The sequence below is a fragment of the Chiloscyllium punctatum genome, chromosome 38 (genome assembly GCF_047496795.1).
Source record: "Chiloscyllium punctatum isolate Juve2018m chromosome 38, sChiPun1.3, whole genome shotgun sequence".
NCBI lineage: Eukaryota > Metazoa > Chordata > Chondrichthyes > Orectolobiformes > Hemiscylliidae > Chiloscyllium > Chiloscyllium punctatum.
This window is the reverse complement of record NC_092776.1, coordinates 2192903-3165669: the sequence shown is the minus strand read 5'-3', so window position 1 is coordinate 3165669 and position 972767 is coordinate 2192903. Positions and strand designations below refer to the sequence as shown.

At 43.0% G+C, this 972767-nt stretch overlaps 6 protein-coding genes and 1 pseudogene across 14 annotated transcripts in view; 4 read left to right on the top strand and 3 right to left on the bottom strand.

The window, feature by feature from the left end:
* xpnpep1 (X-prolyl aminopeptidase (aminopeptidase P) 1, soluble) overlaps positions 1–3276 on the bottom strand; it is a 102354-nt gene extending 99078 nt beyond the window's left edge. For 2 of the 3 annotated variants that reach the window (XM_072557059.1, XM_072557060.1), the window contains exon 1: positions 3198–3276. The gene's annotated coding sequence lies outside the window, so the exon portion shown is untranslated. The remainder of the gene's footprint in view (positions 1–3197) is intronic. The other variant, XM_072557061.1, reaches the window with a different exon arrangement.
* A 25627-nt stretch (positions 3277–28903) lies between these two features.
* Positions 28904–291005, bottom strand: cusr (Copper-only SOD repeat protein). Of its 2 annotated transcripts, XM_072557050.1 has the most exons (11): positions 290880–291005; positions 221921–222027; positions 170283–172353; positions 152620–152719; positions 80119–80202; positions 78803–78904; positions 67380–67521; positions 59896–60019; positions 51914–52038; positions 38454–38537; positions 28904–32645 (listed from the first exon to the last, which is right to left on the bottom strand). In XM_072557050.1, exons 2-11 carry the CDS (start codon positions 221958–221960, stop codon positions 32542–32544), a joined length of 2976 nt encoding a protein of 991 aa, XP_072413151.1. In that variant the 5' UTR covers positions 221961–222027; positions 290880–291005; the 3' UTR covers positions 28904–32541. The 2 variants fall into 2 exon arrangements, with proteins under 2 accessions (XP_072413151.1, XP_072413153.1); XM_072557052.1 differs by lacking the exons at positions 221921–222027; positions 290880–291005 and adding an exon at positions 172524–173139.
* On the top strand, positions 277748–278235 carry LOC140463294 (small ribosomal subunit protein eS19 pseudogene; annotated as a pseudogene).
* Positions 290088–567049, top strand: add3a (adducin 3 (gamma) a). 4 transcript variants are annotated; one of them, XM_072557054.1, is made up of 16 exons: positions 290088–290508; positions 360185–360213; positions 444504–444708; positions 485249–485387; positions 485483–485634; positions 504037–504117; positions 516096–516245; positions 516366–516509; positions 518027–518125; positions 521999–522172; positions 531104–531361; positions 552357–552476; positions 553355–553444; positions 554655–554778; positions 556706–556789; positions 564219–567049. In XM_072557054.1, the coding sequence occupies exons 3-16, from the start codon at positions 444514–444516 to the stop codon at positions 564488–564490; spliced, it is 2082 nt and encodes a 693-aa protein (XP_072413155.1). In that variant the 5' UTR covers positions 290088–290508; positions 360185–360213; positions 444504–444513; the 3' UTR covers positions 564491–567049. The 4 variants fall into 4 exon arrangements, with proteins under 4 accessions (XP_072413155.1, XP_072413154.1, XP_072413157.1 ...); XM_072557053.1 differs by lacking the exon at positions 290088–290508 and adding an exon at positions 291052–291206; XM_072557056.1 differs by lacking the exons at positions 290088–290508; positions 556706–556789 and adding an exon at positions 291052–291206.
* A 37914-nt stretch (positions 567050–604963) lies between these two features.
* On the top strand, positions 604964–691240 carry mxi1 (max interactor 1, dimerization protein). 2 transcript variants are annotated; one of them, XM_072557057.1, is made up of 6 exons: positions 604964–605170; positions 614449–614539; positions 625580–625609; positions 682223–682337; positions 682730–682901; positions 684551–691240. In XM_072557057.1, the coding sequence occupies exons 1-6, from the start codon at positions 605038–605040 to the stop codon at positions 684712–684714; spliced, it is 705 nt and encodes a 234-aa protein (XP_072413158.1). In that variant the 5' UTR covers positions 604964–605037; the 3' UTR covers positions 684715–691240. The 2 variants fall into 2 exon arrangements, with proteins under 2 accessions (XP_072413158.1, XP_072413159.1); XM_072557058.1 differs by lacking the exon at positions 604964–605170 and adding an exon at positions 613909–614177.
* A 2584-nt stretch (positions 691241–693824) lies between these two features.
* smndc1 (survival motor neuron domain containing 1) lies at positions 693825–729683 on the bottom strand. Of its 2 annotated transcripts, XM_072557049.1 has the most exons (7): positions 729576–729683; positions 727720–727839; positions 711821–711963; positions 708425–708586; positions 708032–708185; positions 697645–697716; positions 693825–694260 (listed from the first exon to the last, which is right to left on the bottom strand). In XM_072557049.1, the coding sequence occupies exons 2-6, from the start codon at positions 727837–727839 to the stop codon at positions 697690–697692; spliced, it is 606 nt and encodes a 201-aa protein (XP_072413150.1). In that variant the 5' UTR covers positions 729576–729683; the 3' UTR covers positions 693825–694260; positions 697645–697689. The 2 variants fall into 2 exon arrangements, with proteins under 2 accessions (XP_072413150.1, XP_072413149.1); XM_072557048.1 differs by lacking the exon at positions 697645–697716.
* A 190872-nt stretch (positions 729684–920555) lies between these two features.
* Positions 920556–933606, top strand: dusp5 (dual specificity phosphatase 5). The gene is made up of 4 exons (XM_072557047.1): positions 920556–921154; positions 924802–924959; positions 929072–929291; positions 931190–933606. Exons 1-4 carry the CDS (start codon positions 920797–920799, stop codon positions 931582–931584), a joined length of 1131 nt encoding a protein of 376 aa, XP_072413148.1. The 5' UTR covers positions 920556–920796; the 3' UTR covers positions 931585–933606.
* Positions 933607–972767: the final 39161 nt, after the last annotated feature.

Below are 972767 nucleotides of genomic sequence, written 5' to 3'. Positions count from 1 at the left end.
GGGGGGAGAATGAGGGGGTGGGGAGGGGGGGGAGAATGAGGAGGGGGGGGAGAATGAGGGGGTGGGGAGGGGGGGGAGAATGAGGGGGGGGAGAATGAGGGGGGGAGAATGAGGGGGGAGATGAGAATGAGGGGGGGATGAGAATGAGGGGGGGGGAGAATGAGGGGGAGAATGAGGGGGGGGAGAATGAGGGGGGGGGAGAATGAGGGGGGGGGAGAATGAGGGGGGGGGAGAATGAGGGGGGGGAGAATGAGGGGGGGGGGAGAATGAGGGGGGGGAAGAGGGGGGGGGGGAGAATGAGGGGGGGGGAGAATGTGGGGGGGAGAATGGGGGGGAGATGAGGGGGAGAATGAGGGGGGAGAATGAGGGGGGGAGAATGAGGGGGGGGGAGAATGAGGGGGGGAGGGGGGGAGAATGAGGGGGGGAGAATGGGGGGGGAGATGGGGGGGAGAATGAGGGGGGGGAGAATGAGGGGGGGAGAATGAGGGGGGGGGAGAATGGGGGGGGGAGAATGGGGGGGGGAGAATGAGGGGGGAGAATGGGGGGGGAGAATGAGGGGGGGAGAATGAGGGGGGGGGAGAATGGGGGGGGGGAGAATGGGGGGGGGGAGAATGAGGGGGGGGAGAATGGGGGGGGGGAGAATGGGGGGGGAGAAGAATGGGGGGGAGAATGGGGGGGAGAATGGGGGGGGAGAATGAGGGGGGGGAGAATGGGGGGGGGAGAATGGGGGGGGGAGAATGGGGGGGAGAATGGGGGGGGAGAATGGGGGGGGGAGAATGGGGGGGGGGAGAATGGGGGGGGGAGAATGGGGGGGGGAGAATGGGGGGGGAGAATGGGGGGGGGGAGAATGGGGGGGGAGAATGGGGGGGGGAGAATGGGGGGGGAGAATGGGGGGAGAATGGGGGGGGGAGAATGGGGGGGGAGAATGGGGGGGGGGAGAATGGGGGGGGGAGAATGGGGGGGGAGAATGGGGGGAGAATGGGGGGGAGAATGGGGGGGGGGAGAATGGGGGGGAGAATGGGGGGGAGAATGGGGGGGGAGAATGGGGGGGGGGAGAGAATGGGGGGGAGAATGGGGGGGAGAATGGGGGGGGAGAATGGGGGGGGAGAATGGGGGGGGGAGAATGGGGGGGGAGAATGGGGGGGGGAGAATGGGGGGGGAGAATGGGGGGGAGAATGGGGGGGGAGAATGGGGGGGAGAATGGGGGGGAGAATGGGGGGGAGAATGGGGGGGGGAGAGAATGGGGGGGGGAGAATGGGGGGAGAATGGGGGGAGAATGGGGGGGAGAATGGGGGGGGAGAATGGGGGGGGGAGAATGGGGGGGAGAATGGGGGGGAGAATGGGGGGAGGGGGGAGAATGAGGGGAGTGGGCGGGAGAATGAGGGGGAGGGGGGGAGAATGAGGGGGGGATGGGGGGGGAGAATGAGGGGGTTGGGGGGGAGAATGGGGGAGGGGAATGAGGGGTGGGAGGGGGGAGAATGAGGGGGGGATGAGGGAGGGGGGAGAATGAGGGGGAGATGAGGGGGGAGGGATGGGGGGAGAATGAGGGGTGGGGAGGGGGGGACAATGAGGGGGTGGGGAGGGGGAAGAGGGGGGGGAGGGGGGACAATGAGGGGGTGGGGAGGGGGGACAATGAGGGGGTGGGGGAGGGGGACAATGAGGGGGTGGGGAGGGGGGACAATGAGGGGCTGGGGAGGGGACAATGAGGGGCTGGGAGGGGAATGAGGGTGGGGAGATGAGGGGGAGGGGGGAGAATGAGGGGGGGAGAATGAGGGGGAGAATGAGGGGAGAATGGAGGGGGAGAATGGGGAGAGGTGAGAATGATGGGGTGGGGAGGGGGGAGAATGAGGGGGTGGGGAGGGGGAGAATGAGGGGGTGGGGAGGGGGGAGAATGAGGGGGTGGGGAGGGGGGAGAATGAGGGGGTGGGGAGGGGGGACAATAATGAGGGGGTGGGGAGGGGGGACAATGAGGGGGTGGGGAGGGGGGACAATGAGGGGGTGGGGAGAATGAGGGGGTGGGGAGAATGAGGGGGGTGGGGAGAATGAGGGGATGGAGAATGAGGGGGGGGAATGGGGAGGGGGAGAATGGGGAGAGGGGAGAATGAGGGGGTGGGGAGGGGGAAGAATGAGGGGGTGGGGAGGGGGAAGAATGAGGGGGGGAGAATGAGGGGGGGGAGAATGAGGGGGGGAGAATGAGGGGGAGAATGGGGAGGGGGAGAATGGGGAGAGGTGAGAATGATGGGGTGGGGAGGGGGGAGAATGAGGGGGTGGGGAGGGGGAGAATGAGGGGGTGGGGAGGGGGGGAGAATGAGGGGGTGGGGAGGGGGGAGAATGAGGGGGTGGGGAGGGGGGAGAATGAGGGGGTGGGGAGGGGGGAGAATGAGGGGGTGGGGAGGGGGGACAATGAGGGGGTGGGGAGAATGAGGGGGTGGGGAGAATGAGGGGGTGGGGAGAATGAGGGGATGGAGAATGAGGGGGGGAATGGGGAGGGCGGGAATGGGGAGGGGGGAATGGGGAGGGGGGAGAATGGGAGAGGGAAGAATGAGGGGGTGGGGAGGGGGAAGAATGAGGGGGTGGGGAGGGGGAAGAATGAGGGGGTGGGGAGGGGGAAGAATGAGGGGGTGGGGAGGGGGTGGGGAGGGGGGAGAATGAGGGGGTGGGGAGGGGGGGAGAATGAGGGGGTGGGGAGGGGGGGAGAATGAGGGGGTGGGGAGGGGGGGAGAATGAGGGGGTGGGAGGGGGGGAGAATGAGGGGGTGGGGAGGGGGGGAGAATGAGGGGGTGGGGAGGGGGGGAGAATGAGGGGGTGGGGAGGGGGGGGAGAATGAGGGGGTGGGGAGGGGGGGAGAATGAGGGGGTGGGGAGGGGGGGGAGAATGAGGGGGTGGGGAGGGGGGTGGAGAATGAGGGGTGGAGGGGGAGGGAGGGGGAGATGAGGGAGGGAGGGGGGAGAATGAGGGGGTGGGGAGGGGGGGGAGAATGAGGGGGTGGGGAGGGGGGGAGAATGAGGGGGTGGGATGGGGGGAGAATGAGGGGGGGGGATGAGGGGGTGGGGAGGGGGGAGATGAGGGGGTGGGGATGGGGGAGGGAATGAGGGGGGAGGGAATGAGGGGGTGGGGGGGGGAGGAATGAGGGGTGGGGGGGGGGGGGTATGTCCGTGCGCCCCCCCCCCCGACCCTGAGCCGACGGCTGAACTCACCTGTAACCCCTGACCCCTTCTCCGACGCTGATTCACCGCCTGGGCGCCGCCATGTTGTGATGACGTCACTGGGCACACTGCGCACGCGCCTGTCATGGGAGCCGCGCATGCGTGTTACCTGGTGCCGGTGACTGGTCTGCGCATGCGTCATTCAGAAAGCGGGGAAACCATAAAGAACAAAAAGTCTTTAATTTTAAAAAATCTAAAAGATGAAAATAAACAGTAGCTCAACATGATTCTGGATTAGTGGAGCTGGAAGAGCACAGCAGTTCAGGCAGCATCCAAGAAGGCCCTCTGATACTGCCTGAACTGTGGTGGTCTTCCAGCTCCACTCTCATCAGAGAAACTCTAAACAAAGTTCAAAATCACAGCTGAAGATGGTCACATGGCACCTGGTTATAGTCCAACTGGTTTATTTTAAAATCACAAACTTTCAGAACACTGCTCCTTCATCATTTCACCCAAAAAAGGGACTTCAAGCTGAAAGCTGGTGATTTTAATTAAACCTGTTGCACTAGAACCTGGTCTTATGTGATTTCTAACTTTGTTCACCCCAGTCCAACACCTCCAAGTCAGGTTTATTGATTTGATTTATTGTTGTCCCATGTTCCGCGATACAGTGAAAAGTGTTGTTTTATTGTAAATGGGCAGATTGTATCATACAGAGTACATCAGGGCAGCAGAAAGGAGTACAGAATATAGTGTTACAGCCACAGGGAAGGCACAGACAGGGAGAGAGAGATCAACATTAACATTTGAGTTTAGAGAGTGGTGCCAACATTTCAATTCCCCCTCCCACTCTGCCGAGGACATGGAGGTCCTGGGTCTCCTCCACCGCTGCTCCCTCACCACCCAACGCCTGGAGGAAGAACGCTTCATCTTCCGCCTCAGAACACTTCAACCCCAGGGCATCAATGTGGACTTCACCAGTTTCCTCATTTCCCCTCCCCCCACCTTACCCCAGTTCCAACCTTCCAGATCAGCACCGCCCTCATGACCTGCCCCACATGTCAATCTCCCTTCCCACCTATCTCTGACCTATGTGGAAAATATGTTTTGAAAAATGTAAGTATTGGTTCGGCAGAAACCACAATCAACAGTCATACGGTTCAGTGTGGACTACCAGGGAGGAGAAGTCACTTTAGCAGAAACCATAATGCAGAAGTCGTGCACGCTAACAATAGACCACAGAGTGATGTGGTAAAACGGTCAAGCTAACACTTGGAATTGGTTACAAACAAGGAATTGGATAAGCCAAATAAGGCAAGAAACAAACAAGAGTAAGGGGCGACAGGCTTAGAGTAGTGGGAGAAGTAAACAGAGGAGGAGTGAAGTGAGTGGCTTGTGATAGGTATGACGCTTTATATGCTAAGCCAATAAGGTAAAAGAGGAGTACCAAGACACTCAGCTGAACTGCATAACTTGCGATGTAACCTTTTGATCGGTGTGCCTACTTGTCAGACACCCATACTTATAAAAATGCTTCAATAAATACCTGCTTCAGAATTTGACTCAGACTGAAATTATTGAAGAGTGAGTGGCATTTCTCACACCTATCACCTCCATCCCCACCCCCATTCACCCATTGTACTCTTTGCTACCTTCTCCCCAGCACCACCCCCACCACCCCTACCCTCCAACCCCCCACCCCTTTCCCCTATTTATCTCTCCACTCTGGAGCCTTCCTGACTCTATTCCTGATTAAGGGCTTTTGCCCGAAACGTCGATTTTCCTGCTCCTCGAATGCTGCCTGACCTGCTGTGCTTTTCCAGCACCACTCTGATCTAATCATTGGTTTCCAGTATCTGCAGTCCTCACTTTTGCCTAGTTGATTTTAACCTTACTGCGAATCCTCTTGCAGGGATGCCTCCCTTGAAGAAGTTCTCCTCCTCTCTCCACAAGAATCTCAGTGAGTCTCTCTCTCACTGCAATCCCCAGGTCATCTCCTCTGCCCTGAAGCTCTTCAACCATGTCCTGAAACAGACTCGCTACCACAGCCACATTTGCTTCCTCAGTGCCTGACTCCGTAACCAACTGATCCCACATGGACTCCGGACTACGATAAACCCATTAACATTTGAGATCTGCTCAGAAGTCTGAGAACAGTGGGGAAGAAGCTGTTCCTGAAACTGTTCAGATGCGTTTTCAAACTTGCACATCTTCTGTCTGGCAGGAGCGTGTGGAAGCGAATATAACCATGGTGGGATGGGCGTTGATGATGTTGGTTGTTTTCCCGAGCCAGTGGGAAGTATAGGTTAGATTAGATTCCATACAATTTGGAAACAGGCCCTTCGGCCCAACAAGTCCACACCGACCTTCCACAGAGTAACCCACCCAGGCCCATTCCCCTCCCTATATTTACCCCTGACTAATGTACCAAACACGACGGACAATCCAGCATGACCAATCCATCTAACCTACACATCATTGGATTTTGGGAGTAAAACCCACGCTGATATGGGGAGAATGTGCAAATTTCACACAGATAGCCGCCAGAGGCAGGAATCAAACCTGGGTCCCTGGTGCTGTGAGGCAGAAGTGCTAACCACTGAGCCACCATGTTACTGGAATCAGTGGATGGAAGGCTATTTTGTGTGATGGAGTGGGCTGTGTTCATGACTCTGTACTTTTTTGTAGTCTTGGGAAGAGCAGTTTCCATACCACACTGTGATGCATTCCAATGGGATGTTTTCTATGGTGTATCTATAAATATTGGTAAGTCATTGAATCAACTACACAGAAGTGAGTACTGCAGATGCTGGAGATTAGAGTCAAGATTGGAGTGGTGCTAGAAAAGCATATCAGGTCAGGCAGCATCCGAGGAGCAGGAAATCCTGATGAAGGGCTTTTGCCCAAAACGTCGATTTTCTTGCTCCTCGGATGCTGCCTGACCTGCTGTGCTTTTCCAGCACCACTCTGATCTGAAGTCATTGAACCAGTCTGTTTCTCATCTGTCTATTATTCTACCTGTGTACTTTGTATCACTGTCTGTTCTCTCTTGTGTGGCAACTCTATTGAAACGTATAAGGCCTGAGGGGACTTGACTGGGTGGATGTGGAAAGGTTGATTCCTCTTGTTGGAAAATCTAGAACTAAGAGTCACTTCTTGAACATAACAGTTGACGGACTGAAACTGACAATGAAGAGAATTTGTTTTTCTCATGGTCTTTGGGACTTTAAAAGACAAAGCTTTTTTTAGGCACATGTAGATAGATTCTTCATAAGCAAAGCGAGTGAAAGGTTAATCAGGAACAGGAAGAAATTTAGTGTAATCAGAAAAAAAAATCATGATTCTTGAACATGTCCCCTCTGGATCTGGGATTTAGATTAGATTCCCTACAGTGTGGAATCAGGCCCTTTGGCCCAACAAGTCCACACCACCCCTCCGAAGAGTAACCCACCCAGACCCATTTCCCTCTATCTAATGCATCTAGCATTATGGGCAATTTAGCATGGCCAATTCACCTGACCTCTGCGCCTTTCGACTGTGGGAGGAAACTGGAGCACCTGGAGAGCACACGGGGAGAATGTGCAAACTCCACACAGACAGTTGCCCAAGGCTGGAATTGAACCTGGGACCCTGGTGCTGTCAGGCAGCAGTGCTGACAACTGAGCCACCGTGCCACCCTAATTGTTGCTACTTTTCAGCTTGTTACAGATGATGCCTTCAATTTTATTTTCCTTCAGTATCCTCGCTGTGGAGAGCAGGAGATGAGCAATACCATCTGCAGTGACTGACTTGAACTGAATTGTCAACTGTATCCGGGTCATTAGGTGATCTCATATTCCTCTAGAAGGCTTTGCTCTCTGTCTCTAGGCAAGGGATATTGCTGCTTCATACCCATGAATGACAACAGAGCAAGTAGCTTTCTGAATGGTATGTTCAAAGTGCTGATATAATTCAAAACACAGGTAGACTATGGACTGATACAGTCACAAGGGTACCATCCAAACTCTCACGGTATTTTGGCAAATCTACTTTTTGGAAGTTCCATTACATCCTCCTTGCACAGTTAACGACAGGACGGCAAAGGACAGTGTGAGTAAACAGTGGCCTGTGTTGACTTGACCTTGCAGACTCCCTTTTGGGAATAAGGAGGTGAGCTACTTTCCAGTTTTCTTAGCCTTTGACCTGCTCATGTAGCCACTATGTTTATATCGCAAGTCCAGTTGAATTGCTTATCAAGAGCAGCCCCCAGGATGTTGATAGTGTGGGATTTAGTGATGGTAACACTACTGAATGTCATAAAGAGTGTGATTCTCTCTCACTGGTGACGGTCAAAACCTGACCTTGTGAGATGTGAAGCCTGAAGCTTGTCCAGCAAACGATGAGCCTTGAGACAAGTTTTTATCTATATTTGGAGGTCAGGAAAAGTCCCCACTGGATTCAACAAAAATAACTTGTGCACAAGGAACAGTGAGAATAGGATTCTTGCCGTCTCCCCTCAGCTTCCCTTTCCCTGGTAACGAAGCTCAGAGACTCAGCTCTCTCCATCTCTGAATGGCTCCGGATGTAGGTGCAGAATTGAAACTTTTCAAGACAGACACTAATAGATTTTTAACAGTTAAAAATATCAGAGGATGTGAAATTGAGGCAGGGGATTGACTTTCAGGTGCTAATGATATAGCACAGGTTTGAAAAGCTGAATGGCCGACCTAACAAATGTCAGTGGAGATCCTGACTTCATGAAAGGATTGAATCTCCCCCTGGCCCGACCAGGTGAGCTCATGTTGTCCCATAACCTCTAAAGGCAAAGTCTGACCTTTCAGTGACTTGTTGTTTTGTGTCTGGTGCCAGTTTTTCAACTCCACAATTTTCCATTTCAAAAATAATCTGCCTCTGAATTCAGTTAATTTGTAAACAATTTGAATTGTGTCCACCTGAATGTCCTGCCTTTCGCCACAAGGGGGCAGGTTTGTTTTGCAATCAATCCACTTCAGATCCTAATTTTCTTGGGTTGGAAAAGAATTGAAACTTTCCAGTGATTTAGTAGTCCATAAAACATAGGAGCAGAAATTAGGCCATTCAGCCCATCGAGTCTACTCTGCCATTCACTCATGGCTGATAAGTTTCTCATCCCCATTCTCCTGCTTTCTCCGTGACCCTTGACGATCAAGAATCTATCTATCTATGCCTTAAATATACTCAGTGACCTGGCCTCTACAGCCTTCTGTCTGAAGTTTCTCCTTATTTCCATCATGATTACCATACCACTCATTGCTAAATTTACACATTTGTAAATTCTCTTTCAGAATGAAGAAACTAGCAATGAGGTTGCAAAGTCAAACATGATTGGTGAGCATCTTTGGCAAGTTTACGGATTACAAATCCCTGCACTATAACTAGTTATTGTATATTATTAGTGACCACTGTAACATTGCAGGTTAAAGCTTCAAATTTCAGAATAGATCTCAAAGAATCTCTTACCATTGGCTACTGACATTGTGATAATATCTTGGCATCAGAAATGGATGCGCAGTACCTGTCATTCACTGAACAAACAGTCTGAAGTCAGTGCTGTAAAAAAAAAACAAAATTAAAGAAAGTGGAGCTGAACTCAATAACACAAATGGATAGAGAAACCTCCTGGTTTTCACCACAATATTCAACTCATTCCTGTCACCTTTACCCTCTGCAATTTTACCTCCAATAATCCTATCAGGATTTACATTCTGAACAAAACACCTTCTGATGTTGCGTCTAAATTTGCAACATAAAGAACAAAGACCAAGGAAAATCTACAGTGCAGGAACAGGCCCTTCGGCCCTCCAAGCCTGAACCGATCCAAATCCACTGTTTAAACCTGTCGCCCAATCCCTAAGCATCTGTATCCCTCTGCTCCCCACCTCCTCATGCATCTGTCCAGACGCACCTTAAATGAATCTACCGTGCCTGCCTCTACCACCTCTGCTGGCAACGCCTTCCAGGCACCCACCACCCTCTGTGTAAACTACTTGATGTGTGTATCCCCCTTAAACTTTCCACCTCTCACCCTGAACGAATGACCTCTCGTTATTGAATCCCGCACCCTGGGAAAAAGCTTATCTCTATCCACCCTGACTATACCCTTCATGATTTTGTAAACCTCAATCAGGTCCCCCCCTCAATCTCCTTTCTCCAAAGGAAAATGATCCTAACCTACTCAACCTCTCTTCATAGCTAGCACCTTCCATACCAGGCAACATCCTCATAAACCTTCTCTGCACCCTCTCCAAAACGTCCACATCCTTTTGGTAACATGGCAACCAGAACTTTACACAGTATTCTAAATGTGGCCGAACCAAAATCTTGTACAATTTTAACATGACCTGCCAGCTCTTATACTCAATACCCTGTCCAATGAAGGCAAGCATTCCATATACCTTCTTGACTACTCTATCCACCTGTGCAGCAACCTTCAGGGTACAATGGACCTGAACTCTCAGATCTCTCTGCCCATCAACTTTTCCCAAGGCTCTTCCATTTACAATATAATTCACCTCAGAATTAGACTTCCCAAAATGCATTGCCTCATATTTGTCTGGATTGAACTCCATCTGCCACTTCTTTGCCCAACTCTCCAGTCTATCTATATCCTCCTGTATTCTCTGACAGTCCCTTATGCTTTCTGCTACTCCACCAATCTTTGTGTCATCTGCAAACTTGCTGATCATACCAACAGTGCCCTCTTACAGATCATTTATTTGTATTACAAACAACAGTGGCCCCAACACTGACCCCTGTGGAACACCACTGGTCACCTTTCTCCATTTCGAGAAACTCCCTTCAACTACTACTGTCTGTCTCCTGTTGCTCAACCAGTTCTTTATCCACCGAGCTAGAACACCCTGCACACCATGTGACTTCACTTTCTGTATTAGCCTACAATGGGGAACTTTATCAAATGCCTTACTAAAGTCCATGTATATGACATTAACAGCCCTTCTTTCATCTATCAACTTGGTCACTTCCTCAAAGAACTCTATTAAGTTGGTAAAGCACAATCTCCCCCACACAAAACCATGTTGCCTATCACTGATAAGCCCATTCTTTTCTAAATATAAATAGATTATATCCCTCAGTACCTTCTCCAGTAACTTTCCCACCACCAACGTCAGGCTCACTGGTCTGTAGTCACCCAGAATATCCCTACTACCCTTCTTGTACAGGGGAGAAAGTGAGGACTGCAGATGCTGGAGATCAGAGCTGAAAATGTGTTGCTGGAAAAGCACAGCAGGTCAGGCAGCATCCAAGGAACAGGAGAATCGACGTTTTGGGCATAAGTTCCTGAAGAAGGGCTTATGCCGAAACGTTGATTCTCCTGTTCCTTGGATGCTGCCTGACCTACTGCGCTTTTCCAGCAACACATTTTCAGCTTCTTGTACAGGGGGACAACATGAGCAACCCTCCAGTACTCTGCCACCTCACCTGTATTTAAGGATGCTACGGGGAGATCTGTCAGGCCCCCAGCTATTTCCCCTCTCACCTCCCTTAGCAACCTGGGATAGATCCTATCCGGTCCTGGGGATTTGTCCACCTTAATAACCTTTAGCCCACCCAACACGTCCTCCCTCCTTATGTCAACATGATCCAGAGTAAACAAACTTCTATCTCTAAATCTTAACATTCATCATGTTCCTCTCCTCAGTGAACACTGATGCAAAGTAATCATTCAGAATCTCACCCATTCTCTCAAGCTCGACACATAACCTTCCTTCCTTATCCTTTGGTGGACCAGCCCTTCCTCCAGTTACCCTCTTGCCTCTTATATATGAATAAAAGGTCTTGAGATTCTCCTTAATTCTGCTCGCTAAAGTTATTTTTAGCCCACTTGATTCCTCATTTAAGATTGGTCCTACTCTTCCGATGTTCCTCCAGGGCCCGTTCTGTCCTTAGCTGCCTGGACAGTTTGTATGTTTCTCCTTTCCTCTTGGCTAGTCGTATGATTTCTCCTGTCATCCACGGTTCATGAATCATGCCTTTCCTATCCTTTGCCTTCAACAGGACATGCCTATCCTGCACTATCTTTAACCTATCTTTGAAAGCCTCCCACGTATCAAATGTGGACTTCCTTTCAAATAGCTGCTCCCAATCCACATTTCCGAGCTCCTCCCTAATTTTGATATAATTGGCCTTGGCCCAGTCTAGTACTCTTCCCTTAGGACCACTCTCTTCTTTATCTACGAGTATTCTAAACCTTACAGAATTGTGGTCACTGTTCCCAAAGAAATCCCCCACTGCAACTTCTACCACCTGTCCTGACTCGTTCCCCAGTACCAGATCCAATATAGCACCTTCCCTCGTCAGACTATTGACATACTGCTCTAGAAAACTCTCCTGGACGCTTCTTACAAATTCTGCCCCATCCAGACCTCTGACGCTAAATGTATCCCAGTCAATGTTGGGAAAATTAAAATCTCTCATCACCACCACGCTAGTACCTCTACATCTTTCCAGGATCTGTTTACATATTTGTTCTTCTACCTCACGCTCACTGTTGGGAGATCTGTAATATAGCCCCACCAATGTAACTGCACCTTTCTTATTTCTCAGCTCCACCCATAATGCCTCACTGTTCAAGCCCTCCATAGTGTCCTCCTTTAGCACAGCCGTGATATCATCCCTGACCAGCAATGCAACTCCTCCCCCCCTTTTCCTTCCCTCTCTGTCCTGTCTGAAGCGTCAATATCCTGGAACATTTAGTTGCCAATCATGCTCTTTCTTCAACCAACTCAAACCAACATACCCACAATTTGCACTCACACACTACCTCGTTCTAGTGCTGAGGATTTCATCTTTTTCTTATTCATTCACAGGATGTGGGTGTTGTTGGTGAGGCTAGCATTTATTACCTAACCCCCTAAATGTCATGAGTCTGGAGTCATATGTAGGCCAGACCAGTTAAGGATGGCAGTTTCCTTCCCATATAAGATTAATGAACCAGATGGGTGTTTACACATTGCTCATATCAATGCCATTGGGCTAGCTTCTTATTCCAGACTTTTACTGAATTCAAATTTCATCATCTGCTGTGGTGGGATTTGAACCCAGGTCCCCGGATCATTCCCTGGCTGTCTAGATGAATAGACTAGCAATAATACCATGAGGCCATTGCTTCTCCTGAAATGTTTCTATTTGGAATATGCACATATTTATAAATCAGGCATATTTGGGCAGCATGGTGACTTAGTGGTTAGCACTGCTACTTCACAGCGCCAGGGACCTGGGTTCAATTCCAGCCTCGGGTGACTGTTTGTGTGGAGTTTGCACATTTAGATTAGACTAGATTCCCTACAGTGTGGAAACAGGCCCTTTGGTCCAATCTGTCCACACCGACCCTCCGAAGAGTAACCCACCTAGACCCATTTCCCTCTGACTAATGCACCTAACACTACAGGCAATTCACCTGAACCCGCACATCTTTGGACTGTGGGGGGAAACCAGAGCACCCAGAGGAAACCCACACAGACACGGGGAGAATGTGCAAACTCCACACAGAGAGTCACACAAGGCTGGAATCGAACCTGCGACCCTGGTGCTGTGAGGCAGTAGTGCTAACCACTGAGCCATCGTGCCACCCTCCCCGTGTCTGCATGAGTTTCCTCCCACAATCCAAAGATGTGCAGGTTAGGTGAATTGACCCAAGTTAAATTGCCCATAGTGTTAAGTGTATGAGTAGAGGAATGGGTCTGGGTGGGTTACTCCTTTGAGGGTCAGTGTGGAATGATTGGGCTGAAGGGCCTGTTTCCACACTGTAGGGAATCTAATCTAATCTAATCTAATCATATTCAGTCTGGCTAAACTCCTTCCCATCCATCACAAGGCCCCCCCAGTTAATCCCACTTCCCATCACTTGCATTCTCTTCCCTGTCCAATTCCCTGCCCAGAGTTATTTTTGAATCTATTTCAGTCCAACCCTTTGGGCTGTGCAGTTCAACTCAGCATCTCACTTAGTTTGCCCCCTTTTGGGTCACCTCTGGATCTCCTGCTGATTAAATCTTAAACCTGTTGTTGCGGGTTACCATTTTTCCTGCCACTGTTTTGTACTCTATCAGGGTCAAAGAGCTCAATTTTCTCTGTAACTCAGTCATTTGATACTCGTGATTGGAGTTGTGATGTATCATCTTGATAAGCACAAACATCACAAAAGAAAAATAATGAGAAAAGACGATATCATTGTTGAAGGTGCAGTGTGACAGCTGCCATGGCAACCAATAATCGTACAGACCCTCTCAGAAGCAGCACTGAAGATCTGGCATGCATGCATAATAAATGATGTGGAATTTTAATGAAGACACTCTCTCCCAAAATGTAGAGAAATTGTTTCTCCTGGCCAGAACAGAATAAGAGATGTCCCTAACTGCCGTTATGGAGGGGATGGTGTAATTCCTTCCTGTGCGGCAGCAGAGGGGAAATGTGTTAGCAGACACAAAAGAAGGTTGAAAACCACAAACATGAATCAATAAAGTCCGAACCATAATTACTTTACCAGAAATGTGGCATTCCTGAGTGGGAATTCAATTTTAATATCCATCACTAAGTTATCCATCACTAAATATTTCAACTTTTCCTAAATTACCTGGAGTTACAAATGCTAAGGAAACATTCCATTCAACCCTACTCCAAATGGTCTTTAATATTATTTTGATAAATAACTGATTTGAAACATCATTCAAGGTTACAATTATGTTTATCCTTCACCATTATTCTTTGAGTTAAGCTGTTGTAAGGAATGGCACAGTGAAGAAGGAGGCTGTTCAGCCTATCCTAGCTATTTGATAGCCCTATCTAAACTGCCTCACTGTTTGCCCATAGCTCTGGTCACCTTTATATCTTTATTAAATTCTTTTTTGTTTAATTCATTCACATGATGTGGACCTTTAGGCCAGCCTTGCCCCAAACAGATTTTTTAAAAAATTGAATTCAAATTTCACTATCTGCCACAGAAGATTTCAAAGCTACACTGCCAGGACATTAACCTGAGATTCAGGATTACTAACCCAGTGGTATTAACACCAAGGCCTACCACCACTAGTGAAGATTGAAATTTGTTACTATCCCCCTCCTTTTTCACTAGATTTAGTGTTGCCTACAAACTTTGAAAGGACACTCTGTTTCAAGCAATTGCAGAGCAAGCTTAACCCAAATTCCCACTGCAATTGGAATGGTCATTTGCTATAGTGACATTGATTAGAATGACTTTATTTTATATAAAAGCTAAAATAATATTGAAGATTATTCAATTTCAACTGTTTTAAAAGAAAACTAATGGTCTCTTAAACTATTGACTTCAGCCATCTCCTGCAGCCACTTCAGCACCTCTGCCTTTACAACCTCTCTTCAAAAAAACCCGAGACAAAATAACATTTCTAAAGTGAAAGCATTGTCACAACAACAATGTTTTCTGCGGTCACAATGTTTGACCTGAGCCAAGTACAGAATGGAAAAATTGCACAACATAAACTGACATTACTGGAGAAACTCAGCAGGCCTGGCAGCATTTGTGCAGGGAAAGCAGCGTTAACATTTTGAGTCTAGTGACCCTTATTCAGAACTCTGGAGAAGAGTCACTGGGGCTGAAAGGTTAACTCTGCTTTTATTTAACTCTGCCAGGAATGACGTTCGTAGTCATATGAGATAAAACTTTTTGTATCAGTTATTCCATGTGTAATGTATAATTCATACTAGCCATAATTTAACTGTTAATTCTTGTGTGGGTTCTGATCTGTCTCAAAGCAAATGTCACAAAATGTGAAACCTTATAGATCATTTCTGCCTTTGGAAGGCGTTATTCGGTAAATTTTATTGCTCTTCATGGAGATTGTAACCTACTCTTCATTTGTATATCTTTTCACTCAGACTGGTGTCCTCATATTGCCCCAATCTGTTCTCCTCCCACAAACAAGAATAGAATGATCAAACAGTTTCTCCAGGGGACAGTGTCCTTTTAAGTAAATGCATTGCTTGTACTGTTCAAGAATGCCAGGAACATTATTGTGGGTAGGGATTTATCACATGACATTGCGAAGCTAACACATAAAAGATAAACAAACCAAGAAATGCAGCAACATGTAAGGTCCTTGTTTTCAGGAACAGGAATATTGAAAATTTGTGAGGTTCCCCTCTGAACCTGTTACTTTCATATCGCACGTCAAAACATTTGAATAATGAGCAAGAGGCAAATGTTTATGGAATTGCATTTGTTAGTCTGATCACTGGTGGGATTATGATCTGGAAGTGCTGGTGTTGGACAAGGTCAGAAGTCACATGATACAGGTTTATTTGAAATCACAGGTTTTCAGAGCGCTGCTCCCTCATCAAATGAAATGAAGAGAAGCACACAAGCACAGAATTTATAGGCCGAGGGGTCAAGGGCAGAGAGACCAAGAGATCATACAAATGGTGTGCAGCTGAATAACAAGTGAAGGGATGACCGAGAATCCTCTCAAAGATAAAAAAATTTAATTCTCCTTCCCCACTCGCCTTCCCTGATACAGCCAAAATCAGCATCTTCAAAGGAACAGACTCAATATTTCTCAAGATATCCTTTGTAGATGTTATGGCAGCAGCTCCATACAGAGTTAGATTAGAGTTACAGTGTCATGTATGACATCTACGGACGTTCTCACATTCTGAATTCTTTTCCAGTGTCAGCAACAGGGTCGGTGAGTCAAAAACTAGAGGACACAGGTTTACGATGAGAAAGTCATAGAGATGTACAGCCCAGAAACAGACCCTTCGGTTCAATCTAGTCCCACCTGCCAGCACCTGGCCCATATCCCTCCAAACCCTTCCTATTCATATACCCATCCAAATGCCTTTTAAATGCTGTAATTGTACCAGCCTCCACCACATCCTCTGGCAGCTCTTTCCATACACGTACTACCCTCTGGGTGAAAACATTGCCCCTTAGGTCTCCTTTATATCTTTCCCTCCTCACCCTAAACCTATGCCCTCTAGTTCTGGACTCCCCCACCCCCTGGGAAAAGACTTGGTCTATTTATCCCATCCATGTCCCTCATGATGTTGTAAACCTCTATAAGGTCACCCCTCAGCCTCCGACGCTCCAGGGAAAACAGCTCCAGCCTGTTCAGCCTCTCCCTATAGCTCAAATCCTCCAACCCTGACAACATCCTTGTAAATCTTTTCTGAACCCTTTCAAGTTTCACAACATCTTTCCGATAGGAAGGAGACCAGAATTGCACGGAATATTCCAACAGTGGCCTCACCAATGTCCTGTACAGCCGCAACATGACCTCCCAACTCATGTACCAACAAATCCTAGGAATTTATCCACCTTTATGCATTTCAAGACATCTATTTGTTGAGAACTTTGGGTTTGTACCCTATGGAGTTTCGAAGGATGGGGGGTGGAGGGGAAACCTGACTAAAACATACAGAATACTGAGAGGCCTGTACAGAGCATGTGGAGAAGATGATTCTATTCGTGGTAGAGACTTGAATCCAGGGGCACAACTTCAGACTAAAGGGATGACCCTTTTGGATTGAGGTGAGGAGGAAGTTCTTCAGCCACAGTGTGGTTAATCTGTGGAACCCATCACTGCAAAATTCACCAAAGCTCCTCAGACAGCAGCTTCCAATCCATAAACACCTCCATCTAGAAGGACAAGGGCACCAGATACTTGTTAACACCACCATTTGCAAGTCCGTTCCATGTTACTCACTGTCCTGATTTGGAAATCTGTCACTGTTCCTTCATTGTTGCTGGGTCAAAATTCAGGAATTTTTCCTCCTGTGGTGGGGGGGCGGGGGGGGGGGGGGTGGGGGAGCAGGAGGATGAGGAGCAGGCGGAGGAGGAGGAGGAGGAGGGGGAGAAAGGGGGAGGAGGAGGAGCGGGGAGGAGGAGGAGGAGAGGGAGGGGGTGGGGGGAGGAGGAGGAGGAGAGGGAGGGGGTGGGGGTAGGAGGAGGAGGAGGAGAAGGAGAAGGAGGTGGGGGAGGTGGAGGAGGGAGGAGGAGGAGAGGGAGGGGGTGGGGAGGAGGAGGAGGAGCAGAAGGAGAAGGAGGTGGGGGAGGTGGAGGAGGGGGAGGGGAGGAGGAGGAGAAGGAGAGGTTTGAGGAGGAGGGGGAGGAGGGGGAGGAGGAGGATGGGGAGCAGGAGGGGAGGGGAGGAGGAGGATGAGGACAAGGTGGAGGAGGAGAGGGAGGAGGCAGATCGGAGGGTGAGGGGGAGGGGGAGGGTGGGGGGAGGGGGAGGGGATGAGTAGGAGGAGGAGAAGGAGGAGGGGAGGTGGAGGGGGAGAAGGATGGGGAGTCAGAGGGGGAGGGTAAGGGGAAGAGGAGGAGGAGCAGGAGGAGAGGGAGGGGAGGGGAGGAGGAGGGAATCAGGGAGAAGGGGAGGGGGAAGAGGGGAGGGGGAGGAGAGGGAGAGGGTGGAGGGGGAGGGGGAGGAGGGGAGGAGGAGGATGGGGAGTAGGAGGGGGAGGAGGAGGATGAGGACGAGGCGGAGGAGGAGGAGGGGGAGGAGGAGGAGGAGGACGAGGCGGAGGAGGAGGAGGGTGAGGAGGAGGGGGAGTGGGGGGGGGAATGTAGTCATTTAAGATGGCAGTGCACCACCATCTTCTCATGGACAACAAATGCTGGCCATCCAGCTATGTCCAAGCCCCACAAATAATAAAATAAAATGCTGTGGAGGTCAAGTCATTGAATGTATCTAAGATAGATATATTCTTGATTGGTAAAGGAATTGGGGGATATGGGGATAAAGCAGGAAAATGGGGTTCAATGATCAAATGTAAAAACAGACTCGATGGACCAATTGGCCTAATTCTGCTTCTTTATCTTATGGTCTCAAAAATAATTCTGAAAATGTACGCAGTTTCCACAAGAACCTATCGATCTCATGTACTCACGGGGCACTCCACCCCCCTCTTCCACAAAATCCCACAGAATACAGTCACAGTAACAGGGTCTGTATTCACTCGTTTTAAATTTGAAAAGAATCACAAGAAGTTAGAGATTTGCAACAATAGAAACACAGCTTGTAATTACATAGTCTCTCGGAGCATGGGACAAATAAGTTTTACTAATCCATAAATAGAAATAAATGCCAACCCAGATAAAGAGAAATGGATGGACCAAAAACCCGGAATGATTGATGTGGAGAAAAGGCATTTTTTTGGGACTATCTTTGCTCTTATGGTGTAAATTAGCAAGGCTCAAAATCATGACATAATTAAAATCGAAATATAGATATCAACCTCAAATTAAAGAATATGCAACACCGGAAAGGAGCTGATTGTAGAGAAGGAAACAATCCTTTCATCATGAATTTTAGTTGCCTGATTTATCAAGTATTTTTTCTGACTTTAAATTGGAAGAAAATTTCATCAGCTACTCAACCTTTATTTTGCTGGAAAAGTATTGATGAGACAGTATTAAAACTGTGACAAAGGACTGTGAAGTAAGTGTGTTTAATATTTTAATCTGCAAAATACACCAAAATCACAGGAAAAAGAAACAGCACAATGAGGGACATCAACACAGGAAACCCTGAATACATGAAAAAATCAATCAAATCAAGATAAATCATACTGTAATATTTCTATCCTTGGCTGGATAAGGAGGTCTGGAGACATATGAGGTCAATCTCTGTACATCAACAATTGAGGGAAGGTGTTAGAGGGATAGGTTGTGCTCAACTGTGTCAAATGTTACAGAATGGTCAAGGAATACAGAAGAACTAGTGCACTATGGTCAATTCACAGGGAATGTCATGTTACTGTGAACAAGGCAGTTTCAATGCTGTACCAAGGAGAGAATCTGACCAGTGAAATACAAACAGGAAACTCCAAGAAATATGGGCATAGGGACTGCAGATGAACATATATTAATATGGAGTTTTTTGGGAGATGACAGTAATGTGAATTTTGAAAGACTAAGGGCCAGTACCTGAACTAACATTGTAAGCAGCTCTCCTGAAATAAAGCATGTTGGGTGAGCAGCAATTTGTTGAAAACAAGCATTTTTAAAAATGAGTCCCTGAAAAAAGCTGGCCTTTCCAAGTGATCGCTTGGCTATGAAGGAAAGAAAGAAGGTTGAATTGAAAGGCTCCTGACTTTTCTCTGGTAAAATATTTTCCAACATGTAAATAAAATGTTTATTCACACCCATCTCATCATTCAAGATCTCAATGAAAAGTTGGTGAGCTATAACATATGCCCATCCTGTAAAACCACTGCAGACAAAGTGAGGTGATACTTTCTTTACACTTAGTACACAATTCAACATACCTGCACTTTCCTCTGCAATACTGCTGTAAGGTAGAGGAGCAGCTTCAGCCCCAGATTCTGACACCTCCAATGACTTTTCTTCATTCTGCAATTTGGAGTTTTCTGAGAGGGGAAAGACTTTAGAGGGGCAACGTTTTCACACAGAGGGTGGTGCATGTATGGAATGGGATGCCAGAGGTTTTGGAGGAGGCTGGTATAATTACAACATTTTAAAGGCATCTGGATGGGCACACGAACAGGAAGGATTTAGAAAGATATAGGCCAAATGCTGGCAAATGGGACTAGATCAGTTAAAGATATCTGGTTGGTATGGAGGAGTTGGGCCAAAGGGTCTGCTTCTATGGTGAACAAATCTATGTGTCTATAACAGAAATATAATGTAGATGTTTGTCAGTTCAAGTTATATCAGTAAGGGACTGTATTGTGCAAAGAAATGAATATTTCTCCTCTGTAAAGATTCATCCTAAACTCTTGACGTTGAAGGGCATACAGTCTTTTTAAGGAGTGTTCAGCAAACATTTCCAATTTTCTCATAAACCTTCATGTACTGAAGCAATAAACACAGAAATATGCTGCTGTGTTGCCAAAACCCTTATTGTCCGCCCTGAACATGGTGTTAATGCAACAAAATATATATATATATATATATATATATATACACAGCTGCTCTGACTCATGTTTCTTCTGTTTAAAATCGTTTTAATGGCAGCTTAAATATTTTTTAAAATAAAGAGAACTGAATGGGTGCCCTCGTGATCAAACTGTTGTGGCCTAGATCTACTACTAAATCAAACTCCTTCTCTAGTATTTGCACTTTAACAACATAGACAATTCCAAACAGAATTCTTTTAAATTAACTTCTCCCATTCTCAAATTAAGGTTTTTTTGGATTTTCTGATTTCTCTCTGACATGCCAGCAAAGGATTAAATGAAGTACAAAGATTGAAAGGTTGGTGCTTCACACATGGAGTTGTATCTGTGTCTTTATGAATACAATACCCATTCCAGGAATTTGTTATTGTATCCCATTAAGACAGATTCTGATTCCAATGCCGAATCCAGTTTTAATCAAGTCTACACTTCTATGTCAATTTATATAGATTGGATTTAAAGCAAAATGTACAAAACCTAATGGAAAAAGGCTAACAGGCAAATGACTTCAATAAAAGGATAAAAATTTGCTTTCCAAATTAATTACCTTGGTTCAAAAATAATTTACATTTTCAGATATTTGAACTCCTGGATTGTGGCACTCAAAAACGAAGATGTTGGCTAATTCCAATACAACACCAAACATGACTTAGAGCTGAAAATGTGATGCTGGAAAAGCGCAGCAGGTCAGGCAGCATCCAAGGAGCAGGAGAATCGACGTTTCGGGCATGAGCCCTTCTTCAGGAACATGACTTAGAGCCAGGCAGAGCCCATTAGTCTTCTCAAAGAAAGTTGGTTGTTTTACTCATAAAGCTGTGACAATGCAAAAGGAAACAATATAAGAATTCACACTTTAGTTTGAATGGTAACTAACAGTGCGTCTGTGTCTCTTATTTGTGCATGAGGATGACATTTTGAGAAGATAAAGCAACTGTCTGATTATATTTATGAAATATTAATGAAAATGAGGGAGCAGAGCAGATATGGTACACAATAAATCCAAATTACACAATTTTCCAACAGAAGTTTATGGTTTGAAAGCAATTGATTCCTCATTGTATTTACATTGTTGATGAATAAGCAGCAAATTAATTCATTGGGAAAAGCTGAGGATGAACTTCCCAATGGCACCTAACTAGTTTTAGTATAATTTGGTATAATTACTATGCCACACAAGACAGATTGCAAGGATTCCTTTAGCTCACTGAGAGTTGGACCTTATACTTGCTTACAATGCCCTCTGTTACTGAGGTGAAATAAGTCAGATGATCCTTCCAATCTGCCTGGAAAATGGATGTCAAGTGAGAGTAGAATCAAAATTGGTTGTGAGGTTATCCATAATCAAGAGTCTGTCAGAGATCAATGTCAAATCTCATGTGTGAAGTATGGTTACTTTACAATATATCATCGAGATCTGTTCATAGCTTTCAAACAAGCATAGAACCGCAGAAAATAGGAGCAAGCCACTCAGTCCTTCCAGCCTGCTCTGCCATTCAAAAAGGATCATTCAACTCAGTGCTCTGATCCTGTTGGGTCTCCTTTACTCTTTACTTTAGCCCTAAGCACTACATCTAACTCCTTGAAAACCATTCAATGTTTTGCTCTCAACTGCTTCCTGTGGCAGAGAATTCCACAGGCTCCCCACTCTCTGGATGAAGGAAGGTCATCTCAGTTCTAAATGCCATACTCTTAGACTGTGACCCTGATGCTGGACTTCCCAGTCATCAGGAACATCCTTCCTGCATTTAGCCAGCTTAATTTGTAGGGAAAGAGGTGGTGACATCTTGCAAAATGTCCAGATTACAGAGGAGGAAGTGCTGGATGTCTTGAAACGATTAAAGTTGGATAGATCCCAAGGGCGTCATCAGGTGTACCCTAGAACTCTGTGGGAAGCTAGAGAAGTGATTGCTGGGCCTCTTGCTGAGGTATTTGTATCATCGATAGTCACAGGTGAGGTGCTGGAAGACTGGAGGTTTGCAAATGTGGTGCCACTGTTTAAGAAGGGCGGTAAGGACAAGCCAGAGAACTATAGACCGATGAGCCTGACCTCGGTGGTGGTCAAGTTGTTGGAGGGAATCCTGAGGGACAGGATGTACATGTATTTGGAAAGGCAAGGACTGATTCGGGATAGTCAACATGGCTTTGTGCGTGGGAAATCATGTCTCACAAACTTGATTGAGTTTTTTGAAAAAGTAACAAAGAGGATTGATGAGGGCAGAGTGGTAGATGTGATCTATATGGACTTCAGTAAGGCATTCGACAAGGCTCCCCATGGGAGACTGATTAGCAAGGTTAGATCTCATGGAATACAGGGAGAACTAGTCATTTAGATACATAACTGGCTCAAAGGTAGAAGACAGAGGGTGGTGGTGGAGGGTTGCTTTTCAGACTGGAGGCCTGTGACCAGTGGAGTGCCACAAGGATTGGTGCTGGGCCCTCTACTTTTTGTCATTTATATAAATGATTTGGATGCGAGCATAGGAGGTACATATAGTAAGTTTGCAGCTGACACCAAAATTGGAGTTGTAGTGGACAGCGAAGAAGGTTACCTCAGATTACAACAGGATCTTGATCAGATGGGCCAATGGGCTGAGAAGTGGCAGATGGAGTTTAATTCAGATAAATGCGAGATGCTGCATTTTGGGAAAGCAAATTTTAGCAGGACTTATACACTTAATGTTAAGGTCCTAGGGCAAAAGGGTAACTAGGGAGAGAATGGGGCCCCTCAAAGATCAGCAAGGGGGCCTTTGTGTGGAGCCGCAGAGAAGGACGAGATACTAAATGAATATTTTGCATCACTGTTTACTGTGGAAAATGACATGGAATATATAAAATGTAGGGAAATAGCTGGTGACATCTTTAAAAATGTCCGTATTACAGAGGAGGAAGTGCTGGATGTTTTGAAATGCAGAAAAGTGGATAAATCCCCAGGACCTGATCAGGTGTACCCTCGAACTCTGTGGGAAGCTAGAGAAGTGATTGCTGGCCTCTTGCTGAGATATTTGAATCATCGATAGTCACAGGTGAGGTGCCAGAGGACTACACGTTGGCTAACGTTGTGCCACTGTTTAAGAAAGGTGGTAAGGACAAGCTAGGGACTTATAGACCAGTGAACCAGATGTTGTGGTGGGCAAGTTGTTGGAGGGAATCCTGAGGGACAGGATGTACATGTATTTGGAAAGGCAAGGACTGCTTAGGAATAGTCAACATGGCTTTGTGCGTGCGAAATCATGTCTCACAAACTTGATTGAGTTTTTGAAGAAGTAACAAAGAGGATTGATGAGGGCAGAGCAGTAGACATGATGCATATGGACTTTAGTAAGGTGTTCGACAAGGTTCCCAATGGGAGACTGGTTAGCAAGGTTGGATCTCACGAAATACAGGGAGAACTCGCCATTTGGATACAGAACTGGCTCAAAGGTAGAAGACAGAGGGTGGTGGTGGAAGTAAATTTTTCTGACTGGAGGCCTGTGACCAGTGGAGTGCCACAAGGGTCGGTGCTGGGTCCTCTACTTTTCATCATTTATATAAATGATTTGGATGTGAGCGTAAGGGATAGAGTTAGTAAATTTGTGGATAACACCAAAATTGGAGGTGTAATGGAGAGCGAAGGTTACCTCGGATTACAACGGGATTTAGATCAGATGGGCCAATGGGCTAAGGAGTGGCAGATGGAGTTTAATTCAGATAAATGTGAGGTGCTGCATTTTGGGAAAGCAAATCTTAGCAGGACCATAAATCATAGGATAAATAGACAAGGCAAAAGTGAGGACTGCAGATGCTCCTGGTGCAGCCTCCTCTACATTGAGGAGACTGGACGCCTTCTTGCAGAGCGTTTTAGGGAACATCTCCGGGACACCCACTTAATGGTAAGGTCCTGGGGAGTGTTGTTGAACAAAGAGACCTTGGAGTGCAGGTTCATAGCTCCTTGAAAGTGGAGTCACAGGTAGATAGGATAGTGAAGAAGGTGTTTGGTATGCTTTCCTTTATTGGTCAGAGTATTGAGTACAGGAGTTGGGAGGTCATGTTGCGGCTGGACAGGACATTGGTTAGGCCACTGTTGGAATATTGCGTGCAATTCTGGTCTCCTTCCTATCGGAAAGATGTTGTGAAACTTGAAAGAGTTCAGAAAAGATTTACAATGATGTTGAAAGGGTTGGAGGATTTGAGCTATAGGGAGAAGTTGAATAGGTTGGGGCTATTTACTCTGGAGTGTTGGAGGCTGAGGGGTGATCTTATCGAGGTTTATAAAATCATAAGGGATATGGATAGGATAAATAGACAAGGCAAAAGTGAGGACTGCAGATGCTCCCGGTGCAGCCTCCTCTACATTGAACAGACTGGACGCCTTCTTGCAGAGCGTTTTAGGGAACATCTCCGGGACACCCACACCAATCAACCCCAATGTCCTGTGGCCCAACATTTCAACTCCCCCTCCCACTCTGCCGAGGACATGCTGCTATTCCTTCACCACCTGACGCCTGGAGGAAGAACGCCTCATCTTCCGCCTCGGAACACTTCAACCCCATGGCACCAATGTGGATCTCACCAGTTTCCTCATTTCCCCTTCCCCCACCTTAGCCCAGTTCCAACCTTCCAGCTCAGCACCACCCTCATGACCTGTCCTACTGGCCAATCTCCCTTCCCAGCTATCCACTCCAGCCTCCCCTCTGACTTATCACCTCCATCCCCACCCCTATTCACCCATTGTACTCCTTGCTCCTTCTCCCCAGCAACCCTCACCCCCTTCCCCCCACCCCACACACTTATCTCTCCACCCTGGAGGCTCCCTGCCTCTATTCCTGATGAGGACTTTTGCCTGAAACATCGATTTTTCTGTTCCTCGGAAGCTGCCTGACCTGCTGTGCTTTTCCAGCACCATTCTAATCTAAATAGACAAGGTCTTTTCCCTGGGGTGGGGGAACCCAGAACTAGAGGGCATAGGTTTAGGGTGAGAGGGAAAATATATAAAAGAGACCTAAAGGGCAAAGTTTTCACACAGAGGGTGGTGCGTTTTTAGAATGGGTTGCCAGGGGAAGTGATGGAGGCTGGTACAATTACAACATTTAAAAGGCATCTGGATGGGTATATGAATAGGAAGGGTTTGGAGGGATATGGGCCAGGTGCTGGCAGGTGGGACTAGATTGAGTTGGGGTATCTGGTTGGCATGGATGTGTGAGACAAAGGGTCTGTTTCTGTGCTGCATATCTCCATAACTGTATGATTCTATGTTTAGAAGATGTCAGTGCGAATGGAGCTGGAGAGATGGGATATTGGACCGATATTATAATTGATGGATTGTAACAAGTGGTCATAGAGTTAGAGAGTCATAGAGATGTACAGCACGGAAACTGACCTTTGGTCCAACTCGTCCATGCAGACCAGATATCCTAACCTAATCTTGTCCCATTTGCCAGCGCTTGGCCCATATCCCTTCCTATTCATACACCCATCCAGATTATAAATCTCGTAACTGCACCCAACTTGACCACTTTCTCTGGCATTTCTCATTCCATACACATGCCAACTTTTACATGAAAAAGCTGCCCTTTAAGTTTATTTTAAACCTTTCTCCTATCACCCTAAATGTACGCCCTCTTGTTCTGGACTCCCCTACCGTGGGAAAAGACCTTGTCTATTTATCCTATCCGTGCTCCTCATGATATTATAAACCTCTATAAGGTCACCCCTTGGCCTCCAGTGCTCCAGGGAAAACAGCTACAAACTATTCAACCTCTCCCTACGGATCAAACCTTCTAACCCTGGCAAGATTTACAGGAATGTTGCCAGGTTTGGAGGATTTGAGCTATACGAAAAGGTTGAATAGGCTGGGACTGTTTTCCCAGGAGAGGAAAGAAATAGGATAAATAGACAAAGTCTTTTCCCTGGGGTGGGGGAGTCCAGAACTAGACGGCATAGGTTTAGGGTGGGAGGGGAAAGATATAAAATTGACCTAAGGGGCAATTTTTTCACGCAGAGGGTGGTGCATGTATGGAATGAGCTGCCAGAGGAAGTGGTGGAGGCTGGTACAATTCCAGCATTTAAAATCCTTCTGGATGGGTGTATGAATAGGAACGGCTGAGAGGGATATGGGCCAAGTGCTGGCAAATGGGATGAGATTAGGTTAGGATATCTGGTTGGCATGGATAAGTTGGACCGAAGGGTCTGTTTCCATGCTGTACACCTCTATGATTCTATGACATCTCCACTCAACCTTCCTTCAATCACCTTAAAGTTATGCCCCATCATGATAGCCGTTTCCGACCTGGGAAACAGTCTCTGACGATCCACTCTTTCTGTGTCTCTCATCATCTTGTACATCTCTATCATGTTATTTCTCATCCTTCTTCACTCCAATGAGAAAAGCCCTAGCTCACTCAACCTTACTTCAAGGCATGCCTTCCAGTCTAGGCAGCATCCTGGTAAATCTCCTCTGCACCCTCTTTAAAGTTTCCACATCCTTCCTATAATGAGGTGACCAGACTGAACACAATATTCCAAGTGTGGTCTAACCAGGGCTCTATAGAGCTGCAGCATAACCTCGTGGCTCTTAAATTCAATCTCCCTGCTAATGAAAGCCAACACACTATACGCCTTCTTAACAACCCTATCAACTTGGGTGGTAACTTTGAGGGATCTCTATGTTCATCCACATTGCCAAGAATCCTGCCTTTACCTCTGTATTCTATATTCAAATTCAACCTTTCAAAATGAATCACTTCACACTTTTCCAGGTTAAACTCCATCTGTCACTTATCAGCCCAGTTCTGCATTCTGTCAATGTCCCATTGCAACCTACAACAGTTCTCCACATTATCCACCAACCTTCATGTCATTGGCAAACTTACTAACCTACCCTTGCACTTCCTCATCCAAGTCATTTGTAAAAATCACAAAGAGCAGAGATCCCAGAACCAATCCCTATGGAACACGATGAGTCACCAAGCTCCAGGCTGGATACTTTCCATCTACTACCACCTTCTATCTTCTATCTTCTATGGGCCAGCCAATTCTGTATTCAGACAGGCAGATTTTCCTGTATGCCATGCTTTTTTACTTTCTGAATGAGCCTACCATGGAGAACCTTATCAAACATCTTGCTAAAATCCATATACATCGACTGCTCTACCTTCATCAGTGTTTTGTTACATCTTCAAAGAATTCAGTAAGCTGACCCTCACAAAGCCATGCTGACTATCTCTAAGCAAGCTATGGTTTTCCAAGAAATCATAAATTCTGTCTCTCAAAATCCTCTCCAAAAATTTGCCCACAATATCAACAATCAACATGTCCTAAACAAGCGCAGAAGATAATCAAAAAGGTTAATGAAATATTGGTGCTTATATCTAACAGACTGGAAGAAGAAGTCATTTCAGCTGTCAACAATCCTGGTTAGACAATTGTTAAAAAGCAAGTAGAGATCAGTCATTATCAAACTCAGTTTCAACTTTGAACAATAGATCAAGCATTAAATGCCAGTCAGAAACTTCTTTCTATGTGTAAAAATAATTCCATTTCACTCCTGTTAGTTCTGGCTCTAATTGTTACAGCAGGCCACTTCTAGTCCAACTGATTCCCTTTCTATCAATCTGAACCATTCTTCTAAGAACTTGAAAGATTCAATAAAATCATCTTTTACTCTTTCAAATCCATCATACTGCAATTCTAGGTTGTGTAATTGATCCATACCTCTAAGCATTTGTGTCAATGTTGATCTCTAAAAGTACATTTTTAAACACAAAGGAAGTCAATTTTCACATGAAAAGTATTTCAAGGGAGTGAAATCCACCCTCTCCTAACATCTCATTGTGGAATTGCCAGATCAGACCATGTTCCTGTCAACCTTGCCCCTAAAAGTAGCACTGAAGGAGCTGGGACATGTACAGATTTGAGGAGCTGAACAGCCATCTTCAGTGGAGAGTGGGCTTACACCAGAGCAAGGTTAACTTATATTTATACAGCACGGAGTCAGACCCTTCAGTCCATCCAATCCATGTCAAATATAATCCCAAACTAAACTAGTCCCACTTACCTATTTCTGGCCCATATCCCTCCAAACCTTTCCTTTTCATGTATCCATCCAAATGTCTTTGTAATTGTACCCACATCCAGCACTTCCTCAGGAAGCTCATTCCACATGGGAGTCACCCTCTAAGTTTTTTTAAAACTCTCTCTCCTCTCACCTTAAAAATGTGCCCCATCATCTTGAAATTCCCATCTTAGGGAAAAGACAACTGCCATCAACTCAACCTATACCCCTTATTATTTTATAAACTTCTAGCAGGTCACCTTGACCTCCTGTGCTCCAGTGAAAAAGGTCTCAGCCCATCCAGCCTTTCTTTATAACTCAAACGTCCCATACCTGGCAACATCCTGATAAATCTCTTCTGCATTATATGACTGAAAATTACAAAGATTTTTAACATTTTTGGCTGAAAGTCAATTTATACACCAGATGGACCATTACTCGAATATGTGGTCATTTAGTTCTTGAAGTGCACATTTCATTCTATTAAACAGAGGCTGCACTCTTTCCAAGGTGGGGTGCCCAGACTGCTCCAGGTGTGGTGGGCAAAAGCAAGTACTGAGCAGTTATTATCTCATTGAATGAATCGACTCAAGAAACAAAAAGAGTGCATTTGAGATAGATAGGTTCTTGAGTATCATGAGTTATGGGGAGAAATTGGGAGAATGGGCACAAGAAACTTGTCAACAATGATCGACTGGCAGAGCAGACTCTATGGGCTGAATGGCCTAATTTCTGCTCCTATGTCTTAGAGTCTTTCCCAACTTCTTAAATATGCAAGATGAAAATTAAACTCATATTTGTTCAATACTGGATTTTATTTCTGTTTTCCAATTTCACCACACATTGTACATGTTTAACAAATTCCCAAATGGTTTGTGTCTTGTGACATCTGAAATAATGCAATCTAAAGGTAATTACAATGCAGATTATTTCCCACTGCTTTTCTGGAAAGTCACTTACAAATAGAATTTAACCAATTAAAACTGGCTAATTTAATTTCCTTAAAAAGTACAATTTTCTAATGTACATAAAAAATCAATAACTACATTAAATCTGTTAACCTAAGTGATTAACTTTGAACAATCGCATCAATTTTCAAATGTAATTTTATGTTTATGCAAGGAATATAATTAAAAGCAAAACATTCAGACAAACAACCACTAAAATCTACAATGAGCTCAAAAGTACTTTGGTAAATATATGCAGAGATCTGTCGGAATAACTTGTCTTTATCACGGGTTATTGAAATAATGTTATATTTGTGATTATTCCAAGATTGCTTTATTTCTCATGAGATACCTTGGGGATTTTTAAAAATTAATTTCATCATATACGTGGTATAAGCAAGTTAGAGACAAGCAAATATGATGTGCTGTATCTAAACTATAGTGCTCAAGAACTCAAAATAGTTTATATAACGGTGAATCATTATTGGCAATATAAAATACATTCATGGGCAAGATTCTCTGGCATAACATTTCCCAGTAATCAAGTAAAATAGTTAGTAAATAAAATTGAAGTATGTCAATTGTTAAAGACAGAGAGATTAAAAAGTTTAAGAATTAGGACAGTCAACGTGAAAGAACATTGACATGCATATTAGCGGAATAACTAAAGATGGGATAGGGATAAAGTGATCATTTTGCGTTTGAAAATAGTTTGCTCCACATTTCACAAAACTAGGTGAAAACAGAATGCATAAATAACCAAAGAGAATATGGACAAAGCACTGAGAAATATTCACTGGGGCCAAAAATAGAACTGTCCCAGAATATTGCAAAGACACAAGGAAAGAGCTAGTAGAGGCACTAATCTTAAATTTCAAAATATCTTTGGAAACCTTGATAGTTCAAAGGATTAGAGTAATGCACATACTGCATACCTGCTCAAGAAAGGATAAAATGAAAAAGGTCAGAAAACTAGAAGCCAGGATCTTATCTCAGTGCAGACTACCAGAATTTATATCACAAGTAGAAATGTGTAAAACCTTTGCTGGGAGTATGATCTAATCATGTAAATCTTTCAATTGGCTGCAGAGGTGAGAACAGTGATGGACAGACTGGTAATCCCCCACTACCTGACAGCTTGCCAGTGTGCCAGCACAATCCCATCTTAGGGCCATTTTGGAGTCAGCTGCTTTGGGGGAATGCCACCCACCTGCCAATAGTCAGCTTGCAGCTGCCCTACTAAGGCATACCCCTGCTAATGAACAGAGGCAGCAATGGACCCAGCAGCTGATCATTAGAGTTAAGCTCCCTCACCTCTATAATAACCACTGGAACACAGCTGTGACGGAAGGCCAATTCATGGAAGGATTTCTTCAAAGGGTGCCTCTATCCTGAGGTATCTTCTCACTCACCAATCTACATCGGCAAGGCTTGCTTCTGATGGAGGGGGAGTTGACCTTTTACTGTTGGAGGGTCTTCTCAAACCCTACCAGCCTCAGAAGGTGCTCTTCACTCTGTACTGGACAGTACTGCTAGAGGTAGTCAGGCCTGCTGAACTATTATTATTATTGTCTGGTGCTTCATTCTGATGTGATTGAAACCCACAACAAAAACTTGGCCCATTGTATTTGATTAATTTAATTTGGATGAGGAAATCATGCAATGTATACATAAAGAGAATGCAGTGGAAGTAGTTGATAAGGATTATCAGAAGGTATTTAATAAGGTTTCACTATAGATGGGTTAAGATGATTAGGATGCATGATTTGTTTAAGGGCAATATTGGTAAATGAAGATATTTTCTGGTTGTTATCCATTAATTGATCTTCAGTCTCTTGCTTTCAACTTTTAGTGACTTAGACATATGTAGTGAAAAAGGATTGATATGTGTTGATGTTAACAACTTCGTGGTCTTGGCACTGAAGAACAGGACACTCGGTTGTTTGGAGACAGATGTAGTTCACTGCTGAGAAATGTCAATGGTACGTTCAATGGTGTGGGGATGTGGAGAACAATTAACATACATATATGTTAACTAACAAAATCTCAATACAATGAAAGAATAGGAAGAATCTAGTCAAAAAATATTTCAGAATAAAGATAAAGCAAAATAGACAGAGAGGGGCAGCTTTTCGGTTGTAAATGTGGAGGCACTGTACACACAAAATAGAACGTTTTTCTGAGTGACGCATTCGTATGTCACAGATGAAATTTCTGTGTGTCTCTAAACAACCTATTAAAGGAGAAAGTGCAATATATCTACAATAGGAAATGAATCTTATGAAGAAAGGCTGAAGAATTTGGCAATGTTGTTTCGCTGAAAAGAAGATTACACACAATCTCTTGGAGATTTTCAAGATTCTGAAAGATTTTGAAAGAATAAACAGCAAAAATATTGTGGATTCAGTTACAAGAGAATATGGGTCCAGAATCATCACTGAAAGAATGAAGGGAAACAGTGGAGCAAAATAACTTCTTGAACTTCAAAGAATAGGAGAAATAAGTCAAAATGAAGATTATAAAAGAAAGAAAAGGGTAGCAAAATAGAGTAGGTGGATCCAACTTAAGAGCTAGTACCAGCAAGGGAATAAGTTGGATGCTGTAATTTCCAGGATTCAATGGTAAACTTAGTCAAGTTTCTTTGCAGTTGGTTGTTTATATCTACATGACAACAGTGACTACACTTCAAAAAGACTTCCTTGGCTGTAAAGCACTTTTTGAAATCCTGAGGTTATGAAAGGCACTCGATGAAGATCCAAATGAAAGTTTTTCGTCAGCATTCACACAGATACACTACAGAATAAAGTCTACATTGAAAATACTAAATTGAAGTCAATGTTACAGTACAAATATTAAAAAAAGCACACCACAGTGGGATTTCAAGTCAACAATATAATCTTAATGTGAAGGTACATTTCTGCTTTTTAATCATTTGCTACACTATATGAGTCAAATCACACATACACTTTTTATCAATTGTTAGTGGCTCATCTTGAATCTTCATTGTGTTGAATCGGTGCCATTTTTACTTCCAGGGTTTTAAAACTAAAAATCTGTTCTGTATAATATTTACCAAAAACATATTTCTCTGAGTTCATTATTTTATGATGCCTTAGACCTCTGATGCCATCAAATTACAATGTTTGAATATTAGCATCAAATTGCTCACTGTGTTGTTATTATGTCTCTTTGTCAACTGTTTTGACAAAGGTACTAACTTGCTTCTTTAAAATAGTAGGGAAATGAATTTGAAGAACTTTAAATATTCATCCACTAAATATTTGAAGATCTGAATTTCAAGGCATAACTCATTGATTCATAAGAAAATAAAGTGCAAGTCTAAGAATGAACCATTTGGTGCAATCTAAGAAAATCAACAGCAATTAAACCCTGGGTTTGTTTAAATGTAATGCATTGTGTGATTTGTTTTTGTTTTGAAACCAGCATTTTGGACCATATGGAGGTGCTGATGTCATTTGCAATGCAACTATTCAAACACAGTGTAGAGGACTAGTTGCATTGTCAGAGCCACTATCCAGAAAATACATTGCTCGATGTACGGGCGAAGGCCTGCAGCCATCCCACTAGGATCTGTTAAAAATCACAAACAGGTTACAGTTGTTCCTTCCTTTCATTAATAATTATGTTCATTAAAAAATGAAATTGCTTCATGTAAGTTGTTTGTTGTATAATGGCAGCTAGAAGGTTTTGCCAGTTAAGACATTTTACACAATGTAATACTGTGTAGTCCTCTGTTCATAACAGTATGGGAGCAAATCTTCAGCCTTTCTAAAATGTTTGGTAATTTAAGAATCTTCAAGTTCTCCTTTTAAAACACAATATTGCTTTACTTTACAAACATTTTAGAAAGGCTGAAGATTTGCTCTCATACTGTTATGAACAGAGGACTACACAGAGTCACAAGGCTGTTAATATGAGGGTAGTGCCTTGCTCGCTGAACTTCCTGAGCTCAAAGTGTAGATGGACCTGGACTTCTTCAGTTGTTCCTTGTCACAGCAGAGTTTAGACTAAGAAGTTACCATGGAGGAAAACTCCGGCTGAAAACCAGCTTCTCAATACCCTTCAAGAAAATAACTCACTAACTTTCCACTGATCCTTGTCTCTTGGCCATGTTTAAATTTCAGTTTTTGACGTACAATATGTTGATCAATACTCCAACAGAGCTGATCAAATGACAAAACAATGTGACATTTTTATTAACCTTATGTATAACCTTACGAGAATGACACCAGTTGTAGAAACAGCTCCTTTTTTCAACACGGTACACTCTGGGTCAGAATCATGTCAGCCCAGATAGCTTGAATTATACGTTGAATTTGCTTTTACACTCTTAAAATAATTCTGTCTAACTCCAACCTGAGAAATACTATTCCTCCAGTAATAAGCCATGATACATCTGAGCAACGGGGTGGCAATTACTGCTCAGTTCCAAGCAGTAAGCTATTTCTCTTCGAGAACTGCATCGAGATTGCTGGAAAACTTAGTCAAACGTAGCAGCGGGAATAGGACATTCAGTAATTGGGCCATTCAACAAGGTTGTGAATAATCCCCTCACTCAACACAGTTCTCCTTCTCTCCCACACCCCCAGACACCTTTAGCCTCTAAAATATCATTCATAAACATATTCAGTGACTTCACCTCCACAGTTTCTGTGGTAGCATGTTCCACAGATTCAGCACCCTCTGAGTGAAGATATTTTTGATTGATTGGATTTATTGTTGGCACATGTACTGAAATACAGGCAGACTGCACAATACAAAATGCATCAGGGTGCCAGAATAGAGTGCAGAACATAGGGTTACAGCCACAGAGAAGGTGCAAAGAGAGAGAGAGATCAGAATTAACATTTGAGAGATCCATCTGATAACAGCAGGTAGGAAGCTGTTCTTGAATGAGCATTCAAACACTTCTATCTTCTACCTGATGGAAGAGGGTGGAATAGAGTATAACCAGGATGGGAGGGGGTTTGATGATAGAAGATAGAACTTAGAACAATACAGCGCAGAACAGGCCCTTTGGCCCTTGATGTTGCGCTGACCTGTGAACTATTCTCAGCTTGTCCCCCTACACTATCCCAAAATCATCCATGTGCTTATCCAAGGATTGTTTAAATCGCCCTAATGTGGCTGAGTTGACTACACTGGCAGTTGGGGCATTCCACACCCTTACCACTCTCTGAGTAAAGAACCTGCCTCTGACATCTGTCTTAAATCTATCACCCCTCAATTTGTAGTTATGCCCCCCTTGTACCAGCTGACATCATCATCCTAGGAAAATGACTTTCACTGTCTACCCCATCTAATCCTCTGATCATCTTGTATGTCTCTATCAAATCCCCTCTTAGCCTTCTTCTTTCCAATGAGAACAGACCCAAAGTCTCTCAGTCTTTCCTCATAAGACCTTCCCTCTAGACCAGGCAACATCCTGGTAAATCTTCTCTGCACCTTTTCCAATGCTTCCACATCCTTCCCAAAATATGACAACCAGAACTGTACACAAATTCCAAATGTGGCTTCACTAGCGGTTTGTATAGTTGCAGCATAATATTGCGGTTCCAAACTCAATCCCTCTACCAATGAAACCTAACACACTGTATGCCTTCTTAACAGCACTATCCACCTGGGTGGCAACTTTCAGGGATCTATGTACATTGACTCCAAGATCCCTCTGCACATCCACACTACCAAGAATCTTTCCATTTACCCAGTACTCTGCCTTCTTGTTATTCTTCCCAAAGTGCACCACCTCATATTTAGCTGCATTGAACTCCATTTGCAACCTCTCAGCCCAATTCTGTAATTTATCAAGGTCTCCCTGCAACCTGTAACATTCTTCCAAACTGTCCACTACTCCACCGACTTTCGTGTCATCTGCAAATTTACTAATCTATCCACCTATGCCTGCGACTAAGTCATTTATAAAAATGTCAAACAGCAGTGGTCCCAAAACAGATTCTTGTGGCACACCACTAGTAACCGGACTCCAGGCTGAATATTTTCCATCAACCACCACTCGCTGCCTTCTTTCAGAAAGCCAGTTTCTAATCCAAACTGCTAAATCACTCTCAAATCCATGCCTCTGCATTTTCTCCAACAGCCTACCATGTGGAACCTTATCAAAGGCTTTACTGAAGTCCATGTACATCACATCAACTGCCCTATCCTCATCTACATGCTTGGTCACCTTCTCAAAAAACTCAATGAGGTTTGTGAGACATGACCTGCCCTTGACGAAACCATGTTGACTATCTGAAATCAAATTGTTGCTTGCTATCTTGCTATCTTATAATCCTTTCCAAAACCTTTCCTACAACAGAAGTAAGGCTCACTGGTCTATAATTACCTGGGTCATCTCTACTGCCCTTCTTGAACAAGGGCACAACATTTGCAATCCTTCAGTCCTCTGGTACTAAACCTGTAGATAATGATGACTCAAATATCAAAGCCAAAAGCTCTGCTATCTCCTCCCTAGCTTCCCAGAGAATCCTCAGATAAAATCCCATCCGACCCAGGGACTTGTCTACTTTCACTCCTTTTGGAATTGATAACACCTGTTCGTAACGAACCTTGATTCTTTCTAGTCTAATATCTCATACCTCACTCTTCTCCTCTACAATATTCTCCTTTTTCTGAGTGAAAACCGATGAGAAATATTCGTTTATCACTTTCCGATCTCCACAGGATCCACACTCAACTTTCCACTTCTGTTTTTGACTGACTCTATTTCTACCCTAATCATCCTTTTATTCCTCACATACCTATAGAAAGGTTTGGGGTTCTCCTTTATTCTATTTGCTAAAGACTGCTCGTGTCCTCTCTTTGCTCTTTTTAACTCTCTCTTTAAATCCTTCCTAGCTGATCTGTAACTCTCCATTGCCTCATCTGTACCATCTTGCCCCATCAACACATAAGTCTCCTTCTTCTTCTTAACAAGAGATACAATTTCTGTTGTAAACCACGGTTCCCTTACCTTATCACTTCCTCCCTGCCTGACAGGGACATACCTATACGCAATATCTGTTCCTTAAACCAGCTCCACATTTCCATTGACTGCATCCCCCACATTTTGCTAACCCATCCTATGCATCTTAATTCTTGCCTAATCATATTATAATTTCCCTTGCCCCATCGATAACTCTGTGGCATGTACCTGTCCCTTTCCATGGCTAAACTAAATGTAACTGAATTATGGTCACTCTCTACAAAGTGCTCACCTCCAACTAAATCAAGCACCTGGCCTGGTTCATTACCAAGCACCAGATCCAGTGTGGCCTCCCCTCTTGTCGGCCCTTCGACATACTGTGTCAGGAAACCGTCCTGTACACATTGGACAAAAATTGACCCATCCGACGTACTAGAGTTACAGCATTTCCAGTTAATGTTGGGGAAGTTAAAGACCCCATAATGCTGGTTGATTTCCAGAGGCAGCAGAAAGTATAGGTGGAGTCAGTGGATGGAAGGCTGGTTTGTGTGATGAACTGGGTTGTGTGCACAACTCTCTGTAGTTTCTTGCAGTCTTAGGAAGAGCAGTTTCCATACCACGCTGTGGTGTACCCAAATAGGATGCTCTGTATGGTGCATCTATAAATATTGGTAAGCATTGTTACGGGCATGCCGAACTTCCTTAATCTCCAGTGGAGATAGAGACATTGTTGTGCTTTCTTGACCTTCATGTCAACATGGGTTTCCCAGGAACTTGACACTCATGACCATCTCCCCCTCAGCCTCATTGATACAGACAGGGGTGTGCCCTCCACTCTGCTTCCTGAAGTCAATGACCAGCTCCTTCATTTTGCTGACATTGATGGAGAGTTTGTTGTCTTTATGCTATGCCGCTAAACACTCAATCTCTTTCCTGTATTTCGTCTTGTCATTGTTTGAGATCCAGCCTACAACAATGATGTCATTAGCCAACTTGTAAACGGAGTTAGGGCAGAATTTGTCCAGATGGTGATGAGTGTGTAGTAGAGGGCTGAGTACACAGCGTGCGGGGCACCAATGTTGTGGATTACTGTGGAAGCACTATTGTCACCTACTCTTTGTGAATGCAGTCTGAGAATCATTAAGTCAAGGATCCAGTTACAGAGGGGGAGCTCCTAATTCTCATCTCAGCCTGAAATGGCTTACTGCATATCCTAAGCAATTAGGGATGGTCAATAAATGTTTGTCTAGCCAATAACATCCATATCCCATAAACAACTTTTTTTTAAAAATGGCAATGTACTTACCCAATGCCCCACTAGGTCATGCAGAATTGTTTCCCATTGTAGATTAAATCATACTGTGCCCATGGCACAATGCAGTGGAATGAAAGTTATATTTTTGCTTTGGGTGGCCTAATGACAACGAAAGCTTGACTGAATATTGGCTGACATGAGAGAGAACGGAATTGGTACAGCAGAGCTGAATCAAGTATATAGTTGTATATTGTGAGGGTTAATAGCATTCGAATGGAGACATGATTCATTTATCATCAGGTATCCAAGAAAGCACAAATAGCTTTGGACCAGATTGTGTGTCAGGAATGGGTTTAGGAATTGCAAAACTCTCTTTTCTTGGCAACTTTAGATTGTTAGGGATGTACTTTTTAATATCCATTTTAAAGGACTCCCAATGTGATTACATGGTTTCCAAAGATCATTCATAGTGGAGAATTAGTGATTGCAATAGGGTATAAATAGGGACATAAAACAGCTGAGTGAGGGTTACAGAGAGTTGGGTGAACACAGCCAGGTCCATCAGGCAGCCAGCCTTCCATCCATTGACGCCATCTATATTTCCCGCTGCCTTGGGAAAGCAGCCAACATCATTAGAGATGCTCCCACCCCATTTATAAAAATCTTCCAGCCTCTTCCATCAGGCAGAAGGTTATAAAAGCTTAAACAAAGGTACCAACAGATTCAAGAACAGCCTCTTCCCTACTGTTATCAGACTGCTGAATGGACCTCTCAAATTTTACATTTAAATGCTGATCTTGCTCTTTGTGTACCTTCTCTACAGCCATAACATTGTAGTCCTCGGTCTGTTCTATTACCCTAATGCACTTTGTATGGTATGATCTGCCTGTACTGCACACAAAAGAAAGCTTTTCACTGTACCCAGGTACACATGATAATAATGAACCAAATCAAAAAAAAGGCATGACTGGAGGTATGAAGCAGCTAGGGACAAAAGAGGGATGGGAAATGGAGGTGTGGGAGCAGTGATGGTGAGGGAGCATAAGAGCTATACTGAAAAGCTCACATCTCCAGGAGATGAATGTACGCAAATAGACAAAACATTTCCAAAGTTGAGAATGGGCACACTTTGCATTTCAGGTTCAACATGAAAATCCAGCTCTATAAAGTTTCATTACTTACACAGGTGACACTAACATACCTGTTGCACATTTTGCAGAGGCCTTGAATTTACCCAGTTTCTCTTCCTTATCTAATTCATCCAATTTTTTCTGATCAACATGGCCTGAGAAAAGAAATAAACACGATATTTTTGAATATCTAATTGGGGAAGACTGATCATAAACACGATCAATCCTTAACCGAGTGCCATCATTTTCACAATTGAAACAAAGTTGTACATTCATAAGCAACATCAAAGACCCACATAATCTTGTACAGAACTAATGCAATGCTGCAAATATGAAAGTGGCTTCTTTTTTTCCCTGATGAGACATTTAAAAAAAAGACCTCCCATCCGGAAGTTAAAAAAAACAATGGCACTATTCAATGTGGGGAGTGTGTGTCTTTGAGATTTGGCCAAAGTATATCCCTCAGTAAATGTCATATAAACACATTATCTCAACATTTCCTACATAGCTGTTGTTGGAATCTGGCTACGTGATCGCCACTTTACAACAGTGGCTACATTTTTAGATTAGATTCCTACAGTATGTAAACAGGCCCTTCAGCCCAACAAGTCCACACCGGCCCTCCAAAGAGTAACCCACCCTATATTTACCCCTGACAAATGCACCTAACACTATGGGCAATTTAGCATGCCCAATTCACCTGACCTGCACATCTTTGGACTGTGGGAGGAAACCAGAGCACCCGGAGGAAACCCGCACAGACACAGGGAGAATGTGCAAACTTCACACAGACCGTATCCTGAGGCTGGAATCGAACCTGGGACCTTGGTGCTGTGAGGTAGCAGTGCTAACCACTGAGCCACTGTGCCATCCCAAACACGTTCCATTGTCAATGAAGTATTTTGGAAAGGTCTAACACCTTGAAAGATAGTGTATAAATCCAACTTTTAGATGTCAATATTGAGATAATACATGATGGTATTCACCTGCACTTAAATGAGTAATGACATTTATTTTGATACTCTGTTGTTTAATCAGATATTAACAGGTTATGGGTACAGCAAATAACATGATAGGATGCAGTTTAGGTTGAGTGACCCTTCCTCAGAATTTCTCTTTTTGTATCAATTAGTTATTTTTTTGAATATGTTCAGGTTCTTTCTCCATTGAAAAACCAACATAATGTGTTACACAATGTTGGTGTTTGTGAGGGGTAACTTCCCTTTGCTCAGAGCCCTTAGCTGATGAATTAATCTATTAAAAACACTCCTATGTTACAATGCAGCACATAAAGGCGACATTTGAAAGTGTCAAAACATTTGAGAATTCCCTGCTGTTCAGCAGGTTTCCATTTTATTCACAACCTTCACACCCCATACCACTGGGCTAAATGACATGCAGAAGGAAACCCATGTTTTGGCCTCATGTAAACTGAGGAATCTGACCTCAATGCTTTTGCATAGAAGGCATTTTCAACTTGCAAAAGGCCAGTGGAAGTTGGCACAGGTCTGGAATTTCCCAGGAAAATCACATATCCTCCAAAGAAAATGTCATCACCTGTGTACCAAAATGCACCTGCACATTCAGCCAAACATTTGACCTGTGTGAAAATATAATCCCAGTTACACAGCACAGCAGATTTACAGGTCAGTACTGTGCTGTTTAACTATGCAATGATGAAATAGTGACTTGACCAGTGTCCAATGTTATAAAAGTTACGCTTAGATGTGTGAAAAATGGTTTCACAAGAACAAACATTAAAATGTTTCTTTAAGATGCAAACAGGGAGTGATTTGAAAGTATTTCTGTGTCTGTAGCTGCTGTCTTGACCTGCTCTAGATATTGTGTCCAGTTCTGGTCACTCTGCTATAGGAAGGATATTAGTAAATTGAAGAGGATTCAAATAAGATTTATCAGGATGTTGTCAGGACTAAAGGGTTTGAGTTAGAAGGAAGAGGTTGAATAGGCTGGGACTTTTTTCCATTTGAGTGTTGGAGGCTGAAGGGTGACCTTATAGAGGTTTATAAAATCATGAGGAACATAGATAAGGTGAATAGCCAAGGTCTTTTCCTGAAGATGGGGGAGTTTAAAACCAGAGGCCATAGGTTTAAGGTGAGAGGAAAAAGATTTAAAAGGGACCTGAGGGGCAACTTTTTCACACAGTGGGTGGTTCAAATGTGGAATAAACTGCCAGAGGAAGTGGTAGATGCAGATACAGTTACAACATTTAAAAGACATTTGGATATATATATGAAATGGAAAGGTTTGGAGGGATATGGGCCTAACACAGCAAATGGGACTGTTTTAGTTTGGGAAACCTGGTTGGCATGAATGAATTAGACCAAAGGGTCAATCTCCATACTGTATGACTCTATGACTCTCTAACTGACAAGAGGATGTAAGTCTCCACTTTGTCATTTGGGGATAATATGGCAGTGCAGTTGGCTTCAGACCCCACCACATTTTAAGACCAGTGAAGTTGAAAATTATTCTCAATGGCCCATAGATAATAATATAGAACATAATCATAATGGAAGAGCAAGTATCTCAAGTTGGAGTCAGATCCTTTGGGAATGGTTTTGATTCCTAACCATTTAATATCTCCACAGTCATGTAACTGCCTTAGAATTTCTGGGAGCTGAACTTCTGCAATTTTCACCTGAACAATTGACAACGAGAAACAAAAATAGAAATTCCAGGAAAAGCTCAGTGGGTCAGGCAGCATCTGTGAAGGGAATTCAGAGTCAATGTTTTGAGTTCACTGACCCTTCCTCAAAACTGATGATAGCTAGGAAAATATCAGTTGACGAAGAGCCCAGCCTAAAGCCAGTGGGGATTTTTTGGAGTTCTGAACGTGACTCATCTTGGACTTGAAGCACTATCTCTGTTTCTCTCCCCACAGATGTTGCTAGACCCGCTGAGTTTCTCCAGCACTTTTTTTAACGTAGCCAATTCTAATATGTTGCTGCTGTTAAAATAGCCCAGTCCTAAAGTTTGAAGCAGTGTGTGTCTTACATTGTAGTTTACCTGGCAAATACTGGTTGGCAGTGAAAGACCCTTCTCTCATGAATTAAATACAGATTTTATTTTGGTTTATAAAAGCTTCACAAATGACCATTTGTTAGCTTTCACTGTTTCAGTTTTCTCTTTCTGCCTGCTGGATCTTTCAGTAGGTACAGAAGTATAGCAACACACCATTCAGACACAAGTCATATTCATTGCTGATGTACTGATGTTTACGAAGAGGATTAAGAGATTTCTTCCGAAAATTATTTTCCTCATTAGCAATATAATATATACAGCAGGGAGATTTCTTCTGATAAGTATTTTGGAAAATTACAAAAGCATTCTAAAATAAAATAGCTATGATCCCAATGGAGACAGTATTTAGAAGTCATTGTGCCCTGTTTACAACATTGCTGACTGATAGTGACCTGGAGAAATTTTCCCTCACAATTGCTCCTGCTACATTTATCTCAAAGTTCAGTTAATATATTTGCAGTAGACAGTTAAACAAAAAAGTGTGTTTTGTATGTTGTTACTTCCTGTTCAGATGTTCCTTCCCTCTCCCTTTCTTCCCATCAGTTTCATTCCAGACTTGGTGAAGAGTGCCCCCGAATCAATCACTCCTGAGTACTTTGTAGAGCTGTGTGTTAGCATGGCTTGTGCCTAGAAGAGCTGTGCATCCTTCCTCCCAAAAGGTCGGACTAAGATTACTAACTCACCAAGAAAGAAAACATCCTACCTTCTGTGTTCTGAGCTAACTCACCAGTGTCCTTTTCCATCAGTCAGCTCGTTGGTCAATCAGTCTACATTTATAAGTGTGGATTCAAAAACAACACAATGTATCATCAACCACTCATCACACAGACAATTATTTGAAGTCTGAAGATGGAAACATAGGATAAAAGGAGCAGGAGTAGGCAGTTTGGCCCTTCAAGCCTGTTCCACCATTCAATATGATCAAGGCAATTTAGGTGTGCCAATATATCATATCAGTTGTATGACACTATGATCTTTTGCTATAAATTCTGTGTCTTATGATCCTGTCCCACTAGCTACCTGATGAAGGAGCGGCGCTCTGAAAGCTAGTGCTTCCAAATAAACCTGTTGGACTATAACCTGGTGTTGTGTGATTTTGAACTGAATATATAGAAATATTTTATCAGAAAATGGCTTCCATTCTTTGCAGGGAAGAGGTGAGATATCGTCTAATAACAGATTCAAGACCAGACAAGCCTGTAGCATTACAAGAGATACATAACATAATGGCATGTGATATTCTGAACATAAGGTCCTTGCCTTCAAATCATACTCTGTGTTGTGGAGACAGTACAGTCCATTATATGTGTCATGTACAGTTATATCAGTAGGTATAGAAGTCAGACTGTGTGTGTAAATCTGTGAGATTGTAGCTTATTAACACTGTGTGTAAGTAAGTTCAGATATCTGATTCTCTGTGGTTTTTGTCCTGCAGACTAGTATATAGTAAGCCACAAATAGCAACAATTATGCTGTCTCTTTCATTCACCGAGGCACCTTAGAAAGCATCTTGCACATCCATGACCATTACCATTTAAAAAGGATAAGGGGAGCAAATACAAGGGAATACCATTATTTGCAAGATCCCCCTGAAGTCCCTCACCATCCTGACTTGGAAACAAACCATCATTCCTTCAGTGTCACTAGGTCAAAATTCTGGAATTCCCTCCCTCACGATATTGTGGGTCAGCGTAAACCAACGTTTCAAGAAAGCAGCTCGCTGCCACATTCTCTTTGGTATCTAGGGATGGCCGTTAAGTGCTGGACCAGCAAGTGAGACGCACATCCCATGAATGAATTTTTTAAAAATTGTATTGAAGGTCTTGAAATTGTAATGCAAATATTAACATCTAAATGTTCTGTACCTGTGGGCCATTACTTCAAGAGATGTGAAGCTAGTTAATATAAATAGGTAATGCCTCTTTAAAAGTAGCTGATAAAGGAATTATAAACTACCAAAGAAGTCAAGGGTTACAAGTTTGGAAAGTAAAAAGATCAAAATTAGTCAAATTGCTTCCTGGAATATTAAATGGTCCAATGGGACTGAGTATCCTTTCAATTATCCAAGATTTCCATGGTGTAAACTCATTCTTCATCCTTTCAATTAGCCTAGATTTCTGTGTTGTAAACTCACTCTTCTGGTTAGTCCCAAGTAAGCAACAAGAGCTTATTTAATCCTACAGCTAAATCAGAAACCATAATAAAATGGAGTCAGTTGTTGACATAAAAAAGGATACAGACTGTTCAATTGCAATTTTAGAACAGATAGGAAGAAAAACTGTTCAATGCTGGTGTCTAATGCAAACATAAATTTGCCATTTCAACAGATTAACAATATTTCTCATGCTGTGTGTTGACTAAGTAAGAGCTGAATTTCATCAAACTCAAAAAGATTCATGGCGAGATCTGTTGGGACTGATACAATGCTTAGTTACTCACTCCTCATGAATTAGGATGCCTTAAAGTTTGGGGTTAATTTTCTGTTCCTTAGATTATACCACCATATACCACCCAGTCTTTAGAGTACTCTCCCAGAGGGTTGCATCCAGGGTTTGAAACTTGTGATTTTTGGCTAAGTGTCAATTCTGTCAAGATTCATGAAGGGTTTCTCCTTATGTGCCTAGCAGGTTTTCTCAAACTCACCTCATTACCTGCACAGCGCCCCTCATGCCCAATGTTAGCATGATCATACCAGTCATCACATTTACAAGTATATGCTACATTTAGGACATCCCAGAATAGACTGGCAGCCCTGGCACCCCTAACACCTTTAAAAAGTGGATGTACACTTGGACAAATACTATCAGTTCAGAGCTCCCCTGCTCAGTTTGTGACATTCACCCTGAATGTGAAAGTTTAGATATTGCTGGTCCTTTTGAAGGATAACACCACAAGATTCTGGTGGACAGGGTGATGCAGAGGAGGGACATCCTCCTCCATCAGGACCAGCAAAGCGGGACACACCATCAGACTCTGCCAGCCTGCCTCCCAGTTTGCCACCTGGGTCAATACAGTCTCAGCTATCTTGAGGAATGGTCAGCAATGAAGAAAGAAGGGCCACCACAGGGTAAGTGCCACCATCTTCTCACCGATATCTCCCACTCAATCGCACTCTGCTACTGTAGCCACCTCCCACCAAGACTCATGCTCAAGAGTCTGAGGCAGGGATGCGCTTTGAAATGCCATTCACATCAGTGGAGCCAGCACGGGTGGGAGTGCTGCATGCAGGCTACTCACACCTATATCTTCTACCAGCAAAACAATGACAAATCATAAAAGTCCAGATGGTCGTACCTCTCCATTAATAGTGTTGGCCTGTATGAAATGCAGGTCTCCCACTTGTTCCTTCAGCAATTGGCTCCCAGGTTGTTCCCAACCTGAAGACTTTCTCTTTTAGACCACTCACTTCCTTCAGTCCACAGGTAACACTATGGGAATTCTCCCAAGCTCCAACCATGCTCGTCTTTTCATAAGACATGTGGAACAATGATCGTTTCAGTTGCTATTTATTTCTTTTCTGCTTTGAGAGCACAGCTTGGAGGGGAACTTGCAGGTCCTTTGAGATGGGAGTGGTTGTAGGTTTGGAAGGTATGATCTAAGGAGCCTTGGTGAATTTCTGCAGGGCATCGTTTTGATAGTACACACTGCTGCTACTGAGCGTTGATGGTTCCTGCTGAATGGATGGCCTTCAAATCTCCACTTTATTTGTTTTCCCTCAATTCCGCTAATCATTTCACAGCTGTTCTACTGACTGAATTTTCCACATTAGAACTTCTCTAATACCTTTCTTTTGGCTCATTTATTAGTGAAGACTGCCCTTGACCAAGACCATTGATTTTCCTGTGCCTCTGCTCTGATCCCTTCACTGTTTTCTCTTAAATGTGTCAAAATGTAGCAGTTTGGATCAGTAATTGGCTTGCTGAAAGAATACAGAGGGTGGTGGTTGATGGGAAATGTTCATCCTGGAGTCCAGTTACTAGTGGTGTACTGCAAGGTCGGTGTTGGGTCTACTGCTGTTCGTCATTTTTATAAATGACCTGGACGAGGGCGTAGAAGGGTGGGTTAGTAAATTTGCAGACGACACTAAGGTCGGTGGAGTTGTGGATAGTGACGAAGGATGTTGTAGGTTACAGAGAAACATAGATAAGCTGCAGAGCTGGGCTGAGAGGTGGCAAATGGAGTTTAATGCGGACAAGTGTGAGGTGATTCACTTTGGTCGCAGTAACCGGAATGCAAAGTACTGGGCTAATGGTAAGATTCTTGGGAGTGTAGATGAGCAGAAAGATCTCGGTGTCCATGTACACAGATCCTTGAAAGTTGCCACCCAGGTTGACAGGGTTATTAAGAAGGCATACAGTGTTTTAGCTTTTATTAATAGAAGGATCGAATTCTGGAACCATGAGGTTATGCTACAGCTGTACAAAACTCTGGTGCGGCCGCACATGGAGTATTCTGTACAGTTCTGGGTCACCACATTATAAGAAGGATGTGGAAGCTTTGGAAAGGATGCAGAGGAGATTTACTAGGATGTTGCCTGGTATGGAGGGAATATCTTAGGAGGAAAGGCTGAGGGACTTGAGGCTGTTTTTGTTGGAGAGAAGAAGGTTGAGAGGCGACTTAATAGAGACATACAAGATAATCAGAGGGTTCGATAGGGTGGACAGGGAGAGCCTTTTTCCTCAGATGGTGACGGTGAGCACGAGGGGGCATAGCTTTAAATTGAGGGGTGATAGATATAGGACAGATGTCAGAGGTAGTTTCTTTACTCCGTAGTAAGGGTATGGAATGCTTTGCCTGCAACGGTAATAGATTCGCCAACTTTAAGTACATTTAAGTCGTCACTGGACAAACATATGGACGTACATGGAATAGTATTGGGTAGATGGACTTCAAATTGGTACGACTTGTCGGCGCAACATCGAGGGACGAAGGGCCTGTACTGCGATGTAATGTTCTATGTTCTATAAATCCCACCAGTCCACATCAGCCGTAATTTAAAACTCTATACCATGAGCTGGGGAGGATGTCATGGCCAGCCAGAAGCTCCAGCTCATGTCCTACTCGATGACTTAATGTGCTCATAACAGGGGCAAAAAGGTTGATTAAATGTAAAATCTTACCAAAGCATGCCAAGGCAGGTAGTAAGACCAGGCAAGAATGCTGGTCAAAATCAACGAGGTAAAAACAATAACTGCAGATGCTGGAAACCAAATTTTGGATTAGTGGTGCTGGAAGAGCACAACAGTTCAGGCAGCATCCAACGAGCAGCGAAATCGACGTTTCGGGCAAAAGCCCTTTAGCCCGAAACGTCAATTTCGCTGCTTGTTGGATGCTGCCTGAACTGCTGTGCTCTTCCAGCACCACTAATCCAGAAGAATGCTGGTCAGTCATGTGAGCAAATGAAAGCTGGTATATCTCCCAAAACTATCCTGGCTTCCAGACAACAACACTCATGTCTAAGTGCATGTTACCACATCAATTTAGCTGGAGAAAGTGAGGACTGCAGATGCTGGAGATCAGAGCTGAAAATGTGTTGCTGGAAAAGCGCAGCAGGTCAGGCAGCATCCAAGGAACAGGAGAATCGACGTTTCGGGCATCAGCCCTTCATAAGGAATGAGGAAAGTGTGTCCAGCAGGTTAAGGTAAAAGGTAGGGAGGAGGGACTTGGGGGAGGGGCGTTGGAAATGCGATAGGTGGAAGGAGGTTAAGGTGAGGGTGATAGGCCAGAGTGGGGGGCGCGGAGAGGTCAGGAAGAAGGTTGCAGGTTAGGAAGGCGGTGCTGAGTTCGAGGGATTTGACTGAGACAAAATCCTTCACCTTGACCTCCCTCCACCTATCGCAATCCCAACACCCCTCCCCCAAGTCCCTCCTCCCTACCTTTTACCTTAACCTGCTGGGCACACTTCCCTCATTCCTTATGAAGGGCTGATGCCCCAAACATCAATTCTCCTGTTCCTTGGATGCTGCCTGACCTGCTGCGCTTTTCCAGCAACACATTTTCAACATCAATTTAGACTGCCTCAATGAACTGTAACACACCACTACATAATCCCTCACCAAACACAACCCAGCATTCCTTTTTCGTGACATCATCCCTGACCAGCAGTTGCATTGCTGGTCAGGGATGATATCACGGTTGTGCTAAAGGAGCACACTATGGAGGGCTTGAGCAGTGAGGCATTATGGGTGGAGCTGAGAAATAAGAAAGGTGCAGTTATATTGTTGGGACTGTATTACAGGTCTCCCAATAATGAGCGTGAGGTAGAAGAACAAATACATAAACAAATTATGGAAAGATGTAGAGGCAACAGGGTGGTGGTGATGGGGAGATTTTAATTTTCCCAGCATTGACTGGGATTCACTTAGTGTCAGAAGTCTGGATGGGACAGAATTTGTAAGAAGCATCCAGGAAAGTTTTCTAGAGCAGTATGTCAAGAATCCAATGAGGGAAGGGGCCATATTGGATCTGGTGCTGGGGAATGAGCCAAGCCAAGCCAGGCGGTAGAAGTTGCGGTGGGGGATTTCTTTGGGAACAATGACCACAATTCTGTAAGTTTTAGAATATTCGTAGACAAAGATGAGAGTGGTCCTAAGGGAAGAGTACTAAACTGGGCCAAGGAGAATTATATCAAAATTAGACAGGAGCTCAGAAATGTAGATTGGACACAGCTATTTGAAGGCAAGTCCACATTTGATATGTAGGAGGCTTTCAAAGATAGGTTAAAGATAGTGCAGGATAGGCATGTCCTGTTGAAGGCAAAGGATAGGAAAGGCAAGATTCTTGAACCATGGATGACAGGAGAAATCGTACGACTAGCCAAGAGGAAAGGCGAAACATACAAACGGTCCAGGCAGCTAAGGACAGAACGGGCCCTGGAGGAACATTGGAAGAGTAGGACCAGTCTTAAACGAGGAATCAAGCGGGCTAAAAGGAGTCATGAAATGGCTTTAGTGAGCAGAATTAAGGAGAATACCAAAGCCTTTCATTCTTATACAAGAAGCAATCGGGTAACTAGAGAACGGGTTGGTCCACTAAAGGATAAGGAAGAAAGGTTGTGTTGAACCTGAGAGAATGGGTGAGATTCTGCATAATTACTTTGCATCAGTGTTCACTGAGGAGAGGGACATGATGAATGTTGAGATTTAGAGAGAGAAGTTTGATAACTCTGGATCATGTTGACAAAAGTAGGGAAGATGTTGGGTAAGCTAGAAGTTATGAAGGTGGACAAATCCCCAGGACCAGATGAGATCTATCCCAGGTTGCTGGGAGAGGCAGGAGAGGAAACAGCTGGGGCCCTGATGTAGCATTGTAGCATCCTTAAATACAGGTGAGGCGCCGGAAGACTGGAGGGTTGCTCATGTTGTCCCCTGTACACAAAGGGTAGTGGGGATCTTGCGGGTAACTACAGACCAGTGAGGCTGATGTCAGTGGTGGAAACATTGCTGGAGAAGGTACTGAGGGATAAAATCTATTTATATTTAGAAAAGAATGGGCTTATCAGTGATAGGCAACATGATTTTGTGTGGCCAAGATCGTGCCTTACCAACTTAATAGAGTTCTTTGAGGAAGTGACCAAGTTGATAGATGAAGGAACAACTGTTGATGTCATATACAACCCAGCATGCATCCTTCCATTATTACACAAAGATTGGTGGCGTAGCAGAAAGCATAAGGGACTGTCAAAGAATACAGGAGGATATAGGTAGACTGGAGAGTTGGGCGGAGAAGTGGCAGATGGCTTTCAATCTCGACAAATGTGAGGTGATGCATTTTGGGAAGTCTAATCGAGAGTGAATTATACAGTAAACGGAAGAGCCTTGGGAAAATTTGATGAGCAGAGAGATCTGGGAGTTCAGATCCATTGTACCCTGAAGGTTGCTGCACGGGTGGATAGAGTGGTTAATAAGGCATATGGTATGCTTGCCTTCATCGGATGTGGTATTGAATATAACAGCTTTCCCAAGGCTCTTCCGTTTACTGTATAATTTGCTCTGGTATTAGACTTCCCAAAATGCATCACCTCACATTTGCCTGGATTGAAATCTATCTGCCACTTCTCCGCCTAACTCTCCAGTCTATCTGTATTCCCTTGTATTCTTTGACAGTCCCCTATGCTTTCTGCTACTCCACCAATCTTTGTGTAATAATGGAAGGATGCATGCTGGGTTGGGGGCCTGTGACTAGTGGAGTTGATGCTGGGCCCATTAATTTTTTTATCTATATCAATGATTTTGATGAGAATGTACAAGTCATTTAAGTTTGCTGATGACACTAAAATCGGTGGTATCATGGACAGTGAGGAAGGTTATCAGAAATTGCAGCAGGACCTTGATCAGCTGGGGAAGTGGGCCAAGAAATGACAAATAGAGTTTAATATAGATAAGTGTGAGGTCTTGCATTTTGGAAAGTTAAATCAAGGTAGGAATGTCAAGGTGAATGGTAGGGCCTTAAGGAGTGTAGTGGAACAGAGGGATCTTGACATTCAGGATCATGGTTCTCTGAAAGTGGAGTCACAGGTCGATAGGACAATGAAGAAGGCTTTTGGTACACTGGCCTTCATCAGTCAGGGCATTGAGTATAGAAGCTGGCAAGTTATGTTGCAGTTATACAGGACATTAGTGAGGCTACACTTGGAGTGTTGTGTTCAGTTTTGGTCACCTTGCTATAGGAAGGATGTATTAAACTGGATAGAGTGCAGAAGAAATGTATAAGGATGTTGCCAGGACTCAAGGGTCTGAGTGATAGGGAGAGGTTGGACAAACCAGGACTTTTTTCTTTAAAATGTAGGAGACTGAGGGGGGACCTTAGAGAGCAGTTTAAGATCATGAGAGCCATCGATAGCGTGAATGCACTCAGTCTTTTTCGCAGAGTTGGGAATTGAGGACTAGAGGGCATCGGTTTAAGATTAGAGGGGAAGAATAAAAGGGAACCTGAGGCACAACTGTTTTACACAGAGGGTGGGACGCATATGGAATGGCTGCCAGCGGAAGTGAGTGAGGTAGGTAATTAACAACATTTCAAAGGCATTTGGACAAATACATGGATTGGAAAGGATTTGAAGGATATGGACTAAATGCAGGGAAATGGGATTAGTGTTGATGGACATTTTGGTCGGCGTGGACCAATTTGGGCCAAAGGGTCCTACATGCTGTAGGACACTACAACTCTATAACGTCTAGTCAGTCTTGAGTAAGTGAAGGAGCTGCAACATTGCTCTCTCACTTCTTCCCATAAAACAAACAATTCTTCCATCTGAGACAGCAATTTACAAGTATTTCCTCCAGTTATTGTTCAAAGCACAGACTGCTCTATATGAGAAATACAGATTCACAGACCACTCTGTCAAACACATCCATTCAGTTTACAATTGTGACCCTGAGCTATTTATGGCAACGTTGTAACTAAATTGAGGCTTATCATGCGGTCCATGATTTTTGAAACCCAATCAATTCGGTCTATAATTAATCTCAAACTCTGCACGTTGCTCATTTAATTAATTGCTGTTCATCATCAATGTGCCATTTAGAATCATTGGAGCTCTTCAAGGCTCTTCAGGGAGGGCTTTGGCAAATTTAAAAGAAGCAGCTGAACATGTAGAAGCTCCCAATCAGGTTGGCCCGATGCAGGTGCAAATCGGTTCTGTGGAGTTGGTTAATACTTCAGTGTGGTTGGTGCTGTTTGATATTTTTCTTCTTATATGGTTAACCACCATGGATTTGTTTTGAGTGAGTGTCATATAAAAATGTTGTTTGTAGGTTTGCACTGTTTTTGATACACTGCCTCACAAATATCAGCTTCATGATCGGTGGTGCATAAAAAGAGTGGGACTCACTTTAATTTTCTGCACAATGACTGTCTTCCCTTTTGACATTACACCCAACTTCCCTTTACAAATTGAAATATAAAATGGGCAGGTTATACAATAGGGAGTGAAATTCCCCACTGCATAGATGACCCAGCATTCAGCACTTACAGAAAATGTGGGCTGCTTCTCACATGCACCTCCTTCATAATACTGAAAATGTACTAAAAATAACTTTTTCTTATTCTCCCACAGGACATGGATATTGCTGGCTGGGTCAGCATTTATTGTTTGTCCCTAGTTGACCTAGAAGGTGGTGCTGAGCTTGTGCTTAATACTTATGAGGAATGATACTGGTGATTTAGAGTTTCAGCAAAGATTCCTGTAACAAAGGTCTTCCCTTCCCATTGGATCCAATCATTTAAATGGTTATTTTCTGCATTTGATATTATGTAAAATCCTTTTAGTTTATAGGCTGAATAATAATAATTAATAATAAGGTGGTCCCTAGCATTTAGCAAAACATTCAAAAGAACGAGGGAAATAAGTAAATTCAGACACTAAACCGAAGTTGACAGAACAGTGAACAGAAGTAAAAAGCAGGAAATTCATTGTGACACTGCTGGAATATTTTCTTTTCTAGCAGGAATCTCACAATTGTTCAATCAAACCTGCTTGAACACTTACCTGCCATGTAGAAGGTGATATTCTGGCATTCCTTTACAGTGGCTGCAGATGGGCCCCCTGGTAATATGTTCACTCTCCAGACAGAAATCTCAAGAGCATCAGCAACAGTCCTGCGGAATTCATATCTAGAAAGAGCAACCCATTTGAATTTCAGTGTGATAATGTAACAAATTTAATTACCAAACTACCAGGAGCTTTGGCTCAGTGCTTAGTACTGCTGTCCCACAAAGCCAGCGACCTGGGTTCGATTCCAGCCTCGGATGACTGTCTGTGTGGAGTTTGGACATTGTGTCTGTGTGGATTTCCTCCCACAGTCCAAAGATGTGCAGGATGGGTGGATTGGCTATGGAAAATTGCCCTGTAATGTTCAGGGATCTGTAAGTTAGGTACATTAACCATGGGAAATGCAGGGATATGGTAGGGGGATGCTCTTTGGAGGGTTGGTATGGACTTGTTGGGCTTAAGGCCTGTTTCCATACTATGGGAATTCCATGATTTAAATTATGAATTCACAGCAACTTAGGACTAAACTAACATTTCTGGAATCTTTCACATAACAGCATTATATGGGAAAGAGGGATTCCAATAAAAAAAATTGACTGGATCTAAATTCATATGCAAGCTTTTTTTATTTCAACTAAAAAAGCAAAAAAAACTCCAAAATGATAAGATAAATATTAATAGCTTGTCTCCATGGGTCCCAAAAACAAATTTAAAATAATTATAGATAGAACCAATAAGTAAGTTCAAAAATATTTTCTCCAGAGAAATAGAATGTAAAAACATTCCGTGTAAAGTATTGTACAGCAAAAGATAACTATGTTTAAACACAGAGACCAAGTTCACACTTTTATGTGAGAGTTTTATTTGTTAGCCACACTCCCTAAAACTGACCCCACTGACTACTAAACTGATTCTAACAAGGTCAGCTAGCTGGACATCGGAGAGTTTGAGTTCCCCTTTTCAGGCTGTTAATCTGGTCCAATTAGATCCAATCAGCTCACCCATACTGACACTCTATCTGAGGCAGTACTGTAGTCAAGGACTGTTCATGTGGAAACAAAGTGTGAGTTGGTGATGGGAATATAAGCCTCTTTCATATTATTTCAATTACTAGCTTCTCATATTTATAGAACCAATTAATTATCCATCACCCATTCCCCAATTCCATTAGGTCTCAGGCATTCCTTAAGACTATATTCGATGATAATAGACTTGTTGAAAATGGAGCATTAAAGTTTTAAAGAGTGAGCAGAAGAATTTTCTTAAGCTTTTAATTTACACAACTTCGACATTCACCGAAGATATCCTCACCTGTGCAAATTAGCTGGAGGTCAACCTTTTTTTAAAATTGTATACTTTGTATGCAGTTCACAAAACAGTCAAAATCCATACCAAAATCCCCAAAACCAGGTGTATTAAAGTCTTTCCTGAAAATAGTGCACCTCTTTCTGGTAAAGGGTAGATTATGGTTTGGAGAGTTAAAACAGCCTTGAGATCCTTTTCCTGTCTTCTCTTATAGCAATGGTAGATGTATGATCACTTGTATAGATGATCATGCACGTTAACAGGGTGAAAGATGTTAGCATTAAAAAATTCCTTCCCTTTCAGATTGAGTAAGGTTCCAAGCCATAGTTTTGAAACAAAGAAGAGGCATTCTCAACACTGTTCTAGCTTATATTTATTCCTCAGCCTATAACACAAAAAGAAAGGTTATCTGGGCATTATAGGTTGTTTGTGACAGCTTTCTGTGTACAAATCAGATGCCACATTTCAGACATAATATTAGTGTGCATTTCAAAAGTATCTTAAAAATACTAAAGATTGCAATCAATAGAATTTCCAGCATTCAGGATCTCCAAATAAATATACATTTACAATATGAAATAAACTGATTAGCATCAGTTACAAAGGAAATCACTAACTGGTAAAAAAAATTGCTATTATTTTCATCAAATCCTGAAACTTCTCTTAATTTCCTGATCGACCTCTTATCTTCTGCAATCTATATTCCAACTCAGCCAACATTACGTTGCTGTGTCCAATCTCTCTCTTTACCGAACTACTTTGACTCCAGGCCAAAACAGCATCCATTTCAGGCTGAATGCTGACTGCAAAGCACCCTGGGATGTTTTTCCTTATTCAATAAAAATTGGTGTTCACACAACTTGTGAAACTATTCAATATCCCAAACCAGATGATGTTAAACACATTTAATATGCTAATAAGCATTCATAAAAATTGAACAGCAATGAACAAAATCAGTGGTGTAAAGATCTCCATTGCAACAAAAACCATCTGCTTTAATACTGGCCTTACCACTTACTGACATTATGTTAAACCTGTTGCAGGAACCAAGTCAAACTGGCAGTTGATTGAAGTGGTGTGCCACTACAAGTACCTTTTTTTAACCCTTTTTTATTTTTACTGTTACTTTTGTTAAGAAACAATTCAGGAATAGAAAGTGGGGAAAGTACTATGTGGTATATTCTCACCATACAGAAAGCAGAAGTACCACTAAAAAAAACATAACTTTTAATTAAGGAACTAAAGCATTATAAGAACTGTTCATTATATTTGTACTGCCATTTTCATACATGCTGAAGATTTTTAGGGTGGCAGAGAGATTTAGAGCACTGATCTTTTTGGAGACTTGCATATATAACCTTATCTTTCTTGATATCCATCTCTCCCTATGTCGCTTTTCCCTTTCTATGATCAGAAATAATGAAAGAAGGAAGCTTGACTCCAGTTAACTGGCAATTGTCCATGGGAAAAATGACAAAATTCATTTTCCATTATGGGTGATGCACTAGATTGGAGTTACTTAGGAGTAATAATAATGATGATAAGCCTGTATCTCAGATTGTTATTGGATTATGAAAGTGTCAAATGACCACTATTTTGATCCACACAGTTCAGATAAATAGGTTAATGAAATATTAACTTTGTTTTTCTCTCCACAGTAACTGTCTCGTCTGCTGAATATTTACATCCTTTTCAGTTTTTCCTACAAAGTATCACAGTATCATCTGCTTGCTACAACAAAATCTACTAAGTCACATTGCAGGCTGCCCTTTGGTCCAGCAAACGCTCCAAGACTGGTTTGAAGCAACAGCAAGGTTCAATGCAGAACTAGAGCGTAGTCAGTGTCAGAAAAGAACAGGGAAAGCTGTGGACATGTAGCTCCAGAATAGAATGGAAGGCACACCAGGACATGTAGCTCCAGAATAGAATGGAAGGCACACCAGGACATGTAGCTCCAGAATAGAATGGAAGGCACACCAGGACATGTAGCTCCAGAATAGAATGGAAGGCACACCAGGACATGTAGCTCCAGAATAGAATGGAAGGCACACCAGGACATGTAGCTCCAGAATAGAATGGAAGGCACACCAGGACATGTAAATTGAGACATTTTGTCATTGGTGATTTATTTGCCTTCCATTTTCAAAATATTCCTTTTCTAAACTAGGGTTTATGTGCAAGAACCCATAAGTACATTTTTCAGTTACAATTTTAAACAGATGTGAGAATTCTTTGTGATGTAGTTCATTTGTGACATTAGAAGAGCTAAGAAAACACAAAAGCATTGAAAATATAAAGGGGCAAGATAAACTGAGCAAACTTAGAAAAGCTTGGTCCTAATGTATTTTATCAATTCATGTTACTGGTTCCCTGATTTTTAACAAAGGCACTATGACCTATATTTAAAAAGCATTCAACAAATGGAATAATGCAAGGGGAACAGCAAACAACAACTGTAATTTGTATGTTTCAAAGGGAGATAGGACAATCCAGGAATTTCAGTTAACTTAATGAGCAACTTTTTAAGAAGGCAGCTCAACACCACCGTCTCAAGGCCATATACTCTGGGGGATTTCAAGGTCCACCACCAAGAGTGGCTCAGTAGCAGCATTACTGATGGAACTGGTTGGGTCGTAAAGAACATCGCTAATAGACCAGATCTGCAGCAGGTGGTGAGGGAACCAACAAGAGGGAAAAAACATACCTGACCTCTCATCACCACAGATGTATCTTCCATGACAGTATGAGTAAGCATGATCACTGCATTAAAAACAACAAATGCGAAACTTGAGTGTAGAATGATCAGGGAGAAAGGATGTTGATGGTCCCAACAAGAATTTTGATCGTCTCTTTCACTGTCAACATCTTCATTGCTTTCACATTCCGATTACTTAATCTGAACTATCAACATCCTTACTACCCCACCATTCGACATTCCACCACCTTGCCCTCCCACCCCCCAACTATAGCATAAGTGTTGCTCCCTCCACACTTCACATCAGTTCTGAAGAAGAGACAGCTCGACTCGAAATGTTAGCTTGCTCTCTCTGCATGGATGCTGCCTGACCTATTGTTATTTTCAGTACAGATTCCAGCATCTGCAGTAATTTTCCCTGGCATTGTACCAAAGACCACCTTCATATTGAGAATAAGCTCCATTGTGTTGTGCGGCACTATCTTTGGGCGAAATGGGATAGACTTCCAACAAATCTAGCAACTCAACACTGGGTATCCATGAGGGGCTATGGGCCATCAAAAGCAGCAGAACTGTACTCCAGCACAATCTGTAACCTATGGCCTGGTATATTCCACACTCACCTCCTAACATGAGGCCAGGGACCAACTCTGGTTCAATGCAGAGCGCAGAAGAGCATACCAGGAGCAGTACCTAAAACTGAGGTGCGAGTTGTAAGACAGGACTACTTGTTTTCATTTTGGCATACTGAACTCAAAACATTATCTCCATTTCTCTCTCTGTCTGTCACCAGACCTGCTGAGTTTTCCCAGCACTTTGTTATTCTCAGCACAGCTACAACACTAGCATCTATTCGATAATGTGGAAAATTGTTCAGGCATATCCTGTACACAAAAAGTAGGACAATCCAACCTGACCAATTACCGTCCCATCAGCCTACCCTCGATCATCAGTAATGCGATGGAATGTGTCATCAATCGTACTATTAAGCAGCACTCGTTCAGCAATAACCTTCTCTGTGATGCCTAATTTGTGTTCTGCCAGGGCCACTCAGCTCCTGACTTCATTACAGCCTTGGCTCAAACATGGACAAAAGAGTTGAATTCTGGTTCAATACCAAACTACCTTTGGGGTGGCTCAGTGGTTAGCACTGCTACCTCATAGCACCAGGGTCCCAGGTTTGATTCCAACCTCGGGTGACTGTCTGTGTGGAGTTTGCACATTCTCCCTGTGTCTGCGTGGGTTTCCTCCGGGTGCTCCGGTTTCCTCCCACAGTCCGAAGATGTGCAGGTCAGGTGAATTGGCCGTGATAAATTGCCATAGTGGTAGGTGCCTTAGTCAGAGGGAAATGGGTCTGGGTGGGTTACTCTTCGGAGGGTCAGTGTGGACTGGTTGGGCCGAAAGGCCTGTTTCCACACTGTAGGGAATCTAATCTGTAAAGGGAATCTAATCACCTCCTCAGGTCCTAAAACAGTCCATAACCAAAAGTAGCAAGACCTGTGTGATATCAAGGTTGGGTCTGACAGCTGGACAGTAACATTCATGCCACACAAGTGCCAGGCAATTATCATTTCTGTCAAGCTGGAATCTGACCATCACCCTATAACGTTCAACGGCATTAACATCACTGAATGAATCGCCCACTATCACATCCTCGGAGTTACCACTGACTGGAAACTGAACTAGATTCACCACAAGAGTAGATCAAAGGTTAGGAATCCTAGTAACAGCAAATAACTCACCTCCTGCTTCCCCAAAACCTGTCCACCAAGGTACAAGTCAGGAGTGTGATTGAATATTCTCCAATGGCCTGGATGGGTGCAGCTTCAACTATATTCAAGAAGCTTGACACCATCCAGGACAAAACAGCCCGCTTGATTAGCACCACATCTGCTACCACCAGCGCTCAGTAGCAGTGGGGTGTATTATCTAAAAGATGGACTGCAGAAGTTCACCAAGGCTCCTTGGCCAGTACTTTTCAAACGCACGACCATATCCAGCTAGAAGGCCAAGGTCAGCAGATACATGGAAACACAACCGCCTGCAAGTTCCCTTCCAAACCACTCATTCTGACTGGGAAATATATTGCCATTCCTTCAGTGTCACTGAGTCAAAATCCTGGGACTCCCTTTCTAACAGTACTGTGAGTGTACTTACCTCAACTGGACTGAAGCAGTTCAAGAAGGCAGCTTACCAGAACCTTCTTCATTAATTAGGGATGGATAATAAATGCTGACCAGTTAGTGAAGCCCTCATCCCTGAATGAACTACCTTGAAGCAGTCTCAACTACTTCTTGTGGTCATGATTCGGAGGATCCAATGTTGGACTGGGTGTACAAAGTTAAAAATCACACAGTATATACTCCACTACCACCTGATGAAGGAGCAGCACTCCAAAAGCTAGTGCTTCTAAATAAACCTGTAGGACTATAACCTGGTGTTGGGTGATTTTTAACTTCTTGTACTGGGCATTCTAAATTCCTTCCACTCTCTGGAAATCTAAATCTAAAAATCTAGGAATGGAAATTACAATAAAGCATAGGTTTTAGAAAAGATCATGGTCAGCCAGTAACAAAGCAGTGAATAACGTAATGAGATTGGTGTAACACATTTGGATTTCCAACAGGCTTTTTTTCCCATTCACTAATAGGATGTGGGGGTTGCTGGGCCAGCAATTCTTGCCCATCCCCAGTTGCCCGTGTGAAGGTACTGTGGAGCTCCTTTCTTGAACCGCTGCAGTTCATGCCCTGTGGGTAGACTCACAATGCTCTTAAGGAGAAAATTCCAGGACTTTGGCCACTGACACTGAAGGGAACAGCAGTATATTTCCAAGTCAAGATGGTGAGTGGCTTGGAGGGGGGGGTTTGCAGGGGGTGGTGTTGCCATGTATCTGTTGCCCTTGTCCTTCTCAATGGAATTAGTTGTGGGTTTGATCGATAGTACACTTATGCCTCAGATGAGAACATATTGTATTGCAAAACAAGTACCAGAAGAGAGTGTAGGAATTAAAGATAGATACTTATGAAAGAAAGGAACTGGTATTCCACCAGGATTGGTGCTCAACTACTGTTATTTCAAAATCATTTGGACTCAGGAATACAAAGCATTATCTCAAAATTTGTGGACAAACTAAATTAAGAGAGAAGGACTGTAACAAAGTACAGGAAGATATTAATAAACTAATAAAATGAGTATGCTGTTGGAAAATTTACTTTAGTAAAAAGGTATGTGAGAGACCGTACATTTTGGTAGGAAGATTAAGAAATAAGTATCTATAAAAGATTGAGGACCGCAGGTGCTTGAGGATATTTAGAGGCAAATCATTAGAAGTAGTGTCGCAGGTTAAGTAAGCCAAAATCAAAAGGCAAACAGAATATTGGGGAAGTTATGCTGAATTTGTGAGGAACCTTGCTTACATGGAGTACCATGGAGTACCACAAACAGTTCTGGTCTCCATATTGTAAAAAGGTCATGGTGACACTTAAGTAGGTGCAAAAGCTATTCATGAGAATGATATTATAGAAGTGAGAGGTTAGAGTGCTTAGGAAAGAGTGAATAAGCTGTGCGTTATGATGTGACCTGACAGAGACCTTCAAGATTAACAAAGGGTTTGATAAGTAGACATTGACAAGATGTCTCCATTAGTGGGGACAGAAAGAGAGCAATAAACCATAAATATAGGTCAGTGACCAATACATTCAACAAGAAATTCATAAGAAACTTTTGTTATCCGAAGAATGGAATCAAGTAGTTGAGGTTGCTTCAAGACCGGCACCTAAGGCGAAGTTAAATGAACAAATGGGGCAAAAATTAATAGAAACTGATGTCAATGGGGTTAAATGAAGAAGTTGAGAGCAGCTTGAGTGGAAGCTGAACAACTGAACCAAATGGTACATTTCTATGCTGTTAATGCTATTTTATATTATATATACCCAGGTACCCACTTAGTCTAACCTTTTGATTTTAGACCAATGCTTACCTGTTGAATGGGTCCACTTTTGGAAAAACAAGTGATTTTGTTGGAGAATCAGCCACAATGTCAGTGCAATCCATTAAAGTTTTATTTGGCCCTTCACTGTGAATCACCACTGATCTGCCCACAACTAGAAATGAAGAAACCAGTTATAACATATTCTCAAAAGCAAGACAGTGGAGATGCTGATAATCTGAAATTTAAAAAAAACAGAACATGCTGCAAGAGCTCAGCAGGTCAGTTAGTTATTTGGGGAAAGAGAAACAGAACTAAGCTCTCAGGTCAAAGACTTTTCTCCCTCCACAGATACTGTCTGATCTGTTGTGTATTTGCAGTGTTTTCTGTTTTATTTAACATTTTCATTCTGATTCAATGTTCATTTCTATATTTTTCTCCTTTCATTCAAACAGGTAATTAATTTTAGTAGGAAGGTAAGCATCATTTGGAAGCAACGTTGGTTCAGCAAGTAAAGGTTTTGAACTTTTGCCTTTAATGTCAGTGTTCCATTCAATGGCAGATAGCTCCATGAGAAGGAAAAAGAGTTTGTAAAAAGGTACTAGTTGGTACTTTTCAGAAATGTTTTAGCTGATTTAGGAATTTTCACATGCAGCTTAAGCCTTCACTGGTAATGTACGAATGTTGGGCGAAAGTGGGTATTGCAGATGCTGGATATTATTCCTGATGAAGGGCTTTTGCCCGAAACATCAATTTTCCTGCTCCTCAGATGCTGCCTGACCTTCTGTGCTTTTCCAGCACCACTCTAATCTTGACTCATGTAGTCATGTCGATCTGATCATTTTTATCATCAAATTCACTACTATTAAAGGGACACTTGCTTTATCAGATATAATCAGAAGTCACATGACACCAGGTTATAGTCCTCGAGGAGAAAGTGAGGAAAACACTTTCCTCATTCTGAAGAAGGGCTCATGCCCGAAACATCGATTTTCCTGCTCCTTGGATGCTGCCTGACCTGCTGCACTTTTCCAGCAACATATTTTCAGACCAGGTTATAGTCCAACAGGTTTATTTGAAAACACAATCCTTCACCTCTCCTGACGAAGGAGCAGCACTTTGAAAGTTTTTTATTTGAAATAAACCTGTTGGACTATAACCTGATGTCATGTGACATCTGATTATGTCTGATAAGGCAAGTGTCCCTATAATAGTAGTGAATTTGATGATAAAAATGATGGATTGTAACCTGATATCATGTGATTTCTGATTTTGTCCGCCCCAGTCCAACACCAGCATCTTCACGTCAGATTTATCAGCCATTGCTTAGGTTAAAGAGCAGGAAGGTTATGTTGGAAACAAAAACAAAAATTGCAGAAAAAACTCAGCAGATCTGGCATCATTTGTGAAGAGAGAAGCAGAGTTCTTGTTTTGGATCCAGTGACCTTTCTGCAGAAGCGCAGCAGGTCAGGCAGCACCCAAGGAGCAGGAGAATCGACGTTCTGGGCATGAGCCCTTCCTCAGGAACCTTCCTAAAGAAGGGCTCATGCCCGAAACGTCGATTCTCCTGCTCCTTGGATGCTGCCTGACCTGCTGTGCTTTTCCAGCAACACATTTTCAGCTCTGATCTCCAGCATCTGCAGTCCTCACTTTTCACCCTTCTGCAGAACCCTCCTTCAGGGTTTTGTTTTGGTCAGAGGTGATGTCGGAGCTGTACAGAACTTTGCTTAGGCCACAGCTGGTGAATGTGCGTCAATCTGGTGTCCACTCTATAGGAAGGATATGATTGCACTGAAGGGGGTGCAGAGGAGATTCACCGGGATGCTGCCAGGGATAGAGCAGTTTAGCAATGAAGAGAACATGGGTAGGTGCTGGCTGAGAGGGGGTCTGATGGAAGGATATAAGGTTATGAGGGACAAGGACAGGCAGCTGTTCCCCTTAGTCGAAGTGTCATTAACAAGGAGGTTTCAAGGGGATTTGAGGAAACATTTTTTCACCCAGAGGGTGGTGAGGATCTGGAATACACAGTTTGAGAGGGTAGTTGAGGCAGGAAAAATCACAACCTTTAAAAAGGACTTGGATGAGCACTTGAAATGTAATAATATATGGGCCAAGTAAAGGCAGATGTACATGCAGCGGTGGCTGTTATAGTTATACAGTTATAAAGGACATAAAGGTGAAGACAGGATTAGAGCAGGGAATATGATTTGGAAAATTCTACAGCTGCAGTTTTACCAGCGCAACAAAGTTCATTTAAGTGATTGGATAAAAGTATCTTTTAAGACACTGCCACCTAGACCGTCATGATCAAACTAAGGAGATATGGTGTGTGCCATTTTAGTAACAAACATCACCTGGGAACTTTGATGGATTGGAGCTTCAGTGGCAAGCAACTCAAAGAATTCATCAAATACAGAAGACAAGTTGTGAAGAACTTTGGAACTGCATATGGTGCCATTAATGTGCTCTGAGTCATGTGGAAATCTGAATGGGAAATAACCTTAATGTATAGCTATATAAAATTAAACAATCTCCTGTAGAGACCCAGAAACACAAAACAAAAGAATTTCTGGATAACCTTAACAGAAGGATTCCATGCATAATTTTTTTTACATTAGCTCTGTAACAAATAAAAAAAATCAACAAATTAAATATATATTGACAGACAATTGGTGTTTTAATAGAATTTCAAACTCTTTATATACAGGAATTATTTGTTTAAAAACGTATAAAATGCATGTGGATTTAACACAAAATAAAGACCAGTGGATTTAACATCAATAATGTACAGTTGATTCAACAACAATAATTGAACATAGAACATAGAACAATACAGCACAGAACAGGCCCTTCGGCCCACGATGTTGTGCCGAACTTCTATCCTATCCATGTACCTATCCAAATGCCGCTTAAAGGTCGCCAATGAATCTGACTCTACCACTCCCTCGGGCAGCGCATTCCATGCCCCCACCACTCTCTGGGTAAAGAACCCACCCCTGACATCTCCCCTATACCTTCCACCCTTCACCTTAAATTTATGTCCCCTTGTAACACTCTGTTGTACCCGGGGAAAAAGTTTCTGACTGTCTACTCTATCTATTCCGCTGATCATCTTATAAACCTCTATCAAGTCACCCCTCATCCTTCGCCGTTCCAACGAGAAAAGGCCGAGAACTCTCAACCTATCCTCGTACGACCTACTCTCCATTCCAGGCAACATCCTGGTAAATCTTCTCTGCACCCTCTCCAAAGCTTCCACATCTTTCCTAAAGTGAGGCGACCAGAACTGCACACAGTACTCCAAATGTGGCCTAACCAAAGTCCTGTACAGCTGCAACATCACCTCACGACTCTTGAATTCAATCCCTCTGCTAATGAACGATAATACTCCATAGGCCTTCTTACAAACTCTATCCACCTGAGTGGCAACCTTCAAAGATCTATGTACATAGACCCCAAGATCCCTCTGTTCCTCCACCTGACCAAGAACCCTACCATTAACCCTGTATTCCGCATTCTTAATTGTTCTTCCAAAATGGACAACCTCACACTTGGCAGGGTTGAACTCCATCTGCCACTCCTCAGCCCAGCTCTGCATCCTATCTAAGTCCCTCTGCAGCCGACAACAGCCCTCCTCACTGTCCACAACTCCACCTATCTTTGTATCATCTGCAAATTTACTGACCCACCCTTCGACTCCCTCCTCTAAGTCATTAATAAAAATTACAAACAGCAGAGGACCCAGAACTGATCCCTGCGGAACTCCACTTGTAACTGGACTCCATGCTGAATATTTACCATAGGCCAGTGAATTGGCCAGTGAATTTAACTTCAATAACAGGCCAGTGGATTTAACATCAATGGTAGGCCTTTGTTTTTAACAACAATTATAAGCCAGTAGATTCAACATCAATTATAGTCGAGAGTGTGGTGCTGGAAAAGCATAGCAGGTCAGGCTGCATCCAAGGAGCAGGAGAGTTGACATTTCCGGCAAAAGCCCTTCATCAGGAATGAGGCCCTATTCCTGATGAAGGGCCTATGCCTGAAACGTTGACTCTCCTGTTCCTCAGATGCTGCCGGATCTGCTGTGCTTTTCCAGAACCACACTCTCGACTCTGATCTCCAGCATTTGCAGTCCTCACCTTTTCCTCAACATGAGTTATAAACCAATGAATTTATCATCAGTAACAGACCAGTGGATTTAACATTAACTATAGGTCAGTGAATTGAATATAAATAAAAGGCCAATGGATTTATGTTTAGTTCTGTTAAAAGACTTTTAGAAACATTAATCTGGGAGAAAATTGCCCCTTAAACAAGCGTAGATTAAAATAGGAGAGTCAGCATGACTTTGTTAAGGGAAATTAGGTCTGAGTAAGTTCTTGATGACAAAACTAAGGTGGTACACATGAGCACTGTGGTTGATGTTGTGTAAGTAAACTTGCAAATGGTGAAAGTTAGTCATATGAGTCTTGTGAGCAAAAAAGTGAAGTCATGAGCAAAGGCAGTACGAATGCCAGACTGGCTGAAGTATAGGAGATGGAGAATTGAGGAGAATTGGCCTGGAGGGCGCAGGGGTGCTTACTAATGTGTCTACTGCTTTTATTTATCTATGTTATTGATTTGGGTTTGGGGGAACACATCATGAGTTTAAAAATTGCAGATAATTCAAAACTTTCAAGTGTATTAAACATAGTGAAATATAGTGACAGACTCCAAAAGGGCTAAACACATGCCCGATGGAATTTAAAGCAGGCCTAGTGAAACAATGCTCTTTGGTAGGAGGGATCAGGAAAAAGAAGAGAGGCTGAGTAGCACCATTTAAGAACAGAAAACCCTGATGGGTGTTTATGCACAAAACTGCCATGTTACAATTATGTAAAAAAGCTGGTATGACAGGTTAGCAAAGCAGTTGTTTGATTCATATTCATGGAATGAGGTGGCACTGGCTAGGCAGCCTCTATTACCCAGAGGGCGACCACATTGATGTGGGTCTAGAGTCACATGTAGCTGAAAATGTGTTGCGTGAAAAGCGCAGCAGGTCAGGCAGCATCCAAGGAGCAGGAGAATCGACGTTTTGGGCATGGGCCCTTCTTCAGGAATGAGGAAAGTGTGCCCAGCAGGCTAAGATAAAAGGTAGGGAGGAGGGACTTGGGGGAGGGGCATTGGAAATGCGATAGGTGGAAGGAGGTTAAGGTGAGGGTGATAGGCCGGAGTGGGGGTGGGGGCAGAGAGGTCAGGAAGAAGATTGCAGGTTAGGAAGGTGGTGCTGAGTTTGTGAGTTGGGACTGAGACAAGGTGGGGGGAGGGGAAATGAGGAAACTGGAGAAATCTGAGTTCATCCCTTGTGGTTGGAGGGTTCCTAGACGGAAGATGAGGCGCTCTTCCTCCAGTTGTCGTGTTGCTATGGTCTGGCAATGGAGGAGTCCAAGGACCTGCATATCCTTGATGGAGTGGGAGGGGGAGTTGAAGTGTTGAGCAACGGGGTGGTTGGGTTGGTTGGTCCGGGTGTCCCAGAGGTGTTCTCTGAAACGTTCCGCAAGTAGGCGGCCTGTCTCCCCAATATAGAGGAGGCCACATTGGGTGCAGCGGATGCAGTAAATGATGTGTGTGGAGGTGCAGGTGAATTTGTGGTGGATATGGAAGGATCCCCTGGGGCCTTGGAGGGAAGTAAAGGGGGAGGTGTGGGCGCAAGTTTTGCATTTTTTGCGGTTGCAGGGGAAGGTGCCAGGAGTGGAGGTTGGGTTGGTGGGGGTGTGGACCTGACAAGGGAGTCACGGGGGGAGTGGTCTTTTCGGAATGCTGATAGGGGAGGGGAGGGAAATATATCCCTGGTCGTGGGGTCTGTTTGGAGGTGGCGGAAATGATGTCGGATGATACGATGCATATGGAGGTTGGTGGGATGGTAGGTGAGGACCAGTAGGGTTCTGTCCTGGTGGCGATTGGAGGGGCGGGGCTCAAGGGCAGAGGAGCGGGAAGTGGAGGAGATGCGGTGGAGAGTATCGTCGATCACGTCTGGGGGGAAATTGCGGTCTCAGGTTTGGGTTTTTGCTACTTGGCAATGGTCCTATATTCCCAACAGTTTTGAAGAATGCAGGGTGGCACTAAATTCTTAGAGAATCACAGGGCAGTAAATAGACAGGATTTATCCCTGAGCTGCTGACATTAGAAACAAGAGACATAATTCCAGGCAAGCTATTTAAAACTGAGTTGAGGTGGAATATACTCATTTTTTTCGAATTCTCACCCTAAGAAAGCTGCTCCCATCTGTATGACTTATTGTTCGACCAGGTTCTCAAATTGCTCAATGCACCTCGTTCAGTCATCAAGTACTCAGCGTTCCCGTCAAATATACAGTTATTCTGTCTCACTGTCATTTGCCTGTCAAAGTGGCCAGCCTCACATCCACTTCTTGTTGTTTCCATACACCTGCAACTACTCAGCTGTGGTAGGAAAATCGCCCCGATGCCAGCACTGATATTGTCCAGGATCCCTGCGAGAGTGCTCTCAGCAGCACTGATATTGTCCAGGATCCCTGCGAGAGTGCTCTCAGCAGCACTGATATTGTCCAGGATCCCTGCGAGAGTGCTCTCAGCAGCACTGATATTGTCCAGGATCCCTGCGAGAGTGCTCTCAGCAGCACTGATATTGTCCAGGATCCCTGCGAGAGTGCTCTCAGCAGCACTGATATTGTCCAGGATCCCTGCGAGAGTGCTCTCAGCAGCACTGATATTGTCCAGGATCCCTGCGAGAGTGCTCTCAGCAGCACTGATATTGTCCAGGATCCCTGCGAGAGTGCTCTCAGCAGCACTGATATTGTCCAGGATCCCTGCGAGAGTGCTCTCAGCATCACTGATATTGTCCAGGATCCCTGCGAGAGTGCTCTCAGCAGCACTGATATTGTCCAGGATCCCTGCGAGAGTGCTCTCAGCAGCACTGATATTGTCCAGGATCCCTGCGAGAGTGCTCTCAGCAGCACTGATATTGTCCAGGATCCCTGCGAGAGTGCTCTCAGCAGCACTGATATTGTCCAGGATCCCTGCGAGAGTGCTCTCAGCAGCACTGATATTGTCCAGGATCCCTGCGAGAGTGCTCTCAGCAGCACTGATATTGTCCAGGATCCCTGCGAGAGTGCTCTCAGCAGCACTGATATTGTCCAGGATCCCTGCGAGAGTGCTCTCAGCAGCACTGATATTGTCCAGGATCCCTGCGAGAGTGCTCTCAGCAGCACTGATATTGTCCAGGATCCCTGTGAGAGTGCTCTCAGCAGCACGGGACCTCGTGGATTATGCTGGAAGCTGCTGGCAGTATAACACTCAGAAGCTGTTTCAGACTTTCATCGCACTATGGACTTGAAGTTCAACCTCTCTATTCTCCACACCATCAACAAGAAGTACTTACATACCAGTTACATCATATAATGCATGTTTTCATATTGCACATGGAAACTATTTATGACAAAATGACAAGTAACAAATCTCTGAATGCACACACTAATAGATTTTATACACACCTGCATTTTGGCATAAACCTACCAGCAAAATCTCCGTAAAGTGGCAAATATACATCATTCTTCAAATGTCTCTTTCCAAGATCAAGGAGGCCTTGTTTCGATTCTAAGTCTCCCACTTCACAGTGCAAAGGATAGGCTGAAGAACAACTTGATTTGTAGCCAGCCTGCAAAGAAGTGAAAAAAAAACAATCCCAGACCATTTAATGTCCAAACACATTGTCCATTGTTTACTCATTACTTCATGTTACTAAATATGAATTTGGAAACAGAATTATCATCTCCTGAACTCGCAGAGATATCTTACCAATTTATAATTCACCATCTAAGACCACAGTGGATCTAGAAGTTCAGATGCAGCCATGTGGCTAGACAGTGAGACATGGAGTTTGGGCCTCCAAGATGTACAGAGCGGGTCACAAAGCATTAATCAAGGAAAAGGAGCAACCAGCTCCAAAAGGATGTTGTGAGGGAAACTGGAGATTTTGGAGGTGATAGTGAGGCATATTCTTTTGAAAGGTACATGAAAAATTTACTTTATTATTTGTAACTTATAGACAGTTCCTTTAAGAGCTGTCTGTTAAGCCTCCGACAGTTTTATTGAGAATTCAGGGGAAATGATAATTGTGTTAACGGCTTCCTCTTCCCACAAACAGCCATTTACACATCTTTGTATATGAAAGGGATGAAACGCTTGTTATAAGGTTGGACATATCATACCAATTTTGGCTTTGATGTTAGTGTCTTTCCAGCCAGTGTTAAGCATGTGCTCCCTGCTCACCATGTTGAAAGCACAGGGGGCCAATCAGTGTCTGGGAAATGATGACTGCCTGACCTAATGAGTGGCCAATCACATTAGTGAGATAGATGGCTGGTGAAAACAGTTAAGCTAGTTAGCCAGCTATCTCAATTAATAACACAGAGCTATCAGCATGTTTATTCTTGTAAGCTTCTTCAAATTTACCCCTGGAATGATCAGCATATGAATTTAGGAAGATTGGAGTTAGGAGTAGCAGTCAGTCAATAGACAATAGACAATAGACAATAGGTGCAGCAGTAGGCCATTCTGCCCTTCAAGCCTGCACCACCATTCAATATGATCATGGCTGATCATCCTTAATCAGTATCCTGTTCCTGCCTTATCTCCATAACCCTTGATTCCACTATCCTTGAAAGCTCTATCCAACACTTTCTTAAATGAATCCAGAGACTGAGCCTCCACTGCCCTCTGGGGCAGAGCATTCCACACAGCCACCACTCTCTGGGTGAAGAAGTTTCTCCTCATCTCTGTCCTAAATGGTCTACCCCATTAAGCTGTGTCCTCTGGTTCGGCACTCACCCATCAGCAGAAACATGTTTCCTGCCTCCAGAGTGTCCAATCCTTTAATAATCTTATATGTCTCAATCAGATCCCTTCTCAGTCTTCTAAACTCAAGGGTATACAAGCCAATCGCTCCAGTCTTTCAGTGTAAGGTAGTCCCGCCATTCCAGGAATTGACCTTGTGAATCTACGCTGCACTCCCTCAATAGCCAGAATGTCTTTCCTCAAATTTGGAGACCAGAACTGCACACAGTACTCCAGGTGTGGTCTCACCAGGGCCCTGTACAGCTGCAGAAGAACCTCTTTGCTTCTATACTCAATCCCTCTTGTTATGAAGGCCAGCATGCTATTAGCCTTCTTCACTACCTGCTGTACCTGCATGCTTACCTTCATTGACTGGTGGACAAGAACACCCAGATCTCTTTGCACTGCCCCTTTACCTAAATTGATTCCAATAATCTGCCTTCCTGTTCTTGCCACCAAAGTGGATAACCAAACAGTTATCCACATTAAACTGCATCTGCCATGCATCTGATCACTCACCTAACCTGTCCAGGTCACCCTGCAATCTCCTAACATCCTCCTCACATTTCACCCTGCCACCAGCTTTGTATCATCAGCAAATTTGCTAATGTTTTTACTAATACCATCTTCTATATCATTAACATATATTGTAAAAAGCTGTGGTCCCAGCACTGATCCCTGTGGTACCCCACTGGTCACTGCCTGCCATTCCGAAATGGAGCAGTTTATCATTACTCTTTGTTTCCTATCAGCCAACCAACTTTCAATCCAAGTTCGTCACTGGCCCCTCAAGCCTTCTCCACTGTTCAATGTAATCATGGCTGCTCTAGTTGTAAATATGTTTCTAAAACGCTTGGAACTAATAAACAGTGGCAAATATTTGTGTAAAACCCTGTAATTTGTGTTGTATAGAATTCATATATAGGCAACAAACCTTGCTACCTGGGGAACTCCAAACTGTCTTGGATAAGACAGGTGGCCTGCAAGAGTTAACACTGAAGCTTTTGTATAACCCCATTCACTGAAATATATATCATGTCTCTGGGAGGAGCCTGTTAGTTCTGGTTGTCTCTTGTAGCTATTCCAGTCAGTTGGTCTTACCTCTACTGTTAAAAACCATGCAACTTCAATTAGCCTGATATATCTCAAGAGTTATCAATGTCCCTTAGCAAGTGTAATACAGTTAACTAGTCTTAAGCCCACGTAACCTGTTAATTTAATATTATGTAATTAGCTACTTGTTAATCAAGTAATTCCACTTCTATCAAACACTTATTAGTAGGAAATCCTTCATCTGAGTAGGTTCTGTACACTAGTCCAATTAAAAGCAAAATACTGCAATGCTGGAAATCTGAAATAAAAAGAGAAATTGCTGGAGAAGTTCAGCAAGTCTAGCAGCATGTGTGGGGAGAGAAACAGAGTGAGTGTTTCAGACAAGTATCAAATTCGGAAGAACGGTCAGTAGATTTGAAATGTTAATTCTTGTGTTTCTCTCTCCTCACTTGCTACTAAACCATCCGAGTTTCTCCAGCAATATCTGTAGACTAGTATAAAATGGATTGCTGACAATATACCTACCCAAAGTACAGCCTAACAAAACCAAGTTCCAGCTAAGGACATCTCGTAGGACACTGCTGTCAAAACTCAGGAAGCCTGACTGGAAAAGGCATTGACAGTTGTGATTGACAACTCCAGTTCCCTCTCCAAAGACACTGGGCTTAAACATAACCGCAGAAGACGGCCAGGCAGTCAGCAGAGATGACTCCCTCCATGGTCACTGCCTGGAGCTGTTTGTAGCAAGGCCCAGAGGCAGACCCACAAGGAGGTCCTCCAATATGCCCACATATCTCTACACCAGGATATGGGGCTGAAGTGCAACCAAAAGCATAGTGCAAGATTTTTAAACTAACTAAAAACAGAGTAATTGGCTACATCCAATATAAACATGGTCCACAGACTCCACTGTGCTGCAAAAATAAACAGTTGAGCTGAGAGGCTGTGAATCACCAAATTCTGTGGTTACATAGGATTACTGCATGCAACACCCTTCAATACAGGTTTAGATTTAGATTACTTACAGTGTGGAACCAGGCCCTTTGGCCCAACAAGTCCACACTGACCCTCCAAAGAGCAACCCACCCAGACCCATTCCTCTACATTTACCCCTTCACCTAACACTATGGGCAATTTAGCATGGCCAATTCACCTAACCTCCACATTTTTGGACTGTGGGAGGAAACTGGACCTCCCAGAGAAAACCCACACAGACACGGGGAGAATGTGCAAACTCCACACAGACAGTTGCCTGAGGCAGGAATTGAACCCAGGTCTCTGGCGCTGTGAGACAGCAGTGCTAACCACTGTGTCACCGTGCCACCCTTTTTTTCTTTATATTGATACCTCCTTCCAATCCCTTTCTAAGCCTTAGATTTAAGCTTTAAATCCCCAACGGAAAATGGGAGAACTCATACAGAGAGAGCCATCTACTGGGCCTGCTTTATTTCATCCATTTTCTAATAAACCTGCTCAGGATTGTTATTATTCAGCTACAGAGCAGGTGGGACTTGAATCCAGGCCTCCAAGGGACACCACCACTGTGCCAGAAAAGGACTCAGTGATAGTTCCAGCTGGACAGGCCATTGCCTGTTGCAAAGGGAACTCAGAGTCAATGAGCCCTGCAGGAAGACTAATGAGTAATTCCCCACGGCCCCTGGAGGGGTTATCACAAGTGCCAACTCCAGATAAATGATGTGACATTGCCATAAAGAGAACATTATAAGGAACATTATTTTGTTTTCCAATATCCTATAATAATGCACAAATAAAAGTTTCTTATTGTTGGCACTGATGTTGAGGAACTTGGAAAAGTTTGACTCTTTAACACCCATGACGCATGCTGTGCAGACGTCACTCAGTAATTTACTTTGTCACAAATTGCTACCACTGACATTTTTAAAATCTAATAATATTTAAATGCAGGCACTGATTACCTTGAATAACTTCCCATGGTTTCCTGTCGCACAACTTTTCCAAAAACACCAGTACAAAACAGGAAGTCATATTCTCAGTTCAACATGTTTTGTTTCAAAACTTTGCCAAAACCATTTCTCAGACATGAGAGTTATGTGTTTCTTTGTGTAAATTACTGTTTTAGCTGATCATTTGTTGACAGTAGAAAGTAAAGAATTATTCCTGTGCAGTGTCAAGGGCCTGATGCATTGCAGATGGAATCCAAAGATCATTTCATAGACTCTAAACTATAAAATACATTGTCTACAAAAACAAAAACATCTGATCCCAGTTCATGAACTGCACAAATATTTAGGGTGGAAATCTGCATTAAATCTCAAATTCACTGAATATCACAAACCGAATTGTAATCTTTTATTGTATATTCACATATTGGGTGTGGGCACTGCTGCCTGGGCCTTGGAGCAGGTGGTGGGGGTGAACTGCAGTTTGGAGGTAGACCCACAAAACTGGGCTGTGGGCTGAGGATTGGCTTGGAGAGGAACTTGCAGCTGGTAGTCTTCCTTTGAGTTGCTCTCACCAGCTTTTTAAACACATGAAGTCTGTCTCATAGACCAACTGCATGTTTTGGGAATCGAAGCCCTTCCCACTGGTGAATTTCACTAGCTGTTCATTCAGTGCCTTGGTGGCAGAGTGGGTGTGATCAATGATTTCTCAAATCGGTGGAAATTTAACAAGTGAGATGATTTCCAGTGCTCTCTGTTGCTGCTGTCATCCTGTTTCAAACTGCACAAACTTCACAACTTTCACACATAAGGTATCTCCGAAGTGGAATGATATAGTGTCACTCACAAAGTGTCTACATGCTGTTTTGTGGAAGGGGTCAGAGGCCAAGATATTTTAAGGCCATAGTGACTTGAACAGCTACAGGTAGGGCAGTACCACATGATCCAAGAACTTCCTCATCCAAGGACTAGTTTCTTTTCCCATCTGTCTAGATAGGCACAATGACCTGAGATATCAAATCTTAAACATGTCTGCAGTGCTTCTTCTTCATCAGCAAACTCAATACTGAAAGTATAGCCTTCATTATGATCTTGCCATTGGATCTCTCCACTGGATCTCCTCAGGGCCATGGCTGTGGTAACCAGTCCAGAGGATCTTCATGCTCATCACTACTTGTCACCACCTCGGAGTACCTTCATCCCCTTGTCATTGCCTAGTTTCTGATCAGCTGCATGATTGTTGAACTTGCCATTGGAGACCCGACAATCCCTGGAGCATCATGAACCCCTCAACTGAAAGCATATGTACATGTGCTATTTGCTTTGCCAATTCAACTTATCCAATATCAGTGGATGAATGCCCCTCTCAGCCATGCACCCCCTTCCAGAACCCTTATAGCTGACAGCACATTGTCCTGATAGCTCCTTCCCATCTAGATTCTTTAACATGTATCTCTCCATAAAATGTTTCAGACTGGTTCCCTGATGAGCTGCTAATAAGTTTGTTAACATTTTAATTGGTCATCTGAATCAGTTGGGCTTCTGGAATCTTCATTCTCCAAACCGGAATAAAATTACTGGTAATCAGAACAGCAACAGCAAACTGATTGGGAGCACTGAAAATGACTGCTCCCTGGCTCCATTCTCCACTTCCCTGTCCTTCCACCCTTCAGGCAAACAATTCAGCCTTCAGAGTTAACAAATAGATAAAGATCAGTATTGAATAAATTCTCAACTTTAAAAACAGAAATGTCTAGATGTGTCAGTAAATCTAGTGAGGCCATTCAGGAACTCAAATTGACCAAACAATCTCTTTAACACCAATGTTGAATCAGCACTTATGTTCAAAGCTAAAACATAGAGCGAAACAAAAACCATGACAAACAAATGCAGACATTGGGCAATAAATGCCAACAAACAACCCTGGGCACTTGCTGACCAGAGACCATCAAAAATGGGAAGCTATGAGAACGAGAGAGTATTACAAAGCAGACAGAGAAAGTGGAATTTCATTGGCCATACCTTTAGGAAACTTGTACAGGTCGTTCCACTATAATGTAGGTTTCATTAACATGAATTCGCTATAACATGATTGACAAACTGGGGACACTGTTTCAAAAGCCCGAAGTTTTAAAGTATGTATTAGCTATAACAAGATTCTGGCCCCATTAGTTTAAATGGTACTGCTATTACACGATTTTCTTATAACATGGGATTTCAGGAGTACAGAACTACGGCACTATGGCAGAACTGACTGTATCACTGAAATAGTCTTTGAAAGAGCATCCTTACTGAAAAAGAAACCAAAAATGATTGCTATTGAACTGCAAATATGAAAGTAAAAAGTACAGACAACACATGGCATCAGTGGGAATAGTACCTAAAGTTCAAGGGCAAAATCAAGGTTGAACAAGTTCTCTCTGAGGAGCAGCTTTTCTAATTGATAATTTATAAACAGATTCAGCAGTTAGGGAAGTTCAAACTTGAACATCCTAATCCTAGTCAAAAAAGCATTAGTTCAAAATCGTGTTATTCATAATTGATTACTGATGCTATCTACCCAAGGTTATTGAGAGAGGCAATAGAGGAGATTGCAGAGGCATTGACCAAAATCTTTGTACCCTTGTTAGCCACTGGAGAGGTCCCAGAGGACCGGCAAGCAGCTGTTCAAGGAGGGAAATAGGGATAATCCAGTAACTATAGACCAGTGAGTCTCACACTGGTGGTTAGGAAGCTCTTGGAAAGAATTCTTAAGCAGATGATTTTTATGTATTTTAAAAACATGGCCTATTTAGGGACAATCAGCATGACATTGTGAGGGCAGATCATGTCTCACTAACTTTACGGAATGTTCTAAGGGGGTAATGAAGGTGATTGATGGGGGTAGAGTAGTGGATTTTAGTAAGGCTTTCGATAAGGTCCCTCATGGTCGCCTCACCCGGAAGATTAAGATGCATGGGATCCATGGTGACTTGGCTGTGTGGATACGGAATTGGCTTCCCCATAGAAGGCAAAGAGTGGTGGTGGGTGTTTTTCAAGCTGGAGGTCTGTGATTAGTGATGTTCCACAGGAATTCATACCAGGACCTCTGCTGTTTGTATATATAAACATATATATAAAACTTGGATGAAAATGTAGATGGGTGGGTTCATAAGTTAGCAGACGATACAAAGGTCAGTGGAGTTGTAGATGGTGTAGAAGATTATCAAAGCTTACAGTGGAATATAGATGAGTTACAGATATAGGTGGAGAACTGGCAGATGGAGTTTAATCTGGGTAAACATGAAATGCTGCACTTTGGGAGATCAGATATTGAGGAAAAGTATACGGTTAATAGCAGGACCCTGAACAGCATTGATGTACAGAGGGATCTTGGGGTTCAAGCCCATAGGCCTCTGAAAGAGTCCACACAAGTAGATAGGTGGTAAAGAAGGCTTATGACATGCTTGCCTTTATTGCTCAGGGAACTGAGTACACGAAGCAGGATGTTGCAGCTTTATAAGATTATCGATCATAAAATCTCTACAGTGTGAAAACAGGTCCTTCAGCCCAATAAGTCCATACTCAGCCTCTGAAGAGTAACCCAACTAAACCCTTTCCCCAACATTTACCCCTTACTAATGTGCCTAACCTACACATCCCTGAACACTATAGGCAATTTAGCTTGGCCAAAACACCTGCACATCTTTGGATTGTGGGAGGAAACCAGAGCACCTGGAGGAAGCCCACGCAGACACAGGGAGGATGTGCAAACTCCACACAGTCGCCCGAAACTAGAATCGAACTCCCAGGTTCCTGACACTGTGAGAACCACTGAGCCCTGAGACTTTGGTTCGGCCACAGTTAGAGTTTTGTGTTCATATTCTGGTCACCACATTACAGGAAGAATGTGGAGGCTTTGGAGAGAGCGTATAACTGATTTATGAGGATAGTGCCTGGATTACAGAGTATAAGCTATAAGGAGAGGCTAGAAAAAAACTCGGGTTGTTTTCTCTGGAGCAGCAGAGACTGAGAGGAGACTCAGTCTACAATATTATGATTGGGGTGAAGGTCAGAGTTGAAATGTCTAGTACCAGCGAGGGGGTATGCATTTAAGGTGGTGGGGGGGGGAGTTTCAAAGGAGCAGTGAGGGGCAGGTTTTTTACCCTGAGAATGATAGGAGTGTGGAATATGCTGCTGGGGGTGGTAGTGGAGGCAGATACAATCGGGGCATTTTAGGGGCTTTTAGATAAGTACATGAATATGCAAGGAATGGAGGGATGTGGACCAAGGGCAGGCAGAAGGGATTAGTTTCATTTGACATCATGTTCAGCACAACATTGTGGGCTGAAGGGCCAGTTCCTGTGCTGTACTGTTCTACATTCAATGTTCTAACTGTGAAATTCTACGAACCCTCGGCAAGGCATCTGATGAAGGGACATACTGGCTGTGGGGGGAACTGAGAATAATCTTTCTAATCCCATTTTGAATAATTTTTACAAGTGACTAATCATTGAATGATGAAAGGTCACAGTCCCAAACCATACATAGACTTGATTAACTTGGTCTGGTTTTATTGTTGGACTACTTTTATATGGAGAGACCTAATTTAAGAGGCAGCTATCACAGCCTGCCATTCCATGTTTTCCAGAGCTCTATTAAATTGATATCAATAGATTGAGGGGATTATTTTACTTTCTGTGATAAGTGCAATACATCTTGCAAAATTTTTATCATAAACTAATATAAATTAACTTAAATAATTAACTTTCCACAAAAAGCAAAGTACTGGTACTTATTCTGAAACAAAGAACTGTGGATGCTGTAAATTTGAAGCAAACACAGGTGGGGAGGCCTTTAAAAGTGAGATAGCTCGTGTTCAAGGTCTATATATTCCTATGAGGGTGAAAGGCAAGGTTGGCAGGAATAGGGAATTCTGGATGACAAGAGATCTTGATTGCTTTGACCAGAAAAAATGAAAGAGGCATGGTTCAGATACTGGCAGCTAGGATCAAGGGAATTCCTGAAGGTATGCAGGGAATACAGGAGTTTACGGATGAAAAACACCAGGAAGGTGAAAAAGGGGGCAGAAGATAGCCTTGGGTAAGAAGATTAAGTTGAATCCAAAGAGGTACTTTTAGTATATTAAAGGAAAAAGAATAGCTCGATAGAGAATATGTCCTCTCAAGGACTAAAGTGGACATGTATGTGTAGAACCGTAGGAGATGGGCGAGGTTCTCAATGAATATTTCTCCTCTATGTTTACCATGGAGAAAGACATGAAGACTTGGGAACATGGGTAAGTTAGTGGTGACATCTTGGGGACAGTCCATATCACAGCAGAAGAGGTGTTGGATGTATTAGAATGTATGAAGGTGGATAAATCTCCTGGTCCTGACCAGATATATCTAAGAACACTGCAAGAGGCTAGAGAAGAAATTGCGGAGGCCCTGGCTGATATTTTTGCATCACCGTTAGCCATGGGTGAAGTCTCGGAAGACTGGAAAGTAGTGAATGTTGTGCTCATATTCAAGAAGGGCTGCAAAGAAAAGCCTGGGATCTATAGCCCAGTAAGCTTAACATCTGTGGTGAGTAAGTGGCTTGAGAAGATTCTGAGGGGTAAGATTTACATGCATTTGGAAAGACAGGGTTTGATTAGAAGGAGTCAGCATGGCTTTGTGAGTAAGAGATCATGGTTCACAAATTTGTTACAGTACTTTGATGAAATGACCAAGAACGTTGACAAGGGGATGGCGGTAGATGTTGTCTATATGGATTTCAATAAGCCACATGGTAGGCTGCTCTGGAAGATTAGATCGCATGGAATCCAGGGGGGAATCTGGAAAATTGGATACAAAAGTGACTTGATAGTAGGGAGCAGAGTGTAACAGTGGAAGAACACTTGTTGTACTGGAGGCCTGTGACTAGTGGAGTCCCTTGGATCTGTGCTGCCCATTTCTGTTTGTTATCTATATCAATGATTTGGATGAAAATGGACAAGGCATGATTAGTAAATTTGCTGATTACACTAAAATAGGCGGTATCATGGACAGTGAGGAAGGTTATCAGAAATTGCAGCAGGACTTTGATCAGCTGGGGAAGTGGGCCGAGAAATGGCAAATGGAATTTAACATAGATAAGTGTGAGGTCTTGCATTTTGGAAAGTCAAATCAAGGTAGAAATTTCATGGTGAATGGTAGGGCCTTAAGGAGTGTAGTGGAACAGAGGGATCTTGGAATTCAGGTTCACAGTCCTCTGAAAGTGGAGTCACAGGTAGACTGGGCAGTGAAGAAGGCTTTTGGCACACTGGCCTCCATCAGTCAGGGCATCAAGTATAGAAGCTGGGAAGCTATGTTTCAGTTGTACAGGACGTTGGTGAGGCCACACTTGGAATATTGTGTTCAGTTTTGGACACCTTGCTACAGGAAGGATGTTATAAAACTGGAAAGAATGCGGAAGAAATTTACAAGGATGTTGCCAGGAATCAATGGTCTGAGTTACAGAGAGAGGTTGGACAAGCTAGGATCTTTTGCTTTACAGCGTAGGAGAATGAGGGGGGGTGATCTTACAGAGGTGTATAAGATCATGAGACGCATGGATAGGGTGAATATTCTCAGTCTTTTTCCCAGGGTTGGGGAATCGAGGACTACAAGCCATCAGTTTAAGGTTCAAGAGTAAAAGGCAACCTGAGGGGCAACTGTTTTACACAGAGGGTGGTACACATATAGTATGAGTTGTCAGTGGAAGTGGTTGAGGCCGGTACAGTAACAACATTTACAAGTCATTTGGATAAATACATGGAAAGGAAAGGTTTAGAAGGATATAGGCCAAGTGCAGGGAAATGGGGCTCGTGTGGATGGAGAGTTTGGTCAGCATGGACCAATTTGGACCAAAGGACCTAATTCCATACTGTAGGACTTTATGACTCTATGAAATACAGAAATTGCTGAGAAACTGAGCAGATCTTGAAGCATCTGTGGAGAGAGAACCAGAGTTAATATTTTGAGTCCTGTAACCCTTCTTCAGAACACAATGTATTAATTCTGATTCAGAATTTTGTATTCTGGATACAAAAAGTAAAACATCAATCCTGAAAACCATTCTGGTATTCATTGGTATTCAGTAGTATTAAACCAAGACATCACTTACCTGAGTATCTATATTGTAAGGATTATAATGTCCCCCAACACCAGTGCAGTTCTCCTTGTACTGTCGAGGATTAGTATGAACGTGCCACATTAGATTTTTGTTCTGTGGAGCAAACAACTCTTTGTTATAAAATAAAAACTAAAAGAATTGCAGATGTGCAAATCAGAAACAAAAACAGAATTTGCTGGAAAAGCTCTGTGAAGAGCTTTTCTGTGAAGAGAATTCAGAGCTAACGTTTCAGGTCCTGTGACCCATTCTTGTTTGTCTCTATGACACCACTACAAATTGTAATTTGTTGGAAGTGAAAGCTTTTGTACGTCTGAAACATTGTCAGAATCTTTAGTGAGTACAGTAGTATAGCAGTTGTGTTACTGGATGAGCAATCGGAAGTCTGGGCAAATAATCCAACATGGTCATATTTCAATGCACAATGGCCATTTGTTACTTTCCATTCAGTTTTGAAATCTGGAAATTCGGAACCTTTACTCAGAGAAATGGCCATGAGGCTTCAGGGTTGATGGAAAGCAAACATGTGAGTGACATTACTCTAGTTCCATGTTAGCGAGTTTAACTAATTAACAAGCCTCACAAACCATCAAAAAGAATACCTCGTTACATTTCAAGATGTCAGCTTAGCACCATCTTCCCAAAATAATTGGGAATGCCACCATTGTCAGTACAAGTTATATGCCAAGAATGAATGACAAAAAGTTTTTCTTTGCATTTTTAGAAGGCAACAATGTGCGGACCAAAATAGTGGGAGAGTAGGGTACTGCATGGTTGTGGTTAGGTTCTGGTATGGCATGAACGTAGCTTTTGTCCACGACCCTGAATAATTGAAATAGAGCCCATCATGCAGAGAAGATTCCCAGGACTTGCAAGAAATTTGAAATGAATGGCCATTTTATTTTTCATTTCAGATTGTCAAGCATTCTTAGAATTTCTCCCAGGGAAGTTAGTGAAGAAGAGTAAATGCAAGAAGGAGTACAAGGGAAGTTTAATATAAATTTGCGATAGAATGTACCATCCAATTTAATGTACAGAAAAATTAGCAAGATTCATTTGGGCTTCAGGCTTTAGATTTTAAGATGAAAATACTTGAACATCATTTAACAACATACAATGTGTGAAATGTAAGGAGACATGATGTGGTATGCTGTGTTTATAACATTCATTTCTATTATTAAGAATCTGTTAACCCATGAACCCATTATTGATTTCAGCAAAAGTTAACTGTTACAGTTATCCTGAAATTAATTCCAAGTTTATTTTGGATCAAGATGAAAAGCGATACATGGAATAATGTTGGCACTTACACCATGTGTGTTAGCCTCGGCTGGCTCAAGGTCAATTTCCATAGTTGTGTCACTTGAACTCCCATCTGCAAAGACCTGTTGTGACTGGAAACAAAAAGAAAGCATGTCAAATATCAACAATTCTCACAGGAAGCAGATAATTTCCACTTCTGTATTTCATGTATTTCCTCTTTAATCTTTCATATCCTCAAAGGGGAAGGAAGGGAAGAGTAAAAGATTCTTCAGTGGAAAGAATATTAACATATTGTTATCTGACTTCACTAAATTTCAATAATCTGCATGTCCCATCTTCCTTTTTCTCTTTGTAGCACCTTTTCTGCCAAAGGCAACAACAGCAAAGCTACCCAATATTTTTGATGAATGTTACTAACACAAGTATCATTGGTTTACTGGATGTAAGTTTGCTCGCCGAGCTGGAAAGTTTGTTTTCAGATGTTTTGTAACCATATTAGGTAACATCATTGAGAGCCTCTAGATGAAGCACTGGTGGCATGGCCCACTTTCTATTTATGTGTTTAGGTTTCCTTGGGTTGATGGTGTCATTTCCTGTATGGTAATGAAACAGGAATGACATCACCAACCTACATCCAGAACCTCAACCTGAGCTACAAATCTTCTCAAAAATCAATGGTTTACCACAGAGTGACCAGGATCAGTAATCACTACCTTTAAAAGGCAGAATTCTCCTTCAACTCATTAGCATCAAGATTATATCAATATGCATCCCCATTATCATACATTCTGATTTCTCTATCCTGTACACTTTCCACTCACAATTATAAGTAGCAGCTTCTCATTCAAAGATTTATACGTTTGAAGAGCTCAGTGGATCACTAGAACACTTTTAAAACTTATGATACCAACCTGCTATGAAACTTAACACAACGGCATACAAAGTTGGCCCCTCACCTCAGCTCTGTCTTTGACCAAGATCTCAGCAGATCTTTCACTGCAGCTAAGACCTTCCGCAATCCTCTTATCAGTCAGTTCCCTTGGCATCCAAAACAGCTAGTGACCTCTAATTTGAATATACTCAACTGAGTACCCAGAATTCTTCAGGTTAGAACAATTTCCTTTTGGTGAAGGAAAGGGTTCACACCAATTCACTTTCAAGCATTCAAATTATATCAAATTACATCAAATACCAATGGCCAGATTAAGAAGCTATATACACTCCAAAATCACTGTGCAATACTATATGAAAAGTATAGTAAACTATCCATAGTTTCTTGACTCTGGATTGTATTTTTTTTCCACTAATACCCTGTAGATGAATTCAATAGACTCTTGTTTGTCTTGCCTTCGATCTTAAATCTTTTACATTCAAGTCTTATATCTATGATACCACATCCTTGACCTCTCAACTATTCAAAGAGTCTTCCTCTGCCATATGCTTTTTCATATTTTGTGCAATTTTAAATACTTTTATCATCTGCATTATTTCAATAAAAGTCCAGGTTTGCAAGTTCTTCTTCATATTTGTATTTCTTCATAATACACAAGACAAAAACAAGCCATGTTTCAATCCAGGAAAGGGGAAAGGAATGGAAAAACACTTGTATGATCATATGCTAAAGTTCTTATCATACTGCACTTAATTGTCTCCTGTTTGTGTTCTATGATGAGACTATATGTTGAATATTGTAATCTAACAGATTTCCTGTTTATGTTACTGGCATCCAAGCTACCTTGCTAACATGATACTAAACTCAAGGATAACTTTGATAGCTAAACACTAAGCCATAAAGATTTTCCTCTCATCTAAAGTCACTCAACTCTGAAAGGTTTATGTCCCCAATTCTAATGCCATCTTATTCCACATCTGACAATCCCTGGTTTAGTTGTTGATAAGTTTGGAAGGATTTCTGTATGGTACGCACAGCAGTCCCTGTATTATTTTATCGTCTAAACTTCAATCAACCTAATCTCAGTTCCTTGCTGTATTTGTTTCAGTAATTATTTTGAATGTGTTGGACACAACAGTTGCTTGGCAGCTTTTACCCTATACCATTGTTATGAAGTCAAAAGCATGTATGATGATTTTAACATAGAAAGTGTTTTCTGAATTTTGAAGTAAACTTAAAGTGCAGGCTCAGCTGTCCGATTGGAAAGCCTGGAGATGAACTGTTCCAAAACAGATACATGTCACAAATGGCTATTAAACGGATACCTAAGTTTTAGGTCTGTTTAGACTACAATTTGAATTTAACTAATCAGGTTAAATTCTGCACAGGATATTCAAACCCAATCGAGTTTGCATTTATTGTTCTGACATCTGGAAACCAATCAAATTATACTAATTTAATCTGTCACGGGGAGGGGATTATAAAACATACTGGCATTTTGAAAATTGGTCAGAGAGTAACTGCCATCAATCAGCCGAGCAGCTGCTGGAGAACAGGAGAGCTAACTGCCCATCTAACATCTTGCTCTCAAAGAAATTAGAAAACACTCTCTATCAAAGGTACCTTTTCATGTAAAACATACTCGCAGTAAAAAACAAAGACAACCCAAGGAGACCAGCAGCCAGAAGATAGAAGACAGTGGAGAAGATAAAGACTGCATGGTCTTGAGATTAAGTTAATGTAATGCATAATATATGTGTTATTGGAACAGCACATTTTTCAGCATATTTTTTATAGAGTTGGGATCAGATAGTAAATAGTTAAGAAAAGGGGAGCTTGGCTTTGTGAATAGTTATTGTTTAGTGTTCACTATTAGAGTTAAGAAAATAAATTGTTATTTTTCTTTAAATAGTGGAATTTAGGAGTTCTGTCACTTATATTTGAACAAATTGCGAGGTGAGGCATGTTTGGTTTAATTAACAAAGGGGTTCAACCTCCGCATCGTAACAGTTCCATGAGGTAGAAATAGGTTGCGAATGTGACCATAATTGCTTGCTTCTCATATGCATGCATAAGCATAATAATGGCAGCAGTGAAAATAATATTAGCAAATTGACTTTTGCCTACTAATCCGGCAAAGAATATTGAGGTAGAAATTTTATTGTGTTATGGACCATGCCAGACCCCCTCAAACATTTCATGCAAGTAGCCCAGGCCTTAACTTTTCTAGTTGTTTTAAGCAGGTGTTAGCTAGATATTTCAGGAGTGATACAGCTGGCCCGAACACCTAAATTTAAACAAAATTTATTTGCAAGATTACCAAATGAAACACAAAAGAGAACAGAATACAGAAGAACTTAATCTATCTAAAAATCCAAAAATTATCCCAACTTAATGATGCTATTCCAAATAATTGCATCAATCCCCATAAACAGCTTCTGGCAAAGAAAAGTATAATCAAACACAGGGTCTTACAGAAGAGATGTCAGAGAGAGGGAGGATCAGCATGGATCTACCTCTTTCTCACAGTTTCACCACTGACTGACTGCTTTCAGTGAACAGCCAGATTGTTAAAAAAGCAAACCAAACCAAACCAAACCAAACTAGAGGAAAGCTGAGCTTGGAGAATTGGCCACTTCCTTTTAATTGTACAAGTGTTATTTTTTAAAACTTGAAAGCATTCTCAAGTAGATAAATCCATATTTTTTGGAATCGCTGCTTTTACGATCTCTCTGAAAAAAAGCCAAGGACAGCATGACCTTGTTAAAGGAGCAGCATCATCACTTAGGTCGTGAAGCAGACATCAGGTGCAATGTCAATGGTAGCAGAAGAAGTTTAGTGTGGAACAGAGATCCATAATGTTTTCAGCCAAGCTCAGCAAATCCTGCCATAGAGAAAAAACAGGTAGTTCATAAGACCTTGGCAATTATTCACCGAGCCACAGCTAAGAACCACTTTTTTTTATTTCAGGCTAGATGTGAATGGAGACCCTGACACTACCTCACTGAAATAGAGATTGACATTTGTTGGCATGAATCTGATCCACACCAAACCATTTAATCAAACCAGTCTCCACTTCTTCTAGCAGTCTCCTATAACTAGTGGACAGTTTGGAAGGGCATCTGGGACTGTTCTCAGGCTACCTAGACTTGGTTCAGGTGCCCTTCTTAACTATGAGGGCACCAAAGCGTCAACGGGAAAAAATTCCGGGATGTGATTGTTGCTGGCCAACCAGCATCGAAGTCAAAGGATATGTGAAAATCTTGCCTTGGCTCTTTGGTCTAACTAGTCTGCAACAGCATGAGTTTCTGACCAGAATGGATGGTTATCAATATTGCTTTGCTGATTTTGGGGCATGATGTGTGTGTGTGTGTTGTGGTGAGGTGGTCTTGTAGCACAGTGGGTAGTCAAATTCAAATCCCACTCCAGGACTTAGTAGTCAAGTAATATCGATGTATATCAATTTGTAAATTCTTCCAACACAGCCCAATGGCAGGCAGTAAATAGAATATACAACAATACAGCACAGAACAGGCCCTTCAGCCCATGATGTTGTGCTGAACATTTGTCCTAGCTTAAGCACCTATCCATGTACCTATCCAATTGCCGCTTAAAGGTCACCAATGATTCTGACTCTGCCACTCCCACTGATCCCTGCGGAACTCCACTTGTAACTGGGCTCCACGCTGAATATTTACCATCTACCACCACTCTGACTTTGACCGGTTAGCCAGTTCTCTATCCAACTGGCCAAATTTCCCACTATCCCATGCCTCCTGACTTTCCGCATAAGCCTACTATGGGGAACCTTATCAAATGCCTTACTAAAATCCATGTACACTACATCCACTGCTCTACTCTCATCCACATGCTTGGTCACCTCCTCAAAGAATTCAATAAGACTTGTAAGGCAAGACTTACCCCTCACAAATCCGTGCTGGCTGTCCCTAATCAAGCAGTGTCTTTCCAGATACTCATAAATCCTATACCTCAGTACCCTTTCCATTACTTTGCCTACCACCGAAGTAAGGCTAACTGGCCTGTAATTCCCGGGATTATCCCTATTCCCTTTTTTGAACAGGGGCACAACATTCGCCACTCTCCAGTCCCCTGGCACCACCCCCATTGACAGTGAAGACGAAAAGATCATTGCCAACGGTTCTGCAATTTCCTCTCTAGCTTCCCACATAATCCTAGGATATATCCCGTCAGGCCCGGGGGACTTGTCTATCCTCAAGTTTTTCAAAATGCCCAACACATCTTCCTTCGTAACAAGTATCCCCTCTAGCTTACCAGTCCGTTTCATACTCTCCTCTTTAACAATACGGTCCCTCTCATTTGTAAATACTGAAGAAAAGTACTCATTCAAGACCTCTCCTATCTCTTCCGACTCAATACACAGTCTCCCACTGCTGTCCTTGATCGGACCTACCCTCGTTCTCGTCATTCTCACGTTTCTCACATACGCATAAAAGGCCTTGGGGTTATCCTTGATCCTACCCGCCAAAAATCTTTCATGCCCTCTCTTACTTCTCCTAATCCCTTTCTTCAGCTCCCTCCTGGCTATCCTGTATCCCTCCAACGCTCTGTCTGAACCTTGTTTCCTCAACCTTATGTAAGCCTCCTTCTTCCTCCTTACAAGACATTCAACCTCCCTCGTCAACCAAAGTTCCCACACACGACCATCTCTTTCCTGCCTGACAGGTACATACATATCAAGGACACGTCGTATCTGTTCCGTGAAAAAGTTCCACATTTCAATGACATCCTTCCCTGACAGCCTATGCTCCCAATTTATGCTCCTCAGATTCTGTCTTGCAGCATCGTGTTTACCCTTCCCCCAAATGTAAAACCTGCCCTGTTGCACGCACCTATCTCTCTCCATAACCAAGGTGAAAGTCACAGAATTGTGGTCACCATCACCAAAATGCTAACCTTCGAACAAGCCCATCACTTGTCCTGGTTCGTTACCAAGTACCAAATCCAATATGGCCTCCCCTCTGGTCGGACAATCTACATACTGAGTTAGAAAAGTTTCCTGGACACACTGCACAAACACCACCCCGTCCAATCTACTTGATCTAAAGAGCTTGCAATCAATATTTGGGAAGTTGAAATCACCCATGTCTACTATCCTGTGGCTTCTGTACCTTTCCAAAATCTCTTTCCCAATCTGTTTCTCCACATCTCTGCTGCTATTGGGGGGCCTATAGTAAACATCCAACAAGGTGACTGCTCCTTTCCTATTTCTGACTTCAGCCCATACTACCTCCAAAGGCAGATCGCCCTCGAACTGCCTTTCTGCAGCCGTTATACCATTTCTAATTAGCAATGCCACCCTCCCTCCTTTTTTAACACCCCCTCCCAATCTTACTGAAACATCTGTAACCAGGATCCTCCAACAACCATTCCTGACCCTCTTCTATCTAAAAGCAGTTGGTTTCCTGGTCAGCCATGTAATGGATGGAAATTGAAGCCTCAACCATCACTATTCAGGGCTCCAGATTACTACCTGCAAGTACAAGTGTACGATAATGCAGCAACTCAGTCTGCTTGAAGGGACCAGTTAGCTAGGAGAAAGTGAGGACTGCAGGTGCTGGAGATCAGAGTTGAGAGTGTGCAGCTGGAAAAGCAGCATCCGAGGAGGCAGGAGAATTGACAGTTTGAGCATAAGCCCTTCATCAGGAATAAGGCTTGTGGGCCAGAAAGCTGGGAGGGAAGTGGGAGGGGCTTGGGGTTGGGAGGAATGTAGCTGAGACCAGTTAGCTATATGGTTTGTTGTGGATCAGATTGGATCAACAATACTGGGTTAGATCCCTATTGAAACCAGGATGAATTTGGTACCCATCCCCGATAACATGGAGGTCCTAGTGTCTGGGTCAGACTTTCTAGAGAAGAACTTGAGCAGTACTGAAGTCTGATCATCAATAATCACATTGTTATTGACATCATCCCCAGCATTGGGGAAATAGTGATGTGGAGGTCAAAATGGCAGGCAGAGGTTCCAACAGAGCAACTTGATGTTTGAATTTCTGTGCTGTATATTGTTTTAAAAGTAAAGATATAAGTCTTTCCTTCAGATTCAGTGACACCCAAAGAAAATCCAGTTGAATTTCTTGAATCATAAAAAAAGAGTCAGAAGACTAGATTTTGTCAAAAAGGTGACGTGAAAACCTAAGTAAGAAATGTCCAGACAATCGATTTTTCCGATTCATTGACAGACATAGCCTTGTGAATATGCTGCTAACAAGACTGCCATCCTATCCAAAGTGGCCACTCATCCCCAATAGTTGCTGGCCCAATTGGAGGGCTGACTACTCATGGGCCTCAGCAGCACCCTCAGGAATACTGGCAACTGCTGAGGAAGAAAGGAGCATTGCTGCCTACAGAAGGCAGGCCAGAAGTAATTAAAGAAACAACAAAATTACTGCTAATTGAGGGACAATCTCTCCAAGGAAAGCATAGGAGGCACCAAGGCCATCTTTCAGGCCTGTAACTCCATCTTATTAAAGTTCCAAATTCCCACAAACCCCCGAGTGCTGTTGAGATTCATCTGCATTTAGCTGGCAACTTCCCCATTAGGCAAAGGATCAATCTGCTGCCAGTATGGTCACATTGCCCTGAATTTACATTTTCAAATTGGCTTCATTTCTCTCATGGCAGGAAGCTGGTCATGCTCTGACACCCACCATCGCTAAATTTCCTAACAGCAGGACATGGCTGGGGAGCCAATATGCCATGGCATGCCATTTTTCCAGCCTGGTTCCCACCTTGTGTGAATCGATAAAGTTCTGCCCATGGGTGTGATAGCTGAAGAGATAGTGGAGGCTTTAGTAGTGATCTTTCAGGAATGACTTGAGTCAGGGAGGGTCCCAGAGGACTGAAAAATCGCAATATAACTCCCCCGTTTTAGAAGGGAGTAAGGAAAAAGATAGAAAATTATAGGGTAATTAACCTGACCTCAGTAGTTGATAAGGTTTGGAATCCATTGTGAAGGATGAGATTTCTGAATACTGGAAATGTGGTGTAAAATAAGGCAAAGTCAGCATGGATTCATCAAGGGTAGGTCACGCCTGACAAATCTGTTAGAATTCTTTGAGGAGGTAACAAGCAGGTTAAACAATTGAGAACCAGAGGATGTTATCTGCCTGAACTTCCAGAAGGCTGTACAGGAGGCTACTGAGTAAAATAAGGGCCCATGGTGTTAGAGGCAAGTGCTAACATGGATAGAAGATTGGCTGAGGCAGAGAGTGGAATAAAAGGGTCCTTCTCAGGATGGAAGCTGATGACATGTGGTGTTCTACAAGGGTCAGTGTTGGGACCACAACTTTTCGCTTTATACATTAATGATCTGGATGAAGGAACTGAGGACATTCTGGCTAAGTTTGCAGATGATACAAAGATAGATGGAGGGGCAGGTCATATTGAGAAGGCCTAGAGGCTGCAGAAAGACTTGCACAGGTTAGAAGAGTGGGCAAAGAAATGGCAGATGAAATACCATGTGGGAAAGTGTGAGGTCATGTACTTTGATTGGAAAAATAGAGGCATGGACTATTTTCTAAATGGGGAGAAAATTCATAACTCTGAATGGCAAAGGGACTTGGGAGTCCTAGCCCAGGTTTCTCCAAAGGTAAACTTGCAGGTTGAGTCGGTAGTTAAGCAGGCTAATGCAATGTTGTCATTTATCTCGAGAGGACTGGAATATAAAAGCTGGGATGTACTTCTAAGGCTTTATAAAACTCTGGTCAGACCACATTTGGAACATGGTCAGTAGAAAGTGAGGACTGCAGATGCTGGAGATCAGAGTGGAAAAGTGAGCAATTTTGGGCCCCATTCCTCAGGAAGGAAGTATTGCCTCTGGAACGGGTCCAGAGGATGTTCATGAGAATGATCCCAGGAGTGAAAGGATTAACGTATGAGGAACATTTGAGGACTCTGGGACTATACTTGATGGAGTTTAGAAGGATGATAGGGGGATCTGATTGAAACTTACAAAATACTTAACAGCCTGGACAGAGTGGCAATTGGGCGACATTTCCATTGGCAGGATAGACAAGGACCCAAGGGTTAGAGTTACAAGAAGGCCCTTTAGAGTAGAGATAACAAGAAACTTCTTTAGCCAGAGAGTGATGTATCTGTGGAATTCATTGCCACAGAAGTCTGTGGAGGCCAGATCATTAAGTATATTTAAAACAGATAAGTTTTTGATTGCCAAGGGAACCAAAGGTTATAGGGGAAAAGTGGGAAAATGGAATTGATTTAATGGTGGAGCAGACTGGGTGGGCCAAATGGCCTATGTCTTATGGTCTTATTCACTATGGAGAAATGGTGATGGTGGTGGTGGTGGTGGGATCCCCAGTTGGCTGAATTTCTTCTGTAGTTTGTGTTAAATTTGCAAATCTCTGAAGGACACAACAGATTGCTACGGTTGACTTTAAGATTCCAGACGCAGAAAGACATGTCCAGAGATTTTATATTAATTGTTCATTTTCTAGTTCTCTACGTTTGAGAAGGAAAGTCTATTTTCATTAGAACATGTCTTCCAGAAAACCTGGCAGCAACCATTAGAAAACAGTGTCAAAGAAATTCCTTCCATTTCCCTCAAAAATAGACTGAAACATAATACAGAATTTAGTAATTGTTTTGAAGCAAAGGTAAGAGGATATGACATCGCTGAAAGAAAACTAAGTGTATCATACCTAGTCCAACATATTTAGGTGTTAGTAGGTGAATCTAAAATGGCTCTTCAATTTGGACATGGGTGTTCAAAGTTGCAGGCAATATCATTTCCTCTTTGCTGGCTATTATATTTTGTTTTGGTTAAATATACTGAACTTTAAGTAAGTGACATTTTCTCTTTTTTCTCCTGCATTATTAACCACTTCAACATAGGAGGGTTGAAGTATGAGCTGTTGGAACTTCTCGGGATATGAGGAACTAGTTAGGCTTTATATTTGAACAAATGTTCCCCTTTGTTCTCTGGGTGAATGGGATTGGTCACCTATGAAGAATCCCAGTTGATTGTTACTCTCCTTACTTCAGTGAGATGTCTGTGCAGTAAAGATGAAAAGTTATTCTGTTGAGTTTAAAATTGGGCCTGCTGTTCTGCTTCCTAATAGCCCCCATCCTTGGGTTTCCCTCTTGGCAGCCAGCCAGTCCATCCAACTGACTGCCAGCTGAGAAACAGAAGGTGAAAATGTTAATGAGATTTTAAAAAATTGGCAGAGTCATTTATTTCACTGGCTGTCTGTGTTTTAGACATACTCCGATATTCACCTGTTACCACAGAGATAAACGCCTAAACACATAACGAAGCCATCAATGAGACCATCTATTTCTGAAACAAACAGAAATTGCTGAAGAAACTCAGAAGGTCTGGCAGCATCCATGATAAGAAAGCAAAGTTAACGTTTGAGTCTGGTGTCTCTTCATCAGAACACCTATTCCTGTCTTGTAATATCACAGAACTCCTCAGTTAAACTGCTGCTAAAACTCTCATCCACACCTTTAACACTTAACTTGACTATTAGTAACTGAGAAGCATAAGAGCAGGAGCGACCAATTAGCTCTTCAAGCTTGGTCCACCAGTCGATAGAATCAGGACTGATCCTGACTCTCAATTACATATTCCCACTTTCTTGCCATACCCTTTGATGCCTTTATTATCTAGACATTTATTCATCTCTTTCTTGAACATATTCAGTTACATGTTTTCCACAGCCTTCTGAGGTTGAGAATTCCACCGGTTCACCTCCCTCTGAGTGAAGTTTTTCTCATCTCAGTTTTAAATGGTGTATCCCATATCCCAAGACTGTGTCCCTGGTTCCAGACTCCAACTATGGAAAACTTCCATCCTCCAACTAGTCTGTCCAGCCCTGGCAAAACTTTATACGTTTCAATTAGATCCCTGCTGATACTACAAAACTCTAGTGAATATAGGCCCAGTTAAACCAATTTTTCCTCATAAGACTGTCCAGACATGATTGGTATCAGCCTAGTGAATGTCCGTTACATTCTCTCTATGACAAGTATATCCTTTCAAAGGAGGGAGACCAAAACTGCATGCATTACCTTATGTATAGTCTAAGACATCCCTACTTCTGAACTCAAATCCTCTTGTCATAAACGTCAACATATGATTTGCCTTCCAAACTGCTTGCTCTAGGGGAGGTGATGGTCTAGTGATATCATCGCTGGACTGTTGATCTAGGGACCAAAATAATGTTCTGGGGATTCGGGTTCAAAACCTGCCATAGCAAGTGGTGGAAATTGAATTCAATAAAAACTGGAACTAAGCTTAATGGTGATAATGAAGTTATTGTTGATTGTCAGAAAAAACCTTCTCGTTCATTAATGTCCTTGAGGGAAGGAAACTGCCACCCTTACCTGGTCTGATGCCTCTGGGCATTTAGGTTGGATAATAAATGCTAACCCTAAATCCAGCAATTGCCGTCTTGAATAAAGAAAAAAAGCCTGGGCTGGCCTACCATTCTTCACGAATGAGTTCATCCAAAATACTGCAACTTATAAATGGATAAGCACCGAGCCCTACTCACCCATTACCATTCTTCTCCACAAATATTGGCTCTTGCGTAAACAATACTGCAATCTTAATATTCTCATTCTGATTTTCAAAGCCCACCATAACCTCACCCCTCTCTACCTCATTAGCTTTCACCTATGATCTTCAAAGATATTTGTGATTCTCCATTTCTGATCTCTTAAACTTTAAAATATTTTTCACTCCACTATTAGAAGCAAATACCTTATGCTACCTAAACTCTGGAACTTCCTTCTGAAAGCCCTCACTTCTCACCCAAGCTTGCCTCCTTTCAGATCTCTGCAAGCCCACATCTTTGATCAAGCTTTTGGACAGCTGCCTTAATATCTCCTCTTACATCTTGATGTGAAAAACTGTTTGATGATGGTCCTGCAAAGCATATTACAATATATGTTAAAGGCATTATAAAATGTTAAGGAAGACAGTGCCATCGTGATTATGTCAACAAATTAATAACCTATTTGCCCCCAGTAATGCTCTAGACTCATGGGTTCAAATTCTACCTTGGCAGCTGGGAGAATTTAAGTTCAGTTCATGAATGAATCTGAAATTGAAAGCCAATGTCAGTAATGGTGACACGAGGCTATCGCTAACTGTCAAAATAAAGACATCTGGTAATATTGTTTAGGGAAGGAAAACTACTGTCCTTACCCAGTCTGACCAAGATGTGACTTCTGTTTCATAGAAATGCAGTTAACCTGGAACTGTCCTCTAAAACAGCTTGGCAAGCCATTCAGTTCAAGGGCAATTAGGAATAGGCAAATAATACTACCTTGACAGCAAAATTCACATGCCATGAAAGAATTTCTGAAAAGCAATTTTTTTCCATTGTAAATAATAAGGACTTGTGAATTTTTCTTGTTTAATAGTAATGTTAAAGACATTTATAGGTACAGGTAAAGTATTCAATATTAAGAACTAATTCTATAATCGCAAGAATAACAAATGCTCATGTTACATAAACTATTGTTATTCAAGGGATGAGAGAGGCCTGACACATAGCGTTACACTTGGACAGTCTCTGTGCCTGACATTTCACATGGTAAAGGGTACTAGATTTGAACTAGTGAGACATGACTTATGCCTGCCAATGCTCTATAGTGTCCAAATCACCTGAAGAAAACTGGAAAACTGTGCTCAAGGCACTTGACAATTCAATCACAACTTTAAAGAAGTTAAATATGACTATAGGTTGTAACAGCGTGGAAGAGTGTGGAAATGTGGATTTAAGGTCAAAGATTAGCCAAGGTCACACAAAGGTGATGGAACAGGTTCAAAGGGCTGCATGACCTACTCCTAATTTCAATTCTTTTAAATACTTCTCAACAACTCATGGATGATTCTGTCCCGTTTCACAAATACATTCCATTACTAGATCTGGAAAATGCACCTCAAAAACGCAATGGCTATTGCAGAAAACAAGTCAAAACAAAATCTACATGAGAGCAATCTCAAAGAAATTCAACAAAGAAAGAAGTTGTTTGGTCTGCATAAAAAGAGGCTTCAAAAACTTGTGGTGCAGAACTACCGGTATCACTTGACAAGCTATTCCAGTAAAGTGACAAATCTGGCATTTGGCCAACAAAGTGGAAAATATCCCAGGTGTATCCTGCCCACAAAAAAGCAGAACAAATCCAATCCGGCCTATGACCAGCCCAATTGCTTTCAATCATCAGCAAAAGGGTTATCGGTAGTGCTATCCAGCAGTACAGAACTCATTAATAACCTACTCACTGATAATTTGGTTTCTTGCACAATATCACAGCTCTAAACCGCATTCATCCAAACATGGACAAAACTGCTAAATTACAAATGGGAGGTGAGAATAATTGACCTGGATGAAGGCCAATGATCTCAGTTTCAGGAAATCCTGTAGATTTTCCTGTTCTATTGACCCAACCATCTTCAGTTGTTTCCTCAATGTTCTTCCTCCATCATGAAGTCAGATATGGGAATGGTCACTGATAATCGCAGTGTTCAGTTCCACTTGCAACTCCTCAGATAATGGCAAGAAACATTCACATCACAAGCAACAGGCAATTACCATTCCTAACAACAGTCTCTAAACAGGTTCCTTGTGAAACTGAATTGGGACAGCATGGTGGTTCAGTGGTTAACACTGCTACCGCACACCACCAGGGACCTGGGTTCAATACCTGCCTTGGGAGACTGTGTGTGGAGTTTGCACATTCTCCCCATGTCTGTGTAGGTTTCCTCTGGGTGCTCTGGTTTCCTCCCACAATCTAAAAGATGGCAGGTTAGGTGAATTTGCCGTGCTAAATTGCCACATAGTGTTCAGGGATGTGTAGGCTAGGTGCATTAGTAAGGGGTAAATATAGGGTAGGGGAATGGGTCTGGATAGGTGACTCTTCAGAGGGTCAGTGTGGACGTGTTGGGCCAAAGGACCTGCTTCCACACTGTAGGAATTCCATGATTCTATTCCATGAATAGTATTCATTGAAACCTATAGGATTCTAAGAGGCTTGACAGGGTAAATTCCAAAGGATGTTTACCTCATGGAGAGTTCAGAACCAGACAGCATAGTCTCAGAATAAAGGGGCATCAATTAAGACTGAGATGAAGAGGAATGTCTTCTCTCAGAGAGTCTTTGGAACTCCTGGCCACAGAAAGCTGGCGGGGGGCAGGGCAGAGTCCGAAAGAACAATAGAGTCCTTGCATATATTTAAGGCTGAGATAGATTCTTGATCAGTTCTGAGGAAGGGACCCGAAATGTTAACTCTGATTTCTCTCCACAAATGTTGACAGATGTGCTGAGCTTTTCCAGCAATTTCTGTTTTTATTTGTAACCAGGACAGCTTGTATTGACTGCTACCCTACTAACCAAATTAAATTTTCACCTTCTTCGCCACCAGTCTAGACCATGAGGCACTGTTTACCAGTTACATACTGCACTGCAATAACTCACCAGGCTTCCTTTGATTGTGTCTTCCAAGTCCACAAATTGTACCACTAAGAAGGATAATGACAGCAGATGTATGGAAACCTCATCAAGTCACACACTATCCTGAGCTCAAAATATAACACCATTTTCTCATCGTCAATTGCCTCGATCCTGTTACTTTATTTTGAAATGCATTTTCTGCATGTGCTATCCTAAAATGCAATGTGAAATGTACTTTTCTGAATGTGCGTGTTACCATTTTGAACCTACAATGTTTGCCCCTTAAAGGGGATCACAACAAATTAAGTTTTAGATCTCTTCAACTTTTCCCTCACGTGCTAAAGATCTAATTTAACCACAGAATTGTCCAAGATGTTCAATCATTGAGGAATTTATGTCTTGCACGTATGAAACTATTTCCACAACTCAGGAGTGACTGATCTTTAATGGCATCAATGCAGCAGCTGATTCAGCAAACACAGTTAAACTGTCAAATAAAATTACAATAGAAACTCTGCCTTGCTGGTAGATTTTTCAAATGTGATAAACAAATTATTTCTTTGAGAGTTTCCAAAGTGCAATTTCATATTTTCAGTAAATCTTGAACAAAACCAAGTCCTTTTTGTAAAACAAATGAATAATTGTAAAAATGCAGTGTCGCAACTTCCTCATTGTTGTTAATTGTGCTAAGAAATCAGAGTTTCTTTCTCAGAATCTGCTGTTAAAGATTACAGCACAGTAGCAACAAATTTGAACTGGTTGCCTCAGTTGGATCACTTACTTTCACAACATTGCAGAAAATGAAATAGCAGTTCTAAATCATTAAGATCTTTGTGACTCCAGCCTGCTTGCCTAGTCTGCACTCAGTGGGGCTCTTGAAGGATACCCATCAGCCTCAAGTCTTGGATGTATCAGCCATTTCTGCAACAGCAGGTCTCTGCAGTGCAACAGGATCAGGACCAGGCTCAAGGAATGACTGACCTCTTATTTGTTTGGGAGCAGGTGGAGAAAAATTCTGTTGTTTACATAGCCCTGAGAAAAACTCAGAATTATCACTAGATATCAGGAAAAACCAAGGGATTTGAGCCCCAGCACTTTTAGAACACGTAGCTATTTAGATGCATGCACATTCCTATAATTATAATCTATGTTACCAAAGATTATAATTATAAGGTATACACACACAAATATCCAACCACACCTTTTGCTTTTGTAACTCCTCCTGACATAACATTAATAGACTTACTAAGAATCATAAAGTGGTATTAAACCAAACTCAATATATATTTAGAACACTTGGTATTAAGAAAATGCATTCACAAAAGACATTGTAAAAAGTAATGTTGTCAGGATCAGTATAATACAAATTACTCAACATTGTTAAGTAATGGAAAACTATTCACTTTGCATGTGTTAATTGAATTGAATTTATTGTCACGTGCACCGAGGCACAGTGAAAAGCTTTGTCTTGCCAGCAATACAGGCAGATCACAGAGTTAAGTAGCATAGATAAATAAATAATAGGTAAACAGTGATAAAAACAAAAACACAGGTATAGGCGAATGTTAAGAGTTTGTGAGTCCATTCAATATTCTAACAACAGTAGGATAGAAACTGTTTTGAAACCGGCTGGTGCGTGTGTTCAGGCTACTGTACCTTCTCCCTGATGGTAGAATTTGTAGAAAAACATTGCCAGGGTGGGATGGATCTTTGAGAATGCTGGTGGCCTTTCCTTGACAGCGGACCTGGTAGATGGATTCTATAGATGGGAGGTTGGCCTTTGTGATTGTCCGGGCCGAGTTCATCACTCTCTGTAACCGTCTCCGATCTTGAATGGTACAGTTGCCATTGCAGGTAGTGATACACCCAGACAGAATGCTCTCGATGGCGTACCTATGAAAATTGGCAAGGGTAATCACCACCAAGCCAAATTTCCTCAGCTGCCTGAGGAAGAAGAGATGCTGTTGGGCTTTTGTAGCCACTGCGTCCACATGAAGAGTCCAAGAAAGCTTGTTGTTGATGACCACTCCCAGGAGCTTGACAACTCTCCACTCGTTCCACCTCTGTGCTGTTAATGTGTAGGGGGGCATGAGTAACCTCCCTCCGAACGTCAATAATGAGTTCATTGGTTTTGCTGGCATTGAGAGCTAGGTTGTTCTCACTGCACCATTTTTCCAGGTCTTCCGCCTCCCGTCTGTTTCATCACCATCTGAGATTGGACCGACTATGGTGGTGTCATCAGTGAACTTGTAAATGGCATTAGCCTGGTATTTGGTGACGCAGTCATGGGTATACAGTGAGTACAGTAGGGGCCTGAGTACGCACCTCTGGGGGGAATCCAGTGTTGAGTGTTAGTGAGAATGAAATATTGTCCCCAGTCTTCACTGTTTGTGGCCTGTGGGTCAGGAAACTGAGGATTCAGTTGCAGAGAGTGGGCCTTAGTCTGAGATCACTAAGTTTAGTAATCAGTCTCGAGGGAATAACAGTGTTGAAGGCTGAACTGTAGTCAATGAGTAGGATTCTTACATAGTTGTTTTTGGTGTCAAGATGTTCTCAGGAGGAGTGAAGGTCAAGTGATATGGCATCTGACATGGATCTGTTGGTCCGATAGGCAAATTGGAGTGGGTCAAGAGTAGTGGGGAGGCTGGAGTCATTGAGACATGCTGCATGAGCCTTCTTATGCACAGGGATGATGTTGGCTGTCTTGAAACTGGCAGGGACAGGGGCCTGCTGCAGGGAGAGGTTGATGATGTCCGAGAAGACCTCTGCCAGTTGATCTGTGCCTGCTGAGTGCACAGCCTGGTACTCCAGCTAGTCCCATCGCTTTCCTTGGATTCAAACGAAGGAAAACTGATCTGGCCTCTGATGCAGTGACTGTTGGGATAGGTTCGTCAGGACTTGTCGGAATAGGTGTTACCTCTCCGCCGAAACTCTGCTCAAAGTGAGCATAGAACGCGATGAGACAGTCTGGGAGGGATATGTCATCGTCTCTTTTTAGAACCTGTGATGTCATTCAGTCCTTGCCACAGTCACCATGTCTGTCTGGGTGTCTAGTTTGGATCGGTATCGGTCCTTGGCTGTCTTATAGCTCTGTGAAGGCCATACTTAGATTCGTTATATTTGAGTGGGTCTCCTGATTTGAAGGCCCCATGCCTGTTAACTATGGCAATGTACATTGCTTTGTTAGTATTTTGAAGTGGATCCAATAAATACACAGGAAAGTGTAATGGTGCGTTGAGTTTAGGGAGTTAGTGTTATGGAGAGCAAGCTTCTTCCTTTGAGAGATACCTTGGGTTACCTTCCCTTTTGGTGAGCAAACACAATGAAATTCTGATGAATCAATACCAATACCTGAGAAATGTCAGAGAACTCTAATAAAAAAAAACACAGTGAGGGTCAACACCAGAACTAAGTGTATTCACCTGCCTTGGCAGGAAGATCAGTGCATTCTATATGGACACCTGGATCATTGGCCTTCTGAAGTTTGAAACGCATTTGGGTGTGAATGATGGCCACTGAATTCCTAGAGATTCAGGACATTATTTCTGTAGATTTATTGGGGACCTACTCTCAAACTCAGATCCAGAAACCAGGAGAAGCAACAAGAAGGGAATTTGTGCAGGATGTCCTGCTCCATTTTCTTTTATATGACTATATATTCATAATGATAAATTAAAATCAGATACCAGGATATGACAAGTTTAAAAAAAGTCTTCTGGGAAAATTATAGTAAGAAATGATAGACAAAACCTGTCAGCAATTTGTCATAGTTGAGTCTTGGAAAATTAGAATGAATCAGTATTATTCAGAAAAGGGATTTATTTATTGTTCCTCAGAATTCCCTTGAAGGCAATGGAAATCTTGACCTGAATTGAATCTCCTGCAAATCTATTTGTTCAAGCAGATTGTCTCCTGGTGAAGCAAGCAAAACAATTGCCACCAGGGCAAGAATAATGAGCCAGATTTTCTGAGGCATGGAAATTTCCTATGCCTTGCCATTCTGCTTGCATTATTTATATCGTCAAAGAGCTCCACATTTCTGAAGGGAGATTCTGGTCAGAGCTCCCCTCAGAAACACAGAGCTGCCCTTCATTCTGACAGCTCTCTCATCACGCAGAAGGCAAAGGCAAATCATCAACCCACTGACATAGCCATCAGGGTTCTGAAATTTAAATGTTCAAAATCACAGTCACTTTTGGGACAGCAGTTCTCAAAGTAAGTGTGACGTTAGTGTGCTAAAAAGATAAACTGGCAGGTTGGTAGGGTACCAAGTAGGTGGTGTTCCAAGTGAATCAAGGGTTAAGTCTGGGGGGAGGGGGAGCATAGATTGACAAGAGGGTGTGGTACCAGGTGTAAGAGGATGTAAAGATGGCCAAGTACATGATGGAGTATTTAAGATACGTCAGAGGTAATGGGAGATAACAAGTTGAGTATGGGTTTGGAGAATGGGGAGAGGTCCAGTTGCAAATGGTTGGGGAGGGGTCTTATCAGATCCCAGGAAAGGGGGAGGATGGTCAGGTTCAGAGACAAGAGTTGGGGTGGGGGAGGCTATTGTGGTATGCCAACAAGGCAAGGAGACAGGTGGATCTGAAGTGAAGGAAGAGGTGGTCAGCTCCTGAATAAGTGGGGGGAGGATGGGGGTCATATCCAGAGCAGGAGAAGGGACAGTTTTTGGAGATACAGCTTCGGTCCTGGACTGGACAAAATGGGGAAGATTCAGGTCCAATGTAACTGAAGACTTTCAGAGAGTTTCAGGTGTCGGGGAAATTTTAACTTTTGGCGCAATTCCTCTGGTGTTTGCTATGATGGCGATTCTGCAGGGTCCCCATAAGCAACTCTCATGATACAATTATTGAGCCATCAGAAAATCTAGGCCAATATTTCCTGGAAGCCATGAATAGCAACAATGTTTGCAAAATAACAAAATAGGTTAACTCATTGTCTTTGGACCCTGCTGCAAATACTATCCCCTAGCTCCTAACTTCAACTCCCTGGCAGTATCTTATCTGACCTGGAGATGAGCTTCCAAACACATGTCTACCCCATCATTGAGATGACTGAATTCTATCACATTTCTCAACTTGCCCTACCTCCAGACATCTGCTGCTAAAATCCTCACCTTTGTTGCCTCAAGACAAACTTTTTCTGAACATTTTTTTAACTTGCTCCATGTCCTGTTCATCCATCATCGCTGTTTATTTACTAACATTGACTCCTAGAATTCTGATCCCTTTTTCAAACTTCTCCATGGTCTCAGCCCGCACTATCTCTGAAATCTTTTCCAGCCCTCCAACATTCCAAGTAACCGGCACTTTGGGCGAGGCAATGACCTAGTGGCATTATCACTAGACTATTAGTCCACAAACTCAGGTAATGTTCTAGGGACTGAGATTTAAATCCCACTACGGCAGATGGTAGAATTTCAATTCAATAAAGAATTTGGAATTACGAACCTAATGATGACCATGGTGGCAAGAACAGGAAGGCAGATTACTACCTAAATGGAATCAATTTAGGTAAAGGGGCAGTACAAAGAGATCTGAGTGTTCTTGTACACCAGTCAATGAAGGTAAGCATGCAGGTACAGCAGGTAGTGAAGAAGGCTAATAGCATGCTGGCCTTCATAACAAGAGGGATTGAGTATAGAAGCAAAGAGGTTCTTCTGCAGCTGTACAGGGCCCTGGTGAGACCACACCTGGAGTATTGTGTGCAGTTCTGGTCTCCAAATTTGAGGAAAGACATTCTGGCCATTGAGGGAGTGCAGCGTAGATTCACAAGGTCAATTCCTGGAATGCAGGACTACCTTACGCTGAAAGACTGGAGCGACTGGGCTTGAGTTTAGAAGATTGAGAGGGGATCTGATTGAAACATATAAAATAATTAAAGGATTGGACACTCTGGAGGCAGGAAACGTGTTTCCGCTGATGGGTGAGTGCCGAACCAGAGGACACAGCTTAAAAATACGGAGTAGACCATTTAGGACAGAGATGAGGAGAAACTTCTTCACCCGGAGAGTGGTGGCTGTGTGGAATGCTCTGCCCCAGAGGGCAGTAGAGGCCCAGTATCTGGATTCATTTAAAAAAGAGTTGGATAGAGATTTCAAGAATAGTGGAATCAAGGGTTATGGAGATAAGGCAGGAACAGGATAATTATTAAGGATGATCAGCCATGATCATATCGAATGGTAGTGCAGGCTCGAAGGGCAGAATGGCCTACTCCTGTACCTATTGTCGAAAAAAAAGAAACCAATGCCAATTGTCGGGGAAAACCCATCTGGCTCACTCATGTCCTTTTAGAAAGGAAATCTGTCATCCTTGCCTGGTCAGGCTAACATGTTTCTTCAGACCCTCAGCAATATACTTGATTTTTAACTGCACTCTGGGCAACTAGTAGTGGGCAATAAATGCTGGCCTAGCCAAAATGCCCACATCCCATGAGTGAGTAAAAAAAAATCCAGTTCTAGGTTCTGAAGCATCCAAATGCTAATTGCTCATCATTGGGGGCTGTGCCTTCAGCTGCCTCGTTCCCAAACTCTAAAACATCTTCCCTAAAGTTTTCTATCTCTCTAGTAGTGTTGCACATTTAAGACACTCGCTTTAAACTAACCTATTGATCATCTGAACTGATATTGCCTGAGGTGGCTCAATGTCAAATGTTGCTTTAAGACAGTCCTCTGAGCACCTTATCATACCATTCTACATCAAAGATGCCACAAATACAAATCTCTGCTGCTGTTAAATTGTACAGATAATAAGCTCTCACTACAAAATTTTCCACCATTGGAATATGACATCATCAGATGTAGTTACAAGATCGTGGTTAGTTTTAACAATACCTAAAAACTTTCCATTCTTGTGGAAAAAAGATTATGCCAGATTTATTCTCAGTGGAATACACAGCAGTAGCTGGAGCAAGAAATTATTGGAGAAATCCATATATTTGACAGGAAATATTTGACAGCTGTCAGAAAGGAAGAAAGAAATGGATTTGTGCCAATGTCATTCACATGATTTTCAGAAATGTCCAAAAAGTTTCACATATTACATGTGACAATTACCACTATCATTTGATTAAAGACAAAATTAAGACTTCAGAGAAGTATTGTACAGCTGATAAGACTGCGGTATCTTGAAGATCACAGAAAGAAAGACATTTTGTCAAAGCTTTGTGTCATGTCGTCATCAGGACAATTTGCAAGAGTTGCCAAAATGAAGAGAAAACAAAATAGAACATTACAGCGCAGTATAGGCCCTTCAACACTCGATGTTGTGTCGACCTGTGAAACCAATCTGAAGCATTTCTATCCTATACTATTCCATTGTCATCCATACGTTTATCCAATGCCCATTTAAGGGCCCTTAAAGTTGGCGAGTTTATTACTGTTGCAGGCAGTGCATTCCACATCCCTACTACTCTGAGTAAAGAACCTACTTCTGACATCTTTCCAATATCTATCACCCCTCAATTTAAAGCTATGCCCCCTTTGTGCTAGCCATCACCATCCAAGGAAAAAGGCTGTCACTGTCCACCCTGTCTAACCCTCTGATTATCTTATATGTCTCAATTAAGTCACCTCTTCACTCTAACGAAAACAGCCTCCAGTCCCTCAGCCTTTCCTCATGAGACCTTCCTTCCATACCAGACAACATCCTAGTAAATCTCCTCTGAACCCTTTCCAAAGCTTCCACATCCTTCTTATAATGCAGTGACCAGAACTGTACGCAATACTCCAAGTGTGGCTGTGCCGGAGTTTTGTACATGACCTCCTGGTTCCAAAACTCAATCCCTCTACCAATAAAAGCTAATACACTGTATGCCTTCTTAACAACCCTATCAACCTGGGTGGCAACTTTCAGGGATCTATGTACATGGACACTGAGATCTCTCTGCTTATCTACACTGCCAAGAATCTTACCATTAGCCCAGTACCGAGAAGCCTCGATAATCCGAATATCAATTATCTGAATTTCGCATTATCCGGAGAAGATCTCAAGGTCCCTTAAAAACTTTACATCAAAGAGGTAAGTGTATTCGATTTACCTACACTGAAGAACATCTGAAAACGCCTCAGCAACTCAACTGATGTAAGGGTCAGTTACACAGCTCTTTGCAAAAGTAAGTACATTATTCCCATCACTTTACCAGGCCGTTCATAAAAAGAAATGGCTAAGAAAGTAAACACATGAGCAAGGTGGTGCTTCTGTCTTCCTACCGCGACACTGAGTTCCCGGAAACGGACAAATACTCTTGTGATCGTAGAAGCTGTTTGGGAGCTTGCTTAATGCTGGGATTTCATGATGGTTTGGGTTTAGTCCTTCTCAGTTTAACCTGCAACTTGCAAATTGCGCATGTGTTTTTAAAGTATCAGACTCATCAAAGTGATAGATTTAAACAAACTCTACGGTAGAGCACAGTATTAAATCAGTATGGCTTCCCTTGTTTAAAGTCAAATCGATTATCCGACGATTATCCAAACAAAATACTGCCTGTCCATCTCGTTTGGATAATTGAGGCTCCTCTGTACTCTTTATTCCTGTTGTTTTTTTCCAAAGTGAATCTCCTCACAATTTTCCACGTTAAACTCCATTTGTCACCTGCCCAGCTCTACAGCTTATCTATGTCCCTCTGTAACCTGCAACATCCTTCAGCGCTAACCACAACTCCACCGACCTTAGTGTCATCCATAAATTTACGAATCCATTCTTCTGCACCCTCATCCATGTCATTTATAAAAATTGCAAATAGCAGTGGATCCAAAACAGATCCTTGCGGGACACCACTAGTAACTGATCTCCTGAATAAACTTTTCCCATTAACCACCACCCTCTGTCTTCTTTCAGATAACCAATTTCTGATCCAAACTGCTAAATCACCCTCAATTCCATGCCTCTGTATTTTGTGCAATAACCTACCGTGGGGAACCTTATCAAACGCCTCACTGAAATCCATATACACCACATTAACCGCTTTACCCTCATCCACCTGTTTGGTCATCATCTCAAAGAACTCAATAAGGTTTGTAAGGCATGACCTACCCATCACAAAACAGTGTTGATTATCCCTAATCAACTTATTCCTTTCTAGATGTTATAAATCCTATCTCTTCTAACCCTTTCCAACACTTTTACCCAAAACGGAAGTAATTACCAGGGTTGTCTGTACTCCCCTTCTTGAATAAGGGACAACATTTGCTATCCTCCGATTTCTGGCACTATTCCTGTAGATAATGACAACATAAAGAGCAAAGCCAAAGGCTCTGCAATTTCCTCCCTGGCTTCCCAGAGAATCCTAGGATAAATCCCATCCAGCCCAGGGGATTTATCTATTTTCACATTTTCCAGAATTGCTGACACCTCCTCCTTGTGAACCTCAATCCAGTCTAGTCTAGTTGCCTGAATCTCCGTATTTTCCTCAACAACAATTGTCTCTTTCCAGTCTGAATACTGATGAAAAATATTCATTTAGCGCTTTGCCTACCTCCTTGGACTCCACGCACAATTTCCCACTGTTATCCTTGATTGCCCCCAATCTTTCTCTAGTTATTCTTTTATAACTGATATACTGATTGAAAGCTTTAGGTATTCCTTTATCCTATCCGCCAATACTTCTCATGCCCCCTCCTGGTTCTTCTTAGCTCTCGAGGTCCTTTCTGGCTAACTTGTAACTCTCAAACGCCCGAACTGAGCCTTCATGTCTCATCCTAACAGAAGGCTCCTTCATCTCGACGAGAGATTCAACTTCCTTAGTAAACCACGGCTCCCGCGCTCGACCACTTCCTCCCTGCCTGACAGGTACGTACTTATCAAGGACACACAGTGGCTGTTCGTCGAATAAGCTACACAATTCAATTGTGCCCATTCCCTGCACTTTCCAATGTATACTATATAGAGACATAGAGCCATACTGCACAGGAACCGACCCTTCAGTCCAACTTGTGCATGCCAACCAGATATCGCAATTGAATCCAGTCCCATTTGCCAGCATTTGGCCAATATCTCTCTAAATCCTTACTATTCATGTACCTATCCAGATGCCTTTTAAATGTTCTAATTGTACCAGCCTCCACCATTTCTTCTGGCAGCTCATTCCATAAAAGCCCTTGTCTATTCACCCTATCCATGCCCCTCATGATTTTATAAACCTCTATAAGGTCACCCTTCAGCCTCCAATGCTCCAGGGGTAAAAAAACATCCCAGACTATTCAGCCTCTCCCCTTAACTCAAACTCTCCACTCCCAACATCCTCGTAAAGATTTTCTGCAGCCTCTGAAGTTTAACAATATCGTTCCTACGGCAGGGAGACCAGAATTGTACAGAGTATTCTAGTAGTGGCCTCACCAATGTCCTGTACAGAAACAACATGACAGCCCAACTACTATACTCAATATTCTGACCAATGAAGTCAAGCATGACACATGCCTTCTTCACCACTGTGTCTACCTGGGACTCCACTTCCAAGGAACTATGCGCCTGCATCCCTAGGTCTCTGTTCTGCAACACTCCCCAGGACCCTGTCATTAAGTGTATATGTCCTGTCCTAGTTTGCCTTACCAAAATGCAACATGTCACATTTATCTAAATTAAGCTCCAGTTGCCATTCCTCAGCCCATTGGCCCATCTGATCAAGGACCCATTGTACTCAGAGATAATCTTCTTCACTGTCCACTACATTAACTATTTTGGAGTCATCTGCAAACTTACGAATAATGCCTCTATATTCACATGCAAATAGTTGATATAAATTACAAAAAACTGTGGACGCAGCGCCAATCCTTGCGGCACACCACTGGTCTCCAGTCCAAAAACTAACCCTCTACCAGTACTCTCTATCTCCAACCTTGAAGTAAATTTTGTGTCCTCTATGATAGGAGAGTGCTGAAATTTTGTCACTAAATTTTGATTAGTAGAACTGCTGGAGAATATATCAGTTAGATGAAAACAGACAGTAAACTGCCCAAGATTAGTTTAAATTTTAAAACCAGGAAAGTTGGCTCTGATCAGTCAAGACATTGCCCTGAGAAATAAATCAGAGAATGATTGCTACATATTTTGTTAAGGTGAAAGCAGCACAGTGCACGTACATGTTCTCCATATCTCAAAACATTAGGGCCCCGTATATAAATATATGTAGTATGCCTGACTCCAAATTGACCAACATTTGCAAAATAATTCTATCTGATGTTGGACACTGAGTTTTAAGTTTTTCAAGTTCCTGCTGTTTCGGTATAACTGATATTTGCTCATTGCAAACTGCCAAAAGGATCAGCTGCTTGAAACATTGCCCAGTTTGAGATATTTCAAACAGCATATCCCTTCAAATGTTGGCAACAAGCAAAGTAATGACTATACCCACCAGCCCACACTTGCAAAGCTCACAACAGTGTCGAACATTAAATATATTCCATGATTGGATAATATTGGCTAAATAATTCTTATTGAGTGATGCAGGAGTCATGTTCCCAATGTGGTGTGCTTGTGCATACGAAGCATCATATAATACCATGGACCCTGCTCGTTACAGACAGAAAAGAAAATATGTACAGACACCATCCAAAACACAAACAAAAGACCTGCAGATGCTGGAAATAAGAAACAAAAACAGAATATACTGGGAAAACTCAGCAATACACAGGTAGGAGGCTGGAAGAACACAGCAAGCCAGATGGCATCAGGAGGTGAAGTTGACGCTTTGGGTATAATCCTTGTTCAGGATTTCAGGAGTGGGTGTGGGGAGAACTGAAGATAAAGGAGGTAGCGGGAGCAGGGTGGTGAAGTGGGGATAGGTGAAGAGGGTACAAGCTGGTTGCTCAGTGGGAGGAATGAATCCAGTTCGTGGCAGGGAATGATGGAAGTGAGGGGGAGGGGGTAGGAAAGAAGTCGGGGGATGGGAATGGAGGCTTTTTTGAAATTGGAGAACTCAATGTTGAGTCCTCCAGGCTGTAGGCTGCCCAGATGGAAGACGAGGTATTGTTCCTCCAATTTGCACTGTGGTTCGTTGTGGCAATGGAGGAGGCCAAGGATGGTCATGTCAGAAAGAGGATGGGAAGGGGAATTAAAATGGGCAGCGACTGGGAGGTCCATTCGGCCCCTGCGGGCCCGGTTGAAATGCTCGGCGAACCGTTCCCTCAATTTACATTTGGTTTCCCCGATGCAGAGAAGATCACATCGGGCACAGCTGATGCAGTAAATTAGTTGGGAAGAGAGGCAGGTGAACCTCTGGCACACCTGGAAGGGCTGTTTGGGGCCCGAATGGAGGTGAAGGGAGTGATATTCCAGCAGGTTTTGCATCTTTTCCAGTTGCAGGGGAAGGTACGTGGGAGTTCAGGGGTGGGGCGGGGGGGGGGGGGGGGGGGGGGGGGGGGAGGTTGGGGGGGGGAGGAGTTCAGTGGGGAAGAGTGGCACAAAACAAGGACTATCGAACATAGAACAATACAGCGCAGTACAGATCCTTTGGCCCTCGATGTTGCGCCGATCCAAGCCCACCTAACCTACACTAGCCCACTATCCTCCATATGCCTATCCAATGCCCATAAAGAGGGAGAGTCCACCACTGCTACTGGCAGGGCATTCCATGAATTCATGACTCGCTGAGTAAAGAATCTACCCCTAACATCTGTCCTATACCTACCACCCCTTAATTTAAAGCTATGCCCCCTCGTAATAGCTGACTCCATACGTGGAAAAAGGTTCTCATGGTCAACCCTATCTAAACCCCTAATCATCTTGTACACCTCTATCAAGTCACCCTTAAACCTCCTTTTCTCCAATGAAAACAGCCCCAAGTGCCTCAGCCTTTCCTCCTACGATCTTCCTACCATACCAGGCAACATCCTGGTAAACCTCCTCTGTACCCGTTCCAGTGTCTCCTTCCTACAGTATGGCGACCAAAACTGCACACAATACTCCAGATGTGGCCGCACCAGAGTCTTATACAACTGCAACAGGACCTCAGGACTCCGGAACTCAATTCCTCTACCAATAAAAGCCAGTACGCCATATGCCTTCTTCACCGCACTATTTACCTGGGTGGCAACTTTCAAAGATCTGTGTACATGGACACCAAGATCCCTCTGCTCATCCACACTACCAAGTATCCGACCATTAGCCCAGTACCCCTGGCTCACCGGCCTATAATTACTAGGGTTATCCCTACTCCTCTTCTTGAACAAGGGGACCACATTCGCTATCCTCCAGTCTTCTGGCACTATTCCTGTAGACAACGAGGACATAAAAATCAAGGTCAATGGCTCTGCAATCTCCTCCCTTGCTTCCCAGAGAATCCTGGGATAAATGCCATCAGGCCCAGGGGACCTATCTTTTTGTTACTCTTACCAAAGTGAATCACCTCACACTTAGCTACATTGAACTCCATTTGCCACCTTTCTGCCCAGCTCTGCAGCTTATCTATATCCCGCTGTAACCTGACACATCCTTCCTCACTGTCAACAATTCCACCGACTTTCGTATCATCCGCAAACTTGCTCACCCAACCTTCTAGCCCCTCCTCCAGGTCATTTATAAAGTTGACAAACAGCAATGGTCCCAAAACAGATCCTTGTGGAACACCGCTAGTAACTGCACTCCAAGATGAACCTTTAACATCAACTACTACCCTCTGTCTTCTTCCAGCCAGCCAATTCCTAATCCAAACCTCCAACTCACCCTCAATGACATACCTCCATATTTTTTTGCAGTAGCCTACCATGGGGAACCTTATCAAATGTCTTACTAAAATCCATATACACCACATCTACCGCTTTACCCTCGTCCACCTCCTTCGTCACCTTCTCGAAGAATTCAATAAGGTTTGTGAGGCACGACTTGCCCTTCACAAAACCATGCTGACTATCCTTGATCACATTATTCCTATCCAGATGTTCATAAGTCCTATCCCTTACAATTCTCTCTCAGACTTTGCCCACAACAGAAGTGAGACTCACTGGCCTATAATTACTAGGGCTGTCCCTACTCCTCTTCTTGAACAAGGTGACCACATTCGCTATCCTCCAGTCTTCTGGCACTATTCCTGTAGACAACGAGGACATAAAAATCAAGGCCAATGGTTCTGCAATCTCCTCCCTTGCTTCCCAGAGAATCCTGGGATAAATGCCATCAGGCCCAGGGGACTTATCACCTTTTCCAGAATTTCCAATACCTCGTCCTTACATACCTCAAAGCCGTCCATTCTAATTAATTGTGACTCAGTATTCACATTGGCAACAATGTCCTGTTCCTGAATGAATACTGACGAAAAGTATTCATTCAGTATCTCCCCAATCTCTTCAGCCTCCACACACAACTTCCCACTACTTATCCTTGACTGGACCTATTCCTACCCTAGTCATTATTTTATTCCTGACATACCTATAGAAAGCCTTAGGGTTTTCCCTAAAACTACCAACTAAGGACTTTTCATGTCCTCTCCTTGCTGCTCTTAGCTCTCTCTTCAAATTCTTCCTGGCTACCTTATAACTCTGAATCACCCCAATTGAACCTTCACGCCTCATCTTTACATAGGCCGCCCTCTTCCCTTTAACAAGGGATTCCAATTCCTTATTAAACCACGGCTCCCTCACACGACCCTTTCCTCCCTGCCTGACAGGTACATACTTATCAAGGACACTCGATAGTTGCTCCTTGAACAATCTCCACATATCAATTGCGCCCTTGCCTTGGAATCTACTTTTCCAAGCCACGCATCCTAAGTCATGCCTCACCACATCATAATTTCCCTGCCCCCAGCTATAACTCTTGCCCTGCAATGCACACTTATCCCTCTCCATCACTAGAGTAAAAGTCACCGAATTGTGGTCACTGTCCCCAAAGTGCTCACCTCCCTCTAATTCTAACACCTGGCCTGGTTCGTTACCCAGAACCAAATCCAGTATGGCCTCACCTCTTGTTGGCCTGTCTACCTATTGTGTCATGAAACCCTCCTGCATACATTGGACAAACACCGACCCATCTAACAAACCCGAGCTATAGCTTTCCCAATCAATATCAGGAAAGTTAAATCACCCTATTACTTTCACTCTTCTCCTGAATCATCCTCGCAATCCTTTCTTCTACGCTTCTAGGACTATTAGGAGGCCTGTAAAAAACTTCTAACAGGGTGACTTCACCTTTCCTATTCCTAACCTCAGCCCAAACTACCTCAGATGGCGAGACTGAATGAGTGATAAAAAAAAATTTCAGATAATTTAAGTAGCGCTCTACCAAGCTGTACTTTATTTATCTTAAAGATTTATCTTTAAAGATATTAGATTTATCTTAAAGATATTAGAAGCCATGCCTGTTGCCATTTACCTTACAGATCATTCATAGATTTTTACAGTAGAGAAAAGGCCTTTCAGCCCATTGATTCTACACCAACCTAGCTACCACTAAAAGTGTGCTAATCCTAATTTCCTGTACTTGCCCCATATCTGTGAATGTTACATTTGAAGTATTCATCCAAACATTTTTTTTTCGGGGTTGTAAGATTTCTGGCCCCCACTCCCTTCCAGGCAGTGTGTTCCACATTCCCACCACCCACTAAGTGAAAAAATGTTTTTTTCCAGAATCCCCTCCAAATATGCTGCCCCTTAACCTAAAACTATGCTCTCTCATAGTTGACCCCTCACCAAATATACACCGATGTTGACTTGAACAACTACAAAGGTTTCTTGAGAGAACACCTATTTAATTTCTTTTGGAGCTTAAAAACCTAATATCCAAAAAGCCTGAAATTTCACAGAATACAGCACCATCCTTTCTATTTTGTGTGATCATTTTAAGCAGTTCAGTCAGAGAAAACAGAGGCCAGCAAATCATGCACCTTCTCATCCCACTGTCCTCCTCTGCAGCAAATACAGCAGAGACTCTTTTCAGAATGCAGCTCCTGACATTCACAGATCAGCAATAATCCAAGTCATCGTCTTACAAAATGGAAGCCTATCAATGTCACTACCTGATAAATTTGTGGGCGGCACGGTGGCACAGTGGTTAGCACTGCTGCCTCACAGCGCCAGAGACCCGGGTTCAATTCCCGCCTCAGGCGACTGACTGTGTGGAGTTTGCACGTTCTCCCCGTGTCTGCGTGGGTTTCCTCCGGGTGCTCCGGTTTCCTCCCACAGTCCAAAGATGTGCAGGTCAGGTGAATTGGCCATGCTAAATTGCCTGTAGTGTTAAGTAAGGGGTAGATATAGATGTAGGGGTAGGGGTAGGGGTAGGGGTATGGGTGGGTTACGCTTCGGCGGGGCGGTGTGGACTTGTTGGGCCGAAGGGCCTGTTTCCACACTGTAAGTAATCTAATCTAATCTAATCTAAATTTCTCAACACTTTCCGGTGTAAGTACTTACATATTTAGTCAAGAAAACCATTTTTTCTACAACTGAAGCAAGAAAATAAAAACTGAGAAATTACTGTGAGCAATATCATTGTCTTGATACTTAATTTATTTCTGCTAAACTGCCCTATTTATAAGTTTAACAGAAACATTAATCTAATTCTGACGTCATTGATACTTGAACTACATTTGCAGAAAGAAATATAGCCAAGCATATTGTGTGTTCATGCATCAAAACAGACTATCTGGTCAGCAACACATCCTGTTTGTGGAGTCTTGTGGAAAAATTGGTTTTCTACACGATAGCACTGACTACATTTTAAATGTACTCCTTTGGTTGTAAAATGTTCTTGGATGTGCTAAGACAGTGAAAGACACTGGGTGAGGTCTAATGATCATGGCAGTGGCCCTGTGCACCAGCCCTAACATTAGCATTTCCAAGAGCCCAGTCTGGCTTTAGTCCTAAAAAAGTCGCACATTGGCTGCTGCTGGAATTCCCGGTTCCACCAAAAGGAGGGGTTGATGTGTTTGAGCTGCCAGCCAGAGGTCAGAGGTACTCCCATACCAGCAATACCACTCAGAGCAAATGCAACTGTGAGTGCTCAGCAACAGTCATCTTCAATTCTTCCCACCCCAGACTTATTTTCTGCAGAGGGGGAGATCGATCAAGCCAGTGCAGGGGAGAGCAAGAGAGCACAAAGGAGATGGAGAGAGCAAGCCCAGCAAGGGAGAAGAGCAAGCCAGCATGGGGAGAGACCGAGCCAGCACAGGGGGAGCGCGGGCCACCACAGGGGGGACAATGAGAGAGTGGGGGATAGTGAGAGTGAGCCCAGTGTAGAGTAAAGCAGAGAGAAGTGAGCCAGAGTGGGGGCAGCAAGAGAGCTTGCCCAATGGGAGAGATTGAGCCCAGCTTGAAAAAGAGTGAGGCCAGCACAAGAAGATCAAGCTCAGTAGGGCAGCTATAGAGGTTCCCAGTATCGGCAGTGACAGTAAGCAACCAGAGGTCTTCTGGCAACTGTGGCAGCATCAAGTGCCGGGAGATCGAGGCCAGTACAGAGGTATTTGAACCCATGTGGGGAGTGCAAGCCCAGCATGGCTGAGGCAATTAAGAAGGACTGCAATGTTGAATTTTTAAGTTTGTTTCTTTATTTTTCTACTTGGTACCTAAGGTATTAGACAGATTTAGATAGAGGATCTGGATGGTGCAGGCTTGGAGGGCCGAAGCACCTGTTCCTGTGCTGTAATTTTCTTTGTTCTATATTGTACCTAGGTACCTTTATACCAAGGATGGCACTGTGACATCATACAGTTTTCACTTCTGTACCTGAGGCCACATGACAATAAAATCCAATTCTATTTTTGCAGAATCAACAAAGCAGCAGAACTCCAGGTTGCAACTTCCTGTGCCATTACAGACCCTGACCACTTATTAAGAACTACATAACTACGTCTTCATTTTTAAAGAACGTACACAGTGATTTGTTGGCTTCTATCATTACATAAAACAGATGCAAATAAAATAGATAGTTTTGAAAAAAGGAGCAAAATTAAAGGTTACTTTACTAGGAAGGCTATATCATTGGTAAGTTACTTGGTCTCATTTAAAATGAACTGCATTGAATCAGTTTTATTGTCACATGTAACATTAACTTTGTAAATGGGGGAATATGTATTCCCTAGTGATTGTCATGTTTAAAATTCAGAAACACCTAAGACAACTTTAATGGGTAGATACTAAGTTGGTTACATTACCATTCTCTGCCTTAGGACAAGAGGGAACTTAATTATGAAAAGAAAACAATGAACAGGTGTAAGGTGATGCATTTTAAGCAATGTTTCCTTACTGATAATCTCAACGATGCAATTGTGTTTTATTACAGTGCAACATGAGAAAAGCGAGGCTGATCCAAAGGCTATTAACCTGCAATGAGGTAAAATGATATGTCTTTGAGTACAGTTTAGATTCTATGCTTGCTATATTAAATGAGATCTTTTCATTCGATTTGTAAGCATGTGAAATTTATTATTAAAGAAAGCATTCCATGTGATTTACTCAGAGCACATCACAAAGCCGGACTTGAATGCAAATAAGCTAATAATTGGAAAGTGGCCTCCAGCGCAGAAGAGCTTTTATTTTTCAAGATCATTTTATCAATGACTTCCTCAAGAAAAAAGTCCCTCGCAAACACAAATGATTCCTCTTGAAAAGTGCCTCAGCTTGTAAAAAACAGCAAATGAGGACAAGTGCAAGGCATTAATCCATTTTATCATCACTACATTTTAATACTGTACACAACTCAGTGCTCCAGTGATATCAGATTGTTGCCTTTCCAGCAGGTCCTTTGTGTTCAGAGCAGGGAGATGTTTGGAGGTCAGGGGGGGTTGAGTTGTAGGGTTGGACATGTTGGTGGTGAAAAGGGGAGGCACTGCTCGATCCACCTTGTAACTTACATATCCAGATCTGATCTGATCATTTCAATTGTTTCCCACTTTTCACCATTGGGTGTGCCTTTCACTGTCTTGGGTGCAGCAATATCCCTTGTTTCTCCAATGTCTTGTCTATGCTACGTGTTATTGTCTGATGCAAAGATCATGTCAGTCATTTATCATTCTTGTTTTACCTGTCCTTATGTCACAGGACAGTAACAATTACATTCTATCGGTGTATGGTTGTTTGTGATCTTCTTCAATTTTTGATTTGATTTATTACTGCCACACGTACCGAGAAAAGTATTATTCCGTGTACTTTCCAGGCAAATTATGCCTTCCATTGGTACATTATGGGTCCCTCTCTTTCAGATTCATCTAATGTCAGGTTTGATCTTTAAGTTCTTTGTTCTAGAGAGGCATTTGAGAGGCACTGAAATCAGTAAAAATCAAAAACAGTCAGTTAATTGCTCATCGGCTTTCACTGGTATGACCTCAGAGCCCCAAGACCTGACACTTGGCTGGATTTTAGATGTCAGGTCCCAATAACCACAAACTGACAATTAAAGTCTCTGATCTTTTATCATTTCTTTTACGACACTTTCCTCTGACATCCCCTCCACAATTAACATAATATTAACATTTCAAAACAAAAACATACATGAAATATGTGAAAATTGGCAAGGGAGTTGATATGGAAACACTATGACGCAAAAATTAAACCATGTTTCTTTTCTGATCTTTCTGTTCCCTTAGCAACTGTTTAATTACACAACGCCTTAAAGCAGATTACGAGTTCATTCTGAAGTCGACCAGCTTAACAAAAAGAAAATTGCAGCTTTTGAGCAGCTAGGTAATACATGATTAAATGCACAATCAAATTAGCAGAATTGTTTGAAACATTCATGACTAAGGTTGGAGTATGACCTGCACTTTTTCCCATAGCTAATCTAGAGGTTGAAGTCAGAATGGCTCCTTACCAAGCATGACTGACAGGATTTCCATCAAAAACAGGCCAATTTATTTTAAAGACCCCCCACTTCTGCAGAAAGAGAAATAAAAACAGAAACGAAGAAACAAAATGCAATATAAAGCATAAATCTTGACAAGTGAGAGCAATTACAAAGTCTGGCAAAATAAACAATGAGAATTACAAAAGTCAAAATGTTATGAAAGTTTTGAGCGTTATAAGAAAAGGCTTTTACAATTATTTTAAAGGAGATTCAATATGGGCCATTTGAAAATTTCTAACGGTAATTTTGTCCTTGAAAGTACAGTAGGGAAATGGCAGCTGTGGTGAATATAGAAAGCTCAACTATACAAAATGCGTTGGAAACTTGAACTTACTTCAAGAAATTGCAATTAGCTCTAGATCAATTATTAATCTGAAATGTATAAATTTTTGTGAACTAAAAGTATCAAGGGATATGGGAAAAAGTAGGATATATCAAGTTGAGTAACAGGCTCAAAAGGACTGAATGGCCTCCTCCTGTTCCTATATTGCAGAAATGCAGCATACAGAACTTCAGTCAACTAGAAGATCTTTGTCATATTCTCCCAGTAGTGTTGGAGCTGTTTGGTAATCTAATAAGCATACAGTACATTGTGAATACTGAGGTCAAAATCACTGCAGAGAAATGGTGCATTCTGGTGAGCAGTTAAATCAATTATAGTATTAAATGTATTAAATAGCACAGAAAAATAACTTTGTCACCAGTGATCAATGTGACCTACTTGATTAGTTCACAAACCTTACCATCTGCAAAAACTGGTTCTGAAAATAAGATCATGTTACCTGCAGCATGGAAACACAGCAAATAAAGTTTACGGTAAATTAACTAATAAGATATTACCAACACAATATTAAGCTTCAGACAACTCGAACAAGTCATTCACTTGAGTTTTAGTCCCATCGTTTATGATGCTGTCTACAGGTTTTGATTTTATAATGTCTTGTAACTCCCTCCAGCATAACTGGCGTTATACACGTTAGTTTGTATACGGCTTAGTGTCACGTCTATGAGCTTACATAAATTTGATGAGTGGGAGTGGATAGCTGATAGATAGATGTGGACGTACATCAGCCTGTTCAGGATATGGATACCCTTGTCCAACTTATTAAGATACATTATTACACACTATTGAATCTGGGCCTTTTGGCCCAGAGGCAGAGTCATTTCAACTGTGCCAAAGATCCCTCTGTTCAGAATGAACAAACTTCTTTTATCTTATTCTGGCATTAGTGCTCAAGTCTGGTAATTGTATAACTTTAGTCAATTATTCAACCAACTCTGCTCAAAATGTACATTAAATCAAAACAGATAATTTTTTATCATATCTGACTGTTCATACTAAATGTTTGCACCATCTCTTGCTCATATTGACCCTTATCTGGATACAGTACAGCTACAAGTTGATTTTTAAATTTTAATCATTTTCAAATTTCTCAATGGCTTTAACACTCCCCACCAGCCAAGCCTTTGAACCATCCAAGATCTTTATGCTCCTTCACTTTGGGCTAGTGAAGCATCCATGACTGTAATTCAGGCAGCACCAGAAACCATGCCAAGAGCTTTCACTCTGGAATTCAGTTCCTAAACCTCTCCAACTCTTAGTTTTAGACAATGCTTAAAACGTAGACTCAGACTAATATTTAGTTCACCTGACATCTCCTTTATGTTGCTTGATATTAAATATAATAAATATTCAGGCACTTCACTAGAGCATTATCAAACAAGATTGGACACCAAGCCAAGTTGGGAGACATTGTGGATCATCCAGTCCAGAGGTATAATGAACACATTAGAATGGGGCAGCAAAGTTTAAAGTAAGCACGAAACAGAGGGTCCACGAAAGCACTGGAGTAGTCAAAATGTGTCTTCACCTGACTAAACAGACAGATTTTAAATATGTATATCTTTCAACACACTAGGTCGGATGCCCAATAAGATCTAGACAGCAGAATTTGCGTTTGTTTTTCAGTTCTACAGATTAAGCCATTCTATAAATGAGTGGTCTTCACAATGAAGTATGCAGAAGTGAGAGTTTTAAATTGTGCGAAACATACATTTCACAAATTCACGTCTCCTGAGTTCAGACCATGAGAAAAATGGGTAAGTGCATAGGTAGATGGCATGGAGGGTATTTCGAGCCAGAAGGACTGATGTGATTGGCAGGATTATGAAGTTGGCATGAGCAGGATGGGGCACATGGGGGATTGATGTTAAACAGCAATGAGGAATGAGCAAAGAGGGCTTAAGTGCTTCTGGAACAACTGGAATGAAGTCCCAGAAAACTGAGACAGACCTTGTTACCAGGCCACTTCAGCACTTACAGCCCCCTGGGGTGGCCTATGCTCTGCTTCTGGGGTCCATGAGTGAACCCAATCCCTCATATCCTTCCCACAGAATGACAATCATACAATTAGGGGAGGACTTTATTGAGATGGGTCTAGAAAACCAAGAAATATCCCCAATTCAAGTTACATAGAAATCCACATAGAATAGAATCCCTACAGTATGGAAACAGGCCATTTGGCCCAACAAGTCCACACCGACCCGTCAAAGAGTTACCCACCCAGACCCATTCCCTTACCCTGCATTTACCCCTGACTAATGCATCTAACCTACATATCCCTGAACACCATGGCCAATTCACCTAATCAGCACAGCTTTGGATTGTGAGAGGAAATCTGAGCACCCACACAGACACAGGGAGAATGTGCGAACTCCACATAGGCAGGCGTCCGAGGCTGGAATTGAACCTGGATCCCTGGCACTGAGGCAGCACTGAGCTTCCGTGCCACCCAGCATTACCCACCTCAGAAGCCAAAATCCAACCCACAATGCAGATGGCATTGCAGTAAAGAGGTGGGTGACAATTAGGGATTGTCATTGACAGCAAAGCCCTTCTCAAGTTAAATACTTGCTACCATAGTTTGTAGAAGGCTGAGCTGACACAGTGAGCTGGTGAACATCAACTTTGGTCTTTTGAAATTAGTGACTGCTGAGGTATAAGACATGCTCAGCATATTCCCAAGTCTCTCTTTCAACACTGATGAGAGCAGGGATGCTTGGGTGGCCAGGAATAGTGGTGTCACCATAGATAGTCCATTAAATTGTAGCTACCAACATGAATAATCATTTTGGAGAAATGGGATGCACTGCAGACAAAATCTTAGCTATTTGTAACTTATTTTGCAAAAGAATGATTTGTTGGCTTTTGGAAAAATGCCAAGAATTTGATCCATTTATTAAAAATGCTACAATTGACTTCCAGCATCTATGGTAAAATCACATTCCTTTGACGTGCTCACACACATTCATTCATTGCTTTACTGATACCTTACAGTTCTGAAGCTGGGCAGGAAATAACTCGAGCTGAGATCAGCCAACCACAGTGATATTCAGTGGTAACGCCCTCAATACGGAGTGAAGAATTATGTAATTCAAAATGCAAGTACATGTACGCAAGCTACACTTTCACTCCAGTGTAGCACAAAGGGAATGATCTCCTGCTGGCTTTCTGATGAATTCTTACCAGCACCCTCCACCTCTCTTACAGTCACATTGCTTTGGATTGCCACATGAACCTTAGCATGAAAATGAGCAGCATCATTGAAATGAATAACGGACTGGCAATTTGCCAGGTAAAAACAAGGACTGCAGAAACCAGAGTCTAGATTAGAGTGGTGCTGGAAAAACACAGCAGTTCAGGCAGCATTGGAGGAGCAGGAAAATCAACGTTTCGAGCAAAAGCCCTTCATCAGGAATAGAGGCAGGGTGCCTGAAGAGTAGGGGTGGGGGGGGGGGGGGGGGGAGAAAGTAGCATAGAGTACAATAGGTCATGGTTGAAGAGCTTCAGGACAGAGGAGATGACCTGGGGGTTTCAGTGAGAGAGACACCCACTGAGATTCTTGTAAAGAGAGAAGGAATTTGCCAGTGCTATTGCTGCTCAATCACAGCAGTTTGACGTGAGTCAGAGTGTTAGGGGTTCAAATCCCACTCCTGAAAGTACAGCACATAAAAGTGCTCGGCTGTCACACGGCTACACTAAAGCTGATGTACCCACAATAACACCAGTGAGGTCAATAATCAGATAATCCATCTTTAGGGATGCTGTTGAGGGATGATAGATGGCTGAGCCTTGCCCTTCATCAAAATAGATAGGGCCCCAGTTTGGTGTCTCATCTGAAAGTCAGGATCTCAGATGATGTAGTACTCGTCAGTACCAGTGCTCAAGTGTCTGGACTGAATACACAGCTTTCTAATTCAGAGACCAAACTTTCGAACATCCCCAACAAATTTCCACCGCTCTAAATAGGAGAATAAAACCAGCTTCTTCACTCTCTTCACCTAACTAAATTCCATTGTTCCCAGTATTATTTTGTCAAAGCTCTTCTGAACTCACCCAAAGTACTTTGCTTTTTTTTCCCCCAAAGTGTGCTGCTCGAATTGAATGCAATGCTCCTCCTGTATTTTATCTGGTTTTTCATAAGGATTTTACTTAATGGGCTGAGTCCTACCTTCTTGGATAAGAGCATGCTGTATTGAGTTTTTTGGAGGGTTTTCTGTAAGGCCTAACAAGATTTCTCATTCCACTTGACTAAACTCCCCTCATTAATGATATATTCTGGCCCTATGACATCTCTCAGATCTGACTCGACTCATCTTACCGTGTACCATTCCTGGAACAGCTCGGCACTCAGTGGATATCAGACAGAAGACCTGCAGCCCTGATGCCTGTTCCACATTTATAAAGTAGCTGTGTACCTGGAAAAGTACCAGCATTCTGAAGCTGCCTTGCTCAGTGATGGGCATGAAAATATGATGATGTCAAAGGGGAAGATGGTGCTGTGATTTGCGGACAGGCGCCAGAAGGTTCTGTTTGATGAGGTGGTGCAAAGGAGGGATGTCCTTTTTTCAGAGAACCAGCAACAAATATTGCATCATCAGCCCCTGGTTGTCTGGTCCACGTCACCAGTTGGATCAATGTTATCTCATGGTGCAGAGGACTGGCCGGCAATGCCATAATATGGTCAATGACCTCCCTCTCCCCCACCAGGATGTGGGCCACACTCCTCTCTCTTCCACCTCACACTCATTCTATCTTTGCTACTGCACCCATCTCCCACCAAGGCTCAAGCTCTGCTACTCTCACGGTTACCTGCTCCACTACTATCCAACCTCACCTCTCTTCCCCCAACTCTAACCTTGGCCTCTGTGCTACCTATTGAATCCCTCGCAATCTTCCACACCTTTCTCCAACCTGCACCAGCATGAACAACTGTATCCCCCACTGTCACCACACTCTATCCCTCCCTTTCTCTCCTTCCAGGAGAAGACAGTCCACACATAGGGCAGGAAGGACCCAGGTGGCTGGAGGAAGAACCACCATCAGATTCCTGGCTTTAGCAGGAAGAGGCCATGGCTACACTTATGGAAATGCCGGGATATCCATGTCTCACTGCCCAAGTCAGTACCATTCATCATTCCACTGCATCTCTCTCTGAGTCCTGCTGTCTCACCACCTCAAATCCCTGACCTTGAGGCCTTCTCTCTTTTATCTGCCAGCTGCCAGTGGGATGCCTGCCATCTCCATGGTGAAACTCCCACCCCAGGGGTCACTTCCTCCACCTGTGAGGAACACTGAGGAAACATCAACAAGGCTGCCTCCTGTACCCCCCAACAGCGCAGATATCACACCCCGATGCAAATGTTAGGCTTCAGAAGTGTGGGGGAACCATAATCTGATGAGCACCTCACTACAGCAGCTCCACAACTGGCTGAGGGAGAAATGGCCCAGGCTGCTGACACTCAGAGGACTGCCAGAGACCAAGGAGCTGCTCAGCCCCAGGCAGGAGGGACTTTGTCTACATATGAAGGGAAGAACGGGAATGACAGACAGGTATGTGGGACACAATGGTCCTCATTACCCAGAAACTACAGCAGTGCAGTGAATCCTGTCACCATCTGCCTGTCTCCATGGATAGGTTGGCACTGCCATGGACAGCCAGGCCCTGCATCCTCAGGGACTGCTGGAGAGGGACACACACCTGTACTCCATCACCCCTGTCACTGGGCCACAGGGCCGATGGTATGGCCGGAGAGGAATGGATAACTTGGTGGGTACTCCAAGTGCCCCAACCTCTTGATGCCTCTTCCACATGAGGAAATCAACTTGAGAAGGAACCACACAGAGGCACCTTAAAGCCTAAGCTCAAAGTCTCCTATCAGGACACTCCAAGGTGGTTTATCTGCCTCTTACCTGGCACAGTTGAGACCACTCAGACATAAATACCCACAGAATCACCCGACCAATCCATTGCTAAGTAGGCTCCCTCCATATCGGCTGCAGGACCATCACTACACTGAGACACAGTGGGAGCGAGAGAAATAGGAAAACCTAGTCAGGGCATTTTGGTGTCATGAATGACATTGCATTGCAGATGAAGTACCTTGTTTGAATACGCTGCATTATTTTTGTATTCCCACTGTTTGCATCTGTGTGTAGCCCTGGATAAAACTGTGCCTACTATCATGTCCACACTGGATGTACCATGGATCAATCGTGATGGTGAAAGCCTGTTGCAGCAGGTGGAAGCAAGATCAACAAAGCTTACTTTGGGCTATGGACTCTGAGAACATCACTACCCCTGATCAAAAGCCTTCCCATCATGTCCCAGCTCTGTGTCCAAAATAGTTGGTATGAATGAAGTGGTGATATCTGAGGTATGGGGGTGTACAGAGGAAAAAGAGCCATACATGAAGATCCCCAGGAATTCTGGTCTGTGTCCTGTACTGTGCACGTGTGTGCTCAATGTTGTTGAAGGGCCTCACACTGAAGGTGTCCTGCAGTCCCCTCCCTCAAGTTGAGACACTTATGCTCTCTACTTCAGGTGTGGTCACAGCCAACCTGAGATAGACATGTTTCTAATCAGTAAGGGATTTGAGGGTTTTGGGGAAAAGTCAAGAAAGTGGAGTTGAGGATGATCAGATCAGCCACAATCTCATTGAATGGTGAAGCAGACTCACTGAGCTGAATGGGCCAACTTCCATTCCTGTGTGTTAGGGTAGGCTTTTCTTCCCTGTTGTGCATTTTTGATTTTCACCAAGGTGGAAGATAACTGTGAGTGCTCTTTGGCTGGTGGGTTCTCGGAGTCAGTGAGACCCCCAACATCCAGATTTCCTTCTCAGTGAACCCCACAGGTTTCACACCTCCCCAGATCCACGCTCAGTCTGTTTACATCAGCCTGCATCTGCCCACCTTTCCCATCAATCAGCAAGAGAATTCTCAATCAGTTGAACTTGTTCAGCATGTTCGGTCAGAAAGGAAGCTGGGTGTGAATGAGGTAAGTTGTAATGTTAAACAAGCTTCAATTTCCCTTCATTGGTAACTTGCCACAATCTAGTAGGAAGCATACCTTGGCTGTTTGGCAAATGAATCAAAGATGAAGTGCATTGCTCCTGGAGAGAGGCCTTACATGAATCTGCCATAAATCTCACTGCCTACAACACTCAAATCCTTATTATATTCTGTACCATGATTCTAATAAACAAACCAAGTATCCAATCTATTACGTACATTTTCATATGTGTCTGACTTACCAGGATTTTTGTACAGGCACATAGAGTAGGCGGTTCAGCCGTCAAGCTTGCTTTATCATTCAATGTGATCATTGCTGATCATCAACTCAATCCCCTGTTCCTGCTTTCTCTCCATACTTTGATCCTTTCAGCCCCAAGAACGATGTTTCCCTCCTTTTTTAAAAACCACTCCATGTTTTGGCCTCAACCTCTTTCTGTAGCAGAGAACTCCTCAGGCTCTCCATTTTCTGGATGAAGAAATTTCTCCTCATCTCAGTCTTAAATGGTCTATCCGCTATCCTAAGGTTGTAATTCCTGCTTCTGGACTCCCTGTAAATTACATTTACCCCATCTAGTCTTGTTAAAATTTCACAGATTTTTAAGACTCCCCCAACTCATCCTTTTAGTGACTACAATCTTAACTGATTCACTCTGTCATCAAACATCAGTCCTGCCATCCCAGGAAATTGTCTAGTAAAACTTTGTTACATTCCCTGCATAGCCAGAACGTCCTTCCTCAGAAAAGGAGCCCACAATTTGCACACAATATTCCAGGTGTGGTCACACTAAAGCTCTGTACAATGGCAGCAAGACATCCTGTACTCAAATCCTCTTGTTATGAAGACTAATATTCCATTTGTCTTCTTTAGCACCTCTGCATCTGCATGCCTGACTTTCAGCAACAGGTGCACAAAGACACTCAAGGTTTTGTTACACCTGTCTCTTTTTTAATCTATTGCCTTTCAGGTGATAATCTGTCTTCCTGTTTTAACAACAAAAATGGGTAACCTCACATTTGTCCAAACTGTACTTCATCTGCACGCATTTGCCCACTCACTCAACTTGTGAAATCACAATGAAGGACCTCTGCATTCTCCTTTCAGCTTATCCTCCCACCCACCTTTGTGTCATCTACAAACTTGGAGATATTGTATGTGGTTCCCTCAGCTAAATCGTTAATATATATTGTGAACAGCTGGTGTCAAAATACTGCTCCATGTGGGACCCTTTTAACCACTGGCTGGCACTGAGATTATGACCTGTTTATTCCTACTTTTTGTTTCCTGTCAGCCAGTTTTCCAGCCATATCAGCACAGACCCAAACCCCTGCACTGTAATCTTATGTAGGACCATATCAAAACCCTTCTGACAGTCCATGTGAACCACATCCTCTAGCTCCCCTCAGCAACTCGTAGAGTCAGAGAGCTGTACAACACAGAAACAGACCCCTCGGTCCAACTTGTCCATGCCAACCAGAAAGGCTAAATTAATCTAGTCCCATTTGCCAGCATTTGGCTCATTTCCCTCTAAACCTATTCATATACCCACCCAGATGTCTTTTAAATGTTGTAATTGTACAAGCCTCCTCCATTTCCTCTGGCAGCTCATTCCATACACACATCTCACTTTCGTGAAAAAGGCATTCCCCCTCTATGTCCCCTAATTTGGGACTCCTGCACTCTGGGGAAAAGACGTTGACTATTCACTCTATCCATGCCCCTCATGATTTTATAAACATTTATAAGGTCACCCCTCAGTCTCTGATGCTCCAGGGAAAACAGTCCCAGCATATCCAGCCTTAGCTCAAATCCTCCAACCCTGGCAACCATGATTTGGAGATGCTGGTGTTGGACTGGGGTGTACAAAGTTAAAAATCACACAACACCAGGACAACTCCATACAACTCTGTTAGACGCAGCAAGACGTGTCAGAGTGTAGACATGGATACCACCATTATGCGTGGGGACACCTCCCACTATGTATGTGGCAGGTACTCATGTGACTCAGCCAACGGTGTCTATCTTATACACTGCAGGCAAGGATGCCCTGAGGCATGGTACATTGGGGAAACCGAGCAGAGGCTATGGCAACGGATGAATGGGTACCACACAACAATCAATAGACAGGAGTGTTCCCTCCCAGTTAGAGAACACTTCAGCAGTCCGGGACATTCGACCTCCAACTTTCAGGTGACCATCCTCCAAGGTGGACTTCGGGACAGGCAGCAGCGAAATCTGGCCAAGCAGAGGCTGATAGCTAAGTTCGGTACCCATAGGGAGGGCCTCAACCAGGACCTTGGGTTCTTGTCTCACTAAAGGTGACCCCTTTGCACTATACACACAAAGACACTCACACACATACACACAGGCACTCGTAGACACACACACACACACCCCTATATACACACACACACACTTCCACAGACTCCTACAGACACACACACATTCACACGTGCACCCTTTCACAGACTTTAAACTGCCTTACACTCACACACACAAATACATTCTCTCTCACAGACACTTGCAACTCCAACCCCCCTCCCCCCCACACACACACATATGCACACATAAAAATGGGGTGAATTTGTACTTGCAAAGTTACATTGTACTTTGCTCAAAAACTACATGAATCCATGTAAGATTCTGTTAATTCATTTTTTAGATTAGAATCAGTCTAAACATTATGGCACAGACAGCAGCACACAGAGGTGCTAATACCCAATACATTATCTGGGATGACACCAATTGTTAGAGTTCACTTGAGAATGTAACTTTTTTTTAAAAGTTTAGCGATATACATATGCAAAAAATGAAACTAACATGGTCATTCTAACAGATGAGACACTTAACAATCAAGATATTTTTCAATGTATAATGTCAGTTCCATCACACTGTAAATTTTTTGCTATAAATTCTGTGTCTTACAATTGTGTCCTCCATGGCCACCTGATGAAGGAGCGGCGCTCTGAAAGCTAGTGCTTCCAATTAAACCTGCTGGACTATAACCTGGTGTTGTGTGATTTTTAACTTTGTAAACCCTGGCAACATCCACATAAATCTTTTCTGAACCCTGTCAAGTTTCACAACATCTTTCCTCCAGAATTGCACACAGCATTCCAACAGTGGCCTAGCCAATGTCCTTACAGTCTCCACGTGAACTCTCAACTCATATACTCAATGCACTGACTAATAAAGGCAAGAATACCAAACGCCTTCTTCACTATCATGCTTTCCTGTGACTCCACTTTCAAGGAGCTATGAACCTGCACTCTTTGTTCTCTTTGTTCAGCAACACTCTCCAGTACCTTAGAATTAAGGGCATAGTCATAGAACATCTATAGAAGTTCTGCCCTGATTTGCCTTTCCAAAATGCAGCACCTCACATTTATCTAAATTAAACTCCATCTGCTGCTCCTCAGCCCATCAGATCAAAGTCACATTGTACTTTGAGGTACTTGTTACATTCTCGATAAATTCTAGTCAATTTGTCAAACATGATTTCCCTTTCATAAATTCAAGCTGACTCTGTCCAATCCTGTCAGTTTTCCCAATTGCTCTGCTGTTAAATGTCTTAATGGACCAAAGGATTCTCCTCATTACTGATGCTGGTCTACACCTCCTTGTTCCCTCTCTTACCTCCGTTTCTCAACATTACCTTTGTGAAGAAAGAGATGATAATATGTCAGTCAGACAATGGAACAAACTGCCAAAAAAAATGTAACCACAGCCCCATTACTCAAAATTTTCAAAATACAGTTTTAGATTATCTCAACTGAAAAGTTTTGTTTTAAAATCAGGCCCACTGTCTCAGCTGCTCATGCCTGGTTCGCTGAGCTAACCAGCGCTCCTCAAACATTCCAGAAGATCCCCCCCGGCGTCTGGAACTGCTTGTACGCCATTAGCCATGAGGCTGGTGCAGCTGCCACCCCCATGCTGATTGACGATATCACTTCTGCCCCCATCATGGCCACTCCCACAACCACTTCCGCCCCTCACAATTCCTCATGCATCACACGAGACATCACTTCCGCCACTCACATCTTCGCTGATGTGACACACTCAGTGACTTCCGCCACCCTTACTGCCGTGTCTGCCACCACTTCCGCCCCCACCAGTGCCACTCACCTGCATTCTGCTGACACGCCCCCCACATATGGTTTGGGCGGCACGGTGGCACAGTGGTTGGGCGGCACGGTGGCACAGTGGTTGGGCGGCACAGTGGTTTGGGCGGCACGGTGGCACAGTGGTTAGCACTGCTGCCTCACAGCGCCAGAGACCCGGGTTCAATTCCCGCCTCAGGCGACTGACTGTGTGGAGTTTGCACATTCTCCCCGTGTCTGCGTGGGTTTCCTCTGGGTGCTCCGGTTTCCTCCCACAGTCCAAAGATGTGCAGGTCAGGTGAATTGGCCACGCTAAATTGCCCGTAGTGTTAGGTAAGGGGTAGATGTAGGGGTATGGGTGGGTTGCGCTTCGGCGGGGCGGTGTGGACTTGTTGGGCCGAAGGGCCTGTTTCCACACTGTAAGTAATCTAATCTAATCTAATCTAATATCCCACCGTCACCAATCCGGCCCCCAAAACCCTGAGGGGAACACCACCCCTGCTCATGACTCCACCCCCATTCCCCCCACCATCACACCCACTCCAGTTACAGGCTCCGCCCCCACTCCCAGCTCCACACCCACACCAGATCCCAGCTCCCAGCCCTGCCGAGTTTTCACCATCCCCTCACTGAGGACGAACAATCAGTCTTCAGCAAAGGACTCACCATCATCACCCTCTGTCCACGCATCAATGAATTTAATACATGCCGTGATGTCGAACACTTCTTCCGCCACCTCCGCCTCCGAGCTTACTCCCGCCCACCTTCCAAGGACCCCTTTGCCCATCTCCAACACACTGCATCCACCTGGACACCCCGCGCTGGTCTATTACCTGTCCTTGACCTCTTCATTTCCAACTGCCGCTGGGACATTAACCGCCTCAATCTGTCTCGCCCCCTCCCTGACTCCAACCTCTCACCCTTACAACGCGCAGCACTCCAATCCCTCTGCTCCAATCCCAACCTCACCATCAAGCCAGAAGATAAAGGGGGCGCAGTGGTAGTCTGGCGCACTGACCTCTACACCGCTGAAGAAAAAACGCCAACTCGAGGAGACCTCTTCTTACCGCCCCCTTGACCATGACCCCACCCCCCATCACCAAACCATCATCTCCCAGACCATACACAACCTCATCACCTCAGGAGATCTCCCACCCACAGCTTCCAACCGCATAGTCTGGGAACCCCGCACTGCCCGGTTCTACCTCCTTCCCAAGATCCACAAGCCTGACCACCCTGGCCGACCCATTGTCTCAGCATGCTCCTGCCCCACTGAACTCATCTCTACCTACCTCGACACTGTCCTATCCCCCCTAGTCCAGGAACTCCCCACATACGTTCAAGACACCACCCACGCCCTCCATCTCCTCCAAGACTTCCGTTTCCCTGGCCCCCAACACCTCATCTTCACCATGGATATCTAATCCCTCTACACCTCCATCTGCCATGACCAAGGCCTCCAAGCACTCCATTTTTTCCTCTCCCGACGACCCCAACAGTACCCTTCCAACGACACTCTCATTCATTTGGCCGAACTGGTCCTTACTCTTAACAATTTCTCCTTCGAATCCTCCCATTTCCTCCAGACCAAAGGGGTAGCCATGGGCACATGTATGGGCCCCAGCTATGCCTGTCTCTTTGTTGGCTACATAGAACAGTTGATCTTCCGTAATTACACCGGCACCACTCCCCACCTCTTCTTCCGCTACACTGATGACTGCATTGGCGCCACCTCGTGCTCCCGTGAGGAGGTTGAGCAATTCATCAACTTCACCAACACATTCCACCCTGACCTTAAATTTACTTGGACCATCTTTGACACCTCCCTCCCCTTCCTGGACCTCTCCATCTCCATTAATGACGACCAACTTGACACTGACATTTTTTACAAACCCACTGACTCCCACAGCTGCCTGGATTACACCTCTTCCCACCCTACCTCTTGCAAAAATGCCATCCCGTATTCCCAATTCCTCCGCCTCCGCTGTATCTGCTCCCAGGAGGACCAGTTCCACCACAGAACACACCAGATGGCCTCCTTCTTTAGAGACCGCAATTTCCCTTCCCACGTGGTTAAAGATCCCCTCCAACGCATCTCGTCCACATCCCGCACCTCCGTCCTCAGACCCCAACCCTCCAACCGTAACAAGGACAGAATGCCCCTGGTACTCACCTTCCACCCTACCAACCTTCGCATAAACCAAATCAGCCACTGACATTTCCACCACCTCCAAAAAGACCCCACCACCAGGGATATATTTCCCTCCACACCCCTTTCCGCCTTCTGCAAAGACCGTTCCCTCCATGACTACCTGGTCAGGTCCATGCCCCCCTACAACCCACCTTCCTATCCTGGCACCTTCCCCTGCCACCGCAGGAACTGCAAAACCTGTGCCCACACCTCCTCCCTCACCTCTATCCAAGGCCCTAAAGGAGCCTTCCACATCCATCAAAGTTTTACCTGCATATCCACTAATATCATTTATTGTATCCGTTGCTCCCGATGCAGTCTCCTCTACATTGGGGAGACTGGGCGCCTCCTAGCAGAGTGCTTTAGGGAACATCTCCGGGACACCCGCACCAATCAATCATACCGCCCCGTGGCCCAACATTTCAACCCCCCCTCCCACTCTGCCGAGGACATGGAGGTCCTGGGCCTCCTTCACTGCTGCTCCCTCACCACCAGACACAAGGAGGAAGTACGCCTCATCTTTAGAACATAGAACATAGAACATTATAGCACAGAACAGGCCCTTCGGCCCACAATGTTGTGCCGAACATTTGTCCTAGCTTAAGCACCTATCCATGTACCTATCCAATTGCCGCTTAAAGGTCACCAATGATTCTGACTCTGCCACTCCCACAGGCAGCACATTCCATGCCCCCACCACTCTCTGGGTAAAGAACCCACCCCTGACATCCCCCCTATACCTTCCACCCTTCACCTTAAATTTATGTCCCCTTGTAACACTCTGTTGTACCCGGGGAAAAAGTTTCTGACTGTCTACTCTATCTATTCCCCTAATCATCTTCTAAACCTCTATCAAGTCACCCCTCATCCTTCGCTGTTCCAATGAGAAAAGGCCTAGCACTCTCAACCTATCCTCATATGACCTATTCTCCATTCCAGGCAACATCCTGGTAAATCTGCTCTGCACCCTCTCCAAAGCTTCCACATCTTTCCTAAAGTGAGGCGACCAGAATTGCACACAGTACTCCAAATGTGGCCTAACCAAGGTACTGTATAGCTGCAACATCACCTCACGACTCTTGAATTCAATCCCTCTGCTAATGAACGATAATACACCATAGGCCTTCTTACAAGCTCTATCCACCTGAGTGGCAACTTTCAAAGATCTATGAACATAGACCCCAACATCCCTCTGCTCCTCCACCTTACTAAGAAGACCTTTCACCTCGGAACACTTCAACCCCAGGGCATCAATGTGGACTTCAACAGTTTCCTCATTTCCCCTTCCCCCACCTCACCTTAGTTCCAAACTTCCAGCTCAGTAACTGTCCCCATGACTTGTCCTACCTGGCTATCTTCTTTTCCACCTATCCACCCCACCCTCCTCTCGATCTATCACCTTCATCCCCTCCCCCACTCACCTATTGTACTCTATGATAATTTCTCCCACCCCCACCCTCCTCTAGCTTATCTCTCCATGCTTCAGGTTCTCTGCCTTAATTCCTGATGAAGGGCTTTTGCCTAAAACCTCGATTTTACTGCTCCTCGGATGCTGCCTGAACTGCTGTGCTCTTCCAGCACCATTAATCCAGAATCTGGTTTCCAGCATCTGCAGTCATTGTTTTTACCCAGAATCAATGCAGAATTCAGATATTGGTCTGCAATGCCAGCACAAATATAGCAGAGATTGAAGCTCTGTTCTTAGATCATCTTTAAAAACTGTTCCATATAGATTATAATCACCTCTACTGATTCCCCCTGTCAAACTAAGTCATGAAATGCTTCATTGGACAGAGTATTGAGTACAGGAGTTGGGAAGTCATGTTGTGGTTGTACAGGACATTAGTTAGTCCACTTTTGGAATATTGTGTGCAATTGTGTTCTCTCTCCTGTCAGAGTGATGTTGTGAAACTTGAACTGATTCAGAAAAGATTTACAAGGATGGTGGCAGGGTTGGAGGATTTTAGCTGCAGGGAGAGGCTGAATAGGCTGGGGGAGGAGCAGGGGGGAAACGGTTTTCCTTGGAGCATCGGAGGCTGAGGGGTGACCTTATCGAGGTTTATAAAATCATGAGAGGTATGGTTTGGGTTAACAGATAAGGTCTTTTCCCTGGGGTGGGGAGTCCAAAACTAGAGGGCATAGGTTTAGGGTGAGAGGGGAAGGATATAAAAAGGACCTGAGAGACAACTTTTTTCACACAGGTCTGTGCATGGAATGAGCTGCTAGAAGAAGTAGTGGAGACTGGTACAATTACAGCATTTAAAAGGCATCTGGATGGATATATGAACAGGAAGGGTTTAGAGGGATATGGGCCAAGTGCTGGCAAATAGGATTACATTAGGTTAGATATTGGTCGGTATAGACGGGTTGGACCGAAGGGTGTGTTTCTGTGCTGTACATCTCTATGACTCTATGACTGTAAATACTTGCCTCTAGAATGAGAAACAGCTTATGATTACCGCTCTGTTTTCTATCTTTTAACCAATCATAGAATCCTTACAGTGTGGAAGGAGACCATTCATCCCATTGAGTCCACACCGACCCTTCAAAGAGCATCAGACCCAGCCCCACTATCCCTGTAACCCTCCATTTCTCATGGCTAGTCCTAGGATTTTAATTTTGCTAACAAATTAACTAAATGAACCTTTTTCTTCTAATCATAATTTGTCATTTGATCATTATTGTATTCTCAAGATAATGAGTGTACTTTTAACCTTGCTATCATTAATATTGCCCTGGCAACTGTGTCTTTTTCTTTGGTTAGCTGTAATCCATGTGCTTTGAATTTATTAGGTACATATGGCAAAGACAGGGTTAGAATCAGCTTGCTGATGGTCATGGGCTGCTGTGCATCACAAAACAGAAAAAAGCTGAACAGATTTAATAATGAGCACTGCAAGACTCCAAATCATTAAAGACTAAGCTATCCTCAATGTGGAATAGATTAGATGCCAGATTTTTGTGACAATCTAGACGTAACTCCTACAATGTAAAACTGACAAAAAAGCAGATCTTTCCATTTATTGCTTGTCTTCGCCATGAATGCCAATTTAAATCAGGAAGGTTTAAGATATGGCACATAAGAAATAGATCTAACGTTAATTTAAGACACAGAGCTGAGTCAACCAATACAAGCAGCTATTTAAACTGCTGGCCAGATAACTCTGAGGATTTAGAGAATTATTTGATGTGTATTTGATCTTGTTCATGCAATCCCATGGGTGAAATCTGCATCTCTCTGGCACCCCCAGGATTCTTGGAACTCTATTCCATTGGGGATGCTGGTACAACAAGGGTCAGGCATTAGAATGGAGATTCCATCCCAAATCATGGAAAAAGGATAATTTCTAATATTCTGAATAAGTCACAGATGCTTGGAAGAGCACAACAGCATTGCCTGCCTCAGTCTATCATGATCTGTCCTACAAATGCAGTGCAGCTCCTCTGCTTAAAAGACATTCCAAAGCCTGCCAAAGAAAATGACATTTAAAGGAAGCAAATTAATCATTTCCAATTGAAAAGAGAATAATTTGATTGTAAAACAAATGGCTATATGACCAAATTTGATAGTTTTTTTTCCATCTTCAGCTCCCTGCTTTCTGCCATAGTTGTTTGTGCTTGAATCAAAACATATTGGGTTGAGATTTGAGGAGAACTTGAGGGAATGCCACACTGTCAGACCTACCATCTCCCAATCTGCCCTCTCGAGGGACGTAAAAGATAACATGCCCCTTTTTCAAAGAGCAACAGATTTCTGCTTGGAGTCCGTGGGCAATCGGCTTTTATAACTTGCCCAATTACATAAAGGTAAAGACGGATTTAATTGAAAGTTTCAAGATATTAATGGGGAGGATAAGCTATTTCCACTGATCGTGGAGTCTAAGACTCAAAAACTTGAATATAAGTCTAAGCCAGACCTTTCAGAATTGTAATGAGGAGACACTTCTACATGCCATGAGTGGTAAAAGTTTAGAATGTGCTTCTGCAAATTGAAACTGCTAAATCAGAGATCGAGAAGGTTTTGATAACCAAAATTCAGGGATACAGGACAAAGGCAAGTAAATGAATTTAGATTACAGGTTACAGATCAGTCAATCTCTTCATCAGGAAAAGCCTATGCTCAAACCATCAACTCTCCTGCTCCTTGGAAACTGCCTGACCGGCTGTGCCTTTCCAGCACCACATTTGTTTGAGTCCGATCCCTAGCATCTGCAGTCCTCACTTTCTACCACTGTAGCACAGATTTAGTTAAACACCAGTAAGTCAATACATCACTGGCTATGAGGCAAGCAATAAATTTATAGAGGAGTAGGCATCAGCAAATTAATAATTAACAGTGTTGATTACAGCAATAAATTAAGAAAGAATGGATTAGGATTAGTAGCAATTCGAGAAATTAGTAGTGAAGCAGGCAAGAATGAATTAATAAGTTTAGATGAGTAACCACAAAATTCAAAAACGTGTACAGAAACATAAGAAATTAATGAAACAGTGAGTACATCAATAAATTAATATGTAGGGAAACTGGGCAATTAATAGATTGAGAGAACCAAACAATGCATTAAAAATTAATAGAACAAGTGCATCAGCAACTTAAAAATTCAGTAGGTTCCAGTAAATCAATTAATTCATAGTGAGTACAAACTTAAAATCAACAGATTGATAAAGTCAAAAACAGCCATAAAACATCACACTAAATTAGTTAACATTTGTGTAACACAACCAGTGTCAGGCAATGTGCATCTCAAACTAGAAAGGATACAATCACAGTCCCATGATATTTAATGTCATCACCGAATCCCTCACTCTCCTAAGGGACATCATTGACTGGAAGATTAACTGGACCAGCCATACAAGTACTGTGCTAACAGGAGCAGTGCAAAGGAGAGGAATTCCGAGAAAGACTCACCTCTTGTCTCCTCACTGCCTGTCCACCACCTCGAAAGCACAACTCAAGTGTGTGAAGGAATGCAGTCTCAATTTTCCTGGATAAGTACAACTCCAACAACACTCAAGAATCTTGACATTGTCACAGTTAAAACAGCCCATTTAGCTGTACTCTATTAACCACCTTCAACATTCACTCCCTTTTCCATTGACACTCTATAGCACTTCTGTTACTCAAAGCTCTTTAGACAGCATCTTCCAAACTTGCAACCTTAGCTACCTCGAAGAACAAGGGCAGCAGAAGCATGGAAACTCCACCACCTGCAATTTCCCCTCTAAGCCACTCAATATCCTGACTTGGAAATATATTACCATTTTTCATTGTTGCTAGGTTAAAGCCTGAAATTCGCACCATACCTGCACTCTGGGAATTGGTTTAGCTCAGTTGGCTGGATTGTTGGTTTGCACAGCGGTGTGATGCCAACAGCATAGGTTCAATTCCCAACACCAGTCTGAGGTTGCCATGACTCTCCTTCTCAACCTCTTCCCTCACCTGAGGTCTGGTGGCCCTCAGGTTAAATCATCACCAGTGGCTTCTCTCACTCTCATGAGAGAGCAGCCCCTATGGTCTGGTAAGACTATGGTGACACAACAACAACAGCAGCACTCTGGGTATGTTTGCAACCCATGGATTGCAGTAGTTCAAGAAGGCAGCTAAATAACACCCTGGCTGGGACAATTAGGGATGGGCAGTTAATCCTGGCCCACATTCCATGAGCGAACAAGACAAAAAACATTTGCTGTAGTTAAAAGTTATCAGTTGAAAAGTACACAGTCTACAGCTTTCAGAAGTTCAGTAAATACTTAAATTGAGGTTATTAACTATGCCAATAGCAATAAGCTCTTGTCCCCCAGGAGCCACTCTGTTTTCGTGTGATACAGTGACTGTCACAAAATGAAGGCAACAGGACAACTCTAGGATGCTAGCCATCTACACATCTCATTTAAAGACCATGGTCACACACATGGAATGGAATCCCATTTATTTCCTGTGCCAGGCATCAGTGACATACAGTGTTGGCAAAACTCTGTAGCACCTTCTAAGGGGTGCCACATTTACTCCGGATAAAGAGAATGGCACTGTAGTCAGCACTGCCTGCCTGGTGAGACTGAGTGACAGGCAAACTGAAAGATATTATAAAGTTCTCTAGTTTCAGCCTGGAAGAAGCCAGATGCATTAAATGCTACTGGCACAGTCACCTTCACAAGCACTGGCACTACAGCCCACCTCATGCTCAGAGGTTTTGTTGAGGCCTCAGAAGGTGGCTCCCTCTTCAAGGTCATCCTGCTCAAAGTGAGCTCTATTCATTCTCCAAACCACGCTGCTTCCAATAGTCTAGTCACCCAGGTCTGAGATTGCTTGGTGCAGAAGATTTTAAATCAGCAAAAACTGGTCAGAACCAGTCAAACCACTTCCACAATTCTGCAACTTGAAACAACAAAAGAATGCACTGAATATTTGTAGAATTATAGCAGCAGCCACAAGAAATCAACCACAAACTAATCTTCAAGCAATTGGTAATCCTTCCAAGTAATAGTGGTTGAGAGGCAGAAGTGGGAGCAGTAAGTGGAAGGAGCCACTGCCACTACAATGTTTGACTGTTCCAGAGTAAGACAATATTAACTCAAATTCCGAACTCCACAGTAACACAGTTAGCATCAAGTTGGCATTGCACGCTGATTTACAACTTGATCTCCCTGTTTTGTGCACTTAAAGGGCATTCACAGCTAATGTTCTCACCATTAGTGTCCAAGAGAACATACAGGGCATAAAGATCTGAAAGGGTTAATACTGAGGGATGCATGCAGCATCGCTCAATATGATGATTTCAGAAGGACTCGAGCAGGGGAGAAATTTAGACCTTGGAGGAAAATCTACATTGTCACTAAGAATTTGAGGGAAGCTTCAATAGCCATCATATTAATGTAACTTATACTTAGTTGCTATGATGCAACAACTGTATCTTGTCCAAGACAAGGCCCTCTTCTTGTTAGATCACCAAGGGATTTTCCACTTTTACATGAGACCAACAATGCCCTATAGATCTCCACCTTAAAGAAGCAAATCTACCAGATGGACCTTACACCAAAACAAGCTGTGAATAGAATTCACTTACAACAAAGATTTCCCTGACATTTCAACCAAGACCTTGAATAAAGCAGACACTTGGAGATACAAAACATAGTTTGAATGATACATGGCATATTTGGAAAAATTTTTAAAAAGTGAGGGCATACACATACCATATGACGGCCAACACTGAAGTTTGGTCACATATTATAAATTCCACAATGAAAATTTAGATTTTTTTTTACAAATGAAACTAGGAAAATTATGTTCCTGGAAGGAAAAACATAATGACAAAATATTTAAAGTTAAGACACTGTTCATTACAAAATTAGATAGAAATCCTAATGACCCATGATTTTGTTTTTTATTTCTGTACTAACTCAATGATTTAACACTTCAGCCTCACAGTTTTTAATGATCTTGCGTCAAGCAATTGCCCTCCTCACTGATACAAATGAAGGAGACTTAAATATGAATCAAAATTTCAGTGCTTCTCTCTGAATCAAATATCTTCCCTGGCATTCAGATATGTGCTGACTCATTATTGGACTCCAGTTCCACTCCCCAACAAAAATATACTGTCTCTCTAGGTCCCAAGAATTGGAAAGCTATGCACTCTTTTGTTGAGGAGTTCAGCACCATCCTGAAAAATGACTATAATTAGCCTGTCAAAATATTAACAGAATAATGAAAAATAAATGTAAGCACCATCTTTTTCATTCAGGATTAAAGCTCTCAAGTTTTACTAGCATTGTGGCTAAAATTACCTCTTCAATGGCACTTAAAATCATATTTGTCAAAATACTGCAATAAGGCACCATTAGTGAGAGAGAAGGTAGAACTGATCCCCTTTTCTAATGGCAGGTTCCCACGGGAATGAAAATATTATTTTACCTGGAGCTTTCTATCTAATTTTATCCAAATTCTTTTTGGCAAGGATTCATGTCCTGACTATGTACTGAAGCACAGGAAGAATTAGAATTTAAATAGTCAACCACCTTTTCAAGTCAAGCTAGTTACCACTAAATCATTAATACTTAATTCAACCTAATCTTCTCTCACACTTCTACCAATCTTTGTAATGTATTGCTCTAAAGGCACTGAGTCCATTAATTAATTATTGTAATTTTAGAATGACGACTTTATGGCATCAGGAAAGTATGACATTTGCACATGACCAGTCATATCATTTTTTTATTTTCAATGTATTCATTCTGTCTCCTGTACAATTTTAAAACGATAACTCTCTCAGTCAGGAATCGAGTCATAGAGATGTACAGCACGGAAATGGACCATTCATCCAACCCGTCCATCCCGAACAGACATCCTAACCCAATCTAGTCTCATTGCCAGCACTTGGCTCATATCCCTCCAAACCCTTACTATCCATATACCCATCCAGATGCCTTTTATATGCTGCAATTGTACAAGCCACCACCACATTCTCTGGCAGCTCATTCCACACACATACCACCATCTGCGTGAAATAGTTGCAGTTAGATTCCTTTTATATCTCTCCACTCTCACCCTAAACCTATGCTCTCTAGTTCTGGAGCCCCTCACCCCAGGGAAAAGATTTTGTCTATTTACCCTATCCATGCCCCTCATGATTTTATAAACCTCTATAAGGTCACCCCTCAGCCTCCAACACTCCAGGGAAAACCACTCCGATCTGTTCAACCTATCCCTATATCTCAAATCCTCCAACCCCTGGCAACATCATTTTCTGAACCCTTTCAAGTTTCACAATATCCTTCAGATAGGAAGGAGACCAAAACTGCACATGATATTCCAAAAGTGGCCGAGCCAATGTCCTGTCCAGCCGCAACATGACCTCCCAACTCCTGTACTTAATACTCTGATCAATAAAGGAAAGAATACCAAATGCCATCCTCACCATCCTATCTACCTGAGACTCCACTTTCAAGGAACTATGAAGCTGCACTCCAAGGTCTCTTTGTTCAAGGTCCTCACTCCCTAGGTCCTTACCATTAAGTGTATAAGTCCTGCTAAGATTTGCTTTCCCAAAATGCAGCACCTCACATTTATCTGAATTAAACTCCATCTGCCACTCCTCAGCCCATTGGCCCATCTGGTCCAGATCCTGTTGTAATCTGAGGTAACCCTCTTTGCTGTCCACGACACCTCCACTTTTGGTGTCATCTGCAAACTTACTAATTATACCTACTATATTCACATCCAAATCATTTATGTGAATGACAAAAAGCAAAGGACCCAGCACCGATCCTTGTGGCACACTACTTGTCACAGACCTCCAGTGTGAAAAACAACCCTCCGCCACCACCCTCAATCTTCTACCTTTGAGCCAGTTCTGTATCCAAATGGCTAGTTCTCCCTGTATTCCATGAGATCTAACCTTGCGAACGAGTCCCCCATGAGGAACCTTGTCGAACGCCTTACTGAAGTCCATATAGATCACTTCCACTACTCTGCCCTCATCAATCCTCTTTGTAACTCCTTCAAAAAATGCGATCAAGTTTGTGAGACATGATCTCCCCTGCAAAATGTCTTGCTGACTATCCCTAATCAATCCTTGCCTTTCTAAATACATGTAAATCCTGTCCCTCAGGATTCCCTCCAATAACTTGCCCACCACCGATGTCAGGCTCAGCGGCCTATAGTTCCTTGGCTTTCCCTTACCACCTTTCTTAAAACAGTGGCACCACGTTAGCCAACCTCCAGTCTTCCGGCACCGCCCCTGTTTGTATCGATGATCCAAATATCTCAGCAAGGGGCCCAGTAATCACTTCTCTAGCTTCCCACAGCGTTCTAGATCACCCGATCCAGACACCTGATCAGCCTCTGAGGATTTATCCACTTTTAGGTGTTTCGAGACATCCAGCACTTCCTCCTCTGAAATATGGCCTTTTTTAACATGTCACCATCTACTTCCCCACATTCTATATCCTTCACCACAGTAAACACTGATGCAAAATACTTGTTTAGTATCTCCCCCATCACCTGTGGTTCCTCATAGGCTGCCTTGCTGATCTTTGAGGGGCCCTATTCTCTCCTTAGTTACCTTTTTGTGCTTAATGTATTTGTAAAAACCCTTTGGATTCTCCTTAATCTTATGTGCCAAAGCTATCTCAAGTCCCTTTTTGGCTCTCCTGATTTCCCTCTTAATTATACTCCGACTGCCTTTATACTCTTAAGAGTTCTCTCGATCTCTCCTGTCTACACCTGACATATGCTTCTTTCTCTTTCTTAACCAAAACCTCAATTTCTCTTGTCAACCAGCATTTCCTACACTTACCAGCCTCGCCTTTCACCCTAACAGGAATATACTGTCTCTGGACTCTTGTTATCTCATTGTTGAAGGCTTTCCATTTCCTAGCTGTCCCTTTTCCTACAAACATCTGCCCCCAGTCAACTTTTGAAATTCTTGTCTCATACAGTCAAAATTGGCCTTTCTCTAATTTAGAACTTCAACTTTTAGATCTGGTCTATCCTTTTCCATCATTATTTTAAAACTAATAGAATTATGGTCGCTGGCCTCAAAGTGCTCCCCCACTGACATCTCAGTCACCTGCTCTGCCTTATTTCCCCAGAGTAGGTCAAGTCTTGCATCTTTTCTGGTAGGTACATCCACATACTGAATCAGAAGATTTTCTTGTACACACAAATTCCTCTCCATCTAACTCCTTAACACTATGGCAGTCCCAGTCCATGTCAATTTGTGATAAATCTCTGAATCTTCTTTGAAATAACTCACCTTTAAATCCAATCAGCAAGGGAGTATTTTGTAGCTGATTCCAGCATCAACAAGCACAGTCCAAATTAAATGCACTGAATATGCATGTTAGTTTCTGTCCACACCATCTGAATTTCATTGTTTTCTTCCATAGATTTGATTTTTGGTCATTTCAAGGGGACATAACATTGATGCTGAAAATCTGGCTCCTGCCAATATAATGCTGCTGGTATAAACTTTACTGTGCTCTTATTTCAGGGGATTGGTAGGGGGCTAGCTTTCTACTTCACAAAATACAGTCACCCACATCAAAAAGATTTGGTCAAAACAAGGGAATCACAAGATGGGAATTTTCGCGACTCAGAGCTGGTAGAAAAGCAACAGATGTTACCTCCAGTGAAAACAAATTTACCAATCATAAGAAGAGTACAACCATACATCAAGGAGGAGCCAAGTCTGAGTCAAGATTTGTTTCTTTACCTGATTTCCATGACTTCCTTACAAAGAAAGGAGTAGGCCAGATTACAGGATCTTTTCAAGATGATATTTATGAGCAGACAGATGAAGAGCAGCTACATGCCACTTAGCCTCTCAAGCCTGCTCCACCATTCATTAAAATCATGAATGATCTGATTACTCCACTCTCCCACCTGCTGCAATAACTTTTCATAGAAACATAGAACATAGAAAAATACAGCGCAGTACAGGCCCTTCGGCCCTCGATGTTGCGCCGACCGAAGCCTACCTAACCTACACTAGCCCAATAACCTCCATATGCTTATCCAATGCCCGCTTGAATGACCATAAAGAGGGAGAGTCCACCACTGCTACTGGCAGGGCATTCCATGAACTCACAACCCACTGAGTAAAGAATCTACCCCTAACATCTGTCCTATACCAACCTCCCCTTAATTTAAAGCTGTGCCCCCTAGTAACAGCTGACTCCATACGCGGAAAAAGGTTCTCACTGTCAACCCTATCTAAACCTCTAATCATCTTGTACACCTCTATCAAATCGCCCCTAAACCTTCTTTTCTCCAATGAGAACAGCCCCAAGTGCCTCAGCCTCTCCTCATATGATCTTCCTACCATGCCAGGCAACATCCTGGTAAACCTCCTCTGCACCCGTTCCAGTGCCTCCACATCCTTCCTATAGTATGGCGACCAAAACTGTACACAATACTCCAGATGTGGCCGCACCAGAGTCTTATACAACTGCAACATGACCTCAGGACTCTGGAACTCAATTCCTCTACCAATAAAGCCCAGTACACCATATGCCTTCTTCACAGCACTATTTACCTGGGTGGCAACTTTCAGAGATCTATGTACATGGACACCAAGATCCCTCAGCTCATCCACACTACCAAGTAGCCTACCATTAGCCCAGTAATCCATCTTCTTGTTACTCCTACCAAAATGAATGACTTCACACTTAGCTACATTGAACTCCATTTGCCACCTTTCTGCCCAGCTCTGCAACTTATCTATATCCCGCTGAAACCTGCCACATCCTTCTTCGCTGTCCACCACTCCCCCGACTTTCGTATCATCCGCAAACTTGCTCACCCAGCCTTCAAGCCCCCACTCCAGGTTATTTATAAAAATGACAAACAGCAATGGTCCCAAAACAGATCCTTGCGGAACACCGCTAGTAACTGCACTCCAAGATGAACCTTTACCATCAACTACTACCCTCTGTCTCCTTCCAGCCAGCAAATTCCTAATCCAAACCTCTAATGCACCCTCAATGCCATACCTCCGTAATTTTTGCAGTAGCCTGCCATGGGGTACCTTATCGAATGCCTTGCTAAAATCCATATACACCACATCTACCGCTTTACCCTCGTCCAATTCCTTGGTCACCTTCTCAAAGAACTCAATAAGGTTTGTGAGGCAGACCTGCTCTTCACAAAACCATGCTGAGAATCCTTGATCACATTATTCCTATCCAGATGTTCATAAGTCCTATCCCTTACAATTCTCTCTAAGACTTTGCCCACAACAGAAGTGAGACTCACTGGCCTATAATTACTAGGGCTGTCCCTACTCCCCTTCTTGAACAAGGGGACCACATTCGCTGTCCTCCAGTCCTTTGGCACTATTCCTGTAGACAACGACGACATAAAAATCAAGGCCAATGGCTCCGCTATCTCCTCCCTAGCTTCCCAGAGGATCATAGGATAAATGCCGTCAGGCCCAGGGGACTTATCTATTTTCACCCTTTCTAGTATTCCCCGGACCTCTTCCTTACGTACCTCAAAGCCATCCATTCTAATCACTTGTGACTCAATACTCACATCAGCAACAATGTCCTGTTCCTGAGTGAATACTGACGAAAAGTATTGATTTAGTGTCTCTCCAATCTCCTCTGCCTCCAAGCACAACTTCCCACTACTATCCTTGACTGGACCGATACCTACCCTAGTCATCCTTTTATTCCTGACATACTTATAGAAAGCCTTTGGGTTTTCCCTAATCCGACCAACCAAGGACTTTTCATGTCCCCTTCTCGCTGCTCTTAGCTCTCTCTTCAGATCCTTCCTGGCTACCTTATAACTCTCAATCGCCCCAACTGAACCTTCACGCCTCATCTTTACATAGGCCGCCCTCTTCCCTTTTATAAGGGATTCCAATTCCTTATTAAACCACGGCTCCCTCACAAGAGGGAGCCCTTCTCCGCCCTTCCCTTCTGAGCAACGGGGACAGGCTCTGTGCCAGAGGCCTGAACCTCATTGCTTACCCCTGGTAATTCGTCCCCCCCATCCATCAAGAATCCATCTGCCTCTGGCCTTTAACATATTCAAAAACTCTGTTTGCAAAAGAGTTTCAAAGACTCATTACCCTCTGAGAAAAAAAATTATCCTTCTCTCAATCTTAAATGGCTTTTTGTAGTACAAGGTGTCTCTGTTTAAACACTTTCTCTCTACATCTAAACCAGCCAGCCAAGACTCCTCTAGATCAAACATACTTCAATCAAACAGCCTCTTACTATGCGAAATTCCAGCAACCTAGCCTGTCCAACTCTTGGTCAGAAGGTAATCATGCAATCCAGCTATTAGTCTAGTAAACCTATTCTAATCTGCTTCCACTACATTCACAGCCTTCCTTAAATAGGCTGACCATTACTGTGCACATGTTTTTGCCAGATTGTCTCACCAATGTCCTATACAATTAAAGCTCCATACTTTTTCTGTTAAACTCCCCCCCACAATATGATAACATTTGATTAGCCTCCTATTTAGTTGCTGTATCTACATATTAAACTTGTGCAATTCATGCAGAAGGACACCCAGAACTTTCTGTATCTCAGTACCCTGTAATCTCTCACCATTTAAGTAACAGGATTCTTTGTATTCCTCCTGCCAAAATAGTTTCACATTTTCCCATACTATACTCCATTTAGCAGATCTTGGCCCACTCACTTAAGCTATCTATCGCCCTTTATGTCCTCTTCACAACTCACTTTCCTAGCTATCTTTATGTCATCAACAAATGTAGCAACCATTCTTACTGTCCCTTCATCCATGTTATTTTCTAAACTGAAAAATGCTGAGGCTCCAGCACTGGTCCTTGTGGCACACATCTCATTACATCTTGCAAACCAGAATTTGGCTTATTTATGCCTATCCCATCTTTAATCATATTAGCCCCTTCACCACGATATTTATTTTCCGCAATAACTCTTGATATGAGACCTTCCCAAATATCCTCTGGTGAGACAGGTGCAGAGCTCTGAGATGCAGAGAGATCGAGGTGTCCTGATGCATGAATTGCAGATTAGTATGCAGGTACAGCACATAATAGTTATAGTTTATTGTGAGGGGAACTGAATCTAAGAGTACAGAGGTTATGGTTCAGTTACACAGGGCTTTGGTGAGACTGTATCTGGGGTGCTTTGTGCAGTACTGTTCACTTACAGAAGAATGTATGTGTTGAAAGAAGTTTAGAGAAGGTTAGCTAAACTAATACAGTTCCTGGGATGAGTGGATTGCCTTACGTGAAAAGACTAGACAGGCCCGGCCTGTATCCTCAAGTTCAGAATAGTCAGTGGTGACTTAACTGAAATATACAAAGATCATGAATGGCCTTGACTAGGTGGATATGGAAAAGCTGTTTCCTCTTGTGGGAGAATCTAGAACTAGGGAGTCATCATTTAAAAATAAGGGGTTGCCTATTTAATACAGAGAGGAGAAAACAGTCTGTGTTGAGAGTCTTCAGAATTCTGTACCTCAAAAGGAATGGATGCAGAATCCTCAAGTGTTTTGAAGGGAGAGGGAGATAGATTCTTCATTATCAAGGGTACGGAAGATTACTTAGTGATATGTAGGAACATAGAGTAGCGGTTGAAATCAGATCAGCCATGATCTTACTGAAACACAAAATGCTCAAAGACCTGAGTCGCCTATTCTTATCACTTGCTCAAATGTAAATCAACTGTATATCCAGTATTCTTCTTTATCCACTACACATGCTACTTTAAAGACCTCCAACAGATTGGTTAAACAAGGTATCCGTTTCACAAAACCATGCCGATTCTGCCTGCTTACCTTGAACTTATGAGTGCTCTACTGTAATACCTTTAATAATAGCTTCTGACATATCATGGGAAAGATCATGGTAAGCTAACTGGTCTTTAGTTTCTTGCTTTCAGTCTCCTTCCCTTTTTTGATGAAAGGAAGTATATTCACTGCTTTCTAGTTTAATGGAACTTTCCCCAATTCTAAGAAATTCAGAACATATCAATTACCTCATTTATTACCACTTTTAAGGCCCTTGGGATGATTTCCATCAGGACTCAGGTATTTATCAGTCAATAGCTCCAAACATTTGCTCAGTACCACTTCCCTAAAAAAGAGTAATTTTCTTGAATCCTTCTATCTCAGCCTGAATACCTAATGACCTAGCCTCAGCAGCTTTTGAGAGTAAATAAACAATCCACAGATTCACTACACTCCAAGGAGAAGAAATTCTTCTTCATTTTTGTCTAAACTGAGCAGCCCTATCTGAGAATCTTTCCCCTGGTCCTAGACCCTTAACAAGGGGAAAACAAACTAAGTGAACCTTCTGTGAACTGCCTCCAATGTCACTATATTTTTCCTTAGTCAAGGACCCAAACCTGTTCACAGTATTCTAGCTGAGGTGAAACTCAAACCTTGTATATACTTAGCAAGACTACCTTACTTTTATACTCTATTCCTTTTGAAATAAACACTGACAGTCCATTTGCCCACCCTTTCACCTTCTTGATTTTTGTGATGCATGCACAATCTAATAGGCTTATTATGCAAAAGAAATGAAGATAATATAAACCAAACTATTTACTAAATAATAAAATTTGAAAAATTTCAAAACACAGTAAGGTCAGTGTGTAAATGAGGGAACCCCCTCAGAAATTCAGTTCCCAAATGAGGGAATTTTTAGTCAAGAAAAAACATTAGTATGATGGTAGTTTCATTCATTACATTTCAGACCAATAGTTGATTCGTATAAGAAATGCAAGTAAAACCCTATGTTGTACTTTGAGAGGGAGAAAGTAAAATGTGTTTGTACTATTGTGTCAGGCATTGGTCAGACCCTAGCGAGAAAACGAGAATCTCTGGCTGTCTACATATCAAAACAGCAGAATGCACAACTTAGGAGCAAGCCATTCGGCTCCTCGAGCCTGTTCCACCATTCAATAAGATAAAGCCTGATTTGGTTACTCCACATTCTCACTCATTCCCGCTAACTTTTCATCCCCTTGCTTATCCAGAATCTACCACAGTCTTAAAAATATTCAAAGAGTGTTTCCTTTGCCTTTCTCTGAGAAAAACCTCCTCATCTGTCTTAATTGTGGAATCCCTTATTTTTAAAGGGTGACCGCTATAGTTCTGATGTTCTCATGAGAAGACATCTTTTTCATGTCCACCCTAGCAAGACCAATCAGGATCTTATTCTGAGAAGTTAGAATTGTTTCTGAAAGAGCAACCAGGTCTGCAACTAAAATGATTAAACTTCTAAACGCTGTGGAAACTGAAGTTGGCTTTCCTTAAAATAGAGACATATCTTAAAATATCAAGACTTTCAGAAATTCAACACAGTCTTGTTTTATATCAAAAGGCAATCATTTGAAATGAGGAAAGGAAAACAGGGGCCAGGAAGAAGACGTATCTGTGATGAGACAAAAGGGCCAGATCTTCAACTTTCTACTAATACAGAAAACCGAAATTGCCAATGAGAGCTGAAGTAAGAATGAAAAGGTTTGATTGATGAGATGCTGATCCACAAAAGCAGTTTCATGCCTGGACAACAAGTGAATAATATAACTAAGGAAATGAGACATATGGAGTTTTAGGAGTTGAGTCAAAAAAACAATTCCTTTCCTAAAAAACTTGACATATTGAGTAATTATCATCATGATTCATAAGAAGGTAGGAAATGTACCGTCTTGGACAATGATGTCAACATTTCATTTGGGTTTTCTTTTTCAAAAAAGGAACAAGTTTTAAGGAACTCCATCATTGCTATCCAGTCTATAATTACTCAAATCTAATTGACAAACAGTTCTCTGAATCAGTCCTGTGGTAGATTTGCAAATCTTTTATGGCAATGTGGTTGCAAAATCAAGTCAAGATGAAACTCAGAGGAACTCAATATCTGGTATGTGGGGAAATGAACCTGGAGTGCCTCACATTGAAACATAGAAAATAGGTGCAGGAGTAGACCTTCAAGCTTTCACTCTCATTCAATATGTGCACGGCTGATCATGCAATCTCTGTATGCCTTTCCCACCCTCTCACCTTGATCTCTTAAGCCACAAGGACCATGTCTGGTTCCATTTTGAATCTATCGAATGAACTGGCCCCAACAGCTTCCTTGGGAGAGAATTCCACAGGTTCACAGTTCTCCGAGTGAAGAAATTCTTCCCCATCCCAGTCCTGAATGGCTTACCCAATTCTTAGACTGTGATCCCCTTGATATGGACTTTCCCAACATTAGGAACATTCTTCCCACATCTAGCCTGTCCAGCCCCATCAGGATTTTATATGTTTCGATGAGATCCAGTTTTTCCTCATATGTCAGTCCTACCATCCTAGGAATCAGTCTGGTGAACCTTCACTGGACTCCCTCAGTAGCAAGTATGCCCTTCCTCAGATTAGGAGACCAAAACTGTATACAATACTCAAGGTATGGCCTCACCAAAGCCCTGTATGACTGTAGCAAGATATCCTTACTCCAATACTAAAATCCTCATCCTATAAAGACCAGCATTCCATTAGCTTTCTTCACTGCCTGCTGCAGCTACATGCCAACCTTCAGCGGCTATTCCACCATGACATCCAGGTCTCATCTTTTCCTAAATTGCCACCATTCAGATAATAATCTGCCTTTCTGTTTTTGTGACCACATTTATCTGCATTATATTACATTTGCCAAGTATTTGCCCATGCAGCCAGCCTATCCAGTCACCCTGCAGCCTCTTAGCATCTTCCTCACAGCACACATGGGCACCCAAGCTTAGTGTCACTTGCAAATTTGGAGATGTGGCATTCAATACTTCTGTCCAAATTGTTAATGTATATTGTGAACAACTGGGGCCCCAGCATTGAACCCTGTGGTACCTCACAAATCACTGCCTGCTGCTCTGAAAAGGACCCCTTTATTCGAACTCTCTGCTTCCTGTTTGCCAACCAGTTCTCTATCCATGTCAATACATTCTCTCCAATAACATGAGCTTTAATTTTCCTTAGTAATCTCTTGTGTGAGACCTTATCAAAAGCCTTTTGAAGGTCCAGATACACAACATCTACTGTTCACCATTGTCTATTCTACTGGTTGCATCATCAAAATATTCCAGAAGATTTGTCGAGCATGTTTTCCCTTTAGTGAATCCATGCTGACAATGACCAATTCTGTCATCGCTTTCCAAATGCTCATTTATTACATCCTTAATGATTGACTCCAGCATTTTCCCCACCACTGATGTCAGACTAACCAGACTATAATTCCCCATTTCCTCTCTCCTTCCTTTTTTAAAGAGTAGGGTTACATTAGCTGCCGTCGAGAGTATGGTGCTGGAAAAGCACTACAGGCTAGGAAGCATCCAAGGAGCAGGAGAATTTCAGGCATAAGCCCTTCATCAGGAAATTGTACAATTGCCAAAAGAGTAAAATGGGGAAAGTGGCTCAACCATGGTCAACAAGGGAAATCTAGGATAGTGTAAGGTCAGAGATGAGGTGTAGAAATTGCCCAGAAAAAGCAGCAAACCCGAGGAATGGGAGAAATTTAAAATTCAGCAGAGGAGGACGTAGGGTTTAATTTGGAAAGGGAAAGTAGAATATTAAAAGTAAGCTTGCAGAAAACAAAAAAACTGAATGCAAAAGCTTCTACAGAAATTTACTGATGAAGAGCTTATGCCCAAAGCCTTGATTCTCCTGCTCCTCAGACGCTGCCTGGCCTGCTGTGCTTTTCCAGCACCGCACTCTTGACTCTGATCTTCAGCATCTGCAATCCTCACTTTCTCCTTACATTAGTTACTCTCCAGTCCATTGGATCTCTTCCAGGCTCTACAGAATGTTAGAAAATGATCACCAATGCATGTGCTATTTCCAAGGCCACTTTCTTAAGTACTCTGGGATGCAGTGCATCAGGTCTTGGGAACTTATCGGGTTTTAATCCCATCAATTTCCCCAATACCATTTCCTGACTAATAAGGATTTCCTCCATGCTTGACCTTCTGTCCCTTGGCATTTCCTGAAGATTATTTGAATCCTCCTTAGTGAAGACAGATCCAAAGTATTTGTTTAACTGGTTCTGCCATCTTTGTTGTTCATTATGAATTCACCTGATTCCAACTGCAAGGGAGCTGCATTTGTCTTCACCAGTCTTTTCCTCTTCACATTTCGAAAGAAGTCTTTGCAGTCAGTTTTTTTTTGTTTTCTGCAAGCTTACTTTCATATTCTACTTTCTCTTTCCAAATTAAATCTTTTGTCCCCTTTTGCTGAATTTTAAATTTCTCCCAGTCCTCGGGTTTGCTGTTTTTTTCTGGGCAATTTCTATGCCTCCTCTCTGACTTTACACTATCCCAGATTTCCTTTGTGGACCATGGTTGAGCCACCTTCCCCATTTTATTCTTGTGGCAATTGAACAATTGTTGAAGTTCATCTATGTGTTCTTTAAATGTCTGCCATTGCCGATCCACTGTCAACCCCTTCAGTATCCTTGGCCAGTTTATCCTTATACCAATGCCAATGCATGCCTCATACCATCAAAGTTAGCTTTCCTCAAGTTCAGGACCCTAGTTTCAGATTTAATTGTTTCACTCTACATCTTAATGAATAATTCAACCATATTATGGTCTCTCCTCCCCAAAGGATCTTGCACCACCATGTTGCTAATTAATCTTCTCTTGTTACACAATATCCAGTCTAGGATGGCTTCCTTTCTAGTTGGTTCCTCAACATATTGGTCACAGAAACCATCCCTCTTTCATTCCAGAAATCCTCCTCCATCACATTGGATTAACCACACTGGTAGCAATCAACATGTAGATTGAAGTTAGCCATAATAATTGCTGTATCCTCACTGCATGCATTTCTAATTTCCTGTTTGACACAGTCCCCAACGACACAAGTACTATTTGGTGGTCTGTACACAATTCTTACTAATGTCTTTTTCCCTTTGGTGTTCTGCAACTCCACCTATACAAATCCTATATCATCCAGGCTAATGTCCTTCCTTACTACACAGTGTTAACCTCCTCCTTAACCAGCAATACTACCCCACCTCCCTTTCCTTTCTGTCTGTCTTTCTTGAAAATTGAATAACCTGGACACTGAGTACCCGTCCTTGGTCACCCTGGAGTCAGGTCTCTGTGATCCCAATTACGTCATATCCATTAATAGCTGTCTGTGCAGTTAATTCATCCACCTTATTACAAATGCTCCTTGCATTAAAGCACAGAGCTTCAGGCTCATTTTTAAAATATATTTATTGCCCTTTTAGAATCATGGTGTAATGTGGCTCTTTTTGATTTTTGTCTGTGGTTTCTCTGCCTTCCACTTTTCCACTTTCTGTCCCCACTTTTCTCTGAATTCCTGCATTGGTTCCCATCCCCCTGCCATATTAGTTTAAACCCTCACCAACAGCACTAGCAGACACTCGCTCCAGGACATTGGTTCCAGTCCAGCCAAATCGCAAACCGTCTAGTTTGTGCTCCCCCCCCACCCCCCGAAACCAGTTCCAATGTCTCAGGAATTCGAATCCCTCCCTCTTGCACCATCCCTCAAGCCATGTATTTATCTTAGCTATCCTGATAGATGTTACTTTGTGTACAAAGCATGGTGTAATAATCATTGTAGCCAATGTGTAAATTTTTTGTAAAAATTATATTCATTAAATGGAACTAAAACTGGCGTTCCAGAAGGCAAAATGATGCCTATAAAAGCCATCACAAAATGACATCCAAGGCTATACTTGTAAAGTGAGGTGAAATTACAGAGATTTGTGAACACAGCCCAGTCCATCACACAAACTTTCCTTCCATTGACTCCATCTACACATCCCACTTTCTCAGGAAAGCAGCCAACATAATCAAAGACCCCTCCCACCCCGGTTATACCCTCTTCCAATGGACAGGTGATACAAAGGTTTGAAAACACGTACCAACAGATTTAAGAACTTCTTCCCCATTATTATCAGACTTACGAATGGAACTCTCATGAATTATAGTTGGTCTTTCTCTACACTCTGTAGCTGTAACACTATATTCTGCATTCTGTTCTATTACTCTGATATACTTTTGCAAGGTATGATTTGTCTGCTTAGCACACAATACAGTACTTTTCACTATATCTCAGTACATGTGAATAAATCAAATCAAATATACAGACTCTCTCTCTTACTTCAAATACTTATTGTCTTTGTCCACTATCTAGTTAGTTAAGGTTATAGTGCTGAATTTGGCCAACAGTAGAGGATCAATTGCCATACAAGTTGAGGTAGTTCTAGAGGCATGCTTCCTCATCTTATCACATTATGGTAACATGGCAGAAACCATGCTTACAACCTTAGTTGACTGCAGCAAAGGGCTAAAGCAGAGAAACATTGTGTACCAGTTATTCAGTGTAGTTAATAAACTAACCAGATGTCTTGTACACTTCTTGTGAGAAGACATAGAAGCAGAAACAAATCAAATCAGCCCATGAATCTGCTCTGTCATTCAATGAGATCATGCTGATTGAAGTATCCTCGACTCCACTTTCCCACATTTTCCAGATAACCTGTGATTCCCTTACTAATTAAAAATGTGTCTGCCTCAGCCTGAATACCTAATGACCTAGCTTCAGAGCTTTCTAGAGTAAATAAACAATCCACAGATTCACTACACTCCAAGGAGAAGAAATTCTTCATTTTTGTCTAAACTGAGTAGTCCTTTCTGAGAATCTTTCCCCTGGTCCTAGACCCTTAACAAGGGGAAAACAAACTAAGTAAACCTTCTATGAACTGCCTCCAATGTCACTATATTTTTCTTTAGATAAGGGCCCAAACCTATTCACAATATTCTGAGTGAGGTGAAACTCAAATCTTGTATAGATTTAGCAATGACGTGGAGGGGCCAGTGTTGGGCTGGGGTGGACAAAGTTCAAAATCACACAACAACAAGTTATAGTCCAACAGGTTTATTTGGAAACACTAGCTTTTAGAGAACTGCTCCTTCATCTAGCTAACTGACAAAGGAGCAATGCTCCGAAAGCTTGTACTTGCAGATAAACCTGTTGGACTATAACCTGGTGTTGTGATTTTTACTTAGATTTAGCAGGACTACCTTATTTTTATATTCTGCACATCCACTAATATCATTTATTGTATCCGTTGCTCCCGATGTGGTCTCCTCTACATTGGGGAGACTGGGCGCCTCCTAGCAGAGCGCTTTAGGGAACATCTCCGGGACACCCGCACCAATCAACCAAACCGCCCCGTGGCCCAACATTTCAACTCCCCCTCCCACTCTGCCGAGGACATGGAGGTCCTGGGCCTCCTTCACCGCCGCTCCCTCACCACCAGACGCCTGGAGGAAGAACGCCTCATCTTCCGCCTCGGAACACTTCAACCCCAGGGCATCAATGTGGACTTCAACAGTTTCCTCATTTCCCCTTCCCCCACCTCACCCTAGTTCTAAACTTCCAGCTCAGTTACTGTCTCCTTGACTTGTCCTACCTGCCTATCTCCTTTTCCACCTATCCACTCCACCCTCTCCTCCTTGACCTATCACCTTCATCCCCTCCCCCACTCACCCATTGTACTCTATGTTACTTTCTCCCCACCCCCACCCTCCTCTAACTTATCTCTCCACGCTTTAGGCTCACTGTCTTTATTCCTGATGAGGGGCTTTTGCCCGAAACATCGATTTCGAAGCTACTTGGATGCTGCCTGAACTGCTGTGCTCTTCCAGCACCACTAATCCAGAATCTGGTTTCCAGCATCTGCAGTCATTGTTTTTACCTTATTTTTATACTCCATTCCTTTTGAAATAAATATTAACAATCTAGAAGATGTCTGGAACAATTAAAGAAGTCAGGAAGTAGTGGTGAACTTATATAAAAGCCTTATTAGTTTGTGCTTTTGGCACATTATGGCTTTGAGTCGCACATAAGACTTGGCCTTCTGTTTCTGCTGGTGTAAGTTATACCAGCGGCATTTCTGACATTAATGATAGGTTTTCTGTGACAGTCACTCATTATTCTGTAAATCTCAGAAATACTTTACTTCTTAATGGCACAGCTTCTGCACGCAATTAGCTCCCATTATTTTTAGAAGCAATCCAAAAAAAATTCCAGTCCTGAAATCTATTTTTCAGAGAAATTAGCTGTCTGGTAATGTTTCCAGCAGATCCAGTCAGTTATTCATTCAAGTGGGCGTCCATTCAACATGAAAGTGAAAAGAAATTGTTTTAAAACAGAAGTGGAGGACACTGTCCTAACTGTTAAGGGAGTCAAAGTTTATCAAGATTACGGCAGAATGTGGAATTGGACACAATCAGCTCTGCCCTGATCTCTTTATTTAAATTCATTCATGGGATGTGGGTGTTGCTGGCTGTGCCAGCATTTATTACTCATCCATTATTGCCCTGGAGATGATCATGCTGAGCTGCCTTCTTGATTGCTGCAGTGCTTGGGTTGTAGAAACATCCAACGTGTTGTTCAGAAGAACTGTCATGATAATCAACCAGCAACTGTGAAGGAATGACAATATGCTTCCAAATCATATTGGTGTGTGGATGGAGGGGGAGTTTCAGTGATGGCCATCCCATACATTTGGTGCCCTTGACCTTATAACGGGTAGAGGTCTCAGATTTGGAAAGTGCCATGGGTGAAGTCTTGGGGAGTGCAGTGCATCTTGTAAATGGTACTCACTGCAGCCACTGTGTGTTGTTGGTGAAAGAAGTGAATGTGGAAAATTGTGCATGAAAAAAAAACTCAAGGGGCTAAGTGGCCTTCACCTGCTCCAAATTCCTAATGTTGTGTCATCAACATCAAATCATTTCAGTACAATACCTTCGGGAAGAAACAGCATTCAGATAAATAAACAACATTACAACAATGTTATAATGCTTTATCATTGTTTTTGATTTGATATTCTAACATTATTGTACGTTTATGAAATCGCTTCATCTAAAGCATTCCCAAATGGGGAGAATACAGTGCATCTCAGCCTATTGTCTAAATTCTAACACTATACCAAGGAAATACGAAACACATTCCCAAAGCAAAACAGATTTTTAAACCCTTTGTCTTCCACCAGTACTATAGCCAATCACAAATGTAAAATTATATTAACTCAGAATGAACAATGACATTTTTGGCCATGCTTTTGAAAGGGAATTTTGGATTGACAGGCATGTTTTTCACAGGAACCACTTGATATACATTATTGTACAAATCACAATGATGTAAATTACCACAGTGCACTTGAATTAATTCCACACATTGCTGCAGCAAAACAGGGAACCATCTTATCTTTATTTGTGAGGGAAAAAAATGTAGTTGATAAATAAAATACTGCCTTACCAGAATAATTGTACCTGAGACCATACCATTAAAGACAGCTCTGGCTCGAATAAATTCGCCATCTGTAGCCTTCGCCATAAGCAGATTTGCACATTGTAAACTTTCTCCCCAAGAATCAGCATTATCATGGCATACAAAATAAAAATAAATAAAATTAGAAACATTTCAAAATTAATAGAACAGTTTAACTTTAATAATTTCTCAGTTATGGATTTTAAAAAAGCATACTGACTCTGAACGCGAATAATGAGCTTCTAAGCATTTCATGCTTGACAAGGTTGCAGCTATAGAATTCGACACAGTTTGACTCACTATAGTGTTCAATACTTTCCCCAGGCAAATAATTTTTCATTTATTTTGCAGAAAAATGAAATCAACATAGAGCCTATGAATTCAATTATGAAATGGTTGCAACAAGAATGCAATTTTAAGATGTGTTTTTATTATTCAAATTAACGCAAAATAGAAATCATTTTGTAGGAACTGTAAAACTGGAGTGCAAAATCAACTTGCAAAGGCCCAAAAGCTGGATTTGATTCCCTCGACTGAAGATTAATATCAATTACATCTACTGGGCTGTACTCAGCTCATAAACATCACATAAAGGTGGGGGATTTACACACTTAGAGCAGAACATTTACAAAGCACAAAAATGTCAGAAGTGGCCACACCTCTCAGAAAAGTGTTTGGTTCAACGACATCTTAAGAACACCAATACAAGTCTATCAATGACAAGCATCAAGAACTTTCAGAATACTTGATACCTATGAAAACTCTTTTCTAATCCTGCACTCCACTTTTCTCCTTAAATCAAGAGAAGTACATGATAATAGATCAGGAAAATTAGAAGTCGGTAGGGATACGTTTTTGACAGACCACTGGACTGCATCTAACAAGAGTGCTTTAGTCCACATTCCCCAGGCTGGACAAATTGGAAGCAGGAAGGGGGTAAACTCACCTGTCTCACAGGAATTCATTGAATTGATGTAGAATTTTTCAACACTCAACCGCAGAGGCTGGCAATTTAAGGTACCAGCAGCAGCACCAGGAACTGTGATCCCTGTCAGTATGAGGTGTGCGTGATGCTGGATCTGGAATAGTGGAAGAGTCTGGGTGCCTACTGGGGCCAAGGTGACAGGCCCAGCAAGGGGAAAAGGAAGGAGAAGGTGAAGAGGGTGTGGGTCTGTAGTGGAACAGCTAGCAGGGGAGGTGAATGTGGGAGCAATGGGTCAGGCGTTTCAGATAAAGAGGATCTCTAACTGTGTGACCATCTCATGCAGAGAAAGCTGCCAGGCTTGATTCTTGGCTGCAAATTTACCCAACACCAGTTAAATCCAAGTAGGGGCTGAATTAAGCCCTGACATTGGCTGACAGGTAGATGGAATATGAAATGCTGTACATCTCTATGATGTTAAATCTCTCCCTGTTACAAAACTGCGTGGGAATAGGAGCAGGCAGTGGCATGGTGCCCACTAGATTTAATGTATCGTCTTACCTTCAAACCCACTGAGTCAGGTATATTAAATCCAGCTCATGGTAGGAAAAGAATTGCATTTTTATAACTATGTAGTCACCTAATGCTAGATGTTACAACAGATGAATCCAAATGCAAGAGGTTGTTTATATCCGGATTGTGTTGAAGGAAGAAACGAGAGCCTCTTTTCTTGGAAGAGATTAATTCATAGGTGTATACGAAGCTACATAAGCCCTCACACAATCTGATATATTAACACTGTTCATCATTCGCTAAGTAGGATGGTCCACTGGGGAAATTGTAGGTCACTGGCCCTGGGTTCTATGGGTCCTTGTGTAACTGATGAGCCCGATGCCAGAGCCCCACCTCCAACCACACACTGGGAAGGTGTTTCTGGGACGTGGAAGTGATCCTTGGCCTTAAGATCACCAGCATTCCTTTCTCCTGTTCCTTTTCTGTAATTCCTCATGCCAACAGGTCTTCTTAAAGAATTGTGTTGCTTTGTACAGGAGTTTCACCAGCCATTTCTTCTGAATGAGGGTTTTCCACGCATTGACATATATGTTGTATTTCTTGAGGAAAGTCTTCAGGGAGTTCTTGAAACAATTCCTTTGACCTTCTCTTGTCCGAATGCTTTCCTTGAGCTGGGTGAAGATTTGCTTTGGCAGAACATGCCTGACCAGTGGAGTCGGCTTCAGATGATCATGGCCTCGATGCTGGCTCTATTAGCTGCTTCAAGGACATCTGTCCTCCCAGCTAATGGGGAGAATCCATCTCAAATAGCAGTGATGGTATTTCAAGGATGTTGACTTGATGTCTGTATGTAACCCAAGTTTTGGAGCCAGACAGAGGAGGGGGAAGAGTGCCTGCCTTATACACAGGCTCTTGGTAAAGCACAGATGTCACGGTCAAAGACTTTCATTCTTCGGTGACTGAAGGCAGCACTCACAGATCAAATGTGATGTTGAATCTTCCCATTGACATCAGCTTTAGCTGAGGGGTAGCTTCCTAGGTAAGGGAAATATTCCACATTTGGGAGGATTTATCCATTAATGGGGGAATGGGCCGGAATCTGACCTGGGACAGGTTGGTAAATGATCGAGTCTTCTTGACATTGAGACTGAATTCATTGGTTTGCTTCCACAAAAGCATTCTGTGATGCTTGAAGATTTCTTCCAAGAAAGCAGAGGTGATACTGTCACCCACATACACACAGTCTATTCTGATAATAACACAGTAGTTCCATTCCTGTGTGATCCTGCGTTATAAGAAAATTGCATAATAGTAGCAGCATTTAAACCAATGGGACCAGAATCACGTTATAGACAATACAGGTAAGGAAAGTTTGCATTCTACAAATAATGACCTAAATTCTTCAATCACATAGAGGTTGAATAGGCTAGGGATGTTTTTCCCTGGAGTATCGGAGGCTGAGAGATGACCTTATAGAGGTTTATAAAATCATGAGGGGTATGGATAGGCTAAATAGACAAAGTTTTTTTTCCCTGTGGTGGGGGAGTCTAGAACTAGAGGGTATAGGTTTAGGGTGAAAGGGGAAAGATATAAAAGAGACCTAAGGGGCAAACTTTTCACGCAGAGGGTGGTACGAGTATGGAATGAGTTGCCAGAGGAAGTGATGGAGGCTGGTACAATTGCAACATTTTAAAGAAATCTGGATGGGTATATGAATAGGAAGGTTTTGGAGGAATATGGGCCGGGTGCTGTCAGGTGGGACTAGATTGGGTTGGGATATCTGGTTGGTATGGACGGGTTGGACTGATGGGTCTGTTTCCGTGCTGTACACCTCTATGACTCTATGACTCTAAATGCACGTTGTAACAGAACCTGACTGTACTGACGTTCCACCAGCAAGGTCAGTGTTGTTTTCATCTTGGATTCCAACCAGTGAAGGTTGAAAAGTTATGTCCATCCTGTCCACGCCACTCGGAAGCTTGTGTTTGACAACAAGAAGAATGGTGGTGATGAAGATGGAGAAAGCGGGTGGGAGGGGAGGCGGCCTGATGACACATCCTGCTTGACCCCTGTCTTAACTTCAAAAGGATTCTGTCATATTACCATCGGTGAGGATTATAACCAACAGCTTGGAGTGGAGGAGAGTCAGCCTTTGACTGGGTTTTCCACAGCACTTCCTGATTGACTGAGTCCAAAGCCATAAGACCATAAGACCATAAGACATAGGAGTGGAAGTAAGGCCATTCAGCCCATTGAGTCCACTCCGCAATTCAATCATGGCTGATGGGCATTTCAACTCCACTTACCCGCATTCTCCCTGTAGCCCTTAATTCCTCGAGACAACAAGAATCTATCAATCTCTGCCTTAAAGACATTTAGCGTCCCGGCCTGCACTGCACTCTACGGCAATGAATTCCACAGGCCCACCACTCTCTGGCTGAAGAAATGTCTCCGCATTTCTGTTCTGAATTTACCCCCTCTAATTCTAATCATCTAACGGAAACAATTTCCTAGCGTCCACCCTTTCCAAGCCATGTATTATCTTGTACGTCTCTATTAAGTCTCCCCTTAATCTTCTAAACTCCAATGAATACAATCCCAGGATCCTCAGCCGTTCCTCATATGTTAGACCAACCATTCCAGGGATCATCTGTGTGAATCTCCGCTGGACACGTTCCACTGCTAGTATGTCCTTCCTGAGGTGTGGGGACCAAAACTGGACACAGTACTCCAAATGGGGCCTAACCAGAGCTGTATAAAGTCTCAGTAGCACAACGGTGCTTTTATATTCCAACCCTCTTGAGATAAGTGACAACATTGCATTCGCTTTCTTAATCACAGACTCAATCTGCATGTTTACCTTTAGAGAATCCTCGACTAACACTCCCAGATCCCTTTGTACTTTGGCTTTACAAATTTTCTCACCGTTTAGAAAGTAGTCTATGCTTTTATTCTTTTTGCCAAAGTGCAAGACCTCGCATTTGGTCACGTTGAATTCCATCAGCCATTTCTTGGACCACTCTCCCAAACTGTCTAGATCCTTCTGTAGCCTCCCCACTTCCTCAGTACTACCTGCCTGTCCACCTAACTTCGTATCATCTGCAAACTTCACTAGAATGTCCCCAGTCCCTTCATCCAGATCATTAATATATAATGCGAAAAGCTGTGGCCCCAACACTGAACCCTGCGGGACACTGCTCGTCACCAGCTGCCATTCCGAAAAAGAATCTTTTATCCCAACTCTCTGCCTTCTGTCAGACAGCCAATCCTCAATCCATACCACTAGCTCACCTCGAACACCATGGGCCCTCACCTTGCTCAGCAGCCTCCCGTGTGGCTCCTTATCAAAGGCCTTTTGGAAGTCTAGGTAGACCACATCCACTGGGTTTCCCTGGTCTAACCTACTTGTCACCTCTTCAAAGAATTCCAACAGGTTTGTCAGGCATGACCTCCCCTTACTAAATCCATGTTGACTAGTTCTAATCAGACTCTGCTCTTCTAAGAATTTAGAAACCTCATCCTTAATGATGGATTCTAGAATTTTACCAACAACCCAGGATAGGCTAATTGGCCTATAATTTTCCATCTTTTGTCTTGATCCTTTCTTGAACAAGGGGGTTACAATAGCGATCTTCCAATTATCCGGGACTTTCCCTGACTCCAGTGACTCTTGAAGGGTCTCAACCAATGCCTCCGCTATTTCCTCAGCCACCTCTCTCAGAACTCTAGGATGTAGCCCATCGGGGCCAGGAGATTTATCAACTTTCAGACTTTTTAGCTTTTCTAGCACTATTTCTTTTGTAATGGCAACCATACTCAACTCAGTCCCCTGACTCCCTTTAATTGTTGGGATACTACTCATGTCTTCCACTGTGAAAACTGACACAAAGTACTTGTTAAGTTTTACTGCTATTTCCTTATCTCCCATCACTAGGCTTCCAGCATCAGTTTGAAGTGGCTCAATGTCTACTTTTGCCTGTCGTTTGTTTCTTATGTATTGAAAGAAACTTTTACTATCATTTCTAATATTACTGGCTAGCCTACCTTCATATTTGATCCCCTCCTTTCTTATTACTCTCTTTGTTATCCTCTGTTTTTGTAGCCTTCCCAATCTTCTGATTTCCCACTGCTCTTGGCCACTTTATAAGATCTCTCTTTTTCTTTAATACATTTCCTGACTTCCTTTGTCAGCCATGGCTATCTAATCCCTCCCTGGATAATCTTTCTTTTCTTGGGATGAACCTCTGTACAGTGTCCTTAATTATACCCACAAACTCCTGCCATTTTTGCTCTACTGTCTTCCCCGCTAGCCTCTGCTTCCAGTCTATTTTTGTCAGTTCCTCTCTCATGCCCTCATAATTACCTTTATTTAACTGTAACACCATTACATCTGATTTTGCCTTCTCTCTTTCAAACTCCAGACTGAACTCTACCATATTATGATCGCTGCTTCCTAAGGGTTCCCTTACTTTAAGATCTTTTATAAAGTCTGGTTCATTGCAAAGCACTAGGTCCAGAATAGCCTGCTCCCTTGTGGGCTCCATGACAAGCTGTTCCAAAAAGCCATCCTGTAAGCATTCCATGAATTCCCTTTATTTGGATCCACTGGCAACATTATTTACCCAGTCCACCTGCATATTGAAGTCTCCCATGATCACTGTGACCTTGCCTTTCTGACATGCCTTCTCTATTTCCTGGTACATGTTGTGCCCCTGGTCCTGACCACTGTTAGGAGGTCTGTACATAACTCCCACTTTGGTTTTTTTGCCTTTGTGGTTCCTCAATTCCACCCACACAGACTCCACATCATCTGACGCTATGTCATTCAGTGTCATAGATTTAATTTTGTTCTTAACTAACAAGGCAACCCCACCCCCTCTGCTGACCTCCCTGTATTTTCGATAAGTTGAAAATCCTTGGAGGTTTAACTGCCAGTCCTGACCCCCCTGTAACCAAGTCTCTGTGATGCCTACCACATCATAATCATTCACTATGATCTATGCCTTTAATTCATCTGCTTTGTTACGAATGCTACGAGCGTTCAGGTAAAGTGCCTGAATGCTAACTTTCTTATCATTAGAGATCTTGGAAGTCATAAAATGTCCTAAGTTATCCTTCCTTTTTTCTGCATTCCCAGTCTGCCTCAATTTTAAATCCGCCTGGACACATGCTATCCTGCTGCTTATCTTTCCACTTAACTCCATACTCCCTGTTGCTTTCACTTTCCCTTCCCCCCAACTCAGAAGTTTAAAGTCCTACTGACCACCCTATTTATCTTCTTCGCTAGAACATTGGTACCTGATTGGTTCAGGTGGAGACCGTCCCAACGGTACAGATCCCCCCTGTTCCAAATCTGATGCCAATGCCCCATGAAGTGGAATCCCTCTTTCCCACACCAATCCCTTAGCCACGTGTTTACTTGCCTAATTTTCTTGTCCCTATGCCAATTGGCACGTGGCTCGGGCAGTAATCCGGAGATTATGACCCTTGAGGACCTGTGCTTCAATTTCCTGCCAATGCTTCGTAATCCCCAAACAGGTCCTCCACCCTAGCTTTGCCTATGTTGTTAGTACCAATGTGGACCACAACAACTGGATCCTCCCCCTCCCACTCCAATATTATTTCAAGCCGATCGGAGGTGTCCCGCACCCTGGCACCGGGCAGACAACACACCATGCGAGACTCCCGATCCAGCTTGCAAAGGATACTATCTGTCCCCCTCATTATAGAATCCCCTATAACCACTACTTGTCTATTAACTCCCCCCTCTTGAATGGCCTTCTGCACCATGGTGCCTTGGTCAGTTGGCTCATCCTGTCCAGAGCCCTTTTCCTCATCTGAACAGGGAGCAAGAATCTCGTACCTGTTGGTCAAGGTCAAGGGTTGAGGCTCCTCCACTCCTGAACTCAGGTTCCCCCTACCTGCCTCACTTACAGTCACACTCTGATGTCCCTGGTCACTAGCTGAATGTGAATTACTTAATCTCCCAGGTGTGACTGCCTCCTGAAACAAAGCGTCCAGGTAACTCTCCCCCTCCCGGATGTGCCGCAGTGTTTGAAGCTCAGATTCCAGATCATGAGCTTCGGTCAGATCGACAAAGGCCATGTACTGTGGTTGAGTGTTGCCCCTGGCATTTCTCAAGGTGTTGCTGAGCAGTGAAAATCCTGTCTACAATTCTATGGCTTGGTCAAAAGCCACTTTGGCTTTCAAGAAGGATTTTCTATGTGAGAGAAGGTGCCTAGTGAGGATTTTGGTCATGAGCTTCGCAGTGATGTGGAGTACCTCAGTAGTTCCCACAGTCCACTTGGTGTCCTTCCTTGAAGATAATGGCGATGGTAGAATCCCAGAGATCAGTAGGGATTTCTTCTTTGCCCCAGACTTTCAGCAACAGTTGATGGAAGTGATGGGTAAGCTCTACCATAGTGTGGCACAGTGGCTCATTAGTTAGCACTGCTACCTCAGTGTCAGGAACTCTGATTCGATACCATCCTCAGGTGACTGACTGTGTGGAGTTTGCACGTTCTCCCAGTGCCTGCGTGGGTCTCTATCAGCTGCTCCAGTTTCCTTTCACAGTCCAAAAATGTGCAAGTTATGTAAACAGGCCATGCTAAACTACCCACAGCGTTCAGGGATGTGTGGGTTTGGTGCATTAGCCACAGGAAAATGCAGGGCTATAGCAATAGGGTATGGGTCAGGCTGGTATCCTTTTTGAAGGTTCGGTGTAGACTTGCTGGGCAGAATGCCTTGATTCCATGCTGTAGGGATTCTGTGATATGGTACTCCTGCAGCTTTTCCATTCCGTGTGTGTCTAATGGAGGCTTCAATTTCTGCCACACAAGGTGTGTGTCAAGATCATCTTTGATGAGGTGTTGGGGAATTTCCTAACACAAATCTTCAACGACTGAAGAATTCCTAAACCACAATACAAAGTGATCTTTCCATTGAAGGCTGATGTTTTCTCTGACTTTCTGAAGGGTTCTATCCTTATTCCACATTGGTTTGAGGGCATGGGTGTTGTGTCCCTATATTACTGAAAAAATTCCGGGTGCAGCTCATTTTCTCAGTCTTCCATTGGTTCTCGACTTCCCTCGTTCTTCCCTGGAACTCTGATTGAGGAGTTCTCCTGTTTGCCTCACTGGTGAGGTTGTGTTGCCATGCATGAAGAACTTTCCTCTTCTTGTCGAGAGTTTAGATGATGTGGTTGTTCTCATTGAAACAGGTTTGGTCTTTCCTGGTCTTTTCCCAATGGTTTCTTCATACCATGAAATGAAGGCTGCTTTCACCTCTTTCCAGATTTTCTCCACTTCATTAAAATGCACACTTTGGAGATTTAGGTGAAGACATTGTTCGAAGTTCCTAAGTCTGCATGGCTGTTCAAGCTGCTTAATGTGAAGCTTTATCCTGAACTGCTTCTTCATCTTCAGCTACTTCTGTTGGCATTTGATGGACATAGAAAAGCAAATAAGCCCATGATCTGTCCTACAGTCATCTGCACTGGTCATGAGGTAATAAGGACTTTGGGGATGAGGACATCCTTTTGTGCTTGGGATCAAACAATGAAGTAGTCAATCACATGCTCCAGTGCTCTGTGCGCAGATCACTCCAAGAAGTCTTGAACTTGTATTTTTGGTGGAACAGCATGTTGGTGATGACCAACTGGTGTTCTGCACATTTGGTGAGCTAGTGAGCTGCAATTCCTGACTCAGACTTTTCCATTCCAGAGTTGGCTGTCCTTTTCAATCCTGGCCTTGAAATCTCCAGGAGGAAAGTTTTCTGTTGGGGAGTATGCTCTCCAGGGTTGGAGCATCGGCACTCATAACTGCTCCCTGCTGCTGTAGAAGGAGAGTCGTGAGGCGGTTGTTGATGCTAAGAGAGGTCTAAGATCCAGTTAGTGAGTTTGTGTTTGATAGCGAATCCAATTCCACGTGTCCTAGGTCAATTCCCAGGGATTCCTCTGAGGAACAAGGCATAATACCACCTTCTTTCCTCAGCTAGCCTTTGCCTGCTCTGCCTGTCTCCTGTATCTTTAGAGATAACGTTGGTTTTGGATGGAACTGCAAAACTCAAGATCTAATCACTATGATTTAAATTGCCTTATTTGATAGGTCCCCAGTAACCGTCAGGTAATATGACAAAACGTAACTATAGCAGTTAGTTTTTTAAAAAACATAGCCAGCAAACAGTCCTCATTAAGAATGATTGAAGATTTAATTCTGAAGATTTCTGGGAATGTAAGATGTTGAAGTCTGCTGATTTAATCTCTAATATCAGAGCTACAGTCGTCCTCACAAAATTGATTCACATTTATCATAAAGGCAAATCAAATGGATAGAAACAGCAAGGTGGAATAGTCCAAGAAAAATGATAAAAACTGTGTCACAGCGTGTGTTGCTGGTATCAATAGTCACTTTTGGTTTTTGCTATTTACTAAACGTGCAAAATAATTAGTGGCAATTTCAAAAAGGGGAACATTTACATTTGAACCAAAGCAATACAACTGCCTTAGCACCACGATAGCATTATTTTGAAATTGTTAAAATGTATTCACTGTCTAACAGATGGAATTACACAAATCTCCAACAGATGTTGCTGCTAGTTGCTCAAGACCCAAGAAGTACTGGCAAAAACTGTTGGAAGAGACAGAACACACACAGACACTGGCAGACACACACACACACAATATAGCAGCCCTCAGAACTTATGCCCAGTGTAAATGTCACGAATAAAGGCGGCATTAGTTTCTATATCAAACTGTTAGTGGAATAATTTTCTGTTTCTCCCAACTGGAACATTTGTATAATATAATTTTTAAAAGTGTAATTGTGGTTTAGGCCATAGATTATTTCAACATTCCTAATCACATAAACTATAGAGTGCAAGTGAAAAGGAATGTATAATAAACGCTAGCTTTACCAGTGATCCTCAATCCAGGAATGAATAGCAAACAGTCTAGAAACCAAATTTTGAGTCAGTTAGTGTTGTGTCTTTCCTCAACATGATTGGTTTATTTCGGGAACAGAAAGGACACCACTGCAATCCTGTAAAGTTGTGCGTTGTTATAATGTTCGCATAGTAATTGCACTAATGAATTTCGCTGACACTATTACTGCAATTGTATTGAGCTGATAACAAATAATTAAAACAAGGGAAGACAGGAACATCTGAAGCTAGATGGGAAGGTTAACATTAATAGAATGTTAATGGCATCAAACTATTATTTTGTCTTGAAAGCAGGAGAGACGGTGAAGTGAATGATGCAATTTCTGGAATAGACATCGGTAATGGTTACAAAACAAGTGATTTCATAAGATGTTGTGGAGTAGCCCTTTGAGAGGCACCTGATCAAATATTTTTCAAAACAATGTATTAATCGTGTCTACTGGGCTGCTGTCAGCCATCAATCTTGCAAGCCTTTTGGTATGTAGTGTGATGCTACACTGAATTTGGGCTCATGCATCGATTAGTCAAGGGGAAGGAAAAGTCGAGAAATGTCTTCAGGCTTATAAATCAAAGTAGCACCACTAACAATCCATCAGTGCTAAATACTGGTATATATGGTCACCATGGATATACCAAGCTATGGCTTAGTTACACTTGGGAAGGAATAACTTGTTTATAGCCATGTGCGTGAGTTTTCTGTTAGATTTTTGAAGTTCTTCCAGTGTGTTCTAACTTAACACACACTATGCCAGTTATACTCAGTGGTGTGCAGCTCCTGGGCAAAGTTGCACCAAGGCCCTAATGCTCCAACGCAGCAGCGAGTTCATCCAGAAATTCATTCAAAAATCTGAAACCCCCAATACTATTTAAAACTGCAACTGAATGATACTTCAGCAGATTATAAAAATAAAGAGACCATTGGAGAAAGGACATAAATTGTCACAGGCAGATGTTTCTAGAGAATTGTAGGACCAAGAGGAGCACACATGCTGTCTCTGATAATCGACTGAACTCTTTCCAGCTACAACTAGGCTTTCCTCCTACCTTCCGGAACAGAAAATTGCAACTTCTGATTCAGTCCGAGCAGAGTAACTGGACGTCTCGCGCGTGCAGACTGAGCTACTTAACAGTGGTTGTCTATTGGTACCTGTTCATCTGTTTTAGTTTATTCTGGCTAGCACAGGAAATTTGCTTGAATTGAGACCATCAGTATTGAATCTTATTTCCCCTCCTTATCAAGTGTAAAGAGGTAAGTAGACATCTGTGACAGGGCAAATAAAGATTAAATTACATTGCTATGAACTCACAAGTATGAAAATGAGAGGGTTTACAAAAGAATTCTGTATGCAATACGACCAGGGAGCTAATACTACCATGAGCTTTGTGGCAGGTGGCCAAGAAAAAAAAACCTTAATTGGGTAAGGCTTAATATTAACACCCTTGGTGCTGCAGCTGCTAAATCTCTTGCCTGGGAGCCTCTTGTCAAAGAATTTTTAACGAGGTTGCCTCAGGTTTTTCCTGCACCCAATAATCCTTAAAAGTTTTCCTTTCCAGCTGTTAGGTGTGTCACAATATAGTGCTGTTTCCTATTGTCATCCATTGATTAGAATTTATTTTATCACAATTGTCTTCATATACTGCGTCTAGTCTACGATTAGAGTGCAGTTCTGGTGTAGACATAAATTGATTTTAGAATCCCAAAATAAGGCAGTCTTCCCATTGGAGTTATTTTGTCTTGGAGTACAACAAGAGAATTCATTCACTGTGGCTGAAGATTCCAGCACCCAAAACGAAACTGTGGAGAGGCATTGGGAATGACAAATGAGCAAAAATGGGAAAATATAAAACAGTGATACTCTGCATTTCAACTGTTTAATGAGGTATGATTATCCTTCTTCTGGTGAAAGAAGTATAGCTGAGCACTGAGAGCAGACATGTGAGTAGAGAACCCAGAGGCAGAAGCATCATCAAGTTTTTAGCAAGGCAAAAAATAAAAAGATGGAGCAAGACTTCACTGCAAATAGAAGGAGAAAAATAAAACGTTCATGTGAAATTCACTTTATTAATTCCCTCAATGATAATGTTATAATTCAGGTGTTCCCCCAGCATTTAAACTTGCGTTCATAGCAAAAATAATAAGCTTCCTCATGCAAACCAGGTTTTCTCTGAATCAAAACATGCAATTGAAATAACATTGTCACGAGACTAACAACAGCCCCTTATTTATGCCACACAGCCATTTTGCGCGTTAATAAATTCAACTATTCTGAATATAATGGTCTAGTTTTTCCAGAAGTGGTAATTTCACATGGATTTTCACTCCGAGCATTTTTCACAAAAGAAGGAAGCTCAGGTGCTGCAACCATGTTCACTGGGAGTTAGTCTGCAGTGCCACAGTGAGCTGGATTTTAAAGTCCCTTTTTTAAAGTTCACTACGAAGAAAACAATTCCACGTTAAACCCGTCATTTCAAAACAGTTCAAATACATGCCAAGTTTAATCAACATGTCTTATAGTTTATCCTCATTTTAGTACAAGTTGAGTTGCCGAAAGGTACTCATTTCACAGTTGGCATGTGGGAGTCAATTTGTGATAATGTTTATACAACAGGTATCCAAGAGCACATCTGATCTGGTTGCATCCAAGTCCATGATTAGTGCATGTCAGGTGTACAAAGAAACAAAGCCAGTGAACAAAATCGCCATCGTCTTTATTACGTGCATGCAGAATGCACAGAACCAGTGCTACCATTTTGACACTATGCAGAAATCCATCAATACTCCTTAGACAGCACCCTCCAAACCCACAATCTCTACCATTGAGAATGACAAGGGCAGCTGATGCATGAGAACACTACAGCCGCAAGCTTCTCATCATCCTGACTTGGAAATAGATTCCCATTCCTTCAGTGTCTCTGGGTCAAAATCCCGGAATTCCCTCATTAACAGCAGCACCAAACAGACTGCAGTGGTTCAAGAAAGCAGCTCACCACCACCTTCTCGAAAGCAATTAGGGATTGACAATGAATGTTGGCCCAGTAAATGAAGCCCAAGAGCTCTGAATGAATAATTTTTAAATTTACATGACAGCAATGCTATTGAAAGAAGTGAGATGTTGAGATTTGCTTTTGTGTGAAGTGGTCATTGTCACATTTGTTGTCCCAAATGTTACTTGTCACTTATCAACCCAAGCTTGGATAATATCTAGGTGTTGCTGCCTACAAGCACTTCAACTAGCAGAGAGCAACATTCCCATTCACATTCTCCTGCATCCTCCTCCCCACTGCAAAGCAGCCCCCACCCACTGTGTGGGCTCTTTTATTCCAAATTCATTCAAATGCTGTTTTGATGTGAAGGGCGGTGATGCTCACCTTCCCTATGGATTTCAGCTCCTATTGCCCATGTTTACACCAATGCTGTAATTAAGTCAAGAGCTGAGTGGTCCTGGGAGAACCCAATTGGGCATTACTGAGCAATCTAGGTTCCCAAAAAGCTTCACTTCTAAATTTGAATAATATTTTAAAAACTGAAAGAACTGTGGATGCCGTAAATCAGAAACAAAAACAGAAGTTGCTGGAAAAGCTTAGCAGGTCTGGCAGCATCTGTGCAGAGAAATCAAAGTTAACACTTTGGGTCTGGTGACCCTTCCCCAGAACTGATGCTAGCTGGGGAAACGCCAGTTTATATGCAGAAGATAGAGTGGAGTGAAGGGGTAAGGAGTAAACAATAGGTATGGATAGAACGCAAAGAGAGAGAAGAACAGTTGGATAGACAAAGGAGTTGATAACAATCTGACTGGGAGGATGAATAGCTGTTAATGGAGACTGTTGGTGGCTAACAATAGGTGCATAATGACATGCTACATGATAACAAGGCCTGGTAGGGGGCGAGGACATAGGGGAATTTAGATCCTGTTCCCTGTAAAGACTCCATTCCATTCTCCTAGTTCCTCCATCTCATATGTTTCGATGAAGCCAACTTTGACAAAGGGAGCCTCCGAAATTTCCACCTTCTTCCACAACTGACTATTCCCAGCACTATTGTCCACAGGGGCCTCAACCGGGTTTGACTCATCTCCTGCACTTCCGCCCTCACTTCCTCCCACCTTCACTTGCGGAATAGCGATAGAGTTCCTCTTGCCCTTACCTACCATCCCAGAAGCATCCACATCCATAGGCTCAGCAGCAACTTTCACCACCTCCAGTGAGATGCCACCATCAGACACATATTCCTCTCACATCCCTTGTCTGACTTCCACAGGGACTGGTCCCTCCAGGACACCCTGGTGTGCTCTTCCTTCACTCCAAACACCACTCCTCTCCACAGCCCCATGGCACCTTCCCCCGCAACTGCCCAAGAGCACTTGCCCATTTACCTCCTCCCTCCAAAGGGCCTAAACACACCTTCCAGGTGAAGTAGCACTTTACCTGCAGTTCCTACAGTCCTGATCAGGACATTCCTGAAGAAGAGCTTATGCTCGAAACATCAATTTTCCTGCTCCTCGAATGCTGCCTGACCTGCTGTGCTTTTCCAGTGTCACACTTTTGACTCTTCCCACAATCTAGTTGACTGCACTCACTGCTCCCAATGTGGTTAGGGAAATGAAGCATTGATTGTGTGATCACTTCACAGAATACCTACATTCTGCCAGCAAAAAGAACGACCCTGAGCTTCCAGTTGCCTGTCACTTTAACACCCCACCTTGTTCTCAGGCCATCAGTCTCAGGCTTGCTGCAGTGATCCAACAAAGTTCAGCGCAAGCTGGAACAACAGCATCTCATTTTCCCCTTGGGGATGCTGCAGGCCTATGGACTCAAAATGGAGTTCAATAATTTTAGGGCCTGAACTCCCCAATGTCCTAGCCCCCTACCACACACATCAGGCCTTATCATCACATAGTGTGTAATGGCAGACAATATCTATTGTTAGCCACTAACAGTTTCCATTAACAACTATTCACCCTCCCAGCCAGATCATTATTGGCTCCTTTGTCTATCCAACTGTTCTTCTCTCTCTTTGGGCTCTCTCCCTACCTTTTACTCCTTACCCCTCCCACCACCCTATCAACATTTTCCTAGCTGCTATCAGTTCCGAGGAAGAGTCACCGGACCCAAAATGTTAGCTTTGATTTCTCTTCACAGAGGCTGCCACACCTGCTGAGCTTTATCAGGAGCTTCACTTTTCGATATTATTTTGTCTCTTTATATAAAATCATGTCTTCTTGAGACATGAGACAATAAATACAATGCCTGAAACAGCATTATTAAAAATGTTATTTATAGCAACTGATTTACCTGTATTGAAGAAAATCTTTCTAAATAATTTATTACCAGCTGTCCTGGAACTGCAGTATCGTATGGATTTCCGAGCTTAAATAATAGTCTCTATTTTCCAGAAAACGGAAACATGATCATCTAACCTCAACCAACAAATGCCTTTGTATTTTATAGTGTCAGAATTTAATCAGGATCCCAGGTAGTAACCTCAAAACAAATGTTTCCAACAACCTTTACACTGAAGGAATGGCTAGCATTTTACCCATAGCATATCTTAAATACTAGGTGAAAAGCATTGTGTTGTACAATACATTCACACACTGCTGCGCAAGATCTTGACTGTCTGCCAGTTCCCTGACTTTCTCAATCTGCTTTAGTTTCTGTCTGCTTTCACATCTCTGCCCATTGAGAAAGTTAGTAGCTGGTAACACAATTAGCAAATACTTTAAAAGAGTTACAAAGTACAGACCACACTAACCCATTGATGGCAATTGGTTAGTGTAGGAATCTTCACCTGACAGTCAGTACTTACATTGTTATTAGTGGGTACATTTACAACCTACAATGGGAGTAGCCTTGAAAACTGTAATTTCAGAATCCATTTAGGTGAACCCAGCCTTAAAATTGGTGCAAATTACCTCATGACAACTTTCCCTCCTCACTCAAATCATCAAAACAGTTTCGTATTGAAGGTGGAATACAGGAAGTGCAACTACAACATAGATTATTTAATACATTAAACACAGTAAATGCTCCAAGACACTTCATAGATTCAAAACAAATACCAAGTAGAAATATTTCCAATGTGGTTACAGTATATAATCCATCAGGAGATTTTTTTCAAATTCATTTACAAAATGTAGGCATTGCTGGTGAGACCAGTAGTTATTGCCCAGAGGGCTATTGAAAGTCAAACACATCACTGTGGGTCTAGAGTCACATACAGGCCAGACCAGGCAAGATGTTTCCTTTTCTAAAGGACATCCATGAACTAGATGGATTTTTCCAACAATACACAACTGCTTCACAATCATTAACTGCAGATTTTTATTGGATTTCACCATGGTGGGATTTGAACACTGGTTCCTCGAACATTACCTGGCTCTCTGGGTTAATAGTCTAGCAATAATACCTCGAGGTCATCACCTCCCCATGCACAGGGATTCACATTTTAAAGGGATTGCTGCATGTGCACAGACATTTTGTCCTTTGAAGGATAAATTCTGGACTCCTTACATGGCTTTAGTAGTGGGACAAGAATAAGGGGAGGAAACGTAAGTCATACTTGATAAGACAGCACAGGAGAAATTGAACGCTTTTCAAACATATTAAAATGAAAAGCTAGGAGTTTAGCATTCTAAAACATAAACCAATCTTGCTGAAGGATTTGCGAATAAATCCGCTTCAAATTCTGGAATGCTAAACTCGTACTTTTTCATCTAACTTCTCAACTTTGAAATATATTCAGATCAAGAACATCCTGAATGATCTCTGAAATCTAAGAACTGCATACGTTAGGTTGATTATAGATTGAGATAAATGCTCGGCACAACATTGTGGGCCAAAGGGCCTGTACTGTGCTGTACTGTTCTATGTTCTAAATACAGTGTGGCAGTTTGGTTGAGCCATAAGTTCCAAAATAAGCTGGGAAAACAATCAACTTTAGCTTCCTTTCCTCATCTCTGCCTAGTCATCTTGGATGGAAAGTATGCACATGGATTCTGGGTAAAAATCGGGAGTGGGTTATGACACTCCCATTGTTCAGGAGGTTGCTGTCACTCCCTGTCTATACTTGCACATAAAAACCAGCAAGTAATGGATAACTCCCTGCCAATGGAACTGCTCTCACGCGTCACCTTTCTGAAGAGAGAAGTAGATTTGAAGAAAAGGGAAAGAGTACTTTTGCAAACCTCAAGACAAAACACGTGTGAAGGGCTTTGAGAAGATAGATACCATTCAAGCAGCCTCCGGCAACAGGAATTAGCATGTTTGTAAAACTTACCGTGATCCATTTGTACGGTAAATAACCAGTGAACGTCTAATGATGCTGTGAGGCCCAAACAATGGCATGTTCCCGTCCATGTACTTTTGAGTTGTTTGGTTCCATCTATCCAGTGTTCCAAATTTCCCACTGAGATCACCAACTGCATACTGGTCAACTGTACCATTGGATGGCTCAGGAGATAAAGACTCATTTACATGGAACGGGTTGTAACGACCTCCAACACTAGAGTCAGAACAAATATCGGTGCTAGACAAACCAGCTCTGATGGGAAGAGTATGGATGCTGTAAGGTCCTGCCTCAGGATTCAGATCAGTTAAAGTCACCTGCACCTTTGTATGGTCTAAATCTGAAATTTGTTTAAATGTCACATTTACATTTATTTCATCAACACCCCTCCATGAATCAATCTCTACTGAAATGGGGCGAAGAAAGGTTATATTAGCACAAGCTAAGAAAGAGGTTGCGGAATTTGCTTCATAAAGGACCACCGATCGAGGAACAATGGAAAGTTGCCCAGAAAGTGCTGATGTGGAGTCAGTAAAGAAGTGCTTGCTGGAAACTGCACTGTTGTCGCTGGTCAGCTCAAGTGCTCCATGTTTCTTGGCATAGTCTCCAGCTTCACATCTGAAAGGACTGTCTGGGCCGCACTCTGTGTCATACTGACTACCAGTATCCACTCCGAAAGGGTTAAAAATTTCCTTGGTACTTAAGCAAATATTTGAATCAGAATCCAATTCAGAGCTAATGGGATATTTGTGAACGTGCCAAAGGTGACCAGTGGTTGCTGGAGTGGATGAGTTGGTATAGGAAAGGTCCATAAAAATAGACAAGTCCGAATAGGGGTTGCTTTTCAGCTGTTGAAAAATGATTCTGCCTGACACTGGGCTTGTAAATAAGGCTACTGCTGTTGTGACTTCACTGAGGTACTCAATTGTAGCGCACAGCCATCGCGATGAATTGGGGTGGTGGATAACAACAGAACGTCCAACAATGCTATTTCGCCCAAACAGTGGTAGATTCCAGTCCTTAAAGGTGCTTTCAAATGTGTTCAGGTTAGTTAAGAAGCCATGCCTTTTACTCAAATCCCCTACTTCATATTGATCATGAGTTTCATTTGCATTTTGGGGATAGAGTGGCCCAGAAGGAACCTTCCCAAATGGATTCCAGTGCCCTCCTAGATTATCATTCGCACAAAGCTCATCTCCAGGAATACGGCGTGGGGGCACTGGGAAACGGTGAACATGGTAGGGGCCAGCCAGTTGGCGCAGGTTCCTCAGAGATACAGTGTAGCTGGTGGCATCAAATGGGGAAACTTGATGAAACTTGAAAGTTCCTTTGACACCTTTCATATCTATGGAAGCACAGACTTCCTTTGCTCTTAGCTCCTGAACTTCAGTGCAAAACCATTCAGTGCCGTTATGCATATACAGAAAGAGGCTGGGGGTCCTGTCTGGTAAAATGACACCATCACTGCGACTTTTTACAGGGGATAAAGGGGTGCCCACTTTAAATGTGCCGAGCAATGTGCCAGTCTCTGGAGCCAGGGAGCAGTTCTCTGCCCCTGCTTGCAGGTAGAGGGTCACATTCAGCACTCCTTTGCTGCTCTCTGCAATAGCCATCAGATCGGTGAGGATTCTCCATGTGTTCTCACCAGCATTCTGGCGGATGTAGACCTGACCGGCGACCGACGAGAAGAACTTCCCTTGCCAGGTCGAGGTGCTGCCAACTTTCCTCACAGTGGCACACGCTTTCGAAGCATTGGCACAGCCCTGGATGGTGACGGAGAGATCGGACAGGTCCGATGTGATCTGGAAGAGGCTGGCCTCCATCACGGTGCTGTTTGTAGTGTTCGCCATGAAGCTGTACACTTTCTCGCCGATGTTTGACTCGTTACAGGGGTCCCTGGAATTCCCGTACATGACCGGGAACTCGTGCAGGGAGATGGAAAACTGTTCGCAATCGGCCTCCAAATCGATCTGGATATTTCGGGAGGAGGTGTTGAACTGCAGTGTGCCCTGGATCCCTGCCATGTTTACATCAGCTCGGTACAACTCGGCAGACACTGACCCTTTAATAAAAAATGAAACCTCATTACATCCCATCCCTCCGCTGTACATCAAGAGGTCTCTTAACAAAATATACTTTTAAATGTTAAGTCTTAGAGAACTACTCGGAGACACTGCAGCATTCGACTCACAAGTATTAAAGTGTGAAAAGTTCATGACAGTCTAAACTTACCGAACAGTGCAGCGAGCAGCAAGCTCCACTTCATGTTGCTGCCCTGGGGAACTGGAGCCGGTAACTAGAGAATGGGAGCAACTCAGTGTCTGGCTCACTGCTGACAGCAGCTTGACTTATAACTCAGCTCACTGGAATTTCTGCCTGGCAATTGGGTAGCTCAGATATTGTTCAGCCCACTTTCCATGGCTCGGGCTGTCTGAATGTGCTTTCTAAAGGCGGGAGCTTCCTAAGTTTTATCAGAGAGTTGTGTTTCATTTATTTTAGTTATACATAATTTTATAGTCTATTAAATGTTTTTCAATTGAAAAATAGATGTCTGCACAAAAAGTAGCGACTTCAATCCTGTCAAGGCGTGATTCCGATCTTCCGGTTCTGTCTTCGATTCCCAACAGTAATTGCGACAGGGATTAAGTCACAGAAGGCTCCAAACTTTGGGCAAAGGGCTGCCTTACTGATGGAATTGGCTTGCGTGCTGCATGAATCACAGAACCAGACAGAAAGGAAACAAGGAAGGCAGATGTGCCTCCCCGTCGTCCGTTCCAAGGTTAAATCGGGTGGATCAGAGCCCTTGCTGCTGCCTCTCTCTCTGTCTCCCTGCCTACCCCGCACTGAGCCGGAGCTGAGCGCACCTATTGCGGCTCGACCTCTCTGTTTAAAGGCAGTCTATCGTCTTAAAGGGAAGTTGCACCCAGTTGCAGGAAGCTACAATTGCTGTGATATAAGGGAAATTGAATACCAGGAGAAAGTGAGGACTGCAGATGCTGGAGAGTCAGAATCGGAAAGTGTGGTGCTGGAAAAGCACAGCAGCTCATGCAGCATCCGAGCAGCAGCAGAGTCGGCGCTTCAGGCAAACGCTGTTCATCAGGAATGACAGCAACTCCTCGGATGCTGCCTGACCTGCTGTGGTTTTCCAGCACCACACTTTTCGAACTTGAATACCAGGGCAGACAGAACACACCAGAGTCACACCGGGAGGCTTGATGCCGGAAAGAAATGTCATGGGCCCATGGGGAGGGGAGTGGAATATCCTAAGAGTGGATTAGGAATGAGGTAGTGAATGACCTCAGTTCCCAGCATCTGCAGCCAAGGACCGAGTCTTGCAAAGCCAAAAATAATGCGCGGAGAAATCAGCTTCTCTACAGTTCTTGTATCCAGCTCAACGGAGGTGAATTTTGCTTTCTACATTTCAACAGAATGAAATGCTGTTACAAAAGCATCAGCCTTGCCTCAATGATAGCTTTCTCACCCCTGCAACAGAGGTCATCAGGGAGGCAGTGGTGTCATGGTAAAGCTACAAGACAAAAAACAACTTGATTACACAGTCAAAAATGATTCCAGACTCACAGCAATGTTGTTGATTTTTAACTGCCTTCTGAAAAAGCCTAGCTAGCCACTCCAGTTGTATCAAAACTGCTACAAAGTCTAAACAAAAGAGTACAACTGGACAGACCATCCAGCATCAACCTAGGTACTGGAAACAACACCAGCTAACCATAGCCCTGTCAACCCTGCAAAGTCCTCCTTACCAATATCTGGGAGCTTTTGCCAAAATTTGGAGAACTGTCTCACAGACTAGGCAAGCAACAACCAGCATTGCCAAACTCACAGAATCTTATCTGACAGATGATGTCCCAGACATCACCATATCAGGGTAGGTTCTGTCCCATGACCAGTACAGGCCCACCAGAGGCGATGACTCTGTAGTATACACAATCAGAAAGGAAGTGCCTTTGGAGTTCTTCATTTTGATTCCGATCGCAACAAAGTCTCATGGAATCAGATCAAACATGAGCAAGGAAATCGCCTGCTAATTACAATCTAACACCTCCCATCAACTGATGAGCCCTCCACGTTGAAACAATTGGAGGATGCATTGAGGGTGGGAAAGAGCACAAAATGGTCTTTGGTTGGTGTCCTCAATGCCCATCATCAAGAATGATTTAGCACCACAATTACTTACCAAGTTGATGAAATCCTAAAGAACATGGCTGCTGGACTGAGTTATTGAAAGTTGGTGAGGTACCTGAAAACACCAAAAATCTACTTGGTGTCATCATCATCAACCTACCTGTCACAGATGCTTCTATCAATGAAAGTATCTGTTGGAGTGACCACTGTTCTCAGATGTTTCATCACCACGCTAGATGACCTCATCAGTGAGCCTCTGGTGAAGTGTTGGTGTTCTGTCCCATTTGCTATTTATCTGTCTTAATTTGTTGTGGTGCATGATATCATTTCCAGTTCTGTTTCTGAGAGGTTGGAAAATGGAGTCCAGATCTGTATGTTTGTTAATTGAGTTCTGGTTTAAATGCCAGGCCTCTAGGAATTCCCGTACGTGTCTTTGTTCAGCCTGTCCAAGGATGGATACATTGTCCCAATCAAACTGATGTCCCTCTCCATCTGTGTATACAGATACCAGTGATAGTTGGTCATGTCTTTTGGTGGCTAGCTTCCTGCTGGTTTGACTAATGTAATGTATGTCACAGTCCCTGCAGGGTATTCTGTATATTACGTTCATTGTGCTGGCTGTGGGTATGGGATCCTTTAACTTCATCTATAGTTGTTTTAGTGTGGTGGTAAGTTTGTGGGCTATCATGATGCCTAAGGGCTCAAGTAGTCTGACGGTCATCTCTGAAATGTTTTTGATGTAGGGTAGGATGACTAGAGTCTCCAGGCATGTTGTGTCTTCTTGTTTTGGTCTATTGTGGAGGAACCGGTGGACTGTGCTTATCAGGTAACCCTTGTTCCTGAATATGTTGTAGGGGGTTCCTCCTCAGCTTCTTGCAGCTCCTAGTGCTGCAGGAATTCCTTAACATCATCAAAATGCCAAGATAGAGGACAACGACGTCATGGTCTCTTTTGACATGATGGCCCTGTTCACATCAATAAACATCATCCTAGCCAAAGAAACACTGGCCTCACTGCAAGACAAACAGGGATACAAACACCTGACAGTGCCAACTCCATCAGCAAGGACAACATCCTCAAACTACTGGATCTGTGCATCATAAGCCACTTTACATTCAAACGACAAGATATACAGACAAATCAATGGGATGCCTCTGGGATCACCAATATCAGGACTTACAGCAGAAGCAGTTATACAGAAGTTAGAATAAACATCCTTCCCGTGATCCAGCCTAAGCTTTGGGTCCACTATGTGGATGAGACTTCTATCATCACAGAGTGTGACAAACTAGAAGAAACCCATGAACACATAAACAACATTCTCACTGGTATAAAATTCACCAAAGAGGAAGAGAACAATAACTGACTCCCCTTCTTGGATGTCAATGTAGAACGAAAAGTCAATGGAGAGCTGCAGACCAGCATCTACAGGAAAGCCACACACATTGACCAGATACTCAGCTACATAAGCAACCATCCCAACTCCTACAAATGGAGCTGCATCAGAACATTATTTAAATGAGCTGCACCCAGGAACTATGAGAAGCTGAGGAGAAGCACCTATACAAAGCATTTAGGAGCAACGGTTACCCAATAAGTGCAATATGCCAATTCCTGCACAATGGACCAAAACATGAAGACGCAATACACCTGGAGATTCTTGTCACCCTACCATATAGAACAAAGAACAAAGAAAATTTACAGCCCAGGAACAGGCCCTTTGGCCCTCCAAGCCTGAGCCGATCCAAATGTACTGTCTAAATCTGTCAGTCAATTCCTAAGCATCTGTATACCTCTGCTCCCCACCTACTCATGCAACTGTGCAGACGCATCTTAATCTACTGTACCTGTCTCTACCACCCCTGCTGGCAACGCAATCCAGTCGCCCGCCACCCTCTGTATGAAGTACTTAAACTTTCCACCTCTCACCTTGAAAACGTGACCTCTTGTGATGGAATCCTTCACCCTGGGAAAAAGCTTGTCTCTATCCACCCTGTCTATACCCTTCATGATTTTGTAAACCTCAATCAGGTCCCCCCTCATTCTCCTTTTTTTCTAGTGAAAATAAACCTAACCTACTCAACCTCCCTTCATAGCTAGCACCTTCCATACCAGGCAACATCCTCGTAAACCTTCTCTGCACCCTCTCCAAAGCATCCACATTCTTTTGGTAATGTGGCGACCAGAACTTTACACAGTATTCCAAATGCGGCCGAACCAACATCCCGTACAATTTTAACATGACCAGCCAGCCCTTATACTCAATACCCCATCCAATGAAGGCAAGCATACTATATGCCTTCTTGACCACTCTATCCACCTGTGCAGCAACCTTCAGGGTACAATGGGCATGCACTCCCAGATCTCTGTGCCCATCAACTTTTCCCAAGGCTCTTTCGTTCATTGTATAATTCGCTCTAGAATTAGACTTGCCTAAATGCATCACCTCATATTTGTCTGGACTGAAATCTATCTGCCACTTCTCCGCCCAACTCTCCAGTCTATCTATATACTCCTGTATTCTTTCACAGTCCCTTATGCTTTCTGCTACTCCACCAATCTTTGTGTCATCTGCAAACTTGCTGATCATACCAACAGTGCCCTCTTCCAGATCATTTATGTATATCACAAACAACAGTGGCCCCAACACTGACCCCTGTGGACCACCACTGGTCACCTTTCTCCATTTCGAATGACTCCCTTCAACTACTACTCTCTGTCTCCTGTTGCTCAACCAGTTCTTTATCCACCTAGCTAGAACACCCTGCACACCATGTGACTTCACTTTCTCCATTAGTCTACAATGGGGAACCTTATCAAACGCCTTACTAAAGTCCATGTATATGACATCAACAGCTGTTCCTTCATCTATCAACTTGGTCACTTCCTCGAAGAGCTCTATTAAATTGGTAAGGCGCGATCTCCCCCGCACAAAACCAGGTTGCCTATCACTGATAAGCCCATTCTTTTCTGAATATAAATAGATTTTATCCTTCAGTACCCTCTCCAGCAACTTCCCCACCACCGACATCAGGCTCACTGGTCTGTAGTTACCGGGAAATTCCCACTACCCTTCTTGTACAGGGGGACAACATGAGCAACCGTCCAGTCCTCTGGCACCTCACCTGTATTTAAGGATGCCACAAAGATATCTGTCAGGGCCCCAGATATTTCCTTTCCCGCCTTCTCAGTAACCTGAAATAGATCCCAATCGGTCCTGGGATTTGTCCACCTTAATAACCTCTAGCCTACCCAACACATCTTCCCTACTTATGTCAATGTGATCCAGACTAATCAAACTTCTATCTCTAATCTCAACATTCATCATGTTCCTCTCCTCAGTGAACACTGATGCAAAGTAATCATTCAGAATCTCACCCATTCTGTCAGGTTCCACACATAGCCTTCCTTCCTTATCCTTTAGTGGACCAATCCTTTCTCTAGTTACCCACTTGCTTCTTATATAAGAATAAAATGCTTTGGGATTCTCCTTAATTCTGCTTGCTAAAGCTATTTCATGACCCCTTTTAGCCCGCTTGATTCCCCGTTTAAAACTTGTCCAACTCTCCCGATATTCCTCCAGGGCCCGTTCTGTGCTTAACTGCCTGGACCTTATGTACCTTTCTCATTTCCTCTTGGCTAGTCGTATGATTTCTCCTGTCATCCACGGTTCATGAATCATACCTTTCCTATCCTTTGTTTTCAACAGGACATGCCTATCCTGCACTATCTTTAACCTATCTTTGAAAGCCTCCCACATATCAAATGTGGACCTCCCTTCAAATAGCTGCTCCCAATCCACATTTCCGAGCTCCTCCCTAATTTTGATATAATTGGCCTTGGCCCAGTCTAGTACTCTTCCCTTAGGACCACTCTCTTCTTTATCTACGAGTATTCTAAACCTTACAGAATTGTGGTCACTGTTCCCAAAGAAATCCCCCACCGCAACTTCTACCACCTGTCCTGACTCGTTCCCCAGTACCAAGTCCAATATAGCACCTTCCCTCGTCAGACTATTGACATCCTGCTCTAGAAAACTCTCCTGGACGCTTCTTACAAATTCTACCCTATCCAGACCTCTGACGCTAAGTGTATCCCAGTCAATGTTGGATAAATTAAAATCTCCCATCACCACCATCCTGTTGCCTCTACATCTTTCCAGGATCTGTTTACCTATTTGTTCTTCTACCTCACGCTCACTGTTGGGAGGCCTGTAATACAGCCCCAACAATGTGACTGCACCCTTCTTATTTCTCAGCTCCACCCATAATGCCTCATTACCCAAGACTTCCATAGTGTCCTCCTTTAGCACAGCCGTGATATCAGCCCTGACCAGCAATGCAACTCCACCCCCCTCTTTTACTTCCCTCCCTGTCCTGTCTGAAGCGACTATATCCTGGAACATTTAGTTGCCAATCATCATGCCCTTCCTTTAACCAAGTTTCTGTGATTGCAATAATGTCATACTCCCAGGCACCAATCCAAGCCCTCAGTTCATCTGCCTTACCCATTATACTCCTTGCATTAAAGTAGATGCATTTCAGGCCACGAGTTCTTTTGCGCTCACGTGCTCTCTGCCTACTCTTCTCTTTATTAATGCTATCTTCATGATTCTTCCAGTCTCCTACTTGTTTTCTGTTCTGGTTCCCAGTCCTCTGCCACATTGGTTTAAAACCTCCCCAACAGCGGTAGCAAAAACTCCCCCAAGGACATTGGTTCCGGTCTGGTTCAGATGTAGACTGCCCATTTTGTAATAGTCCCACCTTCCCCAGAACCGGTCCCAATGTCCAACAAATCTGAACTCCTCCCTCCTTTACCATCTCTCAAGCCACGTGTTCATCCTGCCTATTTTTTCATTTCTACGCTGGCTAGCATGTGGCACTGATAGTAATCCCGAGATCACTACCTTTGAGGTCCTCCCTTTTAACTTCTCTCCTAGCTCCCTGAATTCTTCTTTCGGGACCTCATCTCATTTTCTTCTTATATCGTTGGTGCCTATATGCACCAAGACAACTGGCTATTCACCCAGGTGATCCCTCTCCCCCAACAGTATCCAAAACGGTATAGCTGTTTTGGAGGGAGATGACCACAGGGGACACCTGCACTGCCTTCTTACTCTTTATCTGCCGTTTGGTCACCCATTCACTGTCTCCCTCAGCAATTATAACCTGGGGTGTGACCAGTTCACTAAACGTGCTATCCATGACCTCCTCAGCATCGCGGATGCTCCACAGTGAGTCCATCCACAGCTCCAGAACCGTCATGTGGTCAAACAAGAGCTGCAGCTGGACATACTTCTTGCAAGTGTAAGAGTCAGGAGTGTCAGACACGTTCCTAAGCTCCCACATCAAGCAAGAGGCACACGCCATGGGTCTGAGGTCCCCAGCCATTGTAAGCTTAGCTTTATATGGACTAACCAAAATCAAACAATGCACTTAAATATATGAAAAAGGACGATAAGAAAGAAATAAAAACTTTACCTTACCGAGTTTTTTCTTCTGATTGGGATTGGCGGGGGGGGGGGGGGGGGGGGAGGTGCGGGAGGGAGATACTACACATGTAGCATCTTGGTTCTGGATTAGTGGTGCTGGAAGAGCAAGCAGTTCAGGCAGTATCCGAGGAGGATTTTGCCTGTACTGCTGTGCTCTTCCAGCACCACTAATCCAGAATCTGGTTTCCAGCATCTGCAATCATTGTTTTTACCGTGTAGTATCTTAGGTTTAGCCACTGCCCAAATATAAATTAAACCCTTACCTTCCCGGCAGCCCTCGCTTCACCTCACCTTCTCTCCTCACTGCTCTGTCAAAGATATTTCAGAGATGACCACCAGGCTACTCTGGCCCCTAGGCATCATGGTAGCACACAAACCTACCACCACACTGAAACAGCTCCTGATGAATTTAAAGGACCCATACCAACAACCAGTAGAATGAGCATCATATACAAAATATCCTGCAAGGACTGCGACAAACACTACATCAGGAAGGAAATTAGCCACCAGGATACATGACCCACTATCACTGGTATCCTTACACACAGACAAAGGACGACACCACTTCCACTGGGACAACACATCCATCCTAGGACAGGCTAAACAGAGACATGCACAGGAGTTCCGAGAGGGTTGGCGTTCAAATAGAACTCCATTAACAAACATATAAATCTGGACCCCATTTACCAACCTCTCAGAAACAAAACTGGAAGTGATATCATCTATCACAAACAAACTGAGACAGATAAATAGTAAGTAGGACAGAACTGGAAGCTTCACTGGAAGCTCACTGATGATGTTACCTAGCATGGTGATGAAACGTCTGAGAACAAGCCCATTAGCTCAGTGAGTAAACTGACAACACAATGTGTAGACCCATAGGGAAGTGAGGGCCTAGTGGTATTATCATTGGACTGTTAATCCAGAGAGACAAATAATGTTCTGGGGACCCGGGTTTGAATCCCACCATCGCAGACAATGGAATTTGAATTAAATTTAATAAAAGTGTAATTAAAAATCTCATGATGGCCATAAACCGATTGTCGGGAAACCCCATCTGGTCCAGTAATGCTCTTTAGTGAAGGAAACTTCTGCCCTTACCTGGTTGGGCCTTCATGTGACTCCACACTCATAGCAATGTAGTTGACCTTTCAGTGCCTTCTGGGCAGTTAGGGTTGAGCAATGAATGCTGAATGAGCCAGTGATGCCTTCATCCCATAAATGAATAAAAACTCAGGCCCCAATAGGTCCCCCCCCACTCTACCATTACCATCAAGCATCTGATGATGCACTTGACTCCACCTTTATCACCTGATTGATGGCAGCCCCTCTTGACGTGACTGAGGATTGGTGCACTCAGACTTTGAAACATTGCCACTTGGTTGAGGCGTATGCAGTGTATTTGTGATGTGAGCTGCTAGCACATGTTGAAGATATGACATTGATGTTGCATGCTGCCATACAGTAACATGTCCACCCCCTTGATTGGTTACTGCTTGCAAACATGACATTGTTATGGGGGACTTTAATTTCCCTAATATTGACTGGGAATACTATAGTGCAAGTAGTTTAGATGGGTCAGTTTTTGTTCAATGTGTGCAGGAGGGTTTTCTGACACAGGATGTAGACAGGCCAACAAGGGGTGATGCTATATTGGATTTGGTACCAGGGAATGAACCCAGCCAGATTTGGAGGTAGGTGAGCATTTTGGCGATAGTGACCATAATTCGGTTATGTTTACAATAGCAATGAGCAGGGATAGGTATATACCACAGGGAAAGAGGTATAACTAGGGGAAAGGCAATTATGATGCAATTAGGCAAGATTTAGGATGCATAGGATGGGGAAGGAAACTGCAGGGGATGGACACACTTAAAATGTGGAACTTATTCAAGGAACAGCTAGTGCGGGTCCTTGATAAATATGTACCTATCAGGCAGGGAGATAGTTGTTGAGAGAGGGAGCCGTGGTTTACTAAAGTTGAAGCTCTTGTCAAAAGGAAGAAGAAAGCTTATGTGAGAATGAGGTGTGAAGGGGGCTGGAGAGTTATAAGTTACCCACAAAAGATCTAAAAAGAGGGCGAAGAAGAGCCAGGAGGGGACATGAGAAGTTATTGGCCAATAGGATCAAGGAAAACCCTGAGGTCTTCTATTGGTACATGAGGAATAAATGAATGACTAGAGTAAGATTAGGGCCAATCAAAGATAGTACTGGAACGTATCGTGTGGAATCTGAGGACATAGGAGAAGCGTTTAATGAATAAATTTTGTCAGTTCTCACATTGGAAAAGGGCAATGTTAGTGAGAATATGGAGATACAGGCCACAAGATTAGATGAGATTGAGGTTGACAAGGAGGAAGCTTTAGCAATTTTGGAAGATCTGAAAATAGACGAGACCCCTGGGCTGGAGGGGATTTATCCTTGAATTCTCTGGGAAGTCAAGGAGGAGATTGGCAGAGCCTTTGGCTTCGACCTTCATGTTGTAATTGTTGATGGAAGTAGTGCCAGAAGACTGGAGGATAGCAAATGTTGTTCCCTTGTTTAACAAGTGGAGTCGGGACAACCCTGGCAATTATAGACCAATGAGCCTTACTCCAGTTGTGGGTAAGGTGTTGCAAAAGGTTATAAGAGATAGAATTTATAATTATCTAGAGAGGAATAAGTTGATTAGGGATAGTCAACAGAGTTTTGTGAAGGATGGATCATGCCTAACTAACATTCTAGAGTTCTTCGAGAAAGTGACCAAACCGGTGGATGAGGGTAAAGTGGTTGATGTGGTGTATATGGACTTCACTAAAGTGTTTGATAAGGTTCCATACGGTAGGCTATTGCACAAATACAGAGTTTTGGGATTGAAGGTGATTTAGCGAATCTCCTTCAATTGATTTAGCGAATTGGATCAGAAATTGGCGAGCTGAAAGAAGACAGAGAGTGGTGGTTGATGGGAAATGTTCATCCTGAAGCTCAGTTACCAGTTGTGTGCTGTAAGGATCTGTTTTCGGGCCACTGCTGTTTGTCATTTTTATAAATGATCTGGATGTGGGTGTCGAAGGATGGGTTAGTAAATTGCAGATGACACTAATGTAGACAGAGTTGTGGATAGTGCCAAAGGATGTTGTGGGTTACAGAGGGGCATAGATAAGAGGCAAATGGAGTTTAATGCGGAAAAGTCTGAGGTAGTTCACTTCAGAAGAAATAACAGGAATGCAGAGTATTGGGCTAAAGATAAAATTCTTGGCAGTGGAGATGAACAGAGAGATCTCGGTGTTCTGGTGCATAAATCCCTAGAAGTTGCCATCCAGATTGATCGGGTTGTTAAGAAGGCATATGGTGTGTTGGCATTTATTGGTAGGGGGATTGAGTTTCAGAGCCACGAGGTAATTCTTCAGCTGTACAAGACACTGGTAAGGCTGCACCTGGAGTATTGCGTACAGTTCTGGTCATCACATTACAGGAAGGATGTGGAAGCTTTGGAAAGGGTTCAGAGATTTACTAGGATGTTGCCTGGTATGGAGGAAAGGTCTTACAAGGAAAGGCTGAGTGAACTGAGGCTGTTTTTGTTAGAGAGAAGAGGTGACTTAATTGAGACATATAAGATAATCAGAGGGTTAGATAGGGTGATCAGGGAGAACCTTTTTCCAAGGATGGTGATGGCTAGCACAAAGGGATCTAGCTATAAATTGAGGGGTGATAGATTTAGGACAGATATTAAGGGTAGTTCACTCAGAGAGTTGGACGTACATATGGATAATAATGGAATGGTGTAGGTTAGATGGGCATCAGATTATTTTCACAGGTCTGCGCAACATCAAGTGCCGAAAGGCCTTCTATGTTCTATGACAAACTGCCTAGTTTTGTGTTTGTACTAAACAGCAAGGTAAGACAGAAGTCCAGTGAGTCATTACGTTTTGAGTGAGATGGTGAGAAAGGCAGAGATGCTGTGAATATCCAAGTAGGCACAAAATGAATGGGCACTAAGAGAACAGGCTAAGATTCCTGAGATGTACCCCATTCTAATCCATGAAATTGTTCCTGTTGCTGAGTTCAAGCAGTTTGGAAGCAGGAGTACGATGTTAGTATGCTCCAGAATACAATATTAAGGGGAGGACTGTATTCTAAGTGTGCCGTGATGATATGGTGAGGCTGGTGCATGTCCAATGTCAATCTCCATGGATGTGGGTTGCAGGTGGTTGCTGCCAGTGAAGCAGTTCCCTAAGATTTCAGGGATTACTGTCCAATATAAAGGAACAGAGGCGCAAATGGCAGGTCGGAGTGGGGGGTACCTGCTTTGACTTTCATGTCGGGAATTGTTGCTGCTTTGTTTCTCTCCATAGCACAGAGGATAGCAAACAGCATATAAATGAGGCAAGAAGCAGAGAAAGAATCTGAATGATAATAATCTCTGAGAACTATTTGAACAAGATGCACAACCACATTGGCAGAGGGTAAAAAGGCATGGAGAGATGAATATGAAGTTGGAAGACTGGTGTGGAGAAGTGAGTTCAGCTTCATGGGGCACTGGCACCAATTCTGGGGTCAAATGGGAGCTGTCCTGATGGGATCATTCATGCTTGAACCATATTCACACTGTTCTGATGAACTGCATAACGAGGGAAGTAGAGTGAGTTTTACACTAAACAATGGGATATAGTAATTAAATTGGGGAAGTAGTGATGAATCAAAGAGTGGGAAAAAGGCAACAGAGGAAGAGATTAATGTGGGAAATGATAAGCAGACACGGACAGGAAGGGACAGAGAATACAGATTTAAGAGCATATCAGCAGATTAGACAAAAGGTTGCAACAATCATAAAAGGACAAACTTAAGGCACTGTATTTGAATACATGTAACAAACAAAACACAACAGATAAACTATAGTACAAATTAAGAGAAATAAATACAATTTATTGGCCATAACTGAGGTGTGGGTTCAGAATGACCATGATTGGAACCTATATATCATAGAATCCCTATAGTGTGGAAATGTCCCCTTCGGCCCAACAAGTCCACACTAACTCTCTGAAGAGTATCCCATCCAGACCCATTCTCCTAATCTATTATTGTACATTTCCCCTGACTAATTCATCTAAACTACACATTGCTGAACACTATGGGCAATTTAGTTTGGCCAGTTCACCTAACCTGCACATCTTTGGACTGTGGGAGGAAACTGCAGCATCTGAAGGAACCCTGCGCAAACATGAGGAGAAAGTGCAAACTCCACACAGACAGTCATTCAAAGCTGGAATCAAACCTGAGACCCTGACGCTGTGGCAGCAGTGCTAACCACTGAGCCACCATTGTAGGGTTTGTGACACTCAGGAAGGACTCGACCCTAGGGAAGGGTGGAGGAGTGGTACAGTGAATTAAAGATGATGTTAGCACAATAGAGACGATTGACCTAAATTCAGGAAACCAGAATATGGGAGCAGTCTGGGTAGTAATGAGGAATGATGGGGGATTCAAGATGGTGGCGATCCAGTAGGTCCAAGTTTGCCAACTACCCCCTCACCACAGCAATAGATGCATCCATGGCTGCCCCGGGGGACTCACCTGCAGAGGCGAGCCTGATCTCGGAGTTTATCAAGCTCCGAGAGAAGATTGATGCTTCAATGGAAGAAACCCGGTCCGGATGGGAGTTAATCTACGTCATGCTGCAGAAGCATGACCGAGAGATCAAGAAACTTGGCAGCGCGTTGGAAGGGCAGAGCAATGAGTCGAAGCCTCCAAGACCGCTGCTGAATCCTCTGTGGGTCAGATCCGGGCTCTGGAACGCTGAGTCTGGACCTTGGAAGGACAGATTGGCTACCTCGAAAATTGAGGTCGTCGGAAGAATATTCGGTTGCTGGGCCTTCCCGAACAGGTGGAGGAAGGCCAGCTTGTGGATTTTTTGGAGCAAAGGTTCCCACAACTGCTGAAGCTGGAGTCAGGACTGGGCCATGTGCGGGTTGAGTGGGCCCACCGGGTTGTTGTTCACAGGCCCAGGTCGGACCAGAGCTCCCGCCCAGTCCTAGTGCAATTCCACCACTACCGGGAAAGACAAATATTGCAGGAGGCCTTCAGAGCTTTGGGGAGGATCCCTAAGCCATGGTATATAAGGGATCCAAAATAATGCTGTTCCAGGACTTCTCTCCAGTTGTAGTACATAAGAGGAAGGCATTTGATGAGGTAAAGAAGCATTTGAAGGATTTAAATGTTCAGTACTCCTTCAGATACCCAGCAACGCTTCGCCTCAGTCATGGAGGGTCTGTATATAACTTCGGTTCACCGGAAAAAGCAAAAGAATTTTTGGATGCTCTTAAATAGACTGAAGGACTTGAATTATATGAATAATTATTTTTCTTCTTTACCCCTCTGTTTTGTCTCCTCATTCCCCCTTTTTTCTTCTTATCTATTCCTGGGGGGGGGGGGGGGGGGGGGCTTGTCTTTTAATTTTTATTTATAATTTACTTGGCTTATCTGGTTGCTGGGGGGTGTTTTTGAATTTTTTTCAAATTTTCCTTGAATATTTTCTGGGACTGTAATTTTGTATATATGTTTTCACGATGCTGCTTTGTTACGAACGCCTAGGGTAATAATATGGAGGGGGTGGGCTGGATGCCCACTTTTAATTTCCTTGTTATAAGACATTGGTATTTGTTCATTTTATTTTGCGATGTCTGGGGCAAGGGCATAGCTCCAGCTGGAAGGAGTTATGACAGGCTTACTGGCTTGTAGGAGTGCCCCCTGTGTACAAGGGGGAAAGTCCCCTCTTAGCTATGTTTTATGTTATTATTTTTTGGGAGTAACTTTTACTAGTTTTGTAAAGGTTGTTTTTTAAACTTACGTGAATTGTTTTCAGTTTTTACTCAATGTCTGTTGTGTGGGGTTCTTCCTCCGGGGGACCTCGGACTTTCTTGAGCAATCATGGCTAGTCATTTGTTTAAATGGTGCACCTGGAATGTTAAAGGGAGCCACTTGCCAATAAAAAGGAAAAAGATATTATTAAGTCTTAAAAAAGAGAGGGTTGATGTAGCTATTTTACAGGAGACACACCTAACTGATAAGGAGCACTTGAAGATACAGCAGGGAGGATTGGACAGGTGTTCTTTTCATCCTTCAACTTGAAAAGTAGGGGAGTGGCCATTCTTGTTCGGAAAAATCTTCCATTCCAAATGTTAGGCCAGATAAAAGATGAGTCTGGACAGTTTATAATACTTAAAGCTCGAATATACAGAGAAGAGTACGGGATTGTGAATGTATACTGCCCCCAGTACATGCTTTTAAATTCGTAACAGATACATTCTCCAGGCTGATGGCTCTTGGGGTATGTCACATTATTATAGGGGGAGAGTTTAATTGTATTATTGATCCCAAGGTGGATAGGATACCTAGGAGCTCTGCAGGCATATCTCTGCGATCTAGGCAGCTGATTGATTTGAATAGGGAGCTGGGACTGGTAGATGTGTGGAGGTGTCTTCACCCTGAGGGTAGAGATTTTACTTTTTACTCTAACCTATATAAGTGCCATACCAAAATCGATATGTTTTTTGTCCCCTCGACCTTTCTGAATTCAATACTCTTCTGTAAAATAGGGAATATAGCTATTTCTGATCATGCAGCTGTCTATATGGAGGTTAAGACTAGTGGGGGTGATAAGATAGAGCCCTGACACTGGCATATGGACCCTTTCCTACTGAAGGATAGTAAGTTCATAGAATACTTTTAGATTAGATTAGATTAGATTAGATTACTTACAGTGTGGAAACAGGCCCTTCGGCCCAACAAGTCCACACCGCCCCGCCGAAGCGTAACCCACCCATACCCCTGCATCTACCCCTTACCTAACACTACGGGCAATTTAGCATGGCCAATTCACCTGACCTACACATCTTTGGAGTGTGGGAGGAAACCGGAGCATCCGGAGGAAACCCACGCAGACACGGGGAGAACGTGCAAACTCCACACAGTCAGTCGCCTGAGGCGGGAATTGAACCCGGGTCTCTGGCGCTGTGAGGCAGCAGTTCTTGCAGGAGTTTAAAGATTTCTGGGACATTAATATAGGTATGGCCAGCAACCCATCGGTGATGTGGGAGACTGCTAAGGCATCTGCGCCCAGGCTAATTATCTCACATTCTGCGACCCGGAAAAGACAAAAAGGGAGAACAATAGTGTCTGCTTGAGGCTCGCCTGAAGGCAGCTGAGTCAGTGTATGCTGATAGGCCGTCCATAATTAAATTACAGCTGATTACAGCCCTCAGGAATGCCACTCTTACTCAAACAGCAAAGAGGGAGATACTATTTGTAAAGCAGAGATTATTTGAGTACGGCAATAAGCCAGGCAGGTATCTAGCATACCTTGTCAGAAAGAAGAAAGCTCCCCAATCCATTACATCTATTAGAGATAGTGCTGGTATTTTGACTCGTGATCCTAAGAAGATCAACTCAGCTTTAGAAACATTTATTTTGAGTTGTACCAGTCGGAGGGCTGCGCAGATAGAGCGAGGAGGATGGAGTCCTTTTTTAAGAATCTGGATCTTTCAGGCATAACCTTGGAGGAGTTGTCTTCTTTGAATGCCCCCCTGACAACTCACGAGGTGCAGGAGGCGGTGAGGCAACTCCAGAGTGGTGAAGCACCTGGGCCAGATGGATTTCAGGCTGAGTTTTACAAAGAGTTTAGAGACGAGTTGGCCAGATCACTTATAGACATGTACAACGACTCATTTAGTCAGGGCGGTCTCCCACCCTCCTGAGAGAAGCAAATATCTCTCTCATCCTCAAGAAAGGGAAAGCCCCAGACAATTGTATCTCATACAGGCCAATATCCTTATTCAATGTGGATTCTCTCCAAAGTGCCGGCAATTAGGCTGGAGAAGGCTTTGCCATTTATTATAAAAGAGGATCACACAGGGTTTGTTAAAGGTCGCAGATCTACTAATAATATCAGAAGAGTGTTAAATATGGTACAAGTCTGCCAGCAAAACGCAATACCAGGATTAGTTGTCTCCCTGGATGCAGAGAAAGCATTCGATCGGGTAGAATGGCCATACCTTTTTTATACTATGGAGCAGTTTGGTATTGGAGAGGTTTTTACTAAATGGGTCACAGTTTTTTTTAGATAAGATTCCGTACAGTGTGGAAACAGGCCCTGAGGCCCAACCAGTCCACACCGACCCTCCGAAGAGTAACCCACCCAGACCCATATCCCTCTGACTAATGCACCTAACACTATGGGCAATTTAGCATGGCCAATTCACCTGACCTGCACATCTTTGGACTGTGGGAGGAAACCGGAGCATCTGGAGGAAACTCACGTAGACATGGGGAGAATGTGCAAACTCCACACAGACAGTCGCCCTAGGCAGGAATCGAACCTGGGACCCTGGTGCTGTGAGGCAGCAGTGCTAACCACTGATCCACCATGCCACCCCTAAAGTTTTATATAATGACCCTAAAGCAGCAGTGATTACTAATGGCATAAGTTGGATAGTTTTAGTGTCAGCAGAGGTTGCAGTCAAGGATGCCCTCTTTCACCACTACTATTTACACCAGTGATCGGACCGCTGGCGGAAGCTATCCGAACTGACCCCAGTATAAACGGCCTGGGAGGAAGGATCAGGCAAGCATAAAATTACCCTTTATGCAGATGATGTTCTTCTCTTCTTAAATGATCCATTGACTATCTGTGCCCTGCTTAATTCAAGTGGTTAATTTATTTGGAGTGTTTTCAGGATACAAAATTAATTTCACGAAATCAGAGGCCATGCTGGTAGGGGGTCTTAGCAGCATATCCAACTTCGCGGATGGATCTCACTTCCCCTTTTGGTGGTCACTGGGAGGTTTTCTTTATTTAGGGATTTTTATTACCCTGGAATTTGGTCAACTATATAAAGCTAATTACATTCATTTATTAGAGAAAATAAGGCAGGACCTCCAGTTATCCTGGTTAGGAAGAATAGCTTTGGCTAAGATGAATATCCTCCCACATTTATTATACTCCATGAGAATGCTCTCCCTGATGTTGCCAAGACAAGCGCTGCGTAAGTTTTATGGCTGGCTTGGTTCCTTTGTTTGGAATCATAGACGGCCCCTTATCAAATTAGATAAATTACAGCTCCCACAAGTAAGGGGAGGTCTGGATTTTCCGACTTTAGGAAGTACCAACTGAGCTCTCTGTTATCATATGTGACTGACTGTGTCTCTTGTGATTCACAATCAGTTTGGCTGGATATTGAGGCTTCCCAATCAAAATGCCCCATCATCAATCTATTGTTTATGGATAAGATGAGAACTATCACAGTTCATTGTAAAAGCCCGATTGTCCTGAATACAATCAAAGCTTGGAAGATGATACGACAGGGTGAGGGTAATTTACAAAAAAACTTTCCCCTATACTTCTAAAGTGGGAATGCTGGGATTTCAGCCAGGGCTGATTGATGCTGGATTTAAAATTTGGGAGTCCAGAGGAATCTCCTGTTTGGGAGATTTATTTAATGGGGAGGTCATGATGTCCTTTGACCAGTTACGTCAGAAGTTTGGGTTGCCAAGCAAGGATCTCTTTCGATGTTTTCAATTACGAGATTTCGTACAAAAGACCATATGATGACCAATCCTTACAAATCGGATTTAGAAAGGAGAATGCTTCGGCTGATGGGCCCACCCTCGGTCAATACTCTCGATCACCCGCGAGGTAAAATGTTTCGAAGGACATGGAATGGCTATATAAAACCTGGACTCAAGAATTAGGGATGGAAATCCCCTTAGAAATGTGGGAGGACATCTGGGAAAATGCCAGGAAGATCTCTATCTGTAATAGGATTCAAGCTATTCAATTGAAGATATAGTACCAGAGAAACTTGCAAGGTTTAAGGCAGGAGAATTTCCAATGTGTCCTAAATGTAAAATAGAAGTTGATACTCAGTCACTGTTTGTGGACATGTCATATGATTCGTAGATACTGGGACAGTGTAGCAAATGCTTTGGCAAAGATATTGGAAATGGAGATTGGGTTAGACCCGGTGTCTCTCCTTTTGAGCTCTTCCAACCTTCCCTCTCTAGATAGATATGGGAAGAAATTATTTTCTATCCTCGCCTTTTGTGCAAGGAAAAACATACTAGCATGCTGGGTATCTGAAAGTTCTGGATTTTTGAACTGGCATAGAATTGCTATGGAATACATCCCTCTAGACTTCCTTGCCAACATGGTGCACCAAAAAACGGAATTGTTTTATAGAACGTGGCAGCCCTTCTGAACTATATCGATGCAGCTGCATCGGCCTTTGTTTAGCCATGAGGATTATGTCTATCGGTTTGGGGGCCCCTGGAGGGAAGAATCCCATATAAATACCAGTTTTGTTATGACTTGACATAATTTTACTTTGAATGCTTATTTATTTATTTACTTTTTCTCCTTTTTTTGTTGTTAGTTATTTACTATAATGTAGTTTTTCTTTTTTTTCTGCTAATATATAGAGTTTCTCTTTTTATATCTTATTTTGTGGTTTGATAGTCTGTAGAGTAGATTAGTAGTTAGTTTTTTATATACCGATATTGCTACTATACTGTAAAGAGATTACACTATTTTGTATTAGTTTTGTAATTTTGTAAAAAACCTAAAAACTATTTTTTCTATAAAAATATTTATTTAAAAAATGAGGAATGATAAAGGCAAGAAAATATTGACTTGCCAACAGTAACCACATAGCAGGACAGGGTATCAAGGAATAACTACTGAGAGCTTTTCAGAAGGATACATGGAGGATTTTAACCTCCATAAATACTGACAATATTAGAAGGAAAAAAGTATTCGAGATGAGGATTTCATTTAACTTTGGGATAATTTCTTAGACTAGAATATTATGGTGAAAGTGAGGACTGCAGATGCTGGAGATCAGAGTCAAGATCAGAGTGGTGCTGGAAAAGCACAGCAGGTCAGGCAGCATCCGAGGAGCAGGAAAATTAACATTTTGGGCAGGAACCCTTCATCAGGATTCCTGATGAAGGGGTCTTGCCCGAAACGTCAATTTTCCTGCTCCTCAGATGCTGCCTGATCTGCTGTGGTTTTCCAGCACCACTCTAATCTTGACTCTAGAATATTATGGCACCAACCAAAGGGCAGGCTACACTTGTCCTGGTTTTGGCCAACAAGACAGGATTAATTACTGGTTTCATTGTAAAAGTACCCCTGTATATCAGCGACCATAGTATTAATGAATTTCATATACAATCTAAGGGAGAGAAGTGTGGGTCCAAGCCTACTAACAAGGGTAACTATGAGGGTAGACCTAGCAAAATGACCTGGTAATTTGGGTTAAGGGAAAGGTCAATACAGATACAGTGGTAAACATTCAAGGAGACATTCCAGAAGGCAGAGAATAGATACATTCCAATAAATAAGCAAAATTCGAAGGATGGACCCATGGCTAACTAAAAAAGTTAAAGTTAGTATCAAAGTTAAAAAAAAAGATGTATAATTGTGCAAAGATAGGTAGCAGGTCAGGAGGATGGACAGAATATTAAAAACAGCAAAGAATTACATAAAGATTAATAAGAGGCGACAAATTAGAGTACAAAAGAAAGTTAGCCGAAAAGTATTCTTGAGATATGCCTTTAAGACAGATTTGTTCTGCCCTGTTTCTCTTGAAGAGGGCTGTTGAAACCTGGTATCATCTCCATGGAAATAGACTAAATAGCTTTCGGGTTTTTAAAAAAATTAAACAAAAGGAGCATGAGTGGGTGGAGTCAGGCAAACAGAGAGCCAGGATTTTAGTTTTTTTTTCAGTTGCTGAAGTTGGGATTTGGAGTTGAAGCTGCTTGATACAGATCTCTTCCTGTTGCAGCAAAAAGCTTGAATTCTCTCCCTGCTGCTAGATTCATGTTTGCATTTTTTTCATTCTCTTGGACTTGAGTGAGAAGACAGGACATGACACCGAAGTTGTTTTGTTAAGTTGTCTCGCTAACTTGATTGATTTTTTGAAGAGATGACAAAGAAGGTTGATGAAGGCAGAGCGATAGGCATTGTCTATAAGGATATCAGCAAAGCATTCGACAAGGTTCCGCACAGTAGACTTGTTAGTAAGATTAGATCATATGGGATCCAGGGGAGCAAGCCAATTAGATACATAATTGTTTTAAAGGTAGCTGACAATGGCAGAGAGTTGCTTTTTGGACTGGAGGTCTGTGAACAGTGGTGTGCCACAAGGATTGGTGCTGGGTCCACTGTTTTTTGCCATTTATATAAATGATTTGGATGTGAATTAAGGAAGCATGGTTAGTACATTTGCAGATGGTGGAGTAGACAGTGAAGAGGATTATCTCAAAGTACAATGTGACCTTGATCAGATAGGTCAATGGGTCAAGGAGTGGCGGATGGAGTTTAACTTATATAATATAAGGTGTTGCATTTTAGTAAAGCAAACCAGGCAAGACTTATACAGTTAATGGTAAGGTTCTAAGAGATCAAACAGGCAAAGGGTCTTGAAAGTGGAGAGGCACGTAGACAGGGTAATGAAGAAGTCTTTTGGTAGGGTTGCCTTCACTGCTCAGAACATTGAATACAGGAGTTGGGACATCGTGTTGCTGCTGTACAGGATGTTGGTGAGGCCACTTTTAGAATACTGAGTAAAATCCTGGTCACCCTTCTATCGAAAGGATGTTGTTAAACTTGAGTGGGTGCAGAAACTATTTGCAAGGATGTTGCCACAGTTGGAGGGTCTGAGTTATAGAGAGAGGCCAAATAGGCTGAGATTGTTTTTTCTGGAGGTTTTCTCTCGGAGCTGAGGGGTGACCTTATAGAAATTTGTAAATTCATAAGGAGCCTGGATAACTTTAATAGCCAAAGTATTTTTCCTCAGATAGGGGAGTCCAAAACTAGGAGGCATAGATTTAAGTTGAGAGGGCAAAGATTTAAAAAACACCTGAGGTTAAATTTATCACATGGAGGGTGGTGCATGTGTGGAACAGACTGCCAGAGGAAGTGGTGGAGGTGGGTACAATTACAAGATTTAAAAGGTATCTGGATAGGTATATAAATAGGAAGGTCTGAGAGGGATATGGGCCAAAGGCTGGCAAATGGGACTAGGTCAGATTAGTTGTATGGTTGGCACTAGCGAGTTGGACCAGAAGGTCTGTTTCCATGCTGAATGACTCTCTGACTCTAAATTGCCATGCTAAGGGTGTATTTAAGGGATATTGCTAAATTGGAACAGTTGATGAGCAGTATATTATATATATCAATGTAAATATTTCAACAGAGTTAAAGTTATGCCAACTCCACTTTATTGTTTGTATTTTAAATGTGGTGTAAGAATAAAGTAGGTGGATCTACTACAAACAGGATGGTTTACATTTGAACCAAGGGGGTCCCAATATCCTGGGGGGGGGGGGGGGGGGGGGGGGCGGTATTTGCTAATGAACTTTGGGAGTGTTTAAACTAATTCAGCAGGAGGATAGGGACCTAAATTATAGTTCCTGTGTCCAGGAGTTTGAGAGCAGTGAAGTCAGAAATATAGTTTCAAGGTCACAAGAGTTCACCAGCAGGCAGGAAAATGGTTTGCAGTGTGTCTACTTCAACGCCAAGAGCATATGAAATAAGGTGTATGAACTTGCACCACGTGTTGGTACCTAGGACTTCGATGTTGTGGCCATTTTGGACATATGGCAGGGACAGGAATGGTAGTTGCAAGTTCTGGAATTTAGGTGTTTTAGGAAGTGCAGAGAAGATGGCAAAAGAAGGGGAGGTGTGGCATTGCTAGTCAAGGACAGTATAATGGTGGCAGAAAGGACATTCATGGACTCATCTACTGAGGTAGTATGGACTGAGGATGGATACAGGAAAGGAAAGGTGACCCTTATTAGGAGGGTCACTATCGCCAAAATGACCCTTATTTTCTATCGCCCTCTGAATACTTCCATAGTAGAGGAAAGGATCACAAAGATAATTCTGGATAGAAGCGAAAGTAACAGGGTAGTTGTTATGGATAACATTAACATTCCAAATATTGACTGGAAATACAATAATTTGAGTACTTTAGATAGGTCGGTTTTTGTCCAATGTATGCGGGAGGGTTTCCTGGCACAGTATGTAGACAAGCCAACAAGGGATAAAGCCACATTGGATTTGGTACTGGGTAATGAACCCGGCCAGGTATTAGATTTGGAGGTAGGTGAGCACTTTGGCGATTGTGACCACAATTTGGTTATGTTTTCTTTTGCGATGGAAAGGAATAGGTATATGCTGCAAGGTAAGAGTTATTGCAGGGCAAAGGCAATTATGATGCAATTAAGAATGCAAAGGATGGGAAGGAAACTGCAGGGGATGGGGCACAATTGAAATCTGGAGCTTATTCAAGAAACAGCTACTGCCTGGCCTGGATTAGTATGTAGCTGATAGGCAGGGAGGAAGTGGTCGAGCATGGGAGCCATGGTTTACTAAAGATGTTGAATCTCTTGTCAAGAGGAAGAAGGCTTGTGTTAGGATGAGATGTGATGGCTCAGTTAGGGTGCTTGAGAGTTACAAGTTAGCCAGGAAAGAACTAAAGAGAGAGCTAAGAAGACCCAGGAGAGGATATGACAAGTCGTTGGCAGGTAGGATCAAGGCAAACCCTAAAGCTTTCTATAGGTCTATCAGGAATAAAAGAATGACGAGAGAAAGGTTAGGGCCAATCAAGGATAATAATGGGAAATTGTGCATGGAGTTAGAGGAGATGGGGAGGCACTAAATGAATATTTTTCGTTAGTATTCACACTGGAAAAAGACAATGTTGTCAAGAATACTGAGATATAGGCAATGAGACTAAACACAGTTTTGTGAAGGATAGGTTATGCCTCACAAAGCTTATTGAGTTTTCTGAGAAGGTGACCAAACAGGTGGATGAGGGTAAAGCAGTTAATGTGTTGTATATGGATTTCAGTAAGACGTTTGATAAGGTTCCCCATGGTAGGCTATTGCACAAAATACAAAGGCGTGGGATTGAGGGTGATTTAACAGTTTGGATCAGAAATTGGCTAGCTGAAAGAAGACAGAGGGTGGTGGTTGATGGGAAATGTTCATCCTGGAGTTCAGTTACTAGTGGGGTATTGCAAGGATCTGTTTTGGGGCCGCTGTTGTTTATCATTTTTATGAATGACCTGGATGAGGGCGTAGAAAGATGGGTTAGTAAATTTGCAGATGACACTAAGGGTGGTGGAATTGTGGCCAGTGCTGAAGGATGTTGCAGGTTACAGAGGGACATAGATATGCTGCAGGGCAAGGCTGAGAGATGGCAAATGGAGTTCAATGAGGAAAAGTGTAAGATGATTCACTTTGGAAGGAGCAACTGGAATAAAGAGTACTGTGCTAAAGGTAAGTCTCATGGTAGTGTAGATGAATAGAGAGATTTCATTGTCTATATACATCGATCCCTGAAAGTTGATACTCAGGTTGATAGGGTTGTTAAGAAGGCATACGGTGTGTTAGCTTTTATTGGTAGAGGGATTGAGTTTCGGAGCCACAAGGACATGCTGCAGCTGTACAATACTCTGGTGTGGCCGCACTTGAAGTATTGCATAGAGTTCTGGTTACCACATTATAGGAAGGATTGAAAGCTTAGGCAAGGATACAGAGGAGATTTACCAGGATGTTGCCTGGTATGGAGGGAATGTCTTATGAGGAAAGGCTGAGGAACTTGAGGCTGTTTTCATTAGAGAGAAGGTTGAGAGGTGACTTAACTGAGGCATATGGGATAATCAGAGGGTTAGATAGGTTGGACAGTGAGAGCCTTTTATCCTTGGATGGCTAGCACAAGGGAATGTAGCTTTAAATTGTGGGGTGATAGATATAGGACAGATGTCAGAGATAGTTTCTTTACTCAGAGTGTAGTTGGGGCGTGGAATGCACTGCCTGCAACGGTAGTAGAGTCGCCAACTTTATGGGCATTTAAATGGTCATTGGATGGACATATGGATGAAAATGGAATAGTGTATGTTGGACGGGCTTCAGATTGGTTTCACAGGTCGATGCAACATCGAGGCCAAAGAGCCTGTACTACACTGTACTGTTCTATGTTGTATGTTCAAAATTGGGTTTTTAAAAAACTCTAGTAGTGCATGAATCAAATGACATTTGGAACACAGCGCCTTACAATAAGATAAAGGTTAGGGTTCAGGCTGTTGCTTTGATATATTTTTGAGAGGGTTTGATCTGGTCCAAAATAAATTAGGGCTCGTCGGGATCAAAATATACAATTCCTTGTTGTGTTTACGATTATTGGATTCAAAGAATGGTGAGTGTTGCTGTTCTCTTTTCAGGCGTTGCATTCAGTTGCTTTAAATCAGGTGTGCCTTTTGTAATAATGTTGTCTCGCTGGCTAAGAGTTTACTCCATGCAGAAGATGTCACTTGGGGTGAGAAAATGAGTAAGGCAAAGCTTTCAGAATTGGCAGACCAGCTGAATGTAGGGTTGCCTTTGCTCATGAGGAGAGGACAGATAATTGCAGCAATAGCTCATCACTTACAATTGCCAGAAATTGAATCATTAGAAATGGCTAAAATTCAATTTCAAATGAAGCAGCTTGAATTAGAGGCAAAAGAAAAAGGAAAAAAAAAGCCCTGGCAGAACAAAAAGAAACAGAAAGAGAAGCAAAAGCAAAAGAGAGGGAGATTCCACCCTCAGGCAACTCTCTGTGAGGAGTTTGCACATTCTCCCTGTTTCTATGTGGGTTTCCTCCAGGTGCTCTGGTTTCCTCCCACAATCCAAAGATGTGCAAGTTGGGTGCATTGGTCATGCTAAATTACCCTATAGTGTCTGGTGATGTGTAGGTTAGGTGCGTTAGCCATGGAAAGTGCAAGGTTATGGAGATGGGTCGAGATGGGATCCTCTTCAGAGGCTCAATGTTAGACCGAGCGGCCTGTTTCCACAGTGTCGTGACTCTATTCTATAATTGCAGCAGAACAAAGAGCAAGAAAATTAAAACAGCTTGAATATGAAAATGAAATGAAACTGTTTGAGTTAAAATTAAAAGCAGAAGAAAGGGAAAAAGAGAGCATTTTTGAACTTTAGAAGGTGGAACTGAAAAGTGAAAGTCAACTTAAACTGGTCGAGGTAAAAGGCAGGATTAATGATGAGGACAAATCCAATCATAGAATCCCTACAGTGTGGAAACAGGCCCATTGGCCCAACAAGTCCACACCAGCCCTCCAAAGAGCATCCCACCCAGAACCATTCCCCATTACGCTACATTTATCCCTGACAAATGCATCTAACCTACACAGCCCTGAACACTCTGGGCAATTTAGCATGGTCAATTCATCTAATCTGCATATCTTTGGATTGTGGGAGGAAACCAGAGCACCCCATTCAGACACAGGGCAAATGTACAAACTCCACAAAGACACCCGAGGCTGGAATTGAACCCAGGTCCTTGGCGCTGTGAGGCAGCAGTGCTCATCACTGAGCCAATGTGCCACCCATAGCCAAAAGCCTGGTGGGGTTCTGTTTGAATATGTCCAAATGTTATCAAGGTTCGATGAGAAGGATACAAGAAGCATTTTTCATTTAATTTGAGAAAGTGGCTAAACAACTGAAATGGCCATTGGTCATTTGGATCCTATTGGTTCAAGCAAAGTTGGTAGGTTTTTGTGTCACAATCAGAGGAGGTATCTGGGCAGTATGATGAGATGAAAAATGCCTATGTTAAGTGCATATGAACTGGTGCCAGAAGCCTACAGACAACGCTTTAGGGAACCTGGTTAACATTCATAGAGTTTGAAAGGATCAAACAAAATAACTTTGACGCTCTTAGAAAGACTGTTATTTTGAAGGAGTTCAAAAATTCACTTCCTGAAGTAATAAGAACTCTTGTGGAAGAGCAGTGAGTTAAGGATGCAAGATTAGCAACTGAAATAGCAAATGATTATGAGTTAGTTCATAAATCAAAGTTTGGAATCCAACATTACTTTAAGGCTGTGAGGGATAGAAATTGTGGAAAAGAGAAATCCTTGGGTTGTGTGAAGGTGATCTTATTGAAGATAGCAGGGATAGGTTTCCATAGGTTAGAAAGGGAACCCATGAGGCGGAAGGAGAAGTAAAAAAGCTCAGATTATTTCACTGTAATAAAGTAGGCCACATGAAAAGAAAGCACTGGGGAACGGATATGGGGAAACATGATAAGCCAGCGGATTTTGTAAAAGTGGTAAAGGAAGGCACAGTGGAAGCTAAAAAGCTGCAAAAAACGTACAGCCTGTTCAGGATTTGGGTGAGATGAAAGTGTCAGATCTCTTTCAAGAATTTACTTGTGTGTGTACTAGGACTAGGGGAAAAAAATAAGATTTTAAGAGATATGGGAGAAAGTCACTATTTGACGCTGAGAAATGAGGAGATATGTAATCCAGAAGGAGTATTGCCAGAAAAGGTGGCAATATGTGGAATTCATGCTGAGAAGAGTAGTGTTCCATTATAAAAGATGAGGCTGGAGAGTTTGGTGAAATGTGGCGAAGTGATGGTTGGAGTAATAGAACACAGTTTATAATCAGTAATGCTATAACTGGGTCACAGGTGGGAGTGATGCCCACCAAAGTTGAAAAACCAGCTGGAAAATCAGACAACTGAGGTGTTACAGGAAGTATATCCTGGGACTTTTCTTGACCATGTGGTATGAGCTGAAACAGGAGAAAAAAAAATTAAAGAGTAAAGATAGGGAAGTTGAAGTTCAATTATCAGAACTATGTTTGATCAAATGGTTCAGAGAAAACAAGAGCAAGTGGAGGACAAAGTGGATATTTTTAGTTCAGAGAAGTGAGCTGAATTCTAACAGAAAAATTAGTAAATAAAGCATTTGTATCAAAAAGCATACACTGAAGAAAAATCTGGGTGTAACCCAGAATGTTACGCAGATGAAAAATGGTCAGAAATTAATCAAGCTGTAATACCAGTAGGTTACAGAAAGGAGATGTTTGGAGTATTACAAGTTCTCAGTAGGAGGTCATTTGGGAATAAGGACAACTGAAGCCAAAATACAAAAAAACATTTTTATTGGCGTGAGCTGCATAAAGTTATGGTTGAATTTTGCTGGACGTGTCACATGTGTCAGGTAATTGTAAAACCTCAGGTGATGATAAAACCAGCAACCTTAATACCTATTCCACCATTTGAAGAACCTTTTACAAGAGTCTTATTTGATTGCATAGGACCCCCACCAGAAACAAAAAGCAGGAATCGGTATTAGTTGACCGTAATGTTTACAAGATTTCCAGATACTCAGACTTGCAGACATTTCGCAGTATCACAGCGAAAAGGATTGTGGAAGAGTTACTAAAATTATTTTTTTTACGAGATTCAGACTACCCACAGAAATACAATCGGATCAAGCATCAAATTTTACATCTAAGTAATTCAAGGAAGTTACAGTTAGCTTAGGAATAAAATAATTCAAAGCTCAGACTACCCACAGAAATACAATTGGATCAAGCATCAAATTTTACATCTAAGTAATTCAAGGAAGTTACAGTTAGCTTAGGAATAAAATAATTCAAAGCCGCTGCATACCATCCAGAATTGTGGAAGCATTAGAATAGTGGCATCAAACTTTAAAGACCTTGTTGAGGGTGTATAGTCAAGACTATCCAGAGGATTGGGATAAAGGAATTCTATTTGTACTGTTTGCAACTGGGAATGTACCTAATGAATCAAGTAAATTCAGTCCATTGGAATTAAAAATTAATTGAGGAGAATTTGCTGAGTCAGATTTCACAGTTGAATGACTATATATTTGGACTATGTGTCAAATATTATAGCAAGATTAAATAGAGTGGGTGAATTGGTTAGACAGCGTTTAAAAATAGCATAGCATGAGATGAAACAGGAAGCAGATAAGAGATCAAAGATTCATAATTATTCTAGTGCAGATAAGCTGTTGGCGGTAGGTGAACCTTTAAAGGAGAGTGGGTTTATCAAATTGAAAGGAAATTGAGTGAAGTGAGAAGAATTATTTGATATGAGTGCCAGATAGGAAGAAGTCTCACAGAGTGTTACATGTGAATACGTTCAAACAGAATCTTGAGAGGGAAGAAGAATGTGTTACTGGTTACAACACCGAGGGAAGAACAAAATCCAGATTATTCAGATTATTCTGTATTTGAAATTCTGCAAAATAAATTGGATAATGAAGAAGTTCTCAAAAATTGTTATAAATTACTTTCTACCTGGATGAAATATAAGCAAATGTTCATCAAGTTGCATTACCGGTGGGTTACAGAAATGAGGTGTTGATGTTACCAGTAGGACGTCATTTGTGAGTAAGGACAACTGAAGCCAAAATACAAAAACATTTTTATGGGTCCAGTCTACAAAAATATGTGATTGAATTTTGCTCGCCATGTCACATGTGTGAGTAAATTGTAAAACCTCATGTTATGATAAAACCAACACCCTTACTACCCATTACAGCATTTGAGGAATGTTTTGCAAGAGTCTTAATTGATCGTAAATTGAAAAATGAGAATCGGTATTTGTTGACCATAATGGATGTTTCTACTAGATTTCCAGAGACCATTCCCTCATTGGTCACCATTGGGCCACTTATGAGCTAATACTTCCCCCCCCCCCCCCCCCCACGCTGCACAGACAAGCATTACACATCAACACCAAATCTCGTTTGGGATCATAGTGTGCCAACACCTCAGAGGATGATGATTGCCTCTTCACATCCCTGAAATCTATGGCTTGGCTATGTGAGTGAAGAAGGGCTCATGCCCGAAACGTCGATTCTCCTGCTCCTTGGATGCTGCCTGACCTGCTGCACTTTTCCAGCAACACATTTTCAGCTCTGATCTCCAGAGCTCTGATCTCCAGCATCTGCAGTCCTCACTTTCTCCTATGCGAATGTATACTTGCAGGTTGAGTCAGTAGTTAGGAAGGCAAATGCATTGATGGCACTTATTTTGAAAGGAGTTGAATTTAAAAGCAGGGATGTAATTCTGAGGCTCTATAAGGCTCTGGTCAGACCTTATTTGGAGTGTTGGGTGCAGTTTTGACCCCCATATCTCAGGAAGGATGCATTGGCCCTGGAGCATGTTTAGAGAAGGTTCACGAGAATGGTCCCAGGAATGAAAAGCTTAACATCTGAGGAACGTTTGAGGACTCTGGGATTTTACACGATGGAGTTTAGAAGGATGAGGGGGAATCTAATTGAAACATACAGAATACTGAATGGCCTAGACAGAGGAAGTTGTTTCTATTGGTAGGAGAGACTAGGACCCGAGGGCACAGCCTTAGAGTAAAGAGAAGACTTTTTAGAATGGAGATAAGGAGAGACTTCTTCAGCCAGACAGTGGTGAATCTATGGAATTTATTGCCACAGAAGGCTGTGGAATGAAGGTCATTGCGTATATTTAAGACTCAGATAGATGCGTTCTTGAATATCAAGGGGATCAAGGGTTATGGGGAGAAAGTGGGAGAATGGTGTTGAAAAACGTATCAGCCATGATTGAATGGTGGAGCAGACTCGATGGGTTGAATGGCCTAATTTCTGCTTCTATGTCTTATGGCCTTATGGACCATTTCCAAAGCTGACCTCCTTTTAAGAGTTGATGCAAAGCTGTCAGGATGGAGGCCAGGTTATTTATGATGCTTCTGTAATAATTCACCAGCCCAAGCAAAGATGTGGGAGCCAAGGTACCTTTTATCACCCTCACTTTATCTTCCAACTGGTGTAACCCAGTTTCTGTAGCCCAAGTAGGTCACTCAGGATGCTTGGAACACACATTTTTCCCTTCTAAGCCATATGCCCGCCTGTGAGGAATTTGTAAGAACTATGTTCAAGTTCTCTAAGTACTTCTTATTGGTCTTCTCTGTTATCATCTAGATAAATCACAACCTTGGGTAGAGCTTGTGAAATGTTCTCTAATGTCTGCTGAAAAATTGCACAGGCTGACAATACCCCAAATGGCAATCTCATATATTGGTACAAACCCCTGTGGATATTCATTGTAGCACACTTCTGAGAATCTTCACCTAACAACAATTACAAGTACACAGGGCTCATACCCAGCTTGTGAATGACAGCCCCCCTCCCCCACCCCGCGCAGCTTTGTTTATAAATCCTCCATGCGAGGGATTGGATATTTATCCAGCTGTGAAAAGCAGTTTACCATTTAAAATCCCCACAAAGGCAAACCAATCCATCAGGTTTCACAATCAGTACAACTGGTGCTGCCCATTTCGCAACTGGACTGGTTTGATGATTCCTTCGCTTTCAGGCCTTCTGATATCGGCCTTTATTTTTACGCATAAGGCAAATGGGAGAGTGGTGGAATTGCTTCCTGGGTGAATGGGCAAGGTGACCTTGGGCTCCTTTGATAGTCTCTAGCCCTTGCAGAAAATAAATTCTGGATATTTAATTAGAACTTAACTTAGCCAGCCATTTTCTAATAAAAAAAAGACCAGAACCAAAATTGTCTCCTTAATCGGTAAAGGCACCCTGGAATAGGGTCTCAGTCTGGCCAAGGCCTTGTGCAAGGGTTGGAGTCCAGAGCAAATTTTGTTAACTTATGTTCCGTCTGCAAAAAAGACCCTAAATTTGCAGTTGTCTGCCATCCAACACACCATCTTGTTCCCCAGCCAACACCTCTATCCCTGGGTGGTTGCATTGCTCCTGTAAAGCTCAGCACAAGCTGGCAGACAGCACCTCATTTACAGCTTGGGAACTCTCCAGCCTCTGGACTGAATATTGATTTCAACAACTTTAGGGCTTCAGCTTCTCCCATGTTCCTAACCCAACCCTGACATACCAGGCCTTGTTAGCTCATGGCTGCTTTTACAGACAATCCATTGATTGCTTTTACATACAACTCATTGATTGCCTTTAACAGTCCGTATTAACTGCTACTCATTTTCCTACTCTGCTCGAAATCCACTCCTTTGTCTTCCCAATTGTTCTTCTCTCTCTTTGGGCTCTATCTCCAGTTAGTGTTTACTCCTTACTCCCCTCCCCCAGCCTATCTTCTGCATTAAAAACCAACATTTTCCTAGCAACCATCAGTTCTGAGGAAGGATTAAAAGGACCAAAACGTTAACTCTGATTTCTCTCCACAGATGCTGCCAGACCTGCTGAACTTTTCCAGCAGTTTCTGTTTTTTTCTTTCTGATTTCCAGTATCATAGTTTCTTTGGTTTTTATTGAGACAGTTGATTCATTGACTTGAATTTTCCAAAACCTATTACAGTCATAGCAGAGTGGAAAATAATTAGTGCAACAAATCTCTGTCACCTGTTGGCTAGCCCATTTTTAATCATGTTAGCCCCTATACCACAAGTTTTTATTTTCTGCAACAAATTTTGATGTGGCAACTTACCAAATGTCTCTGGTGACAGCTTGCAGAACTCTGACATACAAAGAGATCTGGATGCCCTAGTGATTGAATCACCGAAGGTTAGTATGTAAGTAAAGCAAGTAACCAGAAAAGTTAACAAAATGTTTTGGCTCATTGCAAGGGAAACTGAATGCAAGAGTGGGAAGGTTACACTTCAGATATGCAGGGCATTGGTGAGACTGTTTCTGGAACACGGTGTACGGTAGAACATAAAACATAGAACAGTACAGCACAGGAACGGGCCCTCCGGCCCACAATGTTTATGCCAAACATGACGCCAAATTAAACTAACCCTTCTGCCTGCCCTTGGTCCATATCCATCCCTTCCTTGCATATTCATGTGCATATCTAAAAGTCTCTTAAATGCCCCTATCGTATCTGCCTCCACCACCACCAATGGCAGCGCATTCCACACTCTTCTCCCTCTCTCGATAAAAGTCCTCCCCCTCACATCTCCTTTGAACTTCCCCCTCTCACCTTAAATGTATGCCCATAGTTTCAGACATTTTAACTCCGGGAAAAAAATTCTGATTTTCATCCTAATCTATACATCTCATAATATTATAGACTTCAGTCAAGTGTCCCCTCAGCCTCTGCCAATCCAGAGAAAACAACCTGAGTTTTTCTAGCTTCTCCTTATAACATATACCTTCTAATCCAAATGCAGGGAAATTCATGGTTACTTGGCCGCTTGGATTAAGAATTGGTAAACCTCTTCTGCACCCTCTCCAAAGTCTCCACATCCTTCCAGAATTGACGACCAGAATTGAATGCCTTCTCCTAAGTGTGGCCTAACCAAAGTCTTATAATGCTGCAACATGACATTGTGACTCTTGTACTCAATTCCCTGACCAATAAAGGCAAGCATGCCATAAGCTTTCTTTACCTACCTATCTACTTGCTTGACCACTTTCAGGGAGACCCCAAGAACCCCAAGACTTGAAACCCAAGATCCCTCTGTTCATCAATGCTGTTCAGGGTCCTGCCATTAACTGCATACTTTTCTTTAACTTTGATCTCCCAAATTGCTGTGGAATCCTCAGTTGAGGAAGAAGATGGACATTTTGAAGGCCCCCTTGTAGAAACTGGCATTATCAGAACAAACACAATTGAGTTGGAGAAACTGTGAGAATGGAATAGAATCTTTACAGGAAGGAGGATGTGAGGATGTATAGTCAAAGTAATTGTAGTAGACAGTGGGTATGTAGTAGATAATGGTGGCCAGTCTGTCCCCTGAAATGGAAACATAGATGTTAAAGAAGGGAAGAGAAGAAGTCAGAGATGGACCAAGTGAAGGTGAAACCAGGGTGGAAATTGAAAGCAAAATTGATAAAATTTTCGAATTCCAGATGAGAGGGAAGCAGCATCAACATATAAACTGAGAAAGAGTTGTGGGTGTAGGCAAGAGTAGGACTGCAATAAGGAATGTTCGATGTAGCTGATAAACAAATAGGCATAACTGGGGCCCGGGAGGGTACCTATGCCCACCCTTTGACCTCAAGAATGTGAGAGGAGTTAAAGGAGGAGTTGGCAAAGCGGAGGAGGTGGGTGGGGGAAGATGGAGATGGTTCCAACATTTTTTCCATCAAGATGCAGAAAGCCCTGAGACTTCCCTGGAGATGGGTGAGAAGCTAAATGAATATTTCATGTCAGTATTTACTGTGAAGGTGACGTGGAATCTAGGGAACTTGTGGAAATAAATAGTAATGTATTGAAAAGAGTTCACATTATAGAAGAGGAATTGCTGGAGGTCTTAAAATGCATAAAGGTAGATAAATCCCCAAGACCTGATTAAAACTTTGTAGGAAGCTAGGGATAAGATGGCTGGGTCCTTTGCTGAGATATTTAATAGCCATCATCAGGAGCCATGGGTGAGTTGCCAGAAGACTGGAGGTTGGATGATGTGGTGTTATTATTTAAGAAAAGCTGTAAGGGAGAGTCAGGGTATTATAGACTGGTGAGCCTTACATCAGTGGTGCGGAAGTTGTTGGAAAGCATGCTAAGGGATTTACATTCATTGGAAAGGCAAGGACTGATTAGGGATAGACAACATAGCTTTGTGTAGGGGAAATCGTGTCTCTCTAACTTGATTGAATTTTTTGAAAAAGTGAAGAAGATTGATGAAGACATTGTCTATATGGGCTTCAGCAAAATGTTCAACAAGGTTCTGCATAATAGATTGGTTAGTAAGGTTAGATCACATGAGACCAAAATTGGATACAAAATTGGTTTGAAGGCAGGAGACAGAGTGTGGTGGTAGAGGGTTGCTTTTCTGACTGGAGGCCTGGACCAGCAGTGTACCACAAGGATCAGTGCTGGGTCCACTGCTTATTGTCATTCATGTGAATGATTTTCAATGTGACCATAGGAAGCATAGTTAGTAAGTTTGTAGATGACACCAAAATAGGTGGTGCAATGAACAACAAAGAAGATTATCTCAGAGTGCAATGGGAGCTATATTTGATGGACCAATGGGCCAAGGAGTGGCAGATGGAGTTTAATTTAGATAAATGTGAGGTGTTGCATCTTGGTAAGGCAAACCAGGGCAAGATTTATACAGTTAATGGCAGAGTCTGGGGAGTGTCGCTGAACAAAGGGACTTAGGGGCAAAGGTGGATAGTTCCTTGAAAGTGGAGTCACAGGCAGATAGAGTGGTGAAGAAGGCGTTTGGCATGCCTGACTTCATATAGGAGTATAGGAGTTGGAATATCATGTTGTGGCTGTACAGGACATTGGTATGGTTACTTTTAGAATACAGCATACAATTCTGGTCACTCATCTGTAAGAAAGATGTTGTTAAACTTGAGAGGGTGCTGAAAATATTTACAATGATGTTGCCAGGACTGGAGAATTTGAGTTATCAGGAGAGACTGAATAGGCTAGGACTATTTTCCCCGGAGCGTCGGAGGCTGAGGGGTGACCTTATAGAGGTTTATAAAATCATGAGAGCATGGATAAGCTAAATAGCCAAAGTCTTTTTCATAGAGTTGGGGAGTCCACAACTAGAGGGCATAGGTTTCAGGCGAGGGGGGAAAGATTTAAAAAGGCCCTGAGGGGTGACATCTTGCACGCAGATGGTGGTCCAAATCTGAAATGAGCTGCTGGAGGAAGTGGTGGAGGCTGGTACAATTACAATTAAAAGGCATCTGGGTGGATAAATGAATATGAAGGGTTTAGTGGATATGGGCCAAATACTGGTAAATAGGACTAGATCAGATTGGGATGTCTGGTTGACACAAATGAATTGGACCAAAGGGTCTGTTTCCGTGTTCTATCACTCTTTCACTGGAAATTCTGAAACTGACGTAAGCATCAGAAGAATCGCAGATTAAAGTACGAGGGGACTGGGCAGCACAGCATTGCTACCTCACAATGCCAGGGACCCAGGTTCAATTCCAGTCTCGGGCAGCTGTCTGGGTGGAGTTTGCACATTCTCACCGTGTCTGCATGGGTTTCCTCTGGATACTCCTGTTTCTTCCCACAATCCAAAGATGTGCAGGTTAGGTGAATTGGCTAGGCTAAATTACCCATGGCGTTCAGGGATGTGTGGGTTAGGTGCATTAGTCAGGGGAAGTGTAGAGTAATAGGGGAGGGGAATGGGTTTGGCTGGTTACTTTTCAGGGGGTCACTGTGGACTTGTTAGGCTAAATAGCTGTGTCCACACTGAAGGGCTCCTATGATCCTATAGATAAGGAGGAAAATATTAAGTCAAGGCAAGAAAAGATATGTTCTGTGGGGCAGGATCAATTGGTCTGCCCAGGCCGTTCTGTTCATAAATTTTAGGAAGGAGGTAGAAGTAGATTTTGCAGGGTTGGGGACTATGAGTTTGAAGGCAGTGGAGGAGGAGATCACCAGATGAAATGACATTAGTGATAGTTGTGGACGCAATAGCCTGACCATGGTCTGGGAAGAGATAAGAAGAGATATATGAGAGCTGGCTCCCAACCTCCACAATATAGGGAACAGTCTGCCAGACAACCACAGCATTACCTTTATCAACAGGCTTGATAAGAAAGTCAGGGTTGGATCTGAGAGTCAGTTCAGAAGGAGATAGGTTTGAATGGGTAAGAGAGGTGTGCAGAGAAATTAAGGCAACCAATATCACATTGACTGACTGTTCTCGATGAACAGCAGGTAAAAGGTCAGAGGGAGAGGTCCAAGTGGAGGAAGAGTGTTGGAGATGGGTGAAGGTGTCTGTGGGATGGGGACAGGACTCTTGTCCAAAGAAATGGGCACAAAGGTGAAGGTGATAGAAGAAGAGTTCAACGTCAAGTCGTGCCTGAATTTCATTAAGGTGGGGGTGCAGAGAGATAAATCTAAGATCTTTGCTGAGTAAAGAATGTTCAGCATCAGAGAGCGGAAAGTCAGAAGGAACTGTAAGTATACAACAGGAGTTGGGTTAGGAGAGGTGATGAAGTCGGAGGGAATGGGAGTGGAGGAAGGTTCCAGAGGGCTGTGGGTACCTCTAAGTTGTTGCATTTTGTCTTTCTTAATTCGTGAATACAAAAGAAAAAAGCATCTTTATCAAACATCAAATGAGCCAGAGGATAGAGTGAAAATGGGGAGTGATGTAGCTCTGAGCCAGCATAAGGCAGTGCTCGTGGAAACAGTGATCAAGAGTGAGCTTATGAAACTCTCCAAAATTGAAATGGAGCTAGCATGTTGCTAGTATGAGTCTTTGAAATTCTCTACTGTGTTGCAAAAAATGACCCATACTACTTTGTTTGTATTCCAAAAATAGAATACTTTAGTAATTTGTCACAAAGCTAAAATTCTAGACTCACTGCTATTGTAAATACAAATACAGTTTTATTGAAAATTATCTTCTGTGGAAGGAACTGATATGGATACCATATTTCTGCTAAACTAAGTTTGAAAATGAATGATAAAAATGTATTTATATAATTGCAATTGTTTCTGCATCACATGTGAAAGGGATGGAATTCAAGCTAACTCTCAAATGTAAATTGTTAGTACTATATTAATCGCATTAAAACATCCTCCCATTTACAATTAACCAAATTAAAACAGCATTGATTTAAAAAGATACTTGTTTCACCAGTCAACATAGGCTGCTAAGTGCAGATCGTATCTCCTAAATGAACAGCATTTGCATGAATGCCAGAAATAAACCCAGTTCTAATAAGAGATCTGATATTTATCTCTGTTTTCTCTCTCAACAAAAATCATTTCGATCAATCAGGTAGCTCTTTCAGTCTTTTGATAAGTAGAAATTGTGAAGAAAAATGCATAGAGTGACATCTGCTGGCAAACTCATGTATAATCAATTGAAAGTCCAAAGCATGAAAAGTACCTGTTCTCCAATTATAAGCTTAGATTCTGAATATTAGCTTTGAAATTATGGGTTGCCAATATAGTCCAGCCTGACTTTGTCTGTGCTCAATGTATGCTGGAGACAGAAAAATTGTTTTAATCATCTATTCAGACATGTTATATCACACATCTGAAGCAGCAGGGACTTGAATCCAGACTTTCTAACCTAGAGGTAAAGACACGAACCACTGTGCCACAAGATTTCCTTCATAAATATTGTTTAATCAACTTGTTCAGTCATCTGCGGACATGAACCCAGGCCTTCTGGAGAAGATGCAGGGACATGGTTGTAAGTTTTTTCAACAGAGACACACTCAGGAATTCCTGCAGGCCTGGTATTCTAACCAGAACTCCATCAATAACCACATCGAATTGGACCCCCTCTATCATCCTCTGAGAAAAAGAACTGGAAATGATATCGTCCACCATAAGAAACCAAGACCCATAAATAGAAAGCGGGACAGAACACCAGCGCTTCACTGGAGGCTCACTGATGATGTTACCTAGCATGGTGACAAAACGACTGCAAACAAACCTTCCATCTCTGCGAACAAACTTACAACCAGAACCTCAATCTGAGCTACAATTCTACTCAAAATCACAACATGCAGGGACACCATCTCTTTGGGTAGGCCCAGTGGATACTGGCACAGAAAGCAATGTTCAGTGATGATGCTGTTTTTTTTCAATCTGGTGACAATTCCAGATATTTTTGAATCACCCTGTTCAGGGTTGTAATAACATACCTCTGGAGTAAGTGAGACTTGGACCCAGTTCTCCAGGCCCTGAGATATGGACACTACCATTGTCAGAACCCTTTGTTTGGAGACAATGACCAAAGTGATCAACTCGCTCAACTTTCCATGCCTGATGCAGCAAAAATCTAGATTATACTAGTACTCTTTCTTTTTCTGTGCAGTACCAAGCCTCCCTTTATATTTTACCCAGTTAAAAAATTGACCGCTTTTATAATGGATTGCATTTCATCACCAATGTAACATAATGCTTTTGAGAATGCTAATCGTGTGCATCAAGTGTCAGAATGGCTCAATGAGCTACTCAATTTACTCTCTGAATCAGAAGATTATGGGCTCAAGTGACAGTCCAAGACTTGTGCACTTAATCTAAACAGAAACATAATTGTTGTGCTGAGTGTGCTGCATTATCAGTGGTGCCATCCTTCAGATAACATGTTAACCTGATCCATCTGTGACCCCCAGGGTTCTGATTACAATTAAAAGATCCCATGGCAAAATTTGAAGCAAAGCAGAGATATCTAGTATACCAACCTTCCGATGTCAACCAATAGCACCTAAATATAAATTGAGATTTAGATTATTTGAGTATTGCAAAATGTGGAACATTTTTGTATGTTTCTTGATGGATTTTAGAATAGTTATGATATCTGTGAATGCACTACATAAATGCAAACTGTTTGATAAAGTGTATGATTTATTTCATATTTAGAAACAGTTTTTACTGAAACTGCTAAAGAAGTAATTAAGTAGAATTTAGGTTTTGACCAAAAACATTTAGTCAAAACCCAAAACTACATCAATATTTCTAACTTGCCTGCAGCACAATTCTTTTTTTTAAGCCTAGCTCACTTTTCGGAGTTTGGGCCAAGAAATTCTCTCAACTGCAAATATTAGCTCCAAAAAGTTGAAAAAAAAACCAACATCCTGTTCATGTAGCTGAAGTCATGGATTGAGTAAATAAATGATTGTGTCCTTAGAGAGATGACTCATCCACTGCAAACTGTAGTTTCATTCTATAACTTTTGCATTAGATAAACTGCCTTTATTCTACCCTTCTGTTCTTAGAATAGGTTTGCATCCAACAGTACCATATATACCACAGACAGATCATTCCACATCCACATTCTTGCTGCAATTAGAAAAATTTCAGAGAAACATAAAAGAAAGATTTGCATTTTTGTAGCCTTTCTCATGACCACTGATTGCCTCAAAGTACTTTACAGCCAATGAACTATATTTTTTAATTGTAATCACTCTTTTAATATAGAAAACACAGTAACCAAAAATTGCCCAATAAAGGTGGCATATTGGCTCAGTAGTTTGCACAGCTGCCTCACAGTGTCAGGGACCTGGGTTCAATTCCAGCCTTGGGCAACTGTCTGTGTAGAGTTATGTATGTTGTCCTCTGTGTGGATTTCTGCCAGGTGCTCTGGTTTTCTCCCATAGTTCAAAGATATGCAGAGTGAGGTAGTTTGGCTATGCTAAATTGTCCAGTGTCCAGGAATGTGTGGGCTGGCTGTGGTAAACGCAGGGTTTGAAGGACAGGATGGGATAGTCGGTGTGAATGCAATAGGCCTGAATGGCCTCTTTCTGCACTGCAGGGAATCTATGATTTCTATGAAACTCTAACAAACAGAGATGTGATAATGCCCAGATAGTTTTGTGATCTTGACTGATGGACGAGTATTGACCAGGAGATCAGGACTAGCTCCCTTGCTCTTCTTCGTAAAGTGCCTTGATTAACATATTAATCAGACATTACCTTCGGACATCACAAATCCATGCTGACTGTCCTTGACTAATTTGTGCCTTTTTAGATTACACAATTTGTATTATTTCTCAGAATTTTCTCCAATAATTTGACCACAACTGAAGTTAGATTGATTTATCTGTAACTGCTTGGTCTATCACTTCATCCCTTTTTAAACACGACATATCATTAGTAATATTCCAGTCTTATCCAATTCGAACTAGTGAAGGTTTGAAAATGATGCTCAAACCCTCCATTATTTCTGCCATTGCTTCACTTAGCAGTTTGGGATAAAATTCTTCTTGGCTTTGGTAACATATTCACTTTCAAAGATGCTACTCCCTTAATATTGCCTCTCATGGCTATGTTACTCATCTCCAATATTGCACATTCAGACTGCTGAACTACAACATCTGAAATGTCGCACACTTTTGAGAAGGTAAACACAAAATATGCAATAAGAACTATACCCACTTCATCTGCCTCAACTCAGCACTTATCTTTTTGGTTCCCAATAGGCCTTATTGTTTCCTTAGCATCCTTTTGTTTGCAACATGCTAGCATGCATCTGTATCACTTTGCCTCCACATGTTTGTTGCAATCGCATCAGATACTGATAAATTCTTTTTAAAAAAATAAATTTCCCAGTGAGAACAAATTAAACACTGATCAAAATTATATTACAGGCAACTAATACACTAAAATAAAGAAAAGATACTTTCACTAATTAACTCAGCTGAGATTCTTCCACTAACTCTTTTTGCTGTAGATTTCATATCTCGCTCCACAAGAGTGTGGGCCACTCTTCCACCTCACACTCATTCTATCTTTGCTACTGCACCCATCTCCCACCAAGGCTCAAGCTCTGCTACTCTCACGGTTACCTGCTCCACTATTATCCAACCTCACCTCTCTTCCCCCCTGTGTGCCTCTGTGCTACCTATTGAATCCCTCGCAATCTTCCACACCTTTCTCCAACCTGCACCAGCATGAACAACTGTATCCCCCACTGTCACCACACTCTATCCCTCCCTTTCTCTCCTTCCAGGAGAAGACAGTCCACACATAGGGCAGGAAGGACCCAGGTGGCTGGAGGAAGAACCACCATCAGACTCCTGGCTTTAGCAGGAAGAGGCAATGGCTACACTTATGGAGATGCCGGGACATCCATGCCTCACTGTCCAAGTCAGTACCATTCATCATTCCACTGCATCTCTCCCTGAGTCCTGCTGTCACACCACTTCGAATCCCTGGCCTTGAAACCTTCTCTCTCTTTTATCTGCCAGCTGCCAGTGGGATGCCTGCCATCTCCATGGTGAAACTCCCACCCCAGGGGTCACTTCCTCCACCTGTGAGGATGAGGATTGGGAACACTGAGGAAACATCAACAAGGCTGCCTCCTGTACCCCCCAACTGCCCAGATACCATAACCCAGTGCAAATGTTAGGTTTCAGAAGTGTGGGGGTACCACAATCTGATGAGCACCTCACTACAGCAGCTCCACAACTGGCTGAGGGAGAAATGGCCCAGGCTGCTGACACTCAGAGGACTGCCAGAGACCAGGGAGCTGCTCAGCCCCAGGTAGGAGAGGACCCTGTAGTGGCAGGGATTTTGTCTACATATGAAGGGAAGAACGGGAATGACAGACAGATATGTAGGACACAATGGTCCTCATTACCCAGAAACTACAGCAGTGCAGTGAATCCTGTCACCATCTGCCTGTCTCCATGGACAGGTTGGCACTGCCATGGACAGCCAGGCCCCTGTACAGACATTGGTTAGACCATTGTTGGAATATTGCATGCAATTCTGGTCTCCTACCTATCAGAAGGATGTTGCGAAACTTGAAAGGGTTCAGAAAAGATTTACAAGGATGTTGCCAGGGTTGGAGGAATTGCGTTGTAAGGGCAGCCTGAATAGGTTGGGGCTGTTTTTCCTGGAGCATCGGAGGCTGAGGGGTGACCTTATAGAAGTTTGTAAAATCATGAGGGGCATGGATAGGATAAATAGACAAGGTATTTTCACTGGGGTGGGAGAGTCCGGAACTAGAGGGCATAGGTTTAGGATGAGAGGGGAAGATATGAAAGGGACCTAAGCAGCAACTTATTCACACAGAGCGTGGTGCTTGGATGGAACGAGTTGCCAGAGGAAGTGGTGGAGGCTGGTGCAATTGCGCTATTTAAAAGGCATCTGGATGAGTATATGAATAGGAAGGTTTAGAGGGATATGGGCCGGGTGCTGGCAAATGGGACTAGGTTAGGTTGGGATATCTGGTCAGCATGGACAAGTTGGACCGAAGGGTCTGTTTCCGTGCTGTACATCTCTATGACTCTATGACTGCTGGAGAGGGGCACACACCTGTACTCCATCACCCCTGTCACTAGGCCACAGGACCAAAGGCATGGCAACAGAGAATTAGAGACGTGGTACAATCCCCAGGTGCCTCTTCCTCATGAGGACAAAGGGCATTGTCAGGAGGCACTCAGCCAGAAGACAAACCACATGCAGGCCCGTAGAAATCCCCTCTCAAGCCACTCTAGAAGTGGCCAGAACTGTCCGGTAGAGTCTGCCTGTCCACCTCTGATCTTTGGAAGTTGAAGCCGAACAGAGCCCACTGGCAAGAAGCCTTCAGCATGCCTAGGTAGGACTGTTCCTGTACAGTGTTTGGGTCAATGCGTGATGTTGTTACCCTTTAAAGGGCCTCATATCAGTAGATCCTGCAGCCTCTCCCTCACCAGCTGTCTCCCACTTGAAGCCACAATGCTCTTGAATATAGATAGAACCCTTTTTGCATAATCCCTTCCCATCCATGCTTAACTATATGTAATCAGTTCCGCGATAACATAATAGTTCCATTTTCATGCAATCCCATGTTATAAGAAAATCATGTAATAGCATTTAAACTAATGGGGCTGAATTTGTATTGTAACCAATACCCACTTTAAAACTCCACACTTTAGAAACAGAGTCCCCAGTCCGTCAATTGTGTTACAGCAAATTTGTGTTAATGACCTGTTCCCCCTTACAAATACTGTTGTCCTCTTCACAACTGCCATTGCAGTTGCCCCAGTCTGCAGACCCCAATTCTAAAGAAAAGGTTTCCAAATATTCTTCCTGTGCAAGTGGCCCATCTTGTCCACCACCAACACACACCCACCCACCCCAAATGAGAAGTGCCCACACACCTGTCTAATGCTAGTACATCTCTCTGACCATGTCAGTCCCCCAGACACTCCCTTTGGTGCTATAAGACTGACCATATCCCACTCCTTGGATTGCAGAGACATGGAGCCACTGAGATCACACCATCTAGACACCTCATCAAATCTCCTGGACTGGTTTTGGGGGTTTGACCGACTGTGCTGTTACCCCCCACTGGCAGAATTTTCCATGGGCTTCAGTGAAGACTCCTCCCCTGAGTCTTTGGAACATGGCTGCATTCTTGCTTCACATTCAATATGTTTTGGAATATGGTGCAAGTGTAAGATTGATGTTGCACACTGCCATACAGCAGAATATCTGCCTTCTAAACTGAGGACTGCTGAGCAGCAGATTCCAGCCATAAGTGCTCTACTCCTGTTGGCCTCCTGGGGTAAACCCTCCAGTGCCTTATCCAAGGCCTTAAGACCCCTCTCTTGCTTGCTGCTCTAACTGGGGCCTTTTAACTTCCTTTGAATTTCTGTAGAGACAGTCAGCAGCATCGTCCATTTAATGAGTGCAGCTTCCCCTTCAGATATGCAGGCAAGCTGGACACACGTATTAGCCGTGCTACTGAGCCACTGTTAAGTTTTCAGCCAGTCAGCAGCATGCACCATGCTCAGCTGAATGCATATTCATTGAAATAAGGCTGTACAAAATTCCTCAAAAACACCCAGCGAGGTCACACCTCCTCTTCCAAAAAGGGGGAAAAATTAATTTTTCTTTGTTGATGTTTTCAGAATTTGGACAGCATTGAATTTTTACTCAACACATTTTTCACCAACAGGCTTGCCCTCAGTACACATGATTCAAAACTACCCAAGTACCTTGTTATAAGCATACTATTCCATGAGAAAACACTCATTTCTGTATTTTCTTTTACCTGATATATTGATTTGAAAACCTCCATATCGAGTTCTTGAATACGTTATAAATTTTCAAACAGAAATAGCAAAGAGTCTTGTATATAGTAACATCAGATATTGGCCCAGATCTTCCTGTCTCTGGTTAGGCAGAGACCAGACATACCTTGAATGACTTCCAGGATCTCTTGGAAGTCAGAAAGCACTGACAACATGGTAGCTGCCCAGGAAGTTTAAACTTTCTTTAGGCAATTACCCAGTATCAGGAACCTTCAGAAAAAAGTGCCCAGCTCTGAGGTAGAGTCAGAGACATTGGAGGGTTCTGACTTACTGACCATAGTGGTTCGCCAGAAAAAGTTAGAGGCATTAAAACCCACTTTTACTCCTGGCTAAATATAAAACTGACCCTCCTGACTCTACTATATCCCTCCATCATTCGCACAGGCCCCACAATCATTCATTCTGTCCCATCAAGGACTGCAATCTATCTTCAATTAAATGGCTGTTCTATTCTTCCTGCTAAAGTAGATATGGTTGCAGTTACCCATCTGCCAGATTTTTGCTCACTTGCTTAATCAGTCCATATTTTTATGCTGACCTTTTAATCTTCTCAATAGCATACTTTTCAAACTATCTTGCTGTCATCAACAAATTTAGCAACTTATTTTCAATACCCTTATCCAAATCTCTCAAGGCAAATGACATAATGCAAGCCAGGGAAATGTTTTTTAATGTGCAACCAGTGACATTTGCCCTTGGTAAAAAAACAGCACTGCGATACTTTAAGAAAACACGCAAAGCTGATATTACTAACAAGAAGCCTTGCCTTGACCAACTTTTGACGCCACATCATGTGGAACTTTGCCATTTCCCACAGTGTCTTCTGTCTATCTATTATTTGGAGAGTTTCCTGTTTATGTGGATTCAGGAGGTTTCTATAGTGATGTTCCTTCCTTCATTACAATTCTCTGTCAGTGTCTATGCATTGTTATTTTCCTATCGAGAGAAAATCTTGAATATCCTGGGAATTTGCTTTTGTTCCATATGAGTGCAGAATTAGACATGAACAAGCATTGTCCCTTAAAATGGCCTAGTTTGGAGACTAAAAGAAGCTTTGTGGCTAATGGTTGAGAGTTCAGGTGCTTCTTTGCTTGGCATAAGTAAATGTTCCTGACACCCAGATGTACAAATAGTAATGAGGTCAGTGGAACTTCTCGCAGTGCTTGTGTTTAATCTTTGCATTTGCCCTTTCATTTCAGAGGGCAGTTCGGAGTCAATTCCACTGCTGTGAGTCTAGAGTAAAAACTTCAAATTTGATTTGGCAAAATAATTTTAATATGCATTTTGAACATGTAAATAGATTTGCATATCAAACACATATTTAAAGAAAACTCACAGTACACTTGTATTCATATTGAATGGCTTGGAATACTTGATTCAAGTTCAGATAGAACTTAACCATAAAACTGAGCCACTATGGGGTGGCATGGTGGCTCAGGGGTTAGCACTGCTGTCTCACAGTACCAAGGTCCCAGGTTTGATTCCAGCCTTGGGTCACTGTCTGTGTGGAGTTTGCACATTCTCCCTGTGTCAGCTTGGGTTTCCTCCGGATGCTCTGGTTTCCTCCCACAGTCCAAAAGATGTGCAGGTTAGGTGAATTGGCCATACTAAATTGCCCACAGTGTTAGGTGCATTAGCCAGAGGGAAATTGGTCTTGGGTGAGTTACTCTTCGGAGGGTTGGTGGGGCCAAATGGCCTGTTTCCACAATGTAGGGAATCTAATCTCATCTCAAACACATCATCTTTTCACTTACAGACAGCCAAACCCCAACCAGCTTCTGCACAGGGGAGACATGCAAGTCAGGCCTGTGTGGGATAGGGACAGGGGAGCTGATCATTGACAGGATGACATTGAGCTGCTTTATATTGGTGAGGCCCAGAAGGGCAAAAACTGTTTTCCACTTGACCTGAGCAGAAATATTGGCTGCCCTAAATTGACGGTTTGCATGAAAGTTGACTCAGGCAGACTTTGGGCACCAAAGGAGTTTCCAAGATGCCCATCCATTTTTCCTCTGCTGATCATTCATTTTTCAGGCAAGAAATGGGGAAGACAGAGTTAAAAAAAACTCTGCAAATTCTGAAGTATCTAAGACAATTTGTTTGTTCAGAACGCCTATTAAACTTTCCTGTTTGTTTTTGAAACGGTCAATGACTCCCAGCATCTGTGTAAATGTTTCCTCCTTTGGCACACATTGTAGCAAGATTAAGGATATATGCTGAAATAACTCCACAGAGGCCAGTATCCCATCACCCTTTATTTACACGTGAAGCGTCCTTGACACTGATCCTGTTCCCTCACAGTCAGCTCTCAGAGTGAACAGGATGTCTGGCATTCCTGTTCTTATCTGTCAGCCATGGCTCCTCGATTGGACCAATCAGGGAGTTCATATTCTATGAGGTCCACCTGGCTGACCTCATTACAATCACTACATATGCTTCCTCTTTTCAGCCCATTAAAATTATTTTGCAAGCACAATCTTGTTGGCTTTGCTAACTGCCACTGCTTATCTACTAGATGTTTTCTTGTGCTTCTCTTTCACTAAAATCTATAGCATTCCTTGTCATTTAATGTCTCAGGGTCAGAATGTAAGTTGCTACTCTGTTATAACCTGTTAACCTAATATTAATCCAGAATCTAGGTTTCTATACGTAATGAAAATTTGTAACGTCTGCGTTTAATCAAAGCTGTACTAAATATCTCTTGGGTTCAATACCATGATACCTACGCCCAGTTTGTTTTCTTACAGGGGATAATATAAACATTACTCCATCAGATTTTTAAAAGCCCTATTAACTTCTGATCAGGCTGATTAAAAATGTCTTGTAGGCTCTTGTGATGCAGCGAAAGTGTCGGTACCTGTGAGCCAGGAGAAACACCCCCCTCCCCCCATTGATATGTAACATTAAGTTATTTCGGAAAATATCTAACTATTAATGCTTGACATTCACTTATAGGAGAACACAAACTCACATCAGTCTCTGCTCAAGCATTATTCCATAGCCCTGTTAATTTGTTGAATGTTTCTTGCTTCGATGAATATTCTCTGCTCATTACAAATTCACATACTTTTCCCACTGCTACTGCTAGGTGAGCTCAGCTGATTTTATAAAATTAGAATAGCAACTGCTGTATAAAATACCGCATTTTAAAATCTACTTACTAGCAGAGATTCATCGGGATTGAGTAAGGAATGCTAAGAATCACACTCATACTCAGATTGATCCATAACTAACTGTTCATTAGCTTGTACTAATTTCAGTTCATATATTGGAATCAACAAAATGCATTCCAATGTCAATGTTAGATCATTAACCTGTGGTCTCATTGAAGTTAGTATAGCTGGCAGTTTTGTATTTATTACTGAGTTCATAGCAGGGTCCCAAATTTTCTTATGCTTCCTGAAGTTGGGTGGATTTCACATTAGTAATTACAGTATTTGGGGGCAGTAAAATTATAGACTGGTGTATTTGCCTGCCAGTTAAGAACGTCAATGCAACAAAAGTAATTAGAGTGAGTAAGCAGTAATTAAGCTAAAAATTGAAGTAAATTGGAAGGAACCATATTGATCTGCGATTAGCATAACAAATTCCAGCATAATAGGAAGCAGCATTTTGCTCAGGTTGAGATTTTATTGAAATCTTTTCAAGTTCTGTAAGGACCATGCTTTATTTCACTTCAGCCTTGTATGCAGCAGGAATTGATAAAATATACTCATAAAAATTAGTACAGAAAAGACTTGAAGCACTGTTTAGCAAACCCCTATGAGATATGCGACTCTAACTAAGGAGTTTCAAAGGTTGACAGAATTAGCACTCTTGCCTAAAGGATGTTACAAATTTCAGAGGGAGTGAAAATACAATGGTCAAATTTTCCTACATTTCCATTCCCCCTTAAAATGCTAGTAGCCAGTGTTGTGAAGTTGGGTAGTGTAATTACAGATTGGGAGACAGGAAGTTAGAATTTGGTGTGTGTAAAATTGTAAAATGGGGTAAGCTTTGCATGGTCCCTTTAAAACATGGGCTTTTTTCTGCGCTTAAAGTTAAAATGGACATCTCTGGGCAGCTTGAACATTTGCCAGTACACAGAGAGCCCGAACTGAAACACTTGTATCAAAAGGCCGGACAGTTAGTAGGCCAAACAGTAGTTTTTACCAGGACAACGGGTTTTTTGATTTAGCCAATCAATTTTAACCAGGCACTTAGATACCAAAAACCTATTAAATTTAAATCTGATGGTTTTGACAAGACAGGACCAACCCTATTGTAAGAAATGTTGATATGTCATCACGGGTATTAAAGAAGGGGGCAGTTGGACAAAGACCCCAGAGCTAACTGCCATCTGCCAGAGCTAACAGCCCTCAGCTCCCTTTCTCTCTCTCCCTCTCCTGAGAGAGAGAAAAAAAATTGGCTGTCAAAGTCATCTATGCATTAGAGAAAGCATCATCTAAATAATAACAACACCAATGACAGAAAAAGGCATTCCTGACAGAAGAATCAACGGAGGATGCACAGAACATAACAGCAAACACAACTTACAAGAGATTAAATTCTATTTTTTAACATGGGTGAGATTTGTGGTTATTGAAACAGCATACTGTTAGAATATTGTTTTATTCTGGAATAGTTAGTAGTTAGAAGGGATTTATTTGGTTTGTTAATAGCTTAGTTAATTTGTTCACTGTTAGAGTTGGATAAATAAAGTATTACTTGTTGATTTTAAAGTCAGGGTTTATTTTATTTAACTGCTAGAAGTTGCTGAAAAACAGTTCACATCACTTTTCACACCCTTTTTAAAGATTATAGAGTGAGGTGCTCCTCTGAGTGTTTCACTTTTAGTTTTCAGAGTGGGGTCAACCTTCATTTTAAAACAAATTGGGGGTTGCATCTGGGATTTGGATGTATCGGGTCCAGGGTTTGGACAGATTTAAACAGATTTAGAGTATGAAAGGTCCCAGCAGATTTAAACACACCTGGGGACTACTGTCCTAGATCTTTAAATAAAGAAGTGAAAAGTGGAAAATCTGTTTAATTTTGGTTGCTTGTTGTTGGTTAAATCAAAAGTGGGAACTGGTTCCTAACATTGCTAAAGAAGGGTTAACCTCTGCTTTAGAACACCAATCAGAAGAAGGGTCAGCAGGCTGCTTTGGTTGTTCTACGGGCAAATGAACTGTGAATGGTCTTATGCTGAGCCAAAGAGACCAAGAAAATTATTTGTTTCCACTTGTTTCTCCATTTCATTTCAAAGACATGCAATTATGTTAATGCACAGTCCTGCAAATGCCAGTTCCCTCATGTGGATGGCTATTCCTCATCTCAGCATCCCTCTGTGAATGAAAGCAGGCTATTTTCCCATGGAAATAATCAAAATCAAACCCAATGCTTTTCTTATCAGATATTCACGCACTTGAAATTTCACTGATCACTCGTTACTGTTCATGACTACAATTATCTTCCCCTCAGAACCCTGTTGCTGACCCCACAAACTTCAAGGGAGGCGATGGCCTAGTAGTATTATTGCTTAATTATTAATCCAAGATAATGTTTTGGGGACCTGGGTTCATATCCCACCATGGCAAATTGTAGAATTTGGATTGGGTTCAAAATCTGTAATTAAGAATCCAATGATGACCATATAACTAGTGTCAATTATCAGAAAAAAAACATCTGGTTCACTCATGTCCTTCAGGGAAGGAAATCTGCTATCCTTACCTTGTCTGACCTTCATGTAACTGCAGATCCACAGAAACATGGTTGACTTTTAACTGCCCTCAGGGCAATTAGCAATAAATGCTGGCTGAGTCAGTGATGCCCACATCCTGTGAATGAAAAAGAATACATATTTATCAAGGAAATATTCAGGGGAGCTCCTGGAAATCATAGATTTATATATGCTGCAATTATATGTGGATGGGTATTGGACAATATGGAATGGACTTGTTCTGGTGGCCCTGTGGTCAAATAATAATCACTACATCCACTCATATGTAAATAAAGGAGACTAAGACAAAATCATGCTACGGATAACTGCCCTCAATGCAGGGATAAGGGAGATTATCAACATTTTAAACCTTCATCTGTAAAGTTTGGAAAAACTGAAGCCATTGCCTTTAGTCTCAGATGTTCTGGACTCCAAAATGGCGGCGTCAGTGAGGTGTGCCCAGTGGCGAATGATGGTACTGGAGTGTAACAACTTTGATATAGGTGAGTCTGGTGCAGAAAGGCGAAAGTCTTGAGGCGCATCGGCAGTGATGAAGCAGCAGTTGCTGTGGTAACAGTATTGAATTGGTGAAGTATGGCAACGTGAGGTGAAACTCAGATTGGATTGACACAAAATGTACTCTTTCAACCCAGTACAATAAAAGGAACAGCAATTCAGAAAGAGAATGATGGACAGCAATATAAAATATTGATATAATAAAACAACGGTTTCCAAAACACAATAGTGGAGAATATGTATTCAACAGTTAATTTTTTGAATAATATTTAGCATGACTAAAGTTCTTAAGGCATAAGAAATGGAACAGGAGTAGGCCATTCAGTCACAGCATTATAGAGTCATCCAGGATGGAAACAGACCATTTGGTCCAACCAGTCCATGCCAACCATAATCTCAAACTAAACTAGTCCCACGTGTCTGTGCTTGGCCCAAAAACTCCAGACTTGTTTTTATTCATGTTCTTATCTAAATGTCTTTTAAGTGTAATAATGCATACACCATTTCCTCAATTTCACACTATGGCAATTTCCACACCTCATTTCACACATGAATTACCTTCTGTGTAAAAAAAATGCCTCTCGTGTCTTTTTAAAATATTTCTCCTCTCAACTGAAAAACAGGCCCTTTAGTCTTGAAATCCCCCACCCTAGGGAAAAGACACCTGCCATTCACCCAACCTACACCCCTCATTATTTTATAAACCTCTATAAAGTCACCTCTCAACTTCCTACATTCCAGTGAAAAAGTCCCAGCCTACTCAGCCTCTCCTTATAACTCAAACCCTCCATTCCCAGCAACATCCTAGTAAATACCTTCTGCACCCTCTCCAGCTTCGCATTATCCTTCCTAAAACAGGGCAACAGAACTAAACACTGTATTCAGGAAGAGGCCTCGCCAACGTCCTGTGCAACCTCAACATAATGTTACAACTCCTACATTCAAAGGTCTGAGCAATGATGGCAAGCATGCTAAATGCCTTCTTAACCAACTGATCTATACGTGTTGGAAACTGCAAAGAATTATATACCTGAACCCTTAAGTCTCTCTGTTTTACAATACTGCCCATGTCCCTTCCACCTGCTCTGACATTCAACAGGATCATTGCTGATTGGACATTCCTCACATCCACTTACCTGTGTTTTCCTTCGTAACCTTCGATGCCCTGAGTGATCAAGAATCTATCTATCCCAGCCTAAGTATACATAAGGCCACTGCCCTCACAGCTCTCTGTGGCAAGCAGTTTCAAAGATTCTTAATCCTCTAAGAGAAGAACTACCCCTTCATCTCAGTCATGAATTGACACCCCTCTATTCTGACGTTTGTGACGTGACATTATTAATGGCCGTTTAGATTCTTTCATACCCAACATTTGATTATTCTTCTGGAAACCTCAAGTCTGTAGCTCGTCTTCTTATTAGAAGTAGCTCTTCTATTTCTAATCATATTCAGTGTTAAGTGTCTATTTGAAACAGCCAGTCCTGCAATTTATGCCTTTACTTCAGCGGGCAGGCCTTTATTGACCATTTGTCACGAGGCAGCAGATTATCAAGCAGTTGCTTTTAACTTCTTAATAAGAATTTCTCCTTGTCCCTTTCATCTCGGGAAATAATTTACTCCAGAAAGAGTTATTGCTGATTCTTTCAATACATGAAGTTATTAAAGTTCTGAAGTGTATAAGGTCACAGCCACTACTCTTTGTTCATTATTTTTAATATTTTGAACAAACACGAGTAATTAGCCACTTTCCATCATATCAGTTTGTATCCAAGCTAAGTTGCTATACCATGCAGTTTAAAAATGGACCATTTCATTATGTGATACAGATATGTGTAATTCAATAATCAAAGATTGAGTTGCAGATTAATGATCAGTAAATATATCACAAACCAAAAGTAGAATAATAAACATGCACAAAACATGTCCTATGAAGAAAGTTTAAGGACCTCAGACATTTCTCATTGGAGCAAAGAAGGGTGCAAGGCGACTTGATAGAGGTGTACAAGATGTTGAGAGGAATAGATAGAGTGAATAGTCAGAGACTTTTTCCCAGGGCAGAAATGGCTATCATGAAGGGGCATAATGTTTACGTGATTGGAGGAAGGTTTAGGGGAGATGTCAGAGGTAGGTTCTTTACACAGAGACTGGTGGGTGTGTGGAATGCACTGCCAGTGATGGTAGTAAGAGTCAGATACATTAATGGCATGTAAATGACTCTTGATTAGGCACATGAATGATAGTAAAATGAAGGGTATAGGTTAGTTTGATCTTAGAGTAGGATAAAAGGTCAGCACACATCAAGGGCTGAAGGGCCTGTACTGTACTGTACTATTCTATGTTCTAATACAAAAATAGAATAATGAACATGCATTATGATCCACCCATTGTAACTTTAGATTATCGTATTTTAACAGGGCTAATTCCCTTTTCAACTCTTGCATTTGTCGCTGACATCAACAGTGAAACATGGTAATGGAAACAAGACTGACCCAAGTATACAAAATAATTATAACAACAAGATTTAGAATAATATGAAACCACGCGGCAGTGTCCATATTATTTCCCCAATTCCAGACATCATTCTATCAGGACTGTCCCTTAACATTTCTAATAACAGTCTTGATTCTTTGTCAATTCTGCTGAAACATAACATGCAACCTGTGTGCCTTTCTCAAAATCACTTTTATTTCTTCCAAATGCTCCCTTTGCAGAACATCTAACATCTAAAAGCTGTTTATACTGTACAAAATTACATTTATCTGATGCTGAGAAGTTAATTGATTTAATCACTTACAGCACTGATATTGAGGCCATTAAGTATAGAAATACCTGCACACTAAATGCCTGAAGCATCTCTTATCGAACTTCTGTGCTTCCTGTTTATCCCCTTAATTGTGGAACTTTCTGAATTGAACAATATTTTGATTGATTCCTTATAAATGCTAGGAAAATGGCTTTGGACACCATGGTGGTAAATGAATACCTGAGAGATTCCGAATAACCAGTGTCAATTCATGAAAGTGCAGTCACAGATAGACAAGATAGTGAAGAAGGCTTTTGGCACACTGGCCTTCATCAGTCAGAGCATTGGGGATAGAAGTTGGGATGGGGTGGCTCAGTGGTTAGCACTGTTGCCCCACAGCACTAGAGACCTGGGTTCAATTCCAGCCTTGGGTAACTGTCTGAGTGGAGTTTGTACATTCTCCCTGTGTCTGTGTGGGTTTCTTCCCATAGTCCAAAGATGTGCAGGTTACGTGATTTGGTCATGCTAAATTGCCCACAGTGTTCAGCGAAATGTAGAAATGGGTCTTGGTGAGATACTCTCAGGAGGGTAGGTGTGGACTTGCTGGGCCAAAGGGCCAGTTTCCACACTGTAGGGATTCTATGATATACAGGAAATTATGTTGCAGTTGTACGGACATTGGTGAGGCTGCATGTGGAGTATTGTGTTCAGTTTTGGTCACCTTGTTCTTGGAAGGATGCTAATAAAATGGAAAGAGTGCAGAAGAAATTTACAAGGATGTTGTTAGGACTCAATGGTCTGAACTATAAGGAGAGATTGGACAATCTAGGACTTTTTTCTTTCGAGTGTAGGAGACTCGGGAGGATCCCTGGATCCCTGTTATTGACTGCATTCTTCATTCCAATAATCAGCTTCATTGTTTATCAAAAGCCCAAAACAAAGATCATGGTAGATTCTGCACTTATTTACAGTTTTCCAGTTTACACAGATACTTCATCAGATTTTTGTTGTTCTAAAATTTGTACTCATCAGGATTGTTGTCCACAAAATATTTTATACAGAAACTTTAACCAATTTATGACTTCAAAAACATATTTACCCAGATGTTCATACTTTGTAAAATGAAAATCTGTGGGTCAAACATAGTTTTATTCCTCTTTATTTTCTCTGTCTAGGGATCATCAAGAGGAGATGGGAATCAATTGGGGTTGGGGTCTGGCTTTTGCTAAATTCCTGTTCTAGTCTCTCTAAGTCTAAGGCATATCAGAAGAGCACATCACACACTCATCTGACACTCCAGGAGAGATTGGTCTTAGCCCTTCTTGTGACCGGCTTTAAAGTTTATCTACACCCTTAACTAATCTCACTTCAAATTCTGTCATTTGTTTGTCTCACTTTTCAAAATACCTGGTTTCACAGAAACATAGAATTGTATTGTAGAATCCCTACAGTGTGGAAACTGGCCATTTGGCCCAAGTCCCGACCGACCCTCCAAAGAGAATCACACCCAGACCCATTCCACTATCCTATTATTCTAGATTTACCCCTGGTTAATGCACCTAACCTACACATCCCTGAATACTGTGGGCAATTCAGCAAGGCCAATTCACCTAACCTGCACATCTTTAGACTGTGGGAGGAAACTGGAGCACCCAGAGGAAACCCACGCAGACACAGGGAGAATGTGCAAGCTCCACACAGATAGTTGCCTGAGGCTGGAATCAAACCCTGGTTTATGGCCCAATTTAAGACCATAAGACTTAAGTAAGGCCATTTGGCCACTCTGTCATGGCTGATGAGCATTTCAACTCCACTTACCTGCACTCTACCCATAGCCCTTAATTCCATGCGAGATCAAGAATTTATCAATCTTTGCCTTGAAGACATTTGATGTCCTGGCCTCCACTGCGCTCTGTGGCAATGAATTCCACAGGCCCACCACTCTCTGAAGAAATGTCTCCTCATTTCCATTCGAAATTGACCCCCTCTAATTCTAAGGTGGTGCCCACGGGTCCTAGTCTCCCCACCTAACAGAAATGACTTCCCAGCATCCACCCTTTCTAAGCCATGCATTATCTTGTAAGTTTCTATTAGATCCCCCCTCAACCTTCTAAATTCTAATGAATACAATCCCAGGATCCTCAGCCGTTCATTGTATGTTAGGCCTACTATTCCAAGGATCATCCGTGTGAATTTCCGCTCAATGTGCTCCAGTGAAAGTATGTCCTTCCTGAGGTGTGGGATCCAGTATGATAAATAGGGCCTAACTAGAGCTTTAAAAGGTCTCAGAAGCACATCGCTGTTTTTATATTCCAACCCTCTTGAGATACATGACAACATTGCATTCACTTTCTTAATCATGGACTCAACTTGCAAGTTAACCTTTAGAGAATCGTGGTCTGGCATTCCCAGATTTCTTTTTACTTTGGCTTTAAGAATTTTCTCACCATTTAGAGAAATGGTCCATGCCTGTATTCTTTTATCCAAAGTGCAAGATCTCGCATTTGCTCACATTGAATTTCATCAGCCATTTCCTGGACCACTCTCCTAAACTGTCTACATCTTTCTGCAGCCTCCCCACCTCCTCAGTACTACCTGCCTGTCCACCTAACGTTGTATCATCAGCAAACTTTGCCAGAATGCCCCTGTCCTTTCATCCAGATCATTAATAAACAAACTGAACAGCTGCAGCTCCAACACCGAACCTTGCAGGACACCACTTGTCACTGGGTTGATTGCCTGCATTCTCATTTATGGTGTTGGATTTTCATTAATTCTTTATCTTTGATTTTGGCTTGTACCAGGCCAGTATAGGTAATACAGGGAACATTTATCAGAGTATGGCAGAGGGATGTAGGTTCGGGATTACAATCGCATTTCCTGCCCTGACGTGAATAGCATATGACTTCATCCTCAACCAATCCCCAACTGGAATCACGTCTTCCATCCCTAACTTTTGTCCAGGTTCAAAAATATAGTGAAACACTTTCTGCCGGAAATCTGTGACTTCAAGGTATTCGTTTCTTGATGGCAATTAGAATGATCAGCATTTTACACTTGTTTTTCAAGCTGTGCTTGGTGCAGTGCACAAAGTGCTGCCTGGAGAACTTTACATTTACTTTCCAGTTCCTGACTCCTGAACCTGCCTCTGTTCCTTCTTGATATTTCTGTTCACTGTCTCAAATTGACTTTGATCATTTGCAAGGTGAATAACTTCTCCTGAATTGCAATGTCGAGAGATTTAACCACTAATTTTGTGTTTACCAAATGGAAAACTGCCTTTTCCTGACTGACAACCTCCTGGGTATCAACTTTCTGTTTTTAGCTCTACATTTCCTGCCTTCATCTCATTTATCTCAGCATTTCTTTGCTTCTTTGCAAACTTCATATACAATGATTCTACAAAAAGACAACAAATTCCCATCAGCCCGCTCCTCTTTGGGTGCATGCTTTCCTCACTGACTCTCACAAATGTTCTGGCTGCTGGGACATCATAAGCTTCCCAATACTCTGTCCACTTCAGCAGTTTCTTATTCAAATATTTCTTAGCCAAGCTCTCCTGTTCAGATTAATTGGCTGCTATGGTTTCAAAGCTAAGTTCCAATGCAAAGTTCAGTAATACAAAAATTTTAATGTTCTGATTAAATCTGAAAATTATTTTGTATGCTTTTCTTTATTGGTCAGAGCATTGAGTACAGGAGTTGGGAGGTCATGTTGCGGCTGTACAGGACATTGGTAAGGTCACTTTTGGAATATTGCGTGCAATTCTGGTATCCTTCCTATCAGAAAGATATTATGAAACTTGAAAGCATTCAGAAAATATCTACAAGGATGCTGCCAGGGTTGGAGGATTTGAGCTACAGGGAGAGGTTGAATAGGATATGACTGTTTTCCGTGGAGCATTGAAGACTGAGGGGCACCTTATTAGAGGTTTATAAAAATCATATGGGAAATGGATAGGATAAATAGTCAAAATCTTTTCCCTGGGGTGGAGGAGTCCAGAACCAGAGTTCGTAGGATTAGGTTGGGAGGGGAAAGATATAAAAGAGACCTAAGGGGCAACTTTTTAACACAGAGAGTGGTGCGAGTATGAAATGAACTGCCAGAGGAAGTGGTGGAGGCTGGGACAATTGCAACAATTAAAAGGCATCTGGATGGTTATATGAATAGGAAGGGTTTGGAGGGATATGGGCCAAGTGCTGGCAAGTGGGACTAGATTAGGTGGGGATATCTGATCAACATGGACGAGTTGGATCAAAGGGTCTGTTTCTGTGCTGTTCATCTCAATGACTCTATATTCATCCAACCACTTGAATCCTGGTCATCACATGGGGGAGCTGTCCTCTTAAGTTGGGTTCAGTCATAATTTTTGAGAATACATGACTGTAGATTTGACTCAGAGTAATTTAAAGTTACTTCTCAATGCCAATTGTTGTGGATAAAATTTTACAAGTTATCTTTAATTCAGCTAATTATTAAGAAATCTCATAGTCAATCAAGTATTGAAACAATATTTTAAACTTGATTGCATGTAGCAATCAAAATAAGACCCCTCAAGTGAGCAAATTCAGCATCACAACTCAACTTGGCTATCACCCAATCAATGTTAGAACTTAGCTACAATTCCAACCAACAGTGTCTGTCTCTGGATGTCCAGAGTTGATACTTGTGCCATACTGTTCTTCAAAGTTCTGCTACTGAAATATTCTGGTGTTGGATTCTTATATAATTTTCTCTCTTTCAAGTTTGTGGTGTGATATTATTGATAATCTTTTATTGATATTGATAATCATCCCAAACATTGATTATTCTTATGGAGACCTCAAGTGTGCAGTGTGCCTTCTTATCACTGATTCCTTGTCACATTCGGTGCTATCTGTCTGTTTGAAACAGCCTTTACCCCTTTACTTCAGGACATTCCTTCAGCAGACAAGTTTTTGTTGACCACTTGTCATGATGCAGCAGATTATCAAGCAGTGTTAGCTCCTCTTTGCCAGGAAACAGCTTGTTTATGTTGTTTCAACTCCTTCTTCCCAGGGATGGTTAATTAGCATGTTGCTTTTAATTCCTTTTAAAGAGTTTCTCCTCGTGCCTTTCATCTAGGAAAACAATTATTCCAGAAAGAGTTACTGCTGATTCTTTCAATCCATGAAATTATTAAAGTTCTGAAGTTTACATTGGATTCCAATTATCTCAGCTATAAGACATCAGTGTAGGAGTTCTAAGTATCTTAGCTCTCCTACCCCTCCCCCCAATTTTGGTGCTCAACTTCCAGCCAAGATAAGAACATGACACTGTAAGAAACAGGAACAGGAAAATACTGTTTGTCCCCTCGAGCATGCTTCACCATTCAATAGCAGCATGGCTGATCTGACTACATTCCTCACTTCCACTTTCCTGCACTTACTCCATAACCCTTAATTCCCTGACTGATCCGGAGTCTACCTATCTTGGTTTTAAATATATATTTGGACTCTGGCCCCACAATTCTCTGTAGTAAGGAGTTCCAAAGACTCACAACGCTGTGAAAGAAGAGATTCCTACTTATTTCATTATTAAATTACCATTCCTTTATTCTGAGACGATGGCCTCTGGTCCTGGACTCTCCCATGAGAGGAAACATCCGCTCAGCATTTACTCTGTCAAGCTTCTTAAGGATTCTATATGTTTCCATGAGATCATCCCTCATTCTTAGTCTTTGCTCATAAGATGTCTCTATACCAGGGATCATCCTCGTAAATGTTCTCTGAACTGCCACCAATTAAATTATATCTTTATTTAAATAAGGGTACAAAAATGTTCCTCTATACCAGGGATCATCCTCGTAAATGTTCTCTGAACTGCCACCAATTAAATTATATCTTTATTTAAATAAGGGTACAAAAATGTTCACAGTACTCAAGATGAGTAATCACCAGCATCTTCCACAGTTGCAGTAAGACTTCTGTACTATCATACTCCGATCCTTTGAAATAAAGGGCCATCATTCCATTGAGTCACAGAGTCATAGAGATGAACAGTAAGGAAACAGACCCTTTGGTCCAACCCGCCCATGCCGACCAGATATCCCAACCCAATCTCGTCCCATCTGCCAGCATTTGGCCCATATCCCTCCAAACCCTTCCTAATCATATACCCATTCAGATGTCTTTTAAATGTTACAATTGTACCAGCCTCCACCACTTCCTCTGGCAGCTCATTCCATACACATACCACCCTCTGTGTGAAAAAGTTGCCCCTTAGGTCTCTTTTATATCTTTCCCCTCTCACCCTAAACCTATGCCCTCTAGTTCTGGATACCCCCACCCCAGGGAAAAGACTTTGCCTTCCTGATTAGCTGTTGTAGCCATATGCTAGCTTCCTGTGTTACATACACATGTACCGCTAAATTCCTCTGTGTTGCAGCTTTCTGTAGTTTCTCTTCATTTAAATAATATTCTGTTCTTTTGATCTCCTTTCCAAAAATTAACAACTTCACATTTTCCCATATTATACTCTATTTGCAAACTTTTTGATTACTTAATCAGCCTATGAATACCTCTCTGGAAACTGTTGCAAACCTCTCAAAACCTGCCTTTCTATCTACTTTATTGTTGTTTGCAAATTTAGCTACAATACGTTCACTTTCTTCCTCCAACTCATTAATATATATTGTAAACAGTTATGGTGACAGCAATTATCTGGGGTAGCATAACCCCACTGCTATCAATTTGCCAACCTGAAAAAGAACCATTTATCACCAGTTGCTGTTTCCTGCCCATGAGCCAACTCGTGTCCATGTCAATATATTACCTTCGTACTGTGGGCTCTTATTCTTAGGTATGCTGTTGGGTGTGCTGTCCCTTTAAGATAACTGGCCAGGTAACTTGAGTGGGCAGAGCTTGGGGTTCAGGCAGAACCAGCTGTGGAGGTGTGAGCATCATCAATAAAGTGTTGCTGTTCAGATTTACCATTTGTTTACCTGGGAATTAATTCCTGGTTCCAGTGGAATCACCAACATAACAGCTGGCAATGAAGATAGGATCCAGCTCACAAACTGTGTTCAAATTCTTACCATCCAGAGGAGACGTGTCTTGAACTTCAGAAACAGCACAGGATTCAAAAGCTAATGCCAAGGGAAGTAGTTGTGAGGGGACCCGAACCACAATCAATGGCAGTAAAGAAGATACTTACTGGGGAGCGGGTCAAAATCAGCTGTCGAAGGGGGACAGCCAATGGTTGAAGAAGAGAGTTCACATCAGGTGCAACTGAAGTCATCATGGAGTGCAGTCACCAGAGAACTCATGCTGTGGGAGATGCCAGAGAGAATTGGTATGCTTTCTGTGTAAAGAATCTACCTCTGATATCTCCCCTAAACCTACCTCCAATCATCTAAACATTATGCCCCCTTGTGATAGCCATTTCTGCCCTGGGAAAAAGTCTCTAATTATTCACTCTATCTATTCCTCTCACCATCTTGTACACCTCTATCAAATCGCCATACACCCTCCTTTGTTCCAATGAGAAAAGCTTGAGGTGCTCAAACTTCCTTCATAAGACATGTCTTGTGCATGTTTATTATTCTACTTTTGGTTTGTGGTTTATTTACTGATCATTAATCTGCAACTCAATCTTTGATTATTGAATGACACATATCTGTACCACATAATGAAATGGTCCATTTTTAAATTGTGCATGGTGCAGCAACTTAGCTTGGATATAAACCAATATGGTGGAAAGTGGCTAATTACTAGTGTTTGTTCAAAATATTAAAAATAATAAACAAAGACAGTGTTATTTTCTGGGTCTGTAGATTGAAAGAAGCAAAGATGGCTTTTATTAGAGTGATATGCTCTTCTTGTTGGATGTGGGAGTTTAGGGAGAGTTTGCGCGTTACTGAGGATTATATCTGCACTAAATGCCATTGGTTGCCAATTCTATCAGAACGAATGCCTCTAACTGTCTCTCCAACCGATCCAATGAGGAATTTACAAGAGCAAGGGGATGTGATGGATGGCAGTTATAGGAAGGGAGAAAAGTCGCGGATATAGTCACATAGATGGGTTCACTCCAGGAAAAGTAAGAGAGATAGGCAGGTAGTGCAGGAGGCTTCTGTGGCTATCCCCATTTCAAACAAGTATGCTGTTTTGGAAAATGTAGGGGGTGCTGGGTTCTCAGGGGAACATAGCACAAACAGCCAAGATTCTGGTATTGAGACAGGCTCTAATGCAATGAGGGGTACATCGGATTCCAAGAGATCGATTGTGTTAGGAGACTCTCTAGTCCAAGGTACAGACAGACATTTCTGCGGCCAGCAGCAAAAAATCAGAATGGTGTGTTGCTTCCCTGGTGTCAGAATCAAGGGTGTCTCAGAGAGGGTGCAGAATGTTGTCATAGGGGAGAGGAGCCAGCAGGGAGTCATTGTAAACATTGGAATCAACGATATGTAGGAAGAGAAAAGGTTAAGATTCTGAAGGGAGATTACAGAGAGTTAGGCAGGAATTTAAAAAGGAGGTCCTCGAGAGTAGTAATATCTGGATTACTCCCTGTGCTAAGAACTAGTGAGGGCAGAAATAAGAGGATATAGCAGATGAATGCATGGCTGAGGAGCTGGTATATGGGAGAAGGATTCTTGGATCATTGATCAATGATTTTTGGATCATTGGAATCTCTATTGGGGTAGAAGTGAGCTGTACAAGAAGGATGGATTTGCACCTAAATTGGAAGGGGACGAATATACTGGCAGGGAGATTTGCTAGAGCTGCTCAGGAGGATTTAAATTAGTAAGGTGTGGGGTGGTGGGACCCAGGGAGATAGTGAGGAAAGAGATCAATAGGAGACTGGTACAGTTGAGAACAGAAATGAGTCAGTCAGGGCAGGCAGGGACAAAGCAGAGAACAAGGTAGAACTGATAAATTAAACTGCATTTACTTCAATGTAAGGGGCATTATTCCAATGGAGGGAAGGCAAATGAACTCAGGGCATGGTTAGGAACATGGGACTGGGATATCATAGCAATTACTGAAACATGGCTCAGGGATGGGCAGGACTGGCAGCTTAATGTTCCAGGATACAAATGCTACAGGAAGGACAGAAAGGGAGGCAAGAGAGGAGGGGGCATGGCATTTTTAATAAGGGATAACTGAGGGAGGATATTCCTGAGAATACATCCAGGGAAGTTAGTTGCGTGGAACTGAGAAATAAGAAAGGGATGATCTCCTTACTGGGATTGTATTATAGACCCCCTAATAGTCAGAGGGAAATTGAGAAACAAATTTATAAGGAGATCTCTGCTATCTGTAAGAATGATAGGGGATTTTAACTTTCCAAACATAGACTGTGACTGCCATAGTGTTAAGGGTTTAGGTGGAGAGGAATTTGTTAAGCGTGTAGAAGAAAATTTTCTGATTCAGTATGTGGATGAACCTACTAGGGAAGGTGCAAAACCTGACCTACTCTTGGGAAATAAGGCAGGGCAGGTGACTGAGGTGTCAGTGGGGGAGCACTTTGGGGCCAGCGACCATAATTCTATTCATTTTAAAATAGTGATGGAAAAGGATAGACCAGATCTAAAAGTTAAAGTTCTGAATTGGAGGAAGGCTAATTTTCACGGTATTAAGCAAGAACTTTCAAAAGCTGATTGAGGCAGATATTCGCAGGAAATGGGACAGCTGGAAAATGGGAAGCCTTCAGAAATGAGATATTGAGAGTCCAGAGACATATATTCCTGTTAGGGTGAAAGGAAAGGCTGGTAGGTATAGGGAATGCTAGATGACCACAGAAATTGAGGGTTTGGTTAAGAAAAAGGAAGCATATGCCAGGTATAGACAGGATAGATCGAGTGAATCCCTAGAAGAGTACAAAGGCAGTGGGAAATCAGGAGGGCAAAAAGGGGACATGAGATAGCTTTGGCAAATAGAGTTAGTGAGAATCTAAAAGGTTTTTACAAATACATTAAGGACAAAAGGGTAACTAGGGAGAGAATAGGGCCCCTCAAAGATCAGCAAGGGGGCCTTTGTGTGGAGCCTTAGGAGATGGGGGAGATGCTAAACACGTATTTTGCATCAGTGTTTACTGTGGAAAAGGACAAGGAAGGTATAGAATGTAGGAAAATAGATAGAGATCTTGAAAAGTGCCCAAATTACAGAGGAGGAAGTGCTGAACGTCTGGAAATGCTGAAAAGTGGATAAATCCCCAGGATCTGATCAGGTGTACCCTAGAACTCTGTGGGAGCTAGGGAAGTGATTGCTGGGACTCTTGCTGAGATATTTCGATAGTCACAGGTGAGGTGTTGGAAGATTGGAGCTTTGTAAACATGGTGCCATTGTTGAAGAAAGATGGTAAGGACAAGCCAGGGAACTATAGACCAGTGAGCCTGACGTTGTTGGTGAGCAAGTTTTTGGAGGAAATCCTGAGGGACAGGATGTACATGTATTTGGAAAGGCAAGGACTGATTCGGGATAGTCAACGTGGCTTTGTGCGTGGGAAATCATGTCTCACAAACTTGATTGACGTTTTTGAAGAAGTAAGAAAGAGGATTGATGAGGGCTGAGCAGTAGACGTGATCTATATGGACTTCAGTAAGGGGTTCGACAAGGTTCCCCATGGAAGACTGGTTAGCAAGGTTAGATCTCATGGAATACAGGGAGAATTAACCATTTGGACACAGAACTGGCTCAAAGGTAGAAGACAGAGGGTGGTGGAGGAGGGTTGCTTTTCAGACTGGAGGCCTGTGACCAGTGGAGTGCCACAAGGATCGGTGCTGGGTCCACTACTTTTCATCATTTATATAAATGATTTGGATGTGAGCAAAGGAGGTATAGTTAACAAATTTGCAGATGACACCAAAACTGGAGGTATCGTGGACAGCGAAGAAGGTTACCTCAGATTACAACAGGATCTGGACCAGATGGGCCAATGGGCTGAGAGGAGGCAGATGGAGTTTAATTTAGATAAATGCAAGGTGCTGCATTTTGAGAAAGCAAATCTTAGCAGGACTAATAAACCTAAGGTCTGTGGGAGTGTTGCTGAATAAAGAGACCTCGGAGTGCAGGTTCATAGGTCCTTGAAAGTAGAGTTGCAGAGAGATAGGATAGTGAAGAATGCGTTTGGTATGCTTTCCTTTATTGGTCAGAGTATTGAGTTGGGAGGTCATGTTGCAGCTGTACAGGACATTGGTAAGGCCACTGTTGAAATACTGCGTGCGATTCTAGTGTCCTATCTATTGGAAAGATGTTGTGAAACCTGGAAGGGCTCATAAAAGATTTATAAGTATGTTTTCATGGTTGGAGGATTTGAACTGTAGAGAGAGGTTGACTAAGCTAACGCTGTTTTCACTGGAGCGTCGGAGGCTGAGGGGTGACCTTATAGAGGGGCATAGATAGGATAAATAGGCAAAGTCTTTTCCCTGGGGTGTGGGAGACCAGAACTAGAGGGCATAGGTTTAGGGTGAGAGGGGAAAGATATAAAAAAGACCTAAGGGGCAACATTTTCACGCAGAGGGTGGTAGGTGTATGGAATGAGCCATCAGAGGAAGTGGAGGAGGCTAGTACAATTCCAACATTTAAAAGACATCTGGATGGGTATACGATTAGGAAGGGTTTGGAGGGATATGGGCCGGGTGCTGGCAGGTGGGACTAGATTGGGTTGGGATATCTGGTCGGCATGGACAAGCTGGACTGAAGTGTCTGTTTCCTTGCTCTACCTCTATGATTCTATAAGGGATGCCACTGAATGACTACGTGGAAGCACAGTTAAGGGACCAGTTTGCAGAATTGCCACTTCATTTGATAAAAGGCATTATTCAGATGCTCCTGGTTACAAACGTTAAGGTTCAACTGGGTGTTAGTTATTAAGCTGGCAGACTCAAACATGAGTTTGTAAGAGATCTTGGACAAGTACAAAGATATCCCTGATGTACTTCTATCAGGTATGATTTGGCCGTATCGCATGCAAAACAATACTTTTCACTGTATAATGATAAATCAAATCAAATGTCTTCAAAGGAACCCTGGGAGAAATTAAAGTAACCAAAACTAAATTATAACTGAAGCAAGAAATGCATCCTGTAAGTCTGAAGTTGAATTCATTACCATACACCATCCAGCCTTAAGTGAAGGTGGAACTGGAACAGCTAGTGAATCTGGGAGTGTTGGAACCAGTAACCACAAGTGAATGGGCCACTCCCATCATTCCAGTCTTAAAACCACTTGGCGCAATGAGGATTTGTGGGGACTTTAAGTGGTAACCTGAGTGCAGATCAATGCCCCTATCCACCTATTCAGCAAACTGGTCGAGGGAAAGAAATTTTTTAAAATGGATCTGTTACAGGCCTACCTACAGATGGATTCCAAGCCGCTGCTGATGATAGTGATGTTTCTGTACAAGGGACATCCATTTGGCGTCATGTTAGTGTTGGCTCCATTCCAGGTGGCTATGTATCAAATATTAAATGGGTTGTCAGAAGTCTGGTGTTATCTGGGTGATATTTTGATTACTGGATCCTCTGAAGCGAAGCATTTGAAAAATTTAGAAGGAATTCTAAAAAGGTTGCAAGAGCATAGTCTACAAATAAAAAGAGAGAAATGCAAGTTTTTAAAAGACTCCATAAAATACTTTGGCCAGGTAATTGATGGTGAGGGACTATACAAGGCACCCAAGAAGACGAAGGCTATCATGAAGGCTTTTGACAGGGAATGTGTCTCAAATGAGATTGTTGTTGGTTCTTGTAAATTACAGTGGCAAGGTCATGTCTGACCTGGTAACCATGCTAAAATATCTGTATCAGTTCCTGGGAAAAGGGCAGCCATGGAAATGGTGGCTTACCAGGAGGTGAAGCAAGCCTTAAATAGGTCTGAGGTGTTGATGCATTTCAACCTGAAGTTACCAGTTAACATGTGACGTCTCATCTTATGGGATTGGTGTTGTACAGTTGAACATCTTACCAAGTGGAGAGGAAAGGCCCATCAGGTTCACATCGAGGTCACTAATGAATATGGAGGAGAATTATGTTCAAGTTGAAGAAGAAGGAATGAGCATTGTGTTCAGCATTATGATGCTCTCTCATTTCCTTCATGGCAGGCACTTTATGCTACTGACCAACCACAGACCTCTAACCACCCACTTTTTGCCCATATTTGGGATACCATCAATGGCAGCAGCATAACTGCATGGACGAGCACTAGCTTGGTCAGCCCACTCATCTGAAATCAAATATTGAAAGGCAGAGAAGCATGGCAATGCAGATGCCCTGTCAAGGCTGGCATCACCAGGGAATAAAGACATTCCCAACTGTAACCTGAAAATAATGCACTTTTCCTTGGATGGTAAGATGCCAGTGGCAGCACATTTGTGCAGAACACTACTCGAAATGACTTGACTGAACCAAGTGATGGACCTACACCTGAGAGGGAGGACCAATCTTGGAAACTGTCCAGAATTATACCCTTACTGTCCAGGAGGTTGTCTGTATTACATGCGTATGTGTTGTGTGGAATGAAAGTTGTTATTAATCTCCTGTTAAGAAGAAAGGTGCTGGAACAAGTGCTCAAAGGGCAACCCAGCATGCTGCAAATGAAGGAGATAGCCAGGAGCTACTTTTGGTGGCTGAATGTTGAGGAGAAAACAAGATCATGTGAATCATGCACTTTAGAAAGAAAGATGCTGCCATTATCGTCCCTTCACTCATGAGAATGTCCTCAATCATTGTGGCAGCAGATTCATCTTCATTCCACCAGACCAGTAGAGAGATTGATGCTACTGGTGGTCGAGCATGCCCACTCCAAATGGTCCAAGGTGGTGGTTGTGAAGTTGCTATCAGCAGAAGCTAAGGAAGACCAACTGTATGAAATATTTGCCAGTTTTGGGAATCTCAAACAAATTGTGAATGACAATGCTCCACAGTTGGTGGTGCAAGAATTTGAGTCGTACCTGGAAAATCACCCAGTCTGACATGTGAAATCAGCTCCACCTCACCCTGCAACAAACAGCCAGGCAGAGAGATTTGTACAAGCCTTGAAGCAGGCCTTAAAAGCTTCACTAGGAGAAGAGTTGCTGGATAGTGAATCAACAAGATCCTCAGCATGTTTAGGAACAAGCCAGCAATGATCAGCATCCTTAATGTTCACACGCCAGCTGAGAACCATTTTGACTTACTGCAGCCAGAAGAGACCAGAGACGTGGGAGAGTGAAATCAAAAAGGACAGATGGCAGGACAGGAACCTCAAGGTCGAGGTACTTCAAAAAGGAGAGACCATGTTGGCCTGGAACTATACGGCTGGGGAAAAATAGATCCTAGTCGTGGTGATGGCTCACACAGAACCATTGTCATATACAGTACAGACGAGGGATGAACTAGTCTGCAGGAAATGCATGGACCAGCTGGTCACAGCACTTCACCAACGGTGGGGTGAATCCCTCAGAATACCGAGCCAATGCAATTAGAAGCAGGAGTGTGAACTGAGCCATGTAAGGATTGGTCATACGCAGGGAGAGGACAACAGCAGCATCCAAAAGAGGCACATACAGGTAATTATCCTGTAATGCAGTAATTGCATTCCAATGTAACTTCGTTTAAGGGCTATGGGAAAAGTGAGGTTAAGGGCAGACCAGCAAAAAATGTCATTCACAATCGCTCAAAAATCACTCAAATATCTAACACAAAGTACAGCACAGCCTGAATGAAGATTTAAATCATATTTATCAACAAAACAAAAGCATATTTAACACAGTACATTTAAAAAATATTGTTAGTGTAGGGACAGATGGTCATCATGGTACATAAGGTAGACTGCCTTATTCCTGTTAAGTGAGCTATATCACACATTATCGCCTTACGCTCAAAACATTTTATAATATCTATGATTTGGAAGTGCTGGTGTTGGACTGGGGTATACAAAGTTAAAAATCACACAACATCAGATTATAGTCCAACACATTTATTTGGAAACACTAGCTTTCGGACCACTGTTCCTTCATCAGGTGGTTGTGGAATATAAGATTGTAAGACACAGAATTTCTAGCAACTGAAATTATATATTGAAGAAGTCCTGAATTGTTTGTTAAGTCTCTCATCTTTTAGAATGACCATGTTGGTTTCAGTTCTTTCATATGTAACTCCCAGAACTTCTTTAAAGCTACATTCTCAAGTGAACTTTAACAATAGGTGCCATGTCGGCCCAGATAATGCATTGAGAGTGTGAGGTGCCCTGTGTGAGGTTGTCTGTGCCCCAATGTTCAGACTGATTCTAATCTAAAAAAGGGATTTACAGACTCTTACATGGATTCATGCAGTTTTTGAGCAAAATAAAATGTAATTCTACAAACACAAATTCATCCCACAAAGTTATATGTGGGTGTGTGTGTAGGAGGGGTATGAGTTTCTATGAGAGTGCGTGTATGTGCGTGAATGTGATTGTAAAGTCTGTGAGAGAGTGTGTGTGCGTGTGTGTGTGTGTGTGAATGTGTGTTGTGCAGTGGGGTCACCTGTAGTGTGACATGAACCCAAGGGCCCCCACCATGTACATGGCAGATATTCATGTTACTCGGCCAATGTTGTCTATCTCATACGCTGCAGGCAAGGATGCCCCGAGGGATGGTACATTGGTGACACCGAACAGATACTATGGCAGAGGATGAACGGACACCGCACAACAATTAACAGACAGGAGTGCTCCCTCCCAGTCAGAGAACACTTCAGCAGTCCAGAACATTCAATCTCTGACCTTCAGATGACCATCCTCCAAGGTGAACTTCAGGACAGGGTACAACGCAAAATGGCCGAGCAGAGACTGATAGCCAAGTTTGGTACTCATGGGGATGGTCTCAACCGGGACCTTGGGTTCATGTCACACTACAGGTGACTCCACTGCATGACACACACACACACGCAGACAGACACAAACACACTCCTACACACACACACGCACACTCCTACGGACCCATACATTCATGCAGACCCTCTCTCATTTGCTCACACATACATTCCCACACTCACACCCACACATGCACCCTTTCACAGACTTATACCTCTTCACACTCACACACACGCACTTACACATATTCTCCCTCTCTCACAGACAGTCACACCCCCCTGCACACACACACACACACACACACACACACACAAGTTTGTGGGGTGAATTTGTACTTGTAGAATTACATTTTATTTTGCTCAAAAACTGCATGAATCCATGTAAGATTCTGTAAATATCTTTTTTAGATTAGAATCAGTCTGAACATTGGGGCACAGACAGTCTCACACAGGGCACGGTGTGGCACAGTGGTTAGCACTGCTGCCTCACAGCGCCAGAGACCTGGGTTCAATTCCCGACTCAGGTGACTCTCTGTGTGGAGTTTGCACATTCTCCCCGTGTCTGTGTGGGTTTCCTCCGGGTGCTCCGGTTTCCTCCCACAGTCCAAAGATGTGCAGGTCAGGTGAATTGGCCATGCTAAATTGCCCATAGTATTAGGTAAAAGGGTAAATGTAGGGGAATGGGTGGGTTGCGCTTCGGTGGGTCAGTATGGACTTGTTGAGCCGAAGGGCCTGTTTCCACACTGTAAGTAATCTAAACCTAAATAAGTGGCACCTCACACCTTCAGTGTATTGTCTGGGTTGACATGGCACCTATTGTTGAAGTTCACTTGAGAATGTAACTTTAAAAAAGTTCTGGGAGTTACATATGAAAGAACTAAAACCAGCATGTTCATTCTAAAATGACAGACTTAAACAATCCAGGTCTTTTTCAATATATAATTTCAGTTACATCACACTGTAAACTTTTGCTATAAAGTTTGTGTCTGACGATCTTAAACTCTACAATCACCTGAGGAAGGAGCAGTGCTTCGAAAACTAGTGCTTCCAAATAAACGTGTTGGACTATAATCTGGTGTTGTGTGATTTTTAACTTTATAATATCTAGTTTCTTTTCTAGTTACAGCCGTTCTTTTGCGTTCACCACCTGCAATTTTATCACTAGGACGCTTGTTGCTAACATTCTTGTCACTATGCCTATTCATTTTTTCAAAAAAAGGGATAATCAAGGAGTAGTGTACCTTTCACAGGAAACTGTTCAATGTATCTCTGTACAGTACCTCTCACAGAAAGCTGCTCTGTTGACAGGTGACACTGGCACATGTGCAGAATGGCACCAAGACCAGTGTGAACACCGGCGCATGCGCAGAACGAAGCACACAAAATGATCACTGCTGAAATTGTACTATTGCAAACAGAGATAAGTGCTCTCGAAACTCACGTTTCTAATTCCTCAGCAATATTGTAAGCAAATCATGCTGCCGGCATGCACATTATCCGAGAACTATCTGTATAACAACAAGAGCTTCCTAAGCCTGGGAGACTTACACTAGAAAAGACTCCTGAGATAAGAAGTCAGTCATATAGGAATTGTCATCCCCTGAGAGACTGATTATGTTGCTGTAGCCTCTGGAGAGATGTTTTACATAAGAGGGGAGTAGTCGTTCTTCCATGTTTACCATCCTTTTGTAGATATTCTTAACTATGTATATATGTTGGCTACAATGCCTGTATAATCTTGATATGGAGATGCCGGTGTTGGACTGGGGTGTACAAAGTTAAAAATCACACAACACCAGGTTATAGTCCAACAGGTTTAATTGGAAGCACACTAGCTTTCGAAGCGACGCTCCTTCATCAGGTGATAGTGGAGGGCTCGATCGTAACACAATTTATAGCAAAAATTTGCAGTGTGATGTAACTGAAATTATACATTGAAAAATTGATTGTCTGTTAAGCCTTTCATCTGTTAGAATACAGTGATAGTTTCACTTCTTTCATGTGTAAATCACAATTTTTTTTTAAAAGTTGCATTCTCGGGTTAGCTGTTAACAATGGTGATAGCTACACAATATGTTGAAGGTGTTAGCCCCCTGTGTTCTCTGTCTATGACCTGATGTTTAGATTGATTCTAATGTAAAAAGTGAGATAAGAGTTTTACATAAATTCATGCAGTTTTTGAGCTCAGAGTTCTACATGAATGTATGCAGTTTTTGAGCAAAGTGCAATGTAACTCTGCAAGTACAAATTCACCCCACAAAATATGTGTGCATCTGGGTCTTTGTCTGTGTGTGTCTGTCTGTCTGGGGTGGGGGTTGTGAGTGTGAGAAAGTGTGTGTGTGTGTGTGTGTAGTGAGTGCAGAGTGTCTTAAGTCTGTGAGGGGATGCATGTGTGAGTGTGGGAGTGTGTGTGTCTATAAGGGTATGTGTGGGTGCCTGTGTGCGCATCTGTGTGTACCTGTGTCCATGTGTATGTGAGAGTGTGTGTGTGTAGTGCAATGGTGATCACCTGTAATGTGACATGAACCCAAAGTCCCGGTTGAGGCCCTCCCTATGGGTACCAAACTTAGCTATCAGCCTCTGCTCAGCCACTTTCCTCTGCTGCCTGTCCGAAGTCCACCTTGGAGGATGGTCACCCGAAGGTCCAAAGCTGAATGTCCTGGACCACTGAAATGTTTCCCAACTGGGAAGGAACCCTCCTGTCTGTTGATTGTTGTGCAGTGCCCATTCATCCGTTGCCGTAGCCTTTGCTCGGTTTCCCCAATGTACCATGCCTCTGGGAAAGAAAGAAGTGAAACTATCACTGTATTCTAACAGATGAAAGGCTTAACAGACAATCAATTTTTCAATGTATAATTTCAGTTACATCACACTGCAAATTTTTGCTATAAATTCTGTGTTACGATCATGCCCTCCACTATCACCTGATGAAGGAGCATCGCTCCGAAAGCTAGTGTGCTTCCAATTAAACCTGTTAGACTATAACCGGGTGTTGTGTGATTTTTAACTTTGTATAATCTTGATAATTGTTGCATATATATTTATAGGAGTCTCTAAAATACAGGGAGAGGGTTGTTATGTATGTAGTCGGGGGTGCTATCTCTTGAAGAGAGTGGTCTGGTGACCTGGGGGCAGAACTTGGGACCAGTGTAGCACCTGGTATGGAGGTATGGGTATTGTCAATAAAGTGTTCCTATTCTGATTTATCATTTATCTACTTGGTATATAATTCATGGCTCCAAAGGAAGCACCAACTTAACACTTACGATTTAATCTTTTGTGAGGTACCTTGTCAAACGACTTCTGAAGTTCCAACATAACAAGGCACGGTGGCACAGTGGTTAGCACTGCTGAATCACAGCACCAGGGTCCCAGGTTCAATTCTAGCCTCGGGTGACTATCTGTGTGGAGCTTGCATATTCCCCTCGTGTCTGCGTGGGTTCCTCCCACAATCCAAAGGTCAGGTGAATTGGCCATGTTAAATTGCCCTTAATGTTAGGTGCATTAGTCAGAGGGAAATGGGTCTGGATAGGTTACTCTTCGGAGGGTTGGTGTGGACTGATTGGGCTGAAGGGCCTGTTTCCACACTGGAGGAAATGTAATCTAACAACTACTGGTGGCCTTCGATCCACTCTGGTTGAGACTTCCTCAAGAAACTCTAATAAATTGTCAGGTACAATTTTCCTTTCATGAAGTTGTGATTAGATTATGATTTTCCAAATATTTCGCTAATACTTCTTTAATTATTGAATATTCACTGATGATTCCACACTGTTGAATTCCATTTGCAATTCTTCAGATAATTAAACAGTCTGTGCTCACATGTGTTAAATCTGAGCAATATTTAGAAATGGTCTGATAAGTGGCAAGCAACATGTATCCCACAAAAGGGTCAAGCAATGGCCATCTCCAGCAAAAGAAAGTCTAACCATTTCCCCTTGATATAACCTTTCTCTCAAACCAGTCCTACATTTGACCAGGTGTGGCACCAAGGAGCACTGGAAAAAATGGAATCAATGGGTATCAGGGCCAAACTCTCCATTGGTTGGAATTATACCTGGCACAAAGGAGGATGGTTGTGGTTGTTGGAGGGCAGTTATCTCAGCTCCAAGACATCTCTGCAGGAGCTCCTCAGGGCAGTGTCCTAGGCTCAACAATCTTCAGCTGCTTCATCAATGACCTTCCCTCCATCATAAGGTCAGAATTGGCAATGTTTGCCAATAATTGCACAATATTCAACACCATTTGCGACTCCTCACATACTGAAGCAGTCTATGTTCAAATGCAACAAGATCTGGACAATATCCATAAACACAATTTACACTTCTCATTGCCGCAGAAAGGCCGCCAACATCATCAAAGACCCCTTCCACCCTGGTAATGCCCTCTTCCAACCTCTTCTGTCAGGCAGAAGATGTAGAAGCTTTTACACATGCACCAATAGGTTCAAGAACAGTTTCTTTCCTGCTTTTATTAAACTGCTGAATGGACCTCTCTAACTTCACATAATGTTGAACTTGCTAATGTTGATCTTGCTTTTTGTACATCCTGTGTAGCAATAACCTTGTGTGCCTCACCCTAAGTACCCTATGATCTCTATGTCCTTGTTGGCTATGACCTGTCTGTACTGCTTGCAAAACAAAGTTTTTCACTGTACTTATGTACATGTGCATACAATAAATCAAATCAAATCCAGACTTTGGCTGACAAGTGGCAAGTAACATTTGCAGCACACAATTGCTAGGCTATGACAATTTAAGCCCTGCCCCTTGACATTTAACCGTGTTACCATCACTGAATCCTCAATTATTAACATCCTGAGGATTACCATTGATCAGAAACTTAACTGGACTCACCACGTAAACACATGGCGACAAGAGCTGGTCAGAGGCTAATAATAATATGGCGAGTAGCTCACTTCCCAACTCCCAAAGTCTGTGCATCATCTACAAGGCACAAGTCATGAGGGTGATGGAATGCTCCCCTCTTGCCTGGATGGATGTTATTCCAACAATGCTCAAGAAACTTGACACCGTCCAGGACATAGCAGCCTGCTTGATTGGCACATCTCCAAACATCCCCAAATGTGGGTGGCACGGTGGCACAGTGGTTAGCACTGCTGCCTCACAGCGCCAGAGACAGGGGTTCAATTCCCGCCTCAGGCGACTGACTGTGTGGAGTTTGCACATTCTCCCCGTGTCTGCATGGGTTTCCTCCGGGTGCTTCGGTTTCTTCCCACAGTCCAAAGATGTGCAGGTCAGGTGAATTGGCCATGCTAAATTGCCTGTAGTGTTAGGTAAGGGGTAGATGTAGGGGTATGGGTGGGTTGCGCTTCAGCGGGGCGGTGTGGACTTGTTGAGCCGAAGGGCCTGTTTCCACACTGTAAGTAATCTCATCTAATCTAATCTATCGCCTCCCTCCTCCTCCACCGATGCTCAGTAGAAGCAGTGTGTACTTTCTACGAGGTGAACTGCAGAAATTCACCAAAGATCCTCAGATAGCACCTTCCAAACAAACAACCACTTCCATCTAGAAGGACCAGCAGGAGGCTATTGTATGCATTGGAATTAATGGCAGAGGAAAGAAAAAGGATGACATTCTGAATAGAGAATATAGGAAGTTAGGCAGGAATTTAAAAAGATCCTTGAGGGTAGTAATATTTGGATTACTCCCAGTGCTACAAGCTAGTGAGAGTAGGAACAGGAAGAGAGAGCAGATGCATCTGTAGCTGATTAGCTGGTGCATAAGAAGGACGGATTGCACCTGAATTGGAAGGGGACTAATATACTGGCAAGGAAATTTGCGATAGCTGCTTAGGAGGATTTGAACTAATAAGGGGGTGGTGTTAGTTGGGGGGGGCGGGGTGTGGGGTGGAGGATTCCTCCAGGGAAATAGTGAAGAAAAAAAATCAACCTGAGACTGGTACAGCTGGGAAAAGAAGCCATTCAAGCAGTCAGTGCAGACAGGAACAAAGGTAAATTAAACTGCATTTATTTCAATACAAGAGGCCTAAGAGGAAAGGCAGATGAACTCAGGGTATGGTTAGGAACAGGGGACTGAGATATCATAGCATTTATTAGAGATGTGGCTCAGAGATGGACAGGACTGGCAGCTTAATGTTCTGGGATACAAATGCTATAGGAAGGATAGAATGGGAGGGGGGGGGGCAAGACAGGAGGGGGAGTAGCGTTTTTGATAAGGGATAACATTACAGCTGCACTAAAGGACGATATTCCCAGAAATACATCCAGGGAGGTTATTTGGGTGAAACTGAGAAATAAGAAAGGGATAATTACCTTATTTGGATTGTACTATAGACGCCCTAATAGTCAACAGGAAATTGAGAAACAAATTTGTAAGGAGATCTTGTACAGGTTTGTAAAAATAATAGGGTGGTAATAGTGGGGGATTTTAACTTTCCAAACATAGACAGGGACTGCCATAGTGTTAAGGGTTTAGATGGAGAGGAATTTGTTAAGTGTGCATGAGAAAATTTTCTGATTCAGTACATAAAGGTAACCTAATAGAGGTGCAAAACTTGACCTTCTCTTGGGAAATAAGGCAGGCCAAGTGATTGAGGTGTCAGTGGGGGAGCAGTTTGAGGCCAGCGACCATAATTCTATTAGTTTTAAAACAGTAATGGAAAAGGAGAGACAGGATCTAAAAGTTAAAGTTCTAAAATGGAGGAAGGCCAATTTTGATGGGTGTGGATGTTCGCGGGTAAAGAGACAACTGGAAAATGGAAAGCCTTCAAAAATGAGATATCGAGAGTCCAGAGACAGTATGTTCCTGTCAGGGTGAAAGGAAAGGCTGATAGGTGTAGCGACTACTGGATGACCAGAGAAATTGAGGTTTTGGTCAAGAAAATGAAAGAAGCATATGTCAGGTATAGATAGCAGAGATTGAGTGAATCCTTAGAAGAGTATAAAGGCAGTTGGAATATACTTAAGAGGGAAATCAGGAGGGCAAAAAGGGGACATGAGTTAACTTTGACAAATAGAGTTAAGGAGATTCCAAAGGGATTTTAGACATACATAAAGGACAAAAGAGTAACTAGGGAGAGAATAGGGCCCCTCAAAGTAACCTATGTGTGGAACCGCAGGTGATGGGGGACATAATAAACAAGTATTTTGCATCAGTGTTTACTGTGGAGGAGGTCATGGAAGATACAAAATGTGGGGAAATAGATGGTGACATCTTGAAAAAATGTCCATATTACAAAGGAGAAAGTGCAGGATGTTTTAAAACACATAAAGGTAGATAAATTCCCAGGACTTGATCAGGTATACCCTAGAATTCTGTGCTAAACTTGGGAAGTGATTGATTGCTGGCCCCCTTGCTGAAATATTTGTATCATCAATAGTCAGAGATGAGGTGCCGAAAGACTGAAGTTTGATGAATGTGTTGCCATTATTTAAGAAAGGTGGTAAGGAAAAGCCAGGGAGCTATAGACAAGTGAGTCTGCCACTGGTGGTGGGCAACTTGTTGGAGGGAATCCTGAGGGACAGGATTTACATATATTTGGAAAGACAAGGATTGATTAGGGATAGTCAACATGGCTTTGTGCGTGGGAAATCATGTCTCACAAACTTTTGATTAAGTTTTTTGAAGAAGTAACAAAGAGTTGATGAGGGCAGAGTGGTAGATATGATCTATATGGACTTCAGTAAAGCATTCGACAAGGTTCCCCATGGGAGACTGATTAACAAGGTTAGATCTCACAGAATACAGGGAGAACTAGCCATTTGGATACAGAACTCTAAGTACAAAGGTAGAAGACAGAGGGTGGAGGTGGAGGGTTGTTTTTAAGACTGGAGGCCTGTGACCAGTAGGGTGCCACAAGGATCGGTGCTGGGTCCTCTATTTTTTGTCATTTACATAAATGATTTGGATGTGAGCATAAGAGGTACAATTAGTAAGTTTGCAGATGACACCAAAATTGGAGGTGTAGTGCACAGGGAAGAGGGTTACCTCAGATTACAACAGGATCTGGACCAGATGGGCCAATGGGCAGAGAACTGGCAGATGGAGTTTAATTCAGATAAATGTGAGGTGCTGCATTTTGGGAAAGCAAATCTTAGCAGGACTTATACACTTAATGTTAAGGTCCTAGGGAATGTTGCTGAACAAAGAGACCTTGGAATGCAGGTTCATAGCTCCTTGAAAGTGGAGTCACAGGTAAATAGGATAGTGAAGAAGGCGTTTGGTATGCTTTCCTTTATTGGTCAGAGTATTGAGTACAGGAGTTGGGAGGTCATGTTGCGGCTGTACAGGACATCGGTTAGGCCATTGTTGAAATATTGCGTGCAATTCTGGTCTCCTTCCTATCGGAAAGATGTTGTGAAACTTGAAAGGGTTCAGAAAAGATTTACAAGGATGTTGCCAGGGTTGGAGGATTTGAGCTATAGGGAGAGGCTGAACAGGCTGGGGCTGTTTTCCCTGGAGCATCGGAGGCTGAGGGGTGACCTTATAGAGGTTTACAAAATTATGAGGGGCATGGATAGGGTAAATAGGCAATTTTTTTCCCTGGGATTGGGGAGGAGGGTGAGAAGGTAAAGATATAAAAGAGACCTAAGGGGCAATGTTTTCACACAGAGGGTGGTACGTGTATGTCCACGTGCCTGTACGTGGACAGGCAGGTAGTACTGAGGAAGTGGGGAGGCTACAGAAGGATCTAGACAGGTTGGGAGAGTGGTCCAGGAAATGGCTGATGGAATTTAACGTGAGCAAGTGCGAGGTCTTGCACTTTGGCAAAAAGAATAAAAGCATGGACTACTTTCTAAATGGTGAGAAACTTAATAAAGCCAAAGCACAAAGGGATCTGGGAGTGCTAGTCGAGGATTCTCTAAAGGTAAACATGCAGGTTGAGTCTGTGATTAAGAAAGCGAATGCAATGTTGTCTCTTATCTCAAGAGGGTTGGAATATAAAAGCAGAGATGTACTACTAAGACTTTATAAAGCTCTGGTTAGGCCCCATTTGGAGTACTGTGTCCAGTTTTGGTCCCCACACCTCAGGAAGGACATACTGGCACTGGAACGTGTCCAGCGGAGATTCACACGGATGATCCCTGGAATGACAGGTCTAATATATGAGGAACGGCTGAGGATACTGGGATTGTATTCGTTGGAGTTTAGAAGATTAAGGGGAGATCTAATAGAGACGTACAAAATAATACATGGCTTTGAAAAGGTGGATGCTAGAAAATTGTTTCTGTTAGGCGAGGAGACTAGGACCCGTGGACACAGCCTTAGAATTAGAGGGGGTCATTTCAGAACGGAAATGCGGAGACATTTCTTCAGCCAGAGAGTGGTGGGCCTGTGGAATTCATTGCCACGGAGTGCAGTGGAAGCCGGGACGCTAAATGTCTTCAAGGCCGAGATTGATAGGTTCTTGTTGTCTAGAGGAATTAAGGGCTACGGGGAGAGTGCTGGCAAGTGGAGCTGAAATGCGCATCAGCCATGATTGAATGGCGGAGTGGACTCGATGGGCCGAATGGCCTTACTTCCACTCCTATGTCTTATGGTCTTATGGAATGAGCTGCCAGAGGAAGTGGTGGAGGCTGGTACAATTGCAACATTTAAGAGGCATTGGGATGGGTATATGAATAGGAAGGGTTTGGAGGGATATGGGCGGGGTGCTGGCAGGTGGGACTAGATTGGGTTGGGATATCTGGTCGGCATGGACGGGTTGGACCGACGGGCCTGTTTCCATGCTGTACATCTCTATGACTCTAAGTAACAAAGAGGATTGATGAGGGCAGGATGGTGTATGTGATCTATATGGACTTCAGGAAGGCGTTTGATGAAGTTCCTCATGGTAAACTGGTTAGCAAGTTTTGATCAATGAAATACAGGAAGAACTAACCACTTGGATACAGAACTGACTTGAATACAGAAGACAGAGGGTGATAGTAGAGGGTTGCTTTTCAGACAAGAGGCCTGTGACCAGTGGTGTGCCACAAGGATTCATGCTAGGTTCACTGCTTTTCGCCAATGATTTGGGTGTGAACATAGGTCGTATAATTAGTAAGTTTGCAGATGACCCCAAAACTGGAGGTGTAGTGGACAGCGAAGAAGGTTAACTCAGAGTACAACAGGATCTTGATCAGATGGGCCAATAGGCCAAGGAGTAGCAGATGGAGCTTAATTTAGATAAATATGATTTGCTGCATTTTGGAAAGGCAAATCAGGATAGGACTTATACATTTAATGATAGGATCCTGTTTCTGAACAAAGAGACCTTGGAGTGCAGATTCATAGTGCCTTGAAAGTGGAGTCACGGGTAGATAGGATAGTGAAGAAGGAATTTAGTATGCTTTCCTTTATTGGGCAGTATAGGAGTTGAGAGGTCATGTTGAGGCTGTACCGGTCATTTGTCAGGCCACTTTTGGAATATTGTGTGCAATTCTGGTGTCCTTATCGGAAGGATGTTGTGAAACTTGAAAGGGTTCAGCAAAGATTCACAATGATATTGCCAGGGTTTAGAGGGTTTGAGCTATAGGGAGAGGCGGAATAGGCTGAGGCTACTTTCCATAGAGCATTGGAAGCTGAGGGGTGACCTTATAGAGATTTATAAAATCATAAAAGGAATAGATACAATGAGTAGCCAAGGTATTCTCATTGCAAAGAGGGGATTTGATAGAGACATACAAGATTACCAGAGGATTAGATAGGGTAGACAGTGAAAGTCTTTTTCTGAGGATGATGTATGAGGGGGCATAAATACAAATTGAGTGGTGATAGATTTAAGACAAATGTCAGAGGCAGGTTCTTTACTTAGAGAGTGGTAAGGGTGTGGAATGCCCTACCTGCCAATGTAATTAACTCAGCCACATTAGGGAGATTTAAACAATCCTCGGATGAGCACATGGATGATGATGGGATAGTGTAGGGGGAGCAGGCTGAGAATAGTTCACGGGTCGGCGTAACATCAAGGGCCAAAGGGCCTGTTCTGTGCTGTATTGCCCTATGTTCTATTTTCCCTGGGTTGGGGGAGTCCAAATCTAGAGAGTATAGGTTTAAGGTGAGATGGGAAAGATTTAAAAAGGACTTTTTCATACAGAGGATGGTGTGTGTTTGGAACAAGCTGTCAGAGGAAGTGGTGGAGGCTGGTATAGTTCTAACATTTAAAAGAATGGTATATGAATAGGAAAAATTTACAGGGATATGGTCCAATTGCTGGCAAATGTGATTAGATTTATTTGGGATATCTGGTCGCAATGGACCTTTGGTCCATAATGATATTTCACAGTGCAATTTGTCTGAAATAACTAAATCGGTACAAAAGATCAAGGGATTTCAAGCACAAATTATTTTATATGCAAATTGAACGTCTGCAATCTTAGTACTTCTTCCTTTGACTTTGCACCAAATAACACTTTGTCATTTAACCTCTCCTGCCTTCTACCCAATCACAGATTACCCATTCTTTTTCCTTTTACCCACCTCACCTTTTTCAGTGTTCATTAATTAAATCACATTACAGTGGAATTTACCTCCATGAAGAAATCTGTCCCTCCCCATCGATCACTATTGAAAATTTCCATCAACAGTGCCCTTTTGTGTAACTTTAAGGAATTTCTTAAAAATTTTTTTTTAGTTTTAAGGGCACTAATAGACAAATTTTAAAAGCTTTTAGATAAAATGACTTTAATGGTTTAAGTTGTACTGTAATCAGTTTCTTTATTCAGTTATTGAGAATCATGTTGCTCACAGCTGGTGACGAGATTAGATACACCAATTAAAAATACTTCCATTCTTATGAACCCGTGAACAAACCAGAATCAACCAATCATATTTACTGAACGACCTCCACTTTTTTTATTGACTCCATTGATGTGAGCATTGTTCGGTAGCCAGCATTCATTGCCCAACACAAGTTGCCTTTCTGTCCAAATGCTTTATTTGGGATATCTGGTCCATGCCGACCAGATGGCAAATGGGACAACATTAGTTTGGGATATCGAGTCGGCATGGATGAGTTGGACCGAAGTGTCTGTTTTCCTCCCACACATCTCTATGACTATTCGAGCTTTCCCACCCCATCTACATAAAAGCCAGATACAGTTTAATAGTCTCCTACCCTCAAATAGAAACAGAACATGCTGTAAATATCTACCAGATCTGGCAACATCTGTAGAGAGAGAAATCAAGTTGATGTTTTTAGGTGTGTGTCCTTTCACCAGGACTGGAAAATGAACCCTATATGCAGTGATTTTGTTTCCATTTTAATTTGTTACTTTTGGTGGTAGTAATGGTGGCGTGTTCCGGGGAGGTGCTCATTTATCTTATTTCCTTTACAATGCTTCCAGTCAACAGCTACTCAGGAATCTGCCATTTGTACCACCATTCCATCCAATTTTTTTGGTTGTTTACTAATTTCATTATCTTTCCCTTCGGCTTTGCAACATGAAATCCTTTAGTTTATTTCTCCTGCCTTCCACCCCATCACAGATTATCCCTTCTTTTTTTAATCACCTCACCTCATTTACTCCTTACTCTTGAGTAATAAGGGGATCAAAGGTTACAGAAAGAAGGCAGAAAAGTTAGATTGAGAAATATAGCAGACATGATCAAATGGTGCAGCATACTCAATGAGCCAAATGGTCTACTTCTGCTCCAAAATCTTATGGTCTATTTCCTTGTTACAGCATCCTAATATTTTAGCCCAGCATGACACCCCACCAATGCAAGAACAATTTTAGAACTGGGTAGGTTGCTATAAATGATGTTGTCAGAACAGATTAGCTGGATACATTATAATTAAGATATACCCAATATTGTTGCTGACAATGGAGACCTAAAAGACAGCAAGGATGGAAAGTAATACTTAACCAAACTTCACATATTGAATTGCTAATGCGATGATATGTGCCTTTAAGAGGGATTTGTTCTATTCTGTTTTTCTTGAAGAGCCCGATGCCAAGGTGTGTGCTCCATAGAAAGAAGACGAAATAGCTTTGGCTTTTTTAAAATTTGCCATGAGAAGCATGAAAGGGTAGATTCAGGTTCACACAGACCCAGGGTTTTTAGTTTTGCTTTCAGTTGTTGAAGTTGGGGTTTTTGGAGTTGAAGCTGCTTGATACAGGTCTCCGCTACTGCAAAAAACTGCTAGATTAATTCTGTCAATGTTCCTTTCTCCTGGACTCCGAAGGAGATAACAAGTATGAGAAACTTGTTTTGCTGAATGTGTCTTTGCCAAGGGGGTGTTATGGGATGTTGCTATTTTGGAACAGTTGATGAATTGTAGTTATTATAGACAATACACAATAGACAATAGAGTCATAGAGATGTACAGCATGGAAACAGACCCTTCGGTCCAACCTGTCCACGTCGACCAGATATCCTAACCCAATCTAGTCCCACCCGACAGCACCCGGCCCATGTCCCTCCAAACCCTTCCTAACCCTAACCCTACCCATCCAAATGTCTCTTAAATGTTGCAATTGTACCAGCTTCCACCACTTCCACTGGCAGCTCATTCCATACATGTGTGAAATAATTGCCCCTTAGGACTCTTTTATATCTTTCCCCTCTCACCCTAAACCTATGCCGTCTAGTTCTGTACTCCCCAATCCCAGGGAAAAGACTTTGTCTATTTATCCTATCCATGCCCCTCATAATTTTGTAAACCTCTATAAGGTCACCCCTCAGCCTCCGACGCTCCAGGGAAATCAGCCCCAGCCTGTTCAGCCTCTCCCTGTAGCTCAGATCCTAAAACCCTGGCAACATTGTTGTAAATCTTTTCTGAACCCTTTCAAGTTTCACAACATCTTTCCGATAGGAAGGAGACCAGAACTGCACGCAATATTCCAATAGTGGCCTAACCAATGTCCTGTACAGCCGCAACATGACCTCCCAATTCCTGTACTCAGTACTCTGACCAATAAAGGAAAGCATACCAAACATCTTCTTCACTATCCTATCAACCTGCGACTCCACTTTCAAGGATCAATGAACCTGCACTCCAAGGTCTCTTTGTTCAGCAACACTCCCTAGGACCTTACCATTAAGTGTATAAGTCCTCCTAAGACTTGCTTTCCCAAAATGCAGCACCTCACATTTATCTGAATTAAACTCCATCTGCCAGTTCTCAGCCCATTGGCCCATCTGGTCCAATTCCTGTTGTAATCGGAGGTAACCCTCTTCGCTGTCCACTACACCTCCAATTTTGGTGTAATCTGCAAACTTACTAACTATACCTCTTATGCTCGCATCCAAATCATTTATGTAAATGACAAAAAGTCGAGGACCCAGCACTGATCCTTGTGGCACTCCACTGGTCACAGGCCTCCAGTCTGAAAAACAACCCTCCACCACCACCCTCTGTCTTCTACCTTTGAGCCAGTTCTGTATCCAAATGGCTAGTTCTCCTTTTATTCCATGAGATCTAACCTTGTTAATCAGTCTCCCATGGAGAACTTCATTGAACGCCTTACTGAAGTCCATATAGATCACATCTACTGTTCTGCCCTCATTAATCTTCTTTGTTACTTCTTCAAAAAACTTAATCAAAAGTTTGTGAGACATGATTTCCCACGCACAAAGCCACGTTGACCATCCTTAATCAGTCCTTGCCTTTCCAAATGCATGTACATCCTGTCCCTCAGGATTCCCTTCAACAACTTGCCCACCACTGAGGTCAGGCTCATCGGTCTATAGTTCCCTGGCTTGTCTTTGCTGCCCTTCTTAAACAGTGGCACCACGTTTGCCAACCTCCAGTCTTCCGGCACCTCACCTGTGACTATTGATGATACAAATACCTCAGCAAGAGGCCCAGCAATCACTTCTCTAGCTTCCCACAGAGTTCTTGGGTACACCTGATCAGGTCCTGGGGATTTATCTACCTTTAACCGTTTCAAGACATCTAGCAATTCCTCCTCTGTAATCTGGACATTTTGCAATATGTCACCATCTATTTCCCTACGGTCTATACCTTCCAGGTGCAGGAGTAGGCCATTCGGCCCTTCAAGCCAGCACCACCATTCATTATAATCATGGTTGATCATCCACAATCAACATCCTGTTCCTGCCTTATCCCCATAACCCTTGATTCCACTACCTTTAAGAGCTCTATCCATCTCTTTCCTGAAGCCTCCATAGCCTTCTGGAGCAGAGCATTCCATTTATCCACCACTCTCTGGGTGATGAAGTTTCTCTTCAACTCTGTTCTAAATGGCCTACCCCTTATTTTTAAGCTGTGTCTACTGGTTCTGGACTCACCCATAAGCAGAAACATGCTTCCTGCCTCCAGAGTGTCCAATCCTCAATCAAATCCCCTCTCATCCTTCTAAACTCAAGTGTATACAAGCCCAGTCGCTCCAATCTTTCAACATATGATAGTCCCGCTATTCCGAGAATTGACCTCGTGAACCTACACTGCACTCCCTCAATAGCCAGAATGTCCTTCCTCAAATTTGGAGAGCAAAACTGCACACAATACTCCAGGTGCGGTCTCACTAGGGCCCTGTACAGCTGCAGAAGGACCTCTTTGCTGCTATACTCAATTCCGCTTGTTATGAAGGCCAGCATGCCATTAGCTATCTTCACTACCTGCTGTACCTGCATGCTTACTTTCATTGACTGACATACAAGAACACCTAGATCTCGTTGTACTTCCCAGTTACCTAACTTGACTCAATTTAGATAGTAATCTGTCTTCCTGTTCTTACCACCAAAGTAGATAGCCACACACTTATCCACATTAAACTGCATCTACAATGCATCCGTCCACTCACCTAGCCTGTCCAAGTCACCCTGTATTCTCATCACTTCCTCCTCTCATTTCACCCTGCCACCTAGCTTTGTGTCATCAGCAAATTTGCTAATATTACTTTTAATACCGTCATCGATTTCATTAATGTATATTGTAAATAGCTGCGGTCCCAGCACCAAACCTTGTGGTACCCCACTGGTCACCGTCTGCCATTCAGAAAGGGATCTGTTTATCACTACTGTTTGCTTCCTGTCAGTCAGCCAATTTTCAATCCAAGTCAGTATTTTGCCCCCAATACTATGTGCCCTAATTTTGCTCACTAACCTCCTATGTGGGACTTCATCAAAGCTTTCTGAAAGTCCAGGTACACTACATTCACTGGCTCTCCCTTGTCCATCTTCATAGTTACATCCTCAAAAAATTCCAGAAGATTAGTCAAGCATGATTTCCCCTTCGTAAATCCATGCTGACTCTGACCTATCCTGTTGCTGCTATCCAAATGAGTCGTAATTTCATCTTTTATAATTGATTCCAGTATCTTTCCCACCACTGATATCAGGCTAACCGGTCTATAATTCCCTGTTTTCTCTCTCCCTTCCAACAGCATTAGCCACCCTCCAATTCATAGGAACTGATCCTGAATTTATAGAACATTGGAAAATGATTACCAATGCGTTCACGATTTCTACAGCCACCTCCTTAAGTACCCTGGGATGCAGACCGTCAGGTATCGGAGACTTATCAGCCTTCAGACCTAACAGTCTATCCAACACCATTTCCTGCCTAATATAAATTCCCTTCAGTTCATCCATTACCCTCGGTCCTTCAGCTACTATTACATCTGGGAGATTGCTTGTGTCTTTATTATTTTGTTAAGTATTTCAAAACAGTTAAAGTTGTGCCTTTTTTTTGTTTGTGTTTTAACTGTGGTGTAAGAATAAAGTATATTTTGCTTAAAGATTGGTATTGTGACCAATCAAATCACATCTGGAATACAGCACCTTACACTCACCTTTAAACAAGATAAAAGTTTGCATCTATTTTGATATATTTTGAGGAATTTTGGTATGGTCCATAATAAATTGGGAGATCTTGTCATGATTAAATCTCTAAATCCAGGTTGATCTTAGAATTACTGGACACAAAGACACCGAGTGATGACTATTTGTGTTCTCTTTTCAGGTGTTGCATTCTATTGGTTTACAAAGGGAGTGCCTTGTGTAATAATGGCTCTTTCAGTGGCTAATAATTTCCTGAGTGTGGAAGAATTAACTTGGCATTGTTTGTGGAAAGTGAAGAAGGCAGAGCTTGTGGAGTTGGTTGGCTGAAGTTGGGGTTGCCTTTGTCTGTGAGGAAAGTGGAAGTCATTGTAGCATAGCTCAGCATGTACAATTTCCAGAAATGCATCTGGAATCATTGGGAATGGCTAAAATTAAATTGTAAATAAAGCAGCTGGAATTAGAGGCAAAAGCAAAAGTGAAAGAGATGATTGTAGTACAAACAGAAAAAGCATTAAAACAGCTTGAACATGAAAAGGAAATGAAATAGTTTGAGTTACGATTGAAAGCAGAAGAAAAAGAAAAAGGAAATGAAAAAATATTCATAGCAGAGAAAAGGGAGAAAGTGAGAAGTTGAAACTGAAACATAAAAGTTGATTTAATAAAGGAGATAGAGGTAAAAGATGGGATTAATGACAAGGACGGTGATAGAGAGCAAACCTATTGTCAGCAAAGCCTGGTGGGGATCTCTTTAAATATATCCAAGCATTATCAAGGTTCAAAAGAAGGACATGAAGTCTTTTTCATTTCATCTGATCCAATTAAATTGGTAGGCATAGCCTGTGAAATTTTTGCATCATTATCAGAGGAGGTCTGTGGCGAATATGATGAGCTGGGAGTTGGGATGTCATGTTGGACTGTGCAAGACATTGGTTAGGCCACTTTTGGAATATTGCATGCAAATCTGGTCTCCGGATGTTATGAAACTTGAAAAAGTTCAGAAAAGATTTACAGGGATGTTGCCAGGATTGGAGGATTTGAGCTATAGGGCGAGGTTGAATAGGCTAGGGCTGTTTTCCCTGGAGTGTCGGAGGCTGAGGGGGTGACCTTAGGTTTATAAAACTATGACGGGCATGGATAGGATAAATAGACAAAGTCTCTTCCCTGGGGTGGGGGTGTCCAAAACTAGAGGGCATAGGTTTAGGGTGAGAGGGGAAAGATATAAAAGAGACCTCAGGGGCAACCTTTTCACGCAGAAGTGGTACGTGTATGGAATGCCAGAGGAAGTGGTGGAGGCTAGTACGATTGCAACATTTAAAAAGCATCTGGATGGGTATATGAATAGGAAGGGTTTAGAGGGATATGTGTCAGGTGCTGGCAGGTAGGACTAGATTGGGTTGAGATATCTTGACGGCATGGATGAGTTGGACCAAAGGGTCTGTTTCTGTGCTGTACATCTCTATGACTCTTTCACGATATGAGATTAAAAAAAAAGCCATAAGTGCATATTAACGAGTGCCAGAAATCTACAGACAACATTTCATGAATCTAAAGAGGGAGCCTGGTCAAATGTACATAGTGTTTGAAAGGGTCAAAAAAAGCTTTGAGAGGTGGTTAAAGGTATTGAAAATAGATCAAACATAATACACACTGCAGCACAGACGAACTTCGGAAAACAGAGCAGTACCACCTGTACAACGTATTCAAGAAGAATGGATACTCAAGACATACAGTCCGCAGATTCCTCAAGAACAAACCACAACAAGCAGACCAAACACAGCCAGAAACCCTAACCACCTTACCATACATCAAAGAAGTTTCAGAAATGACAGCCAGACTACTAAGATCCCTCGGATTCCTAGTAGCACACAAACCCACCAACACTCTCAAACAAAAACTAACAAACTTAAAAGACCCAGCACAACCCATGGACAAAACCAACGTCGTCTACAAAATTCCATGCAAGGACTGCCACAAACACTACATAGGACAAACAGGAAGAAAGTTAGCCAACAGGATACACGAACACCAGCTCGCCACAAAAAGACATGACCCTCTCTCCCTCGTAGCCCTACACACGGATGAAAAAAAAATCATTTCGACTAGGACAACACATCTATCCTGGGACAGGCTAAGCAAAGACATGCCAGAGAATTCCTCGAGGCCTGGCACTCCAACCACAACGCCATAAACAAACACATAGATCTAGATACCATCTATCAACCCCTCAGAAAACGAACAGGAAATGACATCACCACAAACCCCAGGAACCTCAACCAGGACAAACATATAAATAGAAAGCAGGAGACAACAGCTTCGCTTCACTTGGAGGTCGCCACTGATGGTGTTACCTAGCCAAGGAATGAAATGTCTGGATATCAAACCTACAGCTCAGCGAGCAAACCTACACCCCATAATACACTCTTAGAGAGACTGTAATTTTGGAGGCGTTCAAAAATTCACTTCCTGAAGGAGTCAGAACTCATGTGGAGGAGCAAAGACTTAAAACTGTAAGATTAGCAACGCAAGTGTGAGGTGATTATTATAAGTTGGTTCATAAATCAAAGTTTGACTTCTGACATCAATTTCAATCTGTGAGGGATAGAAATTAGGGAAAAGAGAAATCCTTGGGAGTTAAGGGAAAAAATATCTTATTGAAGATAGCAGAGATGGTTTAGCATAGGGTAAAAAGGAAACCCATGATGTAGAAAGAGAAGTAAAAAAAAGCTGGTGTTTTGACTGTAGTAAATTAGACCACATGAAGTCATAATGCTGGTGGTCTTAAGAAAGCACTGGGAAGACAGATATGGGGAAACAGGATAAGCCAATGGGTTTTGTAAAAGTGGTAAAGGAAGGCACTGTGGAAGCTAAAACTCTGCAAAAGAACGTACAGCCTGTTCAGGAGTTGGTTGAGATGCAAGATCTCTTTCAAGAATTTACTTGTATGGGTATGGTTTACTCATGTGTACTTGGAGGACTAGGGGAAAAAAAAATTAAGATTTTTAAGAGATATGGGAGAAAGTCCTATTTGACGCTGAGAAATGAGGAGATATGTAATTCAGAAGGAGTATTGCCAGAAAAGGTGGCAATATGTGGAATTCATGCTGAGAAGAGTAGTGTTCCATTATAAAAGATGAGGCTGGAGAGTTTGGTGAAAAGTGATGAAGTGATGGTAGAAGTAATAGAGAAATTCTCTGTTCTGGAAATACAGTTTATAATCAGTAATTCTATAATTGGGTCACGGGTGGGAGTGATGCCCACTGTGGTTGAAAAACCAGTGGAAAATCGAAACAACTGAGGTGTTACAGCAAGTATATCCTGGGGATTTTCTTGACAGTGTGGTAACAAGGTCACAAAGCTATGGGCTGAAGCAGGAGAAAAATAATTAAAGAGTAAAGATAGGGAAGTTGAAGTTCAATTATCAGAAATGGTTGAGAGAAAAACAAACAAGAAGTAAGTAGAGGACAAAGTGGATCTTTTTAGTTCAGAGAAATTAACTGAATTACAATGAAAAGATGAAAAAAAAAATTATCACAAAAGAAGAATCTGAGTATATCCCAGAATGCTACTGTCTTAAAAATGAAGTCTTGATGCAGAAAAGGGGACCATCACAATGTATTCAGGCAGATGAAAACTGAGCAGAAGTTCATCAAGCTGCATTACCAATAGATTATAGAAAGGAGGTGTTGTGGGTAGCACATGACTTAACAATAGGTGGTCACTTGGAAGTAAGGAAAACTCAAGCCAAAATATAAAAACATTTTTATGGGCCTGGACAGCATACAGATATTGTTGAATTTTGCCGGATACGTCACACATGTCAGGTAATAGGAAAACATCAGGCAGTGATTAAAAAAAAAGCATCCCTATTACCCATTCCAACGTTTGAGGAACTTTTTACAAGAGCCTTAACTGATTTCATAGGACACCTATGTAAAACAAAAAGTGGAAACTAGTATTTGTTGACCATAATGTGTCTATGAGATTTCCAGAGGCAATTCTATTATGCATTATCATGGCTAAAAGGATTCTAGAAGAGTTACTCAAATGTTTTCTTAGAAACAGACTACTCACAGAGAGACAATCAGATCAAGGATCAAATCTTACATCAAAGTTATTCAAGGAAGTTACAGATAGCTTAGGAATAAAATAATTCAAATCCACTGCGTACCATCAAGAATTGCAGGAAACATTAGAACGGTGGCATCAAACTTTAAAGACCTTGTTGAAAGCTTATAGTCAAGACTATCCAGAGGATTGGGATAAAAGAATTCTATTGGTACTTTTTGCAATTGGGGATGCACCTAATGAATCAACTAAATTCAGTCCATTGGAATTAGGTTTTGGGCATGAGGTGAGAGGATTACTTAAATGAATTATGGAGAAGTTAGTGAGTCAGACTGCAGAGACCACATATTTAAACCATGTGACACATTTTAGGGAGAGATTAAGTAGAGTAAGTGAGTGAGTTGGTTAGACAGAACTTAAAAGTAACACAGCATATAATGAAACAGGAAGTTGACAAGCAATAAAATTCTTAAATTTGCGATTGGAGATCAAGTGTTTGTATTAATACAGTGGTAGGCAAACCTTTAAAGACAAGGTTTAGTAGACCATATCAAATTGAAAGGAAATTGAGTGAGGTGAATTATATGATAAGAATGCCAGATAGGAAGAAGTTTCACAGTATGCCATATGAATGTGCTCAAACAGGATTTTGAGAGGGAAGGAAAGGAAAATATGTTACTAGTTAAAACATAGAGAGAAGAACAAAATCCAGATGATTCTGAATTTGACATTCCTCAAATTAAATTGGACAATGAGGAAGTTCTCAAAATCCAGGGTAAATTACTGAGTTACCTTCCAGAGGAAAATCAAAATTACATACAAGAGTTATTACAATCAAATAGAGGTTTGCACTTATTACGCATGACATAGACATAGGAAATGCAGTTCTCATTAAACAATAATTGTATAGGTTTAATCCTCTAAAACTGGCACATGTTCTGAAAGATTGAAAGCATTCTTGGAGACAACATAATCGAAGTGAGTTGCAGTGAATGGAGTTCACTCAGAGTAATGGTGGCAAAACCAGATGGTACCTAAAGATTGTGTGGACTATTGCAAAATCAAAGCAGTTATGAAATTCGATTTGTATCCTATTGCACATTTACAAGAATTATTGAGAAGGTGGGACAAGCAACTTATATTTCTAGGTTGGACTCACTCAGAGGATACTGACAGGTATTTTTTATCTGAAAGCGTGAAGGAAACTTTGGCTTTCATGACATCGAATGGACTTTACCACTTTAAAGTCATGCTATTAGATATGAAGAATGTGCTAGCCACATTTCAAAGAATAGCCAATAAGGTGATTTTGGGATAATCCAATTGTGTGGTGTATCTAGATGATCTGGTGATATTTAGTTACATTTGGAAGGACATTAGAGCACAGAGCAGGATTATTCAATTGCCTTCAGGAGGCTCATTGATAAACCTGGAAAAGAGTGAATTCACAAAAGTCTAAGTCACGTTCCTAGGCCACATCACTACATGTGGACACAAAGCCCCATGGGATATGAAAACAAAGGATATTGGAGAGTGCCCTCTTTTTTATTCATTCACAGGATGAGGGTGTCACTGGCTAGGCTAGCCAGCATTTATTGCCAATCTCTAATTACTCAGAGGGCAGTTAAGAATCAAACACAGTGCTGTGGGTCTGGAGTCACATATAGGCCAGACCAGGTAAGGCTGGCAGTTTCCGTTTCTGAAGGACATTAGTAAACCCAGATATGTTTTTCTGACAATCGACAAAGGATTCATGGTCACTTTTAAACCCTTAATTCCGGATCTTTTTTAATTGAATTCAAATTCTATCTGCTATTGCAGGATTCAAACCAGGTCCCCAGGACAAAATCTGGGTATCTGGATTAACAATCTAGCAATAGTACCACGAGCCCATCACAATAGACAATAGACAATAGGTGCAGGAGTAGGCCATTCTGCCCTTCGTGCCTGCACTACCATTCAATATGATCATGGCTGATCATCTTTAATCAGTATCCTGTTCCTGGTAAAAACAATGACTGCAGATGCTGGAAACCAGATTCTGGATTAGTGGTGCTGGAAGAGCACAGCAGTTCAGGCAGCATCCAAGGAGCAGCGAAATCAACGTTTCGGGCAAAAGCCCTTCATCAGGAATAAAGGCAGAGAGCCTGAAGCGTGGAGAGATAAGCTAGAGGAGGGTGGGGGTGGGGAGAAAGTAGCATAAAGTACAATAGGTGAGTGGGGAAGGGGATGAAGGTGATAGGTCAGGGAGGAGAGGGTGGAGTGGATAAGTGGAAAAGGAGATCAGCAGGTAGGAAAAGTCCGGACAAGTCATGGGGACAGTGCTGAGCTGGAAGTTTGGAATTAGGGTGAGGTGGGGGAAAGGGGAAATGAGGAAACTGCTGAAGTCCACATTGATGCCCTGGGGTTGAAATGTTCTGAGGCGGAAGATGAGGCGTTCTTCCTCTAGGTGTCTGGTGGTGAGGGAGTGGCGGTGAAGGAGGCCCAAGACCTCCATGTCCTCGGCAGAGTGGGAGGGGGAGTTGAAATGTTGGGCCATGGGGTGGTGTGGTTGATTGGTGCGGGTGTCCCGGAGATGTTCCCTAACCGCGCTCTGCTAGGAGGCGCCCAATCTTCACAATGAAGAGGAGACTGCATTGGGAACAACGTATACAATAAGTGATATTCGTGGATGTGCAGGTAAAACTTTGATGGATGTGGAAGGCTCCTTTAGGGCCTTCTTCCATCGCCTCCGCATCCGAGGTTACTTTCACAATCAGGACTCCCGCCCACCTTCCGGGGACCGCTTCGCCCACCTCCAACACACTGCATCCACCTGGACACACTGCGCTGGCCTATTAATGCTCTCAACCTCTTCATTTCCAACTGCCGCCAGGACATTAACCGCCTCAACCTGTCTACATTCCTCCCCCACTCCAACCTCTCACCCTCACAACGCGCAGCCCTCCAATCCCTCTGCTCCAATCCCAACCTCACCATCAAGCCAGCGGATAAAGGGGGCGGTGGTAGTCTGGCGCACTGACCTTTACACCGCTGAAACCAAACGCCAACTCGAGGACACCTCTTCCTACTGCCCCCTCGACCATGACCCCACCTCCCCATCACCAAACCATCATCTCCCAGACCATACAGAACCACATCACCTCAGGAGATCTCCCACCCACAGCTTCCAACCTCATAGTCCGGGAACCCCGCACTGCCTGGTTCTACCTCCTTCCCAAGATCCACAAGCGTGACCACCCTGGACGACCCATTATCTCAGCATGCTCCTGCCCCACTGAACTCATCTCTACCTACCTCGACACTGTCCTATCCCCCCTAGTCCAGGAACTCCCCACATATGTTCGAGACACCACCCACGCCCTCCATCTCCTCCAAGACTTCCGTTTCCCCGGCCCCCCAACGCCTCATCTTCACCATGGATATCCAATCCCTCTACACCTCCATCCGCCATGACCAGGTCCTCCAAGCTCTCCATTTTTTTCCTCTCCAGATGTCCCCAATAGTACCCTTCCACCGACACACTCATTCATTTGGCTGAACTGGTCCTCACCCTTAACAATTTCTCCTTCGAATCCTCCCACTTCCTCCAGACCAAAGGAGTAACCATGGGCACACGTATAGGCCCCAGCTATGCCTGTCTCTTTGTTGGCTACATAGAACAATTGATCTTCCGTAATTATACCGGCACCACTCCCCACCTCTTCCTCCGCTATATTGATGACTGCATTGGCGCCACCTTGTGCTCCCGCGAGGAGGTTGAGCAATTCATCAACATCACCAACACATTCCACCCTGACCTTAAATTTACCTGGACCATCTCTGACACCTCCCTCCCCTTCCTGGACCTCTCCAACTCCATTAATGACGACTGACTTGACACTGACATTTTTTACAAACCCACCGACTCCCACAGCTACCTGGATTACACCTCTTCCCACCTTACCTCTTGCAAAATGACATCCCATATTCCCAATTCCTCTGCCTCCGCCGTATCTGCTCCCAGGAGGACACGTTCCACCACAGAACATACTAGATGGCCTCCTTCTTTAGAGACCGCAATTTCCCTTCCCACGTGGTTAAAGACGCCCTCCAACGCATTTCGTCCATATCCCGCACCTCCGCCCTCAGACCCCACCTCTCCAACAGTAACAAGGACAGAACGCCCCTGGTGCTCACCTTACACCCTACCAACCTTCGCATAAACCAAATCATCCACCAACATTTCCGCCACCTCCAAAAAGACCCCACCACCAGGGATATATTTCCATCCCCACCCCTTTCCGCCTTCCGCAAAGACTGTTCCCTCCGTGACTACCTGGTCAGGTCCACTTCCCCCTACAACCCACCCTCACATCCTAGCACCTTCCCCTGCCACTGCAGGAACTGTAAAACCAGCGCCCACACCTCCTTCCTCACCTCTATCCAAGGCCCTAAAGGAGCCTTCCACATCCATCAAAGTTTAACCTGCACATCCACTAATATCATTTATTGTATCCGTTGCTCCGATGCGGTCTCCTCTACATTGGGGAGACTGGGCACCTCCTAGCAGAGCATTTTAGGGAACATTTCCAGGACACCTGCACCAATCAACCACATCGCCCTGTGGCCCAACATTTCAACTCCCCCTCCCACTCTGCTGAGGACATGGAGGTCCTAAGCCTCCTTCACCGCTGCTCCCTCACCACCAGACGCCTAGAGGAAGAACGCCTCATCTTCTGCCTTGGAACACTTCAACCCCAGGGCATCAATGTGGACTTCAACAGTTTCCTCATTTCCCCTTTCCCTACCTCATCCTAGTTCCAAACTTCCAGCTCAGCACTGTCCCCATGACTTTTCGGGACTTGTCCTACCTGCCTATCTCCTTTTCCACCTATCCACTCCACCCTCTCCTCCCTGACCTATCACCTTTATCCCCTTCCCCACTCACCTATTGTATTCTTTGCTACTTTCTCTCCATCCCCACCCTCCTCGAGCTTATCTCTCCACGCTTCAGGCTCTCTACCTTTATTCCTGATGAAGGGCTCTTGCCCGAAACGTTGATTTTGCTGCTCCTTGGATGCTGCCTGAACTGCTGTGCCCTTCCAGCACCACTAATCCAGAATCCAGTATCCTGTTCCTGCCTAATCTCCATAACCCTTGATTCCACTATCCTTGATAGCTCTATCCAACACTTTCTTAAATGAATCCAGAGACTGGGCCTCCACTGCTCTCTGGGGCAGAGCATTCCACACAGCTACCACTCTCTGGATGAAGAAGTTTCTCCTCATCTCTGTCCTAAATGGTCTACCCCATATTTTTAAACTGTGTCCTCTGGTTCGGCACTCACCCATCAGGCGAAACATGTTTCCTGCCTCCAGAGTATCCAATCCTTTAATAAACATCACCTTCCCCCATACCATTGACGAAGATGGAAGTACTACGGTTCCTGGGACTGAGTGGTTTTATCGAAAAAGTATATCAGAATTTGGCAGTTTTAGTGCACCACAGATTGACCTGCTAAAAAAGTAGAGAAAGCTCCAGTGGAAGAAAGTGGGCCAGAAGGCATTTGACAGCCTGAAAGCTGTGTTGACCACCGGTTCCGGTGTTAGCAACACCTAATTACGCAAAGCCGTTCAAGGTTGCTACCAATGTAAGTGATGTGGCTGTCGGAGCTGTACTTTTATAAAAAGGTGATGAAAGGATAGAAAGACCTATTGCATATTAAATATACATCAAAAGAAAGAAAAAGGCCACAAGTTTGGTGGAGTTGTTGCAACATTTATATTGCCAGTAATGTACCTGATCATAACCCTTTACAATTTTGGAAAAATGTAAAGATGAAAAATATCAGACAGTTTAGATGGAGTTTATTGTTCCAGCCATTCAATTTGAAGGTTGTATATGTGCATTGCCACAACTTTAACAGAGGAAGATGGAGCTTAACAGTGGCGAAAGAAAGGAATTGAGATGGACTATAATATTGAATGGTTGCATGCTCAGGTTGAGTGGAATATTTATATATATATTTGATAAAATGTGGAGTATTAACGATGTGAAACACACAGGTTTTGAAATTGAAGCTATCATCGGATACTGATTTTTTTTAATGGAGGGAGGTGTGATGATAAGAGCCTTTAAGAGTTACTTGTTTTGTCTTGTTTTTCTTGAGAAGGGGCAGTGGCAAACTGGAGCCAAATTGTTTCTCCATGGAAAGAAGAGTAAATACCAGAAGAAGTATGAGTGAGAGAGGCTCACACAAACACAGGATTTTTAGTTTTGCTTTCAATTGTTGGAGTTGGAGTTTTTGGAGTTGAAGCTGCTTGCTACAGCTCTCTGCTACTGCAAAAAGCTTGAGTTCTCTCTCAGCTGCTAGATTCATTCTGTCAGTGTTCCTTTCTCCTGAACTGGAGGAGATAACAAGTCAGAGAAGTCTATTTTGTTGAGTTTGCCTTTGCCAAGGGTGTGTTAATGGGATGTTGCTGTAATGGAACAATTTCATAGAATCTCTACAGTGTGGAAAGGTCCACATTGATCTTCCAAAGAGCATCCCATCCCCCTGCCCTATCCCTGCATTACCATGGCTAATGCACCTAATCTACTGAGTCATTAAATAATATTTTATTTTGTTAAATATTTCAATAGAGTTAAAGTTATGTCAATTTGTTTTCTTTGTATTTTAACTGTGGTGTAAAAATAAAGTGCATTTTGCTTAAACCCTAGTCATGTAACCAATCAAATCACATCTGGAACACAATACCTTACACTTAGCTTTAAATAAAAGATAGCCTACACCCTATCTCCTTGATATAGTTTGAAGGGAATTGGTTTGGTCCAATACAACAATCAAGAATTAACTTTCTTTTTCGTTTGATTTGATTTGATTTATTGCCACATGTAACTAAGTACAGTAAAAAGCTTTGCTTACGAGCAATACAAGCAGATCGTAGTAGGCAAGGACATACAGATCATAGGGTGACAAAAAAACTTGGACAGTGTAAGACATACAGGTTACACTGCACATGGCGCACATACCAGGCAAGAAGTAGACTTAAAAGAACATTATTAGTGATTTTTACAGAGTTAGAATTTAAATTTAAAAGTGCAGAACAGTTATCAGAAACTTTAGAACTAGATCTGCTGTAGGGAGCTCACAAGGAATTGATGCCATTTTGAATCTTGTCCCATTAAAATCAAAACAGGCTGGTGAATATTCTAAAAGAGAATTAACTGATTGAAAAAATCTTTAAGATATCATTAGGTTTTAAGAAATTCCATGTATCCTGAAGTTGCCATGTGGGTGAACATCAAAAAGCAATTGGAAGAAAACTCACTGAAGGGATGTTTGGTCAACAAATCTTTATTGTTTGACATTTCAGACCACAATTTGTACAAAGAGGAAACAACCTAATGAAAGGTTTGTTTTGGTACAATTCAAACAGATCATAGTGGCTAAGTATATCTCTGAGAATAAAGCAGAGACCGTGTTACTGCATATATTATACAGATCGCAAGAACAGGGAATTTAAAGTCGGAAGGGAAAGGGTTTCTGGACAAACAAATCCCATTGATGCGACCTCACTGTTGGTAGAGACCACAGACTATTTAAAGGGATTTAAAGGGAGTCTTTGAGGGCTCTGTTCCGTCAGGACTGTTATGACCCAAGTGAGAGATGATTTGCAGTTGTGTACCTAGTCTGTGGTCACCGCATTAAGGGAATTTGGATAGATGCAAGTGAATGCAATGAAAGTTTGAAACAATTGGATGGGAAGTGAGAATCCCCACATAATTGAGGCTGAGTTTGAAAGACTGAAATTGCAAGCACGCCTGATTTGGGTAGGAAGTAATGCAAGTTCTCTGAGTGATCTGAGATATTTTTATTGCACGTTTTGATTGAAATTTACCTTGTTTGAAAAATCTTTCACCGTTAATTCATACTTGAGATTTGTTGAATTTATTTGGTTTGTTACAATAAATGATTTAAAATTATTTTAATTTTTTCCATTGATAATATTGTCTATTGGTTTTCTTTCTATTGGCTTCATGGGATTCTTTCCTTTAGAAGCTGTCAGTCTCTTACTACAACAGGGATTGTAACACAGTATGTACAATGTAATGATATAATTCATACCCTTTCCATCTGTTTCAGGCAGCTGGTGACTCAGCATGTTGGTGTTCCAACATGCTATGCAACAAAGCAGTAGAACATGATGTTTGAACTTGCATTTGCCCACACACTGAGTTTATGATTTCTGCCTAAGCATCTGTGGAGGAAGTATTGTATTTAAGTTGGAAATTACAACAGGAATGGTAAAGCAGTCATATCCCATATTGACCTGGATTTTAGCCAGGAGTCAATTTCTCTGAATGGAATGATTCTTGTGGCTGCTAATGTCAGATCAGGAAACACAGGAGAACAGGTTTCCTGAACGTGCTTCAGGATTTAATTGCAGGGCTCCTTTCATCCTCTTCTTACCAGACAGCCTGATTGACAGAAGGCAAATGTGTGTCACATGGTTGTTGTACAACAGCAGATAGGTGTACTAAAAGACTGAAAGAGATTGACAGAGGAGTTCGGATAATGGTGTACGGCAGGTTTCTGATGCTGGTTGAGGCTATTCTGATTACAAAGGTGAAGCTTTTAATGTGGTCATATGTGGGTAGTGGATGTGTTTCAATGATGTTTGGGGGAAGCAAACAAATGCTACAGAATATGATTTACTGGGTAATTGTTTGACCTGGAGAAATTACTCCTGTCCCTCCTGGGCATAAAGCGATTTAGCTAATTAATTTGAAATTTCTCACCGTTTAACTGTTAAGTTTCCCAATATTTAGTAACAATGGCCATTTGTGGATGGTTAAAAATATATTGAGTACTAAACTAAAGGCAAACAGTGCTATAATAATATCTAAATGTTTGATGAGTTCCCACAAGTGCTTGTACCTTGTCCAGTCTGTTCAAACCAAATGTAGGCAAGTTCAAAGCTGGATTGGTTCTTATTCCAGATTTTCTTTGCAATTTTTATCAACACTCCTCTTTTTGGGAACAACAATACAAACATCATTAATGCTATCATGGCTGTAATAATTGTAGGTAGGATGCAGTTTGTGCTCTGTTTCCTAGTATTAGCTGAATTCTCAGAGACAATGAAAAACAGAGACACTGCACTTATTTCTTGCACAGTTGCCAAAATACTGTCAATACTGTTGCCAGGTTAAATGAAACGGGGCCAGCTCTGAAGTTTTGAAAAAAATGCCTGAATGATGAAGGATGCTTTCATCGTGGTGAAATGTGTATATCACTTACTTAGACATGTGTATACAAGCCCTATGTATTTTAAAAACTTATTCTTTGATTTTAGATAGCATCTCTTACAGGGTAAATCTTAATACCTGAGAAAAATGCAGATGCAAGACAATAATAGCACAAATAACAAATAGTGTGACTGAAAGGAGAAAATTTGTGGATCATAAAAGTGAAGAGAGAAGTAGCAAGACAGAAGGTTCGAGAGAAAGTGTCCAAGAATACTGAAAATCGTGCAGCAAAAGTAAAGGAAAGAACATGTACACGAGACATGTACAGCATTTCAGATAGATTAAGGTTGAAAGACTAAAGGAAGGCAACCAAGTGCTGAATCTTAAAGTCATTTCTGGCAAGTTTCATTGAAGATTTCCCTCTGTGAATCTTGGTGAGTTTTCTGATGCAACCATTGTCAAACTTGGAAGATTAACCACGGGGTCCCAGCTCATCCTATGTTTCTTCTTACCATTTGTGTAAGTACTTGCCACTGCTGGATTCTCCTGGGAGTCATGGTGGACATTCGTTAGCTCAGTTGGCCGGATGGCTGGTTTGTGTTTCAAAATCACACACCAACTGTGTGAGTACATTACTATGAAATTGCCCTCACAATTTCTCCCCTATTCTGAGGCATGATGACCCTCTTGTTAAGCCACCACCAGTCTTCCTTCCCTTTCTATGGTCTGTTAAGACTATGGTGACTTTATCTCTCGCTGGGAGACTCAGGTTCAGTCTCTTACTCTTAGTGAATCTGAAGGATACGCATTCCTTTCTTGATAATTTCCCCGTTAACCTCACGGACTTTGAACTTACCCCATTCTTTCCAACCTGTTTAAGACCACAAGACATAGGAGTGGAAGTAAGGCCATTCGGCCCATCGAGTCCACTCTGCCATTCAATCATGGCTGATGGGCATTTCATCTCCACCTACCCACATTCTCCCCGTTGCCCTTAATTCCTTGTGACATCAAGAATTTATCAATCTCTGCCTTGAAGACATTTAGCGTCCCAGCCTCCACTGCACTCTGCGGCAATGAATTCCACAGGCCCACCACTCTCTGGCTGGAGAAATGTCTCCACATTTCTGTTCTGAATTTACCCCCTCTAATTCTAAGGCAGTGTCCACGGGTCCTAGTCTCCTTGCCTAACGGAAACAATTTCCTAGTGTCCACCATCTCCAAGCCATGTATTATCTTGTAAGTTTCTATTAGATCTCCCCTTAATCTTCTAAACTCCAATGAATACAATCCCAGGATCCTCAGCCGTTCCTCATATGTTAGACCTACCATTCCAGGGATCATCCGTGTGAATCTCTGCTGGACACACTCCAGTGCCAGTATGTCCTTCCTGAGGTGTGGGGACCAAAACTGGACACAGTACTCCAAATGGGGCCTAACCAGAGCTGTATAAAGTCTCAGTAGCACAACGGTGCTTTTATATTCCAACCCTCTTGAGATAAATGACAACATTGCATTTGCTTTCTTAATCACAGACTCAACCTGCATGTTTACCTTTAGAGAATCCTCAACTAGCACTCCCAGATCCCTTTGTACTTTGGCTTTACGAATTTTCTCACCGTTTAGAAAGTAGTCCATGCTTGTATTCTTTTTTCCAAAGTGCAAGACCTCACATTTGCTCACATTGAATTCCATCACCCATTTCCTGGACCACTCTTCCAAACTGTCTAGATCCTTCTGTAGCCTCCCCACTTCCTCAGTACTACCTGCCTGTCCACCTAACGTTGTATCATTGGCAAACTTTGCTGGAATGCCCCCAGTCCCTTTGTCCAGATCATTAATATATAATGTGAACAGCCCCAACACTGAACCCTGCAGGACACCGCTTGACACCGGCTGCCATTCTGAAAAAGAACCTTTTATCCCAACTCTCTGCCTTCTGTCAGACAGCCAATCCTCAATCCATACCACTAGTTCACCTCGCACACCATGGGACCTCACCTTGCTCAGCAGCCTCCCGTGTGGCACCTTATCAAAGGCCTTTTGGAAGTCTAGGTAGACCACATCCACTGGGTTTCCCTGGTCTAACCTACTTGTCACCTCTTCAAAGAATTCCAACAGGTTTGTCAGGCACGACCTCGCCTTACTAAATCTATGTAGACTTGTTCTAATCCGACCCTGCTCTTCCAAGAATTTAGAAACCTCATCCTTAATGATGGATTCTAGAATTTTACCAACAACCGAGGTTAGGCTAATTGGCCTATAATTTTCCATCTTTTGTCTTGATCCGGGACTTTCCCTGACTCCAGTGACTTTTGAAAGATCTCGACCAACACCTCCGCTATTTCCTCAGCCACCTCTCTCAGAACTCTAGGATGTAGCCCATCGGGGCCAGGAGATTTATCAACTTTAAGACCTTTTAGCTTTTCTAGCACTTTCTCTTTTGTAATGGCAACCATACTCAACTCAGCCCCCTGACTCCCTTTAATTGTTGGGATATTACTCATGTCTTCCACTGTGAAGACTGATGCAAAGTACTTATGAAGTTCTCCTGCTATTTCCTTATCTCCCATCACTAGGCTTCCAGCATCAGTTTGAAGTGGCCCAATGTCTACTTTTGCCTGTTGTTTGTTTCTTATGTATTGAAAGATACTTTTACTATCATTTCTAATATTACTGGCTAGCCTATCTTCATATTTGATCCTCTCCTTCCTTATTTCTCTCTTTGTTTTTGTAGCCTTCCCAATCTTCTGATTTCCCACTGCTCTTGGCCACTTTATAGGATCTCTCTTTTTCTTTGATAGATTTCCTGATTTCCTTTGTCAGCCATGGCTGTCTAATCCCTCCTGGATAATCTTTCTTTTCTTGGGATGAACCTCTGTACAGTGTCCTCAATTATACCCACAAACTCCTGCCATTTTTGCTCTATTGTCTTCCCCGCTAGGCTCTGCTTCAAGTCTATTTTCGTCAGTTCCTCTCTCATGACCTCATATTACCTTTATTTAACTGTAACACCATTACATCCAATTTTGCCTTCTCTCTTTCAGACTGAACTCTACCATATTATGATCGCTGCTTCCTAAGTGTTCTCTTACTTTAAGATTTTTTATAAAGTCTGGTTCGTTACATAGCACTAGGCCCAGAATAGCCTGCTCCCTTGTGGGCTCCATAACAAGCTGTTCCAAAAAGCCATCCTGTAAGCATTCCATGAATTCCCTTTCTTTGAATCCACTGGCAACATTATACACCCAGTCCACCTGCAGATTGAAGTCTCCCATGATCACCGTGACCTTGCCTTTCTGACATGCCTTTTCGATTTCCTGGTACATGTTGCGCCCCTGGTCCTGTCCACTGTCTGTACATAACTCCCACTATGGTTTTTTTGCCTTTGTGGTTCCTCAATTCCACCCACACAGACTCCACATCATCTGACGCTATGTCATTCAGTGCCATAGATTTAATTTTGTTCTTAACTAACAAGGCAATCCCACCCCCTCTGCTCTCCTCCCTGTCTTTTTGATAAGGTGAAAACCCTTGGATGTTTAACTCCCAGTCGTGACCCCCCTGTAACCAAGTCTCTGTGATGCCTACCACATCATAATCATTCACGATGATCTGTGCTATTAATTCATCTGCTTTGTTACGAATGCTACGAGCATTCAGGTAAAGTGCCTTAATGCAAACTTTCTTATCATTAGAGGTATTGGAAGTCAAAAGATGTCCTAAGTTATCCTTCCTTTTTGCTGCATTCCCAGTCTGTCTCAAGTTTAAATCCGCCTGCACATATGCTATCCTGCAGCTTATCTTTCCACTTAACTCCATACTCCCTGTCGCTTTCACTTTCCCTTCCCCCCAACTCAGAAGTTTAAAGTCCTACTGACCACCTTATTTATCCTCTTTGCGAGAACATTGGTACCTGATCAGTTCAGGTGGAGACTGTCCCAATGGTACAGATCCCCCTGGTTCCAAAACTGATGCCAATGCCCCATGAAGTGGAATCCCTCTTTCCCACACCAATCCCTTAGCCATGTGTTTACTTCCCTAATTTTCTTATCCCTATGCCAAATGGCACGTGGCTCGGGCAGTAATCCTGAGATTATGACCCTTGAGGACCTGTACTTCAATTTCCTTCCTAGTGCTCGATAATCCCCAAACAGGTCCTCCACCCTAGCTTTGCCTATGTTGTTAGTCCTGACGTGGACCACAACAACTGGATCCTCCTCCTCCCGCTCCAATATCCTTTCAAGCCGGTCAGAGATGTCCCGCACCCTGGCACCGGGCAGGCAACACACCATGCGAGACTCCCGACTTAAAACTTCGCCCAGTTTACCTCCACAGTTCCAAGCCTATTGTGAAAATATGCTAGATACAGTCGGGTAATGTCTCCTCCCACAATGCTAGGGCATTGCAGAATCTTGATGATACCACCCCACCCATCACCCCCTGACTCGTTAACATGTTCACACCTCCTGACCATTTTCAAACAGGCAGGAAAATGTAGTTAAGGACTCTCTACAAGTAAGTGTTTTTATTTTATTCTATCCACAAGTGGAATTTTCAAGCTGACATGTGGGCCATTTATTGAAGCCAAATCATGATGGAGTTTGTCTCCAAGCAGCAGACCAGGAAAAGGGGAGAGGTAACATTGGAAACTCACTTATCTATCCCACCTCACCTACCCACCAAGTCCGAGTCATAGCCATGGGTGACAGCTGTAACTGTTGGTTGTCCAGTGGAAGTCTTGATTCATCTTGAAGCTTCCTTTCTGTCTCTTACCCATATTAGCAGCTCCCACATCTGATGGCAGGGAAGCTAATTTTTCAATGTGGAAGGGCATCCCATTGACCATGCAGTCCAACTGTCATCCTTAATTGATCAGGGTTCTGAGGTGGCCACTTAATTGGCCACCTTCTAAAGAATTTCCCTCTGGGTCCTAGAGCTAGCCTGTATTGAGTCTTGTCTTGCATTTCCTCCCTATAGCAGTGTCAGGATCCACAAATTAAAATTCAGCCCGGATTTAGGAATATGGGAGCAAATGGAGATTCGAGGCAGAAGTGATACATAAAATGGCTGTCATTTTCTTAGTAAGTTGGCTGATGCACATTATCATCTCACTGCTCCCTCCTAGAAAGTACTGCTGCAAGACATTCTCTATGCTGGCAAATGTTAAGAAAGTGCAGAAGGGTCCATGTTCCTGGTTTTTGTCTACATTAGTTATGGTTGCTTCCCAGGATTTCCAAATTTAAATAGGTGTGGTGCATTGATCAACTCACTTATTTGCAAAACTCATTACACAGAACAAAAGGACTTATTTAGAAATGTATATAAAAGGGCAGGTGTCAACAACAGAACTTTACAAATGGAGAAACTTACCAACATAGAAAATACAGTCTCTTGTGCCTTTATCAATATGATCAACAAAAGTGCAGTTAAATTTAGGACAGGAAGGAATTAAAACAGGGCATCTAACAAAAATAGCTGATATCATTTATTGTCATTCAGTTAAGTTTGAAAGTGAATTGTAAGGAACTGCCTCTCAAATCCTTAAGGAGAATTGTACTGAAGTGTACTAAACTGTCTGAAGAGGGTGCTCAAGTCACATTGTAAATTAATTTCTGAATTTGCCAACCTGTTATGACAAAATAATCCTATATTTATGTGGTGCCTTCAACTTAGCAAAGAAAAACATCTTAAGGTACTTTAATTTTTGTATCATTGAGAAAAAAATTGATCCCAAACCGCACAAGTACAAACCTGGACAGATGATACAAAAACTTAGTTTTAAGGATTGTCTTAAAAGAAAAGGGAGAGGTAGAGGTAAAGAGAGGCAACTCCAGAGCTTAGGGGTTTGGTACATGAAGACCAATGGTGGAGTGAATAAAATTGGGGATAATCAGGAGGTCAGGATATGAGGAATACCGGTATCTTGGAGGTTGTAGGACAACAGAGATTAAAGAGACAAAGAGGAGCAAAGCAGTGGAAGATTTTGAGGACAAGGATATACATTTTAGAGTAAAGGCAATGCTTAACTTGGCACCACTGCAGGTCTGCAAACACAGTGTTATCGATTGCACAGCACTTGATTTCATGTAAAACCACATGCCACGGTTTTTCATGACATCAACTTTACCAAGGTAGAACATGGGAGGGCAGCCAGGAATTTGTTGGAATAGTCAGGTGTAAAGATAACAGAACATGGAACAGGGTTTCAGCAACAGATGAACTGAGCAAACTGAACACAGTCAAATAATGCCCTGGAGTTGAAAATAAGCATTATGTAAACATCGGGTCATTAAAACATCTCAGGGTCAAATATGATATGAATTATCTGATTCAATCTTAATTGGAGACAGAAATGCAATTGGTGACTCGTGCATGGCTTGTGAGTTTGGAACAGAAAGCAATTATTTATACTTTCCCCTTCTTAACAGAAATAAAGTGACCCATGGAATGATGAAGATATTGGACTAAAAGTTACACTTTTTTGACGCTAGGTTTGAGTTGCATTGTTGAGGTTCTGGAGGGATTCCTGCCACAAAGCCTAGCACATTTTCTCACCAAACTTGTTGCATAACGACCTGTCCAACACCTATGGCATCCCTCATGTCTGATTCCAGCCTCATCTTACTCCGTGTTGTCCCATGAATAACTTGTGAGTCAGCAGATGTCCTGGAAATCACCAGCATCCACATCATATTTAAAAGCTTGTTGTGTAATTGGACAAGAACTGTGTCTTTGCCTTTACACCTTAGATCTCAACAGTATGGTAGCACGATGCTTGATGTCACAGTGAAGGGTGTGCGTCAGCAGGGATTGTCAAAACTGATATTTTTCTCAAGAAATCTGACAACTTAAAAGTACCCAACTGGGTTGACACTGTGAAAGCTGAGCAAACACAAAGAACTAGATCTATGTGATGAGAACTGCTACTACAACCAGACTACCTCCATGGTGCGTAATTCAGGGGGCGGTGTTAGAGTTGGTATCATGACCAAGATTTATGGTGGCTGCCAGCGCAACAGTTTGAAGCCCAGTCACTTCAGCCATGGTTCCAAATCTGTGGTTAGGAAGGTATGCAAGCTCTTGAAGGCCTAAAGATGCTTGAGAAGGATCCCAATTGTCACCGCAGACTGACCTCACAAGGACAGAGTGATCTGCAGCATCTAGTTGGCCAGGTTGCAGCAGCAAACAAGAAGCATTAAATGTGCATGCCATATTTTGGAGAATGATTACAGTCATCAGTTCTAAAAAGGAACATTGTCCAGAACACCCCTACTTGGCTCCTGACATTTGCCCTGATCAGGGCAGATAGGGGGACATTGATGCCCTGCTGTGCGGGGATACTACACAGGCTTCCTCATTCTCCAGGACTAGCTACAACACCAGACCATGCCAAACTGGTCCATGATTACCACCCAGTTAAAGCAGTCACAACTCTCTGGAGGAATACAGAGCGTTGTAGGAAGAAACAATGATCTCCACTCCACAGCATAAGCACTACCATCGCCTCTCTGTTTGCTCATGCTCACTCTACCTTTGCTACTGAACCTACCTCCCACCATGGCTTATGTCGTACTGTTCTCACTGCTGCCTGCAACATTTTCCTTCGCTTGCACTCATCAAACCCAACACTGATCTGCGTGTCCTCTACCCCACCTACTCACTTTGGACATATTTGCACCTGCACCAAAAGTAACTGCACCAGCTGTGCCACCCATTTTCAGCTCCCTTAATACCTGTTTCTCTCTCATTCCAGGAGAAACCCCAGAGAAGCAGGGAGAGTCAAGTTAGGTGGTGGGCTGCTTGCCATTCAGCTCTAACCTCTTATGATTCTGACCAGGCCAAGTAGCTAACTGTTTCCAAGTCCCGAGATTGATAATGGATTCTGCCCTTGACTTATTCTGCCTGGTCCCCAATCAAAGGATACACCCCTTGATTTAATTGAAGCATGTTGACAACTATGTTGAACTTCCTGCTTTTGCGTCTGCACCAAACAGCAAATACAGAAGAACTGGAGCCATGTCTGTCTGGTGAGGGAGTAAAGCCCACAAAGGCATGGCAATGTCAGGTAGGGATGTTGTGAGCATTTGGGTTAACTCAGAGTGAGTGTGTGCTAAGACAGCATGCAAACAAGCCAGAGATGCAGCGTGGTTCACTCCATGAGTTAGGCCCATTTCCTTGCTGCTATATTACAACCACCGTTGCCATTGCAGATCAAGGAGCAGCTTTGAAATGCAAAAGCATCTTATAAGTGCATTAGAAATGCACCATGAGGGATCTTAGAGGCTGGCACATATCAGATGCCAATGACCATGGACCTATGGTGTGTGTCACCACTGCCAGTGTACCCTGAGATGTTGATGCCTGGTGTCCAACATGGAGATCGATCAGAGCAAGCAGCAAGCTGAATTTGCCAGGTACCTGTTCAGGTTTCCATTCATGTTTCTTGATGTCGAGCTTGTTTGGTGAGTTGAGAAAGATAGAAGGCTGAATATTAATGAGGCGAGTAGTAGTCTAATATGGGAGTCAGGAAACGATGTTATATCAACTATGCAAATGCTTTTTAAGGAAGGATGCAATCAAAAATTATAACAATTGAAGTACTAAACTTTCCAAAATTGTATTCAGAGTATAAAAGGAAAAAGAAATAAAAACAGAAATTACTGGAAAACTCAGCAGGTCTGGCAGAATCTGTGAAAAGAAAGCAGAGTTAACGTTTCAGTGACCTTCCTTCTGTATTTCTTTCATTAAAGGTAAAATACTTCTACAGTGCTTTTAATAATCTCAGGACATCTTCGAGCACTTCACAACCAATTAAGGATTTCCGGTGTGTAGTTACTGTTGTAATGATGGACATTTTAATGTTGAGTATTACAATAATGTGATGATTCACCTATAATTTGTGTTTATCGCCTTAGGTATTCTTATGATACATCATTTTAACAACTTCCCATTGTGGCAATTGTCCACAACCACAGAAGAAATGCACAACAAGGCTTCTAAAAGAACAAGCCATGGTGAACAAACTTGGTTGAATTTTTCTTCAGGGAGTCATGAGGATAGTAGATGAGGGAATTCTGGCACTCTCAGAATGGATCTAGCAATGAAGATGTCATAGGTAATAGATTAAATCACTTTGGTGGCTTGCTACTAATATTGTTTCAAACAATCAGTCCTAAGCCCACTACTCTTATTTTTAGTTTTTATTAATGGTTTGGACAACAGCACTGGACGTATGGCAAGTTTACAATTGATACCAAACATTGTGCAAGGGTTCAATGTTGGAGGAGTTGTCATGAGTTAACTGGGAAGAGTTTACCAATAATTGTGCCCCACTGTTCCCCAAGCCTCTATAAAAATGTGTGAATGTATAACATTCAAATAAGACTACCAAAATTATCAATTTGTTCAACTGCTGATCCAGGCAAAATCAGTAACAGAAAATTACCCTAACATAGTTAGCTTTAAAAAGAGTAGAGATGAGAAAGGATTTCTAATCCACCACTATGCAATTTAAACTATACCTCTTAAAACTCTCAAATATACAAACATCCATATACACAGATATACTATGGTTGGAAAAATAACATAGAAAGAACAAGCAAAATTCTGAAAATCCAAAGTCCAGATCACAGGTGCAAAGTTATTTTCTCACTGCTCTTTTGGTTTTAAAAATGATGACACACTTCTGTGTTGTATGTTGGGTGACAGTTATTCTTCAATTTGATGGTTGATCAAGTAGACCCTGGCCTTATTTGTTTCAGAATTCTTCCTTTTAAGTGTTTCTAAAAGAAAGTCTGTCATTCTCACCTATGGAGAGAAAGAAAAGGGGAGCAGTCGATGCTTTCTATTTGCAGGCTCCGGATACAACATAGAACAGAGTAACATTACAGTGTAATACAGGCCCTTCAGCACTCGATGTTGCGCCAACCCGTGGAACAAAACTGAAGCCCATCTAACCTACACTATTCCATTCTTGCCCATATGCCGATCCAATGACAACTTAAATGCCCTTAAAGTTGGCAAGACTACTACTGTTGCAGGCAGTGCAGTCCACACCCCTACTACTCTCTGAGTAAAGAAACAACTTCTGATATCTGTTCTGTATCTATCACCCCTCAATTTAAAGCTACATCCCCTCGTGCTAGCCATCACCATCCAAGGAAAACGGCTCTCACTGTCCAACCTATCTAACCCTCAGATTATCTCACATCTCAATTCGGTCACCTCTCAACCTTTTTCTCTCTAATGAAAACAGCCTCAATTCCTCAGCCTTTCCTTATAAGACCATCCCTCCATACCAGGCAACATCCTAGTAAATCTCCTCTGAACTCTTTCCAAAGCTCCTTCCTATAATGCAGTGACCAGAACTGTACGTAATACTCAAAATGTGGCCGCACCAGAGTTTTGTACAGCTGCAGCATGATCTCATGGTTCTGAAACTCAATCCTTCTACCATCAAAAGCTAACACACCATATGCCTTCTTAACAACTCTACCAACCTGGGTCGAGAGTGTGGTGCTGGAAATGCACAGCAGGTCAGGCAGCATCTGAGGAGCAGGAGAATCGACGTTTGGGGCAGAAGCTCTTCATTAGGATGAAGGGCTTATGCCCAAAACGTTGATTCTCCTGCTCCTCAGATGCTGCCTGACCTGCTGTGCTTTTCCAACACCACAGTCTCAACTCTGATCTCCAGCATTTGCAGTCCTCACTTTTCTTTACCAACCTGGGTGTCAACTTTCAAGGATCTATGTACCTGGACACCAAGATCTTTCTGCTCATCTACACTACCAAGAATCTTACCATTAGCCCAGTAGTCTGCATTCCTGTTACTCCTTCCAAAGTGAATCATATCACACTTTTCTGCATTGAACTCCATTTGCCACCTCTCAGCCCAGCTCTGCAGTTTATCTATGTCTCTCTATAACCAACAACTATCCACAACTCTCCTGCCTTGGTACCATCCTCAAATTTACTAACCCATCCTTCTATGCCCTCATTCAGGTCAGTTATAAAAATGACAAACAACAATGGGCCCAAAGCAGATCCTTGCGGTACCCCACTAGTAACTGAACTCCAGGATGAGTATTTCCCATCAACCACCACCCTTTGTCTTCTTTCAGCTAGCCAATTTCTGATCCAAACTACTAAATCATCCTCAATCCCATGCCTCCATATTTTGGGCAATAGCCTACTGCAGGGAACTTTATCAAATGCCTTACTGAAATCCATATACACCACATCAATGGCTTTACCCTCATCCACCTGTTTGGTCACCTTCTCAAAGAACTCAATAAGGTTTGTGAGACACGATCCACCCTTCACAAAACCGTGTTGACTATCCCTATCCAGCTTATTCCTCTCTCGATGATTATAAATTATATTTCTTATAACCCTTTTGAACACTTTACCCACAACCAAAGTAAGGCACACAGGTTTATAGTTTCCAGGGTTCTCTCTACTCCCCTCCTTGACAAGGGAATAACATTTGCTATCCTCCAGTCTTCTGGCACTATTCCTGTAGACAATGACGACATAAAGAGCAAAGCCAAAGACTCTGCAATCTCCTCCCTGGCTCCCCAGAGAATCCTAGGATAAATCTCATCCAGCCCAGTGTACCTATCTATTTTTACACTTTCCAGAATTGGTAACACTTCCTCCTTATGCACCTCAATCCCATCTAGTCTAGTAGCTTACATCTCGGTATTTTCCTCGAGCACAGTGTCTTTTTCTAGTGTGAACACCGACGAAAAACATTCATTTAGCACTTCCCCTATCTCCTCCGACTCCATGCACAACTTCCCACTACTTTACTTGATTGTCCCTAATCTTTCTCCAGTAATTCTTTTATTCCATATATACCTATAGAAAGCCTTAGGGTTTTCCTTGATCCTTTCCGCCAATGACTTCACAAGTCCCCTCCTGGCTCTTCTTAGGTCTCTCTTTAGATCTTTCCTGGCTAACTTCTAACTCTCAAGTGGCCTAACTGAGCTATCAATTCTCATCCTAACATAAGCCTTCTTCTTCCTCTTGACAAGATATTCACCTTCCTTAGTAAACCATGGCTCCCACGCTCGACAACTTGTTCCCTGCCTTACCGGTACATACTTATCAAGGACCCACAGTATAGCTGGTCCTTGAATAAGTTCCACATTCCAATTGTGCCCATCCCCTGCAGTTTCCTTCTCCATCCTATGCATCATAAATCTTGCCTAATCGCATTGTAATTGCCCTTCCCCCAGCTATAACTCTTGCCTTGCAGTATATACCTATCCCTTTCCATCACTAAAGTAAACATAACTGAATTGTGGTCACTATCACCAAAGTGCTCACCTACCTCCAAATCTCACACCTGGCTGGGTTCATTACCCAGTAGTAAATCTAATGTAGCCTTGTTCCTTGTTGGCCTGTCTACATTCTGTGTCAGGAAACCATCCTGCACACAATGGACAAAACTGATCTATCTAAAGTACTTGAACCATAGTATTCCCAGTCAATATTTAGAAAGTTAAACTTCCCTATAAGAACTACCCTGTCACTCTCGCTCCTATCAAGGATCATCTTTGCTATCCTCTGCATCTCTGGAACAATTTGGAGGCTGACAGAAAACTCCCAACAGGGTAACCTCTCCTTTCCGGTTTCTAATCTCAGCCCATAACACTTCAGTAGACGAGTTCCCAAACATCTTTTCTGCAACTGTAATACTGTTCTTGACAAACAGTGCTACATCACTCCCTCTTTTACCATTTTCTCTGTTCTCTGGCAGGCAGTGCAGCTCAACCAATCAACAGCCTGTTGTCCTCAACTCAAAAGGCTGTCAGTCTCAAACCCTCCCTCTTACTGCTTCAAAAATCATTATATGCAAAGCTCAATAATATGCAGCACTTGATTTTCAAGTTGAAAGATTCATCTGTTTTTTCCAGTTAGAGCAAACCAACTTCCATTACAGTTTATAGTTGCAAAAAAGTAGTTCTGAGAGTGTTGTTGAATCCAAAATGATCAAGGAGTGTGTGGGAAGTCAACTTTATATTAGCAAATAGCAGTTAAGTTAGACAAATGTAATATTGTATATATGTTAGTTTAGTCAATTCAATGTACAAATTATTTGAATGGGGTCAGAAGAAAAAATAGTCTTTATGTTATGGCAGATAGTTAACTGAAGGCGCAATATCATACTGAGAAACCGTATTTGAAGTTAACACGGTACGGCCTTATATTAACCTTATTCAATACAAATTTGATATGGCATAGATCACTGGTTAGACCACATCTAGAGTAGCTAGGTCAAGTATAGGTAGATATCGAAGTCTTACAAAACATTAGAATCAGACGTAGATTTTATGGTCATATGTACTCAAGTACAGGGATGCAGGAATACAGTGAAAATTGTACAATGTCACCATTCCCAGTGCCATCTTTGGCGTAAAAGTACCTAGGTACAATATTGAAAATAAGGATATATAGTTAAAAGTTCTACATTAAAGTTCCTCTTATATAAAGCAGAAAAATAAAAAAAAGTTAAAAGTTCATTATTGCAGGCCTTCTTAAGTGCCTTAGTCATGCTGGGCTTGCTTTCCGGGAATTCTTTGGGAACAGTGACCACAATTCTGTAAGGTTTAAAATACTCGTAGATAAAGATGAGAGTGGTCCTAAGGGAAGAGTACTAGACTGGGCCAAGGCCAATTATATCAAAATTAGGGAGGAGCTCGGAAATGTGGATTGGACACAGCTATTTGAAGGGAAGTCCACATTTGATACGTGGGAGGCTTTCAAAGATAGGTTAAAGATAGTGCAGGATAGGCATGTCCTGTTGAAGGCAAAGGATAGGAAAGGCAAGATTCGTGAACCATGGATGACAGGAGAAATTGTACAACTAGCCAAGAGGAAAAGGGAAATGTGCATAAGGTCTAGGCAGCTAAGAACAGAATGAGCCCTGCAGGAATATCGAAAGAGTAGGACAAGTCTTAAACGAGGAATCAAGCGGGCTAAAAGGGGTCATGAAATAGCTTTAGCGAGCAGAATTAAGGAGAATCCCAAAGCATTTTATTCTTATATAAGAAGCAATCGGGTAACTAGAGAAAGGATTGGTCCACTAAAGGATAATGAAGGAAGGCTATGTGTGGAACCTGACAGAATGGGTGAGATTCTGAATGATTACTTTGCATCAGTGTTCACTGAGGAGAGGAACATGATGAATGTTGAGATTAGAGATAGAAGTTTGATTCATCTAGATAACATTGACATAAGTAGGGAAGATCTGTTGGGTAGGTTAGAGGTTAATAAGGTGGACAAATCCCCAGGACCGGGTGAGATCTATCCCAGGTTGCTGAGGGAAGTGAGAGAGGAAATAGCTGGGGCCATGACAGATATCTTTGTGGCATCCTTAAATACAGATGAGGTGCTAGGGGACTGGAAGGTTGCTCATGTTGTTCCCCTCTACAAGAAGGGTAGTAGGGATATTCCGGGTAACTACAGACCAGAGAACCTGACATCAGTGGTGGGAAAGTTGCTGAAGAAGGTACTGAGGGATAGGATCTATTTATATTTAGAAAAGAATGGGCTTATCAGTGATAGGCAACATGGTTTTGTGTGGGGGAGATTGTGCCTTACCAACTTAATAGAGTTCTTTGAGAAAGTGACCAACTTGATGGATGAAGGAAGGGCTATTGATGTCATATACATGGACTTTAGTAAAGCATTTGATAAGGTTCCCCATGGTAGAATAATGGAGAAAGTGAAGTCACATGGTGTGCAGGGTGTTCTAGCTACGTGGATAAAGAATTGGTTGAGCAACAGGAGACAGAGAGTAGGAGTTGAAGGGAGTTTCTCGAAATGGAGAAAGGTGACCAGTGGTGTTCCACAGAGGTCAGTGTTGGGGCCACTGTTGTTTGTAATATACATAAATGATCTGGAAGAGGGCACTGTTGGTATGATCAGCAAGTTTGCAGATGACACAAAGATTGGTGAAGTAGCAGAAAGCATAAGGGATTATCAAAGAATACAGGAGGATATAGATAGACTGGAGAGTTGGGCGGAAACGTGGCAGATGGATTGCAATCCAGACAAATGTGAGGTGATGCATTTAGGCAAGACTAATTCTAGAGTGAATTATACAATGAATAGAAGAGGCTTGGGAAAAATTGATGAGCAGAGAGATCTGGGAGTGCAGCATGAATAGGGCTGTAAAGATCTAGGGAGAAACATCATTATTATAACAAAGATATCCAGCAAACCCTGCAGGTCTTCTGAATTTGGGAGAGGTAATCAGATCATTAGAATTCTGGTGTCCTCATGTAGGAAATATGTTGTGAAATTTGAAAAAGTTCAGAAAAGATTTATAAAGATGTTGAAAGTGTTGGAGGGTTTCAGCTATAGGGAGAGTCTGAACAGGCTGAGGCTGTTTTCCCTGGAGAGTCAAAGGATGAGGGGTGACCTTACAAAAATTCACAAATCACAAGGGGCAAAGGACTAGCCACACTACCATACATCAAGAGCATTTCCAAACTGACAGCCAGACTACTGCGACCACTAGGACTCATAACAGCACAGAAACCAACAGCCACTCTCAGACAACAACTCACCAGAACGTAGGACCCAATACCCAGCATGAGCAAAACCAATGTAGTGTACAAAATCCCATGCAATGACTGCACAAAACACTACATAGGACAAACAGGAAGACAGCTAACGATCCGCATCCATGAACACCAACTAGCCATGAAACAACACGACCAGCTATCCTTAGTAGCCACACACGCAGATGACAAGCAACATAAATTTGACTGGGACAACACTACTATTATAGGACAAGCCAAACAGAGAACAGCCAGGGAATTCCTAGAGGCATGGCACTCATCCACAGATTCAATCAATAAGCACATCGACCCGGACCCAATATACCGACCACTGCAACGGACAGCTGGAACTGACAACCGGAAGCGGCAGATTCAAGCCACTATAAATGCCGGAGGAAACATCACAGAAGCGCTTCACTGGAGGCTCCCAAGCACTGAGGATGTCACCTAGACAGGGGACAAAACGTCTGCAACACAAATTCCCAGCTCGGCGAACAGAACCACAACAACAAGAGGCATGGATAGGGTAAATAGACAAAGTCTGTTCCCTGGGTTGTGGGAGTCCAGAACTAGAGGGTATAGGTTTAGGGTGAAAGGGGAAAGATTTAAAAGGGATCTAAAGGATGACTTTTTCATGCAAAGGGGTGCACATGGAATAAGCTGCCAGAGGAAGTGGTGGAGGCTAGTATAATTACAACATTTAATAAGCATCTCGATGGGTATATGAATAGGAAGGGTTTAGATGAATATGGGTCACGTGCTGGCAAATGGGACTAAATTTATTTTGGATATCTGGTCAGCATGGACAATTTGGACCGAATGGTCTGTTTCTGTGCTGGACATCTCTATGACTTGAAGTATAGTGGATATTTGAATCAACTTTACACAGTAACCAAACCAAAACATTAGATGATGAATGAACTACATTTTTAACAACACTGAGTTAGAACTTAGCAGATCACATGTGTCTAAGAAGAAGTGAAGATTGATGTTGTACAGGACATTTGTGAGGTGACTTCTGGAACCGTGTCCAGTTCTGGTTGCCCAGTTATAGGAATAATATTGTTAAGCTAGGGAGGGTTCAGAAGAGATTTACTAGGATGTTGCCAGGTATGGAAGGCTTCAGTTATAAAGAAAGGCTGGATAGGCTGAGACCTTTTTCACTGGAGTATAGGAAGTTGAGAGGTGACCTTATAGAAGTTTATTAGATAATGAGGTATAGATAGAATTCCCTTGGATGGCAGATTTCAAGACTAGGGAGCACATTTTTTTCAGTGAGAGAAGAGAGATTTAAAATATACATGAGAGGCAATTATTCTTATACAGAGGGTAGTTTGCATAAGGAATGGACTTCCTGAAGAAGTGGTGGATGTGGGTACAATTACAAAGACATTTGGATAGGTACATGAATAGGAAATGGTTTGGAAGGATATGGGCCAGGAGCAAGTCGGTGGGACAAGTTTATCTTAGGATTATGTTTGGCATGGACTGGTTGGACCAAAGGGTCTGTTTCTGTGCTGTATGATTCTATGTCTCCTCTATTTCAATTTCATCATGTGGTTCATTGAGGATCTTTCTTCAATCTATGCAGTGGTGGTGGACAACCATTAAGTTTCAAAGTACTTTTTTGTTATATATTTAAAATGGACATGTAATCATTATTATTAATAATTAGATAAGGAAATTTTGCAGTGGCAGGAAGCTAAAGTATACAAATTTCTGTTTCCGAGTTTCTCAGTCCCTAAAGCTCCTTTATTGCAGCACCCAACTGGTATTAAGTTGGTTCTGGATTTTTCCTTCCATTGATTTCACTTACTGTTTGTAAAGAATAATCACCTAATGTTTTATAAAAAAGCTATTGTAAGTATATAACTAAGTATTATAATACACATACTGTGGCAAGGTTACTACAGAATTATAGAGTATTCATAGTTTATTGAAAGAATACTAATAGTATTAGAACAATTTGCATATCACAGATAGATGCATTTCTATTATCTTATTTTTAGTTTGGGCAGAGCGATTAATGTATTCATATAAGGTCCTTTAAATTAGTCCATTTCAAGCAGTCTTCTCCAAATTTCTCGCTATTCCAATACTGCAAAGAGTCACTGGCAAAAGATGGAACTCTCAGTTTATGCCAAGCACTTGAGCCTCAATCTAAGGAGTCCAAACAAAATACCAGAGCAAAATATATATCATACTAGGCGGCACAGTGGCTCAATGGCTAGCACTGCTACCTCACAGCACCAGGGACCTGGGTTTGCTCCCAGCCTCAGGTGACCGTCTGTGTGGAGTTTGCACATTCTCTCTGTGTCTGCGTGGGTTTCCTCTGGGTGCTCCGGTTTCCTCCCACAGTCCAAAGATGTGCAGATCAGATGAATTAGCCGTGCTAAATTGCCCGTGGTGTTAGGTGCATCATTCAGAGGGAAATGGATCTGGTGGGTTATTCTTTGAAGGGCTGGTGTAGACTTGTTGGGCTGAAGGGCCTGTTTCCACACTGTAGGGAATCTAATCATACTTCTACTCTTCTGGAAACCTCTCTCTTGTTTGAATAATTTCAAGTGCAGAATAAAGTATCACTCAACTAACTATTCTTGTTGTCGTGCAAAAAAATTAGAATATTGAATAAAAGATTAAAATTGGCACATTGGTGACTATTAATACAGAATTTATACATTGAGTATAAAATTCACCAGTTAGTAATATTTATATCATGTGGGTTCCTGATGATACGATGTTAAAGTACTGTAGAGTGAAATTCCATTGAATGTGAAATGTAATCCACCAAACATTGCACAGATACTCAGGGACTTTATGAGTTAAAGTGAACAAGAAGCATTAGCATCTGAAAATATTTGCTTTTGCAAATATATCATTGCTGATTATATTGTTAAGGAATACAGGAAGGAAATGACTGCTGAGAAAGGATAGTACCAATGCTTGTGAGCAATGAATAATTTTTCTGCTTCTGAATTAGGCAATACAGCAGTGAGAATCTAAATGAGTTATGCAATGTTCAGTTGTTACTTTCTTTTAGAGGGAGGATATAGTCAAATTTTACAGCACAGGCAACACACCAAAATCTTCTTGCTAAATCACATTTTTTCTTAAACAATTCCCAATTTTATCCAAGCTAATTTCCTGTCTCTTTTTAATTAATTAGTTTTCTTTCTCACTGGCTTAGAAGTTTCTGGTTCTCTTTGTGTTTTACAGCTGGAGTTAACACCCCTCCCCACCCCCCACAATTCACTGCAGAGTTCACTAAATTCTCCCATTGTGCGGTCCCCACCCAGTCCACATTAGGGGTCAACAGTGCTGGCAAGTATGCTCATAGCAACATAGAGAACGTTCCAGCAGTTTTGAACTGTGAAGACCAGACTATAACTATTCAATTTATGATGAAATCCTCCGTTTTACTGGAATTGCGGGAAAAATATCACATACTGCATTTGGTCTTCGCACCCGGTTCTAAAAAACACATAACACTGCATAAACTGAAAAGAAAGACAAATAGGTTTCTGCATAACCCACACTATGCATTTCACATTGTATTTCACGTCTTGTAATACTGCAGTCTTCCAGCTGTTGACCACATGATGACTGCTATTAAGAGTAGTAAAATTCCTGCACCAATTGAAACTGGTCAATACTGGGAGGTTTTATCAGTTATTGCACGTACAGTTAAGAGATCACACCATACCAAAAAAAACCTTCACACAGGCAGATACACGCCTACTTCTTTCTGCTACAGCTTCTCAACAAGATAAAAGCAAAGGTTCAGAACACTTGGAAAATTTAAAGAAAAAACTCTGGAAACACTAATTTGATTTCCTCGCGGACGTGTTCACAATCTTGATTGAATGCCAAAACGTGTCGAAGGACTCAAGATTTACGAGGACTGGCTTTGCTGTTAAACCACAGCTGGGTGGCCATCAGACCGCTGCTTCTCTCCCTCAGGTAATGATTATTCAGGCAAGACCTCGGGAAATCTAACTCGCCAGTGCTGCATATGCCTGTCAGATTTTTAGGTGAAGACTTTAAAATATGTTTCAAGTTTGTTCCATCGGTCACACAGCCCCTTTTCATGGGCCCCGGGGGGCGCACAGCAAAGGGCTTTCTGAATGAATCATACGATAGTCCTGAGTGATATTTTTTTAGCATGGCACGCTTCTTCAGCGTGTTTTTATTGTTAACACTTTGCAGGGTGAGGAATATTATTTAAGGCGGAGGGGAGGATCAAATAGTGTTATGGATGGGGGGGGCATTTATGGATTTTCAAGGAATTATACACGACAGCCCATAGGCTCCTCAGCTTTACATGTACTTACAAGTGCGGGGTGTCGGTGTGCGTAGGCCTCATCCCCGTCAGGTTGGACCGGGGTGGGGAGAGGCGGGGACGGTTGGCCGTTTATTTTTAAATGGGCCCCGAGTGTTCAGGCTCGAGCGGCAGAGCCCGCCTCCGAGTGGGCGCAGGCGCAGTAAGGGCCTGGCCTAGGCGTCGTGTCCGTCCCTCCCTCACTGCCTCTTCCTGCTCGAATCAACTTGTCCGAGCTCTCTCGGGGAGGGGGAGTTGTCTGCCGGAGGCAATTTAAAGCCAACGGAATGCTTCTTCAGACGTGTTGCGTGGCGAAGAAGGACTTAGCAAAGAGCTAGTGGTAATATTTTTATACCTTCCTTCAACGTTTCACTATTTTTAATATGGGGAGGGGGAGGTGAAGGTGGATGGAAGAAAGATAGTCTCTTTTATAATCGAGACCAGGTTCTTTACAAACAGACTGGTGCGTTGTGGTGTTGGAAGGTTTCTCCCTCCCCCGATCAGTTTAAGAGGAATCAAGTGTGTTTTCTGTCTCCACCCCAGTGATTGTGGAGTAAATAGCCTTTATGGCCGCTTTGATCCCCAGCCCTGGCGTGGTGGTTGTTTGTCCTCCCTCAGCTGCATGGATTGCTTATTCTTCAGCAATTCTGATGCAACAGCGAGTTTAAACCAGTTTTCATCAGGTTCTGATCGGGCGTGTTTTGTATTTGGTGGTCGTTTTGGTGCCTCCAGATTGTGACGATGAGAATTTCAGTGGAGTATGTTCGTGGGTTGTGGTCCAGCTTCACTTGTGCTTTAGGCAGACAAATTTAAATACTAAATGTGTTGACTGAGATTCACAAATGCCTGTCTTTTCTTAAAAAGAAATAAAATCTTACTTAATCACAGAGGGTTCCTTACGAAGAACTGCTTTGTGATTGGACTTTTCATCACTTTTAGTACAGCAGCTGGATTTTGGTAAACAATAACACGTTTCGTTTTCCAACTTGTGTTACCATAGGTTAATCGACCCTGTGGGAACTCTGCATGGACTTGGAAGTGGTACCCTAGCAAACAGTTAATTTTGCGTTATTTTTAAAGTATCAAGGCGAGTTTTTTTTTTGCTGGAATATACAATATTGAGATATGTATGATCTTTTGAGAGAATTCCCCCAAGATACAGCTTGTTTCAACTAATGCACTTAATCACTCAGTCATTAATTTACTTTTTGAAGCATTGACTTCTCTCTTGTATATAGTGGGTCGGAGTGGCCTGTCATTTTGGCTGGCCTAAATTAACAGTAGAAACTGGTTAGCCAGATGTTTTGTTTGCAGTTTTTATTACAGATGAACATAGATTGAGGTACAGAATTAATTTTTGCCTAATGAAGTGATGTTATATATTTGTCTGAACAAATATATCTGAACTTGTATAATTCAAGTACAATTTGTACTGTATTTATTATATGACTTAAATAAACCAAAAGATTTCAGTTTCAATCACTTGTACTGCTGTGATTTTTCAGAAGATTTATAGCTCAGGTTGTGGTTCAGGTTGTAAGTTTGCTCGCTGAGCTAGAAGGTTTGTTTTCAGACATTTCATCACCATGCTAGGTAACATCAATAGTGAGTCTCCGGTGAAGTGCTGGTGTTCTGTCCCACTTTCTATTTATGGGTCTTGGTTTGTTAAGATGGGTGATATCATTTCTGGCTCTTTTTATCAGAGGTTGGTAAATGGTGTTCAAATTGATGTGTTAATTGTTTAATTTTCTGGCTTGAATGCCAAGCCTCTAGGAACTCCTGTGCTTGTCTTAGGATGGATGTGTTGTTTCAATGGAAATGGTGTCCTCCTTCATCTGTGTACAGGGATACTAGTGATAGCTGGTCTTGTCCTGGTAGCTAGTTTCCTGCCTGTTTGTCCGATGTAGCATTTGTTGCAGTCATTGCAGGGTATTTTGTATATGACATTCGTTTTGCTGGCTGTTAGTGTAGGGTCTTTTAGGTTCATCAGTAGCTGTTTGTGTGTTGGTAGGTTTGTGGGCTACCATGATGCCTAAGGGTTGGAGAGTCTGGTAGTCCTCTCAAGAAATGTCTTTGTCTGATAGTGTGGCTAGAGTCTCTGGGCGTGTTGTCTTCTTGTTTGGGTTTACTGTTTTAAGAATCGGCAGACTGCATTTATCAGGTACCCGTTGCTGCTGAGTGTGTTGCATTGGTATTTTTCTTCTGCTCATTGTTCCTGGATGCTCTGTGTAGTGGCCCGTCTCAAATGTCCTGATGCAGCTCCATTTGCAGGTGTCAGGATGATTGCTTCTGTAGTGGAGTATCTGGTCTGTTTGTGTTGCAGTCTGCATTTCTCCATTTACTGTCCTTTCCACTGTGATATCTCGGAAGGGGAGTTTCTTGTTGTTCTCCTCCTTTGGAAAAATTTATGCCAGTAAGCGTGTTGTTTAATGACTATTGTAGGTTTCATTTCATGACAAAGGTGTCATCCACATAGTGGACCCAAAGTTTGGGTTAGATTGTGGAGAAGGATGTTCATTCTAGTCTGTGTCACTGCTTCTGCTAAGGATCCTAATATTGGTGATCCCATGGATGTTCTGTTGATTTGTTTGTAGGTCTTGTCATTGAAGGTGAAGTGGGTAGTGAGGCACAGGTCTACTCGTTTGAGGATGCTGTCCTTGCTGATGGAGTTGGTGTTATTTGGTGTTTATGTCCATGGGTCTTCTAGTAGTGAGATGTGTATTTTTGTTTAGCCAGGCTGATACTATGTGGATGACACCTTTGTAATCATGAAATGGAACAAATAAGAGGAAACCTACAATATCATCATCAACATTCTTACTGCTGTAAATTTCATAAAAAGAAGAGGAGAACCACAACAGACTCTCCTTCCTAGATGTCATGATGGAACAAATAGCAGACTATCATCTACAGGAAAGCAACTCACACAGACCAGATACTCAACTATAGCAGCAATTATCCTGACACCCACAAGTTGAGCTACATCAGGACATTATTTAAGATGGGCCATAACACACTGCAGCAGATGAAAAATACCTATCCAACATATTCAAGAACAACAAGTATCTGATAAACACAGTCCCCCGATTCTTAAACAACAAACCCAAACATGAAGACACAACACGCCCAGAGATTGAAGCCAAACAACCATATGTTGGACATCTCAGATGACGACCAGACTACTCTGACCCCTTGACATCATGGTAGCCCACAAACCTACCAACATTGAAACAGCTACTGAGAACCTAAAGGACCCTATGCCAACAACCAGCAAAACAAATGTAATATACAAAACGCCATGCAAGGACTGCAACAAACACTACATCGGACAGACAGGCAGAAAACTGGCGACCAGGATACACAAGCACTAACTAGTCTCCAAAGACATGACCCACTATCACTGGTATTCTTACACACAGACGAAGAAGGACACTGTTTCCACTGGGTCAACATGGGAGTTCCTCGAAGCCTGTCATACAAACTGGAATTTCATCAATAAACACACCGATTTGGATTCCATTTACCAGCCTCTGAGAAAAAGCACTGGAAATGATATCACTCACCTCAACAGATCAAGACCCATAAATAGAAAGCGGGACAGAACACCAGTGCTTAAACGGAGGCTCACAGATGATGTTACCTAGCATGGTGACGAAACATCTGAGAACAAACCTTCCAGCTCAGCGCGCAAACTTACAACTTGAGACTGTATTGCTAATATAAAATTTTCAAGTGTGATCAATCAGCTCATGGATCTATGTTATGCATACTTAACCTGAAGTCTGATGAACAAAATACTGGCATGTGCTGGAGGGGCGTGGAAATGAAAATATGCTTTCAAAACTTGGCAAAAAATTGTCTCTCCTAAACTATGAAATAATCATTTAAAAGTTGTAAAATATAGCAATGCGTAGAGCTGTGATTATGGAACAATTCATTACAAGACAGCAATTCATGTTGATGTTTGAGCCTGTTTTGAGTTTCTCATTTAGATTGCAAAGCAAACTGGGTCGGAGTCTCATGGCACAATATTTCGAACTCCAAGCCAGAAATTTGATGCTCAGGTCCCACCTGCCCTGGAGCTGTCGCAACATATCTGAACCAGTTGATTTTAAAATAACTAGGATTGAATGTTAATGTTATGTGATTGAATATTTAATATAACATCATGTAATGTGAGGTACCTTGACATTTGTAATCTCATTTTATTAATACCTTGCATGCTTAGACTTTAGAATAGAGTCATACAGCGCAGCAACAGACCCTTCAGTCTAACTCTTCCACGTTACTCACTTGCCTGTGTTTGGCCCATGTCCCACTTCCTGGAGCAGTTCATTCCATGTACAAACTATCCTCTAGGTCCCTTTTACTTTGTCTCTCTCTGTCTCTCTCTGTCTCTCTCTGTCTCTCTCTGTCTCTCTCTGTCTCTCTCTGTCTCTGTCTGTTCAACAACACGATCAGTCCTGCTCTTGTTTGTGTCATCAAAATGCAGTACCCCACATTTATCCAAATTAAACTCTTATCTGCCAGTCCTCAGCCCATTGGCTTAATTAGATCTCTGTACTCTTAGATATCCTTCTACATTGTCGACTGTAGCACCAATTTTGGTGTCATCCACAAATTTACTAACCAAGCCTTTTAACTTCTCATCCAAATTGTTTCTTTAAATGATAAAAAGCAGCGATCCGAGTACCAATCCCTGCAGTACACCACTGGTCACAGGCCTCCAGACTGATAAACAACTCTCCACCACCACCCCACTACTACACTCGTTAAGACAAAAATAGTGTACATCATGTGATGAAACAGAAGATCAATTTGCTGTTTTGGTATGTAACAATCCAGCTATTGCTTGTGATGACTTTGAAAGAAGTCATGTTTCATAGTTACCCTACTGTAAAAAGCTCATGGGAAGCACATAACTATTGCTTGGTGAAATTTGTGACTAAGATTGCACACAATTCCAGTGACTGTTTAACTGTGGTTCTTATTTCAATATCAGCATAAACCTCTTGAAAGTTTTGCATCATTGAAGGTTTAGAAATGTCCAGGGATTGGGGGGGAATAAAGCTCCTAGTGACTTTGTTAGGTTCTTTTCTCAAGGTTTTGCACATGAGATGTAATCTGCATACACCAACTCATAACAGCACACAAACCAACAGCCACGCTCAGACAACAACTCACCAGAACAAAGGACCCGATACCCAACATGAGCAAAACTAATGGAGTGTACAAAATCCCATGCAAGGACTGCACAAAACACTACATAGGACAAACAGGAAGACAGTTAACGATCCGTATACACGAACACCAACTAGCCACGAAACGACACGACCAGCTATCCTTAGTAGCCACACACACAGACGACAAGCAACATGAATTCGACTGGGACAACACTACCATTATAGGGCAAGCCAAACAGAGAACAGCCAGGGAATTCCTAGAGGCATGGCTTTCATCAACAGACTCTATCAACAAACACATCGACCTGGACCCAATATACCGGCCACTACAGTGGACAGCTCGAACTGACATCCGGAAGCGGCAGAGACAGGCCACTGTAAATGCCGGAGGAAACAGCACAGAAGCGCTTCACAGGAGGCTCCCAAGCACTGAGGATGTCACCTAGACAGGGGACGAAACGTTTGCAAGACAAATTCCCAGCTCGGCGAACAGAACCACACCATACACCAACTTCTGCAAACAATTAAAATTTATTAAAGCTTGTACAGGCTAGGTTTGGGCATGAGCCCTTCATCAGGAATGAAGGGCTTTCCTGGTGAAGTACTTGTGCCGAAACCGTGATTTTCCTCGGATGCTGCCTGACCTGCTGTGCTTTTCCAGCAGTCTAGGCAAAAGTGAGGACTACAAATGCTGGAAACCAGAGTCTAGAATAGAGTGGTGCTGGAAAAGCACAGCAGGTCAGGCAGCATCCGAGGAGTAGGAAAATCGATGTTTCGTGCAAAAGCCCTTCATCAGGAATGGAGGGAGGGAGCCTCCAGGGTGGAGAGATAAATGGGGGTAGGGCTGGGGAGAAGGTAGCAAAGTGTACAATGGGTGGATGGAGGTGTGGATGAAGGTGATAGGGGAGGGTGGAGCAGATAGGTGGGAAGAGAGACTGGCAGATAGGACAGGTCATGAGGATGGTGCTGGGCTCGAAGTTAGGAACTGGGGTAAGCTGCGGGAAATTAAAAAACTGGTGAAGTCTACGTTGATGCCCTGGGGTTGAAGTGTTCCGAGGTGGAACACTTCCTCCAGGCGTCGGGTGGAGAGGGAGTGGCAGTGGAGGAAGCCTAGGACCTTGGCAGAGTGGGAGGGGGAGTTGATGTTCCCTAAAGCACTCTTTGAGGAGGCATCCAGTCTCCCTACTGTAGAGGAGACCGCATCGGGAGCAACGGATACAGTAAATGACATTGGATGTACAGGTTAAACTTTGGATGTGGAAGGCTCCTTTTTGGGCCTTGGCTGGAGGTGAGGGAGGAGGTGTGGGCGCAGGTTTTGCAATTCCTGCAGTGGCAGGGGAAGGTGCCAGGATGGGTGGATGGATTGTTGGGGGGTGTGGACCTGACCAGGTAGTCAGAGGGAACGGTCTTTGTGGAAAGGGGTGGGGATGGAAATATACCACCGGTGGTGAGGTCCGTTTGGAGTTGGTGGAAATGTCAGTGGATGATGCGGTTTATGCAAAGGTTGATAGGGTGGAAGGTGAGGACTGGGGGGTCTGTCCTTGTTACGGTTGGAGGGGTGGGATTTGAGGGCTGAGGTGCGGGATATGGGTGAGATGGGTTAGAGGGCATCTTCAACCATGTGGGAAGGGAAATTGGGAATACGGGATGGCATTTTTGCAGGAGGTAGGGTGGGGAGAGGTGTGTAATCCAAGTAGCTGTGGGAGTCGGTCGGTTTGTAAAACATGTCAGTTTCAAGTCGGTTGTCACTAATGGAGAGGTCCAGGAAAGGGAAGGAGGTGTCCAAGATGGTCCAGGCGAATTCAGAGGTGGAATGTGTTTGGTGAAGTTGATGAACTGCTCAACCTCCTTGTGGGAGCACGAGGTGGCACCGATGCAGTCATCAGTGTAACAGAGGAAGAGGTGGGGAGTGGTGCTGGTGTAAGTACGGAAGATGGACTGTTCTAAGCAGCCGACAAAGAGACAGGCACTTTTCCAGCACCACTCTCTCAACCTGTTGGACTATAACCTGGTTTATTTGGGAGTACTAGCTTTCATAGCACTGTTCCTTCATCAGGTAGCTGTGGAGCAGGATTTATAGCAAAAGATTATTGTCATGCAACTGAAATGATATATTGAACAAACTTAATACTGTTAAGTCTTTCATCTTTTAGAATGGGTTGCAGGGTTTCGGTTCATTTAATATATAATTCCCAGAACTACTTTCAAGTCACATTCTCGATAACTTGAGGGTTTATTTTTAAAAAAGTGACATCTCAGCTCAGACAATGCACTAAAGGTGTGAGGTTAAAGTCTGTCTGTATCCCAATCTTGAGTTAGACTGGTTCTGTTTACAACATAGGAATTTATAAAATTTTACGCGGATTGACTGCTGGCAGATTGTATGCTTTTTGACCAAAATAGAATGTATCTGCAAATTCATCCCTTAGACTTGAGTGTGCACGCACGTGTGACAGAGGATAAACGAATGTGTGTGTGTGTGTACACATAATGTAGTGGGGTTGCCTGTAGTGCAACATGAACCCAAGGTCCTGGTTGAAGCCATCCTCATGGGTACCAGACTTGGCTGTCGGCCTCTGCTCGGCCTCTCTGCATTATTGCATATTCCGAAATCCACCTTGGAAGATGGTCTCCCGAAGATCTGAGGCCAAATGTCCCTGACCATTGAAGTGTTCCCTGACTGGGAGGGAGTATTCCTATCTAGCGATCTGTTGTGCGGTGTCCATTCATCCGTTGTCATAGCATCTGCTTAGTCTCACCAATGTACCATGCCTTCGGGCATCCTTGCCTGCAGTGTATGAGGTAGACACCATGTTGGCCAAGAGTCATGAATACCTGCTGTGTATGTGGTGGTGGTGTCTCCTGTATAATCATAGTATCTGTGTTGACGCTCTGACACTACTTGCAGTTGTTGCCATGACAGGATTGTACATTGTTCACAGTAAACTGCCCAGCTTTCAGGACACCAACCACAACAATGGTCTGTTTAAGGTTTGGTGGTTGTTCAAAGGTGAGATTTGGAGGCATGGGGAAGGCCTTGATGATGTGCTCATCCTCGTTGATAATGTGTTGAAGGCTGTGAAGAACATGTCATAGTTTCTCCACTTCCCAGGAAGTAATGGACAATGTTACCTGCTGAGGAGGTCATAACAGTTTCTCACTGGCTTATTGGAACTGGATGCACGCTCTCTGTCTTGCGCTGTTTTTGCTCCCTCATGCTGTCTCGCTTTCCCCCCCCCTCCCTTGCGCAGACGGACAGACACAGTCTATGGGTTGAATTTGTATTTGCAGATACAGTCTATTTTGCTTAAAAAGCACACACACACTGCAGGCGGTCAATCCATGGAACGTTTTATAAATTCCTACTTTTGGAAATAGACTCTAATTTCACATTTTTAGTGCATTGTCTGAGCTGAGATGTCACCTTTTTTTTAATAAAACCTTTTTTAAGTTGTCTCAAATGTGACTTGAAAGAAGTTTTGGGATTTGCATATTAATGAACCAAAACCTGCAACCATTCTGAAAGATGAAAGACTTAACAGCAATCTAGGTTTGTTCAATATATCATTTCAGTTGCATGACACTGTAATCTTTTGCTTAAAATATTGTGTCTTATGATCCTGCTTCACCGCTACCTGCTGAAGGAACAGTGCTCTGAAAGCTAGTAATTCCAAATAAGCCTGTTGGACTGTAACCTGGTGTTGTGTGATTTGTTTTTTTTTTAATTGTGTTAAGTAGTTTGAGCAGTTTCATCCAGCCTTATATTGTGCCACATGTAGCAAATTGCTTTAACTTAGCATTTTTACTGAGGAATAGTTTGTGTGAGATTGGAAAAAACTTAAATGAATTGAAAGGCAGGTTCTGGGCCAAATATTGCAGTTGCAGAGCATTATTAAATTAGAACAATGGGGCACGTACACATTTTTGTCAGCTGCATGTGGAAATTGGGTGGCTGTGGCTAAAAGTGCAAAATTGTCCATTTCGCTTTGTTCATAAAATTGGTGAAACAATTTTAAAATACCATCTACTTTTTACACAGAATTTAAAGAGAAAACTTTTATTTTCTCCTATTCTTGGTTACCATGACACTTTCTATGTAATTTTTGTTTTTGCGGTGACAACAACAAATTCAGCGACCTTAATGAATATTTCCAACAAATAAGCTAGGAGCAATGAGGAAGGCAGAATTATCAGGAGCTGCAGTGCAAAGAGGTCACAATTTTGAAATTAATACAGAATGCTTGAGAAGCACAGCAGGTCTGGCAGCATCTGTGGCAGGAAGTGAAGTTAACATTTTCAATCAGGTATAATCCTTCCGAACCAAAAGGTGTTGGAAGATTAGTTTGTTTTCCTCTCCACTCATGCTACCAAACATGCTGAGGTTTTTCAGCATTCTTAGTATTTGTTTCAGATTTCCTGCATCTGCAATATTTAGCTTTTATTTGATGATCTGAAATTGTTGAACTCTCGATAATTTACAGCCTTCCAATTTAACATAATCAAAATGTAAAGTGCTAACCCTTAAGCTTTTATTGAACTTCATGAGAACAGTGTGGATAGTAAAGATACTGATTTTTCCCTTTTGAGAAAAAAAAAGAAAAAATAAGTAAAGATACTGAGACAGGTAAGCATGAGCATGTGATGCAGCTAAAGTAAAGGGAAGCTGGAAGCTCTGAGCCATTGCAACGTGATTTCCTGTTAAATAAAAATAGGTTTTCATGTGAAGGTAAGTGGACAGTAATTTGTATAAATGCAGCACAATAGTCTTGTAATATGAATACTACCAGAAACTTGGTTGCCAATTCTCCTTTGCAACAGAACTGGTCTGCTCAAGCTACCTCTGCTTATTAGAACATAGAACATAGAACAATACAGCGCAGTACAGGCCCTTCGGCCCTCGATGTTGCGCCGATCAAAGCCCACCTAACCTACACTAACCCACTATCCTCCATATACCTATCCAATGCCCGCTTAAATACCCATAAAGAGGGAGAGTCCACTACTGCTACTGGCAGGGCATTCCATGATCTTACGACTCGCTGAGTGAAGAACCTACCCCTAACATCAGTCCTATATCTACCCCCCCTTAATTTAAAGCTATGCCCCCTTGTAATAGCTGACTCCATACGCGGTAAAAGGTTCTCACTGTCAACCCTATCTAACCCCCTAATCATCTTGTACACCTCTATCAAATCACCCCTAAACCTTCTTTTCTCCAAAGAAAACAACCCCAAGTGCCTCAGCCTTTCCTCATAGGATCTTCCTACCATACCAGGCAACATCCTGGTAAACCTCCTCTGCACCCGTTCCAGTGCCTCCACATCCTTCCTATAGTATGGCGACCAAAACTGCACACAATATTCCAGAAGCGGCCGCACCAGAGTCTTATACAACTGCAGCATGACCTCAGGACTCCGGAACTCAATTCCTCTACCAATAAAAGCCAGTACGCCATATGCCTTCTTCACTGCACTATTTACCTGGGTGGCAACTTTCAGAGATCTGTGTACATGGACACCAAGATCCCTCTGCTCTTCCACACTACCAAGTAGTCTACCATTAGCCCAGTAATCCATCTTTTTATTACTCTTACCAAAGTGAATCACTTCACACTTAGCTACATTGAACTCCATTTGCCACCTTTCTGCCCAGCTCTGCAGCTTCTCTATATCCCGCTGTAACCTGCCATATCCTTCCTCACTGTCTATTGTTAGCAGAATATTTTCTAAACCATGCTGTTTTCATCACCAAAGGCTAAAGTAACTACTAGGAGAAAGTGAGGACTGCAAATGCTGGAGAGTCAGAATCAAAAAGTATGGTGCTGGAAGAGCAAAGTGGGTCAGGAGCAGCAGAGTCGATGTTTCAGGCGAAAGCCCTTCATCAGGAAAGTAACTACTAATTCTGTAGTATTACCATCAAAGTTTAAATGGCTTATTCAATTCGTGGAGACTAATTTTACTGCAAATTTGTGCAAAACACCCAGAAAATGTCTCCAAGACAGGAAAAACCTTTTGAAGGAGGATATCTTGTTGCTTTAAACTGCTCCGTCCATCCACCCGAGTGAGCCTGGGAACCTCCTAACAAAAATGCATGGATCAAAATTTCAATTCTTTAACTAACCAAGACATCATGTCAAACTTCAATTATAATTATAAAAGAAAACTGTTCAAGAGAACAATGATTTGCTTGAAGAAACTCTACATGAGAGGGGATTTTCATTTCTGGTCATATCTGACCAGAAGTAATAGTCTTCTGTATCGGGAAACTGAACAGACACAAAATTTGAAAAGCCTCACTGAAGAAGAAACAATTGAAAATGAGAACAGTTGTGGTCAACAATGGATTCAAAACCTGTGGTCTGAATGCAAGATCTGCACTTAGATCAAAATTTTATACTGTTGATGATTTTTTTGAACTGTTCTTAGGCTGTCCCTCAGGATTAAGTGTTTTGTTAGCTTCTGAAATGAGTGATAACTTCAGTGTTTGATGTGCAGGCTGCCACATGTAGTGATTCCTTTTTTCTTGCATTGATGAGTTGTTTGGGGTTTGCACACTCCCTCTAGTGCTTGACTTTTTGTTTCTGTGTTCAATTTTGAAATCTCCTTGTATCCAATGCCAGTTTGAATGAACTTTCTCCATTTTGGTCAGTCTCCAGCATGTGAGAATCAGTGAATTTGTTTTGAGCTCTTTCAGGGTGTCTTTGAAAGGTCAGTAATGTTCTGGGAGTCTCCTACTGTGACTGAGTTCCAAGTCAAGTAATCGTTTCAAGAGTTGTGTATGTTGCTGGAAAAGCACAGCAGGTCAGGTAGCATCGAGGAGCAGGAAAATCGATATTTCGGGCCAGAGCCCTCCTTGTTTCCTGATGAAGGGCTCTGGCAGGAAACATCAATGTTTTTTTTCCCCCTGCTCCTCGGTGCTACCTGACCCACTGTGCTTTTCCTACACACTCTCAACTGTGATCTCCAGCATCTGCAGACCTCACTCTCCTCATTTCTTCAAGAGTTTGTTACAGGTCAAGAACTTGTCACTCCAGCTGAACTGGTTCTAGGCAATTAAGGAATTTTAGGAAAGACATCAATGCATGGTTAAATATTGATGTCCAAAAACTACCAATGAAATGATATGGTCAACAGATTTAAATCTCCAGGTACTGGCATTCTGCAGTTTTATGATCACTACTGTGCCAAGACCAAACTGCCACCATCATCACATTAAATTAACTGCGGCAAAGTGGGCAACAAGTTCTGAATATGCCATAGACACAGGTGAGGAATAAGTGTTCATATTTAAGTTAAAAACTCTAAGAACTATGCATGCAGTAAATCAAACAAAAATAGAAATTGCTGGAAATGCTTGGCAGGTCTGTTGGCATCTGTGGAGAGAAAGAGTTAACGTTTTGGGTGGAGTGACCCTTCCTCAGATTTTAAGTTTCTGCTTTCATCAACATTTGCGTATTTGTTCAATAATAGTCAATTGTATCTTGACTTGCACATTTGTAGGAGAAACAAAATTTATTATTTGAATTGATTGATTGTCTTTGTCTTTTATTATTTATGGCTACTGATTGGCATTTCTGAAGGGACCTTGTCATGAGGTGTTGACTTTGACAGTGAGGCTCCATAGTAGTCTGTAAAACTGAAACTTGTAAAACATTTATATAAATTTGAAAGAAGCAGTTACTGAAGCAGGCAAAAAGAATTTTTTAATAAGCTGATGGACCCCATTTGCTAATATGTTTAAAAAAAAACTGCCTGCTGTCTCTTTTTACTCTCCAGTACAATTCTTCCTTGTCTCCATATTTTAAACAAAGTAATTGTGGTAGTCCACGTGTTCAGACATGTTATGACACATCTGGGCCAATTGGGAATTAAGATTCTGCATTAGTGGTGCTGGAAGAGCACAGCAGTTCAGGCAGCATCCAAGGACCTTCGAAATCAATGTTTCGGGCAAAAGCCCTTCATCAGAAATAAAGGCAGTGAGCCTGAAGCGTGGAGAGATAAACTAGAGAAGGGTGGGGTGGGGAAAAGTAGCATAGAGTACAATAGGTGAGTGGGGGAGGGGATGAAGGTGATAGGTCAGGGAGGAGAGGGTGGAGTGGTTAGGTGGAAAAGGAGATAGGCAGGTAGGACAAGTCTGGACAAGTCATGGGGACAGTGCTGAGCTGGAAGTTTGGAACTAGGGTGAGGTGGGGGAAGGGGAAATGAGGAAACTGTTGATGCCCTGGGGTTGAAGTGTTCCGAGGTGGAACATGAGGTGTTCTTCCTCCAGGCGTTTGGTGAAGGAGCGGCGGTGAAGGAGGCCCAGGACATCGATGTCCTCAGCAGAGTGGGAGGGGGAGTTGAAATGTTGGGCCACAGGGCAGTGTGGTTGTTTGGTCCGGGTGTCCCGGAGATGTTCCCTAAAGCGCTCTGCTAGGAGGCGCCCAGACTCCCCAATGTAGAGGAGACCGCATCGGGAGCAACGGATACAATAAATGATATTAGTGGATGTGCAAGTAAAACTTTGGATGTGGAAGGCTCCTTTTTAGGGCCTTGGATAGAGGTGAGGGAGGAGGTGTGGGCGCAGTTTTTACAGTTCCTGCGGTGGCAGAGGAAAGTGCCAGGATGGGACGGTGGGTTGTAGGGGGGTGTGGACCTGACCAGGTAGTCGCGGAGGGAACTGTCTTTGCGGAAGGCGGAAAGGGGTGGGGAGGGAAATATAGCCCTGGTCATGGGGTCTGTTTGGAGGTGGCGGAAATGTCGGCGGATGATTTTGTTTATGCGAAGGGTGGAAGGTGAGCACCAGGGGCATTCTGTCCTTGTCTACATCCCGCACCTCCGCCCTCAGACCCCACCCTTCCAACCGTAACGAGATGCGTTGGAGGGCATCTTTAACCACGTGGGAAAGGAAATTGCGGTGTCTAAAGAAGGAGGCCATCTGGTGTGTTCTGTGGTGGAACTGGTCCTCCTGGGAGCAGATCCGGCGGAGGCAGAGGAATTGGGAATACGGGATGGCATTTTTGCAAGAGGTAGGGTGGGAAGAGGTGTAATCCAGGTAGCTGTGGGAATCGGTGGGTTTGTAAAAGAAAAAAAAATGTCAGTGTCAAGTCAGTCGTCATTAATGGAGATGGGGAGGGAGGTGTCAGAGATGATCCAGGTAAATTTAAGGTCAGGGTGGAATGTGTTGGTGAAGTTGATGAATTGCTCAACCTCCTCGCGGGAGCACGAGATGGCACCAATGCAGTCATCAATGTAGCGGAGGAAGTGGTGGTGAGTGGTGCCGGTGTAATTACGGAAGATCAACTGCTCTACGTAGCCAATAAAGAGACAGGCATAGCTGGGGCCCACACGTGTGCCCATGGCTACCCCTTTGGTCTGGAGGAAGTGGGAGGATTCAAAGGAGAAATTGTTCAGGGTGAGGACCAGTTCGGCCAAACGAATGAGTGTGTTGGTGGAAGGGTACTGTTGGGGACATCTGGAGAGGGAAGAACGGAGGGCTTGGAGGCCGTGGTCATGGCGGATGGAGGTGTAGAGGGATTGGATATCCATGGTGAAAGATGAGGCATTGGGGGCCGGGGAAACGGAAGTCTTGGAGGAGGTGGAGGGCGTAGGTGGTGTCTCGAACGTATGTGGGGAGTTCCTGGACTAGGGGGATAGGACAGTGTTGAGGTAGGTAGAGATGGGGCAGGAGCATGCTGAGACAATGGGTTGGCCAGGGTGGTCAGGCTTGTGGATCTTGGGAAGGAGGTAGAACCAGGCAGTGCGGGGTTCCCGGACTATGAGGTTGGAAGCTGTGGGTGGGAGATCTCCTGAGGTGATGAGGTTCTGTATGGTCTGGGAGATGATGGTTTGGTGATGGGTGGTGGGGTCATGGTCGAGGGGGCAGTAGGAAGAGGTGTCCTCATTTGGTTTCAGCGGTGTAGAGGTCAGTGCGCCAGACTGCCACTGCCCCCTTTATCCGCTGGCTTGATGGTGTGGTTGGGATTGGAGCAGAGGGATTGGAGGGCTGCGCGTTGTGAGGGTGAGCGGTTGGAATGGGGGAGGGATGTAGACAGGTTGAGGTGGTTACTGTCCTGGGCGGCAGTTGGAAATGAAGAGGTCGAGAGCAGGTAATAGGCCAGCGTGGGGTGTTCAGGTGGATGCAGTGTGTTGGAGGTGGGCGAAGGTGTCCTCTGAAGGTGGGCGGGGGGATTAAGTTAAGGCATGACCCAGATGTAGGGATGTTAACACTGTGTCACAAAGGCCCTTTAAGAAAATGTGTCCTCGTATTGCAGACCATAAGAAATAAGAGTTGGTTGTTCAGCTCCATGAGCCTACTACGCCATTTAATGAGGTCATGGCTGAACTGACATTCCTCATTTCTACTTTCCTGCCCTTTTCCCGTAACCATTAGTTCCCCTACTGATCAAAAATACTGATCAAAAAATCAGCCTTAAATATACACAAGGAGTCTTCCTCCTTTGCTCTCTGTGGCCAGGTGGGTTTTGTCAGCAATTGACAATGGTTTCATGGTCATCAGTAGATTCTGAACAGGGTTTTGTTTTGTATTGAATTCAAATTCCATCATTTAACATGGCGGGAGTTGAACCTGATTTCCTTGAATATTAGCTGAGTTTCTGGATTAATAGTCTAGTGATAATACCACTAAGCCATCACCTCCCCCATAAGAATCCTTATTTTTAAGTTGTCTCCTAGTTCGTGTTCCTCTTCCCAAGGGGAGACATTCTTTCTACAATAACCATATCCAATCCATAGATACTCAGCCTGTTCAACCTTTTTTTTTTCTTCAGTTAATCCCTGATCCCAAATATCAACTGAGTACACATTCTCTCTGCATTGCTTCAAATGCATTTATGTCCTTGATAACTAGTACTCAAACTGTACACTGTACTCCAGTTGTGGCCTCATCAACATTTGGCACAACTGTAACAATGCATCTCCACTTTTATTTTCAATTCCTTTTGCAATAATCAGCAATATTCATTTCCGTTTGCCTTCCTAGTCAGTTGCATTATCTGTATTAGAACAGAAATCTGTTGTGGAAATTCTTATTAACCCAACATTCATTGATGTTTGTGGGAGACTGTGTTTTTGGATTCTCGGTACTGTAGAACCTAAGAGCGTAGGAACCCTTTTAGAGGATGGTGGGTTAACCTTTTTAACCATTTTCAGATACTTCAATTGGATCACTAGTCAATCTCTAAATCAGGGAAGTACAAACCAAAACTTTTCACTGTACCATTTACTTTATCTTACTGAACCTCCTCCAAAATCAATGTATTCTTTTGAGTTATGATGTTACAAATTGAATACATCTGTGATGTTCAATTAAAGTTCTGTTTGGGAACAAAAACCCTTTCTTCAATTGTGCCGCCTTTTTTCTGGTTGTGATTTGTTATTATTGGTTCCTCCTCCATTTGAGAATAACACCACCTCAGGTTTTTTTTCTGTCATGGGTCTTGTAACTGAGCAGGGGGTGAATCTTTTGCATGTGGATAGGATGTGTCTCAATCCAGGGGTTGCCTCATCATTTATGAGGCTTGATTTCAAAGCGTGGTGCATTTTTGTTTTAACAAGTTATTGTGATTCTGATTGGCAGCGAGCTCCTCTGAATCTTTTTTCTTGGTGCTTCCGTGCTTTAAGGAGAGCTTCATAATGTATTTGTGGCATTTGCTTTGTCCTCTGTTGGAATACTAGCCATTCAAGAGTTTTCTATCTGGTGAGGGGAAATGCTTTAAAGCTATCAAGAAACAATATTCAGTCTATTGTAATTTTAATTTGCAGGTGTTTTGGATGGAAACTTGTAAAGCTTGCCTCAAAGAGGACACTGCAGTCATCTGTGGTCATTTATGACTTGTGGTCAGTTTAGCTTTTGGCATGGAGACGATTGAAGTTAGAATTTACCGTTCAAGTGTTATTTAACGCTTGCAGCAGAGGGCAGTTGCTCTTTTGAGGCGAATAGCCAGTCGGGTAGATTGTAAATACAGGTCGTTCTGCTATAACGCGTGTTTTGTCAGCACAAATTGGCTATAATGCGATTGACAAATTGTGGGCGTTGTTTGGATAATGTGAACTTTCTACTGAATGATTACAGCAATTTTTCTATTAGTGATCTTCTACAGCATGATTTTTTTATTGCAAGTTTTCTTAGTGTAACGTTGCAGGGGAACATAGCTGTCACGTTTATAGTAGAACGATCTATAGGATAGGGCAAGCACAAAGCTTTGACACTAATCTGGAATTTGAATTGATTTGTTTCAGAAGACCTACTCTATCATCGTGAATCAATTGCAGGTTTGTGGTGAGGTTTCTTGCACATTTAAAACTCTGAAGAAAAATCCATCAAACTTCAGGATTCAGTGACTCAAACGTTTTGGTTATATCCGAAATTGTATGGAAGAGTTTGTGGTTTTTTTTCATTTTTGTTGGATTTACCATGTCAGAAGTTCCTTTTGTAAAGCATAAAACTTCATTGTGTCTCTGGCAGGTTTGCCTTTGCAAAAATAGTGGACTTTTCAGGAAAATTTTCCCTGTTGTTTCTGTAACTGATTTTACATTGGAGTGACTTCATTAGTTCATTCCTCCCTTCAAGGTTGGGTGCGATTCTTCCCTTCCGTTCTGCAGGGTGTGTGCTGGATGGAGTCATAGAGTCATAGACATGTACAGCATGGAAATAGACCCATCAGTCCAACTTGTCCATGTCGACCAGCTATCCCAACCCAATCTAGTCCCACCTGCCAACGTCTGGCCCGTATCCCTCCAAACCCTTCCTATTCATATACCTATCCAAATGCCTTTTTAAATGTTGCAATTGTACCAGCCTCCACCACTTCCTTTGGCAGTTCATTCCATACACGTACCACCCTCTGCGTGGAAAAAGTTGCCCCTTAGGTCTTTTTTTATATCGTTCCCCTCTTGCCCTAAACTGATGTGATATTTTGAAGACCTCAGCTGGGATGCCAGAAGGGCCCCAAGCCTTTCCACCCAAGAAGTTTAAAAATAAAGTCTTCACACTCCTGTTATATATTGTTCAATAAAGACAACAGTAAAAAGTAGATTGAGAAACTCTTTTTACAGTGAAATCTGAAAAGAGCTTCTATATATTTGTCAACAATTTTGGAAAATTTCTACATTTCAGTAACTTACGTATTTCCACGTAAGTGCAGAGAGGCCATGGGAGCCCCTTAGTCAAACTTCTTTAGATTCTTTCTTCAATTATCAGAATAACATAGTTCATTTGTATGCTAGGATTTTTATGGAGGGAAGGACCAAGCTCGAAAAGACAAAATGTAGCTTGTAGCATCTGTGAAGCGAATGATTGATTCATTGGAATTTGTGGTATTATTTGAGGTTATTATGTGGTCTAGAGGGCCTTGTATGCTGTGGATGAACCTATTAAATTGTTGGAAAGAAGCAAAACTCTCTGGCTAGTGATTTGGGGCATGTACCTTGCAGCTCTTGCTTTAGTGTAGCCTTCTTCATCAAATAATATTTTTTTCTTACTCTGTTAATACATACTGTTTGTGTTCCCAACTTTGCATGCAAAGTTATGAGATGGTTGGTTGGTTTATTTGTTTGTTTATAATGACACACATTCATATTTGTTTATAAGCAAAAGATTGTGCCAAATATGCAATCATTTTTAGAAATGAGTAAAGGACGTTCCCTTGGTAACATGTTGATATAACCAGTTATTATTGATGCTTTTGTTCTTTTTTTGAGAAAAGCTATTAGGGTTATTATTTAAAGCTTCCCAAACTTTCTCTGATTGGTACTGTTTAAGGCTTTAAAGTTGTTTGACCCTTCTGAGAATTGAGCTAGTGGGGTGTAAAGGGCAGCAGACCTGAGATTTGAGGGGAAGTAGGATAGAGCTATATAGTAGGAGAAAGTGAGGACTGCAGATGCTGGGATTCAAAGCTTAAAAATTTTTGCATTTTGCATTTCTTGCGGTTGCAGGGGAAGGTGCCGGGAGTGGAGGTTGGGTTGGTGGGGGGTGTGGATCTGACAAGGGAGTCGTGACGGGAGAGATCACTCCCTCCGCGACTCCCTTGTCAGATCCACACCCCCCACCAACCCAACCTCCACTCCCGGCACCTTCCCCTGCAACTGCAAAACTTGCGCCCACACCTCTTTTCCCCCCCCCCCGCCCACTTCCCTCCAAGGCCCCAAGGGATCCTTCAATACCCATCAGAAATTTACCTGCACCTCCACACACATCATTTACTGCATCCCCTGCACCCGATGTGGCCTCTTTTACATTGGGGAGACAGGCCGCCTACTTGCGGAACGTTTCAGAGAACACCTCTGGGACACCCGCACCAACCAACCCAACTGCCCCGTGGCTGAACACTTTAACTCCCCCTCCCACTCCACCAAGGACATGCAGGTCCTTGGCCTCCTCCATTGCCAGACCATGGCAACACAACGCCTGGAGGAAGAGCGACTCATCTTCTGCCTAGGAATCCTCCAACCACCAGGGATGAATGCAGATTTCTCCAGCTTCCTCATTTTCCCCCCCCCCCCATCTTTTCTCAGTCCCAATCCTCAGACTCAACACTGCCTTCTTGACCTGTAATCTTCTTCCCAACCTCTCCGCCCCCACCCCCTCTGGCCTATCACCCTCACCTTAACCTCCTTCCACCTATCACATTCCCAACGCCCCTCCCCCAAGTCCCTCCTCCGTACCTTTTATCTTAGCCTGCTTGGCACACCCTCCTTATTCCTGAAGAAGGGCTTATGCCCAAAACGTTGATTCTCCTTCTCCTTTGCTGCCTGACCTGCGCTTTTCCAGCAACACAATTTTAGAGCTATGTAGTGGCTATTGATGCTTCTGAGCTCATGACCTCAAAAGTACAGCTTGCAAACCCGCTTGTGCTGCATGAACTCCACTTTTTGGGGATACCCTGATTCTGAGCACGAACGTTCATCTTTACTTTTACTAACGTAAATCAATAAATACATTACTCATAAGGTTGTTCAGTACGGGAACAGGCCATTCTGTTTCAGTTGTCCATGCCAATCAGATATCCTAAATTCATCAAGTCCCAGCCTGACATGCATCCTGTTAAAGTAACCATCTGAGCACTATTCTCCACCTGCACGTTCTTAACTGCAATTGATGCGAATAAAATATCAAAATTGGCACCATTACAGATTGGCAGATGTGAAACTATATTTTGCGATCAGTTGTTTTAAAATGAGAGCTCTGCATGTTGAGAACATGAGACTGGGCAGTTTTCTAAAATGTTTTCTTTCTTCAGCATAATTTTGAAGCTTGGCCTCTCTCAAGCTTGGAATTCATCAAATGCCCAGGATCAATGTCTGACCCAATCACTATAGCAAGTTGCCTTATGATCAAGCGAACAGTGCAGCCATCTTCAAGAATGTAGCTTTATTAATAGCTGCTAATCTCATGCCAAATGTATTGTCAATTAGTATTAATTTACATCCCATTGCAACAATGCAGCAAAAGTTTGCTAAGTCTTTCATTTGTAGTTGAGTGCCTCTCTGTATTCTCTGTTTTCTTAGGCATTTTATTACGAAAATATTAACATTACTGAAGAGCATTATAAGGTAAATAACAGTGATCCACTAAAATCATTCTTTTTAATATTAAAATTGTCAACTTGGCACTACTTTTATATGTAAAATGGTTTCAGAAATGAAGTATTCAATAGTAAAATTGACATTCCTCCTAAAAGTTCTAGTGCCCTGCATTAACTCTCCTCTATCACCACAAATTTATAAGATTTATTTAATCCTTGGATTGCATGGGTTTGACAATCTTACAAGAAGTTGGAGGTTTTTGTGAAGCTTACTATTATTAACACGTTGTATTATCCTGCCTTTGAGTAAAATTCCTCCTTTCTGATATTGCCATAATTTTTAAAGGAGTGATTTTCATGCTGGGTTTGATAAAATAGTATGTTGCAGTTCCCTGTTAGCTCAGCCAGTTGAACAGATTACTGGTTGACCGAATACTTGCAGATAATTTAAAATATGTAGTGGCCATCCAAGGTGAACTTGGTCATGTCTAGATTGGAATGATGCTGGAAAAGCACAACAGGTCAGGCAGCATCCGAGGAGCAGGAAAATCGACGTTTCGGGCAAAAGCCCTCCATCAGGTATCCTGGTAAGGGCTTTTGCCGAAACTTCTATTTTCCTGCTCCTCGGATGCTGCCTGATCTGCTGTGCTTTTCCAGCACCACTCTAATCTAGTCTCTGATCTCCAGCATCTGCAGTCCTCACTTTCTCCCGAACCTTGTCATGTGTTAGCCGAACTGTGATATGATTTGGATAATATAACAATGTGTGGTATACAGAAGTGTACCGTTCAGCTAACATGTTTGGGAATGAGAAATCTTCAAATTTTCATCCAACTTCAGGTATGTCATTGGCAGGAAAATGCATCTTTTTGACAAAAGAAATTGTCTGAACTTCTTTTGAAAGATTTAAGTTTTTTAATACCCTACTTAATCTATACAACCTTTTGAAGGTAATATTATATGGGGACTTTATGCCTCATATAGAATGAAATGCAGCCAAACAGAAAGGGCTGCTGTTGTATAACAGAATCACAGAATTCTTGTAGTGCAGGAGGAGGAAATTTTGTTCGTTCATTGCACCTGTTCTGTTACCTAGTATGCCAATCTCTCTCTTGCTTTTTCTCCCACACCTCCCATGCCATTTTTATCCAAGTAATCATCCAAAGCCCTCTTGAATGCTTCAATTATGTACTATTTACAAGAGGCACTGCAGAAATTCACCAAAGATCCTTGGACAACACCTTCCAAACCCATGACCACTTCCATCTAGAAGGACAAGGGCAGCAGGAACTTGGGAGCACCACCTTCTGCAAGTTCCCCTCCAAGCCACTCACCATCCTGACCTGGAAATATATTGCTGTTCTTTCACAGTTGTTGGGTCAAAATCCTGGAATTCTCTCCCTACTGGCACTGTGGGTCAACCCACAGTAAGTGGACTGCGGCAGTTCAAGAAGGCAGTCACTGCCACCTTTTCAAGGGCGAACAGGAGTGGGCTATCAATGCTGGCCAGCCAGCGATACCCAAGTCTCTCAATTGAATAAAAAAAATTGAATCTACCTCCACCTCTTTTCCCAGCAGTACATTCCGTACCTTAACTACTTGCTGTGTGAAATAACTTATTTTCTCGCATCATCCTTGCCTTGTTTGGGCATCATTTTACATTTGTACCAGCTCATTGATTTTTATTGTTTGTTTGAGTGGGTGCAGCTTGTCCCTTTCCACTCTGTCTAGCCCACTCATGGCTTTGAAAATCTCTATCAAATCTCCTCCCATCTTTTCTCCAAGGAGATCAGTCCTAATCTCTCAATCTGTGTTCATAACTGAAGTTTCTAATTCTTAAATCTCCGTGCTTTTGCACTCTGTGCCCCACCGGGACATGTATTAACTACTCTCTCCACTTGTCCTGCCACCTACAATTATCTGTGCAAATATATACTGTAGTCCCTCTGCACCACCTTTTACAAATTGCACCCTTGTTTTGTTGTTTTTCAATGTTCTTCTGCCCAAAGTGTATGATCTCACACTTCTCTGCACTGAACTTCATCTGTCACCAGTCTGCCCACTCCTGTAACTTGTCTACGTCTTCTTGGAGTTTCTCCTCGAAAAATTGCAAACTGTGCGGATGACCAAGTTTAGTGTCATCTACAAACTTGGAAATTGTCTCCTGTACATCAGGATCCAGATCATTAATAAAAGCAAGTTACTGCAGATGCTGGAATCTGAAACCAAAAGAGAAAATGTTGGAAAATCTCAACAGGTCTGGCAGCATCTGTAAGGAGAGAAAAGAGCTGACGTTTCAAGTCTAACTAACCCTTTGTCAAAGCTGACAAAGGGTCAGTTAGACTCGAAACGTCAGCTCTTTTCTCTCCTTTACAGATGCTGCCAGACCTGCTGAGATTTTCCAACATTTTCTCTTTTGGTTCCAGATCATTTAATGTATATCAGAAAAAGCATGTGACTATACCTTGTCTGCATTCAAACTGGCACCTGCGACCAAGATGGTGAAGTCAAGAATGAAATGTCAGAGCAAGTTTATTCATGAATAGATTTAAATATCTTGTGACCAGACTGCTTTCCAAGACACTGCTAAATCATTTTTATGCCACATTAAGCAATAAGTGTTCAAGTCAGGATGGTGAGTGGCTTGGTGTGGAACTCGTAGGTGGTATTCCCAAGTTCTCATTGGAGTGAAGAAGGATGAGGGGTGACTTGATAGAGGTGTACAAGATGATGAGAGGCATAGACTGAGTGGTCAGACTTTTTCCAAGGGTGGAAATTGCGATCAAGAGGGGGCATAATTTTAAGATGATTGGAGGAAGATTTAGCGGAGAAGTCAGAGGTAGGTCCTTTACACAATGTTGGGTGTGTGGAATGAGCTGCCAGCAGTGGTAGTGGAGTCAGACATTAGGGACATTTAAAGTGACTCTTGAATGAGCACGGGGATGATAGTAAAACGTAGGTTACTTTGATCCTAGTAGAATAAAAGGTTGGCACAACATGGAGGGCTGATGGGCCTGTACTGTGCTGTACTTTTCTATGTTTTATTTGTCTGCTGTCCTTGTCCTTTTTTAGATGGAAATTGTCATGGGTTTAAAAAATGTTGTCTCAGGATCTTTTTGATGTTTTGCAGTGTATTTTTGTTGATAGCATGTACTCCTGCTACTGAGTATCAGTAGTAGATGTGGTACCAGTCATTGCAGATTACATTGTTCTGGATGGTGTCAAGCTTGAATGTTGTTGGAGCTGCATTCATCCAGGCAACATGCTGAAGTATTTCTAGCCTCTGACCTGCTCTTGTAGCTACTGGATTTATGGAGCAAGTCCACCTTCCATTCGTAGTAACCCCAGAATATTGGCGGGGAAATTCCGTGATGATAAAGTCATTGAATGTCATGGGGCAATGATTAGATTGTCTGTCTGTCTGTCTGTCTCCTATAGGAAACCTCATTGCCTGGCATTTGTGTGGTGTGAATGTTACTCTCCAACGTTAAGTATCTGAGGAGTCACAAATCGTGCTGGACTTTGTATAATCATGGACAAGCATCCCCACTTCTGATCTTATGTTGGTGGAAAGGTAATTGATGAGCTGTTGATGATGGTTGGGACTAGGAAACTACCTGAACAACTCTGGTAGAGGTGTCCAGGAGCTGAGGTGACTGTCCTGCAACAACGCCCACCATCTTCCCATGTGCCAAGTATGACTCCAGTCAGCAGACAATACCTCAGGTACCCATTGACTCCAGTTTTGCAAGTCTACTTTTATTCAAATGTGGGATTGGGGTGTTGCTGGCTAGCCAGCACTTATTGCCTGTCCCTAACTGTCCATGAGAAGGCAGTGGTGAGCTGCATTCTTGAGCTACTGCAGATATTATCCTGTTTGTAGATCCAAAATGCTATTAAGAAGGCAATTCCAGGAACTTGACTCAATGACATTGAAGGAACAACAATATATTTCCAAGTTCGGATGGTGTGTGGCTTGGAGAGGATCTTACAGTTGGTAAGTTGTTCTCATGGATCTACTGCCCCTGTCCACTAGTGTGGATTGTGAAGGTGCTGCCTTAGGATCTTCAGTGAATTTATGTAGTGCGTCTTGTCGATTGTATATACTGCTGCTACTGAATGTCAGTGGTGACTCCTTGATACTACTCTTTAGTCAAATGTGGCCTTGATGTTATGGGCTGTCACTCTCATCTCCTCTTATCTCTAAGTTTCAGCTGTTTCATCCAAGTCTGAACTAAGACTGTACTGAGATCAGGCACTGAGTGGCCTTGGTGGAACCCAAACTAGGCATCAGTGAGCAGCTTATTGCTGAGTAGGTGTTTTTTGATGACACTGTTATGACACCTTCTGTCACTTTACTGATGATCAAGAGTAAACTGATGGTTCGGTAAAAGCTGAAAGAACTGCAGATACTGTAAATCAGCAACAAAAAACTGAAATTGCTGGAAAAGCGCAGCAAGTCTGGCAGGATCTGTGGAAAGAAATCAGTTAACATTTTGGGTCAAATGATCATTCTTCAGAACCGGGATGGTAATTGGTTAGGTTGAATTATTCTGAATTCTTTTTCTTGTGTACAAGACATACCTGAGCCATTTTCCACATTGTTGAATGGATCACATGTAGTAGCTATGCTGGTTCAGCTTGGCTTAGGGTGTGTCAAGTTATGGTGCACAAACATACAGTAATTTTATTGGAATATGGACTACATTAACTAAGTCAGCACTAATGCTTTGTTGAATTGGTTGGTAGAATGTGTAAGACATGTGGTTTTGGAATAGTGTATTGAGGAGCCAACTATATCAGCCCCTATTTGGATTCTGTGTTGCGTAATGAAGAAGTTTATAACTTTGCTGAGAGTGAAAAGATCAATTCATATTATGGTTATTATGTCATTCAGACCCCAAGTAAAATTTATTTCTAAAACCTGAGCAAAGAAGACTTTGATGGTATGTAGGGCAAATTAGCAGTAGTAGATGTGGAAAGTGCACTAAAAGATTTGAAGGTAGTGAAGTAATAATATTTGTAGAGGGGTTTTGGCATATACAATGTTAATGTTTCTATTGTTTAGAAGTACTGTTTTATCCAACCTCGAAAGGCTGTTGAGTGATTGACCAGTGTGTCTGTCTCACTTTCCTCTCTTTCCTCCCTTTTTTCCCTTCCTTTTACCCTTCTTCCTTTTTCTTTTCCTTTTTCCTTTTCCCTTTACTTTCCCCTCGCCTTCCCTCGCCTTCCCTCGCCTTCCCTCGCCTTCCCTCCTTTCCTTCTTCCTTTACTCCTTCCTTTACTCCTTCCTTTACTCCTTCCTTTACTCCTTCCTTTACTCCTTCCTTTACTCCTTCCTTTACTCCTTCCTTTCCTTCCTTTTTTTTCTTTACTCCTTCCTTTCCTTCCTTTTTCTTTATTGTCCATCATTATTAAAAGCTCAAGTTGGGAACCAAATGATAACTGTTATTAGACATATTGCCTTTAATTTGCAAGTGTACATCAGTCAAAAAATCTGAATTCATTGACTTAAGAATGTATCTTTTTGTAGATAATTATGAAAATAGTCTTTTTTTTGCACAGTCATTACTTCAGTATATTTTTCCTATTAAAAGCATTGAAATAATGACCTGACAAGAAGCTTTTCTTATCTGTTGACTCCGCATTTACTCTGTTTGAGACACATTTTTCAATTTAGGTTAGATGAAGTATGTGTCTAGTCAATTTGAATGAGTTCTAATCAGCTAAGTGCAGTGTCAGACTGGAGTGTTGCTGAGGATTTTTTTATTCATTTAGGAGAAATGAGCTTAGCTGACACTCAGTATTTGTTGTTAATTTCTAATTTCCCTTGAGGGTGATGATGAGTTCCCTTTTTCATTTCAGTAGTCCATGTAGTGTAAATACGCCTGCAGTGCAGTTGGGAAGGGAAAGTTTTGATTCACCGAAGGAGAAGCAGTAGATTTCCAGTCAGGAGGTTGGGTATAGTGTTCTTTCTCTGTGCCTTTGGCTCATATCCTTTTGTGTCTTGGAGTTTGCCAATTTGGAAGGTACAATTGGAGGTGTGGCGATTTTCATCTAGGCCATCTTTTAGATGGTATATACTGCTTCTATTGAGCACAGGTGGAGGGCATGAATATTTAATCTGGTGTTCTAGATCCTGTTGACCTCCTTGAGTATTGTTAGAGCAGCTTCATTCAGGAAAGCGAATGATGGAAAACTCAGCACTTTACTTTTGCTTGGGTCAGCCTTTGGGGAATGAGGCGATAAATTACTCATTGCAGATTTCTAGACTTTGTTCTGCTCTTGTAGCCACAGCCTAGTTGAGTTTCTGGTTGAAAGTAATCTGTACCAGGTGTTGATGATGTTAGCATTCAATGACCATGTATTGTCTGTCTGAATCTGAATAAAGCTATACATGTTTCAAATTTCCACTTTTTACTTCAAGCATTTGTAATTTTGATTTGTCAAGAAATAATTAGATTCTTTTATTGGAAATAGTCATTGCTGACCACTTCTAAATGTTACTTTCCACTTAGTGGACACATACTGCTTCAGTATGTTGCAAATGGAATGAACAGCTTTTTAAAATCCTCCACCCAATTCCCTCCCCCTCTTTCCCCCCCCCCCCCCCAAAACAACTGTGTCTCTTTTCCTTCTTCCTGTCCTCATTCTAATGATTTAATGATGGAAGGAAGGTCTTTGAAACAGCTGAAGATGTTTGGCCCTAGGATATTACCAACAAAGTTCAAAAGGCAGTGTCCTAAGGGTGAGATCATATGGTATAACTGGAACCAGTGGAGAACTTTCTCCTGATTCCCATTGAATTGTGTTTCAACAAGACTCTGCTATGGTGCTACACATAGCCAAATGCTGCTTTTATGTCCAAATAAATTTTGATAATTTAACTCCTGATATCTGTAATTAGGCACTTCTTAGGATCAAGTTTGTGATGAGATCTCGAGCTGCATGGTCCTGGTAGAATCTAAGCTGACCTTTTTTGGTGTGCAGGTTATTGCCGAGCAGGGTTATGGTGAGCAGGCAGGTAAGTGGAGCTGAGTCTATGAAAAGATCAACCACAGTCTTATTGAAAGGCAGAACAGGTTCAGCAGGCTAGATGGTCTACTCCTGCTCCTATTTCTTATGTTCTTGAATACCTCTCAGTATTGCTTGGTGTTATAGTAGTGGGCACACACTTCTTTCTGAATTGATGCCACCCACAATGCAGGTCTCTGGCGGTAACACATGGCAGACAGGTGCTGCCGTATCCTTGCAGTTTGAAAATGGGAGTTGGATGGTCTCCAAGTGGGTCCCAAAAAGGGATGTCCCTGGGAAGGAATGAGTGAGAGAGGGTTAACACTTTGCGCCCCAACTTGCCTTTTTCCTGGCATCTTCTGTGTTGGTAAACAGGATACAGACAGTGAAGGCAAAAGCAGGATCAATGGGAGTTAAGTGTCAGTACCTCCTGAGCCAAACCAGGTGCATGTTTCCTGGCACTCCTCTGTCCCCCTAATGATCTTCAATGCCTTTGCCTAGTATCTGTTTTCCTCTTCCTTTCTCCATCCTACCCTCCCCTCCTGAGGCACAGCAACAGGGAAGCTCACAATCTGCACTGATTCCCAATGGGACATGCTACTTAGTTGATTTCACTATGCGTTTATGAATAGTAAAAGTTTAGAGGGGTGTGGGCTAAGTGCTGGCAAATGGGACTAGAGTTATTTAGGATATTTGGTCGGCATGTAAGAGTTGAATCAAAGGATCTATTTCCCTGCTGTGCATTTGACTCTTTGACTCTAATTGCTGCTGCTTGATAGGACTGTCAGTAGTGGATTCCACCATTTTGTTGATTTGAAAGAAAGCTGGTAATTGATCAGATCGGACTTGGCCTGCTTTTTCAGAACATGTCTACCTAGGTAAATGTTCACATTTGTTTGATCCATGCTTCTGGTTTAGTAACTTGGTAAGATATGCAGCTACGTCTGGAGCACCTGCATTCAGTACTATATCAGGGCCTATTCCATTTGCTGTAGCCTGTTTTCACCAATTTGATACCATCACACGGAGTGTATTGAATTGACTGAAGGCTAACATACATAATGGTAAGAATCTCAGAAGGAAACCTTGGTGGATAACCCAATCAACATTTTAGGTTGAAATTGTTTGAACGTTATACACCCTCTCTCCTTTTGCACTGACCATGTTGGATTACTACTCCATTTGTGTAGTGGTTCACACCAATGTTTAATGTGGTAGGACTGCACACATTGCTGTGATCAGTTATTTTTGAACTGGCATTGTTCTGTTCATAGGATGCTGAACCCACCTTTTTTAAAGCGCATTCTAGACTAGAGTGGTGCTGGAAAAGCACAGTAGTTTTGGCAGCATCCAAGGAGCAGGAAAATCGATGATTCGGGCAAAAGCCCTTCATCGGGAATAGAGGCAGGGTGCCTGCAGGGTGGAGAGATAAATGAGAGGACGGTGGGGGTGGGGAGAAAGTAGCATAAGAGTACAATAGGTGAGTGGGGGTGGGGAAAAAGGTGTTAGGTCAGAGAGGAGGGTGGAGTGGATAGGTGGAAAGGAAGATGGGCAGGTCATGGGGACAGTGCTGAGCTGGAAGTTCGGAACTAGGGTGAGGTGGGGGAAGGGGAAATGAGGAAACTGGTGAAGTCCACATTGATGCCCTGGGGTTGAAGTGTTCTGCGGTGGAAGATGAGGCGTTCTTCCTCCAGCCGTCTGGTGGTGAGGGAGCGGCGGTGGAGGAGGCCGAGGACCTCCATGTCCTCTGCTGAATGGGAGAGGGAGTTGAAATGTTGGGCCACGGGGCGGTGTGGTTGATTGGTGCAGGTGTCCCAGAGGTGTTCCCTAAAGCACTCTTCAAGGATGCATCCAGTCTCCCCAATGTAGAGGCGACTGCATTGGGAGCAACAGATACAATAAATGATATTGGTGGATGTGCAGGTAAAACTTTGGATGTGGATGTGCAGGTAAAACTTTGGATGTGGAAGGCTCCTTTTTGGGCCTTGGATAGAGGTGAGTGAAGTAGTGTGGGTGTAGGTTTTGCAATTCCTGCGGTAACAGGGGAAGGTGCCAGGACGGGAGGGTGAGTTGTAGGGGGGCATGGACCTGACCAGGTAGCCACGGAGGGAATGGTCTTTGCGGAAGGCGGAAATGGGTGGGGAGGGAAATATATCCCTGGTGGTGGGGTCTGTTTGGAGGTCGCAGAAATGTCGGCGGATGATTTGATTTATGCAAAGGGTGGAGGGTCTGAGGGCGAAGGTGCTGGATGTGGACGAAATGCATTGGAGGGCATCTTTAACCACATGGGAAGGGAAATTGCGGTCTCTAAAGAAGGAGGCCATCTGGTGTGTTCTGTGCTGGAACTGGTCCTCCTGGGAGCAGATACTGGCCAGTGCTCAAAATACGCTGAGAAGGCAGGTGAATTTGCCTCTCAAATCTAAATTCTTAAGAAAATTCAATTGTGGTGTTACCAATTTTAGATGAATCACTCCCTTGAATAGAATGGACAGACTAGTGAGGGGCAGTTCCTCAAGTCGCTGAGTGGTTTTCTCCTGTGCTTGCTTGCTGCACTAATGAACCTGAGAGAGGGGAACAGAGAGGAAAGGAAATGAAAAGCTAAAAAGCCATTGGTGGGTGGGAAATGACAGTTTTATACTTGGCAACAAAATTAACTGAATATTTCTAATACCCTAGGAAAATTTGAATTTTAAGAAAAGTTTCCTTGAAATGATTGTCAGATCACTAGCTTATTGCCTGTGTGTTGCCATGCCCCCCTCAATGGTGGGGTGGAAGAGAGAATGTATTGGATGCTTCTGAAATAAATACTAGGAGAAAGTAAGGACTGCAGATGCATGTAGAAACAGTGTGGAAACAGGCCCTTCGGTCCAGCAAGTCCACACCAACCCTCCCAAGAGTAACCCACCCAGATCCATTTCCCCTGACTAATGTACCTAACACTATGGGCAATTTCGTATGGCCAGTTCACCTGAACCCCACATCTTTGGACTATGGGAGGAAACTGGAGCACCCGGAGGAAACCCACGCAGACACAGGGAGAATGTGCAGGCTCCACGCAGACGGTCACCCGAGACTGGAATCAAACCTGGGACCCTGGTGCTGTGAGGCAGTAGTGCTAACCACTGAGCCACCGTGCCGCTCGTTGGTTCATGCCATGGACTTGAAATCTAATGGGATTTCCCCGCGAAGGTTCGAATCCTGCCGATTACATTTCTGAAACAGTGTCAATCATTTAAATTTAACTCTTAAAATGTAGCTTAAAAAAAAGTTGATGACTGCCTGGATAAATCTTCCACTTTTGTGTATGTGATGGAAACACATTAACTGACCTTTCCAGTCTGTTGGAAGGTGTGCTTAGGGTAATAGTTCGTGCCTTTATAGACATGTGTATTAGTTATCTTGAAAAATATTTTTGGTGCTCATTCAATTTTTCTGGAGGAGCCATTTAACACTCACTCCGCAATGATTGCGGAGTTGTCAAAAATCTCTCTGAACAAGGGAAACAGTCGTTGCTTCATAAGAGTTTTGCCTTAGTAAGTAACATCTGCAAGACAACGGTGGCACAGTGGTTAGCGCCGCTGCCTCACAGCGCCAGAGACCCGGGTTCAATTTCCGACTCAGGCGACTCTCTGTGTGGAGTTTGCACATTCTCCCCGTGTCTGCGTGGGTTTCCTCCGGATGCTCCGGTTTCCTCCCACAGTCCAAAAATGTGCAGGTCAGGTGAATTGGCCATGCTGAATTGCCCGGAGTGTTAGGTAAAAGGGGTAAATATAGGGGAATGGGTGGGTTGCGCTTCGGCGGGTCGGTGTGGACTTGTTGGGCCGAAGGGCCTGTTCCACACTGTGTAAGTAATCTAATCTAATCTAATCTAATCTAATCTAATCTAAAATAAACCATCAGCCATTCTACCACAGTCTCATGCCACTTCAGACGTGATGTAGTGATTGCATCATTTCCAGAAACAATATAATGTAAATAATCCCTTAATGGTCAAATCTATTGTGAATCTTTTTTTTTAACTGCAGTGAGTAGTCAACTGTAATGTTCTTATTGATTTCTGAATAGGGGATGATGATGCAAGTGGCTCTGAATGGCAACGGATGGGAATGTAAATTCCTTACATTCAACTTGTAAGACAAAGACAAACCACTCTACCCCCAGGTCATTCAATTTCTTGCAGGTCAGCAGAGCAAATTAACTCTTAATATCTCAGCCTCAAGAAGAGGCCTTAGAGAAAATTGTTTTTATACACTGTTCTTGGGTGCTAGCTTCATCTAATTGGCACAAGAGATGTGGCAGATGCTATCCTGATGTAGTTTCCTTCCAATTCTTTTTATGGAGCCAGGATTGATAGCAATGGTAATCTGAGGGACACTGGAGCATAAGATGATAGTCCTTCAAAAAAGGTTCTGTTGCAAATAGTTACAGAAACTCATGAATGCCCAGTTTTGAGCTGTTTATCCTGATATGAATCCATCCCATTTAGTTAGTGTTACTGCCACATACTCCCATTTTAAGGTATTCAGAATTTAAAAGTGAGACTTTGTTTCTTAGACTTATCAATGCTATCACATCCCTGATCTGTCCAAGTATTTGTGAGGATGATTCTAGTAAGCTTTTTCTCTTCAGCTGAAGACTGGAGATTGGCTAACATGGTTCCACTATTTAAGAAAGACAGTAAGGAAAAATCAGGGAACTATAGATCGGTGAGCCTGACGTCGTTGGTGGGCAAGTTGTTGGAGGGAATCCTGAGGGACAGGATGTACATGTATTTGGAAAGGCAAGGACTCATTAGGGATAGTCAACATGGCTTTGTGTGTAGAAAATCATGTCTCACAAACTTGATTGAGTTTTTTGAAGAAATAACAAAGAGGATTGATGAGGGAAGAGCAGTAGATGTGATCTATATGGGTTTCAGTAAGGCTTTCGATTAGGTTCCTCATGGTAGACTGGCTAGTAAGGTTAGATGTCATTGAATACAGGGAGAACTAGCCACTTGGATATAGAACTGGTTTGAAGGTAGAAGATGGAGGGTTGCCTTTCACACTGGAGGTCTGTGACCAGTGGTGTGCCACAAGGATTGGTGCTGGGTCCACTACTTTTTGCCATTTATATCAATGATTTGGGTGTGAGCAAAAGAGGTAAAGTTAATAAGTTTGCAGATGACCCCAAAATTGGAGGTGTAGTGGGCAGTGAAGAAGGTTACCTCTGAATACAATGGGATTATGATCAGATAAACCAATGGGGTGAGGAGTGGCAGACAGAGTTAATTTAGATAAATGTGAGTGCTGCATTTTGGAAAGGCAAATTGGAGCAAGACTTATACATTTAATGGTAAGGTTCTGGGGAGTTTGCAGAACAAAGAGACCTTTCTTTGTTAGGTTCCTTTCTTGAGATTCTTACACACTTGATGCAACTGCAATACGCCAACTTCTTTGAACAGCCACTATTTATTTATTTATTTCTTTCAGCAAGTACAAACTTTTGGAGGATCACTTAACACTCTTCATGATGCTTGTGGAGCCATGTCAAGTGAGGTTCCCTAAATGAGGGAACTGTCCTCCCTTTTTCTACAGGGTTTTACATCACAGTCAGTTATGCATGCAAGGCACCCCCCCCGCCCCCCCATAGTCATGTGCCACTGAAAAACAATATAAAGTGATTAGGTTATTCCTTAAAACTTTATCATTTACAGAGCATGATTAGATTGTCATACCCTGCCTGCGAGACAGAAAAACAAACCCTCCTGGGACATCCAATTTCTTACATGTCAGCAGAACAAATTAACATCCCACCTTGAAAGTGGCTCCTCGGGTAGATAGGATAGTGAAGAAGGCATTTGGTATGTTTTCCTTTATTGGTCAGAGCATTGAGTACAGGAGTTGGGAGGTCATGTTGCAACTGTACAGGCATTCGTTAGGCCACTTTTGGAATATCGCATGCAATTCTGGTGTCCCTCCTATTGGAAGGATGTTGTGAGACTTGAAAGGGTTCAGAAAAGATTTACAAGGATGTTGCCAAGATTGGATTTGAGCTGTGGAGAGAGGCTGAATAGGCTGGGGCTGTTTTCCCTGGAGCGTCGAAGACTAAGGGGTGACCTTTATAGTGGTTTATAAAATCATGTAGGGCATGGATATAGGGTAAACAGACAAGGTATTTTCTCTGGAGTGGGGGAGTCCAGAACTAGAGGGCATGGGTTTATGGAGAGAGGGAAAAGGTTTAAAAGGGACTTGGGGGCAATATTTTCACGCAGAGGGTGGTGTGTGTATGGAATGAGCTGCCAGAGGAAGTCATGGAGGCTGGTACAATTACAGCATTTAAAAGGCATCTAGATGGGTATATGAATAGGAAGGGTTTAGAAGGATATGGGCCAACTGTTGGCAAAAGGGGTGAGATTAGGTTAGGTCATTTGGTTGACATGGATGAGTTGGACAGAATGGTCTGTTTACATGCTGTACATCTGATTTTACGTTCACAACAGGCAAGGTACTGACTCTGCAGTCAATGTTTGTAAAACTGAAAGCAGTCTGCATTTTATTTTCTGTTTTTAGTTCAGTGGAGAACTTAGAACTTTTCGATTGTATGTATTGGTCTGTATAATTTAATGCTTTACATTGACCTTTTTTCTGGGCTGCAGTTGAACAAGTTCCATAGTAAACATTTCACTAAAGATCTGTCTGCATTATAGCTAGCAAGCAGAGGTCTAACTTCAGAAATGAACATGCTTGTGAAATTACAGTACAATACAGTAAGTTCAGCTGATCGATTATTTAACAAACTGATTCTCTCCGAGGGCAGATTATAGAGGGTTAGAGGGGAAAGAATAAAAGGGAACCTGAAGGGCAACTTTTTTTTAAGGGGATGGTACACATGTGGAATAAGCTGCCAACAGAAGTGGTTGAGGTAGGTACATTAACAACATTTTAAAAAGCGTTTGGACAAATACATGGATAGAAAAGGTTTAGAAAGCCACATGCAGGGAAATAGGGTTAGGGTTGGTGGACATTTTGGCCAACATGGACTAGTTTGGGCCAAAGGACCTGTCTCCATGCTGAAGTACTCTACGATTCTAATGTATGCCAAAGCTGTTTAATCATTCTTTTCAGAAACTAACGTTCTTGAGTAATTTAGGTAAAGATTCTAATGGTTGCTCTTTGTCTGACTTTACTTTAAAATTCTGAGTTCAAGAGTATCCATTGAATTTGGTTTTGAAATATATGTAATTTGAGAGGAATTTTGTTTTGCAGTTTCAAGTTTGACTTCCTTTCATGATCCAATTTGTTATATGTAGTTTATGGAAAGTTTAACCCAGTGTCACTATCCTATATAATACTTAACCTAAAATGAAGGTAGTGTTTGTGTGGATTACAGTAATTTTTTTTGGTATAAGCTCTTTATAGTTATCTTTTCTAAACCAGTTTCTTAAAAATATAGAACTTAGGATCAGCATTAAGCCCTTCCAGGCTACTCAATCATTCGAAAAGATCCAAGCTGAGCTGGCTGTGGCCTTGCCCTGTTTTCGTGTTCCCTCTCCCATCCCCATTGCCTTTCTACTCTTTGTCTTTCAAAAATCTTATAACTGATAAACCAATTTATTATTTATGTAACGTTAGTAGAACACAGATGAACAAATGGCAATTTATGATCTAAGCCTAAATTTCTTTGATCACAAGCCCTCACTCTCTCACTGACCGACAGACAGATTTAAGGGATAAATTTTAAAAACTAAATAGTAAGTTGCCAGTTCCATAATTGTTTCAACAATGAATACCAGGCCTTCAAGAAAACCTTGGGCAATGGGTAGAATTACAGGCACATACGACTATGTATAGGGAGTTCCCAGTTTGCAAACATCCAATTTATGGACACATATTTACAAACACGTCCTCAGCTTTGAGGAAGCTGGATCAGGGTCAAGGACTTTTGCACTTGTAAATAAAGGGTGACTTGGTGACAGGATATTGGCCACTAGGATTACTTCAGTGGTGACAAGAGTGGGACTATCAAAGGAGCCAAGACTACCTTGGATATTTACCAGGACGCACTTCTGCAAGGCCAGCCCAGTGCTATTTGCTTACTGGCAAAAATAGAGGTAGAATCAGAAGGATGGAAAACAAAGGAATCATGAAACCAGTCCAGTTTGCAGAATGGGTAGCGCTGGTCATACTGATTGTGAAGCCCGATGGTTCGGTTCAGTTTGCATTTGTGGGGATTTTAATCGAATAGAAAACCACTTTTTGCAGCTGGATAAAAATGCAATCCGTATCATAGAGGATTTATACACAAAGCTGACCGTGGGGCTGTCTTACTGTGGCTGAATATAAGCCCTGTGTACTTGCAGTTGTGGTTAGATGAGGATTCCCAGAAGAATGCTACAATTAATGCCCGTAAGAGTTTGTACCAATATGTGAGACTACACTTGGGGTATTGTCAGTCTGTACAATTTTTCGGCAGATGTTGGAGCATATTCTCAAAGATTTACCCAGGTCAACATTTATCTAGATGATGTGCTAATAATAGGGAAGACCAATAAAGAACACTTAGTGAAGTTGGACATAGTCCATCAACATTTCTCCCATGTGGCATATACCTTTTAAAAGGATGCAAAGCTATGTATGAGCTTTCAGTGTTAGTTCACCAAGTAAAGACCTGAGCTCAGGCCAAAAAGAGCCAAATGTGTTCCGGGCACCCCAAGTGACCTACATGGGCTACAGAGTTGACAAGACATCGTTACACCCATTGAAAGATAAAGTGAGGGTGATCAAAGGTGCCCGTGCTCCCACATCTGTACTGGAGCTTAGGTCTTTCCTTGATAAACTAATACTGAAAGTTAATTCATAACTTTGCATCACCCTCAAAAAAGGGTCAGCCTTGGTTAGCCAAGCCATAGCTTTCAGGGAAGTGAAGAAATGATTACCATCCTCTCTGGTCTTGGCACTCTCTGATTCCAAACTAGATCTGGTATGTCATGCAATGCCTCTCTGTTTGGTGTGGAGGTAGCATTAGCTCATAGGTGACCCAATAGTGAGGAATGCCCAATAGCATATTCATTTAGGACTTTTGCCTAATGCAGAGCATAATTACATTCGTGCAGAGAAAGGAGGTTTAGCGGCAATATTTAGAGTTGGGAAGCATCGCCAATTTTTTTTCATGGATGTAAATTTGTATTAATAACAGACCACAAATCCCTGCTAGGCCTACATGAGGAGGACAAGGCAGTGCCACCCATATCTTCAGGCCAAATTCCGGGGTGGACTGTAATGCTAATTACAAGTTGGAACACCGTCCGAGAGGTAAAGTGGCAAATGCGGATGTATTGAGCCGGTCCTGGCAAAACTGAAACAGCTAGTGTTGCGGAGGGAATCCAAAGAGCCATCGCAACTAGAACTAAACCTTTTTGGACCCGGAGAGACCAGATCACAGTAGAGAACAGTAAGAGTGATTGACCCGAGCAAAGGTCACCATTGGATACTAGTTGAACTCCACCAGGGTCATCAGGGGTTTCCAAAACGAAGATGCTATGTCTAGTGTCCTGGATTGGATGCAGACATAGATGTGTTGGTGGGGCAAGACCCAGAGTGCCAACAAGTACAATAATTACTGCCAGCAGCTGCCCCATGTTGGTAGAAATGGCCAGATAAATCCTGGGCTCAGTTACACATTGACTAAGAAAATTAAACCCTGCAAATTCATTGTGGATACCTCATTAAAGTGGCTGGGCATGTATAGAGTTCATTTGTCAAACACTGAGACGACGATAGAAAAAGTGCCCGCATCTTTTGCAGTACGTAGACTTCCAGAAGTGCCGGTCACGGATAACAGGCCATTGTTTACCAGCAGGGAATTTGAATATTTCCTAAAGTTCAATGCCTTTTTGCATGTTCGAACAGCTCCAAACCATCTGTCATCTAAACTTTTGAAGGCAGGCTTAAAGAAACAGCCTACAGCATCACTTGATACCAAACTCCAGCAGAGTTGCTAGTGGGGAGAAGGCTTTGCAGCAGATTTAATCTGAGCTTCCCAGGCCTGCGCAGGAGGATAAAACGGCATCAGGAACACCATTGCTGGACATAAGACTTCACTAAGCGAGAAAGGCAGTTTACTTCAGGGATGAAGTTTGATGCAGGAAGCACGGGAATGACCCTGCATGGGTAAGAGGCATGGTGAATGTGAGGTTATGTCCAGTGATAAAGTTCGGATAGATGCGATGGTCCTGAAACAGCACGTGGACCATATGAAAGATGCAAACTCTTTAAACGGTGCAGGGGCAAAATGTGCCTGGCTCCTCAACTGCCTTTCTGACTGTTCCTGCTCCTGACAGTTCTCCCTTTCTGTCAAGTGTTGAAGATACCCTGGAATCAGATGAACACGGTGGAAATTGCCACCTCTGCCTTCACTACCTGAGAAGGACAATGAATTTTTTTTCAATACACTCCAGGCACAAGAAGTGAGCTATTGTGCATTACAGATTGTCCCTATCAGAGGCAGAACTTGAGGAACAGACTCGTCGCTAAAACATCCCAGGAGGAGCTACCAAAAAGAAACAATCTATGTCCTCCGACTGACTCAGCCGTGAAGGGATGTAGTGATTATAACGAGGTCAGCCAGGTGGACCTCAGAATATCAGTTCCCTGATTTGGGCTGTTAATCTGGTCCAGTCAGGAAGACCTGGCTGATACTCTTGCTTTTGTCTGTCAGACATCTTGTTCACTCCAAAAGCTGCCTCTGAGGAAGCTGGATCAGTGTCAATGACTCTCTGCATGTAAATAAGGGGTGACTTAATGATGGGATATTGGCTTCTGGAGTTATTTTGATCAGCAAAGTGGTCATTGACTGTGCTGTCAAGTTGTCCTTGAAAAAGAATAACCTGCTCACTGATACTCAATTTAGGTTTTAGCAAGGGTACTCAGCCCTTGTCCAAACATGGATAAAAGTGCTGAATTCCAGAGGTGAGGTGAGATATTAGTTGATATCAAAGCTGTATTTGCCAAATTATTGCATTAAGTTGCCTGAGCAAAACTGGAGTCAGTAGGAATCAAAGGAAACAATCCAGTGGTTGTAGTCATGTTTGGAATAAAACGATCCAAAGGCGTGCAGATCAGGTGAATTGGCCATGCTAAATTGCCCATAGTGTTAGGTGCATTAGTCAGAGGGAAGTGGGTCTGGATGGGTTACTCTTCAGAGGGCCGGTGTGGACTGGTTGGGCTGAAGGGCCTGTTTCCACACTGTGGGAATCTTTAAAAAAATTAGTTACGGTTTCTGGAAATCAATTTTACTAAGCTCAAGGATCTCCCTGCAGGAGTTCTTCAGGGTAATGCCCAACATCTAATATCTTCATCGATGACCTTCCCTCACTGAAGAAGTTTTATTGAATTTAAAGCTAACTCTACGTTCTCTCCACAGATGCTGCCAGACCTGAGTTGTTCTGGCAATTTCTATTTTAGTTCCTCATGTTATGTATAAACAGGGAGCAGTAAGCAGTATAGCCCCTCAAGCCTGCCCCTTCTTTTGATAAGATCATGGTTGATCTGATTGTCTTGATGTCCACTTTCCTGCCCTTTACCCATAACCTTTTGATTTCCCCTACCTCTCAGCCTTAAATCTATGCAAGGACTTGGCCCCTATAGCTCTCTCTGGCAGGAAGTTCCAAAGACTCAGCCCACCTGAGAGAAACAATTCCCCTTTATCCCTGTTTAAAATTGGCAGCTCCTAATTCTGCTATCTGATCCTAGACTCTCCCATGAGGTGAAACATCTTCTCAGCCTTTTATCTCTGCCTCAGCTCCACTATCCTGTTCATTCCCCATAACCCTTTAGCCCACTGTTCATGGAAAAGGCTTTGTCCTTTAAATTTACGCAGTGCCCCAGCATCTACCAGATTCTACTGTAAGATTCACAACCCTCTGAGAGAAGTAAGTATACAAGACACTGGTCAGGCCACAGCTGGAATATTGTGAACAATTTTGGGCCCCTTCTCTAAAGAAAGATATGCTGATATTGCAAATGGAGCAGGGATGGTTCACTCAGCTAATATTGGGTATGAAGGAACTGTTTGAGGAGAGGTTGAGTAGGTTAGCCTGCACTTATTAGAATTTAGACAAATAAGGGACAACCTTATTGAAACATACAAAAGCCTTAAGGGAGACTTGACAGGATAGGTGTGGAAGTGTTAATTTTAAAATTTTCCTCCTGGGAGAGTCGAGGACCAATGGGCATAATCTCAGTATAAGGGATCGCACATTTTAAGACTGAGATGAGGATAGTGAATCCATAGAATGTATTTATTTGAGGGCTTTTGAGACTTGATCATTAATTTATTCAAAGCTGAGTTAAATATTTATTCAAATTAGGGGAATCGAGGATTGTAGGGAAAAAACAAGAAAGTAGTTGTGAAGATTATCAGATCTGCCATGATCTTGTTGAATGGTGGAGATGATGCAATGGGCTGAATGGTCTATTTCTCATGCTCTTAAAGTGGCTGCATATTCGTACAGCATGGAAGCAGAGGCCAGAATTAAGGGTTTGGGTATCCTCTGATGTGAACGGAGGTTACAAATGTATTATGAAGGGCAAGACCTTGGAAGGATTTTAAAATAGAATTATAATTTTATCATGGCATTGCTTGACCAGCCAGCAAGGAGTTGATTGAATTATTTTGGTAAGTGTTAATGCAGAGCAGCAGAGTGTTTGCACAGACTAAAGTGGATAATATTCCATTACACCCATAATTTGTACTCCATAGTTAACAAACTAAACAGCAATTGATCATGCAAAACTACATTTGCATTGTGTTGTGAAAATGAGAAAAAGCAGTCTTGAACACATTACAAGCTATTTGACCACGCTCAACTCTTTTGTTTCAAGTTTGGACTTGTGATGCTGTCACTTCCTGGGCACTTGCCTAGTGTATACTATATTACAAGGTGGTGTGGAGACTGTAAAAACTGATAATACTACACGTACTCAGGTCTGATATTTATGAATAGTTGTGTGTTTCAGATCAGTGATCTTTCGTATTCCCTTCAGACTTGACCATATGAAATCAAGTCAGCTCTTTGTTTCATGACTGGGGGATTGCTGCAATGTCTGATACGTAGTATCACTGAGAATATTGAACAACAACTCTATTAGCCTTCTCTAGAAACTCCCTAAAATGTTTTTGAAAAACCTAGAAGACTTTTCAAAAATGTCTCTGGAGTTCTCTTATTCCTCAGGTCAAATTAAGCAAATAAAAGTGTTGTTTATAAGGGGACCTTTATATCAATGTGCTGGAAAAATTGTACTCAAGTATTTAATGTATTAGTGAGCATGATTTATTAACTTGAGAGTTGAGTAATACTTTAACTACGTAGTTTCGTTATGTCTCTTCTCCTTCTGTCATTGTCGATATTCTACAGCAGCTGGAACATTAAGTTCTATTGAGAATCGCTTTACCATTTTTCAAGTCCCTTCTTTGCTTGTTTAAACATGGAGACTCTGAGTACTGGCTCAAGTCCATAAGAAATCTGATGGCTTCAAAGAGAATTAGTTAGCACTTGTTTAAGATAATCTTGAAGTAATCATTATACTCTGAAGCTATTTGATATTGTAAATTGTCTGGCAAGAAAGCCCTTTTCTGTTGGTTATGATCCAGTGTTGACATCAGTTATTATGCAGCGTCCTTATGTCATTGAAGTTGACACACAAAGTATTGTTTCCATTAATTAATCACAGACAAACTGATTATATCTTTCAGCTTTTGTTCTTTTCATTAAAGTCAAAGTGGGTTAGATTTTGGAGGATCAGTACATTCAATGGTGTGCTCTTTTTAGCTAACTGTGACCAGTGGTGTTCCACAGGGATCTATGCTGGGACCACTGTTGTACACACAAATGATCTGGAGGAAGGTAAAGATGGCCTGATTAGTAAATTTGCAGTTGACGCTAAGATTGGTGGAGTAGCAGATAGTGAAGGAGACTGTCATAGAATACAGCAGAATGTAGATAAATTGAAGAGTTGGTCAGAAAAATAGCAGATGGAGTTCAATCCGGGCAAATGCAAGGTGATGCGCTTTAGAAGATCCAATTCAAGAGCAAACTACATGGTAAATGGAAAAGCCCTAGGGAAATTTGATGTACAGAAGAATCTGCTGGGTGGTCAAGTCCACTGTTCCCTGAAGGTGGCAATGCAGGTCAATAGAGAGGTCGGGGTATTGAGTACAAGAGTTGGCAGGTCATGTTACAGGGAAAGTGAGGACTGCAGATGCTGGAGATCAAAGTTGAGAGTGGGGTCCTGTAAAAGCACAGCAGGTCAGGCAACATCCGAGGAGCAGGAGAATCAACATTTTTGAGGCATAAGCTCTTCATCAGGAATGACAGGTCATGTTACAGTTGTATAGGACTTTGGTTGAGCCACATTTGGAATACTCCATACAGTTCTGGTTGCCACATTACCAAAAGGATGTGGATGCTTTGGAGAGGGTGCAGGGGAGGTTCACCAAGGTATGGAGGACACTTGTTAAGAAAGGTTGAGTAGATTAGGATTATTTTCATTAGAAAGACTGAGATCGAGGGGGGACCTGATTGCGGTCTACAAAATCATGAGAGATATAGACTGGGTGGATAGCAAGAAGCTTTTTCCCCAGAGTGGAGGCCTCAGTTATGAGGTGTCATGAGATCAAAGTGAGAGGGGAAACATTTAAAGAAGATATGCTTGGAAAGTTCTTTATGCAGAGGGTGGCGGGCACCTGGAACATGCTACCAGTAGAGGTGGGCACAATAGTGTCATTTATGATGTATCTAGACAGTTACATGAATGGGCAGGCAGCCGAGGGATACAGATCCTTTGGAAATAGACAGCAGGTTTAGTTAGAGGATCTGGATTGCGCAGGTTTGGAGGGACGAAGGGCCTGTTCCTGTGTGCTGTTGTTTTCTTTGTTCTTTAGGTTCTTTTGATAACCACTCAAGTGAGAGCCAAAAGACAGTTGGGAACTGCCCAACATCAGGATTAATAGTCTTATCATAAACCATGAATATTATGAATTGAGAAGGAAATGAAGCAATGAAGAAGAATGAGGACAAATTGAAATAAAATGAGGGGGAATAAATGTGAGGATGGGAGGTGAAGAGACAGCAGAAATTCCTAGTCTTTAAGTAGAACTCAGGGCATGGTTCAGAACATGGGACTGGAATATCATAGCAATTGCAGAAACATAGCTCAGGGATGGGCAGGATTGGCAGCTGAATGTTCCAGGCTACAAATGCTACAGGAAGGATAGAAAGGGAGGCAAGTAGGAGGGGGAGTGGCATTTTTGATAAGGGATAGCATTACAGCTGTACTGAGGGAGGATATTCCCAGAAATACATCTAGGGAAGTTATTTGGGTGGAACTGAGAAATAAGAAAGGGGTGGTCACTTTATTGGGATTGTATTGTAGACCCCCTAATAGTCAGAGGGAAATTGAGAAAAGCTTGTAAGGAGATCTCTGCTATCTGTAAGAATAATAGGGTGGTTATGATAGGGGATTTTAACTTTCCAAACATAGACTGGGACTGCCATAGTGTTAAGGGTTAAGATGGAGAGGAATTTGTTAAGTGTGTACATGATAATTTTCTGATTCAGTATGTGGATGTACCTACTAGAGAAGGTGCCAAACTTGACCTACTCTTGGGAAATAAGGCAGGGTAGGTGACTGAGGTGTCAGTGGGGAAGCACTTTGGGGCTAGCGACCATAATTCTATTAGATTTAAAATAGTGATGGAAAAGGATAGACCAGATCTAAAAGTAGAAGTTCTGAATTGGAGAAAGGCCAATTTTGATGGTATTAAGGAAGAACTTTCAAAAGCTGATTGGGGGCAGAATTTTGCAGGTAAAGGGACAGCTGGAAAATGGGAAGCTTTCAGAAATGAGGCAATGAGAATCCAGAGAAAGCATATTCCTGTTAGGGTGAAAGGGAAGGCTCGTAGGTATAGGGAATTCTGAATGACTAAAGAAATTGAGGGTTTGGTTAAGAAAAAGAAAGAAGCATATGTCAAGTGTAAAGAGGATAGATTGAGTGAATCCTAAGAGTATAAAGGCAGTAGGAACAAACTTAAGAAAGAAATCAGGAGGGCAAAAAGGGGACATGAAATATCTTTGGCAAATAGAGTTAAGGAGAATCCAAAGGGTTTTTATAAATACACTAAGAACAAAAGGATAATGAGGGAGAGAATAGGGCCCCTCAAAGATCAGCAAGGGGGCCTTTGTGTAGAGCCTTAGGAGATGGGGGAGATAATAAACGTGAATTTTGCATCAGTGTTTACTGTGGAAAAGGACAAGGAAGGTATAGAATGTAGGGAAATAGATAGTGAGATCTTGAAAAATGTCCATATTACAGAGAAGGAAGTGCTGGATGTCTGGAAACGCAGAAAAGTGGATAAATCCCCAGGATCTGATCAGATGTACCCTAGAACTCTATGGGAAGCTAGAAAAGTGATTGCGGTGCCTCTTGTTGAGATATTTGTATCATCAATAGTCACAGGTGAGGTGTCGGAAGATTGGAGCTTTGCAACAATGGTGCCATTGTTAAAGAAAGATGGTAAGGATAAGCCAGGGAACTATAGACCAGTGAGCCTGACGTTGGTGGTGGGCAAGTTGTTCGAGGAAATCCTAAGAACTAGAATGTACATGTACATGGAAAGGCAAGGACTGATTAGGGATAGTCAACATGGCTTTGTGTGTGGGAAATCATGTCTCACAAACTTGATTGAGTTTTTTGAAGAAGTAACAACGAGGATTGATGAGGGCAGAGCGGTAGATGTGATCTATATGGACTTCAGTAAGGCGTTCGACAAGGTTCCCCATGGGAGACTGATTAGCAAGGTAAGATCTCATGGAATACAGGGAGAACTAGCCATTTGGATACAGAACTGGCTCAAAGGTAGAAGACAGACGGTGGTGGAGGAGGGTTGTTTTTCAGACTGGAGGCCTGTGAACGGTGGAGTGCCACAAGGATCGGTGCTAAGTCCACTACTTTTTGTCATTTTCATAAATGATTTGGATGCAAGCATAAGAGGCACAGTTAGTAAGTTTGCAGATGACACCAAAATTGGAGGTGTAGTAGACAGCGAAGAGGGTTATCTCAGATTACAACAGGATCTGGACCAGATGGGCTGATGGGCCAAGAAGTGGTAGGTGGAGTTTAATTCATTTCAATGGGAGGTGCTGCATTTTGTGAAAGCAAATCTTAGCAGGACCTATACACTTAATGGTAAGGTCCTAGGGAGTGTTGCTGAACAAAGAGACCTTGGAATGCAGGTTCATAGCTCCTTGAAAGTGGGGGAGTCTCAGGTAGATAGAATAGTGAAGAAGGCGTTTGGTATGCTTTCCTTTATTGGTCAGAGTATTGAGTACAGGAGTTGGGAGGTCATGTTGCAGCTGTACAGGACATTGGTTAGGCCACTGTTGGAATATTGCATGTAATTCTATTCTCCTTCCTATTGGAAAGATGTTGTGAAACTTGAAAGGGTTCAGAAAAGATTTACAAGGATGTTGCCAGGGTCTGAGGATTTAAGCTGTGGCAAGAGGCTGAACAGGCAGGGGCTGTTCTCCCTGGAGCATCGGAGGCTGAGGGGTGATCTTGGAGGTTTATAAAATCATGAAGTGCATGGATAGGATAAATAGACAAGGTCTTTTCCCTGAGGCGGAGCAGTCCAGAACTAGAGGGCATAGGTTCACAGTGAGAGGGGAAAGATATAAAAGGGACAACTTTTTCCACACACAGGGTGGTACGGGTATGGAATGAGCTGCCAGAGGAAGTGGTGGAGGCTGGTACAATTGCAACGTTTAAAAGGCATTTGGATGGGTACATGAATAGGAAAGGTTTGGAAGGATATGGCCGGGTGCTGGCTGGTTGGACTAGATTGGGTTGGGATATCTAGTCGGCATGGACGAGTTGGACTGAAGGGTCTGTTTCCATGCTAAATGTCTCTGACTCTATATGACTTCTCAGGTTGTATATTCCCTTTCTGGTCTGTTTTATAAATTTATTTTATTATATCAAAAAATTTATTTTATCAATTTGCTTTCAGATTTTGTCATGCAGGCTCTTATCTGAAGATTAGTCAACAATTGTTCAGAGACTAGGCTATTTTGTAATCCTAGTCCAATATAAGAAAGGGAAGTATGTGGAAATAAATATGTAAACAGGATAAAGGAAAATAATAGTGTTGGATTTGTGTTCAGCGTAGATTGTTTTGGATGACAGTAAATGAAATCCAGATGGTCTGGGGCGTTGATAAGATCTTGGCGAAAGTGTTGGAAAAAATGCATTTGTGGCAGTGAATCCAGTAACATTTGATCACTGGGATGGGAGGAGTTCTTTATAAATCCAATGCAAAAGCTATTGTTTACTTATTCCACAAATTTCCCATAAATTATTGAAGTTTTTAAAATTTTGATTTTAATGTAAATGAATTTGAACATCAGTTATGACTGCATCAACGACTTAAAATGCTTTTAATTTGCTCCCATGTTACTTCAAAAATATAAACTGATAGCAATGAATATTAGACAAAATAAAGGAATTTTGTTATGAATTTAGTATTAAGGAAGGCTTTGAAGAAGAAGTAGATGAAAAGTGGGAAGAATTTAGCAAAGGAACTCTCATGAGGCAAAGGAACTTGGGTAAGAAATTCCAGTAAATGTAATCTAGATGCTGAAGGTACAGTACCAGTATTATTGCTAAAGTGGGGATTATTGTCAAGGTGACCAGAGTTCAAGTTGTCCTCTCTTCTATCGGGCAGAAGATACAGAAGTTTGAAAACAGGTAACAGATTATGAGCAGCTTCTTCCATGCCATTATCAGACTTATGAACGGACCTCTCCTACATTAGAGTTGACCTTTCTCGGCACATTCTCTGTAGCTGTAACACTACATCAGGGTGATAGTGCAGAATATACTGGTGTCAGATATGATTTGTTTGGATAGCATGCAAAACAATACTTGTCACATGTATCAAGATAGTGATAAGAATCAAATAAAATGAGGCTGAAAGCATGTAGGATTTAAAAGGAGAATTTTAACTTTTTTTTCCTATTTGCCCATACCTCACACAGATTCTCATAGGGATGTAGCAACAAGTTAAGTTCTGAGTTTTGTGAAACAACAGGTTCAGCTGAACATGGCTCAGAACAGATAAGAACTTGCCTCCAGCACCCCATTGTTAACTACAAGGGTAATGGGTTAACAAGATGGAAAAGCCATCTACAGCCATTTTACAATATTGGAAGCATTCAGTATGTAAGGTCAGTTTAACCAGATGAAAAGTATTCATTGTGAAGCCAGTTAACAAGGCTAAGGACACTCATTGTGTAACAGCAAATGGCTTAATCTTTTCTATTGATACTTGCTGATTGTGACAGTTACCTAATCAATATGTATGTTGCCTTATCTGGATGCTCCTCCCTGTAAAATGCCTATATGATTAATTAAGAAACTGCTGTTTCAGAGAAGACTGAGAACTCATGTCTCTGTGCACATGGGCAATCATTCTCTCTCCCTCCAGGGCCCAGAATAAAGATGGAGGTAAGACAATACTGTGTCTCTGAGCATTTTGCTTTGACTGGGTGGGGGGACTGGGACGACACCCTAGTGCCACCACTATAGATGAATAAGCACAGTGAGTGGGACTTGCTGGAGGAGGAATAGAATTTTAGGTAAGATTGTTCATGGAACTTTGAAAAGCTGACCAGCACTCTGTGTACTATTGAGTCTAGAGATGATAAAACAAATGAATTCAGAGTGGAATGAGGCAAGGCTGGACAATGACATTATTGGTGTGGAAGGAGGCAATTTATATAATGAGACCATATGAAAACAAAAAAAAACCCAGCTTGTGCTAAGTACAAAATCAAAGTTGTAAACTGTATTTTAACTTTTGAGACAATAGCTGTGGAGGACAGCAGAATTGGTGATAAGGAAGTGAATGTTGTGATGGTCCGCGAGGAAAAAATATTGCTGTTATAGTTCAAAAAGTAGTCTTGTGTTAATCAAAACAATTTCCTATTCACTTAGCAAGAATGCTTGGCATATCTATTCAAGGACTATTTAATTATGCATGATGGTGAATGTAGGCACGCTTTACTCTTGTATTTCCGATAACTAAGAACTGTAGCTAAAATTTTGTCAACTTATTTTCCTTTATGAAAAGTCCTATTGAGGTTTTACAAGACATTGGTGAGGCCTGTTCTGGAATAATGTGTCCAGTTTTGGTCGCCCTGTTATAAGGAGGTTTTATTAAGCTAGAGCGTTTGAAACAGATTTACCAGGATTATGCTGGGTATGAAAGGTTTGAGTTATAAAGGAAGGGTGGGATTTTTTTTTCACTGGAGCTTGAGTTGAGAGGTGACCTTTTGTCGCAGTTTAGTAGGTGTCTTTTCCCTACAATGGGGGATTTCAAGACGAGGGAACATCTCTAAGGTAAGAGGAGAGAGACTTTAAAAAAGACATGACGGACAAATTTTTTAATTGGAGTGTTGGGTTGAATGAACTTCCTGAGGAAGTGACGGATGCAGGCATAGTTGCAATGTGTTTAAAAAAAAACATTTGGATTGATACATGACTAGGAAATATTTGGAAGGATATAGGGTCAGACCAGGCAGGTGGGACTACTTTTGGTTGGGATTGTTTTGCACTGACTGGACTGAAGGGTCTGTTTCTGTGTTGTAAGACACTGTGACTCTAAACTGACACACCATTGCAACAGCATGTTGATTCCTGGAAAAAGCTATTGTTTTCATTGTTTACTCAATTTGAGGTGGTCCAACAGAAGATGCCAACTTTTGAAGGCCATTGTCTCTTCAACCAGTCCAGGGAAATCATGGAAATCACTAAATATCTTAGTGAATTGCATGCATTCTAACTTGTGCTCCATTTTTCCTGCCGATTACTCTAGTTTCAGGGCTAGTGGCTTCCAGAGTACTTAACAGCTTACTAGACACAAGTCTTTTTCAGGAATGGAGAACTCTTATAGGAAACTGATTTGTTAGTTAGTTGTTCGAATTGGGCTGAATTTTCTTTTTCTGAATATCAGCCTGTTATTGTTTGGTGCAGTGTCAGGAATCCAAACCTAATATTCCTATGTTCTAACAATGGATGAAACCATAATGCATCAAAAATTGGGAAGATTTCTGACTTGCAGGTTTTATTACCTGAATTTAAATAAACCACAGATGATGATGGGAAGTTGATGATATCTGTTGTCTGAGACAACTTCCTAGGCCAGTGTCCTAGTTGTCTTTAAACTCCAATTAATCAATATCTTGAATTTGCAAAGGATATGGGTTGGGCATGAAGAATAGGTTCTAATGCTGTTTTTATATTTTTAGAAGCAAAGTAACAAACAAGTTTCCAGTTCTTCAAAATGGTCATTATACTAAATGCCTTTTTGGGAGGGACTTGTGGTCGCCATCATGCTATCCTCCAATTCCTGCTTCTCATGGTCCATTTCTTGAGAGGTGACTGAAAGAAACTCCAATATGATCATCTATTATATAATCCCTCATTAAAGACTTGTTACATGCAGCTACAAATAGCCATGATTTGGACATTGTATTGTTTCGCTGAATAATTCATATATTATAAAACAACGGATGCTGGAGATATGAAACAAAAATAGAAATTGCTGGCAAAGCTCAGCAAGTCTGGCAGCATCTGTGGAAAGAAAGCAGAATTAATATTTTGACACTTCATCAGAAATCAATTGATGTATTGTGTTTGTCTTTATTTAATTACTATTCATGCTAGGTTCTTTGTACTCCATAAGTAAATCTTTAGTTTTAGACTGAATAACTTTTTTGCACATGGCAACTGCCTTTGTGGCATGAGCACAAGCTAGAATTAATTGTTGGCTGAAATCCAAATTATCAGTTCCTGTCCTATCCTCTTTTTAAATTGGGCATTAAACTATTGTGATTGTACCTTTGCCAATTTGTGCAATAGGAGTTAACCAAAGCATACAGTCTGCTTATCTTTTTATCAAATCTTCCATTTTTCATCATTCATTCCCCTTTTACCCCTGTGATGTGCCTCTCCCCGTACCTGACATTATGCAAAACACAGTCACAAATGTTAGCAAACTATCCATATCTTTTTATATCGACTGAATGTACCTGTAGACAACAACAGAAATTACAAGGTTAAAAACAATGACTGCAGATGCTGGAAACCAGATTCTGGATTAGTGGTGCTGGAAGAGCACAGCAGTTCAAGCAGCATCCAAGGAGCTTCGAAATCAACGTTTCGGGCAAAAGCCCTTCATCAGTCCTTCATCAACAAATAGAATTAACAGCCTGTTTATTGCATATTTGCCTAGTTTTGAACATAGAACATTACAGCGCAGTACAGACCCTTCAGCCCTCAATGTTGCGCCGCCCTGTCATACTAATCTGAAGCCCATCCCACCTACATTATTCCATGTATGTCCATATGCCTGTCCAATGATGACTTAAATGCACTTAAACTTGGTGAATCTACTACCGATGCAGGCAAAGCATTCCATACCCTTACTCCTCTGAGTAAAGAAACTATCTCTGACATCTATCTTATACCTATTTCCCCTCACTTTAAAGTTGTGTCCCCTCGTGTTTGCCGTCCCCATACTTGGAAAAAGGCTCTCCCTGTCCACCCTATCTAACCATCTGATTATCTTCTATGTCTCTATTAAGTCACCTCTCAACCTTCTCTCTGAGAACAGCCTCAAGGCCCTCAACCTTTCCTCGTAAGACATTCCTTCCACACCAGGCAACATCCTAGTAAATCTCCTCTGCACCCTTTCCAAAGCTTCCACATCCTGCTTGTAATGCGGTGACCAGAACTGTACATAATAATCCCAAGTGTGGCTGTACCAGAGTTTTGTACATCTGCAGCATAACCTCCTGGTTCCGGAACTCAATCCCTCTATTAATAAAGGCCAAAATACTGTATGCCTTCTTAACAACCCTGTCAATCTGGGGGGCAACTTTCAGGGATCTGTGTACATCTGCACGTCTCTGCTCATCTGCACGCCCAAGAATTTTACCATTAGCCCAGTACTTTGCATTCCGATTAATCTATCCAAAGTGTATCACCTCACACTTGTCCACATTAAACTCCATTTGCCACCTCTCAGCCCAGCTCTGCATCCTATCTATGTCTCTCTGCAACCTGCTACATCCTTTGTCACTATCCACAACTCCACCGACCTTAGTGTCATCCGCAAATTTACTAACCCACCCTTCTAAGCCCTCATCCAGGTCATTTATAAAAATGACGAACAGCAGTGGACCCAACACTGACCCTTGTGGTACGCCGCTAGTAACTGGACACCAAGATGAACATGTTCCATCAACTACAACCCTCTGTTTTCTTTCAGCAAGCCAATTACTGATCCAAACTGCTATGTCTCCCACAATCCCATTCCTCCACATTTTGTATAATAGGCTACTGTGGGGAACTTTATCGAATGCCTTGCTGCAATCCATATACACCACATCAACTGGTTTACTCTCATCTACCTGTTTGGTCACTTTGCCAAGAAAGTCAATAAGATTTGTTAGGCATGACCTACCCTTCACAAAACCGTGCTGACTGTCCCTGATCAGATTATTCTTTTCTAGATGGTTATAAATCCTATATCTTATAACCGTTTCCAACACTTTATCAACAACTGAAGTGAGACTCGCTGGTCTATGATTACCAGGGTTGTCTCTACTACCCTTTTTGAACAAGGGAACCACATTTGCTATCCTGCAGTCCTCAGGCACTATTCCTATAGACAATGATGATTTGAAGATCAATGCCAAAGGCTTGGCAATCTCTTCCCTTGCTTCCCAGAGGATCCTAGGATAGATCCCATCCGGCCCAGGGGACTTGTCTATTTTCACACTCTGCAGTATTTCTAATATCTCTTCCTTGTGAACCTCAATCTCTTCAAGTCTAGATGCAAGTATCTCTGTATCTTCCTCACCAACATTTTCATTTTCTATAGTGAACACTGTCAAAAAATATTGATTTAGTGCTTCCCCTATCTCCTCTGACTCCACACACAACTTCCCACTATTATCCTTGATTGGCCTTAATTTAACTCTCGTCATTCTTTTATTCCTGACATACCTATGGAAAGCCTTAGGGTTAACCCTGATCCTATCCGCCAACAACTTCTCATGTCTCTTCCTGGCTCTTCTGAGCTCTCTTTTTAAGTCTTTCCTGACTCCCTTGTTAACCCTCAAGCGCCCTAACTGAGTTTTCACATTTTGTCCGAACATAAGCCGCCTTCATCTTTTTGACCAGGGATTCCACTTCCTTAGTAAACCACGGCTCACGTGTTCTAGATCTTCCTCCCTGCCTGACAGGTACATACTCATCTAGGACACACAGGAGCTTTTCCTTGAATAAGCTCCACATTTTTAATGTGCTCATCCCCTGCAGTTTCCTTTCCCATTCTACGCTTCCCAAATCTTTCCTAATTGCATCATAATTTCCTTTCCCCCAGCTGTAACTCTTGCTCAGTGGAGTACACCTATCCCTTTCCATCACTAAAGTTAAACCTGACAGAATTGTGATCGCTGTCTCCAAAGTGCTCACCTCCTTCCAAATCTAACACTTGGCCAGGTTCATAACCCAGTACTAAATTTAAAGTGGTTTTGCCTCTTGATTACCTTTATTGTCCATAAAAGGTGAATGGTGCCAAATTGTATATATATACTTGTGTATATATAAATTCTGACATGAACCTCAAACAGAGAAGCAATATCATGTAATAGAAAAGGTACACCATCTGTAAACCTGAGGGCTTTCGCTTAATCCTGGTATATCAGTCCAGACACTAAATTTGAATTGCACCATTCTGAGAATGACTTGTTATACATTTTGTCAAGTCGATTAAGCTAGCTCCTGCAATACAAAGTTTGTAATGCTTCAGTGTCTGTATTTTCAGTCCAGAGATAAATGTATTATGAAAAATTTAATTATTACTATTGTCAATACATTGATTCAAAATACAGTGAGCAAGCCTTGAATAATAGGAGACCAGCGGTGTGCAGAAAGCCAGTAGACTGTGGATAGTGTCTTGGCTTCCACTTCATTTTGGGATTTTGATTTAATAATTCACAAGTTGGAGACTGACAATGTCTTTGATTTGTATATTCTTGGAAGTGATCACTCCAGATACAGTATGAATTATGGGAATGGAATTGGTTGACAGTCCTTCCATTTGAGTAGGAAGAAAGATAGGACCATGAAAGAATCTCCTGAAAGTATTGAATTGACAGACTGATATCGAGCATCGATAATCTGCGACAAAGAATATTTTGGAAGAGTCTCTATGAGTAAACTCTTGTCACTGGTTCTCAAAGAGGGGTACAGTGTAACGCAAAATGCAGAAATAAAATTAGATAAGGCAGTCAGATACTACTTATTACCGTGCCAATGATCTGTTGCTTTGAGATGCCAAGTACGAACAATTGTAGAGAGGGCAAGAGAACAGCCAAAATTGTAGTTAATGTTTGACCCTATTGTAGAGAAAATAGAACTGTGGTTCTGCAAAGTAGTTTTCAAAAGTTCCTAGATATATTTAAGGATAGCAGATTTAGAAGTACTTTTGGTGATCCAGCAGTAAACAGAAGTGCATAACAGTATAATAAAGTATTTGGCTTGACAATTGTGAGGTTCACATTGCTGGAACATTGGGATCAATTCTGATCTGCATAGAATGCATTGGGTTTAAGAAAGGAAAAGCACACAAGCAAAGTAATAAAGAACTGACTAGTTGAGAAAAGGTGCTGCCGAAAATATAACACTGATTATGTATCTATTTGAGACTGTGACAGTTAGTGTTGGTGGATAATGATGCTGACACTATTCAGCACCCAACTCTGGTTGACGTTAATCAGATTGTATATTTCTGGGTAAGGTCACAACTATTAATTTGGAGTTTGCACGTTGCTAGCCTCATCATATTCTCCCACCTAGTCTGGTGAAGGGATGTGGAAATCAATTATTTTGATTCATTATTGTCACGTACTGAGATGCAATGAAAAGCATTGTTTTGTATGCTATCCAGGCAAACAATATCTTAAGTATATCAGGATAATAGAACAGAATGCAGAATACAGAAAAGGTGCAGAGAAATCGCAACTTTAATGTGAGAGAGGTGTTCAAAAGTCTGATAACAGAGAGTGGCTTCTTCAAAATGATTGATTGAAAGTAGGATTTTCATATTTTTAGATTAGATTAGATTCCTTACATTATGGAAACAGGCCCTTCGGCCCAACAAGTCCACACAGACTCTCCAAAGAGTAACCCACCCAGACCTGTTTCCCACTGACTAATGCACCTAACACTATGGGCAAAGTTTGTGAGAAGATTTGTAGCTCGGGTGCTCATTGTTGTGGTTCTGTTCGCCGAGCTGGGAATTTGTGTTGCAGACGTTTCGTCCCCTGTCTAGGTGACATCCTCAGTGCTTGGGCGCCTCCTGTGAAGCGCTTCTGTGATGTTTTCTCCGGTATTTATAGTGGCCTGTCTCTGCCGCTTCCGGTTGTCAGTTCCAGCTGTACGTTGCAGTAGTTGGTATATTGGGTCCAGGTCGATGTGCTTATTGATTTGAATCTGTAGATGAGTGCCATGCCTCTAGGAATTCCCTGGCTGTTCTCTGTTTGGCTTGTCCTATGATAATAGTGTTGCTTGTCATCTGCATATGTGGCTACTAAGGATAGCTGGTCATGTTGTTTCGTGGCTAGTTGGTGTTCATGGATGCAGATCGTTAGCGGTCTTCCTGTTTGTCCTGTGTCATGTTTTGTGCAGTCCTAGCATGGGATTTTGTACACTACATTGGTTTTGCTCATGTTGGGTCAGGTGTTTCAGTTTCTGCTGTAGTTCTTTTAGCCAGTTTGTGTGATGGTGTCCCTGGTAGTGATACTATTGGTCTGAGTGGGATGTCTGGTTTGTGCACTTTAGGTAGTCCTTAGAATCTGGGGGTGTTGTTGGGCAATTTAGCATGGCCAATTCACCTGACTGGCACATCTTTGGACTGTGGAAGGAAACCGCAGAATCCGGAGGAAACCAACAAAGACACTGGAAGAATGAGCAAACTCCACACAGTCACCCGAGGCTGGAATCTATGCCAGGTCCCTGGCATTTTTGTGTGACTGTATTGTGTCATTATCAACTGAGCTAACAGGAACTTGTACACTCAATGAGGTGAAGGACCATTTTCTGTGCTGTACACCTCTAGGACTATGACTCAGTGGAGGAAAATTTCTCCAACAGTATCGTGGCAAAAGGAAATAAAGTAATTCCTCTGTATCCGTGAGGGTCCCATTCCTGAGAACCTCCATGAATGATGAAATTCGTGAGTTCGGAGCTCATTCAAAATAGGTTAAAAAGCATTGATACAGAGGATTTATTGTATGAATTAATCAAGTTATTTCTTTTAAATTGGAGCCATAACTTTTTTTTTAAAAAGCTTCTGGAACAGCTGTTGTGAGTGATTTCGACACTGTAAACCTTTGAAAAATATTCTCCTTCATCATGCAAGTAATAAAACAATTAGTTTTAGTCCATCTGGACTGATTTCATAGGTGGTTGGGGCCTAACATGCAATTGAGGCAAGTGGAGGACCGAACGGTATGAAGCACCTTTTAACTCTGTGATTAGTGACAGGTGGGTGGTTTGTAACTGAGCATTTCAAAGCATGCTATTCTACCATGCCAAGCAAAAGAGAACTGAAGATAGGCAGAACCCAACAACATAGTAACCATTGCTGCAGGTATAAAATGAGATTGATGGGGATGGATCGTAATGAAAGAGTTTAGGAATAACATGTAACAGATTGAAAGAATGCGATGGAGATCAGCAAGACCAGGATAATGTTCAGGCTTGGGCTGATAGGTGGTCAGCACCATTGGTGCCACACAAATGCCAGGCAATGACCATCTCCAATAAGAGACAGCGTGGCTACCATACCTTGATATTCAATGTCTTGGCCATCATTGCATCCCCACTATCAATGTCCCGGGGGTTTCCCACTTAATAGAAAGTATGCTGGACTAGCCATATAAATACAGTAGCTCCAAGAGCAAGTCAGAGGCTAGGAATCCTGCATTGAATAACTTTTTCTGCAGAATTAAATGTTTCTAATTCACTCAATAGCTTTTCGAAAACAATTTCATTCAAACCTTCATTTTTAACAGAAGTGAATTGTTAAAGTTAGAACATTCATCCTTCAGAGTTTCTGCACTGCCTGACTCCTAGGGGTTGCTACCAGTACAGACAGACACCAGGAAAACATACTTGTATTGTTCCTGTGAAACTTAAGTTCTGATAAGGTATTCATATGGTAGGAAGGTGTTTAATGATAAATGCTGAAATTCTAACTAAAAATTGTCAGGAAACTAAGTTTTCGTTCACCAGTTTTGAGAAGATTTGTAGCTCCGGTTGAGGTTCTGGATGTAGGTTTGCTCGCTGAGCTGGAAGGTTTGTATTCAGACGTTTCATCACCATACTAAGGTAACATCATCAGTGAGTCTCTGGTGAAGCAAAGGTGTTTGTGAACTGCTTTCTATTTGTATTTGGGTTTCCTTGGGTTTATGATGTCACTTCCTGTGGTTATGTCAACTAAGTTTTAGTACTATAGTAACATTGTGATCAGATATAAATTTTGTCTTTTGAACTCTGGAAGAAACTATTTCCAATTAGACATTCCTATGACTTTAAACAATCCACAGATCTATACAAAATTCATGTTTATATTTCTTAACCTGTTTTTGCATAGCTTTTCCCCAACTGGTTTAATACTCTGATTGTAAAGCTTAAAACTAAATATTTTTATTGAGAGCTTCTTTAACTAAGGAGCGTCAGGACAACCCAAACCCATCAACCTACTCTGAAAACTCTACTCGTGTTTTGGCAGCTGTGCCAAATTTTACTGCAGCAACTAAGATAATCATCTACATTTTAAATGTAAAGCTGACAACATTCTTTTTAAAAAGTCAAAACTACCGATCTTCCAAGGCAATTGTTATCTAAATGGAGAGAAGCTTCAGAATGCTTTGGTGTGGAGGGATCTGGGTATCCTTGTGCATGAATTATCGAAAACTAGTATGCAGGTATAGAAGGTAATAGGAAGGCACGTGGAAACTTGGCATTTATTACCAGAGGAATAGAGTATAAAAATACTGAAGTGCTGCTGCAACAGTATTATGCGCATAGAGTATTGCATATAGTTTTGATCCTCTTATTTGAAGCATGATATAGTTGCACTGGGGGCAGTTCAGAGCAGGTTCACTAGATTGAAAAGACAGTGAGCAATTTAGGCTTATATTCTCTGGAATTTAAAAGAATGAGAGAAGCTCTGACTGAGATTTATGAGAGTGACTAGCCAGAGGTAGTTGTACACATTATAACCAATAACATGAGTAGAAAAATGGATGAGGTTCTTTCTGAGGTGAATGCAGAGAGTTGGGCAGGAGATTAAAAAGCAGAACCTCAGTGAGAATCTGTATAGGGTATAGGCAGAGAGGGAAAGAGTTAAGTTTGGAGTTTTGTGAAACAAGAGGTTTAGCTGAGAATGGCTCAGATCAGATAAGAACTTGCAGTTAACATTGGGGTGCTGGAGGCAAGGGTAATGGGTTAATAAAGCATTCATTATGTACAGCCATTTAACAAGCTAAGGTAGCATTCAGTATGTAAGGTCAGTTTAACCAGGGGAAAGTGAGGACTGCAGATGCTGGAGATCAGAGCTGAAAATGTGTTGCTGGAAAAGCGTAGCAGGTCAGGCAGCATCCAAGGAACAGGAGAATCGACGTTCCGGGCATGAGCCCTTCTTCAGGAATGAGGAAAGTGTGTCCAGCAGGCTAAGATAAAAGGTAGGGAGAAGGGACTTTGGAAATGCCATAGGTGGAAGGAGGTCAAGGTAAGGGTGATAGGCCGGAGTGGGGGTGGGCGCGTAGAGGTCAGAAATCTGAGTTCATCCCTTGTGGTTGGAGGAACTCTGATTTCTCCAGAATCCTCATTTCCCCTCCCCCCCCACCTTGTCTCAGTCAAATCCCTCGAACTCAGCACCGCCTTCCTAACCTGCAATCTTTTTCCTGAGCTCTCCGCCCCCACCCCCACTCCGGCCTATCACCCTCACCTTAACCTCCTTCCACCTATCGCATTTCCAACGCCCCTCCCCCAAGTTCCTCCTCCCTACCTTTTATCTTAGCCTGCTGGACACACTTTCCTCATTCCTGAAGAAGGGCTCATGCCCGGAACATCGATTCTCCTGTTCTTTGGATGCTGCCTGACCTGCTGAGCTTTTCCAGCAACACGTTTTCAGCAATTTGACCAGGGTAAAAGTATTCATTATGTGAAGCCAGTTAACATGGCTAAGGACATTCATTGTGTAACAGCAGATGGCTTAATCTCTGCTATTGGTACTTATTGTAATGGTCACCCAATCAATATGTTGCCTTATCTGGATGCTCCTCCCTGTAAAATGACCATATAATTAATTAGGAAACTGCTGTTCCAGAGAAGACCGTGAACTCGTGTCTGTGCACATTGTGATCGTCCTCTTTCCCTCCAGGGCCCAGAATAAAGATGGAGGTAAAACAATACTGTCTGAGCATTTTGCTTCACCTGAGGGGGGCCAATGGGGGAAATGGGATGACATCAAGGGTAGTAATCTCTGGACTATTTTAGGTGCCATGTGCTAGTGAGAATAGGAATAGGAGGGTAGGCCAGAGCAATGCGTGGCTGAGGAGGTGGCGCAGGTGACAAGGATTCATGTTTTTGGATCATTGGAATCTCTTTTTTGGGACAGAGGTGACCTGTTTGTGGGATGGATTGCAACTGAACAACAACAGGACTAGTATCTTGGGGAGATGATGCTAGAGCTACTCTGGAGGCTTTAAAGTCAGCTGATGCGACCCTAAACGGGAGTGAGATGAAAGAAAAGTTTGAGACTAGTGCAGAGGTTAGAGAGCAAGTTAAGCAGACCAGGCAGACAAGAGCATGATAGGAAATGAGGGAAAATTTGAGAATTAAACTGCATTTATTTCGATGCAAGAGGCCTGACGGATAAGGCAGATGAACTCCACAACGATGGCAACATAGAACTGCGATATCATAGCTATCATAGAAACTGGGTTGAGGGAGGGACAGGGCTGGCAGCTTAGTATTCCAGATACAGATAGGAGAGGTGAAAGAGAGGGAAACTGGTGATTTTTGATGAGGGAAAATGTCACCGCACTGCATTAGCGAGGATTTTCATGGGGTATTGTTGATTTGAAGCTACATGGATGGAACCAAGAAATAAAAAAAAGTGTGATGACTTTAATGGGGTTGTACAGTCGGCCCTCCAATACTCAGTGGAAAATTGAGGAGAATATGTGTAGGCAGATTGCAGATAGCTGTAAAAATAGGGAATTGTAATTTTCTAAATATAGATTGGGTCTGCAGTAGTGTTAAGAGCTTCAATGGGGAGCAATTTAAGTGTGTTCTGGGAATCTTTCTCGATCAACATGTGATTGGTACTACTAGAGAAGTGGCAAAATTTGACCTCCTCTTAGGAATTAAGGCAGGGCAAGTAACTGAAGAATTAGTAGGAGAGCACTTTAAGACCAATGATCTTAATTCTATTCATTTTTAAATAATTATGGAAACGGACAAGCCATGTCTCCAAGTTTAAAGTCTTAAATTGGGCAAGGGCAATTATGATGATATTAGACAGGGACTTTAAAAGTTGATTGAGGGAGGCTGTTCAGAGGTAAAGGGAAATCTGGAAAGTGGGAAGCTTTCATATTTGTATCATTGACAGCCAAAGGTGAAAGCAAGGGAACTACAGACTGTTGAGCCTCAGTGGTGGGTAATTTGTTGAGTTGAATTGAATTGCATTTATTGTCACATGTACCGAGGCACAATGAAAAGCTTTGTCTTGCGAGCAATACAGGCAGATCAGAGTTAAGTAGCATAGATAAGTAAATAATAGGTAAATAGCGGCAAACACAAAAATTCAGGTACAGGCGAATGTTAAGAGTTTGAGAGTCCATTCAGTATTCTAACAGTAGGGTAGAAACTGTTTTGAAACCAACTGGTGCATGTTTCAGGCTTCTATACCTTCTCCCCAATGGTCGAGGTTGTAGAAAAACATTGTCAGGGTGGAATGGATCTTTGAGAATGCTGGCGGCCTTTACTTGACAGTGTTCCTGGTAGATGGATTCTATTGATGGGAGGTTGGCCTTTGTGATTGTCTGGGCCGAGTTCTTCACTCTCTGTGACTGTCTCCGATCTTGAATGATACAGTTGCCATACCAGGTAGTGATACATTCAGACAGAATGCTCTTGATGGTGCACCTATAAAAGTTGGCAAGGGTATTTGCCGTCATGCCAGATTTCCTCAGCTGCCTGCGGAAGAAGAGACATTGTTGGGTCTTTATAGCCAGTGCGTCCACATGAAGAGGCAAAGAAAGCTTATTGTGCATGACTACTCCCAGGAAGTTGACACTCTCGACTTGTTCCACCTCTGTGCTGTTAATGTGTGGCGGGGCGGGGGCGGCATGAGTAACATCCCACCGAAAGTCAATAATGAGTTCCTTGGTTTTGCCGGCATTGAGAGCTAGGTTATTCTCAGTGCACCATTTTTCCAGGTCTTCCACCTCCTGTCTGTGGACTGTTTTCTTGCCATCTGAGATTCGACCGACTATGGTGGTGTCATCAACGAACTTGTAAATGGCATTAATCTGATATTTGGTGATGCAGTCATGGGTATACGTGAGTAGGAGGCTGTACCCCTGGGGGGCTCCAGTGTTGAGTGTTAGTGAGGATGAAATATTGTTGCCAAACTTCACTGGCCTACGGGTCAGGAAACTGAGGATCCAGTTGTAGAGAGTGGGGCTTCATCCAAGATGACTAAGTTTAGTAACCCGTCTTGAGAGGATAATAGTGTTAAAGGCTAAACTAGTCAATGAGTAGGATTCTTATGTAGCTGTTCTTGGTGTCAATATGTTCTCAGGAGGAGTGAAGGGCAAGTGATATGGTATCTGACCTGGATCTGTTGGTCCGATATGCAAATTGGAGTGGATCAAGAGTAGAGGGGAGGCTGGAGTCGATTAATGCCATGCCTTTCAAAATACTTCATAGCCACCGAAGTTGGGGTCAGTGGGCCGTAGTCATTGAGACATGCTGCATGAGCTTTCTTAGGCACAGGAATGATGTTGGCCCCCTGTGGCTTGGTGCAGGGAGAGGTTGAAGATGTCTGAGAAGACCTCTGCCAGTTGATCTGCGCATGAGTGCACGGCCTGGAATCCATCTAATCCCGTCGCGTTCCTTGGATTCACACAAAGGAAAAATGATCTGACCGCTGATGCAGTGACTGTTGGGATAGGTTCGTCAGGACTTATCGGAATAGGTGTTACCTCTCCGCCGCAACTCTGCTCGAAGCGATCATAGAAGGTGTTGAGATGGTCTGGGAAAGATGTGTCATCGTCTGCTATCTTGCACTGTCACTTTTTAGAACCTGTGTTATCATTCAGTCCTTGCCATAGTTGCTGGGTGTCTGTGTGGCATCGGTATTGGTCCTTGGCTGTTTTAATGGCTCTGCGAATGTCATACTTGGATTCCTTTTATATTTGAGTGGTTCTCCTGATCTGAAAGCCTCCCATCTGGTTTTTAGCAGGTTCTGATTGTCCTGATTCATCCAGGCTTTCCTGTTAGGGAACACCCAGATTGATTTTCTTGGTATGCCGTTCTCCACACTCTGATAAAGGCTGCGACGGTGGTGGCGTACTTGTCCAAGGTACCTGCGGACTGTTTGAACATGGCCCAGTTAGCCGATTCCAGACAACACCAGAGTTGATCCTCTGCCTCCTCAGACCAGCACTGGACCTGTATCCTCGAGGGGGGTCTCCTGCTTGCACTTTTGCCCGTAAGCCAGGGGAAGAAACACGGCATTGTGGTCAGAGCTCCTGAAATGAGGGCAAGGGATAGCGCGGTAGGCATCTTTCACAGTGGTGTAGCAGTGGTTTAAAATGTTCGGGCCCCTCGTGGGGCTGTTAATGTTCTGGGTGGTATTGGGGCAACACCTTTTCTTAGATTAGCTTGATTGAAGTCGCCATTCGCAATAAACAGGGTTTCGGGGTGTTCCATCTCCAGGGTGTTAGTGATGGAGTACAGCATACCCAGAGCTTCCTCAACCTTTGTTTGTGGCAGTATGTACACAGCAGTTACTATAGCAGTAGGAAATTCCAAGGGTAACTAGAAGGGGCAGTATTTGATGGTGAGGAATTCAAGGTTCGGGGAGCAATGGTTGCCCAGGGTTGCAATGTCCATGCACCTCAAGTTTTTGATTAAAAAGCAAACCCCTCCACCCTTTGACTTACCTGAGGACACTGTACAGTCCATACGATGGATAGAAAAACCATCAGCCTGAAGTGCGCAGTCAGGAACTGATGGGTTGATCCAGGTTTATGTAAAGCAGAGTGCGCAGCAGTCCTGCAGTTCATGCTGGAAGCTGAACTGTGATCGGTGTTCATCCATCTTGTTCTCCAGAGATTGTACATTTGCTAGGAGTAAGCTTGGAGGTGGGGGGTCTTGATACAGCGTAGCCTCAGTCTTACTAGCAGGCCGGCACGCTTACCCCACTTCCTTGCAGGTTTCTTGCATTTGAGTGGTCCTGTGGTCTGGTGGAGTGGATTGTGACTGCATCCAGTAAAGTGATCCTTCCTCTGACCCTGTGGAGCAGGTAGGTTGCAGTATAGTGTATTTTTGCAGAGGGTCTGCTTAGGACCCAGTGAAGCAGGTAATTTACTATGTGGCTTTTTACCGGAGGGAGTTTGCTTAGGACCCAGTGAAGAAGTTCCTCGTTTCAGTTGCTGCCGATTTGCTGCTCCACATCCAGTCATGTTATTTGCAGAAATGTTTGGGCTGCTCTTCAGATAAGTTCTGATAGATCTTATGTCAGGCAGGTGTCTTATGGGATGGGGAGTGTGGTTAGGGGGGATTCTGAGAGACAGGATCTGCATGGATATAAAAGGCAAGGACTGATTAGGGATAGTCAGCATGGCTTCGTGTGCGTGAAATTATGTCTCACAAGTTTGATTTGAGTTTATAGAAGAGGTGACAGAAGATAGATGAAGGCAGAGCAATAGATGTTCTACATGGACTTTACCCAAGGTCTTTGACAAAGTTCCACTTGGAAGGCTTGTTAGTAAGGTTAGATCACATGGATCCAGGGAAAGCTAGCCAAATGGATACAAAATTAGCTTGACAGTAGAAGACAGAGGGTAATGATAGACTGTTGTTGTCCAGACTAGAGGCTTCTGACCAGTGGTTCTACTGTTGTTCATCACTTAGTCCCATCCAAATTGTTTGTTTATTTATAGGATACATGGTTAGTAGGTTTGCAGATGACACCAAAAGTTGGTGGGGATAGTGAAAGAGGTTACCTTAGAGTACAAGGGGATCTTGATCAATTGAGTCAGTGAGCCGAGGATTAGCAGATGGAGTTTAATGCAGACAAATGCAGAACTTAGATGTGGTTGGGCTGTGGGGAGTGTTGTTGAATAGAGACACCGAGGGGTGTTGGTACATTGTCTACCTGTGACACCACTTTCAAGGAACTGAGTGCTGTTGAAGGTGTTTGTCATGCTTGCATTCATCAGTCAGAGTATTGAGTACAGCAATTGGGATGTCAAGACGATTAAGACGCATTTGGAGTTCTGATCTGTTTGCCCTACTATTGGAAGAATGTTATTCAACTGGAAATAGTGCATAAAAGAGTTACAAGAATGTTACTGAGACTGGAAGGTTTGAGTTCGAAGGCAGAGACTGGATAGGCTGGGACTATTTTTTTTTCCCCCGGAGTATTGGAGGCTGAAAAGGTTTATAAGGTCATAAGGGGTGAAGATGAGGTCTTTTCCCTAGGGTAGGGGAGTGTCCAAAACTAGAGGGCTTAGGTTTAAGGTGAGAGGGGAAAGATTTAAAAGGGAGCAGAGGATTGTGCATGTATGGAGCAAGCTGCCAGAGGAAGTAGTAGAGCAGAATATAATTACAGTTTTTAAGACATTTGGGCAAGATGCATGGACAGGGAAGGTTTAGAGAGATATGGGCCAAATACAGACAAATGGGAGTAGTCCAGTTTAGTTTAACCTGGTCAGTATGAATGAATTGTTTCTTTGTACTGCCTGACTCTACGTTGAAGGGGATTGACCTAGCAGATATGGAGAGAGGATCTTTCCTGTTGTGGGGGAATTGGGAACAAGAGGTCATTGTTTTAAATCTGACACACCTCATCCGAAAACTGAAATGTCCAGAAATTAGTTCTCTCAAAGGTCATGAATCTGTGGAATTCACTACCCTGGAGTGTAGTGGATGATCAGGAATTTGGAGAGAAGGCACGCAACTCTTTAATTAGTAATGGGTTGAAGGACTATGGAGAGCAGGCAGGAAACTCGAATTGAAGCTAAGGTGAGTTTAGACATGATCACATTAAATCGTGGAGCAGGCTCAAGGGGCTGAATTTCCTACTCCTGCTAATTCTTGTTTTCTTATGTAACAGGGAAAACGGCAAGATTGCTTTTATTTGGTTTTGCCTTTACCTGGAGTCGATATCAGACCTTTTCATTATTATTTAAACCTATTTAAACCTTTCAAATGTTAATGTCAATAGCCAAACCAGAAAAATCTATATGGATCATCATATGATTCATGTTTTGAAAACGCAGCCAAAGAAATACAAGCTACCACAATTTTAGTACTGTTCGTAACCATTAGAAGTTGGTTCTGTGCACTCTTGACAGAAAATGGACTTAACTCTTGATGTGATCCTTAGTGCAGTTGTGTAACTGAACATTTCACTATATGCAGTTCTACAATGTCAAGCAAAATAACTTTTTTTTTTGTTTGCATTATTTTTATGCTATTGACTTCCAACCTTTTTGGTCTCCCCTTTTTTAAATCTATAGATGTGTCAACATTTGCATGGTCCACACTTGCATAATGTGTGCATCATGTGTGCTGTTGCCTTATCTTGGCCTTGTGTACCTGTCATTGCAAATGTGCATTTGTGTTCACACTTCTTTGTACTCCTTCCTTGCATGAATGTGCCATTGCTCTTGATTTTCCTTTCGATGCTGTAGTAGACTGCTCCCCTTACGTTCCCACTCTCTGCATGTTGTGTATTCCTTCTACGCTTGGGGTATTTATGTGCATAGCTGTACCTCTCTAGATGATGCCATCCCTTCCCCATTACCCTCTCTTGCTCTTCCCCTCCCCCCCCGCCCACTTTCCTTTTTTAGTGCCTCGACTGAGCTGTTCTTTACATCAAGTAGGTTTAAAGCTCAACAGTTTTTAGATAGACGTGTAGAATGTAAATTTAAACATTTTTGTTAGCAGTCCTTGGAAGTGATGTTTTTTGTTAGGGTTTGAGTCATTAACCATGTTTTGTACTGCATGTTATGAATAGGTGAAAAGGGCAAACCAGTTGGTCTATGAGCCCCACGTAGTTCTGCTACTTCGAGCATTGTGATTAGATGCCTCTTGTCAATGATATGTAATTAACCAAACATCTGCTTTCACTCGACCTCAAAATTCTCGCTGACTTCTTTTGGAGATTCATTAATGTACAAGAGCTCACCCTGTACTTTTATTTAATCTGCCTTCAATAAAAAGTCTCATCACCAGCCTGCAACTGGGCATGCTGTTGTGGTTCTCTTCGCCGAGCTGGGAATTTGTGTTGCAGACGTTTCGTCCCGTCTAGGTGACATCCTCAGTGCTTGGGAGCCTCTTGTGAAGCGCTTCTGTGATGTTTCCTCCGGCATTTATAGTGGCTTGTCTCTGCCGCTTCCGGTTGTCAGTTCCAGCTGTACGTTGCAGTGGTCGGTATATTGGGTCCAGGTCGATGTGCTTATTGATTTGAATCTGTGGATGAGTGCCATGCCTCTAGGAATTCCCTGGCTGTTCTCTGTTTGGCTTGTCCTATGATGATAATGTTGTCCCAGTCGAATTCATGTTGCTTGTCATCTGCGTGTGTGGCTACTAAGGATAGCTGGTCGTGTTGTTTCGTGGCTAGTTGGTGTTCATGGATGTGGACCGTTAGGACAAACAGGAAGACAGCTATGTAGTGTTTTGTGCAGTCATTGTATGGGATTTTGTACACTACATTGGTTTTGCTCATGCTGGGTATTGGGTCCTTCGTTCTGGTGAGTTGTTGTCCGAGAGTGGCTGTTGGTTTGTATGCTGTTATGAGTCCTAGTGGTCGCAGTAGTCTGGCTGTCAGTTCAGAAATGTTTTTGATGTATAGTAGTGTGGCAAGTCCTTTGGGTTGTGGCATGTCCTCATTCCGTTGTCTTTCCCTTAGGCATCTGTTGATGAAATTGCGGGGGTATCCGTTTTTGGCGAATACATTCTTTGGGTGTTCCTCTTCCTCTTTTTGCAGTTCTGGTGTACTGCAGTGTGTTGTGGCCCTTTTTGAATAATGTCTTGATGCAACTTCGTTTGTGTGTGTTGGGGTGGTTGCTTTTGTAGTACAGGACTTGGTCTGCGTGTGTGGCTTTCCTGTATACCTTTGTGGTGAAATTCGGTGTTCCCTCTACCATCTCGTCTAGGAATGGGAGTTGGTTGTCCTTTTCTTCCTCTCTCTAGTGAATCAGATTCCTGTGAGTGTGGCGTTGGTGATTCAGTGTATGTGTTCTCTATTTTTGTGTTTTTAATGATTATAAAGGTATCACCTACATATCTGACCCAGAGTTTGGGTTGAAATTGCGGTAAGACTGTTTGTTCTAACCTTTGCATTACCGCTTCTGCTATGAGTCCAGAGATGGATGAGCCGTTGATTTGTTCATATATTTGGTTGTTGAATGTGAAGTGTGTTGTGAGGCACAGGTCCAGTAGTTTGGCTATGCAGTCTTTGTTGATAGGTTCCCGTCTTGTTGTCTGTTCTGTGTGTCCAGCAGGTTGGCTATTGTTTCTCTGGCTAGGGTTTTGACGATAGAGGTGAACAGTGCCGTAACATCGAATGAGACCATAGTTTCTTCCTTGTCTATGTGTATATTTCTGATGATGTCCAAGAATTCCTGTGTTGACTGTATAGAGTGTCTGGATCCGCTGATCAGGTGTTTTCAGTTTCTGCTGAAGTTCTTTTAGCCAGTTTGTGTGATGGTGTCCATGGTAGTGATACTATGGGTCTGAGTGGGATGTCTGGTTTGTGCACTTTAGGTAGTCCTTAGAATCTGGGGGTGTTGTTGCTTTCAGGTTTCATTCTCAGTAGGTTCTCGACAAAGCCCTAGCCAGAGAAACTGGCTGTGTTATGGAATCTGTCGGGGAACACTGCATTCTTGGGCTGTATTTTCAGAACTGTTGCGAGGGCATATAAAATTTTGTTGATACTTGTATATTCTCTTTCATAAGACCACCAGATGGAGGAGCAGAGAAAAGTGTGTTCCTCCATTCGATGAAATCACAGGAGATTGGATTGTCCTCAACTCTTTCTCTCCTGTTTTTTCCTTGTAACCTTTAAAACCCTTCCTGATTTAAAAATGCCTATCTCACCTTAGGGTATACTTAAAGGCCTATTGTCTACAGCCCTCCATGATAAAGAATTGCACACATTGACTACACTGAGCAAAAATTTGTCCTTGCCTTTCCTCACCGGACTATTCCTTATGCCAATATTACGCCAACTATTTCAGTGTTTTTGCACCTGCAGCAATTCCTGATGTCTGCATGCTGCAATTGACGTGAGGCTGCTGTTTGCAGCATTGACTTCAGTTCTGTGCAGAAGAAAAAAGTTAGTAGGGCAGCTGGTCTTGTCCTAGACACACCCGCAAGGAGAAACAATCTCTCTGCGTCTACCCTGTTAAGACCCCTAAGAATCTTGCATGTTTAGGATTGATTTAGGGAGAAAAGAAAGACAATGGTGTCTTATGACATTTGAAAGGTAATGTTGGAGCAGAGGGAGCTACGTGTGCTTGGGCATAAATCACGGATGAGAAAAGATTTGATAAAGACGTTCAAAATCTTGTGCGGTCTGGCAACAGATGGGGAAAACATTCAGTTGATGAACGAACCAAAAGTGAGGGTGTATAATTTTAAAGCAATTGGCAAAAGAAGCAGTTGTGACATGTGGAAGAACTTTTCTGTGCAGAGAGTGGTTAGAATCTAGCACTCTGTAAAAATGCGTTCACAGGACGTGAGCATCACTGGCGAAGTTATTGCTATCCCTAATTAACTAGAGGGCAGTTACGAGGCAGCCACTTTGCTTTTGGTCTGAAGTCACATAGGCCAGACCAGGTGAAAATAACAGATTTCCTTCCCTGAAGAACATTAGTGAACCAGGTGGTTTTTATTGACAAGCAATGTTCTTTGTGAGTGGTGGAGGCAGGTTCAATCCTAGTAGTCGATAGGGAATTGGATTATTATATGGAAGGGAAAAACGTGCTGCGCCACAAGGAGAAAACAGAGGAGTGGTATGAGATTACAGAGGAACCTCGGTTATCCGAGCAAGATGGGCGGGCACTATTTTGTTCGGATAATCAATTATTCGGTTAATCGATTTAAATGCCTTTCCTCTGGGGCTCGGAGTTTTTAAAGTCTGCTTCTAGTTCAGCACGTGAACCCCTCCCCCACCAAGCCAACACCTACCCACTGCCCCCCCCCCCCCCCCCCCCCCCCCTCCCCCCCCAAATCCCTGTCCAGCACTGCCCCTGTCTCCCTCCGGGCCAGCCAGATTGGACACCATCAATAAAACTGCTGCTGCCTTTGTGGGGTAAGTCTCCAAATAGCGCACACACACACAGGCATGCACATAACTTTTTACTGCAACGTTTTGACAGGTTCCATTTCTGTCCTGTACAGGACAATGTTGGAGAGATTATCTGGGGAAGGGGAGGTGGATTTATGGTACACCCCTCTGTAGAACTCCAGGGAAAGTGTGGGGAGAGAGAGGGCGGGAGGTCAGTCATTTGGAGACTGTGCCTGTTTAATCGCTGTAAACAAAAGACGCAATCACTGTTGGAAACACTTCTTTGTAATGTTTCTATTGGGATCTCGAGCTCTCCTTTGGATAATCTGATTTTCGGATAATCGCGGTTCCTCTGTAATTGCTTTGTGGAGAACTGGAGAGGATACAATTGTCTAATGGCTGCCTCCTGTGCTGGAGTAATTCTGAGATTTTATGAATATGCTTTGAAATTGATTCAGGTTGTAATTTGTAATTATTTCTGATTCATACTGCTTTTAAATTTGTATCAAAGGTTTAACCTAGGTTTTGTCATTTGTGTCCAAATTTGTATTTTACATTTTCTGTATTCTTAGTCTTGTGGTCAGCATCCAAAATTGCTATACTACATTGCAGACTTAGTGGCTTTATCAGAGTTGTTTCCCCTAAGGAAACTATTCGGCAGCTGTTATCAACTGCAACTGATGCCGAATGGAAAAAAAAATGACAGGCCCTTTCCAAGAGCTGTTTGCTGATACCCCGTAGCTTTCTGATAATCACTTCATACAGGAAAGGACATTGGAAGATTTGGCACACAGTAACTTTCTAAAAAAAACTTTGGCTGCTCTTCAGCATAAACGGACATTTAAATTCTGTATTTTGAAAATTACTAATTCACTGTTTTTATTACAGGTGAACAAAGATTGTGAAAACATTGAAAGGTAAACAAATTATTTTCTGCTAGTTGTGATTGTGATTGTTGTCACGGGTGATTTTATTTCCTCCTCTTAACTTTCAATTTAATTCATATGGAAATGGATCTAAAGTGTTCTTCTAGTTTGCTAAATAACTGCTATTGCATATGGAAGGCTGTCCAAGAATTTAGTGTAACAAATTTGAATCTAAAGGAACTGCAACACCTATACCTTCAAGTGCTCCGATACTTGAATGTTATTTCTTTAAGAACCCTTGGTGTAACTGACTTATTTTTCTCTCTAGCCAGATACCTATTCACTGACTGATCTGCTAAATATTAATAAATGTCATGTTAAAGTTAGGTTATTTTCTTCCTCCAAGTACATACTTGTGCTTGAATATTTTTGAAATGTGGTTGTCATAGTTTCTTTGTACTTTTAAAAATTTTTAAGCTTAAAGATAAAAATAAAAATAAATCTTTAGGAGAACAGAATTTATTGTTATATTAGTCTCGTATGACATTTTAAAAATATTATTCCATGTGACTTGGGTGTCACCAGCAAGGCCAACATTTATTGCTGATCCTTAGTTGTCCTTGAATTGATTTGATCCTCTAGCCCATTTCAGAGAGGGGTTAAGAATCAACCACATCGCTGTGGGTCTGGGGTCACATGTAGGCCAGATTAAGCAAAATGGTGAATTCTCTTCCCTAATGGACATTTGTGATCGAGTTTTTTTAATGACAATTAACAGTGTCCTCCATAATTCAAGATGTATTAATTAAATTCAGATTCAGATTTAACCAGCTGTCATTATGCGATTTCAACCCATGTCCCAATAACATTAATAACCTTTCTGAATAAGAGTCACTGGACCTGGAATGGTAACTCTGCTTTCTCGCCACAGATGTTGCCAGACCTAGAGTTTTTCCCAGCAATTTCTGTTTTTCTTTGAGTTCCAGAATCCACAGTTCTTCTGAGGTTATTTTTTTCCATAACATTTAACCTGGGTCTCAGAATTATTCATCCATTGATATTACCACCTTGTCACCACTTCCCCTAATCTTCAAGCTTAACCTTAATTGCTCCAGCCACTAATACTGCTGATAATTAATCCATAGCCTCCAATACTTTACTATTATGTTTTATAGAAGAATCCCTACAGTGTGAAAACAGGCTGTTCGGCCCAACAAGTCCACACCGACCCTCCAAAGAGTAACCCACCCAGACTCATTCCCCTACTGTATTACGCTAATTTACCCCTGACTAATGTACCAACCTACATAGCCCCAAACACTATGGGCAATTTAGCATGGCGAATTCGCCTAACCTGCGCATCTTTGGATTGTGGGAGGAAGCATACGCAGACTGGGAGAATGTGCAGACTCCACACAGTGGCCCAAGGCTGGAATCAAACTTGGGTTGCTGGTGTTAGCAGTGTTAACCACTGAGCCACCGTGCCACCCCAATTTGTTGATTTTAGGTCTTTAGGTGCAGCTGAATTTGGGAGGAATAAAAATTGGGATTTGAATTGTGCAATGCTTTATAGTTTAAGCAGACATAACAGCAAATTTACACAATGACATTTAATTGCAATTGCAATGATAATGCTTTACTTATTTTACCTCCTTCTCTTTCTCTTTTTAAAACAAAAGTCATTTTGCAGCCACTTCAAAAAAGAACTGCTGATGTGTGTCAGATATTGATTTGGCTAACAGTACTGGGCCATACACTGAGTTCTATATCTAGCATATATATGAGATTACTTAGTGAGCACTAAAAAATGAATTTAAGTTCTTCTAAATATGTCTTGACATAATAACTTCAGTTGGACAATGCACATGTATCACAAAAGAAGCATTCGGGTTTTTTTTCTTCTTGTTCTTTTCCTTTTCTACTCTCCCCTGCTGATTTCCCACTTTTCTACATGCAGGGACTTGGAAGCCAGTTTTAATATCCCAGCCAGGCCAGCCTGACCTCCAGGTCACTGCCTATTTCAATTCCCCTTCCCATGCCTTCTCCGACATGTCCATTTTTGGCCTCCTCCATTGCCACAGTGAACTAGACCGCAAATTGGAGGAACAACACCGTATCTTCTGCCTGGGCAGCCTACAGCGCAGAAGACTCAACATTTGAGTTCTCCAATTTCAAATAATCTTCCCACCCATCCCTTGACTCGCTCTTTCCAGCCCTGCTTCCTCCTTTCCATTCCAGCTACCAACCGGATTTATTCAGCCCATTGACCAACCAGGCCGTACCCACCACCTATATTCATCTCACCATTCTGTCCCCTCCATCTGCAGCTCCCTCTACCCCACCTCCATTCCTGAAGAACGGTTATACTGGAAATGTTGACTTCTCCACCTCGTGATGCTGACTGCTTTCCTGTGGTCTTCCAGCCTCCTGCTTGTCTACTTTGGATTCCAGCATCTGCATTTTTTTTTGTCTTTAACACATGTACTGTCTGAGATCAGCATTCTTGACATAAGCCAAAGGTTTAATTTGGAGTTTATTCAGCACAGTGCAGTGCACTGCAGTGCTGAATAGTTACTATTTGTGCCAATAGAAGAGTCTCCTTGCAGGTCATTGAGTGGAAGATAAAAATCCATAACTATTTATCTATTAAAAGTAATTTACTGACAGAAAATTAATTTGCTTCTGCTTCTCCCTTTTTTTTGAGTTTTTCCTCTTTTACACAGTTGCATATGCATACACTTCTCGAAACTCATTAATACACATCCATGTCGGTTTTTTTTTAGCAGAACCAAATTGTAACTTTTTCAGTGAAATAAATGGCACATGTTTATTTCACTACCTGTTTGGTTTGGTTTGTCAGTCCAAAGTTTCGAAAGCAGCTCTGCAGTATTGGAATTTGCATGTAATTTGCACCTTTTAAAAAAAAACACAATAGCTGGAGCTGTAGGTTCCTGAGTTAATTTTCCATGATAACTTCTTTCCCAATCACTTGACTTGAATAATTTGGAGTTCAACACCTAAAAGAGATTGATTCTAGTTTATGTTCAGTGAAACAGCTATTCTATGACAATACACCCCACAGTTTTAATTAGATGCAAATTGTTGTACAAATGCAGTTGCTGCTAGCCAAATGGCTTCCTTTTTGCTGTATAACCATTCAGAATCATGCAAACCATATAACCTACGTTTGTCATTTATAAGAACAAGATACAAATATATATTGTTACTTTATTCAAGAATGGCCAGTAGTACAAAATTGTACAATAACATTTCTGTTAACTAATTGGCAATGTTATTATGATAAATTTCAGAGTTGGGGAATATATACCCTTCTGGGTTTGCCCAAATTAGTGAGCTGCTTATTGAAAACAATGACCAAAAAATAACTTGGTGGTTGTTCAACACAAGGCAATTTGATTTGTTGAATATCTGTTCAACTCCAGTATGGATGTTCTTTTTTCAAATGTGCAGCTTAATTTCCTATATATGAGTGCATAACCTTGCTACAGGATTTCAACTGAGGAACATTTTTGATTCTTGTAAATATAACGCTTCTGATTGTAGTCCTCAAAGAGCTGACTTAATTGTCTATCAAAGTTTTTGGTTCTGGTTTATGTTGTACTGCTACTGTCTGGTACTGTGACAATTTTTTAACAACACATAATAAAAACATGAAAAAAAACTGCAGATGCTGGAAATCTGACACAATCTGTTCTGAAGTAGGGTTACTGGACTCAAAACATTCACTCTGATTTCTTTCCACAGCTGCTGCCAGACCTTCTGAGTTTTTCCCAATAATATCTGTTTTTGTTTAAAAATGCATGTTCAGAATAATTTTTGCTTTTTTTTTAAGGCATGTTTTCTTCTGTCCTATGTTGTATGATTAGACCAATTGTATTCATACCACTTTAGAACGTAGAACAGTACAGCACAGAACAGTCCCTTCAGCCCACGCTGTTGTGCCGACCATTGATCCTCATGTAAGGTAAACCTAATGTACGAACCCTCAAATTTCTGTGACCATATGCATGTCCAGCAGTCTCTTAAATATCCCCAATGACCTTGCTTCCACAACTGCTGCTGGCAATGCATTCCATGCTCTCGCAACTCTCTGCGTAAAGAACCTGCCTCTGACATCCCCTCTATACTTTCCGCCAAACAGCTTAAAACTATGACCCCTCGTGTTAACAATTTCTGCCCTGGGAAAAAGTCTCTGGCTATCAACTCTATCTATGCCTCTCATTATCTTGTACACCTCAATTAGTTACCCTCTCTTCCTTCTTTTTTCCAATGAAAAATGTCCGAGCTCAGTCACCCTCTCTTCGTAAGATAAGCCCTCCATTCCAGGCAGCAGCCTGGTAAACCTCCTCTGAACCCTCTCCAAAACATCCACATCTTTCCTATAATAAAGCGACCAGGACTGGACACAGTATTCCAAGTGCGGTCTAACCAAAGTTTTATAGAGTTGCAACAGGATCTCACAACTCTTAAAGTCAATCCCCGTGTTAATGAAAGCCAAAACACCGTATGCTTTCTTAACAACCCTGTCCACTTGGGTGGCAATTTTAAGGGGTCTATGTACCTGCACACCAAGATCCTGCTGTTCCTCCACACTGCCAAAAATCCTGTCTTTAATCCTGTACTCAACTTTCAAGTTCGACCTTCCAAAATGCATCACTTTGCATTCATCCAGGTTGAACTCCATCTGCCACCTCTCAGCCCATCTCTGCATCCTGTCAATGTCACGCTGCAGCCTACAACAGTCCTCTATACTGTCAACGACACCTCCAACCTTTTGTCTGCAAACTTGCTAACCCATCCTTCAATCTCCTCATCCAAGTCATTAATAAAAATTAATGCCCAAGAACAGAGCTCTGTGGAACACCACTCACCACTGACTTCCAGGCAGAATACTTTCCTTCCACTACCACTCGCTGTCTTCTGTCGACCAGCCAATTCTGTATCCAGATAGTTAAATTTCCCTGTATCCCATTCCTCCTGACCTTCTGAATTGGCCTATCATGGGGAACCTTACCAAATGCCTTGCTGAAGTCCATATACACCACACCCACCGCTCGACCCTCATCAACTTGTCTAGTAACATTCTCAAAGAACCCAATAAGATTTGAGGCATGATCTGCCCCTCTCAAAGCCATGCTGACTGCATTTAATCAAGCCATGCTCTTCCAGATGGTCATAAATCCTATCCCTCAGAATCCTTTCTAACACCTTGCAGCCGACAGACGTGAGACTGACTGACTGGTCTGTAATTGTCGGGGATTTCCCTATTTCCTCTCTTGAAGAGAGGAATTACATTTGCCTCCCTCGAGTCCTCAGGTATGACTCCAGTGGAGAGAGAGGGTGCAAAGATCTTCGTAAGTGGAGAAGCAATTACATTTCTCGCTTCCCAAATCCGCCGAGGACAAATTTGGTCTGGCCCTGGCTACGTGTCAATCTTAAGTCCATATACGTCCTTGATAAGTATCTACCAGTCAGGCAGGGAGGAAAGGGTCTTGTGAGGGAGCCATGGTTTAATAAGGAATTGGAATCCCTTATAAAAGGGAAGAGGGCGGCCTATGTAAAGATGAGGCGTGAAGGTTCAGTTGGGGCGATTGAGAGTTATAAGGTAGCCAGGAAAGATCTGAGGAGAGAGCTAAGAGCAGCGAGAATAGGACATGAAAAGTCCTTGTTTGGTAGGATTAGGGAAAACGCTAAGGCTTTCTATAGGTATGTCAGGAATAAAAGGATGACTAGGGTAGGTATCGGTCCAGTCAAGGATAGTAGTGGGAAGTTGTGCTTGGAGGCAGAGGAGATTGAAGAGACACTAAATCAATACTTTTCGTCAGTATTCACTCAGGAACAGGACATTGTTGCTGATGTGAATATTGAGTCACAAGTGATTAGAATGGATGGCTTTGAGGTACGTAAGGAAGAGGTCCGGGGAATACTGGAAAAGGTGAAAATAGATAAGTCCCGTGGGCCTGACTGCATTTATCCTATGATCCTCTGGGAAGCTAGGGAGGAGATAGCGGAGCCATTGGCCTAGATTTTTATGTCGTCGTTGTCTACAGGAATAGTGCCAGAAGACTGGAGGATAGCGAATGTGGTCCCCTTGTTCAAGAAGGGGAGTAGGGACAGCCCTAGTAACTATAGGCCAGTGAGTCTCACTTCTGTTGTGGGCAACGTCTTAGAGAGAATTGTAAGGGATAGGATTTATGAACATCTGGATAGGAATAATGTGATCAAGGATTCTCAGCATGGTTTTGTGAATGGCAGGTCTTGCCTCACAAACCTTATTGAGTTCTTTGAGAAGGTGACCAAGGAAGTGGACGAGGGTAAAGCAGTAGATGTGGTGTATATGGATTTTAGCAAGGCGTTCGATAAGGTTCCCCATGGTAGGCTACTGCAAAAATTGCGGAGATATGGCATTGAGGGTGCATTAGAGGTTTGGATTAGGAATTGGCTGGCTGGAAGGAGACAGAGGGTAGTAGTTGATGGTAAAGGTTCATCTTGGAGTGCAGTTACTAGCGGTGTTCCACAAGGATCTGTTTTGGGACCATTGCCGTTTGTCATTTTTATAAATGACCTGGAGGAGGGGCTTGAAGGCTGGGTGAGCAAGTTTGCAGATGATACGAAAGTCGGGGGAGTGGTGGACAGCGAAGAAGGATGTGGCAGGTTACAGCGGGATATAGATAAGTTGCAGAGCTGGGCAGAAAGGTGGCAAATGGAGTTCAATGTAGCTAAGTGTGAAGTCATTCACTTTGGTAGGAGTAACAAGAAGATGGATTACTGGGCTAATGGTAGGCTACTTGGTAGTGTGGATGAGCTGAGGGATCTTGGTGTCCATGTACACAGATCTCTGAAAGTTGCCACCCAGGTAAATAGTGCTGTGAAGAAGGCATATGGCGTACTGGGCTTTATTGGTAGAGGAATTGAGTTCCAGAGTCCTGAGGTCATGTTGCAGTTGTATAAGACTCTGGTGCGGCCTAATCTGGAGTATTGTGTACAGTTTTGGTCGCCATACTATAGGAAGGATGTGGAGGCACTGGAACGGGTGCAGAGGAGGTTTACCAGGATGTTGCCTGGCATAGTAGGAAGATCGTATGAGGAAAGGCTGAGGCACTTGGGGCTGTTTTCATTGGAGAAAAGAAGGTTTAGGGGAGATTTGATAGAGGTGTACAAGATGATTCGGGGTTTAGATAGGGTTGACCATGAGAACCTTTTTCCGCGTATGGAGTCAGCTGTTACTAGGGGGCACAGCTTTAAATTAAGGGGAGGTTGCTATAGGACAGATGTTAGGGGTAGATTCTTTACTCAGCGGATTGTGAGTTCATGGAATGCCCTGCCAGTATCAGTGGTGGACTTTCCCTCTTTATGGTCATTCAAGCGGGCATTGGATAAGCATATGGAGGTTATTGGGCTAGTGGAGGTTAGGTAGGCTTCGGTCGGCGCAACATAGAGGGCCGAAGGGCCTGTACTGCGCTGTATTTTTCTATGTTTTCTATGTCTATGTTAATGTTTGTCAAAATTTTCAGCACATCAGCTTCCTCAATCTCTATCCGTTCCAACGTGCTTACCTGCTCCTCAATGGTTTCATTCACTCCAAGGTCCTTTTCTTTAGTGAAGACAGAAGCAAAAAACTCATTTTAGGGCTTCCCCTACCTCCTCAGACACTATACAGAAGTTCCCTTTGCTATCCCTGATCAGCCCTACTCTTTCTTTGATCATTCTCTTGTTCCTCACATATGTGTAAAATGCCTTTGGATTCTCCCTAATCCTTCCTGATAAGTCTTTTTCGTGCCCCCTCCTGGCGCTCAGGCCATTTTGAGCTCCTTCCTCGCCTGCCTGTAATCCTAGAGAGCTGAGTAAGACCCTTGCTTCCTCCACCTTACGTAAGCTGCCTTCTTTCTTTTGACGAGAAGCTCCAACGCTCTCATCATCCAAGGTTCCTTTATCTTACCCCTTCTTGCCTGTCTCAGAGGGACATATTTATGCATCACTCGCAACAACTGTTCCTTAAACAGTCTCCACATGTCTATCGTGCCTTTACCATGGAATAATTACTCCCAGTCCATGCTTCCCAACACGTCTGCTAGCATTATAGTTTCCTTTTCCCCAATTAAATATTCTCCCATTGTGCTTGCTTCTCTCCTTCTCCATAGCTATGTAGAATGTGAGGCAGTTGTGGTTATTAAAATGCTCTCCCACCGCAAGATCTGACAGCTGCCCTGGCTCATTGCCGAGCACCAAATCCAAAATGGCCTCTCCCTTCGTCAGCCTATCAACGTATTGAGTCAGGAAACCCTCCTGAACACACCTTACAAAAACAGCCCCTTCCAAACCATCTGCTTGAAGGAGGTTCCAATCAATATTGGGAAAGTTAAAGTCACCCATTACAACAACCCTACTACATTCACACTTATCCAAAATCTGCCAACCTATGCTTTCTTCAATCTCCCTGCTGGTATTGGGGGGCCTGTAGTAAACCCCTAATGAGGTGACTGCTCCCTTACTGTTCCTAATTTCCACCCATACTGACTCAGTAGGCAGACCATCCTCGACAATGGTAACTTCTGTAGCTGTGATACCCTCTCTGATTAGCAGTGTTACACCCCCTCCTCTTTTATCCCCCCTCCCTATTCTTTTTAAATGTTCTAAACTCTGGAACATCCAGCAACCATTCCTGCCCCTGAGAAACCCACACGTTTTTGTTATGGCCACAACATCATAGCACTAGGTACTGATCCATGCTCTAAGCTCATCACTTTTATTCCTGATACTCCTTGCATTAAAGCAAGCACACTTTAACCGATCCCATGGTTCTTTCCCAGGAAATTCCTTCCCACTGGCTGCGCTACCTCTTGCTATTGTCTCATCTTCTTCAACTCTCACCATCGGTATATAGCTCAGCTTCCCACACCCCTGCCATAATAGTTAAACCCTCCTGAACTACTCGAGCAAACCTTCCACCCAGGACATTGGTCCCCTTCCAGTTCAGGTGCAACCCGTCCTTCATGCACAGGTCCTACCTTCCCCAGAAGGCATCCCAATTATCTACATATCTGAAGCCCTCCCTCCTACACCAGCTGCGCAGCCATGTGTTAAGCTGTGCCCGCTCCCTGTTCGCCTCGCTATCTCATAGCACCAGTAGTAAACCCGAGAACACTACTCTGTTCGTTCTGTTCTGCAGCTTCCACCCTAACTCCCTGAAATCACTTTTTTTATCCCGGCCATATCATTGATCTCATTAGAATTATGTCACAATCACTGCGTCCACTTGTCAATGCAAGCTTTTTTCTGTACCTTTCAAAGCACAGGTGAAACATTATATTGATATATCAATTTATTGGCACCTTTTTCTCCAGGAAATATAAATTGTTTAGTAAAAGCTTCTTTGACCTAGCTATCATTTCAGCAATATTGTGTTTCTGGATATGTTTCTAGATATTGTTTAAAAAGGGCTTTTGCAATTAGAGAGAGAGAGAGATGTCTAACAAGGGCAGCAGGGATGCAAAGACCTGGGAATTAGGAATAGAAGAAATTGGCTTTGGGCAGTGAGAGAAATGATTGACAGGACAGCCATATCAAACTGAAAATTCCTTTTTTTTTGTTTATTGGCTATCTCCTGGACAACATTCATTCATGCACATACCTTAAATAATAAGGGTCAACAGGTGATTATGAGCGTTAATGTAGCCAAATCTAATTTTCTTTCTACCTCCTACATCTTCCAGGAAGGCTCATTGGTACACACTTGGGAGATGCGTGGAATATAGCTGACTTTCCTTTAACTGGCCTAGAGGTGGTAAGGCCAATCGCAGTTCAGATTTGCCAAGTGATAGAAACAAAGTTTGAATTTTCTGTTCTGTATGGTTTATATCTAATGAGAAAATCCCTTCAACCTATTCATTGCAACCACTGTATTCCAATTTACTCTTTGTCCTCATTGAACCTCTCATCTTGTTCTTTTTTTATTATTAGCCTTTTTCATTTTTTTAACTGATCTATCTATCACAATACTAGTAGTAATAGTAAAGGAAAGTTGCCATACTCCTAGCGGACCATAGGGCTGCTCTGTCATTCGAAAGAGATGACTTGTGATGAGTTTAGTCTAAGAGCCACCATGGCGAGAACAAGAAGGCGGGACCTTAGTGACCTCAGCTGGTATAGGAATTAAACCTGTGCTATTAGTGTCACTTTGCAATGCAAACCAGCTGTCCAACTAACTGAGCTGAAGGGAAGGCAATGGCCTAGTGGTATTATTGATAAACGGTTAATCCAGAGACACGTGTTCCGGGAACTTGGGTTAGAATCCCACCCCGGCAGATGGTTTTACTTGAACTCAATTTTTTTAAAAAATCTGGAATTAAGAGTCTAATGATGACCGTGAGTCCGTTGTCGATTGTTGGAAAAATCCCTCTGATTAACTAATGTCCTTCAGGGAAGGAAACTGCCAGCCTTACCCGATCTGGCGTACAGACCTATGGCACTGTGGTTGACTCTTGACTGTCCTCTAGGCAATTTGGGATGGGCAATAATTACTGGCCCAGCCAGTGCTGCGCTGATCCCCTGAATGAGTTTAAAAAAAAACCCAAAAGTACAGCAAGCTTATTGTTCAACTTTTTTTTCCAATATTGCGTTTTTCCTAATGTCCAATTTGAAATGTTTTGGAGTGTACATTTTAGATATTTTATAATATAAGTATGCTTTTGGTGAAAAAATAAATTGATGTTTGAAAATTGGCATTTTTGTACTAGTCCTGCCTGATGAGTCCAAGACAAAAAGCTTAAAAACAAAATAGGAGTAGCAGTATTTTTTCAAAAAAATTGTGATGCATAAATGTGATAAGTTATTTTTCTGAGATTCTTACACACATGATGCAGCTGCAACACACCAATATCTGTGAACAAGCAAAATTTTATTAAGCACAGTACAATACAAGCTTTGAAGAAAGTCTGAACACTCTTCACCATGCTTGTGAGGCGTGTCCAGGGAAGCTCTCTGAACAAAGGAAACAGTCCTTCCTTTATACAAAATCTTTATATCACAGTCAGTAATGCCCATAAGACCACCCCCAGTCATTCCCCTCAAGTCACGTGCCATGCAAGCCAGAATGCAGTGGCCATATCACCTCCAGAAACAATGTACAGCAAATCATCCCTTAATGGCCAGATCTGGTAGGAATTGTATTTTTTTTAAACTACAGAGTGTAGTCAGAATTCCAATTATAATGTTCTTATTGATTTCTGAATAAGGGATGAAAATGTAAATAGGCTTTTGAATGACAAGGAAATAGCCATGTAAATGGATTTGAATAATAGGAGATGATAATGTAATTTTCTTACAATCTATCTGTAAGTCAGAGGCATCCCACCCTAGCCTCGGGACATCCAATTTCCTGCAGGTCAACAAAGCAAATTAACCCTTTAATATCACAAGTGCAGTTAATTACGAGGAATAGTTTTCATGATTTTAGTCAAAATGAAGAATATATTACAAACCATGGAATTCTTGTGTTAACTTTTCCTAAGTTCTCATACACAATGGAACTTGCCAGTTGAAGCTTGCTAGAATTTAATTTCATCTTTCACTGTGAGCAGCTGTTTAATATATTTTACTCTTGATGAAGTGTGGTTCTGGAAAAATATCAGGCAGCATCTGAAGACCAAGACAGTCGATGTTTTAGGCTTAACCCTTTATCAGGACTGGGGAGGGGGAAGGGAGCTGAGAAATAAATTTAAGGTGGTTAGGTGGAGTTGGGGGGGAAAGACAGTTGGGATGGCAATAGTTCGGCGAAGGTGGGAAGTGATTGTGATAGGTCGGTGGTCAGTGTGGAGTAGATAGGAAAGAAGATGGACAGGCAGGTCATGTTATTATGCACCAGGCCTGACCCCCTCAAAATATTTCAAGAAGGTAGCCCAGACCCTAACTTTTTCTTGTTTTAAGCAGGTGTAAGGTGGATATTCCATGAGTGATGCAGCTGGCCCAAACATTTGTTTTTAAACAAAACCGAATTTATTTGCAAGATTACCGAATGAAACACAAACAAAAGAGAACAGAATATAGAATAGTTTAACTTATCCGAAAACCCAACAGATTATCCGAATTTAATGATGCTGATCCAAATTCCTGCAATAGTCCCCATAAACACAACTTTGCAAAAAAAGGTAAAATCAAACACCAGATTCTACAGAGGAAAGAGACATAGCAGAGAGATACAGCATGGAACACCTTCCATGTAACTGTTTCTTTGACCAGCAGCCGCAAACACCGGATCTTTGTTCTAAACAGCCAGACTGCTAAAACCAAAACAATCGCACCACAGAAAAGCTGAGCCGGGAAAACTGGCCAAGCCCCTTTCATTGTACAAGTTTTTATTTTAAAACTTAAAAGTTTCTTCAAGTAGATAAATGCAGATATTTTGGAATCTCTGCATTTATGACCACTCCAGGTGGTGGTGCCTCTTATTTGGTCCATTTTGTGATGATAAAGGTGTCCTCCATGTGCTGGACCCAAAGTTTGGGTTGGATTGTAGGGAGAGCTGTTCGTTCAAGACTCTACTTGTCAAGAAGCCTGATATTGGTGCTCCCCATGGATGTTCCCATTGATTTGTTTGTAGGTTTTGTCGTTGAAGGTGAAGTGGCTCGTGAGGCACAGGTCTTCCAGCTTGAGAATGTTGTCCTTGTTGATGGAGTTGGTGCTGTTTGTGTCCTTGGTTCATCTAGTGGTGCAGTCAGTGTTTCCTTGGCCAGGCTGATATTAATTGATGTGAATAGGGCTGTCACGTCAAAGGACTCCATTATTTTGTCCTCTTCTATTTTGGTTGCTTTGATGTTCAGGAATTCTTGGGTGGAGTGGATGGAATGGCATGAGTCTTCTGCTAGGTATTTCAGTTTTTGGTGGAGTTGCTTTGCTGGTCTATATGTCAGTGTGCTGAGGAGTAAGACTATGGGTTGTTGGGGGGGGTGCTGTTCCTGGGAGACTTTGGTTTGTGTACCTTAGATAATCCATAGAAGCGAAGTGTGTTGGATCCACCAGGTTTCATTTTTTTGCTGGCCCGTCTTGTTAATTTCACCTGATTTATGAAGCTTAGTGTTAGTGCAACTGTCTGTCAAACGGTCTGCTGGGTTTCTACTGTGAGTCCATTGTCTTTCAGGATTAAAATGCTGCTGAGAAGTCCTTTTTGTCTGCGTCTCTGTAGTTGTAGCTCATCCCTCTTATGAGGTTGGCTTTTTCCATATCTGTTAGTGGTCAGTCTGATTAGATTCATAATCCAAGCTTCTGAATTGTCCGTGTTGTTCTTTTGCGTGAGCTTGTCTAGTTCTTGCAGGGAAAAAAATCTATCCCTACAAGGAAAAACTAGACAAGTTCATACAAAAGAACAACACAGACAATTCAGAAGCTTGGATTATGAATCTAATCAGACTGACCACTAACAGATATGGAAAAGGCCAACCTAGTAAGAGGGATGAATTACAACTACAGAAACATGGACAAAAAGGATGACTTAATAGCATGAGAATCAATCCTGAAAGACAATGAATTCGCAGAAACCCAGTAGACTGTTCGATATAGAGTTGCACCAACACCTAATCAGGAAGAATGAAGAAAACTCCCTTAACGAACAGCAAAGAAAAGCCCTGGAAGGACTCTGAAAAGACTAACATTAAATCCTACCTGCAGACAAAGGGTGCATGACCGCCGTCCTAAATAGAACACAGTACATTGAAAAGGCGAACTCACTACTTGCACATTCCAACACTTACCAACAGGTGATGATTGACCTGACCCACACCTAGAAAGCCATATCACAGTTACATTGAAGAAACTTCATAAATCAGGTGAAATTAACAAGACAGATCTCCAAAAACCAAAACCTGATTGATCCAACTCACTTCGCTTCTATGGATTACCTAAATACACAAACTACAGGCATCCCCTCAGACCCATAGTGTCATCCCTGGCACACTGACATATAGACTAGCAAAGCAAACTCCACTGAAAACTGAAATACCTAGCAGAAGAGTCATGCCACTCCATCCACTCCACCCAAGAATTCCTGAACATCAAAGACACCAAAATAGAAGAGGATGAAATAACTGTCTCCTTTGACGTGACAGCCCTATTCACATCAATTAACGTCAGCCTGGCCAAGGAAGCACTGACTGCACTACTCAATGAACCAAGGACGCAAACAACAGACAGCACCAACTTCTTCAGCCAGGACAACATCCTTAAGCTCGTAGACCTGCGCTTCACTAGCGACTTCACATTCAATGACAAGACCTACAAACAAATTAACGAAACACCCATGGGATCACCAATATCAGGCTTCTTGGCAGAAGCAGTAAAGAAGAGTCTTGAACGAATAGCCATCCCCACGATACAACCCAAATTTTTTGTCCAGTACGTGGACAACACCTTTGTCATCACAAACAGGCCAAATAAGAGGAAACCTACAATATCATCAACAACATCCTTACTGAGTTAAGTTTCACAAAAGAGGAGGAAAACAACAACAGACTCCTTCCTCGATGTCACAGTGGACTGAGCAGATAATAGAGAACTGCAGATCAGTGTCTACAGGTAAGCAACACAAACAGACCAGATACTCCACTACAGAAGCAATCATCCTGACACCTGCAAATGAAGCTGCATCAGGACATTATTTAAAGCGGGCCACAAAACACTGCAGCACCCAGGAAGTAGAAGTGGCAGAAGAAAAATACTTATGCAGTGTATTCAAGAACAAGATAAACACAGTCTGCCGATTCTTAAACAACACATTCAAAAACAAGAACACTTGAGGATCCTTTCTTTCTTTTCCAGGATCATTCTTATGAACTACTCTGAAACCCCCTCCAACACAAGCACATCCTTCCTTCGATACATGACCCAAAACTGCTGTCAATATTCCAAAGTTGGTCCAACTTCAGAACACTTGAACTGATGGAGTTTAGAAGGATGGGAGGGGGGGAATCTGATTGCAACTTGGAGAATACTGAGAGGCCTGGATATGGAGAACATGGAGAAAATGCTTTCATGAGTAGCAGTGACTAGAATCCAAGGGCACAGCCTCCAAGTAAAGGGACGACCTTTTTGGAACTGAGATGAGGTATTTCTTCAGCAAGAGGGTGGGTAAATCTCTAGAACTCATTGCAGAAGGTTGTGTAAGCCAAGTCATCGAGTGTCTTCAAGACAGAGACTCTGGATTAATAAGGTGGTCAAAGGTTATGGGTGCAGGCAGGATGATCGGAATGAGATGTATATCATTTGTGATTGAATGGCAGAGCAGACTCGATGACCTGAGGGGCCTTATTCTGCTACTATGGTATTTATGGTCTCTTAGTCACAACCATTGATCTCCTAAATACTCTAATTTTTACTTATGCATTTAGTAAATTTATAAATCAAAGATTTTTCTCTGCTTGTATGATTTTTGCATCGTATTTCTAGTTCAGGATTTCAAAACTCAAGTGCAACTTCCAGTGCAGTCATGGGATAGCAATGGAGGTCATGAGGCAGCAATGATCTTCATGCAGATGATGCTAGACCCTAATTTAGCCTGAAATGGACCACTTTGATAAAATTTCAATTCCTTGCAGAGTCAACAGTGAATGTCCAGTTGCATATCTCAAAATCTGCTTCCTTGAGTTTGATCCACTAGTATTCACTGCATATCCTTTGGGATGCTATCTTCCCTACAACCCCTTGTTCATCTCCATCACTTGCTTCCTTTCACCTTGTTGATCTTTCCTCAGTTCTCGCTCAAAATGAGGATTTGGCAGGGGATAGTTAGGAAGGAAAGCAGTGAATCAAGAGTTGGCTACAAGCAGGAAGCAGCAAAGGAAGTACGTCAATGTTTTAATTTGTGAACTCGTGGAAAGCGATTAAGAGTTAACCAGATAGTTTCTAGACCAGTTCAATTTAAAGCAGCCAACAGCTTTTTGATTAGAATTTACAGGCCAGAAGCATAATCCAACTTTATTTTCTTCTGAAAAACTGGCATTATTGCTTTTTTTAAGGACCATAAAAAGGAGAGCTTATAAAGTAGTTATGCTTGAGGTATAATTGAAACTTGATCATACACTTTTTCTGTTTTTATGATCATTTTGTGTTTTATGTCCCAGAACTGAGGAACGGTCACCAGACCCAAAATGCTGCCAGACCTCCTGAACTTTGAGCAACTTCTGTGTTTGTTTCTGATCCACAACATCCGCAGTTCTTTCAGTTTTCACTACCTCATGGACTTGTGGTTAGAGATGGTTCTCCCCAACCTATCCATGAGTGACAGGTGGTATGGCATCACCCGGTTTTCTTGCATTCTGTCTTCTGAATGCATTGTTTTTGCTGAGTTACAATTCTGAGATATAACTTTTTGTATAGCTTTCCTGTGCCTTTGTTTGAAAGTGACAGTAAGGACTGACTGGCTGCAGCCAAATTTCATTCTGTAACTCCCTAATATCCACACGAACTCTTAGCAACCCATGTTGTTTGATAAGAATCTGAAAGGGATACTGTTGCCTTTTTGTTTTTAAAATTTGGGAACACTCTGTTTTCAAACAGCCTGTGGCTAAGAATGAAGAATAAAGTGTTAACGTAATGGGTTGAATAGCTCATTATTACACTCCGGTTTATTGAGTGAACCAGTGGGTGCACTAAGCATCAGATTTATAACCTTAAACTTTATCCCCCAAAATATTTTTAGAAGAATTTGGGTCCCATCTTCCTGATGTTCTTTTATTTTCTCAGTCTGCTTTTTAATCGGTCTGATCAGTGGTATTATGGCACAACTCTGGAGCAGGTGGGACTTGAACCTAGGCTTCTGGCTCAGAATTCAGGACACTATTTCTGTGCCACAAGGTCCTTCAGCCCCTTTTGTCATTAGAGCTCTGCAAATTGGGATATGAATATGTTCTGAAGATGGTCACCAAACCTGATGCCATAGGACTGTAGAAATGATACAACAAAGAAGAGGGCCATTCCATCCATCTTGTCCATGATGATACAAAGACATCCAGATGTTCTTTCTAATCTCATCTTCCTGCACACGGCCCAAAGCTATGCAGCACTTAAGGTGCAGATCCAGATGCATTTTACCATCAACTGAAGCAGTGAATTTCAGACACCCATCATCCTATGCATATAGTGTTATTTTTTTTCCCCCTCACATCCCTCTAATCTTTCTGCCACTTAGATTCAAACTATGACCCCTGATTTTTTAATTCTCTGCCAAGAGAAAACTGTTTCCCCCTGTCTAGTCTGTCTTTACCCCTTGCAATTTTGTATGCCTTAATCATGTTATCCCACAGCCTTCTCTGTTCGAAGGGAAAAAAAATTAATCTTTTCATAGTTACAGTTCTCCAGTCCTGGAAACATTCTAGGAAATCTCCGCTCCACTCTTTCTGGAGCAATTCATCCTTCTTGTAATGTGGTGTCCAAAACTCTGCACACTACTCCAGTTGTGGCCTTACTGATGTCTTACACCGTTTCGTTGTTATGTTACTTCTATACCTCTGCCACTGAAGGAAAGCATTTCATTTGCTTTCTTTACAATCTTATCAACCTGTACTGCTACCTTTTAGGGACTACTTGCATTCCAAGATCTCTCACTTCATCTTACCCCTCTCAGTATATTTCCATTTGTTGTGTTATTTCCTTTTTACTTTTTAACCTGTCTAAATCCACTACACCACACTCATCAGAGTTGAACACCATTTGTCACTTTCCTGCCCACTCCACCAACTCATTGATGTCATTTTGGAGCTTAAATCTATTGTCTGCACTTTTTGCTACGCGGCCAATTCTTGTGTTGGCAAATTTCCCAATAATGCCCCCATGTTCAAGTCCAAATTGTTTTATACATTGACGATCAGCAGGGGTCCCAACACTGAGCTCAGTGGTACATCACTTAAAACCACTTTCCATTTGCAAAGACAGCCATTAACCATTTCCTTCTGTTTCCTGTTACCAAGCAAACCTTGAATCCAATCCAATATGTTACCCAGTATCCATGAACTTTTACTTTTTGACCAGTCTGCCATGTGAGATCTTGTCAAATGCTTTACTAAAATCTATGTAAACTACATCTACTGCAGTATCCTTGTTGATCCTCCTTGTCAATTCCTCAAAGAATTCAATCATATTTGTAAGGCATAACCTTTCCTTAACAAAGCCATGCTGACTATCCCTGAGTCGCCCATACCTTTCCAAGAAACAATTGCTTTCTTTCCACAGATGCTGACAGACCTACTGAGTTTCCTCACTATATCTGATTTTGCTTCTGATTTCCAGCATCTGTGCAATTTATTTTTTGTTGGGTTGTTGATATGGCTTGCCACAGACGAGGAGCAGCTCATATTTGACACATACTTTATAGATGCAAAATAAATGTTACACCATTTCCTTAAGTGAAAAGGAAACCCTCAGTGACATCTGTTTAGTTTCAGATGTTGATTCAAAAATTGTAGATTCTGAATGTACTGAAATGTCTACTTTGTGAAATTAAACCAAGGCTAGTATAAAACTGGTTGTAAAACATATAAACAAATATCCTAGATATTTGTTTTTAAACAGAATCTATTTTATCTAATTCAGAATCTATTTTATCCTACTTACTTTACTGAGTAGCTTATACATTCTGGAAACATGAGATGAGTCACTTTTCTCTTTGCCAATAATAAATCATGAACTATTTAATATGCAGCTTGAAGAGAGTAAATGAACTTTGCTCCACTCCCTGTAACACTCTTGACAAGAGAATCTGATATTCATGATTATGCCATATATGTTTGCATTTCTGTGCTTTTAATCATAATATGCAACTTTGGAATTTTACAAACACTCTGTGAAGGAAAAACTATTGGAAGAAGTAGCTTAAAAGTAAATGCTTTTTATGTTTTTTTCAGCTTGCAAAACATGAATTTGAAGCAGTGTTAAAAAGCCAAGAGCTTGATATTTTCAAAAGCAGTTGCTGAATCAAGTTCCTGTTAAGTGCCTGTTTAACTTGATGCTATTTGCTCTGCTACTTTCAAATAGTTTCAACATAAGATTTCTTTTTGTTATTAATTGCTGCCATTAATCAAATAAAATGTTGAAAATATTTTCTTTATTGGAAGATAACTACGTAACTATTTAACAAGTCAAACTGACATCCAATCAGTAAAAAACAAAAGTAACCGTTTGGAATTAATTTGCCTCCAGGTTATTTGTTTATGTCCTCATCTGTAACTTGTTGGCTGGAACAAATGTGCAGGTATTTTTCCAACAATTGCTTTTGACTGCCATTCTTGATTATCATGTGTAAAGCTAGTTATCCAGTTTCATTTGCAGGATATTACAGCAGTTGTGGAAATAAGTTAGTGGCATAATCAAACAAAACACTCCAATTTTGGATATATTTTGTTAGCGTATAAATGCAAGTTATTTATTTTGATAAGCATTCTTAAGTTAATCCTTTTTTTGACTGATTTAATTGATTTTACAAATGGTATGTATTCAGTTGAATTTGACTTGGCACGTTTATCTAAGCTGATCTCACTTAATAGTAGGAGTTCAACATCTGAAGTTAGTTACCAGTCTCTGGTTTTTAATGTATTCAAAATTCGGAGTCTATTTTACTTTTCTGCAGCTACATAGTACTTCTTTTCAAGTTTAAAATGCCTACACGTTTATTAATAAATTAGTTGAAGCTGTGTAGTTTGTAGAATTTACTTGATTTGGACTGAATTAACTAATGAGTTATTAGTATGTATTTATTTGTTTACAAAACAGAATGATGCAACCCAACTTCCAAAAGGATAATAGATTTTGGATGAAAGCGAAGTACTGCAGATGTGGGAGATTTGAAGTAAAAACTGTGCTGGAGAAATTCAGCAGGCTTGGCAGCATCTATGGAGAGAGAAACTGAGTTTGATGCTTTAAAGCAGTCATATCAGATTTGAAACTTGGAACAAATTTGATTTCAAAGATTGTTTGTTTTAGTAATTGATATTCTTTTTCTACTGCTTTCATCTGATCACTCTCTCACTATCTCACTATTGAAAACACTGTCTAGGAAGAGCAAAAGATAAGCTATAGTTGATTCTATGTTAAGATTAATTATATTAGATTCCCTACAGTGTGGAAACAGGCCATTCAGCCCAACAAGTCCACACCGACCCTCCAAAGAGTAACCCACCCAGACCCATTTCCCTCTGACTAATGCACCTAACACTATGGGCAATTTAGCATGGCCAATTCACCTGACCTGCATATCTTTGGATTGTGGGAGGAAACCGGAGCACCAGGAGGAAACCCACGCAGACACGGGGAGAATGTGCAAACTCCACGCAGACAACCTCCCAAGACTGGAATCGAACCTGGGACCCTGGTGCTGTGAGGCAGCAGTGCTAACCACTGAGCCACCATGCCACCCACATTTTGGTGAATCTTGCTTGAAAGTGCAGTTCCATGGATGGCAATTATGATTATTGTCATGAAGCTGCACCCCACTACGAATCTGTGGTAGAAAAATGGTCATCCTTAAAATTAATAAATATTGATTCATATACAAAGTTCACAAGGAGTGACAGCTACTGTTTTTGTCAAAAAAAAGTTAAAATTATGAACAACTTTCATTTCCTGCAGCTCAGTTTTTGAGACTAGCTGTTGCTTTATTTTCACCTACATTGTCTTGTTTCTCTCTACACTTTCAGTGCTACTGCAATGTAAATCACCACAAATGAAAAGCAAGTTTGTTTTTCTTTTCAGAAATCAGAATTAGTTATGGAAAATTGCTGCTCCAGAATTTTTGGGACCTCACTGTCCTTGGCCTAATCTTCAGCTGTTTTATCAATGGCTTTCCTTTGGTCGTAGGTGAGGAGTAAGGCTATTTGCTGGCAATCTGTGTAATACTCCATTTGTATCTCATCCAATAAAAAGCCTCCTATGCCTGCTTTCAGAAACCTGATTAATAGCTAAACTTGATCTGGCAGATTGGAATGAAATTTACTCCATGATGGTACCAATTAGTGACCATCTCAAAAAAGAGAAAGTTTAATCAATTCACTGTAATTTTCCCAGCTCCACATGTAGACTAGACATAATAGCTGGATCAGCCATATTGCCACAGTGGCTGCAAGAACAGTGCAGCACCTTAATGTTTCTGAGGAGAAAGCGAGGACTGCAGATGCTGGAGATCAGAGCTGAAAAATGTGTCGCTGGAAAAGCGCAGCAGGTCAGGTAGCATCCAAGGAGCAGGAGAATCAACGTTTCGGGCACAAGCCCTTCAGGAACCTTCCTGAAGAAGGGCTTATGCCCGAAACGTCGATTCTCCTGCTCCTTGGATGTTGCCTGACCTTAATGTTTCTGAGCATGTCTTTCTTTAATTTTACTTATTCTGCAGTACTTTGCAGGGTGTTGTGTGCTTGCTCAATTTAGAGTGAACATTGCTGCTACAAATTGGAAGTGATGCAAAAGTTGACAGTTTAATCGCTGCAACCTCAATAGTACTTTAGGCTTGACAATATCAAGGGAAAGGCAGTTCATATAATTGGCAATTCCCACCAGGCTCACTTTCTGTTAGTGGTTAATATGTCTGCAGTATGTACGATCTAGAGACTGTGTATTGTAGCAGTAAGTCTCATAGATGATTTTGGGCATAAAATTAAACTATTCAGCCCATCAAGTCTCTCTGTCTGAGAAAGCATGATCAAACTGATCCCATATTTCAATGCTTAGTTCATAGCTTATGGCGCATCATGAGCATAAGATTAAGAACAGGGATGTAATGTTAAAACTTTATAAATCATTAGGCCATGATGGGTCCACTGCTTTTTACCATTTATATAAATGATTTGGATGTGAACAGAAGTATAGTTAGTACGTTTGCAGGTGACACCAAAATTGGAAGTGAAGTGGACAGAGAAGAAAGTTACCTCCGAGTACAACAGGACCTTGAGCAGGTGGCAATGGGATGAGGAGTGACAGATCGACCTTAATTTAGATAAATGTGAGGTGCTGCATTTTGGAAAAGCAAATCAGAGCAGGGCTTATACACTCAATGGTAAGGTCCTAGCGAGTGTTGCTAAACAAAGAGACCTTGGAGTGCAGGTTTATAGTTCCTTTGAAAGTAGAGTCGCCTGTAGATAGGATACTGAAGAAGGTGTTTGGTATGCTTTTCTTTATTGGTCAGAGTATTGAGTACAGGAGTTGGGAGGTCATGTTGCAGGACATTGGTTCAGCTACTATTGGAATATTGCGTGCAATTCTGGTCTCCTTCCTATTGGAAGGATGTTGTGAAACTTGAAAAGGTTCAGAAAAGATTTGCAAGGGTGTTGCCAGGATTGGAGGATTTGAGCTATAGGGAGAGGCTGAATAGGCTGAGGCGGTTCTCCCTGGAACGCGGAGGCTGAAGGGTGACCTTTATAGATGATTTTATAAACCTGAGGGACATGGATAGGATAAATAGACAAGGTATTTCCCTGGGGTGGAGGACTCCAGAACTAGAAGGCAGAGGTTGAGGGTGAGACGGGAAATGTATAAAAGCACCAAACAGGCAACCTTTTCACACAGAGGCTGGTGCATATATGGAATAAGCTGCCAGAGGAAGTGGTGGAGGCTTGTACAATTACAGCATTTAAAAGGCATCTGGTTGGGTATGTGAATAGGAAGGGTTTGGAGGGATATGGGCCAATTGCTGGCAGATGGGACTAGATTAGGTTAGGATATCTGATCGGCATGGATAAGTAGAACTGTGCTATACATCTCTTTGACTATTTGAATACTCATTCAGTAATCTTATTAGAGAAGAGGTATAATTGGATGGGGGTGGGGGGGGGTGCAGTGGTGACTTACAGGAGTCTTTGTCAAACTGGAAAATTGCAGCTGTGAAGAAATGTTGTATCGGCAAGGATTTTTGTCCTTGGTGCAGAAGAAGCTGTGGGAAGATTTGATATGAGGTGTACATAATTGTGAGGGACCTGAATAGAATGAATGAGAGTACCTAGATACTTGAGCACCAAGGTCAGTGAATAGAGGGTATAAGTTTAAAGTGACAGATGGAAAGATTAAAGTGGACTATTATGATCTCAGTTGATGGTAATGTTGGACAAATCAGAACCCAGAGCGAAACCTAGCTTGCTAGATCATGCGTTTAATTTTTGCAGTTTGGTTGCTATGGTGTTTAGTCACCAAGCATATTTATACAAAACTTCCAATGTTCTTTTAACAAAAGAACACAGTATATTATGCAAAAGAACTGTATATAGACAGTTTATAAAGATTTTAATGTAATCAACCTGACTAAAGTTTCAACCCTTTTTCCAATAAGATCCTTCACAGATGTTTTGAGAAGATTTGTAGCTCAGGTTGAGTTTCTGGATGTGGGTTTGCTTGCTGAGCTGGAAGATTCATTTTCAGACGTTTTTGTCACCCTACTAGGTAACATCTTCAGGACCCTAGCCACTCTTTCCCCCCCCCCACATCAAAGACATCTCGGAAATGACTGCCAGACTACGCAGACCCCTTGGCATCATGGTAGCCCACAAACCCACCAACACACTAAAACAGTAGCTAATGAACCTGAAAAGCCCTATACAGACAACAAGCAAAACTAATGTCATCTACGAAATACCTTGCAAGAACAGTAACAAACAGTACATTAGACAAACAGGCAGAAAACCAGCCACCAGGGTACATGGACATCAACGAGCCACAAAACGACATTACCCACTCTCGCTGGCATCTTTACATAATGATGAGGAAGGCAACCGCTTTGACTGGGACAACACATCCATCCTAGGACAAGCCAAACAGAGACACATACAAGAATTCCTAGAAGCATGGCATTCCAACTGGAACTCTATGAACAAACCTATTGACTTGGATCCCATTTACCACCCCCCACTGAGAAAAATAGCATGAAATGACATCACCATGGGAAATGATGTCACCGTAGGAAATGACATCACCAACCCAAGGAATAAACATCTAAATAGAAAGCAGGCTACGTAACCAGTGTTTCATTCGGAGGCTCAGTGAAGATGATACCTAGTATGGTGACAAAACATCTGAAAACGAACCTTCCAGCTCAGTGAACAAACCCACATCCAGATCCTTCATAGATATTTCAAAAACTTACGTTTTTTTATATGATCTCCTTGGTTTTATTGGGCTAAAGACCAGCTCTAAAATAGAGCAATCAGTAACCAGAGGATACAGATTTAAAGTAATGACAGAAGGTGACAAGCAAAACACATTTTTTAAATGCAGTGTGGGTTGAACCTGGAGTGCACTACCTGAGAAGGCGGTGCACGCTGATGTTAATTGTGGTACTTGATCAGGAATCAGACAAGCACCTGAAGAAATGTGCAGACTTATAAGGAAAAGGTGGTGGGACTAACAACAGAGAGCTGTTGGAACCTGATTTACCTAAGCAGTCTCCTGCTGTTTTATAAGCATTCTATAGTCTATTTTTATTGCTTTTGAATTAGAACCATCAACCGCAGCCCCAGGAGGAAGCTGTCTGTGCTACTTAGTAAATATTCCATGCGATCTATTATGTTCACATAACAACCGGTTGAATAGAAACTTCAACTTAATATTTGATCCAGAGCATAGTGCAGCTGATAATTTAGGGTAGTGTTAGGGAAATGTCTTTTTGTCAGCCTGGGTTACGAGCAGTAGTCCTTCATACTCCAGTAGTCCAAATTAAAGGCCATAGTGAAATCACTGTGCACTTTTCTGCATTAAATTTCACTACTTGTTCAGTGTATTCACCAACGTGTCTGTTTCCTTTTAAAGTTCTGCAGTATCTTCACCACCGTTCATGATGCTTCCAAATTTTGGAATTGTACCTCTTGCATCAATATCTGGTTCATTTAACTATTATTAAAAACACATCACACTGAGTCAGATGAGATGCCAGGTCAGATGATGAAACGCTTAATCAGAGGTAAGTTTTTTTAAAATTAAATGACTTGGAGAAGGAAAACAAGTTAGAATGTTGTGGTTCTGTTCGCCGAGCTGGGAATTTGTCTTGCAAACATTTTGTCCCCTGTCTAGGTGACATCCTCAGTGCTTGGGAGCCTCCTGTGAAGCGCTTCTGTGCTGTTTCCTCCGGCATTTATAGTGGCCTGTCTCTGCCGCTTCCGGTTGTCGGTTCGAGCTGTCCGCTGTAGTGGCCGGTATATTGGGTCCAGGTCGATGTGCTTATTGATTTGAATCTGTGGATGAGTGCCATACCTCTAGGAATTCCCTGGCTGTTCTCTGTTTGGCTTGCCCTATAATGGTAGTGTTGTCCCAGTCGAATTCATGTTGCTTGTCATCTGTGTGTGTGGCTACTAAGGATAGCTGGTCGTGTCGTTTCGTGGCTAGTTGGTGTTCGTGTATTCGGATCGTGAGCTGTCTTCCTGTTTGTCCGATGTAGTGTTTTGTACAGTCCTTGCATGGGATTTTGTACACTACATTGGTTTTGCTCATGTTGGGTATCGGGTCCTTTGTTCTGGTGAGTTGTTGTCTGAGCGTGGCTGTTGGTTTGTGTGCTGTTATGAGTCCTAGTGGTCGCAGTAGTCTGGCTGTCAGTTCAGAAATGCTCCTGATGTATGGTAGTGTGGCTAGTCCTTTGGGTTGCGGCATGTCCTCGTTCTGTTGTCTCTCCCTTAGGCATCTGTTGATGAAATTGCGAGGGTATCCGTTTTTGGCGAATACTTTGTATAGGTGTTCCTCTTCCTCTTTTTGTAGTTCTGGTGTGCTGCAGTGTGTTGTGGCCCTTTTGAATAGTGTCCTGATGCAACTTCGTTTGTGTGTTGGGGTGGTTGCTTTCATAGTTTAGGACTTGGTCTGTGTGTGTGGCTTTCCTGTAAACCTTTGTGGTGAATTCTCCGTTCGGTATTCTCTGTACCATCACGTCTTGGAATGGGAGTTGGTTGTCCTTTTCTTCCTCTCTAGTGAATCGGATTCCTGTGAGTGTGGCATTGATGATCTGGTGTGTGTTCTCTATTTCTGTGTTTTTAATTATTACAAAGGTGTCATCCACGTATCTGACCCAGAGTTTGGGTTGAAGTTGTGGTAAGACTGTTTGTTCTAACCTTTGCATTACTGCTTCTGCTATGAGTCCAGAGATCGGTGAGCCCATGGGTATTCCGTTGATTTGTTCGTATATTTGGTTATTGAATGTGAAGAGTGTTGTGAGACACAAGTCCAGTAGTTTAAGTATGCCGTCTTTGTTGATCGGTTCAATGTCCTGTTGTCTGTTTTGTCTGTCCAGCAGGTTGGCTATTGTTTCTTTGGCTAGTGTTTTGTCGATGGAGGTGAACAGTGCCGTAACATCGAATGAGACCATAGTTTCTTCCTTGTCTATGTGTATATTTCTGATGATGTCCAAGAATTCCTGTGTTGATTGTATAGAGTGTCTGGATCCGCTGATCAGGTGTTTCAGTTTCTGCTGTAGTTCTTTGGCCAGTTTGTGTGATGGTGTCCCTGGTAGTGATACTATGGGTCTGAGTGGGATGTCTGGTTTGTGCACTTTGGGTAGTCCATAGAATCTGGGGGTGTTGTTGCTTTCAGGTTTCATTCTTTGTATGTCAGACCTGGTTATCTGTCTGTTTTTTTGTAGATTCCTCAGTGTGTTGTTTATCCTATTGGTGAGCTGTGGGGTGGGGTCAAACTCCCTCTTTTGGTAGGTGTTGGTATCTGCAAGTAGTTGTTGTGCTTTTTGCATGTACTCTGCTTTGTCCAGGATGACCGTCATTCTGCCTTTGTCTGCTGGTAGTATGATTATGTTCTTATCGTTTCTTAGTGATTTTAGTGCTTCCCTCTCCTTGGTGTTGAGGTTATGTGTTTGTTTTTTTTCTTGTTATCAGCGGTACGATACTTTGTCTCACAGTTTGTTGTGTCCCTTTTGTCAGTCCATTGTTCCTGAGTGTGCATTCTAGTGCTGCTAGGAAGTCTGCTCTCTTGGCATCCCTGTGGTTGTAGTTGAGTCCCTTGGCCAGTATTGTTCTTTCCGTGTCTGTGAGCTGTCTGTGGCAGAGGTTTTTAACCCAGGTGTGTGTTGTGGTGTCCTCCTCTTTGTGTGTTAGTTTGGCCATTTTTTCTTTTAGTGCCTTTTCTTTGCGGTGTGTGGTCCTGTTCTGTCCTATGGTGACGGCCTGTTCTATGGTCCGGGTCCATTCCTGATTGGTGGTTTTTGAAATTAACGATTTGTGGCGCGCAATTTCTTGTCTGTATTTGTGTAGTCTGTTGTGAGCGTCTGTAATCATTACCTGAATCATTCTGAATCCGTTCTGTCTGGCTGTGTCCCTGGCTTGTGGATTGTTGACTGGTGGTCTGTATCTGACACATGGTGGAAGGATTTGATTCTTTCGGACAACGGAACAAGGACATGCCGCAACAACGAGCACCCGAGCTGCAAATCTTCTCCCAAACTTTGAACAAGTTAGAATGGCAGAAGTAGAATTTGTTTTATATGTCAACAACTGCAGGCGTGATCTCCAATAATGAAGCAATTAAAATTGGGAATGCTCGAGGCCGTAATTGTAGGCTATCTGCAAGGTTTGGAAGGAGATAGAACAGATGGAGAGGGCTGAAGTCTCGAATCCTCAATCACAGTTCAAACAACCCAACCTTCTACCTGAACCCAATTTAGTCACTAGACATCCAGCATGAAGGGAAGATATCAGCATGAAATTCGAAAACAGTTTGTCTGTAATTCATATTTATATGTTCTTTTGTTTCCTGATGAGAACAGGTTGAACTTCTTGTAAGGTTTCCTCATTTCATTCACTCTTCTTTAATTTCAAAACTGACTTTAAATACTTACACCAGTTTAGTAATGTCAAGGCCAAACTCAAACTTGTTTTGACACTATAGATCTGTCTTGAACAGCAGATATCAAAAGATAGTAATTGAATGAAATCTTTCTGTATCTTTTTTCACCTTTCCAGATAACGGAAGCCAATTGTGATTGTTGCTTTGAATAAACTCCTTTTGAAAGAACTAAATCAGGAACTCCAGTATAACTCGAAGCCATAGCTCATTGTGTCGTCTTTGATCGACAGACTGAGGTGACTAGATACCAGAAAATTGGGACTAATGGGTTGAGCTGACTCATTGTACAGGCTTACTTGTGCCTACACACACATCAGCACTAAAGTTTGCCAATTGCAGTCCATAGTCCTATTTGAACAGCTCATAGGAACAGCTGGACTTTTACAATATTTGACAAGGGATGAGTGTCTGATAAGTTTACCATCATTGGAGTTGAAAGCGGTAATTTTCAAGAAGAGCTGGGTGTTGTCAGTGTACTAATTAAAACAAACTACTTGTTGGCATGATTTGAAAATGATAACATGAAGATGAAAAATCGAATGTGACCTGAGGATAGATCCTTGGAGGAACATCAGAGGTAGTGGTTTGGCAATAGGGAGAGAAGTCACCTGAGCTCTTGGGTCTGATTAGGTTTCCATGCAAAAATTTACCCAGTCTCTCAATGTTTCCTTTCTCCTGCTCCTCCATCCTAACCATTTCTTTTTCTCTTTCTTGCAGTGGAGTGACTGCGGATCACATTGTATTATGGCTGTTTCTTTTATCGTAATTGAAGCATATACTGACCTTTTTTTCTATGGCCAGCTATCTCTTGAACATGAATTACCTATGAGCCATTTATTTGTCAACTATGTTGCTCAGCTTGGTGGCATGAACAGCATTCTGCTTTAAGGGAAGCCCATTACTTACAGGAAAAGCCTTAATGTGTCCAGCTAGTACTACTATCCATAATGAAATTGATTAAAATTTTACTCCTTTCTATTTAGCACCTCTGCCTCACAACGCCAGGGATCCGGGTTTGATTCCAGTCTGTGGCAATTGTGTGTGTGAAGTTTGCATGTTATTTCTTCCCCCACACTGAAAGCATGGGTTTCAGCTGGGTGCTCCTGTTTCCTTCCACAGACCAAAGATGTGTAGGTTAGATAGATTAGCCACAGGAAATGCAGGGTTAGTTTAGAGGGGTGGGTCTCGGTCAGTAGGGATTCTATTCTACTGTAGAGATTCAATCATTATTATTTACTTGATACAGGTGTGTATGGTATAATTCACATTCCTCACTAAATATTAACAGAAATGTTAAAGTTCCGCATTGAGCTTTTCCAGTTACAAGTTCTCCTACATCAAATGATGTAATAGTTTTCATGTCACAAGATAGGTTGCCAAGAGGACGTTTGATATTTGTGGCTCTCTAGATAGAAACCTGTATGGACATTATAAAAAATGATACTTCACCTGCATTTGGTTGTCGTCCACAAACTGCAGTTCTCCTCTGAAGTTTTTGAATGCATTCGGGGAATGCCTTTCTGTACGTGGATGATACCTAGACTACACTTGTAAATTCTATGATTCTGCCCCTCTCTCACTTCCCAATGCCCACCCATCTACCCAGTGTGCTCCCCCTTCAATGGACTCCTCCAGTCCCCCCATGCGCACTTTGTATAAACTCTCAGTTTTTTTGTCTCCCTTCACCCTCCTCCTCTGGGGCTCTTGCGCTCTCTGGCTCTCACGCTCTCTGTCTCTCTCCCCCAGTGTTCACCCCAACCAGTACTTCAGCAATATAGCGGATCATGCTACACATTTGGAACGTGGGCAACCACAAACCTCCCTTACCGTTAACACTGTGACACTTCATAGAAAGTTATCAGTAGCTATGAGCTGTTTATTTAACACTTTGTAACTGAAGTTCTGATTAACTTCAGTATTTATTTTAAAACAAATAAACTTCTCTAACAAACAGAATAACCACATTCAGAACTTTTGTGTACGTTTTTCAGTTTAAATGCACTAAAAATTGAACCAAGAAATTGATTTGGCAATGAGTACTAGAATTGCTTGGCAAATTGTGAGGAATACAGTGAGCTTGTTTGACAGCAATAGCCCATTAGAATCTCTTTTCTTAAATGCAAAACTAAGTCACATGTAATGGTCCTTCTTTTGGAAAATGTTGAATTCAATCTTTTTGTGGAAAAAAAACTTTGGCACACTCTGTGTGGGAAAGTAATCACTTTGCTTCTCTTTTTGGCTGTAGCAGAGCTCATTAATGCTAATGGCTTTTGTTTTTCTTATTTTGTGCTTCCAGATATTTATGTATTGATTGAAGCTGCCCAAATTTATTAAGTTAAGACTTGTTGCTGAGGAGAGATTTTAATCCCATCTGCAAAACTTTATTCCATGTTGCCAAGATGTCTGTGTAGTATTCCAAACCAATTATGCCACTGAGTTTCCTTTCGAAGCACTTTCCTGTGAATGTGTCTTGCCGTAATCTGGTTGATTGAGTAGGTTATTTACAAGTGTCTCTATATTATCTCCTGAAATTGGAAACCTTAGAACACTTGGGAACTTTTGCTTCCAATCTTGCCTTGATCTAAGATAACCAATGTGATATAGTGAGATACAGCTGTTTATGTACTCATGGAAGTTACAGTAACTTTGAGAGAGATGAGAGATGCAGCACTTAAGTTTTCAATACACCATACAGTCTTAATCTATTTTACTTTATTCATTAAAATTTTTTATTTTTTCATGGCATTACTGAGTAATGCTGGAATCATCATCAGGGCCACATAGCTAAACATACTTTGAAACATGGTTAAATAGTGCTATTGTAGATTTGAGTTTTGAAACAAGTTGGGGAAGGAAGAATTCTTGTTGTATCCCACTCCCAGTTGAGTGGATAGCCTGGTCGAAGATTTCTTCCTTTTGGTTAGATGGCCAACTACTCGGCTTAAGATGGATGAAATTGAGATGTGTTGTTTATTTACATTTTATGAAATATGATTATGATTAGGTGTTTGGTTGTTTGAAAAAGATTTCAATGAAAATGTTGTGAAGTGGTGCATTCCTTCTGGTGCCATCCCATTTATCCTTCAAGCAATAGCAGAGAATGTTGTCTTCATAGAAATACAGATTTTAATCAGAATGAATAATGAAGGCAGAAATTTAATGTGTGTATGTGCTGGACAATTTTGTCAAAAGTGCCAGTGCAACTCTGTGAATTCATCTTTGGGAAATTTTGAGTGGAAAAATGAAATCCATAAGTTATCTGATCATTGAAAATATCAAGTTATAATTTCCACTTTCTGAATATTTGGTCATATTGATGAAGTTCAAACTTGTGAAGTAGTGGATATTAACCTCTCAAGAGGATTGGAAATCACACTATTTTGCTTTAGAGATAAATTCATCTTCTAACAATAGAACATTGTCTATACAAAAAGCCGCAATTTGGTTAACTCGTGATGTTCTTTGTGGTCAGATTTGTTGTTTAATTAATTGCATTTAAAATATTTTATTGAGGGCTGGCATGGCAGGCTACTTACATCGTCATATCTTTTGAATCTCTCAGTAAGAGATGATACTGTAAGAAATGTTTGATTAAAACATGCACATTGAAACAGCTCAATGTTTAGCTTGATTTCAAAATGTTGATGTTTGTTTACAGAAGTATATTTTCAATTATGCTGCAAGTACATTGCAAAGAGGTTCTTGATGATATTTTTCTCATGAAACATGTGTTGTTATGGTGCTTATCAGCCATAAATTAGTGCACAGAAATGAATTGTTCATTTTAGAAGTTTATATTTCTGTGATTTAGATTATGATCTACTTGTCTGAAATTAACTATGTTACAAAATAGGAACATTTTTCTAAGACAGACAATCTCTCTCCCATCTCCGCTTATAGTTCAGTTTAATAATTGTAGTTAAAAGTTGTTGTAATTAAATTTTGGACTTATTGCAATTTGTAGGCCTGATCATCTCTATTGGTAGACTGATGTAAATGTAACCAAATGATTTACTTATGCAAGTGAAGTTGAATAGTACTGTTAGTCTTTATCTAAATGTGAATGATTAACTTAAAAAGGTCAATGATGAAACCAAAATGAAAAAAATCATTAAAAATGTAGAATTTTCAGTATACACATTGATAAATAACAAATGTGCCGCAGAATGCAATAGAAACATCAGAAAATGTATCACCAAAAAAAAAGTGAAAAATACAACTTGGAGAGATGTTTAAAGAGCTTAGAACCCAGAAGTCCTTCAAGATTAGTCAGTTTTGTTTTCAGCGTCATCAGCATTTAAACCAAGGCAACATATATATATTTGATGGATGTTCGATTTTATTCACTCTTTAACTATTGTAAAAGATTAAAAATTGCTGTTATACTTTTTATTGGCATTAGACATAAATTGGTTTATCTGATGCCCATGCTTAAACAAAAATGGGTTTGTTAATTTTCTGAGCCAAGTGCACTGAGACACGACATAAATGCCAGTTGTTGAATTGCAGCTTGCTGCATGAAACCTGTGCGCAGGGAACCAGCAATAGGACCTAGTATCTTGTTCTGAAGAGGAGCCGTGTCTTGTTCAACAGAGAAATGGGAAATTAGAAAAAGCGGACAGGAACAAAAATGTATATCTCTTGCTGAATAACAGTAGATTCTGAGAATGATGTTGGGAATGCAAAAAATAAACAATAAAGTTGTCATGTTTAAATAATGTGACTAGTGCATGTTGGGAGGTTTATTATGAGGAGCATTTACATGTACAAGTAAACATCTGATTTTGTTTATTCAGTTATAAAAAGTGCCAGAACAAATCAAAATGTTTCCCAGTAATTTTCTTTTCTGTTCTCATGGTCACAAATATTAGGAAATTTCATTGTCAAATCTTAAAGTTTTTCTTTCAGAGCATGCAGCAATTTAATTGCCATTAAAAATTTATTCCAGTTGTTATCTGGTATCTTATTTAAGTGTTTGTTTTGAGGTTTGGGCTGACTTTTTGGCAGCATAGTGTTGTTCTGAAAGTTAGCTTGTGCCTGTTTAATTTGGCCAAAACAACCTTTCTCTTGGGTGTATTCAGGTCTTTGAGCAGTGCAGGTCCTTGTAAATGACTTTGGTTGGATGCCATTGATGTAGGCCCAGAGGTGCAAGTAGTCTGTGGAAAATATGCAAATCACTGTAACCCAAGGATTTGAGCTGAGTTGGAGATGATTGAAGGTGCTGTCTTGAATTTGGTTTACAGCAAGTTTTTAAAATTCTAAATAGTGGACAAGAATTCAGCCTGCCTCAAATCGGTGTGCTTCCAGTTTTAATTGAGACAGATTGATAGCCATGCGGCAACCCCAAGCCTTGGGGAAACCTAAAAGGTAAGAGAAGACCATGAGGGCAACATTCAAAATATTATATCCTTATAATATCCTTAAACATTTAGGTCCAGGAGTGATAGGACTGTTTGGTCCGAAGCCAAAAAGCTTGTGCTTGTAAAGCCACCCTAGTCCCACCAACCCCACCAAATGCAATCTCTGTTAACACCTTGTATGCCTCCATGACCCTGACCACTATTTTAACTTGCAGCTTTGGCAACCTTGCATTCCTCCTCAACTGTTTTTGTCAGGTGTGTTCAGGAGGGTTTCCTCACTCTGTATGTAGACAGATTGACAAGGGGAGAGGCCATTTTGGATTTGGTGCTCTGCAATGAACCAGGACAGGTGTCGAATCTCACAGTGGGAGAGCACTTTTTGGTGACACTGATCACAACTGCCTCACATTTAGCATCGTCGTAGACAGGGAAAGGAGCAGTTATCGAGGGAAGATGTTTAATTGAGGATAAGGAAATTATGATGCTAGAAGACAGGAATTGGGAAGTATAGACTGGGAGCAATTGTTTCACAGAAAGGGCACAGCAGGCATGTGGACACTATTTAAGAAGTAGTTGTTGCCAAGAACAGAGGAGCTTCTCGTCAGAAGGAAGAAGGCAGCTTATGTAAGGTGGAGGAAGTAAGGATCTAGCACAGCTTTAGAGGATTACAGGCTTGCTAGAAAGGAGTTCAGAAATGGACTGAGGAGAGCCAGGAGTGGGCATGAAAAAGGCTTGGCCAGAAGGATTAGTGAGAACCCAGGGATAGCAGAGGGAACTTGTGCGTGAAGTCTGAGTAGATAGGGGAAGACCTAAATGATTTTTTTGCTCCAGTTTTCTCCAAGGTAAGGGACCTTGTTGTGAATGAAAACTGAGGAGCTGCAATACAGTCTTGACCAGATCAAGATCGATGAAGTTGATGTGCTGGAAATTTTGGAAAACATTAAGATTGATAAGTCCCCAGGGCCAGACCAGATTTATCCTAGGCTGCTCCGAGAAGCAACAAAGGAGGTTGCTAAGCCGCTGGCAAGGATATTTGCCACCTCACTCTCCACGGGAGTTGTACTGGAGGATTGGAAGGAGGTGAATGTTGTTCCTCTTTTTCAAGAAGGGTAATAGGGAAATCCCTGGCAATTACAGACTAGTCAATCTTACGTTTGTGGTCAGCAAAGTTTTGGAAATAATTCTGAGGGATAGGATTTATGACTATTTGGCAAAACATAGTGTAATTAAAGGCGGTCAGCATAGCTTTGTGAGGAGCAGGTCATGTCTCACGAATCTTACTGAGTACTTTGAGGAGGTGTCAAGACCGGTCGATGGTCGAGCAGTGAATGTGGTGGAAATGGACTAGAGCAAGGCATTTGATAAGGTTCCCCATGGTAGGCTCATTCATAAAGTCAGGAATTATGGGATACAGGGAGATTTGGCTTCAGAATTGACTGGCTGACAGAAGGCAGAAAGTGGTTGTAGATGGAAAGTATTCTGCCTGGAGATCAGTGTTGTGTGGGTTCCCGCAGGGCTCTGTTCTTGGGCCTTTGCTCTTTGTAGTTTTTATAAATGACTTGGATGAGGAGGCTGAGGGGTGGGTTATTAAATTTGCAGATGACAAAGTTTGGAGGTGTCGGCGATAGTATAGAGGGCTACTGCAGTCTGCAGCGTGACATAGACAGGATGCAGAGCTGGACTGAGAAATGGCAGATGGAGTTCAACCTGGATAAATGTGAAGTGATGCATTTTGGAATGTCGAACTGGAATGCTGAATATAGGATTAAAGACAGGATTCTTGGCAGTGTGGAGGAACAGAGGGATCTGGGTGTGCAAGTACATAGATCACTCAAAGTTGCCACCCAAGTGGATAGGGTTATTAAGAAAGTGTATGGTGTTTGGCTTTCATTAACAGGAGGATAGAGTTTAAGAGCCATGAGGTTTTGCTGCAGCTCTACAAGTCGCTGGTGAGACCACACTTGGAATGTTGTGTTCAGTTCTGGTCGCCCTACTATAGGAAAGATACAGAGGTTTTGGAGAGGGTGCAAAGAAGGTTTACCAGGATGCTGCCTGGACTGGAGGGCTTGCCTTATGAAGAAAGGTTAAATAAGCTCTGACTTTTCTCTCTGGAGAGAAGGAGAAAGAGAGGAGACCTGATCGAAGTGTACAAAATAATGAGAGGAATAGATAGAGTCAGTAGACAGACTCTTTTCCCCAGGGCAGGTTTGACTGGTACGAGAAGTCATAGTTTGAAGATATTAGGAGGAAGGTATAAAGGAGATGTCAGAGGAAGGTTCTTTATGCAGAGAGTTATGAATGCATGGAATTTGTTGTCAGCTGTGGTGGTAGAAGCAGAGTCATTGGGGACATTTAAGCGACTGCTGGACATGCACGTGGATAGCAGTGAATTGAGGGGTGCGTAGGTTAAGTTATTTTATTTTACATTAGGATTAATTGTTGGTACAACATCGTGGGCCAAAGGGCATGTTCTATGCTGTACGTTTCTATGTTCATATCCCCTCCCTAATGATGTCCTCACTAGCTCAGCAATAGCTGTCTTGCCCTAATTGTTACTTTGCTATATAATTGGGAAGATGATGGCCTAGTGGTGTTAACTGGACTGTTAATCCAGAGACCCAGGTAATGTTCTGGGGACCCAGGTTTGAATCCCATCATGGCAGATGGTGGAATTTGAGTTAAATAAAGAATCTGGAATTATAAGTCTAATGATGACCATGAAACCATTTACCAGTTGTCAGAAAAATCTATCTGGTTCATGAACGTCCTTTGAGGAAGGAAACTGCCATCCTTACCGAGTCTGGCCGATGTGTAACTCCAGACCCACAGCAATATGGTTGACTCTTATCTACCTCCGGGCAACTAGAGATGGCCTAGCCAGTGACACCCAATTCCTGTCAACGAATAAATTTTTAAAGTCTTTCTGTTACAGGGATTCTCACTTAAACTTTCAAAATTAAGCTTGCGTTTTTAAGTAGGAAACTTGGGGAAAGCTGTAGTTTCCTCATTTATAGGGCTGCTGTCAGTGACTTCCTTCTTCCCTATTCCACACACAGGTGCACTCTAGTTGAGGTAAAGTCCCTGGCAAGAGCATTAAATAGCTTCTATTGCACTGATGAAAGGACTATCCCCTCTCCACAAGCACAGAACTGAAAAAGTATGGCATCATTGGGCTGATTTTTTTAAAATGAGACTCTATATACCCATGACTAAAAATAAAGATCTCATTACATTTTTTTTGGAGCAATGTTGGGAATCATTCTAGTGTTGTGACCAGCATTTTTGTCTCAATCTACACCAAAAGGAGATAATCCACTTATTTATTACATTTGCTGTTTTATAAAACGTAGCTTGCCTGCTGAGTTTCCCATACTTAGAACAGTATATTTGTTTCAAAGGTTTTTCAGTTATTATAAATTGATTTGAGGTTCTGAGACCATGAAAGGCAGTGCATAAGTGAATGTTTTTTTTCCTCAAGACAAGAGCGGCAAGTACCAGTCTAACATATTATTTGTAAAATGTTCAAGAATAATTGGCCTATTTGGTGGTTATTGGTCTGAGCACAAGTGAAGGAAGGCAAATTAAGTTTTCTAACCCGAGATTAAAAAATTACTGATTTGGAGTAAGGTGAGATTTGAACACGGAGGGTTAAGTTCAAGGCAGACTATGAAAGAAGTAAAAAGGAAGAATAACTCAGAAGATATTGTTAGAGACGTTGGAAATCATGAAGGTAAGAAAGCTAGCATAAAGACACTTCACCTGAATGCTCGTAGCATTCATAACAAGGTTGATGAGTTCACGGCACAATTCATCATGAATGAATATGATTTGGTAGCTATTACGGAGACATAGTCACAACTAGGTGGCTAGGTGGTGATTATCCAGGGGTATCAGACTATTTGGAAGGACAGACAGGAAGATAAAGGAGGTGGTGTAGCTGTGATATTCAAGGATGACATCGGGGCGGCGCTAAGAGATAATATAGGTTCTGTGGAGAATAAGGTTGAATCCATTTGGGTGGAAATGAGAAATTCTAAGAAGAAAAGGTCACTGATATGCGTAGTCTATAGGCCACCAAATAATAACATCATATTGGGGCAGACAATAAACAAAGAAATAATTAATGCCTGTAAAAATGGTATGACCGTTCTCATGGGGGGATTTTAATCTACGTGTAGTTTGGTCGAACAAGCTCGGTCAGGGTAGCCTTGAGGATGAGGTTGTTGAGTATATCCATGATAGTTTTCTTGAATAGTGTGTAATGGAAGTGACGAGGGAGCAAGCTATCGTAGATCTGGTCCTGTGTAATGAGACCGGAATAATTAATGACCTCGTAGTTAGGGATCCTGTTGGAAGGGGTGATCACAGTATGGTTGAATTTAGAATACAGATTGAGCGTGTGAAGATAAAATCCAATACCAGGGTACTGTGCTTGAACAAGGGAGACTACAATAGAATGAGGGAGGTCTTGGCTAAAATAAACTGGAAACAAAGATTTTATGGTGGGACAGTTGACGAGCAGTGGAGGACTTTCAACGCAATTTTCCAAAGTGCTCAGCAAAAGTATATTCCAGTGAAAAGGAAGGACTGTAAAAGAAGGGGTAATCTGCCATGGGTGCCGATGGAAATAAGGGAGGCTGTCAAATTGAAAGAGAAGGTGTACAAAACGGCCAAGAACATCATGAAGCTAGAAGATTGGGCAAAGTTTAAAGGTCAACAGAAAGCCACAAGAAGTTCTATAAAGAAAAGTAAGAGAGAACATGCGGAAAAAAACTAGCACAGAATAGAAAGACAGACAGCAAAAGTTTCTATGAACATATAAAACACAGTGGATAAAGTAAATGTTGGCCCTTTAGAGGATGAGAAGAGGTATTTAGTAATGGGATATGATAAAATGGCTGAGGCATTGAACAGGTATTTTCACATTGGAGGACACTAATAACATGTCAGTAATTGACAAAGAGATGAAAGTAGGTGAAGATTTGGATAAGCTGACCTGGATCTGGAATCGAAACAGCGCAAGTTCAATGGTCCCATGGGGTCTCTGTTTCTCCCAGCTTCCCAACTTGAAATTAGTTGAGTGGGTTGTTGTCTGGAAACAGTTTAAACTCTGCACTAATCAGAATGTCTTAGAATTCTCAGAAATAGCTCACCTCAAAGCTAGCAACTCAAATTTCATACTATGGTAATTGTCCATGTCCCTTTCGCTCCCATGGTCAGGAGCGAGCGTTTCATGTATATGGATGGTTGAGGCTCATTCTGGGGAAGGTGGGATCTCTAAAACCAGGACGATCTTCACTTGAACCAGAGGGGTACTAATATCCTGGGTGGGAAATTTGCTGGTGTTACTCGGGTGGTTTAAACTAGCTCAGCAGGGGGAATGGGAGCCTTTGGTGCAGTTCAAGTGTACGGGAGGATGAGAGTAGGGAGGACATGGACAGGATTTCAAGGTTATAGAAATGTGCTGGCAGACAGCAAGCAGGTTTGAAGTGTGTCTATTTCAACACCAGGAGTATCCGGAATAAGGTAGGTGAGCTTGCAGCATGCATAGGTACCTGAGACTTTGTTGTGGCCATTTCAAAGACATGGATATTGCAGGTCCCAGGGTTTAGATCTTTCATTAAGATCAGGGAATGTGGTAAAAGAGGAGAGCTGTGGCATTGTTAATCAATGGCAGTATAACGATGGCTGAAAGAACTTTTGGCGAGGACTTGTCTGGAGAGGCAAGGTCACACTGCTTGGAGATTTTCTTTTACATAGGCCTCTGCAAAGTTCCTGGGATGTGGAGGAGAGGATTGGCAAAACGATTCTGGGTAGGAGTGAAAGGAACAGGGGGGTCACGATGGAGGACTTAACTTCCCCAACATTGACTGGAAATGCTATAACTCTGACTAAAACTGATCCATCCAATGTAGTAATGTGTGCAGGAGGGTTTCCTGACACAGTATGTCGAAGGGCCAACAAGAGGGGAGGCCACACTGGATCTGGTACTTGGGAATGAACCAGGCCAGGTGTTTGATTTAGTGGTAGGTGAGCACTTTGGAGAGAGTGACCACAATTTGGTTAGGGTTAGTTTAGCAGTGGGAAGGGTTAGGTACATGCCACAGGTCAAGAGTTATCGATGGGGCAAGGGCAATTATAATGCAATTAGGCAAGACTTACATGAGGCATAGAATGGGGTAGCAAAATGCAGGGGATGGGAGAATTGAAATATGGAGCTGGTTTAAGGAATAGCTATTGCATGTCCCTATCGGGCAGGGAGGAAGTGATAAGGTAAGGAAACAGTGGTTTACTGAAGAAATTGTATCTCTTGTTAAGTGGAAGAAGGATGCTTATGTGAAATTGAGGTGAGACGATTCAGATGAGTCGATGGAGAGTTACAGATTAGCTAGGAAGGATTTAAGAGTTAAGAAGAGCAAGGAGGGAACATGACCAGTCTTTACGATGTAGAATAAAGGAGAACCTAAAGCTTTCTATTGGTATGTGAGGAATAAAAAGATGACTAGGGTAGGAATAGGGCCAGTCAAAGACAGAAGTTGGAAGTTGAGTATGGACCCTGTGGAGATCAGAGAGGTACTAAATGATTATTTCTCATCGGTTTTCACTCGGGGGGGGGGGGGGGGGGTGGAAAGGAGAATATTGCAGAGAAGACTGAGATACGGCCTATTGGACTAGAAAGGATTGAGGTTAGTAAGGAGGTGGTGTTATAAATTCTGGAAGTGTGAAAGTAGATAAGTCCCTGGGCTGGATGAGATTTATCCAAGGGTTCCCTGGGAAGCTAGGGAGGAGATGGCGGAGCCTTTGTCCTTGATCTTTGAGCCGTCATTGTCTACAGGTTTAGTACCGAAGGACTGGAGGATTTGCATATGTTGTGTCCTTGTTCAAGAAGGGCAGTAGATATGGCCCAAGTAATTATAGATCAGTGAGCCTTACGTCTGTTGTAAGAAACATTTTGGAAAGGATTATAAGAGAGCGGATTTGCGATTATCTGGCAAACAATAGTTTAATTGGAGATAGTCAATATGGTTTCGTCAAGGGCAGGTCATGTCTCTCAAACGTCGTTGAATTTTTTGAGAAGGTCACCAAGCATGTGGATGAGGGTAGGGCAGTTGATGTATACATGAACTTCAGTAAAGCCATTGAAAAGGTTCCACATAGTACACTTTTGGAGAAAACGTGGAGGCATGGGATTGAAGGTGATTTAGCAGATTAGAAACTGGCTTTCTATAAGAAGGCAGCAAGTGGCGGTTGATGGGAAATATTCAGCCTGGAGTCCAGTAACTAGTGTTGTGCCACAGGGGTCTATTTTGGGATCATTGTTTTGTCATTTTTTTGAATGACTTGGATGCAGGCATAGGTAGATGGGTTAGTAAGTTTGTAGATGACACTAAAATCGGTGGAATAGTGGACAGTGTGAAAGAATGTTACAGGTTGCAGGGGGACTTGGATAAACTGCAGAATTGGGCTGAGAGATGGCAAATGGAGTTCAATGCAGCTAAATGTGAGGTGATGCACTTTGGGAAGAATAGCAGGAAGGCAGAGTACTGGGTCAGTGGAAAGATTCTTGGTAGTGTGGATTCTTGGTAGCACCATATGCTATTAAGAAGGCATATGGTGAATTAGGTTTTATTGGTAGAGGGATTGTGTTCCGGAACCGCAATATCGTGCTGCACCTGTACAAAACTCTAGTGCGGCCTCACTTGGAATATTGTGTACAGTTCTGGTCGCCTATTACAGGACGGATGTGGAAGCATTGGAAAAGATACAGAGGAGATTTACCAGGATATTGCCTGGTCTGGAGGGTAGGTCTTATGAAGAAAGGCTGAGGGACTTGGCCCTGTTCTCATTGGAGAGAAGAAGGCCGAGAGGGGATTTAATAGAGACATATAAGATGATCAGAGGATTAGATTGCGTGTCTTCTTAGGATGATGATGGTTTAAATGAGGGGGCATAGCTACAAATTGGGGGGTGATAGATTTAAGACAGATGTCAGAGGCAGGTTCTTTACGCAAAAAGTGGTAAGGGTGTGGAATGCCCTACATGCCAATGTAGTCAACTCAGCTACATTTAGGGGCATTTAAACAATCCTTGGATAAGCACATGGATGATGATGGGATAGTGCAGGGGGACAAGCTGAGAATAGTTCACATGTCTGCGCAACATTGAGGGCGAAAGGGTCTGTTCTGTGCTGTATTGTTCTGTTACCTTGAGACTCTGTCTGATCTAAGCAATAATCACTCTTTATCTAGCCTTGAACCTGTTTACAGCCCTGTTCCTAGGCTAAGAAATCTGGTTCAGTTTCCAGTATGATAGGGAGATGGAAATCTGGATAGCCAAAGATTAGCGATTAGACAAGCCTGTGCTTAAGGTGACAAGAGGACTCTTCACATGCTGGAGTGCAACTCCCTGTGATGATCCTTGAAGCATCATGCTTTGTCCATCATTTCATAATCATTCCTTCAGCATTCTGATTTCCTTAGCAAAATATAAAATGGGGCAATCACCCATTCATAGTTTGCAAAAACCATGTATAGTAACCAGCTAGATCAATGATTTTACTCTATTCACTCCCCATCCTGGGTTGAGGCTGCTAATAAGCTGTTCTGATTTTCACATGTAAGGCGTGAAAAACAAGGAGCAGTGCCTTTCTTGCTAACAAAGTACCCAAGGAACCATAGTTTTGTCTGGAAAAGTTGGCACTTCTCTGATTTGTCTTGGCCTGTTTGTTGCAGTTTTATTTCAAAGACTATCTAGTCTTTCTAGGTTTCCTCGAATGTTAAGCCAAAGACGAGTATTTTGTCCAGGTATGTAAGGAGGAACTGACAATGAAGGTTACTGAAAACGTTATCTGTCACAAGCATTAAGGTGGCAGGGACATTTCAGAATCGATAAAGGTGGTGCTGGAAAAGCACAGCAGGTCTGGCAGAACCTGTGGAGGAGGAGAGTCGGCATTTTAGACATGAGCCCTTCATCAGGATGTTTCAGAAGCTAAATGCCATTCTTGTGCATCCATTAAGCTCCTGGTGCCAGTTTAAAATACCATTCTTTCAGTGTGTTGTTCACTGGTGGGTGGCTGGTTGTAACTGTGGGACATTTCAAGACTGCAGAACTATTTTACACATTTGTAATGCTTCCTCCTAACTAGAGGGTTCAGCACCCTTTTTGCATTGAATGCCCGATAATTGATGTGACCCTCCTCCTATTATTGTATTGGCAATAAGTTTCTATTCCTCCCAGGCCACAGGAGAAATACTAGATGACTGGAGGACAGCTGCTGTGGCAGCATCAGTCAAGAAGGGAGCAAGTGAGAAACCAGGAAACTGCAGACCAGTCAGTCTAACCTCTGTGGTGGGGTAGCTATTGGGAACGATTCTGAGAAACAGACTTGGAGAGGTAGGGATTAATCAAGAACATTCAGCATCGTTTTGTTAAGGAGAGATCACGTTTGACCAACTTGCTATAGTCTACTACATGTACTATACTTGGAATTTGAGGTTCTTGATAAGATCCTGTGTGGGAGACTGATCCTGAAGAGCCTCAAACAAAAACGAACAAACTTAAAAGACCCAGTACAACCCATGGACAAAACCAATGTCATCTACATGCAAGGACTGCCACAAACACTACATAGGACAAACAGGAAGAAAGTTAGCCACCAGGATACACGAACACCAGCAAGCCACAAAAAGACACGACCTTCTTTCCCTCGTAGCCCTTTTCGACTGGAACAACACCTCTATCCTGGGACGGGCTAAGCAAAGACATGCCAGAGAATTCCGAGAGGCTTGGCACTCCAACCTCAACGCCATAAACAAATGCATAGATCTAGATGCCATCTATCAACCCCTCTGAAAATGAACAGGAAATGACATCACCACAAACCCCAGGAGCCCCATTCAGGAGAAAGATATAAATAGAAAGCAGGAGACAACCACTTCACCTCACTTGGAGGTCGCCACTGATGATGTTACCTAGCCAGGTAATGAAACGTCTGGATATCAAACCTACAGCTCAGCAAGCAAACCTACACCCTAAAGCCTATGGGAATTTTGGAAAACTGAATATTGAATTGCCTGAGTGGCAGGAAGCACGGGGTGACGGTCAGGGTAGGGGGGTGCTTTTGTGACCGGAAGCCTGTGTCTCATAGAGTCATAGAGATGTACAGCATGGAAACAGACCCTTCGGTCCAACCTATCCATGCTTACCAGATATCCTCACCCAATCTAGTCCCACCTGCCAGCACCTGGCCCACATCCCTTCAAACCCTTCCTATTCATATACCCATCCAAATGCCTCTTAAAGGTTGCAATTGTACCAGTCTCCACCACATCCTCTGGCAGCTTCCATGCACGTACCACCCTTTGCGTGTAAAAAGTTGCCCCTTAGGTCTCCTTTGTATCTTTCCCCTCTCACTCTAAACCTATGACCTCTAGTTCTGGACTCCCCGACCCCAGGGAAAAGACTTTGTCTATTTATCCCATCCATGCCCCTCATAATTTTGTAAACCTCTATAAGGTCACCCCTCAGCCTCCGACGCTCCAGGGAAAACAGCCCCAGCCTGTTCAGCCTCTCCCTGTAGCTCAGATCCTCCAACCCTGGCAACATCCTTGTAAATCTTTTCTGAACCCTTTCAAGTTTCACAACATCCTTCCGATAGGAAGGATACCAGAATTGCATGCAATGGTTCGGCCACTGCTGGAATAATGTCCTGTACAGCCACAACATGACCTCCCAACTCCTGTACTCAATGCTGTGACCAACAAAGGAAAGCATACCAAACGCCGCCTTCACTATCCTATCTACCTGCGATTCCACTTCAAGGAGCTATGAACCTGCACTCCAAGGTCTCTTTGTTCAGCAACACTCGCTAGGACCTTACCATTAAGTGTATAAGTCCTGCTAAGATTTGCTTTCCCAAAATGCAGCATCTCGCATTTATCTGAATTAAACACCATCTGCTAGTTCTCAGCCCATTGGCCCATCTGGTCCAATTCCTGTTGTAATCTGAGGTAACCCTCTTCGCTGTCCACTACACTCCAATTTTGGTGTCATCTGCAAACTTACTAACTGTGCCTCTTATGCTCGCATCCAAGTCATTTATATAAATGACAAAAAGTAGAGGGCCCAGCACCGATCCTTGTGGCACTCCACTGGTCACAGGCCTCCAGTCTGAAAAACAACCCTCCACCACCACCCTCTGTCTTCTACCTTTTGAGCCAGTTCTGTATCCAAATGGCTAGATCTCCTTGTATTCCATGAGATCTAACCTTGCTAACCAATCTACCATGGGGAACCTTGTCGAACGCCTTACTGAAGTCCATACAGATCACATCTACTGCTCTGCCCTCATCAATCCTCTTTGTTACTTCTTCAAAAAACTCAATCAAGTTTGTGAGACATGATTTCCCACGCACAAAGCCATGTTGACTATCCCTAATCAGTCCTTGCCTTTCCAAATACATGTACATCCTGTCCCTCATGATTCCCTCCAACAACTTGCCCACCACTGAGGTCTTGCTCACTGGTCTATAGTTCCCTGGCTTGTCTTTACCGCCCTTCTTAAACAGTGGCACCACGTTTTGCCAACCTCCAGTCTTCTGGCACCTCACCTGTGACTATCGATGATACAAATATCTCAGCAAGAGGCCCAGCATTCACTTCTCTAACTTCCAACAGAGTTATCGAGTACACCTGATGAGGTCCTGCAGATTTATCCACTTTTATGCGTTTCAAGACATCCAGCACTTCCCTCTGTAACATGGACATTTTGCAAGATGTCACCATCTATTTCCCTGCCATCTATTCCTTCCATATCCCCTTCCACAGTAAATACTGATGCAAAATATTCATTTAGTATCTCCCCCATTTTCTGTGGCTCCACACAAAGGCCGCCTTGCTGATCTTTGAGGGGGCCGATTCTCCCCCTAGTACCTTTTTGTCCTTAATATATTTGTAAAAACACTTTGGATTCTCCTTAATTCGATTTGCCAAAGCTATCTCATGTCCCTGTTTTGCCCTCCTGATTTCCCTCCTGCTCCTACTTTCTTTATACTCTTCTAAGGGTTCACTCGATCTATCCTGTCTATACCTTACATATGCTTCTTAACCAAACCCTTTTTCTTAACCAAACCCTCAATTTCTTTAGTCATCCAGCATTCCCTATACCTACCAGCCTTCCCTTTCACCCTGACAGGAATATACTTTCTCTGGATTCTTGTTATCTCATTTCTGAAAGCTTCCCATTTTCCAGCCGTCCGTTTACCTGCGAACATTTGCCTCCAATCAGCTTTTGAAAGTTCTTGCCTAATACTGTCAAAATTGGCCTTTCTCCAATTCAGAACTTCAACTTTTAGATCTGGTCTATCCTTTTCCATCACTATTTTAAATCTAATAGAATTCTGGTCGCTGGTCCAAAGTGCTCCCCCACTGACACCTCAGTCACCTACCCTGCCTTATTTCCCAAGAGTAGGTCAAGTTTTGCACCTTCTCTAGTAGGTACATCCACATACTGAATCAGAAAATTGTCTTGTACACACTTAACAAATTCCTCTCCATCTAAACCCTTACTGCTATGGTAGTCCCAGTCTTATGTTTGGAAAGTTAAAATCCCCTACCATAACTTACCCTATTATTCTTACAGATAGCTGAGATCTCCTTACAAGTTTGTTTCTCAATTTCCCTCTGATTATTAGGGGGCAGGGGTCTATAATACAATCCCAATAAGGTGATCATCCCTTTTTTAATTCTCAGTTCCACCCAAATAACTTCCCTGGATGTATTTCCAGGAATATCCTCCCTCAGCACAACTGTAATGCTATCCCTTATCAAAAATGCCACTCCCCCTCCTCTCTTGCCTCCCTTTCTATCCTTCCTGTAGCATTTGTATCCTGGAACATTCAGCTGCCAGTCCTGCCCATCCCTGAGCTATGTTTTTGTAATTGCTATGATATCTCAGTCCCATGTTCCTAACCATGCCCTGAGTTCATCTGCCTTCCCTGTTAGGCCCCTTGCATTGAAATAAATGCAGTTTAATTTATTAGTCCTACCTTGTCCTGCCTGCCCTGCTTGTTTGACTCACTTCTGTTCTCAGTTGTACCCATCTCAGATCGATCTCTTTCCTCACTATCTCCCTGGGTCCCATCCCCCCCCCCACCTTACTAGTGTAAATCCTCCCAAGCAGTTCGAGCAAATTTCCCTGCCAGTATATTAGTCCCCTTCCAATTTAGGTGCAATCCGTCCTTCTTGTACAGGTCACTTCTACCCCAAAAGAGATTCCAATGATCCAAAAATATGAATCCTTCTCCCATACACCAGCTCCTCAGCCATGCATTAATATGCTCTATCCTTCTATTCCTGCCCTCACTAGCTTGAAGCACTGGGAGTAATCCAGATATTACTACCCTTGAGGAATTCCTTTTTAAATTTCTGCCTAACTCTCTGTAATCTCCCTTCAGAATCTCAACCTTTTCCGTTCCTATGTCGATGGTTTCAACGTGGACAATGACCTCCTGCTGGCCCCCCTCCCCTGTGAGAACATTCTGCACTCTCTCTGAGACATCCTTGATCCTGGCACCAGGGAAACCACACACCATTCTGCTTTTTCTCTGCTGGCCACAGAAACTTCTGTCTGTACCTCAGACTACAGAATCCCTTTGGGGCCTTTATTGTTTGTCGTGTTTGTAAATGCTTTGTACTTTTAAACCCTCCTACATTTAGTAAATTTGTGGATGATGTGAAAATTGGTGGGGTGGTAAATAGTAAATGTCAATCTTTGAAACAAGAATAGAAATACTTTCAGTTAGTGAACTGTCCATGATGCTGGCAGTTTTAAGGACACCTACGGCTCTCCTTGGTTCATCTTTCAGTGAAATCGGTTACCTGTATTCTGAAACCAGCTGAAATCTGGTCTGAAAGTTCATAATTCATTTTGTTTTAGTTTTAGTCACAGTGATCTCTCTCAGAAATCTCTGCATGCAATGTTACCGGTTTGGTTTTAACAATAAACTATAAATTTATTTCACAAAAGAAATGCAGACAAAATAGAATAACTTAAATCTCCTTACCTTTTTATCCTCTGTTTGAATGATCCCATTTATCCCAAAACATCCCTTATAAATCCCAAAAATATCCTTTCTAAATCCCTAAAACATCCCTTATACAGTACTCAAAAGCAGTCCTTGTACGCACATGTACCAGAGAAGAATCCCTTTCTCTAACCTCTTGATAGAGTTGAATTATATTAGTTATATTAAATCTATTAGAAAATACCATAGTTTGTTTTCCCCCCAGAGCTTTAATACACATGAGATTAAACATTCTCAACTTCAACTAATCTCTTCAGCATTTTGTTCAAACATTTCCAGTCTGGAATTATTACTAAACCCCTTGCTTGAAGGTAACCTGATTTGTATTATTTTCTCCCCTTCTTATTACCATTGCTTTATTCATACATGTTTATGCAAGGACATCTGTGAGATTTCCCAAAATGGTAACGTAAAAGATAACTTTATGCAAGCTATGGGGAGTTTTCCTTAAGTTTATAAAATACTGGAATTGTTTCTTTAAATTGAAGCCTTGAAGCATTTTTTTTTGTTTATCTTGCTTGGTTGTAAACCCTTCTAAAGTAAAAGAAACATCAGTTTTCAAATCTGATCCTTCAAATTGTTTTAATTGAAATCACCGCGGTTATTTAAAAGGCATTTGGATGGGTATATGAATAGGAAAGGGTTAGAGGGAAATGGGCCAAGTCCTCGCAAATGGGACTAGATTATGTTAGGATATCAGGTCGACATGGATGGATTGGACTGAAGGGTTTGTTTCTGTGCTGTACAGCTCTCTTGACGCTATGGCTCTATAGAAATACCTACTAGTTAATCTCTAATTCTTTCACATGGAAAACCCATGTGTCATAATTTCGATTTTTGAAATTTGAATTAATATTAAAAATAAGCATAAATCTCACCATCCACATCACAGCATGAATATCCTCTCCTTTTTGCCAACAGTGGCTTCCAAAGTTGTACCAAGTAAAAGTTCTGCTTGATGTGTCATATGACTCTTAAACAAAGACTAATGTTGTCCAGTATCATGAGCCTTCAAGAACATTGAAGGCATGGGTGAGTAAAAGAACACACCAATTGCTTGTTACTGGAATAGTTCTCTGGTCCCACGCAGGCTGACTCGCCTTGATTTTGTGGAGAAAAGTCAATGGCAGCTGAGCCCATCCCCTGTCATCATCTGTTGCTCACAATAGTTACATTGTATGCTTTCCAAGAACGCCTGGATTTCTATCAGCATGTTTGACCCCAACACCACATACATTCTTACTTTTGGTGGAAGTAAAGAAATTATCAATTAAATTGTGAGCTACCAATAGACCCCTAGGCTATGTTAAGTATGATTGAAGAGCTCCGTGTAACCAACCCCTGTGCTGCAAAGATGAGGAGGAGGGAACAGACACCAATTAGTTTACACTTTTCAGCAAGATGCTCAAAAAAAAACTGGTAATGGTTGATACCTCTTATGTGTCAGGTAGGTATGAAGCTTCTACCCAAATTTCATGTTCACCATTGGGCAGTTCCCTATCGTTTTGAGGCTGTTCATGAAGGAACCTCATCCCTTTGCCTGTTTCTCAGTGGAACGCCTGACTACTTAAATGTCAGGTGAGACGGGAAGGCTGTGGCACTGAATGTCGTCTCTGTTCCTGATGATATTGGTGGCCATTGTTTTGAGGACAGTTTCATATGAAGTGCCCAGCAGAATCCCAATTCCAGCACTTCTTTTGCAACATCCCTTGGGTGGGATTGGCCGTGAGGCTTTGTGTGGCGATAGGCCTAGTCCTTGTTGCCTGTAGTTGCTGTTCATCAGTCAGATCCATTTGCATATTCAGCCCAAGGTCTACATTCCTGTCTGCACCAAGAGTCTTTCCTGAAGGTGGTCTCTTTCCTCGGCTTTGAGTCCAGTGTTTCCCTGTGATCCAGGTGATGTGACCCCACTGTTTTGTACCAGATTAGATTCTTAGCACCATCACCACCCTCACCCCAATTAAAGTATTGTAAGAAAGTCTAAACCCTAACTCTTATATTTATTTAAAGGCAAGTCCAAGGCACTGTTCCAGATGTGATTCGATTTAGTCCTTCATTAGGTTTTAAGCAAAACACACGTTATTCTTACAACACAGTTAAAAAACAAAAATAGGATTGGCGTAATATTAACTCTGTTGAAATGCTTGACAAGATAATATGTAACCACTAATATAGGCAGCATCCCATTATCAACCGTTGGCAAGATAATTTAGCAAAACAGTTTTAATTTCACATGTTGTTTTCTTACTCTGGCAGTAGAGAGAAAGAGAGCTCCAGCTGTTAGCTGCAGCAGTCAGCTAGCAGAAAACTTCTCACTAATTAACTGAAAACAAAACTAAAAACCTTCCTGATCTATGTGAGCCTTGACCATACCCATGCATGCTTTTGCATTGTTTTTTTTAATTATATATCAGTAATAGAACACCCTGGGAGAATTCACAACCTGTTTACCATCTACCCTATCTGAAGCAGATATTCCGGCACAAATGTGCAACATCTCTCTGCAAGAGAAACAACAGCAAACGCATCTGTCTTGAAAGCACAGTACTATCACACCACGCATCAAAGAACGACAGTTGAGGTTTGTCATTTCTGACACTCCTTGACTCCATTTGGAAGTTCCCATCCCTCTCTGCATCTGCTCAGCAGTCAGTTCCAGATTGATTTGAAGTATGATTTCAGGATGTTGTGATCAAATAACTTCAGAGATATTGAAACCAGGTCCTCCCTTTGGCTTGCTTATAACAATAAAACTTCCACTGTAGCTGTGTCAAGCGCTGCTGTCCTCCGAACTCCTGTCAGTATCTTAAAGATCCACTACAGATTTCTTTGAGCACTCTACCTCTTCCCAGTGAGGTTTCCTACACAGATGTTAATCAAAAATACTGCCTGTGAGCTCACATTGAGGTCATAATTGGTTTTCTGTCACCGGATCACCAGTGTTTATCTACCCCCCCCCCCCCCCCCCCCCCAAATCTATCCAGCTTCCTCCTTATCCACAAGTAGAATATCTGACTAGGGAGTACTGCGTCTTTCTTCTACAGCCTCAAGGCAAAGCATGTAGGGGGTTACTATGTCTGGATTTGGCCTAAATATCCGATTTAATTCCACTATGTTTGACCCTTTAATGATATCAGAGCAAATTCTGTTTCCCTTATGAGATTGCCAGTTTAAGCTCCTCCATCCACTCCATTTTCATCATGAGTCTTTCCAATTGTATTGATCTTCATTTGCTGCCTGTACTATGGAATCCTGCCAACTATGCCAGATGCGTCTCAAAAGTTTCAAATCTGAAGATCATAAAGCAGGGCATTCTTTAGTCCACTAGCATTATGTCATTACAAACATGAATAGAAATTAAAATTAAACAAAAAAGGTACAGCATTTACATGGAATAAGCCTGTGGTTTACAACTAGTTGAGGAAATCCTTTGATCTTTCTCTCTGAGGCCTCCTTTTCACAAAGCTATGGTTTCTTCAGGAGAGGATTCATTCAACAGCTTCAGCTGCCTTGCTTGTTGCCCGCCCTCACTATCACCACCTGCTGCTGGAGCTACCCAAATAACTGCTTGACCTGTGCTACTCAGCACTACTCCAACCATTGCCATTGGTTCAGCTACACAAGGGTGGTGTAAATGAGAAATTGAAGAATATTAAGATTTAGAATTGGGAGATGAGTTTGGTATATCTTTGACACTGACACTGGCCAACACTGAGGTCAGGAAGAGTGTTTCTCCTTGTTTGCCATGTGTCCTGTCATGACATCTCTCTTCGTATGCTGTCTACAGTGTTGCCAACTACTTTTGTCACCATTTGCTATGTTGAGACTTCAGTTCCCTAGTTTTGTTTGTTCGCTTCCCAGTAATGCGAGTTTCGTATCCTACATGGAAATGTTTGTGTTTGCAATCAAAGCCACCCTTGTTAGTCAGTCTTGATTAGTGCAGGCAGTGAGTGAATGGGTTTTCAATTTTGACTGACATTATTATACATATTTTGGGGATAATGTTCTGAGACTAGATGCATGCTTTCTTAAATTGCACTTATCATTTTGGTTTATAGGTTGTTTAACTGGTGTTCCGAATGCTCTTTAAAGCCTTTAGATATTTTCTAATCAGCCCATTCAGAGCTGTTATTACACACCTCTGGAGTTGGTGCAACTTGAAGCTGGACTTCCTGTCACAAGACCATATCTACAGTGGCTCTATGGAATGACACAATTTATCTTTTTAGCTAAAAGTAAAATGAAAAAGACTTTCAGTTCAGGGCTTTTACAGAAAATATACATGTTACATTTCCAGATCTGTACCAAGTATGTGAAAGTATTGTGATTATTACACTAACAGTCTTTGTTTTAGGTTAGCCAATTCTCGACAATATGCTCATATCTTTCTCTGATTCCAGAAGGGTAGACATGCCATACAACCATTTGTTAAATTCTCCAGTGAATCCAGGATAATCTAATTATGTCTATCTGGGTTTCAGTCAGCTTGGAGTAAAATTTTCTGGTCAATCGATGGTGTCAAATTTTCATCATTCGAGTGAGACATGAAATCTGACAAGACAATTTAAATTTCCTGTATAGCTTTAAATTAATAAGTTATACTAGCTGCCATTAGAAGGGGAAAGAAAATCTGTGCAATTAGGTGTGAATGGAAGTTAAGGTGGTTAGTCAAGTAGAATAGTTGTGAGAATTGAAACTGGTGTATTTCTTTGACTACCAAAAGGTGCAGGAATATTGTTTTTTAAAATAAAATTGGCCTCTGCCCTCAGTTCTTGCAAGGTTTTGTCATGGAACATCAATTTAATTTCTAAAAAAATTGTCAATACGTAATCAGCATATTGGGTTCACTTTTGGTTTGCCTGGTGAAGGATTTCTGGCAAATGTTAATTCTATTAAATGTTTAAATACTCATGGAGTTGAAATAATCCTCATCTTCTGGGACAACCTATCAGACTTTAGAAACAGTTTCAAGTTTGACAGCAAAGAGTGCATTAGGAGTTTAATGCAGTTCAATTAATCACATCTTGTGTGGTTACTACTGCAAGATAGTCCTGCAATGGACAGTTTCTTTGCAAAATGTTAAACGAAGATTGGGTACAGCACACAGTAATGCACTGTTTAGTTTTAATTTCCAGCGTTTTATGTCTGTCTCTAATTCTGACTTGTAATCATTTTTGAGTCGGTTAAAATACTTACTGTGTCAAACGTGTTTTAGTTATACTTGTTTATTTTTTTAGAAAAATGAAAAAGTACTGGTTCCCCTATGCTGTGTGCAGCTGTGGATGAAACTAGTAATTCTTAAATTCTATCACTGTTTTTGTTATGTTTTTTTTTGCAGCTGTGATGGGCATGATCTCAATGCACAAATAATAGATAGGTTCTTGTTGGTCAAAAAATTAAATATTTTCTCAACAACACACATTCAGTATTGAAGCTTAAATTAATGTTTCAACAATTGTGATAATTTTTCCTGAATTTTCAAAGCTTTGTGGTTGGAAGACTTACGAATTAAATTATTTTTCTGTTGTCATTCTTGGCTGATTCCCTTTCTAATTTGAAAATGTTCAGAATTTTTGTAACAAGCATGAGCAGTTGTTCACAGTTAGAGGTGGATTTGTTTTCCCTTTTTTTATTGCAAAACTCCACCATGGTAGACATCTACTTGCATGCCATCTTTGACCACATTTTCCTGGGAGGTTGAGATGGCTGTTGGGGTAAGGTTTGAACCTGGGCAAGCTAGACGGTACAGATTGTACCTCACTAGTCTAGGGCCGATATCCCTGAGAGCACTTTGCTAGTGCTGCTGTTCCAGGTCAACTGGTATGAAATATTGATGGGCAGTGATGTAATGGAACAATGGACTGCCTTTAAAGAGGAGTTGGTTTGGATGTAATTTGAGGTGCATTCCCATGAGTGGGAACGGTAGGACAAACAAAGCCAGAGGGCTCTGAATGACTAAAGAGAGTAAGATGAACCAGAAAAGTTATGCATGGCAGATGTCAAGTTGAATTAGCAAGTGTGAGAATAGACTAACAGCTAATAATAGAAGAGAAGAAGTTGGCCCTATTGGTAGAATGGTTGAGAACCATGGGGAAAGTCAATTGAGCCAGATGGGAAAGGGATCAATGGCAACATGAGCAATTTTTTTTCACATTGTATGTGGTTAGAATCTGGAATATACTGCTTGAGAACATGATGGAAAATTTGAACCTTATCTGAAGAGAGAAATATTGTAAATGTATATAGAAAGGGCAAGGGAGTGAGACTAACTGAGGTTTTCTTGTGGAAAGTTCTCACAGACATGATAAACAAAATGACTGAATCCTTTGCCATAACTATTGCATGATTCTGCAGAATAACCCAAAGTGCTTTACAGCCAGTAAAAGACTTTTTTGAATTGGAGTCTCTTTAATGCTATTTAAAAACCCTTTTTCTTTATTCTCATCTTTTGCACTTAAGTACAAAATCATAGCAGAAATGTGAAATGTTTGCTACTTAACTAGTCAACATGGTAACTATTACTTGACCAAGAGCCCTTTTGGATCTGTGATTTGGTTAGGGCCAGGGCAAACCAGCAGCTAGAAATCTTCCTAAATGTACCAAAAGTTGATATGTAGAAAATAGTGCTAGATACCCACATATAGATTGAAGCTACTCCATTCCCTGGCATGTTTTTCCTTTTGTGCTAAAGCAAATCCTTCAGCTGTCTTCACCACCTATCTGAGCTTCATTGTTTTGTCAGATTTTGAACTGTTTTAATTTGTTGTGCGATTGCCAATCCCGAGGGCAATGGACTAAATTTATATGCATCAACTCAGAACGTGTGTCTCATCAGATTTACACCATAAGATGTAAAGAGACTACTGTTTTCTGTCCAGTTCCCTGATGTTGCAGTACTACTTTTACAGAAATCTCATTGGCTTATATTGTCTCAGTCTTGCGATGGGTGACACATTACTTTTAAAATTGCATATTTCCTAGATGATGCATAATATAGACAAAGCTGTTTTGAGATCTGTGTCTCCTATGTTGTAGACATAGTCATACTGTAATTGTTTGTGTTTTACCATAAAATGTCAATATGATAAATTATCACACTTCTATCCTTTGATTTTAAAAGCACTGTATATAGATATGTTGACATTTGAATGGTTGGTAAACTTAATGGTCAGAAAGAAGTAATTGATCAAGCTTCATATTTTTCCTGAACCTGCCAGATGGAAACAGTGACTAACATTAGATGAGCTAGTTAAATCGCTGATGTATTTTTTCAAACTTGAATCACTTCCTATACACCTATACATTGCACATAATATGGTGAAACAATAATCAATCCATATTGTCTTGAAACTACCTACAATAATATACCTCTGCTCACCCTTTTTTTATTTTGAAGTTTGGTCTTAAGTTGTATTCTGCATTTTAAAACAAAACGCGCATTGATTAGCATTCTCTTGCATGTATAACCCAGGCTGACTCTTTTGTCAGTTTTATCATTTTTACACCAAGCAGTGTCATAGTACTGCCTCATTAAATATTTGGAATTATTTTTGATTCCTTTCAATGACAGTACCTGTATCTGAAATTGCACTTCTATTTGAATTTACTAAATTTGTCAAGAGCATGCTGTACATCTCTATGACTCTAAGAAGGAGAGAGAATTGGTGAACAGCGGAAGAAAAGCAACCATAAAAATTAAGCTTTTATTTATTTATATATAAATTTTTAAAATAAAATCCCTACAGTGTGGAAACAGGCCCTTTGGCCTAACAAATCCACGTGACACTCTGAAGAGTAGCCCACCAAGACCCATTCCCCCTACCTTATATTTACCCCTGATTAATGCACCTCACTTACACATCTTGGGCAACTTACCAATTCACAGCCAATTCAGCAAACTTGCACATCTTTGTACTGTGGGAGGAAACCGGAGTAATCCCAGGCAGACACTGGGAGAAAGTGCAAACTGCACAGAGACAGTTGTAGCATATAACTCATTATATGTTATAAATTCTCATCATTTTTGAAACGTTATGTTTCTGACTTACTGAGAGTCATGGGATATCTGCCGTTATCTCAAAAATCGGACTCTTTTCAAGATTTTCCATACTTCAAGATTAAAGCATTCAGTGCCATAAAGTTTTTGTTTAATCTGCAGAGCTGCATTGAATGGAACAATGTATTTATACTATTGGACCACTCCTTGACTCTGTTTTTGTTTGGTCTTTAAGGTCAGTTGTTCCATAAAGGCTCTGCTGTTGAAAATTTAAAACAGAATTACTTTAACCAGTTAAGAACAGCTTTTTTGCCAAGAAGAAAAATAAAATAACACTATCAAGTGATTACTGTCAATGTGATGAATGTCTGAATAATTGTAGTTTATAAGACCATAAGGTACAGGCGTAGGTTGTTTGACCCCTCAAGCATGTTCCACCATCCAATAGAACCATGGCTGATCCAACATTCCTCACATTAACTTTCCTACATTTTCCCCATAACCCTTAATTTCCCCTACTGATCAAGAATCTATTAATTTTGACCTTGAATGTACACAGAGCGTGCTATGGAGGCAAGGAGATCTAAAGAGACTCAACCCTATAAGTCAAGAAATTCCTCCTCACCTGCCTTAAATTAGCACCACCTCCTTTCAGACTATCCTCCCTGGTCTGAGATTCTCCTATGAGCAGAAACATCCTCTCCAAATCCACAACAGCGTGCTTGAACCTCAGCTGCCCTCTGAAAGGGTCCAGCAAGCCACTCAATTTTATCAATTGCTACGAAGTCTCAACAAAACAATTAAACTGGACGGACCACCTGGCATTGACCAAGGCAGAAGCAGCCTTCTCAACCCTGCAAAGACCTCCTTATAAGCACTGGGGGCTAGTGCCAAAATTAAGAGCTGTCTCATGGAGAGCTGTCAAATAGCAGCCTGAAGTAAACATGCTTACAGCATCATACCTTACAAATAATGTCCCAGACAACACCGTCACTGTCCCTGAATATGACCTGTCCACCAGCAGGACAGACCCTTCTGAGGTGGCAGGAGAGAGTTGGCCTGGGAGTCTGAACTTTTGAGGCAAAAGTGAGGACTGTAGATGCTGGAAATCAGAGTATCAGAGTGGTGCTGGAAAAGCACAGCAGGTCAGGCAACATCCAAGGAGCGGGAGCATCAATGTTTCGGGCAAAAGCCCTTCATCATCCTGATGTCATGCCTTCAGATTGAAAGTGGGCAAGAAAACCCGCTAGTTAACACCTCCTTCCACTGAGGAATCCTCATGCCTCCAAGTTGAACAACACTTGGAGGAAGCACTTAGGATGGCAAGGATGCAAAATGTGCTCTGGTTGGGATATTTTAGTGGCCACCACCAAGAGTGACTTGGTAGCAGCACAACTGATCGAGCTGGTCGGTCCTAAAGGACATACCTGCTAGACTGGGTCTGCACTCATAGTGAGGGAACTAACAAGAAGGAATAATATACTTGACCTCGCCCTCACTCTTCCGGCTGTGGATGCATCTATCCATGATGGTGTCGATAAGAGTGGCTACTGCACAATCATTATCAAGAGGAAGTCCCACCTTCACATTGAAAATACTCTCCTGTCTGTTGTGTGACACTATAAGTGTAGTTAAGTAATAGTTTGACTTTTGATTCTTCTTACTAATGTGCATGACTTCACACTTTTCTATATTGGATTCCACCTGCCAAGTTTTTACTCACTTACTCAAACTATCTATATTTTCTTGTAACAAAAACAGAATTTGCTGAAAAAGCTCAGCCAGCCTGGCAGCATCTGTGAAGAGAGTTAACATTTCAGGTCCAGTGACCCTTCCTCAGAACTACCATCAGTTTCACTACCATCATAATTAAAGATCTTAGAGTAAAGGATCCTGTAAGGAAGGTGATCTGGTCCTGGTGGACTGGACAGGAAGACGAAAGTGGTAGAACAGTTTATCAACTATGGCAGATGTTTAAGGAGATATTCAATTTCTCCCAACTAAAATATTCCAAGGAGGGGGAAGGTTGTCACGGGGGGAAAATATTTGTGGCTAAGCAAGGAAGTTAGAAATAACAAAGGGTCGGTGTTGGGTCCACTGCTATTCGTCATGTTTATAAACGACCTGGATGAGTGCTTAGAAGGGTGGGTTAGTAAATTTGCGGACAACACTAAGGTCGGTGGAGTTGTGGATAGTGACGAAGGATGTAGCAGGTTGCAGAGAGACATAGATAGGATGCAGAGCTGGGCTGAGAGGTGGCAAATGGAGTTTAATGTGGACAAGTGTGAGGTGATACACTTTGGATAGAATAATCGGAATGCAAAGTACTGGGCTAATGGTAGGATTCTTGGTAATGCAGATGAGCAGAGAGATCTAGGTGTCCATGTACACAGATCCCTGAAAGTTGCCACCCAGATTGACAGGGTTGTTAAGAAGGCATACAGTGTTTTGGCCTTTATTAATAGAGGGATTGAGTTCCGGAACCAGGAGGTTATGCTGCAGATGTACAAAACTCTGGTACAGCCACACTTGGAGTATTGTGTACAGTTCTGGTCACCGTATTACAAGCAGGATGTGGAAGCTTTGGAAAGGGTGCAGAGGAGATTTACTAGGATGTTGCCTGGTGTGGAAGTAATGTTTTACGAGGAAAGGTTGAGGGACTTGAGGCTGTTCTCGTTAGAGAGAAAAAGTTTGAGAGGTGACTTAATAGAGACATAGAAAATAATCAGATGGTTAGATAGGGTAGACAGGGAGAGCCTTTTTCCAAGTATGGGGACGGCAAACACGAGGGGACACAACTTTAAAGTGAGGGGAGATAGGTATAAGATAGATGTCAGAGAGAGTTTCTTTACTCAGAGAGGAGTAAGGGTATGGAATGCTTTGCCTGCAACGGTAGTAGATTCGCCAAGTTTAAGTGCATTTAAGTAGTCATTGGACAGGCATATGGATGTACATGGAATAGTGTAGGTGGGATGGGCTTCAGATTAGTATGACAGGGTGGCGCAACATCGAGGGCCGAAGGGCCTGTACTGCGCTGTAATGTTCTATGTTCTAACAAAAGTAAACCTTATTGCAAAGGCCAGTGGCAGGTAGGAAGATTAGGAAGCTTTTTAAATGGTTCCAAAAAATGTAAAGAGCAAAGGTAAATAATGAAAGAAAAATGAGCACAAAATGTAAAAACAGATAGTAAAAGCTTCTATAAATATATTCTAGGGAAGAGAGTAGCTAAAGTGAATGTTGGTCCTGTAGAGGAGGAGACTAGAGAGTTAATAGTGGGGAATACAGAATGGCAGAGATAGTAAATTGGTTGTTTGCCTCAGTTTTCACAGTGGAGGACACCAGTATATTATAACCGCAGGTAATGCAGGGGTTGTAGAAAAGGAGCAACTTGGAGGAAGACAGTAGAGAAGTCTGCGGCTTACAGCACTTAAGATGCAGATCCAGGTAATGTAAGAGTTTAAGGTCTGTGCCTCCACCGATGCAGATTCCTGAAGAAGGGCTTATGCCTGAAACGTTGATTCTCCTGCTCCTTGGATGCTGCCTGACTTGCTGCACTTTTCCAGCAACACATTTTCAGCTCTGATCTCCAGCATCTGCAGTCCTCACGTTTTCCTCCATTGAATTCCAGACATCCACCATCTGTATTTTTAAAAAAATACTTTTTCCTCATGTCCCCTTTGATGTTTCTGCCTTTTAGCTTGAATCTATGGCCTCTGGTTTTTGAACTATCTGCCAAGGGAAATATGTTTCTCCTGTCTACTGTCTCTATCCCTCACAATTTTGTACACCTCAAACAAGTCAAGGAAATCTCCTCCTTATTGTATAGAATTTCCTCACTTTAAATTTCTGGATTTTAAGCACTCAACCTCCAGTTGACCACCTACCTGCAACTTGCTCATGTAATCATTATCGCAAAATTTAATTTCAAAGAATCTTTAGTTGTTAATAAATATCTCATCCCAAACTATTGCTTTATGATTTATTGGCTTCTAAATGCAGTTAATCTAAAAATCTTTTAGTTTAGTGCTATCAAATGCAGCAAACATTGTTTTAACAAGCACCTTGTTAACAGCTGCTCTTGATAAACCGGGAAAAATTATATCCCTCAAATACTGCATTCTGTTGTGGTTCTGTTCACCGAGCTGGGAATTTGTGTTGCAGACGTTTCGTCCCCTGTCTAGGTGACATCCTCAGTGCTTGGAAGCCTCCTGTGAAGCGCTTCTGTGATGTTTCCTCTAGCATTTATAGTGGCTTGTCTCTGCCGCTTCCGGTTGTCAGTTCCAGCTGTCCATTGCAGTGGTCGATATATTGGGTCCAGGTCGATGTGTTTATTGATTTGAATCTGTGGATGAGTGCCATGCCTCTAGGAATTCCCTGGCTGTTCTCTGTTTGGCTTGTCCTATAATAGTAGTGTTGTCCCAGTCGAACTTATGTTGCTTGTCATCTGAGTGTGTGGCTACTAAGGATAGCTGGTCGTGTCGTTTCGTGGCTAGTTGGTGTTCATGGATGCGGATCATTAGCTGTCTTCCTGTTAGTCCTGTGTAGTGTTTTGTGCAGTCCTTGCATGGGATTTTGTACACTACATTGGCACAAGCAAAACCATTTTGTTTCTGACTGGTTCCATTACAGTAAGAGTCCATTATTGGATAGTAGTATTTAAAGCAAAAAAAGTGTCAAAATCCAAAACAAATGTTGAATAAAATGGTTTGAAAGCTCCTTAAATAACTGAATCATGTCTGTTAAATGTTACTGATTGAAGAAATTGTGTCGCTGTGGCACTCCTTCGAAATGTGAGGCATCTTGTGCTTTACCATGTTAAAGATAATTATGTGCAAGTTGCTGTGTTAGTTCCCAATTCATTGTCCCACACTACTCATTCTTCATTGACATTAGCCTTTTCCCCTGTCGTGACTTTGTTACCCTGCTCAGAAACTTGGCTGCAAAGTTGAGCATGCAGCTTATGACAACATATCTGCAAGCTCAAGAGCAGAGTTGTTTTTCTATAAATCTGGTCCTGATTCTTCCTAATATGATGAAGTTAATTTTTGGCATAAAGACCTTCGATCCAAATAGTCCACGCCATGTTCCCAAACCAACCTAGGCCCACCTCCCTGTGTTGGGCCCAAATCCTTACAAACCTTTCCTATTCAAATTTATCCACATTGTCCAAATTTCTTTCAAATGCTGTAACTGGAACTGCATCCCCACCACTTCCTGTTATAGAGTCATAGAGATATACAGCATGGAAACAGACCCTTCAGTCCAACCTGTCCCTACCGACCAGATATCCCAACCCAATCTAGTCCCAACTGCCAGCACCCAGCCCATATCCCTCCAAATCCTTCCTATTCATATACCCATCCAAATGACTTTTAAATGTTGCAATTGTATCAACCTCCACCACATCCTCTGGCAGCTCATTCCATACTCGTACCACCCTCTGCGTGAAAACATTGCCCCTTAGGTCTCTTTTTTTAATATCTTTCCCTTCTCACCCTAAACCTATGCCCTCTAGTTCTGGACTCCCCGACACCAGGGAAAAGACTTTGTCTATTTATCCTATTCATGCCCCTCATAAGGTCACCCCTCAGCCTCTGACACTCCAGAGAAAACAGCCCCAGCCTGTTCAGCCTCTCCGTATACCTCAAATCCTCCAATCCTGGCAACATCCTTGTAAATCTTTTCTGAACCCTTTCAAGTTTCATAACATTCTTTTGGAAATTAATGATGACATTATTTCTGATTTGTTATGTAGGCTTTTTTATTCGCTAGTGTCATGTGGATATTGCTAATTGGCAAAGGCGAGTTGCCTTTGTACTGATTGCCTGCATAATTAGGCCATTTCAGAGGGCAATTAGAGTCAGCCAGATTGCTGTTGGTCATGAGTCATATGTAGGCCAGACCAGTTGAGGATGACCGATTTCCTTCTGTGGAAAGAGATTAGTGAGCCAGAAGGGTTTTTTCAACAATCAACTGGTCAATTTCTTGATCATCAGTAGATTCTTAATTCTTTATTGAATTCAAATTCCACTATCTGCCACGGTGGGATTTGAACTCGAGTTGTCAAATCATTGAGTTGAGCTTCTGGATAGAGTCATAGAGATGTACAGCACAGAAACAGACCTTTCGGTCCAACTCATCCATGCCGACCAGATATTCCAACCCAATCTAGTCCCACCTGCCAGCACCCAGCCCATATCCCTCCAAACCCTTCCTATTCATATACCCATTCAGATGCCTTTTAAATGTTGCAATTGTATCAGCCTCCACCACTTCCTCTGGCAGCTCATTCCATACACATACCTCCCTCTGCGTGAAAACGTTGCCCCTTTTTATAGGGGAGGCTGCAGAAGGATAATTAATCTAGTGATAATACCACGAGACTATTGCCTCCACTTGTTTTTTTCTGTGGTTGACACATGGATCTCAGCATCCCTGCATGAAGGGTCATTGGCAATTTCAAGTTGTCAATGTTGTTATGAAGGTAGAAGCATACTGTACCTTTTAAAAGCTAGCAGAATTACCTACCAGCATCAAGTGTTCTGAGCAAGATACAATGTAACCTTTTGGTCCAACAGCTAGTGTAGCTGGTTGCCTGGAGACAAAAATAAATTCAAATTAGGCCAATCAGTTTAAAGTATACCCTGAAAAAAATACCAGACTCCTCCAATCAAGTTTGAATTTAGTATAAAGTTTAAAATCACACAACACCAGGTTATAGTCCAACAGGTTTAATTGGAAGCACTAGCTTTCAGAGTGCTGCTCCTTCAACAGGTGGTTGTGGAGTAGAAGATTGTAAGACACAACCACATGATGGAGCAGTCTTTTAAAAGTTAGTGCTTTCAATTAAACCTGTTGGGCTATAACTTAGTGTTGTGTGATTTTTAACTTTGTACACCCCAGTCCAACACCGGCATCTCCAATCATGAATTTAGTGTATTGACAATATTAAAAACCAATGACACAATCTGATACTTTGGGGGTGTAAGACCGGGAAAATGTGAACTGTTAAGAGAGAACTGCCAAGCCACCAACATCTGCAGACTGATCGTAAAATTAGCTCTCTTAAAGGTACATTTATCTATCAATCACCTGTGAAAGAGAAATCCTTGGAATAAAATCTACAGAGGAAGATAAAAAGGGAAGATTCGACAGTTGCTTAGTTTTGAAATTTGAATTTTTATAAACCTTAATTAGGGGTTTTATTGGACTAATATTATGGAAGGGAAAGTAAAAGATAGGAATTGTAAGTAGTTGTTAGTTAGCTATTTTCTGTTCTACTTTAATTCATAAAGTTGTTACTTTTTACTTTAGTTCTTGGCCTCTCGAATTTTCACACATTTACCTTACGGTCACGGTTACCTGTGTTGCTGGTTTAAAATTATTTTTACCCTGTCGTAACAATGTTTATTTCTGTGTTATTTAATTTGCTATTCGTTATTGGCACACTTAAAGTGTCAATGTAGTAAGAACCTCGATTAGATAGATTTTCACACTCTTCTTCAAATTCTAAGGTATTGGACAAAACAGCTTAAGTGAGTGAATCACGTCTTTGCATCAAAGAAGCTACTTTCACACCTTAATCTCCATCCTGTCCTGAAGTTTACCATTGAAATGGAACAATCAAATAAGTTCCCGATTCTCGATAATGTCTGACAATGGGTTCTTAACCGCTGAGAGCCTGCTTTCACTGATCACTTTATACATTGGGATTCTAACACTTTCATGAGCTGTGACCGCAATCTTAATTAGCGGCGTTATGAGCAGTGCCCTAACCATAGCTTATTTTGTAAGCTTGATGCTGAGAGGGCACATCAAAAGTACTATATACATTGCAAAAACTCAAGGTAAGTGCCTATGTCCATACTTCTGGCTTTGTGCGGTGGCCAGTCTACCTTAAATTATCCTGGGAGGGGAATACGTCTGAAAAACGTGAAAAATACATGAAATAACTGTCTCTCACTGCTGCTGTGTAGTAAATCAATGTGTGCTTTCAAGGAAATAAGACATTTTGCTTTCTGCACAAATTCATACTTTGACTGAGTTTCAGTATCAGTTTGTTGCCAGGCGTAAAGGTCATTCATCTCAACAACCTTGGACCATAAGTTGTTCTTTTGACTATTTGCAGCAGGCAATATGCTAATGATCATGCTCAACCAGCCTGTACTTGCAAGCTTCAGCAAAATATAGCCACCATTCAATAAGATTCTGCTATTGGAAATCATTTATATTAAATAATCCAGATGGTGCTACATTAGAAATCAATTTAAGATCATCAGCTAGACCTGCAATATGATGCAACTGCATGTGCAAGAAACTGTATATGAATGCTCAAGCTTCTATCTTCTATAGCCAGGAGGAATTGACATTCATTGCACCTTTTTCAAAAATACAGGTCATGGAAACAGTCAATTCCTGCTGTATTCCAGTGGCAACAGCCTAACCAATCAGAATCTACCTGGCCTGACGGTTAAGATTGTCAGGTAACTGTTCTCACTGCATCTCCATGCCAGTGCTGGCCCAGACCATCAGCCCCCTCTTCTCATGCTGTATAAAATAGTGTGGTTTTTTTTGCTATGTTTTCTTGCATTGAGAAAGTTCCATTTCTTGCCTTCCAAGTTTAAGTTCTATATTGACCAAGCCATTAATAGTGCCGTTAATTGCTTCAAAAACAAACATTTTCAATTATTTAGATTTTGTTCTGTGACAGGGAAGCCATTGTGCTCTTAACACCTGGGAATTGCACAACTGTGATCGATTCCTGACAGGAAGTGAGACTATTTGGATTGCTGAGTCAGTAAACTATGAACAATAGCTGTATATAAGGTTAACATCAGGGACTTTGTGTCAGATTTTTTTGCTCTCTGTTTGGCAGTGCATCAAAATAGCAACATGAACCTGATACATCAAAAAACAATTTGCACAGCATGCAGTTGAGATACATAGAGTCATACTGCATGGAAACAGACCCTTCGGTCCAACTTGTCCATGCCAACCATATTCCCAAACTAAGCTAGTCCCACCTGTCTGTGCTTGGCCCATATCCCTCCCTAGAAAATATTCAGCCTGGAGTCCGGTTACTAGTGATATGCCACAAGGATCTGTTTGGGACCACTACTGTTTGACTTAGGTGGTCAAACATGGATGGATTAGTAAATTTGCAGACGACTCTAAAGTCAGTGGAGTAGTGGACAGTGTGGAAGAATGTTCCAGGTTGCGGGGGACTTGGATAAACTGCAGAATTGGGCTGAGAGATGGCAAATGGAATTCAATGCAGCTAAATGTGAGGTGATTCACTTTGGGAAGAATAGCAGGAAGACAGAGTACTGGGTCAATGGAAAGATTCTTGGTAGTGTGGATATGCAGAGGGATCTTGGAGTCCATGTACATAGATCCCAGAAAGTTGTCACCCAGATAGATGGTGCTGTTAAAACTTAGAACAATACAGCACAGAACAGGCCCTTCGGCCCTCGATGGTGCGCTGGCCTGTGAACTATTCTCAGCTCGCCCCCCCCCCCCCCTACACTATCCCAAAATCATCCATGTGCTTATCTAAAAATTGTTTAAATCTCCCTAATGTGGCTGAGTTGATTACATTAGCAGGTAGGGCATTCCACCCCCTTACCACTCTCTGTGTAAAGAACTTGCCTCTGACATCTATCTTAAATCTCTCACCACTCGATTTGTAGTTATGCCCTCTCATACAAGCTGATGTCATCATCCTCGGAAAAAGTATTTCTTTGTCTTCCCTATCTAATCCTCTGATCATCTTGTATGTCTCTATCAAATCCCCCTCTTAGGTGCCTTCTTTCCAATGAGAACAGACCCAAGTCTCTCAGCCTTTCCTCATAAGACCTTCCCTCCACACCAGGCAACATCCTTGTAAATCTCCTCTTCACCCTTTCCAATGCTTCCACATCCTTCCTGGAATGGGGCGACCAGAATCGTACACACTATTCCAAGTGTGGCCGCACCAGCGTTTTGTATTGTTGCAGCTTGATATTGCGGTTCTGGAACTCAATCCCTCTACCAATGAAACCTAACACACCGTATGCCGCCTTAACAGCACTGTCCACCTAAGTGGCAACTTTCTGGGATCTATGTACATGGACTCCAAGATCCCTCTGCATATCCACACTACCAAGAATCTTTCCATTTACCCAGTACTCTGCCTTCCTGTTATTCTTCCCAAAGTGCATCACCTCATATTTAGCTGCATTGAACTCCATTTGCCACCTCTCAGCCCAATTCTGTTGTTTATCCAAGTCCCCCGCAACCTGGAACATCCTTCCACACTGTCCACTACTCCACCAAATTTAGTGTCGTCTGCAAATTTACTAATCCATCCACCTATGCCTGCATCTAAGTCATTTATAAAAATGATAAACAGCAGTGGTCCCAAAACAGATCCTTGTGGCACACCACTAGTAACCGGACTCCAGACTGAATATTTTCCATCACCCACCACCCGTTGCCTTCTTTCAGGAAGCCAGTTTCTAATCCAAACTGTTAAATCACCCTCTATTCCGTGTCTCTGCATTTTCTCCAACAGCCTACCATGTGGAACCTTATCAAAGGCTTTACTGAAGTCCATGTATACCACGTCAACTGCCCTACCCTCATCTACATGCTTGGTCACCTTTTCAAAAAACTCGATGAGGTTTGTGAGACACGACCTGCCCTTGACGAAACCATGCTGACCTATCTGAAATCAAATTGTTGCTTGCTAGATGATTATAAATCTTATCTCTTACACTCCTTACCTACAACAGAAGTAAGGCTCACTGGTCTATAATTACCTGGGTCATCTCTGCTGCCCTTCTTGAACAATGGCACAAGATTTGCAATCCTCCAGTTCTCGGGTACTAAACCTGTAGACAATGACGACTCAAATATCAAAGCCAACTGCTCTGCTTTCTCCTCCCTAGCTTCCCAGAGAATCCTCCGATAAATCCCATCCAGCCCAGGGAACTTGCCTACTTTCACTCCTTCTAGAATTGATAACACCTGTGCGTAATTAACCTCGATCCTTTCTTGTCTAATATCTTGTACCTCATTCTTCTCCACAATATTCTCCTTTTCCTGAGTGAACACCAATGAGAAATGTTCATTTAGCACTTCTCCAATCTCTACAGGGTCCACACTGAACTTCCCACTTCTGAATTTGGCCCTATTTCTACCCTAATCATCCTTTTATTCCTCACATACCTATAGAAAGGTTTAGGGTTCTCCTTTGTTCTATTTGCTAAAGACTGCTAATGTCCTCTCTTTGCTCTTCTTAACTCTCTCTCTTTAAATCCTTCCTAGCTGATCTGTCACTCTCCATCGCCTCATGTGTACCATCTTGCCTCATCAACACAGTCTACTTCTTCTTTGCAACAAGAGATGCAATTTCTGTAGTAAACCACGGTTCCCTTACCTTATCACTTCCTCCCTGCCTGACAGGGACAAACCTATCAAGGACATGCAATATCTGTTCCTTAAACCAGCTCCACATTTTGATTGTCTGCATCCCCTGCATTTTGCTACCCCATGCTATGCAACCTAATTCTTGCCTAATCCCATTATAATTGCCTTTGCCCCATCAATAACTCTTGACCTGTGGCCTGTACCTATCCCTTTCCATCGCTAAACTAAACGTAACTGAATTATGGTCACTCTCTCCAAAATGCTCACCTATGACTAAATCAAACACCTGGCCTGGTTCATTACCAAGTACCAGATCCAGTGTGGCCTCCCCTCTTGTCAGCCCTTTGACATACTGTGTCAGGAAACCCTCCTATACACATTGGAAAAATCTCATCTATCTGACATACTAGAGCTATAACATTTCCAGTCAATGTTGGGGAAGTTGAAGTCCGCCATAATGACCACCCTGTTCCTTTCACTCCTACTCAGAATACTTTTGCTAATCCTGAAGGCATACGATGTATTAGGTGTCTTTTGTAGAGGGATTGAGTTCCAGAGCCGCAATATCATGCTGCAACTATACAAAACGCTGGTGTGGCCACACTTGGAATATTATGTACAGTTCTGATCGCCATATTTCGCGAAGGATGTGCAAGCATTGGAAAGGGTGCAGAGGAGTTTTACCAGAGGGAAGGTCTTATGAGAAAAGGTTAAGAGACTTGAACCTGCTCTCATTGGTAAGAAGGAGACTAAGTGGGGATTTGATAGAGAGATATAAGATGATCAGAGGATTAGATAGAGTAGACAGTGAAAGTCTTTTTCCTAGGATGATGACGTCAGCGTGTATGAGAGGGCATAACTGCAAATTAAGGGGTGATAGGTTTAAGACAGATGTCAGAGGCAGGTTTTTTGCGCAGAGTGTGGTAATGGCGTGGAATGCACTACCTGCTAATGTAGTCAACTCAGCCATATTACGGAGATTTAAACAATTCTTAGATACTCACGTGGGTGAGTTTGGGATAGTGTAGGGGAACGAGCTGAGAATAGTTCACAGGTTGGCGCAGCATCAAGGGCCAAAGGGCCTGTTCTGCACTGTATTGTTCTATGTTCTAATACCAGGCCTTCAGGATATCCTGACCTTGACTTGTTTAGCCTTCCTCAGTATCATAATATTGTCCCAGTTGAATTGGTGTCCTTCATTGTCGGTGTGTATTGATATGAGGAAGGACTGGTCATGTATTCTGGTGGTGAGTTTCTTGCCCATTTATCCTACGTGATGTTTCTCGCAGTTGCTGCGAGGTATTTTATTTATCACATTCATCCTGCATTTTACGGGTATCAGATCTTTTGCCCTGATTAGTAGCTGGCGAAGTGTGGCTGTTGGTTTGTGTGCTATCATTATTCTCAGAGAACGGAGAAGTTTCATTGTCAGTTCTTCTTGCCAGTGTCACAAAGCTGGTCCCTTTTTTTTTTCTAAAAGTTGTTCCTTTTCTCAAGGGTACTGTGTCCTTGTTTTCTTTTCAGAGGGGCAATAAACTGCTCCCGGCTCCAATTAGACACTTTTCGTATCGAGATTAAAGGGTATTGAGAGGCCATTTTGTTTGTATGTAAACAGGTGAGACCTCAGGCCAAAGTATCATGTGTTAGAAGTGACCTGTAGAATGAAAGGGGAGTGGTCAGCTCTCTGGCTGAGCAGTCCAGAACTAGTTAAGACTTCAGCTGTGTGGAAACCCCCTCTCTCTTTCTGCTCTTCTAACTTCAAGCTGTAAGCTCTGTTTAACTTTTTATTACTTTTTTTAAGAGGGTTTGCTTATTGGGGCTGTTGTGTATATTTAGAACAGCATAATTTAAGTCTAGTTTGGATAGATAGAGTTCTGTAGGGGTTTTTTATTCTGTTCTTTGTGTTTCATTGTGTAATTTTGTGAATAAATTTCTGTTTTAAAACCTAGTAGTCAACCTAGCTAACTTACTCTGGGTAATTTTCACTGTATACTTACCAAAACAAATTGCAAAGTTATGGTCTGGGTTGCCTGCTGAAGAATGTTTTGAGTGGTGTGGCCTTGGCCATAACATCTGAATGTACAGAAAAGCTATATATACAGACCAGATCCTCAGTTACAGCGGTAACCACCCCAAGGTCCACAAACAAAACTGTCAAGATCCTGTTTCAACAAGCCATAACACACTGCAACACCCCAACACTCCGCAAAAAACGAAGAGAAGCACCTACACAAAGGCTTTGCCTGGCATACAAACAACACTAAGAAGACTCTTTGCCCTCCAACACACTGACCATCCTACTCTACATTAGAAACCTCTCAGAACTAACAGCAAGTCTTGAGATTTGAGGATCCAGTTAGATCCACCATGATCTTATTGAACGGCACAGTAGGCTAAAGATACTGAATGGCCTACTCCTGCTCCTTGTTTGGATGATATAGCCATAAGGGAACAACAAAGCATACATTCTACATAGACAGCAGAAGAGTGCATTCTGAGAGGTCGGAGAGACATTCAGAGGGGGGTGGCGCGGTGGCTCAGTGGTTAGCACTGCTGCCTCACAGTGCCAGAGACCAGGGTTCAATTCCGCCTCAGGCAACTGTCTGCGTGGAGTTTGCACATTCTCCCTGTGTCTGCGTGGGTTTCCTCCGGGTGCTCCGGTTTCCTCCCACAGATGTGCAGGTCAGGTGAATTGGTCATGCTAAATTGCCCGTTGTGTTAGGTGAAGGGGTAAATGTAGGGCAATGGGTCTGGATGGGTTTCTCTTCAAAGGGTGGAGGTGGACTTGTTGGGCCAAAGGACCTGTTTCCACACTGTGTAAGTAATTTAATCTAAAATTATGGTGTGGAGGTGCTGGTGTTGGACTGGGGTGGAAAAAGTTAAAACACCAGGTTAAAGTCCAACAAGCTTATTTGGAAGTACTAGCTTTTGGAGAATTGTTCCTTCAGGTAACTGTGGAGCAGGATCATAAGGCACAGAATTTATAGCAAAAGATTAGTGTCATGCAACTGAAATGACATATTGAATAGACCTAGATTGCTGTTAAGTCTTTCAACTTTTAGAATGGATTGCAGGTTTTGGGTCATTAATATATAACTCCCGGAACTTCTTTCAAATCACATTTTAGAGATAACTTAAGGTGACATCTTAGCTCAGACAATGCATTAAAGGTGTGAAGTCTGTCTACCCAGTCTTGAGTCAGACTGGTTCTACTTCCAAAGTAGAAATTTATAAAATATTAAATGGATTGACTGCCTGCAGAGTGTGTGTGTGCTTTTTGAGCAAAATAGAATGTATTTGCAAATACCCTTCTGCAAATGCAAATTCACCCCCATAGACTAATATAGGTATGAGCATCCATGAGAGAAAAAGTGTGAGTTTGTTTGCGTGTGCGCGAGTGTGATGCAGTATAAGCCAGCGAGAGTGTTGAGGTGGGGGGGGGGGGGGGGTGTTTCCGGGAGAGCATGTATATGAGAGAGGGTTTCCTGGAGAGTGTGTGTGTGTGTGTGTGTGTATATAGTGTAGTGGGGTCACCTGTAGTGTGACATGAACCCAAGGTCCTGGTTGAGGATATCTTCATGGGCACTGAACTGGCTATCAGCCTCTGCTCAGCTACTCTGTTATTGCATATCCTGAAGTCCGCCTTGGAGGATGGTCAACCGAAGATCTGAGGCTGAATGTCCTTGACTGCTGAAGTGTTCTCTGACTGGAAGGGAACATCCCTATCTGGTGATTGTTCCGTGATGTCCTTTCGTCAGTTGTCAGTGTTTGCTTGGTTTCGCCAATGTACCATGCCCAAGGTTTAATTCATTGCTGTCCTTGCTTGAAGTTCGTGTTCAATGTGTCAGACTGGATGGTATTCCTGGCGAATGTATCTTTTACTTCATAGATAGACCTTATGCCCTAGACATGTCAATTCATGTGCAGTTTTTGTTGACATTTGCCATTTTGATGTACCCAGTGTTCACTGCAGATATTTATTTTCTTTGACCTTTACTCTCACCCGAAAGGAGCCAATGTATTTATCAACACTTAAGAGCTTTGTTAAGGTGTTCACTCTTCATGCAGTAAGATCAGACTGAACTGCTTCCTGCATGAAATAGCCAACGTTGTCACTTTAAGAGTTCAATCTACTTACGAAATACTCAACAGCCCTTCCCCTTTTATATGAGCGGTTCCTTCAATGAAAACTCTCTCAATATTCATAATCGTATATACAATATTCAGTACGTAAGGTGTTCCAGAGGACATTGCTTTCTGTAGCTGTTGTATCCGCTGCCCTCTTCCTTCTAGATAAAAGTGGTCATAGGTTTGGAAGATGCAGCCTAAGGATCTGTGGTGAATTTCTGCAGTTCATCTTGTAGATACTACACAAAGTCACTACTGAGCATTGGAGGTGAAGGGAATGGCTGCTTGTGGATATGGCGCCAGTCAAGCAGGCTGCTTTATCCTGGATGGCGATAAGCTTCTTGGGTGTTGTTGGTGTTGGACCCATCCAGGCAATTTGGGAGTATTCCATTACGCTCCTGACTTGAGACTTGTAGGTGGTGAACAGACATTAAGGAGTAGGAGATGAGACTTCTAATACCTGACCTGTCTCTTGTGTCCACTTTGTTTATGTGGCGAGTTCACTTGAGTTTCTGGTCAATGGTAACCCCCAGGATATTGATTTGTGGGGGATTTGAGTGCCGGTAACACCTTGAATATCAAAAAATATCGTCAAATGATGTGTTCTTATACATCAGTTGCTGAAAGTAAGCATGCAGATGTAGCAGGTGGTGTAGAAGGCAAATGGCATGTGCCCTTCATAACAAGATGTGGAGGTGCTGATGTTAGACTGGGGTGGACAAAGGTAAAAATCACGCAACACCAGATTATAATCCAACAGGTTTATTTGAAAGCACAAGCTTTCAGTGTGTTGCTCCTTCATAAGTAGCTAGCTGATGAAGGAGCAGTGCTCTGAAAGCTTGTACTTTCAAATAAACTTGTTAGACTATAACTGGGTGTTGTGTGATTTTTAACTTTGTAGCAAGCGTACAGGAGCAGAGAAATCTTGCTGCAAATGTACAGGGCCTTCGTGAGATCCGAGCTGAAAATGTATTGTGGGAAAAGCGCAGCAGGTCAGGCAGCATCCAAGGAGCAGGAGAATCGACGTTTCGGGCATGAGCCCTTCTTCAGGAAATCCTACTTCGTGAGATCCTACTTGGAGTACCGTTTGCTGTTTTGGTCTTTGTATCTGAGGAATAGTGTTCTGGCTATGGAGGAAGTGCAATGAAACTTTACCGGATCGATTACTGGACTGATGTATGAAAAGAAGCTGGATCAGTTAGGGCTGTACTTAGTAGAGTGTAGATGAAAGGGGGGGGGACTCTTTAAAAATCTAGAAAATTCTAAGAGGACTAGACTGGGCAAATGCAAAACCAGTGTTCTTGATGACTGAGGACTCCAGATCAGGATCCCAGTCTAAGGGTACAGAGATCCTAATCCCTATGCCCTTATCCATTTAGGATAGAGATCAGGATCCTGTGGTATTCTCTGCCATAGAAAATCAACTTGGGCCAAAATATTGAATGATTTCAAGAAGGAGTTAGTTAAAGTTCTTAAAACTAAAGGGATCAAAGATGTAGGGAGAAAGCTCAAAGGGCTGATTGGCCTGCTTCTGCTTCCATTTTCTATATCTGTATTGCTTTCTTATTTGGGAAACAATATATTTTATCGTTATGCTTACCTTTTTTCCTACCTCCTTTATCCTGAACATTGTAGCTCTTTCCTAAATGTACCATCTATAAGATGAGAGACTTTCTGCAGCGCAAGATTCTTAGACAGCACCTTCCAAACCCATGACCATTTCCATCTAGAAGGACCAGGGCAGCAGATATATGAGAACGTGATCACCTGCATGTTCCCCTCCATCCTCACTTGGAAATCCATCTCTGTTCCTTCACTATTGCTGAAATTCTTTCCCTAAAGGCATTATGGGTCTACCTTCAGCATGTGAACTGCAGCAGTTCAAGAAAGCAGCTCACCACCCCCTTCTCATGGGTAACAAGAGTTGGGAGGAAATGCTGGTCAGCCTGTAACACTTATATCCCACAAATGAATAAAACAAAATGTTCTGTCGTATTACTTAATCTAATTAGTCAATGTCAATTGATTAAAGAAACATCTCTCTCTTGTTGCTTAAGTCATTTACTGAATAACATCAAGAGCAGTAACAGCAACTTGTGTTTTTGCAATATTTCTAAGATTGTAAGCCACCCCACAAGACTATAATAATTTATTGCCATCCCTATCAACTATTGAGTTGCAATGTGCCACTAATGAGTCATTGTTAGGTCTGGATTTGCAGAAGGACGAGGGCAGATGTGTTTTACAGCAATCAAGGTTGATTGAATCAGATTTTGTTTATACAGCACACTAAAGCAAAGAATCTATTTAAAGAATCTATGATTAATATCTACTGGTTAAAATTGTTATTTTTTTCAGCAAAGTGCAGCTACATATGAAATGTATGTATAAAATGAATCTAGACAATTATGGCAGTTTGATTGAAGGTGTTATCTAATTTCCAATCTGCCTCATGCGATGCTTTTCTTCTGTAACCTTTTAGAGTTTAATGAGGTTGTGCCTGACTTAGCTCAATGAAGACCACAAACCAAGCTGTGATATTTTGTAATTTGTATTGCTTGTGATAAACTTGAAACACTGACAGGGGAATTTGACTCTCACTTCTAATTTGCTGGAACACTGCACACTGAATATGTTATGTGTATAAATTGATATTGTAATAAACCAGTTTCTACCTCTTTGATTCTCTTACTTCTAATGCGATTCAAAATCTCAGGATTTCAAAAGAGATGCCGTGTTGTCAGTTTGGTACCAGTTTTGGTTTCACATGATGTAATGAATTTGAGTTTATATTGAGGCATGTTGCACAGACAAATAGTTGTTTTTAAAGCATAGTCATATTTTGGTATGCAGTCTTGGTGGTAATTTGCACCCAGCAAGGTCCCACAAACAGCAATGACATTGACTGTCTGACTGATCTGTTTTACTGAAGGTACTGGTTGAAGCTTAATTCCCCTGCCAACCCACACTGTCTGAAGAGTGCCGTGAGAGCTTTCACCCCCTGCAAACATTAGTTTAAAATTGCATTCAGATGAAAACAGTCCTGATAGTGCTCTGTTCTTTCAGTACTGTACTGTGGGGGTTTGACTGGTTTACAGGTCAAGGCTATTGCAAATGTGCACAGGACAGCACTTATTTGCATATTCAAATTGTTTCATGCCTGTTTTATGTCTGGTCATACTTCATTGACTGTGTTGTCTGCACATTTATTCACAAAAGTGACAGTGTTCAATATCTTATTCAAAAGTGTGACCACTTCATGATTGGCATCACTGGCTAGCATTGTGTGACCATGGTTTGTTTTAGACGTCCATAGGTCATTTCCCTGGGGCGGGGGAGTCCAGAACTAGAGGGCATAAGTTTAAGGTGAGAGGGGAAAGATATAAAAGAGACCTAAGGGACAACTGTTTCACACAGAGGGTGGTGCGTGTATAGAATGAACTGCCAGATGAAGTGGTGGAGGCTGGTACAATTGCAACATTTAAAAGCCCTCTCAGATGGATATATGAATAAGAAGGGTTTGGAGGGATGTAGGCCAAGAGCTGGCAAATGAGACTAGATTGGGTTAGGATATGTGGTTGGCATGGATGAGTTGGACCAAAGGGTCTGTTTCTGTGCTGTATTCTATAACTGGTTCCTTTTTTTTTGAACAATAATTCATATTCTTCTTGAGTTATGTTTATAGTTTGTGTTCAATGGCTTGTAATGATAAAACAAACGATAGCAATAATCCTCAGTATGAAAAAGTTTCTTCCACCTTCTCCTCCCAGAATTAACTTTTGTCATTCACTAATAATTCAAAATAATCTTTTACGTTCATCTCAACTTGAACAACAGAGTAGGACACTGCAGCCAGAGCTCGTCTGCTCTGCCCAGCCCATTCTTTTTCTTCTTTTTCTCCCTTTTGCTTTCCTTCTGTGGTTTTCTTCTCCTCTTAGAACATAGACATAGAACATAGAACAATACAGCACAGAACAGGCCCTTCGGCCCACGATGTTGTGCCGAACTTCTATCCTAGATTAAGCACCCATCCATGTACTTATCCAAATGCCGCTTAAAGGTCGCCAATGAATCTGACTCTACCACTCCCACGGGCAGCGCATTCCATGCCCCCACCACTCTCTGGGTAAAGAACCCACCCCTGACATCTCCCCTATACCTTCCACCCTTCACCTTAAATTTATGTCCCCTTGTAACACTCTGTTGTACCCGGGGAAAAAGTTTCTGACTGTCTACTCTATCTATTCCTCTGATCATCTTATAAACCTCTATCAAGTCACCCCTCATCCTTCGCCGTTCCAACGAGAAAAGGCCGAGAACTCTCAACCTATCCTCGTATGACCTACTCTCCATTCCAGGCAACATCCTGGTAAATCTTCTCTGCACCCTCTCCAAAGCTTCCACATCTTTCCTAAAGTGAGGCGACCAGAACTGCACACAGTACTCCAAATGTGGCCTAACCAAAGTCCTGTACAGCTGCAACATCACCTCACGACTCTTGAATTCAATCCCTCTGCTAATGAACGATAATACTCCATAGGCCTTCTTACAAACTCTATCCACCTGAGTGGCAACCTTCAAAGATCTATGTACATAGACCCCAAGATCCCTCTGTTCCTCCACCTGACCAAGAACCCTACCATTAACCCTGTATTCCGCATTCTTATTTGTTCTTCCAAAATGGACAACTTCACACTTGGCAGGGTTGAACTCCATCTGCCACTCCTCAGCCCAGCTCTGCATCATATCTAAGTCCCTCTGCAGCCGACAACAGCCCTCCTCACTGTCCACAACTCCACCTATCTTTGTATCATCTGCAAATTTACTGACCCACCCTTCGACTCCCTCATCTAAGTCATTAATAAAAATTACAAACAGCAGAGGGCCCAGAACTGATCCCTGCGGAACTCCACTTGTAACTGGACTCCATGCTGAATATTTACCATCTACCACCACTCTCTGACTTCGACCGGTTAGCCAGTTTTCTATCCAATTGGCCAAATTTCCCTCTATCCCATGCCTCCTGACTTTCCGCATAAGCCTACCATGGGGAACCTTATCAAATGCCTTACTAAAATCCATGTACACTACATCCACTGCTCTACCCTCATCCACATGCTTGGTCACCTCCTCGAAGAATTCAATAAGACTTGTAAGGCAAGACCTACCCTTCACAAATCCGTGCTGGCTGTCCCTAATCAAGCAGTGCCGTTCCAGATACTCGTAAATCCTATCCCTCAGTACCCTTTCCATTACTTTGCCTACCACAGAAGTAAGACTAACTGGCCTGTAATTCCCGGGGTTATCCCTATTCCCTCTTCTGTCTTAGACTCTCAGTCTCTGACCCCTGGCCTCTGAAGTGCGGTTGGCAGTCGGCAACCCAGAGCAAAGATGCCAGCAGCCCATTGCAGAGAATGGAAGGGGCAGCAGCGCAGTGCAGAACATGGCAGTGCGGAGTATGGCGGTGGTGGAGCAGGGCACAAACACTGTGCAGCGCAAGGTGGGGGGGGGGGGGGTGAAGCACTGGGACAGAGCGTGGCTGCTGCAGAAGCAGAGACAGTGGCTTGGTGCAAAGCATACCAGCTGCGCTGGTCTGCTGTGGAGAGCCCTTGGAGAGAGACTGTGATGTTTGTCTTTTTAACTTTGCTGCTTGTTTTTTGACCTAGGATTATACTGTGTATAACTTCTTTTATTCTCTTCATTTCTTGATTCATGAAGGATTGTACTTAGGTACTCTTTCATCAGTTACAAGGTTAGTGTAAAAATGTTGCCAACACAAGGTGCCAAACTCTGTACCTAAGTTGGCACCTTGTGTTGGCAACATTTTTACACTAACCTTGTAACTGATGAAACTGTACCTTGTACCTAAGATGGTGCTGTAAGTGGCGACTCATAAACTCTTCACTGTACTCATTTGACAGTAAGGTTAATTCAAATCAATTCAAAACCGTTCATAACCTTCTGGTTTTTTTTGTTAATTTGTTTATGTTGCTTGTAGGAAGTAGTTATACACTCTTTTCCTAGATTACAACAGTGATGTGCTTCAAAAATGGTTGTAAAGTGTTTTGGGATATCTTGGGATTGTGAAAATTTCTGTATAGATGTGTGTCTTCATTTTTTTAATGTAGTTTTGGAAATTCTTTCTAAATTTGAGTTTAGATTAGGTTATCTACAGTGTGGAAACAGGCCTTTCGGCCCAACAAATCCACACCGACCTTCCAAAGAGAAATCCGCACCCCTGTATTTACCCCTGACTAATCCACCTAACACTACAGGCAATTTAGCATGGCCAATTCACCTGACTTGCACATCTTTGGACTGTGGGAGGAAACCCACGCAGACACAGGGAGAATGTGCAAACTCCACACAGTCAGTTGCCCGAGGTGGGAATTGAACCTGGATTCCTGGCGCTTAGAGGCAACAATGCGAACCACTGTGCCGCCCCTTTTTAATCATTTACGAATGTGGGCATCACTACTTGGGCTAGTGTTTAGGTTTTTTTTGCCCTTGATAAGGTGAGCTGCTGTTTTGAACAGTTGCAGTCTATTTACTGTAGGAACAGCCACATTGCCGTTGTGGTGACACTGAATAACAACAAATTTCTGAGTCAGAATTGTGACTTCCTTTAACCTTCTCTGTTCAAACGGAAAAAGCTACAAGCTTACATTGGTGAATTAACCTTTCATACCTGATGTTCTACAGGATGTAGAATCATCAGCAGTGGTGACTGTGTTGAATTTAATAGGAGTTGGTACCTTTTTATTCATTTGCTACCGTTATGAAGGCGTAGGTGTGTACTATACCTTTTAAGCAAGAGAGGGAGCTAGCAAGGACTGACTGAAAGCACGGTGTGTGTTGAACAATTTGAAAATGTAACATTTGGTTGAAACAAATAGCTGGAGTTGCTTTGCCATGGAATAAAACCAAATTCAAGTTGGCCAATCACTTTAAATTATGCCCCAAATACCAAAATCCAAATGAATTTGAATTTTACTGTTTGGGGTGATATCAAACCAATGAAATGATCCGATGTTTTGGGGTATAAAACCAGGCATTTTCAACAGTTAGGAGGAGAACTGCCACAAATACCAACAAGTATAGACTGCTAGCCAAATAGCCCTCTGAAAGGCACCTGTCCACAGGAAATGTTGTGCACCAGAAGACCAAAGAAAAGCCAACCTAGAAAGTCTACAAAGGAAAATATACAAAGGTGGATCGACAAAGCAGACTGGTTTTGAAATGTGATTTTTTTTGTTGTAAATCTTTATCAGTTTTTTTTAAATCGGACCAATATTGTAGAATGGGAGGTAAAAGATAGGTTTAAGAGAAAGGAGTTGTAGATAGTTGTTTAATGTTCTTGTTTGGACTTAATAAAATTGTTAAATTTTACTTTAGATAGTGACCTCTGGGACAGTTCTTTGCCTCTCGAAATTTTAACAAATTACAGCATGAGGTGAGCTTTTGTGTGTCGGGTTTAATTAGCAGAGGGGCTTACCCCATGTTGTAACACTACTTCTTTGCCCCTCCTGCTCACTGAGGTTACTAAAATGATTGGTGTAGGAAGTTGAAATGCCCCAATGTCAAGTATTTTGTGTCCCCTTTAAACCCGAATATTTTGTTCAAACTGGCTCAGCAGCAATGCTAAATTTCTATCTGCGAGTAATGCTCGAAACTGACCGTAACACTTTTCAACTTCAGGACAGAGAGTATATTGCACAATTTTTAAGTGTGAACTATCAAACCTGATTTCTCACTCACTGCCGTGTTTGTGCTATTTCTCACGTGCTTCTTTCTATGAAAGTACTACTCTTACACCATGTAACTTCTGCATCTTGGATACTTCTGCATAATGACCAGGATAGCTGGTTGTGTGACTCAGACAAGGATATTTGTTTGACCTCATAGTTGTTGGTTGTCTTTTCTACAGTGAAAAAGCCTACTAAGCAGCAATCTCAGTGTCTGAACTTAGTTGTCAGTTTAGTCCTGAATTATTTTCTTGTTTCTATGTATTTTGAGTGCTTGGTAACGTTGATTTATGCTTTTCAGCAATATTGTTGTAGAGTATTGCCATTGAATAACGAGTATGATAAAATATGTCTAGATGGCTTTTCTGTTTTGAAAGTGCCTAATTATAACAAGGAGGAAATGCCTTTTTTTTGACAGTAGGGAGAAAAGGAAGGCTTTGAAGCACAGATTTTTCCATTTGGTGAGGGACCAATTGTCAGGATATGCAGTAGCTTCATCTTAGTTTTGCCTGCACTCCTTTTATTTTAAAAAGTAACTTGTTTCATTCAATCACCTTAACCTTTAGTTTCATAAAGGTATAACAAATGTTATGTCTATTGAGATGCAATAACATTCAAAAAGGGAGATAGAACAAAGTAATTCAAATTGAAGAAAAATCTTTAATTTGTGTATCATCTTTCATGACTTCAATACCCAAAGCACTTTTAATTTTAAAAAATGTGATTGACTATTTTATAAATGAGCAGCCATAAGTAGACAGTAGTTAATGTGTTCTAAAAAGATCCCATGAACAGCAGTGAGATACAGGAATGACAATCTCATGGTTTTAGTTGAGGGATAAATATTTCCCAGGACACTGGGAGAACTACTTTTCAAATAGTATTGTGGGATAAAATACATTCAACTGAGAGAGTAAACAAAACCTTGGTTTAAATTCTCATCTGGAAGACATCCCCATTCTGCACTTAAGTGTGTTATTCTGGATCATGTAACAAAGCCTTGAGTGAAACTGGACCCCACCAATAGTTTTGTGCACTATAGTACTGCTTGACCTTGGCCTGTTTTGGAAGATGAATACTGAAACTAGAGCTAAGCCATGAGTTATTTCAATCATGCCTCAAGTTCTATGGATTAATATACTTTTGCTGTCAAGTGAGAATGATGTTGTAACTTTTCTTTAGCCAGTCTCCTCTTTTGACGTCTACTAATCTCGATTGTGATTTTCTACTGTCGTTTTTTCTGTTTGTTGTCACTGGGCAATTTGGGCTTTCCGAAAAGCCGAACATTATAACTCTTGAATAGTAACGAAGCACTGCTCTGAACCATTGGCTCTCGACTTGTATTGTCCATGTTTGTGAGAATGATCCATTCATAGCTAATAGACTGTATAATAGCGTACATCAACCTCTGAAAATGAATAAAAGCTACGCAGATACCACAGTTTCAGGGATGCATAACAACAGCACAATAGGCCATTATCCGTAGAATCTGAGAAGCAATTGTAAAATGATTTTAAAGTGATAATATACAAAGGAATTGTGATAAGTGTTGTGATATAACCTGAGGCTTAAAAGAACTGTTCCTGCGGTAGCTAAAGGTGAACAATTTTGAGTATTGGCAAACCAGAAATAAATCAGAATTAACTACAACTAAAGCAACTTGATTTACAGAGAGATTTTTAAAAAATGTTAATTTTATCTAATGTTTCTGGTTTAGTGTATGAATAAAAAGCTCTTTAGTCTATTGCCAGCTGGCAATAGTACCAGTTCATGCAGTACTGCAGCAATGCTAAATGTTTTATAATTGAAGCGCACAAATTTCATAACCGTCTGGCTGGTTAGGTAGACCCAAAGTATTTATTGTAAGAGAGCATATACACCAAATGACCTGTTTGCAGAACTGAAAATAGTTCATATTCCATTCTTAAACAGCTGTTTATCAGAAGCTTTTCATTATTCAGTATACAGCACGGTACAAGCTGAAATGAAAAATGCAATCACCGTCAATTTAGAAATGTCTGGAGACATTTTTAAAAAGTCATTTAATAATTTTGCTGTTTGAAAAATTGCTTCAGTTTGAGGTCAAAATATTTCAATTCTTAGTGGTGAAGTGAACAGTTGACCTCAGTAATGTATCTGCAGGAATATTTAAAAGCACGTCCATTATGTTTTTTCCAGGATCTTTACAACTTATTTATATGAATTATTCCAGGTGCCTGGAGTTTATAATCATGATTTTTCCATTATTTGCTTAGTCTTTGTCCACAATGAAATTGCATACAAACAAGTTATGCTGTTCGGTACATTTTAACCTTAATATCTAAATACTTTCAAAATACTAAGTTTTTGTTTTGAACAGTTGAGTCTTTCCTCTTCAAAAGATTTCAAAGTATCTTCCAGTTTGTTTGTTTGTTTGTTTGTTTTATAAGGATGGCTGATATGGCAAACCAAAAGTAGAAATATTTACTTCAGATCATGTGCAAGTTAAGCATCAGCTTTTCCTACTGATGGTCAACATTTTGTAGGCCTAGTTAGAGTATTCATGTTGGTAAAATAAATTTTTGCAATCCGTTTCTTTCACTTGTTCTCCAGTGTCCCAGCTAATGCTCCTCTTCCATCGTTTGCTTACTATCAGCAGGAGGTTTGAGAGTGGAATGTTCCATATCCAAGATTCTTTGATTGTAGTCTAACTGTTAGTGCTGAGAGCAGTGCAGTTAGCCACAGGAAGTGCTAGGAAGGTTTAAAAAGAAAAATCACGTTTGTTATTGCAGTGGAAGACGAGTGGTGCATACTGGAAGTTGTGGGCGACCAAGAATCAAGGGAACTGAGAAACGTAACATAATTAACATGAGTGAAAATGTGATGGAGAAATTAATGAGATCAAATATGGGCAGATCCTCTGCAATTGAAAATCTGCAATTTCTTGTGTGTTAAAAGGGGTGATTATAGTGATAATCTGCATTTGGATTTGATTTTCCAGAATTCCCTACATTCTAGAATAATCCAATAGGTTGGAAAATAGCAAATAACATTCAGGGTTAGGAAGCTAGAGTTTGCCACAGGAGTCCTCAACATTGACTCGGGATACAATGAAGTCTTATGGCTTCAAGTTTTAAAAAAACTCCTACAATAAATAAAAAGGGATCGTGTGGCACAGTGGTAATGTCCCTACCAAGGGTGTGTAATGACATCCCTGAGATAGGTTGATTTGAATAATTACTTATATAACAAAATTACCATAACTAGAAAGGGTTCCTTGTGCAGTGATAGTGCCCCTACCTGTGAGCCAGAAGATCCAGTTTAAAGTCCAAGAATTCCATCTTAATACATCTAAATAGGTGATGAAAAATACAATAATACGTGAAAAGGGCTGTATTGGTGTAGTGATAATGTCCTTACATCTGAACCTCCGTTCAAGCCCCACTTTCTCTAGAGTTGTAAAAACATCGATCTGAGGAGTTCGATGAGGGAAATACCAACTGCACATGAAAAGGGCTGTTGTGGCTCAGTGGTAGTGTCCATCCCGTAAAAACAAGAGCCTGGGATCGAGGCTTCTGAAGATGTGTGATAACATTTCTGAACAGGTTGATTTGAAAGTAGATAATAGATTAGAAAGGTGATATTAGTATTTCTTGTACAGTTGAATCCCGTGTTCACCGCATTGTATCAAAGATACAATGGTGGCACGATGGCACTGCTGCCTCACACCACTAGGGACCCAGATTCAATTTCAGCCTCCGACGACTGTGCAAACTCCACACAGATATTCTCCCCGTGTCAGCGTGGGTTTTCTCCAGGTGCTCTGGTTTCCTCCCACAGTCCAAAGATGTGCCGGTCGGGTGAATTGGCGATGCTAAATTGCTGATAGTATTAGGTGCATTAGTCAGAAGAAATGGGTCTGGGTGGGTTACTCTTTGGAGGGTCGATGTGGACAAAGATCGACAGATGCTGAAAATCTGAAACAAAAACAAAATGCCAGAGAAACTCAGCAGATCTGATTTAGAATACTTAGTGTGAAAACAGGCCCTTCGGCCCAACAAGTCCACACCGACCCGCCGAAGCATATACCACCCAGACCCATACTCCTACATTTACTCCTTCACCTAACACTACGGGCAATTTAGCATGGCCAATTCACCTAACCTGCACACTTTTGGATTGTGGGAGGAAACCGGAGCAAACCCACGCAGACACGGGGAGAATGTGCAAACTCCACAGAGTCGCCTGAGGCGGGAATTGAACCCAGGTCTCTGGCGCTGTGAGGAAGCAGTGCTAACCACTGTGCCACCGTGCCGCCCACTGGTAGCATCTGTGGAGAGAAAGCAGCATTTACATTTCGGGTCCAGTGAGCCTTCTGCCTGATCTGCTCTGACAGGCCAAATGGCCTCTTTCCTCACTGTAGGGAATCTAATCTGATGAAAGAATATTGGTATAAATTTGAATCAAACTCCTCATTTTCTTTGGAGCATGCGTGGAACCAAACACCATTTAGAAGTAAATGGTAGCAACATGTTTCATTCATATCATTTGGAGGAGGACAACTACATTTAAAAATGAGAATTTAATTTCTGATTTCTGTTCCAACCTATTTAAACTAATTATAATTCTTTCAGTCTTCTAATCAAACTGGTACTATCTCCTGGGATTCATTTTCCATCCACAGTATCTTCTCTTTCTGTGCTGTTCACTGGTTTCCCTATATTTCTTAAAACTCCTTTCCATTTCAGCATCAATTTTAACATTGTCCCTACCTAAATTTCATAGATTGGACAAGCCATAACGTGTTAAGAAATAGAAGGATAAGTAAGTCTAGAATGTATCAAATCTACTCCACTAATCAATACGATCCTATCTGAACCTCAACATCAAAACCAATCATCTGCCTTGTCCTTCGAATCTGTTACTGCTTTAAAATGCATTAATCATATCCTCACTGACAATTGCTGCTTATGTTTTTCTCATTTTTCCTATACACCATCATTTTTGCCCACCTCCATCAGTCTGAATTTGATATTTTTTCATTTGTCTGATGAGTGCAAGCCCACGAGCTTCAGCAACAATGCTCTTTTTGGTAATATTGCCACCTGTCTCCCTTCACAGCCTCTTTGCATCTTCATCACAGTTTACCTTCCCAACTAGTTTTGAAACATCAGAAAATCTGCACATATTGCATTTAGACCCTTCTCACAAGTCATTGATGTCAAACCTAAATAGCTGCGACCTGTCCAGAAAATGACCTGTTTATTCCTACTGTTATCCGTTTGTTAGCCAATCCTCAACCCATGCTGATGTATTACACCCAAACTCATGAGTCCTAATCTTGCATAACAATTGTGTGTATAAGACCACATCAAATTCCTTCAAAAATCCACTGTTCCTGGTTATCTGTCCTGCTCTTTGCACCTTTTCCCCCTTACAATTGCATTTTCCAATTATTGCTAGTACCCTGGTTCAGTGTTAGGGTCACTATCGCTGTGCCATAAAAGCCCTGGAGCCCAGGTTCAAGTCCTATCTGCTTCAGGGGTGTATAATAACATCCTTGTATAGTTTGAAAAGAAAATAGGTGAAATAAAAATGTAAGAAATCACAGCTGAAGATGATCAGCTGGGTGCCTTAAATGAAGCAACTGTGTGGTGGGGGGAATTAAGCAATTAAACGGTTAATGTAATGTAAGGAAGATGGCCTAATTATCTATGACATTGTGTTGGAAACCAAAACTGGAGGGCTTTTTTTTTCAAGTGTCTTTTTATTTGTGATTTTGGTGCAATAGTATTATCTACCTACTTGTTTCTTGATTGTATGTTAACAGATACTAAACAATGAGTGGTGATACCAACCAGGACGTAGTAACTTCCCCTCCCCCACCCAGTGAGATTCATAAAGGGAGCTATTTTGACCGCATCAATGAAAATGACTCTGATTATGTTCGTGAGAGAAACATGTCACCAGATTTGCGACAGGATTTCAACCTGATGGAACAAAGGAAGCGTGTTTCTCAAATATTGCAAAGTCCTGTAAGTACTATTCGAAGAATTGATATTGCCTTGGATTTAATTTATGGAGTTTCCTTGAGAAAGCTGTCTCTTGGAGCTTTAAATTGAGGTAGACTATTTTAAAATGTTGTACTATCTTTTTGCAAAAGATAAAAGTAATAGTTTCCTACTAACTGATTTAAATTTACAGCACAGAAAACAAGTCTGCTCCCCATTTCATTCGTTCTCACCCTATCAATGTACCTTTTTGTTCCTTTCTCCCCTATGAAGTTAGTTTCTTTATTCACTCAGAGGACATGGGCATCACAGGCTGGGCCAGCATTTATTAGCCATTCCTAGTTGACCTTGAGAAGGTATTGGTGAGTTGTCTAGAACTGCTGCATGTGGTCAAGGACAAACTTCCAGGATTTGACCCAATGACCCTGAAGGAACTTGACTTCCTTTTGAATAAATGCATGTATCCCATTTCCAGTGGTAGCAGATTCCATTTTCTGCTCATTTCAGAGTGATGAACTTTCTCCCGAATCTTTCATTGATGACTGAATATATTTAGGATTCTTAGTGTTAGAATTGCCCACAATGAAAATGATCTCTACATGTTACCTATCAAACCCCTGCATAATCTTTTATCAGTTCAACTTCCAGCATTTCTTCTTTTATAGAAAAAAGCCCCAGTAGATTCCATATTTGTTGATAGTTACAACCTTTAGTTTCATCATTATTTTTTAAAATCTGTTTTTGCACCTTCTCCAATACCTCTGTATTGCTCTGTAATATGGAGGTCAGAACTGAACATGGTCCTCCTGTATGATTGTAATGTTCAGCTGAAAGCAATACATGTGTTTTGATATAGAGCAAATATAGTATCATAATCTAATTTAGATGTATGCAAAATAATGAGTGAATCTATTAACTTGAACTACTTTTGACATATTCAACAAGCTAGTCTCATTGCCTACACAATGTAGGAGCAAATTATTGCAGATTCTGGAATCAGCACTGAAAACAATAAATATTGGATATCATAGCGAGGTGGCAACAGAACATTAGTTTGCTCTCTATCCATGGATGCTCGTTGATCTGCTGTGACCTCCAGCATTTGTTTTTTTCAGTCAAGTCTCATTGCCTTCTTCCCATCAGGCACTCCTGGGTGATAGTTAGCACTCAGAGCTCTATCTCAGTTGCTACAGTACCGCTCCTCAAACCTCAGTCCTCAATAGGGAAGATCCATGGCCCTGGTCTCACGAACCCAAACCAATGGAGAAAGTCCCAGTCTCTCGGTGGCACACAGTCCCTAGTGTTAATATTATTCTAGTTGCATGCTTTATCACCATGTCATAGCACTTTCAGTACCTTTCCAGCCATTCCATTGTGCAGAAAATAAGTTAAAAATATCTCCAAATGGCTCCATTTAATTACATTGGAAAATGGTCTCCAGAGGTAATTGAGGTTATATAGTTATCTCCCAGGCAAAACAGATTATTTTTTAACACCACAAAAAGAAAACGAACTGTGGATGCTGGAAATCAGAAACAAAAACAGAAATTGCTGGAAAAGCTGAGCTAATCTGGCAGTATCTGTGGAGAGAAATCAGAGCTAACATTTTGTTAAGAGTGAGAAGAACACTTGAACAGGCAAAGTAATGAACAGGTGAGACCAAGGAGAGCCAAGGGATGTTATTTACCTAGACTTTAAGAAGGCCTTTGACAAGGTGCCACACAAGAGGCTACTGAGTAAGATAAGGGCCCATGGTGTCAGAGGCAAGTTGCTAGCATGGATAGAAGCCTGGCTCTCTGGCAGAAAGCAGCAAGTGGGCTAAAAGGGTCCTTCTTAGGATGGCAGCCAGTGACAAGTATACCGCAAGACTTAGTGTTGGGACCACAACTTTTTGCTTTATACATTAAGGATCTAGATGAAGGAACTGAGGGCATTCTGGCTTCCTTTGCTGACAATACAAAGATATTTGAGGGGCAGGTAGCATTGAGGAGGCAGGGAGGCTGAAGTAGGATTTGGACAGTTTAGGAGTTGGCAAACAAGTGGCAGATGGAGTACAATGTGGGAAAGTGAGAGGTCATGCACTTTGGTAGGAAAGATCGAGGCATGGACTATTTTCTAAATGGGGAGAAAATTAAGAAGTTGGAAGTGCAAAGCGATTTGGGAGTTCTCGTCCAGGATTCTCTCAAAGTAAACTTGCAGGTTGAGTTGGTAGTTTGGAAGGTGAATGCAATGGTGGCATTTATTTTGTGAAGACTGGAATATAAAAGCAGGGATGTACTTCTGAGGCTCTATAAGGTTCTGGTCAGACCACATTTGGAGTATTGTGCACAGTTTTGGGCCCCAAAGGATGTACTGGCTCTGGAACATGTTTGGAGATTCACAAGAATGGTCCCAGGATTGAAAAGCTGAACATATGAGGAATGTTTGAGGACTCTGGATCTATAGTTGGAGTGGAGAAGGTTTGGTGAGGGGGGGTGGAATGAGCGGGAGCGGGTGGATCTAATTGAAACAGCGAGAGTACTGAATGGCCTGGTCAGAGTAGATGTTGGGAAGATGTTTCCATTGGTAGGAGAGACTAGGACCCGAGGGCATACCTTTAGAGCAAAGGGAAGACCTTTGCAAATGGAGAAAAGCCGCTCCTTCAGTCAAAGAGTGGTGAATCTATGGAATTCACTGCCACAGAAAGCTGTGGAAGCCAGCTCATTGAGTCTATTTAAGGCTGAAATAGGTTCTAGAGTATCGGGGGGGGGGGGGGAGACCAGGGTGATAGGGTGAAAGCAGGATAATGTGGTTGAGAAACTTACCAGCCATGATTGAAAGGTTGAGCAAACGCAATGGGCTGAATGGTCTAATGTTTGCTCCTATGCCTTACGTTTCAATGGAATGGATAACAATCAGCCTAGGTGAATGAATAGCTACTAGTGGGGACTATTAGTGGCTAACAATGACTTGTGTGTAATAGCAGATCATGTGATAAGAGCATAAGAACTTGGAGCAGGAGTAGGCCATCTGGCCTTTCAAGCCTGCTTCGCCATTCAATAGATCATGGTGAATTTTTCATGGACTCAGCTCCATTTACTCGCGTACACCGTATCCCTCAATTCCTTTCTTGTTCAAAAAAAAGCTCTATCTTAGCTTTAAAAACATTTACTGAAGTAGCATCAACAACTTCGCTGAGCAAGGAATTCCAAAAATTTACAAGACTGAGTGAAGAAGTTCCTTCTCAGTTCAGTCCTAAATCTGCTCCCCCTAATCTTGAGGCTATGCCCTCTTGTCCTAGTTTCACCTGCCAGTGAAAACATCCTCTCTACTTATATCTTATCTATTCCCTTCATAGCTTTATATGTTTCTATAAGATTCCCACTCATTCTTCCAAATTTCAATGAATATAATCCCAATCCACTCAGTCTGGCTTCATAAGCCAACCCCCTTAACTCTGGAATCAACCTCGTGAACCACCTCTGCACCCCCTCCAGTGTGAGAGTACATCCTTTCTCAAGTAAGGAGACTAAAACTGCACACAGTACTCCAGGTGTGGCCTCATCAACACCCTATACAGCTGCAACATAACCTCCCTGCTTTCAAACTCAGTCCCTTTCACAATGAAGGACAAAATTCCATTTGCCTTCCTAATTACTCGTTGTACCTGCAGACCTCTGTGATTCATGCACATGGTCTGCAGGTCCCTCTGCATAGCAGCATGCTGCAACATTTTACCATTCAAATAGTAATCCTTTTAACTGTTACTCCTACCAAGATGGTTGACTTCACATTTATTAACATGGTATTCTATCTGCTAGACCTTTGCCCACTCACTCAATGTATCCATGTTCCTCTACAAATTTTCATAGTCCTCTGCACACCTTTCTCTGCCACTCATCTTAATGTTATCTGCAAAGTTTGACACACAACACGTGATCCCCAACTCCAAATCATCAAATAAATTGTGAATGATTGCAGTTCCAATACTGATCTCTGAGGCACACCATTAGTTACTGATTGCCAACCAGAATAGCACTCATTTATCCCCACTCTGTTTCCTGTTAATCAACCAATCCTCTATCCTTGCTAATACTTTAACCATAATGCCATACATCTTTATCTTATGCAGCAACCTCTTGTGCAGAACCATGTCAGTGGCCTTTTGGAAATCGTGGGACGCCACATCCACTGGGTCCCTATTGTTCACCTTGCTCGTAATATCTCCATAGAATTTCAAAAGATTTGCTAAGCATGACCTATCCTTCATGAGCCCATGCTGTGTCTGTCCAGCAGGACAATTTCTATCTTTGTAAGATACCTTTGTATTTCTTCCTTGTTAATAGACTCCAGCATCTTTCCTGCTTCAGAGATTAAGCTAACTGGTCTATAATTCCCTATCTTTTATGTACCTCCCTTTTTAAACAGTGGTGTCACATTTGCTGATTTCCAATCTGCTGGAACTGCCCCCAAAGTCTAGCGAATTTTGGAAAGTTACCGCCAATGCACTTGTTATTTCTCCGGCCATCTCTTTTAGTACCCTGGGATGCATTCCATCAAGGCCAGGAGACTTATCTATCCTTAGCTCCATTAGTTTGGCCAACACTATCCCTTCAGCAGTAATTGTTTCTAGGTCCTCACCAACCTGCATCTCTTTGGCAATTTCTGACATGTGATTAGTGTCCTCCAATGTGAAAACTGATGCAAAATATCTGTTCAATGCCTCAGCCATTTCATCATATCATAATTAAATGCCCCTTTTCATCCTCTAAAGGACCAAGTTTACTTTAGCCACTCTTTTTTCGTTTTATAGATTTATAGAATTTGTAGCTCTCTGTCTTGATATTCTGTGCTAGTTTTTTCTCATGTTCTATATTACTTTTCTTTATAGCTGTTTTTGTGGCTTTCTGTTAACCTTTTAAAGTTTTCCCAGTCTTCGAGGTAGCTGCTGGTGTTGGCCACTTTGTATGCGTTCTCTTTCAAATAAGAACATAACAAGGTCTGTTGTGTGGAAGTTGGGAGAAGGTCTCTCAAGCCCTAACATTGTTGAACTCGTTATTGAGTCCAGAAGGCTGTAGAGTTCCCATGCAGAAATGAGGTGCTGTTCTTTCAGCTTGCGCTGTGCTTTGCTGGAGCACTGCAGCAAGCCTGAGACGGATGTTGACCAGGGAACAAGGTGGTCTGTTGAAATGGCAAGAACTGGAAATTCATGGTATTTTTTTGTGGACAGAACATTGGTGTTTTGCGAAGCATTCACCCAGTCTACGCTTTGTTTCCCCAATTTAGAGGACACGACATTGTGAGTAGTGAATGCAGTAGACTAGATAGAGCCTGTTCATTCCTGGTCACTATGGGGCAATTTTTTGCTGGCCAATTCACCTAACTTATACATCGTTGGACTGTGGGAGGAAACCAGAGCACTTGGAGTAAACCCATGCAAGACATGAGGAGACACTGACAATTAGGCTGGAATTGAACCTGGTCCATGGCAGTATGAGGCAGCAGTGTTAACCACGGAACTACCGTGTTGCTATTCAGGAAGGAGATAGATATAGTTCTTAGAGCTAAAGGATCCAAGAGAATGCGACTAAATTAGGAACAGGGGCACTGACTAGATAATCAGCCACGATTATGTTGAATGGTGGAGCAGGCTTGAAGGACCCTACTCCAGTTCCTGTTTTCTATATTTTTATGTTGAGATGAAATAAAATTAAGTTTTAAGCATCTAATGTGGCTTTGCTATGTTTTTTAAAAATCTTTTATAAAAGCTCATCCAATATATTTAAATTTACGATCAATTTAATCCCACTTGTTGATTGCAAAACAGGTTCAGCCCAGTGAGCTGATTGGCCTTCTCCTTTTGCTCATCTGTTTGAGAAAGTACCAACCAATAGTCACAGCAAAGTTGAATCTCGCATAGTAAATGGGCCAGTGGCAGTTGGAAGAGTGACAGATAGCAGAGTACAAAGGTAGAACTGTGTTCTGCCTTCCTTGTTTTTTTTTCTGCCACAGTGTTCTATCTTATTCTTCTATTTTTTTTAATGTCTAAAAATCTGTCCATCTTTTTGGAAATCTTAGAGGTTGTATTCCCTAATCAGCAACTTCCTTTTGAGCCTGCTGTGTTTTTCAGTAAGATCATGGCTGATTCAAAACTCTTCATGTTTCTTTTCCTGTCCTTTCCCCATAGCTTTGATTCCCTTACTGATCAAGAATCTGTCTCAGCCTTAAATATACACAATGACTCTTGCCACAGAGTTGAAGGGATAGAAGTTTCAAGCGCCTTCAACTCTGAGAAGAAATTCCTCTTCATCTCAGTCCTAAAATAACACCCCTTTATTCTGAGACGATGTCCTCTGCTCTTAGACTGTCCCATGAAGGGAAGTACCTCCTCAATATTTACCTTTTCCAGCCTGTTAGGAATCCTGTGTGATTCCATGAGATCACCCCTCATTCCTGTAAACTCCAGTGAGTACAGTCCCAACCAGTTTAGATTTTGTTGATATGTCTATCTCTCAATACGAAGCATCATTCGAGTGAAATGCTTCCAATGAAATAATATCTTTTCAGCTTTGTTGTTACCTTCATTAAACTGTTATTATCTAAACAAAAACTTGTTCAAGTTAGTTAAATGCAATTTGCCTTTGACATTCTGGAGTTTCTAAGTGTGCCAAGTTAAACAGTGAATGGTTGTTCTTTTTGGGACTGGGGAAGGTATAATTATGTTTTCCAGGACCACCACTTTCCTTGATATATATTAACTTTGATTCGGGTATATCTGGCACGGTTTCAAAATTTGCAGTCAACCAAGGAAAATTGTGAATTCTGAGGAGAATACTGATTTGACTTCAAGAGGGTATGGACATTAGAATGGGAGAAGAGGCAACAGATTAAATTTAATGTGGAAAGTGAGATATGATGCATTTTGAAAGAAGTGGAAAGGTGTGTCAACGAAATAGCTCTGGGAAGCTCGAGAGGTGATAGCAGAGCCTTTGGCTTTGATATTTGAATCGTCATTATCTACAGGTTTGGTACCAGAGGACTGGAGGATTGGAGATGTTTGTGCCCTTATTCAAGAAGGGCAGTAGAGATGACCCAAATAATTATAGACCAGTGATCTTCCTTCTGTTGTAGGAAAGGTTTTGGTAAGGATTATAGGAGATCAGATTTATAATCATCTAGCAAGCAACAATTTGATTTCAGATAGTCAACATGGTTTCGTCAAGGGCAGGTCGTGTCTCTCAAACCTCATCAAGTTTTTTGAGAAGGTGTCCAAACATATAGATGAGGTTAGGGCAATTGACGTGGTGTACATGGACTTCAGTAAAGCCTTTGATAAGGTTCCACATGGTAGGCTGTTGGAGAAAATAGAGAGGCATGGAATAGACGGTGATTTAGCAGTTTGGATTAGAAACGGGCTTTCTGAAAGAAGGCAGCGAGCGGTGGTTGATGGAAAATATTCAGCCTGGAGTCCAGTTACTAATGGTACGCCACAAGAATCTGTTTTGCGACCACTGCTGTTTGTCATTTTCATAAATGACTTAGACGCAGGCATAGGTGGATGGATTAGTAAATTTGCAGACGACACTAAAGTTGGTGGAATAGTGGACAGTGTGGAAGGATGTTACACAGGTTGCGGGGGACTTGGATAAACTGCAGAATTGGGCTGAGAGGTGGCAAATGGAATTCAATGCAGCTAAATGTGAGGTGATGCACTTTGGGAAGAATAACAGGAAGGCATAGTAATGGGTAAATGGAAAGATTCTTGGTAGTGTGGATATGCAGAGGGATCTTGGAGTCCATGTACATAGATCCCAGAAAGTTGCCACCCAGGTGGATAGTGCTGTTAGAACGTAGAACAATACAGCATAGAACAGGCCCTTCGGCCCTCGATGTTGCGTTGGCCTGTGAACTATTCCCAGCTTGTCCCCCTACACTATCCCAAAATCATCCATATGCTTATCTAAAAATTGTTAAAATGTGGCTGAATTGACTATATTAGCAGGTAGGGCATTCCACCCCCTTACCACTCTCTGTGTAAAGAACTTGCCTCTGACATCTGTCTTAAATCTCTCAACACTCAATTTGTAGTTATGCCCTCTCATACAAGCTGATGTTATCATCCTAGGAAAAAGTATTTCTTTGCCTAGCCTATCTAAACCTCTGATCATCTTGTATGTCTCTATCAAATCCCCCCCTTAGCTGCCTTCTTTCCAATGAGAACAGACCCAAGTCTCTCAGCCTTTCCTCATAAGACCTTCCCTCCACACCAGGCAACATCCTGGTAAATCTCCTCTTCACCCTTTCCAATGCTTCCACATCCTTCCTGGAATGGGGTAACCAGAACTGTAATCAATATTGTATCCATGTATATCGATCCCTGAAAGTTGCCACCCAGGTAGATAGTGCTGTTAAGAAGGCATACAGTGTGTTAGATTAGATTAGATTACTTAGTGTGGAAACGGGCCCTTCGGCCCAACAAGTCCACACTGACCCATTTCCCAATATTTACCCCTTCACCTAACACTATGGGCAATTTAGCATGGCCAATTCACCTAACCTGCACATTTTTTTTTGATTGTGGGAGGAAACCAGAGCGCCCGGAGGAAACCCACGCAGACATGGGAAAAATGTGCAAACTCCACACAGGGTCGCCTGAGGTGGGAATTGAACCTGGCGCTGAGAGGCAGCAGTGCTAACCACTGTGCCGTCCTACCTGCTAGTGTAAGGTTTCATTGGTAAAGGGATTGAGTTCCAGAGCCACAATATCATGCTGCAACTATACAAAACGCTGGTGCGGCCATGCTTGGAATATTGTGTACAGTTCTGGTCGCCATATTTCGGGAAGGATGTGGAAGCATTGGAAAAGGTGCAGAGGAGATTTACCAGGCTGTTGTCTGGTCTGGAGGGAAGGTCTTATGAGGAAAGGTTGAGACACTTGAACCTGTTCTCATTGGCAAGAAGAAGGCTAAGAAGGGATTTGTTAGAGACATACAAGATGAGCAGCGGATTAGATAGGGTAGACAGTGAACGTTTTTCTCCTAGGATGATGACGTCAGCATGTACGAGGGGGCATAACTACAAATTGAGGGGTGATAGATTTAAGACAGATGTCAGAGGCAAGTTCTTTACACAGAGTGTGGTAAGGGGGTGGAATGCCCTACCTGCTAATGTAGTCAATTCAGCCACATTAGGGAGATTTAAACAATCCTTAGATAAGCACATGGATGATTTTGGGATAGTGTAGAGGGATGTGCTGAGAATAGTTCACAGGTCGACACAACATCGAGGGCCGAAGAGACTGTTCTGCGCTGTATTCTTCTATGCTCTATGAAGAGGATACAGGACCGACGAGTTGGGGCCCTCTGTGAAGGCAGTAAAGCAATTTGCAGTGCTCAAAACAGATGTGGTAACCCTAGTTAAATGATTACAGACAAAGAATAGAAACAAATAAAAGGAAGCTGTGATGAACTTTTTGTAAAACATTGGCTTAACCTCATTTGGATTGGTGTATCCAGTTATGGGCACCACTCTTTAGAGAAGATATCAGGCTTTGGAGGAGGAGTAGAAAAGATTTGTGAGAATGAGTTTAGTGGTTAGGGACTTGGGTATTCAAAAAGATTGGAGATGCAGTTTCTTGAAGAAGAAATGATTGTGAGCAAATTTGATAGAGGTCTTGAAAAGCATGAGTGATCCAGACAGAGCAGGTGGTGACAAACTTCTTCCATCAGCAAAAAGACAGAAGGTAAGGCCTAGGTTTAAGGTGGTTGACAAAAAAGCCGAAGGTGACAAGGAAAAACACTTTTATCATAGCAAGTGGTTACATACTGGAATGCATTGTCTGAACTGATGGAGAAGGCTGATTTGTTCGTGACTTTCAGATAGACTGGGCACCTGAAGGAAAACTGTTGGCCATGGAAAGAACCTTAGAAGTAAATCTTTTCAGAGAGTAGGAATAGACTTGATCAGCCTTTTTTTTTTCATTTTATGCTGTTGCTCTTGTGATTCTGTAATAGTTTCTTTTATCAATTAAAATGTTGCACATTTACCATTGTTCCTACAAGTTTGAGATGAATCTGTGTGCTTCTACATGCCATCAAAGATAAACTTGAGGTATTCAATAAGGAACATCCCTTCCACGGGCATTTGATGGTGATCACAGAATCCCTACAGTGTGGAAACAGGCCAATCGGCCCAACAAGTCCACACCAACACTCCCCGTAACTCTATATTTCCCATGACTAATGCTCCTAATTGCGTATCCTTGAACACTCTAGGCAGTTTGGCATGGCCAATTCACCTAACCTGCACATCTTTGGACTGTGGGAGGAAACTGGTGCACCCAGTGGAAACCTGCATAGATGCTGAGAGAACGTGAAAACTCCACGCAGACAGTTGCCGGAGGGTGGAATTGAACTAGGGTCCCTGGTGCTGTGAGGCAGCAGTGTTAACCACTGAGCCATCATGTCACCCTATGGTCTTTGATACGGTGCAGTGTGCATTTGTTTTGAAAACCTCTTCTTTTCCCTAACTTCTCCCTGTCTTAAATTTTTTAAAAAGGTACCATTTTTCAGCCATTCTGTGAAACTTTGAAATTTGCCAATTTGAAATTGATGCGTTTTGAAGTATAGATGTATTAGCAACTCCTGACCCACCTGAGTTGAAAAGCCTATAGCGCTGTTTTGAAATGACAGCACATGAAAAATCAAGTAAGAAATCGTGAGGCTACAAAATATAACTTTGGCCTATGAACCAAGGGTTACAGTATGCACGTGGACAAGGGACCAAGAATTAGAAGCTGCAGGCAAAAAATGGAGCAGAGGCCACAACCAGTCATGATCTTATTTAATAGTAGAGAAGGCTCACTGATCCAAATTGCTTATTCCTACTTCTAAGTGCTATGCCACTGAGCATGATGGCATCTGTTTTTAACTATAATCTAGTTAGACTAATATCTTTTATTTAATGATAGTCCAGTTGAGCACCATAATTGTAGTCCAACTTCATAACTCTATCTGCCTGTACACCTGTTTCCTTATAGGTTTTAACGTCAGTGCTAATGATTTTGAGCCTACAAACATCACATTGTGGGATGATGTTTGGAAAACAAAAGCTTGAGTTATCTTTCATTCCTCTGCTGTTTGATTAAATCAATTGTGTAAAGAAGAACTAATAACTAGCAGTGATTTGAAAATGGCCAGCATTTATTGAGAATAGTTAACTGATGGGAAAATTCGGACTGCTGCTGTTATGCCACTGGATTAATTAAAAATTCAGCCAGCTGATAAATGATATGCAGTGTTTGCATTCATTTAAATCATGTTTACTGGTCAAATGTAGTTCCAAAATTTGCTGTGTTCTAATCTAGTTACATAAAGCTCTATCATGATTAGTGTATATTTGCATTTGAAGGATCTACTCCCTGCTGAAGTAAGATTTTTGTCTATGGAATGAATCCCTTCCCAAATAACGAGTTGTCAGAAATTTGAGAAAAACTACTGATCAGCCCTTGTTTGGACATCTTATTTGTGGAAGCTTAATAAGTTTTAGAGCATTTTTGAGAGACCACGTTTCCATAGATTGTTAAAGGTGGTTGCAATTTGTGGGTCTCCCAAACCTTATTGTTCCAGGGCTCCTACATTATAATGTTGTTTTTACAATGGACAACCCAACTGAAAAAATTAAACTGTTGTTAAAGGGTTTTATGATTCCTCTAGGGTCAGTTGAGGACTATTCTGGAAATGTTGATTTCTGTTTAGCTGTTTGTTTGCATCAACTATCCATAAATACTGCTTTAAAGAATAGTAGCAGTCTTTCAAACTAAGGTACAAAGCCATTTTTTAAACAAGTTTTTTTTTCTATGCTCTCATGGGATATGGGCATTGCTAGTTAGCCAGCCAACTTTGTTTTGATTTATTGTTGTCACATGTTCCTAAGTACAGTAAAAAGTTTTGTTTTGCGAGCAGTAGAGTCAGATCATAACAAACACAGACATACAGACAGGTGGGAAGCATACAAGGTGTTCAGACAGAGGGAGGCATACAAGGTTACAGCTGAACATGAGGTACACAAAAGCAAGGTCAACATTAGATTGAAATTCGAGAGGTCCATTCAGCAGTTTAACAACCGCAAAGAAGAAGCTGTTCTAGAGCCTGTTGGTGTGTGTTCAAGCTTCTGTATCTTCTGCCTGATGGAAGAGAGTATTACCACGGTAGGAGGAATCTTTGATGTTGGCAGCCTTTCCATGGCAACAAGAACTCTAGATAGAGCCCATGGATGAGAGGTTGGCTTCCGTGATGGTCTAGGCTGTGCACATAGCTTTCTGTAGTTTCTTACAGTCCTGGGCAGAGCAGTTGCCGTACCAAGCTATTGTGTATCCAGATAGAATGCTTTCTGTGGTGCATTTGTAAAGGTTGGTGAGGGTCCTTATGGACGTGCTGAATTTCCTAAGACTTCTGAGGAAGAAGAGGCGTCGTTGTGCCGCCTTAACTGTTGTATCTACATGGGAGGACCAGGATAGATGTGTTGGGTACCATCATTCCTAGGAACTTGATGCTCTCGACCCTCTCCACCTTAGCTCTGTTGATGTAGATAGGAGCATGCTCCCTCCTTTTCTTGCTGGTGTCAGTGATCAACTTATTGTCCATCCCCAGTTGTCCATGAGAAGGTGATTGTGAGCTGCCTTCTTTGACCACCACAGTTCATGTGCTGTGGGTAAAATGACATTAGGGAGGGAATTCCAGAATTTTGACCCAGATAAAGAATGGCGACATACTTCCAAATCAGGATGGTAAATAGCTTGGACCTTGTCTTTTTAGACCAAAGTGGTCATAGGTATGAAAGGTGCTGTCCAAGGATCTTGGGTGAATTTCTGCAATGTATTTTGTAAATTGTAGACACTGATGCTACTGAGCATGAATTGGTTGAGGGAGTAAAAGCAATGCCAATCAAGCAGACAGCTTTGTCCTGGATGTTGTCAAGTTTCCTGAATGTTGTTGAAGCTGCACCCATCCAGGCAAGTGGGGAATAAACAAAACCAGAAATTCCTGGAAAAGCTCAGGAGGTATGGCAGCATTTGTGGGGAGAAAGCAGAGTTAACACTTCAGGTCCAGTGACCCTCCTTCAGAACTGATTGTAGTTGAGAGAAGCTGGTACAAAGGCTGAAGCTGGGTGGAGGGGAGAGGAGTAAATGATAGGTGAAGAGAGAGAGAGAATAGTGATTGGGCAGACAAAGAAATGGGTAGAGGTCAGCCTCGGACAATCAGTAGCTGCTAATGGTGACCATGCAGGGACCTGAAGCAAGAAACAAGATGCTGTTCTTTTAACTTGCACTGAGCTTCGCTGGAGCATTGCAGCAAGCCAGGACACAGATGTTGGCCAGGGAACATGGTAGTGTGTTGAAAGTTTGTGCGAAGATTTGTAGCTCGGATGCTCATTGTTGTGGTTCTGTTCGCCGAGCAGGGAATTTGTTGCAGATGTTTTGTCCCCTATTAGTAGTGTTTTCCCAGTCAAACGCATGTTGCTTGTCATCTGCATGTGTGGCTACTAAGAATAGCTGGTAGTGTAGTTTCATGGCTAGTTGGTGTTCATGGATGCGGATCGTTAGCTGTCTTCCTGTTTGTCCGATGTAGTGTTTTGTGCAGTCCTTGCATGGGATTTTGTATACTACGTTGATTTTGCTCATGCTGGGTATCGGTTCCTTTTCCTGATGAGTTGTTGTCTGAGTGGCTGTTGGTTTGTATGCTGTTATGAGTCCTAGTGGTCGTAGTAGTCTGGCTGTCAGTTCAGAAATGTTCTTGATGTATGGTAGTGTGGCAAGTCCTTTGGGTTGTGGCATGTCCTCATTCCGTTGTCTTTCCCTTAAGCATCTGTTGAATAAATTGCAGGGATATCCGTTTTTGGTGAATACATTGTAGAGGTGTTCTTCTTCAAGACACTGTTCAAAAGGGCCACAACACACTGCAGCACACCAGAACTGCAAAAAGAGGAAGAACACTACATAGGACAAACAGGAAGACAGCTAACGATCCACATCCATGAACACCAACTAGCCACGAAACGACATGACCAGCTATCCTTAGTAGCCACACACAGAGATGACAAGCAACATGAATTCAACTGGGACAACACTACTATTATAGGACAAGCCAAACAGAGAACAGCCAGGGAATTCCTAGAGGCATGGCACTCATCCACAGATTCAATCAATAAGCACATCGACCTGGACCCAATATACCGACCACTGCAACGGACAGCTGGAACTGACAACCGGAAGCGGCAGATTCAAACCACTACAAATGCTGGAGGAAAAAATCACAGAAGCGCTTCACAGGAGGCTCCCAAGCACAGAGGATGTCACCTAGACAGGGGACGAAACATCTGCAACACAAATTCCCAGCTCGGCGAACAGAACCACAACCGTGTGTTGAAGATGCAGGTAACTGGAAGCTCAGGGTCATTTCTGCAGACAGAACGCAAGTGTTCAGTAAAGCGGTGCCCAGTCCATGTTTCATAGAGGAGACCACATTGTGAGCAGCACATATAGAAGATTAGATTGAGTTAAGTGCAGGCTAATTGCTGCTCCACCTGGAAGGTGTCTGGGACCTTAGATAGTGAGGAAGGAAGAGTAAATGGGCAGGTGTTACACCTTCTGCGATTGCATGAGAAGGTGCCTGGGGGTGTGGTGAGGTGTTGGAAATGAAGTAAGTGTGGACCAAGGAGTTCCAGAGAATGGTGGTTCCAGAATGCTGCCAAGGGAGGGGAGGGGAATATGTGTGTCATTTGGAGCTACTACAATTGGCAGAAATGAAGGCTAATGCTCCTTTGGATGTAGATGCTGGTGGGATGGTAAATGAGAATCAGCAGAATCCTATCACTCTAACATCCCTAACAACCCACCCTCCAATCCTGGCACTTTCCCCTGCTACCGCAGGAATTGTAAAACCTGTTCCCACACCACCTCCCTCACCTCTATCCAAGGCCCTAAAGGAGCCTTCCACATCCATCAAAGTTTTACTTGCACATCCACTAATATCATTTATTGTATCCGTTGCTCCCGATGCGGTCTCCTCTACATTGGGGAGACTGGGCGCCTCCTAGCCGAGCGCTTTAGGGAATGATCTCCGGGACACCCGCACCAATCAATCACACCGCCCCGTGGCCCAACATTTCAACTCCCCCTCCCACTCTGCCGAGGACATGGAGGTCCTGGGCCTCCTTCACCGCTGCTCCCTCACCACCAGACGCCTGGGAGGAAGAACGCCTCATCTTCCACCTCGGAACACTTCAACCCCAGGGCATCAATGTGGACTTCAACAGCTTCCTCATTTCCCCTTCCCCCACCTCACCCTAGTTCTAAACTTCCAGCTCAGTAACTGTCCCCATGACTTGTCCGGACTTGTCCTACCTGCCTATCTCCTTTTCCACCTATCCACTCCACCCTTTCCTCCTTGACCCATCACCTTCATCCCCTCCCCCACTCACCCATTGTACTCTATGCCACTTTCTCCCCACCCCCACCCTCCTCTAGCTTATGTCTCCATGCTTCAGGCTCACTGCCTTTATTCCTGATGAAGGGCTTTTGCCTGAAATGTCGATTTCGAAGCTACTTGGATGCTGCCTGAACTGCTGTGCTCTTCCAGCACCACTAATCCAGAATCTGGTTTCCAGCATCTGCAGTCATTGTTTTTACCTCAGGATCCTATCACTGTTGTGGGAGGGAAGAGGAGTGTGGTCAGAAATGCAAGAGATGGGTGGGACACCACTGAGGGGCCCTGTCAACTGCAGTGGTGGAGAATCCTTTGTTAAGAAAGAAGATTGACATTTAGGAGGATACCTTGTAGAAGCTGGAAAAATTGAATCAGATGCAACAGAAGCAAAGAAACTGAGAATTGAATGGAGTCTTCGCAGGAAGCGAGGTGTAAGGATGTATAGTAACTGTGGGAGTCAGTGAGTTTGTACTGGTTATTAGTGTCCAGCCAGTTTGTCCCTAGAAATGGACACAGAGATGTTGAGGAAGGGAAGGAAGGTGTCGGAGATGAGAGCAAAGAACAATACAGCATAGGAACAGGCGCTTTGGCCCTCCAAGCCTGCACTGCCACATTTTGCCCTTCCATACTAAAACTGTCTTCATTTACAGGATCTGTATCAGCGTAACTTGTCTAACTTAGTGCCCCTCTGCTGAAGGCAAACTTGCCATCAGCCTTTTTTACTAATCTACCTGCACTGCCATCTTCAGTGATGTGTGGACCTATGTAACAGATTCCTCTGGATATCAATACTCCTAAGGGTTCTACCATTTACTGTATAATGTCCACCTGTACTTGACTTTCCAAAATGCCTCCCCTCACATTTGTCTGGATCAAATTCCACCTGCTGTTTTTCTGCCCATGCCTCCAACTGATCTATATCCTGCTATATCCTCTGACAATTCTCCTCACTATCCGCAACTCTGCCAATCTTGGTGTCATCCATAAACTTACTAATTAGGCCAGCGACAGTTTCCTCTAAATCATTGGACCAGATGACGGTGGGAACAGGGTGGAAATTGTAAGTTTGAAGTGAAAATGGGGAATATTCCATCACACTTCTGGTTTGTGCCTTATAGATGGTGGACAAGCTTTCAAGGGTGAGAAAATGAGTTACTCGCTACAGCATTCCTTGCCCTTGACTGTTCTTGTCACCATTGTATTTATATGCCAACTCCAGTTGAGTTTCTGGTCAATGATACACTTCCAAGATGCTGATGGTGGGGGCTTCATTGATGGTAACACTATTGAATGTCAGGGGGCGATAGATTGCCTCTTATTGGTGATGGTCATTGCCTGGCATTTTCATGGTGCGAATGTTACTTGCCATTTGTAAGCCCAAAACTGGAAATTGTCCAGATCTTGCTTTAGTATCTAAGGAATCACAAATTGTGCTGAACATTGTGTAATTATTAGTGAACATCCCCACTCCTGACCTTAAGATAGAAGGAAGATCATTGATGAAATAGCTGAAGATGGTTGGACCTAGGACACTACCCTGGGGAACTCCAGGAGCGATGTTCTATTGCACAAGTATCCTGCTGTGCACCAGATATGACAGGTGGAGAGTTTCACCCTGATTCCCATTGAATCCATTTTTGTTTGGCCTCCTTGATGCCACACGTTCAAACGTGGCCTTGATATTAAGTGCTGTCGCTGTCATCTCACCTCTCTGGACTTGACTCTTCTGACCATGTTTGAACCAAGGCTATAATGAGGTCAGGAGCTGAATGGATCTAGTGGAACCAGAACTTGGCATCAGTGAGCAGGTTATTGCTAAGTAGATATTGTTTGATAGCATTGATGACACCTTCCATCACTTATTAATGATCAACAGTAGACTGGAACAGCAATTGGCCGTGTTAGATTTGTCCTCCTTTTTATGTAGAGGGCAACTTGGGCCAAATTCCACATTGTTAGGTAAGTGCTGTTGCTGTGATCCAGTGTTTGCAAGTTATCCAGTGGGATCCCAGTGTTCAACAGATTTCAGTCCTACAGAAATGTGAGTAGGATTCTGTGTTTTTATCCTTTTTCCTTACATTTATTAACTAGTATATTTTACGTTGATTCATTGTAACATAAAGAACTTCAGAATAATTGACTTTCTCTTGGATAACTCATTCTTTTTCCCAGTTCTGAGCAAGGGTCACTGGACCTGAAACCTTAACTCTGATTTCTCTTCACGGATGCTGCCAGACCTGCTGAGCTTTTCCAGCAACTTATGTATTTATTTCTCTTTTTCCAAAGACTGGACAAGAGTATAGCATTCTTTCATGCAGTAAAAATTAAAAGATGCTGACCTGAAAGATTTAAATCTTTTATTGAATCTGTGATCATATTAAATCAGTGAATGGAACCTTCTTAGTGAAATCTTAGACATTATTTTGCAATTTTTTTGGAAGTTGTTTCAAGTATCACCCCTATGTGATTTTCATATCTGGTATGATCTTTTTGTCAATGCTCCTGTGCAATTAAATGATATTGGAAAAATCCTATTTCTGTCAGAATTAAACAGGTTTGGTAATTGTATGGACATGTAAAATAGGTCTTAGAAGATATCTCTGGTATCAATCAGGTAATTTTCCTGTGTCCTGTAAGGTTGATGCACATTCAAAATGACGTTTATTTCAAGAATGTAATTAAGTACTGTTATCTGTCAGGCGTACATTGCCATGAACAGTAATTTGCAAAAAAAAAAAATTCTGTCCATTTTAGAGTGACTACTTGTATTATTCACTAAGCTTTGTTAGTATGTAATTATAGGAAGTTGTAATGCGATAATCTGAATATAGCAAAGAGTATGTTATAAATTCAGCAGAGTATAGGATATTCAATAATTAGTTATCGTAAGAAATAATATCTTGTATTTTGTAATGTCTTTTAAATAGTAAAACATCCCAAGGCACTTTACAAGGATATTTTCAAACAAAATATGACACTAAGCTGACCAAGGAGTTATTAAGGCAGAGTGTGAAGGTTTTAAAGAGAATAACGAGGCCTGAGATAGGAGGTGGTTATTTCTAGAGCTTCAGCCCTGGATAACTATAGACATTGCCTTCACTGCTGGAGTGTATTAAAATTGGGAATGCTTAAGAGGCCAGCATTGGAGGAGTACAAATACTGCTCAATTTGTGGATTGGAAGGAGATTAGAGATGGGGACAGCCTGGGGCCATGGAGGTGTATGAAAAGTTGAATGAAAACTTTAAAATCAAGATATTTTAATTGAGAATCATTCTAGGTCAGTGAGTGTCTGATTGGTGAGTATGCCTCAATAGCAAGCTTTAAGGTGCTATTAAGTTTACAGAGGGTAGAATATAGAAGGTTGGTCAGGAACAGACTAAGTAGATGAGTTTAGCATTGTTTTGGAGATGGAAATAAGCAGTCTGAGTGGTATTGCACATGTGATTGACAGCCATAGTGACAAAAGCAACATCAAAATCTTGACCAGTCTGCTTTAAGCTTATAATTGCTTGGGAGAGGGATGGAATCATTTGTCGGGGAAGAGAGACTTTGGTAAGGACCAAAGACACTGGCTTCAGTCTTCCCAGTATTTAGATGGTGGAAACTTCCGATGTAAAATTGAGATTCAGCAGTTTTGAGAAATTGGAGAGCTAAAGAGAGGGAAAGTTGAGGTGAATCTGATTTTGTCAGAGCACACATTGTGCCCAATGCTGTGTTTCACATGCCAAGCAGCAGCATGCAAGTGAGAAATTGGGGCCTAAGGATAGATCATTGGGGGACACTACAAGTGTTGGAGGAACAAATTGAGAATAGAAACAGTTGAGGCCAGCCTTACCCAGCTGAACAACAGTAGAGAGCAGTTGGAAGGATAGTGTGGTCAACCATGTCAAAGGCTGCAGATAGGACAAGAAAACATCGAAGTTTAATTTGTCTTCATGGTTGTATAGGATGTTGAGGGTTTCTTTGGAACTGTTAGCCACAGAGTCCTACTAAAGTTGGAACAGAATTGGGAGGATAACAACAGCGGGCTTTGGGGATAAAGGTTAGTTGGAGATTACGCAATACCTTGCAAACATGGAAAGGCCAGAGGTTTTTAGAGGAGAGGGCTGAACCCATCCCTGAGAAGGGAGAACTATCAACTAATCTGGGAATCCAGAATGAGTTATCAACCGCTTAATTGAATAGGGTTAAGAGAGTCAAGTGAACAAGGTAAATTCAGAGGGGATATGAGGACAGGCACACAAACATAAGAAATAGGAGTAGGAGTAGGCAATCAGGCCCTTCAAGCCCACTCTACCATTCAGTAAGATCATGGCTGATCTTTATGTGGCTTTGACTCCACTTACCTGCCCTCTCACCATAACTTTTTTAATTCCTTTACTGTTCAAAAAATTATCTGCATGGAAACATTGAGTTCAGTGTAAGACCTCAGGATCACTTTTGTGGAGGTTTGCCCTGATGGGCTGGGAGAACAAAGGCAAGTAGTAGAGCCAGTATTTGATGGTCTCAATCTTAGAAACTAAGTAAACAAAGAGCTCTGAATACTTAACAAAATAGAAATTGCAAGAAAAACCCAGCAGGTCTGACAGCACCTGTGGAGAGAAAGCAGAGTTAATGGTTTGAGTCCAGTACCCCTTCTTCAGAACTGAAATTTTGAGAGCTTTGAAGGGGCACCGGATCCAAACATTAACTGTGTTTTCCATCCACTGATGCTGCCAGACCTGCTTGGTTTTTTCCAGCATTTCCTGATTTTGTTTCTGATTTCCTGCTTCCATAGTTCTAAGGGTTATTTTGTTCAGCTGTTAATACTTGCTGTTGGAAGTGAGGAAGAATAGTTTAATATAATAATATTCAATAGAGAACACCAGTTAGGTGTTTTCTTTTCATTCCAAGATCATAGAATAGTGAGCCATTTTGGCAACATAAGGCCAGGATCCAGTTTTGTGGTCCAACCAAATCTAGAGGTAAATAGCTACATGGTTCTTCAGTGTTGAGATAGATATGCATTCTTTGGATGTAAAAGAGCAAAGATGACTGTCTACTGGGGAATGGTCAGGGTGAGAATGAGAAAATTAATTTAAATGAAAAATATAGCATGGAAGATGCAGATAAGGCTGTGGCTAAGCAGATTGCTCACTCCCAAAATGTCATGGTGAACAGAAGGTGAAAGGCTAGCCAGAAAGAATTTCTGATGTATATTTTTGAGTGAATTAAGAAGGAGTGTTTTCTAGGATGGCAACAGAACAAATAGAGTGAGAACGGAGATGTAAGTGAAGAGTGTAAGTGGTTCCCATTTCCTTTCCTCTCTTAGTGGTTCTTCGATGTTGTGATTGTGATTGTTTCTTTATAAACTGTTTAGACGCTGGGCTTGAATCAATATAAATATGCTTATGAAAATAAATATTCTAATGACCTGATACAAAGTCTCTTAGCTGGTCCTTAGTGACAGAATACCTTGATCAGTTTGTCAAATTTTAAATTCCTTCACATTTCCGTGCAAACCTTTCTCAATTCAGACCCAAACCCACTGAATTTTGCCCTTCGGCTACTTCAGCCTCTCAGCCCCGGTATCCCAGATTTGGCTTATTAGCTCACTGTCATCCATTCAGTTGTTCCTTCCTATGAAAAAGGAAAATCCACGAGTCGAGTTAACTGTTCCTGAGCCGCCTCCTGGCTGCACACCGCTCAAGATTGCAATCACTAGAGTCAGAGTCATAGAGCTGTACAGCATGGAAACAGACCCTTCGGTCAATGCTGACCAGATATCCCAACCCAATCTAGTCCAACCTGCCAGCACCCGGCCCATATCTCTCCAAACCCTTCCTATTCATATACCCATCCAGATGCCTCTTAACTGTTACAATTGTACCAGCCTCCACCACTTCCTCTAGCAGCTCATTCCATACACATACCACCCTCTGCGTGGAAAAAGTTGCCCCGTAGGTCTCTTTTATATCTTTCCCCTTTCACCCTAAACCTGTGCCCTCTAGTTCTGGACTCCCCAACCCCAGGGAAAAGACTTTGTCTATTTATCCTATCCATGCCCACCATTTCTCAAAGCTGATGGTATCTCAGAAAATGTTGGTTTACAAGCAGAAGACAGGGTGGGGGTTAGGGGGTAAGAAGTAAATGCTAGGTGGGAAATAGAGCCCAAAGAGCGAGAATAAAGGACAAAGGAGTGGATAATGATCCAGCTCGACTGGCTATTAATGTGGACTGTTAGTGGCTAAAAGAACAAGAGCAGAAATTAGGCCCGATTTGTTTCTCAACCCCATTCTCCCACTTTTTCTCCCAGTAAAAGATTTCCTAAGCTTTATACTAATGTTGACCACATTATTTCATTGATTTTAATATTAAATTCATACACAGTATTTGCATTGGATCACAATCATTGCTTGAATAGCTGTGATCTCAACTGAGATATTCTAAAATTTAGTTGCAGATTTCCTCCATTATATTAACTCATTTCACTACTCTCCCCTCTCACTTAAAATCATTGTTCTCAAACATATAAGGCTCCAAAATAAATCTCTCACCGGGCTATCTTCCTGGCTTGCTTCCCTCAACCTCATAATCATGGTTGTTCCTTGACCTTCGTAACACTAGTATATCAATCACAGACAAGACAACCTATGATTACCTCTGCATTACTGTTGCAGGATTAGAATCTGTCCAACTGGACTTGATGAAATAGGAAAAAAGAACCTTAAAACCCATGGACACAGTGCTGCAAATCAAAGCCAATAATCGGCACAAATGCCACAGGCATTACATTCAGACAGTTGGTCAGCATAGGGATTTAACATCATCTGTGTGCTATCATGGGACAATGATGTAGAGAAATGTCATTCCCTGCCAGTACCAGATGCATTCAAGAGAACCTGGCCAATGTTACTATGATGAGTTCCTATTGAGATAATGGAAATTTCAAACCTTTGTCCATCTGGACCCAGGTGCTGTGTCATCTGCTGACATCAGGAGAGATGTTAAAACCATTGTGAACTGACCATGTCGCCTGGATTGGTTTTTCTATGAAAAAGGCTGCATCATTTGACTAATCATACTTGGCTAGGATATGTGAACAACACGAAGGACTTGCTATCAGACTTCCTGAACAACATTAAAATGGTAAAAATCGAAAGAACTATGGACTCTGTAGGTCAAAAACAAAAACAGAAATTGCTGGAAAAGCTCAGCAGGTCTGGCAGGATCTGAGGAGAAAAATCAGTTAATGTTTTGGGATTCTAAGTGTTCCAGACAATTGTAGTACAGTTGAGAACAGAAGCGAGTCAAACAGTCAGGGTAGGCAGGGATAAGGTAAGACTAATAAATTAAACTGCATTTATTTCAATGCAAGGGGCCGAACAGGGAAGGCAGATGAACTCAGGGTATGGTTAGGAACATGGGACTGAGATATCATAGCAATTACAGAAACATGGCTCAGGGATGGGCAGGACTGGCAGCTTAATGTTCCAGAATACAAATGCTACAGGAAGGATAGAAAGGGGGACAAGAAAAGGGGGGGGGGGGGGGGGGGTGGCGGCATTTTTGATAAGGGATAGCATTACAGCTGTGCTGAGGGAGGATATTCCCGGAAATACATCCAGGGAAGTTATTTGGGTGGAACTGAGAATTAAGAAAGGGATGATCACCTTTTTGGGATTGTATTCTAGACCCCCCCAATAGTAAGAGGGAAATTGAGAAACACGTTTGTAAGGAGATCTCAGCTATCTGTAAGAATAATAGGGTGGTTATGGTAGGGGATTTTAACTTTGCAAACATAGACTGGGATTGCCATAGTGTTAAGGGTTTAGATGGAGAGGAATTTGTTAAGTGTGTACAAGACAACTTTCTGATTCAGTATGTGGATGTACCTACTAGCGAAGGTGCAAAACTTGACCTACTCTTGGGAAATAAGGCAGGGCAGGTGACTGAGGTATCAGTGGGGGAGCAGTTTGGGGCCAAGGACCATAATTCTATTAATTTAAAATAATGATGGAAAAGGATAGACCAGATCTAAAAATTGAAATTCTAAATTGGCGAAAGGCCAATTTTGACAGTATTAGGCAAGAACTTTCGAAAGCTGATTGGGGGCAGATGTTCGTAGTTAAAGGGATGGCTGGAAAAGGGGAAGCCTTCAGAAATGTGATAACGAGAATCCAGAGAAAGTATGTTCCTGTTAGGGCAAAAAGAAAGACTGGTAGGTTTAGGGAATGCGAGTTAACTAAAGAAATTGAGGGTTTGGTTAAGAAAAAGAAGGAAGCATATGTAAGGTATAGACAGGATAGATCGAGTGAATCCCTAGAAGAGTACAAAGGAAGTAGGAGTATACTTAAAAGGGAAATCAGGAGGGCAAAAAGGGGACATGAGATAGCTTTGGCAAATAGGGTTAAGGAGAATCCAAAGAGTTTTTACAAATACATCAAGGACAATAGGGTAACTAGGGAGAGAATAGGGCCCCTCAAAGATTGGCACAGCAGTCTTTATGTGGAGCTGCAGAAAATGGGGGCGATACTAAATGAATATTTTGCATCAGTATTTACTGTGGAAAAGGATATGGAAGATATAGACTGTAGGAAAATAGATGGTGACATCTTGCAAAATGTCCATATTACAGAAGAGGAAGTGCTGGATTTCTTGAAACGCATAAAAGTAGATAAATCCCCAGGATCTGATCAGGTGTACCCTAGAACTCTGTGGGAAGCTAGAGAAGTGATTGTTGGCCCTCTTGCTGAGATATTTGTATCATCGATAGTCACAGGTGAGGTGCCAGAAGACTGGAGGTTGGCTAACGTGGTGCCATTGTTTAAGAAGGGCGGTAGGGACAAGCCAGGGAACTATAGACCAGTGAGCCTGATGTTGGTGTTGGTGTTGGTGAAGGAGCGTCGCTCCGAAAGCTAGTGTGCTTCCAATTAAACCTGTTGGACTATAACCTGGTGTTGTGTGATTTTTAACTTTGAACTTTAATTTGTAATTCTCAATTTTAACCATTTTCTACCATGCAAATTAATCTAATCAAAATAAAGCAAAATTTTGAAACAGCAATATGATGGTAAAATTGAAGTCCAGGAAATTAGATTGGATTCCTTACAGTGTGGAAACAGGCCCTTCGGCCCCACCAGTCCGCACCAACCCTCCAAAGAGTAACCCACCCAGACCCATTTCCCTATTCATGCTTGGCCATTTCACCTAATCTGCACATCTTTGGACTGTGGGAGGAAACCGGAGCACCTGGACAAAGCCCACGCAGACACAGGGAGAATGTGCAAACTCCACACAAACCCAAGGCTGGAATTGAACCTGGATCCCTGGTGCTGCAATGCAGCGGTGCTAACCACTGAGCCACCATGCCACCCTAAGGAAAGTTGGGGAAAAAGTTCTCTAAATCTGGAATCACACATGATGCAATTGAGTATAGTTGCCATTGTTGGGGGCCAATCACTGCTTCCGAAGTTCCTCAGGGTAGTGTCCTAGACATAGCAATCTTCAGCTACTCAAAGATCGTTCTTCCATCGTAGGATCACAAGCAGGGTTTTTGTTTTGTTTGCACAATTTTTATTCTGTCACATGGTGTGGGTGAACTGGATCAGCATTAATTACCCAGAGGGCAGTTAATTGTCAGTCTCATTGGGTCTGGAGTCTCATGTCGGCCAGACCAGTCAAGTTAGTGAGCCCGATGGTTTTTAACCACTGATTACATGGTTGCCATTAGACTTGCTTTTCTTCATAGTTTTTTTTAATTAAATTCAAATTTCACCAACTGGCCAAGAGAGGTTCGAGCCTGTAGCCGCAGTACATTAGCCTGGGGGCCTCTGGATTAATAATCAAGTGACATGCCACCACCATCTCCATGCATTCAGAATGCAAATTATGTCTGTGTGCAGCAAGACCTGGACACCATTGAGGTTTGGGCTGATAAGTGGCAAGAAATATTCATGCCACAGAAATTGCAAGTAATGACTATCTCCAGCAAAAGAGAATTTAATCCTCTCCCCTTTACATACAGTATTTCAAAATTACTATAATTGAATTGCCCTACCATCAACATCGTGAGCATTACCATTGACCAATGATTTAACTGGACTAACCACAAGTCCTGTGGCTAGAAGCGCAGATCTGAGGCTGGTGATTCTGCAGGAAGTAACTCATCGCGTGTCTCCCTAAAGAAGTGTTCCCAAACTTTTCCCAATGTGGCCACATTTCGAATCTTGAAAATTGTCACAAACCCTCAGTGAAAATATAGTGAGGACCTGTTAGATCAGGAGGAGCACAGCTGCTAAAACTTGGTCTGAACTCCACACAATCATTACTGCTTCATATCGCATGACCCCCCTCTTGGGGACCCATGCCCACTTTGGGAACCCCTGTCCTAAAGCCACCTACAAGGTATATGTTAGAAATCTAATGAAATTATCTTGGTTGCCCAGCAGCCACTTTAAATATTTGTTACTTCGACGAAAAGTGCACAATAGCAGCAGCCTGTACAGTTTGTAAGATTTACTGCAATAAATTGTCACAGCTCCTTCAACAGAACTTGCTAAAGCTTGCTTTTTATCCCCAAGAAGTAGAAGGGCAGCAGATGTCTGGAAATACCGCCACCTGAAAGTTTTTCCTTCCAAGTCTCTCATCACTTCTAGAACTTAGAACATTACAGCGCAGTACAGGCTCTTCAGCCCTCTATTTTGCGTTAACCTGTTGAACCAATCTGAAGCATATCTATCTTATACTATTTCATTTTCATCCATAAATTTATCCAATGATTATTTTAAATGCCCATAAAGTTGGCAAGTCTACCTCTGTTGCAGGCAGTGCGTTCCACGCCCCTCTACCTCTGACATCTGTCCTACATCTGTCACCCCTCAATTTTAAAGCTCGTGCTCGTGCTTGCCATCTCCATCTGAGGAAAAGGGCTCTCATTGTCCACCCTATATAACCTTCTGATTATCTTATATGTCTCAATTAAGCCACCTCTCAACCTTCTCTCTAACGGCACAGCCTCCAGTCCCCCAACCTTTCTTCATAAGAAATTCCCTCCATACCAAGCAACAGTCTAATAAATCTCCTCTGAACCCTTTCCAAAGCTTCCACATCCTTCCTATAATGTGGTGACCAGAACTGTGTGCAATATAGGTACTCGTGTGCTGCAGCACAAGAGTTTTATACAACTGCAACAAGACCTCGTGGCTCCGAAACTCGATCCCTCTGCCAATAAAAGATAACACACCACCATATGCCTTCTTAACAACCCTATCAATCTTGGTGGCAACTTTGAGGGAACAATGTACATGGACAAGGAGATCTCTCTGCTTATCTGCACTGCCAAGAATCTTACCATTAGCCCAGTACTCTGCATTCCTGTTGCTCCTTCCAAAGTGAATCACCTCACACTTTTCCACATTAAACTCCATTTGCCACCCCTCAGCCCAGCTCTGCATCTTATTTATGTCCCTCCGTAACCTGCAACATCTTTCGTCACTATCCACAACTCCTCCAACCTCCGTGTCATCCGCAAATTTACTAACCCATCCTTCTATGCCCTCATCCAGATCAGTTATAAAAATGACAAACAGCAGTGGCCCCAAAACAGATCCTTGCAGTACACCACAAGTAACTGAACTCCAGATGAATATTTCCCATCCACCACCACCCTCTGCCTTCTTTCAGCTAGCCAATTTCTGATCCAAACCGCTAAATCACCCTCAATCCCATGCCTCTGTATTTTATGCAATAGCCTACTGTGGGGAACCTTATCAAATGTATATGGATTTCAATTGGACACCATATCAACCGCTTTACCCTTATCCACCTGTTTGGTGACCTTCTCAAAGAACTCAATAAGGTTTGTGAGGCACAACCGACCTTTCACAAAATACCCCAATTGACTATCTTTAATCAACTTATTCCCCTCTGGAGGATTAGAATTCCTATCTCTTATGACCTTTTCCAACACTTTACCCACAACCGAAGTAAGGCACAAAGGTTTATAGGTTCCAGCATTGTCTCTAATCCCCTCCTTGAACAAGGGAGCAACATTTGCTATCCTCCGATTTCTGGCACTATTCCTGTAGACAATGACGACATAAAGATCAAAGCCTAAGGTTCGGCAGTCCCCTCAGTGGCTTCCCAGAGAATCCTAGGATAAATCCCATCCAGCCCAGGGGACTTATTTATTTTCACACTTTCCAGAATTGCTGACACCTCCTCTTTGTGAACCTCAATCCAACCTAGTTTAGTAGCCTGTATCTCCGTATTCTCCTCGACAACCCTCTTTTCCAGTGTGAATGCTGACAAAAAATATTCATTTAGCGCTTCCCCATCTCCTTGGACTCCATGCACAACGTCCCACTACAATCCTTGATTGGCCCTAATCTTTCTCTAGTCATTCTTTTATTCCTGATATACTTGTAGAAAGCTTTAGGGTTTCGTTGATCTTATCTGCCAATGACTTCTCATGTCCCCTCTTCGCGCTCTCTTTTTAGGTCTTAAAGAAGGCCCTAGCTGAGCCTTCACATCTCAACCCAACATAAGCTTCTTCCTCTTGACGAGATTCAACATCTTTAGTAAACCACGGCTCCCTAACTTGACCACTTCCTCCCTGCTGACAGGTAGATACTTATCAAGGTCAAGCAGTAGCTGTTCCATGAGCAAGCTCCACATTTCAATTGTGCCTATTCCCGCCAGTTTCCTTCCCCATCCTACGCGTCCTAAAATTGCCTTTCCCTCTGCAATAACTTTTGCCCTTCAGTATATACCTACCCCTTTCTATTGCTAAAGAAAACATAACCAAATTGTGGTTACTATCCCCGAAGTGCTCACCTACCTTCAAATCTGACACCTGGCCAGGATCATTAACAAGTACCAAATCCAATGTGGTCTCGCACCTTGTTGGCTTGTCAAATACTGTGTCGGGAAACCATCCTGCACACATTAGACAAAAACTGACCCATCTAAAGTACTCAAATTATTGTATTTCCAGTCAATATTTAGAATGTTAAAGTCCCCCATCACAACTACCCTGTTACTCTCGCTTCTGTCCAGAATTATCTTTGCTATCCTTTCCTCTACATCTATGGAACTATTCGGAGGCCTACAGGAAGCTTCCAATAGAGTGACCTTTCCTTTCCAGTTTCTAACCTCAGCCCATACTACCTCATAGACTAGTCCCTAAACATCCTTTGTACCATCTTCTCTGTTCTTAATGAAACATCTAAATCCCAGAACCTGCAGCAAACCATTCTTGTCCCTCCTCTATCCATGTCTCCGAAATGGCCACAACATCGAAGTCCTAGGCACCAACCGTGCTGCAAGTTCACCCACCTTATTTGGATGCTCCTGACCGTTGAAGTAGACGTACGCTAGAAAGAGTCCCAATTATCCAGGTATCTGAAATCCTCCCTCCTGCACCTGGGAGGCAACACACCAACTGTGAGTCTCTCTCGTTCCCACAGAACCTCCTGTCTGACCCCCCAACTATGGAGTCCCCAATGACTAATGCTCTGTTCCTCTCCTCTTCCCTTCTGAGCAACAGGGACAGACTCTGTGGCGGAGACCTGTACTCTATGGCTTATCCCTAATAAGTCTACCCCGCCATCCCTCCCAACAGTATCCAAAATGGTATACTTATTGTTGAGAGGAACGGCCACAGGGGTTCCCTTTCCGTCCCCGACTGTAACCCATCTACCTTTTACTTGTACCTGAAGTGTGACTACCTCCCTGTAACTCCTCTCAATAACCCCTCTGCCTCCCGAATGATCCGAAGTTCATCCAGCTCCTGTTCTCTAATCCAGTTTTAGAGGAGCTGAAGTTGGGTGCACTTCCCACGGATGCAGACATCAGGGACACTAGTGGTGACCCTTGCCTCCTGCGTTTTGCAGGAGGAACATTCAACTGCCCTAACCGCCATTCCCACTATTCCAAATTCCCAAAGGGACTGTAGAAAAATAAATAAAACCTACTTACTTTATCAATCTGGGGCACAGAACCTTTTTTTTTTGGTGAGAAGAGGAGGATGGGTGGGAGATACTACCAAACTAGTGTTTTGGGTAATGCAATCACCCAAATATATTACTTCACTTACTCAGCAGGATCGTGTCCGCTCCTGCTCAGTGTGCGCTCTGCCTATTCATGAGGTAAGTTTTAAAATCAGTGATTCACCTTCCTGTCAGCCCCTGGTCAACGATCCCGGTTTTCCTGCTGCTGAAACAAAACAAAATTGAACTGTGTGAGTGTTCCCTCACGTGGACGGCAATGGTTTAAGCAAATAAATGAATGGCCTTACTTCCACTCCTATGTCTTATGTTCTTATGGTCTTAAACTTATGGCTGTCTTCTAGGATAACTTACCTTGGGGAAATAAATGCTGCTGTGACCAGCAATACTCACATCCTATGAACAAGCAAATCACTAAATAGCTGACCTCCTCTCCACTCTGTGGAAAAGAACAAATAAAAAATATGAATTGACCCAGAAAGAGGGGAAAACATTATAAGTTCCTTATTGAATACTCAACTATGCATTCCAATATTCAGTTTGAAAACTATAATTTGAAGAGACCTGGGAGCAAGTTGCTTAATCTCAACTAAGTATATTTCAATATACTGAAAAGCAGCTGAGCTTTTAATGCATGTGAGAAATACGTACTGTGGCTACAAGAGTAGATCTGACACTAAGAATACTGTTTTAAAAATGCTTTTTTAGAAGTGTGGGTTTGATTATTAACACCTGCAAAATTCATTCCACACTACAATTTAATTCATGTGTACTGAGTTTTTTTTTGTTAAATTTATGAAACAGAACCTACCTTCTGGAATAAAAACTGTAAAGGGTGTTGCCGAAAGCATTAACTTATCTTCCTCTTTTAAAGTAATAAAGATTACAGACTAACCTAAGGAACGGTTCTGATTGGCTAAAAAGAGTTGTAAAACCCACATCTTATGATCTAACCAATATAATTGCACTGTGTATTTCTCTATCTCTCCATAAACTAAAATATTGTGAAAGATCAATAGCTTTGTGTTTGATAAAACTGCTTTGGAACAATGTGGTTATTGAACTGACTTTTATGGTTCCAATTCTATTTTGTATTTCAGCAGTAAACATGTCTGGTTTACAGATGGTTGGATTAGCCATGTGTGGGTTGAACATAGAACTCAAGGTCTTTGCTGGCCTTTGTGTTCTTTGGCAGCTTACAGTCTTAACAATTGCTCAGTCACATCTCATCTTCCAAAGACTTTTTTTTTAGAAGTAGTGTTTTAAAATCCAAAGAAAAGAATTTAAATTTCTAGCTATTCGTTCTTTCAGAGCCAAAAGAAAACTTTGCCATTTTTAACTATTTAAAATAGCTAACAACAGAATTGTAGGGTCCGCAAAAATGGCATGGAAATGTTGAGTTACTGAAATGGAATTACTGTTTTAAGAAAGAGAACAGTTGAAGGTGGTTCTAGTTCTCATTCCTACTTAATGTGACACTTTGCCATGCATACTTGGAAAGTTGCAGCTTCAGACCCTGGCCTCAATCCAAGTTGGGACCCAATGGCCTGAACTTTGTGGTAATAACAGGCAGCATGCAGTATTATTACTATACTGAATACTGACAGAAATGTCTGAAGTTGCTGTCATTGAGTCTAAACTCACCAGAGGATATGCCATAGAGGTCCCAACTGATTACAATCCTGTACTGAAGAAAACCTCAATGTCCGTGCTAAAGGCATCTGGATGGATATGTGAATAGGAAGGGTTTAGACGGATATGGGCCAAGTGCTGGGAATGGGACTAGATTAGGTTAAGATATCTGGTCGATATGGGCAAGTTGGCCTAAAGGATCTATTCCCGTACTGGACATCTCTATGACTCTATAACTGTCATTGTAAAAATGCTTGGAAGAAAAGTTAAACCTTGTTGACTGAATTGTAACTGGAGTCTTAGTGATAAACTTACTTCATAATTGCTGCTCCGCACCCTTACTGGCCCCAAAAGGCCAAGTTTGTATCTATAAATTTCCATATTTGTCAGCATAAAATTGTATTCCAAGGGGCAGGAGAATTGACATTTTGGGCATAAGCCCTTCATTAAGAATGTAGGGGTAGCCCATTCCTGATGAAGGGCGTATGCCCAAAATGTTGATTGTCCTGCTTCTTGGATGCTCCCTGACCTGTGCTTTTCCAGCACCACAGTTCTTGACTCTGATCTCTAGCATCTTCGTCCTCACTTTCTCAAGATTTTTTGTATACTTTTATCTGCATGCAATCATAATTCTGTATTTCATGATTTGAAAATTTAAATTTAAATCAAATTGGGTTTCTCTGAGCTCCAGACTTATGAGTGGCACTAAACAAATGGCAGCTCATGGCATTCATTGAACCCAACTCTCAATTGCATCAAACAGCTGTCAGAATGTTTTCTGACCCTTTGTTTTCTTAGCAGTGTTATGCCAATAAATGACTCCAAGGTCTTCTGAGCCACAACTACACAGAGCTGCAAAATGGCTCAAGACTTTTTAATAAACCCTAAGTTCTTCAAAGATAACAGAAGCATTTTCACTGCAAGAAACTGTCCATTTTGGCTGTTGTTTTTTTTTTCTTTCTCTTTCCTTTCTCACTTTCTGTCTCTGACTTTGATTTTGATTCAGTGTTGGAACATCCTGTGCCATGAATGTTACAATTTTCAGCTTACCGTCTTTCACTCACTCACTGTCACGTTCTCATGTTCAGTCTTCCACTCACTCACTCACGTGTGCAGAAGTAGGGATTTCAAGCTGTGCAACAATTATGGGGTTAAAATGGATCTCCAACACTAAGCTTATAAAGCATAAAAGCCACAAAGCAATGTTATTGCAGCTGTGAGTTACATGGTTTGTTCTAATAGATAATATCACAAACAAATCTCCTGAGGACATCCTGCTGCATGATTAACTTTGTCCACCCCAGCCCAACACTGGCACCTCCACAGCATGATTAGTCCTTAGCCCCAACATTGATCCTGTAAGTCCTTTTTTAAAACATACTAAGTACTGACGTTGTTTCTCTAACTGAAAGCAATGGGTCCTAGCAAGGCAAGCTGTCCTTAACTCCAAGGTTTTCTTTAGAGGATTTCTGTCTTCCTGTGACAGGGGTGAACAGATGTGTCTGCACACATTTAGTTGTGATAGTGGTCTACTTCATTTCTTAATTGGATTACATGATGGTTATCCTGCTTCATTGTTGTGATATCCTAAATCCCAGTTCTCCTCAATAGTGTCCGATCCTTTTGGAGTGTAATTGTGATTGTGATGCAATGCGAATTGTATATAAGCTTTTTGATTTTGTTCTTCTTGAAGCCTGCTGGTGTAATTGAGCTATCCAGCGTGGAAATAGGCTCTTCAGCCCAACTTGTCCATGCCAAACAGGTTTCCTAAACTGAACTGGTCCCATTTGCCAGCGTTTGGCCCCTATCCCTCAAAGCTTTCCTATCCATGTACCTGCCCAAAGGTCTTTTAAATGTTTTAATTTAAAATGCTTAGAAGTTAAATCTTGTTGACTGAATTGCAACTGAGGTGTTAGCGATAAACTAACTTCATAATTGCTGCTCAACACCCTTACTGGCCCCAACAGGCTAAGTTTGTATCTGTAGATTTCCAGGTTTGTCAGCATAAAATTTTATATCAAGGAGCAAAAGTTGACATTTTCGGGCATGAGCCCTTCATTAGGAATGTGGTGGGGTGGGAGGTACTCCTCTGGCAGCTCATTCCATATACAGTATGCACCGCCTTCTCTGTAGAAAAAGTTTCCACATAGGTACCTTTAAAACCTTTCCCCTTTCACCGCCAACCTAAACCCTAGAGTTTTGAACTTCTCTACCCTGGGAAAAAGACCTTAGCTGTTTACCTTATCATTGCCCCTCATCATTTTATTAATTGCTATAAACTCACCCCTCAGCTTCCAACACTCCAGGGGAAAAATGTCAAGCCTGTCCTCAAGCCCTCCAGTATCGGTAACATTCCTTTTTACATCTTTTCCAGTTTCATAACATCTTTCTTATAGAAGGGCGATCAGAATTGTACACAGCACTCCAAATGCGGCCTCACAAATGTCTTGTACAAATATAATATGATGTCTCAACTGCTGTGCTCTGACCAGTGAAGGCAAGTGTGCCAGACACCACCTTCACTGCCCTGTTTGCCTGTCACTGCACTTTCAACAAAGAAAATAAGTTCCTTCAAACACACTTCACAGGGTCCTGTCATTAACTATGTAAGTCCTGCTCTGGCTTGTCTTTCCAAAGTTCAACACCTCACATTTATCTGAATTAAATTCCATCTGCTATTCCTCATCCCACTGGCCCAGTTGGTCAAGTTAGACAACCTTTTCACTGTCAACTATATCACCAATTTTGGTGTCATTCGCAGACTTAGTAACCATGCTCCTATGTTCTCATTTCAAATTGTTTATATAAATGACGAACAACAGTGGACCCAGCACCAAGCTTTACATCACACTGCCTGTTATAGACCTCCAGTCTAAACATCAGCCTTCTACCACCACCCTCTGTCTCCTGCTATCAAGCCAATTTTGTATCCAGTTGGCTGGCTCTTCCTGGATCCCATGTGATCTAAATTTAATAACCAGTATACCACATATCTTGATAAAAGCTTTGCTAAAGTCCGTGTAGACAAGTCCATGTAGTCTCACCAGTCTGTAGTTCCCTGGCTTTTCCTTTCTTAAATAATGGCATGTTAGCTGCCCTGCAGTCTTACAGCACCTTTATCTGTGGCTGTCAGTGATACAAATATCTCTATTAGGGGCCACACAATTTCTTCTCTAGATTTCTACAATGTCGTGGCATATGCTTGATCAGGATCTGGAGACTTTTTTTTTACCTTGATACATTTTAAGACCTCCAACGTCTCCTTCAATAATGTAGACTTCAAGACATCAGTATTTACTTCCCCGATTTCCCCAGCTTCCATGTCTTCCTCCATGGTAAATACTGACAAGAAATTTTTGTTTATGACCTCACCCAAGTCCTCTGGCTCCTTACATAGACAACCTCGTTGAGAGAGTCATAGAGATGTACAGCACGGAAACAGACCCTTCAACCCAACTCATCCGTGCCAGCCAGATACCCTAACCTAACCTAGTCCCATTTGCCAGCATTTGGCCCATATCTCTTTCAACCCTTCCTATTCATAAATCCATCCAGATGGCTTTTAAATGGTATAATTGTACCAGCCTCCTCCATTTCCGCTGGCATTCCGTAAAGTTGAAAAAGTTGCCCCCTTAGGTCCCATTTATATCTTTTGCCCTCTCACCCTGCTAAGATTTGCCTTCTCAAAATGCAGTACCTTGGATTTATCTAAATTAAACTCCATCTGCCACTCCTCAGCCCATTGGCTCACCTGATCAAGATGCTATGGCTCTCTAAGGTAACTTTCTTTGCTGTCCATTACGCCTCCAGTTTTGGTGTCATCTGCAAACTTACTAATTATACCTCCTATGTTTACATCCAAATCATTTATGTAAATGATGAAAAGCAGTGGACCCAGCACCGATCATAGCAGCACACCACTGGTCATAGGCCTCCAGTCTGAAAAACAGCCCTCCACCATCACCCTGTGTCTTCTACCTTCAAGTCAGTTCTGTATCCAAATGGCTAGTTCTCCCTGAATTCCATGAGATCTAACCTTAAACCTATATCGATCACATCTACCGCTCTGCCCCCATCAATCCTCTTTGTTACTACTTCAAAAAATTTGATCATGATTTCCCATGCACAAAGCCATGCTGACTATCCCCAATCAGATCTTGCCTTTCCAAATATATGTAAACTCTGTCCCTTAGGACTCCCTCCAACAACTTGCCCACCACCGATGTCAGGCTCACTGGTCTATAGTACCCTGGTCTTTCCTTACCACCTTTCTTAAATAGTAGCACCATGTTAGCCAACCTTCAGTCTTCCAGCACCTCACCTGATCTTTTAAGGTTTCCCATTCTCTCCCTAGTTACTCTTTTTGCCTTTAAAATGCTTGTAGAATCTCTTTAGATTTTCTTCTACCCTATCTGCCAAAGCTATCTCATGTCCCTTTTATTTCCCTGTTAAATATACTTCTCCTCTCCCTATACCCCTCAGGGGTTTATCTGATCCTAGTTGTCTATACCAGACAAATGCCTCTTTTCTTGACCAAAGCCTCAATATCTCTGGACATCCAGTGTTCCCTACTCCTGCCAGCTTTGCCCTTCACACTAACAGGATCATGCTGGCCCTGAATTCTTGTTATCTCACTTTTGAAAGCCTCCCACTTGCCAGGCATTCCATGAACATCTTCCCCCAATCAACTTTTGAAAGTTACTGTCTAAGACCATCAAATTTGGCCTCGACCACAGTTTAGACTTGTGGGCCAGACCTATCCTTTTCTGTAATTTTTGAAACTAATAGTGTTATGGTTACTGGTCCAAAAGTGCTCCCCACTGACATCTCCGTGACTTTTCCCTGCCTTAACCAAGATAAGGTCAAGAGATGTACAGCACAGAAACAGATCCCTCAACCAGATATCCTCACAAATCTAGTTCCATTTGCCACCATTTGGCCCATATCCCTCCAATCCCTTCCTATGCATATGCCCACCCAGATGCCTTTTAAATGTTGTAGGTACCAGCCTCCTCCATTTCCTCTGGCAGCTCATTCCATACACGCACCACCCCCTGTGTGAAACATTTGCTCCTTAGGCCCCTTTTTAAATCTTTTCCCCCTCACTCTAAACCTCTGTCCTCTAGTCCTGGACTCCCCCACCCCAGGGAAAATACGCTGGCTATTTACACTATCCATGCCCCTCATGATTTTATAAAACTTTGTCAGCATCTGACACTCCATGGAAAACAGCACCAGCCTATTTGGCCTCTCCCTATAGCTCAAACCCTGGCAATATCCTTGTAAATCTTTCTTTGAACCCTTTCAAGTTTCACAACCTCCTGAAAACAGGGAGACCAGAATTAGATGCAACATTCCAAAAGTGGCCTAATCATTATCCTGTAGAGCTGCAGCATGACCTCCCAACTCCTGTACTCTGTCTGAGCAATAAAAGTAAGCATACCAAACTCCTCCTTCACTATCTTGTCTCCCTGAGACTCAACTTTCAAAGAACTATGAACCTGTACTCCAAGGTCTCTTTGTTCAGCAACATTCCCCAGGACCTGACCATAAGTCCTGCCCTGATTTGCCTTTCCAATATTCAGCGCCTCACATTTATCTAAATTAAACTCTATCTGCCACTCCTCAGCCCATTGGCCCATCCCATTAAGATCTCTTTGTACTCTGAGATAACCTTCTTCACTCTCCACTTTAACTCCAATTTTGCTGTCATCTGCAAACTTACTAACTATACCTCACATACAAATCATTTATTCAAATGATGAAAAAGCAGTGGCGCACTTTTGTTCACAGGCTTCCAGTCTGAAAGGCAAACCTCCACCGCTAATCTCTGTCTTCTACCTTCCAGCCAGTTCTGTATCCAAATGGCTAGTTCTTCCTGTATTCCCTGTGATCGAACCTTGCTATCCAGTCTCCCTTGAGGAACCTTGTCGAACGTCTTACTGAAATCCATATAGACTTACATTTCACAAATTCCTCCCTGTCCAAGACCGTAACACTATGGCAGTCAGTATCTATGTTGGAAAATTAAAATCCCCACTGTTACATCCCTACTTTCTTAAAGCTATCTTCGATCACCCTACATATTGCTCAAGGGAGGAATTAATCATGAACAGTCAGCCTGGTTTTGTTAATGAGAGCTCACGTCTGACCAGCTTGAATTTTTTTGAAATAGTAGCCAGGTGTGAAGATGAGGTCAGTGTTTTTTGATGTAGCCTACTTGGACTTCCGCAAGGCTTTTGACAAGGTTCTGCATGGGAGACTAATAACAAAGGTAAGAGCAAATGTGATGAAGGAAATTAGGCAAATTGGATCCATAATTGCCTGAGTGGCAGGAAGCAGAGAGTGTAATTCTGTCTGAAAGTCTGTGTCCAGTGGGGTCCCATAGAGGTCAGTGTTTCGGACCCTTACTATTTGTGGTTTACATAAAAATTTAGATCAGTAAGTTTGCAGATGATGCAAAAATTGGGGTGTAAATAGTGAGGAGAATAGCCTTAAATTACAGGAGGATACAGACAAGCTGGTCAGGTGGACTGATAAATGGCAAATGGAATTTAATCTGAATAAATGTGAGGTGATGCACTTGAGCAGGACAAACAAGACAAGGGAGTACCTGAACTCTGGGAAGCACTGAGGATCAGAGGGACCTTGGTGTGCATGTCTGCTGATCAGAATAAGTGGATAAAGTGGTAAAGAAGGCATATGGGATACTCACCTTAGAGCAAAGGAGGTTGAGATGTAAAAAATTGAGTGACAGAGGTAAGTTTGACATGAAAAAATTTTTCACTTGATGGAGGGATCAGTGACCAGGGGCATAGATTAAGGTAAGGGTCAAGAGGTTTAGAGGAGATTAAAAGGAAAACCTTTTCACCTGGAGTATGGTGGGAATTTAGAACTTACTACCAGTCAGGGTGGTAGAGATAAAAACCGTAATAACATTAAAGAAGTTTTTAAATCTGCACTTACGATGTAAGGCATAAAAAAACTTTGGTGAAAGTGAGGACTACAGATGCTGGAGATCAGAGTCCAGATTAGAGTGGTGCTGGCAAAGCACAATTGGTCAGGCAGCATCCGATGGACAGGAAAATCGATGTTTCTGGCAAAAGTCCTTCATCAGGAATGAGGCAGGGAGCCTCTGGTGGAGAGACAAATGGGAGGGGGGTGGGGTTGAGGAGAAGGTAGCCAAGAGTAGGTGGATGGAGGTGAGGATGAAGGTGATAAGTTGGAGAGGAGGGTGGAGCGGATAGGTAGGAAGGGAGATTGGCAGGTAGGACAAGTCAAGAGGACGGTGCTGAGCTGGAAGGTTGGAACTAGGGTAAGGGGAAATAAGGAAACTGGTGAAGTCCACATAGATGCCATGGAGTTGAAGGGTCCCGAGGTGGAAGATGAGGTGTTCTTCCTCCAGGCGTTGGGTGGTGAGGGAGTGGTGGTGGAGGAAGCCTAGGACCTGTATTTTCTCGGCAGAGTGGGAGGGGGAGTTGAAATGTTTGGCCACAGGCCAGTGGGGTTGATTGGTGCGGGTGTCCCGGAGATGTTCCCTAAAGCGCTCTGCAAGAAGGCGTCCAGTCTGTTCAATGTAAAGGAGACCACATCAGGAGCAACGGATACAATAAATGACATTTGTGGATGTGCAAGTGAAACTTTGATGGATGTGGAAGGCTCCTTTGGGGCCTTGGTTGGGGGTGAGGTGTGAGCGCTGGTTTTGCAATTCCTGCAGTGGCAGGGGAAGGTGCCAGGAGGGGAGGGTGGGTTGTTGGGCGTGGACCTGACCAGGTAGTCATGGAGGGAATGGTCTTTGCAGAAAGCAGATAGAGGTGGGGAGGGAAATATACGCATGGTGGTGGGGTCTGTTTGTAGGTGGCAGAAATGGCGGCGGATGATGCGGTTTATGTGGAAGTTGGTGGGGTGGAAGGTGAGGTACAGGGGGGGTTCTGTCCTTGTTACAGTTAGAGGGGTGGGGTCTGATGGCGAAGGTGCGGGATGTGGACGAGATGTGTTGGTGGGCATTTTCAACCACGTGGGAAGGGAAATTGCGGTCTCCAAAGGAGGAGGCCATCTGGTGTGTTCTCTGGTGGAACTGGTCCTCCTGGGAGCAGATATAGTGGAGGAATTGGGTATACGAGATAACATTTTTTTGCAGGAGGTAGGGTGGGAAGAGGTGTAATCCAGATAGCCGTTGGAGTTGGGAGTTGGGTTTGTAGAAAATATCAGTGTTAAATCGGTCGTCATTGATGAAGGTGGAGAGGTCCAGGAATGGGAGGGAGGTGTCAGAGATGGTTCAGGTGAATTTAAAGTCTGGGTGGAATGTGTTAGTGAAGTTGATGAACTGTCCAACCTCCTCACGGGAGCACGAGGTGGCGCCGATGCAGTCATCAATGTAGCGGAGGAAGAGGTGGGGAGTGGTGACGGTGTAACTACAGAAGATGGACTGTTCTACACAACCGGCAAAGAGATAGGCATAGCTAGGGCCCTTTCAGGTGCCCATGGCTACCCCTTTCGTCTGGAGGAAGGGAGATGATTCAAAGGAGAAATGGTTAAACGTGAGGACTAGTTCAGCCAAAAGGACGTGTGTGTCAATGGAAGGGTACTGTTAGGGACGTCGGGAGAGGAAGAAACAGAGGGCTTGGAGGCCCTGGTCATGGCAGTTGGAGGTGGAGAGTGATTGGATGTGAGGATGAGGCATTGGGGCCCAACTGAGTGGTAGGAAATGGGATTAGAACAGTTTGGCAATTGTTTTTGACTAGCATGGGTCAAAGGGTCTTTTTCTGTCCTGTAGATCTGTTTGTATGATAAATGTTCAATGGTTTATTAAAACTTTGATAGGAAATGCTTTTAATTTTGATGATAAACATACAACAGTTAACTTTTTATGTGAAAAGCACAATGAATTTTAGACAGAAAGGACTTGCCTTTGAGTAGTTATTTAGCAGGTGAGATTTGCTATTTATTCTGAGTGCAATTATCTAGCAGAACCTGAATTTAAATAATTCCCACTTTCTGTTTGCTTAAGCTGATGTCTCCATTTAAGAAACAGCATCCAGTCATAACTTGAATCTTTCCATACGTGATGCTAGTCAGATAATGTGCAAGTGATTGATGCTTGCTTCATAAGTTCAATGTAGATATATTTGATGTCTTTGTCCATGTAATTCTATTTTTATTAGATATTTAACTGGAATAATTCAGAAATATGAAACCATGTAATAATGTGAAATGATTGCTGCATTCAGCTTTTTTTCACAATTGATATGGGGGAAATACTTGCAAATATTAAAATGACTGTTGTAAGATTATATTATGAAAAGGAAAAGGATATTTAGTGCATGCATTCCTTTCAAAGTTTTATCTGGTACATATAAATTCTCATTTGTGACTTGTATGTTATGAGATATCAATATTTTGGATAGTGAATTACTGTATGACTAATAGATTTATATGATTTCATGCTAAAGTATTAATATAAATGTATTTAATTGTAGGCCTTCAGAGATGAACTTGAATTCCTTATTCAAGAGCAGATGAAAAAGGGTAATAACCCAGCTGGTCTGCTTGCCCTACGACAAATAGCAGATTTTGTAATGGCAAGCTCTGTTTCAGCTTTTCCCACAGCGCAATTTAGTAAGTGCCTGAAAAAAATTCAAATTATATATTTCGAAAAGTGTAGGACTCAAATGTTTTACAGAGAATTCTGTTGAGCTTTATATTTACTTTAGATCTAGGGATAACCACACCAATCAATGACCTGCGCGGCGTTGAGTCTGCTACTTTTGTGAAAGGAGAAAAGTTGACGCGTTGTAAAGTTGCAAGCCTTTACAGAATGGTGGATCTGTTTGGATGGGCACATTTGACCAATACCTGCATAACAGTAAGTATGTGTTACAGCAATATTTTCAATTTTTAGTGTTTTCCTTATGCTTCTAGTTTTAGATCTGAGAAAGTTTGAAGGAACTAAGTAATAAGAATAGATGAAACAAGTATTGAAAAGTAAATGCCTTAAGTTTAAAAAAAAAATCACACAACACAAGATTGTAGTCCAGCAGGTTTATTTGGAAGCACTAGCTTTCAGAGCACTGCTCCTTACATACTTTAAAATTTAGAAAACACCTTAATCCATTGACAGCACAACAATCTTTTTTCTTTTGTTTTTCTCTTAAGTGAATAATGTTTCTGCATTGCGTTCTGGATGTTATGACCACAGAAATTTTTTTTTTAAAGTTTATTCTTTCACAAAATGTGGGAATCACAGGGCACGAATGCTGACCTTGCCCAAGTGATTTTGCTTGGCCATTTGTTATGGACCAGGCCAGATCCCTCAAAATATTTCAAGAAGGTAGCGCAGACCCTAACTTTGCTAGTTGTTTTAAGCAGGTGTAAAGTGGATATTCCAGGAGAGGATCAGCTGGTCAAACAAAGAACAAAGGAAATTACAGCACAGGAACAGACCCTTTGGCCCTCCAAGCCTGCACCGATCCAGATCCATCTAAACCTGTTGTCTGTTTTCAAAGGATTTGTCCCTCTGCTCCCTGCCCATTCATGTTTCTGTCTAGATATATCTTAAATAACCCTATCATGCCTGCCTCAACTACCTCTGCTGGCAATGTGTTCCAATCACCCAACTACCTCTGTGTAAAGAACTTTGCCCTCACATCTCCCTTAAACATTTCCCTTCTCAACTTGAACTCGTGACCCCAGTAATTGAGTCCTCCACTGAGGAAAAGCTTCTTGCTATCCACCCTGTCTATACCTCCCATGATTTTGTAGATCTCAATCAGGTCTGACTTTCTAGTGAAAATAATCCTAATCTACTCAACCTCTCTTCATACCTAGTGTCCTCCATACCAGACAACATCCTGGTGAACCTCCTCTGCACCCTCTCCAAAGTATCCACATCCTTTTGGTAATGTGGCAAACAGAACTATATGCAGTATTCCAGATGTGGCTGAACTAAAGTTTTATACACTGTAACGTGACCTGCCAGCTTTTGTACTCAATACCCGTCCGATGAAGGAAAGCATGCCGTATGCCTTTTTGACCACTCTATTGACTTTTAGATCTGAGAAAGTTTGAAGGAACTAAGTAATAAGAATAGATGAAACAAGTATTGAAAAGTAAATGCCTTAAGTTTAAAAAAAAAATCACACAACACAAGATTGTAGTCCAGCAGGTTTATTTGGAAGCACTAGCTTTCAGAGCACTGCTCCTTACATACTTTAAAATTTAGAAAACACCTTAATCCATTGACAGCACAACAATCTTTTTTCTTTTGTTTTTCTCTTAAGTGAATAATGTTTCTGCATTGCGTTCTGGATGTTATGACCACAGAAATTTTTTTTTTTAAAGTTTATTCTTTCACAAAATGTGGGAATCACAGGGCACGAATGCTGACCTTGCCCAAGTGATTTTGCTTGGCCATTTGTTCCCTCAGGGAACAATGGACCTGAACACCCAGATCTCTGTGTTTCAGTTTTCCCCAGGGTTTTTCCATTTACCGTATAGTTCACTGTTGAATCGGGCCTTCCAAAATGCACCACTTTGCATTTGCCTGGATTGAACTCCATCTGCCATTTCTCCACCCAACTGTCCAATCTATCTATATTCTGGTGTATTCTCTGACAGTCCCCTTCACTGTCTGCTATTCCATCAATCTTAGTGCAAACTGGAAACTTGCTAATCAGACTACCTAAACCTTCCTCCAGATCATTTGTGTATATCACAAACAACAGTGGTCCCAGCATGGCTCCTTGTGGAACACCACTGGTCACAGTTCTCCATTTTGAGAAACTCCCTTTCACTACTACTCTCACTGTCTCCTGTTGCCCATCCAGTTCTTTATCCATCTAGCCAGTACACCCTGGACTCCATTTGACTTTATTTTCTCTAGCAGCCTTCCATGGGGAACCTTATCAAACCTTACTGAAGTCCATGTATATGACATCTACAGCCCTTCCCTCATCAATCAACTTTGTCACTTCCTCAAAGAATTCTATTAAGTTGGGAAGACATGACCCTCCCTGCACAAAACATTGTTGCCCATCACTGATACGCCCATTTTCTTCCATATGGGAATAGATCCTATCCCTCAGTATCTTCTCCAGCAGCTTCCCTAGCACTGATGTCAAGCTCACCGGTCAATAATTAACTGGATTATCCCTGCTACCCTTCTGAAACAAGGGGACAACATTAGCAATTCTCCAATCCTCTGGAACCTTACTTGTATTCAAGGATGCTGCAAAGATATCTGCTAAGGCCCCAACTATTTCCTCTCTCACTTCCCTCAGTAACCTGGATAGATCCCACCTGGATCTGGGGACATATCCAGCTTAATGCCTTTTAGAACACCCAACTCTTACTCCCTCCTTATGCCAACTTGCCTTCGAGTAATCAAACATCTATCCCTAACCTGAATATCCGTCATGTCCCTTTCCTCGCTGAACACCGATGCAAGGTACTCATTAAGAATCTCACCTATTTTCTCTGACTCCACATATAACTTTCCTTGAGTGGGCCAACCCATCTCTCGTTACCCTCTTGCTCCTTCTACATGAATAAAAGGCTTTGGGATTATCCTTAACCCTGTTTGCTAAAGATATCTCATGACCTCTTTTAGCCCTCTTAATACTTTGTTTCAGATTAGTCTGAGCTTTGTCTGTCTTCAGTCAACTAGACCTATGAATGCTTCCTTTTTCCTTTTAACTACTCTCAATTTCTCCTATCATCCATGGTTCCCTGATCTTGCCATTTCTATCCCTCATTTTTACAGGAACATGTCACTCCTGCACTCTAATCAACCTCTCTATTAAAAACCTCCTGCATATAAAATGTGGATCAACCTTCAAACAGGTATGGTTGGCCTTCCCCCAGTTTAGTACTCTTCCTTTACGACCACACTCATCTTTGTGCATGAGTATTCTAAAACTTGGGAATTATGATCATGATTCCCTAGCCACTTAATTTTAAACAAAACAGAATTTATTTACAATATTACTGAATGAAACACAAACAACAGAAAACAGAATACCGAAGAACATAACCTCTCTGAAAACCCAATGGATCATCCCAACCTTATGATAGTGTCCCAAATGCTTGGAAAAATGCCCATAAACACCCCTTGGCACAAAAGGAAAAATCAAACACAAGTTCTTCCCGGATAGAGAGAAAGAGTACCAGCATGGTACTCTTTGTTTCCAGCTGCTATTTTCACAGTACTGCTAAAAACGATACCAAACCAGAAAAAAGCTGAGCTGAGAGAACTAGCCACATTCCTTTCATTGTACAAGTGTTTTTTTAAAACTTGAAAGCCTTCTGCCCGAGGCAGCATCTGTTATCTATTATCAAATTGACCCGAAGACACGGTACCCTGGACTTTTTGGAGTCTGTTGTTTACGACCTCTCTGGAAAAAAAATTCCAAGGACTGCATAACGTTGTTAAAGGAGGAGCTTCATCACACCTGCCCCCCCCCTTTTAAAAAAAAAACAAAATCCAAAGATAGCTTCATTTTAAAACCCCTTAAAAAATGTTAGTACTCTTAAACATACATATACATTACATTGAGTCTAAACATGCAAGCATGCACAACTACATTACATTTCAGTCTGTTGTACTCTGCCACCGAACACCTCAGTTTCTCATTTGAATCTCGACAATGTGTCAGCAATCACGTTTTCTAATCCTATCATATACACAATTTTCAAATTGAATGGCTGTAACAACAAGCTCCATCTAAACAGTCTGGCATTTTTTGTCCTTTAATTTCTCCACAAACTTCAATGGGTTATGATCAGTGTATATGATTGTCTTAGAAACATTACTGGTAACATAAACACTGAAATGTTGTAATGCCAACACCAAGCTCTAAGTCATCTCCTCAACTGTCGAATATTTCTGCTGATGAATGTTCACCTTCCTGGACAGATACCTGATATGTCTTTCTATCATCCTGTCATCCTCCTGCAAGAGCACAGCACCAACACCCACATCACTTGCATCGATAGCCACCCTGAATGGCTTTGCCTAACTAGGTGTGGCTAATACTGGGGCAGTGGTTAACACAGCTTTCAGGCTGTCAAATGCCTTCTGACGGTCTGCTGTCCATTGAAAGTTTTTGTCTTTCTTTAGTAATTCAATGAGTGGAGCAGCCACAGTGCTAAAATTTAATCCAAATTTTCAATAAAATCCACTCAATCCCAGGAACCATAGTAATGCTCTTTTTGTTGATGGTATGAGAAACTCCCCAGTTATCTTTGTTTATGTATCCCGTGGGGCCATTTGTCGAAATCCAATAACATGGCCAAGGCAGGTGACTTGGACTTTAGCAAATTCACTTTTAGCCAGGTTTATCAACAAGCCTGCCTTCCGAAGTTAATCAACCTAGTCTGTTAAATGTTGTATATGTTCCTTCCATGTGTGACCAAAAATCATCAGGTCATCGATGTGTACGACACAGTTGAGTAATCTGGCAATGACATTATTGGCTAGTCTCTGAAATGTGGCTGGCACATTTTTCATGCCAAATGGCATGACTTTAGACTGATACAGTTCATTCAGCTTTACAAAAGTTGAAATAGCCTTTTGCTGTTTGTGACAAGTCCAACTTAGAGGTATAAGTTGCTTGTCCGACCACCTCAACACAGTCTTCCAAACACTGAATCGGATATGCATCCATCTTTGTAATTGCATTGACTTTGCAATAGTCCTCGCATAACCGTGGGGTACCATTTGGCTTTAGCACCATTACTATGGGTGAGCTGCAATCACTGTAACTCACTTTGATTGTGTCATCTTAGAGCATGCGTTTTTGAACCCATGCCAACTTGACGGTTATGCCGATAAGGATGTTGCTTAATTGGAACAGCATCTCCTATATCTACATCATGGATAATTAGATTAGTATTTCCCAGCTTATTTCCACTTATCTCCCCGTGTGACAGTAATAACTCTTTCAGGTAATTTCTATTTTCCTCTGGAAGGTAACTCAATAATGTATCCCATTTTTTTGACGCTTCCTCATTGTCCAATTTAATTTGAGGAATGTCCAGTTCAGAATCCTCTGTATTTTGTTCTTCCCTCTGTTGTAATCAACTTCTCTTCTTGCTTTCCTTCCCTGTCAAAATACCTTTTGAGCATATTCACATGACCCACTCTGTGAGGTTTCTTTCTGTCTGGAATCCTTATCAAGTAGTTCACCTCATTCAATTTCCTTTCTACTTGATAAAACCTTGCTTTTAAAGGTTCACCTATCACTGGAAGTAACACTAATACCTTGTACCTGACAGCATAATTGTGAATTTTTAATTTCTTGTCTGCTTCCTGTTTCATTGTATGCTGTGGTACTTTTAAATGCTGTCTAGCCAACTCCCTAGCTCTATTTAATCGTTCCCTAAAATATGATATAAAGTCCAAATATGTCCTCTCTGAATTCTGATTTACCAATTTCTCCTTAATCAATTTTTATGGTCATCTCACTACATGCCCAAAAACTAATTCAAATGGACTGAATTTGGTCGATTCATTTGGTGCATCTCTGGTCGCAAAAAGCATAAACAGAATTCCCTTATCCCAATCATCTGGATAGTCTTGACTATAAGCTGTCAACGTGGTCTTCAATGTCTGGTACCACCTTTCTAGCTCTCCCTGTGATTCTGGATGGTAAGCAGTAGATTTGAGTAGTTTTATTCCTAAACTGACCATAATTTTCTTGAATAATTTTGATGTGAAATTTGACCTTTGATCTGAATGTATCTCAGTTGGTAGTCCGTATCTAGTGAAAAATTTGACTAATCCTCCACTATCCTTTTAGCTGTAATCTTCTGTAATGGAACGGCCTCTGGAAATCTAGTTGACATATCCATTATTGTTAACAAATATTGATTCCCACTTTTTGTTTGAGGTAGGGGATCTACACAATCAATTAAGACTTGTTAAAGCTTCCTCAAATGCAGGAATAAAGGTGCAGGTTTTATTACTGCCTATGATTTTTTCAATTACCTGACGTGTATGTCACATCTGGCAAAATACAACTCCATCCTTGTGGAGTCCAGGCCAGTAAAAATGGTCTTGTATTTTCGCTCGAGTTTTCCTGACTCCTAAATGACCCCCATTTGCGCCATTTGCAACACCTCCTTTCTGTAACCCACTGGCAATATGATTTGATTCTGCCCACTTCTCATCTGCCTGAATATGTGATGGGCTCCATTTCCTCATTAAGATATATGGGCCAGGTGCTGGCAGGTGGGACTAAATTGGGTTGGGATATCAAGTTGGCATGGACAAGGTGGACTCGAGGGTCTGTTTCCGCGCTGTACATCTCTGACTCTATGACACCATTTTTAAGATCATAACATTCAGGGATACACTCTGATTCTTTTTCTATGTATGCCTTTTGATACAATTGCTTTAAGTTTTCATCTTTCTACTGTAATGCAGTTAATTTCTCTGATCTAAAGACGTCAGCTGTGTCATCTATCTGCTCCTGGCTTGTCTCAAACCTCTGATCAAACAGGGACTTTGCTAATTCCACTTCAACTTTCTTATCTGTACTCTTTGATCTCCCCGGTTTCAACTAGTGATTTTGTGACCTCGTTACTACACAGTCAGGAAAAGTCCCAGGATATATGACCTGCTATAATCCAGTTGCCTGAGTTTCCACTGGCTTTTTAACCACAGGAGGCAGCACTCCTACCGGTGAATCCACTATATCATTATCAAGGACCAGTTGCGTTCCTGGAGCTGAGAGTTTGTCCAGTACACCTACCACAAATTCTCCAGTCTTCACTGGACACTTCAACCTCACTTTACATAGTTGAGCACTTTGTGACTCACCACGAATTCCCATTACTAGTATCTTTTCTGACTATAGTCCTTCAAAAGTACATAATCTCCTCATCTTTCAGCATCACAGACTGCGAGAGTCCTGTGTCTCTTAATATATTAACTTCTTTACCTGCTGCTCCTGACCTATGCGAATAAACTTTATCTTCGCATGTATTTGGTTTAAGAAGATCTGGCATTTCCTCCTTAACCAACCTCTGATAGGCTGGTACATTCTGGTGCAGCTTTCTAGCCTCCACTGTGCTTTCCATGGCCACTCCAACAAAATTTACTGGCTTATCCTGTTTTCCTACATCTGGCTTTCCAGTGCTTCTCCTAACCCACCAACACAGTGATTTCATATGGCCTACTTTATTGGAGTGAAAACACTGGGGAGCTTTTTACCTTCTCTATCCCCTTCAAGGGTTTCCTTTTTACGCTGTGGTAAGTTATCCTGATGATCTTCACTGAGATCTACCTTTCCCTCTCCACACAAGGATTTCTTTCCCAGTTTCTATCCCTCACTGATTGAAATTGATTCCGGAAGCAAAACTTTGCTTCATGGACTTACTCATAACCATCAGCCATTTCAGCTGCTAATCTTTCCATTTTAACTTTCTGTTCTTCTACGTGAGTTCTCACTTCTTCAGAAAGTGAATTTTTGAACTCCTATGTGCCAGTTTCTGAAGTTCAAGCTCCTTCTCTTCCTTTCCTCCCTTGCCCTTTCCTTTTCTCTCTCTCCTCTCTCTTTTCTCTTTCCTCTGCTTTTAATGGTAAAGCTGCTTCATTTTCAGTTGAATTTTAGTCATCTCTAAAGATTCTGATGGTGTTTCCAGCAAATTTAAATGTTGAGCTATTGCTGTAATTATCTCTCCTCCCCTTAAGGAAGGAGGCAGCTCCAGCTGCAGCTTCTCTGCTCATTCCATCAGCTTGGCCTTCATCACCTTTTGGAAAAGCCCAAGGACATTTCTTCCATCCCCAGAAAACTCTTGGTGACTGAAAGAGCCATTGCTATCTCAAGCATTTTGTAAACCAATCGAATTCACCATGCAGAACAAAAGTCACCACCGCCTACCACTCGCTGCCTTTGAGTTCAACATCCCTAATCCCAAATCTGAACTATAGAACAAATCCCACAAAGAGCCCCCAATCTGTTACGGACTGGACCAGGCCAAACCCCTCAAAACATTTCAAGAAGGTACCCCAGACCCAAGCTTTGCTCGTTGTTTTAAGCAGGTGAAAAGTGGATATTCCAGGAGAGAATCAGCTGGTCAAACCACTTAGTTTTAAACAAAACAGAATTTATTTACAAAATTACTGATTGAAACACAAACAACAGTAAACAGAATACCGCATAACTTAACCTCTCTGAAAACCCAACGGATCATCCCGACTTAATGATAGTGTTCCAAATACTTGTGACAATCCCCATAAAGAACCCTTGGCACAAAAGGAAAAAAATCAAACACAAGTTCTTCCAGGATAGAAGTTGGAGAGAGTGAGAGAGAGTACCAGCCTCGACCTTGCATTGGGTGCAGCAGCTTTTTCATAGTACTGCCAAAAACCAATCCAAACAGAAAAGCTGAGCTGGGAGAACTGGCCACACCCCTTTCATTGTCTAAGTCGTCTTTTTAAACTTGAAAGCCTTCTGCCTGAAGCAGTGCCTGTTATCTATTATCAAATTGACCCTAAAATCATACACCCCAGACTTTTTGGACTCTGTCATTTACGACCTCCCTTGAAAACAAATGCCAATGACTGCATAACTTTTTTAAAGGAGCAGCTTCAACATATTTGAGGGTAGTTTATTGTCAATCGCATTGCTGGAATGAGTCTTGGGTCACAAGTAGCAAATCTAGAATTGAGCTGAAACCACAATTTCCAAGAAATGCCTTGTTTTTAAAAAGAAAAAGTTCAATGTCTTGTTCACTTATTTCCTTATTAAAATAAGGATATCTCCATGGAATTTAGAATAAATCACTTTTACCACAATCCTTCAAAAGTCAAGTTGTCAACCATGCGGTCTTGATAACAATCTCAACACCAGTTGTTGTTGTTAGTAGTAGTTATTTTACTTGTACTCTCTTGTTGGGGCCATTCAACAATAACAATATATCTTATATAGGGCCTTTTCACTTCTACAAGCTTTCAAAGCCTAATTACAGTAATGGTAATCATTTAGGTATGGGTTTGATTTTCCATTTATACAAGTCCTGTCAGAAACAAGAAAGGGAAGGGTTTGCATAAATATTGTCTTAAAATGTTTATCATACAATTAATTATTTTGAAACTATCCTTGTTGGTATATAAGTATTTTGCTTTGAGAAATCTGCCAGAAATAATAGCGAGGCGAATGACAAGTTAATTTTATTTTTTGGGGATATTTTTATTCAAAATGCCTCCTTCAAATAATAATTCTAAAACATAGCAACAATGCTGATAAGGTACTCATGAGTGAATTAGATTTTTCTCAGTGTTATGATGTGGTGCTGCTAGCTATAGGAAGAAGTTTTAGCCAGGGCAATGGGAGAACGCTGTTCAAATAATGTTTTAGGATTTTGAAATGTTATTTGAAAGGACTGGTTTAACACCTAGACCTCTATCCCACCCCCATTATGCAACTTTCCTTGAGTGCTGCACTAAAAAAGTTGCCTATGTTTATATGCTCCGGTCTGGCTTAAATATCTTCTGTTTCAGAAGCAAGATTTAATCATGTTAAAACTTGATGGTGAAGGAGTTAAAAACAAGAACAATTGACAGAGAAAGAGGCTTGATGAACCACAAGTAGGCATGAGTTACCAAATTAGATCAGGGTCAAAGATTCATGTATAGGTGATTTGGTCATGATTGGTTAGTATAGTCACATGTATGTATCTAGAATGTAATAGGGTAACCTAATTGTGTAAGTACACAAAATTGAATAGAGATGAGTGTGACCATGTCTAACGTCATGAATAGTAGGTATAAACAAACTGTTATCCTTAAAACAGTATAAAGCTGACGTATTGAAGTTGATCAAGGAGCTTGTATGTCATTTTATGTGGGTGCAACGCCCCTGCATATTTGGTTGACAGGGTGTATATGGACTTTAGTAAGGCATTTGCTAAGGTTCCACACGGTAGGCTATTGCACTAAATACGGAGTTTCAGGATTGAAGGTAATTTAGTGAATTGGATCAGAAACTGGCGAGCTGAAAGAAGACAGAGGGTGGTGGTTGATGGGAAATGTTCACCCTGGAGCTCCGTTACCAGTGGTATGCCGCAAGGATCTGTTTTGTGGCCATTGCTGTTGATCACTTTTTATAAATGATCTGGATGTGGGCATAGAAGGATGGGTTAGTAAATTTGAACATGACACTAAGGTAGGCAGTTTTGGATAGTGCCAAAGGATCTTGTGGGTTACAGAAGAACATAGATAAGATGCAGAGCTGGACTGAGAAGTGGCAAATGGAGTTTAATGCCAAAATGTGAGAGGTAGTTCACTTTGGAAGAAGTAACAGGAATGCAAAGTACTGGGCTAATGGTAAAATTTTTGGCAGTGGCGATGAACAGATTTGTGTCCAGGCGCAAACATCCCTGAAATTTGCCATCCAGGTTGATAGGGCTGTTAAGAAGGCATATATGGTGTTTTGGTGTTTATTGGTAGGAGGTTTGAGTTTCGGAGCCACAAAATCATGCATCAGCTATAGAAGAAGACACTGGTAAGGCTACACCTGGAGTGTTACTTGCAGTTCTGGTCACCACATAGGAAGGATGAGGAAACTTTGGAAAAGGTTGAGGAGATTTACTAGATTGTTGCCAGGTATGGAAGGAAGGTTTTATGAGGAAAGGCTGAGGGAACTGAGGCTATTTTCATTGGAGAGAAGAAGGTTAAGAGGTGACTTAATTGAGATGTATAAGATAATCAGAGGGTTCAGTCGGGTGGACAGTGAGAGCCTTTTTCCTCAGATGGTGAAGGATAGCACATGGGGACATAGATTTAAGATAGATATTAGGGGTAGTTTCTTCACTGAGTAGCAGAGACATAGAACGGCCTGCCTGCAACAGTACTGGACTCACTGAGTTAAGGGCATTGGACATACATATGGATAATAATGGAATGGTGTAGGTTAGATGGGCATCAGATTAATTTCACAGGTCAGCGCAACATCAAGGGCCGAAGGATCTGTACTGTGCTGTTATGTTCTATATGCTTGAATAAAGCACTGAACAAGGATGTTTGAGTTTTGTTAGTCCCCATGGATCAAAGGCTTCTTGAACTCCCTTTTCAAGTTCCTCTTCACCCACCTTGGCTCACTCTCTGCCTTTGTGGGCCATTTTTTTCTGGAATAAGCCAAAGGGAGGGACTAAGTGAGATGAAACTGTTTATAGCAGTTAGTGCTGGAGAACGGTGGTGTGGTGTACCCATAGAGTGAGTAGGCAATGCAGAAGGATTACTTGTGTTACTGGTTGGAGATCCATGCTTTGAATGATTCACTTGATCTTCAGGTGGGGACAGCATCTAGCTCAGCTGTGGTGCATCTAAGGTGAAATGGACTGCCGGCATTTCAATATCAAGGAAAAAATAACCACCTAGATTTGGTATTCACTTGGTCCCAATATGCATGACATGTAAGCAAAAGAGAGTATGAAGAGAAAGAATGGAAAACTATTCGACTGGTATAAAAGAAAAGCTTTGATTAGATTAGATTCCCTACAGTGTGGAAACAGGCCCTTTGGTCCAACAAGTCCACCCAGACCCATTCCCCTAATTTGTATTTACCCCTGCACTTATCACTATGGACAATTTAGCATGGCCAATTCACCTGACCTGCACATCTTTGGATTGTGGGAGGAAACTGGAGCACCTGGAGGAAAACCACACAGACATGGAAAGAATGTGCAAACTCCACACAGACACAGTCGACCTGAGGTGGGAATCGAACCCAGGTCCCTGGCACTGTGAGGCAGCAGTACTAACCACTGAGCCACAGTGCTGCCCGTTTTTCTAAAGTGCCACCTAATGCAATGAGAGATTCATTCTACAGTGATTGTTTTTCTTGAAAGTATTGGACAACGTTTGTCCGGGATACAACATATTCCATTCCCCAGTGTGCAGAGAGTCCGAGAGATGTACAGCGTGGAAACAAACCCTTTGGTCCAACCCGTCCATGCCGACCCTTCTGGCACAAAATTCAAAATCAGTTTTTCACAAAGATTCCCTTCATTCAAGTCTTCATGTAGCCTTTTAACTAATGGACCTAGCTGTTGATAAGTTTCTGAATATATTTGGACATTATCCTAGAACAGCATGTTATGGATCTGACCAAGAATCTCACTACCTGGGATCTGGTGAGAAATAACAAGGCAGGTTTATGAAACAATCTCAGTGTAAAAGTATTCTCGAGAAAACAAGTCACCATGATCAACAGAATTTAGTATTCAGTTTGAGAATGAGAAACTTGGGTCAGAAACAACTGTGTTAAATTTTAAGTAGGAGCAGCTACGTCAGGATAAGGGCAAAATGGGCTGGAGTGAATTGGAAAAGGAGTTTAGTAGAAAAGAGGGTTGAGGAACATTGGCCAGATATTTAAGGAAATAGTCATCAGTCACAGCAAAGATATATCCCACTGAGGAGAAACAACTCTAAGGTGAAAAACTGGCCAGGGTTTAAAAAAACATATGCAATATGGCAAAGATTAGTGTTAAACTGAAGGATTATAAAAATTTTAAAAGTCTAGGAAAGTTGACCAAAAATAATTAAAAGGGAGAAACTAGCTATAATCTCAAAATAGATAGTAAGAGCTTCTTTAAATATGTTTAAAAAAAATAAGAGAGGCCAAAGTGAACATGAGAGAATTAGAGAATGAGGTAGGGGAAACAATAATGGAGAACCAAGAAATGAACCAGGGGAGTTGAAAAATACTTGGCAACAGTCTTTGCAGTCAACAGTGTTAATAGCATTCCAAAAATACTAAATAATCAAAGCTTAAAAAATGGATGGATGAGAGAGGAAACAAGCACCACTTGAGGTAACAAGCATGATAGGTAAAGGGAATAATTAGATGTAATATATTTGGACTTGCAAAAGATGTTTGATGTACTACACAAGACTACTGATAAGAGATAATATACTATTCCCTACATGTTGGGCAGAGATCGAAGATTGGCTAAGTAGTAGAAAACGGGGTTGGGATAAAGGAGGTTCAGAATGGCAACTTGTAACCATCATAGTGTCGCAGGTAGCAGTGTTGGGGCCTTAATTATTTACAACATATATGACTTTAGATGATGGTGGGAATATATTATTGTGACACTTGAGGATGACACAAAAACAGGTGGGACAACAGAGTGAGGATGACACAAAGGGTTAACACAGAGATAAAGATAGGTTGAGTGAGTGGACAAAAACTTGGCAGATGGAATATAATGTAGGATAATGTGAACTTATGCACCTTTGCATTAAGAATAGAAGAGCTGGAGTTTGGTTAATTGAGGAATGAAAGATGCAGTACAAGGAGATTTGAGGATCCTCCTACTTGAATCACAAATAGCTAGCATCCACGTTCACTGGATAAGTAGGAAGGCAATTAGACTGTTGGTCTTCATTTCAAAGATAATAGAATGTAAATTTTGGGAGATCTTGGTAAAACTTTATAAGGCACTAGCCAAAGCACAACTGGAATACAAGCAACTCCACCATCCCATGGCTGAATACTTTAAGTTCCTCCCCACTCTGCCAAGGACATGCAGGTGCTGGGCCGCCGCCTCCATTGTCAAACCCTAACCACTCAATGCCTGGAGGAAGGACGCCTCATCTTCCACCTTGGGGCCCTCCAATCACACGGGATCAATGTGGAATTCACTAGTTTCCTCATTTCCCCTTCCCCCACCTTTATCCTAGATCAACCTTCCAGCTCTGCACCGCCCTCATGACCTGTCCTACCTGTTCATCTGGGAGAAATTGAGGACTGCAGATACTGGAGATCAGAACGGAGTGTGTGGTGCTGGAAATTGTAGGTGGCGGAGCTGACAGACAGGCATATTTGGTGCCCATGCGGGTGCCCTTGGCTACTCCTTTTGTCTGGAGGAAGTGGGAGGATTTGAAGGAGAAATGTTGAGGGTGAGGACCAGTTCAGCCAAATGAATAAGTGTGACAGTGGAAGGGTACTGGTGGGGACATCAGGAGAGGAAGAAACAGAGGGGTCCACCAGCTACAAATGGACACCACCACCAGTGATATATTTCCCTCCCCACCCCTATCTGCTTTCCGTTCTCTTCATGACTACCTGGTTAGGTCCATGCCACCTAACAACACATCCTCCCCTCCTGGCACCTTCCCCTGCCACCGCAGGAATTGCAAAACCTGTGCCCACACCACCTCCCTCACCTCTGTTGAAGGCCCTAAAGAGCCTTCCACATCCATCAAAGTTTCACCTGCACATCCACAAATGTCATTTATTGTATCTCTTGTTCCCAATGTGGTCTCCTTTTACATTGAGGAGACTGCAGAGCACTTTCGGGAACATCTCCGGGACACCCGCACCAATCAACCCCACTGGCCTGTGGCCGAACATTTCGACTCCCCCTCCCACTCTGCCGAGGACATGCAGGTCCCAGACCTCTTCCATCGCCATTCCCTCACCACCCGATGCCTGGAGGAAGACCGCCTCATCTTCCGTGTCGGGACGCTTCAACCCTAGGGCATCAATGTGGACTTCACCAATTTCCTCATTTCTTTCTCTCCCCCCCCCCCCCTCCCCCCCCCACCAAATTACCCCAGTTCTAACCTTCCAACTCAGCACTGTCCCCATGACCTGTCCTACCTGCCAATCTTCCTTCCCACCTATCCACTCCACCCTCCTCTCTACCTATCACCTTCACTCCCATTTCCATCCATCTATTGCTACCTTCTCCCCGCCTCAACCCCACCCCTCTTCTATTTATCTTTCCACCCCGGAGGCTTCCAGCCTCATTCCTGAGGAAGGGTTTCTGCCCAAAAGTCAATTCTCCTGTTCCTCAGATGCTGCCTGACCTGCAGTGCTTTTTCAGCACCACACTCTCTACCTGTCCATCTTCCTTCCCACCTAACAATTCCACCCTCCTCTCCAACCTCCACCACCCCCGCCCCCCCCCCCCCCCAGCCCCATTTAGTTCTCTTACTCTCTTGGCTCACAAGCCTCATTCCTGATGAAGGGCTTATGCCCAAAACATCGATTCTCCTCCTCCTCCTCTGATGCTGCCTGACCTGTTGTGTTTTTCCACCTTTAACTCTGGTACTCCAGCATCTGCAGTCCTCAATTTCTCCTGGAATACTGTGCAGTTCTGGTCAATTTATCCAAGGAAAGATATACTGGCATTGGAGCTGGCCCAGAGAAGATTCTCTGTTTTTCCATTAGAGGTTAGAAGAAGGAGAAAAACTTATTGAAACATACCAGGTTCTTTGGGGACTTGAGAAGCTGTTTTCTTGTAATGAAAGAGTTTGGGGCCAGAGGGCATGATCTCAGCAAGGGCAAGAAGGATGGATTACACCTGAATCAGAAGGGGACTAAGAAATTGACAGGAAGATTTGCTGGAGCTGTTTGGGAGGATTTAAGCAAGTAAGGATTTGGGGGTGGGGGGAAGGTGCGGGTGGGAGAGAACCCAGCGAGATATTGAGAAAAGAGATCAATCTGAGACTGGTACAGTTGAGAAAAGAAGCAAGTCAAACAGGGCAGTTCTTTTTAACTTTCCTAATATAGACTGGGACTGCCATAGTGTTAAGGGATTATATGGAGAGGAATTTGTTGAGAGCATACAAGAAAATTTTCTGAGTCAGTATGTGGATATACCTACGAGAAAAGGTGCAAAACCTGACCGACTCTGGCATGGCAGGTGACTGAGGTGTCAGTTTGGGAGCACTTTGGGGCCAGCGATCATAATTCTATTAGTTTTGACATTGTGATGGAAAACAATAGACCAGATCTAACATTTGAAGTTCTACATTGGAGGAAGACTAATTTTGATGGTATTCGGCAAGAACTTTTAAAAGCTGATTGTGGGTACAGATATTCACAAGTAAAGGGACAGCTGGAAAATGGGAAGCCTTCAGAAATGAGATCACGAGTGTCCAGAGACAGTATATTCCTGTTAGGGTGAAAGGAAGGGCTGATAGGAAATGCTGGATGACTATAGAATTGAGGGTTTGGTTAAGAAAAAGGAAACATATGTCAGATGTAGACAGGAAAGATCGAGTGAATCCTTAAGAGTATAAAGGCTGTAGGAGTGTACTTAAGTGGGAAATCAGGAGGGCGAAAAGGGGACCTGAGATAGCTTTGGCAAATAGGGTTAAGGAGAATCCCAAGGGTTTTTACAAATACATTAAGGACAAAAGGGTACCTGGGGAGCAGATAAGGCCCTTCAAAGGTCAGCAAGGCAGCTTTGTGTGGAACCACAGGAGATGGAGGAGATACGAAATGAGTATTTTGCATCAGTGTTTACTGTGGAGAAGGACATGGAAGATATAGAATATAGGGAAATAGATGGTGACATCTTGAAAAATGTTCATATTACAGAGGAGGAAGTGCTGAATGTCTGGAAGTACATAAAGGTTGATAAATCCCCAGGACCTGATCACGTGTACCCTAAAACTTTGTGGGAAGCTAGAGAAGTGATTGCTGGGCCACTTGCTGAGATATTTGCATCACTGATAGTCACAGGTGAGGTGCCAGAAGATGGGAGGTTAGCCAAAGGGTTACCATTAAATAAGAAAGGTGGTAAGGGCAAGCCAGGAAATGAAAGACCGGTGTGCCTGCCGTCTGTGATGGGCAAGTTGTTAGAAAGGCAAGGACTGATTCAGGATAGTCAGCATGGCTTTGTGCATGGGAAATCATGTCTCACACACTTGATTGAGTTTTTGAAAAAGTAACAGAGTGGATTGATGAGGGCAGAGACGTGGGCATGATCTATATGGACTTCAGTAAGGCGTTTGCCAAGGTTCCCCATGGGAGTCTGTTTGGCAAGGTTAGATCTCATGGAATACAGGGAGCACTAGCCATTTGGATACAGAACTGGCTCGAAGGTAGAAGACAGAGGGTGGTGGTGGAGGGTTGTTTTTCAGACTGGAGCCCTGTGACCCCTGGAGTGCCACAAGGATCAGTGATGGGTCCACTACTTTTCGTCATTTATATAAATGATTTGGATATGCACGTAGGAGATATAGTTAGTAAGTTTGCAGATGACACCAAAATTGGAGGTATAGCGGATAGCGAAGAAGGTTACCTCAGATTACAACGGGATCTTGATCAGATGGGTCTGAGAAATGACAGATGAGTTTAATTTTGATAAATGTGAGGTGCTGCATTTTGGGAAAGCAAATCAGGGCAGGACTGATACACTGAATGGTAAAGTCCTGGGGAGTGTTGCTGAACAGAGAGACCTTGGAATGCAGGTTCATAGCTCCTTGAAAGTAGAGTCACAGGCAGATAGGATAGCGAAGAAGATGTTTGGTATGCTTTCCTTTATTGGTCAGAGCATCAAGTATAGGACTTGGGAGGTCATGTTGCAGGTTTTTAGGACATTGATTAGTCCACTGTTGGAATATTGCATGCAGTTCTAGTCTCCTTCCTATCGGAAGGATGTTGTGAAACTTGAAAGGGTTCAGAAAAGATTTACAAGGATGTTGCCAGGGTTAGAGGATCTGAGCTATAGGGAGAGGCTGAATAGGCCGGGTCTGTTTTCCCTCGATCGTCGAAGGCTGAGGGGTGACATTATAGAGGTTTATATAATCATGAGGGGCATGAATAGGATAAATAGACAAAATCTTTTCCCTGGGCTTGGGGAGTCCAGAACTGGGGGGCATAAGTTTAGGGTGAGAGGGGAAAGGTATAAAAGAGACCTAAGGGGCAACCAAAGCAAGTGGTGGAGGCTGGTACGATTGCAACATTTAAGAGGCATCTGGATAAGTGAATAGGAAAGGTTTAGAGGGATATGGGCCAAGTGCTGGCAAATGGGACTGGATTAGGTTGGGATATCTGGTCGGCATGGACAAGTTGGACCAAAGGGTCTGCTTCTGTGCTGTTCATGTCTATGACTCTCTGACCCTAAGTAAGATAGATGAAGATTTTTTTTCTTTCTGTCAGACAGTAGTTAATCTGTAAAATTCTTTATGCCAGATGGTCGTCAAGGCTGAGTCAATTGGTGTATTCAAAGTCTGTGACATAGATTTTAATCAGTAAGGGAAGCAAGTGTCTTCTGGAAAAGGCAGGAAAAAGGAATTGAGGATTATCAGATCAAACATAATCTCATTGAAAGACGTAGTGGACTCAATGGGCCAAACAGTCTGCTTCTGTTCAAATGTTTATACTATGTGTATTCTGGACAAAGTCTTACTTTGTACAATGACACACCTTTTGAGAATTATCTGTACAGTGACATTACATTGGTGATTAATAAATTTTATTTAAAATGAAATATTTTGAAATCTTAATTTTCTTTCTCTTAGGTCAGAGTGAGCAAAGAACAGGAACATTTTCTCATTATTCCTAAGGGCCTCTCATATGCTGAAGCCACTGCTTCCAACCTTGTAAGTTTGCACATATCTTTTATATAATTGTTCCTTTTTCAAAGGTTCTATGATAAATAATTGGAAATGTATGAATTTTTACTAAGGTGGACAAAGTTACAAATCACACAACACCAGGTTATAGTCCAACAGATTTATTTGGAAGCACTAGCTTTCGGAGTGCTACTCCTCCTTCAGGTGGTTGTGTAGCAGGACCACAAGACTCAGAATTTATAGCAAAATATTACAGTGTCATGCAAGTACAATGATATATTGAATAAACCTCGATTGTTCTAGAGTCATAGAGATGTACAACATGGAAAAAGACCCTTCCATCCAACTCGTCCATGCCGACCAGATATTCCAACCCAATCTAGTCCCACCTGCCAGCACCTGGCACATATTCCTCCAAACTCTTCCTATTCATATATCCATCCAAATGCCTCTTAAATGTTGCAATTGTACCAGCCTCCACTACTACTTCTGGAAGTTCATTCCATACACCCTCTGCATGAAAAAGTTGCCCCTTGGGTCTCTTTTATATCTTTCTCTCTCTCGCCCTAAACCTATGCCCTCTAGTTCTGGACTCACCCACCTCAGGGAAAAGACCTTGTCTATTTATCCTATCCATGCCCCTCATGATTTTATAAACCTCTATAAGGTCACCCGTCAACCTCCGACACTCCAGGGAAACAGCCCCAGCCTATTCAACCTCTCTCTAGAGCTCAAATCCTCCAACCCTGGCAACATCCTTGTAGATCTTTCCTGAACCCTTTCAAGTTTCACAACATAGTGACCTAACCAATGTCCTGTACACAGGCAACATGACCTCCCAACTGCTATACTCAATACTCTGACCAATAAAGGAAAGCATACCAAACGCCGCCTTCACTATCCTATCGACCTGTGACTCCACTTTCAAGGAGTTATGAACCTGCACTCCAAGGTCTCTTTGTTCAGCAACACACCCTAGGACCTTACCATTAAGTGTATCATCCTGCCCTGATTTGCTTTCTCAAAATGCAGCACCTCGCATTTATCTGAATTAAACTCCATCTGCCACTTCTCGGCCCATTGGTTCATCTGATCAAGATCCCATTGTAATCTGAGGTAACCTTCTTCGTTGTCCACTACACCTCCAATTTTGGTGTCATATGCAAACTTAGTAACTATACCTCTTATGCTCGCATCCAAATCATTGATATAAATGGTGAAAAGTAGTGGACCCAGCACCGATCCTTCTGGCACTCCACTGGTCACAGGTCTCCAATCTGAAAAGCAACCCTCCACCACCATCCTCTGTCTTCTACCTTCGAGCCAGTTCTGTATCCAAATGGCTCGTGCTCTCTGTATTCCATGAGATCTAACCTTGCTAAGCAGTCTCCCATGGGGAACCTTGTTGAACGCCTTACTGAAGTCCATATAGATCACACCTACTGCTCTACCCTCCTCAATCCTCTTGTTACAACAGAATGAGTAAAAACTGCTGGTATTGGAATAAATCTTGACTCACTGGTTATTGAACATCTTGCTAATCACTCTTCAACACATAATGCTAATTGTAAAGCACTTCATGCTGGAGGGAACTCCGAGAAGTTGAATTTTCAACTTTCTCCAGCTTCTCACTTTTCTCTTCAACTTGTTCACAAGACCCGTTTCCTGCTGTCTCAACCCTATTCCTGCTAAATTACTAAGTTATTCCCGTTCATGTACTGTACCTCTCTTTCAAATATACCTTTATCACTGTTGTCCACAAAAGCCCACCTCCATTCTTGCATAATACTGCTCCATTTTTAACCTTTGTTTGTCCTTGAATAAATCATATGTATCTCTATCTGTCTTTCTTGTTCTCTCTCTCCTCCTTTCCCACCTCCCTAAACAAATTGGCACCCATTTTTCAGTGCATTCCACTTTTCAGTCAGATTTCCGTTGCTACCACAGCACCAAGACAGCTTATCAAAGTCATTATAGAACTGCAGATATGATTGTTGCAATGGTAAAATTTTCTTTGCTTTTCTCAATCTGTCTGCAGCTTTTGACATGGTTGTACAATCCTCTTGCAGTGCTTCTTTACTGTCATCCAAAGGGTAGAGACTGGACTGACTTAGTTCTCTTCTTATCTGCTTCACTTTAACCAGAGAATCAGCTGCAATCCCCAAGGATCTGTCCTACTCTTATTCTTCTCATTTATATGCTGCCTGTCAAGGACACCATAGAGTCGTACAACATGGAAACAGACACTTCAGTCCAACCAGTGGACACCATCCATGTTCCCAAAGTAAACTAGTCCCACCTGCCTGTGCTTGACCCATATCCTTCCAAACCTTTTCTATTCATGAACTTTTCCAAACATCTTTTAACTGTTGTAATGGTTCCTGCATCCACCACTTTCTTTGGCAGTTCATTTCACACACAAATCACTCTCTACAATTTTTAGAAGGTTGCCCCTCTTTCTTTTTAAATCTTTCTCTTCTCACTTTAAAAATATACTCTCTGACTTTGAACTCCCTCACCCTAGGGAAAAGGCCCTTCTCTACGTCCCTCGTCATTTTATAAACCTCAAGGTCTCCCCTCAACCCTCCAGTGAAAAAATTTCGAGCCTTTCCAGTCTATTTTTATACTGTGTCTCAAACTCTCCATTCCCAGCAACATCCTGGTAACTCTTTTCTAAACCCTGTCCAGTTTAAGAATATCCTTCCTATAAAAGGGTGACCATTATAATAAACCTTCATTTTAAAATTGTCATCCTCGTTTAAATTACTCCATTGCCTTGACCTTTGTGGCCACTACAACCTTCTGTATTTTGTCTTCCTCCATTTCTGGCCCCTTAAGTATTCTCATTTTCATTATTAGACAATAGACAATAGATGCAGGAGTAGGCCATTCAGCCCTTTGAGCCTGTACCGCCATTCAATATGATCATGACTGATCATTCCCAATCAGTATCCTGTTCCAGCCTTATCTCCATAACCCTTGACTCCACTATCTTTAAGAGCTCTATCCAATTCTTTCTTAAATGAATCCAGAGACTGGGCCTCCACTGCCCTCTGGGGCAGAGCATTCCACACAGCCACCACACTCTGGGTGAAGTAGTTTCTCCTCATCTCTGTCCTAAATGGTCTACCCCGTATTTTTAAGTTGTGTCCTCTGGTTCGGCACTCCCCCATCAGTGGAAATATGTTTCCTCCTGCTAGAGTGTCCAATCCTTTCATAATCCTATACGTTTCAATCAGATCCCCTCTCAGTGTTCTAAACTCAAGGGTATACAAGCCCAGTCGCTTCAGTCTTTCCATGTAAGACAATCCTGCCATTCCAGGAATTGACCTCGTGAACCTACGCTGCACTCCCTCGATAGCCAGAATGTCTTTCCTCAAATTTGGAGACCAGAACTGTACACAGTACTCCAGGTGTGGTCTCACCAGGGCCCTGTACAGCTGCAGAAGCACCTCTTTGCTTCTATACTCAATTCCTCTTGTTATGAAGGCCAGCATACTATTAGCCTTCTTCACGACCTGCTGTACCTGCATGCTTGCCTTCATTGACTGGTGGACAAGAACACCCAGATCTCTCTGAACAGCCCCTTTACCTAATTTGATACCATTGAGGTAGTAATCTGCCTTCCTGTTCTTGCCACCAAAGTGGATAACCAGACATTTATCCACATTAAACTGCATCTGCCATGCATCTGCCCACTCACCTAACTTGTCCAGGTCACCCTGTAATCTCCTAACATCCTCATCACATTTCACCCTACCACCCAGCTTTGTATCATCAGCAAATTTGCTAATGTTATTGCTGATACCATCTTCTATATCATTTACATATATTGTAAAAAGCTGCGGTCCCAGCACGGATCCCTGCGGTACCCCACTGGTCACTGCCTGCCATTCCGAAATGGAGCCGTTAATCACTACCCTTTGTTTCCTATTAGCCAACCAATTCTCTATCCAATCTAGTACTTTGCCCCCAATACCGTGCGCCCTAATTTTACTCACTAACCTCTTGTGTGGGACTTTATCAAAAGCTTTCTGAAAGTCCAGGTACACTACATCCACTGGATCTCCCTCGTCCATCTTCCGAGTTACATCCTCAAAAAATTCCAGAAGATTAGTCAAGCATGATTTCCCCTTCATAAATCCATGCTGACTCTGTCCTATCCTGTTACTATTATCCAGATGTGCCGTAATTTCATCCTTTATAATAGACTCCAGCATCTTTCCCACCGCTGAGGTCAGACTAACTGGTCTATAATTTCCTGCTTTCTCCTGCCCACCCTTCTTAAAAAGTGGCACAACATTAGCCGCCCTCCAATCCTCAGGAACCGACCCCGATTCTATTGAACTCTGGAAAATAATGACCAGCGCATCCACGATTTCCCGAGCCACCTCCTTCAGTACCCTGGGATGCAGGCCATCAGGTCCCGGAGACTTATCAACCTTCAGACCTAACAGTCTCTCCAACACCAAATCCTGGCAAATATAAATTCCCTTAAGTTCAGGTCCTTCAGCCACTGTTACCTCAGGGAGATTGCTTGTGTCTTCCCCAGTGAACACAGATCTGAAGTACCCATTTAATTCCTCTGCCATTTCTTTGTTCCCAGTAATATATTCCCGTTTCTGTCTTCAAGGGCCCAATTTTTGTCCTAACCATTTTTTTGCCTTGGACATACCTAAAAAAGCTTTTACTATCCTCCTTTATATTCTTGGCCAGTCTGTCATTGGTAGCCACAGCTTCAATGACTAAAGCCCTATACTCTGGAAATTTCTCCTTAATCTCCTCAGCCTCTTGACTTATCTTTGCTTTTTGAAGGTACTGCTCAAAACCTACTACTTCAATCAATTTAAGGGTGAGTCAATACATTTGTGGTATTATAACTGGACTGTTAATTCAGAAACCCAGGTACGAACCCCGCCACCACCCCTCTTCACCCCCCCCACCCCACCCCCCACCCCGGGCAGATGGTGGAATTTGAATTCAATAAAAATCTGGAATGAAGAATCTAATGATGACCATGAATTGATTGTGAGGAAAACCCCATCTGATTCACTAATGTCCTTTAGGGGAGGAAACTGCCATCCTTACCTGTGTGGACGACACGTGATTCTAGATCTATAGCAATGTGATTGACTCTTAACTGCTGTCTGGGTTGTGCAATAATGCTGGCCGAGTCAGCAATGTTCTCGTCGAGTGAATGAATTTTTTAAAAAAAGGCTTTTGGTCATCTGCACTAATGTCTCCTTACGTGGAAGATCAAATTCTACTTTATAACTTTCCTTCTGGATGCCACTCCTATTTGGGCACTATGTAGACATGAGTTAATGTTTTTATTTAGTTATTACAATGTGGTATGTTTACAAGGCTTATGTCATGTTTTTGTACTAAGTCTCAGAAATGAAAATAGTAATTCAAAGTTTGGTAGAAGATTTGTAGCTCGGGTGCTCGTTGTTGTGGTTCTGTTCACCGAGCTGGGAATTTGTCTTGCAAACGTTTCGTCCCCTGTCTAGGTGACATCCTCAGTGCTTGGGAGCCTCCTGTGAAGCACTTCTGTGCTGTTTCCTCCGGCATTTATCGTGGCCTGTCTCTGCCGCTTCCGGTTGTCAGTTCGAGCTGTCCACTGTAGTGGCCGGTATATTGGGTCCAGGTCGATGTGTTTGTTGATTTAATTACTGATTTAAATTGACCGCTAATCTTCCGAAATCAGTATTATAACTTAGATTGTTCTTGTAGTTTTTTTCATTGTACTGTAGTCCCATACAACATGCATTGCTGAACATTACATTTCTTTCAGCAGTCTGTTCTATTGATTATTTTAAAGCTTCCAGCAAAATCTAATATCTAGATGCGAGCATATTTAAATGGAGGAGAGGAAACAATATACAAGAGTTATAATATTGAGAATATAACCTCTCATTAATCAGTGATTCTTTTTCAAAGTAATGAACTACATTTTCATTGTAGATCACTGGAACTAGAGGTGCTCCAGTCGTTCAATATCCAGAGCTAATTAAAATCTCAACTTTTATTTGAATGATAGAAGTCAAATTGTGTTTCATACAATAAAATATAAGGTCACATTATTTTTTAAAACTTGCATCTACACAGTGCATTTCACAACGTCAGGATGTCCAAAGTACTTTGCACCCAAATTAGTAGTTTTGAAGTTACTGTTGTGATGTATTGATTATTTTTCCCAATAAGACCATCCACTGCTGTTACTACAAATCATGTACGTTGATCTGTTCTAACAAAAAATGAAAATGCCAGAAATACAGACTAATAAAAAGGGGAATCATAATCTTTCTGATTTAAGGAGTGATGGTGGACAAAAAGCAGTATCACTATAATAATAGTAAAGGTGCCATAGTCTTACCAGACCATAGGGCTGCTCTCTCATTAGAAAGACAACTGCCGGTTTAACCTGAGGGTCGCCACACCTCGGGCAAGGGGCGAGGTTAAGAAGGAGAAGTATTCATGGTAACCTCAGGCAGTGGTCAATGGACCAATAATCCAAATACTCGGGTAATGTTCTCGGAACCAGGGTTCAAATCCCACCACAGCAGGTAGTTGAACTTGAGTTCAGTAAAAGACTTGAATTAAGAATCTAAGCATGACCGTGAACCTGTTGCTGATTGGCAGAAAAAAAAACATCTGGTTCACTAATGCCCTTTAGGGAAGAGACCTGTCTCCTTATCTGATCTGGCCTACATGTGACTCTTGGCTCTAGTAAGTTGGTTGACTCTTAACTGTCCTCTGGGCAATTAGGGAATAGGAAATAAATGCTAGCCTAGCCAACGATGTTCACGTCCCATGAATGAACTAAAAAAAGTAAAAGAAGCGGATCGTTTTCTTAAATTGTTGGGTTGGGTGCTTTTGAATTTTTTTGCAGAATAATGATCCCTCACAGCTTTAGTATTGTGACCTATTGTGAAATAAAGGGACTATGATTTCAATGTTTCTGTATGCTTATAGAATCTTTACTTGCAATGTGATCTATGTTGTGTTTCAATTAAAAATCAGAAAAAAAGTCAAATTTTTAAGAATTAAGTTTCAATTTAAACAAAGATTAATTCGGAGTAACAGAAGCAGAAAATGTTATAAATATTAAACAAAACCAGCAGCAGTCTGTAGAATGAAATTCTTATCAATAATCTTATCAAAAATCATAGCCTATTGGTTCTATCCACAGATTCTTGCTGATCTTAAAAACCCTTGATAAGTTTTTGTGGACTATTATTGTGATCAGTATGCCAGTGAGTTTTTCTCAACGCCCATACATAATGATGAAAGAAAATTGGCACTTGCTGCAGTCCAAGAAACATAGTCTTCATGCAGTGCTTCAGAATGATCCAGTTTAGCTTTTTGTTTCCAAAATCCATATTGCAAAACCCAAACCCTTTTGCCTAAGGAACTTTTATTCTAGCACTGAAGTTGAAATAAACACACTGCTTGAACAGGAAAGGAAAGGAAAATAATGTTTAGGCCACTGTTTATTGAAATCTGTAAGAAAGCCAAAGCTGTAAATTTTAAAGTAGCCTTTCACATTTTAATATTTGAGGCACTGTTGTATAATTGAGGTTTTCATTTACATTTGTTTTTATGACATTCAGGAAAACGGAAGATCATTATCCCAAGAATGTTACTTTCTTTACTAAAAGCAGGTAACACAAAATCAAGGGAATAAGAAATGTCAAACAAATATTGTTTGTTGTAAATTTGACTCCTGTGCCAAGCTCTACCTATGGAAACAATTCTCTTAGGACCACTTGGCTTAAGACCTCAGTAAACCTTGGATGAAGCAAGAATGACGGTCCATGCTGTTGAGACAGTATTGACCTTGGTTAACTTGAAGTTGATGAGCACAGGGGAGACTTTTTACTGGGTAGAGTCATACGTAGAACAAAGAAAAATGATTTTGATTATTGGAGACCAATCATCTATTTCAACTTTTAGATATTAGTACAGGATTTCCACATGATCGTGTTCTCGGCACAACCATCTTCAACTATTTCTTTGATGGTTTACTGACGATTGTACAGTGTTCAGTTCCATTTCCAACTTGTCTAATGATAAAGCAGTTTGTGTCCATGTACAAAAAGACGTGGACAGCTTTCTGACATGTGCTGACAACTGATAAATAACATTTGTTCCACACAAATGGCAAGTAATTATTATTTACAACAGGAGAGAGTGTCTAATGTTCTCTACTTGATATTCCGTTATTGCCATCATTGATTCCGCACCATTAGCAGTACCAATTTGCACTTAACAGGGCCACACTCTGTCACACACTGTGACTATAAGCACAAGTCAGAGGCTATAGTGACCATCTTGCATTCTAATTCCACAAAGCCTTCCCATGATCTATAAGGTGCAATTTAGGAATATAATAGAATACTCTGCATTTACCTGTATATGTGCAGCACCAATCACATTCACTAAATTCAAAACCATGCAGAATAAAGCAGCCTGCTTCATTGATAAGCCATCCATTACTTGAGATATTCACTCCTTCCACCACCAGCTTGTTGTGGCTACAGCATGTCCCATCAGTAGCACTTCAGAAATCAGCAAGACCTTTTTGACAGTAGCTTCCATATTCATCCCTTTGAAATGAATAAGGGCAGCAAGTGTGGCTGCAAGTACCTGTATAAGTAGCACAATCCTGACTTAGAAATGTGTCATCCTTAGCAATGTTGGATCGGAAGCCTTGAATTCCCTACGTAATGGCACAATGCTGACTGCAGCAGTTCAAGAAACAGCTCATCAGCACTTTCTCAAGGGCATTTATCATTGGTCAAAAAATCCACGTATGTATCCTGAACATTCAGTATAATTTTTTTCTCTCTCTGCCCTGGAGTGAGATAATAATGTGCTATGTTTTGTTGCACTGGATGCTTGCTTATAAAATGATAATTAGCTTTCCCAAATGGTGGAATTGGACTGTACAGGGTAGGCAGTGTAACAGTGGACAGGCGGGTGATTGAGGAGGCTGGGAGGCTGCTGAAGGATTTGGACAGGTTAGGACTGTGGGCAAAGAAATGGTAGATGGAATACAATGTGGGAAAGTGTGAGGTTATGCAATTTGGTAAAAAGAATAGAACCATGGGCTATTTTCTAAATGGGGAGAAAATTCCGAAGTCTGAAGTGCAAAGTGTTCTAGTCCATGACACACTCAAGGTAAACTTGCAAGTTTAGTCAGTAGTTAGGAAGGCACGTGAAATGTTGGCATTTTTTTGAGAGGAGTGGAATATAAAAGGAGGGATATACTTCTGTGGCTTACAAAGGCCACATTTGGAGTATTGTGTGCAGTTTTGTGCCCCATATCTCAGGAAGGATGTACTGGCCCTGAAACATTTTCAGAGGAGGTTCATGAGAATGGTCCCAGGAATGAAAAGCTTAACATATGAGGAATGTTTGAGGGCTCTGAGTTTATATTTGATGGATTTTAGAAGGATGGGAGGGGATAGAACATAGAACATTACAGCGCAGTACAGCCCCATCGGCCCTCGATGTTGTACTGACCTGTAGAACCAATCTGAAGTCTCTTTATCCTATACTATTCCATTTTCATCCATATGTCTATTTAATGACCATTTAAATGCCCTTAAAGTTAGCTAGTCTACTACTGTTGTAGGCGGTGTATTCCACACCCCTACTATTCTGAGTAAAGAATCTACTTCTGATGTCTGTCCTCTATCTATCACCCCTCAATTTAAAGCTATGTCCCCTTGTGACAGCCATCGCCGTCTGAGGAAAAAGGTTGTCACTATCCAACCTATCTAACCCTCTGATTATCTCATATGTCTCAATTAAGTAACCTCTCAACCTTCTTCTCTCTAATGAAAACAGCTTCAAGTCCCTCAGCTTTTCCTCATAAGACCTTCCTTTCATACAAGGCAACATCCTAATAATTCTCCTATGAACATTTTCCCAAAGCTTCCACATCCTTCCTATAATGCGGTGACCAGAATTGTATGCAATATTCCAAGTGCGGTCGCACCAGCGGTTTGTACAGCTGCAGCATGACCTTATGGCTCCAAAACTCAATCCCTCTACCAATAAAAACCGTCTTAACCCTATTAACCTGGGTGGCAACTTTCAGGGATCTATGTATGTGGACACCAAGATCTCTCTGCTCATCTACACTATGAAGAGTCTTACAATTAGGCCAATACTCTTTATTCCTGTTGCTCCTTCCGAAGTGAATCACCTCACACTTTTCCATCTTAAACTCCATTGCCTCAACTCTGCAGCTTTCAAAACTCGCTAGGCTTATCTATGTCCCTCTGTAACCTGCAACATCCTTCTGCACTGTCCACAACTCCACGTTTAGTCGTACATTTACCAACTCATCCTTCTATGCCCTCATCCAAGCCATTTATAAAAATGACAAACATCAGTGGCCTCAAAACATATCCTTGTGCTACACTACTAGCAACTGAATTTCAAGATGAACATTTCCTATCAGCCACCACCCTCTATCTTCTTTAAGCTATCCAATTTCTGATCCAAACCGCTAAGTCACCCTCAATCCCATGCCTCTGTATTTTTTGCAATAGCCTACCTTGGGGAACCTTATCAAATGCCTTACTGAAATCCATATATACCACAACAACTACTTTACCCTCATCCACCTGTTTGGTCACCATCTCAAAGAACTCAATAAGGTTTGTGAGGCACAACCTATCCTTCACAAAACAGTGTTGACTATCCCTAATCAACTTATTCCTCTATATGTTATTATAAATCCTATCTCTTATAACTTTTTCAAACACTTTACCCACAACCGAAGTATAGTTCACTGGTCTATAATTACCAGGGTTTTCTCTACTCCCCTTCTTGAACAAGGGGACAACATTTGCTATCCTCCAGTCTTCTGGCACTATATTCCTATAGACAATGGCAATCTAAAGATCAAAGCCAAAGCCTCTGCAGTCTCCTCCTCCCTGGCTTTTCAGAGAATCCTAGGATAAATCCCATCCGGCCCAGGGAACATATTGATTTTTACACTTTCCAGAAATGCTAACACCTCCTCCTTGTGAACCTCAATCTTTTCTAGTCTAGTTGCCTGTATCTCCGTATTCTTCTCTACAACATTATCTTTTTCCAGTGTGGATCTAATTGAAGCTTACAGAATACTGAATGGCCTAGACAGAGTGGATGTTGGGAAGTTGATTCCATTGGGAGGAGAGACTAGGACCCAAGGGCATAGCCTCAGAGTCAAGGAAGACCTTTTGGAATAGAGATAAGGAGAAGCTCCTTCAGCAAGAAAGTGATGAATCTATGGAATTCCTTGTCACTGAAGGCTGTGGAGGCCAGGTCATTGAGTATGTTTAAGATTGAGATATTTTCTTGAGTATCAAGGCTTATGGGGAGAAAGCAGCAGAATGGGATTGAGAAATTTATAAACTATGATTGAATGACAGAGCAGATTGAATGGGCTGAATGGCTTAATTTCTGTTCCTAAAGTCAATGAAAATGCCAATAAAAATTGTATTCCTGGCTGCTTTTCAGAAAGATGTGACTGAAGTCGATCCACAAACAGTTGTTGGTTTCAAGTGCACATCTGTGTTGAACTTGATCACATTTCCAATGTAAACCTTTTAGCAAGAATCACAGCAAAGTAATCAGAGTGTCTGGTTTATTCTTTCTTTTTCCTATCAACCAGGAGTACTGAAGCTGTGATTAGTTATCCAATAGAACTTGAAAATTAAGTCTGGAACCTTTTGACCTCTGTATTTCTGTATACTTCATGGTTGAGCATTTATGAACATTACATGTAAGAACTTGTCAGCAGCAGTAGTAGAAAGACCATATGTTTATAAAATAAACAATGCAGTTGACATTCTGGAACAAAAAAAAATTAGTCATGTCTTTTTAAGAATTGTTTTGCAGTTTGAAAATATAAAAGCAAGGCTAGCTTGTTATTTTCTTCACCTCTTTCTAAAACAAAAAGTCCAGAAAAATCAGTGTTGTTCATGTATGTCTTCTACATATAGGTGAAAGTTAACATACTAGGTGAAGTAGTGGACCAGGGAAGCACTAATTTGAGAATTGACCAAGCATCATTCAGTCCCCATGCTGCCATCTATGCAATACGCCCTGATGTTCGATGTGTTGTACATATACACACACCAGCAGCTGCTGCTGTAAGTGACCTTTTATTTTGCATTTTTTTGTGTTCTAAATTTTGGAGGATTTATTTCATGCAATTCAGGAAAATTTCTCATTCCCCTATTTATCCCACCTCAATTCCCTGTCACCTACAGGTTTCTACCATGAAGTGTGGTATTCTGCCAATATCCCAGGAAGCTATGGTTGTAGGCAATGTCGCATATTATGATTATCAGGGTTCACTCGATGAAGAGAGTGACCGAATTCAGCTCCAAAAGTGTCTAGGTACAGCTTGCAAGGTAAGATTGCAATAGTCATTACAGTGTTCAAGGTGGAAAATTTACATTTTTTACTTTATCCCTTCCCTTTCTCTCCCAAACTTCCTATTTCTCCCACCTTGGTTGTGTTACATACTAAAAACAAATTTTTAAACATCAATTGGAAGGAGCATCGAGGGTGGCAAAGACAAAGAATAAACTCTGGGTGGGGACCTCAATTTCCATCACCAAGAGTGGTTTGATAATATTGAATGAATTGGTGGAGGCATAAAGGACGTAACTTCTAAACTGGGTCTGACACAGATGGTGAGGAAACCGCCTAGACGATCCTAATTGACCTCCTTGTCAGTCTGCCTGTTAGAGATGCGTCTGTCCATGACCGTATTGGTAGGAGTGCATATCACACCGTCTTTGAGATGAACTCCCACCTTCTCATCAAGGATACTCTCCATCATGTTGTATCACACTAGCTCCATGCTAAATGGGATAGATATCAAACAGATCTAGCAAATCAAAAATGCTTATCTATGAAGTGCTATGTACCCTTAGGAAAAGTAACATCATATTCAAACACAATCTGTAACTTTATTTCCCAACAAATATCTAACCTACTTGCAAACTGGGACGAGGTGTAGCTCATGTAGAGTGCAGGGAGACTTACCTAAGAATGAGGTCCTAGCTGGTAAAGCTGTGACACAGGAAAACTTGCATGCCAAACAGCAGAAGCAATATACGGTAGAAAAAGCTGATCCCACAATCAAAGATAAGATTTAAACTGTGCAATCCTACCACATGCAGTAGTGAATGGTGGTGATCAAATAACTAACTACTGGTAGAGGCTCCATAAATATGCCCACCCTCAATAATGTGGGAGCTGAGCATTGCAAAGGCAATGGGCCTTGACAACATCCTAGTACTTGAACTGAAAATTTTAAAACTGCCCATGCCCCTCACCAAGCTGTTCCAGTATATTCATAGCTGGCATCTACCCAATAATGTGGAAAATTGCCCATGTGCGTCCTGTCCACAAAAAGCAGGACAAATCCAACCTAGCTACTTGTGACATTATACCAGATCATTTGAGGTTGAAGGTCAGTCATCACAAGGGTTTAAATACCTTCACAACACTTAGCAGAGTAAACTTAAAAGTTCGAAGATTGTTATCACTGTGAAATTCAAAAGCAAAGTATCTGCAGATGAAGGGCCTGTTTCCACACTGTAGGGGATCTAATCTAATCTAATCACTTGGCCAACTAGTCTTCATACTGTATGATTCATTTTATGACATAATCGTCTCCGTTGTGATGCTCCACTAACCTCGCTATCGAGCCTCCTCACTAATAGTTACTTGGATGATATAAATGGCAAAGCTTTGCATCTTCAGTACCTTCAGGAGAGAAGAAAGAGAAGGGAAAGGAAAGAAAACGTTTTGTAACAAAAGTAAATAGAAAAAAAAATATTAAATTGGCCATTGACTTAAATCAAAGCTTAAATATTTATTTGTTTTCTATCATATCTAATCTTGATTTTATTTTCAGGTATTGGTTCTGAGAAACCATGGTGTAGTGGCACTTGGTGAGACCATAGAGGAAGCTTTTCACTATATCTACACAGTTCAGTTGGCTTGTGAAATCCAGGTAACACTAAAAATAATATACAACTGATGCCAATCATTTACATTATGAATAGCAATAGCATTCAAACCTGTTTTACACTTGGAAAATCTGGTTCCTACTTTTAAATGTAATGAACAAGTTTTAGAAATGTTTTTCATATCAAAGTTGATCTTAATAGACTAGGTAACTTTTGAAATATTTTAATTAACCCATACTGTGTACTGTTTTTAGAGTATTTTGGATATATACACTGGTGTGTGAACTAAAGAAACAATTACATTTCACTTTCCAATATCTGGTCTATGTATAGTTCCATATTTTTACCAAAGGTCACAGAAGAAGTATTGTCCTAAGGGCAAAAATAAACTTTGGTTTCCATTGATTTTTTTTTAGTGGTATGTGGGTATCACTGGCTGGTCAGCGTTTATTGTCCATCCCTAGTTGCCCTTCAGAAGGTGGTGGTGAGCTGCCTTCTTGAACTGCTGCAGTCCACCTGCTGTCAGTTGACCCACAATGCCCTTAAGGAGAGAATTCCAGGTTTTGACCCAGTGACAGTGAATATTTCCAACTCAGGATGGTGAGTGGCTTGGAGGGGAACTTGAAGGTGCTGGTGCTCCTATATTTGTTGTACTTATCCTTCTAGGTGGAAGTGGTCTTGGGTTTGGAAGGTGCTGGCTGAGGATCTTTGATGAATTTCTGCAGAGCATCTTGTACGCACTGCCACTACTGAGCGTCACTGGTGGAGAGAGTGGTGCTCTTGGATGTGGTGCCAATCAAGTGGGCTGCTCTGCTCTGTTCTGTTCTGTTCTGGATGTTGTCAAGCTTCTGGAGTGTTGTTGGAGCTGCCCCCATCCAGACAAGTGGGGGGTATTCCATCACACTCCTGACTTGTGCCATATGGGTGGTGGACTGGCTTTTGGAAATCAGGTGGTGAGTTACTTGCCACAGTGTTCCTAGCCTCTGACCTGCTCATGTGATGAGTCCTGTTAAGTTTCTCATCAATGATAACTCCCAGGATGTTGATAGTGGAGGATTCAGTTACCATCGAATGTCAAGGGGACCAGATCATGTTGCATTTGGGCATGGATTACTTCAGTGTCTGAGGAGTTGTGAATTTTTCTGCCCGTGCCTCTGATTAATATCTGGCTGTATCCTCTGTCAATTCTCCTCACTATCCGCAACTCCACCAATCTTGGTGTCATCCGCAAATTGACTAATTAAACCAGCTGTGTTTTCCACCAAATCATTGAACCAGATGAAGGTGGGAACAGGGTGAAAATTATAAACTTGAAGTGAAAGTGGGGAATATTCCATCACACTCCTGGTTTGTGCCTTGTAGATGGTTGATAGACTTTCAGGAGTGAGAAAGTGAGTTACTCGTTACAGCATTCCTTGCCCTTGACCTGTTCGTATCACCACTGTATTTATATGCCAGTTGAGTTTCTGGTCAATGGTTAAATCCCCCCCCCCTCCCTCCCTTCCCAGAATGTTTATAGTGGAGGCTTCATTGATGGTAATACTATTGAATGTCAAGGGACGACAGATTGTCTCTTATTGATGATGGTCATTGCCTGGCATTTCCATGGTGCGAATGTTACTTGCCACTTGTCAGCCCAAGCCCAGATATTGTCCAGATCTCGTTGCATTTGAACATGGACTGTTTCAGTATCTGAGGATTCACGAATGGTGCTGAATATTGTGCAATCATAGTGAACATTGATTGCTTATGACCTTATGATGGAGGGAAGGTCTTTGATGAAACAACTGAAGATGGTTGGACCTAAGACATGACCCTGAGGAACCCCTGCAGAGATGTCCTGGAGCTGAGATGACCGACGTCCCATAACCAAATTCCAAGTGTTAGGTATGACTCTAACCACCTGAGATTTTGCTCCCTGATATCCCTTGATTTCAGTTTTGCTCGGGCTCCTTGATGTCACCCCTGTCAAATGTAGCCTTGATGTCAAGAGCTGTCACTCTCTCCTCACCTCTGGAATTTTGCTCTTTTGTCCATGTTTGAACCAAGGCTGGAATGAAGTCAGGAGCTGAGTGGCCCTTGGCAGAACCCAAACTGGGCGTCACTAAGCAGATTATTGCTGAGCAGGTGCTGTGTAACAGCACTGTTGATGACCCCTTCCATCACTTTACTGATGATGGAGAATGGATTGATGGGGCACTAATTGGCCAGGTTGGGTTACTATCTCGTGAGCTATGCTCAGCACCTATACCTCAATTCTATACCATTTCAATGACTGCTTGTTTATCCTGTAGTTTGATTGCTGTTTGAATGGTAATTCCAAACCTCTTATCATATAAATTGCAAATCCAATTTCCACATTCCTTTCTCTGCCATCAATTATTTAAATATCTCAAATCACAAAGTTCTTGTCAACTCGAAGTTCACCGTATTCAATGCTTCCCATTTCAGCCATCTAACACAGATATTTATAATTGTAAATTGCAACCATTCATTTGTTATTCCCTCACTCATTTCCACACTCATTTCCATACTCATTCTTGTTCACAGGTATCTTTACAGTCCTGTCTCACTTCTAAAACTTAAATCTAGCCCCATATTTCATTCAGCATGTTCCACTGTCAATAGTAGCACATTTAGTGATCACATGTCTAAACTCTATAAAAATTTGGGAAAAGAATTTCACTTTTCAAAGTTACGTAAAATCAATGTTTTCACCATGTCTTTGATAACTGTGCTGTTCCAACTGTTATCAGAAAACATGTGTTTCATCACTTTGTAAACTGGAAACTGTTGCAAGAAATCATGTGTCTGTGACGGTTATGGTCTTCTCCCTTGGCCATGCTTAGAGAGATGCCTTTCACAATACAAGGAATTGCTATCATTGCTGCACCAGGCTGGAGTATATGAAACCAATGTGTCTGATCATGAAATTGTTGGAAATCTTTGTAAAGGTAGAAAATGAGAAAGGGGAGCATGCATTAAATAATCCACGTAAGAGAGGGAGTAATGTATGAATGTCAATGTTCATATCACTTGTGAATCCCTGTAGAAAGAGTTTTTCCTTCAAATTCAACCCACTCATAGTACTTAGTCATAACTGGCCGAGACTTAACACAATCCATTGAAGTGCTTTTTCACTAAAATTGGTTCAGATGTTTTCAGTTCGATAGGAGTTCAGTTGTATGAAATTAATTTTTAAAACTATTAATAAAGAGCTTATTAGAGTAAGTAATCATTTTGCAGTTTTTATATTTCTATAAATTATTATTTACAAATCATTTTCAATAAGCAACACTACATATGTTGAACTTACATGTGCATTGAATATTTATTCTATGAATGGTGCTGCCTTACATTGTTGAACATATATATAACACAGTCAAAGTGTGGTGCTGGGAAAGCACAGCCAGTCAAGTAGTATCCAAGGAGCAGAAGAGTTGACATTTCAAGCATACGCCCTTCATCAGGAATGTGGGGGTGACCCAAGGGGGCTGATAGATAAATGGGAAGGGGTTGAGGGTGGGGCTGGGTGGGGGAGGGGGGGGGGGTGGGGGTTGGCAAACCCCATCTTTTCCTATTTATCTTTCAGCCCCCTTGGGCTGCTCCCACATTCTTAATGAAGGGAACATGTTCGAAATGTCAACTCTTCTGCTCCTTGGATGCTGCCTACCTGGCTGTGCTTTCCCAGCGCCACATATTTTGACTCTGATGTCCAGCATCTGCAAGCCTCACTTTCTCCTGTGTATATAACACATGCACAATGCTGCAAAATGTCTGTGTAATTACAACATGCTACTTGTACAGTGAAAATATTTTTTGGAATGATTTTCAAAATATTGCTTCTATTGATCCATATTATTCTTTTAAAACCTGGAAGTGATCTATGTGCTTTTAACAAAGTGATTTATTTGTAGGTGAGAGCCCTGGCAAGTGCAGGTAGTGTGGATAACTTGCTGCTACTGGATTTGGAAAAATTCAAGCCTTACACACACAAGGTGGCCATTGATGGAGTTAATATGGGAGTCGCACAGAAGTGGAGAGTTGGAGAACAGGAATTTGAAGCTATGATGAGAATGTTGGACAATTTGGTGTGTATATTTTCAAGATCCTGATTTTTGCTTTCAAATCTCTCCAAGCCTCACTTAACAGTACTCTACTACAGATAAGAGTGCTAGTGAGTAAAGCTTTACTTTTGAATTGAGATTCAAAACCATTTACATCTTGTAGGATTTAATTTACAAGGAAAGACATCAGTCTTGATATAGCGATGGTACACTTGTCCCCGAGTGAGGAGATTTTGGCAAGTCCACTCCAGGACTTGCCAGCATTATCTAGTCAGCCACTTCAGTGCAGAAATGAAGGGGTGTTGAGATTCCATCTTTTGGATTAGATATTAAACCATAAGAAATAGGAACAAAAGTAGGTCCCTTGAGCCTTCTCTGCACTCAATAAGATCATGGCTGAACCTGCATTCCTCACATACAAGTTCAAATAGCCATAAAAGAACCATTGACATTCTTTGAAGTGCAGGCATGTTTTCCCAGGGTACCACTTGTTAATTTTATGATTTTATTTAATTGTATGCAGATAGTGTGCATTTTCTTTAAGTCCTTACATATAAATAGATACAGACAAAAACTATGGTTTCAAAGGACTTTTGTGTTGCAGTGATAGTCTTCCGACCTCTGAGCCAGAAGGTCTGGGTTCAAGTACCATCTGCCGTGAAGGTGTGTCGTAACCTGTCTGAACATGACTGGCAGCTTAATGTGCCAGGGTACAGATGTTTTAGGCAGGACAGATTTAATGGAAGGAGGGGAGGGGATGTTGCACCTTTGATAAAGGAGTATCACACCAGTAATCAGAGATGAAATTACTGATTATCCAGTGAGACTTTGTGGGTGGAGCTACGAAATAAGAGGGGATGGTGACGTTATTGCGATTGTACTATGGGCCCCCAGGTAATCAATAGGAATTAGAGGAATAAATGCAGAGAAACTGGGGAGACTTGCAGGATCAATAGGGTTGTCATAGTCGAGGATTTTAATTTTCCTAATGTATACTGGGACTGCCAGAGTGTTAAGGACTTAGATGGGGTGGAATTTAAGGTTTCCTCAAGCAGTATGTAGAGGGCCATACTCAGGAAGGGACATAATTCTTGGGAAATAGAGCAGGAAATAGACAGGTGATGGAGGTGGCAGTGGGCGTGTACTTTGGGATTCATGACCAGAATTCCATTAATTTTAAAATAATTATGGAGAGAGACAAAACTAGTCCAAGTTCTAAATTGGAGTGAGGTGAATTTTGATTGAATTAGACAGCAGCTTGCAGGGGTCGATTGGAGTAGTTTGTTTACAGTTATAGGGACATCTGGGAAGTGAGAGACCTTTAAAAGTGAGATAGCTAGAGTTCAAGGTCTGTATGTTCCTGAGAGGGTGAAGGGCGAGGTTGGCAGGAATAGGGAACCCTGGACGATGAGATATTGAGGCTTTAACAAGAAAAGAATAGGCGTGGCTCAGGTAAAGGCAGCTGGGATCAAGGGAATTCCTGGAGGTATGCAGGGAATACAAGAGTTTACTGAAGAAGGAAATCAGGCGGGTGAAATGGGGGCACAAGATAGTCTTGGCTGAGAAGATTAAGATAGGGTAAATAGACAAGGTCTTTTCCCTGGGGTGGGAGGGTCCAGAACTAGAGAGCATACATTTATGGTGAGAGGGGAAAGACATAAAAGGGACCTGAGGGGCAACCTTTTCACACAGAGGGTAGTGCATTGAGTTGTCAGAGGAAGTGGTGGAGGTTGGTACAATTACAGCATTTAAAAAGCATCTGGATGAGTATATGAATAGGAAGGGATTAGAGGAATATGGGCCAAGTGCTGGCAAATGGGACTAGATTAAGTTGGGATTTTGCGTAGGCATGAACAAGTTGGACTGTAGGGTCTGTTTCCATGCTGTACATCTCGATGACTATGAATCCAAAGAGGTATTTTAAGTATATTGAAGGAAAAAGAATGACTAGAGAGAGAGAATAGGGCCCCTCAAGGACCAAAGTGGACATATATGTGTAGAACCGCAGGAGATAGGTGAGGTTCTCAATGAATATTTCTCCTCTGTATTTACTATGGAGAAAGCCATGAAAACTTGGGAAGTTAATGGTGATATCTTGGGGACAGTCCATATCACAGTAGAGCAGGAGGTGTTGGATGTATTAGAATGTATGAAAGTCTTAGGTCCTGACCAGATAAATCCAAGAACACTGCAAGAAGCTAGAGAAGTAATTGCAGGCACCCTGACTGATATTTTTGCATCATCGTTAGCCATGAGTAAGGTCCCGGAAGTCTGGAGGGTAGCGAATATTGTGCCATTTTTCAAGAAGGGCTGCAAAGAAAAGCCTGGGATCTATAGACCAGTAAGCCTAACATCTGTGGTGAGTAAGTTACTTGAGAAGATTCTGAGGGAAACAATATACATTGGTTTAGGAAGACAGGGTTTGATCAGGAGTAGTCAGCATGTCTTTGTGAGTGGGCGATCATGCCTCACAAATTTGTTAGAGTTCTTTTGATAAAGTCACCAGGAAGGTTGACAAGGGCAAGGTGATGGACGTTGTCTATATGGATTTCAGTAAGGCTTTGATAAGGTTCCACATGTTAGGTTGCTCTGAAAGGATCTAAGGTGAGCTGGCAAATTGGATACAAAATTGTAGGGAGCAGAGTAAAATAGTGGAAGGATGCTTGTCAACTGGAGGCCTGTGACTAGTGGAGTGCCTCAGGTCAGTGCTGGACTCATCATTGTTTGTTTGTTTGTTATCTATATCAATGATTTGGATGAGAATGTAAAAAGCATGATTAGTAAGTTCACACATGACACTAAAAATAGGCGGTATCATGGATAGTGAAGAAGGTTATCAGAAACTACAACAGGGCATTGATCAGCTGGGAAAGTGATCAAATGAAGTTTAATATACATAAATGTGAGGTCTTGCATTTTGAAAAATCAAATCAAGGTAGAGTTTCATGGTGACTGGTAGGGCTTTAGGGTGTGTACTGGAACAGAGGGATCTTGGAATTCAGGTGCACAGCTCCCTGAAAGTGGCGTCACAGGTAGACATGGCAGGAAAGACACACTGGCCTTCATCAGTTGGGGCATAGAATACAGAAATTGGAAAGTTACTTTGCAATTATACAGGACATTGGTGATGCTGCATGTGGAGTACTGTGTTCAGTTTTGGTCACCTTGTTAAAGAAAGAATGTTATTAAACTGGAAAGAATGCAGAAGAAATTTACAAAGATGTTGCCAGGACTCCGTAGTCTGAGTTATAGGGAGAGAGTGGACAAGCCAAGACCTTTTCTTTTAGAGCATAGGAGACTGAGGGGGGACCTTCTTATAGAGATGTATGAGATCATGAGAGGCATGGATAGGGTAAGTGCATGCTGTCTTTTTCTCAGGGTTGGGGAATAGAGGGTTAGTGGGGGAAAAAAATAAAAGGAAATCTGAGGAGCAATGTTTTTACACACAGGGTGGTCATATGTGAAATGACCTGCCAGCGGAAGTGGTTGAGGCAGGTATATTAAACATTTAAAAGGCATTTGGATAAATTTGTGGATAAGAAAGGATTAGAAGGATATGGGCCAAGTGCAGGGAAATGGGATTAGCATGGATGGACATTTTAGTCAGCATGGACCAGTTTGGGCCAAAGGGCCTGTCGTCTTGCTAAGACTCTACAACTCTAACAGGTTGATTAAAAATAATCAAAACTGTGGTAAAGGACGTAAAAAATAGGGACCAGGTGTAGACCAACCCTTGAGCATACTTGACCATTCTATGAGATTATAGATTTTAGGCCATGAGCGGTTCAGCTATTTTCTGGTCTGCCCCATTGACTGCCCTGTTGATCAAAAGCTTCTCTGAATCAGCCTTGAATATACTCAATGGCCCAACCTCCACAGCCCATTAGAGAAGAGTATTCCAAATACTAACGAGGGCTGCTTGTGGCACAGTGGTGGTGTCCCTACCTTTTACAGTCAAGAGACCTGGGTTCATATCCCTATGTAAAATCTAGGAACAGGTTAATTAGGAAAATTTCCAAAAACTATGAAATCCATTATCTCCAACTTGAATGGGAAGCCCCTTCATTTTAAAGAGTACGAGTTGGTTCTAGATTCCCCATGGGAAGAAATATCCTCTTAGTATTTACCGTACCAAGCCCTTTCAGAATTTTATATCTTCCATAAAGATCATCTCATTTTTCTAAATTCAATGAGTATTGACCCAATCTGCTCAAACATTTTCTCAGTCAGATCCCTCAGAACACTGTCTTTCTCCATCCTTTGTTGAAGTGGTGTTACCTTTATAGTTTTCCAAACCAGCGGGGCCTTCTCAGAGTCTAGAAAACTTTGGAAGATTACAAGAAAATATATCTACAATCTCTGCAGCCATTAATTTATTTTAAGACCCAAGCATAGGGTTTGCTGAAGTGAGATTGTGAGCTGAAATCTTGAGTTTGTGAGCTCCTCAACATCAATGAACTCCCTTGCCCGCCACTATATGATAGAATCCCTACAATGTGGAAACCGGCCCTTCAGCCTAGTAAGTCCACACTGACCCTCCGAAGAGTAACCCACCCAGACCCATTCCCTTATTACTCTACATTTGCTCCTGACTAGTGCACCTAACCTACAGATCCCAGTACAATATGGGCAATTTAGCATGGGCAAATCACCTAACCTACACCTCTTTGGTTAGTGGGAGGAAACTGGAGCACCCAGAGGAAACTCTCTCAGACACTGAGAGAATGTGCAGCCTCCACACAGACAGTTGCCTGAGGCTGGAATCAAACCCAGATCCCCAATACTGTGAGGCAGCAGTGCTAACCACTGAATCACTGCGTTGCCCTTCAGCCACTGCTCACCAAGGGGTCACAACAATTTCGCAGCCTCAAAATGGGTTCATAAAAGGAAAAGGTTTGGGAAGCACTGCCAACAAGTCCAGAGGATTTGTCAGCCTTTAAATCTGTTTGTACTCCCATTTCTTTTCTGTAGCATTCATGATTATTTTGCCTTCATCACTGTACCTCTTGATTTTGCACTGTTCCTGTGGTTATTTTTTGTATCAACCATTGTGAAGGTAGTTACAAAATAATTGTTTAAAGCTTCTGCTATTTCCTGGTTTCTCATTACTAATTCCCTAATCTCATCCTCTAAGGGGCCAATGTTTATTTTAGGTTTTTATATCCTTGTACAAGTTTTCACTCTGTTTTTATATTTATTGCTAGTTTTCTCACATTCCAGGTTCATTCTTTTTATTTTATTACTCATTCATATGATCCCATTGAAGGGTGTAGTAGTCTCAATGGGCTGAATGGCCAACTTCTGCTCCCATGCCTTATGGTCTAAGGAAAAATTTTTGAAACTCTCAAACTTCTGGCATGCCACTAATCTTGTGAAGATTTTGTGTGCTTTTTGTTTCAATTTGATGGCACTTCTAACTTTGTGAATTATTCATAGAAACCATCATTTATTGCCCATCCCTAATTGCCCTTGAAGGTGGTGGTGAGCTGCTCTCTTGAATTTCTGCAGCCCTTGTGAAGAAGACTGAACCATAATGCTGACAAATAGAATTCTGACTCTAAAGGAATGGATATGATATCTCACCTTCTCATTAGGCAGCTTATTGAGATCAAAGCTGATTTGCTGCTGCTCTGGTTTGATGGGCTTTGAAATAGCTGCTAAGTTCAATGCATGGTCTGCAAACTCTGGCACATATGAGGAAGGTAATGCTTGAAATGTTGGATGTGTGAGTTGTTTGGAGATTTGTATACACAGTCCAATGACTTTGTCTCTCGATGTACTTGGTGCCCTCTGACATAAGCCTTCTCAAATTTGATCAGTCACTACTACAGCATCCTATGAATTGGCAAGTATGTTCGTTCTCTTTCGGGGTGCTCTGTGGACATCCCGAACAGAGCTCCAAGCAGAGCAATTGCCTTGAGAATTAGGTGTCAGGCAAGTAAGCCACTGCTGCAGCTCACAGGAGCTGTTTTTGAATGAATTAAGTCATATTACCTTGGGAGAGGATACTGTTATTAAATCGCCTTGTTACCATGTTTGGAGAATCATGTGAACACTCTATTAGTGATACTTCTCCAGTACACTTACCATTTTCTGAGTTCAAAATTGGCCAACAATCATACATTAACCAATACCACCCAAAAGAGATTAACTAGTTAATTATCTCATTAACAGGAAAGGGGTGCAAACATTTGTCTTCACAGTAGTATACTTAAAAATTTTATCTCGTTCGAGACCCCTTCCTTCTCTTTAATTAAACATTTGCCCACCCTGTCCCACCAGCACACCACCATTCCATCTTTTCTGTACTGTCCCTATCAAATGTCATTCCATCTTTCTGACATCAACAAGCTTATCCCCAGCACAAGCCATTCTATCCTTTGTATTCTATCTCCTGGAGGCCACAGTTATTAGCTTGGTTGAGGGTTTCACTTGAGGATTACAGTTTGATTTTCAGGACAGCTTTTCTCATTCTCACTTCTTTATTAGTTGATGTAGTCATGTTAGTAATATTGCTTTCTGCATTTGTGTTGACGTATAGAATTTCAACTTGTATAGAAACAGAAACAATGTCCTTAATTATCAACCCCATTAAATTTTATGTCACAACACACAAGGAAAGCATTAATTTCCAAGATACCACAGACTTAAGTTGGCTGAAAACAACAGGTTAAGTTCAGAGCTTTTTTTTCAAAGCAACTGACATGTACTTTGAACACAGCCATTACTGTGGACACACTTTCTGCAAACTGATAATGCACAAACTGTGAGTGACCTTACGATTGAATATTCACAAAAGTTGGAGTGTTTTAACCAGGCCAGTTCTACATGCCACTTAATTTCAGATCTTGATTTCATAATTAAACTTAACAATTGACAATATTTATTACAATAGGGTCCCATATGTCCATAAATTAATAAATTTGTTCATTTGCAAGTGATTTGTTAACTCAGTAAGTCAGGTTTTCCTAGCTTGTAATTAGGTGAGGGTTCTGTCATGGACAGTATTGAATCTATTCGTTCTTCTTTGAAACCTCCTCTCCCTCTGGCCTCCTTGTAGCCTCCCCTCTCGTGAGTTGCAATCCCCTTACAATCTCAGCCTGCCCTAGTAAAGCTACCAGCAGGAAGTACAGGAGAACACCAGCCTATGATAGGAAGAGTAGCTTTTCACCTTTTTCCTGCCATTCTATTCATGGGGTGACTTTTCTCTGATCGCCCAAGATTGAATTTTGCTAGGAGATTTGAGATTTCTGGGCAGGGGGCTCACTATATATTTTGAGTCTTGTGTAGCAATCTGAGGAAGGCAATGGCCAAGTGGAATTATCGCTGGACTGTTAATCCAGAGACCCAGGTAACATTCTGGGGACCCGGGTTCAAATCCTGCCACAGTAGGTGATAGAATTTGAATTCAATAAAAATCTGGAATGAGGAGTCTGATGATCATGAAACCATTGTTGATTGTTGGAAAAACCCATCTGGTTGACTAATGTCCTTGAGGGAAGGAAACTTCCATCCTTGCCTGTTCTGGCCTACATGTGACTCTAGATCCACAGTAATGTGGTTGACTGCTCTCTGAGAAATAGGGATGGGCAATAAATATTGGCCTCATCCTGTGAATGATTTTTTTTTTGTTAAAATCACTTCTCTTAAATTATTTTCATGGCATACATTCGGAGAGACACTCAGGACCTTACTCCAGATCACTTGTATCAGATCGAACAAAAATTGTACTCTTGAAGACTTCAATAATGTTTTATGGTATCTAATTAGTCCACTAGTGCTGAACAGAGCTCGACAGACCCTTAGACATCAACAACATGATTTTTAGATACGCACATTGCATATTATTGTCATTGACTTCAGGAATTTTCTGTATGCAAATTGCTTCCTATGTTCAAGTACAAAAAATATCAACCCATTTTCATCAAAGGATTCATTTTCGAATGGATTGGAGTTCATAAATATCACCCCTAACCCAACTACATTTTAATAGTCTCTGATACATTTAATACTTGGGCACTTAATATCTAGTAGTTGAATGTTTGTTTGAAAAATAAAATTACTCAAACAAGACTAAAGTTACCTGGTCGAAGACTGTGGTGCTGGAAAAGCATAGCCGGTCAATCAGCATCTGAGGAGCAGGAGAGTCGACGTTTTGGGCAAAAGCCATTCATCAGGAATGCCCAAAACGTCAACTCTCCTGCTTCTCAGATGCTGCCCAACCGGCTGTGCTTTTCCAGCACCACAATCTTCAACGCTGATCCCCAGCATCTGCAGTCCTCACTTTCTCCTTAAAAGTTACCTGGTGGTCACCACAAGCTTTGATAACTACTGTTTTAATAGTCAATTTTCCTGTCCCTCAGCAGTCTGCCATGCATATTCCCCCTCTAAACTACCAGCCCACTCTTTGCTTAAACCAAGCCTATCTCCAGAATCTGCTAAACTATTCCCAGTACCCCAGAAGGTCTCTGAACACAGATTGCGAAGCATTAGTCTAAACGTCAAAAGAAATGCAGTACTGCAGTGTACTTTGGGGTGAACCTAAAAGTATTTTGGCATTATTTCTTTATTTTCGTAAATATACATCAGTTATATAACAAACCATATCTTTGATCTCTACACATTCTAAGAGAAATAGCTGAGTAACCCAGGCTGGCCTAAGTATAAATACAATTTATTTATTTCATGAGTAAATTCAAAATATACAAACATTATTACCTATTCTGTATGATTGCATGTTCATGTCCGATCTTCATTTCTATTCAATTAATTGGATAAATCAGAATCATTGTTATTGAGTTAAAATTTGTCTCTTATATTTTCCTGTAAATTAGGAGGAGACCAACCCCCTGACAATAACAGTCCAATTAACTGAGGTAGCAATCATGACTGTAACATTCAAATTTAACTCGAGCTTTCAATGAAGTTATTGCACTTCTTATTTTCTCTCCACAGGGCTACAGAACTGGCTACACTTACAGGCACCCTATTCTGAGAGAGAAGCTACGACACAAGAGTGAGGTGGAAATCCCTGCAACTGTTACAGCATTCTCCTTTGAAGATGATGCTGTGCAATGCTCTCCCCTCAAATTCCTGGCGCAGAAACAGCAGCGTGAAAAGACGAGATGGCTGAACACTCCAAACACGTACACAAAGGTCAATGTCCCAGAAGAGTCTCCAACAGGCGACTGCAGCCCTAGGTCAAAAATCACAGTATGTATTGATTATAAAAAGCCTATTACTCAAAAATATATACTTTGGCGTAAGTATTATAGAATAGCACTTCCTTTTGAACCAATAAATTGATAGTGTTCAACAGATAGCATTGAAAGAAAATGTTATTGATTCATCATAGATCACAAATTGAAGTTCTAAATAATTGTCTATTATTTAGATTTCAATCAGTGGGAATAGTTTAGCAAGCAACCATGAAACAAAAGCTGGAGAATATTTACAATTGGTAAATCATATACTAGAAGCAATTTTGAAAATTAACTTTAGCTTGGACAGGATTATTAAAAGAGAGGTTTTTATTTCTAGGAAAAGCATTCTTTTAAGAGGTTTGTAAAGTTTCCTTAAACTAATCATCAAAATGTGATGCAGAGTTAGTACCTGTTTTTTGTCTTGTGGATCCAGGCCACTTAGAAATTGAGTTGAAATTTCAAATTTGTTCCTTGTAGCCAGAAGATTCTTTTTGGAGATAAAAGTGTGGCCTTTGGTTTATCATTGGTCTGTCTCCAGGGTTGCATTTTTAGCAATAAATGATGAAGGAGCTGAAGTACAATAGTCTTAGGGAGATGATTTAACATAAGCTTTGGCAATGGATTTTCCTGTATACCAGTTGTCCAACTCTACTGGGTCCTGTTGTCTAGAAGCAAGTGAGGACTGCGGATGCTGGAGAATCAGAGTCAAAAAGTGTGGCACTGGAAAAGCACAGCAGGTCAGGCAGCATCTGAGGAGCTGGAGAGTGATGTTTCAGACATAAGCCCTTCATCAGGAATGTTGTCTGTAAAGGTGCATACGCTAGCAATAAATAGCCAGATCTGGAGTTCCCAACCTGAACAAAAGGTTTATGATATGGCTAGAGGAGAAAAATAAGTTTACAAGCCTTTGATCTATTTGCATTTACTTTCTAACAATAAATCAATACACAACACTTTTGAGTACAGACTGACATGTCAAATATTCACATTACATGGTCTCTCCTTTACCAGTCAAAGTACAATCAATATTTTATTTGTTCTCATTCATTTATCAAAAAAGTAATGGTTTTCCACCAGGTAGATTGAAGTCAAGTTTATAATTTTGCTTATACAGAAAGCTGTTACTTGTGCTGCTTAACTGGTGTTTATTATGATGTGTAATTATACAGAATCATTTTTTACTCAGTGCAGGAATCACTGTGCGTATACTGAGTCATTGTTTATGCAGTAGGGGAAGGATCACTAACTGTGTGAGGTTATTGTCAATTCAATTTAGCAATGTAAGGATCACTTAGGAAATTTCTGTACTGTTAAAATGTGAAGGACCTGGAATTAAAACTTCCCTCTATGCACACTTTTTGTCCATCTCATTACATAAGTTTCGTGTTCAAGTCTTAAAGACATTACATGAAGACAATAACATGTTTAAATAGTGCTTTTGAATGTAGAATCTATCTTCCCTTACAAATTTTTCTGACTACAGGTTGCAGATGTTTTTTAAACTCTATAGGCCCTGAATTAGACAACGTTTACCAATACTGCCCAGGAGTATATCTTTGTTGCAACAAGTAATGAGCTTCTGGTGCCCTTATAATGGTGGCTGAAAATAGCCATGAATAGTTATGCTTCTGTGCCAGTGGTACTGTATGCAATAACTTCCCTAAAGCTTTTCTTTTTTTTAATTACCCCCAGAGGTACTCAAGATGTTCCTATAATTTATCTGTGCCTGCTAGGTAAACAAAGAACCTTCTATAAGATATAACAAGTGAAATAAAGGTTTCTGCGGATATACAGTATCACCTCAGTTATTTTATACAGAAATGTGAGGGGAAGCATTTTGGTGTGAAGAATATTGAAAGACAATATCAAAAAGTGGGGACAATTTTCAGAGGGGCCTAAATGTATATGTACACAGCTTGCTGAGGACAGCAGAACAGTTCAAAGAGAAGTAAATAAATCAAGCAGTATCCTCCACATTATCAAGTGGCATAATGTGTAAGAGCAAGATGACAAACTTGTATAAAACACCTTTTAGACCTCTGCTGTAATATTGTGTACAGTCTGGGTGCCACATTACAGGAAGGATGTGATTGCATCAGAGAGAGCGCATAATCGGTTTACAAGATCAGTTCCAGGAATGAGCAACTTAAGTTATGAGGGTAGATTGAAGGAGGTTGGGCTATTTTCCTTGGAGAGAAGGTGGTTAAGAGGACATCTTATCGAGGCTTTCAAAATTATGAGCAGGCTGAGGAGAAACTGTTCCCCCAGAAAAAGGACAGCATCCAGACTTGGGCTGACAAGTTGCAAGTCACATTTGCTCCACACAAATGCCAGGGAATAACCATCACCAGTAAGACACAATGTAATAACTCCCTTTGGCAGCCAATGGTGTTACCATCACTGAATCCCCCACTATCAACATCCTGGGAATTACCCAGGATTTCCCTGACAAACTCCACTGGACCCACTACATAAACATGTGGTTACAAGAGCAAGTCAGAAGCTAGGAGTACTGAAGCAAGTAAGTCACTTCATGACTCCCCAAAGCCAGTCTGTCATCTGCAAGGCACAAGTTAGGAGTGTGATAGAATACTCCCCAATTGCCTGGATGGGTGTGGATCCAACAACACTCAAAAAGCTTGACACCATCCAGGACAAAGCAGCCTACCTGATTGTCACCAACTGCACTTAGTAGCAGCAGTGTGTCTTAGCTACAAGATGCACTGCAGAAATTCACCAAAGTTCTTTAGGTAGCACCTTCCATACCCACCACTACTTCCATGTAGAAGCACAAGAGCAACAGATACATGGAAACACCACCACATTGCAAGTTCCCCTTCGAGCCACTCTCCATCCTGACCTGGAACTATATTGCTGTTCCTTCACACTCTGGTCAAAATAGTGGAATTCCCTCCCTAAAGGCATTGTGGATCTACCTACAGAACGTGGACTACAGCGGTTCAAGGCTGCTCACCACCACCACCTCAAGGGGCACTAGGGATGGGCAATAAATGCTGGCCCAACCAGTGACACCTACGTCCCGCAAGTGAATGAAAAAAATGGCATGAATTTAAAGTGATCTAGAAGAAGATGCAGAATCACAAAATTTAGTATGCAGGTACAACAGGCAATAAGGAAGGTAAATGGAATTTTGGTATTACAAAAGGAATACAGTATAAAAGTAGGGAGGTATTGCTGCAACTGTACAAGGCATAAGTGAGACCACACCTGGAGTATTGTGTACAATTTTGATTAGACTTGAGTTAGAAGATGAGTTACTTGCTGAAGGATAGCGGAGGATTCAGTGATGGTAACACCATTGACTACCAAGGGCGGTGGTTAGATAGTCTGTTATTGGCAGTGGTCATTGCCTGGCGTTCTTCTATTGTGAATGTTACTTGCCACTTGGCTTGGAGAGGAACTTGCAAGTGGTAATGTTCCCATATAAAAGCTGTTCTTATCATTTTAGATGGTAGTGGTCATCTGTTTGGAAGGTGCTATCTAAGAAGCCTTGTTAAATTTTTGCAATGCACCTTGCAGATGGTACACGCTGCTGCTACTGAGTATTGGTGGTGGAGAGAGTGGATGTTTGTGGATGAAATGCCAATTAAGTGGGCTGCTTTGTCCTGGATGGTGAAGTAGTGTTGGAGCTGCACTCATCTAAACAAGTGGGAAGGATTTCATCACAAACTAACAAACAGAATACTGGAGAAGCTCAGCAAGTCTGGCAGCATCTGTGGAAAGTGAAACAGAGTTAACATTTCAACTAGAAAGTGTTGCTGGCTGGGCCATTTCAGAGGGCAGTTAAAAGCTAACCACATTGCTGTGGGTCAGGAGTCACACATAGGTCTGACCAGGTAATGATAGTTTTCTTCGCTAAAGAACATTCATGAACCAGGAAGGTTTTATTTCCACCAATCAGTAATATTTTCAGTGTCACCGTTAGACTTTTAATTCCTTTTTTAAAGTTGAATTTTAATTCCACCATCTGATGTGGTGAGATTCAAACCTAGGTCCCCAGAACATTAGCTGATCCAGCATATAATGCTACCGTACCTCCATTTACCCACTTAGTTCACCTGAATTCTTTAACATGTTCCTTATCTGCCTGCATGCCCCTTACATGTTGTGTGTCCACCTTTCTGAATGTGTTAGCAACATAAGCAGCAATTGAAATCACAAAGTTCAGTTCGATAACTTAAAGCTCTAGTTTGTGTAGCTGGTAACATGTACTGTATGTGTCCATCCAAATCATATGAAACATCCCCATGTGCCCATGTACTACAGGAATACAGAATGGGTATTCCATATGGCTGAGGATTTAAGACTGATATGAACCAAATACAGGTAATTGGAACTAGCTGAGGGGGCACCATGGTCAGCATGGACCAGTTTGGGCCTATTTCCATGCTGTATTACTCTGTGATTCTATGATATTTTAAGTTAAACAAATGGGTCACCTGTTAGAAGCATAATGTAAAATAAACTGATTAGTCTGGTTAGAATTTACACATTTACAAGCAAGCAGAGTCCAGTTTAATATCCTACTGTCCTTTCAGATGTTAAACATACATCTGTCTGACAAATGCTACAAGTTTTGTAATAAATATGATTTGGCTTAATGTGTCAAAAAGGTGACAAATTACTTTATTAGAGGCCAACAGCATGGATTTTTGCAGGGAAAGTCTTTATTTAATTGGATTAAAGATGTTTACCTGATATATTTGTAGTTGTTTAGGTTCTTTTTAATCCTCATGATTTAGATCATGGAGTTTTTAATCAATTCTTAATAGAATTTTCAGCTAATCCATTACAGATTTATCTGTACAAATTTACTTGGTAGTTTGATTAATTCACCTTCCAGAATCCTTGCTTGAGTATTATTTGTCCTTGCTGGTTCACTTAACTCTCCATTGTCTAGTATACAAATTGAAAATCATCTTCCTTGTAACCAGTTTCTTGCATCCAGAGTTCTGTGCTCAATCATTGACAGTGTCTGACTACCTAGAATTTTCTCTTTTAATATTTCCCCGCTAGCCTGGTATATATTTTCCCTTTACCTATCATTTTATTTCATACAATGGGGAATATAAATTCAGGTTGTTGAAATGGCATTCTTTAAGTGTGATTTAGGTATGCATGTTAGTACAAGCACAATTTCTTCAGATCTTGGAACTCTGAGGTAAACATCAAAGTCAAATTGGTCACAATTGCTCCTAGTTACACCCAGTGTTCCACCCAAAGCCCTAAATTGCATGTATTTTTCTTTTAGTTCTGTCGATCTGTTCCTAATTAAAGTTGTGCCTTCAGATTTGCACATGCCATTAGGATGACTTAAATATGAAATAAATGAAATCAAGTTCTGAAAACACAGCTGTAGTATACTAAAATATTCATGTAGCTCCAATTAGCTACATGTTAAATAGCTAACAAAGATCATTTAATTGTGTTTTTAGGTATAGTTCTCATTAAGATTGTTTAAACAATGCATATGTCCATAAGATTAACTGCAATTACCCAAGTTCTAGTGAAAGATGTTCACAATAACTGTAAATATAGTTAGAAAGTTCAGTTTACACATCTGTTAGGTTAGCAATTTAAGAAAGCCTGTGTTTTCCTATGAAACCCAGATCCTGTACAAATACATTAGACTGAAATCTGATCATAGTACAATACATAAATGTGGTTTAGAAACCACATTTGGTGGCAAGAGGTTCGATGATTACTATTTAGAAAATACCATCAATGTAGGAGGACTAACAAGAAGACTAGTTACTCAGCTTACCAACATTTTAAGGTCTAGAACATGTACATGGTGTTGTAAAACCTATTCACAAGTTCTTTTTTCATTTCCTTAAGGAAAAAGTAGTTGACAGAACACACTGGTAGGCATCAAAACTCAAGCTGTTAAATTCTAAACATTCACTTGAAATGGGTGAGGGACAGTTTTATGTATAGCGTATATTTTTCTTCAGATTTTTCCCAGATTGCCCCTCTTGCTAAAACTAGTTGTTTTCATGCAGTTCTCCATCTGGAGGGTAGGTCAACATGTTATGTAATTCCCCAAAGTTTCCACCAGCAATGCTTTCCAGTATCTCAACTGCCAGAATACATCATTCCAGAGAGCAGACTAGGCAGCGTAGGTTGATGAAGTACAAACAAATTCATTACTCCTAGCAATTCAACTGAATGTTGGCTAAGACCTAGTCACAGATGTATAAACTTTTCTTCCTAAAATTATGATTTCATGCTGCAGCTATTCTATTTTCTATGTAATGAAACATAAGTAGACGGTTCAGCCCATTTGAGTCTGCTCTGCCATTCATTTGAGATAATTACCTTTTTTAAAACTTACTCATGGAATGTGGACATCGCTGATTGGCAGCATTTAATACCTGTCTTGTTGCCCTTAAGAAGGTGGTGGTATGCTGCTGTTTTGAACCATTGCTGTCCACGTGCTGTAGGTAGACCCACAAAACCCTTAAGGAGGGAATTAGCAGTCGTGAAGTAATGGCATTGTATTTCCAAATCTGGATAGTGAGTGGATTGGAGGGGAACATGCACGTCTAGTGTTGCCAAGTATCTGCTGCCCTTGTCCTTCAAGATGGAAGTGATCGTGGGTTTGAAACATGCTGTCTAAAGATATTTGGTGAATTTCTGCTAAATAAGTGTTGGAGGTGGATGCCAATCAAGCAAGCTGCTTTGCCCTGGATGCTAAGGGGAGAAAGTGAGCACTGCAGATGCTGGAGATCAGAGCTGAAAATGTGTTGCTGGAAAAGCGCAGCAGGTCAGGCAGCATCCAAGGAGCAGGAGAATCGACATTTCGGGCATAAACCTTTTTTCAGGAATGATTCCTGAAGAAGGGCTTATGCCCGAAACATCGATTCTCCTTGTCCTGGATGCTGTCAAGCTTAATGTGTTATTGGTAAGTTGGGAGTATACCATCACACCTGACTGTGCCTTATAGATGATTGTCAAGGCACTAGAGAGTCAGGAAGTGAGTAACTCACCACAGTATTCATAGCCTCTGACCTGCTCTTGTAGGCACTGTTGTCATGTGGTGAGTCCAGTTGAGTTCCTGGTCAGTGCTAACCCTGAGGATGCTGATAGGGGGATTCCATGATGGTAATGTCATTGGTTCTCATTGAGCAGTGGTTAGATCATCTCTTATGGAGATGGTCATAGTCTGGCATTGTGCGGCACAAATATTACTTGCCAGCCCAAGCTGGATATTTTGCAGATCTTATTTCATTTGAACATGGACTGCTTCAGTATCTGAGGAGTGGCAAATGGTGCTGAACATTGTGCAAGCGTCCCCATTTCTGACTTTATGATGGAGGGAAGGTCATTGTTGAAGCAGCTGAAGGCCAAGGAACTCCTACAAAGATTTTCTAGGGTTGAGATGATTAGCTTCCAACAACCACAACCACCTTCCTTATGTGCTAGGTATGACTCCAACCAGCAGAAAGTTTGCCCACTGTTACTCATTGATTTCAGTGTTGCTCAGACTCCTTGATGCCAAACTCTGTCAAATACAACTTTGATGTTAAGGGCTGTGACACGCGCCTCATCTCTGGAATTCAGCTCTTTTGTCCATGTTTGAAGCAAGGCTGTAATGAGGTCAGGAGCTGAGTGTTCCTGGTGGAACCCAAACTGGGCATCACTGAGCAGTTGCTGCTTGATAGCATTCTTGATGACATCTTCATCACTTTCTGGTGGTTGAGAGCAAAGCGATGAATGGCATCTGGCTGGGTTGGATTTGTCCTGCTTTTTGTAAACAGGACATACCTGGGCAATTTTCCACATTGACAAGTAGATGCCAGTGTTGTAACTGTAATGAAAGAGCTTAGCTAGGGGAGCGGCAAGTTCTGGAGTGCAAGATCTGATACTCCTTGTCTCCACTTTCCTGAATTTTTCACAAAATCCTTGAATCCCTCGCTGATTAAAAATCTGTCTAAAGTAGTACATTGTATATAGGAATTGAAATTGTATTTCAGGCTTCATGCCTGTGTACCTACCTCACTGACTGCAATGTATTTACTGCAATGTTGGATAACAACACACAGAAAATTCTAAATGTTAATTAAGAAAAATAGTGCTGTTGGTTTGCTCTGTATCACTAGCTTGTAAGTCCTTATCTGTCCCTCCTCATGAATCTGTCTTTTGACTCTGTCCTCTTCCCATATTTCCCTTTAAATCTAATGTCCACATGTTCCCCACAACCTTCAATAATGCCCTGTCATTACTGTTGTGTCCCCAATCCTACACTGCCACCTTTGAAAAAATAATTTACTCTTCAACACCTACAATAATTTAAAATCTGAAGAAAGAACACTTCACACTTAAAAGTTAATTTTCAGTGCTAGAGTATCACCAAAAGTCTGTGTGACAATGAAGAGGATCTGCCACATTGTTCAAAGGATGTATGAAGTGAAATGGGCCAGGCCTTTGTTTCACCCACGGAAACATTCTCCAGACAATTTCATGCTATTTAATGTGTTTGAGTGATGACTGTCTCTGAATGAGACACTGTGGTTATGCAGCTTTTAGAAGATCTTCTCAGACAACAATTTCCTAATTTCTGCATTTCACAGCAGAAATAACTCATCAGAGGCTGGTATCCTGTCAAACGATCCTTTATTTACATGTGGAGAGTCCTTGGCATGATCCAGCTTCCTTAGAGCAAGCTGAGAGTGAACAATGGTCTGATACTCCTGTTCTTTTTTATCTTTTCATTTTTTTAAATGACCAACAGTAGCAGGAACACACTATGGCCCAGCCAGCACAGAGTAAGTCACCTAAACGGAGGAGATTCTAAATCTCCTGGTTATATATTTTTTAAATTTTCCCCCACACTACAGAAGATACAAAAAATAACTCTCCTCCTCAGTAGGAAACACTAGCAGCAGTAATAAGCCACACTGACTGTGAGGCCAGGCACTTCAGAGCTCAGTCTCCTTCTCTCCCTACCCCACAAAAAATGAAGAGTCCTTCAAACACCGATCCAGCTCCCTCAGTGCCAGCTCTCAGAAGCTCTGATATTCCTTTTTTTTTCTCCCCCCTCTTCCTCACTCTACCACCTGACAGTGGTAGTGCTTATTTTTCCCAGCAGTTTTTAGATTAGAGTGGAGCTGGAAAAGCACAGCAGTTCAGGCAGCATCCGAGGAGCAGGAAAATCGACCTTTCGGGCAAAAGCCCTTCATCAGGAATACAGGCAGAGTGCCTGAAGGGTGGAGAGATCCCTGCCTTTATTCCTGATGAAGGGCTTTTGCCCGAAACGTCGATTTTACTGCTCCTCGGATGCTGCCTGAACTGCTGTGCTTTTCCAGCACCACTCTAATCTAAACTCTGGTTTCCAGCATCTGTAGTCATTGTTTTTACCTTATTTTTCCCAACACCCATGTTGTGTGTCTGCAGGTGTTGGACACTGTGAAAAACAAGGTGTGTAAATTTTTATTTATATTCTACCACCAAGAAGGGAGGAAGCAATCGAGTGGCCAGTGACGAGCAGTGTCCTTCTCATCAAAGGGCAATGCTGCATGATCAAAAAAGTGAAGGGGAGGGCAGGGATTAAATCAAAATAGAATTGGAGGGGGAAATAAAGCACTTCACTCCCTGCAGTGTCCATCTCTCTCTGAATAGCTGACACTCCTGTTCTTTTCTTTTTGCCAGCTCTGAGTGAACAGAACCTCTGACACTCCTGTTTATTTTTCTTTTTTGGGAGAGTCCTTGACACTGACCCAGCTCCATGAGGGAGCCAGCTCTGAGTGAACAGAACTCTTGACACTCTTTTTTTTTTTCCCCACAAAGCCTGGCAGCAGTAGTGCTTATTTTTCTCCAGCACCCATGTCATGTTTGTGCAGGTGTCGGACATAGTAGAAAATGACAAATGTGTAAATATTTGTATTCCACCACCAGGCAGAAAGGAAGTACCTGAGTGGCCAGTGATGAGCAGTGCCTTTCTCAGAGGGCAATGGTGTGTGATCAAACAGTGAAAGGGAGGGCAGGGATTAAATCAAAATAGAGTTGGAGAGGGAAATAAAGCATTCCACTCCCTGAACAGCTGACGCACTTTGTGTTTTTTTTCCTTTTAACCCAAACAAAAAAGAAGCAAATGTCTTCCCTAAACAAGGCGGAGGGGGAGGGGGATAAAGAAACTCTCCTCCTCTTCTTTAACAGCAGGAACACACCGACTGTAGCACCAGCCAGCACAGAATCAGTCCCCTGAACTGCGGAGATTCCCCAAGCACTCCCAGGAAGACAGCGGTCAGGACAGCCTACCCAGCTTCCCTAACCACTCTTTGCAGCTTCCAGCCACCTCTAGGACAGCTGCCCCAGTACCTGCCCAGGGTGATAACGCTGAGGACGGCCTACCCACCTTCTGGCTCTGTCTTCCCCTACGTACCATCCAGCCTGTGGAATGCCCCAACACACCTTCCGGCTACCTCTAGGACAGCCTGTCCCCTTCCCTGGGACGACAATGTACAGAGCAGACCATAAGCCTTCCGGATCTCAGCCTGCCCCAAAGCACCTTCTGGCGCTCAGCTGCTCTGATACACCTTCTGACCACCTCTAGGACAGTCCGTCCCAATTACCCCTTCTCAGGACAACAGCACTCAGAACAGCCTTTTCACCTTCTGGCTCTTGGGGTGACTGGCATCGGGGTGGCTTACCCACCTTCAGGTTCACAGGATGGCCTACCCACCCTCTGGCTGTCAGGGTGACAGCTTTCAGAACGACCTATGAACCTCCCAGCTCACACTAAGGCCTGCCAGACCCAGGGACCCAGAAGACAGTGCAGGTGATAACCCAACAAGCAACAAGACAGAGTCCCTTCTAGTACAGAGTACATTACATTTTGAAGAGAACAGTTTATGGTAGAGTCCATTCCCAGGAACAGAGTCTACTCCAGTGTACAAAGTGCATCTTCATAAATGGAGTCCATTCCAAACTGCAGAGTCCATTGCTAAAAACAGAGACCACTCCTGAAGGCAGCAAATGCACATCCCACAACACACAGGTGTTCAGTGTCCATAAGATTCTGGCCCATCCTTGGAGAACCAGGCCCACTCACAGAAACACAGTACACTGTAAAGGTGCAGTTAACTCTCAGGGGTTTTGGTCCATTCCTTGAGGCAAGGTCTCCTCCCAGACTCCAGGATGCAGCAAGTGCTCACTTCCCAGCACATACAGGTGTTCAGTCTTTACAGAGGCCTAGTCCCAGGGTCAGGCCTACCCACAGGAACAGCTCATCTGGAAAGATATATTTTCTCACAAGGGCTCAGTCCAAACACCAAAAAAAAAAGACACATACAAAAAACAAAGAAACCTAGAGTCCAAGGGCTAAGCCCTGCCACAAAGTCAACATTGTCCGTTTCTCAAAGGAAAAGAGATAAGAGTAACATACAGGCTGTACCCAGTCAGGGAAACAACAATCCATTTTCCTCATTCCTGAAGAAGGGCTTATGCCCGAAACGTCGATTCTCTTGTTCCTTGGATGCTGCCTGACCTGCTGCACTTTTCCAGCAACACTTTTTCAGCTCTGATCTCCAGCATCTGCAGTCCTCACTTTCTCCAGGGAAACAACAATCCCCTAATGAGAATTGTTACACCTGAAACACATTGACTGTGTGGATCAGGCAGTTTAAAAATTACTCCTAACTAAAAAAGGAATACCAGTTTTAAAAAAACTGGCTAAATAATTCAGCCAGTTTAGGAATCAGATTTCCCCCAAAAAAGAAACAGAAACCAACAGCAGCAGTAACCCAGTGACTTTCGCACCAGCCAGCACAGAGTCAGTGCCCTAAACAGAAGAGACTCTAAATCTCCTGATTATATTTTGTTTCCTTTTTCCCCACACAACTGCCTGACAGCGGTAGTGCCTATTTTTCCCCCACACCTGTTATGTGTGTGCAGGTGTCAGACACAGTGAAAAACAAGTGTGTAAATCTTTATTTATATTCCACCACCAGGAAGAAAGAAAACACCCGAGTGGCTCGTGGACACTCCTGTTCTGTTTTTTCCTGGTTATATATTTTTTTCCTCCTATTTATAATATTTAATTAAACCAATTACAAAACACAGTCTACAAAAAAACAATTAACATTTACAGCTGTCTACAATTTTACAAGGGAGAGAAGCAGCCAAGCCAGGCCCCAAACACTACCATTCAACCAGTTTACAAGGAGATGAGGACAACCCTCAAATCCCAGTTCCACATATAAAAGACAGCGACAATGACATTTGTACATTAAAAGCTAAACCAGCTACATAAACAGTGCATACAATACAGACCCAGCAAGCCCCTGTCCCTCCCACCTTCCGGCCACTCTAAGGCAGCCCGCCCCTACGTACCTTCCGGCTCTCGGTTCATCCCATGCCCCTTCCAGTTCTCAGTCCACCCTGACACACCTTTCGACCACCTCTAGGGCAGCCCGTCCCAGTACCCGCCTGGGGTGACAGCGGTCAGGATGGCCTACCCACCTTCCAGCTTCACTAACCACCCTCAGCACCTTTCGACCACCTCTGGGGCAGCCCACCCCGCTACCTGCCCGGGGTGACATCACTGAGGACATCTATCCGTCTTCTGGCTCTCAGTCTGCCCCTACGTACCATTGGGCTCTCACTCACCCCGATGTGCCGTCCAGCCACTGGGCTATCCTGGCACACCTTCCGGCCACCTCTAGGACAGCCTGGAACAACAGCGTGCAGGGTAGCCCACAAGCCTTCCGAATCTCAGCCTGGCCCTATGTGCCTTCTGGCTCTCGACTGCTTTGACACACCTTTCGACCACCTCTAGGATAGTCCGTCCCAATTACCCCTTCTCGGGACGACAGTGCTCAGAACGGCCTACCCACCATCTGGCTCTCGGGGCGACTGGCATCAGGGTGGCCTACGCACCCTCCGGCTTTCGGGACAGCCTACCAACCTTTAGGTTCACAGAATGGCCTACTAACCCTCCGGCTCTCAGGGTGACAGCTTTCAGGATGACCCATGAGCCTCCCAGTTCACAGTAAGACCTGCTAGACCCAGGGACACGCAAGACAGTGCAGGTGATAACCCCAACAAACAACACAATACAATTACCAAAAAAAAGTCCTTTCTGGTACATAGTCCAAATAGTGTCTTCAAAATATAGAGTCCATTCCCAGGAACAGAGTCCACTCCAGTTTTTGAGGTGCATTGTCCAAAATGGAGTCCACTCCAAACTGGAGAGTCCATGCCTGAAGGCAGCAAATGCACACCCCACAGCGCACAGGTGTTCAGTCTCCATGGAGTCCTGGCCCAGCCTTGGAAAACCAGGCCCACCTACGGGAACATAGTGCATAGTACAGGTGCAGTTAACTCACAGGGGTTTGGTCGTCTCCTGAAGGAAAGGTCTTCGCCCAAACTCCAGGATACAGCATGTGCTCACCTCCCAGCACACACACAGGTGTTCAATCTTCAGAGGCCCAGTCCCAGGGCTAGGCCTCCCCACAGGAAGAGCTCTAGTAAAATGTATGTCTTCCACAAGGGCTCAGTCCAAACACCAAAACCAGTGAAGACACATACAAAAAAAACCAAAGGAAACTAGAGTCCAAGGGCTAAGCCCTACCACAAAAGTAACATTATCCTTTTCTCAAAAGAAAAAAAAGTAACATACAGGCTGTAACCAGCCAGTGAAACAACACTCCCCTAATGAGAACTAAGTTACACCTGAAACACATGTGCCTCAGGCAGTTTCGAAATCAGTCCTTATTAAAGGAATGCCAGTTAACAAACTGGCTAAATAATTCAGCCAGTTCAGGAATCAGGTTTTCCCCCTCCAAAAAAATAAGGAAGCAGAAACCAACAGTAACACACTGACTGTAGCACCAGCCAGCACAGAGTCAGTGCCCTAAACAGAAGAGACTCCAAATCTCCTGATTATATTTTCTTTCCTTTTTCCCACACAACTGCCTGACAGTGGTAGTGCCTATTTTTCCCCCACACCTGTTATGTGTGTGCAGGTGTGGACACAGTGAAAAACAACAAGTGTGTAAATCTTTATTTATATTCCACCACCAGGAAGGAAGGAAACACCCGAGTGGCTCGTGGACACTCCTGTTCTTTTTTTTCCTGGTTATATATTTTATTAAACAATACACAGTTTACAAAACAATTAACATTAACAGCTGTATATAGAGAAACAGCAATTTTACAAGGGAGAGGAATGGCAAAGCCAGGCCCCAAACCCTACTGTTCAACCAGTTTTCAGGGAAATGAGGACAAACCTCAAATCCCAGTTTCAATCATTACTAACAGTAGCAATGACATTTTTACATATAAAACAGTCCAATTACATAAAAACAGTGCATACAATACATCCGTCCCTCCCACCTTCCGGCCACTCTAAGGCAGCCCGCCCCTACACCTCTTCCGGCTCTTGGTCCACCGCACGCCCCTTTCAGTTCGACCTGACAGCCCTTCCGGCCTCCTGTAGGACAGCCCAGGGTAACAGCAGTCAGGACGGCTTACCCACCTTCTGGCTTCCCTCGCCGCCCTTCGCACCTTCTGGCCACCTCTAGGTCAGCCCACCCCAATAGACAATAGGTGCAGGAGTAGGCCATTCGAGCCAGCACCAACATTCACTATGATCATTGCTGAACTTTCCACTATTTTTACGAGCTGTTTCTTGAAAGTAGCCAGAGACTTGGCCTCCACTGCCTTCTGGGGCAGAGCATTCCATATTTCCACCACTCTCGAAGAGGTTTCTCCTCAACTCTGTTCTAAATGGCCTACCCCTTATTTTTAAACTCTGTCCTCTGGTTCTGGACTCACCCATCAGCAGAAACAAGCTTCCTGCCTCCAGAATGTCCAATCCTTTAATAAAATAGTCAATATGGCTTCGTGCGTGGGAAATCATGTCTCACAAACTTGATGATTGAGTTTTTTTGAAGAAGTAACAAAGAGGATTGATGAGGGTAGAGCAGTAGATGTGATCTACATGGACTTCAGTAAGGCATTTGACAAGGTTCCCGTGGGACACTGGTGGGCAAGATAAGATCTCATGGAATATGGGGAGAACTCACCATTTGGATACAGAACTGGCTCAAAGGTAGAAGACAGAAGGTTGTGGTGGAGGGTTGTTTTTCAAACTGGAGGCCTGTGACCAGTGGAGTGCCACAAGGATCAGTGCTGGGTCCACTACTTTTCGTCATTTATATACATGATTTGGATGGGAGCATAAGAGGTAATGTTAGTAAGTTTGCAGATGACACCAAAATTGGAGGTGTAGTGGACAGCGAAGAAGGTTACCTCCAATTACAATTGGGTTCTTGATCAGATGGGCCATTGGCCTCAGATTCACTGCTGCCTCAGAGCACCAGGGTCCCAAGTTCGATTCCAGCCTTGGACGACTGTGTGTGGAGTTTGCACATTCTCCCCATGTCTGCGTGGGTTTCCTTTGGGTGCTCCGGTTTCCTCCCACAGTACAAAGATGTGCAGGTTAGGTGAATTGGCCATGCTAAGTTGCCTATAGTGTTAGGTGCATTAGTCAGAGGGAAATGGGTCTGGGTGGGTTACTCTTCAGAGGGTCGGTGTGGACTGGTTGGGCCTGTTTCCACACTGTAGGGAATCTAATCTAATGTAATTACAATGGGATCTTAATCAGATGAGCCAATGGGCTGGGAAGTGGCAGATGGAGTTTAATTTAGATAAATGTGAGGTGCTGCATTTTGGGAAAGCAAATCTTAACAGGACTTATATACTTAATGGCAAGGTCCTGGGGAGTGTTGCTGAACAAAGAGACCTTGGAGTGCAGGTTCATTGCTCCTTGAAAATGGAGTCGCAGGTAGATAGGATAGTGAAGAAGGTGTTTGGTATGCTTTCCTTTATTGGTCAGAGTATTGAGTACAAGAGTTGGGAGGTCATGTTGCGGCTGTACAGGACATTGGTTAGGCCACTGTTGGAATATTGCATGCAATTCTGGTCTCCTTCCTATCGGAAAGATGTTGTGAAAGTTGAAAGGGAGTGTCGGAGGCTGAGAGGTGACCTTAGAGGTTTATCAAATCATGAGGGGCATGGATAGGATAAATAGACTAAGTCTTTTCCGTGAGGTGGGGGAGTCCAGAACTAGAGGGCACAGGTTTAGGGTGAGAGGGGAAAGGTATAAAAGAGACCTAAGAGGCAACTTTTTCACACAGAGGATGGTATGTGTATGGAATATGCTGCCAGAGGAAGTGGAGGATGCTGGTACAATTGTAACATTTAAAAGGCGTCTGGATGAGTATATGAATAGGAAAGGTTTGGAGGGATATGAGCCAGGTGCTGGCAGGTGGGACTAGATTGGGTTGGGATGTCTGGTCGGCATGGACAAGTTGAACCGTAGGGTCTGTTTCCGTGCTGTACATCTGTATGACTCTAAGCTTACACGTCTCAATCAGATCCCCTCTCATCCTTCAAGACTCAAGTGTATATAAGCTCAGTCGCTCCAATCTTTCAACTTCTGATAGTCCCGCCATTCTGGGAATTGACCTCGTGAACCTATGCTGCACTCCCTCAATAGCCAGAATGTCCTTCCTCAAATTTGGAGAGCAAAACTGCACACAATACTCCAGGTGCGGTCTCACTAGGGCCCTGTATAGTTGCAGAAGGATCTCTTTGCTCCTGCAGTGGAGGCTGGGACGCTAAATGTCTTCAAGGCAGAAATTGATAAATTCTTGATATCACAAGGAATTAAGGGCTATGGGGAGAATGTGGGTAAGTGGAGTTGAAATGCCCATCAGCCATGATTGAATGGCGGAGTGAACTCGATAGGCTGAATGGCCTTACTTCCGCTCCTATGTCTTATGGTCTTATACTCAATTCCACTTGTTATGAAGGCCAGCATGCTATTAGCTTTTTTCACTGCCTGTTGTACCTGCATGCTTGCTTTCATTGACTGATGTACAAGAACACCTAGATCTCGTTGTACTTCCCCTTTACCTAACTTGACTCCGTTTAGGTAGTAATCTACCTTCCTTTCTTGCCAAAGTAGATAGCCACACACTTATCCACATTAAACTGCATCTGCCATGCATCCGTCCACTCACCTAGCCTGTCCAAGTCACCCTGTATTCTCATCACTTCCTCCTCTCATTTCACCCTGCCACCCAGCTTTGTGTCATTTGCTAATATTACTTTTAATACCTTCATCTATATCATTAATATATGTTGTAAACAGCTGCAGTCCCAGCACCGAACCTTGTGATACCCCACTGGTCACCGCCTGTCATTCCGAAAGGGACCTGTTTATCCCTACTCTTTGCTTCCTGTCAGTCAGCCAGTTTTCAATCCAAGTCGGTATTTTGCCCCCAATCCCATGTGCCCTAATTTTGCTCACTAACCTCCTATGTGGGACTTCATCAAAGGCTTTCTGGAAGTCCAGGTACACTACATTCACTGGCTCTCCCTTGTCCATTTTCTTAGTTACATCCTCAAAACATTCCAGAAGATTAGTCAAGCACCTATCCTGTTAATGCTATCCAAATGAGTTGTAATTTCATCTTTTATAATTTATTCCAGCATCTTTCCCACCACTATAATTTTCCTGTTTTTTCTCTCCCTCCTTTCTTGAAAAGTGGGACAACATTAGCCACCCTCCAATCTATAGAACATTGGAAAATGATTACCAAAGCATCCACGATTTCTGGAGCCACTTCCTTAAGTACCCTGGGATGCAGAATATTCAGTCCTGGGGACTTACCAGCCTTCAGACCTAAGAGTCGATCCAACACCATTTCCTGCCTAATATAAATTCCCTTCAGTTCATCCATTACTCTAGGTCCTTCAGCCACTATTACATCTGGGAGATTGCTTGTATCTTCCCCAGTGAAGACAGATCCAAAGTACCTACCTATTCAACTCTTCTGCCATTTCCTTGTTCCCCATAATAAATTCACCCATTTCTGTCTTCAAGAGCCCAATTTTAGTCTTAAACATTTTTTCTTCTTTTCACATACCTAAAAAACCTTTTATTATCCTCCTTTATATTTTTGGCCAGTTTGCCTCCATATCTCATTTTTTCTCTGCGTGTTGCCTTTTTAGTTATCCTCTGTTGCTCTTTAAAAGTTTCCCAGTCCTCTGGCTTCCTGCTCATCTTTGCTTTGTTATACTTCTCTTTTATCTTTATACAGTCCTTAACTTACCTCATCAGCCATGGCTGCCTCTGCCTCCCCTTAGGATCTATCTTCCTCTTTGGAATGAACTGATCCTGCACCTTCTGCATTATATTCAGAAATACCTGCCATTGTTGTTCCACTGCCCGGGGTGACAGCGCTGAGGTCGACCTACCTGCCTTCCAGTTCTCTGTCTGTCCCTACGTACCATTGGGGTCTCGCCCACCCTGATGTGCCCTCCGTCCTGTAAACTGCCCTGACATAGCTTCCAGCCACCTCTCTGACAGCCTGTCCCCTTCCCTGGGACAACAGCACGCAGGAGAGGCCACAAACCTGCTGTATCTCTGCTTGCCCCTATGCACCTTCTGGCTCTTGGCCACTCTGACACACCTTCAGACCATCTCTAGGACAGCCCATCCCATTCACCCCTTCTCAGGACGATAGTGCTCAGAATGGCTACCCACCTTCCGGCTTTCGGGGCGACTGGCATTGAGACAGCCTACCAACCTTCAGATTCACAGGACAGTCTACCCACCCTCCAGCTCTCAGGATGACAGCTTTCAGGATAACCTATGAGCCTCCCAGCTCACCGAGAGGCCTGCTAGACCCCGGGGCACACAAGACAGTGCAGGTGATAAACCCAACAAGCAACAAGACTGTTTTTTGGTAATTGACTGAGTTCTTTCTGGTACACAGAGTCCATTACCATAAACAGTTCTCTTCAAAATGTAGGGTCCATTCCCAGGAACAGAGTGCATTCCAGTATACAAAATGCACTGTCAGGAATAGAGTCCACCCCAAACTGCAGAATCCGTTGCTAAAAACAGAGTCCACAACTGAGGGCAGAATCCACTCCTGAAGGCAGCAAATGCACACCCAACAGTACACAGGTGTTCAGTCTTCGAGCCCTGGCCCATCCTTGGAGAACCAGGCCCACTCACAGGAACACAGTACATTGTAAAGGTGCAGTTAACTCACAGGGGTTTGGTCCATTTCCAAAGGCAAGGTCTCCTCCTGAACTCCAGGATGCATCAGGATGACTATCACCTGATGAAGGAGCATCATTCCTGAAGAAGGGCTTATGCCCGAAACGTTGATTCTCCTTCTCCTTTGATGCTACCTGACCTGCTGCGCTTTTCCAGCAACACATTTTTAAGCTCTGACCTCCAGCATCTGCAGTCCTCACTTTCTCCTAAAAAACAAAGAAACCCAGAGTCCAAGGGCTCAGCCCTACCACAAAGTCAACATTGTCCTTTTCTCAAAGATAAAGAGACAAGAGTAACATACAGGCCCTACCCAGCCAGGGAAACAACAATCCCCTATTGAGAACGATTACACCTGAAATGCATCGACTGTGTGGATCAGGCAGTTTAAAAATAAGTCCGCACTAAAAAAGGAATAACAGTTTTAAAAAAAACTGGCTAAATAATTCAGCCAGTTCAGGAATCGGGTTTCCCTCAAGAAAGAAACAGAAACCAATAGCAGCAGTAACACAGTGACTGTAGCACCAGCCAGCACAGTCAATTCCTCAAATAGTAGAGACTCGAAATCTCCTGATTATATTTTCTTTCCTTTTCCCACACAACTGCCTGACAGCAGTAGTGCCTATTTTTCCCCCACACCCATGTCATGTGTGTGCAGGTGTGGACACAGTGAAAAACAACGTGTGTAAATCTTTATTTATATTCCACCACCAGGAAGAAAGAAAACACCCGAGTGGCCAGTGGACACTCCTGTTCTTTTTTTCCCCTGATTTTTTTTTTCCTAGGTTTTTTTTGTTATTACCCCCACACTACCGCCTAACTGTGGTAGTGTTTATATTTTCCGCAGCAGCCATGTTGTGTGTGTGCAGGCATGAGACACAGGGAAAGACAACACGTGTACAAATCTTTATTCAATTTCCACCACCAGGAAGAAAGGAAACATCCAAGTGGCCAGTGACAAGCAGTGCTCTTCAGATCAAAGGGCAATGCTGTGTGATCAAACAGTGAAGGGGAGAGCAAGGATTAAATCAAAATAGAGTTGGACGGGGAAATAATGCACTCCACTCCCTGAACAGCTTGAGGGTGTTGGTGGACACCCGGGCTCTAACATAACCGCGGAAGAGGGGCAGGCAATCGGCAGTAAGAATGCCCTCACGGCCTGACACCCCTGTTTTTTTTTCTCTAACTGCGGTAGTGCTTATTTATTCCCCAGCACCCATGTGTGTGTGTGCAGGTGTGAGACACAGTGAAAGACACAAGGTGCACGAATCTTTATTCAGTTTCCACCAGCAGGAGGAAAAGCAGCACCCAAGTGGCCAGTGACAAGCAGTGCCCTTGACATCAAAGTGCAATGCTGTGTGATCAAACAGTGAAGGGGAGGGCAGGGATGTAATCAAAATAGAGTTGGACGGGGAAATAATGCACTCCACTCCCTGCGGCGCCCACCTCTCCCTGAACAACTCCAGGGTGTTGGTGGACACCCCGTGCTCCTTCTTCAGACACACCCGGGCTCTAACATAACCACGGAAGAGGGGCAGGCAATTGGCTGTAAGGACCCCCTCCACGGCCTGACACCCCTGTTCATTTTTGTCTATAACTGCGGTAGTGCTTATTTATTCCCCCGCACCCATGTTGTGTGTGTGTGCAGGTGTGAGACACAGTGAAGACATCCCTGTTCTTATCTGTCAACCAGGACTCTGATTGGACCAGGTTAACAGCCCCCATTGGGAAACTAATTCTGTGAGGCCTACCTGGCTGACGTCATTGCAATGACTACAACAGCAGATACGGAAAGTCCTACTTTCTTTAATTATTAATGAGTGCCAGCAGACTTGCATTACTTTGACTGGAAAATGTGGTCTATTATTTTTCTAAGAATTATTTTTGTTTCCCCCCCCCCCCCCAGTGGAAAAAGACAGATAATGTGTCAAAACAGAGTAGTGGAACACCAATCAAGATAGAAGATCCTAATCAGTTTGTTCCATTAAATACAGATCCCCGGGAGGTCCAGGACAGAAGAAACAAGGTAAACCTTGGGGCTGTATCTAGTTCCATATATGAAGCAGTTATATTTTTTGCTTTGTGCTCTCTTAAAGTGATCTCTATTTTTAATCAACTTGTTTATATCAGTAATGACCCACCTTTGGACCAGGTCTGAACACAAATTTTTTAGCTCGCCACAAGAGCACTGTCTTAAAGCGTTAATCTATTGTTCAGTGGTCCAGGTGGAAAATCCTATTTCAACAATATTTTCAACATATATTTGACAAGTATATAAATATGTTGAATTCAATTATGTGCATTATCACCAAATTGTACATCAACCAATTTATTTATTATAAGATGGACCCCTTATGTTTTTATTAAATGCATACAAATGAAAATTTCCAAAAAATGTTTTGAATGTTTTCATAAACATACCTGAAGAATCATTATGAAATTACTGGCAGTTAAAGTACTTTTACTGTTTCCAAAATAACCTGTATAGGAGCTTGTGCTTTGGATGGCATGGCAACATAAAAAGCAGAGACTGAGGAGATAGGAGATATGTTAAAATGGTTCCTTTTCTCCAATTATTTTGTAAATTCTCTTTAATTTCCATTTTAAAATATTTTTCGATTCCATTTGTGGAGAATTTGGAATTGTCATATTTATATAATGTGAACAGTTTGCTGTTTCCTCAGTTTCATGTATTCATGGTGAAAGATTCTTCCAAAAGCCTTTGAACTTTTCAGGATTTCTTCTCACTGATCCGCCCAGAGCCAGGTGATTTTAATTGAAGCCAAAAATATTGCATGATGCTCTTTGATTAGGTCAAAGCTGCTTGATATTTATGGTTGAATCATGTCTCGTACAATACACGGTATATCTGAACCAAGGATCGACAAACTATTTTTGTTACAGATTCGTGAACAGAATCGATATGACATGAAGACTGCTGGGCCACAGTCGCAATTACTGGCTGGTATTGTTGTAGAGAAGAAAAGCGCCCCGGTAACGTTGTATCAAATATTTCATTCTATACTTTTTTTTTGTTTCATTGAGTGGTTTGTGTTTTTATAAAGTTACAGTTCTCTCCATTTAAAATAACAATATCTAAGACTGAGCCACTAATAACTGCCAAAAACTGGAACCGTAACTGGATTTGCATAACTGCAGCAGCAATGCCAATTATTTTTAAGACTTGTCAGTGTCAAAAAATCATGTTCTCTTTCAAATGATTGAAATGACTAGAGTGTGCTGTGCTAGCCTGTTTTTTCAAGAATCTTTTTATAAAGAAACGAAGAAAACCATCTTGAGAATGTCCATGAGTGACGTACATTTCTAATAAAATAAAGTGAAACTATTGAGTATTTAGAAATTTGGGGATTATTCAAAGATAGTCAGCAGGAACTTGTTAAAGACAAGCATTGTTCAAAAGATTTGACAGATTTTTGAAAACCTGGCTGAAACATGGTTACCCCTAGATGTCACTGTGGTCTCCATTTGTTGTTCTTGTTAATATAGTTAATTTGGATTTGGAGACAGGAGCATATTCTTAAAATTTTGATAGAAAAGAGAGAGGTTAAGAGGTTGCTGAGCAGCAATGCAAAGAGACCTTGATGTTCTCATGCATGAATAGCAGGTTAGTATGCAGATACAGCAAGTAGTCAGAAAAGCTAATAGAATGTGATGGTTAACTGTGAGGGGAATTGAATGCAAGAGTAAAGAGGTTATGTTTCAGTTATAGAGGGCATTAAGACCATGTATGAAGCACTGTACTAGTCACCATACTTAGAGAAGGATGTTATTGTGTTAATACCAGTTCAGAAACAGTTAACTGTACTAATACCTGCAATGAGAGATTTGCCTTGAGGAAAGACTAGACGATTAGTTCAGTACGACAGTCATTCCTGTTAAGATTCCCTTAGGTGATTTTGAATGGTAATTAGTTCAGTTAAAATCATACCTCTACATTTCTCTTACTATGAAAAAGGAACTGAAACTAAACATTCCAGCTCCATGAGCAAACCTACATCCAGATCCTCAACCTGAGCTACAACTCTTCTCAAAACTTGCTAAATAGTCTCCTCAACAATAATACAATCATTGGTCAGTTATTAGAAGTCTGTAAGAAAATGCTGTGAATATTGTGATGAAGTCAAAATTCTCTGCTGCTGGAACCTAAAGTTGTGTAAATATATTTACCTCCCATCTTGTACAGCTGGAAATTAAAGAACTGGAAGATCAGTTACCATCAGGACCACCAAACCCATTCAGCTACCTGAATGAATGTGAACTGGAGGAATACAAAAGGATAATTGAACGGAAGCAACAAGGATTGGATGGTAAAATAAATTATGTTTAAAATATTTAAAAATGGTTAAATATGCAGAAAATTATAATCACAATATTGCAAAGAAGCTTTAAATTTCTGTATTATGGAGAAGTTGTATTTGAATAAATTGAAAACAATGACCTCTTGTGGTAAACAAAGCTAAATTCTACATGTACTTTAATTTTAATAGCTTTTTTTGAGAACTTCAATCGGACCCTAACCTATGAAATATCATCTACATCCCCAATAGTTGTATTCTTCTTAGTTAAGAAAGTGTTGAAGATGTTGATGCTTTGTCCACTTAATGATATTTCAAGTTACCAAGTGTTATCACTGGCTTACACACCAAACCCCTTTGTTTAAAATTGGAAATTACATTTTAAAGAGCCTGTGATTAGAAGTTTGTGTAGTATTTTCTATTCTAATTTTTTTAGGTTTACCTGCATAGTCCTTGAGTTGAAGTTAAGCTCCCAGATGCTTATTCAAAGGTGATTCTCGAACTGTTTTTCATTGTGGGTAAACTGGCTTAGGATAAGCTCTTCCCTTGCTCTCTCTTAAGAGGAATGTCTGATATCACCCTGCCAGTGGTGAAAGTATGAAAATTAATTGAGAGATGAAGGAGCTATCCGTGTTACTAAGTGTTAGAATGTATTTTTGATCATATTTGATCTTTCGTGCCACTATCTCTTTGCAGTTTCTTTGCTAGCTTCCCTGCTATTTGACAGGAGACTGAAGCATGACAAGGATTGAAATGCATTATTGAGTATTATTTTTTTTACGACTACTATAATCATGAGATTTTAGAAATGATGAAAATAGTTCTTATTTAGACCAGGTTTCTTTAGGGGCATGCATGTTCCCACCTCTAAAATGCATACTTGTTTCATTGTAAAAAAAAGTCATTCATCCATCTGTTCCCTTAATGTCCCAATACTAAAACATTGTTTCCCTACTCCCTTCATTTCACTTTGAGTTTCAGATCTTTGCAAGTTAGAAAAAAAAACAGGTAATGAAACAACTTGGATATCCTGTTGTATGGACAGTTGTGCCAACTGCCCTAAACAATGTCTCAATCAGTCCTATGAAGTTAAAAACTACCAAGCAATGTCAAAAATAAACAGATTTTTATAGTCCAGGTTCTCTATCTTTAGTGCATCACCTATTCTGAGCAGCAAGAGAAATGGAAAAAGTAGCCACAATAGAATATTGTTTTTCCAATTGAATATTGTGCACGTCCACTCCTCTCTTTGTTCAGTGGCTTGTTTTATTATTTATGCTTACTTGTGAAGCTTGAAGATTTAAACACTATAACAGAAGGCTACCAGTTACTGGAACAATACTTGGCATGAGTCACTGGCATCAAGACCAACATTGCCTCTGAGCTGTGCATGCACAGGGCTGCTCAGAGGGTTTGGCATGCCAACCAGCATGCCAGCACTATTAGCACTATTGATTTTTCCAGTTCAGGAAGTCACTACCATTTTTGGACCTCTGGAGTCCATGTAGCAAAAAAGATAGCTCTCATCAACATCGATCAACACTTAAGAATATTTTAAAATTAATTTTGTGTCGAACTTCCCATCAAAGCTTGCATCCAAATGATTGAGTAAAAGAAACAGATGGAGCTTATTCAAAAGTTGCTTGCTGGATATTGTGACCTGCTGACTTTGTAATTAATTTGGTATTCTGTTCAGTTTTTTGCTTGGTTCATTTATGAAAATAATGCTGCTTTTAGTTGTGTTTTCCACAAACTCCAGCATTTCATATTCCACAGTGAAATAGCAGATTTAACGTTTTAACCACAATAAATCACTGTTGTTGGCTTTGTAAATAAAATACGTTTTAGTTTGTTCTAAAAGAAGCATGATGATATCTTGCACTGCATGTGGTATTATAACATCATTTAAAAAGAAGAAAAACTAACTCCTCTTCTACAGATATTGAACAGGAACTAACATCAGATGATGGTTCTGCGTTATCACCACCTCAATCCCCACAAGTCATACCAGCAAAATTAGAAGGTGGGATACTAACTGTAGTTTATTAGCCATTTGCATACCCTTCTGGCATTTATGTCTCAACCTTTTACATATTTCTGTTTGCATTATGAATATTGCATCTTCTCAAGGAAAGCATTCGAGCATTCTATTTAAATATTTACACACCACACAACAGGGTAGGGGAATTCTGAGTTCAGGAGTGGAGGAGCCTCAGCCCTTGACCTTGTCCAACAGGTATGAGAGTTTTACTCCCTAAATGGATGAGGAAAAAGGCTATGGACAGGATGAGCCAGCTGACCACAGCACCATGGTACAGAAGGCCACTCAAGAGGGGGGAGCAAAAAGACAAGTAGCTGATATAGGGGATTCTATAATTGGGGGGACAGATAGTATCCTGTGAGAGTCGGATCGGGAGTCCCACATAGTATGTTGCCTGCCTGGTGCCAGGGTGCATGACATCTCTGACTAGCTTGAAAGGATATTGGAGCGGGAGGGGGAGGATCCAGTTATTGTGGTCCACATTGGGACAAACAACATAGGCAAGGCTAGGAAGGGAAACCTCTTGGGGGATTGTCAAGCACTAGGAAGGAAATTGAAGAACAGGTCCTCAAGGGTCATAATTTCTGGATTACTGCTCAAGCCATGTGCTAATTGGCATAGGGATAAGAAAATTAGGGAAGTAAACACATGGCTAAGAGATTGGTGTAGGAAAGAAGATTTCCATCTCATGGGACATGGACATCAGTTTTGGAACTGTGCAGATGTGTACCAATGGGACAGTCTCCACCTGAACCAATCTGGAACCAGTGTTCTGGTGAAAAGGATAAATAGAGTGGTCACCAGGACTTTAAACTTGTGAGTCGGGGGAAGGGAAAAGGAAAGCAACAGGAAGTATGGAGTCAAGTAGAAAGATAAGCAGCAGGTTAGAATGTGTGCAGGGCTAAAGTTTGAGGCAGGCTCGGAATGAAGAAAAAGGAAGGAGAACGTAGGACATACTACCAAAGGTGATGGAAATCATGAGGATAAGAAAATTAGCATTAAGGTGCTTTACCTGGATGCTAGTAGTATTTGTTACAAAGTAGATGAATTAACAGCAGAAATCATTATGAATGATTATGATGTGGTAGGCATCGCAGAGACATGGTTGCAGGGTGTTCAGAACTGGCAGTTAAACAATCAAGGATTTACAACTTATCGAAAAGACAGGGAGGTGGGCAGAGGGGGCGGGGTTGCCCTGTTAAGAATGAAATTAAATCTATGGCACTGAATGACTAGGGTCAGATAATGTGGAGTCTGTGTGGAAGGAGTTGAAGAACCACAAAGACAAAACAAATATGGGAGTTATGTACGACCTCCCAGCAGTGGTCAGGACCGGGGGCGCAGGATGTACTGGGAAATAGATAGGGCATGTCAGAAAGACAAAAGGTCACAGTGATCATGGGGGGGCTTCAATATGCAAATGGACTAGGTGAGTAATGTTGTCAGTGGATCCAAAGAAAGGGAATTCATGGAATGCTTATAGGATGGCTTTTTGGAACAGCTTGTGATGGACCCCACATGGGAGCAGGCCATTCTGGACCTAGTGTAATGTAATGACTCAGACTTTATAAAAGATCTTAAAGTACAGGAACAGATCCTCGTGGGTCATAATCTCTGGATTACTGCCCAAACCATGTGCTAATTGGCATAGGGATAAGAAAATTAGGGAAGTAAACACATGGCTAAGAGATTGGTGTAGTAAAGAGGGTTTCTATCTCATGGGACATGGACATCAGTTTTGGAACTGGGGAGATCTGTACCAATGGGACGGTCTCCACCTGAACCGATCTGGAACCAGTGTTCTGGTAGCGATCACACTTTGGTAGAGTCCAGTTTGCAGTTTGAAAGAGAGAAGGCAAAATTGGATGTAATGGTGTTACAATTAAATAATTACAAGGACACGAGAGAGGAATTGATGAAAATCAACTGGAAGCAGAGCCTAATGGGGAAGACAGTAGAGCAACAACGGCAGGTGTAATTGAGGACACAGTACAGAAGTTCATCCCAAAGAAAAGAATAATTTCGTTTGGCGGGGGGCGGGGGGAGAGAGAAGGAGAAGTTAGACAGCCATGGCTGACAAAGGAAGTCAGGAAGTGTATCGGAGAAAAAGAGAGAGCTTAAGTGGCTAAGAGAAACTGGGAAATCAGAAAATTGGGAAGACGACAAAGACAAACAGTGGATAACAAAGAGGAAGGAGAGGATCAAATATGAAGCTAGTCAGTAATATTAGAAATGATAGTAAAAGTTTCTTTCAATATGTAAGAAACAAACAAGAGGCAAAAGTAGACATTGGGCCACTCCAAATTGATGCAGGAAGGCTAGTGATGGGAGATAAGGAAATAGCTGAAGAACGTAATAAAGACTTTGTGTCAGTCTTTACAGTGGAAGACATGAGTAATATCCCAATAATTAAGTAGAGTCAAGGGGCAGAGTTGAATATGGTAACCATTACAAAAGCAAAAGTGCTAAAAAAGCTAAAAGGTCTAAAAATTGATAAATCTTCTGGCCCTAAAGGGCTACATCCTAGAATTCTGAGGGAGGTGACTGAAGAAATAGTGGAGGCATTGGTTGTAATCTTTCAAAAATCACTGAAATCAGGGAAAGTCCCAGATGATTGGAAAATCGCTGTTGTATCCCCTTGTTCAAGAAAGGATCAAGACAAAAGATGGAAAATTATAGGCGAATTAGCGTAACCTCGGTTGTAAGTAAAATTCTAGAATCCATCTTTAAGGATGAGATTTCTAAATTCTTGGAAGTGCAGATTCTGATTAGAACAAGTCAACATGGATTTAGTAAGGGGAAATAGTGCCTGACAAGCCTGTCAGAATTCTTTGAAGAGGTAACAAGTAGGTTAGACCAGGGAAACCCAATGGGTGTTATCTACCTAGACTTTCCAAAAGGCCTCTGATATGGTACCTCACAGGAGGCTGCTGAGTAAGGTGAGGGCCCGTTGTGTTCAAGGTGAGCTACTGGCATGGATTGAGAATTGATTATCTGACAGAAGGCGGAGAGTTCGATTAAAAGGTGTTTTTTGGAATGGCAGCTAATGACAAGTGGTGTTCCACAGGGTTCAGTGTTGGGGCCGCAGCTGTTCACTTTAAATATTAATGATCTGAACGAAAAGACTGGGGGAGTTCTGGCAAAGTTCGCCGATGGTACAAAGTTAGGTGCAGCAGGTAGTACTGAGGACGTGGGGAGGCTGCAGAGAGATTTAGACAGTTTAGGAATGTGGGCCAAGAAATGGCTGATGAAATTCAATGTGAGCAAATGCGAGATCTTGCACTTCGGAAAAAAAAAACACAGGGACAGACTACTTTCTAACCGGTGAAAAAATTCCTAAAGCCTAAGTACAAAGGGATTTGGGAGTGCTAGCCCAGGATTTTCTAAAGGTTGACTTGCAGGTTGAGTCCGTGATTAAGAAATTAGTGTAATGTTGTCATTTATCGCAAGATGTTAAAGCAGTGATGTGCTATTGAGACTTTTTAAAGCTCTGGTTAGACCCCATTTAGAATACTGTGTCCAGTTTTGAGCTCCACACCTCAGGAAGGACACATTGGCACTGGAGCGTGTCCAGCAGAGTTTCACACGGATGATTCCTGGAATGGTAGGTCTAACATATGAGGAACGGCTAAGGATCCTGAGATTTTATTCATTAGAGTTTAGAAGGCGGAGGGGAAATCTAATAGAAACTTAAGATAATGCATGGCTTAGAAATGTTTGTTTCCATCAGGTAGGGATATTAGGACCCGTGGGCACAGCCTTAAAATTAGAGGGGCGTCAAATCAAAACGGAAGTGAGGAGACCTTTCTTCAGCCAGAGTGGTGGGCCTGTGGAATCCATTGCCACGGAGTGCAGTGGAGGCCGGGACGTTTAATGTCTTCAAGGCAGAGATTGATAAATTCTTAATCTCGCAAGGAATGAAGGGATACGGGGAATGTGGGTAAGTGGCGTTGAAATGCCCATCAGCCACGATTGAATGGTGGAGTGGACTCGATGGGCCGAATGGCCTTACTTCCACTCCTATGTCTTATGGTCTTAAGATTGATTTAATATTTTTGAATGAGTGCTAGCTTTTGTATTGCGCTGTATATAACGCCCTTATTCAAAAAGGGAGGGAGCCAAAATGTAGGAAATTACAATTTAACATCTATTATTGGGAAAATATTAGAATCAGTTATCAAGGAAGCAATATCAGGACATTTGAAAAGTCAAAATGCCATTGGAGTCAGCATGCCTTTGTGAAGGGAAAATCATGTTTGACTAATTTGCTAGAATTCTTCAAAGAAGTAACAAGCGAAGTGGATAATGGAGATGCTGTAGTTATGATTTATCTGGACTTCTGGAAGGCATTTGATAAGGTGCTGCACAAAAGGTTAATTCAGAAAGTTGGATCATATGGGATTAGAGGTAATTTAACCTGAATAGATGACTGGCTGATGGACAGAGAGTAGAGATTTTTTTTTCTAGATGGCAAGGTGCAAGGGTTTAGTTCTTGGACCCTAGCTATTTACAATCTACATTAATGACTTGGATACAGGGTAGAAGGCTCTATAACCAAATCCGCAGATGACACAAAAATAGGCAGGATGGTAAATTGCAACGAGTAAATAAGAAATTTACAAATGGATATAGATAAGATAGGAGAGTGTGCCAAAATGTAGCAGATGGAGTTTAATGTGGATAATTGAGAGGTCATGCATGTGGGTCAAAAAAATGGGAAGGCAATCTATTATCTTAATTGGGAGAGACTTTGGGATGCTCTGGTGCAGAGGATCTAGGTGAACTCGTTCATGAGTCACAGAAAACGAGCATGTAGGTACAGCAGTTAAAGAAAGCGAATGGAATGTTGGCTTTTATAGCTAAGGGAATAGAATGTAAAGGTAAGGAAGTACACAAGATATTGATGAAACAGCACTTGGAGCATTGGACACAGGTTTGGTCCCCTTATGTGAGGAAAGATGTACTGGCAGAGGTGGTTCACGAGATTGATTCCTTGGATGAGGGGTTTGTCATATGAAGAGAAATTGAACAGTTTAAGCCAATATGCTGTGAAATTCAGAATAAGGAGAGATCAGACTGAGGTATTAAAGATGATAAATGATGTGGGTAAAATAGATGTGGAGTAGATGCTAACAGTAAGTATGGAACTGTTATTTGCTGTAAAAAGAGTCCATTCCCCCATTCAAACCTATTATTTGGCTCTATCATTGTTTCCAGTTTGGAAACAAGTTGTTTTCCTTGCATTCTTTTGTTTATCACAGCTTTTATATTGGAAATATACTAATTCTCATTAAGTTCAACTACACACCTGATTAAGACAGTTTTTTTTATTATTATTAAAACACTTTTTTGTGTGGTTATTTTGAGGAATGTGCTCAATCATGTATTCTCCCCTTCCACATGCAGTCACACAAGTTTGTTTATTCTGGTATATTGTGAACAGCATTTTGAGACACTTCAAATATATGCAAGTGATTTGGAAGGGTATATGGTAGCTTAGTGGTTATGTCATGGGATTAGTAATTTGGTATCCAGTAATAATTCACACCTCTGTGTATAAATCTGAAATCGGGGAAAAGTTAGTATCAGTAATAGGAATCATGTAACTACCAGGTTGTTTAGGAAAACAAACTGATTCACTAATCTGCCTTAGAAAAGGACATTCATCTTTATATGTCTGGCTTCCAGACCTAGAGCAAATTACAGATAGGCTGGTGGAATAGGCAGCCATGGTGGCAAATACAACTTAATACAAGAGGAGCATTGGTGGAAAAAAATGAGAATCGATATAAACTGAAGGATGCAACTCTCAGGCAGGTTCAGGATAAAAGTAGTCAAGGGATATGTGCACAAATTATTGAAAGTCATAAGGTGGGCCGGAAAGGGGCATAGATTACAAAAACAAGAATGTTCTGATAAACTTTTATAAAACCCTGATTTTGACTTCAGAGCAAGTACTGCATCAGTGTCTGTGTACCACATTTTAAAATGTGAAGGGTTCAGAGGTGACAAAGGAGTTTCATACATCAGATACTCTAGTTACATGGAAGAGATATTTCACTTCTGGAGACATTTCACAGAGACATTAAGAATGATGAAGAGTTTAGAGGTTCAAATTCTCCAACACCAACCTGAACCATGTGTTACAATGATCACTGTCTTTGAAATGTTCCCCCACTGACACTTGATCCACTTGGCCCAAGTTATTTCCAAGAACTAAGTCCAATAGTACATCCATCCTTAATGGACTGAACACCTACTACTGCAGGAAACAATGCAGGAACACTTGCCTCTGGCTGCCCCTTACGCTAACAGTATCTCAGTCAATATTTGGGTAATTAAAGTGTCCTGATATAATTACTCTATAATACAGGCATTTCTCAAGAACCTCCCTGCAGATATGTTCTTCTGTATCTTTTCCACAAGTTGGCAATTTTGTAGACTAAACAGAGCAATTTTCATTCCATAGTTCTATTCAAATTGAATCTGTCCTTGAACCCTCTTAGACAACAGCGTTCTGATGCACTGCACCGCACTTCCTAACCAACACTGCTACCCTCCCCTGTAGTCTTCCTTTTCCTATCTTTCCTGAACAACTTATACTCAAATATTTAACAGCCAGTCTTGCCTTTCCTTGAGCCAGGTCTCTGTCACCACAACAACAAGATTCACACTGATCTGTGTCTGTAACTCCCCAAGCTTATTCATTATATTTTGTGTATTGATGTATATGCACATTAACTCTGTCCTAGAGTTGGTTTCGACCCTGTTCCAATTTCACCAATTATCTTACTACGCTTTGCCGAGTATTCACCTCTAATAATCTCTTTCCCACACTGTGTGAAGTTAGTTTAAAGCCCTCCCACTAGCACTAGCAAAATGGCCTGCAAGGACCTCTGTTCAGGTGCAACCTGTCTAGCTCTGCAACAACATGTTTTCTGCCTGATTCTGTTATTTCTGGACTCACTCATACTTGGTACTGGAAGTAATCCAGCAATTACTCCATTTTGGTCCATAGAATAAGTGGTATTGCTACAAGAGGAAGAACGGCAGCCTGAAGTGGTGAGGACACATGGCTCTCAAAGGGAATTAGACAACACCTGAAAAAAAAGGATACGGGGAAAGGGCCCGAGTCTGAGATTAGCTAAATTGTTGTTCAGCCTGTACAGGCTTGATGGACCTTCTGTCCTCTAACTATTTTATGATTCTCTGTGGTTGCATCTTGACTTGCTGGGTCATTGCAGCGGGCAGGTTATCCAGTTGACAAGGTAGCTCTTTCACCACTTTCAAAAACAATATTGGCCAGCTGTGCCAGTGACACACATATTCCATGAATAAATGAACAGATAACAAAAATATTGAAGACTTTCATAATTGTAATTAAACTTTCTTATTGATCATTCTGCCTTAGAAAACAATGTGCCAGCAGTGGTGGTGAATGGAGGAAAAGATGATGGACAAGCTTTAACAGAAGATGTGACAAAACGTATCAGTCAGTTAACAACCAGCACAATGGAAAGTGTGGAAATTACTATCAAGACAACAGAAAAGATAGATCTGAATGTCAGTGATACCCTTTCACCTGAGGGGTCTCCTTCTAAGTCACCCTCCAAGAAGAAAAAGAAATTTCGTACACCATCATTTCTGAAAAAGAACAAAAAGAAGGAAAAGGTGGAAGCATAATAATAGGTATGCAGGGATGCTGCACAATTGAAATGCTAGTTGAATATGTCAATTTTGTATGCTTGATGTTGACATGTTCCTCAGCTAAATGTGCTAAACGTCAGTTAACTGCACTGACTTAGAATACAAGAAAAGGCCAAATCTATATAGGGGTTATTAATCTGGCATTAAAACATTTTATTGCAAGTTTGTTTAGTAATTAATCTTTTGCCAAAAGTAAATCACGTTCTAGTGAATTCTAGACTTGGAGCAGATAAACTGTTGAATTCATTTTGATCTTTTTAAAATAAACATCTCATTATATCCACCAAAATGTGGAAATTTTATACATTAAACACATGATTTAATCCATTGCTGACAACTTTCTATCTTAAATTTTTAATACTATGAAATAACAATTACTAGCATGCAATACAAGGGTCTAATGACAGAATAACAAATGCCTGACTCTAGTATACCAGAGTTGTATCAGGCATGTCATAGTTCTGATATTAGTGGACTAGATGAAACAAAACTGGAGTCATGTCAATAGTGTTTTTTTTAAAAATGCTTTACTGCACTTTTTGGTGATAACTTACTAGCAATTTAAATCCTAAATGAATCCATGAGGTAACCAAATGAAGGAGAAATGATGCTACCAAAAAGGGAATGGCAAGGTGTGCAATGAGAAAAGGATTGGGGAAGGATTGAGATTAGATCAAAACATGGTATTACAGCTCTTGATGTTTTTTAGGGGAGGAATGGAATTGTGGCTCAATTTGTAGAGATATTAAAAAGGGGGAAAAAGGCATGAAAATAACATTTTAGATGCATGATCTGAAAAATACTAAACAAGAATGTAATATCAAAACCAATGGCTGCATGTTCCAAGTGATCCAACTATTTTAGTTGAACTATTTTTTTTAATCCCCTCTGCCTCCCTATTTTAAGCCGTTGAGAAGTCTAATGATATATGAAATAAAAAGAATGGTACCGTATCCTGGCTATACCTTATGGTACGTGATGTTTTTCTTTTAGCCACTAGGTGGAACCTGCTTTCTTGGCTTTCCCACTGATGAGCCTGAGAGTTGGTTGACACTTAGACCATCGTGAAGAAATTTATGCCCCTTAAAGTTGGTTTCCTCAATTTAAGACTGGTATTGAAACAGGTAGCCATTTGTGTCTGATTTTAAGTGAGTTTACTCTGTAGGGTGTTAGATACTTACACTGAGTTTTGAATCAATATTTTTCAAATGCCACAATATTTTGAACACTCAACCACAATTATCAAGAGAATTTCCTTTAAAATATATTTTATGTTCTCTTGTAATGCTTTTGCTATAAAATTATTTCTCATGTACCATGGAATGTGCAGATAAGATTTTTACCTTGTTGAAAGACAAAAATGATCAATGATAGGTGCATTCAAACAGCATCTTAAATTGCAATCATACTTAAATTTGCGTGTACTGTTCACTTCCTCCTGCTTTGGTGTGGACATTGTGCTTCTGCTAACAACATGATGAGAGGGAAGAAAAGGCATTTTTAATATGATTAGTTGTTTCAGAACGACTGAAGGAAGGTATTTTTGTAAGTGTAAAATCTATAAAAGTTTAAGTATTGTGATCTTTTAAATAGTTTTTCCATATTTGAACCCCTGTGTATTTACAGGAGATAAAGACTTTGCTTAGTAATATTTTTTACAAATAGTTATCTTTTCATGGTAACTGCCAGCAAAAGATGAATAAATTTAAAGAAGTATTTGATTCACAAGTTACAATGAGAGAAAGCCACTACTTGAGCTATCAAAAAGAATAGATAAATTAAACCACTAGCACTGGCGTCCGTGATCAGAATCCCAATTAGTAATGTGAATGGTAGTTTGATTTTGAATAATGTATGTTGATAAATGGAATTGAAGTAATTGGAAGATTTAAGGAGATGGGGATTGGGCTACAGCAATGCATCTCTGAAAGGGAACAATACGTCAACACTAAGAAATACTGGAAAGATTAAACTAATAATTGAATTTTAGTTATTAACTGTTTAAGTAGTAATTATCCAAGCTCTGTGCTTTTGGTAATTTTTTTGTTATGGGGGGGCAGTTCCTGTCTACATAATTTATACAGCTATACACTACTTTAAATAGAGTTAATTCACCTGGTTCGCACTACAAACACGTGCAACAACCCATTGTCCTGTGGAAAATGTTTGACAAAGTTGCTTTTAATTGTGTAGCAAATCAATGTAAAATCCATAAATAAACAGTATTTTTTGATGCGGAAATGCAGTTCCAATTTTAGAAATCTGTCATTTGTATCATGTATTGGACTATTTTCCAATAATCTTAATATCCAATTTAAGCCCTAATTGTGTGATATAGTGTCCTTTTTAAATTATATTCTGAGAAGTTCCATTGCTTTCTTATATTTTTGAAATTCTGTAAAGCATCTAAAATCTTTGGAGCATTTCAAAATCTGGAATCTGCTTATTGAAGAATGTAAAAGAAATGGCACTCTGTATAGTAGCTTACTTACTCTATGAAAAATTAAATACCTACATATATAAAGACATCAAAAATTGTCTTATTTATTTACTATGATCAAGTTAATATTATAAATTGAAATTTAAAATAGGAGATTTGTGGTGTACCGCGAGGATCAGTTTTGGGTCCACTGTTTGTCATTTTTATAAATGACCTGGATGAGGGTGTAGAAGAATGGGTTAGTAAATTTGTGGATGACATGGAGGTCGGTGGAGTTGTGGATAGTGCTGAGGGATGTTGCAGGTTACAGAGGGGCACAGATAAGCTGCAGAGCTAGGAGGAGAGGTGGCAAATGGAACTTAATACAGAAATGTATGAGGTGGTTCACTTCGGAAGGAGCAACAGGGGGAAAAAAAAAGAGTACTAGGCTAATGGTAAGATTCCTGGCAGTGTAGACAAGCAGAGATATCTGTGTCTATGTACCCAGGAACCTTGATTATCCGAATCTCGAATCAGCTGAAGGAGATAGAAACATTACATCAAAGAAGTGTTTCCAATACTGATTGCATCTTTTGTTTACAGTTGGGGTCAGTGTTGGACAGGGACATGGCAGTGTTGGTTGGGAGGGGCGGGGTTGGGGGAGGGTGTGGTGTGGGACGGGGTTGGGATGCCGGATGGGGCGGTGTTGGAGGGGGTTGAGGGGGCGGTGTTGGACGGGGCTGAGGGTAGTATTGGACAGGGACGGGGCAGTGTTGGACTGGGTTTGGGGATGGGCGAGGGGGCAGTGTTGAATTGGGGGGATATTGGACAGGGTGGGGGGTAGTATTGGACAGGGATGGGGCGGTGTGGGAAGGGATCGGGGGGCTGGGATTGACGGGGGAGGATGGGGGCAGGATTGGGAGGGGCGGATGGGGTTGGGGTTGACGTTGACAGGAGGGCGGATGGGGGCAGTGGACAGGGTTGGGGGGGGGCAGATGGGGACAGGGTGGGGGGGTGATGTTGGACTGGGTTGTGGGGTGGGGCGGCTAGGGTCCGGGAAGGCTGGGGTTGATGGAGGGGGCGGATGGGGGCAGTGTTGGACGGTTTGGGGGGCAGATGGGGATGGGATTGGGGTGGGGGCGGTGGTGTTGGACCCGGTCGGGGGTGCTGGGATTGGACGGGAGATTGGGGCGGGGGTGACGGGGTTGGGTGCGACAGCGGCTCGGGCTCGGCCTTGCACAGAGTTTACTGTGCATCTGAACAGGGAGCGGACGAAACAGAAAACTCCGAAGCCCAGAGGAGAGGCATTAAATCAATTAATTGAATAATCAATTATCCGAATAAAATCACACTCTCCCATCTCGTTCCAATAATCAAGGTACCTCTGTACATAGATCCCTGAAAGTTTCCATCCAGGTTGATAGAGCTGTTAAGAAGGCATACGGTGTGTTTGCTTTTATTGGAAGAGGGATTGAGTTTCCAGGCCACGAGGTCATGCTGCAGCTGTACAAAACTGTGGCACGGCCACACTTGGAGTATTGCGTACAGTTCTGGTCACCACATTATAGGAAGGATGTAGAAGTTTTGGAAAAGATTCAGAGGAGATTTACTAGGATGTTGCCTGGTATGGCAGGAAGGTCTTAAGAGGAAAGGCTGAGGGATTGCAGCTGTTTTCATTAGAGAGAAGAAGGTTGAGAAGTGACTTAATTCAGATGTAAGATAATCAAAGGGTTAGATAGGGTGGACAGTGAGACCCTTTTTCCTTGGATGGTGATGGCTGGCACGAGGGGACGTAGCTTTAAATTGAGGGGTGATAGATATAGGACAGATGTTAGAGGAAGGTTCTTTACTCAGATAGTAGTAGTAATAGTAGTAGTAGTAGTGGTGTGGAACGCACCGCATGCAACTGTAATAGACTCATCAACTTTAAGGACATTTAAATATTCATTGGATAAACATATGGATGAAAATGGAATAGTATAGGTTAGATAAGCTTCAGATTGGTTCCACAGGTCAGCGCAATATCGAGGGCCGAACGGCCTGTACTGTGCTTGAATGTTCTGTGTTCTATAAGATGATATTGTCACTAATTTATCCTAGTGTGCATATAGCTCAGTATCTGAAACAAATCAGGTTACTTACTTAAGAATTAAGCAACAAATTTATTGTAGAAGGGTTTCTGAGAAAAAGAGCAAGAGCAAAGGGGTCTGCTTCTGGCGCAAATTATCTGGATTCTCTTGTTGGGTGTTCAAATCCAATAGTTTATTGTATCCACGAACTGGGTCATATACCCTTTGTCTGAAAGTGTTGTTAACTTGCTATCTCCAAGTAGTCTACTCCTTGCAACATCGTGACTGTAGTAGCCAGAGACTTATGCTTTGCAAAGTTCAGGATGTGTTCAGTTATGTTATGAATGTATTATCCAAAATATTAATTTTCTAACATCTCCATCCTCACAAGAAATGAAACATGGCTTTATCAGGTGTCAAAAGATTATTATAAGTAACACCTACACATCTGTTGACTCCAAACCTACCTAATACACCTATGTTGTTTACATTTTGGGATCGAGGTAATTCAGACCAAAATTAAATGTTAGACATAGCATAGCTGTCACATTGGAATTTTGACTGAATGTCAATCATGCTGAGATTCATGAATTGTTTCTGTCTCTAGCAAGATCTCTCCTTTATCTTGCCAAACTGGCCTCATTAAATACAAGTAGAAAGGGTTTAAAGGGACATGGGCCAAATGGAATTAGATTATTTTAGGATATCTGATCGGCATGGACCGAAGGGGCTGTTTCTGTGCCGTACAGCTCTATGACTCTGTGACCTTATGGTGCCCCTCTCAGCTGCTACTAGTTCCATCCCATCACCTGCCATTCCCAGAACAACAAACCACTCATTGGTTAATCAGCTAAGACTAACACCTTGGGCACTCATGCCATCTTTAAAATGTTATTCTGCACCCAGACAGGCAGTCTGTTGACAATCTGGCATTGCCCTTCACCAGCAACATAATGTTACAGAAACCACAATGCAACACTGCTCATGACACATAGCAGGCTGGCACTCCCTCTCGCGTATACCTGCATTCTCTTCCCTCGTCATCATCTAACCAACAGACTCACAATATACTGGTTGTTAGCTACATTCCATCTCCACATTCTCTGAGTCACCTTCTACTTTGTTCTCAGTGACAAGATACGGGTCCAACATGGCATTGTCTCTTCTAGAAATTAGTTGTACCAAATGGAAGTTATTTCAATTGAGACTATTTGACCCACTGATTCAGTGTTCCCAATGATTTTGACACACTGACAAAACTAGTCAACTGAGGTACAACAGGAGATATTGGGATACATGACCAAAATTCTGTTCAAAGAGGAAGGTTTGAAGGAGCATCTTAAATTAAGAGATGTTATCTGCTTCAAGTACCTCCGCTGGTGATTACTTCCACAAGTTTTAACATATTATCTGGGTATAGTTCTACCTAAGGCTTCTATTCCTACTTACAATCTCCTAATTTTACTGGATACCCATTACAGGGTATACTTTTGAAACTTATAAATGTCTTTTTGAAATGTTCTCTCTCCTAAGAGAACACATCTAAAGTAATCCTTTTTAACCAAAATGGTTGATGACTATTCTAAATTACTTACATTCTACCACAACTAAAATTGCACAAGCTTCAAAATAAGGTCTGACAAATGTTTTGTCAAACAGAACTCTCAGTCCACTGCTGAATGGGGATATTTTCACAATCTCTGAAACAGGATGCTGACTATGCCATCCTGTCAGTCTGCTGCTATCCCAGATCCTGCCAAATGGGGAACTTGTGCAAACAAGAAATCTCTGACTACAGTACACTAGCACAACAAAATATCAAAGGAAATAAAGAAATATGAAGTGTATTAACCATTTATGTTGGACGGGACTGTGTTGTCCAGAAAAGCAACACCACTTAATATTTTCCAAACACCTGCAAGACAATACCAGAAAAAGTTTTTCTCAGTTACAATATTTAAAAGACATTTGTACAGGCACATGAATATGGAAGGTTTAGAGGGATATAGGGCCAAACCAAGCAAAATGGAACTAGTTTAGTTTGGGAAACATGGTCAGCATGGACGGGTTGGGCCAAAGGGTCTGTTTGTGCTCTATGACTCTATGATGACTGACAAGCAGGCAGTCAGACAATTCCAAACGGGAGTTTGTATTTACAAACAGCAAAAAAAAGTGAACACAAACAAAACGAATAGAGGCTGCAGTTTAACCCTACAATGCAAATCAAATGCTGGCATGGTAAATGTTGATTTTACATTCCACAATTGATACCTATTCCCAGAAGATGACTAGAAGACAATCTATTCCTGTCTTGCTTGGAGTACCCAACACATGTCGAGAGGTTCCACCTCCTCCCGGGAATAACTACTCCATTACCCAGTCCTCTACTTTCAGGATACAGTCTTGTTGCCTGCTCCAATCATGCAGAGCACAACCCACTAGGATGATGTGGCACATCCTGTCCAGACTACACTGGGAAACCCCTCTCACCCCCAAAAATAAAGACCAGTTCAATCAATGGAACCACATATTCAGCAGCCTCATTACCTACTCCCCTCCACTGTTCGAGGTGAAGCCTGGGCAACACAGGGGAGCTATGCAATGGCATCAACGACTGTTATGTCAAAAATTCTCAGCATCTCATTTGTGCACAACAGGTGATGGGTTAGCAAGTTTTGAGAAGATTTGTAGCTCAGGTTGAGGTTCTGGATATAGGTTTGCTCGCTGACTAGAAGGTTTGTTTTCAAACATTTCGTCACCATACTAGGTAACATCATCAGTGAGCCTCCAGCCGAAGCACTGCTGGTGGTGGGTTAGTAAGCTGCGTATTAATGAGACAAGATGTACTGTTAAGAATGTTAATGTGTAATAATCCCTTTAATTGGAAATATACTGATTTCTAGCGAGCATCTCAGTTTAGTGCTTGGAACTTGCAAATGCAGCGAGTTGTTCCCAACTTCAAGACGTCACTGACTGTTAACTGCCCTCAGATGGGCAATAAATGCTGGCTTAGCTGGTGATACCCTCATCCGGTGAATGATTAAAAGAAAATGTTTTGCAGGAGTTCTCGTCCAATTCTGATACATTTCTTACTATAACCCACTCTTTCAGGCCCAAGAAGATGCACCCACTCTCTCCCTGCATTGTAAACAGTCTTTGGGTTTTAGGGCCTATTGCAAACTCTTTAGAAAAAATTATATCTGACATACTGGGCTTGGAACTTTTCCACCAAGTTATGATCAGTCTATACTTCAAAGTGATGACAGACAGTAATACACTCAGGGTTTCCTTCTCCATTGTGTGGATCTTTTAGTGTTGGATTTGACTTTTGAGGAATGTCCCACTTGACTCAGTACACCCAACCCATCTATTTAGAGCAGGCTAACATCTGTCGCCAGGTCATTAGCATCAATAGCTCATTTGAGGGGATCTCTGAAGCTTGGCACGAGCTTGATAAAAATGGCTTTCAGCCCATTAGTTAGTGGCACTTTCCTGACCCCATGAGATATCTCCTGTGAAGGAAGGAGCAGCTATAGTGTTGACAGTTGGTACAAAGTTGCAGTAGAAACCACATTCTTAAAATGTTCCCATTTAATCTGGGGTGGGAGAGGCAGGTTGACTCATCAATGCCTGAACCTTTGCTGTTCTTGTAACTCAAGGTTAGTTACCTGTGACTTGACAAACTCATTCTCTGTGGTACTTTCTCAGCAGGTTGTCTTGTGACTGCCTGCTTCTTCTCTCCAGTCTAGGTAGCAGTAAATAATTCACCTTACCAATCCTCTTTTACTACTCAGCCAGGCATTCATTCAGCAGTTCACATTATATTAGTAACACTGACACGTGATTGCATCTTCGCACATTTGCTAATCTTTCTGTGACTGCCTGAAGTTTGAAGGTATTCCTAAGACATTGAATGGATTCTCATGCGCCTCTCCTCAAGCACAGGTATGTAATTTAACATTGGATATTCATCCCTTTTCTCCGAGGCATATTGGAGGACCTCTTACCTCGTATCCATAAACTATTTCAAAGAGACCAAAATTGGTAGATTCTTTGTCTAATAGCCATCAGAATTCACCAATGAAACAGAACTCCATTCAGCCCATTTTGTCTGCTCCACCATTCAAAATGAAATCATGGTTGATCTGATAATCCTCAACTACACTTTGTGGCCTTTACCCCCATACTCCTGGATTCCCTTACTGGCTAAAAGCCTATCTAAGCCTTGAATAAACTTAATAACTCAGCCTCAATGGCCCTCTGGTGATAAAGAATTCCATAGACTCTCTACCCTCTTGAGAGAAGACATTCCTCAACTCTGTCTTAAATGGGTGACTTCTCACTCAGATTATGCCCTCTGAACCCAGACCCTCCCACAAGAGGAAACAATCTTTCTATATCTATCCTGTCAATTCCTCCAAAAATCCTGTATGTTTCAAGAAGGTTGTTCTCATTCTTCTGAACTCCAATGAGTACAGGCCTAACCTACTCAACCTCTCCCCATCGGTCAGTCTCACCCTGAAAACAATACACTTAATAGCAATTAGTATATTAACCACTATGATGGCAGACTCCTGTAACATTTTCAGTATTTTACGGTAAGTGCTTGTCTAACTGGTGTCCTCCACATATCTAATTAAGTATGTTTTATTAAGGTAGCTCCAAAATCTGTGTTGTGCAAATCTGGATGCCGGCAGGAAATTTAATGTTGATAAGTATGTAAAATGCTGCACATTGTAAGTAATTAGTGAAACATACACCTCATAAATGATAAAAGAGCTGTGGATAAACTTGAAAAAGGAATGAGTGCCTTCGTGTACTCTGTGCTGAACATGACCATCCCTTGCTGAGCAGGAATCCACAAAAAAAAGGAGGATGTTGAACGAAACAAGCAGTAAAACAAAATTCGGAAGAATTTATGAATAATCTGCATTCCTTTAATTCTGGCTTTACGCAGTCCTGGATTTTCAATGTTTCACATTTAGCTGCTGTGGCCCCACCAATTCCCTCTCTAAAATGCTACCTATTTAGCCAAACTTTAGATCAGCAGTCCTAATCGCCCAGGTTTTACTTAAGAAATAGACCTCTCATTCTCGTTGTCAGCTGGTTACAAACTCTTTCAACAGAAATGCAGTAGCCTCACAATTATTCTAATCGCTTGGCTTCACATTTTGCTTGTTAATTTCTCCCATGAAATGTCATTTAAAATTTCCTTACGTTAATGGTGGTATAAAAATGCAAGTTATTGTTGTGACACTTGTCAGACTATACCAGACTACTGACAAAATCAGGAACTGCTGGAAAAATCTCAGCAAGTCTTGTAGCATCTGTAGAGAGAGAAAATGAGAGAACCACTGTTTTAGTTCCAGTGAAGAATCATCACTGGACCTTAAATGTTAACCCTAATTTCTCTGCACAGACGCTGCCAGACCTACTGAGATTTTCCAGCAATCTTATTATTTCAGATTTTCAGCATCCACAGATTCGAGACTGAACCATAGTCGAAGAGGTCCATGTTTGAGGAAAGACCTTAAAACCAAAGCTATCCATTTAAAAATCTCTACGTTTGTTAGAAAGTGCTGATTTTTACCTTATGCCAAGCAGACAGTCTCCTGGTATGTTCAAATTTAAATACAGAGCTACTTTGATTGGTCCTTTGCATCTCCCCAAAAACTTAGCACTGTGATAGGCAATATTGCACTGCATTAGGCACTTTGGCCAATAGGTGGCAGCATGATGCTGTAGTGCAAGCCAACATCAAATAAAGTAAAAGACTTTAAATGTACTATTCAATTGACTCAGTGAGCACTCTTGCTGTTAAATACCCAGAATGATCAGCACAGAATTGAAGTTGACATTTTAGTACGGAATTACCAAAGGCTTTTTCTTTAAAAAGACAGAGTTAAATTAAGATCTCAGCCTGTTCAGGTGAACACAAAAAAAGCACATTTTCAAGAAAGAGAGGAGGGAGTTATATCTGTCATTTTTTTTAAACCACCATCATCAACAATTTATTTCATTCAGTGCTGTTAGTGCAACTTTGCTGTGTGAACATTTACTGTTATTTTGTGCAACGATGAGTAAACTTCAAAGTATTAGTTGGATGTGAAACACTGAGACATCACAAGGATATGAATTACCCTTTCTTCATTAACCATACAGACCTGGCCTGCAGACTCTGCTTAGTCGTGCAGATTGCTTGACACAAGTTGCATGAAGCACAAACTCTAGGTTCTGCAAGTAGAACATAGAACACAGAACATAGAAAAATACAGCACAGAACAGGCCCTTCGGCCCACGATGTTGTGCCGAACATTTGTCCTAGCTTAAGCATCCATCCATGTACCTATCCAATTGCCGCTTAAAGGTCACCAATGATTCTAACTCTGCCACTCCCACAGGCAGCACATTCCATGCCCCCACCACTCTGGGTAAAGAACCCACCCCTGACATCCCCCCTATACCCTCCACCCTTCACCTTAAATTTATGTCCCCTTGTAACACTCTTGTACCCGGGGAAAAAGTTTCTGACTGTCTACCCTATCTATTCCTCTGATCATCTATTCCCCTCATCCTTCGCCATTCCAATGAGAAAAGGCCTAGCACTCTCAGCCTATCCTCATACGACCTATTCTCCATTCCAGGCAACATCCTGGTAAATCTCCTCTGCACCCTCTCCAAAGCTTCCACATCTTTCCTAAAGTGAGGCGACCAGAACTGCACACAGTACTCCAAACATGGCCTTACCAAGGTCCTATACAGCTGCAACATCACCACACGACTCTTGAATTCAATCCCTCTACTAATGAACACTAATACACCATAGGCCTTCTTACAAGCTCTATCCACCTGAGTGGCAACTTTCAAAGATCTATGAACATAGACCCCAAGATCCCTCTGCTCCTCCACCTTACTAAGAACCCTACCATTAACCCTGTATTCCGCAAACTTATTTGTCCTTCCAAAATGGACAACCTCACACTTGACAGGGTTGAACTCCATCTGCCACTCCTCAGCCCAGCTCTGCATCATATCTAAGTCCCTTTGCAGCTGACAACAGCCCTCCTCACTATCCACAACTCCACCAATCTTCGTATCGTCTGCAAATTTACTGACCCACCCTTCAACTCCCTCTTCCAAGTCATTAATAAAAATTACAAACAGCAGAGGACCCAGAACTGATCCCTGCGGAACTCCACTTGTGACTGGGCTCCAGGCTGAATATTTACCATCTACCACCACTCTCTGACTTCGACCAGTGAGCCAATTCTCTATCCAACGGGCCAAATTTCCCTCTATCCCATGCCTCCTGACTTTCCGCATAAGCCTACCATGGGGAACCTTATCAAATGCCTTACTAAAATCCATGTACACTACATCCACTGCTCTACCCTCATCCACATGCTTGGTCACCTCCTCAAAGAATTCAATAAGACTTGTAAGGCAAGACCTACCCCTCACAAATCCGTGCTAGCTGTCTCTAATCAAGCAGTGTCTTTCCAGATACTCGTAAATCCTATCCCTCAGTACCCTTTCCATTACTTTGTCTACCACCGAAGTAGGACTAACTGGCCTGTAATTCCCGGGATTATCCCTATTCCCTTTTTTGAACAGGGGCACATTCGCCACCCTCCAGTCCCCTGGCACCACCCCCATTGACAGTGAAGACGAAAAGATCATTGCCAATGGTTCGGCAATTTCCTCTCTTGTTTCCCACATAATCCTAGGATATATCCAGTCAGGCTCGGGGGACTTACCTATCCTCAAGTTTTTCAAAATGCCCAACACATCTTCCTTCCTAACAAGTATCTCCTCTAGCTTACCAGTCCGTTTCATACTCTCCTCTTTAACAATACGGTCCCTCTCATTTGTAAATACTGAAGAAAAGTACTCATTCAAGACCTTTCCTATCTCTTCCGACTCAATACACAGTCTCCCACTACTGTCCTTGATCGGACCTACCCTCGTTCTCATCATTCTCATGTTTCTCACATACGCATAAAAGGCCTTGGGCTTATTCTTGATCCTACCCACCAAAGATTTTTCATGCCCTCTCTTACTTCTCCTAATCCCTTTCTTCAGCTCCCTCCTGGCTATCCTGTATCCCTCCAATGGTCTGTCTGAACCTTGTTTCCTCAACCTTATGTAAGCCTCCTTCTTCCTCTTTACTAGACATTCAACCTCCCTCGTCAACCAAGGTTCCCTCACACGATCATCTCTTTCCTGCCTGACAGGTACATACATATCAAGGACACGTCATATCTGTTCCTTGAAAAAGTTCCACATTTCAACGACATCCTTCCCTGACAGCCTATGCTCCCAATTTATGCTCCTCAGATTCTGTCTTGCAGCATCGTGTTTACCCTTCCCCCAATTGTAAAACCTGCCCTGTTGCACACACCTATCTCTCTCCATAACCAAGGTGAAAGTCACAGAATTGTGGTCACCATCACCAAAATGCTCACTCACTAACAAGCCCATCACTTGTCCCAGTTCATTACAGAGTACCAAATCCAATATGGCCTCCCCTCTGGTCGGACAATCTACATACGGAGTTAGAAAAGCTTCCTGGACACACTCCACAAACACCGCCCCATCCAATCTACTTGATCCAAAGAGCTTCCAATCAATATTTGGGAAGTTGAAGTCGCCCATGTCTACTATCCTGTGGCTTCTGCACCTTTCCAAAATCTGTTTCCCAATGTTTCTCCACATCTCTGCTGCTATTGGGGGGCCTATAGTAAACACCCAACAAGGTGACTGCACCTTTCCTATTTCTGACTTCAGCCCATACTACCTCCAAAGGCAGATCCCCCTCGAACTGCCTTTCTGCAGCCATTATTCCATTTCTAATTAGCAATGCCACCCTCCCTCCTTTTTTACCACCCTCCCTAATCTTACTGAAACATCTGTAACCAGGAACCTCCAACACCAATTCCTGTCCCTCTTCTATCCACGTTTCCGTGATGGCCACAACATCGTAGTCCGAAGTACCAATCCACGCCTTAAATTCACCCACCTTATTTCTGATACTCCTTGCATTGAAGTATACACACTTGAACCCATCTGTGTCCACAAGTATTCCCTGTCAGTGCTACCTTCTCCATAGCCTCCCTACATTCTTGGACATCCTGACAAACAGCTAGCCTACTTGCTAGACTACAAGTCCGGATCCCATCCCCCTGCCAAATTAGTTTAAACCCCCCCCGAAGAGTGCTAGCAAACGTACCTCCCAGGATATTGGTGCCCTTCTGGTTCAGGTGCAACCCGTCCTGTTTGTACAGGTCCCACCTTCCCCAGAATGCAGTCCAATTGTCCAAATACCTGAAGCCCTCCCTCCTACACCATCCTTGCAGCCACATGTTCAACTGCACTCTCTCCCTATTCCTTGCCTCACTGTCAAAATATTTCTGCTATTTTAGAGTATTACACAGTCCTCACCCAAATACCCTCACAATCACCCTTGTCAGTTTCTGCTGTTTGTATTTATTTGACGAGGAGGTGCTGGTGTTGGACTGGGGTGAACAAAGTCAAAACTCACATGGCCCTGGGTTATCGTCCAACAGATTTATTCGAAATCACAAACTTTTAAAGGCCTTCTTCAGGTAGCTAGGCTCAGAAAGCTTGTGCTTTCAAATAAACTTGTTGGACTATACGCCAGGTTGTGTGATTTTTGATTATTTATTTGAAGAGACCAAAAATTAAATTGAATCTTCAGCAGAAAACATGCTAATAAACTTTTAATGCTATTGAATATTTGGACTGGAGATGTGTTTTCAATATAAATCAAGGTGGTGTTCAGGCCCTAACCTCTTCCTATGTCCTCTCTCACCAACCACCTTCTCCTCCCTTGACATCACTGGGTCAGCTGTGCTGAAAGCAGCCCACTTCTCACCCACTGATGGTCCCTATCACCAGTTTTTCTCCTTCCCTGCCATGTCATTATAGTTTCTTTACCTGCCTTACTGTCTCTCTCTTGCTCTCTAACCTCCATCTCCATCTGTCCACCTACACTTTAGCACCCCATCTTCAGCAATATATACCACATTTTCCTGACTATTATCAGTTCTGAAGAAGGGTCACTGGATCCAAAACATTTTCTCTTTCCACAGATGCTGCCAGGCCTGCTGGGTTTCTCCAGCTCTTTCTGTTTTTGTTTCAGATTTCCAGCATCTGCAGTGCTTTAGTTTTCAGTAAATTCATCGTTTTCAGAAAGTGATATCTCATTGGTAACCTAGCAATAGTGCCAATCTTTGTTGAGTACATCATTAAACATATAAATAAAAGCAAGCTTCTTGTTTCTTGTAAGTTGTTTCCAGATTAAGCTGCTTCAATGCAAATTGTGCTTGGTCACACAGAAGATTTGGAGCAGAAACTCAAAATATACTTTGCAAATTGCCTGCATTTTGGGACCCTTTTTGCTGACTGTATATGATGCAAAAAACTCTATCCCGTGCACTCAGAATATTTAACTTTACAGAACAGAATCTGGATAGGTTTAGACAGAGGAAATAGAAACTTTCACATTGACAGGTGATCAAAAATCAGAGACCAGATTGGACACAATGGGTGAAAGGGCCTTTTCTGTTCTTTAGATTTCTGACTCTATGACACCAATTTAAAATGAATGGCAAGATAACCAAGACAATCACAAGGAATAACTTTATCCTTCCACAGGATGTTGGCATTGCTGTCTGGCCCAGTATTTATTGCCCATTCACAAGTATTTGAGGAGTGACAAATGGTACTGAACATTGTGTAATTATCAGGGAAGATCCCCACTTCTGACTTTATGTTGGAGGGACAGTCATTGATGAAGCAACTGAAGATGATTGGACCTAGGACACTACCCTGAGGAACTCCTGCAGAGATCTCCTGGAGCTGAGATGATCAACCAACAATCACAACCATCTTCCTATGTCTCAGGTCTGATTCCACCCAGTGGAGAGTTTGCCCCCCGATACCCATTGATTCCAGTTTTGCCAGGGCTCCTTGATGCCACACTCGGTTGAATGCAACCTTGATGTCAAGGGCTGTCACTCTCACCTCACATTTGGGATTCAGCCTTTTAATCCAAGTCTGAACCAAGAGACAGGAGACAAGTGGAACACAAACTTGAGCATCAGCGAGCAGGTTATTGACTAATTGGGACCTCAATAAAAGGTTGGGCTGAATCAGTTGCTTACATTCCATCTTCAATGTCAAGTGTTTTCATTTTTTTTGGCCAATATGCTGGACTCAGCCATTGTTGAACATGGGGATGATTGCGGAGTCTCCTCTTCCAGTAAGTTGTTTAATTGTCCATCACCATTCATATATGGTTGTGAAGCTTTGTCTGTGAGATAGTTTAGCTCCATCTTTGTTTTATACAGCTTCATCCTCGGTGTGTCAGTCGTCTCGTGTTTTAACTTCACTAGATTGATACTTTGCTTAAGGTCTGTCTGGTGCTGCTCTGGGAATGATCTCCATTGAACCAGGGTTGGTATCCCAACATCAAGGTGATGGGGGAGTGGGGGAATATATTGGGCCATGCAGTTACAGAATGTGGCCAAATACAATTCTGCTGCAGCTGATTGCTCACATTGTCCATTCAATTTCAATTTGCTAAAGCTGTTCAAAACATCACTCATTTAAAATAGTGCTGGTGTCACAGAACACAGTAAAGAATCTCCTCAATGGGACTACTTCTCATGTATAAAACAGTAAGAGTGGTTTAGGATCTGGACTCCACTACCTCAGTGTGTTGGGGGCAAATGAAAATTTGACTTTCACAGTGGAATCAGTAAGCGTTGAGGGAGAGAGTGGGAGTAGGAGCCGAGATTCAGCCTAGAATGATGGAGTGAATGGTTAGCTGGGCTGTAACGACTTTATAATGTCTTTACAAGACAAGTGTTTCTGTTTTGCCAAAGGCGGGCCACATTAAATGTGTTTGATTTTAAAATCAGTTAATTTTTAAGGCTATATTGACTCATTCATTACACATCTACTTGGTTACTCACATTAATCTTAGCAAAGCAGGATTATCTCCCAACTTGTTAATCGACAATCTCCTCCCTTCTTTTCCTCAGCTATATTAATAATTGGCACAGGTCCATGACAATTCATTACAAATCCACAAAAGCTGACTTTTTGGCAAAAGGTATAATGAATGTTTAACACTTAACATTCACACAAGCACTCATCATCAGAAGTCACTGGATAATGAAGAGAGATTAGAATTCTATTAGCTTTCTCCCACACCTCACGAGAGAATTCTGAGACCAATTGGTACCTATTTAAGTGCTCACTAGCTGAATTCATACTCTTAAGAATCTTGAATCTTGCGATTAGTTAAATAGTGTGGTTGAATGGACGCTGCTTAAATAGATACAACAGAAACAGGGTCGGCAGCAACTTACTGTTTACTGACTCATTCCTCCAGAATTCATTCACTTTGAACAAAGCCCCTGTGATCCTCAACCCTCCTCTGATGATTGAATTAAAATCAGTGTCAGACACAAAGCTCTTGACAAGTCATGATTTGGAGATGCCGGTGTTGGATTGGGGTGTAGAAAATCTTTTAAAATCACACAACACCAAAAGCAGCACTCCAAAAGCTAGTGCTTCCAAATAACCTGGCATTGTGTGATTGTTAACTCTTGACAAGTGTCTTTGGTGTCTCCTTTAACCAATGTCTCCATGCCTGCCGAGAGTTTCCACCTTTCCACTTGTCCAAACTCACCTCAATGACTGCAGTATTGCCCTTAACATCAAATCACACCATAGTCTCCCCAGCTCCATACAACAAACACACTTTACAGAATAGATAGATCTGGGTCTTCAGCATTCACTACAACTCAAGAATTAAAGCATTTTAAATGGAAGTAAGTCAAAGCGATAACAGCAGATTCCCACAAATCTAAGTTTATGGGCCCAGACATTGGAGTGGGAAAAAAGGTGTCAGGCAATTATAGACCAAAACAAAAAATTGACATGACCACTATCAGATTGTGACTTTGCCAAGTTAGCTCATCCAAACTAGCAGAAATGGAGTCACTGTAGATGGACAGTTTTCCCAAACTGAGAAAGAGGATGGCACAGCACGGTGGCTCAGTGGTTAGCACTGCTGCCTCTCAGTACCAGGACCCAGGTTCGATTCCAGCCTCGGGTAGAGTTTGCACATTCTCCCCGCGTCTGCGGGGGTTTCCTCCAGGTGGTCTGGTTTCCTCACACAAACCTGCTGGTCAAGTGAATTGGCCATGCTCAATTGCTCCTAGTGTTAGGTGCATTAGCCAGGGGTAAATGTAGAGTTGGGGAATGGGTCTGGGTGGGTTAGTCTTCAGAGGGCCAGTGTGGACTTGTTGGGCCAAAGGGCCTGGTTCCATACTGTAGGGAATCTAATCTGATCTAATCTGAAAACTGTTCAGCATTTCTGTCCTGATCACATTCCTGTACTTGACCCTTCCATTTGCCAACAGGAAAGAGTGTCTGGGCAGAGAGACACGCCAGGTAGCAGTTAAAGCTGCTGCAATCCACAGTGCAGGTTTGCAATAATTGATTCAAATTACAAATTAAATATTAGAACAACAGCACTGCATGTGATAAAACCAGCTTGATTTTACTGCATGGCTTATGTTTGCACAGATCCAGCCCTTGGACGTTATCTCAGTTTATGTTTTAAAGCAGATATTTTTACAGAAGCTGATTGGGTGTAATGGCATGTGGACAAAACAGGCAGAATTATACAGAGCCTTAGCAACAGAGGGAGTATTTCTGGGTGACGCAAGAAGTTGTTGGTGAATAGGCCTCAGTGTGAATTGGGTCAGTATTGCAGCTTGTGATGCATGTCAATGCTCCTTTCATAGACTGGACTCCAGCACAAGTGCAGAATCCGCACCTGGCTGCCCCAGGAGGGTGCAGTTATCGAGTTTACAGAGGCTGGCAAGATATAAAAACTCAGCCTTCAGTTCTCTAAATTACTTTTCTGTCAATGTTCAGATAAGGAAATAAAACTGTCAAAGGACAGACAGGGAAGTGAACTGCTGTCTCATGTTTGTGGGAGGATATTACACAGTTTCTCACTTACATCCTGCACATGAGTCAATATCATCAAAACTTCTCAAATAAGGAAGCTTATCTTTCATTCACCAAGTGCTGCATCATCTACAGTTAGAGAAATTGCTAAGATTCTGATGTGATCCCATGTTTATAGCAAAATAAATAAATTGTTGTTGCAGACCTTCCCCATTGTCCTTGCATCTCCCAAATCCTACCCCTTTCCCAGGTTCTCTATTACTTCAATATCTTCCCTTTTTTTTTCTGGCTCTGTAATTTAATATATAACCTTCCAACAAAGTATTTCACTCCAATTACGCTGCCTGGCCCGAGTTTTCCAGCTTTTAATTTGAACCTTTCAGCATCTGCAGAGTTTGCTTTTCTTGGGTCTTTGATGTTGTCAGGATGTCCCTTAGTGTTCCAGCTCCAATGAATCATTTTCAAAATGCAGTCACTGTTGTTACATAAATAACTAGAGCAGTCAGTTTCAAAAAACATCAAGGTACTGTCAACAACAAACTCAATAAAACGGTCGGTGTTCACCCACTGCCAGCCGAGTGAAGGGGATCGCCCAGGGCATCTCTGCTGCTCTTCTTTAAAGTACAGGGGGGGTTTCTCTGCTGCCTGCTTCTGCAATGAACCTCCTCAATCACCTCTTCGCAACGGCTGAATAATTCCTTCCAGAGACACCTACTAACAGCCTGACATCACTGCACAAAAATCTCAAACATCAAAAGGAACAGCAGCGATGGCTGGATATGACCTTTCTGACATCCCGGTCTACCACAAGTCCTTGTGCAGTGTTCCCCCCTACTCCATGATGACATGCAAGCCACAATCTCACCAACAGAACCAACCGGGTCAAACAGGACAGAGACATTGCATCACCTCTCTTCTCCATCTTTCTTGCTGCAACACAGCACCTCAACTTCAGAAAACGATCCAATGTCATGTACATAATTTACAAGAATGGAGAGGAAACCATTCAACTCACGCACTAACCTAAATCCAAAATCAGGATTACTCCAGCCCCCATCCCTGAGCTGCAGTTTACTTGTATGACGTCTGTATGTGCATTCATTCACAGAGTCTGAGGGGTAGGGTATTGTAAGCTCTTTCTCTGAAACTTTGAGAAACTAGGCAGGTCACTAAGACACTGGAAAACAAGGTGCTCTTCAAACCAGATCCCAAACATAATAACCTCCCCCATTTACTCCCCCAGTATTGAGTCATAGAGATGTACAGCACAGAAACAGACCCTTCAGTCCAACCAGTCCATGCCAACCAGATATCCCAATCCAATCTGGTCTTACCTGCCACCACCTGGCCCATATCCCTCCAAACCCTTCCTATTCATATACCCAACCAAATGCCTTTTAAATGTTGCAATTGTACCAGCCTCCATCACTTCCTCTGGCAGCTCATTCCATACACGTACCACCCTCTGTGTGAAAAGGTTGCCCAGTAGGTCTCTTTTATATCATTCCCCTCACACCCTAAACCTGTGCCCTCTAGGTCTGGACTCCCCGACCCCAGGGAAAAGACTTTGTCTATTTATACTATCCATGCCCCTCATAATTTTGTAAACCTCTATAAGGTCACCCCTCAGCCCCAGCCTGTTCAGCCTCTCCCTATAGCTCAAATCCTCCAACCCTGGCAACATCTTTGTCAATCTTTTCTGAACCCTTTCAAGTTTCACAACATCTTTCCGATAGGAAGGAGACCAGAATTGCACGCAATATTCCAGCAGTGGCCTAACCAATGTCCTGTACAGCCGCAACATGACCTCCCAACTCCTGTACTCAATACTCTGACCAATAAAGGAAAGCATACCAAACGCCGCCTTCACTGTCCTATCTACCTGTGACTCCACTTTCAAGGAGCTATGAACCTGCACTCCAAGGTCTCTTTGTTCAGCAACACTCCCTAGGACCTTACCATTAAGTGTATAAGTCCTGCTAAGATTTGCTTTCCCAAAATGCAGCACCTCCCATTTATCTGAATTAAACTCCTTCTGCCAGTTCTCTGCCCATTGGCCCATCTGGTCCAATTCCTGTTGTAATCTGAGGTAACCGTCTTCGTTGTCCACTACACCTCCAATTTTGGTGTCATCTGCAAACTTACTAACTGTACCTCTTATGCTCACATCCAAATCATTTATGAAAATGACAAAAAGTAGAGGGCCCAGCACTGATCCCTTTGGCACTCCATTGGTCACAGGCCTCCAGTCTGAAAAATAACCCTCCACCACCACCCTCTGCCTTTTACCTTTGAGCCAGTTCTGTATCCAAATGGCTACTTCTCCCTGTATTCCGTGAGATCTAACCTTGCTAACCAGTCTCCCATAGGGAATATTCATATTGATGGCAGATCTTGAAAAGCATGTACCATTCAGTATTTTGGGAGTATCTGAACAAAAGCAGGAATTTGCAATATTTTTTCATCACTTCCAATAGCCAGTCTGAAGAGCATGGTGACAAAAGACCAGGATTGCAAACCCGAGACCAAGATCATAGTTTACTGGGAAGCAGTGACTCCTATGCTCCCTAGTGCTTGAGCGGTTTGGACGAACAACAACAACAGGTATCTCAAAGCAGCACAGCCTCAAACTAATAGCCAGACAACAGCAACCTCTCTGAAGACATGACAAACCTAAGAGGCACCCATTGTTCCAACCTGCTCTGCTGGGCAGGTTTCCCAAGCTCAGTCCCAAAGCAGATTCTCCATTCCGAACTCAGTCACGGAAGGATGGCCATGAATACAATGGGAATGCTTTAGGGATGTTCTCAAAGCATTTCTGAAGAATTCAAACATCCCACTAACTCACGACACCTCAGCTTCTGACTGACAAAAATGGAGGTGTGTTCTTTGGAAGGGTTTCGTTGGGAGGCTTCACTGGTAACACAAAAAAGTAAGGTCAAGGCATCAGACAGCGAGTCCAGAAACTCCCAACTGGCTCAACTGACCTTCCAAGTACCTGACCTGGCAAAATCTGCAGATCAGGGAGGGGATGCAAGGACTATTAGAAAAGTGGAGAATGTGCAAACTCCACACAGACAGACAGTCACCGAGAGGGGAATCAAAGGCAGCAGTGCTAACCACTGAGCCACCATGCTGCCCTAGCTGTTGTGACCTACAAGTTAGTTTTAAGAGGGAAAGTCATGGAGTCATATAGTATGGAAACAGACCTACCGGTCCAATCAGTCCATGCCAACCTCCATCTCTACACCCTAACCATCCGACGCCGAGAGGAAGAATGCATCATCTTCCACCTTGGGACCCACCAACCACGTGGCAATGTAAATTTCACCAGTTTCCTCAATTCCCCTCCTGCCCCATCCTAGACCCTACCTCCCAACTTGGCACCACCCTCATCACCTGTCCATCTTCCTTCCCACCTATCTGCTCCACCCTCCTCACCCACCTTTCTACCTATTGTACTTTCAAGTAACTTCCCACTGGTCTCCCCACCCCCCCCCTCCTCCCAATTGTCTCAGTGCCCCCAGCCCACAAGCCTCATTCCTGATGAAGGGCTCTTGCCCAAAACATTGATTCTCCTGCTCCTCCGATGCTGCCTGACCTGCTGTGCTTTTCCAGCACCACATTCCTGACCATAGTCCCAAATTAAAGTAGTCCCACCTGCCTGTTCCCAGCCCAAATCCCTCCAAAACATTTCTTATTCATGTACTTAGCTAAATGTCTTTTAAACACTGCAACTCTACCTGCGTCCACCACTTCCTCTGGAAGCTCATTCCATGCTGCTTTCTCCCCAGTATTAACCTTTGACCCTTAAGAGTGATATTACAAAAAGACAGACAGTTAGTCAGGGGGTCATCCAGTACCTCACCCAGGTGGTTTTCAATACAGATCTAAACGATACGACAATATTGAGTTCAGCTCTGTAGACAGTCGGAAGAATCTTTTGGGTCCACACCCACATGCTGATATATTCCCCAGCTCACGAGAATATGGGCCCACACCCACATGCTGATATATCCCCCAGCTCACGATAATATGGGCCCACACCCACATGCTGATATATCCCCCAGCTCACGATAATAGACAGGAATCCTGGCTGGCAGGTCATCTCGCTGTCCTGGGGCACTGCTCCCTGTTACAGCAGTTCCATTACAGCACACTATAAGGTGAAGTCAATCACTCAAATCGGAGATCTAGCCTGGTCTCACAGTCCCAGTACTGGGTCAGACACAACAATTACCTGCAGCATCATTCCAGATCTTATCATGTCAATCTTACATAAAAGTGCACTAACATAGATGAGACTTCAAATTGCATTGACAAGAGGCTTTGTGTTTTCAAGTGTAGGGGACCCCCAAATTAATCTTCCAGGCTCCATAAGACACTAAATCTGAACACAGCATCTTAATGCACACAAAAGGGGTAAGACAACAGAGCAGATAGAAGTCTGTCTGAATGCCTGTGTGGTGGTCTACCTGACCTTACTGTGGACTGACAGATCAATCGAATTTGAAAAGAAACGTGTGTGTTGAAGGCCTGCCTTGGTGTCATGTTGACGCACAAATGCAGGTGAGAGCAGAGTTGGATTTTGCAGATTATGTGGAGGCAGACAAGGTGGTTCCAGGATATATGTGTCATTTATTTTAAATCTGCATGACAATAATCTCTGTTGAGGATCTAACCACTGACCAGCTTCACACTGCATGTTGCAGTTGAGTAATGCATATACACTCTGCATGACTTGCTGTTTGCAACCCCCTGCTACATCTGCAAAGCTGCCACCATCTGCATTCATTATTTCTTTTCCAGCCAGCTGGTACAATATGCTTGGCTGAATTTTCCAAGCTTTTCACTTGATGCTTGTTCCTCCGAAGAACCCAAGGTCTCATTCTGCTTCAAAGTACTTTTCAAATATGCCATTCATTTGCTCGAGGACAGTGATCAGTGTCAAAAGTCAGAGATATTTTTATTTCGCCCAGATGCAGTGGTTTGTCCAGTGATAGATTTAAAGAGTAAACTCATTAAAGTTGAAGCTTACAATAATGGCCACGTTTTCATTGTTCTCTAACTACAGGCTTTGACCTGCATTGTTTCCATGAGGCTTCACTGTTAAAACATGTAAATATACCCAAGTGAGACATCCTCACGTTTTCATTGCGCCTCTCCTTTGTTCCTGTGAATGTTCTTCCCTGTGATAAAACAAGGAGCCAGATCCCAACTACAGCTTATACTCTGAACCCACGCTCTTTAATGAAGGTACAGACATTCAATTCAGCAGGCTGTTCAAACTGAAATGGCATTAAAGAGCAAAATCTGGTCTAGGATTTTACATGGGCAGAAAAAGGAACTAAACCCGGTTTATTTTTAAATGTAATGCCTAGTCCAGGAGCTTGCTGGATGAATTGCTGACATCTTCAGCTGGTGCTCCCTTCATGGTCCTGGCCTCGGCACAAGAGGAACAAATAATCACTTCATCTCTCATTACACCCTTCACTCACCTAACTTTGCCGAGGCCTACAAACAACAGCAATGTGCTGCTCTATGGTAGGTTTCTCCTACTTTCTCAGCTGCTGTGATATTGCAATCATGCAGGTTAAAGACAATGCAGGGTCCCACTTAATGGCGACAAATCCTCTCAGGACACAGAGGGGAAAAACCAGTGCCTTGGGAACGAACATAGCAATGCTCCATTTCGAGGTACACAGATCTAGACTTCCTTCACCAATGTACTGACCTAATGTACTGGGATCCCACTCTGTACCCAAGGTGAACACTGGACTTGTATAGAGTGATGTTAGGTCAAGGACAGTTTGGTAACTTCAAGACTAGTCAGGGATCAGCATGTTACAGAAAGTGCACAAGACAGAGGGCTCTTGAATAATAATTACAAAAGTCCCCTGAATCTTTCTGGGTCATCTAGAAAAAGGCCTCTGGTAAATTTCTAATTTTTATTTGCCTCCCTAGAGGTTGTATGATCTGTGAGGGGTAGCTGGAAATGTGGTGGATGTGCCCCATTTGTACAGGGAATTTAATGGACGACTAAAGGGTCTTCCACTGCCCTTTTTTCAATGCTCCAAACAATTTGGTCATGAGAACCTCACAAAGCTGTAATGACACAGGACCTGAAAAGAATGAAGGTCTATTGGAAATTACTGCTCAGCACCATGTGGACACTGATTGGTCTAGAATGTAATGTTGGCAGTGTAAACATGTCCACTGTGATGTAAGATGCTCATATACACACGCGCACATAGGGCCTGTGAGGAAAAAAAAACTGCAAATACTACACCACATGTCTTGATGGCTTATTGAAAAGTGAAACAGTTTTCCAAGGTGAACAAGGAAACAAAATTACAGTACATTAATGATGATATAGACTAGAACAAAATATTAAAGAAACCCCAATCTAGCTACTAAATGAAATTCTAAAGATGTAATAGGATGGGCTGATCCAGTTTTCAGCGGGTATACATTCTGGTGAATTCTGTATTGTTCATGTTTGTTTTTAACAGCCATAGCAGCTGTTACTCTTAAAAGTTATAAATATAAATTAAAGGATGAGATGCTGCTTACACATCCCCATCCGTCTAAATATATTCTGGCAGTTTGTTTGTCTGTGTGACAGTCTCTCACACATACCCAGTGGTTGACAGGAGAGATGGTAATCCCTCCAGGTAAATCCTCAGCTGGTCACATGATGACAAGTCATGGTCAGGTGTCTGATCACACCACCATTTACACTCATGCATAACAGCTACCTCAAACATTTCCGTGTATAATAATGAGCACTGACAAGTGTGTTCGATGCTGTAATCCCATCCCTGGGGCCTACAATCAATCGTAAGATGCCCTTGTGGTTTTCTGATGTCATCCCAACCCCTTGACTGAATCGCTCGTGTGTTACACACTGTCCTGCAGCTGCTGGCCCACGTCCCTCTCTGGGAACTGCAGGTGAATCCTCATTGCTCCAAAATAATATTGTGACAAATCTCTCCAAGCTACATTTTCTCAGGATTGATATTTAACATTTGATGTTTGATATTAAACACAGCAACAATGTGCAATCATACAAAGTACTGGGACTTAGAAATTCTCTCCCTAAACCTTTAACTCCAAGCCTCTGTATCCTCCTTTAAAGAAAGTCTTCAAAAACTTTGGCCAAGCTTTCAGTTACTTATCCTAACGTGTATGGGTGATACGGTGGCTCACAGCGCCAGGGACTCCGGTTCAATTCCACCCTCGGGTGACTGTGTGGGGAGTTTGCACATTCTCCCTTGTCCGTGTGGGTTTCCTCCGGGTGCTCCGGTTCCAATGTGCAGGTCAGGGTGGATTGGCCAAGCTACATTGCCCATAGTGGGGAGGGGTATGCAGGAGAGGAGGGTTTTCTGTGGGAAATGCAGATTACAGGGATGGGGTGGGTCTGGGTGGGATGCTCTTTGTAAAATCAGCAAAGACTCAATGGGCTGAATGGCCTGCTTTCACACTGCAGGGATGCTATGATTTCCTTTGTTCAGTTTAAATGTCATCTGAGATGTGGATACTGTTCAAGGTGCTACACAAATACATATTATTATTATTATAAATGCATTCCAATGTGAGAGATTCCACAAGACCTGAATGAAGTCAAAAATAGTTTCAATCACGACAATGTTAAAATTTTAAATAATGGACTTTCCTGGACGGAAATGATTGCCACAGATCACATGATGCAAGTCGTATTGAGTTCCGGAATGTTTCAACAGTGTGGACAAGGGCAGAGTGCAGGGCCCATCATTCTGGAAACTCACACCTTTCATTCTGTGGCCAACAAACACTAAAGAACAGCAGAGAATGTCCACCCAGCAGGGCTGCTAACAAAATACAGTAAACCACTAACTCATTATATCTGCAAAAAGCTCACCATCTATCTATACAACAAACAATGTTTTTGGAACAGAGCATAGAATTTTACCTTGCTAATTTACCTGATTCATCTCGGTACCATGTTATATGGCCAGGGATCTTCTGGTTTCTGAAAAGTTTATTTGTAATTTCTGGACCCTCTTGTTTCAGTTTAAAAGTCTCTCACACTACTCTCTCGTCTCTGCCCTCTAGCTCATCTTGTTCTCCTTGTTCAGCACAAGCAGTTTATCAGCTTTCAAACCTGCTTAACCTGATTGCTTACTACACAGCCATTTATCCAGTGACTGTGCATAACTTTCTAACAAGTCTCAAGGCTTAAATAAACAATGTGTACTGCAAACAGCAAGTTTCAGTATTAACTGAATAAATTTAGCAGTTGTGAGTGAAGCACAGGTGAGCAATACACTCTCAAGTCCAATTTCTTATTTCTGTAGGTTTAACTGATGTGAAATGGAATACAAGAGCCACTACTTTTGATTTAATTCTTCCAGCAGGACAAAGAACAAAGAATAATACAGCACAGGAACAGGCCCGAGAGCCTTCCAAGACTGTGCCATCACACTTTGTCTTTCCATACTAAAAGTTACAGGATCCATATTCCTCTATTCCCTTCCTATTCATGTATTCGTCCATGTGCTTCTTGAATGCTGTTTTTGTGTCTGCTTCGAACATCTCCTCTCATTTATACTCCACACCCCCCCCCCCCCACCCCAAACACATACACACCTTGACCCTGTGTCCCCCAGTAATTGACCTCTCCACCCTGGGAAAAAGCCTCATACTTCCCACTCTATCCGTGCCATTCACACTCTAATAACCTTCTGTCAGGTCACCCCTCAACCTCCTGTGTTCCAGTGAAAACAAACCCACTTTATCCAACCTTTCTTCACTGCTAAAATCCCCCACACCAGGCAACATTCTGGTAAAACTTTTCTGCATGCTCTCCAAAGCATCCACATCCTTTTGGTAGTGGGGTGACCAGAACTGTACACAATATCCCAAGTGTGGCCTAACTAAAGTTCTATAAAGCTGTAGCATAACCTGTCTGTCCTTATGCTCAATGCCCCAGTAAAGGCAAACATGCCATAGGCCTTTTTTACTCCCTTATCTACGTGTGCTGCCACCTTCAGTGATCTGTGGACCTGCACACCCAGATCCCTCTGCATATCAATACTTCTAAGGGTTCAACCATTCACTGTATAATTTCCACCTGTACTTGACCTTCCAAAATGCATCATCTCACATTTGTCTGGAGTAAACTCCATCTGCCATTTCTCTGCCCATGCCTCCAACTGATCTATGTCCTGCTGTATCCTCTGACAATCCTCCTCACTATCTGCAACTCCAATATTTGTATCATTCGCAAACTTACTAATTAGACCAGCTATGCAGACCACGAACAGAGACACCAGCACTGATCCCTGTGGAACACTAGCCACAACCCTCCATTCTGAAAAGCATCCTTTCACCCCTAACACCCCCCCCCCCCCCCATCTCCTATGACTGAGCCAGTTCTGTATCAATCTTGCCAGTCACCCCAATACCATGTGACTTCACCTTCAGTACCAGTCTGCCATGCGACACCTTGTCAAAGGCTTTACTGAAGTCTATGTAGACAACACCAAGTGCTTTTCCCTCAAACATCTTTATCATCTCCTCAAAAAACTCAATTAAATTAATGAGACACGACCTTCCCCGCAGAAAACCATGCTGTCTATCGCTAATAAGTCCATTTCCCTGAGAACCTTTTCCAATACTTTTCCTCAACGATGTGTGTGGCTCCAGAACTCCATTCCAACAATGGGGTAAAATTACCTCTCCCTGCTGGATTTGTCATTGAGCTGGTCGCTGTCATCCCCGTTGGGATCTGATGTGATCAGAAGACAGGATTACAAAGGAATGCAGACAAAAAGAACTGGCTTCGTCCTGCACATCAGTCACTGGTGGGAGAGATGGCAGCTTCCAGCCTGACTGTCTGTAGATCTGATTACTTCTACTTTGGATCACGGGCTGAGAATTGCAGCTACTGATTCCAGAGCTACGTGCCCAGTAAAGCTGACAGTGACACCGACATTCTCCAGCTGACCTACCTGCTGCTCTGGTCACACAAGACAGGCTTTCCAACCAACTTACATGATAAAAGGAGCAGCTCTCTGAACTTTCAGTTGCACCATTACCAGCCAAATACCCATCTGAGGTGGTTCCTTCCCACCTCCTACAGCAGCACTACCACCTCACTTTGTATCTGATTCTGCCCACTGAGTTTGGTTAGAGTTCATACCTGAAAACTGCGGTATCACCTCAGTGGCTATAATATGGACATCTCATTGTTGTGACAGATTCTAAATAAACAGAAAACTTTCTTGAATGATTTGTCACTTGCATTTTACAGTTAATAATACAGTAAAACAGTGAAAAGTTTCAACTGTTGCCACAATCTGGCACCATTTTCAAAAGTTTAAGAACAAAAAAAGGATAAAAAAGGTATAGCTGAAAGACAGTCCTGAGCCAGCTCACCAACAATACCGGTGTTGCCACCCCTCCTGTACCACTGCCTGCACCAGACCCAAATGATTCCTGAAGAAGGGCTCATGCCCGAACCGTCGATTCTCCTGCTCCTTAGATGCTGCCTGACCTGCTGCGCTTTTCCAGCACATTTTTCAGCTGATCTCCAGCATCTGCAGTCCTCACTTTCTCCCAAATGTAGCAGGTGCCATCTCTTTGCCACTGGACCCACCTCACCAAAACAATAGCTGCTCCCACACTGAACTCACACACTCCCTGCAACCAGGAGTCACCCAGCTCTGCTGCAGCCTCAGTGACACCAGGGGTCCCCCAGCTCTGGGTATATTAAGCCGACGCTGCCACCTCACCAATGCCAGGAGTCACCGCTCTTGGTCTGCAGCAACCAGGAGTCTCTGGCTCTGTTGCCAGACCAAGCCACTGCCATCTCGCTAAGAGTCCCATACGGCCATCCTCCACAGGGATCTTTTTGAAAATAAGACTGTCAAAATGACAGTTCATGAATCTAATGGCTGCTGAAGTGATGATCCCAGAATGTCACATTTGAGAGATGTCAAGGAAGCTTCAAAGGGAGAAAGGCATAATAAACTCCAGAGAATGATGCGAGAAAAGACAAGAATATGGGCAGGAGTCTGGTATTGTGCTTTCGCCCGTTTTGAGAATACGCAAAAATGGTTAAAAGTTGGTTCAGTCCCAGTTTGGGTTTCCTGATGGAAGATGGTGTGCCAGTGGGATAAAGCCTGGTATAGCGGAGACAAATTGATGCTTAATTTCACAGTGAGGAAGTGTAAAATATCCACAAGGTTTAGAAATAGACAAGAAGTTAAAACTGACCAATAATAACCAGGCTGAATCAGGTGCACCTTAATATTTTAATTAAATAGGAAATAATCCTGGAAGAATAAACAAACAGGGAGCAAACTGAACAACATTCTCTGGAAGTTATCAGAAGTCTTCCAGTTTGGTGAACTTTGATTTCTTGATAACATTTGGTTCTCATAAAATCCCTACAATGTGGAAACTGCCATTCAGCCCAACAAGTCCACACTGACTCTCTGAACAGCATTCCACCCAGACTTACCCCTCTACCCTACCTCTGTAACTCTGTATTCCCATGGCTAATCCACCTAAGCAGCACAAAGTCATATAGCATGTAAGTAGACCCTTTGGTCTAACCAGTCCATGCCAAACTAGACTAGTCCCACCTGCCTGCTCCTGGCCCATATCCTTCAAAATCTTTCCTATTCATGTATCTATCCAAATATCTTAAATTGTTGTAATTACACCCACATCCACCACTTCCTCAGGAAGTTCATTCAGCACACAATCTTTGGACTGTGGAAGGAAACCAAAGCACCTGGAAGAAACCCAGACAGACACAGGGAGAATGTCTGTATGGAGTTTACACAGTTGCCCGAGGGTGGAATTGAACCCAGGTCATGATGTGAGGCAGCGGTGCTAACCCCCAGGTCATGATGTGAGGCAGCGGTGCTAACCCCTGAGCCACCATGACGCCCAGTCTGTCCAGAATCTTAAGTCAACATCTTTTCACCAAGATATTAAGAAGGTAGCAAACTCAGTGCAACTTAAATCATAAAATGTTTAACATAGAATGATGCATTCAATCTATCATAGTCCTGCTGGAAATAATTGTCCTGGATCCCATATCTGTTTTTCCATTCATAAAACTCTCCAAGTATCCAATCTGCAAGTACGTGTAACAGCTCCTTTAAAGTGATTTGTGGAGTTGGCTTCCCTATCTATTCAGGTTAACTGTTCCATACTCCCACAATTCTTTACACTAGTAACATTCACCCACTCCCCAGAGGGCCCAAAGGCACAGACACTACCACCTCACCACAAGAGCCCTATCTATTGAAACTTCATCTCGAAAGCCTATACTAGGTCACTACTTTCACAACCTACCCATTCTCTCCTAGTCTCAGCTGTCATTATTGCTTACCCAGCTTCTCTTCTGTCCTGCCTATTAGCAATAAGCCCCTTGTCTGCCTAACCCTTTCATCTCTTAGCCCCCACCTATCCATTTACCTTTCCCCTCACTACCCATCTGCTTAAACATTAGGAATTATATGTTATTGTCACGGACAGGGATACAGGAATACAGTGAAAAGTGTACAATGTCGCACACCTGGCGCCATCTCAGGTACGAGAGACCGGAGTACAAACTCTTATATACAAGTAGAAGAATAAAAGAAATAAAGTATAACATTACAGTATTTCTCAATATAAAGTAATAAATAAAGAAATAAAGTTAAGTTCAAACTTACAGACCTTCTTTAGTCATTTGCTTGCAGTCTCCACACACTTTCCCCATGACGGCTCTCTCTCTCTCTCTCTCTCTCTTTCTCACTCTCTCTGCCATGCCAGACTCCATCCAGGCTCACTTTCTCTCAGATGCTATCAGTTCTGAAGAGTCATCTTTGGGCTAGAAACATTCATTTTGCTTTCTCCCTTCAGATGTTACCTGACCTGCTGAGTTTCACCACAATTTCTGTTTTTGTTTTCGGTCTTCATTTATATTCTGGTAACCGTCCTCTGCATCTCCAGTTAGCCTCCTTCCGAAAGGGTGATGCCACAATATTCCAGCTGAGGTCTAGCTCCTGATTTATAAAGTTCTCACATGGTCTCTTTACTTTTACATTCTATTCCTCTATGCAAAAAACTATTACCTCCTCAAACTACCCAACCACCTACAAGAATGTATACTCTGGTCCCTTGTACCTGAGATGGCACCAGGTGTGCGACAATGTAGACTTTTCACTGTACTCCTGTATCGCTGCACATGAATACATGTGACATTAACATGTAATTCCTAATGATTAAGCAGAAGACAAGGATGGGTAGTGAGGGGAAAAGTAAATGGGTAGGTGGGGGCAGAGCCCAAAGAGTGAGTGAGCGAGCGACAGAGACAGAAGGGTTAGGCAGATAGGCAGGACAGAAGAGAAGCTGAACAAGTAATAATGACAGCTGAGCAGCTGAGACTAGAAGCGAATAGGTAGGTTGTGAAAGTGGTGACCGAGTATAGGCTTTCAAGATGAAGTGTCAAAAGACAGGGTGTGTGTATATGGACTCCAAGCATCTACAGTTTTCAAACTGTGCCAATGTCTTTCCACACAAGTCATTCCAAAGCGCAGTACTCCAAGCTTCTGATCATTTTACCATCCAGAGTTTATTAGATAATCACCATTTATCATGAATTTTGCTACTATACTCAGATGAAGCATTTCATGCAGCATCCTGTGTTCAAGTCATCGTCACGCTGAATGTTTCACAGTGACATGCTGATAAAAAAAAACTACATTTTGTCAAAGCTTTTCATTTTGCACCCATCCAGACAATTCACAAGAATACCAATTTATGGTAAAATCCAACATTTCTATATATGTCTACTTCTTCAGCATGCAAATTAGTTGGCGAAAGGACTATGACTGGTAGAGACACTGCTGTGATGAATGTGCTAGTTAATTATGAGTGACAGGTAACCTCCAGGCTTTATATAAAAAACAGGCTGGTTGGCTGCAGTTGATCAAAACATAGCCATAATTCTGAAGAAGGGTCACTAGACCCAAAACATTAACTTTGCTTTCTCTCCACATATGCTGCCAAACCTGCTTAACTTTTCCAGCATTTCCTAGTTTTGGTACCATGAAGAGTGACTGGAGGTAGTCTCCCAGAGCTTTCCTCAAATAATAATATGAAATAATTACAGTTGTTTTGCTTCTAACAAGGACAAAGAGTTCACTTTTTCTTTCTTGATTCATGGGCTGAGCGTGTTGCTGGCAAAAGGATATTAGTAAACCAGATTTTTTTTTGTACAACACTGATAGTTATCATTGCCACCATCACAAAGACTAGCTTTATATTTGATTATTATTAACAGAATGAAAATTCCACCAGCTACCTTGGTGGATCTGCAGAGCACTGGCGCAGTGCATCTGGATTATAAACTACAGACATTAAGATGACATTGTTGTCGATATGAATACTGAGGCACGAATAAGTAGAATGGATGGCTTTGAGATATGTAGAGAAGAGGTGTTGGAAATTCTGGCAAGGGTGAAAATAGATAAGTCCCCTGGGCCTGATTGCATTTATCCTAGGATTCTCTGGGAAGCAAGGGAGGAGATTGCAGAGCCATTGGCCTTGATTTTTGTGTCCTCTTTGTCTACAGGAGTAGTGCCAGAGGACTGGAGGCTAGCAAACGTGGTTCCCTTGTTCAAGAAGGGGAGTAGGGATAATCCTAGTAACTATAGGCCAGTGAGTCTCACTTCTGTTGTGGGCAAAGTCTTAGAGAGAATTATAAGGGATAGGATTTATGCACATCTGGATAAGAATGATGTGATCAAGGATAGTCAGCATGGTTTTGTGAAGGGCAGGTCGTGCCTCACAAACCTTATTGAATTCTTTGAGAAGGTGACGAAGGAGGTAGATGAGGGGAAAGCGGTAGATGTAGTATATATGGATTTTAGTAAGGCGTTTGATAAGGTCCCCCATGGTAGGCTACTGCAGAAAATACAGAGATATGGCATTGAGGGTGAGTTGGAGGTTTGGATTAGGAATTGGCTCTCTGGAAGAAGACAGAGGGTAGTAGTTGATGGCAAAGATTCATCTTGGAGTGCCGTCACTAGTGGTGTTCCGCAAGGATCTGTTTTGGGACCATTGCTGTTTGTCATTTTTATAAATGACCTGGAGGAAGGGTTAGAAGGTTGGGTGAGCAAGTTTGCGGATGATACGAAAGTCGGAGGAGTTGTAGACAGTGAGGAAGGATATGGCAGGTTACAGCGGGATATAGAGAAGCTGCAGAGCTGGGCAGAAAGGTGGCAAATGGAGTTCAATGTAGCTAAGTGTGAAGTGATTCACTTTGGTAAGAGTAATAAAAAGATGGATTACTGGGCTAATGGTAGACTACTTGGTAGTGTGGAAGAGCAGAGGGATCTTGGTGTCCATGTACACAGATCTCTGAAAGTTGCCACCCAGGTAAATAGTGCAGTGAAGAAGGCATATGGCGTACTGGCTTTTATTGGTAGAGGAATTGAGTTCCGGAGTCCTGAGGTCATGCTGCAGTTGTATAAGACTCTGGTGCGGCCGCTTCTGGAATATTGTGTGCAGTTTTGGTCGCCATACTATAGGAAGGATGTGGAGGCACTGGAACGGGTGCAGAGGAAGTTTACCAGGATGTTGCCTGGTATGGTAGGAAGATCCTATGAGGAAAGGCTGAGGCACTTGGGGTTGTTTTCTTTGGAGAAAAGAAGGTTTAGGGGTGATTTGATAGAGGTGTACAAGATGATTAGGGGGTTAGATAGGGTTGACAGTGAGAACCTTTTTCCGCGTATGGAGTCAGCTATTACAAGGGGGCATAGCTTTAAATTAAGGGGGGGTAGATATAGGACTGATGTTAGGGGTAGGTTCTTCACTCAGCGAGTCGTAAGATCATGGAATGCCCTGCCAGTAGCAGTAGTGGACTCTCCCTCTTTATGGGTATTTAAGCGGGCATTGGATAGGTATATGGAGGATAGTGGGTTAGTGTAGGTTAGGTGGGCTTTGATCGGCGCAACATCGAGGGCCGAAGGGCCTGTACTGCGCTGTATTGTTCTATGTTCTATGTATGTTCTATGACACCGTCATTTCCCTTTGAATATAACCTGAATACAAACTGCTTAAAACCTTTGGAGAAAGAGAAGAATCAGAGGGAATGAAGACTTTAAATAATGTAGTAATTTAAACACAAACTCAAAAATAAAATAAAAACGTTTTGATATTTTAAGCTGAAGAACATAAATTCTCTTTTAAAATGATACATGAGCACAACAGTCTAACAGCCAAGATAGATCCCCACCTTCATTCATGGAACTAGCATTTATTGACCATCCCTAATTGCCCTCAAAAGGTCTGCCTCTTGAACATAACTGAATGTTCGTTAGTCTATTTCAGAAGGCAGTCACCATTGGTGGAACTTTGGAGCCACAAGTAGTATATACCAGATAACGATGACAGATTGTTGACCCTGAATAACATTAGTCAGCCTGATATTTGTTATTCTTTTTAAAGGAAACAATAATTTGGTAGTTTCATGGTAACCATTCGTAATATTAGTTTATTATCTCAAATGTAGTTTATATGTCCTAGTTATGGTAACATTTGGAATCATGCTTCAAGTCATTAATCAATACTTTAGGATTACTAACCACATCCCCAACTGTCCAAACCTACTACTCCAATGTCTCCAGCCACTCATGCCAATAATCTACATAAAATTAAAACTTTAGATCCATCACTGCCTATTTCAGATGCACAAACTGTGTTCAAAGTGTGGCAGCCCCATTACTTTCGAAGAGTTGAACACTTGGTCACACCTGGCATTGTGCACTTGCAGATCTTGTTGCAAACAAATGTCTGCATTCTCATATGTCAACAGCTTAAGCAAAATTGGATTAAAATGGCGTATGTATAGTCATCACATCAAACTGATTTGCTTTTAGATATTCTCCCATGAGGCAATAAAAAAATCTTCTTTTCAAAGTTTTCCTTTTTTGCTTTTACTGCTTTTGATAAATCTAGTTCATTCATAGACAAAAAGACAACCTGTCTCATCAAATAAATGTCTGGAATTAACACAGGAATTCAGGAAAACCCTGTGGAAAATGCCAGATAGATATCAAGGCCATTTGTCTAATGTGCAAGTCTAGTTATTAAATAACAAGTTTCTACAAAATCACTCTCATTTATCAAATTCACTTAAATGTCACCATCACATTTTAGTAATTCAGGATAATTAAGAGGTTTTTTTTGCCTCTTCTCATGATAAAGGCTCAGGAAGCAAAATGTGCTTTGTGGTAAATTTTGAATTAAACCTCTAATATTCTTAAGACCAACAGGAAAGCATCAAGCTCCATCCCTTGCAAGTGTGAAACGTTCTGCTTGAAAGTTTGGATGGCACAGTGGTTCGGTGGTTAGCAATGCTGCCTCACAGCACCAGGGTCCCAGGTTCAATTCCAGCCTCAGGCGACTGTCTGTGTGGAGTTTGCACATTCTCCTTGTTTCTGCGTGGGTTTCTGCCGGGTGCTCTGGTTTTCTCCCACAGTCCAAAGCTGTGCAGGTCAGGTGAATTGGCCATGCTAAATTGCCCATAGTGTTAGGTGCATTAGTCAGAGGGAAATGGTTCTTGGTGGGTTACTCTCTGGAGTGTCGGTGTGGACTGGTTGGGCTGAAGGGTCTGTTTCCACATCCACGCTGTAGGGAATCTAAATAGAGTTTTTGATCTGTAGCCAGCAAAATGGATGCAGCCACTTTGAGCTTAAAACAATGCTGAGGCTGCTCATACAAAAGTGTATGAGTTTCATAGCTGTTTGTTTAAAATAGATCCGTTCTAATGATAATGGAAGTGAAAGACCATAATCAGCATGGTACACTTGGATTGACATCAAACTAAAAACTTTAGCTCTGACTGCAAGAACTTCATCGCTCGATGGTTCCCAAATCATAAAGCAAATGATACTTTTAGAAAACAGTAGAGTCATAGAGATGTACAGCACGGAAATAGACCCTTCGGTCCAACTCGTCCATGCAGACCAAATATCCTATCCCAATCTAGTCCCACCTGCCAGTACCAAGCCCATTTACCTCCAAACCCTCCCAATCATATACCCATCCAAATGACTCTTAAATGTTGCAACTGTACCAGCCTCCACCACTTCCTCTGGCAGCTCATTCCATACACATACCACCCTCTGCGTGAAAAAGTTGCTCCCTAGGTCTCTTTTATATCGTTCCCCTCTCACCCTAAACCTATGCCGTCTAGTTCTGACTCCCCCACCCTAGGGTAAAGACCATGTCTATTTACCTTATCACAAACCTTGCAAATTACCTTATCCATGCCCCTCATGATTTTATAAACCTCTATAAAATCATCCCTCATCCTCCGATCCTCCAGGGAAAACAGCCCCAACCTATTCAACCTCTGAGGTAAAAACTGATGAAGGGCTTTCGCCCGAAACGTCGATTTCGCTGCTCGTTGGATGCTGCCTGAACTGCTGTGCTCTTCCAGCACCACTAATCCAGTAAGTACCTATTCAACCTCTCCCTATAGCTCAAATCCGCCAACCCTGGCAATATTTAAAAAAATTCTCTAGAATAACAGAATTGTTACAGAGTAAAAGGACGCCATTCAGCCCATCATTCCTGAGACATAAGCCATTCAAGGCCATTATTGTGTACTCTAATGGCACCTTCTATTCCCTAACACATTGTTCTCAAATTCCATAGCAACAGCAATTTAGATTTTAAAAGATGCTTGTGGTAAGTTAGCTTCTGCTTTTTTTTCAAACAACCAGTCTTTTGAAATTTTCATTTGCAACTTGTTTTTGAATTTCCTGAAATAGTTACAGTTTGCAGTCAATTTAAGAATGCTTTGCTCCATCTGCAGTGAGTGTGACTGGGTCTGCAGCCATTCCAACATTCCTCGATGGCAAACCAATGAGATGGAACACTGTACCAGGCATTTGGAAATTGCAAAGGATTGAACATTGGTGGAGAAAACTGACATGATATATATGCACAGTGCCCTTCATGATGCTACAAAATGCCTCCTAGGCTAAAGATGTCATTCTAAAACAGTCACTGTTACAATGGGAGGCATTAACTTGTCTTTGAAACGTCCTGTTTGTGGACATTAAGTGAAACAAAATGTTAATTCTAATTGAGAAAAAAAGGCAATTCATACTCAAGATGAATTTCATAACCAGATCCTGCATTTTTTTTTAAAAATACTCAACAAAAACAGAGAGAAAGTGAGGACTGCAGATGCTGGAGATCAGAGTTGAGAGTGTGGTGCTGGAAAAGCACAGCAGGTCAGGCAGCATCCGATAAGCAGGAGAATCGACTTTTCGGGCATAAGCCCTTCATCCTGTTTGATTCTTCTGCTCCTCGGATGCTGCCTGAGCTGCTGTGCTTTTCCAGCACCACACTCTTGACTCTGAAAAACAGGAAACATTCTAACCTTTTGTTCAAACCTTAACTTGGGGCTCACTGCCTGGACTTTCACAAGGGCCAGCAGATAGTCCTCTGACCAGAGTCAAAACAGTATGTTTAAAAGCTTAATTTCAGATATTTGAACATGGGGTGGGTTTCTGTTCTGAAATGCTGCACTCAGAGGTATCACCTTTTGACTGAGGCATTGTACTCGAGGTCATCTTCATCCAAAAGAGGAACAGGGAAATTTCTCTGGTTTTATGGTTTTTATTTATCCTCCAATAAGCATTGCAAAAACAGATTGCCTGGCCATCACATTGCTGTTTGTGGGAGCTTGTCCTATACAAGCTGGATTTCTTGCCTTACCAACAGGAGCCTTTAATTAATCGGCCCCTAAAGCACTTTAGCATGTCCTGAGATCATGAAATTCACAGTTACACATCCTTCTTCATGACCAGTTCGGTAAAGTATTGTGTATACAAATACCAGGGTAATGCCATGGAAAGTCCCATTGTCTAAATCCCCATTCTCAAGATAACTTAAAGTTTTATATTAAACAAAAGGTGACATCTCAGCTAAGACAACGCATTAAAGGTGCGAGGCTAGAGCCTGTCTGTATCCCAATCTTGAGTCAGACAGGTTCTATTCCCAAAGTAGAAATTTATATTCTGTGGATTGCCTGCAGATGGTGTGCTTTTTGAGCAAAACAGAATCTAGCTGCAAGCATTGTTGACATGAGTGAGTGAGTGTAATCCAGCCTTGGATCTTTGGGAGACCATCCTCCAAGGCAGACTACGGGATATGCCGCAATGCAGAGTGGTCAAGGAGAGGCTGATAGCCAAGTTTGGTATCCATGGGAATGGCCTCAACTGGGACCTTGGGTTCATGTCACACGACAGATGGCCTCACTACACTATACATTCTCTCATACACACATGAGCACACATACACACCTTCATCAGGAGCGGCGCTCCAAACGCTAGTGCTTCCAATTAAACCGGTTGGACTATAACCTGGTGTTGTGTGATTTTTAACTTTAAACACCCCAGTCCAACACCGGCATCTCCAAATCATATATTTGCAGACACGTTCTATTTTGCTCAAAAAGCACACCATCTGCAGGCAGTCAATCCTGGTAACATTTTATAATCCCTACTTTGGGAATAGAATCAGTCTGACTCAGGATTGGGATACAGACAGATTCTAACCTCACACCTTTAATGCATTGTCTGAGCTGAGATGTCACTTTCTTTTATAAAACCTTATCTTGAGAATGTGACTTCAAAGTAGTTCTGGGATTACATATTGATGAACCAAAACCTGCAACCCATTCTAAAAGACAAAAGACTTAACAACAATCTATGTTTGTTCAATATATTGTTTAAGTTGCATGACATGGTGATCTTTTACTATAAACTCTGCTCCACAACCACCTGAAGGAGCAGTGCGCCAAAAGCTAGTGCTTCCAAATAAACCTGCGGGACTATAACCTGGCTTTATGTGATTTTTAACTTTGTCCACCCCAATCCAACACCAGGCTCTTCCACATCATAAAGAAGGGGTGAGACAGAAACCAAATGTGCCGAATTCTGTTTAGTACAGTAGTGTGGGCAATGGTATGAATGGTTGTGTCTTTACCACTGAACCAGGAGGCCTGGGTTCGAGTTCTACCTGCTCCAGAGGTTTATGACATCCTGAACAAATATCTAATATCACATTGAAGAGGAAAACCGGATGGTCATCCCATGATGTTGCTGCTGAGTTTCTCCAGCAATTTCTGTTTTTGTCTCAGGTCCCTAGCAGAGTTTTGTTTTTATTATAAAACTCGGAGGTCCTGTTCCTTGCCTCAGGTAGAAACAGGAATTTCAGCAGAAAGTTGGAAATAGGCTCCTACCTCCCTCCCCAGCAAACAGAGCTTTAGAATAGACACAATGCAGAAAGAACTAAACAGAAATTGAGGGGTTTGTTTTCAGGGTGAGAGAGAGAACAGAAAAACGCTTCTCTGAGTCTACTTTAAAATGTCGTTAGTTTGTATTTCTGCAAATGTTAAACGATACAAAAAGAAGTGGTGACGAGTTTGCTACAAATGTGTATTGTACTGTGTACCAATGTACATGGTGCAGTGAGATTGAAGACAGGGAGGGCAAATTTCTTAAAGTTGAAACAGAGGTGCGTGCTGGTGATGAGAACAAAATTGTTTCAGTTTATGTAGAGAAAAGGTATTAGATTAACTTTTAAACGACTGAGGTTTGATCTTTTTTAAAGAGTAAGAAAACTGAGGGCGGCGATGATCTGAAGTTTTAATCCCAAATAAAGTCAATGTGTGGGATCAGGTTAATGTTGTCACATCGCCGCTGAAATGACACCAAGTGGCGGCTTGGCTTTCTCACTCGCCGGGCAGCTTTTCCTGATGGTTTGGAGCAGCCGCTGAGCTCGGCGGGAATCGCTCCAAACATCCATCTATTCAATCCCTGGCAGCAGGACACAGGGAAACACGTGAGGAGGGGGAATGGGAAAACGCGGAAGGCCCAGGCAAGACGGTCCAGCTGCCTGTCATTGCCCCGCGGGCCGGCTCCCAGCAGCATTAAAGTGACCCACAGCCTGTAACAATGTCGCAGCTCCCTCTCAATAACAGCCTGCACACAAAGGAGACTGTGCATCAGATCAACACTTCCCTTCATAACGTCCAAATGTTGCTGAAAGCGGCCAGTTTTATAGAACGGATCGAGACAGAAAATGAGAGTAAGTGTGGGTATTCCTGACGGTCTGAATTCGCATGAAAAATAAAGACGCGTTAGCCTCCACTGCCTGCGCTGTTAGATGTAGTTAAACTGCAGAACACAACAAACTGAAGTTAACCGTTTAATAATCGGCCGAAACCCAAACGTTTCTGTAGGAGCATATTATTATAAAACCTCCCACAGATGTGCCCTACGAAGCAAATGTATGTTTTAAAAGAGAGTTAAGAAAAATGGTATAAACATTTTCTAAAGAGAAGCTTCGTTTGGCTGGAAGTATCGATGGTTGGAGGGCAAGGTATAGAATATGTATTGTGTAATAACCAAGATATAGAATAAAAACCAAGTTGCTGTGATAGGAAAGATCAACCGGAGACGCTGGTGTATCTCGTTGTTGTCTCTAGCTTTGAGCAGATGAAATATGAACAATATATTCTTTGTCTTACAACGATCGAGGATTGGGACTAAATCAGAGAAGGGTATTAGCTTTGGCCTTAAATCTGTTGCAAAGTGAGCATGGAAAATACACTGTACAGCAAAATCTCCTTTGCTTTTATAAAAGACACGCAGCCCATTGTTAATGCGATGTTCTTTCATCTCTGGAACGTATTGGAAGCGATTTCTGTCTTATCTTTCCCAGACAATTGCGTGACCAACCAAAGATATGCAAAGTGCAGTTCTGCAAAATATCAGTTGTTTTTTTTAATAAAAAGTTCGATGTCAGGTAATTTTTCAGTGCAACAGCCACGTGCTTTGAAAGCTACAGACAAGTGATGCATCAGCCACAACCTGGCATGTGTTGTATTGTACAAAATCCCAGACATCTGGTGCAATCTCTCGACCACTCTCCAGAACCAACCAAACCCGCTTCTCCCCACCCCCCTCCACACAACACGGTAACAATGCCCTATAAACAGTTATATGCATCTATAATCCAGCCATTTCTTTTTAGTGAATAAAAGTCTAATTAGATTTGTTACTTGCCAGTAGGACGCTGTTTTTCAAACATTGGTGCATCGTTTAAAAATGATGAGGACATCTGTCAAGAAATGCTACTGCTTTGGTTACGATAAAAACCAGACTAATTTAACAGGCCCAGCCTATTTCTGAACAATCTGAGAACCAGCACTTTATTTCAGTTGGCCTCTGAATACATAACAATTCATAAATTGCTGTTTATAACCAAAGGAGAATATATCCTATTAGACTGTAACAGGAAAGTACTGTGATTTCTGAAATAAAAACAAAACGCTGAAAAGACTTAACATAGAAAGAGAAACAGGAGTTAATGTTTCAGGTCGATGACCTTTTGTCAGAATAGTTTTAGGTCGACTTCAACCAACTCTACGGCCTCCACGGACTCAGAAGTTGTTTTTACATAGTTTCAATATGACTACAACCGAGTCTGCATGACCTTTAAGCGTCAATAAATTGGCGAATTGTATTAATCCAAGAAGAATGTTAATCAAATTAAATAATCCTAAAAATATCAGAATGATAAACAGTTGATTGATGGTCAATTGAGGGAAAACATTTATTTTATACTTGCATTTAATTCTTGTAAATATTGCCTCCCCCACTTCATACAGAACAGATACTTTGCTCTCATCTCACCAAACCATCGTTTTAAGTCTCTGGTAGTTTGATTAATTGCGAAGCTGCACAGTTTAAAAACAGACAAGTCAAAGTTATTTTTTTTTAAAATGTAAATGTATTGTGTTCAGGAGCTGAGAGTTGAGATTAGCAAACCCAACTGTTTTCAAACAAATTCTGTCCAACAGAACTGCACTTCAGCAGATCTGCAGCCATCTGATCTCAAAAGAAAAATGGAACTAGAGTAGGGTATTTCTTATTCTTTATCTATCTTTCATTTGTTTCTTTAACCTCTCAATTTCTCTCGCTCTCCTCTCTCCAAACTTGGTGCTCGCCTACACAAATACACTTAGTTCTCATTCAGCCAATGAAAGCTTGGCACTGGTGAGATGACTTTTAAAAAAAAATAAACTTCAATAATGTAAATACAAAGCAAAGTGAGATTGTCTTTCAAGATTTGGGACACGTCTTTGTACAGGCCCTAGATGTTACATCTGCAGTGCTGAATAGCAATGCAATGCATTTGTAACGCAAGCTCACTTAGTTTCCTCAGTTATGGACTGTATTCACATTGGTGCCTGTCCAGTATAACAACTTTAGTTCTGGTCACCACTCAATAAATCAGGTCACTCAATAAATCAGGTTGGTAAGATATCAGTCAACATAAAAACTTTCTCTCTCTCTCCCCTCTCCCCCACACAAAGAAAATGGAGGATATCAATCTAAGCCACTTAAAACACTTTAAAGTCACAGCTGGATATCTACTGTTGACCCCCACTGTCTGGATAACTTGAAAAAGCAATGAACATCTACTCTACTTTAAATGGGAGAAATAGGTTGAACCAGTTGATGAATCAGAAATGATTTCTATTTCTAAATTCTCCTCCCTCTTGCTCAATACATTAGCTGATAGCTACATGTGATTACAGGGTAATTGGGAATACAGAAGTGGATAACTGCATTTGAGAGTGTAACAACCATTCTTCTGCACGTTATCTTAATTCCCATTTCACACACATGTATGCACATGCATGTGAGGGGGGGTTGTCCTGACCCCTAGGATCAAGTCCTCCCTGCTCCAGAGATGTGTAATAATTTCTCTGCACAGACCAATTAGGAAAACGTCTGTAAGCTCTTGGAGGTAGGACACTTGTGGAACAGAAATAGTGTCCTACCTTTGGGGCAGAGACCCAAGTTCAAGTCACACCTGCTCCAGAAATGTTATACATTCCTGAACAGGCTGATTTAAAAATACCTGTATACACTTGGGGGTAGGGCTCTTGTAGCACATTGGTAGTGCCCCTACCTTTGAGCCAGAAGCCCTGGTTTAAGTCCTACCTGTCCCAGGAGGAGTGTAATAAAGTCTCTGGACAGGTTAATTAGAAAATATCTGTATGCACTTTAGGGTAAGGATCTTGTATTTGTGACAGCACCATTCCATCTGAGCCAGGTGATCTGGGTTCAAGTCCCACCTACACCAGAAGTGCATAATAACACTGAACACATTGGTTGCAAAAAATAGGCATGCATTTGAGATGCAGTTGTAGTGCCCCTACTGCTGGACCAAGAGTCCTGGGTTCAAGTCTTACGAGATCCAGAGATGTGTAATCACATCTGACAGATTGATTATAAAATATTTTTATGCACTTGGAAGGGTCCTGTGGTGCTGTGGCACTGTCCCTCCCTGGGTTAGAGGGTGTGGCACTGTCCCTCCCTGGGTTAGAGGGTGTGAGATATGCCAAAACAGATTGGTTAATGATGCCTGTACTTGCCAGGTCAGGTGGTGGTGGGAAAAGGGGGTAAATTGTCTGGCCACAGAAATTCAAAAAAATTAATGTGTTTGCAATAAGAACTCTTGGGTGCAGTAGTAGTGTATCTACTTCTGCTCCAGGAGACCTGGGTTCAAGTCCATAAACATAGGAGCGGAAATTAGACCAATCATGGCTAATAAGTTTCTCAACTCAACTCCATTCTCCCACTTTCTCCCCTGTAACTACTTTATCCTCAAGAACCTATTTATCTCAGTTTTAAATATACTCAATGACCTGGTCTCCAATGAATTCCATAGATTCAACATCCTTGCTGAAGTTTCTCCTGATCTCCATTCTAAAAAGATCTTCCCTTTACCTGAGGGCATAGCCTTAGAGTCCTAGCCTCTACCAATGGAAACATCTTCCCAATACCTATTATGACATGGCCATTCAGTACACTATGTTTCAATTAGATTTCAATTAGAATGATTTGCATTCAGATATAACACCTTAATCCTCTAACCATCTTTCTTCTCATTGCCCCACTCATTCTAATGGTGAGTAATTGACTAGTGGACTAGTTGATTAGAAAATGTGGCCTCATGGTATTATCACTGGACTACTCAGATCTGATCATGTTCTGGGGCACTGTATTTGAATCCCATCATGCCAGACACTGGAATTTAAAAAGTAGTATGAACTGCAGTTTTAATCTTGGTGCACTTTTTGACAAAATGGTGAACGAAGAGCAGTTTGCTAGGCGCTTCTAATCATAGACTTTCTAATCAATGGCAGTGGATGTTATTTATACAAGTATCTTAGATTTTGGCACTAAAATAAAGTATGTGGCTAAATGGTGTTGCTATAGTTTCAATTTCTCTGGTTAACATGCGGTTTCTGTTGGACAACAGTCCCCCAGGCCACATTTATACAGGTGCTAGCAGTCACTCATTACTTCAGTTAACTACTATTCTTTCGTGTGTGAAGGGGTCATCTGGCACACAGTGGTAATATTCCTACCTCTGGGCTAAAAGGTCTGGGGTCAAGTCCACCTGCCATGGAAGTGTGATGGAGCATGTTCAAACAAGTTAACTCTTTCCCTCATGTGGAGAGCCAATGTTGGCAGTGTATTTAATTGAAAGACAAAATATGGTTTGTTCATACCCAATATTCATTTATGTGGAACATTTATTAGAGTTTACTGGGTCTGTTTTCATCGCTCTTCCCACCTAAAGCATTACCTCTCCTACGTGGGGACACAGTCCAATTACAGCATCAACTGGTTTGTTAAATTATAATGTTAACATGCCATCACTTCAAATGAATCAGCTTAATTCTAATTTTGAACTTATTTTCTCATCCTTAAATGTCATACCATCATGTTTTCAAACTGATTATGAAATAGCTATTGGAGACTTCGAACTTGGTAGAGATGGGTACTGCAGATGCTGGAGATTCAAGTCAAGATTAGAGTGGTGCTGGAAAAAAACAGCAGGTCAAGCAGCATCTGAGGAGCAGGAAAATTGATGTTTCAGACAAAAGCCCTTCATCAGGAAAACTTTCTGACCTGCTGTGCTTTTCCAGCACCACTCTAATCTTGACTTTGAATTTGGTCGAGTTCCGGATGTAAGTTTGCTCGCTGAGCTGGAAGGTTTGTTTTCAGATGTTTCGTCACCATACTAGGTAACATTAGTGATCCTCTGGTGAAGCACTGGTGTTAAATCTGGCTTTCTATTTATGGGTCTTGTTTTTTTTTTAAGGTGGATGATGTCATTTCCAGTTCTTTTTCTCAGAGGGTGGTAGATGGGGTCCAAATCAGTGTGTTTATTGATGGAGTTCCGGTGGAAATGCCAGGCCTCTACGAATTCTCATGCATGTCTGTTTAGTTTGTCCTAAGATGGATGTGTTGTCCCAGTCAAAAGTGGTGTCCTTCATCTATATGCAAGGATACTAGTGATAGTGGGTGTATCCTGGTGGCATGTTTTCTGCCTGTTTGTCTGATGTAGTGTTTGTTACAGTCCTTGCACAGTCCTTGTATTTTGTAAGTGATATTCATTTTACCTTGGGTCTGCTACGTGGATGACACCTTTATCACAAAGCAGAACAAATCTACAACACCATCAATATCCTGATTGACATAAAATTCACATAAAAAAAAGAGAACAACAGACTCCCATTCCTAGGTGGGACAGTAGTATAGTTAATGGAGAACTTCAAACCAGTATCTACAGGAAAGCAACACACACAGACCAAATACTTAATTACAGAAGCAATCATCCCAACACTGACAAATAGAGGTGCATCAGGACATTATTTCAAAAAGAGTCACAACACACTGCAGCACCCAGGAACTATGAAAAGCAGAAAACATATCTATACAACATATTCAAAAAGAACAGATACCCAATAAACAGTCCGCCAATTGCTCAGTAACAAACAAGCAGACACAACATACCCAGAAATTCTAGCCACATTATCTTACAAAGGCATCTCCAAAATGACCTCCAGATTACTCAGACCCCTTGGCATCATGGTAGCCCACAAACCTACCAACACACAAAAACAGCCACTAATAAACCTAAAGGAACCAATAAAAATAACCAGAAAAACAAATGTCATTTACAAAATACCATGCAAAGACTAACAAGCACTACATCAAACAGACGGCAGAAAACACACCATCAGGATACATGAACACCAACTAGCCACCAAAAGACATGACCCACTATCACTAGTATCCATGCATACAGATGAAGGAGGACACCACTTTGACTAGAACAATACATCCATCCTAGGACAAATTAACCAGAGACATGCATGAGAATTCTTAGATACCTGGCATTCCAACTGGATCTCCATCAATAAACACATTGATTTGGCAAATGGGAGTACTGCGGATGCTGGAGATTAGAATCAAGAGTGTAGTGCTAGAAAAGCACAGCAGGTCAGGCAGTATCCAAGGAGCAGGAGAATTAACATTTTCATTAAGGGCTTTTGCCTGAAATGTCTGAAAATGCTCAATCTCAAATTCAAGCTGATTCGTACTTGTCTGGGAATACCAAGTGCAGTAGATATCAAACCCAAAGATGAAATGAATTTAATTGCTCTGAAAATACACAGTGTTTAAGCCTCAAAAATAAACCCATTGTGACGTTCAATGCTGAAGCACAGGAATGGTCAGTTACTCAAATAAGGAAGACACTCTTTCCTTTTGAGGACTAGTGGTACAGTCGTAGTGTTTCTACCTCTGGACCAGTAAATCTGGGTTCAAATCCCAGCTGCTCCAGAGGAATGTCATGTCTGAACAAGTTGATTAAAAACATCTACAATCAAGGTGGAAAAAACCCACATAGGACATGTTCAGTTATATTTGGGGGGGGGGGGGGGGAGGTGAAAGAGTGAAGTCAAGAATCATCACATCAACGACTCATTGAATCTGCTGCACTATTTAATGGGCCAAAAGGCCAACTTGTATTTCCATCTTATGTCTCATTATTAATACTTATCTTCCACTTTGTTTGGGCTGAAACATTTACATGCTTTGAAAAATGCCATTTGAGATATACATTCATATGAACCACCGTGGGCGGCACAGTGGTTAGCACTGCTGCCTCACAGCGCCAGAGACCCGGGTTCAATTCCCGCCTCAGGCGACTGACTGTGTGGAGTTTGCACGTTCTCCCAGTGTCTGCGTGGGTTTCCTCCGGGTGCTCCGGTTTCCTCCCACACTCCAAAGATGTGCAGGTCAGGTGAATTGGCCATGCTAAATTGCCTGTAGTGTTAGGTAAGGGATAGATGTAGGGGTATGGGTGGGTTGCGCTTCGGCGGGGCGGTGTGGACTTGTTGGGCCGAAGGGCCTGTTTCCACACTGTAAGTAATCTAATCTAAAACTTAATTCTGACAATGTACTGTAACAAGACTGAAATGCAACAAAATTGAATAACCAAAATCTTCATTAGTGATCCCACTGGATGGCAGCTGAAAAACATACATATAATGGAGGGTCAGAGTGCTCAAGAGGATCTAAAAATCCCTTTCAGCTCCAGCTAACAAAACATTCCATATTATACGAGGTGGAATTAGGATCAATAGTTTGATTTCCAATTGAAAATACACTTTCAACAGATTTTGTTTTTCACATACTTCAGCTTAACAGCTGAAAATATCTTTCACTCTACATGCACAAGAAACAAGATCTGATTCCTAGGTATGGATAGTCATGGATTACTTAATTTAGTTGTTATGGCAAACAATGCGTGAGAAGTTGCTGAACACTGGGCCTATGGATACACTTCTGAAAGCAGAATCAACGTTAATATTTTGGAGTTTCTCCCTTTAAACTATTTACAAACATATTATAAATATGTCCTTCCTAAACAAGTTATCTTTGAGATCACTGATTTTTTTTTGTACATATATCCCAGCTTCTACGTCGCATTATGCACACGAGCATAAAAGCAATAAGCTGCTTGACCAGTGAGCATGTTTGCGTACTGTTTGAAGCTGGCATCTTTGTTTACATCCATAAAATGCCGTAGAATCTTTAACATCTGACCTGAATCGCTGTAATAGGCAGGAGAGCCTCGGTTTCACAGCCCGCTTGAAGAAAAGCACAAACTTTCTCAGAAAGAAAACAAACACTAGTGCTGCAACCCAGCCAAGGTACCAAGTATGCACCAGAACTGATAACTACTTTCACTTAACCCACGTTTGGTGTGGAGCAGTGGTAAGCTGCTCGCTGATTTGACAAGGCAAGTGTTCTTAGGCATATGAGAAAACTCAGTTTTAAATAGCTGGTGTATTCAGTATAACACCAAAAATAATGATTTGACACTCACTCCGCATTATTCTCCTTTTGATGGAATTAAAAGTGGAGCAATGCAACAAAGTCGTTTCAGTATGAATACATAGATTCCCTTGGGTAACACATTGTATTGAGGCACGGATTTACCTTGTGTGTAAAGGATGGGGACCCAGCTAAACTTACCACCAGTATCTAAAATGTTACACTCATCGCTTCGCGCAGCCGCTCCGCTTTCCCGACATGTGCTTGTCACATGGGGGCGTGGCCAGCGCCCTGCCTGCCCCTTAGTGCCAGTGCCGGAGCTCCACCAACCAGAAGGCGGCGGAGCTCTGTGACGTCACTCGTCGCCCTGTTGGCTCCCCTCCCCCTCCCAGCAAACGGCAGCGGTGAGCGCGCACCGACCGGCGGGAATTGTAGTCCGCTCCCCCACCTTCGTTCGAGCGGAGCGGACGGAGGTGAGGACTCCATCTCCCGCCGGTCGGTGCGCGCTGATCCATTTGGGGGGGCGGGTATCGGTGAGATTGGCGCAGGCGCAGGCGCGCAGCTGTATCGGAGCCGTCCTCCTCGATCTATCCTGAGGTAAACAAACTTGGACTGAGAGAGTGAGGAGGGTCGGCTGCTTGCAGATCGCTCGCTCGCTCTCCCCCCCCCTCCCCTTTTACCTTTTTTTTTAATTTTTAAAAGTTTGTTTTGTTTTAAATATACCAATTCCATCCCTTTTACTTTTTTAATTTTTTTTATACCTTATGTATATATAATTATATATACACGACCAAATACAAATAAAATAATGAACTCAGTGCAATCAATCAACATCCAGAGACTGTTAGAAGCAGCTGAGTATATAGAGAGGAGAGATCGAGGTAAAACCGAACGGCGACTAAACAAATCGATAAATTATTATTTATTTATAAAAATTCAAATCGCCCAAGAGTTCCAACTGCCAGTAACCGCAGTGGACGGAGCAGCCAACAAAACAAATAGATCTCTCTCACTCTCCCTCTCGGTGTGAAACTACAATCCTCAACAATAGCGCAGGCGAAACAAAAATACCGAACGCTGAACTTTTGTTTTTATTTTAAAGTAGTTGTTGTTGTTGTTTTATTGCTTTTCTTTCCCCCCTCCTCCTTGCAGAAGCCGAGCACGGATATGCATCGACGTTACCCCGCAATGTCGAGCCAGGGACGAGGAAGAAAATGAAAACCAAAAAGAATTCGAGCAATAGGTAAACAAATGGGGGGGGACAAAATACCTTTCGTCTATATATCTGTAAATGCGTTTTTAAAGCAAAAAGGGAAAGGTGCATTAAAGTGCGGGGTAAGTGAAAAGGGAACGGTTAAAGAGCGCTGTTGATGTTGCCTGTACCCGCCATTTTATATGTATTTTTAATTTGTATTTTTTTTCCCCCTCAAACTGCCGCAGTTGTGACGAGAAAGTACAGTAACTTTCCCCCCCCCCAAAAAAAATTATAAACACGTTGAGGTTTTCCTCGGCGACATTTCATTTGTGTCTGTGCGCTGAGAAGTGCAAACTGTTGGAGGGAAAAATAAATGCAAAGCTAATTATTTTGTGGGAGCGAGGAGTTCGAGCGCCATCTGTAATCAGCTGATTGTCAGATTTACAGTTTAAAAACACAAACACACACACACACACACACGGTGATGTGAAATTAAAAGGGGACGCGGAATTATCTGTACATTTTTTCTGAATTTTGAACTCTTGTTATTTGTCGCTTGGCTAGTTCCCTTGCCGCAAGAACTCGTAGTTTAGAGTTGAAAACAAATCTAATGCTTTATCAATTTAAGAAAACGCCGAGCACTAATTATCAGTTGTTTTCCTTATCTGAAATGCCCTGGTTGTTGAGGAAATGGTGCACGAATCCTAGGCCTTTCGTTCAGTTCTAGTTTTTACCCATTGTTGTGGTCCTGATGAGATACAGTTTTTGGTTGAGCTGATGGAAATTTGGGAGTAAAGTTTAATGAACTTTAATAATTATTCACAAAAGTACTTTCAACGTAAAGATTATAGGTTTAAAATTCTAGTACAGTACAAACTCAATGTCAAGATGTACATGATTAAACTAGGTTGTGTATCCCTGTCCTACTCCCACAACTTTCAGTACAACAGGAAGGGATAAATGTGGTGTAAAGTTAATATTTTCTATGCCAAAATATACATAATTTGTGAAGAATGTCACTAGTCAAGTAACATCTAAATTGTGCATCTTGAGGAAGACATTAACCATCACTGTTGTACAGTTCTGTGGGGGTTGACGGACCTTGCCATCAGCTAACTTCCCATCTAAATTTGCTTCTAAGTTTGTGCATTACAACCATAAATGCTTGTAGCGTTCTCAGTGTGACTGATCTCATAGTTGAGACCTATCTTATCCCACCAGATGTCCACACGCTTCCATACCTTCTCATCAAAATAACCTGATAACAGCAAAAGCAGGAGTCACAAATGCATTTATTCCTGTTCATCCCAATTGTAACACACTTTTCAATAGCATTACTAAAATCTGTTGAGTCAGCCACAGAAACTGGACCTGGGGTCTTATCTGTCTATGTCATGGTCTGCATTTAGTCACAAAGTAAAGTCAAGTGCCAACTTGTTAAAGTTCATGGCTAACCAAAAAGAAGGCAAATCTGATGATTATCAAGGGTTATTAGTCCAGAATGGAATTCTGTTGTTTTAGTAATATATTAAGTTTCACTATATGCTTAGAAGCTTTCCAGTATGCATAGACACCACACTCTATAGAACATTCTTTAATAACTGACCCCACCCGTCGACCCTGGTCATTGTCTAAGACTGAACCACACAGTTCATAACTTTTCCATTCTATTTGACCCTTTGTTAAGCCTCTGATCCCATGTCCACATCTCTGTAGCATTTGCCTGCCTGTAACTCAGCTCAGCTCACCTGCTGCTGCAACATTTATCCATTGCATTGTTACCTTAAATTCTTCTTTCTATTATTCTCCTGCCAGGTACCTCGCTGTTACCTTGCACCCTCTTATAAACTTGAGCTCATCAAAAACTCTGCTGCCGTTTTCCTATTCTTCATCAAATTGATGTTCTGATTGGCCTACACTGGCTACTACTTCCTCCAATCTCCAATTTAATATTTTCACTTAAGTTATAATCCCTTCACATCATTGCTCTTTCCCATCCAATTCTGGTGTTTAGTACAGCCCCACACCCATCAAACCATTTATTGCTGTATCTTAAAGTAAAATCAAAATATTGTGGATGCTGGTAATCTGAAATTTCTCTTTATAGATGCTTCCAGACCAGTTGTTTTTCTCTTGCATTTCATTTTTATTAGCTGCTGCACCTTTGTGACTAGTCCCAAAATTCTGGTATTCCCTTCCAAAACCTCTTTGCATTTCCACCTCTCCCCCCCCTCCTTTAAAGCACTCACTACACGTATTTAAAGGACTCAGGTTTTAATTGGTTTTGTTCATATCTCCATTCTTTAATTCATTGCTGATTTTTGTTTTGTTGCTGTGAACTTTGTTGAAGTTTTTTACAACAATGAGTGCAAGTAGTTTTCCTTGACATTAACGAATAGCAGTATATTTTAAAGTGAATTGCAGACACTATTATAGAGAACTAATAAAGAATAAAAATACAATCAGTTAGCTAATTTACTACATAATACATCATCTGTAGAGTAGTTATGGATTGGATAGCTGATATTTGTTTGTCACGAATAAGGAAGTGTTGATATATAAAATCAATAACATTGCATGCAGTTATACCACAAAACTATTCAATAGAGCAGCACCTGTGACCGATTTGTATCTCGGGACTAATGGTAAATTGATAGAGACTTGCTTTGACTGGCCTAGCTCAATATTGAATCAAGACCTCGTTGGTTGAATTATTTCAGCCAGTAACTTCTTTATCTAGAGTGACTTTCAGTAGCCTCCTGTGGTCCTTTTAACGTTTATCAGCATCTTTTTTGTGGGATTGGAAGGAGTTGGAATGCTGAGCATTGCCAGGTGATTACCCTACCTCTGAACTTATCTGTGGATCTCAGCACTGGCCAAAATTGGTTTAGACACAACAGGAAATATGCAACTTGGAAACAGATGGGCCCTCCTAGTTCTCCTCAACTAAAATAATGAAACCAGCGGATGAGGATCGAACTCTCTATTCTGAAGTACTATTATTGATATGGGAATTGCACCTGATGTTGGGTGTGATCCATCCATTTATTTACTCAATTTCCATTCACTTGAAGAATTTGAATGGGCTCCGTCTACAGATTCAGTAGCTAAATTTACCATTTTGTTATACTAAGTGATCAAGAGCAGGAAGATCACTGGCCTTAAGTACAACCCCACGCCCATCAAACCATTTATTGCTGCACCTTAAAGTAAAATCAAAATGTAGTGGATGCTGGTAATCTGAAATTTCTCTGAAATTGGAGTAAGAAATTGGCAAAATTTAGCATTTTCCCTGTACTGAACTACAATTGCAAATTTCTACTTTGGTGTAATCTTTTTGATCAAATGGCTGTTTATGTTAAGTTACTTGAAAAACTTGAAGAAATCTATTAATTGCTTCATGTATAACTCTTGCATTTCAAACTATGATATTGTGGTCTAATTTGAGGATGTACAGTAGAGATAGTGGTTATGTTCTAGAGCCAGTAAGTAATCCTCAGGCCTGGAAAAATGATCTCCAGTTGCAGGGGAGATGGTGGTGCAATGGTAATGCCATAGGGTCAGTAATTCAGGACCTCGGGTTAATTCTTGGGGACATAAGTTCACATTCCACCATGGCAGCTGGTCAAAGTACATAGGAATGTCGGACTTAGAAACAAGAAAAGTTTTTTTCTCATCTGTCTTAAAAGGGAGATCTCTTATTCATCAACTGTGTCCCCTAATTTGAGGTTCCCCACAAGATGAAACAACCTCTTAATATTCACCTTTCTAAATCCTCTTGGGATCTTGTATGTTTTGAAACGACTACTTTTCATTCTTCTAATCTTTAATTAGTATTTGCTCGATCTGCTGAACCTATCTTCATAAGGTAAGTCCCTCATTCCAGGATTGAGTCAAGTGAGCCTTAACTGAACTGATTCTGATGCATTTACATCCTTGTTCAATTATGCAAAGCAAGACTGTACACAATTCTAAATGTGAAGGCACATATCTGCAGCTGCAGTAAAACATCCCTACTTTTAAGTTCCATTCCTCTTTCAGTAAATACCAACATTGCATTTTTCCTTTGTAATCACTCGTTGCACCTGCATTTTGACTTTGTGATTACCCTTTGTGATTGACTTTGTGATTACCAAATCACCCTTACCACCTAATTCTGCCATCTTTCTCCATTTGAATTGTATACTGCTTTTCTATTCTTAGGAAAGTTCTCACCTCATATTGTATCAGCCAAAACTTTTGCCTGCTCCGTTAATCTGTCTATACCCTTTTGCTAATTCCCTCTGTTCATGCCAGCAAATTGCAGCCACCAGCACCACCGCTCCCACCCCCCACCCCCATTTCCTATTAGCCAACTAATCCTTTATTTGTGCTAATATGTATCTTATACTGTGTCCTAAACTTTGTAGCATGTTATAAAATGCCCTTTGGACATCAAACCACCCACATCTGTAAGTTTCTCTTTACCTACCTTACTTGTTACAAACACCAAAACTAATAAATTAATTCAAATAAAATTTCCCTTTCATAAAGCTATTTGATTTTGCTGACCATATCTTGATTTTCTAAGTATTCTGCGTTAACCCAAATAATGGGTTCTAACAATTTTTCTGTGATAGTTGTCAGGCACGCTAGTTTATAGTTTATTGTTTTTGGTCTTCCACCTTTCTTGAGGAATATTTTACATTAGTTATTTTTCAATCACTGAGACCATCCAGAATCTCAATACCTCAACTATCTTTAGGGTCAGTTCTTTTAAGATCCGAAGGTCCATCTGGTCCTGGAGACTGGTCAGCATTTCGGTCTAATAGGTTTTCCAGCTCCTTTTCCTAGTTAATGGTAGTTGTTTTAGGTAACTCTATTCTCAAAGATACTTGAAAATCCAGTTGTTTAATAGTACGGAACACAAGTTTTGCTGGAAAAAAGGACACACTTTGAAGCTTTTTTTAGCTTGCCTTGGTCAGGGTAATTCACAAGAATACCAATGTAAAAGGGAACACCATGTTTATATTTTTTTTTCTTTTTCTTAGGACACAAAGTGCACAAATCTTTATTCAATTTCCACCACCAGGAAGATATGAAAAACACCCGAGTGGCCAGTGACAAGCACTGCCCTTCAAACCACAGGGCAATGCTGTGTGAGCAAAACAGTGAAGGGGAGGGTAGGGACTAAATCAAAATAGAGTTGGAGGGAGAAATGACGCACTCCACTCCCTGCGGCGCCCACCTCTCCCTGAACGACTCCAGGGTGTCGGTGGACACCGCGTGCTCCTTCTCCAAGGACACCCGGGCTCTAACGTAACCCCGGAAGAGGGGCAGGCAGTCGGCCCTAATGACCCCCTCCACGGCCCGCTGCCTGGACCTGTTGATGGCCAGTTTGGCCAGGCCCAGGAGCAGACCCACGAGGAGGTCCTCGGACCTGCCCTCCCTCCTCCGTACCGGGTGCCCGAAGATCAGGAGCGTGGGACTGAAGTGCAGCCAGAAACAGAGGAGAAGGTTTTTGAGGAAATCAAAAAGGGAGTGCAGACGCCCACACCCAATGTATACATGGTCCACGGACTCCACAGCGCCAACACCATGTTTATACTGTGTCAGAAGGGAGTGCTGATTGGTAGAGGCATTGCCATGCAAATGCACCAGTTAGATCACTGACAGTTAACAGCCAATTTTGTTTAGATTCAAATGAGGCAGATTGACTCTGACTTGTTAAGGCATTTGCCCCGAGGACTGAATCAGAGAATGATTCTCACTTATTTTGTTTAGTTACAGCAGACGCAATGTGTGCACATGTTCTTTCTGTCTGCAAGGGACTGGATCGCATCCATTAATGTATTTTCTTCCCAAATGCTCGAAACTATGAGCCTGACTTTCAATCTCAATTTTGTTGTTAACAAATAATCCAATTGTAAAATCACACCTAACATTGGCCATTGAGTTTTGAGTTTTGCAAACATGGCCTGGGAAGGCATAGTCAGTACTTCATCTGTTTTGAATAGCTACAGAAACATTCTTTTGCAGCTTTTGTCGCCCATCCCTAAGAAAAGAGTGGCTTGCTAGTCAATCAGGTTACTGTGATCAGGAGTCACTTGTAGACCAGACCAGATGAGAAAGTAGGTATTTTTTTCCCCAAAAGGACATTAGTGAACCAGATGAGTTTTTATGACATTTGACAATGATCTCATCGTTACCATTAGACTAGTTTTCTTTTACTTATTCCAGAATTATTTCTTGAATTTAAATTTCAGCATTGATATATGACTGTATCTGCTGTGTTGGGATTCAGGCAAGTTTCCCGAGAGCATTAACCTGGATCTCTGGAGTACTAATTTGATACATTTGATATGTATCTTTGGAATATATGGTCTACTAACCTAACAGCACACTGGTGTTGAAATTCATACACCACATTACTCATTTGTGCAAAAAGCAGAAAGTCTTTTTAGTTTGATGGCAACGTGCTGTAAGTGATAAACACCGTTTGTCTTACTATCGCATCGTATCAGTATAAACAGTTGGCTTCACCTGATGCTTACAGTTTTATAATATCTTGCCCTTCAGAGCAATCTGAGATAGACTGTACACTCTACATGGTTTTCCTGAAAATGGTCCTGATGAAATTTAGACAAAAAGCTGTGTGGTTTTTCAGTAACATCTTTGGGGAGTTTTCTATGCCTTCTATGCCTTCTATGTCTCTATCGGTACCTTGTTTTTCATTCTCAATTCCTCAGTCTCACTCTCTAAAGGACCAACACTAGCTCCATTTACTTTCTTCCTGTTTAAACATTTGTAGAAACTCAAATATTATATGTTTTTATGATTCTAACTAGCTTCTGTTTGTACTGAACACTTTTTTTCCTTTTTTCCTTATTCTTTGCTGATTCTTTATTTTAAATACTTTCATGGGATGTGGCAATCTCTGTTAAATCAATGTTCATTGACCATCCTTAAAATTGTCCTTGAACTAAGAGGCTCACTATTTCTGTGACCACCTAATGATCCACATGATTTGGCCCTGGAATTGCCAGATCAGGTAAGGATTGCAGATTTCCTTGTCTAAAGGGCATTAGTGAACTAATTGGGTTTGTTTTTACCATGATTAGTGAAACTGGTCTCCTTCTGACACCAGTACGGAGGCTAACTTTCAGTTTCAGATTTACATTAATTAATTGAACTTGAATTCCATCAGCTGACTTGGTGAAAGTTAAACACATGCCATCAGGGCCACTTGATTTCTAGTCCAGTAACAGCACTATTGCACCATCACTCCGGATCTGACCAATTAATCTTTTCATATTTGTACAGTGTTTCTATGAATTTGATACTGTCCTTGGTTTCCTTATTCAATCACAAATGATGTATCCTTCTCATTGAGACTTTCTTTTTTCGTTGGAATAAATCTTTGCTGAATTATTAAATAACCCCTTAAAGGTCCATGATGGCGTCTCTACTTGCCTACCATTTACCCATGTTTCCCAGTTCAATTCTGCCTTGATACCCCAATAATTAACTTCAGTCTTTTTAAAAACCTAATTTGTCCCCTTCAAACTAAACGTAAAATTCTACCATGTTATAGAGTCAGAGCTGCACAGCATGGAAACAGGCCCTTTAGTCCAACTCATTTATGCCAGCCAGATATCCTAAATTAATCTTGTCCCATTTGCTAGCATTTGGCCAGTATCCCTCTAAACCCTTCCTATTCATATACCCATCCAGTTGAAAACTTATTAACCATACCTCCTATGTTCACATCCAAATCATTTGTGTAAATGTCCAAAAAGTAGTGGACTCGCCACTAATCCTCGTGGCACACCACTAGTCACAGGCCTCCCATCTGAAAAGCAACCCTCTATCACCACACTCTGTCTCCTACTTTCGAGCCAGTTCTGTATCCAAATGGCTAGTTCTCCCTGTATTCCATGTGATCTAACCTTGCTAACCAGTCTACCATGCGGAACCTTGTCGAACGCCTTACTGAAGTCCATGCAGATCATGCCCACTACTCTGCCATCATCAATCCTCCTTTTTACTTCTTGAAAAAACTCAATTAAGTTAGTGAGACACAATTTACCACACACACAGCCATGTTGACTGTCCCTAATTAGTCCTTGCCTTTCCAAATACATGTAAATTCTGTCCCTCAGGATTCCCTCCAACAAATTGCCCACCACCAATGTCAGGCTCACTGCTTTGTATTTCCATGGCTTTTCCTTATCACCTTTTCTTAAATAATGGCATTGCATCAGCCAACTTCCAGTCTTCCGACGCCTCACCTGTGGCCATCAATGATACAAATATCTTCGCAAGGGGCCCAGCAATCACTTACCTAGCTTCCCACAAAGTCCTCAGGTACACCTGATCAGGTCCCAGGGATTTATCCACCTTTAAGCATTTTAAAATGTCCTGCAACACCACCTCTGTATTATGGACATTTTTCAAGGTATGATTGTTCTCACCTCGAGGCTCATTTATCATAAGGTTATTGGTCCATCCTGTCTCATTGTTCATTACCAGGTCTAGGATAGCCTGCTCCCTGGTAGACTTTAGAATATTTTCCTTTAAGAAATTGATCCAAGCACACATTTTATGAATTTATTTTCCACGCTGTTTGCTAATCTGATTAATCCAATCTACATAGAAATTAAAATCACTCATGACCATTATTGTGCGAGGCACAAAATAATTTTTTTTTGTGGGCTTTTCTTGAGATTTTCTTGGAGGCTACTTTTTAATTTTTGTGCGTCAAGGTTTTTGTTTTCGTGGTCTTTTTCATTCTCACTAATTCTTTTATTCAGTGATGTATTCATTTAATATCAATATTTTTGTATTTGTATTGACATATGTGGATTTATACAGAGACAGAATTGCAAGGTTTGTAGCTCAGGTTGAGCTACACAAATCCACCAACACACTCAAACAAAAACTAACAAACTTAAAAGACCCAGTACAACCCATGGACAAAATCAACGTCGTCTACAAAATTCCATGCAAGGACTGCCACAAACACTACATAGGACAAACAGGAAAAAAGTTAGCCACCAGGATATGCGAACACCAGCTAGCCACAAAAAGACACGACCCTCTCTCCCTCGTAGCCCTACACATTGGAGGAAAAAAACACCATTTCGACTGGGACAACACATCTATCCTGGGACAGGCACTCCAACCACAACGCCATAAACAAACACATAGATCTAGATACCATCGATCAACCCCTCAGAAAACGAACAGGAAATGACATCACCACAAACCCCAGGAACCCCATCCAGGAGAAAGTTATAAATAGAAAACAGGAGACAACAGCTTCACTTCACTTCACTTGGAGGTCACCACTGATGATGTTACCTAGCCAGGTAATGAAACGTCTGGATGTCAAACCTACACCCAAGAGACAGAATTAATCAAGATCCTCAATTTAAACCTAAAAATTTTTTTTTTAAACCTAAAATCATAACAGATAAGGAAAACATTAATTTCCTAGATACACAGTATCTAAATTAGCACAAAACAAACAGGCATAAATTAACAAAGGTCTTTTTTTCTATTGTAATGAACACATTTCACCCTGCACTTAAACAGACATCACACTAACCACCTGCAGACTGGTGTGGTCACAGCTAATGCATTTTTATCATATACACAGCTGGAACATTTTAACTAATAGTTGCTAATATTTTCACTACATTTCAAATATAAATTTGTAACTATTGACAAAGTGTTCATTGCAAGAGCATCTACTATATCCTATCCCTTTATAGTAGTTCCTGAACATGTGCGGCCTTAAGTTAGAGATTTTAGTGCTTTAATGTTTTCCTGGTTCCCAGTAAGCTATTTATTTCTTGTTGACAGGTTTATCACTGTTTTTGTCCTTTATAGCCTCCCTGCCTACCCTGCCCTTGCTCCCCCATCCATACTGTCTTGTAGCCTGTCTGTCTCTCCTCCCTCCCAACTCTCCCATGTGCCATCTATAAACTTAATGCATTCACATTCAAGTCATTAATATATATTGTAAATAATTGTGACCCCCAGCACTGATCCCTGCTAGTTACAGATTGTCATCCTGAAAATGCAGCACCCCCTTTCAACTCACTACTTCTATTATCATTGAAGACTTGCCATATGCATCAAATGTAAGGATGATTTTAATGTACTTTTGTTTCTATTGACTATAGTCCTCCTGTAGTTTAGAAATGCTGGTTCTCTCCTATGGATGATGGATGGCCTTTGGAATTCAGATTTTAAAATTTTGGTGTTTTAAAATTTTTTTTCTGTTTAAGAAGCAATGACATTAAAAAAATCTCGTCAAATAAGTTTCATAAATTTTGAATAGATATATCCTAGACTCAGTTATTGTGCTGTGTTGAGTATGTTGATCCCGTTTGGGGCAGCCCGTTTGGCAGTTGTGTTTTGGGTGGCATGGTAGCACAGTGGTTAGCACTGCTGCCTCACAGCGCCAGAGACCCGGGTTCAATTCCCGCCTCAGGTGACTGACTGTGTGGAGTTTGCACGTTCTCCCGTGTCTGCGTGGGTTTGCTCCGGGTGCTCCGGTTTCCTCCCACAGTCCAAAGATGTGCAGGCCAGGTGAATTGGCCATGCTAAATTGCCCGTAGTGTTAGGTGTAGGGGTAAATGTAGTGGTATGGGTAGGTTGCGCTTCGGCGGGGCGGTGTGGACTTGTTGGGCCGAAGGGCCTGTTTCCACACTGGAAGTAATCTAATCTTTTGGGTTTAGTCACAGAACAAAAAACAACCAGTATTCCTGCTTGTGATTGCGGTCCATTGGTTCTTGCTGGGAATTCTGTATGTGTGAATGTTAAATGAAGACAACATCAAGCTTGGCTGTGACATCTCAAATGATTTGAGTAGCATACTGACACAAGTTTAAAGGATTGCCACTTGATTAAGATACTAAAGAGCAAGTAGCATACATGAGTTAACATCTTCAGCAGATGAAGGAAGGGTATTGGAAGGTCAAAAAAAGAAGCATAGCTTACTTAAGTTCAAGTATGACAAGTTTATTTCTTAGTGATTCTGACAGAGGTGTTTTATTTTTAAAAAGCTTTCAGAATAACTGCTAAATTTCTTTCTTGCAGATCTACACACAATGAATTAGAAAAGAACCGGTAAGTCACTTGCATGAGAACTGTTACTCAATTATGTAAACTGGTAATGGTCGTATAGATTTTATTTTCACATGCTTATTAAATTGGACATAAGTTTTTAAATAAGATTTGATTCCTAAAATCTAACTTTTATAAAAAATAAAGATCACTAGTAATTTTGAAATTGGTTTAAGGTTGATAATAGCTTTTAGTTTCCCTGATGGAGAAAACAATGTTTTTGCAAAATGTAAGTCGATGTGTGACCTACTTTAAGCAGAAAATCGGTGTGCAGAATATTGGTTGGCTTTTCCCCTAACGTAATGAACTGTCATTGGGTCATGTGGTGTTGTTGCTAAGGTGTCAGGTTACTGAGCCATTGTAAGTGAGCTCATTTCAAATTGGGAAAAAAACCTGAATGGTGACATAATTCCAGAACTGTTTTTTACATTACCAAAACAATTCATCAATAGAAGGTTAGAACAGTGGGCATGAATTGATGCAAGTAGAATATTGTAGTATTCTGGCGGAAATGTTGCCCTCAGAAAACTTACTTTTTTCACCATTTTGTTTCACTGATGCTTTATGGTGTGGGTTGATTTAAACAACATAATGGTAACATTTTATTTTAATATTTTTGAACCCCCCCCAGATTTGATGGGGTTGTTTTTCTTTTTGTTGATGGTAGTTCAATATCAGCACCAAGAATCTCAAGATTGAAGAGGAACCAGACTAATTCCTGGCTTGACAGGACTGATATATGAAGAGAGATATTCATGGTGATATTGTGGGGATAACTGAGACGTGGCTTGAAATGGACAGGGCCTGTGAAATGAATATTCAAGGTTACACATTCTATCGTAAGGACAGACTGACAGGCAGAGGGGGTGGGGTGGCCACGTTGGTTAAGGGATGATATTCAGTCCCTTGCGTGGGGGGGGGGACCTAGAATCAGGGGGTGTAGAGGCAGTGTGGATAGAGCTGAGAAATTCTAGGGGTAAAAAGACCCTCTTGGGAGTTATCTACAGGCCCCCAAACAGTAGTCTGGATGTCGGATGTAAGTTGAATCAGGAGCTGAAATTGGCCTGTCGCAAAGATGTTACTACAGTTGTTATGGGGGATTTCAACATGCAGGTAGACTGGGGGAATCAGGATGGTATTGGACTTCAAGAAAGTGACTTTGTGGAGTGCCTCCGAGATGGATTCTTAGAGCAGCTGGTGCTGGAGCCTACCAGGGAGAAGGCAATTCTGGATCTGGTATTGTGCAACGAAGCAGAATTGATCAGGGACCTTGAAGTGAAAGAGCCATTGGGACGTAGTGACCATAATACAATAAACTTCAATCTGCAGTTTGAGAGGGAGAGGGTACAATCGGAAGTGACAATATTTCTGTTGAATAAAGGGAACTATGGAGCTATGAGGGAGGAGCTGGCCAAAGTTCAATGGTGCAATACCTTAGCATGGATGACAGTGGAGGAACAATGGCGGATATTTCTGTGTATAATGCAGAAGATGCAGGATCAGTTCATTCCAAAAAGGAAGAAAGATCCTAGGAGGAGGCATGGGTGGCCGTGGCTGACGAGGGAAGTTAAGAAACATATAAAGTTAAAAGAGAAAAAGTATAACATGGCAAAGATAAGTGGGAAAACGGAGGACTGGGGAGCTTTTAAAGAAAAGAGGATTACTAAGAAGGAAATACACAGAAAAAATGAGGTCCGAAGGTAAACTGGCCACAAATATAAAGGAGGATAGTAAAAGCTTTTTTAGGTATGTGAAAGGCAAAAAAATGGTTAAGACTAAAATTGGGCCCTTGAAGACAGAAACAGGGGAATATATTACAGGGAACAAAGAAATGGCAGAAGAATTGAATTGGTACTTCAGATCTGTGTTCATTGGGGAAGACACAAGCAGTCTCCCTGAGGAAACAGTGGCTGAAGGACCTGAACTTAAGGGAATTTATATTTGCCAGGAATTGGTGTTGGGGAGACTGTTAGGTCTGAAGGTTGATAAGTCCCCAGGGCCTGATGGTCTACATCCCAGGGTACTGAAGGAGGTGACTCGAGAAATCGTGGATGGGTTGGTGATTATTTTCCAGAGTTCGATAGATTCGGGATCAGTTCCTGCGGATTGAGGGTGGCTAATGTTGTACCACTTTTTAAGAAAGGTGGGAGAGAGAAAACGGGAAATTATAGACCAGTTAGTCTGACCTCAGTGGTGGGGAAAAATGCTGGAGTCTATTAAAAAGGATGAAATTATGACACATCTGGATAGTAGTAACAGGATGGGTCAGAGACAGCATGGATTTATGAAGGGGAAATCATGCTTGACTAATCTTCTGGAATTTTTTGAGGATGCAACTCTGAAGCTGGACGAGGGAGATCCAGTAGATGTAGTGTACCTGGACTTTCAGAAAGCTTTTGATAAAGTCCCACATAGGAGGTTAGTGAGCACAATTAGGGCGCATGGTATTGGGGGCAAGGTACTAACTTGGATTGAAAGTTGGTTGGCTGATAGGAAACAAAGAGTAGTGATAAACTGCTCCATTTCGGAATGGCAGGCAGTGACCAGTGGGGTACCACAGGGATCAGTGCTGGGACCGCAGCTTTTTACAATATATGTTAATGATATAGAAGATGGTATTAGTAATAACATTAGCAAATTTGCTGATGATACTAAGCTGGGTTGCAGGGTGAAATGTGAGGAGGATGTTAGATTACAGGGTGACCTGGACAGGTTAGGTGAGTGATCAGATGCATGGCAGATGCAGTCTAATGTGGATAAATATATGGTTATCCACTTTGGTGGCAAGAACAGGAAGGCAGATTACTACCTAAATGGAATCAATTTAGGTAAAGGGGTAGTACAAAGAGATCTGGGTGTTCTTGTACACCAGTCAATGAAGGTAAGCATGCAGGTACAGCAGGTAGTGAAGAAGGTTAATAGCATACTGGCCTTCATAACAAGAGGGATTGAGTATAGAAGCAAAGAGGTTCTTCTGCAGCTGTACAGGGCCCTGGTGAGACCACACCTGGAGTACTGTGTACAGTTCTGGTCTCCAAATTTGAGGAAAGACATTCTGGCTATTGAGGGAGTGCAGCGTAGGTTCACTAGGTCAATTCCTGGAATGGCGGGACTACCTTATGCTGAAAGACTGGAGCGACTGGGCTTGTATACCCTTGAGTTTAGAAGACTGAGAGGGGATCTGATTGAGACATATAAGATTATTAAAGGATTGGACACTCTGGAGGCAAGAAACATGTTTCCGCTGATGGGTGAGTGCCGAACCAGAGGACACAGCTTAAAAATATAGGGTAGACCATTTAGGACAGAGATGAGGAGAAACTTCTTCATCCAGAGAGTGGAGCTGTGTGGAATGCTCTGCCCCAGAGGGCATTGGAGGCCCAGTCTCTGGGTTCATTAAGAAAGAATTGGATAGAGCTCTCCAGGATAGTGGAATCAAGGGTTATGGAGGTAAGACAGGAACAGGATACTGATTAAGGATGATCAGCCGTGATCATATTGAATGGTGGTGCAGACTTGAAGGGCAGAATGGCCTACTCCTGCACCTATTGTCTATTGAGAGACTAGATTAGTTAGGACGATATTCATGGAGTTGAGAAGAGTGAGGGGGATCCCTTAGAAATCTATGAAATTCTAACAGGACGAGACAGCGTTCATGCAGGAGGAATGTTCCTGAATGCCAGGAAATCCAAAACCAGGGGTCACAGTCTAAGTATATGGAGATAGACCATTTAGGACTAAGATGGGAATTTCTTTCACTCACAGGATGGTGAGACTTTGGAATTCTCTTTTACAGAAAGTGGTTGAGGTCAAAACATTAAGACATAGCTCTGTGGCCAAGGTCAAGAGTCCCAAAAGCTACATTGACTCTCTGGTGCCACCATTCAGAATAGCTCCCCTAGGTTTGAAATCCAAGAGAAACTTTGAATGGGAAGAGAAAGATCTAGTTATCATGAGTCCACATAGGTACCGAGGACATGGTAGAATGAGGCAAGAGGTTCTGCTGAGTGAATGAGTAGGTAGGTGCTAATTTAAGGCTCAGAACCAAAAGGTGGTAATCTCTGGATTACTACCTCAGTTCTGAGCTACACTGCCAATAAGATTAAAGAGATAAATGAGTGGCAGAAATGGGTGTGTCGGAGAAAAGGGTTTGAATTCATGGAACGTTGGCATCAATTCTGAAGAAGGGAGTTGTTCTGATGGAACAGTCTCCATCTGAATTATTGCTGGAACCAGAGTTCTGGTGAATTGCTAACTAAGGTGTAATTAGGGCTAAATACTGGAGGAAAAGTTCAGTTGAATGGAAAATTTTTAAAAATCAAAATTAAAGGAGAAAGTATCAGTGTACCTTAATGATGAGACTGATTGTTACCTGAAGATAAAAGGAAGGGACGGAATATGTGAACGTCGCATTACCCCCAAGGAATTGTACAAGAGTTGGGAAATTTGAGAAAAAAATCAACTTAAAGATTTTGTATCTAAATTCATAAAACATTTGGATAAAATTCATCAGTTAACAGCACAAATACACTACCAAAGGAAGTGATGGATGTGGGTACAATTAGAACAATTAAAAGACATTTGGATAAGTAATGAATAGGAAATGTTTGGAGGGATATGGGCTAAACACAGGTAAATGGGACTAGTTTGGTTTGGGAATGTGGTCAGCGTGGACTAGTTGGATCAAAAGGTCTGTTTCTATGCTGTATGAGTCTGTGCTTATGACTGTATGTAACAAGCAAGGTGGCTAATTGGGATCCTTTGCATATAGTGTATCTGGACTTCCAGAAGGCATTTGACAAGAGAAGATCACATGGGGTTAGCTCAGTCAGAGGATTGTCTAACTACCAGAAAGTAGAGAGTCAAGTAAAATAGGTCTTTTTCTGGTTGGCAGGTTGTAGCGAGTGAGATGGCGCATGGTATGTCCTCAGGCTCCAGTTATTTACAATCTATATTAATGAGTTAGATGATAGAAGGTGTTGTAGCCAGATTTGCAGATGACACTAAAATGTGTGGCAAAGTCAATTACAAGAAGGAAGTAAGAAAATTTGCAAAAGGTTCGGGATAGATTATGTAAATGGGCCACAATTTGACAGAGGGAGTTTAACGTGGGTAAGTGAGCTTATCCATTTTGGTCAGGAGAATAGAAAACCTATTATCTAAATGGAGGGAAAGTTCAGCATACTTTTTGGTGCATAAGGTTCTGGGTGTCATTGTGGAATGTTGGCATCAATTCTGAAGAAGGGAGTTGTTCTGATGTAACAGTCTCCATCCCAATCGCAGAAACTAGTATGCAGGTACCACAGGGAATGAGGAAGGCGAATTGAATTCTGGTATTTATTGCTAAAGGAATAGAGTATAAAAGTAGGGAAGTGTTGCTGCAGTTATTTTGGTGCCTTTACTTGAGAAGAGATGTAGTTGCATTGGAGGCAATTCAGAAGAGTTCATTAGATTGCTTCCAGAAATGAGGGATTTGTTTTATGAAGAGAGATTGAGCAGAGTAAGCTTATGCTCTCTAGAGTTTAGAAGAATAAGAGCAGATTTAATTGAGATACTTAATCTTAATTACTTTACATTTTAAGAGGGAATTGACATAGCGGACATGGAGAGGATGTTTCTTCAAGTGTGCAATCCAGAACAAGAGATCATTGTTTTAAATCTGCTACACCTTATCCCAAAATAGAATTGAGAAAAATTACTTCTCTCAAAGGTTCATGAACCTGTGTAATTCAGTACACCAGACCAAGGTGGATGTTGGAACATTGGGTAAATTTAAGGAGGAGATATACAGATTTTTAATTAGTGATAATTGAAGGATTATGGAAAGCATGCAGGAAAGTGGCACTGAGGTTGAGGTGAGATCAGCTGTGATTGCATGAAATGGCAGAACAGGCTCAAGGGCTGAATTGCCTACTCCTACTCCTACTCCTGCTCCTAGTTCCTATGTTCATATGACATGCAAACATTTTTTCTTGGCGTTTTCCTTCACTTTTTTAGAAATCATTTTCTGTCTAAGTATGACTTGAATTTCATTGCTTATTATTGGTATTTACGTGTTGATTATTTTGTTCAAACATGAGTTTGGACTTATATTTTAATCAGTACCAATATGACTACAGAAGAAAGAGATTTTCCTTCAGTTAGGCTGCTCAGAGTTTGAATTCTGTCCTGGTAGTGAAAAGGCAGTTAACAAAGTGATTGCCATTCAATCTCTTTTGGATTTCTTAATTTGATGAAAAATAGCCTGATGTATGAATGATCTTTTAGTGGTGACTGCATCATTCTTTCCCTTTGAAATAACTCTATTCATATTCTTTAAGATTGCTCAATGCTCAAACATTTTGTAGTGAAGGTACAGGTAGCTGTAAAACTGCTGAAGTGCTTTTAGTAAACATTTGGTAAAAGATTCCCCTCTTCCAAGTCTAAACTTTAAATCCAGCCTTCACTTTCCAGGATATTCTAGAATTTTTCCAGAAACCCAGAGTTGGGTTTTGTCAACATTTGCCTCTATAAAAATGAGGTGAAGTTTCCTCGAAAAGGGGCTTCCATTTCAAATCTATTTGAGTTCCACAGTAGTACTTTTTGAGAGTCTCTGATTTGCTACTTTCACTTCTCTCAAACTAAAATTCTTCATTATCAACATTGAAAGTGGTTTTATTCTTGCCTGTGTAGGGTATTTTAAATACATGAAGTATCAGCCTTAATTTAAACCTGATTGCAAAACTAAATTAACAATTTGAGGGAATATGGTATGAGAAATGACAAAATTGAATGTATATATTATTAGCACTGAGTTTAATTTTGTGATAGAAAATGGTTGGGAATGAATCAGACAGCATCCAAGTAGCTTCGTTTCGGGCAAAAGCCCTTCAGCCTATTTAGGCTCAATTGAAAGGATATTGAGTGTGGGAGGCTACTCTGCTAGTGGTTGTTTTCGACCAACACCAGAATTTGCAATCAATCCTAATGAGTAACTGTTTAACCCTTGGAGTGCAGGTTCATAAGTCCTAGAAAGTGGAGTCGCAGGTAGACAGGACAGTAAAGAAGGCATTTGGTATGCTTGGCGTTATTGCATTGAGTAGAAGAGTTGGGGAGGTCATTTTGCGCTGTACAGGACTTTGATGAGGCCACTTTTGGAATACTGCGTGCAGTTCTGGTCTCCCTACGAAAGGAAGGATGTTGTGAAACTTGAAAGAGTATGGAAAAGATTTACAAAGGTGTTGAAGAGTTTGGGCTATAGGGAAAAGTTGAATAGGCTGGGGCTATTTCCCTGGAGAATCAGAAGCTGAGGGGTGACTTTATAAAGGTTTATAAAATCATGAGGGACTTCGATAGGGTGAATAGATAAGGTCTTTTTTTTCTAGGTGGGGAAAGTCCAAAATTAGAGGGCATAGATTTAAGGTGAGAGGGGAAAGATTTAAAAAGGAACTAAGGGGCAACATTTTCACACAGAGGGTGGTCCTATGTATGGAATGATCTGCCAGAGGAAGTGGTGAAGGGGGCGCAATTATGACATTTAAAAGCATCTGGATGGGTATATGAATAGGAAGGGATATGGACCAAATGGTGGCAAATGGCACTAGGTTAATTTTAGGATATCTGGTTGGTATGGATGAGTTGGACTGTCTGTTTCCAAGATATATGACCCTGTGAGTCTCTGATTGTAAACTGTTCTACATTGTGGACAAGTGGAGTAGTTGGTGAATTGAATGGAATGGTACTACATTCTGATGTGCACTCAGTTCAATGTGGTATGTGTTTGTACAGTGCTATATTCTATCCGTTTTAACCCCTAACATTTTCTAGATCTAATCTTACTCCTTACCATTTAAGGGTTAGTCACTCCTCCAGGTGTAAGATTGACTATCCAACCATCAAATATTCTTCTTGAGATGGGTGTAGAATTTGATTTTATTTACTGTACATACTCATGTAAAAGTCAATTCTTTGAGATTGCTTTTAAAGATTAAAAGCATGGGGTAGCCTCTTACATGGATACTTCTTTTGAGGGGCTGAAAGTTATGTCATAGTCCAAAATAATGTTTCATTAGCAGAAGCCAATTTGATCTCTAAACGAATAAAGAAAAAAAAATCACTGTAATATGACTGTATTCCACGAATGCTACTGGGAGGTTGTATTCTGACTTTGACCTAATGTGTCTTAAACTTTCACGCCAAATTTGTGTGAATTGTACATCAAAACATATGATAGCATGAAAAAAGAAATTCATTTCATCATTGTAACATTTATATACAAGATAATACCTTAACTCACAAATGTTGATCTGTTATCTGTGAAGAACTAGGGTTGACTTTTATGCGCAGTATTTGGAAAGTTCCAGATCTTTTGGCCAAAAATAAGCGGTCGACTTTTACTCGAGTATATACGATATTTGTTCGCTGATTATTAGATTATCCCAGACCATCCACAATCTCATCACCTCAGGGGATCTCCCACCAATAGCCTCCAACCTCATAGTCCGGGAACCCTGCACTGCCTGGTTCTACCTCCTACCTAAAATTCACAAATCTGACTGCCCCGGTCAACCCATTGTCTCAGTCTGTTCCTGCATACCTTGACACTGTCCTGTCCCCCTTGGTCCAGGATCTCTCCACATACTTTCAGGACACTACCCACACCCTCCACCTACTCCATGACTTTCATTCTCCCCCATCTCCCCACAATGCCTCGTCTTCACCATGGACATCTAGTCCTTGTACACATCCATCTGCCATTTCCTCCAAGCCCTCTCTTTCTTCCTTTCCTGCTAACCCAACCAGTACCCTTCCACTGATATACACTCATTTGATTGGCTGAACTGAAGAGACCATTCTGTCCACGACTCCCTTGTTAGGTCTACCCCCCCCCCCCCCCCCCAAACCAATCTACCCTCTGCTCCTGGCACCTTCCCCTGCCACTGCAAGAAGTGCAAAACCTGCACCCACACATTTCCCCCATCCAGTGCCCCCCCACAAGGATCCTTCCACATCCAACAGAGATTTACCTGTACTAACACACGTCATCTGCTACGTCCATTGCTCTGGATGTGGTCTCCTGTACGTTGGAGGTACAATGCCAATTTGTGGAACATTTCGGAGGACATCTCTGGCACACATGCTAAACAACCTCACTGTCCTGTGACCAAGCACTTAACACCCACCGCACCCCCACCCGCCAAGGACATGCAAGGTCTGGGCCGCCTCCACTGCCAAACTCTAACCACCTGATGCTTGGAGGAAGAACGTCTCATCTTCTGCCATGAGACCTTCCAAACATACGAGATCAATGTGGATTTCACCAGTTTCCTCAGTTTTCCCCCTGCCCCATCCCAGATCCAACCTTCCACCACCACCGCCCCCCCCCCCCCCATTCCTACCTGTCCATCTTCCTTCCCACCTATCTGCCCAACCTCCTCTCTGACCTATCACCTTCATCTACCTATCGCATTCCCAGCCCCCTCCCCCAAAACCCCAATCCCAACTCACTCCCATTTATCTCTCAGCCCCTTTGGACCACCCCCTCATTCCTGATGAAAAGCTTATGCTCGAAAGGTCGTCTCTCCTGCTCCTCAGATGCTACCTGACTGGCTGTGCTTTTCCAACACCACATATTTTGACTCTGATCTCCAGCATCTGTAGTCCTCACTTTCTCCTGGTTATTATATATGTTAACAATTCACATTTTTTGATTTAAGTCAGTTTCATAATTGTGTCAAGTGATGGTTTGGCTTTCTGTGATAAATTTTGGTTCAATTTGTAGCTCCATCGTGGAACTTCATTAAAATTTCTTGTTATGTTGTATTGAAACAATAAAAGTTTTTTTTAAAAATGGTACTCTATCAAATAAGGACATGGGTTTCAAAGAAATAATGGCCTCCTTGCAGCATTGTGGTGATTTGCTTATTGTCAACCAACATGAGCTAGAAAATTGTAGTCTGAATATACTTTCTTAAATTGCTAGAATCAGATAGTGAATGTGTAATAAGGGATATTACGGCATTCAAATTTCAGGAAACTTACAATGGCCTAACTTTTGTTCAAGTAGCTTTTTTTTTTCTCTCTATGCAAATATATGAATATTTGTAAATGCAAATTTGTAACCTTTTTTGCTTGAGGAAGTATATTCACTCAAATTAACTGTTTATGGCTATACCTTGTAATCTTGCCATATAGTCTATCTCTGGTGTGCGCACATGCCTAACATTGTATAAAATGAATGATTTTAACAGTCAACTTAATTTATCACTCTGCTCCTGCCAATCTGTGATTTTACTGCTGCAATGTTATGGAGTTAATAAATGCAAATTTGGGTCTCATGAGATGCGTGTTTTCCTAATGGAATTTTAATTGTCTCCTGAATGAGACTGCAGTCACATGTAAACCAGACTAACTGATTTTCACTTTTAAAGGGTATTCGAGAACAGGTTTTTATGACAATCTGGTTTGTTTTCATGAGCATCATTGAGAATTGCTTCTTTTTCGGAAGACTCACCACTGCTTGTTCCATTCATGCGTGGGGAAGGCTTGCTGTTTGCCTGTCACAAGGATTAGGGGATGTGGGGCAAAAATCCCAGTCATGGAGAGTTGTCAGCCAACCAGAGACATTAAATTGAGATAACAACCTCATCTGGGGACAGGGGAAGGCCATGTCTAAGTCTTCCCATTTCAGACTTAATTGGATTGGAGATTAGCAGGTGGCAGGGTACCTACTTGCTACCCTCCTTCCTGATTAAATGCCTCATGTAACCAAACTTGCTTCAGGGCAGGGCATAAAATTATGCCCTTTTTATTCCAAATGTATTCATTGAATCTAAATTCTTCTAACTGCTGAAGTTAGTCATAGCATAATATTTACATTCTAAAGAAATGGGAGTGTTCTATGTTTGGAGAAGAAATTGTTCTTAAGTTGGGGTGAAAGCACTGTGTTAGTAAAGAGTGAAGCATGATATCTTTATGATGTCATCTTATGTGGAACCTTCACACTAGTATGTGCAGTTGAAATGCCTCTTACCTGAAAAAAAATTGCAAATCATCTGAGATTAATGGCTTTGTAGAAAATGAAATAGAGCATCAATAAATTTTATTGCTGATAAAGCTAAAGGAAATCTTGCATTTGTGTAACACATTTCGCATCCTCAATTATACTACTGCAGCAAAAGAACTATTGTCTTTTTAGCATTGATTGGTGTGTATGCTTACATAACAACAATTTAAAGGGGACAGAGTGACACAGACTTCTTGGTGATAACAAAAAGTATGGATATTACTCCAGTGTAACTCCTAGGTACTGCAAAGAGTTGAGATCAGACCGGATGAGTCAATGAAGAAATAAGAAAGATGGGGTCTGGGTTGACATTGTGAGTACATGTGTAGTGAATCAGCAAATAACGACAAGTAGTGTACAAATGTCCTACAACTAACATTGAAGTAATTAATTTGATTCATCAACTTTTTTGAGTGGTGAATAATGAAAAGGAGAGGTATTATGAAGCATAGATGGGAACACCTCTAGTTTTACAAGCTGTTTATTTGATTTATAACATATATTCTTGCTGGTCATTATGATCTTTACTTTGGACTGAAGCTATTACGTAATACAAAATGATTTTTGTTTCAAATATGCATGCATTTTTAGGGATCAGTTGAAACATTATATATAAACTTTTAGCGTTGTTTATTCTGACTCTGTAGAAAATACTGAGGTGACATTACTACTCTACTATATTTTTTAACTCCAGCAAGGGAATGGACTGGATGTTGTTTTTTTTTAATGAAGTCAGTCACACTAATCTACTATCAGTCTATTTAATGCTAATGTTAATTATGTTACAAAGCCATCTTAAGCTTACTTTACTGACCATGCTTTCAACTAACCTATGTCTACCTTCTGCTTAGAATTGAAATTGAAATGTCTTCGGACATTCTACAATCTTTAAGAGGCTATGGCTGTGAATTGTTGGTAATGATTGTTGGGTGACCAGAGATGTAGGTAGTTTGTGCCATCTAGTAGAAGGTTCCCCATCACATCTCAAGGGAACTGGCCTGGGGTTGGAAGTGTAAAAATGGCACAACTATAGTGGCATGAAAATTTGGTCCTTTCTATCATTCATGCCCAACCCAACCATTTCCATATTTTCCCCAATGATCCTAAAATTTCAATCACTGGTATTAAATAGGAAGGCAAAATTTCTAAAACATTCTGTGGAGCCTTAAAGAGCATCACAAAGCTTTAAAGATCTGTGCTGTTGTCAAACGTAGAAGATCCAGAAGGTAAAAAGGATGGAAAAGGAACCCAAGATGAATGCATAAGATTGCAGCCACATCTAGACCTATTGGTGGCTAAAGTCCAGATGGTGCTACATTACTTTATAGATAATAATCACTGCATATGTCAATTCTGTAGTATCTGATAGTGGCAGAACTCAAACTGTGATAATCTAGCAAGTTATTTCTTTGCCAGAGCGTCTTCAGTTAAAGATTCCTGAACTTGAATGGGTTGTATTGCTCATTGTTGTTTCAGTATTTGGTTCTTACAAATTTTGCTTTTTTTTGGCACGTGAAGGTTCTTCATTCATTAGGAAACATTCCTACCACTTTATGCATAGAGTTGCTTCCAGTTGAGTGTGAAACAGTTGTCTCATGCCAACAGAGGTGATTTCAATAGATTCTTCATTTTGCTTTCTGCTATGAATCTAGGTAGCCCAATGAAATCATCTTTCAGGTGCCTTTTGGTCAGTTAGATTTTTTTTGTTTTGGATCAGTTTTTTTGACCAACATCTTCTCTTTGAATAGACTAGGTAAAACTTGGTTATTCATGACGTCTAATTCAACACCTCTGCTGCCACAAGGATTTTGACGTCAAATCATGTATGTAAGATTAAAAGTTTGGAAAACCCTACCATAGTTATGGTTTCCAATTTACCTATTGGATGATAAAATTATCTATAGATTCCCTTGGATGCTGAACCTTTCAAAGAGAAGCCGGTCAAAGATCAACTGATCCAAGAGCAAACTTGTCATCCTCGGCCAAAGATCACCTGATAAAAGATTTCCTGAAGCTTTGTAGACTCATAGTAAAGAACCTAAAATGAAGGGCACTTTTGCTCTCTCAAGAACGTTATTTATTCTTGGATAAAAGTAATTGTCAAGAACTTGTAGAACTTTCTCACAAGCCTTTTATGTTTTGTCAATTTATAATGTCACCCGATGTAGGTCCGATTGAATACAGTAATGTATTTTTACATGTTTGCTTTTAATTTGGTATTTAAAGTTTGAAACGGTCTGTACTTTTAAGAATTGTTTTCTCCAAGATATCCTAAGACCTGCAGGTAGCATTATTTCTCTTACTATGTCTTCCTAATGTGATGATTTATGTTTCTGACTGCAGAATTTAAAATATTTAGCAACTGTAATTTCTTTCTCTTGAAGATCTTACTTCTGTAAATGGCAATACTGGTTAATTTTTCTAGTCTTAAAACCTTTAGTTGTTTTTTGCTCCCTTTGACTGTGATGTTCACTTTGAGCTGCAGACACTTTTTTTTTCTCGGCTCTTTGTCTTGGGATGTTAATTTATAGCTTTTCTCATTACCCAGTGTGGAACTCTATTATTACCCATGGAGACTTGTGGCTACAGATTTTCACTCCTTGAGATCTTAATTTAATTTGCTTTATCCCCACCCAAGCAATAATGGCATCATCACATTCCCTAATACCATAAGACTTAGGAGCTGAAGTAGGCCATTCAGCCCATTGTGTCTGCTCTGACATTCAACGAGATCATGGCTGATCCACGTTCCTGCCTCTTCCCCATAACTCTTGACTCCATTACTGAATTAAAATATGTCTGTCTCAGCCTTGATATATTTAATTACTCTGTCTCTAAAGCCCTCTGAGGTAAATACATTTCACAGATTCACTACCCTGAGAGAAGAAACACCTCCTCATCTCTGTCTTAAATATGCAACCCCTTATTCTGGGATTATTCTCTCACATGGGGAAACAATGTTTCTGCATCTATCTTGTAAATTAATCCTATCCTATGAATCTTGTATGTTTCATTAAATTCTCTCGTTATTCACTGGAGCTTAAATATAGTTTACAACATTAACATAGTACAACATTTCCCACACTGTGAGGGCTCCGATCCATATTTGACCATATTGACTCTGTTCTGAAACCTGTGGGAAAATTCTGCACTTGGAGTACCCCCATTCATTTACATTTGAATTGCATGGAGTCTCCCTCTGAAGATGATAATCTCTTATTTTAGAAACTTGTTTGCAGCCCAAAGACTGAATCGCAGTGTAATTTGCATCATAAAATTCAGAGACAATTTCCAAACTTATTTTGGAAACTGAGCTACACTTGTATTTGAATCTGTCTGAAATCCATCTGAGAGTGTGGCACCTGTTTTAATGTCATACTCCTGCCAACTCTAGACTTTTTGAGGTGATGAGTCAGCATCAGAGGTACTCTCAGTCCATTATAGTGGTTGAAGATAGGAAATCTTTGTCCAAAAGAAGAGCATCATGCTTAATAATTTCTGTACCTTTAACAGTTAATGCAAAATTAACTGGTTTCATTTAGAACTGTACTTATGTGTGAACAAGGAACAAGAACTGGCCTCTGGGCCCTTTGAGCCTACTTGCCATTTAATAAGATTTTAGCTGATCTGGTTTTCATCTCCACTCTACATTCCTGCGTACTTCTGTGATCATTCATTCTTTGGTAATCAAGAATCTACCTCTGTGATAGAAATGTTTAAAGATTCTGCATCCAGTGCCTTTTGAAGAAGGGAATTCCAAGACTCCAAACATCTGAAAAAATCTTTTTTATCCTCACCTTTTGTCTTAAATGGTGATCCCTTACTTTTAAACTATGATCCCTAGTTTTAGATTCTCCCACAAGCGGACATGTACTGTCCGCATCCACCTAGTCAACTCCCCTCAGGATCTTGTATGTTTCAGTTATGTTTCATAAGGCAATCTGTTCATTCTAGGTATTTGTCTAGTAAACAATCACTGAACTGCTTCCAACACATTAACATTGCTCCGTTAAGTATGGTGACGAGTACTGTACACAGTACTCCAATTGCAGTCTCACTAATGCCCTGTAAAAAATTTTTAATCTTCCTACTCTTCCATTCAATTCCCTTTTGCAATAAAACATTATAGTTGATTAGCTTTCCTGCTATCACTGCATATTAACTTTGTGATTCATGCAGTAGGACATGCAAATCTCTCTGCAACCTTTCCCCATATAGATGCTGTGTTTTTTTATTCTTTCTGACAATTTCACACTTTTTTACATTGCACTCCATTTGCTAGATCTAGCCCATTCACCTAACCTATCTATGTCGCTCTGCCGACGCTTTATGTCCTTGCCACAATTTGCTTTCCTACCTAGATTTAGCTACTGCATCTTCAACCCCTTCTTCCAAATCCGTTGGTATAATTGTCCGGAGTTTAGGCCCCCAGCACTGACCCCTGTGCCATATCAAATATGACATCCTGCCATTTTGAAAAATACCCATTTATTTCTGCTTTCTGTTAGCCAGCCAATCTTGTATCCATGCCATTATGTTACCTTGAACACCATGAGCTTTAACTTTCTTTGGTATGACTCCTTATCAAATGCCTTCTAGAAATCTGTGTACAATACATCCCTTGGTTCCCCTTTATTCACTGCATGAGGTACTTCAGAGCACTATAATAAATTAATTAAACATAGTTTTTTGTCAAAGCTATGTTGGGTCTTCCTGATTACCTTGAACTTATCCAAGTGTCCTGTTATACTATCTTTAACAGTAGTTTCTAATATTTTACCTATGACAGATGTTAAGCCAACTAGCCTGTAGTTTCCTACATTTTGCCACCTTCCATTTTGAATGAAATAATTACATTAGCTATTTTTCAATCTAAAGGGCCCTTCCCCCACATCGAATGAGTTTTGGGAAATTTTAAAAGTTAACTTTTAAAGCTTACATTAAAAATATAAATAAAATATCCTCTTCAATATTTGAAACTCTTTCTTGGCTAGGATGGCAGGTTGCACATGGAATTTGTGTACATGTACAGAGTCATATTTCTTCCTGGGTCCTTCAAATTCTGGAGTATGTTTTGCCCTTCAGGCTATCCTTCCTTCATAGTCCTGAGACTTTTTTGAAAACTAAAAAAACTTGACATCATTTAATTATTCCCTGATATACCAAAGCTGTTATTTTACAATCATGTTAGTATTATACACTACAGGGCTTGCCTTCCTCCTTGTCTTCTCAGTTTTAATTAACCTATTTTTCTAATCAACCTGTTCAGAGATGTTACACACTTGTCAAGCAGGTGGGACTTCAATCTAGGCTCCTGTGTTCAGGGGTTGCGGCACTACCACTGCGTCACAAGAAGGTCTCATCTTCTCAGTTTTAAATTCAAGCAGTAAATTAAGTTCAGGAATTACTGAATCATTTGGAAGGGCACCTACTATCCATAGATATTTTCACCAAATGTTTTTCAGGTATTAAGTGATTGAACTTGAACTCTCACTCTCACTCTTTAGCTTGGAAATTGAATAGTGTAGCTGAAAATTATAGTCCTCAATCCGAAACTATTAGTATTAATTAAAAAATGCCAAGTATTTTAAATTATTATTCTGAATGTTAGCTTTAAGAATGGCTTGTGATTTAAGTGTTGCTGCTGTGATACAATGAAGCTGGTATGTAAAATTGAAGTATAAGATTAGAGATGATGAAGATGTTCAGGATTATGAAAAGCTGTGGGTTTGTGAGCTTTATAGCTGAAAGGACTTGGAAGATTTAGATTTGTCCAAGCACAAAAGAGGAGTTCTGAAGAAGGGTCACTCGACCCAAAATGTTAACTGTTTTCTGCCAGTCATGCTGAGTTTTTCCAGCAGTTTCTGTTTTTGTGTCCTATAATTGCTTATATTCCAAACTTGCACTTGAAGAATGGTCAAATGTGCAAGGGATTATTGGAGTGCCAATATTACAGAATGAGTCACTATGTTCCAGAATAAGCAACAAGACAGGAAAGTTGGAAGAAAAATATTTCTTGGCTGCAAGTGTGATGGTGCAAGTGTTTTAAAGTTTTACATTTGTTTCTCAAAGTAAATAGACAAAGTTTTTATTTCCCTGGGGAGGGGGAGTCCAGAACTAGAGAGCGTAGGTTTCGGGTGAGAGGGGAAAAATATGAGACCTAAGGGACAACCTTGGTATGTGTATGGAATGAGCTGCCAGAGGAAGTGGTGGAGGCTGGTACAGTTGCAATATTTATAAGGCATCTGGATGGTTGAGTAGGAACGGTTTGGAGGGATATGGGTTAGGTGCTGGCAGGTGGGACTAGATTGGGTTGGGATATCTGGTTGGCACGGACGAGTTGGACAGAAGGGTCTGTTTCTGTGCTATACATTTCTATGACTCTACTTTCTTTGCTCTAATTTTGCATAACTAGGTGAGGCATAGAAAAAAAAACTAAGCAGCTTTGTGTCTGTAGTTATTTCCAGGATGTGGTCATTGCGGTGTAAACATAACAAGCAACTTAGTCCATATCACTTCCTCTTTTAAGTCTTAAAAGTTGTCTATTTTGGTAGACCAGAAGAACACAATTTTAAAAATACGCTGTCAATTATTTGCACAGTTGGCAGGTTGAATTAGTGTCCTTTAGAGGCCTTTGGCAATTACATCAATCAAGACGCAATCTAGCCTGAGAACATAGAACAGTACAGACCCTTTGGCCCTTCATGTTGTGCCAACATTTTATCCTACTCTAAGATCAAACTAATCCACATACCCTTAATTTTATTATCAACCATGTGCCTTCCAAGTGTTGCTTAAATGTCCCTAATGTATCTGCTTCTACTACCACCGCTGGAGTGCATTCCATACACCCACCACTCTCTGTAAAAAAAAAAAAACGACCTCTGACATCTCCCCAAAACCTTCCTCCAATCATCTTAAAATATGGTAACTATTTCTGCCCTCGGAAAAATTCTCTGACTATTCACTCTATCTGTGCCTCTCAACATCGTGTATATCTCTATCAAGTCGCCTCTCACCCTTCTTCGTTCCAATGAGAAAATCCTTGGCTCCCTCAACCTTTCTTGGTAAGACATGCCCTCCCAGTCCAGGCAGCATCCTGGTAATCTCCTCTATAATGACACAATTGGAACTAATCACAATATTCCAAGTTGGTCTAACTAGGGCTCTGTAGAGCTGCTGCATAATGTCGCGGCTCTTAACCTCCGTCCTCCTGCTAATGAAAGCCAACACTCCATACGCCTTCTTAACAACTGTATCAACTTGGGTGGCAACTTTGAGGGATCTATAACATGGGCCCCAAGATCCCTCTGTTGCTCCACACTGCCAAGAATCCTACCTTTAACCCTGTATTCTGCATTCAAATTTGACCTTCCAAAATGAATCATTTCATACTTTTCCAGGTTGAACTCCATCTGCCACTTATCAGCCCAGCTCTACATCCTCTCAATGTCCCATTGCAGCCTACAACAGCCCTCTGCACTATCCACCACTCCTCCAACTTCATGTCATTGACAAACTTACTAACCCACCCTCCCATTTCTTCATCCAAGTCATTTATAAAAAAAATCACAAAGAGCAGAGGTTCTATAACAGATCCCTGTGAATCAACACTGGTCACCATGCACTAGGCTGAATACTTTCCAACCCTCTGTCTTCTATTGGCCAGCTAATTCTGTATCCAGACAGCCAAATTTCCCTGTATCCCATGTTTTCTTGCCTTCTGAATGAACCTACCATGCGCAACCTTATTGAACACCTTGCTAAAATCCATGTACACCACATCCACTTCTCTACCTTCATCAATATGTTTTGTCACATTCTTGAGGATTCATTGAGGCTTGTTGGGCATGACCTGCCCCTCACAAAGCCATACTGACTATCTCTAATCAAACTATGATTTTCCAAGAAATCATAAAACCTGTCTCGCAAAATCCTCTCCAAAGATTTGCCCACCGCAGATATAAGACTGACCTCTGTTATTCCCAGGATTATCCCTATTCCCTTTCCTGAACAAAGGAATAATATTTGCCACTCTCTGATCTGAAGAACCAGAATGATGAGAAGACATGATAGCCACCATCCTGGCTACATTGATAAATACTGGGGGTCATGACCGTGCTAGTGGTATGTGAAATAACTCCAGCATCGTTGGTATCCCGTCACCAAGTCACCCTTTATTTACATGTGCATAATACAAGGCACTAACCCAGCTAACTCAGAGCTGGCTCCTAGAGTGAGCAGCACACCTTACACCCCTTTTTTCGTGTGCGTGCAGGTGTGCACAGTGAGAGACACAAGGTGTAAAATCTTTATTGAGTGTCCACCACCAGGAAGAAAAGAAACATCCAAGTAGCCAGTAACAAGCAGTGTCCTTTACATCAAAGGGCAATGCTGTGTGAACAAACAGTGAAGGGGAGGGCAGGGATTAAATCAAAATAGAGTTGGAGGGGGAAATAATATATTCCACTCCCTGCGGTGCCCACCTCTCCCTGAACAGCTCAAAGATGTTGGTGGACACAGTGTGCTCCTTCTCCAGAGACACTTGGGCTCTAACATAACCACGGGAGAGAGGCAGGCAATCGGCCCTACTCTTACAAAATTCAGCTTCTCGTCTGACCCTGAAGCGAGACAGCCTGGTACTGACAGGTCAGACACGGGAGAAATGGTGAGCACACACTAACTGAAACCAGACATGTGCACCAACTCAGAGGAGAGAGTGAGAGTTCCACCTCCCTGACACTTCTGTTTATACCCTCCTTTAAGTCGTAGAAATAGGCCCATTCTTTTTCCTGTAGCTTCCCCGAGTTGGTTTTTGCAACAGGTCCAGTTGTTCTAACTCTGCCTTGGGTACTGGTAGTGTGTTCCAGATCATAGTCCACTTCTTATGCCCAGAAAATCTTTGCTGAGACTCACCTTCAGATGGTAACAGTGTCAAGGCTGTGACATCTGTGTCCATATTGTCTTCGACACTAGGTGGAGGGGAGAGCACACAGGTTCTGACAGTCTTGCTGCATGTTCTGAGGAGCCAGGTATGTTTTGCTCCTTCCCATTTGTGAGGTTGCATTTCTCATGTGGTCCATGTGCTTGTTCAGGATTGTCTCTCCTACCCAAAGTTTGTACGTCATGGGACCTGACCTTGCGTCAACCATGTCCCTTACCCATGCAGGGCCATTCCCAAGGTTTGGACACCAAGCTTCTTCCACTGAAGTAAACTGCCTCTCTCGCTTAGAGGAGTCTTGTGTCCAGCATTGGCTTTCCTGATGTTCTTCTCCCACTCCCAGGCCAGGAAGATCCGATTTAAGGCGTGGAGTCTTCTCCTTATTAGCAACTGCTGGAGTTGTCCCTGCACTTACGTGAGAAGTGGTCCTAGAATTAAACAGGAAACGGACAATTTGGTATCAAATGAAGCTGGAGGTTGTTTCTTTTAAGCCTGCCTTCAAAGTTTGGACTGCTGTTTCCATTGGATGATGGATGGTATGGAGCTGACCTTACATACTGAATGCCATTTCACTTTAGGAAATACTCGAATTCCCTACATATAAATAATGGACTGTTGTCTGTGACCAACATCTTCAGGGATCAGTGTATTGCAAAAGATGTTCACAACTTTACAGTCATCATCCTAGTGTTTGATGATTGAACTCTATGCACATCCAACTACTTTGGGCATCCGTAATGACTGAAAACATAGAGTCCATGAAAGGACCAGCATAGTTGAATCCAGAACTTGCTCAGCTATTCCCACAAATATAGGGGAGCTGCTGACAGTAATTTTTGGCCTTGTTGGCACTCTGGGCACTGCCCCACCAACATGGCTATGTCGGTGTCCATTCCTAGCTCCCAGACTTAGCTTTTTGCTACCATCTTCATCTTGGAAACCCTTGGATCACCCTGGGAGAAGTTCAACCAGTATCTGGCAGCGACTTATGCTTGGTACAATCGCTCTTGCTCTCTATAATAATATGCCATCCTCTACTGTGATCTTTTTTCTCCGGGTCCAGAAAGGTTTCATTTCTGGCTGTGATGGCCTTTTCGTTACTCCCATCACCAACAGCCGTTTTAGTTTTGCCAGGATGGTTTTTTTTGTGTCCACAGTCTGATGTTGTCAGTGGTGACTAGAAGGGTAGCCAGAAAGTTTAAACCCAAAATGGACTCTTCTAGTTTTGGCACCACTGTTGGTGTATTCATCTGTGGGAGGCAGCTCGAGGCATCCGTATTTACCTCTTGGCCTCCCAGATATGTTCTATCTTGTAATTGTACACATTTGGAATAAAAGCTCACCTTTGAATTTGAGCTGAAGCAATGGGTGGTATGGCCTTGTACTGTTTAGTAGCCCTAGCAGTGGTTTGTTGTCCATTGCTATTACAACTTTATGTCCATAAAGGTATTGGTGGAACTTCCTCACACTAAAGATGACCTCCAAACCTTCCTTCTCTATCTGGGCGTATCTTTGTTTGGCATCAACCAAAGTCCAGGCTTCCTCTCCGCTGAGCCACTGGTGAACCAACACTACTGCGATACTGTACAGAGCGGGGGCATCGCATGTCGTCATTACAACTTGCTTGGGATCATAGTTTACCAACGCCTTTACAGCGATAGCTACTTTTTCATTTCACTCAAGGCTACATCTTGGGTACGAGATCATTTCCATGAATGGCCCTTTTTCAATAGCAAATGTAAGAGTACGAGAATGGAGGCCAGGTTACAAATGAATTTGCTGTAATAATTCACCAGCGCAAGGAAAGACCTAAGCTCTCATACAGGCATGGGAGCTGGGGCATCTTTCATGGACTCACTCAATCTTCCAATGGGAGCATCCTACTCTCGTTGCAGCTGAAATGACTCTAAGAGGGCTGGTATGCCGTCACCAAGTCACCCTTTATTTCAAGTGCCTGGTACAAGACACTGACCGAACTAGCTCAGAACCAAGCTCCTATAGTGAGCAGAACCACTGACAGCTGTGTTTATGTCTGTCAGCCGAGATTCCCTTGGATCAGGTTGATAGCCCAAATCAGAATTCATTTTCTATGAAGTCCGCCCAGCTGGTCTTGTTCCAATCGCTGCAGTATACATAAATGCACATAAATTCTGATGAGTCTTCGGTTTAGTTTAGAAAAGTTGGCTTGAGACATTATATTTTAATGGAGAACCAGTTGTTCTGCATGATTACAAACCTGTGGATGCTGGTCATTAAACAGACCAAGTTAAACTATGCCAAGAAACTGATGAACCAGCAAATTGGGTATTATACATGCTGGTTGCCATACTGTCATTGGCAAAGAAAGATTGGTTTGCAGCAGTGGACAGTGTCTAGCTATTTACTCAACAGGATACTTATAGTAAGAAACTTGGGTTGGAAGCAACTGTGTTAAACTTAAGTAAAGGAAATACAATGAAATGAGGATAGAGTTAGCCAAAGTGAACTGGGTAGATAGATTAATATGAATGATAGGAAGCAGGGAGGTAATTCATGACTCAGCAAAAATACATCTCAGTGAGGAGGAAAGATTCTAAAATAAGAATAAACTAACCAAGGAAGCTGGGGAGAGTATTAAATTGGAAAAGAAAGCATATAAGGAGGCCAAAGTCAATAAAAGCTCTGAAGATTGGGATAAAGTTAGAATTTGGCAAAGGAGGACTTAAAAAGGTAATAAAGATCGAGAAGGTAAACCATAAGACAGTAAGACATAGGAGCAGAATTAGGCCATTCAGTTCAGCAACTCTGTTCCACCATTCGATCATGGCTGGTATGTTTCTCAGCCATGTAGAGTTACCACAGGATTGAAAAACTGCCAATGGGACTTGTCTATTTCAAAAAGGGAGGCAAAAAGCAAGCCAAATGGCCTAACATCTATAATTCAAACAATATTGGAATCAATTTTTTAGGAAGTAAAAACAGAACATTTGGAAATCAAGCAGATCTAATCTAATCTAATCTAATCAAGCAGAATCAGCATGGCTTCATGACAGGGAACTCGTGTCTGACTTGTTTATCAAAGTTTTTTTTGAGGAAATCTCAACCAGAGTACTCACTAATAGACAGGTGATGATAAAGGAGTTCTTTTTCAGGATTGTCAAACATGACAAGTAGGGTTCCACAGAGATCACTGCTGGTACTTCAGTGGTTTACAAAGTAAATTAATGAATTGGAGGAACAAAGTCAAAGTACTGTAGCTACATTTGCAGATGACACAAAAATAGGCAGAAAGACCGGTTGCATGAGAGAAACAGTTCACTAAGAGGTATCAATAAGTTTGGAAGAAAGAGGTCATGAAGCATACATGATTCTTAAGGGACTTGACAGGGTAAATACTGAGACGATGTTATCCATCAGAGAGTCTAGGACCAGAGGACAAAATCTCAGAATATAGGGGTGCCAATTCAGGACCGAGATGAGGAATTTCTTCTGAGGGTCGATTCTTTGACAATCCTTGTTACAGAGAGCTGTGGGAGCAGGATCCTTGTATATAATTTAAGGCTAAGTTCGGTTCTTAACCAGTAGGGAAATAAAAGTTTGTGGAGAAAGGGCAGGAAAGTGGACGTGAAGAATGTTGGATCAGCCATGATTGTATTGAATAGTGGAGCAGGCTTGAGGAGCCAAATGGTGTAATTCCTGTTACTTTTCCTTATGGTCTTATGGAATCCTAGAGAGAAAATCAAGGCCATTGGTAGAGTCGGTATAATGAGAACATTTTATTATTGGTTGTACAAAAAACAGTTGTGAGGGATATCGGTACATTGAGCGTTTTACAATTCTGCCTCTTGGCTACTGAGTCAGTGTGATGCTTTTATATTAGTTTCGTTTACTCACTGTGCTATGAGTCCTTTAATGCATTATTCACCAAAATTATGTTTTTAAACTGTTTAAGCTGAGAAATGTACACATTCACTGGTGAAAATTTTAAAAACGAAGATATGTTGCAATTCCATTTTCTGGATTTGTTAATGAAAATGATGGTCATGACTCTTTATTTTTCAAGGGAACATGATCTGTTAACCGACTGTAGCATCAGCAATGGTTCAGTTAGGACCCTTTGTTTCTTGTTTCAAGTCTCACTCCAGCGCTTGAGCAAAAAACATTGATGCTGACACCACACTGGAGCACTGAAGAAGTGCTACACTACAGAGACATCATCTGTAGGATCAAAAACAGAAGCTGCTGGAAAAGCTCAGCAGGTCTGACAACATCCGTGCAGAGAAATCGAAGTTTTGGGTCTAGTGACCCTTCTTTAGGATGATGTGTTAAATCGATGCTCCACCTTTCTGCTCGAGTTGTTGCTAAAGATCTCACTGCGGTGTTTCAAAGCAGAGCAATTGAGTTACCCTCAGTTTCCTGGCCAATACAGTGGAAACTCGATTATCCGAATATGATGGGCGGGCACTATTTCGTTCGGATAATCGATTATTCAGAAAATTGATTTAAAATGTCTCCTCTGGGGCTCAGAGTTTTAAAAGTCTCAGGGCAATGTTGGAGAGATTATTCCTGGGAAGGGTTGTGGGGGGAGGGGGTGTAGTGGTTAGGGTACACCCCTCTGTAGAACTCCAGCGAAAGTGTGGGGGGAGAGAGCGGGGGGGAGATCAGTCATTTGGACTCGGTACCTGTTTAACCACTGCTGGAAACATGTTTTTAATGTAATGATTCTATCGGGACCTCTAGATCTCCTTCGGATAATCCAATTTTTGGATAATTGGTATCCGGATAATCGAGTTTCCTCCGTATTTATTCTTCAATTAAGATCACAAAAAAAAATGTTTTGGTATGATCAAATTGCTCTCTGTGGGAATTTGCTGGATGCAAATGATCTGCTGTGTTTTTACTTTACATCAGTGGTGCATTTCAAAAAGTAGTCATGAAAAGCAGAATACAAATGCAAGTATTTTAAACTGTTATTGCACCATCATTGGCCATTCTAAATGACATTGGGGATGTTAGTGGTCACTTTCCTTTTGGTTACGAGTTAACATGGAACTTGAAGGAACCAAAAAGCTGAGGGGAAAAAAATGGGAGAAAAAAAAAAGAATCTTTTAGTTCCAAAAAGGTGTATTAGATAAGTCCTGGACCTTGTTCCTTTGCAGAATTCCGGCCCTACAGGAACTTTACAGAAATCTTTATTATGTATGATTAATAACTGGATGAATGTAAAACAAAATATTTTCCATTTTTGTACAAAATGGAATTATTTCAAGTAAATTTGATTGAAAATGCGGTATCAGTAAATGTGTGTGGTGGATGCTTGGACATTGGGAAATTTAAGGAGGAGACAGACTTTTAATTAGTCATTGAGCAGGGAAGGTCATGTTATAAGAACATAAGAACGAGGAGAAGGAGTAGGCCGTCTGAACACTTCAAGCCTGCTCCACCATTCAACAAGATTGTGGCTGATCTTTTCGTGGGCTCAGATCCACTTACCTGCGCTCTCACCGTATCCCTACATTCCTTTGTTCAAAAAACATCGATCTTAGCTTTACTGAAGTAGCATCCCTGACTTCACTAGGCAAGGAATTTCATAGATTAACAACCTTCTGGGTGAAGAAGTTCCTTCTCAAGTCAGTCCTAAATCTGCTCCCTCTAATCTTGAGGCTGTCCCTTGTCCTGCCAGTGGAAACATCCTTTCTACTTACATCTTTTCTATTCCCTTCATAGTTTCATGTTTCTATAAGATTCTCCAGAATTCTAATGAACGTAATCCCAATCTACTCAGTTTCTCCTCATAAGCCAACTCCCTTAACTCCAGAATCAAACAAGTGAACCTCTTCTGCACCCCCTCCAGTGCCAGTCTATCCTTTCTCAAGAAAGGAAACCAAAACTGCACACAGTACTCCAGGTGTGGCTTCACCAGCACCTTGTACAGCTACAACATAACCTCTCCGTTTTTAAACTCAATCCCTTTAGGAATGAAGGACAAAATTCCATTTTGCCTTCTTAATTACTCGTACCTACAGACCAACCCTCTCTGATTCATGCCAAAAGACCCACCGGTGCCTCTGCATAGTAGCATGATGCAACGTTTTGTCATTCAAGTAATAATCCTTTTTACAGTTTTTCCTCCCAAAATGGATGACTTCACATTTATTAACATTGTATTCCATCTGTCAGACCTTTGCCCACTCACTCAATGTATCTAAGTTCCTCTGCAAGTTTCAGTCCTCTGCACACTTTGCTCTGCCACTCATCTTTGTGTCATCTGCAAACGTTGACATCCTACACTTAGTCCACAACTCCAAATCATCTATATAAATTGTGAATAATTGCATTCCCCACACTGACCCCTGAGGCACACCACTGGTCACTGATTGCCAACCAGAATAGTACTCATTTATCTGCACTCTTTGTTCCCTGTTAGTCAACCAATCCTCTATCCTTGCTAATATTTTACCCCTAAGGCCGTGCATCCTTATCTTGTGCCGCACAAGAGGCTGCTGCATCTTGTCGAAGGCCTTTTGGAAATCTAGGTACACTATATTCACTGGGTCCCCACTGTCCACCTTGCTCGTAATGTCTTCCTAGAATTCTAAAAGATTTGTTAAGCATGACCTGCCCTTTATGAATCTATGCTATGTCTGCCCAATGGGACAGTTTCTATCTAGATGGCTTTCTATTTCTTCCTTGATAATAGACACAAGCATCTTCCCCACTACAGAGGTTAAGGTAACTGGTGTGTAATTCCCCACCTTTTGTCAACCTCCCTTTTTAAACAGTGATGTCACATTTGCTGTTTTCCAATCTGCTGGGACTGCCCCAGAGTCCAGCAATTTTTGGAAAATTACTGCAAGTGCACCTGCTATTTCTCCCACCATCTCTTTTGGTACCTTGGGATTCATTCCATCAGGGCCAGGAGACTTATCAATTCTTAGCTCCATTAGCTTGCCCGACATGAGCTCTTCAGTAATAATGATTATATCCAGGTCCACACCTACCTTTGTCTCTTTGTGAGTTGCTGACGTGTGTGTGTGGACGGATACAAAATACCCATTCAATGCTTCGGCCATTTCATCATGTTCCATAACTAAATGTCCCTTCTCATCCTCCACAGACCAATGTTTACTTTAGCCACTCTTTTTCATTTCATATATTTGTAGAAACTTTTGCTGTCTGTCTTTCTATTCTGTGCTAGTTTTTTCTCGTGTTCTCTCTTACTTTATAGCTCTGTTTTGTGGTTTACTGTTGACCTTTAAAGTTTTCCCAATCTTCTAGTTTCATGCTGTTTTTGGCCACTTTGTATACCTTCTCTTTCAATTTGGTAGTCTCCCTTATTTCCTTAGCAACCCATAACAGACTACCCCTTTTCTTATAGTCCTTTTTCACTGGAATACACCTCTGCTGAGCACTGAAAAATTGCTTTGAAAATCCTCCACTGCTGGTCAACTCTCCCACTATAAAATCTTTGTTTCCAGTTTACTTTAGCCAAGACCTCCCTCATTCTATTGTAGTTCCCCTTGTTCAAGCACAGGACTCTGGTATTGGACTTTATCTTCACGCTCTCATTCTGTATTCTAAATTCAACCATACTGTGATCACTCCTTCCAAGAGAATCCCCAACTATGAGATCATTAATTATTCCTGTCTCATTACACAGGACCAGATCTTGATAGCTTGCTCCTGCGTCATTTCCATTGCTTACTGTTCAAGAAAACTATCATGGATACACTCAACAAATTCCAGAAGTCCAGAACAGGTTATCGATTATCATCACTGCTAGAAGCATGATGCGCTCGATCCTCTCTCTTAACCTCAACTCCATTGATGTAGATGGGAGCATGTTCTCCTCCTTTCTTTCTGAAGTCAACGTTCAGATCTTGAGTTTTGCTGACATAGAGAGGTTGTTATTATTCCACCATGACACCAAGCCTTCTATGTTCTTTCTGTATTCTGACTTATTATTTGATATCCATCCTTCTACAGTGGCGTCGTCAGCAAATTTGTCGATGGCATTAGTTCAACATTTGGCTACACAGTCATGGGTGTACAGGCAATAGTAGGGAGCTGAGCATGCATCCCTGCAGGGCTACAGTGTTGAAGGTTATCATGGAGGATGGAGGAGGTGCAGTCATCTATCTTTACTGATTATGGTCTGTGGGTCAGAAACTGAGGATTCAATTGCAAAGGGTAGAACCGAGACCTAGATCTCAGAGCTTTGAGATCAGCCTGGCTGGGATTATGGTGTTGAAGGCAGAGCTGTAGTCTGAGTGGGAGTCTGACGTATGTGACCTTATCCAGATGTTCCAGGGTGAGTGCAGGCCTAGGGAAATGGTGTCTGCTGCATACCTGTTACATTGGTAGGCAAATTGCAGAGGATTGAGACAGGTTGGATGGTTCTTGTTGATGTGGACCTTGACCAGCCTCTCGAATTCATGATTGTGGAGGTCAGACGCACTGGACGATAGTCATTAAAGTACATTGCATGTGCTTTCTTTGATACTGGATTGATATTGGTCTTCTTGAAGCAGGTAGGGACTTTGGCTTGTAGGTGGAAGAGGTTAAAGATGTCAATGAATATCTCCACCAGCTGGTCTGCACAGGATCTAAGTGTACAGTAGGGGACTCTATCCAGGCCTGTCATTTTCATTGGGTTGAAAATGGTATTGGAAATGGAGGCTTATAATATTGCCAAAAATAGAGTAAGCTTAAGGATTGAGAAGATTTCAAACTTCATCAAAGGTTGACAAAAGAACTATAAAGAAAGAACCAATTGCTTATGAGCATAAACACATTGTAAAAGCTGCCATAGGCAAGAAAAGGATGGAGAAAAAAAATGACAGAAATTAAATTGATGACTTCTATTTTGTCTTTGAAGTAGAAGGCACAAAAGCCTTCCCGATATCGTGGGGAATCAAGATTCTAGCACAAATGAGGATATTGGTACTCCTAAAGAAATAGCACTTGAACTGATGGGACAAAGACAAATTTGCTTTAGATCAAATGACTCATATTTTAAGGTACTGACATGGGTGGCTGCAGGGATAATGGATGTGTTGATTTTAATCTTCCAGAATTCCCTGGTCTCCTGAACAGTATCCGGGAATTGGAAAGTAATAGACATAACCTGCTGTACAAGAATGGTGAATGGGAGAAGACCGGGATCTCCAGAGCAGAAAGCCTGACATTAGTAATAGGAAAGATACCAGAATCTATTATTAGGGATATAGTAATACTTGGAAGATCATAACATAATTGTGTAGAAGCTGTATGGTTAAATAAAATGGGAATCAGTGTGCAATAAATCTGTTAAAAGCTTCTGAGGTCTATTAGTGTACTAGAACACAGAAGCTGGGAGTGGGAGTAGACCGTATAGCCAGTTGAACCTACTCTTCCATTTATTGTGGTAATGGCTGATCTTTGGCTTCAACTCTATTTTCCAACTTGTTCTCCTACAGTCTGTTCCGCTATAAAGCGGTATTCGCGTTCTCATTTGACCTTGTGTTATAGAAAATGGTACCATAAAAATAACGGCACCTATGGGAAAAACAGGGTTGGGGCTAGCCATGAAAAATATCAGTAAAAATCGAAACAAAACCAGTAGCTAGCCTAACGCAAACGATAGCACGGTCGAAGTAAATATTAAAATCATATATTTTAATGAAATAATACAATAAATTGAACACTTTTTAAGGGGTTTCTGAGTCTGCTGAGTTACAGTACCTTAAGGCAGGAGCTGAGGGTAGCATCATATAGTTCTGGGTGCAGGGTTATGACGAAAGAAAATATTTAGCCGAGAAGCGGGTGGCTGTGGTTCATTGTCCTCAGACTATTTCTTGTGGGTTGGCTTTAAAAAGGCATTTAATTTTTGATGCTTTGACTTCTTTCTTCTTTCATGAAGAAACTATTCATAGGGTGCCAGGTATGACTTTATGCCACGAACCGCTGTTCTGCTGCACTCTGCATTATAGTCATTGTCTTCTAAGAGCTGCAGCTGCTTCTCAACTTCCTCAGGATCTTAAAAAAAAGAAAAGTGGGAAATTCTTGTGGTGCTGCATCCCGGACTTCATCGTCTTCATCTCAAGCTTCAATTTCCCCCCAGCAACAAGTTGTTGATCAGTCTCCACGTCTTCAAAACCAACTTGCCTGGCAAGAGCAACACAATGTTCTTTGATTGCTTTGATTTGACATCCCCCCAGGCCTCCACATTGGTGTCAAGGGAATTCTTAATGTTGAAGCTGTTCCAAAATTGAAGAACGTTGTCCTCATTATTCCCTCCAGTAGCTACAATCAGCTTCTTGAATGTGCACCTTAACTAATCAGCTCTAAAAGCTGCTATTCCACCCTGGTTTGTGGGTTGAATGAGAGAGGTTGTGTTTGGAGGTAGAATAACACTTTGATGTTTTCAGACAGCTCACCAAATGGGAGGATGGCTCGATGCATTGTCTAGAATGAGGAGAATCTTGAAATCCAAATCTTCTCTTTTACAATAATGTCTAAAAACATTCTCAAGCATCCACAATAGGGCCAGAAAAACTTGCCCCATCATCTAACCTCTCTCGCTTGATCTGAAGTAAACAGGTAGACTGGTATTGAGGTAACTGGGGATGGAATCGCATAATAGTGAATGGGAGTTCACGTTTTTGAAAAATCATTCCCCAATTCACCAATCGCATTACAGTCAAATCACGTTTATGAAACGCATATTATAGGATAATGACCTGTACATCTTGATTCCCTAAGAAATCAAAGAGTTGTTTATTCTAGCCTTTTTATGTAGTCAGTGATACAATATTAACAACCCTCTGAGGTAGAGAGTTCTAAAAGTTCATAGCCCTCTTAAGTGAAGAAATGTCTCCTCAATCCTAAATGATGGACCCCTTTTCCTGAGTCTGGGCACCTGTGTTCTAGACTTCCAGCCAGCAGAAACAACATCTCAGTATCTATGCTGTCGGTTCAGAATACTGTTTAATTCAAAAATGAAATCGCCTCTCATTCTTTGTAAGTGCAGTTTATTCAGCCTCTTATCATAGGACAACCCTCTCATCTCAGTACCAATCTAGTAAACCTTCACTATACTGTCGACAATGTATACATAGTAAAATTGTGATAATTTGAATTGCAGGGGCCCTGCCCACAATCTTTGAGATAGCTGATGAAGCCCTTTTGTAGCCTTTTTTTGCCGACAACTGCACTGTCATAAAAACTAAATGAGAAAACAGTGACAGTAAATATTTGAAAAAGTTGTTTAGTTTTCAAATTGTTCACATATTACACTGGCCTGATATTGGACTGTAAAAGGCATTTGAAAATCATTGGGAGGACTTCAGATATGTGGATCATTGGGATACCATGGGAATGGTAGGACCTGTTCAAGAAGGACGAGTTGCACTTGAACTGGAGAGGCATCAATATCCTGGTCGGGAGGTTTGCTAGAGCTCTTTGAGAGGGTTTAAACTAGATTGGCAGGGAGATGGGAACTGGAGCTATGGATCAGATGATGGAGTAGGTAGTGAACAGCCAGATACAGTATGCAGAGTGTCTGTGGTGAAATAGACACTTGTTAAGGCAAAGGTGCAGTCAGTGTGATGGGTTTAAGTTTGTCTATTTTAATGCAAGAAGTATCAGGAATAAGGCCGATGAACTTAGAGCATGGATCAGTACTTTGAACTATGATGGTGTGGCCATCATGGAGTCTTGGATATCACACGAGCAGGAATGGTTGTTGGATGATCCAGGGTTTAGATGTTTCAAAAGGAATGGGGGGAAGTAAAAGAGGTGGAGGAGTGGCATTGCTAATCAGGGATAGTATCACAGCTGCAGAAAGGTCATTGAGGGTTTGTCTAGAGAGGCAATATGGATAGAAGTCAGAAACAGGAAAGCAGCAGTTACTTTATTGGGAGTTTTCAACAGATCCCCCAATAGCAACAGGGGCATGGAGGGGCAGATTGGGAGGCAGATTTTGGAAAGGTGCAGAAGTAACAGGGTTGTTGTCATGGATAACTTTAACTTCCCTAATATAGATTGGAACCTCCTTAGTGCAAATAGTTTGGATGGAGCAGACTCAATGTGTAGATAGGCCGACTAGAGGGGAGGCTATATTGGATTTGGTGCTTGGCACGAACCATGCCAGACGTCAGATCTCTTGTTGGGGGGAGGGCACTTTAGTAATAGTGATCACAATGTCATGACCTTTACTACAGTCATGGAGATGGACAGGAGCAGATGGTATGGGAAGGTATTTAATTGGGGACAAGGAATTACAATGCTATTAGGCAGGAACTGGGGCACCTAAATGAAGACCAGATGTTCTCAGGGAAATGCACAACAAGAATGTGGAGGTTGTTTAGGGAGCACTTGCTGATAGTGCTGGACAGGTTTGTCCCACTGAGGCAAGGAAGGGATGGTAGGTTGAGAGAACCTTGGGTGACAAGGGATGTGGAAAATCAATCAAGAAGGAGAAGAGGCAAAGATCAGACAGGGCTCTAGAGGGTTACAGGGTAGCCAGGAAGGAACCGAAGAATGGAACTTGAGAGCTAGAAGGGAGCATGAGCTTCAGCAGGTAGGATTAAGGAAAACCCAAAGGCGTTCTATACCAACATGAAGAACAAGATGATGGCCAGAGTGAGGGTAGGGCCGATCAGGGAGAGTGGAGGGAACTTGCGCCTGGTGTCAGAGGAGGTAAGAAAGGTTCTTAATGAATAATTTGCTTCAGGGTTCACTAGTGTGAGGGACCTTTGACATTTCTGAGGGCAGCATGAAACCGACTGATCTGCTGGAACAGGTTGATGTTAAGAAGGTGGATGTGCTGAAAATTTTGAAAATCATAAGGATAGATGGGCCAGATGGGGACACCTCCTCGGTTACTACAGGAAGCGAGGGAAGAGATTGCTGTGCGTGTGGTGATGATCTTTGTGTCCTCACTGTTCACTGGTGTAGTGCCAGATGATTGGAGGGTGGCAAATGTTATTCCCCTTTTCAAGAAAGGGAATAGGGTTAATCCTGGGAATTACAGACCAATCAGTCTCATGTCTGTGGTGAGTAAAGTATTGGAGAGGATTCTGAGAAACAGGATTTATGATTACTTGGAAAACCATAGTTTGATTAGATATAGTTAGCATGGCTTTGTGAGGGGCAGGTCATACCTCACAAACCCCATTGAAGTCTTTGAGGATGTGACAAAACATGCTCAAGGTAGAGCAATGGATGTAGTGTACATGGATTTGATAAGGTTTCCCCGGGTAGGCTCAGTCAGAAAGTAAGGAGGCATGGGATACAGGGAAATCTGGCTGTCTGGATATAGAATTGGCTGGCCCGTAGAGGTGGTGGTAATTGGAAAGTATTCAGCCTGGAACTTGGTGACCAATATTGTTCCACAGGGATCAGTTCTGGGACCTCTGCTCTTTGTGATTTCTATAAATGACTTGGATGAGGAAGCAGAAGGGTGGGTTAGTAAGTTTGCCAATGACATGAAGGTTGGTGGAGTGGTGGATAGTGTGGAGGGCTGTTGTAGGCTGCAACGGAACATTGATAGGATAAGGAAGTAGAAGGGTGGGTTGATCAGTGATCACTGATCATCCTACTGAGCTGATCAGTGGCAGATGGAGTTCAACCTCGAAACGTGAAGTGATTCATTTTGAAGGTCAAATTTGAATGCAGAATACAGGGTTAAAGCCAGGATTCTTGGCAGTGTGGAAGAACACCGGGATCTTGGGGTCCATGTCCATAAATCCCTCAAAGTTGCCACCAAGTTGATAGGGTTGTTAAGAAGGCGTATGATGTGTTGGCTTTCATTAGCAGGGGGATTGAATTTAAGAACCTTGAGGTTATGCTGCAGCTCTTTCGAGCCCTGATTAGATCACACTTGGAATATTGTGTTCAGTCTGGTCACCTCATTATTGGAAAGACATGGAAACTTTAGAGAGGGTGCAGAGGAGATTTGTCAGGTTGCTGCTTAGACTGGAGGTCATATATGAAGAAAGGTTGAGTGAGCTAGGGCTCTTCTCATTGGAGCAAAGAAGGATGAGCAGTGACTTGGTAGAGATATACAAGATGATGAGAGGCATAGATAGTGGATAGCCACACTTTTTCGATTAGATTCCCTACAGTGTGGAAACAGGCCCTTTGGCCCAACCAGTTCACACCGACTCTCTGAAGAGTGACCCACCCAGATCCATTTCCCTCTGACTAATGCACCTAACACTGTAGGCAATTTAACATGGCCGATTCACCTAACCTGCACACCTTTGGACTGTGGGAGGAAACCGGAGCACCCGGAGAAAACCCACGCAGACACGAGGAGGATGTGCAAACTCCACATAGACAGTCACCCAAGGAATCGAACCTGGGACCCTGGCGCTGTGAGGCAGCAGTGCTAACCGCTGAGCCGTCGTGCCGCCCTAGGGCAGAAATGGCTATCACAAGAGGGCATCATTTTAAGGTGATTGGAGGAAGGTTTAGAGGAGATGTCAGAGATCAATTCTTTACCAGAGAGTGATGGGTGTGTGGAATGCACTGCTAACAGTGGTGGTATAGTCAGATACATTAGGGACATTTCAGCGACTCTTGGATAGGCACATAGTATAATGAAAGTTGGTTTGATCTTAGAGTCGGATAAAACGTCAAGTACAACATTGAGGGCTGAAAGGCCTGTACTGTTCTATGTTCTAATGCAGTAAAAATTTTCTATATAGCATGCTGTTAGTTCAGTCAAACATGGTTTGCTGTTTTTTTATATATGTTGCAATGCAAAGTCCTGGAACATCGCTATGATCTTTGAAACTTCATCTAGGGAAACAGGTGGGTGAATGTAAACTCTTCAGGGTCATCAGGGTGATAATTATCACTCTCTGCTGATAGATTTTGTCCATGTTCTTTATCAGAAATGCTGGATGTTGTTTTTGTTCACCTCGTCCTTTGGATACTGGACAGTCACAAAGCAATATGACCTTTGGACACTCCAATCAACTTTTCACTGGCATCCATGTTGGCACACCCATCGCAATTTTCCTAGTTTTGCTTTCCAACTTTACACACTTCATTTTAAAGATTAAAGAGCATATTAATAAAAGTTGTTAACGCTATCCAGTTTCTACCACATTAGAAATTAAACTTGGGTGCATATTTGTTCAGGATATGAACAAGACCATTTGCAACCATCTCTACTTGCCTGTGGTTTTGTGATCTAGTGTGACCAGTTGCAGTCTATTTGGTGTGATCATATGACAAACGTGCACAAATTCAGCTAAAGTTGAGTTCAGAACTTCAGCAGCTTATAGCAGGGATCCTTCCATTGAATTTCCTATTCTAGTGGAAATGGCCAAAAACTTCACAACTGCAGTTCTTTGTTTATCCAAATTTGACTCATCAGTATTTCACTGTCTTCTTCCTTTTGAATGAACACTAAAATAATGCACACTACTCAAGTTGTGCTCTCACCAAAGCCTGCTACAATTGTAGCAAAACCTTTGTATTCTTGTACTGCAATTCCCTTACATTAAAGGCCAATGTGCCATATATTGTCTTAACTGCTTACACCACTTCCTCTGGCAGCTCATTCCATACATGCACCACCCTTTGCATAAAAAAGTTGCCCCTTGTGTTCTTTTTAAATCTTTTGCCTCTCAAAATCTTCTTCTCAACAAAAATATTTATTAAAAAAATCTTTCCCCTCTCACCCTAAACATATGCCCTCAAGTTCTGGACTCCCCCAACACAGGGAAAACAGCTTGTCGATGTACCATATCCATGTCCCTCATGATTTTATAAATCTCTATAAGGTCACCCCTCTGCCTCCAGGTAAAACAGCCCCAGCCTATTCAACCTCTCACTATAGCTCAAATCCGCCAACTCTGGCAACATTCTTGTAAATGGTTTCTGAACCCTTTCAAGTTTCACAACATCCTTCCTTTTGTAGGGAGACCAGAATTGTGCATGCTATTCCAACAGTGGCCTAACCAATGTCCTGTACAGCTGCAACATGACCTTCCAACTCCTATCCTCAATGCTCTGACCAATAAAGGAAAGCATACCAAATGCCTTCACTATCCTATCTACCTGTGACTCCGCTTTCATAGAACTATGAACCTCCACTCCAGGATCTCTTTGTTCAGCAACACTCCCTCGGACCTTACCATTAAGTGTATAAGTTGTGCCCTGATTTGCCCTTCCAAAGTGCAGCACCTCATATTTATCTACATTAAACTCATCTGCTACTCCTTGTAATGAGGCTTCCTGTACCTGTATTCTGTGCCTCAGCTAATGAAGGCAACCAACCTGTATGCTGCCTTCACCGCCCTGTCTTCAGGGATCTGTGGACTTGTATATCAAGGTCCCTTTGTTCCTCAGTACTTTCTAGGCACCTTCCATTCATTTTGTACATCCTTCTCTTGAATTTAATCCTGATTAATGTGAGGTGATGCATTTTAATTTGCCATTGCTGTGCCCAATTTATCAGCTGATCAATATCAGACTGTAGCCTGAGAACATCCTCCTCACTATCAACACCATCAATTTAATGTCATTTTTAAAGCTTTATATTTGTGTTGTACAAATGTTTGTCCTACTGTATTTACAGCAGGCTGCACAATTGTATTGATTTTAATTCCCTTGTTGCCCTGGTGACATATGCCTATTTAAACAGATGTTGAGTTAACATGAAACCTCATGTTTGATCAGCTGATTTCTGCCTTGATATCATAGTATTATCATTTCCAGCAAGTCTAAATTAATTTAACTCGTTAACAATTAAAAAGGGAGGCTTTTTTAAAAGCTCAGTGCAATTGATAGTTACAGTTAGAATATTTAGTCCCCAACGTCTGGCTTGTCACAGCATTCACATGAAAAGAAATGGGAAGATAAAAAGGGTGATTGATGCTGGGCTGTTCCAATACATTCCTTAGTAACTTGCTCAAGAGCTACATAGGTCTGGCAGTAAGTTACCCTCTTTCCTAGTATTAGTCGTGGCCCAAAAATACCAAAAGCAATGGAGGAAATATTTCGAGAAATCATGAACTATAAATAATTACAAAAATGATTGGAAATCAACTTTTACTTTGCAGTGTTTTTCTATTTAGTTTTTTGAAATTATAAACATTTTAATATTGCTGGGAGAGCAGATGAATTTCTGAGTTTGAGCAGTGTAATGCCATTCAATTCTTATATACACTGAATTAATTTATGTTCTTGATCATTACTGTCAGCTGATGCTGATCCAAGTAATGTATTGTCAGAATTAGTAATGTCACTCAGCACTTCCGGTTTCACTGTTTTGTCATACTTGGTCAATTTCTACCATTATTAATTCCTGCGTATGCTCTTGAACTCATTTACAAAGGGACATTATTTTGTTTTATCTGGCTGTCAGTATAACTTCAAGAGACATGCTCATTATATCACAGTATACTTGCCTGTGAGCTGAGGATATAAGAATCTCATACTCTTGATCGGAAATCACTTGAAGCATTGCATGCTGCTCAGTACTATTCTCATGTAGTCTAAGAGTTTGACTTTAGATTACGTGCTTATTTCAACTTTTGAGAAAGGAGTCTAAAATTCACCGTTGGATTTCCACGCTGATATCTGACTCTGCCTTCAGTCTCGACATAGGAAGATTTTCCATATATTCAGCAGACAAAACAAGTGTTACCAACAGAAACTGTATGATTTTCATCAGGAGAATTAATGGTGCTGAAATTGACTCTATTACAGCAAACTCATTTCTTCACACTGTGAAACAAAGTACACTGTCATAACATTGTTAATACCGTAAAAATCATTCTCAAGGTGCATGTGCATTTTAACATGTCTGCTAGCAGAACACCACAATTGAAGGAGATCTGTCTTTGTTAAAATACAATAATAAAATCTGTTGTGGCATGTTGTAACCAAATGGCTTTCTCCACTGCTACCTACAGATATATTACTGGAAATGTAACCCTGTGGTGGTCTATTTCCAGAGTGCAGGTGAGGGAAAGTGCCCCAGAATACTTTGGAAATGCTTCATGGATGAAGGGTTTACCAACAATGTGGCTGAGCTTTCATTTATGTTTCCCACAATGCTGTCTAAACTGTTCAAGCACTATACTGAAGCTTCAGAGGATAAGTTGTTCAGGGCCTTCTCATTATATGAACTGCTGAGTGACATGACTAGGAACCTGGAGATAAAGATTGAGACCGAATGTTTTGAATTTGCATTGATTGGCAAACTGAAATAATTAATACCAGCTGTGAAAGGAAAATGGGAGAAATTTTTAAACTTTCCATAAAAGTCAAAAGATTTGAGTGACAGATATAATTTGTGTAAAACAGTTTTCACAACAAAGTTTAAATTAGTTCTTGCAATTGCTGTATCCTTTGAAGAATTTTGCAGAGACGTTCAAGCATTCAGTCTTAATGAGATTGACATGGACATGATGTACAAAGAATTCAGCATTTTGGAATACCCTGCCCTGAGATGAAGCACTGCCAGAATAGTGAGGACAGCCCCAAACCTTGAGTGCATCCTCCCACATAGTCCTAGACCTTGGAATCTGCCAGAGCAAAGAGTGTGTTTCACAAAGTCGCTGGTCCTCGAGCTACACCAGTTGTGTTTACCTCTGTGACATCCCTGGAAACAGCCTATAAAGCACAGAAAATTCTGTCACAGAGCTGCTCAGGATGAAACTTGGCAAAAACCACTATGGCTCTCCACAAGGAGATGGACAAATGTCTATGTTGCCCAATTTCCCCTGTCCTGCTCGCATGTTGCATGGAGCTTTCTGTCAAATCCATCAGGAATGATGTATGTATAAACAGTTGAGGCACTCTGGTCTGAATCTCCCTGTATATGGAGACATTGATATTTCTGCCACCGTTGTGGGTGCTGTGTTAAGCTATAAGTGCTCTACATTTACACAAACATCAAGTATCACTGCATACAGAGGTTCTAACTGTGCTCAGTGTTGCAAAGGAAGATTCTACAGAATACTCCAAGCAGTTGGACTATGCCATACAAACAGATAAAGAAAATTGTGAACAAAAACAGAAATTGCTGGAAAAACTCAGCAGGTCTCACAGCATCTGTGGAGACAAATCGGAGGTAATGTTCTGTGTCCAGTGACCCTTCAGAATTTTTGAGTCCAATCAGTGCTTCAAAGCTTTGACACTGAGTTTTTTTGGCAAGCTAATTAGCTACACTGACACTAGGCAGCTATCAAGTGGAATTTGAGGATTTTCTTTTACAATTAAAGCATCCAAATAGCTGTTCATCAAAATCAGTTTCACACTTAAATTTCCTATCCTGGCTTTCCTTACCATGTTTCAGTGTGACTAGGTGTTGAGACTTCATTCTTTCAAACTATTAAAATAAGCCACCAGCTATCTCAAGAATCACAATTTCTCATATGTTAGTAAAACTAAAATTAAGCATCCATACCTCCTAGAATAAAATTGATGAAAACAAAGTGCTGGAGAAACTTACCAGGTTGAGCAATATCTGTGGAGACAGAGCATTAACATTTTGAGTCCAGTATGACTCTTAATTGGAATTCATAAACTGAAGTTTTATAATACGTGGAAATCAGGTCAACTAGATTTTAGGAGCTTGAATAATTAACTCAACAAGATCATGAAATGAAAACCTTGGGTTCAATGGTGAAACATGCTATCAAACAGAAACTGTATGCTGCACTTGTATATATGCAAAAATTAATATAAAAAGATCCGGGTAGAGGGCCAGATGTAGGTCTATTCAGAGAGAATGGTCAATAACAAAAATGAGGTAAAAACAATGACTGCAGATTCTGGATTAGTGGTGCTGGAAGAGCACAGCAGTTCAGGCAGCATCCAAGTAGCTTCGAAATCGACGTTTCGGACAAAAGCCCCTCATCAGGAATAAAGGCTTTATTCCTGATGAAGGGCTTTTCACTAATCCAGAATAACACAAATGGTTAGTAACAGTCAGGGCTGGGAGAAGTCCTGAGAGAGTTACAACTCATGAGAAGAAAGCTCCATAAGCAGAAAGTTGTACAAGTGTAAGTGAGAAAGACAATCTACGAGGTTACTGAAGACATGAATTTAAAGAACCCATTTTAAATTCATTAGTGAGCTGAGTTAGCCGTTTGTTTTAAGGCTCTCATTGGGAGGCATTAGCTGAAGGAAATAATTGAGTAAATTCAGAAATTTGTAGAAAGGAAATTAGTTTCAGCCATGCCAGCTTAACAAGTAGCTGTAGTTTGGACATATAAAGATGACTATTCACTGGGGTTTGAGTGCTTCTAAGGGTATTGCTGTTTTATAGGAGATTAATCTTTCTTTATAATATTTGTAATAAAGTTGTTCCTGTAGTTTTTGTGTTGTATAATATAGTTTGTTTTGTCTTGCATAATAAGCTTTTTATGTCATTATTGCTAAAATCAAAAGAACTTTGAGAAATAACTCCACCTTGTTGTCTGGACTTTTGAGCCACAGAAATTGTTTTCCATGTTTACATTCTTCCACCCATGTGCTAAATGATCCATTTTGTCTGTCTTATTTGTTAATGAATTTCTGTGTGGTATTTAAAGGGGTCGCATAGTAAATTAATAATCATCATCTCCCATTTGTTAAATAAACATTTATTTAAAATAAATGTATTTCCATGTTAATGATGAAACCTGGTCTGAATTAACTTAGTCCTGAGTCTGTCGGACAAGTTAATCACCTTGGTGGTTTAAATGAGTGGGTACACATTTGTGATGGCTTGAGTAGTGGGGCCTCATTATCAGTACACTCGTCCTAATTAGAACATAGAACAGTACAGCACAATACAGGCCCTTCGAAACCTTCCTCCAATCACCTTAAAATTATGCCCCATTGTGATAGCCATTTCAACCCTGGGAAAAAGTCTCTGGATATCCACTCTATCCATGCCTCTCATCGTGGTTTCACAAGTCGGTACAACATCGAGGGCCGAAAGACCTGTACTGCACTGTAATGTTTGTACACCTCTATCAAGTCATCTCTCATCCCTCCTATGAGAAAAGCCCTAGCTCCCTCAACCTTTCCTTATAAGACATACCCTCCAGTCCAGGCAGTATGCTGTTAAATTTCCTCTGCACCCCCTCTCAAGCTTTCACATCCTTCCAATAACTAGGCGACCAGAATTGAATACAGTATTCCAAATGTTGTCTAACCAGGGCTTTATAGAGCTGCAGCATACCCATGCAGTTCTTAAATGCAATCTCGCTGCTAATGAAAGCCAAAATACCAAATGCCTTCTTAACAACCCTATCAATGTGGGTAGGAACTTTGAGGGTCTTTGGATGTGGATCCCAAGATCCCTCTGTTCCTCCACACTGCCAAGAATCCTGCCTTTAATCCTGTAATCTGCATTCAAATTCAACTTTCCAAAATGAATTACTTCACACTTTTCTAAATTGAACTCTATCTGTCACTTCTCACAACTCTTCATCCTGTCAATCCCCATTGCAACCTACAACAGCCCTCCACACTATCCACCACTCCCTCCAATCTTTGTCATCAGCAAACTTACAAACCCACCCTTCCACTTCCTCATCCAAGTAATTTATAAAAATCAGAAAGAGCAGAGGTCCCAATTGAGTAGTTCTAAGCTTTAAAAATATGAAGGAGCAGAGGATTGTAAAAATTGTCATCTGGGGCTATAGTGTTCTCTTGATCTGGCTTCCTGCCAGCTCTTCATTTTGTCTCTTCAGTACGCAATTGCCTCAAAAGTACTCCATTTTCATGGTAACTTGCATGACTTTATTCTTATCAATAACTACAGATAACGATAAATTGCAGCTGTTAAACTAATCTCTAAAAGCAAAGTGCTCTCAGTATTAAAAGTAAACTTCTATTGCCAATGTCACTTGTATGGGTTACCAATTCAACTGTAACCGATGGCAAGTATGTTTTTAGCTTGACAATCTTGTCATCTGCTTGATGCTAAGAATAATCTGCTGACCCTGTATCCTCTCTTTATTACCATGGTGACCTACTTCCATCGCCAAACCTTCCTTTTAATTCTAACCTTCCTTTAGCTCATTTGCTGCTGAAATCCTGATTTAAACTTTGGTACATCACAAAAAAATCTAAAAGAACTGTGGATGCTGGAAATTAGAAACAAAAATAGAAATTCCTGGAAAAACTCAGCAGATCTGGTGAAATCAGAGTTAATGTTCTGGGTCCAGTGACCCTTCTTCAGAACTGATGGTAGTGAGGAAAAAGTTGGTGTTTCTACAGAAGATGGTGGTTGGGCGGGGTGGGGGGGGGGGGGTGCTCTTCTGGCCTGCCTGTTACTTTGCAGCCTGTATCCTAAATCTAAATTTCTGTTCACCCACTATTCTGTGTTTGACTATTCTAGCATCTCCATTTTAAAATTCTCATTCAATTCTGAGGAAGGATCACTGGCCCTGTAAAGTTAACTCTGATTTCTTTCCACAGATGCTGCCAGACCTGCTGAGCTTTTCCAGCAATTTTTTTGTGTCAGAAATTAATAATACTTGGAAATCAATGTACCAGAGCTCCATTTTGAAGTATAAAAGATGAGAAGACTAATATGTACCTTTGCAAGTTTTACTGTTTCTTATTCTTCAGAAATAGGCTGCCTCAAGCTATGCCAATGTTTGAGTGTAGATCTGTAGCAAGTTTTAGACATGTACAGTTACATGTCTAAAAGATATTTAGATAAGTACATGAATAAGAAATGTTTGGAGAATTTATGGGTCAAGTGCAGGCAGGTGTGACTAGGTTAGTTTGGGATTTTGGTTGGCATGTTCTGATTGGACCAGAGGGTCTGTTTCTGTGCTGTATGTGTCTAGGACTAGAAGATGCTAGGAAAAGGTGGAATGTATGCTAAAAACAAAGTAGTAAAGGAATGACAGGTTAGGTACGGATTGAGCTCTGAGGGAGAGAAAGGCAGACAAACAAACAAAGAAGCAGCAAATTACTGCTGTGCTGGAATCTGTACAAAAACCACAAATGTTAGCAATCACAGCAGGTCAGGCAGCACCAATGGAGAGAGAGCAAGCTAACATTTCAAGTCTAAATTAGTCTTCGTCAGAGCTGTGAATCATGAAGCAGCACCAAAACAGTTGTCGATTTACCAAGGAAAGAGTTGTGGGAGGGGGCCAGTGTAGGACTGGAACAAGGATTGTTCCACATACCCCATAAAGAGACAGGGATAACTGGGACCTATGTGGATTCCCCATAGCCACTTCTTTGACTTAGCAGAAGTGAGATGAATTAAAAGTGAAATTTTTCATTTGAGGGAACAAGTTCAGCCAGGCAGAGGGAAGTGGGATGGGGATTGTCCAGACCTCTTGTTGAGGAAGAAGCTGAGAGCCCTCAGACTGTCCTGGTGAGGGATGGAGGTATGGAGGGATTGGACATCCATGGTGAACAAGAGGCAATTAGGGCCAGGGAACTGGAAGTTGTCAATATGGTGGAGGGTATGAGAGGAATTACAGATGTAAGTAGGCAAGTCCAGGCGAGTGGAGAGAAGATTGAGTTGAGGTAGGAGGAAATGAGCTCCATGGGCAGGAACAGGCTGATATAATGGGCCCACTGGGGCAGTCAGGTTTGTGGATTTTGAGAAGAAGGTAGAAGCGAACTGTCCAGGGTTGGGATACTACAGGGTTGGAGGCATTGGGGAGGGAGGAAGATCTCTGGAGATAATGAGGTTGGTTGGCAGCTCTGAAGAGTTATTTAGACTCCACATTAGCTTGCTCACACTCCATGGAAGCTGTCTGGACTGCTGCAATCTTCAGCATTTCTTGTTTTCGGGCCATAGGTAGGTGAAAATGGGTTGGCTGTGCCAAAAGCAACCGATGTGATGACAGGCCCTGGGAGTATGATCGGATAAAGGACATGGAAGAAGGTATTTCAGGCAGTAGTAAAATAATTGAACTCAATATTATGCCCTGAACTCTGCAGGGTCCACAAGTGGAAAACTAGTTGCTGTTCTTCCATCTTGTGCTGAGTCTCGTGGGAGGTCTGAGACAACAGTGTTGGGTTGGGATGTGGTATGTTGAAGTGGGAGGCAACTGGATCCGATTTCCAGCATCAGTTCTTGGTTAGGTATTTTTGGTTTTTACTGTTTTTACTCCTCTTTGGATGTTAAAAGTTGCCTGGAAAAAAAACAATTCTAATCATCACTAATCCTAGTCTTATGACCTTGAGATATCCTTATTCAAGCTCTGACCATCTTCCTTTGACAATTGTTTACTTCCCAGATGACCTCAGATTGCTCCTATTTCCAAAGGTTTACTAAGGAAGTTTAATCTCTTTTGAAGAGAAAGAAGGCGGCTGATGTTAGGATGAGATATGAAAGCTCAGTTAGGGCGCTTGAGAGTTACACGTTAGCCAAGAAAGACCTAAAGAGAGAACTAAGAGGAGCCTGGAGGGACATGAGAAGTCATTGGCAGATAGGATCAAGGAAAACCCTAAAGCTTTCTATAGGTATTTCAGGAATGAAAGAATGACTAGAGTAAAATTAGGGCCAATCAAGGACAGTAGTGGGAAGTCGTGTGTGGAGTCTGAGGAGATAGAAGTGCTAAATGAATATTTTTTGTTGGTATTCACACTGGAAAAAAAATTGTTGTCAAGGATAATACTGAGATACAGGCTACTAGACCAGACGGGATTGAGGTTCACAAGGAAGCAGTGAAGAAAGCTAATAGCATTCTGGCCTTCATAACAAGAGGAATTGAGTATAGAAGCAAAGAGGTTCTTCTGCAGCTGTACAGGGCCCTGGTGAGAATGCACCTGGAATATTGTGTGCAGTTTTGGTCTCCAAATTTGAGAAAAGACATTCTGGCTATTGAGGGAGTGCAGAATAGGTTCACGAGTTCAATTCCTGGAATGGCGGGACTATCATATGTTGAAAGATTGGAGCGACTGGGCTTATATACCCTTGAGTTTAGAAGGCTGAGAGGGGATCTGATTGAGACGTATAAGATTATTAAAGGATTGGACACTCTGGAGGCAGGCAGCATGTTTCTGCTGATGGGTGAGTCCCAAGCCAGAGGACACAGTTTAAAAAATAAGGGGTAGGTCATTTAGAACAGAGTTGTGGAGAAACGTCTTCACCCAGAGAGTGGTGAGTGTGTGGAATGCTCTGCCCCAGAAGGCTGTGGAGGCCAAGTCTCTGGATACTTTCAAGAAAGAGTTGGATAGAGCTCTTAAAGATAATGGAATCAAGGGTTATGGGGATAAGGCAGGAACCTCTGATTGAGGATGATCAGATATGATCATAATGAATGGTGGTGCTGGCTCGAAGGGCAGAATGGCCTACTCCTGCATCTATTGTCTATTGAGGAGGTGTTACCAATTTAGATTAGATTAGATTCCCCACAGTGTGGAAACAGGCCCTTTGGCCCAACCAGTCCACACCGACCCTCCAAAGAGTAACCCACCCAGACCCATTTCCCTCTGACTGATGCTCCTAGCATTATGGGCAATTCACCCAACCTGCACATCTTTGGACAGTGGGAGGAAACCGGAGCTCCTGGAGAGCACATGGGGAGAATATGCAAACTCCACACTGACAGTCGCCCAAGGCTGGAATTGAACCTGGGACCCTGATGCTGTGAGGCACCATGCCACCAATTCTGGGTGGTGTGAAAGTAGATGAATCCCCTGGGCCAGATGGGATTTATCCTAGGATTCTCTGGGAAGCCACGGAGGAGATTGCAGAGTCTTTGACTTTAATGTTAATGTCGTCATTGTCTACTGGAATAGTGCCAAAAGACTGGAAGATAGCAAATGTTGTCCCCTTGTTCAAGAAGGGGAATAGACACTATCCTAGTAATTATAGACCAGTGAGCTTTACTTCGGTTGTGGGTAAAGTGCTGGAGAAAGTTATAAGAGATAGGATTTATAATCATCTTGAAAGAAATAAGTTCATTAGGGATAGTCAACACTGTTTTGTGAAGGGTTGGTCATGCCTCACAAACCTTAATGAATTCTTTGCAATAGTGACCAAACAGGTAGATGAGGGTAAAACAGTTGATGTGATGTATATGGATTTCAGTGAAGCATTTGATAAGGTTTCCCAATATAGGCTATTACGCACAATACAGAGGCAAGGGATTGAGAATGATTTAGTAGTTTGGATCAGAAATTGGCTAGCTGAAAAAAGACAGAGGGTGGTGGTTGATGGGAAATGTTCATCCTGGAGCTCAGTTACGAGTGGAGTACCGCAAGGATCTGTTTTGGGCCCACTGTTGTTTGTCATTTTTATAATTGACCTAGATAAGGGCATAGAAGGATGGGTTAGTAAATTTGTGGATGACACTAAGACCGGTGGAGTTGTGGATAGTGCCGAAGGATATTGCAGGTTACAGGGGGACATAGATAACCTGCAGAGCTAGGAGGAGAGGTGGCAAATGGAGTTTAATGTGGAAAAGTGTGAGCTGTTTCACTTTGGAAGAAGCAACAGGAATAAAGAGTACTGGGCTCATGGTAAGATTCTTGGCAATGTAGATGAGCAGAGAGATATTGGTGTTCATGTTCATAATCCCTGAAAGTTTCCATCCAGGTTGATAGGGTTGTTAAGAAGGCATACGGTGTGTTTAGGTTTTATTGATTTGAGGGATTGAGTTTCAGAGCTATGAGGTCATGTTGCAGATGTACAAAACTCTGGTGCGGCCACACTTGGAGTGTTATGTACAGTTCTGGTCACCGCGTTATAGGAAGGATGTGGAAGCTTTGGAAAGGGTTCAAAAGCGATTTACTAAGATGTTGCTTGGTATGGAGGGAAGGTCTTATGAGGAAAGGCTGAGGGACTTGAAGCTGTTTTCATTAGAGAAAAGAAGGTTGAGAGGTGACTGAATTGAGACATATAAGATAATCAGAGGGTTGGTTCAGGTGAACAGTGAGAGCCTTTTTCCTCTGATCATGATGGCTAGCACGAGGTAACATAGCTTGAAATTAAGGGGTGATAGGTATAGGACAGATGTCAGAGGTGGTTTCTTTACTGAGAATATGGGAGTGTGGAATGCACTGCCAGCAACAGTAGTAGATTCGCCAATTTTAACTGGTCACTGGATAAACATATGGATGAAAATGGAATAGTGTAGGATAGATTGGTTCAGAATTCAAATTGGTTCCACAGATCAGTGCAACATCAAGGGCCAAAGGGCCTGTCCTGTGCTGTAATGTTCTATGTTCTAGAACCTCAATCTGTCCCCACCCACACAGCTCCTCCCCAACAATGTCCTCAATCTCACTCCTGGCTGCAGGGGGCTACTGTGGAGTGAGCAGTTTGATTGCTTAACTGTGTGACTGCCTCTCACTGCATCTCTTCAGTTTTTTAATGTTCACCTGCACCCCCTTTCCACAGATTAGTCATCCTCCATGAAGATGGACTCAAAGAATCATTAGCTGACTGAGTATGATTACTTGCTGTTTGGAGAGGCTAGAACATGTAAATGGAGTCTAATATTTTTCTTTGTTAGTCATTTGCCAATACATATCTTACAGATATCTTAGTCCAAATTTTCAGACGCCCCATGCTGATTTTACAGTAGGTCAGGTTAAGTGGAAAATTGAACAGGGATATGCTGCATTGTTTTCCATCTGTTTACCACCTCTTTTTCAAGATAACATGCAAGTCAGTGGGATATGTCCTCAGCTGAACGTTATGGCATTGGTGCCATTTAATTACTGTATATAAAAGCCTCCTGAAAGGTTCAAGTATTCACCATGATGAAAATGGAGGAGGTCCTGAAAACCATTTGACTACCAGGCCTGTCAAAATACTGAAGAATACTACTTTACACAAGCAATAGGACGTTTATTCATTGTCATCAGCATGGAGGCTGGTGACAATTTCCTCGCTGCAACAGTCCTACAAAGTTTTGTGCTACAGTGTTTTTTACCTTTGTTATATCAATGAGACTCTTCAGTGGAGGGACACCAGTTTAATGTGTAGGTAATCATGGGATCAAAAGATCTCTGGTAGCCAAAGTTTCATGGAGATGTACCCAAATTAGACCAAGTCAAAAATCCCAAATATTATTATTTGATTCTGGTTTATCTCTGAACCGCAATATCCTAATATCCCTAACCTGATACTGCAATTGCCTCCCTAGCTGATCAATGATCTCTCCATCTTGAGGCTAACCATTTCATTTTCCTGGCCTGTGATCCTTCCTCACTCACTAAACATGCACTTGTGGGCAACCATGTTGAACGGAATTCCATTACTGATGCTGCTCATGTCATACTCTTGTATACTTTCAGGAATTAAGGTCATAGCTTTGCTTGATAGTGAAGGCAGAAGAGGTTATAAGATGTGATGGCATATAATTTTCTTGCTACTGATGGCTCGGAACTCCATATAGTAGCCCAGTTTTGAGGTGTTAGATTTATTCTGAATCAATTCATTTAGCGTGGTGATCAGGGTGTACAAAGCAACAGAGAGCATCTGGTGGTACAGGCTCTTGGTCTCAAAAGAATTGTGCAGTGGTAATTCTGTAATGCATAGACGTGTTGACAGCAGGTAGGTTGGTGAGAATGAGAAGTTTTCTTTCATTTTAGTAGTTGTCTGTTTACCTGCTGCAGGTTAGTCCTCCACTACACCACCTCAATTCCCTGTTCCACTGCTCTAAAACCATCCATCCCCAACCACAATAAAGACAGAGTCCCACTTGTCCTCACCTACCACCCCACCAGTCTCTGCATCCAACATATCATCCTTAAACACTTCGACTAACCCCAACTAGACCCCACCACCAAGAACATCTTCCCTTCCCCACTCTTCTCTGCCTTCCGCAAGGACCGTTACTTTCGACAGTCCTTGGTTTGCACTTCACCCACCCCCCCCAACCAACCTCCTCCGAACCACCAGGTACCTTCCCCACAACTGGAAAAGATACAAAACCTGCTGGTATATCACTCCCCTCACCTCCATCCAGGGCCCCATATAGTCCTTCCAGGTGAGACAAAGGTTCACCTGCCTCTCTTCCAATCTAGTTTACTGCATCAGATGCTCCCGATGTGGTCATCTCTACATCAGGGAGACCGAACATAAACTTAGGGAACGGTTCACAGAGCATCTCAGCCAGGCCTACAGGAGCCAACCAGACCTACGGGTCACCGCCCATTTTAATTCCCCCTCCCACTCCCTTTCTGACATGACCATCCTTGGCCTTCTCCTTTGCTATAACGAACCAAACCACAAATTGGAGGAACAGCTCGTCTTCTGCCTGGGCAGCCTACACCCTGGACGACTCAACATTGAGTTCTCCAATTTCAAGTAACCTTCCTTCCCATTCCACGACTCCATTCTCAGCCCCTCACCAGATTCATTCCTCCCATTGGCCAACCAGGTTGTACCCTCTACCTGTCTTCACCTATCCCCACTTCATCACCCTGCCCCACCACCCCCTTTATCTGCAGCTCCCCTTTCACTCTTCCCCCAGTCCTGAAGAAGGGTAACACTCGAAATGTCGACTTCTCCACCTACTGATACTGCCTGGCTTGCTGTGTTCTTTCAACCTCCAGCTTGTCTACTGCAGGTTTAGTATGTCAAATATCTCCTTCAGAATTTAGATAGCTTAATCAGTAGTAGCACCGCTGAACCACTCTTGATGGAAATCAATGTTGACATCCAGAGCACATCCTTTACTTATGCTACCCTTCATTGCTTTGTCAAAATGTTGTCCAACATGAAGGAAACAGAGGGAGGACATTAGGTGGTAATCGACAGGTGGTTTACTTATCCATGCTTGATTTGATGTCATGAGACTTTATTGAGCATGGACTCAGTGTGGACTCCCACGGCTACCCTCTCTTGACTGTATACCACTGTGCTGGTAGGTGCATCCTGGCTGACAGCAGGATAGGACTTGCCCAGAGATGATGAGGATACACAAGCATCATGTGCATACTGAAGCTCACAGTGACTGAGGTTGGTGTGATTACAGCTTTGGATTGATGGCATAAACTAAACAGTTATCTATCTGTTCAGTAGATTATTCCATGTCTGAGAGTGATTTCCTGGTAATGAAATGGAGTAATGCAGTGAGGGAAATGGAGAAGAGGGTTTGTGCAAAAACGGAGACCTGTTTTCCTGGGTAGCAATGATCACTCCATTATGACTTGAAGGCCTGGACAATCAACAGGAATCAGCTCAAAGCTCTGGAGCTGGACCATCATCAATGTCTTTGGCCAGTATCTTCAAGGCCAGTGACAAGAAAGTGATTCAATAGCAACAACCTCTTCCAAGGCAAATGTCTAGCCCACCAACAAAGCTCTTATTGCTCAAAACCAGCTCTGCTAGACAGGAGATATCATTAAGATACTCAACGCAACTGCTGAATTCATGCCATCGTGACTGTTGATTCACAGCAGGGCAGCATAAATGCTTTGGAGATGTTCACAAGTATCCCTTAAGAAATTTTACATTTCCTCCAACTCATGAGCGATGAGACCAGATGAACCAGAATGTTGATGATTTCTTGGAAAGTTGCCAAACACATCGAGACTTCAGTATATTGGCAAAGTTGAAAATCTGAGAGATCACCTTGAAACACCTCATCAGTCAAACCATTCAGCGCAGAGCCTACAAACTCTGCATTCAATTTGCCATCCATCTCAGAACTTATCAAGCTGGAGTCTCCTTGATCCTGAGGAACTGTTGTATGACTATGACTGCAAAAGGAAAGGCTAATATATTTGCAGCAAGCACCAAGTGGATGATACATCTCGGCAGCTTCCAGTGGTCCTCAGCGTCACAGATACCAGTCTTCAGTGAATTTGTTTCACTCCATATGATGGTAAGAAACAGTCGGAGGCGGGATATTGCAAAAGCTATGGGCCCTGACAACATTCTGGCAATTGCATTAAAGACTTGTGTTCCAGAACTTGATGCTCACCTAGCCAAGCTCTTCCAGCACTGGCATCTACTCAACAATGTGAAAATGGCCCAGGTATTTCCTGTACACAAAAAGCAGGAAAAACCCAACCTGGCCAATTGCCACCTATCAGACTACTGTCAATAACCAGTAAAGTGATGGAAGGTGTCATCAACAGTGCTATCAAGGCACCCGGTTAGCAAATAACCTGTTCAGTTTGGGCTCCATCAAGGCCACTTAGCTGTTGACCTCATTACAGCCTTGCTTCAAGCATGGACAAAGGAACTGAATTCCGGAGAGGAGGGGAGAGTGACAGCCCTTAACATCGGCACTTTCGATCAAGTGTGGTATCAAGAAGGCTTAGCAAAGCTGGATTCATTGGGTATCAGGGACAAACTCTCCACTGATTGGAGTCTTTCCTAGCATATAGGAAGATGGTTGTGGTTATTGGAGGTCTGTCAACTCAGCTCCAGGATATATGTGCAGGAGATCCTCAGGCTATTGTCCTGGCCTAGTTTTCTTCAGCTGCTTTATCAATGATCTTCCATCATAAGGCTTGCTGATGATTGTGCATTCACTGTTTAGCATTGTTCATGACTCTCCCCAGAGACTGAAGCAGTCCATGTTCAAATGCAACAAGATCTAGACAATATCCAGGCTTGGGTTGACAAATGGCACAAGTAGCACTTGACAATGACCATTTCCTGTAAGAAACCATTTAACCAACATCCCTTGACATTCAGTACTGTTACCATCATTGAATCCCCCACTATCTATATCCTTGGGATGACCTTTGACCAGGAACTTAACTGGATTTCCCACATTTATGGGTGGCAAAGTTGCTCAATGTGGTTAGCCTCTTAGCGCCAGGGACCCATGTTCGATTCCCGCCTCGGGCAATTGTCTGTGTGGAGTTTGCACATTCTCTCTATGTCTGCGTGGGTTTCTTTCAGGTGCTCCAGTTTCCTCCCACAATCCAAAGATGTACAAGTCAGGTGAATTGGCTGTGCTAAATTGCCCATAGTATTATGTGCATTATTCAGGGGTAAATATATGGTAGGGGAACGGCTTTGGGTGGGTTACTCTTTGGAGGGTTGGTGTGGACTTGTTTGGCCAAATGGCCTGTTTTCATACTGTAGGGAATCTAATCTAATAAACACAGTGCCTACAAGAGCACATTTCAGGCTAGTAATATTTCAGCATGTAAGTCATCTCCTGACTCCCCAAAGTCTGTCCACCACCTACAAGGCATAAGTCAGGAGCGTGATGGAATAGTCCCCACTTGGCTGGATGGGTGCAGCTTCAATAAAAAGCTCGACACCATCCAAAACAGAGTAGCCTGTCTGATTGGCACCACATCCACAAGCATCCACTCCTCCACTACCAGCACTCGGGCAGTACTGTGTAATATTTACAAAATGCTGTGCAGAAATTCCCCAAAGATCCTTAAGCAGCATTTTCCAAACCGGATGATCAATTCCATCCAGAAGGACAAGAGCAGTAGACGTATGGGAACACCTGCGTCCGCAAGTTCCCTTCCAAGCCACTCACCATCCTGACTTGTAAATATATTGTCATTCCTTCACTGTTTTGGGGTCAAAATCCTGGAATTCCTACTCTTAAGATGGCTGGTAGCAAAATCTGAAAGCTCTCCCACAAACTAGCCAAGCCACAGCCTGAAAGTCATACACCAGCGATCATGCCTTACAACCTACAGCATGTAGACTGCAGCAGTTCAGTAAGGCAGCTCACAATCATCTTCTCAATGGCAACAAGGGACAGGCAATCGATGCTGGCCAGCCAGTAATGCCAATGTTTCCCGTCCAAAGGTTAACCTACAATGCCCTTGGGGAATGAATTCCAGGAATTGATCCAAAAACAGTGAAGGAACGGCAATATATTTCCAAGAACGTTTTTAAAAATCTAGGAATGGCGATGGGCAAGTTTGAGATATTAGTTGTAAGGCATGATTGCTGGTGTATGACTTTCAGCCTGTGGCTTGTCTAGTCTGTGGAAGAGCTGTTCTGATTTTGCTTCAAGCCCCAAGCATTAATTAGGATCCTCTAGGTCATTTGGCTGGGCAAATCTTTGTCTAACGCAATGCTATGTGGTTTCTTGGGTTTTATACAAATTGTTTGTTAATTCTAACAGTTGTTACAACTGAATGGCCAACTAGGTCACCTTAGAAGATAGTCTAAAAATCTGCCACATTGCTAAGTCTGAAGTCTCACAGAGATGAGGGAAAGGACAGCACATATTGCTCCCTAAAGGACATTAGTGAATCATATAGGTTTTTGATGATGATGTCTAACTTTTATAGACACCGTAACCGAGATAAGCTTTTAATTGCAGATTCATTAATTTACAGAATTTGTATTCCCCAGCTGCCTGTTTTGGGATTTGAACTTGTCACTAGATCAATAGTCCAGGGTAACGACTCCAATAATTAACCATAGTGTTATTGCACTCCAGCATACATTGATGCACAACACAAGTCAAATCATTCAAATATGGGCACTCTGGTTTCATTTTTCCTCCTGCTGTTGATGTTATGGTGGTTTTGGACAAGTGAATGTGGAAACTTGCCAGGGTGTACTCCACTGTACCCCTACATCTGTCAGCCAGCTAAATATCCAAGTACATTCTGGCTTCAAAATTTCAATAAAAGAAACAGTAAAATCAAGGCTATCAGTCAATGGCACTTGTTATTAGGAAGAACAATTTTTATGCTATTTATTATCATTAGTTTTGAGACTAAATCCACAAATTACTAATTAATTGAATGTACAGCGTGGTAACAGACCCTTAGAACATAATCCCAAATTAATCTAGTTCCATCTGCCTGCTCCTGGCCCTATCTTTCCTATTCATATACTTGTCCAAATGTCTTAAACATCCATCATTTTCTCAGGAACTTCATTCCACACATGAATCACTCTGTAAAAATTTACCCCTCATGTCTTTTTTAAATCCCTCTCCTCTCACCTTTAAAAATGGCCCTCTAATTTTAAAATCCCCCAAACTAGGGAAAAGACAACTACCATTCACTCTATCTATACCTCTCAATGCTTTATTAATGTGTATAAGGTCGCCTCTCACCCTCCTATGCTCCAGTGAAAAAATGTCCAGCATATCCAGCCTTTCCTTATAACTCAAATCTTACCCAGCAAAATCCTGGTAAATCTCTCCTGAACTCTCCCCAGCTTAAAAATATCCTTCCAATAACTGGGTGCTCTGAACTGGACACAGTATTCCAGAAGAGGCCTCACCAATGTCCTGTACAACCTCAACATGACTTCTCAACTCCTGTACTCAAAGGACTGAGCAATAAAGGCAAGCGTACCAAACACACTTTTGACCAGCCTGCCTGTATGTGAAACAAACTTCTTTGAAGTTCAAAACTTCAAAGCACCCCACACTACTAAGGCCCTAACATTAATTGTATAAATCCTACCATTGTTTGTTGTACCAAAATGCAATACCTCTCATTTAGCCAGATTGAACTCAATCTGTCATTTTTCAGCCTTTGATCTGTTTGATCAAAACCTCTTGTAAATCTCTTAGAGTCTTCTTCACTGTCTACTATGCCACCAATTTTGGTGTCATCTGCACTTACTAACCATGCCTTCTATATTCTCATCCAAATCAATTATATAAATGACAAACAAAAGAGCACCCAGAACTGATCCCTGCAGAACACCACTGGTCACAGACCTCCAATCCAAAAATCAACCATCCACTACCAGTCTCTGTCTCCTACCATCAAACCAATTATGTATCTATTTGGCAAGCTCACTCTGAATCCCATGTTGACCTAAACTTTACAAATTGAGTTTATGATGCCACCTATTTCAATAAATCTGTTAAAATAGGTTGTTTAACTTTCATTCAAGGCACAGTGTACCTACTTCTATAATTAAATCATATTATTGTTAGGAAACATTGCAGTTTTATGTCCATTCAGTGGGAATGAATCAAGCTTCATAATGAGGGTTACTAGATGATGATCCCTGCTTAGTGAGAAACTGTATATATTTCCACCCCTGTAAGGATTTTCCCTACTACCATCAAGGAGTGAATCTGCTATTCAGCAAAGACTGAGTTTCATTTTGGAATCTTTCGAGTCTCCGGTAGCATAAGTTTTACTTACCTACTCAACTAGCTAAATATTCATAAGCACATTTGAATGTTGCTGCTAAGTATTACATCTAAGTACATTGAGTGGTTTCTGGCATCTCACAATAAACTGAACAGTGACCAATCAATGTAAATAGGACACAAATCCCAATAGTTTGATTTATCAATTTAGAAATATTTTAAAAAGTAGATAAAATTGAACCAAATATTTTGGATTTAAAATCAATTTACATGTTTGAAATTACCTTTCAGAAATCTGTAGGAAAATATTTGGGAATAGGATTCATATAGTACTTTGACAGAGTGAAGCTCAATTTGAAGAAACAAAAAAAAATTAAAGACCCTAAGAATTAGGCCAATTGGCTCATCGAATCTGCTCCACCATTTGATGTGTTTCTCAACTGCATTCTCCTACCTTCTCGCTGTAATCCTTGATCCCCTTGCTAATCAAGAACCGATCTCTTTCTGTCTGTCTTAAATACATGAAATGACTTGGCCTCCACAGCCTTTTGTAGCAATGAGTTCCACAGGTTCACCAACCACTGGCTGAAGAAATTCCTCATCTTTTTCAGGGGAGGGGACAATGAGGCTGAGGGTGGCCTATCTGCCCTCTCACAAATTGATGCCCTTTACTTAGCGGAACCTTTTTCCGCTAATGAAGTCAGCTGTTACTAGGGGACACAGCTTTAAATTAAGGGGTGGTAGGTATAGGACAGATGTTAGCAGTAGATTTTTTTTACTCAGCGGGTTGAGAGTTCATGGAATGCCCTGCCAGTAGCAGTGGTGGACTCTCCCTCTTTATGGTCATTTAAGCGGGCATTGGATAGGCATATGGAGGTTATTGGGCTAGTGTAGGTTAGGTAGGCTTCGGTCGGCGCAGCATCGAGGGTCGAAGGGCCTGTACTGCGCTGTATTTTTCTATGTTCTATGTTCTACTAGCAAATTATTGAAGGTTCATTTCTTGCCTAACCACAATTTTGGGGCCAGTGCAGGAATTTAGGGATGAGGTGAAGCCTAGCAGATCACCCTTCTTGGTCCTCAATTGAGAAACTGAGGGTGGAATTTCCATCAGTGACTTCCTTTCCAGACCTCCTCCTGCATCCCTTAGATGTTTCCTCCTACCTTTGCCTCATTGTAACCTCACCTCCCCTTTTTGCGACAAGCCATTCTCACAACGACTTGGCCCTGTGGGCTCAAGCTTAAGATGGTGGAACTTCAGATATTCGCAGTGGTGGCCAATGTTTTCGGCCATCTCTTCTGGACCCAAGAAAACTAACTTCCCAATGTGAAATTGTAAGAAAGCCTAATTCCTAATGGCGTTCTTTGCACCTTTCCAATTTGGAGCCTGAAAAGTAATCTGCAGTTTATTTCAGGAATTACAATATTTGTAACTATTATAAATATTAATTTGCAGGTTATTCATTATGTTTCACTAAGTTCGAAATGAAATATTTGATGTGGACTTATTTTGTACAAAGAAACTTCCACAAAGAAACAAAGCTGCTGATATATCAACAAAGAAAATATTAACATTTTGTTTTATTTGGTGGACAATTAATATTAGATGTCTGAAGTAAAATATTATCTAGGTTATTTTATATTTAATGACAGTGGATATTTCCTGTCGGCATTTTATTAGTTGAGTATTCAACAAGATGATGTGTTTCTGTTAACAGGCGAGCACACCTTCGTCTCTGTTTAGAGCGATTGAAGGAACTTATACCACTGGGATCAGAGTGTACCAGGCACACTACTCTTGGTTTACTCAACAAAGCCAAAGCACACATTAAGGTAAAGCAAGACTGTATTACTGCATTTTTCTATGTCAGGTGCTAACAAATTCTTAACATCTTTCAATCTCTTTTACAATTATAATGGTCATTTGTATCATGCTATGAATAAGTTATTATGGAATGTTACTCTCTTGCTCCTGTCATAAAAGATGAGAAAACTATTAACTATTACCAAGTTCCAATTTCTAAAGCATTTAATCAAATGTTTTTTTGTAAACAGCTTTCTCCTAATCACAGTGATGGGATTCCCCTCTGTTGGATGTCAATATACTTGTATTAATGACCTGTCTAAAATTACTGCTGTGAATTCTGATGTTTAAACTGGCAATTCAGTCCTTTGATTAGCTTGATCGGTTAAACCAAATTCCTTGTTTTGTCTTTAATCTATAGAAACTTGAAGAGCTGGATAGGAAGTCACTGTACCAGATTGAGCATCTGGAAAGGGAACATCGTTTTTTAAAGAGGAGGCTGGAACAGCTACAAGGTCTGCCAGAAAATGAACGAATACGAATGGACAGCATAGGGTCCACTGTCTTCTCTGATCGTTCAGATTCAGAACGAGGTAGTCTTTCATAAACTTTTGTGACCATACTCAATTTCTACATAATAGTGATGCATTTTATCACCTCTAAAACTCATAATAATAATGTCTGCTCATGATCCTAACCTATTGCATGAAAAGATCAACATGAGTGAGCTGAAGCTCGTAATGAAGGATTAGAAAGGATATATTTCCTGAAACGTTAGCAAATTGTACAATTATATGCCTCTTGGCTGTTTTATGGGTGAAATAATAATTCTAAGGTGGTAAATAGTTTAAGACTATAAACTACATCATTTGAAATCTAATGCATTAGGAAGAGTACTGGTCTCTGTGAAGAAGGTTATCTAAGATTACAAAGGGATCTTGATCAATTGGGCCAACTTGCTTGAGGAGTGGCACATGGAGTTTAATTTGGATAAATGAAAGATATTGCATTTTGGTAAAATGACCAAGAGCGGAACTTGTACAGTTAATGGTAGGGGCCTGGACAGTGTTGATGAACAGAGAGACCTCGTGGTTCAGGAACATAGTTCCTTGAAAGTTATGTCACACATAGACAGAGTGGTTAAGGCATTTAGCACAATTGAATATACGAGTTGGGATGTCATGTTGAGATTGTTCAGGATATTGGTGAGGCCATTTTAGAAATTCTGTGTATAGTTCTGGTTGCGCTGCTATAGAAATAATTTATTATTAAATTGGAGAGGGTGCAGAAAAACATTTACCAGGATGTTGCCGGGTCTGGACCATTTGAGTTATAAGGACAGGCTGGACCTTTTTCTCACCGGAGTGTATGAGCTTGAGGGATAACCTTTATCAACGTTTATAAAATCTCGAGCAACGTAGATAGAGTGAAAAACAAAAGTCTTTTCCCTAGGATGGGAGATTTCAAAACTAGGGGTTACATTTTTAGGGTGAGAGGAGAAACATTTAAAAGGAACCTGAAGGCCAACTTTTTCAGAGTTCATGTGTAGAATGAACTGCCAGAGGAACTGGTAGATGCAGGTACAGTCGGTTCTGCCATGACACACACTTCTTCAATGCAAATTGGCTACAACGCGATTGAAGAATTTAGACCATTATTTGTAGAACGCGAACTTTCATTATCTGTATTGGCTATAACATGATTCCAGCTCTGTTAGTTTAAATGGTGCTTCTATTGTATGATTTTCTTATAACGTGGGGTTGCACGGGAACAGAACTTATCGTGTTATATCAGGACCGACTGAACAGTTACAACATTTAGAAGAAATTTGAACAGGTATGTGAATAGGAAAAGTTTTAGAGGGATATGGACAAAACGCAGACAAGTGGGACTAGTTTAGTTTGGGAAATTCGATCGGCATGGACAAGTTGTTTCCAAACTATGTGACTCTCTGTCTCCTATTCTATAGGTACAGGAACTAGGCTCTATTTATAAGGGGTAGTTTTTGAAACATTTGGTATTGAGCATTACTGAGTCAAGACTGAGGTCACAGGGTTTAGGACTACACTACCTTACTTTCACCATGTTTGTATTGAGCCAACACTGCACCATGAGCATAGCCTCTCAAATCACTCTATAATGCAAACGTATGGGTCTAGTTTGCTAACTTAAATCTCAAAAAATACATATTTGACAGTATTACCTGCGACTGTACTAATGTTTTGCCATTGCTTATTTCCAGAAGAGATTGAGGTGGATGTTGAGAGCACAGAGTTCTCCCATGGAGACATGGACGATATTAGCACTTCCAGCATCAGTGACCTTGATGACCACAGCAGCCTCCAAAGTGTTGGTAGTGATGAAGGCTACTCCAGCTGCAGCATAAAGCTGTCCTCATCAATTTAAAGAGGACAACCTTGAAGCTACCTGCAAATATATCTGAGGGATCACAATATGACTGGCTACTTCAGCTTTGGACTTTTGTGGAAAAACAATAGGTTAAGGACATGCATTTGTACTACAATGCTTTATGCACAAGGCACTCACCCAGTACTGACCTACATTGCATTGTTTCAAGGAAAGAACTAGCACATAGTGCATAGCATTGTGGGTACAAAGCATGACCACTATTCAGATTCTTTCTTTGTGTATTCGCAGATAATCCATTAGTGTCAATTTAGTTGGAAGATACAAACCTTTTTTATAAAAAAAAAATGCACTTTTAAGCTGAAGAGCATCTTGTTGTGTAGCCCAGAGTTCTGATGTGATTTGAACAATGTCAGAAAGTTTGACTTCCTGACCGATTGTTTCTAACCTGCACTTGGAGGTCTTCATTCCCATTATAAAAACCAGAAAAGATGTTCTCTTTGTGGAGACCTCACCAATCAGATTGTTTAAAAATCTGTTTACTATAGAAAAAAAAACCCCAAATAGAGATCAAAGAACATTTTACCAAATTGGTAATTTATAGCTGATTTTATTTGGTGTGAACGAAACAAAAGTGTTCTCAGTCCCTTTTTGATGTCAAGTTTTATGAAGTTACATCTTAAGGACTGTTTTCTTCTTTTGTTTTTTTTTGTGCTAATGTTGTGCCTTCTAAGTTGTGCATTGTGTTGTCATGAAGTTAGTGTCTCTTATCTAGTTGTCCCTGCATGTATTCAAGAGCAGCTTAAAAATAGTTCAATCTTAATCTTTTTTCTGCACTGCACTCCAACCTTGGTTCTGTAATAGAATGGCCTGATTACTATAAGCATAACCCTGACCTCTCCACCTCCTTCAGGAGCAGGAACTTGAAGCCTGCAAACCGATAAAGTTATTAAATTAGCTTTGCAGGAATAGAAACCTATAAGCTTTGTATCTGTTCAAGCTGTTGGCATACGTGCACGTTGCAGCACACTTAATGGTGTTTTTATAGAGAAGTGAAAGGTTCTACTGTTGCTATGGTAAAATATGTTGGTATCAACTATAGGAGCATTAGGAAGAGATTCAGGTCTACAGCCTGCATAGTTAGTGCATTATCTTTAACTGAGATTTAAAAACCACTAAGCTTTTATTAGGCCCCAAGGTCGCCGTGTTTGAATTTAAATTTTGCCCATTGAATATCCAGTAAATCAGAAATACTTAAATTTAGTTTAAAAATGAAAAAATAGGCCTTCTTTTCATCTAAAATATTCCAATGATTATTTTCTAAAGAGTTGTGGCTTGACTTTTTTTTTTGCAATGCCATTGCCCTGGAAAATAATCACTACTCTAAGGCTCCTAGAGTTGAAGTGCTTACCAGGATATTGCAGTTGTGTTGCGCAATGTTTCACCCATTAAAACTTTTGACCAAAATGCATGGGTAGTTACTCCCATGATTTGCCAATATGCGCTCTTGATGGGTGAGATTCTGTGCTAGAAACAGGAGTTTAAAATCGACCAGTGAACAATTTGGGAAATGAGTATTTATTTGGGAAATAAATACTTTTTATTTCAGTAGATAAGAAAGCACTTGCATATACTCAAACAGCCCTTCAGTTTCACACTATTATGAAGCATTTCAGGTCAGAAACCAAGCATAGGTTCTTTGTGTTGGGTGTGGCTTACATAATTGGAAGTGGTCTATCTGAAGAAGATCTAAACTTCAAGTAAATCTGGTCATCCTTGGTATATTTGTTTGCCTCTACAGGAGGAATTGTAACAGGTTACAGTTTTAACTGAGCTTGTATAAATATTTACAAACACAATGTTGCTGAAATACTTCAAATTGCACTAGTGTTTTCTATCGAGTTCCAAACTCAAAACTATGAAAGGAAGCCAAAAGAATTTCACATTGAGAAATTCTACAATTTTTTCACATTAAAAAAGTTAATACAAAAAATTTAATTCTGGTGCTACTCAATGACAGTTATTTGGGATATAATTGTAACAAATTTGGAACTGCTTACTTGGTCGATTATATTACCTTCTTACCAGCCCAATTTGGTTTAGTTAGTTATCATATGGTCAGTACGTTTACCTGGCAGCTTTGCAATATATTTTAAACATCCTCACTTTTTTAATTTCCTTCTCTGCCACTTAAGTGAGCAGAACCTGAATGTAAAACAAAAGGCAGCTTTTTATTAATCAGAGCACTCAGCTACAGGATTGTAACTGATAGACCAACAGAGATTCCTGTGTATTTGTAGGATTACACTTAATAATGTACAGCAACGTCCATAGGTCTACATAAGACATATCCTATAGATATTGTCTGAATCTGATTTCACTGATTACGAAAATCCAATGTTTTGTGCTTCTTGCTTTCACTCAAGATTGTTTAGAAGTAAACCTGGCTATCATCCAAGCTCCTTGCAATTGAAGTTGTACAGTACCTTAATCTTCTAAAACGGTAAAGCAAATTGGCCAGGACTGGCAGATTCAGTTAATATTACTCGAGTTCTTGGTTTGACTTTAGTAATATGACTTAACAAATTTGAATGTTGAGCATTCAGTAAAGCTGGAGCATTCTTTGAATTTTGTCAAAAGCCACTTTGGATGCAACAGTTACATGTTTTAATATGTGTATCCAAATCTCCCAATAGACCACTTAATCAGATCCAGTTACTGTGTACTTTCAAACAACTTGCAATAAAATCATGGGTAATGGAAATTGTGTGTATAGAAGGTTGATAATTTTGGGAATCAGAAAATTTAACAATAGGTTAAAAAAACTATCATAGTTGTGGGTGAGAACACAAGTCCAACAAATGGCACAATACTACCAGAAAAGCCTTAAATTACATCATTACTGTGATACTGCAAAAAATACTCAAACCTATTTCAGTATTTTGATGCTATTAAAGTTTGATAAAATGCATAGGAACATGTGATATCTTTGCCCTTACTTTCAGCAGTAACAGCCAGCAATAAATAATTGGCAACAATTAAAATTTCCAAGCGCTTTGTGGGTTTTGTTATAGGTTATTTTTATGATGGATTAAAATGACTAGCTCTTTGAAGAAGCAAAGGAGAAAAAGAAACTTTAGTTAATATTCACAAAGCATGCAGGGCTTTGAACTGCTTTTGATCATACTCTTCATACCAGTAGTAATGCTTTGTATCAGTTTACTTAAGATGGATAATATGGAAAGAAGATTCCCCCCATCTTAATTGGTGCCACTGCATGATATCTGAATTTTAAAGTACAAAATCTGTGCTGCTGGTTTTACAGCAGCTCTGTGCAACTGTTGTCCTGTTCTAAGCCTGTGCAAATATGCACTGAATTGATGACAATATCTGATTACATTTAAGCAACATATGCATTCCTCTGTAGAGTCCAGCCCCATGTCCAGATACAGTATTGAGTATTTTTCATTTGTTATGGCCTCCATGCCAGAAGTTAAATTGTGCAACAAGGAATAATATACATAAGTACACTTTTAGGACAGACCTATAATCTTCCCATACCTGCATTATGTAAAGGCAGCCCAACATAGACATCTTTCTCCCCTCTCCTATTGTACACATTGCAACTTTTGTACACTTATGCCAGCTGTTAACTTACATCATGATATGTTTCACTGATGCGCTTCAAATGCATTTGAGAATAACTTTGCCTCCTTAGATATTAAGAAAAATTAAACTGAGCTGTATTTTTTTTTAAAGTATGAAAAGAATGGCTAAATAAATGGAAAAATTCAAGTAACCTGATTCACTCCCATCTCGAAATGAGCAATAATGCCTGAGTATACTCTCAATTTAAACTTGAAGTACACCAAACAAAAATTGGAGACTGTGCAAGTAATGGAGCCCAGTTACCTAATGATAGTTAACTCTGATTCATGTTAACAAAATATGACATTATCCCTTTTTATGAAAGTCCATGGTGAATTCAAAACTTGTTACATTAAATCTGATACCTTGGTAGAATGCTTACTTATCTAGTAACATTAAGTGCTCAACAATATACTGCAATTTCATTAGCTTACAATCTACCAAATTTGTAAGGAAGGGTAAGTATAGGTACTTGCAAGCCTGTGATCATCAGACTGGTTTGTTATCCAGCACAAGTGTACATCGTTTTCTGCTAAGTCCCAAATCCACTATATTAATCCAAGTTCTGTCATCCAGATGAAAAAAAAAGCAATTGTGCATTCTTCTTCATTCATTTGGGAGAAATAAAACTGCAGAAACGCTCATCCAAATACCATAGCCATTTTAAAATTGATGCAATATTAGCATAGGAACAAACTTCTATAAAATATCAATTCTTAGAATATAAGACAGGACCTGTCACATTTGATGTTCGGAATTGAAACTGATCAAAGTTTTTGCTTATTCAGTTCACACCTTGCTTACTTGACTTGAAGGCTAAGTTTGCAAAATATGAAATGCTTGGTAATTATTTAACCTCATTAATCTCAACTGTTTGAAAGGACTCATGTCAATCTTGGACTTCAAATTTTCATTAGTCCCTGGATATTTCCTACTAACTTCCTGGCTAAAAATCACCTCATTTCATGAAAAGTAGACAAATTATAACCTGAATAGTAAGCTACACTTTAATTACCTATCTTGATGGCACCAAGCAGATTGCAGATTCAATATTTTGCTCAGGTTTGATTGATTATCCACATCATTATCCCTGCACAAATATGCCAAATTTCTGTTGACAAATTCCCCTCCAAAATTACACCAAAACAAGTTGCAATCAAAATAAGTTGGAACAACTAAGTTGTTCACTGTCTTCAAAGGACGATTGCATGATACTGTTTTAAACTGAAATAATTTAACAATAAAAATAATGATTCTTTCCCACCTCTCTAGATACATGATTAATCTGCAATAGGTGGGAAACAGACATTACTGGGGGAAAAAAACTCAGCAGGTCTGCTACCATAAGGAGAGAAAGCAGAGCTAACATTTCTGGTTCAATGACCCTTCTTCAGAATTTGGACTTAAAACATTAACTCTGTTTTCTCCCACAGATGCTGCCAGACTTGGAGGTTTTCCAACAATTTCTGTTTCTGATGTCCAGCATCTGGGGTTCTTTGGTTTTTTTGTATAATTGAAATATACTTTGAGGAACAATATGTATTAAGAAATTATTTTAATTCTTTTGTGATTTGTATTGACAAGTTTATCACAAATTTTCAATAATGTACCTATTCATATTTTCTGTAAGTACTGAGATTTAGTTAAATACTGAATAAGCTGAGGAAAATTTCAATATACACCAGAGGTTGCCTCTCCCATTTAGTTTCCTGCCATTTATCACTATGTTTATCTAACCTAATATACACAGATTGCATTTGCAACTTTTGAGATGGTGCTGTTCAGAGTTTACACACTAACACTGTTCAGTTACCATGAACATAATTTTACAAAGTATTTTCCTTCCACCTACAGAATTTGCCTCAAACTTGCAATATTTACAGCAGAATTTGAAACAGTTGTGTAGCACTGGCAGCTCTCTCAACTTGCTGGAACATGCACATCTGCCACTCATAAATAAAGGCTTCAGGCTATCTAGAAAATAGTATTCCTTACTAAAGTGGGACACCAAATCAAGTTTTTAAGGCTTTTCATGAACACTCAACTTTCATATAGAGAAAGTTTGATGTTTAAAAATAAATCCTCATTAGACTTGGTGGACCTTGTCATATCAAGATACACTACTCTTCCTCTCACAGTAACTTGGCAACTGACTATTAAACAGATTCCACTTGGAAAAATCTCATTCAATTTTCAAATTATATGAACTTAAAAATATAATTGTTAAAAATATGGCTTTTATCTCAGCTGTCAGTAATTGAGGCAAGTACTGTTGTTTATAAACAGCAAAATGTAGAGCATTGTATTCCAGTGAAAGCATCTGGGTAGTGCTATTGTTCTTTTGTCTTTCTCTTCTTCCTCCTCCTCCCCTCCCCCCAATTAGCAACTGGTATTTTTGATTCCAAAAGCCAGCATTAATTGACCATAAACATTAGCACTGACCAAGTCCCTCCAAAGGTAACTGTGTAGTAGTACCCAAGTCTAGAATTTAGCACATTTATTAATAGTTATCAACAGAATTTAACAGCAGTGGCATACATTTATTGGTCGTAATGAAAGTTGCACTGGTGTCAGTATGGGTGCTATTTATAATTTCAACATTGGTTTAACAGATAATTATTGATAAACATTTATAGCTTGAATCAACATGCTGCAAAGTGTACAAAATGAGGCTTGTAACAAGTCTCAAATAGAATGCAGTGACAGGGAAACCAGGATATATCATTGAGGTAGCCTGTCTGTTCCCACTGAATACCCAATGTATATGTGTAAAGACTTACTTCATGCTGGTTCAAACTAATAGCACACTTGTTCCCCCAAGCTACCTGAATTTGAAATATTGCTTTAACTGTGTTTGTAGATAAACCTCTTATTTACCTCTTGTATAAAGCATAAAATAAAACTTCATTTTGTGAAATACTGTATTACTTGTGCCACCTGCATTAAGAGCTATTCAGTGGAACAATGACAAGTGCAAGGTAGTCAAAGTATATATAAAGGTCTAAAATATACTAAAGACTTATGTCTGAAAAACAAATCTCAACATTTCCTCTCCAGATTCTAGCTCATATCACACATGATTCTGACTCAAATTCTCAATCATTGATATTGACAGTTTTTTGAAGCACGACAGACTTTATCTCACTTGTGCAAATTTTCAACAGTGATTCTTGTTAAATATTTCTCCCAATTTACTGGTTGACCTGATTTATTTTAAGAAGTGAAATATACAAATTTGTCAGCGGTTGCAAAAATAAGTGATTACTCTTACAACTATGATAATATATAAATTGATTGTAAATGTTAAATACAGGACTTAAGGCACCCAAACTTACCATATTTCACTGATTCAGTTGTTTAACTTACAGCAGTTGCATTATGTGTAAATAGTACCACTATTTATTTGATCAATCCAAAGGGATCTCTTTCTAAATAGTAAAAGTAGGTAAGTCCCTTGGGCCGGATGGGATTCATCCTGGGATTTTCTGGAAACCCAGGGAGGAGATTGCCAAGACTTTGATCTTTATGTTGTCATTGTCTACAGTAATTGTGCAAGAAAACATTAGGATAGTAAATGTCGTTCCTTATTCAAGAAAGGGAGTAGAGGCAACCCTGAAAATTATAGACCTGTGACACTTACTTCAGTTGTGGGTAAACTTATAAGAGAGAACATTTAGAGAGGAATAAGTTGATTAGGGATAGGCAACATGGTTTTGTGAAGGGTAGGTTATGCCTCACTAACTTCATTGAGTTCTTTGAGAAGGTGACCAAACATGTGGAGGCAGGGAAAGTGGTTGATGTGGTGTATATGGACTTCAGTAAGGCATTTGATAAGGTTCCCCACAGTAGGTGATGGCACAAAATACGGAGACATAGGATTGAGGGTGATTTAGCAGTTTGGATCAAATTGGCTAGCTGAAAGAAAACAGAGGGTATTCATCCTGGTCTTCAGTTACTAGGGGTACTGCACCTGATCTGTTTTGGGTCCACTGTTGTTTGTCATTTATATAAATGATCTGGATGAGGGCATAGAAGGATGGGTTAGTAAATTTGTGGATGATACTAAGGTTGGTAGAGTGGATAGTGATGAATGTTGTAGGTTACAAAGAGACACAGATAAGCTGCAGAGCTGGGCTGAGAGGTGGCAAATGAAGTTTAATGCCAACAAGTGTGAGGTGATTCACTTTGGAAGGAGTAACAAGAATAAAGAGTACTGGGCTAATGGTAAGATTCTTGGTAGTGTAGATGAGCAGAGGGATCTCTGTGTCCATGTACATAGATCCCTGAAAGTTGACATCCAGGTTGATGGGGTTGTTAAGAATGCACATGGTGTGTTAGCTTTTATTGATAGAGGGACTGAGTTTCAGAATCGTGAGATCATGCTGCAGCTGTACAAAACTCTGGTGCGATCACATTTAGAGTATTGCACACAGTTCTGGTCACCGCATTATAGGAAGGGTGTGGAAGCTTTGGAAAGGGTTCAAAGGAGATTTACTAGGATGTTGCCTGTTATGGAGGGAAGATCCTCCAAGGAAAAGCTGAGGGAGTTGTGGCTGTTTTCTATAGAGAGGAGGTGGTTGAGAAGCAACTTAATTGAGACAGGATAATCAGAGGGTCAGATAGATTGGACAGTGAGAGCCTTTTTCCTTGGATGGCGATAGCCAGCATGAGGGGACACAGCTTTAAATTGAGGGGGATATAGATATAGGTCAGAGGTAGTTTCTTTACTCAGAGTAGTAGGGGTGAGAAACACTGCCTGCAACAGTAGTAGACTCACCAACTTTAAAGGGCATTTAAATGGTCATTGAATAGAGATATGGACGAGAATGGAATAGTGTAGGTTAGATGGGCTTCAGATTAGTTCCACAGGTCGGCTCACCATTGAGAGCCAAAAGGCCTGTACTGCGCTGTAATGTTCTATGTTACTTAAGCCAGTAAGTGAGCTATGATAAAAAAGACTTCTTTCCTTCATCACCCCATCAATCCTAAAATTCAAAAAATAATTCAATCATCTTGAACACTGACATCCTGAAATTAAAATTAGTATTACTTTCAGCAGTAAGGAAGGAAGTTTAGAATGAATTGGCGCAGTCCTAAAATTGTTGAATTTTACACATCAAATTTCTCCTTTCTAAGTGCCAAAGACTGACATCAAATTTCAATTTACTTTATTTTCTTGAATAATAAATAAGCCTTCAGTCTTATCAATCAACAAAATAATTTAAAATATCAACTTTCTTTAGTTATTATTCTTTTGCGGTAAAATACTCCCAGTTTGGTGTCCATTAGAGAGAAACATTTTTATTCAAACATTTTTTTAATCCTTGTGGAAGTAATGTGGGATGGAATGATAATTACTCATTGGTTAACAGTAGATTTGGAAATGGAACAAAGATGGGACATTGCAAGCAAAACAGTCATTTTCAACAGCATAGATATTGCTCCTCATCTCAGTTCATTTAGTTTGAAAATTTTATGCCAGAAAATACACAGGACAGGAGTGATTTTACTTTGTTTATTTGTTAAAATTGCCCAATTATACATACAAAACAAAAAACTTCAATTTGTAAAAATTACACTTCCTCAAATAGGAAGATTGATTTATCAAATCCTCCACCTGCCTCAGTAATGGATGATAACTATACACAATTAACTTCCTCACAGCTACAATTTTTGTGCTGACAGACCAAATGAACTTGGCAAAAAAAAACTATTAAAAGTGCACTAATGTAATACGCCATCCACAAAAGAAAATAGGAAGAAATACATAATCTTGGAAATACTCTATACAGGTGCTAGCTACTGTGGCATAAGATGCCGCACGTTGTATTTGGATGTGTCTTGGTATTGAGTCATCGGTCTGTCTGCTATTCCACATGTGCCAACTCCAACCTTTCCAGTCACACTTTCAGGTGAGGCAAAAATGCTTTTCTTCACCTTGTAAAATAAAATCCAACATTAGTCCCATTACCTTTCACAAGCATTTTCCTGTCATTAAGAATGATAAATCTATCCATCAGCAACACATTTTTGCTTATTTGCATTTTACATTGAATACTTTGAAAACAATTCTCATCATAAACAGCACATACTTCATACACAGTTGTTCTCACAAAAAAAGTCATTAAAAAAAATGACATTTGGAAACCAAAAACACAATAAGCAACTTAATTGATAGTATTCAAAAGAAAAAGATGCAACAGAGTTTTTTTTTACTTGTGACTTTTGATCACAATAGTTTAGCACAACTGAACAGCAACTACAAAGTGGGGGAAGGTATCCTGTACAGAATCTGGTATTTGAAGAATGTCATAGCAATCTATCATTTAATAATAGGGTGCTCCTTGAAGATATGAATGAGGTAAATATGAAAGTTAGTTCTGTATTTCCAAGTATAAAGCGCATACCAATACATTAGTACTGTAATTTTCAACATTAGTATTGTAGCCAAGCATAATAATGTGATGAAATTGGGGCAGATTCCCTTTCAGCACTCTGTAGAGATAGCAGCTAGCACTATGTTAAAGGGAAAATTTAGACATGCATTTAGGAAAATTCTAAACAACAGCTGGAACTGAAAAATGGTATAATGTTGCACAATGAAGTGACATGACAAAATCAGTGACAACAACCCAAAATAACAAGTGTCAAGGAAGAAGTTTTAAAAATTGAAATACACTGGACTAAAGTAAAAGCCCCTTTTCATACCATTCTACATCCCCCAATATGAACTTCCATTTATCTAAAATAATGGTACTGTTCCCACTAAGAACCCTGATATCGGAGATCCCATGGGTGTTCCGTTGGTTTGTCTGTAGACTACGTGGATGACACCTTTGTCTTCACTAAACGAAACAAATTCGAGGAAACCTTCAAGACCATCAATAATCCCCTTACTGGCATAAAATTCACTAAAGAGGAGGAAAACAACAACAAACTGCCATTCCTAGATGTCACAGTACAGCAAATAGTCAATGGGGAACTTCAAACCAGCGTCTGCAAGAAAATAACATACGGACCAAATATTGAACTACAAGAAGCAATCATTCCAATATCCACAAACAAAGCTGCATTAGAACATTATTTCAATGAGCCATCACACACTGCAGGACAGAGGAACTACGCAGAGCAAGAGGAAAATCACCTCTCCAGTGTATTAAAAAATAATGGGTACCCAATGAACACAGTCCACATACTTCTCAGCAACAAATCTAAACAAGCAGACAAAACACGTCCAAAAACCCTAGCCACTCTCCCCTACTTCAAAGACATCTCCAAAATGACTGCCAGACTACTCAGACCCCTTAGCAACATGGTAGCCCGCAAACCCACCAACACAATAAAACCACAGCTAATGAATTTGAAAGACCTTATACAGACAAGCAAAACTAATGTCATTTACAAAATACCTTGCAAGGACTGTAACAAACAGCACATTGGACAACAGACAGAAAACTAGCCACCAGGATACATGAGCGTCAACGAGCCAAAATAAGACATGACCCACTCTCACAGGTATCCTTACATACAGATGAGGAAGGACACCACTTCGACTGGGACAACACATCCATCCAAGGACAAGCCAAACAGAGACACGCACGAGAATTCCGAGAAGCATGGCATTCCAATGGAAACACTATCAACAAGCACATTGACTTGGATCCCATTTACCACCTCCTGAGAAAAAAGAACAGGAAATGACAAGACCACAGGAAATGATAAGACCACAGGAAATGACTCACCAGCCCCAAGAAACTCAAACATCTAAAGCGGGCTACACCACTCGTGCTTCATTCAGAGACTCACTGAAGATGTTACCTAGTATGGTGATGAAACTTCTGAAAATGAACCTTCCAGCTCAGCAAGCAAACCTACATCCAGAACCTCAACCTGAGCTACAAATCTTCTCAAAACTCGCTAACAGACCAATGCATCACATCACATAGACCGCAAGTTTGATCAGGTCCTAACTCATCATAAACAAGCAACAGATAAGGTGCAACTTAGAACATCACATTGCAGTTAAGGGTCTTCAGCCTTTGATGTTGCACCGACCTGTGCATCCAGTCTAAACGCCTCCTAACCTACTCTATTCCATTATCATCCATATGTTTATCCAATGACCATTTAAATGTTCCTAATGTTGGCAAAACCACTATTGTTCCAGACAGGGCATTCCATGCCCCTGCTACTCTCTGAATGAAGAACTTAACTCCGACATCTGTTCTATATTTATTAACCATCAATTTAAAGCTATATCCCCTCGTGTTAGCCATCACCATCCAAGGAAAAAAGGCTCTCACTGTTCATTCTATCTAATCTGATCATCTTGAATACCTCTAATAAATCACCTCTTAACCTTCTTTTCTCTAGCAAAAACAGCCTCAAGTCCCTCAGCCTTTTCTCATAAGACCTTCCCTCCTTAGTAAGCAACATCCTAGTACATCGCCTGTGAACCTTTTCCAATAATATCCTTCCTATAATGCAGTGACCAGAACTGTACGCAATACTCCAAGTGCGGCCACACCAGAGTTTTGTACAGCTGCAGCATGACCTCGTGGCTCCGAAACTCAATCCCTCTACCATTAAAAGCTAACACACTGTATGCCTCATTAACAACCCTATCAACCTGGGTGGCAACTTTCAAGGATCAGTGTACATGAACACTGAGATGTCTGCTCATCTACACTACCAAGAATCTTACCATTAGCCCAGTACTCTTTATTCCTTTTACTCTTTCCAAAGTGAATCACCTCATGTTTATCCACATTAAACTCTATTTTGCCACCTCTCAGCCCAGCTCTGCAGCTTATCTATGACCCTCTGTAACCTGCAACATCCTTCCACACTGTCCACAACTCCATGTTTAGTCGTACATTTACCAACCCAACTTTCTATGCCTCATCCAAGTCATTCATAAAAATGACAAACAGCAGTGGCCCCAAAACAGATCCATGTGTAACTGAACTCCAGGATGAACATTTCCCATCAGCCACCACCCTCTGTCTTCTTTCAGCTAACCAATTTCTGATACAAAACACAAAATCACCCTCAATCCCATGCCTCTGTATTTTGTGCAATAGCTTACTGAGAGGAACCTTAAGAAATGCTTTGCTGAAATCCACATCAACCACTTTATCTTCATCCACCTGTTTGGTCACCATCTCAAAGAACTCAGTAAGGTTTGTGAGGTACGACTGACCCGTCAGAAAACCGTGTTGACTATCCCTAATCAACCTATTCCTCTCTACATGATTATAAATCCTACCTCTCATAGTCCTTTCCACATTTTACCCACAACCGAAATAAGGCTATAATTACCAGGGTTGTCTCTTTTCCCCTTCTTGAATAAGGGAATAACATTTGCTATCCTCCAGTCCTATGGCACCATTCCTGTAGAAAACGACGACATAAAAATTAAAGCCAAAGGCTCTGCAATCTCCTCCCTGGCTTCCCAGAGAGTCCTGTCTAGTCTAATAGCCTGTATCTCAGTATTCTCCTCGACAACATTGTCTTTTCGCAGTGTGAATACTGACAAAAAATATTTATTTAGCATTTCTCCTATCTCTTCCGACTCCGTGCACAACTTCCCAATACTGTCCTTGACTGGCCCTAATCTTACTCCATTCTGGATTAGTGGTGCTGGAAGAGCACAGCAGTTCAGGCAGCATCCAAGGAGCAGCGAAATCGACGTTTCAGGCAAAAGCCCTTCATCAGGAATAAAGGCAGTGAGCCTGAAGGGTGGAGAGATAAGCTAGAGGAGGGTGGGGGTGGGGAGAGAGTAGCATAGAGTACAATAGGTGAGTGGGGGAGGGGATGAAGGTGATAGGTCAGGGAGGAGAGGGTGGAGTGGAGAGGTGGAAAAGGAGATAGGCAGGTCGGACAAGTCCGGACAAGTCATGGGGACAGTTACTGAGCTGGAAGTTTGGAACTAGGGTGAGGTGGGGGAAGGGGAAATGAGGAAACTGGTGAAGTCCACATTGATGCCCTGGGGTTGAAGTGTTCTGAGGTGGAAGATGAGGCGTTCTTCCTCCAGGCGTCTGGTGGTGAGGGAGCGGCGGTGAAGGAGGCCCAGGACCTCCATGTCCTCGGCAGAGTGGGAGGGGGAGTTGAAATGTTGGCCACAGGGCGGTGTGGTTGATTGGTGCGGGTGTCCCGGAGATGATCCCTAAAGCGCTCTGCTAGGAGGCGTCCAGTCTCCCCAATATACAGGAGACCGCAACGGGAGCAACGGATACAATAAATGATATTACTGGATGTGCAGGTAAACTTTGATGGATGTGGAAGGCTTCTTTAGGGCCTTGGATAGAAGTGAGGGAGGAGGTGTGGGCGCAGGTTTTGCAATTCCTGCGGTGGCAGGGGAAGGTGCCAGGTTGGGAGGGTGGGTTGTAGGGGGGCATCGACCTGACCAGGTAGTCACGGAGGGAACGGTCTTTGCAGAAGACGGAAAGGGGTGGGGAGGGAAATATATCCCTGATGGTGGGGAGTTTTTGGAGGTGGCAGAAATGTCGGCAGATGATTTGGTTTATGCAAAGGTTTGTAGGGTGGAAGGTGAGCACCAGGGACGTTCTGTCCTTGTTACGGTTGGAGGGGTAGGGTCTGAGGGCTGAGGTGCGGGATGTGGACGAGATGCGTTGGAGGGCATCTTTAACCACATGGGAAGGGAAATTGCGGTCTCTAAAGGAGGAGGCCATCTGGTGTGTTCTGTGGTGGAACTGGTCCTCCTGGGAGCAGATACGGCGGAGGCAGAGGAATTGGGAATACGGGATGGCATTTTTGCAAGAGGTAGGGTGGGAAGAGGTGTAATCCAGGTAGCTGTAGGAGTCGGTGGCTTTGTAAAAAATGTCAGTGTCAAGTCGGTCATCAATAATGGAGATGGAGAGGTCCAGGAAGGGGAGGGAGGTATCAGAGATGGTCCAGGTAAACTTAAGGTCAGGGTAGAATGTGTTGGTGAAGTCGATGAATTGCTCAACCTCCTCGCGGGAGCACGAGGTGGAGCCAATGCAGTCATCAATGTAGCGGTGGAAGAGGTGTGGAGTGATGCCGGTGTAATTACGGAAGATCACGGGCGGCACGGTGGCACAGTGGTTAGCACTGCTGCCTCACAGCGCCAGAGACCCGGGTTCAATTCCCGCCTCAGGCGACTGACTGTGTGGAGTTTGCACATTCTCCCCGTGTCTGCGTGGGTTTCCTCCGGGTGCTCCGGTTTCCTCCCACAGTCCAAAGATGTGCAGGTCAGGTGAATTGGCCATGCTAAATTGCCCGTAGTGTTAGGTAAGGGGTAAATGTAGGGATATGGGTGGGTTGCGCTTTAGCGGGGCGGTGTGGACTTGTTGGGCCGAAGGGCCTGTTTCCACACTGTAAGTAATCTAATCTAAGTAATCTAATCTAATCTAATCAACTGCTCTACATAGCCAACAAAGAGACAGGCATAGCTGGGGCCCATACGTGGGCCCATGGCTATCCCTTTGGTCTGGAGGAAGTGGGAGGATTCGAAGGAGAAATTGTTATGGGTGAGGACCAGTTCAGCCAAACAAATGAGTGTGTTGGTGGAAGGGTACTGTTGGGGACGTCTGGAGAGGAAAAAACGGAGGGCTTGGAGGCCCTGGTCATGGCGGATGGAGGTGTAGAGGGATTGGATATCCATGGTGAAGATGAGGCGTTGGGACCAGGGAAACGGAAGTCTTGGAGGAGGTGGAGGGCGTGGGTGGTGTCTCGAACGTATCTGGGGAGTTCCTGGATTAGGGGGGATAGGACAGTGTAGAGGTAGGTGGAGATGAGTTCAGTGGGGCAGGAGCATGCTGAGGCAATGGGTCGGCCAGGGTGTTCAGGCTTGTGGATTTTGAGAAGGAGGTAGAACCGGGCAGTGCGGTTGGAAGCTGTGGGTGGGAGTTCTCCTGAGGTGATGAGGTTGTGTATGGTCTGGGAGATGATGGTTTGGTGATGGGGGGTGGGGTCATGGTCGAGGGAGCAGTAGGAAGAGGTGTCCTCGAGTTGACGTTTGGCTTCAGCGGTGTAAAGGTCAGTGCGCCAGACTACCACTGCGCCCCCTTTATCCGCTGGCTTGATGGTGAGGTTGGGATTGGAGCAGAGGGATTGGAGGGCTGCGCATTGTGAGGGTGAGAGGTTGGAGTGGGGGAGGGGGGGTAGACAGTTTGAGGCGGTTAACGTCCCGGCAGCAGTTGGAAATGAAGAGGTTGAGGGCAGGTAATAGGCCAGCGCGGGGTGTCCAGGTGGATGCAGTGTGTTGGAGGTGGGCGAAGGGGTCCTCGGAAGGTGGGCGGGAGTCCTGATTGTGAAAGTAAGCTCGGAGGCGGAGGCGACGGAAGAAGTGTTCGACGTCACGGCGTGTATTAAATTCATTGATGCGTGGACGGAGGGGGATGAAGGTGAGTCCTTTGCTGAGGACTGATCGTTCGTCCTCAGTGAGGGGAAGGTCTGGAGGGATGGTGAAAATTTGGCAGGGCTGGGCGCTGGGATCTGGTGTGGGTGTGGAGGCGGAACCTGTAAATGGAGTGGGTCTGATGTGGGGTGGAGTCATGAGCTGGGGTAATGTTCCCCTCGGGGTTCTGGGGGGTGGGGATAGTGACAGTGGGGTCTGTGGGGGGCGTGTCAGCAGAATGCAGGTGAGTGGCGCTGGTGGGGGCGGAAGTGGTGGTGATGACGGCAGTAAGGGTGGGCGAAGTCACTGAGTGTGTGGCATCAGCGATAATGTGAGGGGCGGAAGTGACATCACATGCGATGCATGAGGAATTGTGAGGGGCGGAAGTGGTTGTGGGAGTGGCCATGATGGGGGAGGAAGTGACATCATCAATCAGCATGGGGGTGGCAGCTGCATCAGCAACATGGCTAATGGTGTTTGAGTAGTTTCCGAGGCCAGGGGAATCTTCTAGAATGTTTGAGGAGTGCTGGTTATGGAGTTGGGTAGATAAAAGTTTGCTGTACTTACAGTTTTTGATGTTTGAGATGGAATTGAAATACTGTTTGAGAGTATGAATTCTCCTGAGGTTGAAGTACAGAGTGGGTCCTTTGCAATTCTGAGAGAGTGTGGCCCTCAGCTGAGGCAGGGCCGACTGGAGAGAGGTTAGGTGCCGGCGCATTGCTGCAAGCGTGGAGCGGAGGATCTTGAAAGAGAACCGTTGCTGGTGTTTTTGAATCTGCAGTCTGTACTGTTTGTCCTGTTCGGTCCGAACCTAATCTTACTCGTCATTCTTTTCTTCCTGATATACCTATAGAAAGTTTCAGGGTTTTCCTTGATCCTACCTATCAATGACTTGTCATGTCCCCTCCTGGCTCTTCTTAGCTCTCTCTTTAGGTCCTTCCCAGCTAACTTGTAACTCTCAAGCACCCTAAATGAGCCTCCTTCTTCAACTTGAAAAGAGAGATTCAACATAGAACATTCCAGTGCAGTACAGGCCCTTCAGCCCTAGATGTTGTGCCAACCTGTGAAACCAATCTGAAGCACATCTATCCTACACTATTCCATTCTCATCTATATGCTTATCCAATGACCATTTAAAATGTCCTTAAAGTTGGCAAGTCTACTACTGTTGGAGGCAGTGCTTTCCACGCTGCTACTATTCCATGAGTAAAGAAACTACCCGATATCTGTCCTACATCTATCACCCCCTCAATTTAAAGCTATGTCCCCTCATGCCAGCTATCACCCCCTGATTATCTCATATGTCTCAATTACGTCACCTCTCAACCTTCTTCTCTCTAATGAAAACAGCCTCAAGTCTCTCAGTGTTTCCTTCTAAGACCTTCCTTCCATACCAGGCAATAGCCTAGTAAATCTCCTCTGAACCCTTTCCAAAACTTCCAGAACTGTATGCAATAATCCAAATGTGGCCCCACCAGAGTTTTGGACAGCTGCAGCATGACGTCATGGTTCCAAAACTTAATCCCTCTACCAATAACAGGTAACACACCGTATGCCTTCTTAACAACTCTATCAACCTGAGTGGCAACTTTCAGGATCTATGAACGTGGACACCGAGATCTCTCTGCTGATCTACACTACCAAGCCCAGTACTCTGCATTCCTGTTACTCCTTCCAAAGTGAATCACCTCACACTTTTCCGCATTAAACTCCATTGGCCACATCTCAGCCCAGCTCTGTAGCTTATCTATGTCCCTCTGTAACCTGCAACATCCTTGCTCACTACCCATTCAACAAGGGATGGGTTAAGTCACTCACAACTCCACCGATCTTAGTATCATCCACAAATTTACTAACCCATCCTTCTATGTCCTCATCCAGGTCATTTACAAAAATGACAAACAACATGGGCCCAAAACAGATCAGCACCAGAGACCCGGGTTCAATTCCCGCCTCAGGTGACTGACTGTGTGGAGTTTGCACATTCTCCCCGTGGGTTTCCTCCAGATGCTCCGGTTTCCTCCCACAGTACAAAGACGTGCAGGTCAGGTGAATTGGCCATGCTAAATTGCCTGTAGGAGAAAGTAAGGACTGCAGATGCTGGAGATCAGAGCTGAAAAATGTGTTGCTGGAAAAGCGCAGCAGGTCAGGCAGCATCCAAGAAGCAGAAGAATCGACGTTTCGGGCATAAGCCCTTCTTCAGGAAATTGCCTGTAGTGTCAGGTGAAGGGGTAAATATAGGGGAATGGGGCTGGGTGGGTTGCGTTTCGGCGGGTCAGTGTGGACTTGTTGGGCTGCAGGGCCTGTTTCCACACTGTAAGTAATCTAATCTAAAACAGATCATGTGCAGCACACCACTAGTAAATGAACTCCAGGATGAATATTTCCCATCATCTACCATCCTCTGTCTTCTTTCAGCTAGCCAATTTCTGATCCAAACTGCTAAATCCCCCTCAATCCCATGCCTCTGTATTTTGTGCAATAACCTACTGTAGAGAACCTTATCAAACGTCTTACTGAAATCCATATACAACACATCAACCGCTTTACCTTCAGCCACCTGTTTGGTCACCTTCTCAAAGAACTGAATAAGGTTTGAGGGTATGACCTATGCTTCACAAAACAGTGTTTACTATCCCTAATCAAATTATTCCCCTCGAGATGATTATAAATCCTATCTCTTATAACCCATTCCAACACTTTACCACCAATGTAAAGCTCATAGGTTGATAATTACTAGGGTTGTCTCTACTCCCCTTCAACAAGGGGACATGTGTTATCCTCCAGTCTTCTGTCACTATTCCTGTAGACAGTGACAACATAAAGATAAAAGCCAAAGGCTCTGCAATCTCCTCCCTGGCTTCCCAGAGAATCCTAGGATAAAACACATCTGGCCCAGGAGACTTATCTATTTTCACATTTTCCAGAATTGCTAACACCTCCACCTTATGCACCTCAATCCCATCTAGTCTAGTAGCCTGTGTCTCAGTATTCTCCTTGACAACATTCTTTTTCCAGGGTGAATACGGACAAAAAAGTATTCATTTAGCACTTCCCCTATCTCCTCTGACTCCATGCACAACCTCCCACTACTGTCCTTGATTGGCCCTAGTCTTGCTCTTGTCATTCTTTTATTCCTGATATACCTATAGAAAGCCTTGTAGTTTTTCTTGATCCTACCCACCAATGACTTCTCATATCACCTCCTGACTCTTCTTAGTTCTCTCTTTCGGTCTTTCCTGGCTAACCTGTAACTCTCAAGCACCCTAACTGAGCCTTCACATCTCAACCTAACATCAGTCTTCTTCTTCCCCTTGAAGAGAGATCCAACATCCTCAGTAAACCAGGGCTCCCACACTCGACAACTTCCTCCCTGCCTTACCGGTACATACTTATCAAGGACCGTTTTGACATTATTAGGCAAGAACTTTTGAAAGCTGACTGGGGGCAGATGTTCGCAGGTAAAGGGACGGCTGGAAAATAGGAAACCTTCAGAAATGAGATAATGAGAATCCAGAGAAAGTATTTTCCTGTCAGGGTGAAAGGAAAGACTGGTAGGTATAGGGAATGCTGGATGACGAAAGAAATTGAGGGTTTGGTTAAGAAAAAGAAGGAAGCATATGTAAGGTACAGACATGATAGATCGAATGAATCCTTAGAGTATAAAGGAAGTAGGAGTATACTTAAGAGGGAAATCAGGAGGGCAAAAAGGGGACATGAGATAGCTTTGGCAAATAGAATTAAGGAGAATCCAAAGAGGTTTTACAAATACATTAAGGACAAAAGGGTAACTAGGGAGAGAATAGGGCCCCTCAAAGATCAGCAAAGTGGCCTTTGTGTGGACCGCAGAAAATGGGGGAGAAACTGTATGAATATTTTGCATCAGTATTTACTCTGGAAAAGGATATGGAAGACATAGACTGTAGGGAAATAGATGGTGACATCTTGCAAAATGTCCATATTACAGAGGAGGAAGTGCTGGATGTCTTGAAACGCATAGAAGTGGATAAATCCCAGGACCTGATCAGATGTACCTGAGAACTCTGTGGGAAGCTAGAGAAGTGATTGCTGGGCCTCTTGCTGAGATATTTGTATCATCGATAGTCACAGGTGAAGTGTGGAAGACTGGAGGTTGGCAAACGTGGTGCCACTGTTTAAGAAGGGTGGTAAGGATAAGCCAGAGAACTATAGACCAGTGAGCCTGACCTTGGTGGCGGGCAAGTTGTTGGAGGGAATCCTGAGGGACAGGATGTACATGTATTTGGAAAGGCAAGGACTGATTAGGGATAGTCAACATGGCTTTGTGCGTGGGAAATCATGTCTCACAAACTTGATTGAGTTTTTTGAGGAAGTAACAAAGAGGATTGATGAGGGCAGAGTGGTAGATGTGATCTATATGGACTTCAGTAAGGCCTTCGATAAGGTTCCCAATGGGAGACTGATTAGCAAGATTAGATCTCATGGAATACAGGGAGAACTAGCCATTTGGATACAGAACTGGCTCAAAGGTAGAAGACAGAGGGTGGTGGTGGAGGGTTGTTTTTCAGACTGGAGGCCTGTGACCAGTGGAGTGCCACAAGGATCGGTGCTGGGTCCTCTACTTTTTGTCATTTACATAAATGATTTGGATGTGAGCATAAGAGATACAGTTAGTCAGTTTGCAGATGACACCAAAATTGGAGGTGTAGTGGACTGCGAAGAGGGTTACCTCAGATTACAACAGGATCTGGACCAGATGGGCCAATGGGCTGAGAAGTGGCAGACGGAGTTTAATTCAGATAAATGCGAGGTGCTGCATTTTGGGAAAGCAAATCTTAGCAGGACTTATACACTTAATGGTAAGGTCCTAGGGAGTGTTGCTGAACAAAGAGACCTTGGAGTGCAGGTTCATAGCTCCTTAAAAGTGGAGTCGCAGGTAGATAGGATAGTGAAGGCGGCGTTTGGTATGCTTTCCTTTATTGGTCAGAGCACTGAGTACAGGAGTTGGGAGGTCATGTTGCGGCTGTACAGGATATTGGTTAGGCCACTGTTGGAATATTGCATGCAATTCTGGTCTCCTTCCTATTGGAATGATGTTGTGAAACTTGAAAGGGTTCAGAAAAGATTTACAAGGACTTTGTCAGGGTTAGAGGATTTGCGCTATAGGGAGAGGCTGAATAGGCTGGGGCTGTTTTCCCTGGAGTGTCGGAGGCTGAGGGATGACCTTACAGAGGTTTACAAAATTATGAGGGGCATAGATAGGATAAATAGACAAAGTCTTTTCCCTGGGGTTGGGGAGTCCAGAACTAGAGGGCATAGGTTTAGGGTGAGAGGGGAAAGATATAAAAGAGACCTACAGGGCAATCATTTCACCCAGAGGGTGGTACGTGTGTGGAATGAGCTGCCAGAGGAAGTGGTGGAGGCTGGTACAATTGCAACATTTAAGAGGCATTTGGATGGGTAAATGAATAGGAAGGATTTGGAGGGATATGGGCTGGGTGGTGGCAGGTGGGACTAGATTGGGTTGGAATATCTTGGCATGGACGGGTTAGACCGAAGGGTCTGTTTCCATGCTGTGCATCTCTATGACTCTATGACCCAAAGTAGCTGGTCCTTGAATAAGTTCCACATTCCAATTGTGCCTATTCCCTGCAGTTTCCTTCTCCATCCTATGCATCATAAATCTTGCCTAATCGCATTGTAATTGCCCTTCCCCCAGCTATAACTCTTGCCTTGCAGTATATACCTATCCCTTTCCATCACTAAAGTAAACATAACTGAATTGTGGTCACTATCACCAAAGTGCTCACCTACCTCCAAATCTCACACCTGGCTGGGTTCATTACCCAGTAGTAAATCTAATGTAGCCTTGTTCCTTGTTGGCCTGTCTACATTCTGTGTCAGGAAACCATCCTGCACACAATGGACAAAACTGATCTATCTAAAGTACTTGAACTATAGTATTCCCAGTCAATATTTGGAAAGTTAAACTTCCCCATAAGAACTACCCTGTCACTCTCGATCAAGGATCATCTTTGCTATCCTTTCCTCTCAATCTCTGGAACAGTTCAGAGGCCTATAGAAAATTCCCTATAGGGTAACCTCTTCTTTCCGGTTTCTAATCTCAGCCAATACTAGCTCAATAGACAAGTCCTCAAATGTCCTTTCTGTAACCATAATACTGACCTTAACTAACAGTGCCACACCACCCGCTCTTTTACTATTTTCTCTGTTCTTACTGAAACATCTAAATCCCAGAACCTGCATCTACCATTCCTGTCCCTGTTTTACCCATGTCTCTGAAATGGCTACAACATCGAAATCCCAGATACCAACCCATGCTGTAAGTTCACCTACCTTATTCCCGATGTTCCTGACGGTGAAGTAACACACTTCAAACCAACTTCTTGCAATCTTGAAATGTTGGTTCTGACTTTAGTACTCTCATGCTCCCGTGTACTCAAATTACAATTTCAGTTTCTACCGCCCATTCCACCCCCCCCACATATGGCTTTGCCTCTTGTTGGCTTGTCTACATACTGTGTCAGGAGACCCTCCTGCGCACACTGGACAAAAACTTATCCAGTCAGTATTTGGAAAGTTAAAGTCCCCCATAACAACTACCCTGTTACTTTCACTCCTAGCCAATATTATCTTTGCAATCCTTTCCTCTACATCTCTGGAATTTTTCAGAGGCCTACAGAAAACACCCAACAGGGTAACATCTGCTTTCCTGTTTCTAACCACAGCCCAAATGACCTCAGTAGACAAGTCCTCATCAACCGTCCTTTCTACTGTCCCTGACTAAAAATGCCACACTTTCCCTCTTTTTCCCCTGTCCTTACTGAAACATCTAAATCCCAGAATCTGCAACAACCATTCCTGTACCTGCTCTATCCATGTCTCCGAAATGGCCACAACATCAAAGTCCCAGGTGCCAACCCATGCTGCAAGTTCACCCACCTTATTCTGGATGCTCTGGCATTGAAGTGAACACACTTCAAACCACCTTCCTGCTTGCTGGCACACCCCACCGACCTTGAAACCTTATTCCTGACCTCACTACTCTCAACCTCCTATACAATGGAGCTACAATTCAGGTCTCCATTGCTTAATGGTTAGGTCCAGTCCTGCTGCATTAAGAAAAAATAAAGTATCACAGCGGAATGCCACCCAGTCATTCCTGTGTGAAATGTACAAGAATATTTGGTGAAGATAGAATCATGCTTTGGAAAGATAATGATCTAAATAATTTTTTGCAATCACGGGTGCTGGTACTCAGGGTGACAGAGGCAATAACCAGCAAAAAAAGATCTTCAGAAATAACTTATTGTGCACAATACACACCTGTCCTTTTTTGTTCTTGGAATAGGCTCTGTTGTTAAACTGCTGCCATTTTACTTTTTGTTCCTCACGCTCCTGTTCAAGCTCCTTCATTCTCTGAGCTTTTTTTAACGCTTTCTTCTTTTTATACTCCCTCTGTTGAGCAACCATTTCCTTCCTGTAAACAGCCAAATTCAAAATCCACCAAGAAAGTGTTACAACTTAAGATGCACTATCCTAAACATTAGAAAGAAGAATAAAACAAACAACTGTGGATGCTGAAATTCTGAAACAAAAAAACAATCAAAATTGCTGGAGCAGCTCAGGAGGGTGTTCACCCTCCACAGATGCTGCCAAACATGCTGAGTTTCTCCAGTAATTTGTTTTTGTTTGAGAGAGCTGGCCACCAGTACTCACTTTGATTTGGGTTTGTCACCGCCCAGCTCTTCAGAATCATTTCCTTCTTCAACAGGTTTCAGGTTGACCAAGGGAAGCACATCAGCATTACCGTATCCAGAAAATGTGATTGCAGCTGTACCGTTTTCTTGGTCAATCTCTTCAATCTCCGCTTCATACAGTCTGTAAGGAAGTTAGGGCTGTAAGCATGTGAGTAGAGGTTTGACAAACAGACCCTACAACCCTCTAACATTTTAAAAATTACATGTTACAGATAATATTTATTAAAATAATTGTAATTTATTGAAAATAATTTCAAGATTAATACATCAACACGTATGTGAGCAGGATTCGCGATTTAACAATATTTCTGCCAGTTCAGCAAAGTCTATTTAATATTAATGGTTTCAACAATTTATTAAAGGTTAATGTGCTACACTTCCACCTAGACTTCTAAGAATAAATCAAACAAAGGCTTCTATTTTGAGAGTGCAATGACAATAAAACCGTCAGCGATCACACTCATCACAACTCAGAAATGGACAACACTGAGTCCACATATACACTGTCCAAGAGTGTGATACTGGAAAAGCACAGCCGGTCAGGCAGCATCGGGAAGAATTCCTCATGAAGAGCTTATGCTGGAAACACTGACTCGCCTGCTCCACGGACACTGCCTGACCTGCTGTGCTTTTCCAGCACCACACTCTTTGACTCTGATCTCCAGCATCTGCAGTCCTCACTTTCTCCACATGTATACAGTTAAACATGGAAATTCAGGACATGCTGTCAGGAATTCTATGCTTCCCCAAAGGGTGAACTGTTTAAGGATTCCACAGACTGCAATTGTTGAAATCATCAAACTGATGAAAATCTGCCATTTAATAAACTTGTAAAAGACTCATAAAAGTCTTTGAAAAATATATACTTTTTTTGACTGAGATGTAACTAGGTTTTCTTTAAAGGTACACCACGTCACAATTATTATACTTTTGGGAATACTAACTTCTTGGATAATATTAAAATTAGTGCTTTTTTAAAAAAGTTTATAATACTTTAAATTTATTCTAATTGCATGTTATTGTTTAAATTAAATTCCATAAAGCAAAATAAATTTGGAGCAATTAATTTGGCAGTCCAAGAGAATACTTCAATCAGAGTAGTACTTACAGTTTGCTGACATTACTTGGTCAATGCCTGGTGATCTTCTAGATTCAGGAGTCAATGTTAGGAAAGGGCTAATCTGTAACACTCTGATCTCCTGATCCTTATGGGTTGCTTTCTAGGAGGTCAGCAGCAAGACCTGTTGCTGTGCCACTGACCACAGTGACCACAACATGGGGCCCCATTAGGGACCACACTGACCACAACATGGGGCCCCATTAGGGACCACACTGACCACAACATGGGGCCCATTAGGGACCACACTGACCACAACATGGGACCTATTAGGGACCACACTGACCACAACATGGGGCCCATTAGGGACCACACTGACCACAACATGGGGCCCATTAGCGTCCACACTGACCACAACATAGGGCCCATTAGGGACCACACTGACCACAACATGGGGCCCATTAGGGACCACACTGACCACAACATGGGGCCCATTAGGGACCACACTGACCACAACATGGGGCCCATTAGGGACCACACTGACCACAACATGGGGCCCATTAGCGTCCACACTGACCACAACATAGGGCCCATTAGGGACCACACTGACCACAACATAGGGCCCATTAGGGACCACACTGACCACAACATGGGGCCCATTAGGGACCACACTGACCACAACATGGGGCCCCATTAGGGACCACACTGACCACAACATGGGGCCCCATTAGGGTCCACACCGACCACAACATGGGGCCCATTAGGGTCCACACCGACCACAACATGGGGCCCCATTAGCGTCCACACTGACCATAACATGGGGCCCATTAGTGTCCACACTGACCACAACATGGGGCCCATTAGGGACCACACTGACCACAACATGGGGCCCCATTAGGGACCACACTGACCACAACATGGGGCCCCATTAGGGTCCACACTGACCACAACATGGGGCCCCATTAGGGTCCACACTGACCACAACATGGGGCCCATTAGGGACCACACTGACCACAACATGGGGCCCATTAGGGACCACACTGACCACAACATGGGGTCCATTAGGGACCACACTGACCACAACATGGGGCCCATTAGCGTCCACACTGACCACAACATAGGGCCCATTAGGGACCACACTGACCACAACATGGGGCCCCATTAGGGACCACACTGACCACAACATGGGGCCCATTAGGGACCACACTGACCACAACATGGGGCCCATTAGGGACCACACTGACCACAACATAGGGCCCATTAGGGACCACACTGACCACAACATGGGGCTCACTAGGAACCACACTGACCATAACATGGGGCCCATTAGGGTCCACACTGACCACAACATGGGGCCCATTAGGGACCACACTGACCACAACATGGGGCCCATTAGGAACCACACTGACCACAACATGGGGCCCATTAGGAACCACACTGACCACAACATGGGGCCCATTAGGGTCCACACTGACCATTTAAAATAAACAGATAGAAGGCACCAGAAAGTGTGCAACAGGTGAAATGTTAATGCTGCTTATCTGGTCAGAAAAGGGTGGAATGAGAATCAGAATACACAGATGCTATGGGGTTCATAACTGAAATAATTTCCTAAGCTTCAACCAGAGATAGTTTAAAAAGGTCGACATAAACTGTTTCTGCTTCAGGTGTATATAAACAATCAGACGTCTGCACGAATCAGAAGGTGCAAGAGAGACGGCTCTGAAGGATTCGAAACATGGCTTGTGTACTTTTGTGATTTGGCCCACTATTGACAAGTGTGCTTTTTTTAGTTATCAGTGCACCCACAGTAATCAGAAACACATACTTAGTAGTCCATAAGACATAGGAGCAGAAATTAGGCCATTCAGCCCATCGAGTCTACTCCGCCATTCACTCATGGCTGATAAGTTTCTCATCCCCATTCTCCTGCTTTCTCCGTGACCCTTGACGATCAAGAATCTATCTATCTATGCCTTAAATATACTCAGTGACCTGGCCTCTACAGCCTTCTGTCTGAAGTTTCTCCTTATTTCCATCATGATTACCGTACCACTCATTGCTAAATTTACACATTTGTAAATTCTCTTTCAGAATGAAGAAACTAGCAATGAGGTTACAAAGTCAAACATGATTGATGAGCATCTTTGGCAAGTTCACAGATTACAAATCCCTGCACTATAATTAGTTATTGTATATTATTAGTGACCACTGTAAAAATTTCAGAATAAATCTCAAAGAATCTCTTACCATTGGCTACTGCTCTATTGATGTACTGTTAGAGAGTTCTACACTTACTGTCCATCTTCATTCCAAACGGCCATACACTTGTCACCAGTCTTCCATTTATGACTAGGTATGGAATTTGCTGAGTTATCTGCATTAGCTGCAGCAACAGAAGGCTGATTTGATAACAGGTCTCTGGTCAGTTCTATAACTTCCTGTAAGACATGCAAGTAAACACAGAACTTAGTGCTGTCCTTCTTTTTAACAGTATTAAACCATAACTTATATTCTTGGATCTACTTTCACCAAACAATCAACATTTTATTCAAATTGGAAAAGATAAAACAAAATAGTTACATGGATGTACATGACTGCAAACTAATTAAACGTTATCTCCCCCTCCACAGTCAAAACTATCTGATCATTTGATGAAGATTAGGACCAGGATGTATTGAACCTGTATGCCCCACATCTGTCTCCTCTCAAAGTGGAGAGCGCTAATTAAAAAGTTAACAAAGCAGTGTTTGAGCATTCAGTTTCAAAATCAAAGAATGCGTTAAATATGGAACATATGATACAGAAATTGAATTATTTATTTACTCTTTTGTTAAAGATGTCATTTTGACAATAAATCAATGGAGACTCAAACACTGAAGCTTGTTCTAAATCCTGTCATTCTTTAAATGTAAATGGGACTGCCATCTTGAAACTTTAAACTTGAATCAATTGGTTCTTGTTGATATTGACTGACAACAGATCTCAAAATTGCTTTTCAACTCAAATTATTAAGGGTACTCAACACTGAAACAATTTAACTTTAAATTGCCATGGTTGAGGCTGTTCTATTTAGTAACCTGTTACATTCAGGACTGCTGTACCTGTCCCAGGTTATTATGGGTACTCCCAATCCAATCTAAAAGCCTATTTAAGATTTTCCATTTATACCTAAAACATACCCTTTAATGGTTTTTTTGTGTGCTATGCAGCCAATTTGTTTAAGCACATGGGCCTTTTTGCCAAGTTACACACATTAGGTAAATTAAAGAGACTATTTAATACGTGTCCTGTGGGCCCTCATGTGGCACAGTGGTAGTATCCTTACCCCTGGACCAAGAGGCCTGGTTTCAAGTTCCATCTGTTCCATAGGTATGTAATAACATCTCTGACCATGTGGATTAGAAATATCTGGACACACCCTGCATAGGAAGTTGTGTGCTGTGCAGAGAACCATACAGCACAGAAGAGGCCCTTCTATTCATCCAGTCTCACAGACCTATCTACACTAAACCCATTTTCCAGCACCTGGCCCACAGCCTTGCATGTTGTGGCATTTCAAGTGATCCAAGTATTTTTTTAAAGGTTGAGAGGTTTCCTGCATCAACCCCTCTTGTAGGCAGCGAATTTCAGATGTTCACTGCACTGAGTGAAAAGGCTTTATTCTCAAATCCCCTCAATCTCCTACCTTTCACTTTAAAATTACTTCCCTTTGTTACTGACACTTCAACTAGACATAACAGCTGCTTTCTATTCACGCTGTCCTTGCCCCTCAATCTTATGCACCTCTATCAGGCAGCCTCTCAGCCTCCGCTGCTCGAAAGAAATTTATCCAAGATCATCCAGCCTCTCTTTTTAGCTAAACTACTCCATCCCAGAAAGCATCCTGCTGAATCCCCCGCACACCCTCTCCAGCGCAATCACATCCTTCCTGCACTCCGCTGACCAGAACTGCACACATTACTCCAGCTGTAGCCTCACAAAAGTTTTGTACATCTCCAACTGAATCTCTCTGCTTTATTAATTGCCATGACTGATAACGGCATGCATAGTGTATGCCTCTTAACCCTCCTATTCACTTGGCCTGCCACCTCAGGGATCTGTGGGCAATTACCTCAACATTCCTCTGCTCCACTGTGCTTTCCAGGATCCTGCTATTCATTGACGTAACCCTTGTCTTCCAAAGTGCCCCTTCACACTTTTCAGGGGTAAATTTCATCTGCCACTGATCTGCCCATTGACTAGTCCATCTATATATACCTGTAACGTAAGACTTGCTCGATCCCTAATAACTGCTTGACCAACCTTCATGTCATCCACAGACATACTTAGCAACCCCCCTACAGCCTTATCGAGATCATTTAGACAAACCATGAGCAATAAGAGACCCAGGACTGATCCATGCAGTATGCCACTGTACACCAGGCTCCAGTCACAGAAATCGCCTTTTCCCACAATCCTCTGTATTCTATCACTAAGCCAACTTTGAATCCATCTGTTTTCATCTTTTTTATGAATCATGTGGGATCTTGTCAAAGGCCTTGCTGAAATCCATATGAACTACATTAACTTCACTAACCTCATCTATACAGCCAGGCACATCCTTGAAAAATTCAATTAGCTTCTGTTAGACATGGCGTCCTTCTGACAAAACCATGTTGACTACCCTGATCAAACTTTACCTCTCCATGTTGACATTAATTCGCTCCACTTCAGAATTCTCCCAAACAGTTCCCCTACCATTGATGAGACACTCACTGGTCTGCTAGTTGTGTATAACTTAGAGCACGTGTAGCCTCGAACCACATGGAAACTATTCTCGCTGGAAAACAATCAGTTTTCAGCAACATTCCAATACTGCAACATCAGTCGTACATTTTGACCAATTTGACCTACGCAAAGAAATCACAAATCAGTACTTTTCTCGCTTCTGACTAGTTTTAACTAATGCTGCGTTTTATCTTCATCTACGCCTTTGCAATCTCCAGACTTCACTATTTTAAGGATTCTTTGGCATGTGTAAGACCTCCAGTCCATCTCACAATGAAAGAAGTTCTGCTCCTTGGATTTAATCATTTATTGTGTTATCTCAGCCTGAGCTTAAAAATGTGTTGCTGGAAAAGCGCAACAGGTCAGGCAGCATCAAAGGAACAGGAGAATCGACGTTTCGGGCATAAGCCATTCTCTTCAGGAACACATTTTTAAGCTCTGATCTCCAGCATCTGCAGTCCTCACTTTCTCCTTATCTCAGCCTGAGTGATGTGTACAGAACTGGGCACAGTGCTGTAGGAAGGATATGAATACATCAGAAAGTGCAGGAAAGATTATAAACTTTCAGTTAGAGGATAAACTGGAGAGAAGGCAATGAAAAGGAAATCTGATAGTTTTGAAAATCCTGAGGGGACTGGGAAAAGATAGGGAGAAATCATTCCTCCTTGTGAAAGGGTCCTCCAAGAATAACAGGGTCCAGTGTTAAATTCATTTGCAATGGTTCAGTTCTGGAATGCACTGCCTGAAAGTGTGATTGAGGCAGGTTCAATTGAGACATTGAAGAGGGTATTCAACAGAAACAACGTGCTAGGCAAGGGGAAACACTGGAGAATGGCTTGGCCATGACGCTCATTTAGCGAGCCAGGGTAAACACAATGTTCCAGCCCTTTGGCTTTGATATCCTTTTTGATTTCTGCATTCCTGCAATTCACTGATTTTCATTCCTCAGCTGTCTCTATTTGAGGTTGTGTTTTAAAACCAATGTATTTGACCAAGCTTTTGGGTCCTAGCTCTAGTATCTAGAGTTTCCAAGGATGTGTCCTCGTGCTTCACAATGCTGAAAACTCTATTAAAATAGAAGCTTCAGGTAGTAATGAAGACATTGAACGTTCTAGGGACCCAGCATCGAACTCACCACAGTAGATGGTGGAATCAGGTACCTACTGAAAAACCCATCTAATTCACAAATGTCCTTCAGGGAAGGAAATCTACTGTCCTCATCCAGCCTGGCCTACATGAGTTTCCAGACCTACAGCATGTGGGTGACTCAATTGCTCTCTGAGATGGTGCAACAAGTCTCAGCAGTGAAATGAAACCAGACAGCCACCTGGCAGTGGCCCAGGCACCAGAAAAGACAAGGGCAGAAGCAGCCCTGCTGCCCCTGCACAGTCCTCCTTACTAATGTCTGGGGAATACTGCCAACATTGGGACAGCTGTCTCCAGACTCATCAAGCAACAGCCTGATAGTCATACTCACAGAATCATACCTTATAGCCAATGTCCCAGACAACACCATCAACATCCCTGGACATGTCATGTTCCACCAGCAAGACAGACCCAGCAGACGTGGCTGCACAGTGGGATACAGTCAGGAGTTCTGCTGAGAATGCTCAACATTGACTCTGGACCCCATGAGGTGTCATGACTTCAGGTTAAACATGGGCAAGGAAACCTCCTACAGATTACTACATACCATCTTCCCTCAGCTGATGAATAGTTACTCCTCCATGTTGAACAACACTTGGAGGAAGCACTGAGGATGGAAAGAGCTCAAAATGTCCTCTTCAATATCCACCACCAAGAGTCACTCGGCAGCAGCACGACCGATCTAGCTGGTTGGGTCCGAAAAGACATTGCTGTTGGACTGGGTCTGCGGCAGTGGTGAGGGAGCCAACAAGAGGGAGAAACATATTTTACCTCATCCTTACCAATCTGCCAGCTGCAGACGCATCTGTCCATGACAGTATCGGTAAGAGTGACCAGCACACATTCCTTGTGGAGAAAAAGCCCCAATTTCACATTGAGAATACCATCCATCGTGTTGTGGGGCATTTTTACCACGTTAAATGGGGATGGGATAGACTTCAAACAGATCTAACAACTCAAGACTGGGCATCCATGAGGCTCTGTGGGCCACCAACAGCAGCAGAATAATACTCCAGCACAATCTGTAACCTCATGGCCCGGCATATCCCCCACTCAACCATTACCATCAAGCCAGGGGATCAACCCTGGTTCAGTGGAGAGTGCAGGAGGGTATGACAGGAGCAGCACCACACATTCCTGAGGATGAGGTGTAACCTGGTGAAGCTACCAAACCGGACTGCTAGTCACCAAACAGCACAAGCAGCAAGTGAAAGCTAAGCGATTCCATAACAATGGAAGAGATCGAAGCTCTGCAGCCCTGCCACATCCATTTGGGAATGTTGGTGGTCGAGTAAACAACTCATTGAAAGTGGTGGCAGTGTCACAAATATCCCCATCCTCATTGATGGAAGAGCCCAGCATATCAGTGTCAAAGAGAAGCTGAAGCATTTGCAGTAATTTTCAGCCAGAACTGTTGGATGATCCACCTCTGCCTCCTCCAGTGGTCCCCAGCATCACAGATACTAAGCTTCAGCCAATTCGATTCACTCCATGTGATATCCAGAAACAGTTGGAGACACTGGATACTGCAAAGACTCTGGGCTCTGAAAACATTCCAGCAATAGTACTGAAGACTTGTGTTCCAGGACTTTTCACTCCCCTCGCCAAGCTGTTCCAGTACAATTACAACACTGGCATCTACCCAACAATGTGGAAAATTGCCCAGGTATGTCCTGTACACAAAAAGCAGGACAAATCCAACCTGGAAAATTACTGCTCCATCAGTCTACTCTTGATCCTCAATAAAGTGATGGAAGGGGTCATCCACAGTGCTATCAAGCAACACCTGCTCAGCAATAACCTGCTCAGTGACGCCCAGTTTGGGGTCCCCCAGGGTCACTCAGCTCCTGACCTCATTACCACCTTGGTTCAAACATGGACAAAACAACTGAATTGAGAATGATTGCCTTTTGACATCAAGGCTCCATTCAACTGAGTGTGGCATCAAGGAGCCCAAGCAAAACTGGAATCAATGGATACCAGAGGCCAACTCTCTGGTGGTTAGATGTCTAGACTTGGACAAGTAGCATTTGCACCACACAAATTCCAGGCAATTACCATTGTCAATAACAGGCAATCTAACCACTGCCTCATCGCTTTCAATGGTGTTACAATTGCTGAACCCACCACTATTAACATCCTGAGGGTTGCCATTTACCAGAAATGCAACTAGACTTGCCACAAACGCAGTGGCTATAACAGCAAGTCAGAGGCAATGAGTAATTCACCTCCTAACTCCCCACGGTCTGTCCACCATCTCCAATGCAGAAGTCAGAGGTGTGATGGAATATTACCCACTTACCTGGATGGGTACAACTCCAACGACACTCTAAAAACTCAACACCATCCTGGACAATGCAGCCCGCTTCACTGGCACCACATCTATAAACATCCACTCCCTCCATTACTGACACAGTACACACTGCTGCTGCTGCTATCTACAAACCGCACTACAGAAAGTCAGCAATGATTCCTCTTAGACAGCACCTTCCAAACCAACAATCACGACCATCTCGGACATGGGCAGATACAACCATTTGCAAGACCCTCTTCAAGCCACTGACCATCCTGGCTTAGAAATACATCACCGTTCCTTCACTGCCACTGGATCAAAATCCTGGAATTTCCTCCCTAAGGTCACCCTACAGCACATGGCTCAAGAATCAGCGCTGCACCTTCCCATGGGACTCTAGTGATGGCAATAAATGCTGGCCAGCCTGCAATGCCCACATCCCAAAAGTAAATAAATTGACAGAAAAACCAAGATACAGGCAGCTCAAGTCAGATGTCACTGTCTTGGACAAATTTTCTAGCCTACGCTGTAGGTTCTGAAACTGACTGCAGTTTGAATCCTGTTAGAGTGTCCTAATGTGAGAATGGAAATGTGCACCTGATGAGGGGAGAGACATGGAGTGAAGGCCACATAGAAACAACAGAGCACTGCAACACCCAGTGAAAGGATGCAGTAAAGACTGATAGGGGAACAAAGAGAAAAAGGGGATCAGCTCATTTCAAATAATCATAACTGGAGGGTTACTTCAAAGAAAATGAGATACAAAATGACATCAGGCTACACATCCATCCTGTTTTGTAGTTAGCAATCTCACAGAGCTTTGATATATTCACATGTGTTTACAGCACACACCGAGGCCATTTAACCCATGGCTATATGGCAGATGAAAGATAGATATCCAGGTTAATTCCACTTTCCTGCTGTATCTCTAGCCCTGTCAGTCACAGTATGTGTAATGAAGATTTTTACCTCTCCAACCCTGACAGCTTTTCAGAATACCAGTCCACACAAGATGAAAACATTTCTTTTCCACTCCTTTATCAGTCTTGTACCAATTATATTAAATTTCAATCTAGTCCATCTCTAGCTATTAAACTCTCTACTAAGAGAACTAGCTCCATTCTAATTATCTATGCCCTGCAATTTCATACTCCCTAATTAAACTGTCCTTGAGCCTGTGTCCCAAACATAATCACTCCAATCTATCTAAACTTTCCTTGGGGCTAAAATTCTCCAGGCCCTGGCAGCATTCTCCTCAAATTTCTTCTGTGCCCTGAGTATTCATATCTTTCCTGTAATGCAGTGACCAGATCTACAAGTGGTACTCTTGCTGCAACCTAACTAACATTTGAATATTCTAGCATAGCTCTTTGCTCTCATTTCCTAGACTTGGCCAAAAAAGGAAATTATCCTGTATGTCTTAACACCTCAGGGATTGGTGGGCATGCTCTCCAAGGTCTCTCTGTTCCTCTCAACTTCACAGCATCCCCTCATTTATTACATATCACCTTGCTTTGTTTAATCTCAAAAATGAATTTGCTCTTTTCTCTAGACTGAATTCCATTCAACGATTTTCTGTTCAGCTGCTCAGTCCAGTGATACTTTCTTGCTGTTCTCACTGTCGACCACATGACCAACTAATATCTGTAAAGTTCTTAATCATACTCCTTGCAGTCTAAATCATTGTGATATATGCCATGCAAAGCAAGGAACTCAGTATTGAGCACTGCAGAACTTTGCTAGAAAGAGCTTTCCAGTCACTTTTTCTCTTGGCTTTTTATAACTGAACTTTGGATCCAGCTTCCTCTGCACGTGTCAATTATTGATGTGTAACACTGACCCTTCTTGTTTCCTCCTCAAATAATCTTCCTTGAATAATTCATACATCTCTAAAGAAGGATCAATACTCCTCTAGTTCCATGTCAGTACCCAGAGAGAGGAAAATGATGTACAAGTGTACTGATTTGTCTAGTTTCAAAGAAGCTAAATCCATCAATATTACCTTTCTCACAGTCTCATCCTATCAAATATTTCACTATTCTTCTCAACCACGAACTGCACTGTTCACTTTTTTTTTAATAAAGAGAAAAGGTACAAGTTCCTCACCAAGAACTATGCTCATGTCTTCCACCACCTCCCACCATTTCTACTAATAGTCTCCAATACTAATAGTGTACAGTTCTGGTCTCCAAATTTGAGGAAAGACATTCTGGCTATTGAGGGAGTGCAGAGTAGGTTCACTAGGTCAATTCCTGGAATGGCGGGACTACCTTATGCTGAAAGACTGGAGCGACTGGGCTTGTATACCCTTGAGTTTAGAAGACTGAGAGGGGATCTGATTGAGACATATAGGATTATTAAAGGATTGGACACTCTGGCAGGAGGAAACATATTTCCGCTGATGGGTGAGTGCCGAACCAGAGGACACAACTTAAAAATACGGGGTAGACCATTTAGGACAGAGATGAGGAGAAACTTCTTCACCCAGAGAGTGGTGGCTGTGTGGAATGCTCTGCCCCAGAGGGCAGTGGAGGCCCAGTCTCTGGATTCATTTAAGAAAGAATTGGATAGAGCTCTTAAAGATAGTGGAGTCAAGGGGTATGGAGATAAGGCTGGAACAGGATACTGATTAGGAATGATCAGCCATGATCATATTGAATGGCGGTGCAGGCTCGAAGGGCAGAATGGCCTACTCCTGCATCTATTGTCTATTGTCTAATAGGACCGGATCTGTCCTGAACTGTGCTGTTCTGGCACTGCCCTTCTTCTTGCTTTTGCTGCTTAGGTTTCTGTTCCTGCTTTATGCCCCCCCGCCATATGTTTTTTTTAAATGATGTCTCGCAGATCAGCTAGCATTCAAATGTGGGCTTCCTCTATATTACTCTCCACACCTTTTAGCCAGTTCCAATTTTGCTTTGCTCACTTCCTTCTTCCACTCAAAAAATTAAATTCTCATAAAGCAGTATTGGATGTTTTATACACCACTGGAATTCTCTCATTAACTACTTCTGCTATAAATATTCCACCAATTCCAGACGTGAAGATTTGAGAATGAACGAAATGACAATTCTATTACTACAGATCTTAAGTGACGAGTACACGGCTATTTCTTTGGGACTGTACATTCTACTGAGGCTGTGGGACATCTCTTGCTCCCATTTCACCACTGGGACGGAGGCTGAAGGAAATATGTACTCTCCCACTAGCTGCAGTTTACCAAGTGACACTGAAAAGCAAAACTGCCCCTTTGAGAAAACAATTTGAAAGGAAAGAGTACCCTTTAAAAGGGCAAAATAAATATACATCCCAACTTTAATTAAACAAAAGTATATATTTTTAAAAGAAAGCAAGATCTAGCTCCTCTTCCACAAGCTCCAAGCAGCCAGCTTACCAAGGAACCAGGAGGTACTGAGTTTGAATACTGCTGACATCCAATTGTCAATCTCTTCAGTCCTGCATTCCAATCACTGCTGGAGTCACTTGTTGGCTAATCTCATGGCGGATATTAGCTTTCCGGTGAGTTGGAGACCTGGAATAGCAAGTTTCCAAAGGGAAATGGAGGTGGAGTTGTGGAGGAATACTTTTTTTAAAAATTCTCCAAATGTGGTGGGAAAGCGAAGAAATAATTGCTTTTATATGCACTTTCGCCTTGAAGACCAGGACCTGACAGTAAAGGTTTACCCAGTTTGGACTGTAACAACATTTTTACAGACCAGAGAATGGCAGAGAGCACTGTTGCAGCAAGCCACTACACTACTTCCCAAATCATCCTCATCTGATCGAATGCCTCTTTGTAAACAGAACAGCAAGGAAATCTTCATTCATCCCTAATATGTGGATGGTCCTAGCAAGGTCAGCATTTATTATTGACTACTAATTACCCTTTCAATGACTGTGTGGAGTAACCAGTTTAGTTGGAGGCTAGGTGGTGTAATTACCCTACTGGGCAGGGAATGTTGTTTCTTTTTGTTCAAAGGATATGGACACCACTGGCTCCGCCAGCATTTCCTGCCCATCCCTATTTGGCTAGAGGACAGTTAAAAGTCACATTAGTGTGGATCTGGAGTCACAAATAGTCCAGACCAGAGAAAGGTAATTAGTGACAGATGGGTTTTTGCAATAATCAAAATAGTCACCATTAGGCCAGCTCTTTATTCCAGATATTAATGAATTCAAATCTTACCATCTGCTATTAGCACTGGTCTGGGGTTCTGGATTCCTGGTCCGGGGACATTAACCAGTACCTTCCCTGCACCAGGATTTTCATCCAGAGTCAATGAAAGAACACAATATAATTCCAAGCCAGGAGGGTGCGACTGGGAGGGGAAGCTAGGTGCTGGTGGTGGTTCCCATGCTCTTCTTGGTGATATAGTTCACTGATTTCATAGACGTTTTATTGTTGAGGAAGTTGGTGCTGTGCACCTTTTGGATGGTGTACACTGACACCTGTGTGTCAGTGATGATACCCATTAAGTGAAGAATATTCCATCACATTCCTGACTTGTGCTTCATGTGCAGGAAAAGCTTGAAGAGTCTGTAGTCACTCAACGCAGAAGTCCCAGCTTGTGACTGCTTTAATAGCCATTGTATTTACATGGCTGATTGCATTACATTTCTGGTCAATGGTGATCCCCAAGATATTGATAGTGAATACCATAGGAAGATGAGTAAACATTCTCTTGTTGGATATGGTCATTGTCTGGTACTTAATTGGTAAATAAAATGTAGGTAACATCAGCCCAAGCCTGTCCATTTCCCAGGTCTTGTTATGTATGAACACAGGCTACTCCAGTATCTAAGGAGTTGTGGATGGAGGTGAACACTCTGCAACATCAACAGACATTCCTACTTGTCAGCTTACGATGGAACAAAGTCATTCCATAATGCATTTAAAATTGGTTGTGCTAGGATACTGCCCTGAGGAACTCTTAAGTGTTGTTCAAGGGTGGAAACAATTTGCTTACAACAACGAGTTGCCATTGAGACAGGTTTGGTCACAGCCAGGTGAAAGATCACCACCAGAGCCCCCTACCCCCCATTTCCATTCAGTTTTACCAGGATGACCTGATGGCAAACTCTTATCAAATAATACTTTGACATCAAGACCAATCATTCTCACTTCACTCTTAAAATGGGATTTGGAGTCAAGTGGGTCTGGCTAAACCTGAACCAAGCATCTGTGAGCAGGTGAGCAAGTTCCACTTAAGCACTGTTAATGAAAGGCTCCATTACGGGACAGCAGTTGATCAAACTGGACTTATCTTGCTTCTGTGAACCGATTTGGTAAAGACTGGCTTCAGTTTAGATCGGGACCTCAAGAGAATGCAGAGACGGATATTCCACTCAGCATTTCTGGCTGAAAATGTGGCCAACAATTTAACCTGGTCTTTTGTATCCTGTCTCGATGTTATTGGCAGACAGAATTATAAGCCAGGCAATGAAGTTACAGCAGTTTTGCTGCTGATGACCCATAACACCTGACCAAAGCCCAGTTTGGAGCTGTTAAATCTATTCTGAATCTATCCTGTTTAACATAGAGGGTATGCTCACTGTAAAATTGAGACCTTGAAATCACACAAGAGGAGGATGGTCATTCTTAACAATTGACAGATGGATCTGTGAGAGGGAGACTGGTGAGGATGAGGCTAAGTAGATTTTTCTTGTGTTGGTTTTGTGACACCAAGTCCAGTTATTACTGTACTGTTATACTCGCCACTCACATGTTCTCACATGCAGAAATTAACAAATTCAGAATAGAATGCATAAAAACCTGAGGCTGTAGAAGAAAGATCAGACCCAGGATGAGAATTGGTCTGACCAATTAACTGCAAATCTAAGAGGCAAAATAGGCTCTTTATTTCTGTTCCTGCAGCAATGCCTAGATATAATTAAACTGAAGGTTGGATTTTAATTTGCAAAAACAGTTAATATATGAATATGTAAATATTGTTGGGCACTTCTCTCAAAAGCCTAGCACCAGATTCAGGAAGGATTGTGTGCACTGCATCTTGACTTTTAGAGAGCACCATCTTGTGGCAGGATAGAGATTTCAAAGAGGATATAATTGAAACCAGGGTCTTCATAAGTCAGGCAACAACAGCAAAGAAATGTTGCAAACATGGTAGAACAAACAAAAAACCCACAAACCATGAGAAACAAACAAGTCAGGCAGTATCCATGGGGAGGTCACACAAGTTAACATATTGATTTTCATACAAAACATTAACTTGTCTATTCTTTCTGAAAACCTTTCTAAAATTGGATATTCATTTAAACACGAGACTGGTTGCTTACCATTACATGGCGACTCTTACAGATACCCACAAGATCTTTGACACCACTTTTGTGTGACAGATCTTTTCATTTGTAGCTTTATCAATTTTATGGTGCTGAAAATTAGAATAATAACGAGGTACAATACTTTGTATTGCACATTTCGCAGCTAGTACTGCACTGATCGATGTTACTTTTATTTGGAAAGTGCTTTGCATACACATGGCTGAAAAATGTGTTCAAATCAATTGCGGTCTGGCAAGAGTTTGCTGATGTTACCCAAGATCCCTCTTTATGTAAATACTTTCCAATTTCAAAGCACTGTCACTCTTTTGAAGGTCACTTGATCATATATTTCAAGAAACGTCCAAGGAAAATGAAACCAAATGTAACTGTGAACAGCTAATAACACACCTTTGATAATCAACATCCAGCTACAAGTAGATTTAACTTTTGTGTGGTTTTCTGAAGAAACAGATCTTAATTCATTTATATTGGAGTTTGAAAGCAGACTAGAAATCAAGATGGCAAATAAAGTCCTGCTAACTATTTTATCCAATTAGATCTATTTAAATCCATGTGCAACTGGTGACAAGGATAATACTTACTCAGAACAAGACGCAGAGTCCAATTCCACCTGAAATCAAACATGGCGTGTATCAACTGTGAAAAAAAGATGTAAAATATAGAAGTACTACAGTCTGATTTCCCCTGAATGCGATATCATGGTAGCGTGGGTTATGACGGATTGCAACAGGCCTGACGTTTTGATTATACAGTAATATTCAGACTACATTAACGTAAAATAAAATGAAGGGTAACAGAGGGAGTGGAATTAACACAACCCTGCAGCAAATATGTACATGAACATACGGGTTTATCTGAGCACAATGATGATCCAATTAACCAAGTTCTTTTAAGACAACCTGCTTCCCTTTGCAGAACTATAAAGGTTCATGATTGACTGAAATGAATTGGAATCTAACTGGACCAGAAATAGGAAATAAATACCAGCCTTACAAATGCTGGCTGATTAAAAAAAATATTGGAAGAGATCAATGCAGGAGTCCGCAAGTTAATTTTAAGAATGAAGTGATTACTACAGTAGCGTGAGTATTATGGTCACACACGTAAAACCATAAAAGAAAATTCAAACAACTTTATGGCTTAGGTTGCCCAGATTCTACAACAGTAAAACTCAATGTTCTGTTTCTTCCTGCCAAATTAAAGAATTGTGTGCAAGGATGGATTTTCTTTTGAAAAGGGGCCCGTTACAACATATCTGACAGTACAGGCAAAAGAAAAAAATGGAGTTCCTGAACAGTCACGCACAACCAAACCTAAGACAATAATCCTTAAAAATACAAATGGATTTTGGACATAAAGTGATTATATCAAAACAGAAGTATAGAATGGGAGTCTAGCAGACTCCAGGTTACTTTCCTGGTGCCTTGGGCTTCAAACAACCCGCCATACTACATGTAGCAGAAATAAACTGTCACTAAGCATTTGCAGAAGATCACCCTGCACTGCCTGCACTCAGAGCCAAGTGGAGAATTCTTGTGGACTTAAGAGGTTTCTACATGTGAACTATTTGAGATTATTGCAGGAAGCTGGCATTTCAGGAGAAGTTGTCCACATTCATACTAAATTTGTCTTTCTTATGCCAATGGCAGGCTCAATCACAGGCTATCAGTCGTCAATTCCTGTCTTTCTAATAGGGAATTGGATTTCATAGCTTCAACCAATCTGGACTCCAAACTAACAAAGATGCTGAGCCCTCCTGTGGCACAGAGATAGTGTCCCTACTCCTGAACTGAGACACCTGGGTTCAAGTCCCACCTGCTCCAGAGGCGTGTAATAACATCTCTGAACTTGCTGATTCAAAAAAGTGCAGATGCATTGGGGCTGTTGTAGAGCAGTGGTATTATCCCTACCTTTGATAGTAGCCATGACATGGATGTGCTGATGTTGGACTGCGGTGGACAAAGTCAGAAGTCACATTAAACCTATTGGACTATAACATAGTGTATCCAAAATCACAATTTTTCAGAGTGCTGCTCCTTCGCCAGGTGAAGGGGCACTACTAAACCTTGTGATTTTAAATAAACCTGCTGGACTATAACCTAGAGTCATGTGACTTCTGACTTTTCCCCTACCTGTGAGGCCGAAGTCATGAGTTCCACCTGTTACATAGGTGTGTCTTTAGAACAAGTTGATTAAAAATATCTTACAGATGCAGTGAGTTCATGTGGTGCACTGGTAGCATCCCTACCTCTGGATTAGGTGACCCAGGTACAAAGCTGTGTCATAACATCTCTGAACAAGCTAACATTAGAAAATACCAACAAAAATAAAATATTGATGCAGTCCAAAACCAGCTAGACAGTATCAAAAAATCTAAAGATGTGAATGACCCAGAGTGAGACTATTTGCACCAAGACGTATGGAACAATTCTCTCTCACACACACACACACACACACACACACACACACACACACACACACACACACACACACACACACACACACACACACACACACACACACACACACACACACACACACACACACACACACACAAATTACTCAACTGCTACTACATACTTTGAAATTAGCAGTGTACAGTAGTCAAACCAAGAAAAACTAAATCAAGAATGTATCCAAGGACCTACCCATGGCTCATTCCACCCAAAATATTGACATCAAAGTTATGAAATCACACTGGATACTTTGTGAATTAAGAGGTCTGTTCTATTTTAATTTTTAATTGCAAGGCTGAGCGATTTATCCTACTGCTGAATGCAATGAGTGTGAAAATGAAAAGCAGGTTTCCTCTTGTGATAGTCACTCTGAGCTCTAGATTCTATTCAAAAATAACATGCCGTCAAGTTAAGGAAGGAGGAAGAAAATATTTTTGTTGAAAGGCAACTTTTCCTCAAAAGGCAGTTGAAGCTGACCCTGTTTCTTTTTTAAGGTAAAGGTCAATTGAATCTCGATGAGTAAGTGAGGCGAAAGATTTTGGGGATTGGATGGGAATTGACCTTATCAAACCAGCCATGATTTTACTGAGTGGCAAAGCAGGTTAGATGGGCTGCTCCTGTTCCCAATGTATATATTTAGGTGACTTTGGCAAAGTGATCCTACATGATATGGATTTTATTTTGAATGCTCTAGCTGTTGGTCAATATATCCATATGTCTAAATACATTATTCTCTCAAGTTCAAATGGCTTGACGAACCACATGCTTCCAATCTGGAAACTTTTGTTATAATTTTTAATTTTTACATTTGTTGTGGAAAGATAATGAAACGCTGACTCAAGGCAATATCAGGAACAGCTACCAATGATGCATTCTACATTTAATATTGGAAGAACAAGCTAATTAAAAACTATTTCGCACAGAGAGAAATACACGCTACTAATAGAATAAGATTGCTGCAAAGCAACTTCCTGTGAGTGATTTAATTTCGCTTCTGCAGTTGTTTGGGTTTTGGTTTCCAGAGACGCATTGGAAACAGTATTCCTAATGCAACATAATCATCCTGTCCAGCAGATGTTGTTCAGCAGTTTGCTTTTATTAATAAGATGGGTATACCTGATTGTTGCATTCTACCAGTCACTAAAACCAAACTTTGTTCATTAATAAATTGGGGAAGTGCCCCTTAACAAAATGCAAAATATGTATTTAAAAAATAGAAATAGAACACCAACCTGCAAGTCCTTTTGTAATTTAAGGAGATCTTCATTTTCTGCATCAGTAGATAATGCAGCTTCTACTTGTTGAAGTTGTGCCTTATAACTGGCCAGCTGCTTTGCCAGTTCATCTGACATCTACAAGAAACAACAATTTAGTTCAGCAGAAACATTAAGCTGAATAAAAGATTAACATAATTCCACAGTGAATGTCACTGCTGACACCAAGTCCTGATCAAGAGAAATGGGAACTACACGTAAATACACCCTTATTCTACCTAATCATCATCCAAGCCATCATGCCCCACTTAAAGCTATTGGTGTTTACTTTGAATATTCCACATGGTGGCAAGCATATTTTCATTTTTATTGATATTAGGAATTCAAAACTGAGGAGTTAAAACAAATGGGAAATGCAAAATTATTTTTTCAAAGACAGAGTTATGATCACAAATTTGAAATATGTCTTTAAGATATATTACAATCAGATTTACTGTGCTTCTCAAGGAAGTTAAAAAGATAATTCACTCCATTTATCCGAATGAAAAGTGTGTTTGATCTTTATTAAAAAGTACCTTTGCACATAACTAGAGATATCTCAAAAGCATTTCAAAATTTTTGTAGTCTAATCCAAAGAAAATACTTTCACTATCTCAGGACAAGCACACAGAACCTCAACTCAGGACAAATTGATTTTGATCACAATTTTTGAAAAAGTAATTTGGTAGTACAGAACTTGCTAAAAAAGACATTTTGTATTGTTTATAATAGCTTTTCATCAGCACAATTTGCAGGAACACCAATTTAACAGGCAAACTAATATTTAGACGGTATGAGAAAGTAGCACTGATTGATTGGTCAGGATTTTCCAGCCAGCAGTTTGGAGAAAATCTGGAAGATTCACGTTTAAACAATAGGATCTCCTGCTTCTTCTCAAACTGCCCAAATTTTCCACACATCACAAATGTATCCAGTCGCAGCCAGAGCAATTTCTCCTTACTTCTGCATGACGTCCTCTGGTATTCTCAAAGGATCTGTTCCCAACTCTTATCCCTCTGTGGAGCAACTGATTGTTCACAAATTTGAGTTATATTCCACCTCGAGGACAGATTTCAATGTATATTCGGGTCACCAATCAGGATGCCCAACTTAACTCTTTAACATTGGTGATCGGTGCCCCTGCATCAACTCATTCGTTACTGAAACTCTTAAGCCTGACTGTTAGTTCCAGACATGATCGGTGTAACACACTCCTCCCTGGTCAATCTCCAACATCCCACCCACATAAACATGAGCCTTGCAAAGCTCTGCTGCATTTGTCCAAATTTGTACCAAACCCCAAACAGCTCCATCGGCTCCCAGTCAAACATCAGGGTAACGTGAAAGGTCAGACTGAGCTCTGTGGCCTCGCCCCCCACCTCTCCCCAAAGCTGCTGAGCTCATGCCCCTTTCTCCACAGAGACCACAAGAGGCTGCGCCTTCAGATGGTGCGGCCTCGGGCCCTCCCTCCTCCTCCTCCTCCTCTGGAGTGTTTAAAATCAAAGGTTTCACACCCAAGGTCCCCGGGAAGGGAAATCACGCTTTGGGCGCTATATAAACGCAGGTAGTTGCTGTAGGATGGGGATCCTGGTCTGATTTCGGCCCCAGGAAACGTTCCCTTCCGGCCTCTCCCCATGAAGCAGGAGCGAGGTCGATTCCGGGCTCCGCACACGGCGGCCCCCAGGCCCAGGGCCGGTATCCTCAGGCCTCGGGCCTAGTTACGCAGCGGACAGGGGCCGGGGCCGGGGCCGGGGCCGGGGCCGGGGCCGGGGCCGGGGCCGGGGCCGGGGCCGGGGCCTGCCCGATCTGCCACCCCCCCGACCCCCGGGACTCACGCTCTCGCTCTCGGTGCGGCCCCGGGGCCTCGCGGATGATTTTTCAGAAACTCCGAAAAAAGCGACTCGAATCCGCCGCCCTCCACTTCCGGTCCCCAACAGCGACTTCCGGTCTCTGCGTCACATCCGCAGGAAGGGGCGGGGGAATCTCCACGTAGACAGAGCAGCCCCCCCCCTTCAATCCGTCTCCCCGGGACAGGAGCCACACCTCCCCCTCCCGGGGGGGGCACTGTCCCATACACACACACCCCCAGGGGTCACTGTCTCACCCCTCCCCCCCACCCCAGGGGGGCACTGCCTCACACACACCCCCCACCCCCTCCAGGGGTCACTGTCTCACCCCTCCCCCCCACCCCAGGGGAGCACTGCCTCACACACACACCCCTCCCCCCACCCCCTTCAGGGGTCACTGTCTCACCCCTCCCCCACCCCAGGGGGGCACTGCCTCACACAGACACCCCTCCCCTCCCGGGGAGTACTGTCTCACACACACCCCAGGGGTCACTGTCTCCCCCCTACCCCCCCCCCACCCCCTCCCAGGGGGCACTGTCTCACTCACACAACTCCCCACATTACCATTACCAAGGGGGAAGAGTAGGCAGAGAGCAGATGAATGCACAGGAACTGTTGGCCTGAAATGCATCTACTTTAATACAAGGAGTATAGTGTGTAAGGCAGATGGACCTAGGGCTTGGATTGCCTGGGAGTATGACGTTATTGCAATCACATAGACTTGGTTCAAGGAATCGTTCCCGATGCAGTCTCCTCTACATTGGGGAAACTGGACACCTCCTAGCCGAGCGCTTTAGGGAACATCTCCTGGATACCCGCACCAATCAACCACACCGTCCCGTGGCCCAACATTTCAACTCCCCCTCCCACTCTGCCGAGGACAGCTTGTCTTCCTGCCTCTGAGCTCTGGTCTCTCGTCTCTTACAGATTCATGTTTTAGACCTTACAGGACGACAACAACAACAGTCATTCCCTCTGATTGGCACATACCCGATCCACTGCTTCAATGTAGAGTCAGTGGTTACCATGGCAATGGCCCAGGCCTTCTTGTTTAGGCCTACATTCTGTGTATGTGTTGGGCTGTGAGGCAATGCTGCTACAATACATGTTGGAGGTCAGACTGAGAAAAACAGCTTTGGCTTCTCTGGAATAATCATTATACTGTGGCACCTCTCTGCAGCCTGGCACAGGTGATTGGTGCAACTAAACATCTTCTCCAGGACACCCACACCAATCAACCCCACCGCCCCGTGACCAAACATTTCAACTCCCCCTCCCACTCTGCCGAGGACATGCAGGTCCTGGGCCTCTTCCAACACCACTCCCTCACCACCCGATGTCTGGAGGAAGAACACCTCATCTTCTGCTTCAGACCACTTCAACCCCAGGGGATCAATATAAATTTCACCAGTTTCCTCATTTCCCCCTCATCTTACCCCAGTTCCATCCTTCCAGCTCAGCACTGTTCTCATGATCTGTCCTACCTGCCAATCCCCCTTCCCACCCATCCACTCCACCCTCCTCTCTGACATATCATCTGCATCTCACCCCCATCCACCCATTATACTCTTTGCTACCTTCTCTTCCCCCCTCCCCCCGCATTTGTCGCTCCACCCTGGAGGCTTTCTGCCTCTATTCCTGATGAAGGGCTTTTGCCCGAAACGTCAATTTTCCTGCTCCTCGGATGCTGCCTGATCTGCTGTACTTTTCCTGCACCACTCTGATCTAAGCTCTGGTTTCCAGCATCACTTTTGCCCTGAAGGAAGGGCATGATGATTGGCAACTATCAGTGATAGGCAACATGGTTTTGTGTGGGGGAGATTGTGCCTTACTAACTTAATAGAGTTCTTTGAGGAAGTGACCAAGTTGATTGATGAAGGAAGGGCTGTTGATGTCATATACATTGATTTTAGTAAAGCATTTGATAGGTTCCCCATGGTAGACTAATGGAGAAAGTGCAGTCACATGGTGTACAGGGTGTTCTAACTAGGTGGATAAAGAACTGGTTGAGCAACAGGAGACAGAGAGTAGTAGTTGAAGGGAGTTTCTCGAAATGGAGAAAGGTGACCAGTGGTGTTCCACAGGGGTCAGTGCTGGGGCCACTGTTGTTTGTGAGATACATAAATGATCTGGAAAAGGGCACTGTTGGTATGATCAGCAAGTTTGCAGATGACACAAAGATTGGTGGAGTAGCAGAAAGCATAAGGGACTGTCAGTACAGGAGGATATAGATAGACTGGAGAGTTGGGCAGAAAAGTGGCAGATGGGTTTCAATCCAGACAAATGTGAGGTGATGTATTTAGGAAGACTAATTCTAGAGCGAATTATACAATGACTAGAAGAGTGTTGGGAAAAGTTGATGGGCAGAGAGATCTGGGAGTGCAGGTCCATTGTACCCTGAAGGTGGCTGCACAGGTGGACATAGTGGTCAAGAAGGCATATAGTATGCTTACCTTCATTGGACAGGGTATTGAGTATAAGAGCTGGCAAGTCATGTTAATATTGTACAAGACATTGGTTCGGCTGTATTTAGAATACTGTGTGCACAGTTCTGGTCGCCACATTACCAAAAGGATGTGGACGTTTTGGAGAGGGTGCAGAGAAGGTTTACGAGGATGTTGCCTGGTATGGAAGGTGCTAGCTATGAAGAGAGGTTGAGTAGGTTAGGTTTATTTTCATTAGAAAAAAGGAGATTGAGGGGGGACCTGATTGAGGTTTACAAAATCATGAAGGGTATAGACAGGGTGGATAGAGATGAGCTTTTTCCCATATTGAAGGATTCACGCTTCAAGGTAAGAGGTGGAAAGTTTAAGGGGATACATGCAATACTTTACGCAGAGGGTGGTGGGCGTCTGGAACGTGTTGCCAGCAGAGGTGGTAGAGGCAGGCACGGTAGATTCATTTAAGATGCGTCTGGACAGATGTATGAGTAGGTGGGGAGCAGAGGGATACAGATGGTTAGGGATTGACCGACAGGTTTATACAGTACATTTGGATCGTCTCAGGCTTGGAGGGCCGAAGGGCCTGTTCCTGGACTGTAAATTTTCTTCTTTATATTCCCCCAACCCCAAGGGGCAGCTCCTCCCCCTCTCTCAACCCATCTCCCCTGGCTGGGATGGGGGTGGGGCACACCCTCCCCCCTCCCCCTTCCCCATCCCCAGGGGCAGCTCCTCCCCCCTCATGGGGACCTCTCAGGGACAGAACATTCCCACCCCAGTCCACACCCTACCCAGGGGTATCGTCCCTCCAGTCTCACTCAGGGACAATTTCCTGAAGGGAGAATGGCTGCTGCCAGCTACACCAAAGGACCAGGCAGGTCTTATGTGTTAGCAATGTCCCTGCCTCTGGGTCAGGAGACTCGGACAAAAATACCACCTTGCACCATAGGTGTGTGTTCAGACAGCATGTACTGAAGAACTTGCATCTAAAGAGCATGAAGCTTTATTGCCCATCCCCAGTTGCCCTTGAGAAGGTGAGTCACATGCGTGAATCACTGCAATCCACATGCTGGAGGTATACTCGCAATGTCATTTGGGAAGGAGTTCTAAAATTTTGACCCAGTGACACTGAAGGAACAGCGAGAAACAGTATTTCCAAGTCAGGATAGTGAGTGGCTTGAAGGGGAACTTGCCTTTCCACACAGGCGTGGTGTTCCTTTGTACCTGCTGGCCTTGTCCTTCTGATTAGATTAGATTAGATTACTTTCAGTGTGGAAACAGGCCCTTCGGCCCAACAAGTCCACACCGCCCCGCCGAAGCGTAACCCACCCATACCCCTACATCTATATCTACCCCTTACCTAACACTATGGGCAATTTAGCATGGCCAATTCACCTGACCTGCACATCTTTGGAGTGTGGGAGGAAACCGGAGCACCCGGAGGAAACCCACGCAGACACGGGGAGAACGTGCAAACTCCACACAGAGAGTCGCCTGAGGCAGGAATTGAACCCGGGTCTCTGGCGCTGTGAGGCAGCAGTGCTTACCACTGTGCCACCGTGCCGCCCACAAATTGAACCCAGGTCTCTGGCACTATGAGGCAGCAGTGCTAACCACTGTGCCACCGTGCCGCCCACTTTCTGGGTGAAAGTGGTCATGGGTTAGGAAGGAGCCTTGGTGAAATTCTGTAATGTATCTTGTAGACGAGACTGTGCTACGACTGAGCTTGGGGGGGTGGAGGGAGTGGATGTGGTGCAAAATCCTGAAATTTCTTCTCGAGCAGCATTTTATTCACTCATTTGGGATATGGGCATTGATGACTAGGCCAGCATTTAGTACTCCTTCCTAGCTAATCAGTGGGAAGTTAAGAATCAACCATATTGCTGTTGGTCTGGAGTCACATCTCAGCCAGACTAGGTAAAGATGGCAGTTTTCTTCCCTAAAGCACATTTGTGAGCCAGATGGATTTTTCCAACAGTCAACAATGGCTTCACGGTCATCATTAGGCAGTTAATTCCCAATTTTATTTGATTCAAGTTCCACTATCTGCCATTGTGGGTATACCTGCAGCATGTGGATTGCAGTAGTTCAGGAAAGGAGCTCACCACTTTTCAAGGGCCAGTCAGGATAGATAACAAATGTTGGCTCAGCTAGGAATGCTACCTGACCTGCTGCGCTTTTCCAGCAACACATTTTCAGCTAGGAATGCCCACATCCCATGAACAAATGAAGTAAAATCAAGTGAGCTGCTTTGTCCAGGATGATGTTGAGCTTCATGAGTGTTGTTGGAGCTGCATCAATCCAGGCAAATGGGGAGTATTCCACTACACACGTGACTTGTGCCTTGTAGATGGTGGACAGGCTTTGGAGAGTCAGGAGGTGAGTTACTAAAGTGCCTCTGATTTGCTCTTGTAGCCACTGTATTTATATGGCTAGTCCAGCTTAGTTTCTGACTAATGATAGCGTCCAAAATGTTGATAGTGAGGAGTTCAGTGATGGTCATGTCATGGGCAATGATAGGATTTTCTGTTGTTGGAGATGGACATTATTTGACATTTGCCTGACAGTAGCCTGAAGTACTTGTTCCTTTCATCTATCATTTCCTTAATGCCTTCTATCAGCTCCCCACTCTCTAGAGGACCAACGCTCACTTCAGTTAGCCTTTTCCTTTTTAAATGCCTGGAGAAGCTCTTGCTGTCTGGTTTTACATTTCTAGCTGGTTTCTCTCATACTGTAATTTCTGGCTCTCTTTTTCATTTGCTACCATTCTTGACATTCTAACCAATCACCTGACCTGCCATGCATCTTTTTGTAATTACATGCATTTTCCCCCCAGTTTGATGCTTTCTTAAATGTATTTAGTTAACCACAGATGCTGGGCCCTCCCCAGTAATTTTTCTTTGTTGTATTCTGAAATATGCGCTTAAACTTCTGCCTCTGCTTCTCAGTGAACCTGCCCCTTAGCCTAGTCTCTCAGTTCACTGTAGCTAGCTCAGATTTATACTGTCATACAGCATTAAAATGGAGTCTTTGGTCCCACCAGTCCATGCCAACCATAATTCCAAACTAAACTAATCCCACCTGTCAACATTTGGCCCATATATTACGTTCAAATTGTTGCCTTAATTTAAGTTTAAAGTACTAGTCTGAGATCCACTCCTCCTTTTCAAATTAGGTATGAAATTCAATATGTCACTGCAACCCAAAGATGCCTTTATTCTGAGATCATGAATTAATCCTACCACATTGCACTCCTCGCTGCATGTTACTCTAAGGAACTATCTGAAAAGCATTCTATGACTCCTCATCCAGGCTAATATTTCCAATTTGACTTTTCTAGTTTATATGTAGATTACAGTCACATATGATGATCATCATAACTTCATTCCAACCTTAAATATTCCTTATTGTGTACTTTGTCCTACATTGTGGTTACTGTTAGGGTAATGTAGACCACCGTTGATAGTGACTTGTTTGCCCTACTATTCCTCATCTCCATCCAAACTAATTGTATATCCTGATCTTCCGAACTAAGGTGAACTAACTATTGCACCAATAACATCCTTGATTAACAGAGCAACTCGTCCACCTTTACACACCTTTACCCAGCTTCCTATTCTTTATGAATGTCATGTTTAATATTCAGGAACCATACCTTGTCACATGCCGCTACATCTCTGTGTTCAGATCATATTTATTCCAATTATCAATTTATTTACGTCATTCTAATTGCTATACATATTCAGATACAGAGCCTTTATTTTTGTCTTTCTTGCTTTCTTTGCAAAATCTGTCCTTGACCTGGTGCGTTCTTAAGTTTATTCTCACTGCCATTTCCTGCCATTTTTGACCCTCATTTCCATATTACTTTTTTTATCCTGTCTTGATTCTAGCCATTGATTTGTGACATCCAAGCATGATCTCTCCTCCCCATTGCTTAGTTAAATATGAATCTGTAACCTCTGAGTCAGGAGAGACCACAATGAGCCAAGCCACAGTCAACACTGATTAATCTCTTATGCACAACATTGCAACACAAATGCAGGAACAGATAGAGCTGCTTTTCCCATAGTCTGCAAATTTGAAAATATATTCATATTCAATTATTTTTCATGCACCATATTATTTTACGATTGAAAATGATTTAATGTGAACTGCTCTCTTCCCACCCTATCTCTTGCAAAAATGCCATCCCGTATTCCCAATTTCTCCGCCTCCGCCGTATCTGCTCCCAGGAGGACCAGTTCCACCATAGGACACACCAGATGGCCTCCTTCTTTAGAGACCGCAATTTCCCTTCCCACGTGGTTAAAGGTGCCCTCCAACGCATCTCGTCCACATCCCGCACCTCCACCCTCAGACCCCACCCCTCCAACCGTAACAAGGACAGAACGCCCCTGGTGCTCACCTTCCACCCTACAAACCTTCGCATCAACCAAATCATCCGCCGACATTTCCGCCACCTCCAAAAAGACCCCACCACCAGGGATATATTTCCCTCCCCACCCCTTTCCGCCTTCCGCAAAGACCGTTCCCTCCGTGACTACCTGGTCAGGTCCACACCCCCCTACAACCCACCCTCCCATTCTGGCACTTTCCCCTGCCACCGCAGGAACTGTAAAACCTGTGCCCACACCTCCTCCCTCACCTCTATCCAAGGCCCTAAAGGAGCCTTCCACATCCATCAAAGTTTCACCTGCACATCCACCAATATCATTTATTGTATCCGTTGCTCCCGATGTGGTCTCCTCTACATTGGGGAGACTGGACGCCTCCTAGCAGAGCGCTTTAGGGAACATCTCCGAGACACCCGCACCAATCAACCAAACCGCCCCGTGGCCCAACATTTCAACTCCCCCTCCCACTCTGCCGAGGACATGGAGGTCCTGGGCCTCCTTCACCGCCGCTCCCTCACCACCCGACGCCTGGAGGAAGAACGCCTCATCTTCCGCCTCGGAACACTTCAACCCCAGGGCATCAAAGTGGACTTCAACAGCTTCCTCATTTCCCCTTCCCCCACCTCATCCTAGTTTCAAACTTCCAGCTCAGTTACTGTCTCCTTGACTTGTCTGGACTTGTCCGACCTGCCTATCTTCTTTTCCACCTCTCCACTCCACCCTCTCCTCCTTGACCTATCACCTTCATCTCCTCCCCCACTCACCCATTGTACTCTATGCTACACTCTCCCCACCCCCACCCTCCTCTAGCTTATCTCTGCATGCTTCAGGCTCACTGCCTTTATTCCTGATGAAGGGCTTTTGCCCGAAACGTTGATTTCGCTGCTCGTTGGATGCTGCCTGAACTGCTGTGCTCTTCCAGCACCACTAATCCAGTATTTGATTTTCAGCATCTGCAGTCATTGTTTTTACCTTGCTTTCTCCAGCAGCCAGCTGCAGTTTTAAGAGGAAGGGATAGATACTCTTTGCTGCATTCCATTCAGGAATGTCAGAAAATCAGACTCATTAAGGACTTATACTACTCTTTTCTGTTTTTAGATCTATCTCACTCAGTCACTCATTCACTTACTCACCCACCCTGCTATATACTTAATCACAGAGTCATGGAGATGTGTAGCATGGAAACAGACCCTTCATTCCAACTCATCCATGCTGGACAGATATCCCAACCTAATCTAATCCCATTTGCCAGCATTTGGCCCTTATCCCTCTAAACCCTTCCTGTTCATATACCCAGCCAGATGTCTTTTAAATGTTGTAATTGTGCCAGTCTCCACCACTTCCTCTGGCAGCTATTTCCATACACACACCACAATCTGCATGAAAACGTTGCCCAACATTTAAATCTTACCCTCTCACCTTAAACCTGTGCCCTCTAGTTCTGGACTCCCCCACCCTGGGAAAAAGACCTTGTGTATTTACCCATGCCCTTCATGATTTTATAAACCTCTATAATGTCACCCTCAGCCTCCGACGTTCCAGGGAAAACAGCCTAGTCAACCTCTCCCTGAAGCTCAAACCCTCCAACCCTGGCAACATCCTTGTAAATCTGTTCTGAACCCTTTCCTCCAATTTACCAAACCCGCACCTTCAGGGCAACTAAACTTTGTCTTTAGCTATTCACTTATATCCAGACACTAAAGATTCCCTTGTATCCAGACAGGGAAGCAGCAGGGAGATTGTAAGAAACATGACCACGTTTTACCCACTACTTGTTTGAAGACGGGTAGTAATATTAGGCATAATTAAAATATGATTCATAACATGAATTGTCTGGTAAGGAGACAAGCCCTTCTGCAAAGAATGCTTGCGGTTTTGCGTAGTTTTGAAGTGGCTCTTCTACAGACGTCAAGTATTTGGGATAAAATGCCATGGTTCCATAATTCACCTGGTTAAGCCTCTGTTCACATCTACCCCCATCTTCTTTATATTTCCTTTCTTTACTGGGAAACCCATCACCTATGTGGAATAGGTTGTGCTTTCTGAGAAATGTTTGTGGAAAAAGTCCCCATTATTGTGGTTTCCACATATTCACTTCCTCTGTGGTAACCAGGCACAAAGTGTTTGAAGAAAGGTGACTCAACCCAGATGTCATGCAGCAGTGTGACTGTGCAGTGCCTCCACGTTTCCCAGTATGAAGACTTACTGAGGCCTGTCATACTGACAGAATAAATGGAATGGGTGAGAGATTCAATCCTTGGTCCTATTGACATTAGTAAGAACCTGTAATCAGTAGCACTGGCATCACAGAAGTAAATATTTAACATAGTTCCCTATCCTACTCCATCCTTCTTGAACTTCCTGTACACTTTATTTTCTAAGAATGGGAGAGGCTCTCTAATTGTTATGGGTGAGAGGATAGGGGATTTGTGGTAAATCCTGTCCTATTTCTGTGACCTGACTTCACAAAGAACTGGGTACTAACATTCCTTGGCATTGGGGGCCGAAATAAAGTTCTAAGTAGAAATATTAATTCAAATAGCACTTTGTCATAGATGTCATTTTAAAGAATGGTAAAGCTAAATTGGATCCAATTATAAACCATTACCATATTGAGTGACTAAATGTGTCAATTTGTATTAAATGGAAATAGTAAATAACTTAACAGGAATTAAGATCAGGATTACATTTCCTTGGTATGCCAGTAGAGGGAAGCATTCATCATAAAATAAGTGAATAAATATTTTCAAATCAAAGAAAAACAGAAAGTGTTGGAGAAATTAGCATGGTTCCAAACAAGGATCACTGGACTCAAAACATTAATTCTACTTTCTCTTCACAGATCCTACCAGATTTGCTGAGTTTCTCCAGCATTTTCTGTTTTTGTTTGGTTCAGATGTGCAGCATTTGAAGTTCTTGGTTTTATCTTTGAATGAATCTGTTGATGTTGGGATACACCTTGGGACCACGTGGGATTCCAACCCAGAGAACTCAGAGTGGCTTGACTGGGTGGAAATCTAAACGGACCCCTTGTGACTGCCTCAGAAATGGGGCACACATACATAATGTTTGGGGTTAACCTTGTTTTAACATTTCTGATAGATTTTTTAATGGTAGCCTGTTTGTTGTTGTGGAGGGAGGTGGGAAAGTTGGGGATGATGTCAGAGGCGAGGAAGGTTAGAGTAAATTGTACACTGCTGTTGCACTTTAGGTCCAGGTGGTTTGAAGACATGACGCCATTTCCATTTGCTTTGGCAGCTCTGCTTCTGCTGACTAGCCTCAGGAAGGTACAGAGGGGCTGAATATCCTCTGGCTGTGAGGAGGTAACTTACTTTCTTCTTCACAAAGAAAGTCTAAGAAAGGCCGAACTGTTCCCAAATAGAATTTGACAACACAGAGGAGACCATTTGGACCATAATGTCTGTGCCAGCTCGTCAAAGAAGCTGCCCATTTAGTCTCAGTTCCCTAATCTTCCCAATCATGCTGCAAAATTCCTTTCCCTATTCTCTCTTGAAAGTTACTGTTTCGGTTCCAGAGTGAAAAACACAGGAGGATGATAGCAACAGGATAACAAGCAGCACCGTGTCACACCATGCACAGCAACTCTGTGATCCCAAGCATTTGTAGATCTGCTCTTTCCCTTTGGTTGAATCTAACAGAGGAGTCGATAAATATTGCAAGAGTCTTTGTTGTCATAAAAAAAAACCTCTTTACTTAAACATAGTAAACACTGACTAAATACAGGTCAAGACCTCCTGAGCCACAGAGCTGAGAGAGAACTATTGCCCAGTGCTCATGTGATCTTATCTCACTTCTCAATGGTGATGTATCTTATTTACAGATTCGTGTTAACACTTTACTCAGCAGTAGGTAAGTGAAGTTACCATTGGTGGCCACTTCTAACAGGGTCAGTATTTATTGCCTGTCCCAAGTTGCCCTTGAGAAGGTGGTGGTGAGCTGCTTTACTCAACAGCTGCAGCTCATGTTCTGTAGATAGACCCACAATGCCCTTAGGGAGACAGTTGCAGGATTGTGACCCAGCAACACCGAAGGAACGGCGATATATTTCCAACTCAGCATGATGAGTGGTTTGGAGGGAACATTGCAGATGGTGGTGGTCTCATGTATCTGCTGCCTTGACATTCTGGATGGTAGCATTTGTGGGTTTGGAAGGTGCTGTCTGAGGATCTGTGGTGAATTTCTATAGTGTGTCTTGTAGATAGTACACACAGCTGCTACTGACCATCAGTGGTGGAAGGTGTGGATCCTTCTGGATTGGCTGCCAATCAAGTGGCTGCTTTGTTCTGGATGGTGTCAAGCGTCTTGAGTGTTGTTGGAGCTGCATCCATCCAGGCAAGTGAAGAGTATTCCATCACACTCCTGACATGAGCCTTGCAGATTATGGACAGGTTTTGGGAAGTCAGGAGGAGAGTTATTCACTGCAGCGTTTGTAATCTCTGACTTGCTTTTGTATCCATGTGGCAAGTAGAGTTCAGTTTCTGGTCAATGGTAACCCCCAGGATGTTGATAGCGGGGGATTCAGTGATGGTGACACCTTTGAATGTCAACAGGCCGTGGTTAGATCGTCTCTTATTGGAGTTGGTTGTTGCCTGGCATTTGTGTAGCATGAATATTACTTGTTACTTGTCAGCCCAAGCCTGGCTATTGTCCAGCTCTTGTTGCATTTGAATATGGACTGCTTCAGTATCAGAGGAGTCGCGAATAGTGCTAAACATTGTGCAAACATCAGCAAACATCCCCACTTCTGACCTTGCAATAAACTGAAGATGGTTGGGCCTTGGACATAATCCTGAGGAACTCCTGCAGAGATGTCCCAGAGCTGAGATGACTGACCTCCAACAACCACAATCATCTTCCTATGTGCCAGCTACAACACCAACCAGGGGAGGGTTTGTCCCCTGATACCCGTTGATTCCAGTTTTGCAAGGGCTTCTTGATGCCACATTTGGTCGAATGCAGCCTTGATGTCAAAGGCTGTCCCCTCCTCTCCCCTCTGGAATTCAGCTTTTCTGTCCATGTTTGAACCAAGGCTGTAATGAGATCAGGAGCTGAGTGGTCCTGGCAGAACCCAATCTGCAGGTCACTGAGCAGGTTATTGCTGAGCAGGTGCTGCTTGATTACACTGTTAATAACACCTTTCGTCACTTGAATGATCGAGAATAGACTGATGGAGCAGTAATTAGTTGGATTGGATTTGTCCCGCTTTTTGTGTACAGGACATACCTGGGAAATTTTCCACATTGTCAGGTAGATGCCAGTGTAGTAACTGTATTGGATCAGCTTGGCTAGGGGAGCGGCAAGTTCTGGAACACAATATCAATCCGATTGCTGCCATATTGTCAGGGCCCACAGCCTTTGCAGTATCCAATGTTCCCAACCATTTGAGGATCCTGGGATTGTATTCATTGAAGTTTAGAAGGTTGAGGGGAGATCTAATAGAAACTTACAAGATAATGCATAGCTTAGAAAGGGAGGACGCTGGGAATTTATTTCTGTTAGGTGGGAAGACTATGACCCATGGGCACAGCCTTAGAATTAGAGGGGGTCAATTTCGAACGGAAATGAGGAGACATTTCTTCAGCCAGAGAGTGGTGGGCCTGTGGAATTCATTGCCACGGAGTGCAGTGGAGGCCGGGACGCTAAATGTCTTCGAGGCAGAGATTGATAAATTCTAGATCTTGCAAGGAATTAAGGGATACGGAGAGAATGCAGGTAAGTGGCATTGAAATGCCCATCAGCCATGATTAAATGGCAGAGTGCACACAATGGGCCGAATGGCCTTACTTCCACTTCTATGTCTTATGGTCTTATTTCTTGATATCATGTGGGGTGTTTCAAATTGGCTGAAGGCGAGTATCTGTGATGCTGGAGACCACTGGAGGAGGTCAAGATGGATCATCCACTCAGTATTTCTGCCTGCAGATTGCTGCGAAAGCTTCAGCCTTATTTTTTGCGCTGATGTGCTGTGCTCTTCCATCATTGAGGATAGGGATATTTGTGGAGCCTCCTCCTCCAGTGAGTTGTTTAATTACCCACCACCATTCACCACTGGATGTGTCTGGACTGCAGAGCTTAGATCTGATCCAATGGCTGTGGGATCGCTCAGCTCTGTCTGTCACTTGCTGCTTATGTTTGTCATGTAAGTAGTCCTGTTTGGTAGTTTCACCAGGTTGGGACCTCATCTTCAGGTGTGCCTGGTGCTATTCCTGACATACCCTCCTGCGCTCTCCATTGAACCAGGGTTGATCCTCTGGCTTGATGGTAATGGTTGAGTGGGGGATATGCCGGGCCATGAGGTTACAGATTGTGCTGGAGTATTATTCTGCTGCTGTTGGTGGCCCACAGAGCCTCATGGATGCCCAGTCTTGAGTTGTTAGATCTGCTTAAAGTCTGCTTCATTTGGCACAGTGATAGTGCCATACAACACAATGGAGGGTATTCTCAATGTGAAGACCGGACTTTGTCTCCCGTAAGGACTGTGCAGGGGTCACTCTTGGATTAGTGGTGCTGGAAGAGCACAGCAGTTCAGGCAGCATCCAAGGAGCAACGAAATCTGGATTAGTGGTCCAGCATCTGCAGTCATTGTTTTTACCAGGGGTCACTCTTACCAATACTGTCATGGACAGTTACATATGCAGCCAGAAGATTGATAAGGATGAGGTAAAGTATGTTTTTCCCTTTGGTTGCAGACCCAGTCCAACAGCGATGTCCTTACGGACCTGACCAGTTCGATCAGTTGTGCTGCTGCTGAGTGACTCTTGGTGATGGATATTGAAATCCCCCACCCAGAGGGCATTTTGTGCTCTTTCCATCCTCAGTGCTTCTTCGAAGTGTTGTTCAACATGGAGGAATACTGATCATCAGCTGAGGGAAGATAGTATGTGGTAATCAGCAGGAGGTTTCCTTGCCCATGTTTAACCTGAAGCCACAAGAGTTTATGGGGTCCGGAGTCAATGTTGAGGACTCACAGGGTAACTCCCTCCCAACTGTATCCCACTTTGACACCGTCTCTGCTGGGTCTGTCCTGCCAGTGGGATAGGATATAGCCAGGGATGGTGATGGAAGTGTCTGGGACATTGTCTCTAAGGTAGGATTCCCTGAGTATGACTATGTCAGGCTGTTGCATGATGAGTCTGTGAGACAGCTCTCCCAATGTTGGCACTAGACTCCCAGATGTTGATGAGGAGGACTTTGCGGGGTGCCTATGTCAATGCCAGGTGATTTGCCCAGTTTTATTTCTTTGTTGAGACTTCATAGTAATGGATCTAACTGAGTATCTTGCCGGCCTTTTCAGACAGCAGTTAAGAGTCTACCACATTGCTGTAGGTCTGGAGTCATATGTTGGCCAGACTGGGTAAGGATGGCAGAATTCCTTCCCTCAAAAACATTAGGGAACCAGATGGGTTTTTCCAACAGTGTGCAATGGTTTCATGGTCATCAGTAGATTCTTAATTCTGGACATTTATTGCATTCAAATTTCATCATCCTGCTATAGTGGTTTCAAATCTAGGGCTCTAGATCATTACCCGAGTCTCAGGGTTAATAGTTCTAATAATTATATTGATATGCAGTGATATATTGGATGGCAAGCCTGTTCTTAAGGGCCATTTTCCATTTTGAAAGGTTAATTTTTTTTAAGCCAAACTGTACAAATACAATGCAATTCAAGACGGCCAACAACCTGCCTCGATTATCCATGTGCTTTTCTGACACATTCACAGAATTGTTACTACACAGAAGGAGGCCATTCAGTCCAGAATGCTTGCACCAGTTTGGTATGTTTTAGTCAAGTTGTTACGACACATCTCTGGAGCAGCTGGGACTTGAACTGAGGTCCTCTGGCTCAGAGGTAGGGGCATTGCCACTTTGCCATTCGAGCCCTTTTCCATACTTTTGATACACTGAAACACTTCACCATCAATAATGTCATTGAATCCCCACAGTGCAGGAAGAGGCTGTTCAGCCCATCAAGTCTGCACCAAACCTCAGAGGAGCATCCCACCAAGATCCAGATCCCCACCCTATCCCCATAACTCCACATTTCCCATAGATAATCTACACAAGGGGCAATTTATGGGGCAATTTAACATGGCCAATCCATCTAACCTACCATCTTTAGACTGTGGGAGGACACCGGAGCACCCAGTGGAAACCCACACAGACATGGGGAGAATGTGTAAATTCTAAACAGCCGCCTGAGGATGGAATTGAACCCAGGTATGTGAAGCAGCAGTGCTAACCATGGAGCCACCGTGCTGCAAGTATGTCCTCACACGTTGTTGTTATTGATGTAAATTATGCATTTTCAGGCAGTTTGTACACAGTAGTGAGATAATTGATCAGGTCATCTATTTTAGTTAAAAATCACACAACACCAGGTTATAGTCCAACAGGTTTATTTGGAAGCACGAGCTTCATCAGGTAGCTTTGGAAGAAGATCATAAAACACAGAATTTATAGCAAAAGATATACAGTGTCATGCAACTGAAACAATATATTGAACAAACCTGGATTGCTCTTTAGTCTTTCATCTTTCAGAATGGGTTGCAGGTTTTGGTTCATTAATATTTAATCCCAGAACTTCTTTTACATCACATTCTCAAGGTCTTATTAAAAAAAAGGTGACATTTCAGCTCAGACAACGCATTAAAGGTGTGAGGTTAGAGTCTGTCTGTATCCCAATCTTGAGTCAGACTGATTGTATTTCCAAAGTAGGAATTTATAAACTGTTACATGGATTGACTGCACATCATGGCTACCATCTATTTCTGTGGCAGTGAATATTCCAATTGATGTGCTCTCACACTCACATTCCTGCCCTGACCTGTTGCATTGTTCCAATAAATCCCAGCTCAAGCTGGAGGAATAGCACCTCATCGAGTTCAACAACTTCAGACCTTCAGCTCTGACAGTGTCTGAATTTCCTATGGCTGCGTTTATTGGCAATGGCACTGTGAGGTGGAGCCTTACAGTTAGCAAGTGCAAAACATAAAAGATTCACACCTGACTGGATATAACAAAAATAACTGGGTCTATTTCCCCAAAGTTCATTCTGAGCAGGAACAAAACTGCAGCAACTTCCTTCAAGAAATTCTAAACTTCTTGCAAGATCAGGGAATCCTAGCAACAACTACAGTAGGTCGATAAGTTTCTTTACAAATCAACACTTCCATTGACTCTTAAATAGCTTCCACATTACAACTTTAAAGGGTAGTAGGAATTGTTGCTGTGTTTTCTCAAATCGTATAACTAGTTGAAAATTCAGTGTTATGTTGGTGTGACATCACAGCTGCATGTGAGCATGTAATTGGCTAATTTTATGGTGGGGATGTACAGCTAGATTTTGTGCTTGTCTTTTTGCTTTGAATCAGAGCTTACCTTTATTGTGTCTTTCACAGCCATTCTCGATAATTGCTTCAGTACAGCCACTCTCTACCTTTTTTCCATGGCATTAATTTCAATTGCCTGTAACCTTTCTGACCTTCTCTCTCTTGTTCCACTTGTCCCTCGCCATCTTTTCTACAGAATTTATCACTTTCCCACCTCTCTCTTCAGTTCTGAAGAAGAGTCATATCAAAACATTAACTCTGTTTCTCTCTCCACTGATGCTGCCAGACATAGAGTCATAGAGATGTACAGCACGGAAACAGACCCTTTGGTCCAACCCGTCCATGCCGACCAGATGTCCCAACCCAATCTAGTCCCACCTGCCAGCACCCAGCCCATATCCCTCCAAACCTTTCCTATTCATATACCCATCCAAATGCCTTTTAAATGTTGCAATTGTACCAGCATCCACCGCATCCTCTGGCAGCTCATTCCATACACGTACCACCCTCTGCGTGAAAATGTTGCCCCTTAGGTCTCTTTTACATCTTTCCCCTCTCACCCTAAAGCTATGCCTTCTAGTTCTGGATTCCCCCACCCCAGGGAAAAGACTTTGTCTATTTATCCTATCCATGCCCTTCATAATTTTGTAAAACTCTATAAGGTCACCCCTGAGCCTCCAACGCTCCAGGGAAAACAGCTCCAGCCTGTTCAGCCTCTCCCTATAGCTCAGATCCTCCAACCCTGGCAACATCCTTGTGAATCTTTTCTGAACCTTTTCAAGTTTCACAACATCCTTCCGATAGGAAGGAGACCAGAATTGCACGCAATATTCCAACAGTGGCCTAACCAATGTCCTGTACTGCCACAACATGACCTCCCAACTCCTGTACACAGTACTCTGACCAATAAAGGAAAGCATACCAAACGCCATTTCACTATCTTATCTACCTGCGACTCCACTTTCAAGGAGCAATGAACCTGCACTCCAAGGTCTCTTTGTTCAGCAATACTCCCTAGGACCTTACCATTAAGTGTATAAGTCCTGCTAAGATTTGCTTTCCCAAAATGCAGCACCTCGCATTTATCTGAATTAAACTCCATCTGCCACTTCTCAGTCCATTGGCCCATCTGGTCCAGATCCTGTTGTAATCTGAGGTAACCCTCTTTGCTGTCCACTACACCTCCTATTTTGGTGTCATCTGCAAACTTACTAACTGAACCTCTTATGCTCACATCCAAATCATTTATGTAAATGACAAAAAGTAGAGGACCCATCACCGATCCTTGTGGCACTCCACTGGTCACAGGCTTCCAGTCTGAAAAACAACCCTCCACCACCACCCTCTGTCTTCTACCTTTGAGCCAGTTCTGTATCCAAATGGCTAGTTATCCCTCTGTTCCGTGAGATCTAACCTTGCTAATGAGTCTCCCATGGAGAATCTTGTCAAACGCCTTATTGAAGTCCATATAGATCACATTATTGCTCTGTCCTCATCATTCCTCTTTGTTACTTCTTCAAAAAACTCAATCAAGTTTGTGAGACATGACTTCCCACGCACAAAGCCATGTTGACTATTCCTAATCAGTCCTTGCCTTTCCAAATGTCCCTCAGGATTCCCTCCAACAGGTTGCCCACCACTGAGGTCAGGATCCCCGGTCTATAGTTCTCTGGCTTGTCTTTACCGCCCTTCTTAAACAGTGGTACCACGTTGCTAACCTCCAGTCTTCCGGCACATTACCTGTGACTATCAGTGATACAAATATCTCAGCAAGAGGCCCAGCAATCACTTCTCTAGCTTCCCAGAGTTCTCGGATACACCTGATCAGGTCCTGGGGATTTGTCCACCTTTAACTGTTTCAAGACATCCAGCACTTCCTCTTCTGTAATATGGACATTTTGCAAGGTGTCACCATCTATTTCCCTACAGTCTATGTCTTCCATATCCTTTTCCACAGTAAATACTGATGCAAAATACTCATTTAGTATCTCCCCCATTTTCTGTGGCTCCACACAAAGGCCGCCTTGCTGATCTTTGAGGAGCCCTATTCTCTCCCTAGTTACCCTTTCGTCCTTAATATATTTGTAAAAACCCTTTGGATTCTCCTTAATTCTGTTTGCCAAAGCTATCTCATGTCCCCTTTTTGCCCTCCTGATTTCCCTCTTAACTATACTCCTACTGCCTTTATACTCTTCTAAGGATTCACTCGATCTTTCCTGTCTACACTTGACATTGCTTCCTTCTTTTTCTTAACCAAACCGTCAATTTCTTTCGTCATCCAGCATTCCCTACACCTACCAGCCTTCCCTTTCACCCTGATAGGAATATACTTTCTCTGGATTCTTGTTATCTCATTTCTGAAGGCTTCCAATTTTCCAGCCGTCCCTTTACCTGCGAACATCTGCCTCCAATCAGCTTTCAAAAGTTCTTGCTTAATACCATCAAAATTGGCCTTTCTCCAATTTAGAACTTCAATTTTTAGATCTGGTCTATCCTTTTCCATCACGATTTTAAAACAAATAGAATTATGGTTGCTGGCCCCAAAGTGCTCCCCCACTGACACTTCAGTCACCTGCCCTGCCTTTCCCAAGAGTATGTCAAGTTTTGCACTTCTCTAGTAGGTACATCCACATACTGAATCAAAAAATTGTCTTGTACACACTTACCAAATTCATCTCCATCTAAACCTTTAACACTATGGTAGTCCCAGTCTATGTTTGGAAAGTTAAAATCCCCTACCATAATTACCCTATTATTCTTACAGATAGCTGAGATCTCCTTATAAGTTTGTTTCTCAATTTCCCTCTGATTATTAGGGGGTCTACAATACAATCTCAATAAGGTTATCATCCCTTGCTTATTTCTCAGTTCCACCCAAATAACTTCCCTGGATGTATTTCCGGGAATATCCTCCCTCAGCACAGCTGTAATGCTATCCCTTATCAAAAATGCAACTCCCCCTCCTCTCTTGCCTCCCTTTCTATCCTTCCTGTAGCATTTGTATCCTGGAACATTCAGCTGCCAGTCCTGTCCATCCCTGAGCCATGTTTCTGTAATTGCTATGATATCTCAGTCCCATGTTCCTAACCATGCCCTGAGTTCATCTGCCTTTCCTGTTAGGCCCCTTGCATTGGAATAAATGCAGTTTAATTTATTCGTCCTACCTTGTCCCTGCCTCCCTGATTGTTTTACTCGCTTCTTTTCTCAACTGTACCCGTCTCAGATTGATCTCTTTCCTAACTATCTCCCTGGGCCCCACACCACCCCTCACCTTACTAGTTTAAATCTTCCCAAGCAGTTCTAGCAAATTTCCCTGCCAGTGTCTTAGTCCCCTTCCAACTTAGGTGCAATCCGTCCTTCTTGTACAGGTCACTTCTACCCCAAAAGAGATTCCAATGATCCAAAAATGTGAATCCTTCTCCCATACACCAGCTCCTCAGCCATGCATTAATCTGCTCTATCCTCCTATTCCTGCCCTCACTAGCTCGTAGCACTGGGAGTAATCCAGATATTACTACCCTTGAGGACCTCCTTTTTAAATTTCTGTCTAACTCTCTGTAATCTCCCTTCAGAATTTCAACCTTGTCCCTTCCTATATCGTTGGTTCCAATGTGGACAATGACCTCCTGCTGGCCCCTCTCCCCCGTGAGAACATTCTGCACCATCTCTGAGACATCCTTGATCCTGGCACCAGGGAAACGACAGCTGTGTTTCTCTGGGACTTTGTTTGTATTCCTGATCTACTTGGAGAAGCTTGTTTCTCTTCCATGCAAAAAAATGCCGTGGGATTTTCCATGCCTACCTGAGAGAAGCTGAGTTAAGATCTGAGTTCGCATCTCATCCAAATGTTGACATCTCCAGGAGTACACCACTCTCTCACTTCAAAACTTAAAACAAGTGAGCCAGGATTATAAATACAAGGCCTGGGGCTCGAACCAAGTAATTTATTGCTGAAAAGTGAGAATGTTAGGCCAGGCTGACCTTTCAAGGCAGCCAATATTACAGGATTTCTCTGTGTATTTCCAAAAGAAGTTGAAAGTAAACCTCTGAGACTCTGCTACAAACGATCCCAGAGAAAGTTCCTTAAGGCATGAAGAAATTATGCAGTTTGTACGTCAATGCTTTTGAACACTTACATTTATTATTCATGAAAAAAACTACAGTCTGTTTCAGTACAAACTTTCTGGGACAATATCTGATTGCAGTTTGTAATTCGTTTTCTGAAGGGAAGGAGGATGACCCATAACGTTGGAGGGAGGTAGAATTACCAATAGAGATGGGTTTTATATACTTCTGGCCATGGAGATAGAAATGCAACCAGCAGAAACTAAACATGAAAGATCTGACATTTTATTTCTGACTGACTGTGGTCTGAGTGCTGAACTTTAGCCTTTGTCCTGATCAACTGCCAATGAGAAGCCATTGGGAAAAGTTGTTTGTATAGCCATAAGATTTACAGCCAAGGAGTCTGTTACATTGGAGAGATGGCTATCCTTGTCTCTGCTGCTAGTTTCCATCCTGTATGTTTTCCCGCTGTGACTGCTGTCTACTTCCTGTAGATTCTACTCAATACTGTTTTCTGTATTTTCACTGACAGACTATTCCAATCTTTCTTCACAGTCTCTTCTGCGTGACCATTGATGTCACTGTTATATCATCCTCATCTGATTATGAATGGATAGCATTATGAGATTATTATCTCATTATACTACAAATAAAGGCATGATCTTGTTCCCCGTTGCCAATGATATTGAGAAAGCAATGACAATGCACACTCAGTGACAGGCAGACAGCACACTCCTGTGATTATGAGGAGGAGGTGAAGTTGCACAGTTTCACCTGTCATAGTGAGACCCCTTTCAGCCTTGCTTCTGGTTAATGTCACAACTAAAGTATGGTATTTCAGAGCTCTGCTCTCTCTGGCCTTTGCTGTTCTATCCATACACATGAGTGCTCCTATATTATACGCACAGTTTGTGTACACAATTGTCATTTATGAATTAAAGCCTGTCAAGAAGTCATCAATGTCATAATAATTAATAACTATCATCACATTGGAATGAACATTGTCAATAACATTCTTTCTGAAATGGAGTCATGGTGGTAGTGTCACAATGAGAGGTCAGAACTGCAATTTTTTATTCCAAAATGCGTTTTTAAAAGAAGATGGCTACTGGCAAAAAAAAAGGATTCCAATGTAAATTCAGTTGCTGTCTGGCAAAGTCCTGTTTAGAACTCTTAGAATATCACATTTGCAGAGTGTCAGGGAAACTTCCAACAGAGCAAGAGATATAACAGGAAAGATAATGAGGGCAGGGTTGTAAGGGTTCAAGAGCTAGTCCTGTTGTGAATATCACAGGTGAAGAAGCATTCACTGGTCATCCCTGCATTGCAGATAAATGTGTTCTGTAATTCTGCAGGCTAGAGGTCAACTGATTATCAAACCATTGTGAAGGAAACAAGACAAAAAGGTTTCAACCTAATTGCAAAAGACAAAAATCCTGAATGCGACTGTTCAACAAATGATATTTTATTTGCTTTTATTAATGATCCAGAGAGACTGACCTCTTCAACTTTATTTATATTTTATCTTTTCTTTTGGACTCACTTCTAATTCCTAATATGTGAGTATATATGATAGTGTTTCAAAGTTGGTACTTAATAAAATCTCTTTTTGTTGTTGTGGTTCTGTTCGCCGAGCTGGGAATTTGTGTTGCAGACATTTCATCCCCTGTCTAGGTGACATCCTCAGTGCTTGAGAGCCTCCTGTGAAACGCTTCTGTGATCTTTCCTCCAGCATTTGTAGTGGTTTGAATCTGCTGCTTCCGGTTGTCAGTTCCAGCTGTCCGTTGCAGTGGCCGGTATATTGGGTCCAGGTCAATGTGCTTATTGATTGAATCTGCAACGGACAGCTGGAACTGACAACTGGAAGCGGCAGATTCAAACCACTAGAAATGCCGGAGGAAAGATCACAGAAGCGCTTCACTGGAGGCGCCCAAGCACTGAGGATGTCACCTAGACAGGGGATGAAACATCTGCAACACAAATTCCCAGCTCGGCGAACAGAACCACAACAACGAGCACCTGAGCTACAAATCTTCTACCAAACTTTGAATCGTTTTTTTGTTTTCTGATTTTTGGGAATTTTCTCTTTTTAAAGCATAAATTCTTTTTGCCTGGGAGGAAGGCATCAATGAGGGGAATTGTTGTGACAGTTTTGGTGGGGGTTGGCGGGGGGGGGGGGGTGGGGAGGAGAGGTCGTGAATACAGGAGACCCTCCCAACCTAGGACCCTCATGATTTGGGAGTTAATCTTATAACTTGGAGAAACCTCATCCGGGGACTGATGAGAACGTGAGGGTTTGCAGTATTAAGCCCATGGCTATGGCCAATGCACAGCACTTTTCCATGGTCCTTGGCCCTGGTTTAAACCATATTGAGACGAGAGAGGTGATCAAATACAAGATACTAAAGAGAACTGACAAAGTAGATGTAGAGAGGATGTTTCTCCTTGTGGGGCAAACTAGAAGACGAGTTTATAGTTTTAGGATAAGGGGTAGCAGATTTAAAACTGAAATGAGGAGACTTATTTCTCTTAAAGGGTTGTGATCTTGTGGAATACAGTACAGTGGATGCTGGGACATTGATAAATGAAAGGAGAAGATAGATACATATTTAATGAATAATGGAGTTGAAGGAATATGGGGACCGGGCAGGAAAGTGGAGTTGAGGCCAAGATGAGATTAGCCACGATCGTATTAAAAGGCAGAGCAGGTTCGAGGGTATGACTGGCTGGGTTAGATCAATGAATCATGATGGCGCGTTTTTGCTGATTGGAGGCTGTTTACCGATTGTCAGGGGTTGGCTCCTAAAATTGTCCATTTTAAAGATTTTAAAAAGTCGAAATAATTATTAAGAAACTGACTGCAGATCAATGAAACTAATCATTGGTTTTGTATAGTTGTTGACGTTATTTCCATGTTGGTTTTGGGTTACTCGTGGATAATGGATTAAAGACATTGAGTGGTATTGAACAGAGGCACCAGGAGATCTCCCTGCCTGTGAGAGTCACCTTCTTTGGCGATGGCCTGTTGTATGTGTCCATTCAGGTGTTTGACAGGCCAGCACCAGGTCTTACATCCCCAGGACCACAGTAGTTTGTACGTCAATGCTTTTGAACACTTACATTTATTATTCTGAAAGAATTACAGTCTGTTTCAGTGGAAACTTTCCAGGACAATATCTGATTGCAGTTATTGGCTATGAATCCAGCAGACCCCTGTGCTGTATTGACTCTGATCCCAGCAGAGCCCTGCGCACTATTGGCTGCAATCCCAGCAGGGCCCTGTGCTCTACTGGCTTTGAATCCAGCAGAGCCATGCACTGTATTGGTTATGAATCCAGCAGAGTCTTGCGCTCTGTTGGCTATGATCCCAGTAGAGCCCTGGGCACTATTGGCAATGATCCCAACAGAGCCCTGCAAACTATTGGTTATGATCCCAGCAGAGCCCTGTGCTCTACTGGCTGTGACACCAGCAGAGTTCTGTGGTCTATTGGCTATGAATCCTGCACTCTATTGGTTATGATCCCAGCAGAGCCCTGCGCTCAATTGGTTATGATCCCAGCAGAGCCTTGCACTCTATTGGCAACAATCCCAGCAGAGCCCTGCGCTCTGTTGGCAATGATCCCAGCAGAGCCTTGCACTCTATTACACGTGAACCGCAGAGTGAGGGAATGACTGCTGTAGGTATGAAGTAGGCCACCCAAGGCCTGTTACGCTCACCAGACCTCAGGCCGCAGCAGCGTCATGGAGCAGGGGTTGGCATCTTGGGTACATGTCACTTACATGCCACCCACATGGCACCTATATGTCACTCATCTTGTACATACACACAATCCACATGGTACCCACATGCCTGACTAAATGTATCTTGTTAGGCAATTTTTAAGGGAGCCAATCACTGGGTTGTTTGTATAATTTGTATCACATTTAGATGCAGTGTCCTAATGTTTCCTCTTATGGTTTGATGTTAATTGTTGTTGAATAATGCTCCCATAAATCCTTTGGGTTTTTAAAATCATTGGTGCTAAATAACTGCAACTGTTTCCTTACCTTCCTCTGTGCAGAATAATCATTTTGAGGAAAATATTTAACTTTGATTTGAATAGAGCCTTAATGGTCACTTCTTTTAGGAATGTCCCAAGGTACGTCACCTACAATTAGAATTAGCTTGAGATAAAATCACTGATTTAAGGTCAGAGAATATAGCTGTCATTTTTGCTCATCTCAAAGACATCTCAAACAGCAGTAAGATTAATAATCTGCCCTTACATTGATTTTTCCTCATGCCCTTGATTAAGAGAAGAATACTGATTTAGATATCAGGAGAATTCCTTCCTCTCTTTTGATGTTGGTTGGTTGATTTGGATGGGGGAGTGGAGGAGGGGAGAGAGGTCCAATATCCTGATGCTGCCTTGTAATATTCTATTTTGATTCCATGTGGAGCTCATGGCAGTGTTTTTGAAAAGACATTGCTGTGTAAACAACAAATTTGTGCTTTTTCCTTTTGATGTTTGAAGATCAGCAAGTTCTATTTTTGGAAATGTGAAATTCAGTAAGTATTTTTGTTTCTGGCAGTAGTCACAGATCTTTCTCCCCCACCCCAACCCCTTGCTCACTCCCTGGTCCATCATTGTTGTATTGTGTCAGGGAAGACCCACCTCCTCCTCCACCTGTCACCCTCTCAGAAAGAAACCAATTACAATTTCTGGAGTTTACCATAACATCTGACTCCGTCTGAGCCCCAGTGGAGTAAGACTCCTGCATGAATATGACTCATCTAATTAATATTAACAGAAGTCAATCAAAGCCAAAAGTCTTTGCAGCTGAAGTCTAATGCTTGCGGGGGACTTCATAACCGAGTTTACAAAGAACAGTGGAAACAAAACCATTCAATTGAATTACAAGAGGCATTAAAGGAAGGTTGTTTCGGTAGGTTTGTTTCTTACTCAACTTGTTCAGAGGTGTTATTACACTCATCTCTGCCACAGGTGGGTGGGAGTTGAACCTGGGCCTCCTGGCCCAGAGATAGGGGTACTACCACTGCAGAATTGGGTACTGCAGATGCTGAAGATTACAGTCAAGATTAGAGTGGTGCTGGAAAAGCACAACAGGTCAGGCAGCATCCAAGGAGCAGGAAAATCGACGTTTCGGGCAAAAGCCCTTCCTGCTCCTCAGATGCTGCCTGACCTGCTGTGCTTTTCCAGCACCACTCTAATCTTGGCACTGTCACTGCACCTCAAGAGCCCTTTATTGTGCTGTGCTATAAACATTATTATTCATGTCAGAGAAGCACATACAATGACACTGCCCCAGTGGTAGAATCAGTGTTTGTAATCCAGAACCTCAGGTTCATGTTCTGGGATATGGGTTTCACTCCCACCATTGGTTTATGGAGAAATCTGAATCCAATAATAATATGGAATTAAAAATTAGTTTAATGATGACCATATAAACACAGTCAATTATTCTAAAAGTTCACCTGGTTCACTAATGTCCTTTAGGGAAAGAAATTTGCTATCCTCCCCTGATCTGGCCTACATGAGACTCCAGACCCACAGCAATGTGGTTGACTCATAACTGCCCTCTGGGTAATTAGGGATGGGCAGTAAATGCTGGCCCAGCCAGTGATATCCACATCCCATGAATGAGTTAAAGGAAAAATAGAAACAGCTTCATGTCCCATTCCAGGATCTAAGCATGCACTGCAGACTGATATGTCTGTGCTGCATTCTTTGGCAGAAGGGCTGCTGCTGGGATGAGAGAACCCAGGTCTGCTTAGCTAAATGTTACAGGCCCCAGGGCTCTAATCATAGAAACAGGAGTGGGCCATTCAGCCCCTTTAGTCTGTTCCACCATGCAACTGTATCCAGGTTGATCACTGCTTCAGCTCTATTGAAGTGGAATAGTAACTGCATTTCAATTGGCTGGAAACCACTTTAGTACATCCTGATGGTTCCAGCTGAGATTTCTGGAGGTTTCATCACATGACTCGCCCCTATCCTCCAGCCATTATTTGGCCAATATCAATCCTTGTGTTTATTTTCACTCAGTCCTGGAATGTGGGTCTTGTTCTGCTTTTGCAAAGATTCCAGAACAGATAGGCAATGTACCTTGAAGAAAGTTACAGGACATCATGACATTTATGGGGCAGCATGGTGGCTCAGTGGTTAGCACTGCTGCCTCACAGCACCAGGGTCCTGGGTTCGATTCCTGCCTGTCTGTGTGGAGTTTGCACATTCTCCCCGTGTCTGTGTGGGTTTCCTCCGGGTGCTCTGGTTTCCTCCCACAATCCAAAGCTGTGCAGGTCAGGTGAATTGGCCGTGCTAAATTGCCCACGGTGATAGGTGCTTTAGTCAGGGTAAATATAGGGTAGGGGGGTGGGTTTCTCTTCGGAAGGGTGGTGTGGACTTGTTGGGCCGAAGGGTCTGTTTCCACATTGTAGAGAATCTAATTTAATCTTATCTTTCACCATCAGTTCGGCGTTCTGAAGTCAGTGTCGTGTTCTTGGTCAGTCCCTGATGAAGGGCTTATGCCCGAAACATCGACTCTCCTGCTCCTCAGATGCTGCCTGACCTGCTGTGCTTTTCCAGTACAACACCTTTCAACTATGTGTGTGTAATGTTCAGTGATATTACCAGCATAGAACCCAGCTTGTGTGTAACACTATCACTGTGGAGGAATGTAAATTATCAGTGTTATTCTCAAACTTCAAGACATCTGTCTCAACCAGAACCAGCCTCTGTGGTCTATGTCACAAGCGCTAACATATAGGGAAGAATTCAGATCATATCAGTAATATTTGACCCAAGAAACCACGTCAGGTGTTGATGGTGATGACATTAAATGTCAAGGGATTGTGGTTAGATCCTCTCCTGATGGAGGTGGTCATTGCCTGGCACTGATACGGAGTGAATGTTGCTTGCCACTTATCAGCTCAATCCTGGATATTGTCCTGGTCTTGCTGCATTTGAACATGGACTGCTTCAGTCTGTGAGGAGTCATGAGTGGTGCTGAACATTGTGCAAACATCAGTAAACATTCCCACATCTGACCTTACGATGAAGAAGCTGAAGATTTTTGGGCCTAGGACACTACCCTGAGGAACTCCTGCAGAAATCTCCATGACAACAGTTTCCTGAGTTGCATTCCTATGCCATTGGAAAACAAGAAGTTTATTACCCAACTTCCTGTCAAGCAGCCTTCTCCCCATTTGCAATATCTTTATATTTGCTGAAGAGAAACGTTCAAGCAAAATGGCAAAAATAAAATCTTGTTTAATGTCCTCTGGGGTTGCACATAGATTGATTTTCAATTCCTGGAGGGTTGGCAATCCTGGGTAGTGTCTTATAGAAATGTTAATTGTTTTCATTTCTGTCTTGAGCTAGCATCTGTGAAGAAAGCAAAGGCAACAGGTGAGTGCTGGAAAAATAATTCCCTGCACAATCTCCCACAGAAACATTCCGATCAAGTACTTTTCTCCATGGAGAATGGAATTGAGAGTGTGGGGTTGGAAAAGCACAGCAGGTCAGGCAGCATCCGAGGAGCAGGAGAATCGGCGTTTTCGACGTAAGCCCACCATCCTGGTGAAGAGTTTATGCCTGAAATGTCGATTCTCCTCCTTGATGCTACCTGACCCGCTGTGTTTTTCCAGCACCACACTCTCGACTCTGATCTCCAGCATCTGCAGTCCTCAGTTTTTCCATAGTGAATGGGTTTGGTTTTTTGTTATGATGCTGCCTGGCTCAGGTGGAGGTGTGTGACACCTGCTTCTCTCTCTCTCTGAAAAGTGAATCTTATTGGGCACAGGGAAATCAGAGTCATCTGTCAAAAGTGCTTAGAAAGTGTTGTCTGCTCCTCATCCACCTTCTGTAAGACAATCAATCACCTCTGTTTTGTAATCCTAACCAATAAAATGGAAACAATCACTGGAGATGAATTGAAACTCAGTCATAGAGTCATCGAGATGTACAGCATGGAAACAGACCCTTCGGTCCAACCCGTCCATGCTGACCAGATATCCTAACCCAATCTAGTCCCACCTGCCAGCACCCAGCCCATGTCCCTCCAAACCCTTCCTATTCATATACCCATCCAGATGTCTTTTAAAAGTTGCAATTGTACTGGCCTCCACTATATCCTCTGGCAGTTCATTCCATACACGTACCACTCTCTGCGTGAAAACATTGCCCCTTAGGTCTCTTTTATATCTTTCCCCTCTCACCCTAAACCTATGCCCTCTAGTTCTGGACTCCCCAACCCCAGGGAAAAGACTTTGTCTATTTATCCTATCCATGCCCCTCATAATTTTGTAAGGCTCTATAAGGTCACCCCTCAGCCTCCGACGCTCCAAGGAAAACAGCCCCAGCCTGTTCAGCCTCTCCCTGTAGCTCAGATCTTCCAACCCTGGTAACATCCTTATAAATCTTTTCTGAACCCTTTCAAGTTTCACAACATCTTTCCGATAGGAAAGAGACCAGAATTGCATGCAATATTCCAACAGTGGCCTAACCAATATCCTGTACAGCTGCAACATGACCTCCCAACTCCTGAACTCAATACTTTGTGAGTTCTCCCTGCATGTGATGACTTTTCACTCATTAAGAAAAATAAAGTCAATGGGGCCTATGTTCTAAACAGGCATAATAAAAGCCTACTAATGATTGAGGCCCTTAATTGATTTGTAGAGCAATTGGACCACAATTAAATTGGGTCTTTTTAAAATATCCCTTTCTGGGTTAGTTGAAACTTGCAGTGTTCAGGCTTGAGTATATCCAGGCCTAGTACTGCCTTAAACAGATTCCCTAAAGGGTACCTTAAGAAAAGGTTCTTAAATTCAAGAATTGTTTTTTTGGAGCTGGATAGAGTTCCTAGTCTGATGCTATTGTGAAATGATGGCTTAGTGTTCAGCACCAGGGACCTGGGTTCAATTCCAGCCTCAGGGCACACTATCTGTGTGCACTTTCTCCCCATATCTGCATAGGTTTCCTCCCACAATGTGTAGGTTGGATGAATTGGCCATGCTAAATTACCCATAGTGTTCAGGGATGTGAAGGTTAGGTGCATTAGTCAAGAGTAAATATAGGAAAGGGGAATGGATCTGGGTGGATTACTCTTCAGAGGGTTGATGGCAGCTTATTGGGCTGAAGGGCCTGTTTCCACACTGTAGGAATTCAAAGATTCAAGTGTGGACTTTGGAACTGACTCAGATGGGTCAGTTCCTAATGGGGGAGTGGCTTGTTGTTGCCATCTGTATGGTGTGATGTCTGAGAAGGGATCTAGTTCAGTCCTGGAGGCCTCTATTTTGGTGTGGAGTGAAATGACATCTAGCTTGGAACACAAATATACTTAGGCCCCAGTTTGTCATTGATGATACCAACTGTGGGTGCACCACCTGTTCTCATTGCACCACACTGTGAATGTTCTACCTTATTGCCCTAAAATGATGAGGCCTTCGTTTCAGCAATGTGCGATCAAAACCAAAGCAACCTAAGAATAAGAGGAAAAAAATACTATTACACTGGCATTTTTAATTGGAAAAATCTTTGCCTTTTAATATTGTGAAGTATAAATTTGTCTTGGGCAGAAGCTGAAAAATCCGTATTAACACCTGGACAGCTAGTTTTCACTTTGTGATCGTCTTATCCAATGGGATCTGTTGAATCAGTCAGTAACTACCTGAAAGGGTTAACTGACTGCACAAGATAAGCACTGCCCATTAGAATATAAAGGACTGTTCCTGATTCTGTGTTTCTTTCTAGTGGGGTGTGAGAATATCTCAGTAGCAGCAATGTGTAGTCACTCTTTTGTTGACCCTGATGTCTCATAAGGAACCGTCATGTGTCTCAGATACAATGCAACCAGCTATGGTTTACTGTGCAATAAGGCTATTGACTTTCCACCAGGCCTGAGTATCTGCTGCTGAAGCCTTTATGTGGGCTGCCTTCCCCAGCAGGAGGAAGGATAGGAACTCTGAACATCGCCAGGACATCGCAGATGATTTAGTCAATGACCATGACAATAAAGAGAAAATCAATCTAAATTCTATTCTGTCAGTGCTTTCACTCCTCAATATTCATTAGAATTGCTTCCATTCTGCCAGCATTGCCTGTAATTTGTGTTAAATTGGAATTGGGCAGCTATAGACAATCCTGGTGTATTTTTCCAGAAAGATAAATGTCTCAAAATATAGCCTTGAGGACAGCAAGAAAAAGGCGAGTGATTTTATCTTGCAATGAGTGGCAGGAGACATAGAATCTTCTGACCCTGAGCAACTCTACTCGCCAACAGTTGTCTCTATATCAAACTACTAGAGCAGATTTCTGAGTTAGAATCGGATTGCTGTGTATGGAGCTTGCTGTGTGCAAATTTCCTGTCACACACACAACAGAGAAAATGTTTCAGAAATGCTTCATTGGGTGCCTTGTAATATCCTGAGAGACATAATGTGGGTAAATGTATAGCTTTAACTCTTAGTAATAAGGAAATGGTGGTTAATTTCAAATATGAACTAGCAGATTTTCAGGTAATGGCATCTGATCTAACAGGGGTAACACTCCAGTCACAATATCACTTCTTGTTTGCGTGTTGTAACATTTTATTTCTGTCAGCTGTAACAATTATAATTGTAATCGCACCAATCAATCCCACCAGCCTGTGGCCAAACATTTCAACTCCCCCTCCCATTCTGCCGAGGACATGCAGGTCCTGGGCCTCCTCCATCACCGCTCCCTTACCACCTGACACCTGGAGGAAAAACACCTCATCGTCTTCCTTGGAACCCTCCAACTCCAGGGCATCAATTTGGATTTCACCAGTTTCCTCATTTCCCCTTCCCACACCTGACCCCAGTTCCAACCTTCCAGCTCAGCACCGTCCTCATGACCCGCCCCATCTGTCCATCGTCATTCCCACGTATCCACTCCATCCTCCTCTCCAATCTCTCACTTTTACCCCGACCTCCATCCACTTATCTCACTCTCAGTTATACTCCACCCCCCCCCCCCCCCCCCCGCCCTTCCCATTTATCATTCCACTTCTGTGGCCCCCAGCCTCATTCCTCATGAAAGGCTTTTGCCCGAAATGTCAATTCTCCTGCCCCTCAGATGCTGTCTGACCTGCTGTGCTTTTCCAGCAACACACTCTCGACTCTGATCTCCAGCATCTGCAGTTCTCACTTTCCCCCTGTAACAATTATAAGCCTTTTATTTTAAGAGCTCACACTTCCCACCAGATATTTTCAAACAAAGTTGAAAGAATCATTGAATTACAGTCTGCAAAGGGATGCTGTTTGACTCTTTGAGCTATGCTGTTAGTCTCACTTCCCCAATCTTTCCCTTGAGCCCTGCAAATATATTTTTCAAGTTTCCCTTTCAAGGGTTACTATTGAAACTGCTTCCACAATCCCGCTGTATCATGTATTCTGGACTACAGCAATTTGCACGCTATGAGAGTTTCCCCATGTATCCCCTTCCCAGGTTCTTTTGCCAATCAGCTTAGTGCAGGTGAAGCATCCTTTCTGCATGTGTTTGTAACTCAGATGTGATAACCAAGCTGTTTTCTTTCGAGTGAACTGAGCTCAGTGCTCCAGTGGGAGTTCCATGCGTTTAGTTTTAACAGGCAAATGAAGGTGGAATTTTCCAAACCAAACCTGTCATTATCCAACCCTCACATTCACTGCTGCCTGTGAGTTGTTATCATAGGTTACAGCTTTGTGTCGAAGGTGTTACTCAGATATTTGCTGCATGAATCAGCTCAGCTTACTGTTAAGTCTCAGGGATCATTATTCATTCTTTCTGTAGATCATTGATAATGACAAATAGAAGCAGGGAGCAGTTTGTCATGAGCCAACACTTTGCCTTCTAGAAAAGTCACAAACCTGACTCAATAGCCTACTGGATTCATCATCAAAATGTAGCTCAGAAATAAGCGATAGTGCTATAGTCTGATTGCAGAAGATGGTCTTTATCGTTCCTTCTTCTCTTGAAAATATTACCCAGTGCTGTGGTGCAGTGCTAATTCAGGAGTTTTCTTTTATTAATTCGTGGGCTGAGAGCATCACTGGCTATGTCAACATTTATTACCCATCCCTAATTGCCCAGAGGGCAGTTAGGAGTCCTTGCTGGAGGTCTGGAGTCACGAGTAGGCCAGACCAGGTAAGTTTGGCAGATTCATTCCCCAAAGAACATCAGTGAGTCAAATGGGTTTTTCCAACAATTTTCCAATTCATGGTCAGCATTAGAATCTTAATGCATTCAAATTCCACCAGCTGCCATGGCAGGATTTGAACGTGGGTCTCTGGATTAACAGTCCAGCGATAATACCACTAGGCCATTGCTTTTCCCAATCTTTGGCTATTCATCCCAGATGGGTTGAGCTGAACAGCAGGAGAGATTTGAGAGTGTGATGGCTCACAGCTGAGCCCTGCTTTGCTGTTTGATTTTCCTCATTGGTAGAAAGTGAGGACTGCAGATGCTGGAGATCAGAGTCAAAAAGTGTGGTGCTGGAAAAGCACAGCAGGTCAGGCAGCATCCGAGGAGCAGGAGAGTCAATGTTTCAGGCAGAAGCTCTTCATCAAGAAGATTCGAAAATTGACTTTTCTGCTCCTCGATGCTGCCTGGTGGGCTGTGCTTTTCCAGCGCCACACTTTTTGGCTCTGAGTTACCCCATTGCCTTGATCAGCTGAACAATGAAGAGGAGTTATAAATCATCAGACAGAACTGCACCACTTTGTAACTGTGCCATCCCCCTCAAAGTACAGCAGCTGTGGAAGAAAGAGTCCTGTAGGGGCTGGATCCTCCAGCAGAATAAAAATAAGAGAAATACCGTAAAAAACAGACAGGGTTAGACCTTGGGGACCGTCTGTCAAGAAACCCATGTTTCTCTGCACAGCATGAAGCTTTAGCTCCACTCTGTACATACAGAGTTCCCCATCGGGAGTCAGTCTGATTGAAGCTCACGTGAGGAGCAATCCAGAGGTTGTACAGAAGTCGTCTCATGTGGTGTGGCAAGAATAATGGGTTGATGGAGGATTGACTCCTGAGTCAATGCGTGACATCCAATGGGGTACAGAGGAGATAATGCAAGGTGGAGTGTACTGGGGTTATTTTGGTGGCACTGTGGTTTGATGATAAGGCTTGGGGATCAGGAACCTCTTATCCCTCATACTCCCATCATCTCCTGGGTTTGCCCAGGGATACGCCCACCCAGATAAAGTGACTAAAACTGAGGTTACCAACCTTATTAAAACACTACCCATCTTTTGTCCCTTCTCTGTGAAACCAGGGTAATGAGGGAGGTGGAGGAGGCTTGTAATTGGTTTGAACTTCAAACTTTTAACATTTTGTCCAGTCCAAACCCACCTGATTTAGGGATTTAAACTCACATTCAGTATGAAAAGTATTGCGGAAAATGATTGGAAGTGATGGTTAATCAGAGCTAGATTCACTATATAATTAATTAGAACAGAGAACAGTACAAGTCCCTGAAATGCCCCTATCATATTTACCTCCACCTCCACCCCTGGCTGTGGGTATCAGACTCCTACAATCTCTGTATAAAAACCGTGCCCCTCACATCTCCTTTTGAACATTACCCCCCTCAACTTAAATGCATGCCCTCTAGTTTTAGACATTTCGACTCTGGGAAAAATATACTGGATTAGTGGTGCTGGAAGAGCATTGCAGTTCAGGCAGCATCCAAGGACTAGCAAAATCGACGTTTCGGGCAAAAGCCCTTCATCAGGAATAAAGGCAGTGAGCCTGAAGGGTGGAGAGATAAGCTAGAGGAGGGTGGGGGTGGGGAGAGAAGTAGCATAGAGTACAATAGGTGAGTGGGGGACGGGATGAAGGTGATAGGTCATGGAGGAGAGGGTGGAGTGGATAGGTGGAAAAGAAGATAGGCAGGTCGGACAAGTCTGGATAAGTCATGGGGACAGTGCTGAGCTGGAAGTTTGAAACTAGGATGAGGTGGGGGAAGGGGAAATGAGGAAACTGGTGAAGTCCACATTGATGCCCTGTGGTTGAAGTGTTCCAAGGCGGAAGATGAGGCGTTCTTCCTCCAGGCGTCTGGTGGTGAGGGAGCGGCGGTGAAGGAGGCCCAGGACCTCCATGTCCTCGGCAGAGTGGGAGGGGGAGTTGAAATGTTGGGCCACAGGGCGGTGTGGTTGATTGGTGCGGGTGTCCTGGAGATGTTCCCTAAAGCGCTCTGCTAGGAGGCATCCAGTCTCCCCAATGTACAGGAGACCGCAACGGGAGCAATGGATACAATAAATGATATTAGTGGATGTGCAGCTAAAGCTTTGATGGATGTGGAAGGCTCCTTTAGGGCCTTGGATGGAGGTGAGGGAGGAGGTGTGGGCACAGGTTTTACAGTTCCTGCGGTGGCAGGGGAAGGTGCCAGAATGGGAGGGTGGGTCGTAGGGGGGCGTGGACCTGACCAGGTAGTCACGGAGGGAACGGTCTTTGCGGAAGACGGAAATGGGTGGGGAGAGAAATATATCCCTGGTGGTGGGGTCTTTTTGCAGGTGGCGGAAATGTCGGCGGATGATTTGGTTTATGTGAAGGTTGGTAGGGTGGAAGGTGAACACCAGGAGCGTTCTGTCCTTGTTACGGTTGGAGGGGTGGGGTCTGAGGGCGGAGGTGCAGGACGTGGACGAGATGCGTTGGAGGGCATCTTTAACCACGTGGGAAGGGAAATTGCGGTTTCTAAAGAAGGAGGCCATCTGGTGTGTTCTGTGGTGGAACTTGTCCTCCTGGGAGCAGATAGCGGAGGCAGAGGAATTGGGAATATGGGATGGCATTTTTGCAAGAGGTAAGGTGGGAAGAGGTGCAATCCAGGTAGCTGTGGGAGTCGGTGGGTTTGAAAAAAATGTCAGTGTCAAGTCGGTCGTCATTAATGGAGATGGAGAGGTGCAGGAAGGGGAGGGAGGTGTCAGAGATGGTCCAGATAAATTTAAGGTCAGGGTGGAATGTGTTGGTAAAGTTGATGAATTGCTCAACCTCCTTGCGGGAGCACGAGGTGGTGCCAATGCAGTCATCAATGTAGCGGAGGAAGAGGTGGGGAGTGGTGCCGGTGTAATTATGGAAGATCAACTGTTCTACGTAGCCAACAAAGAGACAGGCATAGCTGGGGCCCATACGTGTGCCCATGGCTACCCTTTTGGTCTGGAGGAAGTGGGAGGATTCAAAGGAGAAATTGTTAAGGGTGAGGACCAATTCGGCCAAACGAATGAGAGTGTCAGTGGAAGGGTACTGTTGGGGACGTCTGGAGAGGAAAAAACGGAGGGCTTGGAGGCGCTGGTCATGGCGGATGGAATTGTAGAGGGATTGGATATCCATGGTCAAGATGAGGCGATGGGGGCCGGGGAAAGGGAAGTCTTGGAGGAGGTGGAGGGCGTGGGTGGTGTCTCGAACATATGTGGGGAGTTCCTGGACTAGGGGGGATAGGACAGTGTTGAGGTAGGTAGAGATGGGTTCAGTGGGGCAGGAGCATGCTGAGGCAATGGGTCGGCCAGGGTGGTCAGGCTTGTGGATCTTGGGAAGGAGGTAGAACCGGGCAGTGCGGGGTTTCTGGACTATGAGGTTGGAAGCTGTGGGTGGGAGATCTCCTGAGGTTCTGTATGGTCTGGGAGATGATGGTTTGGTGATGGGGGGCGGCGTCATAGTCGAGGGGGCGGTAGGAAGAGGTGTCCTGGAGTTGGCGTTTGGCTTCAGCGGTGTAGAGGTCAGTGCGCCAGATTACCACTGCGCCCCCTTTATCCGCTGGCTTGATGGTGAGGTCGGGATTGGAGCAGAGGGATTGGAGGGCTGCGTGTTGTGAGGGTGAGAGGTTGGAGTGGGGAAGGGGGGGTAGACAGTTTGAGGCGGTTAATATCCTGGCGGCAGTTGGAAATGAAGAGGTCGAGGGCAGGTAATAGGCCAGCGCGGGGTGTCCAGGTGGATGCAGTATGTTGGAGGTGGGCGAAGGGGTCCTCGGAAGGTGGGCGGGAGTCCTGATTGTGAAAGTAAGCTCGGAGGCGGAGGCGACGGAAGAATTGTTCGACGTCACGGCGTGTATTAAATTCATTGATGCGTGGACGGAGGGGGATGAAGGTGAGTCCTTTGCTGAGGACTGATCGTTCGTCCTCAGTGAGGGGGAGGTCTGGAGGGATGGTGAAAACTCGGCAGGGCTGGGAGCTGGGATCTGGTGTGGGTGTGGAGCTGGGAGTGGGGTCGGAGCCAGTACCTGGAGTGGGTGTGATGGTGGGGGGAATGGGGGTGGAGTCATGAGCAGGGGTAATGTTCCCCTCGGGGTTCTGGGGGGTGGGGATAGTGACAGTGGGGTCTGTGGGGGGCATGTCAGCAGAATGCAGGTGAGTGGCGCTGGTGGGGGCGGAAGTGGTGGTGATGACGGCAGTAAGGGTGGCGGAAGTCACTGAGCATTTGGCATCAGCGATAATGTGAGGGGCGGAAGTGACATCACATGCGATGCATGAGGAATTGTGACGGGCGGAAGTGGTTGTGATGGGGGAGGAAGTGACATCATCAATCAGCGTGGGGGTGGCAGCTGCATCAGCCGCATGGTTAATGGCGTTTGAGTTAGTTTCTGAGGCCAGGGGAATCTTCTGGAATGTTTGAGGAGCGCTGGTTATGGAGTTGGGTAGATAAAAGTTTGTTGTACTTACAGTTTTTGATGTTTGAGATGGAATTGAAATACTGTTTGTTGAGAGTATGAATTCTCCTGAGGATGTAGTACAGAGTGGGTCCTTTGCAATTCTGAGAGAGTGTGGCCCTCAGCTGAGGCAGGGCTGACTGGAGAGAGGTTAGGGGCCGGGGCATTGCTGCAAGCGTGGAGCGGAGGATCTTGAAGGAGAACCGTTGCTGGTGTTTTTGAATCTGTAGTCTGTACTGTTTGTCCTGTTCGGGTCCGAACTCTGCTGGTTTAAAGGTGGTCCGGAGTCCGTGTGGGATGAGTTGGTTACAGAGGCAGGCACTGAGGAAGCGAATGTGGCTGTGGTAGCGAGTTTGTTTCACGACATGGTTGAAGAGCTTCAGGGCAGAGGAAATGTCCTGGGAGTTGCAGTGGGAGAGGGACTCCCTGAGATTCTTGTAGAGAGAGGAGGAAAACTTCTTCAAGGCAGGCATCCTTGCAAGAGGATTTGCAGTAGGGTTAAAATCAACGAGGTAAAAACAATGACTGCAAATGCTGGAAACCAGATTCTGGATTAGTGGTACTGGAAGAGCACAGCAGTTCAGGCAGCATCCAAGTAGCTTCGAAATCGACGTTTCGGGCAAAAGCCCTTCATCAGGAATAAAGGCAGTGATCCTGAAGCGTGGAGAGATAAGCTAGAGGGGGGTGGGGGTGGGGAGAAATATTCTGACCGTCAACCCTATCTGTGCATCTCATAATTTTATAGACTTCTATCATGTCTCCCCTCAGCCTCCGCTGCTCCAGAGATAACAACCTGAGTTTTTCTAATCTCTCTTTATAGCTCATACCCTCTAACCCAGGCAGCATCCTGGTAAATCTCTACTGCACCTTCTCCAAAACCTCTGCATCCTTCCTGTAATGTGGTCACCAGAATTAAATGCAATTCTCTAAGTGTGACATAACCAAAATCTTAGAAAACTGCAACGTGGCATCCTGACTCTTGTACTCAATTCCATAATCAATAAAGCAAGCATGGCTTGCACTTTCTTTACCACCCCATCTATGTTCAGGGGCCTATGGGCTTGAACCCCAAGACCCCTCTGTCCATCAACGCTGTTCAGGGTCCTTCCAGTAACTGTATACTTTTCCTTAACATCTGATCTCCCAAAGTGATCACCTCGTGATCACCTCCCAAAGTGATCACCTCGTGATCACCTCCCAAAGTGATCACCTCGTGATCACCTCCCAAAGTGATCACCTCGCACTTACTGGGATTAAACTCCACCTGCCATTTCTCTGCCCATATCTGCAACTGATCTATATCCCACTGTATCCTACACGATCCACAACTCCACTGATCTTTGTACCATTTGCAAACTTACTAACCCACCCATCTACATTTTCATCCAAGTTATTTTATGCATATATCACAAACAGCAGGGGGTCCCACTGCAGATCCCTGCAGAACATCACTAATCACGGACCTCCAGCCTGCAAAACAACTTCCCCCCCACTGCCCTCTGCCTTCTGTGGGCAAGCTAATTCTGAATCCAAGCAGCCAAGTCACTGTGGATTCCTGTACATCTTAATCTTCTGGATGAGCCTACCATGAGGGACCATATTGAAAGCCTTACTAAAATCCATGTAGACAGCATCCAATCTCTACCATCATCGATCACCTTTGTCACCTCCTTGAAAAATTCAATCAAGTTAGAAAGCCGTGACCTGACCCACACAAAGCCATGCTGACTGTCCTTAATTAGGCCACCCTTTTCCAAATATGTGTAAAGCCTATCCCTAAGAATTCTCTCCAATAGCTTCCCAACCAATGTGAGACTCACCAGTCTATAGTTTCCTGGATTATCCCTATTTCACTTCTTGAACAGAGGAACAGCACTAGCTACACACCTGTCCTTTGGGACCTCTCCAGTGGCTAGGGAGGATACAAAGATCTTGGTCAAGGCCCCAGCAATCTCCTCTCTTGCCTCTCTCAGTAACCTGGGGTAGATACCATCAGGCCCTGGGGACATATCCATCTTAATTGCGCTTCAAGAGACCCAACACCACTTCTTTCTTGATTTCAAAGTACTCTAGCATATTGTATACTCCACACTGATCTCACTAATTAATTTATCTAATCACAACGGGAACAAGAATTTCTACATTAATCTAAACATACTCTTGATACACATTCCAGGCTCCACTTTGGCCTTTTCAAGAGTTGTTCTGTGTGTAATTCCACTGTTTCCAGTTTGTTGCCTTTAAGGATGGGAGCTCCCACCAACAGAGAAATCACCAAGATAGCACCAGTTCCCAATTACTGTGGGCATCAAGCAGGAGGCATCTTGGAGACTGTTCTGGCCCAGTGGTACAGTCCCTGTCTCTGAGCCTGGTGTTCAAGTTTCACCTGCCCTGGAGCTGTGTTGTAAGCTTTCTGAACAGGGTGATGAGAAAAAATGTATTTGGAGACACCTTTCAAAAACAGCCAATTCAACAGGGGCAAGGCACAAGTGGAAATTGGCTACTGCAAAGATATCCTGCACTGAAAAGGATGGGGAGCAGTCACTTTATCCATTGAACTGCACATACCTTTATGATCAAAGCAGTACTGAATCCAGGAACACCAAAATCAAGGCTGACGCTCCAGCCCAGTGCTCAGGGAGTATTGGTCTATTCAAGGCACTGAGCTGCTTGTGTGGACATATCCCATGGAGAGAGCAGGGGAGTTCCTCCCAAGCCCAGTTATCCTGGCCAGTATCAACATCACCATCACAGATGATCTGCTCACAATCTCCCACTCATTGCCAAATGCATGCAAGAGTAAACATCAACAAGTATAAAACACGCGGTTCAATTGTGACAGTGCAGAATGAGGGATTAACTGCAGCAAGAAACATACAACAGCAGGCACAGGGGACATGCGGAAGGCTGAATAGCTGAAGGCGGTTGTTTTTGGTAAATAAGTTCAGGAAGGTGACTTCAAGGGCAGTTCATACACCTGCAGATGTATTTACACGAGTGGCTAATGTACCAGAGTTCCGGTGCTACTTCCTCGTTTTCCCTGCTCCCTTCCTGTGCTGGCAATGCCTTCTAACCCCAGCTCGTCTTCCTGCCTCTGAGCTCTGGTCTTTTGTCTCTTACAGATTCATGTTTTAGACCTTACAGGACGACAACAACAACAGTCATTCCCTCTGATTGGCTCATACCCGATCCACTGCTTCAATGTTACCATGGCAATGGCCCAGGCCTTCTTGTTTAGGCCTACGTTCTGTGTATGTGTTGGGCTGTGAGGCAATGCTGCTACAATACATGTTGGAGGTCAGACTGAGAAAAACAGCTTTGGCTTCTCTGGAATAATCATTATACGGTGGCTCCTCTCTGCAGCCTGGCACAGGTGATTGGTGCAACTAAACATCTTCTCCAGGACACCCACACCAATCAATCCCACCGCCCCGTGGCCAAACATTTCAACTCCCCCTCCCACTCTGCCGAGGACATGCAGGTCCTGGGCCTCTTCCAACACCGCTCCCTCACCACCCGATGTCTGAAGGAAGAACACCTCATCTTCCGCCTTGGAACACTTCAACCCCAGGGCATCAACGTGGACTTCACCAGTTTCCTTATTTCCCCTCCCCCACCCTACCCAGTTCCAACCTTCCAGATCAGTACTGTCCTCATGACCTGTCCCACCTGTCAATCTTACTTCCTACCCATCCACTCCACCCTCCTCCCTGACCTATCACCTTCATCCCCACCTTCATCCACCTATTGTACTCTTGGCTACCTTCTCCCCAGCCCCATCCCCCTCCCATTTATCTCTCCACCTCGGAGGTTCCCTGCCTCAATCCTGATGATGGGTTTTTGTCCAAATGGTCGATTTTCCTGCTCCTCGGATGCTGCCTGACCTGCTGTGCTTTTCCAGCACCACTCTGATCTAGACTCTGATCTTCAGCATCTGCAGTCCTCACTTTTGCCTATCTGTGGAAACCTCTGGCAAGCCAGGCATCAGCATTTAGAAGGAACATTGATGGTCAGTGAAAGTGAGGTGTACAAACACTTCCTGCTCTTGTTAGTCATTCTGTTACAGCTGGATTTACATCTGCTGACACAGATTGGTCAACCACCTCCTCCACTTGAGGGAAGCCGATGTGAACTGGAATTGTGAAAGCTCTGAAAGCAGTTGCTTAGTCATAGCCATAGATCTTTAGAGTCCTTCGGCCCATCCTGTCTGGTCTGGCCCACCTAACAATTCGAACCCTAGTTTCGAGCACTTAGCCCCCAAAATGATATCTCCCTTTCAAGACAGATACTGGCGGTTCTGCTATAATGCGCATTTCGTTAACATGCATACACTACAGCGTGGTTGATGAATTGGAGACACTGTTTTAATGTGTGTATTGGTTATAACGCGATTGTGGCCCCATTAGTTTAAATGGAGCTGCTAGTACGCAATTTTCTTATAACATGGGACTGCACAAGTACAGAACTACATGCAATAGCAAAGCTGACTGTATTATTTCTGAGTCCAACATTCCTGTGTACTTTGACCAGCTGCCATGGTGAGATGTGAACTTGTGTCCTCAAGAATTAACCTGGGCTCCTGCATTCCTGACCCAATGGCATTACCACTGCATTCTCTGCATGTTAGAGTGCCCTAAAGTAGGAGACTGTTGGTACATTCAGAATAAAGTGTCAGTCACTGTTAGGAGGCAGCGAGCTGACTAACATTGGGAACATTCCCCACGATCCACCTCAAAGGCGGCAGAAACAAATAAACAACACTCATGGAACCTTGACGATGGTGTCTTTTAAATGACATCTGGAGCTCTTGTTGTCTTCATATCAAATCCTAACTTCTTAAAAGTTCCTTAAAAGTGGGGGAGTCAATGGTCTAGTGGTATTATTGCTAGATTGTTAATCTGGGGACCCAGACAATGTTGGTAGCTCAGAGGTTAGCACTGCTTCCTCACAGTGTCAGGGACCCGGGTTCAATTCCTGCCTTGTGTGGAGTTTGCATGTTTCCCCCCTGTGTCTGTGTAGATTTGCTCCCACAGTCCAAAGATGTGCAGGTGAATTGGCCATGCTAAATTGCCCTTAGTGTTAGTTGCATTAGTCAGAGGGAGATGGGTCTGGGTGGGTTACTCTTTGGAGGGTCGGTTGGGCTGAACAGCCAGTTTCCACACTATAGGAAATCTAAAACTTAGACAAGTCTAGTCAGCAGCGGCTAGATTTGAAACATTTGATGTGTAATATAATATTAATGAGATCTGCAAAGTAAAGCACCAAAACAGGCCATTTGGCCCAACTGGCCTGTGCCAGTTATTATGTTGTACATGATAATTCTTTCACTAATTATTAATTAATTTCCTTTCTTTCTCATGTATATCTGTACTACTTGCCTCAGCTGCTTGTGCTAGTCAATAAATAAATTCTCATGAATTCCCTATTGGATTTATCAATTAACAGTTTGTAACAATATCTGCATGGGGATCTCCTCTCTTCCTGCAGAACCCCTCAATCAGAATATGCCTCAACCTTGTCTTTTTCACATAATTGAGCTCCAGTCTATCCAACCTTCCTGGATGCTTACTGCCTGGCACCTTCTCCAGTGTCTCTTATCCTTTTTCTTGGATGTGCCCATTATGGCTCTGCACAGTTTTCAGAATGTCAGAGGCTTTGGACAAATCTTTATATCATAGAGTCATAGAGTCATAGAGATGTACAGCACAGAAACTGACCCTTCAGACCAACCCATCCATGCCGACCAGATATCCCAACCCAATCTAGTCCAACCTGCCAGCACCCGGCCCATATCCCTCCAAACCCTTCCTATTCATATACCCATCCGAATGCTTTTTAAATGTTGCAATTGTACCAGCCTCCACCACTTCCTCTGACAGCTCATTCCATACACACAGCACTCTGTGTGAAAATGTTGCCCCTTAGGTCTCTTTCCCCTCTCACCCTAAACCTAAGCCCTCTAGTTCTGGACTTCCCCACCCCAGGGAAAAGATTTTGTCTATTTATACTATCCATGCCCCTCATGATTTTATAACATTCTTCCACAGCTTGTAGCCAGTGACAGCCAGAGACACATGTTGCTCATCACCTTTGGATTGAATGGCTTGCTAGACCAGTTTGGAGTGCAGTTAAGAGATGTCCACATTGCTGTGGCTCCAGAATTGCATGGAAGGACAACATGCTCACTTCCTCTTGTTCATGAAGGAGGAGGGATTTTACATCAATCAGCTGTAGTTGTCACGGTCACCATTACTGAGACTACCCACCAGTTGTCAGACTAGGATAGTGAGCCCATGTCCCCAGAGGATTTGGAACAGTCGGGGAAAGTGAGGACTGCAGATGCTGGAGATCAGAGTCGAGAGTATGGTGCTGGAAAAACACAGCAGTGTGGTGCTGGAAAAGCAGCATCCGAGGAGCAGGAAAATTGACGTATCAGGCAAAAGTCCTTCACCAGGAGGCCCAAATGGTTTAATCTCCTGATCTTCGGATGCTGCTGTGCTTTTCCAGCACTACACTTCCTAGATCAGTACACCAGTGACAATGCCACCATGTGACCATCACATCAGGAGGTACACTACCCTGATTCTCTATCCAGGGATGGATCACTGATCGAATTAGACGGTCTTTGTAATGGAGGAGAAAGGGAACTAAAAGATCAGCCTGGGGTCAAGGTGAGAAGCAAGACTGCAAAGGATTGAATTAACCCTGAGACTGGTGGAAGCGAAGGATGGAAGTGGTGACCTGGGGCTGGGGTTAGTGCACGGAGGGGTTTCAGGGAAAAGGCAAAGGCTTTCTTCAAACTTCTTAAACAGGAAGAGTTATGATTGGTCAAGGACCAGATACCAGACCAGTAACATGCAACTTGTCTACGTTGAGAGACTCAATGAAGTCTGGCTCTTGAGAACTGGATGAGTAGGAGGGTTCCTCACTGCTCCTTCCCTGCTTTTTAGCCGTAGAGTTTTCTAGAGCACAAAAAGAAGTCCTTCTGTTCTTCAGATCTGCACCAGTCATCAAACATCCATCTATCCTAATCCCATTTTCCGGCACTTAGCCATAGCCCTGTTATTTTATGGCATTTCAAGTGCATATCCAAATATTTCTTTAATGTCTTGAGGGTTTCTGCCTCCACCAACCTTTCAGACAGTGAGCTCCAGATACCCACAACCCTGTGGGGGTGGGTCGATTTAGCTCTGTTGATTGGATGGTTGGTTTGCAACATTGAGTGATACTAATGGTCTGGGGTCAATCCCCACAGCAGCTAAGGTTACCACAAAGGACCTTCCTTCTTAACCTCTCCCCTTGCCTGAGGCACAGTAACCCTCAGGTTAATCCAACACTATTTGTCATTCTCTGATGAGAGAGAGCAGTGCTATGGTGCAGTTGGACTGTGGTGATTTTACCTTTTTGCCCTCTTGCTGAAAAATCCCTTCAGACCTCCTACTCTTCACCTTATAACCATGATACAGAGAAATACTGAAAGGAAAATATATTGGAGAGCACAATGGGTCAGGCAGCACCCATGGAGAGAGAGTAAGCTAACATGTCAAGTCTAGATGACTCTTCATCAGAGCTGATGTGAATTGTGAAGGTCAGATGCTGGAAATCAGGGTCTAGATCAGAGTGATGCTGGAAAAGAAAAACAGGTCAGGCAGCATCCGAGGAGCAGGAAAATCCTGAAGTTTGGAGGGAGCAACATTTATGCAATGGAGGGATGCTGTGGGAGTGCTTGGCGAGAAAGGATGTTGATAGTTCAGATTAAGGGATTGGAATGTGAGAATGGGAGAACAATGGTGTGTCTAACTGCCAGACTGGGAAGGTCAGACAGTCCCAATGGGGAGGGGGGAGGGGACAGAGGACACAGTGACAGAGAATATAATAAGTAAAGCTAAAAGAAAGGGAAGGAGTGGGAATGGGTTCACAATCTGAAGGTGTCAAGCTCAATGTCCAGCCCAGAAAGCTGTAAAGTGCCGATTCTGAAGATGAGATTATGTCCCTCCAGTCTGTGCTGTGATTCACTGAAATACGTGTGAGCACGTGGGGCATGTCAGCAGGACACTGTGTTAAAATGACCGGCCACGGCAAGGTCAGGGTCCTGCTTGTGGAAGTGTTCCACAAAACGGTCACCCAGTCTGTGTTTGGTATCTCCAATGTAGAATAGGCCACATTGGGTGCAGTGAATACAATCCACAAGATCGGAGGAGGTCCAGGTGAAATGCTGCTTCACCTGGAAAGACTGTTTCGGCCCCTGGATGGTGAGCAGAGAGGAGGGGAAGGGGCAGGATGTTACATGGGAAGGTGCTGTGGGGATGGGGGTTGAGTTGGTAGTTATCGAGGAATGGACTAGAGTGGCCTGGACGGAATGATCCCTGCAAAATGCAGACAAAGGGACTGAGGGGAAGGTGTGATTGGTGGTGGTGTTCTGCTGGAGTTGTCGGAAATGGTGAAGAATGTGAAGGCTGGTGGGATGGAAAGTGAGGGGAAGGGGAACCAGATGGGAAGGGGCAAGGGCAGAAGCATGGGTGATAGGGTGGATGTGGCTGAGGGCCCTGTCAACCACAGTGAGTGGGAAACCATGGTCATGGGAGAAGGAAGCTGTGTCAGCAGCTGAACAGGATGTGATGTAGGGGAAGAAACTGGGAGAATGGGATGGAGTCCTTGCAGGATGGGGGGGGATATGACAAGCTGTAGGGAAGGCAGCGATGGGAGTCCGTAGCTTTGCAGTGGGTGGCAATGGACAGTTTATTCCCTGAAATGGAGACGGTGAGGTCAAGGAAAGGAAAGGAATCATCTGAAATGGACAATGTGAAAGTTATAGAGGGATGGAATATGGAGGTAAAATGAACAAATTTGTCAAGGTCCAGGCAGGAACATGAAGCAACATTGAAACAGTCATCGATTTATCGAGAAAAGAGTTGTGGGAGGGGGCCAATGTAGAACTGGAGCAAGAATTGTTTCACATTCCCCATAAAGAGACAGGGATAACTGGGACCTATGTGGATTCCCCATAGCCACTTCTTTGACTTGGCACAAGTGAGATGAATTAAAGGTGAAATATTTCATTTGAGGGAACAAGTTCAGCCAGGCAGAGGGAAGTGGTGGTGGATGGGGATTGTCCAGGCCTCTTGTTAAGGAAGAAGCTGAGAGCTCTCAGACTGTCCTGGTGAGGAATGGAGGTATCAAAGGATTTGCTCCTACAGAGGGGTTTTGGATTTAGTTCCCTTTAGGCTGCCCACTGTCATTTTCCCAGAAGCTGCAGTTTCCTGCTCAGTCACCAGAACCAATTACTGATTCAAGTCCGATGTCCTGCTCTCGTGGGCAGCAGAATTGTTTTACATGTGTTCTGAGGAAACTCAGTAACAATTCACCCCCACTCCCGCCCCCACACAGCTTTCATTCTGAATTCATTTGATTGCATTTCCCCATGTCCCGCCTACCTTCAGGATTTCCTTCTCCTGTTGCCAGGATCTTCAGAGTGGGAGAATGGCCGGCAGTGTGCAGGTACAATGACAAACAAAGCCCTTGAGCTGTCATGTCCCCAGTGAGCAAAGCTTCTCATTCAGCTCCTGTCTGACAACCCTGTGACTGAACTAAAGTTCTTTGTTATCATCTTCCACCTTGGGTGGAATGTTTCTAGAGAGAATAAGGCCACTATTTAGTGGCTTTAGAATTCAATTTCCTGTAAGATTGTCTGGTGCCATGAAATAAGAAAGGACAAGAATGAAACAAAGTGTACACAGAAAACAACAATGTCAAAAGCATTTTTCTGAAGAGTTCTACTTTTTTTTTAACTCTTCACCCTACAGCAGTTTCTAGTCAATTAAACTGCTTTACCTTCATTTAGATGTCCCCCTCATTCACCTGGAACATTGCAGTTCACTCAAATGACTGGGTCCTTTCATTTTGGAAGCAGAATATGGGGGTCATTATCTTTTGCCCCCAGCCCTGACCCTATCCAGCAGCAGGTACCAGCTGGTTTACAGATCCTCATCCTGGGGTACCTACCTGACCAGGCCCAGCTCGAGGTGATTGGCTGGACAGTGGCACCGAAGACTAAGGTGGTTCCTGGGGAATTGGGGCCAGGGGAGATAGAGACATGGGCAGGGGAAACCCTGAAGCCCCTTATCTGTGCCCCATTGCTCCCAACCTGGGGCAAATAGAGGCTGCAGGCAGATTGTATCTTTCTCCCCAGACTGGAAAACAGACACAGATATTGCCCCTTGGGAGTGGGTTTCCTCCGGATGCTCCTGTTTCCTCTTTCAGTCCACAGATGTGCAACTTAGGTGGGATTGGCCATGGGAAATTGCCCATAGTGTTCAAGGATGTTCAGGCTAGATGGGTTAGCCATGGGAAATGCGGGGTCACAGGGATAGGGTAGGGGAGTGGGTCTGGGTGGGATGCTCTTTGGAGGGTTGGTGTGGACTTGATGGGCCGAATGACCTGCTTCCCCACTTCCCCAGATTCTATGATTCTGGGATGTGATTAATTGATCACCAGGGGCTTTCATTGTTGGGAGAACAGAAAGGTCAAGTCTGGACTGTCCCATTGTGAATATCTGCTAAGATGGCAGGTATCTCTTTGTCTCCTCACCCTCAACAACTTCTCCTTCAATCCTCTCATTTTCCTCAGGTCAGAGGTGTGGCCGTGGGAGCTCACACAGGGCCCAGTGATGCCTGCCTCTTCGTGGAGTACAGGGGACATGCCTTCTTCCAATTCTATTCCGGTCCCCTCCCACTGCTCTTTCTCTGATATATCAATGGTATTATTGGTGCTGTTTCCCTCTCTCATCCAGAATCGGAAAAGTTAATCAAATTTGCTTCCAATTTCCAATTTTCACATAGTTTATCTCTGATTCCTCCCTTCCCTTCCACAACATCTCTCTTTCCATTTCTGGGTAAAGTTAAAAATCACACAGCACCAGGTTATAGTCAGAAGTTCCGAAGAAGCAGCGCTCCGAAAGCTAGTGCTACCAAATAAACCTGTTGGTGTCTTACCTCGTGTCATGTAATGTCTGACTCTGTCCACCCCCATCCAACATTGGCTCCTCCACATCATGGCTTCCATTTCTGGGGATTGACAGGCCACCAATATTCATTATAAACCCACCGACCCCCACAGCTCCCTGGACTCTACATCCTCACATCCTGCTTCCTGTGAAGACTCCATTCCATTCTCCCAGTTCCTCAGTTTCTGTTGCGTATGTTCTGATGAGGCCAACTTCAACAAGGGAGCCTTGTCATTCCCCAGCACTGTTGTAGATAGGGCCCTCAACCAGGTCCGCCCTATCTCCTGTACTTCCGCCATCACCCCCTCTCTTCCGTCCCACAACAGTGACAGTGTTCCCCTTGTAACCTACCATCCCACCAATATTCACATCCAGAAGATCATCAGCCTTCAGTTCCGCCATCTCCAGTGAGATGCCACCTCCACACACACACATACTCCCCTCCCCTCCCTTGTCCGCCTTCCGCAGGCACTATCCCCTCCAGGACATTCCTTCACTCCCAACACCCCCTCTAACCGCCCAAGGTGTAACACCTGCCCATTTCCCTCCTCAGTATCCAAGAGCCCAAACCCTGTCCAGGTGAAGCAGCCCTTCACCTGCACTTCCCACAATCTAGTCAACTGCATTCACTGCATCCAATGTGGTCTCCTCTATGTTGGGGAAATGAAGCATTGATTGTGTGACCACTTCACAGAATACCTACATTCTGCCAGCAAAAAGAACGACCCTGAGCTTCCAGTTGCCTGCCACTTTAACACCCCACCTTGTTCTCAGGCCATCAGTCTCAGGCTTGCTGCAGTGCTCCAACAAAGTTCAGCGCAAGCTGGAACAACAGCATCTCATTTTCCCCTTGGGGATGCTGCAGGCCTATGGACTCAAAATGGAGTTCAATAATTTTAGGGCCTGAACTCCCCAATGTCCTAGCCCCCTACCACACACATCAGGCCTTATCATCACATAGTGTGTAATGGCAGACAATATCTATTGTTAGCCACTAACAGTTTCCATTAACAACTATTCACCCTCCCAGCCAGATCATTATTGGCTCCTTTGTCTATCCAACTGTTCTTCTCTCTCTTTGGGTTCTCTCCCTACCTTTTACTCCTTACCCCCCCCACCACCCTATCTTCTGCATAGAATCCAACATTTCCCTAGCTGCTGTCAGTTCCGAGGAAGGGTCATTGGACACAAAACATTAATTCTGGTTTCTTTTCACAGATGCTACCAGACCTGTTAAGCTTTTCCAGCAACTTTATGTTTTTGTTAGCTCCTTGTTGCTAACCAGCTTGATCTTTTGCCCTTCCTTCCAACACCACCCCCTCCCCGCCTCCTGTAAGGAAGATGATACTCTGCTCATTGGTGATCTCAGAGCCCCACATACCCAGCTTGGTCTTTGAGAGATTCCTGGTGCCAGGCAGTGTCTGACTCAGTGGCACCATCTGCTCAATGTGTGGAGAAAAGAGGGTCCTCCCTTCATCTCCCCCCCCAGCTAGGACACCCAAGTATAGATTTATGAATATTCACAGTTGTCATTTTATAAACATTATGCAGCCGGTAATAAAAAAAGTCTTCAGTTTTCAATGTCAATGTCCCCCCTTTGAGCAGCCTTTGAATTTGTCAAAACAGATATAAACACTAAGCCAGGCCATTCTGCAAAGGGCACGTTTCCTATCCCCCACTGAGTCCTTCCTGCAAGCTCAGTGATAGGAATCGTGGTTTACACAACACCATGACAACAAATCTGCAAATGAATTTGATTCAAATAATGACATTTAAACTAAACTGTGAGTATTTGTACTCAGCATCTGAACTGATTCTCACTTTACTCATCTCATTAATAACCCTGGCAGCCAGCTTCTGGAATTCTACATCCTGAAGAGTTCAGGCCAGAGTTTAGACACAGGATATGCTAACTAATTCAATAAGGAATGTCAGAGAAATATCTTTACACACAGCCCAGGTCCAAGGCCAAATCCACCATCACAAAGACTCATTGCTGCAAATAGCCAATGGCTTTAAGGAGCAGTTTGATCCAAGTAGGAAACTGGAAGATTACAGAATTTGGCTGATTGGGTTAAATTAGGTAGAATGAGAGAATGATGTAATGTTGTACTCAGTTATGATGGAAGAACAGTATCTTCCACTGCCAGAATTGGATTTACCTCTCCACCCTCAGGCACTCTGCCTGTATTCCTGATGAAGGGCTTTTGCCTGAAACGTTGATTTTCCTGCTCCTAGGATGCTGCCTGAACTGCTGTGCTTTTCCAGCACCACTCTATTCCGGAATCTGGTTTCCAGCATCTGCAGTCATTGTTTTTACCATTGCCAGAATTGCACTGGAGAGGATGCAGAGATTCACCAGGATGTTGCCTGCGATGGAAAATCTTTGTTAAGAGGCGAGCCTGGATGGGCTGGGTTTGTTTTCCTTAATATGGAGGATGCTGAGAGTGGGGATCTGGTTGAAGGATACAAAATTATGAAAGGCATAAAGTAGATTGTGAGAAACATTTCCCCAAGGTAGACATGTCTAAGATCAGAGGGCATAGTTTAAGGTGAGGAGCAAGTAATTTTGAGGAGATCTGAGAGACAATCCTCTCACCCAGAGGGTGGTAGAAACATGGAAGGTGCTGCCTGAGAGTTCTGGATGAGCATTTACAATGCCAGGGCATAGTAAATTAGATTAGATTACCTACAGTATGGTTGAGGATTTGATGTTGGTCGACATAGATGTGGTGGGCCAAAGGGTCTGTTTCTATGCTGTATAACCCTATAACTCTAATTAATTAATTGAACCTGACTTTGGGTCATAAATGCTAGCATTAGTAGTTGAATGAATGGCCTGTTGCTCAGCTGGAAAATATGAACAAGCAACCAGGGAACAACAGCAGGGCAATTGGCCCCTTAACCCTGCTACACCACTCAATAAACTATTGGCTGATCAGATTCTAATCTGAACTCTACATTCCTGAACATCCCCAATAATATCCAGACATCTAGGCCATCCCTCAATGGTTAGCAGTTTAATTATAATTAGTATCCAATATCAGCAGGACTATGTGATTTATTTTTGCCTTCTGTCTGCTACAAGCTGTTCCGGGGCATTCCGGGCAGCTAGTTTTGAAACTGTTGACTTCATTACTGCAGCTTACAAGTTATTTCAAAGACATTTGTGCAATAGTTGATCTATCGGTCAAACCTCAGATGACATCATGAAGCCAGTGGTTATCTACCCACATCTAGAACTTTCAGAGATAATTCTGTCACATTGTTTGGGCTATCAACGCAGGAACAGGTCATTTTATTACCATATGAACCTGACCCATTCAGCAGATTCAGATTAGTTACATCCCATCAGGAGTGTTCTGGATTCTGGCCTCGTGAATTTTCAAGCAGCTCTTTGAGCAAGTAACAACAAAGTCTATCCAAATTCACCTTCTTTGTATGTTTAAAGTAGCACAATGTTCCAATGGGGCAGTCCTGATGAAGGGCTCCTGCCTGAAACAATTTTCCTACTCCTCGGATGCTGCCTGACCACCTGTGTTTTTCCAGCACCACTCTAATCTAGTCTATGTTCCAATGCCTGATTGTTATCAGAAAACATTTAAAACACAGCCAGGTTCATGAATGGATGTCACCAGCTACCGCTCAGTTCAAAAGATATGGCTTTCCGTTTGTCTGCTCTGTGAGTTTCTGCTGTGGGTGGGGACAGGCTGGTTCCTGAGCTATAGACCATTGGTGCATGAGGCAGGATGGCCAGTGAGCCAGTGTAATCTAGATCACAGATTCCCTCCATCGCTCTGCCTCATTGTTAGACAATTGGCACCATTGAGGCAACAACATCCTCCTGGATATTATTGCTAGTGCTTCAAGGAGAGCTAACTTCAGAGTGTCTTGTAGCACTCTTTGACCTCCTCTGGAAGGATGGCCATTTGAGAGTTACAAAACAGAATTTGGAGAATGAGATGCTTCTTAGTCACCCAGACACAATAGCCCGTCCATCATTCTTGGTTTTTGCTGGAGTTTTGCCTGAATGTTTATGGAGCTGGCTTCATGGAGGACACCAGTATTTGGTTGGTAGTCCTCCCATTGAACCTGGAGAAAATGGCGATGCCTTTGCTGGTGGAAGTTCTTTGAACGCAGTTATGCTGTTGCTGATACTGTCCAGATCTCACTGCAGTATACGAGGATACTGAAAGCAACTATAATATACACTTGGGACTTTATTCATATGTGGAGATCTTTGTTGTCAAATATTCACTGTCATAGCTTGTCACAGGTTCATAGAGTCATAGAGATTTATAGCATAGAAAAAGGCCTTTCAGCCCATTGCATCCACATTGGTGGAAATCAACCACCTCCCTATTCTAATCCCAGATCCCAGCTCTTGACTCAGCCTTGTATGCTGTGGCATCACGTGGGCAGGTTGGGTGGGCACAGCTGATCTGGTTTTATAGAGTCGCTTTTTCAGTATATATGGGAGCTGGAATATTACACCGAGTGGGTCCATGTGATGTATGGGATTTGTTCTGACAATATACAAGGATAGGCTGAATTTCCTGCCTGCAAAATTGAAGTGATTGTGAGTAGCTCATGAGTCTGTGCAGATCAATGGACCGTTTGTGTATTGTAGGCCGTGTGTGTCTATAGTGGTCAGTCTAATTTTGACACAGAGGTGTCTGAGGTTAATACCCGCACTAGGCAGCAGTTAATCGTTGATGAGATGATTCTGACAGGCAGATTGTAAATAGTATGGGCACTATCGTACAGCTTAAAATTGGCCCAAATTGTGAAGCTATTGGTTTGAGATTGTCCACTCAAGACTAAATGATCATGGAGATATCGCAAGGTAGAGATGACATTTCTTGGACATTTACGTATCTCAAGCACAAACACAGAGCCTCGCTGTTAGAGGAGTCAAATGCTTTGGTCAGGTCAATAAACACAACGAAGAGTTTCTCTGGAAAGCCTAAACCACACAATGACTCTGTCACGATTCCCTCAGAGACAGGAAGTTGGTCATTCTGGTGAATGTGTGTCAGGATTTTCCCTGCTTTGGTCAACAGAGAAATAGTGACCATATCCCCAAAACAAAGAGAGAAATAGTGACATATCCACAGCATGATTGATCTCCCTTCTTGAAGACAGTTGCACTTATCACTGAATCTGTGGATGAGTGCACTGAATGTTGAGGTGAGCTAAAGCCCACCAGCTTTGAGGACCTCCACAGGAAAACCATCAGAGCTTGCTCTTGTCATTGCTTCTTGCAGCTCTCCCATCAATGGTGTCAATTTATGGATTTCCCAAGATGGTACTGGGGCGATAGCCTGGAGAGTATTAGCTGTCTCTGTGGATTCATTGGTGAGGAATTGTAGAAAATGTTATTTCTAGCTTTTGAAAGAGAGCATTGTTACCTTTAAGAAGTGAGACCCGTCCTGTCAGCACAGGGGATCTTGACCATGTGACCTTGGCCAATAGATGGCACTGGTGGCTGGACCCAAGCCTGATGTGCCATGACAGTCAACACCTTGTTGGAGGGTAAGGTCCCAATGATGTACTGGGGATGTGACTGTAAATTTTAACACTGGGCACACTGGGTCTGGAGGCTGAAGCAGATTGGAAAAGAATTGTGCCTCACAAGAGGATAAGAAAAATTGTTATCTCAAAAGGAACGGCTGCTTTCCACTGGGCTTAGACATTTCTTGAATTCAGCCACTTCCCAAACAGTAAGTTCACTGGCACCACATCCACATCTGGTTCAGTACCAAGCAGCATCAAAGACACCTACATTGGTAACCCTCAGGGAGAACTCACAGTAGGGAACCTGTCAATGGAGGCGAGATGGAGCCAAAGAGAAGCAGGGGACTTGTGTTCCAGCGGGAGTCAGCGGCACAGAAGGGTGGGGGGGGTACAAGGCAGAGGAGGGACAGTGAGAGTTGTACAGCGGGGGGAACAGCAGGGGGGTATGGTGGGAGTGATACTGTGTGTGTGTGTGTGTGTGTGTGTGTGGGGGGGGGCGAGGGGGAGTGGTATGGTGGTGAAGGAGGCTTGTGCCTGGCCATCAGGCCCATAACTCATGGCCAAGCCCTTAACAAGAAGGATTGTGAAGTTGGATACTTCCATTATTCTGTTTTGGTTTGCAATTCTGTATTTTAAGATGGCGCCAGACGGCAGGCGACAATAAACAACACTTTTCACTGTATTTTGTAACAAAATACACATGAAAATAAATAATTCAAATAAATCAAACATCACTCCCTCCACCACCAACGCTCAGTAGCAGCAGTGTGTACCATCTACAACATGCTTTGCAGAAATTCACCAAAAATCCTCAAACAGCACCTTCCAAACCACTTCCACCGAGAAGGACAAGGATAGTAATACATGGGCAGTATTGTGCACCGTTTTGGGCTTGCATATCTGAGAAAGGATAGAACATAGAACATTAGAGCGCAGGACAGGCCCTTCAGCCCTCAATGTTGTGCTGACTTGTGGAACCAATCTGAAGCCTATCTCACCTACACTATTCCATTTTCATCCAAATATTTATCCAATGACCATTTAAATCGCCTTGAAGTTGGTGAGTCTACTGCTGTTGCAGGCTGCGTATTCCACAGCCCTACTACTCTCTGAGTAAAGAAACTACCTCTGACATCTTTCCTATATCTATCACCCCTCAATTTAAAGCTATGTCCCCTTATGCTAGCCATCACTATCTGAGGAAAAAGGCTCTCACTGTCCACCCTATCTAACCCTCTGATTATCTTATACGTCTCAATTAAGTCACCTCTCAACCTTCTTCTCTCTAACAAAAACAGCCTCAAGTCCCTCAGCCTTTCCTCATAAGACCTTCCCTCCATACCAGGCAACATCCTAATAAATCTCCTCTGCACCCTTTCCAATGTTCGCACATCCTTCCTATAATGCAGTGACCAGAACTTTTTACCTGTACACAATACTCCAAGTGCAGCCACACCAGAGTTTTATACAGCTGCAGCATGACCTCATGGCTCCGAACCTCAATCCCTCTACCAATAAAAGCTAACACACCATATTCCTTCTTAAAAATCAACCTGGGTAGCAACTTTCAGGGATCTATGTACAAGGACACAGATCTCTCTGCTCATCTACACTACCAAGAAATTTACCATTAACCCAGTACTCTGCTTTCCTGTTGCTCCTTCCAAAGTGAATCACCTCACACTTTTCCACACTAAACTCCATTTGCCACCTCTCAGCCCAGCTCTGCAACTTGCCTATGTCCCTCTTAACCTGCAACATCCTTCAGCACTGTCCACAACTCCACCGACCTTAGTGTCATCCATGAATTAACTGGCCCTGCAGCGTGTTCAGAAGAGGTTCACAAGAATGGTCCCAGGAATGAAAAGTGTAACATATGAGGATTCTGGATTTATACTCGATGGAGTTTAGAAGAATTGTGGGAGGGGAATCTAATTGAAACAGCTAGAACACTGAATGACCTGGACAGAGTGGATGTTAGGAAGATGCTTCCATTGGTAGGAGAGACTAGGAATTGAGGGCACAGCCTTAGAGTAAAGGGAAGACTTTTTAGAACGTGAATCAGAGTGTGGTGAATCTATGTAATTATTGCCACAGAAGGCTGTGGAGACCGGGTCATTGAGTCTATTTAAGACTGAGATAGATAGGTTCTTGAGTATCAAGGATTACAGGGAGAAAGGGGAGAATGGGGTTGAGAAACTTATCAGCCATGATTGAATGGTGGAGTAGACTTGATGGGCTGAGTGGCTTAATTTCTGTTCCTATGTCTTATGGTATTATGGGAACAACACCAGGTGCAAGTTAACCTTCAAGCCACTCCCCATTCTGACTTGGAAATATATTGCTGTTCCTTCACTGTCACTGGGATAAAAACCTGGAATTCCCTCCCTGAGGGCATTGTGGGTCTACTTACAGCAGGTGGACTACTGCGGTTCAAAAAAGGCAGCTCACCCCCACCTTCTCGAGAGACAACTAGGGACGGGCAGTAAAAATACTGGCCCAGCCGGTGACGCCCATGTCCCACAAATGAATATATGGAAAAACAATTTGAAAATTTGTTTATCCTATCACTGGTCTAAATGAAAGGACTTATAAAAGATTTGAAAGTGTTGTTTGTAATCTGCTCTATTTCCATTGAGTATCAATTTAAGGGCAAAGAAACCTGGAAGTTGTTTCTTTTTTGAAACCATCTCTTTGCCAGTGACAATCAATCAGTTGGAGAGACTGGCTACATGGTTGACTGTCAGGGAGACCTCTCATTCCAGTTTGCTGGACATGGCCAACAGGAAAGGGTCAAACATAAGAACATAGAACATTAGCAACAGGAGCAGGAGGAGGCCATTCAGCCCCTCAAGCCTGCTTCACTGTTTGATACAATCATGGCTGATCTCTCAGCCTGAATTTCACTTTCCTGCCCGGTCTCCATAGCCTGTCTATTTCCTCCTTAAATTTACTCAATGTCCCAGCATCCACTGCACTCTGGGAGAGTGAATCCCACAGATTCATCACCCTTTCAGAGAAGTAATTTCTCTACACCTCTGTTTTAAATCTGCTACCCCTTATCCTAAAACCATGACTTCTCATTCTAGATTGGCCTAAACAACGGGAGAAGATTGGCCAGAGATCGGTGGGGATGGGTGGGGAAGGTTTGAGTGCAGGACTATTTACAGAAATGTCAGCTGGTTTGGGTGGGGACTGCACACCTGCTGCTGTGGTTGGGGACGGGGCTGGGGATGGGGCTGGGGCTGGGGCTGGGCCTGGGGCTGGGGCTGGGGCTGAGGTTGGGGCTGGGGCTGGGGCTGGGGCTGGGGCTGGGGCTAAGGCTGGGGGTGGGGCTGGGGCTGGGGCTGAGGCTGGGGCTGGGGCTGAGGTTGGGGCTGGGGCTGGGGCTGGGGCTGGGGCTGGGGGTGGGGCTGGGGGTGGGGCTGGGGCTGGGGCTGGGGCTGGGGCTGAGGTTGGGGCTGGGGCTGGGGCTGGGGCTGAGGCTGGGGCTGGGGCTGGGGCTGGGGTTGGGGCTGGGGCTGAGGTTGGGGCTGGGGCTGGGGCTGGGGGCTGGGGCTGGGGCTGGGGACTGGGACTGGGGCTGGGGCTGGGGGCTGGGGCTGGGGACTGGGACTGGGGTTGGGGCTGGGGCTGGGGCTGGGGCTGGGGTTGGGGCTGGGGCTGGGGCTGGGGCTGGGCCTGGGGCTGGGGCTGGGGCTGAGGTTGGGGCTGGGGCTGGGGCTGGGGCTGGGGCTGGGGCTGGGGGCTGGGACTGGGGCTGGGGGCTGGGACTGGGGTTGGGGCTGGGGCTGGGGGCTGGGGCTGGGCCTGGGGCTGGGGCTGGGGCTGGGGCTGGGACTGGGGCTGGGGCTGGGGCTGGGCCTGGGGCTGAGGTTGGGGCTGGGGCTGGGGGCTGGGACTGGGGTTGGGGCTGGGGCTGGGGGCTGGGGCTGGGGCTGGGGCTGGGGGCTGGGACTGGGGTTGGGGCTGGGGCTGGGGGCTGGGGCTGGGGCTGGGGCTGGGCCTGGGGCTGGGGCTGGGGCTGGGGCTGGGGCTGGGTCACAGCCAATGCTGGCGAAGCAGCTCTTTCTGTTCCATTCACATGTTCTTGCCCAATTCTACTGCCGTGTTTCCAGTAACTTGGATCAGTGCTCAGTAGCAACTGAAAGCAGAATTCAGTGTAAAGCGTGTAGCCCGGCTTCAACAATTCCATTTAGGAAATGAAGAAGAGCCCTGACCCCAAACGTCGGTTCTCCTGCTCCTCAGATGCTGCCTGAACTGCTGTGATTCCCAGCACCACTCTCTCAACTCTGATCTCCGTCATCTACAGATCTCACTATCTCCTGGTTGATTTCAACCTTATTGTGAAGCCGCGTCAAGGATGCCCATCTTGAAGACATTCTTCTCTTCTCTCTACAAAGATCTCAGTGAGTCTCTCTCTCACTGTATACCTCCCCACCCCCCCACCCCCCCAAGTCCACTCCTCTGCCCGGAAAAGATTTTTTGTCTGTTCGACACCTAACCTCTGATTAAAATAGGAGACTGAGTTCTGTCAGTTTCCTGATTTCATGTTAATTGTTGTCAATGAAGATGCTTTATCTGCAGGTTAAACATGTCCTAGGTGATGGAATGAAAGTTTCCATTGGGCCAGAGAACCTGGCTGCTCTCTCCTGAGGGAGCGACAGCTGGTGGTGAGTTTAACATGAGGGTCACCATCCCTCAGGTGAGAGGTAAGGTTGAGAAGACAGAGCCTTTGCCATGACTTCAGCCTGCATAGCAATTGAATCTGCAATGTTAACATCCTTCCATATCACAAACCAGCTGTCCACTCAACTGAGCGACCAACCCAGTGCAGGTCTGTGTAGCTCTACGCTTATCACTGTTGGGAAGAGATTATTTTAAAGTGTATTCTGTTCTAAATCTCTCTGAAGAACACAAAAGGACAATCTATAGAAATTTTGAAAACCTTGAAGCAGGTTTGAAATCCAAGTGAAGTAACAAATGAATGATATGTATTCAATATTAGTGACCAAGTTGAGAAGGAGTCTATTGATTAATATGTAATTTCAATAACAATCCTGTGAATTTCACAACTAAAAGATGATCTATTTAAAGGCAGGTTTGTATTGGGCAGAAGAGATCCTGCAGTGGGAGGCTGTCTACTGAGAGGGGGAATGGTTACTCTCATTAAGTGGTCAACATGTAGAGAAACACAGACATTGTAAATCAGCAGCTACAGCATATTCATGGCAGAACACACTTGGTCTTATATTATGTTGATACATAAGCCACAACATTCACAGACAAAGTCAGAAGTCATATGACACTAGTTTATAGTTCTTCACCTGATGAAGGAGCAGCGTTCCGAAAGCTTATGATTTCAAATAAACATGTTGGACTGTAAGTGGTGTCGTGTGACTTCTGACTTTGTCAACCTCAACACTGGCACCTCCACATCATCACTAACATTCACAGACAGGGAAGGATATGAATATTATTGAGGATGGCACACATTGGGGAAGACAGAAAGTCCAATGTGGAGAAAGTTGTGTTTTTGTTGCAAGAAACCAAATCATTTTTCACACAGCTATATGACTAGAAGGAAGGACAGGAAGTAGATGCTGACCAATGGACAAATATCAGCTGAAGGAGATTCCATCTAATCCCTGTACCCCAGTCGTTTCAGTCTGGTCGATCAGTGATAGACACATTGTGATTTTTGGAAAGACAGCAGCAGAAGGAGAATCTCAGGTCAACGTAAAGGATCAGATAGACCCCAGTGATGTCACACCATGGCCTTCATAGCCCTGTATGAAGTGGCTCAGTGGGATGCCCCTAGCTGTACAATGGCACCATGTTCACGTTGAGATGAAAAATGACTCCATGAGTTCAATGCAATGACTAGAACCCTCAACACGCCAGTAACTGGGGCTGATACACTAACCATCATTCTAGAGGGATTTAGCATCTTGCTTCCAAGTTTCAGGTGTCTACCTGAACAAAATCATCTTGAGGTAAATGAGAGTATGAGAGCAATGCAGCACCTACTGAGGGAGGTCCCAGATCCCTCTAAAGAGCCCTGAAAGGGAAAGTAGATGGGAGCTTGAAAAGGAAGGTGTAACCAGGAAAGTGCCACCTCCTGCAGAATGGAATAGAACATGGCAGCAGGGACACACCCTGCAAAGCTGAGAATTTGCATTCACCTAACAAATCTAAATACAGTGCAGAAGCGATCTCACTAACCCCTGCTAAACATTGAAGGAATTTGGACACAACACAGAAAGGCAACATTATTCACCTGTGTACAAAATGGTTAGTTGCAAGTGAAGCTGAGTGAAAGCAACAGCTTACATTCTGGATGCTTTTCAAGAGCTACAGATGGTTTCACATGCTGTTGGCATTTCCACTGAACAGGGCAGATGACGTGAGATTTTTATTGATCTTCCTGCGTTGGAAGCTCTAGAGGATGATCTGCTCGAGAGACACAATGGAAGAAGTTAGTGCTAACTGTGATCACAGCCAAGTCTGACTGCTCAACAGGGCTCAACAGAGCTCGTCAGGTGATGCTGAACAGGAAAAGGTTGCAATGAAAGACACCCAAAGCAAAGTTCATCAGGCACCTACTGACAGCAAAAAGGCCTGGACTGGAACGGGTCAGAGAGCTGCAGCAAGAATGTGGCAACCAGCAGATGGAAGAATCACACAATGATTTGAAACAAACACAGAGATTGGTGGTGACCCTCAGCAGGTCTGGTAGCACCTGTGGAGGGAGAAACAGAGTTAATGTTTTGGGGCTAGTAACCATTCTTCAGAACTAATAACAGCAGTCACTAAAATCAAGGACCTAACATCAATCACAGTGAGGTATGTTACTTCAGAATACCACAGGATCTTCATCAGATGAGCCAATGGTCTGGGGAATGGCAGACGCAGTTTAATTTAGATAATTCTGAGGTGCTGCATTTTGGAAAGGCAAATCAGGGCAGGACTGAAGCACTTAATGGCAGGGTCAGTATTGCTGAACAAAGAGACCTTGGAGTGCAGGTTCATAGCTCCTTGAAAGTGGAGTCGCAGGTAGATAGGATAGTGAAGAAGGTGTTTGGTATGCTTTCCTTTATTGGTCAGAGTATTGAGTACAGGAGTTGGGAGGTCATGTTGCGGTTGTACAGGACATTGGTTAGGCCATTGTTGGAATATTGCATGCAGTTCTCGTCTCCTTCCTAACGGAAGGATGTAGTGAAACTTGAAAGGGTTCAGAAAAGATTTACAAAGATGTTGCCATGATTGGAGGATTTGAGCTACAGGGAGAGGCTGAATAGGCTGGGGCTGTTTTCCCTGGAGTGTCAGGGGCTGAGGGGTGACCTTATAGAGGTTTATAAAATCACAAGGGGCATGGATAGGATAAATAGACAACGTCTTTTCCCTGGGGTGGGGAAGTCCAAAACTAGATGGATAGGTTTGACATGAAAGGGGAATGATATAAAAAACCCCTAAGGGGCAACTTTTTCACGCAGAAGATGGTACGTGTATGGAATGAGATGCCAGAGGAAGTGGTGGAGGCTGGTACAATTACCGCATTTAAAAGGAATCTGGGTGGGTATATGAATAGGAAGGGTTTAGAGGGATATGGGCCAGGTGCTCACAAATGAGACCAGATTAATTTAGGATATCTGGTCAGCATGAACAAGTTGGACCAAAGGGTCTGTTTCTGTGCTGTACATCTCTATGACTCTATGACAGTAGTCACAGAAATGCCAGTGCTGATTATGACATAAATGATAATGTCCAATGTGATCCCAGTGAGACTCTAAAACAGCAAGGTTGTGTTTGCATTCAGGGCAATAATACAAATGGACCAAGGAAGAGGACCTCACCACTGTCTTTACTTGTCAACAAAGATAAAGTGACAGTTGAGCCTGACCAGAAGCCATGTCAAAGCATTTCCCTCAAGCAGCTACCATCTGCTCGAAAGCAACTTCAAAGAATGTTATTCCAGTTACAGAAATGCCATCTGAATGAGACACACCAGTACGGGCAGCAGACTTACAGTTCAGGCAAGTTGTCAAGAGCAGCACTCCCAATAAACAAGGTAGACACAGCTACAACAGAGTGAGAGAGTTCACTTTTCAATTCACATTCCTGCTAGTTTGCAGCAAATTTAATTTTTAAAGGATCCTAAATTTTGTGAATAGTTTTCTCTCAGACCAAATGAAATCATATTTAAAAGGAGCGAATTTAACCAGGGTTTCTTTAGTTAATAAATAGACTGCGTTTATTAGTTATCAAACACAAGAAGAAATATTAACAAAACAAAGGCAGACCCTTCGGCCCAACTCATCCATGGTTAACTAGCTTTCTCAACGAAAGGGTTGGTCCGATGTCTCAGTGGTTAGCACTGTAGCCTCACAGTATTAGGGATCTGGGTTCAATCCCAGCCTCGGGCACCTGTCTGTGTGGCGGTTGCACATTCTCCCCATGTCTGTGTGGGTTTCCTCTCACAGCCCAAAGATGTGCAGGTCAGGTGAATTGGCCTTACTAAATTGTTCAAAGTTTGGGAGAAGATTCGTAGCTCGGGTGCTCGTTGTTGTGGTTCTGTTCGCCGAGCTGGGAATTTGTCTTGCATCCTCAGTGCTTGGGAGACTCCTGTGAAGCGCTTCTGTGCTGTTTCCTCCAACATTTATAGTGGCCTGTCTCTGCCGCTTCCGGTTGTTCCAGCTAACGATCTGTATCCATGAACACTAACTAGCCACGAAACGACACGACCAACTAACCTTAGTAGCCACACACTCAGATGACAAGTAACATGAATTCAACTGGGACAACACTACCATTATAGGGCAAGTCAAACAGAGAACAGCCAGGGAATTCCTAGAGGCATGGCACTCATCCACAGATTCAAATCAATAAGCACATCGACCTGGACCCAATATACCGGCCACTACAGCGGACAGCTGGAACTGACAACCGGAAGCGGCAGAGACAGGCCACTATAAATGCCGGAGGAAACAGCACAGAAGCGCTTCACAGGAGGCTCCCAAGCACCGAGGATGACACCTAGACAGGGGACAAAACGTTTGCAAGACAAATTCCCAGCTCGGCGAACAGAATTACTAAATTGTCCCAGAGTGTTAGGTGCATTGGTCCAAGATAAATTAGGGGAATGGGTCTGGGTGGCTTTCTCTTTGGAGTGTTTGTGTGGACTTATTGGGTTGAAAAGTCTGATTCCATACTGTAGGGAATCTAAATTATATGGGCCTGTGTTTGGCCCATATCCCTCTAAACCTTTTCTATTCATGTACATGCCCAAATGTTTTTTAAATGTAACCGTGCCAGCATCGAACACCTCCTCTGGCAATTCATTCTATGTATGAAGCACTGTCTGAATGAAAACATTATCCCTCAGGTCCCTTTGAAATCTTTCTCCCCTCACCTTAAAGTTTTGCCCTCCCCCCCCCCCCCCCCCGGACTTGAACCCCCCCACCCTAGAGACTTCTCCTATGTCTGTATGACAAAAACACACAGATTAAAATTATGAAGTGAGTCTAAAAAAAGATTAATGTTTAAAATAAATATACGGGTCAGTCTCTGAGTCATTTGAGAATAATGGAGAGTGGAACATGTTGTGATTATGATAGTGGGTGTTATCAGTTGATGTTGGGTGTTGAGCAGTTGATTTTTCGATTCTTGGCTCTGCATGGTTGGTTGGAGTGCTTTTATCCTGGTCCCTTTTGACTGTGGTTGGCTGACAGTGAACAGAGTGAGACAGTGTCTCTACCCTCTCTGTACCTGAAGGTTATGTCTTCTCAAGCTGTGACCTTCACAGCATATTGCATCAGGCCACTAACACACACAGGGAGACAGTGAGCATTGCAGATGCTGGAGATCGAGTCGAGAGTGTGGTGCTGGAAAAGCACAGCAGGTCAGGCAGCATCCGAGGGGTAGGAGAATCGACGTTTCGGGCAAAACCCCTTCATCAGGAATGAGGCAGGGAGCCTCGAGGGTAGAGGGACAAATGGGAGGCAGGGTGCGGATGGGGGGAAGGTAGCTGAGAGTGCAATATGTGGACAGGGTGGGGATGAAGGTGATAGGTCAGAGAGGAGGGCGGAGCGGATAGATGGAAAGAAAGATTGACAGGTAGGACAGGTCATGAGGATGGTGCTAAGCTGGAAGGTTGGAACTGGAATAAGGTGGGGGGAGGGGAAATGAGGAAACTGGTGAAATCCACATTGATGCCCTGGGGCTGAAGGGTTCCGAGAGGAAAGTTGAAACGTTCTTCCTCCAGGCATCGGGTGGTAAGGGAGTGGCGATGGAGGAGGCCCAGGACCTCCATGTCCTTGGTGGAGTGGGAGGGGGAGTTGAAGTGTTTGGCCACAGAGCAGTGGGGTTGATTGGTGCAGGTGTCCCAGAGATGTTCTCTGAAGTGTTCTGCAAGTTGGCGTCCAGTCTCCCCAATGTAGAAGAGACCGCATTGGGAGCAATGGATACAGTAAATGACATTGGTGGATGTGCAGTTAAAACCTTGGATGTGGAAGGCTCCTTTTGGGGCCTTGGATGGAGGTGAGGGGGGAGGTGTGGGCGCAGGTTTTGCAATTCCTGCGGTGGCAGGGGAAGGTGCCAGGATGGGAGGGTGGGCTGTTGGGGGGCGTGGACTTGATGAGGGAGTCATGAAGGGAACAGTCTTTATGGCAGGCAGAATGAGGTGGGAAAGGAAATAAGTCTCTGGTGGTGGGGTACATTTGTAGCTGGAGGAAATGGCGGACGATGATTGCGATGTATATGGGGTTTGGTGGGGTGGAAGGTGAGGACCAGGGACTTCTGTCCTTGTTGCAGTTGGAGGGGTGGGATTCAAGGGCGTAGGTACGGGACTTGGATGAGATGCGCTGGAGGGCATCATCAACCACGGAGGGGAAATTGCAGTCTCTAAAGAAGGCCGTAAGACCTAATGTTGCTGAAACACAAGCACATCTGCAGGGGATAGATTCCTGCTGACAGTCAGGGTTTGAAGTTTTCCTGACACAATGCAAGTATGACAGCCAGGACTCTGCCTACACGCACACTCACTGTTTGGGTTGGAACAGTCCTCTTTCTAAAAAACACTTCCACTATTGGAATTAAAAATCCAATCTATCTCTGAATATTGTGAGGTTCTCATCCTTTGTCATGTGACCTACACCACAAACCACTGATTGGGGGCTTCATTTGCAGTTGATTTTCATACAGCCACAGTAATTTCTAGAGGACATGTAATAGAGCATGTATATCCCAGTCATGAAGCAAACCACTGGCTTCCCAATTAACTTCAATTTTGTTCTTGCAAGCAGAACATTAAGAAACCAGACTGCCCTATTATCAGAATTCTCTCTTTGTTCCAGAATTCCAGTATTGATATAGAGTCATAGAATCATAGAGATGAACAGCACAGAAACTGGATTCTGAGTAATCCAAGATGGAGGACAGGAAAGATTTCTGGCTGTAAGAGCTGCTCCTTTTTTGAGGTATTTTAGGTGTTGGAGGTGATCTCCTCAAATTCCAAGAGCAGCAATTACTGTTTTATATGCTGTTGCATTGTTTGGAACTTTGGGGGAAAAAAAAGTCAAAAACAACAGCACTTTTAAAAGGGAGAGGAACAGATCAAGGAAGCACATGGTGAGGTCAGTGTAGGAGAGAGAGTGAGAGAGAGAGAAGGAAACCCAGACTGCTAACTGACACAGCAGTGAACCTGCACAGTTCCTGCCTTTGCTGTTTGAATTTATGTATCGCTGGACATGGGAGTGCGTCTAGAAAAAATAACAAACAGTGAAATTCACAACTGAACTTGGAGGAACCCATTTGGGAGAGGTCACAGCACAGAAACAGATAAGTGGATATTTTAAGAGTGGTCTTACAGTAAGTCTGCAGTAGTAAGTAGAGTGGGTTATTTCTCAATTATATGTTTTACTGAGATATATCTCTTGATTAAACTTAAAATATAAGTCATAAGTATTAAGTTAGCCTGGAGCAGTGTTTTGTAGGGGAATAAGACAGTGCTACTTTCTGGCCTTTAGTAGAGTGATATGCTCTTCTTGTCAGATGTGGGAGTTTAGGGAGAGTTAACATGTTACTGCGGATTATATCTGCAATAAATGCCGTTGGGTGGGAATCCTATCAGATCGAATGGAAAGACAGTTCGAGGCAATGAGGAATTTACAAGAGCAAAGGGATGTGATGGACAGCAGTTATAGGAAGGGGGGAAAGTCTCAGATAGAGTCACATAGATGGGTTAACTCCAGGAAAGAGAGGTAGGCAGGTGGTGCAGGAATATTCTGTACCTGTCCTCATTTCAACCAGGTATGCTGTTTTGGAAAATGTAGGGGGTGATGGATTCTCAGGGGAATGTAGCACGAACAGCCAAGTTGAGACTGGCTCTAATGCAACGAGGGGTACGTCGGGTTCCAAGAGATCAATAATGTTAGGGGATCCTCTAGTCCGAGGCACAGACAGACGTTTCTGTGGCCAGCAGCGGAAAATCAGAATGGTGTGTTGCTTCCCTGGTGCCAGGATCAAGGATGTCTCAGAGAGGGTGCAGAATGTTCTCAAGGGGGAGAGGAGCCAGCAGGAGGTCTTTGTACATATTGGAACCAACAACATAGGAAGGGAAAAGGTTGAGATTCTGAAGGGAGATTACAGAGAGTTAGGCAGGAATTTATAAAGGAGATCCTCGAGAGTAATAATACCTGGATTACTCCTGGTGCTACGAGCTAGTGAGGGCAGGAATAGGAGGATAGAACAGATGAATACATGGCTGAGGAGCTGGTGTATGGGAGAAGGATTCACATTTTTGGATCATCGGAAGTTCTTTTGGGGTAAAAGTGACTTGTACGAGAAGGACGGATTGCACCTAAATTGGAAGGAGTTAATATACTGGCAGGGAGATTTGCTAGAGCTGCTCAGGAGGATTTAAACTAGTAAGGTGGGGGGTGGGACCCAGAGAGATAGTGAGGAAATGAGATCAATCTGAGACCGGTACAGTTGAGAACAGAAATGAGTCAGTCAGGGCAAGCAGGGACAAGGTAGGACTAATAAATTAAACTGCATTTATTTCAATGCAAGAGGCCTAACAGGGAAGGCAGATGAACTCAGGGCATGGTTAAGAACATGGGACTGAGATATCATAGCAATTACAGAAACATGGCTCAGGGATGGGCAGGACTGGCAGCTTAATGTTCCAGGATACAAATGCCACAGGAAGGATAGAAAGGGAGGCAAGAGAGGAGGGGGAGTTGAATTTTTGATAAGGGATAGCATTACAGCTGTGCTGAGGGAGAATATTCCCGGAAATACATCCAGGGAAGTTATTTGGGTGGAACTGAGAAATAAGAAAGGGATGATCACCTTATTTGGATTGTATTATAGACCCCCCAATAGTCAGAGGGAACTTGAGAAACAGACTTGTAAGGAGATCTCAGCTATCTGTAAGAACAATAGGGTGGTTATGGTAGGGGATTTTAACTTTCCAAACATAGACTGGGACTGCCATAGTGTTAAAGGTTTAGATGGAGATGAATTTGGTAAGTGTGTACAAGACAATTTTCTGATTCAGTGTGTGGATGTACCTACTAGAGAAGGTGCAAAACCTGACCTACTCTTGCGAAATAAGGCAGGGCAGGTGACTGAGGTGTCAGTGGGGGAGCACTTTGGGGCCAGCGACTATAATTTTATTAGTTTTAAAATTATGATGAAAAAGGATAGACCAGATCTAAAAGTTGAAGTTCTGAATTGGAGAAAGGCCAATTTTGACGGTATTAGGCAAGAACTTTCAAAAGCTGATTGGAGGCAAATGTTCGCAGGTAAAGGGACGGCTGGAAAATGGGAAGCCTTCAGGAATGAGATAACAAGAATCCAGAGAAAGTATATTCCTGTTAGGGTGAAAGGGAAGGCTGGTAGATGTAGGAAATGCTGGATGACTAAAGAAATTGAGGGTTTGGTTAAGAAAAAGAAGGAAGCATATGCAGGTATGGACAGGATAGATCGAGTAAAATCTTAGAAGAGTATAAAGGCAGTAGGTGTATGCTGAAGAGAGAAATCAGGAGGGCAAAAAGAGGACATGAGATAGCTTTGGAAAATAGAGTTAAGGAGAATCCAAAGGGTTTTTACAAATACATTAAGGACAAAAGGGTAACTAGGGAGAGAGTCGGGCCCCTCAAAGATCAGCAAGGTCGCCTTTGTGTGGAGCCGCAGGAGATGGGGGAGATACTAAATGTGTATCTTGCATCAGTATTTACTGTGGAAGATATAGACTGTAGGGAAATAGATGGTGACATCTTGCAAAATGTCCATATTACAGAGGAGGAAGTGCTGGATGCCTTGAAATGCATAAAGTTAGATAAATCCCCAGGACCTGATCAGGTGTACCCTAGAACTCTGTGGGAAGCTGGAGAAGTGATTGCTGGGCCTCTTGCTGAGGTATTTGTATCATCGATAGTCACAGGTGAGGTGCCGGAAGACTGGAGGTTGGCTAACGTGCTACCACTGTTTAAGAAAGGCGGTAAAGACAAGCCAGGGAACTATAGACTGGTGAGCCTGACCTCAGTGGTGGGCAAGTTGTTGGAGAGATTCCTGAGGGACAGGATGTACATGTATTTGGAAAGACAAGGACTGATTAGGGATAGTCAATACGGCTTTGTGCGTGGGAAATCATGTCTCACAAACTTGATTGAGTTTTTTGAAGAAGTAACAAAGGATTGATGAGGGCAGAGCAGTAGATGTGATCTGTATGGACTTCAGTAAGGCGTTTGACAAGGTTCCCCATGGGAGACTGGTTAGCAAGGTTAGATCTCATGGAGTACAGGGAGAATTAGCCATTTGGATACAAAACTGGCTCAAAGGTAGAAGACAGAGGGTGGTGGTGGAGGGTTGCTTTTCAGACTGGAGGCCTGTTACCATTGGAGTGCCACAAGGATCAGTGCTGGGCCCTCTACTTTGTGTCATTTATATAAATGATTTGGATGTGAGCATAAGAGGTAAAGTTACTAAGTTTGCAGATGACACCAAAATTGGAGGTATAGTCGACAGCAAAGAAGGTTACCTCAGATTACAATAGGATCTTGACCAGATGGGCCAATGGGCCAAGAAGTGGCAGATGGAGTTTAATTCAGATAAATGCGAGGTGCTGCATTTTGGGATAGCAAATCTTAGCAGGACTTATACATTTAATGGTAAGGTCCTAGAGAGTGTTGCTGAACAAAGAGACCTTGGAGTGCAGGTTCATAGCTCAATGAAAGTGGAGTCACAGGTAGTTAGGATAGTGAAGAAGGCGTGTGTTATGCTTTCCTGTGTGGGCAGAGTATTGAGTACAGGAGTTGGGAGGTCATGTTGTGGCTATACAGGACATTGGTTAGGCCACTGTTGGAATATTGTATGCAATTCTGGTCTCCTTCCTATCAGAAAGATATTGTGAAACTTGAAAGGGTTCAGAAAAGATTTACAAGGATGTTGCTAGGATTGGAGGATTTGAGCTATAGGGAGAGGCTGAACAGGCTGGGGCTGTTTTCCCTGGAGCGCCGGAGGCTGAGGGGTGACCTTATAGAAGTTTATAAAATTATGTGGGGCATGGATAAGATAAATACACAAAGACTTTTCCTTTGGCTGGGGGGATTCCAGACCTAGAGGGCATAGGTTTTGGGTGAGAGGGAAAAGATATAAAAGAGACCTAAGGGGCAACGTTTTCACACAGACGGTGGTACGTGTATGGAATGAGCTGCCAGAGGAAGTGGTGGAGACTAGTACAATTGTAACATTTAAAAGGCATTGGGATGGGTATATGAATAGGAAGGGTTTGGAGGGATATGGGCTGGGTGCTGGCAGGTGGGACTGGATTGGGTTGGAATATCTGGTCGGTATGGACGGGTTGGACCAAAGGGTTTGTTTTGACTTTTAAATTTCTCAGATCCTGCTTTAGCTTGAAAATAACATTGCAACATGAGTCAAATGCAAATTTTTCTTCAGTAAATTAAATGAAAATCTGAAGTATAACATGAGCAAAGTGATAATTTCATTCTTTACATTATAACAACTTTGGGGCACTTAGCATCAGAAAGATCCCACCAGCAGCCTGTTAGTTTGGGTGTTGATTCGGATTGGATGACCAGCACCACAGAATTATTAATGACTCATTCTTTTTCTTCTACACAATGTCTCATTGTTTTGTAACCCGTGCGTTAATTTCCAAAACAGGCCAAAAACCCCAGGAAATTGTATCTTTTGTCGAGAAAGCGTTTCTTATATATTTTTCTCAACATGATTTCCAACACTCCTCAGTTTTTCTTTATTTATTCATTTGTGCGATGTGGGGGTCACTGGCTGGGCTCAACATTTATTGCCTGTCCCTAATTGCCTCTTGAGAAAGTGGGGTGAGCTGCCCTCTTGAACCGTTGCAGTCCATGTGCTGTCGGTAGATCCACAATGCTCTTAGCGAGGGATTTCCAGGATTGTGACCCAGTGAAGCCTTCACTCAACTTGTTAAATTCCAATAACCTTGCCAAACAGAGAACAGCCAGGGAATTCCTAGAGGCATGGCACTCATCCACAGATTCTATCAACAAACACATCGATCTGGACCCAATATACCGATCACTGCAACGGACAGCTGGAACTGACAACCGGAAGTGGCAGAGACAAGCCACTATAAATGCCAGAGGAAAGATCACAGAAACGCTTCACAGGAGGCTCCCAAGCACTGAGGATGTCACCTAGACAGGGGACGAAACATCTGCAACACAAATTCCCAGCTCGGCGAACAGAACCACAACAACCTTGTTAACTCCTGTAAAACCTGAGTATGATCAGACCACTAGAATCAACATTACAGTCTGGATTTGATGCTCAAAGATTTGAAACGTGCAGTTAAAAACAGACACACATCCAAAACAGATGGAAACAGCCACCTAAACAGTCAGTCAAGTATCATCAATGGACCTAAGAAAGGATTGATTTTGACTAAAATTACTTTTATGTTCAACTGAAGTAAGAATTGCTCCGATCCCAGAGGCTGGTCTCTTACCAGACAGAGAGAGAAAGACTGGTGCTGAGTTTAACTTGACTGTCACTCTGACAAATGGTATGGTTAGGATGGCACAGTGTTCTCAGCTGGTCCAGGAATTGAGCCCACACTGTTGGCATTGCTCTGCATCATAGCCCAGCTATCCAGCCAACTAACACAGCTCACAGGAACAAAGACTTTTGTGGGTGAGATATTGAATTGATCTGACATCGGAGAAATTATACCCCGGTAACAGGTCAACAGCCTCGTGGGAAGATTGACTGAGTAAGAATGAAACAACTGAAGGTTCTTCAACCCTAGGTCTGTGAAGTCAATGTTCAAAGACTATCAGCTCAGTGCTGTGGGCAGCTCTGATCATTTCATTCATGACTAAAATGTAATTAGGTTTATTATTTAGGAACCTTGCTTCTTCCAAAATGCAAACATTTTGTCCACCCCCACATATTCATTATTTCAATGAATGCCCTTGAAATGGAATATAGAGTTAATATAAGAATGCATTTTTAAAATAGATATTAGTTACCGCAGACTCTTAAATATTTAAAGTGATGAATGTTCTTTGGTTTTAAATTGAGATAGAAGTTGTTCACTATATCCTTGTGACCAATGAAAGCATGATAGATAAGCATTGATTAACTGACCAGGATTTATATGTGTACAGCTGGCACTAACTGTGTAACTCATTCACTGCTCTTATTAGCAGGGGATCAAACTGTTACTTCCTTGAGTATGTCTCAAACCAAGATAACACACCCTCACAGAGGAAGGGTCCAATGGATTGTAGAGGGTACTGCAGGAAATGACTCAGACTTGAGAAGCCCTGAGTGGGGTGGAGGGGTTGGTGTGTAGGTAATATCATCAGACAGGGACCTTGTCTATTTACCCTATCCATGCCCCTCATGATGGGGGCAGCACAGTGGCTCAGTGGTTAGCACTGCTGCCTCACAGCACCAGGGACCGGGGTTCAATCCCAGCCTCGGGCAACTGTCTGTGGAGTTTGCACATTCTCCCCTTGTCTGCGTGGGTTTCCTCTGGGTGCTCTGATTTCCTCCCACAATCCAAGCATGTGCAGGTCAAGGTGAATTGGCTGTGCTAAATTACCCATAGTGTTAGGTACATTAGTCAGGGGTAAATATAGGGTAGGAGAATGGGTCTGGGTGGGTTACTCTTCAGAGGGTCAGTGTGGACTTGTTAGGCCAAATGGCCTGATTCCATTCTGTAGGAATCTAATCTAAGCAATCCAGACCTCCAGCTAATGTTCGGAGATGTGGGTTCAAATACCACCATGGCAAATGGTCAACATTAAATTCATTAAAAATCTGGAATTAAAACGCATCACAATGACTAGGTCAATTGTTGTTAAAAACCCATCTGTTTCCTTGATGTCCTTTAGGTAGGCAGGTGCAATGTGGTTCATCTTAACTGCCCTCTGGGCGATTAGGGACAGGGAGAAAGTATTGGCCTAGTCAGTGAGCTCCAGGGCATAAGTTTTTAAAACTTGTCACAGTCAGATAGAAATCTGGTGGATTAGAGAATGAATAAATGACATTAAGTAATAATAAGATGTAAATGGGCGTAAATAGGTCTCTCTCCACTGCCTAATGAGAATCTCATCTTGCTGAGATTTTTACTCTCAATGTTAAGAAATTTCCTCACTGGGCATTTCACCCAATTTTCCAAAAATGTTATTCAGGGGCTGAGGCTGGGAAAATTCTGTGCATTGTTACTGAAACTATTGGGGGACCTAAAATAAACATCTTCACTCTGGAAGATCCTAAACTGTTCTGTCTTATCTCCACCCAAGTCAGTTAATGTTATCAGATCACATGAAGCCTAACGCAGTCTCCAACATTAACCCTTTCAGAGCAGTTATCTATGGATCCCAATTCCACACCAATCTCCTCTGATCATCACCAGTCAGTTGCTCAGGGTGTCTGTGATCTCCAGCTATAACTTTGGGGAAGATCAGCCAAAACGAGAGAAATGCTGAGACTGCACCTTTTTCAAGGTTTCCATTGAGTTTTCTTGAAAGTTAATGAGAGAAGTCAAGGGCATTTACCCCAATGTGGTTAAGCAATTATGTGCATTCATTTCAGGGAGAGATAGAAAGTTCATGATCCCAAAGGACTACAAAAGTAACATTTCTATGTGTGTCCATACCTGCCTATGAAAAAATGCCATTACAGATGTTAAATGTGACAGCAAAACTGGACATGAGCAATGGATTACTAACCAATCCTTTGTGGTGAATCAAGGTGTTGATGATGTCAGGGCTAATCTAGTTTGATGGAGAAATTGCTGCAAGATGCAGACTCCCGCACCTTCCTGGTAGCGTGACTAAATGTGCACACATTCCAATCAGTTGTGAGCAATCATATCATCTCCACTCTCCCCCTCCAACACCCCCTCCACTGGCTATCGAATACCGAAAAATGTAAAGAATTCAGCAGCAGCTGCTTGTTGCTATGGCTCCAGTTCCAGGTAGAAATCGTTTCCTCATCAAGCAACCTGATGGAAAATGACTCTGGCAACGTTATACATAAACTGGCAATTCGGAGCTAAATAACCTCATATCAGATCCAGGAAAACTGATAGCCTTGTACTCACTCCAGAGTATGTGCTGTGTCTGTCTCCCCTTGTACAGTCTTGTTGTTGCTAACAGCAAATGAATGGATTCACACAGATGACACACCAGTGATACATTAACGACAAAGGGTTTCAGCCCGAAATGTTGACCTTCCTGCACTTCGGATGCTGTCTGACCTGCTGTGCTCTTCCAGCCTCACATCTCTTGACCCCGACATTGAAGGAGCCTGGGTTTGCATATTGTGTGCTTGGTTTAGAGCGGCAAATATTTACATTTATAAAGTGCCTTCGAAAATGCTTTAAGGCACTTCACAGGAGCATTAGAGGCTAGGGCTGGGGTAACAGAGGCCAAGGTAAATGGACAATGACAAAGTCTTGCAAAATGAAGATACACAGGAGGCCAGAATTGCAGAACATTTTGTAGGACTGGGGACACACGTGGAGATATTTGAATACAGGACAAAAACTTAAAACCTAGGCACTGGCAAACCCAGTCCCAATGTCGGGCAGCAAGAGCAGGGAGGGGAACACGGCTTCACAAGTCGAGATGTGAGTTTAAGGTACAGGGAGGAGTTTAGAATGACCTCAAGTTTTTGGAGGGCACAAAGTAGGAGGTTCTGGTGCTGGAAAAGCACAACAGGTCAGGCAGCATCCAAGGAGCAGGAAAATCAACGTTTCGGGCAAAAGCCCTTCATCAGGAATACAGGCAGAGAGCCTGAAGGGTGGAGAGATAAATGACAGGAGGGTGGGGGTGGGGAGAAAGTAGCATAGATTACAATAGGTGAGTGGGGGAGGGGATGAAGGTGATAGGTCAGGGAGGAGGGTGGAGTGGATAGGTGGAAAAGAAGATAGGCAGGTAGGACAGGTCATTGGGACAGCGCTGAGCTGGAAGTTTGGAACTAGGATGAGGTGGGGGAAGGGGAAATGAGGAAACTGTTGCAGTCCACATTGATGCCCTGGGGTTGAAGTGTTCCAAGGCGGAAAATGAGGCGTTCTTCCTCCAGGCATCGGGTGGTGAGGGAGCGGCGGTGAAGGAGGCCCAGGACCTCGATGTCCTCGGCAGAGTGGGAGGGGGAGTTGAAATGTTGGGCCACGAGGCGGTGTGGTTGATTGGTGCGGGTGTCCCGGAGATGTTCCCTAAAGCGCTCTGCTAGGAGGCGTCCAGTCTCCCCAATGTAGAGGAGACCGCATCGGGAGCAATGGATACAATAAATGATATTGGTGGATGTGCAGGTAAAACTTTGATGGATGTGGAAGGCTCCTTTAGGGCCTTGGATGGAGGTGAGGGAGGAGGTGTGGGCTCAGGTTTTACAGTTCCTGCGGTGGCAGGGGAAGGTGCCAGGACGGGAGGGTGGGTTATAGGGGGGTGTGGACCTGACCAGGTAGTCACGGAGGGAACGGTCTTTGCAGAATGCGGAAAGGGATGGGGAGGGAAATATATTCCTGGTGGTAGTGTCCGTTTGGAGATGGCAGAAATGTCAGCGGATGATTTGGTTTATGTGAAGGTTGGTAGGGTGGAAGGTGAGTGCGAAGGTTGGAAATATATCCCCACCACCAGGCACCTTCCCCTCCCACCGCAGGAATTGCAAAACCTGCGCCCACACCTCCTCCCTCACCTCCATCCAAAGCCTAAAGGAGCCTTCCACATCCATCAAAATTTTACCTGCACATCCACTAATATCATTTATTGTATCCGTTGCTCCCGATGTGGTCTCCTCTACATTGGGGAGACTGGGCGCCTCCTAGCAGAACGCTTTAGGGAATATCTCCGGGACACCCGCACCAATCAACCAAACCGCCCCGTGGCCCAACATTTCAACTCCCCCTCCCACTCTGCCGAGGACATGGAGGTCCTGGGCCTCCTTCACTGCCGCTCCCTCACCACCAGACGCCTGGAGGAAGAACGCCTCATCTTCTGCCTCGGAACACTTCAACCCCAGGGCATCAATGTGGACTTCAACAGTTTCCTCATTTCCCCTTCCCCCACCTCACCCTAGTTCCAAACTTCCAGCTCAGCACTGTCCCCATGACTTGTCCTACCGGCCTATCTTCTTTTCCACCTATCCACTCCACCCTCCCCCCGCCCCCGACCTATCACTTCATCCCCTCCCCCACTCACCCATTGTACTCTATGCTACTCTCTCCCCACCCCCACCCTCCTCTTACTTATCTCTCCATGCTTCAGGCTCTCTGCCTCTATTCCTGATGAAGGGCTTTTGCCCGAAACATCGATTTTCCTGCTCCTCGGATGCTGCCTGAACTGCTGTGCTTATCCAGCACCACTCTAGTCTAGAATCTGGTTTCCAGCGTCTGTAGTCCTTGTTTTTACCTCGTTGATTTGTACAAAGTAGGAGGTTACACTTTTCTTTTCATTTAGTGATTGTTAAAGCAAATTTCTGATGATTCATTTTTGTTGAGTCATGAAATTAAAGAGACAGCATTAATTATTCTTGTGAGCAAAACTGCATTTCCATCATGCATGTTCTTAGCTCGTAATTGAATTATTTAATCACTCTCGATGATTTTGGCTTCTTCAAAATGAACTGGATGAGTGTCAGAGGATTGTAAACAGCAAGAAGCTGCATGGAAGACAGGCAAATTGTCTTATTGTTCTTATTACGCAGTCAGCTTGCAGTGACTCGGGATCTGCTGACATTGTGAACATTCCTCAATGGAGGCGCTGCAGTGATCGTTCATGAACTGTAAAACTGAATTGTCATTTTCCATTCTTGTCTTTGTTCTAAGATTGTAGCTGTCATTTTCTGTATTTCATAACCCACCTTGGGTTCTGCAAAGCTGGGTCTAGTTAATGATTGCTTATTACCAGTGGCTTCTCAGATCACTCAGAGAAGGAGAAACTGAATGCAATGAATCACCTGAGCCACCTCATAGAAAGTATGCAAATTCCCACCACACCCAACTATTTAACTATCTCTGAAACACTGCAAACCAGCATGGAATGTGGACCACAGCTTGGATTGTAAACCACAACTGTCACATCATAAAGCAGGAGCTAACATGAATAAATTGCTCTTGAAGCCTTATTTCCAACTCAGACTGGATTTTAGTCGGTCATCATTTCACAGTTCACATGTTATCATGCCGTGGGAGTGGGCAGGACAGAGGAATGCAATGTGGGAAATTGCAGAAAGATCCATGATTGGGGAAGGGTGCTAGATGCTACCTTGGAGAAATTATTAGCAAAGTTCCACCAGAAGGATGCAGATCTAATGAATTGTGATGCCAATCAGCTGGCTCAACGTTTGATGCTCCCTTAACCTCCATCCAAACACAGGCTCAGAACCAGGAAAAATGACAATTCCTGCACAGAGTGCTTCCTCACAAGTTAGTGACGGATCGAGGACACAGGAGTTGGTCATTCAGTCCCTCGGGTTTGTTCCACCATTCAATGAGATAGGGTCATAGAGTCACACAGCACAGAAACAGACCCTTCGGTCCAACTTGTCCATGCTGACCAGGTTCCCCAAATTAATCCTGGCTGACCTGTGGTCTGACTTCAGATACCTGCCCTTGGTTCATAAAACTTTATCTGACCCAGTATCCATTGCCATTTGTGGAAGAGAGTTCCAAATCTCTGCCACCCTTTGTGTGTAGAACAGCTTCCTAACATCTCTCCTGAACAACCTGACCCATATTCTCAAGCTGTGCCCCTAGTCTGAGCTGCTTTGGACTGCTGCTATGATTCTCTGAGCATTTGGTCCTGTCAATAGTTGCTTCAATTTACAAAAGTTGACCAGGAATGATGAGGCACATCCTGAAGAGTATTCTGCTGATTTCAAGGCTTTAGCACAAACCAGTTAGTCATGTTATTGCACATGGCTCAGTCCATCTCTCTAATTCAATGAGACCAAATTACATTTCAGCTTTTTGTACCAGAGAGAGGGGCAGAGGGAGCTTTTCTCAGATTGTAGCTTCCCCACAGTGCACAGTGTCACTAACTGCACAAGCATCGTAAATCGGCACTGTCCTACACTGGGACTCAGTCACTGTCCATGTCAGCAGTGAACCCATGCTGGCTTCCCTTCATTTACCTGCATTTGCACTAGTGACTAGTAATTTTTAACTACATTACTGTTTCAAAAAGCTTCCCATCACTGAGTTTAAACTGACTTCCCAGTAATTGTTGGGTTTTCTGGACAAAGGTACAATATTTCCAATTCTCCAGACTTTTGTCACCAAGCCTGAAGCTTGGAAAGATTGGAAAATTCCAGCCAGTGCCTCCACAAATTTCCACCCACCATCCATCTTTCAGCAGTAAGGGTGCTCTGTGGGACCTCTCCTCAATGTCCCAGTCAAACTCAATACCAGGAAGTAACTCCCCTTACTCCAATCACATTGGTTTGTGCACAGGTCAGGAAGTGGTCAAAGCAATGCAGCACCCAGACCACTCTCTATCAATGACAAAAACATTTAACAAGTCCAGAAAAGGATTGAAAAGGCGGAGAATTGCAGCAACAGTCAAAAACAAGCATCCAGCAGCTAACCGCTAAGTAATTGATGACTTATTTAAAAAGCATGTGTCCATGATGCTGTTGAATGCATGTTCAGTCATGAAAGGTTAGGAGAGGGTAGAGGCTGGATGGAGTGTGTAACTCGGAATGCCAGCACTGATGTTAAATCTCCATTTCACACTGATTAAATACTCTTTCTGCAGGGTTAGTTCTTCCCTTGAAAAGCTCTATAGAGATAACAAAAACAGAAATAAGCTGGAAAACCTCAGCAGGTCTGGCAGCATCTGTGGAGAGAGAACGTTTCAGAATGCTGCCAGACCTGCTCAGCTTTTCCAGCATGTACTGTTTTGGTTTCTGATTCCCAGCATCCAGTTCTTTCGGTTTTTATATTTTATGTATCGAGATGACATCTGGTCCACTTCTCTTCAGATTATATCTTGTTCAATACCAGGACCATTTCCAATGTTTAAAGGACCTTTGTAGTACCCGAGAACCAGCCCAGCGGTATGGTACCCAAAGTCCTCCAAACCCTCTACCCCATCTGGGTTTCCTGCCTTTCACCTTTACGTTCCTTTCACATGAAGATTTCTTTTCCATCAGCCTGTGGTATGATTTTCCATCGCCCATCTTCCCTGTGCCTACAATTTTATGATGTGGAGGTGCCAGTGTTGGACAGGGGTGGTCAAAATCAGAAGGCACATGACGGTCCAACAGTTTATTTAAAATCACAAGTTTTCAGAAGAGGCAGCGTTCCGAAAGCTTGTGATTTCAAATAAACCTGTTGGAGTATAACTTGGTGTTGTGTGACTTCCAAACATTTTACATAGAACATAGAACATTACAGCGCAGTACAGGCCCTTCGGCCCTCGATGTTGCGCCGCCCTGTCATACTAATCTGAAGCCCATCCCACCTACACTATTCCATGTATGTCCATATGCCTGTCCAATGACGACTTAAATGCACTTAAACTTGGCGAATCTACTACCATTGCAGGCAAAGCATTCCATACCCGTACTACTCTCCGAGTAAAGAAACTACCTCTGACATCTATCTTATACCTATTTCCCCTCACTTTAAAGTTGTGTCCCCTTGTGTTTGCCCTCCCCATACTTGGAAAAAGGCTCTCCCTGTCCACCCTATCTAACCCACTGATTATCTTCTATGTCTCTATTAAGTCACCTCTCAACCTTCTTCTCTCTAATGAGAACAGCCTCAAGGCCCTCAGCCTTTCCTCGTAAGACATTCCTTCCATACCAGGCAACATCCTAGTAAATCTCCTCTGCACCCTTCCCAAAGCTTCCACATCCTTCTTATAATGCGGTGACCAGAACTGTACACAATAATCCCAAGTGTGGCTGTACCAGAGCTTTGTACATCAGCAGCATAACCTCCTGGTTCCAGAACTCAATCCCTCTATTAGTAAAGGCCAAAATACTGTATGCCTTCTTAACAACCCTGTCAATCTGGGGGGCAACTTTCAGGGATCTGTGTACATGGACACTGAGATCTCTCTGCTCATCTGCACTCCCAAGAATCTTACCATTAGCCCAGTACTTTGCATTCCGATTACTCCGGCCAAAGTGAATCACCTCACACTTGTCCACAATAAACTCCATTTGCCACCTCTCAGCCCAGGTCTGCATCCTATCTATGTCTCTCTGCAACCTGCTACATCCTTCATCACTATCCACAACTCCACCGACCTTAGTGTCGTCCGCAAATTTACTAACCCACCCTTCTAAGCCCTCATCCAGGTCATTTATAAAAATGACAGACAGCAGTGGACCCAACACTGACCCTTGCGGTACGCCGCTAGTCACTGGACACCAAGATGAACATGGTAAAAACAATGACTGCAGATGCTAGAAACCAGAGTCTAGATTAGAGTGGTGCTGGAAAAGCACAGCAGTTCAGGCAGCATCCCAGGAGCAGGAAAATCAACATTTCCGGCAAAAGCCCTTCATCAAGAATACAGGCAGAGAGCCTGAAGGGTGGAGAGATAAGTGAGAGGAGGGTGGGGATGGGGAGAAAGTAGCATAGAGTACAATAGATGAGTGGGGGAGGGGATGAAGGTCAGAGAGGAGGGTGGAGTGGATAGGTGGAAAGGAAGATAGGCAGGTAGGACAGGTCATGGGGACAGTGCTGAGCTGGAGGTTTGGAACTAGGGTGAGGTGGGGGAAGGGGAAATGAGGAAACTGTTGAAGTCCACATTTATGCCCTGGGGTTGAAGTGTTCCGAGGCGGAAGATGAGGCGTTCTTCCTCCAGGCATCTGGTGGTGAGGGAGCGACGGTGAAGGAGGCCCAGGACCTCCATATCCTCGGCAGAGTGGGAGGGGGAGTTGAAATGTTGGGCCACGGGACGGTGTGGTTGATTGGTGTGGGTGTCCCGGAGATGTTCCCTAAAGCGCTCTGCTAGGAGGCGCCCAGTCTCCCCAATGTAGAGGAGACCACATCGGGAGCAATGGATACAATAAATGATATTGATGGATGTGCAGGTAAAACTTTGATGGATGTGGAAGGCTCCTTTAGGGCCTTGGATGGTGGTGAGGGAGGAGGTGTGGGCGCAGGTTTAACAATTCCTGCGGTGGCAGGGGATGGTGCCAGGATGGGAGGGTGGGTTGTAGGGGGCGTGGACCTGACCAGGTAGTCACGGAGGGAATGGTCTTTGCGGAAGGCGGAAAGGGGTGGGGAGGGAAATATATCCCTGGTAGTGGGGTCTGTTTGGAGGTGGTGGAAATGTCGGCGGATGATTTGGTTTATGCGAAGGTTTGTAGGGTGGAAGGTGAGCACCAGGGGCATTCTGTCCTTGTTACAATTGGAGGGGTGGGGTCTGAGGGCGGAGGTGCGGGATGTGGACGAGATGCGTTGGAGGGCATCTTTAACCACGTGGGAAGGGAAATTGCGGTCTCTAAAGAAGGAGGCCATCTGGTGGAACTGGTCCTCCTGGGAGCAGATACAGCGGAGGCGGAGGAATTGGGAATACGGGATGGCATTTTTGCAGGAGGTAGGGTGGGAAGAGGTGTAATCCAGGTAGCTGTGGGAGTCGGTGGGTTTGTAAAAAATGTCGGTGTCAAGTTGGTCGTCATCAATGGAGATGAAGAGGTCCAGGAAGGGGAGGGAGGTGTCAGAGATGGTCCAGGTAAATTTAAGGTCAGGGTGGAACATGTTGAAGTTGATGAATTGCTCAACCTCCTCGCGGGAGCACGAGGTGGTGCCAATGCAGTCATCAATGTAGCGGAGGAAGAGGTGGGGAGTGGTGCTGGTGTAACTACGGAAGATCAACTGCTCTACTGATCAACTACAAGAGACAGGCATAGCTGGGGCCCATATGGGTGCCCATGGCTACCCCTTTGGTCTGGAGGAAGTGGGAGGATTCGAAGGAGAAATTGTTAAGGGTGAGGACCAGTTCGGCCGGGTGAATGAGAGTGTCGTTGGAAGAGTACTGTTGGGCGTCGGGAGAGGAAGAAACAGAGGGCTTGGAGGCCCTGATCATGGCGGATGGAGGTGTAGAGGGATTGGATATCCATGGTGAAGATGAGGCGTTGGGGGCCGGGGAAACGGAAGTCTTGGAGGAGGTGGTGGGCATGGGTGGTGTCTCGAGCATATGTGGAGATTTCCTGGACTAGGGGTGATAGGACAGTGTCGAGGTAGGTAGAGATGAGTTCAGTGGGGCAGGAGCATGCTGAGACAATGGGTCGGCCAGGGTGGTCAGGCTTGTGGATCTTGGGAAGGAGGTAGAACCGGGCAGTGCGGGGTTCCCGGACTATGAGGTTGGAAGCTGTGGGTGGGAGATCTCCTGAGGTGATGAGGTTCTGTATGGTCTGGGAGATGATGGTTTGGTGATGGGGGGTGGGGTCATGGTCGAGGGGGCAGTAGGAAGAGGTGTCCTCGAGTTGGCGTTTGGCTTCAGCGGTGTAGAGGTCAGTGCGCCAGACTACCACTGCGCCCCCTCTATCCGCTGGCTTGATGGTGAGGTTGGGATTGGAGGGCTGCGTGTTGTGAGGGTGAGATGTTGGAGTGGGGGAGGGAGGTAGACAGGTTGAGGCGGTTAATATTTCGGCGGCAGTTGGAAATGAAGAGGTTGAGGGCAGGTAATAGGCCAGTGCGGGGTGTCCAGGTGGATGCAGTGTGTTGGAGGTGGGCGAAGGGGTCCTCGGAAGGTGGGCGGGAATCCTGATTGTGAAAGTAAGCTCGGAGGCGGAGGCGATGGAAGAAGTGTTCGACGTCACGGCGTGTATTCAATTCATTGATGCGTGGACGGAGGGGGATGAAGGTGAGTCCTTTGCTGAGGACTGATCGTTCGTCCTCAGTGAGAGGAAGGTCTGGAGGGATGGTGAAAATTCGGCAGGGCTGGGAGCTGGGATCTGGTGTGGGTGTAGAGCTGGGAGTGGGGGCGGAACCTGTAACTGGAGTGGGTGTGGTGGTGGGGGGGGAATGGGAGTGGACGCATGAGCAACGGTGGTGTTACCCTCAGGGTTCTGGGGGGCAGGGATGGTGACAGTGGGATCTGTGGGGAGTGTGTCAGCAGAATGCAGGTGAGTAACATTGGTGGGGTTGGAAGTGGTGGCGAACACGGCAGTGAGGGAGGGGTGGAAGTTACTGTGTGTGACATCAGCGATGATGTGAGGGGCGGAAGTGATGTCACGTGTGGTGCATGAGGAATTGTGAGGGGCAGAAGTGGCTGTGGAAGTGGCCATGATGGGAGCGGAAGTGACATCATCAATCAGCGTGGGGATGGTGGCTGCATGGGCCGCATGGCTAATGGCATCCAAGCAGTTCCAGAGGCCGGGGGAATCTACTGGAATGTTTGAGGAAACCCACCAACTCCCACAGCTACCTGGATTACGCCTCTTCCCACCCTACCTCCTGCAAACATGCCATCCCGTATTCCCAATTCCTCCGCCTCCGCTGGATCTGCTCCCAGGAGGACCAATTCCACCACAAAACACACCATGGCCTCCTGAAGAGACCGCAATTTCCCTTCCCATGTGGTTAAAGATGCCGTCCAACGCATCTTGTCCAAATCCCGCACCTCTGCCCTCAGACCCCACCCCTCCAATCGTAACAAGGACAGAACGCTCCTGGTGCTCACCTTCCACCCTACCAACCTTTGCATAAACCAAATCATCCACCGACATTTCCACCACCTCCAAACAGACCCCACCACCAGGGATATATTTCTCTCCCCACCCATTTCCGCCTTCCGCAAAGACCGTTCCCTCCGTGACTACCTGGTCAGGTCCACGCCCCCCCTACAACCCACCCTCCCATCCTGGCACTTTCCCCTGCCACCGCAGGAACTGTTAAACCTGCGCCCACACCTCCTCCCTCACCTCCATCCAAGGCCCTAAAGGAGCCTTCCACATCCATCAAAGTTTTACCTGCACATCCATCAATATCATTTATTGTATCCGTTGCTCCCGATGCGGTTTCCTCTACATTGGGGAGACTGGACGCCTCCTAGCAGAATGCTTTAGGGAACATCTCCGGGACACCCGCACCAATCAACCACACCACCCTGTGGCCTAACATTTCAACTCCCCTTCCCACTCTGCTGAGGACATGGAGGTCCTGGGCCTGCTTCACCGCCGCTCCCTCACCACCAGACGCCTGGAGGAAGAACGCCTCATCTTCCACCTCGGAACACTTCAACCCCAGGGCATCAATGTGGACTTCAACAGTTTCCTCATTTCCCCTTCCCCCACCTCACCCTAGTTCCAAACCTCCAGCTCAGCACTGTCCCCATGACCTGTCCTACCTGCTTATTTTCTTTTCCACCTGCCCACTCCACCCTCCTCCCTGACCTATCACCTTCATCCCCTCCCCCACTCATCTATTGTACTCTATGCTACTTTCTCCCCACCCCCACCCTCCTCTCACTTATCTCTCCACCCTTCAGGCTCTCTGCCTCTATTCCTGATGAAGGGCTTTTGCCGGAAACGTTGATTTTCCTGCTCCTGGGATGCTGCCTGAACTGCTGTGCTTTTCCAGCACCACTCTAATCTAGACCAAGATGAACAAGTTCCATCAACTACAACCCTCTGTTTTCTTTCAGCAAGCCAATTACTGATCCAAACTGCTATGTCTCCCACAATTCTGTATTTGTGGTGCTGGAAGAGCACAGCAGTTCAGGCAGCATCCGAGGAGCAGTAAAATCGACGTTTCAGGCAAAAGCCCTTCATCAGGAATAAAGGCAGAGAGCATGAAGGATGGAGAGATAAGCTAGAGGAGGGTGGGGGTGGGGAGAGAGTAGCATAGAGTACAATAGGTGAGTGGGGGAGGGGATGACGGTGATAGGTCGGGGGTGGGGGGAGGGTGGAGTGGATAGGTGGAAAAGAAGATAGGCCGGTAGGACAAGTCATGGGGACAGTGATGAGCTGGAAGTTTGGAACTAGGGTGAGGTGGGGGAAGGGGAAATGAGGAAACTGTTGAAGTCCACATTGATGCCTTGGGGTTGAAGTGTTCCGAGGCGGAAGATGAGGCGTTCTTCCTCCAGGCGTCTGGTGGTGAGGGAGCGGCAGTGAAGGAGGCCCTGGACCTCGATGTCCTCGGCAGAGTGGGAGGGGCAGTTCAAATGTTGAGCCATAGGGCGGTCTCCCACAATCTCATTCCTCCGCATTTTGTATAATAGCCTACTGTGGGGAACCTTATCGAATGCCTTGCTGAACTCCATATACACCACATCAACCGGTTTACTCTCATTTACCTGTTTGGTCACTTTGTCAAAAACCTCAATAAGATTCATTAAGCACGACCTACCCTTCACAAAACCGTGCTGACTGTCCCTGATCAGATTACTCTTTTCTAGATGGTTATAAATCTATCTCTTATAACCTTTCCAGTCCTTTACCAACAACTGAAGTGAGACTCACTGGTCTGTAATTACCAGGGTTGTCTCTACTACCCTTTTTGAACAAGGGAACCACATTTGCTATCCTGCAGTCCTCAGGCACTATTCCTATAGACAATGATGATTTGAAGATCAATGCCAAAGGCTCGGCAATCTCTTCCCTTGCTTCCCAGAGGATCCTAGGATAGATCCCATCCGGCCCAGGGGACTTGTCTATTTTCACACTCCGCAGTATTTTTAACACCTCTTCCTTGTGAACCTCAATCTCTTCTAGTCTAGATGCAAGTATCTCAGTATCTTCCTCGCCAACATTTTCATTTTCTATAGTGAACACTGTCAAAAAATATTGATTTAGTGCTTCCCCTATCTCCTCTGACTCCACACACAACTTCCCACTATTATCCTTGATTGGCCTTAATCTAATTTTAGATTGTGTTTTCTCTCTCTGCTCACTTATGATCCTTCCACATACTTTCTGAGATATGTTCTTCCTTTGGATTACAATTTTAAACTCCCCCACTTCCACAATTAGTCATAAGGGGCTCCACTTCAATCACACAATTTAAAATATCCACTTGGCATCAGAAAGTTAAAGAAAACCAATGAATTTGACTCCAGTCACTACCACTTAGCCTTCTGCACTTATTGTGGGCAGTTTCCTGTATCAGGAAGCTGCTATTAAACTTTGTATCATTATTGGAGTTAATTACCCAAGGTACTGCCAATAACATTTGAAGAGACAGATTGTACTTTGGCATTACCAATGTAAAAGGCCCTCATGATTTCCATTGATCTTGAAGCAACTTCAAAAAGTTGGTCACACCTTGTAATGGTGCAGATCTCTTAGTTGTGAGATTTCTGGGTGAACTGCTCACAATTAGGAGCGACAGTGAAAGGTTCTGCTAAATAAAAAATTCGATTCAATCTGAGGGTAATGTGGGACGGCGGGGGTTGTGGTTTATGAGGTGAATTAGTTAAGAGGATACAATGAGTCCCAATGGTTTCAGCCTCACAATTGGACACAGCAGCCTCAATAATTGCCAATAATCATCCATCCATGGGAGTGAGATCATCGCAGGCCTGTCCCCCTCCTGGGGAGCTCCTCAGTCCAGTCCTGGGGGACCTGGGACTCCAGGGGTTGTCCTTTGTTCATGTCGGGGCAGGGGCAGGGGATGGGAGCAGGGAGCCTACACTAAGAGCAACACCAGAGTCTGTACTTCCTGCACTTGAGGTAAAAACAATGACTGCAGATGCTGAAAACCAAATACTGGATTAGTGGTGCTGGAAGAGCACAGCAGTTCAGGCAACTTCCAACGAGCAGCGAAATCGACGTTTCGGGCAAAAGCCCTTCATCAGGGTGAAACGTCGATTTTGCTGCTCGTTGGATGTTGCCTGAACTGCTGTGCTCTTCCAGCACCACTACTCCAGTACTTCCTGCACTTGCCCCTGATGTCAGTGAAAGGGGGGAAGTCTCAGTGAGTGTCCAGTCTGTTCAGGTGATGAGCCATCACAATTAAATAGCTGGCAGCTTATGAAATGTGAGTGGGTGTTGCAGCAGTCTGGCTGAGGCTGGATCTGTGACTGATGCTGCCAGACTCACTGAGTTTCTCCAGCAATTTCCATTTGCATTTCATTTCTTATAAATCTGTCAGTACAGCTGCTCCAGGCACCTTCCCCAGTGAACAGACTACATTAACTTTATATAGTACCAGCTATATAAACCGACAGGAGTAAGTGACTGTCTGACAGCCCACAAACCTTTCCCCCCCTGACGCCTACAGCCAGTGAGGATGATGTTGGCTGCCAACAATAACCAAATGGGAAACTAGCACAAAGATGGCACGCTGCTTATATTACATCAAACAGAGAAGCATTCCTCACATGTTGGGATCCTGGAGCCATTTCCAGAGGCTATCAAATGGAAATGTAACCCAGAAGTGTGTTCAGTCATTTCACACCAACACATCCACTTGTGACATTGACGGTCATCAGGGAGCTGATCAATAATCACTTCTCACAATCACAGGATCAATAACATTCACCAGGAGCATGTTTCCTCATCTGGACAAAGCTGGAACTAAGGGACTTAACAAGAGCTAACTTTGCTCTTAGTAGCCACGGTGTGGAGGAGCTGGTGTTGGAGCGGGGTGGACAAAGTTAAAAATCACACAACACCAGGTTATATTCCTGATGAAGGGCTTTTGCCTGAAACGTTGATTTTCCTACTCCTTGGATGCTGCCTGACCTGCTGTGCTTTTCCAGCACCACTCTAATCTAGACACCAGGTTATAGTCCAACAGGTTTAGTTGGTACCAAAAGAGAAAATGCTGGAAAATCTCAGCATCTGTAAGGAGAGAAAAGAGCTGACATTTTGAGTCTAACTGACCCTTTGTCAAAGCTGGTTTAGTTGGTAGTCACCTGCTAAAGGAGCAGCGTGCCAAAAGCTTGTACGGAGGAACCCTGATTATCCAGCATTCGATTATCCAAATATCAGATTATTCGGCAAAATCACAAGGTTCCGATGCTCGGCTAAACTGTGTTACCTGGCATTCGATTATCCAGAATTTGAATAACTGAACGAAATACTATTTCCAAATATACTGTTGGACCATAACCTGGTGTTGTGTGATTTTTAATTTTGCTGTTAGTGGAGAAGACCTTTCTCACATTAATTTACACATTTTTACAATTCATTTTCTCTTTCTCTACCATTAACAACCCCTTTGGCTTTGCCTCTGCCACTGTCAGAAGTAAAAAAAATTCCAACACTTTTTGGCTCTGTAGTAGTCATACCAGACTTGGAATGTTAACCCTGTTTCTCTCTCCACAGGGGCTGGCAGACCTGCTGAGTTTCTCCAGCATTCTCTGTGTTTGTCTCAGATTTCCAGCATCTGCAGTTCTTTGCTTTTATTTAACAAGAATGAAGGGATGTTGTCTGAGAGACCTCCCTTTTAGTCAGAGGTGAGGATTCTTTTCTCTCGGAGGGTCATTAGTCTCTGTGTAAGATGAGGAGAACTGGAGACAGGGTCATTGAATAGATTTAAGGCCCAATTAGAGAGATGTTTGATAGAGGGGGGTGTCAAATGAATGCAGATAGGAAGGTGATATTGAGACACACCAGATCAGCCAAGATACTGTTGAATAGCAGAACACACAGAAAAAGTTGAATGGCCTTTTCCTATTCTCTACCAAGCTAAATAGCAATGAGAGAGAAAAAAATATCAGGTAAGCTTTGAGGATACCAACACTTTGAATGACTGTAACTGTAAACTATCTCTAAACTTATGAATGACTTGGCAGTGTCACTGTTGGACTGGATGCTTCAAAAGCTAGTGTTTCCGATCAAACTTATTAAGGAATTATTCCTTACATCTGTTTGAATTTTATAACTGGATAAAAGATTTGTCAGTTGTAATGTTCATTAGGCATGGCATCTCAATTCCATCTGAAAAACTGTCTGGATTTGGCTGAATGGTCTAATTACAAAGTTGGAAATCTAAACAATCAAAAATCGTAAAACTAGCATTTTTTTCTTGTTTAAGATTCAGAAAAAACTGCTGTTAAAGAACTAACCAGAAATCCCTGCATTAGGTTTATCCCATTCTCCCATTTAAAACATGGGGACTGGTAACAGGGTGGGAATGATTCCAGAGTAATAGGTGATGAGTTGGTGAGTTGGAAATCCAAATGAAACATGTTCTTACAGCACCCAGTCCAATTTCAATTTCAACATTTTTTAGGCTTTCTTTCTCTGCACAATGTGGGTCATTTAATACTCATAAAGAAACTACAATGAGATACTATTTACAAACATATGAAAAAGGCTCTTGTGGTACAACGGTAATGTCCTTATCTCTGAGGGAGGAGGACTGAGTACTAGTCCCTCCTGCTTCAGAGGTGTGTAGTAATATCCTGGAACAAGTTGATTCAAAAATATCTGCAAACTTGTGGAATAGGAGCAGTCCATTCAGAATGTTAAAACTGCTTCTCTGTTCAACGAGGTCACAGCCATCTGATTGCATTGAATTGAATTGAATTTATTGTCACATGTACCAAGGCATAGTGAAAAGCTTTGTCTTGTGAGCAATACAGGCAGATCAGAGTTAAGGAGCATAGATAAGTAAATAATAGGTAAACAACAGCAAAACCCAAAACACAGGTACAGGCGAATGTTAAGAGTTTGTGAGTCCATTCAGTATTCTATCAACAGTAGGGTAGAAACTGTTGCGAAACCAGCTGGTGCGTGTGTTCAGGCTTCTGTACCTTCTCCCCGATGGTAGAGGTTGTAGAAAAAACATTGCCAGGGTGGGATGGATCTTTGAGAATGCTGGCGATCTTTCCTTGACAGCGGGCCTGGTAGATGGATTCTGTAGATGGGAGATTGGCCTTTGTGATTGTCCGGGCCGAGTTCACCACTCTCTGTAACCGTCTCCGATCTTGAATGGTACAGTTGCCATACCAGGTAGTGATACATTCAGACAGAACGCTCTCGATGGTGCACCTATAAAAGTTGGCAAGGGTATTCACCGTCATGGCAAATTTCCTCAGCTGCCTGAGGAAGAAGGGACGTTGTTGGGCCTTTGTAACCAGTGCGTCCACATGAAGAGTCCAAGAAAGCTTGTTGTGGGTGACCACTCCCAGGAGCTTGAGACTCTCCACTTGTTCCACCTCTGTGCTGTTAATGTGTAGGGGGGCATGAGTAACATCCCTCCGAAAGTCAATAACAAATTCCTTGGTTTTGCCAGCATTGAGAGCTAGGTTGTTCTCGGTGCACCATTTTTCCAGGTCTTCCATTTCCTGTCTGCAGTCTGTTTCATCGCCATCTGAGAATCGGCCAACTATGGTGGTGTCATCAGCAAAGTTGTAAATGGCATTAGTCTGGTATTTGGCAAAGCAGTCATGGGTATACATGAGTAGGGGGCTGAGTACACAAGGAGGGTTCCAGTGTTGAGTGTTAATGAGGATGAAATACTGTCCCCAATCTTCACTGAATGAGCCTGTGGGTCAGGAAACTGAGGATCCAGTTGCAGAGAGTGGGGCTTAGTCCGAGATGACTAAGTTTAGTAATCAGTCTCGAGGGGATAATAGTGTTGAAGGCTGAACTGTTGTCAATGAGTAGGATTCTTACGTAGCTGGTTTTGGTGTCAAGATGTTCTCAGGAGGAGTGAAGGGCAAGTGATATGACATCTGACGGAGATCTGTTGGCCCGATAGGCAAATTGGAGTGGGTCAAGAGTAGTGGGGAGGCTGGAGTCGATTAATGCCATGACCAGCCTTTCAAAGCACTTCCTGACCACTGACGTTAGGGCCACTGGGCGGTCGTCATTGAGAGATGCTGCATGAGCCTTCTTAGGTACAGGGATGATGTTGGCTGTCTTGAAACAGGCAGGGAGAGTGGCCTGCTGCAGGGAGAGGGTGAAGATGTACGAGAAAACCTCTGCCAGTTGATCTGCACATGCTCTGAGTGCACGGCCTGGTACTCCGTCTGGTCCCATCGCTTTCCTTGGATCCACACGATGGAAAACTGATCTGACCTCTGATGCAGTGACTGTTGGGATAGGTCTGTCAGGATGTGTTGGAATAGGTGTTACCTCTCCACCGAAACTCTGCTCAAAACATGCATAGTAGGCGATGAGACGACCTGGGAGGGATGTGTCATCATTTGCTATCTTGCACTGTCTCTTTTTAGAACCTGTGATGTCAGTCATCCGTGCTATAGTCGCCAGGTGTCTGTCACCTTAACCCCGCTTTCCTGCCTACCCCTGACCTTTACCCCTTATTATCAAAATATGTTTCTGGAAAATAATAGCAGACTTCCTGATATATCAGCAGCATGGTGGCACAGTGGTTAGCACTGCTGCCTCACAGCACCAGGGTCCCGGGTTCAATTCCAGCCTCGGGCATCTGTCTGTGTGGAGTTTGCACATTCTCCCCGTGTCTGCGTGGGTTTCCTCCGGGTGCTCCGGTTTCCTCCCACAGTCCAAAGATGTGCAGGTCAGGTGAATTGGCCATGCTAAATTGCCCGTAGTGTTAGGTAAGGGGTAGATGTGGATGTAGGGGTATGGGTGGGTTGCGCTTCGGCGGGGCGGTGTGGACTTATTGGGCCGAAGGGCCTGTTTCCACACTGTAAGTAATCTAATCTAATCACTGTACAAATGCCTTTACAAATCGTTGCATCAAAATTTGATTAACCTTATGGAACAACTCAGTGATCGGATAAGTGAGGGACTTTAAAGGACAGGATTTATGCTAGAACACACGGCCAGCACTCAGTGTGTCTGCCAGCAGGTCTTGTTGTACTGAATTCAGCCACTACCTGAAATCTTTTCCCTCTGCATGTACTCTTGAGAATACTTGTGAGATGTGTCGAAGTAAGTATCATTTACTTTGCCTTGTCTCACCATAACTGGCATTTCCCCAGTGTTAGTTCCCTCCCAGCCTACTCCTCAGGATGTGATACAAAGTCCGTTGACAGAGGCGGCACTGTTCAGTTACTGACTAAGCTACTCCAGTCAATAATTGGTGGAGCATGTTCTCAATGGATTTGACTTGGTTTAATCCAATTAAGGCTCTTCATTTCCCTGCAATTGCCTTTTCCTTTCCTGGGATTGTTATATTATCATATTGGGTGGGGTATTTCCAATATTCCTTATTGGCCAGTATCTGTGGACATTATGTTGCTGTTTGTTTGTGGGGGAGAGAATGTCAGTTTAAAGTAAAGTCAGTTGAATGTAATCTGTCTCTCAACTGTCAGTTTTACATATAGTCAGGTTCTGACTCAGGGATTTACATGTCACCTACATGTCATTGGACAGTGGATAAAATCAGTCCTTATTAGGAATGCAAGGACAGCGTATGTGTCAGCTTTATGCTATGGGCCAAGTTGATTAAATTTGACTAACAGAGACTTATTTGACTATGCAAATCCCAACTGTATCAATGTTGATGCGGTGACCTGAAGAAAGGGCAGTGCTTTGAGAGCTTGAGGGTTCAAATAAACCTGTTGGCCTATAACCTGGTGTCATGTGACTTTTGAAAATGTTACACTTAAATAGATGTGTGCTATTGGTGTGCCTTAGCTAAGAAAGACTGCAATTTTACAACTTGATGACCACAAGAATTGCACAATAATTTACTTCCCTTCCAGAAAATGAATTAACCGTTTGGTGGGACAGGATGTGAATATGGCTGAAAGTGAGACACGCTTTCGCAACTGTTCTTCTTGCACTGATCAAGACAGATACTCCACAGGTACATCAAGGTTCAGGAGAGTTAACAGAATGGTATTGTTTTATTGTGAGAGGAACTGAATAGGGAGGTGACATTTCAGTGATACAGGGCACTCACTGATAGACCACTTGTAAAGTACTGTGCTCAGGAACAGTCTCCTTAAACAAGGAAAGATGGAAATGGGAGTAGTTCCCCAGATTAAGCCCTGGAATGGGTCAGGTGTTTTATGAGGGCAAGTTGGTCAGGCTGAATGTGCATCCACTGAGTTTCAAACAGTAAGAGGCAACTTTGTCGGAACACATACAATCCTGAGGAGTCCTGACCAGGTGGATGTGAAGAGGATACTTCCTCTGGTGGAAGAATCTAGAACTCGGAGCCACTGTTTGAAAATAAGGAGTCACCCATTTACATTAGAGATGAAGTCATCTTTTTTGTCTGAGATGTCCATGGGTCTTTAGAACTCTCTCCCTCTAAAGGCCATCAAAGCAGAGTTGTTGACTATATTTAAAGTAGACATGGGTAAATTCTCGATAAGCTATGGGCTGAAAGGTTACTAGGGATAGTTGGAAATAATGAATGAAGGTTACAATCACCATGAGCTTGTACAGTGGTAGAACAGGATTGTGGGTCACCCTCCTGCTGCTAACTCACAGTTTTAAATAAATATAGAGTCTGTGCAGTTCCTATCCAGCTGAACCCCATCCTGTGCTGACCGCCCTTTCCCTGGAATTCTCTCTGCTGCAGGGGGACAGCAAGTCTCCACTGTAAGGATGTAAATTGGTCAGATGTAACGATGCAACAAAGCAGCAGCGACATTCCTCAGTCAAAACAAGCTGAACAACGGAAGCAGTTTCTCTTGTTGCTTGGTTACTGACGTACTGCTGATATTAACGTACAATATAACCGAGGATTGGACCAGAGGTCTGATCCACTAGCACGTGAAAATGAGAGAGGTGCTTTCACATCCCATGAGTTCTGCATCAACCATACATCCAGGCTTTTGGAAAACTGCATTTTAACAGGATCTAATGAGATCTCCACTAACTTATTTTTCAAGGTTTTGAACATGAGGGGAAATCAGTTTTCCTGTTAATGCATCCTTTTAATTAAACATTAGGTTTACGGGAATCAGATTTCCAATGTTGTATCTACATATATTGGACAGATCTTTGGAATGACAAAGCTCAGTGTATTTTGCAGTCAGCTGGTTCCTGCTGGTTGTATCTCACACTTCTAGATACTGGTCTGAGTCTGGGAGCTATCCCCTCATTGCAGCATTATAAGTAAAACATGGAACATAGAACAGTGAACAGTACAGCATAGTACATGTTCTTCGGCCCTGGACGTTGTCCCAACCTATTTTCCTATTCGACGATCAGACTAACCTACATACCTTTCATTTTACTATCATCCATGTGCCTGCCCAAGAGTCACTGAAATGTCCCTAATGTATCTGACTCTACCATCACTGTTGGCAGTGCATTCCACACACCCACCGCTCTCTGGTAAAGAACTGATCACTGACATCTCCTCTAAACCTTCCTCCAATCACCTTAAAATGATGCCCCCTTGTGATAGCCATTTCTGCCCTGGGAAAAATTCCCTGACTATCCATTTTATCTCTGCCTCTTATCATCTTGTATATCTCTATCAAGTCGCCTCTCATCCTTCTTTGCTCCAATGATAAAAGCCCAAGCTCCCTCAACCTTTCTTCATATGGCATGCCTTCCAGTCCAGGCAGCATCCTGGTAAATCTCTGTGATGTAACTGAAATTATACAATGAAAAAGACCTGAATTATTTGTTAAATTGCTCATCTTTTAGAATGACCATGTTAGTTTCAGTTCTTTCAAATGTAAATCTCAGAACTTTTTTAAAGTTACGTTCTCGAGTGAACTTTAACAATAGGTGCCATATCAGCCCAGATAATGCATTGAGAGTGTGAGGTGCCCAATGTGAAGTTGTCTATGTCCCAATGTTCAGACTGATTCTAATCTAAAAAAGGGATTTACAGACTCTTACATGGATTCATGTAGTTTTTGAGCAAAATAAAATGTAATTCTGCAAGTACAAATTCACCCCACCAAGTTATACGCATGTGTGTATGTGTGTGTGCAGGAGGGGGTGGGGTAATGAGTATCTGCAAGAGAGTCTGAGTATGTGCGTGAGTGTGAGTGTGGGTGTAAAGACGTATAAGTCTGTGAGAGGGTACATGCATGGATGTGAGGGATATGAGGGTGGGAGTGTATGTGTAAATGTGTAAGCGTATGAGAGAGAACTGATGTATGAGACAGGTGTGTGTTTGTGTGTGTGTGTGTGTGTGTGTGCATGTGTTGAGAAAAACCAAATAAACCTGTTGGACTATAACTTGGTGTTGTGTGATTTTTAACTTTGTACACCCCAGTCCAACGCTGGCGCCTCCAAAGCAGAACTGAACACAATATTTTGAGTGTGGTCTAACCAGGGCTCTATAGAGCTGCAGCATAACCTCGTGGCTCTTAAACTCAATCCCCCTGCTCATGAAAGCCAACACACCATACACCTCTTGACAACTCTATCAACTTGGGTGGGAACTTTGTGGGATCTATGGACATGGACCCCAAAATCCCTCTGTTCCTCCACACTGCCAAGAATCCTACCTTTAACCCTGTATTCTGTATTTAAATTCCACCTTCCAAAATGAATCACTTCACACTTTTTCAGGTTGAACTCCATCTGCCACTTATCAGCCCAGCTCTGCATCCTGTTAATGTCCCGTTATAACCTACAACAGCCCTGCATCCCACCAACCTTCCTGTCACCTGCAAACTTACAAATCCACCCTCCCACTTCCTCATCTAAGTCATTTTAAAAAGTTACAAAGAGCAGAGGTCCCAGAACAGATCCCTGTGGAATACCATTGGTCACCAAGCTCTAGGCTGAATACTTTAAAAGTTAAGCCCCTGATTTTAAAAATAAGCTAACAGTTTGAAGGCAGCTGTCAATTTGTGGTTTTAGTGGTTCCTTTGCTAAAGGTTAAAGTGACATCTGACACAGTGATAACAATCTGTCACCAGAAAATGATATCATGGGGAAGTCACACCATTGTACACAGCCTTGCCTAGTTAGTAAAAAAACACCATTGTTTTCAAATTAGGGTAAATGTCCTTTTATATAAATGTGATTCTGCAAAGGTTGAACGTTTTTCTTTCCAATATACTTATGATCCCAGTTGGTGAGATTTACTCATTATCGTGTTCTCCTTTGAAGTTGTGGTTGAACCATGTATTTTGTTCTAAAGAAGCTTCCCAGATTGAGATGAATACATTTAACAATTTATCTCTAGGTGACTCATAGCAAGGTTTATGTACATTTGAAATAAGGCAACAGACCCTTTCTGACGAAAATAATTTAAAGTTGAAATCAAATGGATGTAAATTGAACAAGCTCACTCCTGCCTACACACAAGGCTTTGTCTTTAGTGGAATATGAAGTGGAAAACAGATAAAGTCAGATTGGGTTTTAGCAAGTTCTGTAGCTTTCAGTTGACAGCTTTCTCCTTTTACATCTTCTTTATTCAGAAGGTTTCTCGGAAACAGTTCTTGGGAGAAGGGCACTGCGGACAATACCAGCAAGGATTGTCCATTTCCAACTGGAAACAGGAGGAGGCCACTCTGCCCCTCACTCCTATTCTGTCATTCAGTTAGATCACAGATGCTCAGTCCAACAGTCCACCAAGACGTCATGGCCAACAGTTGAGATGTAGATCAGTCAGGATTATCTTCATTCAATGGGAAAGATGACTGTCTATGGCTGTAACCACCAGGGTGAAGCTGTCTCAGCAGCCTGCAGGAACAGAGCACTGTAGGCAGAAAGGCAATCACCTCCACTCCTTCACCACCTTCTCTCTGTTACCTCACCCTCACTCTCTCTCTCACTCTCTCTCTCTCTGCTCCTGTACCCACTTCCCACCCTGGTTCCTGCTGTATTGTCCTCACTCCTGTCTGCACCATCTCCCCCCTCACTCTCACCCACTACTGTCACGACCCCATTAATCCTGTGTGCCCTGTATGCTGCCCCCTCCCTCACTCGGAACACCCCTCCACCCACACTGACAGTACCAACTGTGATAGCCACTTTCATCTCCCTTAATAGTAACTGCCTCTCTCTCATTCCAGGTCAGCATGGACGAGATGGGCTGAATGGCCAGTTTCTGTGCTGTCTCATTTCTCTGGTGAACAGCCCACAATTGGGCAGGAAGAGATCAGGCAGGTGGAGGGCCTACCTGATGTTAGGCTCCTCCCCCTAATGAGGAGAAGCTCCTGACTCTGACTCACCCCCCATCCTGAGCTGCCCCTGGGGAGGTATCAGAGACTGCCCTTGATCTACTGAGCTGGGACCTCCCCTCCCCCACCTTGAGCTGCCCCTGGTGGGGGTGTGGGGGGGGGGGGGTGTGTGGGTGGGGGGTATTCGAGACTGCCCTTGATGTACTGAGCTGGGACCTCCCCTACCCCAATCCTGAGCTGCCCCTGGGGGGAGGGGTGGTATCAGAGACTGCCCTTGATGTACTGAGCTGGGAGCTCTCACCCCCTCCCCCTGAGTGAAGCCTCTCCCCCTCGAGGGGAGTGTGACCTGCTGCTCACAGCCACCACCAGCTTCCTGACTCTGTGTCTGCACTGAAGGGCACAGCAGCCCAGCAATAGTGTGGGTCTGAGGGGGCAGTGCCCACAAAGGCATGGCAATGTGAGGCAGGGATGTTGTGAGCATTTGGGTTAACTCAGAGTGAGTGTGTGCTAAGACAGCATGCAAACAAGCCAGAGATGCAGCGTGGTTCACTCCATGAGTTAGGCCCATTTCCTTGCTGCTATATTACAACCACCGTTGCCATTGCAGATCAAGGAGCAGCTTTGAAATGCAAAAGCATCTTATAAGTGCATTAGAAATGCACCATGAGGGATCTTAGAGGCTGGCACATATCAGATGCCAATGACCATTGACCTATGGTGTGCGTCACCACTGCCAGTGTACCCTGAGATGTTGATGCCTGGTGTCCAACATGGAGATCGATCAGAGCAAGCAGCAAGCTGAATTTGCCAGGTACCTGTTCAGGTTTCCATTCATGTTTCTTGATGTCTAGCTTGTTTGGTGAGTTGAGAAAGATAGAAGGCTGAATATTAATGAGGCAAGTAGTGCCATTAATCACGTGTGTAACAAACTTTAATCACCATCAATTGGCAACTTGCTACTGCCCCGGTTACTCATCAAATACCTAAAAGATGGAGTGAGTTGCTCCTGATACTGCGGTGGGTCCCACTTAGCATCCCACACAAACCTGTCACAAATCTCACCATATCTCATGTCACTGATAGATTCCACTGATGATCTCCTGCAATCAATGTTTTAGACTTGACCAAGAAACTCTGGAATCAAATGGAATTGTAAATTCAGTGAGGCACATGCATTAAGAGAGTGAAATGTAGTTTATGGTGAGAATTGTATGTTTTGTCCCCCCCCCCCCCCCCCAGCTCCCCTGTACTCCCCTGGCCCAGATGTCCAAACAATCACAGTCCATTGTACTCGGTACGTAAAGGAGTACATTACCGGCAGGATAGAGAAGAGGTGCATGGTGTCCCAGCACAGGAAGTGGGAGAGGAAGAGGAAGCAGATGTGCAGCTCATGGCAGGGGCTGAGTTTCTAGTAATTCCTGGATTGGTCAGTATTACCAACAAATGGCACACCAGAGGCTCAAGTGCATTTCCATCCTCATTTTTCAGATGACACCATCCTGAAATGGACCACAATCCTCCTGCATTCCCACTTCCATTCGGCCCTCACAGGCCTCCCATACAGCCAGCCTGCGCTTCACTCTATCCGTCCAAGTGAATGAAACTGGACGGGCTCCCTCCACCCGCTCTATGGGCTGGTGTAGGTGGAAGCTCAGTCTTGTGTGTGGAGACATGGTCTGTGTTAGATTTTGATCCACCCTAACTGCCAATTTTTACCATCTAAACACTGGTATGTTAGTCGGTACCCACCCCCTGCTTGACTGTTTCTAACAAAGACCACCTGCACATTAATTACGTGCCTGGCATCAACCCTGATCCAACCCTGGAATCAGGAGGGCATGGCAAGAGCAGCACCAGGCAAACCTCAAGATGCGGTGTCAACCTGGTGAAACCACCAAACAGGATAAGCAGCAGGTAATAGACAGAGCTGAGGGATCCCACAACCAAAGGTCTAGGCTCTGCAGTCCTGCCACATCCAGTTGTAAATGGTGGTGGGTAATTAAACAACTCACTGGAGTAAGAGGCTTCATAAATATCCCCATTCTCAATGATGGAAGAGCCCAGCACATCAGGGCAAAAGAAAAGGCTGAAGACTTTGCATCAATCTTCAGCCAGAAGTGCTGAGTGGAGGATCCATCTCGGCCTCCTGCAGTGGTCCCCAACGTCACAGACACCAGTCTTCAGCCAATTTGATTCACTCCACACTATATCAAAAAATGATTGGAGACACGAGATACTGCAAAGCCTCTGGACCCTGACAACATTTCAGTAATAGTACTAAAGACTTGTACACCCAAACTTGTTGCTCCCCTAGCCAAGCTGTTCCAGTACAGTTACAACACTGACATCTACCCGACAATATGGAAAATTTCCCAGGATCGTCCTGTACACAAAAAGCAGGGCAAACCCAACCCAGCCAATTACCGCCCCATCAGTCTCCTCTCGATCATTAATAAGGACATGGAAGATATATAATATAGGGAAATAGATGGTGATATCTTGAAAAATATACACATTACAGATAAATATCCAGGACCTGATCAAGTGTACCCTAGAACTTTGTGGAAAGCTAGGGATATGATTGCAGGGCCTTGCTGAGATATTTGTTTCATCGATAGTCACAGGTGAGGTGCCAGAAGACTGGAGGTTGGCTAACGTGGTGTCACTGTTTAAGAAGGGCAGTAGGGACAAGCCAGGGAACTATAGACCAGTGAGTCTGATGTCAAGTTGTTGGAGGGTATCCTGAGGAACAGGATGTACATGTATTTAGAAAGGCAAGGATTGATTAGGGATAGTCAGTGGCTTTCCATCCTCAGTGGCTTTGTATGTGGGAAATCATGTCTCACAAACTTGATTAAGTTTTTTGAGAAAGTAACAAAGAGGATTGATGAGGCCAGAGCAGTAGATGTGATCTATATGGACTTCAGTAAGGTGTTTGACAAGGTTCCCCATGGGAGACTGATTAGCAAGGTTAGATCTTTAGATTTTTTTTAGATTAGATTACTTACAGTGTGGAAACAGGCCCTTCGGCCCAACAAGTTGACACTGACTCTCCGAAGAGCAACCTACAGGCAATTTAGCATGGCCAATTCACCTAACCTGCACATCTTTGTGACTGTGGGAGGAAACCGGAGCACAGAGGGTGGTGATGAAGGGTTGCTTTTCAGACTGGTGGCCTGTGACCAGTGGAGTGCCACAAGGATCGGTGCTGGGTCCACTATTTTTCAACATTTATATAAATGATTTGGATGTGAGCATAAGAGGTACAGTTAGTAAGTTTGCAGATGACACCAAAATTGGTGGTGTAGTAGACAGCGAAGAAGGTTACCTCAGATTACAACAGGATCTTGATCAGATGGGCAAATGGGCTGAGAAGTGGCAGATGGAGTTTAATTCAGATAAATGCGAGGTGCTGCATTTTGGGAAAGCAAATCTTAGCAGGACTTATACACTTAATGGTTATGTCCTAGGGAGTGTTGCTGAACAGAGTGACCTTGGAGTGCAGGATCATTGTTCCTTGAAAGTGGAGTTGCATGTAGATAGGATAGTGAAGAAGGTGTTTGGTATGCTTTCCTTTATTGGTCAGAGTATTGAGTACAGGAGTTGGGAGGTCATGTTGCGGCTGTACAGGACATTGGTTAGGCCACTGTTGGAATATTGCGTGCAATTCTGGTCTGACTTCATTACAGCCTTGGTTCAAACATGGACAAAACAACTGAATTCCAGAGGGGAGGGGAGAGTGACAGCCGTTGGCTTGAAGATACTGAAGCAGTGAAATGCAGCAAGATCTGGACTATATCCAAGCTTGGGTAATAAGTGGCAAGTACCATTCATGCCACACAAATGCCTGACAATGACCATCACCAGTGAGAGACAATCTGAACACCACCTCTTGACATTCAGTGAATCCCCCACTATCATCATCCTGCGGGATACCATTGAACAGAAACTCAACATACCATATGAACACAATGGTTACAAATGCAGATCAGATGCTGCAGTGAGTAACTCACTTCCTGACTCCCCAAAGCCCGTCCACCATCTACAGGGCACAAGTCCGGAGTGTGATGGAATACTCCCCCCTTGCCTGGATGGATGCAGCTCCAACCACGCTCAAGAAGCTTGACACCATCCAGGACAAAGCAGCCACTTGATTGGCATCACATCCACAAGCATTCACATCCTCTACCACCAATGCTCAGTAGCAGCAGTGTATACTATCTACAAGATACACTGCAGAAATTCACCAAAGATCCTCAGACAACACCTTCACTGTCGCGGGATCAAAATCCTGGATTCCCTCCCTATGGACATTGTGGGTCGACCCACAGCAGGTGGACTGCAGCATTTCAAGAAGGCAGCTCACCACCCCCCCCCCCTTCTCAAGGGGCAACAAGGGAAGGGCAATAAATGCTGAGCCCAGCCCATGTCCCCTGAGTGAGTAGGTAAACTAACATTTCTCAGTAATGCTGCCATATTGTTAACCCAAGCACCAGTTCACTCACTGTGGCACCACAATGCACACTCAGAGAGCCTGGAATCTCTTGCAAAGGAATGATGTCAAGTACAGTGAGATTGCGTGAAGTAATATAGTTAGAAAGATATTAAAATGACAAAATTTTAATGCACAGCTAGAAGATGCAAAAGAACAAAGAGATCTGGAGATGTAGATTTTAACATAGAATCTTCCAAAAGAGGGATTCTCAAGCATTTTTGCAACTGAGCTCCGCCCCTTGCCCTGTCTTATATAAATACCCAAAAGTCCTCCCTGCATCAAAGTATAACATTGTTTTCGATAGAGTATTTCCACTCCCTCTCAGCATGTGAATGCTTCTGCTATTGTCCTGACATTGTTGAGATTACATGTCCTCACTCCCTCCAAGTGGCGGATGATTAAAGTAAACCAGCGCGCCTGGGGAGCGAAGAGATGAGGACAGAGAAAACAAATCCAAGGTCCTGAGCTCAGTGACCAGTGATTACTGGCTGTCTCTGTAGCAGCAGCAGCAGCAGCTATCACTGCGCAGTCTGCCTGGGGGGGACACACAGAAATCACAACACTTTGCTCAGCTCAAGCTCACCATTATGTGGTTATTTTCCTCAGTTATTTTGATCTTTTTCAGGAGGTTATTTATTCTGCATCTCCCTTGTAATTGTCTCATGGATCCACATGGAACTCAGATTGAGAATTCCTGTTCCATTGTAAAGTTTGTTTTTGCCTGTGATTGGGTACATTCATGTAACACTTTTAACAAACTTACACATGTTTGCCCAACCAGAAACATTCTGAGACTCCGTCTTAGGCTGAGGCTTGGCGATAGCCCAGTGGGATGTTCTGGGGACATTGGGTTCAAATCCTGCCACAGTAGATGGTGAAGTTTGAGTTCAATAAAAATCAGGAATGAAGAGTCAACTGATGACCATAAATCCCATTATCTGATTGTTGGAAAACCCAGCTGGTTCACTAATGTCCTTTCGGGAAGAAAGCTGCTTTCCTTTCCTGGTCTAGCCTACATGTGAGTGCAGAGCCTCTGAAATGTGCCTGGCCCCGAGCAATCCATTCAATTCCATTAGGGATGTACAATAAACAGTGAGCCAGCCATTAATACCTACATCCCATGAATGAATTAAAAAAAAGAAAGCAATAGTTTCTATATTTCCCTTGGTATTAAAATTATAATGATGGCAACCTTATTAAAATAACTAAAACTACTTATCACAGAAAACAAGGAGATGATGAAAATCTGAAACAAACACAGAGAATATTGAAGAAACACAGCAGGTCAGGGAGCCCCTGTGAGAGAAAAACACAGTGAACATTTCGGGTTCAGTGATTCTTCTTCAGAACTCTTCATTGTTCAGCACTTTAGAGCATAGACCATAGGCCATAGACCATAGACCATAGAACATAGACCATAGACCATAGAACGTAGACCATAGACCATAGACCATAGACCATAGAACATAGACTATAGATCATAGACTATAAACCATAGACTATAGAACATAGACCATAGACCATAGATCATAGACTATAAACCATAGACTATAGAACATAGACTATAGAACATAGACTATAGTCCATAGAACATAGACCATAGACCATAGACCATAGAACATTACAGTGCAGTACAGACCCTTCGGCCCTCGATGTTGTGCTGACTTGAGGAACCAATCTGAAGCCCATTTAACCTACACTATTCCATTCTCATCCATATCCCTACCCATTGACTGTTTAAATGCCCTTAAAGTTGGCGAGTCGACTACTTTCTGTTTTATTCACGCATTTGTAATCAGATTGTCCATCCCTTCATTGGTGGGTGACTTTTATTTACTTCAAATGAGTTAGAGAAGATCCTGAATCATTTATTAACTTGATTTGCATAAAATGGTCAGTTTCTTTGTAAATGATGAATTTTTAAATGAGTAAATCCTTTTAAAACCTGCTTACTAATGTTTGCACACCCTGTGACAACAAGATCAATTTGTTGAGCCCCCTAAATGCCAGTAAAGCATGTGCATTTTGATTGGGAGTGTAGCCAGTTTTGTGGGTGGAATTATATCAAAGACAGTATAAAGATGATAGACACCCAATTTAGACTCAATATAATTGGTGTTTAAAATTCTGTTGTTGTGGTTCTGTTCGCCGAGCTGGGAATTTGTCTTGCAAACGTTTCGTCCCCTGTCTAGGTGACATCCTCAGTGCTTGGGAGCCTCCTGTGAAGCGCTTCTGTGATGTTTCCTCCGGCATTTATAGTGGCCTGTCTCTGCCGCTTCCGGTTACGGCAGAGACAGGCCAGCCCGGCGAACAGAACCACAACAATGAGCACCCGAGCTACAAATCTTCTACCAAAGTTTAAAATTCTGTGACAGTTTGGCTTGTTATCCCTGGATTGTGCTAGTCAATCTAACTGACATGAGCAGAGCACTACCCTCGAATATTAGAAAGTGTGAGAGTGGGGCCAGTCCACACCCTCCCCCTGTAAGCACATTTCAACGCTGCTGAGACCTGATGGCACCAATGTCAGTCTGACAATGGCTGAGTCAGTCTGAGTCAGAAAGCTGTGGGCTCAAGTCCCTCTCCAGAATCCTGGGCAGAATGAAATTTGAAACAAGCTGACATTCTGCTGTGGTTCAAGGGAGTACTGCACTGATTCACTATCAGATCAGCTACGATCTCACTGAATGGTGGAACAGACTTGATGGACTGAATGGCCTACAGCTGAGGGTGACTCAGCCTTGGAGGTAGAAGCCTCTCCTTGTAAGCTGTATGTTACATATAGCCAGGTTTGTGAAGGCAAGTATCTCTAGCTTACTGCTAACCAGCTTACACCCATGTACACAGATCCACGTGAGTGGGTGAGTATTTGTGACATTCTCTGTAATGATTGGAACAAGGTCATTCAGCTGGAGCTCATCGAATATGAGTTTCCAGATCAGGGCTAGGGATAAGTGCTTTCCTGCTTTGGCCAAAGTAATCTTCTGACAATCAGTATCCTGGGCCAGTAACATCATTCTCTGGTCAGTGCAGTCATCTTTTCTATTGCTTGGTGTCCTACTATTAACACTGGACAATTGAGGCTGTCGAGAAGGATGAATTGCATTGTCTTTCTCTCTCTCTGTTTCTCGCTCTCGGTCTCACACTCTGTCTTTCCTTGTCATGCACCAGCTGATAAGAAACTCCAACTCCCTCCTTTATCCCTTTACAGTGCCTAACAGTTTCCATCCCTGATTAGACTCCCTTAGTCACTGACACTGGGTTGATGTAGGTTTTTCCAAAAATGGTATAGTCTACTGAGGTCTACTTGGATCCTTTTATGAAAATAGGTGGCTACAGTGAGACCACAAATAGCTCTTCTTGTTTCGATCTTGTAAATGCATTGATGATACTCCACTTGAATCTTAATCCAAATCTCAGCACAGCACCTTCTGGCCTGACAGGCTCTCCTCTATGTTCAGTCTTCCAACCAATGAGAACATCAATATTTCAATTAGATTAGATTACTTACCGTGTGGAAACAGGCCCTTCGGCCCAACAAGTCCACACTGACCCGCCAAAGCACAACCCACTCAGACCCACTCCCCTATATTTACTCCTTCACCTAACACTACGGGCAATTTAGCATGGCCAATTCACCTAACCTGCATTTTTTTTTGGATTGTGGGAGGAAACCGGAGCACCCGGAGGAAACCCACGCAGACACGGGGAGAATGTGCAAACTCCACACAGAGAGTCACCTGAGGCGGGAATTGAACCCAGGTCTCTGGCGCTGTGAGGTAGCAGTGCTAACCACTGTGCCACCGTGCTGCCCATAATTCCCTTCAGTGTGGAACCAGGCCCTTCGGCCCAACAAGTCCACACTGACCCTCCGAAGAGGAACCCACCTTGACCCATTTACCTCTGACTAACACACATAACACTACGGGCAATTTAGCATGGCTAATTCACCTGACCTGCACATCTTTGGACTGTGGGAGGAAACCGGAGAACCCAGAGGAAACCCACGCAGACACAGGGAGAATGTACAAACTCCATACATACAGTCGCCCAAGGCTGGAATTGAACCTGGGTCCCTGGTGCTGTGAGGCAGCACTGCTAACCATTGAGCCACCGTGCCACCCTTAAACTTGATTTGGATAAGCTGACCTGGATCTGGAATCGAAACAGCGCAAGTTCAATGGTCCCATGGGGTCTCTGTTTCTCCCAGCTTGGCAGGTTTTTGAAATTAGTTGAGTGGGTTGTTGTCTGGAAACAGTTTAAACTCTGCACTAATCAGAATGTCTTAGAATTCTCAGAAATAGATCACCTCAAATAGATCAATTCAAATTTCATACTACGGTAATTATCCATGTCCCTTTCGCTTACCTTGAGACTCTGTCTGATCTAAGCAATAATCACTCTTTATCTAGCCTTGAACCTGTTAACAGCCCTGTTCCTAGGCTAAGGAATCTGGTATCTGTTTCCAGTATGATAGGGAGATGGAAATCTGGATAGCCAAAGACTAGTGATTAGACAAGCCTATTCTTAAGGCAACAAGAGGACTCTTCACATGCTGGGGTGCAACTCCCTGTGATGATCCTTGAAGCATCATGCTTTGTCCATCATTTCATAATCATTCCTTCAGCGTTCTCTGATTTCCTTAGCAAAATATGAAGTGGGGCAGTCACTCATTCATAGTTTGCAAAAACCACCTGATTTTCTCCTGACTCTGACCTCCTCAGTAGCAAAGAGAGTGACAAAAGAGATCTCAATTATGATGTCATGTGTTTGGTGCCCTGACAAATTATGAGGACATTTGCAAGTTCAGATTTTCAGCATCATGAGGCTGTTTCTCACTGGCTGTAAAATGCCATTTCAAATGATGCTAGCTTTGTTCTTTCTGCTGAACATCTTATTGAAATGCACCAACTCCAAATGTCCTTCCAGACCAGCATGGGCCTGGGTCGGACTGGAGGTCTCTCAGGATGATGTGGCTGAGAAAACCTTTCCTCCTGCTCGCCAGTGGTGCTTGCCTTATCCCCTCAGAACCACGTGTTTCACAGTCATTGATAGGAGACAGACACAAGACTGGATCACAAACCAGTACTTGGCTTTCAGAGCACTGGGACTCGTACTGTTGCTGCTGTGTTTGATGCTCCTCAAGAGAAGCTGGAGTTTCCATCAAAGGATGGTGAGTGAGTATCTCGTGGCTAATCGTTGGTTGGGAACTGAGAGTTTAGAAATTTATCCAGGCTGGTTTCAGCTGAGGTCAGTGTTATCTTCTTGTAACTATGTAAGCAACCAACAGAATGCTGTAGGTAGCTGCTGGGGACCCTTGTAAACTGGGCCAAGTCAGTTTGAGTGGGACATTTTCAGGGTTCGTTGGAGAGCAAGATATGGGTGTCTGATACTGGTCTCATGTTGCCCGTTGCATGTACCAGGAGTTCAACTTTAATATTTCCATTTCACAAATTGTGTCACAGCAACCACAGTGATTGGTTATCTTTTATGTCATCATCATCACCCAGTCCTTTCCTGGATATTTTAATAGGTGCTGGGGGGTGGGGGGTGGGGGGGGGGGAGCAGTTCAAATAGTAACAGCAGGTCACTCGATCATTTTCAATGATAAGTAAACGTCAATGGTCCATTTGTTGCACTGTGGAGGTCAGTGCAGACCCCAGTATAATAGCACAGCTGAAAGAAAGAAAAGTCTTGTATTTATATGGCACCTTAGATGTCTTCAGAATTTCCAAAGCACTTTGCTGATAAATGCTTTTTTCAGTTTACATGCTGTTGTAATGTTGATGCGGGAGCTAACCTGTATGTAAGCAGAATTCCACAAGCAAGAATTAGACCAATGACCAATGACCGGATAATCTATTTGATTTATAATGACGTTGGTTCAGGGAATATTGCTGCCTCAACTCTATTCCATCAAAACAGTGCCTTTTACATCAGCATGTGAGACCTAAGGACCAGCATTTTGTCTGAGGGTGACATTTCAGAGCTTCTGAAGGAATGCATTGAAGTTTCAGTCTCAATGATGCACATAAGACCCTGGGGGTGGGGAATGAGTCCATAACCTTCTTACTCAGACGCAGAAGCCTTAGCGGTGACTCATGGCTCTGAGTATGGAAGCTGTACAGTGCATGAGCAAACCTGATAACAAATCCCTTGATTAATGCTCACTCAATTACAATGGAGTGGTATGTGTGTGTATGTGTATTTGTACACCTGTGTCTATGTGTCTGTCTGTCTGTATTTGTACTCCTGTGTATCTGTGTCTGTGTCTGTGTGTGTGTCTCTGTGTGTGTCTGTCTCTGTATATGCGTATGTATGTGTGTGTTTGTGTCTGTGTATGTGTCTGTCTCTGTATATGTGTGTGTGTGTCAGTGTGTCTGTGTGTGTGTCTGTCTGTCTCTGTATATGTGTGTCTGTGTCTGTCTGTGTCTGTGTGTCTGTGTCTGTGTGTGTGGTGGGTGTGCGTGTGTCTGTCTCTGTATATATGTGTGTGTGTGGGTGTGTATGTGTGGGTGTGTGTGTGTGGTTGTGGATGTGCGTGGTGTGGGTGTGTGTGCATGAGTGTGTGGGTGTGAGTGTATGTGTGTCTGTGTGTATGTCTGTGTGTGTGTGTCTTTCTGTGTGTCTGTGTGGGTATTTGCATGTGTCTGTCTCTGTATATGTGGGTGTGTATGTGTGTGTGGTGTGGGTGTGTGTGTATGGGTGTGTGTGTGTGTGTGTGTCTGTGTATGTGTCTGTCTCTGTAAATGTTTGTGTGTGTCAGTGTGTCTGTGTGTGTGTCTGTCTGTCTCTGTATCTGTCTGTCTCTGTATATGTGTGTCTGTGTCTGTCTGTGTGTCTGTGTCTGTGTGTGTGGTGGGTGTGCGTGTGTCTGTCTCTGTATATATGTGTGTGTGTGGGTGTGTATGTGTGGGTGTGTGTGTGTGGTTGTGGATGTGCGTGGTGTGGGTGTGGGTGTGTGTGCATGAGTGTGTGGGTGTGAGTGTATGTGTGTCTGTGTGTATGTCTGTGTGTGTGTGTGTCTGTCTGTGTGTCTGTGTGGGTATTTGCATGTGTCTGTCTCTGTATATGTGGGTGTATATGTGTGTGGTGTGGGTGTGTGTGTGTCTGTCTGTCTGTCTGTCTGTGTTTGTATGTCATGAGGGAATGGCAAGAGCAAAATTGACCATGAAAATAAACTATGATGATGAATGCTGGGAGAAAATAAATAAAGAAGTGGTATCCATTTCTAAGCATTTCATGGTCAAAAGTAATTAAAGTAAAGGCAGCTTCCAGTGACACCACAGGTTCTGGCCAGAGCAGAGGTTATTGGTTAATTGTCCCACTAACCACAACTGGAAATGTGAGGCTTGTTTTTATTCCCCAGTGATTATTCACCTAATTGGTATCACATAACCAGCCACCTTGACTACATTATCCCAGAGAAATAATCCTGCTTTTATCAGGAAACTGATTCGAATCTGTTTTCTATGAGTCTGGCCCCTCGTTGGGGCCAATATCCACATCTTAGATTCAGCGTACTGTATTATGTGCATCTTCCAACAGGGCAGCTTGAGCGTTGATTGGTCAGATTCAGGCTCAGAGAACTTCATTTATCCCAACAGTTCAGAGAATGTCCACACAATTCCCTCCAGGGTCGAAGCTCTCCTCGGGAAGATGAACCAAATCAAGAAGTTTCTGACAATGCACAACATCAAAGTTCGCCGATTCTGACTGTCACCTTTCCTCCAGCAGTGGCTGCTCCTCTGTGAATATTTCCCTAAAATTATAAACATTTTATCAGCTAATGTTTTGCTTTCTGGGTATCCCCAACGTGCAAGTCATCCCTTTGGTTTCTGCATGAAATAAACTGACTAAGCTGTGTAACTGCAGGTTGGAGAGGGTAGGGATGATGGAAAGGGTCATCATGATGGGACCAGTTGGCCCAAGACCGAGCCATTCTATTGCCAACTTTGTGTGAAGTTCTTTGCTCACCTCACACACGATCAGGAACTGTGCTGGGCTCACGGACTCTTCCCCTGCTGGGCTGGCAGAATAGCCTCATCAGGCCAGGAGAAAGCAGCTGACAGCTACCTTCTGCTCTTTGAGGTTTGTCTTTGTTTCCGTGAGAAAACTCCGATTTATGCACAACTTGATGTTGTTTGTAAAAGCAGTCAAATGGCTCACTGAATGTAATGGAGTTCAGGTGAAGCAGAAACAAGGAGCAGGAGTAGGCCATTCGGCCCTTCCAGCCTTCAATACAGTCATAGCTGATCATACAACTCAGTTCCCTGTTCCCACTTTCTCTCCATATCCTTTGATCCCTTTAGCCCCAAGAACTACATCTAACCTTCTTGAAAACATTCAATATTTTCCCCTCAACCACTTTCTGTGGCAAAGAATTCCCCATGCGCCCCACTCTCTGGGTGAAGAATCTCTCCTTATCTCAGCCTTAAATGGTCTAACCCAAACCCTTAGACTAAGACCCCTGCTCTTGTCTCCCTGGTAACTGGGAATATCCTTCCTGCATTTACACTATCCAGTCCTGTTGGAATTTTATGGTTTCTATTAGATGCCCCTCATTCTTCTAAACTCCAGTGAATGTGAATATGATCCTAACCAATCCACAGTTTCTCTTCATGTGTCCTTTCATTGCAGGAATCCGTCTGGTAAAGCTCCGCTGTACTCCCACCATAATATCCTTCCTGTGATAAAGAAACCAAAACTGCACACAATACTTCAGGTGTGTTCTCCTTGAGACCCTGTATAATTGCAGAAGGACATCCCTGTCCCTGTGCTCAAATCCTCTGACTGTGAAGGCTAATATACCAAATGCCTTCTTCACTGCTTGCTGTACCTGATTGCTTATTTTCAATGACTGGTGCACAAGGACACCCAGGTCTCGATATACCTTCTCCTTTCCCCTCCAATACCATTCACATCATCATCTGTCTTCCCGTTTTTGCTCCCAAAGTGGATAACCTCCCATTTATCTGCATTATACTCCATCTGCTATATATTTGCCCACTCGCTCATCTTGTCCAAATTGCACTGAAGCATCTCTGCATCTCCTCAGTTCATCGTCTCACCTGGTTTTATCGTCTGCAAACTTGGGGCTGTTGCATTTAGTTTCTGATTCAAATAATTAATAAATATCGTGACTAGCTGGGATCCTGTGGTTACCCCACTGATCATTGGATGCTGCTGAGTAAATGGTCTGTTTATTCCTACTTTGTTTCCTGTTTTCCAGCTGGTTCTCTGTCCAAGTCAGTACGTTACCCATAATCCCATGTGGTTTAATTGTACATACTAATCTCTAATCTGGGGACTTTATCAAACACCTGTAAGTCCAAGTAAACTATATCACTGGTTCCCCCGACGAACTCGACAAATTACGAACTTGAAAATTTCCAGTAGATTTGTCAGCATGATTTGCCAGGCTCTATCCAATCGTGTCACTGTTTTTCAGGGTGAATTTAACTGTAGAGCTTGTAACACACTCCAAAGCAGAGTTCAAGGCTCTGGATAATGTTTCTAAGGAGACTGTATGAATACAGTTAGAGGAGGACAAAGACGAAACAATGGGGTATTCCCTTTGTGGCCATCTGGACGAGAGAGGGGAAGCCAGTGTGGGAACTCTACTGACTACAAAAGGAAAGATTGGCCTGAAATCAAATGTGGTTTGACATTACGTTCAGTACAGCTTTCAGTTTCAGAATGCTTTTGTTCAATAAGGAAGGAAGTGGTGCTGGATCTAATTCTGAATATCAAAATAGGGGAAGTAAGTAAAATATGTGTAGGAGGACAATCTAGGAAACAGAAAATATATCATTATTAGTTTCAACTTTGAATTTTAAAAGGAGAAGAAATAGCCTCAGATGAAGTTACATGTTTGGGAAAGGTAGATTTCAATAAGATAAAAGGGGAACAAGTCCTATCAAATAGGGAAGAGGAATTGTCAGAACAATGGGCAAAAATGGGAAATGTGTCAGAAGAAAATTCAAATACAACTAGACATATTTCCAGAAGATGTGAAGATGATGCTTGAAGACTTGAACACTCCCAATAAATTGGGAAACTAAAATCAAAATGAGACTTAGCAGCAAGATTATGACAATATAGTCATACAAAAATATTAATTGGAGTTTAGAACATTCTGAGAGGATGTAAAAACACTTACAAAAATCAAGATGGAAAAAACATTTGTCTCTCCTCACTCCACCATACTCATCTCCAATTATTGTGAGAAGGTTATAGATCTGTCATGAAGATTATCTTTCCCTTCCCCTCACTAGTGCCCATATTCTAATCTCCAATTCCTCTCCAAAGCTCTTGATGATCTAGTCAGCTTTCTTCCCATAATTCCATATTTACACTTGTACAATCCAGTTCTGCACTTTTGTCACAAGCAGAAATGAACATAATTAAAGGCTTTCTATACAATTATTATTGTGAAGCACAATCCTTCTTCATTCTTCACGGTCTGTCTGCAGGTGTAGGTACTGTTAACTATACCATTCTCCTCCAGCATCTCCCTTCGATTGTATAACAACGCTGGGGCTGCTTTACAGTGAATGATTCCTATTTGTCCAGTCGTTAGTGAGCAATACCTTCTCCTCTTGCTCTTGCACCATTACATCTGGAGTACTCCTGTCTCTGTGTTACACTGCATTGGCATCAGGTCAGGTTCCACATGTACATTGATAGCACACTGCACTAACCCCCCCCCCCCCCCCCCCCCCCCAACCAAATTCATCAGGACTTTCATTGCTTTCATTGATTCGTGTTCTCAGGTTGACTGTCTGACCTCCAGTACTAGAGCAGCGGATCCTTCAAACAATTCTATGAGGAGGATCAAAGCCATGCTATTCTTGATCCCCATGATAATCTCTATTCATCAGCCATTGATTATAACCCCATCCCTGGTCACCTTCTCAGGCTACACCAGGTGCTTGAGGACTTATTTCAGTCTAAGCTGATCTTTTGGCCTAATTTTCTCCATATTGTGATACCACTCCATACCACCTACTTTCACATCCATATTCGAAAATAAATAACGAACATCCTGTCTGTCCACCACCTTCAAGGCCCAGGTTAGAAGTCTGATGGAATACCTCTCAAATACCAGAGTGGATGCAGCTTCAAGAATACTCCAGTAGTTTGATAATATCCAGGAGAGGGTTGTGCAAATGATTCATACCTTCCAGGTTAATGTACACATCCACCTACAGTGCACTAGGGCCACTGTGTATATTATGCCCCACAGATGAACTGCAGCACGTTACTCAGCTTTCTTAGGTTTTGAGAAAATTTACCAAGCTGCAAACCCCAGTGACGGGGGCAGGGGGTACAAGGGCATACCATCCTCTCCAGCATCCCTTCCCAGGTCACACTCATTATCCTGACTTGGACATCTATCAATATTCCTTCATCATTGCTGTGTACCAATCCTGCTACTGCCATCCTTATCGCGCTGTGTAAGTATCATTCCCATCGGCTGTCAATGGGTCACAGAGGTTCACTCACCACTCCCTTCAGGAGGGCAAGTCAGGATGTCAGTACATACCAGGTATGGTAACACACCCCCTGAAAATTAATTATTGAGTATTGCCATCAATGATGGAGCCAGCATTTATCCCCCAGTCCCTGGTTGGGCTAAGCAGTTAATAATCGCCTTCTTCTCTCTGTTCCTCTCAAAGAACAGTCAAGCTTCAAGTGTATGTCTGACCTCCTTCTATTTGCTGTTCCAATGCTTGTAGACTTTGGGCAAATTCCACTGTGCCACCAGCTCTGCTGGGTCTGTCCTGCCGGTGGGCTTTTCCCACAGTGAGCAGTGGATTAATGGTCATCAGTCGGCACTTAATTCTAGACTTTTCTTCATTGGATTCAAATTTCACCACCTTCTATAGCTGGATTCGAACCCAGGCTGCCAGAACATTATTCTGGGTTTCTGGATTAATAGTCGAGTGATAATACAACTAGGCAAATTCCTGTAATGAAAGAAAAGGGTTATCAAAGCTCTCCTCGTTGTTCATGTTGAGTGTGTCATGGGAGTCATGATTGTGAAGGTGAGGCTACTGAGAAGTCTAATAATGCATTCTCTCCATACTTTGTTCTTTCTTTTTTGAAAGACACTCATGGATTGGAAATATATGGAGCCTTTTGACATGAAGATCCTTTTGAGTGGCTCTGGTTTGGATTCGTTCTGTGTGTGGATTAGCTGCAGGAGAAAGAGAATGATAAGCTGTCAGACATGTCAGAGTGCACCAGAGAAAGAGAGTTTGAACTAGTGCTAAAAACCAACATCAAATAGCATTCTGTCCATTTTCTGAACTGCTTTAGGCAGTCCCTTTCATTAAGCTTGAGGGATCCAATCCACAGTTTGCATATGTATTTTAATCAACCTGTTCAGGTATATTATGGCTAATGAATCAGTGCTGGAGCCACAGTAATTTACATAAGGTATTAATGACATGGATGAGGAAAGTGAAGGTATCTCACCAGGTTTGCATGTGGTACAATGGGGATAGATGGGAAGGCAAGTGGTGAGGATCACATGAAAATCTGCAGAGACATCAATAGGTTAACTGAGTAGACAGATGGAATATAATGTGGGAAAATGTGAGGGTAGGAAGAGTAGAGGAGCTGAATATTACTTAAAAAGAGAGAGACTGGATGAGGTTACAGCAGAACGATTTGGGAGTTCTTATCCATGACTCATAAAAAATGAACATTCAAGTTCAGTTGGTAATAGGGAAGGCCAATGGAATGTTGGTTGTTTTTTCAAAGGGAATGGAGTGTAAAAGCAGGGAGGTTTTACTAAAGTTGTACATGGCACCAGTCAGACCACAGCTGGGATACTGCCAAGTGTATGAGGCCCTTTACCTAAGGAACTGGCATTGGAGACAGACCAGTGAATGTTCACTACACTGATCCCAGGAATGGAGGGACTGTCTTATGAAGAGAGACTGAAGTTAAAAATCACCCAACACCAGGTTCTCGTCCAACAGGTTTATTTGGAAGCACTAGCTTTCAGAGCACTGCTCCTTCAGGTGGTTGTGGATCATGACCATGCAACACAGAATTTGTAGCAAAAGGGTTACAGTGTCATGGAGTTGTCATGATATATTGAACAATTTTAGTTATAAATCACACAACACCAGGTTATAGTTCTTAAACAAATTTAGATTAAGGCTTTCATCTTTTGGAATAGGATATGGTGGTTTAGGCTGGAGAGGCAGAGTAGACTCAGCCTGTACTCATTGAGGAGTACAGGGGAATGCTGTCCCCCAAAAACATTTGCAAGCTGGTGGTTTCCATCCATTCATTTTAATTGACAATTAGTCACAAGCTGGGGATTTACAGTTCCTTGAATATAAAAGAATGAGAAGTGCTTTATTGAAATATATAAAATTCTTAGTGGACTAGCCCCACTTTAAACATTTCCAAACAGAATAGATGTGGAGAGGCTGCTCCATCTTGAGGGAGAGTCTAGGTCCAGAGAATATAATCTCAGGGTAAGGTCTGCACATTTAAGACAGAGACAGGGACGAATTTTGTCCCTCCAAGGAGAGTGAATCTGTGGAATTCTTTATTGCAGAGGGCTGTATTGGATGGGTCATGGAGGTTGTTGAAGGCTCCGATGGACAGAGTTTTAATCAGTAACAAAATGGAGGGGTTATGAGGAAAAGGCAGGAATGTGAAGTTGAGGATCATCAGATCAGCCAGAATGACTGCACAGACTTGATGGGCTGAATGTCCTCCTTCGGCTCCGTTATTTTTATTGTCTGACATACGTAACGGGAAGCGGGGGAAACGAAGCCAGGTCCACAGTTTGTGTAGATTAAGCAGGTGTGAACCAGGGTGACCAGCTGTTGAACAGATTAATACAAGAGGCAGGAGCAACTACAGGCAATTCAACTCCTGGAGACTATTCTGCCTTAATAATAAGATCATGGCCGATTGACATTACTTCCTGGGAGCTACGGGGAAACACTGCCCCTTAAACATTGTGCAAACTGATGTTTTTCCTTTTTCATCGACAATTAATCACAAGCTGGGCATTTACAGTTCCTTGAAATGCTCGAGTCAGTCCACCTTGATCATGGGAATGCTGCAGCACATGATCCTTGACAGAGAGCCCAGTTTCCTGTGCCTGGGGTGGGGGAACCTCAGTAACTGGGGACCTGCCATCTTCTGCAGTCCCCATTCACTCTCACAGTCGTGAGTACCACATGAGTCTCTTCCACCTGCATCACCACTGAGGACTTGTTTTGGAGTTTGTCTGGTTCCTCCTCTCCTTACGTCATGGTGGCCCTGAAAGCAGGCAAGAATTCCTGATGACATCACTCTCAGGATCAACAAGACACTCCATTTTCTCCCCCTGCAGCAAGGTGGCAATCCATAGGAAGGGGCAGATACACTGAGATCCACAGGAACCCTTACAGATATATATACCCCTTCACACTGTGGCAATCCACAGAAAGTCTAACCAGTGATACCTCCCGCCCCCAACACAGCCTGATATACACTTAATGGTAAGGTCCTAGGGAATGTTGCTGAACAAAGAGACCTTGGTGTGCAGGTTCATAGCTCCTTGAAAGTGGAGTTGCAGGTAGATAGGATAGTGAAGGAGACTTTTGGTATGCTCTCCTTTATTGGTCAGAGTACTGAGTACAGGGGTTGGGAGGTCATATTGCGGCTGTACAGGACATTGGTTAGACCATTTTTGGAATATTGCGTACAATTCTGGTCTCCCTGCTAGAGGAAGGATGTTGAAAGGGTTCCAAAAATATTTACAAGGATGTTGCCAGGGTTGGAGGATTTGAGCTGAATAGACTGGGGCTATTTTCCCTGGAGCATCGGAGGCTGAGGGGTGAGAGGTTTATAAAATGATCAGGGGCATGGATAGCATAAATAGACAAGGTCTTTTCCCTGAGGTGAGGGAGTCCAGAACTAGAGGGCATTGGTTAATGGTGAGAGGGGAAAGATATAAAAGGGACCAAAGGGGCAACATTTTCACACAGAGGGTGGTATGTGTATGGAATGAGCTGCCAGAGGAAGTGGTGGAGGCTGGTACAATTACAGCATTTAAAAGGCATCTGGATGGGTATATGAATAAGAAGGGTTTAGAGGGATGTGGGTCAAGTGTTGGCAAATGGGACGAGATTAGGTTAGAATATCTGGTCAGCATGGACAAGTTGGACCGAAGGCTCTGTTTCCATGCTGTACATCTCTGTGACTCTATGACTCTATATATATGGATCCATAGGAGCCCTTACAGGTATATACACCCCTTCATACTGTGGCAATCCACAGAAAGTCTGACCAGTGACACGGAATTTTCCAGGTTGCCAATTAGACTCGTTAGTGAGTGATTGCTGACAATAATGATCTGTTGGTACACTGAAGTTGAAAGTTCCTTTGCATACCGCACTACCTTGTAGCAAATGGAGGAGAGTGGGTGATAATGACTGAATGCTACCAGACATCTATACCCTCAAGCCAGGGTGACTCAACACTGACATTACACGTCCACAATGAACAGAGCTCCAGTGACATGTTTGAAGGTCTTTAAAAATGCCAGTTCCTCTTTCTGGTACTTGACGGGTACTCTCCGAGTCTCTCTCACTCTCTCAGTTTCCAATTCCGTTTCTTGGTCTCCCATGAGTGAAAAGAGCATTACTCGAGGGCAGGGTTAGTGCAGAGCTCCATTAACCCACAGCAACCTTTAGTCTGGTAGGATCCAGAATTTTCTTCCAGTCCCCAGAGAAACGTCATTTGGGGTGAAGCATTCGAGCATTGCCTCCCTCCCTCCTTTCTTCCCTCCCTCCCTTCCTCTCTTCCTTCCTCCCTCCCCTTCCCTTCCTTCCTCTCTCTCTTCCTCCCTCTCCCTCCCTCCCTCCTGATGATGTAAGGTCAAAGCAGGAAGCTTTGTTTTCTACACTGTGAACGTAGGCAAAGTGGAGAGCATTGGTCAGTGTGTGTCCAAAATCATGTTTTACCTTCACTGGAATCTTCCGGAATCTCTTAGAAACTACTGTGTGCAACACCTATCTCACTCCCCTCCCCCCCCCCTCAAAATCACAGTGATGTTAAAAGTCATGTTCTTTAAATCAAAAACTGAACGTTTGTGTTATAAGAGTGATGTGATGAAAATGAATTAGCAAATTGCAAAATGAACAGTCTATTCAATTTCCAGTCAGCTCAGATTGCAGGGCTGGATGTGTTAGCTTTTCAATGAATCAAGTTTGGGGGCAGAGTGGCTGACAGCAGAAATCCATGTTCTAACACCACCAGGAATATATCCACCCAGGATTAAAGAGCCGAATGCAATCAGAAATTTCCATTCAGTGAAGCAACTCACCAATGTCCTTTAGGCAGAGGGATCTGCCCGTCCTTACCTGCTCGGGCATCCAAGTGACTCCTGACCCACAGGTGATGAAGTGAAAAGTGGTCCAGAAAAATGTTTAACTCAAGGACAGTCAGGGATGGCAACAAATGTTGGTCTTTCCAGAATACCTAAATTCTGCAAAAAAAATTACAGTTCCAATAAGTAGAAAGTCATAATCCAGGGTGGGGAGGGGGTTGGAAGCACTAGCTTTCGGAGCACTGCTCCTTCATCAGGTGGCTGTGGAGGAACGACGCTTTGAAAGCTAGTGCTTCCAATTAAACCTGTTGGACCATAACCTGGTGTTGTGTGATTTGTAACTTTGTACACCCCAGTCTAACACCAGCACCTCCAAATCAAGGACTTTGAAGGGAGTGAGGGTCGAATTACAGAGACACTGACCACAATCAGTCAGTGTTCCCTGGGCTGAGGGGAAGTGGCAGTGGACTGGAGAATTACAAACATTACAGCTTTGTATAAGAAAGGTTGTAAGGCTAATTCCTGCAATTACGGCCCAGTCAGTTTTACCTCGGTCATGGGGAAATCTTTGGAAACAATTTTTCAGGATAGGATCAGTATTCACATGGGAAAAGGTGGGTTGATTCTGGAAGAGTCAGCATGGATTTATGAAGGGAAAATTGTGTTTAACAAACTTGCTTAGTTTTTAAAAGAGGCAACAGAAAGGCATGCTGAGAGTGATGCTGTTGATTTGATGTACATGGATTTTCAGAAGTTGTGGTGCCTAGCAACAGACTTGCGAGGAAAACTATAGATCGTGTTATAAAAGGGATAGCAGCACCATTACAAAATTGACTGATTGATTGGAAACAGATCAATGGATATTGTTCAGGCTGGGGGAAGGTTTGTAGTATCAGGGATGCTTGCTTTATATAACATTAATGATGTGGATCATAATGTACAAGGGACAGTTTCAGAGCTTGCAAACACAAAACTTGGAAAAATTGTAAACCGTGAGAAAGATAAGTGACACCCAGTTTGGGGTCCTCTAGGGTCACTCAGCTCCTGACCTCATTCCAGCCTTTGTTCAAAAATGGGCAAAAGAGCTGAATTCCAGAGGGGAGGGGAGAGGGACAGCCCTTAGCATCAAGGCTGCATTTGACCAAGTGTGGCACCAAGGAGCCCTGGCAAAACCAGAATCAATGGGTATCAGGGGGCAAACACTCCCCTGGTTGGAGTTGTACCTGACACATGGGAAGATGGTTGTGGTTGTTGGAGGTCAGTGATCTCAGCTCCAGGACATCTCTGCAGGAGTCCCTCAGGGTAGTGTCCTTGGCCCAACCATCTTCAGCTGCTTCATCGATGACCTTCCCTCCACCATAAGGTCAGAGGTGAGAATGTTCACCGATGATGGCACAATATTCAGCACCATTCGCGACTCCTCAGATACTGAAGCAGTTCATGTTCAAATGCAACAAGATCTGGATAATATCAGGCCAAGGTTGACATATTGTGTGTACTATTGGTGCCATACAAATGCCAGAGTATGAACATCACCAACAAGAGACAATATAATAACCACCCCTTGACATTCACTGGTATTGCCATTACTGAATCCCCCACTAGCAACATCCTGGGGGTTATAATTGACCAAAAACTCAACTGGATTTACCACACAAACACAGTGGCTACAAGAGCAGGTCACAGGCTCAGAATGCTGTGGCAAGTAACTCACCTCCTGACTCCCCAAAGCCTGTCCATCATCTACAAGGCACAAGCCAGAATTGTAATGGAATACTCCCCATTTGCCTGGATGGGTACAGTCTCAGTAACACTCAAGAAGCTTGACACCATCCAGGACAAAGCAGCTGCTTGATTGGCATCACATCCACAAATATCCACTCCCTCCACCACCAATGTTCAGTAGCAGCAGTATTTACTATCTATGAGATCCACTACAGAAATTCACCAAAGATCCTCTGACAGTACCTTCCAAACTTACAACCACTTCCATCTAGAAGGACAAAGGTAACAGATACTTGGGAACACCACCTCCTTCAAGATCCCTGCCAAACCACTCACCATTCTAACTTGGGAATGTATTTTGCACTGTCACTGGGTCAGAATCCTGGAAATCCCTCCCTAATGGGATTGTGGGTCTACCTTCATCATGTGGACTGCAGTGGTTCAAGAAGGCAGCTCCTCCCTCACTTTCTCAAGGGGCAACTAGGGACAGGTAATAAATGCTGGGCCCAGCCAGCAACGCCTACATCCCACAAATCAATAATAAAAAGAGCAGAGAATTGTTGGTGGTATGACTGGGTAGCCTGACAGAAGACGGTTCATGTAGAGAAGTGTGAGGTGATGCTGTTTAGTTGGAAGAGCACGGAAAGCCAATATAAAATAGAGGGTACAACTGAAAGGGGTTGCAGGAGCAGAGGGACCTGGGTGTATATGTGCACAGATCATTGGAGGTGGCAGGACAGGTAGAGGCAGCAGTTAATAAAGCACACAGTGTTCTTGGCTTTATTAATAGGGGCATAGAGTACAAGATGAGGAGGTTGTACAATACAGGCAGGTCAGGCTCACTGCCTTTATTCCTAATGAAGGGCTTTTGCCCGAAACGTCGATTTCGCTGCTCATTGGATGCTGCCTGAACTGCTGTGCTCTTCCAGCACCACTAATCCAGTACAATACAGGTGTTAGGCCTCAGCTGGAGTAATGTGTACAGCCACATTATAGGGAAGATATGAATGCATTGGAGAGAAGAAATGATTTACACAAATAGTTCAAGAATGAGAAACTTCTGTCAGGACAATAGATCGAAGAAGCTGGGCCACAGGAAAGCTGAGAGGATATCTGAAAGAAGTTTTTAAATTCATGATCAGCCTGGATAGAGTAGCTGGGAGAAACTGTTTCCAGTTGTAAAAGGAACAGGAACAAGAGGGGCATAGATTGAAAGTGATGTGCAAGAAAGCAGTAGGTTAGCACAAAGTAATAGAATCAGCGCAGACACAGTGGTCTGAATCGCCAGTTTATAGTGGGGGACTTTAACTAATATTCGACCACCGAATAGCAAGATAACTACTCTGGCCTTTCACATGTGGAGTAACTTGTTTGAGACGTAGGCTGATTGAATATCCAACCATTCCCAGCACAAGAAATACATTTTGAAAGTGTATGAAAATAATGTAAGTTATTCCCTCCTGTGAAAATGCAACAGGAGTATGTTTGAAAATAGCCCAGTTTTCCTCATGCTGCAAATAGCTATGGTGAAGCTGACACCAGGACCATTGATAGTTGCAAATCTTTTCAAAAAGGATTAATCTTCATTTAACACAAGGGCTTTCGAAAGGTTAAACAGTGGAGTAACCAGCTTGTAGTAGCTTTAGTTCCAAATGAATGGATTTGGCTTTGAACCACCCACACAGCTGTGTGTATACACGCAGAGTGAGTGTAGAAAGCTGACAAGTCCCAGTGTGGAAAAACAGCCTCACATTATTGTCTCTTATGTACAAACGACTTTTTCTGACCCCACACTATCTTGATCTATCTTGTCCCCTTAGAATCAGTTTAAACGTTCCTGTTTTAGAAGAAAGTTAAAATAAGAACACGGGTGGTAAACTACTCCCATGACACCCTCTCTCAGTGTCACTGACTCCTTCAGGCTACAGCCCACGTGTTTACTGGGTGGGATGTTTGATGGTGTTAGTAGCTGGAAACATTTCAGCTGCTGTGGTTTGTTTAGGTGTCACCATACACTGTTGCACCCACAGATACCAGCTACTGACGTAGTCCGCACTCACATCAAAATACTATATCAGAGAGCAAGCTCATTTGTTATTTTCTTAACTAACTAGTGAGTCTCACATCTAAGAATTGGAAAAGAAAGGACTAGAAATTGTATTTTTATATTCTTCACTCTATCCCAATGTACTGCTGAACTAAATACAACTGAAATTCACTCTGATGTGACAATGTTCTGAAGCACAGGTTACAGTGTAGAAGGAGGCCATTTGGCCCATCATGCCTGCCCCAGGTCTATTATCCAGTCCCAATCTCCTGCTTTCCGCCTGTGTGCCTGCAAACTATTTTCATCCAATAAAACCATCCATTGCTCTCTTCAACGTCTCAATTGAACCTGCCTCCTCCACATCCCCAGGTAGTGCATTCTAGACCTTAACCACTCACTGAGTGGAAATGGTTTCTCACATCATCCTTGCATCTGTGCACATTATTTGAAAGAAACGTCTCATGGTCTACCACCTGAGCATGGGACGTGTGAGAAATTAAGAACAAAAACTCAATAATCACTTGATCAACCAGGGTTTCAGGAACATGTCATATTGTGGGAAATCTTGGAAAACAGACAGGCATTCCTAGTGCGATATGTACCACTGATATAGTTACTGTTATTTTTGCTGGAACCAGGTTTCATTTTCAGGTCCATACAGAGTTCACTGATTTTGGCAAAATTGCTACAAAGTGGTCAATGTTATTGGCTTTAGGAAATCAGCCACAATATTGCTCTTCATTGTTAACTAATAACTCAGCTCAATGTATATATGTGTGTCTGTGAATGGATGTTAGATTTAGATTACTTACAGTGTGGAAACAGGCCCTTTGGCCCAACAAATCCACACTGACCCTCCGAAGAGCAATCCACCCAGACCCATTCCCCTACATTTACCCCTTACCTAACACTAGGGGCAATTTAGCATGGCCAATTCACCTAACCTGCACATTTTTGGACTGTGGGAGGAAACCGGAGCACCCGGAGGAAACCCACGCAGACACGGGGAAAACGTGCAAACTCCACACAGACAGTCGCCTGAGGCAGGAATTGAACCCAGGTCTCTGGCGCTGTGAGGCAGCAGTGCTAACCACTGTGCCACCGTGCCACCCATGCGAGTGTGTGCATGCGAGTGAGTGTCTGTGTCAGTGTGTGTGTGTCTGGGTCTGTGTGTGTCTGTGTCTGTGTGTGTGCATGTTGTGAGTAACTGTGCTGGGTGTGTGAGTTTATTTCTGTCTGTATGTGTGTCTGTGTGTGTGTGAGTGAGTATGTATGTGTGTTTGTGAGTGAGTGTATTTGTGTGTGTGTGTGTATGTCTGTGTGTGTGTCTATGTGTGTGTGTCTGTGTTTGTCTCTGTGTCTGTGTGTGTGTCTCTGTGTCCGTGTGTGCGTCTGTGTGTCTGTGTCTGTGTGTGTGTGTGTCTGTCTGTGTGTGTCAGTCTGTCTTTGTGTGTGTGTCTGTCTGTGTGTGTGTTTGTCTGTGTGTGTGTGTCTGTGTCTATGTCTGTGCGTGTGTGTTTGTCTGTGTGTGTGTCTGTGTCTATGTCTGTCTGTGCCTGTGTCTGTGTGTGTGTGTTTGTCTGTCTGTGTGTGTGTGTCTGTGTCTATGTCTGTCTGTGTGTTTGTGTGTGTCTGTTTCTATGTCTGTGTGTGTGTGTCTGTCTGTGTGTCTGTGTCTATGTCTGTCTGTGTCTGTGTCTATGTCTGTGTGTGTGTGTCTGTGTCTATGTCTGTGTGTGTGTGTGCGTGTGCATGTGTGTGCATGTGTGTGTGTGCGTGCATGTGTGTGTGTGTGCGTGTGTGTCTATGTCTGTGTGAGAGAAGAGGAGAGATGTCAGGGGTGGGTTCTTTACTCAGAGAGTGGTGGGGGCATGGAATGCGCTGCCCGTGGGAGTGGTAGAGTCAGAATCATTGGCGACCTTTAAGTGGCATTTGGATGGGTACATGGATGGGTGCTTAATCTAGGTTAGAAGTTCGGCACAACATCGTGGGCCGAAGGGCCTGTTCTGTGCTGTATTGTTCTATGTTCTATGTTCTATGTTCTAAAAGTTTCCAGTATCTGTGTTGTCATCAGTCCGTGTCATTCTATCCCTCTCCTTTGTCGTTGGGGTATGGTTTCTTTGTACGGAGGAACCTCGATTATCTGAACGAAAGTGCTATTTTGTTTGGATAATTGATTATTCAGATAATCAATTTTACCTTAAACAAGGGAAGCCATGAGACCAAGGTCCTGAACAGCTTCTACAATCGCAAGAGCGTTTGTCAGTTTCCGGGAACTCAGTGTCTCAATAGTGCCACCTCGCACATGCACTCACGTTCTCGGACATATTTTCATGAATGGCCCAGTAAAGTGACAGGAATACCCTGTACTGTAAAACACTTACTTTTGCAAAGGGCTGTGTCACTAACCCTTATCTAAAAAATACCCAGTCGGTGATGCGTGAGGTATTTATATTTCTTTGTTTTTGCAGCATTTCACATGTTCTTCAGTGCAGGTAATCTGAAAACATTTACCTCTTTGATGTAAAGTTTTTGTGGGACCTTGAGATCTCCTCTGACTAATCCGAAATGTGCATAATTGATGTTCGGATAATTGAGGTTCCTTTGTATATTGCTAGGCAGCTGTACTGCCATGTTCAAACTGAAGATTCTGCAGGTGACCCTCCATCTCCAGGGTGTAAAGTTATTATATAAGTGTGAGTGAACCAAGAGATGCCTCTTTCGTGATGTCTCACTGATTTCAGCGTCTCTTGATGAAAATGGTAATTCTGAGTCAGCCAGTTTTGGCTATCCCATGTGGGTTTCCTGAGCTTGTCAACTGTTTTAGGTCAACAGCCTCTGTTATAAAACCATTTTCAGACCATGAAAGTCTCAGGTAAAGTCAAATGATGAAGCTTAAATATTGCTAGTCGATTTTCACTGTAGATTCTAACAATATGTGTAATGAACAGAGCTGCAATATTCCCTGAAATGTGATGCAGTCAGACATCTACTGTAGCTGATGACTCGGTTCATTACAGGCTGGACGCTTCTGCGATGTGACAATGATGGAAAATACAAACTGTTTACTTTGGAAAAATCATGTCTCTGACAGAGAGCATTTGGTCACCAACAAATTTTAAACACTTTGTGATCTCTGTGTTTCACACAATAATGAAAACATAAGCTTAAATGGCAGCTAAGAAATACTAATCTAATATTAAACAAATTATACAATATTGAAAGCAACTTGGTGTTAAATAGAACATCTGATCAACAATAAAAACTTCATCAATTGCCTGAATTTTTGTCTTTTTTTTCCCACTTGCATACTTCAATGTTTTTTTGGTTATGTTTGAGTGCTGTTGGCAAGACAAGCTTTTATTGCTCAGAAACGGAAACAGACAGCAGGTCTGGCAGCATCTATGGAGAGAAATCAGAGTTAATGCTTCACATCTGGTGACCCGCCCTCAGAACTGTTCCCCAGGAAGGGTCACTGGACCCAAAACATTAATTCTGAATTCTCTTCATAGATGCTACCAGACCTGCTGAGCATTTCCTGCAATGTCTGTTTTTGTTTCTGATTTACAGCATCTGCAGTTCTTTCAGTTTTTACTGTTGGTAGTTAGTCTTGAGAAGATTTCCTGGACTGTTACAGGTATAGCCCCAGAACCTTCTTTCGAAAGCTCCCTGAGCCATTTCAGGATCAGTCCAGGGAAGAGCTGACTGTCTAGCTGTGGATCTAGAGTCACTCAGACCTGGCCAGGTAAGGGGAACACATTTCACTCCGAAAGGATATCAGTAATCGTGCTGGGGTTTCCATCAACCCAGTATTTCATGGTAATTACCAAAACTAACATCTTATTCCAGATTTATTAATTAGCTTAGGAGTAAACTACTACAGATACTGGAAGCTGTACTGAAAACAGAAAATATTGGAGATCACAGTGGGTCAGGCAGCATCCATGGAGAGAGAGCAAGCTAACGTTACAAGGCAAGATGACTCTTCATCAGAGCAGATGGAGGGGGCAGCATTGATGTTATAGCGGTGGGGGGCGGGGGGGGTGGAGAGCTGGGAGAGAAAGGATGTTGATAGTTCCGATTAAGTGATCAGAATGTGAGAATGGTAGAACAATAGTGTGTTTAACTGCCAGACTGGGAAGGTCAGACAGTCCCATTGGGGAGGGGGGAGGGGACAGAGGACACAGTGACAGAGAATATAATAAGTAAAACTAAAAGAAAGGGAAGGAGTGGGAATGGGTTCACAACCTGAAGGTGTTGAATTCAATATTAAAATGACTTGGAGGTGCTGGTGTTGGACTGGGGTGGACAAAGTTAACAATCATGCAACACCAGGTTATAGTCCAACAGGTTTATTTGGAAGCACTAGCCTTTGGAGCACTGCTCCTGATTGTGTTCCTGAACAACCATCTGATGAAGCAGTGGCGCTACGAAAGCTAGTTCTTCCAAGTAAACCTGTTGGACTATAACCTGGCATTGTGTGGTTTTTAATATTAAAATAGACCGATTTGCTTTCTTCCAGCTGCTGCAATGGGTTCTGACCTTGACCCTCTGGAGGATTAGTCCCACACTGTGATCATAGCCCCAGGATAAAAGGTGAACACTTTGAAATAATGAAGTCAGACTTTGGCTTTACTTATTTGGTTAACCTTCTGTCAGTTTCACCAAATGAAGGCATTGAGCTTTGTCTCAGAGGAAAGGTCCTTCCTACAGAACAGTCCCACATCATTTTGAATGCAATCTGCTTTTGACTTTGCAAAATAAAAATGCCAACATCAGTGAAAATAATAGGTACCTTTAACCTCTGAACCCATTCCCCCGTGGGGGGGTGGGGAGCGGAAACAGGGTATTGGTTTGGGATGTTTCTGGTCAAACTCACCCTGTGTCGAAAACCTGCCATCGCAAATGTGAAGAGAAGACTTTTCTCCCTTTGCTTTCAGCCCACATACCAGAATAGTTTAAACAAACCACTAGTGACATGATTCATTAATATTCTGAGGTTAGATAAAGTTAAAAATCACGCAACACCAGGTTATAGTCCAACGGGTTCATTTGGAAGCACTAGCTTTCGGAGCACTGCTCCTTCATCAGGTAACTAGTGGGACAGGATCATAGGCCACAGAATGTATAGCAAAAGATCAAAGTATTATATAACTGATGCGATGTATTGAACAAACTAAGTTTATTGTTAAGTCTTCCACTTTTCGAATGGGTTGAAGGTTTCAGTTCATATGTAAATCCCAGCAGTCACATTCCCGAGATAACTTAAAGTTTTATAAAACAGGGTGACATCTCAGCTCAGACAATGCATTAAAGGTGTGAGGTTAGAGTCTGTCTGTATCCCAATCCTGAGTTAAACTGGCTCTATCTCTAAGGTAGGAATTTATGAAATGCCACATGGACTGACTGCCTACAGATTGTCTGCTTTTTGAACAAAATAGAATGTATCTGCGTGTGTGTGTGCGCGTGCAGATGCATGCTTGTGACAGAGTATATTCCTGTGAAGGGGTGTGCACATGACTGTGAGTGTGGGATTGTGTGTGTGTGTGTCTGAGAGAGAGCGTGTGTATGGGAGAGGATTTCTGTGAGTGTGATCATGTAGAAGAGTGTGTGGCATGTGTGTGTGTGATGCCCATATAATGAGGGACAGGCTGGTGCAGTTCAGGACAAATGCATTTTAATACTGAAATGATTCACTTTGTTCCCACACTGAATTTCCCTATGATATCCTCCTCCACAATACTAGCCAACTTCACAAACATCCAGGGTATGTGGCTGCAGCTGTTTAAACCTGTTTAAAATGGAAAATAGGAGCAACAGTAGGCCATTCACCTTTCAAGCACTCCAATGTTTCTTAACTATTTCAAGCTTTTGCCTTGATTTCCTTCTTTAGTCCATGTATTGCTGTCTCTTTCTACTGATCTACAAGCAGAGCTTAATTTGATTCCATATTCCATGCCATTTATTGCAGAGTTATGGGTATTATACGTTTACTTTAACTATAATAACTGGGCATGCACAAAACGAGATTTCTCATATTGATGCCAAATCACTGAGTCTGGGAAACACCAGGAACATCTGACCAGCTTCAGTGATGTACTGCTCATTGTGACTGACTGATTGATTGCTTCCTGTTATTTCCTGTGTTCTCTGCTGTGTATCTTCTGTCATGCTGTTTAGTTGAAAACTGTGGCGCTGGAAAAGTACAGCAGGTTAGGCAGCATCTGAGGAGCAGGATGGTCAACGTTTTGAGCATAAACCCATCATCAAGAATATGGTGGGGGGAAGGGGGATGAGAGATAAATGGAGGGGGAGTTGGGGCTGGGTGGAAGGTAGCTTGGAAGGACATGTTGTGGCTGTACAGGATGTCAGTTTGGCCATTGCGTACAATTCTGGTCTCCTTCCTATCGGAAGGATGTTGTGAAACCTGCAAGGATTCAGAAAAGATTCACAAGGGTGTTGCCAGGGTTGGAGTGTTTGAGCTGTAGCGAGAGTCTTAGGCAAGAACTTTCAAAAGCTGACTGGGGGCAGATGCTCGCAGGTAAAGGGACGGCTAGAAAATGGGAAGCCTTCAGAAATGAGAATAACGAGAATCCAGAGAAAGTATTTTCCTGTTAGGGCGAAAGGAAAGGCTGGTAGATAGAGGGAATGCTGAATGACTAATGAAATTGCGGGTTTGGTTAAGAAAAAGAAGGAAGCACATGTAAGCTATAGACAGGATAGATCGAGTGAATCCTTAGAAGAGTATAAAGGTAGTAGGAGTATACTTAAGAGGGAAATCAGGAGGGCAAAAAGGGGACATGAGATAGCTTGGGCAAATAGAATTAAGGAGAATCCAAAGAGTTTTTACAAATACATTTAAGGACAAAAGGGTAACTAGGGAGAAAATAGGGCCCCTCAAAGATCAGGAGAAAGTGAGGACTGCAGATGCTGGAGATCAGAGCTGAAAATGTGTTGCTGGAAAAGTGAAGCAGGTCAGGCAGCATCCAAGGAGCAGGAGAATCGACGTTTCGGACATGAACCTTTCTTCAGGAAGAAGGGCTCATGCCCGAAACGTCAATTCTCCTGCTCCTTGGATGCTGCCTGACCTCCTGCACTTTTTCAGCAACACATTTTCAGCCCCTCAAAGATCAGCAAGGCCGCCTTTGTGTGAAACCACAGAAAATAGGGGAGATACTAAATGAGTATTTTGCATCAGTATTTATTGTGGAAAAGGATATGGAAGATATAGATATATGGAAATAGATGCTGACACCTTGCAAAATGTCCATAGTACAGAAGAGGAAGTGCTGGATGTCTTGAATCGCATAAAAATGGATAAATCGCCAGGACCTGATCAGGTGTACCCTAGAACTCTGTGGGAAGCTAGAGAAGTGATCGCTGGGCCTCTTGCTGAGATATTTGTATCATCGATAGTCACAGGTGAGGTGCTAGAAGACTGGAGCTTGGCTAATGTGGTGCCACTGTTTAAGAAAGGCAGTAGGGACAAGCCAGGGAACTATAGACCAGTGAGCCTGACATTGGTGGTGGGCAAGTTGTTGGAGGGAATCCTGAGGGACAGGATGTACATGTATTTGGAAAGGCAAGGACTGATTAGGAATAGTCAACATGGCTTTGTGCGTGGGAAATCATGTCTCACAAACTTGATTGAGTTTTTTGAAGAAGTAACAAAGAGGATTGATGAGGGCAGAATGGTAGGTGTGATCTATATGGACTTCAGTAAGGGATTCGACAAGTGCTGGTCCCAGGCAGCGACCCCCAAGTCGCATGAACTAATTTTTAAAACTATATCAACCTGTCTTTCCTGTAGATCCCAGAACATCTGGGCTTTTGTCTTTTTGGTTTCTTATTCTTGGTCTCTTGATTCAATGTCCCTCAAGATTTCAGTTAAAGCCCCTATGGAAATCCAACACACATAGAAACCTTTTGATGCCAAAAGATTTCATCTCTCTCTTCCTCACTGATGGAGACAGTTTCTGAATAAATAGACCAATGACTCTCTCTTAAGTAAGTGATTGTATCCCTGATGCTGGATTCTAATGCTGACCATAAACTTTTCCATATTTATGATGATGGACTGAGATGGGACTGTTTTAAAAAAAACAAGTTTTGTTGGAGGAATACTGTATGTTACCTGGCACTCCTTGTAAGCACTTTTTACACAGCTGTTTGGTTAAGCAGTGTGGGGAGGTTTCATTCCAGACCAGCTGGAACCAGAGAGTATGAGATTCAGCTGACAGCAAGTATCTGATGGTTCTGTGAATAGTGACTGGTTGTCAATGACAAAGACATTTTGCTTGCAGACAACTGTGATTTGCTCCTGGTTAGCTAAACAAGCTATTGGGTGTGAATGTTTAGTCAGAAGCCATTGAACCCCTCAAAATGAAGACACCGGCATTTACTTTGCAGTAAAAAACCCCGCAAGCCTGAATAATACCAACTTGTTTTCCCACATCAGTTTCTGCAAGTTGTGGCTTTGAACCAACAAGTGAGAAGCATTTGTAAGTGAATCACTCATCGTGTGCCTTCTAAAAAACAAGTGAAAGTTCCTGGAGAAGAAAGATCAAGGAGCAGCAAGTCCTGACAAACCAAATGATCATCTGAGTGAACCCTGGGGGGCAGAGACCATTGACCTGTTTCTCAATCTTTCCCTCCACCCAGAGCACCAATGTTTTCATGTGTGTGCATATGTTAGTTACGCTTTAAACTAGTTGGATTAATTGCTGATACTTAATGATTGTTACCTGTAGTTGGAATAAACAGTAATTCTTGTTCAGCACAGAAGCTTGGTCTGTTAACTTGGGTCTAAAACGGGTTTACCCAGGAATTTTATGTACTTTATGAAATCATTATATTTTGCAAAACTCTGTGAATAGTGGGACTTGACTTTCAGTGCACTGCCCCAGTGAGGTATAACAATCTTCACACTGAATTCATACAGGAATCCTCAATCTGTGACAATTATTTTAGTCTCTTCTGAGTTCTTGGGGCAACTGCTCAACCTGGGACAAATCCCCATGATCAAATGCTCATTTCCCAGCAGATGTCCACTCCCGATTCTTTATGGGAGTGAGGCAGACTGAGCAATTGAATTTTAATATGGTTTTCAGTTTATGTTTTACATTATGCTGCTGCTGAATCATGCAGCTGCCAATCAATGGCTTGAACAGCAGTAGACTTCACAATCGCAAGTCAAATTACATCGACTGATGTAAGCAAAGCCTTTGAAACTGCCTCAGGAGATGGACTGAGAATGAAATCATTAACAATGCAGCATTAATCTCAGTGTGATAAGCATGAAGTGTGAGTTGATTTTTGTTTAATGCTGCTTGAAAAGCCAGGATGAATAATCTTTTGGGCAGAACTTTCTTTCTCACTTTCAGTCAGTTTTCACCGACGTTGGCAAGTCTGAAGAAATCAGAAAACCTGATCAGCATATTTCCACTGTGCCTGACTTGCTCCAAAACCAATTTCACAAAACATAAAGTCATAGAGATGTACAGCACAGAAACAGACCCTTCGGTCCAACTCGTCCATGTCAACCAGATTTCCCAACCCAATCTAGTCCCACCTGTCGGCACCCGGCCCATATCTCTCCAAACCCTTCCTATTCATATACCCATCCAGATGCCTCTTAAATGTTGCAATTGTACCAGGCTCCACCACTTCCTCTGGCAGCTCATTCCATACACGTACCACCCTCTGTGTGAAAAAGTTGCCCCTTAGGTCTCTTTTATATCTTTCCCCTCTCACCCTAAACCTATGCCCCCCAGTCCTGGACACCCCCATCATCCACCCACCCCATCCGTGCCCCCCACAATTTCACAAACAATCTAAATACAAAAGAACAACCCTAAATGAGCTCAATAATTTATTTGAAATTCTCCCAACAAAATCAGGCGATCTAAAGGAGATAAGGGCATCTTGAGGGTGTGGAATTCTTAAGGTCAAAATCCCTCAGTAGCTCATTAGAATTTGCACCACCCTATACAGTCCCAGAATCATAGAGAGCAAAAGTATCATGGATTCCCTCCCTATCATGTGTTGATGCTACAGTTGGACTCAGTATCTCGGGGCTGAGTAAAACAAAGCCTACACTGTGACTTGTTCTTGTGTATATTGTACACGCTAATGATCCTGAAAGGGTTAATGTTGGAGACTGCATTGAGTTCCACTATTCTGACAATGTGCTAGAGTCTTGGTGGGAGAATAGTTCTGGATATGAAAAGGTCAAAGGAGTCATTAATGACTCCCACAGTCTTTGTAACAATTTCTAAAAAAAGTTTAAGTAACCTTTACTGAATTGCTATTGAATGTAGAACAGTTTAGCACAAGAAAAGGCCCTTCGGCACTCAATGTTGTTCCAAACATGACGGAAAATGAAACAACTCCCTTCTGCCTGCCCTTGGTACATATCCCTCCATTCCTTGCATATTCACACGTTTATCTAAAAGCTCCTTAAACACCCCTGGTATATCTGTCTCCTCCACCACCACTCCTGATAGCATGTTCCAGATCCATATCACTTTGAGAATCTTGCCCCTCACATCTCCTTTGAACATTCCCCCTCTCACTTTAAATGCATGCCTCCTAGTTTTAGACATTTCAACTCTGGGGGCGAAAGGATTCTGACTGTCGACCCTTTCTGTGGGGCATCTTAAAATTTTATAGACTTCTATCAAGTCTCTCCTCAGCCTCTGCCGCTCCAGAGAAAACAACCAGCCTCTCCTTGTAGCTCATACCCTCTAATCCAGGCAGCATCCTGGTAAACCTCTTCTGGTCCCTCTCCAAAGCCTCCACATCCTTTCTGTAATGTGGCAACCAGAACTGAACACAATTCTCTAAGTGTGGCCTAACCAAAGTCTTAAATCGCTCCATTCTGATTCTGGTACTCAATTCCCCAACCAAGAAAGGCAAGCATTCCGTATGCCTCTTTCACCACCTTATCTACTTATCATCAAATAAACCACATTTTGTGAAGACAAGAGTCTCTTTCTGTTAAGAATCATTTGTGGTTGATCCTCTTCCTTGTAAATCAAAGAGGAAGTCAAGGGAAGAGGATTGACAGCAGCATTCTGCCACAAACACCACTGAACAGTTCCTCCTCATAGAAAGGAAGGGCTAGACTTGGTTTGAGTTTGATTTGAACCTGGAAGAAGGTCGTTGGGAACCTTCGGGCTCACAGAGAGAACCTCCAATGACCTTCCAAAGGGACAGTAACCCAACCAGCTACCCTTCCTGGCCAGAGGCTCACAAGCTGGGGAACAGTGTGTGGACAAGGTACAGCCAATTCCCGGTGAGAATGGGTGGAATGTTTTTAACACAGATGCCCAGTGGCTCTGTGGTTGTAGCTCTTTGTAAATCTCTCCCATGGGGAGACAGTATGTACTCAGTCATTGCACGTGTCTCAGTGAAGATTAATTCATTGTTCGACTCTAATGGAATCGAGGGAAATGGGGATTGTGGAGGGGACATGTTCAGATCAAGGGTCAGCTGTGAACTTATATAAAACACAGGCTGAAGAGTACAATGTTCCTTCTCTAATTTCCTAACATTCTGATGTTCTAACGATGAAAGGAGGAATGAGGAACTGGAATGGAGAAATATTGTTGATAAAGTGGGGGAGCATGGTGGCTCAGTGATTAGCACTGCTGTCCAACAGCAGCAGAGACCCAGGTTCGATTCCAGCCTCGGGCGACTGTCTGTGTAGAGTTTGCACATTCTCCCTGTGTCTGCATGGGTTTTCTATGAGTGCTCCGGTTTCCTCCCACAGTCCAAAAATGTGCAGCTTAGGTGAATTGGCCATGCTAAATTGTCCATAGTGTTCAGGGGTGTGTAGGTTGGGTGCATTCGTCAGGGATAAATGTAGAGTAATGGGGGAGGGGAATGGGTTTGGGTAGGATACTCTTTGGAGGGTCAGTGTTGGGCCAAATGGCCTGTTTCCACACTTTAATGATTCAATGATATTCTATGGCAAGGACCAGATGATATTAGATCTTCGGAGTGGACATTAACCGAAATAATACAGGGAGGTATCAGTGAAATGGAAATGCTCCTGGATTTAATGCTCCTGGGTCTTAGGTTCAAAACCCAGGTGACAGGATTTGAATTTTTTAAAATATCCAAAAATAAATTCTAATGATGACCATGAAACCACTGTTGATTGTTGTACAACAACACACCTGGATCATAATGTCCTGATGCTAACTGCTCTCCTGGGCTGGTCTCGCAGATGTATGACCAGAGACACAGCAATGAGTTCCTGACTCCAGTCGGGCGGGGCTATGGTCTTTCCTGGCAGCAGGGTACCACCTCCAGCTGCTGTGGTTCCCAGTCAGGGAGGGGGTCACCAGGAAAGTGTTTTCATAAGGAGAGACTCTTGTCTTAGAAAAACATTGTTTATTAAGTAACAGCAATCGGGGACAAGTGACATCACTGCTGGCCTGCTGTAACTGGAACAGATTAGTAAACACCCTTTCAAACAGGCCAACAAGACACCCAGCTGGATCAAACCAGGATGCAGTCTCAGAAAGGGAATTAAACCGGACAGACCATCTGGCCCCCCTCTAAGTAAAAGCAGCAACAGCTCTGTTTACCTCCTCCCTAACATCTGGGGTCTAGTGCCAACATTGGGAGACGCTAGATTAGTGTGTGCTGGAAAAGCACAGCAGGTCAGGCAGCATCCGAGGAGCAGGAGAGTCGACATTTCAGGGATGAAGGGCTTTTGCCCGATACATCGATGTTCCTGCTCCTCAGATGCTGCCTGACCTGCTGTGCTTTTCCAGCACCACTCTAATCTAGACTCTGATTTCCAGCATCTGCAGTCCTCACTTTTGCCAACATTGGGAGAGCTGTCTCCACAGACTCATCATGCAACAGCCTGACATAGTCATACTCATGGAATCCTACCTTAGAGACAATGTCCCAGACACTTCCATCATCATCCATGGATATGTCCTATCCCACTGGCAGGACAGACCCAGCAGAGACGGTGTCAAAGTGGGATACAGTTGGAAGGGAGTTACCCTGGGATTCCTCAAATTGACTCCGGACCCCATAAACTCTTGTGGCTTCAGGTTAAACATGGGCAAGGAAACCTCCTGCTGATTACCACATACTATCTTCCCTCAGCTGATGATCAGTATTCCTCCATGTTGAACAACACTTCGAAGAAGCACTGAGGATGGAAAGAGCACAAAATGCCCTCTGGGTGGGGGATTTCAATATCCACCACCAAGAGTCACTCGGCAGCAGCACAACTGATCGAACTGGTCAGGTCCTAAAGGACATCGCTGTTGGACTGGGTCTGCGGCAGATGGTGAGGGAACCAACAAGAGGGAGAAACATTCTTTGCCTCATCCTTACTAATCTGCCAGCTGCAGATGCATCTGTCCATGACAGTATCGGTAAGAGTGACCGGCACACATTCCTTGTGGAGAAAAAGCCCCACTTTCACACTGAGAATACCCTCCATCGTGTTGTGTGGTACTATCACTGTGCCAAATGAGACAGACTTTGAGCAGATCTAGCAACTCAAGACTGGACATCCATGAGGCGCTGTGGGCCACCAACAGCAGCAGAATAATACTCCAGCACAATCTGTAACCTCATGGCCTGGCATATCCTCCACTCAACCATTATCATCAAGCCAGGGGATCAACCCTGGTTCAATGGAGAGCGCAGGAGGGTATGTCAGGAGCAGAATCGGGCATACCTGAAGATGAGGGCCACTCAGCTCCTGACCTCATTACAGACTTGGTCCAAGCATGGATAAAAGAGTTGAATTCTAGAGGTGAGGAAGGAGTGACAGCTCTTGACATCAAGGCTGCACTTAACTGAGTGTGACATCAAGGACCCCTAGCAAATCTGGAATCAATGGGTACCAGGGCAAACTCTATGCTGGTTACAGTCATACCTGGCACATTGGAAGTTGCTTGAGGTCAGTCATCTCAGCTCCAGGACATCTCTGCAGGAGTTACTTAGGGTAGAGTCCTAGGCCCAACCATCTTCAGCTGCTTCATCAATCACCTTCCTTCCATAAGGTCAGAGGTGGAGATGTCCAGGCTTGGACTGACAAGTTGCATGTTACATGTGTGCCACACAAATGCCAGGCAATGATTTTCTCCAAATGAGAGAACCTAACCACTGCCCTTGACATTCAATGCTGTTGCTATCACTGAAATCCCCACAATCAACATCCTGTGGTTATCAGAAACTGAATTAGAATAACCATATAAATACAGTGGCGACAAGAACAGGTCAGAGGTGAGGGCTTTTGGCACTCACTGTTGCACTGACCTGTGGAACCAATCTGAAGCCTATCTCACCTCTCCTCACTATTCCCGCTGTGCCAAAAGACTGGAGAATAGCAAATACTGTTCCCTTGTTTAAGAAGGGGAGTAGAGACAACCCTGGTAATTATAGATCAGTGAGCCTTACTTTGGTTATGGAGAAAGTGTTGGAAAGGGTTATAAGAGATAGGATTTATAATCATCCAGAGAGGAATAAGTTGATTAGGGATAGTCAACAGAGTTTTGTAAAGAATAGGTTGTGCCTTTACAAACCTTATTGAGTTCTTTGAGATGGTGACCATGCAGGTGGGTGAGGGTAAAGCTGTTGATGTGGTGTACATGGATTTCAGTAAGGTGTTTGATAAAGTTCCCCCACTGTGGGCTATTGCACAAAATACAGAGGCATTGGATTGAGGATGATTTAGCGGTTTGGATCAGTAATTGGCTAACTGAAAGAAGACAGAGAGTGGTGGTTGATGGGAAATGTTCATCCTGGAGTTCAGTTACTCGTGGTGTACCGCAAGGATCTATTTTGGGTCACTGCTGTTTGTCATTTTTATGAATGACCTGGATGAGGATGTAGAAGGATGGGTTAGTAAATTTGCAGATGACGCTAAGGTCGGTGGAGTTTTGGACAGTGCTGAAGGATATTGCAGGTTACAGAGGGGCATAGATAAGCTGCAGTGCTGGGCTGAGAGGTGGCAAATGGAGTTTAATGTGGAAAAGTGTGAGTTAATTCACTTTGGTTGGAGTAACAGTAATAAAGAGTACTGGGCTAATGGTAAGTTTCTTGGAAGTGTAGATGAGCAGAGATCTTGGTGTCCAGGATGTAGATCCCTGAAAGTTGCCACCCAGGTTGACAGGGTTGTTAAGAAGGCATACAGTGTGTTAGCCTTTATTGGTAGAGGGATTGAGTTTCAGAGCCATGAGGTTATGCTGCAGCTGGTCAAAACAGTAGTGCGGCCACACTTGGGAGTATTGCGTACAGTTCTGGTCATTGCATTATAGGAAGGATGTGGAAGCTTTGGAAAGAGTTCAGAGGAGATTTACCAGGATGTTGCCTGGTTTGGAGGGAAGGTCTTATGAGGAAAGACTGAGAGACTTGAGGCTGTTTTCATCAGAGAGAAGTAGGCTGAGAGGTGACTTAATTGAAACATAAAAGATAATCAGAGAGTTAGATAGAGTGGACAGTGAGAGCCTTTTCCCTTGGATGGTGATGGTTAGCACGAGGGGGTATTGCTTTAAATTGAGGGTAGGACAGATGTCAGAGGTAATTTCTTTACTCAGAGAGTAGTAGTGGCATGGAACACAGCCTGCAACATTAATAGACTCGCCAACTTCAAGGGCATTTAAATGATCATTGGATAAACATATGAATGAAAATGGAATAGTGCAGGTTAGATAGGCTTCAGATTGGTTCCACAGGTCAGTGCAACAGTGAGTGCCAAAAGGCCTGTACTGCGCTCTAATGTTCTATATTCTACGTTCTAAGCATCCACTCCCTTCACCATCGACGCTCAGTAACAGCAGTGTGTACTACCAAAAATGCCTGCAGAAATTCACCAAAGATCCTTAGAAACCACCTTCCAGACCCATCACCACTTCCATCTAAAAGGACAAGGGCAGCAGATACAAGGGAACACCAGCCCCCTTCAAGTTCCCTTCCAAGTCACTCCAGAAGGTGGGGGTGAGCTGCTTTCTGGAACTGCTGCAGTCCATGGTCTGCAGGTTGGCAATGCCCCTAGGGAGGGAATTCCAGGATTTTGACCTGTCATAGTGAAGGAATCAGGATGTTCCCATTAATCTGCTGTTCTTCTCCCTCTAGATGGGAGTGGTTGTGGGTTTGAAGGTGTTGTCTGAGGATCTTTGGTGTATTTCTGCAGTACATGTTGTGGATAGTACACACTGCAGCTACTGAGCGTCGGTGTTGGAGGAATTGGATGCTTATGGATGTGGTGCCAATCAAGCGGCTGCTTTGTCCTGGATGGTGTTGAGTTTCTTAAGCGTTGTTGGAGCTGCACCCATCCAGGCAAGTGGGGAGTATTCCATCACACTCCTGACCTGTGCCTTGTAGATGATGGATGGGCTTTGTGGAGTCAGGAGGTGAATTACTCGCTGCAGTATTCCCAGTCTATGACCTGTTCTTGTAGCCATTGTGTTTATGTGGTGAGTCCAGTTGAGTTTCTGGTCAATGGTAACTCCCAGGATGTTGATAGTGGGGGATTCAGTGATGGTAACAGCTTGACATTTGTGTGGTGTGAATTTGTCATTTGTCATCCCAAACATGGAGATAATGGACTTGATGATAAGAGCTGTCCCTCTCCCCTCCACTCTGGAACTCAGCTCTTTGTCCATGTTTGACCCAAGACTGTGATGAGGTCAGGAGCTGAGTGACCCTGGGGGAACCCAAACTGGGCGTCACTGAGCAGGTTATTGCTGAGCAGGTGCTGCTGGATAGCACTGTGGATGACCCCTTCCATCACTTTACTGAGGATGGAGAGTAGACTGATGGGGCGGTAATTCGCCAGGTTGGATTCCTGATGAAGAGCTTATGCCTCGGATGCTGCCTGACCTGCTGTGCTTTTCCAGCTCCACCCTATCGCCTAGGCCCTTCTGCTCCCTCCATTGAAGGGAATCCATTTTTCTCAACATCAGGACAGCACCAATCTGGAGGAGGACACAGGCATATTTTGAGGACATCAGGCTTTATTAAAAGGCTATGATATTGGAAGCTGCGCACGGGCCACGACAAAGCAGCTCACATGGTGACACACTGAACCCAGTCACCCAACCCATCAACCCTGCTGCAGAGGAGCAATGAAAGGCCAAAGGGAATGGAGACCTGGTTTGAGGGCCCTCTCCAACCTCCCCCAATAACCATGCAGCTGTTTCAGGACCCAAACCCTAAACCATAACCATGACCCTAACCCTAACCCTGACCGTAATCTTAACCCTAACCCTATCGCAGCTGCTTCAGGACCCTAACCCGGACCTTAACCCTAACCCTAACCCTAAACCTGACCATAACCCTAACCCTAATCCTGACCCTAACCCTAAACCTAACCGTACCTTAACACTATCGCAGCTGCTTCAGGACCCTAACCTGGACCCTAACCCGAACCCTAACCCTAACCCTAACCCTAACCCTGACACTAACCCTAACCCTAACCCTAACCCTGACCCTAATCCTAAACCTAACCCTACCCTAACACCATCGCAGCTGCTTCAGGACCCTAACACGGACCCTAACCCGAACCCTAACCCTAACCCTAACCCTAACTCTAACCCTAACCCTAACCCTGACTCTAACCCTCACCCTTACCCTAACCCTAACCCCAACCCTGACCCTAACCCAGCTGAGTGACCTGGGCATGTACATCATTAGGTCTGGGGCTGACATCAGCCTCATTTCGAGGGACTGACAATGATGATGTTTAAACCATTAGTGGGCTGATGATGAGATCAGTCTTAGGGGTGATGTGTTCATGTTTATCTCACTCACAGGCAGTCATACATTCAGCTGCTAGTTTCCTCCTTCCTGTGTGAGAGAAAGATGACTGTATCATTCTTTGCCAGCTTTTGATTCACCGCAGCTCCTTGAGGTTTGAGCTTTGATTGCAGAACAAAGTCCTGGGATTCATTTTTTCATTGACTGTGAAGGCTTTGTCTTGTTTGGGAAGTACCCAAGAGTTGCTGGAATGTAAGTGAGTGTTTTGGTTCAAATTCATCAGGGAACTACAAAGATGAATAAAGTTAAACACAATGAGAAATATCTGATGAAGTGTCACTGGACTTGAATCATTAACTCTGCTTTCTCTCCACAGATGCTGCTGGACCTGCTGAGTCTCTCCAGCAATTTCTATTTTTGTTTCAGATATCCAGCACCTGCAGTCTTTTGTTTTCAGAAATACCAGCTTCCTGTTTATTCACCTCGATGTAAACCTGCAGGCCTGCTGATTGCCTCTTGATTTGAGGATACTGTGTCCTCAGGGCCATGGGTTTCAGAGGTGACTCATTCAGGGGGGATATGGGGTAGGACACCCAGGAATCAGTCTGATACAGAATGCAGGAACTGCTCTGATTTCTTTCAGTCTCCACCATCTCATCATTAAAGCTTTGGACCCAGGGTGTGATGCAGCTTGGCTGGTAAACTCTCTGATAAATTTGAACAATTAACAGCAAATTTCTTGCATTCATTAATGAGACTGTACTTCAAGGAGAGACTCAAGTATCTCTCCAGCATCATCTTTGTCCTCATCTGGAGTCTGACCACTTCACACAACATGTGTGTGTCTGTGTATGTGTGTGTGTGTGTGTGTGTCTGTGGGTGTGTGTGTCTATATGTGTGTCTGTGTCTGTGTGTGAGTGTGTGTGTGTCCGGGTGTGTGATTGTGTGTGTGTATACGTGTCTGTGTCTGTCTGTGTGTGTCTGCGTGTGTGTCTGTGCATGTGTGTGTGCATGCGTGCATGTGTGTGTTTGTGTCTGTGTGTGTGTGTGTCTGTGTGTGCATGTGTGTGTGTGCCTGTATGTGTGTCTGTGTGTGTGTGTGAATGTGTGTGTGTGCCTGTATGTGTGTCTGTGTGTGTGTTTGTGTCTGTGTCTGTGGGCGTGTGTGTGTGTTTGTGTTTGTGTGCGTGTGTTTGTGTCCGTGTCTGTGTGTCTGTGTCTGTGGGTGTGTGTGTGTGTCTGTGTGTGTGTGTTTATGTGTGCGTGTGTGTGTGTTTGTGTCTGTGTCTATGGGCATGTGTGGGTGTGTCTGTGTCTGTGTTTATGTCTGTGGTCGTGTGTGTGTGTTTGTGTGTGTGCATGTGTGTCTGTGTCTGTGGGCATGTGTGTGTCTGTGTGTGTGTGTCTGTGGGCATGTGTGTGTCTGTGTGTGTGTGTCTATGTGTGTGTTTGTATCTGTGGGCGTGTGTGTGTGTCTGTGTGTGTGTGTGAGTGTGTGTGTGTTTGTCTGTGTGTGTGCCTATGTGTGTATGTGTGTGTTTGTGTCTGTGTCTGTGGGCATGTGTGTGTGTGTGTCTGTGTTTGTGTCTGTGGGCGTGTGTGTGTGTCTGTGTCTGTGTGTGCGTCTGTGTGTTTGTCTGTGTGTGTATGTGTGCCTGTGTGTGCATCCGTGTGTGTGTGTGTGGATGTGTGTTTGTGTGTATGTGTGCCTGTGTGTGCATGTGTGTGTATGTGTGGATGTGTGTGTATGCGGGTGTGTGCATGTGTGTGTGTGTGTCTGTCTGTCTGTATGTGGGGTGGTGGGGTGTGTTGGATGCAGACATAATGTCCACTTCAGTGAGATTGGTTTGAGAAGTTGTGGACTCATGAATGTCTTTGGCAGACCTGCCACTGAATACAGAGGATTTGCAGGAGTCATTGTTGGTGGGGTTTCTCTAGTGCTCTGAGATGTTGCTGGTATATAGTTTGTGTTCTCACTGCTGTACACAAATGTGGTGGTGATGATAACAGCTGTGCCCCACGTGAGAGGCTTTGGTCACTTGCAGAGGGTGTAGATTGCCAGGAGCTGAGTTAGTGTTCGAACTGAGAGAGAGGTGACTGTTTACATTTAGGAATCCAGGTTATAGTCCAACAGGTTAGAGTCATGGTGTCATAGAGACGTACAGCATGGAAACAGACCATTCAGTCCAACTCGCCCATGCCAACCAGCCAACCCTACCCAATCTAGGTTCACTCGCCTGTGCCAACCAGCCAACCCTACCCAATCTAGGTTCACTCGCCCGTGCCAACCAGCCAACCCTACCCAATCTAGGTTCACTCGCCCATGCCAACCAGCTATCCCTACCCAATCTAGGTTCACTTGAAATCACAAGCTTTCAGGGCTTCTTTCATCAAGTGAAGGACTACAACCTGGTGCCATGTGACTTCTGATTTTGTCCACCTCAGTCCAACACTGGCTCCTCCATATCATTACATTTCGGAAGTGCTCAATATACTCCAGAGTCTCTCCCTCTCTCGTTCTCACCAGAAGTGGGAGTTGGGATATTTGACTGCTCGGGTCTGTGTTGAGATTGGAGTCTTGTTGTGGTAAGGTTTGATGTTTGCCTCAGTAAAGCACAAGGTTCTGTGGACAGTGCTCCAGGAATTCAGATGTCCAAGAAACATCATCACAACCTGCAGTTTATTCTTGACGCAGCATGTCGTTAACTGGGAAATTTGGAGCAGTCCTTTTCCAAATCTGGCTGGGCGTGAAACAAGAGAGTGTCAGTCTCCATCTTGTTCACAAGGCAAATAGATTAGGAACAAAAGTAGGCCATTCAGCCCACCATGTCGGTTCCACCATTCTGTAAACTCATGGCACGTCTGCTAATCCTCAACTCCACTTCCCTGCCTTTTCCGCACACCCTTCAATTCCCTTCCTGATTAAACATCTGTCTCTCTCAGCCTTGAATATACTCAATGGCCTATCTCCAACAGCCCTCTGTGGGAAAGAGTTCCACAGATTCACTCCCCTCAGAGAGAAGAAATTCCTCCTCGTCTCCGTCCTAACTGTGGGATCCCTTGTGGAAGACTTCCTCACAAGGGCAAATCATCTTTTCACATGTACCCTGTTGGATTTTTATCATTCTTTCCCTTTGAAATAAAAGCCAACATTCCATTTGCCGTCCCTATTACCCACTGGACTAGGGTGCTGCCTTTTTATAGGTAAAAACAAGGACTGCAGATGCTGGAAACCAGAGTCTAGATTAGAGTGGTGCTGGAAAAGCACAGCAGGTCAGGCAGCATCTGAGGAGCAGGAAAATCGACTTTTCGGGCAAAAGCCCTTCATCAGGAATAAAGGCAGTGAGCCTGAAGCATGGAGAGATAAGCTAGAGGAGGGTGGGGGTGGGGAGAAAGTAGCATAGAGTACAATGGGTGAGTGGGGGAGGAGATGAAGGTGATAGGTCAGGGAGGAGACGGTAGAGTGGAGAGGTGGAAAAGGAGATAGGCAGGTCGGACAAGTCCAGACAACTCATGGGGACAGTGCTGAGCTGGAAGTTTGGAACTAGGGTGAGGTGGGGGAAGGGGAAATGAGGAAACTGGTGAAGTCCACATTGATGCCCTGGGGTTGAAGTGTGTGTCTGTTTGGTCCAAATCATCCGCCGACATTTCCACCACCTCCAAACGGACCCCACTACCAGGGATATATTTCCCTCCCCACCCCTTTCCACCTTCCACAAAGACCGTTCCCTCCGTGACAACCTGGTCAGGTCCACGCCCCCCTACGACCCACCCTCCCATCCTGGCACCTTCCCCTGCCACCGCAGGAACTGTAAAACCTGTGCCCACACCTCCTCCCTCACCTCTATCCAAGGCCCTAAAGGAGCCTTCCACATCCATCAAAGTTTTACCTGCACATCCATCAATATCATTTATTGTATCCGTTGCTCCCGATGTGGTCTCCTCTACATTGGGGAGACTGGGCACCTCCTAGCAGAGCTCTTTAGGGAACACCTCCGAGACACCCGCACCAATCAACCCCACCGCCCCGTGGCCCAACATTTCAATTCCCCCTCCCACTCTGCCGAGGACATGGAGGTCCTGGGCCTCCTTCACCGCCGCTCCCTCACCACCCGACGCCTGGAGGAAGAACGCCTCATCTTCCGCCTCGGAACACTTCAACCCCAGGGCATCAATGTGGACTTCAACAGTTTCCTCATTTCCCCTTTCCCCACCTCACCCTAGTTCCAAACTTCCAGCTCAGCACTGTCCCCATGACTTGTCTGGACTTGTCCAACCTGCCTATCTCCTTTTCCACCTATCCACTCCACCGTCTCCTCCCTGACCTACCACCTTCATCCCTTCCCCCACTCACCCATTGTACTCTATGCTACTCTCTCCCCACCCCCACCTTCCTCTCGCTTATCTCTCCACCCTTCAGGTTCTCTGCCTTTATTCCTGATGAAGGGCTTTTGCCTGAAACGTCGATTTTACTGCTCCTCGGATGCTGCCTGAACTGCTGTGCTCTTCCAGCACCACTAATCCAGAATGCTGCCTTTTTATGATTCATGGATGAGGACTCCCAGATCAGACTCCGTTTGTCAGAGAGATTTACAGCAAACTGGGTAAGCACCACCCTCACCCTCACCCTCACCACCCACCCTCACCCTCACCCTCACCACCCACCCTCACCACTCACCCTCACCACTCACCCTCACCACCCACCCTCACCGCACCCCCACAACCTCACCACTCACCCTCACCACCCACCCTCACCGCACCCCCTCAACCTCACCACTCACCCTCACCACACACCCTCACCTCACCCTTAACCTCACCACCTACCCTCACCCTCACCCTCACCCTCACCACTCACCCTCACCCTCACCCTCACCACTCACCCTCACCACTCACCCTCACCACCCACCCTCACCACCCACCCTCACCACTCACCCTCACCCTCACCCTCACCACTCACCCTCACCACTCACCCTCACCACTCACCCTCACCCTCACCCTCACCACTCACCCTCACCACTCACCCTCACCACTCACCCTCACCCTCACCACCCACCCTCACCACTCACCCTCACCACTCACCCTCACCCTCACCACTCACCCTCACCACTCATCCTCACCACCCACCCTCACCACCCACCCTCACCACCCACCCTCACCACTCACCCTCACCCTCACCACTCACCCTCACCCTCACCACTCACCCTCACCAATCACCCTCACCACCCACCCTCACCACTCACCCTCACCACTCACCCTCACCACTCACCCTCACCACTCACCCTCAACCTCACCACCCACCCTCACCACTCACCCTCACCCTCACCACTCACCACTCACCCTCACCACTCACCCTCACCACCCACCCTCACCACTCACCCTCACCACTCACCCTCACCACCCACCCTCACCACTCACCCTCACCACCCACCCTCACCACTCACCCTCACCACTCACCCTCACCACCCACCCTCACCACTCACCCTCACCACCCACCCTCACCACTCACCCTCACCACACACCACTCACCACTCACCCTCACCACTCACCCTCACCACTCACCCTCACCCTCACCACTCACCACTCACCACTCACCCTCACCACTCACCCTCACCCTCACCACTCACCCTCACCACTCACCCTCACCCTCACCACTCACCCTCACCACCCACCCTCACCACTCACCCTCACCACACACCACTCACCACCCACCCTCACCACTCACCCTCACCACTCACCACTCACCCTCACCACTCACCACTCACCCTCACCCTCACCACCCACCCTCACCACTCACCCTCACCCTCACCACTCACCCTCACCACTCACCCTCACCCTCACCACTCACCCTCACCACCCACCCTCACCACTCACCCTCACCACTCACCCTCACCACTCACCCTCACCACTCACCCTCACCCTCACCACTCACCACTCACCCTCACCACTCACCCTCACCACCCACCCTCACCACCCACCCTCACCACTCACCCTCACCACTCACCCTCACCACCCACCCTCACCACTCACCCTCACCACTCACCCTCACCACCCACCCTCACCACCCACCCTCACCACTCACCCTCACCACTCACCCCCACCACCCACCCTCACCACTCACCCTCACCACTCACCTTCACCACTCACTCTCACCACCCACCCTCAACCTCACCCTCACCACCCACCCTCACCACTCACCCTCACCACTCACCCTCACCACTCACCCTCACCACCCACCCTCACCACTCACCCTCACCCTCACCACTCACCCTCACCACCCACCCTCAACCTCACCCTCACCACCCACCCTCACCACTCACCCTCACCACTCACCCTCACCCTCACCACTCACCCTCACCACCCACCCTCACCACTCACCCTCACCACTCACCCTCACCCTCACCACTCACCATCACCACCCACCCTCACCACTCACCCTCAACCTCACCCTCAACCTCACCCTTAACCTCACCCTCACCACTCACCCTCACCCTCACCACTCACCCTCACCACTCACCCTCACCCTCACCCTCACCACCCACCCTCACCACTCACCCTCACCACTCACCCTCACCCTCACCACTCACCCTCACCACTCATCCTCACCACCCACCCTCACCACCCACCCTCACCACCCACCCTCACCACTCACCCTCACCCTCACCACTCACCCTCACCCTCACCACTCACCCTCACCAATCACCCTCACCACTCACCCTCACCACTCACCCTCACCACTCACCCTCACCACTCACCCTCACCACCCACCCTCACCACTCACCCTCAACCTCACCCTCAACCTCACCCTTAACCTCACCCTCACCACTCACCCTCACCCTCACCACCCACCCTCACCACTCACCCTCACCACTCACCCTCACCACTCACCCTCACCACTCACCCTCACCACGCACCCTCACCACTCACCCTCACCACTCACCCTCACCACCCACCCTCACCACTCACCCTCACCACTCACCCTCACCACCCACCCTCACCACTCACCCTCACCCTCACCACTCACCCTCACCACTCACCCTCACCACCCACCCTCACCACCCACCCTCACCGCACACCCTCAACCTCACCACTCACCCTCACCACCCACCCTCACCCTCACCACCCACCCTCACCACTCACCCTTACCACCCACCCTCACCACTCACCCTCACCACCCACCCTCACCACTCACCCTCAACCTCACCCTCAACCTCACCCTCAACCTCACCCTTAACCTCACCCTCACCACTCACCCTCACCCTCACCACTCACCCTCACCACTCACCCTCACCCTCACCCTCAACCTCACCCTCAACCTCACCCTCAACCTCACCCTTAACCTCACCCTCACCACTCACCCTCACCCTCACCACCCACCCTCACCACTCACCCTCACCCTCACCCTCAACCTCACCCTCAACCTCACCCTCAACCTCACCCTTACCCTCACCCTCACCACTCACCCTCACCCTCACCACTCACCCTCACCACTCAACCTCACCCTCACCCTCAACCTCACCCTCAACCTCACCCTCAACCTCACCCTTACCCTCACCCTCACCACTCACCCTCACCCTCACCACTCACCCTCACCACTCACCCTCACCCTCACCCTCAACCTCACCCTCAACCTCACCCTCAACCTCACCCTTAACCTCACCCTCACCACTCACCCTCACCCCCACCACTCACCCTCACCACTCACCCTCACCACCCACCCTCACCACTCACCCTCACCGCACACCCTCACCTCACCCTTAACCTCACCACTCACCCTCACCACCCACCCTCACCGCACCCCCTCAACCTCACCACTCACCCTCACCACACACCCTCAACCTCACCCTCACCCTCACCACTCACCCTCACCGCACACCCTCACCGCACACCCTTAACCTCACCCTCAACCTCACCACACACCCTCACCCTCACCACACACCCTCACCACTCACCCTCACCACACACCCTCACCCTCACCACACACCCTCACCACTCACCCTCACCACACACCCTCACCACTCACCCTCACCACACACCCTCACCCTCACACACACCCTAACTACTCACCCTCACCACACACCCTCACCCTCACCACCCACCCTCACCACCCACCCTCACCACCCACCCTCACCGCACACCCTCGTCCTCACCCTCAACCTCACCACACACCCTCACCACACACCCTCACCACTCACCCTCACCACACACCCTCACCCTCACACACACCCTAACTACTCACCCTCACCACACACCCTCACCCTCACCACCCACCCTCACCACCCACCCTCACCACCCACCCTCACCGCACACCCTCGTCCTCACCCTCAACCTCACCACACACCCTCACCACCCACCCTCACCACACACTCTCATCCTCACCCTCAACCTCACCACTCACCCTCACCACCCACCCTCACCACTCACCCTCACCGCACACCCTCACCTCACCCTTAACCTCACCACTCACCCTCACCAATCACCCTCACCAAACACCCTCACCTTCACCCTCAACCTCACCACTCACCCTCACCACACACCCTCACCACTCACCCTCACCACACACCCTCACCCTCACCACACACCCTCACCACTCACCCTCACCACACACCCTCACCCTCACACACACCCTAACTACTCACCCTCACCACACACCCTCACCCTCACCACCCACCCTCACCACCCACCCTCACCGCACACCCTCGTCCTCACCCTCAACCTCACCACACACCCTCACCACCCACCCTCACCACACACTCTCATCCTCACCCTCAACCTCACCACTCACCCTCACCACCCACCCTCACCAAACACCCTCACCTTCACCCTCAACCTCACCAAACACCCTTACCCTCACCCTCAACCTCACCCTCAACCTCACCCTCAACCTCACCCTTAACCTCACCCTCACCACTCACCGCACACCCTCACCACTCACCCTCACCACTCACCCTCACCACTCACCCTCACCACTCACCCTCACCGCACACCCTCACCTCACCCTTAACCTCACCACTCACCCTCACCACCCACCCTCACCGCACCCCCTCAACCTCACCACTCACCCTCACCACTCACCCTCACCACTCACCCTCACCACTCACCCTCACCACTCACCCTCACCGCACACCCTCACCTCACCCTTAACCTCACCACTCACCCTCACCAATCACCCTCACCAAACACCCTCACCTTCACCCTCACCCTCACCACCTACCCTCACCCTCACCACCTATCTTCCCATTTACATTTGTAGCACAACCATTCTGGCAATGACTTCCAGTATTTTCTGTTCAATTGTTTTAGTTTTTAAAAAAATGTATTTTCCTCAATGTGAAAATAATTGTTGCTCAATCAAATGGCCATGCAAATTATCAATAGTTGATTAAATTTTGAGTTAATTTCCCCTGAAATACTGTGATCTCCATGATGTGTGAGTGGTCATTTGAGGGTGTGAGGGAGAATGCTCTCAGACTGTAAGCTTAAGGTGAAGTTGTGTTGTTATTGAAATGTGTTTTGCTGCAAATAAGCTATCCCAGCGATGTGTATACTCCCTTCATTACATTCCTTACAGTGTGTTTTTGCATTGATTATGTGGACCCCTTTATTGATCAGAACATTTGTTGATCACTGGCACACACCTAGTGCCATAAGTTCCAGTTAATAAAATGTTTATTGGATATATTGTAAATAACTATGGCCCCGGCCCTTATCCCTTTGGTCGTTCACTAGTTACAGCCTGAAAATGCACCCCCCACTCATATCATCTCTCTGTTTGCTATGAGTTAGCTAATCCTCTATACATGTTAATTGACGACCTCCAATAACATGGGCTGTTTTCTTATAATTTACCTGACAGTGGCTGTTCGCTTCATCACAAACTAACTTCCCCCAGGCGTTGCTATTACATGTAGTCTAAATGGTAAACTTTTTAACCTCAGTCTCCTCTGTGTCAAAGCTGACTACTGTAACAGACTGGGGGTGACAGTGGTGCCTTCGGTCATGGTGTATCAGATTTGAATGCCTCTCCAATCTCTTTGCTGCTGCATTCTAGAGACTTGGCTTGTCCTTGAATGTTGTCAGAATCTGCAGGTTACACAATCTACAGACAACCCAGGTCTACTTGCCCATGTAATGGAAAGGAGCTTCCTCCCAGAAAGTGCCCTGTGCTTATCTTAACAAAAGGAACATGAGACACCTATTCATCTGTGACTGCACACATCCTGCACAAAAGCAGGTGAGATGTGGGAGCTATTTGCATACCTGATTACTTGGCTGCAGTTTCATGATAGCTGTCAATAAGCAAATAATGTTATCACGCTTGCCCTGAAAACTGAGACTTCCTTCCTGTAAGGTTTCACTGTATTAGCATTAGGAAAGTCCCTCATCTTTGTTTAGGAATGTCATGGTGTAGAATGCAGAGATAACAAACTCAAAGATGAAGGGAGTTAAAGACCATCCACATTGCTCTTTAGAAATATGCAGTAGTGGCCACAGATTTCCTGGATTGGTGGGGTTTATATCAGGTTTTTGGAGTCTCCATGTACATTGAGACACAGCTATTGGGTGGAGTCAGATACGGAGTGTAGACAATATGAGACACATGGCATTGCATTGTGGGCTACTCTTGATGGACCAATGGGCCTGTTCTCCACCATTTTGTGTGTTGGCCCCAATACCCCTCACTCCCTGTTGCTGAAGGGATTTACCCAGCTGTATTGTTTCTATTCAGTACAAACCAAGAGCTGGCTCTCTCAATGGAAAAGGCCTCCATGTATTTTCACAAAGTGAGGTCAGTCTTCATCGAAGGTGAATGAAGGACAATATAAAAGAACAAGAATGTTTTCTAGAGGTGAAACCAGAATCAGCTGTTCTCAGTGGCAAAAATTAATGATGGGAAAAACATGAAACTATGGATACTTCAAGCTTCAACAATGGTTAGAGACAAAGAAATTGCAGATGCTGGAATCCAAGGTAGACAGGCAGGAGGCTGGGAGAATACAGTGAGCCAGGCAGCATCAGGTGGTGCCGAAGACAAGGTTTTGAGTGTAGCTCTTCACCAGGACTGTTTGAATCCTAAAGAAGAGTTATACCCAAAACATTGACTTCTCCACCTCCTGATGCTGCCTGCCTTGCTGTGTTCCCCCAGCCTCCTGCCTGTCCCCCCTAATGCTGCCTGCCTTGCTGTGTTCCCCCAGCCTCCTGCCTGTCCCCCCTAATGCTGCCTGCCTTGCTGTGTTCCCCCAGCCTCCTGCCTGTCCCTCCTGATGCTGCCTGCCTTGCTGTGTTCCCCCAGCCTCCTGCCTGTCCCTCCTGATGCTGCCTGCCTTGCTGTGCTCCCCCAGCCTTCTGCCTGTCCCTCCTGGTACTGCCTGCCTTGCTGTGTTCCCCCAGCCTCCTGCCTGTCCCTCCTGGTACTGCCTGCCTTGCTGTGTTCCCCCAGCCTCCTGCCTGTCCCTCCTGATGCTGCCTGCCTTGCTGTGTTCCCCCAGCCTCCTGCCTGTCCCTCCTGATGCTGCCTGCCTTGCTGTGCTCCCCCAGCCTTCTGCCTGTCCCTCCTGGTACTGCCTGCCTTGCTGTGTTCCCTCAGCTTCCTGCCTGTCAAGGAGGAGCCGGTGTTAGATTGGGATGGACAAAGTTAAAAATCACAACACCAGGTTATAATCCAACAGGTTTATTTGAAATCACAAGGTGTCGTGCGACTTCTGCCTTTGTCCACCCAGTCAACACCACAAATGACATTTACAACTAGATCAGCCAACTCAGTGCTGAGAAGGATAGAATGGGCCTAACGGGCCTGATGGTCCGAATGGTCTCTTCCTCAGTGACTTCAGAGCTGTGTAAGTTCAGCTCCATCCTGAGCTTTGCAGCTGAACTATGCACAAGACGTTTTACAAACTCATCGATCCACTGACAAAACCTCCCAGAAGCATAATTTATAAATGTCACCTAAAAACTTTGATTGATGTTGGTTCCTGTTGTTTATAATTTATGATAGAATTACATGCTTATTTGGGGAATTCTGTCACTTATGGTCAGTGAGGTACTGGCTGTGATGATGTTCTGTAGACTTTAATCATATTCGCACTTACTCTCAAGAAACAGAAAGCTGTGACATTGTAAGAGTAGAAGAGTACAGGCCCTTCAGCCCTCAATGATGTGCTGTCCTTTTATCCTATTCTAAGATCAAACTAACCTACATATCCCTCATTTTACTATCATCATGTGATTATCCAAGAGTTGCTTAAATATCCCAAATGTATCTGACTCTACTACCACACACCCACCACTCTCTGTGTAAAGAGCCGACCTCTGACATCTCCCCTAAACCTTCCTCCAAACACCTTAAAATTATGCCCCCTCATTATAGCCATTTCTGCCCTAGGAAAAAGGTCTCTGACTATTCACTCCATCTGTGCCTCTCATCATCTTGTACACCTTTATCAAGTCGCCTCTCACCCTCCTTCGCTCAAATGAGGAAAGCCCCAGCTCTCTCAATCTTTCTTCATAAGTCCAGGCAGCATCCTGGTAAATCTCGTCTGCACCCTCTCTAAAACTTGCACATCTTTCCTATAATGAGGCAACCAGAACTGAACACAATATTTCAAGTGTGGTCTAACCAGGGCTCTATAGAGCTGTAGCATAACCTCACGGCTTTTAAACTCAATCCCCCGTTAATGAAAGCCACCATACGCCTTCTTAACAACTGTATCAACATGGGTGGCAACTTTGAGGGATGTATGACATGGACCCCAAGATCCCTCTGTTCCTCCACACTGCCAAGAATCCTATCTTTAGCCCTGTATTCTGCATTCAAATTTGACTTTCCAAAATGATTCACTTCACACCTTTCCAGGTTGAACTCCATCTGCCACTTCTCAGCCCAGCTCTACATCCTGTCAACGTTCTGTTGCAGCCTACAACAGTCCTCTGCACTATCCACCACTCCACCAACCTTGGTGACATCGGCAAACTTACTAACCCACCCTTCTGCTTCTTCATCCAAGTAATTTATAAAATTCACAAAGAGCAGGGGTCCCAGAACTGCTCTGAGTGGATCAACACAGGTCACTGAGCTCCAGGCTGAGTACTTTCCATCGGTTTTTAAAAAGTTTTTAAATTAAAATACAAACTTTTATCAATATAAACTCAGAGCCTCTTAACAGATAAGACTCAAAATCAAAATACTTTGTTTGCTGTTTTTGTCAAGTATTGAATAAGGTAGGTACAAAATTTATATTTACAATCACACTTGTCCATAATATGTAGCAAAAAAAGTTAGTTTTGCTTTTTTAGACTCTTACCAGAAAATTCAACTTTCATGTTTTTCCAAAAAAAGCTGCAATTTCTGTACTATAAACACCATTACTAAGGAATATCCTGCACACAATCTTTATAGGAGTAGTTTGATGACTCTGAATATGGATTTCTTTTCTTTACAACAATTTGTTTAAAAAAGGAATGGAAGGTATTGCAGCCCTCACAGATCACTGAAGTCGTAAAAAGATATAAATGTAATACCGTGTTGTAGAAACAATATATACTCTGATATTTTTCAAACTTCATATAAAATTAAATGATACAATTACAAAAGACCAGAAATCCCACTTTTATTAGTGCCAATTGTTAAATCAGCCCATGTCCTGTCCAAGTGTAAACACTATTTGAGGGAGTTTTGTCTCCACAACATTTTTCTATTTTTCTTTTTTTATTTTTAAAAAGGTCCATATAAAATCACTTTTATGCTTGGTTAGCAACACAAGTAACAACAGAATGAGGAAAGAGCGACGTGTCCAATTCCTTTCACAAACACTGCACAATCTATAGCTGATTCTGGAGAAATGTGTCAGACAAAATGCATTGTAATGAATAATCCATATTACAATTAACATACAGTCACAATTTGCAAAATGCTAGCATGCAGGCATAGAAATTAATTAGAAAAGTTCTTTGAATGTTCTGATTTATCATGACAGGAATTAAATACACCAGGAGGGAAGCTTTGTTTTGTATATACAGGGCATTGGTAAGAGCACAAATAATGCAGTATCTCAGTTCCCTTACTTCAGGAAGGATGTCAGTGCATTGGACACAGTTCAGAGAAGGTCTCCCAGGCTGATTCTGGGAATGGGGTGGATTCTCTTACGAGGAAAGGTTGGAGAGGCTGGAGTTGAGAAGAGTAAAAGGCAACTTGACAGAAACATTTAAGATTGTGAGGGGGCTTGACTGGGGAATGTGGAAAGGATGTTTTTTCATGGGGGAGAGTTTAGAGCCAAGATGTCATCATTTACATATATTACAGAGTTCAATAGAATCGGGGTTGGTTCCTGAGGATTGGAGGGCGGCTAATGTTGTGCCACTTTTTAAGAAGGGTGGGCGGGAGAAAGCAGGAAATTATAGACCAGTTAGTCTGACCTCAGTGGTGGGAAAGATGCTGGAGTCTATTATAAAGGATGAAATTACGGCACATCTGGATAATAGTAACAGGATAGGACAGAGTCAGCATGGATTTATGAAGGGGAAATCATGCTTGACTAATCTTCTTGAATTTTTTGAGGATGTAACTCGGAAGATGGACGAGGGAGATCCAGTGGATGTAGTGTACCTGGACTTTCAGAAAGCTTTTGATAAAGTCCCACACAAGAGGTTAGTGAGTAAAATTAGGGCGCACGGGATTGGGGGCAAAGTACTAGATTGGATAGAGAATTGGTTGGCTAACAGGAAACAAAGGGTAGTGATTAACGGCTCCATTTCGAAATGGCAGGCAGTGACCAGTGGGGTACCGCAGGGATCCGTGCTGGGACCGCAGCTTTTTACAATATATGTAAATGATATAGAAGATGGTATCAGCAATAACATTAGCAAATTTGCTGATGACACAAAGCTAGGTGGTAGGGTGAAATGTGATGAGGATGTTAGGGGATTACAGGGTGACCTGGACAAGTTAGGTGAGTGGGCAGATGCATGGCAGATGCAGTTTAATGTGGATAAATGTCTGGTTATCCACTTTGGTGGCAAGAACAGGAAGGCAGATTACTACCTCAATGGTATCAAATTAGGTAAAGGGGCTGTTCAGAGAGATCTGGGTGTTCTTGTCCACCAGTCAATGAAGGCAAGCATGCAGGTACAGCAGGTCGTGAAGAAGGCTAATAGCATGCTGGCCTTCATAACAAGAGGGATTGAGTATAGAAGCAAAGAGGTGCTTCTGCAGCTGTACAGGGCCCTGGTGAGACCACACCTGGAGTACTGTGTACAGTTCTGGTCTCCAAATTTGAGGAAAGACATTCTGGCTATTGAGGGAGTGCAGCGTAGGTTCACGAGGTCAATTCCTGGAATGGCAGGATTGCCTTACACGGAAAGACTGAAGCGACTGGGCTTGTATACCCTTGAGTTTAGAAGACTGAGAGGGGATCTGATTGAAACGTATAGGCTTATGAAAGGACTGGACACTCTGGCAGGAGGGAACATATTTCCGTTGATGGGGGAGTGCCGAACCAGAGGACACAACTTAAAAATACGGGGTAGACCATTTAGGACAGAGATGAGGAGAAACTACTTCACACAGAGAGTGGTGGCTGTGTGGAATGCTCTGCCCCAGAGGGCAGTGGAGGCCCAGTCTCTGGATTCTTTTAAGAAAGAATTGGATAGAGCTCTTAAAGATAGTGGAGTCAAGGGGTATGGAGATAAGGCTGGAACAGGATACTAATTAGGAATGATCAGCCATGATCATATTGAATGGCGGTGCAGGCTCGAAGGGCAGAATGGCCTACTCCTGCATCTATTGTCTATTGTCTATTGTCTATTGTCTATTCAGAAACCAGGCCTTGCCCATTTGCGACAGAGATGAGGAGGTTTATCTCTCTCAGGAAGTCCTGAGGTTTTGGAACTTTCTTCCTGAAAAAAGTCTTTGAACACATTTCAGGCCAGGGTGGATACATTCTTAGTAACCAAGGGAATACACAGTTCCTGGGACAAGATGGGCATGTAAAGTGGATCTTATAATTGGAACAGCTGTGATCTTATTGAAGAGGCTTGGAGGAGATCTGGCCTAATCTTGTCATTTGTTCGTATCTCTATTGTTCGTATTCAGCCTGGAGCCCAGTTACAAGTGGAGTTCCGCAGGGTTCAGTTCTGGGTCCTCTGCTGTTTGTAATTTTTATTAATGACTTAGATGAGGGAGTCGAAGGGTGGGTCAGTAAATTTGCAGATGATACGAAGATAGGTGGAGTTGTGGACAGTGAAGAGGGCTGTTGTCGGCTGCAGAAGGACTTAGATATGATGCAGAGCTGGGCTGAGGAGTGGCAGATGGAGTTCAACCCTGCCAAGTGTGAGGTTGTCCATTTTGGAAAAACAAATAAGAATGCGGAATACAGGGTTAATGGTAGGGTTCTTAGTCAGGTGGAGGAACAGAGGGATCTTGGGGTCTATGTACATAGATCTTTGAAGGTTGCCACTCAGGTGGATAGAGTTTGTAAGAAGGCCTATGGAATATTATCGTTCATTAGCAGAGGGATTGAATTCAAGAGTCGTGAAGTGATGTTGCAGCTGTACAGGACTTTGGTTAGGACACAGTTGGAGTACTGTGTGCAGTTCTGGTCGCCTCACTTTAGGAAAGATGTGGAAGCTTTGGAGAGGGTGCAGAGAAGATTTACCAGGATGTTGCCTGGAATGGAGAGTAGGTCGTACGAGCATAGGTTGAGCGTTCTCGGCCTTTTCTCGTTGGAACGGCGAAGGATGAGGGGTGACTTGATAGAGGTTTATAAGATGATCAGAGGAATAGATAGAGTAGACAGTCAGAAACTTTTTCTCCGGGTACAACAGAGTGTTACAAGGGGACATAAATTTAAGGTGAAGGGTGGAAGGTATAGGGGAGATGTCAGGGGTGGGTTCTTTACCCAGAGAGTGGTGGGGGCATGGAATGCGCTGCCCGTGGGAGTGGTAGAGTCAGAATCATTGGCGACCTTTAAGCGGCATTTGGATAGGTACATGGATGGGTGCTTAATCTAGGTTAGAAGTTCGGCACAACATCGTGGGCCGAAGGGCCTGTTCTGTGCTGTATTGTTCTATGTTCTATGTTCTATGTTCTATAATTCAAAACAGGAGGCTGTTACAGAGTTTAGAGACTAGACTGGAGAGGCTTTAGAGTCAACAGTGTGGTGCTGGAAATGCACGGCAGGTCAGGCAGCAGGAGAATTAATGTTTCGGACAAAAGCCCTTCATCAGGAATGAGGCTGTGAGCTGAGGGGCTAGGGGGAAGGTAGCTAAGCATGCAATGGGTGGATGGAAGTGGGGGTGAAGGTGATAGGTCGGAGAGGAGGATGGAGAGGATAGCTGGGAAGGACGATGGACAGGTAGGACAGATAATGAGGGCGGTGCCAAGTTGGAAGGTTGGAATTGGGGTAAGGTGGGGTGAGGGGAAATGAGGAAACTGGTGAAATCCACATTGATGCCATGGACTTGGAGGGTCCTGAGGCAGAAGATGAGGCATTCTTCCTCCAGGTGGGGGGTGGTTAGGGAGTGGCGATGGAGGAGGCCCAGGACCTGCATGTTCTTGGTAGAGTGGGAGGGGGAGTTGAAATGTTTAGCCATAGGGCGGTGGGGTTGATTGGTGCAGGTGTCCCAGAGATGTTCTCTGAAATGCTATAGAGGTTATAGAGGTTCTTTCAAAGAGTTAGTTCGTGCTATTCCCCACTCCCTCTCTGTAGATCTCTACATTTTTACTCTGCGTATCCCCTTTTGTAAATTATTACTGAATCCATACCCCATCTTATGGGGCAATGCTTGTCAAATTCTAAGCTCTTATTTGGTTTAAAAAATGTGTTTTCTCTATTTTCTTTTGCCAATATTGTTAAAGCGTGTATTCACAGAATCACAGGATTGTGATAGCACAGAGGAGCCCATTCAGCCCATCAAGCCTGTAATGTTCCAATACTTAGTGCCAATCTCTGCCTCTTTCCCATTCCCTCACAGACCATTTCTATCCAAGTAATTATCCAATTCCCTGTTGAATGCCCCAAATGAAGCTGCCTCCTCCACATTTCCAGGCAATGCATTCCAGACCCTACCCACTCACTGGGTGAAAAGGTATTTTTCTCACATCATCCTGTTATACGTCATTACAAAACTATGTCTTTTTGTTCTTTTGTCTATTACGAGTGAGAACAGCTTCTCCCTATCTGCTCTGTCCGACCCACTCATGATTTAAAAAATCTTAATCAGATGACCTCCCAGTTATTACGTTTGCCTCTCTAGTAGCTGCTCCAGCTGTGACCCGATATCTTCTGTCCGTTTTCCAGCAATAGATTTGGGACGTTCCCATTCACTACTTCCCCATTTTACTTCACGTTCACTTCTCCATTACTCATGAACTGACTTGGAATGTTACCAATTGAAACACCCAATGGAGAAAATAGGAAAGAATCAGGAACAATCCCTCACAGCTTCAATTCAACCCATTTAAATAAATTCTCAACATTTACTTCATAAATTACTTCTTTTTAAAAAAAAGTTCAAAACTGGGCACCACATTGCCATCAATGAATTGGGCTGCTTTATGCTAAAATGTTTATTCACGAAACATTTCTACTTAAAGATCTTACTGATGTTTAACTGTTGAAGATTTGGAAAAGTGGCAGAAACACCTCACGTGACAAACTCACAAAATTCAAACTGTAGCTCTGGGCTCAGTTTGTGCAGCACAAATAGACCAGGACTTTAATCAAGTTAAATACCTATAAAAGTTTTTATTAAAGCATCTTACATAGAAACATAGAACACTTACAGCTCAAAGAAGGCCATGCAGCCCATCATATTCCTGCCAGCCAAAAAGGAGCGATTCAGTCTAACCCATTGACTGGCTCATAATCTGTAACCCTGGAGATTAGGGCACTTCAAGCTCCTGCTCAAATGATTACTTGAGTCATATGGGGCCTTCTGCCCTCCTGCCCTCCAGACCCTGAGTTCCAGACTCTCAGACTCTTGGGATGAAAAGATTCCCGCTGAAATCTCCTTGAATCTTTCTACCAGGCATTTTAAATCCTTCTGCATAGTTAGTGACCTAGGCAAAAGTGAGGACTGCAGACGCTGGAAACCAGAGTTTAGATCAGAGTGGTGCTGGAAAAGCACAGCAGGTCAGGCAGCATCCAAGGAGCAGGAAAATCAACGTTTCGGGCAAAAGCCCTTCATCAGAAATAGTTAGTGACCTCCCTGCTAACAGAAACAGACTCGGCAGTGCAGTTGGTTTCTCTCCCTGCTCTTGAATATTCCTGGCAGAGGAGAAACAGATGTGACCATGTGCTGCGGATGTAACTCAGAACAAGGACGGGTTTGTAAATTTGCGGATGACACTAAGGTCAGTGGAGTTGTGGGTAGTCACGAAGAATGTTGTGGGTTACAGAGGGATATAGATAAGCCACAGAGCTGGGCTGAGTGGTAGCAAATGGAGTTTAATGCAGAAAAGTGTGAGGTGATTCACTTTGGAAGAAATAACAGGAATGCAGAGTACTGGGCGAATGATAAGATTCTTGGTAGTGTAGATGAGCAGAGAGATCTTGGTGTGCATGTACATAGATCCCTCAAGGTTGCTACCAGGTTGATAGAGTTGTTAAGAAGGCATACGGTGTATCAGCTGAGTTTCAGCACCATGAGGTCATGCTGCAGCTGTACAAAACTCTCATATGGCCACAGTTGCAGTATTACATGCAGTTCTGATCACTGCATATGAATTAGATTCTCTACAATATGGAAACAGGCCATTTCACCCTACAAGTCCACACTGACCCTCTGAAGACTAACCCACCCAGACTCATTCCCTACCCTATATTTACTCCCTGACTAATGCACCTAACACTATGGGGCAATTTAACATGACTAATTCACCTGACCTGCATATTTTTGGACTGTGGGAGGAAACCGGAGCACCCAGAGGAAACCCACGCAGACACGGGGAGAATGTACAAACTCCACACAGACAGTCACCCGAGGCTGGAATCGAATCCGCGCCCCTGGTGCCGTGAGGCAGGGTTAACATTATGGGAAGGATGTGGAAACTTTGGAAAGGGTTCAGAGGAGATTACTAGGATGTTGTCTGGTATGGAGGGAAGGTTTTATGAGGAAAGGTTGAGGGACTTGAGCCTGTTTTTGTTAGAGAGAAGAAGGTTGAGAGGTGACTTAATAGAGACATATAAGACAGTGAGAGCCTTTTTCCTCGGACATAGCTTTAAATTGAAAGGTGATAGATATAGGACAGATGTCAGAGGTCATCTCTTTACTTAGAGAGTAGTAGAGACGTGGAATGCTCTGCCTGCGACAGTAATAGACTCACCAAGTTTATGGGCATTTAAATGGTCATTGAATAGAGATATGGATGAGAATGGAATAGTGCAGGATAGATAGGCTTCAGATTGGTTCCACAGGTCAGCCCAACATCGAGGGCCGAAGGGCCTGTACTGCGTTGGAATTTTCTATGTTCTATGTAGGACATGGTTCATGTTACTGTGTTGTACCCTTCCTTTCAAGTATTTGTTTGAAATTCCTTGATCTCCTTCCAGGTGTGACATTCCACCCTCTCCCTCCCCCTCCCCCTCTCTCTCTCTCTGTCTGTCTGTCTCTCTCTCTCTCGCTTTCAAAGCTGAGTATAACCCACACAAAAACCTTCTGAACATTCACTGAATTACATTCTCAGCCATTTCGGATTTGAATGTTTTCTTTCAAAACTAAACAGAACAATTTATCTTATGTAACAGTTCAGTATGTCTGTAATTAAACTGGGGCAATGGTGCATTATTATGCATCTCAACTGAATCTCCCCACTATTAGTTCCAAAGAGTAAAAGAAACTCAGCCTCTCCAGACTTTCCTCATTGATAAAATTCATCTCGATGTTAACGTTGTTTTCCTGGTGTTAGCATTGAAGCTAATTGTTGACAGACCCAGGGAAGTGAGGACAATGCTAACAAGAAGTAACATTCACTAGGAATGCGGCACGATGGCACAGTGGTTAGCACTGCTGCCTTACAGCGCCAGGGATGCGGGTTCAATTCCTGCCTTGGGCACCTGTCTGTGTGGAGTTTGCACATTCTCCCCGTGTCTGCGTGGGTTTCCTCCCACAGTCCAAAGATGTGAAGGTCAGGTGAATTGGCCATGCTAAATTGCCTGTAGTGTTAGGCGAAGGGGTAAATGTAAGGGAATGGGTCTGGGTGGGTTGCTCTTCGGAGGGTCAGCATGGACTTGTTGGGCTGAAGGGGCCTGTTTCCACACTGTAGGGAATCTAAGAATAGTATTGATTCCCGGATTCTCTCAAACATTCCTTCCACTTTAAGAAAAAATTGGCTGCATGAGATCGGAGAACAAAGCAGGATTAGTCAAGCAAATTGGTAACAAAATAATTGTAGTGGTGGATGTACATTGTCTGTGATTTACATGCATTAGGTGTATACCACTGAGTCTGAATGTCTAAGCTCCGTGTGAGCAGCTGCTGAAGGAGCAGTCTGTAATTAAATCAGTGAAAAAGGAGAGAGATTTGATAAACATGAAGGTGGAATGTGTAGAAACGATTTTCAAAATATAGTTCAAAAGTATTTTGCAGCAAATAATCCTTTTTAAATGGTCACATTTTTGTTTCTGCATTTTTACAACATAGTGAGTAAAGAGGCAGGATATCTTCATGCTCATGTGGACATTTAACGTGAACACATGGTGTTCATACAGTGTACAACCATCCTGGAGCATCGGCGTTAAGAGCATTCTGGATTAGTGGTGCTGGAAGAGCACAGCAATTCAGGCTGCTCCTTGGACACTGCCTGAACTGCTGTGCTCTTCCAGCACCACTAATCCAGAGTCTTGTTTCCAGCATCTGCAGTCATTGTTTTTACTGCGTTAAGAGCATTGTCAGCTCTCAGATTCAAGCCTGCCTTTGATGGGACTCTGTGGGGAACATGTTTACTCTCTGACAGGAGGGAGCACGGAACCCTGCAGGTCTAAGGGTTTTTACTGATGGCCACCCAGCCATCCTGTCACCTCATTCAGTCCCTGGCCATCTCTCTCTAGGCAGGTTTGGGGGAGGGGGTGGTGAGGTGAGGCAGCAGGATGTATCAAATGAATGGTCAATGGCAGCCTCCTACTGAAGGCCAACAGGAATTTGCCAGTCAATCCCCAAGTCACAAATGACAGCTTAGAGTCATAGATTATTGAATAAGGGCCAAAAGTAAGTGATCCCTCTCTATCCAGTCAGGTGCTGTCTGTGTAGAATGGGGTGGCTCAATGGTTAGCACTGCAGCCTTACAGCATCAGGGTCCCAGGTTCGATTCCAGCCTCATGCACCTGACTGTGTGGAGTTTACACATTCTCCCCATGTCTGCGTGGGTTTCCTCCGGGTGCTCCAGTTTCCTCCCACAGTCCAAAGATGTGCAGGTTAGGTGGGTTGGCCATGGGAAATTGCCCGTAGTGTAAGGTGCTTTAGTCAGAGAGAAATGAGTCTGGGTGGGTTACTCTTTGGAGGGTCGGTGTGGACTGGTTGGGCCGAAGGGCCTGTTTCCGCACTATAGGAAATCTAATCGAAAATTCATCACCCAACGCCTTTCAATGCAGAATGCTACAGTGACCTGATTTCCTTCCTATTGGTTTAATTATAGCCACAGCCATCGGTCTCTGTTGCCTTTCAGCCTTATTATTCCATTATCTCTGCTATCCTCCGTCTTCTCTTCCTTGGCTATCTGCTAGCTCTCAGCCACATGTTACTCGTCAGTGATATTGCCCGGCAGCATTGCCATAAGTATGTGGATACACCCAGCTCTGCCTCACCACTGGGCGCAACCCCCACCCACATCAAACACTGAATGAGGAGAAATTTTCTCTGATTAAGTATTTGGAAGATGCTAGACCCAGTCTTAGCTATTCTCCCCAAACTCTGTTCCTGAAGAACATCAACTCGAACCCTCTCCTTTCAACCATCCAAGGCTGAATCATTCGGGTTCCTGACCTCTATCTAACTCTGAGATGCGTTTAATTCCATCTCTGTGCTGCCCACCACAATGAAGCATATCTCGATGGCCCGAATGGCCTCTATCTGCTCCCACAGTCATCTCCTTCTGTCTATGTAATACCGTGGTTCAGCTCACCCAGTGAACCCCTCACCCTGACCTTTGTTGGCTCCAGACCTGTTATTCGAATGTGCTCTTGTCTAACCTTCCCCAGCCTAGGTGCTATCCAATTCCTGCTGCCTGTGATGCTAACTTGCACCAAGTCACAGTCACCTACTGCACATGTGCATCAGCTGCTGCTTTAAGCAAAGTCTTGATTTGAGCATTTGCCTCCATGTTTTTAAATCCTTCCAAGGATCCTCTCTCCCCGTCACAGTCATTTCTCCCAACCATACGACTGAGTGAGATGTTTACACCTGTCTATTTCGGGACTCTTGAACATTCAACTCATTATAGTTGCTTTAAGATTGGCCTTCAGATGTCTGGTCTTTAAATGTTAGAAGTATCTCCCTAAACCCCTCAGCCTCCCCATCCCATTTTCCCTATTTCAAACTTCGTAACATGAATCTCTGACTGAGTTCATGGTGGTTCTCCTTAACATCTTCTTATGAAGACATTCTGTCAAATTCTGTTGCGTCATGCTTTGGGATTTTTATGAGTGTGCTAGATAAATATAAGCTGGTGTTGAGTTAAGCAAAGACAATTGGTGGCTGGATGAATACAGAAGATTTCGGGGAGCGACTGCACTACGGTGCTGTGACTTGGGCAAACAGGTTTGGCAGAATGTGCATGGCAAACCTCCATAAACAGCGAGAGGATTAAAGAAAACAGATGATCTGTCATTGTGGTGGGTGAGGGATGGGGACAATTCCCCCATCCCACTTACACACTTGCCTGATCAGAGGCATGGAATATTTGACATCCACCTGGACAGACATTTGAAGGGAGTTGGAGTTTATCTGAGCAACTGGATTAACGATAAGGTGTCTGCTTTCTGAGGTTTCCTGTCAGGAAGCTGAATAGTTAAAACTCACCCAACACCAGGTTATAGTCCAACAGGTTTATTTGGAAGCACTGTTTCCGGAGAATTGCTTCTTTGTCAGGTACCTAGTGCGGCAGGATCACAGGACACAGAATTTATAGTAAAAGGTCAAAGTGCGATGCAACTGTTTAATAGTAACAGAGCAGAGGAAGATAGGGAAGCAATTAGAGATTGTGGGCCAGTGAGTGGCAGGAGGAAGGGATTAAAGGGAGGGATGTGATGTGGTGAGGACAGGGTCAAAGGTGAGGGAGGGGTTTAGCTTGCTGATCATTGGGCAGTGGGCAGGGGGAGGTGAGTGACATTTCTGTCCATCTTAGTCCAAAGGAAAGGCTGCTTTATGGATTCAGCCTCATTGGTGAGGGGTACCATCTGCCTCTCACTCTCCCACTTCCCTCTCACCCTCAATCTCCTTTTACCCATGACCCATCTCCGTGAAGACTGGAAATGCGTGAATCGTGTTTAAAAGTTTTACATTATAACTTCTCACATGAACAAAAACCTACTTGTGTTTGGGGTTGAAATGACCTCCCCGAGTATTCCCTCACATGGAAAATGAGAATGTGTATTTGAGAATGGATAATTGCGAATGAGTATTATAGATTGGGAATGGTTAATACTAGTAGGTAGTGATTCTGTGCCTGTGTACGCTTCCCTCCACTTCACCCGATGAAGGAGCAGCGTTCCGAAACCTTGTGATTTCAAATAAACCTGTTGGACTATAACCTGGTGTCATGTGACTTCTGACTTTGACAACAATTGAAGCCAGCTTTATCCACGAGTCTTTGGTTTGCCAAGAATGTTTGTGAGTGATACTAATGATCCTGACAAAAGAGGCTCCGAGTGTGTAGCAATCAGGGGATGATTGTGAAGACATTGTCCCCCAGCTTCTGAACAGTGAAAGAGGTGTGTGAGAAGCTATAGCATCAGAAAAGAAACACAAAAGTAAATCTGACTATTGTGTTTCCATGACAAGAATATCCATGACTGCTGTCAACAAAGAATAGAATGAGTCAGAGCAATCAGCATGAGGGAGCTCTGAACAATTCTCTGAGATACCAAACCAAATAAAACAGTAAACCCCCACTATGATACTTCGATAGTAACAGGAAAACATATGCAAATAATTGTTCTTTCTTTCTGGAAATGAATTCTAAACTCTGTGTAGGCAATTAAGAAGTTAAAGCAAACAAGCTAAATTTAGAATCTTGGTAAAGATACCATAGAGGTTTGGAAGATGGAGAGCCAGTGCCATCAGCTCAGGCCCACGCCATCTTTTCATCCTTGTTGACACATCCTTTTCTTGCAATGCAAGTATTCGCTAAATCCTGTCATCATATCACTCTTACTGAAAGCTATTTGTGAATTATGTTTACACATAATGCCTCTTCTCTTACTTGAAACTGTTTAGTGTCAAATGAACCATGTCCCATTGCATCAGAACACCTTGTGACTTGACAGCATGCCCCCATTGCTAACTCTCTCAACCATTGGGATGTATCCACAGAAAAGGGAAGATTTGAGTTCCAGGATGGACTGGGTAGAGAAACAGAAAGGATCACAGAAGGAAATGATCAGCTTATTCATGAAGAATTCACGACTGGAGAGGGAGCAGGAGAGAGTTTGTTGGGGGGGGGGGTCAATACTGGGGGACAGAGGTGTCAACAGCCCAAATACCAGCATTGAAAGGTCACTGACCATCTAAATACGATCAATTAATGTTTGGTTAGAACCTTATAAATCTATAAACACCACAGGTCCCAGCAACCCTGGACACATCTGACTGGGAACATGAAATAACACCAACCTAAAATGTGACTTGAATTAGCTTCAACGGGAATCGAACAGTTAACTCACAGACATCTCCTCTAAGGCCATTTACAATTGCTGTATACAATGTAGGATGGATGGTGATTCCAAACCATAGCTTTGGCCTCAGTTACATCCCCTTTGCAACCAGTTCATGGTCATAACTGTCCTCTAGGGGTGATGAGGCAGTAAGTACTGGTGAAGGAGTAATAATGACAGGAAGGAAGGGCAGGTGGATTCTCAGAAGCTGCGAGGATGGTCATTGGTCTCTCAATAATTGGAACCCCCAGAGACCCAGCTTGAATTCATGCTCCTTCTGAAAAGAATGTACTTTGAACATTCTTCTGAGCATTTCCTGGTCAAAACATCTGAGCAGAGCAATCGTTTGACAAGTTCCCTCTTTGCTCCCCGTTGATCCCAGCAATTGGGATCACAATGTTCAATAAACAAGGAACAGGGGTAGATCATTCAGCCTTAGAGTCATAGAGTCACAGAGATGTAAAGCATGGAAACAGATCCTTCGGTCCAACCCGTCCATGCCGACCAGATATCCCAACCCAATCTAGTCCCGCCTGCCAGCACCCAGCCCATATCCCTCCAAACCCTTCCTATTCATATACCCATCCAAATGCCTCTTAAATGTTGCAATTGTACCAGCCTCCACCACATCCTCTGGCAGCTCATTCCATACATGTACCACCCTCTGTATGAAAATGTTGCCCCTTAGGTCTCTTTTATATCTTTCCCCTCTCACCCTAAACCTATGCCCTCTAGTTCTGGACTCCCCCATCCCAGGGAAAAGACTTTGACTATTTATCCTATCCACACCCCTCATAATTTTGTAAACCTCTATAAGGTCACCCCTCAGCCTCCAACGCTCAAGGGAAAACAGCCCCAGCCTGTTCAGCCTCTCCCTATAGCTCAGATCCTCCAACCCTGCTCCACCGTTCAATACCATCATGGCTGATCTGATTCAAACCTCAACTCTACATTCCTGCACATTCCTGACAACCTGTCGTCCCTTGGTCATCAACAATCTATCTCCCTCTGCCTTCAAAATATTGAAAGAGTCTTTAAGCATTGCCTTTTGAGGAAGGGAATTCCAAAGATTCTCAACCCACTGAGAGAAAACCATGTTTCCCCATCTCTGTATTAAATGGGTGACCCCTTATTTTTAAATGATGACCCTCCTAGTTCCAGATTCTCCCACAAGAGGAACCATTCTTTCCACATCCACTCAGTCAAGTCCCCTCAGGATTTTATAAGTTTCAATTCAGTCTCCTCTGATTCTTGTAGACTCCAGAGGATACAGGACCAGCCTGTCTATCCTTTCCTCATCAGGCAATCCCCTCATTCCATGTGTAAGTCTAGTAAACCTTCTCTGAGCTGCTTTCAACATATTAACATCCTTCTGCAAGTACAGGGACTAGTACTGTACACAGTACTCCAGGTAAGTCTCACTGCTGCCCTGTCTAACTGAAGGGTAACCTCCTTATTCTTGAATTCAATTCTATCAATAACTAAATTCGAGTCAATGGCATCATGAAGGCCTCACAATACATATGGTTCAACAAGGTTCCCCATGGGAGACTGGTTAGCAAGGTTAGATCTCATGAATACAGGGAGAACTAGCCATTTGGATACAGAACTGGCTCAAAGGTAGAAGACAGAGGGTGGTGGTGGAGGGCTGTTTTTCAGACTGGAGGCCTGTGACCAGTGGAGTGCCACATGGATCGGTGCTGGGCCCTCTACTTTTTGTCATTTACATAAATGATTTGGATGTGAGCATAAGAGGTACAGATGACACCAAAATTGGAGGTGTTACCTCAGATTATAACAGGATCTGGACCAGATGGGCCAATGGGCTGAGAAGTGGCAGATGGAGTTTAATTCAGATAAATGTGAGGTGCTGCATTTTGGGAAAGCAAATCTTAGCAGGACTTATACACTTAATGGTAAGGTCCTAGGGAGTGTTGCTGAACAAAGAGACCTTGGAGTGCAGGTTCATAGCTCCTTGAAAGTGGAGTCGCAGGTAGATAGGATAGTAAAGAAGGCATTTGGTATGCTTTCCTTTATTGGTCAGAGTATTGAGTACAGGAGTTGGGAGGTCATGTTGCGGCTGTACAGGGCATTGGTTAGGCCACTGTTGGAATATTGCATGCAATTCTGGTCTCCTTCCTATCGGAAAGATGTTGTGAAACTTGAAAGGGTTCAGAAAAGATTTACAAGGATGTTGCCAGGGTTGGAGGATTTGAGCTACAGGGAGAGGCTGAACAGGCTGGGGCTGTTTTCCCTGGAGCGTCAGAGGCTGAGGGGTGACCTTATAGAGGTTTACAAAATTATGAAGGGCATGGGTAGGATAAATAGACAAAGTCTTTTCCCTGGGATGGGGGAGTCCAGAACTAGAGGGCATTGGTTTAGGGTGAGAGGGGAAAGATATAAAAGAGACCTAAGGGGCAATGTTTTCACACAGAGGGTGGTACGTGTATGGAATGAACTGCCAGAGGATGTGGTGGAGGCTGGTACAATTGCAACATTTAAGAGGCATTTGGATGGGTATATGAATAGGAAGGGTTTGGAGGGATATGGGCTGGGTGCTGGCAGGTGGGACTAGATTGGGTTGGGATATCTGGTCGGCATGGACGGGTTGGACCGAAGTGTCTGTTTCCGTGCTGTTCATCTCGATGACTCTATGACTCTAAGACCACAGCTTGGTTCAGGAGTATATTTCCACCTCCAGGTCTCAGTGAAAACTACGGCATTGACAGCTGACAATTCTGATGCTGCTTTGATTCCCCTTATCAATCTCCATTGTAAACAGAAAATTGGCTGCTTTGATAAAGATTTAAATCCATAAGTAAAATTCATTAACAGTTGGAAGAACACAAAGAACACCGTCACTAATCTATAGAAGACTAGCTGTGTGTGACCAATTTAATCGGAATTATTCATATGCTAATATTTGAATGTGGCAGAGGGTAAGTATCGATTTTCAAAATGGATTTGACAAGGCATCACGTAAATGAATTTCTGCATAAATTCACGAGGAAATGGATAGGCAGATTGATAATTAAGAATCGGGAAGCACAGTCAGATGTACCTTAACAATCCTTAGAAAGCTATCAGCAATGAAAGGTTATAATTAAGTAGAAATACCTTTTTTTGGTTGAACACAATCACTTTAATGGGATCTAGTAGAGGTTTTCAAAATTCGGAAAATGTTTGAGACACTGAGTGATGACAGACTGTTTCCATTGGTTAGTGAGTCAGAGGCAAAGAAGTGAAACTTACAATTATGAGAAATAGCAGCACTTTAGAAATCTTTTCAGACAATGGATTGAAGGGCTTTTGCTCGAAACGTCGATTTCGAAGCTACTTGGATGCTGCCTGAATTGCTATGCTCTTCCAGCACCAATAATCCAGGAACAGAAAATCAGTTTTACCAGGCTATTAAGATAACTATCAAAATTAGTTGGATAATTATATGAGAAAGACAGACATCTAATAACAGCAAACAATAACAACTTGCATTGATATAGCTGCTTCAACATGTTAAGCTATTTATCAAACAAAATCTGACACTGAACTGCATGAGATAATAAAACAAGTGAAAAAAGGTTTCAGTCAAATAGGTTTTACAGAGCATCTTAAAGGAGAAGGTCAGAAATCACAAGATGCCAGGTTATAATCCAACTATAGTTTCACCTGATGAGGGCCTGTGATTTCACATAAACCTGTTGATCTATAACCTGATGCCGTGTGACTTCTGATCTTGTCCACCCCAGACCAACATCGGCACTTCCACATGAAAGGAAGGCACTTCCAGCAAGGTCCCAAGTTTAGGGTCCAAGTCAGCTGATGTGAAGTTGCCCATGAGCACATATTTTGCTCCCCATACAAATAATGCAGGCGCAGCCTCCTGACCCAAAGTGCTTTATTGTGTGTTGGGCCATTTTGAAATGTCATCAATGTCGGACCCAGGGCTGCAAGGCGTGTGCAGAAGCTGATCGGGACAGTGACCTGCAAATATCCAGATAGCAGATCTTTTTGTGATGATGAGTGAGAGATCAATCTAAGTGAGATGGAAAAACCGCTGTACTCTTCTACGAAATAATGACATAGAATCTCTTCTCTCCATCTCCGAATGTACGATTTCATCTGAGAGGCAACAACATTTCTGGCAGTGTAGCACTCCCTCAATGTAATATTTTAGATGATAAATGTTGTGTTATAACAAATTAGCTACCTGCGATACATCCTTATTAATGAGGTACTGTTGTTTCTACAGTCTGTTTTATTATCCTCTTGTATTAGCTGTAATCAAGAAAAAACATCTCCAGACATGACAGAGGCCAAATGATTGGTGACACAGTTTGCAATTTCTTTTGGATCCTATCACCAGATCTAGCCTCAAAGTTATGATTCTGTTTGTGGTATTGCAAAGAGCATTTTCAAAGTGTATGGTTCCTCATAGTCCAAGCACTAGCTCAGAAGATAGCACCAGGAGGAGACCATTCAGCCCCTCGAGCTTGCTCCATCATTTAATACAATCATGGCTGATCTCATCTCGGCCTCTACTCCACTTTGCTGCCCGCTCCCCATCATCTTTCAACCCCGTTACTCATCTAACTCCTCCTTAATTTTACTCAGCATCCTAGTACCCATCACACCCTGGGGAAGTGAATTCCACATATTCAGGACCATTTGAGAGAAGTTATTTCTCCTCATCTCTGTTTTAAATCTGCCACCGCTTATCCTAAAACTGTGACCTCTTGTTCTAGAATGCCCCACATGAGGAGACATCCTCTCTTCATCTACTCTGTCAATCCCCTTCTATGATGGATCTCATATCACTCTCCTCTCAGTGTACTAAACTCCAGAAGGTAAGGGCCTAAACTGCTCCATCTCCCTTAATACATCAAGCCCTTAATCACTGGGATTTTATTATTTATTATTTTATTTATGATAGAATCAGACATGCGGACATCTTTATTAACTTCCAATTAAAATAAATGTTCCGAAAAGGAATGATGAAAGTAATTAGGTACAAAACTTCTCCTCATCCTGCTGAGACTTGAGACACTGGAACTTAATCAAACATGTCATGGAGCTGTTTGGAGAATTTTGGAGATTGTCAAAGTGATTCTCTTTGTGGTACAGCGAGTCCTGGAGCCCCACCAATCACCAGCACCAACACCTCCCTCTGCCACACTGATGTGACTGGCATCACTGAATGTATCACAACATGTAATTCTAAAACATCAATCAATTGCAAGTAAAACATCATGGAACATTCCCTCATAATCAGATCACTTGAACAACATTAGCTTGCCATGATCCAATCATGTATGACTCAATTGGGTGAAGTCACACAGTCATACTTCAACATCCCAGATCTCCCTGACAACTAGTTCAGACTGACACAGCAGCTCAACGCTGCATAACAGATGAAAAACTGTACAGCAGGTGAATCAGCATCACAAGGAGATTGACTAACATTTGGGTGTGCCTTGATTGACAGTATAATCGAACTGCACTGACAACACTGTGGTATTAAGAATTCCTACTCCAATTCTTAACTATATGTCTGTTTATTGTAACAATATAATGCTTGCTATTAACCCTTTAGGGAGCTTTGGGTGGGCCCAATAATTGAAATACCCAGGAACAGCCCAGTCTGACCAGACTGCTTTGGTTACTGGGTAATAGTTACCAGCAAACAAATGCTGCAAACAAGTGCAAATGTGCTGTGTCCTTGATGTTGCACAGTCTCTACACCAATAATCTCAATGTACAATGCTGTGATATCACCTGACTTGGTGTAGTTTGTCAGGTACTGTGGGCTTTTTCATGTCTATGTGAGAACTCATAAAGAAGTAATTGCAGCTCCATACATTGAAGTCTGTGGTTGGCCAATTTAATTTTTTGGCTATTTTATTAGACCATAAGATGGAAAAGCAAATGTAGGCCCTTCAGCCCATCGAGTCTGCTCTGCCATTCAAAGAGATCATGGCCGCTCTGAGAATCTTCAACTCCATTTTCCTACTTTTTCCCTATAATCCTTGCTTCTCTAAAAGAATAAAATTCTGTCTATTTTAGCCTTGAATATACTTATCAAGCCAGCTTTGAGAGCACTCTAAGGTAAAGAATTCCACAGATTCAATCCCCTCAGAGAGAAGAAACTCCTCATCATCTCAGTCTGAAATGTCCCTTATCTATGCCCCTTAATCTGAGCTGGTGCCCTCTGGCCCGAGACTCTCCCACAGGGGAAACAGCCTCTGAACATTTACCTTGTCAATGCCCTGAAGAATCTCGTACGTTTCAATAAGGCTGTCTCTCATTCCTCTATATTTCAATGAGTACATAGAACATAGAACATTACAGTGCAGTACAGACCTTTCGGCCCTTGATGTTGTGCTGACCTGTGGAACCAATCTGAAGCCCATCTATCCTACATTATTCCCTTTTCATCCATATGTTTATCCAATGACCATTTAAATGCCCTTAAAGTTGATAAGGTTACTACTGTTGCAGGCAGTGCGTTCCACGCCCCACTACTCTCTGAGTAAAGAAACAACCTCTGACATCTGTCCTCTATCTGTCACCCCTCACTTTAAAGCTATGCCCCCTCGTGCCAGCCATCGCCATCCAAAGGAAAAGAGTCTCACTGTCCACCCTATCTAATTCTCTGATTGTCTTATTAGTTCCAATTAAGTCACCTCTCAACCTTCTTCTCTCTAACAAAAACAGCCTCAAGTTCCTCAGCCCTTACTCATAAGACCTTCCCTCCAAACCAGGCAACATCCTAGTAAATCTCCTTTGAACCCTTTCCAAAGCTTCCACATCCTTCCTATAATGCGGTGACCAGAACTGTATGCAATACTCCAAGTGCAGCCGCACCAGAGTTTTGTACAGCTGCAGCATGACCTCGTGGCCCGGAAGCGCAATCCCTGTACCAATAAAAGCTAACACACCGCATGTCTTCTTAACAACATTATCAACCCAGGTGGCAACTTTCAGGGATTTATGTATATGGACACTAAGCTCTCTCTGCTCATCTACACTACCAAGAATCTTACCATTAGCCCAGTAGTCTGCATTCCTGTTACTCCTTCCAAATTAAACCACCTCATACATTAAACTCCATTTGCCACCACTCAGCCCAACTCTGCAGCTTATCTATGTCCCTCTGTAACCCAACATCTTTCATCACCATCCACAACTCCCCTACTGACCTTAGTGTCATCCACAAATTTACTAACCCATCCTTCTACGTCCTCATCCAGGTTATTTATAAAAATGACAAACAGCAGTGACCCCAAAACAGATCATTGCATTACACCACGTGTAACTGAACTCCAGGATGAATATTTCCCATCAACCACCACCCTCTGCTGCCTTTCAGCAAGCCAATTTCTGATCCAAACCGCTAAATCGCCCTCAATCCCATGCCTCCATATTTTGTGCAATAGCCTACCATGGGGAACCTTATCAAACGCTTTACTGAAATCCATCTCCACCACATCAACTGCTTCACCCTCATCCACCTGTTTGATCACCTTCTCAAAGAAATCAATAAAGTTTGTGAGGCATGATCTACCCTTCATAAAACCATGTTGACTATCCCTAATCAACTTATTCCTCTCTAGTTGATTATAAATCCTATCTCTTATAACCTTTTCCAACATTTACCTACAACCGAAGGAAGGCTCATGGGTCTATAATTACCAGGGTTGTCTCAATTCCCCTTCTTCAACAAAGGGATAAAATTTGCTATCCTCCAATCTTCTGGCACTATTCCTGTAGACAATGAAAACATAAAGATCAAAGCTAAAAGCTCTGCAATCTCTTCCCTGGCTTCCCAGAGAATCCCAGGATAAATCCCATCTGGCCCAGGGGACTTATCTATTTTCACATTTTCCAGAATTGCTAACATCTCCACCTTATGCACCTCAATCCTGTCTAGTCTCAAGCCTGTATCTCAGTATTCTCCTTGACAACATTGTCTTTTTCTAATGTGAATACTGATGAATAATATTCACTTAGCGCTTCCCTTATCTCCTCAGATTCCATGCACAACTTCTCACTACTAACCTTGATTGGCCCTAATCTGACTCTAGTCATTCTTTTATTCCTGAAATACCTATTCCTGAAAGCCTTAGGGTTTTCCTTGATCCTATCGGCCAACGACTTCTCATGTCCCCTCCTGGCTCTTCTTAGCTCTCTCTTTAGATCTTTCCTGGCTAACCTGTAACTCTCAAGTGCCCTAAATGAGCCTCACATCTCATCCTAACATAAGCCTTCTTCTTCCTCTTGACAAGAGATTCATCTTCCTTAGTAAACCATGGCTCCCTCTCTCAACCAGTTCCTCCCTGCCTGACCGGTACATCTGTATCAAGGACCCTCAATAGCTGGTCCTTGAATAAGCTCCACATTTCAATTGTGCCCATCCCCTGCAGTTTCCTTCCCCATCCTATGCATCCTAAATCTTGCCTAATTCTATTATAATTGCCTTTACCCCAGCTATAACTCTTGTGCTGCATTATATCTCTCCTTTTCCATCACTAAAATAAACATAACCGAATTGTAGTCACTATCGCCAAAGTGCTCACTTACCTCCAAATCTAACACCTGGCCAGGTTCATTACCCTGTACCAAATCCAATGTGGCCTTGCCCCTTGTTGGCCTGTCTACATACTGTGTCAGGAAACCCTCCTGCACACATTGGACAAAAACTGACACATCTAAAGTACTCAAATTATAGTATTCCCAGTCAATATTTGGAAAGTTAAAGTCTCCCATAACAATTACCCTGTCTCTCTCACTCCTATCAAGAATCGTCTTTGCTATCTTTTCCTCTCCATCTCTGGAACTATTCAGAGGTTTATAGAAAACTCCCATCAGGGTGACCTCTCTTTTCCTGTTTCTGACCTTAACCCATATTACCTCTGAGATGAGTCCTCAAACGTCCTTCCTGCCACGGTAATATTGTGTTCGACTAACAGTGCCATGCCTCCCCCTCTTTTACCATCTTCTCTATTCTTTCTGAAACATCTAAATCCTGGAACCTGCAACAACCATTCCTGTCCCTGCTTGTACACACTTAACAAATTCCTCTCCATCTAAACCCTTAACGCTATGGTAGTCCCAGTCTATGTTTAGAAAGTTAAAATCCCCTACCATAAACACCCTATTATTCTTATAGATAACTGAGATCTCCCTATAAATTTGTTTCTCAATTTCCCGCTGATTATTAGGGGGACTATCATACAATCCCAATAAGGTGATCATCCCTTTCTTATTTCTCAGTTCCATCCAAATAACTTCCCTGGATGTATTTCTGGGAATATCCTCCGTCAGCACAGCTGGAATGCTATCCCTTATCAAAAATGCCACTCCCCCTCCTCTCTTGCCTCTCTTTCTGTCCTTCCTGTACCATTTGTGCCCTGGAATATTAAGCTGCCAGTCCTGCCCATCCCTGAGCCATGTTTCTGTAATTGCTATGATATCCCAGTCCCATGTTCCTAACCATGCCCTGAGTTCATCTGCCTTCCCTGTTAGGCCCCTTACAATGAAATAAATGCAGTTTAATTTATCAGTCCTACCTTGTTCTCTGCTTTGTCCCTGCCTGCCCTGACTATTCGACTCATTTCTGTTCTCACCTGTACCAGTCTCAGATTGATCTCTTTCCTCACTATCTCCCTGGGTTCCCCCACCCCACCTTACTAGTTTAAATCTTCCTGAGCAGCTCTAGCAAATTTCCCTGCCAGTATATTAACCCCCTTCCAATTTAGGTGCAATCCATCCTTCTTGTACAGGTCACTTCTACCCCAGAAGAGATTCCAATGATCCAAAAATGTGAATCCTTCTCCCTGCACCAGCTCCTCAGCCATGCATTCATCTGCTCTATCCTCCTATTCCTGCCCTCACTAGCTCGCAGCACCAGGAGTAATCCAGATATTACTACTCTCAAGGATCTCCTTTTCAAATTCCTGCCTAACTCTCTATATTCTCCCTTCAGAATCTCATCCTTTTCCTGACATTAACTAAATGATTCTTAAATTCCTCCACCAAATGGGAATGTTCCTTCCTGAATGACCCTGATAATTTGATACATCTCAATCATGTCCCCTCTCAACCTCCTCCACCCTAATGAAAAGAGTTTGTCCACTGCTCACTTTGTACTGAAACTCTCCAGCCCAGGCAATTTCCTGGTAGATTTCCTCTGCAGAAGCTCCAGTGTTGTCACATCCTTCCCATAATGTAGATTCCAGAACTACACACAGTACTCTGGTTGTGATCACATTTTATAGAGTTCCAGCATCACCTCCCTCCTGCTTTTAAACTCTATGCTTTGGCTAATAAAGGCAAGAATCCCATAATTCTTCTTAACCACATTATCTAGCTGTCCCACTGCCTTTAAGGACCTGTGTACCTGCACTCCAAGGTCCCTCTGATCTTTAGTGTTTCCCAGGGTCCTACTGCTCACCATGTGTTTCTCAACATTGTTGTCCTGCTCAAGTGCAATACCTCACAGTTATCCAGATTGAATTCCAATAAGCTCTCTTCCTTGTTAGATAATTAAAGAAGCTCTTAGTCTCCATTTTGATAGTATTTGCTAGTTGATCCTCACAGTTTACCTTTTCCCTCTTCAGTAGATTTTGGTCACATTCCATCTGTTTTTAAAACTTTCCCAATCATTTGGCTTACCACTAATCTTTGCCACATTGTATCTTTATTTTTCGTTTAATTTGACACAGTCCTTAACTTCCTTGGTTAACCAGGGTTGGTTTGTCCACTTCCTAATATCCTCCTTCTTCACTGGGATGTACCTTTGTTTTTAATTAAAATCTACTTAGGTAAATGTCTGCCCAGAGGGCCAAAGGGTCTGTTCCTGTGCTCTACCTCAGGGAGATAGGATGCCTTCTTGCGGATCGTTTCAGAGAGCATCTCTGGGGCACCTGCACCCACCGACTCCACCGCCCCGTGGCTGAATACTTCAACTCCCCCTCCCACTCCGTCAGGGACATGCAGGTCCTGGGCCTCCTCCACCACCAAACCGTTACCACCCGACACCTGGAGGAGGAATGCCTCATATTCTGCCTTGGGACCCTGCAACCACTCGGGATAAATGTGAATTTCAACAGCTTCCTCATTTCCCCTCCCCCCCCACATTATCCCAGTCCCAAGCCTCCAACTCAGTACCGCCCTCTGGACTTGTCCGTCACTCCCCCCCCAACCTATCACCTTCTCCCTCACCTTCATCTGTCTATCGCTTTCCCAGCTACCTTCCCCCAATCCCACTCCCGTCATGTTTATCTCTCACCCAGTCTACAAGCCTCATTCTTGATGAAGGGCTTATGCCCAAAACATCGATGTTCCAGCTCCTCAGATTCTCCATGACCTGCTGTATTTTTCCAGCACTACATTCTTAACTCTGAGCTCCATATCTGCAGTCCTCACTTTCTCCCTGTTCCTGTGCTGTATTGTCTTTTGTTCTGCCATTGTTGATCAAGTATATTTTTTGCGAGCCTCCTTTCCCAGTACACTTCAACCAAATCCAGCCGTATTCCTTTGTGCTTACTGTTACTGAAAATTCGCACAGTTGTTTCTGACTCACGTTTCTCATGCTGAACAGAATGCGAAATTATCACTGTTTTATTGGGGAATTTTTTACTCTGGCACATTACACATCACCAGCAATGTTACCCCAACAACCTTTCCCAACAATACTACCCCAACATCCTTTCCCAGCAACGTTACCCCTACAACCTTTTGCAACAATACTACCCCAACAAGCTTTCCCAGCAATGTTACCCCAACAACCTTTCCCAGCAATATTACCCCTACAAGCTTTCCCAACAATACTCCCCCAACAACCTTTCCCAGCAATACTACCCCAACAACCTTTCCCAACAATACTACCCCAACACCCTTCCCCAACGATACTGCTCCAACAAACTTTCCCAGCAATGTTACCCAACAACCTTTCCCAGCAATGTTACCCCAACAACATTACCCAACAATACTACCCCAACATCGTTTCCCAGCAATGTTACCCCAACAACCTTTCCCAGAAATGTTACCCCAACAACATTACCCAACAATACTACCCCACCAACCTTTCCCAGCAATGTTACCCCAACAACCATTCCCAGCAATACTACCCCAACAACGTTTCCCAACAATACTACCGCAAAAACCTTTCCCAGCAATACTACCCCAACAAACTTTCCCAGCAATGTTACCCCAACAAGCTTTCCCAACAATACTAACCCAACAATCATTCCCAACAATGCTACCGCAAAAACCTTTCCCAGCAATACTACCCCAACAAACTTTCCCAGCAATGTTACCCCAACAAGCTTTCCCAACAATACTAACCCAACAATCATTCCCAACAATACTACCGCAAAAACCTTTCCCAGCAATGTTACCCCAACAACCTTTCCCAGCAATACCACCCCAACAACCTTTCCCAGCAATGTTACCTCACAACCTTTCCCAACAATACTACCGCAACAGCCTTTCTGCAAAACTACCCCGACAAACATTCCCAACAATATTACTCCAACTATCTTTTCCAACAATACCACCGCAACATCCTTTCCCAGCAATGTTACCCAACAACCTTTCACAGCAACATTACCCCAACAAGCTTTCCCAGCAATACTACCCCAACAACCTTTCCCAAACATACTAACCCAACCACCTATCCTAGTAATGTTATCCCAAAAACCTTTCCCAGCAAAGTTACCCCAACAACCTTTCCCAAACATACTAACCCAACCACCTTTCCTAGTAATGTTATCCCAAAAATCTTTCCCAGCAATGTTACCCCAACAACCTTTCCCAAACATACTAACCCAACCACCTATCCTAGTAATGTTATCCCAACAACCTTTCCCAGCAATGTTACCCCAACAACCTTTCCCAAACATACTAACCCAACCACCTTTCCTAGTAATGTTATCCCAAAAATCTTTCCCAGCAATGTTACCCCAACAACCTTTCCCAAACATACTAACCCAACCACCTATCCTAGTAATGTTATCCCAACAACCTTTCCCAGCAATGTTACCCCAACAACCTTTCCCAGCAATACCACCCCAACCTTTCCCAACAATACTACCGCAAAAACCTTTCTCAACAATACGACCCCAACCACCTTTCCCAGCAATGTTACACCCAACATCCTTTCCAAGCAATGTTACCCCAACAACCTTTCCCAGCAATGTTACCCCAACAACCTTTCCCAGCAATACTACCCCAACAACCTTTCCCAGCAATGTTACCCCAATACACTTTCCCAGCATTACTACCCCAACAACCTTTCCCAGGAATGTTACCCCAACATCCTTTCCAAGCAATGTTACCCCAACAACCTTTCCCAGCAATGTTATCCCAACAACCTTTCTCAGCAATTTTACCCCAACAACCTTTCCCAGCAATGTTACCCCAATACACTTTCCCAGCATTACTACCCCAACAACCTTTCCCAGGAATGTTACCCCAACATCCTTTCCAAGCAATGTTACCCCAACAACCTTTCCCAGCAATACTACCCCAACATCCTTTCTCAACAATACTACCCCAACAATCTTTCCCAGCAGTACTACCCCAACAATCTTTCCCAGCAATACTACCCCAACATCCTTTCCCAGCAATGTTACCCAAACAACCTTTCCCAACAATACGAACCCAACCACCTTTCCCAGTAATGTTACCCCAAACTTTCCCAGCCATGTTACCCCAACATCCTTTGCAAGCAACATTACCCCAACATCCTTTCCAAGCAATGTTACCCCACCAACCTTTCCCAGCAGATTTACCTCAACAACCTTTCCCAGTAATTTTATCCCAAAACTCTTTCCCAGGAATATTACCCCAACAACCTTTCCCAACAATACTACACCAACGTTTCCCAACTATTCTACCCCAACAACCATTCCCAGCAATACTACCCCAACACCCTTTCCCAGCAATGTTACCCCAATAACCTTTCCCAACAATACTACCCCAACAATCTTTCCCAGCAATGTTACCCCAACAACCCTTCCCAGCAATACTACTCCAACAAACATTCCCAGCAATGTTACCCCAACAACCTTTCCCAGCAATGTTAACCCAACATCCTGTCCCAACAATACTACCCAACAACCTTTGCAAGCAATGTTACCCCAACAACCTTTCACAGCAATGTTATCCCAACAACCTTTCCCAGCAATACTACCCCAACATCCTTTCCCAACAATACTACCCCAACAATCTTTCCCAACAATACTAACCCAACCACCTTTCCCAGTAATGTTACCCCAAACACCTTTCCCAACTATTCTAACCCAACAACCATTCCAAACAATACTACCCCAACAACCTTTCCGCAATACTACCCCAACAAACATTCCCAACAATATTACTCCAACTATCTTTTCCAACAATACCACCGCAACATCCTTTCCCAGCAATGTTACCCAACAACCTTTCACAGCAACATTATCCCAACAACCTTTCCCAGCAATACTACCCCAACAACCTTTCACAGCAACATTACCCCAACAACCTTTCACAGCAACATTACCCCAACAACCTTTCCAAACATACTAACCCAACCACCTTTTCCAGTAATGTTATCCCAAAAACCTTTCCCAGCAATGTTACCCCAACAACCTTTCCAAAAATACTAACCCAACAACCTTTCCCAACAATGTTACCCCAACAACCTTTCCCAGCAATGTTAATCCAACAACCCTTCCCAGCAATGTTACCCCAACAACCTTTCCCAGTAATACTACCCCAACAACCTTTCCCAGCAATGTTACCCTAATAACCTTTCCCAACAACCTTTCCCAGCAATGTTACCCCAACAAGCTTTCCCAACAATACTAACCCAACTATCTTTCCCAGTAATGTTACCCCAACAACCTTTCCCAGCAATACTACCCCAACAAACTTTCCCAGCAATGTTACCCAACAACCTTTCCCAGCAATACTACCCCAATAACCTTTCCCAACAATACTACCCCAACAACCTTTCCCTACACTATTACTCCAACAACCTTTCCCAGCAATGTTACCCCACAACCTTTCCCAACAATACTACTGCAAAAGCCTTTCCGCAATACTACCCCGACAAACATTCCCTACAATATTACTCCAACTATCTTTTCCAACAATACCACCGCAACATCCTTTCCCAGCAATGTTACCCAACAACCTTTCACAGCAACATTACCCCAACAACCTTTCACAGCAACATTACCCCAACAACCTTTCCCAGCAATACTACCCCAACAACCTTTCCTAAACATACTAACCCAACCACCGATCCTAGTAATGTTATCCCAAAAACCTTTCCCAGCAATGTTACCCCAACAACCTTTCCAAAAATACTAACCCAACAACCTTTCACAGCAATGTTAGCCAACAACCTTTCCCAGCAATACTACCCCAACAACCTTTCCCAGCAATACTACCCCAACATCCTTTCCCAGCAATGTTACCCCAACAACCTTTCCCAGCAATACTACCACAACAACCTTTCCCAGCAATACTACCCCAACAACCTTTCCCAGCAATACTACCCCAACATCCTTTCCCAGCAATGTTACCCCAACAACCTTTCCCAGCAATACTACCCCAACAACCTTTCCCAGCAATACTACCCCAACACCCTTTCCCAGCAATACTACCCCAACAACCTTCCCAGCAACGTTACCCCACAACCTTTCCCAACAATACTACCCCAACAACCTTTCCAGCAATGTTACCCCAACAACCTTTCCCAGCAATACTACCCCAACAGCCTTTCCCAACAATACTACCCCAACAACCTTTCCCAGCAATACTACCACAACATCCTTTCCCAACAATACTACCCCAACATCCATTCCCAGCAATGTTACCCCAACAACCTTTCCCAGCAATACTACCCCAACAGCCTTTCCCAACAATACTACCCCAACAACCTTTCCCAGCAATACTACCACAACATCCTTTCCCAACAATACTACCCCAACATCCATTCCCAGCAATATTACCCCAGCTTCCTTTCCCAACAATACTACCCCAACAACCTTTCCCAACAATACTACCCCAACAACCTTTCCCAGCAGTACTACCCCAACAACCTTTCCTAACAATACTACCCCAACAACCTTTCCCAGCAGTACTACCCCAACAACCTTTCCTAACAATACTACGCCAACATCCTTTCCCAACAATACTACCCCAACACCCTTTCCCAGCAATCTTATGCCAACAACCTTTCCCAACAATACTACCCCAACAACCTTTCCGAACAATACTACCCCAACAACCTTTCCCAGCAATGTTACCCCAACAACCATTCCCAGCAATACTATTCCAACAACCTTTCCTAGCAATACTACCCTAACAACCTTTCCCAGCAATGTTACCCCAACAACCTTTCCCAGCAATACCACCCCAACAACCTTTCCCAGCAATGTTAACCCAACATCCTGCCCCAGCAATACTTCCCCAACAAACATTCCCAACAATACTACACCAACAATCTTTCCCAGCAATGTTACCCCAACAACCTTTCCCAACAATACTACCCCAACAACCTTTCCCAGCAATGTTACCCCAACAACCATTCCCAGCAATACTATTCCAACAACCTTTCCTAGCAATACTACCCCAACATCCTTTCCCAGCAATGTTACCCCAACAACCTTTCCCAGCAATACTACCCTAACAACCTTTCCCAGCAATGTTACCCCAACAACCTTTCCCAGCAATACCACCATAACAACCTTTCCCAGCAATGTTAACCCAACATCCTGCCCCAGCAATACTTCCCCAACAAACATTCCCAACAATACTACACCAACAATCTTTCCCAGCAATGTTACCCCAACAACCTTTCCCAACAATACTACCCCAACAACCTTCCCAGCAATGTTACCCCAACATCCTTTCCCAACAAATCTACCCCAACAATACTACCCCAACAACCTTTCCCAGCAATGTTACCCCAACAACCTTTCCCAGAAATACTACCCCAATGACCTTTCCCAACAATACTACCTTAACATCCTTTCCCAGAAATACTACCCCAATGATCTTTTCCGACAATACTACCCTAACATCCTTTCCCAGAAATACTACCCCAATGACCTTTCCCAGCAATACTACCCCAACAAACATTCCCAACAATATTACCCTACCTTTTCCAACAATACCACCCCAACATCCTTTCCCAGCAATGTTAACCCAACAACCTTTCCAAACAATACTAACCCAAACACCTTTCCCAGGAATGTTACACCAAAAACCTTTCCCAGCAATGTTATCCCAACAACCTTTCCCAGCAATACTACTCCAACATCCTTCCCCAGCAATGTTACCCCAACAACCTTTCCCAGCAATACTAACCCAACAACCTTTCCCAGTAATGTTACCCCAACAACTTTTCCCAAAAGTGCCAGAAGACTGGAGGTTCGCAAATTTGGTCCCCTTGTTCAAGAAGGGGAGTAGGGATAACCCTAGTAACTATAGGCCGGTGAGCCTCACTTTTGTTGTGGGCAAAGTCTTAGAGAGAATTGTAAGGGATAGGATTTATGAACATCTGGATAGGAATAATGTGATCAAGGATAGTCAGCATGGTTTTGTGAAGGGCAGGTCATGCCTCACAAACCTTATTGAATTCTTTGAGAAGGTGACTAAGGAGGTGGACGAGGGTAAAGCGGTAGATGTGGTGTATATGGATTTTAGTAAGGCGTTTGATAAGGTTCCCCATGGTAGGCTACTGCACAATATACGGAGGTATGTCATTGAGGGTGAGTTGGAGGTTTGGATTAGGAATTGGCTGGCTGGAAGAAGACAGAGGGTAGTAGTTGATGGTAAAGGTTCATCTTGGAGTGCAGTTACTAGTGGTGTTCCGCAAGGATCTGTTTTGGGACCATTGCTGTTTGTCATTTTTATAAATGACCTGGAGGAGGGGCTAGAAGGTTGGGTGAGCAAGTTTGCGGATGATACAAAAGTCGGTGGAGTTGTTGACAGTGAGGAAGGATGTGTCAGGTTACAGCGGGATATAGATAAGCTGCAGAGCTGGGCAGAAAGGCGGCAAATGGAGTTCAATGTGAGTAAGTGTGAGGTGATTCACTTTGGTATGAGTAACAAAAAGATGGGGTACTGGGCTAATGGTCGGATACTTGGTAGTGTGGATGAGCAGAGGGATCTTGGTGTCCATGTACACAGATCTCTGAAAGTTGCCACCCAGGTAAATAGTGTGGTGAAGAAGGCATATGGCGTACTGGCTTTTATTTGTAGAGGAATTGAGCTCCGGAGTCCTGAGGTCATGTTGCAGTTGTATAAGACTCTGATGCGGCCGCATCTGGAGTATTGTGTGCAGTTTTGGTCACCATACTATAGGAAGGATGTGGAGGCACTGGAACGGGTGCAGAGGAGGTTTACCAGGATGTTGCCTGGTATGGTAGGAAGATCGTATGAGGAAAGGCTGAGGCACTTGGGGCTGTTTTCATTGGAGAAAAGAAGGTTTAGGGGTGACTTGATAGAGGTGTACAAGATGATAAGGGGTTTAGATAGGGTTGACCATGAGAACCTTTTTCCACGTATGGAGTCAGCTATTACAAGGGGCATAGCTTTAATTTAAGGGGTGGTAGGTATAGGACAGATGTTAGGGGTAGATTCTTTATTCAGCGAGTCGTGAGTTCATGGAATGCCCTGCCAGTAGCAGTGGTGGACTCTCCCTCTTTATGGGCATTTAAACGGGCATTGGATAGGCATAGGGAGGATAGTGGGTTAGTGTAGGTTAGGTAGGCTTGGATCGGCGCAACATCGAGGGCCAAAGGGCCTGTACTGCGCTGTATTTTTCTATGTTCTATGTTCGATGTAACAATACTAGCCCAACGTCCTTTCCCAGCAATGTTACCCCAACAACCTTTCCCAACAATACTACCCCAACATTCTTTCCCAGCAATGTTACCCCAACAACCATTCCCAACAATAATCCCCCCAACAACCTTTCCCAGCAATACTACCCCAACAACCTTTCCCAGCAATATTACCCCAACAACCTTTCCCAGCAATACTACCCAAACAACCATTCCCAGCAATACTATCCCAACATCCTGTCCCAGCAATACTACCCCAACAAACATTCCCAACAATACTACCACAACAACCTTTCCCAGTAATGTTACCCCAACATCCTTTCCCAATAATACTACCCCAACAACCTTCCCAGCAATGTTACCCCAACATCCTTTCCCAACAAATCTACCCCAACATCATTTCCAAACAATACTACCCCAACAAAGTTTCCCAACAATACTACCCCAACATCCTTTCCCAGCAATGTTACCCCAACATCCTTTCCCAATAAATCTACCCCAACATCCTTTCCCAACAATACTATCCCAACAATACTACCCCTACATCCTTTCCCAACAATACTACCCAAACAATCTTCCCCAACAATACTATCCCAACACCCTTTCCCAACAATACTACCCAAACAATCTTCCCCAACAATACTATCCCAACACCCTTTCCCAGCAATGTTACCCCAACAACCTTTCCCAACAATGTTACCCCAACAACCTTTCCCAACAATACTACCCCAACAACCTTTCCCAACAATACTACCCCAACACCCTTTCCCAGCAATGTTACCCCAACAACCTTTCCCAACAATGTTACCCAAACAACCTTTCCCAGCAATACTACCCCAACAACCTTTCCCAACAATACTACCCCTACAACCTTTTCCAGCAATGTTACCCCAACAATTGCCAACAATACTTCCCCAAAAACCTTTCCCAGCAATACTAACTCAACAACCTTTCCCAGCAATGTTACCCCAACAATCTTTCCCAGCAATATCACCCCAACCTTTAACAACAATACCACCCCAACAACCTTTCTCAACAATACTACCCCTACAACCTTTCCCAGCAATGTTACCCCAACTACATTTCCAAGCAATGTTACCCTAACAATCGTTCCCAACAATACTGCCTCAACATTTCCAAGCAATGTTACCCCAACATCCTTTCCCAGCAATGTTACCTCAACAACCTTTCCCAACAATACTACCCCAACAACCTTCCCAGCAATTTTACCCCAACAACATTTTCCAACAATGTTACCCAAACAACCTTTCCCAGCAATACTACCCCAACAACCTTTCCCAACAATACTACCCCTACAACCTTTTCCAGCAATGTTACCCCAACAATTCCCAACAATACTTCCCCAAAAACCTTTCTCAACAATACTACCTCTACAACCTTTCCCAGCAATGTTACCCCAACTACATTTCCAAGCAATGTTACCCCAACAATCGTTCCCAACAATACTGCCTCAACATTTCCAAGCAATGTTACCCCAACATCCTTTCCCAGCAATGTTACCTCAACAACCTTTCCCAACAATACTACCCCAACAACCTTCCCAGCAATTTTACCCCAACAACATTTTCCAGCAATATTACCCCAACAAACTTTCCCAGCAATGTTACTCCAACAAGCTTTCCCAACAGTACTAACCCAACAACCATTCCCAACAATACAACCCCAAAAACCTTTCCCAGCAATACTAACCCAACAACCTTTCTAAGCAATGTTACCCCAACCTTTCCCAACAATACTACCCCAACAACCTTTCCCATCAATACTACCCCAACAACCTTTCCCAGCAATGATACCCCAACAACCTTTCCCAACAATAATACCCCAACCACCTTTCCCAGCAATCTTACCCCAACAACCTTTCCAAGCAATGTTACCCCAACAAATGCGTCAAGACACTGTTTTATCATGATCATCATCCCACTGTTGTAGGCTCCTTCTTTGGAAAATGTTACAAATTTGCATTAGGAGGAGGTTCAGTGGCTTCAGTCTCTCCTGTAGTTGCTGGGACTGGTAGCTCACATGCTACCCTGTATCAACAGAACTATTAGAACGACCCACGGATAAACAAACAATCTTGAAGCCTGAGCTCTTTTATGTGCATATACCTTCAATCTCTTGAATACAAACAGAACAAACAGTCAGTGTGATTTGTTCTGATATGTATCAATACATACTTTATTTCACAATAAGGTACAGTGGTTATGATTGGCTGGATTGAAATCAAGCAGGATAACATATCTTTTCAAAAATATAAAATAAACAACAATTCCCAGTTGCCCACATTGTGACACAATGGTTCTTTTGTCTGACTACCTCCTTCCAAATATACCACAGTCTTTCATTCCCGAGGATATCCAGTCCCACAGGCTGGCCCTCCCTCTGACCAACTTGTCAAACCTTACACTGGGTGACTGGCACAGCCAACTCCCAACACGATGGGCAGGACCATTGGTTCAGGGTTGGCACTGCATCATTAAAGGATACGGTTTACTCATGAATGAGCAGGAGCCACTTGGTGAAGGTGGACAGGTCCCCTGAGGGTGTAGACTCTCCCAGGAGTCACAGTGGGAGCTGCTGCTTTGGGGGGGGGGGTTGGGAGAGAATGAGAGGGGACCTTGAGGTGAGACCAGGGAGAGGGGCATGGGATCCCGAACAAAAGAGATATTCCCCATCCCCCTCTCTCGATGCAGTCACTGCTGTCGAAGTGCCCCCATGGATCCTTTACTGGCCATGGCACCAAGTTGACCTCCAGTGGGGGGGAGGCACGGGCGCCAGCCGGCCGGTGGACAGTCTTTTGGGTTCAGCAACCTCTACTGCTGTGTCTGCTACCACTTCTACCCCCACCAACACCACTCACCTGCATTCTGCTGACGTGCCCCCCACAGATCCCACTGTCACGATCCCCACCCCCCCAGAACCCCAAGGGGAACACTACCCCTGCTCATGACTCCACCCCCATTCCCCCCACCATCACACCCACTCCAGTTACAGGTTCCGCCCCCACTCCGAGCTCCACACCCACACCAGATCCCAGCTCCCGGCCCTGCCGAATTTTCACCATCCCCCCAGACCTCCCCCTCACTGAGGACGAACGATCAGTCCTCAGCAAAGGACTCACTTTCATCCCCCTCCGTCCACGCATCAATGAATTTAATACACGCCGTGACGTCGAACAATTCTTCCGTCACCTCCGCCTCCGAGCTTACTTTCACAATCAGGATTCCCGCCCACCTTCCGAGGACCCCTTCGCCCACCTCCAACACACTGCATCCACCTGGACACCCCGCGCTGGCCTATTAATGCCCTCGACCTCTTCATTTCCAACTGCCGCCAGGACATTAACCGCCTCAAACTGTCTACCTCCCTCCCCCACTCCAACCTCTCACCCTCATAACGCGCAGCCCTCCAATCCCTCTGCTCCAATCCCAACCTCACCATCAAGCCAGCGGATAAAGGGGGCGCAGTGGTAGTCTGGCGCACAGACCTCTGCACTGCTGAAGCCAAACGCCAACTCAAGGACACCTCTTCCTACCGTCCTCTCGACCATGACCCCACCCCCCATCACCAAACCATCATCTCCCAGACCATATACAACCTCATCACCTCAGGAGATCTCCCACCCACAGCTTCCAACCTCATAGTCTGGGAACCCCGCACTGCCCAGTTCTACCTCCTTCCCAAGATCCACAAGCCTGACCACCCTGGCCAACCCATTGTCTAAGCATGCTCCTGCCCCACTGAACTCATCGCTACCTACCTCGACACTGTCCTATCCCCCCTAGTCCAGGAAATCTCCACATATGCTCGAGACACCACCCATGCCCACCACCTCCTCCAAGACTTCCGTTTCCCCGGCCCCCAACGCCTTATCTTCACCATGGATATCCAATCCCTCTACACCTCCATTCGCCATGACCAGGGCCTCCAAGCCCTCCAATTTTTTCCTCTTCCGACGTCCCCAACAGTACCCTACCACCGACACTCTCATTCGTTTGGCCGAATTGGTCCTCACCCTTAACAATTTCTCCTTTGAATCCTCCCACTTCCTCCAGACCAAAGGGATAGCCATGGGCCCACGTATGGGCCCCAGCTATGCCTGTCTCTTTGTTGGCTACGTAGAGCAGTTGATCTTCCGTAATTACACCAGCACCACTCCCCACCTCTTCCTCCGCTACATTGATGACTGCATTGGCGCCACCTCGTGCTCCCGTGAGGAGGTTGAGCAATTCATCGACTTCACCAACACATTCCACCCTGACCTTAAATTTACCTGGACTATCTCTGACACCTCCCTCCCCTTCCTGGACCTCTCCATCTCCATTAATGACGACCGATTTGACACTGACATTTTTTACAAACCCACCGACTCCCACAGCTACCTGGATTACACCTCTTCCCACCCTATCTCTTGCAAAAATGCCATCCCATATTCCCAATTCCTCCGCCTACGCCTTATCTCCTCCCAGGAGGACTAATTCCACCACAGAACACACCAGATGGCCTCCTTCTTTAGAGACCACAATTTCCCTTCCTGTGTGGTTAAAGATGCCCTCCAACGCATCTTGTCCACATCCCGCACTTCTGCCCTCAGACCCCACCCCTCCAACCGTAACAAGGACAGAACGCCCCTGGTGCTCACCTTCCACCCTACTAACCTTTGCATAAACCAAATCATCCGCCGACATTTCCGCCACCTCCAAAAGCTCCCCACCAACATGGATATATTTTCCTCCCCACCCCTTTCCGCATTCCGCAAAGACCGTTCCCTCCATGACTACCTGGTCAGGTCCACACCCCCCTACGACCCACCCTCCCATTCTGGCACTTTCCCCTGCCACCGCAGGAATTGTAAAACCTGTGCCCACACCTCCTCCCTCACCTCAATCCAAGGCCCTAAAGGAGCCTTCCACATCCATCAAAGTTTTACCTGCACATCCACTAATATCATTTATTGTATCCGTTGCTCCCGATGTGGTCTCCTCTACATTGGGGAGACTGGACGCCTCCTAGCAGAGCGCTTTAGGGAACATCTCCGAGACACCCGCACCAATCAACCACACCGTCCCGTGGCCCAACATTTCAACTCCCCCTCCCACTCTGCCGAGGACATGGAGGTCCTGGGCCTCCTTCACTGCCGCTCCCTCACCACCAGACGCCTGGAGGAAGAACGCCTCATCTTCCACCTTGGAACACTTCAATCCCAGGGCATCAACAGTTTCCTCATTTCCCCTTCCCCCACCTCACCCTAGTTCCAAACTTCCAGCTCATCACTGTCCGCATGACTTGTCCGGACTTGTCCTACCTGCCTATCTCCTTTTCCACCTATCCACTCCACCCTCTCCTCCCTGACCTATCACCTTCATCTCCTCCCCCACTCACCCATTGTACTCTATGCTACTCTCTCCCCACCCCCACCCTCCTCTAGCTTGTCTCTCCACGCTTCATGTTCTCTGCCTTTATTCCTGATGAAGGGCTTTTGCTCGAAACGTCGATTTTGCTGCTCCTCGGATGCTGCCTGAACTGCTGTGCTCTTCCAGCACCACTAATCCAGAATCTGGGTTTTCATCACCAACCCTTTCCTTGCCTTACCCCCTTCCCCCCACCCCAAGTCCAAATGGCCCAGAGTGGGTTCCAGTTCCTCTGGTCCAAACAATCCCTGTCCACGAGTGCAAGTTCTAACCTGGGCTGCACGTTAGTGCAGGTTATAACCTGGGCTGCACGTTAGAGTGGGGCAGACCGATGTTAGCCAGAACAGAACAGTCACGAGCTGACCTGTGTCTTTGGGTCTCGCTGACCACCTCAAAGGGAATGGAGGGTAAAAAGTAATCTGAAACTGTCAATGTATTGACTCACCCACTCCGCATTCCCAGCTCCTTACTGCTATACCTTGCCATGAAAACATATCACGTTTATTCGTAAGTAATATATTGCACAGATGATGGAAGTTATCTGAAATAAGAACAGGACATTTTCAATTTAAAGTGATTTGTAAACAAAACCACTTTCTGACACTGTGAGTCCTGAAGGTCTGAACCACTGCCTGGAAATGTTGGAGAGGCAGGTTCAGTTGAGGCATTCTGGACGGGACTGGATTGGATAGAAATAATGCCCAGGGAGGGGTGGTAAAGGCAGGAGAGTGGCTCTAAGGAGAGAGTAAGAGAGATCAGAGCCGAGAGTATGGTGCTGAAAAAGCACAGCCGGTCAGACAGCATCCGAGGAGCAGAAGAGTCGACGTTTCGAGCATAAGCTCTTTATCAGGAATGTGGGGGTGGGGGTGCCCAAGGAGTTTGAGAGATAAATGGGGGGGAGGGCTGTGGCTGGGGGGAAGGTAGCTAGAAATGCAATGGGAAGATGAAGGTGGAGGGCAATAGTGATAGGTCGGAGCGGAGGGTGGAGCGGAAAGGTGGGAAGGACGATGGACAGGTCAAGAGGGCAATGCCAAGATGGAGTGTTGGATCTGGGATAAGGTGGGGGGAGGGGAGATGAGGAAAGTGGTGAAATCCACATTGATCCCATGTGTTTGGAGGGTACCAAGGTGGAAGATGAGGCATTCTTCCTCCAGGCTTCGGGTGAGGGTTTGGTGGTGGAGGAGACCCAGGAGTTGTGTGTCCTTGGTAGAGTGGGAGGGGGGAGTTGAAGTGCTCAGCCACTGGGCTGTGGGGTTTTTTGGTGCATGTGATTGGCTCTGCTGGGTAATGAGGCTCCTTTGAAGAGCCGGTGCAGGTACAAAGGGCCGAATGGCTGTATAAATTCTGTGAAATGCTGCAGATATTTAGCCAGTGGGATTAGAATGGTTCAGTAATTGCTTGTAACCAGTACAGAGTCGATGGGCTGAAGGTCCTTGCTCTATGATGTAGAGCTCTCTTGTCTCTGCGAATTCCTGATGAAGGGCTTTTGCCTGAAACGTTGATTTCGCTGCTCCTTGGATGCTGCCTGAACTGCTGTGCTCTTCCAGCACCACTAATCCAGAATCTGCGAAATCCTTGCCCAGGTCTGCCTGAACTTTAAGTTGTATCTCCATTTATGTAGGGGTTTGGTCAGAGTGGGCAGTAATCTCCCTCCCACCCCCACACTAGGGAGACAGCTCTCTCTTTTCCCTCTCTGCTCTGTCTCAGTCTCTCTCTCCCTTTCCTTCCCTCCATCTCTCCCCCTCCCCATTTCCCCCCACTCTCTCCCTCTATCTCTCTTTCCATCTTCCCCTACGCATCTCCCCCACTCCCTCTCTCTATATCTCCCCCCTTTCCCTCCCTCCCTCTATCACTCCCTCCCTCCATCTCTCCCTCCCTTACATTTCTCCCTCCCTCCATCTCTCCCTCTCCCTCTCTCTTACCCTCCTTCCCTCTACCACTCCCTCTTTCCATCTCTCCCTCCATTCCATTTCTCTCTTCCTCTCTCTACCTCTCCCTCCCCATCTCTCCCTCTCCCTCCCCCTCACTCCCTCTATTTCTCCCTCTATCTCTCCTTCCCCATCTCTCCCACTATCGCTCCCTCCCCATCTCTCCCTCTCCCTCCCCCTCACTCCCTCTATCTCTCCTTCCCCATCTCTCCCACTATCGCTCCCTCCCCATCTCTCCCTCTCCCTCCCCCTCACTCCCTCTATCTCTCCTTCCCCATCTCTCCCACTATCGCTCCCTCCTCATCTCTCCCTCCATTTCTCCCCGCCTCGATCTCTCCCTCTCCCTATCTCTCCCTTTATCGTTCCCCCTCTCCCTCTCCCTCTCTCCCCCTCTCTCTCCCTCTCAGTGAGGGACCGTATATGCTCAGGGCGGCCCTCGCTGGTTCCCGGCACAGCCCGGGGCCGGATCCCACACTCTCCCCGGGATCACTGCCTGGGGACCGGGGGAGATCCGACTGACAACCGGGAGGGGGGACATGGGGGCTTGGGGAGGGTGGGGGTGGTGTGGGAAGGATTGGGGACGCGGAGGGGAGGGGAGGGGAAGAGGAGGTCCCGGAGGCGGAACCCTGGCTCCTGCCATTCCATATATGGACAGTCCGTGACGTCGAGCGCCATATATGGGCAGGTGCGTCATCGCGGGCTGTATAAAGGGGCGGGGACTCCCCTAAACAGACAGAGACACGGAGAGGGAGACACAGACAGAGATAGAGGGACACAGACACAGAGGCAGGGGCACAGAGACAGAGACAGAGACAGAGACACACAGAGGGAGACGGAGACGGAGACGGAGACGGAGGGACACAGACACAGACACAGAGACAGACAGAGAGGGAACGAGGGGCTGAGTCGGCCCGCTCCCCGGGGAAGGGGCTGTGTATCAGGGAGAAGCCGCTCTGGGGATGACTGTGGCCGGGATTGACAGCCAGCGCCTGCGGAGTTTACTCCGGAAACAGCGGGGCCGGAGGTTGATCCTGGACTGTAGGCCGTTCCTCTCCTTCTCCGCTTCCCATGTTCACGGCTCGCTCAGTGTCAGCCTCAACTCGCTGCTGGTCCGCAGGGCCCGCGGAGGATCGCTCCCTCTCCACTTCATCATCCCGGATGAGAAAGCACGGGCCCGGCTGCGGGAGGGCCGAGTGGCCACCGTGGTGATCCTGGATGAGAGGAGCCCACAGAGAGGCACTAAAGGCAGCATCGCCCAGATCGTGTTCAACACCTTAACCAGTGCCAGCCCGAGAGTGAAGATCTACCTCCTGAAAGGTGAGTCTGAGCTGGAGAGGGGACTCTGTCCCTCTCTATCAGGGATATGGATGGTTCTGGTCAACTGTGCGGTTAACCAGTTTATTGTCACATAGTTTAGTTAACAATTGCATTATACTGCATTAGACATAGTAACAAATGTTATTGTTGGAACGGCCAAGAAAGAAATGACTTCAAACTGTGGTGTGACTTATTTTATTGCATTTCACACCGAGTTCGGATCCCGGTCATTGAGATTAGAGTGTTCTAGCATCAGATTCCTCCCTGGTCTTAAGAGAGTTCTCAGACTGGGTGACAATGTGTCGGTGGGACTCAGGGGGAGAAGGATGGAGTCCTGGATCAGGACCGAGAGTTCCGTGTGAACAAATGCCCAAACACTGTCATTGGGCTGCTCTGAGAGTGACTGCGGTCAAGAGTGTGATGCTGGGAGAGCACAGCAGGTCAGGCAGCAGCGGAGGAGCAGGAGAATCGACCTTTCGGGTAAAAGCCCTTCATCAGGAATGCTGTGTATTTCCAGCTCCACACTCTCGACTCTAATCCCCAGCATCTGCAGCCCTCACTTTGGCCTGAGAGTGAGGGCGCTGTGCAGGAGCCCAGATGGAAATTACTGGGGTAGGAATGATGGAGATACACACTCTCCGAAAATGCGGGCCATTGACGGGTTAAAGTTTTAAACGCCAGGGTTACAGTTTCGGTTATGACTGTTTAAGGTCTGCCCAAGGTTGGGTCCATGTGAGTCAGACCGAAAGCATCATCCGTTCCAGCCCCCCCTCTGACTGACTGAGCCGCTGGGAATCCAGTATCAGAGGCTTTCATTTGTTACTGAGGGGGAGAGCGGAGTAATGGATTGAGCTAAGAACCAACTGATATTGTCTCCAATCCGATAGTTAAACAGAAAGGAAACCAGCCCTGCTTGTTAGTGGGACGACCGATCTTGAATTTGTCTTTAGGGTTAGATCACAGCAGTGAAGCCTTGGTGAGATGGTTTAATGCAGCCTCTTCATTTAATGTACAACAGCAGGTGTACGTTACCCCATTTGGTAATGACACAGAATACCAGTGAGGGAGGTAGGAGAAACAGCCCCTGCATCCAAAGAAAAGGGATCCTTACCTGAATCAATCACCAATCCCAAATCTGACCCAAAATATAATCTGTGTCTTTACTACTGTTAAGGAAAGAGATGAGAAAGGATATTGTTTACTTCAATGATGCTAGCAGAGGGCCGAATGGCTTTTCAGCACTTTCAATCATACATGGCTGCATTTTCATATTTGGTTAATGACATCAGGTTTACCATTGGCCAAATGGTCAGTATCAATCCTGGATAAATCTGTCAAGAGCAGTGTGCAAATGGTGAACTGTCCAATGAATAGATCTGTTTATCAAGCTTTTCCTGAGTCAGTAAGGTCCCTTGCAGTCTGCTCGAAGAATTCATTATTAATCAGAATGACTGATAGCTATCCCTCATTCAACATCACAAAACAAAACCATCTTATCTGGTCATTATTAAGATGCAGCTATGGGAACTTGTTGAAATTGGTCACCTCATTTCTAACAATGCAACAGCGATTACATTTCAAAAGAACTTGATTGGCTGTAAGATGATTTGCAACATCTTGTGATCATGAAGGGTGCTATATTGGATACAAGTTATTCTGTCCATGTTGTCAGCAAGATATTATTCAATCTGAGTTCAAATAACTACCCTCTGGGAGTTTGTTTCATTTTAGATTTACACTTTTCTGAGTAACTACCACAGATGCCATTGTCATTTTAGATAATAAACTATGAAGGATGCTATTGAGTAGAAGATGTGACATTGTGTACCTACGTAAATTCAGGGCTAGAATATTATCTTGTTATTTTGGATGTGTCACAGCAGTTGGGTGTGAAGTGATAATTAAGTATGTATCATGTAGCAGAACCTGATATCAGCACGCAATCCTGTTGGTGAACAGCAATGAGCAATCAGTTTGCAATTTATTTGAAGGCAGTTTTATTATGTTTGGGTAGGCCAATTCAAAAACTTCTAAGAATTGAATCACTTACAGTAAGACAAAACCTTACTGATCAACAATCAACGTGTAATAAAGCATTTATTTATAGAAGTATATTTGAAGTAATGCTACTTTTTAAAAAAAGTAATAAAATTTAGATAAATATGAAATTTTACAATAGAAATAAAATAAAGGACTGATTAATTGACTGGATAAGTGTTCTGAGTCATATTTGAAAGCCTGAAGCTTCCATTAGTAATAGTTTCAGTATGACATATCGTTTCGCTGACACAGAATGTAGATCCTCAGGGTGCATACGTGAGGATCAATGGTCAGCACAACATCGTGGGCTGAAGGGCCTGTTCTGTGCTGTACTGTTCTATGTTCTTAAGATGTTTCAGCTCGTAAAGGCAGCTCACTTTGAAATCCACCGAGACCACACTGTAGATGGCTTTACATTTGGCTTGTATTATTTGCTCACTAAGGTTTGGTTGCCCTGTTGAAATTTTTCTTTAAAGAATTCTGTCATTAGTAACTCATTCTTAAATGATCCACATTTCTTTTAAATTTGGAAACTATTTAATTTTCTACAAAACTATGAAGACCAATTTACAGCTAATTTGCTCAATTTAATACCAATGTTTTAGCAGTATTCTGTCTTTACATGGTCTCCTGATTTGTTCAATAATCACTCTTGTATAGCATGACATGCAGGCAAGCTGTTTTGTGGAAACAATGATGACAGTGCTGTTCTTATAGCACCCATTTCCTCCATTTGTTGCTTTCTTTCTATATCCAGGTTAGATCATAAGACCACAAGATGTAGGAATGGATGTAGGCGATTCAGTCCAAGTCTGTTCAATTCAATGAGATTGATCTGATTCCATTTGCCTTACCTGATGCCCACTGGACTCTATGTGAATCACAAAAAGCTTGCACCAAGGACTCCCACATCTTTCTGTGCAGTAGATTTCCACAGGCTTTCCTCATTAAATGATGTTCAGATCCTTTGTGCTGCCAAAGTGCATAACATCACATTGTTTCCCATTATATTCCATCTGCCAAGTCTTTGCTCATTCATCTGGCCTGTCTATAGACTCTCTCATCCTCACCAGCCCACCTAGTTTGTCTACAAACTTGGCAAGAGTACATTGACTTTCTTTATCCAAGCTATTAATACATTGACAAGCAATGATACTTGTGAAACTCCAATAGTTGTAGGTGAAAATGTCCACCATCTAACCCTATCGCAGGTCTGCACCCTTTGACTTCTATTTATACTTCAGTCTCTTTATACACCATATAGCTCACCGGGTGCTTTCTTGGCTAGTGTATTGTATTCAACAAAAGGGGAAGAAAATATTCATGACTTTTACCCCCTTCCAAAGACCCCTCCTAAATATTCCACCCCATGATTTAACTCATTCAATTTGGAATGCCCCATTGCAGCTGTTCCATTTGATGACAACCATGTCACTTGTGATTTTAAAAATGAATCCAAAGTATTATCCAGTCTGTTTAAAGTGTACAAGCTCAGGTTTCCGTATACAAAGGTGAGCCCACAGCTAACTGTTCCTTTCTGTTGTTGTGCAAGGTTGAAGCATGCAGGTATAAACAGGTTTTCTTTCCCCCCCTTGTACTGTGTTTAGGAGGCTATGAAGACTTTCGCTCTCAGTATCCAGAATGTTGCACTGAACTAACGCCTGGCATGAACTACACCAGTGTGCAAGAGGTTAAAGAAACTGATGTAAGCACTACAAACCAGCATGACAAGCCTTGCAGCAACCACAGACCAGTCTATGATCAGGTGTGTACAACTAGAGAATAAACATTATGCCCTGTGCCGAGGGACAGACTAACCTTAGAGTACATTTCCTTTCAGAAGTGTCACAGAAGAGGAAACAACATCAGACAGTTGAGTTTTTTTGAAAAGCCCTGCTGGTAATTGTCATTACTGCATGACATCACTCTGCCATAATTGGGTACATGCAAATGTGCTACACTGAAACCTGACAACTTTGAACAAAGTCACGTGAACAAGTAACATGGGAAGGTATTTTTCTTTACCAAGTTCCTGTTTCCTGAGGGGTTTTACGTGTTATTTTAAGGGGTTTTCTGTTTCATTTAACTTCCTTTTGTTGTTTCTGTTTTGCATATATCAAAGGTATTGTTCCTGTTCTCTCAATTACCTTCTGTCCTTTTTTGACAGGAGCTGGAAGTAGGTGTGTTATTAAGTTCAGTTTAAATAAATGGATGAGTTGGACCAAGGGCTCTGTTTCTGTGCTGTACTTCTCTGACTCTATGACCCTAAATAAGTCCAACTGAATGTAAGTTTGCATTAAACAATGCTTTTCATCCCTCCATCCAGAGAGTGAAGAGCCTGTGGAAATTACTTCTGCAGAAAGCAATTGAGGCCAAAACATTGAATGTTTTCAAGAAGGAGTTATAAATATATTCATAGGTCTAAAGGGATCAAAGGGTATGGGGAGAAAGCAGGAACAGGGGACTGCATTTGATGATCAGCCATGATCCTACTGAATGATGGGACAGGCTCAAAGGACCCAATGGTTTATTCCTGCTTCTAGTTTCCTTTTCTATTAAAACACTCCCTCAAAACTGTCTGTAGTTATTAATTGTCTTGCATATATAATCTTTCCTGACCTCTGACAATCAAGCGCAAATGTAATTTAATAGTTGTAAGGTAGGAATTGCAAACTGCTACTTTGCACAGTGCAAAGATTAAAAATCAGATCATTTTATTTGTGAGATCCTATTTTGAGGGATAAGACCTTGGGGACAACTCCCCTCTTCTGTCCTGGGATTTTTTACATCCACATGAGAAGGCAAGTGTGGCTTCAGTTTTTGATATCTCAGCAGCATGTGGTATTGCTGTGTCACTGGATGGAGTGTCTGCTGAGAATTTTCTGCTTAACTCTTTGGAATGGGATGTAAAACCACAAACTTCTGACTGCAAGGTCAGAGCGCTACCATGACTGACAATGGATTTGAAATTCTTCGGCACAGTCTAAATTACACTATGGGCTGGGTGTCTGCTTGGTTCTCTCTCTGATCTCATTCTCAAGAGAGCCCAGCCATTGAATTCTATTACTGAGAATGAGGGAATCTGGATTCCCATTTTTAGCTTGATCAGAAGATTGAGGTACAAGTTGAGTCCAATTAAAATGTTCTTTACTATCCAGGGTCTGGTCATTTAGACTTCAATACAAGAACAATGGCACTACAGCAATCTACCATCAGTAACAGCAGAATATCACCATTTACAAGTGTGTTTTTGTTTGCTCAGTTTTAGTGGATTTGTTTGAGATAGTGGCTGAGGAGCTTGAACAGGTTCAGGGGATTGCACTGTCCTTAGAATGCTGCAGACTGGGACAGGAGAATGTGAAATATTGACTGCAATCAAAGGTCTATTCAAATCCTAAATCATCATACTCTGGAGTCATGTGACAATGCCAGTTAATACTAGTTCAGTCAACCCTCAGCCACATTGTCACTAAAGTAATGGCAGCCGATATTTTCCTGTTATCTGTTCAGAAGTAATATTTTAATATTACAATCAACAAATGAAAATAAACATTTCTATTTCCATCTGGTGTCTTCTCCATTGCCCCAAACAAATAAACTTCTGAGATTGGCTTTTTCTTTTACTTCTGTTAATCCCTTGTGATGTCAAACTCAGACCAGAGTGAATTCCACTCCACAGCAAGGCAGCTTCCCCTGAAAAATGTACATCCCCGTCTGTCTACCCATGCTCTCTGTGGAGCTGGACACCTGCTTTAACTATTAACCTCCCAAACCATATCCAGAGCAGGCAATTGGTTATTACAGTGCACTGCAGGATGCTTGGGACAAACTGCTCAAATTCTGCGCTTTAAAGGTTGCTTTTCAAATAGATTAGCAATGAGGATCATCTCCCAGTATAATGCTGTTCACATGGAAACGCTGCACGGAACAAGTATTTTCATAATCCTTTTAAGAAACCAGGTATTTATCTGTTCGTAGATGATGGCGAGGTGGGTTTCCATGTTCCTCCTTACTTTTTACAGCAATACTCAATAACAGATCAGCCTGAGGAGAAATGGCACTGAGTGAATTTTGTATTTTATAGCCATCTTTTGCTCTGAGTTTAAGGCGATCAGAATCAGTGAAATAAACCCTCCTGTCATGAAAGAGGTTGAATTTACTTGCCCCCACTCCCAGCCCCTGTAATTGTGGTTCCAGCTGCTCTCAGTGCTCCCCCTGACAGTCTCTGACTGATGTTTAGTTGCACATTCTTGACTATGATGTATTTTTCCTGGATCATGGCACCTTCCTATGAGGCCAACCTTGCTTGCCACCTTTCCAGATCCCAGAGCTCGATGGCCCCCAGTTGCAGAACCATTGAACGTCCATAAGGCCCAGACTGAGATTCTGTGGTTTTTTTTCCTCTCAAGGAAACCATCCATTGTTGCTTTTCATGGCCCCTTGGCATTGCCATTCCCCTTCCCCTTGCTTCAGGCACACTGACCTTTACAGCTAAACATTAGTGAATCTGTTCAGCAATATTAATTTTAATCATAGATCTGAGAGCAGGTTGCTCATGAGTTGGATGAAAATGCGACTCTGAAATCTCTAGAGATTGAGTCGTTAATTTTAAGGAGCACTGTTGATGACAGGTAAACTCTTGTCTAGATCATAAACAGCACTCCCTCAGTGTTTTTTAAAAAACACATTTTATTTTCACTCCCTTCATGCTTTAGCAGTCTGCCTCAATGCATATCCTTGGGATTTGCTCCAACAATCTTGCAGACTTGATCAGCATTGAGGAAGTGAGTTGGTAACAGCACAGAAAAAAACATGCATATTATTTTTCCTTTCTTCCTGTGTTGGAAGCACCTGGTCTCTGGCTTGAGCTTTGTAGTGGCATAACTGAGGAGGCTTAGGGAATTGAAATTGCATTGACTGTTCTGCAGAAACGGTTGGGTCTAAAACATTGGGCTCCACTCTCTGACTCAAATTGATAAGGTCTGACATCTGCAGTTGTGTAACTCTGACCCTCTAACTGTTTCAACATGGCATTAATGTGGGTCATTAAAACAAGGCCATAAAACCTTCTGTATAAATATTCTGGACAAATAATTTCATGTCCATTCATATCATGCTATTTAATGTGATGAGCACTGTCCAGCCAGACTGATTGTCACTTGTATGAGATGGTGACCATCTGCAGTGCCCACACAGCTAACACTGTCTGTACTTTAACAGCACAGCATCAGATGTGGCTTACGTCTCTTTATTACCCTGTTCTTTCAGTTAATTAGTAGACACAGTAGAACAGGGCTCAGAAAGCACTTACTGTTAAGGTTCCTGATTACACATGTGCTTGGAGCACTGCCTTTGCACAGTCAATGTTAAGGATCATTCAGCTGTTCAGGCAATGTCTCAGTTTTAGTTTATGTTCTGAAGTTGCATTCATTTTAGAATAATATTGACGGTAAAGGCAACAGAATGGTGAGGTGACAAAGTCAGGACGTGTTGAGGATTTTCTGTTTTAGACAGTATGTCCCATGCACAAGAGATTCTGGCAGGTACTGCAGCTTGGTTGCTGTGAGTAGGGACAGAAGGCCAGATGTGCAGCACAGTGGCTCAGTGGTTAGCACTGCTGCCTCTCAGCACCAGGGACCTGGGTTCAATTCTCTGGCAACTGTCAGTGTGGAGTTTGCTCATTCTCCCTGTGACTGCGTAGGTTTCCTCTCAGTGCTCTGGTTTCCTCCCACAGTCTAAAAATATGTGGGTTTAATCTCCTCCTGACATTCACTTGATTGTGTTCCACACCACTCTCTCATTTTGATTTTCCAATACAAATCTGTCTCCTTCATTCTCTCCATGTTGTTTAATGTTTTTGTTGTGTTCATTTTGCAGGGGAAACCTGTTGAAATCCTGCCCTTTCTGTACCTGGGCAGTGCCTACCATGCCTCCAGACCAGACTTTCTAGATGATCTCCACATCACTGCTTTGCTGAATGTCTCTCGCGACTGTGCAGAATACTTCAAAAGCAAATATCATTATAAATTCATTCCTGTAGAAGACACTGCAACTGCAGACATGAGTTCCCATTTCCAGGAAGCAATAGATTTCATTGGTATGTAACAATTGTGTAAATTTTAATTCTCTCAATGAGCTCATTCCAGTTTGTTGTTATAGATGATACAATATGTGCCATTGTTATCCAATGTCACATCTGAGATTGAAGGTGTCCTTTGTACAGATGCAGGAGACTTGTCTTTTCAGAGTACTTCTTTAATTAGTTTGCTCTACAGTAAGTTCTTAATAAGGGACTGGATTGTGAAGATCCATTTTATTTTCAAACCCAAAATGATCAAATAAATTAGGATATTATAACCTAGTGGAGTAATGATCAGACCCTGTAGTTTTTTTGAGAGAGAATACTCCAATTTAATTAATAATTTCTCTTAATTCCAAAATTGGCCTTGTGAAGTAATTGAACAGACTTCAACCCAGACTGAATGTAAGGCCAAGTCTTAAAGTTTTCTGTTTTGATACTGAGATAGGCTTCACCCTTCTGTTAAAAAGGAATTATTTCCCAGGAGTGAGTGGAAGCGTGCCTTTTGAGGTTTGGGAAGGAGATGTCTTGGAGAGCAGATTAAACTGTTTTTTTTCATTCAGTGCTTAACTGTCTTCTGCGACAAACAGTGACTTGGTGCTGACAGTGTGGGGTGGGGGTGTTAGTTTGAGTTGCTGCAGGTGGGCTTGTTCACAGGAATTATTTCCACCCCACATCCCCCAACTCTCACTGGAAGCTGATTCCAACCTGGAAACATTTGCAGTAAATTTTATTTTGGATATTTCAAAGGCCAAGCATCACACTAAAACTTGCTGGTCTCCAGAAACGTGGGGAGCCATGGTAACTGCCTGGGTGTGACGTCTTGCCAGCAGATCTGAGTGAGGAGGCCCTGGGGCTAGGTCCATTCGGAGGCAGCAATGTTTCCAAATGGACTCCCACTTCACCAGCTTGACCCAGCAGCTGTGGCAATGTCTTTCCCCCACATTTGTAAAAGTCAGTGAGAGGCAAGTTCACTGTTTCTCTGCCTTGCCCACAACAACATGCTTCTATTCTAATTTTTTTTGTCTTGGATGATGTAGATTTCTTGAGTACTGGAGTTGCACCCACCCAGGCAGGAGGGAGTATTCCCTCCCTCCTGACTCTGTGCCTTGTCAATGGCAGAGTCAGGAGCTGGGGATGTGAGTCACCAGCTCCTGACCTGATCGTGTAGTCTTGCTGTTTACGTGACTGGTGCAGTTCAGTTTCTGGTCAACGGCAACCGCAGGATGTTGATGGTGGGGGCCTCTGTGATGGTGTTGAATGTCGAGGGGACTTCTTTCGTTGGAGTTGATCATTGTCACTTTTGTGAAGTGACAGTTACTTGCTGTTTATTGTTGCCAAAGCTGCAGGTTTTGTAACCTAACTACTCGCGGGTCCCTGACTGCTTCATTATTTCAGGAGCTGTGAGTGAAATTGAACACTGTGGTTATCAGTGAACCCTCCAACTTGGACTGACAACAGTGGTGCTCTTTATTAGCCTCAGTGTCTGTGAACTACAGGGAGAGAAATAAGTTTTTCCATACTGGAACACACTCCAGTGATTCCTGGTTGTTCAGATGTATATGAGAGAGCTGCACAAGAGAAGGAGTCTGTTTAGTCATGATGTCCATGTTCACCCACATTGAACAGCCACTGGACAGAGTATTTGAAGCTGTTCAGCAGTGATGAAATTAGCTTGAATTAATGTTAGCAAATGAAGGTGATAATTTGGAGGGGGCGGGGGGAATAGGAGTTGTCTATTGAACAAAATGGGTGTTTTTGCCTCTTGTAGTTAAAGCATCTTTTTGACTTTGCAATATTCTAGTGTGTTACATTAATTGCCTACCTGAAGATTCATAAATGTAATGCACTGATGTGTCAAATATTTTGGTGTGCACATTAACCAGGAGTTAAACTGGACTCTTGTTATTTCCCAGATCACGTGAGGCACACAGGAGGGAAGGTGCTGGTCCACTGTGAGGCAGGAATCTCTCGCTCACCCACCATCTGCTTGGCTTATCTGATGAGATCCAAGGAGCTACGGTTAGAAGAAGCCTTTGACTACATTAAAGAGCGAAGGAATACCATTTCTCCCAATTTTGGCTTTATGAACCAGCTATTGCAATATGAATCTGAAATTCTCTCCCTCACACCAACCATCCAACCGTGCAAAAGAGAGACTGTCTCCTGCTCTGCTGAAGAACTGACCTACAACAAAAGTTTGGAAAGTTCGGTCTATACTTTCCCCAGTTCACTTTTGAGTACAGTGCCAATGCCATCACCAGCTCGCCCGTTTGAGTTCAGCCCGATAAAGGTATCTCTGTCTTGCTGAAATACGAATCAATGTCCAAAACCGTCAAATGGAGGAAACCTAACTGAAGGATCACAAACTGATACATCATTGATGGTGAATCCTGGTTGATTTCCCATGGTTTATCAGGTCCTACAGTATTTTGTGTTTACCAAACTCTGCTTCTTACAATTGTCCAACCAGATCAGCACATCCTTCCTGAAGACTGTTGGAACTCATTGCTGAGTCACTATGAAGAAGGAAGGCCATAGTAAAACAAGCACATGATGAGAGAATGGGAAGGCCATTCTAACTGTGTATCGTACATAAATGAGGCTTACACTCACTCTCATGGCTACATTAGATCAGCATTGCCCCAGCCTTGCTTGGCTGGGCCTTTTCATTGTTCTGTGGCTCAAGTATTCTTGGTAACTTAATGCAAACCAAAGGCCCTGTTGACAGTGTATTCAATGCTTCTGTATTTATTCATTCGTACCAATTCAGGGTCATGTGTTCTTGTCTTAGTATCAAACATATGCATGAACAGTCTCTGTGTTTTTAAATGTGATGCTTTGTTCTAGATATTAACAACATGTTCTTCTGTATTGAAGAGCCATGACACACCAGATCAGAGGGAGGCAAAGTGAGAAACTTTGATCATCTTTGGTCATGATCTGAGTTCAGGGGCAGAGGCTAAGTGACCCTGTGCAGGCTTTCTGTGGGAGCTTTGGGTGCTGGGTTGACAATCTCCTTTAAATATTGTGCTCCCAATATTTTGCTCCCCATCCATACCACCTCTCTGTCTGGGCCACCCTCTCTCCCTGGCTTCTCCACTTTCTGCCCACCTCACCAGGACTCCGCTCTACTCATGCCCTCAGACCATTGCACTTACCTGTCTGAGGAGTCCAGACCTGAGTAGCACCATTCCTGATTGGCTCACAGTTCCTCTAGAGTGAGGAATAAAGATCCCATCTTGACAGCAGTGTCAGGAACTGTGTGGTCCCTCCAGATTCCTCGCCTCTGGTAGTAGAGGTCTAGCCATTCTCCTGATCTCAGCCGCAGTGTGCAGCATCAAAATCTCTCTCCACCTACTCCATGGAGGTTTCAACATCTTCCTGTTCACTCCAAGGGGCTATAGCTGTGCTCCATTACTACACACAGATTAATCCACAGCATATCACTGAACACTTCTGAAATAAGATGGAACTTTGTAATTAAACCAATCTTTTATACGTGCAGGAAGTCCCATAACAATTATGTTGTGAATTGTGGCTGCTGTTATTATGTTGATGAGACAGTAGCCAAGTCTGCACTGAGCAGAATCTCTCAAACTGCAGCTGAGTAAGTGAGTAGTTAGCCTGTGATGCAGTCAGACTATCAGGATCATCCCTTTTGTAGTCTTTGATCATGTTTTTGGGATCTTTTATGATGAATTGAACCATTAGAAGGGCCTTGGTTTATGAAGTCAGCAGAAAGACAGACCTTGGCTAATGTTGAACTCCTCAATACTGGGCTCAAGTGTGTGTCTCCTTGGGTTATATTAATGTCCTGTGGGAAGGTGTGAATCTATAACTGACCAAGAGGCTGAGTCTGTCATTGAGACAGGTGTTAGAAAAATCTCTTTATTTTCTTTGTTTTTACTTATGAAATGTTTCTTGCACATTGTTCTATGTTCAGCTCTCCACACCTCCACCCCCCCCCCCCCCCCCTCCAACCTTGGTACTTTATGTTCCTGATGATAGAGACGGTTTCTCAACTCTTGTCTCATGGATCATTGGACTCCCCTTGAATATCGGGCAAGTTTGACCAGTTGGAGACCAATCTGCAACATCAGATTCATACCTGAGCAGGAAGTTTAAGATCTGTCCCACAATCCACCCCTTGCATACACAGTTCCTTCATGGCTCAGGTACGGAGCAGTGGGGTGGGAGGGTGGGGAGGGGCAGTAGATGTCAAGACCTGTGCTAGACCCTCTCGCTGAGCCCCCCAACGTGTAATGCCCCAGTGTATCATGCCATACCCTCTGTTGATTGATACTGAAATCCAAATTCCTCCTCCCCCCCCCCCCCCCCCCCAGTTGAGTTCTATAAGATTTCTCCTAATGAAAACTCTCTAACAGCAGCGATTTTCCCAGGTGGTAAATAACCACCTTTAGGTAATTCTCTCACCACATTGGATGCAGTTGTGAATCATGCCACCATCAGCCTCATGACTATATTAATACACTTCTACCTCGGAAGACTGAAAATATACTTCAAATGTTGTTATAATGTTGGTGCTTTCTACAGTTACAATGTCCTGTTGCACCACCATCCTGCTGATTTAAGGTAGATCTGATCACTGAAATGCTGTTTGAGTCACTGATGTCAAGTTTGTCTCAGGATTTGTGAATAATGGTATAAAACCTGTCAATGTTATCAGGGCATGTTACTATATCCTCTTGTCAATGAGCAATACATTTTGGGAATATGTGCAGTTGTGATTATTTGTATCTTTTCCTGTACAGTATCAATAAAATGGTTCCAATTGGGGGGAGAAAAGTCCACCGCTGATAATTGGAGTGATTATAGAGAGTATGCTTCCTCTTCTTACCAATCTCCTCTCTGTCAATGATAAAAAGCAGCTGTTGTGGGGAGAAGACTGCTTCAGTCCTTTTTGAGGGAGTGTAATATCATTGGTGTTCTTTTGGAAAAATAATTTTATAATATCTTTATTCCAGCTGTTTTTCCCCAAAATACTATTTTAAATGAAGTACAGTCCCCAATTTCCAAATCCCACAAGCTCTTCTGTTCATTAGCCTCGGGAAGTCTGACAAGTTTGAGAATAAGCTTTCATGTTTGCTACTTTGGAAAGTGAAAATGGAGCTGTGTCAAGAGTGTGTTGCTGGAAAAACACAGCAGCTCAGGCACCATCCATGGAGCAGGAAAATCAACGTTTCAGGTAAAGGTGCTTCATTAGGAATGAGGCTGGGAGCCGTGGGGGTGGAGAGATAAATGGGAGGGGATTGGGATTGGGGTTGGGGTTGGGGCTGGGGAGAAGGTTGCTGAGAGTGCAATAGGTGGATGGAGGTGGGGGTAAAGGTGATAGGTTGGAGGGGAGAGTGGAGCAGGTAGGTGGGAAGGATGTCCTGCACGAACTAACCCCACCGCCCTGTGGCTGAACATTTCGACCCCCCCTCCCACTCTGCCGAGGACATGCAGGTCCTGGGCTGCCTCCATCGTCGCTCCCTCACCACCCGATGCCTGGTGGAAGAACGCTTTATCTTCTGCCTTGGGACCCTTCAACCCCAGGGTATCAATGTGGACTTCACCAGTTTCCTCATTTCTCCTCCCCCCCACCTTACCCCAGTTCCAACCTTCCAGCTCAGCACCGCTCTCATGATCTGTATCACCTGTCAATCTTCCTTCCCACCTATCCGCTCTACCCTCCTCTCTGACCTATCACCTTTACCCCCACCTCCATCCACCTAACGCACTCTCAGCTACCTACTCCCCTAGCCCCAACCCCCCCACCTCCCATTTACCTCTCATTCCTGATGAACGGTTTTTCCTCGAAAGGTTAATTCTCCTGCTTATCGGATGCTGCCTGACCTGCTGTGCTTTTCCAGCACCACACTCTCGACTCTGATCTGCAGCATCTGCAGTCCTCCCTTTCGCCTAGTGGAGCTGTAAGTCATTGATTATTAACAGTATTGCAGTAAAGATGATAGTTGATGATATGTTTAATTGAAGAGCACTTATCCTGAATCCAAAAAGCATTAAAGAATCATAAAATCCCTGAGTGGCCTTTTTCCCGATGCAGGTAGAGACCATTCAGCCCATCAAGTCTGAATAGTGTTCACTCCCATCCCATCCCGGACCCACTGTCCCACTCCCTCCTAACCCCATATCCCTGCATTTATCATGACTAATACACCTAGCCTGGACGCCATGGAGCAGTTTAACATAGCTATCTGGCTTAACCAGCACGTCGTTGGACTGTGGGAGGAAACCGGAGCACCGGGTTGGAACTTATGCAGACATGGAGAACGTGTGAGCTCCCCACATGCTTACCTGAGGATGGAATCAAACCCGGGTCCCTGGTGCTGTGAGGCAGCAGTTTTAACCTCTGAGCCACCATGCTGCCCCAGATACGAACGGACCAATATATTCTAATATTTACATCAGCAATGTTTTTTACATCGAGTACAATTAATGTATGAACGTGAAATAAGGAGGTAACTTGATGGAATTGGTGCAATCCTGATGAGTCCTATTCAGGTCACCTCAAACTCCCATTGTGGTGAATCTCCCAGCCATTCCCACTGACACAATAGGAAATCCAACAGAGCAATATCTGTAAGAAAGTGAAATTCCAGACTGGGAACTCTGAATTATCCAAACCTCCCATGGTCGTTACATGACTGTGCCAGCCAATTGAAGTAGTTCTCAGGCCCCACTCCACACAGCCATGGGCCAGCCCACAGTAACAGCTGCACAATGGCTTCATCCATGTCTCACCCTGTCAAATACACACTGCCAGACAGGTTCAACACAGACTACCTTACTGTCTTTGACCAGATCGCTCTTTAATGTTTGAAGATGAAATGTGTAACAGCGAACATTGAAACAAAGAGTGTGTCCCTGCTGTGGTCTGAACCAACTGGAAAACTGCAGCTTCCTGTCAGGATGTTACTTTGTGAATCTCAAGTCACGACCCACACAGTCTGAAGCAAACAAAACCGCCTGAAGGTCTGTCCCTGATTCTGAACCGTGGATCAGGAAAGTGGATAGAATGTAGCAGTGGAAGAAAAGGAAGATTATCTCACGGTGACCCAGAGCAGATTGAAAAATGCCTCACCCTCCTGCTTCCTGAGCTTAGGGTGGGAGTAGGGGAGAGGTGCTCCTGGTCTCCGTGTTACAGCTGAAGCTGCAGGGGAGAGGGGTGGGGGGGAGAGGTGCTCCTGGTCTCCGTGTTACAGCTGAAGCTGCAGGGGAGGGGGTTGTGGGGGGTGGGGGGGTGGGGGGAGAGGTGCTCCTGGTCTCCGTGCTGTAGCATGAACAAAAAAGTAAAGCCTATTTCACATTTGTCTGAAGACAGGCTGCCGAGCACAAAGCAATTCCTGAGATTTTGCAGAGCCAGCTCGCAGTGTCTCCAAGGCCAGGCTAACGTAAGGTGAGAACTAACTGAAAATGTAGGGACTACCTCTTAAGCTTTTTTGGCGAAAGGTCATTTTTGTTGAGTTTTTTTGGAGGGTTTCTCTCTGCAAGTCCCAACAAAACATCTTGCTGCATCTTACCAAACTCTCCTCATTACCCACCCATACTGCACCTGATTCAAGCCCTACCTTATCTGTTCCCAGAACAAATTGCCATTCACCAAATCTCCACCCAAATACCAGGGGCCCATGCACCCACGCCAACTCTCTGTGCCCCTGAACAATTGCTGGCAATCCAGTGTCGCCCCTCACTGGCAGAGTAATGGCACAGCAGCCAGAGCTGGCAGTGCTGGCATTCCCTGGCACCATTCTCTCACCCTGTCCCTGTTTAACCACCAGGTCACACAGCTCACTGATCCCCAGTGACATCTCATCTAGACACTGTCTCAGAGTCAGCACTGTCCTGCCCCAGTGGCCCACTGGAGACTCACAGCTTATCACTGTCCAATCGGGGAACATCACAAAGAGACAAGCAATCAGACAGCTCCAAACATGAGCTTTTATTAACAAACAAAACAAAGAGAGGCTGTAGGGGCTATCTCAATGCAAACTGGATTTCAGCATCATGGTCAATAACTAGTCTCCATTCCACAATGGTCTGTCTGCTGCACCAGCCCCCAGCGACTGGACCCAGGGCCTCAGACACCTCCTGGCTGGTCTGTAGCACCTCACCTAGCTGAGCTCTGTCCTCCCTCCTCCCCAGTGTAGTCATTCTGCTCCTCCTCAGAAACTGCTCCCGTTCCCCCAGTTCCCCAGCGTCCTGCCCATCACCTCATTGTCTGCTTCAGTTGTGCAGAGCACAGGATGATGCTGCACACTCTGGACGATACAGGACAGATTCCCCACCCCCATCTCCGAGACCAGTCTAATAGGTGGGCCCACACCTCCAGCAGCCCCATCACCTGCTCCCCCCCCCCCCCCGGCCCTGGGCAAAGCCTGGGCAGCAATGTATCTCTGCCCCACATCAGCTCAGGGGGATGTGCAATAGTCTCGGGGGGTAGCCCTTGTCTCCCACTAACCATCTTGTAAGGTCCCTGGATCCTCAGAGCAGGTACACGCAGCTGCTCCAGGGTGTTAGGGGTAATGGGTACACACCTCCAGGAGTTGGCGATGGTAATCACAGACCACCTGAACATTGATGGAATGGAACTCCCTTCCTGGGGATGAACTTGGCAGCGTTGGGGAATGGCCTTCTCTCTGTGCCACAGGTGGACAGTCAATGCCACCCTGCCCCTGGAGGAAGCAGCTCGGTTCCTGAATCCTCCTGTCCACGCTGCAGCACTGACCCTGTTATGGGAGATTGAGATGATCCAGTGTGATCTCACACAGGGGGGCACCAGGCACTGTCCTGCTGCATTTGTGCGGCACCACCCTGAGAGATCCCACATGGGTCACCCATCACTTACAGAGGCACTCTGAGGGATCCCTGTCACATTCACAGCCTCTGGGAAAGGATGCCTCCCACTCCTACAGCCAGCTGTTGATGTGCCCTGCAATGCAGACCTGTACTTCCTCAGTATCTGCAAATTGATTGGAGAGAAAGGTAGCAATGATCAGATACCAATGTTAATAATACTACAAGAAATTGAATCACAATTCGGCCATTTGGCCCATTGAGTCTGCTCTGTCAATTGAAGATGGCCAGTATGTTTCTTAACCCCATTCTCCTGCCTTCTCACTGTAATCCTTGATCCCCTAACCAATTTCGAAGCTACTTGGATGCTGCCTGAACTGCTGTGCTCTTCCAGCACCACTAATCCAGAATCTGGTTTCCAGCATCTGCAGTCAATGTTTTTACCCAATCAATAACTTGTCTATCTCTGTCTTAAAGACACTCAATGATTTGGCCTCCATAGCCCTGTTTGGCAATGAGTTCCACAGATTCCCCAACCTCTGGCTGAAGAAATTCCTCCTCCTCTCAGTCCTAAAGAGTCGTCCTTTCACCATGAGGCTATGTGTGTCTGGTGCCATTGGATCACACCCTGAGGTGATGTTGTGTGCTAACCAGCATCGACACTCCTCACAGCCAGGGCTCCATCTCCATTTTATCACTCATTCGTTCATATCCCCTCCTACTCCACCCCGTCTTCAGTATATCCACCACTTTTTCCGAGCTGCGCTCAATTCTGAAGAACGGACACTGGACCCAAAACACTAACTCTGTTTCTCTCTTCATTGATGATGCCAGGTCTGCTGAGTTTCTCTAGCTATTACTGTTTTTGTGTGAGTTATTTCTGATGTCGATATAACCTCATTGGAGTTCTTGTGTGATTCAGTTACATTTTTCACTGTTGCCCCTATCATTCAGGCTCCCAAAGGATATTTTTCCCATACTCACTGCATCATTGTTTTTCTGTATCTGTTTGACGTGAAGCATGTTGGGATTCCATAGGAGCTTCACCGGTTATCGTGAAGCTCTGCTCAATATAAATTTGTTGACAGGTGCCTTGCGATTCAAATTGTACTTGAAACAGCAGTTAGATGAACATAAAATTCACATCGGGTCAGCCAGATCCATTACAATACAGGCGTCTTTAAAGATTTATTCACTTCCATTTAGTTGACTATGTTTGGATGAAATCATCAAAGCCCGTTAGATGTTAGAGACTCTTCAAAACAGGATCATGAATACTCCATTAGCAGCTGCCAGATCTTATTGTAGATGGAAAGATTCAATAGACCCGATTTAAACCTAAGTACTATAATTTGGAAGATTTTTTTAAAAAGAGAACAGAAAAAAAGACTTGCATTTGTCACAACATCAGGGTGTCCTGGTGTTTTTTATGGCCAATTGAGTATTTTTTTTGAAGTGTAGTCATCATTGTAATGTGCATACAGTAAATTCCTACAAACAACAATGAAATACATGACCAGATGAGCAGCTTCAGTGATGTTAGTTGAGGGATAAATGTTGGCTTAGTCTCTGAGAGAACTCCTCCTTTGATCTTCAAATAATGTCTTCATATCTTTAACATCCATCCGCCAGATGGTGTCTTGGTTTAATGTTTCGGGCGAAAGAGAACACCCTTGCAATGAAATATTGACATAGATTGTGAGCTGGAGTGAGACACTGTGTGAAAAGGCACAGCTTTCACTGTTTCTCTTGTAGCAGACGATACATTACTTCTTCACCTAGTTGTCCTCTTTTAAAGGCTTGAGTCCTGAGTTACAGTTTAGTGAGCACTTGAACTCCTCTGGTTCCTGTCCAAGCCGACTCCTATGACATCTCCTATCTTCCATTGTCTAATTCTATCAACATATCCTTCCATCCATTTCTCCCTCAACTGTAAACCAGCATCCTTCTGTCAGCCCTTGGTTTAGTGCTGCAAGGGAACAATAGGTCAGGAAAGGCAGCACAAGCAGGTGCTAGAAGAATTCACAGCATTTAATCATTGAGTTTTGGATGGAATGTTGGCTGTTTTGTTGGACAGATTTGGTATGGAATGGTTGTTTTTGTGGTGATGGTTTTCATGACAGAATACTGACTAAGAGTGATAGTCCATAACTGAAGCAAGATATTGTGTAACTGTTGTACAGTTAAGTAGGAAAAGATGAAGCTCAAACTGGAACTGGGGTCTGAAATCTAAATAAAAGCAATTATTGGAGGAAGTCAGCTCTAGTGGACTGGAAAGACAAGGTTTGACGAGAAATAGGCAATGGCTAGTACTTAAAGAATGAACGCCTATGTATTTTTAAAAAAGGCTTTCCTTTCAGATAAAAGGTACCTGAACAGAAGCTATGGCTAACAAGGGAAATTAAAGGTCATATTAGATCAAAGCAGGACAGTAATAAAATTGTCAGGTTGTAAACCTGAAGATTTAGAATTTAACAAAGTATCACCAAGAAATTTACAAAGAAAGAGAGATTAAGTATTGACAAGAAACAAAAAACAGATTGTAAAAGCTGTGAGCAATTTTTAAAAAGGAAAAGATCAGCAAACACAGACTTGGGTCAATGACAGGCAGACACAAGGGAGTTAATAATAGGAAATAGACATGGTAGAGTAGCTCAATAAGTACATGGCTATCCCTGTCCTCACAGGGAAAAATACAGAGATTTTTCTTGACATAATGAAGTTCCAAGGGCAAAATGAGAGTGTGAAACTGAAAGAAATGTATATTAAGATAATATTATTAGAGAAATTAATGGGACACAAAATTGACAAATTTCCAGGATGCATTGATCAATCTTTAAAAGTTCTGATCAATCTGTAAGTGTCAGCAGATTGGAAGGTTGCAGATGTAACCACGTTGTTGAAGAAATCAGAAGAGAGAGGGAAAAGACCTGCAGACCTGTTAGCCTGATGTCAGCTGTCGGAAACGAACAAAATCGATTATGAAGGATGCACTTACTGAATATTTAACAAAGTAATTATCTGATTGGATAGAGTCAACATGGACATATATCGAGGAAATCAGTTTTAACAAACCTGAAAGAGTTTTTTTGGTGGTGTTACAAGCAGAATCAATTCGATGAATGTGGTTTATGCGAATTTTCAGAAAGTTTTTGATGAAGTCCCATGCAGGAGCTTAATAGACAACATTAAAGCCATGGAACTGGGTGGGAGTATGTGAATGTGGAGGGGGGGCTAACAGACAGAAAGCAGAATGTGGGAATAAATGGATCATTCTCAGGTTAACAGGCTGTGACCAGTCAGGTACCACAGGATTAGCAGACAAACAAACCAAAAGAACTGCAGCTGCTTGGAATCTGAAACAAAAGAAGACTTTGCTGGAAAAGCTCAGCAGACCTGGCAGCATCTGTGGAGAGAAAGCAGAGTTAATGTTTTGGGTGCTGAAGGAAGTCTGAAAAGTTCTGAGGAAGGGTCACTAGACCTGAAACATTAACTCTGATTTCCCTCCACAGATGCTCCCAGACCTACTGAGCTTTTCCAGCAATTTCTGCTTTTGTTACCACAGGATCAATGTTTGGCCCCAGCTGTTCACAATCAATATCAAAGATTTGGACGTGACAACTATTGGAATATTTCCAAGTTTTCCAAAGATACAAAACTTCATGGGAATGTGATTTGTTGAGGAGGATTTAAGAAGGTTTCGAGTAGATTAGACAGACTGAGTGAGTGGGTGGGAGCATGGCAGATAGAATGTAATGTAGATAAGTATGAATTATTGATTTCAGTAGAAGGGATGAGGCTAAAGGGCATTACTTAAATGGTTAGAGGTTGGAAAGTGTTGCTGTCTAAAAGGACCTGGCCATCCTTGTTCATGAGTCACTGAAAGCTAGCAGCAGGTGCAGAAGGCAACAGTATCCTTGCTTTCATTGTGAGAGGATTTGACTACAGGAGCAAAGGAGTATTACTTCAGTTGTGTAGAGCACTGGTTAGATTGCTCTGGGGTATTGTGTGCAGCTGTGGTCCTAAGGAAGGATATACTGTATTGCCATAGGGGGAATGCAGTGCAGGCTCCTGGGATAATCAGACAGTCCTGTGAGGAGAGATTGAGGAGGCTGAGCCAGTATTCTCTGGAGTTTAGAAGAATGAGGGGCAATCTTATATAAACACAGAAAATTCTTATGGAACTTAATAGAGTAGATACAGAAAGGATGTTTGTCCCAAGTGTGGGGTCCAGAGCCAGGAGTCACAGTCTGAGAGTAAGAAGCAGATCATTGAGGAATTAGATGCAGAGGAACTTTATCACTAGGACAGTGTTGGCTCTTTGGGATTCTCTACCTCAGAGGGCTGTGTAAATTTATCGTGAATTAAGTTCAATATAGAAATTGACAGATTTCTCATTAATAATAATGTCAAGGGATATACAAAGTTAAAAATCACACAACACCAGGTTATAGTCCAACAGGTTTAATTGGAAGCACTAGCTTTCAGAGCACTGCTCCTTCATCAGGTGGTTGTGGAGGACACAATTCTAAGACACAAATTTATAGCAAAAATTTACAGTCATGTCAAGAGATATGGGAGTGTTGTGCAGAAATGTAGTACTGAGGTATATGATCAGTCACAACCTAGAATGGAACAACATTCAAGGGACTGAATGGCCTATTCCTGCTCCTAATTGGGGATTGCAGAGGTATTCCAGAAATGGGAGACAACGTGGCCTCAATGTGGATATGCTGGCTGCCTTTTCTCTCTTTGTGAGTTGGTTTTTGAATCTGCAGTAATCTGCTGTGCTGTCATGAAGGGTAGCACAGGCCACTCTGTACTGGGACATCTGCTGCAGGAGCTCCCTCTGAATGGTCATTGCAGTGGAACCCATAAAAGCATCTGCCTGATGATGTTGCTGGGGCAGGGGAGCTCTCACTAACCAGGTTCAGTAAGTTTTAGACAGATGTTGTCATCCAGGTGAAGCACAAATGGCTCTGGTCATTCAGCAGCAGGTCACTTCTGCACTGAATTAGCACCAGAAGGATTGACAGGAATCCAGAACGGCAATCATGACAGACATTCCCCAGCATGCACCAGGTCTAGTTATACACCTTCTACACATTTGGTGAGCAGTAGAGAAAGTGGCCAGAGGGTCATGTTCCTATTAGAATGACCCCCTTTCATTTAGGTTCCCTACAGTGTGGAAACAGGCCCTTCGGTCCAACAAGTCCACTGATGAGTAACCACCCAGATCCATTCCCCTCTGACTAATGCACCTAACACTATGGGCAATTTAACATGGCCAATTCACCTGCCTTTTGGATTGTGGGAGGAAACCGGAGCACCCGAAGGAAACCCACGCTGACACGGGGAGAATGTGCACACAGTCGCCCAAGGCTGGAATTGAACCTGGGACCCTGGTGTTGTGAGGCAGCATTGCTAACCACTGAGCCACCGTGAAGGGAAATTAGGGATTGAGCAATAAATGCTAATCTAGCCAGAGACACTCAGACAATAAAACAAAATACAGCTATGTATTGTGATTCAAAGAGTTAAATCTACATAGAATCTACTTATAAGATTTTCAGTATTGTGTTAAAAATATCTGTTGTTCTACTTCTGCGATCTTTATTTGATGTTTGAGATGTGAGAATAGACTGCCCTGAATTGTGTTCGACACAATCTGCACTGACCCAATACTCTCACTGAAAACCGAAATAAAACATTGATCAGTGCTTCATAATTCCATCATCGTTGATCTGACTCGTTTAGCTTTGCTGGTGTTCTGCACTATGGGCTCTCACCTTTAGGTTGCAGGTTGCTTAGTTTAATGTTTTACCTCATGCTGTCAGAATATGAGAAAATTACCAACTGCAACAGTAACTCAGCTTTTTCCGCACTTAAAAATGACCTTTTTGATTAAACAGCATATTTTAACATCACTCCACCCAAGAATTAAACTTATATCCCTCTACTCCCTGCTCAATCAGGAAACTGCCCACTTCCTTTTCAAATGATTCAAACAAATTTGCTTTTATTACATTTTCTGGTAAAATTGTTGTGCCAGAAGTTCCAAGTATCGAATGAGTGACTCATCGTAATTCATACTTACCTTGAAATTTCCTCGGAAATTACTTCTCTTGACTCCTAAATCTTTGGATTTTTAAGTGGAATCCAAGGTCATTTCAGCTCATCATTCCAGTAACTGTCAGAACTCAACAATAGGGCTATGTGCTGTAGGTCCCAGTTCCTTTTTGGTTTCCTGCTCTCCTTAATATTGCCCTTCGTCACATAATTCTCCTTTAAGCGTAGTTACTGAATTGTCTTTAAGAGCCACTGTGATAATGTATTCTATATTGTAATAATCTTTTACATGAAAAGCATAGGCAAAAGTGAGGACTGCAGATGCTGGAGATCAGAGTCTAGATTAGAGTGTTGCTGGAAAAGCACAGCAGGTCAGGCAGCATCCAAGGAGCTGGAACATTGATGTATCGGGAAAAAGCCCTTCAATGAGGCAGGGAGCGTCCGGGGTGGAGAGGTAAAAGGGAAGGGGGTGGGGGTGGGGAGAAGGTAGCCAAGAGTACAATAGGTGGATGGAGGTGGGGGTGAAGGTGATAGGTCGGAGAGGAGGGTGGAGTGGACAGGAGGGAAGGAAGATAGGCAGATAGGACAGGTCATGGGGACAGTACTGAGCTGGAAGGTTGTAGCTGGGGTGAGATGGGGGGAAGGGGAAATGAGGAAACTGGTGAAGTCCACATTGAGACGTGGCTTCATGGGGACAGGGCCTGGGAAATGAATATTCAAGGCTACACGTGCTATCGTAAGGGCAGACTGACGGGCAGAGGGGGTGGGGTGGCCTTGTTGGTAAGGGAGGATATTCAGTCCCTTGCACGGGGGGACCTAGAGTCAGGGGATGTAGAGTCAGTGTGGATAGAGCTTCGAAACACTAAGGATAAAAAGACCCTCATGGGAGTCATCTACAGGCCCCCAAACAGTAGTCTGGATGTCGGATGTAAGTTGAATCAGGAGCTGAAATTGGCTAGTCGCAAAGATGTGACTACAGTTGTTATGGGGGATTTTAACATGCAGGTAGACTGGGAGAATCAGGATGGTATCGGGCCTCAAGAAAGAGACTTTGTGGAGTGCCTCAGAGATGGATTTTTAGAGCAGCTGGTGCTGGAGCCGACCAGGGATAAGGCGATTCTGGATCTGGTATTGTGTAACGAACCAGAATTGGTCAGTGACCTCGAAGTGAAGGAGCCATTGGGAAGTAGTGACCATAATACAATAAGCTTCAATCTGCAATTTGAGAGGGAGTGGGTACAATCGGAAATGACAATATTTCAGTTGAATAAAGGGAAATATGGAGCTATGAGGGAGCAACTGGCCAAAGTTCAATGGTGCAATACCTTAACAGGGAAGACCGTGGAGGAACAATGGCGGATATTTCTGTGTATAATGCAGAAGTTGCGGGATCAGTTCATTCCTAAAAGGAAGAAAGATCCCAGGAGGAGACATGGGCGGCCGTGGCTGACGAGGGAAGTAAAGAAACATATAAAGTTAAAAGAGAAAAAGTATAACTTAGCGAAGATAAGTGGGAAAACTGAGGACTGGGAAGCTTTTAAAGAACAACAGAGGATTAGTAAGAAGGAAATACGCAGAGAAAAAATGAGGTACGAAGGTAAACTGGCCAAGAATATAAAGGAGGATAGTAAAAGCTTTTTTAGGTATGTCCAAGGCAAAAAAATGGTTAGGACAAAAATTGGGCCCTTGAAGACAGAAACAGGGGAATATATTATGGGGAACAAAGAAATGGCAGAGGAATTAAATGGGTACTTCAGATCTGTGTTCACTGGGGAAGACACAAGCAATCTCCCTGAGGTAACAGTGGCTGAAGGACCTGAACTTAAGGGAATTTATATTTGCCAGGATTTGGTGTTGGAGAGACTGTTAGGTCTGAAGGTTGATAAGTCTCCGGGACCTGATGGCCTGCATCCCAGGGTACTGAAGGAGGTGGCTCGGGAAATCGTGGATGCGCTGGTGATTATTTTCCAGAGTTCAATAGAATCGGGGTCGGTTCCTGAGGATTGGAGGGTGGCTAATGTTGTGCCACTTTTTAAGAAGGGTGGGCAGGAGAAAGCAGGAAATTATAGACCAGTTAGTCTGACCTCAGTGGTGGGAAAGATGCTGGAGTCTATTATAAAGGATGAAATTACGGCACATCTGGATAATAGTAACAGGATAGGACAGAATCAGCATGGATTTATAAAGGGGAAATCATGCTTGACTAATCTTCTTGAATTTTTTGAGGATGTAACTCGGAAGATGGACGAGGGAGATCCAGTGGATGTAGTGTACCTGGACTTTCAGAAAGCTTTTGATAAAGTCCCACACAAGAGGTTAGTGAGCAAAATTAGGGCGCACGGTATTGGGGGCAAAATACTAGATTAGATAGAGAATTGGTTGGCTAATAGGAAACAAAGGGTAGTGATTAACGGCTCCATTTTGGAATGGCAGGCAGTGACCAGTGGGGTACCGCAGGGATCCGTGCTGGGACCGCAGCTTTTTACAATATATGTTAATGATATAGAAGATGGTATCAGCAATAACATTAGCAAATTTGCTGATGATACAAAGCTGGGTGGTAGGGTGAAATGTGATGAGGATGTTAGGAGATTACAGGGTGACCTGGACAAGTTAGGTGAGTGGGCAGATGCATGGCAGATGCAGTTTAATGTGGATAAATGTCTGGTTATCCACTTTGGTGGCAAGAACAGGAAGGCAGATTACTACCTCAATGGTATCAAATTAGGTAAAGGGGCTGTTCAGAGAGATCTGGGTGTTCTTGTCCACCAGTCATTGAAGGCAAGCATGCAGGTACAGCAGGTTGTGAAGAAGGCTAATAGCATGCTGGCCTTCATAACAAGAGGAATTGAGTATAGAAGCAAAGAAGTGCTTCTGCAGCTGTACAGGGCCCTGGTGAGACCACACCTGGAGTACTGTGTACAGTTCTGGTCTCCAAATTTGAGGAAAGACATTCTGGCTATTGAGGGAGTGCAGCGTAGGTTCACGAGGTCAATTCCTGGAATGGCAGGATTGTCTTACACGGAAAGACTGAAGCGACTGGGCTTGTATACCCTTGAGTTTAGAAGACTGAGAGGGGATCTGATTGAAACGTATAGGATTATGAAAGGATTGGACACTCTGGCAGGAGGAAACATATTTCCACTGATGGGGGAATGCCGAACCAGAGGACACAACTTAAAAATAGACCATTTAGGACAGAGATGAGGAGAAACTACTTCACCCAGAGAGTGGTGGCTGTGTGGAATGCTCTGCCCCAGAGGGCAGTGGAGGCCCAGTCTCTGGATTCATTTAAGAAAGAATTGGATAGAGATCTTAAAGAAAGTGGAGTCAAGGGTTATGGAGATAAGGCTGGAACAGGATACTGATTGGGAATGATCAGCCATGATCATATTGAATGGCGGTGAAGGCTCGAAGGGCTGAATGGCCTACTCCTGCATCTATTGTCTATTGTCTATTGTCTATTGATGCCCTGGGGCTGAAGTGTTCCGAGGTGGAAGATGAGGCGTTCTTCCTCCAGGCATCGGGCTGTGAGGGAGCGGCAGTGAAGGAGGCCCAGGACCTCCATGTCCTCGGCCGGGTGGGAGGGGGGGGGTTGACATGTTGGGCCACGGGGCGGTGGGGTTGATTGGTGCGGGTATCCCAGAGATGTTCCCAAAAGCATTCCGCTAGGAAGCGTCCAGTCTCCCCAATGTAGAGGAGACCGCATCAGGAGCAATGGATACAATAAATGATATTGATGGATGTGCAGGTAAAACTTTGATGGATGTGGAAGGCTCCTTTAGGGCCTTGGATAGAGGTGAGGGAGGAGGTGTGGGCACAGGTTTTACAGTTCCTGCGGTGGCAGGGGAAAGTGCCAGGATGTGAGGGTGGGTTGTAGGGGGGCATGGACCTGACCAGGTAGTCACGGAGGGAATGGTCTTTGCGGAAAGCGGATAGGGGTGGGGAGGGAAATATATCCCTGGTGGTGGGGTCTGTCTGTAGGTGGCGGAAATGTTGGCGGATGATGCGGCTTATGCGGAGGTTGGTGGGTGGAAGATGAGGACCTGGGGGGGTTCTGTCCTTGTTACGGTTGGAGGGGTAGGGTTTGAGGGCGGAGGTGCGGGATGTGGACGAGATGGTTTGGAGGGCATCTTTAACCACGTGGGAAGGGAAATTGCGGTCTCTAAAGAAGGAGGCCATCTGGTGTGTTCTGTGGTAGAACTAGTCCTCCTGGGAGCAGATACGGCGGAGGCGGAGGAATTGGGAATATGGGATGGCATTTTTGCAGGAGATAGTGTGGGAAGAGGTGTAATCCGGGTAGCTGTGGGAGTCGGTGGGTTTGTAAAAAATGTCAGTGTCAAGTCGGTCATCATTAATGGAGATGGGGAGGTCCAAGAAGGGGAGGGAGGTGTCAGAGATGGTCCAGGTAAATTTAAGGTCAGGGTGGAATGTGTTGATTTGTGTGGAATTGCCTGTCTCCAATTGTCCTTGAGAGCTCTCATCTTGAACTGCTGTAATCTGTGTGTATTTGAGATTTTTGTAGTTCTTGTTAACACTGAGAGGCTTGCTCACGGATTTCAGAGGGTAACTGAAAGTCAATAGCATTGCTGTGGTCTGGAGTCACCTGGTAGAGATACCGATTTCCTTACTTGAAGGACATTAGTGAACCAGTTGGTTTTTCCCTGTTGACAGTTTCATGTCCATCATTATTCCAGATTTTTATTGAATTCAAATTGCACCATCTTCTGGGGTGGGATTTGAATCCGGGACCCCAGAACATTACCTGGGTCTCTGGATTAATAGTCTGGTGATAATATCACTCAGACATCACCTTCAACTATTTGTCCTTTCAGTTCCTTGCCTGATTTCAGCATTTGTATTACATCTCCCAATGTGTGAAATGTTGGACTCAGTCACCCAGTGAATGCAACCCTAGCTTTACACAACTCTCACTGAGTCATTACATCTTCTCCCGTATCAGCCTGTTACATTGATGTTACGTATGTTCCCTGGCTTCAATATTCCTCCTAAAATAAAGGACTGGCTTTTCCATCATTTGCAGGGAATCTCTGATTATGGTTGACCCCACGACCAACAATTATTGCACAGACTCTAAAATTAACACTTTCTGGTTACTAAGTGTCATTAGCACCAGAGGTATGGAAAAGATGCCAACTCCTGTGAACTGTACAGATTCAGAACATTTCTCCAAATTAAAAGTATTGGCAAGAGTTGAAGAGGGTGCGTGATGTAATCAGAATGATAATGTCACTGGGCTAGTAACCTTGGAGGCACAGGTTCAAACCCTACCACGGCAGCTGTGCACACTTCCCGATTGGTATCGGCACACTATCCACAGCATTAACTTCCGATGCCATACTTCGGTGCCATGCTGAGACCCCGGACACCCGCACAGGCGGGAAGAAAATTAGAGGGAACACTGGCAGCATTTAAATTCAGTTAATAACTCTGGATAATAAAGTTAGCCCCAATGATGGTGCCCAAGAAGCTAGCATTGACTGAGGTAAAAACCCATTGAGTTCAGTAGTGCCCTTTAGGAAATGTGCTGTCCTGAGCTGGTCTGGTCTGTGTAGGACTCCGGACGCACAGCAAAGCAGTTAACTGTTCACTGCCCTCTGAAATTGCCAAGCAAGCCATTCAGTTCAAGGGTGGTTGGAGATGGGTAATAAACGCTGGAGCAGCCAGCAATACCCACATCACCAGCTGCTGATGGATGTGGGCACTGTTGATTCAATTGGGGAAATGTGGTGAGTTTGTAAAAATGAAATTCTCAGCATCAAGAAAGAAAGTCCAAATCTGCACTGAGTTTTGAATGGTGGGCTGAGAGGCCTATTTGCATATCTTTACATATCATGAGAACCTCATCTTGCCTCATTGAAATGCAGTTTCCTCTTCTCCCACTCGTCAAACAGAAACTAAATGCCAAAAATTCCTAACATCAAAACTCTGCACAGCCAGCTGCCTGCTCCTCCAGCCTCCATCTTGGAAAACTGTCCCCAGCCTCTCAGAGTATACTCCATGGGCACTCAACTCCTCCCCATTCACACGGCATTGAATATTTACCAGCCTCACCACAGCCTCATGGCCCATTGATGACCCACTCACAATCCAAATGCCACACTTTGGAGCACTGCGGTACCTTTCTTTGTAATACTCACTCTCTCAGCTCCTCCCTCACTCACTCTCAGCTCCTCCCTCACTCTCTCAGCTCCTCACTCACTCTCAGCTCCTCCCTCACTCTCAGCTTCTCCCTCACTCTCTCAGCTCCTTCCTCACTCTCTCAGCTCCTCACTCACTCTCTCAGCTCCTCCCTCACTCTCAGCTCCTCCCTCACTCTCTCAACTCCTCCCTCACTCTCTCAGCTCCTCCCTCACTCTCAGCTCCTCACTCACTCTCAGCTCCTCCCTCACTCTCTCAGCTCCTTCCTCACTCTCTCAGCTCCTCACTCACTCTCTCAGCTCCTCCCTCACTCTCAGCTCCTCCCTCACTCTCTCAGCTCCTCCCTCACTCTCTCAGCTCCTCCCTCACTCTCAGCTCCTCACTCACTCTCAGCTCCTCCCTCACTCTCTCAGCTCCTCCCTCACTCTCTCAGCTCCTTACTCACTCTCTCAGCTCCTCCCTCACTCTCTCAGCTCCTCCCTCAATCTCAGCTCCTCCCTCACTCTCTCAGCTCCTCCCTCAATCTCAGCTCCTCCCTCACTCTCAGCTCCTCCCTCACTCTCTCAGCTCCTCCCTCACTCTCAGCTCCTCCCTCACTCTCTCAGCTCCTCCCTCACTCTCAGCTCCTCACTCACTCTCGGCTCCTCCCTCAATCTCAGCTCCTCCCTCAATCTCAGCTCCTCCCTCACTCTCAGCTCCTCACTCACTCTCAGCTCCTCCCTCACTCTCTCAGCTCCTCCCTCACTCTCAGCTCCTCCCTCACTCTCTCAGCTCCTCCCTCAATCTCAGCTCCTCCCTCACTCTCTCAGCTCCTTCCTCACTCTCTCAGCTCCTCACTCACTCTCGGCTCCTCCCTCAATCTCAGCTCCTCCCTCAATCTCAGCTCCTCCCTCACTCTCAGCTCCTCCCTCACTCTCTCAACTCCTCCCTCAATCTCAGCTTCTCCCTCAATCTCAGCTCCTCCCTCAATCTCAGCTCCTCCCTCACTCTCTCAGCTCCTCCCTCACTCTCAGCTCCTCACTCACTCTCAACTCCTCCCTCACTCTCAGCTCCTCACTCACTCTCAACTCCTCACTCACTCTCGGCTCCTCCCTCAATCTCAGCTCCTCCCTCAATCTCAGCTCCTCCCTCACTCTCAGCTCCTCCCTCACTCTCTCAACTCCTCCCTCACTCTCAGCTCCTCCCTCACTCTCAGCTCCTCACTCACTCTCAGATCCTCCCTCAATCTCAGCTCCTCCCTCACTCTCTCAGCTCCTCCCTCACTCTCTCAGCTCCTTCCTCACTCTCTCAGCTCCTCCCTCACTCTCAGCTCCTCACTCACTCTCAGCTCCTCCCTCACTCTCTCAGCTCCTCCCTCACTCTCTCAGCTCCTTACTCACTCTCTCAGCTCCTCCCTCACTCTCTCAGCTCCTCCCTCAATCTCAGCTCCTCCCTCACTCTCTCAGCTCCTCCCTCAATCTCAGCTCCTCCCTCACTCTCAGCTCCTCCCTCACTCTCTCAGCTCCTCCCTCACTCTCAGCTCCTCCCTCACTCTCTCAGCTCCTCCCTCACTCTCAGCTCCTCACTCACTCTCGGCTCCTCCCTCAATCTCAGCTCCTCCCTCAATCTCAGCTCCTCCCTCACTCTCAGCTCCTCACTCACTCTCAGCTCCTCCCTCACTCTCTCAGCTCCTCCCTCACTCTCAGCTCCTCCCTCACTCTCTCAGCTCCTCCCTCAATCTCAGCTCCTCCCTCACTCTCTCAGCTCCTTCCTCACTCTCTCAGCTCCTCACTCACTCTCGGCTCCTCCCTCAATCTCAGCTCCTCCCTCAATCTCAGCTCCTCCCTCACTCTCAGCTCCTCCCTCACTCTCTCAACTCCTCCCTCAATCTCAGCTTCTCCCTCAATCTCAGCTCCTCCCTCAATCTCAGCTCCTCCCTCACTCTCTCAGCTCCTCCCTCACTCTCAGCTCCTCACTCACTCTCAACTCCTCCCTCACTCTCAGCTCCTCACTCACTCTCAACTCCTCACTCACTCTCGGCTCCTCCCTCAATCTCAGCTCCTCCCTCAATCTCAGCTCCTCCCTCACTCTCAGCTCCTCCCTCACTCTCTCAACTCCTCCCTCACTCTCAGCTCCTCCCTCACTCTCAGCTCCTCACTCACTCTCAGATCCTCCCTCAATCTCAGCTCCTCCCTCACTCTCTCAGCTCCTCCCTCACTCTCTCAGCTCCTTCCTCACTCTCTCAGCTCCTCCCTCACTCTCAGCTCCTCCCTCACTCTCAGCTCCTCCCTCACTCTCAGCTCCTCACTCACTCTCAGATCCTCCCTCAATCTCAGCTCCTCCCTCAATCTCAGCTCCTCCCTCACTCTCAGCTCCTCACTCACTCTCAGATCCTCCCTCAATCTCAGCTCCACTCTCTCAGCTCCTCACTCACTTTGCAACTATTTGAATTCCCATGGAGGAGGGGGGACAATACATCACTTTAACATTGACCAATCTATGAAGTGGGAGTCTGTTAGGAGATGAAATTTCCACTTAGTTATTCCAATCATTGTGATGCACAGTTCCCCCATAGAAGACAGTGTGGTGATCATCATTAATGACCCCCTCCGACAGTGAACTGTCTCCTTCAAAGTTAAAAGTTGCACAACACCAGAGAAATAGTCAAACAGGTTTAGTTGGAAGCACTAGCTCTCGGAGCGCTGCTCCTTCATCAGGTATCTGTCTGCAAGCTAGTGTTCCTAAATAAGCCTGTTGGACTATAACCTGGTGTTGTGTGATTTTTAACTTTGTCCACCCCGCTCCAACACCGGCTCCTCCACACCGTGTGTCCTTCAGTACATTCTCCTTCACAGCCTTATGAGCTGAATTGCCCCGTGACGATTATTGTTCCTTCGGTATTTGTGCAGGCTGCGGCTGCTCCCCACCACTGATTTCCCCAAACTGCCCATTCCAGCCGTGCTCCCAAAAACAGCCTTGACTTTCAGTGACCAGGTGCTCTGTTGTGGCCGTGGCCCAGCCCTGACCAACTTGTGACAATCTGTGTGACTGCAATTAAATAAATCTCTTCTTGACATCCAAGTGATCTCAGTGTTAGAACAATAAATCAATATAAAACTTCAAAGCTGATTAGAAGTCAGATGGTGCTTTAAAGCAGGAATCCCTCTGGTATTCCTTTCCTCAAGTAAAATGGGGCTTATCCACTCCCTGACATTTATAAATGACCTCATGAGGGGGGTGTAAGTGCAATATTTAAATCTGTGAATTGTTCCAAATAAATGTGGGAGACCAGGATTCTCTGTGGGAAGGGACATGGTTTGAGGATTTACAGAGATACAGAAATGGAAGGGGTGAATAGTCCACGATATTGTAAAATGAGTGACACTGATACTAAAAGTAGCGAAAGTATTCAACAATGAAGGATATTCTATTGAATACAATGGGACATGATAAAGTTCTCAGTGAAACTGTTGTTCAAATGATGTGTTATTTTTAAATTAAATGCCTTTGGGTTGTTGAAGCATTCTGATAAATTAATCCATCTAAACTGAGGCATAAACCTCATTGAGACCGCTTGGGGGTTTTGATGTGAGGCTCTGGTCAATGCATTTATTGAAAAGGATTAGAAGCAAATCAATAAAAATGTTTATAAATCTGGGATTATTGAGTATAACGGCTAAATGCAGAATTTTTGTAACATTGGGCCAACGATTAGTCATAGATCATATCTCAGACTGACACTAACAATGTTCCATTGCATCAGTTTCCAGATATATACAACCATAAGTCTGTCAGCCTCGACTTCACAATGATCAATGCATTCTATTAGAAACATTGAAAAATCACAAACAGAACGAGAATATTTGACTCATCATGTAGACAGGTCTACAAGGGGCGAAGCCACTTTAGATTTAGTACTGGGTAACGAGCCTGGCCAGGTGTTAGATTTGGAAGTAGGTGAGCACTTTGGTGATAGCGATCACAATTCTGTCAGGTTTACTTTAGTGATGGAAAGGGATAGGTGCATCCCACCGAGCAAGAGTTACAGCTGGGGGAAGGGAAATTACAATGCAATTAGGAAAGATTTAGGAAGTGTAGAATGGGGAAGGAAACTGCAGGGGATGAGCACATTAAAAATGTGGAGCTTATTCAAGGAAAAGCTCCTGTGTGTCCTAGATAAGTATGTACCTGTCAGGCAGGGAGGAAGATCTAGAACACGTGAGCCGTGGTTTACTAAGGAAGTGGAATCCCTGGTCAAGAAGATGAAGGCGGCTTATGTTAGGACAAAATGTGAAAACTCAGTTAGGGCACTTGAGGGTTACAAGGAAAGACCTAAAAAGAGAGCTCAGAAGAGCCAGGAAGAGATGTGAGAAGTTGTTGGCGGATAGGATCAGGGTTAACCCTAAGGCTTTCCATAGGTATGTCAGGAATAAAAGAATGACGAGCGTTAAATTAAGGCCAATCAAGGATAATAGTGGGAAGTTGTGTGTGGAGTCAGAGGAGATAGGGGAAGCACTAAATCAATATTTTTCGACAGTGTTCACTATAGAAAATGAAAATGTTGGCGAGGAAGATACAGAGATACTTGCATCTAGACTTGAAGAGATTGAGGTTCACAAGGAAGAGATATTAGAAATACTGCAGAGTGTGAAAATAGACAAGTCCCCTGGGCCGGATGGGATCTATCCTAGGATCCTCTGGGAAGAAAGGGAAGAGATTGCCGAGCCTTTGGCATTGATCTTCAAATCATCATTGTCTATAGGAATAGTGCATGAGGACTGCAGGATAGCAAATGTGGTTCCCTTGTTCAAAAAGGGCAGTAGAGACAACCCTGGTAATTATAGACCAGCGAGTCTCACTTCAGTTGTTGATAAAGTGTTGGAAACGGTTGTAAGAGATAGGATTTATAACCATCTAGAAAAGAATAATCTGATCAGGGACAGTCAGCACGGTTTTGTGAAGGGTAGGTCGTACCTAACGAATCTTATTGAGTTTTTTGACAAAGTGACCAAACAGGTAGATGAGAGTAAACCGGTTGATGTGGTGTATATGTATTGCAGCAAGGCGTTCGATAAAGTTCCCCACAGTAGGCTATTATACAAAATGTGGAGGAATGGGATTGTGGGAGACATAGCAGTTTGGATCAGTAATTGGTTTGCTGAAAGAAAACAGAGGGTTGTAGTTGATGGAACATGTTCATCTTGGTGTCCAGTGACTAGCGGCGTACCGCAAGGGTCAGTGTTGGGTCCACTGCTGTCTGTCATTTTTATAAATGACCTGGATGAGGGCTTAGAAGGGTGGGTTAGTAAATTTGCAGACGACACTAAGGTCGGTGGAGTTGTGGATAGTGACAAAGGATGTAGCAGGTTGCAGAGAGACATAGATAGGATGCAGAGCTGGGCTGAGAGGTGGCAAATGGAGTTTAATGTGGACAAGTGTGAGGTGATACACTTTGGAAGGAGTATTCGGAATGCAAAGTACTGGGCTAATGGTAAGATTCTTGGGGGTGCAGATGAACAGCGAGATCTCGGTGTCCATGTACACAGATCCCTGAAAGTTGCCACCCAGATTGACAGGGTTGTTAAAAAGGCATACAGTGTTTTGGCCTTTATTAATAGAGGGATTGAGTTCCGGAACCAGGAGGTTATGCTGCAGCTGTACAAAGCTCTGGTACAGCCACACTTGGGGCTATTATGTACAGTTCTGGTCACCGCTTTATAAGAAGGATGTGGAAGTTTTGGAAAGGGTGCAGAGGAGATTTACTAGGATGTTGCCTGGTATGGAAGGAATGTTTTACGAGGAAAGGCTGAGGGCCTTGAGGCTGTTCTCGTTAGAGAGAAGGAGGTTGAGAGGTGACTTAATAGAGACATAGAAGATAATCAGATGGTTAGATAGGGTGGACAGGGAGAGCCTTTTTCCAAGTATGGGGACGGCAAACACGAGGGGACACAATTTTAAAGTGAGGGAAAATAGGTATAAGGTAGAGGCAGTTTCTTTACTCGGAGAGTAGTAAGGGTATGGAATGCTTTGCCTGCAATGGTAGTAGATTCGCCAAGTTTAAGAGCATTTAAGTCGTCATTGGACAGGCATACGGACATACATGGAATAGTGTAGGTGGGATGGGCTTCAGATTAGTATGACAGGGCGGCGCAACATTGAGGGCCGAAGGGCCTGTACTGCACTGTAATGTTCTATGTTCTATGTGTCAGTTGTGAAAGAGCTCAAACCTGATTAAATAAGACCATAAGACTATAAGGTATGAGAGCAGAATGAGGCCATTCAGCCCATCAAATCTGTCCTACCATTCTCTGCTCTGCCATCTGATTATTGCTGATATATTTCTCAAATTCATTCTCCTGCCTTCTTCTGGTAATCCTTGGCCCCTTTACTAATTATCTACCTCAGAACTGAATGACTTGGCCTCCACAGCCCTCTGCAGCAATGAATTCCACTGATTAACCACACTCTGGCTGAAGAAATTCCCCCTCAACTTCGTTCTAAAAGGTCATCCCTTCTCTCTGAGGCTGTACACTTGAGTCCTGGTCTTTCCTACTAATACAAGCATCTTGTCTATATCCACTCTACCAGGCCATTCAGTATTCTATATGTTTCAATTAGATCCCCACTCATCCTTATAAAGTTCATCAAGTACAGACTCAGAGTCCTCAACTGCTCTTCATAATGTCAAGCCCTTCATCCCTGCTACCACTCTTGTAGAACTCCTCTGGCTCCCCCTCCAAGGCCATTACATCCTTCATTAGTTCTGGGGTCCAAACTGCTCACAATATTCCAAATGCAGCCTGACCAGAGCATTATACAGCCTCAGTAATATATTCTGCTCTTGTATTCTAGCCCTCTTGAAATGAATGCTAACATTGCATTAATCTTCCCAATTGCCAACAGAACCTGCATGTTAGCCTTAAGAGAATCCTGAACTAGGATTTCCAAGTCCTTTTACTTCATATTTCCGAAATCTTTCCCCATTTAGAAAATATTCAATGCCCTTATTCTTCTTTCTAAAGTATATAACATCTCACTTTCCCACATTATATTTCATCTGGCCCTTCTTTGCCCACACTCCTAGCTGGTCCAAGTCCTTCTGCAGCCTCCCTGCTTCATCAACACTACCTATCTCTCCACCTATCTTTGCGTTATCTGCAAAATGATCAATCTTGCCCTCCGTTCGTTCATCCAGATTGTTAGTATATAGCATAGATGGTTGTTGTTCCAACACTGATTCCTGTGGAACCCCACTAGCCATCAGCTACCATCCTGAAAAAGAGCCCTTTATCCCCACTCTCTGCCTTTTGTCAGTCAGCCAATCATCTATCCATGCCAGTACCTGGCCTCTAACACCATGGCTTTTATCTTATTTAGCAGTTTCCTGTGCTGCACCTTGTCAAAGGTCGTCTGGAAATCCAAATGGATTCTAACAGATTTGCCAGGCATTAACTCCCCTTGCCGAAGCTGTGCTGACTCAGCTCTAGTTTACCCTGCACTTCCAAGTACTCTGCAATCTCATCTTTTGTAATGGACTTTAAAATCTTACCAATGACCATGGTCAGGCTAACCAGACTATAATTTCCTATCTTCTGCCTAGCTCCCTTCTTAAACAGGAGTATTACATTAGCCATTTCCAGTCCTCAGGGCCTACTCTGACTCCAGTGATTCCTGAAAGATTGCCACCAATATCTCTACAAACTCCTCAGCTACCTCCTTCAGAATTCTGGGGTGTGGTCCATCTAGTCTGGCTGATTTATCCATCTTCAGACCTTTCAGCTCCCCAGCACCCTCTCCTTAGTGATGGCCATGACACTCTTCAAGTTCTGGAATACTAGTGGTGTCCTCCACTGTGAAATCTGATGCAAAGTACCTATTCAGTTCCTCTGCCTTTTCATTGACCCCATTGTTAGTTCTCCAGCCTCATTTTCCAACAGTCAAATGTCTGCTCGTGCTTCTCTCTTACCTTTTAAATATCAAAACAAACTTTTGCAATCTTCTTTTATATTACTAGCCAGCTTACTCTTCTATTTAATCTTCTCCCTCCTTGTTGCTTTCTCAGTATCCTCTGCTGGTTTTTAAAGTCTGCCCAGTCCTCTGCTTCCCACTCATCGTCACTGTATCGTATGCTTTTGTTTTATGCTTTCCATGCCATCCCTTGTCAGCCATGGTTGCCTCACCTTCCCCTGAGTATGTTTTTTCTTCCTTGGGATGAGTTTCTGTTGTGCCTTCCAAATTACCCCCAGAAACTCCTACCATTGCTGTTCCACCATCTTCCCTGCTTGGTTCCCCTTCCTATCAACTCTGGCCAGCTCCTCCCTCATGTCTTTGTAGTTTCCTTTACTCAGGTGTAATGCTGTTACATCTGATTCCAGCTTCTCCATCTCAGACTGCAGGGTGAATTCTATCATATTATGGTCACTGCCCCCGAGGGTTCCTTCACCTTCAGCTCCCTAAAGAAGTCCTGCCAAATCCAGAATTGCCTGTTCCCTCATGGGCTCCACCACAAGCTGCTCCAAAAAAATCTTGTAGACATTCCACAAATTCCTTTCCTTGGGCAAGTACCAGCCTGATTTTTCCAGTCCACCTACATATTGAAATTCCCCGTGATTAGTCTGATAGTGCCTTTTCTGACATGCCTTTTCTATCTCTCTGTTTATTTTCTGCCCCACATCCTGACTGCTGCTAGGGACCTGTACACAACTCCCATCAGGGTCTTTGTAGTTCCTCAACTCAACACAGATTCTATGCCTCTGACTCTATATCACTTCATGCTATTGAATTAATAACAAGACAACCCCACCCTCATTGCCTTTTGATAAGGTGTGAATCCCTGGATATTTAATTGCTAGCCCTGGTCACTTTGCAGCCACCTCTCTGTGATACCCACATTGTACCTGTCAATTTCAATCTGTGCTACAAGCTCACTTCCCTTGTTTCATATACTGTGTGCATTTAAGTACAACACCCTCAGTCCTGCATTGTCTGTCCCCTTTCTCATAGTTGTTCCTTATCTGGCCTGCCTGAAGTTAGGTTCCTGACCTTTTACATTCTCTCTGTTCTATTACTTTTTCTGGAAAATTTAGTAACCTCTGCTGAGCTCCCCCTCCCTTTACATTTTTTCCATAATTTTCCATGCAACTGGACCCACCCCTTCATTATTTAGTGTAAAACTCTATTCACAGCGCTAATTATGTGATTTGCCAGGACTCTGGTCCCAGTACAATTCGGGTGGAGCCTCTCCTATCAGAACAACTCCCTCCTTCCCCAGTCCTGGGGCCAATGTCCCTTGAATTCAAACTTGTTTCTCCCACACCAATCTTTGAGCCACATTTTTATCTCTTTAATCTTGGTATTCTATGCCAATTTGCTCACAGTTAAGGTCGTAACCCAGAGATTATTACCTGCTTGGTTCTGTTTCTAATTTAGCCCGAGCTGCTCATATTCCGTCAGCAGAACCTCTTGCCCCTTTCTACCAATATTGTTGGCACCAATTGGACCACAACAACTGGAGTTTTCCGCTCCCACTCTAAGTTCATCTGCAGCCCAGGTGAGATATTCTGAACCCGAGCACCAGGCAGGCAACACAGCTTTCAGATATCTGGATCCTACCCAAGAAGAACCATGTCTATTCCCCTAACTACACTATCCTAATTATAATTATATTTCTCTTTTCTTCCTTGGCTCCCTCTACTATGGTGCTATGGTCAGTTTGATCATCCTCCCTACAGCCTCACTCTCATCTGAATAGAGAGCAAGAAGACAAGCTTAAAGGCTGAGGCTCCTTCAGCACTATCTCCAAATTGGAGGTGGTTAATCTCAGGGGTGAGACTGCCTCCTGAAATACAACATCCAGGTAACTCTCCCCCTCCCTGAAGTGTTGCCCTGTTTAAAGCTCAGATTCCAGCTCATCAACTCTGGGCCAGAGCTCCTCAAGCAACCAACACTTGCTACAGACATAGGCACTATGGATCATAATAGGGGCCACTCGCTCCCACATCATTAGGATACAACACATTACCTGGACCAACATCTCTATCTTGAACTTATGCTTTACCTATGATGTCACCCTTTTGGGCTGGGTCCCTGATCCTTGACTTCAATTTATTCAGTTTGAAAAATCTTACAAATGGAGCCAAAAAAAGGTAAGCAAGTAGCACCTGTTCCCCTCTGCACCAAAGGTAATGATTGTAATGAGGTCAGCCAGGTTGATCTCATAAAATATAAGCTACCTGATTTGGGCTGTTAATCTGGTCCAATTAGGGAGCCCTGGCTGACAGATATAAACAGGAGTGTCAGGGATGCTGACAGTCTGGGAGCTGACTCTGAAAAGGCACTACTAAAGTCAAGGATTGTTCATGTGTAGGTAAAGGGGGACTTGGTGACGGCATTCCATTGAAATGGAGTTATTTCAATTTGCTTTCCCCAAATGCAAAATATCACTCTTCTCTGGTTTGAATTTCCTTATTAAAATTCAATCCTTTGAATCTGTCCACAGTCCACACCTTCCTTCTTTCTCCCAACTAGATGAAAATGTTTTTACAATCTGCAATTTTCTTAATCATGAGAGGTTGAGGAGTGACCATATAGAAGTTTATAAAATTGTGAGGGGCATAGAAAAGGTGAATAGCAAATGTATTTTCCATAGGGTGGGCGATTTCAAAACTAGAGGGCATATTTTTAACATGAAAGGAGAAAGATATAAAAGGGACCTGGGGGCAACGTTTTCACACAGTGGGCAGTTTGTATGTGGAATGAACTACTGGAGTAAGTGGTAGATATGGGTACAGTTACACCATTGAAAAGACATTTGGACAGGTACATGAGTAGGGAAGGGTTAGAACGATAAGGACCAAAAGCAAGTAAGTGGGACTAGTTTAGTTTGGGAAACTTGGGTCAGCATAGACAAGTTGGACTGAAGGGTCTGTTTCCATGCTGTATGATTCTATAACTCTATGACACTGCAGGTAAGTACAAATCAGCAACATTTATCAAGTAAGTCAGGGGACCCTGTAGAGTCCTGCACAGATCTTGAAACACTCGTTCAGTCATAATTATGTGTATGAATATGTTTCCAAAGCTGCACTTGGCTTTCCTAATTTCCATTCTTATGTCACCCCTGCATTTTCTATAGTTCTTTGTCACTTCTCTATACTCCTCTCAGCATGCTGCAGCATTGAACTCACAGTTTCACACCTTACCTGTATGCTCTTTGACATTCATGGCATTTAAATGTGGTTATCATTATCTTTGCCATTGTTGGTTTGCTTACCTGACATCAATTCCTAAGGTTTTGCACTCAAACACTTTGCCCAGAACAACTAGCAACTAAAGAGTCTAACTGAAAATAAAAAATGCTGGAGGTCATAGCTGGTCATCAGCAGGTACCATCCATGGAGAGAGAGCAAACTAACGTTTCGAGTCAACTCTTGATCAGAGCTAGAGTGAAGTGTGGAGGAGGAAACATTTATGCAATAGTTGGGGAGGGTGTTGGAGTTCTGGGGTGAAAAAGGGTGCTGATAGTTCAGATTAAGGAATCAGAATGTGAGATTGGCAGAGCAATGGTGAGTGTAACTGCCAGACTGGAAAGAACATTCAGTCCCACAGGCCTGGGGGAATGGGAGACAGTTTAGATTAGAGTGGTGCTGGAAAAGCACAGCAGGTCAGGCAGCATCCGAGGAGCAGGCACTGGAATGGGAGAGAGGGTGACAGAGAATGTATCAAGCAAAGCTAAAAGAAAGGGAAGGAATGGGTTCATAATTTGAAGGTGTTGAACTTGGTATTAAGTCCAGAAGGTTGTAAACTGCCTAGTTTGAAGTTGAGATGTGGATGTGGTGTGTATGGATTTCAGTAAGGCGTTTGATAAGGTTCCCCATGGTAGGTTATTGCACAAAATACAGAGCATAGGATTGAGGGTGATTTAGCAGTTTGGATCAGAAATTGGCCAGCTGAAAGAAGACAGAGGGTGGTGATGGGAAATATTCATCGTGGAGTTCAGTTACTAGTGGGGCACAGCAAGGATCTGTTTTGGGGCCACTGCTGTTTGTCATTTCTACAAATGACCTAGATGAGGGCGTAGAAGAATGGGATAGTAAATTCGCAGATGACACTAAAATTGGTTGAGTTTTGGACAGTGCTGAAGGATATTGCTGGTTACAGAGAGACATAGATAAGCTGCAGAACTGGGCTGAGAGGTGGCAAATGGAGTTTAATGTGGACAAGTATGAGGTGATTCATTTTGGAAGGAGCAACAGGAAGAAAGAGTACTGGGCTAATGGTAAGATTCTTGGTAGTGTAGATGGGCAGTGAAATCTCAGTGTCAATGTCCAAAGATCACTGAACGTTGCCACCCCGGTTGATAGAGTTGTTAAGAAGGCATACGGTGTGTTAGCTTTTATTGGTAGAGGGATTGCGTTTCTTAGTCATGAGGTCATGCTGCAGCTGTACAAAACCCTGGTGTGGCCGCACTTGGAGTATTGTGTACAGTTCTGGTCATCGCATTATAAGAAGGATGTGGAAGCTTTGGAATGGGTTCAGAGGTGATATACTAAAATGTTGCCTGGTTTGGAGGGAAGGTCTTATGAGGAAAGGCCGAGGGACTTGAAGCTGTTTTCATTAGAGAGAAGAAGGTTGAGAGGTGACTTAATTGAGACATATAAGGTAGTCAGAGGGTTAGACAGGGTGGACAGTGAGAGCCTTTTTCCTTGGATGGCAATGGCTAGCATGAGTGGACATTGCTCTAAGTTGAGGGATCCAGGACAGATGTCAGAGGTAGTTTCTTTATTCAGAGAGTAGTAGTGGCATGGAATGCACTGCCTACAGCAGTAGTAAACTCGCCAACTTTAAGGATAAACATATGATGATAATGGAATAGTGCAGGATAGATAGGCTTCAGATTGGTTTCATGATTCGGCGCAACAGCGAGGGCCAAAAGGCCTGTACTGTGCTGGAATGTTCCACATTCTATGTTTGACAGTTTATGCTGTGATTCATTGGAGCACTGCAGCATGCCAAGGACAGATGTGTGCATGTGAGCAGGTAGCTATGTTAAAATGACCGGGATCGTGCTTGCACACAGACCGGAGAGATTACACAAAATGGTTACCCAAATTATATTTAGTTTCTCCCTAGCCCTAACCCTAATCCAACCCTGAGATCGAAGGAGAAGGGAGGTTAGAATAGATGGAGATGTAGAAGAAATGGCTTCCATGTGTCTAGAAAATAAATTAACTCTCAGGAGTCTGGGTAATGTGTGGAAGAAAAATTGTCTGTCATACATTTATCATACACTTGAGTGCAGTAAACTGTAAATAAAAACACAATTACGAGCAAAAAAAAGATAAAAACAGTCTTAGAGAGTTTGAATCTGATTTAGGGTAAATAGCCTGCCAAAACAGACAATATTTAACAAGGCTTTACCTTAATTAATTAAATCTATAAATACTTATTATTGTTGAAGGAAAGCAGATTGTTACAACTCCTGTTCAACTAAATTATAGTTACTTTTAGCAAATATGTTTGTTTTTTAAAAGGTTGCAAATATTTATTGTCTTCTCAGTGTAATAAAAGTTGCCAGAAAAGCATGTGCTAACACAAGATAGAGTTTAGTTGGTATTACAACACAAATAAATCTGTTGCATTCTGCTGAGGAATCTGACGTTCTCCTCTAGACAAGGCTGTGTAATGTAATTGTACAACAATAAATCGGAGCTTGCAGTTTGTATGCTTCTCTGTGACATATACAAACAGAAAACGTTTCTGTCAAATTCGATCCATCTCAGCTGCAAAGTGGAGGGAATAAAAATGAATTTGAATTTTCAAGAAGTATTCTACATGTTATAAAGAAAAGATTATTAATTAAAATTAAGACTTATAGGAATTGGGAGAATTATATTAACATAGATAGACAATTAGTTAATGGCCTACAAACAGTGAATGGAGATAAATGAGATACTTTCAGGTTGGTATGCTATTACTATTCAAGAGCCACCAGGATTAGTGCTAATGTGAAAAAATGCAAGGTAATACACTTTGGCAGGAAGATTAGAGATGTTGAATATTATTTGAATGGAGAAAGACTGTAGAAAGTCACAGCACAATGGGAATTGGGAGTCCTCATCCACAAATCACAAAAGGCTAGCATGCAGAAGGTAATGGAGAAGGCAAATGGAATGTTGCTCTTCATTTCAAAGGGAATGCAATATAACAGTAGGGAGGTTTTGCTAAAACTATACAAGACATTGGTCAGGCCAGAGATGGAATACAGAAGAACCTCGATTATTTGAAGGACACAGGCAGGAAGTATTCCGTTCGGTTAATTGAATTCTGGATAATCGAATGCTGGATAATCGAGGTTCCTCTGTACTGTGAACAGTTATGAGCTCCTTAGCTAAGAAAAGATATACTAGCATTGGAGGTAGTCCACAGAACACTTCCTAGGTTGATCCCAGATATAGAGAAACTGCCTTATGAAGAAGGATTGAGTCGAGTTATTGAGTTGGAGTTTAGAAAATGAGGTGACGTTATTGAAACATGCAAGATTCTTAGAAGGTTTGATAGAATAGAAGCGGAAGGATTGTTCCTCTTGTGGGAGAATCCAGGACCATATTCTCAGTACATGGGATCGATTATTTAAGACAGAGATGAAAAGGAATTTCTTCTGTCGGGGAGAGAGAGAGTCTCTGGAATTCCTTACCACTGAAGGTTGTCAAGTATATTCAATGCTCGGATGGACAGATCAGAAAGATGTGCAGTTTAGGTAATTAGATTAGATTAGATTACTTACAGTGTGGAAAGAGGCCTTTCGGCCCAACAAGTCCACACCGCCCCGCCGAAGCGCAACCCACCCATACCCCTACATTTACCCCTTACCTAACACTAGGGGCAATTTAGCATGGCCAATTCACCTGACCTGCACATCTTTGGACTGTGGGAGGAAACCGGAGCACCCGGAGGAAACCCACGCAGACACGGGGAAAACGTGCAAACTCCATACAGTCGCCTGAGGCAGGAATTGAACCCAGGTCTCTGGCGCTGTGAGGCAGCAGTGCTAACCACTGTGCCACCATTGGCCATGCTAAAATTGCCCACAGTGTTAGGTGCATTAAGGTCAGGGGTAAATATAGGGTAGGGGAATGGGTCTGGATGGGTTATTCTTCAGAGGGTCAGAGTGGACTTGTTGGGCCAAATAGGTTAAAAAAATGACTGCAGATGCTGGAAACCAGATTCTGGATTAGTGGTGCTGGAAGAGCACAGCAGTTCAGGCAGCATCCGAGGATCAGTAAAATCGACATTTCGGGCAAAAGCCCTTCATCGGGAATAAAGGCAGAGAGCCTTAAGTGTGGAGAGATAAGCTAGAGGAGGGTGGGGGTGGGGAGAAAGTAGCATAGAGTACAATAGGTGAGTGGGGGAAGGGATGAAGGTGATAGGTTGGTGGGGGAGGAGGGGAGAGTGGATAGGTGGAAAAGAAGATAGGCAGGTAGGACAAGTCATGGGGACAGTGCTGAGCTGGAAGTTTGGAACTAGGGTGAGGTGGGGGAAGGGGAAATGAGGAAACTGTTGAAGTCCACATTGATGCCCTGGGGTTGAGGTGTTCCAAGGCGGAAGATGAGGCGTTCTTCCTACAGGCGTCTGGTGGTGAGGTAGCAATGGTGAAGGAGGCCTAGGACCTCCATGTCCTCGGCAGAGTGGGAGGGGGAGTTGAAATGTTGGGCCACAGGGCGGTGTGGTTGATTGGTGCGGGTGTCCTGGAGATGTTCCCTAAAGCACTCTGCTAGGAGGCGTCCAGTTTCCCCAATGTAGAGGAGACCGCATTGGGAGCAATGGATACAATAAATGATATTGATGGATGTGCAGGTAAAACTTTGATGGATGTGGAAGGCTCTTTTAGGGCCTTGGATGGTGGTGAGGGAGGAGGTGTGGGCGCAGGTTTTGCAATTCCTGCGGTGGCAGGGGATGGTGCCAGGATGGGAGGGTTTGTTGCAGGGGGGCTTGGACCTGACCAGGTAGTCACGGAGGGAATGGTCTTTGCGGAAGGCGGAAAGGGGTGAGGAGGGAAATATATCCCTGGTGGTGGGGTCTTTTTGGAGGTGGTGGAAATGTCGGCGGATGATTTGGTTTATGCGAAGGTTGGTAGGGTGAAAGGTGAGCACCAGGGGCGTTCTGTCCTTGTTACGGTTGGAGGTGCGGGATGTGGACGAGATGCGTTAGAGGGCATCTTTAACCATGTGGGAAGGGAAATTGCGGTCTCTAAAGGAGGAGGCCGTCTGGTGTGTTCTGTGGTAGAACTGGTCCTCCTGGGAGCAGATACGGTGGAGGCGGAGGAATTGGAATTACGGGATGGCATTTTTGCAGGAGGTAGGGTGGGAAGAGGTGTAATCCAGGTAGCTGTGGGAGTCGGTGGGTTTGTAAAAAATGTCAGTGTCAAATCGGTCATCATTAATGGAGATGAAGAGGTTTCAGGAAAGGGAGGGAGGTGTCAGAGATGGTCCAGGTAAATTTAAGGTCAGGGTGGAATGTGTTGGTGAAGTTGATGAATTGCTCAACCTCCTCGCGGGAGCACGAGGTGGAGCCATAGCCTGTTTCCATACTGTAGGGAATCTAATCTAAAGGGAATCAAGGTTATGGCAGAAATGTGGGGTTGAGAATTATCAGATTAACCACGATCTCATTGAAGAGTGAAGCAGACTTGATGGGCTGAATGGCCTGGTTCTGTTCTAAGCATTATGGTCTGACAATCTTGAGCCTCAGCTATTCACAATCTCTATTCATGACTTAGTTGATGGGTTTGACTCTAATGAATCCAAGGTAAAAACAATGACTGCAGATGCTGAAAACCAAATACTGGATTAGTGGTGCTGGGCTTTTGCCCGAAACGTCGATTTCGCTGCTCGTTGGATTCCTGATGAAGGGCTTTTGCCCGAAACATCGATTTCGCTGCTCGTTGGATGCTGCCTGAATTGCTGTGCTCTTCCAGCACCACTAATCCAGTATCTAATGAATCCAAGTTTGCTGATGATAGAACATTATGCAGGAAAAGAATAATGATGAAGAATTGAAAAAGCTGCAGAGGAATTTAAACTGGGTGAGCACTTGGGCAAGAACAAGGCAGATGAAATACAATGTGACAAAGTCTGAAGTTATCCTCTTTGGCAGAAAAAAACTTAAAAGGCAGAGTAGAACAAGAGTCTGGGAAATGTTTGCATATGAATCACAGCAAGTTGACCTGCAGGCATTAGAATAACAAATGATGAGTCAGCTTTTCTTAAAAAACAATTGAAGCATAGCAGTGAAGAAGATTTAGTTAGTTAGGTGTGGCCATCAGTGAGGCCACACCTGAATCTCTCAATACAGTTTTGGTTTCCTTCCCTATGGAAGGACATATTTGTCCAAGGGAGTGCAACAAAGGTCTACTAGACTGGTTGCTGGGATGAGGGGATTGTCTGAGAAGGAGAGATTGAAATGACAAGGCCCATATTCTCTCTCAAAGGGTTGTGAATCCGTCAAAAACACTATCTCTGTGTACAGTGGATGCTGGGACATTGAATAAATTTAAGAAGGAGATAGAGTTTCAATTAGTGAAGGTTGAAGGGTTATGGAGCGTGAATAGGACTCGAATGGCTGAATGGCCTCCTCCTGCTCCTAATTCTTATGAGTTTAGAAGGAGTGGTGAATTAATTGAAAGATTTTACATGTTTAAGGGGCTTGATAAGCCACTTAAGAAAATATTTCCCCTACACGGGAACCTGGATTGCAGCACCAGTCTCAAAACAATGGATTGGCCTTTTGGATGGAGATAAGGAGAGATTTCTTCAGTCAGGGCTCTGGTGGACCTTCAAATTCTCTACTCTGTCGAGATGTGAATGTTCAATATTTGGTAAATTTAAGTGATAATGGGTAAGGTAGAATTGAAACACAGGATCAGCTACAATGATGTTGAATAACAGGGCAGGGCTGATTGACCAAATAATCTATTCCAGATCCTCTTGCTCACATTAAATTGATGCAGGATGTGAAATGCAGTCATGTTGCTAAGTTGAATCCATGGCAAAGCATGCAAGTTAAAACGTTACCTAACCAGGTAAGGCTGCAAGGTCAAGGTTTGTGTCCTTGTGACCTAGAATATACCAGGGAGGTGGAGTTGCCTGCCAATCACTGGATTGGCATTCCACTGACACCAGTATCTCTACTCTCTCTGTTCCGCTCAGACACCATGCCTTCCAAAACAGCTCTGCCTCAATCTTCAGATTTTTCTCATTCTTTAAAACCCTACTGAAAAGTCACATCTTGATGAAGTTTTTGACTCCTCTCCAACTGCTTAAATTATTTAAACTTCAAATTACATATCGCTGAGTAAGTGATTCTGTACTTAAGAAATCTGCATGAAAAGTTGGCTATGCAGCTATAGGAAGTGCTGAAATGAGTTTAGATAGTTTTCCAATAGGAAGGGAGGTGCAGTCACAGAAAGTTAATTTTGTACGTTTCCTTTGTATGTTTCCTATGAGAACATCTTGTCTGATAGATGATCATCTATCATGATATTCCTCATCTTTCTGCACACAATACTACTCTTGTCATCTTCCCTCCAAGGGCAAGAGATACTTGCCCTACTTAAAATCCCAAACCACTGCATAATCATGCTCCTCTCTGTGTCTCGCGTTACATAATAAGGCTCCTCATACTATTGGTTGATTCTCCTTAACTTTCCCAGACTTTCCTTCCTTCTCACAGTTTAGAATTTTTTAAAACCTCAATCTTAATTGCATTTAATCATTAAAGGCTGACGTATCCAGTCTCTTGTTCTGTTCTGCAGATATAGTTCAGTGGTAACCCTCTCATCTGAGTCAGAATGTAGAAATTTCAAATTCCATTTCAGAGAACAGAGAATAAAATTTGGACTGACATTTTAATGTGCCATTGTTGGAGGTGTCATCACTAGAGATGTCAAACCACAGCCCCACGTGCTCTCTTGGTTTGACAAAGGATCCCATGACATTAATTTGAAGAAAACTATGGATACACTTGCTGATGTCCTGGTCAACCTTGATGGAGTCATAGAGATGTACACCATGGAAATAGATCCTTTGGGTCCAATTCATCCATACTGACCAGATAGCCTTTATTAATCTAGTCTCATTTGCCAGCATTTGGCCCATATCCCTCTAAACTCTTTCTATTCATATACGACCTAGATGCCTTTAAATGTTGTAATCGTACCAGCCTCCACCACTTCCTCTGGCAACTCATTCCATTCACACACTGTGTGAAAAAGTTGCCACTTAGGTCCTTTTTATATCATTCCCCTCTTACCCTAATCCTATGCCCTCTACTTTTTGACACCCCACAATCAGAGAAAAGATCTTGCCTATTTACTCAAACAGCCCCAGTCTATTCATTGTCCCCTTATAGCTCAATCCCTCCAACCCTGGCAATATCCTTGCAAAACTTTCCTGCACTCTCTCAACTTTCACAGCATCCTTCCTACAGCAGGGAGACTAGAACTGAATGCAATAGTCTATGTGGCCCAATCACTGTCCTATACAGCTACAACATGACATCAAACTCCATACTTAAAGCAGTCAGCAATAAAGGCAAGCTAACCAAATGCCTTCTTTACTATTCTATCTACCTGCACCTCCACCTTCGAGGAACACTGAATCTACACCACAAAGTCTCTTTATTCGGCAACACTCCCGAGGGCCATACCATTAAGTGTATACATCCTGCCCTGATATCATCCTGCCCTGATATGTGTTTCCAACATCCAACACCTCATATTTATCTAAATTAAACTTAATTTGTCACTCCTTGGCCCATTGGCCCATCTAATTAAACCTTCTATCAAGCCTCCAATTAGCAAGGAAATCAGTTATCCAATCTTTCTTCATAACTGAAGTGTGTTACTCCTGGAACCATTGTCATTAACCTTTCATAAACAGACAATATTATTGGTTTGGCAGCATCTATGGAGAGAAAAACAATGTTTTGTGTCTGTGATGACTCTTCTTCAGGAGATTTGTTAGAAGTTCTCAAAATCATGAGAAAGCTAGAGAGAGCAGACAGAGAGAAACTGGATGTAAGTTTGCTCGCTGAGCTGGAAGGTTCATTTTTAGACGTTTTGTCATCCTATTAGGTAACATCTTCAGTGAGCCTCTGGACAAAGCATTGCTGTTGATTCCTGCTTTCTATTTATATGTTTGGGTTTCTTTGAGTTGGCGATGTCATTTCCTGTGGTGATGCAATTTCCTGTGGTTATGTCATTTCCTGTTCTTTTTCTCAGGGGTGGTAAATCATTTCTAAGTCAATGTGTTTGTTGATAGAGTTCCGGTTGGAATGCCATGCTTCTAGGAATTCTCATACATGTCTCTGTTTGGCTTGTCCTAGGATGAATGTGTTGTCCCAGTTGAAGTGGTATCCTTCCTCATCTGTATGTGAGGATACTAATGAGAGAGGGTCATGTCGTTTTGTGGCTAGTTAATGTTCATGTATCCTGGTGGCTAGTTTTCTGCCTGTTTGTCCAATGTAGTGTTTGTTACAATCCTTGTACGATATTTTGTAAATGACATTAGTTTTGCTCGTCTGTATAGAGTCTTTCAAGTTCATTAGCTGCTGTTTTAGTGTGTTGGGTTTGCGGGCTTCCATGATGCCAAGGGGTCTGAGTAGTCTGGCAATCATTTCCGAGATGTCTTTGATGTAGGGGAGAGTGGCTACAGTTTCTGGACATGTTTTGTCTGCTTGTTTGGGTTTGTTGCTGAGAAATCTGCGGACTGTGTTCATTGGGTACCCATTCTTTTATAGGTGGTTTTCCTTTGCTCTGCGTAGTTCCTCTGTGCTGCAGTGTGTTGGCTCATTGAAATAATGTCCTGATGCAGCTTCGTTTGTAGATTTTTGGACAATTGCTTCTGTAGTTCAATGTTTGGTCCTTATGTGTTGTTTTCCTGTAGACACTGGTTTGAAGTTTCCATTAGCTGTTCACTCTACTGTGACGTCTAGGAACGGCAATTTGTTGTTATTTTCCTCCTCTTGAGTGAATTTTATGCTAGTAAGGGTATTATTGATGGTCTTGAGGTTTCCTCTAATTTGTTTTGTTTAGTGATGACAAAGGTGTCATCCGCTTAGTGGACCCAAAGTTTGGGTTGGATGTTTGGCAGAGCGTTTTGTTCGATTGTATTACTGCATTACCACCCCCTGAGAAAAATAACAGGACATTACATCACCATAGGAAATGACATCACCAACGCAAGGAAACCCAAACATATAAATAGAAAGCAGGAATCATCAGCATGCTTTGTCCAGAGGCTCACTGAAGACGTTACTTCATATGGTGATGAAACTTCTGAAAATGAATCTTCAAGCTCAGCGAATAAACCTACATCCAGAACCTCAACTTGAGCTACAGATCTTCTCAAAGCTTGCTCAGAGAGACACTGGTCCAGCTCATAAAAGGATTGAGAACTAAAGGGCACAGTTTTAAAGTCATAGAATCATACAGTACAGAAGAGCCCCTTCAGCACATCCAGTCTAGAAAACCACTTTAAATCTACATTAATCCCACTTTCTAGCATTTAGCCCATAGACTTGAATGTTGTGGCATTTCAAGTATTCTTCCAAGTACCTTATAAAGGTGTGAGGTTTCACACCTCAATTACCTGACAAGAGAGTGCCTTCTGGGTTTCTTATGTGTGAAACATTTTTTCCTTAAAACCCCTCTAAACCTTCTGCTCTTCACTTTAGAATTATGCCCCCTGTTATTGAGCCTTTGACTAAGACAGTTGTTTTCTATCCACCCTATCCATGACCCTCATAGTCTTAATTTCTATCAGGTCCCCCTTCAACTTTCTCTGTTCTGAAGAAAGCAACTCGAGCTTATCCAGCCTCTGTTTTATGAAGCGTTTTGGTAAATAAGCATATACAAGGTGCTGAGAAAAAAAACCTATTCACACAGTGAGTGAATTGGTTTTGGAATGAATTGCCTGGAGTGTGGTGAAGGCAGTTTCAAGTCAGGCATTCAACTATTTCAAAGTTATCAATATTATTTTACATTTCAATAGTATTGTACCATTACTTAAATGCAAACAATATGCAGGGTTACGTGGAAAAGGCAGCAGAGTGGCAATAAGTTGAAAGACTTAGGGAGCCAGTACAGACATGGTGAGCCAGTACAGACATGGTGGGCACCTTCTGTGCCATAACACTTCTGTATTTCTAGTGTTCTTAAAACCTGGAAGAAAGATTTTCGATATTTGTAGCTAGATTTGTGGAAAGAAATTTGCAAGTTCTTGAATCATTGCAACCACCAAGTTATTTCATAAAATCCCTACAGGGTGGAAGCAGGCCATTCAGCCCATCAAAAATCCACATCACCCTCCAAAGAATATCCCACCCAAATCCGTCCCTTCCTGTAATCCTGCATTTCCCATGGCCAATCCATCTAACCTACACAGTCCTGAACACTACGGGCAATTT

Excerpts from the sequence above, each read along its gene's own strand:
- smndc1 (XM_072557048.1), bottom strand. The coding sequence starts at position 727,839 with ATGTCAGATGAACTGGCAAAGCAGCTGGCCAGTTATAAGGCACAACTT. Across the intron at positions 711,964-727,719 it reads AATTACAAAAGGACTTGCAG|GAAGTTATAGAACTGACCAG; the intron begins GTTGGTGTTCTA and ends CATGTCTTACAG. Across the intron at positions 708,186-708,424 it reads GGTGACAAACCCAAATCAAA|GAAGGAAATGGTTGCTCAAC; the intron begins GTGAGTACTGGT and ends GGCTGTTTACAG.
- add3a (XM_072557054.1), top strand. The coding sequence starts at position 444,514 with ATGAGTGGTGATACCAACCAGGACGTAGTAACTTCCCCTCCCCCACCC. Across the intron at positions 504,118-516,095 it reads AAGCCACTGCTTCCAACCTT|GTGAAAGTTAACATACTAGG; the intron begins GTAAGTTTGCAC and ends TTCTACATATAG. Across the intron at positions 552,477-553,354 it reads TCCAGGACAGAAGAAACAAG|ATTCGTGAACAGAATCGATA; the intron begins GTAAACCTTGGG and ends TTTTTGTTACAG.
- dusp5 (XM_072557047.1), top strand. The coding sequence starts at position 920,797 with ATGACTGTGGCCGGGATTGACAGCCAGCGCCTGCGGAGTTTACTCCGG. Across the intron at positions 924,960-929,071 it reads ACAGACCAGTCTATGATCAG|GGGAAACCTGTTGAAATCCT; the intron begins GTGTGTACAACT and ends TTCATTTTGCAG. Across the intron at positions 929,292-931,189 it reads GGAAGCAATAGATTTCATTG|ATCACGTGAGGCACACAGGA; the intron begins GTATGTAACAAT and ends GTTATTTCCCAG.
- mxi1 (XM_072557057.1), top strand. The coding sequence starts at position 605,038 with ATGTCGCAGCTCCCTCTCAATAACAGCCTGCACACAAAGGAGACTGTG. Across the intron at positions 605,171-614,448 it reads GATCGAGACAGAAAATGAGA|AAGCCGAGCACGGATATGCA; the intron begins GTAAGTGTGGGT and ends TCCTCCTTGCAG. Across the intron at positions 682,338-682,729 it reads AAGCCAAAGCACACATTAAG|AAACTTGAAGAGCTGGATAG; the intron begins GTAAAGCAAGAC and ends TTTAATCTATAG.
- cusr (XM_072557050.1), bottom strand. The coding sequence starts at position 221,960 with ATGTTTCTGTGGATCTGCAGTTACATGAAGGTCAGACAAG. Across the intron at positions 67,522-78,802 it reads CTTACAATATAGATACTCAG|GCTGGCTACAAATCAAGTTG; the intron begins GTAAGTGATGTC and ends ACTTCTTTGCAG. Across the intron at positions 60,020-67,379 it reads ACTTTACGGAGATTTTGCTG|TTGTGGGCAGATCAGTGGTG; the intron begins GTAGGTTTATGC and ends CTTCATTTCTAG.